Genomic DNA, 1,153,433 nt, shown 5'->3' on the forward strand with positions numbered 1-1,153,433 from the left:
GCTTGTTGATACCCTTCGCAACGCTATCCACTCTCTGAGTGTCAAAACACGATCGTTTGCGCTTGTGCAAAATCGGTCTTCCCACGTGCCTGTCAGGCTCTCACGGGTTTGTTTACTGTTTTCATTCACACTTGCTATTTATCCGACCATCATCAGCATTTTGTTGAGACAATTTGTCCCATTAGTGTACCAACAGTTTGAGATACAACTGGACATCAGAACTCATTGAACAGTTTTGCTAATGTGTGACACAAGCACACTCTCACTGCTGGCCTCGATGGAACCGAAAAGAAAAGTGGTTAGGGACTACCGAATGAAGTACTTCCCAAAGCCACAGTATTAAGGCTTGAGCACACATAACTCAAAGCCGAACATTACGAAACCACTCAAACTGCACATCCATTAAAGCTAACGAGCTGAGCTTATACTCTAAGCCGAGCAAAATCGTTTGGTTTTGGTGAGTCTTTTTATCTTTTGTGTTGGAAAATTGTCAATCCAGATGTAATTTCGCGAAGCATGATTGAGCAACTCATTCAACGCCAATTATCGAGAGCGGTCCCGAGTTGCTTATGCATACAAATCGTTCTTAGCAAATCAAAAACAAAAAAAAATGCTTTGCATTGATTTGCCTTTTTGGGGAGGTAAACGAGTGGAAGGCTTAGGGCGTCAATCAATCGGTGTCTTTTTTTTTTTTTTTCTTCATCTATAATTCATTTGACACGGCACAAATACAATTTAATGTTTAACGGCGCCAATTATATCTGGTAGCTTACTTTCTAAAGTATCTTAATAATTCGGTGTCCTTTTGTTTGGCAAAAAGTTATTTTCAATTAACGTACAAATATTCTGAAACATAATATTTCTCTTCCTCATATTATTATTTTTTTTGCTATATTGCAGTGATTTAAAGAAAATAATTCAATTTGAAGGCGTATTGCTGTTTCCTTGTTAAATTTATTACCTATTTATAGTGCTCCGACTATGGTTTTTTCAGCATTTAACTAGAAATAAGCTTTTGTATTTCACAGCTTAACAGTTCTACGAGTAACGCCGCTGATTCTGATGTAGCTGCGAAGCCTAGGAGCTTGTCAAACTTGGTACATGATCCGGGCTGTCGTCCGGAAACCTTATAGCATACCTTTTTTAAGGTGGCGGGGAAATCTGCAAACAGACACCTGAGAAGAAAACTCAGGGTGTGAGGATGAGACTAGGAAAGAGATGCTGAGGTAGTTACACTCCCCCAAACGCCTATAGATCTCTGTCCCGATCCACTAAAACCCCTCCAGTCTCCAGCCCTGGTCAACCCGGAACGACGGTTAAGTGTTACGTCGGGGAGTGGCTTTTGTGCGTGATGCACCCTCTTTACTCTTATAACGTCCAAGTTAACTACCTGGAGACTGGTAGTTGACTATTCCTGGCGTGTTGGTGGCACGTTACAGCTTCAGGACAATCTGGGAGGCGGCCGCACAGGCCGCGCTCCAGATATCCGGGTCGTCGCACATCCTCCGGACTAGATTGTGCGAAGTAGTGCCAGGCCCGCTCTAAGTCTTCATGTCGCTCCTCGCTCTTACGAAACGGGGGCATACGAAAAAGACATGTTCAGCAGTCTCCTCGTCCTCCACGCACTCGGGGGACACATGGGGGACCTCGCGTGTCCGAACCTGTGCAGATACTGCCTGAAGCAATCATGGCCTGACAGGATCTGGGTCAGGTGGAAGTTCACTTCACCATGGCGTCTCCCGAACCAAACGGATGTCTACGGTATAAGTCTATCTACCCTTTGTGGAGTTAGACCTTTCCCACTGCCAGCGGAGCATCGAAAATGAGCTTCTGGTAACTCGTATGCTCCTTGTGTCACGTTGGTCAAAACATTCTCTGTCCTCCTTGATGGCGATGCTGATAGGCATCATGCCGGACAAGACACAGATTGCATCGTATGACACCGTACGATACGCACTCGTAACTGTCAGGCACATTAACCTGTAGGTACTTTCCAGTTTACCGCGTAATTGTTAGCATCTAGCGCTGGCACACCATACCTAAATATGGACGAAACCACGCTGGCAGGAAGTCTTTGCTTGCTGCCATAGACCGCTGAAATATTAGACATCATACGAGATAGTGCTGCAATAGCCGATGAGGCCCTCTTACAGGCATAGTCGACGTGACTCCCGGACGTGAGCTTATCATAACCCCCAAGAGTTTTAAAAATCGCTTTGAGGTGATGGTTTAGTCTTCGATTGTAACTGTTCGGAACAAAAAACCAGCCGTGAATCCACTTTTAGTTCTAAGTAGATCAAAGCTACAATTTTATTAATAATTTTAGTAACTTAACAAAAAAAAATATTTTACAAACTCACAGTTTCTTCCTTCCTCCTGCGGATTTCTTAGCCTTATCTTTTCCTAGCCGACTCTCTTTCTCAAATCGACTCCAGATTTTTTATATTTAAAATTTTAAGATTTCAATGTTTTATTTTACTTTAGGTTAACGTTTTAGCTATCGACTTACTTTTACTCGTCAATCCTACAAATTCTCCCCCGCAAGGTTTTTAACTCGGTTTGTCCTGTCGTGCTGTTTTATTCAACGTTATTTCAGTATTATATATTCTAATTTGTTTTAATTTTAATACCTGATTAAGTCCCACTTGATTTTCGCAACTACCACCGATCCGAAATCCAAGAACTAGTAGAAAAACTTTTTTTTTAACTTTATTTGACTTTCAACTTTTAACCTCTAACTATCACCTTCCTTCGTGATAAAACAATTTTATATAATTGACGTTTTTGATTCCCATCTCACTTGCTATCTGTCTGATCCCGTGACGCTTTGCTACCGTTTCCCTGATCCCGTGACGCTATCATCCCTGTGGTAAACCCTACGGGTGGTCCAACGGTGTTGTCCCGAACAGTAACCACCGCCTGTTGTTCCAGTTTACGCTTATTCACAACCATGACCTCTGTCTCATGATGCGCTAACTTCAGTTTTCTGGAGCGCATCCAGTCCTCGACTTTGCGTATACAGTGCGTGGCTGTCAACTCGACCCCCTCGATCGACTCACCGTGAACCTCTAGCGTTATGTCGTCTACAAAGCCGACGATCACAGCTTGAGTTTCAACACCCCGTAATACATGACATTCCACAACACCGAGCCCAGGATTCAACCTTGCGGAACTTCTGCGGTAATTGAGGCGCACTTCTGACCCTCCTCCATGTTGTAAATAAGTACTAGATTCTGAAAGTAATTTTCCATAATCTTGTACAGCGGCACCGGTACATGGATGCTCTTGAGCGCTAACGCTATAAAGTCCCACCTACTGCTATAGAACGCATTCTTCACGTCAAGCGTGACGATTTCGCATTAGCGTGGGCCCCTTCTATTGCGCTGTAGTGCTCCCTCCGCCGTCTTGGTGACGGAGAAGATGGCATCCAGCGTGGACCTGCTCTTCCGAAAACCGAGCTGGTTACTTGCCAGATCGTTCACACCCTCCTTGTACCTCACCAGTCTGTTGAGCATTATCCACTCACCGAAACAGCCCGGGGCTGTTTTCATCGCCAGCCTGATTGCCAGGTTAGGGATTCCATCCGGTCCTGGTGCCTTGCTCACCTTTAAGGAGCTAGCGATCACAATGAGTTCCTCATTCGTAACCCTAACCTCTCCCTTGATCTTGACACGACTGTCGTCGCTCACGGATTGGATGTCCGGCAGGTTAGCCGACCATCCCTGGTCTGTGTCTGAGAAACTGGAACGTCGGATGTGAGACTCGACTGCCGAACGCTTAGGACTGGGCTCGTGGCGTGGAAAGAGTCCCCCGATGATACGCTCCAGCATCTCTGGTGATCGCTCTGCAGGCGCCAACGCACCTTTGGTCTTGGCCATTACGACCCAATAGGCGTTACTCTACGGGTTCGCATTGCCCCTCGCAAGTTCGACTCCTCATCATTTCTGCTTTATGTACATTTAGTCCCAACCAGATCTAAGTTGAGCTTTACCAAAGCCTCCAACAGGATCTGACCCCTCTGGTTTGTAGAGCGACTTCTCCACTCACCAGCCCAAGCGTTGAAGTCATCTGCCACCAAGCATGAAAGTTTTCACTCACTAGAAATATTTCATGCAAATGTTTTCTAGATTCATCAGGTATTGTCCAGTTATTTTCACTCGCGTACAAGTTTTCCATAGAAACGCTGCTGATTGTTTTTCGCTTTTAAGTTTTCCGAATACCGTTAAAGGAGACTGAATGATTCAAACAGGGCCGGATTTAGACGGTGTGGGGCCCGGGGCAAATTTTTTTATGAGGCCCTCTTTTCTTAAACATTTAGAGGTAACGTTCAGGGAGGTGACGAGCAAAAAAAAAAGGTCGCCCCACGACTAGGGGGGCCCCTTGAATCGGGAGGCCCGGGGCATTTGCCCCCTTTGCCCCCCCTCAAATCCGGGCCTGGATTCAAACACGATAATATTTAGGGGAACTGCTCCATTATTTATCTCAGCCCGTATATTCATCTCATACGACATGAAACACAATTGAAAACAGGAAAAAACGCATATTTTCTTCTTAAACTAATCAGCTAATCCATGGAATGGATTCTTCTTAGTTCACATTAGATTCTTCATAAAGTATAATCCTTAAAAATTCACTTAAAAGCACTAAATTTAATATTATAGTCGGGCATCTGCACTCGAAAACTCATTTAATTCAATCACCTACCTCAGAAAACAAAATCCGCGCATTGTTCTATACGGCTACAACGGGACTCGTTCAGCAGCCAACCAAAGTTTTTTTTCATCACTAGCGGACCACTTTTTATTTTAATCACTGAACAAAATCACTCACTACACTAAGAATATTATAATCTTTGGAATGTTCACCTAAAATTTCCTAAAACAAGCTTGAATTAGCAGAAATATATGAGATAAATTTCTACAATTCCTAAATTTCAACTGTATGTATTTTCATCTGTTTTCACTGCGTTGAAGAAAATCAAAAGTTGCCAAATCACTTTCTGTTATTACGAAAAAATCATACTGAAAATGTTGAATTATTCCGACATAATTGACATAAATCTACAGCACTGTTGTGGTTACCTAGGCTACCAGTTTTGCAAGTAAACAACTACAGCGAATATCTAGGTAACCTACTACGACGGGTTGCGGCTACGTTCATTCATGATAATGTGATTCATTTATGATTAACAGTGTGATGAATATGGAGGCGTTGTGAGATGAATAATTGAGCAGTGATTCAAGTTTTGAGATGGATATGTAGGCGTTGTGAAAAATGGTTTGTTTTACAAAATTCAGTATAAATCTAGCTAATTTTACTTAATATACAATGCTGAACGATTCCATAAGAGCACGTAAGCATATTTAGTTTATTTGTTCAATGATTTCGTGAAAGTTTGGTGTTTAATCCGTGCATTCTTCGTGAATATCGGCTTAATGAGATGAATAATGGAGCAATTCCCCTATTGTATCCAAGTTCACTCGTAATCAACAGTATCGCGAGAATCTTTGAAAGATTATCGGCAGTGATACAAAATTATGAATCCAAATGAACGTTAGATTGCGTTCAATTGTTTACTAACCGAAGCAAGCAGGCTTCATCAATGCTTACGGAAACTGTAGCATGGTGCATTAGCATGTGATATTTGAAATCACCAAGACACATAGAGGTCATAACGGTGAAAGCACGACGTGGAGTAGCCGTATTTTGCCTACAAGCAACCAACATTTGAAAGAATCGCTGCGATCGGTCGAGTGCAATCGTTTACGATTCTTTCGTGAAACACATGCTATATGTTGCTCGCTCCGCATAAAGCAGGCAATACTGAACAAAATCATCAAAGAAAGCCGCTATATATTTCTTTGCTCTAAATTGTTTCTCGCATGCGTGAGAATGTGTTATTTTCAATAGCGATGGTTTGCTTGGATTGAAAGCTTATAAATAGCACTTTCAGAAATGATACCCGAATGATTGTTATGCTATGCGATTTTTACCATCCTTGTCTGTCACTGGATAACAGGTCGACTAACTGGTTAAACCGTTCGGTAGACCAACGTAACGGAGCATAGCAACTGCAGTAGAACACTCAGTTCACCTTGGCAACCGCGTAGTAACCTTCGTTTAAGATGGAAACAACCTCCTGAACCGGAAACCCGCTCGTCGTCCACACGGCCGCCATACTGGACCTCTCCGCAACCCAGTTACCGTTTCCGGGAGGAATGCGATAGGGATCCAATACGATGGCGATGTCCGACTATCTCACCCGGAATGGCAACGACTGGCAGGGCACTTCGTATTTTACTTCCCCCACGAAAGAAGTGAGCTCCGAGGTGAAGTTTATTTTACACACATACCCAGTTCCCCAAGAAAGTGCTGCTGTGGCTGATAATCAACGAGAAGGGAATGTCAAAGCCGGTCTTCTTTGCTCGGTAAATTAATAGTACAAAGTGCCTGCCGGAAGTTGCATCGTTCTCAAAGAAATACCATAAGAGCGAAGACGCGGTGCTTTGGCCAAAGCGGGCGTCAACCCACCTCTCGAAGCAACCTTCGGAGGAGATGGAGCAGCTGAATATCGATGTGGTACTTAAGTCAGCGAACTCGCCAAACACCAAACCTGGAGGGTATGATCTCCTCCAACATTTTGTCGCGAAAACTGAGGAGGAATGGATAAATATAACAACGAAAGATTTCAAAAACATGCCTACACTCTTGTTTTCGTCCGCCATTTTTTTCCGTGTTGGGTATTTTATCACTGCGACCAATTTTTTGATCTTTTGTGACATATGCCCTTTTTAATTTGCCTAAGTCAGGATGACGTACCACTATTGGAAGTGGCTGTCCTGATATGACCAATAGCATTAGTCCAGTCTGGTATTACACTTGCATGAAGCGAATAACGTACTGGGAGTTGTTCTCCAGATTTCAGAGGGTTCTAACAGCCCCCTATTGAAGAACTTATGTCTTTTATTAATATTTGCCGGACATCGGCATAACAGATGCTCCGACCCTTCTTTTTCCATGCCACATAAGCGACACGTATCATCTGGTAGTTTTTTCATAAGCTTCAAGTGATAAAGGCTCGGACAATGCCCTGTTATTAGAACAGTATATGTGCTTAGATCTTTCTTTGAAAGCTCCAGTATTTTGCGAGTCATAGGACCGTTCGGTGTTATAAACCTCTTTGACTGCCTACCAATGGAAGTATTTGTCCAGTTGGACTCCACCTTCGAAATTTCCCATGCTTTCAGCTCCCTTTTAAGTGAAGAAGCGGATAAGCCTCAGAAAGGTTCTGGTCCTATGAACTGATGAGACGATCCAAGTCTTGCAAGTTCATCGGCTTTTCCATTCTCATCGATTCCACAGTGACCAGAAACCCAATATAAATTTACTTGATTATTGCAACCCAGTGTTTGAAGTGATTGAAAACGTCCGCCATGATGAATGTTCCGATTAAAATTTTCTTGCAAGTATGTTAATATAATTATCTTTCATGGGAAATTATTTAAACTCAATAATCTACCTTAGTTATTTTATCACCATCCGAAGAAGCCATGCTTACGTTTTGTCTTGTCCAACAAAGTTTCTGCAGCGGCACAAATTCGAAGTTGCAACCTCGTTTCGTATACTCAAAAATGGTGGTCATAGAAAACATTTATGTTTGTAAAACTTCGAATTAAACCTGTGTAAAAACACCAGATGCAAGACGTTTATGAGTTCCACTGCAATTATTTGCGTGATAAACAATATTGCGCCCGAAAATTTCCGGGTGGCTCCCAACGACAGAAAAAATGTTCATTCATTCATTTTCCTAATCACTCACTCTTCATCCGTCTGAAATAAGTCACTGAACCTCGCTAGCGTCTAATCAACTAATCAAACAACTTCTAGATGCAAGTTTTGGCTTGCGATTAAGCTTCATTAATGTGCCTACAACCAAGTTTCGTTCACGTCGACAACATCACGCTCCTCACTAACACATCTGGTCATGGAATTTTCTATAGTGATGATAACTCTGAGCTACCCGAGTAAGCAACAGTTCTACGCTCCACTGAAATGGATTTGTGAAAGATTTAAGTACTTTCAGATTGATCACCAAAACCTGTCTGTGGAGAGGAAAAGAATGAAGCAGCAATCTGCTAGAGATTTAACTATGTGCGTCCGGATAGCATAACATAAAATTCAAAAACCGCAGTTGCGATATTTCAAGCGTTATTTTTTGCCAGTTTATAACTTTACGCTTAGTACGAATGGGTGAGATGAAGAGAATGATATCAAACCGGTTTTCGATTACAAATTAGAAAAGTTGTCTTAATGAAATGCTAGGGATGGTTTTCGCACACCAAATTCGCTGCGATAAATAATTTCTTAGCTATCGCGGGTGTAATATTACTCCAGATTCAGATTCAAGCAATAAATTTGCTGTCGAAAGAATTCACGTCTATAGGTTGCCAATCGAGAATAACTAGTTGAGAATATTGTAAACTGATTTTCTCTGGGAGAAATTGTAAATGTTGTCAAAATATTTTAGCGAATAAGTTGTAATTTCATGTGATTTCACGTAAAGGATATATGAAAGTCTGTTATACGTTTGTTTAGTCTCCCTTAATGTGACAATATTGTGTCGATTTCCTGCATTAGCAATGTAAAAGTACTAAAAGTCATGATGGAATTCTAAATCTCTTGAACAGCAATCTGGAACCAAATTCAATTTACGGCATTCAGTTCCCGGTAAAGTTAGCAAATTGCAATAATTGAAATTGAATTCCACGGATTATCGATTTCTTTTACACGGTTTCGTGGAGCATCAATTTCGCTCTAATTCATTGAGCGAATGTTAAACTATTGCTGACTTCTATCCGTAACCCACTTCATGCGCAAAGTTACGATTGACGCTTTGTGAATAATGTCAGAAATAGCACAAACTGAGTGTGTCAACCTTTTGTCACGAGAAACACTGATAAACATAATCCCTCAACGATCTCTTGAGTTGAAACAAATCAAAATAATGACCTTCCCTGGGAGCCCTTTGTGCGCTTTGTATCGAATGTCTGCTGCCGTTATATACCACAGAAAAACAATACCACTTGTATGATATCAAAAGTCACATTTTCCGCACATGTGCGTTTAGTCAAGAGTGCTTTTTCGTTTCCATTCCGGAGTTGTGGAGAAATAGCTACCAGCTATCGCAATAGTAGCAATCAAACAGACCAGTCATCAGTTGAGAATACACCCAGTGTTGGTGTGCTTCCCGATGATGCAGCCAGCGAAAAGAGTAAGCTATTGGGTTCCTTATAATCGGGTTAAGTTTCGTCCATCTTTTATGTACGTAAAGCACAAAATTTGGAAGGGATTTCTTAGCACAGTCAGCTTCTTATCTTCCGCTTTTTATCATCCGTGAATGGATGATGGCTTTAATAGCATGCAAACGCTTTACCCCACGCAAACAAGATGGTTAAGCAATCGAAGTGGAGAGGGATTCCAATGAAATATTTATTTCTTCAATTGATGATGACGGTTTCTGCAGGGTAAAACCGGAACTTCCGAAATGGTTCGAGCCGTCGACCGTATACGATCAATCTTTAAACAAAAAGCTTCCACACAGGGTAGCGAAAGTTTTTGGCTTTATCGTACAAATGAGAATCAAACGAGAAATCCAAATTTGCAAAATCTAGTCTACTCGAAGATTCTGCGCATTCAATGCAAAAATCACCTTCAAGTATTTTTCTATTATTATAGTCGGGATGTAATCAAATCGGACCAATGATCAATTAATACCCGTGCATAAAAAAGTAGATAACCATGCTTTAATAAAACTATGAAATCGTTTGAGCAGTCCGATCGCTACTTAACAAAATAAATTCTCTGAGGCATACTGCGGAAAAAGATTGCATCGGAAGAAAGTGATTATTTTAGTTTGAGAAGCAAAATATCCGATTTACCCAGAATTATTAACCGATTTCTCCGCGCCGGATAATTCGCGGAAATCGTCGTGAAACTAACAAGTAAACAGTCGAACGGTTCCCGTGAAGTCGAATACCGTTTTGAAGAGGCTGCTCTGCTTTTCTTGAAATGTTGTTCAGCCAATTCCATTCATTCTACAAAATTAGATTTAACATCGTCGAAAACACGAGCAGTGTCGATTGTATAATTATTGAGAATAGTCAATACCTATAACCAAATATCAAGACAGTGAGATTCGTAGCCGCAAGGTTGCAGAGTCCACTTCGCCAAGTGGGTGGTCGTGGGTTCGAATCATAGTAGAATCACACCATCCGATGTAAATGGACTTAAGGGGAAACTCTGGGCTGGCATTTTGTCCGAATTTTGCAAGATAATTCTCTCGAAAATCATTCAGATTACGTGTGCGAGATTTTGATTGATTGTTTGCACCGCTGACGCATGTATAGAATAGCAACTGGAGCGCTATTTATTAGGTAGAAGATGAGATTTTTACACTCAAAACCGTCAAGCGAAAAGAGACCTAACCTCGAAATTGTATAGAAAAAAATAAAAACACTATTTCACCTTAACCCTCTAGTACCCAAATTAATTTTTAGACGGACTTCGGAAAAATTTCCATGAAGCTTTATAAACATTTTTTAAGTTCTTAATGAAGCTTTTTAGAGGTTCAACTGAAGAGCGTCTAAAGGCGGCACTGGGCGCTAGAGGGTTAAGCATGGGTTTTTTCGCCGGCTCACCGCTCACCCATTTGTCACGTAGAATTCTACTATACCTCGATAACTTCCTCTTGACAAAATAAGTTTTTCCCAGAACAAAACTTCAGAAGTGAATTGTAGTTGGTGATTAAACGAGGCTTGGTATAATAGAACAATAAGTGTAAAAAAAGTATCTTGTGTATATGCTGTACGGACGAATACACGGATATGAATACGGGCATGTCACTTACTCTTGATAAAGATATCGTTAACAATTAGTGCGAAATGAAGCAGGAATCTAGGCGATATCACAAAACATTTTTGGTCACAAAGAATCCATACAGGAAAAAAAACGCATACGTTTTACATTTATACTACATTAACAATTCGAATGTATTTGGTGCGCTCCAGAATAAGACTTTTCTTTGAAATTTTGGCTGTTTTTTATATTGAAAAAAATATGCATCTAACCTAACCAACCTGGAAACCATTATGTTCAACGTCGAGTGAACTGAAAATAAATTTATATTGGATCCAAGAAGGCCAATTGGTGGTCAAGCTTCGACCTCCAATCACTCAAAATAATATTGAGTTCGGTATAAATATATTCCGCCCATATACAACTAGGCTGAAAAAATACCAAGAATGTAAAGAATAAATAAACTCATGAATGGACAAGAAGCTGAGCTAAGCTGAGCATTAATGGAGTGCTCGAAATTACGGAGCTTAGTGATTCCAGGTGTAGCTTATCTGATTTTATTTTTATTATTCAAAAAAAGGTTAACGAACAAAATTATGCGCGTTCTTTAAGTAACTTTGATTGCGTATTTCAAATATAGCTCCGTCCCACGTATTGTTCAACCAGTCGAAGGCTAAATGTGAACATAACGATAACTTGTGAATTATTCATCCAACCTTTTCGCTGTCTGAGAGTGATTTCTGCTCTATTGATCATACATTTCTATGAAGCTCTAGCTTCATCTTATAAAAAATTCACGAACGAACGAAAACGAACTCAACTCAAAAGTGATTTACTAAGAGCTTCATAATTTGAAATGCCTGTTAGAAATATTCAACCATTAGAATACAATTATTGAACTTGAACTTGACAACCGCATTTTCGAAATTGCTCCTTCATGATGGATCTGAGCTAGTAAAGTCACACGATGAATGACGTATAAGGTTACATGGGATTATTTTTCCATCTTCAACGTACAACAGTTCAGTATGTTTTGTTTGTATACATCGATAACGGCACCGGCTACCTTATCATGGCCATTTGGGTGAAGAAAGACATTGTAAGTCGTTGTTGTCGGAGGCCGAGTTAACCGTTGCATCTCCACGACTGCGAGGGAAAGTAAGGGTTGTGTCACCGTGGTAAATGGCGGAATCGAACCACGTTGCGCGCAAATTTCCCTCATTGCGAAGACGAACGATGAGTATCTTAATTGTAAACCACTATGAATCTTAACGAACGGCGCAAGCGCAAACCATCCACCCGAAAAACCCAAGTGTTTAACCCTCTAGTGCCCAATTAAATTTCTTTACGGGCTTCAGTAAAATCACTTTGAAACATTATAAACACTTTTTAAGTATTTATTAAAGCTTTTGAGCACTAGAGGGTTAAATATTTTTATATTATTTATATTACTGCATCTCCCAAATCGTGGCAGGAAGGAGGGGTTGTGCAGGGGTTGAGCCGCACAACATTGTGCACGACTCTCGCTCATTACGAAAACAAACGATGAGTGTGTTCTCGAAAAAATTGAAATTGAAAAAATGCTCTTTTAAGAAAAATATTGTTTTACATTTCTCTATCCTAAACTTAAAAAAAAATTAGGATAACTTCAAGTCACAACAAACTTCAAGGGAAAATTCAACTCTCTTTAGTTTAAATTCAAAATTTGGTGTTACTTTCAAATTTTTTTTTTCAACTGAAGAGAGTTACGATCGGAAAGTGGTCAAACGAAAATGTGTGTATATCGGTTATATTTTTATAAGAAATCAAGTAATGATTTTTTTGTCATTTGCAACTGTCTTTCTTGTCTTCTTGAGGTTCCGCTTGACGATAGTCCAGTATGTTTCCATAGGGCGGAGCTCGGGTGTTTTGAGAGGGTTTGTGTCCACCAGGACGTTGTTCGCGGCATACCACTTTATGGCCATTTTCCGCAATGGTGAAATGCCAAATTCAAGCCAAAACAGAACGGAACAACTGTGTTGCTTGGAGAAAGGCAATAGACATTTTTTTCAGACTCTCCTGCACATAAATTTTCTGGTTAACGAAACCTTTCGCGATGAAAATGTTGCGCCTTTAACCACAGAAACAGATGGCCTGCCACACGAGATATTTCTTTGCAAACTTAGATAGCTCAATGTGTAAATCTCTGCCACCTTCCCTTTCTCAGTATAATATTTCTGTCCGGGAAGCTGTTTAAAGTCTGTCTGACGTCAGTTTCGTCTTCCTGTACCATGCAATCAAACTTCGCCAGCATCTTCACGTCCAGCTTTCGCGATCGTTGTTTGACCGACTTGTTTTGCTTATCGTCGCGATTTGTAGTTACCACCTTTTTTCAAATCCGGCAGTCCGGCTCGATTCACTGACGATAGACGACACTTTTCGTCGTTTTTGCGGCCTTCGGATTTCGATTTTCCCCCGATCTTGTTTGCCTGGCAGCCGGCAAACGTTCTCCAAACTATTTTATGACATTGCTAGTGGTTGATTCGGCCACATTCAACAATTGTGCCAACTTGGTGTGCTTCGGTGCCATTTTCACAATTGAAGAGCTAATGTCTAATACTAAGCACACTCTTTCATCTTAAAAATGAGGAGTGTTCAGGTTTTTTTGATACACGATCAAAATAATACGGCAAATTGACTTAATCAGCGGTAGGAGTTGCTGCAGAGAAGTTGATGGACTAGTCAGAGTGAACCTGAATGAGCAGCTGAAGCACATTCACGACGCGGTCATTGAAACAGTGCGAAAGGTTATATAAGACCACGCGTTGTGGGTGTTCGATGCTAAAAATGTCTAGAGGTGACAAAGAAAAAAAACCGTCAACATGTTAGCACGTGTGACGCGTCAGATGCAGGAGAAATATCATGAAGCTAGAGCTGCCCAAGGGCCCCAACCCCCGTAAAAATTTGAACACTTCGATCGTATTCTTGTGGAGGTGTAAAATTGCTTCATCAGGCACGACACATGGAGCTTCTATAGAGCGATAAACGGAATCAGGAACCAGAAGAATTCCACAAGGTTCCATCCTGGGACCGGTGTTGTGGAATGTCATGACGGGGTGTTGAAACTCAAGTTTCCTGTAGGAGTTGTGATCGTCGGCTTTGCAGACGACATAACGCTAGAGGTCTACGGCGAATCGATCAAGAAGCACGAGTTAATGGCCGCGCACTGGATGCACTCCAGGAAACTGGAGTTAGCGCACCAGAGAATGGAGGTCGCGGTTGTGAATAACCACAAATCAGAGCAACAGGCGGAGTCAGAGTCGGAGACTGAAACATCACTTCATAGCGATCTTTTAAGCTCTTGGGGGTTATGGCGGACGATAAGCTCACATTTAAGAGTCACGTCAACTATGCTTGCAAGAAGACTTCAACGGCTATTGCAGCACTATTTCGAATAATGTCGCATAGCTCAGCGGTGAATGGCAGCAAGCGTAAACTTCTTGCCAGTGTGGTTTTGTCCATACTTAGGTAAGGGGCCCCAGTGTGGTCCAAGACGCTAGGTACTAACAGTTATCGTGGTAAACTGGAAAGTACCTGAAGGCTCATGTGCCTGAGGGTTGCGAGTGCGTTTCGTACAGTGTCATACGACGCAATCTGCCTCCTGTCCGACATGATGCCTATCAGCATAGCCATAAAGGAGGATGTAGAATGCTTCGACCAACGTGACACAAGGGGCATACAAGGTACCAGAAGATCATTATCGATGATCAGATGGCAGCAGGAATGGTCCAATTCCACGAAAGGTAGACTTCTCCCGTAGGTATTCGGATGAGTCGGGAGGCACCATGGAGAAGTTAACTTCCACATGACACAGATCCTGTCAGGTCATAGTTGCTCCAGGCAGTACAGCTAATTAGCTAGGAGACTTCATAGAGCCAGGAGGTTGCACTAAGCATAAAAGCCACTCCCCGAAGGAATTCCTAGCGGTCGTCCCGGGGAGTATTATGGTCTGGATATTGGAGGTTTTTATTGTTGGTCGAACCCCACACTACTTGAGGTTGGTCTCTCAGATGTTTGGCAGCAAATTTTCCCTCTACCTGAAATAAAAAAAAAAACCTCTTTTCGAAAGGCAGGCAGGCAGGCAGAGTAACGGCATCTTCACCACAAAGTCTCACAAAGTTTCCAAGGCTTCATGGACATGAACATCGACATCATCAGTGTTAATCGTAGAGCTGCGGATGAGACCGTTACGAAAGGATGTTGCGAGAATTAAACTCATCATAAATACTGCCAAAACGAAGTACCAGGTCAATGAGGCATATATAAATAAGAATGAAAAAGACCTTTGCTTGTATTAGTAGCGAAAAATAGGCAAAAACCGCGTATTTTCGGGTTGAGACGTAGATCTCCAAAAACAAGCAAATGCCATTTGAAATTCTATTCCGCATTGTTTATTGGCACAGGAAGGCATCCTAACTTGTGGAAAATTCTTGGAAAAATATACCGAACATTGGTTTTTGAACATTGTTTTTCAACTTCTACATCATCAATGTTGACAAAAAAGAGCCCTTTAAAAGATTTGCCATACCTATTCATAGTTTATTGCTAAAAGGTGGCTGATAGAAAGCATGGTAGTCCAACGTAGAGGCAATCCGTGGAAAATGGGTAAAAAATTTTTTTTTTGGCATGTCATTTACGATTTCGCTGAAACTTTTCACATTTGTTACTTTTTGATAATAAGGTCATTTTATGACAATTGCGGCTCTAGCAAAAATAGGGGAGCTGCTCCATCATCTCATTAAGCCGATATTCACGAATAATGCAAGGATTAAACACCAAACTTTCACGAAATCATTGAACAAATAAACAGGATTCGCTTACGTGCTCTTATGGATTCGTTCAGTATTGTATATTTAGTAAACTTAGCTAGATTAATCCTGAATTTTGTAACACAAACCATTTTTCACAACGCTTCGATATCCATCTTAAAACTTAAATCACTGCTCAATTATTCATTTCACGACGCCCCCTATTCATCACACTGTTAATTATGAATGAATCACATTATCATGAATGAACGTAGCCGCAGCCCGTTGTAGTAGGTTACCTAGATATCCGCTGTAGTTGTTTACGTGCATAATTGGTAACCTAGGTAACCACTGCCGTGCTGTCGATTTATGTCAATTATGTCGGAATAATTCAACATTTTCAGAATGATTTTTTCGTATTAACAGAAACTGAATTGGCAATTTTTGATTTTCTTCAACGCAGTGGAAACAGATGAAAATACATACAGTTGAATTTTTGGAATTGTAGAAATTTATCTCATATATTTCTGCTAATTCAGGTTTGTTATTGGAAATTTTAGGTGAACATTTCAAAGATTAAAATATTCTTAGTGTAGTGAGTGATTTTGTTTAGTGATTAAAACAAAACGTAGTCCGCTAGTGATGAAAAAAAATGGAGCAGTTCCCCTATATACTTTGTGAACAAAATTTTTTTCTGTGCCAAAATCCCAATTTGTCACAAAATATTAAATATCTCAAGAAGTACCTTTTTTAAAAATCAACATGTGCTACTATCTGAACTTTTTTTTGAGTGTTTTACCTTTGTTATGCTAAACAAAGGTTATAAAATCGGTCGAAAAACGCAAAATAGATCCAAGGCCCGAAGGGCCGAACCGTATATACCATTCGACTCAGCTCGACGAACCGAGCAATGTCTATTCGTGTGTATGTGTGTGTATGTGTGTATGTGCGTGTGTATGTATGTTGTCTGTATGTATGTGCCGCAAAATACTAAAGCACCTTTCTTATAGAACGTAATATCCGATTTCGATGGTCGTATATGCAAATGAAAGCTACTGTGCTCCCCCAGAATGCTACCGAGTGGATTTTTGATTAGTGGCTTAGATTTCGAGATATTGATCAAAGAGTATTTTTTTAGCCTGTATGTATGTGTATGTGTGTATGTACGTGTGTAGGTGTTATCATCAAAATCGAACAAAGAAAAACAAGAACAACTCCCTCCTTTCTTACTGAACGCATTATCCGATTTTGGTGTTCACAAGTGCGAATGGAAGCTCCAAAGCTCTTTAAAAATCATACTGTTTAGTCTCGAATTAAGAGGAACACTCTATCGCACAACTTCAGATAGTAACGCAAGAAGCGACGGACAGATGGCAGCACACTAAAAATACCACCCGCATTCCAGTAGTCTAAATATCTTGTGCAGCATATGACTGCAGTGTGCTAAGCTGATTTTTTTACTTTCGGTTCGGTTCGCGCTATGAGTATTTTTATATTTTTACTGTTTTCGCTAAATGATTCGATAAAAGGGTGAAGAACCGCAGATAACATCCCTCAGTTTATAATAAACCGCCAAGAAGCAAAGATCGAGTTTATTTTATAGCCCCAAACAATAGAAAAACTTTTCTCTTAACACTACTCATAAGGTTTTGCACAGTGTGTTCTTCGACCATTTTTGCCACTTAAAGCCAATCTTTTTTAAATTTTTCAACATTGTCCGCTGGTTTGACATATTTCCTCAGCTTTGCCTTGGTCAAAGCCCAAAAAGTTTCAATAGGGCGAATTTCAGGGCAGTTTGGAGGATTCATCTCCTTTGGGACACATGTGACATTATTTGTTTTATTCCACCCTAGTGCATCCTTAGAGTAATGGTAGGAAGCAAGATCGGGCCAAAAGATTGGAGGATTGTTATGCTGCTTAACCATGGGTTAAAACCTTTTCTGCAAACACACTCTCACCTAAATTTTACCATTCATTGTGTCATTCGTAATGAATGGACAAGATATTTTCCCACATTCACAAATGGCCTGCCAAACCATTACCTTCTTGCCGAATTTTTCGGTGTAAATGGCTTTCACTGGTCCAGGGACATCCTTTCCCTTCGGTGATGTATAAAATTGCGATGCTGGCAGAGTCTTATAGTCCAGTTTTATGTAGGTTTCGTCATCTATGGTAACACACCTCATTTTTTTGGTCAGAAGTTTGTCATAAAGCTTCCGAGCTCTCGGTTTCACAGATTCAGCTTGTTTTGGATTTCGTTTTGGCTGCTTCTGCTTTCGACGGGTCTGCAGGCCCATTCTTCCCTTGGCACGCATAACGTTACTCGCCGAGGTTCCATGCTTTCTCGCCACATCTCGTACTGATACTGAAGGATGCCGCTCGTAGTATTCCTTAACCTTTTTGTCCATTGTGGGATCAACGGGCCCGGGTTTTCTACCACGTCTTGGGGCATCAGTAAATGTGCACTCTTCACAATACTTCCGCAATGCGGTTTGAACTGCTCCGACACTTATACCTTCTTCTCTTGCTAATTTTCTTATAGAAGGACCACTCACGGTGCCATATTTGTGCACAATTCGCTTTCTTTGCTCGGGAGAAAGGCCACGCATTTGCAAAATTTCGCACTAAATGTTAGAAAAAATGACAGCATCTGTTTCTTTTGGATGTGAACAACAGGACGCAGCCAACGTTTGGTTGAATACTGCACGTTATTTGAAATGACGGTTGATCGTATTTATAATTATCGGAACGGTCTGTAGAACGCTACCCGTGAATTATACCTCCTGTAAAAAAAAAGAAGTTTGAGTCCGAAGATACCCGTCCCGCAGTCCGCTGTTCCTGTTGAGAAGGAGCGTTGAATTTTGGAAGCTAAAAGTGATTCCCCAGACCCGTTTGGAAATCCTAGACCCAACACATACTGAGCGAGTTTTTTTTATTAGTTGCTTGAATGTTAGAATATTAAAAAAACAGACTGTATGAACATGAGCTATTTTACATTTTGAATCATTTCTCTTTATCTTTCTTTTTTACCTTCTATCTCCCTTTGTCTCTTTTTCTCTTGCTCTCTCTTTTCTCAGCCGCAATTATTTTTCAAAAAAAAAAAAAAAAACAAGAGTAAAAGACATCTGTGCTGTGTTTCATACTCTGTGTAGTGTGTCTTAACTGGTGTAAATTGATGAACCTTTTGTTTTTAATAGCTCTTCACTAACAGTTTTCAATTTATTTCAGAGGGAACAGGAATGCTTATTTAAGCCCGCTTCTCACTCACCTGATACACTACGCTTTTGTGTATTATAAATATTGCTTTCTAGTGTAAAAGTCAGTGCAAACAAAGTATCTTTGTTATCCCACTGTTCGTTGTCGCAGCAAGTTTTATATAGTTCTGAAATTGTTATGGATGTTACCATAGAGCCTAGGCCTTAAAAAAGCGTAACTTTCTCGAACACACTTTGAAAACCCAAAATCCTTAAATCTTGCGAAAAACCTTTATTTTCGAATAATGCATTTGAAATAGAATTAAACTGACAACTTTCAACAGCAGTTATATGAATTTCAATGAAATGTTTTAGCTTTTGATCCTCACTGATTTTATTAAGATTTTTGTTGATTTCTTGAAATAATCACACGTATGATTCAAGTAATTTTTATATGGTAACAAAGCATTTAACGCGTTACTATATAATTCTGAACTATAATTTCTTGAGAGAAAGTTTTTAGAACTTTGCTGCAATTCGTAGGAAACATTCGATGCTAATTCATAATCTACAATCATTTTGTTCTTTTCTAAAATTTACGATTTTTAAAACGAAGCCATTTATGCTTGGATTATGGGGAACTATATCAATAGTATTGCAATGAACTGACAAACATGTTTGCTGTTCTAGAATGAAATCTGCATCATTGTTATATTTATTGTTTTTGCACGTTCGATTATGTCAAAAATTCATAAGTTGTTTCTATCCTAGACAGCTCAAAAAAATGGTTTGGGGTCGAAAAAATATAACCCAGAGTCCACTGATGACATTCACAATATTTGTGAAAACCAAGTCGAGGTTTGATTCAATTATCGTATTTAGGTCATCCTCTAGAAAACTATCTTTTAAATTTAATTTTAAACGATGTGTGGTTTACTGGCATAATAAGTTTATATGTAGTAATAGTTAGTATAATAAAGGTTTCTGCACTGCTAGGTGGATTAATTCAGGTTTTTTTTCTAGCTACACATAACTATGTTGAAAATTGATCACTAAAGCATAACACGCTATTTTTGTACCATAATCGAGCATTTGTTTGTTGGAATTCAATATGCGTAACTCCACGGCGAACCCTGTCATTAGAAGGTTGTAAAAATGAAACGAACACACAAGGTAACCAATTTATACAGTACGTGTTTATATCAAGTAAATCCAGATTTAGAGAACAAGGAGCTAAGAGATTGAGCAGCAACAGGTTTCGCTATTAGAGTTGCCCCTGATGCAGTCCACGCTACTTCTAAAATCAATATAATATAACTACCACCCTAATGAAAATAAAGTTTAAGATACCAAATGAACATTAAAAAAATTTACATATGGATTGGAACGAGTTGTAAAAATGACCAGAAGCCAGTTTTAGAATATTACATATTAAGGCTTCGGTTATCCAGTTGCCCAGAAAACGATTTTCGGCCAAAAAAAAAATTTTTTTTCGGGATAACACCAGGTCTTAACGTTTTATGCATTTTAAAGTCATTTGGCATCCAAAAAAAGTTTCTATTTCCTTAATTTCATATACTCCCCCCTTGGTAAATTTTCGAGGGTTGGAAAATTACAACATGAAACGCTTTGAGGTACTCCTAAACTATGTCCACTTGAGCTGAAATTTTGAACAGATGATTTTATTGGGCTAATAAACAAAATGAACATGGTGGGTTTTCGAAATTTGACATGACCTTTTTCATTGCCACCCTAATGCACATATGCACATACACCAGCACTCACCTATAGATGTATCCATTTCATTAAAATTTTTAAATTTAACGACATAAGTATTTCTTTCCTATTTTGGAAGTGAAGCCTGCTTGTAATAGACAAATGATCAAGCTCCGACTGCGGCATTCGCCCGTTTAACTGTTAAACTTTATTTGCAGTACAACGGATAAATGAGACACATTTTTTGTTATGTTTTAAGGAATTTCGATTGCAATTTGCAATGTACGAAGGAAGAGCGGTGATAAATGGGTAAACCATGGTTCTTACATGAACAAAACAGCAGTAGGACGTGGATTTCACCAGATTTCACTTCCGGTCGCTTCACTACACAATGAATAAAAAGAAATATTTTTTTATAAAAAAAAATTGCGAAAAATAGCGTTTTTCAGAGCTAAAAAAAATTATTGTGCAAATAAAACCGAAGCCCGTCGATTTCCTTCGAAAATAAATCTGAGTAAATTTCCGTGTAAATGCTTTCAGCAGATATTTGCACGGAACTATGATACCAACATCAAGTGCATATCACGTATCGCACATGATTTGACTCAATGGGTTGCCGATATTAAGAGTTTATGTTGCTGGAAATCCTTTTGGCAGCATGCCAGAGTACACATTACGGTATTGAAATGTAAACAGCATGTCAAACTGCCATCAGCGTAGTACCGTTTCACCTTCCGGACACAAAGAAATCATACACATAAATTTACAGCAATGTTTTTGCATCGGAGTTGCTCAATAATGTATGTTCGCGAACATTGTTTATCAACTTTTACACATACCACTCCGGTTTAATCATACCACAAATGGCATTCCATTTACCAGTCGAAAGGTGTTAAAAAGGGTTTAAAAATTTGTTTCGCGGTGTTATGTGTTAACAGCAACTTTGCTCAGCACCGTAAAATAAATTTGCGCATAAATTCTACTTTTGACCATGGATTTCAGACAACAATCCTGTGGTACAGTAGCGTAAACTGTGCTCAGCACTAACAAGTTATAGACAACCGTTATTCATTTATCTCTTTAAAAAATTACTTCAAAAACGGCATAGGTTGTTTTCATTCAATTATAAACCTAATTTGGGAGTTTTGTTCTAACAATGGCCTGTTGATTTAAAATTATTATTTTAACCAACGACTCTCACGCAGAGCAACCTGGTCAAGCTAAATGTTGCTCGACCAGAAGGAAAACGGTTCCCCAGAAAAAAAGACTCATTGCCATTATTATGGTGCGCGCTATCAGCGCCCAATGAAATTTATACTGGACAAAACAAACTAATATAACGCCATGAAATTTCTCTCGGAGATATTTTGAATTGAGTTGAGTTGAGCGGCACGTGGCTTTTGAGGTGAAAGCTTACAGAGTTTCAAAATCCAAGGTACGTTTTTACTGGTTGAATTTAACACCCGCATTTATTAATTCAAATTTTGTGTATGCAACTAAAACTTTTTTTTTAGCTCACGCACATACTTTGATGTACAAAAACTAGTGAATAATGACTTTCCAAAAAAAAAATAATAGCAATAACTAGCATGTAATTTGAGCGGAGTACTGGAAATAAACACAGCACATCCTACGAGTTTGGATTCCACGAACTGCAATTATTTCATTCAATGAATCATGACCTTGCGGTGCAACACTTTAATTGCTACGAGTAAGTAAGTTTGCCTCGATACCGACTATGAAACGAACAATTCCGGAGGCATTAAAGCCGCTCTTAAATGAAAAACTTGTTAACAGTGCGTGATTGCTCACTGTGATACACAGTCGGTAAGCGCCTTACTGTTCGAACCCCGCCCCGTTCATTGACGGTACTCTAACATAAAAGAAAAATAACTTCACAAGTATGTGAAACGGAATTTCGCAGCGAAAAGTTTCCCTATACAACGCCCGGGACCCGAAGCTCGAGTGTCTGCCGTCACTAATTTCTCGTGAACACGATCAAATATGAACTTGATTGGTTTTCTTTTGCGAAAAGGGCCATATTCCATCCTTTATCTCATTCCACCCACCAACCAAGAAGCGAAAACAGACTTGCCGTTTCAGAACACAACGAGTGCTGGGAGAAAAATCTGGAATGTGCCTTGAAAGGTTCACACTTATGGAGCGTATAACATGAATCACGAATCACTTTGGGAGATGAAAATAACGGATATATGGAAAGCCAAAAATTATTTACATTTTTCCCAAAAAATAGTCTATCGTGCACTGTGCGCAAGGCGGACCTGTTTACCAACTTGACCTTTTCTGTAAGGGTCATGTAAATTCCGAAAAAAAAGTGCTGAACTTCGATATGCGACTATCACGTTATTACTGTATGATAAATGTTGACCATTTTCATCCTTTTGTGGCTATTTTGGTTCAGCTAAATTAAGTTATATTTCGAAAAGGTTTGTTGGAATCATTATGTTCAATATGTCATTTGCAAAATATTTGCCTTTGCTGTTTTATTTTTATTAAACTTGCAGTTATTGGGAAATGAAACTTTTGAGTTATTTTAGTTGTTAATAATTTTTCCTAGAACTTAGGAAATACATAATTGTGAATTTACAGATGGTAGAAAACCTCTTTCCCTTTATTGGGTCAAAAAACATCATAACACGCTTGTATATTGTATTCATTTTATATCACTTTCTTGTATCGCTAACTCATTCAACGCGGGAACGTATTCTTTAATATTGTTCACATTTTTCACTGATTGAGCTTTTTTCCCGGATCAGATCGTTGTCATTGTTTTTTCATTGTTTTTATGACTATTATAGAGGCTAGAGTTATTTAAAAAAAATAGCATCCGATATTCCATTGTCAGTTCAAATTCTAGTAACTACTAAACAAGCGTCACCTTCTACTCTCCAGTTAATGGTAACGCATGGTCATTGTTAATTAGCAATATCGAATATTGAGAAAAAATCCTTTTGAAGGTCGACCATGAATAAAATATCTATCACAGAGACCTTCATCGTTATAAGTGAATATCACTACACATGAAACGGAACGATACATCATAAACAAAATTGCTCAACAAGAGAGCAAAAAAAAGTCGTTTCACGAATGAGTACTGCCCTAGGCAAAATTGAAACGATAGGTGCTTGTGCTTGTAATATTTTGTACTCCGTATCTAGCAAATAGGAGTTGGTGAAAAATAAAATAAAAATGTACCAAATTTTCATCTAAGAGCTTTCTTAAAGAACAATGTGACCTTCAATAGAGGCTGCAGGAATCAGTAAAATCATAGCTTTCATTGCAAATATGTTCAATACACCAACAGTTGGTTAAGAAGCCTGTATCGTACGAACAAAAGGTCAACTTTCGAAACCCATATTCAGCACCTAAGCTGTGCATTACGGTACATCGTTACCAGTCGTTTAGATGCGATGAAGTGAATGTATGCTGTATGAAGCAGAAACAGTAAATCTACCATAGGAGGCAAAATAAGCATCTTTCCCGCATTGCACAACGTACGATTTCACCAGAATCGTGAAACTTCACAGACGTCTCCCAGCATCGCTACCGTTCAACTGATTTCGCCGTCATTTAACATCAAAAGCCATGTACAGCAAACATTGTGATCGAAGCTTACGATGTTAATGATGACATTATTTTAAATGCGGTTAAACAACCTTTATGTTAATGTCGGGAAGCAGATTACTAGCAGTAAGCTGCTGCATTTTGTATCAGAGTTTGGTATTTTCGCGTCCACTTTATCGTAAATTTATTTCAAATTTTTACCATGAAAGCAAAATTATCTGCAATAGTGTTCCTTATTGCAGAAAACCTAAAACCCTGAAGTAAGGTTAGACTAAGACTGATGGTTCCAAAATAATGATGATCAATAATGCTAGGATGTGCAACAACATTTAATTAAATCTACAGTCAAGGTCAAAACACAAGAGTTGGGACTCTATTCAGAGTATTAAGCCAGGAGAATGGAAAAGATTGGAAAAGTTGAGGATATAGTGACCAATACTGGGTTTATTGTTTCAATCCTACTTCATTCCATAGGCGCATGTAATAGATTTTTTTCATTTCACTCCACTGTGTAATGTTGTATATGAGAAACTCAACGCAACCCATTACTATCAAAACATTCTATAAACAGCTTGAGAACACTTGTTTCTGTATGACGTTTAGAGCAGGAAATAAAATCCCCCATTTCCGCAGGGCATACTATTGGTAAACGTACCTTATTCGCTGCACAGCCTGCTCAATAAAACGTAATTTCGAAGAAGGGTTCCAGTTTATTAAACCGGTATAATCTACACGAAAATTAATGGTTTGACAGTCGAATTGCCGTCGTGGAACGATATCGGAAGCGGTCATTACACGTTGAATGCAGTCTAAAGGCAAGGCGTCGGTCTCCCAAGCGAGATATTCTTTTTATTCAATGTGACCTATTGGACTCGTAAAACTTTCTTAGACATGGAAAAATAACGATTTTGTAAGAAAACTTGCAACTACAGAGCTTCGAAGCAAGATGGTTCAAGGTTGTTGATGTTATGTCAAGGGTTATACAATTATTCCAATTCAATCTTGTATAAAAGACAAACATAATCCTGCAGCGTTTTTTAATATAGCGAAGAAATTGGATTTTTTTATTTCAATTTAATTTGAAAGTGTTTGAATGTGATTTGTCTATTAAAATATCACGTCAATTCATTTGTAAAACATCAAACATTACTGTTTGATAGAAACATCGATTGTCAGGTATGTGTTGTATAAGGGAGAGTTTAATTTTATTGGCGATAGATTGTAAGTCAAATAGTGTGTATGATATCTAGTGTTCGCTTCCGTAAAAAATCAGTAACTTGAAATGAAAACTGTACCTGTGCCATTCACTTGTTTTGGAATCAAACGATTCTACAATAAATAAATGTGGGATTTGCGGATAAATCTAGAATTTGCTCAACTATGTTTCTAATCGCACTGCAATAATTAAATTGCACAACAGCTATGTTATGCAGTACAGCAATCATACGAAGGTATTTCAGTAGAAATACGCATCCAAAATATGCAATGTAATTTGGAATTAATTCATCATGCACGGTAAGAGAAATCGATTACAATTATACCTACAAGTTATCAACCAACAAACATGTGAACTGCGACAGAGTGCAGAATTAATGAACATACATAATACACTTTTTACTGTGCACAATTACTGGCTCCGAAAATCTCGGAACAGCACATTACACAATAAACCGAAAAGCCTGCCAACCAATTATGTAAAAGCTTTCGGAATATTGTTAGTTGGCATTCCCGATTTCACCTCCAACAACAAAAGGTATGAAAATCTGCACTATAGCGCGGTAATTAGATCTTCTTGGAACTTGCATACTGAATCTGAACTGATAATCTGTCACTTTCAAAATAAAATACTGAGTATCTTTTACAACTCTTGTGATTATTAAGATCTTTTTAAGTAGTGTATTTGCGTATCAATTTGTTTTCACAAACCATAATCCTCGTAGAAGGGATGCCAGATCACACTGCTAGGTAGAATAATTAGTGTTTTCGAATATATTACAGCCAGATGACCTCCCAGCTGGTATGATGCTGGCCTATCAAGCCAGTCGCCGTTGGCTCGAACCTCTGCTCGGGAGAGTCAGTAGGATCGTAGCTCTAGTCCCGCAGTTGTCCCTTTACACTAAACAGTTGGCTACGAAGTCTGTGTATAAATAAATCAAAGGTCGAGTTCCAAATTGGAATGTAGCACCAAGGCTTTATAGCCACCCGATCAGTCAAAAATATCAGGATTATAAAACATCTTGATATTTTGTTACTAACTTTTTGTATCAACTTGTGTTCTAGACTTGGTCTCGTTAATAGTTAAAATATCAAAATTCTTATCAAAATTACTTACTGATTATTACAAATTATAGCAAGTTATGTCAGGTTTTTGGCAGAAAAAGATCAGAATTAGTAAGAATGTTCAACATTCTGTTAATTGAATAAAAAAAATTGTTATAAATATGCTTTAAAAATACACACTTTTGAACATTCAACTGTATGATAACAGAATTCGATATAAATCTGTACCTTTTATCACTCTGGCATATCAAAAATATTACAGGCTTTGTTATTTCTATCCAGTTCAGATATATATGTGTTGTTATAATCATTTGATCGGGCAAATGATATACAGGACTAATGCTCAACTATATATTACAGAATCAGTACGAGGGCTTCGTACCTGTCGGCAGTCTTCAGTTAATATCGGAAAAGTTTCAGAAATTTACCCCTGGGAGAGTGGGTAAACCAACTACAAGAGAAACCTAGCAAAAACCACTTCGTTAAGATCATTACATAGTTTGTTCACGTCAGCTGCAGAAGAATAAATTCAAACAAATGATGCATTGAGTCGTAAGATTGGGTGGGCATGGGCAGAGCAATTTTACGGTTACCGAACTTTCCGCTTCGGAAACTGTTAATCATGCCGTGTACACCCTACCTTGCGACATTCTGAATTTTAGCACCATGCAACATCAATTTTCAGTCCGGTATAGAACAAACTACTAAAGAGTCCACCAACGCAGTTTTGTTTTACCGCCCTGTAGAATCTTAGCAAATTGCATGACAAAATTCATTCTATGTCTGTGTTGGTTTGGATCCATCTCACTTTGACTTGGCATGACTTATTCGGACATTTTTGCGCTCGATTCTTTGAATAATAATAGGTTGGACAAGCAAAACATAGTAGATGGACGAAGCACGACTTCAGTATGTATTAAACTAATCGTTTCAAATCACTTCTCCACGTGTTTGAAAAGATTTAACAACCCTCATGACTAGAGCTGTTGGTTCATCACCAGGCCATGTTGAAAATGAGTTTATATTTTAGCGACAATCACGTCGTCGGAATCGCAGATAGCAATAATCTCTTATTGCTCTGAATATCTTCTATTGAATTATTGTAATCTATATTATTCATTTACATTATTTGGTTGCTGTTTTTTAATTAATAGATTTATTCCTAAAATTTTACTTAACATAGTGTGTGTTAATAGAGTACATAAGCCGAGACTTTCAATAACTTGATTGTTTGAAGGAAACTAATTAGATTCCATGGGCTAGGTTTCAGTTAAATCAAGGAAAAAATTGAAAATAAAAACCCTCGATCATTGGAAAAAGTTACTAAGAATAATTGGAAGAAACGTGAAATTTATTACTCTGGTATCACAGTTTTATGCATCCAAGCCCTCCTGGAAAGGGTTTCCAAAACTTAGGAAGCATTTGTTAAAACCAGTCGTTGAGTTCTTATATGTTTGCAGCACGAGCGAGTTCTCTGTGTGGACTCTTCACTGCAACCTGAGACATTTGACCTATTGTGATATTGCCCAGATGTTTTCTGTACTCCGCACTTCATATTATTGGCAGTATCACAATTGAAGTGAGTGATATGCTTTTTCAGTTATATCCGTGCTTGTGTGTGAGACTTTACGCTTTTTTTTTCGAACTTACTGCTATACTATACCTAGCTTCTTTCTATCCTATATTAATATTTGGTAATATTATACGTCACTCAGTTTTATTATAAGAGGTACTTATTTTTGTTAGGATACTCGTAGAGATGCAACCCGTGGTCTCTAAACAAACCGAGCATCACTATTCTTTTCCTTCCCAAATAGTACCGTCTTTTGGTCGTGGCCGGCGTCGTCATTTGTCTGTTGAAAAAGATAAATTGATAACCAGTAAAAATTGCACAATGAGAATGTAATGCTAGTCCCAAGCACCATTCCTCTGGTTTATTTTGCAATTTCGTTGGTTCGATCAATCACGGAGTGCAACTACGGGCAGTCTACCTTTGCTACGCTATGCTTACTTACTTTACTTCGTTGGCTAACGGACCGTTCACCGCCTTAATTCCACATACAGATGGTGAGTCGGTAAGGTGTACTCCCGGAACTTATCGAGGATCTGTCGCAGGGTGAAGATTTGATCCGTCGTTAAACGCCCCTGTCGAAAACCAGCCTGGTATACACCAACAAAGGATTTCGGTAACGGTCTCAATCTGAAGAACAGGATACGGGAGAGCACTTTATATGCGGAGTTGAGCAACGTTATGCCTCGATAGTTGCCACAATTCAATCGATGACCCTTCTTATAGATAGGGCATATGAGGCCTTCCAACCAGTCGTTCGGCATTTGTTCATCCGCCCAGATCCTTAGTATTATCTGGTGGATCGCATAGTACAGCCGCTCGCTTCCCGCTTTTAGAAATTCGGCCGGGATACTGTCCTTCCCAGCGGCCTTGCCGTTTTTCAGCTCACTGATAGCTTTTTCACCTCCTCCTGAGTTGGTGGCTCCACAGCTTGTTCGTCACTCATAATCATCCTGTTCCTGCTCTGCTCATCCGGCTCCTCACCGTTCAATAGCGCCTGAAAATGCTCCTTCCACCCGGCTGCAACCGTCGGTTTATCAGTAAGCAGGCTACCGTCCTTGTCATTACACATGACCGGCACAGGGAAATTCCTTTTTCTGACTCTGTTGACAGTTCTATAGAATCTCCGCACGTCGTTTTGAACATAGCTGTCCTCTGCGCTGGCGAGCACCAGCTCCTCGTACTCGCGCTTCTTCCGACGGTGGACTCTATTTTCGGCAGCTCTTGCCCCCCTGTACCTCTCTCTGTTCTGACGCATGGGCGCATTGAGCATGCGGCTCCTGGCACGATTCTTCTCATCTGTCGCTCTCTGGCACTCGGTATCGAACCAGCCATTACGCTGACTTCCACGCGTCGTACCTACCACCTCTCTCTCAGTCGTTTCGATGGAGCCGTGGATACTGCTCCACAGCCCATTTATGTCTTCCACTCCTTCCTCCTGCTGTTCTGCGATCCGTTGATCGAGCTCTCTGGCGTATTCTGCTGCCACGCCATCAGCTTTCAACAGCTGAATGTTGAAACGCGTCGTCCTCTCTGTGCGAGATTTCAACACGTTCGACAACCGTGCGCGGATCTTACAAACGACGAGATAATGGTCAGAGTCAATGTTTGATCGCCGAAAAGACCTAACATTAGTGGCATTCGAAAAGTGCCGACCGTCATTAAGTACGTGATCGATCTGGAAGCAGGCTTCTCTATTTGGATGCCTCCGGGTGAGTTTTTGAATATTCAAACGTGGAAAATAGGAGCTGCATATGGCCATTCCTCTGGCTGCCGCAAAGTTTATCCGCCTCATGCCGTTTTCATTGGTTGACGAGTGGTGGCTATGCCTTGCAATGACCGAACGGAAGAATTCCTCCCTCCCAACCTGTGCGTTTGCGTCTCTGATGACGACTCGTACGTCGTGTTTTGGGCACTCCTCATATGTTCGCTCAAGCTTGTCATAGAACTCATCTTTGACTTCATCGGATTTATCGTTTGTCGGTGCGTAGGTGTTGATTAAACTGTAGTTGAAGAATTTGCCCTTAATCCTCAACACGCATATACGGTCATCTACGAGCCTCCACCGGATGACTATGCTATGCTGAGAGGGACTTATTTTTGTTAGGATAAAAGTCAGCAGGGGTACCATAGAATTCAGCTTGAAGGAAGGGTATGCAGTGGGGAGTCTGAGAATAAACCATGTTCGAGTCCTTTGACAACCAAATGGCTTGATTCTACTAAGATTCGAGTCCCCGACCACCCGTCTATCAGAGCGGACTCTGTAATTATGCGGCTACGGAGCTCCCCGAACGAACGAGTTATATTCCAACATATTGTTCCAAATAGTTAAAAGCAAAGCCTTGGTGCTACATTCCGATTCGGAACTCGACCTTCTGTTTATTATACACAGACTTCGCAGCCAACCGTACCGGACAATTGCGGGGCCAGCGCTACGATCCTACTAACACTAACAGTCTCTCCCGAGCCGAGGCTCGAATCTAAGACAACTGGCTTGTTAGGCCAGCATCGTACCTCGAGACCAGTTGGGAGTTAAGTTCCAAATAGCTACTGTTTGAAAAAATAAACTTTATTAGATTACAATTTAAGATGCGATAGCTTTATCAAATTTAGTGCAATAGTTCTAAAGATATGTCTATTCAAAAAAGAAAAAAATAACAAAGTTTTGAATTCAAATAAAAATTTTAAAATTTATTCAAATTCTGGATATATATATATATATATATATATATATATATATATATATATATATATATATATATATATATATATATATATATATATATATATATATATATATATATATATATATAGACCTAATCCACGATACCAGCCTCGAAGAAGATGCAAGAAGAGACACTTTGGCCCACAGTATGTTGTGATCGATTGTGTCGAAAGCCGCCTTCAATTTAATTTAATATATATATATATATATATATATATATATATATATATATATATATATATATATATATATATATATATATATATATATATATATATATATATATATATATATATATATATATATATATATATATATATATATATATATATATATATATATATATATATATATATATTAAATTAAATTGAAGGCGGCTTTCGACACAATCGATCACAACATACTGTGGGCCAAAGTGTCTCTTCTTGCATCTTCTTCGAGGCTGGTATCGTGGATTAGGTCTAACCTGACTGGCCCTCAACTCCGTGTTAAAGATGACTCCTGCCAATCCTCAAGTTTCTGCAATTCAATCGAAGTTATAATATTTTGTAAACCGTCGGAGGATCTAAACGGAAGTGGACATTCGACCAGTTCGCGCAGTATCTGGATTTTACTCCAGAGTGCACTTTGTAGGGACTTCGGTTTGAGGTATCCCGAAGGAGCTCAGCGAATTCAAACATAGTCTGAATGCACTTCAAGACTGATTTATTTAGGATCATCTTAGCTCTTTATATAGGGTGTTAAATGCAACGTTTGCATTTTTATGAATCAAGTGAAGTATTAAAGCAGACGCCTGGGACGGCTGTGACGGTTTCTGTATTTTGGCAATTGCTAACTTGATACCGGAATCGTTGAACGTTATTGTTTTGGTTAATCGCGAGCCGAGAAAGAACGTACGCAGTGGATCAAAAAGTAAACATCAACATAACACAACGCGGTACGATCGCTTCGATGCAGTCTTATCGCAGTACAACTGACCCAGTTCTTCTTGTCGTCCTTCGCGTGGTGATCCATATCGGCTCGCGAGTGATATAGAACATTGCATTTTATTTATGCTTCTTAGGGTGAGTGTCGTGTATAGCACACCTCCCCCCTTTTATTGAATGATGTAGTTAAATTTAAATGTAACGAAATTATCCATTAAAATGCCTGTCCCAGAGGTCTTTACAATTTTTGAATTTTGAATTACAAATATAATTTATTTTTCTTCTATTGTAAATATCTTTGTTTTGTTTGTTTTTGAACTTTTGTTTACAAACTGACTGACTACTAGATTTAATCGAATTTCGTACTCCTCAGCATAAAGCATAAAGCTGGAAACTTTCACCTACTTCATCTTTACATTTTTTTTTTGCTTATCATTATCTAGGCTCGGTGCATCGTTAACACTATTTTTACTACGCTAACACTTCTTTTATTTCTTACGCTCTAAATATTTTATTATTTAATCTACTGCAGTTTTTCCTAAAATTCGCAAATTAGTTCTGATATTGACATAACTTGATAGAGAGCCTTATGTAATATGAATCTAATTTTTTCTGTTCTCAATTTACAAAATCGTTATTTTGATTAAAACTGGATTAAAATTTTGATGAAATTGCTGTATTCTTTGATTTTAATATTCTAGGAGTTTTTTTTCTGCTATTTCATGTGGTTTTGTAATTTGTATTGTAATTTAGTTCTATAATCTTCATAATTGTTGATGTTTTAAAGTACATCTTGTGGACGGTTTGTTTTTTCTTTGTTTAAAAATTATTGAAAAGGTGTACAACTAAGATCAGAATGTGGAGTACTATTAAGTATTTTTGCCTATCATCCCAGTCTGCCTGACGTTCGCCGGTGAAAGACTTCAGATGTTCATTTAGACACCTGTGATCTCCCCCCGAAGAACCAACCGACTGTGGGTGATATGGTGTAGAAAACGTTTGTTTAATGTAAAGTTGGAGGACTGTTTAATTAATTGTTTCTTAAAATTTATTTAATTTTGATTAGTGATAAAATTTCTATCTTCGCAACGTAATATTTTAATACTTTATCTAATGTTGTTATTATATGTTGAAAAATGATTTTTGTTTTTTATTATCTATGTTACATGCTTTGTTCTAGTGTGCTAAATTGATGTCAACTTTGTATATTTCAAAATTTTTCTGAGTTTAAAAGAATTGATTAGAATAACATGTTCGAATGTATGAGAGGTATGTGTAGTCTGTGTAGTAGTGTATTGTTGAGGTAATTTGTCTTATCATCTCAACCCGTCTGGTGTCTACTAGAGACAGATCCCAGATGTCGTAACTCGTTAAAACATCTTTGATTCCTCTCCAATGCTCCAATCATTTGTAGGTGATAAGGTCTTTGTGATAATTTTGAAGTTTGTCATATTAGGTTTCTTTTTTTTCTATTTATGTAAATGTATATTGCTGTGAATGGCTGTGTGGTAATTATACTGAAAACGGTTTTTTTGTACTTCGAAATGTATTGGTTTGCAAAAAAAAGTTGTTTATATGTACTTACATCTTGGTTTGATAATTAGGTTTACTTTGTTCTATGTAGTTAATACTAGGTTTTGAAAATTTAGTAATAATTTGGAATTGTTGCTGTTTTTTTTTATTTAGTTTTTATTAAAAGTTAAAAATTCTTTTCGACTTATTTGTAATTAGTTATTTTCTACCTAATGTTATATTGTAGGAGCCAGAAATGGGATAATACTTGCCCATAAAATATATTTTTGTCGGATTGAAGTTTCTAATTTTACTTTTGTTTTAGGCTTATATGTGATTTTATTTTTTCTAAATATATTTGTAAATATTTTCTTAATAAATCTACCTCCAAAAAAAAAAATTTATTTTTATATATATATTGTTATGGTCTTGAGATGAAAAACTTAAAGAATAATTTTGTAATAATAAAAAGGAACTGTTTTTTTGCGTGTGGGGAGAAAAAAAAATCATAGAAATTTTGTTTCATGACGATTATGTGTCATTTCATATATTGATACGACGATAGAGTCCCAAGTAACACACAAAACATGTTAGAAAATAAGTAACAACGAAAGTAGTCATATAAGTGTACTACAAGCGCAATTAAAAACTTGTGGTATCATATTGTGTTTGAAGTTGTTTTTCATCAGTAATACAACCGCATTTCGAAAACAAGCTCGTTTTTTCTGGTTTTGGAAATGTTTTTAATAACATGAGTTCAAGAATGACAATCATTATCACTTGGTTTTTTCGTAAGACGTTACACCATCTAATAACAACACTTCATACCTGTAAAATGCTTTTCCTTAATACAATAGTCGTAGCATTCAACACCCAACATAAAATTACTTGATCAAATTAATATTTAAATTACATGAACGATTTCTATATTTATTCGAAGCGGGTCGAAACGCGCCTTCGAAAGATAAACACAACGCTTGCAGTGTAACCAATATCACTTCAGTTTTTGGTTATTGTATATCTAACAACGTTTTCTAGTTTTGTTAGATTTTATATCCAGATAACGTAGAAACTATGCGAAAACAATTTCAATATTCAAGGGAAAGAAACAATTCTTTTTGAAAAATTGAATATTATTTTTTGTCATCATTTTATAATCAATTAAAACTGCCACTGATAAAAACAATTGTCGATCAAGTTGCACTGCGCAGACACAACACAGTTGCGCATGCGCTTGTTAACAGTTGTCATAGCAACAGATTTGCGCATTGCCGTAGTAGTACTCGAGATGTATTTTGCCACTTAATTATATCAAGTTGGCTTGCTTTCATGCAGTTATCGGTACTTGTTCTACTAGCCTTCATGTTTTGCGCTTTTCTGGTGATATTGATATCATGGAATAGGTAACGTCAACTATTCTATACCAATGTGTGTTACTTGGGGTATCGTTTCTTATGTTTTTGTATTTTTATTATAACTGTTGTTTATGTTTATTTTATTTATTGTTATTTTTATGTTAATGTTTATTTTATTTTATATTGTTTATTTTTTTAACTTGGTTTATTTGGAATTTTGAACTATTAATCGTCTGCAGACTTAGTTATTTTTGTTCATTTAGTTCTTAACTTCTTTTAATTTCTGAAAGAGCAGACTTTTGTCGGACTTCCACTTTAACCTATGAAGACTATTAATTTCTTTACATGCATGCCTAGGTATGTCAATTTGTTCATGCTCTCTTATGTATGCCTGTTCATGCATACCTGTTTATGTATACTTCTTTTTATGCACACTTATTTATGCATGCTTATGACGTCCTTCGCAAGAGTCTGAACCTTTCTATGTAGCTACTTGCTACTCCCGGGCATCCGGTAACCATCTTGGGTTCCAGGCATCTGGATTAAACCTCCTCATCAAAGAATATATATTTAAATATATTATTCAAACCTTTTCGGGGTGCAGGCCTGCATTCCCTTTTTCATATAAACACCCAGGCATTTAAATATTCTTCTTAGTCTATACTTGTGTTAAGGATTTTAAGCCTTTTCGCTTAGCACAAATAGGGCCGCACTAATGCTGTTCCTCTTTTTTTTTTTAAAAGACTTCACTGGAGATTTTAAGCCTTTCCATCCAGTGAATCTTTACTTGTTAGATGAGCAAGACTCTGCTTGACATCCATTCTAATGGAAAATCAAATTCCAAGGTTGATATCCGTTAATAAAAAAAAATAATTTCTGAAATCTCGCTGAAATCCAAAGTTGATCAGACTCAAGATTGTCAGCTTGTTTTGTTGCCAAGAGTTGATCAGTCACACGTTCTCTCGAAAACACGAATTTAGTAAAAAAAAAGATGCATGAAAAAAAATATAACCTTAGTTTCGAAGTGTAAAAAAAATTTAATTGGTTCGCTTAGTAGTCATGTTGATAGTTTTTGGTTTTTGGGTTATTTGTAAGAGATGTCTATAGTTAATTGATGTTTTTTTTTAACGTTGTAGAAATTGTACTTTTGTTCAAATAGTCTGGTTGTATATTTTAATTTTCGTTTTGTAGTTATATATTATTCTAAAAGGTTTAAAATGTACGCGGAATATGTGACGGAGTGTGTTTCGTATATTGTGTATAAAAGCCATATTTTGTATGTCGAATTTGAAATATCGTGTATGAAAGTAAGATTTGTAATATAGTTGAATAGGGGTCATTGTAAAAAAAAATATTTTGTAAAGTTAAAAGTGTTTTGTTAATGTGTGAGATAGAAGTAGTTTTTTTTTAGTAAGAGGTGACCAAAATCATGGTATAGGAAAAGTGTATGGTATAATGTAAAAATCTTACTAGGCATGAACATTCAAAATTGTAGAATCACTCTTGTAATATATGCAAAACTTGAAAGGTATTTTGTTAAAATATTTGTACAGTGTTATGTGCCATTGAAACTTAATTTGTATATGTAGTCATAGTTTCTATTTTCGTAGATAAATATTGTTTTTTTTTTGTTCTGATACGTATATGATATAATAAAAGTTGGGTAACGTTCGTAGAATAGTGTGACATACTGAGAATAGTGTGTCATTCAATTATTTGTGATGAACTTATATTTTTTTGTTTAGGGTTTCTGTAAGTTAATACCTCTAATATAGTTAACATCGAAAAGGAAAGTATGTTTTCAATATTTAATGTTTATCATGATCTTAAATTTTGAAAAGGCGTTACATGATATGCCTTGGCTGTTTTGTTAAGCCGTTCATTTGAAGTGATACTAAAACTTGCAAATACAAATAGTAGTATTTTTTTTATTAATGTTTGATAAATATCTGTTTTTTTCTTCATCTATAGTTTATTTGACACGGCACAAATACAATTCAATGTTTAACGGCGCCAATTATATCTGGTAGCTTACTTTCTAAAGTATCCTAATAACTAAAAGCAAATTTTTTATCCTCGCTGCCGACTACGAGCTGAAACTAAATCTAACTTAAAGCTAGAATATTTTGCATTAAAAGCACTGATTTGTTGTTTGATGGTTTTCCATCGCCATAGGTAAGCAGCATATTAAATTTGTTCCGCTGCTGGGCCAAGATATTACGGACTGGCATATTGGGTTGTTTCCATCGGGCCTTGAGAGTATCGTGCGGGTCTGATTGCTGTTTCCGGATCCGGGGTCATAACGTGTTCTTGTCGTTTGGTTGGATGTAGGCGGAAGGGGATAGGACTAAACTGGGGCGTGGATGGATTTCAGGAAAACGTATATAAGGGACATGTAGGATAGGTCACGGCTCGCCAAGACATCACGAACAGGAACAGCCGGCTGCCTACCTTCGGCCGGCAGGGAAGCTATTAATTTAGACCTGGCGTCACGGTGTACAGGGCATGACCAAACAACGTGCTCTATGTCGTGATAACCTTCACCACAGGCACAGATACCACTCTCCCCGAGCCCAACACGACGGAGATGCGCGTCAAATCTATAGTGATTGGACATAACCGGGACATCACGCAAATGAAATCCCGACCTACATCCAACCCCTTGAACCACGGGTTCGTCGATACCTTGGGGATTAGGAATGTAACCACCTTTCCAGTTCTCCCTTGGTCCAAGAATTTTGCCAACTGATGATCGTATACTGACGTACAAATGCGAAAAATTCATTAAAGGCAATTGGTCTTTCATAAATATCACCGTTTGTTGCGCCCACCGTAGCCAAAGAGTCCGCTTCCTCATTGCCCGGTATCGAGCAGTGAGAAGGGACCCACGCTAAGGTAATCTGAGTAGATTTTTCTGTGCTCAGAGTGCTTAACACCTTTCATCGATCGGAGAGCCTCAATGGAACTGAGACTGTCCGTAAAGATGAAATAATGGTCCGTGGGCATTTTTTCGATAATCCCTAGGGTGTACTGAATTGCAACTAATTCTGCGACGTAAACAGAAGCAGGATTATCGAGCTTATGGGAGACGGTTAAATTGTTATTGAAGATACCGAAGCCAGTGGACCCATCAAGAAGTGATCCGTCAGTGTAGTACATATTGTCGCAGTTGATGTATCGATATTTATTGGAAAAAATTTTAGGGATCTGCTGCACGCGTAAATGATCCGGGATTCCACGAGTTTCTTCTAATCGAAAAACACAGTAGAATCAGAAGTATTTGATAAGTCGACACGATTTGAAATATTCGAAGAAGGGTTAATATTTTGGGACATGTGATTGAATACAATGTCATAAAACGGGTTTGAGAATTAAGTTCGATTAACCTTTCAAAATTTTCCATCACGGGACGGTTCAAGACCTCACATTTGATTAGAATACGAGAATACAGGCTCCAAAAGCGGTTTTTCAATGGTAGTACTCCAGCTAAGATCTCCAAACTCATCGTATGGGTCGACTGCATGCAACCCAAGGCGATACGCAAACAACGATATTGTATTCGCTCCAGTTTGATCAAATGTGTGTTTGCTACGGAGCGGAAGCAGAAACACCCGTACTCAATAACAGACAGTATCGTTGTTTGGTAAAGCCTTATAAGGTCTCCTGGGTGGGCTCCCCACCATTGTCCGGTTATTGTACGAAGAAAATTCACTCTTTGTTGACATTTTTTCATCAGATACCTCACGTGACAACCCCAGGTGCTTTTAGAGTCGAACCAGACACCAAGATATTTGTGTACCAAAACCTGAGAAATCGTTTTACCCATTAATTGTGTTTGAAGCTGAGCAGGTTCATGCTTCCTAGAAAAAACTACTATCTCAGTCTTCTCCGGAGAGAATTCGATACCTAGCTGTAAAGCCCAAGCAGACAAATTGTCCAAGGTATCTTGCAATCGTCCTTGCAAATCGGCAGCTTTGGCTCCTGTAACAGAGATTACACTGTCGTCTGCAAGTTGTCTTATCGTGCATGAATTTGCCAGACATTCGTCGATGTCATTTACATAAAAGTTGTAAAGAAGGGGGCTTAAACATGAGCCCTGGGGAAGACCCATGTAGCTAATGCGAAAAGTTGCCAAATCGCCGTGCGTAAAATGCATGTGCTTTTCGGACAACAAATTGTGCAAAAAAATGTTCAAAATTGGAGAAAATCCTTGTCGGTGAAGTTTACCCGAAAGAATGTCAATAGAAACGGAATCAAAAGCCCCCTTAATGTCCAAGAACGCAGACGCCATTTGTTCTTTGCGAGCATACGCCAGCTGAATATCTGTTGGAAGCAACACAAGACAATCATTCGTCCCTTTGGCACGGCGAAAGCCAAATTGAGTATCTGATAGTAGACCATTTGATTCGACCCAATGGTTTAAACGACGGAGTATCATTTTTTCTATCAATTTCCGGATACAGGATAGCATTGCAATCGGCCTATAAGAGTTGTGATCAGAAGCTGGTTTCCCTGGTTTTTGGATGGCGATCACCTTCACTTGCCTCCAATCCTGCGGTACAATGTTTTGCTCCAGAAACTTATTGAACAAGTTCAACAAGCGCCTCTTGGCATTGCCGGGTAGATTCTTCAACAAGTTGAATTTGATTCTATCTAACCCAGGCGCGTTATTGTTACAGGACAGGAGGGCAACTGAAAATTCTGCCATCGTAAAAGGTGATTCTATCGCGTCGTGGCCCGGAGACGCATCGCGAACAATGTTTTGCTCAGGAACAGATTCCGGACATACTTTCCTGGCAAAATCAAATATCCACCGACTTGAAGACTCCTCGCTTTCGTTGACCGTTACGCGATTCCGCATTCTTCGGGCTGTGTTCCAAAGAGTGCTCATCGATGTCTCCCTCGACGTCTCGTTCACGAACCGACGCCAATATCCGCGTTTCTTTCCTTTAGCCAAACTTTTAAGCTTGGTATCAAGCTCCGAATACCGTAAACAGTCGCCAGGTATACCTCCCTTCTGGAAGGCCAAAAACGCGTCGGATCTTTGCGTGTAGACATCGGAGCACTCTTTGTCCCATTACGGAGTGGGAGGCCGTTCTTTGATCGTTACGCCGGGATATTTCTTCGTTTGGGCTTGCAACGCGACGTCGAGGATCAAGCCCGCGAGGAGGTTGTATTCTTCAAGTGGTGGATGATGTTGAATCGACTCGACCGCTTTTGAAATTATTTCTTCGTATAACTTCCAATCGACATTCCGTGTGAGGTCATACGGAATGTCAATTGGTCGCATGCGAGTTTACCCGTTTGTAATTGAAATAAGAATAGGCAGATGGTCGCTACCGTGAGGATCGAGAATTACCTTCCATGTGCAATCCAACCGTAGCGATGTCGAACATAAGGATAGATCCAAAGCGCTTGGGCGCGCTGGAGGTTTCGGGATACGTGTCATTTCACCGTTGTTCAAAATAGTCATGTCGAAGTCATCGCAAAGGTTATAGATTAAAGAGGAGCGGTTATCATTGTAAGGGGAACCCCAAGCCACACCATGAGAGTTGAAGTCTCCCAAAATCAAACGTGGCGAGGGAAGAAGTTCTATTAAATCAAGGAGCAGCCGTTGCCCAACCTGTGCTCTGGGAGGAATATATATTGAGGCAATACAAAGCTCTTTACCTTGTATTGTCATTTGACATGCGACAACTTCGATGCCTGGAATCGAGGGGAGGTTAATACGATAGAAAGAATAGCACTTTTCAATCCCTAAAAGTACTCCTCCATATGGGGTGTCTCGATCAAGGCGAATAATATTAAAATCATGGAAGTTGAGATCATTATTTGAAGTAAGCCAAGTTTCACAAAGGGAAAATGCATCGCATTTGTTTTTATTTATCAAAACTTTAAACGAATCAATTTATGGTAAAATACTTCTACAATTCCACTGTAAGACAGAGATAGAATCCTTCATATACGCAGTTGAATTAGGCATCGAAGGATACAATCGCTGCCAGGAGGGGCCATTGGACAGTCAACTGCTTCAAAAATGATCTGACTGTTGGGAGGAATGCTGTAAGAAAAATTTTAATTGGATCGGGTACATTGAAGTTTTCAAAAATCCAGTCCACAATGTCAGAAAATTTCACTAATCCAGAGTTTGTTTCATCAACTGGATGTGCAAAAGGAACAACTGGGGTTTTAGATGTTCCTGGCAGTGCTGGGAACTCCTTCTGGGACTTTAAATTTGCAAGCCCAGGAGGAGTTTGCTTGGAGAGCTCATGCTGGTTTTCCCCACAGTGAATACATTTTTCAGCATTAACACTGCAAGAATCTTCCGCATGAGTCTCCCCACACTTGCTACATCGTGCCTTATTGCAGCAGTAGGCGGCTGTGTGGCCTAACTGCTTGCAATTGGTGCAATTCATAACACGGGGTACATACAATCGCACAGGCAGACGAACCCGGTCGATCGAGACGTGGCTAGGGAGTGCAGATCCGGCAAACGTAACGCGAAACGAGTCTGACGGAGTGTAAACTTTTTTACCGCCGACGAGAGACATGGACCGCAATTGCTTACAATCCAAAATCTTCGCCTGTGTTTCCGTATTTTTGAAGCAACCGGTTGCGCTTTTTAGGATTCACTCGACAGACAGACTCGAATCGGTTATGACACCGTCGATCTCCACGTCTCGTGCGGGTATGTAAACGCGATACTCGCGTGTGAAGAGCTCAGAGCAAGCGATAGCATTGGCCTGTGCCAGATCACTGACCACGACACGGAGCTTGTTAGGTCGGACTTTGAAAATTTCGGTACCCCTTCGTCAGGTCTTTAGAAATTTGCAGTATGTTTAATCGCTTTGAATTCACTCCTGCCTTTGGACGAAAATAAACAGTATAGCTGCCCTGTTGAGATCCGTCCGGGTAAAGCCTGGGGCGAGGGGGGACTGGAGAATGAACAGGGGAGGGGGTAACAGAAGGGTCAGGGTCAGGGGGGTTCGGGGATGGTGGCACGGGAGGCGAGGGATCTATATCCATCGCGCTAAATGTAGCGCACTAGCGAACTAGCGCCGACAAGAACACGTACCTCTTTACTTCTTCCTTCCAGCAGTGGTTGTCCGATCGTTCGAAGCTGCACCCAAAGCAGCCAGCAGCACCAGTACAGCAGCACCGATACAGCTACAGCAGTGAGCCGGGTGTGAGATCACTCAGCACAGCGACACGACTCGCCTGTCAACTGATGGCCTTGAACTCGAAAGATCTATTCACTGTGCACAGATCAAAACTGCAGCTGGTATTTTGCACAAATACAGCCAAAGTTGCGAGCCGGGTACAGAACGTAGCGACACAACTCACAATCTAGTTGGCCTTTAGCGCGAATAATACACTCTTTTGTTTGGCTATTCGTACACACGGACCGGATTGTAATACAGTCATGGAGAAAAAATTAAATACACTTGCAGTGTTGGATGATTTTTCGTTTTTGCACAGTGATTTTAATTGTTGTATGATGTTATGTTACGTCAATACGATCTGCAGACACTCTTTTTTAAAGAAGAACGGAGAAATAACGGGAGAAATATCTTTTTCGGTGATTCCGAAAAATTTTTGCGTGAGTTAGTGTTTTTAAAGTGGCGACAAAAATAAATACACTATTGAAATATATATATACAAAACAATCCATATTAGCTTTATTTCTCTACATATTGTTAGCAAAGTGACCTTGAACGTTAAAAAACTCACTTTCAAAGTTTTGTGGCTTGTCCTTTGTTTTGTAACGCCATATTCAATCTTCGTGGAATGTTTACCACCAGGTTTTTACGAGTAGAAGTTGAACTAGCATTCCACGCTGCCTGTCCGACGTTCCATAAGTCTGTTTTATTCTTTAGATGATGCTTTGCAATCTAGACTTTCCCAATCTTCCATAGAATTTCTAAAGGATTTAAATTAGGAGTCTGCGCTGGTCAAACTAATAATTTTATATTTTCGTTTGAAAACCATCTTCGTGTTTTCAGTTTATATATTTAGGATCGTTATACTGCATATAGATCCAGCAAAGTAGCATGTTTTCTTCGGTATATGGAAGCAAAATCGACCACCTACATACACAGGAAACTTTATTCTTCGTCAAAAGCGACACATTTTGGCAAGAACTGAATTTTCTAAAAAGTTTTTAGACTAGGGTGCAACTAAATGGCACATCGTGTTTTGGTCGGATGAGTCGAAATTTAACCTTTTTGGTTCAAACGGTCAGCAGCTGGTGAGAAGACCGGTGAATACTGCCTTCAACGCAAAATTAACCACGAAAGTAGTAAAATTTGGAAGTGACCACAAAACGGTGTAATACAGTTTTCTGATTTTCTGGTATGGAACCCATTGATTTTATAACAAAGACTATAAATACTAACGACTGTGTAGATATTTTACGTAGCGCAATGCTTCTGTATGCCAAAGAAAACATGCTTCTTCGTTGGAGAGTAACGATCCTAAACATACAGCATTGAAAACACGAAGATGATTTTTAAACGAAAATATAAAATTATTAGTTTGACCAGCGCAGACTTTCAATTCAAATCCTTTAGAAATTCTATGGAAGATTGGGTAAGTCTAGGTTGCAAAGCATTATCCAAAGAATAAAACAGACTTATGGAACGTCGGACAGTCAGCGTGAAATGCTAGTTCATCTTCTACTCGTGAAAACCTGGTGGTAAACATACCCGGAAGATTGAATATGGCGTTACAAAACAAAGGACAAGCCACAAAACTTTGAAAGTGAGTTTTGTAACGTTCAAGGTCACTTTGCTAACGATATGTAGCGAAATAAAGGCTTATTTGGATTGTTTTGTATATATATATTTCAATAGTGTATTTATTTTTGTCGCCACTTTAAAAACACTAACTCACGCAAAAATTTTTCGGAATCACCGACAAAGAAATTTCTCCAGTCATTTCTTCGTGCCTTTTTTAAAAAGAGTGTCTGCAGATCATAATGACGTAGCATAACATTATACAACAATTTAAATCAGTGCGCAAATACGAAAAATTATCCAACACTGCAAGTGTATTTATTATTTTCTCCATGACTATAGAACGACCACCTTGCACGTCCGTTTCTGTCGAGTGTTCGACGCGGAATGATTTCGTACAACTTATATAAGCACTGAAAACCTGGTTTCAATGCGTGTGCATCTAACCCTAAAACAAAATCTTCTCCCTCTTTGAACGTCAAATTCATTGTTTTGTCGCTCACAGCGCTAGTCTCAACATCGCGGCTGCTACATAAAATTGAAAAACGGAGCAATATAGAAATTTCTTCGATTTAGGTTTTGCTTGCTATCACATTTTACCTACATAATTGTGTGAGCTCGAGTTGAAAAATCTGGAACCGATTTATCTTCCAGTCATTCTCTAACTTTTAAATTCTTGGCTTTTTCCCTGTCACATATAGCTACCAAGTAAAAAAACTTTAACGGTACTCTTCTATTGTTGCCTATTAATGTCACGGCCGTGCGGCTGTTGTTGTTTCTCCCACGGGAAACAAGGTGTCTGGTATCAGCACCTTATTTTAGGAAGGAATGTCGTAAAAATATATTATTTCAGACTATGCAGTAGATCAGCGGTTCTCAACCTGGGGTACGCGTACCCCTGGGGGTACTCTAAAGCCTTCAGGGGGTACGCGAAAGAAAATTCAGTAATGGCGGACTAAGCCATTTTTCTTTATAATACTTAATGTGTTATTCAATCTTGCTCTTGAAACATGACATGCAATCAAACAAACCATAGTTCAATTTGAAACCTGACTAGACTGCCATAACATAATCTATCTCTATCTCTATCTCACTCTACGAAAACATTCCAAGCCAGGGGGTACAATCGATATAGGCGGACAAAAAAAGGTTGAGAACCGCTGCAGTAGATGGTTGCTTCGAATGTACTGTAGTCATTGATTTTGGTTACTCTCTCTCTCTCTCTCTCTCTTTCTCTTTCTCTCTCTCTCTCTCTCTCTCTCTCTCTTTATCTCCCTCTCTCTCTCTCTATCTCCCTCTATCTATCTCTATCTCTATCTATCTCTATCTCTCTATGACAAATGTGATATCTCTCTAAAGCAAAAATTACATTTGTCATCAAATCCCCCTAGAAGGAAATATTGGTTACGCCATTGCATTAAGTGCTAAGTCTACGTATGTTCTAAGTACCACAAAATAAGAACTAAGCTTCTCGATTCTCTACGATTCACTAAAGTAGAGTTATAAGTAATATAGTTCTGTATTTTGATAATGTGTTTTGTTATGGTTGTATATTTTTGTTTATAAGCAGAGAGTTTATTTGCCCATTTGAGAAGAGGCATGCAAGATGCAGGCTCTACTCACGCAAACCTCTTCCTGCTCTATATACTATTCGCTTCACAAAAAGTGTTCGAGAATAACGAAAAAAATATATTTAAAAAAAAAACTACTACGGGGTAGAACTATCTTTTCTGTTAAATATTTGGTATTTCCATTTAACAACCATTAGGAGAATTTTCACTACGTAGTAGTGCATTCATACGCATGTATACAATATTTTCGAACACATTCAATAAGCCCAGAGCAAATGACATACGAATAGGAACACAAAAATACTCCATATAAAAATTTCCCTTTCGATTAGGAGCAACAAAATAACGCAACTTGTTTGTTAACCCATTGGGAAACGATTTCTCTGCGATGGTTGAGAAACACTTTCTTAAAATTAATCTTCTTCACCGGAAGAAAACATTTTGTTGAAGTGATGGGCCGTTCAACAACTTGTCATGTCTCGTTCGAGTGTATTGAAATACTTTTCTCGATCGTTTTTACACTTCTTCAAATGATAAGATTGTATTGTATCAGGTGCTAGGGTAGTTATGTAAAGATAAACAATATTTCGTAGTAACGAATACGAAAAATGTAAAACTCACATTAAATCCGTTCATGAAGGAATATCCTTTTTCAAGTCACCTGAAAAAAGTATGCAGTTAACCGCGAATGCTCAGTTTTAAATGAAAAAATGTACACAGGTTACACAGCTCTTGGAGAATGTGAGACTTTCCCAAAAATTTCACCTCCCAACTAAGCGAGTTTCCTTGTAAAAAATCGCTCAATTTATCATACAGCACGAACAAGTCGAAGGCAGTATTATTTTATGATCATATTTATTTATTATTATTTATTGAATTTCGTCATCCGACTACACGTCTTAATGATATTTGATATTTGGACTGGGAAAAGCCACCTTGAGCAAACTTGTGTCTTCACTCAAAGCGGCATAAAAACCCAGTATCTTTGAGTACAACACAATCACAAGATAAAACTATTAGATTATAACAATACAGAATACTTAACAAGTAAACAAATACAGTTAAAAGACTAAACTAATATCACGTCGGTTATATTCTAAAGCCATCTGCCGAATTGGCTCATGCAGTCCGTAGTTGGTGCGATGTGACCTAACCCGTAGTAGCTGATTGTTCCGTTGCGGTCGGAGTGGGCAATGTAACTGAAGAAGCGACAGAACGGTAGGGCAGTCATAAACGCCCAATAGTATTCTATGGGCGGTGTTTGCTAAAATATCCTTGCGACGTTGTTCGAGCGGCGCTAAGCCAATCAGTAGACACAGTTGTTCATAGGGCGGTCGAGCGTCAGGGTTTCTCCATGGTAGCATACAGCAAATTTTCCGAATAAAACATTTTTGTATTCGCTCCAAACGGTTAGTCCAGAACTCATAGTGTGGATTCCAAACTACACAGCTAGCTTCGAGGATAGAGCGTACTAAAGAGCAATAGAGAGCACGCAGAGTTCCGGGATCAATGAATTCTCGTCCAATTCTGAAAATAAGTCCCAGCTGTCGATTCGCCTTGTTTATAATCGTCATATAGTGTTGTCTAAACGTCAAATGAGAATCCAACACCACGCCAAGGTCAGTTACAATATCGCTGCGTCTTAAATACGTATCTCCAATGCAGTAATCATAAACCAAAGGCTGTTTTTTGCGACTGAAGCTGATAACAGAGCATTTTGAGATGCTGATTGTCATACGGTTAGATTCACACCATTGTGTAAACAAATCTACGTAGCTTTGAAGTCTTGCGCAGTCGTCGATAGATTCTATCAGCAAATAGATTTTAACATCATCAGCATAACATAATCTGTTTCCACGTGGCAGCAACCGAGTGACATCATTAATGTACAGAGAGAAAAGTAGCGGGCCTAAAATGCTACCTTGTAGTACTCCTGAGCGGGTAAGAAACCAACAAGATTGAGATGATCCCAACTTGACGTTAAATTTGCGAGGGCGTAGATAGGAGCTAAGCCACGAAAGCAAGCAAGGTGATACGCCTAGTTTGTTAAGCTTAGCGAGTAATATTTCATGGTCTACCCGATCGAATGCCGCTTTGAGATCAGTGTAGATGGTGAACAGGCCTTCCAAGAAGTTAATAAGCATTTTTGATTCTCATAAACTCTTGCATTACATTCTCATGGACAGGAATATTCTTGTCCATGCATGTTCCTCGATTTAGGAATAAATCGCGACATTCCGTTCTCACAGACAGGTTCTGAAATAATAGCCGCGCATGTATGATTAATAAGCATTTTCCAATGCACCTAGCAATTCTACTTATTTCTGATGAGAACGAAACGATGACGGCCACATGGCAAATAACCTAAAATAATAATAATAATAATGAATACCGAACGATTTTCGATTGAGTAAGTGACGCCTGTCCGCGAGTAAATTGAGCGAGACGGAGGATACAAATGTATAACTAATTAATTAAAAGTGTTAGGATTGACAAGGACAGGACGAAGAATCGGACAAGAGAATTGTTTCTCACCGACTCTTTTTGGTAGGGTAGAATTAAGTTTGAAGTTAATTAATAAAACATTCGATTTCCAAAGTAGAATCGGTGCGGATGTTTTAATTCCCTGCACTTACAGGGACTCATCGTGCTTATCACAAGTCCCTGGCAAAGCTAAGTCTTTGCATTTTATGGTGTCAGAAGTGGGATGCTACCACTCTCTGAAGTTAATCTCAGTTCACGCAACATTTATTTGACATGGCACAATACAAATTAATGTTTTACGGAGCCAATTACGTTTATTATCAGTTGTTCAACAATTAGTTATTTCAGTTATTCAATCAACAATCAGTTATCTAATCAATTGTTGTTAAGTGTGCGCGTTGAGTGTTCTGTGTTTGAATAATAGTGATCAGTGGTTTCTTAACGAACAAACAAAAAAAAAAAAATAAACTGAGTGGCATTCCTGAGTGACAAAAAGATGACGCAGCTAATTTTTGCTTTGCTTGAAATTATCACTAGCTGCCTTCATGTCCGTGGCATGTTAGAGAAATCTTACGCGCGAACATTCCGACGAGTGTTTGTTGGCGTATTTCGTAGAATTATTCCTCGCAGCGCGGTACCAGCACCGCGAGCGAAGGTGTTATTTTTCACCAACGGTAGCGGTGAATGAACTAAACAAACAAAACACCTGCCGTACTGCAAGTGCAAGTGTACCTACGTTTATGCAGTGTCAGCTGTAGTAACGTTGTACGGCCGTGAATGTTTTCCATGATTTTCAGATTATTTATGAAACATTTGAAACACTAATATTAAATAATTTTATCTGAACCGTACTGCAGATTCAATTTTTCTTGGTCTTTGGTTTGCTAACAGCGGTTGGCCAGCGGCAGCGGTATTGATTTTTCGGCAGTTTTCATTTTTTTTTAGGATTGTTCAGCCAATTACATTTAGCAGCTTGCTTTTAAAAACTAATTGCTTGCATTAAATACTAACCCTTTTTTCGACATTACATTATACTGCATTTATTTAAATAAAACGACACCGCTTGCAGTTAGTGTCGAATCTTATAAACCGTACTAATAGCACAGCGGCAAGCCCGGACCATCCGCAAGCGACCCGCTAAAATATCACAGATAGGCGCGAATATTAACACAAATCTAAATAACCGATAAATCAAATTAAACAAAAACCTGAATATTGAGGAAAAATTTTAAATTTTAGATGCATTTTGTTTTTTTTTTTCTTAATTTTTTTTAGGATACCAGAACGTTTGTTCGAATGTTAGTTCGCTTTCATATGCATTTTCTTTTAATTGCACGGATACTATATCATTTTGAGTGGGTTTCCGCTCGTTCGAGTGTATTGAACTTCGTTCATATTGGTGATTCAGGTCCGCAAGGCAAAGAGGCATAGGAAATTTTCCCGAGTGATTTTGTTTCATTTTCTTTTCTTTTTTTTACAATAACAACTATAATAGCAAACAGATGCGCTATTAACCATAACATTATTAGTGACCGACCGAGTGATTCAATTGCGCGGACGTGAGATTAGGTTTACTGAACCGGCATTTGACGCCGTGCGTAGGAACCGATTTTACAAAGGATTGCAAAGGAGATCAAATTCAGTCACCGATACTGATTTTCTCACCCTTAATCAATCACGGATTCAAAGAACCGTACCGTCAGATTTCATTAACGCAGAATTAAGAGCACCAAGCTCGGTAAGCAGTTCACGCACCAACCAAGTGCTATCGTCAACACGATTTGGCGAGACAGAGGAGGCAGAGACCTCTAAAGAACAGCAAAGATTAATTTACGTAAGAAATAGTTTAGGAAATTTTGACAGCGGGTCAGATAGCAGTGACGAGGACCCAAACGAGACAGCAGCTCAGGAACAATTACAAGTACTAAAACAAAGCTTTCTAGAAGCGAGTCGAGAATTTGAGGAGACACTTAGAAAACTCAAATTTGGCGAAAACATTCCAGACGATATGGCTTATGAATTTCCAAAAGCCGGTACATTGCAATGCATCCCCGAATTTAATGGATCTAAGGACGAGCTAGAGGCGTTCCTCCACCACATTCAACATTTCGCAGACGAGATTCCCGAGAATGAACCTCAGATTGCATTAATATATGTAGTTTTATTAAAATTAAAAGGCAAGGCTGCAGCAGCATTGCCACGAATTAGAGCAGAAACCTGGCCAGCGGTCAAGCGAAATCTGATAAAAGAATTCGGGACTGTGCAGGCGATCGAAGTTGTGATAAAGCGAATTGAGACGTTACGACAGGAGCCAAACGAAGAATTTAACTCATACAAAAGACGCGCTTCAGATATAAAAGAACTGTTAGATGTATATGAAGACGGTGGAGGTAACTCCGCCATGGAAAAAAGTCTCCGATTGCCTTCATAGGAGGTTTAAGAAATAATCACTTGAAACAGATGGCCCGTGGCAAGCGAAATTTGAGCTTGGATGGACTTATGGAATTTTTAGAAGAACTGTGCGAGGAATGTGAGCAGCTCGCTGATATAGAAAATAGAATGCGTGGTCTCGATTTACTCGAGCGGCAGCAAGGCGCGCAAGGAAGACGGTGGCAATCTAGCCCGCCGAACAATAACACTCGCCAAAGAGAAAATTCGAATGGTAATAGACCTTATCAAAACAATTTCAATAGCCAGAACAATATTAATCAACGGCGAGACAATAATTTTCGCCGCGAAAATTTTCAAGGGGCTAATTACGCAACAAATGCTCGCGATAACGGTGGGCGACAAAATTTTGAAAATAATGAGCGTTCTTGGAGACAAAATTCAGAAAATTATCTAGGACCGCCACCGGCAAATAGAAATAACAGAAATCAAAATAGAGACAACCCGAGGTATGACAATTACGACCAAAATAATCAGAGAAACAACAACTATTCTCGAGACAATCAAAGACAAAATAACGGGTGGAACCGCAACACACGCGGGTCGCCACCGTGGAACGGGATAGTTAACAATCGCGAGTCACAGGATTGGCGATACGAGCCAGGGTACGCAGCAAATCGGGAACATAATAATAGCAACAATATGAATGGCCCCAGAGCAGGAACATCTGATGGCAATAATTACCATACTAACAGTCACGGCTACAATGGCGGTTATAATCAGTCAGGCTAATATTATAATCAATATCAGCAACCAAAAAACTAAATAGTGGGGGCCTCGTCAGCAATGCAAACCGAGCGCCCCAAAGAGCATTAGGAATAAGTAATTTTAATAAGATTGACACCGGACTACAAAGTCATGGTATCATGGATCCATTCGCGAAAGAATATTTTAATGATGATTTTGCAGAAATATGCGAGAATGTTGACTGGCGGAGATGTACCGATGAACCCAGCAACATAGAAATTTCCGACTGGGAGACAGCGTGTAACCACATACGAGACAATAGTGTCTGTGTGGTTAAACGAATTTATTTTGATGTCAGCCGACACCTTATGATTACATTGCTGGCACGGCAAAATGTGCAGCAAACATTAGATTTTATCCTAGATACGGGCGCATGTGCGAATATGTTAAGTGCACATGTAGTAAGACGATTAAATGTATCAATTAACACGCGAAACACTAATACTTTTGAGGGTATCGGACGTGAAGTCGTAAAGACTTTAGGAACCGTCATCCTAGATTTAACCGTCGGAGATTTTCTAATCCCGACCGAATTTCACATATTAAATGTTTTGCCATCTGACGGAATAATCGGCGTTGAATTTTTGAAGAAGCATACCCTACAAGTAGGAAATAATTTCGATTACATCGTGTTCAAAAAGTATGGAAATACAGGTCCAGACGATATGAGCCCATGGAGCGTGCCAAAGGAAGAAGTCCTTAGCTGGCATGTTTATTTAGCAGCTCGAAATAGGGTGCTAGTGCAAAATGAATTGCGAGACATTTTCACTATAACGGAGAGAAATCAATTGAATCAAACGACATGAGTTGTGAAGAGCACCTCACCCGCCGTGACGAAATACCAGAAGACAATGTATTGAATTCAGAGAACATACTAATGCGCGAAGTAAACCTAGACTCAAGGCTCGATTGTGACCTGTTGGAGCACAAGTTGACACCGGAGTCAAGAGGCATGGAACGTATCAGAAAATTACGACAGGTGTTAGACTTAGCCCATTTATCTGACTCAGAATTCGAAATAATCAAAACAATTGTGGAAAATTATGCAGATGTTTTCTTTTTTGAGGGCGACAGGCTAACTATTACTGACGCCGCGACACATAGGATTGAAACTTCATCTGAGATTCCAATTAATAAGCGGCAATACCGATTTCCTGAGGCTACGAAAAGGCACATTAATAAAGAAATCGAAGAAATGAAGGCGCAAGGTATAAAAAAACCTGGCACAAGTCCTTGGAACGCACCGGTACGATGCGTACCAAAGAAACCAGATGCCGACGGCAACAAAAAGTATCGCATCGTGGTTGATTTTAGAGCTTTGAATGAGGTGACTAAACCTTTTGTATATCCGATACCGCTTATCAACGAGATATTGGATAATGTGGGGAAAGCGAAATATTTTTCTTCCATCGATTTAAAATCGGGCTTTTATCAAGTCCCAATAGATCGTCGTGACGCGGCAAAAACGGCTTTTTCTACGCCAAAAGGCCACTTTGAATTTACGCGAATGCCAATGGGGTTGAAGAACAGTCCTTCAACTTTTCAAAAGCTAATGAATACTGTTTTGTTTGAGATCGGGGATGTAAAAGCATTTGTCTACCTCGATGATATTATAGTTTTTGGCGACACAATCGCCGATCACAATGTTAATCTGCGTAAGATACTGCAAGCATTGCGTAAACATAATTTGAAAATTGAACCATAGAAATGCCAATTTCTAAAGAGAGAAATAGAATATTTGGGTCATGTCATTAGTGAAAACGGCATTAAGCCCACAAATGCGAATATACAGTCCATACAGAGTCTTAAGCCGCCCACTAACGTAAAAGGTATAAGATCGTTCTTGGGCACAGTAAATTTTTACGGAAAATTTATCCCTAACATCGCGGAAAAACGCAAACCGCTCAACGATTTGTTGAAGAAAGACGCTAAATTTGTGTGGGGAAAGGAATGCCAGGAAGCGTTCGAATTCCTCAGAAACGCGCTGATAACAGAGCCTGTTTTAGTCCGGCCAGATTATAAGGACACTTTTGTTATTACGACGGACGCTAGCAATTATGCTATTGGTGCTGTCTTGTCAAATGAAAAATCCATGCACCCGCTGATCGCATTCGCGAGTCGGGTACTTGTAGGTGCAGAAACAAGGTATCATATAATAGAAAAGGAATTACTGGCAATTGTATGGGCTGTAGAATATTTCAGACACTACATTTTTGGTCAAAAGTTTATCGTTTACACGGATCATCGACCTCTTATAGCGATTTGGAGGCTTAAAGAAACGTCTCCAACGCTAACAAGACTGAGACTGAAGCTGCAAGGTTTGGAATGTAGCATCAGATATAAACAAGGAAGCGAGAATACAGTCGCGGATTTTCTATCAAGACTGTCTGACGTGACATGTCAGGGGCAAGAAAGTGCACCCCGGAGGCAAATAGCTATGATTACGCGTCAACGGGAGCGCCTATTAGAACAGCAAAAAACCGCATTAGATGATTTGAATGGCACAATTAAAGATTTGCGTGCCATAGACATTGCAGATGTCGTAGAAGATGAGGATGAGCAACGGCTCGTTGACATTTCATATGAGGATTTTTCACAAGCATTATCGAATGACCTGATACCAAGCGAGACAGTGGAAGTCTCGAAAAGAATATTGGACGAGAGAAATATCGAAGCTCGTATCGTCATTTTAAACAGTCGGACAGCATACAGGGAACTTAAGACACTGTATCAGCTATCACATGGACTGAAAGAATATGTAGAGGATGGGATACTGAATTTAAAAGATAAGAATGTAGGCAGTTTCATTTAAGACGGTAGTGGAAATTCATTAATCGACTGCCGGAAATTCTTTTCACTATTTTTGGAAAGTTTCAATAAAAGCCCCACGGCCGTGAAAGCTGCCGGGGTTATTCGTTTAATTTCCTTTAGAAAAATCAAACAACAAGAGATTCTCCAAATGATTCAATTTCTGGCAAATAAGCTAGAAAAGCAAATTATTTTCTACAATGCTGATAGCGAGCGTACACTAGTAGCGCCGGATCTGGTAGAAACGATTTTGACAGAATTTCACGACGCACCTTTAGGAGGACATGTTGGAGCACGTCGTATGCGCCAAAGAATTGGCACATTATTTACTTGGCCTAATATGAGGCGCGATATTGAGAATTATGTCCGGCAGTGCGACTCCTGCCAAAAGAGTAAAATTTGCAGAGCAAACAAGATTCCGATGCAGATCACTACGACTGCGTCAAAGCCATTTGAAAAATTATATATGAATATCGTGGTGTTACCCGAATCCGATAATGGAAATCGATATGGTCTAGTCATTCAAGATGACTTGACTAGATACTTAGTTAATGCACCGATGCAAAATCAAGAGAGCTATACAGTAGCGAAAACTTTCGTCAAAAATTATATATGTAAATTTGGTGCGCCGTTAGAACTAGTCACACACAACGGCACAAACTTTGTAAGCGCGCTAATGAAAGGCTATACTCCATTCCACCTATTATATGGACGTGCGGCACGCATACCGACTTCCATATACAGACGAAAAAACTTAGATGACATTAACTACAAAACGTATGCTGAGGAGATGGAAAAGATCTTCTATGACTTGCATGCGAATGCGAAGGCCAATTTAATCAAAAGTAAAGAAGGTCGCAAGCTAATCTACGACAAGACTTCCTTTCCTATGTGGGGAGATCTTGTTTTAGTAAAACATGTTTCGACTGGTCCAGGTCAAAAGCTCCAAAATATGTGGAGAGGACCTTATGAAGTGGTCGAAATTCCAAGCGAAATGACCACAGTAATAAAAAACGGCAATCGCCTTGAGAAAGTTCATAATAACCGGGTAAAGCGTTACTATGACTAAATTCACGAATTTGCATTTGTATTTTTTAAAGAAATAACAGCCGACTATAGATTTGACAACATGTTGCGTCGGACGAAATGAGTTTTAAAACGCACCAGAGCGTGATACAATAAACAGTTAATAAACGACACCGACAGAAGTTTGAAAAAAAAAAAACGACTTAACTCTATAAGAACAGTTTTCAAAAAAAAAAAGGAATAATAATTTTATAAAGAATTATTTTATAGATTTTTTTTATGTAAAGAATAAATTGTAGCGAAGTATAATCATTAATTTTAAATAGAACAAGATAAACATAATCGAGCGCAATTTAATTTGCCTCCCTTGGGGCGCCATACAATTCAGCGGCAAACCCGCTGGCAAGTGAAAAGTTGCAATATCATCATGCGCGGGCCCGCGAACAGACGTTGCAAAATAATAATAATTCTTAGTCGGTCAAACATGCATATCGAGTTGAAGTCACTCGAGATGCAACATTGAATTCATTTACATCGTTAAGGATTAGATTACATTAGAGTTCATTGCCGAGAACAAAACAAAGACAGAAATTTGATGCGCACACGCAAGCGATGAGCGCCTATCAGCAGAGTATCATAGGGCGCTCGACACTATTTTTTTATTGCAAGCGCAAACGCGCATAATCAACTCATATGACGTTGACCAAGGAATTTTGTCAACGATGTATAAAGTGGACGAATCGACTGCCTTAAATGTGACAATGATGACAATTACATTAATCGTAAAGAAAATTCTCTTTTAACAAGTTTTCAATAGAAAAAAAAACCAACCGGCAAGACGAATAAAAACATATTTTAATATTAGAGAGCGAAAACGCAGCATATGGTCGGCGTTGGGAGCAATGGACTCAAATGACAGAACTAGATTAGACTATGACATGGACCAACTTAGAGGCAACGAAGAAAAATTAAAAAACGGTTTAATCCACCAGGCAAACGTGCTGCAGAGCACATATAATTTTGTGAATGCTTCGGTTTTAAACATGGATACACATTTAATGGCCATGAAGGATAAAGTTGAAAAATTAAAATTTGAAGTGGTCAAATACGCAAACTTCACCCAAAATATCGAAAATGTTATCAACCTAGAAACCAGACTATTAAAAATGGGTTTATGGTTAAATAGTCTCAGCAACAAGGAGAAAAAGTTAGATACACTCGTTGCGGCTTTAACACAGTATACATCAGCAAATAATATTTTGAGAGGTCTAGTTTCACCGGGCGCTCTGATAGACAAATTAAAATTAATAGAAACCACTATAGACGGAGAATTATCATTTCCGCATGACAAAGACGGACGAACTACGATTGATATGCTGAACAATATCAATTACTAGTTGGCCCGTAGTGGCTAGCCACTTTCAAATGCGTCTTGAACTATTAAAAGTAGGTATTTAATTTAAAATGAAATTTTTTTTTTGAAATATCAAGTTGAAGTAAAAGATGTAACTATGACACTGTCGACAATTCGAGCAGATGGCCAGCGCTGGTTTAAAACCTAATTAATTATCTAAACTGCGATAAATCCTTCGTTCAGTAGATCGTGGATTGATGTTACATATGTTATATTCAAACTAAACTTACAAAATAACTAAAAATGAATGTGATTGAAAAAAAAAACAATTTGCAAAAACCAATGCTCATGAAAAAATACTGGATAGCTCAAAAAAAATATTCACACATGCAAAAGTTTGTCTCTGCAATTTGTTATTAACAATAGCAAAACTTGGAACAACGAAGTACTGTCCTCTTTTAATCATTGATGGGTAGCTTAAATCCCTCTCTAATACTCCGATATAATTTCACACATGATAAATGACGCGCATGAAACATCTGTCATCTGCGTTCCATCACAGAAACCTTTTATAGTGTTGCATAACAACATAACAATCCTCCTAATTTCTTGAATCAAAACTCTTGATCAAATTTTACATAATGTTCGAAAATAATGGCCAATAGCTTAACCCGATCCCGGCGCAGAGAAATTAGTTTTTACCTTTTGCTATCGAATAGCTGTACTATTGAAAAATTACATATTTCAATGCATATAAAAATTGCTACACACTTCAAAAAAACCAAACTGCTTATTTTCTTGAGCGAAAAGGCTTTTAATTCCCATTATTTTCTTGACTTTCTCATAGTCTATCCTCAATGAACTACAACAGGCACTGCCTTATTCCACTTGACAACCTAATTTTGATGATAATGCCGTGATATTACAGAACTTATTGGACATTTAACTATGAAATAACGTTCATAATCAACCGACAGTGGTTTGGCTAACATTAGATTTCATTTACATGCTTGATATCTTTGATACTATGTCTTTCTTACATCTTAAAATTGCCTACCGCCCTTTATTACGTTTTTGGCGGTTTTTGTCGATGCACCTGCTAATTTACCACGTGTGCCGTATATTAGTTAAGACGGAGTTAGCCTTGATTTTCTTACGACTGGCTTCATACCAGGCGAGAGGAGGTGAGCGGAGGACTGAAGGCAAAGGTAACTTGTAGTCAGAACAGGAGTGTTTGCGTTGATACCCACAAAAAAAAAAAAAAAACTTCAGTGTACCTCAGCTTCAGAGTTTGCTTGGGAAAAAGGCAATTTGAGTAACTTTCGTTTGTAGTGCGCGTGACTGAAAGACAAGCAAACTATATAAATTCCGATGAGCATGAGCTTATAGACAAAGAACTAATAAATTTTAAGTTCTACGTACCGCTTGTAGGAACAGAATATTTCGAAACACGCCGAGTTGCAATTATGCCTCAATTGACAAATTTTACAGTCTTCATTAGACATATAGAGGAAAATATAGTCATGTTTAAATATGAGAGTGATTGGGGGTACACTCTAACAAGCGACGAATACACTAAATGTACTAAATTAAAAGGCGTCACAAAATGTGACATTAGCACGGTCCAGGAAAATTTGAAAAGGGCCCAAAAATGCGCGACTGGAATTATTTTAGAGAAAAATACGGTGCGGTGCCAAGCAAAAGCAGTAGTGACTAACCACACTATGTGGTTCGCGACTAGATCTAGAAATAATTGGAAATACCTTGCACCAATGAAAACAAACATAACCATTGAAATAAACGGAAACATGACACAGCAAATCCTAGACGGTGCGGGCATTATAAGATTGACCCCGCATATGGTAGTACACACTGATTTTATACGACTTGAATACTACGAGACAAATTATGAATGGGACACAAACGTTACATTACTACCAGACAACATAAACAGAATAGAAACACAGGACGTGGACTTAAGAGAAGTCCCAATTTGGAATGGAATTGAAAAAGTATATTCCTATATAAATCAAAAAACCTTATTTGACCTCGGGGTTGATGTACAAGACATTGAAACAAAAGGCTACGGTTTAAAGAATCTAACATATGCCCCATTGAAAAATCCGTGGACAAGCATACCGGTAGTGATAGGGATCACTATAACTTTTATAATAACCCTGTGCCTATACAAAGGTAGAATTTCATGCTGCGTACGCAGAACAACGAGAGAAAATTTAACAAATAAACGAACGGAAGAGAGGGAAAAAGTATCACGGCCAAGGATTAATGACCATGCAAGTACAACTAAACAAGACATATTTAAAATGGACAAACAAGACATTGAGGGTAGCGATCACAGTGAGCGGGAAAAAAGCGTTAAAAGGGAAACAGAGCCTCACAAAATAGTGATGGAAAAATTGGGAATGTCCCAGGAAATAAATACACCAGTTAGTAAGGTGATTTGGGAAAATGAAAATATTAAAGACGCCAAGACGACTAGAGCAAAAGCCACCGTCGCAGAGAAAGAAGGACGACACTTTTCATTACACAAAATAATAAGTAACAGCAAGGAAAGTAACAAAGCTCCGAAAAGGCCCATACGGCTCGGTATCATAACAAAGTGAAAAAAAAAATAAACACGAGACATAAAAAGGGAAAGATGAAAAAAATGACATACAACTATTAATTAGACGACAAATAAGACAAGGAATGACATTTTCAAATAGAAAGTTTAACCTTCCAGAAGTAGGGATACCAAGACACGACTTTTCTATATTGTTATGTATGAGAAACAAGGGCCGCCCGCCCGGAACGTACAAACGAATAAATCAGGTGCAATAGCTGAGGGAGTGGGCACTCCCGGTATGAATGAGATGAAAGTGAGAAATTTTCCCACCTTTTTCCTTAACCTTCTTATCTTACAGGTATTTCTAAAACGGGTGTACGCACCTTCGGACGGAAGGGGGAGAGGCATATGCAGCAAACTGCATAATAGGAGATGTGTAAGTAGAATGTAAGTATGACAAAAATACACACGGACCGAGACAGCAGTATAACTAAAGAGTTTTTTGCAAATCTCCCAGTAAAGGAGTGACATAATTAAAGTGGCCTAAAGAATTGTTTGTAAATCGGATAAAATAGTTGTGAATCCGATAACAGAAAAGAAAAGTCGCAATGAGAAAAAGAAATGTTTAAATGAAAAGAAAAGAGCCACGACGGGCAACAAAGATTAACAGAGAAAAAGAGATAAAAAAATAATTTGATAGCGGAATGTACTCTGCACGAGAATTAGAAAAAGAATTGTTTGTAAATCGGATTGAGTTCAAGCATAAAAAAAAAATGAATTGTGAAGTAAAAATTCGTTGAGAATGAATAATGCAAACGTTAGTTAACCAATAGCATCCGATAAATTAAAAAAAAAATATAAAAAAATGAAAAAAAATATATATATATTGTACACTTTAGTAGGAAAAGAAAAATTATGTTAACCGAAGAAAAAGAAAAACGGGCATCGTGTTTAAGTAAAAGATTAGGAGAAATAATAGAACATAAGAGCCCGTTCGCGAGTGTAATTTATATTAAACAGCAAGTTGGCCTACAAAAAAAAAAAAAAAAAAAAAAAAAAAGAATTTAAGCAAAAAAAAAAAATATAACAACTTGCTTAGTAGGAGTAGAAACTAAGAAGTGATACCATTCTGAATTCAATAATCGAGACGGAGCGAGTTATCCAGGAAGCAGCCGAGAGGGTTCCCTATAAAACTCTCATATATCACAAAGAACGAGGAGTCGGGTACGGGGAGTTGGACGGTCGGGTGTCGACGGCTGAACGGTTCAAACAGCATGACGAGGAGAGAAGGATGGCCAATACCGAGATGGATGACGCATATCGAGGAAGCGAATTGTGACGAGAAGGAAGTCAACCACGACATGGCCAAAATTAACACAGCCCACGGTCGGGCTAGATATACCCCAAATTTTGAGGCAAAACCTAATGAGTGAAATGCGAGCACATACCTATCAAAACATGGGCCGCAATCACTAAAAACCCAACGAGCAAAACATCGTTACACAGTTTTGCATCGTTTTAACGACAATGTTTTTCCTTTCGCACTGCTAATCAAGATGCGCGCATGAATGCAAGCTAGTTATTCTACAAGCAAGTTATTTGCAACTTTGTATAGTCGGTCAAGTCAAGCCAGCTGACTATCACCATATAACGAAACCATTGGCAATCACGAACCGACTGCTGCCACTTGGTTTAGGAGATTGTTTTTTCGGCGGGCGTAATACGATTATATAGCCAATACACTTTGGAGAGAAGTCCGCCAGCCAACAAAGTTCATAACATACGAGGACAAGAGTGCACTCGTGAGGATCATTCGACGAAACACGGTGACGTGCGGTTTTGACGATGTAAGGAGCAATAAGACGATTCTACCACCAGCTGATGAGAACCTTGTAGGCCAGCCACGCCCCTCCCGTTTAATTTCTCCCGCACCCCGGCTCAATGCATCGATTCGACGACGAGACCCTGCAAGCATTTTCACGAACTCCACAAACGACGATATGAGGGCAAACCAGGAAGGATGGCGAAATCATTCCTTTTAAATTTAGTATTATACATATGCCAGCAGCAGACCGACGTAAGTCATCTCTTCTAGATGACTCACGGCTCTTTGAGTGGGAGGAGATGAACAGGCCTTCCAAGAAATTAATAAGCATTTTTGATTCTCATAAACTCTTGCATTACATTCTCATGGACAGGAATATTCTTGTCCATGCATGTTCCTCGATTTAGGAATAAATCGCGACATTCCGTTCTCACAGACAGGTTCTGAAATAATAGCCGCGCATGTATGATTAATAAGCATTTTCCAATGCACCTAGCAATTCTACTTATTTCTGATGAGAACGAAACGATGACGGCCACATGGCAAATAACCTAAAATAATAATAATAATAATGAATACCGAACGATTTTCGATTGAGTAAATGACGCCTGTCCGCGAGTAAATTGAGCGAGACGGAGGATACAAATGTATAACTAATTAATTAAAAGTGTTAGGATTGACAAGGACAGGACGAAGAATCGGACAAGAGAATTGTTTCTCACCGACTCTTTTTGGTAGGGTAGAATTAAGTTTGAAGTTAATTAATAAAACATTCGATTTCCAAAGTAGAATCAGTGCGGATGTTTTAATTCCCTGCACTTACAGGGACTCATCGTGCTTATCACAAGTCCCTGGCAAAGCTAAGTCTTTGCAATGGCATCAATTTGATGGCCTTGCTCCATGGTGCGCAAACACAACGATGTAAATTCCAATAAGTTGGTTGTAACTGAACGGCCTGGATAAAAACCATGTTGAGAAGTGGATATGTAATTTTTCACACGAAACATCAGATGATTATAAACGATGTTCTCAAATATTTTAGAACATGCGCACAGTAAAGTGATTCCACGATAATGCTCCACATTCTGCTTATCACCTTTTTTAAATATGGGAAACATATGCGATGACTTCCAACTCACAGGAAACTTATGGCTTCGTAAAGAGAGATTCAGCAAAACAGTGATAGGAAATTTAAACGCCTCGCAACATGCCTTCAAAAGAGCGGCAGGAATACCGTCAGGTCCAGGGCAATACGATTGTTTTAGCTTGTGAATGGCTAATTCCACGTCATCGGCAGCAACAGTAAATGATCCGGCTGTGAATACATCGCTGGGGACAGACAATAGGTCTGCTACGAAACCGGGCGAGACAGAATCAGTGCCGAACACACTCAAAAAATGCTTAGCGAATAACCCACATTTACTATTATTGTTCAATGCGACTTCGTCCTTTAAGAACATCATAGAAGGCAGACCGTCCTCTTTGCGCTTAGAGTTAACAAATTTCCAAAAGCTTTTTGGATTGGATTGTAAGTTTCGTTCAGTGTTGCGAGCATAGTTCAAGTAGAGTCTCTTATTCAGAATCTTATATTTGCAACTAGCTAGTTTAAAATGATACCGATTAGATGCATTTCTCATCCTGTGATAGGCACGAAGGCAGGCATTTTTCTGCCGTTTAAGTCGGCTTAATTCCCTGTTACCCCACGCTGGTCTTCGGCGCGGGCGCACACGGGGAACATAAAGTGAAATTAATTCTAGTATTTTAGTGGTAAAACAGGCAACAGCTTCATCGACGTCATTACAGGTAGTTAGAAACGTCCAGTCAATACCAATAAGTGCTGTATTAATAGCGTCAAAATTACTTCGCCGAAAATCATAAGCATTCGAGTCAAATTCCTCAACAAACATAGCATTAACTGGCCTATCAAATCTTACCATCACGGGAGGGTGATGAGGGTCAATATTACTGAGTACATCGAGTGCAGTGGTAACAGAGCAAGCTGGCAAAGCATGTTGATTAGCGAAAATTAAATCCAAGAGCCTTCCATTCGGATTGAGCACCGAATTAATCTGGTAAAGACCATTCAAAGCTACACCATCTAAAAGACGGGCACTGCCAATATTAACAGCTGAATGTTGCGCATCAACAACCATATATCTACCGTTCGGGTGCAATGACCAAGCTAAACCAGCGCGATTGTAATCTCCAAATAACAATAAATCATCATTGGGGCCGAGCGATTCATTAACAATTTCAATTGACGAAAGATGGTGATCGATAACTTCTATTTCATTGCGTAGATTTGGCGGTATATAGATAGCACCAATCACTAGCTTTGCATTCATTGTAGCAATGGTAACCCAAAGCTGCTCAAGTGAATCATCCATTGCATTGCTTAGTAGCGAAGACGGTATTGAACTACGAACTGCAATAATCACTCCGCCACCACAGGCTTTATTACTATTTTTAGAGCAGCGATCAGAACGAAAAACGGTATAATCTGTACCAAACAACTGGCACGAGTTGATTTGCGAATCAAGCCAAGTTTCCGTTAGCACGATGCAATCGTACGGGGAAACTGACACTGCGAGACTAAAATCAGTGATTTTGCTGCGTAGGCCGCGAACATTTTGATAGCAGATTAACAGCGGTGCAGAAACTGGCAGACTGGTTTTTATCAGCTGTTCATTGTTGTCCGTGTCACCAAACGACGAGCTATGGCAGAAAAAAGAAGGGTGATTTTTTTGAAAATTCATAAAAGGCATTAACTTAACTGGACTGGGGGCCCGGTGGCCCCCATGTTCCAACGGCGGTTGATCAATTAAATTTACCCAGTCAGGCGGGACGCAGGTGTTGACAAATCGACTGAAGAGTGGATGAAAAATTGTTCTGCGACACACAATCCCATAAGGAGTGAATCCAACATACGAGTGATGGAATAAAATTTTAACGTTCAAAAGAATACATGATTGCAAAGTTTTACGTCATTAAACGACACCATGAGTACCTATGGAACCTACTAATGTGAAAAAAAGCCGCCTATATCCCAGAGGAAACTTTTGATGCTACTCCAGTACCAGGAGCTATACTGAATAATTGTTTGGTTCTAAGATCATGAAAGACTTTTTGCACCTAGTAAAAACAAATTTACAATTTGGCTGTGATCCAGAAAAAGAGATGAAGATTAATTTTGCGCCAACGATATTTTTTTCTTGCAAACGCAATACAAATGTGAATTGACGAGACTTGTTTATTTGAGAATCATTTCGACCAAAAAGTTATTGATAAATATTATTTAGCTCCAAGGAGTCCTGCACATCACATCCAGAAAATGTAGGCAAATATTGAAAATGATCAATTGAAGAAAATGGAGGAAGTTTCACACAATGCATTGTTGCGTTCGAGAATCACGCTGCTATACTTTTCACTGTGGAGCACGTGCACGCCACAATAATATGACTACGGTAAATTAATTCATTTGCTTTATGTGACATTTGGATTTTTTTACCACATACTAGTTGTAGTTACCGTTATCAAGACTAGTACTATAGTTATAATTATCAAGACAATCAATGACCCAAGTACTGATTAAATTCAACTATTGAACTAAGTTTCAGTATTCTCCTGACTGCAAGTATTGTATAAAAACCCCATGGAAAAATGCAATAAGCTTGCCTCAAGACTCTTGAATGATTATAACGATAATGAAATTGGGGTAGAAATCGCTTTTTCAACCTAGAACGCAGAAAGCTTCAACAACCATTTTAATTTGATTTATATTGAGATTAACTTTTTCCAACAATTAGAAATGCGCTATAATGGAGCAAACAGCAGACGACACTAATAATTCGCTGAGAAAGCTTAGCTGGCTTAGGTGATACTAGATTAAAGGAGTAGATGGCGAAGCGCAGAGGGCGAAACTTTTGAAAATTAATCGACACTTATCAACACAAGCTTCTCACAGTAAAACAGTGGTAACGAACTTTCCTTTTCCTCCCAATAAGTCAACAAAGTGTTTTTGGCATCTTTTATGCTTAAAAATTAAATCCTTTAAAGCTAAAAGCCGATTCATTGTGAGTGTTGGTTTCTGGTTTCATTTAGTCACAACTAGTAGGTAGGTAGGTATGATTTACTGTTTTTAGCAGTTCCACTTTCAGTGTATGCAAAGTTCGTTACGAAATAAATCGCGGCAAATCCCTCATTATCTTTGTTTGAAATGATATATATTTTGATAACCGGAAATAAACATTTCTCTAACCTATAATGCTCAGGTCGACCACTAACATTTCCGGTTCCATTGTCTAGACAGTTCTACCTAGTAACTTACATTATCTTTCGGGTTATCAACACAAACAATTGTTCAACTCAACCATCCCAAAACGAATCGAGGGAAGACATCATCTGCAGGAAACAAATGCGAACCAACGAATTCGAATCCAGTTAGCGTGTTCGCACGCCTGAGCAAATATCTGTCGGTCGTTTGACCTCGCTATGCACCGTTTGGCACCGACGGTGAAAACTTATGAAACCGGTATAATGAAATCGGAATTAGGAAAATTCCTTTCCATCCCGGAAAGGATGCTTGGCCGAATCTGGTTAGCTACGTCCGTTTCTGCACAGTTCCAGTTTAGCACATTGTTACAGCTAGCGAGAAACCAATTTCTTGTCCTGTTCTCTACCGAAAATTGAGTGGAGACAATAAACATGTTATGACATCACGAATATTACATTTTTTTAGCTTTCTACCGTCACAGTTCATAGTCAATTTGAAGTCAATGGCCAATTGGAAAACATTTGCTCACTCGAAAAGGGAATAACCTGGATTGAATCCTAATAGAAATCGTTACTAGAGTTTGAAATTTGGGATGCAATTTAGAATTGAAAAAATGAATTGAAGAATCATTTTCTGCGATGGAATAAATACGATACATTTGATGTCAACGTGGAAATATTGTAAACTAAATACTAAATATTTGAAAAATGAAATGCGAAACGCTGTACGCTTTGCTGATTAATTATAAAACTTTTACACCCTCGCAAAAGTTGTCTGTTATCAATCGAACCAACCAAGCTTCCCAGCACGGTCAATGCAGAATGTGAATGAGAAAGAATTTTCCGCTGCGGTGATTTCTGACGTGGAAACCATGTATCCGGAAAATGTTTAGCAAGCTCGGCCGGTAGTTTTCTAGAAGACTTTCATACATTTCAGCAGAAAACTTTTAACAGTTTGACAAGCTGAACTGACTACACAACCATCTCTGGTCTGTTTTGTGAACGAACAGCTAGCGCAAGTACAATTAAGTCTTGTATTTTTCTTTATTATTGCAATGCCGTAATTGTTATTGTCACAATGGCTAGAGCAATTCTAAATAATTCGCTAAATTGCGAGAGCAATGACTGTTTATAATAGGGCACTAGAGGGTAGCTTTAAAAAGCTAAAAGGATTTTAGATTACTAATGAGTTCGAAGCAATTTTGTTTTTAAGTTGATTGGTGAATTTTCTCAACTGAAAGTTTTTCCAGCTTTTAGAGTAATCGCTCGCGCTCCTTAATTCAATCGACTTTAAATAGTTTGAGTTGCATTTTTGCGAATATCACCCAAGATTGTAGGCTATCGATCTCAAGGCTTTCAATAAACAGATGCTGCTCTGGCTATTCATAAAGTCCATACAAATTTCAATTGCTCAAAGAAAAGCTCAAAATTTTTATTTCTATATTTTTTCTCGGTGGAAAACTCATAAAACAAACTGTTAGAAACAATTACGTTATATTGATCGTGAATTTCAATAAAACCGCGATTGTTTCCGGAAAACCACAAATTACTCACAAAAAAGACTATTTTCATAGATAAATTACATTGCAAAAACTCCCAAAAACGCGTATTTGAAAACAATGAAATTTGAAAAATTGTGTAAAACTTAACTTCTAAAAAACAAATTTCTCATACAATTCTTTATCCAGGTCTTATAGATAATAGATTATAGGTTATAAATTATTTATTATAGATTATATATTATAGATTACATATTATAGATTATATATTATAGATTATATATCATAGATTATATATTATTATTATAGATTATAGATTATAGATTATAGTTTATAGATTATAGTTTATAGATTATAGATTATAGATTATAGATTATAGATTATAGATTATAGATTATAGATTATAGATTATAGATTATAGATTATAGCTTATAGATTATAGATTATAGATTATAGATTATAGATTATAGATTATAGATTATAGATTATAGATTATAGATTATAGATTATAGATTATAGATTATAGATTATAGATTATAGATTATAGATTATAGATTATAGATTATAGATTATAGATTATAGATTATAGATTATAGATTATAGATTATAGATTATAGATTATAGATTATAGATTATAGATTATAGATTATAGATTATAGATTATAGATTATAGATTATAGATTATAGATTATAGATTATAGATTATAGATTATAGATTATAGATTATAGATTATAGATTATAGATTATAGATTATAGATTATAGATTATAGATTATAGATTATAGATTATAGATTATAGATTATAGATTATAGATTATAGATTATAGATTATAGATTATAGATTATAGATTATAGATTATAGATTATAGATTATAGATTATAGATTATAGATTATAGATTATAGATTATAGATTATAGATTATAGATTATAGATTATAGATTATAGATTATAGATTATAGATTATAGATTATAGATTATAGATTATAGATTATAGATTATAGATTATAGATTATAGATTATAGATTATAGATTATAGATTATAGATTATAGATTATAGATTATAGATTATAGATTATAGATTATAGATTATAGATTATAGATTATAGATTATAGATTATAGATTATAGATTATAGATTATAGATTATAGATTATAGATTATAGATTATAGATTATAGATTATAGATTATAGATTATAGATTATAGATTATAGATTATAGATTATAGATTATAGATTATAGATTATAGATTATAGATTATAGATTTCCTCTTTTTGTAAGGAGGGGTCCCATACAAATGAAACAAAAATTACTGCACATTTCAAGGACCAACTAAATGGAACCAAATGTGGCTGGTGAATGTTTTTAGTGATAACAAATATGTCCATAATGTTTTGACACCCCTCCCTCTTATATAAGGGGGAGGTCCCCTACAAATGAAAGACAAATTTCTCACAGCTCGAGAACCAGTCAAGCAAGTACAACAAAATTTGGCATGTGAATGTTTTTAGAGGTAACAAATATGTCCATATTAGTTCTACACCCCTTTTTCTTCTGGAAGTGAGGGGTTCCATACAAATGAAAAAATCAAGAAATAACCAAATAAATGAAACCAAATTAAACAGGTGAATGTTTTTTAGGGGTAACTAACATGTCCATAATAGTGCGAGACCCCTCCCTCTCCTGGAAGGGAGGGGTTCCATACAAATGAAACACAAATTTCTGCACATCTCGAGAATTAATTAAGTAAATGGAACCACATTTGATATGTTGAAGTTTTTGAGAGCAAGAAAAACTGTTTATGGTGGTTCGACACCCCTGAAGCCAAAACTTGACTCCAGACGCCATTTTTATATTTAAGGTGGAAACTTCCGGTTTCTAATATTGTTGTTTCCGGAACCAGGATGACGCCCAGAGGCCAGAAAAAGTCTCCAAATGCTATTTTGAAATCCAAAAAGGCGACTTCCGTTTTCTGGAAACAGCGGGAATCGACCTGAGACAACATTTTGAATTATATGATGGCAACTTCCGGTTTCTGGAAAACATCCTAAAATGACCGATTTCCATTAAACATGAGTATCTCCGGAACCAGAATGATGCATAGAAACCAACCATTGACCCTGCACATCGTTTTGAATTTAAAGATGACCACTTTCAGTTTCTGGAAAACAACCAAAATAAATGAATACCACTCAATATGGGTATTTTCGGTGTCAGATTGATGCCAGAAAAACAGCCGAATACCGCCCAATATAAAGATATTAAGAATAAAGGTGATGCACAGAAGCCAAATGTCGAGGATATTGACATTCCGATAAAACCAATCATTTCAAACAATTTGTCTTTGACTTTGATCATATCCTATGGCCGATTTGTCATGCAGTTGCAAACTATAAACACATATCGCAAAATTATTTAATTAAACACAAAATTAGGCGGGACGAAGTTTGCCGTGTCAGCTAGTACCTTAATAAATCAAATTAAAGATTTTGTTCCAATGGGATTGCACTTTGATTTAATAACGGTTTTTTCCCACTTACGCGTGTTTCTTTATTATCGCTTTAGTAAGTATTTATTATCAGAAGGCCCCCTGATTGAGCTTTAAGGTGTAGGAATCAGTAAAGGGTGGCGAAAAACCCAAATTAATCCACCTAGCGGTGAGACCCAGCCTTTCTCATTCGAACTTATCATATGTTAAAATAGATTTACACAATTTAAGAGTAAAAATACTCCTTGAAAATTTCTGCTGGTTTCATTTTTCACTATAAATAAGGAATTTCTAATAGCCAACAGCACAACTATAGCGATTATTCAAAACCTAACATTCACACACATATGAGCAGGACTGGAATTCACCTCAGTGCAGACAGAGGCACACAAATTTGTACACAACACATGTGCCATCAAACCGTGTGTGCCACTCCCGATATTTCTTTTGTGTTCTCTTCTCCCCATTCGCCCTTTTGCATTTCTTTCGCATCAAAAAAATACGACTGAGTACTCTTTGTGCATTTGCCAAAATGTGCGACACCACACATTGTGCCTTTCTTTGTGTGGCTTGGGGCAATGATTATCGGATTTGACTAACGTGTGCACTTATCTATGACATTTATATGTATGCTTATGTTGGTTTATGTTGTTTTTTTTTTGTAATTCATTCGGCTCTCTTAATGTTGGATGTATTGATGCGATGTAATTGTTCCATTTTCTACGCGGTATGTTCATTTTGGTATTATTGTATTAAATGTATTTTTGTTTCCGGCACTTCATTTGACTCCTGTCCTTAAATAATTTTGGAACTAATTTTTAGTGCTACTCGATGGGTTTTATTTCAAAGCTAAAAATGGTTCCTTCTCGCAGATAGCTGCAATACGTCTCGTGCATGAACAGTAGGGTGGCAATAGAAATCGACTATCCGAATTTCGTTTAGAAGTAGGGCTCAAAAGTTTTGTCTTCGAAAAAAAATCACCATACTAAAATTCTTGAGCTGCGGAACATATGGGAAAATGAGACCTTCAAGTTTCGTTTAGAAATAAAACTCAGCAGTGTCGTCTACTCAAAAAATGTTTTCAATTACAGCTCAATCGGACTCCGGGGAGAGATGCCTTGAAGCGGTCAAAGTTTCACTTTTCGACTGAGCGAAATTCTAAGTGCGACGAAGAACATTTTTTGCCTTTCTCCTAGAAAGATATAGCAATCACTGGAAAAACCAAAGGTATAAAAGTGGTCCCAATGGCCGAATGTCATATACCACTCGACCCTTTTCGACGAGCTGAGCATTTTCTGTATGAATGTATGTATGTGTGTATGTGTGTGTTTGTGTGTATGTGCAACTTTTTTTCTCACTCACTTTTCTCAGAGATGGCTGGACCGATTTTCATAAAATTAATTGCAAATGAAAGGTCTAGTTGCGCCATAGGTTGCTATTGAATTTCATTGTAATCGGATTTTTAGTTTAGAGGTTATAAATCAAAATGTAAAAATCATGAAACCTCAATATCTCAGAAGCCACATAACCGATTTCAATGAAACTGGTTTCAAATGATTGGGCTGTCTCCAGAACCCTTAACTTTCAAATTTCGTAATGATTGAACATATGGTTCAAAAGTTATGTAAAGAAAAGTTATCCTGAGGTTGTTTAAACTCTCTCATTTTTCTCAGTGATGGCTGAACCAATTTTCACAAAATTAGTGTCAAATGAAAGGTCTAGTTACCCCATAGGTTGCTATTGAATTTCATTGTAATCGGATTGTAACTTTGTCCGTGGTTCATAAAAATGTGAAATCACATAATGAAAGAAAACATATTGACTTTCTCCTAACGATCACTGGCTAATTAAAAGGTAGAAAAGTCCAAATGGCCGAATGTCATATACTACTCGACTCAGTTCGACGAATCGAGCATTTTCTGCATATATGCATGTATAGGTGTATATGTTTGTGCATGGGTGTGTACGTGTGTATGTGCACCTTTTTGCCTTTCTTCTATAAAGGTATAGCAATCACTGAAAAAACTAAAGGTATAAAAGTGCTCCAAAGGGCCGAATGTCGTATATCACTCGACTCAGTTGTGTAACGCTCTCACAATCTCACTCGATTTTCTCAGAGATGGCTGGACCGGTTTCAATGAAATTAATTGCAAATGAAAGGTCTATTTGCCCCATAAGACCCTATTGAATTTTATTGTAATCGGATTTCTAGTTTAGAGGTTCCCGATCAGAAAGACAAAACAAAAATGTAACAGAGGCTGTTAGTTCGTTATATGAAAAACCTTTAAGGTTGTGTTATAATTTTGAACCCGTTAGGTGTTAAAATAACAGATATCATAACAAAAAATAATCTACTAATATCCAACCCATATCAAACTTTGTTACTAACGTATCAGCTTTCTAACAAAATGAGATAGCACATAGAACAGTACAATAACAACCATTGTTATAAACAACAGGTTTTGCTAGAGACAAAAAAACTGATTTGTTTCAGAACAACTCCATTTCATGATTTGTTATTATAACTCATTCAGATTCAACTTTGTTATCCAAAGCAAATGGGAAAATACTGAATCGTATCAAAATATGTTATTTGTATCTCCCGTTGATAGAATTTTGTAATTTTTTAGTTATGCTCTTCTGATCGGGTTATGTATCAATATGTTAAAATCACGAAACATCAATATCTCAAAAACTACGCAACCGATTTGAACAAAAATGATTTCAAATGAACGGGCTACCTAAAAAACCCTTAAGTTTTGAATTTCATTAAGATTGAACATGTGGTTCAAAAGTTATGGAAAGAAACGTGTTCTCGAGACTATTTAATCTCACTCATGTTTCTCAGAGATGGCTGGACCGATTTTCATAAAATCAGTGTCAAATGTAAGGTCTAGTTACCCCATAAGACCCTATTGATTTTTTTTGCAATCGGACGGAGGCAAAGTAATAGCCTGTTATGTTTCAAAATGAGAAATCCAGCTATGAAAAGTAAAATATTTACAAGACTACTTAAACACACTCACTTTTCTCAGAGATGGCTGAACCGATTTTTACTAAATCAGTGTCAAATGAGAGGTCCAGCTACCTCATAACACCCTATTGAATTTAACTGTAATCGGACTGTAACTTCGTCTGTAATGTATCGAAATGTGAAAATCACTAAACTTCATTATCTCAGAAACTACACAACCGATTTGAACAAAATTGATATCAGATGAACGGGCTAGGTAAGGGTTAACTAATGAATTATTATTGAACAAGGGGTTTCATAATTCGACTGCTCTATACGTTCCCATTTCATTCAATTATAATCGAACTAAAGCAACCGTTATATATTAAATTGTTAAAACAGCGAGTTTATTATCTCAAAGATTACACGACTTATTCAACATAACTAGCGTCATACGAATGAGTTATCTCTTAAACCTATAAACAACTAACTTCATAACAACTTGATATGTGGTTCAAAAGTTATGGAACGAAAAGAAATTCATAGACTATTTAAAACTATACCTGCTTTGATCAATATAAGTGGATTCAACATAATTTAAATGCGGTTTCGTACTATTTGAACGTTCCAGCTATCGCTCGTGATGAAATTGTTCGAAATTAAAAGTCATTTCTTTTATGCCGCTACTTCTTGAGCACAAACATTACGTAAAATTTCATATTTTATACTTCAATTACAACATCAATATTTTAGAACCCAAAGAGTGAATATACTTTTATTGGATTGAAGCGTCCATGTAAATCTATTTTTACGAATAATAAGTTTGAATGAGAATGGCTGGGTCTGACCGCTAGGTGGATTAATTTAGGTTTTGCTATAAAAGTCATTACCACCCTAATGAGCAGTATCAGTAGTGAATGCATGTAGCGCTTGTATATGAATACCGGGTCAGTAACATGTTTGGACGTGCATTTTATATTTTAGGAAACAGGTTTGAATGAATTCTCAAAAATGTATATGGTCCTTGTACATTAGTCTACTTCCCTCTCCTTCTCAACTTCTTCTTCTATTTTCCGAAATTTATTTCTTTCGGCTGAAAAATTCCGACAAATCAATTTCTTGGTTCCTTTTCTCTGCTATATTCTCTACCCGCAACGCAACGCAAACTGCCCAAACTGAAGCTCTTTGTTCTCACACAATGTGTTACAAAAAGCTGCACAATGTGTTGTTTACGTTCTTCCTCTCTTGAAATATTTTCCACTTGGTGATATCCCAGTAAGAATTGTCGGGCCGATGTCGGACCAATTCGCGTCCGATTCTCCGATAGATCGGTCCGACAACGGGTGGACATTTGGCTCAACATCGGTCCGATATCGTGCTCAAATGCAACAAAAATGTCGGACCAGGGTTCATTCGCTCCTAGGGGTTCATTCGCCTTCGTGCGTCGCGGGCGAGAGGGAAGTTTAGTTGTGTTTGTTTTGAAGCAAGTCCGGTGCGGCTGGCATGCGGACTTGGTCAAAACAAACACAACCAAACTTCTCCTGCCGCAAAGAGATCACGATGGCGGGGTGTGCGATTCAATCTTCATTGTATGCGACGCAGCAACGGCGGTGTGCAGGTTGCTTTGTTTTGATTATTTTGATAGCGCGGTTTTGGATTAGAGCGCTCCATTTATTTTAGGATGGTGCATGATTAATTATATTTATCCACTATATAAAAATGGATTTACGTAACGCAGATTTTATTAATATTATTTCCGCCGTTACTGAGGTGCACAATAAGCACCATCATTTTAAATCAAGAAAGTAAGCGGTGACATGTGCGTTTTATTGCATTAAAATATTTGTAGAGTTCGGAACAATATATTTGTGAAACATTTAGGGTTTCTTAATAATAAAAATTGTGATATCATTCACATAACGTAAAACGTGGTGGCGGGGCTGTGCGATTCAAACCTCATTGTGTGCGATGCAACTACGGCGATGTGCAGGTTGCTTAATTTTGATTATTTTGATAGCGCAGTGTTGGATTAGAGCGCTTAATTTATTTTAGGATGGTGCATGATTAACTATTTTATTCCACTATATAAAAATGGATTTACGTAACGCAGATTTTATTGATGTTATTTCCGCCGTTACCGAGGTGCACAATAAGCACCATCATTTTAAATCGTTTAAAATCAAGAAAGTAAGCGGTGACATGTACGTTTTATTGCAAGAAAATATTCGTTGAGTTCAAAACAATATATTTGTGAAACATTTAGGGCTTCTAAATTATAAAAATTGTGATATCAGTCGCATAATGTAAAACGTGGTGGCGGGGCTGTGCAATTTATACCTAGTGGTATGCGACACAGCAGCGGCGGTGTACAGATTGCTTTGTTTTGATTATTTTTATAGCGCAGTATTGAATTAGAGGGCTTCATTCATACGATGCTTCATGATTAATCTACTATATTAAAATGGAATTACGTAATGCAGATCTTATTGATATCATTCCCGCCATTTTTGAGGTGCAATGGTAATGGTAATTATTTTAAATCGTTCTAAGTCATAAAAGTAAGCTGTGACGTGTACGTTCTATTGCAAATAATATTCGTAGAGTTCGAAACAATATATTTGTAAAACATTTAGGGTTTCTCAATAATAAAAATTGTTTTATTATTCACATAACGTAAAACGTGGTGACGGGGCTATGCGATTCAAACCTCGTTATGTGCGATGCAGCAACGGCGATGTAGCTTTGTTTGTTTTGATTATACAGGTTGCTTTGTTTTGATTATTTTGATAGCGCAATATTGGATTAGAGCGCTTCATTTATAGGATGGTGCATGATTAATTATTTTTATCCACTATATAAAAATGGATTTACGTAACGCAGATTTTATTGATATTATTCCCGCCGTTACTGAGGTGCACAATAAGCACCATCATTTTAAATTGTTTCAAATCAAAAAAAGTAAGCTGTTACATGTACGTTTTGTTACAAGAAAATATTCGTAGAGTTTGAAGAATATATTTGTGAAACATGTAGGGTTTCTTAAGAATGAAAACTGTGATATCATTCACATAATGTAAAACGTGGCGGCGGGGCTGTGCGAATTATACCGACTGGGGTGCGACGCAACAACGACGATGTGCAGGTTGCTTTGTTTTGATTATTTTGATAGCGCAGTATTGGATTAGAGCACTTCATTTATAGGATGGCGCATGATTAATTATTTTTATCTACTATATAAAAATGAAATTTCGTAACGCCGAGCTTATTGATACTATTCCCGCCGTTTCTAAGGTACACAATAAGCACCATGATTTTAAATCGTCCTTATCAAGAAAGTAAGCAGTGGCATGTATGTTTTATCGCAAGGAAATATTGGTAGAGGTCGAGGCAATATATTTGTGAAACAGTTACGGTTTTGTGATAATAAAAATTGTGATTTTTTTTCTTCATCTAAATGATAAAAATTGTGATATCATTCACATAACATTTAACATGAATAAAACCTGACTTTTTTTCGTTCAACCTTCAACGTTCACCATATAATTCGAAATTCAAAGCGATGGCATGTGGTTGATATTCAGACGAGGCATTCGAGGAGAAATTATAGGTATTTGATTACTAAAGATATAATTCACAAGACTTCGAAAAACATGAAAAACCGTGACTTTTCATGCTTGATTTACCTCTAAATCAAAGTCTGAAGCGATGATTTGTGTTTTTTTTTTCTATAATAAAATGTTTGTTATTGTTTCGGATAGACATGTGTGGGAAAGCTATGGTTTTTTTTTTTACTAAAAACTGAGTTTATAATGCAAAATCATGTCTTTTTATGCTCCATTTTTTCTTTAAATCGTAGTTCTTTTTTTTTTCTACATTAAAATGTTCGGAAAAATATTTGAGGAGAAATATGTTTCACGCATATTTCAAGCAGTTTTGTGAATAATGACTTTTAATGCTCAAACTTCATCTAAATCAACATTAAAAGCGATGACATGTTTTTTTTTTCAAAAAAAATGTTTGATGATGTTTAGAAGAGACATTTGAGGAGAAACAACAGGTACCTGATAACTAAAAATTGAGATATTATTCACCACATAAAACATTCATAATGATGATATTTATTGCGTGATTCGCCTCTAACTCGAATTTCAAAGCAATGACATAAAGTGATTTCTTACATTGAAATGTTCGGTAATGCTTAGCAATGAAATTTAAGGATATATGACAAATGAAGAAAATATGGAAATATATTGCAAATAACTCAATCTGATAAATAAAAATGAGATATTATTCATAAAATTACGAAGACATGTAAAATCATGAAAGTTAGTAGCCCAAAAATTGATAAATTTTAATCACATTAAATCGTTGATTCAAATGTGCACGCGAAGTGATGGTTTTGAATATCCATATTCTAAGCACCGATCTTATTTTTCCGCGTTTCGAACTTATGCGGTTTTTTACGCTAAACGGTGCCTTAGATGCGACATTATGCGCACTGTGCATAAGCTAAAAAAATCTAATGTCGCACGCAAAACATTTTTTTTTAATTTTCTGCTGGAACGGTATAATATATGACAAATATATGTGTGCCGCCAATCTCAGACACGAAGCTATTTTCATCAAATACGTAACTACAAACATTGTAACAATCGTGATTTATCTTGCAGATTGTTAGACCTAAACTTAAAAATAAAAAAAAAAACAACCCTAAATGGTCATCTTATATCAGCTCCAGCTGCCATATTTAATTTTGTGATGGTAATTTCCGGTTTTTGGCGAACAGCCCAAGGTAGTCAAATACCATCCAATTTTAGTGTTTTCAGAAACAGGATGATGCCCAGAGGCCAGAAATTATTCACAACAGCCCAATAGACTTTGTATTTAAAATGACGATTGGAGTATCAGAGGTGAAACGTAATATTTCTGAAGTGAAGTGCGGCAGAGAAATATAAAAAAAAATGATTCGTATAACCGTTATGTGCTTGACGGAGTACCCGGGTACCTTTTAAAGTTTCATAAAACGGAATTTCATAGTTCACTGCAATCAAAGCTCATTGAAAGGGAACTTTTGATAACATTAATTTTTATGTAATAACAATATGCCTAACGGGGTACCCGCGTACCCAAAGATTGTAATTCTTGTAACATTGACAATTATCTTCCGATTTCGACACTTTTAGCATCAAAAGATTCAGTTACTTCTCTGCATTGAAATCAGATTCAGTGGTGCCTCGAAAGAATTTTCTCATTGCCGAAAATCTGGGTTTTCGGAGATATGTTGCAAAACTGAAGAATTTCATGAATTTTCGAGCAGAATCTTATAAAACTACTTCCATAGGCCATTTTTATGGTGTTATAGTGATATTCCTTCGAAATGGCCCTTACGGAACAGATTCCACCGGGGCTTCTAGTGGACATACAAAACAATTGGATAACACAATGTCACATACTATCCATTATGAATATTTTCAAAACCGGTATTATATCTAGAGACTGTCAAACGAACCCCGACGACATTTTGCATTCCAAAATGACCACTTCCGCTATCTGGAAGAGAAACAAATTGACCGAATACGATCGAATATAGATAATTCCGAAATCGGGATGGTGCCTATAGACCGGAAATCAACTCCAGACGCAATTTAGAAAACCGAGATGGTGACTTCCGGTTTCTGGAAAACAGCCATAATTGACTAAATAGCACCCTATATGAGTACTTTCGGAATCTAAATGATGTCCGGAGACCTGAAAACGACCTCAGCGGCCATTTAGAGTATCAAAATGGCGACCTCCGGTTTCTGTAAAAGATTAAAAAATGGCCGAATGCCAGCCAAGATGGGTATATCCGGAACGTGAGACACCAATTGTAATTATTCCAATAATATTATCAAATATTCATAAAAATCCTCAGTTTCAAAACATATTACCGAAAAAAAAAACGGATTTCCGAGAATGAGAATTTCTTTTCGGAGCACCGCTGACACTGATTCCAATGGAGATGGTAGAGTTGCTGAATCTTTGAGTACTAAAACTATTGAAATCAGATGAAAATTGTGAAAGTTACAAGAGTTTCAATTTATGGATACCCGGGTACCCGCCGGGCATTTAAGGGTGTTTTTTGTCGAGCACATAACGGTTAATTTCAAATCTATCCCGAGCATCGCCGGAAGGGTTCAACTAGTAAATAATATCGAATCAATTATTATATTTAATAAAAAGTGTGTATCAATATTACAACGTCGCAGGTGTTTGAGTTCATGAATAATTAGACTTGTGTAGGTCATTCGCATTTCCAGGTGCGACAGCCGAAGTGATGACGTGCCTCTAATTTTTAATACAGCGCTATTTCGATCTTGTTCACACCAAACCGCCGTGTAATGTCCGGGACAGTGTTATGTTGTCGCCGTGCGAATGAAAAATATCGTTGCCGACGATATTTTTTGCTTCCCGGAGAGTGCACGGCAGCAACTTGCGAAGTTTTTACTAGGGTAATCGCTCTTATATTAATCTCATCACGCCTTTCTGATCAATTTATCGTCAAATTTTACCATATTTTCAACGTAAAACTTTCAACCACTTGACAAAATCGAGAAGCAAATAGATTTACTTTCAAAATTTGCAGAAATTTGACGGGAAATTTAACAAATGAGAGAAATAAGATTAATATAGGTGCACCTAGGTGCTGAGATGAATAATGGAACGATTACCCTATGTGGCAGTGAAATATTTTCGTTCTTTTATTGCATTTGCACCACGGCTTGGACACTGCCCGGAAGCAGTGGGAATAGCGCTTAATTCGCATATAACTTTATATATACAACCCAGAAGTGGACAGGTATGACAAGAGTGGCGCAGAGTCTGAAGCAAGAACAACCAAACGAACCGGTAAACGCTGAACCAAACGAGCAAAATAAATAAACTTTACTACTACGCTAGACTTGTCGGAAAGGGTATTGTAATCATTAAACAAAAGTTCACAATAAATTGAGTTTTTACTCTTTTTGTTTATTTTGATCATTTTCACATCTAAAATACCGTAAACAGATTAAATTGAATTAAATTAAGATTTCTTCTTTTTGTTCATTTATTGGAATCATTTTCTGTTAACCACAAGACATGTGTATGTACGCAGCTTTTCAATTGTGTTGGCTTGTTTGCCCGATCGATGTCGCAATCGCTGAATCGTTCGTATCTAAGAAGTAAAATAAAGTAAAAACATAAGCAACTGTTCTCATAACGGGAACATTAAATTTTTACCTTGGCATTCCCGCAGAGGCAAATCTACCAATCCCTTTGGAGCTTTCTGAACTTTCCAGTTGATTGTTGAACCATGCTGTAATGTTGTTCCAAGAGTTTCCACGGAGCTGCTTAGAGGCAACAATTCATCGTCGGTACCAGTTCCAGCAACAGTCGCAATAGTCCTAGCAGCTGCAGTAGTCTCAACGTCTTTTGTCTACCATCGACAATAATTTTACTATGGAAGACATTGTCAGTGACTTCTAAATTTATAAAAAATGCCTGAAAAATTGCTGTTAAGATGCATAACAATGAATGAAAATGACAAACACAGTGTTTTTATTGTTCTGAACAATGATATTTAATGTAAAATTGATGTATTCACAATGAAAAACATAAACTATGTACAATTATAGCAACTTTTAAGTTTTTTTATGTTATTTTTTTTTTTCGGGTGCCCTTGTGCTGGTTCGTTTCACTTAAGTTCGGCATTGGGAAGCTTGAAGCACACCAGATATAGGTCTCAGCTTCCTGTTGACTGCGGCCACATACAGATCCTGCTCGTAATTAATATAAAGCATCCGCTTAACAAAGCGGACTTTGTAGCCTTGCGGCTATGTAGCTCCTCACTTCGAACTACCGATGCTCGTGGTACGCATTTTTTATATTTCAGTCAAATAGCCTAAATATTTTCGATAAAGAATTTATTTTTATCAAACTTATTATTCAATTAGTATGCTATGCAGTATTTTGTTGAGTCATTGATAGAATATTGCATTTTTACAAGAGTAAAAAAATGGTTTGCTCGATTTGATCAGTGAACCAACTTCAGCGTGATTCGAACCAGGATCATTCTTTCTCTGTCATCAATGAGATCAATCAAAGTGTATCATGAAAAAAACTGAAACTGGTTCGAATCAGGTTTAAAAACCCTGCATTTATTCATCTGCTTTGCGCCTCGGCTATGTTCTAGAACTGATGCATTTTTTGTTGTTTTCAATAGAAACGCCTAAACAAGGATTTGAATTTAAAGTTCTTAAGAGTTTATATATACTTGTGTGCTCGCGATCAAAAGTATTTTATCTTTCTTGAGAGTTGAAAAGTTAATGAGTTTTTTTTAAATAATTAGAACTCACCTTTCTTTTTCAAAAGAAAATAATAATAACTGGACTCACTGGAGTTCATGTACCAAAATATAATTTTTTCGACATTCCTCGCAATAAGCATGATACAGAAAGAACTACTTGTCGGAAACACGAAAAATCCTGTACGCTATACCTGAACGAAGGATTTTGCATCATTAACTTTAAATCGGTTCTACTGCTCAGACATCCTTTAAATCGGTTCTACTGCTCCAGACACCTCCCAGATGGTCTCGAGGAACGATGCTGGCCTAACAAACCAGTCGTCGTAGGTTCGAGTCTCGACTCGGGTGAGACTGTTAGTGTCAGTAGGATCGTGGCGCTAGCCCCGCAATTGTCCCGTACACGAAACAGTTGGCTGCGAAGTCTGTGTATAATAAACAGAAGGTCGAGTTCCGAATCGGAATGTAGCACCAAGGCTTTGCTTTTTTTACTGCTCAGACCATTCTGATTTTTAAAGGAAAAATAATCTAGTCTAAAACATCAAATTTTTTTAATTGCAATTTTTTGAAATATCCTTTTAAATAAGAGAAATAAAAAATATATTTCGATTTTTTCTCCTTAACATGAGAGTAACCCCTTTTAGTATAGATTAATTTATTATTGTAAAAATGATGAACGCATACTTAACTTTCCCTGATAGGTGACTGTATTTTTTTGTAAAGAGCAATTCCACAAGAACGGGTCCCCAATTGATTCGACCCTTTTTAATTTGGCTGAAAATTTGCATAGTTGTTTCTATGGGCAAAAGATGTAATTTTGTGCTATTGGTTTAACTTCCTGAAGCACGTCTCATTTTTGGGGAGCTATTTAAAAATGCAATTTTGGAAAGGTATTGGTAATTACAAATATTTTTAGAGCCGCTTAAAAGGTTTTTTGATAGGTATGATGTCTTTGGCAAATATTGTCTTTCCGAAAATATAACTAATATTTTTTGTTTGAAAAAAAAGGAAGAGAAAAACAAAAAAAAATATTTTAAAAACTCATTTTTTTAATACCGATTTTTTTTATAAAAATACAATAAAATACCTAAACACTGAAATTGGTTCAATCGTGGAGAAATAAAAAACAAATTAAGATGTTTTGGATTTTTTTTTAATTATTATATTTGGAAGGACCAAATTGTTATCTGCAACTGTGCAGAAGAAACTATGCCAATCAAAGAAAACGTTTTAGCTTTAAAAATTGTTCGAATCACCAATAGAGCAGTCTGATTAGTTTCTAATTTTTCTGCTAACTATTTTTTGAAAGAAAAATTTTTTTTTCAGGGTATTTTCTTCGGAAAAAAAATATTATCTACAACTTTGCCGAAGACGACACTACGATCACGAAACTGAGCAATTTTTATTGGCAGTGATGTTTTTTATAACTCAATTGTAACCCTATTCATACGACTGAAATGATTTAATGTTGAAAATGTTACTAAAAACATTTATTCTGCTCGGTGCAATAAGTGAAGTAACCCATAATTGTAGTGATGTTACGTTTTGCGGTGCACAATGGTGGGTCAGTCCATATTTTACACTAAACATGAACACTAAAAATGATTAATTAACAAAAAATGTGTCGCTGCTCGGTGCGCTTCGGTGCAGTGACGATTCCGACGATAACTCATATATTGTTAATACACTCCCAATATAACCTGTTTCACTAGCTTTTCAAAAATTAGTTGTTTCAAAAAATTAAACCAAGCACAAAATGACGTCTTTTGCCCATAGAAACGTCTATTGAAATTGATTCCCGTCGATTGTTAAAACGTTTTTTAAGTAGACCGCATTTAAAAACTTTAGTATCCTAGAGTCGCGAGAGTTTCCAAAAAACGCGTTAATTTCAAAATCCGCGAGTAAATTCTGAAATTCGCGTAGAAAAATGTTATTTCGTAAAAAATTTTAATCATATCTGCTTAATTCTTTCGAAAAAATTAATAAGAAGTGCTATTTCATATAGGAATAAATATGAAAAAACCCTTAGAAACATATCTCGTAAAATAACGACTTTTTTGGGAAATTCGAGTAAAATACGCGTTAATTCCAAAATTCGTTGTTTACCCACTTTTGAAGTATTTAGAAAAGTTTTGGAATTAATGATGATTCCGGACTCACCATGTTTGTTCCACGTGTCTGGTATTACCCGCGTGAAAAGCGATTTAAACGCCAGTGCATCGGGCATTCCAAGTGAAGTAAAATAAAAAAAAAAGAAATATTTATTTTATATCCGTTAAACACAAATTTGAATATATTTTCTATGATTCGATTATCCGGAAAAATCGATAATCCAGAATGATTTTTTTCTATGTTCCTGATAATCGAGTCCGGCCTGTAACGATGAACCACGACAGTCGAAAAGTTAAGAAACTTTATAAAACGCCGACAATTAAAAAAAAACATCAAGCTCATACTGGCATGATATTACCTGTAGCCAATTTTAAACATCATTTAAACTTAGCATGCCCTGGGCCTGTTGACAATTGCAGTTTTCTACAAGTGCTATTCTGCCCATAATTCAAAAATTGGCTAATACGTCATAGGCATCAAATCGAGAAAAACGCATTTTAAAGTTTTTCGTCGGTACAACATATTTTGACTGTCGATGACAACATTTTATTGAGTATATCACCCTTCATATATGCTGGAACTTTGCCCTTGAGTTGAAACAGAGAAATCTGCAGGAAAATTCCATCCGCTACGTATTTTTAACGCAGTAGCCGTTTTTTCAATTATAAACGAGAGGACAGTCGACAAACCGGTGTGCAATTTGGCTGATATCCGTACGATGTGAATTATATCGTGCTCGTTGGTGATGAAAATTGTTTGTAATTTAGTAGAACAACACGGAAGCACAAGTGAGGGCGAAAAGGACGACAAGACAATTGTTTCGTGCAATAATATAACAATACATATAACGAAAATATTATTATTCATGATAATTTCACAATCCACTTTCCTATTTTTTCACATCAAATATAAAATGAAATCTGAATTTTCTCTTCAATATTACTTCTAATCAAAGAGCTAAATAGCATTTTTAAGAATGTAAAGATTTATGACAGAAGGAAACAGTCACGCGTTTTGATAATTGGGTTTCGCAGCACCGCAAATAAATTCTTGTTGCATCAAATATGTTGTTCGTAAATAGTCAAATTTGATGCAAGGGCCTTACGATCGCTTACCTGTCGCCAGTAACCACCAGGCTACAACACATTTTCGAAAGTTAGATGAAACAAAGTACAGTAATAATACACTGGTTCGTGAACATGCCACTGGTAGAAACATATTGGATATTAGCCAACTTCTGAATTATTTTGGATATAAGCCAAAATTGTTTCACCTCTGCTGCCTTCCCAAATGCATTTTTTGACAATCGGCTTACGTACGGACCTTGTTTAGGGTGTTAACCGTCTTGAGAAACTGTTTTCCCGATTTTGGTGAAAATGGCATATCAGCCGTTTTCTGAATTATGGGCAGTATTGTGTTAAACTAATATTAACATATTGTATTTTACATTACATTATTTTACATAAAATAAATTTATTTGACAAAAAAAACTGGACAAAAAAGTTTCCAGTTCAGTCGATCAAGTCTAAGTTTCTTGTAGCTTTAAGGATTGAGAAATCATCCCTTTTGAGAGTCAGTAGTCCCCGTCAACTACGTGAAACTAAAAAATAGCAGAATCGATCAACTAATCAACTCGATCAACTAGTGTGTGAGTATATATATATATATATATATATATATATATATATATATATATATATATATATATATATATATATATATATATATATATATATATATATATATATATATATATATATATATATATATATATATATATATATATATGTATATACAGTCATACCTCGCTATAAGGCAACCTTGATATAACGTAACTCGATATAACGTGACTTTTTGAGATGTATTGAAATTGAAAATAAATATTACAGCAACTGTTTATGGGGTATAAAATGCTTCAAAAAACTGTTTGTAGTAAGTGTAGAAACCAATGAAACCAATGCGAAAATTGTTCTTAATGGGCATAAGAAAGGTTTGAAAATACTAATAGGTAATGCGAAATGGGTTTTCACGCATCCTTCAGTAACAGTTCACAGTCGTGCATCAAAAAAAAATTTTTTTGCTTGTTGAAATTTTCTTTGAATGGGCATAACCAAGGTTTAAAAAGACTGATAGGTGTTGGAAAATAGGTTTTCACGCATCTTTGGGTAACCATCAGCAGTCTTGCATCAATAAGAAATTTTTTTTGCTTGTTGAAAATTGTACTAAATGGGCATAAGACTACGGTTTGAAAATACACTGGGGTCACTTTTGACGCGGTTGGTTGTACCGCATTTAAAAGATTAGATTAGACATACTTATACTAAACCTATTTTATACCGCGTACAAATAATCTTATAATCGAGTAAAAATAATCTGCGTTATTGTAAAAATATCCCGTTCAGAAAAACGCATAAAAAGAACCCGCGTAAAAAGCGGTGTACCGATAGATTGTGGAATAAATTTTTGCATAAATTAAAAAAGAAACAACAATTTTTTTACGCGGGTTTTTTTTACGTGGATTCCGGAATTTACGCGTTTTTTTTTACGCGGATTCCGGAATTTACGCGGTATTTTTTTTGCCCGGATTTCGGTTTCCCTTCACTCGGAATGCAAAATTAACGATGTTTTTTTTTACGCGGATTCCGGAATTTACGCGGTTTTTTTTACGCGGCACGTATCCCCCGCGTAAAAAGCGACTTTAGTGTATATATATATATATATATATATATATATATATATAAATATATATATATATATATATATATATATATATATATATATATATATAAATTTATATATATATATATATAAATTTTTTTATATATATATATATATATATATATATATATATATATATATATATATATATATGTATATATATATATATATATATATATATATATATATATATATATATATATATATATATATATATATATATATATATATATATATATATATACATATATATATATATATATATATATATATATATATATACATATATATTGTCAGCTTCCTATTATATGCAAAATCGAACTTCCCAATAATTTTTATGAAATGTTCCAAAATAAAATTAAACAACGACAATCAGTGGCTAGAAAACGTGTCACAGTAAAATTCACAACAAAACTTGAATGCAAAGTTTTAATTTGATGAATCTGTTTCCAGCATGCATATGAGAGCAGTCGGGAAAAAGAAATCAACTCAAAAAACCAATTCAAATTTCATTTAAATTATTGTTGTGGTTTGAATTTTAATTTTGGTTAAAACACTAACCTGGCGAGTGCAATTGCACTTGTTGCAGAAGAGTTAACACCCAAACAACACACTTGCTGGTTACCAACCAGCATTTTTTATCTAGCTCGTATCACATTTTTTTTAATCCGCTAGATTTTAAACTGCACTGCACTGACCGATGATATCCACCGCACTTCACCTTTTACCACCTAAGTTTTACGGTTTTATTCACAAAAAACAAATATTTTCACATTGCTGCCTTTCAGCAAATTTATCACCGAAAAAACCACGCACTATTGGCCAGCAGCCGGACAAACACTTTAAACACTTTTGAAACCGCCGCGACAGTCTTGTTGTTTTTTACACACGCGAAACTATTTTTTTTTTGCCGAGCGCGAAATAATCGAACTTTTATTACCAACTCGATTGAAAATAAAAACTGCGCTACGTTTGCTATCGATGAGAATAAAGAAAGTTCAACACACACACCAATACAATAAACCGTGCATCTGTTTGCGCGACGTTGCTATCGGTGAGAATAAGGTCTGCGCCAATGCGAGAAAGACAGAAAAAAAACCGAAAGAATATGCCCGGCGCCAAAAGAGAAAGACGAAAAAACAGAAATAGAGCGTCCAGCGCACACACCAATGCGAGAGATCGTGTATTTCGAGCGAATTTCGTTCAACCCGCATGAATTTTGAGAGAAGCTGGTCGGATGGTCCGAATCGCGTTCCATGAAATTCTGACTGGGATCTTTCATAGTCATTTCGTTTCCGTTCTCTCTATATGTGCCTGTTGGTTGTCAAAATGTGTACCTTCCGTTCTCATTGTGCCTTGACGTAAAATTAACACACTGAGCGCAATGAGTGTGCGAATGACAGCCCTGCATATGAGCATGCATTAAAACATACATATACAAATACCATGAAATAAATATGTTTCCAATACATCACGCGAAAAATCCAGATGACTACTTCTGGTTGCCGGAATACAACCTAAAATGGCCAAATTTTGCCTAATCCGGGTATTTCGATGGCGAAGATGCCGACTTTCAGTTTCTGGAAAACAACTTAAGATGACCAAATATCATCCATTATGAGTATTGCGGAAGCGTTACACCCAGAGGCCAGAAACCAACTTAGGACGCCATCTTAAATTTCTAGATACATAGTAGCTTCCGATGTCTGGAAAACAACCTTAATGGGACAAACATTACCCAATGTTTTTCAGGAACATTATTCCGGGCTCGCAAGCCGGGAGTAAACTCCATATTTCACTTTGAAACCCGATTTTGCAGCTTCCGGTTTCTGGAAAACATCCTTAAATTGTCAAATACAATACAATGGAGGTATATCCGCTCTTTGGGTACTAGAAAATTGATGTTATATATAAAGAAATAATTCAGGTATAGTATGTGATATTTGACGTAATATTTATGCTAAAGAAAAAGTGAAATGATAGAAATGACTTTTTATTTCAACTTCAATCCCGAGCAAGGCCGCAAAAATTAAAATAGTACAATATCAAATTTAAATGATGTTGAGGCCACATATTTTGATCGTAGCTATAGTTTTAGACAGTCTCCGGGTTACGTTTCTTTCTATAACTTTCGAACCACATGTTCAACATTACGAAATTCATTGTTTAAGGGTTTTAAAGCCAATTTATTTGAATTCAACTATGTTCATAGCTTCTGAGGTATAAAAGCGATTTTCACATTTCGACGCAGCGCCAAAACTAAATGTTTGATTACAATGAAATTCAATAGCAACTTAAGCGGCAAATAGACCCTTCATTTGACACCAAGATAGGAAGAATCGGTCAGACCATCTCTGAGAAAAGTGAGTGCGAAAATAAGGTGCACATATACACGTACACCAACACACACATATACACCTATACATGCATACTAGGGACATAGATGAAGAAAAAAAAAATTGGGAAAGATGATCGATTTTCCAGAACCAAGGTTTTTTGGTTCTTTTTGGGGTCCCAAACAACCCTTAACTTACCTGAGGTCGATTGGTCTTGCCTCCGCTTGGCGCATTGCATTTCAAATTTGTATGAAAATTCAAATGGGAAAACCTACTTTTTTGCATTTACCTTTCTAGAGAGCTAAATAATGCTCTAATAATGCACTACATTTGTTAAAGTATAGTATTTTGGATGCCTAACAACTTTGCCGAAGACACTGAAGAGCTAGAATGTCCCTAAGAAGAGCTATAGCTGTTCAAAGTTGAGTATGTCGGTTTAAATGCAGAAAATCTTGTTTTCTGCCAACATTACCAATGTACCGGCGTCAGTAGGATTCCCATCAGAAATAACCTGTTGTAACGAGTTTATACACTCAACTAGACCAAGCAAACAAACTCAGGTCATTATTCTAGGCGTAAATAGAATCTACAACGTGTTTCAGAGGTTACTTCTGATGGAAATCTGACTAACGCCGGTACACTGACAGTGTTGGCAGAAAAAATGATTTGCAACATAAATTTCTACATACTAAACTTTGAACAGCTCTAGTAATTTTTTGGCACACCCTAGCTCTTTAATGTCTTCGACCAAGTTGTTAGGCATCCAAAAACCTACCATTTAAAGTCATGAAACCTATGGTTTAAGCCATTTTGAGCTCTTTAGAATGGAAAATGCAAAAAAGTTGGTTCTTCCATACAAATCTCCATATAAATTTAAAATGCAATGCGCCAAGCGGAGACAAAACCAATCGACTTCCAATAAATTCAGGATTGTTTGGGGCCCCAAAAAGAACAAAAAAAACTTGGTTCTGGCTTTCTGCTATCAAGTTTCGTTTTTTCCATATAACGATTCCCCACCCTAATGCATACATGCAGAAAATGCTCGATTCGTCGAACTGAGTCGAGTAGTATATGACATTCGGCCATTTGGATCACTTTTCTACCTTTTAATTAGCCAGTGATCGTAAGGAGAAAGTCAATATGTTTACCTTAATTATGTGATTTCACATTTTTATGAACAACGGACAAAGTTACAATCCGATCACATTGAAATTCAATAGCAACCTATGGGGCAACCGAACTTTTCATTTGACACTAATTTTGTGAAAATCGGTTTAGCAATCTCTGAGAAAAATGAGTGAGTTTAAACAACCTCAGGATAACTTTTCTTTACATAACTTTTGAACCATATGTTCAATCATTACGAAATTTGAAAGTTAAGGGTCTTGGAGACAGCCCAATCATTAGAAACCAGTTTTATTGAAATCGGTTCAGTGATTTCTGAGATATTGATGTTTCGTGATTTTTACATTTTGATACATAACCTCTAAACTGAAAATACGATTACAATGAAATTCAATACCACCAACCTATGGCGCAACTAAACCTTTCATTTGCAATTAATTTCATGAAAATCGGTCCAGCCATCTCTGGGAAAAGTGAGTGAGAAAAAAAAGTTGCACATACACACACACACACATACATACAGAAAATGCTCAGTTCGTCGAAAGAGGTCGAGTGGTATATGACATCGGCCATTGAGACCACTTTTATACCTTTGGTTTTTCATCTTCATGCAACATCGTTCCGAAAACCGCAAACACGATATGAAATCCGAATCAAACTGATTTTTTTCGTTGGATTAACACCTCCAAAGGGATGTATAATGGAAAGCAAATAATACTTTACAACGGACACGGGAGGATTGTACAGAAATCAATTACGTTTGGATCGATAAATCTTTTACAGTAGAGCATCGCTCAAAGCAGTCATCATCACGTTGAAGGCCATTCTCTAATTGTTTCTATTCTACATCATCCCTAATTGACACTAATGATGCATGTTAATCGTGATTAGATAAGTGGATTGTACTCTACATCTAATCTCAACTCTCATCGAAGGCTCTTAGGTACGATGCTTTTTAGACAAGGCGTCGAAACTGTCGAAAATGAGCAATATATTATCCCAACCTTATTATATTTATATTCCCACCTGTAGACAGTGTGGACTGTCGACAACGCTATGAAAAAGTAACTATTAGGTATAAAAAAATTGAATTCAAAGTTATCAATTACCAAATGCTACCTTTTTTAACGAATATAACCACGTTTTTTATCCGCAGCAGTAATTCATCATGGGATCGCGTTTCTAGCAAATCTACAACTGAATCTTTAATTTTAGATTGTAATTTTCCCAATCGTTACAACTCAAAATGAACCCCTTTCATCAGTGTCATAAGCAAACAGTTGAGGCGACAAAAACAACATTGATTAACGTAATACAGCTTCAGGGGATGGTCCAAACAATGTACATCACAATTAGTAGTGTGGGTGAGCTGGAGCAGATCTGTGAAGTTTGTCCTAGAGTGCTTTTGAACGATTTATAAACACTAGCTTCCCGTTAACTAACAATCAACAAATAAGAATCACCAAAACAAAAACAAGTCCGTGCTCGGGTATCAAAACTAAGTTGATACAGGTGCTAACCTTTCACTGACGCCTTTTCTAACAGATCATCAATTCTATTTGTCCTAATACTCTTTTACAGTAAGGATCTATTTTAAAAATGATTTGAATTTTGTTTGCACAATAAGTTCAAGATGAAAGATAGGGGGGGGGGGGGTTATTTCTTGTCTTAATTTAATTTTTCCAACTGTTGAAAGTTGTTGACGCCAACAGTTGAAAGTATTAACACAATTTACACCAACATAAATGCCGTCAGAGGACGATCTTGGCAACGCCTTTCCATCTGGTATCCAATTGCGTAACTGCCTCATCATTTGACTGAATGCACATGCAATATTCACAGCAGAAAATAGCCTGTCTTCGCAGCACGAAAATGTCACATCAGCAACGACGTGTGAATTTTACATACATCGCCTTGTAACAGTTGGTGTGCTATCGGCCGTAAACGATCCATAGACCATATGTGTCCTCTTGCTTTTACAGCACGTCTGAGCCACTGTCAACGTACACGTACACAATTTGTCAGAAAAAGCTTTATTGATATCATAATAATAAATATGTACATGTCTCAATGCTGCTTCAAACCTGAGCTTACGTGAAAGACGCGAGACAGTATTTGTTTCTTGATCGTTAATTTCATGTCTATTTTTTATTGGTTGGTTTAGGGTTCAACTCTCCCCGTATAATCATAAATTCCATTCGGGCTGTAACAGTACAGTACATAACATAGATTGAGAATCTTTGATAAGCAAACGTGTTTTTTTCTGGTTTTAAAAACGGTATTTATAAGAAAAAGGGAAACAAAACAGACGCAATACGCACCAAATATTCATTCTCTCACATTGGGACCACATTGTTGTCTATTACTAAGCCAATCACAGCCGACATTCACATACGTGAATAGTTTCCGGCAATAATCGATGTCACAGTAACCTTTATTCCCAGCAGACGTACCTTGGAATACGTTTTACAACATTTTATCGCACTGCTCCGGGGAGCGAAAAAAGGACATTCAATTTGTCTGAACAATCATGCAGTGCAATTTAGTTCGAAATGTCGATAATGCTATCCACACAAACAGTGCGATGCTTGGAATGGCTTCTCTCTGTGTTTATACTTTCAAGCAAATAAGAGTTTCTACTTTCGATGGAATCGTTATGAAATAACAAACCTTTAAATTATTGGGTCTTCTAAATGTGAAAGAGAGCTCTCAAGCTATAGAATATTGATATTACGAATTCGCTTCGATGAAATTTGTCGTCAGTACTGACTTCGGCTGTATAAAATATAAATAAAATAAGTTTCCTCCTAGGAAAGGTGAACTCCAGGATTTGAATGAAATGGAAAAGATACAAATATCCTAATCCTTTTTTTTGAGCATTAAACCGCTTTGGTTTGGGATCTCTTCGAAACTGTACGCAAAGCTTATGGTACTTATTACTGATAAGCTGTATGGTAGGCGTGATTGAAATACCTATAAGCCTTTCGTTTGGTATGACTAACTTATCTGAAATTCAGATTCTGAATAGTGATGGGAAACTTATCGATTAATGCTGGACACCGATATTATCATTAATTTTTTGACCTTTCCCAAAAATATCGATATTATAAGGGTGAGCACAAGTCAGTGCGGCTGGTTACTGGAGGAGACCCAAACGAAGAAGACCGCACCTACCCTACCCCAGGAGTTACTTTTGCCGCTAGGTATTTTTTGGTTGCTGCTATTCGACAAGATTTAGCTTTGTTGGGGGTGCTGTAAAGGTTCGCCCCGGGTGTTACTGAGTTTCTGAGAAATAATGGTAACTAAAAAGGTATTTATAGTTTTTAGTTTCCTAAGAACAGATGAATTCGACAGCTTAGTACTGGAGAACTTTAAAAAAATATCCAAACTTTTTGCACCATCTCATAAAAAGCAATGATACGAAATTGTAATAAAATGCATTTTCTTTGGCTTGCCAACTCTCATAATATGATAGACATGCATAGCGGCAGTCTATTGGTAATTCTCTGGTAATTGTTTAGTTTAACTTGGAACTGTTTAAGTTTAAAGTATCTGTTACCCAACAAACAATTTTTAGTTCCAAAAAAAATCCAAATCAACGAAATTGTTGCGCCAAAAAAGTATCCTGATTTATACAGGGGGTAGACAAAATGATTGAGATAAATTAAATTATCTCGAATTTTAAATGGCCAGGAGTTTACGAAAAATGAAACAATTTTGATAACCGGTTTCATTTCACTGGAAAACAGTATTATATTAGTATTACTTGGGTACTTGGTGTGACCAACCTACACCTAAAATGTTTCGGATTTCAAGAGTGTGTGTCAAAGTGTACATTTTTGCAAAGCATAGAACGTTTTAATTTAAAATTCGCGTAGAAAACCACGTTAATTTGAAAATCTACATACATAACCTTTTAGAGAAAATCCGCGTAAAAATAATCTGACCTTTTCAAAAGTTAATCCAGATAAATTTTCAAACCCAAGGTTGCAAACCAAGCAAATGACACCGAATTTGGCATGTCAATGTTTTGAGGGGTAACTAATATGTCCATAATAGTTAGATGAAACACAAATTTGTGCACATCTCGAGAACTAATCAACCAAATGGAACAAAATTTGGCAGATAAATGTTTTCAGTGGTAACAAATATGTACATAATGTTTTCAGTGGTAACAAATATGTACACCGAATCCCTCTTCTATAAGGGAGGGGTCCCATAAAAATGAAACACAAATTTCGCACAGTTCAAGAACCAACCAAGAAAATACAACCAAATTTGGTATGTGAATGTTTTTAGAGCTAACAAATATGTCCATAATAGTTTGACGCTCCTCCCTCTTCTGGAAGTACATGTTTCTTCACAAATTTCTGCTCATCTCGCGAACTAATCAACTAAATGGAACCATATTGGCAGGTGAATGTTTTTAGTGGTAACAAATATGTTCCATAATCGACCTCAGACAACATTTTGGATTGTAAGATGGCAACTTCTGGTTTCTGGAAAACAGCCAAAAATGGCCGATTTCCACCCAATAAAATAATATCCGGATCTAGAATAATACACAGTAGCTTAAATCGACTACAGATAGCATTTTAAATTCTAAGATGGCGACTTCCGGTTTCTGAAACAGCTGAAAATGACCAAATACCACCCAATATGAGTTTTTCTTTAACCAGTATGCCGTTCAAAATGCAGAGATTGTCTCCAAATGCCATTATGAAATCCAAAATGGCGACTTCCGGTGTCGAAAAAACAGCGCAAACGACCAAATACCACCCAATATGGGTATTTCCGGAACCGTAATGATGCACTGGAGCCACAAATCGACTTCAGACAACATTTTGAAGTGTAAAATGGTAACTTCCGGTTTCTGGAAAACAGCCTGAAATGGACGCTTCCCATTAAATATGAGTATTTCTGGAACCAGAAAGATGCACAGAAGCTAAAAATTGATCACAGACACAGTCTTGAATATCCAGATGGTGACTTCCGGTGTCTGGCAAACAGCCGGAAATGACCAAATACCATTCAATATGAATGTTTTCGGGACCAGAATTACACCCAGATGACAGAAATTGATTTCACAGGCAATTTTAAAGTCCAAAATGTCGACTTTCGGCTTCTGAAAAACAGTCCAAAGTGACCAAATATCACCCAATATGAGTTTTTCTTTAACCAGTATCCTAAATACCATTTTTATATACAAGATGGCGACTACCGGTTTGTGAAAAACAGCCTAAAATACTATCCAATATGAGTATCTCTGGAACCAGAATGATGCAAGGAGCTAACAATTGTCCTCAGGCACCATTTTGAATTGCTAAATGGCAACTTCTAGGCAACAGTGGGAAATGACCGAATAATACTCAATATGGATATTTCCGTGAACGTGATTGTTCGGAATAACCGTGTAGAACCATACGAAATAAGAGCGGGACCTAGTGTGGTTGGTAACGTCTCCGCCAACCACACTCGACGCCTGGGTTCGAATCCCACCGCCGACATAGGTGTCGATGGTTGTGAGGTGGCGTGATCCACTCACAACCAACCCAACTGGTCTAGATTCAATCCTAGCCGACACCGGGAGATTTTCTGAGGCGAAAAATCTATGGGATCACCTTCCATCGCATGAGGAAGTAAAGCCGTTGGCGCCGGTCCGGTAATAAACGGGTCGTGAGTTAGGGTCCTGGGTGTGGAGTCGTCTCCCTGGGCGTCGGTGATTGGCCACAACAACTAGAACTAGCGGAACTAGACCGACGGTAAATAAGCGAGAGTAAAAAAAAACCATACGAAATAGATCGCGCAACCCTGCCACTTCGCCTCAGTTAATGTCACAATGGCTATTGTTCAACACTTCGGAACGGAAACGTATTCAAGTATAGTTCTTTCTGGTCAGCTATTCGCTGCGCGAAAGACGCAAAGTTCTTAAAGCTATCATACAAAGTTATTAAATAATAAATACCTATCTAATTAAATAAAAAATCGAAAAATAGAAATAAAATATCTATCTAAAGTTAGTGTTGTATATAAATATATTTGGAGAGCAGTGGATTTATATAGAAATTAAATATTTAGTTTCATGCAAGCATGGGATAACCTAACTAATCGATACACATGCACTCAATTAGATACCTATACCAATTCATATATTCAACAAGAGAATTGTTTGATTAAATTGATAAAACGGTGACGGGAGACTGCATAAGTTAGCAGCTTAATTCCGGAAAAGGAGTGCCTTCTTGCCAGCTGAGAAAAAATAGAAGATAACTAATTGTAAGTTTTTCAATCCATGTTAGCTTCTTTTATAATAAATAAAACGATTTTAGTTTCAAGCTGTTAACATAACAACTGCTCTGAGGAAAGTTCATCTTTTATTGGAACAGTGATGATGCATAGAAACCAAACATTGACCCTGGAAACCATTTTGAATTTAAAGACGACCACTTTAATTTTTGGAAAACAACCTAAATAACTAAATACCTCACAATATGAGTATTTCCGGTGTCAGATTGATGCCAGAAAGTCTGCTGAAAATGACCGAATACCACTCAATATAAATATATTTAGAGTTAAAGCGATGTACACAAGCCAACAGTCGAGGATGTTGTCATTTCGATTAAAACCAATCATTTCAAACGAGTTGTTATTTGACTTTGATCATATCCTATGGCCGATTCGTCGTGCATTTGCAGACCTTTAACACATCGCAAGCAATCAATGAATTTGAAACGTTTAAATAGTACGATACCACACTTAAATTATGTTAAGGCCACATATATCGATCAAAGCAGGTAAAGTTTTAGATAGTCTTTGGATTTCTTTTCTTTCCATAACTTTTGAGCCACATATCAAATTTTTATGAAGTTTGTTATTTGTGAGTTTGAGAGATGACTCGTTCGTATGACACTAGTTATGTTCAAATAAGTCATGTACTCTTCGAGATAATAGACTTTCGTTGTATTGTTAACAATTTAATACATAACAGTTGCTTAAGTTCGATTATAATCTAATGAAATGTGAACGTATAGGGCAGCCAAACTTTGAAACCACGTGTTCAATCATAATTCATCAGTTAACCCTTAGCTAGCCCGCTCATCTGATATCAATTTTGTTCAAATCGGTTGTGTAGTTTCTGAGATAATGAAGTTTCGTGATTTTCACAAGTCGGTACATTACAGATGAAGTTACAGTTCGATTACAGTAAAATTCAATAGGGTCTTCTGAGGCAGCTAGACCATTCATTTGACACTAATTTTGTGGAAATCGGGTCAGCCATCTCTAAGAAAAGTGAGTGAGTCCAAGTAGTCATCGGAATATGTTCCTTTGCATAGCTGGATTTCACATTTTTAAACATAACAGGCAAATTAATAGTCCGATTGCAAAAAAATCAATAGGGGCTTATGAGGCAACTAGACCTTCCATTTGACACTGATTTAATGAAAATCGGTTCAGCCATCTCTGAAAAACATGAGTGAGATTAAACAGTCTTCAGAACACGTTTCTTGTCATAACTTTTGAACAACATGTTCAATCTTTATAAAATTCAAAACTTAAGGGTTTTCCAGGTAGCCCGTTCTTTTGAGACTAATTTTGTTAAAATCGGTTGTGTAGTTTCTGAGATAATGATGTTTTATGATTTTTACTATTTGCTACATAACCTCGATACTAAAAATCCGATTACAATGAAATTGAATAGAGTCTTATGAGACAAAAAGACCTTTCATTTGCAATTAACTTCATGAAAATCGGTTCAGCCATCTCTGAGAAAAGTGAGTGAGAATAAAAATCTGCACATACACACACACACACATACACACACACACACATACAGAAAATGCTCAGCTCGTCGAGCTGAGTCGAGTGATATATGCCATTCGGCCCTTTGGAGCACTTTTATATTTTCGGTTTTCCAAGTGATTGCTATACCTTTCTAGGAGAAAGGCAAAAATAGTACCCAACAGGACAAAAACCGCCAAAGTCAACACCCATACTTAATAAATTCATACCTCGTTGATTTCTTGGCGAATTTTCAATCTTTGGCTACCAATGAACCCGAAATAAATTCTGATTTATTGACAACATATAAACCTAAGAGAAACAGAATGTCAGAAAAAGTTCTACGCGTTGCAAAAATGTACACTTTGGCACTCACTCCGGAAATCCGAAACATTTCCAGTGATCCTTGGTCACGTCCAGTTCTCAAGTAATTTAAGGAAACTAGGACAGCTTTCCAGTAAAATGAAATCTGTTTTGTCAGAATTGATTCATTTTTCGTGAAGTTTTGGTCATTCAAAAATTGACAGAATTTTGCCTGCTTCAATTATTTCCCTTATTATACAACCTTCAAAATGAACTTCGGGTTGAAACTACTCCGTAGAAAGCACTCCCGGCGTAAAACCCGAAGACTTTCCAAAACAAACTGTTAAACTCGTCCGGTTGTTTGAATTTTCATTCGCAGTGTCGTAAGATTTGTCATTCAAGGCCTTAACACAATGGATACGTTGCGGCTGCGTTTGCGGCAATTTGACAGCTAGCCCATACATTTACTGTCACATTGACGTCAACGCAACGCAAACGCATCCATTTGTCAAATAACGTTTGGACAAAAATTGCCGATTTTTCATGGGTTTACCTTTAATCGCACTGACGAAACTACTCATGCATCATCAATCATTGTAACCCATGAGTTAGCAAAAAAAAATTTGACAGCTCTATCAGTCAAACTCTAACTGTAGGGCGAAAAAAGTGAAGCTACTCCGTTCAAAAGTGTGCGCGTTCAAAGAACGGTACCCCGCCGCGTCAAAAACGGACATCGTGCGGCACTTTGTGAACGCCGGGTATGCCGGTTCTGGCATCTACAACATCTTGACTTTATTGGACAACGATCAGAGCATCGAAAGAAAGCCCGGTTCCGAACGGCCAACGACCCTGAGCGACAAGAAGCTTCAAAGGATGCTGAAGAGGAAGACCGAGGGAAAAGTGGCTAAATCGCTGCGTGCATTTGGCCGAGAGGTTGGTTGGCATTTCGCACAGGCGATTTACTGACGTGCAAGAATCGTACGAACAAAGAGGAGACAGAGCATAACTCACCACACCGAGAAAGAGACTCTTTTTTTTAGTGACAAATATGCCGCACGAGAGTGTGCGCTATTGCTTGATAGCCTAAGTGCGAGTGCGCTACATTCTCTTCCAAAAAGTTGCTCTCTTGCGCTCTCGTCTACATTCACCCGTGTGCGACGCTATAGCGTACACTGGTGCGAAGAAACATCAGTTGTTGGTCTCTATCTTGTACGTCATACAGATTTGACCAGATTGCAGCAATTTTTGTTTAACGCGTTCCAGCGCTAGTCAAAAAATGAACCGATGTGAAGAACACTTGTGTCATGACATGGGCGTAGGCAGGATTTGGATCATGGGGGCAAGCTTTTCAAAATTGTAAAATGGAAGTTATTATACAAAAAATGAATGATCGATGCTCTCAATTCGCTCTTTACGCGGAAGATACGTGACGCATAAAAACTCCGCGAAAAAAACGCGTAAATCCAGAATAAATAAAGAGCCCTAATTCAAAATACCCGTGAACAAATCGACTAAAGTGTACTAGTACTCTTTTGTACGTAAGAGACGAGATAAGTCGTGTGCGCCGCCGCCATAGGTGATTCTAAATCGGTGCTCCGCCAAGGATATTTTTCGACGCCAATGACTGTGAATGCTAGTTTTCTGTTCATTCTTGTTAATTTTACTGGTGGTTTGTGAAAATTACCGAGTACAGATTATACCTATGCTAGTGTTATTTATACAAATTTTAATGTGGCATAAGTGGAATAAGACATTTCAAATTGGTTTACAACGAATATGAAATATTTGATTTATTTTCTCACTCTTATCCAATCGCTAAAAAGTATATTTGTATGGCAGGTTCTATTGGATATTGATTCGATAGCCTGTTGATTACAACAACATAAAATTCGATTGCTTAAAAAATGTTGGCAGAATGTTTTCCTCGTAGTAAAGTCTCTTTCTGAACATACTCATTCAGAGCACGAAAAAAGAATGGAAAAGCGGAAACGGAAACGCATTCAATCGGGAGAAGAAAAATGAACATTTTCTCAGAGCAAAATTGTCTTTAGTTGCAAACTTCCTAACTTCCGGGTCGTCTGATGTCGTTTTGAGGTCTCTGGACAGCATCCTGATTCCAACAGTATCTATGTTACGTGATATTTGGTCGATTTTAGCTGTTTGCCGGATACCGAAAGTGATCATATCAAATTTCAAATGGAGTCCGAGGTTGATTTCCGGTCTCTGGACTTCGTCCCGATTCCGGAAAAACTCATATTCGATGGTATTCGGCCAATTTTAGTTTCCTTCCAGATACCGGAAGCCGCCATTTTGGAATTCCAAAATGGCGTCGGGAGTCGTTATCCTGCCTCGAGATTTTACCCCGTTTTAAAAATACTCATATTGGATGGTATGGTTTAGGTTTAAAATTAGTTTATTTGACACGGCACGATACATTTTCTGTTTTACTGAGCCAAGTACAATTCGTATTAATTCTACGTTAGCAGGGAAAAGAGGGAGGCCTTTTTTTATTCTCGCGGCCGACTACGAGCTAGTGGGGATTTAAGGTGAGAGGAGGGGAGATACAATTCTTGCTTAAAACTAATTAAGATATGAGATCTATTTGTGTTTCGACTGGTGTTCTTTTTTGTTTTTTAAACATAGATTTAGGCTCTTCGTGTTCGTGTCTCCAGCGTCGTATACGGGTATTCTGACAAATAGACAAAAGAATATTAAATTTTAATGTCAGCGTTTTTCAGAAAGCAGTATAGCTGTGTCATGTACTGGAGATCACCGGCATATTGGATGGTATGTGACGTTGTATTTTTTAATTGTTTTTATGGCCTCCAAAACCCCGGTGGAATCTGTTCCGTATGACTATTTTGAGAGCATATCTCCATAACACCCAAAACCATAAATATGTCCTGTGAATATAATTTTATAAACTTTGACCCAATAGTAGTAAGATTCCGTTGAAATATTTATAAAATTTTTCCGCTTCTGAACATATCCCCGAAAAACCGAATTTCCAGCAATGTGAATATTCTTCCAGAATAAAACGATGAAATTTTGTCTTGTGAAACCTAAAATGGTATCTGGGTACCCCGTCGAGCACATAACGGTTAAAGAAATATTTATATATTAAAAATATAAAATACGAGCACAGACTAACAGACATAACACTTCTAATAAATTTTCATCAAAATCATTGTTCGGACGATTCCAGTACTTTACGTAAGTAACACTAGCACCATCTACTGTCGTGTTCGCGCTGCGTCATGCATTTCGACACCAGCGCTAGCATTACGGCATGTGTCAAATGGGGAACCACAAAATATGTATGAGATTGCATGACAGCGCCCCAAGCGGCGGTGTCGCGTGAAGACTGTTATTGGATTGGGAATTTGAAATGATCGTTTTTTTGTGACGATGGAGCTAGGTTCCAGTGTTACGTCTGTTAGTCTGTGATACAAGGTTGGTTTTGCGAAAATAATCTGCCAAAACATGTCTATTTTGTGATTTTAATTAAGTTAGACTAGGCTGTTTTTTTGGCTTTCTCCTAGAAAGGTATATCAATCGCTTGCAAAACCGAAAATATAAAAGTGCTCCAAAGGGCCGAATGGCATATATCACTCGACTCAGCTCGACGAGCTGAGCATTTTCTGTATGTGTGTGTGTGTGTGTATGTGCAGATTTTTATTCTCACTCACTTTTCTCAGAGATGTCTGGACCGATTTTCATGAAATTGATTGCAAATGAAAGGTCTCTACTTGAGTACTTGAACTCACTCACTTTTCTCAGAGATGGCTGACCCGATTTCCACAAAATAAGTGTCAAATGAATGGTATAGCTGCCTCATAACACCCTATTGAATTTTACTGTAATCGAACTGTAACTTCATTTGTAATGTGCCGACTTGAAAAAATCACGAAACTTCATTATCTCAGAAACTACACAACCGATTTGATTATTATTATCAGATAAGCGGGCTAGTTAAGGGTTAACTGATGAATTATGATTGAACACATGGTTTCAAAGTTTGGCTGCCCTACACGTTCCCATTTCATTTGATTATAATCGAACTTAAGCAACCGTTATGTATTAAATTTTTAATAAAACAACGAAAGTCTATTATCTCAAAGATTACATGACTTATTTGAAAATAACTAGTGTCATACGAACGAGTCATCTCTCAAACTTACAAATAACAAACTTCATAACAATTTGATATGCGGTTCAAAAGTTATGGAAAGAAGAGAAATTCAAAGACAATTTAAAACTATACCTGCTTTGATCGATATATGTGGCCTCAATATAATTTAAATGTGGTGTCGTACTATTTGAACGTTCCAAGTTCATTGATTCCTTGCGGTTTGTTTGAAGTCTGCAAATGCACGACGAATCGGCCATAGGATATGATCAAAGTCAAATAACAAATCGTTTGAAATGATTGGTTTTATCGAAATGACAACATCCTCGTCTTTTGGCTTCTGTACATCGCCTTAATTCTGAATATATTCATATTGGGTGGTATTTTGTCATTATCAGCAGGCTTTCTGGCATCAATCTGACACCGGAAATACCCATATTGGGAGGTATTTTTGGTTGTTTTCCAGAAACTAAAAGTGGTCGTCTTCAAATTCAAAATTGTGTCCAGGGTCAATGTTTGGTTTCTATGCATCATCACGTTTACGGAAATATCCATATTGAGTATTATTCGGTCATTTCCGACTATTGCCTATAAGTTGCCATTTAGCAATTCAAAATGGTGCCTGAGGTCAATTGTTAGCTCCTTGCATCATTCTGGTTCCAGAGATACTCATATTGGATAGTATTTGTTTATTTTAGGCTGTTTTTCACAAACCTGTAGTCGCCATCTAGGATTTTAAAATGGTATTTAGGATACTGGTTTTTCAGAAGCCGAAAGTCGTCATTTTTGACTTTAAAATTGCCTGTGAAATCGATTTCTGTCATCTGGGCGTAATTATGGTTCCAAAAACATTCATATTGAATGGTATTTGGTCATTTCCGGATGTTTGCCAGACACCGGAAGTCACCATCTTAAAATTCAAGATTGTGTCTGTGATCAATTTTTAGCTTCTGTGCATCTTTCTGGTTCCATAAATACTTATATTTAAAGGGAATCGTCCATTTCAGGCTGTTTTCCAGAAACCGGAAGTTGCCATCTTACAATTCAAAATGTTGTCTGAAGTCGATTTGTGGCTCCAGTGCATCATTACGATTTCGAAAATACCCATATTGGGTGGTATTTGGTCATTTGCCGCTGTTTTTCCGACACCGGAAGTCGCCATTTTGGATTTCATAATGGCATTTGGAGACAATTTCTTGATTTTGAACGGCATACTGGTTAAAGAAAAACTCATATTGGGTGGTATTTGGTTATTTTCTGCTGTTTTTAGAAACCGGAAGTTGCCATCTTACAATCCAAAATGTTGTCTGAGGTCGATTATGGAACATATTTGTTACCACTAAAAACATTCACCTGCCAATATGGTTCCATTTAGTTGATTAGTTCGCGAGATGTGCAGAAATTTGTGAAGAAACATGTACTTCCAGAAGAGGGAGGGGCGTCAAACCATTATGGACATATTTGTTACCTCTAAAAACATTCACATACCAAATTTGGTTGTATTTTCTTGATTGGTTCTTGAGCTGTGTGAAATTTGTGTTTCATTTTTATGAAACCCCTCCCTTATAGAAGAGGGATTCGGGTGTCAAACATTATGTACATATTTGTTGCCACTGAAAACATTTACCAGCCAAATTTTGTTCCATTTGGTTGATTAGTTCTCGAGATGTGCACAAATTTGTGTTTCATCTAACTATTATGGACATATCAGTTACCCCTCAAAACATCCACATGCCAAATTCGGTTTCATTTGCTTGGTTTGTTCTTGAGTTGTGCAGAAATTTATGTTTCATTTGTATGGGACCCCTCCCTTCCAGAAGAGGGAGGGGTCTCAAACTATCATAGGAACCTTTATCGGTACCAAAAACCCCTACATACAAATTTTCACGTCGATCGGTTCGGTAGTTTTCGGGCCTATATGGATCAGACAGACAGACAGACTTGACTGCATTTTTATAAAGATTACAACATCAATATTTTAGAACCTAAAGAGTGAATATACATTTATTGGATTGAAGCGTTCATGTAAATCTATTTTTACAAATAAAAAATTGAATAAGAAAGGCTGGGTCTGACCGCTAGGTGGATTATTTTGGGTTTTCACGAATACATTGCTTATGTCTCCTTTCTAGACTCTGTTAACGGTAATGTTCATTTAGACTCCTCCTGGTACATCCGAGAAAAGCATGTATTGGAAAAAAGACACCATTTTAGTAAAAGCTGAAAATCAAGGAATTTTATTTTTGTAGTTGACAAACACCAGGATTCATGTCTGCTATTACGGCGCGTAAAATGCTTAATAAGAATGTTTTTAGTAAAAAATTAGCAACCGGCAATAATGAATTCATTAGTCTGAAATTTCCGTGCAGCTAGCTCTGCAACGCTAGAAATCTCACTGGAGCGTGCGCGTCGGTGAGTTTATCTTCATTCGCCTTGGTGAATTTGGGAGTAGTTTTCTACGCTGTAGCGCAGCCCAGCGTTGAGAGCTTTTTATTTGTTTTTTTTTCCACACTCATTGTCGCGCACGTACACAGAAAGCGTGGTGAGCACGGACAAAAGAGAAGCGTTCTCGTTACAGTTCGAAGAGTGTGAAGTGAAATTGGAATTTCTCTTTACCGCACAGAGGATACGGACAACTCTGTTTGAATACACAAGAAAAGGCTATTTGGTTATGTTCTAACATTATGGGGCCATTGCAACATGCAAGATTAATCTATTCGCACACGCAGTGATATTTTCATATTCATATTGTTTATATTTCATATAAACCTCTAAACAATGTTTCTGAAAACCAAAAAAAAATTTATAGTGTTGAAACAAATCACTAGAAGAATCCTTCCAAGGGCAAGAAAATATATGAAAAGTTGAAACCCTGATGATAAAATCAATAACTAAAAAAGAGTACTGATTCCAAAAAATACATTCATATTCTCTCCGAGTTGAAAATATAAAAACGACATTCTACTATTTATTTGAAATTCTTGTACGAAAACTTGCAACTTAATTTTTCTGAAAATTTATTTTAAACCAAAAGCCCCTGCCTAAAATTTTGGGAAAAACTGCATAACCTCAAGGTTGTAGTTTCCGCTTTGACAAGCAGAAGGTCATGAGTTCGAATCTTGGTAGAATGGGACTGTTCGATGTCAGATGGATTTTTACGCATGGATTTATTCTGAGGTTTCCCCACTGCTTCCAGAGCTGCAAAAACGTGATGTCAGAGACCGAGTATACCTCTGCATCTTTAACGACTGTGACGGAAAGGAACCTACCGTGTCACTGTGGTAAGGTACGAATTTTTATACTTTTATCTTTCCCTCTACGCTTGACGCTATTGCTCTTCTTTACCTAACTTTGTTAGTGACTGCCAAATATGGATAATTTGAATTGCTTGGAGAGATATCCTTTCAACTGTATGATCGAAATTGTTTTGTCCCATAAAATTTGATTTTGGGTAATTAGGATTTTGGTAAACTAGGTCACCAGCAACAACGATTGTAGCACTTCCTTTTTTTCTCCCCTAACCGACCCTAAGGACGTAGCCGGCGAATTTAATAAACCTTGTTTTTAGGTTATTAGTATTTTTTTTTTTTTGAAATCACCACTCATTTTTAAGAAGGGCCTATGTAGAAAGGCATCTATTATTACAAAATATTTATAGAGCCAGAAAGGTTTACTCGATCAGTGTGACGTTTTCGGCAAAGTTGGAGATATTTGGTCAGTATTTTCTAAAAAAAATTCACCGCGCAAAAAATAAAATTTGAAAGAAAATGAAAAAAACTTAGAATTATTGATCTCAAAAAAAAAATTTTCGGAAAACTTTTTTATTACTTATATCTTTTTTATGTAAACCAAAAAGGTTAACTGAACGTAAGATAGAACTGAGGAAATAGTTTTATTTATGTAATACAGTAATCACCCGATTATATCAGTATCCGATTTTATCTGCCCCCGATTTCATCAGCCCCCGATTTTATCACATTTTTCACCCGATTTTATCATCATAAAACATTTAATTAAAAAAATGTCAGGGTAAACTGATTTTCAATTACGCTTCAATATTTTAGAACTTTTTCATAATTCTGTTTAGAATAGCATCATTCTGGATGTAGTTTACTTTAAAAATTCAACCGATGCACAATGCTACATCTTGCTGTTTTCGTGCGAATAATTGAATAGTGATACAAATGTTGATTATAACCGTTAAATGTGTGCGGATAAGTTTCGAAATATTTGAAAACGCATCTTTTGATGTAGAAAGACGGTTGATTAATCCTCCTAAAAGTGAGATAGAATATTTACTTTTCCATTAGATAAAGTCAGACGCTTAGTGTCACAGGCAAAGTATTAGGTGATCTCAAAACAAGAAACTTTACAGAAGACATCATGTTTCTATCTCTTACATATTGCAAGCAACATAAAGTTTTCTATGAAAGGCATTAAAAGTCGTAATTTACATTTTAAGATTTTTCCGGTTGCAATATGTGAGAGATAGCAGCATGCTTGTGGAATCATTTCATATTTTGCTGCTGGTACTGCGCTACAAAAAAAATTCAATAAAAACAGTGATGACGTGATGACCGATTTTTATAATCACATTTTGTTTTTGAAAAATGAATGTTTTTAGTACAGTATCTCAAATTACATTATTTCTATATTTTTTATAAAAGCTCAGACAATTTTGTCAAATTCATCCCTTGACAAATTTTCTCTATCTTTTTTCATTATTCAGACGTATCGATTTATAAAAAAACAACTGCAGCTTTTTTCATATGTTTGTACAGATAAATTTTCCAAAAAAAAAATCACTGGTTTTACGTATCTACAGTGATAGGCATAAATAAAAGCCCACCTTGAGTATTTAGAAACATTTCTCGGTTTCTGGACTTTTTAATATAAATCTGCAGCCGTCATTCCATACGATTGTTCGTTATTTATCTCTTTCTCAGGTAATTAACAAGTTTTGTCATTTTTGTTGGATTTTGTTTACTCACTTACATGACTTCTTGAATGTGTGCAAAAATATGTAGTATTATGCTTCTGCACAATTCCACGGACTGCTCCCCGGCTTCTTCCGAACTTCTCTGCAATCTTCCGCTGCGAAATCTGCTTCAAATGATCTTGAACAACTAGATTTCGGACTTGCATGCGGATTTTTTTCCACCCATTTGAATTTTGATTAAAACTCTTTGTGTAAACAACAAAAATCGAATTTTATATGCCAATGTGAACAACACTTTGTTTTTATCGCGTCTACTAAACCACTAAGTGATTGTAAATAACATCGCACAGCCCTAGCTGTCATAAAATGTGAAAACGACGAGTTACACAAAGGTTTTAAATGATTTCAAAAAAACTTTTTGGGAGTGGGCTTTAATTTTTGTCAACACATTTTTGCACACATTCAAGAAGTCATGTAAGTGAGTAAACAAAATCCAACAAAAATGACAAAACTTGTTAATTACCTGAGAAAGAGATAAATAACGAACAATCGTATGGAATGACGGCTGCAGATTTATATTAAAAAGTCCAGAAACCGAGAAATGTTTCTAAATACTCAAGGTGGGCTTTTAATTATGGCTATCACTGTAGTTATTGATTTAACATCTGCAATAAAAAAAAATTAAATTTTAAATATTCCCGATTTTATCACTTTCCCTATTTTATCATCTTAAAAATAATCTGGGTGTGATATAATCGGGTGATCACTGTATATTCAGCAAAAATTTAATGAGTATTATTGCCATTTTTGAAAATAATATACACTACAAAAAAATTCTTCTTGATAAAAAAGAATTAAAAATTATTGAAAATAAATACAGTCCAGTTTTTTACGTGGGTTTCTTCTTCAATAACTCAAAAACGATACGAGATATCGTCCTCGCTCCTATCACGTTTTGCGATTTAAAACACAAGTAATCACATAACAGTTTAAAAAAAACTCACGATTTTCTGATGTGAATATTGAAAAATTCTAACATTGTATTTTGGCCTTTAGATTGACCACCATCTTATTCAGGCATAGTTTAAACGTTTTGGGACGGTTTTTACGTTATTTTTTCAACTCAATTTACAATTTTAACGTGGAACACATCCTCCGCTTAAAAAACTTGATTGTATCATCAAATACTACAAGTTATACAGCCCTAGGATTGTTTGAAATGGTGACGTGTGACTAAACTCTATAATCAGAGGTATTTTTAGTTCCATAGGCTACAGAGTCCGCAGACAGAATCAGTTCGTTTTTTCAGTGACTTGTGTTGAAGAAACACCAAAAATTTCTCGTAATGCATCTAAGTCAGAATTAACTTTATTTCCTCAGTAACCAAATAATACGTTATCATAATGAATGATTTTGTCTTATTTAACTCTAATTAAATCAAATCTATTAAATAAAAACAAGTTGGTGTGTTGTTGTGTTTGTTTTGTCTTGAGCTCCGACGAGTTAATAGGCCATAAAAATAACAATAATCAACTGATAAAGTTAAAAAAATATATATATTTTCGCCTTTTCCCGCCTTTAACTCCAAGAACAACGTCATTAGATAACTATGATTGCAGGCTATGAGCGGTAGGCAAGCTGTTGTAGCGTCGTTGTCGAGGCATCGTTGTTGAGTAAACAAACCTGTTAATGATTCACATATAATGTGAAATTCGTTTTCGCTGCCTACTACACATTCTACAGCGGTAGAGAAAAGTGTAATTTTGATGTAGTACGAAAGCTAAAAACGAATAAATTTAGTGCAAAAGAGCTATAGCGTGATAGCGCTACTGCAAAAACAAACTCGAAATGCATGTGAATACTCTCAACGTGGCTTTGATTTTATTTAAGAGCATATGCTTGATGTATAAATCAAATTCTTGGTTTATTTAAGCAAAGTTGCAAACAATCGTCTTATGCATTCAGTTTAACGAAAAGATAAAACAAGAATAACACTACAAATGCGATGATTTGATTTTCCATTGCTCGGACATTGCACACTGACCTAGATCATATTTGCTCATGCTGCAATGGTTATGTTAGCCAGTCCTCAAAAAACATTAATTTTTGTTATGTTCCCAAAAATCGCGCAAAATTATTAAAACCATCTCTGGTTAAGCGAACGTGCGATTTTGGCCGCCAAAAATAAAGATGTAGATGAATTGAACATCATGATTCAAGGTAAAATTAACGGCCAACTACATTCCTTAAAATCAGTGGATTCTGTCTCTAACCAAGATGACGTTGTGAGCTATCCTACACGCAAAAGTTGGATGGTGCGAAACCAGTACAAAATTGTGCGTTTTTAGCGCAATTGTTGATGTATTTCGGAACCAGTACAATGATTGCGTGTTGGGCATAACGCAATGAATGCTCTAGCGTTTCTCCAATGTATTTGGAAGCTCCAAACTACTACACCGAAACAGTTTCAACTGGTATCAAGCAGCATTGCAAAGCGAGCGAGAAGCAAAACCTTTCTGCTTGAGGACGAGACATATGCTACGCTTTTCAAGTCTTTTGCACACACGCTTTCGAGATACTTTTTCTTCTTCATGCATTCCTCTGAATAGCAGCAAGCACGCACCGACAGTATGAGTGAGACTAACAACACTGGTATCAAGTATGTTCAGCACGGGTGTCTCGCTCATTTCGTGAAGCAAATAATAATCTATGAGTAGCAGTCACTAATACACTCGACGTGAGAAATAAAGTGTCGGTATATGATACATATTCTGATTGCATTCTATGTCAATGTATTCGCAGTACAACCGTTGCGTTATGCGTTTCACACATTTATTGTGCGATTTCTGTGCAACATTTGTGCGAATCGGGAAGACACAACGATTGTACAAGACTTCAACTTTTGCGTGTACCGAACTTTTGAATTCACTAGAATTGCCCGGCCTATCTCCTTACAATTTGAGGTTGAAGATTGGATCGGTAATTATAATGTTGCGGAATATCAATCAACCTCGACTGTGCAATGGCACTAGGCTTGTGGTAAAAAAGCTAATGGCAAATGTCATTGAAGCGACAATTCTGACAGGAAACTACAAAGGAGAAGTCGCATAAATCCCGCGTATCCCAGTTATTCCTACCGACTTGCCGTTCAAATTTAAACGTCTGAGTCTCGCATTCGCGACCCAAGGACAGTCACTGACAATTTGTGGCATAAACCTCGAGTATTCATGCTTCTCACATGGACAGCTCTATGTCGCATGTTTACGTGTCGGGCAGCATTATATATATATTTGCTCCAGGAGGAAGGACAAAAAATAACGTTTTCCATCAGGCTTTGCGATAACTCTCTCTCTATATATATATAAACGAATAAAAGATTTGGGAAATTGGTTATTAATCATATTTACTTCCAAACCCATCACCCGACACTGTGTTTTTTTTTTAGTTTTTAAATAGTTTATTTGACACGGCACGATACAGTTTATGTTTAACTGAGCCAAGTACATTTTTTTTTAAATTCTAAATTAGCAGGGAAAAGAGGGAGGCCTTTTTTTATTCTCGCGGCCGACTACGAGCTAGTGGGGATTTAAGGTGAGAGGAGGGGTTAACAATTTTGTTTTTAACTATTTCATATTACAGAATGTATTCATTTGTACGTGGCTAACCAGTGATGTTCTATTTGAGCAGTTTTGGTCTGAGGTGTCTGCGTAAACATAGAGATGCCGAGTCTTCGTTTTGGTGTCTCCAGCCGGGTGTATCATTCTCTGTCAGTTTGTGACAGAAATTGTACTCTAGCAAATAGATAAAAGAAATAAAATTTTTATCAACATTTTTTCAGCATTTTTTATAAACCCGTATCGCTGTGTCATGTACTGGAGATCACCGCTTCCCAGAATGTCTCTAACGGGTACGTTCGGTTGTTTTCCTCGGGCCCGAAGGGAATCTATAAGCTCAGACCTAACACCACAGTATTCGGTACACGACTAAACAACATGCTCGATGTCATGGTAGCCATCGCCACAAACGCAGTGATTACTGTCTACAAGCCCTATACGAAAGAGATGCGTTTTTCACGTAGAGTGATTGGACATAAGTCTGGACATCACGCGAATGAAGTCCCGACCTGCATCCAACCCCTTAAACCATGCTTTCGTCGATACCTTAGGAAAAATGGAATGTAGCCACCGTCCCAGTTCATCTGAGTTCCATGATGATTGCCAACTGTTGAGTGTTCTCTGACGCAAAATGCTATAAAATTCATCATAAGCAATTGGTCTTACATAAATATCGCCATCCATAGCACCCACCTTAGCTAAAGCGTCAGCCTTTTCATTACCCGGAATGGAACAATGAGAAGGGACCCACGCTAAGGTAACCCGGTAATTTTTATCTGTTAAAGCACTTAAAAACCGTCGTATTTTCCCCAGGAAATACGGGGTGTGCTTCACAGTCTTCATCGATCGCAGAGCCTCAATGGCACTGAGACTGTCTGTGAAGATGAAGTAGTGGTCTATGGGCAGAGTTTCGATGGTCCCAAGAGAGTACTGAATGGCAGCAAGTTCTGCGACGTACACGGAAGCAGGAGCATCGAGTTTGTAGGAGGCGGTAAAATTTTCGTGGAAAACACCGAAGCCAGTGGACTCATCTAGATTAGATCCGTCAGTGTAAAACCTTTTATCATAACTAACATGTTTAAACTTATTGGAAAAATTTTTAGGGATCTCTTGGGGTCGCAATTGATCCGGGATACCAGAAATGTCTTGTTTCATGGTGGTGTCGAAGAATATAACATTATTAGAAGTATCTAAAAGTGCGACATTGGAGGAATCGTATGAAGAAGGATTAATATCTTGAGCCATATAGTCAGAATATAAAGTCATAAATCTGGATTGAGATTGAAGGTCGACCAACCTCTCGAAATTTTGAATTACTAATGGGTTCATAACTGTGCATCGAATTAGCAACCGGTAAGAGAGATTCCAAAAACGCTGATTCAACGGAAGAATACCCGCTAACACTTCAAGACTCATCGTATGGGTCGACTGCATGCAACCTAAGGCAATACGCAAACAACGATATTGTATTCGTTCCAGTTTGATCAAATGTGTGATTGCTGCGGAGCGGAAGCAGAAACACCCGTACTCAATTACAGATAATATCGTTGTTTGGTAAAGCCTTAGAAGGTCTCCTGGGTGGGCTCCCCACCAGGTTCCGGTAATCGTACGAAGAAAATTAATCCTCTGTTGGCATTTTCGTGTCAGATACCTAATATGGCAAGCCCAGGTGCATTTAGAGTCAAACCAGACCCCGAGATATTTAGCGACTAAAACCTGAGTGATCGTTTTACCCGTTAGTAGGAGCTGCAGCTGAGTTGGATTATGCTTCCTAGAAAAAACGACCAGCTCAGTTTTCTCCGGAGAGAATTCGATACCCAGCTTAAGAGCCCATTCAGACAAATTGTCTAAGGTATCTTGCAATGGTCCTTGCAGATTTCAGTAATGGATACAACGCTATCGTCTACAAGTTGCCGTAGCGTGCATGAATTTGCAAGACATTCATCGATGTCATTGACGTAAAAATTATATAAGAGAGGGCTTAAACATGAGCCCTGGAGAAGACCCGTGTAACTAATTCGGGAAGTTGTCGAATCGCCATGTGAGAAATACATATGCTTTTCTGACAACAAATTGAGCAGAAAATTATTCAAATTTGGTGAAAGTCCCTGCGAATGAAGTTTCTCGGTTAAAACTTCAACAGAGACAGAGTCAAAAGACCCCTTAATGTCCAGGAATGCAGAAGCCATTTGCTCTTTTCGAGCAAAGGCGAGTTGAATTTCAGTAGAAAGCAACGCTAGGCAATCGTTCGTTCCTTTGCCCCGGCGAAAGCCAAATTGAGTATCTGAAAGTAAACCATTTGTTTCGACCCATTCGTCTAACCGTAAGAGGATCATTTTCTCCATTAATTTCCGGTGGCAAGAGAGCATAGCAATCGGCCTATAAGAATTGTGATCAGAGGCGGGTTTTCCGGGTTTTTGAATAGCAATGACATTTACCTCCCTCCAGTCGTGCGGAACAATGTTTAGCTCAAGGAAGTTGTTGAACAAGTTCAACAAGCGTCTTTTTGCAGAGTCGGGTAGATTCTTCAACAAGTTGAATTTAATTCTATCTAACCCTGGAGCTTTATTGTTGCACGAGAGGAGTGCCATTGAAAATTCCAACATCGAAAATGGAGGCTCTTCCGTAGCTATTAAAAACGCGTCGCGAAAGGTCTTCTGTTCGGGGACAGAGTCCGGACAGACCTTTTTGGCGAAATCGAGTATCCAGCGATCTGAATACTCCTCGGACTCATTCGAAACGTTACGATTCCGCATGCGCCTGGCGGTATCCCAAAGAGTGCTCATCGCTGTTTCCCTCGACAACGCATTCACAAACCGCCGCCAGTATCCACGTTTTTTTTGCTTTCATCAAGGTCTTCATTTGTCTATCCAGTACATCGTACTTTCGGAGCAAATCGATAGTGCCTTGTTCTCGGAAGGCCAAATACATCGAGGACCTCCGCGCGTACAGGTCTGAGCACTCTTTGTCCCACCACTTGGAGGGAGGGCGCCGTCTAATCGTTACCCCGGGTATCGGTTTCGTCTGAGCTTGAGTCGCGGCGTCGATGATCAAGCCAGAAAGGAACGCGTATTCTTCCTCCGGAGGAAGTTCCACGTGGGACTCGATTCTTTGCGATATTATGGTCTCATAGGACTTCCAATCAATGTTACGTGTGAGGTCATACGCAATATTGATTGGATCCGTTGGAGTTGACCCATTAGCAATTGAGATAACGATTGGTAGGTGATCACTACCGTGGAGATCATTGATTACTTTCCACTGGCAATCTAACGCTAGTGATGTCGAGCAAAGAGATAGGTCAAGCACGCTTTCGCGTGCTGGAGGATTAGGTACACGTGTCGCTTCCCCAGTATTCAAAAGTGTCATATTGAAGTCGTCGATTAAGTTACAGATTAAAGAAGATTGGTTGTCGTCGTACAGCGACCCCCATAGCGAACAGTGAGAATTAAAATCTCCCAATATCAAAAAAGGCGCGGGAAGCAACTCTGCTATATCAGTGAGATGCCTCTGTTCAATCCGCGCGGATGGAGAGATATATAACGAAACAAGGCATAGGTCTTTTCCATTCATATTCGTTTGAATAGCAACGACTTCAATATTCGAGATCGAGGGGAGGTCGATTCTGAAGAAGGAATAGCACTTTTTAATCCCTAAAAGTACCCCTCCACCGTGTGAGTCTCGATCTCGACGAATAATGTTAAAATCGTGGAAATTGAGTTGATCGTTTGAATTGAGAAAGGTTTCACAGAGCACAAATGCGTTACAATTGTATGTATTTATTAAATGAGAAAATGGATCGAATTTGAAGATGATACTTCTGCAATTCCACTGTAATACAGTGATAAAATTCCTAACCTCTTTCGCCGTATTAGTCATCGAAAGATATGATAGCTGAAATGAGGGGCCAAGTTGCTGCTAGTTGCATCAAAAAGGTTTTCACTGTAGGAAGAAGGGCGAGAAGAATATTTTGTAGGGGATCTGGTATGTTGAATGTTTTAAATATCCAGTCCACAATATCAGAAAATTTTATGAACCCTGTTTCTTTTTTATCTTCTGATCGAGAAATGGGTGCACGAGGGGTTTTTGGTGCCCCAGGAAGCGGTGGGTACTCCTGGTTTGATTTAAAATTAAAACCGGGAGGTACTTGTTTTGGTTTTTCTTCACCGCTTCCTTTTTGTGTTGGCTTATTGGTCATTCCGCTAGGGGTTATCTTGCGACCTTTGCGAGAAAGATTAGGAGAGTTGAGCATTCTCCTCTTCCTAGATCCCTCTGGCAAGGCATAAGAACACCCTTCGACGGGATCGTCAGATGTACCCTCATCGGTTGGCAAAAAGGAAAAGATGTTTCCTGTCGAGGGTGGCTCAGCACTCTTCAGCATTTCTGCGAAAGAGCGCTTTGATCGTTCCTTGAGGGAACGCTTAATTTTTTCCTCGCGCTGTTTGTACGCGGGACACGTAGAAAGGTCATGCCGAGTTCCCTCGCAGTAAAGACACTTTTCAGTATTCTCACTGCAAGCGGTCTCAGCATGATTGCCTCCGCACTTGCTGCAGCGTGCCTTGTTGCAGCAGTAGGTGGCTGTATGACCTAACTGCTTGCAGTTTTGGCAATGCATGACCCGCGGTACGAACAGGCGTACAGGCAGACGAACCCTGTCCAAAGAGATGTAGTTCGGCAGTGCGGATCCGGCGAATGTTACACGGAAGGAATCCGAAGGGAAGAATTTCTTCTTCCCTTCTTCGATGGATACTGAATGCAATTGCTTGACATCAAGTATCTTTACATCTTGAATCAGGGGGCTCTTGAAGCAGCCAACCCCGTGACGCAAAATGTCATCGACCGTGAGGCTTCCTTCGGTATCCACACCGTCGATCTCCACGTCCTTGGCAGGGATGTACACGCGGTACTTCTCTTGTGAAGAGCTCGTAGCTAGCAGTTGCGTTTGCTTGTTTCAAGCTACTCACAACAACTCGCAGTTTGTACGGTCTAACCTTTGTAATTTCGGTTACGTCCAAAAACTGTTTTTGGCCGATTTGAATAATATTTAGAGGCTTCTTTATGGGCCTGAAGTAAACTACGAACGGACCTTTCGAAGCATCTGGGTTAGCTTTCACCCGTGTTGCCGGTACCCTTGGTACGGGGCTAGGTAGCGGGGAAGGTAGAGGGGAATTGATGGGGGAGATCTCAATCTCTTCCCCATTTGTTTCCACATCCAGGAATAGTTGCACCTGCATGTCGTCCATTTTGCGGGAGCGTTACGCTCTACCGCACACAAACGATAAATATTCGAATGTGGGGGGGGGGGGGTGGGTCAAGAAGTTGCTATTAAATTTTAAAAACAATTTTTCAAACTACAATGGATCAAAATAAAAAAAAGGCAGTAATACTAATACTAATAACGATAGTAATAATAATAATAATAATAATAATAATAATAATAATAATAATAATAATAATAATAATAAAAAATAATAATAACAATAATAATAATAATAATAATCATAATAATAATAATAATAATAATAATAATAATAATAATAATAATAATAATAATAATAATAATAATAATAATAATAATAATAATAATAATAAAAATAAAAATAATTATAATAATAACAATAATAATAATAATTTTAATAATAATGATAAAAATTCTAAAATGAATACTTCACCGAACGTCTAAGTCACGACCTCACGGCTGATAGTAGGATTAATCGAGCGTCTCCGCAGAACAAACATTAACGATCCAGCTTCGTGTTGTGACACAGTGGCGTATCCTACACGCGACCTTGTAGATGCCACTTGTAGTTGACTTCCACTCGCTCGATCGTATGGTGGTCCGTGCTGCTAGCGGGGTAACAGCGGTGCGGGAGAATTATTCTTGCTGATATATCAGCTGCGTATCAGATCACTGGCGGGGTAGCCTGCCCCTACCAGTGTGCAGAAGATGTTTCTGCCGATAAACTGCAGGCTATTGTTATCGCGCAGCACAAGAACTAATCGACAAAAAAAAACACCTGTACGATAACTCGTGTATTGTTATTTTGCGAACTCAAACGGAGATGAACAATTTGCGTCTAATCGAGACGAAAGCAAAACAACGAATGAATGACCCGACACTGTGTAATATATAGAATTTAGTGGCTAGGACCGCTTTGGCCACTTTCACATATTCCGAATATACCTAATTTCAAACTTGAATTGTTTATAATCCTAGTGCTTTTTATAAAATCGTTCCAGAAAGAATGGCTAGGAAGAAGGGTATTACTATATTTGCATTAGGCCCAGCTTTTAAATATTTGAAAAGATAACGTGAGAATTTCCTTAAGAATATTTGAAAGAATGACTGTTTATTTTCAGAAGTGTATTAAAATATTTTGATTATGGTTAAAAGGACGAAAAGGACGTTCAATAAAATAAAAACTAAGAATATTACGAGCACTGATTTGAAAAAAAACTATAAACAAATCAGAGCTAAAACATATATCTTGAGTATGTTTTTTAGCAGCAGTTAGATATTTCAGCTTCTGCAATACAACAGTCAATAAAACTCATGGCGGGCGGTACGAAGTTTGCCGGGTCAGCTAGTTTATTATATAAATCTTACTTCGAAAAAATATCGAAGCCGGAATAGACTAACATAAGGAGTTATGTTAAACAAAACTATCAACATGTTCCAGCAAAAAATCGTAGCAATCAACATTTCCAAAGAAGTTGAATTCGCTGTACTGCAAAGACAGCTCATTTGTTAAGTTAAAAATTTAAAAAAATATCATCTTAGTAAATAAATCATAGTAAATTTACTAAAACATTCACAAGCATCCGCCGGCACTTACTCTTCAAAAAGTTTGTATATTTGGGAATTTACTCTTTCGATTTTATGCCGGCCACGATTATTTAGTGAATTTCGAAGAAAAAATGAAATAAAAATAACCTAAAACTGTTGCAAAAATGTTCAATTTTTATTGAATAATTAATGATAATAATATTCTGCAGCAGCATTGCAGTTTTTCCTCGATCGCACCCGTATAGAAATGTATAAAAAGAAGTGTACCCCTCTAAAACACACTGTACGGTACTGTTGCTTTTACCATGTTGCATGTTTTCTTTCAAGACATCAGTTTTTAATACACTCTAACAGCAAACTTAAAACTTGTTCAAGAAAAAAAGGATTTTTTCCAAGTTAGTCTAAGTACAAGGAAGCAAACATAAAGTGACCAATTGGGGCGGGGAGACTTTGTCATTTATTTTTCGATATTGATACATAGCAAATCACAGGGAATGGTTGGTGTCTATTCACATCGTCTGTGCTAGGAATGCTCGCATGTAAAAAATGAACATTTTTAGATAACAGTACCATAGATATTTAGCTAACCTTTGTAGTTTTCATGGAAAGTAACAGATTTTTAAAAAATAAAGTGTAGAGATAATTTATTTTTTTCATTATTTCTCTCAAAACTTTAGCAAACACATCACACCGATCTAACAAATCGTTCTGGCTCGAAAATATTTGGTACCTTCGATAGGTACCTTTTTCACATAAGCCCTCCTCAAAAATGAGCCGTGATTTAAAAAAATCATAGCATAAAATGGCACTTCTAGCTCGTAGGAACATCTGTTCAAAGTTTTAGCCAAATCAAAATTGTTAAAAATTTATACATGAAAAATGTCCTATTTTGCATGGAATTGCTCCTATACAAAGTAGAAGCTACTTAATAGTTGTATCTACATTGTAAACGGTGAATTAATCCTAAATTAACCATCTTATGGTAGTTCTTTGTCCGTCACAGGGTAGTAACTACGAGTGGTCTTTTAGGTTTAAGCTTAAAACTTATAGCCCCTACTATGAATTATACCACTGAACGTTTAGAAATATAAGAATAATTTAATATTTATCTATATATAACAATTAACTGTATAAAATTCAAACAGTGAATTAGCTCGAAGTAGAATTTACGATTTCACAAATCTTTCACTAATACTTTATAAATATATAAGAAGATGGTATTTCTGGTGATTATTTTGATATATAAGGAATTTCACATCAAGACACGACAAACAATAATTAGTTGTTGCGTCATAACTCAGACAGATTCGGTAACTAGATTTCAAATTTATTCAGAAGTTGTCTTAATTTCGCAGAATATTGATTTGGAATCGCATCATCTAAATTTCATATGTAAATCAAAATAATGGAATGAATTGAAAAAATTAACCTTTGGATTGAAAAATGGCACAAAGAAATCGAAGTAAATAAAAATATATTCCCAATTTGAAAATAGCAAACCTTATCAGTGTCCTACAGGAAAAACACAAATAAATCACAAAAAATTCCCACACATATTGTCGCACCAACTGACATTAAAAATAAATCATTCGAAGCATCCAAAATAGATTCCACCTTACTGTCCTAGGAGATTTGCAATGGCTTTTTTCATACCAAAACCACCGCAAACTAATTAACCTTGAGACCATGACCAGTCAATGGAAAAAATCTACAGGCATGCACATGTAGCCTGTGGCTGTTGCTCTTGATTACTGTCACTGATGGAAATCCGTACCCAGTCACGGTCCCTTCGGAATACGACCAACTCGTGCTGATAGCATGTTCCAGTTTCTTTCTTTCCTATATATGGATTTATTATACATTTTAGATATATGGAAACCAATTATCTCGCTCGATTTACTGAAAAGCAAGTTAACCGATATGAACGCTTTGAAAGGTTTTATACAGAAGATGATTTTGAGATTTAGAAAACAACTAGGTGACGAATTTTTTAAAAAATATTTGAAAAACTTAACAAAGCCATAAATTCGGAAATTTGGGAGAACGCTAACGTATTTATACAGCTAAATAGAACGCTCCCGAAATTACATAAAAATGGACAACATAATTGATAATGCCTTATAATGATGGGAAGCATTGATCGTTAGCGTTATAGAGATGATACCAGAGCAAACAATTGCTTACACAGCACTTGCTTATGATGTACCGTTGGTTAGTGACATAATCGAACTAATTAATATTATTAAGCACGGAAGACAATTACTTGCCAAGAGATTAAATAGATACATTCTAACATTACGTAAACCATCATACGGCAGTCTGCTCGTATATAGCTAGAGTTTAATAAAAACCGCTTACCTAACACGGATGTGGTTATTCCTTGATCAGAAACCACCTCATCAAAGTTAGCTTTTCTCACATGTGGTAATCCAATTAATCGACAAATATGTAATAAATGTTCGATACATTTCTCTTCAAACCGCACCATCGAATGGCATAAAAATATAGAAGATGGATGACAACATGTGCCGATTTAAAGATGGCCATCCGATCCGATCCGATTACGTCGACATGCATCTGTATAAAAAGGCAATGGCTAACATCTGCGGCTCGGAATACGATTGATTTTAAAAGTTAGACACGTATTCAATACAACCTTGAATCGTACCGTGAAGTTTTCGTAGTGTGTCACAAACAGACGATGTATCGAAGAAGTTTATTTCCCTTTTCAGAGAGTCAGTTGCAGGAAATCGATATGCATAAACCAAACTGAAAGCGAACATTTGCATTGAAGTGCATATCCAACTTTGCTGCATTGTGTCCGTTTTATGCATCTGAATCAGTAATGACAAGTTCAACGGTCTTGGTATTTAACTGTAAACTTTAGACAAAATTCTTTGACAAGGAGAGTAATTTGTCAAACATTTCGAATGATAATAAAACCAACGTAGCAGAAATATGTAACGAAATTTACACTGCTGATACTGCGATAGAAGCAAAAATTACCACAACCACAACATCGACACTTTCGGTTGACTAACTTTCTCCATCAACACAACTTGGCAAGCTGCTTACTGGGGCATGTGAAGGACAGTCGTTCTTGGACTAAATTGCAACAAAAAAAACATCGGGCAACCGCACCCCGAAACACGTGGCAGCAACGATCTAGCAAAGTCTTAGCAGACCGTTTCCAAGCAATGTTAGTCAGGGCAGAAAGCATAGTCTTGGAACCACGCAATAGACCCAGGTAAAAATGAGAAAATAATTTTATTACAGAAATAAGCTTGATTTTGCATCCATCATCAGATCGAATCAGATTGGTTCACTTTTAATAGGTGTAGTCCCTTTTAATATGCGTTAGACAGAATATATCTTTCAAATTAAAGGGTTATATCTACCAAAAAAAAATTTTTCCGCCATTTATTTTTATTGGCCTAAATCATGCTAAAACTATCCAAGAATCAAAATCTACATCGCCCAAGTACAGATCTAAACTCAAAGTTCGTTTAAATCAATTTTTACCGAACAACTTTTATACTCCAAATTCACATTTTTCGTTTAATTTGGCGATGCTCGTTTTATTATCCATTCTGAATAGAATCCATGGTAAACAGTGTTGTTCCCATTGCAATCAAACTCCACCTAGTTATAGTCAAATCTTCCGTTATCCGGAATCAATATGGCTAGCTCCCTCGGCAGTTTTCATCAACTCCGTCGGAAAGCAATTGGCTTCAAAAAACCCGAAGCACTTTTCGAGCAAACGAGTAAACAGTAGTTACGAAGCAGGATGAGCAACACGAATTCTAATTTGCAACCGCATCATATTATGGCCAACAGCAAAAACAAGGATCTGAGCATATGTTTTTGAGTAAAACTGATCTAGGTTTACGGCAGAAAGGGGAACGGTGGACAAAATGTTCATTTTTGGCAAATTATATATTATTGTGCTTATGAAACAATATTTCAACCAACTAATCAGAGGTAAAAGTTTAAAACTAACCATCTGGTGCGACGATAAAATAATATGGATTGCAGCATATTCCGAAAATAAAGTCATCACTGCTAACGATTACGTATACCTAGCAGTTAATATGAGTCACAATTGCATTGGATTGCGTTTCATATGCAGAGCCGATTTCTAATCAGTCCTCCTGCAGACTTCAATCCCACACAGCGAAAACTACACCAGATTTCTGTACTGACGAGTGTGCAATTATTTTTTTTTTATTTTTTACAGTTGTTTTTATTCATATAATGATACGAAATTATCAGAATTCTGTTGAAATATGACTAGTTTCAACTATATATTTAAATACCAAAAGCTTCATAGCAAAAAGCGTAACAGTCCATCACACCCGCCGTGCCTGTCTTGCCTGCTGTTCCCCTACGTTTTGTTTTAGGAGAGCTTGCACCACAGAAAATGCACCAGCTTGTAGCTGCACAGAAAGGCATGTGAGTCAAGCATCGGTTGAGAGAAATTGCTAGAATATACCAAGTAAGAAATTAAAATGTTGGTGATACCCCGTAGCCGTCTGGTTGTAGGTCGGAAGCAACAGCTGGACTTTTTTCAACTTTGAGAAAAAGACAATTTTCTTTCTAGATAATTAAAAAGCATAATTCCGCCGCAGGGAACTGAATGCACCTGGGGAATAATCATGGAACGGACCGATTTGGCCTCTCGTAAGCCATGCATTGAAGGGGAACTGCTGCTAAGGATCGTGCAAGTATGGGAGCTGACACTTGATACAACTTCCCATTCTAAAGCATAATGTCTCAAAATGCTGCCGGAAGACAAATCCGCGGCGAAAAAATCTAATTAAATTAATGGCAAAAACTCAATATACTGCATCGCGACAACTCAAACGTAAACACATTTGAACTGCTCTACTTTCAATGGTTCATTATGTCTCTCCATGGAATTGTATTTCAACTTTTGATGAATCTTCCGTTCTTGATGTCTATCGCAATTTTTCGGAACGTAGCATTGCTAATAAATGCAAAAGTTCGAATTGCTCCCAAACGAAATCGTGCTAGCAAAGTTGACGGAAAGAAGATGAGACCAATCAGCAAATCCTCCGCATAATCAAATATTAATTACGTATAAAATCTATCGTAAATCGTAAAGCCCTTAATATTGAGCTCTCGAATGAGTTTCAAAGGGTTGATGCTGATGTATTGATGATTACTTAATTAGGATGAACTCTTTGACTATGCAATTAACAGTGCATTGTACAACTGTAAAATTTTGAGTATTTCTCCAACCAAAATTGATCGAAAACAAGATTGCATTCCTGCTTGCGTATCTACTCATTGTTACCGCAACCGAAAAGAGTTTGTAATGCAATGATAACAGCTTATAAGCAGTGGTTGATCCAGAATCCCTTACGGTTGCTAATTCAGTTTTGAGTTTCCTCATTCGATCCATGTTCTGTGCTCATAAACATGCTTGAAGCTGTAATTTTCAACATTCGGACATCGTTTACCGTTCTTGAAAACTTTTCTCGTTTTGGCATCAATCCATTCTAGAGTACACAGCACGAACGTCACATTACAGTGGGTCAGCAATCTCGGGTGCATTCTCAGTTTGTCAGTGTTTCAAATTTTAATTAAAACTTGTTGAATGCAGTCCGTCCGGTGTGTTCAACAATTGACAGTACTGAGTTTAACAGTCCTGTAATTACAAGCCATCGAAAATAACTTATGCGTATTAAAGTTTCACTTGCATTTGCCGCGGTAATTAATTACTGATACTATTAGGTTTATACTCTAGTTCTTTTGGAAAATCATTACCATAGGATGTTTTGTATAATTAACACAAAAATGATCGTAACTATACAAAAGCATGACTGGTAGGTTGGCATGTTTTAGCCTTAAGCATATTAAGTAATGCGCTTTGTTAACATTAACATTGAATTCCAGACGATAATAGATAAACATCACATTATGTAGAACGCGTAATAAAATTGCAAACGCTCACGACACGAACAGCCGAGAGAAAACTTTGAATTATACACATTCCGCGCGTATCTCTGCCGCAGGAATTTGAAATAATGAATATTGTCTCGTAGGGGGAAACTGCAAAGCAATGCGAGTAGAATTAAAGACAAATACTTGTCACCTTTTGAAGTATAAAAGACTGCAGCAAAATTATTTCAGTTAGCATAAATGTATTATATTTAAAGACGATGTTCCTACGCTTTTTTATTTATTATACTGATAATGCTCGCTATACAAAAATGATGAGCACGAATTTGAAGCACTGTTAGTTTTATTCAAAAAACATACAGTGTTCCCACCGAATGGTAACTGGGCTATGGGAGCGCACGGTTATCTGTTGTCAATACCCTATTTATCGTCGAACACCGTTTACTACCACATCAAGTAAAGGTAGTCTATCTTTAAAAATAAATAGATCCACCAAACATCAAAAACCATGCGGGGTATTAAACTAGCAACCATTTTTTCCACAAGTTCCCCACTGAATTATTGAAGGAAATCCCCTCACATTGTACACATCGTCTGGAGTCACAATGGTTATCCACTGGTTGCCTTTAAAAGAACACACCTCCTTACACGATAACAGCTCTTTAACCAAGTGATCGGTTTGGAACGATTTCGGTTCGATTGAGCTTCCTTTCACCTATCTGCACACATCCACGAACTTGAAATCTCAATTGGCACATGGCACAGAAAAATCAATGTAAATACATGCTACATTGCTACAGCCAGTCGCCAATCCAAAGTTGTAACGAATCAACAATTGAAAAGAGCGTCCTCAAAAGGGTTTCTGCTCCACAAATTGCGATTGTTGAAAATCACCATCATCGCCAAATAAACACGTTTTTCGATGAAATGGTTAGCGATTGAATTATGTTTTCACACACACGCACAATAGCATAGGTTTTCAACGTAGAAAAAAGTGTGGACAAAAGTTAAAGTTCCGATCATTGTTGAGAAATATCTTCGCATCGCTATGCTTATTTGCGCAAAGCTTTAAGTACTAAACTGTTAAGTATACTTTCTACACACTGAATTTTATAGGATAGCAAAGCTGACACAGAACGAACACAAGACTTTGCACTTTAGTTGTTCGATTTTGTTTTTGCTTCTGTTTTTTGTTCCCATATATTCAAGATTCCAAGCTAAGCAAACTTTCTCGCCCCTTAAAGTAGCATAAAACTAATTATCCTAAAGCAAAAATATCTGGTTCGTTCGTCTGTCCCTGTTCAATATTGGTTTAACTGTTGTAACTTTTGGCTTCGGCAAACAAAAACAAGCGACGTCTAGTGTTATAAGCAGCAAACACTGCCGTGGCTGCCTTGATATCCTGCGCGAGTTTAAATTACACATTTACTGGAGAACGGGTGTTGTTTTCTAGTAGGTAAGTGATGTGGAAATAAGGTAAGGCTCGCGCACGAGCACTTTTACATAATAGAATAATCGTAACTAATCAGCTTCTTGGAAGATATGCTAATTAGATGGAAGGAAGTAATCTAAAATGTAAGACAGTTTATCTTTCATTACTGAACCATTCTTATTATCAGAAGTCTGTCGGAAGAGATAAAAGGACGTATTCCATGTGTGATAGCTTGCAATTGTTTATTTTGAGAATTATTAACTCACCCTTTGTTCAATTTCTTTTGAGCGGTTCAGCTCAATTGATCTAAACAAGTTCGCAAAATTAAAATCAAATCTTTTTCATTTCAGTAAAACTTGGCACACGTATTTAGTTTGGATTACTAAGTATTTCACTTGGGTCTAGAATTTTTTAGAATCGAAAGTAATTTTTGGTAAAGCGTATGCATTTTTGCACACAGTTTGATAAAAGCATCGTTTAAACATTTGGTTGGATATAAAAACTGCCTAAAAATGAGTTTTAGGAAAATAACAACGTTTTGTAGAAAAATATACAGCAAGAACAAAAATGTTTTTCCAAAAGTCAAGTTGTTGTTTTTCTAAAAGGCATATGTGTTTTTTTTTTCACATGAACAATTTTTGATGAAAAAAAATTCAAAATCGAATTCAACAAACTTAGTTATTGTAAACAATATTTCAGCAAGTAGTACTCGTCAGGATTGTCCAAGTTATATGATAAAAGTAAATTAATCATCTATGAAACTCTGCTATATACATTTCTATCAACTTGTAACTATTGTGACAAAGTGGTCAATTGCCATTGTGTTTGATACTGCTGGGCACACAATCTCATCATGCAGCCACAAACATCTACATTAGGGTACAAAACTAAGAAGATCCCAACTTTTACAACAATCACTTCATCCATACTCTCAACAAAGCTTCTAGCGAGAACATTCTCGAACGCATAACATAGATTTTTTGTTTCTACAATCAACGTTCCACCGACATCACCGGCAAAGTGATTCATTGAAGCGAAAGACGAAAAACTTTGACGAGATGATGCAAATAACAGGAAAATTTGCTTGCGCCTGAATGTGCTGGGTAAGACAAAATAATTTTATATAAATTTCGGAGCCATCAAACGATAATGAAACAGTTAAGGTGATTATATACCTTTTTGCTCGAAACGATTAGAGAAGCTTAATTTTTTTTTTAAGTGTGAAGCAATATTTTTAAGTTCAGAAAGCTCAACCGAAACCATAAAACCTAGAAGAAATCATGGTTAGAATCGTATACAAAAATATATTTTCAGTAAAATTAAAATTTCTGCACAAAAATGTTATTGACAACGTCAATAACGAACACTAAAAAATGGATGACAAAAGTAGCTCAGATATTTTTTGGGCAAACTTAATCACGGCTTGAGACCCTATTGGGGTCATCCACCTTTGTCTTATGTCGCATTTCTTATGTAAAATTGGTCAATAAATCGATAGGTGATATTTTCCCGTGCCCTGTTCAAAATGAAACCATTGCCAATCAATTTGTTGACCAATTTTACATAAAAATGCTTTATTTAAGGTATCCAGCCCAGCGGCTTTTAATTAGTGAGAATTTGGGTTCATTTTTGCCAGTGTGCGTTGGTCGAAATTTGACATCGCCAACCAGCGTTGCCGGTGCTATCAATGTTTTGACTGGCTGTCGTGTGTGCCAAAAAGAGAAGCACACATTTTTATTCGATAAGTCTCTATATGTGACTTTGTGTAGGTGTGAAGAGGCACGTTTGCCTTTGCCATGTCAATGACAGCAGCCGGCAACCGTTGGGAACCGTCGGCGGCAAAAATAGAAAAGATTCTATTTTTTGCAACAACAACAAGCGACGGTCGACCGCTGTGCTCTGATTGGTCGAAAAAGAACGGAACGGTAGCGGTTGACCGCTGCAACGGTTAGTCTGATACAGGCTTAAGAGGCCTTCGGATCTCCCAGGAGGGAAGCTGCGCGAATAGGGCTCATCATTACCTCTGCCAAAACGAAATACATGGTGGCTGGGAGAGAGCGTGGTAGTCCGACGGATGTTGGTGCTGAGATGGTGTTAAATGGAGAAACTTTTGAAGTAGTCCACGAATTTATTTACCTGGGTACATTAGTGGCATGTGATAACGAGGTTAGCCGTGAGATAAAAAGGCTGATAGCAGCTACAAACAGGGCCTTCTACGGATGACGTAACCAGCTGATGACCCACAGTCTGCAAACCCGTACTAAACTTACACTGTACAAAACACTAATCCTTCCCGTGGTCCTATACGGCCATGAAGTACGGACGTTTGAAGAGGCCGATCGGCGAGCTATTGGTGTTTTTGAGCGTTCATTTTGCGTTCAATCCTTGGCGGCAAACAGAAAATGTGAATGTGAATGCCGGAAGAACGACCAGCAAAGACTACATTTAGCAGAAATCGCTATAGAGGCCATCGACTTCGAGGTAAGACCCGCACTTGTTGGATGTGTGCTGTCGACAAGGATGCCTGGAAATGAGTGTTAGGGGAAATTGCAGGGTAGCAGACTAAGATCGAGTGACATGGCGACGTATTCTGGATTCGGCATTGGATCGATGATCGGTCTGTCGCCATAAAAGTAAAGTAAGTAATCACGGTTAAGTTATTAAAAAAACATCAATTCGAGATTGCCGATAGTTCCGTTCCATATTTCTAATTTCCTTGTTCGTGGTTAGGAGAGGTTTCGGTATACTACCTTACCAGGGTCGCCATCTTAGGTGTAGCTGGCAGGACCCAGCATTGAAATATATTAGCCGCCTGCTCCGGGCAGACGTTGTTGTACGCCGCTCCTAACATGGGAACACAGCGGCGTTTTTTCAATTCAAGATTATCCCATTTGAAATTCCTCAGCTTATGTACTCTATTAACACATACTAAGCAAAGCAAAGCCTTGGTGCTACATTCCGTATCGGAACTCGACCCTCTTTTTATTATATACAGACTTCGCAGCCAACTGTTAAGTGTACAGGACAATTGCGGGGCTAGCACTACGATCCTACTGACACTAACAGTCTCTTCCGGGCCGAGACTCGAACCTACGACGACTGGCTTGTTAGGCCAGCATCGTACCTCGAGACCAGCTGGGAGAGTTTAATCAATTAACACATACTATGTAAAGCCAAATTGAAGAAAAATTAATAAAATTAAAATTGAAAGAAAAATTAAATTTCAAGCTGAGAAAGTGCGCTGTAACTTTTTCCCTATTGTTCGATTCTCAAGGGATTTCATTTATGTTAAAGCAATGAAAAAATCCTTTATTTGGAAAAACAAGGTTTATAACCCCTCCGAACATCGAAAATAATATTTTTTGTGAAAAGCATAACATAATGGAAAGCTAGCCATTTGAAATTGGTGTCAAAAATGTAATAATCAATAATGATTAATAACTCTAGCATTGTCAGAAGTTGATGCTTATATTGATAGTAAGGTTTCAATAAAATATAGTAAATGACGTTTTGATATGAGCCGTTGCGGAACAGAGTGGTCTATGTGCCATCGAGCAAATTGTTCAGAAGAAGCAATTTTCGAAAAATCTCTGAATAAAATTCTGTTCAACGGATTCTTTCAAACAAATTGTTCTAATATAAAGGTTATGAAGTGGTTTAACATTGGGATTCATAAAATTAACAGTTTCTTTGCGAAATCGGTGATTTTATCTCACCAATGTACATAGACTACTCTGACTCCATATATATTTTACTGGAATCCTCTTATCGTTTCGGAACAGAGTGGTCTATGTACATAAACATAAATAAAAATGACGTTAACTCGTATAAAATGGCTATAAATGTCACATGTTATATGATGTACATGGCATGTCACATGTAACATGTAACGTGTAACATTACATGTAACACAACATGTTACATATTACATGATATTTGACATGTTACATTTTTCGTGTTACATTACGTGTAACATGTTACAAATCACGTGTAACATATTACAGGACAAATGACAAGTTACATATCACATGTAACATGTTACATGTCACATATCACATGACGGTATTACCTCGATGTATGTACATAGACCACTCTGTTCCGAAGCAGAAAGGCCAAAGTTCGATTTTTTGTTAGTCTCCTAACTTCAGCTTCTCGAGTAGATGCGGTTCATGTAAAAACTCATTTTTGAAAAAAATGGTCTTTAGACCACTCTGTTCCGCAAAGGCTCATATATGCTTTGCTTCGATATATCGTTGAGTTGAGGTTTAAGTACCTCATCAATCTTATTATCAATTGCTAACGGAATTCTGATGATCTTTCTCTAACTTGGTATAGGAATTGTTTTAAAGATTACTCGAACTGTACTTTTTGTAGAGATAGAGACTAGTAGAAGCAGTAAATACGATCTTATTGGCCTGTTAAGAGTAGCTTGACTTGATTCGACTACTGTAGTAAACAAATTGGTCGGTTAAATATAGTGACTCTCGACTCGTCTTTTGTGATAGAGCCAATAATTAAGATACGCAATGTTAAAATCAATTACTGTACGCTATATGCTATTGTTCAATTCGGCCGTTACAAATTTGATTTCCATTCTATGCCAGTTCTACATTCATACACAATTTCAAATATTTCGACGTTAAGCTCATTAAAGGAGATATTAAAAAGAACATCGTGTATGAGGAAAACATTCAAAATATATGGCAATAACTACTTTTATTGTCTCCTGTTTACCTATGTCCAATATTTCGAAAGATTCAAATCAATTTCTTTTTCGCCCTTTTCCGCATTAACGACACATATCGTAGCAAACTCAAACTGAAATATGAGAAAAACCGGAGAACTATCTTCTTTAAAGATATTTTATTTTATTTGCATATCTATAATGGAAATTGTTCATGCTCATTTTTTTTTTATTCTCGCTTATTTTCCGTCGGTCTAGTTCCGCCACTGTTGTGGCCAATCACCGACGCCCAGGGAGGCGACTCCACACCCAGGACCCTAACTCACGACCCGTTTATTAACGGACCGGCGCCAACGGCTTTACTTCCCCATGCGATGGAAGGCGTGATCCCAGAGATTTTTCGCCTCAGAAAATCTCCCGGTGTCGGCTAGGATTGAATCTAGACCAGTTGGGTTGGTTGTGAGTGGATCACGCCACCTCACAACCATCGACACCTATGTCGGCGGTGGGATTCGAACCCAGGCGTCGAGCGTGGTTGGCGGAGACGTAACCAACCACACTAGGCCCCCGCTACATGTTCATGCTCATGATTCATTGTGTCAATTGTCAACGAAATTAGAATTGACATCGACTCCGAAATCTTCGTAAACATAACACCAGGGGAGATATGATACGATAAAAATCCCCCTGCCAACCCTATTACAGCAAGAGAATCAGAAAATATTGCGTTTAACTTTTCTGTATACCGACCTCAACCCAAATCCAGCTCGTGGGGAATTACGTTACAATCATACTGGGATCTAAAGGCGCTAATAAGAAACACAATCTTAACCCTTGCCTCACATTCCTAACCTTACTTACTAAAGGTTAGGGAGCGCATTAAAGCTTGGTATATTGTTCTGCTTACCTTTTGTTGTTTCAGACAACATCCAAGCTTCGCTGTCATCTTATCTCAGACGTTGCCACCGAGCAGTGAGAAATATTTCATGTGGTGTTTCCTCTGAAACGTGATTTAAGTTTCTGTAAACACCATGATATTCGGAGTTTTTTCACAAAATAACAAAGAGTTGTGCTTAGTGCACCGCACGCTAAACTTTTCGTTTTCCATCATAATAACACATTATTACGATACATTTACAACTCTGGTGTTACCCAAATTGTTGAATAAAAGAGAATATTTATTCTCTTTTTATTTTTCCCTTGCATAATAAATTGGGTATCTCTGCTCTAAGGGGCCCTCACCATCTCGGATATGATGTTAGCGTTTCCCTCAGTATTGTGTATAACATTTTAATTCTCACGGAAGACCAGCCCATGCAAATCACTTGGGACTTTTAGTACAAACGAATGGAAAAACAATAAACCAGCAGCAAACAAATCAGGCTTGTAGAATTTACATTTTAAATTAAAAGTTGTTCCTTCCGCCTTCCTCATGCTCACATAAACAATTGAAGTTTCCTTCTGGAGCCTTGTCGACAATCAAGTCAAAAATTTCCACCTCAACTTTAACTGTTGTGAATTCGCGTTAATAGCAAATTTTTGGTTTTTAAATTTTGAAAACAGGTTTAAGCATTTTAGATGAAATCAGCACTATCAATTTTACCCATGCTGTCAAGCCATTAAATTTTTTACAAAGAAAGTTTTGTGTCTCGTTGTGTAATCGATTTCATCAAACGCTGCTTTCCTTCAAATGAATGGAAATGACATTTAACTCTTTCACAACGCTAGTCTTTTTCGGAAAAATATAGAAAAAATTCACCGGGGTAACAGTTATGATTCTGTGTCACTTCTTCATTTCTTTTCAAAGTAGTTTTCTATTTCTTTTGAAAAAGTGATATTTTCACAATAATTGGGTCGTTTAGATTTATTAGATTCTTATATCATCTGAAAGAGCTGAGTTCTCTAAGAAAAACGTGATTATCAAAATCATTCTATGGTTATTCTCGGTTTTTAAATCACGAATTAGAATTGCTCGAAATCTGCTTGAAATCGCTACAGTGAAAGTTCGCCCATGTACCAACTGTCATTCAAGCGATTTAGTGCGATTTTGGTAATTCTTGAGTGAATTTAATTTATAATCATTTGGGAAGCGAGGCCCCCTGTTAACGACAAAATCGGAATAGCAGTCCACAAGTTGTTAGGTAGATTCGATATTTCAGAAATGGAAGGAATACGGCATCACCGGCGATTTCTGTTGTGGGGTGGGGAGTCTCGAAAATTAATTTATTGACTGTTCCGAAAATTATAAATACATCTTCTCTCTTGAATAAAACAAAAAATACAGGATTTTTCGGGTCATTTTAGTCTGAAATATAGATAATAAGTGTTTTCTTTCCAGTTTCAATTCAAGTTGGGATTATTTTTCGTAGGATACGCGAGTTCTCTAACTTTTCTCTTAACACTACTCATAAGCTTTTGCACAGTGTGTTCTCCGACCATTTTTACCACTTTAAGCCAATCTTTTTTAAATTTTTCAACATTGTCCGCTGGTTTGACATATTCCTCAGCTTTTCCTTGGTCAAAGCCCAAAAAGTTTCAATAGGGCGAACTTCAGGGCAGTTTGGAGGATTCTTCTCCTTTGGGACACATGTGACATTATTTGTTTTATACCACCCTAGTGCATCCTTAGAGTAATGGCAGGAAGCAAGATCGGGCCAAAAGATTGGAGGATTATTATGCTGCTTAACCATGGGTTACAACCTTTTCTGCAAACACACTCTCACCTAAATTTTACCATTCATTGTGTCATTCGTAATGAATGGACGAGATATTTTCCCACATTCACAAATGGCCTGCCAAACCATTACCTTCTTGCCGAATTTTTCGGTGTAAATGGCTTTCACTGGTCCAGGGACATCCTTTCCCTTCGGTGATGTATAAAATTGCGGTCCTGGCAGAGTCTTATAGTCCAGTTTTATGTAGGTTTCGTCATCCATGATAACACACCCCATTTTTTTGGTCAGAAGTTTGTCATAAAGCTTCCGAGCTCTCGGTTTCACAGATTCAGCTTGTTTTGGATTTCGTTTTGGCTGCTTCTGCTTCCAACGGGTCTGCAGACCCATTCTTTCCTTGGCACGCATAACGTTACTCGCCGAGGTTCCATGCTTTCTCGCCACATCTCGTACTAATACTGAAGGATGCCGCTTGTAGTATTCCTTAGCCTTTTTGTCCATTGTGGGATCAACAGGCCCGGGTTTTCTACCACGTCTTGGGGCATCAGTAAATGTGCACTCTTCACAATACTTCCGCAATGCGGTTGAAACTGCTCCGACACTTATACCTTCTTCTCTGGCTCTTATAGAAAGACCACTCACGATGCCCCATTTGTGCACAATTCGCTTTCTTTGCTCGGGAGAAAGGCCACGCATTTTCAAAATTTCGCACTAAATGTTAGAAAAAATGACAGCATCTGTTTCTTTTGGATGTAAACAACAGGACGCAGCCAACGTTTGGTTGAATACTGCACGTTATTTGAAATGACGGTTGATCGTAAGTGTATTTATAATTATCGGAACGGTCTATATAAGCAAGTTGTACATACAAAACAAACTGTATTAAGCAAAGCAAAGCCTTGGTGCTACATTCCGATTCGAAACTTGACTTTCTGTTTGTTATACACAGACTTCGCAGCCAACTGTTTACTGTACAGGACAATTGCGGGGCTAGCGCTACGATCCTACTGACACTAACAGTACCTCGAGAGCCGGGACTCGAACGTACGACGACTGATTCGTTTCGTTACTAAAAATAAATCCAATATTTATTATTAAATTACAAATCAACCAATTTTCATGACTTATCCTTCCTCTCGGAATAATTTCACCGTTCAAAATGGTCGTGAAATAATTCCACGCGATACGTCACTTATTCCGTTTTCACTTCAGTGATATGACACTCATAATAACCCAGATTTCACGGCAGATGTCACTTTGCGATGTTTTTCTCACTTGAATGAGTCTCGTAATAGGACTTTGTTCACTTCACTCTGATTTCAACGTTAAGTGACTCCCCAAGCACCAATCACACGGGCAGAGCCTGACAAAGTCATTTTCAATTGACAATTATCAGGTTATAGTGACGCTCTGACCCGTCGCTTTCAATTGAAAAGCTTTTGAGCAAGATCGCGCGAAATGACCTATGGTCGAATATCGACCATTTTTGATTTGAATGAAACTTTGCACACGTATTTGGCTTAGCAAACTGAGCATTTTTCACAGATGGAGAGATTTTTTACACCCATGAGTTAAATTCTAAAAGGGCGTATGCCTTTTGGCATAGGTTTTATTCGAAGCGTTGTAGCCTAGAAACCGTTGGTTGTATAGAAAAACTGTCTGAGAATGAGTTGTAGTGAATTGAAAAGGCACCATAAAAAAAAATATACACTGTACAAAAAAAATTTTTTTGACAAAAAAATTTAAAAATAAACATTAAATTTTAATTAAAAAATAAGAGTTGATTTTTTTTTATTTTTTTTTTAAGAAACTTGACGTTAATACGCAACTTTTAAAAAAAAGTCCAAGATGGAGAAATGAAAAATAATTTTTTTATGGTAGATAACTATTTTATAAAAATTCTAATTCAAAAATTTTTCAAAATATTTGTATTCTGACGATTTTAAAAGAAGCAGAGAGTCATTTTGAATCAAAAAGCTCTTGGTAGTAAACATTCTAAAGGCATCGGTTTTCGAGTTATTTTTAATTTAAGCTCAATAAATTATGAATATTTCGGAAAATACACGTTTTTTTAATTTGTCCATGGTTCTCCAGCAAAAACCATACGTTCATTGGAATGCTTGATCAAAAATATACAATTCATTCTTTGACAACAAAACGATTGGATAAATAACTCAAGCGCTAAACCTTAGCCTACCTACACGTTCCCCTTGCCGAATGTTTTATAAAAAAATATGTTTGTCGTGCAACACTACCTACTTGTTTACTAATAATAACTGTTTGTAAAGTACGCAACCAATAACTACTGGGTTACCTATAATATCTGTTTTCGTATATAAATACGATTGCACTACTCCAGATGTGTTAGTAACAGTTTGCATTTTGTGAAGATGAATGAAGTGAAAATGGAATACACCAAGCCCAAATGCTGTAAACCCTTTCCTGATCATCGGTGCTCATGAAGCTTACGAAAATCAACGAAAACGTTATTGCAAAATTAAAAATATTGAACAGTCAAGCTCATTTAATACGTCTTTATCAATTTGTGATTCGTGTAGTTATTGGAATGATAGTCAAGCCACCATTCATCCCTTCGTTGTTTACTATTCAGAATCTGGAACACTTAAGAATATCAGCTTCATCATAATATCGGAAGTACTCCATCATGATACTGTTGCGATTCAGGTGTTCATTGCCAAATTAATGAGTTTTTTGAAAACATCAATAGAGTTGAAAAAAGCGATATTAATGTCTGGTGGAGCTGCCTCACAATATAAAAATAGAAAAAACTTTGCAAGTCTTTGCAAGTTCAAAATAAAATATAACGTCGATGCAGAGTGACATTTTTTTGCGACTTCCCATGGTAAAGACCCATGCGTTGCAATTGGTGGCATAATAAAACGAATGGCAGGAAATGCAAGTTTAGCTAAAGAGCATGAACATCCCATTACAAGCGCAAAAGAATTGTATGATTGGTCTAATCAGAAAAGTAATAAAAATTCATCAAAAATGTCATTTAGTTGGGTATCATATGAAGAATATGAGCAAGGAGTAACAGAATGGAGCAATATTTTCAAAAAATCTATAATAATAGCTGCCACACAAAAGTATTACTCTTTTGTTCCGATTTCAGAAAATAAAATACAAACGAAGCTGTTTTCAAAAGATGACGAATCGTTTACTTTTGATGTATATAAAATATAAGGTAAAACTAGTTCTGTAAAGTGTCTATGTCATAAAAGAATATGTTCCTAAGATAATAAAACTCGAAAATAAATATTTGATTCTTATATATATTTATATCACTCAGAACATTTAACTCTTTTCTTGAGAACCGTTCGCCCAATCGATTTGTTGTCAAAGAATGAATTGTATATTTTTGATCAAGCATTCCAATGAACGTATGGTTTTTCTGGAGAACCATGGACAAATTGAGAAAAACGTGTATTTTCCTAAATAATTATAATTTTTTGAGCTTCAATTAGAAATTACTAGAATTTAGAATGTTTACTACTAAGAGCTTTTTGATTTAAAATAACTCTCTGCATCTTTTAAAATCATTAGAATACAAATATTTTAAAAATTGTTTGAATTAGAATTTCCATAAAAAAATTAATCTGCCATAAAAAAATATTTTTCATTTTTCCATCCTGGACTCACTCGTTGTTTTGCTTTCGTCTCGATGCAAATTGTTCATCTCGACGCAAATTGTTCATCTCCGTTTGAGTTCGCAAAATAACAATACACAAGTTATCGTACGGGTGTTTTTTTTGTCGACTAGTTCTTGTGCTGCGCGATAACAATGGCCTGCAGATATCGGCAGAAACATCTTCTGTACACCGGAAGGGGCAGGCTATCCCGCCAGTGATCTGATACGCAGCTGATATATCAGCAAGAATGATTCCACCGCACCGCTGTTACCCCGCTAGCAGCACGGACAACCATACGATCGAGCGAGTGGAAGTCAACTACAAGTGGCATCTACAAGGTCGCGTGTAAGATACGGCCACTGTGTCACAACACGAACCTGGATCGTCATTGTTTGTTCTGCGGAGACGCTCGATTAATCCTACTATCAGCCGTGAGGTCGTGACTTAAACGTTCGGTGAAGTATTCACTTTAGAATTTTTATCATTATTATTAATATTGTTATTATTTTTGTTATTATTATAATTATTATTATTATTATTATTATTATTGTTATCATTATTATTATTTTTTTTTTTATTATTATTATTATTATTATTATTATTATTATTATTATTATTATTATTATTATTATTATTATTATTATTATTATTATTATTATTATTATTATTATTATTATTATTATTATTATTATTATTATTATTATTATTATTATTATTGTTATTATTATTATTATTATTATTATTATTATTATTATTATTATTATTATTATTATTATTATTATTATTATTATTATTATTATTATTATTACTATCGTTATTAGTATTAGTATTACTGCCTTTTTTTATTGTGATCCATTGTAGTTTGAAAAATTGTTTTTAAAATTTAATATCAACTACTTGACCCCCCTCCCCCCCCACATTCGAATATTTATCGTTTGTGGGCGGTAGAGCGTAACGCTCCCGCAAAATGGACGACAGGCAGGTGCAACTATTCCTGGATGTGGGAACAAATGGGGAAGAGATTGAGATCTCCCCCATCAATTCCCCTCAACCTTCCCCGCTACCTAGCCCCGTACCAAGGGTACCGCCAACACGGGTGAAAGCTAACCCAGATGCTTCGAATGGTCCGTTCGTAGTTTACTTCAGGCCCATAAAGAAGCCTCTTAACATTATACAAATAAGCAAGGACCTGGCAAAACAGTTTTTGGACGTAACCGAAATTACAAAGATTAGACCGAACCAACTGCGAGTTGTCGTGAGTAGCTTGAAGCAAGCAAACGCAATTGCTAGCTACGAGCTCTTCACGAGAGAGTACCGCGTGTACATCCCTGCCAAGGACGTGGAGATCGACGGTGTGGTTACCGAAGGAAGCCTCACGGTCGATGACATTTTGCGTCACGGGGTTGGCTGTTTCAAGAACCCCCTGATTCAAGATGTAAAGATACTGGATGTCAAGCAATTACATTCAGTATCCATCGAAGAAGGGAAGAAGAAATTCCTCCCTTCTGATTCCTTCCGTGTAACATTCGCCGGATCCGCACTGCCGAACTTCATCTCTTTGGACAGGGTTCGTCTGCCTGTACGCCTGTTCGTACCGCGGGTCATGCATTGCCAAAACTGCAAGCAGTTAGGTCATATAGCCACCTACTGCTGCAACAAGACACGCTGCAGCAAGTGCGGAAGCAATCATGCTGAGACCGCTTGCAGTGAGGATACTGAAAAGTGTCTTTACTGCGAGGGAACTCGGCATGACCTTTCGGCGTGTCCCGCGTACAAACAGCGCGAGGAAAAAATTGAGCGTTCCCTCAAGGAACGATCAAAGCGCTCTTTTGCAGAAATGCTTAAGAGGGCTGAGCCACCCTCGACAGGAAACATCTTTTCCTTCTTGCCAACCGATGAGGGTACATCTGACGATCCCGTCGAAAGGTGTTCTTATGCCTTGCCAGAGGGATCTAGGAAGAGGAGAATGATCAACTCTCCTAATCTTTCTCGCAAAGGTCGTAAGATAACTCCTAGCGGAATGACCAATAAGACAATACAAAAAGGAAGCGGTGAAGAAAAACCGAAGCAAGTACCCTCCGGTTTTAATTTCAAATCAAACCAGGAGTACCCACCGCTTCCTGGGGCACCAAAAACCCCTCGTGCACCCATTCCTCGATCGGAAGACATAAAAGAAACAGGGTTCATAGAATTCTCTGATATTGTGGACTGGGTATTTTAAACATTCAACATACCAGATCCCCTACAAAACATTCTTCTTGCCCTTCTCCCTACAGTGAAAACCTATTTGAAGCAACTCACAGCAACTTGGCCCCTCATTTCAGCTATCGTATCTTTCGATGACAAATACGTCGAAAGAGGTTAGAAATTTTGTCACTGTGTTACAGTGGAACTGCAGAAGTATCATACCTAAATTCGATTTATTTTCACATTTGATAAACACATACAATTGTGATGCGCTCGCGCTCTGTGAAACTTTTCTCAATTCAAATGACCAACTTAATTCCCACGATTTCAACATCATTCGTCGAGATCGAGACTCACACGGTGGAGGGGTACTTTTAGGGATCAAGAAGTGCTATTCTTTTTTCAGAATCGACCTCCCCTCGATCTCGAATATTGAAGTTGTTGCCATTCAAACGAATATGAATGGAAAAGACATTTGCCTTGTTTCGTTATATATTCCCCCATCCGCGCGGATTGAACAGAAGCAACTTATTGACATACCAGAATTGCTTCCCGCACCTTTTTTGATTTTGGGAGATTTTAACTCTCACTGCTCGCTATGGGGGTCGCTGTACGACGACAACCGATCTTCTTTAATCTGTAACTTGATCGACGACTTCAATATGACAGTTTTGAATACTGGGGAAGCGACACGTGTACTTAATCCTCCAGCACGTGAAAGCGTGCTTGACCTATCCCTCTGCTCGACATCACTAGCGTTAGATTGCCAGTGGAAAGTAATCAACGATCCCCACGGTAGTGATTATCTTCCAATCGTTATATCAATTGCTAATGGTTCAACTCCCCCGAACCCAATCAATATTTCCTACGACCTTACACGTAATATTGATTGGAAGTGTTATGAGTCTATCATAGCGCAATCTATCGAGACTCACGTGGAACTTCCTCCGGAGGAAGAATACGCGTTCTTAGCTGGCTTGATAATCGACGCCGCGACTCAAGCTCAGACGAAACCGATACCCGGGGTACCGATTAGACAGCGTCCTCCCAACAAATAGTGGGACAAAGAGTGCTCTGAGCTGTACCCGCGAAGGTCCGCGGCGTATAAGGACTACCGGGAGTACGGCACTGTCAACCTGCTTCGAAAGTACGAGGCACTGGGCAGGCAGATGAAGAGCTTAGTAAAGGCGAAAAAACGCGGGTACTGGCGGCGGTTCGTGAACGCGTTGTCGAGGGAAACAGCGATGAGCACTCTTTGAGATACCGCCAGGCGCATGCGGAACCGTGACGTTTCGAATGAGAGTGAGGAGTATTCAGATCGCTGGATACTCGATTTTGCCAAAAAGGTCTGTCCGGACTCTATACCGGAACAGAAAACCTTTCGCGACGCGTTATTAGTAACTACGGAAGAGCCTCCATTTTCGATGTTGGAATTTTCAATGGCTCTCCTGTCGTGCAACAATAAGGCTCCAGGGTTAGATAGAACAAAATTCAACCTGTTGAAGAATCTTCCCGACTCTGCAAAAAGACGCTTGTTGAATTTGTTCAACAAGTTCCTTGAGCTTAATATTGTTCCGCTTGACTGGAGGGAGGTAAATGTTATTGCTATTTGGAAACCCGGGAAACCTGGCTCTGATCACAATTCATATAGCGATTGCGATGCTCTCTTGCCTCCGGAAATTAATGGAGAAAATGATCCTCTTACGGTTAGACAAATGGGTCGAAACAAATGGTTTACTTTCAGATACTCAATTTGGCTTTCGCCGGGGCAAAGGGACGAACGATTGCCTAGCGTTGCTTTCTACTGAAATTCAACTAGCCTTTGCTCGAAAAGAGCAAATGGCTTCTGCGTTCATGGATATTAAGGGGGCTTTTGACTCTGTCTCTGTAGAAGTTTTAAGCGCGAAACTTCATTCGCAGGGACTTTCACCAAATTTGAATAACTTTTTGCTCAATTTGTTGTCAGAAAAGCATATGTATTTCTCACATGGCGATTCGACAACTTCCCGAATTAGTTACATGGGTCTCCCCCCAGGGCTCATGTTTAAGTCCTCTCTTATATAATTTTTACGTCAATGATATCGATGAATGTCTTGCAAATTCATGCACGCTAACGCAACTTGCAGACGATAGCGTTGTATCCATTACTGGTAGCGAAGCTAGCGATCTGCAAGGACCATTGCAAGATACCTTAGACAATTTGTCTGAATGGGCTCTTAAGCTGGGTATCGAATTCTCTCCGGAGAAAACTGAGCTGGTCGTTTTTTCGAGGAAGCATAACCCAGCTCAGCTGCAGCTCCTACTAACGGGTAAAACGATCACTCAGGTTTTAGTCGCTGAATATCTCGGGGTCTGGTTCGACTCTAAATGCACCTGGGCTTGTCATATTAGGTATCTGACATAAAAATGCCAACAGAGGATTAATTTTCTTCGCACGATTACCGGAACTTAGTGGGGTGCTCACCCAGGAGACCTTCTAAGGTTATACCAAACAACGATATTGTCAGTACTTGAGTACGGCTGTTTCTGCTTTCACTCCGCCGCGAACACGCACATTAAAAAAATTAGAGAGAATACAATATCGTTGTTTGCGTATTGCCTTGGGTTGCATACACTCGACCCATACGATGAGTCTTGAAGTGCTAGCGGGTATTCTTCCGTTGAAACATCGTTTTCGGAATCTCTCTTACCGGTTACTAATTCGATGTACGGTCATGAACACATTAGTAATTGAAAATTTCGAGAGGTTGGTCGACCTTCAATCCCAAACTAGATTTATGACTTTATATTTTGACTACATGGCTCAAGATATTAACCCTTCTTCATACGTTCCCTTCAATGTCGCACCTTTAGATACTTCTAACAATGCTATATTCTTCGACAACACCATGAAAGAAGACATTATTGGTATCCCGGATCAATGGCGCCCACAAGAGATCCCTAAGGTTTTTTCAAATAAGTTCAAACATGTGAGTTGTGATAAAATGTTTTATACTGACGAATCTAATCTAGATGAGTCCACTGGCTTCGGTGTTTTCCACGAAAATTTTACCGCCTCCTACAAACTCGATGCTCCTGCTTCCGTGTACGTCGCAGAACTTGCTGCTATTCAGTACTCTCTTGGGATCATCGAAACCCTGCCCATAGACCACTACTTCATCTTCACAGACAGTCTCAGTGCCATTGAGGCTCTGCGATCGATGAAGACTGTGCAGCACACCCCGTATTTCCTGGGGAAAATACGGCGGTTTTTAAGTGCTTTAACAGATAAAAATTACCGGGTTACCTTAGCGTGGGTCCCTTCTCATCGTTCCATTCCGGGCAATGGAAAGGCTGACGCTTTAGCTAAGGTGGGTGCTATTGATGGCGATATTTATGTAAGACCAATTCGACAGACGAAGGACGATCTCCATCACTCCTCCAATACTGAATGGAGTTAGACTGGGCTTCAGCAATGAAGTCAAATATCTCGGAATTATTCTGGACAATAGACTGAACTGGTCTGCACAACTGGATCATGCCGCTAAGAAAGCGATCTCAGCGATCTGGGCCTGCAGAACTCTGTTCGGTAAGACCTGGGGACTGAAACCAGACTTGGCACTCTGGTCTTACAAGACCATTGCCCGACCAAGAATCACCTATGCTGCCCTAGTGTGGTGGCCTAAGGTGAACGAAGTGACTGCGCAAGCCAAACTCAAAAAAGTTCAATGACTTGCATGTCTTTCGGTTACCGGCTATGCGAACCACTCCAACTGCAGCCATGGAAGCTATTGTTTGCCTACTACCTCTACATCTTCATGTGAAAAAGGAAGCAGAGCTTGGCGCTCTAAGGTTGCAAAGGAGGAAAACTATACTTGAAGGGGACCAAATCGGCCACCTTCGCATACTTAGGGAGTTCAAACTAACTCCGCTATTAACCACAGTCTCCGACTGGATGTACGTTAGGACCAACATGGATATTCCATATAGAGTGATTGAAACAAACCGCTCTATGTGGAACAATGGAGGGCCTAATCTTCCACCTGGCATCGTCAGTTTTTATACGGACGGCTCGAAAATGGGATCCCTAACGGGATCTGGTATGTACGGACCCGGTATCAGGGAAACGTTTTCCCTGGGAAAATGGCCCACCGTTTTTCAAGCAGAGGTATATGCCATATATATCTGCGCAAAAATATGTCTGCAACGCAACTACAGACATGCGAAAATCGGTATATTCTCAGACAGTCAAGCAGCACTACTAGCACTTAAGTCCGTCAAATGCGCTTCCAAACTTGTTTGGGAATGCATTGAAACTCTACGGGAACTTTCCCGACAGAATTCAGTTTTTCTGTTTTGGGTGCCCGGACACTGCGGAGTCGAGGGTAATGAACACGCTGACTACCTAGCAAGACAGGGATCAGCTCAGCGGTTTATTGGCCCCGAGCCGTTTCTGGGTACGTCCATTTCCGCTATCAAAAGCGAACTACTAACTTGGGAAGGGCTAGAAATAGTATCCCAATGGCAACAGGCACAGGGCTGTAGACAAGCTAAACAGTTTATCTATCCGAACCCTGGAACCGCCAGAAAGCTACTTAGTCTAAATCGTAGTGACCTACGGATAATCATGGGACTCCTCACCGGACACTGTCCCGCTTTTTACCATTTAAAGAAAATCGGCGTAGTGTTGAGCGACACCTGCCGATTCTGCAAATCTTAACCAGAGAGTTCAGAGCATTTGCTTTGCTCTTGCGAAGCTCTTGCTTCCCCTAGGTACAACTTCTTAGGAAGTTACCTTTTAACTCCATACCAAGCATGGAGCTCCAATCCCAAGCAGGTCATTAGTTTCATCAACTATGTTGTACCTAATTGGGGTACAGGTTTACAACAAAACAGTTCTACTCCATCAATGAGTACGAGCAATCCGTAACCTGTGCACAGCAATCGGGGCCCGCCACAAAAGACAATCAGCAAGAATGTCGCAGTGGCATTTCAGTACCCAGTGCCCTTCAGGCATACAGAGTAAAGACCAATTGCTTATGATGAATTTTATAGCATTTTGCGTCAGAGAACACTCAACAGTTGGCAATCATCATGGAACTCAGATAAACTGGGACGGTGGCTACATTCCATTTTTTCTAAGGTATCGACGAAAGCATGGTTCAAGGGGTTGGATGTAGGTCGGGACCTCATTCGCGTGATGTCCAGACTTATGTCCAATCACTACACGTTAAACACGCATCTCTTTCGTATAGGGCTTGTAGACAGTAATCACTGCGTTTGTGGCGATGGCTACCATGACATCGAGCATGTTGTTTGGTCGTGTACCGAATACTGTGGTGTTAGGTCCGAGCTTATAGATGCCCTTCGGGCCCGAGGAAAACAACCGAACGCACCCGTTAGAGACATTCTGGGGAGCGGAGATCTCCAGTACATGACACAGCTATACGGGTTTATAAAAAACGCTGGAATTAAAATTTGATTTTTTTATCTATTTGCTAGATTACAATTCCCGTCATAAAATGAATGAAAATGATACACTACGGTGGAGACACTAAAATGAAGACTCGGCTCCTCCATGTTCACGCAGACACCTCAGACCAAAACTGCTCAAATGGAACATCACTGCTTAGCAATGTACAAATAAATGAATTCTGTAACTCAATATAGTTAAAATCAAAATTGTAACTCCTCTCCTCTCACCTTAAATCCCCACTAGCTCGTAGTCGGCCGCGAGATATAAAAAATGTACCTCCCTCTTTTCCCTGCTAACTTAGAATTTAAAAAAACATGTACTTGGCTCAGTTAAACATAATTTGTATCGTGCCGTGTCAAATGAACTATTTTAAACCATTAAAACCATCCTGGACTTTTTTTAAAAGTTGCGTATTAACGTCAAGTTTCTTTAAAAAAAAATAATAAAAAAATTCAACACTATTTTTTTTAAATTAAAATTTAATGTTTTTCTCTAATTTTTTTGGTCAAGAAAAATTTCGTTTGTACAGTGTATATTTTTTTATGATGCATTTTCCATTCACTACAACTCATTCTCAGACAGTTTTTCAATACAACCAACGGTTTCTGGGCTACAATGCTTCGAATAAAACCTAAGCCAAAAGGCCCTTTTAGAATGTAACTCATAGGTGTAAAAAATCTTTCCACCTGTGAAAAATGCTCAGTTTGCTAAGCCAAATACGTGTGCAAAGTTTCATTCAAATCAAAAATGGTCGATTAAATTTTCGCGTATTTCCAGGCGATTTGAAATGATTTTGCTCTTTTGTATCATTTTCGAGCACTTCGTGAGTCACATGACACAAAAGCTCTTGCTGTGATTCTGAGTTCTGACAACTGAAGGGCTTGGAATTGATACAAACGCTTTGCAATTGAAAGCGGAGATTATCACTATCACTCTCATCACTCACATGACGAATCTCAATTGAAAATGACAATGAGCGCTGACGGAGACAAGAGGCTTCCATACAGTATATATATTGAAAAGAGGAAGGAAATATTGATCGGAACTTGCGTAACGTATTTATTGGATGCCATTGCCGTTCTAACTACGGCCTGCGGTATTAGAAAACTACCATCAAACGACGCGATGCGGTGCTAATTTCAATTGAGACGCTGAAGGAAAGGAAAGAGTCTCTCCCTCCGTCACTCTCTCCGTCGATTAAAATAGTCATTAGTTTCATTTCAAAAGTTCCGAAATAAGAAAGAGGGAAAGAGAGAAAGAAGTGATTCGTTGATAGTAGCCGAAAGGAATCAAGGGAAAATGAAACTGTTCGAATCAAAATGACAGCGCGAGTATATCAGTTTCATTGTTTTGTTTCGAAAATGTAGAGCACTGCACACGGGTTTCTACATCATACAGGCAGCAGTTTTGTACAGCGTTCCATCGCTATTCCGCTATTCGAAGCAACGAGAGGCAAAGTCAAAGAAAAGACAAAGATGCTTATTACGGGAGTCATTTCACGGTGAAATCAGAGGTAAGCATGAGCATGAGCATGAGCATGAGCATGAGCATGATTGACCGCCCGCGGTTGCTACTCCGTTATTGCCAGATCAGCTGTAATTACACAGAGAACCAATGGATGATGCTTGGGATTAACATTCATCCTCAATGTGTAAAAACTGGTGACCTTAATCTTTATATTAGGCAATACCAGCGCCGGCCGCATCCGAATGCAGGTCAAAGAAGGAGTGTGTATAGGAATACGTTGACGTGATACTCGCTTTATTGGAAGCCGAGAACACCTCTGCACTTCCACGAGAAATCACTGGGATGTTGGAGAAAAGGGTAAGGTTTGCAGCAGATTTCGTTTTGGTAAACGATGCGCTGAGTTCTAATACCGGGATATTTGTTATTATCGCGCGTACGAGTTCATTATATCTTTTACGGAAATCATAACGTGATCCGAACTCATTCCGGTTGATGATGTAACACCGCAAAAAAAGCGCAAAAAAAGCGCACGCGAGGATACCGGACCTACAACCTAATCAAGACACACTCAAATATTCGAAAATCTGTTTATGAAGTCATTATGCAACTACCGAAACGTATCTCTCATTGATTTATCTCAGCTGACTACACAATGTTACGAAGCAACCAGATATGCATTACCCAAAAATAAGAAAAAAGTAAATATATAGGCCCTCAACACATACTGCAAGCGGTCAGCAAGAGAACTTCAAAAACGGCCTATTTGCTTGGCCATCGCCGTTCGACAGACGAGTCGCGTATAATCCTGATATTAATTGCAAATAATTGCGATATTTGGTGGCGATTCATTACGATGTTTTGTCGCGATTAGTTATTTACGATATTTATCGAACGAACGGAACTTATTCCGAATCACTGCGTGCTGGAAAAGAACCTACGGGTGGACAGTCTGCGAATAAATGGTTTGGTACACCTCGGAAGTCACAACACACCGAAAATCCATAGTTGAGCAAAGCTCACCTGGGCCGAAAACACGTTTACTTCGGAAAGTTATGCGCGACCGCTCTATTTTCTCTTACCGACGCATACGCGCGGAGACACGGTATTTAGCGTTGATTACCACTTACTTCTTGAATAATAAAGCGAAGATACCTACTGAGTATGAAAAAACTGGCAAAGTTTCATGCATTCATAGCTAGAAAATTTTTAAAAATGCAAATATGCATATCTAACAAGACCGAGTACTAATTAGATTTAACAAAATGCCAAAACAATTGCAGTCAAAATTTATTTGCCATGCTCACCGACAAGATTTCTACTTAGTTAAATTAAAAGTTGTCTATGTGTTTCAGTATTTACTCAAAAGCTAGAAAAATCATAAAACAAGGGCATAAAACTGCTCAAAATATTCGTAACCGTCCAGTCGGAGCGCGAAAGATAAATTTCTAAATTATGTTGTACTGCTACTCATTCCGTCATGTAAAAACCAGCGTGTTCAAAGGTTTTAAACATCCCTCCTATTGGAGCAATTCTGTCTATTGAGTATAGACTTTGGCAAACAAAGCGACTCCATGAATCACGCTTTAACAAATCTCCATATACTGAGAGCAATGCAACCAGATATGTATCTTCCAAAATAAAAATAAATAAAAAAATAACCCAATTGATTCAGAAACGGCTGACAACGCAAGCAGGGTATGTACAGTATCCCTAGCGACGTCAGTCCACTGCGCACACAAATAACGAGACAGCTCGATGAACGCGAAAAAAAAACTATACCTTACACATATATATATCATCCTCATATAAACTGCACAAAAACAAAAGAAATCACAAACTTACGACAATCCTACAGTCTGCACCCCTCAAGTCTCAGCACGCACTCTTCACGGTGAAATCAGAGGTAAGTGAATAAAGTCCTATTCCTATTACGGGATTCACGTAGGTGAGAAAAACGTTGCAAAGTGACATCTGTCGTGAAACCTGGGTTATTATGAGTGTCATATGAGTGAAATGAAAACGGAAAAAGCGACGTTTCGCGTGGAATTATTCCACGACCATTTTGAACGGTGAAATGATTTCACGAAGATAAGGAAGTTTAAAAATCGATTGATTTGTGATCTAGCGGTAAAATGTATGGGATTTATTTTCCAGTAACAAGGCGAATGTTTTTCTTTTTTTCTTGAAAAAAAATCGACTCTCTGGGACTTACAAATTTTTGAGCTGCGGCCAACGGAACGTAAGGGAAAAATTGACTTTCGAATGTCATTTAGCAGTTGGGCTCAAAAGTTTGCTCTTGTCGAAAAATGTCCTCATACAAAATTTCGGCTCAATCGACTTTCTGGAACATAGAAATTTTTGAGCTGGGGAACTCCCACATTTCACTTGTCCTATTCTCAATTTCACTTCACTGGCAATCTCACTAAACGGAGGTAATTTTTGTCACCTCACTTGATGTGGAATCGGAAATAGGTCTCAAAAAGTGAAGTGAGCGTCAGAGTTAAACATATTCCACCGTGAAATGACTCCCGTAATAAGCACCAAAGTCTCGTTCATCTCTTGACTGGCTTCAATTCCTGGTAGGTAGATTTCATCGTCTGTTGGGTAATGAAAATTATGCTTGGAAAAGAGACTGGCAGCACGGCTACATTGATTATACGTGCGATGGAGCTGCTCCTACAAGTTATTGTTTTGCAAGTGATGACAAATTTGCTGAAAAGTAAAAATAAGTGTTCTTCAATGATTTTTCTACATAAAAAAAGTGAAGTTTCAGTGTCCTTAGCATGAAATTGATAGATTTCATTTATGCTTCAAAAATGAAAAGCCAGCAGTGTTGTGTTGGTGTGAGTGCAGGCGTTGCGCTGGTTAGCACTGCGCTATGAACGATAGCTTTTGGAGACCGGGGCACGTCGATGTTACCATATTCCGGCAAGGAAAGCAATCATAATGGACTGTTTGGAGTGCTCAGATAAGTACCACATTAGATAATACATTGTTATCAACATTGTTTTGTGTGGAGAAAGGGCAGTTTTTAGTGCATTTGCGTACATCAATTATATATCGGTGGAGGGTAGAGAGGCAAGATTTATTTGCTTGTGTGTAGGGTAAACAGGTATAATACGCCCCCCCTAAGGAACATTGTCAATATTGTAGCCATGTTTATCACAAACAACAAATCTTTCATGCAGTTGGATACACTATTTAGTTGGTAATGCACTGCTATTATTTTGTTTTGTAATTGCTGTTACACAAAAACGCCATAATTTTATTAAAAAATATGACTGAATTGCAAGCTTTCCAATCTACCGGGGCAAAACGCCCCAGATGCAGTATAATATGCCCCATGCAGTAGCTTCATATGCCAGCTCAGCATGCGAAGTGAAACAGCGCTTGAAGTCTCAGAAGCAAACGCTAAAGCAATGAACAAATCAGCCGGGCTAGCAGTAGGGCATATTGCCCGGTGCTGTAAGGTAGCAGAAAGCATTGAATACTTAAGCAAATTATACAATTTTAATCGTTTCTTCACTAGATACAGCTGCTTAGAGGTTCATTTGAGGTTCTAAGTACAAAAACCAGGTAATAAACTTTATACATTAGTGAAAAAACGCTACGGAAACGCTGCAAGAAATTAGATCTGAAGTAGCTCAAAACAAAATTGATTTTTGTTTATATTTTGCTTCTAGTGACAATTATCAAACTTGCACAGAAGGTTGGTCCTATGACCCGCTACGGATTCCCAATAGTCTCATGTCTTATTTTGTGTGTGTTTTCCAATAAATGGACTGGGGCGTTATGCCCCGGGGGGGCGTTTTATACATATTTACCCTACATGTGATGGTTACTCGGCGGTGCTATGAGTGTTGGCGCGAATGAAGTGGTTGATGTGGCAACAAGTTCATTGAACGCTTGTTTTCATGCATTTGGCTAGTGGCTCGTCCGCACTGACAATGGGCTACGTTCATATAGTGAGCATCGTGTTTCATTCTAAGATTGTTTCAGATAGTGATGGGAAATATCGAGCGGAGTCGTTGACGATGGCATCGATTGTTTCCGAGTTTTTATCGAAATTATCGAGAAATTACCGATGGCTTTTGACGTTTTCAATAGGACCTATCTGACTTTGGTAACAGTGCGGGGTCACGGTAGCAGGGACAGTTTTTGTTTACCTCTAAGTTTTTCTTAAGTCTGTTTGACTCTGTGGTGAAGCAGTTGATAATTTTCCTATATGATGATTTTCAGGTGCGGGAGGTGGTTCACGTGCTTTGTGCCACCTGCGACATATCGATGGTTGTCGTTGACACTAGGACTTTAGCGGTGTTATCGATGGGAGGCGATTGTCGATGTTAAAGATGGGTACCAATAACTTTTCTATAATGTAATGGAAAATATGGGAAAGATCACGAAAGATCTTTATTCTTGTACGAAAATAGACCTGGAACTGAAATTTAAAAAGCAGGGTTTTCTATAAACTGCACACTATTTACCAATGTCATTGTCGGACTATGGTGCAGTAATGATAGCCAAAATCTTATGCTTCATTTTCTCGATTTTTATAGCTTTTGGGCAGATGTTTTATATAATACGTTCCAATTATGACTAGTTCGGCATTTTGTTAATAAACTTGAGACTATATATATATATATATATATATATATATATATATATATATATATATATATATATATATATATATATATATATATATATATATATATATATATATATATATATATATATATATATATATATATATATATATATATATATATATATATATATATATATATATATATATATGTATATATATATATATATATATATATATATATATATATATATATATATTTATTTGTCAATATGGATAACTTCGTTTTTAAATTATTAAGGCTTTGTATGCATGAAACTTTGCCAATTTTTCTATTAAATAGGTAACATTCACATCGAAATGCCGTATCCCCGAGCGTCCGCGTCGGTAGAAGGAAAAATAGCGGTCGTGCGTAATGCTTCGGTGTAAACCGCGTTTCCGGTTCGGGAGAGTTTTGCTCATATGAACGTTTTCGAAATTAAGTGATTTCGCGGAGTTTACCCAGATGCTTGTTCATGTCTCACCGAAGATTTCGTTCGGTCGATAAATATCGTGACTAACGAAAACGCGATGTATACCTTCCAAAGAATCGTGGCCAACGTGTACTCGAGATTGACAAATAGCTGGTTGCTACAAGTGGTAAAGGCTACTTCACGCGCGTCGTACGCAGAGGATCGCGGTGTTTGGCAAGAAAGATACTCATGGTTCGTTTCCGTAATAAGCGCGCATCATTTTTATATTCCGTTTTTCAGGTGTGTTTTTCGCGGGATCGTTTTTTTAGAGCAGACGAAGTGAATACGAGAGACGTCGTTAGTCGATCTGTTATATAGAAAATATCCGGTTGACCGAACCTAGAGAGACTCCGCGTTTATACATTTCAAGAGGCCGTATTATCTTCAGATAGATCAACAACGCGCAATAGCTTTCGGTATAAAGAGGATCACCTTACAAGGAGATTTCCGATCATTTGAAGTTGTCTCGATTCGGTCAAAGATCCAGTATCCTTGCGTACGATTTATTGTTGCGGTGTTACATTTTCAAACTGAATAAGTTTGAATCGCATTATGAATATCGTGGCGGATGTAATGAACTCAATGGCGCGACACTTGTTGTAGAGAACCCGACGCTCGAAATCAGTGCATCGTTCACCAAAACGAACCCTGCTGTATACCTTGCCCTTTCTCCAACATCCCAGTGATTTCTCGTGGAAGTGCAGAGGTGTTCTCGGCTTCCATAAAGCGAGTATCACGTCAACATTTTCCTATACAAACTCCTTCTTTGACCTGCATTCGGATGCGGCCGGCGCTGGTATTGCCTGATAAACAGATTAAGGTCACCAGTTTTTACACATTGAGGATGCATGTTGGTTCCAAGCATCATCTATTGGTTCTCTGTGTAATTACTGCTGATCTGGCAATAACGGAGTAGCAACCGCGGGCGGTCAATCATGCTCATGCTCATGCTCATGTTGGGTAATGAAAATTATGCTTGTTGGTGCTAGAGTATATGTAGGCTGTAATGGAGTACTTTTCTGCAGAAATGTTGGAATTTGCGTGGAACGTTGCTGAAGATAATAAAACGAGAATCAACCAACGTCATTTGCAATGACGTGAAATTGAACAAGCTTTTATCCGGCGTAACAATTGATGACAACAGAACACAATAGAACACCTCCCTGGTGTTCTACCAAACATCCAAACCGTTTTGCCCAAAAAAGGTAAAATCAATCGTTCTTTTAAAGACGACAACATATTTTCAATTGAAACAGTAAAAACGAGTTTTTGACGCGGTTTGTGTTTCTCTCACGCGGTTTGTGTTCGAGCAATCTCCAACACTGTTTTCTAATGACTTCAAGTAAATCAAACAACGCTTCTCTTCAAGATTACCAATCATTTAGTAGAAAAAAAATAGGCGGGTGGTGCCCAAGACACGACCGCATGCCGTTGGACTAAGGTATTTTTCAGGTCTATGAAAAGACGCCATTTTATATGACCGAAAACCCACACACGTGCAACAGCAATCCATACATACGAACGAATGAGAAATTTAATTCGATGGTGTGCACTTTTATGAGCGTCTAATATTTGCCACCACCCACTTTCTGCTGCTGCAGAAAGAACTGTCCGCTTTGCCGGTCAATGAACGAAAGAATGGGGAATTCAATTCGATAGCGTGCGTATGATACTAGTATAGTTATGGAATGGTAATGATGGGGTGAAATGTTCCAATGGTACCTTTTATATTAAGGGGTTGTATACCTTTTTAGTTTTCAAGAAACCTATAAAAATTTATTGCATTATCTTCAAATACAACATCTTTAGAACATTTTCACAAATTTTCATAAAGATCTGAGCAATAGGAAGAAAGTTAGAGTGATTTGCAGCGCGCCTCGGCCGCATAAGCTAAACTTTAAACTTTACACGCGATTATCTCGGAATAGTGTTTTCCGAAAAATGACTTTGCCGTGATCCTGATTGCGGGAAAACTACTGAGCCGATTTCCTTCATCTTTTTTTTCAAATTTTCGTTATTAAATTTGCCGGTCCTTGAACGATCTCTTTTTGGAACATACAGTTACATTTTTCCGGAAAAAAAATTTTAATGCAATTTTAAGCGCTCAAAACGTGCATTTTTTGGGAGAATCGTTCCCGTTTGCACTGAAAACAAAATACTCATAAAAGCGATCGTTCAAGGACACGGCACACTTCTAAACTAATGAAATAATATGAGTTTTTTGATTTCGGTTGACCCGCTGAGTCTCTATCATGATCACCGCAAGCCTCTGAATGAAAATGGTGCTATGCACTTAAAAATAAATTTAAACTTCCCTCATTTTTCTCGACCAAAAAGGTATATAACCCCTTAAGAGCAAGTTCGCGAGAGGCGCAACCGCATGTTGTTTTGATGTTCTCCGATTGGCATGAAATTTTCAGCGTTTGTTTGTCTATTCAAGGTAGGAAGTTTTGCATAATTTCAATTTTTTTCAATGAGGTTAAGTGGGGTGAAACGACCCCTGGAAATGATATGTCCAAAAACGTCCAAACACTAAAAAGTGCAATAACTCCTGCTAGACTTGATAGATTTTCCTAAATTTGTGGTATTATTCTACACTAAGGGTACTTCAAAACTCATGGTCACAATATATGGCAAAGAGGTAACATGACGAAAAAAATGCATTTTTCTTTTAAAAATTGTCAACTTTCAGGGTCATCCTACTCTTCTCAACATCGCAAGAAAAAATATCTGAATATAGCGTTTTGCAAAGCAACTCAACAGCTTTCATGTCATGTATAAGCCAAGTGTGCCAAATGGGGCAAAACGGCCCTAGAAGGGTTTTATTTTCTTCAAAAACCGTCAAGATAACTAAAATCACTATAGTTCTTGCTAGACTTAATAGATTTTACTGAAATTTTGGATAATCACTGTACCTTATCAGAGCTACCTACTTTACCAGAAGATACGCAATTTTAGGTAAAACGATCCTTGAAGTTTTTTTTAAATGCCGTCAAAATCACCAAAACTGCAAGAACTCGGGTTAGACTTGATAGATTTACTGAAAATTTAGATTATCAGTCTAGTTAAATACGAACTTAAGGGAAATATGACTAAAGTGACAAATAGATTCACATGACGAAAAAAAAATTTTTTCATGTAAAATACTTGGCGATTTTAGGGGTGCATTTTCTCAACAGAAAACAATCCAAAACTCGAAGCTGGCATTTTATAAAACAACTAAAGTGCTTTTATTTGATATCAAATCCAGATGCGTCATTTGGAAACTGACTAAAAAAGGACTAAACTCTTTTCTTGTCTTCTTTTTTCTTTTACTAGATTTTCAAATTCAGGCGCCTGACTCCGATGTAGACGTTAGTCCAACGTCAAAAAGTTAAAAGAAAAATTTTACTGAAATTCACCAGTTCACATCATCGAGTTAATTTCCAAACCTATTGCAAGAAAAACAGTAACGTAAGACAAACTGTCATTACTCCATTGATGGTAACGAAAGCCTTTACTCTACCACTAACCTCTAGCAATACTCAGAGAGAGAGATAGGCGGACAGAATGTTGTGAGCCAAACGAACTGTCATAATCTGAGCCAAACGAACAAGAAAAGTGAAAACTCATTGCATTGCAATTAGGTTCAATAAAGGACGTGTTTATTGTCATACGTTTTTTTTTTTGTTCTATTGCTAAACAATGAATTAGTAATGCTTTAAAATTGCATCAAACAGAGTGATTTTTAACCGGAAGCTCACAAACCCTTTGTATGGTCAACAAGATAATAATCAATTGTGATAAAAGCAAAGCCTTGGTGCTACATTCTAATCCAGAACTCGATCTTCTGTTTATTAATACACAAACCTCGCAGCCAACTGTTTTAGTGTACACGACAATTGCGGGCCTAGCGCTACAATCCTATTGACACTAACAGTCTCTCCCGAGTTGAGACTCAAACCTACGACGACTGGCTTATTAAGCCAGCATCGTTTTCAGAGACCACCTGGAAAGTCTATGAATCAATTGTGGTAAAAGTGTATAAAGTTAAACATGAACATAAAATTTAACACCTTCACGGTTTTGCGATGCACTTTATTATTCCCCTGAACTTTCATTGTCACCGCCGAATAAACGAGCAGAATGAAAAAGTTAGTCAACAATGCGCTTCGAGAAGAAATCTGGCATCTCTGACATTTGAAACCCAGTTGTCAAGTTGGCGTGTTTTTTCATCGCCTATCTCTCCCTTTCTCTCTCTCTCTCTCTCTCTCTCTCGCCGAATAAAGGAGCAGAATGAAAAAGTTAGTCAACAATGCGCTTTGAGAAGAAATCTGGCATCTCTGACATTTGAAACCCAGTTGTCAAGTTGGCGTGTTTTTTCCATCGCCTATCTCTCCCTTTCTCTCTCTCTCTCTCTCTCTCTCTCTCTCTCGCCGAATAAAGGAGCAGAATGAAAAAGTTTGTCAACAATGCGCTTTGAGAAGAAATCTGGCATCTCTGACATTTGAAACCCAGTTGCCAATTTGGCGTGTTTTTTCATCGCCTATCTATCCCTTTCTCTCTCTCTATCTCTCTCTCTCTCCCTTTCTCTCTCTCTCTCTTTCTCTCTCTCTCCCTCTCTCTCTCTCTCTCCTTCTCTCTCTCTCTGATATCTCTACCGGAAACCACGAGTATAGGTTTGATGCTGAATGTCTAAAAGCGTCGCACACTGAGATATTTTTACTGAGCTTAGCGAAAAATGTACCGAGAATTCAACAACTGAATCCGCAGTAGAAAACTTGGCGAAAGTTTTCGTTAATCGAACTGTCAAAACCAACTGACAGCCACGGTAGAATAAACCAATGAACATTGAAATATTCTACTGAATCTCATTAATACTGAAACAGTTGCTGAAACGTTGCTGGTTCAGTAAATACTAACTACCGGCATCCGTCAACGACAATCAGAACAACGACACTTAAGAAATATTACCTCACACTAATGGACAGTCATCAGGATTATCTCAATCTATTCTATTTCAGCAGAAACATTGAAAAGTCGCATTTAATATTCATCCATGTTGTCTAGTATGTCAAATATATATTTCTGTACATTTTTTCTGGTAATTGTGTTTCATTTGCATTTTTATATAATATTATTTGTAGAAATGAGTGCAAATGTTGATTTGAAACCAATTGCAATTTTTGAACTGTTTTTATCTACTACAAAATAATGTTTTCCTCTTTTTACATAACAACTTATATATCTAGAATGAATTTGAATTCACTCAGTCTTATTGCATTCATGTTTACACTAGTATTACCTACTCTTGCATGCTACATTATTCTTGTGCTTACACAACTCATTTTACTACCAAAGGTTATTTTTGATTTTAGCTCCGATATAACGTTAACAAAACGAAAATATGTAGTACTTTGATGATTGTTGTCTAAATTAATGCACTGTAATATTATTTTCACATCGCAGTTACGCATTATAAGTTACTTTTTTTCTTTTCCAACGTCATAAATCGAGAAACTGGGCGTTACTTTCATAGAATTCTAACAGACTTTCCTCCCGCTATGGTTAGTTCTGCTGCACCAAAATTGACTGCTTCTAAGGTTGAGTAGAATTGTTTATCAGTTGCTACGCAATCCACCGAAAAAAATATAGAGATTGGCATAGTCTTCGAAAACCGATAATAATACCTACTATCAACAGGTATAGCCATGTTCTTCCACGTCCGGAAACATTCCCCTCCCCATCTCCTTGCAGTATGCAAACTTTCACAACTAGTTGTGGTATGTAGTTGTTTGCGGAAACCGGATCGTCTTCCTGTGAAAATAAAACATTTCTACTGACTCCTCTATTGGCAGATGTATTGTTATACCAACTTACAACCTAAGGAATAATTTCGCGCAGTGAATTTCTATCAGCCTTTTTTTCGCAAATTCGATTCCAATAAAATCAAATGCAATGTGTAACAATTTAATAATTCAATAAGGGTCAGTTTGAACTGCAATAAATATGACGGAAATGTACATTTAACCATCTGTCTACTGCATGCTGATGCCGGGGAGAAATCTTCTAAATATGATGCTAAATCCTCTACCTACCTTCTTGGGTTTGGATTTCAATGACGCTCAGCGAATGACACGTTGATTAGATTGTTTCGTGAAATACTGTATGCAATGATGAAGCATGCCTTGCCAGCATGTCGTCCTTCTCCTCTGCCGTTTTTGTAGAACCCAAGAACCTACAACACAAGTTGGAATATGTTTGAATTATTTAAAAATTATACACCCAACGCAAACGGGGAATATTTTATTACTTTCGGGCAATTTTTTATTACTTTTTGTGTCTCATGACTGCGCATTATACACAAAAAGTAACAAACGAAAAGTAATAAAAATTATGACGGCCACACGCTTGTATGTGTTTCTGCAGGAGAACATACAGCCAAGCACCGCAATGCATGTGTTGGCGAGACTTCACTCGCTGCATTTGTATTGATGCAACGATCTGGTTCATTTTTGTCTCCCTTCATCCACACATAATCAGAATCTCAACCGTCAACCTCAAATGTCCAATTAGAAACACTTTCGTTTCGTCCCCCAGTGTTTACTTGAAATGGAAATATGTAATACTGTCTGACCAGAGTTGCCGAAGTTGCGAATATTGTTCTGGATGGGCACGAGTTTTGTATATTCAAACAGGTCCAAATGAGTTTCCATGAACCAATGATTATGTGCTGTAAATAGCTTACAAGAAAGCGAATGTTTTTATTTTTCTCTGACGCAGTTTACAGATCGTGATGTCATTTTAAGGCGCATTTCAAGTCTTTGAAATTATCAACGTTTGCATACTCTATGACGGGGAAAATGTTGCTTGGCAGCTCTTGTCATATTTTTTCGCTACTCCGTATGAATACAACGAGCGAACTAATACACGCCCACCGGATGAATTGGAGATTGAAAAAACTTGTAACATGTGCAACTTATGCGACGGTGTGTGATTTTTTTTGACTTGAGGTGGAAAGGGAGCATTTTTCGGCAGAAAAAACGTTGCATGTGGTTGAAACGACCATTATTAGATAGTCGTACTCTCATAACACGTGCTAAATATATGACAGTATGTGTTGTTACTTGACTGGGGAAGAATTTTATTGCTTTTTAAGTAATGGATTTGTTACCTAAAAGGCAATTTTGCGCTATTGCTTCTAAAGTAATAAGGAAAAGTTTTGCTCCTGCAGAAACACATACAAGCGTGTGGCCGTCATAATTTTTATTACTTTTTGTTTGTTACTTTTTGTGTATAATGCGCAGTCATAAGACACACAAAGTAATAAAAAATTGCCCGAAAGTAATAAAATATTCCCCGTTTGCGTTGGGTGTAACTACAGAGTATATGGGTGATGATTTGGATTGTTGTAAAGTTTGGATTTTCATTCTGCTTTAGTTTTTCCAAGATGCAAATGCCTCCTACTGTTCTTTGAAACACCTTGTCGATATTAGTTCCCTGCAAAAAAAAAATATTCCGATACATATTAAAAATAAATTACTTTCAAATAACGCTCTTTAAACGAAATCAAAAAAAAAACAGAGGATGTATAGTATTTTAAAAATTACTCGGCGTTTCTATAATCACGTTAGGTTTGAAACTTAAAATAGATAAAAAGTCCTATAATTACTTGAAACCCATTGGCGTTCACGGGAGCGTAAAAAAATTCGAAGCTGACGATTAACAGAAGACCGCGCATGGTGCAACTGCCGGAATGTATGTTTTATCAAATCAGGAATATGACAAAAGTAATCATTTTGTTCGTTTTTTCAAGGATTATGTCAACATTCTCTCCTTCGGCTAGCTTCATAAAACACCACAGGTGGCGCACTATTTTCTGCTGAATTCGTCAATCGTTACTAGATGGATGAAAATGGTGAAAACAAAAACAATTTTTTCCCACAACCAAACCCAAGAAAATATCAAAACTTTCGCAGTAGCAAGGTTGCGTTTTCATTACAAATATTAACCAATATGTGGGGTCTATTGCTGATGTTTGCTATGGAACGGAAGCGCGTGTTTAATGGTAGTAACAGCCAGGTTACAGCAATCGAAACTGTACTTTAAAAATCAATAGAGAATGCAAACATTGAAATTTTCGCAGGTTTTATGTAGCCATCACCAATAGTTCTTGTTCAACCTCGACTTTTTCACAATTGCAGCCAGAAGACATCTTCATAGTGTTTTTAAGTCAACATGTTTGCTTCAAAAAACAAAGGAGCAAAAATTTAATTCCTAACGTTTGTAAACTATTTTTAAAACAACGTCTGAAGTGTGCCATGACTCATGAGAGGAAAGTTGCTGTGCCACAACCAATCTCATACATTTATGGATTATCTGGTGGATTATTTCACAAATATGTAACGTGCTCTGAAAAACTCTGAGGGCTAGAACTTTTCACAGATACAGAAAAGCATAATTATATAGATTTATATAGCCTGCATCCTCGCCAAAACTGTCATCTGTAACTCATGAAATTTTGATAGATCGAAGTAAGAAGCTTAGGTATTTCATTATTCAATGCACGGCATGTACAACCTTCAATTTACATTTTCCAACGGAGCTTCTAAATGAAGCATGGGTTGATTTTTGAATCGCTAATGTAGATTTCGTGTCACTCTATATCTTTTTTTCGATGAAGAGAAACCACCGATTTCTTTTTATGTGTCACAACGATTTTTTTTCTGTGGTTATTGCCTTTACTGAGTTACTAAGCCAGCTACCGTGATCGGATTTGCAATGATGTCGAAAACCGCAAAAATGTCCTTTGTGAAAGCTTTTTTCCTCAAGATTCTAATAATAGCTAATTTTTTAGCATGACGAGAAACAGCATCAAGGTTTGACCTGTGTCAGTTTACTGCTCTTGGAAATAAAAACATAGTCACTTTGAAGTAACTCATTTTGATTGGAAATTGGAAATTCACTCTTTTTAGAAAAGTTTAATGGTATCATCATCATTCCACATGAAACACGATGATTCTTTTTCATGAACAAAACCTAAATTTTCAGAGAAAATACTGCTTTAAAAAATCGACGGCATTCGACATTTAGAAAACACTAGCTAGATTAACAATAAATTAAGCAGTCTATAACTTTCCCATCTTTTAAAGCAGTTTTTTTCGCTCAAAATTGAAAATTCTGTTCATTACGACGAACGTATGTTCCACAAGGCGAGACAAGCAGGCATTATTTTAACATCATGAAAATAAACTTCATTATAAGCAACAAAGTTTTTTATTACATGTTTCATGTTCAGGATGGCAATATAAATCCGGTTATACAGCATTTAGTTTCAAAAGTGCGACAGAAAATCGACATTCGTTGAATCGCTCAACTTTCATTACTGACAAACATTCTACTTTATTGTTGGTAACAGTATGTAGTTGTAGCGAGCGCTTCGAAAATTAGTACAAACTCGAGCTTAGTCCCTTGTTCAACAAAGTTGCGGATCGTGTTGTTTTCTATTATGTCCGTATGACTCGGATGACGCAAAGACAATGAATTCAGTCATTGTATAATCGAACGAATGGTGATGTTCGGGTCTATTCCGGTTTATTTAAAGTTTGTGGAAGTTAATCCAAAGCTAGGAACAGATAGTAGATAGCATTTTAACGAAAGCTTAACAGAAATAAATATAAAAACAATTGATCTTTAATAAAAAAAATCCAAAGGAGTAAAAAATACGAGTAATCTAAGAATTACCTAGTTAGGTTTTTTTCTTCTAAATTTCTAAGGCTTCCCCACAGTTTCCTATACCTAATCGTGTTTTGTAGCAGGTGGTGTCTAAACAACTCAATATCGAAAAATTTTATTATTATTTTTTTCAAAAACAAGCGTGCGACTCTGACATTTCGATTATTTTTTCTATAATTAAATCTTAATTTCTACCTGTCATTATAGTTTTGCTCACATATGAAGGTTATCAAAACAGGGCAAAAGATGTTTTAAATTCCGTTTCCTAGAAAATTTGGAAGATAAGGCAGTCGTTTTATAAACCTATCAAATATAGAAAACGTGGGTTATTCAACTGAGAAGTTCTGAATCATTAGCATCACTGTCTCTTGGGCTTTGATTTTATTCAATCATATTACACTCGCTAAAAAGAAAAACAAATAGAACAAAAACAAGAAATCATGCAATTTTTTTGTCTGAGTAACCCAAAAAGCGTCGACCAATAACAGATAAGCGAAAATATAAGAGCTCCAGCCCGTCGTTTCGGAGCAAAATCGCAAGAGTTTAGACGAACAGAGTTGGTTGGCTCGGGAGCACCCTGCTTGCAGTATTTCAGTCCACTAAGTATGCCACAGCTGAGCCGCCTACTACCGCTCCAAGGTTGCAGGGATGGATCGAATACATGCTGGTACTCACCTACGGCATTACGCGAAAAATGATTTTGCTTTCTATCTATCCTCATAAAGCTTCGCGTGTGCGTGTTCAAGAACAATCTTTGTAGATTTTCTGTTGTCACTGTTGTCTAATATACCTTATAAATGACATGCAAAGATGCGTTTGGCAAAGAAAACAATATGGCCCTAAAGCTCAAACTGGAAAAAAGGAATATTATAGCTATTTAACCATTCTTGTGAATTTTGGAGCCCATAGCCACATCGAAAACGCATCAAAAGCTCTCTTCCACTTCAACGCGAACGTTAACCATGCGCCTCCTTTCACTTTTGAATCGATGGAGACGCCAAATTACCATTGCAGGGAACGAGCGATTTGGATCTGCAGCTCGATAGCAATATTCTAGAGAAAAACTTTCTTTTACAAAGTTGTTACATATGAGGAGGTGGTCATTTTTATATTTCCACAAATTAAGGTAACCAAAGTTTTCTAAATGCAGATAGAACTGAAGATTGTTCTACAATGTTCCAGTTCCGTTAATTTCAGGCAACTTTCTAAAAAAAAGCTTTTCTCTATTTTTTAAAACAATTGATTTAGAATTACTTTACAATTCATAAATCATAATTAGGTGACAATGAAACAATTTTCGTCGCTATGAATTTTCAGTACGGAAACGACATTGTTTGATTCAAAAAGGAACAATCTTTTTCTTCTGTTTATTTTGTTTCGCGTTTTTTGAAAAACTAATATGAAAAACACTTACAGATCAAGATAAAACCTTAATTTGTGATATGTGACAATTTTGTTTAAGAAAGTTTTTCGCTATAGTATTGCTATCGAGTTTCTGATCCAAATTTCTCCCTAAACTCGTTTCCACGAACGCTGTGTAATCGTTAATTGGCGTCTCCATCGATTCAACAGTGACAACGGCTAACATTCGCGTTGGGGTGGGTGGGAGCTTTGAACACTTTTTGATATGGCTAGGGGCATCAAAATGCACAGGCATAAAAGTCTTTCATTTTTTCCAGTTCGAGCCTTGAGGCTACATCTGCAGTTTTTTGTGATTTAGTAAAATAGCTCTAAATCGGTTTTTTTTTTTCTAAAGATAGAAAAACGAAGTTGCACAAAACTGACGGGGCTACAACATTGTAGAACATCATTTAACTCTATCTGCAAAGATCAGAAATTTCGATGCTGGATTTCATCGGAACTTTTGGCCATTTTAATTTGTGATTACAGGGAAATGTGTGCTCTATCATACTGCACAATTTTGCAAAACAATGTTTTTCTCTGGAATAAGTATTACTACTAAATTCGTTCCCTAGAACACTGTGCAATGGTAATTTGGCGTCTCCCCCGATTTAACAGTAGAAGGAGGCGCATGGTTAACGTTCGCGTTGAAATGGGGTGGAGCTTCTGACGCGTTTTTGAAATGGACACCAAAATTCACAAGAATGGTTTAATAGTTATAATCTTTCACTTGTACTTCTAGTTTGAGCATTAATCCAAATTTACAATAAAATCTATTAAGTCTAGCAGAAACTATAGCGATCCTAGTAATTTTGACGGTTTTCGAATAAACAACCTTCCAGGGCCGTTTTACCCCATTTGGCACATTTGGATTATACATGACATTGAAGCTCTTGAGTTGCTCTACAAAACGCCATATTCAGATATTTTTTCTGGTGATGTTGAGAAGAGTAGGATGACCCTGAAATTTGACAATTTTTGCATTTGCATTTTGCAAAAATGCATTTATTTCGTCATGGTACCTCTTTGCCATATATTGTGACCATACGTTTTGAAATACTCTTAGTGTAGAATAATACCACAAACTTTTAGAAAAATCCATCAAGTCTAGCAGGAGTTATTGCACTTTTTAGTATTTGGACGTTTTTGGACATATCATTTTGAAGGGCCGTTTCACCCCACTCAACCTCAATAAAAAAAATTGAAATTTTGCAAAACTTCCTACCTTGAATAGACAAACAAACGCTGAAAATTTAAGCCCAACCGGAGAACATTAAAACAACATGCGGTTGCGTCTCTCGCGAACTGGCTCTTAAGCAATTCCATATAAAATGTCCCTATTTTGAAATATATTTTTAGTTGCCGTTTTTGATTCAGCTGAAACTTTGATGTCATTTTGTACTACTGGTATTTATGTGAATAATAATTTTGTCTTAATTCCCTACCTAACTCCAATTGAGAGTTCTAAATTTTATTTTACCTACCAGTCCACATAAGCACTGAGGATGACTGTATGTCACAGTCGAAATATATATTCGCGCGGACTGAATTTCAATATTTATTTCCCAAATTTCTAGTAGAGTCTAACGGAAACCGATAATTATTTCTTAAATCACTCTGCTAAGACGCTCAATATAGATTTTCCAAATTTTGTCCTTCCGATAAAATTATACATTATTTTTCCGGAAAAATATATCAAAAAATTAGGTAAAATTTGATTTAATTAAACTCATTAAACTCGTGTTCTAACTTTTTTATGAAAACAAAAGAATTGCTTAACATTGATGGTTGTCCGATCATGGAGAAACGAGGAACGGGCTTTCGAGTACACATTTTTCAACCACACCAGGTATCTCTGACGATAACACTACTGTCGCAGAGCAAAGTGTTGTTTTTGCACTTGGTGGTGAAGTATTCCACGAAAAACTAGAATATCTCCCCTAGCAATGGTGGTACCCATGCACTGGTTTCTTGTTAATCGCTTCTTTTTTCATGGAAAAGAGTTAACAGAAAAAAAATGTGATGGAATAAATAATACTGTTTTATAATAGCATGAAGTCACGCTCATCGAAGCCTACATACAATAATCAGTGATAGCATGAACTCGTGCAAAGTTGAACTGTGTAACACTTTTCCAGATTTGAATCCAACTTGAATCTGCTTCCTCTCGATAGTTTGAGTTTTTTTGCACTGCACCCTCTGATCGATTGAGTTTAAATGCGTGCAATGCATGCAGTGCACGATGTTTCCAACGATGCAGGCGATGATGTGACGCGATGAGTTTCGTTTTTAGATCGATTTTATGCTTTCAAAGGACAATGCAACAAACTGTTACAGCAGACGCGGCGCGAATTTCATCGCAATTCGATTTTTATGCAATTGTTGTTATGCAGGATTCAAACTCAAATCTAACTCAAGTGTAATGCACTGTTAGTAGGGTTTACGTGCAAACCGAAAATAAATGTGCAAGCAAGTTTTAAAACTCACTTGGATACGAGTGCAAAGTCACACTGCCTACTCTGACAATAATAAATAAGCAGCAGCAGCTGTTACTGTGTGACAATTAATCAACAGTTACGTCAAAATAGCTCTTAGTTTTTCGGTTCGCTTCACGAGCAATTGAACGCGTTAATTGAAATTTGATATAGGATTGGTTTGAATTATTTAATTAAATTTATAAGTGGTGTAATCTGTGCTTGTCATCAACACGAGAAAAGACGTTGATTGAAGAAGCCAATAACTTTCGACAGTATAATTTATTCTCCCCCTGCTCCCCTAGTAGATTGATATTCAACAACTTCTAGAGCAGAAGCGAGACTCGAAGGTTCGGTGAGTAGCAACGTTCGAGAAGGGAAAAACATGAATATGAAATAAGTTCTGATTAATATAAACTTCTAATGAACACATACAAAAATAAAAACTTTGCGTAAATTTTATCTTTAGAGTATTTTAAATGTTCCAACTTGTACAATATAGGCTTCGGTTTCGGAAAATACTACTAAAAAAGGTTTGATTTGTTTGCAGTGGCTGCCACCGCTAACTAAAAACTCAACGTCTTCAATACGCTAACCGAACAACGAACATTTGGGTGTAAACCGTCCGAAAAAAATAAAATTCTGCTGTAACGGAACGACCAGAATGTGAGACTAATTATTTGGTTAATTCGAGTACCGATGGTAGCTGGACTGACTAGTGCGATAGTCAAAACCCACTATTATGCAATGTAGTTTTACGTTTTGCTATAGGTTTATATCTACCGTGCTAGCTTGATAGGACAGCTGCACCTGAAGCACTGATTAGTACAAATTAGTCAGGTGAAGTTGCTCACCAAAACATGATAACAGGAAACGAAAGTCATGAGCAGGCACGAAATGATTGGTAGAACAGAACTCCACAGTCACACTACCATTAGGCATTATTAGTACGGTGCTGGACGGAAACGCCCTGACCGCACAAATTTCACGAGTCTTAATTGGATTCCCGATTAGTACGAGATTGCAAATATCAAGGTTACAACAAAATTTGCTGTTAGTGTTAAAATAACGTTCGTAACTCAATGTGTTAGGATTACAAATGTTGTTTTGAATCTGGTATGAGTCCGAAAAAGTTTTGCTAAAACAAGAGATTTTTGAAGATTTAATCACCTACTGTCGTTGGAAAAATCTGTAATGAATTTATAACTGTAATGAATTTACAGTTATGAACTTTTCACTCTATCTTGTTCGGGCTTTCATTACTCGAACAGTGGAGCGCCAAATTATTATAATTAATCTCCATGGCTTCCGCGCTTACGATTACGATTACGGTGGGAGGCAAACAGTCAGAACCGTCGAAACACTTTATCCAGTACTACTCATAATTGCTTGTAGGATGTAGAGCTCGCCGTTCTAGTTTAGTTTTGACAACAACAGCATATATCTTTGTAGCTCAATCTGTCATTCAACAAATACTATCGTTATCAAAAAAATGGCTTTATTCCTAAATATCAACAATACAATAGAACTTTCTAGAGAGTAGGAATTCTAAATTCACCAAATTGAACTTGAGTTTATCTTATATGTGAAGGTTCAATTCCCTGAAGATTTTTAGTCGCCTCTGTGGCCAGAATTTGCATGAGCGTTCTTCATGAGCTTTTCAAGCATATCTTAAAGGGGCCAATGTGGTTATAAACACTCGACTTAATATTAATTGAGCTAAACAAAAACACACCATTTCCTCGATTCGACTTCTTCTGATCTAGTTTTCGAATTCCTTATATGTACCGCAAGACGGGTTTGTTACGTGTTTTAGGCTCATACCTTACGACCAACCGTTTGTCGTTTTCCTTCCGACACACATGTAATTGTTTTTTTCACGTGACCATGTGACATAACGCTGTCCCTACGTTTATGTTTATTGCTACAAATTTTCATGACTTTGGGTATTCTTAGCAGTCACGCTACTGCAAAACACACGGGTACTTGCAGCAATATCGTGATACGCGTAATTAAACGCCTTAACCTTTGTATTCTTCTCTTGAAACATGACATTGTTCATCACTTTTCTATCGCAAACCTGGTGCTTTTGTGTTCGACGTTCATTTATACACGGCAAGTAGCTACATGAACAGCTAGACTTCAATGAGCTGGGCATGTAGCTAGAATGCCGGAGGAGCTACCAACAGAGGCTATATTCAGTAAGTAAGTGGGTATTTTTTTTCTGAAGGATGAAGTTATTATCTACAATTTTGCCGAAAACATTACACAAAATAAACAAATTCCACACCATTCCACATTTATTTTTTCCATCAACAAAACCATTTTTAAACAAGCAACTTTAGCATATAGGAACATTTGTCCAAGGGTCCAGTCAAATTACATTTTGATTGGAATTATTCAGTTAAAATATTGATACTAATATTAATAGAGTAGCTGAATTAGATATTAGAGCAAGTTCTCAGTCCGATATTCGTATTACATTCGCTAGCTTGCTCTCGCAAGGATGATATCGGAACGAGCTATTTTTGTTTACTCGTTTGCCATGCACAGTGTAGCGGGTAGTTTAATTGATGCTGATCCTGAATATACTCCGTGATTACTCAAAGCACCGACTTCATAGACAATAAAACGAGTTACGAATTTAATAGCATCTTCTCTTTCCATATCATTATTGTAATTGTGAAATGAAATAGTCATTCCGCGTCGAACACTCGACAGAAACGGACGTGCAAAGTGGTCGTTCTATTACAATCCGGTCCGTGTGTACGAATAGCCAAACAAAAGAGTGTATTATTCGCGCTAAAGGCCAACTAGATTGTGAGTTGTGTCGCTACGTTCTGTACCCGGCTCGCAACTTTGGCTGTATTGGTGCAAAATACCAGCTGCAGTTTTGATCTGTGCACAGTGAATAGATCTTTCTAATTCAAGGCCATCATTTGACAGTCGAGTCGTGTCGCTGTGCTGAGTGATCTCACACCCGGCTCACTGCTGGTGGCTGTATTGGTGCTGCTGTACTGGTGCTGCTGGCTGCTTTGGGTGCAGCTTCGAACGATCGGACAACCACTGCTGGAAGGAAGAAGTAAATAGGTACGTGTTCTTGTCGGCGCTAGTGCGCTAGTGCGCTACATTTAGCGCGATGGATATAGATCCCTCGCCTCCCGTGCCACCATCCCCGAACCCTCTTGACCCTGACCCTTCTGTTACCCCCTCCCCTGTTCATTCTCCAGTCCCCCCTCGCCCCAGGCTTTACCCGGACGGATCTCAACAGGGCAGCTATACTGTTTATTTTCGTCCAAAGGCAGGAGTGAATTCAAAGCGATTAAACATACTGCAAATTTCTAAAGACCTGACGAAGGGGTACAAGGCCGTGACCGAAATTTCCAAGGTCCGACCTAACAAGCTCCGTGTCGTGGTCAGTGATCTGGCACAGGCCAATGCTATCGCTTGCTCTGAGCTCTTCACACGCGAGTATCGCGTTTACATACCCGCACGAGACGTGGAGATCGACGGTGTCATAACCGATTCGAGTCTGTCTGTCGAGTGTATCCTAAAAAGCGCAACCGATTGCTTCAAAAATACCGAAACACAGGCGAAGATTTTGGATTGTAAGCAATTGCGGTCCATGTCTCTTGTCGGCGGTAAAAAAGTTTACACTCCGTCAGACTCGTTTCGCGTTACGTTTGCCGGATCTGCACTCCCTAGCCACGTCTCGATCGACCGGGTTCGTCTGCCTGTGCGATTGTATGTACCCCGTGTTATGAATTGCACCAATTGCAAGCAGTTAGGCCACACAGCCGCCTACTACTGCAATAAGGCACGATGTAGCAAGTGTAGGGAGACTCATGCGGAAGATTCTTGCAGTGTTAATGCTAAAAAATGTATTCACTGTGGGGAAAACCAGCATGAGCTCTCCACATGCCCGGTGTACATGCAGCGCAGAGATAAAATCAAGCGGTCACTTAAGGAGCGTTCAAAGCGTTCTTATGCTGAGATGCTGAAGAAGACCGTGACCACTTCTACCATAACATCGAACCCCTTTGATCTGTTGTCCTCTGATGAAACCGAATCTGACGATTCATCAGCGGGAACATCTTATGCCAATCCTGGGGAGTCTAGGAAGAGGAAAAATGTTTCTTCTCCTAAACTTCCCCGTAAAGGTCCTAAGATTTCCCAAAGTGTAATGAAAAGTACGAACAAACCAAACAGTGCTGCGGAAAAACCGAAGCAAACTCCTCCTGGGCTTGCAAATTTGAAGTCCCAGAAGGAGTTCCCAGCACTGCCAGGAACATCTAAAACCCCAGTTGTTCCTTTTGCACATCCAGTTGATGAAACAAACTCTGGATTAGTGAAATTTTCTGACATTGTGGACTGGATTTTTGAAAATTTCAATATACCCGATCCAATTAAAATTTTTCTTACAGCATTCCTCCCAACAGTTAGATCATTTTTGAAGCAGTTGACTGCCCAATGGCCCCTCCTTGCAGCGATTGTATCCTTCGATGCCTAATTCAACTGCGTATATGAAGGATTCTATCTCTGTCTTACAGTGGAATTGTAGAAGTATTTTACCAAAAATTGATTCGTTTAAAGTTTTGATAAATAAAAACAAATGCGATGCATTTTCCCTTTGTGAAACTTGGCTTACTTCAAATATTGATCTCAACTTCCATGATTTTAATATTATTCGCCTTGATAGAGATACCCCATATGGAGGAGTGCTTTTAGGGATTAAAAAGTGCTATTCTTTCTATCGTATTAACCTCCCCTCGATTCCAGGCATCGATGTTGTCGCATGTCAAATGACAATACAAGGTAAAGAGCTTTGTATTGCCTCAATATATATTCTACCCAGAGCACAGGTTGGGCAACGGCTGCTCTTTGATTTAATAGAACTTCTTCCCTCGCCACGTTTGATTTTGGGAGACTTCAACTCTCATGGCGTGGCTTGGGGTTCCCCCTACAATGATAACCGCTCCTCTTTAATCTATAACCTTTGCGATGACTTCGACATGACTATTTTAAACAACGGTGAATGACACGTATCCCGAAACCTCCAGCGCGCCCAAGCGCTCTGGATCTATCCTTATGTTCGACGTCGCTACGGTTGGATTGCACATGGAAGGTATTCCTCGATCCTCACGGTAGCGACCATCTGCCTATTCTTATTCCAATTACAAACGGGTCAACTCGCATGCGACCAATTGACATTCCGTATGACCTCACACGGAATGTCGATTGGAAGTTATACGAGGAAATGATTTCAAAAGCGGTCGAGTCGATTCAACATCACCCACCACTTGAAGAATACAACCTCCTCGCGGGCTTAATCCTCGACGCCGCGTTGCAAGCCCAAACGAAGAAATATCCCGGCGTAACGATCAAAGAGCGGCCTCCAACTCCGTGGTGGGACAAAGAGTGCTCCAATGTCTACACGCAAAGATCCGACGCGTTTTTGGCCTTCCAGAAGAGAGGTATACCCGACGACTATATACGGTATTCGGAGCTTAATACCAAGCTTAAAAGCCTGGCTAAAGCAAAGAAACGCGGATATTGGCGTCGGTTCGTGAACGAGACGTCGAGGGAGACATCGATGAGCACTCTTTGGAACACAGCCCGAAGAATGCGGAATCGCGTAACGGTCAACGAAAGCGAGGAGTCTTCAAGTCGGTGGATATTTAATTTTGCCAGGAAAGTATGTCCGGACTCTGTTCCTGAGCAAAACATTGTTCGCGATGCGTCTCCGGGCCACGACGCGATAGAATCACCTTTTACGATGGCAGAATTTTCAATTGCCCTTCTGTCCTGTAACAATAACGCGCCTGGGCTAGATAGAATCAAATTCAACTTGTTGAAGAATCTACCCGGCAATGCCAAGAGGCGCTTGTTGAACTTGTTCAATAAGTTCCTGGAGCAAAACATTGTACCGCAGGATTGGAGGCAAGTGAAGGTGATCGCCATCCAAAAACCAGGGAAACCAGCTTCTGATCACAACTCTTATAGGCCGATTGCAATGCTATCCTGTATCCGGAAATTGATGGAAAAAATGATACTCCGTCGTTTAAACCATTGGGTCGAATCAAATGGCCTATTATCGGATACTCAATTTGGCTTCCGCCGTGCCAAAGGGACGAATGATTGTCTTGCGCTGCTTTCAACAGATATTCAGCTGGCGTATGCTCGCAAAGAACAAATGGCGTCTGCGTTCTTGGACATTAAGGGGGCTTTTGATTCCGTTTCTATTGACATTCTTTCTGGCAAACTTCACCGACTAGGATTTTCTACAATTTTAAACAATTTTTTGCACAATTTGTTGTCCGAAATGCACATGCATTTTACGCACGGCGATTTGGCAACTTTTCGCATTAGCTACATGGGTCTTCCCCAGGGCTCATGTTTAAGCCCCCTTCTTTACAACTTTTATGTAAATGACATCGACGAATGTCCGGCAAATTCATGCACGATAAGACAACTTGCAGACGACAGTGTAATCTCTGTTACAGGAGCCAGAGCTGCCGATTTGCAAGGACCATTGCAAGATACCTTGGACAATTTGTCTGCTTGGGCTTTACAGCTAGGTATCGAATTCTCTCCGGAGAAGACTGAGATAGTAGTTTTTTCTAGGAAGCATGAACCTGCTCAGCTTCAAACACAATTAATGGGTAAAACGATTTCTCAGCTTTTGGTACACAAATATCTTGGTGTCTGGTTCGACTCTAAAGGCACCTGGGGTTGTCACGTGAGGTATCTGATGAAAAAATGTCAACAAAGAGTGAATTTTCTTCGTACAATAACCGGACAATGGTGGGGTGCCCACCCAGGAGACCTTATAAGGCTTTACCAAACAACGATACTGTCTGTTATTGAGTACGGGTGTTTCTGCTTCCGCTCCGCAGCAAACACACATTTGATCAAACTGGAGCGAATACAATATCGTTGTTTGCGTATCGCCTTGGGTTGCATGCAATCGACCCATACGATGAGTTTGGAGATCTTAGCTGGAGTACTACCATTGAAAAACCGCTTCTGGAGCCTGTCTTCTCGTATTCTAATCAAATGTGAGGTCTTGAACCGTCCCGTGATTGAAAATTTTGAAAGGTTAATCGAACTTAATTCTCAAACCAGTTTTATGACATTGTATTTCAATCACATGTCCCAAAATATTAACCCTTCTTCGAATATTCCAAATCGTGTCGACTTATCAAATACTTCTGATTCTACTGTGTTTTTCGATACATCCATGATAGAAGAAACTCGTGGAATCCCGGATCATTTACGCGTGCAGCAGATCCCTAAATTTTTTTCCAATAAATATCGAAACATCAACTGCGACAATATGTACTACACTGACGGATCACTTCTTGATGGGTCCACTGGCTTCGGTATCTTCAATAACAATTTAACCGTCTCCCATAAGCTCGATAATCCTGCTTCCGTTTACGTCGCAGAATTAGCTGCAATTCAGTACGCCCTAGGGATTATCGAAAAAATGCCCACGGACCATTATTTCATCTTTACGGACAGTCTCAGTTCCATTGAGGCTCTCCGATCGATGAAAGATGTTAAGCACTCTCCGTATTTCCTGAGGAAAATACGGGAACATCTGAGTGCTTTATCCGAAAAATCTACTCAGATTACCTTAGCGTGGGTCCCTTCTCACTGCTCGATACCGGGTAATGAGAAAGCGGACTCTTTGGCTAAGGTGGGCGCAACAAACGGTGGTATTTATGAAAGACCAATTGCCTTTAATGAATTTTTCGCATTTGTACGTCAGAATACGATCATCAGTTGGCAAAATTCTTGGACCAAGGGGGAACTGGGAAGGTGGTTACATTCCATAGTCCCCAAGGTGTCGACGAACCCGTGGTTCAAGGGGTTGGATGTAAGTCGGGATTTCATTTGCGTGATGTCCCGGCTTATGTCCAATCACTATAGATTTGACGCGCATCTCCGTCGTGTTGGGCTCGGGGAGAGTGGTATCTGTGCCTGTGGTGAAGGTTATCACGACATAGAGCACGTTGTTTGGTCATGCCCTGTACACCGTGACGCCAGGTCTAGATTAATAGCTTCCCTGCAGGCCGAAGGTAGGCAGCCGGCTGTTCCTGTTCGTGATGTCTTGGCGAGCCGTGACCTATCCTACATGTCCCTTATATACGTTTTTCTGAAATCCATCCACGCCCCAGCTTAGTCCCATTCCCTTCCGCCTACATCCAACCAAACGACAAGAACACGTTAAGACCCCGGATCCGGAAACAGCAATCAGACCCGCACGATACTCTCAAGGCCCGATGGAAACAACCCAATATGCCAGTCCGTAATATCTTGGCCCAGCAGCGGAACAAATTTAATAAGCTGCTTACCTATGGCAATGAAAACCATCAAACAGCAAACCTGTGCTTTTAATGCAAAATATTCTAGCTTTAAGTTAGATTTAGTTTCAGCTCGTAGTCGGCAGCGAGGATAAAAAATTTGCTTTTAGTTATTAAGATACTTTAGAAAGTAAGCTAACAGATATAATTGGCGCCGTTAAACATTGAATTGTATTTGTGCCGTGTCAAATAAACTATAGATGAAGAAAAAAAAGTGATTTTCTAAAATTTTTCAATGTTCTACAATGTTGTTAACTACAATAAAACACACAAGTTCACCAAAAAAAGTTTATTTTTATCTCTCAAGTTTATTTAGTTTATTTAGTTTATTTAGTTTATTTTATTAAAGATTTTTATTAAAGTAATGCACTTTTTTATTTACAAATATCTGCACATGAGACAGCGAGAGACAAAAACCTATATCTGGACTAAATGTCGTTTTACTTATACTTGAATATAGAAAAGGTTTAGTCTGCAGATATTTGCATATTTCAAAGATATCTGTTAGTAAATTAGTGCATTGTTTCAATAAAAATCGTCAATAACCGATGAAATATGAGAGATAAAAATAAATTTTCTTAGATGAAATTGTGTGTTTTGTGATAGTTAACAACAATGCAGAACATTGGAAAATTGTAGAAAATTACCACTAAATGTTAAATTAAAACAAACGATTTTTAGTGGCCATCGCACGCAAATTTATAAATCCCACATTACGACTTTAATTTTCTGGAAAGCTTGCTAAAATAGGGAAGCAGGCTTGGACGTTATTTTGAATATATTTGGACAAAGGTGAAACAGTTTTTATACCAAGGATACCACCTATACCTTAATCTACCATTCATTTTTGAGAGGTTTCAATTTTCTGTAAGAATGGCGTTCTCCATTACTATAAATAAGTCATAGGGACAATCTATCGAGCAATGTAGAGTAGATTCGAAATCACCGTATATTCCCATGACCAATTATGTGTCGTTTGCTTGAGGGTTGACACACCTGCAAATTTATTCATTTTAGCCCCTGATGGAGAAACGAAAAATGTGGTACATAAACAAGTTAGTAACTAAATAGAAATAAATTTTTAAAATGATAGGTTGGTGAAAAATATATAGAAATATAGAAAATTATAGGAAAAGCAGCGATTTTTAAACGAGCAAGGCTGTACCTGGCTTCAGCTAGTATGCAACACAGGCGAATCGATTCAATCATAATCTCTTTGATAGTTTCAATGCATGTCGTTTTGCATCACGATAAAGTTGACACAAAATTTTCGTTTACTTTGAAAAAGTTGAAACATTACTCAAATTTTGTTTTAGCGACAATTTCGCAGACAAAATTTACTACGCAATCAGCACCCGAGCTAGAAAAAACTTTATCGTACTCATTTGCATTGCATACGATGTTAAAACCGGCTCGCGCAGTTAATGCAATCACTTCCCGTGAAATAATAATTTTTACCACCTTCAAGTTGTTAATGTTGTTTGAATCACACTCTATGCAGGTGGGAGGATTTTTTGTGACAGATTTAATTATTACCATAATGCTGTTATATGACCAATATAATGGGATTATTATTTTGTTGGTTATTTATACTTTTGTATTTAAATAGTATTAAAGTCAATTGTTTCAACGAATTTTTGCTGCAAAAAAGCTGAGGTGCGAAAATAATGTTTTCACGTCTCTGTTTGATGAGTACTTCATACTGTAACAAATGTTAACCAAACAGCCACAAGCCGGAGGCTACCTGGCAGAAAAAATAATTAAGAAGTTACTTTCGCTCACAGCTTCGTGGTGAATTACGGAGAAGTTTTCGAATAAACTGGAAAAGGATCGAATTTGCATGCTGGGTGTCAATTACAAAACAATTACCTCGAGCAGGTGCTTCAGAACTCTGTGTTGTATTTTTATTATTGTTTCTAGAGTTGCATGGTTAATATGTGTAATATGAGAAATAAGTTTATATATTTTCTTATCAACGATTTTCTCGGTTTCATATATAAACCAAAACAACAAAATCCTATCCGAACAAGGAAAAAATGTACTGATCCCCACTGATAATCCGTTAACAAACTGAACCTGGGTTCAAAGTTTTTAAATCACGTGTTATATCTGTAAGAAATGGGAGCCTCAAGTGGCCAATTTAAAAATGCACTGTCCAAAATGGGAGCCTAGAGAAATTTTTTGGTTGGAAAATATGTCAACAAAATAACATAATTTAATTATTTAAACACAATGTTACCGCAGAATAGAGGCGAATTTTTCCGATTCCGCTGAACTGATTCAATTACATATTTTTCGAAGGAAGGAGGACAAATATTCTCATACATAATATACTATGGCCAAAACCGGTGTTTTTACCCTAATAGAAATTATTTAGTCTGGGCTATTTTGATTAAGGTTGAACGGTTCGCAATCCAAAAATGGCTTCCAAAATGGCCGGATCCTCTCTCACACTCTTTCATCAATTTTACGCTATACGTACACGTCGCACACACCTACAACTTTTACTCTCAACCAGCGAATCATAATTTTTACTTAAATTCACTAAGATACCTGCGCTAATTTTCATAATCTTGCTATTTTAAGATCATTATAGTGGTATCTTCACTATTTGATAGCTACCTCCATGATTTTCACATGTTTTCATAAGATTTCTGCAAATTTGTTGGGGTGCAGTTGGTCCACAATCACACTAGACAAAAATCCTACCGCTCGGCAAGGCTGGTTTTAATCAGTTTTTTTCACCACTTTCACTGTAGCTACATTACCTTCATTTTTAATTTACACTCGGAGATTGTTTATTCACCTACCGATTGAAGATTTTAGCACGAAAACTGTTTCAATTTACCGGTAACTGTAAATTTATTCCAATAAATGAATTTTTTTCACTTCGTAGTCATCACAGTATCACATCATTTTTGTTTACAAAATGGTTCCGGTGTGTAGGGTAAATCAGCCTAGAGTTGAACCCTTCGAGGTTTTTAGCGATTTTTCATTCCGAATCTTTATTTGTGCAACCAATTGTATATCTATATTACATACCTACTTCTTGTCTGAAAACACCCCTCACTTGAAACTGTTTATTAAAAATGATGACAAATCAAAAAACAACTTCGTATGGACAAGATAATAGATCGCATCAAATCAGCCATCGTATGTACCAGGAGGTCCACTGTTTGTCAATTAACCCTAATTACAACGCAAAAACGAAACCGTCTTCCAACACATCTTTATTGCATCAGCATGAGTGCAGTGTTGGAAGTTTCGATTTTATAATATTTTGTTCATTGTTGAATAATTGCATAAAAACCCTGTTCTAATTACTTTTACAATTGAGGTTATCAAAGGAATCACTGAAATATTTTGAAAACATTCAAAAGTTGTTCCATTTGCTACTTTGCAGTTAAAGTTTCGTTCAGTTAATTTTAAAGATAATCTATTCAACCGCAAAACTGGCCACAATGTTATTTGCGATGGTTGACTTGACGACAACCAACCAGTGTTAACAAAAACATAACTAGAAAAGTATTGCCGCTAGAGAAAATGGGCTGATGCACTAAACGTCGTAGAGCTGCCTTGCAGCGGGAAATCAAAAAGAAAGTGAAACGCGATGTTCCTGATCCCTTGATTTGGGCTGTGACAGATCCGTGGAGGATTACTTCAAGAGGTGAGTGAATCAGATGAAAAACTGAATGCAAGTTAATCTAGATTTAACCATTTGCTCCCCGTTCCCGTTGTACATAACAGGTTCCCTTACCTGTGAGATGAGTTGATCTTTGAGGGCCGAATACACTCACGGCATGACATCGCTTTTCTGACGAAAATTGGCAGTACCTTCTTGAAACCTTCCAATGTGCCTTCTAGCCTTTACCACCTACTCGTCTACAAGGAAGGCGCAATTGCGCCGTAGTGAGCTTCGCCGTGTGCACGCCTTCTTGTCGTCATGCTTCCCAATTTATGTTTTTTTATGTTTTTTGGAGGAAAAAATAAAACAATATACTTCTCGATCAAAACTCGAATAACCGGTATGCGAAAAATGATACAACACGGCGTTGCCAGCACTTTCGCCAATAGAAAGCAGAAAGAAGGTGACACAAAAAAAATGCGCCGTGTGGAAGGCACGATGCGTCTACACGAGAGGCTATCCCATATTTTGGAAAAATATTTAAACAGTTAAGATTCCTGAGCGTCTTTGAATGCCAATGTACATCATCACACATAATGGGTTCAATTACCCTCTAAGGTGAATTGATTTTCGGCAAAATTTGTAAACAATGTTTGACAGGTAGACAAAATAACGTGCAGGATATTTATTACAGGCCTCATCCATCCATACAACATCGCATACATAGACTTCACGTATACATAAACACCGAAAACACGATAGTATTGGTGCACTACACGGGTAAAAATATTTTCCCGTTTTCATGACCTTTCAGGTCATGAAATCATGAATGTTGTTTTCCGACAGAATCATGACCAATGACTCATGATATCATGATGTCAACCCCGAATATCATGAGCTATGAAAAGCGTTTTCAAGAACGTGACTCATGGCTATTAAAAGCGTAACACATCGCTGTCGCATGGACTCATAGAATCATGAGTCATGACTCATGATACCATAAGTTGGACTCTGAATATCATGAGCTACTCAGAGCATTCTTATAAATACGACTCATGACTGCTATAAACGTAACACATATCTGTCAAACTGCGCGCCGGTATATTCAGTGATTGCAAGTTTAGAAACCGTGCTTAATACCGTAGGTGGACTCGCGTATTCATGTGCAAAACAAGGTTTTCGCAAGTGAAGGTGTTGATAGAACATATGACGAGTGTCCGGTTGCATAAATTTACTCAACACAGTATTATCAAGTGCGGTTGAAACAACTGTGGCAGAGAACAAAAGATCGGAAAAAAATTCGAGTTGGAGATCGAAAAGGATACAAAAAAGTAAACAACTACTAATACCAGTTCTATAATATAATATGGTTATCGATGTAGTGCTCGTATACAAATAGCTAGCCATAAAGTTTGTATTTTCCATCAAGCACAGTTTAGAGTTCCTTCGCTTGAAATGTAAACTCATTGTTGTTGTTGCTGCTAGAACTGATGGATAAAAAGCTGGGCGGCGAGTGTCATCTACCTATTAATGATTTGAAACCAGTGCCTCGCGGTTTCTGCGATGCCTTTCGTCACATCGGCTAGCAATGTTGTGAAATTAACGGTCGGGCCCACAAGGATTTGTTCGCACAAGAGAAGGCAAAGTTTATTTGTAAAGATAAATTAGGCGGTAGAAGAATTCGTGCCTATTTTGCCGAAAAACTAAATAATGTGCCGGCTGTGCCAACGAATGCTGTTCAATTTAAACAGCTGTGTGATACTGTTGGATCACTGAGTGATAAAGTGGATTGTTTGATGCTGTCGCAGAGCCGTAACGATCACAGCCCTGCTGCTCCTGTGTGGCCGAGACTAGGAAATCAACGCCGGTGGGGTGGTAATGGTGGTGCGGTACGTAATTCTGCTATCCTCGGCACTTACTCGATCGATTTAAATGATCTTTCGGTTGCATCTATCACCCCCGCTCCTCAATCAGTTAGGTGGTGGTTGTATTCGCTTCGCATGAACTGTAAACTGCAGATGGGTGAAATACCTCTGTGTTCTCCAACCAGGTTTTCTGCCAAATTTCGCTAGCGGAAATTTGGAACTGTAAACTATCTTGACACATCACTGAAGTTGAGCATAATAAAGACTTGTTTTTTTTTACGTAGAACTACATTTCTCAGGAAGATCGGCCATATTGGGGTGAGAATGAAAATATAAAAACGGAAAAGGGAACGATATTTGTTTTTCTTAATGCTCATAAGCCGCTTAGTTTCCAACGCATTTCCGTCGTTTTTGCAGCAATCAATTGAAAATTATCCACGCATCAGCCCAAATGCAAACAATTGTTATTTGATTATTTGAACTATTGTAGGTAGCGAACGGCTTCGGCAGTGGTTAAGATTGCTGCAGAAAACCTGCCGAAGCCTTTCGTTACCCTACTATTGAAAATTGTTATTTTAAAGTGTTAAAATAACAAAGTTTATTAAAAAGTCTTTAAAAAAGCAATCAGTTTACTGGTGAAGGATGGTGCTAACTGGTATGTCTTTAATGAGTATTAAATATGAAGGTCAGAACTGTCAAAATGGTAGCAGATTTGCAGATTTCGTACAAACAAAGGATGCATAATGTAAATCGTACGAAAAATTAGTAACCTTACGCACTAACATATACATTATACGGAATCAAAAATAACAGAACACAAAAATTTCGTTCAAGTAAATACTCGTGCTTCCGTTTTTTTTTGTTCGTTGTTATCCATGTTCGTATGAAAGTACATTCGTGAATTGTACAAATTATGCGTAAAGTTCTATTCTATTCGATAACTTGCAGTACGAATGTTCTATACATCCAAAAAAAGTACTGTAAAATCTACGAATTCCATGTTTACGAAATGTGCGCGCAGAGAATAACGAAAGAATATTTTCAGTGTATGTAGCAGCGGCCAGCAGTGATAGCGGGTACCAGTAGCGGTAGTAGTAGCAGCGTCAGCGGTAAATGTAACGGTATTACCTCTTCTAGTAAAATGCTGCTTTTATGCCGTAGAGGTAATTTCTCCAGTGAAAAACTGCCGTATTTTGGCAACACACAAACGGGGGTGTTGGCAATCGAAATCTGTCTTCCGTCAAATTTTTAATCCGAAAACAGCTTTTAATGTCGGGAATAGCACAGAGATCATTGAATCATATCCTAAATTGAATTAAAAAACTAATTGTCCTTTTGAGGATTAACTAAATAGTCAATTGAAGAGTTGAAATTTTCTCGTTCATACATTACACCTCATTCAAAATGTTGGTGCGCCTTGATGGATTGCTGAGCTGAGTGACCAATTTTTTTATACACTGGGGTCGCTTTTTACGCGGTTGTTTATACCACATTTAAAAGATTAGATTAAATATACTTTAACTAAACTTATTTGATACCGCGTAGAAATAATCTTCCGAATCGAGTAAAAATAATCCGCGTTATTGTAAAAATATCCCGTTTAAAAAAACGCATAAAACAACCCACGTAAAAAGCGACCCCAGTGTAAGTAGACCCTGTTGATGTTTTCCACAATAATGCGAAGGAGCTCAGTTTAAAGCAACCATCTGCAACTTTTCTGAAGAAGTCACACCGATTGAACAAACCGTTCTGGCTCTAACAATATTTTTTAACAATTTAGACAATCCACGGGTGACGTTTCACTGCTTATATGTTTGTATTTGTTTTTCAAGTTGCAAAACCAAAACACAACCGAACACGCAATCTTTTAATGCCGGAAAACGAAATCTAAAGTCATATTTTATTATTGGGTAAAGGATTGTCACTAACTATACTGGAGCAACCGATCGTTTGCTTTTCGTGCTTTTCGATCCTGGTTGCATCCAAGTTGCGACCGTTCTAACATACCTGAGACTGTCAAAAGTTGAAAACAAACTGAAATCAGCTGACCGCACCTGTCTCGTCGATTGCCTTAGCAACATTTATTAATTACGTAACGCAAAAAATCCAATTTTTGGACCCCCACCCTCCCATATGTAACAAAAAGTAACGCCAAAACCTACCCCCCATAAAAATTACGTAACGCTGTAAAAGAATTTGCAAAATAAAAACGCTCATATTTGGAAAGTCTTCCCATGGATTTTTTGTAACGTAACGCTGATCTTACCTCCCCCCCTCCCCTATATAACAAATCGTAAAGCCAAAGTATATCCCCCCTGCCCCCTATAAATTTTACGTAATTTATGGATGCCGCCTCATACCATTTTTACAAAAAAACCTTTTCACAAATTATTCGTGACCAAGAACAAAAACAAAAAAATAATAATAGCATAAAATGACATCTTAAGCCCATAAGAACATCTATGCGAAGTCAAAAATGACATTTAAAAAAAATGAGATGAGAAACATTTTGTGTTCTCTAATGTTATCGATAAAGATTTACAGTACTGTTTTTAGAAAAAATAGAATCCGTTAGGAAAAACGATCAAAAATAGTTGGAATGTTATTATAAATTGATAAGGGTATCGAACGTCTTTGGCGGGTTTTTGCATAATACTGCTGCAGAAAAGCTGCCAAAGAAAACTCATTAATTTATGTTTTACTTTGTTTTGCCGTGCAAATCATAAATAATACTGACTGTTGAACTTGTTACTACAAACGCAAATCCTCAATCCCGTAACGGCTTGGCATCTAAGACCGTGAACAAAATCTGATCTTTAACGATTTTTATCAATGGTTTTAAGTTGAAAAATTATAATTTCGATAATTCATAATCATGAATCAAATTCCAACTTATCAGAGTGATGAATCCAATTCAAAGTTTATGAACTTTATCCTAAGTTTAATGAATTTTTATTGTAGTTTCATGAAATGAATTACTGACTTTATAAACCAAAACACGAATTCAAATATAATGTCAAATTTTATTCGTGGGACGCTAGGTCACATGAATTATATCTCCAGTTTCGTGATCGATGAATCATGACATTAAGATTTAATGAACCAAAGAGAAGTTCCATAAATTAAATGTACACCCAGACCGCACAAATGAGATGTTTAGGCGAAGATTCATATTCGTATTAGGAATATGCTCTGTAAATGATCAGGAATGCTTAATAAGCGTTGAAAAGGCGGGGCTTAGAGCCTTATACAAACTCTTAGCAATTGTCCCAAAGTGGTTTGTTAGAAATTTTATACATTTACATATTTTCAAATGGGTGATATTTTTAGGAGAAACCAGAAACGTTTCTAATTTTGTTTTAAATTGTCACCGCAAGTCGTATTTTTATCAACACATTCATAAATACTTTTCGTGACAAAGTTCTAAAATAAAATATACTGTTCGTGACCAACTCCCGAACTTAACTATTTTTTTTTTTTTTATTCCGCTGATAAAATTTAGAAATGATTGAATGTGTACATATTAGTAATAACATAGAACAAGTTGAAATTGCGATGAATGCCAAAAGCTATTTTCAAATGCAATCCCATTTTCATGGAGAAAGTATGTCGCCCACCCCTTGAAATTATCGAGCGCCTTCCCCAAAATTACCTAATTAGATAGTATTCGTAAAATTATAAATATTTAAGAAACACGAAAAATTAAATTTATTGATTTTTTGAGCGTCTGCCTGTTAATGGATAACTCTTGTTGTAATTTTGTTACAAAATATATGAAAACTATCAAGGAAAACTTCTGAATATATTATGGTTTAATTTTATAATATATGTCCTACTTTCATCAAGCATTGCCCCCATTTTAGTAAGCCAACAAACTTTAGGTGCTCGTCACCAATTCTTGGTGACTTTCGTAAAAAAGAAACATTCCTCTTAATAACGGTTATAGATCATTTCTTTATTCTTCAATAAACATCAATTAATAAAGGGACTCTTTTGAAACTCAAATCGAACGTTGGTTTCAAGAACTATGTGACCTTATTAAATTGAACTGATCTTTTCGAAAGTACTTGAATCAAACGGAAGTTACTATAATTCCGCGAAATTTTTGAAAAGATCACATATTCATAACAACATTTGACATATTCTTTACAAAAGTCACGGTGGCTAAAAAGTAACATTTGTTGATTGAAGTCCGATGTTCACTTTTTCTGATATTTATATAAACTAGAACTTAAAAGAGATGATAACCAGAATCACTGCGATAATGTTTATAACTTATAAGTTTTTTTCAAAAGGTTACAAATTCTATTGAACAAAACTTTTGACTAATATTCTCTCACAGAAGTCACAGTGACTAACAGGGGAAACTTTTCTTATGAAGGTCACCATGAAGTTATCAGAAAAAAATAAATGTACTCCTTAATGACTTAGTTACTATTCTAAGACAACATACCATTTGTACTTAAAATTATCACCGTGACTACTTAATGAAAAAAATAATTTCGTTTCACAAGTGGAATAATTTCGTCTGTGACCTTCAGAGAAGAATAAATAAATTTTAGTTCAATTATCACAGAGACGAAATAAAAGAAAAATTTGTTTCATAATGATAGGAAAAAGCTCACACAAGTTTTTCTATAAAAAGTAATGGTTACTCGCGTACAAAAACTATTTCCATATTTTTTTAAAACATTCGGGGGACAATTGTAAGTCTCATTTTATTTGTGACTCTCGTTCGGATTGGGCAATTTCGTGAATCGGATCGCACAAATCATGATTTCATTAAACTTGCCCAATCAATCATGAGTTCAATTCATGGTTTCCTAAATCAAAGCAAGGTTTCATAAATCGAACACCCGATTTCATGATTCAAGTGCTATATGTCCTGACTCGCAACTCATGATTTCATAAATCAAAATCATGGTTGCAGTAGCCACAGCAAGAATTCATAAATCGAACACCCGATTTCCGGAGTCAAATGCTATATGTCCTGACTCGCAACTCATGATTTCATAAATCGAAATCATGGTTCCAGTAGCCACAGCAAGAATTCTTAAATCGATTGACCGATTTCATGAGTTAAATGCTAAATTGCATGACTCGTGACTCATGATTTCACGAGTTCAGCTCATAATTTCATGGGTTAGAATAAGCCAGAGCAAGAATGCATATATCAAACACCCAATTCCATGAGTCAAATGCTATATTTCATGACTCGCATTTCATGATTTCATAAATCACAATCATGGTTCCATGAGTCAAAGGGAGATTTCATAAATTGAACGCCCGATTTCAAATGTCAAATGAGTCAAATTTCATGATTTCATGAAATCATGGTTTCAATACAAATTGCTCATGATGTCAGCAAAACAGTAACGCACGGGGTGCGTTACGAACAATTGGCTCATGATTCCATGAGTCTTCACTCATGGTGTATATTCATACCATGAAAATAGATTCAAATCATGAAATCATGAGTCATTTTGCCCGTTTTCGAGATTTTATTTCTACCCGTGTAGACACAATGGATTGCGAGAGGTTTCACCTTAAATATTTTATCACGCAACCATTCATCATTCAAAAGTTTACCTCTCATTATCTGTTTGATTCGCTTCGAATGCAACATAGAAAGTTCACAGGAACATTTTTACAAATTCTATAGAAGAATTTGTCAAAATGAGTCAACAAAACATTTAAGTAAGTAGAATGAAAACGAACTTTCATTTATTACCTAAAATAACTATAGCTTGAAACAATAAAATCATCAATCACTCGAAAGTGTTCAAATTCGCAATTCAAAATTGAATGGTTTCTGTGATACCATTTCCGCTAGAAGTATCCGTTTCATCGTTTAGAATTTCATCCATTCCGCCGAATCCCAAAATCTTGTGTATCGAGTGTCAACACCATCGGTAATCTAGTCCATTTATATAGTTAGCAAATCCGTTGGGAAAGTGAGAAAAATAGCAAATCTAGCTAAATCACCGGTTGCGAAAAAGAACGCTAAGAAATAACCCTAAAATCGAAGCCAAAAGCATGTGTTTTACTAAGAAAACATACCTACCACTTACAGTAAGTTTATCGTTCACATTAGATTCAGAAAATATTATCAATCAACTCAACTATCTCACTTCATCATTGCCAGATTTCCAATATTGCCCACCAGAGCCTTAAACGTTATTTCGTATTTAGCATAGGATGAATCAAATTAAACATCTTCTCAATCATATACCGGTGACAGATGTTCATGACCATCAAAATATTCGACCAAAACGCGTATTTTGCTTCGGCTGCTAATTTTAAAAATCACTTGCACATCAAAAGACTATGATGAGAGCTTTAAACGAAAAGCTTCAAAGTCCGTAAAGGTACTTTTATCTTCTTATTTCTCCTAATGCTTAGTATAAAAAATTTGAATTCATTGCTCTCCTAGGAAGTAAGAAATATGAAACTCAATTCTAGGAATTTTTCTGGAAGCAGGAAACAATGGTTTTCGTTGAAACCGCTTCAAGGATTGTTTTTTTTTTTTGTTGCGTCATTTTGATATATCAACGTAACTTAGAAGCACGAAATTAGAATAACTTTTCACTTTTAAGTTTTACTTAACTACTGTTCCTAAGTGTTTGAAGTTCAAAGCAGTGTTTGGAGTTCAAGCGCAGAAAAAAATTTAACAAGTTCAGTAGTTTTTGGAAAGACTGACCTCTTTGCATTTTAACAGGTACTCTCTAAAAATGAATCCCGGCCGACAGCAATAGCACTCTATCTCTCTAGTTTCTTTTAACTAGGAAAGCTAGACCCCGAGCTCTTAGTAGAATGCAGTTGTATTATACATATAACAGTTCGAGTCGACTCGAACCCCAGTGATTTATGATTCCATTTCTACTAAATTATCTTTGCGAAAGAGATTGCTCATTCCAACACCAACACCAAAACTCGTAAAACATGCCTCGAGGGTTGCGTTTCCACTTGAAAATAGCTATGTGGTAGGAGGCATAATATTACTCCCGCAATTTTCATTGGATGTGAAACAGTCCCGTTAATTGATGACTACCGATCTGAGCATGTATGTTTATACAAAACCTTACTTCATCGGTTGGTTCATGCCAGTCGGCCGAAAGGAAATAGAATGGTCCAAATGGTAACAATATGTATCATTTGATTCACACGAGTAATAAAATCCTTCGGAGCAACATACCTACATATTGTGTGAAACATTACGAATGTTGGAACATCCACTTACGGTTAGGGTTAAGAATAAACAATACAAACCCTGTATCTTCGTATCATAATTAAATTATGCTGCTTCGTTAGTTCGAAATGTACCGAAATGCAATATTGATGAAAGTTTATGGAAGGGAAGACATCCATTAAGAGACATCGAAACCATTTGTATAATTTGATTTCATCTGTGTAAACCGTCCGCAATCCAATGGCAACTGGTTGGCAATACACTATGAAAACTTGGCAAAATGCAAATTATATCGATGAACTATTTCCATTTTAACCAAACTTATAATAGGTTTCACGACAAATAATCACGAGGGGAAAAAATATTTATTATAATTTTGATGCAGTTCGCAGCAATACTACTCTCAGACCGTTTGTTCTCGCAGTGCTCCTCAAGCGGACTTGTGTAACAGACAGCACGAATAGTGTACATGCTGCACAGAAAATTACTGTTCGGATCGAATTGATCGATGACAGTGGTCACAACTACCGGCATTTCGAACCCGAGGTTGTTTGTTTTGCCAAGAGTAAAATGGGACTGTTTCCAATGATCTGTACTACATTCGTGGACAGCACAGCTTTAATACGTTGTTGTAGTGCATTGGACGGTTAATGCAGTGGAAATGAATAATCGCTAAGGGTTTCAGGCGAAAAGCATAATACCAGGGAAATTTGCGTTTCGATCAGTGGAAAGGATTTGCAGATTAGCTTTAGGTGCATGCTGTGTGATCCCACGTCGTAAATTTAAAAGCTCCTTGTTCAGGAAAACTCTTGTCGAGGATAGAGCCGAACAGAAAAGTATATTTGTTGCACAAATAAAAACTTACTCGGTTTTTACAGTTGGAAAGTAGCACAAGACGACCAATCGAAAAGTTATATATACCTAGTTTGGCTTCTGTCTCGAGGTTTTGCCGTCACCATACCGCACTTTTATTTGACCGGTTTCTTTTGTATTTGTTATACATAAACACGTAACGAAACCCGTATTTGTATGAATTATCATTTATACAGTTAGTTATTATCAATCATCATTTCGTAGACTTGACGAAGTTTACGAAAGCGGTGGTTTTTCGCAAGCTTTTTCAAAATTTATTTGCTCCCATAACAATAAAACACAAATTTCTACACAACTTGAAAACTAAATATTTTTGATAAATCTATTAATTCGTGGGGCTTCATTGTGTCTGGCCACGCCCATCTTTACCGTAGCTTGGGGACATTAGAAAGGATATTGATGATGTAATACTTACTTAATTAGAGGCCACCGACTCAGTGACACTCCCGTAAGTACTACGGAGTTGCATTGAGGTTAGGTAGGAACTTGTTGACGCAAAAACTATCTATTGAAATTGAAAAACTGGCTAAATTCCATGCATCCAAAGCCTTAAGAATTTAAACATGTTTAAAAATTCCAGCTCAAAAAAAAATATATCAACGAAACTTAACACACTGAAATATCCTCTCTACAGAACATCTTATGTTGCAACAATTTTATTTAGGTATCTTTGAGCAAAAAACAAATGGACAAGTCGAACATGGTTTGGTAATTTTATAATAATTCTTGTTTTAAATGACGTATATCTTTGATTTTAACATATTTTAGGTAGGAATGACATAAAAATTTTGGTGGTGAAAGGGTGTTCGAAATCATTTGTTCTATTATATCAATATGGCGACCATTAACTTTGATGTTTGCAAAAGAAATTTTAATAAAAAACGAAGGGGCCAAATATTTAAATCCCAGTCAATGAAAGGTTCATTAATTTGATTAACAAAATGCAGTTTCTTCAGTTGGCTTCTCAATCAAACATGACTAGAACCGTTTTCATTGCCTTCAAGTATATAATGATCCAATCTCAACGGAACTTGCTCTTCTGTATATTTAAAAATTATCTTCGTAGAGCCGCTAGAAATCTGTTCCATCCGAATAGAGCGCACCCAGCGCGGTCGCTGATGATAATATTTTAAATATACATCGACTTTTGCATTAGATAGCGTAATTGTGCTGGCAAGCACGGATATTATAAAACATTGCCTATTATTATGCATAGAAAACCGCATTTCCGTATAATAACATCATCAAATGAGGTGTCATCCATTTCAATATTCACCATTTCTCGCACCTTCCGAATCCAATTAAAAAATCATTCGTAAATTACGTAACGCACTCTAGGAGAGGAACATTCAAAGAAGCGTTATTCCCTACGAAGCCACCACCTGAAATTGCGTTACGTGGGCGTGGTAGGTATTCAAAAATAATTAAATTCCGTGTTACGTAATATACGAATATTCACCAACAAAGCAAAACATTCTACTGTGGGATTTTATATTCGATTCAATTCAATACAGGCATCTCCGCACACTTTAAATGCATACAACAACTGCGAAAACCAGCGTCATAATCATAATAACTCTAATCGTCTCGCACAGCCGAGATGGAAGCCCGCAATGCCTGACCGGTGAGACCAGCCGCGTATCTGGAGTTCGATGGGAAAATTATCTGTTTCTGACAGAAATGAAGGAAACCTCATAGTACGAAACTGACGTATTGATTTTCATACAGTTCCATGTCAATAATCATCCATACACGTTCTCAACTGTGATTGGATTCTTGCATCTCGTTCTACTATGTTTCTCCTGCAGCATGCTATGGGAAAACATACTGTGGAATAGAGATGGTCGGGTATGGGAAATTTGTTACCCGTACCCGACCCGTACCCGTCTAATCGAAAATTTTTAAACCCGTACCCGACCCGAACCCGATGTCTGGTTTGTTTAAAATACCCGTACTCGACCCGAACCCGAAAAATATCTATTCCAACAACCCGTACCCGACCCGTACCCGAATGAAAAAAACGCCGAAATTGCTCGAACTCGACCCGTACCCGACCCGTCCTGGAAAAATACCTGGGTACCTTGCACGTTATACGCACTGATTGTCATATGTGGTTTCTCGAGATGATGGCCGAAGTTAGACAAGAACCGAGTGTGAATGTGAACGAATGTTAATGAACCCAGAGTTCCAGGCGGATGGTCCACTATACGGAAGGGGTCCACGAGGGGCGAGACAGCTTTTATCTGAGTTACTCTTATGCTTGGGAGTAACTCTATTTTACTCAATATTACTCCGAAATTTCCAGATGATTCACATCTTCGATTACCTTGAGAACAAGACAAATATATGAGCGGTGAGACCGAGTAACATTCATATTTATATTCGCGGTGGGGAAAAGGTTTAAGGATGGGTTTTCAGAGACACGAGAGTTACTCAGATTTGCTCTTTATTTTTCACGTTTTCCCAGAAAAAGTCAAAGTTTCTCACTTTTATCTGAGTTACTCTCTTACACGGAAGTTACTCAAATTTACTCAATATTACTCCGAAATTCTCAGACGATTCACATCTTTGATTACCTTGAGAGCAAGAAATATATATGAAAGGTGGGACCGAGCAACATTCATGTGTATATTTGCGGTGGGAAAAAAAAATTTAAAGATGGATATTCAGAGACACGAGAGTTACTTAGATTTGCTCTTTATTTTTCAGGTTTACTCAGAAAAACTACGAAACCCTCAAATTTACTCACTGTCTTACCCCTCGGGGGTCCACTATCAAAAGTGCATGTCTGGTAGAGTTTAAAAAAACGACGAGTTTTATGTGAACATCGCAGCAAACTGAAATCTAAATATTCTAATAAGGTCAAAGTTAATATTGTTTTTACGTCAGCTGTTTCATAATATTTTTCTATTGTTGCTATAACATTCAAGGGCTTTAATCCAAAATTTGGGTGCAATATCATGAGATCTGATTTTTTTTATGACTTTTCGAAGTTTGGCATACTGACGTTTTTTGACATATGTTTAAAAAAAAAATCATTACTTTAAAACGCTTCGCAGCTTCAATGATAGCTTGGATTTTTTTGGCGTCAAAGAAAAAGTTGATTTGTAGTTAGTGTGTATTACCTATTTTGTTTTAATTTAAAAAAAACCTTTTTTTTCGCAAAATTTGGTTGATTTCAGGGGTTGTGCCAAAGCTATGCAATTTGTTTCTGTGAGGAGGACGCCCTGTGGCGTTGCTTGTGGTTGAAGATTAAATTCTTTTTAATTAAAAAAGTAAGGGGAAAAGTGCCAAAATCAATAAAAATTAGGTCACGTGCTTTATGGGCGGCCTCAAATAAAAAATGGAATAGAGATTGGTGTTCAGCACCCCAAAATTAAGTAAATACCATATTTTTGTCGCATTTATCCACACTTGTTTTTGCTTAGCCAGCCTTTGTATTAATTTGCCTTACTGTACAATGCTCCGCGGTTTCCCTGACAGATATGAAAAAAACCTCGGCAAAAATTCCAATTAACTCAAAACGGTTGCAGGAAGAACTATTCACTTTCACATTAGAAAAAGATAACACGATGTCATTCCCTTCGTGCAAAGACTGCCGACAGCTGTCAGAATGGGTATTGGCCGATCTCTCGTTGAGTGAGAATGGGCAATTTCTTCTCCGATCTCTCCGATTATCGACACTAAGAAAACACCTAGGTTTGAAATGTTAAAAATTAAATTCCCATAATGCACGAAAATCGAATTACCCGTACCCGACCCGTACCCGACCAGTTGAGAATTTTTCAAACCCGTACCCGACCCGAACCCGAAGCCTTGGTTTTTAAATTACCCGTACCCGACCCGAACCCGTAAAATATTTTTTGGCGTTACCCGAAACCCGACCCGAACCCGTCGGATACGGGTCGGGTACGGGTTTCGGGTAAAAATACCCGTACCCGACCATCTCTACTGTGGAATCAAGACATTGCTTCCCGTCATTTCATTCGCTTCTGTGCGTTTGCGGGAGTGCCGCTTGCAATCGTTCCATTTTGCATTGGTGTTTACCTACTTTTTATCATATTTATTTTATCTTCTCCAATTCAACTATATCGAGTTGGATTGCTCATTTCAGCACGCGCTGGTTTTCAATTTGTTGGAGTTGAACCCTTTTTTAACAAATTTTGCACTTCTCTTTTCTGTCTCGGGAAAAGTATGTTGGTTTTATGTAGGTTCCACGAATACCACCAGGCTTAAGGGCACACGCACGCTTGGCGAAAAGGTCGGCTGTTGTCAGCTTCACTGAAAAACGCGATATATTTCCACAAGCTACAGCACAATACAGACGGTGATACGAGAAACGGCTTCTCACAAAAGCATAAAGTGTATTTTTCCCTAAGGGTTGCACTACGCGAGCCGGGTCAAAATAATGATGGTTGAGTAAAAAATATCTAGCGGAGCAGGGCAGGGTAAATGGGGATACAAGTGCAGTGAATGCAGTGCAAAGGGGTTTAAAGTTCATGTTGCGATATTTTGATTGCTTATAAACTCTACTACGCCTCACACAATTTAAATATTTGCTACAGTACAACCAGTAATCTAAGTACAGGGTTAGTAACATCATCCAACACTTAAGGGGAGACCCTACTCTGGAAGACAAGAAAATAATTTTTTTTTCATTTTTCGTATATTTAGAGTAAAGTGGCTATTGGCCGTTGATTGATGTATGTTTGGAGATATATTTTGCATGTCTTAGATACAAATATAATGAGTATCACGCTGTTGGCAGTGTTTCTCTCGAAACAATGTTCTTAAACTGGTGGTACGTTTTTCTCAGCATCTACCAAACCGATCTTGCTGAAATTTTTTTGGCTCGTAAAAATGGATCATCTAACTTGTTACACAGCCGTTTTTGAAAATTCCAAAATTTACCGAAATGGCGACCAATTTAGTAAAAAAAATCTGGATAATCCATTTTTACATGCTAAAACAAAATTTCTGCCAAATCGGTTCAGTAGATGATAAGAAAAACTCACCACCAGTTGAAAAAACATGGCTTCGTTGAAAACGCTGTCAACAGCGTATTATTCACTTAAGTATAGTCCACGACATGCAAAATACATCTTCAAATATACCTTAATCAATAATCAAAATACTTGAACACTTCACCTTTCTCTAAACATCTGAAAAAATTATCTCTAAAATTCATTATTTTTCAACTTTCTATAGTAGGGTCCCCTTAATCTCCTTTAAAGTAAGATACAAACGCAGTGGTGATACTGACATTGACCTGACTAATAGCAACCGTACTGTCGGTCACGACTCAGCCACGAAGGAATTATTGAAGACCTTCCCAGAGAACCTGGATGATGGATTGGAGTGTTTGCGATTCATTATCGTTCGACTGCGATATATCCTCTTACATAGTCGACATTAATCAGACGTTTTTCAAACTGATCCGTCAACGTTTCGATCCTAGTATGGATTAACACAAGAGTAATTTTAAAAAATGAGCAACCGTTTTCAACCACCATTTTTTAACAGTTGAGACTTTGCACAGATGGGATAAAATTGTCATTTTGTGATATTAATATTTATTTCTTTGAATCACTTTAGTTATTTTTTAAAAGGATTTATGTAAAAATGGTATTGAAGATTAGAAATGTTTTTATTAATAACATTGGTCAACATAGGTGCACTTCATAGCTCAAACCGAAAAAAAAGAAAGATCATAGCTATTCAACCATTCCTGTGAATTTTAGTGTCCCTAGCCATTACCATTTTTTCAAAGACTTAAATAAGTTTTCGCGTAAACATAACGTTGAAGCAACGAACCCAACGAGTAATTACTATGCGAACTATACATAACTTGACGCGTTTGGGTAATGACTAGGGTCACCAAAATTCATAGGAATGGTTTCATAACTATATGAAGAAAAAAAAAGTTTCATTACTATAATATATCATTTATTCGGTTTGAGCTTTAAGAATGCCATTTTTTCATATTTTGTCGACCAGTGTAATTTTGTATTGAAAAAAAAATATAGTTCGAGATTTTTTTAAAAAGAAAAAATACTATTTTTCTGAAAAAAAATTATTTTTCAAAATCTATTTTTTATGAAAAATAAAAAAGGTCAGTAAGACATTGAATGCTGTCGGAACGTAGAGAAAAATAAGTCCAAATTTTGAATTATTTTTTTGTCTGATTCAATATGATTTGTTAGATTTTTACACTAGCGTATCGGATTGGGTGACCCCGGGGTGGAAAATTTAGGTTTGACTTAAAACAACGTTATCTTGGAATTGACAATGACGGCTACGAAGCTCTACTCGCCTAAAATTAAACACCTAAACACGCAGTTTGCTAGGGCGGTCTATGGTGATCTCGATCTCGGTTGAAACACGTTAACCAGATTGCTTAAAATTTGCAATTTACCCAATGCTTTTACATTGGGCCGAAAAAACACAACCCACAACCCACACAACACACCCCGGTACGGAAACAGCTTATCATGCTGGATGGACTCCTATGGTGTGCCGGTTTTGAGTCTTGGAGTCTTGTATCCGAGAGGCACAGACGTAGGAATGAGCGTGTTTTCACCCCCGGAATCAGTCAGGCCACCTTGGTCGTTCTAATTTAGAGAACAAGTTCTATTTTTACTATTTTTGATAGGATAATAAGTTCATGTCTTCAAGTTATCCTCTAGATGTACTACATTAAGGGCCAAAGTCACATGTGAAACGTTTTCCGAATTTGTGATTATTTTAAATCCAAAAACTTCATTCTCAGCTTGTATGAAATGTCATTTTCTTACCTTTTTAAACAAAATTAATCAATCATCTGAATACAATTAGCATGTGCATTTGTTACTTGAATATTTCTAAACTTTGTTGGAAAAAGAATTCAAACCTTAATTGCATGCAAAAATGCTAGTAAATGATAACCTATTTTGCCTACTTGCCGAATTGCATTGTGCCGTGAAAAATAAACAATTTAATAATTTTTACCTTATTCGTAAGTTCCAATAACAAGTTTTCTTTTGAATTCTCGATAAAATAATGGGGCCATCCTGATGAAATATCTAATAATATGCCAGTAGTGGCCTACGATGATACTGTTATCATGAATTCATGATAGCTTTGGCACCAAAAACAAACATTAAATTTGGAAATTTCATCTGTTAATAAAGTAAAACTTTGACTGCGCTGAACGTCAACTTACCAAAGTCCGATTGAGTTGATATTTAACATAGGTAGTAACTTTTTTCGAGGAAGACCCCAAACTTTTAAGCTCCTTAAAATTTGAAAAGTCGTTCTTCGATGGCTGGAATTACATGTTGAACTGCTTTAAGTGGAATTACACTTAACCCTATCCCCGCGGAGAGAAATCAGTTTTTACATCGAAAAATGACATTTTTTTTATTTTTATTTTTTAAAGGGGGGATTTTTTAGTAGCTTAAGTATTTATGATAAATATTTGTAAGTAATGAGTATGTGTGCCCAATTACAAATGGTGACTTCTCAACACTGTTAGATATTTGTAATTTTAATTGTTAGGATTTGTTTGCTTTCGCAATTAGGACTTATCGTTCGTAGGGATTTAAACCTTACTACTTGTCAGAAAAGGGAAAGTAAACTTACAACTAACTTAATTGCTAACTTATTGGCTATAAAGAGAGCTTATCGTAGCAATTGAGGATTGCAACGATTTTTGTCGAATAATTACATTCAAACTCTTATTACTCAGCAACCGCATGCAAAATTGGCACAAACTATATTGCATGATGATGATGATGATCAATTTGACCTCTAACTGCTTAGAATATTTTAATCGTTAGAAATTTCAAATATTGTTTTTAAACTGTTATCAAAGTAAATATGGCATCACCCGCGGAGAATGGGTTAAAGAAGTTGAACAATAAATAATCATTTAAACTTCATACCTCTCTGACTGTTGGTGAGACGAAACATAATCTAGAACTGTCTGATAAATTAATATGAAAAATCGATTGAAAATCCGCTTCTGTTATATCATCATCTCCGTGGTGTTTTATATTCTAATTCAACGTGAACAACCTGTCAAATCAAAACCCTCAGGGGAAGTTTCTGACAACTGACCGATAATTAATCATTTGGTTACAAAACAGATACGAGAACATCCCTTTTGACTGACCATCATCAATCATAATTGCCACCCTTTTTAAGAAAGCTTTAAAAAAAAAAAATTATTGCTTTGAATCGCATAAAACCTCATTTCAAAATGTGAGGCTAATTAACATCCCCCAAGTTGAACCCAACTCTTATATGGTAATAAAAAAAACGTGATGACACAGATTTAAGCCCACATCCGAAACCACACACCATCAAGGATGACAAATTATTTTGTGGCTCTAGCATATGAGTAAACTCATGCTCTTGTTTCCATCATGAGACAGTAACGTGACTGTGGACTGACACACCAAAATTAAATGATGTTACGGTGGTTTTTGCTAAGGGTAATTTTCCGCGCATTTGACATTTTTTTGAAAACAACATTAGGGTTGAAAATTGATCAGGACCTTTTCATTTGCACCCTAGTATTGTAATTCCAAGAATGACAAAGAGGATGAGCAGACGAAATAACTTTTTTTTCTGTTACTGACAACTTAGTGACAAAGGATGGGTGATACTTTTTTTGTGTAGATTCGCAAGCCTCAAGTGAATACCGAAAATTATAACTAGTCTATAATCGAGTGTCCATCAACTTGACAGAAAATATTTATTAATTGTTGTATGAATTTACTTTGGCGACATCCATGAATTACGTAACGCAAAAACCCAATTTTGGACCCCCACCCCCCATATGTAGCGGAACGTATCGCCAACACCTACTCCTCATAAAAATTACGTAACGCTGTAGAAAGATTTGCTTGATAAAAACGCTGAACTCACCTCCCTTCCCCCTGTGTAACAAATCGTAACACTCAAGGAATCATTGAACAAATAAACAAATAGATTCTTATAGAATCGTCCAGCATTGTATATTTAGTAAACTTAGCTAGATTTATCCTGAATTTTGTAAAACAAACCATTTTTCACAACGCTTTCATTTCCATCTCAAAACTAGAATCACCGTTCAATTATTCATCTCACGACGCCCCCATATTCATCACGCTGTTAATCATGAATGAATCACATTATCATGAATGAACGTAGGCGCAGCTCGTCGTAGTAGGTTACCTAGATAACCGCTGTAATTGTTTACGTGCAAAATTGGTAACCTAGATAACCACTGCAGTGCTGTCGATTTATGTCAATTATGTCGGAATAATTCAACATTTTCAGTATGATTTTTTCGTAATAACAGAAAGTGATTTGGCAACTTTTGATTTTTTTCAACGCAGTGAAAACAGATGAAAATACAGTTAAAATTTATAGGAATTGTTGAAATTTATCTCATATATATCTGCTAATTCAAGCTTGTTTTTGACAATTTGAGGCGAACATTTCAATGATTAAAGTATTCTTAGTGTAGTGAGTAATTTTGTAATGAAAAAAAAACTTTGGTTGGCTGCTGAACGGGTCCCGTTGTAGCCGTTTAGAACGATGCGCGAATTTTGTTTTCTGAGGTAGGTGATTGAAATAAATGTGTTTTCGAGTGTAGATGCCCGACTATAAAATCAAATTTAGAGCTTTTAAGTGAGTTTTCGAGGGTTCTACTTTATGAGAAATCTAAAGTGAACCTTAAAGAATTCCATGGATTAGCAGATTGGTTTAGTTAGAAAATATGCGTTTTTTCCTGTTTTCAATTGTGTTTTCATGTTGTATGAGATGAATATATGGGCTGAGATGAATAATGGAGCAGTTCCCTTACTCAGATCTTACTTAGAACTAAAGAAGACGCTGGATATTGATATTTCAATAATGAAGTGTTCTAATTGCCTGGGCTTGAACAATATTTTGTAATTTGCTGTGCATTTCCATTGTAAACCTTATAATAGATAGGAATGTATTATATAGTTATTCAATCTGCCTCTACTCGCAACAGCCTGCATCATTCGAGTATGATGCAAGTAGATAATATTGCGGCTCGCATCTCCGATCTTCGTCTGACAGTATAATAGTTGGCATTCCAAAGCATCAGCAGAGATTCCCATATACTGATAAAATTCGATTGCAGATTATAAATTTAAATACTTGTCTGCAATTGTGCCTTTTTACCACTTCAAACAACCTTCTCTAACTACATATATGAAATACTGGATGTTTCCTTTGGAAATGCATCCTCTCAGAGTAAATTACTATGCAGTTACGATAGATATGCTTTGATAAATTCTCCGAGGAATTTTCACTGCTGTGTGGAAGCATCATAATATGCTGTGTAATATATTACAGATAGCTCAAAATCACGAAAGCTTTTATGACAAACTCAAATAATATTTAAATATGCAAATTCAACATTCAGAAATGTTTAACTCAAAGTGTGCTTTAACTGCACTGATGCGAGAGAAATCACGAACGTAGTAAAAAAATGTTCAGAAGTAAATAAAAACTTTGTGCGGTTTTACGCACCAGACGAAAAGAAAATCCATCTAATCCTATTTCATACTAGAACAAACACAAAACCAAATTCGCCAGAATGTGGTTTGCTGTGAATTACCAGGAAAATGTTTTGGGTTTGGCAAGCGCATTTGCTTTTGTGATTTTCGATAAATGGCAATTGCGGATCGGGTAGACGTTACTCGAAAAGGACTTGTGCTTTAAACAAAATAAATAATTCAGATACGCAGAATGATCTGATCATCTACTATTCGTAGGATGAATTTACCTCAAATATCCTAAATTCTCGTAGATTTTATCCTCGCAGAATCCTATAATTTAAAACTTTTTAAATGAAAATCTAGAAAATAAATATAGTACGTACATAGAATTTTGCATACTCGTCGCTCTTCGCTTTGCAGTCTATCATCTCAACAAGCGCACTCCTTCAAAAGCACTTCTTGATCTGTAGATCAACAGAGTAATGAAAACAACGTACAAAGACGTAAAAAGTTTTCAAATCCTTACCAGTTTGCCAAATCCACTGTTTAGCAGGCTTGCGGCAAAAGTTGGTTCATTTTCTGTAAAACAGGATGCAAGATAGCAAACACACAATGGTCAGTCAGAAACTCATTTTTTATATTGTTTTTTTTTTGCAACATTAGAATTACATTCGGTTTCGGTAAATAAAAAAATCGAATATTTGATCCAACAGGTTAATTGTCAGCACAATACTTGTTTCTGGCGAGAATTCTCCAATACAATTTTCGTGTGTAGTATACAATTTTGCTTAACCCATTCACATTTACCAATATTTTCTCTTCCGCTTCCGTGCCAAAAACTGCTGTGGGCAAAGTTTGTGTTCATCCACCGGTGCATGTGCAAGGCAAACTATAAACAATTTCGATGCTAAGGTTAGGCGGTTATTGAACCAACAGCCAACTGTAAGCTTCGCTCTACTTACAATCGCCCTCTGTATCTTCCACTTTATTCATTCCAGACGATTGCAGCTTATGACAAAACGTTCAAAGTACCCCGAAAATGGCAATGTGTAGTTTGCAAGTTCGGTACAATTCGAAAGTGATTTGTGAAGCTTGTTATAAAGGACAAAACCTATTATTCTGTTCAATTAAAAGCATTTTGCCGTAGGGATTCGCAAACTTTTAAACACCAATGCTTTTATAGTCGATCGCGCTGAGATAGTGAAACATGGTACTGCTCTAATAATGGCTTCCGGTGGTTATACACTTGAGGAACCAGCTTTTGTTTTCGTAAGGAACAACATGTATAATATGAGGTTGCGAATATCAGCGATTTTTAGATAGCAATTTTTTGATATTTGCCCTGTACAGTATAAAGCTATCACCAATCGATTTGTTGACCAAAAAATGCTATATACAGGCCGCCAGCCCAGCGGCGATTGATTAGTGGGAATTTCGTTCTTCCCAGTGTGCAGTGGATTAAAGCCCCGGTAATCTCAGATGGTTAAAATGAACAAATAAATAAAACAAATCATTAACAACTCTCTGTATCAGCGACAGACAACATCATCCATGTCACTTCTTCCTCCACGTTCAACTTTTGTTTACAACACCGACATCATCACCACGAACAAAGATGGATACAAGCTTCACAATAATAAAAAAAAACGTTACGACAAAGAAAATGCCAACAGGATTTTTCCAGCACATACCCAGTTCATATCACGGCTCGTTGAGCATGAATTGGTTTTTACCCAGTTGCCAACCAATCTACAGGCTGTGTTTTGGAAAACAATTAAGTTGTAGGAAACTGCTTCGGTAAACATTAATCGTTATGTGTTTATATACGTCCTACGAACGCAACAATTGAAAAACCAAAAAGTAGAAAGCAGAAAGCAAAATTGGAAGGTTATTGTCAGGACTGTGATATTGATGTCGAATCTCATATATTTACTGTGTACCCGACATCTCAATGGTTCACGGTTCTCCTGACTGAAATAAAAAAGCCCAGCAAATATTACATTTAACGTGAAATGGTTGCATTAAGAACGCTTCACTCTTCCATAAGAAGGAGATAGCATGATGTCATTCCCTTGGTTTCTACTAAAACAGCAAAACTGAACTGACAAATGAGTGAACCGGAACCCGTGTGGTTGTTGTTGATACGAAGTTTTTGCCCTCCCTTCTAGAAAGGTATAGAAATCACTGGCAAAACCGAAGATCTGAACGTGAACCAATGGACGTACAAAGTCAAAGGGTTTGACGAACTGAGCAATTTCTATATGTGTGAGTATGTATATGGTTATCGCTGTCCAATCTCATTCACTTTTCTCAAGCTAGACCGATTCTCACGATCAAAGTGTCAAATAAAAGGATCAATTTTCCCATAAGTTGTAACAGATATGCTGAAGAATCATTTAAAAAGTACTAAAAAATCCAAATACAGTGATGATGCGCTCGTTGGATGTTCGTTAGTTGGAGGTTCGTTAGTTGGGTGTTCGCTAGTTGGGCTGTCACCCAACTAAAAAGCACTCTAATGTCAAAATTCAACGTCATTCAAATGCATTTCAGGGGTCCGAAAAGTGAAAAAAATATTACTAAAATAAAATTATATTATTTATTGTTGTAAAAACATTGTAAACATGTTTAGTGATTACACTTAATCCATTCAGCACTAATAAGTTTGTTTTTCAGCGCTATTAACTGAACATTTAATGCAGATCATCTCTGGCATAATCCATCGCGTAATTAAAGTAAAGTACATGTTATAAATTTACAACATTTTGTATGTAATTAAGAGGTTTATTGTTCGGTTGTTTGTTCTTTTATATCTTCAACGCCTTCACCGGAAATATCCAGTGTAGCGATCCTCCATTTTTTAGGCAAGTAGCAGAGTGATGTGCTTGCGCTATATCATTTTGCTTCTCATTGGAATTTTTGTATGAAAAAAGTATTGACCAAATACATAAAATATTTACTACAGCAGCAAGACAGATGAGCAAAGTTAATTTTCGTTGACATAGTTTTACCGCAATGAAATTAGGAAATTTTCTGAAGCAGGAAGAAAACAAACAATCGGCGCTCCCCTTTGAAAAATTTGCCCAGTTGTCAGTTCATCCAACTAACGAACACGATTCGCTAGTTGGGTGGCAGTTGTGTTCCAACCAACGAATTTCGGCTGTATAACCAAAATAATCAAATTGAACGTTCATGTCGAAAGTAAATTATTTCAAAAACAAAAGTCTCCTTCATAAATTTCCAAATTGTATTTTGGGTATTTTTAATTTTTTTCAGAAATCGGAAGTTACCATCTCGAAAATTCAAAATGGCGTCTAAAGTTGATTTCTATAGTTATTGGATGGTGTTTGACTGTATTCTAGAAGCCGAAAATCACCATCTTGAATTTCAAGAATTGTGGCCTCAAGATTCCGAAAATGCACCTAATGGGTTTTATTCGAACATTCTACAGTCAAAAATATAAAAGTATAATATGAAGATTAATTATGTCACGAAATTTCACACTATTTCATCAGATATATGATACCATCAGACTAACAGACTGAACTAGCAGAAACCAATTAAATGCGGATTATTCAACAAAAGTAGAGCCATAATAAATGTTGAAATTTCAATTATTTTGTAATTTTTCATTTGACAGTAACTTTGCACAAACACTCATGTCATTTTGTGCTATTAGTATTTTTTTTTAATCACGACTTATTTTCAAGAAGATATTATGTAAAAATGACATTGATGATTATAAATATGTCCAGAGTGGTTGTTTGGTCGGTGTGACGCAGGCTTCTTATTCTCCGCAATATGTGGAAAGAGCTGAGGTAATATTCCCTTCTTGCCCAGCATGAGCGCTGCGTGTAGAAATTTTTTGCTCCACACTTCTCATTCTAATTTATGCTGTGTTTCTGCTGCTCGCAGAAAACTAAACATAAATTTGATAGCATTCGAAAAACAAACATGTGTGACGAGCGGCTAGATTTTTTTTAGTTTCGAGATGCAAAACAAACTACGACGCCTACTACTTTTCTATCTATATGCTCCCCTCAATTGATATATGCTTGAGAGTCACACAGTAAAAGCACTGCAGTGAGCTGACTGTTATGTAGTTCTAGTTATTGTGCGTAATGTCCTTTCGTGAGAGAAGCTCACATCAGTTTATAATCTCTCCGGAGACTTTTTGCAAGGTCGTCAGATACACACAATTCGCTTCTCACTTAAAGCAAGTGCGTCACTTTACTCACCAGTGTGAGAGCAGTTGTTTTCGTAGTGATAGATATTCTCCTACACTTAAAAAATATTTTTTTAACGGTGTAACATATTTTTTTCGAAAAGACAAAATTATTATCTGCAACTTTGCCAATAACATCACATCAATTGCGGCTCTTTTTTTTAATGAAAATTGTAACTTTTGTTTTATTTCTTCATGATCAGACAATCATCAAAGACAAGCTAACCTTTTAAAATTTCTATAAAAAAATAGATTTTAGGCTTCTAGAGGATAATTTTTGTATATAAAATAATTTTTCGTGCTAGGATAAATAACTTTATACAGTGGGCCACTCATATGATTGATTCAGTTTCTCTTAACATAAATAGGAATTTATGGAAATTCAACTTATAGGTGACCCCTTCTTTATAGTGGATCACCCGCCAGATTAACTCAACTTATGCGAAAACTCGTAGGATTTTCAGAAAACTTTCATCGGGAAGCATCTTATCCTGCCAATCTACATCAGAACCATGAGCAGCACTTATAAACTCTGATTTATGTCAAGATTTAAATTAAGTTATTCTGACGAGTGGACCACTATAGCAAAAGGGTTCTCTATAGGTTAATTTACATTATAAATGTTTCTCCTGATTCTGATGCAAATTAGCTGAACAAGATGTCTTCGATGGAAGTTTTCTGAAAATCCTTCGAATTTACGCATAAATTGAGTTAATCTGGCGAGTGGTCCACTATCGAAAGGGGTCCACTATAGGTTAGTTTACCCTTTTTATTACCTCATAGCGCTAGAGATCAAATGGATCGCACCGAATATAAGAAAGATATCAAATTCTAAATAGGGTAGAGCTGCCTTGTGTGGACCACTTTGACCAGGTGGTCAATCAACTCAATTTTCTTCTGATATAAATCGAAATTTAGAAATGTTTCTCGTAATTCTGATGCAGATAAGTTGGATAAGGTTTTTTTCGATGGAAATTATCTGAAAATCCCGCGAGTTTGCACATAAACTGAGATATTCTGATGAGTGGTCTTCTAAAGAAGCTATACCATCGGTTTACGTCGAGCCTAGGGCAAATTAACTTATGGTGGACTCCTTTCCCATAGTGGACCACCCATCAGATTAACTCAATTTAAACGAAATCTCGAGGAATCTTCATAAGACTTCCATCAAAAAACATATTATTCAATTTTCCTCAGAAACACGAGAAACATTTCAAAATTCCGACTGAGGGTAAATGAGCTTATAGTGCACCCCTGTATTTTATTTTTGGATGGAAATTTTCCGAAAATTCCTCGAGTTTTCGCATGAATTAAGTTAATCTGAGCGTTAGCCCACTAAAGGATGTGGTCCATCCCTAAATAACACATGGGTAAGTCGTCATATCCCGACCAAAGGTTAAAACTAATGATATCAGGCATGCGAATTCGTCCGAAAACGTATGTGTTTTTATAGTACGTATGCAGTGCAGATCTTCATCAATTTGCAGACGCAGGGGCTAGACAAAATGATTGAGACAGGCAAAATTTTGACAATTTTCAAATGGCCATAGCTTTACATAAAATAAATCAATTTTGACACATTTTACTGGAAAAGTTCCCTTGTTTCCCAATATTACCTGCAAACTAGATATGACCAACGGACACCGGCAATGCTCCGGAGTGTGTGTCGAAACGTACATTTTTGCAAAGCGTAAAACTGTTTCTTGCATCTTGTTTTATAAAAATTGAAATGTTGTCAATAAACTAAAATCAATTCTAAATTACCCAAAGATCGAAAATCCGTCAAGGAACCATTAAGATATGAATTATTCAAATATAAAGGTGACTGCTGACGACAATCAAGTTAAATATAGTTTTCTAATTATTAGTTATTATGGGCAAATCCTGTCCTAGGTAATCTTTCAAGTTGAGCAGAGAGAAGAGGAAATGCAAAACCGGTTTTCCGGAAACACAGGTAATTTAGGCGTTTAACGGTAGGGTAGTTTGGGGCAATTTGGACCCCTGGGGTGAAATGGACAGGTGCTTTATCTTGGAGAGTACTACATTTTTGGGTTCCATGTACTACTTCATCCTTTCCTTGAACCACTAAACCCTAACTAATATAAAAATTTCATGGTTTGCTGTGACAGGTGCACCGCAGTGCCAATGTAAACAAAGGAAACATCAAAAGTTGATTTTGCTGTAAGTTTTACGCTCGTGTATTGAAGGTTTTTTGAGAACTTCTTCGATGTTTTCAGTCTAATGAGCTTTGCAGCCGTGTTTGTCTAGTAAAAGAGTACATTTTAATAAAAGACTGAGATAAGTTTGATCGAAAATAGTGGAAGGAGTTGAGTTTTTAGAAAGGTGTCCTGTTTGGGGTAAAATGGACAGTTTTTTTGGGGGGATATGGTCAGGCGAGTTTAAAGTAAATTCTTTTGTCGGACTGATGCCGCGGGCATATAAAAACGAACGGATAGACGGCGGTGTACAAACAATGAACTGTAAAAAGTGTTGCTGTCAATCTGGGATAATTTATCTGTACAAAAAGTGTTTTCAATGCCCCGCAGAGTGGCGGGTTTCTGAACAAAAGTTGGAAAAACCTAACTTTTTTTCTAAAATGCTTGAAAATGACGTATAATGCCAATTTTTGGGTGCTGAACTCATTTCTGATGTCCGAAAATGTTGTTCCCCCAAAATGCCGTTAAACCTTTCATATTATCAGATTTATTTTTTTGTTCAGATCATGTTCAACATTGGTATACTTTTTCTTTATCGAAAAACTTTATACCCTTTTTTTTTTGTTTGGTCCTTAGTGTGATCCATTTTGAATTTAAGTTGCCAAAAATCGGCAATCATTTTTCAAAAAATTGTAACTTTTGAGCCGTTTGACCAATTAAAAGATTTAATGGAAAATTTAAGGAATTTGATAGGCCTTTCAAGGAAAAAAAAGAAATCGTACGTCAACGTACATTCGTTATATATTTTCCCGTTGCGCGAATTCGAGATTAACGGATTTGGAACGACGATATGCAAACCGGGACCCAAAAATTCGAAAAATACGGTTAATTTCATATAGACTGTTGATTATCGGATCATTCCGAACTGTTTCACGAGACTGTACGGTACACAAGAGTTCTGAAAAATAACATAAATTTCCCCTCAAAACGAAACTCGTTGATTCAAAATCAGATCAAAATTGAGGGAATTAAGTAATCGAAGTTAAGCTCAAAATTGTGATTTTCGAACATAAAAGTCATTGAAATTTCCTGACACAGCAACATTCAAAGTGCTGCCAAAAATTGGTATATCATTCGATTCTCATGAAACTTACATCACACATACACTGACACACACACATACATACACATAGACAGACACACACATACACACGCACACAGTCACACACACTCACGCGCACACACACTCTCTCTCTCTCCACACACACACACACACACACACACACACACACACACACACACACACGCATGCACATGCACACACACAAACGCGCGTGTGCGACACACGATCGCATACTCAGTTTCTAGTATGAATAATTGGAGAAGGTAAATTTTTTTGGCCTACTGTGGAATGTGCAATGCCTAAGAATTGCAGTTATCATTCCGTATGCCTGATACCTCCTTCTACTGTGTATTAAGCAACTATCGATACTATAAAACTCACACTTTTCACCCTGTCTCATCACCCCAAACACTGTCCATATTACCCCAATAGCTGTCCATTTTCACCCCAAACGATTTTTTTATGTCCGAAAATCATAATTTTTAGTTTCGTTATTTTTCTTGTTCTTTTGACCTCAATATCAAGGTTTTTTCGGGCAGAAACATAGAAAACAGAGCAATATTACTATAGTACATTACGTTTATGGGATAGAAAAAACAAGTTACGAAATAACAGGAGTTTTTCTTAGGGGGTCCAAATTACCCCAAACTACCCTACGGGAATGTACGAAATGAAGAGGAAAAGATTAGGACTGGACCACCTTTATAGGCGGCTTGTAGGAAGAAAGGATTTTAAAATCGAAAATGAGGAAACAAGCCAGAGATGTACATGTGTCGTTTCTAAAAAAAGGATGAGTAATGAAAATGTCTGTATAAATCAGTTACAATCGAAAACTCAGGGCTCATTTTTTCTTGTCCGAAAATTCAGTTTAACAAAATTCAAACTTGTGGCAGGCAGGCTTGCCCATCGGGTCAGCGAGAAAACTTATAAATTAAGTTTAGTAATCCGAAACTTTTCATACAGGAAATTGAAACCCTATAAATAGAATGCTTGAAAAGTCGATGCTGAAAAAAGGTTAAACTCAGTAAAATAGAGCTCCGCAAACAAGATTATATTCAGCACAATGCAGCGACTGTATAGAACAAGTTGATCTCAATCGGTCGTACAACTTACCATCAACAAACTTCTGGTTAATTTTCTTCACATCAGAACATCGTGGAAGCGTTGCAGTAGAAAGTTGTTCTCTTTGTTCTGATATTTTGCATTGAAGAGCTAAAACTTTTGTTACGTCTTGCTTGATGCCAAAAAAATCTATAAGAAAAGAGCATGTATTTTTTACGAAAGAAAGTCAGCAGAGTAGTATATACGTAAAGAATCATTATATGAATATTGGTTTATATAAACAGACGTTCCATTTAAAATAAGTTTCTAATAATTCCTTTGCGGTCTAATTGGATTTTCTTTAGCATACCTCTCATGCGGAAAAGTTGAACAATCACTCTGATTGAGGCTTATCAACAGCTGAGTGTTGGACACTCTATGTAAGCCTTATAAACTATAAACTATAAGTTATTTAAACAACTTGCAGCCATATCTTATATATTTGAAAGTAATAATTTTCCACCAGGTGAATTGAGACATTTTTTGCTAATTGCTTCGCAAACCTTTCATATCTGTGCGTCTGTGTTTGAATGGAAACTGCTCTACATAATTGTTTGTCTATGGAATGCTTTAGCAAAGACGAAATTGAAATCAACAGACGTAATCTCTGTATTCTATGTACAAATTCCACTGTCAGTTCCGCTACTTTCGGTTATCCTGTTTAGCCTCTCAACGTTGTTGCTGTTAGGGACAACATTTCCGGTCGTATTGTTCCAAAGTTCTCCAATGGCATGGCATTCGCTTTCGATATTCTTATTGCGTCACAAAAAGCAGCGAGATGGCGGAATTAAATTGACTTCTACTCACTGTTCTTTCTGGGATTCGCAAAAAAATCTCAAGTAGTTACGGTAGAGTGTCGACTTTCGTTGTGGATCTTCGAAAACCAGTAAACGCTTTTAAAACATGAAAGTTGGGTGTGCTGTCAAATTGAATAGCACAAAACAGCAATTTGTTTGTTGCTCACTGATTCGGAAGTTATCTCTTTAGCAATATCGCAGTTTATTCATTATGGATGAAAAATTAAATATGCTGGTTCGGTGAAAGAAGTTTGTCTGAATATTTTCACGTTTTCACACTTCGAGATAAGGTCTCGTTTAGCCTTTTGCACTAACGAAGACCAGAAGCATTGCATTATTAATCAAATTGTTTAAATATTCATATTGGCTCAAATATAGTGTTATAAGGAAAACAAACATTCCCTTCTAGACTGGTTTTGCAATTACGAAAGGGTTCATAACTGATGAAACTCAACAATTTTGAACTATACCAAACAATAACGCAAATAAAATTAATAACGGAACATCTTGCATCTTCTGTATTATACATAATACTCACGAATGTCTTTTTCATGACGCAAGGTCTTAGTTGTGGTATATAACTATAGCACCGGCAGCTTCATAAATTTTAATTACTCCGTAGATTACAAGTACATATCACGATGATAAGTTTTCTCTTCGATAGATAAAGAAAAGTTTGTCGAGAACTCTTCTGCACGAAAGTGCATTGCAACTAATCTTTGTGATATCGCGTTCGTTGCTTGGATGTCGTATCGATTGGATTAGATAATAAACTACGAATATCTTCTTCCAGATGATGTTATATGTTGCTGCCTACATATGTCATATGTTCCACATGATGTAAGATGTAGCCATGCCAGCAAAACACGTTTCAAAGAAGCTGTAGATAAATGTAAGAAGATCAATTCGAACTACTGGAATTTGACCGGATTTCACGAAAACTCCAGTGAAAATTAGTTATAGCTGCATGATATAATTAATGTAAAGCCCTACTGGAAGCTCAATGTTACCATCACTCATCACTGAACATGAGTACGTATTTATTCACGATTTTGAAACACCGTAAACCAAGTTTTCCTTTGTTGTTTTGAAATTGTTTAAAGAAGTATTTTTGCAGGGACTGACCGCAATATAGAATGTAGTTATAACTTATGCTCATGGAAGTCGATTCATATTACTAAAAAAGTGACAACTAAAATTTTGGAATTTTTTTGAGGCTCAAAACACTCAGAGAGAAATTAGAGTATGTAAATGTAAGCTATCTCTTTTCTTTATGCCAGTATTTTTTGTTTTATTAATGCATGCTTAGTACTGTTCAAAAAGGCGTCGAAACAAAGAGCCATGTGCAAGCGCACAGTTTTAGTTAAGCTGCACAAAAATGTTGGCAAAAAAGTTCTCGGTAAACCATTTCAAAATTAAAAATCTTCTGGTTTCGACTGTGTATGATTTACTGAAAACCTTAACAATAATTCGCCAGGAAGTAGTAGAAAACCGACCAGACTAGTGGATACACAAAACCCGACAGATCTGCCTCAACGTTGTCCAATCGTAGATTTTTTGGTTCCTTGATGAACAAAATTGACTGGAGAGCAACAAACTGCGAATAGATTGGTAGAATCAAGAGATTCTTTTAAAAAGGTTGACGTAAAAGCCGTACACCGTTCTTTTTCCAGCATCATATAAAAGCTTCGTCAAAAATCTTATTATGAACCATTCTCAAATGTTCTTTAATATATTTTCGTTAAAATTAATGTCTCTTCATGAGAAACGTATCGGATACATATACTTTTTTGACAGCAGTAGAAACAAATTGAAAAATTTTAGTTGTCTCCCATTATCTGTATGCTAGACACGGCAGTAGAAGTCATTGAAAAAATTATCCACGCCAGACTGAGATACACGAATGGTGCAAACTGCCTGGCACGTTACAAGTTAGGCTTCCGAAATGGTAGAACTACGCTGGATGCTATTCTCTCCTTTATCACGACGGCCGAGGGGAGCTCCGTAGCCGCAAGATTAGAATGTCCGCTTTGACAAGCGGGTGGTCATAGGTTGTGGAGGTTGTGATCGTCGATTAGCATATGTTTTTTTATTTATGAGCGAGCTCTCATAAAGTGATGATGAAGAGCTTCGTAGCCGAAAGGTTACTGAGTCCTCTTTGACAAGCGGGTGGTGAAAGGTTCGAGTCCTAGTAGAACCAAGCCATTCGTTGGCAAAAGGACTCTTACGTATGGGTTTATTCTCAGGCTCTTCCACACAAACACTTCCTCCGGATTTATTTACCACTGGTCTAAAGCTTCGTTCGATAATATCATAGACTATAGCACGTTGAACGCTGTTAGAGTGATAGCTTGCAGGAGGATATGATAAGCTCGATAGGAAGGAAGTAGGTTACTAAGTCTGAAGGAAAAGACAAAGCGCTATAACGAGGAGCAGGTTACTTCTCAAGAAGTAACACTGCAAACAGGTGAAAACAAAAATGTGCGATCAGCAAGAATGTCCGGATAGTGCCATAAAAGATCAAAAAACTACTGGTCACAGTTGGGTAATTGATCACAAATCCTTATTGGAGTACGAGTTACATTTTTGAATTATTCACAGTAACATTTTCTAAAATTAAGTCTACATACTTAGTTAAAATATGAAAGATTATTTTAATTGAAAAAAGGTAGGTGGTTAACTTCAACTTTCACTTGTGAATAGGCTATCTCATACAATGCAATGACAATGCAGTTGCCAAATCATCTTACTTAAGGTTATGTCTGAGAAAGACAAGCAGCTGTGGTAATTTAATAACCATTCGGCTAATATCTTCCTAACAAAAAATATACTTTTCACACATTGCATCGTAGTACGTAAATCATTTCGCAGCGTTAGCCGCTCTCCCAGTTGGTATCATGTGGCGATTACATTTTATTGTTGTTTGTTCAAAAAAACCTTCAAGCAAGGTTGTTTCTTTACTCCTGGGTCGAAGTTAAGTGTAAATTCATTGGTGGTACGGAATATACGGTATATTTTTCCATTTCCAACAGAATTGCCTTCTGTTCGGGTAATAAATAACATCTATGCATGACAGAGAATGTGCATTTGATTAACATTTACACCTATTCTCATTCAACACACTTACCATGATGGCACTGCAAATGTAAATTTATTTAGAATAACACCAACGCTACGGAAACGGAAACAATATGGGTGTTCATGTCGAGCTCGTAATCAAATACCCAGCCGTAAAAATACTCACCTCCATTGACGAGTAATGGAAGATACACAGTTTACGGCTGGGTATTCGTATACGAGCTCTATGTGAAGACCCCTAATATCTGGTCTACCGGTTCGTATGGGGCCGGAAATACATCACTCCAGCGTCAATTAAGCTTCCGGAAAGCTCGTTGCACTTTGTGACGCTGAATTCCAGATAAAACCGTCTGCAGCTGTTTCCGTTTACCGGTGTCGGGACAACAATCCAGCTGCTATGCAGAATGTCTTTTTGCTTTGCTTTTAGAGCTCGGAAATGAGTTCAAAAAGAATACCGTAACAAGAAAGGTTCATGAAAACCGACATAAGACGAATAGTGTCATGTTAGCAGTGGTTGTAAGGCGATATTTTTATGAGAAAAAAAGTGTTCAACAATGAATGTCTGTACTCTTATATAATGTATATGGCTTAGTAATTTTATGTTTCATCAATAGAATCGATCAATTTCGAACATTAAATATTGTATTGTGCTTTAGTTGATGCAAAATACTATCTATAGCGTGTTTCGTCGGATAACAACAAAGCAATTGAATTTGTCATTTGGAAGAATAATAAAATAAATAAATTTTACTTGCAGCCTATGGTACTGCTAGTGCAACTGTTAGATCAATTCAACTGTAAATTTGTACCGTTATCAATTAGAATGCTCACACATGATAAAACACACGTTTACCCTTTCGACTGATTTCCTACGACTAGATTTTCAACTGCATTGCACGACGGGTCTTGTAAGTTCACCAAACACAATTCGAAACCGTCAGTACCCTAGAAATAGTTCCCCTGAAATCTACTTTCCCACGTGGCTTTACTTTTCCGATTTTCGATTATTTCATAAAACATCACCTAGTGGTGCGATCTGGCCTTTCTCATTTTAAATCTATTAATTCTTGAACTCCCAGACGGTCTCGAAGTACGATGCTGGCCTAATAAGCCAGTCATCGTAGGCTCGAGTCTCGGCTCGGGAGAGACTGTTAGTGTCAGTAGGATCGTAGCGCTAGCTTGTAATTGTCCTGTACACTAAACAGGTGGCTGCGAAGTCTGTGTATAATAGGGTGGGGAAAAATTATCGATTTTCCAGAACCAAGTTTTTTTGGTTCCTTTTGGGGACCCAAACAACCCTAAATTTACCGGAAGTCAATTGGTTTTGTCTCCGCTTGGCGCATTGCATTTCAAATTTGTATGGAAATTCATATGGGAAAACCTACTTTTTTGCATTTACCTTTCTAGAGAGCTCAACAACACTCTAATAATGCACTACATTATGTTGAAGTATAGTATTTTAGATGCCTAACAACTTTGCCGAAGACACTGAAGAGCTAGGATGTCCATATGAAGAGCCATAGCTGTTCAAAGTTGATTATGTCGATTTAAATGCAGAAAATCTTGTTTTCTTCCAACATTACCAATGTACTGGTGTCAGCAGGATTCCCATCAGAAGTAACCTGTCGTAACGAGTATATACACTCAGCTGGATCAAGCAAACAAATTTAGGTCAACATTCTAGGCGTAGGTAGAATCTACAACGTGTTTTTGAGGTCACTTCTGATGGAAATCTGACTGACGCCGGTACACTGGCAGTGTTGGAAGAAAAAATGATCTGCAACATAAATTTCGACATACTCAACTTTGAACAGCTCTAGTATTTTTTTGGGACACCCTTGCTCTTAAGTGTTTTCGGCCAAGTTGTTAGGCATCAAAAAACCTTCCATTTGAAGTCATGAAACCTATGATTTGAGCCATTTTGAGCTTTTTAGAATGGAAAATGCAAAAGAGTTGGTTTTTCCATACAAATCTCCATATAAATTTGAAATGCAATGCGCCAAGCGGAGACAAAACCAATCGACTTCCGATAAATTTAGGATTGTTAGGGGCCCCAAAAAGAACAAAAAAAACTTGGTTCTGGCCTTCTGCTATCAAGTTTCGTTTTTTCCTTATAACGATTCCCCACCCTAGTGTAAAACAATGAGAAGGTCAAGCTCCGAATTAGAATGTACCACCAAAGCTTTGCTATTTTAATTATTGAACAAATTTGACGCCTTTTTTTAACAAGACTATAATTTTTGGTTACCTACAGCATCATGTTGTTACCAAAGACGAAGTGTTATTAATTGGTTAAGGGGCTGTCCAAATTCTACGTGGACAACTTAGGCGGGGTAGGGGGTAAGCAAATGTCCACGCTTGTCCACGGTAGAAGGGGAGGGGGTAACGATAATGTCCACGTGGACACAGTACTTTTCAAAAAAAAATAAAAATTTTCAAAAAAAAATGTTGGCCTGCAATAAAAAGACAGCTAAACAGCTGTTTTGGTTTAAGAATCGTTTTCAGCTGTATTTGTGATAAATTTGGCTTCAATGATATATTTCTTTTTTAATCATTTTCTTTCGTTAGCTCAATTTGAAATAAGTTTTAACTTTGGTTTTATCCATCTATCAATCCACTTTTCGCTAAAATTGGAATCATTTTCTGCTTTACCCTTTTCTTTCAAAACAGAAGTGACATTTGTTAATCATTTTGAACTAAATTCAGTAATCATTTTCTGTATTTGAAAGAAACATTTTCTGATGTTTCAAACTACATTTACTAGAGTTTTTGCGAATTTCAAATTAAACTTGATATAGTTCCTTTCCCTGAGTTTGGTATTGTTTCTGGTTTATAGTTACTCTTTTAAGTTATTAGATACTAATTAGAGACCAGCTGTTTTTCTTGTTTTAGAGCAAAATCATTTCAAATCGCCTGGAAATACGCGAAAATTTAATCGACCATTTTTGATTTGAATGAAACTTTGCACACGTATTTGATTTAGCAAACTGAGCATTTTTCACAGGTGGAAAGATTTTTCACACCCATGAGTTACATTCTAAAAGGGCGTATGCCTTTTGGCATAGGTTTTATTCGAAGCATTGTAGCCCAGAAACCGTTGGTTGTATAGAAAAACTGTCTGAGAATGAGTTGTAGGGAATTAAAAATGCACCATAAAAAAAATATACACTGTACAAAAAAAACTTTTTTTTTAACAAAAAAAATTAAAAATAATCATTAAATTTCAATTTAAAAAAAAAATTGAATTTTTTTTTAGTTTTTTTTTTAAAGAAACTTGACGTTAATACGCAACTTTTAAAAAAAAAGTCCAGGATGGAGAAATGAAAAATATTTTTTTTGTGGTAAATTAATTTTTTTATTAAAATTCTAATTTAAACATTTTTCAAAATATTTGTATTCTGATGATCTTAAAAGATGCAGAGAGTCATTTTGAATCAAAAAGCGTTTGATAGTAAACATTCTAAAGGCATTGGTTTTCGAGTTATTTCTAATTTAAGCTCGAAAAATCATAATTAATTAGGAAAATACACGTTTCTCTTAATTTGTCCATGGTTCTGCAGCAAAAACCATACGTTCATTGGAATGCTTCATCAAAAATATACAATTCATTCTTTGACAACAAAACGATTGGGCGAACGGTTCTCAAGAAAAGAGTTAAATGTTCTAAGTGATATCAATATATATAAGAATCAAATATTTATTTTCGAGTTTTATTATCTTAGGAACATATTTTTTTATGACATAGATGCTTTACAGAACTAGTTTCACCTTATATTTTATATACATCATAAGTAAATGATTCGTCATCTTTTGAAAACAGCTTCGTTTGTATCTTATTTTCTGAAATCGGAACAAAAGAGTAATACTTTTGTGTGGCAGCTATTATTATAGATTTTTTGAAAATATTGCTCCATTCTGTTACTCCTTGTTCATATTCTTCATATGATACCCAACTAAATGACATTTTTGATGAATTTTTATTACTTTTCTGATTAGACCAATCATACAATTCTTTTGCGCTTGTAATGGGATGTTCATGTTCTTTAGCTAAACTTGCATTTCTTGCCATTCGTTTTAATATGCCACCAATTGCATCGCATGGGCCTTTGCCATGAGAAGTCGCAGAAAATGCCCCTCTGCACCGACGTTATATTTTGTTTTGAACTTGCAAAGACTTGCTAAGTTTTTTCTATTTTTATATTGTGAGGCAGCTCCATCAGACATTAATATCGCTTTTTTCAACTCTATTGTTGTTTTTTTAAAAAAACTCATTAATTTGGCAATGAACACCTGAACCACAACAGTATCATGATGGAGTACTTCCGATATTATGATGAAGCTGATATTCTTAAGTGTTCCAGATTCTGAATAGTAAACAACGAAGGGATGAATGGTGACTTGACTATCATTCCAATAACTACACGAATCACAAATTGATAAAGACAAATCAAAATGAGCTTGACTGTTCAATATTTTTAATTTTGCAATAACGTTTTCGTTTAATTTGCGTAAGCTTGATTCCATTTTCACTTTATTCATCTTCACAAAATGCAAACTGTTACTAACACATCTGGAGTAGTGCAACCGTATTTATATACGAAAACAGATATTATAGGTGACCCAGTAGTTATTGGTTGCGTACTTTACAAACAGTTATTATTTGTAAACAAGTAGGTAGTGTTGCACGACAAACATATTATTTTATAAAACATTTTTATAAATTTATTCACTTATGTTCTATGAAAAGTGAAAAGTGATAGAATTAAATAGTGAAAGTGAATAAAAAGTGAAAAGTGTAGCATTTTTATAAAACATTCGAGCAAACTTATGATGTATATAAAATATAAGGTGAAACTAGTTCTGTGAAGTATCTATGTCATAAAAAAATATGTTCCTAAGATAATAAAACTCGAAAACAAATATTTCATTCTTATATATATATATATATATATATATATATATATATATATATATATATATATATATATATATATATATATATATATATATATATATATATATATATATATATATATATATATATATATATATATATATATATATATATATATATATATATATATATATATATATATATATATAACTTAGAACATTTAACTCTTTTCTCGAGAACCGTTCGCCCAATCGTTTTGTTGTCAAAGAATGAATTGAATATTTTTGATCAAGCATTCCAATGAACGTATGGATTTTGCTGGAGAACCATGGACAAATTAAAAAATACGTGTATTTTCCGAAATATTAATAATTTATTGAGCTTAAATTTGAAATAACTCGAAAACCGATGCCTTTAGAATGTTTACTACCAAAAGCTTTTTGATTCAAAATGACTCTCTGCTTTTAAGATCATCAGAATACAAATATTTTGAAAAATGTTTAAATTAGAATTTTTATAAAAAAATTAATGTACCATAAAAAAATTATTTTTCATTTCTCCATCCTGGACTTTTTTTTAAAAGTTGCGTATTAACGTCGTTTCATTAAAAAAAATAAAAAAAAAATTCAACTCTTTTTTTTTAAATTGCAATTTAATGTTTATTTTTATTTTTTTGGTCAAAAAATTTTTTTTTGTACAGTGTATATTTTTTTATGGTGCATTTTTAATTCCCTACAGCTCATTCTCAGACAGTTTTTCTATACAACCAACGGTTTCTGGGCTACAATGCTTCGAATAAAACCTATGTCAAAAGGCATACGCCCTTTTAGAATGTAACTCATGGGTGTGAAAAATCGCTCCATCTGTGGAAAATGCTCAGTTTGCTAAGCCAAATACGTGTGCAAAGTTTCATTCAAATCAAAAATGGTCGATATTCGACCATCGGTGATTTGGCGCGATCTTGCTCTTTAGAGACGTTTCTTTGCTGATTCGAACAGTTTCCTTTTTAATTTGGAATTCATTTCTGTAGGGACCTCTCCGCTGGTTTATGTTTTTCGGATGAATTCTGATCATGTAAATTTCTAACAGTTCTGACTTCTAAAAGTTGGAGATATAGATGATGATTGTAATTTCATGCTGTTTAGACAGCGTTTGGAGTCATATTTTTCTACCTCTATAATCTATACTGAATATAATATATTTTACTTTCTATAACTCCTCTACCGTGTAGAAAAGATTTTATCTTTCCAGCTTCTACAGAGGCTTTCTGCATTTTGCATTCGTTTTGTTTTTGGTCACTTATTTGCTTTGTTTTTTTTTTTTTTTTTTTTTTGAGCAGTTTACAACTATTTCGGAAACCAAAATTTTTCTAGAGTGGATTTTTAAATCTATTGTGTTGTTTTTTTTTTGTGCCGTTTGAAAATGTTTTCAATCATTTAAAGCAAAGGCCCCTGTTACAGAAAACAAGGCGAGAAAAATATTGTATTATTATTGACCAGACGAGCAATTCGCCGCTCGCCTCTTCTTTTGTAATAGGGGCCATGGTTTGTGTTTATCTATATATATATATATATATATATATATATATATATATATATATATATATATATATATATATATATATATATATATATATATATATATATATATATATATATATATATATATATATATGTATATATATATATATATATATATATATATATATATATATATATATATATATATATATATATATATATATATATATATATATATATATTTGGTTTCTTCTGAATTATAAAGGCATTTCTCTTCCTTGTTTATTTATGCATTTCTCGGCTCTAAGGCTGAATTTAAATGGAACAACAGTCATAAATTTGCAAAATTTTCTAAAAATGTTCGAGACCAACGTCAGATATGTATGGGCATCGATTACAATATGTATCTCTAACAAGTCCAGTAACTTTTGTGAGCTAAAATTTAATATCACCCAAGTTTCCAATATCCTAGCATAAAATGATATTCAAATAATTCTACACTGCTTGTTATGCCTGATGTCAAGACACGTTACTGAGGGTGTCGGATTCCGATCGATACAATCCAGGGCAAAGATTAATAGGTCAAATCATTGTAGATAAGTCATATCAATTGAAATTTGAAAGCAATGGATCTGGGCTCCATAAACTTTTTACGAGAGATGCTTGGCAGAAGCTGAATGTGATGTAGGTAGCATTTTCCACTTGGCCGGAAACTTAGATAGTTAAGCTTTCTATTTACTTCGAAACATCCTGTGTCGGTCGTTATCATGCATCGCTTATTTTCGAAGTAATTAACTTCAACTCTCTCGGTTGGTATTAAACATGGCAAAGTTAGAGAACGACAAGTGTTTTTGTCAAAGTAAATACAAGTTTATCGTGTCCATTTTTCATTCCATCAAGGACGGAAACTTTTATTTTACTGAAGCCATATACAACCGTCTGCGAAACGAGAGAAGCATTTCATTTCGTTGACTTTATCCTTCTTTACCATTCAATACTTTGAGAGAGAGCGGGGGCCTAGTGTGGTTGGTAACGTCTCCGCCAACCACGCTCGACGCCTGGGTTCGAATCCCACCGCCGACATAGGTGTCGATGGTTGTGAGGTGGCGTGATTCACTCACAACCAACCCAACTGGTCAGGTCTCAATCCTAGCCGACACCGGAAGATTTTCTGAGGCGAAAAATCTCTGGGATCACGCCTTCCATCGCATGAGGAAGTAAAGCCGTTGGCGCCGGACCGTTAATAAACGGGTCGTGAGTTAGGGTCCTGGGTGTGGAGTCGCCTCCCTGGGCGTCGGTGATTGGCCACAACAGTGGCGGAACTAGACCGACGGAAAATAAGCGAGAATAAAAAAAAAAAATACTTTGAGTGGCTTTTTGTCATCTGGTCGATCAACGAATTGATTTTGCTTGTGTATTTGAAAGGTATGTGCTGGTAACAGAAATTGCCCACATCCTTTGTGCGTGAACACATAATAGCACAAAATAAATAAATAAATAATGAAACCCTGTTACCGTACATTATCCTGTCAAAGCTGTCCCCAACATTAGGTCTCAATTTCCATGCCAATCCGCCGTTCAAGAAATGATAATGGATGGTGCAAAGCAGCAAGAAGGCAATTACTATCTGCCACTACGAAAGCGATGTTTGCCACTTAATGAAAAGCACAACTAAATGTCGATGTTTCTCATGGATGTTTTAATCCAGATGACACTTTATTCAAGTGATATTTGTAATGCTTGATGGCAAAAAATGTTTCCAAATTAGCTGTTTTAACTAAACAGCAATTACCTTACTTTTTTTTTTTATTATAATATAGGTACTTGAGCATTTACCTAGCGTTTGTTTACGCTTGATGTGTATATTATATTTTTTTTTCAACATACTTAGTTTGAAATATCAATGAATCATAAGAGGTCAACAAATTTGACCTGAAATGATTCATTGATATTCCATCGCAGGAAACTTTAAATGCATTTAGCAATTTGCTTGATATTCTTCAAGTTTCGAATCCATGCAACTGCTATACATCTGTATTAAACGGGTTCGATAATGTATCCTTATTGTGATACTTGTTGCTTCACACCCCATGGATCGGGGTTGAAAAAAACAAAACGCCGGAAACTTGCCCGGATACAATCAATCAGTCTAATGGGTTTATTGGTCGCTTGTTCGAGAAAACACTTCTACCCTGTGCAGAAAATCAAGCGTGGAAAAGAAACCCTGTTACACGCAATCATACCTGCGAAAAAAAAGGAACATGTTTGTAGTCTCCGTCAATACTTTCAGGCAAATGAATACCAGCCAGCTCCATTTCGGTCGATTGAACTTTGCTGAAACGTTGAAAGCATTTTAAACCTGCTTCGCGCCTTAAGACTTTTCGTATGGGACAGCCAAATTATGATTTATTATGCTTATTTAATCTGTTTCTCAAAAAAACTCTGTTGAAAAAATGAGGTAACGCAGTATTTTACACTTTTGATGAACTGTGTAATAAGATTTTTCGCATCACTTGTTCGATTGAAAGAATTACTGCGGAGGTTTTGCCACTATGATTTGACTCCGTACCCTGTAGATCTTGACATCCACACATAAATTCAATATAACAAACAACTGCGATGCTATAAAATTGCAAAAGCCTATGATTTATCGATTGATACAGTAGATTTAACCTCTCTTACCATAGTTTACATAAAATGTAATTTTCGCAGTATCTGCCGAGAGTTGAGCAATTGGAAACAAAATTAAGAACAAGTGGAAGATTTCGAGAGAGAAATGACATGAGATTAGTGTTACTTCTTTTGAAGCAAGCTAAAAACAGTTGTAATTATTTAATAGGCTTAAGAAAAACGATATGTTTTGGATAAACAATGAAAGCAAATAGTAATTAGAGATAACAGAATACCTATGAGAACAGTTTCAAAACATCTGATCGATAAACGTAAAATTTTAACCATTCTAATCTTTCCAACCCCTTTCCTTCGTAGGCTAGCAATACGTAACTTTTTCTACGTATAATGTGCTCACAAAGTATTTTTGTGACGCAACACTTATGTAATGCGTTGAAATTCATTCCAAGGATCGGAAAAACTAAATGATTAGAAATCTTGTCGGATGTGGTCCTTTTTCATATACCGCACACAAAAAATCGCACAAAAAAAGTCGCACAAATACGGTTTGACTGTAATTTTGTAGACTCAATTCCCATATTCTTAAACTCAATTAGTTTTGCCCCAACGATACACAAGCGTGGTAATAAATCAAGCGTTCATTATTCACGGCCCAGGAGACGATAGAATGTACGCCTACTGTTTTTTATGTCATGCTGAGCCGGAAAAAATTCCCGCCCCCACGTTCTACTGAAAAATTTAAAAACCATCCTACGTTAGTTAACGTAACTCCGTGCCATAAAAGAATGATAGTGCATCCCCCGTGAAGCAATAGCAGCCAACGAAGTCATAAAAAGTGTTTTTAGTCGCCTTCTGTCCGTGAGTGATATCGCAAAACCGACATGGAAAAAGAAGCAGCTAAATCGGGCTGGTCGACAGAAAAAAGGCCTTGTGAGTTTACTCCGTCGGTCAGTCAATAAGGGACTTTGAAATCTTCCGGCCATTACAAGCTATTTGAAAAGGTTAAAATCAGTGAGCACCGATTATTGATTGAAAACAAACAGAAAATGATAAAAATATTTCCCCGGCAGATAAACAGATGATAAACTTTCGAAAAAGGACTAATATAACTCTGCTGAAAAAAAATTATTAGGAATGGATCTTTTTATAGCTTGTGCCATTTTGTAGAACATAGTTTTTTTTTTTAATATTCTACGCCTCCATCATGGATGGTATTTGAATAAAGCACGGACAATTTGTTTCAAATGTAAAACAAATAAAAAATGGGGGCAAAAAAACACATAGTGCAAAATAAATCAAAATATCAAGAACTTTTTCTCTCTACCTATCTTCTTAATTTTTTTTTATCAGTATAAGGATTACCATGGGAATGATTGATCGAATATACCGAATGTTGGTTGGTTTTTCGAGTTTTTCCGATCATTGAAAAAAAAAAGGATGTACCTATCCACCCATGCATATACCATTTAAATCTGCTCGACCGTTTAACAATACAGGGACAGAGTGAGATGCAATTTGAAACGATTTGATTGAAAAAAAAAACGTATCAAAAATCTAGCAGAGCGTTTAGAGTTTCACGAAACACAATAACCGCAGTTCCATTTTTCCATTTATCCCTAGCAGATTTGGAGAGGAGTATTAAAAATAATTTGACGAAGCACAACAGCCAATCAAGATATCGAGTAATTTATCGAACCTGGACAAATCAGTAATTGGATTAGATATTTAAGCTGTTCTACACAATGGTGCAAAAATAAAATTTTGTCTGACAGCTTCAAAACCTATTAAAATGAAAGACTAAAATTAGTGCTTCAGGTAGTCCATTGGCATGAAATTCAGCAGAGAGTCAATTAGATCGCAAACAAAATTAACGTTTATATGGCACGATATTCCAATCACACCGATGATAACTTAAACATAAACATTATACTTCAAATGGTGTTCGCACAGTATGCTTTAGGTAGAATCGCAACATGGCAACATGGACTTGTTAAATTGAGGACAGGATCTTTGTTTAAACCTGGACTACTTCCGAAGCAAATAAATTTCTTAGCGAACTATTTTATATTCGGTTGAAAAGGGAATAAATTCCCATGTTTTAACAATGGGAACGAATTGTTCAATCATAATAAAAATTCTGCGGCTCGCACCCCAGTCTATAGCTCCCTTAATGAATGAACAAATATACATAAAACCATTTAAGTACAAAGATAACGTCCCACTCCTAGACTTAGTCCAGTCAACAGAGGAACTTCCTTCATTCGAAATCTTAGGCCACTAACAGCACCTGCAAAAGCGATGGAACAGCAAACAAAGAACTGTTGTAAAAATCACAAAAGCTGCGCTCCAGAATAAACTCGCGCGAGCCGTGATTTTGCAAAAGAAAAGTTTTATTATTGTCAAAATGCTAATGGAGCTATTATCTTAAGCAACCCGGAAGCCTTTGAAATTATCACCGACATCGTTTTTCAAACCTCCATCAGCATTTGCCCGAGTATACAACCGACCAACAGCAATTACCCTCTCAGTCACACCTTTTACGTGCTCAACTCGGTTAAACGGAGGCTTAAAATTGGGTTTAGTGTCTTCCCGAGCTCCGCAAATTCACCCTTTAAAACTAATTTCAACCTTTTTTCCCGATAGCAATTCGTTTGATTGATCAGCACATAAAAAACGGTAATACACAAGAATAACTCATTCAATCCTTCGTTATTTAATTTTACTTCTCTGCTATGGTACTTTCTCCTTAAGTAATGCAAATAAAACTATGTTTTATGATTCACTCAATTTTGGACAATTATAAGCAATTCGATATGAATGGCTAATTCTTTTTGTTAGTTGAAACTGCAAGCAGAGTTACACACGGGATATGAAAACTCAAGTAACGATTAATGGAAAGCATTTCTCCTATCTCACAGCATATTAAATTCCATATTTCGGGGTACATTAACCCACCTATCACTGAATAATAGCAGTATCAAAAGCCGATTTTTTCGCTGTCTTGGAGAGTTTTTGACTTCTAGAATATAAGATTTCATCGAGTATAAATTATAACTTCGAATTAGCTTCACTGGCGAACGACGAAAATTTTCAATCCAATATTTTCACCCATCATAAGTTCTACGTGATGAAAAAACTGGTAATTCCAGCGCATTAAATTTCCTCATTTCTTCTGTGTCAAGAAAATTTATTGATCGCCTGAAATTTCCACTTATTGAAGACTTATTAAAATTTCTCTCTTACAAAATATTCCCTCGCACTACATACATCACCCACAGTTGAGATGCTTCATATCGCAGCTGTTAATTTGAATATTTCAACAACACCATTAAAGCTTCCCGAGAGATGTACACAATCGCTTGCTCAACACTTGAAGTCAGACGACAGCTCGAATCGGATTTGATGTTGAAAATTTACTTTTCGAACTCATTCGAACAGTACCCGACGGCGTTCACCGTAAAACTGAATGAAATTGCGAGCGAGAAACTTATTTTGATCGGAGCCACAACAGCGATCTTGACACGAACCAAACCTCCCAGGTACCGAACAGCAGCCGCCCCGGCACTGAACCACAACACGTTCGAACAGCAAATGGTTCTGACTAGCGAAAGTAAGTAGTCGAACGGGGAGCACCCGTTTCGATTGCTGATTGCTGATTGTTTTTGAAAGCCAACTGTTGAGTGTCAAAGGAGAAAGTAAATCAAAAAGGAGAAACCTAAAAACATGGTTGCCAGAAATTGATTCCGTATGGATACGTCAAATTTACAGCAGACAACTATTGATTGGGCGGTCCCATTCACTGACTATTCAATGGAGGCGCATGGTAATTGACAAAAACATTAGTCAACTTGGTATTTTTTTAATGTTTCTAAGATACCGGAAATTAACAGTCTGTAGATGTCCTTCGTGATGCTCTACACTCTCTGAGTGTCATAACACAATCGTTTGCGTCTGTGCAGAACGTCCCCACGTGCATGTTTGGATCTCACGAGTTTGTTTACTGTTTCTTATCTATTATGCCTGCTACACCAGCATTTTATTGAGAAAACTCATGCCACTAGTGTAAGACCGGTTGGATATAAAACTGGACACCAGAACTCAAAGAACAATTTTGCTAGTGTGTGGCACTTACTGACACTTACTTACTGCTGACCTCAATGAAACCGAAAAAGAAAAGTGGTTTGAGGCTCAACGCCACAGAATTGAGGCTTGAACACATATAACTCAAAGCCGAACATTACGAAACCACTCAAACTGCACATCCAATGAAGCTAACGAGCTGAGCAAATACTCTAAGCCGAACAAAAGCGTTTGTTTTTGGTGAGACTTTTCATCTTTTGTGTTGGAAAATTGTCAATCCAGATATAATAAAACATAATTGAACAACTCATTCAGTGCCAATTATCGGGAATGGAATGTTGGTTATGCATAAAATCGTTCTTGACAAAGCAGGAGCGAAAAAAATGCTTCGCTAGGATTTGTCGTTTTGGGGAGGTAAACGGGCGACGGTTTAGGAGGCCATAGATTGGCGATTTTTTGTTTGACAAAATATTGCAGTATTATTACAAAAATCTATCAACTTGATGACGTAGTGTTTTTTCAAAATGACATCTCAGTTATAGAAATGTAGATAATTATGTTCATCACCTTTAACAGGTTTCTTGAATACAAAATTAATGTAAAACATCGGCACAGAAATAAGCTGCTGAAGTTCGCCAGTATTCAATCAACAAATCAAACAACTTCCAGATGCGAGCTTTGGCCTACGAATAAGCTTTATTGATGTGCCTACGACCGAGTTTCATTCTCTTCGAAAACATCACGCCTGTCACTAACATCTGGACATCCAAATTTCTATAGTGATCATTGTTTTGCGCTACCCGAGTAAGCAACAGATTTACGCTTCACTGAAATAGAATTGAAAAAGTTTCAAGTATTTTCAGAGTGACTGTTAGGGTAAGGAATGGGATAGTAATCTGTTAGATATTTAACTTTTCACATTGTGACGTCATAAAAACCACAGCTTGGAATTGCTATATTCCAAACGTTTTTCTATGCCGGTCATAGTGATAGTGATGATCATTAGACTGGGACACAGTTGTATGGAAAAAAAGCGTTGGTGTAATTTTTTCGCTCCAATGCACTTTTCGTGTTCCTTATGGGTGCTGTAACAACTGTGTAACTTTTCAGATCGATCGGTGGAACCCCTGATTTGCGCCCGATTTTCAAAGTTTCCATACGATTTTATATGGGAAAATCCACTTTTTTAAAACTTATCCTCTAGAAATTTCCAGTTTGCTCCTAAAAATATACCAATACATGATATTTGTGGGAAATTTTCCTGGGAATAATTCTTCTGAAGACTGTAAGGCGCTACAAAATTTGTAGAAAAAGTTATTCACCTTAAACTGATCGAATGTCTGACGAACGGCTCAACATTGAATTTTTCCAGCAACACTGCTGCAGCATGCTGCTGTTGCAAACTCAACAACGTGATGAGAAACAGTTTCGCGTAGAATTAAGCTTGAAAGCGTGATTTTTTGCTCATAGTATCTTCGGAGAAAATGCTTAGAATATCAATCCCTATATTTTGATAGTATTCGTTGTATGATTCATACCCCTAAAAGTGAGAAATCAGCTTTCTAAACACCCCTACGTAGTGAGAAACATTTTCGTGTGGGATTAAGCTTGAAGGTATGATATTTTGCTCACGTTATCTTCATTATCGGAGAGCTTGCTTAAAATATTAATTATTAAGTTTTAATGTAGATTAATTACTCCCCCTAAAAGAGGGAAGTAAACTTTCTAAACACCCACGTCGTGTGACTCTGGTGTCTTTCAGAAAAGAGTTTGGTAGATACATAGCTACAATTTGTGCAGATACATGGCTAGCAGGTCACTACGAACCACGGTAAATGAAGTCTATTGAAAAAGAGAAAAAGAGAGTATTGATCTTTGGGCGGGATGTTGGTTGAGCGGGCACCAAGGTGGGCCACTGAAAGATCCGAAACAACTGGAAAAGGGTAGGTTTTCAAAGTTTTTCTTTAGCTCCCCGTGTTGATTGCAAACCGCTGTCTGTTGAAAATGGAAACATCTTTGGCTCCAACTTAATTTTTTATTACTGATAATTATTGCAATTTATATTGATTAAAATATATACAAAAATTCAACAAAAAAAGTTATCACCTTTCAATATTTCAGAGGCTTTTGTTGTCTGTGGGATTCGACAACTTGTAGCAAATAATTCTGTTGATCGGGATCTTTTGTTATTTTATTGTTGTAGTCACTGACAAGCTTCACGGCCCTTTCTGCAAAATCATTCACTACTGCAATTGCCTTCACGCGTTCTTGTGCTTCCAGATATTGTTTATTTGATTGCCATTTTTCAGGTTTTTCTTTAAAAAAGTCCGTTGAGATTTTCATGATTTCGAAAAATCGTTTCGTTGCCTTTGTTACAAAGTTAGAAAGTGTAGAGTTTTTCTGAATGTTATCAGCCTTTACTAAGACTTTAGCATTCTCAAGTTGTTTTGCCTTCTTAAGTTTTTTTCGCTTCTGTTTACCTTTTTTCGCTACTAGAACAGACGAATGTCTTCTTCTTCCTCACCTGTGTATACCTCATTGGTTTGTAGTGACCTGCTGGCCATGTATCTGCGCAAATTGTAGCTATGTATCTACCAAACTCCTTTCTGAAAGACACCAGGGTATGATCTATTGAATTGGCACCAGAACCCAAGTTGTCACACGAAGTGGGTGTTTAGAAAGTTTACTTCCCTCTTTTAGGGGGAGTAATCAATCTACATTAAAACTTAATAATTAATATTTTAAGCAAGCTCTCCGATAATGAAGATAACGTGAGCAAAATATCATACCTTCAAGCTTAATCCCACACGAAAATGTTTTTCACTACGTAGGGGTGTTTAGAAAGCTGATTTCTCACTTTTAGGGGTATGAATCACACAACGAATACTATCAAAATATAGGGATTGATATTCTAAGCATTTTCTCCGAAGATACTATGAGCAAAAAATCACGCTTTCAAGCTCAATTCTACGCGAAACTGTTTCTCATCACGTTGCTGAGTTTGCAACAGCAGCATGCTGCTTCGATCAGTTTAAGGCGAATAACTTTTTCTACAAATTTTGTAGCGCCTTACAGTCTTCAGAAGAATTATTTCCAGGAAAATTTCCTACAAATATCATGTATTGGTATATTTTTAGGAGCCAACTGGAAATTTCTAGAGGATAAGTTTTGAAAAAGTGGATTTTCCCATATAAAATCGTATGGAAAATTTAAAAATCGGGCGCAAATCAGGGGTTCCACCGATCGATCTGAAAAGTTACACAGTTGTTACAGGACCCTTAAGGAACACGAAAAGTGCATTGGGGCTAATACTTATTTTTTGATGGAGATGGTCTCGAGGTACAATGCTGGCCTAACAAGCCAGTCGTCGTAGGTTCGAGTCTCGTCTCGGGAGAGACTGTCAGTAGGATCGTAGCGCTAGCCCCGCAATTGTCCTGTACACTAAATAGTCGGCTGCGAAGTCTGTGTATAAATAAACAGAAGGTCAAGCTCCGAATCGGAATGTAGCACCAAGGCTTTGGCTTTGCTTTGCATAGTGATAAGGCTGAGTTAATCTAGGCGCCTCAATGAATTTTTGTAGGAATAGGTGAGATGTAGAGAACAAAACAAACAAGTTTTCAATCGCCATTTAGAAGTTTAAGTGTGGTTTTTTTTAGGTAAAGTTAATAATGGTTTTCATACATCAGATTCGCAGTGATTGCTTTTTACTTCAGACGAAAGAAGTGCCGTTTATTAATTGCCAAGCAAGAACAATTGCGCATACTGTCAACCGTAGGAGAAAATGTACACACCTACCTACTGAATCATCTCTCTAGATATTTCATTTAATGAGTAGCAATATCATATGGCTTCACATCATTGAGATATCAATACGTACATTCAGGCCCCCTCAATATAACAATATTGTTTTGGTTTTTCTGCATTGACAAAATGTAGAAGTACCTACTACAAGTCATGGCGGAATTTCGAACCTTGAACAGCAAACTGAAACCAAATTCAATTTACGTCATCCAGTTCCCGGTAAAGATAGCAAATTGCAATGATTGAAATTGAAATTCACGGATTATCGATTTCCTCTACACGATTTCGCTGTGCATAAACATCGCCGTAATTCATTGAGCATTGAGAGTTCTTCTAATAAGAAATGCAGTGAATGTAGAATTAGTGGCCTCTATTAGAAACCCACTTCATGTGCAAAATTACGAATGACGCTTTGTGAATGTTGTCAGAAATAGCATAAACTAAGTGTGTCCAGCTTTTGTTACAGGAATCACTGAGAGACATAATCCCTCAACGATCTCTTGAATTGGAACAAATCAAAAAGATGACCTTCCCTGGGAGCCCTTTGTGTGCCTTGTATCAAATGACTGCTGCCGTTATATACCGAAGAAAAACAATACCACTTGACAATATCACATTTTCCGCACGTATGCGTTCAAGAGTGCTTCAACGTTTTCATTCTGGAGTTTTAGAAAGATATCCCTACTAGCTATCACAATAGTACCAGTCAAAAAGACTAGTCAACAGCCGAGAAAACAAACAGTATTGGTGTGCTTCCCGATGAAGCAGCCAGCTAAAAGCTTACCCTTTTTATTAGGTATTAGGTTCCTTGAAATCGGGTTAAATCTGGTTCCATCCTTTATGTAAGTCAAGGACAAAATGGGAAGGAGATTTCTTAGCACAACCATCCAGCTTCATTTTTAATCTTCCGTGAATGGATGATGGCTTTAATACCATGCTGACGCTTTGCCCAGCTCGAACAAGATGGTTAGGCAATCGAAGTGGAGAAATATCCGAATGAAATATTTATTTATTCAAATCATTATGACGGTTCCGCCTAATATTTCGGAAATGGCTCGAGTCGTCTAGCGTCTGCAGCATTGAAACGTACTGGAGTGTGAAGTATTAACTCTCTAGGTTCTAAACCGGCTTTTTGGCGGGTTTCAGGAGAATACCTGTAAATCGTAGACAAATATTTTTTTTTTAATAAAAACTTATACATAACTTCTCGTCATAGTCTCGCCTAACCATTTAAACCTTTTGCCTAATTTGCTGAACGACAAGAAACTGGAAAGAAACTGCGACAAGCAGTATTTTAGTATAAACAAAACATAAGCTGTGAATACTACACTGGTATAGCATGAATAGTTCTTATAAATACCAAAACAAAATTTTTCAGATGTTTATAAACTTTACGTTTAGGATGCTAGAGTGCTAATTCAAGGTTGAACCAACTTGAAAACATTTTCAGACAACGACATACCACTTCGTGTTAAGTATTTTTCTCTGTTCAGGATAGAGAACCTATTCAAGACTGTTTAACAGCCTCCAATGTATTGATACGAAATACTCGAAATGTGTGTGAAATACGTCCCACTCCCAGGCATAAAAAATAAAATAAAAACATAAGCATATCAACTTTTTCTTTTATCTTTTTCTCTGCCAGTACTTGTTCTCAAATCATAAAACTAATAAAGGAAACTTTAACAATAATATTCAATTGAAGTTCCCAACCGAGAGACACTATTTTAATCACCCCGAACCGTTTTCATCTGTTGTGCAGAGGATTTTCTTCAACACCCGAATGGCGCCTGAATGGTGACAATTTAGGTTGATTTTTTCGATCAATGTTCGTTCAAAGTACCAACCCCCGCTGGAAACTTTGGTCGTATGCTATTAGGGGGGCGTACAACAGCGTCTGGCTCGGAGCGGGCGGCTGATAAGATAGCATACCGAAATCTTTCCTTACCACGAACAACGAAAACAGAAATACGGAACGGATCAATCGGCAAAGACCTAGACTTCGAATACGGAAGCAGAAAACGGTAAACGATTGGAAATTGGGTACTTGGAACGTCTGATCTCTCAATAAACCGCAGGCTAGCTTGTTTGCTCGAGAACTACAGCAGCAGGGAGTCAGGATGACCGTATATGCTTGTTGATGATTAAAGGCAAATTCTTCAACTACAGTTTAATCAACATCCACGCACCGACAAACGACAAATCCGATGAAATCGAAGATGGGTTCTATGACAAGCTTGAGCGAATCTATGACGAGTGCCCAAAACACGACGTAAAAGTCGTTATCGGACATGCAAACGCACAGGTTAAGAGGGAGTTTTTTTTCCGTCCGGTCATTGGAAGGCACAGCCTTCGCTCGTCAACCAATGAAAATGGCCTGAGGCTGATAAACTTTGCCGCGGCCAGAGGAATGGCCATGTGTAGCTCCTATTTTCCACGTTTAAATATCCGGAAACACACCTGGAGGCATTCAAATGGAGAAGCCAGCTCCCAGATCGATCGGATGTTACTTATGTTAGGTCTTTTCGGGGACCAAACATTGACTCTGACTATTACCTCGTCGTATGTAAGATCCGCGCACGGTTGTCGAACGTGCTGAAATCTCGCACAGGGAGGACGACGCGTTTCAACATTCAGCTGTTGAAGGCTGATGGCGTAGCAGAAGTATACGCCAGAGAGCTGGGTCAACGGATCGCAGAACAGCTGAGAAGCGAGTGGAAGACTTAAATGGGCTGTGGAATAGTATTCACCATTGAAACGACTGCGAGAGAGGTGGTAGGCATGATACGTGGAAGATAGCCTAACGGCTGGTTTGATGCCGAGTGCCAGAGAACGACAGACGAGAAGAACCGTGCCAGGAGCCGCATGCTCACTGCAGCTACGCGTCAGAACAGAGAGATACAGGGAGGCAAAAGCTGCAGAAAATAGAGTCCACCGTCGGAAGAAGCGCGAGCACGAGGAGCAGGTACACGCCAGCGCACAGGACAATTTTGCTAGGAACGATGCGCGGGACTTCTATAAAATAGCCAACAGAGTCCGAAGTAGAAATTTCCCATACTTAGGATCTGGGCAGAGAAACAAATGCCGAACGACTGGTTTGAAGGCCTCAAATGCCCAATCTACGAAAAGGTCAACCGACTGGATTGTAGTAACTATCGAGGCATTACGTTGCTCAACTCCGCATACAAAGTGCTCTCCGGTATGATGTTCTCCAGGTTGAGACCGTTAACGGAATCCTTTGTCGGCGAATACTAGGCTGATTTTCGGCAGTGGCATTCCACGACGTATCAAATTTTCACCCTGCGACAGATCCTCAATAAGTTCCGGGAGTATAACTTGCAGACTAGGGTGTCCCAAAAAAATCGATGTTGAAAAAGTCATGGTGCTCAGCCCTAAATTGAAAGATGAGGTTATTTATAGCATTTTTGTAGAACATTTCGACTTTCTAAAAAATTGTTTTCAGGTTGCCCAAACGTGATTTATGAAAAAATGACTTTTTAAGCTACAAACCCACACTTTTGCACTTTTTTCAAATCTGTTCGACTCCCAGATTTTCCCATATATTTTTTTATTTTTGTGGAGTTGTTTCTGAATATTTTGCATGGTTCAGTTCAGCATTGCATTCAGTTATTTGACTCCCAGAGCCCAATAAACATCACAGAAAAAAAAAATTTCTAATCATTTTTAGATAAAATGCTTCAAAACACAAATAAAAAGATGTTTGATCAAGAACTGAAATTTTCATTGCAAAGTGAGATTTATGACGAAAATTTACATGAAAAAAGATACTTGATATCTTATCGGAGAGCTGAGATATTGGCATTTTTACATGTGATGGACAATTATGCATTTTCCCGACAAAACTAACTAAACTGAGTCGTATAACGCTGGAGGGATCGAAATCATGCGTGCGGATAGCTGACGAGCCATCACTCGCGTTCGTAACTCTAGATGAATTGAAGCAGGGGGATGCGCTCTCTAACTTACTGTTCAACATAGCCCGTGAGGGTGCAGTACGAGGAGCAAAGAAACGGTACGATCATCACGAAATCTCACATGCTTTTTGGTTTGGAATTTGTTTATCTTGGTACCCTCGTGACATGTGACAGCGATATGAGCCGTAAAGTGAAACGACGAGTTGCAGCTGCAACCAGGGCGTTCTACGGACTACGGAACCAGCTAAGGTCCCGTAGTTTGCAAACTCGCACAAAAGTAGCGCTGTATAGGACGCTGATACTCCCGGTGGTCCTTTGCGGACATGAATCATGGACGCTGAAGGATGCTGATTGACGAGTGCTCGGAGTTTTTGAGCGTGAAGTTTTGCGATCGATACTTGGCGGTAGATTAGAAGATGGAGTGTAGCACAGGCGCATGAATCACGAGTTGTACCAAGTATACAAACATGCTAAAATAGTAACGGTAATACAGCGTGGCAGGCTTCAGTGGGCTGGAAATGTAGCCAGAATGCCAGTCGAAAGAGCCGCCAAAACTATCTTCTGCAGAGAACCAGGAAGAGGCCGTCGATTCCGTGGTAGGTCTCGCACGCGGTGGAAAAAGATGCACGATCTGCTGGTGTACGAGCTGACTAAAGAACAACTACCCAAGATAGAAGAAGCTGGACATCTCTAATTCGTTTGACCCTGAATACTATTATACAAGTTTTAAAACTTAGAAAGTTATACGGGATCAATTCTCTGGCATACTGAAGAAAACGAAAAAGATAGCACTGAAAGAATGTTATTGTTTTAGTATGAAAACTTTAGCCGCAGTCTTTCATCGATTTCTCCATTTCAAATAATTTGTGAAAAAAACGGTCGTCTGAATGTGACAAGTGAACAGTCGAACGGTTTTTGTGAAGTCGAATATCATTTTTATTAAGCAGAACTGCTTTTTTCAAAATGTTGTCAGGTATATCGCACAGAGGCGAATGCCAAATTAGGCAAAGCCTCTTTAAAAACAAACCTAAATTAATCCACCTGGCGGTCAGACCCAGCCTTTCTCATTCAAACTTTTATTTGTTTAAATAGATTTACATGAACGCTTCAATCTAATAAATGTATATTCACTCTTTAGGTTCTAAAATATTGATGTTGTAATCTTATACATATAAAAATGCGGTCCGGTCTGTCTGTCTGTCTGATCCATATAGGCTCGAAAACTACCGAACCGATCGACGTGAAAATTTGTATGTAGGGATTTTTTGATGCCGATAAAGGTTCCTATGATAGTTTGAGACCCCTCCCTCTTCTGGAAGGGAGGGGTCCCATACAAATGAAACATAAATTTCTGCACAACTCAAGAACAAACCAAGCAAATGAAACCGAATTTGGCATGTGGATGTTTTAAGGGGTAATAAAAATGTCCATAATAGTTGGACGCCCCTCTCTTTTCTGGAAGGGAGGGGTTTCATACAAATGAAACACAAATTTCTGCACATCTCGAGAACTAACCGAGTAAATGGAACCAAATTTGGCATGTGAATGTTTTTAGGGGTAACAAATTTGTTCCATAATCGACCTCAGGCAACATTTTGGACTGTAAGAGGGCAACTTCCGGTTTCTGGAAAAGCCAAAAATGGCCGATTTCCACCCAATATAATAATGTCCGGATCTAGAATGATACACAGCAGCTAAAATCGATCGAAATAGTCTTCAAATGCCATTATTAAATTCAAAATGGCGACTTCCGGTTTCGGAAAAACAGCGGCAAACGACCAAATACCAACCATTATGGGTATTTCCGAAAAGCCACAAATCGACTTCAGACAACATTTTGAATTGTAAGATGGCAACTTCCGGTTTGGGCCTAGTGTGGTTGGTAACGTCTTCGCCAACCACGCTCGACGCCTGGGTTCGAATCCCACCGCCGACATAGGTGTCGATGGTTGTGAGGTGGCGTGATCCACTCACAACCAACCCAACTGGTCTAGATTCAATCCTAGCCGACACCGGGAGATTTTCTGAGGCGAAAAATCTCTGGGATCACGCCATCCATCGCATGAGGAAGTAAAACCGTTGGCGCCGGTCCGTTAATAAACGGGTCGTGAGTTAGGGTCCTGGGTGTGGAGTCGCCTCCCTGGGCGTCGGTGATTGACCACAACAGTGGCGGAAATAGACCGACGGAAAATAAGCGAGAATAAAAAAAAAATTCCGGTTTCTGGAAAACGGCCTGAAATGGACGATTCCCATTAAATATGAGTATCTCTGGAATCAGAAAGATGGACAGAAGCTAAAAATTGATCACAGACACAATCTTGAATTTTAACATGGTGACTTCCGGTGTCTGGCAAATAGCCGAAAATGACCAAATACCATTCAATATGAATGTTTTCGGAACCAAAATTACGCCCAGATGACAGGAATTGATTTCACAGGCAAAATGACGACTTTCGGTTTCTAAAAAACAGCCCAAAGTGACCAAATACCTCCCAATATGAGAATCTCCGGAGCCAGAATGTTGCAAGAAGCTAGAAATTGACCCCAGACACCATTATCAATTGAAGGATGGCAACTTCTGATTTCTGGAAAACAGCCAAAGATGGCCGATTCCCGTCTAACATGAGTATCTCCGGATCTAGAATGATACACAGCAGCTGAAATCGACCAAAGACCCCATTTTGGATTCTAGGTTAACGTCTTCCGGTTCCTGGGAAACAGCCGGAAATGATCGAATAACACCCAATATGGGTGTTTCTTCAACCAGAATGACGCTCAGAGGCCAGAAATTATCTTAAATACCATTTTGAAATCCAAGATGGCGACTACCGGTTTGTGAAAAACAGCCTAAAATAAACAAATACTATCCAACATGAGTATCTCTGGAACCAGAATGATGCAAGGAGCTAACAATTGACCTCAGGCACCATTTTGAATTGCTAAATGGCAACTTCTAGGAAACAGTCGCAAATGACCGAATAATACTCAATATGAATATTTCCGTTATCGAGATGATGCATAGAAACCAAACATTGACCCTGGATACCATTTTGAATTTAAAGACGACCACTTTTAGTGTCTGGAAAACAACCAAAATAACTAAATACCTCCCTATATGGGTATTTCCGGTGTTAGATTGATGCCAGAAAATCTGCTGAAAATGACCGAATACCACCCAATATGAATATATTCAGAATTAAGGCGATGTACAGAAGCCAAAAGTCGAGGATGTTGTCATTTTGATAAAACCAATCATTTTAAACGATTTTTTATTCCACTTTGATAATATCCTATGACCGATTCGTCGTACATTTGCAGATTTTAAACACATCGCAAGGAATCAATGAATTTGGTAAGTTCAAATTGTACGATACCACATTTAAATTATGTTGAGGCCACATATACTGATCAAAGCAGGTATAGCTTTCAATAGTCTTTGAATTTCTTTTCTTTCCATAACTTTTGAGCCACATATCAAATTGTTATGAAGTTTGTTATTTGTAAGTTTGAGAGATGACTCGTTCGTATGGCACTAGTTATGTTTAAATAAGTCACGTAATCTTTGAGATAATAGACTTTCGTTGTTTTATTGACAGTTTAATTCATAACGGTAGCTTAAGTTCGATTATAATCAAATGAAATGGGAACGTATAGGGCAGCCAAAATTTGAAACCACGTGTTCAATCATAATTTATCAGTTAACCCTTAACTAGCCCGCTCATCTGATAATAATATTGATCAAATCGGTTTTGTAGTTTCTGAGATAATGAAGTTTCGTGGTTTTCACATCTCGGTACATTACAGACGAAGTTACAGTTCGATTAAAGTAAAATTCAATAGGGTGTTATGCGGCAGCTAGACTTATTATTTGACACTAATTTTGTGGAAATCGGTTCAACCATATCTGAGAAAAGTGAGTGAGTCCAAGTAGTCTTTGGAATATGTTCCTTTTCATAGCTGGATTTCAAACTTTTTAACATAACAGGAAAAGTAACAGTCCGATTGCAAAACAAATCAATAGGGTCTTATGGGGCAACTAGACCTTCTATTTGACACTGATTTTATGAAAATCGGCTCAGCCATCTCTGAGAAACATGAGTGAGATTAAACAGTCTTCAAAACACGTTTCTTTAAATACCTTTTGAACCACAACTTCAATCTTTATGAAATTCAAAATTTAAGGGTTTTTCAAGTAGCCTGTTTATTTTAAATCAATTTTGTTCAAATCGGTATTGTAGTTTTCGAGATAATGATGTTTCATGATTTTTACATTTTGATACATAACCTCTAAACTAAAAATCCAATTACAATGAAATTTAATAAGGTCTTATGGGACATTGAGACCTTTCATTTGCTATTAATTTCATGAAAATCGGTCCAGCCATCCTGAGAAAATACACACACACATATACACACACACATACATACAGAAAATGCATAGCTCGTCGAGCTGAGTCGAGTGATATATGCCATTCGGCCCTTTGGAGCACTTTTATACTTTCGGTGTTGCAAGTGATTGCTATACCTTTCTAGGAGAAAAGCAAAAAAAAATATCGCACTACGTACGCTTTATTTTTAATTCAATCCATACTAGAAAATTAGATTTAACATTGTCGCAAACACCAGCCAAATACCAAGACAGAGTGATTCGTAAGTCTCTGAAAAAGTTATCTTCACTAGGGGGACCAAGATTAACAGAAATGGTTGAAAAGCTATAATCTTTAATTTTTTTCCAGTTTAAGCACTAGGGCAAACCAGTTTACCTCTACCTGTATATAAAAGATTAGATCCAACAAGGTCCAGTGGTCAGAGTGGTTATGCTTGAAATTCCAATCGCTCAAAATAATAAAAAATACCAAGAATGGAAAGAATAACTCAGCTCATAACTAGCTAAGGTATCTGAGTTATGACGGGTACTGATAGAGTGTTCGGAATTTCGGAGCTAAACAGATATAACGTTCTTATTGTACAATTCTGGGAAGCTTTTATTATCAACCCGCCATAAGATGCTATCCATGCATAATGTAATGATGTGTTAGAGAAGTTAAAGATAAAATAAAGGGGGAAAATCTGGAACTTGGTCCCAGATTAACAAAATAAATAGGGGGTTATTAGGGTTTGATGATTTCATATGAAGAACATCTAGCTTTTCTGGTGATATTCGAAAAAGTTTGGGGAATACGAATTAGCGTCTTCTTTAACCTCCCGAACCTCCCGCGTAAAATACTAAACTTGCGTAATTGATGGCGTATTTAATGCAAATTTAAATATATCGTTCTTTCCTAATGTTGAATTATAAGAAATATTTCTTCTCGTTTTTCATTCCAAGGCTTGTTGCCCTATATAGTTGAATCTATATTAAAGTCTGTATCTAATAAACAGAAGGTCAAATTCCGACTGCTCACTTTGTTTAACCTTGTCTGGTCGATTCAAAAACCTATGAGCGTATGAGCGTTCAAACTGCGGTTGGAATATAACGGGTAAAAGAGACACAATTTTCTATTTGTTAAGGAATTTCGATTGCAATGCACAAAGAAAGTACAGTGATAAATGGGTAATCCATGTTTTTCTTCAATGGATATAATAGCAGTATATATGGATTTAACCAAAAAATGCTTCAGAAAGAAGAAAAAAATCTTCAGTAAGAGAATTGCTTCTCCGGTCCATGAAGCTAAAAAATTTCATTGTGCAGATAATATCGCAAATTTTCTTCGAAAATAAACCTGAGTAAATTTCCGTGTATATGCTTTCAGCAGGTATTTGCACGGAACTATGATACTCGCATCAAGTGAATATCATGTATCGAACATGATTTAGCTCAATAGATTGTCGATACAAAGCGTTTATGTAACTGGAAATCCTCTTGATTGCATGCCCGAGTACACATTGCTATGTTGAAATGTAGACAGCATGTCGAACAGCCATCAGCGTAATACATTTTCCTTCCGCGCACAAAGTTATCAAAAACATAACGTTTCAGCAATGTTTTTGCACCGAAAACATAAAATAAATTTGTTTTGAATAGAACGTTTGCCAACTTTTTTTGTTACCTTTTACACATACCGCTCACGTTGATTCATACCACAAATGGCCGTCCATTTGCCTGTATAAAGGTGCTAAAAATGGCTTTGAAATTTGCTGCACAGTGGTATGTATTTGCATACAGCTTTGTTCAGCACTATAAAATTAAACTGCGCACAATTGTTACCTTTGTTCATAGGTCTCAGAAAGGGATACTGCGGTACAGCAGCGTAAAAAGCACTCAGCATGATCAAAGCATCGATAACCGTTATTTATTATTTACTGTCAAGAATTACTTCAAAAATGCAATAGGTTGCTTTCATTCAATTATAAACCAAAATTGGGAGCTCTGTTCTAGTAACGATCTGGTTATTTAGAATTATTTTTTTTAGCCAACAACGCTCTATATAGAGTAACCTGCTCAAGCTAAATGTTGTTCGACCAGGAGGAAAACGGGTCCACAAAAAAAAGATCCAACGCCATTGTTATGGTGCACGTTATCAACGTCCAATGAAAATTCATTCTGGACAAAACAAACCGAAAAGTCTCTCTAAAATTCCTCTCAAAGTTTTTTTGGATTGAATTCAGTTGAATACCACGTGGTTTTTGAGGTGAAATCTTACAGATTTTTATAATCCATAATGTCCTTATCAGGCAGCCGAAGAGGCTGTCTCCATTCAATTCTGTCAATGACTGCAGCTCGCCAGCCATGTCGTATGCGAAGGCCCCGCAGGTCGTCTTTTATGATGTTCATAAACCGTTTTTATTCATAGAAAACAACACCCACACGTCATTAAAGAAATTATCGAAAGAGTGCGTTACATCATTTTTTCAGTTCCCAAAATATCGAACTTTTTTTTTGGTTGAAACAGTTTGCGCACACGCGTTGATGTACAAAAAAACACATGAATGATGACTTTCTGAGAAAAAACCTTGAGCAATTATCGGAGTTCTGGAAAGGAAACAAGAAAACAGCACATCCTACGAATTTGATTTCTCTGAACTGCAATTATTCATTCAATGGAACTTTCGAAGAAATACTTTAATTTTTGTGACTTGGCCGCAGTTTGCCTCGACACTGAATATGAAACGGGCAATTCCAGAGGCCCTTCATAAAAAACTTGTTAACAGTGCGTGTTCGCTTACTGTGTAACATAGTCGATAAGCGCCTTACTGCTCGAACCCTCGTCTAATGACGGTACTCTATCATAAAAGCTAAATACTTTCACAAGTATGTGAAGCGGAATTTCGCAGCGAAAAGTTTTTCTATACAATTATCACTGCCCCGGAAACTGAAACTCGAGTGTCTGCCGTCACTAATTTCTCGGGAATATAATCAAATATGAACTTGATTGATTTTCTTTGCGAAAAAGGACCATATTCCATCCTTTTTTTAATTCCGTTCACCAATCAAGCAACGAAAAACACAACGGGTGTGAACAAATAAATCTTAGACGTGCTTTAAAAAGGTATTACTTTATGAAAGATGAATGTTGATTTTTGTTCATTTTGTGACTATTTTAGGAATACTGGTTGAGTCAAATTAACGTAATTTTGTGTTGTTACGCTGAATACTAATAACTGCTAAGTGACACGTCGAAATCAACTCTCTAGCTGAAGCTTTTTGCTCTAGGCAAAATTAAAACGATAGGTGCCACAAAATTCTGTACTCCGTGTCTAGCAAATAATAGTTGCTAAAAAATGTACCGACACTTTCAGCTACAAGAATCAATAGGATCATAGCTCTCATTCCACATATGTTCCATACACTAACAGTTGGCAAAGAAGCGTACGAACAAAAGGTTAACTTTCGAAATTGATATTCAGCATCTAAGCTGTGCATCGTTACCAGTCGTTAAATCGTTCAAATGCATTGAAGCGTATATATTTGGAAACTGATATACCCGTAATGAGCCAGAGCCAGTAAATCTACCGAAAATAAGGCCGACGAAATACGACGAAAATAAGTATCTTTTCCAGATTGTTCAATGCACAATTTCATCCGAAACAATTATTTCACTGTTATTTAACATCAAAAGTATGCAGCAAATATCGTCAACGAAGCTTACGATGTTAATGATGACATTATTTTGAATGCGGTTACACAACTTTAGGAAGCAGTCCGGAAGTTGCTTAATTTTGTATCAGATTTTCTAGCTCTACCTCGGCTCTCTGGTAACTGAGAATAACGATACCAGCCGGGAGATAAGGAGACGTATTATCAGTGGAAGTCGTGCCTACTATGGGCTCCATAAAAAAAACTACGGTCGCATAATCTGAGTCTTCGCACCAAGTGTATCCTGTACAAAACGCTAATAAGACCGGTCGTTCTCTACGGGCATGAGACGTGGACAATGCTCGAGAAGGACTTGCGAGCACTCGGAGTTTCTGAACGTCGGGTGCTAAGAACCATCTTTGGCGGTGTGCAGGAGAACAGAGTGTGGAGGCGTAGGATGAACCACGAGCTTGCGCGCCTCTACGGTGAACCCAGTATTCAGAAAGTGGCTAAAGCTGGAAGGATACGCTGGGCAGGGCATGTAGCTAGAATGCCGGATAGCTACCCTGCAAAATTGGTGTTTGCTTCAAATCCGGCGGGAACGAGAAGGCGAGGGGCGCAACGAGCGAGATGGGTGGACCAGATGGAGCACGATCTGCAAAGTACCGGGTGTCCGCGGAACTGGAGGCAGGCAACCATGGACCGAGTGAATTGGCGGAACCACGTTATGCAGGCCATGTCTTAGGACGTACGGCCATCTAAGTAAGTAAGTAAGTAAGATTTTTAAGCTTTCTTTCTCATTTTATGATGAAATAATTTACCATGAAAATAAAATTCCCTAGCAACCTAATTTTGTTCATCTTTTTGTTAGGGGAATAAAATTATGTTGTCCAGCGGTATGAACTTCAGTAGGACTATATAAAACTAGTTTCGTTACTAGCTTTTAAATTTGAAATTACTATCTGAATCGTTTAAAATCGTTGGACTACAAATAATTTAATAAATGTTGTTGTTGTTTTTCCACCCTAAACTTTTACCAAAAGTTTTGTTATAATATTACGTTTCTTTAGAAAAAAATCAAATATTGTTTTGTAAATTAAAACTAGGTGTTTCATCAGTATTTCTTGGTGTCAAAATATTTTTTTTTATAGTGAATATTTTTTCTACGAGGAAACATTAGTTTCTTACAATTCGTTCCCAGACAATTCTTATACAACCAATGCTTTGAAATAAGCCTTTGCCAAAATGAATACGCACTTTTAGAAAATTACACTTGACATTACATTTGCACAACGACTATCCTGCAGAATTTGATGAAAGGCGTCAAATCTGTAGTACGAGCATTCATCAGAATTCTATTTATTCGATGCATTATTATCTGAATATGATCTGCCATAATAAATCGATCTGTTTCGTCTCTTTTCCGATGATTTCGTTTCAATTTTCATATTTGAAGGTTTGAAGGTTTCTTCAGACATTTTGTTTTGTTTCATTCCACATTGGTGTAAAAATTTGTGTGGGGAAAAAAGGGACGTTATATCTTATCTTATTTTTGTAACACATTCCTGTCTAAAAATATATAGAAGCACCGGTATAATCTACACGAAAATTAATGGTCTAGCGGTCGAAATGCGGTCGTGGAACAATATCGGAAGCGGTTATTATACGGAGCTTACAGGGAGAACACAGTGTAGAGGCAATAGGACGCTGTCCCAAGCGGAGTATTCCTTTTATACATTATTTTTATTTTTCGGCCCATTGGGCGCGTAAAGCTTTTTCTGACAAGAAAAAGTAACCATTTTGTAAGAAAAGATCACTGCAACTCCGTAGCTTCGAAAATAAATACTTCAAGGTTATTTAGGAAATGTCAAGGGGGATGCAAACTGCACCTTAAGCAGTGCTATAATTCTGATAATATCCTAAATAATACATACAAAACACAATATAAAAACCTAATATAAACAAAGATGTTATAAACTTTTCATAATTACTGTTTAATAGAAACAGCCAGGAACTTCAGTTCCTACCAGTGATTATTCGGTACACGCGCCCCGGCAGAACGTATATTACAGTTACAGAAAGTCAAATCGAATTGACGATATGTTGTTCGTCAATTTGTGAATTTGATATCTGGGTTTTGTTCCCAGAAAAAAACGGTTACTTGGAATAACTGCAAAACTTAAAGATGTACCTACGCAATGCACTTATTCTGAAAACAAACGAATCTGCATTTAATAAAAGTGGGTTCCGCTCCAAAAATCGCTCAACTGCACGTTACACACTAAGCCGAAAAACCTGCCACCCAATTATGTGAAACTTCTCAAAATGTAGTTAGTGAGCATTACCAATTTTCACTTCCTACGGGTAGTAAGCAACACAAGGTATGGAAATCTGTACTATAGCGCAATAATTAGATCTTCTCAGAACAGATTTTAACGTTTTACCTTTCTCCTAGAAAGGTACTGCATTTCTTGTGAAAACCTTAGTTCTGAATGTGATCCATTTTCATGTTAATGTATTTTTTTGGATAATGTATCACGAGGCAGAAATAAAAAAAAACATATTCACTTAATGAAAAGCCACTAAAAGCAAAGCAAAGCCTCGGTGCTACATTCCAATTCGGAATTCGACCTTCTGTTTTTTATACACAGACTTCGCAGCCAACTGTTTTGTGTACTACTGACACTAACAGTCTCTCCCGCGCCGAGACTCGAACCTACGACATCTGGCTTGTTAGGCTAGCATCGTACCTCAAGACCAGCTGAGAGAGCAATGAAATGCCACTGGGAAACCTTAATGTATTTATTTCAGTTCCAGTTCCAGTTTTTTTGTTTTTCACTTTTTCCGACCAATGTTATCTTTGAAACAAAATGGAAAAAAACCTACTTCGCTACGCTATCGTGCAAAACCAGTGTGAAAATTTTCAAGGCAAATTGATGATGTCGTTGTTTTCATTTCCAGATTTACTAGGGGTATTAGTGGTATAATAATTGTAGCCAAACGCAAGCTATACACTCGACTGTCTATGTGTTAGCCCAATCTACATCAGTTTTCGATCCAATCAAATGTTTAGATCTGTCAAATGTATTCATCAAAATCGATAATCGTTGATGTGAAACATATGATTTTTCTGATTCTTTCGACGAAACTGAAATCCATGTTACTAAAAATATCGAAACAAAGTAATAAACAAGTCACTTCTCTTGCAATCGAACGCAGATATTCTGAAGAGCGCGACAGCATTTTGTCATTGTTCGTACCAAACAGTCTGTATAGGTTACCAAGATACCAGAGTTATCATCCTATTTCATCGTTCGAGTATTTTACAGAAAACTTAAGGCCACTAAACGTATTAACTTCGGAAACAAACAACATCCTGTTGCGAGTGCTGGCTCCGTTCCTATTTTTCATTTGTAGAGCATCCTAAAACGGTAGAGATAAATCAGCTTCATAGTCATACAACAAAGTTATTTGTGGGAGATGAAGCCTGTCTATAATAGCGTTACAACGGAGTATCGTTAAAAAAACAGCCAAATCATGTTGTTTTGAAAACAGTCATTCCAAAAATAAATTTACCGGTCGGTATGAGTCATACTTGTTTTTTCATTTCATGATTATTTTCATTTTCTCGCATCGTGCTTTGTGCAGCACTAAAAGTGCCAGAAAAATCAAAACATATTTAGATAAAAAAACTGTGATTTAAAATTTTTTCCGTTTCGCTATATCCAGCACCAGTCCTTTGCGATTAGCTACGTTGGCAACGAAAGTTATCGGATCCACATGCTTGCCATAAAGGATCGTAGAAGTCACGCGTGATGAAATTTTACAGAAAGAACCTTCGTCCGCCCAGCAGCAACGCTTTGCCGTTCTCCATGCAATTTTTGGGGCAATTTTTTGGAAACAATTTTCCTAGTTTAGTTCTTTTTAGTGTTCAATGATCAACCGCATTCAGTAAGGTTTCCATTATATTACAAAAATCTAGGTTTTTCGAAATTTTTAGGAGCAGAGTAACAAACAAACCTTTGAATGTTCCAGAAATTTGGAGTCAGATGTGTTTTTACAAGCGTTGTTCCACAAAAGGACAATTAGGTCAAAATTTGTACATGTAACTGTTTGTTTTTCTTTTCAAAACTTGACAGCCATATTGATGACAAAACTATATAGTTTTGTTTGCCATTCCATTATCTACGTGACCCCGCATTGTCGTAAAATTTCAATGTCAGCGCAAATAAAACAAATAAAATATAAAATTTGCTCTGCTCAGTACAACATGAAAACTTTTTTGGTACATAAACCAAATTGTACCGGGGTTAAGCTTTTTCGTTAAATAACTTCTCCGTTAAACATTTATTATTCGAATTATACAACCAGCGGAGTTTCTAAATCTTACTGTATGCATACGAGTATTCTTGTTAATTTCAAACACATACAACAAGTTCAAAGCAAATGGCACACGTCTAGAAATGCAGAAATGCACGATATAAGCGTCTTTGTATTGCTTGAGAGCACAACCGTATGATGGGAAATAATTTCTCATTTCTGCTTTGGTTGAAAAGCATACTATTGATTTCAAAACACGCATAGCAAAATCAAAGTATATCCTTTCCGTCGGGAGAGAACATTTTGTTGAAGTGATAGGTTGGTCAACAACTTGTCATGTGTCGTTCGAGTGGGTTTTTTTATAACGTCATATAGACGTGTTCATGTAACGATAAATAAAACTTCCTAAAAACGAATGCGAAAAAGATGACACGCACATTAGATCCGGTTATCAAGAAGTTTTTTTTTCTTCGTCGCCCTAGGAAAGTAAGCAGCTAGCCGGGAATGTCCGCTTTAAAATAAATGATTGTACACAAGTTACACCTCGACATCATTCAAGAGTGTGAGACATTCTCAAACATTCCACTCCTTATCTAAGCGATTTCCCTTGTAGAAGAATTCCTCAATTTGTCATTTGTCACCAACAAGTTGAAGGCCGTGTCATTTTATGATTATATGACTGTAGAGTGTATAAATAAAAAGCGTTCTACGAAACACAATCCCAGAAGGGGCAACGCCAACATTTATTCGAGTGATGAAATAAATTTTGAACGTTCAAAAGGATACATGATTGCAAAGTTTCACGTCGTTATACGACTGCATGAATATCTATAAAACCTACTAATGTGAAAAAACCGCTTATATCCCAAAGGAAACTTTTGATGTTGCTCCAACGATACTGGCTTTCTGTACTGAATGCTAGTATTTCTTTTTGCAAGACCATGAAAACATTTTTGCACCTAGTAAAGTCAAATGTGCGATTAGGCTGTGATACAGAAAAAGCGACTAAGAATTATTCGAGTCAATGATAATATCATCCCAAACAGAATGGAATGTAAATTGAAATTGTTGCATTACACAGTTGATTGTGAAATTGAGGAACAATTTGCCCAAAATTTGCTAACGTCGTCCGCATGAGCGCTGATGTAATTTTTTTTTATCACAAAAGTTCACATCAATGGACAACGTAATTCTAATTCCCTAACAAAGAAACAATATTTTTATCTAAAGAATCCTGGGCTGCATATTACATCCGGCAAATTTATGCAAAAATTCAAATTGACTAGCCAAAAATAATCACACAATTCATTGTCGAGAATCTCGCAAATATTCTTTTCGCCGAGAAGTACATGAACGCCACAATAATATGGCTACGGTGGATGAACCCATTCGCCTAATATGGCATTAAAAGTTTGTGACTACATACTTGTTATTATTTTGGAGATAGCAATGAATGACACAGCACAAAATCAAGTACTGATTAAGTTTTAGTATACTCCCAACTGAAACTGATTAAGTTTTAGTATACTCCTAACAGAAAGCCTTAAGACCCTTGAATGATTATATCAATATATAATCTACAATGGTAATGAAATTGGAGTAGAATTCGCTTTTTCAACCTAGAACGAAGAAAGCGTCAACAACCATTTTAATTCGATTTTTATTTACATTAACTTTCCCCAACAATTAGAAATGCTATATAATGGAGCAAACAGCAGACGACACTAATAATTCATCGAGATAGCTTAGTTGGCTTAGCTGATACTAGATTAAACATCCGAGCTGTAGTGCAGAAGGAAAACTTTTGAAAATCAATAGAAACTCATCAGCACAAGCTTCTTACAGCACAATGGTCGTGACGAGCATTCCTCCCAAGAAGCCAACAAGCCTTTTTTGGCATCTTTTATGCTTGAAATTAAATCTCTTAAAGCAAGAAGTCGACTCGTTAATGACTGTTTGTTTCTGGTTTCATTTGGCCTTAACTAGTAGAGTAGGTATGATTTACTCTGTTTCAGCTGTTCCCACTTTCACTGTATGCAAACTGTACGAGCTAAATATATTTTTTCTTTTACGAACTTGTGTATTTTGACAACCGGACCAAAAAGTTTCGTTATCCTATAATTTTCGACTCGACCTTTACCATTTCCAGTTTCCATTGTCTAGACGAATATACTTACTAATTTTCATTATCTTCCAAGTGAACAGTATAAACAATTGTTCAACTATCCAAAAATAAATCGAGGCAAGATATCATCAACAGGAAACAAACTCGAACCAACGAATTTGAAACCAGTTAGCGTATTCGCACGCCTGGACCAATAGGTAACGACCCCAGAATTCGCCCACTTCATCCGAGTACCCAAAATTCGCCCACCTATTTTTTTTATTGTTCGCAATATAGTGTCAACTCTTAGAACCGTGTTTAAACATAAAAAAGAAATAGCTGAGATTGAAAACAAATTATTATTTGGCATAATTCAATAACAAACCCCGTGAACAATAAGTTGATTAGTGGGTGGGCGAATTCTGGGGTCAGGGCGAATTGTGGGGTTCTTACCCTATCTGTCGGTCGTTTGACCTCACTATGGATTGCCTGACACCAACGATAGAAACTTATGAAACCGGTATAATGAAATCGAAATTAGGAAAATTTGTCTCCACTCAGAAAGGATGGTTGGTCTGATTAGGTTGGCTACCTCCGTTGCTGCTGCTAGTCACGTCAACTCGCTGTGCAGTTTGAGTTTACTGCATGGTGATAAACCAATATCTTGTCCGATTTTCCACCGACAATTGAATGGATACTCGTTATGACATCACAAATATTACATTTTTTTTTATTCAACCAGCTACCGTTTGAATTCGAAGTCTTTGATGTCGATAGTCAATTTGAAAATATCTGTTCAATCGAAAAGGAAAATGCAAAATCGCTAAATTTTGAAATTTTGAAATTTAGGATGCAATCGAAATGATACAATTTGCAGTTGACACATGATGAGCTCATTTTTCTAATTTTGAATTTTCAATAAATTTTGAATTATTCACAGGTGCTCCTCCATTTTATTAATTGTTGCAAGATGGAATACAACGATAAGAATCATCCTTCTCAATTGAACACCTTGATAATATTCAAGAGCACTGTTTATCATTGGTCAAATGGGAAGATTTTTGCATGCTTTGCTTATTAATTATATAACTTTTACCTCGCAAAAAGTGGTGTATGATCAATCGAGCCAACCAAACTTCCCAGCTTCCAGTCGTTCCAGAATGGAAACGAGAAAGAATTTTCCGCTGCAGTAATTTCCAACGAAGAAACAATGAATCTGGAAATTATTTAAGTTCGGCCGTTAGTTTGCTAGAAGACTGGCTGTCATACATTTCCGCAAAAACTTTCAACAGACAAGCAAACTGAACACAAGAAACACGGACCTTTGATGTTTTGGGAGTGAACGCCTACCTAAAGCAAGTCCAGGAAAATCTGTTTTTGTGTCACAAAATATTCATCTAAAACATTTTGAGTACACGTAAAAGATGGATGGCGCGAATCAAGATTGTGAGAAACTAGCGCAAATTTTAATTAAGTTTGAAATCAGGATAACGAATGTTTGTTAATCATAACACAACGCTCTAGTGTATTTCCGATATATTAGACGACTGTAATTAATTACACTTATAAAATATCAACCAGTGTTGATAACGTCATGGTCATGGTCATTCTAAAACCGCGCTATAAAAATTGATAAATGATAGCTAAATATTCCCAGAGCAAGAAATTGTAAGCTATCACACATACACACTTAAAATTTTTTGCCGGGTCTCGGTAGTTTATTGCCGAGAACGGCACCACTGAGTGCTCGGTTAAAAAAATGATGACAGCTGTCACATTTTTTCGTACATCTCGGTTTACCAAACTGAAATTTCGGCACAAAATACCTGAATTCCGAGATGTCAGTTAGTCTGAACCGAGATTTACGAAAAAATGTGACAGCTGTCATTTTTTTCTTAACCGAGCACTCAGTGGTGCCGTTTTCGGCAATAAATTACCGAGACCCGGCAAAAAGTTTTAAGTGTGTAGACTACTCTTTTTATCACCTCCGACAGAGTTCTGATAGTTCAAACGGTTCAGTTATGAGAAATAAACAGTCTTACATTTTAGATTATCTCATTAGCATACAAAATCTTCCAAGAGCTGATAAGTTACGATTAATTTATTATGTAAAGTGCTCGTGCTCGAGCCTTACCTTATTTCCACATCACTTACTGGATTAGCATATTCAGCGAACGTCCCCAGAACAGCACCCGTTCTCCAGTGTACGTGTAATTTAAACTCGCATAGGATATAAAGGCAGCCAGGGCAGTGTTTGCTGTTCATAACACCAAACGACGCTTGTTTTTGTTTGTCGGAGCCAAAAGTCACAGTAGCTAAACCAACATTTTGTTAAGGGGCAGAAGAGCTAAACTTTTTTTTCCTTCGGGGTAATTAGTTCCATGCTACTTTGGAGGGGCGAAGAATCTTGACTAAATGGGAATAAAAAACAAAATTAAATAACTTAACTGCAAAGTCCTATGTTTGTTCTGTTTTAGCTTAGCTACACAATATAATTTAGTATGTAGTTAACAGTCTCACACTCGAAGCAGGGCAAGAATAAGCCAATCGATGTGGAGATTGGATAGGTACTTTAACTTTTCTTCACACTTTTTTCTAGGTCGGATACCTATGCTACTGTGTGTGTGTGTGTGTGTGTGAAAATACAATTCAATTGCTAACCGTTTTATCGAAAAACGTGTTTATTTGGCGATGATGGTGATTTTCGACAATCGCAATTTGTGAAGCGGAAACCCTTTTGAGGACGCTCTTTTCAATTGTTGATTCGTTACAGCTTTAGATTGCCGACTGGCTGTAACATGTATTTACATTGCTTTTTCTGTGCCAATTGAGATTTCCCGCTCGTGGATGTGTGGCAGATAGGTGAAAGGAAGCTCAATCGAATCGAAATCGTTCCAAACCAGTCACTTTGTTGAAGAATTGTTATCGCGTAAGGAGGTGTGTTCTTTCAAAGGCAAGGCAAAGCAAGGTCCATTGTGATTTCAGACGATGTGAACAATGTGAGGTGTAGAAATAGGATTTCCTTCAATAATTCGGTGGGGAATTTCTGGGAAAGCATGTTGCTACCTTGATACCCCGTATGGTTTTTGATGTTTGATTGTTCAATTTTGTTTTGAAGAGAGACTACCTTTACTTGATGTGGTAGAGGACGCTGCTCATCGATAAATTCGACATTAATTGACAACAGATAACCTTGCTACCCCATGAAAACATTCAGTGAAAGCGCTGTAGGTTATTTTGAAAAATATTGACAGCTTTAGCATTACATTTCAAATCCGTGCTTATTACTTTTGAATAGTAAACATTATTAGTATGAGCATTATCATACTAACATAATAACGTTGAGAGCAAAGACTTTGGTTTAAATTTATTTCATTGATAAACCTTTATATTTTACTATGATAAAAAAGTTAGCATAAACTTTTTAAGTTTACCTTTGGCATGTTTGTAAAATAGACTTTATCAGTATAACATGGAATAGAGTAGAAACGTGAGCTTGTGCTTATCATGGCTTTGTGGTTATTTAATGTGATACAAAAAAAATGAAGTTTAGCTAATTAAAACAAGCTCGCTGCATTCTTTCTTAGTTTGAAATGTGGCAGGTTTTTGTCTGCATTGCATTGCAGATTCACAGACAGTATTCATTATTTCAAATTCCGGCGGTAGAGATACGCGGTGAATGTTTATGATACAGAGTTTTTTCTCGGCTGTTCGTGTTGTGAGCGTTTGCAATTTTATTACGCGTTCTACATAATGCGGTATTTAGTGTATCAATTATCGTTTGGAATTATTTTGGGTTCGCTGGAATTCAACGCTGATATTAACAAAGCACTTTACTTAACTATGCTGGAGGCTAAAACATGTCAACCTACCAGTCATGCTGTTGAATAGTTACAACCATTCAATTATTAATAAGGTTTTTCAACATACGGTTGCCTCAATTTCAACACTGTTTTTTAACGAGAAAGTAAAAGAACTACGGTAAACAGCTTAGTTATTGATTTCCGGCAATGCATGTGAAACTTTTGTATACATAAGGGGCCATCAACATTCCACGTGGCCAGATTTTAAGCGATTTTCACGTGGACGGATTTTTAACGATTTTGACCCCCCCCCCCTCTTAATTAAACGTGGTGGCTTGTAATTACAGAACTGTTAAGCTCAGTACACTAGGGTCTTTTTTTACGCGAGTTATTTTTATGCTTTTTTTTAAACGCGATATTGTTACAATAACGCGGATTATTTCTACGCGAAGATTGCTTGTACGCATACGTGTATTTTAATCTAATGTTTTAAACACGTTATAATCAACCGCGTAAAAAAGACCGCAGTATACAGTCTATTTTGTAACACACAGGACAGACTGTATTCAACTAGGTTTAATTGAAATTTAAAACAGTTACGAATTGAGAATGCACCCGAGATTGCTGACCCACTGTAATGTGACGTTCGTGGAACCACCGATTGAAGCCAAAACGAGAAAAGTTTCCAACAACGGAAAACGATGTCCGAACGTCGAACATAGCTTCTAGTATGTTTATGAGCACAGAAAATGGGTTGACTGAGAAAACTCATTACTGAATTTTCAACCGTATGGGATTTTGTTTCCACCCCTACTTATAAGCTGTTATCATTGCATTAAAACTTTCTTCTCAGTTGTGGTAATGATGAGTAGATTCGCAAACAGGAATGCAATCACGTTTGCACTTGGAATGTTACAGTTGAGCAATGCAGTGTGAGTTGCATAGTTGAAGAGTTCATCATGAAAGCCAAATTAAAGAATCATCAACACAACAGCATCAGCCCTTTGGAAATCGTTCGAACTAAATTTGCCTTACCAATAACGATAGTAACCGATATTCGATTATACGGAGAATTTGCTGATTGGTTTGAGTGATTTTTTCTCTTTTCCTTTTTGTCGACTTTGCTAGGACGATTCCGCCTGGAAGCAATTTGAACTTTTACATTTATGTATTAGCTATTCTGCGATCGAAGGAATTGTGACAGACATCAACGGATAACGAATAATTTATCAAAAGTTGAAATATAATTCCATCGAGAGATAATGAACCATTGGAAGTGGAGCAGTTAAGTTTTCGTGATGCAGTATAATGATTTTTTGTCGTTAACTCATTTAGATTTTTTCGCCGCGGATTTGTCTTCGGCAGCGTTTCGAGACATTATGCGCGAGAAATGGAAGCTATACCTAGTGTCGGATGCCATACTAGCACGATCCTTAGTAACAGTTGAACCACACTTTACTAATATCACTTCAATATATGGCTTACCAGAGACTTCCAATTCAGCCCACTCCATGATTATTCCCCAGGTGTATTCAGTTCCCTACGGCGGAATTATGCTTTTCAATTCTCTAGAAAGAAAATTGTCTTTTCTTCAAAGTTGAAAAAATCCAACTGTTGCTTCCGAGCTGCAACCAAACGGCTACAGGGTATCACCAACATTTTATTTTCTTCCTTGGTATATTCTACCAATTGCTAGCGTTGCTAACTTTTAGCTCGGCTTATATTGAACCAGTTCCTCTCAAGCTATGCTCGCCTCTCACGCTTTCTAGTGTAGCTAGTGCATTTTCTGTTGCGCAAGCTCTCTTGAAGCAAAACGTAGAGGAGTAATAAGCAGGACGGACAGGCTGGGTGAAATGGACCATTACTTATCTCCCTATGAAACTTTTGATATTCAAATACATAGTTCAAACCAGTATGTCAACAGAATCCTGATAATTTCGTGATGATTAGTGGATAAAAACAACAGTGAAAAATAATTAAAATCATTGTACACTCGTCAGTACAGAAATCAGATGTAGTTTTCGCCGCGTGGTATTTAAGCTTCTGCAGACTGGTTGTAAGTTGACTCTGCATATGGAACGCAATCCAAGTGATTGTTAATCATTTTTTTAGTATAATGGTTGGGAATGTGGTTTTGTTTTCAAATATGCTACGATTCATATGATTTTTCCGGCGCACAGGATGGTTAGTTTTAAACTTTTACCTTTGAATATCATGGATTAAGGTTGGTTAAAATAGTGTTTCTCGAGTATAATAAAAAAATTTGCCTTGGTCGAGCATCTTGTTCATCTTGTTTCCGTCCCGTAAACCTAAATAAATTTTATTACTCAAAACGTATGCTCAGATATTTGTTTTTACTGTTGGCCGTAATATGATGCGGTTACAAATTGGAATTCGTGTTGCATATCCTGCTTCGTAACTACTGTTTACTCGTTTGCTCGGGAAGTGCTTCGGGTTATTTGAAGCCTTGCTTGCTTTCCATCGGAGTTTATTCATGTTGAAAACCACTGAGAGAGCCTGCCGTATTGATTCCGGATAACGGAAGATTGGACTATAAACGGGTGGAGTTTAATTGCAATGCGAACAACATTGGGGCCAATGTGTTTACCATGGATCCTGTTTAGAATGAATGTTGGAAGACACAAGAAAATAGCTTCCACACAGCAAGAGTAATTGCCAAACATGTAAAAAATATGTCTTTTTGAATTGGATATCAGGTAACAAAGACAGCACTGGTAAGTACAAACTGGAAAAAATAAAGATTATAACTTTTTAACCACTTCTGTGAAATTTGTGAAATAACTTTTTCAGAAACTTGGCGAGTAATTACTATGCGGTCTTTTGACGTACTTCTGCATTTACAAGAGGCACAAGAATTCACAAGAGTGGTTGAAAGTTATGAGCTTTTTGGGATAAATGTTTTGAACTTTATTCTCTGAGAATGTACAAATATTAATTTAAATAATTCCTTTATATTTTTTGGCAATAACTCGCTCTGTGTAGAAACTATTTTTTTGTCTTCAACAAAGCTGTGTTTTGATGATATACAAATATATACTGCACAGTTTTGCCTTTTAAATGCTTTAGTTTTTTATTATAAAAAAAACTAATATAAAGGACTGATATGAACCGTTATATCTCCGAAACCAGAGGAGTTAGAAGAAAAGTATTTTTGATGAAGTTTTTTGCGACAGCATTAGCTACAACTTTGCTGAGAACACCATTTCCCTAAAGTGCAGGACTGAAAAGATAGATGCCACTAGCGACGCTGTTTCGGACTAAAATTTATTGTCATTCTCTGAGGCTTTTATATACTAAATTTCGCCTGACGATAGTATGTCAAAAACAGTATTTGTAGAGTACATGTAAAAAGCTTAAGATTTTGAGCTCTCATCCCACTGTGCTATGCTCGTATTCTGGCCGTTTTTCGTGTAGTACTCGACTCAATCGAATCAATTGAATTCGAAACCGTGACACCTACACCCAGTGAGTTTCGTTCGGTTTCAAAAGCTCATAATAAATAACACCGACCTGGTCTCACCAAATATGCTGCGTGTACTTTTTATGTACTACATTAGGCTATCCCAAAACAAATCGATATTGAAAAAGTCAATATGTTCAACCCTAACTTGAAAGATAATGTTATTTATAATATTTTTGTAGAACATTTGGACTTCTTAAAAAAATATTTTCAGGTTGCCCAAACGTGATTTATGGAAAAATGACTTTTTAAAGCTACCTGCACCTTGACTTTTTCTCCATCGATTTTTTGGGACACCCTAGTGTACATTTGGCCGAACCAACCATGTTGAAGCTGATGGGGCAGTCTCATGACTTTATTTTCTTTTGGTTGCTGTAACGAATAACGTTTTCATCACACTCCGTGCGATGAATAAAATGCATCTTTTTTGCCGTTGAGACAATTGTCCATAGGAAACAAAACGAAACTCAACATCCCTCGCCTTCATGCCAGGTTTTTTGTTTTTGAATCATTCCCAAACTATGCAACTTCTTAGCTAAGGCATGACAGGTATTTCGTAATACCGAAGCAAGCTGTTCCTGCGTTTGACATGGATCCTCATCTCGTAGTTCCTCCAATTCAACGACGTCGAAGGTTTATGGCCTTCCTTCACGCGGACAGTCAACATCGAGATTATCGACTTCAAACCTTGGAACCAATTCCGGCCCGTTTATCCACGTGGTGTAGCATTTCTGTAAAGTTTTTTTTCAACACTTTGCGTGTTTCAGTAAAGTAAAGTAACACTTCCCGCAAAAGACGATTGTTTGACACAAAATCAAACATATTCACACAACTAAAAGTGACGTCACAATAATATCACTAACGTGTCAAAGCGGTTTGTTTACCAAACGTCTCAGCTTGGTTTATCACGTTTAAGATATACCAAACCAGCACTCACTGCTGACCAGGGTTGCAAATTTTCACTGTCAGTGATAGATTCTCTGTTGACACTAAGCGTTTCGAATATCAGTATCAACACGAACGAGCTGAAAGTGATAATTCCAGTCTGAAGAGAGTGAGAGTGAAACTACTGTTGTATCATTTTCATTTTTCTGTGTCGAAATTTCGCAGCACTGTTGCTGACGCCATATATTGACGAACAGCGAAAACTTATTTGCGAACCATAGGTTTGTTGAGCAGCAGTCAATGTATTGTTACAAAATTTTAAAGCTTTTACTATATTTTACTATGGAATACGTCTTGTTGAATTTTTAGTGAATTCTAACCTAACACGTGCATCATAGTCTTTAGCAAAAATAAAAATAAAACGGTTTTTAAAGGGAAAAATGGCCTTCCCGATATTAGCAAAGATGACTAGAACAAGATACCTGACTTCCAGTTTTTTCATACATTTAAAAAAAAGTGTTTAATTGACTATTAGCGTAATTGAAAATTCTTTTTGTTTTACTTTTAAAAAGTCTCTTATTTTATAATGCGACTTCTAAATCAGTAGTATTTTAAGACTAAATGTTAAATAGTATGTAGACTAAATATCCCCCTGTTTTTTCATACATTTAAAAATACGACAAATGAGAGCACAAAGTGTTTAATTGACTATTAGCGTAATTGAAAATAATTTTTAGTTTTACTTTAAAAAAGTCTCTGGCCAACTGACCTTTTCTACACGGTAACATTATTTTTTAATGCGACTTCTAAATCAGTAGTATTTTAAGACTAAATGTTAAATGTTAAATAGTATGTAGACTCTGACTTCTGAAAGTACATTTATTCACCAACAACAAAACACGGTTATTTATAAGAAATACCAATTATTTGGTGAGTAATGAACCGAATCCCCGAAACGCTTCTTTTGGCAGAGGTTTGCGGTGTTTACAAGAGCGACGCAGCAGATCAACTGAAATAAACTCATATTGTTTCATGAGTTTAGAAGTCTGCCGAGTATCTGAACTATCGTTTTCATGAATATTTTGTTTTCAGTGCAAACGAGAACGTTTTTTTTCCGAAAAAACATGTTTTCAGCGCTGAAAATTGCATTATAAATTTTTTTTCGGCAAAGTTAAGCTTCGTGTATCAAAAATCGATCGTTCAGCGACCATGGAATTTAATAACGAACATTCAAAAAAGAAAAAGATGAAGAAAATCGGTTCAGTATTTTCGCCGCAATCGTAAACACGGCAAAGTCATTTTTTGAGAAAAAACATTCAGAGATAAAAGCGTATAAAGTTACAAGTTATGCGGCCGTGACGAGGCGCGCTTCAAATCGTTCTAACTTTTTCCCCTTTGCTCAGATTTATGTGAAAATTTGTAAAAATTTTCTCAACATATTATACTTCAAAATAATGCAATAAAAAAAATCGATTTTTTGAAAACTAAAAATGTATAAGCAAAGCCTTGGGTGCTGGTGCTACATACCGATTCGGAACTCGACCTTCTGTTTATTTATACACAGACTTCGCAGCCGACTGTTTAGTGTACAGGACAATTGCGGAGCTAGCGCTACAATCCTGCTGACAATAACAGTCTCTCCTGAGCCGGGACTCGAACCTACAACGACTGGCTTGTTAGACCAGCATCGTACCTCGAGACCAACTGGGAGATCAACATTAACTAAAAATGTATATAACCCCTTAAATGTTATAATATTTCAGCTTGAAAAAGAATATGTCGTCTGACCAATATTAAAAAGAACTATACTTATTTCAAGTAACCCAACATGATTACGCCCGATGATGTAAGCAAAATCAAGTTTAGTTTTGTGGTAAAATTGTTTTCTCATTTATACCTGGATTTCGTTGCGTGGATCCGAGACTATGCTTCCTTTCACCAACTAACATTTCAAGGATTTTTTCTAATTTCTGATACTCTGCTAGGTTGTTACTGTCACGTGTTTCAGGATGCGGCTGACCGACTTTTTTTTTCTTGCAATCCAGTTCCTTCACATGCCCCAGTAAGCAGTTTGCCAAGTCGTGTTGATGGAGAAAGTTAGTCAACCGAGAGTGTCGTTGTGGTTGGGGTGATTTTTGCTTCTATCGCTAGGGCTTACCCAGTGCTTGCTGTATCAGCATCGCTGATTTGCTGATTTTATTATCATTCGCAAAGTTTGATAAATTACTCTCTTTGTCTAAACATTTTATCTAAAGTTTGAAATTGAATACTCAGGACACAATGCAGCAAAGTTGAATGTGCACTTCAATGCGAATGTTCGTTTTCAGTTTGATTTATGCTTATCGATTTCCTGCAACTGACATCAACCTCTGAAAAGGGGAATAAACTTCTTCGATACATCGTCTGTTTGTGACATACTATGAAAACTTACGGTACGATTCGAGGTTGTATTGGATTCGTGACTAAATTTTAAAATCAATCGTACTCCGAACCGCAGATGTTAGCCATTGCCTTTTTATACAGATGTATGTCGATATATTCGGATCGGATGGTAGAAATTTTGATCATCTTTTTTATCCATGCTCTACATTTTAACTCTTTTATATAATGTGGTTTAAGGAGAAGTGTATCGAACATTTATCAGATATTTGTCGATTATTTGGATTACCACATGTGAGGAAAACCAACTTTAATGAGGTGGTTTATGATCGAGGAATAACCACATCCGTGTTAGGTGAGCATTTATTACTAAACTCTATCGAAATACCAGCAGACTGTCGTATGATGGTTTACGTTATTCATGTCAGTGATGTCTCTTGTGCTGTATAATGTTAATTGATTCGGTTATATCACCAATCAACGATACACCACAAGTAAGGGCTGTGCAAGTAATTGTTTGCTCTGGTAAGTATCATCACTTATAACGCTGACAATCAATGCTTCCCATCTTTATAATCACTCTATCTAACTGGCTGTTTTTTTTTTATTCTAAAAATCGTTCACTCAATGAAAAACTTCAAATGCAATTAAATACATATATAAATACATAAGAAACATTATAAATCTTTCAATAAGTAAGAAAAACCTGGAACATACTCTAAGGGCGAATAGATGACATTCATAAGGGACCATGACCGGGTATGGATTTCCATTAGTGACAATAATCGAGAGCAACAGCCACAGGCTTTATGTGCATGTCTGTAGATTTTTCCATTGACTGGTCAAGGTCTCAAAGTTAATTAGTTCGCGCTGATTGTGGTATGGAAAAGGCTACTGCAAATCTCCTAGGGCAGTAAGGTGGAATCTATTTTAGATGCTTTTAATAATTTATTTTCAATGTCAGTTGTTGCGACAATATGTTTGGGAAATTTTTGTGATTGAGCTGTGCTTTTCCGGTATTATGTTACCGCAATCGTGAATTCATTCCACATTCTATTGTATCTTTTTCGGTTTTTCGTATAATCCTGCAGTTGGATCATCATACTAATTAGTTGTTATGGCCTTAGAGCTTTACATTTCCCCACGGATAAAGTTTACTGATATTATAAAAAAACGGAAATTATGCGGATGTATAGGTTATTTGTAATTAATATTTCCACAATATAGAGTTTTTTTCTCTCAATTTCCTTCATCCTAAAAGTTATTTAAGAAATATTTGAGCCTAAGCATATTTCTCTTTGCTCTTGGAAGGATTCCTAGAAATTTGATTTCATATCTAATCTCCAGTTTTATTTTGCTTTTTCTGGATTTGGAGTCATACATCTATCGTGAACTTTATGTGAGCTAGCGACAAATTGTGCAATTTAAACCAAGAGAGCCTTAAAATATCATTTCAAGAGTTATGTTTTTTAAGCCATTCATTTCCAGAGAAATTTATTTAGCCTACCTAAAACCAAAGTGACCTAAAGCTCGTAAATGGAATGAGGTGATTTTTATACCATATTTTCTTTCTATACAACTACTCTAGTTAACATATTTTCTGAAAGAAAATTTATTTCATATAATCGTGGCCATTGCTGACGATGGTGGTCGTAATATCAAAGTTCTATAGTTTGAGAACTCTCTCCACATTGAGAACACTCACTAAATTTTTTTTTATTTCATTACGATTCCATCGGAAGCTAAAGATTTCCTTTTTCCTTGAAAACATAAGCACAGTGAGAAGCCATCTCAAGCATTGCACTGTTTGTGTCGTGATCGAAAATTACGTTCACATTCTATACTACTATCCACATTTTTAAACTCAATTGAACTGCTTGAAGGATTAAATAAATGGAATGTATCTTTATCCCTCCGTAGATTGAAACCCAGGTGCAATGCGATAAAATGTTGTAAAACTCAATCCCAAAGCTCAGAGGTATTTCTGCTGGGATATACTTTACTGTGACATCGAGCGAAACCGAGAAGTGTGTATGTGAATGTTGGATGCGATTGGCTTTAGTAGATAACCATGCGGTCTCAAAGTGGGAGAATGATTGTTTTGTGCATACGACGAAATTCTTCTAAGGGGCCATCCACATACCACATGGACAGCTGGGGGGGGGGGGGGGTTGTGTAATGTCCACGGTCCATACATAATTTTTAGAATTTATATGGGCTGTTGTCGACGGGGGGAAGGGCGGGTGGTTCCTTAAAATCGTTGAAAAACTGTCCACGTGGTATGTGGATGGCCCTAATGAACATCGATTTTATAACCAAGAAAATAATTTTTTATATCATACATTTTCAGTTTTTTTAAGTACTCTTTTGATAACTTGGTGCTGTGATAGTACTACGGATCTCAAGGATAGTTGAAATCTAAACCAACAAACAAAAAAACGGAAATTCTATTCTGAACTGCTTCTTTTAACATTACTATGATGTCAAGCACGTTGTATTCTGGCACGATAGCTTTTATGTGGGCTGGAACTTTATTTTCCCGTTCAATCATGTCGAAGATAAATTCCAATGCTTAGCTTCAACAACATGCTATTGAGTTGTATTATTGATCTATTTCCGAACAAGAATATAGCTTTTTCTGATCAATTGTATTCGTGTACGTTGACAGTTGAACAAATTTGTTGTAACAGCAGGGGAACATATGTGAATCGTTTACGGCGGATAGTGCACGTAGTGTTGGAAGGCAATGAATGTAATGTTCACACGCCGTTGCTGATATTACCCGATCAAACGATTATAACAAACGGAAACACTTTTGAACAAAAGTGTGTTTTTTTTTAAAGCAGATTTATAACAAAATTTGCTATTCAATTCACATTCCTACTAATTCTGATCATTTTCTGCCAAAAACCTTACAAAACTTATTATAATTTGTAATAATCGGTAAGTTATTCTGGTAGGAATTTTAATATTTCAACTATTAACGAGACCAAGTTTAGAATACAAGTTGATACAAAAATTTCGGAACAAAATATCAAGATTTGTTATAATCGTGATATTTTTGACTGATCGGGTACTTTTTATCTGTTATTTTCTTCTATGTCTGTTATTTTCTTCTATGAATAATCAAATGAGGAGGCAGGTACGCAATTGGGTGCCATATTGAGACGCGCTCCCAAGACAGTTTTTTGCTGGCATTTATGTTGGTGTAAGGAAGCCGAAACTCTGAAAAACTATTCGTTCAGCGTGAGCACCGAAATTTGATTCCAAGAATATAACTGAAAAAACTTGCTAATGCTCATCTCATACAAGTTGAATCTTTTAAATGATTTGATTTTTCAACTTCAACGAATCAATAGAGAAATTTAGAAAATGAAGTAATGATGAACCTATTTAGTATAGTATAGCATACTTGCTGATCGAAACAACTCGCCCTCAGTGTTACTTCCAAAATGCATTGTGGAAATATACCAGGGAAAATTGAATTGATCTGTTAGAGAAACCATATGAAGGCGTCAGTAAAAAGTTAGCACTTTTACCGACTTAGTTTTGTTATTCGCTCGGGGACTTGTTTTCACTTAGTGATTGTTAGCAAATGGGAAGTTTGTGTTTATATACCGCTGGAAAAACACTTTTGGAAAAACATCGCAAATCTGCTTCAGCTCACCCACGCTACTAATTCTGATGTACTTCTCGGAACCATACCCTGAAGCTATATTTCGTTAATCAATTTTGTTTCTATCACCTCATCTGTTTTCTAATGATATTGCTGAAAAAGGATATGTGTTGTACTGTTACGTTTGGGTGAATCCAATTTCAAATTTAAATTTTAGTTTTAGATTCACTGAAAATAAATATTCATGCAAAAACATTGTATCCAGTTAGCTAAAAATTTAGCGCCACTAATTTTTAATCCAGTGTAACGGAATATCGATCGGATGCTTAACGTAAGAAATACACTGACGCCATTCTTTCATACAACTAAAAAAATGTTTCTTAGCTTCGCAACAATTGGCGATTTGCTTCGCGGATTCCTTAGGACGTAACAAATAGAACGAAGTAACCTAAGGTGGAATATTTGAACTAAATGAGGATCTAACACGACCTGCTTGGAAAAAAAAAATTATTAATCTCCAGCAGAACACAACTGATGTTAAAGTTTTGTTAATCATCGCATCAGATGAAGATTAAAAATTAATTTTTGAATGGGGTGAAACGTTATTTTTTTTAATAACAAAAGCCAATGCTGTAGTGTAGACATCATAATGTAACTTTTTTATCCCTGTTTGGACATTTGAAAGCAAGGAGTTGCTTATGCTTAGGATTTACCGGCATTGATCTCCAATTTCAAAACATTTATTCGAAACTCAGAAAATTACATGTATGGAGAAACCATCAATTACTTCTACTCTACCTTGTTTTTTGTCTATTTTCAACATTCCGAAAAGATCACATTAATTTGTTTTCCTCCCTGCATTAACGAAACATATTGTAGGAAATTCAAACTGGAATATAAGGGAAACTGAAAAACTATTTTCTTTAAGATATTATATTTTATTTGCATAAAATTTTCAAGCTCATGCTTCATTGTGTCAATTGTCAACGAAGTCAGAACTGACATTGACATTTAAATCTTCGAAACACATGCAAACATAATACCAGGGGAGATATGATGCGATGAAAGTACCTGCTTACCCTATTACAACAAGAGAATCAGAAAATATAGCACAAGTTTCCAGTATAGAGCAAGATCGCGCTAAATGACCTATGGTCGAATATCGACCATTTTTGATTTGAATGAAACTTTGCACACGTATTTGGCTTAGCAAACTGAGCATTTTTCACAGATGGAGAGATTTTTTACACCCATGCGTTACATTCTAAAAAGGCGTATGCCTTTTGGCATAGGTTTTATTCGAAGCATTGTAGCCCAGAAACCGTTGGTTGTATAGAAAAACTGTCTGAGAAAGAGTTGCAGGGAATTAAAAATGCACCATAAAAAAATATACTCTATTCAAAAAAAATTTTTTTTGACCAAAAAAAATTAAAAATAAACATTGAATTTCAATTTTAAAGGAAGAGTTGAATTTTTTTAATTTTTTTTTAAAACTTGACGTTAATACGCAACTTTTTAAAAAAAGTCCAGGATGGAGAAAGGAAAAATATTTTTTTTGTGGTAGATTAATTTATTTATAAAAATTCTAATTTAAACATTTATCAAAATATTTGTATTCTGATGATTTTAGAAGATGCAGAGAGTCATTTTGAATCAAAAAGCTCTTGGTAGTAAACATTCTAGAGGCATTGGTTTTCGAGTTATTTCTAATTTAGGCTAGAAAAATTATTATTATTTCGGAAAATACACGTTTTTCTTAACTTGTCCATGGTTCTCCAGCAAAAACCATACATTCATTGAAATGCTTCATCAAAAATAAACAATTCATTCTTTGACAACAAAACGATTGGATAAATAACTCAAGCGCTGTACCTTAGCCTACCTACACGTTTCCCCTTGCCGAATGTTTTATAAAAAAATATGTTTGTCGTGCAACACTACTTACTTGTTTACTAATAATAACTGTTTGTAAAGTACGCAACCATTAACTACTGGGTTACCTATAATATCTGTTTTCGTATATAAATACGATTGCACTACTCCAGATGTGTTAGCAACAGTTTGCATTTTGTGAAGATGAATGAAGTGAAAATGGAATACACCAAGCCCCAATGCTGTAAACCCTTTCCTGATCATCGGTGCTCATCAAGCTTACGCAAATTAAACGAAAACGTTATTGCAAAATTAAAAATATTGAAAAGTCAATCTCATTTTAATACGTCTTTATCAATTTGTGATTCGTGTAGTCATTGGAATGATAGTCAAGCCACCATTCATCCCTTCGTTGTTTACTATTCAGAATCTGGAACACTTAAGAATATCAGCTTCATCATAATATCGGAAGTACTCCATCATGATACTGTTGTGGTTCAGGTGTTCATTGCCAAATTAATGAGTTTTTTGAAAACATCAATAGAGTTGAAAAAAGCGATTTAATGTCTGATGGAGGTGCCTCACAGTATAAAAATAGAAAAAACTTTGCAAGTCTGGGCAAGTTCAAGACAAAATATAACTTCGATGCAGAGTGGCATTTTTTGCGACTACTCATGTTAAAGGTCCATGCGATGCAATTGGTGGCATATTATTTAAACGAATGGCAGGAAATGCAAGTTTAGCTGAAGAACATGAACATCCCATTACAAGCGCAAAAGAATTGTATGATTGGTCTAATCAGAAAAGTAATAAAAATTCATCAAAAATGTCATTTAGTTGGGTATCATATGAAGAATATGAACAAGGAGTAACAGAATGGAGCAATATTTTCAAAAAATCTGTAATAATTGCTGCCACACAAAAGTATTACTCTTTTGTTCCGATTTCAGAAAATAAGATACAAACGAAGCTGTTTTCAAAAGATGACGAATCATTTACTTATGATGTATATAAAATATAAGGTGAAACTAGTTCTGTAAAGTATCTATGTCATAGAAAAATATGTTCCTAAGATAATAAAACTCGGAAATAAATATTTGATTCTTATATTTATTTATATCGCTTAGAACATTTAACTCTTTTCTTGAGAACCTTTCGCCCAATCGTTTTGTTGTCAAAGAGTGAATTGTATATTTTTGATCAAGCATTCCAATAAACGCATGGTTTTTGCTGGAGAACCATGAACAAATAAAGAAAAACGTGTATTTTCCTAAATGATTTTAATTTTTCGAGCTCAAATTAAAAATAACTCAAAAACCAATGCCTTTAGAATGTTTACTACCAAGAGCTTTTTGATTAAAAATGACTCTCTGCATCTTCTAAAATCATCAGAATACAAATATTTTGAAAAATGTTTGAATTAGAATTTTCATAAAAAAATTAATCTACCATAAAAAATTATTTTTCATTTCTCCATCCTGGACTTTTTTAAAAAGTTGCGTATTAACGTCAAGTTTAAAAAAGAAAAAATCAACTCTTTTTTTTTTAAATTGAAATTCAATGTTTATTTTTAATTTTTTTTTTTGGTCAAAAAATTTTTTTTTGTACAGTGTATATTTTTTTATGATGCATTTTCGATTCGCTACAACTCATTCCCAGACAGTTTTTCTATACAACCAACGGTTTCTGGGCTACAATGCTTCGAATAAAACCTATGCCAAAAGGCATACGCCTTTTTAGAATGTAACTCATGGGTGTAAAAAATCTCTCCATCTGTGAAAAATGCTCAGTTTGCTAAGCCAAATACGTGTGCAAAGTTTCATTCAAATCAAAAATGGTCGATTAAATTTTCGCGTATTTCCAGGCGATTTGAAATGATTTAGCTCTATACCGACCTCAATCCAAATCCAACGCGTCGGGATTTATGCTACAACCATACTTAGATCTAAAGGCGCTAATAAAAAATACAATCTCAACCCTTGCCTCATATTCCTAACCTCACTTACGCAAAGGTTAGGGAGCGCATTAAAGCTTGGTATATTTTTTTGCTTTCCTTTTGCTGTTTCAGACAACATCCGAGTTTCGCTGTCGTCTTACCACAAACGTTGCCACCGAGCAGTGTGAAATATTTCATGCGGTGTTTCCTCTGGTGATTTATATTTCTGTAAACACTATCATATTCGGAATGATGCTAAGGAAAAACATAACCGTTGTTTGTACCTGAATTTATCCACTCGAAACAAGCGTAAAGTTCATCACAAAATATTCGTTTTGTTCAACAAAGTAACAAAAAGTTTTATTTAGTTCACCGCACACTAAACTTTTCGTTTTCCATCATAACACATGATTACGATACATTCACAACTCTGGTGTTACCAAAATTCTTGAATCCTGAAAATCAATATTTATGCTTTTTTTTAATTTCTCCCCTTGATCCCAGTATTATGGGCCAAGCAGTATTATGGGTCAATACACTTTGTATCGGTTTCTAACGTAAGTTAATAACTTGTAATCGTCAAATTTAAGTTTAGTGAACGTTGTTCATGTTCACTAAACCTATATTTGACTATTTAAGGTTATTGAAATGTGTTATTAATCAATACAAAGTGTAGACTGGCCCATAATACTGGGATGACTGTAAGTTGCGTATCTCTCCTCCAAAGGCCTCTAACCATCTCGGATAGGATTTTTGATTGAGAAAATTTTGATTTTCACGGAAGGCACAGGCCATGCAAATCATCGGGACTTTTACAACAAATGAATGTAAGAACAATAAACCAGAAGCAAACAATTCAGGCTTGAAGAATTTACTTTTTAAATTAAAAGTTGTTCCTCCCGCCTTCCTTCTCTTTACATATACAATTGAAATTTCGTTCTGGAACTCGGTGGCATCGATGACAATCATGTCGAAAATTTCCACCTCAATTCTTACCTGTTGTGATTCCGAGTTTATGACAGGATTTCTTTTTAACTGTCGAAAACAGGTTTAAGCTTTTCAGATGAAATTACTATCATCAATTTTACCCACTCTGTCAAGGTATTGAAAGCTTTGCAAAGAATGAATTTGTATTTGTGCTGAGTGACAGTCGGACAAACTTTAACTCTAGGCAGGGGACTATAAACGTCAACATTTTGCCTACCAATCATAAATTTATCACGGCGTCAATATTTCATTTCAAACGCTTACAACACCTCTTATTCATTGTTGGGCGCACAATGTACTTAAAACAAACGTTGAGTTCTTGTTTTTTCCATCTAAAACGATATTTATTCGAGAATAAGTCTACGGACAATTATGGGACGTTTACTCTATTTCATATGTTTTAGGGAAAACCAGGTCCGGCGTCACACTGTTTTCCCGAGTGGGTAGTAAGGAATAGGGAAGGTTCATGGGTGGCCTGCCGGCAGTTAACCGAAACAATCGCCATGGCGGACGAGAACATACGTGAAGGCATGTTTTTGAGTTCTTTCTTCGTTTTATTTATCACTTTTTTGGACAAAATTGTTTGAGTAGATCTTACAGTTCAGTTTTGCCCAGAAACTCTCGATGGGGGAGGTTCAATTTGCTCCAACGATTGCTTCGAGTAATGGGCCTACGGCAGATCTAGTCAGTCACCGCGTTTTCGCCCTTATGGTATTTCTTGATGAACGACGCAACTTCCGGAAGGCACTTCTTACTATAAATGTCAAATACGAACTGCCCTGCCAGTCGTTGCCAACCATGTTCGCTAGGTTATTTTCATAGTTTGGACAGTGGCACCAAACTATCGACCAAGCGCACGCAGCGATGTAGCCACTTTCTCTCGGTCTTCCTCTTCAGCATCCTCTGGAGCTTCTTATCGCTCAGGCCGTTCGAAACCAGGTTTTCTTTCGATTCTTTGATTTTTGTCCAATAGTGCCGAGATATTGTAAATGCCGAAACGGGCGCATTCAGCGCCGGCAAAGTGTCACACGATATCCGTTTTTGCTGCGGCGGGGTACCGTTCTTTGAACGCGCACACTTCTAATAGAGCAGTTTCACTGTTTTCGCCATCACTGTTAGAATTGGAGTTAATTTTTATCTGCTGACTCTTGGGTTACTATAATTGATGCTGCAGGGCTTGTTTCGTTAGTGCGTGTGAAGGTAAACCCATGAAAAAAGTCTCCATCCAAAATTTAAACTTAAGCGGATTTCTACTAAGGCTTTGCTTACAGTAGTGAAAGTCTCACTTTTTTGACCAATGAGAAAAATGCACAAGAGTAGCTCTTGAAGTTTTTGAAACCGAAATTTTGGTTGATAGCAAATCGCTTAGAAATGTATGAAATCTGTCGCTCAACGATATCGATATCCATGTGCGGTCACTCGCACATGTGCGCGGCAATTTTAATTTTCGAACATAGAAGACATTATTTTTTTTTTTGGTTTTATCCAATAATTCCGTGTGGGTAAGTACCCACAGGGATACTTTCCGAGTGGGTACTACTACCCACATCAACCGCCAGCCCTGGAGCAAACCCAATGAGCATAAAAGAGAGTTGAGGGCTAGACAAACTCAATGGTAAACCCAAATAGCTACGTCATTATTTTCCACCAACTCTGTGCAGAGGGGGCGAGCAGAGAGGCACGAGCAAGTGTTAGTAAGCTTCCACCTCAACTCTCTTTTATACTCATTGTGGCAAACCAACCAAAAAGTGGGTGCCTTTACTGTTAACGCGCTCTCTTTATTGTCAAGTGTATTCTCTATTTTTGTCACAAGGCTGTGTAAGGCTCGTAAGGCTGTGACTGAGATTTATTGGATTGATTTGTAAATGGAGACTTATTTAGAGGATATGTCTGCAAGCAGCTTGATTTGATAAATTCATCTATTATTTTTTCCATAATTGTGGCACAGTTGAAGTAAGACTTATTGGTCTGAATATCTTTTAAGTTGTTTTATCTTTCCACTCTGCTTTAGGGATTAAGATGGCCCGTGATCGACTCCATATATTAGGAATGTAGCCAAGCATTAGACTTGCTGTGAAAATGTTTTTAAAAGACTCTAGTAATGATCCTTCTGCCTACTGAAGAAGTGCAGAGAAAACGCCATCTTTTCCAGGTGCCTTGAATGGTTTGAATGAATTCAGTGCCCATTCAACTTTAGATCTTGTGAAAATGGTATTCACTATGTTCGAGGCCGTTCCTGTAGTCCTTGTTGGAACACCAAAATTCATAGGAATGGTTGAATAGCTATAATCTTAAATTTTTTCCGGTTTGAGCTATTGGAGTGTTGTCCAATGTTATTTTATCAATAATATTTTGTGCCACCCTGTTTAATCGTTCTGTTGATACAATTGTGAAGTTTGGTGGTATATTTTCAAGTTGAAGTTTTTGTTTGTACAATTCCCAGTTAATATTCCTAGGATTTCTGTAAGTTACTTTTATTAGCTCCCCAGCATTATAATCTAACACTATGTGTTTGTGATTAGATAAAGATTCGTCATCTGAGTATGGGGATGACGTTCGTGACATGGATGTGATTTAAACTTGCCTGTGCAGTTGTCAAACTTGTAATTGATGGCAATTTACGACTATAATTTGATAAGAAATTTGAAGTGATCGTTTTTTTTTGGCGATGGAAGAAGGTTGCAGTGTTTCGTCTGTTAGTCTGTGGTTATTCTAAGTTGGAGACAACCTATATATAGCAATGAAGCAATTTCTTGAATTCACGTTTATTTTGTTTCATATGAATCAAGCTCAACAAGATAAACGATAGTTCAATAGTTAGTTTATTCATTATTCTAATGACTGGAAAAACACCGAAACACTTCATCATAACATTAGGATAGCCAAATGGGGTTGTTTAGCTATATCAGTTTTGTATATCTTCCGAAAGAGCTGCATTTTTTAAGCAAAACGTGATTTTCAAAAATTTTCTATCGTTGTCCTTCAATTTTTAAGTCATGAATTAAAACTACTCAAAATCTGCTAGAAATCTCTACAATGACAGTTCGCCCATGTACCAACTATCATTGTAGCGATTTAGAGCGATTTTTATTCTTCATTTAAAAATCGAAGAACAATGAAACAAAAAATTTTCAAATCACGTTTTGCTCAGAAAACTACACTCTTTTAGCTGAAATTTAAAAATCAAAAATCCCGGAATAGCTAAACAACCCAATTGGGTTGTTTAGCGACTCACGGATTCCTGATTTTTATATATCAGCTGAAAAAGTGTAATTTTTTGAGCAAAATGTGATTTTTAAAAAAATTTATTATTGTCCTCAGATTTTTAAATGAAGAATAAAAAATCGCTCTAAATCGCTACAATGACAGTTGGTATATGGATGAACTGTCATTGTAACGATTTCGAGCAGTTTTAATTCGTGATTTGAAAATCGAAGAACAACGATAGAAAATTTTTGAAAATCACGTATTGATGAAGAAATGCAGCTCATTCAGATGATATAAAAACCTAATATAGCTAAACAACCCAATTAAACCCGTTTTGTACTCTTTAATTCACAAAAATATGTTTTACCCGATCATCCCCGAAGAGACCAAAAATCAATATGATACATTTTTGAACCTTTTTCGCATTGAACAAAACTTATTTGAATTCTTTGTATTTATTATATTGCGTTTGTTATCATAACAATAAGGAAACATGCATAATTAACGTGGCTTTTTTTAGGTTTTTTTCGAACATACCCTCCCCCATCGTAGCATTTCGTCACAAAGTCAGTTCTAGATAATAGGGTGTATTAAGGGTATTTATATTATTATTTCTTTTGATAAGAAATGCCAAAAAAATACATATTCTATTGACTTTTCTTCATTTAAATAGCAAAACTATTGAAAAAATCGATTTCGAATTTTAACAACTGTAAATGGTTTTAAGACATACCCTACCGTCAAGAAATCATGACACAGGGAGGCCAGATCATTTTTCAAATATCTTCACACTCCACAAATAATGTCTTTATACATAAAAAACCTGTAAACACGGTCCCCGTTGAAAGTTTACAAAACTTCCAGTGATACATTAAATCGAGTGAGGTTAATCAACCGACTATAAGGCTTCCACTTATTCACACGCACTCAAATTTTTTCAATATTAAGACATGTTTTCACATCTGGCATCCCTTTCATGGCACGTAAACCAGGGTTATATTTTCTACAAGCCAGCAGCAGAAGTGTCACTTAGCTTACTATCAGGGTTATATTCCCCAAAAAGCCAGCAACAGCAATGTCACTCTGTGTTAGTGAAAATTTAAAACAAATATAATTTTTCAATTTTAATATCCAACAGTTAAAAAAAAACAATTGGAACAAATCCGGTTTTTTTCTTAGCTTCATATTTGCTAGGTAGCTTCGCTTGCAACATCCCACCCTCCCCCGCGTCACATTTCGTCACAAAACTGCAAGCCCCCCACCCTTTCTCCTCGAATGCTACGTCATTTATGAATGTTCCCCAAATAAAATACATTTTCTAAGAACAATCAATGACGTCATACTACAAGCATGAACATGTACATACCTTTCGATATATACCTTGAACAAGCTGTCAACGGATGGGGCAGAAGAAAACAGTGATAATGGGAGAACAAAAAAGGAAAGTGATTTTCACAACGATGACTTGTGTGTCGTGAATGTTTGTTGCTTCACTTAATGGGACTTTTGGATGCAAAAACTATATCTAAAGTGGATAAATTGTGTATCAAAGTGTTCTGCTCATCACAGTTATTACTTTGAATCAAAAGGATGTCCACTAGACAAGTTGTGTAAGTAGAAAACTGTAAATCAATTTGTGGCGTAACATACGTTTCCAAGCGTATTGAATTGTTGCTGCGAACTCCATCTTTTGTGTTGTCATCCCAACAACGGAGACGTTTCAAAACAGGACTGCTTAAATATAAAAAAGGAAATGAATGCGTTTGATAAACTGTTTAATTTATTGTTTTCCTTAAACTGTTTATTTTATTAATAAGTTTTCCGCAATGTGCATTCAAAACTGTCTACAGATATCAAATCAGTGTGCGATTTGGCTCTAGTGCAGCATGAAGTTTATATTTATATATTTAGCATAAGACGATGCACACTTCTCTTGTATAGTTGCTTTTAATATTGATTTCAATATGCCATGTAAAAATTCGTGGAGTATATGTTAAATAGTTTTGCCTGGCATATTGTAAATAACTAATATGAGTTGCATAACCTCAAAGCTACAAGGTCAATTTCCAAGAAACTAGGTTGGACGCGTTATTGAATGATTTAATTTTTAAAAGTAGGTCGCTTCTATTAATCATAAATCTAATTAAGATTTTTAATTTTGTTGAAAAATCATTTAAAATATATATTACAGAATTGCGTCTGATGACAGCGATTCGTCTGTGCCGGAGGAGAAATTGGATCTGAAAAAGGCTAAAAAGCATAAAAAACACAAAAAACATAAGAAAACTAATCGTCTGGAGAAGGTTGAAAAGCCGAAATCAAAGAAGCATAAAAAGCATAAACGCAGACACCATGGCGAGGAAGGTGAAGTTAGTGATACGGAAGACGAAGAGGCAAATGCAAAGAATGGTGCGAAAATTGACATTCGTAAATTGGAGCATGCGATTCGCGTCAAACCGAAAGATAGTGCTAGCAAAACAAAAGACAATGGAAACTTGAAGGCTTGTTTGGAAAATGAAAAGGAGAAACAAAACGATATTTCAACGGACCCAGAGAAACTGGTGGCAATTCTGACGCAAACGCTGGATAAAAGCAAGGATCGACCAGCACAGCAAGAAGTGGTTTCCGTTGAAAGTGATAGCGATGCCACGGTAGTGGAAGATGCTCCCAGTCCGGATGTGGCTGTTATCGAAGATGAACTTAATCTAGAAGATTTGATGAGGCAAAAAGCTTTACTTCAAGCTAGACTAGGTGAATGTGTTTCCGAAGATGACGAAGAAGCAAATGGTGAACAAAAAGCTTCAACAAATGATGTACGTAATAATTCAAATGAGAAAAAAAGAAGAAATAAAACAAGTGAGGATGTAATTACCATAGAGGGTGACTCCAGCGCTGAAGATGTAAATCGTCTGCTTAAAAAGGCAAGACAGCGTAGTCGTTCGGCAACCCGCGACGACCGTAAAAACCGAGTTTCTGAAACGGATAGACGCAACAGTCGTCTTGAAGCTGAAGCAAAAGCGCGAGCTAAACAGCAGGAGTTAGATCGTGAACGCAACCGAGAGGAGCAGCGCAGGCAACGCGAACACGAAGAGCATAACCGCCGAATGACTCAAGAACGTTACGAGCGAGAAAGAGCACGCGATCGGGAACGAGATCGAGAACGTGATCGTGAACGAGAACGAGCTCGCGCTAGACAGAGGGACAGAGAGCGATCTATGGAACGGTATCGCGATCGTCGTAGTCCGATGGACCGTAGCAGAGAGGGTAGGCGATCAATGGAACGCAGTGGTGCTGGTAGAAGACTTAGTTCAAGAGACCGTTTCCGAGGACGCAGTCGGAGTAGAGATCGAGGAGGCTGGCGAGAACGGGATGATAGAGGTCGTTATGACAATAGAGACCGAGGTGGTGTTGCTCGCAACGGCAGAGATCATCGAAACAATGCAAAGCGAAAACCAGAGGATGATAAATATAAGGATTCACTTAGTGAAGGGCTAAAGCAACAGAAGGAGTCCAGTAGTGACAGTGAAGTGGGGGACATAAACATTGATGACGAGGAGGACGAAGAAAAAATCATTGAAAAGCGAAGAAAACAGCGCATAGAGTTGCTAAAGGTAAGAGCACATTTCATATATTTTGAAGAATTAACTTCATAATAATCTTTTTACAGAAACTTGGAGCTGCTAATGAAGACAGTAACCCACCACCTGAAGTTAAACATAGCGCGAATGAGTCGAAATTGCAGGCAAAAACGGTAACCCAAACAGGCTCCCACAGATCACACAAAAGAGGAAATGAAGACGTTTTTGTAATTGATGAACCATCAAAAGTGGACACACTAAAGAGTATTGATAGTGATCAACACAATGATTCACTCACTCCACCGATTCCGATAACTAGAGTGACAGCCGAGGAACACAAAGATATGCGCGAGGAGGAACGAGCCAAACTAGACAAAGCGTCGGGCAAACGTGGCGAATGGGACATGTTTGCCGAACAGGATATTGATTCAAACTTCGATTCCCCCAGTACGGTAGTTGCTAATAAACAGGGCAATGAAAATCCTGCTCTCACAGACAATTGGGATGACGCGGAAGGGTATTATCGTGTACGAATCGGTGAAATACTTGACGGTCGGTATGTGGTTGCAAATTACACTGGACAGGGTGTATTCAGTACGGTCGTTCGAGCGAAAGATCAAGCACGAGGCAATGCACTAGTAGCCGTGAAAATCATAAGAAACAATGAAATCATGTAAGTTATAAATTGATTAATTTCTCCCTCGTTTGCTAAAACTTGCATAATTATTCAGGCATAAAACTGGTCTACGCGAGCTTGAAACTTTGAAGAAACTCAACGACACTGATCCAGAGGATCGATATCACTGCTTGAGGCTCTTCAGACACTTTTTTCACAAACAAGTCAGTATATTTGACTGTTAATGAATTTCCTTGCCCTAAATTTAGTTTCCGATTCCAGCATCTCTGTATGGTTCTCGAGCCACTCAGCATGAATCTCCGGGAGGTTCTTAAAAAGTATGGTAAAAACGTGGGCCTTCACATTAAAGCCGTCCGAAGCTACACACAGCAATTGTTGCTCGCGCTTAAACTTCTGAAGAAGTCCGGTATCTTGCATGCGGATATCAAACCGGACAACATTCTGGTCAACGACAATAATCTGGTTCTGAAACTGTGCGATTTCGGATCGGCTTCCTCGATCACAGACAACGACATCACGCCGTATCTGGTATCACGGTTCTATCGTGCACCGGAGATTATTCTCGGCCTGCCGTACGATTACGGTATCGATATGTGGTCCGCCGGTTGCACCATCTATGAATTGTATACTGGCAAAATCTTATTTAGTGGTAAATCAAATAATCAAATGCTTAAATTTTTCATGGATTTAAAGGGAAAGATTCCGAACAAGATCATACGGAAAGGACAGTTCAAGGACCAGCATTTCGATCAGAATTGTAACTTCCTGTCACACGAAATCGACAAGATTACGGAACGGGTGAGTAACTAGTAAACTCAATTCTCACTATTACCCTAAGTTCCTACATGATTCACAATGAACCTTATCTATGACAGGTTTTATTTTCTCATGAAAAACAATGATGATTCAAAATATAAAACAAATATCAAATACAATTATTGAACACAAAATTGGTTCAACTCAATTCTCCCTTTCAGGAAAAAATCGTCGTTGTATCGGTCATTAAACCGAACAGAGACCTCCAGCAGGAGCTGGTAGCGGGTCAGAATCTGCCAGACGATCAAATTCGCAAGGTCTCCCAGCTGAAGGATTTACTGGACAAAGTATTTGCTCTCGATCCCGCGAAAAGGATTTCGCTCAACCATGCACTGGCACATCCCTTCATCCAGGACAAGATCTAATTGGTAGATGACCTTAAGACAGAAAAGGGCATGAGGCTACCCTGTTGAGTGTAAAGGACTCTGGCTAAACTTCACACTATAATATTCAGTGTGTGATTAGCATAAAAGTCACATTGATGATCTCTTGTTTTTACGATGCAAAAAATAAGAGAGGTAAACAAATGGCTAACGTATGAACAATGTGAAAGTAATTGTAATACATGCGTTCAAATTATGATTTTAACATAAATGATTGTTTAGAGATATCAGTGTAGGATTAAGTCTAGTGGTGACTTCGTTTGATTTGCAGTTTACCCACTTTGCAGCAGTTGTCCTTATTTGATTTAAGTTTACTGGTAGAAAAAAATTCAAACAATAGATTTAACTGCAGTAAACTGGGTTTATTCCGTTCAAATAAATTCACTGCGGTAGTTCAAAATGTTTCAGCGAAATATTAAATGAGAAATGGTAAAGAGCTCCTTAGAAAATATTTTGTTTATCAGAAGAACTGAGTATTTCATTTGCATTAGAAGCAAAAATAAGATTCAAAATCAGATAAGAAATAAATAAAACAATACATTAATCTAACAAAACACCTTCAACTGAATTGTAAGCATATTTTAGTCATTGCTACATTGCTTCATCTTCGTTTCAGCGCTCGGATCCCATGACTGGCTGGCAGCGGACGGGACTGGAATGAAACGAGCCACCCAACCGATAAGCCGCGCAGCGTAGTCAACATCTGCCTTTCTTTGTCTGTCTCAGTTCACACATTAGCTCTATTAGCAACTTTCAAGAAAACTAAAGCTCGACAAATTAGAGTTTTCCCCAAAAATCATAACACTAGAGCTTAATGTGTGTAAAAAGTTGAGCAGTGCCATCCTTTTTTGTGGCGCCAATAGAGGTAGTGACATAATTGAAATTTTCACAACTGCTATTTTTGTTTAGTACTTTAGTTTCCAGTAACTCCATATATCTCCATTCCTCAAATTCATCAAACCCTTTCTGACCTGTTTTACTCGTCAATCTCACCTGTTTAAAATTAGACCTACAACCGCGAAACCATTTCAGCACCATCTGTTGTGAACAATTGATCTTCTGCTGTTTTTTTTCTCTTGTGATTTTTTTTCAGATTCAACGCTTGAAGACATTGAGGCCGAGTTGTCAATGCGACAATGTGTTCCATGAGCGGGAAAAACAATGGTGTACAGCTAAGTATTCTCGATGTTTACTATTTTTTTTTAAACTGCTTTTACCGTTAATAAGTTCACCCATTCTGTTCAACTATTTTTATAGTAAAAGATTTATTATAGTCATTTTGAAAAATATTTTGATACATAGACACGTGCATAACATATAATCTTTGAAGTCGTTCTTTAAATAGTTACTTGGAAAAGACATTCTTCATTAACTCAATCAATATTCAGATAAACTCAGATAGCAAGGGTCTAAAAAACAAGTTCCTTTGCTTTACAGTAGAATGCACGAAGTAGTATATTAATTGAATTTTATTTTTATTGCATAATTGTGATCATTTCATCAATAATTACTTATTATGTTAAGAAACAAACGGGTGCGATAGTCGTTTTGGTTCCGGTTGTTCACATAATAAAGATGCTGCCCTATGGTGCACGAAAATTATGGCACATTTTCCTATGGCAGACGTAATAGATTTCTATGTCATATTTTCTATGAAATTTGGGAAACAATTTTTAAAAAATATGAACTATACATTAAAAGAAGTGGGAGCGCTAAACAGTAGACTGTTTAAAAACTGTTCATCCTGATCGTTCTAGTGTCTCAAGTTTAATTCGCGTACATGTCTTCGGTTAACCCCATTATTTCGATGACGTCCACTGTTGATGATGTAGTTGTTCTATACGATTTCGCCCGCGCCGAATCTGATAATAGCAACTTAGAGGAACAAGGGGCAAGATGGGCACCTTAAGCTTCTTAGCAAATTGTTAGGGCAAAGTGAGCAAAAAGCTACTGAATACATTTTTACTACATAGAGTAAGAATTATACTCAAGAGTTGCTAAATTGGAAACTAAAGAAGAAGGTTATTTGAATATTTATAAATAATTTCCTAAGCCACTAAAATATATGATGCTGCTCGCGGTACGGGGCATACCTATGGGGCATAATGGGCATGTTCATATTTTTCGATTTAAAGCAAACATTAAACAATGTATCAATGTATCGTACAATCGTAGGTACCGAAACAAAGTTTCTCTTTCCTGTTTCACTATTTACACTTCAAAACAGCATAATTTTTTAGCCTTTTTCAATTTGAAAATTATCTATGAATTTGACCGCATATAAAAATAAGGTCAACAAGTATTACATCATTGCTTGCATCCCGGGCACACAGATTGAACACATGTTCCATCCTTCGCCATCATGAGAGGAACTGAAGCAACAACCGCAACATCGCACAGTGAATCCTTTTTTAATTCGTTCCCGATTTTATTTTGATGCTCGCCTTTTGGTGGGTTTTCGGTATTTGGTATGGCAATTTTGCCCCTAACAGCAATGCCCAATCTACCCCGTGAGAAACACTTATGAAAAAGAGCTATTTGTAGATGATGTTTCATTTGAAAACACTTTACTGAAACTGTTTGAATATCAATAACGATTACCGAAAATAAACTTTCGAGCCTAAAAAGACATATACGCATGCAAAAACCCTTATTTTTCGCGCTAGTGAGCTATAATATTATACGCGAGACGTCCATTAATGATACAATTGTTTATTGTGTAAAAGCGAATTTGTTTTCTCCAGCAATTTTGAATAAAACTACATCTTCAGATTAATGTTGATGATTCAAATTTATAACAGTTCCAAAATTGCAGCCAGAAACCTAGAAACAACATTGGCCTATTCTGCCCAGTATGGCGATCTTGCCCCTTGTTCCCCTATTGCTAACTGGAATCGATTGGGATGTTGTCTTGGACACGGCTAACGTGAATACTGCCGCCTCAACTTTCTCCCACATTTTAAACTACACCATAGATCGACACGTCCCAAAAAAAAAATCATTTCTGCCCAACAGCAACTGCCCTGGCTGAACCCCACATTACGACCCCTTAAATCGTAAAAAAAAGGATAGAAGATTTTCAAGATACAGAACTCTAGCACTACGGAACCATCACTTGTCGATCAATACCCGCTCTTTCGAAGCTTCCTCGTAATGTCGAATGTAGGCTTAAACGTAACCCCTAATTGTTTTGGAAATATGTTAGCGAACAGCGTAAAATGACGGCCTTTCTGCGAATATCCACATAGACGGCGACACTGCGAACTCTGTCGAACAAATCTGCCAACTGTTTTCGCGGACATTTTCCAGTGGGTCGTTAACCACGAAACGAAATTACTGCCGCAATCGAACGCGTCCCTTTTCTCGGTCGTGCATTGACTAACCTCTCCATTGACGATAGCGCGGTAACATTAGCCGCTTCGAAGTTCATGTCTTCCATGTCCGCTGGACCAGTCGGTGTGCCATGAGTTTTCATGAAAAAAAAATGCATTGGCAGTCTGGACTCTCCAATTAGTCGTCTATTTCACTCAATCTATTCGCTCTGGCGTCTTTTCGTCGGTCTAGAAATCGGCGTACATGTTCCCAGTACATAAGAAAGGAAATAGGAAACTGCTTACCGAAACTCTCCGAGCTCGTCGTGTTTGAACCTACTTTCTCGTTCTTAAAGCAGTACATACAAAGCAGACGAACAACTGAACCTGCAAATCGCCGTGGCGAAACTGGAAAACCTTGTCTTCGGAGGCCCAAAGCTTCACTTTTTTTTTTTTTTTTTTGTATGCCTGAAGTAGGCTGACCAGACGTACCGTTTTGAACAGGACAGTACCGTTTTTTCGTCTGTTTTCAACCGTACCGTCTTTTTGCCATTTTGTACCGTTTTTGGATACTCCTTGAAAAAATCTTAAATAGAGCTTTGCATTGAAATTTTCCTAAATGGAAAATAAGTTTCCAAGCAGCCAGGATTTTCTAATATTACTGAGTACGTTTTGTGCCTTCCTGACAGTACCGCACCACAGGAAGGACATCCCGTATCGTGAATTGATGAAAAAGTCGCGATTGAAAGTTGAGACCATGATAATTTGTTAGTCAAAATCTCGATCATCATGTAACAAATTTCAGGAACTCATTGCAAAAAATCACACCCTCAGGATCGGGCAAGTTCATCAAAGCAATGAATAATTGTTTGTATGCTTTTCAAAAATAAATTTTATCAAGTGTCCCGTTTTTTTAACCCGTTTGTCCTGTTTTTATCCCGAGAAAATCTGGTCAGCCTAGCCTGAAGGGCATTGACACTAACAGAGCCACTGCGATCGTCTTGTCCATTATCTTTTGTGGTTAGTATTCGTACTCATTGGTGTGAAGGAGGAGACAGACAGAACCACTCTTGAGTGCACCAACTCAGGGTAATGTCTAGTGCCATCTGAAGGCGGTACATAATTGTTGCGTCACATTTTCCGCGAATTATAAGTACTACATCATCGACATAGCCAACAATCTCTTAGCCAAACTGGGTTAATAGTGCATCGACCATCGGTGACCAAAGCAGGGGGAAGAAGACTCCCCCTTGTGGACAGCTTTTTGTCGCTGAGACGGTGATTGAAGCATCTTCCAATGTAGCTTTGATTTCTCTGCCCGAGAGTATATTCTGAACCCAGCTCATTGTAGTGTTATCAACTCTCCTTCTCCGGAGAGCTGTATTGATCGAAGCATAGGATGTATTGTCAAAAGCGCCTTCAATATCAAGAAGAGCGCATAGCCATGAAGAGCAGTTTCCGTGGTAAAGGTTGGTAAGCGTGCTGATCTTTATGTAGTGGCGAGTCCTTGAGGAACTCATTGCGGGTATGGCTATCTGCAATTTTCTCCACTAACTTCTAGAGTGTAGATGCGAGGCGACCCGAAGGTCTTAGGTAGTGTTTTGTCTTTTCTTCCTACCTTCGGTATGAAAGTCACCTTGACTCTCCACCAGCTAACTGGAATATAACCCAGGGTGAAGTGTCTAATAAAATTATTAATAATATAATACCCAGGGTGAAGCTTGCACGGAAAAGTTGTATCAGTTCGGGCATTATGATCCCATGTGATTTTTGTATAAAGATGGGTAGAATGGCATCTGGTCCTGGAGACTTCATAGATTCGAAGGAGCTTAAAACCCAATTGAGTGAAGCTTCCGTGAACAACCTTCGAGAGAACAGAATTAAGTCGTTGGGTGTAGGCCTCGAACTCTGTTGTTCCGACGTTGGTTGTTCGGTTATACATGTGGACCCAGGGAAGTGCGTGTTTATAAAAACCTGCAGTGACTCGTCGGGTGTGCATACATCGATTGAGCAGGAAGACCGAGAGTTGACTAAGTGTTCCCTATACATGGACCAGTTAGTCTTCTTCGCTCTTTAAAGGATTAGCTCGATGTTAAAGAGGAAGGACATCTCGTTGATCTGACAACTTTAATTCGTCAGAGACATGCTATTTTTTGGCTTTCTCGGCAATGTTTGCGCTGCAGAGAGTGAGATCGAGGACCTCATCTTTTATAGCGTTAGTAGAAGTGGGGCTGTTTCTTACTTTACATATATTTACGCTCAGAGCTGCCCCAAATCGTGTGAGAGGCGGGGATGTAAGCGGATGCAATGACCATGTCTTGTTTCCCGTTGGTAATCGGGATTTTCGCTATTATGGCAACGACGTCACGTTCTTGCCGTGTATTGGTCGTCGATCTGCCTATCCGGCGCATGCGAGCCTTACCAAACATGTAGGTACTTATTACGGGAGTCACTTCACGGTGAAAAATATTTCACTCTCACGCTTACTTAAGCTGGAAATTTGTATGAGGACATTTTCGAGAAGATGAAACTTTTGAGCCCTACCGCTAAACGAAATTCGAAGGGCCGCAGTTAAAAAATGTCAAAGAAAGTCCCAAAAAGTTGTTTTTTTTTTTTTTCAAAACAATAATAATTCGTCTTATTACTAAGAAATAAATCACAAATCAGTCAATTTTTAAACTTCCCTCTTCTACGTGAAATCATTTCACCGTTCAAAATGGTCATGAAATGATTCCACGCGAAACGTCACTTATTCCGCTTCCACTCTCTGATATGACACTCATAATAACCCAGATTTCACGTCAGATGTCACTTTGCGACGTTTTTCTCACTTAGGTGAGTCTCGCAATAAGCACCGAAGTTTAGTAAGAAGCGCTGCTAGGTGATTCGGTCGGCGGATTGTTTAACGATCTCCAGAAAAAGTTCGACGGTTTTCCCTGCTACCTTGCGATTTCTTGCGCGGCACTCCAGTGCAAAGATACCGTTGTGCTGATTCTGAATGAATCGCAAAATCTTCTCGTTTGAAGTGTCCATGCTGTTCAAAAAATAACCTACAAACAGGATAGCTTTCGGCAGGATATCCGTGTTAAAAACACGCAGTTGTGCGCGTTGACCTATCTGGGATGGTCTTCCAGTCGCACAACCGTTTCGCTTTCGGCACAGGCCAGTAAAGGTAGCCGTGTTTGGAATGGCAACTCCTGAACTTAGGTCTGAGTAGCGGATCGAATCGTGCACAGCTCCAAATTGCTTCTTAGATAGAAGTTTGTTGGGCTAGCCGTCAAGGGTGATGGCGATGTTAATAGCATCAACCATTTTCCTGTAGGTAACTCCCACCGTCAGTCCGAGGCCGAGAAACCATCCTCATTGCGGGACCGGAGGTTTTTTGTTCGCCGGACGAGACGTCATCCGATCGTTGCCGCTTTTTTTTCTCTGTGTGGACTCATCACTGCGACCAAAGATTAGATCTATTGTGATATATTGCCCATGTGTTTTCTGTACTCCGCACTTCATATTATTGGCAGTATCACAATTGAAAAGTAAGTGATACCCTGATCATTCATATCCGTGCTTGTGTGTAGGTTGTACCTTTCCGTTTCAAGCTTACTGCTCTACTATACCGAGCCTCTGTCCATCCTAACAATATCGCCTAATTACAATTCCCTGGAGAGAACTTTCATATGTTACTCACACCAGTTTTATTATAATAGTTTTTGTTAGAAGGAGAGTCAACAGAGGTATTGTAGGATTCAGATTGAAGGTAGGGTACGTTGTGGGGAGCCTGAGAATGAACCCATGCTAAAGTCCTTTGACAACCAAATGGCCTGACTCTACTAAGATTCGAACCCACGACCACCCGCTTACCAAAGCAGACTCTGTAACCTTGCGGCTACGGGGCTCCGCGTTGTCGTTGCCGCTTAACAGCAGTTCATCCCTTGAGTGGCCTTCTTTCGGTTTTGCCGCGTATCTACGCTTTTGTGTGTTGAAGAGACACTTCGCCTAGAACGCTTCAGACTAGAAGGTGCGTCTGCGTCTGTCTCGTTTGGGGAAAGCTTCACAGGTTTCAGACGTATTCGTCTGACCGGTACATCGATGGAGTCTTTTGATATCTTTCTCCGATCACTCCGGCATTCCGCAAGATAGCCATCATGAGCCTTTAATATTTCTAGTCTACTTGAACGAGGTCAATTTCCGACTAACTACAAGGCCCTTCTCGTTCGCAAAAGTTAAAACTCCGTCAGATGCCGCAGCGCTTCAGGACCAGTTATGGGTTTTCGCAAATAGTACGTGGACAATGCATGCAATTGACTTTCAACTTCAACTTATTAAACACACCTCTGCGACGCATAAACTGTGTCAAGGACTTGGGAGTACCGCTTGACTCAAAGTTAACTTTCAAACAACACATGAAATTCACCGTCGACAATGCTTGTAGAAACTTGGGATTCATAATTCGTATCGCCAAAAATTTCAGCGACATCTATTATCTGAAAGCACTGTATTTGGAGAACAATTCTCGAGCAACTCAATATTTACAATAACAATTCTCGAGCAACTCAATATTTACGTTCGACCACGCATGTTACGAAATAGCCTCTTCATGTTCAGAACAGGCGAGCAAACTACAGCAGCTTCAGCACGAAAACCGCCCTCCAGCGCCATTTCAATCGTTACGCTACATGCTTTGGCTTCGACACCAGCCGCGAGTTGCTGAAGACCCACTCCTTGACTTTAGCACGTAACTTTTAGTATAAGACAATCATTGTTCACAAGCCACTCGGCTTGTTAATGTAATTTTTACAAATAAACTAAACTGCCGCTCCAAGCATAACTGTCCCATAATTATGCAAACCTTATGGACGCTGGGACAGTTATGCTTGGAGCGGCAGCAAACTAGACATAGAAATCTATCACGTCTGTCATAGAGAATTACGGCATAATTTTCGTGCACCTTGCGGCGGCAGCACCTTAATACTCTCAAATTTATCTTAGTTCTCTAATAGTTCTAATAATAGAAAATTCGCTTCATTACTGCCGTAATCTCGCAGACTGACGTAAGCGCCAAAGTGGCCGATTTGTGTTTTTTTGCGATTAAACGATAGAACACACCAAATTTGACCTATAGGCGCCGAAATTTGATCAAAAATGTAAAAAATAGCGTCAAAAGTTCACGAAAACGAAATGACGTAACCGCTATTTCTACTCCACGTGACGTAAATCCAACACAACTATGTTTGCGATGCGACACCTCGGTTCTGTACAAATGAAACACATATTTGTGAAGTGATGCACAGGAATTACCACCAAATATGAGAATTTCCGGAACCAGAATGATACCCAGAGCCCAGAAATTAAGACCCTAGTGTATTTTGTACCCAGTACGCGGATTGATTGTTCACCAATATATTTATGCAGGATTGGTAGACATTTCAAAAGGCACTTTGCGTCCGAACTGGTGGTGCTCTAGACCAACCATGGGAAAGGGAGGGTTAACCCATTCCCGACGGGTGGTGTCATATGGCGTCACCTGACATTCAAACTTTGATTCAAGTTTAACAATTATAGGGTAATCGCTCCATTATTCATCTCAACAGCTTGGTGCACCTATATTCATCTTTTTTCTTTCATTTGTCCAATTTACCGTCAAATTTCTACAAATTTTTGGAAGTAAATCTATTTGCTTCTCGATTTCCTCAAGTGGTTGCAAATTTTACGTTGAAAATATGGTAAAATTTGACGAGAAATTGATCAAGAAAGCGTGATGAGATGAATATAGGAGCGGTTACCCTACTTGAAAATTTGCACGATAAAACTGTTCTGTATGTTCAAAGAACAGATTGATCTTCAATATGCGATACAGTTTATGTCAATTATGCATATAGTTGATAAGTAATCAGAGTTTGAAGTTCATTTTAGGAGTTAAAAACTAATTTTCTTCGCCGGGAAAAAGTTAAACAATTCACAAGTAGGTTAGGCGATGTGACTATCACTCACAAATAAGCATCTCCTCTGATTTCATTATACTGCATTCTATTGCCGGCTCTCACACTTTTGAAGCATTGTAAATTCGTTTCGACTCATATATGTTGATTTTCATCCTATTGCACACAACTATTACTAAGATAACAATACAGTACCTCCAGGTGGCAATCAGACAGAGTCCAAACTCAACGGAATAAGTAAACACTCGGTAAGCATTCTACTGTTGGACAAGGCAGGTAAATTATCCACAGGTTTGTATCGTATATAGAGCTTGAACATAGTTATTTTCCAATTATTGTTTTCATGTGGATCCCTCCGTAATCCAATCATACTTTCAAACTCCCCTAGACTAGTCTGTCGATTATCCGGTCCTACTCGATTGCTATAGACTACGCCGACTGTCAGCACTAGCACTCCGGTTTGCGTAATTCGACCCTGGCAGCCATCAAACATCACATTTGGCACGAACTGGAAGTTGTACTGAAACTTCAAACTTAAAATTAAATTGATGATGTCCTTCTGTCCTCGGACCTCCTCAACCCCTTGTTGGGATTCACTGATTTCGAGCATCACTGAGCAAACGGCGTCGGGCCAAAATGCACTCTCGTCCAGTGAATTGCGGTTCCATTTGAGATAAAACCAGATCGTGTAGTCCAGCGCTAGCAGATTCACTGGATACTGCTCCAAGCCTGGTTCGCTCGTTTCGTATCCAGGCCCGTTAGTGTTGTTTCCCATTGGTCCACCCGTCGCAACGAGGTTTTTCAGGTTACCAACTGCATTCTGCATCGTACTGTTAGACGAACTTGACTCCGCTGATGTTGACGGAAGTACAGCCAGCTGCTGGTCGGAACTGGAGGCATTGGGGTCCACTGGTGCACCGTACTTGATGCGCCAAAAGTTGAGGCACTGATTAATCAGACTAGATTTTGTACTATCCGGCGATAACTGAACGTTGTAGTTGTGCAAATATTTGTAGATGAATTCTGGTTTTACGATGTTTTTTGACAGCAGTGAGGCGGCATCGCGACAGTTTTCCAGCATTACGTTCAGTGATTCTGAAAAGTGAAATGAAGTTACGATTGAAGCGGTTAATAAATAAGGTTAACCTAATTTTGTCGTTTAGTAATTTTAATCATTAGCTTAAAAAGAACTTTCTATCTGCAGTCAATGTTTTTCAGGATATTTGATGCTAGTATTTGTCGTATGAATACAAATATGCTCAAGGCATTAGATTTAATTGGCTCCGAAGAACATTAATTTGTATTGTGTCGTGTCAAATAAATGTTGTGTGAACAAAAACAAAACAAATATGCTCAATTCTGTAAACTTGGTACTTCTGCCAATTTACAATATTATTTGAATTCGAGCACAACTAGGATAGCATCCAAATAATTCAGCCCATACTGTGGTTAACCTGTTTTTCGTATAAACGTGCGGCCTTATAGTCGGCAAAAAACGTGCTTCGAGTGTAAATTATTTTTAAACATGTGAAAAAAAACCAGTTTTGAATCGGTGACTAACCGTCAAAGCAGGTAGGCTTGGCGATACACAGGAATTAAGCGTAGATTATCATTTCGGTCCAATTGGGTTTCTATGTTAATGTTGCTTCAAATCATTGATTTTTACTCTTTTTTTTTTAATTGATATAAAAATCTGATAGGAAAAATCTGATAACTCTAAGTTTTACACTCTGAATAAAAGAATTAAACTTTTCTGGAAAATCCTGTTTGAAAAACAGTGAAAAACCACATAAATATCAAAACCCGCATAAAAATAGCCGTGTAAAAAGTGAATCCAGTGTATAACATCTTTCATATCTCAAAAGTCAAAAAGTATAAGAAACAGGCATTCAAATTTGGCTCAACCGGCTCAACGAAATACCAATTTTCAGGAGGCTACTGTTTATCAAAAAAGAAAACCAGTTCTGAATAAACCCGGTCGCAAGTGACGTCAAACAGATGATCAGAACCGGTCCGTTTGGCAATCTGCGTTGTCAACATTGAATTTATGTTCTTACCCTTTCAGGTAACATGAATTCCGAAAAAATCGTGTGAAATAAAAACGGATTACGATTAACGAACCATAAACTCAATACCGGTAGATGAATAAGCTTCACGCAATTGCCGAATCCATACGTGTAGAGATACGGTCCAAATGATTACATATGATATTCTGATGAAAAAAAACGAGCTCAGGTTTAGAAAATCTTCTTTAAAATGTATTGCAAACAAAAAAGTGCGCAAACTGAAGCTCCCCTTATTATGTATAGGTGCAATGTTCGTACACCGCGAAGTCAATGATGTATGTATGAATGAATGTATCCTAGGTTTTGATATACGTCGAACATGCTGAAAGCAGAAGCCGAAACCGGTTCCGAATCTTCAATATTAGCCGCGCTTTTAATGTTATTTCTCAAAATACTTGAAGACAGTACTGCAAATGAAGTCTATATAAATCAGTTTCTTGTGTAAAACACAATCGACAAACATTAAACAATAAAGTCAAACCTCGGACTACCTGTATAACATCTAATCAATTAACGAAAAGCAACAGATCTCTACAACACTGTCAGCTGATAAGAAGCACTGATGAAATAAATTTGGTCTTACTGTATAGTACAAACTAAGATAAGGCGCCACTCCTATGCGAAATCTATTTTTTTTGCTTCAATAATTTTCGCACCATCATATCTTTTTGTTTCGCTGATCGATCACTAGAAACTACTCACTTTCAAGGGTGATCTCTCGTATGGTATTTTTAGAGATGATACCTCCTATGGTCAACGTAACTTTCCGCACCTCTGGATCGGTCTGCGTGAAGAAGTCCGCAATGCCATTGCGCTCGTGATCCGCTGATATCACCATCACTGTTCCGGACCGGAAATTTATATGATAACTTAATATCGCGAATCTACTACTGAACACAAAAACAAACTGTGACCTAACTCCAAAAGAAATTAAAAATAACTAATAATATGAAACGATACGTAGGAACAACTCTCTCACATCACAGGCACAATTTAAAACCTGAGACAGAGATTTGTTATGACTTTATCGGTACACTGAGAGAAAAACACTTAATAATTCCATAAGTTACAACTTATGATAATGTATAATGTTGATTTCATTAAACACTTATGCATTACATATCAAGCTTATAAATTTCATAGGTATATTTTAAGATTTTCATATAAACGTCATGTGCATCCCATACGCGTAACTTATGATTTTTATAAACGTTAACATTGTGAAAATTCTATATGCATATCTTATAAAATCTGCAAAATGGCAGACCAGCATTACGGTGAATAAATAATTATGCAGAAACTGGGTTGCAAATTGGAGCAAAAAACTGTAAGTATCTCTCTACAAATCCTACTATTACATCATGTCATCTATGTTTATTCTAGCCACTATTAATTCTTGTGATCGTTGAAGAGGACAACACTGACAAGAAGAATCAAAGGCGAATTTGTTTCCCGAATGGCAAAACCTCAAAGTGTCACCTGACGTAATCTTACATTAATTTGCACTCTTAATTATATATTTGCAAGTAAAGAACTAGAATGAAGAAGTTTTTTTTCTAACAAAACATGTTTACATAAAGTATAAAAAATTTCATGGTAGCCATTATAAAATTCACATTGTAAAGCTATGATTTTTATATGTCTGTTCTAATAGCATGCATACATACGACCAATAAATTTAATAGGTATGACTTATAAAAATCGTTAGTGATCGAGAATAAAATTTCCCCTCCAATTCATAAGACAAACTTATGACTTTTATAAAAGATCCTTGTGGAGCGACATCATAAGGGGTTCTTATGGAACTCAATAGTTATTTTTTCTGAGTGTAGGATAAAAAACACGTGAAAAAATATGTACTTGATTCGTACAATATGTTGACCGTTCACAAATTGCGTAACTTCAGAAGAAACTCTTAAGCAACAGCACTAGTGGCGTTCAGTTTGTCGGCATCTCGGTAAGAGATTTTTTTGTTCGACGAAATCTCGGTTAAAGGTTCCGAGGTTTGGTATTTTAGTTTACTGAACTCGGAAATTTTACGGGTTTAGCGGTTTTATCGGTAAACGAGTTTACGGTAATCCGGTAAACACGTTCGGTTCCCGATTTCTCAGTATTTTTTTAATGTTATATTTGAAATATAAGAAAAATCCTACTATAAATAATCGAATCTAAAATGATATCTAGTCGAATGAAATATAATCGAGTCCAACCTAAATATGAGTACAGTGACGTTTCGATAGTACCACGATCAAAAAAACATATCGCGTCATATATTTGAAACATATTCATTTCATGTTATTTGCATGTGTTAATGTATGTTCGTATGTGTTTGAATGTTATTTTTTTAATGTTAGATATAGTTTCAATGTTGGATACCAAAAATTTGTTATTTAGGATGATACATAAATTCAACAAATACTATCAATGTGTATTTTTTCTACAAATTGAAGTGTTCGTGTGAATCTGTTTTAGCAAATAATAAGTTTGAATGAGAAAGGCTGGGTCTCACCGCAAGCTGGATTAACTTGGATTTTTAAATTTACCGTGCGAATAAGTAAATACAATGCAAATTTACGTTAACCTGAATGTTTTCACCTGAGAGTTTTCACTAGTTTAGGTACGCATAAAAATTGGTGAAAATAATGCAATAGCTTAGTAAATGCGAATACTTCTGGGTAAAAATTTGTATGGAGTTATTAATACTGATATTGATGATTTAATATGTCCAATTTTACCTGAATGAAAAAGTATATTTGGGAAATTTTATTTTTCTGTGTACACTTTTCTACTTTTCATTGCAGTGTTTTGCTGACATTGTTCCATTTTGATCAGCTGTTAAAAATTGCTTAAATAATTAGTTGGGTTGTTTAGCTATTCACGGATTTTCGATTTTTATATTTCATCTGAAAGAGTGTAATTCTCTGAGCAAAACGTGATTTTTTAAAACTTTATATCATTATCCGTCGATTTTTAAATGAAGAATAAAAATTCGCTCTAAATCGCTACAATGACAGTTGGTATATGGGCGAACTGTCATTGTAGCGATTTCGAGCAGATTTCGAGCAGTTTTAAATCGTGATTTAAAAAGCGAAGGACAACGATAGAAATTTGTTTTAAATCACGTTGTACTTAGAAAATGCAGATCTTTCAGATGATATAAAATACTGATATAGCTAAACAACCCAATTTAAACCATTTCAATATAGCTACAGAGACTATTTGAGAGACAGTAAATCACACATCAAATTTTTCATCATAATCTGACGTGCTGGATAAAAAAATGAAAGACGGCAAATAAGTCTTCAAAACATAGTTAAAATTATATTTGAGGAATATTATCAGCTGTTGTGTGTTGTGTATAGATTAAATTAATTTATATTTGATTTCAGGTTATATTACAAAGCAATAATTTACATAAGACGAATATCCTAGGGGCTAGACAACTTTATTTTCAAGAGGAACATTTCAGTAATATTATACGATATGGAATGATATGTTTTGATATTTATCGTTTATCTGTCACATTCATATAACTCCAACAGACTCCGACTATAATGTGCTTTCAAGGAGATGTGATGTAGGTAGAGGGGTGCCTGAAAATGCAACGATAAATACTTTATAATATCGAATATTATAAATATTTCCCAATATATCAATAGTGTCTTGCCCCAAGCGAATAACTAATATTCAACGTTTCAATATTGACAATTGACAAAAAACTGCAACACTGCCGACTTTTTTGATCATATTATCCGGTTGTCAGATATCGTCGTCTTATATACAAATACACTGACTTCAAACGTGTTTTTGTGAGCAAAAGAGGGAGGGGTCATTGATTGTTAAATAACAGAAGTGTTATTTCAACTATTTCTCTCAAGCGTGTACATTCCCTTGAGGTCTCTCTATCTGACAGTTCATTACCGCATGACAGTTTCGTTTGAGTGCAGAAAATTTTCATCACGGAACGCTTCGTGCAAGTCGATGGAAGATTGTGTAATAAATAAGAAATAAAATCAATTGCGCTTTTTAGACAATTTCGTATCGAATGTGTAGCTACCAAGCAAAATAGATAAACCCACAGGAAGAGCTGAACATGGCATACCGATTGTTAACCACGGCCCGCCGGTTAGAATCAACTTTGGCAAGTTTAAATCGGCAACATCGTACCGTCAATACCAATGACTGCGAACAGGTTAGAAATTTGTTATTGTTTTACATTTAACTAATGCTTTCTCCATATATAGATAATAAGAAGCTTGAGCAGCCTGCAGTCAAGTAAAAACAAAGTTTGGAACGAATTCCTGCATCGAATACAACTGTTTTGTGAGAACCCTCCGAAGGGATTCGAGAAGTATTATAAACAAGGTGGCAAAAAGACTACTTCCACAGAAGAAGCCACAACTTCGAAATCCCAAGACCAAGACACGAAAGCAGCCTCCGAAGATGGGACTTCCAGCAGTTCCAAAAACCAACATACGCAACCCCAACAACCGGCGAAAAATGACTGGAACCTAGGAATGTTTGGCCCGCAGTCAACAAGAAGTAAAGGTGGAAGTAGCGGGAACGCGGGTGGTGGTGGAGGTGCTGGGAGGCCTATTGGCGGCGAAGGCGGTGATAAGGAAAAGATGATGGTCTTTGGTGCCCTGGCAGGGGTTGCGTTGATTTCGGCTATTGCATACTTCGAAATGGGTTACAAAGAAATTGCTTGGAAAGAATTTGTTAATAAGTAAGAACTGTTTATTAATAATTTAGTGTATGTGATTTATATTCTCTACTTTTAGTTATCTTGCTCGCGGAATTGTCGAAAAGCTTGAAGTTGTGAATAAGAAGTGGGTCCGAGTTAGGTTAACACCCGGAAATGCCACTGACGCAACGGTATTCTAAACTAATCTGTGCATTATAACAAAACTCAAAGTTACCATTTTCAGGGCACTTTATGGTTCAACATTGGCAGTGTTGATTCATTCGAGCGCAATTTAGAAAACGCCCAAAGCGATATGAATATTGAACCTGTAAACTTTGTTCCGGTGATCTATCGAAGCGAAATCGAAGCTTCAAGTTTAACAGGCATTCTACCTACACTTCTTATCATTGGATTTTTGGTGTACATGATGCGACGTTCGTCGGAGATGATGGGCGGCCGTAAAGGTATGAAAGGTGGTGGCTTGTTCGGAGGAGTTATGCAGTCAACAGCAAAATTAATCAATGCAAACGAAATAAGCGTAGGTTTCAAGTAAGTAAATACAACGCATTGTTTTTCATTTGCACGGAAATGAGTATTTTCATCCGTTCTCCAGGGATGTTGCCGGTTGTGAGGAAGCGAAAATAGAAATTATGGAATTTGTTAACTTTTTGAAAAATCCTCAGCAATACATAGATTTGGGAGCGAAAATCCCGAAAGGAGCCATGTTGACAGGACCTCCTGGAACGGGTAAAACACTCCTTGCCAAAGCAACGGCTGGAGAAGCAAACGTTCCTTTTATAACCGTGTCTGGATCGGAGTTTCTGGAAATGTTTGTTGGCGTTGGTCCGTCTCGTGTTCGAGACATGTTTGCAATGGCCAGAAAACATGCCCCTTGTATATTGTTCATTGATGAAATCGACGCAGTCGGTCGAAAACGAGGTGGCAAGAGTTTTGGAGGACATTCCGAACAAGAAAACACTCTGAATCAATTGCTGGTGGAAATGGATGGTTTCAACACTACTACTAATGTTGTAGTCCTAGCGGCAACGAACAGAGTTGATATCTTGGATAAAGCATTATTGCGGCCGGGCCGATTCGACAGACAAATATTCGTACCTGCCCCGGATATCAAAGGCCGTGCCAGTATTTTCAAAGTGCATTTGGGACCTCTTAAGACCGATTTAGAAAAAAATGCGTTAGCTAGAAAGATGGCAGCGTTGACCCCTGGATTCACTGGAGCCGATATCGCAAATTTGTGCAATGAAGCCGCTTTGATAGCGGCCCGTGACTTAAACAAGTCCATAATACTGAAACATTTTGAACAAGCTATAGAACGTGTCATCGCTGGTATGGAAAAGAAAACAAATGTTCTAGCACCTGACGAAAAACGTACAGTCGCTTACCACGAAGCTGGCCATGCCGTTTCCGGATGGTTCTTAGAGCATACTGATCCTTTACTTAAAGTCTCGATTATCCCGCGCGGCAAAGGATTGGGCTATGCACAATACTTGCCCAAAGATCAATATCTGCTATCGACAGAGCAACTTTTCGATCGTATGTGTATGACGTTGGGAGGACGAGTATCAGAGGAATTGTTTTTCGGCAGAATCACCACAGGTGCCCAAGATGACTTGAAGAAATTAACCGACAGCGCATACGCACAGGTAAGCAACCGCCAATCTTAATTCTGAACATCATGTTACGCTTCTGTCACTTTTAGATTACTCGCTTTGGTATGAATAAAAAAGTTGGCCAAGTCAGCTTCGATAGTTCACAACCGGGGGATCCTATGTTCTCAAAACCGTACTCCGAACAAACAGCTCAGCTCATTGATGAAGAGGTGCGACTGTTAATCGATCGAGCATACAAACGGACGAAAGAATTGCTTGTCAAACATAAGGCAGACGTGGAGAAGGTCGCTGAACGACTGTTGAAAAACGAAATTCTTAGCCGAGATGACATGATCGAGCTGCTAGGCAAGAGACCTTTCCCGGAAAAATCCACTTACGAAGAGTTCGTTGAAGGTACCGGTTCGTTCGAAGAGGACACTACATTACCGGAGGGCTTAACCAGTTGGAACAAAGAAAAAGCGACAGCTGGCGATGCGAAGGAAGGTGATGCGAGTAGTAAAAAATCGGAACCAACCAAAGCGTAGTCTGCATTTGCTTTTTTATAGATGTGCTGAAAGCTTACAAAAAGTTTGGATCACGAATCAATCGACACAAGAAAAATAAAAATTGTTATTGACAGTTGCAGTTTTTGTCTTTCTTTTGAAACCCAGTTTGTCACGGTTCGAAACTTCGAGACTGTACAAGTTAGTCTCACGCAGAGAGTCATAGTGAATAGTGCACGAGTAGCCAACAAAGCTAGTATTCAATGTACCACGGGGACCTCAAACAAAAAAATGCATTATTCCTTAGTTCGCTATTATGTATATGCTCTTATTGAACGGAGGTAGAAAGAATCGATCAGAGTAACATCTGATTAACAATTTGTGCCGACCGGGTGGACTTGCCCTGCACACAAGTGTGTAGTGTCATTTCTTGCTCTGCCAGCTACTGTGCTAACCATGAGGCATTGTAATCTGTTTTTTAATATTCCTGTTGACGGCGTTGCAGGTATTTGCTAAGTTTTTGCAGGCGAACAAGGAAGAAGGAAATATTTTCGCTTTTATCATCACGCACACTTTGTTAATTACATATGAAAGTTCGCGTAAATGCGGTTAACCAATTAACATCGTCAACGCGAAACGCATTAATATCAATGTTTAGTAGCCAAGCTTTGTCAAGTGCATTATTTAGGCAAAGCAAAGGTATCCTACAACACCCTAGAGCAATTTTATTCTATAAAGAATTCGTTCGAAACCACAATTGGATTTATAATTTTTACTCCGTCGAGAGCTGAGCAGCTGAAATCAGTGCTCACTCAATCGGAGATGTGTAAATAATGTTTTTTTTTGCACTATGAATCACAGTGCTCTTTCTTGAATTGCGTTTTTAAAAGTTCGTGGTTTTGAAAATGGCTATCTTTGATGTTTTTTGTTTGAGAGCTGTATCAAATCAAGCAAAACTATGAGTTGAATGCATATGCAGCACGTGTTTGCTGCCTACTGGTATCAAGAGCAATATTTTACATCCACACATTTCAACGAGGAGGAGTATTCTGAAGCCTGTGTAGATTTTAAGACGGCGTATGACTTAGTGAAAAGAAACGACCTGTGGCATATTATGCTGAAACACGGTTTACCGACGGAACTAATCAATCTCAGTCGTATGACGCTAAAGGGATCGTAATCATGCATGCGGTTAGCTGGCGATACATCAGTCGTGTTCGTAACGGTAGATGGACTGAAGCAGGGGGATACGTTTTCCTACTTGCTGTTGCACATTGCCCTTAAAGGCAGTACGAAGATCAAACGTGCAAGAAAACGATACGATCATCACGGAATCTCATATGCTTGTTGGTTTTGCGGACCACATTGATATCGACCGTAGGGCCGTGGAAGAGGTCTTTAGGCCTTTTAAGAGAGCAGTGGCGAGGCTGGGACATTAACTCTGCCAAAACAAAGTACATGGTTGCTTGCAGGCTGGCGAATGACTGTACCAAAGTCGCAATACTTACTTCCCTTTTTTTGGCTAACGGACCGTTCACCGGTCTAGGGCCGAAGGAATTAGAGATGTCCAGCTTCTATTGTCTTGGGCAGCCGTTCTACAGTCTCCCCGTACACCAGCAGATCGTGCATCTTCTTCCACCGCACACATCCACCGCGTGCAAGCCCTACCACGGAGTCGACGGCCTCTTCCTGGTTCGCTACTGAAGATAGTTTTGACGGCTCTCTCGTCAGGCATTTTGGCTACATGTCCAGCCCACTGAAGTCACACTCCATCTTCTAGCTTACCACCAAGTATCGATCGCAGAACTTTACGCTCAAAAACTCCGAGCACTCGTCGATCAGCTTCCTTCAGCGTCCATGCTTCATGTCCGTAAAGGGCCACCGGGAGTATCAGTGTCTTATACAGCGCTACTTTTGTGCGAGTTTGCAAGCTACGGAACCTTAGCTGGTTACGTAGTCCGTAGGAGGCCCTGTTCGCAGCTGCAACTCGTCGTTTCACTTCACCGCTCATATTGTTGTCACATGTCACAAGTGTACTAAGATAAGCGAATTCGTCAACCATTTCAAATCGTTCTCCATCTATCTCCACCTCAGCACCAACACCACGGGAACTCCCACGCTCCCTGCCAGCTACCATGTACTTCGTTTTGGCAGATATAATGACAAGTCCCAATCTTGCTGCTTCCCTCTTAAAATGTACGAAGGCCTCCTCCACAGCCCTATGGTTGATACCGATAATATCGATGTCGTCCGCAAAATTAAGAAGCATGTGAGATTTCGTGATGATCGTACCGTTTCTTTGCACGTTCGCTCTTCGCACTGCACCTTCAAGGGCGATGTTGAATAGTAAGTTAGAGACTGCATCCCCCTGCTTCAGTCCATCGAACGTTACGAATGCAGCTGATGTCTCGCCAGTTATCCGCACGTATGATTTCGATACCTCCAGCGTCATACGACTCAGCTCAACTAGTTTCATCGGGAAACCGTGTTCCAGCATGATCCATGATCTGCCACAGCTCGTTTCTTTTCACTGAGTCGTATGCCGCCTTAAAATCCACAAACAGATGGTGCGTCTGCAGGTTATACTCTCGGAACTTATCGTGGATCTGTCGCAGAGTGAAGATTTGATTCGTCGTGGAACGCCCCTGTCGAAAACCAGCCTGGTATTCGCCAACGAAGGATTCCGTTAACGGTCTCAATCTGAAGAACAGGATACAAAAGAGCACTTTATATGCGGAATTGAGCAACGTAATGCCTCGATAGTTGCAACAATTCAATCGATGACCCTTCTTATAGATAGAGCATATAAGGCCTTCCAACCAGTCGTTCAGCATTTGTTCATCCGCTTAGATCCTTAGTATTATCTGGTGGATCGCGTAGTATAGCCGCTCGCTTCCCGCTTTTAGAAGTTCGGCCGGGATACCGTCCTTCCCAGCTGCCTTGCCGTTTTTCAGTTCACTAACCGTCTTTTTCACCTCCTCCTGTGTTGGTGGCTCCAAAGCTTGTTCGTCACTCATGATCGTCATCCTGTTCCTGCTCTGCTCATTCGGCTGCTCACCGTCCAATAGCTCCTGAAAATGCTCCTTCCTTCTGGCTGCAACCGTCGGTTTATTAATAAGCAGGTTGCCGTCCTTGTATTACACATGACCGGCACGGCACAGGGAAAATCCTGCTTCTGACTCTGTTGACTGTTCTATGGAAGCTCCGCACGTCGTTTTGAGCATAGCTGTCCTCTGCGCTGGTGAGCACCTGCTTCTCGTACACGCGCTTCTTCCAACGGTGGGATTCTATTTTCGGCAGATTTTGTCCCCCTGTACCTTGTTGATATAACAACGATCTTGCCACCCTGTATACCTTGTTACCTAATGTGGTGAGTGTAGTGACATACTTTAGCCTTCTGCTCTGTATGTGCATGACCGCCATTATTGATATTTCATCATTCGTAAGAGAGAACTCGTGGTGTAAACATCTCGTTCAATAAACTTTTTTTTGTTGTTGTTTTAAAATTAAACTTGGCCTTTCATTCCACTGGAACCTTAGTCCAAGAGGTTATGGGCCCAAATATCGTTGAAAGTGAGTGAGCTTATTTTGTTTTTTTTTTTTTTTTTGACGCGGTAGTGGATTTTATCACTGGTGTGAGTCGCGTGTATTTTTTCGGATTTAAACTTTGCGTGATCCGACTGTACTTGTAAAAAACAAAATGGCGGACACAAAAGTGACGATCGAAAAATTGAACGACGGAAATTATGCGGTGTGGAAATTAAAAAAAGGAAGTTGCTTCTAACGAAAGAAAAGCTGCTGAAAGTGGTTACCGATCCGAAGCCGGAGGGGGCCGCGGATGCGACCTGGATCTCAAATTATGAGAAGGCGCAAGCGGTCATCGGTCTGGCTTTGGAGGACACGCAGCTGATTCATGTCATTGAGAAGAACTCGGCAAAGGAGATGTGGGATGCGTTAAAGGATTATCACGAACGCGCATCTCTCTCCAGCATAATCCACGTAGTGCGTACGTTGATTACGATTCGCATGCCGGAAAACGGTATTATGTCGGAACATTTAAAAGAGATGGCTGCTCTTCGGCTCCGGTTAGTTGCAAGTGGGGAAGAAGTGATGGACAACTGGTTTGTTACGTTGATGTTGTCTAGTCTTCCCAGATCGTACGACGGGTTAATTGTAGCACTTGAAAGTCGGCCAGATAAGGACCTCACAGTGGACTTTGTGAAGGGAAAACTTCTTGATGAGGGTCGACGTCGTGCTAATGGTGATAGTGAAAGTGTTGGTGAAAAGGCACTGGTGATGAACACAGCCAAACCGAAAAGTGCAAGTAAGTCCAACGTGAAGAAAGAACAGTTGTGTCATTACTGCAAAAAGGAGGGACATTTTCGGCGGGATTGACGGAAATTGACACAAGATAAGCGTGAGGAGGAGAAGCAGAATGGTCAGAAGGCGAGTATGGCCATCAAATCGAGTGCTGGATTTGAAGTGTGCTTGGCGGCGAGTGCTACCGGTAGTACTGGGTTCTGGTATCTAGATTCTGGGGCAATGGCTCATATGACAAGTGCAGGGCTGAAAGTGGTCAAACTGGTCAGAAAAAGTGATTTTAGTGACCAAAATTTCGAAAGAAGTGACCAAAAAATGACTTCAAAGCTCGAAAAAAGTGACTTAAAAACTTGAAAAAAGTGACCAGGCTTTTTCTGATTGTCTTGCATAAATCTTTCAAAAGGGAACAGTTTTTTTCAAAACATAATGTGGAATTTTTCAAGAAATTAAAATAAATATTTGCGTAACAGAACATTATGCTAAAATATGAAAAATATTGATAAACCGACAAAGCTAAGAGCGGTGATGACAATTCAACAGTTCAGAAGGCCTCTCAGTATAAAAAAGCAGAGATAAAAGACACTATAGATCATTTCCAATTTAAAACAAAGAGAATCGAATCCAACTTGAAACATAGAAGAAAAAGATGTTTTTGCTGTCCCAATTGAAAATTTGAAAAATATCCGCTAAAGCATAGTTTTATACTGTTTTTCGATGAGTCACTTATTGTTTTATGAGGAAAAATATTTTTTCTTAACAAATGAACACCTATCAGAATTTCTAATGTTTTCTGAAGACCCTAACCCTGTAAAACACTGAATAGGTAAATTACAAAGCGAACACTTGCATAAACTTGCACATACAACCGACTCTTCAAGATGCAGCCGATCGATTAGGGTGACAATGGAATATATAGGAACAAAATGAGCTTCGAATTTCGTTTGGCGGTAGGGCTCAGAAGTTTCGTTTCCTCAAATAAAAAATTGCCATGCAATTTTCGTTCGATCGTACTTCGAGCAGTGGTTTCACTCAAGAAATTGTCGGAATCGATTGTTTTATGCAAAATGTTCTAAAAATGCCTAAACATCGAAATCTGGTACTATCTTAAAAGATGTTTTTTAAAATAAATCGATACTGTTTTTTTTCATCGGTCAAAAAAATAAACCTTTGATAAGTACCCAATCCAATTGAGCTGAAATTTTGCATCCAAAGCTGAGAACACGAAACTTTTAGTCCTACCGCTAAACGAACCTCGAAGAACTATATTTTTTCCAGACATTCCATTGGCCTCAACTAAAAAATTCCCAAAAAGTCGATTTTTTTCAAGAAGAACACTCAGACATTTTATTAATTTTGTTATTTTAATGCAAGGCATTTGGCAAAAAAAAACCTATTTCGACACTTTCATGATTTTTTTTTTACTTCGGAAAGTCAGTTTCCGTCTGTAATGTTTGGTTTTGAAATAAATCAACTTTGTACTTAGAAAAATATCGAGCTTGGAGAGTGAACTATTTTTAAATGGAGGATTTAATTGCAATTGCTGAGATATTCATGACAACCAGTGGCAAAACGCTGGGTAACACCCGGGCGGAAAATTTGCAAGTCGACAACCTCCCTTCAGGTTGCAGTAAAATCATCTTGTAGCCAGTAATTGTAGTTTATTATATTTTCAAATGAAATAATAACAGCATTTAAAGCAAAGCAAAGCCTTGGTGTTACATTCCGTATCGGAACTCGACCTTCTGTTTATTTTACATAGACATCGCAGCTAACTGTTTTAGTGTACAGGACAATTGCAGAGCTAGCGCTACGATTCTACTGAAACTAACATTCTCACCCGAACCGGGACTCCAACCTGCGACGACTGGCTTGTTAGGCCAGCATCGTATCTCAAGACCAGCTGGAAGGGAATATCATCATTTATTCAGTTTAATACCAATTTATGGTTTTAGCAAATTTTAACACGTTTTGGCTTAGCAACAGTAAATTGTCCGTTAACATCATTAAAATCAGTAGATTTATCACGGTCGTTTTCAATTGATAATTGGTAATTGATAACACTCGTCGACAGAAGCGAAAATAAAATCTCTAAACCTTAACCGGAAAAATAAAAAAATAAAACTTTTAACCGTTCCACAGAAGAGTAACTCGAGTGAAAACCTGGCCAAACTTATTTTCGCTGCTATTTAGCAATATTTTGGGTAATATTTGAGTGTGAAGCGAAAATAAATTTAATTTCGTTTAATCATTGTTTTTCAGCTCTGTTTGGAGCATGAGGCAGAGACCCAGGTATTTTATGTTTTTCTATTTCCCATGTACGCGTAAGGTATTAACGTCAAAATTTGTTAAAAATAGCATTTTTCAAACGGGTCGCAAATGTCAATCCGGACGTTTCCGGATGAGATATTTACCCTTTCCGCTCACAAGGTTTATCATTAAAATTTATAGCTTCACGAGAAAATTCAAGCTGAACACTTTGTAGACTAACTAAAATTACTGTCAACTGTAGTATTTTGAAGAAATTGCCCAATGATGCTCCTACCTCAGAGCATCATTGGGCAATAAAAGTTTATGGAACAATCGTAAGTACAACAATCTATTTTATGTCAAGATATGATGATTATAATTCTTGGTGCTCTAGAGTCACCATGAGCGGGAAAGGGTTAACAAGAATATGTTCGTGATGATATGAACTTTCATTCCCCCGAAGTTTATATGATAGGATTACACGGAATTTGGTAACTTTTTCAATATTGAAAACGCTTGAAGGTACATAAAAATCACTTATTTCGAGTTTCTGAGAGTAGTTATAATTTTTAGTTCCGGAATTTCTATCAACCGGTTTACTGGAATTGAACATAGAGAATTCATTTACTGCAAAATATTGATCAGATGTCATTTTTTTGACGCCTGGCACAAGTTGTTAATAATTCGATTCCCAAAAAAGAAGCTTGAAAATTTGTCAATGTTCACACCACTCTCAGTATATGAAAATACAGTTAAGACTTAATCGAATGATTGCATTTCGTAAAGCATTCATTCAAGCTGCAGAAAAAATATAGCGACACCAAAAAGCTTAAAAAACTTTTTTCTTGTTTTGGCCAGCTTTTTGTTCTAGGCACTCCTCTGGCCGTTCCTAAGAGTTTTGAGGCCCCTAGTAAATGTAAAAGTGCATCAAAACGCCGCAGAGTAATTGCTCGCCGGGTTCGTCGCTTCTACGTTCGTTGCTTACGGGAAAACTTATTTAAATCTCTGAAAAAGTTATCTGTGCTAGGAGCATCAAAATTCAAAGGAATGGTTGAAAAGCTAGAATCTTTCATTTTCTCCATTTCGAGCAAAACCTGTGTTTACCAGTTTAATTATTCTCCCTGATGGCAGCCATGAAGATGACACTTATGAAAAATATTCTCATTGATTTCACGCAATTGACCTTCTTCTTCCAAAAATTGAGAACGTATTGGGCAAAGCAAATTTTAGTCGAAAAAGGGGAAAATAAAAAATTGTGGACATTAAAAATTTTATCGTGATGGCTAGCTTATTGTACATAATAAACCATTATTAAATTCGATTGAGATATCAAAGTCAATAGCATAAAATCATTTCCTATATCGTCGTAGGACGTTATTAATGTGTAATATTTCTTTGAAACGATTCCCTCATTTTCAGGTTGAAAATTACAAAAATATGTTTTAGCAAGTGTAAACAGTAAACATTTTCCGTACAGCTTGAAAATTACATTTGGAATGCGACACGACTTCAATTGAGGCGTATTTACAGTCATATTTTTTCGTTTTTCGAAGAAATAAATATTATCTACAACTTAGCCAAAACCGTTCTGGCTTTTAAAATATTTTTAAAAATTCATTACCATCTACCAATTTTACAAAAGCCCTTTTCATAAGTTAGTCGTGACTCAAAAAAAAAAAATAACACCACAGACTGATATGTTTAGCCTATAGGAACATCTATGCAAAGTTCCATCCAAATCAAAAATGACAATTGAAAAAATATTAAAATTTTCCTATGTTGCTAGCACAACAGCAATATCAATATCACAGAAATACACCTCTTGTATGAGTATCCTTGTATACGAATCGGCACGGATCCTTACTGGATGTTTACAAAAAAAAATCAATGATCCTTGCGCACTCTAATGAGATGGATGGAAATTGAAATCATTCAGCACAAGCTTCTAAAGAGCTCTAATGTACAAGATTCAGTGGTGATCGATTCAGCAGTTTGAAAATGAATAAAGTTTGCGATCGCTTTCCTCAACCACGCCTCTGAAATGCAGCAAAGTCAATGTCCAGAAACACGCTCCATACTCTAAAAGAGAACAAATTTAGTTGACACGACATGAACTGTACTAAAAAGTCCTGGATTGCATAGTTGAACGCAAGATTAGTTCCCGTCGCTTAATGGGTCCAAATTTTGTCAAGCTTTAATTTTTTTTAATAAGTAGTAATAATAAGTAGTTAGTAGTTTAGGTATTTATGATAAATATTAGTAAATAATGAGTATGTGTGTCCAATCACAAATGGTGACTTCTCAACACTGTTAGAAATTTGTGATTTTGATTGTTAGGATTTGATTGCTTCCGCAATTAGGACTTATCATTCGTAGAGATTCAAACCTACTTGTCAAAAAAGGGAAGTAAACTTACAACTAACTTAATTGCTAACTTATTGGCTATAAAGAGAGCTTATCGTAGCAAAAATGCTGTACAGGACTAGACCCAAGACTGAACCTCGAGGCACACCTGCTCTGACAGGAAATCTATCAGATTTTGAATTCTGATAGACAAGTTGCAGAGTTTGATCGGCAAGATAATTTTTTTCTATCGTCAAGCTCTTATGATCGGGATAATAAACAATGATCATAACTACATTTTTGTCGGCAAAAAATCTACATTATGAAGACGGAAAAGTACCTACAGTTGAAGGTGGAAGTACAAGTTGCAAATAGCTGATTCGATTAACTATTTAGATTGACTCGTTCTTTATTCTAAAATGGATCATGTTTGTTAAAACTAAATCGATTTTTTACACGTTTTTATTCCATAAAAATGCACTGATTATGGTAATCGCACCCTGCTGTTCCAAATCGAATTATCGCTTTGCTGTTTCAAATCGAATTATTGTTTGTTTTTTTTTTCGTTTCAGGCTGATTATGAATCGCTTAACAAAAAAATTACGGAACTATTGAATAAAAATATACGAAATTCCTATTCATTTGCAAAGCAAAATTAATGGAAAGACAAAATTTAGTAGTTTAGAAACAACATGTCACTTTTATTTTGATAAAAAAAAACTCTTAAATTAGTTTTATATAAAAAACTTATGTTTCTGATAACGACTTGGATATTTATTCATTTCTGTTCGAGCGTCTTGATAGAAAAATTTTCACTACTTGTGACACTACTAGTGACTTGGATATTTTAAAAATTAGTATTGTACGTGACGCATGGAGAAACCTCAACGGTTTTGATTTCAGAGATATCATAGCATATAGTACGTTTTCATGGGAAACAGGTACCGTCTGCCGGGGTGAGATTGAGCCAAAACGGGAAATGTTTGTAAGTTAAATTACTTGAAATTTCTAGAACCTAATGCCTAGAACTCAATACTGTATGAAACATGACATATTTATTCACAACTTGAGATAGAATATAGATAATATTAGTGAACTGTTTTACCTAAATGATGTTTCAAAGTACAAGCTGAAAAACACGCGCAAATAACGTTACCAAAAAATGTCCCATGCAAACCAACCCCGATCAAGAAATTACATCAACTTAATGCTCAGATGGTACGTTAGGATGTCGTCTCCAATGTGTTGAGGAAATATTATGCATTGAACCTGTGATGGCTCAAAAAATAATGTTTTTCCAAACTGTACACTTTTCGAGCCCCTTTGGGGTGAGATTGGGCCAAGCTATAATGAACGGTACAGTGTGCGGAGTTCACATTCACAACAAAATTATATCAGTATACACCAAAACACTTGCATTGTTGACACAGCGTATGTTGTCTAGCATTGGTATTCTTCGAAATAATGACTTAAAGTTTGAGAACTGTAAGCTAACAACTGTTAAATGGAAATTTGCAATGACTGATGACTTATGGAATGTAACAAAATTTTGTACACCTATTCTACATAAACTGATGACTTTAAAGCAAGGAAGGAGGGTTGTGGTGGGTACGTTTGCAGCGGTTTTGAGATCTCCAATGGAATATACAGTGATCAATGACACATAATAATTGAAACGAAAAGTCTTCTTAGGCCTTATGTCCTAACGTTTTCCCTTTCTAAGCTACCTGGAGACGCCACTATGTGTGAAGAGACTGTCTATAAGCTACGTTCTCATAACTGGTTACTCCAGCTATCGATTTGATCCAGTAAACATTTTTTTATAATTCATATGAAACGTAGTTTCTGGTCAACCCCCTACAGCCCCTTAATAGTCCACGTTGTTTATGGTCGTCCCTATACTTACTGTTTTATCATGTTATTCATGTGAATTATTCGTAGATACACTACTGTTCATTCAACAGGTATTAAATTCAAATGTTTGTTTTTGGCACAATCTCACCCCATGGAAGGGGTGAGATTAGGCCAAAGTTCATTCAATTTAAGCAAAATTGTATTTTTTTTTCAGTTTGTTAATTAGCAAAATAATAGTTTATTGTAACTTGACCATATTTGCGGCAGTCGTTAACTAAACATTTGAGTGTGCATTGACGTGATTTGGATCAAACTCATTGCCTAAATGTGTGCATTACAAGCTAAGGAACAAAACGTGTTTTTTTTTGGCACAATCTCACCCCGGCAGACGGTAGCTGACAAAACATTAGCATGAAAAACTAATTTTTGTACATTTCTAAAATTCATATTTGTTTATGCGAAATACTCTTAGTGAACACATTCTCGAACAGACTTGTTATTCTTCTCAATATGTGAAAAGAGCGAAGTTAAAATCAGCGCGCGCTTCTTTTCGAACATGAGTGCTGCATGTAGCAATTTCTTGTACTACACTCCTTTCTTCTACTTTGTGTTGTGCTTCTGCCACTCATAGAAACCCGAAACCCGAACCCGACCCGTACCCGTCGGGTTCGGGTTTGAAAATTTTCGAAAGTGTCGGGTTCGGGTTTAGAAATTTTTGAAGGTGTCGGGTACGGGTCGGGTTCGGGTATAGTGGATAAAAAAATTCCGGGTTCGGGTTTGAAAATTTCGGGTTTAGGTCTGAACACCCGAAACCCGACTATATTAAATAAGCATTTTTATAAGATAATGATGTCTAGTTTCATGCAACTGTGCAAATCACTAACATTTCAATACCATTCGAGGCTCAGAGCTTCAGGGCAACCTCAAATTGGTACAAAAAATCTACCCCAGAAAAAAAACTCGAGATCGGGTTTGATCGAAAAAAACTTCTCGGGTTCGGGTCGGGTACGGGTTTGAAAAAAGCCAAACCCGACCATCTCTACTATTTAGTCCTTAATTTATTTAATCCAAAAATACATCAAATTAAAAATAGTTATTAATAGTAAAATAAACAGTAAAAATTGTTGGTTCAAAAATCAAACAGTTTCTAACATGCATATATGAATTTATGATTGATTCTTCCACTAAAATAACGTTTATTGAAATCATTAGCAATATTCGTTCCCAAATTACAGACCGTACCGGACTTGGAGCCGAACCGGAACGAAACCAAACGAACTGCACCCTAAACGGACCGGAACAGAACAATAAGCAATATCGTGCCTGGAGGCCTAATGCGGTCTCGATCAACTAGATTATTAGTTGAGAGAATTCGTTATCGATATTGTTTTTGGCACATTTTGCATGTTGTGGGATAAGTACAACGATAATCCGTGCCCCAGTGCTGAGTCGGGAAAATTTCCAGCTCGAAAAGGTCCTCAACCTGATCGGGAAGCAAACCCGACACCACAACTGTGTGGGAGAGCTAACCGACCGACATCGCTAACCACAGAACCACGAGGACCAGGCTCGTTCCGATTTTCAATCAGACCGGACAAGACCAAAGTCCAGACCCAACTTTTCGTTCCGATATCGAGCACTTTAATACAATTATCATGAATTTCTCAGGAATTGCATTCAAATCCTTTATGTTAAATACAATGCACTCTCCCGCTTCGAAAATTTCCTCTTAGTGCCAGAAAGTCGGTTTTTCCCAAAAAAAAAATTTTTTTTTTTTTTGAGAGAACAGATCTCGACGTATCATGCATATCTAAGATATTTGGCATCAAAAATTTCATTCAGAAAGCAGGGCTGATGAGGGCTGGTCAAGTTGGTGAAAAAGTGACTTTAGTGACTATTTTTCGAAAAAAAGTAACTTTTGTGACTTTTTGCTGAAAAAAGTGACTTTTGAGTGACCAGCTTAAAAAAAGTGACCAAGTCACTTATAAGTGACCAACTTGCAGCCCTGCAAGTGATGTGTCGAAGTTGAAGGGTGTGGATAAATCCAAAGCAACAGCCGTCTGTTTGGCGGATGGAAAATTCATCGAATCGGCAGGATGCAGTACCGGTGTGCTAATTTCTTTCAACGGAGACGGAATTCGAACGAATGTGAGACTTGACAACGTCTTGCACGTCCCATCTCTAGCCGGTAATCTACTGTCGGTGAGTAGAATTACAGATTTGGGGTTTCAGGTGCTCTTTGGTGAAACGGAATGCCATATCCTGAAAGGAGGAGAAACGGTGCTAGTTGGGCAGCGCAAAGAAGGGCTGTACCACTTGAAGCAGGCTCCGGAGAAAGCGTTCTTAGTTGACTCGAAACATGCAGATTTGTGTTGTCATCTATGGCATCGTCGTTTCGGACACCGTGACGTGCAGGCTCTGGACAAAGTAGTGCGTAAAAATCTGGGATACGGGTTGAAAGTGGAACCTTGTAAGGTTCACTCTGTATGTGGTCCGTGTTGGGAAGGGAAGATGACTCGTGAATCGTTTCCGAAAGTGTCGGACAATAAATCTTGTGCGGTTGGCGATTTAGTGCATACAGACTTGGGCGGTCCGATGGAAGAAGAAACGCCGAGCGGTAATCGATTTTACATAGTGTTGGTAGACGATTATAGTAGATACACGGTGGTGCATTTGTTGCGACAGAAGTCGGACGCTGAAGAGAAGATTCGGGACTTCTGCAATCTGATGAAAAATCAGTTCGGACATTATCCCAAAAAGATCCGCTCTGATGGTGGTGGCGAGTATACGGGGGGTTCGTCGAAGAAGTTTTTTGCGGAGTGCGGTATAATTCACGAACTAACGGCCCCGTATTCACCAATGGTGTTGCTGAGCGAAAGAATCGCTACCTTGTCGAGATGCTGCGGTGTATGCTCTCGGAGTCAGGGTTGAGCAAAAGGTATTGGGGCGAAGCGATTTGCACTGCGAACTATTTGCAGAATCGTTTGCCGTCGTCCAAGGTATGCAAGACACCGTTTGAGCTCTGGAACAGAAAAAAGCCTTCATACGGTCATTTTCGAATCTTTGGGTCGAAGCTGGAAGGCGGCAATGTCAGATGAGCTGAAATCTCACGAACAAAATGGAACATGGGAGCTAGTCAACTTATCTGCTGGACGAAAAGCGGTTGGATGTCGCTGGGTATATAAACTGAAGAGAAACGCAGCTGAAGACATCACTAAGTATAAAGATCGTCTGGTTGCACAGAGATATTCCCAAAAGTACGGAGAAGATTATGATGAGATTTTCGCACCAGTATCCAGCCACACCACACTGCGGGCGCTGTTAGCCGTTGCTAGCAAGAGGAAAATGACGTTGAAACATTTTGATATAAAAACGGCCTTCTTGTACGGTGACTTAAAGGAGGAAATTTTCATGAAGCAGCCACCTGGATACGCAGTAAAGGGAAAGGAAAACATAGTGTGTCGTCTGCGAAAAAGCATTTACGGCCTCAAACAGTCCGCCCGATGCTGGAATCAACGACTGCATCGCGTCCTTCTGGAAATGGGCTTCAAGCAAAGCGATGCTGATCCGTGCATGTACACAATGATGGTCCATGGGAAACGTGTCTATCTGATAGTATATGTGGACGATATTTTGGTCGGTTGTGCGGACGAAGCAGAGATTGAAGCGGTTTATGAGGTGCTGAAACAGTACTTCGAAATCACCAATCTGGGAGAGCTGAGTTACTTCCTGGGGCTTGAAATCGGCAACGAAGACGGCAAGTACAGCATTTCAGTGCAAGGGTACATCGATCGTGTTGCGGAGAAGTTCGGACTACGTGATGCAAAGCGGACGAAGACGCCAATGGAAGAAAGTTTCCAGAGCACGGAGGATAAGAGTCCTCTGCTGGCTGGCGGGACAGACTATCGAAGTCTCGTTGGAGCGCTTCTTTACCTTTCTGTGTGCGCTAGGCCGGATGTAGCTGCGAGCGTGGCGATATTGGGTCGGAAGGTGAGTTCGCCGACGGAGGCGGATTTGGTGGCGGCAAAACGTGTTGTCCGTTACCTGAAGTCAACCAAGGAGTGGAGATTGGTGTATGGCGACGCTGGTGGAAGTCTGATCGGTTATTCGGATGCCGATTGGGCTGGCGATGGTACTACAAGAAGATCTACAACCCGTTTTGTCTTCCACTATGCCAAGGGAGCGATATCATGGGTAAGTCGAAAGCAAAGTTGCGTTACGCCACATATTCAGATGGAATCTAAATATTAGCGTTGAGTGAAGCTGGCCAAAAATTGATTTGGCTTCGAAACCTATTGAAGGACATGGGCGAACAGCTGAGCGATCCTGTCAAGATGATGGAGGATAACCAAAGCTGTATCCAGTTCGTGTTTTCAGAGCGGAAGAATCGTCGGTCCAAGCACATCGAAGTGCGGGGACATTTTGTCAAGCAGCTGTGCGAGGACGATAGCATGGAACTACAGTACTGTCCTACTGAAGAAATGGTAGCTGACGTGCTCACTAAGCCGGTGGGTTCAGTCAAGCAATTAAAGTTTGCACAGATGCTGGGATTGTCGCCCAAGGATGGCAGTACTCGTTGAGGAGGAGTGTTGATATAACCAGAGTTGCCAATAAAATTTTCGATTTAACTGGAAAAAGGCTGAAGAAAAAACTGGGGAAAACTGGATCCCGAATAAATTAAAAAAAGGAAAAAAATGATTGTGAGGGAGCTTTTCTGTTGTGGGGATTGAATCCAGTGTCAGTTTTGGGTACAGCATCTAAAGAGATAACTTTTCGCAAAAAAATACTCATTTTAATCAGAACTGTTTTGTTTGGGCTTACATTTTGTTATAATTATGGACTAAAAAATTTCCTCTAACAGCGGCAAAATTCAATATTACGCAATCAATCTATCTAAATTAAGAAAATAGAGCTTTTTCATTTACTTTTATCTTTAACAAAAGTATTAACATTTCAACATTTCCTTCCGTTACATCAGTGAAGTTTCAAGAGCGGGGGCCTAGTGTGGTTGGAGGAAGTAAAGCCGTTGGCGCCGGTCCGTTAATAAACGGGTCGTGAGTTAGGGTCCTGGGTGTGGAGTCGCCTCCCTGGGCGTCGGTGATTGGCCACAACAGTGGCGGAACTAGACCGACGGAAAATAAGCGAGAACAAAAAAAAAATCACAAGAAGGTTGTATGCAAAGCCACGACCGCAAGGTTGAAGTAGAATACTTTTACAAGAAAGATAACCTGGCTGCTTGCGTGTCAGTCATTTTTTCTAGTAAATAAACGTTGACCGTTCATTGGCAGTATTGTAATTTCTTTTTGTCTGATATTTTGAATGAAGTTCATTGGATTTTTTAAAATTTTGTGCAAATGAGAAGTTGAAGTGCTGCCGAATTGTAATATGCACATTTAATACGACATCATTAAACGGGAACGGAACAAAGGCTATGGTTATGCAGAACGCGAATGCCGGCGCGATGCGGTTCGCCTTACCGTGGTGAAATGTACAGCTCTTTTTAAGGCGAAGTAGAGCTATACATTACATTTCAACAGATTTCGTTTTGCCGAATCGCATCGCGCCGTTATTTGCGTTCTGCATGACCGTAGCCAAACACTAAGCGACGCAAACACGTAATAATAGTCAGAGTATGCATGTAGATGAAGATAATTAACTTTGGATTATAGCGCAAAACGAGAAAATATTAACTCTTCAAATAATCATTTGTGTTCTTCAAATTTCAGTTGTTCAAATGTTTATTATCTGATGAAGCTCTTTTATAGGCCAAATGATGCATTCCCAATTTAATAGGTCCATAACTCTGCCGACCGTGCTTGGAAAAGCGCGGTATAACGACCAATCAGAGGTCGAATTTTGTGTTTAGACAAGGCTTAAGAGTTTTCAATAGTATAATAGTTCGAATGATAAAATTGCAATTTTATGCATTTGGTAGGAATCTGGTAGAAGATTTTCTAATCGATTGCTGCAAAAACGAAGGAAATCCATCGAAAACTAACCGATTTATTAGCATTTGAAATTTTTCTCACTTTTTTCAGTTCTAGATTTTCATTTTACATCCCTATGTAGCCGAACTTCCTGAGAGAAGTATTCTAATTCAAAATTAAATCTTCATTAATTCATTTGTTGTCCTTATTAGGACAATTGTTCAATTTATCATAGGATGTAGTGTTTATCTTACATCTCTGTGTTACCTTGATAGTGAGGACTAAGGCGCACGGTCAACACAATGAGAAAGGTGTTTTCACATTGAAAACTAGACACGGCTTTACTGGAGGAAGTGTTGGCAAATGCATCTACCGCTAATACCACCGCTATCATACGAAAGCGCGTCGTTTCATGTGGGGAATATCAACAACGAAAAATAACGCGCGTCTAAGCATAACCCGAACTGTTTCGCCGTGCTGCTCCCATTTACCTTTACATCGGCCTCAGGGAAGTACCGGCTGCATCTGCATCTACCGCTGAGGCTGTCACTATACTGCTATTGGTACCAAAAGCTATTAACTCTTCAAATAAGTGTGTTATTTGTTCTCAAAAGAACAATTGTTCAATTCAAAATCGGATTTACGCAATCGCATCTCTGTAATATTACCGACAATAATATTCTTCTGAACAAACTGATACAACTTTCCCATTAGGCCTCTGCCATAATAGACGCGAAAAGCGACGCGAACCGATTCGCTCAGCTGTAGGTTAATGTACAGCCATCAGTAGAGCTGTACATCAACCTACGGCCGAGCGAATCGGTTCGCGCCGCTTTTCGCGTCTACTATGGCAGAGGCCTTAGAGAAAGTTGCTGGCTGATGTATTCACTTCATGCAAGCCTGCTGCTGATGCTTCCCGCTACCACACTGAAACAGCATTTTAGTGAGCTGACCCTGCTACTATCGATGCTGATATACCCGCTGCAACAGCTACGCTATGCATAGCCATGCCACAGTTGTGGCCGCTATACGCTGGCCCAACTGCTGAGCACCTGCAACGCTATCCGTAGCCATGCCACAGTTGTGGCCGCCATTGGTATCCGCTGTACCTGCATCTGCTGGCCCTGCTGCTATCGATGGTGAGATCCGCTGAAACTGCTACGCTTATTCGCAGCCATGCCACAGTTGTGGCCGCTATCCGCTATCGATGGTACCCACTGCTCGCTCCCGCTGCTGCTAAGGGAGGACTGCTGTCGTCGCTGTTCAGAACTACTATGAGCGGCTTCGATTAAAACAGGCTCTTATATAGGGAAGAAAATAGGAATGAATTATTTTACGTACGTGGTGGAATGATATAACTTGAAAAATATGTGTGACTTCATTCTGGTTCAGAGCGATCATTTGATATGCTCCACCTCTTTTTTCAGTTTCTAAAGTTTTTCTTCAGTTTCGTAGCACGGATGCACAAAAATGATTTCTTGTGAACATTCTGTCGAGCCGGACCGATAGCACTCTCATTGAAGCAACAAAATAACATGTTTTGTGTCGTGCTGTGCAGCTTGGTTGAAGAAAATGTTCCCGTCCCCATGTCGCATGTAAGCAGATTATTGCGTTCAGTAGACAGTAGATAGTGTATCCAGCGAATAAACACCGATGGTGCTCTCACACACGCAACGGTTTTAACCCGTATCTTATTGCGGTTTGTAACATCAAGCGATTTCGTTTGCTCGCTGTTGCGTGTTGCATCATGTTGCAACTTGGCAGCTGGGAGACGACGAAATTCTGTTTATGCTCATTGATTGAATCGACTTCATATTAGCTCTGCATAGTCGAACTAACTGCTTTTGTGAATGCGTACTAACAGGGCAGTTTATTATTCAATGTCGGTTATGCTGATCGCAGCCTTTGCGCTGCCCCTACAGTGGGGGGTTCACTAAATAAAGTGAAAATTAGACAACTACAACAGAATTTGATTGCATCCCGCACAGAATGTCTGCTTGTGTTGATGCCAGAAGATTGTTAACCTTCAATTATTTTTTTATTTGCCTTGAAAAAGCATGTTGCGGTTCAAAATCGGTTGCTAATTACAACCTTTGAGCTGCCCTAACATTGGGGGAATTAAGATACACGGACAACATGCACTGTGGAAGCTATTTCACATTCAGTAAATTAGACGGGTGCGACAAATTTAAATTGTTAGGATGCAACACAGAATGCTTGCTTGCGTTGACAAAAATTACTAACTTTCAATGACTTGTTTATTTGCCTTCAAAAAGGCATTTTGATTTCCAAAATTGGATTTCCTGATGGCAATCTTCATGCTGCCCCAACACGGGGGGAATAATGGCTGTCTGGCGACACACGCTGAGAAAAACCGCGCTGCTCCTGAGACGTGGTGACCAACCACAGGGCTAGTGCTGTTGCTAAGGAAGGACGACTGCTGTTGTCGCTGTACACTCGCTGAGAAAAACCGCGCTGCTCCTGAGACGTGGTGACCAACCACAGAGCTAGTGCTACTGCTAAGGAAGAACGACTGCTGTTGTCGCTGTCTAGAACTATTATGAGCGGCTCCGGCTGAAACAGGCTCTTATATAGGCCAAATAGCATGTTTTCAATTGCAAGGTATATGATCCTGTCGACCGTGCTTGGGAAGCAAGCATATAACGACCAATCAGAGGTCGAATTTTCCGTTTTGACAAGGCTTGACTATTTTCAATAGTACAATAGTGTGAATAATAAAATTACAATTATCCTATTTTGGGAAGAATCTTAGAAGATTTTCCAATCTATTGCTGCAAGAACGAAGGAAATCCATCGAATACTAACCGATTTATTAGCATTTGAAATTGGACATATTTTTCACTTTTTTCGGTTTTAGATTTTCATTTCACATCCCTATGTAGCCGAACTTCCTGAGAAAAGTATTCTACTTCAAAACAACTTCTACACACAACTGACAAGCAACATATATTTACACGCTCGGCGTTTTTTACACAAATTTGGGTTAATTGCAACCTCGAGGGTTGCAATATATCTCCTTCTATGGCACCCCTTTTCGCTAATAAATCAGCTTCTTAATTGCCTGGGATTGAGCAATGAGAGGGGACCCACACAAAGCAGATGATGAAAGACCGATCAACCAGCACTTCCAATATCCGTCTAATTTCCGGAAGGAAATAGGACGGGTGCTTGACCGGTTTAATCGATCGGAGAGCTTCGATAGAACTGAGGCTGTCCGAGAAGATGAAATAATTGCCTGGTGTCTTGAGCTCGATAATTCGCAGCGAATTGTGTATGGCAGCTAATTCAGCTACATATATGGAGCAAGGCTGTGCCAGTTTGCGGGATATGTGATGATCTGTGTTAAAAACGCCATATCCGGATTGTCCATCCATCACAGATCCGTCCGTGAAAAAGGAATTCTGTTCTGGGAGGTGGCCGAATTTTGCCAAAAATATTGATGGCACAACTGTTGGTTTAAGGTGTTCGGGAATTCCATGGATTTCATGTTTCATCGTCAAATCAAACACAACAGAAGAGTTGTTGAGCGATGTTGAAATCTCACGGGATGGAGCAACAACCGAAGGGTTTATCTCCATGGTCATGAACCGCTGGTATACTGACATACAGGGTTTCTGGACAACTTCCAAACATTTCTCATAGTTCGCAATAAGCATTGGATTTGCTATTTCCGATCTAATAAGGAAACGAAGGGCCAACTCAAATAGCCTCTCTTTGAGTGGCAGCATTCCAGCTATGACCACTAGGGACATGGTATGTGTCGATTGCATGCAACCTAGAGCGATACGCAAACAACGGTATTGTATCCTCTCTAACTTCAGCATGTGTGAAGCTGCGACACCTCTGAAGCATATGCTGCCGTATTCTATTACGGGCAAAATCGTGGTTTGGTAGAGTCGTATCAAATCCTCTGGATGGGCTCCCCATGATGTTCCTGTTACCATTCGAAGAAAATTGATTCTCGGTTGGCATTTTTGTTTCAGGTAATTGACATGTTGCACTTAGAGTCATACCATACTCCGAGATATTTATAGCTAGGTGACTGAGTGATGGGTCTTCCGGGCAGAACTAGCTCCAAACGGGGTGGTGGTCGCTTTTTTGAAAAGACTACCATCTCCGGTTTTTCAAGCGAGAACTCAATCCCAAGGCAACTGGCCCAACTGGTCAGATTATCTAGCGTATTTTGTAGGCTGTTTTTCATGTCTACAGCCAGGGACGCCATGACTGATACTACGCAATCGTCAGCTAACTGGCGCATTGTGCAGCCGTCCGTCAAGCATGTGTCGATGTCACTGATGTAGAAGTTGTACAACAGCGGACTCAGACAGGAGCCTTGGGGGAGACCCATGTAGCTCGTTCGTGTTACTGTTGATGAACCGTGGTTGAAAAGTAAATGCTTTTCAGACAGCAGGTTGATCAAAAAGTTTGTCAATATAGGGGAGAATCCTCTTTGATGCAGTTTCTCGGAAAGAATTTCGATTGAAACTGAATCAAATGCACCTGTGCTATCCAGGAAAACCGACGTCATTTGTTGTTTGCTACCAAGAGCCATTTCCGCTTCTGTGGCTAGTAAAGCTAGGCAATCGTTAGGGCCCTTGCCCCTACGAAAGCCGAATTGGGTCTCTGATAGTTGGTTAGTAGCTTCTGCCCAGTTATCGAGCCTACGTAGGATCATTTTTTCCAGCAGTTTGCGTATGCATGAGAGCATTGCGATCGGCCTGTACGAGCGATGATCTGCAGCAGGTTTGTCTGGCTTTTTGATTGCGATAATCTTAACCTGTCTCCAAGCTGTCGGGACCATATTGTTCCTGATAAGTTTATTAAACAGTTTAAGAAGTCGTATCTTGGCTGAATCCGGCAGGTTTTTCATCAAATTAAATTTGATCCTGTCCGGTCCTGGAGCCTTGTTCTTGCAAGACGCGAGGGCAATCGAGAATTCCATCATTGAAAATTCAGGTTCTTCAATCGCCGTTGTGTCACTGAATTTTTGCTGTGATGAGACTGCATCTGGACATACCTTTTTCGCGAAATCATAGATCCAACGTTCAGAGTATTCCATAGCCTCATTGTTGTCGGGCCTATTGCGCATTTTTCGAGCCGTATTCCAGAGATAGCTCATAGAAGCATCTCTGGGTAACGTGCTGCGACAGTGAGGCCCTCAGCAGCAATTGTTATATGGCAAGCAACAATTTCAATACCGTCAATTACTGGGAGAGGAATACGGAAGAATGTGTAGCATTTTTTGATACCAAGGAGCACTCCGCCATAAGAGTTTCCTCGGTCTAAACGGATGATATTGAAGTCTGGTACGGCTAGTGTCGTATCAGTTGATAACCATGTTTCAGATAGCGCGAAAATATCGCATTTGCTATCGTGAACCAGAAGTTTAAATTTATCTAATTTGGGAATCAAACTTCTACAGTTCCATTGTATGATCCTTGTTGTCGATTCGTCACTTCTGTTGTTGATTTAGACATCGAAGGATACGTACGCGAGGAGGGGCCATTTGGTGCTTAGTTGCTTACCTAACATGCAAATTGTTGGAAGCCAAGCCGAAATCATACTTTTGAGGGAATCAGATAGACCAAAAGTGGTAAATATCCATTCAACGATCATTTTGAATGAAATTCGCCCATCAGTGGTCGGTATTTCAGATTCCGATGACTGTTTCGTGGAGGAATCAGATTGTTTTCCTGGTAGTTTGGGAAACTCTTTTTCGAAATTGTTAGCCTCGGGATTAAGTTTGAATCCTGGAGGTGACGATTTTGTGTTGTTTTGCTTAGGAGGGGTTCCTCTTGGAGTGTCTGTAAGCGTCTTTTTCTGCTCCTTTCTAGGAAGTTTAGGAGATGACGCGTTGGGCCGTTTTCGCACTGCTCCGCTTGACGCAAGCGGTTGATATGTCTCTTCATCATCATTGGATTCGTCATTTTCCAAGCTGGAATATGGATTTTCCTCTTGCTGTAAGGCAGTCTTAAGCATCTGTGCAAATGACTGCTTACAGCGTTGCTTGGTCGCTTTTTCAACGCTTCTGAGCGTGATTTATATGTTGGGCACGCTTCTGTTTTATGTGGTTCACCTCCACATAGACAGCATTTTACGTCCCGTTCGCTACAAGTGTGGTTAATCTCGGAGATTTCACCACACTTGGAGCTCTTAGATTTCTTATTGCAGTGGGTTTTCGTGTGCCCTAACTGCAAACAGTTCGTACACGTCATGACTTTCGGAAAAAAAAGTCTTACGGGTAATCGAAGCTTGTGGAGCTCGACAAAATCCGGGAGTACTTTTCCCTCAAAAGTGACTCTAAACGAGCCATTTGGGGAGTATTTCCCCGTATTATCCTTGGAATACATTCTCCTGCATTCAAGGATCTTTATTTCAGGAAGGGATGGATTTTTAGATCATCCAACACCTTTCATAACGTCTTCTTCAGTGAGGTCAGCCTCGGTAATGACACCTTCTATTTCAACAACGCGTGCCGGTATATAAACGCGGTACTCAATGTTGAAATTTGGATCCTGGACGACAGCATTTGCTTGTCGAGGATCGGAAAAGGTTGCCTTCAGCTTGTCCGTTTTGACTTTAAAAATCTCCGTCAAGCTGGCGTTATCTTTCTTCAGAGTTTTGCATATCTGCATAACTCTGAGAGGTTTATTTTTGGGTCGGAAAAACACGACCCAACGAAGACCGGGTTGGTTCACCTGGTACTTTTTGACCCGTATTGGCACATCATTAGTGGATGGGACAATCGGGGCAGTTTTACGAGGCCTTTTACGCTTCTTTACTACGTCAAAGAAAGCGTTGTTGTCATTTATGGGAATCTCGGCAAAGTCCATGCCGGACTCTTCAGCCTCTGAGGAGGATGAAAAGTCCGGTGGGGTAGCCAGACCCCCAACCGCCATTCAACGGCTGCGCAATGTATTAAGTATAAGAATATGTAATATACTAATGTATACAAGGTAAAAAAAATGAATATATGTATGTATAAAAAGAATGAAAGATAGATCAGTTATGTATATACACAAATGGGAAAGAGAATAAATAAAAAGTGTCACTTATCTTTGTATGTAGTTGTAATCAGCACTAGCGGTTCTGAGTTGCATCGACTGCAAAACGGCGCCGCCGATTCTTTCCTCTGTCAGCGCACGCGCCAAAAACTAGCACGACACCTTCCAGCACAGTTGCGATGTTGCACCGTCTGAGAAACGGCGTCACCGCCTCCTTTCCCTCGCCGGAGCTCCGATCGAATCACCCTGTTCTGCTGGGAGAAGAAGCAAACCAAAAAACAAGCGCAGCACCTTCCAGCACACGCGCCAAAAGCAAGCACTTCACCACTACCACACACTGTTCTTCACCAGCGAGCGTTTTCTCTTCGGCTGCCGAATAAGCAATCTTTTTTTGTTCTTGTTTTAAAATTAAACTTGGCCTTTCATTCCACTGGAACCTTAGTCCAGTCTGGCACTCGGCATCGAACCACCCATTGCGCTGTCTTCCACGCATCGTACCTACCACCTCTCTCGCAGTCGTTTCAATGGCACCGTGGATACTGCTCCACAGCCCATGTATGCCTTCCACTCCTTCCTCCTGCTGTTCTGCGATCCGTTGATCCAGCTCTCTGGCGTATTCTGTTGCCACGCCATCAGCTCTCAACCGCTGAATGTTGAAGCGCGTCGTTCTCTCTGTGTGAGATTTCAGCACGTTCGACAACCGTGCGCGGATCTTACAAACGACGAGATAATAGTCAGAGTCAATGTTTGGTCCTCGTGTAAACCAATTGGTGCTACCGCTCGTTGGTGCTGCCGGTCATAGCACGCGAGAGGAGATCACATTCCACAACTCACACACATTAATTTAAATCAATCATATAAAAGCAATATCTATTAAATATACGATCAGTCGAATTAATCCATAACATGAGCGTAGTTATCGTTAGCTGTATCCGAAACTCTTAAAAAGGTCTTCGTCGGTCGTTCTGTCGCGTTTTATATTTTGGGAAGAAATTGCGCCGAGCATCGTAGTAAAGAGACTCTGTCTTTACAAGCTGTAGACAGGATTTGATACCGCGCGCGTATTTCGGATCGAGTATTTGATCAGCACAATAGAGGTGTACAAAAGGATAGTGCACAGACAATAGAGCTAGATCGAATAGCACACTATCTTTCCAAAAGCACGTGTTGCCTGAGAACGGAATAGGTGACTGGTTAGTTGGAAGTGGAACAATAGCAGATTTTCCGCGAATAGTGCAAAAAGCGGCCAATATTCCGTGAAGTAGGGCATATGAGTTGCAAGGAGGAAGGAAGTTCGGATATTGATCGTGAGAGGGATAGCGACGACGGTTTCGAATCACCCAGAGTATCCGGAGAGTTCGTGACACAGCGGAAAAAGGACAAAATGGATCGAGGACTACCATCACACCCAGATCCAAGTGTCGATCAGTTAAGGATTGATTTGGCCGCAAAAGTTTCAGAGGTCGAACAGTTGCGGCAGCAGTTGGCCGTAGTACGTGGCGGTAATAATTCCACTGAGTCGTGTCACACAGGGGAAGGGCGACGACCAGATTTCAGAGAGCTAAAAGAACTGGTTAGTAAATTTAACCCTAAAGATCCCACGTGTCTTTCCGCAACTGAGTGGATACAGGAAATCGAAACAACCGCTAGACATTATGGTTGGGAGTCAGTAACAAAACTGCATTGTGCCCGCCTAAACTTGGAGAGATCAGTAAAAATGTGGTGGACGGGGGTTCAAGAGGAGACCACTACATGGCAGCGATTTAGTGATAAAATAGTTCGAGCTTTTCCGTCCGCTCGAGATGAGATCTACTATCATAATCAAATGACGAAGCGGCGAATGCTAAGAGATGAAACGATCGATGAATATGTCTATTCGCAAGCTGCTATGGGAAAACGTGCAGGGTTTAGTGAACGTGTAGTAGTGAAGTACATCATAGGCGGACTGGGAGAATTTGGTTCTAGTTCGCGTGTGCAGCTTACAGTGAATATCGACAAAATAGAAGAATTGATGTCACAGTTAAAATGGATGGAGGGAATGGTTGAAACCCCTTCTTTGCCAAACACACCGCGGATTACTGAGAAGAAAAAGGAAAAAGAAGTCGTTTGTTACAAATGTCGTCAGCTAGGGCATAAGGCGATAACATGTTCAGTTACCGTGGATCGAACGCCAGAGAGAGTTTGCTACAATTGTGGCGTAGGTGGACATTTGGCCAGAAGTTGCCCAAATCCAAAAACACCGAAACCAGGATCATCGAAAATGCAAGTAGTGGAAGAAGATAATAATTTTGTGAAATCAGTTGAGGTTGGTGGAATGACTGTGAGTGCTCTAGTGGATTCAGGCTGCAAGGAGTCGACAATTCAAAGCCGGTATGCAGCCCGGGCAGGACAAAGCGAGCACGCAAATACCACGTTGGTGGGTTTTGGGGGTAAAAAAGTGAATGTAGATAAGTTCGTCAGGTCAGTAGTAATACTAGACGATCTTGAGGTTATAGTTAAGCTACACGTCGTTCCAAACTGGACGCAAAGTACGGCACTGATATTGGGACGAGATATGCTGAACCAGGAAGGTGTTGTGATGCTGAACCGTGGGGGAAAAGTGAATTTCCGTCGAGAAAATGACCCAGAAGCAAATGCTAATGGCATAAGAGCGAGGCAGATGGCCGTAGAAGTACAGCCGAGGAGGTACGAGTCCATGTTAACGGTGGATAGTTGCACGAGTAAAATAACATTGACGAAGACGATGTCAATGCAGAAGGTCCGAAGGGCGAGGTGATTGAGCTGATCAACAAATATCGTTCTTGTTTCGCGAAAAATATGAGCGAGTTGGGAGTAGCAAAAAACACAGAAATGAAAATAGTGTTAACGGATAATGCACCAGTATACGTAAAGCCGCATCGCATGGAATATGCCCGAGAAACAGCTTTACGTGCAATAGTGGAAGAGTTAATAGAAGCAGGGATAGTGAAGGAGTCTAATTCGCCTTATAGCAGTCGTGTTTTGTTAGTGCCGAAAAAAGATGGTTCCTTCCGCATGGCGGTGGATTATCGGATGCTCAATGCTAAAACCGTAAAGGATCGATATCCAATGCCGGACATTGAATGGAGTTTAAACAAGTTGAGTGGGGCAGAGTTATTTATTACGGTTGATTTATATTCTGGATACTATCAAATACCAATGGCCGAGGAAAGCCAAGAATGCACAGCTTTTTCGACACGCGACGGCCATTATCATTTTCTGCGTATGCCGTTTGGGTTAGCCAATGGCTGCTCAGTATTTCAACGTGCGATGAATGAGTTGACGAAAAAGCTTCGCGGTGAAGGTATCGTTGCATATATTGATGATCTTGTTATTGGCGGAAAGGATGTAACTGAGTTAATGGTGAAATTTGAACGGTTGCTGAAAGTAATAGCAGAAAGTGGATTCACTATAAATTTAAAGAAGAAGCATTTTTTTAAGACTTCTATCGAATTCTTGGGGTTCGAAGTATCGAAGCAGGTCATTCGTCCGGGAAAAGTCAAGACACGAGCTGTATCTGAATGTCCAGTGCCAGAGAGCGTGCTTTAAGAACAACAGTTTTTGGGGCTTGCTGGATTCTTTAGGAGATTTATACCGAATTTTAGTGTTATTGCTGCGCCATTGTTCTCATTATTGAAGAAGGAAACCAATTTTACATGGAAAGAGGGGCAAGCGGCAGCATTCGAGAAGCTTAAACGATTGTTGAGTGAGCGCCCACTGCTTGCGCTGTTTGATGCCAAGCGTGATCTTGAGCTGCACACGGATGCATCGCAGGATGGGCTGGCAGGAATTCTGTTGATTCGTATGGACGACGGGTAGCAGTCGGTTAGTTATTATAGCAAAAAAACGTCAGAGGCTGAACGGAAATATCATAGCTACGAGTTGGAGGTATTGGCTGTTGTTGCTAGTGTGGATCGGTTCCGTCACTACCTTATTGGCAAGTTTTTTGTGCTTCGTACTGATTGCAGTGCCGTGAAAGACACTTACGCAAAGAGACATGAACGCTCGAATCGGACGATGGTTTTTAAAACTTACTGAATATGACTTTCGGTTGGATCATAGAGCAGGACGCTTGATGAAGCACATCGACGCTCTGAGCAGGAATCCAGTGGAACAAGGTGGCCCAGTAGAACGAGTGCTGCCGATACAAATTGGAAACAGTGATTTTTTAGTGGCGTTGCAGCGACAAGACCCACGATTAGAGGATATCATTGATGTGTTGCAACGAGATCCCGAAAATGATGAAGAGAGGCAAATTCAGCAAAATTACCGATTAGATAGAAACCGATTAATAAGAATAGTGGACAATGAAAAGTGTTCCGTGGTGCCGAACAGAATTCGTTGGAATACGTACCATGTTCATACGTACCATGACGACATGGGCCACTTCGCAGAAGAAAAAGTGTTACAACAGCTGAGAGAAAAGTTTTGGTTTCCGAAAATGCGCAAATATGTGCGGTCCTACATCAACGCGTGTCCGCAATGTTCATTTCATAAAGGCAAGGGTGGAAAGCCGGAAGGGTACTTGCACCCGATCCCAAAAGATCCAGTTCCTTTCAGCACCATCCACTTGGATCACATGGGACCGTTTCTGCGTTCAACTCGAGGAAATATGTATGTGCTATTACTTACCTGAGGGTTTTCAAAATTTGTTATTATGAGAGCAGTGCGGTCAACTAAGTCGGGACCGGTATTGACGTTTCTTGAAGAAATAACCGGAATATTTGGAACACCGAGACGTATTGTTACCGACAGAGGCACGGCGTTTACTGCTAGGGTTTTTGAAGAATACTGTCGTGAAAGAGCTATTGAACATATAAAGACGGCGGTGGGAACTCCGAGGGCGAACGGGCAAGTGGAGAGGTCAAATCGCACCGTGCTGAATGCTATCCGTTGCATGGTAGGTGAAACTAGTACGCGATGGGATGAAAAAATGGTAAAAGTACAATGGGCAGTTAATAATGTGCCAAATGCAACTACGAACATATCGCCTAGTATGTTGGTGTTTTCGTTCAAGCCGAGGGATGTGCACCAAAATGCTATGGTACTGGTGTTACATGACGAGCAGAATAATGGGGTAAACAACGCGGAGGAGTTGAAGCAGCGGGCAGCTCAATCGATTGAAAAAAGGCAACTTATACAGAAACGATATTACGATGAGCGCCGTAGAAACCCGAGTCAATACGACGTGGATGACTTGGTATTGGTAGAACAAGATCTCACGGCTATGGGCCAAAGTAGGAAGTTAGAAGCTAAATTCAAAGGCCCATATGTGGTAAAAGCAGTACTGGGAAATGATCGATATGAACTACAGGTGGTTCCAGGTCTTCACACTTCGGGCAGAACAAAAACGACAGTTTATTCGGCAGACCGTATGAAACGCTGGGGCCAGCTGGAAGATCTCGAAGGGATGGAGTTTGCCAATGAGGAGAATGCGGATTACTGGGTGTTGGATGAGGATATCTAATTTAATATCAGGTGTTTCTGGGTGTCCGGTTGTAAACCAATTGGTGCTACCGGTCGTTAGTGCTGCCGGTCATAGCACGCGAGAGGAGATCACATTCCACAACTCACACACATTAATTTAAATCAATCATATAAAAGCAATATCTATTAAATATACGATCAGTCAAATTAATCCATTACATGAGCGTAGTTATCGTTAGCTGTATCCGAAACTCTTAAAAAGGTCTTCGTCGGTCGTTCTGTCGCGTTTTATATTTTGGGAAGAAATTGCGCCGAGCATCGGAGTAAAGAGACTCTGTCTTTACACTCGGAAAGACCTAACATCAGTAACATCCGAAACCAACTGCCGACTGCCAATCAGTACGTGATCGATCTGGGAGCAGGCTTCTCCATTTGGATGCCTCCATGTTTTCCGAATATTTAAACGTGGAAAATAGGAGCTACATATGGCCATTCCTCTGGCCGCGGCAAAGTTTATCACCTTCAGGCCGTTTTCATTGGTTGACCAGTGGAGGCTATGCCTTCCAATGACCGGACGGAAGAATTCCTCCCTCCTAACTAGTGAACCTATAGATTAGAGAAATGACAAGACACTCACCGTTTAGGCAACTGTCAACATCAAAACGGGCGAGCTGTATAATTTTGCATTGCCGGTATCCGTTTTGATGTTGACAGTTGCCTTAACGGTGAGTGTCTTGTCATTTCTCTAATATATAGGTTCACTACTCCTAACCTGTGCGTTTGCGTCTCCGATGACGACTTTTACGTCGTGTTCTGGGCACTCATCATAGATTCATTCAAGCTTGTCATAGAACTCATCTTTGACTTCATCGGATTTGTCGTTTGTCGGTGCGTAGGTGTTGATTAAACTGTAGTTGAAGAATTTGCCCTTAATCCTCAACACGCAACTACGTCATCTACGGGCCTTCACCGGATGACTCCTGTTTTCTGATTTCCCATCATATGAAACCGACGCCTCGTTCCGCTGCTTTGCCGCCACTGTAATAGATGTGATGTTGGAATGTAAAGCCAAATCAATCAGTTTGAATTCCAGGTTAAAAGATAATTTTTATTGAACATCATCTCGTCAGGTCATTATAAGCGACCGTGTTGGTCTAGCGATTGTTACAGTTATTTTGTGTTTCTCTTTCTTAGACTAGTCTACCTACTATTGCTTATAGCACACACACACCTATACTCTATAAGCTGCCGCGCACGTGTTGTACAGCTTTAAGCTTCCCACCTAAAGCTTTCTATGCAATATTGCATACATGCTGGCTATCAAGATACATTTAGTTCAATCTACACACTATGCTTAGAAGGTCGGCTGGTCTGTATGTCCTCTGGGCATACTACAGCAACCAGACATTTGCTTCCGGTGCTTCGAGGGCGGACATAAGTCCTGGACCTGCAAGGGGCCCGATAGGAGCCAGCTGTGCAGGCGATGTGGAGGTGCAGGCCATAAAGCAAAGGACTGTGTGGAGTCTCCCAAGTGCATGGTATGTTCCGGGAAACGGGACGCCAAACACTTTATGGGAGGCCCCAGGTGCCCAGCCGGTAAGCCGGCTGCGAAACCACGGGCGTAAGGGTGACGCAACTGAACCTGAACCATTGCTTTGCGGCTCAGCAGCTGCTACACCAAGCAGCCACTGAGTCGTTGTCGGACATCGCCGTCATATCGGATCCCTACCGCATCCCTCCCGGAAACGGTAACTGGGTTGCGGATAAGTCCAGTTTGGCGGCCATATGTACGACGAGCAAGTTCCCGGTTCAGGAGGTTGTCTCAACCTCAGAAGAAGGGTACGTAGTTGCTAAGGTAAACGGAGTGTTCTACTGCAGTTGCTATGCTCCGCCACGTTGGTCTACCGAAAGGTTCACCCAGATGGTCGACCTCCTATCCATGGAGCTAGCGGGCCTAACGCCGTTGGTGGTGGCGGGCGACTTCAACGCTTGGGCTGTTGAGTGGGGAAGTCGCTTCACGAACCAGAGGGGCCAGATCCTGTTGGGGGCTTTTGCAAAGCTCAACCTAGATCTGGCCAACGTTGGGAACAAAAGTACATTTAGCAGAAATGGTGCGGAGTCGATCATCGACGTGACGTTCTCCAGCCCACGGAGGAGGGTCAGAAGTGCGTCCCAATTACCGCAGGAGTTCCGCAAGGTTCTATCCTGGGCCCGGTGTTGTGGAATGTCATGTATGACGGAGTGTTGAAACTCAAGTTCCCTGTAGGGGTTGTGATCGTCGGCTTTGCAGACGACATAACGCTGGAGGTTTACGGCGAGTCTATCGAGGAGGTCGAGTTGACGGCCGCGCACTGTATACGCAAGGTCGAGGACTGGATGCGCTCCAGGAAACTGGAGCTCGCGCATCATAAGACGGAGGTCACGGTTGTGAACAACCGTAAATCGGAGCAACAGGCGGTGGTCAGAGTCGGAGACTGCACCATCACCTCGAAGCGATCCCTGAAGCTCTTGGGGGTTATGGTGGGCGACAAGCTCACGTTCGGGAGTCACGTCGACTATGCCTGTAAGAGGGCCTCATCGGCTATTGCAGCACTATCTCGTATGATGTCCAATAGCTCAGCGGTTTATGGCAGCAAGCGAAGACTTCTTGCCAGCGTGGTTTCGTCCATATTTAGGTATGGTGGGCCAGTGTGGTCCAGAGCGCTAGGTACTAACAGTTACCGTGGTAAACTGGAAAGTACCTACAGGCTCATGTGCCTGAGAGTTGCGAGTGCGTATCGTACGGTGTCATACGATGCAATCTGTGTCTTGTCCGGCATGATGCCTATCAGCATCGCCATCAAGGAGGACAGAGAGTGTTTCGGCCAACGTGACACAAGGGGCATACGAGGTACCAGAAGGTCATTCTAGATGCTCCGCTGGCAGCGGGAATGGTCCAACTCCACAAAGGGCAGATGGACGCACCGACTCATACCGGAGATATCCGGCTGGGTCGGGAGACGACATGGTGAAGTGAACGTCCACCTGACACAAATCCTGTCAGGCCATGGTTGTTTCAAGCAATATCTGCACAGGTTCGGACACGCGGTGTCCCCCATGTGTCCCGAGTGCGTGGAGGAGGAGGAGACTGCTGAGCATGTCTTCTTCGTATGCCCCCGTTTCGCAAGAGCGAGGTGCAACATGATGGCTGTGAGCGGGCCTGGCACTACTCCGGACAATCTAGTCCGGAGGATGTGCGACGACCCGGACATCTGGAACGCGGTCTGTGCGGCCGCCTCTCAGATTGTTCTGCAGCTGCAACGTGTGGCGGGTCAACCACCAACACGCCAGTGGTAGCTAATTACCAGTCTCCAGGTAGTTAGCTAGGAGGTTATAAGAGTAAAGAGGGTGCATCACGCACAAAAGCCACTCCCCGACGTAATACTTAACCGTCGTTCCGGGAAGACCAGGGCTGGAGACTGGAGGGGTTTTAGTGGGTCGGGACAGGGATCAGTAGGTGTCTGGGCGAGTGTAACTACCCCAGCATCTCTCCCCTAGTCTCATCCCCATACCCTGAGTTCTCTTCTCAGGTGTCTGTTTGCAGATTTCCCCGCCACCTTTTAAAAAAAAAAAATCACACTATGCTTATAAGGGGCTATCCCCATACCACGTGGACAACTTTGGGGGGGAGGGTTGGCTAATGTCCACGGTCCATAAATTTTTTTTAGAATTTATATGGGCAGTTGTCCACGGAGGGGGAGGGGGGGTCAAAATCGTTGAAAATCTGTCCACGTGGTATGTGGATGGCCCCTAAATGGCCTGGTAAATGGCAAATTGCTTATTATTCACATTTAACATTCTAATTGCAGTGGCTGCAGTGAAATGTTATTCTCAACATGTGATACTTGGAAGAAGTGCGTGCAGTTGGGTCTACTGCACGGAATTCCCTTTTTCCGGAACTTGGCCACCGAACCTCCTGAATCGCTGCGATTTCGACTCCATGCCGGACGTTCCAAGTTCCAATTTCCAATTGTTTACCGTTTTCTGTTTCCGTGTTCGTAGCCTACTCCTTTACCGATTGTTTCGTTCTGTATTTCTAATTTCGTTGTGCGTGGTTAGGAGAGGTTTCGGTATGCTATCTTACCAGGGTCGCGGTATCTACATCCTGCTGATTGAGCTGCCATCATAGGTGCAGCTGGCGGGATACAGCATTTCATGATTCAGCCGCCCGCTTCGGGTCAGACGCTGCGGTACGCCGCTTCTAACATGGGATACAGTCGCCCACGACCCACTTTTTCATTATTCAGCATACGACCGAAGTTTCCAGCGGTGGTTGATTACCCGATCTTCGCCAAGGCTACTCGTATCCCGGTCGGCACCTTGTGGAGGTTGGAATAGAAGTTGCTGGACAGAGGTGAGTAACCACATTAGCAGAGCCGAATTTACGATTGTGGGGGCTCGGGCCCAGTTTTAAGTGGGGGCCCCAAAATAAAACAAAACCTTTTTTTATCGTACAATTTAAAACCTTTTTTTTTGTTATTGAAAAGTTACCAAAAAATTTTTAAAGTATCACTGTGAAACCGAATTCTAGACTATCTGCTAATTAAGAAAAGCAGGACTGCTATGAGACTAACAAATACAGCATCGTATTACAAAACTTCAATCTGATACTTTTTAAGAAAACGCGAAGCTCTTTGTGATTAGCAAAAGGGACCGCGAAACCAAGAAGGTTGAGAACCACTGCTTCACAGAATGTCACAGTGAAAAAAAGTACAAAATGGCAGGAATTCGGAAGAGGCATGTTGAGGGAAAAAATTTTCTGATTGTTTCATTCAAACAAGCATATATCGTCAGCAGCTACTGGGCCAACTTTGTTGCTTCCAAATAGTTGCATTTGGTTTGCACTCAACAATAAAAAAACGATTCCCAAAACAATCGTCCAAAACAATATTCTATGAAGAGAATAACTAGGTTACAATTATTTATACATATTTTTTTAAAAAGTCGGATACACATTTGCAGTGCTGCCAAAGTAATTGAGCAGGATCCAACATGTTGCTATTTTCCCACAAGGTAGATACGGACGACTCGCCGCATGGTTCTGGCTGCAGCTATAGGTTTTAAGCTACAAAAACAAAAAAGACCCTGTCCTCTTTATGGTGTATAGGTCGCAGCTTGAGGATACTTTCTCGAGGATATGAAAGACAAAGCAGCAATTTTGCCCTTATCGACGATTTTACTAGACAAAGAAATAAACCAATAACTGATAACAAAGCGGGTTGATTGTGAGGGGTTTTTTTAAATACATCCAAATACATGGTACTAAAATGGCAACGAAATTATAACTTTAATACAAACAAATATACTCTTTCTGAGAGTGATGGAATAAAGTACATCTCAACGAAAAGCTTTCCCCACTCTCAGTCAGTGTTCCCTGACACGTTCATCATCCATGCTTCTCGTAGAGTAAATAGGTGAAGGCATCGCTAGACGCGTATTTGCGCCTGCCATCACGTTCAGTCGGTTTTCAGGCGGGTTCTGGTGCGCGCGACAAAATTGCAAGTAGCTGCTAGTGCAATAGAACATAGCGTTGTGATATACTCGATACACAGGAGGGCGCTCCCGATGCTGATCTCATCCCGCGCGAGTGTTATCTAAATTGTATTCGTGTATATCAATAGCATAGTTTTCTTCTCCCCATCGCAACACATTTTCAATAAAACAACGAAACAGTGCAAAAAGGTTAACTACGAATTGGACAGGAAGGAAATTTAAAACCTATCAATTGCTGTGGTTTTTGCCTGTTGGTGAAATAAGTGCGACTGAGGTAATACTCTATTTTAAATCATCGAGTTTCGCAGTGGCTAGAATCAAAATCTGAGAGAAAAATCTGGTACAACGCATCCGGAGAAGCAATTTGTTGATTGTTAAAATATATACACTTTGTGTGGATTACAAAAACAAATCAAATTTAGGGCATCCATAGAGAAAAATCTCATCTTGTGAGATAAAACCAGCTTCGTAACGGAAGAAATAATGATGACGATGATTCCTAAAAGTACGGATCAATATTTAATTGTTCATGCGCATTGGACATTTCACTCCCCTTCCAAAGGAATGGGAAGGATGGCTTTGTTATTAGATGAAATGCCTCCACTGATTTCCGAGGTTTGCTTTCCGATGTAGTCCGGTCTGTAGACGGTGTTAGAATAATAAAGTCTAACACCACCAGACGTGGTCTGTGCGAGTATGATAATTAACCGCATTTGGAGTAGCTTTAACCCACTTAGAACCCTTGATATGCAGGACAGAATCGCGTGCCTTTAACAACTTCGTGGCTTCATGCTGACCACTCCAAATCATCAGTACCCCCTGCAAGTGGGTGTGTAACGTATATCAGCTCGAGTGAATGCTTTGTTTACACGCAGTGTCCTTATGGAAGAAAATATCCTAGTGTGAAAGCTTATGAATCGTAATTGAATTTCGTGTGGGATGCGATAGCACTTTCACTGTGACTTTCACTTATGATATTTTAATCAGTTCTCAACATCTAGAAATTTATCAAAGTTTAAAGTTGCTTGGTTATATATCAGTGAATAACATTCCTTTTCTAACCGCGATGATGGTACATTATGCCGACATGTTTTTTTTTCATGGGTGACTCACCTTCGATGACTGCATATGATATAGTCAAGCAATAGTCAAGCCTAATAAATCATGTTCAGGAGATATTCGTTATGCTGGAAAGTCGCACTCAAAGCAGTGAGTCCCATGAGAAAATATTACATCATCACTCGGTCGAATATAAATGCTGATTCGGGAGATTAACTCATCTGTTTAACGTCACTAATCTATGCGGTATGAATTTGACTGTGTCGTTAGCAGTCTTGCCTATCCTTTATTATTAGGAATTTAACTTTCCAACTATTATGCAGATGTTTAACAGCTGGTATACTGGTAATTATAGGATTAGTAATCTCTTTTCCTTAAATTCCCGAATCTTCATCTAACTAGTGCTTTCTAAGAACTTGGCTTTTCGTTCCTATGAGCTCTGACATTAGAAAAAAGTTTTGATGGTCTAATAGACCATTTTACGAGACGTTTCTGAACTCAATTCATGAATGAAATTTTGACAGAAAGCTCGGAACCGCTGACATAACGCACGTAAAAGCAACATCAATATCAGCAGGATCCGTGACGCCTGTCAGTTCGTAAAATGGTCTATTCTCTCAAGTATTTTATTGCAAGTTGCGTTACATCCAAGTAGGTATGCATATACAGTTTACATTTTTGACATTCAGTGATAGATTAAAAACCTAGAAACTTTGTTAGTTATTAGTTTTATTTATTATTTTAATTGTTTACAAGCAATCGACAAAAACGATCGCGGTCATGCTTTATTGGACCGATAATAGCGCCCGTGCGATTATAGCAGCAATTTAAAACACACGATATCATTATGCTGTAGTAGACAGCTATTTAAGCTTGTTGAATTCATCAACATTCGTCGCAGCATGAAAACAAAAATGTACACACTGTAAACGACGCGACCGGTACCCACACCCTAACGCGAATTACACAGTGAAAACTAGAGATCCTCAGAGGGAGAGATAAGCGATGAAAAAAACCGCTGATTTGGCAACTAGGTTTCACATATTAGAGGTGCCAGATATCTTCTCAAAGCGCAATGTTCACTAACTTTTTATTCGGCTCGTATAACTGATGGTGACGGTGGAAGTCCTGGGGAATGATAAAGTGCATCCGTGAAAACCGTGAAGGTGTGAAATTTTATGTTTATGTTTAATTTTTTATACTTTCATTATTATTCTGTAGACCACACAACGGGTTTGTGAACCACCAGGTAAAAATCACTGTGATGAAGCTACTTTGGAGCATTCTGAATTCATGTTTTAGCAATAAAACATGAAAAACGTGTAAAAATAAATATACTCTTTATTGAACCTTATTGCAATACCTTTCAATGTGTCACCGTTCTTGTTCGTTTGGCTCGAATTTTGACATGTTCGTTTGGCTCACAACACTCTCTTCGCATATCTCTCCCTCTGAGTATTGCTAGTGAAAACCAGTACCATGCGTTGGATGCACTTGACTTGGCGGGAACTTGAAATGTTGGCTCCCCGCGATGGGAGGCAGCGCGCGTTGATATCGCGCACACCATTAACACCATGGCAATGTTAGATGATGTTGACGCTATCTACTAAATGAGTAGCCAAACAATGTGCGGCGTTTGTCCATGAAGTAATGTCTAAAATTGTTTGTTTTGACATTATACTTGCGTGGTCTGCCCGGATGATGTCATAATCTCACGCTGTAAATAGCAGTTTACCGGCGCGATTTGGGCGAAAGTGTTGGAATTCTGACAGCGCATGGTTTACCGTCGTATCATTCAGAGGTTGGGGATGGCCTTCTTGGTCATCTGCACTTCGTCGGTGCGCACTCATGGCAGCATTTTTCCCATTTTTAGTCAAATCACCGTTGGGGGTCTGAATAATGTACACCAATTTGTAATGACGATACACTCCCTTCGGTACAGCTAATTTGTCCGAAAAAGGTGTTGTACCATGTTGAGCATAAAGGGAAAACTGCTTTACGTGGTGTAAACCTTTGGGACCTGCTATCAATTTCATGCGATTCACGTGTTTGTTACATTTCTCTCCATTTGCATTGAAATATAGCCTTAACGGAACTTGGTTCGATAACCGAGACACATCAGACTAAAACAATATCAGACGGTAGAAATATTAGGTAAAATCGTGTAAGCAATTGATGTAATCCCATTATTTCGCGATAATTATGATATACCATTAAATTAATACCAATAATATATTAATGTCATCCGCAAAACTAAGAAGTATAAGAGACTTTGAGATCGCTTCTTCGGCAATGTTAAACATCATGTTCGAGAGCCAGTCATCTTGCTGCAGACTGACCAAGAATTAGCGCATGATGAGAAACCGTCAAGGGTAACATAAATCAGCCTAATCGGTTTTACTGAAAAACCGTGTTCAAGCATAATCTGCCATAACTCGTTGCGCTTAACTGAATCGTATGCCGCCTTGAAGAATATGAACAGATGATGAGTCTGCTAGTTTACATTTCTGAATTTGTCAAGGTTTTCACGCATGTTGAACATTTGATCCGTTGCGAATCGCCCTTCCCGAAAACCAAACTTGCGCTCTCCAACAAAGGCATCTTGCAACGTCCTCTCTCTTTAAAAATAGATTCAGGTGAAAATTTTGTACGCAGAATTGGGTAGTGCTATACCTCAATAATTGCTACAATTGGGTCAATGGTCCTTATCCAGGGATGGATTTAAAGCTTACTTCAGATAGTGTTATCTTCCTCTATCGTTTTGGTTATCTTATTCTACCAGGTCTTCATCTGATTGATGTCTTCGACAACCTTTTCCTTCGCCTCCTCTTCATGATTGCCCAGTATTTCTCAGCAAGGCTAAATTGAGGGCAATTAGGTAGGTTCGTAAATTTTAATGCAACTTTGTCGACAAAAACAAATTTAAATTTGGCTGGAACATCCTCCCGAGCCGTTGCCAATTATATTTTTGACCTGGGATTTGCCCGTAGTCAGCCTTGACATAAGTTTCATCGTCCATCAGAAATCACCCGTCGAACTTGGTCAGTACCTGGTCATATAGCTTCGGAGCACGGATTTTGGCCACACTGTTCTGTTTTATGGTGCGGTTTGGCTGTTTGATAGCTTGATACGACTTGATTCCTTTCCGGAGTCGAATTCTCCTCACGGTACTATGGGCAGCACCGAATTTCCGGCCAAATCACCGACAGATTGGGATTGGGATTTTGATGGTCTTCAAAATCTTACCACACAGGTTCCGGCCGACAGTTTCACTCGGATGCACAGTGGTTGAAAGAAGCAATGTCGCGAACTTTAATCTGTAGTGTCTAAGTGCTTCACTTTAGGACTAGTGTCTTCGAAGCAATTGCTTGCATTGAAATTGCTTCCATTATGGTGCTATGCAATAACAGCCATAGCCTACTATGGCGAAAATCAAATTTGTAACTTTTTTTGTTTCTGCATGAAACTCAAAGCTGATTTGAGCTAAGTTATAGATAATATTATTACAAACAACTTTGCTAACGAGACTTTTTCTCTATGTACTGTAAATTTTGAAAAAAAAAACTTAAGTTTCGCATGACAATGTCCGTAAATTTATTTTTTACATCTAACTCTTTCGTTTGATTTGTTTGTTTAAATATAATGTTCTAAAGAATTCTAGGTCTTATCATCATTTGAACATTTTATGAAAACACTATGCGTAGATTCCTTTTGGTTCAAAAAATATAAGCCATTTTAACAATAATTGACCTTATTTTCTACTGCAGATTGGAGAAAAAGTGAGACACCGAGAATTTCACACTCACCGCCATTTTGAAGCTTCAGATTAGTACTACTCTTCCGCCATGAGTCGTCACAATTTAAAGAACGAGCGTTAAACATTTTTGTAGATTATCACATTCTTCCTCTAGCGTAACAAGATAACATCGTGGTAATATAGTTTATATTCGTCCCAAGCTTTTAAGATAACCCCAGATTTTAAAAAGTTCAGCTGGAAGACCGTCCTTTCCAGCTGCTCTTTCTTTTTTGCCTGTTAACAAGATTTCTTGACCTCATTCCTCATCCAAATTCAGCGGATCAGGTTCCCTTCTCAGTTATTGCACATTACAATAAGAACATCTCGTGCCGACCCTGGAGAAACATACCTTCCCTTCCGTAAGACATCGTTCGTAGTGCTTACATTTCTTGCGTCGGTGAAGCCTCTCTTCGGCCGATCTAGCTTCTCGATAGTTCACTCCCATTTGGCTTACTTACTTCACCAAACAGTCACTCGTTCCATGGCTGCAGTTCGTCAGCTCTGCAGTTTGCGTAGGATCCGTAGGTCGCCTTCCACCTTGCCAGCGGTGTACCTCTGCGTCTCGTCCTAACCGTAAAGGCACGTTGGTCGTCCACAAGTATAGTCCGTGTCTCATGGCCGTAATAGACTATCGGTCTGACCAGTGAATTCTACTCGATCGGAACGTCCTCCGGAGACCAAAGTATGCGCGATTTCCTGCCATAATACGCCGATGAATTTCTTTGTTGTTATCGTTGCCGACAGTTACCAGTGAGCGCAGGTACACGAGCGAGTTGTTGAAGGAGTTGTTGAACCGACTTTTAGAATATCGCGCCGTTCGTGGTAATCCCCGCTCTTCTTTCGTTTGCAGTAAAAAATGAACTTTTTCGGAAGCTGGCAAAACATTAACTAAGACAGATAATTGAATTTCAAAAATTTCTTCGGCCTTATGGTATTTCTTGATGAACGACGCAACTTCCGGCAGGCACTTCATACTATAAATTTCCTGGTTCACGGCCAGTCCAGAGCGAAAGAAGAGTTCTCGCTGATTGTCAGCCACAGTAGCACCTACTTGAAGAACTTGGTGTGTGAAATGAACTTCACCTCGGTGCTTACTTCCTTCGTGGGGGAAGTAAAATACGAAGCGCCCTGCCAAACGTTGCCATCCAGAGTGAGACAGATTTCGTCGTCCATCACCACCACCATGTCGCTATTTTGGGAAAATCGATTTGACCATTTTATTTAGGCGCTGCCGCTGCGTCATTACCTGCGGCTCCGACGGAGTGGGCGGGACTGCCGCTTCCGGACATGTATATCCATGTTCGCCAGGTTCTTTTTCAACTGTTTGGCCGGTTGCACCGACCTCTCAGTCAAGCGCACGTTGCAATGTAGCTCCTTTTTCCTCGGTCTTCCTTCTCAGCATCTTGTGGAGTTTCTTGTTTTTTAGGGCTGACCGAAACCGGGCTTTCTTTTGATGCTCTGTTTGTTGTCCAATAGTTTCAAAATGTTGTAGAAACCGAAATGGGCGTATCCAGCGTCCACAAAGTGCCGCACGATGTCCGTTTTCGACGCGGTTTGGTACCGTTCTTTGAACTTGCACACTTCTGAACAGAGTAACTTTACTGTTCTCACCAACAGGGTTAGAGTTCGACTGATAGAGCTGTCTCTATTTTTTTCTGCTGACTCATGGGTTACTATGATTGATGCTGCATGGATAGTTTCGTCAGTGCGTCAAAAATCGGCCATTTTTGTCCAATTTTTTACTGCAAACGTTTTTTTCCGTGTTAGGTATTTTATCACTGCGACCAATTTTTTGATCTTTTGTGACATATGCCCTTTCTAATTTTGCTAAGTCAGGATAACGTACCACTATTGGTAGTGGCCGTCATGATATGACCAATAGCATTAGTCCAGTCTAGTATTACACTTCGCATGAAGCGAATAACCGTACTGGAAGTTGTTCTCCAGATTTCAGAGGGTTCTAACAGCCCCCTATTGAATAACTTATGTCTTTTATTAATATTTGCCGGACATCGGCATAACAGGTGTTCCGAGTCTTCTTTTTCCATGCCACATAAGCGACACGTATCATCTTGAAGTTTTTTCATAAGCTTCAAGTGATAACGGCTCGGACAATGCCCTGTTATTAGACCAGTATATGTGCTTAGATCTTTCTTTGAAAGCTCCAGTATTTTCCGAGTCATAGGACCGTTCGGTGTTATAAACCTCTTTGACTGCCTACCAATGGAAGTATTTGTCCAATTGGACTCCACCTTCGAAATTTCCCATGCTTTCAGCTTCATTTCAAGTGAAGAAGCGGATAAGCCACAGAAAGGTTCTGGTCCTATGAACTGATGAGACGATCCAAGTCTTGCAAGTTCATCGGCTTTTTCGTTCCCATCGATTCCACAGGAACCCAATATAAATTTACTTGATTTTTGCAACCCAGTGTTTGAAGTGATTGAAAACACTCCGAAACAAGTTTTGATGTGCATGTTGCAGACTTCAGAGCATTTAAAGCTGCTTGACTGTCGGACATGATGCAAATGTTTGAGTGTCTGTATTTCCTGCGTAGGCATATAACAGAACATTCTAGTATAGCTTGAACTTCGGCTTGGAAAACGGTTGGCCATCGACCTATCGGAATTGATAGATCTACTCATGGGCCTGTTACTCCTGCTCGCACTCGATCGTTCATTTTTGAACCATCTGTGTAAAAAACAATTGATCCCGGACGGAGATCAGGACCCCCGCGTTCCCAAACATCGCGCTCAGGTTTAACGATTTGATATCTTCTTTCAAAGTTGTATCTTTTCTCCATCCAGTCTTCATTGTTTGTTACTAGGGGATTGATACGAATAGTTTTTAGAACATTCAGATGACCTGTTAGGTCACCTTCAAAGAGTTTCAAAAGTCTTTTAATCCTTAAAGCACTCTTCTCTGCTCCTAATTGTATAAACTGATGCAGTGGAAGCATAAAGAGTAAAGCTTCCAATGCCTTGGTTGGTGTACTTCTCATAGCACCCGTTATTGAGAGAGTAGCTAGCCGTTGAAGTTTTTCCAACTTATCTTGAGCACCTCTTTCTTTTGTTTTTGGCCACCAGACCAGTGAAGCGTAGGTAATTCTGGGTCTCACAATAGCCGAATAAATCCAATGGATCATTTTCGGTTTTAGTCCCCATTGTTTACCAAAAGTTTTATTACATATCCATAGAGTATTTGTGGCTTTGCCTATAACTTGCTCTAGATGTGTATTCCAGTTAAGTTTTTTGTCAAAAAGTACCTCGAGATATTTGACGTTGTCTGAGAGTTTCAAGAGCTCACCTTTCAATCTTATATTATTTAGCATAACTTTTCTCCTTCGTGTAAATGGAACGATAGTAGTTTTTGAAGGATTTACATTTAGACCTTCCCTATCGCACCACGAGCAATCAATGTTTAGGGCAGTTTGCATTCGGTTAGCGATGATATCGTCATACTTGCCACGAACAATTATGACTATATCATCAGCGAACCCAACTATTTCAAACCCTTCATCTATCATTTTTTTTAAGAAGATCATCCACTGTTAACGCATACAATAGAGGAGATATCACTTCTCCTTGCGGGCATCCTTTTATTGCTTTTACACTTATGTACGAGCTTCCAAGGTTTGCTGATATATCTCTTTTTGATAACATCTCGGTGATCCAATGAATAATGCAATTGTCAAAACCACGTTTCTTCATTGCAGCCGTCATTGAGTCATGGGATGAATTATCAAATGCTCCTTCTATATCAAGCAACGCCGCAAGTGAAATTTCTTTCGCTGCAAAAGATTTCTCTAGTTTTGTAACAATAGTATGAAGTGCTGTTACAGACGATTTACCCTCCTGATATGCAAGTTGATATTTGCTGAGAGGAGATTTAGAAAAATATGATGACTTGATGTGTTCGCCGATTATTTTTTCCATTGTTTTGAGAAGGACTGACGATAAGCTTATGGGCCTAAAGGATTTAGGTGATGTTTTGTTCCTTTTATTGACCTTGGGGATGAAAATAAACCGTACTTGTCGCCACGCTTTCGGAATATAACCTAGTTGAGTTGAGTTGAGTAGTTGAGTAGAGTTGTGTTAGAATAGGTATTGAAACTGCTTTTCCCCTCTGTAGTAGTACTGGATAAATCCCATCCCTACCAGGTGACTTGAAGGGCTCAAGAGAGTGCATTGCCCATTCAACTCTACTTTCAGTAAAAATTTTGTTGGCCAACGTAATTGTATCATCCCTGGTTCTATCCAGCCCAGTCGTCATATTCACTATTTCGTGAATTTCCGTCCTAGTTTCAGGAATTCCAGTTCTCGATGCAGATGTACTTTGGTCTACACGTGAGTCAATAATGGACCCGGGAAAGTGTGTTCTCATCATTAGCTCCAATGTTTCGTTAGTAGAGCTAGTATAAGAACCATCTTCTTTCTTTAAAGTACCTAGTTCATTCGAATGATTTTTTGCAAGGACTCTTCGCAGCCTGGCGGCTGCTGGAGTATTTTAGATGTTTTCACATGTATGCCTCCGATGTGTCCTCTTTGATCTTCGAATTTCCTTGTTATAGGCGGTGAGGGATTGTTTATATTCATCCCACTGTTGAGTTCGTTTAGCCCGGTTGAACAATTTCCGGGTTTTTTCCGAAGTTTTTGTAAGGATTGATTCCACCAAGGTACCTCTCTGTTTGTAGAACGTATCTTTGTAGGACAGCAATCTAAGTATGATTGTTGGATTAGATTTGAAAGATGTTTTGAGTTTATTTCCAGCTCTCTGTATGATTCGGAACATCCTTCAAAACCGTTCAAATCACCCATTAGTTTTGAGTTATATTGCTCCCAGTTAGTTTTTCTGGGATCTCTAATAAATTCAGTGTGTTGTTGATTAGCTTCGTAATCAAATAATATTTGCTTGTGATCAGATTCTTCATCTGATACATGCCAGTTTTTTATCCTACCGGAAATAGTCGGACTGCATAATGTTAAGTCAAGAATTTCTTGTCTTATTGCATTTACAAAAGTTGGTTTATCCCCTTTATTACATATATCTATCCCTTGTGATGATAAGAAATTTAAAAGGTATACTCACCTCTAGTGTTGATGTCTGTGCTGGCCCAAACCGTGTGATGAGCGTTTGCGTCACATCCTATTATAAAGGCTTTGTTTTGTTTCTTGCAATAAGAAACCAATTTTGCGACCTCTGGAGGGGGAACTTAGCCCATGTCACCTGGAAAGTATGCTGACGCTATACATATTTCAGTCTTGACGTGGGTTGTCGGTGCCTCCAGTATGATCGCTGTCAAATCTCTCGAAATAAATTCTGTAAGTGGAAAAAAATTACCTTTCCCGTTTACTACTATTGCAGCTCTCGGTGAGTGCTGACCGTCGTCGTATATTAGCTTACATGTATTTGTAGGAATTCCTTGTATCCTACTGTTATGTATCCATGGCTCCTGGATTAAAGCTACATCCAGTTTGCTTTTTGTGAATCTCCTCCAAAGTACAACTGTTGCTCCCTTTGCGTGGTGCAGATTCACCTGAACGCATTTAATGTTTTTGCTGTTCATTTCTGGTTTTGTTTGAGTTTCCGCAACGTTGTGGTTCTCCCTTTCCACTGTTTGCTATGCGGTTGCCAGTGTTTGGATTTTTGTTCGCCTGCAGATTTATTTTTCTAAAGGTCGGCATTAATCCATTATTTGTCCTCGGACTGTTGGTTATATTTGTTCCGTTTAGTATTTGGCCATTTCCTTTTATTTACTACAGTGCCTCTAGTTGTCGTACCGAGAAACTAATGACAGCGTTTTGATCTGGAAGGTTTGTTTACTTAGTGGTGAAAATTTCGTCTAGACTGGTACACACGTTGAAAAGTTATCCAAGATGCAACGCGATAGACGAAGAACAAAGAAATTGTGCACTCCTACGTCGAAAACCCAACTTGGTCAGGAGGAATGATCGCCAAGGCTCTCAAACTACCGAAATCGACTGTGAATACTATGTTCAAATGTTACCGGAACACTTTGACGTTGAATCGCGCTAAACAAACCGGAATAATCCTGGGGTCTCCCTCCGTGATTTTGCGAAAAGGTTCAATGCAGCACATAGTACAGTTCGTCGAAGCTGTATGCTCGTACCATGCCAGGAAACAACCCAACAGGACGCTGGAACAGAACCTGACTGCCAAAACCCGAGCAAAAAAAGCTATACAACCAAGTCCTGACAGAGTACAACGACTGTATTTTGATGGTGAAACATATGTCAAAATGGACTTTGGATAAATCCCGGGTCGGAAATTTTACGTTGCTAACCGTATAAGGAATACTCCAGGTAGGTTCAAAATTGTATTTGCGGATAAATTCACCCACAAGTTGATGATTTGGCAAGCCATCTGTAGCTATGGAAAGAAGACGAAAGTTTTCATAACTGGAGCAATCATGAATGGACAAACTTACAAGGAGAAGTGTCTTCAGGAGAAAGTTTTGCCATTCATCTAGTCACACGAAGGCCCCGTGAAGTTTTGGCTCGGTTTAGCTAGCTGTCACTACGCCCGGGATGTATTGGAATGGTACAAGCAGAATAATATTGATGTTATCGAAAAAAGGATTAATCCACCAAACTGCCCATAATTTCGTCCCATCGAAAGACATTGGGTAATAGTCAAGCGTAAATTGAAGAAGTGTGGCAAATCAATCAAAACATCATCTAATATGGCGAAGTGGTGGAAAAAATGGCCGATATCGTTGATGTTGCCACTGTGCAGAAACTGATGGTGGTATTCGATGAAAAGTCTTAGGATTCATCAGAACAGCAGACCGATATTTTTTTCCTTGAAGTTTTCTTGTTTGTTCCTTGAAGTCCTTGAAGGCCAAATTCTAAATGAAACAAACCTAAATCACACCTTCCAAAGCAAAATTAGGCACGAGATACCATCACCTAACCTTAAACCCCTCGGCTAATATTACTTCCGAAAATATTTTTTCTAATGTCAACTGCCTGGAGCTTATTACGGCAGGTAAACGTTCTTTTCTGCAACATGCAATGTTCGATCTTATGACCGCCATGTTGCAGGCAAATTCCATGTTTTAGGCAATTCAAATTGGAACAAATTTTACACTTAAAATTGTTTGAAATTTAACAATAATTGCAAATAAATCAATCAACATTTTAAATTGGAATACTCGCTCATTAAAGCCAATGAGAATAAGCTTTTAAATTTTTCAACAGTAAATAATGTGCACATTGCAATTATTACTGAAAATATTTTGAAGCCTAACATTAAATTGAAATATGATCCCAATTACCTGGTTCATAGATATGATAGAACTCAGGGTTCCGGCGGTGGAGTTGCAATTGTAATCCATCGCCGAATCAAACATCGTGCTCTTCCCCATCTTGAGCCGAAAGTTAATGAAACTTTGGAAATTGAAGTTCAAACTGAACTAGGGATTTTATTTATGGCCGCAGCATATTTACCATTCCAATGTACACGCGAGCACAAAAAATATTTTAAAGATTATTCACAAAAACTTACCATAAATCGCTCAAAATTTTTCATAATCGGCGATTTAACACTAAACATCGATCATGGAATAATTCTCAAAGTAATTCCAATGGCAAAATTTTATTCAATGATTGTTCCTTAGGATACTATTCTATTTTGTTTCTGAATAGTCCCACATGTTTTTCTTCTGTAAGAAATCCATCAACAATCGATTTGGTACTAACAGATCATAGTCCACGGTGCTCCCACAGACCGTTATTAGAAAAAAAATATCCCAAAGAACCTGAGTACACCATTCGATTCGTTATGACGTCAGAGATCTCTGGTCAAAATTTCGAAATCATCGTACGCTACATTTTTGAGTAATGCCCTTTTGAAGGTCGTAAAGTACAAAAAAGTGATATAGAAATGACTAAATACTTATTGTAAAGCACGTATTTCACGTTTTTAGTTTTTGGATCAATCCACCTAACAATTAGATAAAAAAATATTTTTTCTTTTTTTTTTTTTTTTTTTTAAGGGGGGGATTTGTTAGTAGCTTAAGTATTTATGATAAATATTAGTAAATAATGAGTATGTGTGTCCAATCACAAATGGTGACTTCTCAACACTGTTAGAAATTTGAAATTTTAATTGTTAGGATTTGTTTGCTTTCGCAATAAGGACTTATCATTCGTAGGGATTTAAACCTACTTGTCAGAAAAGGGGAAGTAAACTTACAACTAACTTAATTGCTAACTTATTGGCTATAAAGAGAGCTTATCGTAGCAATTGAGGATTGCAACGATTTTTGTCGAAAATTGTTAATAATTTTATTTGACATAGCTTCTAATGGTTCAACACCAGTAAGTCTATGTAATTCGAGTGTACCAAACCAAGGAGGACGCTTCAAAATCATTTTCAGAATTTTATTCTGAATCCTTTGGAGCGTTTTCTTCCTTGTTGAACAGCAACTTGACCAGATCGGTACAGCATAAAGCATTGCTGGTCTAAAAATTTGTTTGTAAATCAAAAGTTTGTTCTTTAAACAAAGTTTAGAATTCCTGTTAATGAGAGGATATAAACATCTCGTATATTTGATGCACTTGGCTTGTATACTCTCAATGTGCTCTTTGAAAATAAGTTTTTTATCATAAATTAGTCCCAAGTACTTAACCTTGTCGGACCAACTTAAAATAACCCCATTCATCTTGACAACGTGATTATTGTTTGGCTTGAGGAAAGACGCCCTAGGCTTATGCGGAAAAATTATCATTTGAGTTTTAGAAGCATTGGGAGAGATTTTCCACTTTTGCAAGTAGGAAGAAAAAATATCTAAACTTTTCTGCAATCGACTGCATATGACACGAAGGCTTTTTCCTTTTACGGAAATGCTTGTGTCATCGCAGAACAATGACTTTGTGCATCCTGGAGGCAAATCAGGAAGATCTGAAGTGAATATGTTGTACAGGACTGGCCCCAAGACTGAACCTTGAGGTACACCTGCTCTGACAGGAAATCTATCAGATTTTGAATTCTGATAGACAACCTGCAGAGTTCGATCAGTAAGATAATTTTTTAAAATTTTGATTAGGAAAATTGGAAAATTAAAAGTTTGCAATTTCGCAATCAAAACTTTATGCCAAACACTGTCGAATGCTTTTTCTATGTCTAAAAGAGCAGCTCCAGTGGAATAACCTTCAGATTTGTTAGCTCGTATCATATTAGTAACTCTGAGCAATTGATGAGTAGTGGAATGCCCATGGCGAAATCCAAACTGTTCATTTGCAAAAATTGAATTTTCGTTGATGTGTGACATCATCCTGTTAAGAATAATTCTCTCAAACAGTTTACTTATTGAAGAAAGCAAACTGATTGGTCGGTAACTTGAAACTTCAGCTGGATTCTTATCCGGCTTTAAAATTGGAGTAATTTTTGCATTTTTCCATAATTTGGGAAAATATGCAATTTTGAAGCAGCAATTGAAAATTTTCACTAAAAATTCCATTGTGCTCTCAGGGAGATGTTTGATTAGTATATTAAAGATTCCATCGTCACCAGGTGCTTTCATATTTTTGAAATTTTTAATAATTGATTTAATCTCATTCAAGTTAGTTTCAATTATTTCTGCAGGTAAAAAATTCTGGGAAGAAATTAAATCAAATTGACGTGTGACTTCATTTTCAATTGGACTCACAAAATTCAAATTTGAGTTATGAACACTCTCAAACTGCTGAGCAAGTCTTTGAGCCTTTTGTTCATTGGATACAAGAAAACGTTCACCATCTTTTAAAACTGGAATAGGCTTTGAAGGTTTCTTAAGAATCTTCGACAGCTTCCAAAATGGTTTTGAATATGGTTTCAATTTTTCAACTTTAGTCTCAAAATTTTGATTTCTCAGAAGAGTAAATCTATGTTTAATCTCTTTCTGTAAATCTTTATAAATAGTTTTAAAAACAGGGTCACGAGAACGTTGATATTGACGTCTGCGGACATTTTTCAAACGAATTAGAAGTTGAAGATTTTCGTCAATTATTGATGAATCAAATTTCACTTGAGCCTTTGGAACAGAATGATTCCTGGCATCAACAATTGCACATTTCAATGCTTCCAAAGCGGAATCAATATTCACTTCGTTTTGCAAATCAAGCTCATTATTGAAATTTCTCTCAATATGAGTTTTGTATCTTTCCCAATTAGCCTTGTTATAATTAAAAACAGAGCTCATAGGGTTTAAAACTGATTCATGTGATAAAGAAAAAGTTATTGGAAGATGGTCAGAATCAAAGTCAGCATGTGTGATCAAATCACTACACACATGACTTTGATCTGTTAGCACCAAATCAATTGTTGAAGGGTTTCTTACAGAAGAAAAGCATGTAGGACTATTCGGAGACAAAATAGAATAGTATCCTGAAGAACAATCATTGAATAAAATTTTTCCATTGGAATTACTTTGAGAATTATTCCATGAACGATGTTTAGCGTTAAAATCGCCGATTATGAAAAATTTCGAACGATTTCTGGTGAGTTTTTGTAAATCACCTTTAAAATAATTTTTGAGCTCGCGTGTGCATTGAAATGGTAAATATGCTGCGGCAATAAATAAAATCCCAAGTTCAGTTTGAACTTCAATTCCCAAAGTTTCAATAACTTTCGTCTCAAGATGGGGAAGAGCACGATGTTTGATTCGGCGATGAATAACAATTGCAACTCCACCGCCGGAACCCTGAATCCTATCATATCTATGAACCACGTAATTGGGATCATATTTTAATTTTATGTTAGGTTTTAAAAATGTTTCAGTAATAATTGCAATATGCACATTATTTACTGTTAAAAAATTAAAAAGCTCATTCTCATTGGCCTTTAATGAGCGAGCATTCCAATTAAATATTTTAATTGTTTTATTTAAAATCATTGCTAAATTTGAAATTAGAAACAATTTTAATAGTAAAATTTGTGCCTATTTGAATGGCATCAAACATTGATTTTCCCTGCAACATGGCGTTCATAAGATCGAACATTGCCTGTTGCAAAAAAGAAAGTTTACCTGCCGTAATAGGCCCCAGGCAGTTGACATTAGAAAAAATATTTTCGGTAGCAATATTAGCTGGAGTGATAGGTGTACAATTATTTTCTAGCGTGTTTTGCTTACCCATATTAACGGTCATTTTCGAACTACCAACACTAGGCGGTATAATGTTCGAACTACCTGTAACCTGTGCATAAGTTAAACGGGTATGCAAAGGAGTAGGTAAACTATGCGTCACTGGTACGCTTGGAGAATTTTGTTTTGAAGTTGGTTTTAATTGAGAAATTGAATTTTGTTTACCTTGCCTTGCCTTAACAATTGCTAAACGGACTGGGCATTGATAAAAATTTGACATATGGTTGCCGTTACAATTCGCACAGCGAAAATTTTTACTCTCTTTCACAGGACATGTGTCCTTTTTGTGAGAAGAGTCTCCACAATTAAGACATTTTTGGTCCATGTTACAGAATTTGGAACCATGGCCATAGCGTTGGCAAGTACGGCATTGGGTGATATGCTTTTCACCTCCGCCATACTTCCTATAAATTTCCCACTTTACACGCACATTATACAAAGCATGTGCTTTTTCAAAAAATTTTAAGTTGGTAACCTCATTGCGGTTAAAATGAATTAAATAATTAACAAGGGAAATTCCAGTTCTCTGACTGTTTTCGCCTCGTGATTTTTGTTTCATTAGAATTACTTGGGTAGGGGCTATGCCAAGTAATTCTGTTAAAGTAAGTTTGATCTCATCAACGGTTTGATCGTTGGTGAGACCTTTCAAGACAACCTTGAACGGCTTGGCGTTCTTGGTGTCATATGTAAAAAATTTGTACATCTTGTCAGTTAAATACTGGACAAGACGATCACGACCCTTTACTGAGTCGGCTAATAAGCGGCATTCACCTCTACGGCCAATTTGATAGGTAACTTTAACGTCAGAAACAAACGTTGAAAGTTCCTTTTTGAATATATTAAATTCAGAAGAAATAGTTACCACAAGAGGTGGAACTTTCTCCTTTTTTAAAGATTTTATATTTTGTATAGTTTCATTATTAACAACTTCCATTTCACCAGCTTCTTGCTCAGGCAAAATATCAAAAGGATTGTCACTACAGACACTCGAAGTGTCAGAAAGAGATGCCTCTCTTTTCCTCCCCGCAGCGATGCGAGGTTTCTTTTTCCGTCCAGCCATTTCAGGTGATACGAAAAAAGTTAAAACAAATGTTAAATTCAAAAGTAGGTAGTCTTGAGAAAGACTGATGGGAAATAACTTTCAGGTAGTCTTTAAAAGACACACTGACAAAACACAAACTTTGAAGCTATAGGCAGTCAAAGACCAGTCCACAAGCAACCGAAAAAACGTCTGACCTGTAGGACAGTTCAAGACGCACTGAAATATTTTTTCTAATTTTCAATATACCAGATAGCTTCTTTCAGCAATGTTGTGGAAAATTAAAAAAAAAACAATTGCTTAATACTACGATGTCCTTTCTGTACGTTGGACACGACAAAGAAGTCACCATTTGTGATTCTCCACACAAACTTATTATTTATCATTAATACTTAAGCTACTATAATAAAGCAAAATGAAATCACTGGAGAAATAAAGAGTGCTCCACATTAAATTGCATCACGGAAAACGCTGTATTACCCATTGGGTATTTTGTCTGAAAATTTGGGTTAAAGTAGTTGGAGTGTATTGTTTACACTGTATTTTCATCACTATCAGTTTTCCAAAAATTGTAAAAATTTCATTACCCGAAAAGTAACACCACGAATTGATTTTTCGCTAGCACCTGGAAAATCGTCAACGCTCTCAGCGGGACATGGGAAAACAATTCGGAATCGTGCAGTCAACGGTGAATCGTGTGATTAATGGATGTTCTGTTAGTGATCAGGATCAAGGTTGTTAAACGATAACCCTAAGACAAGACGAGACAGCTGGCTTCTTATTTTTCTTTTAGTAACGGCCGTCATCCCCGTCGAAATTTTTTGGAACGTTCCATACCGTTGATGCCAGAATGATTATTTTTAACAACTTCTGCAGGTCAATGAAAATAAAACAAATTAAAACTGCAAGATAAATACGAATAATACTCAATTTTTATTTATTATTTTATGTTCAATAAAGCATACTTCTACTATCAAATTTTTTCTTCCTAAGTTTCTTGGACTTCAACCGAAATAGTAAAAAACGATTAATCAATGCATTTTTAAAGTTATAACAGTGAAATACATTACTCGATAATATCATGTACCTTGCATACTTTTGCATCATTATTTATGAACAATTATAATAGTTAAATTATGACTCTCCAGCATCACTGCTTTACAGTGAAAAGTAACCTCGTTGTATTTTCTACGTGACGATTGCGTTATCGGATTCAGCCAATCAGCAGCCGGTTCAAATTGGTTGCATGTAACGGTGACCAGCTGTCGCGTCTTGTTTTAGCGATAACCTATCGTAAACGTCGATGACGATACTGTCTGTTATCGTTATCGACGATGACGTTAACGTCTTCAGACTTTAGCGTCATTACCAAGGACGATAGCTATTAGACGGTATCGAATCAATAACGTCTGATAATCGAACTCACCATTTGATTTCACTTTAGCTGCTGTCTTGGATAGCAACACAAACAAAACAGCATTTGGTCCAATAGCAACGGATCGGCTCGTTGCTATTACATTGCCAAACTTATGAACTCGATGCCACCCGAGCATTTTCACTTCGATGGGCTGTTTTTTTCCAACAGCAAATAGCAACGCTCGGTGCGTTTATTTTGTTGATTTCAAGCCAGTTTTAGCAACCGAAATTCAGCCACCCGTGCACTTGCTTTACCATAGCAAAAGACGTTAGTAAGGTGATAACGTCTGGTGGATATCGTCATCACCGATAACGTTCATGTTTGAAGACGCTATCGTCATTGTCAATAACGATAGCAGACGTTACCGGTATCGGCGATGACGATTATCGATGATAATCTATCGTACTAACAACCCTGATCAGGATTACAAGCGTGTTGTAAAAGCGTTTACGCGGAATCCCAATGCTTCAGTATGGGATGTGCCCAAAAAATTGAATCTGTCCAAGTCTTTCGTTCAGAGAGCCAAGGACCGGGAGGGACTGCATATGTGCATAAAGGCTCCAAATTGTGACGAACGGCAAAATACGGTGGGAGAGTCGCGGGCCCGGAAACTGTATTCCCATATGCTGATGGATGATGAGACTTACGTGAAGACGGACTTCCGGCAGCTTCCAAGGCTACTGTTCTTCACTGCCCACCATAAGCTTGATGTTCCGGAGACAATAAGGAAGCAGAAACTTTCAAAGTTTACCAAGAAATACCTGGTTCGGCAAACGATTCGCTCAAGTGGCAAGTGGAGTGCGCCGTTCGTGATAACCGAGACTGTAAACGGGTAGATCTATTTCAAGCAACGTCTACAGAAGCGTCTGCTTCCTCTGTCCAAGCAATACGAGGAACCTACGTTTCGAATTTTGTTTTGGAGTGCTACTAAGCCAACGGGGTCACCTTTCTTCCTGGACGTGAACCACCCCAACGCACCGATGCTAAGGCCTACCAAAAAATACTGGAAAGCAGGCGCTACGAAAATATCCCAAGGAGGTCAAATCTGAAGAAAACATGAAGAAAAAGTGGGTTTCCGTACAGAAAAAGCTGCAGCCAGATATCGTACAAAACCTGAGCGTACGGTTTTGGAATTAAAGTTGAATCAAATAAATATGCCAAAAGCTTACTAATGGGTTATATTTTATTGTCTAGAAGTTTGAAAAGAATCGGTCAACTAACTAGGTAATCTTCTACAGTATTTTTTTCGTGATGCAATTTTATGTGGGACACCCTTTAGGATATTCAAAATTTCGAAAAATATAGTCCAGCAGGTGGGACACGGACCCACAAATTCTAATTTCCAGTCAGATGCGTTTACGTTACACCACTGCAGGATGCATAATTCGGTTTTTTACCTTCCGTAAGTACGTATTCTTCGTAGGGATAGAACTTTTTTTTCAGAAAAAAAAAAATTTTTTTTCTCGTAAAATAAGGTAAAATCGTCTTGCCCATGGCTCCCCTAGAAAATTTTTTGAATGTACCAATATGTCTAACATCCATAATTTATTCGATAAAATAGGTAAATTGAACATAAATTTGAAAAGTTGTCCATTTTTTATTTAGAAATTTCTCAACCTAAAAAATATGAAGAAACAAACCCGGAGGTCAAGCTTCTCCCCTATCTTGCCATGCTTTTATCAGCAGTATTTTTCAGCAATACATAAACAGCCGAGCAGCGATATGACGCCAATTAGCGTTCCAGTGTGGTAAATTATAAAGCAAACACAGTGGTCTGCTTGGTCATATGAGATCATGATACTTCCACAGCATTGACTCTTCAACTTAGACGCCTAACTTTCAAATCTCGTCACGTTCATTTACGTGAGCAGTTTTACAAGCTCGCTAAGCTTCAGTTCCTCCATTTAAGAGCTATGACGAAATAAAAACATTCGCACAGTTTTGTTTTAAGTCAAGATGTATTCTCATGTGGCTATCCATCGGTTTGTGTTGTAAACATTTACACTCCATCACGGGATACAACTAATATAAACCCTATTCCCATATCTTTGCAGGTCAATTATCATGTCCGATAAGCAGCAGAACGGTTCCGATGCGGTCGACAAGGCCACGGTAGAAGTAGCACAAATGGCATTGGAAGACACCGGTAAGGCAGTCCCAGCTGGTGACGCGAAAGGTGCGGTATCGAAATCAGTCGATAACAATACTGCTTCTAAAAAGGAAGATAATGGAACTGCCAGTGCTGCCGCCCCCGTTTCGACAGCCGCGTTTAAAGAACAATTCAAGGCGTTCTCGAAGTTTGGGGATACCAAATCGGATGGCAAACATTTGACCCTGTCCCAAAGCGACAAGTGGATGAAGCAAGCAAAGGTGAGCTGCGAGTTGTTTGATGGTGACGAAAAACGAACCGCTCAACTCGATTAAACAATAGATCAACTGATCATTAAAAAAAATATTCCCTGTATAATTAACAGGTTATAGATAAGAAGATTTCCACAACCGATACCGGTATCCACTTCAAGAAGCTAAAATCGATGAAACTTACATTCGAAGACTACAATAAATTCCTGGAAGATCTAGCGAAGACCAAAAAGGTGGAGCTGGAAGAAATTAAAAGTAAAATGGCGAATTGCGGAGCGCCAGGTGTTCATAATGCTACTGTACGTGGTGTAATCCTTAATTTATTCCCATTGATCATCAATTCATTTCTTTTTCCGTAGCCCGGGAAAGCTGCCGAAACAGTGGCCAGGCTAACTGACACATCTCGATACACTGGATCGCACAAGCAGCGTTTCGACGAAAGTGGCAAGGGCAAGGGGATTGCGGGACGCAAGGATATGTCGGATAATTCCGGATATGTTCCTGGTTATGGCCACAAAAACACCTATGATAAGACACATTAGGGTATCTGCCACCTCAAAATCTTCCCTACTTTGAATGATATTGTGCAAAGCAAAACTGAATCAAAATCGTATATTGTCTTCAAGATATTTAGCAATCATGCTGCATTGTTTTAAGCTTAAGTTTCGACGAATAAAACGTTGAGTTTGCTTTGTTTATTATACCTACTTTCTAAAGGTTGTTACACATATAGCTAATATTGTTTCATATTGAGTATTTTTTCGCGGAGATGAGTCTAGTCGTTACATATGCAATAGGCAAAAATTTACGTGCTTAGTATCCTTGTGAACTTGCATTTTGAACATCTCTAAAATTTTTGCACCCAAGACATTTTTCTATCCAGAGAGTAAGAGTATATACAGTTCATTGTGAATGATTACAAACTAAATAAAAATAGATTAAGAACCCCAACAAACGAGAACACAAATTTATTCGTATTTTTCCTCTACATGATATTTCCCAACCAAACAACATACGAGCATCAATTTTTTGGATCACATTCAGTTCCCAACATATTTGGTTTAATTAAAATGACGTTAACCTAATCTTAATCGCTAACCACAACCTTCAACACATGAAAAACATCACCATCGTCGTTGTGACTAAGAAACAGGAACTTATCTATTTTGTAGCTGTCCCCTAGATATGTCCCCTGTTCATCATAATTATTCGAACATACATCTATGTTCAAATTCTGCAATACATGCCGTGTTTGCATAGGAAGTTCCTCAATGGTTTCCGTGTAGCTTTTAAATATTTCAAACATGTAGGTGCGGAAGATTGAGAAGACCTTGGCACAGTTGGTGCTGATCGCTACAAACTTTTGTTACATTATTGAAATTGAGTGTACCTCTCAAACCTTTTTAATAAAAAATTGCTTTCTTTCGCAGTAAAGAGTACAATACGCCATTAGTGCTCCAAATTACGCGAACAAATTAACAATGAACCAATCACGTGCGAGCATACCTAGCACAGACGACATGTATGGATATAAACCAGCTACTGGGACATTCTCCATATTAGAATCAATAAAAAAATTAACAAAATCTCCCCATCCCAATAGCAAAATTAATATTTGCTTCCATAAACTTAGATTCATTTGATGTCTCGAAGGTGAAGGTTTTTCGAAAAGCTTGAAACAACAACCCTCTTCAAAAACAACTTGCTAATCTGCTGTTAGAGTCTAATAGGAACTGATGTCTTGATAGAAAACATGCTGGTAGAGGCAACAGTAAAGTACAGGTAAAGCAGGGAACCGCTGGACTCTCACCATCTATCATTGCAGCGGTATACGGTTTCTATTCGTGTGCAATCAAAGAAAAACTGCAATGTTGCTGCTGATGGTGATTAACAGTTTATATCATGGACATTGCTGAAAAACCATAAAGTACTCAACAAGAATTGAACATTTTTGCAATGATTATAAGTTATAGTTTGTTTTTATTTTTCTCCATTTTTGATGTTTATCACGATGACATATGAGCCGTTGCGGAACAGAGTGGTCTAAAGACCTCTTTTTGCGAAAATGAGTTTTTTGCATGAACCGCATCTACTCAAGAAGCTGAAGTTGAGAAATTAAGGAAATTTCGAAAAGTCGAACTTTAAAGCTGATTAATACCACGTTGAAATTTCGTCCGAAACCGAATGGCCATTCGGTTTCGGAACAGAGTGGTCTATGTACATAAACGGGTGTAATACTATCATGCAATACGTAACATGTAGCATATTACATGTGATAAGTAACATGTCACTTGTTTTGTACATGTTACACGTAATGTAACACGAAATATGTAACATGTGAAATATTATGTAATATGTAACATGTTCTGTTACATGTAATGTTACACGTGACATCTTACATGTGACATGTTATACTTATCATATAACATGTGACACTAGCCATTTTATACGAATTACCGTCTTTTTCTTTGCCAGGTTTGTGTACATATTCCACTCTGTTTCGAAACACAAGCTCTTTTATCGTTTACTCTATTTGGATAATACTGCTTTTACCTACAACCTGATATGAAGATTGTCGAATTTCAACACCTTTTCTGGGAACGATTTTGATTTCCAAAAGTAGCAACTTTTACTAATTTGGTTTAAGCCCAAGCCTTTTTAAATAATTTGCTCTGAGATTCTTGCTGTCTTAATTTGTTATTTGTGGAAAACAGTCTACCCAAGGATGGACCAACCGGTTTATGGATACCGGCCCTGGCGTTAAACTTTGTATGTTTGAATCATTTTTTTCAGTTGACTCAGGAGTTTTGTCATCATTTACCTTTTGACTACGCTGATCAAGAGAAATTCTTTGGTATATTTCGGATGCTGTAGGGAATGGAATATCCATTAGATTGATTGTAGGAAACAAAACCTTTAACTCAGAGTAGATATATGGTCCACTAAGCGTTACAAAATGTGCTTCACGCTCGTTATCAGAAATTTTATTTGTTATGAAAAAAAAAATCCAGCCTCTCTACCTAATGTGAGAAGGAAGTACCATTTCTTAAAGGTTCTATTATTGTAGAAAATTGGGAAATGGTTTTGAAACTTAAAATATAAATCCAAAAAAATATACAAAAAACAGAAAGTTCACTGAAGGCAATAATAATCTTCTTTTCGCACTGATATGTGAATTATATTATATGTAATAGTTATAATGGGTAAAGCACAATGTGTATAATCTGAAGAAAAAATCACAATTAGCCGAAAAGGTTATAAAAGGAAAAGAAAAAACGACTCACCGAATGCTTACTAGGCAAGAGGGTATTTTGTAACGTCTATTGTATAGTTTTATTTTCTTTACGTCTTTGGTCAAATTATTTCCCTAAATCTGCATATGCCGGTATGCTAACCAGCCGGTCCTCGGGGTCAATCGATGTGGTTCTGGATCAGCGTTGCCAAACCTCCAGTTTTTCCTGGATATCTCCAGTTTTTTTGAAGATCGTCAGCGAAACAGCTGAATTTTGAATATTCCAGTTTTTTGAAAATTGTTCCAGTTTTATCCAGTTTTCTGTTCATCACCACATTTTTTGAACTCATTCCCATTACATGTATGGTCTTTTCAGTATTTTGTGCATTCATGCGCCTCGGTTGTAGGATTTCATTCGAAATGAACTCAATCTCAAGTACTCCAGTGACTATAATCTCCATGTGTAAACAATTTTCTTTCAGCCTTTTTGGTTCCATGCAATAATACGGTGCAGCATTTTTGAACCGAAAATCAAATAAATTTATGTAAAAGCTTCAAATTTATATATCCAGTTTTCTCCAGTTTTTTATTTTGAATTCTTTAAGCTTTTTATAAAAAAAGGTTGGCATCGCTGTTCTGGATACTATTGACGATTATCGTCGTCACCACTTTTATGTTTTTACATATAACGAAGCCCTTTCGGAAAAAGAGTCAAACTTCTGGTCTCAGATGACAGGCAAAGTAGAGCAGGAACGACCAAAATTGGAAAAAGCACAGATCTAACTGGTTGTTTTAGGCAATTTAAGAGTAACGAAAGTCGATACTTGTAAACAGTTTCAATTGTGTGTGTTTCTCTGGTCAGTTTTAGAATAAAAATATGATCAAGAGGAAGTCTATAATGTAGAGTTCAACGAAAAGCAAGGGTAGGCGAGGGGCTTGAGAATAAATCCATTTTAATTTCCTTTGACATCGAATGGTCGTGATTCTACTAAGACTCCAACCTTTGATTACCCGCTTGTTAAAGCCGGGTGGTCTTGGCTACGCAACTCCCACGTACAGTTTACAACTTTAGGTCATCGGCAGAAATAGAAATGGCCCAAGATTACTTCCATGGGGAACATCGAACCAAGCGGGAAAAGATGAGGAATTGTTGACGACGATTTTAACGGCCGTTGTTAAACTTTTTGGCATAACACCGTGCGGATCCGGTGTTACATATTGTACATGGTTCTGAGTCAGCAAACGATGAACTATCAGCTTAAACAGCTAGGGAGTATCACTCAATGCAGCTATACCTCAATAATTCGAGACGATTCGCTTACAACCTTTTTGGAGCCCGGGAACACATACAACGAGTCTTTCTGGCAAGTACGGATCAGCCTAGAAGTGTGGCTAGTAGTGTTGCTAGTGTACAAGTAAAGAATGCGTGCCGAGGGAAGAATGGGTCTGCAGACCCGTCGGAAGCAGAAGCAGCCAAAACGAAATCCAAAACAAGCTGAATCTGTGAAACCGAGAGCTCGAAAGCTTTATGACAAACTTCTGACCAAAAAAATGAGGTGTGTTATCATAGGTGACGAAACCTACATAAAACTGGACTATAAGACTCTGCCAGCATCGCAATTTTATACATCACCGAAGGGAAAGGATGTCCCTGGACCAGTGAAAGCCATTTACACCGAAAAATTCGGCAAGAAGTTAATGGTTTGGCAGGCCATTTGTGAATGTGGGAAAATATCGTCCATTCATTACGAATGACACAATGAATGGTAAAATTTACGTGAAAGAGTGTTTGCAGAAAAGGTTGTTACCCATGGTTAAGCAGCATAACAATCCTCCAATCTTTTGGCCCGATCTTACTTCCTGCCATTACTCTAAGGATGCACTAGGGTGGTATAAAACAAATAATGTCACATGTGTCCCAAAGGAGATGAGTCCTCCAAACTGCCCTGAAATTCGCCCTATTGAAACTTTTTGGGCTTTGACCAAGACAAAGCTGAGGAAATATGTCAAACAAGCGGACAATGTTGAAACATTTAAAAAAGATTGACCTAAAGTGGTAAAAATTGTCGGAGAACACACTGTGCAAAAGCTTATGAGTAGTGTTAAGAGAAAAGTTAGAGAACTCGCGTATCCTACGAAAAATAATCCCTACTTGAATTGAAACTGGAAAGAAAACACTTATTATCTATATTTCAGAATAAAATGACCCGAAAAATCCTGTATTTTTTGTTTTATTCAAGAAAGAAGATGTATTTATAATTTTCGGAACAGTCTATAGCTCGCTCTTTAGCAGCCAGCATGTACTTTGTTCCCTTTGAGAGCCGTAAAGGCCTCCTTAACAGCTCTACTGTCCACACCTATTATATTAATGTCGTCCGCGGAGCCCAAAAGCATATGAGACTGGTGTCTGAAGTATGGTGCCGCTCCTCTAAAGCTATGTTGAACAGCAAGTTCGAGAGCCCGTCACCTTGCTTCAGACCATTTACCATCACAAACGCTCCTGAAAATTTGCCCGCTGTCCTGACGCTTGATGTGAAACCGTCAAGCGTCGCACGTGACAGTTTAATTAGTGTTGTTGGAAAACCATGTTCAAGCATAATTTGCCACAGCTCGTTGCGTTTAACTGTATCCTACACCGCCTTAAGGTCTACAAATAGATGATGTGTCTGCAAGTTGCGTTCTCGGAACTTGTCGAGGATTTGTCTCAAGATAAACATCTGATCCGTTGTAGATTGCCCCGCCCGAAAACCACATTGGTTATACAACAAAGGCATCCTGCAACGGCCTCAGTCGCTGGAACAGGATGCAGGAGAGAATTTTATAAGCGGAATTGAGGAGAGTTATGCCTCGATAATTACTACAGTCGAGTCTATGTCCCTTCTTGTAGATAGGGCATATGAGTTCTTCCAACCAGTCCGTAGGTAGTTGTTCCTCAGACTATACCCTTAGGATAATCTGGTTAATTGCACTACATAGCCGCTCGCTCCCAACTTTGAAAAGTTCGGTCTTCCCAACGGCTTTATGCTTCACCTCGTCCAACGTTAGTGGGTCCACAGTTTGTCCGTCCTCCCCAATTTCTATCCTGTTCCCCTCGACGATTCTCCTACCTTCCTCACCGTTCAACACCACTTCAAAATGTTGCTTTCAACACCTGACCACCTCCGAATTATCGGTAATCAGTTTTCCCTCTCGGTCATTACACATGGCAGGTACAGGCACGGTCCGGTGCCTGATTCCGTTAATCGTTCTATAGAATCTTCTCGTGTCGTGTCTGGTGAAGCAATCCTCCACCACCGCGAGGACGCGATCGTAGTGCTCACGTTCCTTACGGTGCGCTGAAGCCTGTTTTCTTCCGCATCTGATACGTTGAACGATTAACTGCCACTAACTTGTTCGCTGACCGCATCATGGATCGTTCAGGTCCACTGCAGCTGGTTCACCGATCCGTCTATCAACTTCCCGAGTATGTTCCTCGCCACTATCGATTGAAATACATTGGACAGCCGGGCGCGAATCTTACCTACCACGAGATAGTGATCCGGGTGTACTTCCGATAGTTCTGACGTACCAAATGGGTACTACAAATCATCATTCCCCTAGCCGCGGTGAAGTGCTCTAATCTCAAACCGTTGTCGTTGGTGGTAGAGTAAAGGCTTTCTCTACCCAAAACGGGACGAAAGAACTCCTCTCGCCCGACTTGTGCGTTCATATCTCCGCTGACGATATTTACGGCCATCAAAAAGAGAAAGGGCAACATACGTCTGAAAAAGCAGACTGGAGGGCCTCTACTACAGAACCAAGTTTTCTGACTGGGCCCAACAGCAACAAAATAACCGAACGATGGAAGTAGCCATTCAGTAGCGCCAGGCAAGATTGGTCGCGGTTGCAGGTTTCATGACAGTTGGTTTCTCAAATAGTTGACGGCATCTAACCGGACCGGGCCAGAAACTGAACGCATGGATGATTTAGATGTCATCTATCTAGAGATGATGAGCCCTGAGAAATATGGTTTCATAGAAGCAACGTTCTGAAGCCAGAACCCATATTCAGATTTGTGGTTACTTTCCCTTTTGGGAAAAATTATGAAATTGGAATTTGTATTCAAGTTATATTTGTACCAGGCCTTAGACGCGCCTATGGTTTTGCACTGGGAGTGGGTTGTATGTTTGGGTTGGGTTGTTTCGAACCCACCGTGGTTCCATAGTATTACATGTAATTTTGGGTCATGAAAAGACGGCGTCTTTTCATAGGCCTGATTTGAGCATAGTCGCTTACCGAACCACTCGTCATCTATTATAGTCGTGCACCCGAAGCCAAGATATCTGCATATGCTTCTAGGTACGTGACCGTTTTGCGATGGTGTCTTTAAAAGGCTTGTTGAAATTATTTAATTCTTAATATACAAATTTTTACCGCCCTTTGTCAGTTTACATTTCTTCAAACTCAATGAACATGATCGAAAACGAAAATTCAGGAATTAGGTTGAGAAGAAAAAAGTTATTTATAGACTACTCATGTACACCGTACATAACTAATTTCTTTTTTATTGTTTACTACTATATTATTTACAATTAAATTCATCAAATGAATTACGCTATTAAAAATTTATACAAATATCACATTTCTAATGTGGATATTTTATATAAGTCTTGACGATTTTCATTGTAAAATTTCTATATTTGTTCGGAATCAACCTTATATCATTAAGTCCCCATTCATTCATATTTTGTAGACTGGAACGAATCAACAAAACAAAGAAGTAGTTATTGCCTGGAACCTAACTTAGCTAAATTAAGCTTGTGCTTGAAGCAATTCGTGTACGTTTTGCTAGAAGCTATGACCGTCCTCACCATCACATGGCCTTTGCATGAATAACATTCCGTCATGCTTAAGTATTCGGGTTGCTCAACTTTTAAATATAAGTTAATTTGTTCCAAAATAGTTGCAAAATTAAGTATAATCCATAACCACATATTCATGGTTTTCAAACTTGGATTAGGCGAACATTGTAGTGTGGAAATATAATATACAGGTCGATAATGATAATGTTGGACGTCGTCTATGTTGCAGTTATAAAAACAAAAATAACAAACGAGTTAATCCACATCTACATCGAAAGCTATCTAAAGAAGCGTAATATTAGACCTCTACTGACCCCGGTTTCACGCTATTTCCTCTTTTTATCAGCAAGATAATATCAATTTGATATTTTTTAAAGTTATTCCTCATGTCTGTCCGATTTTACTAAACTAGAAACTAATACCAAACCATTATTGAACTAAAAGGAACTATCGAGCAACTGAACCTAACGTTAACTATAGCAATCTGTGTGGCGAAGTGCAACAAAGAGAAGCTTCGAAGCAATTAATATTAATGTTAACATTTGTATGGTTTATTTGGCGGTTTAGATGTTTTGAGCATATGAACATCTTCTGGTTTATTTTAGCTGCTGCAGTAAGAGAAAATTATTGCGAGTTGCAGTTTGCAACATTTCGAGTGTGACTGTGGTTCATAGACTATGACAGATACATTTGATCAATGGCTTGTTGAGGTTGCGCGCGCGCATTTGGGTTTATTCGGTCACCGGTCACTTTTGTACGTAACGATAATAGAAAAAATATATAAAACCAACAGCCCGATCATATACAACTATCAAATCGTTTGCTGGTGGCTATTCTATGCTTCTGGCATGGTGGTAAAAATTGAAACCCGTAAAAGCGTAACAATTGTGCGTTGCTGAAGTGAATAACAATGTAACAGACATTTTCGAGTTCCTCAAAATATTTCCGTTGCAATCAGTAAGCGTCGCATTAGAAAAGTTAATTGATAAATAAATAAGGAACAGTGAAAAATTGACGCAAACGATTTGGATCACTTTACCGCATTTGCTACGCTCTTATGGTTATCGAAAGTTTATAGCTACCATTTCCAGCAATTACATTCGAAAATAGCAGTTTGGGAAAGTACTCATTTTGTAAACTTCAAGCCTAAACAATTTTTTATTACAAATATTGCGGCGTACCATTAAAATACGTGTTTCAAAAATGTGAGTCACTTTTTTTCTTAAGTTTTGATTCAGAAAAGTACATCTCATAATAAGTCACTAGTACCACCCTGAAATAAGGAGCTGTTTACTTTCTACGCCTGTTTTCATTTTAGGTATAGGATATACCGCGAGTAACAAAAATATTAAAATAAGTACTGCTTAAAAATCCCACAAAAGCTATTATCAGCATGGCCAAAATATATCGAATGGACCTCATTCACACTACTATTGCATTAACAGTGCCTGTTTCCTTCTGTTTTACCCTATCAACTAATCACATAAATTAGTTCACAGCTATCTAAATTGTATATCGGTAACGTCTGGAGAGATTTCAGTTTTGGGGCAATATTTTCCGCCATAGCTAAACCTATTTAATCGCACTTTTACAGCTGCCGCTATAGAAAAGAACACCATCCTCATCATAAGGAAAACATCCTTACTAGCAGTCTCTATCTCGCATGATCATGGCAAAGTCTTTTCGTTACCGCAGCTGGGTAGCTTTCGACAGGAACCTGCTAGGCTTTCGATATCATCCAACAAGTACTGTTTGTCGTCCGCCTTCGAAGATGCTTTGGTCAGCAGTTTGGTGTCGAAACAAGGCTAAAAAGAAACAAACATTCAAAAGTTATGCAAATCGTTATCGGAACTTTGCTATCACTCATACCGTTTCGCACACATTCATATTGCAGCAGTTCTCAATCGTAATCTCACACTGAGTTGCTGGTCGCGACGTCATCTGTGTATGGTTAGTCACCTTGAAACGCTTGGTAATGCGTGGCCTTCCTTGCTCTATGAACCTCCGCACGATGCAAAGAATAACCGCCAGAATGATCAGGGAAACCGCAAAAGCCAACGACGTGTACACGACGGTGCGGTTGAAGGAGTTTTTACAGTACGTAACCTGAGGTTCGGCAAGGATACCAGAGCTGACGATACTGGAAGAAAGGGATTATGATTTATCTTTCCATATAAACTTATGTTATTAAGTCAATTTAAAAATTTAGTTGATTTATTTCGGTCTGTTCGCACGTCAACCAATTCATTATCTAATTACGCAAAAAATATAAAATAAACCTACCCTTCACAGTACGGTTGTAGCTCCGAGTTTCCGGTATCGAGCGAACAAAATCGCTTCGGGATCTCGCAACGCTTTCCCGTGTACTCCGCGCTGCAGCGGCACTCCACTAGCATGGTTTCGTTATTGAGCACGCATTTACCGTCATTGAGACAATAATTGTTGCATGTGTACTCCTCACAACGTTCCCCTCTGTAACCAACGCTACATTTGCACTTCGGCTGCTCGCCTTCCACCAGGCATTCACCATTGTAGCAGTAGTCTGGGGTGCAGATTGCCGTTTCACACCGGGTGCCACTGAAATTTTCCGAACAGACACAGGATGTTTCGCCTGACGTACTGAGCGAGCAGCGGCCATTGTTTAGGCAGTATCCGTCGCATTTATTGCGGTCACACCGTTCTCCTTCGAATTCCGTGTTGCATTCGCACACTGGTCGACTGTCCACTCCGACGATACATTTACCGTGAACGCAGAAGTTGTTACATATAGGAATTTCACAATAGTTACCATGGTACTCCGACAGACATATGCAACTATTGGTGTTTTGATTCAAAATGCCATTATTTAAACAAACGATTTTCTCCGGTTTTGGCTCAATTGGCTTTTCGGTTAGCAACGCTTCACCAACCGATTCGCGTCTTACATTTTCAACGATTTTGGAAATCACGTCCTTGCATCGAGGATTGTTTTTGTGGAATTCCAACAGCAAACTTGATCTTATTATAATGGCCGATGGACGATTTCCCTTATAAATAACCCTAGTCTGTGCGGGATTAGTTTTGGACGTTTCATGCACTTCATTGTCTTCCTGATCAACCCAGTATAAAAACTGACTATCTAACGAGACATGCGTTGGCACTTTATCGTACCCTTTTAAGAATGTTTGCGGGTTTTCCATATCTAAATCAGCACTTTCAATGCTGAATACTCGACCATATTTCTTCTCCACCCAGTAAATGCGATTTTTGTAGTGATCAATGGAGATACCCTTCGGCTGGTACACATCCTGTTGGTAGGATTTAAGCCGCGAGCCATTCATTGTTGACTGATCAATGCTAGATGTTTTTAGAAAGCTATTAGTCCAGTAAAGATGCCTCCGACACTCATCAACTATCAATGAAGCAAGTTCGTGGTCATCCTCAACCTTCGCAACTAACTTGATTAGGGCTTGACTCTCATTTGCACTTGTCGTTTTCACTTTATCAACGTCTACCGAATAAACCGAACGCGTTCCTCGCTCAGTCCAGTAAAGCTTACGCTCTAGATGGTCAAAGGTCAAACCCGTAATGTACGCGGTTTCGTCCATCTTTGGCAGTAATTTGACGACCTTGTGATACTCTTCGAGTGGATCAGCATCCATTGCAAACAGGCGAAAGTTGGGATCCTTAAGATCACTGAAGTATATCACGTTCTTTACTTCGTCGTAAGCGAACGCGGAAATATGCTGGAACTGGTGTCCCCCGGAAGAAATTTGAGTCCAGTTTTTGTCGAAGAAGAAAATTCCGCTGTCGGTCGTAATCATTGCTTCTGCAAAGAAAAGAACACGAAATCCAATTAAAATGGGTATGCACAAGAGACTAGTGCGTTTCGTGAATAGTTAGTTGAGATATACAAAAATTCCAATTCATTTTTCTATTAATCCTACCGTAAAGTTTCTTGCGATTTGTTAGATACGTGTGTCGAAATTGCTATTTTTAGTAGCTGAAATAAATTATTCGTTTTATAATATTAGCAGACAGGCAATTTAAATTATATAAAAAAGACGCATAAACAGAAACGATCAAATAATGATAACAAACTCCACTTAAAATTATGCTCTCTAAAAAAATAAATCTATATACTCTATAAGTATTGGGAAACAAAGGCCAAAATACAGTAACACAGCTCAGCTCGGACCTGATTATCCGGATTATCGAAAAAAGCGGACGGTTCTTTCTTGAGCAGCAGAAAGCGGGTGATGGCAAATATTAGTCGCTTATAATAGCGCATGCCATCGAATTAAATTTCTCATTTGTTTATTGGCCGGCAAAGCGGATGGTTTTTTCAGGAGCAGCTGAAAGCCGGTAGTGGCAAATACTGGTCGCTTATAAAAGCGCATGCCATCGAATTGAACTTCTCATTTGTTCATTGTCCGGCAAAACGGACTGTTATTTCTGGAGCAGCAGAAAGCGGGTGGTAGCAAATATGTCACTTATAAAAGCGCATGCCATCGAATTGAATTTCTCATTTGCTTATTGGCCGGCAAAGCGGACATGTGGATTTTTTTTATATGAGTTTGTAATGATTTATTTATGTACTAAAATATCTATTCAGAATGAGTATTGTGTGTTCTGCCACAAATGGTGACATTTCAACACTATTATTTATATTTGTACGCTTTTTAGTATTATTGAATGTTATTAGCTTTCGCAGTTAAGATAATGTAATTGTAGGAAAATTATTAAACCTACTTGTCAAGAGAAAAAAAGGAATAAAAGGAATAAAACGAAACTTACAATAAACTTTAAAAATAAATTAAAACTATTTTACTGACTATAAAGTGAGCTAATCGTTGCAATTGAGGATTGCAACGATTTTTGTCGGAATTTGTTGATAATTTGGCTTGACATATTTTCTAATATTTCTACATTAGTGAGCCTATGTAGCTCGTTCGTGCTAAACCAGGGAGGACGCTTCAAAATCATTTTCAAAAGTTTATTCTGAATCTTTTGAAGTGTCTTCTTCCTGGTTGCACAACAACTTGTCCAGATGGGAACTGCATATAACATTGCTGGTCTAAATATTTGTTTGTAAATTAACAGTTTATTCTTGAGACAAAGTCTAGAATTCCTGTTGATAAGAGGATATAAACATTTGATATACTTATTGCACTTTGACTGGATATTTTCAATGTGCTCCTTGAAAGTAAGATTCTTATCATAGATTAGCCCTAAGTATTTAACTTGATCAGACCAATTTAAGACCACACCGTTCATCTTAATAACGTGGTTATGGGTGGGTTTGAGAAATGAAACTCTTGGCTTATGAGGAAAAATAATTAACTGTGTTTTTGAAGCATTAGGGGAAATCTTCCATTTTTGTAAGTATGAAGAAAATATATCTAAACTTTTTTGAAGCCGACTGCATATAACACGAAGGCTTTTTCCTTTTGCGGAAATGCTTGTATCGTCACAAAACAGAGATTTCTCACAACCTGGTGGTAAATCAGGAAGATCAGAAGTAAAAATGTTATATAAGATTGGGCCCAAGATACTCCCCTGAGGCACACCAGCTCTAACAGGCAATCTATTAGATTTACCATTTAGATAGTTAACCTGGAGAGTGCGGTCAGTTAAATAACTTTGTATCATTTTTGTGAGGTAAAGCGGAAAACTGAAATTTGACATTTTAGCTATTAAACCTTTATGTCAAACACTGTCGAATGCCTTTTCTATATCTAGAAGAGCAGCTCCAGTCGAATAGCCTTCAGATTTATTCGTTCGAATCATATTTGTTACTTTAAGTAACTGATGAGTAGTGGAATGCCCATGGCGAAAACCAAACTGCTCATTTGCAAAAATTGAGTTCTCATTAATATGTGTTAACATTCTATTAAGAATTATTCTTTCAAAAAGTTTGCTAATAGAGGAAAGTAAACTAATAGATCGATAACTTGATGCCTCAGCTGGATTCTTTTCGGGTTTTAAAATTGGAGTGACTTTGGCATTTTTCCATTTCGTAGGAAAATGTGCTAGGGCAAAGCATCTGTTAAAAATTTTTACCAAGAAATTTAAAGAGTTTTCGGGAAGTCTTTTGATGAGGATATAGAAAATCCCATCATCACCTGGTGCTTTCATGTTTTTGAATTTTTTTGAGAATGGTTCGCACCTCATTCAAGTTTGTCTCCAATACCTCTTCGGAAAGGTATTCTTGGGTGGTGATCTGAACATACTTTTGGTTTACTTCATTTTCAATAGGACTTACTACGTTCAAATTGGAGTTATGAACACTCTCAAACTGCTGAGCAAGTTTTTGAGATTTTTGTTCATTCGTTAGAAGGACATGTGGATGTTGCATCAGATTAGACCAAGTGATGCTGTTATCATGCCGAGAAGAGTGAATTTGAAGTTTATTCCTTTGTGAATTCAAAATTGTGTGGAAATATTGAAAACTTCGGAATTAGCAAAGTAGTTAATTTCAAACTCGTTTTTCTCGAAATGATGAAAAATTCACTGAATGATCTAACACCGGCCATATAATCTAACAACACTCTGTGCAGCAGTGGTGGTCAACCTTCATGGCTCCGAAATTACTTTTGCTAAGTACAAAGAGCTCTGCAGTCCTTTAAAGTCCAAACAAGTTTGGTAATACGAGACTGTATTCGTTAGTCTCATATCTATCTGCACGTTTAATTTGTTTTATGTCTTGGTCTTAATTTGCGGAAGGTTGAAAATCCGTTCCATAGAGGCATTCTAGAACGAATTTAAACCAAGGCCTTCACGGGCAGTTCCTGGATGAACATTGATCTGCAGTTGGGACCTGCTGCTGTACAGGAATAACCATGCTTAGTTTCTGTAAGTTTACATTTAATGTGCATACTACCATCCGCTGCTGAGAGTGCGAAGAGTGGTAGTTTCTCTGGCGAATAAACGCGCCCAATTTGACAGAGTATCCGTCAAATGAAACTCTTGTAAGCAGGTCAACCGCACACGCAAGATCGGTGTAATGAATTGCTCAGTGATCGTCTGGGAATTGCATTTCTGTTATCATCGTCCTCGGGTGGGGCAAAAATAGTGAAAAATCGAATGTTCAGCAGAATACGCACTAGGGTGGTAATGGAAATGTAATTTTTGCTTAAAAGTTTCGTTTTGCCGAAAAAAAGGCTCCCTGCCAAATTCCAGCTCAACCGGACTTTGCGAACATGTGTGTCAAAAATTTGAGATTTGGTGTTATCTCGAAAAGAAATTTTTTTTCGAAAAATTCGAATTTCTAAGACTTAGAAAATTATCGTGATTGTAACCAATGCAGTCTATGGGAAAATTTTGACCTTCGAATTTCGCTTAGAAGTAGGACTTGAAAGTTTCGTCTTCTCGGGAAGAGTAACCATGCAAAATAATTTCAGGTCAATCGGACTTTGTGAACATGTGCCTCGAACCGGTCAAAGTTTCACGGAAAATACCGCTGAAAGACAATTTTTAAAAAAAATTGACTTCTTGAAAATAAGAAATTTCTGAGAAAAGGAAGAGTTTCAGAGAGTCGATTTTTTTTTCAAAAAAACTTCTCACCCAACCAACGTTTGCGGTGAAAGAATGGACTTTTTTCAGGTGGTGATGAAAAAAACTAAGACAGATAATTGAGTTGGATAAATTTTCCCTTAATGGTAATTATATTATCTTATTCGTGAAAAAAATACTACGTCCTTTCCAGCGGCCTTCCGGCAGTTAACCGGAACATTCGCCATGGCGGACGAAAACATGCGTGTATGCATGTTTTTAAACTCTTACTTTGTTTTTCTATTAATTCCTGCTCCGATTTTGCGATAAAATTGTTGGAATAGATCTTGCCCTTCAAGTTTGCCGAGAAATTCTCGATGGGATGCAGCTGGGAGACGTTGGGCGGATTCGCCGACTTCGGTAGCTCCATCTCCTTCAACGATCGCTTCGAGTAGTAAGCCGGCGCCAAATCTGGCCAGAACACTGTGTCTTCGCTCTTATGGTATTTCTTGATAAACGACGCAACTTCTGGCAGGCACTTCATACTATAAATTTCCCCGTTCACGGCCAGCCCGGAGCGAAAGAAAAGCGGCTTTGACATTTCCTTCTCACTGAATTGTCAGCCACAGCAGCACCTTTTTGGGGAACTTGATGTGTGAAATAAATTTCACCTCGGAGCTCACTTCCTTCGTGGGAGAAGTGAAATACGAAGTACGCTGCCAGTAGTTGCCATCCAGGGCGAGATAGGTCTCGTCGTCCATCACCACTGTCGCTGTCGCTGCGTCATCGCCTGCAGCTCCGAGATTAGTGGACGGGACTGCCGCTTCCTGACATGTATGTCCATGTTCTCCAGATACCTTTTCACTGTTTTACCGCATGCACCAACCTCCGGGCCAAGTGCACGCAGCGATTTAGCCACTTTTAACTCGGTCTTCCTCTTCAGCATTTTTGATAACTCATGGGTTACAATGACTGATGCTGCATGAGTAGTTTCGTCAGTGCGATTAAAGGTAAACCCATGAAAAATCGGCAATTTTGTCCATTTTTTTACCGCAAACGTTAGTAACTAAGAAGCTAATGAAAAAAGCTTCCTCTTCAACTGAGAAAAAAGCATTTGTTTATCCTTCGCATGCGATTGTGTGTGAAAATGAACGATGCGACTGAAATGCCCTTCTACTAAATGTTGATAGCTAGATGAGAAAATGTGAGCAAAAATAAGGAGAATACATGAAACCTGCAATAGACTACTGGACGATCCGTATAAGATATATATTATTTAACACCATTAACAACAATATCTAAATTTTCAAATCAGAATGTAGGTTTTTTTCTTTGAAAGTTTTTATTTGATACGGTGTTATACATTTTTTAAGGTTTCCAATCACACAATAGTGTAAATTTCTGGATGAAAAAAACAAGCCTTTAGCAAAAATATGCGTAAAACAGCAGAAAGTTTATTGAAGAAGTTTTAAAAATGCTTTACCACTGAAATATTGAATTAAATCGTGATATATTTTGGACGCAATGAAACCATATACTTTTCTTACACAGACCATGAGCTGTAGCATGCACGCTGCCGAAGTCACGTATGCCGCAGCTAAATCCAAAGATGTCTTGAGTCGCATACCGTGACTGCGGGTAATTCCGCGCAGTACATTTTCCCGCGCACTCGTCTTAAAAAACTATTTTCCAACAGTAAGTTTCACTAAAACACAACTAATTTGTTTGTTTTACCATGTGCATGGAATAGCCTGCTATGATAATACAAAAATTAGGTATGTTTTAGTAAAATTTGCTGTTGAAAAACAGTTTTTTGAGATGAGTGCGCGGAAAAATGTGCTGCGCGGAATTACCCGCAGTCACGGTATAAGCTCGCAGATAACTAGCTTTCGCAAGTCCGCTTTAATAACATCAAAAATCAATAATCAACAAAATATTCACGGGATTCCCGAAAAATGCAAATAAGAATTCCTGATTCCTGAATAGTGATGCTGATGATAAATATGCAAACATTCAAACAAGTGGCTATAGCAGCAGCAGCAGTAGCGATGTTATAGAAATTAGAATCAGTTTCCGTGCTGCTATCAGTGGTGAGGGCATAACATTCAGAATATTATATAAACTCAATAACGTCAACATTTGTGTTTTTTTTTTCGCCGAACGCTCAAGTCGCAATTTATTTTAAGGCTGAAAATTTAAACTGACGCTTTTTTCGTTACGTGCAATCAAAGTTTGCACTTTCTGAGGTGTGCGGATCATCAGAGGTACTTTCATTTCCGATAATGAACATGTCGAAATGCAGTGTATTCAGAATAAAAAACCAGAATTGCAGTTTCAATGGAAAATTCTAGCTTTTCTAAACTTCTATACCAGTGGAACCCGTCAGAAATTTAACACTGTCTGGTTTCGAAAACATCCATAATTAAACACTACACTCCGATTTCGACACATGACCTTTTGTTATTTGCACAGACTTCGCAATCAACTGTTAGTTGTACAAGACAGTAATGCTTGCCAATGCTATATAAGTTGAACATCACAACGCATATTTTTGTTCATGTTTTGCCGGTATATAAGATATAAACGAAAAATGGCAACGTAAGATCATTTGTGCGAAGCTCCGACTAATTCGCTAAACCGATTTTTTCTGCATCGTGGCACAATTGGAGAATTGCTTTTGCTGTGCTCGTGCGTGACATAATGTTTATTTTTTGGCCAAAAGAAACTAGACGATTGCGTAAGCTGCGGAGACCACGTAGGTTTGATAATCGATAGAGGAAACGAATTGATATTAGAAAAAATTGGCAAACTGGCGCTGTTGACTCATGCAACAAAATAGATAAACTAAACTTCCATATGTGAATTGCAAATCGTGACAATGTTTGCTTATCAGTCAACGCAAAAACGTAATTTCATTGCTGATTAGATAGGGAATGAATCTTTGCAGTTAGTGGATACAATAAAGTTGACCACACAGCATGCATTTCAAGACGTTTTCGGTCCTTTTCATTATCAAGGTTACATGAAAAAAAAGTGCTCACAAACGCATGTCATGAACGATTGTCTGCATAATTGCTTAATGGAAACGTGAGAAAAAAATATTGCCGGCTTCATAGTTTCGCACATGATTTCCGTCGGGCAGTCAATAAAATTCTGTATTAAACCTCTACTAGCTTCCGCGTAGCGCTGGTTTCACCTGCACTAGTGCTCAGTTCCTAAATCCGTTATTTATAAAGAAATATGTAACAAAATGTGCAGACACTGGTGTTCTCGTAGCACCTGTAGAATCGTTCATTGCTGCTTTTAATACTCGATCAAGCGTTCGGTCAGTGTCCGCCGTGCTGGAATAAACCAGCAGTGCTAAATGCCGTTCGAAAGTGAATCGTGCTCTGCTATTGGAGATTGTATCTTGAAAATGTAAAACGTAAATACTACTTGACAGCATTTCAAGCATTAACGAGACAGTATGTTAATCATAGTAAGAAATTGTATATTTCCGTATTAGTAAAATCAGTACAATCTGGTAGAAGTTTTTAGAACGCGTGTGCACATTTTGATTAAAATACTCGATGGCCACCACGCGCCAAACACTTCACGTTTGGATGCATTCTGCGATTGGCGTTAGTTTTTCAAGTATTTATACACACAACGTGCAAACCCGCTTTAATTTGACGTAGAACGTAAAAGACGAATAAAAACACACGTAAAAAACACCCTGTGTACCTTCGTTCTCGCGTAACCTCCCGTTGCCAATCACGTTAGTTTCACTACAAAAGAAGTTCAAACGAAGGTCCATAATTTTTCAGTCTGTTTGAGGATAGAGTCTTGAGGCTGTTGTTTATCATTCGAATAACCAAGAATCGAAACACCAATTACCATCAAGCATTTATGAATTCTAATTGCAATTGATATTATCGTATATTATTATTACGCATCCTATGCAGACACTCAAATAGTACAATTTAAAAGTAAAAATTACGATTCATCATTTTTGTTACTTATATTACATTGGATTTATCATTGGACATTGACTAAAAATCTTAAGTCTACTACAACGTTTGCTATAAACAAGGTGGCCGGCGTATTTCCAATTTCAAAGTCTAGGTTTTCCAGGTTACTATTTTCCATAGTTTTAAAACGCAAAGATAAGCAAGTTCAACAACATTTATCTACTGAAAAAATACATAAGACTCATCTTATTCAATTTTGGTGTTCCCTCTGCATACGATGTCGCATGGCATGTATGGTAATGATCTGAGAGCTTACCACGAAGTTTTCTCCTTTGTAGAAAAGGTAAAAAAATTAGATAGAATTTGTACCAGAAGTAAAACACAAGAAAATTAAAATGCAAAATTTCAAAGCAATTCTCGCTAAAACCAGACCAATGATGACACGATATCTTTCAAAGGAAATTTTTATGTAACTAAATGATTGAAAGTAGTGGAAAAACAACCGGTCAAACGGTTTTCAAAATACTACAAGGAATACAGCCTGAGGGGTTGCATAAATTGGTGACGTAGGACTAAACACTGTAATTAGAGGGATCTTTAGTTACAAGTCCACAAACTCCATTTTGTTAAATGCGTTGTATCGAGTTCGAAACTTGACAGAATCAGACAATTTTTTCAGTGACCTACGCATGTTTTTTCTTAGGCTTTCCATAAATCATTTTTAATTAAGGGAAACACAACTTTTCAGTCTCAACGAAGTTTCGACCGCTGGGCGAAAAACGGTATAACTCTATATTCCCTTAGGAAGCCTACGTCTAGGGGCCGAAACGTCGAATATAAAACATAGTAGCGTTTTGATCTACCATTTAGACTGAAAAGCCGCATATTCCTAAGGAAAAATTTCTTGTTACATTCGTTCTTTAAATTTGAATAAGTGATCGCGCTAAACAACCTATGGTCGAATATCGACCATTTAATGAAACTTTGCACACGTGTTTGGTTTAGTAAATTGAGCATTTGTCACAGATGGAAAGATTTTTTTGTCCCTAAATTATTTTCTAAAAGGGTGTATGCATTTTGGCAAAGTTTTTATTCAAAGTATTGTAGCTCAGAAACCGTTAGATGTATAGAAAAACAGTCTAAGAATGTGTTGGGGAGCATTGATAATGCCTCAAAAAAAATATTTACCGTAAAAAAAATTTTTTTCTTGACTAATTTTTGAGTTATTTTGAATTATTTTGAATTCGAAAATTTTCTAATATTTAGGAAAATACACTTTTTGTTTAATTTGCCCGTGGTTCTCCAGCTACTAATTCTTTGACAACAAGGCGATTGGGCGAACGGTTCTCAATGAAAGTGTTAAAATTCAAAATAACTCGAAAACCTATGCAATTAGAATATTAACTAGTAAGAGCTTTTTGATTTGAAACTGACTGCCTTAAAAATTAAAAAAAAAATCTTCCAAAAAACATTTGTTTTCTAAGGTGTTTTTTTTTTTGTGGGGCATTATTATTTTCCTACAACTTATTCTCAGACAGTTTTCTATACAACCAACGGTTTCTATTACAGTACTACAATACTTTGAAAAAAACCTATGCCAAAATGCAAACGCCCTTTCAAAAAATAACTTTTGGTTCTAAATAATCTTTCTATCTGTGAAAAATGCTCAGTTTTCTAAGCCAAATACGTGTGCAAAGTTTCGTTCGAATCAAAAATGGTCAATTAAACATTTGCGTATTTCCAGATTATTTGGCGCGATATTGCTCAAGTGCTTTTTTTTAATGATATATTTAACAATATCTGCAAGAATTTAATTTACACAAAACATTTATTTAACACGGCACAAGCCTGTCGCCAATAAACACTACGAACTTCTGCAAACGCATCCAAAACAGAATTAATTCTATTTCCTCAAACACTACATGTTATATCACTCAATTTCAACTAATATAGAAACATTAAAAGGTATGTCAAAAAACATTATCAACAAATTCCGACTAAAATCGTAGCAACCATTAATTATTAACATCATTAACACCATCATTGCGAGAAAAACCCGTTTTCGTTATTTTAACCCAAATAGTTATATTGAGATACAATTTCAACAAAATAGTCTGTCAATTTTATGAAAATTGATGTTTGAATAGAGGCCGCATAGATTTTACGGGTCTGCCCGTGGTAATTGACCCAGAAAAACCACTACGCTAGTTTATGCGAATAAATATGCATTTTTCTCGCAGACTGTTCGCATATCCTGGCGTAAAAACTCGACTACTTCATACTCTGACACGCAGTTGATTCAGTTTTATCAATCGTGTATCGGTCAAACGTCAGTTATTGTCCACCGGCAGTTTCAACGAGATAGACACACACAAACACACATACGAACACACACACACATAAACACACAAACACATGCATAGACATACACAAACACACATACGAACACACACACACACATAAACACACAAACACATGCATAGACTCACATTTACACCAAGGTGGGTAATCGCTACATGGAAAAATGAAAACTTGACAGCACAGAGCCAGGACAGAGTTTTTGACGTAGGACTACGTCTAACCGCACTGTATCGAGATACATTCTGCGGAAACTAAAACCAAGATGTAAACGGTAATACTGATGTAACGACATGATAGATTACAATAATCAATATGTCGTTGGATTGATAAAATGATGGACAATTTTGTTATTCCTCAGTTATCATTATCATTTCATTGTTAAACAGTGAAAATTTCATAAAAGTTTCAAGGTCGAATTTTCACGAACAATGTACCAATCACATGCGAGCACGTCTGGCACAGACTTCATGAGTAGACACCAACTGCCTGCTGTGATTTCCTGTATACTGCCGTTCTACGCATAGTTGTCCCATGTTACTTTTGGTCTATTTTCGTTTTTTGTCACCAATGAATCTATTTTCAGGTATATTTTTGAAAAACTTTTAAAAATGACATTGTTTATTCCGAAAGTCTTGAAAAACATATCAAATTCTTTTGTCCCATCGATGATTTTCTACACATATTTGTCCCACTAGATTTTTACTATTCTAATCGATCACACTAACCACTAATTCCCATAGTTACAACTTGGGAAGTGCTACCGAGCACTAAAAACTTCTCCTTACATCGTTTGGTTGCATAACGAATGTCAGAAATTCGGTACCGAAAATCACTTTGCTTGATTATTTAAATACGGTACGTTCATATTTTTGTTCGGAACACCCAAACCTTGTGTGCTGGTTCGTTATATGAATGGCTTTCCTTTTCGAGCATAAAAGATAAACGCATCGACGAACCCGTGGTTCAAGGGGTTGGATGTAGGTCGGGATTTCATTTGCGTGATGTCCCGGCTTATGTCCAATCACTATAGATTTGACGCGCATCTCCGTCGTGTTGGGCTCGGGGAGAGTGGTATCTGTGCCTGTGGTGAAGGTTATCACGACATAGAGCACGTTGTTTGGTCATGCCCTGTACATCGTGACGCCAGGTCTAGATTAATAGCTTCCCTGCAGGCCGAAGGTAGGCAGCCGGCTGTTCCTGTTCGTGATGTCTTGGCGAGCCGTGACCTATCCTACATGTCCCTTATATACTTTTTCCTGAAATCCATCCACGCCCCAGTTTAGTCCTATCCCCTTCCGCCTACATCCAACCAAACGACAAGAACACGTTAAGACCCCGGATCCGGAAACAGCAATCAGACCCGCACGATACTCTCAAGGCCCGATGGAAACAACCCAATATGCCAGTCCGTAATATCTTGGCCCAGCAGCGGAACAAATTTAATATGCTGCTTACCTATGGCAATGAAAACCATCAAACAGCAAACCTGTGCTTTTAATGCAAAATATTCTAGCTTTAAGTTAGATTTAGTTTCAGCTCGTAGTCGGCAGCGAGGATAAAAAATTTGCTTTTAGTTATTAAGATACTTTAGAAAGTAAGCTACCAGATATAATTGGCGCCGTTAAACATTGGATTGTATTTGTGCCGTGTCAAATAAACTATAGATGAAGACAAAAAAAAGATAAACGCATGAGATTCATACTAAATATAAGTTGTAAGAACTGTCTTTTGTGTGTAGCCAAAATGGTAAAAGGCTAACATCGTTCAAATATGGGCAATCTAAAAAAAAAACAATCCCCCTTCGTAATTGTTAGTCATCTGATACTTATATAATTAACTAAACTTTAATCTCGACTATCATCACTTGCGTATAAAGACAACACGATTAGCGTGATCATTTTCGTGATAAACTAAACAGCCTTGTATCCCCAAAACGAACTTTGTATTGAGAAACATCGAATGCACGTGGTGGGACTGATATGCGTAGAAATTATCTATTGGAAGGTAAATTTCTCGGCATTATTGTCCCAGTGGGTATTTTTATGGAAAAGAGTGTTAAATCGCAAAACACTCAACTAGATTTATTGAAAACAGTCTATTGCGAGGTAAGACTGATTAGAAACCAATAACTGCATTTGTCATATTGGCGCAATGCGTAAAAGCATTGTAAAACTATAACAAATATGCGTAGAACGGCAGTATAGCAGTGGCAAAAAAAATTTGACAGAACCTTCCCGTCCCAATAGGTCAACTAATGTTCGCTTCCATGAACCTAGACTATTATGATGTCTTGAAGGTGAAGCTTTTTCGGAAAGTTCGTAACCACCTTCACTATCAGACAGTTTTACATTTTTAGAATGTTATTAAAACTGATGTCTTGAAGGAGAACATGCTTGCACAGGCAACAGTACTGCACCAAGCAATGTATGAATAGAGCGCTGGTCACTCGTCGTCTATCAGTGCAGTAGAACTCGATATTCATTTGTGTGCAGCCAAGCCAAGTGAAGACTACATTGCCGCTGTCGACGCACAGTGAGGCGTGTTGGGTTAACGCATAAGTATTGTTTTGCGATCTGGAACACAACCGAATTGCCGTTTGAATTGTCTTCTTCTTCTTCTTGCTTCGTATAGTGGCAAATATCGGAATTCAATATGATTATTCGGGCGCCACAAAATATGCTGCACCACCAGGGACAACAAAATTCTGTACGTGTCGGTAGAAGCAGATAGCAGGGTATATAAATTAGGTTCATTGTATAGATAAAATGCGTTGTTTATTTTTGAACTCTACCCTCTGTTTTTCTCATGTCCATTTATAATTTTCTGTGAATATACATTTTTGTTTAAAAACTGCAATTCTTTATCGTTATTTTTTTCACGAACTCTCTTTGCCGCTTGGTGATCGGAGAGTGAGCCATCGTTCACAAGACAAATAAATATTGTTTAATTTCTACTAAATCGTACTCAATTTAGCTCTGTATAGAAGCTTGCCTTTTCGCGTATTGAAGAAAATTGACTGTATTAGAATGAATGGTATTCATCAATACTAACGAGAATATTTTTTCTTCTAAAATAGAGTGCTGCAAATAAATAATCAAAACACAGACTCCGTTCGATTTTACCAAACACGACACGGCAGAATTTTTCTGTTGGCAAGATTGAACCATGCCAAAAATGAACGGTTCTTTTTTCATGAATTTTTTCATAGATATCCACCAATGAACTAGTTTTAGTTCCAAGTCGTTTGAGGTGTCGCTTTATGAATTAAGGCTGACGGCCCAGATACTTGATATTACTACCCGAGTAATTAGAGGCTTAGTACTGCTTAGATCATGATCATTATATCACCGGCACATGTTACGGTCATATTCCAGGAACCGTTTTACCGATTCCGGTCATCCGCTTCGGCAGCATAAAGAGCCAAAATACCCTTCTTTCGGAGGATGTTGAGTTTAAATTGGTTGAAATAATCAAGAAAACTAAGAAATGTGATTAGACATAATCGCTCGTTTTTGGCACATGTGTGCCAAAAGCGAACCGTGCCAAAAGTAAAACGAGCTCAAATCAAACAGAGCCTCAAAGGGAAATATAAAACTATTGTAGTCCTACGTCAACTATGCGGTCGTGTCTTGGATACCACCCTCCTACTATTTTTTTGGTTCAATTTGGGCCCCCAGACAATGTTAAATCTGCCGGATATGAATTGCTCGTGTCTCTGATTGGCGCATTACATAACAAATTTGTCTGAAAATTAGTATAAGAAAACCCCCTTTTTCGCATGTTTCTGCCTAAAGAGCTATCGATCAATTCATTTCCGGTAGATTCAGGATTGTTTCGGTGTTTGTAAAAATATCAATATACAATACAAGAATTCAATTCCCCTTTCCCCTCTTCCCCTTCCCATGGATTGGTCGAATGAAACGATTTTAACTTAGACAATTGCAACCTGGAATGGAGTGACGCCAGTTATGCAACCAATTGGCCGTTACGCCAAAACGTTTTTCCAATATTTCTCAAAAGTTTCAGAAGAAGATAGTTTTCTTTTCGTTTGTAGTGTATGTATCTTAGGGAATCGAAGCTGAATCAACAAAAAAGTGCATTTTGGTCATTTTGGCTCTAACGTCAACTATGTAAACAGGGGCAGTATAGTGAAAATAAGTTTGTAGTGGTATGATAGTTCCAGGAGATATATTTCTATAGAAAAACTTTTTGACGTAGGAATACGTCTTACCGCACTATATCGAGATCAGTGTTGCAAATTTTCGCTGTCAGTGATAGGTTCTCAGTTGAAGCTGACAACTGTGAAAATCAGTTTCAACACGAACGAACTGCAAATGATAATAACTTTCAGCTCCAATCGGTTGAAAGTGACAATGCTGATTTGCAGCATTACTGTGATTTCGCACACGCTGTGTTACTTTAGCGATGTTTATGCGATGGAGCGGCGGTTCTCAATCTGGGGTACGCGTACCCCTGGGGGTACTCGAGAGCCTTCAGGGGGTATGCGAAAAAAAATCAGTAATGGCGGACAATCATTTTTTCTTTACAATACTTTATTTGCTGTTCAATCTTGCATGACTGTAGCAATCAAACAAGCCATAGTATAATTTTTTTGTTTTTTAATAGGGGGGGGGGAATGTTTGTAATGATTTATTTATGTACTAATATCTATTCAGAATTAGTATTGTGTGTTCTGCCACAAATGGTGACATTTCAACACTCTTATATATAAATGTATTTGTACGCTTTTTTATATTATTGAACGTTATTAGCTTTCGCAGTTAAGTTAATGTAACTGTAGGAAAATTATTAAACCTACTTGTCAAGGAAAAAAAAGGAATAAAACATAACTTAAAATAAACTTAAAACTATCTTACTGACTGTAAAGTGAGCTAATCGTTGCAATTGAGGATTGCAACGATTTTTGTCGGAATTTGTTGATAATTTGGCTTGACATATTTTCTAATGTTTCTACATTAGTGAGCCTATGTAGCTCGTTCGTGCTAAACCAGGGAGGACGCTTCAAAATAATTTTTAAAAGTTTATTCTGAATCCTTTGAAGTGTCTTCTTCCTGGTTGCACAACAACTTGTCCAGATGGGAACTGCATATAACATTGCTGGCCTAAAAATTTGTTTGTAAATTAACAGTTTATTCTTGAGACAAAGTCTAGAATTCCTGTTGATAAGAGGATATAAACATTTGATATACTTATTGCACTTTGACTGGATATTTTCAATGTGCTCCTTGAAAGTAAGATTCTTATCATAAATTAGCCCTAAGTATTTAACTTGATCAGACCAATTTAAGACCACACCGTTCATCTTAATAACGTGGTTATGGGTGGGTTTGAGAAATGAAACTCTTGGCTTATGAGGAAAAATAATTAACTGTGTTTTAGAAGCATTAGGGGAAATCTTCCATTTCTGCAAGTATGAAGAAAATATATCTAAACTTTTTTGTAGCCGACTGCATATAACACGAAGGCTTTTTCCTTTTGCGGAAATGCTTGTATCGTCACAAAACAGAGATTTCTCACAACCTGGTGGTAAATCAGGAAGATCAGAAGTAAAAATGTTATAGAGATTGGGCCCAAGATACTCCCCTGAGGTACACCAGCTCTAACAGGCAATCTATTAGATTTACCATTTAGATAGTTAACCTGGAGAGTGCGGTCAGTTAAATAACTTTGTATCATTTTTGTAAGGTAAAGCGGAAAACTGAAATTTGACATTTTAGCTATTATACCTTTATGCCAAACACTGTCGAATGCCTTTTCTATATCTAGAAGCGCAGCTCCAGTCGAATAGCCTTCAGATTTATTAGTTCGAATCATATTTGTTACTCTAAGTAACTGATGAGTAGTGGAATGCCCATGGCGAAAACCCAACTGCTCATTTGCAAAAATTGAATTTTCATTAATATGTGTTATCATTCTATTAAGAATTATTCTTTCAAAAATTTTGCTAATAGAGGAAAGTGGTCGATAACTTGATGCCTCAGCTGGATTCTTTTCGGGTTTTAAAATTGGAGTGACTTTGGCATTTTTCCATTTCGTAGGAAAATGTGCTAGTGCAAAGCATCTGTTAAAAAAATTTACCAAGAAATTTAAAGAGTTTTCGGGAAGTCTTTTGATAAGGATATAGAAAATCCCATCATCTCCTGGTGCTTTCATGTTTTTGAATTTTTTGAGAATAGTTCGCATCTCATTCAAGTTTGTTGCCAATACCTCTTCAGAAAGAAATTCTTGGGTGGTGATCTGATCATACTTTTGGTTTACTTCATTTTCAATAGGACTTACCACGTTCAAATTGGAGTTATGAACGCTCTCAAACTGCTGAGCAAGTTTTTGAGATTTTTGTTCATTCGTTAGAAAAATGCAATCACCATCTTTAAGGACTGGAATGGGCTTCGAAGGTTTCTTAAGAACTTTCGAAAGTTTCCAGAAAGGTTTTGAATAAGGTTTTAGTTGTTCAACTTCTCTCATGAAATTCTCATTTCGCAAGAGAGTGAATCTATGTTTAATTTCCTTTTGTAATTCTTGAAAAATAATTTTCAAAGCAGGATCACGAGATCTTTGGTATTGACGTCTCCGTATGTTCTTCAAACGTATAAGAAGTTGAAGTTCACTGTCAATAATTGGTGCATTGAATTTCACTCGAGCCTTAGGAACTGATAAATTCCGGGCATTGAGTATTAAGCTGCTAAAATTATCTAATGCTCTGTCAATGTCAGCACTATTTTGTAAAATAATATCATCATTCAAATTCTCTTCGATCGTAGAACGATATCTATCCCAATTAGTCTTGTGATAATTTAACACAGATCTAGGGGGATTTAAAATAGTTTCATGGGTAATAGAAAATGTTATGGGAAGATGATCAGAATCAAAGTCAGCATGAGTTAATAAATCACTGCATGAATGACTTTGATTTGTTAGTACCAAATCAATTGTAGATGGATTCCTAATAGAAGAATAACATGTAGAACCATTTGGAAATAAAACTGAATAAAATCCAGCCGAGCAATCATTAAACAATATTTTTCCATTGGAATTGCTTTGAGCATTATTCCAAGATCGATGTTTCGCATTAAAATCACCGATGATTAAAAGTTTAGATTTATTTCTTATGAGTTTTTGCAAATCTCCCTTGAAATATTTTTTTCGCTCACCAGTGCATTGAAAAGGTAAATACACTGCGGCTATAAATAAAATGCCAATACTTGTTTCAATTTCAATTCCCAAGCTCTCGATAACTTTGGTTTCAAGATGGGGTAAAACACGATGTTTTATTCGACGGTGGATAACTATTGCAACTCCACCACCGGCAACATCGATTCTATCAAACCTATGAACCATGTAATTTGGGTTCTTTTTTAGTTTAATATTTGGCTTTAAAAGCGTTTCAGTCACAACTGCAATATGCACATCGTGGACTTTTAAAAAATTGAAAAATTCATCCTCTTTCGCTTTTAAAGAGCGAGCATTCCATTTTAGAAAATTTACAGCATTATTTAAAATCATTGCTGAATTTCAATTTTATAACAATATTAGTTGTAAATATTATACCTTCTTGAACAGCCTCGTACATCGAGTTACAGTTCAACAAAACGGACATTAGCTGCAGCATGGATTGTTGTAGGTATTCAATCTTTTCTGGAGTTGGACTACCTAAATCAATACTGGCTGACTTTTTAGCACCAAACACGAATGGTTTGTTACTGTTTGAGTTTTAAATATTACCTGTAAGGACACTGGCATATGAACAGCCTGGTGTTGCCTGAACAGGATTTTTTGTCTGAAATTTGTTACCTGAATTTAAATTATTACCTACAGACACACCTGTAATGAAAGTGCTGGTGATGCCTGAACAGTATTGAAAGTCTTTTGTATACCCACATTGACAACAGGTTGCTTAGAATTCCTACGTTGTCTGGAAGCAATAATTTTTGACCTTACAGGACAATTAAAGAAATTAGATTTGTGATTTCCCCCACAATTTACACATTTGAAACTATTAGTGGTCTCTTTCACGGGGCAGATATCTTTCGTGTGACCAGTGTCACCACAAATCATACATTTTGCTGCCATATGGCAGTTTCGAGTTCCATGACCATAGGCTTGACAATTCCGACATTGAGTAAGATTATGGATTTCTCCATGTCTCTTGAAATTTTCCCACTTTATTCGCACGTTAAATAAAACACGTGCTTTTTCCAAACATTTCAATTATTTACTTTGGTACGATCAAAATGTACTAAGTAATTTTCCTGGTGTATTCCAGTTTGATTAATTTTGGCATTTGCCTTTCGTAGCCATAGTACAATTTGAAACCTGAACTAGACTACCACAACATGATCTACCACAGCGGTTCTCAACCCGGGGTACGCGTACCCCAGGGGGTACTCAAAAGCCTTCAGGGGGTACGCGAAAGAAAAATCAGTAATGGCAGACAAAGCAATTTTGCTTTATAATACTTCAGTTATTGTTCAACCTTGCTCTTAAAACATGACTGTAGCAATCAAACAAACCCTATTTCAATTTGAAACCTGAACTAGACTACCACAACATGATCTACCACTATTTCTCTCATTCTGCGAGAACATTCCAAGCCACGGGGTACACAATCGATATGAAAAATATCGCCAAGGGGTACGCGGACAAAAAAGGTTGAGAACCGCTGCGATGGAGGATGAAGATGCCTGCCTGCTCCATCGACTGGATTGACTCAGATCAAATAATTTCGACATTACATCACTGATAGTTGACTCGGGTGATACTCAATATCAGCTTGAAGAGGGTAGGAGTGAAACTACTGTTGTATCATTTTCATTTTGCAGCGTCGAAATTTCGCAACACTAATCGGGATACATTTAGCGGGAACTAAAACGAGGGTGTAATGTCGGGATCAGGCCCGAATTCAATGGAGGCGCAGGGGGCAAATGCCCCGGGCCTTTCGATTCGAGTCCCCCCTAGCCCTGGGACAGACACGAAGACAGAGTGAAGACCTTTTTTTTGCTCGTCACCTTCCAGCTAAACGTTGTCATTTCACAATTTGAATTTTTCTTGCCTCTACATGTTTTAAAAAATAGGCCCCTCCAGCACCTAAATCCGGCCCTGGTCGGGGAGAAATATTTCAAACGGTAATAATTTTGTACACTTGATGGATTATAATTATCAACATGTCGTTGGATTGAAAAAATGATAGAAAATTTTGCGATTCTTTAGTTATTATTATTACTTCATTGTTCAGCCGTAAAAATTATCAAAAAAGTTTCAGAGTCGAATTTCCACGAACAATGCACCAAAAGAATGCGAGCACGCCTAGCACAGACTTCATGAGAAGACACCAACCGACTGCTGAGATATCCTCTATACCAGTGGTAGAAAAATTGACAGAATCTCGCGGTATGGAAGACAATCGAACTGCCCTTTGAATTGCCTTCTGCTTTTTGTGTCGTATAGAAACAAATATCAGAAGGTGCCGCACACTCAGTCGCGCAACTATGTTGTTGCGTGTTGTATATTGCACATATTGCAGTTGTGCGTGGGGGGACAACAAAACTCTGAACGTGTCGGTAGAGGCAAATAGCCACCACCAATGTTTTGATCGAATGACGAGGCTATCTGCGCTGCACCACCTATGTATTATAGTAATTAAAATGTCTCTTCAACACTAAATTAATTAAAAGTTGTGTTTAAAATCGTGCACATTCAACCAATCACAAGCTCGCTTACCCTCAGTGATGCCACATATACAGATTTATCTGCATTTATACAGATTTTTAGCATATTTTTCATACAGATATCTGCATGTACAGATTACAGATTTTCTGGAAATAATACAGATTTATACAGATTTTTTTTTGGTTTTCCTGAGGTCGCAAATTAAACTTCCTGATATAGTTGAAAAACAAACATGAACTCAAATGTTGTTGAGTGTGTCGAAGGTTTCATTATGTTTATAAGCAAGGTTTTATTATATTTATAAGCAAGGTTTTATTATATTTATAAGCAACGCGTAAGCGTATGCATGAATGAATCACGGGATATATATTAAACAAGCTGCGTTTATTATTATTGCGTTTTTTTTTCGAGAAGGCTGTGTCCAGTACATATGCAGATTTTTATACAGATTTTTTGAAATTCTACCAAGGTAACAAGATTTTTTGAGCTTCAAAATACAGATGAAAATGTGGCATCACTGCTTCCCCTTTGCTCGCTGATGGCTGCTTGTTGGTCTACTACAGATAGAGAAGACACGAAAGACAATCGCTCATTTCGTTTTGGTGGTCGTGGAGAGTAGATGGTATTTGAACTGCATGCGTAATGATTTTTCGCGGTTAGAAAAAAACCAAATTCATTTAATCTTGATATTAGGGTTTGTTTATCCACATTTTTGTTTGTTGTTTTCAGTTAAAAAATTGTACATCAGCATCTGCAAAAAAATATTTACATACATATGCTGAGGCTAACGTTGTTTGTCATTCAAGCTCGGTTTATTTTTGGAGGTAACAGACAGATGACCTTCAAATGAGGTATCTTCGTTGTTTTTGGTATTTTATAACTGGTTGAAATTATTTTTTGGTTCTGCTCACTGATAAAATATTTAGATTGACCTGAATTGAATGTAATGAACTTTCCTCTGAAAACTACAATTCATTATTGTTACATTATTGTTACTTCTCTCACTTTTGAATGCAGGAAGATCCTTCTATATGACATATTTGCTTGGCAGTTGTGAGATACAGCCTGAGTTTGCAATGATGTGGCTTTAGAATAGGTGAGTGAGCCATCTTTCACAAGATAATTAAATATAGAAGGAAGTTTATGTTCTACTAAATTGCACTCAATTAACACTTGCGTACCGCCAGAGCCGAAAAATTTAAATTCTTATACTTGCAATTTTGCAAGATCTAAACCGATTTTGTACGAATCTTTTTCAAAAGATCACAAATTTATCATAGTTTTTGGAACAGTAGGGAAAATTTTGAAATTTTCCGTTGTTCCAGATTTATCGAGGAAAACCGTGGGGAAAGTACCCTTCTAGAGACACAGGCTAGATTGAAAACGGTAGTGAAACCTTGCATGCGACATATCAAACTTTAAGTTTTTGCAAAACAACACTGTTGGCGATCGGTATTTGGCCTTTTGGACGTGTTTTGGTCCCTACTGGCCGAGTTCCGGGAATCGGTTCCGGGAATGGTTCCGAAACCTAGTTTGCGGCATATCAAAGAACTCGGACAGGAACGGCCATGTAAAATTGTATTCTTTTTAATAAAAAAAATTGTGCGGGTCACAATTGGTCGGCGTGCGACCAGACCGAACCAAGCGCCATTTTTTCAAAATTTAGTTTTTAACACCAGTGGATGTTAAATTTGACAATCTATCGTTCATGATAAAACGAAATCATTTGAACAGTTTATAATGGTATTATAACAAAATTTCTTTGCAGCAGTTTGCAGGAAACATACGGGGTGGTTAAACTTTGATCGCCGGTTACTGGAAATAAAGTTTTTGGCGCTTGGTTCGGTTTGGTCGCAAGCTGACCAATTGTGCATTATGCTAAGAAGAGGGCCGAAAGTTTCGATGAGCTTTACCTGGTTAACTGGTCAACACGGGTGCACTCCAAAAGCCCAAACCGGAAAAAAATGAAATATTATAGCCATTCAACCATTCCTGTGAATTTTGATGTCACCAGCCATTAACTTTTTTTCAGAGATTTCAATGAGTTTTCTCGTAAACATAATGTGCAATTACTATGCGAACTCTCACGTAAGTTGACGCGTTTTCGAAATGGCTGGGGGACAAAAATGACCTTTTCTAACAGATTGAGCAAACACTGGGAATTTTTATACGTATCAATTGCTCCATGTATCAAACCATGTCAGGTGGATGAAATATGGTATGTAAGAGTGAATTTTGGAGTTTCCAAATTATTTCAGTACAAATTCACAAAACTACGTATTTTTATAAAAATTCAAAAAAAAATTCATTTTGAGAAAAACGAGTTTAAATTCACTAAAGTACGTATTTTCATAGAAACCTGTTTTTCTCAGTCTCCCACAGTAGGTTTCAACTTAGCTCTTCAATTTTCATGCTCTATATTTCTAGAGTAACGTCTTCTGAATCCAAAGATGCTGAAAGATTTATTCTAGCATGCACAGATTTAGAGAAAAACGAGTTTGAATTCACTAAAATACGAGTTCTTATGAAAACTTGATTTTCTCCAAATCTGTGCATGCTAAAATAAATCTTTAATTTAGAAATTCCAAAATTCACTCATACATACTATATTTCATCTACCTGACATGATTTGATACATGGAGCAATTGATACGTATGAAAATTCCTAGTGTTTGCTCAATCTGTTTGAAAAATTAGAAAAAAACACAGACATATTTGAGTCTCACAAAAACGGGGAGGGGTCCAGAGGGGTGGCATCTTTACCAAAACTCAGAGCAACTATTCCCCTTGAATAAAATTCCAAGTTTTCCGAAATCGGCCATTCCAGTGCTGAGAACAAGCATTTTCAAAAAACAAGTTTCGTCCCGGGTCTTTACGGGTTAATAGACTTACATGAGTTTTTCCGTCAACCAACGTAACGTGGAACACACTTAATTTGTTAAACAAAATACCTGTGCCGATGGTCTAATTTGTGTGGGTTTTCAGGCCCTCATTTTTTTAGTATTGTTTGAATCGTTCTAAAAACAGTGATACAAGCTATGTATTCTGATACGATTTTCAAACCCGCGTGGATTGCCCCGGTTAACTTTCAACGAAAAATTATAGCCTTCTTCAAGTGAGAAAGGCAACATCAGATTTGAATAAACGTTAAGTCACCCTAACTAAAGTGTGTAGATGTTAAAGCGTAGAAACGTGATATTGATGACGCAGCCAGAAATATACATGGTAATTCTGCAGCAGTTGGAAACAACTGTGGCTCCATGTTACTTTTATTACTCCACGTCAAAATAAATCAAACAGGGTAAGTAGTATCTGAATACTTAGCAAAGTCTAGGTGAATTGAATGAATAATTAAAAGTCGTCGCAATTCTCTGCAAATGGAATGTAATGACAGATCCAAAAGACAAAACTAGTAATGTCTCCCAATTGCTTGGTCTTATCTTAATGGTTTCGAAAAAAATGACCTCTACGGACACAGTGGCGGCTCTAACCGAACCAGCAATAAAACAAGGGAATTAAAACCTACCCGAGAGCAATCGACCGTTGCAACATTGAACTTTTAGCTCTCGATGCTGCGGATTGCACGCGGCACTTTCGCGAATCGTTTTAAGGCTTCAATTTGTGTTGCTAATTTCGTGCCATTCGCCAACCGTTCATGCATACACGCAGCACCGTACAGAAACATTGGCGGCATTGATTGATTGATTTTTTTCTGCTGTACAATTGAACCCGATCAAACGTGTGATTGTGACAGTCGCCTGTTAGGACGGTGGAGACCATTCCCAATTACTAATGTCATTAAAAGAAATGAGTGATATACGTGTATAAACTCCGATTTTATGGTAGATAATAGAAAACTATTGCCGTTTAAAAAGGCTTCTTATTTACAAAGTCTGCCTTGACAAGCGCGTAGTCGTATCGTTCGGATCTGAAACTGAAGCTATTCTATTCAGTTATATTTTTTTGGAAGTAAAAGTTTATACTTTTGATATTTTGCCGGCCATGATTGTTTAATAAGTAGTTTTCCCTTGGTTGAGCACAAATAGAAATCGTGTTTTGCTGCACTGATAGCTGACGAATGATCAGCATATGGCTTGTGGCAATACTGCTGACTTATTAGTCAATTTTGAATACGTTCTAACGGCAGATCAATAAAATGATTGAGAAAAAAGATAGTCAAAGACTTTACGAAAAAGCTTTAGCTTTCGAGACTTCAAATTAGTGACTCATGGAAGCTCGCACGTGGTTGGTTCATTGTTCACGAAAATTCGACCTTAAAACTTTTCATTCATTTCCACCGCTGAGTAATGAAATCATAATGATAATTAACAAATCTCAAAATTGTTCAACATTTTATCTATGCAACGACGTATTGATTATTGTAATACATTATGTAGTTATACAGTTATTGCCGTTTGAAATCTAACCTATCATTTGGCCAGCTCCCCATCATAACTCCCCGTAGAAAAATCGAAGACGTAGTCCAACGTCAAGAAAAATTATTAAGGCTAAGCCTCACAATGGCCGATTTCAGTCTAATAAGCCGGCTGTAATATGTTCGAGTTCCGGTTTGAGAGAGCAGATTTTCGGAAAACTATCTCACAGGTATTCTCTGCTAGAGGACGTTAGCATGAGAAAATAAATTCTCACACAGTTTGTTTACATTTTGATCAAGACGTAAACTGCCCATAATTCAAAAATTGGCTAATATGCCATTTTTACCAAAATCGAGAAAACAGTTTCTCGTGATGGTACACACCCTAAACAAGGTCCCTACGGAAGCCGATTGTCAAAAAATGCATTTGGGAAGACAGTAAACGTGAAACAATTTTGGCTAATATCCAAAATAATTGAAAATTTGGCTAATATCCAATATCCTATATGAACATGTGGCATGTTCACGAACCAGTGTATTGTTACTGAACTGTGTTTCTTCTAGCTTTCGAAAGTGTGTTGTAGCTTAGTGGTTACTGGCGACAGGTGAGCGATCGTAAGGCCCTTGCATTAAATTTGACTTTTCCACGAAGAATGTTTTAAGCTACAAAAATTTATTTGTTGTACTGCGGAACCCAATGATCAAAACGTGTGACTGTTTCCTTCTGTCATAAATCTTTACATTTAAAACAATGATATTTAGCTCTTTGATTAGGAGTAATATTAATAAAGAGAAGATTCAGATTTCATTTTGGATTTGATGAGAAAAAAGAGGAAAGTGGATTGTGAGATTACCATGAATAATAATATTTTCGTTATATTAATATATTGCTGCACGTAACAATTGTCTCGTCGTCCTTTTCATCCTCACTTGCGCTTCCGTGTTGTTTTATTTGATTTAAAACCATTCTCATCACCAACGAGTACGATATAATTCACATCATATGGATATTAGCCCAATTGCACACCGTTTTGTCAACTGACCTTTCGTTTATAATTGAAAAACCGGCTACTGTGTTAAAAATATGTGGCGGATGGAATTTTCCTACAGATTTCTCTGTTTCAACTCAACGGCAAGGTTCCAGCATATATGAAGGGTGATATACTCAATAAAAAAGTTGTCATGAACAGTCATAATATGTTGTACCGACAAAAAACTTTCAAATGCGTTTTTCTCGATTTGATGCCTAAACTGCCGTTCCAAGCACAGTTGTCCCATGTTACACAAACCTTATGCGCGCTGGGACAATTATGCCTGAAACGGCAGTAAACGATAACACAAACTTGCTCTGCAATCGTAATATATTCGATCTGCACAAGTATTCACTTTTGCAATCTTTAGAAGATGAATTAAACACACTGCGGGGTAAATAGAACAAAGCTTCTCTTTCTAATGCATGCATAAATTTGCGAAATTCTGCGAACCCGATATGTACCCATATCTGAACATAGCTGACAACATAAAAACGCGTGAATACGGTCTACGTGACTTCGCGCTATGTTGCTATGGCGCATGAACATAGCTGTAGTCTTTTTCAACGATGTTGTGGTACTTCTGTCCGGCAGAAAAATGTGCATCGCGTCGCGACGGTGAATCGCTTCATGAGCTGTCGTCTTTCGTCGGATCAGAGCTGCCAGGTATACAAATTCACTTGCGTTATACACGTACATATAACTTTCAAGTTAGTTGCAAATTTGCAACGGTTGCAATGGTTTGCTTTAGTTTAAAATATTTCAAAATAAGGGGCTACATTTGATTAGTTCTCTAGCTTTTAAATTTGCTAAAACAGATATTAATTAGGATAACAATCTGTTGCAACTATTAATAACACAAGTGAATATAAAGTAATTTAAAGACTTCAAAATAAATGAACAGAACATCATGATAAATTATAATCTCATATTAATCAGTAATTTTAAATCATTTACATTTAAATGTTACATAATAAAGTTATTGATCAGCACATCACTACTAATTTTAATATTTGTCGCAACGATACATGTGCACTCATCTCCTATTTCACAGAGCTAATCACAGCTTAGAATATTCCCTTGCAGACTTGTAAATGCAAAGCATGTGTAAACAAAAAATAAACATATTTTAGAAACTATAATACAAATACAAATGCGTACAAATTATCACGCGAAACTTTCGATGGGGGTAAACAATGTCACGAAATGCGTTCACCGGTTGCTGAAAAAGACTATACTTTTATCGAATTGTCATCACAATGCTGTCGTAACTGTGGCATGTGGTAGCAATGATACCACCTTCACGACTATTGACGCAATTAGAAATAAATCGTACATGAAACTTCGTTTACTTAGTGCCTTCTGCTCAGATAGACTTTTTTCTCAAAAAAATGTTACCACTTTATTTCATGTCAATATCAGTTCCACTATATCACCACGATTACGTTCACAACAAAAAACTTAAGGCACAATTATTTTTAGATAAGCACACCTCACATGATTTAGCTCAACTTTTGGCTAGTTGCTTACCCCATTCAAGACCGGTGACATAACCGATGAACAGGAAACTGAGAATTTGGAAAATATTTCTCATTTTTCAAACAGCACTAAAACACTCTACACAGCACAAAACAGAACTTTTAAGAAACTGACTTTATTATTTCAGATAACTATCGACTGTTATCTGAGCATTTAAAACACCACTTTCGGTAGGAGGACCGAATGCCAAATTAAAACACTGCCACTAGGTGGTGGCAGAGGATCAAAAACCGAAACCAATAGATGGTTTAAATACGACCAAACGAGCCGAAGCTTAGTTCACGATGCACACATCCGACTTCTTCAACTTTCCGATATCGACTAAATTCATCGGGGTAAAGTCATATGAGTATGTGGGTCCAGCAGCACTGTGTTCACTGTACGGTTTAGCTAGCAAATTTCCACCTAACGAATCAGATTCATCCATTTGCAGCGAGAGTGGGACGAGCCCCCGTCATTGAAAAATGAAGGTTTCAGAGGAAAGGCATGTCCATATATCATATTATATTTGTGTTCGTGTCACAACAGTATCACACCAAAATTTCTCTTTTTGGTTCAGCAAATTACATTGCTGAAAGTGTATTAGCAAACCATTTGTTTACTGAATCACAGCATTTTTTTCTAAAATTTGCTGTAATTCAGTTCTACAATTTACTGAATTTCGTTCAGTTATTTTATTTTTGCTGTAAACCAGTATTTCATTGATAAATTTACTGGTAACCAGTAATCGATTCAGTGATTCGCGAAAATACAGCAAAACTATTTGCTGAACAGAAAACAGTAAATGAATGTTTGCTGGAATCCAGCGAAAGAATTGATATGTCAAAAAATTTTACGTCAAGCTGTCATTAATAAAACGCGCCAAATCGCTGTGCAGCTGGTAAGGGATCATCCGGATCATCGCTAAGCTCCTGATAGCGGATATGAAACCATAGCTAAGTCACTGTTGGACTAGATAAACTTAAAAGTTGACATGATAATCATATATCTCTAGTTCAACAGTAATTTGGCTATGATCCGATGGGCGTATGGAAGCTGGTGGCTGAGGGAAACATGGTTCCCTTGAGCTAACTGGTTAACCAGTAAATTGATTGATGCTTTGCTGAATGTACAGCAAATTGTCATAGCTGACAACCAGCAAGTTATATTTTGTTTTACTGAACATACAGCAAACGATCTGTCACTTTTATGCAATTGGGCATTACTGAATAATCAGCAAATTTTATTTTGCTGAACAGATTGCTGGAAACACAGCACACCAAAAATCAGCAAAATTTTACTGGTTTCCAACAATGAAAATTTGGTGATACAGTCTTTTTAGCACGTGATACAAATCAAAGATTTTTGATTAAAATGTTAATGCTAAATTATTGATACTTATGCTATATTTGGCGAACTTTTCACTTAATTTGTTGTAGTGTTCTCAGTACCAAGTATCGATTAACCACATACATCTTATGTATGTGGAGTAACGCTGATTTAAAATTTTACTGGAAAATATTAGCACGTAAAGTCACTCGAAAATTGGAACACATATTTTGTGTCGTATACTTTTGCACATGTTTTTTAATTATGTAAAATGATATATACACTAGAAATCATTTTCATAATACACACGGTGGTTGATTCCTTGTTGGAAGTAATTTAATGATTGCTGCCAACATCTGATCGAGTTAGTGTGAAATCCGTATACAAGGTCATCAGAAATGTGATTGGTATGATCGAAAAGATTGCTGGGAAAACCATAATACCCGATCATACCCGGCCATGATTTTTCGCCGTTTATTGAGATATATTAAAAGAAAAATGAGTAAAATTTTGACTCAAAATTATTTTTCTGAGCAAACAATTCGATATACAATATTGATGTCTTAAGAAAAGTTGTGTATCTTGATGATATCATCAACTTTGTAGAATATGTCAACTTGATTAAATGCGATTCAAACTCGAGAAACTTGATTTTAAGGGGGTGTTGACAGAAATTCAACTATAACTCAATGGTTTTACAATATAGACATTAAGTGTCTTCGAGAAAAATTCATTAATTTTATAGTTCTACAACTTTGCCGAAGACCTAGATTTGATATCTTGCAACTAGATGTTGCTTTTATTTTGACTGAATACCCCCTTAATAACATTTTTAACGAATTTCTTAAAATATTTAAAATCGCATATTAGAAAACTTCTCCGAAGACACCTATATGCTAAAACGTCGGCAAAGACTTTTGCTCGTGCTGTATCAAGAAGTTGTCGCCATGTTGCTCGGTTTTGGGCTGTGTTTCGCCAGTTCTCCAGGCGTCTCATCACCCGTGAGTCTCCTTCAATCTAGTCGAGCCATTGTGCACGCTGCGCCCTCTATTTCTTGTGCCAGCAATGTTGCTGAAGAGGAGTGATTCCACAGAGTTGTCGTCCGGCATCCTTACGGCGTAACCGGACCCCCGCAACCTATTGACCTGCGCCAAGTGTACAACGGGGTTCTCTCCTGGTTCATGCGCCGTCGCCGTTCTCCGTCGTCTGTCTGTACTCCACCGCAGATAGTACGCAGCACTTTCCGTTCGAAAAATCCAAGAGCGTTAAGGTCCTCCGCGAGAAGCGTTGTTGTCTCGATTGTCGTGGACTACCGGTCTTATCAGGGTTTTGTACAGCGTTAACTTCGTGTCTCGTCACACTCGAGTCCATCACCTTGTCTTAACCCTTTGCGCGATTCAAAAAGGCTCGAGAGTATCCCCGAAACATGCACCATTTGCGCTATCGTGGCCTTGATCAGTCGAGTCAGTTTATCCGGAAATCCGTTGTCGTACATGATCTTCCATAGCTGTTCTCGATCGACTGTATCCTAGGCCGTCGTGAAGTCGATGAAGATGTGATGTGTGGGCACGTTGTACTTGCGACATTTCTGTAACATCTATCGGATTGAGGACATCTGATCTGTGATGGCACGAGCTCCTACGAAGCCCGTTTGGTACTGGCCCACCCTCCGGGTAAAAGTGATAGACGACGGAACAGGATTTCTGAGAGTATTTTGTAGGCGGCATTGATAAGCGAGATACCGCGGTAGCTGCGGCACTCCAGCTTGTGGCCCTTCTTGCAGATGGGGCAGACGACTCCCTTCATCCACTCGTCTGGCAGCTTTCCTTCCTCCCAAGTCCAGGAAAGGACCCATTGCTCTAGCCAGTGACTCTCTCCTATGTATGAAGAGCTCGCTCGCCAGTGCGCCTTTGCCTGCGGCTTTGGTCTTACCAAGAACTTCATGAACATCGGGGGCTGATACTCGGTCATCTGCTGCTGGTGCTCCTAGGACAGTTCCGCTCCGTTTCTGTTTACTGTATCGCCATTCAGGTGTCCATCGAAGTACTCCTTCCATTCGTGAGGAGGTTCCCAACCGCGTCGTTGCACATGTCGGCTTGCGGCACATAACCTCTGCGAGACAGGTATACCTTCTCATAGAACTTCCGCGTATCAGTGGCACGGTACAGCTGCTCCAGCTCCTCATGTTCACGATCCTCTTACTGACGCTTCTTTCGTCTGAGTATCGTGGTCATTTCGTTCCGTGCTCGTTTGTAATTAACCTTGTTCTCTCTCGTTGACCTGCCCAGGTAGATTTCTGCCACTCCTAGTGTCGCCGTTGCGGCCTCCTCGATAGCTGTGTGAATGCTGCATAGGCCGTCGTTGAGAGGCGATGCGCCTAGCTCGAATTCCGTGAGTAATACCGCTTCGAGCTGTTGCGCATATTCGTCCGCAGCCCGAGAGTCCCGGACCTGCTTGATGTTAGGCCGCGGGGTTCAGCGATGTCACGCGTGGTATACGGTTAACAGTTTTGAGCGTAAAGATACCGCAGCTATCTAGTGGACCGAGCCAATATTAGCACCGCGATTGGTGCGTACGTTTGTAATGTCTAAGTAGAACCGGCCGTCGATAAGATGATCTCCAGGTGCTTTTGTGGGTGTTCTTTCGGAGAAAGAAAATACCTACTTCGGATTGCAAGTCCTTGGAAAGCTGCAAGTTGACGCATCGCTGGCCGTTTTCGTTCGTCACGGTGTGCAGGCTGTGCGGGCTGATCATCGGCTTGTATATGTCCTTCTTGCCTATCTGATCGTTCATGTCACAAAGCTGGAGCGCCAGTTCCTATCTACGAAGATAACAGAAAATGGCACGAAACCCGGAGTCAAAACGTGTCTAACATATTGATATTAACCATCACTTTGTTCGAGACAGTGGAGCAGCTAGAATCATAATGATTAAACCTATCAGCACCATGGATCAATAAACGGACATATCAGGGGGTGTTTTTAGGCTTCGCAGTCTTTCAGCAATAAAACGAATTAATATCGCTCTTTCACCAACGTTTCGGTGTATATTGCACCTTCATCAGGGAATCCTGAATTTAGAAGACAAGACAATATAAAATTACAAATTTACACAACAAATGAAATCACAAAACTCTTACAGAACATAAATCGTTTTTGTCATACAAGCTTCGGCATCAGCATTCCTGTCCTATTTACTAGCTACTATTGTGTCAATATTCAAACCCGCTCTAATTTAAACTTAACAAATAAACTCTGCCACAAACTTTCTTCACTTCTCTTTCAACCGCTAACTCAAATTCGATTCAAAATGGAGCGAAAAAGTGTGGACTAACAGTGGGTGCAATATATATTGGGTATTAGCTATTAGCTCTTACAGTTTGCTATTGGGTTTCGTTTGCTGGTGTGTGCGTGTTCTGTGTTGGGATCTGTTTGTTAAGTGTGTGTAGTACGCCTGCATACATGGAGCTGAGATTGTCAACATCGGACCGTTTGTTGACTGCATGTTTGGTGTTAACAATATGACAGACTTCTAAAATCGGGAGAGCTAATTTTCGTGTGTGCTGATCGATAATTTTTGTTTTTTCTAGGTTGAAGTTATGATTTGCTTCGATACTGTGGTAAAGGAGTGCCGTCTTCTCTTTAAGTCGTTCGAGATCGAATTGTGTGCTGGGATCGTCATCGTTTTTGCCGCGGAGTCTTTCTATTTCATTGATTGTTGATCGGTGGCTGCTTATGCGTTTTTTCAGTTGGGTTGTGGTTAACCCGACATAGCTGGCTTCGCAATCGTTGCAGGGAATCCTGTAGATCACGTTATGTCGCATCTCTGGAGGTATAGTGTCTTTCATGTTGGTGAAAATTCTGCTGGCGGTGTTCCCGTATCTTGACGCTAGTGTTATGTTGGGGAAGGCCGCTTTTAATGCCTTACTCAGCCGTTGTGTCAGGTCATTCACAAACAGCATCGGTTTGTACACAACCGTGCCTCCATCGTCGGACGAATTTCTCGTGTTTCGTTCGGTGTTTCGGATGTTGCCATTCAACAGCCGATGTCGTAGCGCCGCTGGGTAGTGGTTCCGCCTCAACAGCTCAACAGTGTCAGATAAGAAAACGTACCTGGCCATCAAAGCGAATCCTACGTGGGGCCATCAGAAAACGAACAACAGCCTTGTTTCACGCCTTCAAAATCTGGCGCTAATCGATGCAAAAACAGCATACCGATGAAAAACGACCACAGCGCAATGTCCGAGAATATATGGTCTACCCAAAGTACATAAACCAATCATGCCACTCCGGCCGGTAGTCTCCAACATAGGAGCACCGTCATATATGTTGTCGAAATATGTCGGGCAAATAATACAGGCATCCATAAAGAGCGACTTTAACATAAAAGATTCGTTTTCATTTTGTAGCTATATTAACTCAATTCGATTACCAGAAGACTATGTCCTTGTATCGTTTGACGTTACATCGCTTTTCACTAGCATTCCAACGTACATGATTCCTGGCATTATCATTAACAGATGGCAGGATAAAAAGCAAAACACGGATATCAACCTAGATTTAGTCTTAGAGATAATAGATTTTTGTCTGAATGGAAGCTACTTTTCATACAAAGGAAAGTTTTTCCGGCAGATCCACGGAACAGCCATGGGAAATTCGCTCTCACCAACAAAAGCGGACTTAGTGATGGAATCGCTTCTGGAAAACGTCGCTAGAAAAATTGACTTCCCAGCACCAGTTTTAAAAAAGTACGTCGATGACTTGATTCTTGCTCTTCCCCCGGACCGAGTCACAGACGTTTTGAACATTTTTAACAGTTTCAACAACAATATTCAATTCACGATCGAATTGGAGAAAGATAGAAAAATACCATTCCTTGACATGGTACTAATACGGCAAACTGACCAAACCATCCGTACTGAGTGGTATAGCAAACCGATGGCATCTGGTCGCCTCCTAGACTTTCATTCATGCCACCCACTTCATCTAAAAATGAATACCATCGCAAACTTTATCCAAAGAGTCCGACAGTTCACCACAAACAGTCCGAAGGAAGCAGCTAACATAACCATAAATGAACTGTTGAGGCGGAACCACTACCCAGCGGCGCTACGACATCGGCTGTTGAATGGCAACATCCGAAACACCGAACGAAACACGAGAAATTCGTCCGACGATGGAGGCACGGTTGTGTACAAACCGATGCTGTTTGTGAATGACCTGACACAACGGCTGAGTAAGGCATTAAAAGCGGCCTCCCCCAACATAACACTAGCGTCAAGATACGGGAACACCGCCAGCAGAATTTTCACCAACATGAAAGACACTATACCTCCAGAGATGCGACATAACGTGATCTACAGGATTCCCTGCAACGATTGCGAAGCCAGCTATGTCGGGTTAACCACAACCCAACTGAAAAAACGCATAAGCAGCCACCGATCAACAATCAATGAAATAGAAAGACTCCGCGGCAAAAACGATGACGATCCCAGCACACAATTCGATCTCGAACGATTTAAAGAGAAGACGGCACTTCTTCACCACAGCATCGAAGCAAATCATAACTTCAACCTAGAAAAAAACAAAAATTATCGATCAGCACACACGAAAATTAGCTCTCCCGATTTTATAAGTGTCATATTGTTAACACCAAACATGCAGTCAACAAACGGTCCGATGTTGACAATCTCAGCTCCATGTATGCAGGCGTACTACACACACATAACAAACAGATCCCAACACAGAACACGCACACACCAGCAAACGAAACCCAATAGCAAACTGTAAGAGCTAATAGCTAATACCCAATATATATTGCACCCACTGTTAGTCCACACTTTTTCGCTCCATTTTGAATCGAATTTGAGTTAGCGGTTGAAAGAGTAGTGAAGGAAGTTTGTGGCATAGTTTATTTGTTAACTTTAAATTAGAGCGGGTTTGAATATTGACACAATAGTAGCTAGTAAATAGGACAGGAATGCTGATGCCGAAGCTTGTATGACAAAAACGATTTATGTTCTGTAAGAGTTTTGTGATTTCATTTGTTGTGTAAATTTGTAATTTTATATTGTCTTGTCTTCTAAATTCAGGATTCCCTGATGAAGGTGCAATATACACCGAAACGTTGGTGAAAGAGCGATATTAATTCGTTTTATTGCTGAAAGACTGCGAAGCCGAAAAACACCCCCTGATAAAATCCCTCAGTCGATAGCATAAATTGCAATAAACGGACATATTCACTAAATCCCTAGATTCCCTTCAGGTTCAGATTCTTTGTAGCCTAAATCGGAGTCACCGATTGAGAAGCGGTGTTGAGAGACAACGCGACCGCTGACTTTTTACCACCTAACAGTAACCATTGAACTCACGAAAGGCTTTAGAATACTTCATTTCTATTTAAGCTTCCCTCCAAGCAAGACTGAAGAAAATCCCGGTTCCGGACGGCCGACGACCCCGAGCGGCAAGAAGCTCCAAAGGATGCTGAAGAGGAACCGAGGAAAAAAGTAGGAGGTTGTATCCAAGACACGACCGCATAAATGACGTAGAACTACGTACACTATTAACAAATGCATTGAGTGTTTTATTACCCTATTAACACAACTGGTTAACAAAGTTTTATAGCGCTTTTTTGGCTGTATTGAGCGCTATAAAACTTTGATAAAACCAATATTTTTACTTGGGTAATGAGTTATAATGTTTACTAATAAAGGGTTGTGAATTTCGTGAACCGGATTCAGAAGTTAGCGAACGTGCCGAGTTTAAAACCATACACAGCACAAACACACAAATCATACCATATCATAGACACACACACATCATACCATATCATACAAACACATACACATCATACAGAAACACATACACACACATTATATCATATCATACACACACACACACATCATACCATATCTCACACACATACACACATCATACTATATCATACACACATCACACCATATCATACACACACAGCAAGCAAGCGACCAACCAGAGGACGCTATTTTTATTTCAACAAGGCTTGACAATTTTCAATAGTGCAATAGTTCTTAGATTCAAACAACATTTTTCTGCATTTGGGCAGATGCGTGTATAATTTTTCAATCGATTGCTGCAAGAACGAAGAAAATCGGTTGAAAAGCAACCGACCTGTAAGCATTTGAAAAGGGACAAATTTCGTCCCAGTTTTTCAGTTTGCATCCCTGTGTGGTATGCTAAAGTAAAACGTAGTTCTACGTCAAAAAGGCATTTTGCTGTTCAAAATTGGATTTGGTGATGACGATCTTTATGCTGCCCCAACAGTGGGGGAATAATGGCAGTCTGGCGAGGCACGCTGAGAAGAACCGCGCTGCTACTGAGACATGGTGACCAACCACAGCGCAAATGGTTTATTTAGTTTGAAGGCAGCCACAGGCGCAACCCGCTGTTACTTCTGAGTGCTGTATCTGCTTCTACTGCTGTCAACGTTGTGGACGGTCCATCCAGCTCACCTTCCGACTAATGAATGTAGCTAGTTTTCCCAGAAACACTCTTTTATAGCCGAAGGGTGCTACGTAATAGGCCACGCCCTTCTGTTCAGTTGTCTAATTCTCTAATTTTCTTTAGACGAATTATTCCACAATTCGCATTCGATATTTGTTTCCATTGATTTAACACCGATGGTGCTCTTACACACGCAACGGTTTTAACCCGTATTTAATTGCGGTTTGTAACATCAAGCGATTTCGTTTGCTTGTTGTTGCGTGTTGCATCATGTTGCAACTTGGCAGCTGGGAGACGACGAAATTCTGTTAATGCTGATTGATTGAATCGACTTCATATTAGCTCTACATATTCGAATTAACTGCCTTTGTGAATGCGTTCTAACAGGGCAGTTTGTTATTCAAAATCGGTTATGTTGATCGCAGCCTTTGTGCTGTCCCAACAGTGGGGGTATTAACTAAATAAACTACAACAGAATTTGATTGCTAGGATTCCGCGAAGAATGTTTGCTTGTGTTGATGCTAGGAAATTTTCACCCTTCAATTACTTGTTTATTTGCCTTGAAAAAAGGCATTTTGCTGTTCAAAATCGGTTGCTGATCGCTACCTTTGTGTAGGGATACCATCTAGTCGAAATCAGAAATCAGGACACCTTTTCTGGGCACAAATTTGACTAAGTCATTCTATTCTTCGAAGTATGAGCAAATATAACACGTAATATTTGATTTACTCAGTTTTTTACGCGGGGATACGTACCTCGTGGAAAAACGCGTTAATGAAGAAATCCGCGTATAAAAAGGCGTAATTTGAAAATCCTTCGATTTAGAAATCCGCATGAAAAAAACCGTTAATTCGAAAATCTGTGTAGAAAAATACCTAGTAAAAAAGCTGAGTGTATCTCTGGCCATCCACTTTCATCGAACCACTTTGAATTATTACGCATTAGTAGATACTTTGAAAATTCAACACACGTAAACTGTTTCAACTTAAACTTAACAAATGCCAGATGCTTAATGGTAACGGTCAACTAAGAGAGATTCTTTTTGTTACTATAGTGAGATTCAACCAATGAAAAATTTCGATCGCAGTGAGCGTTGCGACCTGAAATCGAAAACACTTACTGACCAATTCTGAAAAATTCTGCTTATTGCCACACAGCAAAGTCGAATATCTGAAGAAAATCAGGACAAATGCTAAAATATAAAAATAAATCAGGACGCTCAAATAGGACTTCAAAATCAGGACATGTCCTGCTAAATCAGGACGGATGGTATCCCTACCTTTGTGCTGCCCCAACAGTGGGGGAGTTAAGATACACGGACAACATGCACTGTGGAAGCTATTTCACCTTCTGTAAATTAGACGGCCGCGACAGATGTAACTGCTGGAATCCGCACAGAATGCTTGCTTACGTTGTCAAAAATTATTAACTTTCAATGACTTGTTTATTTGCCTTGAAAAAAGGCATTTTGTTGTTGGTGATGACGATCTTTATGCTGCCCTAACACGGGGGAATAATGACAGTCTGGCGACACACGCTGAGAAGAACCGCGCTGCTCCTGAGACGTGGTGACCAACCACAGGGCTAGTGCTGCTGCTAAGGAAGGACGACTGCTGTTGACAACTTGTCGCTGTCCAGAACTATTATGAGCGGCTTCGGCTGAAACAGGCTCTTATATAGGCCAAATAGCATGTTTTCAATTGCAAGGTATATGATTCTGTCGACCGTGCTTGGGAAGCAATCATATAACGACCAATCAGAAGGCGTAATTTTCGTTTAAACAAGGCTTGACAATTATCAATAATACAATAGTTTGCATAATCAATCAACAATTTTCTACATTTGGGTGGATGCGTGTATAATTTTCCAAACAATTGCTGCAAAAATGAAGGAAATCGGTTGAAAACAAACCGATTTATAAGCATTTAAAAAGGGACATATTTCGTCCCCTTTTCGTTAATAGTTTTCCTATTTACATCCCTATGTGGTAGGCTAAAGAAAAACGTAGTTCTACGTCAAAAGTGGCTACATCACTGCGTGCGTTTGGCCGGGAGGTCGATGCAACCGACCAAACAGTCAAAAAGTACCTCGAAAGGAACAGGATGGTGATTGAGGATGATGTCAAAGCTGTGGACCCACCATCCATGTACGAGGTGATGAAAGCAGTGAAAGAGCTGAAGAACTGCAAGGCAGCTGGTAAGGACGGCATTTCAACCGAACTCTTCAAAGTCGGGAGCGAACAGCTGTATCGTGCTTGATACCGGATCATGCTGAGAGTGTGGTCCGATGAAGAACTACCCTCGGACTGGTTGGAGCGTCTCATATGTCCGATATACAAGAAAGGCCACCGCCCGGACTGTAGTTATTATTGGGGCATAACCCTTCTCAACACGTTTACAAAATTCTCTCCCGTATTCTGTTCCAAAAACTAAGGCCGTTGGTTGGCGATTACCAGTGTGGTTTTCAAGGGGGACGCTCCAATACGGACCAAATGTTCACTCTGCGACAGGTCCTCGGCAAATTTCAAGAATTCAACATGCAGACTCACCATCTGTTCATAGACCTTAGGGCAGCGTACGATACAGTTAAGAGAAATGAGTTATGGCGAATTATGATCGAACATGGTTTCCCAACAAATTCAGTTAGGCTGATACGTGCCACCCTTGAAGGCTCTACATCATGCGTCAGGATAGTAGGCGAGATATCGGACTCCTTCATGACGTTAGCTGGTTTGAAGCAAGGAGACGGGCTGTCAAACTTTTTGTTCAACATCGCATTGGAGGGTGCTATACGGAGGGCTGGCGTGTAAAGGAGCGGCACCATCATTACGAAGTCTCACATGCTTCTAGGTTTTGCGGACGATATCGACGTCATTGGTATCAACCGTAGAGCAGTGGAAGAGGCCTTCGGACCTCTCAGAAGAGAAGTTGCGAGAATAGGGCTCATCATTAACTCTGCCAAAACGAAATACATGGTGGCTGGTAGAGAGCGTGGTAGTCCGACGGATGTTGGTGCTGAGGTGGTGTTAGATGGGGAAACTTTTGAAGTAGTCGACGAATTTATTTGCCTGGGTACACTAGTGACATGTGACAACGAGGTTAACCGTGAGATAAAAAGGCGGATAGCAGCTGCAAACAGGGCCTTCTACGGATTGCGTAACCAGCTGAGGTCCCGCAGTCTGCAAACCCGTACTGAACTTGCACTCTACAAAACACTAATTCTTCCCACTACGCCCTCTACTCTACTGAAAGAGGCCGATCGGCGAGCTTTTGGTGTTTTTGAGCGTAGGATTTTGTGTTTAATCCTTAGCGGCAAACTAGGCCCCGCACTCGTTGGATGTCCGCGAAATCGGTGATAGGGGAGATTGGAGGATAGCAGCCCAAGACCGAGTGACATGACGACGTATTCTAGATTCGGCATTGGATCGATAATCGTTCTCCGTTCCGTTCAGTGGTGGGAAGATTTTATGCATTTGAAAGTGGAATTATCCTAAACTTCGACAAATAAAATACAAAATAGACGAACAAAGAAACAGTGATAAGTCACTACACGCAAAGTTAACCGAATGTTCCTTTTTTGCATCGTTTATTTTTGGCATAACTAAACTTTGTTCCCTTTTCAAGAGCTCAGTGTGCATATCATTCAATAAATAACTTCTTCCGTATTAAATATTAGTTTCTTATCCTATTTTGTCTGCTTTGTGGGTCTTTTGTCTTCGAAGACGCGTCGATTAAGCGATCAATCAAACCTACAGTAATCGACGTTACTTATGTTTAAAAATAATATATAGCCGGCCTGCGGAGCCCGGGAATTAACGCCATTATTGTCGTAAAATAAACGCTTATGTTTGACGCGAAGTTGTGTTGGTTTAAATAAAAACCTTTTTTCTGTACGTTTGTGAAGTTAAAATGCATTCTATTCACTGGAGCATTACTGGCGATCATTACTTTGAAGCGTGCAAGTTATAAACGCCTTAAAAGGAACCTGATATCAGTTGATATGCAATTAAATGTCAATCGTTGAACGTTGGATTGTGAATATTGTATGAGCGGAGTTGAAGTAAACTATTATAAATAACATTTGTTTCATAAATAAAATGATCCTGCATTGTGCTTAATTAAATTAGAAAGACTTCCTTCGAATTTAAACAGAACCAAACTAATACGCTAATCTGATGTGCAATACATTCAAAAATGGAGTAACAATTTATTGGTCAACAATTATATCTAATTATATACAACAGTTACTCTACTGTCTGCGATAAAACTGATGGCTGAGTAAATTAAAGTTACCCAGCATTTTCGCTTATCCTAATCGCGTTTGTGCATTTATTAAATTGAACTAAATAATCACCGATCTTAAAGAATGTAACCACTGTTCCAAATTTTTGAATTTGTGTTATCTCGTATCATATCACGTTTGAGAGTGTTGGCTAAAATATGATGAATATTTTTTACAATACAAAAATTTTTTTGTAATTTTATTGCGCAGTTTAGTGAGATTATTTATCAAATAATTTACTTTGTTATTTGAAATGAGTCATGTGAGAAAAAACCGAAATGCAAATGCTCCAAGATAGCACAGAGACGAAGTTAGAATTGCTTTCAACTTCCGCACTCTCAGTTGTCTTGCGAAAATGTAAACCTAGAAATCGTCCGATAACAAACCCAACGAATCGCACTCCGGAGTCGTCCGCTGATCCATGAACACAGACCACCAGCAGTAACCACCAGGGAGCACCAGTATTTTAAATGATCAGTATATCCGTATGTTAAGGTTCATTGTGGAATGTGTATTTAGCAAGCGTGTTTCGCTGTAAAAATCGTACTCGTCTAAGCAAAACAAACAATGCGAACAATGAAGAGTGAGATAAAGCAAGCGTTAGATGTACATATTTCGATGAATCACATGCCAGAACAAAGCTAAGAATCAAATACTAGGTTGAGATCTTTACCAACCTGATAAAAATTGAAATTCCTATTTAAATAGAAAATTATTGTAATTGTCGTAAAAAACTGTAATTGTAATCTGCCATGAGGCATAAATAATATTATCAAAACATAATTAACAAATTATAGGATCAGAAAATGAACAGACTTACTGTTCGCATGATCTAACGACTTTGTAAAAGTAATTAATATCCCGGAATGCAACAGTTAATATCGCATACATACCCGTTTAGTCGATAATAAATCACCGGTAGCTACCATGCAGCATGCTTTAATCATATTTGCGTTGTCTTAGATTATTCCTACGATTTGAGATGAATAATGGAACTAACGTGCAAAACAGAAAATAAAACACAACAAACGCCAATTACAGCGCACAAATATGAACAAGGTTATCAGTTAAGGAATTTTTCCTATGATAAAAATTAAGAATGTGCACAATCGTTTTTTTTTTAAATTGATAAAAATTTACTACACATGCAAAGGCTATGAACGTTAATAAATGCAGCTGTGAAATGATCGAATCAAGCGATGTGGATGAAAATCTCAAAATTTCTGCTTTGAAAAGGATATTATAACGTCCACGGTGAATGTCCTCCGTTTATGTAGGACACATAGGTAAAGCCATCTTTGCATCTCCCCCGAATCGAGTAGTAGTAAGGCAGAAATGAGTGGAGTATGAATCTGTACGTTTTGATTTAATGGTTAAACAAAGGTCAAATATTAAGTCAAGCTGTACTTAAACTTACCCTCTCCGTTCGTAAAATAGTATGGCGGTTTGGTTGGTAGTGAGAACATGCAGAAATATTGCCTTCACATTGTGCCGTTCGGCCGTCGTCAGGTGGTTTATAAGAGAGTCCAACAATAGTGATCCTATACCGTTTTGGCGGTACTTGCGATGCACACCGAGCGAAAGAATATAGCCGATTTCCGCTTCACGACCCATCGATTCCGATAAAATACCGCGATCCTGGAATAAATAATGGTCTCTCTATTTATTGTATTTTTGTTGAATTCGGAAATTTTGAAATTCAACAAAAAACAAACATTGACTTAGCACAAATATAAAATTAATTGATTTGTTATGCAAATCTTTTAAATAAAAGAATTCTGTTTTTCCACAATTTTGAACTGGCATAATTAATGTAAGGCGTAGTTCTACGTCTTATCTTTAATATTTGGTCGGATTATAGGCCGTCACTTATTCTACTTACCTCTTTGTTCAATTTCGAGTACAGTTTAATCTCCGCCACTATCAAACCGATGATTGTGAAATTGTACACTGCTGCCAACGCAAAGAACCGTGTGCTTGAGGTAATATCTTCGTACCATGACAGCGGATAATCAATGGGAAACCAGTCCTGACAGAGTGTTCGCACTTCCTCCAGATCGTCCGGGCAAAGGAAGCGCAGTTGGACATCATTCACTGAACACAATGGAACCGATTTGGCTTTTAGCTGGTCCTCTGTTTTCGTTGGCCCTAGATGATTGTGGTGATACCTGGAGGGAGTATAATAAATCGTAGTTTGATATATCATCCGTTTATTTCATTCACTTACAGTTGCATTTCGAATTCTAGCTACCGTCTCAAACGCATTCAACTGTGTATCATGCACCCTCCACCCTAATAATTGAAACTTTCATAATTATTCAATGATAAACACACGACACTCGTTGCTGTGCAAGTAGCTGAAATTGTCTGTGGCAAAATAAATACTAAAAGTGTTGAACACAAACAGTACCCACACAGTAAAAACAACATATTTTTCTTTCGTTAAAATCAAACATTCCTTTCATATCTATTCTACAATGATTCAAAACTCTTTGAAAAAACTTTTCAAATAAAGTAGGTTTTTTAATGCATTTTTTATTACTGTGCAACACCTACAACAAAAATGGAACACACAGATAATTGACATCAACTGGCTCCGGAGTTTATAAATCAATTGACTTCTATTGTGTGAGGAACAAAAACCTCGCACTGAATTGTAATTGAGTTGATGACAAAAATATTAGATCGCGCTATCCGTCCTCATACGTGTGGTGCGAATAGGATGTCTGAAACCATATATGTTTAAAACACCAATAGGATTTCCGATTTTCGGCCAGGATTCGTAATTGGGTTATCAAAGCGAAACAGGGTTTCGTGATTTCTATTAAACTATTCATCAATCCCAGCACTTTATATCATTCTTACCAGCTAAAGGATTGCGCCATTAGAGGTATACCCTAAATCTCCAATAGAGAAGAGAACACCGATATTCATCCACAATACGATCGTTCACATGAGATTTCGCCGTGAATCAAAAAAATCACTATTGATGCAATTACTGTTCCTTTGTTTGGCTGCCTAGAAAAAACTGCACTAGATTCATGTTGGCTTAGAACAGCCTCAACCGTACACAACACATCACTTTACAAGGAATTCTTATTTCACATAAGGTGAACCATTATTCACGAAGTTTTCAGTTTGTTACGGCTAGCATAGTCGCAAAAATCTGTAACAAAAATTGAACCGAGCGTTTGAAAAAAACCCATTAGCTTAGCATTGAAAGTTTGACTTGTTTGCTTACACGGTAACGTAAAAATGAATAAGAATGACTCTATTTCAGAAAATGTACACGGTGAAATCGAATCATTGGGTTTCTCCATCATTTCCCGTGTATTTTTTCCAAATATTATCTGGGCGGTAAAAAATTATGTCGAATTCGTTTTTACGGCAGGACTATCCCGTCCCGGACTACGCTTTGCAGCTGAAAAAAAAACACTTTCCGAGCAATTGCAATGGTGTGCGTAATACCAGAGGTAACTGTCACTTTTGTTTTGGTCATTATCGCCATTGTCTTTTATCGCATTTGTGCTACTGTACGAAAAATTCGCCAATTTACTGAAAAATGACAAAATAACAAAATAAAATAAATAAAATTCAACCTGATGTTTGACACGCGAAGAACGATAATCAAAGCAAACCGATTTTGACACATTTTTTTGTTTTGATTTTGACACATACGTGTGAATGTGTTGGAGTCTTCAAAACTGCACTCTGTTTCTTGCGCGGACTGTCCGGGACAGAAAAAGAGTAGCCCGGGATAGTCCGGAACAGGCTTGTAAACGGTCACCATTTTCATTTGATCTCGCTTCCTTAGCGTGCGTCACAGCCGGCTTTCGCTCGTAAATGTAAAACAACCAAACCATCGCCGCTCAGCTTACAGAAAGAAAAGGATAGTCAAACGACACTCGCGTATCAAAGAGATGCACACTGTCAATCGTTTAGCGATGTTATTTCGGCCTATTTCTGTCTACTTCGTTCATTTATGTTGAGAAATATTATTACAAGATCAATGATATAAATAATTTCCAGAATACACGCACTCAACGTGCGTAATTCTCATTTCTAGAAAAAATGTCAAAATACGTTTGAGAAAAATAACGTCGTGATGGCGATACTCATTTGACATGTTTGTTTAAAGCCTGTAGTACACTCTTTGTCTAATGGTCAAATATTTGACCTTCTGACATAATGGTAAAATTTATTTTACATCATGGTTGTTGTTTGCCCGTGTTTGCCCCACGTTAAAATTTAAGAGTGACAAATAATTATCTTTGACCAAATTTTTATCTGTCAAAAAGTGACAAACATTTGACGCTCGGTCAAAGAGTGTACTACAGGCTTAAGAATGTTTCAGACAGCGAGCGTTGGTAGCGTCAGAGGAAGAAGAAGACGATTATCGCAGTGAAAAGTGGTTCTACCGTGACCATTTCGAAGCCTGGTCCGGAAAATGTAAAAAAACAGTGATAGGCAGTGCTGATAAAAGTCATTTTCCCCAGCAAAATTCTTCGAAAATTACAGCCAATCATTTTCAATTTTCACTTCCAATGATCGCAGCACTCTTTCAGATACACTAGATTTTCGTCCTAGTAACGTGCTGTTATACTCAGATGAAATAGATCGCGCGCATCGTTCACGGTTACGGAATAAAATTTGACGACAAATCCAACCAGATGATTTTCAATTCAAAGCGAAAAAGAAAAACAAACAGTCCACTCAACCAAAATAAACCTAACCGAAACACTTTTTCACTGACACTGACCGATGCCTTGACAATCTTCGTTAACTGATAAACTGATTTTGTTGTCTTGCTTTCATCGCATGAAATATAATGAGGTGTCTTGACAGTTTACTTCCATGCAAAAAGCGGGAAGGGAGAACTCTGAAAGGATTGTAAAAAAATAACGTTTATGGATGCTTTTTTTCATTTTCACTCAAGAGTGTCAACAAATATCAACCCTGGTGATAGGACAAAGTGTAGTCCGCGGGGTAGCTACACCGCAAAAACGAAAACGACATTAAAATCGGTCGGCAGTGGTACACACACTCAAAATATTTCTCACGTTATTGTTAAGTGAAATTTCCTGTACTTATTCATTTTCTGTCATTTTGCATGATTCATGTGACAAACATAACATCTACGTGAAAATCACATGCATACCACATACATAAGACATACGTAACACTGGCGTTTTTTTCTGTTACACGTTACCCCATAGTTACGTACGTCTTATGTATGTGTGCATACCACACACATAAGACATACGTAACACTGGCGTTTTTTTTCTGGTACACGTTGCTCCATAGTACTCCGTATCTCGTCCTGTCCAACTGCTCGACAAATAATGAACAAAATGATTTTTTTTTCTCGGCTTTATCGAGTCCCAAAGAAAATCCCATAAGGAACTGTCAAAAAGTTATTTACAAAATCAATGCAGTATTTTTCGAGTTGGAACGAGACAAATGCAAGACTGCACAGGTACACTGCCTTCATAAACTACTCAAACAGTAATTTTATTCCCGCACAGAAGTGCTGATTTAGGTAAAAAATACGCATATTTGGGTAGTTTTATTTTTCTATATGAATGTTTAATGTCCAGATGAAGAAATAGCAACACTGTTTAAATTTTCAGTACAAAAAAACTCAATGCTGTCAAAAGAGCCTTCAAAAACGGAATGTACGCGCGGTTTATCGGATTTATCGTGCCGGAAAAGTTGAATGTTGGAAACTAGTTGTTGAACCCTCAAAAATCAATAATATCAATTGTTACTATTTAGGAAAAAAATTGTGCCTCGCTACCACAATGGAACTTTCAAACGGTGAAGTAATGTTAGTATTATAAATAACATTTACCCGGCGAAACAGATTTTTGTTTACGATTTTCTAACCGTATTTTTACAGACAGTGGAAAGAGTTGTGGCAGCTAATCTCTGGCATTCACTACGAAACTCCGAATGTTGTGGTGCAAGATAAATTACTGGATGTTTCTAAAGAGCTAACCGATGGCATTTTACTGTACCGGAAGTGCAGCGCAGATAAAGTATCGGAAACGAAACTGCAGAATATGATGAAGGAGCGCCACCAGCAGAAACTGTTTACGTTCGCCGTAAAGTTGTATCAGTATCTGGTAAGCAACTGAAATCTAGTAGGATGCGGGAGTTGTAATGATTTTTGTCTTTTTTTAGGACATTGATGCTTTACAAGCTTGGAATATTTTATGCTTTTATCTGGTGAATGAATATCGTGGGCCAGCGAACGCGCTGGCAGACTACATTTCATCTGAGAGCTCAATGTTGACCTTATTGAATGATATTTGGGCGTATTATACGCTAGAACGCATGATAATGTTGAAAATTACTAAAAATTTACTTGAGTTCTGCAACTCGAGTAACCACCCGTACTGCAAGGAGTACAAACATGTTATTGACAAGATTGGTTTGGCAAATTTGAGGAAATCGTACATTAAGCAGCTTGAATATCTTGTTAATGAAGCGATGCCACATAAACTAATCCCTGGTGATATGCTCAATTCGCAAAGCAAGATGGTATCCTGGTCAGAGCGTAAGATGAGGGAGATAAACGAAATTCTACATATACTTTTGCTGACCATTAATCACGGTGGGATTGGCGTTGATGAATTTTGTCAGTTGTTCAAACTATTTAAGCATCATTCTTTTGGACGCCAGCAACAGTATCTGGAGAATGCGAATGAAATACACAGTGATATGGTGAAACGAATTACTTTCAGCGAATTAGCTATCGTGTATCGTGTGTTAGATGTCAGTGACCGAAACGAAGATGAGACATGGATGACAGGACTGTCGAAGGCGCTCGATGGCGAATTTGTAACACTGCATCAGTTTCCGGAACATGGACCTCTTCTGCTAGTTTGGATGCTGTTCAACTTTCGATTGCAAACTTGCTTGGAAGACGACGATATTTCCAATCGATACCGCCAGTTCGGATCGAGAGCAATACAGCTCGGTGTGTTTCAGTATTTACATGCTCTTGTTACACATCCTACATTCCAGGATCATAGTTTGGTTTGCCGAATTACTCGGAGAGCTATATTCAACCATCTAGGCTTTCTGTGTCAGTTATTCGACTCGGATGGATCGGTTTCATACCACAACAAAATATTCGAGCTGCTAGCCGAATTGCTGCACAGTCCATCGATTGCAACTGAGTTTTGTAAGAACGAGGATAATCCAATACGTTCGCTGTTCGATACCGCATTGGAGAATTTTCCCGTTGATTTTATCCCATTAGCAACAATCGCCCATGCATTGGCTTCCGCTGGCATTACTCAGAACAAGTATGTTCATGGTCTGTTGGAAAATTTGCCCGTATATAGTGAGATATATAGTTCGGACCACTACGAACTGCGCCCGTCCTCGAGTAGCGAGGATGAGTTTGTTCTGTTGCGTGATTACATACCGTTTCGTAAAATTGGATTTAAAATTCCTCACGGAACGAGAACTGTCGTAATCGATAAACGGACACAGACACTGGCTCATTTCCGAACTAGGTTTAACTTTTTCAATGCCCTGCACCACGAAATCAACGAGCTTCTATCGGATGTGCTTGCGTACACGCAGCTAAACGATGAGCGGATCAAACGAATTACAGTTGGTGAGTAATGTCACATTTGGTACATAAGAATGAAAATGTCTTAATAACTTTTTCTTAAAGGGATTCGCTATTTGGCCGTTGCTGTGAAACGCCTGCACCAGCCTCACGAAATCAGCTCCGAGATGGTGCATCCAACCGAAATGGTTTTCGACATCCTGCTCAAATTCAAAGTTATGCAAAATCCTCCAATTGAGTTGCTTGCCGAGTGCCTGAATGTTTGTGCCGCTCTAGTGCCACTGTTCGAACCAGAAATCTATGCTCGAGTGATAAATCTTAACGTTCTGCCAAGTGTGAATAATGTCAATCTAGACTTCAACGATTATGCAACCGGTACGAGCTTCGAATCTAGCTTGATTGGATATTATCTGGTGAATTACGAAAAAAATATGGGCAAATACCAAGTTTTGATGGCCTATTTGAATTTCCTCAAAACCTACACGAAGCTAGGTAAAAATAATGTATTCGGCGTAGAGTTGCCAGGGTTGATATTTTTACTACGGGAAGTATTCCCGCACGCGCACACGTGGCGATTTGAACAAGAAGCACAACGGCAAAAGATCTATGTTTTCATTCTACAGTATATTTTTGAAATCCTGCAGCTTAGCCCGGAAGCCTTGAAGAATGATTCCGCCAGACTGGTGTTGCGAAACGTTTGCGTTTATAGTCTACTGGATTTGGACAATGGAATGACACTGCTCAAGTTTGTCGCCGTTGGAAATGGTTACTTGCAGTCGGTGATGGAAAGTGAAACCAGTTGGATGCTGGCACCGGAACAGAGCATGAATTTGATTGTACAGCTTTCGATGACAATATTGATGCAAATTCTACGCCTTAAGCACGCGGTGATTGGAGATGATAAATTGTTGTCTCCTCTAGAGTCCGCTATTTACACGCAGCCAAAGCAACGAGATACACTTCGAATAATTCCTGTAGTTACCGGATATATGAACAATGTTTTCAATCGTAGATTGCCTATCCTCTCCTGTCGGTTGTTGAGACGCTTCTCGATTGAGTTTAGAATGTCGCTGCTAGCGTGTCTCGACATGGAGCCAGACCAAATACGATTGATTTTTCTGCAGCGTTTGAGGGACGATCTAGAAAGTGACAATTTGAAAATTGCTGTTTTGGAATTTGTAGAAGCATGTATTCACAAACAACCCGGTTTAACGGAAGCTTTCTTTAAAATTCACTACGAAAACGTGGAAAATCGTCTATTTCTGGGCACAAAACCTGGCAAGAAGAAAACTATCAGCGATGGCATTCCAACCTATATGGAAGAATATCTGGAGGCAATTGCTAACGATACGAAGAAACTTGCTAGTCCGTTACTCTCTCGTATCATGTCACTTTTTCATGCGCTGTGGAAAAACAACATGCAAATTCTGTGCAAGGACTTGCTAGAAAAGAAAACCTTCTGGCAATCACTCTGTAATCCATTGTTTGGTAATATTAGCGAACACATCAAGGCATACAGTCAGCTGTTCAATATACTTGGAATTGAACTATTCAAGATGGACCATTCCAGTCAAAAGGTTGATGATAATCTGAAAAAAGTATATGAGAGATTTTTCGAGTATGAAATCTTTTCACGGTGGGTGAAGTCCGTTTTTGACTTACCAAAAATGAGCGGTAAATTGAACGACGACAGCTCAACGTTTGCTGCTGCAATCACTGACGAAACTCCTGAGTGGCTTAGCCGTTTGCAGTCTTTCAAGGATTTTATGGTCATTTTGATACGTAAGAAAGATACCGGGATTCACCTACCCGATCGCAGTAAGCGATATCTGGCGAATCAGTGCTTAGATATTTTAGTGGAGCGCTCTGACTATGCTGACGATTTTCGTCCATTTGTAATTCTTGTTGAGTTATATTTAATAGTTTTGTCCGATTACGAACATAAATACACGGACAACGCTGAACAAGATAACGCGGTTTTAGACAAAATACAGCATCTGATGAACGCTTTAGCTATCAACTACAAAGAAATGCACGCTAGAGCAAAGGAATCAATCCTAGCGATTGGAATACGGATCATTGAGTTACATGCTGATCAGTTGATTGATAGTGATGTGGAAATGTCAAGCATCACACGCTCGACCGTTGATATAGTCTGCTCGGAAATTTACGACTTGGAAATTGCTACAAAGGTAGAGCTGAAGCACGCTGATCAAACGACGCATGTAAATACGAGAAATCAAATTGCGCTCTCATTGTCACTGAACATGCTGAAAAAGCTGATCATGGTATTCGAAGAAAACGAAAGTCCTGCCGTGCGATGGCAATGTTGGTTTATACGAAACAAGTTACTCCAGCGGCTTCTGAGTGTTATCAATATAATGCTACCGATGTTTTCCAAGCGTAAAATTACGGTCGAAATTCTGGAACTACTGGTTGTCCTGGCTAAGAGTAGATGCTCGGTAGAATTGTTGCATTGTGACATTGGTGACTATCTGTGGTTGAAGTTGTTACCACCGAAGGATCTACTGCAGCGACCCTATCTGACCGCTAGCGTGAGTTTCTATAATACCTCTACTTGAACGAATATGATTCTTTTATTTTTTTTATTTGTATTTCAGGAGGCCGATTGCAGATGGAAAACCCAGGATTGGTGGCCTATTTATACCAAAGGTATAGAGTTGGTGCGGGTACTTCTATCTCAGCACAAGCATAGCTTCTTTCGCGATGCCATCTTCTTCGCTGGAATCCACGAGGAGTATCTTATAGATTCTCTGTTGCTAGCAAAGCAATCATTAGAAGAAAGTGCCATACTTTTGATCAAAGGAACGTTGGAACTTTTGGGCGAGTTGGTCAATTATGAAAAGGACTGGCGGCTTGAACATGGTCAAAGTTTGATCAACCTAATGGTAGGTATTGATTGAAAATAACCACCCACTAGACCAACTAGTTATTTATTTACAGCGCTGTGTACAAGTGCTAATGGATCACGCGGTTTCGCTACTGTACCGGCCGAAAATCTTAAAACGTTTGGCAGGTGGACCAGCAGTAGAGTTGTTTACCGATCAGGAGCAGGACCCTAACGCAGTTGACACTTCAGACGAGCTTGTTACGGTTATGAACAGTGTCATTGAAGTGGTAAATCTCTGCGCCAGATGTTTGCTGAAATTTAGCCCTTCGCTGCTAACTCTTCTATGTGAGATAAATTTCTTCCCAGGACATTATTATCCACTCATAGAAATTCAATTCGGCGTTCCAAAAATGAACTCGGAGAATTTTTCCCAACTTAGCTTCGGAACGGTTCTGAGGGCAGTTTGTATTTTCACTAAAGTGTTGAATGTGGTAAGTTTAGTGTGTTCTCTTATATTTATATTGGGAACTAAGAATTTTTTTTCTAGCAACATTATTCGTTCCAAGAAACTCCGCTTAATGAACTGCCCGATCGCAAGCCTAGCGATGTTGACAGCGTAGACACTGGATCATCCCTGTCCAATTCTGCACTGATGCGTTTGAATAAATCAGCTCTAGCAGCAGCAGATGGCTCGACTCGACAATCACGAACAACATTTTCAAAGTCATTATCTATGACTTCAGTGTCTAGTTTCACATCAACCAACGCAATTGCCCTCTCAAATGAGCTGCTAACGCATCTAGACTCGAAACTATGCATCAGCGGATTAGAATTTGTCCTGACTCTTCTTGCTTCCCAGAGTTTACTGGCATTGAAAGATAAAAATCTATCACAGCGCGAAAAACAACTAATCAAGCGCGAACTTAGCACAGAGTTACTAATTTTCCATGACTTTGTCAAGAAACGTATTCTCAAGGATGCAAAAGAAATCCTTGTCAGGAAAAAGTTCGGTTCAGTTCCAATCTACAATACCAGCCAAGATGACAATGACGACGATGCACCCGGTAGCCAACGGGCCAACACGCCACAGCTGCAAGCGAAAAAACCTGATCGCAACTTACAGTCGATGCGAGTCAACGTTGTTCGAAAACAGCATCTGCAACTAGCCGCATCGACGTCTACTCCACTCGTCCCGGGTGCAGTATCCCGGTCGGATTTGAATGTGAAACCACTCTCGTCCACACCCGTTCCGCGAGGAATTCTGAAACCTTCACCGCCCACTTCGTCTATCAAGCGAGTCATGTTTGATGACAACTCCTCCGGAGGTATAAAAACATTCGCCTACTCGAGCTCCGAAGATGAGCCTATCTTTTTCGAACCGGAGGAATCAAAATACACCGGTTTATCGCACGTTCGAATCGTCGAGGAGGATTACCTGCATTTTTTGTCAAATTTACTTTTGATTATATCGCAAAGTGAAAGTTAGAAAAAAAGGTTTCGTTTTTTTTGTTAAATTATACTTTACGATTTAATAAAATTCCAACGGATTGTGGAAATTTTCACCAATTTTTATTAGTAATCCCAGTAGGTCTCGAGGTACAATGCTGGCCTATCAAGCCAGTTGTCGTATGTTCGAATTTCGGCGGAAACTGTTGGTGCTAATAAGATCGTAGCGCGGCGAAGTCTGTGTATAATGAACGAAAGATCAAGTTCCGATGACGGAATGTAGCACCACTAGGAAGAAAAAAATCAGGGTTTTATCTGATGTCAGTATGTAAGTATTCGACTTTTATCTCGACATTTCCGTAGCACTAACCTTCTTGAGGGTCTGTTAATTCATTTTACGCAGAGTCTGAAAGTCTATAAAAGTAGAAGGTTATATCTGACACACAACCGCATTATTGACGTAGGACTACTCCGAGTAATCGTTCATTGACACACAACACAGTGAGCAAGAGGAAAGAAAACTAGAATTACCACATCTTTGATTTTTCAAGACTTTTATTAAATTTATAAAGAAAGTTAATTCAATTTTACTCAACGATGGGAATTTCGAGCCCAGTGAATGGACAGTGAATAATAACAGGTTCGTTTTGCTTCAGAAACGGTGCGCCAGCTTGTTTCAACCGGCAGCAATACTGTTGTAATGTAAGATCAAAATCGAATTTCATGGCTATTAGTGTTTTAAAATTGTTTCTGGGGGTTCTGACGAGCAGTGGCAAGCCGTCATAAATCAAAACTTAAATTGAATTCATTTGTCCCGCCGCAGATTGCTTGAGATAATTTCTCATTGCGTGTGATTGCGGGAACATATGCAGCTAAGGAAATGAAAGAAAAATTAAACCGGGCGGAGCTTATCAGTTGCCAGTGTGCGAGTATAAAAGGAAAAGAACCGTCCGCGCGTTCAGTCATTTCGCATTTTGAGCTAGACCTGTGCGCGTCGCGGTCGCAGCATTTCTGTTTGCAGTAAGCGGACTCCCGATGTTCCTGTTTGCACAACTTTAACACGCAGTTCACAAACAGTCTTTTTCAAGACTTTTATTAAATTTATAAAGAAAGTTAATTCAATTTTACTCAACGATGGGAATTTCGAGCCCAGTGAATGGACAGTGAATAATAACAGGTTCGTTTTGCTTCAGAAACGGTGCGCCAGCTTGTTTCAACCGGCAGCAATACTGTTGTAATGTTAGACCAAAATCGAATTCCAAGGCGGTCGCAGCATTTCTGTTTGCAGTTAGCGGACTCCCGATGTTCCTGTTTGCACAACTTTAACACGCAGTTCACAAACAGTCTTTTTCAAGACTTTTATTAAATTTATAAAGAATGTTAATTCAATTTTACTCAACGATGGGAATTTCGAGCCCAGTGAATGGACAGTGAATAATAACAGGTTTGTTTTGCTTCAGAAACGGTGCGCTAGCTTGTTTCAACCGGCAGCAATACTGTTGTAATGTAAGATCAAAATCGAATTTCATGGCTATTAGTGTTTTAAAATCGTTTCTGGGGGTTCTGACGAGCAGTGGCAAGCCGTCATAAATCAAAACTTAAATTGAATTCATTTGTCCCGCCACAGATTGCTTGAGATAATTTCTCATTGCGTGTGATTGCGGGAACATATCATCAGTTGCCAGTGTGCGAGTATAAAAGGAAAAGAACCGTCCGCGCGTTCAGTCATTTCGCATTTTGAGCTAGACCTGTGCGCGTCGCGGTCGCAGCATTTCTGTTTGCAGTTAGCGGACTCCCGATGTTCCTGTTTGCACAACTTTAACACGCAGTTCACAAACAGTCTTTTTCAAGACTTTTATTAAATTTATAAAGAAAGTTAATTAAATTTTACTCAACGATGGGAATTTCGAGCCCAGTGAATGGACAGTGAATAAAAACAGGTTCGTTTTGCTTCAGAAACGGTGCGCCAGCTTGTTTCAACCGGCAGCAATACTGTTGTAATGTTAGACCAAAATCGAATTCCAAGGCGGTCGCAGCATTTCTGTTTGCAGTTAGCGGACTCCCGATGTTCCTGTTTGCACAACTTTAACACGCAGTTCACAAACAGCCTTTTTCAAGACTTTTATTAAATTTTTAAAGAAAGTTAATTAAATTTTACTCAACGATGGGAATTTCGAGCCCAGTGAATGGACAGTGAATAATAACAGGTTCGTTTTGCTCCAGAAACGGTGCGCTAGCTTGTTTCAACCGGCAGCAATACTGTTGTCATGTAAGATCAAAATCGAATTTCATGGCTATTAGTGTTTTAAAATCGTTTCTGGGGGTTCTGACGAGCAGTGGCAAGCCGTCATAAATCAAAACTTAAATTGAATTCATTTGTCCCGCCGCAGATTGCTTGAGATAATTTCTCATTGCGTGTGATTGCGGGAACATATGCAGCTAAGGAAATGAAAGAAAAATTAAACCGGGCGGAGCTTATCAGTTGCCAGTGTGCGAGTATAAAAGGAAAAGAACCGTCCGCGCGTTCAGTCATTTCGCATTTTGAGCTAGACCTGTGCGCGTCGCGGTCGCAGCATTTCTGTTTGCAGTAAGCGGACTCCCGATGTTCCTGTTTGCACAACTTTAACACGCAGTTCACAAACAGTCTTTTTCAAGACTTTTATTAAATTTATAAAGAAAGTTAATTCAATTTTACTCAACGATGGGAATTTCGAGCCCAGTGAATGGACAGTGAATAATAACAGGTTCGTTTTGCTTCAGAAACGGTGCGCCAGCTTGTTTCAACCGGCAGCAATACTGTTGTAATGTTAGACCAAAATCGAATTCCAAGGCGGTCGCAGCATTTCTGTTTGCAGTTAGCGGACTCCCGATGTTCCTGTTTGCACAACTTTAACACGCAGTTCACAAACAGCCTTTTTCAAGACTTTTATTAAATTTTTAAAGAAAGTTAATTAAATTTTACTCAACGATGGGAATTTCGAGCCCAGTGAATGGACAGTGAATAATAACAGGTTCGTTTTGCTCCAGAAACGGTGCGCTAGCTTGTTTCAACCGGCAGCAATACTGTTGTCATGTAAGATCAAAATCGAATTTCATGGCTATTAGTGTTTTAAAATCGTTTCTGGGGGTTCTGACGAGCAGTGGCAAGCCGTCATAAATCAAAACTTAAATTGAATTCATTTGTCCCGCCGCAGATTGCTTGAGATAATTTCTCATTGCGTGTGATTGCGGGAACATATGCAGCTAAGGAAATGAAAGAAAAATTAAACCGGGCGGAGCTTATCAGTTGCCAGTGTGCGAGTATAAAAGGAAAGGAACCGTCCGCGCGTTCAGTCATTTCGCATTTTGAGCTAGACCTGTGCGCGTCGCGGTCGCAGCATTTCTGTTTGCAGTTGGCGGACTCCCGATGTTCCTGTTTGGACAACTTTAACACGCAGTTTACAAACAGTCTTTTTCAAGACTTTTATTAAATTTATAAAGAAAGTTAATTCAATTTTACTCAACGATGGGATTTTCGAGCCCAGTGAATGGACAGTGAACAATAACAGGTTCGTTTTGCTTCAGAAACGGTGCACCAGCTTGTTTTAACGGGCAGCATTACTGTTGTAATGTAAGACCAAAATCGAATTCAATGGCGGTCGCAGCATTTCTGTTTGCAGTTAGCGGACTCCCGATGTTCCTGTTTGGACAACTTTAACACGCAGTTTACAAACAGTCTTTTTCAAGACTTTTATTAAATTTATAAAGAAAGTTAATTCAATTTTACTCAACGATGGGATTTTCGAGCCCAGTGAATGGACAGTGAACAATAACAGGTTCGTTTTGCTTCAGAAACGGTGCGCCAGCTTGTTTTAACGGGCAGCATTACTGTTGTAATGTAAGACCAAAATCGAATTCCATGGCGGTCGCAGCATTTCTGTTTGCAGTTAGCGGACTCCCGATGTTCCTGTTTGGACAACTTTAACACGCAGTTTACAAACAGTCTTTTTCAAGACTTTTATTAAATTTATAAATAAAGTTAATTCAATTTTACTCAACGATGGGAATTTCGAGCCCAGTGAATGGACAGTGAATAATAACAGGTTCGTTTTGCTTCAGAAACGGTGCGCTAGCTTGTTTTAATGGGCAGCATTACTGTTGTAATGTAAGACCAAAATCGAATTCCATGGCGGTCGCAGCATTTCTGTTTCCAGTTAGCGGACTCCCGATGTTCCTGTTTGCACAACTTTAACACGCAGTTCACAAACAGTCTTTTTCAAGACTTTTATTAAATTTATAAAGAAAGTTAATTCAATTTTATTTCAAGACTTTTATTAAATTTGTAAAGAAAGTTAATTTAATTTTACTCAACGATGGGAATTTCGAGCCCAGTGAATGGACAGTGAATAATAACAGGTTCGTTTTGCTTCAGAAACGGTGCGCTAGCTTGTTTCAACCGGCAGCAATACTGTTGTAATGTAAGATCAAAATCGAATTTCATGGCTATTAGTGTTTTAAAATCGTTTCTGGGGGTTCTGACGAGCAGTGGCAAGCCGTCATAAATCAAAACTTAAATTGAATTCATTTGTCCCGCCGCAGATTGCTTGAGATAATTTCTCATTGCGTGTGATTGCGGGAACATATGCAGCTAAGGAAATGAAAGAAAAATTAAACCGGGCGGAGCTTATCAGTTGCCAGTGTGCGAGTATAAAAGGAAAGGAACCGTCCGCGCGTTCAGTCATTTCGCATTTTGAGCTAGACCTGTGCGCGTCGCGGTCGCAGCATTTCTGTTTGCAGTTGGCGGACTCCCGATGTTCCTGTTTGGACAACTTTAACACGCAGTTTACAAACAGTCTTTTTCAAGACTTTTATTAAATTTATAAAGAAAGTTAATTCAATTTTACTCAACGATGGGATTTTCGAGCCCAGTGAATGGACAGTGAACAATAACAGGTTCGTTTTGCTTCAGAAACGGTGCGCCAGCTTGTTTTAACGGGCAGCATTACTGTTGTAATGTAAGACCAAAATCGAATTCCATGGCGGTCGCAGCATTTCTGTTTGCAGTTAGCTGACTCCCGATGTTCCTGTTTGGACAACTTTAACACGCAGTTTACATACAGTCTTTTTCAAGACTTTTATTAAATTTATAAAGAAAGTTAATTCAATTTTACTCAACGATGGGAATTTCGAGCCCAGTGAATGGACAGTGAATAATAACAGGTTCGTTTTGCTTCAGAAACGGTGCGCTAGCTTGTTTTAACGGGCAGCATTACTGTTGTAATGTAAGATCAAAATCGAATTCCATGGCAATTAGTGTTTTAAAATCGTTTCTGGGGGTTCTGACGAGCAGTGGCAAGCCGTCATAAATCAAAACTTAAATTGAATTCATTTGTCCTGCCGCAGATTGCTTGAGATAATTTCTCATTGCGTGTGATTGCGGGAACATATGCAGCTAAGGAAATGAAAGAAAAATTAAACCGGGCGGAGCTTATCAGTTGCCAGTGTGCGAGTATAAAAGGAAAAGAACCGTCCGCGCGTTCAGTCATTTCGCATTTTGAGCTAGACCTGTGCGCGTCGCGGTCGCAGCATTTCTGTTTGGAGCTAGTGGAACGCTGGATGTTCCTGTTCGGATTAGACAACGAACTCTAATCATTTGACTGATTCTAGCGCTAACACTAGAGACGGAGAAAAATAGTTGTGATGAAAGTGATGGGCTGTCGAAAGGCTACTCTGCCGTTCATAGTAGTCCCATGTTCTACACAAAACTTATGCACGCTGGGACAACTATGCTTGGAAGGGCAGTACTTGTAGTAAACAAATTTGCTGCAGCGAAGGAATCTGCCGAAGCCCAGCACACAACTTTATCAAGCAGTTCAGAAACAGTCTTTTTCAAGACTTTTGAAAAATGTATAAGAATAGTTAATTCAATTTCATCCAACCAAGGATATTCATACTTTTTCGAAGCTGTATTTTAAATGGAATAGTTGTTTAAAATGTCCGAAAGCGTAACAAAAAATCAATCACGACGTGGCAATTCAAGAATCAATTTTACGTTTACATGCGCCATGGTTTGTGTCTACTCATGAAGTCTGTGCCAGGCATGCGCGCACGTGATTGGTTCATTGTAGGGGAAATTCGATCTTGAAAGTTTTCACTAATTTTCACTGTTGAACAATTAAGTAATAATGATCACTGAAGTATCACAAAAATGTCCATCATTTTATCAATCCAACGACATATTGATCATTGTAATCCATCATGTGGTTACACAAGTATTACCGTTTGAAATCTTTCATTCCGGCGTTACACCTTGGTTTTTAGTTTTCTCAGAATGTATCTCAATATAGTGCGGTTAGACGTAGTCCTACGTCAATAAAGGAAAAAAATGAGAGAAAGACTGTGAGTAATATTTCGATAAATTCTGTTAGCGTAGTAAGCGTTGACTTAAATATAATAAATCGTTACCTTACCTTACCAAACAGTCCCAAGCCGTGGTGTGGCATTTGATGTACGTAAAAGTCGTCTCCATTCTACTCGGTCCATGGCTGCTTTTCGCCAGCTCTGCAGTCAGCGTAGGGTCCGCAGGTCGTCTTCCACTTGATCGATCCACCTTGCCCGCTGTGCACCTCTCCGTCTCGTCCCTGACGGATTGGTTTCAAGAGCCATCTTTACCGGGGTGTCGTCCGACATTCTTACAATATGCCCAGCCCACCGCAACCTGCCAATCTTAGCGGTGTGGACGATAGATGGCTCCCCAAACGGCTCCTGCAGTTCGTGGTTCATTCGCCTTATCCACACTCCGTTCTCCATCTGCAGTCCACCGAAGTTGGTACGCAACACCTTCCGCTCGAAGACCGCAAGGGTGCGTTGGTCCTCCATAAGCCTAGTCCATGTCTCATGCCCGTAGAGGACTACCGGTCTGATCAGCGTCTTGTAGATGGCTAACCTGATGCGGCGACGAATTCTACTCGATCGGAGCGTCCTTCGGAGACCAAAGTATGCACGATTTCCTGCCATAATGCGCCGTTGAATTTCTCTGCTGTTATCGTTTTCAGGCAGTCACCAGTGAGCCCAGATACACGAGCTTATCGACCACCTCGATTTCATCACCACCAACTTGAACTCGAGATGGGAGGTGTCTTCTCGTAAACCCATTCCTTTCATGTACTTCGTCTTCGATGCATTGATGACCAGTCCAATCCGTTTGGCTTCAGCCTTTAGTCCGATGTACGTATCCGCCATCTTCATAACGGTGCGAGCCACAATGTCGATATCGTCGGCGAAACCAAACAGTTGAACCGACTTTTGGAATATCGTGCCACTCGTGTTAATCAACGCTCTTCTAATAACACCTTCCAGGGCAATGTTAAACAGTATGCACGAGAGACCATCACCTTGCCTTAAGCCTCTGCGGGTTTCAAAGGGACTCGGGAGTGCCCCCGATACTCGAACTTCACACTAATGAATCGTTACGCCAGGTCTAAATTAACCTTAACAGACTCCCTTCGGGCTGTCGGTAGACAGTCAGCTGTTTCTGTTCGTGATGTCTAGGTGAGCCTTGACCTCCCCTGCATGTCTTTGAAACACGTCCATGCCCCAATCTAGTCCCATTCCCTTCCGCAAAAAGAACATTCGCTGTTGTAGAGCTGAATCGACCAGACATTATTTCTGTTAAATTGTAGGCCCAGTCAAGCTCCATAGAAACGAAGTAGCAAAGTGGAAAAATGGTTTTTCATATCGAGCAAGGATTTTCAAGACCATTACAATTCAAGACTTGAAGCAGTGAACGTATAAAAAAAATAAAAATGCCACGATCCGAAGACGTATGGCTCATTCCTGTCCATGACGAAGATCAAAAACCAGCGCAGATTACCACGGAGTAGCAGGTAGTGTGAAGAACCTCAAGTGGAACAATTCAAGCACGCCTAGACAAGGCACGGCTTCAGATGCGGATAATCGATGCGAGAATCGACAAGCAAGAACAAGTGAGCAAAGAAACCCCGTCGGTAGCGTGTCCCACCAATGTCAAGGCCTCGATGACGACGTTGCCTACGATGACAAGCAAACCGCCATTTCGGTTGAAATAAAAAATCCTCCAGCACGTGACAAGCGATGGTCAGGACTTCACTCGTTGAAGTGGTGCAAACCACATTAGCCTTACGAGAAAGGATAGATCTGAAGTCCATGCGCTACACCAGAAGAGTGCATGCGGTACACCAGAAGAGTGCATCCGATTCATGCAGGAGAGCAATTTGATCTTACTTACCTTACCAGTCAGCTCCAGGCTGGTGTCCCTTGCTGTTCGAAGAAGTCGTCTTCATTCAATTCGGTCCTTGGCTACTGCTCGCCAGCCATGTCGTCTGCGAAGGTCCCGCAGGTCGTCTTCCATTTGATGGAGCCACCTTGCTCGCTGCGCGCCTCGTCGCCTCGTTCCAGTCGGGTCGTTGTCAAGAACAATTTTCACCAGGTTGTCGCCCGACATTCTTACGACATGCTCAGTAGTCTCCCGATTTTCGTCGTTTGAACGATGAGTGGTTCTCCAAGCAGCTGAGTCAACTCGTGGTTCATCCGCCTCCGCAATGTTCCATCTTACATCTACACTCCACCACAGATGGTACACAGCACCATTCGTCCGAAAACTTCAAGGACGCGTCGATCCTCCACGAGCATGGTCCAAGTTTCGTGGCCGTAGAGGACTACCGGTGTGATCAGTTTTTCGTAGAACGGCGGATTTAATTCGAGCAGAGCGTCCTCCGGAGTCCAAAGTAGGCACGATTCCTCTGCTGATGTCGTTGTCAGTCACCAGTCAGACCAGGTATAAAAACTCATCTACCATCTCGAATTCATCACCGCTAATCAGAATTTGTGGTGGCAGTTGATACTATCTTCTCTGGAACCTCTTCCGCTTATGTACTTAGTGTTCGATGCGTTTATGGTTAGTTTAATTCAGCCTTTAGTCTGATCCGTCACCTATTAAAGCGATGTTGAATAGCAAGCACGATAATCCTCTTCGAGATTGCCGTAACCCTCTTCGAGATTCGAAGAGACTCGAGGGTGTCCCTGAAACTCGAGCTACGCACATCACGCGGACCATCGTCGACTTGACCAACCATGTCCGGGAAACCGTAAACGTGCATAATCCGCTATAGCTCATCTCAATCGTTGGTGTCGTACGCCGATTTAATAGCAGTTTGATCAATGAAAAACAATTGGCAAAATCCATCTCTGTGGCGGACGCATCCGAGTTAGCGGTTGTAGCCGTGAAAAACGGGACGGTCTGTACAACAACAACAACGATATCACACGCTGCCTGGAGGACTAATGGCGGTCTCGATCAACTAGATTAGTTGAGAGAATTCGTTATCGATATTGTTTTTGGAATATTTTGCATGTTGTAGGATAAGTACAACGATACACCGTGCCCCAGTGCTGAGTTGAGAAAATTTCCAGCTCGAAAAGATTCTCGACCTGATCGGGAATCGAACCCGACATCACAACCGTGTGTGGTAGATCTAGCCGATCGACATTGCTAAACACAGAACCACGGGGGCCTCTACAAGCTGAATCGATTGGGCTCATCCAGCGCGAGGCTACTGTTCTGGAGCTAGCTAGACGGTAAGGCCATTGGAATCTTGAAGGGTCTCCGAACCGATAACAGTAAGGAGTTCGTCGGTAAGCAGCTTCGAAGCACTCGATACGATACGAGACAACTGTACAATTTTTGACGGAGCGCATGAACCCAGGAGCGTCAAATGTATTCAAAGTGCAGGGTAACAAGTGGAACACTAAGTCAACGCCCTTGGTCAACTACTCAGAGTGCGCCAAGGTGTGTGACAATACGGCGCAGCGAACAAAAAGATTCGAAAGATCGGAAGGATAAAAGACCGGCAACGGAAGAAACGTTGGTAAATCTTTCGGATTTCAATTCCAGTGTTAGATGATCCATGTTCGACAGTTTTCGCGACAAAATTATTGGAGTAGATCTTACACTTCAGGTTTACCCAGAAATTCTCGATGAGACGCAGCTGGGGAACGCTGGGCGGGCTCGCTGACTTGGGTACCACATCATCAGCCGCTCCATCTCCTCTAACCTTCTTGAGAAACTTGGTGTGTGAAATAAACTTCACCTCGGAGCCCCTCGGGGGAAGTAAAATACGAAGTGCCTAGCCAGTCGTTGCCATCTAGGGTAAAATAGGTCTCGTCGTCCATCACCACCGCTACGTCGCGATTCGCCGGGAAAATCATTGCCTGCAGCTTCGAGAGCCGTGGACGGTACTGCCACTTCCTGAGATGTATGTCCATGTTTGCCAGGTATTTTTTCAATATTTGGTCGGTTGTACCGACCTCCCGGCTAAGCGAACGCAGCAATGTAGCGAAAGTGCCACACGATATCCGTTTTTGACGCGGCGGGGTACTGTTCTTTGAACGCGCAAACTTTTGAACGGAGTAGCTTCACTATTTTTGTAATCACAGTTAGAGTTCGACTGATAGACTGTCAAATTTTTTCTACTGGTTCAGGGGTTAATATGATTGATGATGCATGGGTAGTTTCGTCAGTTCATGTGAAGGTAAACCCATGAAAAATCGGTATTTTTTTTAATTCAAATGATATCACTGCGCTCTCACCACACTCGAAAGAAGAAGCTGTTGATCCTCAATAAAATTTTGGACACAGTGACAGGAAGCGCCCAGTCCAAGGCAAGCTTAATTTTACTTCCAGTAGCGGCAGCAATCTATCGCTGGTTTACAATCAGCAGATCATTGCGGTCCCGAAACACCACCAGTGTATAACAGCCATACGAAGAAGTATTAGGCCTATAAGTGATAACGAGACATAGACTCTCGGCGGAAAGCTTTGAAGAACAAGTGGGTTACAGTGCTCAGGACTAACAGCGAAACCTATTCGCCTGTTGTTGTCCAATACTCAACAATCCGAGAAAATATTGCAACCAGAGGGACCCAGTGCGACACAAAGTTTGCAGACTAAAAAAGGCCCTCTACAGTTTCAAGCAGGTATGCAGGGTACAGAACAATAAGCTAGACCAAAAGATGCGTCGCATAGGAATGATCCGTTTCAAATACGAACCGTGCGTGTACTACCGTGTCTTCGGTGATAAACTGTTTATCGACATTTTGTTCGTCGATAACTACCTTATCATCTTAAACGACCAAAGGCTAATCGATGAGGTTATGCAGTGTCTTTATACGGACTTCAAGATGGAGGACCTGGGACCGGCGAAGCAGATTCCGTTCCTATAAATTTTGATACTCCTAGCCAAGTCAGAAGTGCGTTAAGTCTTCAGAAACTCAAATAATGTTTTTTCATAAGCAAACGTACAAGCGACGAACCCGGTGAGCCTTTTGACAACTACTTAGGGGCACCAAAATTCACAAAAACGGTAAAAAAGCTACAATCTTTCATATTTTTTCAGTTTGAGCTCTATGGTAAAACCATACCATACGATGATAGGAACGCACATTAGAGCCGACCATGTACATTATGTTTATTGGCCCAAAAAAAGTCATGTGCAAAATTTCAGCTCAATCGAACATGATTTAGCGATGCCTCAAAGCGTTCAAAATTGTGATGTTTTGACCCTCGAAAACTGAACAGCCTTATGAAAAATCAAGTTCAAGACGCCTAATTATAATTAAAATAATTTAACAAACTACATCTAAATTATTGTGCCTACGAAACCTATTATTGGGATCAAGTCTCGGTTTTCCAGCTTACTTTTTTGCTTTTGTTCTACGTTCTTGGAGTAACACACCATGCGCTCCCTTTGGTCGTACAAACGAAGAGTCAGCATGTGTATTTCATCTTTCCCTCCAGCATTTATTTCAACGTCCTACTCTTATCATCTGTTCTGAAGGTCATAGCCAGAATGTAGGTAATACGCATGATTATAACGAAAACATCCGAGAGAACAAATAAAAAATACAGAATTCCCGAAGTTGCGGGGGTGTCTTTAGGTGAATAGCTTAACCAAGATACAAGTATTGTTGTTTCTCTACTATTTTTACAGCAGATATTATTTCACAATTCTTGTTCGTCACCTTCCGTTAATCAGCAACTACATGTGATACGATATCCAAGTAATATTCTACTCTCCACCCACGAGTTACATTTATCACGAATCACGATACCTACCTACCTACCTCGTGCTGCTATTGCCGCAGAAAGGAGAAACTGACTAGCAAATCACTGGATCAGATAAGTAGGCAGTGGATGAATAAACTAGCGATTGTGATCCTACCAATTGCTCTTGACAGGGATATTAAGTGTTTATAAGGACAATCGGGAAGAATCTCATCTTTGCCTACCAGTTTTCATTGTAGTTTAGAATGGCTAGTAGTCTCGAATTCGTTCAAAATTCAGTGTGATTTAGAGTTGCCATGACTGTCTGAAGGAAATCGATTTTTCCCTCAGTAAAGTTGTTGGGAAAGTGCATAGATTTTAAAATTAATATCCATATCCGTGTTCGAGTCGAAACAGTGTTTTTTTCTCATAGAAATGTATCGTTTAAAAATACGACTGGTTGACACATCGGTGCAAATTTTAGCGCAAATGTATTGGAAAACAGTGCCGACTCCATTTGGCACCGTTACTCGAATCAACCAATGCAGCCGTAATTGCTACTCCACTCTCTCTTGGCATGGTCATGGATACTGGGATCCATCTGTCAATTCGTACCAAAACAAACTGTTGCAAGCTAGTGTGGGAAAATTGCAACCCCACCTTTTTGATAGGAAAAATCAACACTTCTGCAAAATGGTATGGTTTTACCATTTATCGTTGAGAAAATGTGATAACTAGCATCAATTTTTAGATTGCAAGAACCTCAACATCAAGCATCTACAGTCACCGAGCCGCATTTTATGAAGGAATAGAATGTAATAACAAAGGATCGATTGCACCGAGGTGGGTATATTTGAACTAAATTATTCCAGCATTTTTCAGTTTGTAACCGAATAAACTGCTAAAAGGGTGTGTAGCACTATATGTATCACATTGAGAGCTTAGCATCCGTGTTTTATTTGCGAAACAGTTAGAAGCACTTGGAGATAAACGTTCATCGTTACGATTGCGTACCGCTAAATGCCATATGAGACATCACAACGTTCACTGCTAAAAACTAATCTAGCGTGAGAATTCGTTATCTTTTGATGGCAGATTACACTAATGCTTAGTGAGGTATATTTTAAATTCCCGATATCGGTCACCTTATTTGTTTACAAAAGATTTTTTTAGTGACGTTTTTGACAAACATGTGGTTGTCACATAGTCAGTCAGAGAATTTACCTCTCTAATTAGCAGCTCAATCCGCGAATTTTTCTCGACTCGAGGTTCTTGAGTTCAGCCGTTTTGTGCCGATAATTATTACTCCAAATATCCAGTAGGGGCGTGACAGCCATGGCAATAGGAGGACCATTATAAAAGGACTCCACTCACCGTGCATCAGTCCCAGTTTAATTATGATTGAATCGCAGCTGGTGGATTAGAACCGATTGTGTGTTAATTGTTTGAGATCTGTTTTTGCCTGAATTACTAGAATGGCAACTTTCACCGATGCCGAGCATACCGATCACGAGGATGAAGCTTGTAAAGCGCGCGATAATAGCGGTATACCGCCGAAACAGCGGGAGGCATTTGTTAAGCTACTTGCAAATTTTATCAGGTGCGCTTTGTAGAATGTTGTTGATGTGAATATTAGTATCCTTGGAAGGAATGGTAACCTTGAAGGAATAAGTATAATAGTAGTGGTGTTATTTCGTCGAAATTTGTGTACAGCGTGTACAGTAGTTCTTGTGTGAAATTATGTGAATTGTGACTATAGTGATCAGCTTTTATGTGCATTGAATCGGAAAAACTTTTGTGCTTGAGACTTTTTTTTAAATCTTCTATTATTAGATCATATACAAAATGTTCTATGCTCAAAAAACAAAATTATAAAACCTCGAAAAACATGAGCATTGGAAAAAATCAGATTACACCATGTTGACATATATAATACCGCAATATATCTAACTAATTGTAGCAGTGGTCATGAGCTCCTACAAGAAAAAAGTTGACATATATAATGGAATGATATCGTCCTAATAACTTTTTCAAGAAGAACTTCTTGAAATACCAAATCGCATGTGTGTGGTTGCGTCTTCACTCGAATTGCGTCTCTCAATTTCCTCCCAAATGACTAATGATATGAGCGCTCTTGGCAGTCGATCAATATTTATCTATTCAATTTCCATCGGATGAATCATTTATAGTTCATGTCGCATTTTTGTTGACGGTTTCAGATTCCCGAAACGATACAAGGCTTCCAGTGTATCGTTGTGCCTATCTCATAAATTGCGAGTTATAGTTTTTTTTAAGAAGGGGGAGGGGTTGTTAGTAGCTTAAATATTTATGATAAATATAGGTAAATAATGAGTATGTGTCCAATCACAAATTGGATTACTTGTTAGGATTTGTTTACTTTCACAATTAGGACTTATCATTCGTAGGGATTCAAACCTACTTGTCAAAAAAGGGGAAGTTAACTTACAACTAACTTAATTGCTAACATATTGGCTATAAAGAGAGCTTATCGTAGCAATTGAGGATTGCAACGATTTTTGTCGAAACTTGTTAATAATATTATTTGACATAGCTTCTAATGGTTCAACACCAGTAAGTCTATGTAATTCGAGTGTACCAAACCAAGGAGGACGCTTCAAAATTATTTTCAGAATCTTATCCTTTGAATCCTTTGAAGCGTTTTCTTCCTTGTTAAACAACTTGACCAGATCGGTACAGCAAAAAGCATTGCTGGTCTGAAAATTTGTTTGCAAATCAAAAGTTTATTCTTTAAACAAAGTTTGGAATTTATTTTAATGAGAGGATATAAACATCTCGTATATTTGATACACTTTGCTTGTATACTTTCAATGTGCTCTTTGAAAATAAGCTACATAACCTTGTCAGACCAACTTAAAATAACCCCATCATCTTGACAACGTGATTATTGTTTGGCTTGAGAAAAGAAGCCCTAGTCTTATGGGGAAAAAATATCATTTGAGTTTTAGAAGCATTGGAAGAGATTTTACACTTTTGCAAGTAGGAAGAAAAAATATCTAAACTTTTCTGCAACCGACTGCATATGACACGAAGACTTTTTCCTTACACGGAAATGCTCGTGTTATCGCAGAACAATGACTTTGTGCATCCTGGAGGCAAATCAGGAAGATCTGAAGTGAATATGTTGTACAGGACTGGACCCAAGACTGAGCCTTGAGGCACACCTGCTCTGACAGGAAATCTATCAGATTTTAAATTCTGCTAGACAACCTGCAGAGTTCGATCAGTAAGAATTTTTTTTTAATTTTGATTGGGAAAATTGGAAAATTGGTCAATGACTAGAAACCTCAGCTGGATTCTTATCCGGCTTTAAAATTGGAGTAATTTTTGCATTTTTCCATAATTTGGAAAAATATGCATTTTTGAAGCAGCAATTGAAAATTTTCACTAAAAATTCCATTATGCTCTCAGGAAGATGTTTGATCAATATGTTAAAGATTCCATCGTCACCAGGTGCTTTCATATTTTTGAAATTTTTAATAGTTGATTTCATCCCATTCAAGTTAGTTTCAATTATTTCTGCAGGTAAAAAATTCTGGGAAGAAATTAAATCAAATTGACGTGTGACTTCATTTCCATTCAATTGGACTCACAAAATTTAAATTTGAATTATGGACACTCTCAAACTGTTGAGCATGTCTTTGAGCCTTTTGTTCATTGGATACGGGTCATTCCATGTCAAGTGTCCGAGGAAATGCATCGACCATCTCCGATTTCGACCAAAATTTGTGAGTCGATGTATTTTGGGCCGGAACTTATGAGTACAAAGTGTTGTACCGATTGGTGGACCCCTCGGCCAATGGGACTGCCTCCACTTTTTGCGAATTTATCAAAACACATTTTTTATTTTACGAATATCTCGGGACCCTGAAGAGCTACAGGTGATATTTACATATCATTTTGAAGGGTTTTAGATGTAGAATTGAACTACGTGGTAATTTTTTTTCTGCAGTGTCGCCAACATTGCATTTTTTTCGATTCAAAACTTAATTTGCAATTTCCTCGAAATACCCCCCCTTCGATTTTAGTATTGACCACGCCAATGTGTTTAGCAGACAATTTCACATAGGAATCACTTATCAGCAAGAAACAAAATGTCGCGTTCCAGAGATACAACATTTTCAAATTTGCAAGATTTTGAATTTTGTCTACGCACGAAAGCGCTTCTACATAAATTGCTGCTATCTCAATGGTATCCTAGCAGGCGTTTGTGTTATCGAAGAACTGTTTTTAAGAGGAGCATCCGTTAATTATGTAACGCACAAAATACCGTTCTAGAATCATTTTCACGAAAAGTTACAGGAGAGTTTTGGTTACATTTTCACATGAATCTTCATTTTATTGGTTTAACACATTGTGAAAATCATCCTCTCTCAATTCAAAACCGTTTCTTAACAGGCGAATGGTCATGTTTTTTCCTGATTTAAGGTTTACTATGATTTCGAAATTGTAAACAATGTGTCTCATCACGTGTGCAGTCATTTCATTCCCAAGATGGTGTGTTTAATTGGATTGTATTTAATACGAATTTGTATCGCTGGAAAACGGTATTGGTTATCACAGCAGCAGCCGTGCGATGAGATTTACTAGCTACTAAGGGAGCATGCATAAATGACGTAGCTATTTTTTAGGTTTTTGTTACCCCCCTTCCCCATCTACTACCATAGCATTTCGTCACAAAGTCAGACCCCATGTAGATAATTACGTAGCTTTACAACAAACTAAACTCGCCCCACCCCACCCCAATGACTTAATTTTGCAAATTTAATTACTAAAAACATACATTGTATCATTGACGAAAAAGACAAGGCTAAGAATTAAAAATGACCATAAACAAACAAAGCCGTGAAAAAAAACAATTAGAGGGGGGGTCCTTCTATCACAACTAACATGTTTAAACTTATTGGCAAAAATCGGGAGAAGACTGTTATTATCAGTAGGATCATAGCACTAGTCTCATAATTGTCCTGTACACTAAACAGTTGGCTGCGAAGCCTGTGTCAAATAAACAGAACAGAAAAAGCCACCTCCGCTCTAATCCTGGGTAAAAAGTAAAAGAAGAACATAGGCAGATGAATGTTATGATAGGCTTACTTGCTCTATGACGTGCTATGATATGAGCAAATTAAGATATTCGGTTATGATAAAATATTTTGGATGCGTTCGGAGATTTGTTTGAACATGTGGTCTTGAATGTAAATATGCAAAATTATGAAATAAAATCTTAAATCAGCATTTTTGTCACGTTTTTAACGATGTCACGAGTTGGTTTCAAAATTCGAATCATGGACAAAAGTGTAGGCATTCAACAAAAAACAGTTTGAATTCAAATACGAAAAGTGTAGCCAAGACTCTCCTGTAACCTTTGGTGAAAATGATTCTAGAACGGTATTTTTTGCGTTACATCATTAACGGATGCTCTTCTAAGGAACATCTCTTCGACAACACAAACGCCTGCTAGGATTGCATTAAGATAGCAGCAGTTTCACAGAAGCGCTTTCGTGCGTAGACAAAATTCAAAATCTTGCAAATTTGAAAATGCTGTATCTCTGGAACGCGACATTTTGTTTTTTGCTGATAAGTGATTCCTATGTAAAATCATCTGCTAAACACATTGGCGTGACTCAAATTAAAATCGAAGGGGGGGTATTTCGAGGAAATTGCAAATTAAGTTTTGAATCGAAAAAAATGCAATGTTGGCAACACTGCAGAAAAAAAATTACCACGTAGTTCGATTCTACATCTAAAACCCTTCAAAATGATATGTCAATATCACCTGTAGCTCTTCAGGGTCCCGAGATATTCACAAAATAAAAAAGGTGTTTTGCTAAATTCGCAAAAAGTGGAGGCAGTCCCATTGGCCGAGGGGTCCACCAATCGGTACAACACTTTGTACTTATAAGTTCCGGCCCAAAATACATCGACTCACAAATTTTGGTCGAAATCGGAGATGGTCGATGCATTTCCTCGGACACTTGACATGGAATGACCCAAACAAGAAAACGTTCATCATTTTTTAAAAGTGGAATAGGCTTTGGAGGTTTCTTAAGAATCTTCGATAGCTTTTAAAAGGGTTGTGAAAATGGTTTCAATTTTTCAACTTTAGTCTCAAAATTTTGATTTCAAAGGAGTAAATTTATGTTTAATTTCTTTCTGTAAATCTTTATAAATAATTCTAAGAACCGGGTCACGAGAACGTTGATATTGACGTCTGCAGACATTTTTCAAACGAATTAGAAGTTGAAGACTTTCGTCAATTATTGGTGAATCAAATTTCACTTGAGCTTTTGGAACAGAATAGTTCCTGGCATCAACAATTGCACATTTTAATGCTTCCAAAGCGGAATCAATATTCACTTCGTTTTGTAAATCAAGCTCATTATTGAAATTACTCTTAATATGAGTTTTATGTCTTTCCCAATTAGCCTTGTTTAATTATAAAACAGAGCTCATAGGGTTTAAAACTGATTCATGTGATAAAGAAAAAGTTATTGGAAGATGGTCAGAATCATAGTCAGCATGTGTGATCAAATCACTACATACATGACTTTGATCTGTTAGCACCAAATCAATTGTTGAAGGGTTTCTTACAGAAGAAAAGCATGTAGGACTATTCGGAGACAAAATAGAATAGTATCCTAAAGAACAATCATTGAATAAAATTTTGCCATTGGAATTACTTTGAGAATCATTTCATGAACGATGTTTAGCGTTAAAATCGCCGATTATAAAAAAATTCGAACGATTTCTGGTGAGTTTTTGTAAATCACCTTTAAAATAATTTTTGTGCTCGCGTGTGCATTGAAATGGTAAATATGCTGCGGCAATAAATAAAATCCCAAGTTCAGTTTGAACTTCAATTCCCAAAGTTTCAATAACTTTCGTCTCAAGATGGGGAAGAGCACGATGTTTGATTCGGCGATGAATAACAATTGCAACTCCACCGCCGGAACCCTGAATCCTATCATGTCTATGAACCACGTGATTGGGATCATATTTTAAGTTCATGTTAGGTTTCAAAAATGTTTCAGTAATAATTGCAATATGCACATTATTTACTTTTAAAAAATTAAAAAGCTCATTCTCATTGGCCTTCAATGAGCGAGCATTCCAGTTTAATATTTTAATTGTTTTATTTAAAATCATTGCTAAATTTTAAATTAGAAACAATTTTAAGTGTAAAAGTTGTTCCAATTTGAATTGCTTCAAACATGGAATCCTGCCTGCAACATGGCGTTCATAAGATCGAACATTGTCTTTTGCAGAAAAGAAAGTTTACTTGCCATAATATGCCCCAAGCAGTTGACATTAGAAAAAATATTGTCGGTAGCAATATTAGCTGGGTGTATTTTTGTTTTCTACTGGTTTTTGTTTACCCCCACATTAATCTTCGAACTACCTGTTACCTGTGCATACGTTAAACGGGTATGCAAAGGAGTAAAAAATGAGGCGGGCGGATATCGCACGTACCGCATTGGGTGATGTGCTTCTGGCCTCCGCTTAACTTCCTATAAATTTTCCATTTTACACGCACATTATATAAAGCATGTGCTTTTTCAAAAAAAAAAAAATTTGTACATCTTGTCAGTTAGATACTGAACAAGACGATCACGACCCTTTATTGAGTCGGCCAATAAGCGGCATTTGCCTCTACGGCCAATTTGATAGGTAACCCAAGCAACAATTAAAACATAATAAAAAAATAAATTGTGATCATTTGTTGCACTAAAAAAAATTCTGAGGTTTCAAGAAACATCTTTTGTGACTACGATGAAATTGTAAAGATATAAGCAACAACTAATGTTGCATCGTTGCTACAAAAACTTTACACCAACAACGTAATTCGCGATGTTGGGTTTGTTGTTGAAACGAGTAAACCTAATCTTCACTGGATAGATCTAGTGGGCGGAGCATAAAAGTTGCCAGCGTGATGCTTGCGAGATACACAAAACAATACTTCTGAAAGTTGCTGTCATGTTCGCAAGCTATACAACAACAGCTTTTGTTCAATCGTTCGCCAGCGCTTTTTTTGTCATTGTAAAGGAAACTGAAATGTAGCTGCAACTTAGTTTCGCTAAGAATTTGTGGCAGTGATACACAATGTTCATAATTGAAACAAATTTTGCTACTTGGGAACTTTAACGTCAGAAACAAACGATGAAAGTTCTTTTTTGAAAATATTAAGTTCAGAAGAAATAGTTACCACAATAGGTGAAACTTTCTCCTTTTTAAAAGAATTGACATTTCGTATAGTTTCTTTGGTAATAACTTCCATTTCACCGGCTTCTTGCTCAGGTAAAATATCAAAAAGGTTTTCGCTGCAGACACTCGAATTGTCCGAGAGAGAATGCTCTCTCTTCCTCCTCGTAGTGATGCGCGGTTTCTTTTTTCGCCCTGTCATTTCAGGTTATACGAAAAAGTTAACAAATGTTAAATTCAAAAGTGATAAAGACTGATGTGAAATAACTTTCAGGTAGTCTTTAAAAGACGCACTGACGAAACACAAACTTTGCAGCTATAGGCAGTCAAAGACCAGTCCACAAGCGCCCGAAAACACGTCTGATCTGTAGGACAGTTCAAGACGCGCGCGAGGTATAGTTAAAAATATCCATTGTGAGTTAAAAAGAGGTGTGAAACTTGTTTGCTACTTTCGACAAAAAGTAGAACGATTTGTGTAGGCTTGGGGCAGGACTACGGATGGTATGCCGAATTGTTGACTGTGAAATATCGTACGGGTCAGCATTAAGACGTAACTGCCAAAATTATCGCAATACTAAGCTGCTCTATACCAACGGTACACAATTGTACGGAGGGATGGTGCTGCAGATGTGATTTCGGCTTCTGTGCCGTGAGGGCATGGTAATAACTTTTAAGTAAAGGAAAACACCAAACAGCAAAACTTGCACAATGCTCTGTAACCTTGTGGCTACCAGCTCCAGACACAATTGCATTTTTAATAAACGATCATTACTTTTCTAGTTATGCTAACCATACAACTCTTTCGCCTTGAGATGTCCATGTTCTTTAGCTGAACTAGCGTATCTTGTCCTGTGCCACGAATTACATTACACGCCTCCCGGCCTTGGAAAGTTATCAATAAATGTTACGTTATATCTTGTTTGGAATTTATTAAAATCTGTGTCGGGTCCTCTGTCGAGTATTATCTTCGCTGGTCACTTCTCCACCAACCGTGCCACAAGGCCCATTGTAGCCTGCCGTGCGCTTGATGCTATCCGTATATTGGTATGTTCGGTACTACTTGGGTTCAGCGCCTCCGCCACACTCCCTTCTCCAGTTTAAGCCCAACTATTGAACGCAGGATCCTCCGATCGAAAACTTTGTACGCCGGTGTACGCCGGTGCTCATGGTCGTAAAGTGTCAACGGGGGATTCAGAGAAACCGTCGAGGGTTGCACGAATCAGCTTTAACACTTTTACTAGGAAACGGTGTTCAAGCATAATCTGCCATAATTCGTAGCGCTTAACTGAATCGTCGTCTCCTGGAAGTCTGTGAACAGATAATGAGTCTTCTAGTTTACTTGTCTTGATAGTCTTTCGGCCCAAACTTTTAAGATAAACCCATGGATGGCACGCAACAACTGCTCACTCCCGGCTTTGAGAAGTTCAGCTGGGTGACCGTTCTCGCTAGCAGATTAGTGTTTTTAAGCTCTCCACACTATTAGGTATCATTTCTGACCATTGCAGTGTAATAAGCCAATCCTGGAAGTTATTTGAAGTCTTCCACGATGTATGTTTTATCGTCCATTACGACGCATGAAAATTTTGTAAAAAATCGCAGTACAATCTTTGAGTACGTGTTTTTGCCGGCAAATTCTGCTTATCGTTGCGGTTTGGGGCCTTCTTGACTTTGTAGGACTTTAAACTGGAATGCTTCTTTGATTTCTGAACGAATCCTGGTGACATTTCTATTTTTCGAACTACAGCTTAGAAAGAGAGGTTTGGATTTCTCTCCAAAATCTTTTTCACTTTTCCATATAACTTTCCGCGCGAGCACGTCAAACGTTCAGAAAACCTTTTCGACACATCATGGATTGGGGGCGTTTTTGCGACTTGATATATCAAAAGGTGAGGCTATTCAGTACGACTGTACAAATTCTGTTCGCACGAGTCTTTTCGGTCCGTCGACATTTTGAGCACTGTTCACGAAATGTCAAAACAAATCAAAGAAGGCGAAAGCATAGACCGCCAGCTATGTTTGAGTTAAAAGAGTCGTCCATAACTTGAGTATTGCAAGAGGTACACTGCTTTGAAGGTGTCCAGATTATTGCGGATACAAATCTTAAACATGATAAAAATCGTTATCGGGAACGCATCGGAGGATGGATAAGCTGCTGATCTGCCAAACTTGGACGAGGTCAGGGAAGCTTGTGAAGAGCTAATAAAATACTAATCTGCTAGCAAGAACGGCCTCCCAGCCGAATTAAAGAAAAAATCGGAAGTGAGCAGTTGTTGCGTGAAATCCATCGGCTCATCTTAAAAGTTTAAAAGAAGGGAGTGTGGCGCAGGCGCATGAGCCACGAGTAGTACCAAGCATACCAATATAAGGATAACATCAAGCCGATGGCAGGTTACAATGGGCTGTGTGGTCCCCGTGGTTCTGTGGTTAGCGATGTCGGTCGGCTAGCTCTCCCACACGGTTGTGATATCGGGTTCGATTCCCGATCGAGTCGAGGATCTTTTCGAGCTGGAAATTTTCTCGACTCAGCACTGGGGCAAACACAATATCGATAACGAATTCTCTCAACTAATCTAGTTGATCGAGACCGCTATTAGCCCCAAGGCTTAGCGTGCGATATTGTTTTTGTTAGGCTACAATGGGCTGGACATGTGGCACGAATGTCTGAGGAGCGACCAGCAAAGATAATGTTCAGAAGAGAACTCGACAGAGTGGTAGACCCCGTACCCGTTGGATGTATACCGGGGATAAGGATGCTCGATCACGTGATGTGGAGATGTACTCTGGATTCGGCCTTTGGTCGTTAAATTTGCAAGTCTATAAATTTCAAACAAAATATAACATTTATTTGTAACTTTCCAAAAAGATGAAAAAAAATTCAGTGTTTATTTTGATTTTTTTTTGTTCAAAACGAAATTCTTCACAAAGCATGTTTAGTTTTATATAGTTTTATGGATATAATGCAGGTGAAATTGTGGAACTTTTTATTCGAGATTACAAATCTATGTTTATGTTAGTTCATTAGTCAATTATGTTAGTTCATTGAGTTAATTTTTGAGGGAACTATCTAGTTTTCAACTATAATTATTTTTTACAAGCTTTCAATCGATCAATCGATCGCTGTCAATGGTTAGGGTGTAAGTATTCAATGCAGCTCCAGTATAGTTTCAATTCTTGTTCCATCCAACAGTTTATATTTTAATATTCTCACTAATTATTTGGTATCACATTTTAATCCTACTCAAACTCGGTTGCCGTACTATTTGCAGACAACGAGACACCGACAAAAAGCAAGCGGAAGATCTACTCTTTGAAATGTTCAGAAATGAAGAAACCGGGCTGTTGAGTATCGGGAAGTTTTTAGCGGTAATACAAACATATGGGATTCTGTTGCAACAAATTATGATCACTCTTCTTCATTATTGCAGGCTCTTCGCACTACCGGCATCCGCCGCAACGATCCGCGCATAAGTGAAATGATGGAAAATTTGAAGAAGATTCATAAACTTAACAACTACGACGGAGGTTCTCCCCTGACGCAGCATCTTAACGCGGAAACGTTCAAAGCCGTCATTGCGCCCAACATCGTCCTCATTGCACGTGCCTTCCGGCATCAGTTCGTCATCCCAGATTTCAACGGTTTTACGAAGGACATTGAAGATATATACTGGAAGTGTAAAAGCAACACCGATGGTAAGGTGGCAAGCTACATTCCACAGTTGGCGCGTGTCAATCCCGACTACTGGGGTGTAAGCATATGCACCATTGATGGTCAAAGATTTTCGATTGGTGATTCTAGCGTTCCTTTCACGCTGCAAAGTTGCAGTAAACCACTTACTTATATTATTGCCTTAGAGAAGTTAGGCTCGGATGTGGTTCATCAGTACGTTGGCCAGGAACCAAGCGGAAGGAATTTCAATGAGCTCGTACTGGATCACAACAAAAAACCACATAATCCGATGATTAACGCTGGATCGATATTGACTTGTTCGCTGCTGAAAACTTTAGTGCACCCGGAAATGACTTTGGCTGAAAAGTTTGACTATACACAGTCATGGTTTAGTCGTATGGCAGGAGGAGAGCCGTTGGGTTTCAACAATGCAGTGTTCTTATCGGAACGGGAAGCCGCTGACCGAAACTACGCGTTGGGATTCTACATGCGGGAACATAAGTGTTATCCCGAAAAGGCAAACTTACGAGAGTGCATGGATTTTTATTTCCAATGTTGTTCAATGGAAGCGAACTGCGAAACACTTTCCATTGTAGCTTCTACACTTGCTAATGGAGGCATCTGTCCGCTAACGGAGGAAAAAGTTGTACAATCAGAAAACGTCCGAGATGTCCTTTCGCTAATGCACTCCTGTGGAATGTACGATTTCTCTGGACAATTTGCCTTTAAAGTAGGACTGCCAGCCAAATCAGGAGTATGCGGTGGGGTAATGTTGGTAATACCGAATGTTATGGGTATATTCATGTGGTCTCCACCACTAGACCCTCTTGGAAATAGTTGCAGAGGCGTACAGTTTTGCGAAGAACTAGTAAACATATTCAATTTTCACCTATACGATAATCTGAAGCACGATTCCAACAAAAGGGACCCCCGTCGGCATCGTTATGAAACTAAAGGTTTATCGGTAGTCAATTTGCTTTTCTCGGCTGCTAGTGGCGATGTGACTGCATTAAGGCGACACAAACTGTCCGGAATGGATATCACTCTGTCGGACTACGATGGTCGAACAGCACTTCATCTGGCGTGCTCGGAAGGACATCTCGAGTGCGTAAAATTCCTGCTGGAGCATTGTGGGGTGCCACATGATGCCAAAGATCGCTGGGGAAACCGACCGATCGATGAGGCTGAAACTTTCGGCCATGAGGAGGTGGCAAGCTTTCTCAAAGAATGGGACGAAAAGGTGGAGATGGTCAAAAAGATGGGGAACGATCCAGGGTATAATTCCGACCAGGATAGTCTGAAAAGTGATTCATCTGATTCGTCGGTAGGGAGCAAATCCAAGCACAATACTGATATTCTAAAATAATATGCAGGCATTCAGCGGTGTAACATGTTTTAAACATAAACTAAATTCATTGTAACGTATTCATCACATTAGGTTACAACATAGTTTTAAATTTACTATCAAAGTAAGACTGTTACTGATTATAGATGAAAAGCAGACAATAAAAATACAAAGCATATATACGTAATAGTTTAATTTGTATATTAGCTGATAATTTGCGAGGCAATTCAACGAGATAATATAGAATTGGCACCATTGAGCTGTCAATCCGAAATAATTTATTGAAGATTTTATTGATAGGACGCAAGTAAAATTATCAAACTAATATATAGACAATAATCAGAAATAATAATCTGTTAATCTGATCTGTTTGAAAAATCTGTCCATTCACTCTGGCAATGAGTATATTACGCAAGGTATTGTCAATTATGAAGCTAGTTATATTGCAATGTGTTTAGTGAAATCTGTAGTTAATGTATTTGAAACAAATGTAAAGTGTTGACCACTCAAATAAAATGTTGCTGAATCCAGAACGTCAAACCCAATATAATATCTGAGAAATAGTAAAAAAAATATTCAGAAAGCCCCGAAGAACTTCTGGCTTGATATTCGAATTTCACAGAAATAAACTTTTATTCTTTCTTGTAAAGCCCTATTTAGGGCTTCATACGGAAATGTTAATTTTTTTCACGCCCGTGAAAAATGCTAACTGCGAAAATTTCTTTTGTTTGAAACTGTAAACATACTGGATCCAGTGAAACTGGAGGTTGTGGGTGGTATCTTTTTGCCTTTACTTTTGTCCCCCTTGCTGGCCGGGAGCCCCCGGTTGGGATACACTACTTTAATGTAAGCCTTATATTTTCTCGGCAAAAAAGGAGCATAACCTCGTAATTTCAATATAATATAGTATATAGTCATTGAGGTCTAGGCCTCATAAAATGTAAAATTCTCGAAGTTAATTGTATACACAAACTGAGCCCTGGGAATTAAAAAATATGTTGCACGCACCTCGATCTCTTTATCTTGGCTTACTCCATATTTCCGACGGTAGATCTATTTACATTTAGGTTATCAGTTCACAGCCATCAATTGACTTATTTACTACACAATCTAGTAATGTAAACAAACTACATATTTTGCAAAAGTCATGCTTGTAAGCTAGTAATAGTATTAGTTCTGGAGTGTGGCATCCAGTTGAGCTTCAGTGTGATTCAGTGACGTTAAGGACGTTTCTTGCCATGAGAAAACTGTAAAAATGATCTATTTGCCAACAAACGTTGGAGTACTTTCGTCTGAAGTGACTTTATCGGTAGCAAATGTTCCGCTAAATTCCCTCGAAGGCGCACTTGAAAAGTGAAGGCGCAATAATTAGGCTATCGCGTGTGCCCAGCAGGAGCACTTGCGAAGATTATAAGTTCCACGCGATGCGCCCCGTATTGCACACTCGTTCGTCAACTTGAACTAGATAGAGACCTTATTGATAACTGTTTAGTAATAAATAAATAAAATGGTTCACATAACGGTGGTTATATTTTTTTCGGTCATTTTGTGTATGATAAGTGAGATTTTTGGAGCGGCGTTGAATAGCGGGGAAGATGAATCCACGACCCGAATCGTGGGCGGAGAAGATGCTAAGCAAGGAGCAGCACCATTCCAGGTTTCATTGCAAACATTGTATGGGCATAATTGTGGAGGCGCTATCATCGATGATCGTTGGGTGCTAACTGCTGCACACTGTATTGTCAAGTAAGTACGATCTGAGTAAAAGGACACTACAGGGGAGATTTACATCGTGATGTATTACATTTAAAAGATCACCAAGCAACTGTTGAATTGTTGTGTAGCTTCCGAAACCATTAAAGTTGAAGCATTCTGCAATCGTTTTACTCCTCCTGTGTAGTCGGAGAATCGCCAAGACATGCCCCATATACCCCGATCTTTCTGCTTGTTCATCCCCATCCCAGCAGCACAGACAGGCCAACTAATATTTGCTTTTCATGTCTCGAAGGCAAAGCTTAGTGCCTTTTTACGGTTACATGAAGCGTCCCGTAGATTCTGATTACGTTCACATGTTGCGACTTTGTCCTAAAAAGTGTGATCAACGTATACCGGTAACTATACATCAACGTATACCGGTAACTATACATTGTCCAAAAAATAAAACGATGTTGAAAAAGTCAAGGTGCTCAGCCCTAAATTGAAAGATTTATGTTATTTATAGCATTTTTGTAGAACATTTCGACGTTCTAAAAAAATGTTTTCAGGTTACTTAAACGTGATTTATGAAAAAATGACCTTTTTAAGCTAAAAACCCACTCATTGGCGCTTTTTTTCAATTCTGTTCGATTCCTACGTTTTTCCATATATTTTTTTATTTTTGTGGGGTTGTTTTTTAATATTTTGCATGGTTCAGTTTAGCATTGCATTTAGTTTATTGACTCCCAGAGCCGATTAAACAACACAGAAAAAATAATTTTTCTAATAATTTTCAGATAAAACCCTTCAAAACACAAATAAAAAAAATTTTGATCAAGAATTGAAATTTTCATTGCTAAGCGGGATATATGTAAGAGATAGAAACATAATGTCTTCTTTCTTGTTTTAAGATAACCTAAAACTTTGTCGAAGACACCTTGCATCTATCTTATCCTGATTAAAAAGAATTTTTTTTATCTCACTCATTGGTGGATTGATCAACCATCTTTCTACATTCAAAGATGCATTTTTGAATATCCTTTAACTTCTCCGAAAATATCTTATGGCTATAATCAACATTTGAATCACTATTTAGGAATTCATACGCACAAACGGCAAAAGAAAACACTGTGCAATGGAGATACTGAGCTTTAGTGGCATTTTGACAAAATGCATAGTTTCCCATCACATGTAAAAACGCCAATATCTCAGCCTCTCGATAAGATACCAAAGATCTTTTTTCATGTAATTTTTCATCTTGAATCCCGCTTAGCATTAAAAATTTCCATTTTTGATCAAATCTTTTGAAGTAGAATACTTCTCTCAGGAAGTTCGGCTACATAGGGATGTGAAATGAAAATCTAAAACCGAAAAAAGTGAAAAATATGTCCAATTTCAAATGCTAATAAATCGGTGAATATTCGATGGATTTCCTTGGTTCTTGCAGCAATGGTTTGGAAAATCTTTTAAGATTCTTCCCTAATGAAAATAATTGTGATTTTATTATTCAAACTATTGTACTATTGAAAATAATCAAGCCTTGTCAAAACGAAAAATTCGACTTCTGATTGGTCGTTATATGATTGCTTCCCAAGCACGGTCGACAGAACCATACACCTAGCAATTTAAAATATGCTATTTGGCCTATATAAGAGCCTGTTCCAGCCGAAGCCGCTCATAATTCTAGACAGCGACAACAGCAGTCATCCCTTAGCAGCAGCAGTAGCAGTGCAGTGGATATCAGCGATAGCGGATAGCGGCCACACCTGTGGTATAGCAAAGGATTGCGCACTAGTTGCAGCGGATCTCAGCATCGATAGCAGCTGGGCCAGCTGATGCAGGGGCAGCGTTACCAATGGCAGCGTATAGCGGCCACAACTGTGGTATGGCTACGGATAGCGTAGCAGTTGCAGCGGGTATATCTGACCATGAAGCATTTATGCAATAATTGAAAAAAAAAATTGCAATTGTAGCAATCGGCTTTTTTCAAGGCTACTAAATGTTTTTGGAAGAGCACAGTGAATGGTTTTCAATAAACTGCAACTGAGGTTTGATGCTGCTGTAAATGCACAGCAGTGTGATGTTTATTACAGTTTTTTGATACTGTGCTTAACATGCGGTATATACGAAACAAATCCGATTTCAAACAGAAAAGTTCGGCACGTTCTGCTCACGATGCTGAGTCTGTTTTAAAAAATTCACAACACTTCATTTACAAGAATGTAACGTCTTGAAGAAGACTGTTATAGTTTGACATCACAGCAGAATTTCAACCTTCGTACTCATGTCTACCATCGGCAATATCGAACACGCAACAATTTATTTCCATGCGACACGACACCAAGCCGCGCAACACGACACAATACATGTTATTTTGATACCTTAATGAAAGCCCTATCGGTGCGGCTCGACAAAATGTCCACAAGAAATCATTTTTGTACATCCGTGTTACAAAACTGAGAAAATCTGTAGGAAGTGTAAATAAAGGCGGGGCCCGAATTTTTCGTACATTAGTATTACGACATACGTAATAAAAATTTTCGAACGTTGTAGAATGGTATAACTGGAAATAATTAGGTCACACCTTTTTTTCCAGTTATATCATTCCACAACGTTCGAAAAATTTATTATGTCAAAGCGAATATTGCACGCTATCTGACAATGAAGCCTTTATGCAATAATTGAATGGAAATTGTAATTGCAGCAATCGGCCTTTTTCAAAGCTACTAAATGTATTTGGAAGAGCATAATGAATGGTTATAAATAAACTGCAACTGAGGTTTGATGCAGCTGCAAATGCACAGCAGTGTGATGTTTATTACGATTTGTTGATACTGTGCTTAACAAGCGGTATATATGAAACAAATCCGATTTCAAAATGACTGACACGCAAGCAGCCGGGTTATCTTTCTTCTCTAAAAGTATTCTACTTCAACATTGCGGTCGTGGCTTTGCACACAACCCTCATGTGATTTTTTTATATGTGTTTATCTGAAAATTATGAGAAAAATTCACTTTTTTGTGAAGTTTAATGGGGTCTGTGAGTCAAATAATTTAATGCGATGCTGAACTGAACCATGCAAATCATTCAAAAACAACCCCACAAAAATAGAAAAATATATTAAAAAATGTAGGAATCGAACAGATTTGAAAACAGTGCAAAAGAGTGGTTTTGTAGCTTGAAAAAATCATTTTTTCATAAATCACGTTTGGGCAACCTGAAAACGATTTTTTAGAAAGTCGAAATGTTCTACAAAAATGCTATAAATAACATTATCTTTCAATTTAGGGCTGAACACCTTGACTTTTTCAACATTAATTTTTTTTTGGGACACCCTACTATACATTTGTGTTGTTTTTGAAACTTCATGAAATTAGTACAATGAGATGATGACCTAGAGCTGCTTAAATATGCTTTGTTTAACAGCAGGTTCTAGCACATATAATGTCGAATTCGTGTTTGCTGTGTAGCTAGAAGTACACTTTTGCATTGTAGCTTTTCTTTTTTGTTTTCTGCCAGGAAGCGTAATAATTATATTCATTAGAAGACTTCTATTATTTTTATTTTTTCAAAAAGTCAGAAGATTTTTTAACTTTTATTAATATGTTGTAACTTGAAAAATATTATACTATATTAATTACATTCGTCACTAAGTGAAATGAAATTCTAAAGAAACTAAGAAAACTCATTCGTTAAGTTGAAGAAATTGCAACGGTCGTTTTTAAGAGTTTATTGACAATGTTGTTTGACATTACTTAAAATATTTCTATACAATAAGCCTATGTGGAAGTTTCAAAATCATTTTCAGAGTATGATTTATATAATAAATTAGGTATTTGACTTGATCAATCCAGTATAAGACCACATTGGTCATCTTGGTGAATTTAGGAAATCAAGCTCTTGGCTTTTGAGGAAATAGAATTTATTCTGCTCATTTGTAGAGCATAAGAACATGAGGTAGGAAATTCCTTTGGAAAACCATTTCCAGCGTTTCTGTAATGTGTTCGAATATTAAGAGGAGCTTGTAGCTACAAAGTTACAGAGTCCGCTGTAATGAGCGAATGGTCACGAACTCAAATCCTAGTAGAATCAAACCGTTCGGTTTTAGAGAGACACACAGGGGAATGAAATATACCTGATTATAACACTGGTTAACACAACACAAGTGCACTCCAAAAGCCTAAACCGGAAAAAATGAAAGATTATAGCTATTCAACCATTCCTGTGAATTCTGGTGTCCCTACCCTAGCCATTACGGTTTTTTCACAGATCTAAATGAGTTTCCTCGTAAACATAACGTTAAAGTGACGAACCCGGTGATCAATTTCTAAACAACACTCAAACGTAAGTTGACGCGTTTTGGTAATGGCTAGGGGCATCAAAATTCATAGGAATGGTTGAATAGCTATAATCTTTCATTTTTTCCTGTTTGAGCTTAATTGAGTAATAATTGCCGATACTTGGCAGGAGTAACTAACGAGGTTCGATGAAGAAGAGCAACAGAGTTAATTAGCGGAGAGATAAGAGTATAAAAATCCGTAGTTTACCGCGGAGACAACAGTACCCTTTTACCTTTGTTTTTCCTTTGTTATACTGAACAAAGGTTATAAAATCGGTCGAAAAACGCAAAATAGATTCAAGTCCCGGAGGGCCGAACCGTATATACCATTCGACTAAGCTCGACGAACTGAGCAATGTCTGTTCGTGTGTATGTGTGTGTGTGTGTGTGTGTGTGTATGTTGTCTGTATGTGCCGCAAAATACTAACGTACCTTTCTTATAGAACGCAATATCCGATTTTAATGATCTTATACGCAAACGGAAGCTACTGTGCTCCCCCAGAATGCTACCGAGTGGATTTTTGATTGGTGGCTTAGATTTTAAAATATTGATCAAAGAGTATTTTTCATATGAGACATTTCACTTTTAAGGCAAAATTAATGGCACGGAGAGCCACGTGTTGTATACCAATTAACTCAGATCGACGAATTGAACAATTTATGTATGTTTGTGAATGTGTGCCTGTCCGTATGTATGTGTAAATATGTTGTTTATAAGTGTAGTATATCAGAATCGACCCAAAAAAGAAAAAATAACAATAACACTCTTTTTTAGAACGCTTATTTCGATTTTGATGTGCTCGCATGCTTAAATAAAAGCCCCAGAGCTCTTTGAAAATCATATTGAGTGCGATCTTTTATTGGTTGCTTGAACTGTAGAGTTTTGACCTAAGTATATTTCAGATATGGGATATTTTACTTTCTGGATAATTTTTCTCTCTCACTGCTCTTTCTTCTTTTCTATCCTTTTTTTTGTATCGCTATTTATTTCTCACAGGAAATCAACAATCATGGACAACTTTTCATAATCTTTACACTCTTCGTAATGCGTCTTAACTGGTGTAAATAAATTACCCTTAAGCTTTTTCTTGAAAATTTGAACCAGATTTTAGAAGAAACTGCAATGCTTACTTAGCTCCTTGTCTTCCGAAGCTTCCGTCCTCACTTCTTATAAAATATATACTATATTGTACGTTGAACCTAGATTTGCCTTTGTAAGATAGCGTAAGAAAATTGCACCCGCCCTTCCCCCCTATTTGTTTACGTAATTATTGAACGGCCCCTTATTACGGGAGTCACTTCACGGTGAAATTAGAGTGAAGTGAACAAAATCCTATTACGGGACTCACGTGAGTGAGAAAAACGTCGCAAAGTGACATCTGCTGCGGAATCTGGGTTATTGGGGCTTATTACGGGAGGCACTTCACGGTGAGAACGAAGTGAAAAAATCTCACGGTGAAAAAATACGCGTGCAAATCAAATGGGAATCACTTTCACCGTGCCTAGTACGGTTGTCACTTCACCGTGAAGTGACTCCCGTGATAAGCCCCATTATGAGTGTCATATCAGTGAAGTGAGAACAGAAAAAGCGACGTTTCGCGTGGAATCATTTCACGACCATTTTGAACGGTGAAATGATTCCACGAAGATGCCATAAGTTTTAAAGTTGATTGATTTGTGATCTAATGGTAAATGTACGATTTATTCTTCAGTAACGAAACGAATCAGAATTTGATCCGTGCCTTAAAGCGGTAAAATTTTCATTTTTTTGCCTGATGAAAAAAATGCAAATTAGTTCAGGAAATTTTCGATACCGAAAAAAACATTTTTTTTGATGCCGAATGTCTTAGAAATGCAGAACACGTCAAGATCTGGTGTTATCTAAAAACACAAAAAAAACGACTTTCTGGGACTTAGAGATTTTTGAGCTGGGAAACAATCTCATTTCACTTGTCCTATTCTCAATTTCACTTCACTGTCAGTCTCACTCCACGGAGGTGATTTTTGTCACCTCACTTGAGGTGGAATCGGGAATAGTTCTAAAAAAGTGAAGTGAGCGTGAGAGTGAAATATATTTCACCGTGAAGTGACTCCCGTAATAAGCACCCTAAAGATGATTGATTTGTGATCTAATGGTAAATATTGGATTTATTCTTCACTAACGAAACGAATCAGAATTTGCTCCGTGCCTTGAAGCGGTCAAATTTTCATTTTTTTGCCCGATGAAAAAAATGCAAACTAGTTCAGGAAATTTTCGATACCGAAAAAAACATTTTTTTTATGCCGAATGTTTTAGAAAATCAGAACATGTCAAGATCTGGTATTATCTAAAAAACGGAAAAAACGACTTTCTGGGACTTAGAGATTTTTGAGCTGGGAGACAATTTCATTTCACTTGTCCTATTTTCAATTTCACTTCACTGTCAATCTCACTCCACGGAGGTTTTTTTTGTCACCTCACTTGAGGTGAAATCGAGAAACGGTCTAAAAAGTGAAGTGAGCGTGAGAGTGAAATATATTTCACCGTGAAGTGACTCCCGTAATAAGCACCATTTTTGTAGGCTGAGCACCTTGACTTTTTAAACAACGATTTTTTTGGGACACCTTAATGATCAGGTACCTGCACCGACACGCTCCCAGTCAGGTAAAATATCGTTTATGAAGCCAATCACCTTCCCAGGATTTAAAGACCAGATCTCTTCGGGCTGTAAGGCGTCGTAACATATTACGTAACGCATGAATGAAGGGGGGGGGGGGTTGGTTTACGTTACTTGTTACAAACGCGGAAGGTGGTAGTTGAAACAGTTACGTAACTGTGATTTTCTTTCAAAATCGAAAATTTTAGGGGGGAGTCATATTGAACGTTACTTATCGTTGCAGGGGGGAGGGAGTCTAAAATCTGGATTTTTGCGTTACGTAATTTGTGTTTGACGCCTAAACAGCCACTGCCAAGAAACCTTGATCTGCGTTTAAATAATGCACCAAAACTGCACAGATTTTCCGATGTCTCGCTTTCCATATTACAAAAACGACAGATATCATCCTGAACCCGGTAAATGTTCTTTAAATGATATCTACTCGGGCAGTGCCCCGTTACTAGGCCGACGTATGTACAAAGAACTTTTTTGTTGAGCTCGAGGAGCTTTTTTGAATGATTTTCATTTGGTGTTATAAATCTTTTAGATTGGGAACACTTATTGACATCCAACCAATTGGTTATCACCTTTTGTTCCTCCCAGCGTTTAAGCTTAATTTTCACTGCACAGTTTGATATACCACAGAGAGGTTCTGGGCCGATGCACTGTGAGTTAGATCCTTGTTTTGAAGTTCGTCTGCCCTTTCATTCCCCCCAATGCACACTGGGAAAAAATGAATCCAAATTCCCACTAATTTGAAGCCGCTGAGCTGGCAACCTGAAATATAGCATTTCTTATGTAAAATTGGTCAAAAAATCGATTGGTGATATTTTCATACTATGCAGGACACGGGAGAAGGTCTACACGCAGAGAAATGATGATTTTGATGATGATTATGATTATGAAATGATGATTATGATTTTGCGCCACAAGGATTCCTTATAAAAGTCATAAGTTTGGCTTATGAATTGGAGGGAAAATTTTGTTCTCGACTGCTAACGATTTTCATAAGTCATACTTATAAAATTTATTGGTCGTAGGTATGCATGTTAAAAGAACAGACATATCAAAATCATAGCTTCATTCCGCGTCGAACACTCGACAGAAACGGACGTGCAAAGTGGTCGTTCTATTACAATCCGGTCCGTGTGTACGAATAGCCAAACAAAAGAGTGTATTATTCAAGGCCATCAGTTGACAGTCGAGTCCGTGTCGCTGTGCTGAGTGATCTCACACCCGGCTCACTGCTGGTGGCTGTATTGGTGCTGCTGTACTGGTGCTGCTGGCTGCTTTGGGTGCAGCTTCGAACGATCGGACAACCACTGCTGGAAGGAAGAAGTAAAGAGGTACGTGTTATTGTCGGCGCTAGTTCGCTAGTGCGCTACATTTAGCGCGATGGATATAGATCCCTCGTCTCCCGTGCCACCATCCCCGAGCCCCCCTGACCCTGACCCTTCTGTTACCCCCTCCCCTGTTCATTCTCCAGTCCCCCCTCGCCCCAGGCTTTACCCGGACGGATCTCAACAGGGCAGCTATACTGTTTATTTTCGTCCAAAGGCAGGAGTGAATTCAAAGCGATTAAACATACTGCAAATTTCAAAAGACCTGACGAAGGGGTACAAGGCCGTGACCGAAATTTCCAAGGTCCGACCTAACAAGCTCCGTGTCGTGGTCAGTGCTCTGGCACAGGCCAATGCTATCGCTTGCTCTGAGCTCTTCACACGCGAGTATCGCGTTTACATACCCGCACGAGACGTGGAGATCGACGGTGTCATAACCGATTCGAGTCTGTCTGTCGAGTGTATCCTAAAAAGCGCAACCGGTTGCTTCAAAAATACCGAAACACAGGCGAAGATTTTGGATTGTAAGCAATTGCGGTCCATGTCTCTCGTCGGCGGTAAAAAAGTTTACACTCCGTCAGACTCGTTTCGCGTTACGTTTGCCGGATCTGCACTCCCTAGCCACGTCTCGATCGACCGGGTTCGTCTGCCTGTGCGATTGTATGTACCCCGTGTTATGAATTGCACCAATTGCAAGCAGTTAGGCCACACAGCCGCCTACTGCTGCAATAATACTGTAGCAAGTGTGAGGAGACTCATGCGGAAGATTCTTGCAGTGTTAATGCTGAAAAATGTATTCACTGTGGGGAAAACCAGCATGAGCTCTCCACATGCCCGGTGTACATGCAGCGCAGAGATAAAATCAAGCGGTCACTTAAGGAGCGTTCAAAGCGTTCTTACGCTGAGATGCTGAAGAAGACCGTGACCACTTCTACCATAACATCGAACCCCTTTGATCTGTTGCCCTCTGATGAAACCGATTCTGACGATTCATCAGCGGGAACATCTTATGCCAATCCTGGGGAGTCTAGGAAGAGGAAAAATGTTTCTTCTCCTAAACTTCCCCGTAAAGGTCCTAAGATTTCCCAAAGTGTAATGAAAAGTACGAACAAACCAAACAGTGCTGCGGAAAAACCGAAGCAAACTCCTCCTGGGCTTGCAAATTTAAAGTCTCAGAAGGAGTTCCCAGCACTGCCAGGAACATCTAAAACCCCAGTTGTTCCTTTTGCACATCCAGTTGATGAAACAAACTCTGGATTAGTGAAATTTTCTGACATTGTGGACTGGATTTTTGAAAATTTCAATATACCCGATCCAATTAAAATTTTTCTTACAGCATTCCTCCCAACAGTTAGATCATTTTTGAAGCAGTTGACTGCCCAATGGCCCCTCCTTGCAGCGATTGTTTCCTTCGATCCTTCGACTGCGTATATGAAGGATTCTATCTCTGTCTTACAGTGGAATTGTAGAAGTATTTTACCAAAAATTGATTCGTTTAAAGTTTTGATAAATAAAAACAAATGCGATGCATTTTCCCTTTGTGAAACTTGGCTTACTTCAAATATTGATCTCAACTTCCATGATTTTAATATTATTCGCCTTGATCGAGACACCCCATATGGAGGAGTACTTTTAGGGATTAAAAAGTGCTATTCTTTCTATCGTATTAACCTCCCCTCGATTCCAGGCATCGAAGTTGTCGCATGTCAAATGACAATACAAGGTAAAGAGCTTTGTATTGCCTCAATGTATATTCCTCCCAGAGCACAGGTTGGGCAACGGCTGCTCTTTGATTTAATAGAACTTCTTCCCTCGCCACGTTTGATTTTGGGAGACTTCAACTCTCATGGCGTGGCTTGGGGTTCCCCATACAATGATAACCGCTCCTCTTTAATCTATAACCTTTACGATGACTTCGACATGACTATTTTAAACAACGGTGAAATGACACGTATCTCGAAACCTCCAGCGCGCCCAAGCGCTTTGGATCTATCCTTATGTTCGACTTCGCTACGGTTGGATTGCACATGGAAGGTAATCCTTGATCCTCACGGTAGCGACCATTTGCCTATTCTTATTTCAATTAATAACGGGTCGACTCGCATGCGACCAATTGACATTCCGTATGACCTCACACGGAATGTCGATTGGAAGTTATACGAGGAAATGATTTCAAAAGCGGTCGAGTCGATTCAACATCATCCACCACTTGAAGAATACAATCTCCTCGCGGGCTTGATTCTCGACGCCGCGTTGCAAGCCCAAACGAAGAAATATCCCGGCGTAACGATCAAAGAACGGCCTCCCACTCCGTGGTGGGACCAAGAGTGCTCCGATGTCTACACGCAAAGATCCGACGCGTTTAAGGCCTACCAGAAGGGAGGTATACCTGGCGACTATTTACGGTATTCGGAGCTTAATACCAAGCTTAAAAGTTTGGCTAAAGCAAAGAAACGCGGATATTGGCGTCGGTTCGTGAACGAGACGTCGAGGGAGACATCGATGAGCACTCTTTGGAACACAGCCCGAAGAGCGCGGAATCGCGTAACGGTCAACGAAAGCGAGGAGTCTTCAAGTCGGTGGATATTTGATTTTGCCAGGAAAGTATGTCCGGACTCTGTTCCTGAGCAAAACATTGTTCGCGATGCGTCTCCGGGCCACGACGCGATAGAATCACCTTTTACGATGGCAGAATTTTCAGTTGCCCTCCTGTCCTGTAACAATAACGCGCCTGGGTTAGATAGAATCAAATTCAACTTGTTGAAGAATCTACCCGGCAATGCCAAGAGGCGCTTGTTGAACTTGTTTAATAAGTTCCTGGAGCAAAACATTGTACCGCAGGATTGGAGGCAAGTGAAGGTGATCGCCATCCAAAAACCAGGGAAACCAGTTTCTGATCACAACTCTTATAGGCCGATTGCAATGCTATCCTGTATCCGGAAATTGATGGAAAAAATGATACTCCGTCGTTTAGACCATTGGGTCGAATCAAATGGTCTACTATCAGATACTCAATTTGGCTTCCGCCGTGCCAAAGGGACGAATGATTGTCTTGCGTTGTTTTCAACAGATATTCAGCTGGCGTATGCTCGCAAAGAACAAATGGCGTCTGCGTTCTTGGACATTAAGGGGGCTTTTGATTCCGTTTCTATTGACATTCTTTCGGGTAAACTTCACCGACAAGGATTTTCTCCAATTTTGAACAATTTTTTGCACAATTTGTTGTCCGAAAAGCACATGCATTTTACGCACGGCGATTTGGCAACTTTTCGCATTAGCTACATGGGTCTTCCCCAGGGCTCATGTTTAAGCCCCCTTCTTTACAACTTTTATGTAAATGACATCGACGAAGGTCTGGCAAATTCATGCACGATAAGACAACTTGCAGACGACAGTGTAATCTCTGTTACAGGAGCCAAAGCTGCCGATTTGCAAGGACGATTGCAAGATACCTTGGACAACAATTAATGGGTAAAACGATTTCTCAGGTTTTGGTACACAAATATCTTGGTGTCTGGTTCGACTCTAAAAGCACCTTGGGTTGTCACGTGAGGTATCTGATGAAAAAATGTCAACAAAGAGTGAATTTTCTTCGTACAATAACCGGACAATGGTGAGGAGCCCACCCAGGAGACCTTATAAGGCTTTACCAAACAACGATACTGTCTGTTATTGAGTACGGGTGTTTCTGCTTCCGCTCCGCAGCAAACACACATTTGATCAAACTGGAGCGAATACAATATCGTTGTTTGCGTATCGCCTTGGGTTGCATGCAGTCGACCCATACGATGAGTTTGGAGATCTTAGCTGGAGTACTACCATTGAAAAACCGCTTCTGGAGCCTGTCTTCTCGTATTCTAATCATGTGAGGTCTTGAACCGTCCCGTGATTGAAAATTTTGAAAGGTTAATCGAACTTAATTCTCAAACCCGTTTTATGACATTGTATTTCAATCACATGTCCCAAAATATTAACCCTTCTTCGAATATTCCAAATCGTGTCGACTTATCAAATACTTCTGATTCTACTGTGTTTTTCGATACATCCATGATAGAAGAAACTCGTGGAATCCCGGATCATTTACGCGTGCAGCAGATCCCCAAAATTTTTTCCAATAAATATCGAAACATCAACTGCGACAATATGTACTACACTGACGGATCACTTCTTGATGGGTCCACTGGCTTCGGTATCTTCAATAACAATTTAACCGTCTCCCATAAGCTCGATAATCCTGCTTCTGTTTAAGTCGCAGAATTAGCTGCAATTCAGTACACCCTAGGGATTATCGAAAAAATGCCCACGGACCATTATTTCATCTTTACGGACAGTCTCAGTTCCATTGAGGCTCTCCGATCGATGAAAGATGTTAAGCACTCTCCGTATTTCCTGGGGAAAATACGGGAACATCTGAGTGCTTTATCCGAAAAATCTACTCAGATTACCTTAGCGTGGGTCTCTTCTCACTGCTCGATACCGGGCAATGAGAAAGCGGACTCTTTGGCTAAGGTGGGCGCAACAAACGGTGATATTTATGAAAGACCAATTGTCTTTAATGAATTTTTCGCATTTGTACGTCAGAATACGATCATCAGTTGGCAAAATTCTTAGACCAAGAGGGAACTGGGAAGGTGGTTACATTCCATAATCCCCAAGGTATCGACGAACCCGTGGTTCAAGGGGTTGGATGTAGGTCGGGATTTCATTTGCGTGATGTCCCGGCTTATGTCCAATCACTATAGATTTGACGCGCATCTCCGTCGTGTTGGGCTCGAGGAGAGTGGTATCTGTGCCTGTGGTGAAGGTTGTCACGACATAGAGCACGTTGTTTGGTCATGCCCTGTACACCGTGACGCCAGGTCTAGATTAATAGCTTCCCTGCAGGCCGAAGGTAGGCAGCCGGCTGTTCCTGTTCGTGATGTCTCGGCGAGCCGTGACCTATCCTACATGTCCCTTATATACGTTTTTCTGAAATCCATCCACGCCCCAGTTTAGTCCTATCCCCTTCCGCCTACATCCAACCAAACGACAAGAACACGTTAAGACCCCGGATCCGGAAACAGCAATCAGACCCGCACGATACTCTCAAGGCCCGATGGAAACAACCCAATATGCCAGTCCGTAATATCTTGGCCCAGCAGCGGAACAAATTTAATATGCTGCTTACCTATGGCAATGAAAACCATCAAACAGCAAACCTGTGCTTTTAATGCAAAATATTCTAGCTTTAAGTTAGATTTAGTTTCAGCTCGTAGTCGGCAGCGAGGATAAAAAATTTGCTTTTAGTTATTAAGATACTTTAGAAAGTAAGCTACCAGATATAATTGGCGCCGTTAAACATTGAATTGTATTTGTGCCGTGTCAAATAAACTATAGATGAAGAAAAAAAAATCATAGCTTTTCAATATGAATTTCATAAACAGATTAATATGAATATCATCAGTTTACTGTTATAAAGCTTATAATTGATGCCATGAAATTCATATTACTAGGGTATGTTAACATGTTTTGTTAAAAAAAACATTTTTACACTAGTTCTTACTTATTCTTTACTCGCAATGGAGATTAAAATTCTGGAAACAAGTTCGCCTTTGATTCCTCTTGCCGAATGTCGTCAGCGTTGTCCTTTTTAACGATCACAAAATTTAATAGTTGCTAGAATAAACATAGATGACTTTATGTATACCATATACCTATAGGATTTGAAAAGAGGTACTTACAGTTTTTTGCTCCAATTTTCACCAGCTGTGCAAATTTCAGCATAGCTTTATCCAAAAACTTCTGACTTGTCTGACGGTGCACAAATCAACAATTCTGGTCTGCCATTTTGCAGATTTTATAAGATATGACTATGGAATTTTCACAATTTTGCCGTTTATGAAAATCATAAGTTACGCGTATGGGATGCACATAACGTTCATATGAAAATCCTTATGTATGCTTATGAAATTTATAAGCTTGATATGCAATGCATAAGTGTCTAATGAAATCAAAATTATGCATGTTCATAAGTTATAACTTATGAAATTCTTAAGTGCTTTTTTCTCAGTGTATATTTCTATAGGGCACGAGAAATGGTCTATTTTGCTCCTTTTCACCTTATATTTGCGTATTTTTGGGAATATAGACCCTTTCCCGTGCCCTGCACAGGATGAAACCGTCACCAATCGATTTATTGACCAATTTTACATTAAAAATGCCACATTTCAGGTTGCCAGCTCAGCGGCATTAATTTAGTGGGAATTTGGGTCCGTTGTTTCCCAGCGTGCAATGCCACAATGTCCTGGAACCCAATACAAATTTACTGAGTTTGTTTGACACAGCTTTCGCAATGTGAGAATACATTCCCAGACAATCTTGGATGTACATTTATAAGCATAAAGTGCTTTCAGCGCTGCTTAAATGTCAGAGAAAATACAAATATTTTCATGTTTGTATTTTTTAGTCAGACAAACATTCGCACATTCAAGGATTGCTTGAAACACTGTTGCCCACTGTCTCATTGCCACTGCAATATTAATTCCAGGCCCGAAAATTCCAGCACCAGTCTTTGGACCTATTTTTGAGCCATCAGGACAGGCTCAGTTTAAACTTTCTTTCAGTTTTAAAACGTACTGACAGGTGTCAGTAGGTTTTAAAACTGAAAGAAAGTCGATTTGTCTGAATTTTTTTCAAGACTACACCTGATCTCTCGAATGCTTCATTGCTAAGAAATTTAGTTACAAAAAAAGTTCGATTTCGATAATTTCATATCGACTGTGATTTTTTATCGATCATATGCGTTAAAATTTGAATCCATTGGCATTCTAATAAACAGTAATGAAGAATCCTAATATTGAAAAAAAAAATGGATCAAATGCTTTGAGAGAAGCGGAGGGGGTTAAACCCTAACACCCTCCCACCCCTTCCCCTTGACTACGCCACTGCCGGTGATACAAAATTATGGCCACTATTACAGTATAGACGAGGCGAGCGGTGTTACTCGTCTGACCAATTTTGGTATTGCAGATGGCGAGTCGGCTGGATTTTGGACCAGTAGCTCGTCTGTCACCAGCCAAGCTTCACTTGCGTAACACAATATTTTGCTCGCCTCGACAATGACTCAGGGCGAGACGAGTTGCTCGCCTCGTCTTCTGTAATAGGGACCTATGAAGCCTATGAGAAATACCATCAGAACTTCCTGATAACCACTACATGTTTGTTTTACAACCAGGTGGTCCACTCTTGCCAAGGTGAAGGAAACACCTATAAGAATAGCAATAAGGCCGTTTTAAAAACCACTTGGAAGCGATTTTTTAGTTTTTGTAGCTCTCAAGCCGATGCATTACATCGGTCTTATAGCACGCGGCGCTGATTTTAAAGTTTTATCTCGATAAACACCTGGACACGGCTCCGAAATATCACCGGCGCGGTGCTCTGGAACCGACGAATGTTTATATGGGACGGGTGAATGCTGCCCAACGTCGACGCCTAGAGCTGATCATTTTGAACATTGTGCGGCTGTTGCATGACAAAGAGTTTCTCATCTGAAAACACAAACTCCTGACTTTCGTGCCGCAAACGACTTTACTACGATGGAAGGTTGTATTCAGGGGGGATCTATCTGTCAAACATCGTGTAACCAACATATTCGGCAACATGGCGTTTGTTTTGGTTTTTGTTCATTTTGGTCATGAAATTGATCGATGTGAAATATTATAGATTGGAACGTTTGTTTATCAAAACTCGAGAAACTGCGGAAAACCTTCATGAATGTGTTGTGTAGTGATTTTTTTCCCCATTATTGTTCATAGTTACAAACATCATGGACCAACAAACGTCATGGACCAAAGTTGATCTGCGATAACGCACACATATATGAAATTTGACAGCAGTGAACCCCCTCTGGTTGTATTCGAACTTACTGAACACCCTGTACATTTATCGCACTGCACGAAATAAGCAATGTTGACACGAAATCATCAAAGAATGCCACCATATATTTCTTCGCTTCAATTTTTTCAGGTACGATTCTCGAATGATTGTTATGCGATGCGACTTTTTTCTGCAGGTCACCAAAATAGACAGAATCACTATTCGAGTGATGGTGAAGATGCGCCCAAAACTCTTGAAGAACACTTGGTACAGGCGCCCGTCACGGTACTCGCGTATTCACTCGAAGCGAGAGCGAGCTGGTTAAAGCCGATAAAAATGCTGCGAAATAAACAGAAGAGGAGACAGCAAAACCAACTATTCATTCAGAAGAAGCGCTGTCAGGAAGTGGAGGAATCGAGGAATTCGAGAAACTACAAAATCTTAGTCACTCTCATGAGACGCGAAAGTTATAGACCAACAACTCAAAACATTCGGCACAGCCTTCGTGCCGCGAGCCGCAAAATGCCAAGATGAGGATCTGAGTATTCTGATGGACTGTCTTAACCAAAAGTTTCAAGCAGCACTCCGATGCACACTTGAATGGCGCATAGAAAAAGGATTAAGACGGCGCGGGAAATGACATTGTCGGTACAATGGTAGACAGAGACTTGCCGCTCCTAACGGTAGGTGAAATTAGAGATGCCATCAAGGAGCTGAAGAACAACAAATCGGCCGGCAAAATTAGTATCGGAGCGGATTTTACCAAGACGGGTCCGTACAAATTATCAAAATTTGGGATAGCGAACAGCTACTGAAGGAGTGGTAGAATGGGGTTATCTGCTCTATCTACAAAAAAGCGCTAGGAACTGAGAACTATCATTGGATCATTATCTTAAATGCCGCCTATGAAGTGTTTTTCCAACTCATTTTTCATTTTTTGTCACTACTACCAAATGGATTCGCTGGAAGTTATTAACCGTGCTTCGTAGTAGATCTGTCAACAAAGGACCAGATCTTCACATTGCGACAGATCCTCCCAAAGCGTCGTGAATACAGAGTTCCTACGCATCATTTATTCATCAATTCGAAAACCGCATACGATACAATTAACTGGAAAGAGTTATGGAAGATCATGGGTGTGAATGGGAAGCTGACCCGACTGATCAAAGCTACGATGAATGGAAACCAGTGCTAAGTAAAAATTTCGATGGGATTTGTCAACTCATTCGAATCTTGTAGAAGACTTCGGAAAGGTGACGGTATCTTATGCTTACTGTTCAATATTGTGATAGAAGGTGTTATACGACGAGTAGCCGGTGATCAAGTTCATACAGAGTGGCGGAACCGAGCGCGACAGAGTCCGCTTAGGCAGTAATATGACTATCGACAGCGATGAGCTCGAGGTAATCGACGAATTCGTCTACCTTGGCTCAGTGGCAACTTTGGACAATGCGAGACGTATCATCTACGGAACCCTATTGCAACTAGATCTATACTACGCGATGTTTTGTATCGTCTCTCGAAAATATATTTTTTTTAAATTATTATCTTTCGGTTTTTGAATCACGAATTGAAATTTCTCGAAATCGGTAATTTATTGATTGGCGGCTTCCTATCTGATTGAGCGATGCAACGAAAATCTTTGGATTGAATCATCTCGGGTGAGTGTAACCATAAAATTGTATCGTGTTTCTCACGATCAGTTTGAAACTTTTTTTTGTTGGGGAATAACAAATAACGTTGTCCATTGATGTGAACTTTTGTAATATATCCCAGTCAATTGCTATACGTGTCCCCTTGCAAAATACAATGACCACTATTGTTGAGTGATCAGGTACCTGCACCGACATTGTCCCAGGATTCAAAGACCAAATCTCTTTGGGCTGTAAACAGCCACTGCCAAGAAACCTTGATCTGCGTTTAAATACTGCACAACAGATGTTCCGATGTCTTGCTTTCCATATTTCAAAAGCGACAGGTATCATCCTGAACCCGGCCAATTTTCTTTAAATGATATTTACTCGGACTTTAAAACTTAGTGAACGGAATCAATAAATTTTAAGAAGTCTTCTCGTGAAATTAGAGTCACAGCACAGTAAACTGTCGTAAATGTATAGATGATAACGCTTTCAGTCGTAAGCTCTCATGTAGTTCAACGGCTTTCGAGTTTTATTCTATTAAGAAGTTGTAAAACTGACGAACGTCGAACGATGTTCGTCAGAAGTGACTTTATTACTATACTTTACTATTGTTAAACGAAATTCCTCAAAAGTGTGCTTGAAACGTGCAGGCGCAATAATTAGGCTATCGTGCGCACCCAGCGGGAGCTTCTGCGCGGATTATAAGTTACACACTTTTCGACGAGTTGAAAGCACTCGTTTCTGAACTGCGGATAAGTATAGAGACCCCAAATTGATAACTGAATTACTGTTGGTTACTAAAATGCAAATAAAATTCGAAACTATTATTATGCTTTGTTCGTTGTTATTGTGGCCGAAAAACGAAGCTTATGGAACAAGGTTGAACAACGCGGAAAATGGATCGTTCAAAATCGTTGGCGGAGAGGAGGCTAAGCTGGGAGCTGCTCCATTCCAGGTTTCCTTACAAACAACGTTTGGACATAATTGTGGAGGCGCAATCATTGCAGAGCAATGGATAATAACTGCTGCCCATTGCATTTCCGGGTGAGTGGAAAAAAACTGAACGTTATCTGGAAATATAAGTCCTAATTTCTGTGATTATTAATGAAGAGTTGAAAGAGCTTGATTCTACATGAAGTTTTGTTGTGATACAAGTTTGCAATGCAAAACTTTCAAATAGGTCACAGTGTAGGTACCTGTTTTTTCTCAAGACATCAATTTCAAGTAAATTCTAACAGCATCAAATAGGTTGCTTGTCACTGCTTTACTTTCAAAGCATCACATTTATCTGCGCTCATGGAAACAAACTTTAGTTGACCTGTTGGGACGGAAATACTCTATGGATTGTAGGGCACAAAATCAGAAATTATGAATGTCTAACTTTGGCTTAAACATAAAAATTCGACTATGAAATTTTTCACGAGTGCGAGTGGAATTTGAATTTGCACTGTTGAACGTTAGATCCAGTATAACGACAGAAGTCTTGAAGGAGGATTTTATCTAATAATTATATTAAAAAATATAAAATTTAGGTCTCAACAGAGCACTTACCTTCTCGTCGTTGTCGATGAGCAGTTAATATATTTCTCAACGATGTTGGCTATATTTGATACATGATTCAAAGTTTATCTGCACAAATCAGCGATTGCTTTATCAACAAAAAGTAATAAATGAAAGTTTTCCTGTTTTTTAGCCGCAAACCCGGGGACCTTAAGGTGCTGGTTGGAACGAATGACCTCAATGAAGGTGGTGAAAGTTTTAAGGTGGATTTTCTTGTTCACCATAGCCGGTAAGTAGTCACAGTTCTCTGCTAAGGTACCGACTGGAGAATAATTTTATGCAATTCTTCACCAGATACAATATGCCTGCATACCACAACGACATTGGCCTGGTTCGGTTAGCTACGAGTTTAACTTATAGCAACCTCATTAGTCCAATCGAATACTCGGAAAAGTGTGTCCCTGATAATGCAACCATCACGCTGACCGGCTGGGGACGACTTTCGGCCGGGGGAGTGGCGCCCAACAAGCTGCAGACCATCAATCTGCTCAATGTGGATCACGAGCGCTGTCGAAGCCTGCACGGCGATGATCCTAACGTAGATATTGGCCATCTGTGCACGTTTACCAAGAGAGGCGAAGGTGCATGTAATGTAAGTTTTTAGAATTAAGCTTCAAAGTTTCACATTATCCAATGAACATTTTTTGCAGGGTGATTCTGGAGGCCCGCTAACATGGGAAGGAAAATTGGTCGGACTTGTTAACTGGGGTATTCCCTGCGGTCGTGGATATCCGGATGCTCATGCCAGAGTTTCTTACTATCACGATTGGATTCGCACAAATGTCGCAAACAACAGCGAGTGAATGTCAAACTCCTCGGTCGAAATAAACAAATTGCACCTTTACGGATGTGTTTAATTTGCTTCTCTAATGTACAACTTTCACGACGGTTTCAGTTGTTCAATTTATCGATACATTTGTATTGCAATTTTACACCTCTTTCGTTTGTTACCAATTTGAATTTGCTAAAAGGAGCGGATTGATTGTTAATAATATTTATGTCTTTATTTACTTTTATTGTAATTTTTGCCTAGTTGTGATCGCTGTAGCCTGTATTCGGTTGGATTCTTATTCTCTGATTTGATAAATATATCATACTAGAACCAAGCACAGGGTTATGGGTATCAACTATGAATTCTTAACAGCTACCCAAGAGTGAGGAAATAATCATTATTTTGTTTGAGTAAAGCGTGGAACTAATAGGCGAATTTTGACTGCGATACATCATCAACGGATATTCTGATTCATTACGTTGAGATAATCAAAAACAAGTCTGTTGTTTTCATAACTTACGCTGCTTTTTTATTGTTTAAATTTGTTTCAATAACTTTTCTGCGTTTCTGTGGTGAAATAATTTAAATTTTACCATACTATTAGACTGCGGCATCCGATTAACGCACCATACTGAAATATACCGGTAGAGATTGAGACCATTCTCGCATAATTGTTGGAAATAAATGAGTTTCCCGTGCTCGTATAATGTACAATCTGAAATCAAAACAAGACAGAAGAAAGCATTGCTCATTAGAACTGTTAGAAATAAGTATTTTAGCACATTTTACACAGTATTTTAATTATTATTTTTATTTATAGAATTCTTAGAGCATTTTTCACCTATTGTAGAATCTACAGAGTTTTGGTTTTAATTTTCATAAAAAATGTTACTTTTTAGGGTGTCTAGCTAACTTTATAAAATTCCCTGATACTTCAATTTTTTTCCAATTCTTTGTAGTTTCAAAAATAATTGGCACAGAAAAAAGCATTATTTTTGTTCTAATTTTAATATAAAATTCCACATATATCAGAGAAGACTCGAATTATAAAATCAGACATCTAGCAGAAAAATTTTCGATTTTCGAATAACAATTTGATTGAGATCCTAACACTAACCGCGCTAACTTTTGTTTTTGATATTCGTAAAAGTGTTTCATCATTTTGTGTCCAAATCAGAGAGTACTTTTTTCCTTTGAAAATGTTTTTTTTTTACGAATTTGCTCGTGTTAAAAGATTTGACAGCAAAACAAACCTTCTATTAAGCAGGCAACTTTATTCGTTCAATTACACCTTAATGGGAGGAACCTTAATGCAAACCAATCGAAGTAAAAGCACTTTAATGAGGCTCACATCAAATCTGGAATGACAGTGGAAAATATATCCAACAGGAAAAAACCGTTAAGATAAACAATTTTCCCATGCCTAATCGTAGCAATAAAGGCGTTCGTCTTTTTTAAAGTAGTTGATAATCTTTTTATAAAGATTCATTTCAATCCAACCCTGTATTTTTTTGAATATGCCTACAATGTGGCTTAGGCTGATGTTTATAGTTTATTGAAATCGAAAAAAAATTATATTCCACGAGGGTTCTGAAATAAATCCGTTTGATCAAACATTCCGTGCTTTTCGCATAAGCAAATTAAAGAACTGCTCTAATTCTAATCCATTAAGTCTAGTGAAGTGGTCAAGTGGGTCTTCATAGCCACATGCCACACAAATCAGCTGATATTATGTTCCAACCTACTGCTGTACAGAATTCGCAAACTGTGCAATTATTTTGCCATTGTTTTATAGCTACCTACTTTAGCACTTAAAAATAACCTAATTACACAACTCCATGCAGCTACAGCGAGCGGTAAGGAGTGAATCGCACAAGGCAAAAACAACTCTTTGTTGCTCGGATGAGGGAGAGCTTTCGACAAAGAATAGCGCACACTGCTACCGTGAGGAAGCCATTCATGAACGCATACTGAACGTAACATACAACAGCAAAGGAAAGAATAATTCTCGATCCGAGAGCTTACCTTTAATTTATAATGCGGTTCAAGCTGTTGAACATTCTTTTAGAAAATAGGGAGAAAATCAATCAAAAGAAAACTGCTGCTGCTGCTTTTGCTGGTTATTAGCTATGTTATGGTGCTGCCGAGCTGCTGTTCACACATTGCATATTCTTTGTTGTCTTGATTTTGATTTCATCCTCGCAGCTTTTCATTATAGCAGTTTTTTTTCTTTTGTTTTACGGGTGCCTGATACAATTTTTTTTTTGTGTTTGTTGGTTTTTATGAAACTTTGATTACACCAAACGGGTTCTCCACATTTTCTTTATTTTGCACTCACGCTCTATTAGTAATAACACGCTACTCCTGTCATCGCTTTTAATTCGCCGGGGAATATTACCATTCTATTCTGTGTACATTTGTTATTCAGATTTTCTTTTATAAAATTAATTTAATAAAATGTTGCTCTTGTTCCGATCTATTTTGCTTAGTTGTCCACAATCGCGTATCGCTGAGTCCATTCCTTAGCGTTCCGGATTGCTTCCGCTTCGTTAACCTTCCACAGTTCGGCGACGTCGTTGGCAAGGGGATCATCCGGGTTTGGGGCACTTAGCAAGGCTTGAATAGACAGCAGCACAGTTCGAATCTGCAGTGCTGGACTCCATTTGTCCTTTAAAATGTCTAGACATATGCGACCCAGTCGATCAATGTTCGGATGATAGATTTTCGTTATGAATCGCACTTTTGGTGCCGACATTGGATAATCTTCTGGTAGGAACAATTCTAATTTGAATAAGCCCCCTTCGAATGGGGAATCCTCCGGCCCAAAGACAATCACATGAAAGTAGCGAGCATTTTGCTCATCTGGAACGGCGCTGATCCCTGGAACGGGTTCTTGCATTAAGCGCTGTGTTTCCTTGATTATTCTACGGGGTAGAGCAGCCATCTTTGTCTCCTATAGCGGACTGCTTTCTTGCAATTGCCCACCCTAGGCGAGACTGACTCGAGATTTTTTTAAGCACAAAACTGAAACTTCACTAATTTATCTACACTTTCAGAATTTTTTCAATGAGCTCCAGCAGTTGTAGACAGAAATATTATCAAAATACCTATATTTCTTCAACTGCAAAGCGAAGAAAAATTTCACAATTATTGACTGCGACCGAGAGGATGAACGATGGCGACGTCTTTCTCGTGGCAGGGTTCCCAGAGTTAAGGTAATCGATGCTTTACATGGCAGTTTACACGTGTTGTTAATTTTGTTAAAAACCGAGTAATAATTTACTTAGATTAATAATCAGCTGGGAGAGAGGCATAAGTAAGACTGGCGTTTTTTTCTGGTACACATTGCCCCATTCGGGTTATTCGGGTTATTCGCATTGAAAGAGATTTTGAAGGCTGTTCGCACCAACGTAAACTCTCATATACAATAGGGTGTTTTAGGGGTATGTATATTATTTTTTCTTTTGATAAGAAATGTCAATCGAGTGATCGAGTGATGTGTGTAGTTCGAGTTTCGGGGGCACTCTCGAGCCCCTTCGAAACCCGAAGAGGTCTAAGGCAAGGTGATGGTCTCTCGTGCCTACTGAATAACATTGCCCTGGAAGGTGTCATTAGAAGAGCGGGGATTAACACGAGTGGCACGATATTCCAAAAGTCGGTTCAACTGTTTGGTTTCGCCGACGATATTGACATTGTGGCTCGGACCTTTGTGAAGATGGCGGATACGTACATCGGACTAAAGGCTAAAGCCAAACGGATTGGACTGGTCATCAAAGGACAGTGCTAACCTCCCACCTCGAGTTCAAATTGGTGGTGATGAAATCGAGGTGGTTGATGAGTTCGTGTATCTGGGCTCACTGGTAACTGCCGACAACGATACCAGCAGAGAAATTCAACGGCGCATTATGGCAGGAAATCGTGCATACTTTGGTCTCCGGAGGACGCTCCGATCGAGTAGAATTCGTCGCCGCACCAAGTTAACCATCTACAAGACGCTGATCAGACCGGGCATGAGACATGGACTATGCTTGTGGAGGACCAACGCGCCCTTGCGGTCTTCGAGCGGAAGGTGTTGCGTACCATCTTCGGTGGACTGCAGATGGAAAACGGAGTGTGGAGAAGGCGAATGAACCACGAACTGCAGGACCTGCTTGGGGGGCCATCTATCGTTCACACCGCTAATAGCAAATTTCTTTATTCCACTGTGTGCGGGCAAAACTGCCGAGGAATAATGAAACGTCATCGCCATTTAAGACGCAAGTAAGAAAGAGATGCCAGATAATTGTTTACGAACTTAGCACGTGCGGTGGTGGGTTGAAGCTGACAAAATTTTCAGTGCGCTTCGGGCAGCACGGCAGGTCAAAACTGTGTCAAAATCGAGCGAATGAAGAAGGGTTTTGACAGCAGTTAGTGCGCTTCCAGGTCAAAACGAGGTGAGCTAGTGAAATAAAGAAATTCGCTATAAGATAGGCAGGTTGTGGTGGGCTGGGCATGTTGTAAGGATGTCAGACGACAGCCCGGTAAAGATGGTTCTTGAAACCAATCCGTCAGGGACGAGACGGAGAGGTGCACAGCGGGCAAGGTGGATCGATCAGGTGAAAGACGACCGGCGGACCCTACGCAGACTGCAGAGCTGGCGAACTGCAGCCATGGACCGAGTGGAATGGAGACGACTCTTACGTACAGCAAAGGCCACACCACGGCTTGGGACTGTTTGGTAAGGTAAGTAAGTGGTTTTAAGACATACCCTACCGTCAAGAAATCATGACACAGGGAGGCCAGGTCATTTTTCAAATATCTTCACACTCCACAAAATAATGTTTTTATACATAGGAAATCTGTAAACACGGTCCCCGTTGAAAGTTTACAAAACTTCCAGTGACACATCAAATCGAGTGCGGTTAATCAACCGACTATTAAGCCTGTAGTACACTCTTTGACCGAGCGTCGAATATTTGTCTCTTTTTGACAGATAAAAATTTGGTCAGAGATAATTATTTGTCACTCTCCGATTTTAACATGGGGCAAACAACAACCATGATGTCAAATAAATTTGAACATTATGTCAGAAAGTCAAATATTTGACCATTAGACAAAGAGTGTACTACAGGCTTTAGGCTTCCACTCATTCACACATGCTCAAATGTTTTCAATATTAAGACATGTCTTTACATCTGGCATCCCTGTCATGACACGTAAACTATATAGACACTATATATATAGACCTGCGTAGTGAATGACAGCAGCACTGGAATCGCTGGTTTTTTATATTCATGTTATTTGTTTGATACAAATTTTTCGTTATGTTCATTTTGGCTCGCACGTTTGACAGTAATTTCGGCTCGCTGCGATTCAGTCCGCAGGTCTATATATCTAGTGTCTATAGTAAACCAGGGTTATATTTTTCACAAGCCAGTAGCAGAAATGTCACTTTGCTTACAATCAGGGTTATATTCCCCGAAAGCCAGCAACAGCAATGTCACTCTGTGCACTACTTGCCAGTTAGTGAAAATTTAAAACAAATATAATTTTTCAATTTTAAAATCAAAGAAAACTCGTAGAGATCTAAGACAAATTACGTTATACCCACTGAAAGGTCGGTTATCGATTAGTATAAGGTATTTTTCCAAATTAAAACCCCCTATTGTCAAAATGTGCGTGATGACAAAAGCAAAAATATTTCCTTCCTTCTTTTTCGCATGCAAAAACCAAACAAATATCAGCAACACCGTCAACGCGAATAGTACTCCGTACCTCGTCCTGTCCAACTGCTCGACAAATAATGAACAAATCGAATTTTGTACCATAAGGGGCCGTTCCTAAACCACGTGGTCATATTTTGATCACTTTTTATACCCCTTTTGTGGTCTTTTGGCCAACCCCTCCTTCAATTGCGACTTTAAACACGTGGTCTATTCATTTGTCAAGTGTCAAAAATTCGCTTAAATTATTTACATTTTTATTATTGAACTTTCAGTACATTCTATGTTGCTAACATGCAAAAGCTTCATTCTTGACTTGGTGGCAACAATAAATTATAGGTCAGGAAAAAAGACCACGTGGTCATTTCGTTAACCCCCCCACCTCCATGCGTGGTCTTTCGTGGTCTTTTGACAAACCCCCCCGTCCTCCTCTTTATGACCACGTGGTTTAGGAACGGCCCCTAAAAAAACGCCAGTGTTACGTACACACTTAAAATTTATTGCCGGGTCTCGGTAATTTATGAGTGCTCGGTTGAAAAAAAAATGACACATTTTTTTCCTAAATTTCGGTTCACCAAACTGAAATTTCGGCACAAATTATTCGAAATCCGAGTATTCAGTTAGGTTGAACCGAGATTTACGAAAAAATGTGACAGCTGTCATTTTTTTCTTAACCGAGCATTCAGTGGTGCCGTTCTCGGCAATAAATTACCGAGACCCAGCAAAAAATTTTAAGTGTGTATGTATTATGTATGTGGTACTACCACATACATAAGACATACGTAACACTCAGGAAGAATTCTTCCAAAAAAGTTGGTACAAAATGAACTACTTGAATGGTACCACCACATACATAAGACATACGTAACACTCGCGTTTTTTTCTGGTACATGCTGCATTGATTTTGTAAATAACTTTTTGACAGTTTCTTATGGGATTTTCTTTGGGGCTCGATAAAGCCGAGAAAAAGAAAATTTATTTTGTTCATTATTTGTCGAGCAGTTGGGCAGGACGAGGTACGGAGTACTATGGGGCAACGTGTACCAGAAAAAACGCCAGTGTTACGTATGTCTTATGTATGTGGTACTACCGTCGCGAAAACGAATTCGACATTAGTGAAAATTTGAAAGAAAAATGTAACTTTTCAATTTAAAAACCGTATAGGTCTATAAAAAGCTACGAAGTGGTTCACACTTAAAATATATTGCCGAGCCGAGACTCGAACCTACGATGACTGGCTTGTTTGACTGGCATCGTACCTCGAGACCAACCGGAAGGAAGGAAAATGCAAAAACGTTAGAAATGAATGTGACGATTTTCTACCGTGCAAATAAAATTGGAAAAAAATGTTTTTCGAAACCGCCAGCTTGTGCATTGAAAGAGACTCTACGTGGAATACGTGACACAGATTTGGTAAACAGAAAAATTATTTACGTTTCTTCCTTATTTTGTAAATCAAAAATTTTTCTGCTTCGTAATTTCGTGAAGAGCTGTTTGTACTCAGGTATGGCGCTTTTGGCATACAATTCTCGTCAAATTGCGTACCGAGGTTTATCGTTACCAAACGCATGGGTGTTGTATCTATTGACGGGTCATCGTAAAAGTACTAATGTCGACGCAATCGACTCATTCATCAGTGAATTAGTTGAAAATAAAACGCTGAAGTGGAAAGTTCTTAGCCATAACAAGAAAGTCACTAAAACTAATGGTACAGTAGCATCCGAGCTGGCAGTCCCAGCGAGCGGAAATTCTTCCTTCAAGCTGACACAAATTTTCGATGATTTAACATCTAATCCGATTGTGATCAACATAGACCTACTAGAGCAACAGCACGTAGACAATCTGGTAGAAACCGCAATTAAAGAGGGCAACCAAAAAGATGTCCATTTACTATTCGAACAAATGGATCAGTATCGAAAGCTTCCCTCAAAAACGGTGCTCAACATGCTACTGGAAAATTTCGCGAAAAATGTAGATAGACTGCGATTGGTTCGTTTGATGGAACTTTGTAGAAGAGTGGATGCAGATTTTGTGTCAACAAATGGTGACTTGCTGCATTATAAAGCATTACTGCAATGGAAGAGTGGGAGCTCATTAAACGCTTTGAATAGTTTTAAGGACGCTCTTCGAAGTTGCACTTCTAATGCAACTAAAGAGGTAATAAATCGGATGCTGAAAGAAATTGTCGACGAGACCATTGGTAAGAAAAGTGAAGCAGTTCTACTGGCTGTCATTGAGATGGGGGAATTTTGCATGCTGCAGCTTCACGATGAATATTTGTTATGTTATTCTTGGGAGAAGAGTTTCCGCAGCCAATGGTACAGCGATCAGGAGGTAGCTAAAACGATTTTCAATAAGCATAATGATCTACGGCTGGCAATCGCGAAAAGGTAGTTTTGGACAATATCAATAAAATTTGTTGAATAAATTTTGTAAGTACTTTTCAGGCTTAGTAAAATATGTTTCATATATCTGCAAGAGTACTGCATCGAACAGGTTTATCAACTTATGGAGCTGTTTTTGAAGCATAACATGTTGATACAGTGCCGGTTAATCTTGATCCGGTTATTTGAATACCAATGTAAGATGCAAATTACAAGTAAAGTGCTGGCCTGCTTCTGACTGATTGATTTTAGATTGGCGTCGCGATTTAAGAGCATGTTCGGAAATTATTCAAAACTCTATCGATTTGAATATACCGCTACCAGAAGTATACAATAGAAAATTGCTAGATTTGCTATTCAATGGAACCGGGTACCAACAAAGCTCACCTACAGTGAACGGGACAGTGCAGAAGGCTAAAAACTATGAGTTCAAATTTTGAAGTGTTCCTTGCAATTTAGGTGTTAAGTTACTAAGATGTATATTACCAATCATGTAAATTACCTATGTATGACTAGATTTTATTATAGGTTTGTTGAAAGAACATTAATATTTAGCTCCTTCCGTAGTTCTTTGATATCTTGATCCCATCGTTTTTCCCAATATACGCACATTAGTGGTTTTACACGCTGACCCGTCTGGATTGCCCAGGGAAGGTAATATTGACGGTATTTTTGACGTTGTCTGTATGGAAATGTTGCTGGTAATAATTTATTATTATTACGTTCAAAATCTGTCACTTACTTTGGTCTTAATCGGAAGGCTCCGAAGACAGCGCCTCCGTAACACATGGGCAATCCTGTATTTATCGCTTCTACCCATTTCACGGCGACTTCCCCAAGCATATTAGTCGGCATATCGAGAACTGTATGTACCAAGTCGTGGGTCTCACGATAGCGTGTCATAACGTAGGCAAGCTCAGGATCGTCCATGAATCGAACCTCCATGCGGGAGTCTGGAGTTATTTCCTATGAAAATGACAGAGGATTTATAGCAGAAAAGATACTGCGACACGACGACTAACGTGCTTCTCTAGGAATTGTACGTAGTGAAAGCCAAAACTATTCTCAGGAAGTGCTCTGAGAGCATCCATGTTGACGGTGTGGGTATTGATGCGAGGTTTTTCCGTAAGCACCTGGCGTCCTTCAGTTGAGGAAAGCATTTGAGATCGAATATTTTCCAAAGCAGCAGTACCGGTTGTTTCACCCAAACAGGCTATCATGTCATGCCTAAGAATTATTTCGCGTTGCAGAACATATAGAATGTAGGTACGCATCAATATAATATACATGCCTTCTTGGGTTTAGCAGTGCGGCTAGTGAACTTCCAGCACTCAGGATGCACTTCTGCGTATCCGTTAGTTTGATTTGATTTTTCAGGAATTCCTGTGTAAATTCGTCCACCGGCGAAGCATTATTTGAATCGGAGTCATTCTTTGGTGAAGCTTGGGCAGCAGCAGTGCATAAATTTTTATTCCACACTCGCCTGAGCTGCTGAAATTGATTCCCTCGTAGTAACATTTTCCTGAAAAAAAATTGGTCAAGTTTATTTCAATTCCATGGTCCAGTTACGTTAATCGACTTGTTGTACTATTGCAACTTTATTGATGGCATTTTTGCAGTCACTATAGTTAAGTTAATTCATATTTTTGAACCCAAAAGGAAAACGATGGTGTGTAAAATTGGTCTTCGCTTCGGTTTATCAAAACGACAGCACTACCGCATGAGTTAGTGGACGGATAATCGAGAGGATGGGCTCTGTAACCACCAATGTGCTGTTTGAAAACGGACACCTTATTCGAGCACACAGAAATCATCTACGACAAAAGATTTTCGAGTGAAAGTAATACCAACATAAGGCCTTAGCTAAGCTTAGGTATACTGCCCATAGCTGCACTTCGTGATTAGTCGAACCAACAAGATTGCAAAAAGAACCAGCTGAATGGTGCTTGGGACTAGCATTACATTCCTGTTGTGCAATTTTCACTGGTTCACAATACTTTTAACACTGACCAACAACGACGCGGGCCACAACCAAAAGGCTGTACTACTTGGGAAGGAATAGGATGGTGATGCTTGTTTTGTGTAGAGACCGCGGGTTCCAATGCATCTCTACGGGTATCACGGGATAGGAATTTTATTATAATCAGTGCAAAGCTCTGCTCGCATTTCGGTAAAGGATGCTGTTACCAATACCAAAATTTAAATATCACGAAGCAGGCCTGGATCCAGACGGGCTAAAATTACTATGAACCATTATAAACACTTTTTATGTATTTAATGAAGCTTTTCAGAACTTCGACTGAAGTCCGCACTAGAGGGTTAAGAAGGGCGAAGGGGGCAAATGCCCCGGGCCGTCCGACACGAGGGCCCCCCTAGTCCTGGACCAGACGTGAAAACAGAGGGGAGACCTGTCACCTTCTAGGAAAGCGTTTAGTCATTTCAAAATTTAAAATTTTCTAACCCTTCATTTTTTTAGGAAAAAAAGGGCCTCACGAAAATATCTAATCCGGCCCTGTCACGAAGCCCATTGCGCAAACCAAGGGGATGGCATCCCTATCTTAACTCTACACGTTTGGCAGTAGGCAACATATCGGGGCTTTGCTTAAAAATAAAACCCCGAGGCAGGCGCCCAGCAAAAGTTCCATAATTTTGTCACTTTATTCGGGAAGACTCTTTACTCATTCAACATAAAAAAGGATAGCATGTTGCTATCCCCCTGGCACGAACAAAACACCTAGTGGGCCAAACTAACTTGATGCGCCAAATATTTAGGTTCTTATCTATATTTTAGGACACTCGTTTAACTTTGGAGATATTCCACGTCAATTACAAAAAGTATATACGTGAATACTGTATATGCAAAATATTTCAACATCCAAATGTGAATTCTGAAGATCCGTTTATTTCGCGAGGTATCTCGTCATGTCTTCAATACTTATAATAATTATGATTTGACACCTACTGAATATATAAACTAGCAAAGTTTCATACACACAAAGCCTTACAGAGAAATCAGAATTAACTTTGATAAGCAATGAGATCTAAAATGTCCAAACCTCGTGTTGTTGTAGGTAAAATAAAAGGCAGAGAAACTGTGTACTTATCTGTAAATAGCACCGAGAATCACATCGCACAGCGAAATTTCACCGGGGAAGCAGCACACCTTGAACGATGATCCCACTTCACGATCTAACTGTCGGTACTATTAAGAACCTTGGAAGCGGATTGTGGGCCAGGCACAGTGCACTCCGCTGTTCGGATAGTTAAGATAAAAGATAATTCCAAACACCTGTAATGGTAGCTGCAGGCTTATGTACAAAACAAAACTAGAAAAACGCCACCCAATTTATGTTTATTTATGTTTGTTGGAAGAAAAAAAAAAGCAACACACTTCTAGAATCACCAGCAGCCGAAAAATGTTACAACACGGCGCTGCCAGCGCCTTCTCAAAAGAAGACGACACAAGATCGTGTGGAAGGCACGATGCGTCTACACAAAAGGCAGTCAAGTACGCGGCCGAAGGCGGCGAACGACTACCTTCTTCACTAGGCAGGCAAAGCTAAAAGATTCTGGTTGAAAGGCGTCCCAACGGGAGGCGCAATTACGCCTTTTAATTTGTATGGAGAAGGCGTCATTACGCCGTGTGTGTATTCGGGCCTTAACGTCGAACTTTTTTCGACGTTCTATTATCATTGCTATATTCAAGTTCCGACGGTGCGTGCGTCGCGATCTTTGGCGCGTAAACCATACTTCGGCGGTAGAGGGAATGCTTCGCCAACCCGAGCATCTGTTTACCAAAATGGTGCCGCTCAAAACAGCGTCTGATCTTCATGTTAGGAGCGGCTGATCAACGTCTTGGTGGCAGCATTGGACTCTAAGCAGAGCTGACACGATGGTCCCCTGGCGAGACATGGAGTTGGGGAAGACCCAACGAGCCGCCCCGGAAAACATGTTACAAATAACGTAAGAGATAATACGGATCGGAACAATCGGCATGGACCTAGGCAACGAAATAAGGACTACGATTGGTAACTTGGGACATGGAACTGCAAACCGCTCTGCTTTCCAGGATGCGACAGGACAATCTACGACGAGCTACATCCACGCAACTTCGAAGTCGTAGCGCTAGTATGGAAAAGCAGGCACCGGGCGGCTACTTTCTACCAGAGTTGTGGCACACCACCGAGCTTGGAACCGGCTTCATAGTACTGGGCAAGGTGCTCCAACGCATTATGTGGTGGCAGCCGATCAACGCAATGATGTGCGAGTTGACGATAAAGGGCTACTTCTTAAACTACAGCAACATCAACGTGCACTGCTCACCCGACGACGAAGCGTTTAAGCATGTCTACGATAGCTGCCCGCGACGGGACGTAAAAGTCGTCATTGGGGACATGAATGCTAAAGTAGGACGGGAGGCAATGTACTGACCGGTTATTGTACCAGATAGCCTGCACGCCGTGTCTAATGGTAATGACCATCGGTGCGTAAACCTTGCGGCTTCCCGTGGTATGGTAGTATGAAGTACCTTCTTCCCCCGCAAACATATCCACAAATCCAATCCGACCAACAGACAGAGAATCAAATCCACCACGTTCTAACCGACGGCACGTTCCTCTCCAACATCATCAACGTTCGCAGCTGCCGTAGTGCGTAAATAGATTCGGACCACTACCTAGTCTTAGCTGTGTGTAGTGTATGCGCTCAAAACTCTTGACAGTGTAAAAAACCCGTCAAAGTCGAACGCCGCGACCAAATATCGAGCAACTGCGGGACGCCGGAGTTGCACAGAAATACGCGCAGCTGGAAATAGCGTTACCCACGGAAGCAGAGCCGCAGGTACTTCGTTTTGCGTGGGGGGCAGAGAATTTTTTTTAGTTAAACGTTTTTTTGGAGGGGAAGCCGTTTAAAACCGTTATGTGCTCGACAAAAAAGTACCTTTACGCGTTCAACGGAGTACCCGGGTACTCACGAATTAAAATTCTTAAAAGTTTTGCAGTTTTCCTCCTATGTCGATAGTTTCAGCACCAAAAGATTCGAAAAGCGTTAGTGGTGTCCCGTAAGAATTTTCTTATTTCCGAAAATCTGGTTTTCCGGGTACATATTCCGAAAAAAAACCAGACTGCGAATGTGCGTATCGTTGAAAAAAAAAGTAGGGATAAAAATTTTATAATTTCTGCTTTACAGTGACGAAGCCGCTATTCGACTAATTCAATATTCATTAAATAAATGATCAAACCAGCAAGAGAAACAATGCAAGGACGAGTGATGGAATACAACGATTTTATGACACTTATTAGAGCCATTTACACAACGTTCGAAAAACTAAAAACAGAAGAGGGTTCTAAAAAGTTAAAATTTGAAACAATAAATGCATTGAAGGAATTACAGCGTTAGAAACCCATCTTCGAGGGTCGCCTTATACAAAATCGACGATACTGAGAGATTCTATTCGCGAAGAAAGAATGGAGCGATTCAGCCGTTAGCCCAAATTCTAAATTTGACGATTCGCATAGTTTGATCAATGTTTTGTCCGGTTTTATTTTGGACCGAACTGTAACATAGTTGTCCGGGCTATGTAACGGACTGAGTTAAGCTTCTGAGGTGTGAAAAAGTCCGGCCAAAATAAATTGAACTGAAGCACACTGCAGGAAGTTTAGATATTGTCTGAATATTGAATATTTGAAAAAACTAGTCTTGTGTGGCATTTTTTACTCACGATTTGTTCAATCCAAGAAATCAAAAAGTGGACAATAAAACCTTCTGGAAAAACTGGTCAAATTTTGCAGCAAATATTGTTTTGCATTGTACTTATATGTATAATCAAGCATATAAAACTGTGATTGGTTCGCTCATTAAAATGACACATTTAACTGACATTTTCACTCCCAGACGCTGGTCCGGGCATCCGAAACGGAAGTATGCGGATCGTCAGTTTCTACTTCGCCGCGAATCAAGCGGGCTCACCAAAAGATTGAGTAATTAAACCTTTTTGTCATATCAGTTCGACCGTTTTGATTGTTCGGATTTAAACACGGTTCTTTTGAGATTTAGTGAACTACTACTGGAGACTATTCAATAATGCTTATTGGTCATATTTCAGATTTTTCATTTGGTTTTTTTCACCTAGTATCAATCAAATATATGAGAAAATTGCGTGGTGGGGCAAGGAAAACGCGTGGGGGGCTAAGCCCCCCTTAGCCCCCCCGGTAGCTACGGGCCTGCACGGAAGAGCAGCTTGGCGCAGCTACTCTTGAAGATGGCTAGAGGAGCATCCGATCCGCCATAAGTAGCACTGTTGTAGCGTTACTAGATACAAGGGCTCCAAATCATAGACATGAGTTAATTGAGAAGAACGCAGCACGGGCGAGAATGCAGCAACACCGTACGAAAGCGAACGTGGAACGATATCAACAGGCACGGAACAGCCAAAACTCAGTCCTCCGAAGAAAGACGCGCCAGCAAAAGAACCGAGATCGCGTAGCGAAGGAAGAGCTGTACCAGGCTGACGACATTTGAATGTTCTACGAGAAGCTGAACAGCTCTCGTAAAGGCTACGTGTCGCAAGCCAACATGCGCAGGAGCTTGGACTGCAACCTCCTTACGAACGAGTGTGAGGATCGAAAGGTGGAAGCAGCACTTCGATGAGCATCTGAACGGCGATGCAGTAGAGCGCGACGACAATATGGCAACTGATCTTGGTGTACGAGCAGAATACAACATGATTCCAGCCCCCGACCTCTTGGAGGTGGAGGGGAGATTGGCCGGCTAAAAAACAATAAAGCTGCTGGAGTGGACCAACTTCCGAGCGAGTTGTTGAAATACAGTGGAGAATTACTGGCTAGAGCCGTGCACTGGGTCATTGTCAAGATTTATGAGGAAAAACGAGTACCGGAGGAGTGGATGCAAGCTATTGGGTGACAAGCTGGAGTGCTGCAATTACCGGGCAATCACTCTGCTAAAGACCGCCTACAATACTCTGCCGTCGATTATCACCATTTGCGAAGCAGTTCGTGGGGCACTACCAGGTGAGATTCATGGGTACCCGCGCCACCACGGATCAGATAATCGCGGTCCGGCAGGTTATGTAGAAATGTCGCAAATACAACGTGCCCACACACCACCTATTCATCGATTTCAAATCGGCATACGACACAATCGATCGAGACTAGCTTTGGAAAATTATGCACGACTATGGATTTCCGGATAAACTAACGCGGTTGGTCAAAGCGACGATGAATCGAGTGATGTGTGTAGTTCGAGTATCGGGGGCACTCTCGAGCCCCTTCGAAACTCGATGAGGTTTAAGGCAAGGTGAGGATCTCTCGTTGGATATCCCAAAAGTCGGTTCAACTGTTTGGTTTCGCCGACGATATCGACATTGTGGCTCGGACCTTTGTAAAGATGGCGGATACGTACATCGGACTGAAGGCCGAAGCTAAACGGATTGGACTGGTCATCAATGCATCGAAGATGAAGTATATGAAAGGAAGGGTTAATCGGTGCATCATGGCAGGAAATCGTGTATACTTTGATCTCCGTAGGGCGCTTCGATCGAGTAGAATTCGTCGCCGCACCAAGTTAACCATCTACAAGACGCTGATCAGACTGGTAGTCCTCTACGGGTATGAGACATGGACTATGCTTGTGGAGGACCAACGCGCCTTTGCGGTCTTCGAGCGGAAGATGTTGCGTACCATCTTCGGTGGACTGCAGATGGAGAACGGAACGTGTAGAAGGCGAATGAACCACGACCTGCAAGAGTTGCTCAGGGAGCCATCTATCGTCCACACCGCTAAGATTGGTAGGTTACGGTAGGTTGGGCATGTCGTAAGGATATCGGACGACAGCCCGGTAAAGATGGTTCTTGAAACCAATACGTCAGGGACGAGACGGAGACGTGCACAGCGGGCTAGGTAGATCGATCAGGTGGAAGACGACCCACAGACCCTACGCAGACTGCATAGCTGGCGAGCTGCAGCCATGACCCGAGTGGAATGGAGACGACTCTTACGTACAGCAAAGGCCACACCATGACTTGGGGCTGTTTAGTAAAGTAAGTTAAGAGAATAAACCCAAAGTCCGTCGAATGGTCTGATTCTACTAGATATCGAGCTCACGACCACTCGCTTGTCAAGGCGGACGCTGTAACCTTGCGGTTTCGAAGCTCCGGAGGAGGAGGTAGTACCGGATGCAGGATGGCAAATTAGTTTTCACTATTAAATTCCCTGATTTTCTCTGAAATATAACATTATTTGCCTGATATTTTTCAGCATCCACCACAAAACAAAAAGGCAACATAGATGAACGCAATTCTGAAATCTCAGTAAAATAAGTATTCAATCGGATGAGAAATCAAACAGTAGAGGCTCCGCATTAGCCTTTTATGCCGAAAAACCCGTCCTGGCCAAAATGTTGGGCAAATCGGACTTGGGGCTGTTAGCTCCAGTCGAATTCCATTCGTCGTCAAAAATATTTTCAAGTCATTGCCGGAATATTCTCCGCCTCCATCCGAGCAGATCACTTCTAGCAATTGTCCAAACTAGTTCTGCATCATCTTTGAATACTCAACGATTCTGTGCCTCAGACTTGTTGATTAGCAGATACAGAACGCAATACCGACTCTACGTGTAGTAGGTGGCACGTCTGGCCATCTTCGATCGAGAGGCCGTTAGAGCCCGAGCCTTCCCGTCTTTATAGGTCCAGGACGAATTCGGCGCTTCTGGCTTCTCTTAATCGACGCCATTTTTGACTTCCTCTCTGAACAACACTAGCTCCATACGAAACTTCCAGAGCTCGTATTTGAATTTTTTTTGTATTTGTATTTGTGAGGTATAGAAGGGGGCCAAGGGCCGGGTCACTGGTGTTATGAGGCACCATTCATGCTGTACCAGTGATTAGAGGATTGGCATCACAGCCTCAGTAACCAGCTGGTCAATTAAGTTCTGTGTAAATAACTAGAATAACCCTGGGCAAGTTGCAAAAATACTGTCTTGTTAGGGTAGCATCTTGGCAAGACCCCTGAGTTATAACTAGTCAGTTAACTGCCGAAGGATAAGGAAAGGCAAGTATCTCTGAAGATTAATAAGTGTATAATAATAATAACAACATATGCTAATCAATAAACAAAAACAGACATGATAAAATAATACTAAGCTTTGAAAACGAAGAACTGTGGTTTCTTGATCAAATTTCGCTGTGTTGGTGAATTCAATACATATCTACACATCTAAACTCGAAATTTTATTATGAAACTCGGAATAAAAAATAAAATGAAATATTAAAAAAAAAAAACAAACGAAAAGGGAAAATGAAACAGAACGGATATATGAACGATGTAGTCGATAAAGAAACCACGTACACTTTTACTAAATAATACTACATACAACAATGCAACTTTGCACATGGAACTAACAATAAAAAGTGAAGAATTTAATTTCACGCTCAACTACAGTTCATCCATGAGTGCATAAGAGTCACACTGCCAGAAAAAAGTAAAAGCACTAATTCATTTTATCTAATAGGTAAGGAAGTATCATGTGGGACTGTAATGCATTCATGGATATAGACAAGAAAAGAGCTTGCACTATGTGGTCTGGTCCACGTGTGAGAAAAATTCTTTAGTGTTAATTGATATTGTTAAGAAACTTTCTCACATAGGAGATTGCCGAGATCAGAGTAGGAAAGACTACAACATAGGTATCTGACTCTCATCATCTCCCTTAGCTCCCATCCGCCACCCGGGAGCACACGCCCTTGGGTTGTCGAAACTCTCATACAATAGTTTTGTGGCTCCATCTTAGGATTCCGTAAAGCTATAAGAACCCGAGATAGGAGCTCAACCACCAAGCCCAGGGAACTTCCAGAGCTCGTAGTTAAAATCATATAATTTTTCTACGCTCAAGCTCGCGTTCGATGCCTTGGTGTTAGGTTTAGGTTCGGCAGAGCAAAAACTGCCCACTTCACAGTTCGAAATGTTTTAGTCCGAAAAATAGCACTCAATCCTATTTCCGAACGGATTTCTTCATAATCCGCGATCTATGCGCCCTCGCGAGGCTGGACCCAAAACCTGTTGGGCAAATCGGACATTGTACAACAAATAAAAAACGCGATTAATCGTGAGCAAAGTGTTAGTTCTATTTAATTTAATTGCACATGGAATGAAGAATGACAAAATGTGTTAAGGGATTGCATCAGCCAATTTTGGAATAGACAGTGTTGGTTTTCTGTCGAGGTAGACCAGAGTGAGCCTGAGTGAGCCACACAGCACGAGGGGCGCATGAATGATGACGGCATATGGTGTATTTTCTAACACAAAAGAGCCGTTCAAAAAACAGTGTCGGTTAAGTTTTCCTCCAACTGTTCTTCAGTTTTACTTGATATTCCCTGATTTCCTTGACCGAAAAATGAAACTATCGTTTGCGAGGGAGTTACGAACTTGCGAAGGATTTATTACGAACTTATAGCGTCCGCCATTATGGTGCGTAAAAAGCTGGATAGAAGGAGGGGTACATGCGTGCCCGCACCACTGCGGACCAAATATTCGCGATACGTCAGATCCTGCAGAATTGCTGCCAATGCAATCGAAATTACCTATGGTAGATTACGCACGATTACGGTTTCCCGGATAAACTGAGACGGTTATCGAGTTATGTGCGTAGTTCGTGTTTCGGGGACGGGTATCGAGTTATGTGCGTAGTTCGTGTTTCGTGGACACTCTCGAGTCCCTTCGCATTTCCAAGAGGGTTATGACAAAGTGATGAACTATTGTGCTTGCTATTTAACATCGATTAGGGCGGGTATCGACACGAGTATTTGGGAGGGTTGTTTAGTTCTTTGCCTTCGCCGATATAATTGATAAGAAGAGAAGATGACGTGGACCTACATAAGACTGAAGGTTGAAGCCGGGTTCCAGAGGAAACCAGGTCATCCTTCAACCACGATTTCAGATTAGCGGTGAGGAGGACCAACGCGCCCTTGGGGTCTTCAAACAGAAGGTGTTGAGTACCATATATCTGCGGTGGAGTAAAAATGGAAGATTAACCGTGGCGGAGGCCGATGATCCACGAGCTGCATCAGCTACTGAGAGAACCACTCATCGTTCAACGTCAAAAATCGGGAGACTACGGCTGGACATGTCATGAGGATGTCGGACGAAAAAATAGGCTCTCGATAACAACCCGATTGAACAATGCGACGTGGCGTGCAGCGAGTAAGGTAGCTCGAAAGAAAAGCGATTTGCGGGGCCTCCGTAGACGATATGGCTAGTGAGATGCAGCCGAATTGAATGAACAAGACTTCTGCGATCTGGAGCTGACTGTTAAGTATATTCAAGTTCCGCAAAACCCTGGTTGCAGAAAAGCAACCAAAACTGGCCGCAGACCTTGAAACAACTTTCGTTGGAGGCGAGCCTGACGATGAGGAGGCTAGGATTATGGACGACGAATCGATTGTGCCCATAGAAAATTTGTGATAGTACGGTCGACAAGGAAGGCTTGACACTCTCGGTCTGGCTTGCACCATACGATCTACGCTCACTGGAACCACCGCGCTGAGATGATAGCATGTCAAATAGTTATTCTTCCGGTAAAGGCCCTTTTTCCAGAGACTGAAGGAATATAAAATTTGCCATTGAGACAAGCGAAAAAAAGTAAAAAAGAGCCGTTGATGTGCCACCGATCGCTTTGTCAGCTATCAAATAGAACTGGTACTATAGTACAATCGATCGTGAATCATCTTCGAAGATTATCACAGAATTATATTACACCAAACAAAAACCTTAATACGACAAAATGGAACAACGTTAATTCTACCAGGTTTCACGTTCAATTCTGGTCACTTTAATTGTCACAATTATCGTTTACTTACACAAAACTATCCGCTCTTTTTTTTTTGATAAATTTATCATTTCATAAAACTACTCAGTAACTGAACTAATGATGGGTTACTCTCCTGGCTAAGTGTATTAAAATAAACCTAAAACAGGATAAACTAAGCACTTTATACAGATACAATATCGAACCAGGTATAACTTTGGTTTCTTCTCGTTCTCGTTGTTTCCTTTTTGTCGTGATTTGGATTCACCCGTTCAGAGTCCAACGAACTCGAAATCTTTAACAGTCCCGGTTCCATTCCGTCACACTTCGTCGACACGACCTGATGAAGGTAGTAAAGCTTTGCGGTCCGCTGCCTGATTACTAACCATTGAGCTAGCACCCCCAGCGGGACTCTTTTTCCGGAACGTCACGTACGTATAAAGCAACGACCCTGCGACGCTTATGTTGATTCCGATGGAGTTGAGCCAGGAGAACACGTAGTCTCCTCCGATGAACATACCAATATAAGTTACACTAATGTTTTTCAAACAACCCACGATGGTCGTCGTCAGTGCTGAGTTGTACTGTGTACATAGGATAGTGCTGTACGTCAGGATGAAGCCCATCACACAGGAAAGCAGGAACTGTATGGCAAAAACAGGATCGTTCCACGCCTCAAATCGCCAGGCTTTATCTAGATCTCCACACAGCCAAGTTCCAACGAGTGCTGGCAGAAACATAAGAAGCGAATTGTAGTACATCAGTCCATACTTGCCCATATCAGCAGTGTCTAGCTTTTTCTTCATATACACTCCGTTTGCAGCCGTTAAGCTATTGGTAACCATTACAAACAGGTAACCGTGCAGATTAAAACTAAGGTCATCGCTGGCAGCGAGCAACGCACCCCCAACCATAGCGTAAACGCTGACTTGCACTGCAGTGGAAGGTCGGACGCCTAGAATCCTCAGCTCGAGAATCATCGTCATTAGGATGGAGAATCGTCGCAGAGCGGCAAACATAGGCAAGCTAAGGGCCTGCGTGCCACCGAGTCCAAACATCATATTTCCCAAGTAAATTAATGGCAACGGGAAGATTCTTCTCGGAATGTCTCGGTTGAAATCCGGAAATTTTACTATACTAAAATGCTTTCCCAGGAACAAAACGATAATACTAGCCGCAAGTTGACCCAAACTTAGCACCAAAAACGACGGAAATTGGTAAGATGTGAGTACTGTTTTGTTGACTACGGTAATTAGAAATGAAGCTACTCCATAAAATATTGCACTTGTCAATTTCATGACGTGAGTAATTCCATCGTTGGCGCTTCCAGGAGATTCGTTTGCACCCATCTTGTAATCGGGTGTCTTGTTATCGCGTTATAAATGATACTAACGCTATTGCTGCTTATCTCCACCGCAAGGTTTGACGCCTTCGTTCATTAGATTATTGGTTGTAGAAACGATTTTGATTTGCAGACCATTAGCAATCTCGACTGACCTTCTTCTTATTGCTTTTGTTTCGTACTGTTGATTCAGTTGCTTATTCAACATTCTTTCTTCGTAATTTACATTCAACAAAAGTTTTAACGATTATTTTGTTTGGAGGTTCCAACGTTCGATGGCTCGGTTGCAATTTCTACCATCGTGTCATTATTTGTTTCATTTTTTCAATTGAAAACCACACTTAGCACTTATCCCGGATTGCCCGGATCATTCACAAGTTTGACGTTTAACTCGATACGTCACAGCTTTTGTGAGTCAGAAGACGAGAGAAAAAAAAGAGCTCTCTCTAATTTGGGGTTTTTGTTGTACACATACAACTATGCATTTATTTACTGTTTTGTACTGTTTTGCAGTAGATAGTAATAAAATTGTGTATCGAAATGGTAGGGTTTAATTTTGTTAGCGTATAACAAGTCGGCAGGAAGAAAATTTTAGTATACTTGAGATTGAGACCTTATAATTCGTGTTAGAAAAGAATGCTATGCTATCACTTGTTTAGTTACCCTCAAACATTAAAAAATGATTAAACTTCGTCAGATTCAAACACTAAAATTACTCAAAATATAACACTCTTGCGGATTTAAATCAAAACATGCGATTGTTTACTTTTTAGTTCCACTTCATGCAAGTGTTTTTTGGTTTTTTCATCTGTTCACACACTAATTGGAAAGCAGAGTATGAGAGAATCTCAAACACTGAACCGGGGAAATGACGGAAATGACCATGGAAATGTAAACCACATTCAAGCCTGACAGCTGTGTTTACGAGTTTTTTAACAAGGGTAATCGTAGCTCTCAGATCATTACCTTTTTGCTTCGAAAATTAGTTTTTTAAAGTTTATTTTGATAAATTATCTTATAATGCTTGGTTAACATTGTTTTCGAAGACTATAACGATAATTTTCTTATTTTTTTTAAGTTACGAAACGGATCACTCACTCGTGTTTACATTTTCTGTATCGAAACAGCGAAGTTTGTGCTTGATGCAGAACAGGCATAATCTTAAGAGTACATACCGTTTGTTATCAGCTTCTTTATCCCTAAACAATAACTGAAGCTATGTGCGTTACAAAAATATGCTCACTTTTTTAGTATTTTCTATAAAACTTTTAATTCATGACGGAGACAAAACTGAAATCACATTCTCGTAAACAACTAATTTTTGTTTAACAATGTGCGTCTTAATCAGCGTTGCCAGATTTTCTTTAAAAGCATTTTGTTTTGTTTCTGTGTGCATGCACCGATAAAAATCTGGAATGCTAGTATCGGAAAAACTAGGAAATATCTTTTACAGTAATTGCACAACGGACATCAGGACGACCAAAAGCTTAGCTTGAAATTGTGTTTAAAATAGGTAGCTGGCATCTCTATCTTATGTCGTTTTCGTTTTCGCGGTGTAGCTAAACTTTTTCCGGGCTATAATTTGCAGCTTCAAATAAAACATTTTCAGTGTCATTGCATTGGTATGCGTAATAGCTGTCAATTCGTTTTGTTTTGGTCATTATCGCATTCGTCATCTTGTCTCGTTTCTATTTCATATGTCCATCTCGTAAATGTGCTGAAAAAAAATTTACCTGACACTCTACCACGTGGAACGAGAACCAAAACAAACCAGTTTTGACACATACGTGTGAATGTGTTGGTTATTTCCTACAGTACACTCTGCTTTTTTCGGGTGTCGTTAGGGACAGAAAAATTGTAGTCAGAGACAGAAAAAGGGTAGTCCGAAAAGTCAAATAAAACATTTACGGTGTCAAAAGTGTCGTTTGAGTGTAGCTACACCGAGAAAACGAAAACGACATATTTGCTTTCCTTTATCGCAGCTATATTTATCGCAGCGGATCCACGATTTCCAGGTTCTACTGACGGATGCTTTGTTATGCGTATGAAAAGTGGCGGTGATATGCTATCTCGTTTATACACCCTTGAAACATGGCGCTATGCCAGCTAGCTGGTTTAAAACGAGTGAAATGCAAAGAAACATTAAAAGTGTTGTGAATATTCATTGAAGAAAACAAGATTTTTATGTATTAATATAATTCTCAATCAAGTGAGGCGCCTTATTGTTGTGTAGGTCATTCACCCAAGGTTGCATATTCAATTTTAGGGTACTTTTTCGCCGCGTGCCGACAGCTCGCTGCATAAGTACAATTTAGAAATCCGACGTATGACGAACTTGTAGTCCCTAAGTAGTACTACAAGTTTGTCGAATAATGTAATGCTCTAACTGTTATGCCTGAAGCGTAAGAGCCCATATTCAGTGCAATATTCAGTCAATATTCGCGGTGAATATTATAATATTCATTAATTGACATTGATGACGCAGAACTCCTGAAACAATGTAGCAGCAGCACGATAAATTTATCACTTTTGGTAAAGTTTTCCAAATTTTTTTTTCCTGTTCCATTTTAGGAATTAACAGGTGTCATGGAACCTGCTGATATTGATGTTACTTTTACGTGCGTTTTGTTAGCGGTCAGTGCTTCCTGTCAAAATTGTGTTAATGAGTTCTCGCGTAACTTTTCAAAAGGACCTAAGTAACAATGAGAGATTCTCTCCTCTCTTTCTTTGTTTCGTTAATTACGTCGTCATTATAAATATTTTCCAAGCTTTCTTCCCCTCAATCGAGAGATTGTAATACTGTTTTGCTTACTATGCATTGAAAGTTATGAAATATGGAAAATATAACATAGTTATTGATCAAAGAGAAAGTAAACAAAGGGAGTCTCTCAATGTTAGATAGGTCCTTTTGAAAAATTACGCGAGAATTAAGTTTTGAAACGCCTCGTGAAATGATCTCTTTCGTAAATCGTAATTAGATGGAATCTTACGATGGCAATGAAACTCGCTAAAAGCTCTGTTGTAACTATCAATTTTTTCAGCTGCTAAGAGAAATGCGAAACAGTGTAATCCTGTCACAAAAATGATTTCGACATTATTCTTTGGGTGTCATTTGAATCCTACATAAGGATTCTTTTCGGTGTATGGCTTTGTATTTGCGGCAGGCAAGCGGCAAAAAATGCAAATAATAACAACACCAATCAAATACAGCATCATTTTCTAAAATAAATAAAAATATTTGCTGTATTTAGGACAACCTTGTTTCAGAATATTAAATCCATTTTTCGAAAATGACCTCTAATTTCCACAGGTAAGGTTTTGTCCTTACAAGCCATTTAAATAAAGTGAAATTTTGTGTATTTGCAGCGCGCAACATCCACTAGAAATTATTGCAATTAAAGACATATACCCAGGCTTGAAAAATATTAATGCAATCTTCATAGTGCTTGAAGTAGGTCCCGTAACACTGACAAAAGAAAACCGGGAGGTTCGAACATTCAAAGTAGCGGATCAGAGTGCTGCAATCAACGTGTCGATATGGGACGAGCCGGGCAAGCTGTTGATGCCGGGAGATATTGTTCGTTTGACCAAGGGGTATGCCGCCGTGTGGCGTCAGTGCTTAACGCTTTATTCGGGAAAGAACGGAGAAATACATCGGCTGGGTGACTTTTGCTTCACCTTTAATGAAATGATCAACATGAGCGAACCAAACCCGAGTCTAACTGGAGGAAATCCCCAAGTGCATGGCAATGGAGGTAGTACAACGGGAAAAGGTGCTCGGCAGCCGGCCCCCAATGAAGCTGGGCCTTCTGGTTTGCAGGGTCAACCGGCAGCAAAAGTTGCCTCCCAGGGGGCTAGATTTGCGGTTCCAGAACAAAGTAAATCTCCTAAGAATGCCCCCCGAACGGGTCGGAGTGGTCAAGCTAAGGGCAACTCTGCTAAAAACGAAAGAAGATAGTTTAAATACCGGGTAAAGTAGGTTTAAGAAAAATGTATTAGGATTGTGCTCTTGAACCCTCACTATGTATATGTATTTTTCTCATATCCGAAAATTGCATTGGAGAATCCAGGTTATTTTTTTATTAGATCGAATGTATAGAAAGGTGGCACACAAATAAGTTACCACAACAGGCTTTGTTTTGTACTTGATCGTAGAATTGCGTTTTCAGTGAGTTTTAAAAGCATTTTATATAGGGTATGGGCTCTATTATCGTCCTAGGGCGTTAGTTTCTTGCATGATGGTTTTTCATTACCCCTCTAGTGCCCAGTGCCGCCTTTAGACGGTCTTCAGTTGAACCTCTAAAAAGCTTCAATCAATGCTCAAAAAATTTTTATAAAAATACATAGAGATTTTTTCAAATTCCGCCTGAAAATTAACTTGGGCACTAGAGGGTTAAGGTAAAACCTGGCGATAATAGAGCCGGTACCCTATCTTTTGGCTTGAAGACCGAAAAAGATGTTTTTGACATTTTTACAAACAGATTGGGATGCTACATAAATAGAAAGCATTAACATTCAATCAAGGAATCAACAAATCGGGCTCAGGAAGATATTCCGGATCGACCATTCTAGTTTTAATTATGTTACCATAGACTTTAGCTGATGTTTTGGCAGTTCTGGTTCGGGCAGGATCATTATGGTCTATATGATACAATCTGATGTACAACCGAGGCGGTTTCATTTTTGCTTTCACAGAATGTATTCAAGTATAAGAAACCTGTACTATTCTCGTATACTTACATCAAATTGCATTGCAAGTTCAGAAGCTTCCTTATCATCGATTGAATCACCTCTTGGTTCATTCCAAAACGAGTCGATAGTAAGTCCTATAATACCGTTTTGGGTCGGTTGAAACTGTGTCCTATAAAAATTTACTGCTTCAGCATGTGATAGTAGCACGTTGTGGACGCATAGATATGCGGGAACCCCAGCGAAATCATAACCCGGCGACATAGTGTCATATTCATATGAAAGTACACATATTGGGTACGGTTCGTTAAAAGTGATCCACCATTTGACGCGGTCTCCAAAATGCTCGAAAGCTATCTTGGCAACTATTTCCCGGTTAGTCCAGCCTCCCATCTCCTGTAACCGTTGTGGCAAATCCCAATGGTATAGCGTTACCATTGGTTCAATATTGTACTTGACCAGCTCGTCTATCAGTTTATTATAGTAATCAATACCGGCCTGATTGATCTCATTGCAGATTCCAGAAGGCATAATACGCGTCCATGCTATTGAAAATCGATACATATTCACTCCTAGCTCTCGCAGCATCTCAACATCGCGTTTATACTTTTGAAAAGAGTATCAATGAAAAAGTGCTGATTGCTATATATAACACATGCTCAATTAAAGTTACATTATGATAGCTATCGCATGCAACGTCTCCATTAACTCTTCCAGCAATCTTTTCTGGAGAATTATGCACTAGATGATCCCAGATAGATTCCCCTTTGCCGTCCTCATTCCATGCCCCTTCGATCTGGTATGCTGAGCTTCCTACACCAAATTTAAAATCCGACGGAAAAGTTTTTTTTTTTTTAAGGGGGGATTTGTTAGTAGCTTAAGTAAATATTAGTAAATAATGAGTATGTGTGTTCAATCACAAATGGTGACTTCTCAACACTGTTAGAAATTTGTAATTCTAATTGTTAGGATTTGTTTGCTTTCGCAATTAGGACTTATCATTCGTAGGGATTTAAACCTACTTGTCAGAAAAGGGGAAGTAAACTTACAACTAACTTAATTGCTAACTTATTGGCTATAAAGAGAGCTTATCGTAGCAATTGAGGATTGCAACGATTTTTGTCGAAAATTGTTTATAATTTTATTTGACATAGTTTCTAATGGTTCAACACCAGTAAGTCTATGTAATTCGAGTGTACCAAACCAAGGAGGACGCTTCAAAATCATTTTCAGACTTTTATTCTGAATCCTTTGGAGCGTTTTCTTCCTTGTTGAACAGCAACTTGACCAGATCGGTACAGCATAGAGCATTGCTGGTCTAAAAATTTGTTTGTAAATCAAAAGTTTGTTCTTTAAACAAAGTTTAGAATTCCTGTTAATGAGAGGATATAAACATCTCGTATATTTGATGCACTTGGCTTGTATACTCTCAATGTGCTCTTTGAAAATAAGTTTTTTATCATAAATTAGTCCCAAGTACTTAACCTTGTCGGACCAACTTAAAATAACCCCATTCATCTTGACAACGTGATTATTGTTTGGCTTGAGGAAAGAAGCCCTAGGCTTATGCGGAAAAATCATTTGAGTTTTAGAAGCATTGGGAGAGATTTTCCACTTTTGCAAGTAGGAAGAAAAAATATCTAAACTTTTCTGCAATCGACTGCATATGACACGAAGGCTTTTTTCTTTTACGGAAATGCTTGTGTCATCGCAGAACAATGACTTTGTGCATCCTGGAGGCAAATCAGGAAGATCTGAAGTGAATATGTTGTACAGGACTGGACCCAAGACTGAACCTTGAGGTACACCTGCTCTGACAGGAAATCTATCAGATTTTGAATTCTGATAGACAACCTGCAGAGTTCGATCAGTAAGATAATTTTTTAAAATTTTGATTAGGAAAATTGGAAAATTAAAAGTTTGCAATTTCGCAATCAAACCTTTATGCCAAACACTGTCGAATGCTTTTTCTATGTCTAAAAGAGCAGCTCCAGTGGAATAACCTTCAGATTTGTTAGCTCGTATTATATTAGTAACTCTAAGCAATTGATGAGTTGTGGAATGCCCATGGCGAAATCCAAACTGTTCATTTGCAAAAATTGAATTTTCGTTGATGTGTGACATCATTCTGTTAAGAATAATTCTCTCAAACAGTTTACTTATTGAAGAAAGCAAACTGATTGGTCGATAACTTGAAACTTCAGCTGGGTTCTTATCCGGTTTTAAAATGGGAGTAATTTTTGCATTTTTCCATAATTTGGGAAAATATACAATTTTGAAGCATCAATTGAAAATTTTCACTAAAAATTCCATTGTGCTCTCAGGGAGATGTTTGATTAGTATATTAAAGATTCCATCGTCACCAGGTGTTTTCATATTTTTGAAATTTTTAATAATTGATTTAATCTTATTCAAGTTAGTTTCAATTATTTCTGCAGGTAAAAAATTCTGGGAAGAAATTAAATCAAATTGACGTGTGACTTCATTTTCAATTGGACTCACAAAATTCAAATTTGAGTTATGAACATTCTCAAACTGCTGAGCAAGTCTTTGAGCCTTTTGTTCATTGGATACAAGAAAACGTTCACCATCTTTCAAAACTGGAATAGGCTTTGAAGGTTTCTTAAGAATCTTCGACAGCTTCCAAAATGGTTTTGAATATGGTTTCAATTTTTCAACTTTAGTCTCAAAATTTTGATTTCTCAGAAGAGTAAATCTATGTTTAATCTCTTTCTGTAATTCTTTATAAATAGTTTTAAAAACAGGGTCACGAGAACGTTGATATTGACGTCTGCGGACATTTTTCAAACGAATTAGAAGTTGAAGATTTTCGTCAATTATTGGTGAATCAAATTTCATTTGAGCCTTTGGAACAGAATAATTCCTGGCATCAACAATTGCACATTTTAATGCTTCCAAAGCGGAATCAATATTCACTTCGTTTTGCAAATCAAGCTCATTATTGAAATTTCTCTCAATATGAGTTTTGTATCTTTCCCAATTAGCCTTGTTATAATTAAAACAGAGCTCATAGGGTTTAAAACTGATTCATGTCATAAAGAAAAAGTTATTGGAAGATGGTCAGAATCAAAGTCAGCATGTGTGATCAAATTACTACATACATGACTTTGATCTGTTAGCACCAAATCAATAGTTGAAGGGTTTCTTACAGAAGAAAAGCATGTAGGACTATTCGGAGACAAAATAGAATAGTATCCTGAAGAACAATCATTGAATAAAATTTTGCCATTGGAATTACTTTGAGAATTATTCCATGAACGATGTTTAGCGTTAAAATCGCCGATTATTAAAAATTTCGAACGATTTCTAGTGAGTTTTTGTAAATCACCTTTAAAATAATTTTTGAGCTCGCGTGTGCATTGAAATGGTAAATATGCTGCGGCAATAAATAAAATCCCAAGTTCAGTTTGAATTTCAATTCCCAAAGTTTCAATAACTTTCGTCTCAAGATGGGGAAGAGCACGATGTTTGATTCGGCGATGAATAACAATTGCAACTCCACCGCCGGAACCCTGAATCCTATCAAATCTATGAACCACGTAATTGGGATCATATTTTAATCTTAATGTTAGGTTTCAAAAATGTTTCAGTAATAATTGCAATATGCACATTATTTACTGTTAAAAAGTTAAAAAGCTCATTCTCATTGGCCTTCAATGAGCGAGCATTCCAATTTAATATTTTAATTGTTTTATTTAAAATCATTGCTAAATTTTAAATTAGAAACAATTTTAATAGTAAAATTTGTGCCTATTTGAATGGCTTCAAACATTGAATTTTCCATGCAACATGGCGTTCATAAGATCGAACATTGCCTGTTGCAAAAAAGAAAGTTTACCTGCCGTAATAGCCCCAGGCAGTTGACATTAGAAAAAATATTGTCGGCAGCAATATTAGCTGGAGTGCTAGGTGTACAATTATTTTCTAGCGTGTTTTGCTTACCCATATTAACGGTCATTTTCGAACTACCAACACTAGGCGGTATAATGTTCGAACTACCTGTAACCTGTGCATAAGTTAAACGGGTATGCAAAGGAGTAGGTAAACTATGCGTCACTGGTACGGTCGGAGAATTTTGTTTTGAAGTTGGTTTTAATTGAGAAATTGAATTTTGTTTACCTTGCCTTGCCTTAACAATTGCTAAACGGACTGGGCATTGATAAAAATTTGACATATGGTTGCCGTTACAATTCGCACAGCGAAAATTTTTACTCTCTTTCACAGGACATGTGTCCTTTTTGTGAGAAGAGTCTCCACAATTAAGACATTTTTGGTCCATGTTACAGAATTTGGAACCATGGCCATAACGTTGGCAAGTACGGCATTGGGTGATATGCTTTTCACCTCCGCCATACTTCCTATAAATTTCCCACTTTACACGCACATTATACAAAGCATGTGCTTTTTCAAAAAATTTTAAGTTGTTAACCTCATTGCGGTTAAAATGAATTAAATAATTAACAAGGGAAATTCCAGCTCTCTGACTGTTTTCGCCTCGTGATTTTTGTTTCATTAGAATTACTTGGGTAGGGGCTATGCCAAGTAATTCTGTTAAAGTAAGTTTGATCTCATCAACGGTTTGATCGTTGGTGAGACCTTTCAAGACAACCTTGAACGGCTTGGCGTTCTTGGTGTCGTATGTAAAAAATTTGTACATCTTGTCAGTTAAATACTGAAAAAGACGATCACGACCCTTTACTGAGTCGGCTAATAAGCGGCATTCACCTCTACGGGCAATCTGATAGGTAACTTTAACGTCAGAAACAAACGTTGAAAGTTCCTTTTTGAATATATTAAATTCAGAAGAAATAGTTACCACAATAGGTGGAATTTTCTCCTTTTTTAAAGATTTTATATTTTGTATAGTTTCAATATTAATAACTTCCATTTCACCAGCTTCTTGCTCAGGCAAAATATCAAAAGGATTGTCACTACAGACACTCGATGTGTCAGAAAGAGATGCCTCTCTTTTCCTCCCCGCAGCGATGCGAGGTTTCTTTTTCCGTCCAGCCATTTCAGGTGATACGAAAAAAGTTAAAACAAATGTTAAATTCAAAAGTAGGTAGTCTTGAGAAAGACTGATGGGAAATAACTTTCAGGTAGTCTTTAAAAGACACACTGACAAAACACAAACTTTGAAGCTATAGGCAGTCAAAGACCAGTCCACAAGCAACCGAAAAAACGTCTGATCTGTAGGACAGTTCAAGACGCACTCATCCGACGGAAAAGTTCTTTGAGCAATTGCTAGAGCACTTGTAATAAACAAAAATAAAAGAATAGTTATCGTCTTCGAACTCAAAGTTTCTGCTGTAAATTAGAAGTACAGATAGTAGCAGCAATAAAATGTTGTCAATCTAACGAAACCCATGCTGGCCGAAATTGTGTCACACTAGTTAGCAAAGCTTCCAGGCCAACCTCCATTGACTGATTACTTCAGACACCATCAACAAGACGTGTATTGTTAGGAATTTATTATCTATATGATTTGACAAATTTTGTAATCTTTTCCGTCGAATGACCGATTGAGACAATTCTCTCAGTGTACAGCGATTCAGTTAGGTCTTTGAGTGGCCAAAATATCTGTGCCTTAGTTTGTAGTTTCAAATGCTTTCTTTGGATTTATTGGGGGTGCAAATATTAGTGTCGAGTATAGTATGAAATGTTTTGCCTTGAAATAACGTTATTGTTTTACGTAGTCTCTGTCTGTTTCTAATCAGGTTAGTTTACCACTTTCAGAGGCTGGAATTATTTCTAAGCGTCTTTCACTACTTTTTATCATCTTTGTTGAAAGAACGGATACCGTGTCGAAATAATTCTTCGTCTTTAGACTTGATGATTGAATCAATTACAGGATTAGCTTTTTTTAAATTTCGAAGTTATCGAAGTATTGCTCTAACAAGCCGAAAATCAGATGGGGCATGGTCTGGTAAATCTGTCGTGTGGGAGCACTGGCGTAGCGTGGCGGGGGCGGTCCGCCCCGGGTGTCACCCTCCAGAGGGTGACACCCGTGGGGAAAATTTTCACACGTGTCACCTTCAAAAAGGTGATATCCGTGAGGTTAATTTTCAATTAGGTGAAGTGCGCGGCAAGGATTGAAAAAATCGTAGCGCATAACAATCATTTCTGAACGTGCTATTTATAAGCTTTCAATCCCAGTAAACCATCGCTATCGAAAATTACACATTCTCATGCATGCAAGAGACAACTTATGTCGAATTCGTTTTTACGGCAGGACCATTCCCGTCCCGGACTACGCTTTGCAGCTGTAAAAAAAAAACCCTTTGCGAGCAGTTGCAATGGTGTGCGTAATATCAGAGGTGGCTGTTACTTTTGTTTTGGTCATTATCGCCATTGTCTTTTATCGCATTTGTGCTACTGTACGAAAAATTTGCCAACTTACTGAAAAATGACAAAATAACAAAATAAAATAAATAAAATTCAACCTGATGTTTGACACGCGAAGAACGATAATCAAAGCAAACCGATTTTGACACATTTTTTTGTTGATTTTGACACATTTTTTTGTTGATTTTGACACATACGTGTGAATGTGTTGGTGTCTTTAAAACATGCACTCTGTTTCTTGCGCGGACTGTCCGGTACAGAAAAAGGGTAGTCCGGGATAGTCCGGAAAATGTAAAAAAAACAGTGATAGGACAAAGTGTAGTCCGCGGGGTAGCTACACCGCAAAAACGAAAACGACATTAGAGCAAAGAAATATATGGTGGCTTTCTTTGATGATTTTGTTCCCGTATTGCCTGCTTTATGCGGAGCGAGCAACATATAGCGAGTGTATCACGAAAAAATCGTAAGCGATTGCACTCGGGCGATCGCAACGATTCTTCAAATGTTGATTGCTTGTAGGTGGAATTCAGCTACTCCACGATGCTTTCACCGTGGTATACCTCGATGGTTTTTGGTGATTTCAAATATCACATGTTAATGCACCATGCTACAATTTCCGTAAGCATTGGTGATACCTATCTGCTCCGGTAAGCAAACAGTTGAACGCAATCTAACGTTCATTGGGATTCATAATTTTGTATCACTGGCGATAATATCTCAAAGATTCTCGCTATACCGTTGAATGCAAGTAAACTTGGATACAATAAATATTATCGTGTTTGAATCATTCAGTCTCCTTCAATGGTATTCAGAACACTTAGAAGTGAAAAACAATCAGCAGCGTTTCTATGGAAAACTTGTACGAGAGTGAAAATAATTGAACGATACATGATGAATCAAAGAACACATTTGCATGGAATGCGCGGTAATAACCCTCGAAAACTATAAAAGGTTACTATTAACCCTCTAGTGCCTAGTGCCGCCTTTAGAAGGTCTTCAGTCGAATCTTTAAAAAACTTCAATCATTCTCTGGATTGTTCGTAGTATGTTTATTTTCAGCATGCTGTCTTACTAGGGCTGCGATGCCTAGTCTCGCGACGGGGCCGCCGTCTTGGGTGTAGCTGGCGAGACACCGCATTTCATAGTTCAGCCGTCCGCTCCGGATCGCTGTTTGAGCCGCCCCTGACCTGGGGAACAGACGCTCAGGCAAGCTGCTTTCCAAGGAGAACAACTCTCTCTTCCCTGTCAGCATACGACCAAGTTCCCACCGGTTCATCGATCTTCCTTTGGTTGCTCGTATCCCAGTCGGTACCACGTGGAGGTAGGGATAGGAGTTGCTGGGCTTATACTATGGACCACACTGGGGTCTATTTTATGCCAACTAGTACGGGTGTACTGCTGGTACGCATTGCCCAGTCGTTTACCGACCAAAAAAAAAAAGCCAGAAAAAGCTTCAATAAGAACTTAAAAAATGTTTATAAAGCTTTATAAGGATTTTTGCGAAATCCGTCCAAAAACTAATTTGAGCACTAGAGGGTTAAGAGTATTTTCTCAACCAATTTTTCAAAAACTGGTAGATTTAGTAGAGATGGTCGGGTACGGGTATTTTTACCCGAAACCCGTACCCGACCCGTACCCGACGGGTAGCGTAAAAAAATATTTTACGGGTTCGGGTCGGGAACGGGTAATTTAAAAACCAAGGCTCCGGGTTCGGGTCGGGTACGGGTTTGAAAAATTCTCAATTGGTCGGGTACGGGTCGGGTACGGGTAATTTGATTTTCGTGCATTATGAGAAATTGATTTTTAATATTTCAAACCTAGGTGTTTTCTTAGTGTCGATAATCGGAAAGATCGAACAAGAAATTGCCCATTCTCACTCAACGAGAAATCGGCCAATACCTATTCTGACAGTTGTCGGCAGTGTTTGCACCAAGGGAATGACATCATGCTATCTCTTTCTAATGTGAAAGTCAATAGTTCTTCCTGCAACCATTTTGAGTTAAATGGAATTTTTGCCAGGCTTTTTTCATATTTGCGAGGAAAACCGCGGAGCATTGCACAGTAAGGCAACTAAATACAAGGGCTGGTTAAGTAAAAAAAGTGTGGATAAATGCGACAAAATATGGTATTTACTTAATTTTGGGGTGCTGAACACCAATCTCCATTCCATTTTTTATTTGGGGCCGTCCATAAAGCAGGTGACCTAATTATTAATGATTTCGGCACTTTTCCCCTTAGCCACAGGGCGTTCTCCTCACAGAAACAAATTACGTAGCTTTTGCACAACACCAAATCAACCAAATTTTGCGAAAAAAAATTTTTTTTTTAAATTAAAACAAAATAGATAATACATACAAACTAACTACGAATCAACTTTTTCTTTGACACCAAAAAAATCCAAGCTATCATTGAAGCTGTTTCAAAGTAATGAATTTTTTTTAAACACATGTCAAAAAACGTCAGTATGCCAAACTTCGAAAAGTTATAAAAAAACAGATCTCATGATATTGCACCCACATTTTGGATTTAGGCACTAGAATATTATGAAAGGAAAAATATTATGAAACAGCTGACGTAAAAAAAATTCAGGCGGATGGCCATCGATTCTCTACTGTGTTTGGTACGAAGCAAATATGTATATGAGATTTGACAGCGATAGCATAGTCTTTGTTTGCACTGTGACCAGGAATGTACAGAAATATCTGTGTTAAACCGATTTTTAGATTAAATCGATGACACCGAATCTGTACTAAAAAATTACAGGTTTTTAGCAAATGCAAATTAATCATTAAATTTTTCTCAAGTTATAAACAATATTAACTTTGACTATATTATAATATTAAGATTTCAGGTTGCTGCGATGTTCACTTAAAACCAGACATGCACTTTTCATAGTGGACCTCTTCCTTATAGTGGACCATCCGCCTGGAACTCTGGGTTCATTAACATGCGTTCACATTCACACTCGGTTTTTGTCTAACTCCGGCCATCATCTCGAGAAACCACATATGACAATTAGTGCATATAACGTGCGAGGTACCCAGGTATTTTGAAAAAAAAAAAAAAATCCAGGACGGGTCGGGTACGGGTCGGGTTCAAGCAATTTCGGCGTTGTTTTCTTTCGGGTACGGGTCGGGTACGGGTAGTTGGAATAGATATTTTTCGGGTTCGGGTCGGGTACGGGTATTTTAAACAAACCAGACTACGGGTTCGGGTCGGGTACGGGTTTGAAAATTTTCGATTAGTCGGGTACGGGTCGGGTACGGGTAACAAATTCCCCATACCCGACCATCTCTAAGATTTAGCGCAATTGAAAACGAACGTGCTAACTCTCACACCCATCGGAAGGGGATGACACCCAAATTTTCCGCCCCGGGTGTCACCCAGTCACGCTACGCCGCTGGGTGGGGGAGAACTTCCCGTTTCGGCATTTCTTAATAAGTGTTCGACGATTTTTGTAAAATAAGTCTTGATAGTCACTTATAGATAGATAGAAATCACTTTGTAGCATTGATCTTCAAGTTGTAGAAGTTTTTCCTTGAATTTTGATATAGTTGCCACAGAAAAACTTTGCTGAAGACACTTCTTTCATTGTTTTGGAGATATTCCGTTTCATATCAGACTAGTTCTTATATTTCGATTTTTTCAATATTCAAAAAACTGTATTATTTAGAAGGCAACAATTTTCATTTTCATATATTTGTATAATATTTAAACATCCAACTCTGTAGACAACACGAAAACAACTTCTACACAGACCATGTTATTGCCAAATAATGAGCTCAAAATCGTAAACTTTTTTTATTTACTCTCCAAATATTTATTTTATCGGCATACTATATTCAGAAAAAATGTTGTATAAAAAAAGCCCAAAGAACGATGAATTTTAGTTCGGAACTTCGCTGCTAGGGTTGCTGAAAAATCTAACTTTTTAGTCTTGTACTTTGGAGGAATGCAGTTCTTAGCAAAATTGTAGATTGTTACAAAATATTTTAAAACAGTTGGTTTCACAAAACAAGAGTAGTAATACGACAACTAAGGTAAAATATTTTGATACTTTTGTGGTTAGTCGATTTTCGTGCGAATTTCACAACAGCAATAAAATCTTTTGAACAAAGGCCTCAACTTCGCTATTTCTTCCAAACCAAATGTTGAGCAGGCTATCATCGTTATTGAAAGTGGGATGGGAAGTTTTCAACCGCACAGATTTGTGAAGTACGTACATCCTTCCTGGATATATTCAAAAAATGTCCACGATCAGTTAATGATGACACAGATTTGCAGACGATTAAGGGGTTATATCTACCAAATGCTCGAAAAAGCAAGGCCTTTTTCATGTTTTTTTACAGGACATTTGAGATGTAAGTTATATAAATAATATATCATTAGATTGAGCAACTCTTGCAAAATAGAAAAAATATTTTTATTGCTATTTTTGTTACAAAATGGCGGCTGTGCAGTGATTGCCGTGAACCACTTTTTTTGAAAGTGGTTCCGCGGCGAGCAGTAGAAGTCGTGCCCAACTCCACCTAAAACCAAAACAAATTTTTTTTCATTATCTACATAAGTGTCGCTAGTGAAGTACACATGATTATATCTTTAGAATTCTTCTTCGCGATATAGCAACGGTTTGAAAACAAAGTTCTGTTTCGACAAAAAAAAATCGACTTTGATTGTTTATAACTTTAGTTGTTGTTAATCAATCGCTTAAATCGTGTGTACTTCACTAGATAACGTAATGAAGAAGCTACAGTTAAAATTTCAAGTCAATCGGATGTAAACTTTTTCAGTTCTACTGCTCGCCGATTTTGAAAACATGGTTTTGAGAAAAACGCGTTTGAAATTTCAAAATGCTATAAATCTTAAGAATCGCAATAACAAAGCCCCCAATAATTTTTTACCTTCAGTCAACTATCCCTGCGCCGTAAAATTGTCCTTCCTGGGTTTTATTTTCCACTTCTTCCTTTTTGTCATCTGGCGCCTAGCCTCTTTCGCGATGTCGGACATGCGATGCTTAGCGACTTTGACACAGTTGGCGCCCGATCCCACGCAAAACTCAAACTTGTCACTCATATTTAAGTATTTTTGAATATAGCTCACAGTTAAAAAGTATAGAAAAACTCAAACAAAGAATGTACACAACGAGAACGGCTGATCGACTAAACAAAGCGAAATTGTGAGTAAACACGTTCTGTAGAGACGCTATAACGGTCGAAATTTGATGCAGAGACCTCCATACTTCAAATTTGAAACACGATAACGATGGTAGGTAACTCCGCTAGTTTACAAAGCCTTGAAATAAAAAAAAAACGAGCATCGCCAAATTAAACGGAAAATGTGATTTTGGAGTATAAAAGTTGTTCGGTAAATATTGATTTAAACGAACTTTGAGTTTAGATCTGTACTTGAGCGATGTAGATTTTGATTCTTGGATAGTTTTAGCATGATTTAGGCCAATAAAAATAAATTGCGAAATAAAATCTTTTTTGGTAGATATAACCCCTTAAAGAATTGCGTAATAAACCTGTCATTTGTTTGAAAGCTGACAAGGGGAATAAAATTGTGATTTTGAACAAAAATGATTACGATGAACAAATGTTGGAGAAAATTAATAATGGCCCATATAGGCAACCGAGAGTTAACCCTTTTGCCGTCATGTTGAATAACTTTGAAAAAACCCAAATAAATCCACCTAGCAGTGAGACCCAGCCTTTCTCATCCAAACTTATATTTTGTTTTAGTAGATTCACGCGAACCTTAAATTTTCAGAAAAAAATACACCTTGATAATATTTGCTGGATTTGTTTTTCACTCTAAATAATAATTTTTTGGTAGACAACACGTACACTATACCGAACATTTGAAACATAACATTCAAACACATATGAACATACTTTAACACATGCAAATAACATGAAATAATTATGTTTCAAATATATGACTCGAAATGATGAACTGTCCCTGCCTCCGAGTCAGTTTGATAATGTCGCTTCTTAGGTTCGTTGCCGTCCCGTCCCTTACGTTGACCTGCTTGGGACAGTAGTCTGCGATCATGGTAATGGGACCGACTCCAGTGGTTACTTCTAGAGTACCTATATATAACTAGAGTGGCGCCGTGTCATCCAAAGTAACGCTGGTAACACTGGTAACACTGAACATCCTTTCTCTTTTCCCCACACGTGTTTAATAGGTTCTTTGCTCAATTGGAATGACACTGACAGATAATTTTTATTCCAATTTTGACAGTGTCGCCACTCTATATATTTACAGGCACTCTAGTTACTTTCAATCCCACGGCCTCGATGACTGAGTTGGAAACTTGGTAGCAGATGACAACTTATTTCACGCCGAAGAGCAATAGCCACACCTCCTCCAGAAGAATATGCTCGATCCAGCCGTACCAATCGGAAATCGGGAAGAAAGATGTTCACCTCAGGTTTGAGATGCGTCTCCGTGATGACTGCAATGTCTATTTTGTGTACGTTGAGGAAGTCAACAAGCTCGTAATTCTTGTTCCTGATGGAGTAAGCGTTCCAGTTGGCAATCTTGATGATTTCACGGTCCATACTTGGAAGCGATCATCACCGCTGACTGCAGTTGTTTAGCTCTACTTTTGTGCAATTGCGTAAGGTATTGATGCATTCCACGACCAGTGAAACGTATTGCTCCATGGTGAGCATGGGTTCGTTGTCAGTTGTGCCAGTTGCAGCTTGGGAGAAAGCCATTGCGGACGAGTTCCCTTGTCTTTTGTTTGAAAGCTGACAAGGGGAATAAAATTGTGATTTTGAACAAAAATGATTACGATGAACAAATGTTGGAGAAAACTAATAATGGCCCATATAGGCAACAGAGAGTGAACCCTCTTGCCGACATGTTGAATAAATTTGAAAAAACCCAAATAAATCGACCTAGCAGTGAGACCCAGCCTTTCTCATCCAAACTTATATTTTGTTTTAGTAGATTCACGCGAACCTTCAATTTTCAGAAAAAAATACACCTTGATAATATTTGCTGGATTTGTTTTTCACTCTAAATAATAATTTTTTGGTAGACAACACGTACACTATACCGAACATTTGAAACATAACATTCAAAAACATATGAACATACATTTAAACATGCAAATAACATGAAATTATTATGTTTCAAATATATGACTCGAAATTTTTTTGATCGTGGTATAATCGAAACGTCACTGTACTTATATTGAGGTTGGACTTGATGATATATAAACTCAATAGGAAAAAGGCAATAAATTATATATAGACTTGATAATATATCATTTTTGATTCATTATTTATAGAAGGATTATTTTTCTATTTCAAATATGACTTTTTTCATAACTTTTGAACCACGTGTTCACGCATAATTTCCGCCCCGTAACTGGTAGGGAAAGCTTCCACTCTACTACGAACGACAATGGCCTGAGGCTTGTTAATTTCGCTGCAGCTAGGGGGATGGCTATCTGTAGCACTTATTTTGCACGCCGGAACATACGTAAGCACACCTGGATGCACCCGAATGGAGAGCTTTGCTCTCAAATTGACCACGTTCTGATTGATGGACGGCACTTTTCAGACGTTACAGACGTGAGGTCGTTCAGAGGACCGAACGTTGACTCGGATCACTATCTCGTAGTTGCCAAAATCCGCGCCCGGCTGTCCAACGTGTTGAAATCCAAGGCAACGAGGAGGACGCAGTTGAACATCCAGCGGCTATAAACTGAAGGAGTGGCTGCAGAGTACTCGCAGAAAGTTGATGAACGGATTGAGGAAAGAGTTGAAGGGAACCTGAATGATCAGTGGAGGCACATCCACAGTTCGATCAGCACTACAGCGCGAGAAGTGTTGGGTACAACTGCGGCAACTGCGCCCAATGAGTGGTTTGACGCTGAGTGCCAGCGAGTGGCGGAGGAGAAGAACCGCGCCAGGGGTCACATGTTGGCCACGGCTGTGACTCGTCAGAGCATGGGTAGATATCGAGATGCAAGAGCCGCTGAAAAGAGACTCCATCGCCGGAAGAAACGACAGCATTGGGAGCGTATCCTTGCGGAGGCGGAAGGTTGCTTCTCCAGGCACGATGCGAGGAGCTTCTACAAGAAGGTCAACGGAATCAGGAATCGAAACGTGTCAGCCCCTGTCATGTGCAACGATAGGGAGGGGAACCTGATAACCGATAAACAGAGGTGGCCAGGCGTTGGAAGGAACACTTCAGTGTGCTGTTGAACGGTGAGGGAAACAGTGGAGTCGAAAGGAGCAGGATGACTATTGAGAATGATGGTCAAGCTGTGGATCCACCATCCATGGACGAGGGGAAGAAAGCAGTGAAAGAGCTGAGAAACTGCAAGGCAGCCGAGAAGGACGGCATTCCCGCCGAACTCTTTAAAGTCGGGAGTGAACAGCTGTATCGTGCCATCCATCGGATCATACTGAGAGTGTGGTCTGATGAAGAATTGCCCTCGGACTGGTTGGAGGGTCTCATATGTCCGATCTACAAAAAAGGTCATCGCCTGGACTGTAGCAATTATCGGGGCATAACTCTTCTCAATACCGTGTACAAAATTCTCTCCCGCATCCTGTTCCACAGACTGAGGCCGTTGCAGGAGACCTTTGTTGGCGAGTACCAATGCGGTTTTCGAGGGGAACGCTCCACGACGGACCAAATGTTTACCTTGCGACAAATCCTCGATAAATTTCGAGAATTCAACCTGCAGACGCACCATCTGTTCATAGACTTCAGGGCAGCGTACGATTCAGTCAGGAGAAATGAGTTATGGCAGATTATGATCGAGCATGGCTTCCCAACAAAGCTGATTAGGCTGATACGTGCCACCCTTGAAGGTTCTACATCGAGCGTCAGGATAGCCGGTGAGATATCGGGCTCGTTCGTGACGTTAAATGGTTTGAAGCAGGGTGACGGGCTGGCGAACTTATTGTTCAACATCGCATTGGAAGGTGCTATACGGAGGGCTGGTGTGCAGAGAAGCGGCACCATCATTACGAAGTCGCACATGCTTCTCGGTTTTGCGGACGATATCGACATCATTGGTATCAACCGTAGAGCTGTGGAAGAGGCCTTCGGACCTCTCAGGAGGGAAGCTGCGAGACTAGGGCTTGTCATAAACTATGCCAAAACGAAATACATGGTGGCTGGCAGAGTGCGTGGTAGTCCGTCGGAGGTTGGTGCTGCGGTGGTGCTGGATGGGGAAACATTTGAAGTAGTTAACGAATTTATTTACCTGGGAACATTAGTGACATGTGACAACGAGGTTAGCCGTGAGATAAAGAGGCGGATAGCAGCCGCAAACAGGGCCTTTTACGGATTACGTAACCAGCTAAGGTCCAGCAGTCTGCAAATCCGTATTAAACTTGCACTCTATAAAACACTGATTCTTCCGGTGGCTCTCTACGGCCATGAATCATGGACGCTGAAAGAGGCTGATCGGCGAGCTCTTGGTGTTTCTGAGCGTAGGATTTTGCGTTCAATCCTTGGCGGCAAACTAGAAAATGGTGTTTGGCGCAGACGCATGAACCATGAAGTGTACCAGGCATACAAATCGGCGGATATAGTCAAACGGATAAAACACGGCAGGCTTCAGTGGGCTGGGCATGTAGCGAGAATGTCGGATGATCGTCAAGCGAAGGCTATATTTAGCAGGAATCCCGATAGAGGTCGTTGACTTCGGGGTAGACCCCGCACTCGTTGGATGTGTGCTGTCGACAAGGATGCACGCGAAATAGGTGTTAGGGGCGATTGGAGGATAGCAGCCCAAGACCGAGGGACATGGCGACGTATTCTGGATTCGGCACTGGATCGATAATCGGTCTGTCGCCTTTAAAGTAAAGTAAGTAAGTTCACTCATAACAATTCATCAGTTAACCTTCAACTAGTCCGTTCATCTGATATCAGTATTGTTCAAATCGGTTGAGTAGTTTCTGAGATAATGAAATTTCGTGATTTTCACATTTTGATACATTACAGACGCAGTTACAGTCCGATTACAGTAAAATTCAATAGGGTATTATGAGGCAGCTAGACCTTTCATTTGACACTAATTTTGTGGAAATCGGTTAAGCCATCTCTGAGAAAAGAGAGTGAGTTTAAGTAGTCTACGGAATATGTTTCTTTTCATAGCTGGATTTCACATTTTTGAACAGGCAAAGTAAAAATCCGATTACAAAGCAAATCCATAGGGTCTTATGGGGCAACTACACACTTAGATATTATTGCCGAGAACTCAACAGCTGATAAATTCAGCGAAATGTTCTACAAGTTTTCGGCAGAATTTTCATGAACTTCGGCAAACGAGCTGTCAATGCTCGCTGATTTACGGTAGGTCGATGTACTTGCCGAATGTTCGTCGAAATATGCGCCGTTGCGGAACAGACTGGTCTATGTGCCATCGAGCAAATTTGTCAAGAGAAGCAATTTTGAAAAAATCTCTGAATAAAATTCTGTTCAACGGATTCTTTCAAACAATATGTTCTGATATAAAGGTTATGAAGTGGTTTACCATGTGAATACATAAAATTACCATTTTTTGGCGAAATAAGTGAATTTATCATACCAATGTACATTAGGGTGGGGAAAAATGATCGATTTTCCAGAACCAAGTTTTTTGGTTCCTTTTGGGGCCCCACACAACCCTAAACTTACCGGGAGTCGATTGGTTTTGTCTCAGCTTGGCGCATTGCATTTCAAATTTGTATGTAAATTTATATGGGAAAACCCACTTTCTTGCATTTACCTTTCTAGAAAGCTCAATAATGCTCAAATAATGCACTACATTATGTTAAAGTATAGTATTTCCGATGCCGAACAACTTTGCAGAAGACACTGAAGAGCTAGAAAGTCCCTAGTAAGAGCTATAGTTGTTAAAAGTTGAGTATGTCGATTTAAATGCAGAAAATCTTGTTTTCTTCCAACATTACCAATGTACCGGTGTCAGTAGGATTCCCATCAGTAGTAACCTGTCGTAACGAGTTTTTACACTCAACTGGATCAAGCAAACAAGTTTAGGTCAATATTCTATGCGTAGAGAAAATCTACAACGTGTTTCAAAGGTTACTTCTGATGGAAATCTGACTGACGCCGGTACACTGGCAGTGTTGGCAGAAAAAATGATTTGCAACATAAATTTCGACATACTCAACTTCGAACAGCTCTAGTATTTTTTTGGGACACCCTAGCTCTTTAGTGTCTTCGGCCAAGTTGTTAGGCATAAAAAAACCTACCATTTGAAGTTATGAAACCTATGGTTTGAGCCATTTTGAGCTCTTTAGAATGGAAAATGCATAAAAGTTGGTTTTTGCATACAAATCTCCATATAAATTTGAAATGCAATGCGTCAAGCGGAGACAAAATCAATCGACTTCCGATAAATTCAGGATTGTTTGGGGCCCCAAATAGAACAAAAAAAACTTGGTTCTGGCTTTCTGCTATCAAGTTTCGTTTTTTCCATATAACGATTCCCCACCCTAATGTACATAGACCACTCCGACTTCATACATATTTTACTGGAATCCTCGTATCGTTTCGGATCAGAGTGGTCTATGTACATAAACATAAATAAAAATGACGTTAACCCGTACAAAATGGCTAGTGTCATATGTTATATGATGTACATGGCATGTCACATGCAACATGTGACGTATAACACAAAATGTTACTTATTACGTGATATTTGACATGTTACATTTTTCGTGTTACATTACGTGTAACATGTTACAGGACAAGTGACAAGTTACATACCACATGTAATATGTTACATGTCACATGTTACATGATGGTATTACCTCAATTTATGTACATAGATCACTCTGTTCCGAAACAGAATGGCCATTCTGTTTCGGACGAAATATCAACATGGTATAAATCTAGGGATACCATCCGTCCTGATTTAGCAGGACATGTCCTGATTTTGAGATCCATTTGGAGCGTCCTGATTTATGTTTCATATTTTAGCATTTGTCCTGATTTTTCTGAATAATGTCGGATATTCAAAAAGGAAGCAAACTGTTCAGTACTTTCATCTTGACTCCGGGAAGAAACGAACTTATTTCGAACGATTTTTTTCTTTGGTTGAATCTTAATGAGAGAAATTGTCTAGTCGTTGAAATCGTTAAACGTTTTTTGACAATTAAGTTTATTTCAAACAGTTTACTAGTTGCATTTTTTAAGGCAACGCCCAATAAATCAAAGTTGCAAAATTGAATCGTTCGAGGAATACGTTAAATATGAGGCTTTTGGCGTATTTTGAAGTGCAAATCTCAAATTTCGTGTTCCATTTATTGATACCTCAAAAAATAACAATAGCTTAGAACAAATTTTTGCTGGAAGAAATTGTCCTGATTTTTAACTCCGACAAAATGGTAACCCTATATAAATCAGCTTTAACCCTCTAGTGCCCAATGCCGCCATTTGGCGGGATTCAGTCAAACCTCTAAAAAGCTTCAATAAATACATAAAAAGTGTTTATAATGATTCATGGTGATTTCACCGTAGCCCGTCTAGAAATTAACTTGGGCACTAGAGGGTTAAAATTCGATTTTTCGAATTTTTTTCTAGTCTCCTAACTTTAGTTTCTTGAGTAAATGCGGATTATGTAAAAAACTCATTTTTGAAAAAAATGGTCTTTAGACCACTCTGTTCCGCAACGTCTCATATATTGCTGACATTTGTTAAAAACTTCGCCGAGCTCGATCAGCTGTTGGGAAGTTTGCCGAGATAAATTAAGTGTGTAGACCTTCCATATGACACTGATTTTATGAAAATCGGTCCGGCCATCTCTGAGAAACATGAGTGAGAATGAATAGTCTCCAAAACACGTTTCTTTCCATAACTCTTAAACCACATGTCCAATCTTTAGAAAATTCAAAAGTTGAGGGTTTTTTTAGGTAGCCCGTTCATTTGAAGGCAATTTTGTTGAAATCGGTTGTGTAGTTTCTGAGATAATCGACCATCATAATTTTCACATTTTGATAAACAACATACAAACTAAAAATCTGATTACATTTAAATTGAATAGTGTTCTCATTTGAGAATAATTTTATGAAAATCGGTCCAGCCATCTCTGAGGAAATCGAGTGAGATTGAAAAGTTGCACATACACACACACATACAGTAAATGCTCAGCTCGTCGAACTGAGTCGAGTGATACATATATGCCATTCGGCTCTTTGCCAGTGATTGCTATACCTTTCTAGGAGAAAGGCAAAATTATTAAAGAATGCCAACCTATTTTTGGAAATGCTTTAAAAAGTCTTCGTATTTCAAACCCTTCCCTTCACAGAACAGAGGGTCTTCCAAAAGTACATTAACCTGGTAATATGAGAGAAATCGTTTCTGCTGTGGGGGCACCAACGGAAAAGTTGGCAAAATGGTTGGTCATGGAATTTCAATTCGCCAACAGAAGATCGGGGAGGAGTAGTTGTTGAATACGATGTTAATTTTACACGTAAACTTTGTATCTACAGTTAGTAGAGATAACCAAATCCAAACAAAATTGGGTTCTACTAAAGATACAATTGACAAAGTACATAAAGCCGGTGTTTGTAAAGTTGCATGTCCAAATTGTGATATGGTTTATATTGGTCAAATTGAAAGAAATTTAGACGTCCGGTTTTAAGGATATACTTCAGAACTCATGAAGGTTGAAAAAGACGCTGAACGTCTCACCATTTCGGATCCAAAATAGCCGAACATATTTTTCACGAAGATCACGCTATTACTACCGACAATATTAGTCTAGTTCTATCTATAATATCCCCTTGGAAATTAGATGTCGCAGAAAGTTTAGAAATGTTCAAACAAACCCAGCTACCCTCCTTTACAGAGATCAAGGTAATCATTCGCAAAATGCAAAAAAGTAGGTTTTCCCATACAAATTTAAATGCAATGCGCCAGGCGGAGACAAAACCAATCAACTGCCGATAAATTTAGGATTGTTTTGGATCCCAGAAGGAACCAAAAACGATTGGTTCTGGAAAACTGATCACTTTGCCCCACCCTAACCTGCATAGGATAAACTATTATCAAACTCACTCTACGAAATTGATTGAAACGTTTGTCCCTTCTAGTATCTTCATTGCCTGATATGCAATTCCAAAAGACATATTTTTTACATATTTTGGCAAAAACTCGGTCTGTGTAGAAGCTATCTTTTGATGTCTTTACAAAACTGTGTGTTTCAATGATATACGAATATATGCTGAAGATATTAAAAAAAAAATCACAATCTAGTAACTAGTGCTATATAAAATCTTATATCTCCAAAACAAAAAAAGTGCCTTCAGCAAAATTTCTTGTGACAACAGTATCTACAACTTTGTTGAAAACACCATTTCTCTAAAGTGCAAGACTGAAAAGTAAGATTTCGCAGTGCCACTAGCGGCGGAGTTACAAACTAAAACTTGTTGTCATATGTTGAAGCTTTCTACATACTAAGGCGTCGTATGCAAAAAACGTAACGCCAAAAATCTAGATTTCAGAGCCCCTCCTCACCTATGTTTGATATCAACTAACGTTCGATATGACTCCGAGAACCGGACCGGAGCTTTCTGAGGACCGGACCGAGGTTTGGTAAAATAGGTAATACTTAGTTGCATGGGTTTATTTTCCGAAAGCAATAACTTTGAAAAGCTTTAATTTGATGTTTTAAAAGAGTTTCACGTTTGACAGGTATTAATCTTAAACTCCGACAGTGCACTTCTTAAATAGATGAGGTTGCTGCTTGTCTCTGGGATTTAATCCTTGGATTGCAAAGGATCGACAACAATTATCAAAGCTGAACTAAATTCGATTCTCGGAGATAATCAGGTGGCAGAATTTACAGGGTGTTCAATAAGTTCGAATACAACTTTTCATAGTTGTGTGGGAGCGCACCATGTGCAATATGTGTATTGGTATTGGTGTCAGCTTTAGCCTATATATGAGGCTATCCGACGCGCACGGTGTCGACTTGATGTCATTGGTTGTTTGTTTACCGCGCACGCTGAAGAAGTACTGCGACGTCGTAGTGAAGTTGTTTGCGAGAGGTGAGGGACCCGGTGACATGTTCCGGGGGTTGAAATCCACCATGACATCATCATGACGAAGGACCTTGGATACAAGCCGTACAAGAAACGTAGGGTTTACGGCGTCACAGAGGCTATGAAGAGGAAGAGGCTGGACAGAGACAAACTTATATCTTCGCAAGTTTGTGTTCTCTGATGAGAAACTTTTTTTCTTGCAACTGCTGCATAATGTTCAAAATGATCGGCTGTGGGCGCCGACGTTGGCCAGCATTCCTCAGTCCCACATAAACATCCCGCAGCTCCAGGACGCCGCGTCAGTGATAGTTTGGAGGGCCGTTTCCGAGTGTGGGAAGCTTTCACTGGTGTTTATCGAGAGAAACGTGAAAATCAACGCCAAATATTATAAGATCGAGGTTTAAGGGAATGCTGTGGTCCCGGCACTTGGGGACTTCTACGGGAAGGATTTTATTACATCTTTTAACAGGACGACGCACCGGCCCACACGGCGAACATTGCCAAAGTGTGGTGTCTGAAGAATTTGACTTATTTCTCGATAAGGCTTTGTGGCCTTCCAGCTTTAATCCCCTGGACTAAATCGAAAACAAATCAGTTTACTTCAAAAAATATTGAAAATTTTTGAAAAATCTATCAAATATCATAAAATTTAAAATGAGTCAAAAGAACTCACCAGAACTGACTACCGAGTTTTAACACAGATTTAAAAATCTCTCTACAAAAATTAAAGGTTTTAGTAACCTGGCTTTGTTAAAAGAGTTTTCTTATAACTGTATTATTTGTATGAATGAATATGGATCATTCCATTTCAAGTGTGCAAAAAAAAAACGACCTTCTCAGATCACTATGCCTCCGTGTGACCATCTCCTTTTTGATAAAAGTCGAAAAACTGTCACATCATTTTAAAAAAAGGTCAAGGAACCTTAACTGTTATGTACTCGGCAATTTCACGCACGTAAGTACTCGGCAGGGTACCCGGGTACCCACCAAAATGAAAGCTTCTTACTTCTTCATTTCTTGACCGATTTTCGATCTTGACCCGTCAGATTGAAAAATTTGTCTATTTTTAGTATACGGGACCTAAAGAGCACTTGGTCCCCATATGGTTCCCGTAAACCCGGATCTTCGGGACCATGTTCGAGATCGGGAATCTGCTCCGAAATGGCCTCCGAAAGTTAAGTTATACCTAGATTTACGAAAAAAATTCTAACTGTCATTTATTTTTTAACCGAGCACTCGGTGGTGCCGTTCTCGGCAATAAATTACCGAAACCCAAAAATTTTTGAGTGTGTACTTGCCAGATCATGCTCCACCTGGTCTAACCACTCCGCTTTTTTCGATCTTTGTCTCGTACCAACCGGATTCGAGGTGAGAACCATGTATGCAGGGTAGTTGTCCGTCGTTCTCGCAACTTGACCTGCCCAACGTTTCAGACCAGCTTCGGCCACTTTCTGGATGCTGAATTCACCATAGAGTTACGCGGACTTATGGTTTATTCACCATCTTCACACTCCATTCTCCTGCACTCCGCCAAAGACGGTTTTTAGCTCTCCGAGCGCTCGTAAGCAGAGCTGCGAAAGCTCACTATCATATAACTGAATATGCGTTACCAGTAACAACATTACATTCATCCATCAACAAACTATTGTGCATGTAAATGAACCGAGTCTTTCTTCAGGATATAGCACAGTAACCGATCTTTCAATTGTTTTTTCTTTCATTCTTCCTCGCACTCATTCGCAAAATATTGCACTGAGATTCTGTCACTATCGATATCAAGTTCATTCTTGTGTCTTTACAACATTAAGAAACAAGTTTACAATCAATACGTTTTCAGTCAAGTGAATGTAGTGATTTTAGTACCGTAAACTGGGGTGACTTTGATCACCGGGGTGACTTTGATCACTGTACCTCTTTTTTGAAAATGTGGTAAAAAAGCGCTCGTAGTGCTTGGGACTTGTCGTAATCTTCACTGAATGCGTGGATATATGTTCGCATTGCTACTACTCATGCATTTCCTGCTATTTAAAGAGTGTTTTTCATGCTAAAATATTAATTGAAAATAAAGTGTATTTTTGGCGATTTTTGTTGCATATAAACAATCGGTTCAAGCAGATTCAAAACAACAAGTTGCAATACGTAAATTTTTTTTTATTTTGTTCCCAGATTAGTTCTTACGATGAACAAACATTATAACAATACATTTTATTGTTATTTTTGCAAGTTTTTCCTCAAAGGCAATGTTGAGTCCCAATATTCTCCACAGCGTATCACATATTTCTTCTTAACAAAAACCCAAGACGTGAAGTAACATGCAAATTTGGCCAATATCATAAGTCATATTCCTCGTGGACTAGTTTTTGAAGATTTTAGACCACCTTCTCTCTCAGTGGATAACAATTCATATATATTCTAAAAATTTTGTATGAATCTTGTACATTCGCCATTATAAACTGTTCACGTAGAATGTAAATGGCCCCCAAATTGCTTTCCATATTTATAAACTCGTTTAAGCCGTTTAAGGCTGTTCAATTTAGTGAAAGTAGCAAAATGTTACACCAAATTCATCAAAATAATGAAGTGATCAAAGTCACCCCGGAATGATGATTGGCGTAAAATTTTTAGAGCATATTTGAAAACAGCAAAAATGTTGCTAAACTTTTGAAGTAGTGACTGAAACTTTTTCAATGCATGCCAGTACTTATTTTAAAAATATCGAATAATATTGTTTTCAGTATATTCTGAAAATATTTGAGATACAATCAAAAAAGTGATCAAAGTCACCCCAGTTTACGGTATTTAGTATTTAATATGCTTAATGTTTATTTACAAACTAGCTGACCCGGCAAACTTTGTACCGCCGCCTTGAGTTTTATTGACTGTTGTATTGCAAAAACTGAAATATCTAACTGCTGCTAAAAAACATACCTACGATATGTCCGGCTCTGATTTGTTTTTAGTTTTTTTTTTCAATCCTGCGCTCGTAAAATTCTACGTTTTTATTTCATTGAACATTATGAAGCACCTTTCAATCATAATCAAATCATTTCAATACATTTCTGAAAATAAACAGTCATTCTTTTAAATATTCTGAAGGAAATTATTACATTATTTTTCCAATTATTCAAAAGCTTGGCTTAATGCAAACATAGTAAAACCCCTCTGCCTGGCCAATCTCACTGGAACTGATTTGATAAAAAAACTTCAGAATTATAAATAATTCAAGCTTAAAATTCGGAATATACGAAACATGTGAAAGTGGTCAAGGCGGTCCGGAATATGCGACATAGAGCTGTCCATGTGAGAAGCATGAATACTCGAAGTTTATGCCACAAATTTTCAGTGACTGTCCTTGGGTTTTATCAATAGTCATCGCGAATGCGCGACGCACGGGAAATTGCAGACGTTTAAAATTTAACGGCAAATCGGTAGGAGTAATCGAGATACGCGGGATTATTACGACTTCTCCTTTGTAGTTTCCTGTCAGAATTGTCGCTTCTAGGACATTTGCCATCGGGTAGTGGCAGCAATGCATTTGGTCGGTGGTAAATTTGATCTTGAATCTATAAAGTAGTAGTGTTTGAAAATATTTGATTAGCATTTTTCTCTCAATTGAGTGTTTAAGTTATTATACTTTATTTTTCTTTTGTTCAAGACTCGTTTAAAGACTATGGAAACGAAGAGTGTAATTGACAATTTTGAGATATATGGGGTGTCGAACGTCGTGCATTTCGAGCTCGTCTTGTTCTTAACCGATCAACTTCCCTTCGAGACTCGTATGTTTCCTGACTTTTTGATATTCTATCTTCAGTTTTGCAGAGCCTGACACTTTTATTGACCTGCTACTACTCGTGTTTTAACGCGCAAAACTGGAACAAAAACAACGAATTTAATTTTAATTCAACAGCATGTTAAGTATTTTAACATTCCACTTACAACAACTTCATCTGAACAAAAAACACTCTGACCACAGCAGAAATTTGTCAAAGTCAACTGGAAGATTTGCAAGAATCAGTTTGATCATGTAGATTAGGGAACATTCCTTTTATGAAATACCCTTAACGGCATCTTCGTTAGGAAGCATTCCCACTACATGTGGAAGAAAGTTAATCGAAACCAACTGAAACCAGTATGAATACTCCTCAGAATTCTTGCAAAAACACATTATATTTTTAATCTATTATGTTTATTACGTACCGACAGTGTCTTCTTCTTTCTTGAAAAACAGTCACAGCAAAAATTAACAGAAACCGACGTTGAATTCAAGTGGCATCAACAGAAACCAATACGAAAATCGCATAGAACTATTCCATAAAATATTTAAACAAAAAATAAAGGCTATCGTTAAAGTACGCTCCGGTGATGAAAACTTGTTTCGAATTTTTCCGATCAAAGGCAACAAAAAATCGTTACTCACTAAAACTCACAGAAAACCTCTCAGAATCTCAGAAGGGCGGGAAATATCAAGGGTTGGTTTTTAACGTTTTATAACTTTTCCAGTTGATTTTCGTTATTGCCATGGCATAGTGACAATATGATTTTGTCCCGAACAAAAATTCTCGCAAAACCTAATGGCCAACCATTTTTCGGGTATCTTTTTTTTTCAAATATACATGATACCAATTGTTTTTCACGTGACCATGTGACATAAAGCTGTTTATGCGAGAATATGCATGTTTTAGGTTTAATGTCACCAGTTATCAGGGCTTTGGGCATTATCGAATATCACCCAACTGCGGAGCGCGAAGGTACATACAGACGTTTGAAATTAAATGGTAAACTAGTAGGTACACGGAGCTTCGAAATTTTCGCTTCAATGACATTAATATTTCATCTGCTTTTTGAGGCAGATTTGCTGCCTAAGCACAGTGCAATTGACACTTCGCAACATTATAGTTTTCAATTCAACATTCAACAATTGATTGTAAATCCAGAGATTTGTAGGAATGCAATAGTGCCTATTTAACGAAACATGAACAGAAATCAATGTTTTTTGAGAAGCAAAAACTACACGTTTCTTCTACCATGCAGCTTACAGAATCATTGCAGCATGAGCAAATGTCAATGATCTAAGTCAGTGTGCATTTCAGAGAAAATTGAACAGATTGATTAGATCCGAGCAATGGTAAATTAAATCATCGCACATGTAGTGTTAATCTTGTTCTTTCTTTTCATTTATCAGATAAATAAAACGATTATATGCAACTTTGCTCAAATAAGCCAGAAATTTAATTTACATTATCAAGTATATGCCCTTGAATAAAGTCAAAGCCACGTTGAGAGTATTCACATGCATGTCGAGTTTGCTGCTACCACGCTATAGCGCTTTTGCATAGAAAAGGTGTAGTAGGCAGCGAAAACGAATATCACTTTATATGTATGTGAATAATTGTCAGGTGTACTCAACAACGACGCCTCAATAACAACGCTACAACAGCTTGTCTACCGCTCATAGCCTGCAATCATAGTAATCTAATGACGTTGGTTTTTGGAGTAAAAGGCGGGGAAAAGGCGAAAATGTATTTCAATTTTTTTAAACTTTATCAGTTGATTATTGTTATTTTTATGGCTTATTAACTCGTCGGAGATCAAGACAAAACAAACACAAAAAGAATCATTTAAATCCGTTGATTCTATATGGAGTGATACAGGCACCAACTTATTTTTATTTAATAGATAGATTATGTGCTTGATACATGTGCTTGATGGAGAAACTTTTGTGCAGATTCCAGAAAGGTAAGACACCTGGTTGGATGGCGTGGCTAACACAACCATTGCAACCGCGTACAGCTCAGGGTGGGAGGTTTTCCGTCGCAACCAATGATCCCAAACATTGTAGCTGTGGTTTTGTTTTGGCTCTAAGCATAACGACTGCATCTGTTGCAGGAAATTTGTTTCATCTGCTTGGTGTTCTTTGTTAACCCGATTCACCATACATGTCAATTAATATTAGATCGAATTCATCACCGTAATTTGAATCCGAAGGTGATTCGTCAGAGAGCGGATATAATGATGGCGACTCTAGTAGGCGAATTCGCTGCCACGTTTCCATAATGAATTCCTGCAATTAGAGACGAAAGTTGTAAAATTTCATTATGTCTCTAAAAAATTGGTTCTCTGGAATCCTAATAAGCTAAGGTTAGGCCTTGTGACCCAATCATATTATATCTCATCATTGTCAGATATTAACAGTAGTTTATTATGGTCATTAGGAACCGGTTGGAGATTCTATGAATAGTCTTTACCTGGATTTCAGCTTTCTCGTCAGGCGTAAACACCTTAGACGCGCGATAGTTGAAACGCGGATCGAGGTACAAGGCCATTTTAAATGCTCTAGAGCCGCGAAGATTCGCCAATCTATCCATTAGTGATTTCGTCAAATCGGGAACAAAAGGGTTTTCCTTGTTCTTTTGCACTTCGGTAACTGCCATCAACCACGCCATGTAGAAATCTGGCAACGAAACGTGTGCCTCTTGCATTTTCTTTGTGCATATATATAATGCACAATGGTCAAGAAACCGAATTTAGGGGGAAATTTGGGTCTAGAGCTCTATAGCAACATTTTAGAGAAAAACTTTCTTCTACAAAGTTGTTACATATGATAAAGCGCTCATTAAAAAATTATCATAAATTAGGGTGACCAACATTTTCGATGCAATCAAGTATCTAACTTTCTTATCTTCGTAGATAGAAGAAAAATTTTTTCTACAATGTTATAGCTCCATTAATTTTAAGTAACTTTGTAAAAAAAGTTTTTCCCTATCTTTGAAAACAACCGATTTATATTGAAAAAAAATATTTTACGCTCTAACTTTTTTATTTCAAGTTTCATTTCAAAACTGTCTTTGAACGACTTTTAGAGCTTTTTAAGAGAAACAATTTAATAGGAAATAGGGTGACCATAAAAAACGACTGTGTTCGATGTATTCAATTTTGAGAAAATTCATAACTTTTAAACCAGTTGATCGATTTTCGATCTTTTTGGGTCAAATTAAAGGTAATCACGTCTAGTTATAAGAAAAAATACCAAAAAATTAATCTGGGTGCTTTTATATGCATAATGTATAAAATTATTGATATTTTCGGCTTTTTTTTAAATTGAATGTACTCAAATTTAAAAAATAACATATTTCTAAAAGTTCCTCCATTTATAGAGTCAAGTATGCCCTTCAAAATGGAACTAAGAAATATTTTTTATGCTTGCCCCATAATGAATGACATACAAATGAAAAACGCATATTTTTTGATGAAAAATATTAATAACTTTGAGTAAAATTGAGACACTTACGATGTCAGCATTGCAAATTGTTTCTCTTAAAAAGCTCAAAAAGTCGTTCAAAGACAGTTTTGAGATGAAACTTGAAATAAAAAAGTTAGAGCGTAAAATATGTTTTTTCAATATAAATCGGTTGTTTTCAATGATAGAGAAAAACTTTTTTTACAAAGTTACTTAAAATTAATGGAGCTATAACATTGTAGAACAAATTTTTCTTTTTTCTACAAAGATAAAAAAGTTAGATACTTGATTGCATCGAAAATGTTGGTCACCCTAATTTATGATAATTTTTCAATAAGCGCTTTATCATATGTTAGAACTTTGTAGAAGAAAGTTTTTCTCTAAAATGTGGCTATAGAGCTCTAGACCCAAATTTCCCCCTAAATTCGGTTTCTGGACCATTGTGATGTGCCCTTTGCATGCCCTGTCGCGCTCAGCACCATACCCGCTAGCATGTACTTTGTTTCAGACGTATTTATCTTCAATCCAATATTCTCCGCTTCACATTTTAATCGTCATTCGCGAAGCAAACCGGATTCAACAAAAATCCTCTCATAACACCTTCTAGCGCAATGTTGAACAGCAGGCAAGAAAAACCATCACCTTGTCGAAGTCCCTTGCGGGATCCGAATGGGTCGGATAGACCACCCGAAATCTTCACACAACACTGCAAATCCTCCATCGTAGCCTTTATCAGTCTGGTAAGCTTCCTGGAGAAGCCGTTCTCGTCGAATATTCTCCATAGCTCTTCACTTCACGATTAATCGTGTCATAAGCGGCATTGAAGTCGATGAAGAGATGATGCGTAGGGACTCTGAATTCGCGGCATTTTTGGAGGATCTGTCGCAGAGTAAAGATCTGGTCCGTTGTGGACCGACTCTCCATGAAGCCGGCCTGGTAACTTCCCAAAAATCTGTTGGTTAGTGGTGATAGTCGCTGGATTTTTTTTTGGGATATCACTTTGTAGTTGGCATTCAGGATAGTGAACGCTCGGTAGTTTTTACAATCTAGCTTGTCACTGTTCTTGTGGATGGGGCAAATAACCCCCAACTTGCCAACTTTTTTTTTTTATTCTCGCTTATTTTCCGTCGGTCTATTTCCGCCACTGTTGTGGCCAATTACCGACGCCCAGGGAGGCGGACTCCACACCCAAGTCCCTAACCTACGACCCGTTTATTAACGGACCGGCGCCAACGGCTTTACTTCCTCATGCGATGGAAGGCGTGATCTCAGAGATTTTTCGCCTCAGAAAATCTCCCGGTGTCGGCTAGGATTGAATCTAGACCAGTTGGGTTGGTTGTGAGTGGATCACGCCACCTCACAACCATCGACACCTATGTCGGTGGTGGGATTCGAACCCAGGCGTCAAGCGTGGTTGGCGGAGACGTTACCAACCACACTAGGCCCCCGCTAACTTGCCAACTTGCCCGGGCCCATATTGAGAATCTCCGCTGCGATATCGTTTTTTCCACAAGCCGTCGAATAGTATCATTAACATCGCCTATAGATCGGGGGTGGCACATCTCCGTCGCTTGCTGCACCGAAAGGGTCCCCTGCGTCGCTGCTCTGGTCTATTGACTGTACGCCATTCAGATGTTCATCGAAGTACTGTCTCTACCTTTCGATCACCTCCCAATCATCTGTCAAGATACTCCTTATCTCCTCCTTCTCCTAGCTGCACCTTTTTTCCTAGAAGAGTTAGGTTTGTTGTCTCTGTTTCTGTTTGTATCGCTCCACGTTCTGACGGGTGGCTCTTCGCAGCATTACTGCCCACGCTGCGTTCTTTTCATCCAATATCTGCCGACATTCCTCGTCAAACCATTCGTTACGCCGGCTCGGTACTTCGCGACCTAAGACGTTCTCCGCTACACCGCTTCAGAGAGGCTTCTTCCAGCTCGTCCTCTTTTGGAAGCGTAGCTTCGAGAGAAAGCGCGTAGTTTTTGGCGACTTCGGGTTGCTTCAGCCGCGCAAGATTATACCTTGGCGAGCTACGGTACCGTATGTTGCTCACAACGGATAGTTTTAGGTGTATCTTCACCTTTAGTGGTCCGAGACAGGTGTTATAGCCCCGACGTGTTTTGATGTCGATATTGTCTGAAAAGTCAAATCAAAACGTAGTCGATTTGAGTTTCTGTTTGGTTAGGGGATCTCCAGGTATACCGATGTTGAAGGTTATGCTGGAAAAAGGTGCTACGTATGGTCATTTTCTTGGAAGCGACGAAGTCCATTAGTCTTAGACCATTGCCATTCGTCAGCCGGTGTGCGCTGAATCGTCCAATTACTGGTCAATATTCTTCCTCCTGACCGACCTGAGCGTTGTTATTCCCGATGACAATTTTGATATCATGTTTTGGGCAGTGATCATATTCACGTTCCAACTTGCGCGTAGAATTTGTCTTTGTCGTCATCAGTACTTCCGAGGGGAGGGCTGGGTACGTTTTTAATGCTAATGTTTCTAATTGCTAATGTTACCGGATAACACGCTTCTGAATCTCACCCATCACTATGAAAGTTGTGCCCAGCTCATGTGTGTCACCACAGCTCTGGTAGATGGTGTGTCCATCCCTGTACGTACACACCGCACCATCGTCCCTTTCCAGCATACCTCCTGCAGCGCAAAGGTGTTGAACTTGCGGTTTTTCAATTCTTCGTAAAGTGCTCAGGTACATTCTAGGAAATTGAGAAATCGGCAGTTCCATGTTCCGAGTATCCAATTGTCAGTCATTGACCCAGGCAATTGCCGATTATTCTGGTTCGAATTTTCTGTTATACCACTCGTTGCTTTTTGTTTTTCGCAGTGAAGGCTTGCAAGGCCCACGACCTACCCCACTTTCACGCAGAGAGACTGACGTAATGCTACTGTTTTTAGTCCCGAACACAACCAAGACTTAGACATAACGCTTGTGGTTGCGTCACTTAGGGCGCTTGTGGTGGTGTTACATGTCCACGAAACTTCCTTCCGAGGAAGAAAGTCTGCTTCCCCTGTCAACATGGGACCGGTAGTCCCTCCGGGGTTTGTTACCCAATCTTCTTCTAATAGTTCGCATATGGGAAACATATTGGGCCTTTGGTCCAGTCATTCGTCAACCTAATTTTAGGTGGCAGTGTTGCCAGATATATTCCTTTTGTATTTGAAAAATTAAATTGGACTTTTCGACAAATGAGTAAATTTTAATTCGACATTTGATAAATTTATCTTGTTTCTCAGAAAGTTTTACACCAGAAAAACGTAACACCTCGAGGTATTAAGAGCAAATTACAGAATTACAGCATTTTCAAAGAATAAAGTCTAAGTTTCTCTGGTTTTAAGCAATCTTTTTACAAGTTTTTATATATCTTCGGATATGTTATATAAACGCCATTCTAGTATTCGAATTCTGAACAATGTTATGAGTTTTCTCTACATTTCAACAGTCTTCCCCAAAAACGTAGTTTTATGCCAAAACAAATAACACCCAGTATGTTTCAGAATAAACGACTTTGCAAAATTATTGTTGACTATACAAAAATTATTATTCATGCTTGAAATGTATCTGAAATGTCAAATTTCTATTGTATTTCAGTGCAGTGCGGTGAATTCTTTCGAATGACTGAAACTATGCATTGTTTTATATGGTTAAATATTCGGTATTGAAAAATAAGTTTTCCCTGATAATTTCTGAAGAACATATTAGTCAACAAGATCATCACTCCAACGTGGGTGCTTCTTTAATTGCTCGTACAGATTATCACCTGGGCTGATGGTGGCTTGCCACTGCCGAGCACCGTAGAGTTTGAAATCGTCCGTTAAAACTCCACTCCGAGTACCATTGAGGAGCAAACTATCAAGCAACTCCATTTGAGTAGCAGTGGGGTGCATCTGTTGATAGTTTCCTATAAAGGCGATTCCTTCGCTTTTCGAATTCTGGCCTATCGATTAAAAACGGCAATACTGAAACGTAGTATGAATGAATTAGTAATTGGTGATCGTACCTACAAGGAAAGCTCCTCGATAGAGCCATCCGCGTCCCTCATACACGTTGCCATCATCTCCTATAAGAAAATTGTATCCAATGTCACCGAGATCTATGTCATTATGAAGGTTTTGAATGGACCGCACTTGATGTACACAGGAACTCTGGAAAAGATACATGGCGTAGGTTGACATTATGATTTATCAATTCTGCATGCTGCACAAATCACATACACGGTTTTTGTTAGTTGGAGACATCAAACGGAACGAATAGTTGATATGAAACCATATACTAGGCACTTAATATGACAGTGATTGAGAAACCATGTTTAGGAGATTTAGGTTTTGTTAAGGTTTCGCCCGAAAGATACAATCATTTCATTAGAACAATACATCTTAGAAAGGTTTATTCGACTGAATCACAGTTGTTCACAAAGTTGTATTTTAAAATACATATTTGAGCTCAATTTTACCTTATTACTAACTACTCGACATGGGTGCGACCTTCCCCGGATATTCGAAATGGCTGACTGTATTTGATGGCTATTCGGTCCAATGACTGGGGCCTAGCTCGTTGGACCAATGTGGCCATTTTTGGATGATTTTATATAACTTTCTACCAGGACTTTCAAACGGCGCAAGCTGCCGATGGCCAAAAAGTCGATATTCGACATCCAATTTTTTAAGGTCAAGGCCCAACGCTATCAGTTGCTTGGCGGCACTCAACTGTGTGATTGGTGGTTCAATATCAATGAACGTTCCGATAAAGGCGATGCAAATGCTGTCCCTGTTGAATCCTGAAACGAGATACTGTTATACAATTGCATTGCTTTAAAATATTTTTTAACTAACGTCACCTTTCGTGTGAGCACCTTGTTTGTCCCAACCGCGTCCTTCATATGCGTTTCCATCGCCACCCACTAAGAAGTTGTAGGCAATATCGGAGTAGTTTTTAGAATCTTCAGCCATATGAAACTGTTGAATTTTGCTGGTCATAAACACACACAGAGACTGTAAAATTAAGGCAGTTATTATAAGTTTCCTTTAATTTTTGTTATTTAAAAAAGGCGTTCTTTCAAAAGATTAAAATTACGCATTGTTCATATGGAATAAACATTCAGTATTCTTAATTATTTTTTTTCTGATGATTTCTGGTGAAAAAATATTAGTTTACAAGATCATCACTCCAATGTTCCTTCAATCGTTCGTACAGGAGCAAACGATCTAGCAACTCCATTTGAATGGTAGTGGGGTGTATGTGTTGGTAGTTTCCTATGAAGGCGATTCCTTCGCTTTTCGAATTTTGACCTATCGATCAGAAAAAGCGCAATACTAAAAAGTAGTATGAATGAATTAGTAATTAGCGATGGTACTTATGAGAAAAGTTCCTTGATAGCGCCATCCACGACCTTCATACACATTGCCGTCATCTCCTATGAGGAAATTTTAGGCAATGTCACCGAATTTTCTACCAATGTGATAACGTTGGAAGGAACGCACGAGATTTTCACAGGCATTCTGGAAAGGATACATGGTGCAATTCGACGGAAACCTTTTTACCAAAGATTAGTTTCAAAACAACTCACTAAATTTGTTTTTTTATCTTGATTTTTCCGAAGTTATTCACATTTTGGTAAGATTGTGCAAGCTTACATTTAAGTGTGTGTACAATAAAACCCTTGTTGTTAAAAAAGAAATCCAATTGAGCAGTTATAGTGTAAGCATGTGTTTGACAATGTTATGAAAGTCAAGTGTAACCTAACAAAGAGTTTTTGCTAATTAAATAATCTAAAACACAAGAACGCTGCCATCCCTTCGGAAGCCACAACAAATGCATTAGAGTAATTAGGTATAATTATCGAATATTGCAGTTACGGTCATCAAACTCAAATACAAGTAAACATTGTGTGAGAATTTTAAAAGTTTTTTTCTTCAAGAAACAAAGGAATAGGGTCCGACAGTAAACCTCTATTTGCAAATTAACTACAATGTAGTTCAAAACCATCAAAGGAAACACTTTCACAGTCGATTGATATTTAATCACTGTTATTACTAATTTTTCTAAACTCTATTTTTTACAATAAAATCTTTTTTGGACTATTACGAATCACAGCACCTATGCAATCGTAATTTTCACAAGTTGTGCGTTTTTTTATTTCATCGAGCACTGTCTTTTTGTTATGGTTATTGGTTGTGAAAATGTTGTAATGTCAAGCTTTTGTAAAAATTTACTTAGTTGCCATCTCTAATCTTCAATTACCATGCAACCATTTATGCGCACTTTTACATATGATGCTAGTATATTTTTTTCTTTTTTTCCAAATAAGTAAAATGTCTTCCGCGCCTAATTTATCGTTTTATCAACAATAGATTAATTGTAAATACGAATGGAAGCCTAGCAAAAAGTTGAATATAGCTCATGGACTCTGAAAATTTCAGTCTTCTGTTACGGTTTTGTTCAGATTATTCTAGAAGTTCACACAGTACTAGTCATCAATCAACAAGATCATCACTCCAATGTGAATGATTTTTCAATCTCTCGTACAACCTTTCACCAGGGCTGAGGGTTGCTTGCCACTGCCGCGCACCGTACAGCTTGAAATCCTCTGTCAAGTAGCCCTTACGAGTGCCGTCAGTTAACAAACTATCCAGTACCTCCATTTGAGCGTCAGTTGGTTTTACTCGTTGATAATCTCCAATAAAGGCAATGCCTTCGCTTTTTGAATTTTGACCTAATAAAATGTAAATATTATACACAAACTTAAAAGGACAACAATTGCCTTCAATTATAATACCTCTGAGAAAAGCACCTTGCTTGGGCCAACCACGACCTTCATACACGTTGCCATCGCCGCCTATGAGGAAGTTGTATGCGATGTCTCCGAAGTTGTCCGAATTGATGTGTTTATCCTGTATAAACCGCACTCGATAGACACACGCCGTCTGGAAAGGATACATTCACATTTGTCTAATAGAGAACGGAAGAGTTGGTAGATAACCGGATCTACCGAGCGGTGCGAGTAGACATTGTAATCCATCAGTCGATCTGTGTTGTATGTTAAGCGAACAAGGTTTGACACTAAAAACTTGCACTGATAAGCGTAAAGCGAAGCCTGATTCCACCGTAGCTAACAGGATTTTTTTTTCATACGATTACGATTAAGCAAAAACATATTTAAGCCAGATTGAATGAATCTTATAATTTCTTATAAAATTATTTATATACAGAGGTTCACGTGTTACATTCGGTTAAATTTCGACTTGAATACTTCGCGCTTTATACAGTGAAACTCGTTATTGTTTATTTTTAGCAAAATTTGGTTCAAAGGTTAACCTTCTAGTGTCCCAGTTCGACGGACTAATCTATATAAAAATCAGATCGACTTGAACTGTCCTACAGTACGGTCGCATTTTACGAACAGCTCGAAGCTAAGTCTTAGACTACCGAGAGATATTGAAATTTTGTTTTTCGCTTTCAACAGGCAATCTTCTTGAAAGACTACCTGTTGAAACGCAAAGTAATAAATTTGTTTCTAACGTTAACGAGTGTTTAGTGAGTAAATTTGGTTTGAGATATTTCTACTTAAATTCTATAGTGAAGTGAAAGTGTAGTGAAGTTTTCCAGTTATGCCTGGAAAAAATAAAAAAGCTCGCTTTGATGCGGCTTCAAGGAAACGTGAGGCATCTCCTCCAAGTGACACTAAATTTTGACTAACAGGTATGATATTCTTTCTTCCGTTGGGGATCAAGAAATTCAAACTTCTCATACTGAGCATAAAGCCGTTATGAAGAAGGTTAAAGTTCCACCTATTGTGGTATTTGTAGCAAATTTTAAAGCATTTCGATCAGAGCTTTCATCGTTTCTGTCGGATGTGAAATTTAATTTTCAAATTGGCCGCCAAGGCGAAATTCGTATTTTGGCCATAAACATCTTTTACAGTATTTGACTGAAAAGATGTATAAATTTTATTCTTTTGATGCCAAAAACGAGAGACCGTTTAAGGCTGTTTTGAAAGGTCTTTCAAATGACCAAACTATTGAGGAAATTAAAGAATGTTTGTCAGAATCACTTGGTTTTGCTCCCAACCAAGTAATTTTGATGAAACGAAAGGCAAATGCCAAAATTAATCAAACTGGAATACACCAGGAAAATTACTTAGTACATTTTGATCGCACCAAAGTAAATAATTTGAAATGTTTGGAAAAAGCACGTGTTTTATTTAACGTGCAAATAAAGTGGGAAAATTTCAAGAGACATGGAGAAATCCATAATCTTACTCAATGTCGGAATTGTCAAGCCTATGGTCATGGAACTCGAAACTGCCATATGGCAGCAAAATGTATGATTTGTGGTGACACTGGTCACACGAAAGATATCTGCCCCGTGAAAGAGACCACTAATAGTTTCAAATGTGTAAATTGTGGGGGAAATCACAAATCTAATTTCTTTAATTGTCCTGTAAGGTCGAAAGTTATTGCTTCGTAGGAATTAGGACGTAACGTAGGAATTCTAAGCAATCTGTTGTCAATGTGGGTATACAAAAGACTTTCAATACTGTTCAGGCATCACCAGCACTTTCATTAGCAGGTGTGTCTGTAGGTAAAAATTTAAATTCAGATAACAAATTTCAGACAAAAAATCCTATTCAGGCAACACCAGGCTGTTCATATGCCAGTGTCCTTACAGGTAATATTTCAAATTCAAACCATCCGTGTTTGGTGCTGAAAAGTCAGCCAGTATTGATTTAGGTAGTCCAACTCCAGAAAAGATTGAATACCTACAACAATACATGCTCCAGCTAATGTCCGTTTTGTTGAACTGTAACTCGATGTACGAGGCTGTTCAAGAAGGTATAAAATTCACAACTAATATTGTTATGAAATTGAAATTCAGCAATGATTTTAAATAATGCTGTAAATTTTCTAAATTGGATTGCTCGCTCTTTAAAAGCGAAAGAGGATGAATTTTTCATTTTTTTAGCAGTCCACGATGTGCATATTGCAGTTGTAACTGAAACGCTTTTAAAGCCAAATATTAAACTAAAAAAGAACCCAAATTACATGGTTCATAGGTTTGATAGAATTGATGTTGCCGGTGGTGGAGTTGCAATAGTTATCCACCGTCGAATAAAACATCGTGTTTTACCCCATCTTGAAGCCAAAGTTATCGAGAGTTTGGGAATTGAAATTGAAACAAGTATTGGCATTTTATTTATAGCCGCAGTGTATTTGCCTTTTCAATGCACTGGTGAGCGAAAGAATTATTTCAAGGGAGATTTGCAAAAACTCACAAGAAATAAATCTAAATTTTTAATCATCGGTGATTTCAATGCGAAACATTGATCTTGGAATAATGCTCAAAGCAATTCCAATGGAAAAATATTGTTCAATGATTGCTCCGCTGGATTTTATTCAGTTTTATTTCCAAATGGTCCTACATGTTATTCTTCTATTCTTAGGAATCCATCTACAATTGAGCCGTTGAAAGCAAAAGTGGTACATGTGCCATTAAGTAAATTTTTCAGGAGACGCGATAAACAAAAACACTGAAAAAGTAAATTATTTTCAACAACTTTTTCCAACATAACTGCACTAAATCATTGCTTGAAAGGTTTCAAAAGACGGTACATGAACGCATAACGAGTTCTGGTTGAGAAACTTACACAAACTTCAATGGAAAACATGTACCACTTTTGTTCTATGGGAAAAATAATGACAACCAGAAATCGTTGAGAGCAAAAGTGGTACATGTCCAGTGTGAGCATGAAGGATGCATTATAGCTCTCTAATCTTGGGACATAGAACATTCATGCCTTCGGCAGAGTTGTCCAAGTGATTGAACACTATAGAATGATGATCTGTTTGTTAAGGAGTTCTGCAACTTCGTGGCGCTAGCATATATGTATTTGATAACAGCATACGAGTTGATACTGAAAAAGGTAAAATGCTTTCTGTTACAAAATAGTCACGGGTACACTAGCGCCACGTAGTGAGAAAATTCCAAAGCAGACAGATCTTCATCTGAAAGTACTCAATCACTTGACCAACCTTACTGAAGACATGATTGTTTTATATCCGACTTACAATTCATCTAACATGCACAGACTGGAGATGTACCACTTTTGCTCTCAACGAAATGGTGATTATGTTAATTACCAAAAATTATGTTGGCTATAACTTTGGTTTAGGTTATCAGATCTCGGTTTTTCTTGGATATTCTAATAGACTATTGCGTTCCTTATCAATTTATGCAAAAAACCTAATGAGTGTAAAAATGGCACATGTACCACTTTTGCTCTCAACGGCTCAATTGATTTGGTACTAACAAATCAAAGTTATTCATGCAGTGATTTATTAACTCATGCTGACTTTGATTCTGATCATCTTCCCATAACATTTTCTATTTCCCATGAAACTATTTTAAATCCCACTAGATCTGTGTTAAATTATCACAAGACTAATTGGGATAGATATCGTTCCACGATCGAAGAAAATTTGAATGATGATATTATTTTACAAAATAGTGCTGACATTGACAGAGCATTAGATAATTTTAGCAGCCTAATACTCAATGCCCGGAATTTATCAGTTCCTAAGGCTCGAGGGAAATTTAATGCACCAATTATTGACAGTGAACTTCAACTTCTTATACGTTTGAAGAACATACGGAGACGTCAATACCAAAGACCTCGTGATCCTGCTTTGAAAATTATTTTTCAAGAATTACAAAAGGAAATTAAACATAGATTCACTCTCTTGCGAAATGAGAATTTCATGAGAGAAGTTGAACAACTAAAACCTTATTCAAAACCTTTCTGGAAACTTTCGAAAGTTCTTAAGAAACCTTAGAAGCCCATTCCAGTCCTTAAAGATGGTGATTGCATTTTTCTAACGAATGAACAAAAATCTCAAAACCTTGCTCAGCAGTTTGAGAGCGTTCATAACTCCAATTTGAACGTGGTAAGTCCTATTGAAAATGAAGTAAACCAAAATTATGATCAGATCACCACCCAAGAATTTCTTTCTGAAGAGGTATTGGAAACAAACTTGAATGAGATGCGAACTATTCTCAAAAAATTCAAAAACATGAAAGCACCAGGAGATGATGGGATTTTCTATATCCTTATTAAAAGACTTCCCGAAAACTCTTTAAATTTCTTGGTAGAAATTTTTAACAGATGCCTTGCACTAGCACATTTTCCTACGAAATGGAAAATGCCAAAGCCACTCCAATTTTAAAACCCGAAACAAATCCAGCTGAGGCATCAAGTTATCGACCAATTAGTTTACTTCCTCTATTAGCAAACTTTTTGAAAGAATAATTCTCAATAGAATGATAACACATATTAATGAGAACTCAATTTTTGCAAATGAGCAGTTGGGTTTTCGCCATGGGCATTCCACTACTCATCAGTTACTTAGAGTAACAAATATGATTCGAACTAATAAATCTGAAGGCTATTCGACTGGAGCTGCGCTTCTAGATATAGAAAAGGCATTCGACAGTGTTTGGCATAAAGGTTTAATAGCTAAAATGTCAAATTTCAGTTTTCCGCTTTACCTCACAAAAATGATACAAAGTTATTTAACTGACCGCACTCTTCAGGTTAACTATCTAAATGGTAAATCTAATAGATTGCCTGTTAGAGCTGGTGTGCCTCAGGGGAGTATCTTGGGCCCAATCTTATATAACATTTTTACTTCTGATCTTCCTGATTTACCACCCGGTTGTGAGAAATCTCTGTTTTGTGACGATACAAGCATTTCCGCAAAAGGAAAAAGCCTTCGTGTTATATGCAGTCGGCTACAAAAAAGTTTAGATATATTTTCTTCATACTTGCAGAAATGGAAGATTTCCCCTAATGCTTCTAAGACACAGTTAATTATTTTTCCTCATAAGCCAAGAGTTTCATCCCTCAAACCCACCCATAACCACGTTATTAAGATGAACGGTGTGGTCTTAAATTGGTCTGATCAAGTTAAATACTCAGGGCTAATTTATGATAAGAATCTTACTTTCAAGGAGCACATTGAAAATATCCAGTCAAAGTGCAATAAGTATATCAAATGTTTATATCCTCTTATCAACAGGAATTTCAGACTTTGTCTCAAGAATAAACTGTTAATTTACAAACAAATTTTTAGGCCAGCAATGTTATATGCAGTTCCCATCTGGACAAGTTGTTGTGCAACCAGGAAGAAGACACTTCAAAGGATTCAGAATAAAGTTTTGAAAATGATTTTAAAGCGTCCTCCCTGGTTTAGCACGAACGAGCTACATAGGCTCACTAATGTAGAAACATTAGAAAATATGTCAAGCCAAATTATCAACAAATTCCGACAAAAATCGTTGCAATCCTCAATTGCAACGATTAGCTCACTTTATAGTTAGTAAGATAGTTTTAAGTTTATTTTAGGTTTTGTTTTATTCCTTTTTTTTCCTTGACAAGTAGGTTTAATAATTTTCCTACAATTACATTATCTTAACTGCGAAAGCTAATAACATTCAATAATATAAAAAAGCGTAAAAATATATATATATATATATATATATATATATATATATATATATATATATATATATATATATATATATATATATATATATATATATATATATATATATATATATATATATATATATATATATATATATATATATATATATATAATAGTGTTGAAATGTCACCATTTGTGGCAGAACACACAATACTAATTCGGAATAGATATTAGTACCGTAAACTGGGGTGACTTTGATCACTTTGTCGAATATATCTTATATATTTTGAGAATGTACTGAAAACCAAATTGTTTGACATTTTTAAAATGAATACTGGCACGCATTGAGCAAGATCATGTCACTACCTCAAAACTTTAGCAACAGTTCTGCTGTTTTTGAAGGTGCCACTTCCACATCGATCATCATTCCGGGGTGACTTTGATCACTTCATTGTTCTGATGAATTTGTAGTGAAACTATACTGCTTTACCAAGTTTGAATAATTGAAAACGACTTAAATGAGTTTAATTATATGAAAAAGCAATTCAGGGGTTATTAACATTCCACGTCATCAGTCTATTAGGTGAACATCCAAAATTTGTACAAAATTTTAGGATATATATATATATGAACGACTGTCCACGGAGAGAAAAGGGGGTCTAAAATCAATAAAAACTAGTCCACGTGGATAATGGCTTACCCAATAGTCCAAAAATGCATGTTAAGTGATGCTTGGGTTGTCGTGAGAAAAAAAACATATAATGTACTATTGAGTTTATTAAGACTCAACATTACCTTTGAGGAAAAAATAGAAAAGCAATAATGAAAATCTTAGTATTAATATTTTTTTAGCTTAAAAAGTAGTCTGGGCACAAAATAAACAAACTTTACGTATCGCAGCTTATTGTTTTGTATCTGCTTGAACCGATTGTTTGTATGCAATAAAAATCGTTAAAAATCCACTTTATTTTCAAATCAATATTTTAGCATGAAAAACACTCTTTTAATAGCTGGAAATGCATGGATAGTAGCAATTTAGACATATCTAAACATAATTAGTGAAGATTACGACAAATATCAAGCTTTTCGAGCGCTTTTTATCACAAATTCAAAAAAAGGGTAGAGTGATCAAAGTCACCCCAGGTACATAAATAACTCATTACAAACATTCCCACCTATAAAAAAAATCTATATAAAAATATTTAAGTTAAGACAACCTTTCGGGTTTTCGAAAAGTTTACTGCTTCAATTGATTTGAAAAAAAAAGAAATGAATAAATTTTTTAAAAATCACCTTCGAAAATGTAGAAATACGGGTAGTGTAACTAATTGTTTGGACAGAACTTTTTTGAATTCCGATGCACGCAAATATGATTTCTACCAAACCCGTACACAACCGTACGTGTCAACAGGCAGGAATTTTCACTACCAGCGTTCTGGAATTGCATTCTGCTAAAAGGGCATGCTGATCTACCTTTTTGAAGTCTGCATTAGGGAGATGAGCCAGTAAAGTACTTTATCGTATTGCTGCTTAGTTTATATTCTTTGACTGATTGCGCGTAAACTCGACCAGATGTGGAGTTTTTTTTCTATGATCAATATATCTGCACAATGACAAGCGATAGAGAAAAGTTGTCAATGGATGATTTTTTGGGAATTATCTGAATTCTCATTTGAAAATAGTGAAAAAATAGATGAATATTGAATTTGAAACCCTACAATGAAACAAATTAATTTGAAAACAAAATGTGATTTTTTAAAAATAGTTCATCTCGGATCTTTAAGAAAATATTTTTCTAGGTAGAAAATTTTGTAGCCTCAAAACTTTTCTAAACAAATTGAAGTGAGCACTTTTAAGAAAAAAAAGTTCTAACAAAAACTTTTTCGTGTCTAGCACTTGGCGGGAAAGCAGATAATAACTCGATCTGACGGTGAAGTTGAAGATAGCTCGCGTTCCTTCTACAACTTTGCCGAAGAACTATGCCAATCAAACAAACTGTTTTGGCTGTAGAAATATTTTTAATTTCCAATAGAGCACTCTATGGGGAATTTGAGATATTTTTACAGTCAAAACGGTTTGTTTGTTTGTCATAGTCTCTTTGACAAAGTTGTAGATAGTAATTTTGTCCTTCCATAAAAAATGTACCCTGTGAAAAAAATAAAAATAAATATTTTTTTCAAAATATTCTAACTTTTTTAATTCCTCCATGATCGGTTTCATTGTTTAGGTAATCTTTTGTAGTTTTCATAAAGAAATCAGATTTTTAAATTTTCTTTTCTTCTTTTTATCTCTTTAAAAAAAAAATTTTTTTTTAGAGTGTAAATTTTTTTCGGAAAGGCATTATTATTATCTACATCTTTGCCGAAGACGTCACACCGATCAAACAAACCGTTTTGGCTCGAAAAATATTTGTATTCATCGATACCTTCCCAAAATAGCATTTTTCAAGAGCTTCTCAAAAATGAGTCACGTTCCAAAAAGTTAAACCAATAGCACAAAATGGCATCTTTTGCCTATAGAAACGTCTAAGCAAAGTTTCAGCCAAATCAAAAATGACAATTCAAAAAAATATTAAAACTGGGACATTTTACTGCTAATAAATACGCAAACATGACCAGAAGCGCAAACTGAAAACGCAGTTATTTATTTGCGATGAGCAATTGTCAGTCGGAACAAAATATAAGCATAATATGGAAATATGATCTTTATGAACCAAAACAAAACGAAAATATATTCATACTGATGAAATGTTTTTTGACAATGGAAACTAGATTTATTATATTTTATATATTTATATTCGCATCGTGTAATAGTGTAGCAAATATATTTGCTATGAAAAGAGCGGGGAAACTTTGATATCGTTCGAGCAAACAGAGTTTTGAATAATTATTTGTTATTTGTATTTGTGTTTGTATTTGTATTTATATATTCATATCAATTGACCTATTTGGTCTCAATGAAGTGAGTTGGGTGGGGAAAAGCCCATTTGAGAAATTCCTTACGAAACGCTCAAATGCGTTATAATGGGTGGCAACTAAAAATTTGGAATTTTTTTCTACTGCTGTCAAAAATAGATCCACCTGTTTTTGAAAGCAGTAAAAAGTAGAACTTAAAGAAAACCATTTTGAACAGAACTGGGCATGCATAAGCAAAACAAAAAACGCTGGCATAAAGAGGAAAGAGAGAGAGAGAGCTTTCATATATGGTCGGCGTGCGTCGAGACCGAACCAAGCGCCAAAAACATTATTACGAGTAATCGGCGATCAAAGTTTAACCACCCAGTATGTTTCCTGCAAGCTGCTGCAGAGGAATTTTGTTATAATATCATTACGAACTATTCAGATGATTTCATTTTTTCATGAAAGATAAATTAGCAATTTTAACATCCACTGGTGTTAAAAACTCAATTTTCAAAAAACTGGCGCTTAGTTCGGCCTGGTTGCACGCCGACCATATATTCTCTCATTTCTTTTTGAGTGTTTTTGTTGTGGAGTAAGTGAGCCTCAGAAAAATTCCAAATTTTTGGTCGTCACCCGTGTAATAGCGTAACAAATATTTTTTCCCGAAGAAAAAACTCGCGCAAATTAATTACATACCAAATGTTGCATATGCATTTGCAGCAGGTACACTCTTTGACCAATGCACTGTGCTGGTTTCTGAACAAAAGCCGGAAAAAACCTAAAAGTTTTTCTAAAATGAGTAAAAATGACATATAATGACAATTTTGGAGTTCTGAACTCATTTCTGATATCGAAAAATGTTACTCACCTTTTTGTTCCGATCATGCTCAAAATAAGTTTATTTGTTCCTTATTGAAAAACTTTAGACCCGTATTTTTTTGTTTGATCCTTTTCGAATTAGGGTTGTCCGAAAATCGACAACCTTTTTTTCAAAAAATTGTAACTCTTAATCCTCTTGACCGATTTTAAATCTTTTAATGGCAAACTAAAGATAGGCCTTTCAAGGCAACATAAAAAACCGTACGTCAAAGTACGTTCGTAACATTTTTGCCGTTTTACGGATTTTAAATTACCCATTATTTAGCCCTTGGAGCAACGATGTGCAAACCGGGACCAAAAAAATTCGAAAAGTACGGCGATTTTCCCATAGGCTGCTTACTATCCGATCGCTTCAAACTGTTTCGCAAGATTATACGGTACAGAAGAGTTCTAGAGTACATATATTTTGGCAATCCGGCAATATGTTTTGAATTTGATTTAAAAACTGGTTGTATTTTCGGCAAACGTAGAAAATCGACCATAAGTTACTAAATTTCTCTTCAGAATAAAACTTGTTGTTTCAAATTGGATCGAAATCCAAGGAGTTACAGGTATTCGCAGTTCAGCTGAAAATTGTGATTCTCGAACATGAAAAGCACCGAAATTGCCTAACACAGTAACATTTAAAGTGTTGCCAAAAATCGGTATCTCAACCGATTCCCGTGAAACTTTGGGAAAAGGTGGTTCAGCGTGTAAGAAACCTCGGAAAAATATAATTCCAGCTTTTTTTCGTTCGTGTAATAGTTAAATTCATTTGACACTAAAATATTTTAAATTGTCACTTTTTGACAAATTTTCTCTTGGTGAAAGTCAACGCAAACCAGCTTTAACACAACCATCACTCCTCAGTTGTTGTTCGTGTAATCTGCCTGTAGCGAACTTTCCAACCCCGAACTTATCTGCGATTGAAAAATGTTAACCTGAACAGTCAAACAGTGTACTGATCAAGAATAGTTTGACACTGGCTTTGAATTTTCATATTTGACTGAAGAATTTTTTGTCAAATATTTTCTGAATGTGATAAGTTTGCCAAACAAGTTTGACAAACAAATAAATACGACCAAATTTCATCAAAATTTTATCTGTCAAAAAGACACAAGTTTGTGATGTTCAAAAACTGCACTATTAGCTTTACTTTTCTCATTTCATTAAAAAAAGGCGGGTGAAGTGCATTAAAAGTTAGAAAAAGTTTACACGAAATCACATTTGTTCAACCACAGATAACAGACATCCAAGCAAGAACAAAAAACTCCAGAAATCGCGTGTAAGATTTCAAGTTCTTACTCGTTTGGAATGCTAACGACATCTTTCTGCAACTTGCGACTCTAACCACTTTAGTGATGGCAGCCCTGGATTACAATCAAAGCTGCCAGACGCATGAACATTCTCACAGGTTATAGAGTCGCTGTTTTTGCAACGATATAACACTGTTTTTGTGAGGATGTCGTCTTTTTTTTTCAAATCAACACTAAAACAAACAATTTTATCGTAAATATAAACTGAGAAAAAAATTATTGTCAATAGTCGAGAAACGAGGTTTCCAAATCTATTAAATATTAAAGTAATTCTACTAACTGGTTAACCCTCTAGTGCCCTATGCCGCTATTTGGCGGGCTTCAGTCGTAGTCCTGAAAAGCTTCAATAAATACTTAAAAAGTGTTTATAATGAGTCATAGTGATTTTACCGAATCCCGTCTAGAAATTAACTTGGGCACTAGAGGGTTAAAACGGTTTCAACAGTTGCGCGGTGTAATGTTTTCTAGCAATGTTGATTGTGAATTGTTACTGAATTTCTGCTTAAAAAATCTCTTAAATGCGGTCCTGTCTTAACTTGATTTTGATAGATTTAAGATCACCTTTTTGTCTGGTCACTGAAGCAAAAAAATGAATAGATTTTTATGCATGTTCACTATTGGAGTGAACTGTTTGAACGATATACTGTAAAACCAATGTGGGGTAGAACAGCAAGAAATGAATGCAAAAGCGAGGGCTAGGATTTGCAGCAGAGTTTTGTTCGAAGTTGCATATCTGTTCTGTGACGAAATGCTACTTCAAGTGAAATAGCCGGTCACCAGTGATTCCGTCGCTTTAAAGACGGTATTTTCGACTGTCCACGACTGTTCACGTGGAGGTTTGCTCTGGTTTTAGGAGCTACCCAGCAAACCATTTGCAAACGATTGCATTGCATTTTTGTCGGAGAACAACTGCTCCAGCGCCCAGCAGCGAAAATGGAAGGCATCGCATCGTGATGGGTGATGCAAAATGGATTCATTGCAGCAACTCAAAGAAACGAAAGTCGGGAGAATTGCTTATTCATGCTTTTACATCATCGGTTTGACCGGATATTAACGTTGCGAAGGTTATGCTGTGTACTTTCTGAGCAAAACGTGATTTTCGAAAAATGTTCATCGTGGTCCTTCGACTTTTAAAAGAAGAATAAAAAACTGCTCAAAATGTCTTGAATGACAGTTCGTTCATGTACTCGTACATGGGCAAACTGTCATTTAGGGCATTTCGAGCAGTTTTCTATTCTTTATTTAAAAATCGAACGACAACGATAAACATTTTTTCAAAATCACGTTTTGCTAAAAAAAACGCATCTTTTTTAAATGCTATATAAAAGTAAAAAAATGATTCTACTGCATGACAACGCTCGGTCTCATACTACCAAAGTCGTTAAGACTTTGATAGAAAATCCTATCTCACTCGCCATATTTCCCAGATATTGCACCGTCCGAATATTACTTGTTCCACTTGTTGCCTCAAAAAGACGGACACTTTTATCGTGCAACGACCCTCTCTGATTCGTTTCAAAATAATTAAAATGACTTGTTTTAGGTTGAAACTAAAAACACAAAGTTTGGGGTTAATCAGACAACCCCCTGGCAAATGAGAGGCGAATTTCAGGCTTTCGAATACACTGGCTCTCCAATCATTTTCCCCTGATGCAAAAATATGCCAGAGCGATCAAGTTAGCTGATAAAAATATTGCAATCGTTCGTTTTGGAATATCATGTTTTGTGCCCAACGTCCTACCACATACATAAGACATACGTAACACTCAGGAAGAAATCTTCCAAAAAAGTTGGTACAAAATGAAATACTCGAAAGTACCAACCTCTGTAAAAAAAACCTCTGTCTGGATAGTTTATATAGGTTGTGTACTCGTTCCCACTCGAAAATTGCAGCATTGATTTTGTAAACAACTTTTTGACAGTTTCGTAAGGGATTTTGTTGAGGGCTCGAGTAGAGCCGCTATGAAGAAAATTAATTCCGTTCGAGCAGTTCATACTGGTGTTGGTACCGGGTGATGTGGGGCAAAGAGTCCCAAAAAAAATCGCCAGTGTTACGTATGTCTAAGTATGTGGTCCTACTGTGTTGTTTTGAAGCATTCATTCTAGGTTTGCTATTATACATATGCTCATATGTGAACTGCGACAGAAAGAACCGATCAAAATAACATCTGACTAACAATTTGTGCCAGATGAAGTTAATTTGCTCTGCTCCCAAGTGAGTAGTGTTTTCTTCTGCTCTGCCTGCCCCTGTGCTAATCATGAGGTAACATATTTTATTATTTTAGTATAGAATATATGCTAAGATATCAATATCTTATAGTAACCAAGCATTGTCAACTGTGCTGTCCAAAGAACCCAAGCAAAGGAAAACCTACAACATTCGAGAGCAGTTCAATCCTATGAAAGATTCGCTTGGAACAACGATCGGAATGAGGTGTCGTGTTGAAAATTGCTCTGCTGTCCTTACTTGTATCACAAGCTTTAATCTTGAACGACATTTTATATCCAAACATTCTGCCTTGGCACGAGAACTTGGAATGACCACTGAGCCTCAACGTAAATTACAAAAACTAAGCATTATGATAAACAGGCAAGAGTTTGTGCAGAACTGCGTGGAGCTTGTTACCTTTTGCCATTATCCTTCGAACATTTTTACGAAGAAATGCTTTCGCGGTATTATAGATCCGATATCCACTAAGTTGCATCTTCCAGCTGTGAATCCCTCAAATGTGTTAGAACTTTGCCATAGAATTGAAAAAAAGTTTTTAAGTATAATTTATGCAGAAGTGCACAACCGTTTGATTTCAATGAAGCTAGATCTTGCGACACGTCATGGTCGCTCGGTAATCGGTGTAAATATCCAATTTATTCGAAATGGAAAACTGACCGTACGAACTCTCGGTTTGATAGAAACTACTGATCGTCACTATGCTACTAACAATCAACGGGAAGTTCCGAAGCTGCTTTCAAAATTTAATATAACACAGTCTCAATTATACACAATTACAACCGATTGCGGGAGCAATGTTTTGAAATTTGTACGTTTAATGATTCAGGCGCAGGAACTAGAGATTTTCAATCGAAATTGACTGTCGATGAAGCACAATTCGATGAACTTCCAGAATATTTCGATGACGATGAGATTCCTAAAGAAACAGAGGAGGACTTGTTTGTGGAATTGGACTTTGTTTTAAATTCTGTCAAATGTGGTGCCCATTGCATAAACCTATACAGACAGAGGCTCTTTCATCGCCATTTTCAGAAAATGTCATAGAAAATGTTAGAGATCTCATTAAAATTCTTCGCGCAGAACCATATAAGCAAAGCTTCGTTGCTAGTAAGAAAAAAATTCCATTTCTAGACTGCACAACACGATGGGGATTCACGTATCTCATGATTAATTACTTGATAGAACAGCAACAGTTTATCAAAGATATCCTGACAGATACATTGAACAGTACTTACGACAAAAATTTTTGGGATGCATGCCAATCACTTCAAATTACGCTGAAACCAATGTATATTTTCACTAAAGCCTTGCAGGAGCAGGATCTCACACATGGCGATTTTTTTTATCATGTGGAGAGAGTTGTTACTCGAGTTCAAGGGAATGAGCAATTCACTTTCGATAGCCCTCGTGAATGCAATTGGAAAACGGGAAGAAAAATATTTTGACAGTGATGCATTTCTAGCGGCCATTTATTTAGACAGACGAATTAATTACTTGGGAACTCCATTTTTGTCCGAAGAACAGCAGAAACGTGGTTTGGTAAAAATAACAATTTCAATTCTGAATGAATATTAACTTAAATTGCTTTAAAGCATCATCTTGGGAAGCTATGCGATTGAACTCGGATACACCATCGCCTACAACTGCAGCTAAGGATGATCTGACTTGTCAGTCGGCTAAAAAGACTAGCAGACTAGAGCGCTTTATACAGGATAATCACTTGCCTGTAGCTATATGTGATGCAGCCACCATCATGAATAAACTTAAAAAGTTTGCGGTTCAAGAACGGTTACCTTTTGAAACATATATTCTTCGATGGTGGGATCGGCACCAATTTATTGATCTTGATTTGTACAATCTAGCATGTGTAGCTCTTGCTGTCCCATGTACTCAAGTAAGTGTGGAACGAGCATTCAGCGGATTTGGCCAAGTATTCACTGCTTTTCGTACTCGTTTGGGCAAAGTGCGACTAGAAATGATTCTAGTCATCAAACTCAATTCTCGATTATTCAACATTTGTGATATAGAAATCGATCGCGAGGAATCGTAAAAATGTACAACAATATCGAAATAAATTATTTTCTTAATTAATTTTTATGCGATCTCATTTCTGTACATATTCGAATCTCTTTGCCGTGCTTCAAATAAACATGCGTTCATCCCTGTTAACGAATTCCTCGATTGTTCGGACAATTACTTGAGGTTAGTATTATCTCAGTGACTGACTGTAAAAAGCAAAACAACTTATCGGAAAACACAGTTATTGTTTTTTTTTATTTTCGCTTATTTTCCGTCGGTCTAGTTCCGCCCCTGTTGTTGTGCCAATCACCGACGCCCAGGGAGGCGACTCCACCCAGGACCCTTACTCACGACCCGTTAATTAACGGACCGGCGCCAACGGCTTTACTTCCTCATGTGATGGAAGGCGTGAGATTTTTCGCCTCAGAAAATCTCCCGGTGCAGGCTAGGATTGAATAGACCAGTTGGGTTGGTTGTGATTTGACCACGCCACCCCACAATCATCGACACCTATGTCGGCGTTGTGACTAATTCTAAAACAGTGCACAACTAATTCTAAAACAGTTCACAGTGCTCTTTCTTGTATTGCGATTATTAAAAAGCGTGGTTAGAAAAAAGGCAAGCTTTGATGTTTTCACTTAAGAGCTGTAGCAATTCAAGTGAAACTATGAGTTGAATGACGTAGGGAGCACGTGTTCACTGCTTACTGGTATCAAGAACAATATTTTACATCCACACATTTAAATGGAGAGGAGTATTCTGAAGCCTGGCGAATTTATCCAATTTTTGACAAAACATTATTTTACATATTTTGGAAAAACATTAGCTCCGAGGGAGTAAAAGCTATAGACAATTTTAGACACTATTTCCAAGGGTTTTTCTAATTTCCAATCGAATGGCATCGTAGGATATGGCGTACAGTGTTGCCAGTGATCATATTTTAGCGTTCGGAAACTAAATTGCGTTTTTCTCCAAACTTCCCCATTGTTTCTTGAATTTGATGTCACCACTGTGTTCAGCGGTAAATTTTACATAAGAATCACCTATCCACAGAACGCAATTTGCGACGTTGTGGAGATATTCAACTTTCAACTTTTTTTTCAACGAGTTTATTAAATTCAAATATTATGCTAACAAAAGTGGTAGGAGCAGCGGCAGAAAGCTCAACGTTGTTGAGTTTTTGGTGGTAAAATGTACTGGTTAACTGGTGTACTGGTTAAATATAGCTAAATATTGCGATCATGTAAGTATATTTGTATGTATGAATGAAAATAATCAAGCTGTGTGTGTATGTACATATGTTTGTGAGAGACAAAACCAAAGCTATTTGTCATTCGTTTGATTTATCAATGTTTCAACGTTTCATTTTATGATAGTTCTCTTTTTTGTGTTTGCATAAGAGTGAATAATTGTTCCTTTATACTCTAATGAGGGCATAAAACAGCGAAAAGGCTAAGGATCCATACAAAAATATAATTTTGAGCACATTTATATTATTTTATAATAACATATAAGTATAACAATCTTTATTCATTGAAATGCTAAGTCCTGACTCTCCTGCAAGAGTGACAGAACATTTTTTTCCAAAAGATGTGGTTCACGATCGGTATATAACAATAATATTGAACCCCGAATATGCTTCATGGTGAAAGAGAAAAAAATTGTTTTGTTCAAACACCTTTAGTGCTTGGTGCTGGTTAATACTTTTTTTAATGCGAAAATGGGTGTCAAGAGTCGCATTGTTAAGCACATTCGTAAGGAAAAGCAGACCACAATATAGTTGTGTCCAGTCATAATTCTATTTAAAAGCCTGATGTCATGTCCTTTTATTTCTGCGTTCTTGTACCAGGGCTCTTCTTCCAGGACTTGGTGTATGTTGAAGAAATGGTTTCCCTTAAGATAGTCTTCGTACCATATTTGCGCAGCTTCCGTTTTTTTGTCTTTTCAATTCCTACATGACATCTTTTGAAAATAGCTTGTGTTCCAGAACTTCAGTTTGTTGTTGTCCTACTCTAGCCAACTTATCTGCCTTCTCGTTTCCGATAACTCCTACGTGACTCGGAATCCATTGGAAGGATGTTTTCCATTTTTTAGCCATGTCTAGAATATTACATATTAAAGTTTCTGCTTGGTTGTTATCTACTGCGTCCTCCAGCATCCTGCACGCCGTCATTGAATCCGTGTATATAACGTAGTAGAAGAGTTTTTTGCTTTCCACCGTCTGTAATGCTACATCCAGAGCGTGTAGCTCAGCAGAGGTGATGCTTATATCGCCTTCTAGCCTGACTGAGCGCTCTATATTTAAATTCTCTACAAATACTCCTACCGCACAGATCCGTCCTGCCTTGGAGGCGTCCGTAAAAATTCTTTCGCGTCCACTATATTTTTCATGCATCACCGAAATCGCTATCTGCCTTAATTGCGTCGAGGGAATGTTTTTCTTCGGTCCTAGAGCCCCATCCAACGATGAACATATTTCAACTTCACTTGTATCCGAAAGGGCTACCATAGGCATTATCTTGTTGTATAGTTCCTTGTTTTTGTGATAAATCCGTTCCACATACGAATATTTTTCACTTTCTTGTTCTTGGATTTCGTTGATTTTCCTTAATTGTTCTGCAACAATGTTGTTTAGCTTGAACCAATTGGCTGTTTTCCGTCCCGTTGTGTAGTCGAATCGTTTGTCAATTGGCTCCTGTCCCGCTAAGGCGTGTAAAGCATTGAGCGGTGTGCTCTTCGTACAACCCGTAATTTTACGTAAACACTGATTGTTTACGACAGCCAGCATCTGTTTATTTTGTTTGCTTGCATTGTTTGTTATTGCACAGCCATATTCCATCATACTTCGCACTATTGCCGTATATATGTTTTTCATAGTTTTCGGATGACTTCCCGTTTTATTGCCACTTATCACTTTTAGCATATTCAGTCTATCAACTGCTTTTAATCGAATCTCTCGGACCTGCTGTCCGAAACCAAGATTACGGTCTATCATGATTTCAAGGTAACGATGACTTCGAACTGTTTTCAAGAGGATTCCATCGATGTTGACGTTTAAGTTTTTGTTACCATTGGTAAAAAGGATAGCTTTGGTTTTTTCGGCATTTATCTTAAAGTTAAGGCTTGCTGCCAAACCACCGAATTCATCAATCGTGTTTTGTACCTCTACTTCTAGATCTTCCACCTTTCGGGCCTTCACGAGGATCCCGAAATCATCCGCGTATTGAACCAATATCACATCTCCATTTCTTGATATTTCGTGTAATCCCACGGTATACAAGTTGAAAAGGGTCGGCGAAAGTACATCGCCCTGGGGCAAGCCATTGCTGATCGTCCTTGTCGCCGTACCGTTATTCAAGTGCATGATGATTCGCCGATTGCGAAGAAAGCCTGTTATCCACGCAACTATTTCGTTGGGAACGGAGAAAGACTCCAGAGTTTGCTCCAACTTATTTGTTTGTACCGCATTAAATGCATTTGCAAAATCCACGCAAATCATCGCCGAAACGAAACCTTCTCGCTTATTCTGCTTTATGCAATTCACGACATAAGTTAGGCAGGTACTTGTACAAGTATTTTTCCTGAAACCAAATGACGTTCGAGGAAGTATGTTCTGAGCTTCGATGAAATCTTGTAGCATGCCCAATACAGCAGTGTTCAAAACCTTCGTTGGTGTGGGTACTAACGATATTGGTCGTTTACCAGCCGTCGTGCTCTGATCCTTTCCGGGTTTTGGGATTGCCACCACTTTGATAGTTTTTAGAGAATCATCTGGGCTACCATTCCACCACATACGATTTAAATCTGCAATGATGTTTCTCCTCACCTCGGGGTTAAGTTGCCGGAGCATTTCATATGAAATACGATCTTCTCCAGGGGCTGATTTTTTCTTTTTTCTGTTCAGTATGTTTAACCATACCTCTTCGTTGAGTAGATTGTACTCTGCTCCTCCTCGGTGTAGTTGCTGGTATTCGTTTTGTCCAAAATGGACATCCAAGAACTTCTCTGCCTCGTCTTGTGAGTCCATAAGTATGTTGTTATTAATTTTAACGTTCCTTTTTCCGGTAAGTCTTCAGATTTTCGCCCAAAGTTTTTTCGATCCTATAAATGGGTTGATCTCGTTTCGAAAATTTTCCAGGTTCATGTCAATCTCCAGTCTTTTGGCTCGTTGAAATTTCGCTGCCTTTTTCTTAAATTCCAACAAATTTTCCAAGCTTGAAACACGGTTGAAATTACGCCTCGCTTCTGTTTTTTCCCTCCATGCACTGTCCACTTGTTCAGACCACCAAAATTTTGGTTCTCTCTTATCCTTTCTTCTGTTCTGTTGGCATACTTTTTTAACCATTTTTCGTAGATCACTTATTCCATTCACTGATTCGCTGCTTAGTTCTGCCAAGTCGGTGTTTATTCTCTTATAGCCGAATATGAATTTTTCAGACCGGCTCCTCGATGCTGATTGTATGACTGTTTCCACGGCGAGATGCTGGCTTCCGATTCTTAAGTCCAATACTTTCCAGGATGTATTCATGTATAAGCTACTCGAACTAATAGTGACATCTATGGCAGTCGGCGTTTGATCCAGTCTAACTGGGATATATGTAGGTGATCCATCGTTCAGGTGTAACAAGTCATAATCATTCACGAGTTGTATCAGAAGCTCTCCACGCTTGTCATTATTCTCGTTTCCCCAAAGGCGGTGATGAGCGTTAAGGTCCCCACCAATCAGTACTTTTCGGTAAGGTTGTAAGGTGCTAAAAATTTTTGATAAGTCGTCCTCAATTATAGTGTTGGTTCCGGTTGGGTTAATATATATGGACACTAAGACCAGATCTAGTGACAACACCCTAATCGCTACTGCTTGAGTGGAGTCGGACAGTGTGGGAATGGCTAGTTGTACATAATTGAAATTATTTTTCAAAAGAATCGCTGCACCTCCGTAGTTATCGAATCGAGAATGCGAAATTTCGTGGTATGACGAAATATGGTATTTGCGGGTCTTTTCTGCATGTGTCCATGTTTCTGAGAGTAGTGACACATCATAATCGTCTGCTGTCAACACTCGATGGAGCTCTGACTTATGTTTATGAAGACTTTGGATATTGCATTGCAATATCTTAAAAGAACTGTTCATAGTGAAGAGGATTATATTATTGTTCTAGTGAAATCGAAGCATTGCTTCGAGATGACTTTGAATTTTTCACTCACGTCCCTTGGAAAATCTTGTTGAATAACGTCGCTCTTGTTTCTCCGTACTGTTTCGTTGTTCTTTTTGGGCTATGGATGATTGCTGTTCGGTACCGGGTTCTTCTGTCGAAAGCCGTCGTTTGGACGCCTTCTTTTTATCTTTTTCTTTGGGGTCAGGCTTGTATAATTCGACCGCCGGCTGCATTTTTTGTCTAGGTAAGTTTGTCCTTTCCCACTGTTGCTTAAGATTCTCTGTGTTTTCGTTGACGACGGAAGCAAATATTTCCGTTAGTAGAGGATATTCCTGGATATTTGATAATAGCTCAAAAGAGTTCCTACTGTATACCGGATACAAATCGCGGGCCTCTGCGTAAGTTAGATTCTGTCTAGCACGAATGTTGTTTATATTTTCTTGTTTTTTCTTCTCTGGACAACTCGGATCGGTCGATTTATGATTGCTTTTGCAGCTGGCGCATTTTATTGGCTTTTCACAGCAGTTGTACTGGCTCTCCTCTTCGTGTCGGTCACCACATCTTCCACAGCGACGAATCCCTCTGCAGTTGAGAGTTTTGTGTCCGTAACGAAGACACTTTTCACATAATTCTACTCTCCTGATAAACGGTAGAATTCTTGTAATGCAGTTAAATAGTTTGATTTTTTCTGGTAGTTGTGATGCACGAAATGTGACGCTCACTCGATTCGATGGTATTGGTTCCCTGTTCTCCCATCGGTTCAGTCTACGAACTTGTATGACATGATGTTCACTCTGAATTCCCAACAGAATTTCCTCCTCTGTTATGTCAGTTGGTATCCCAGCAATTTTTCCTGTGATGGTGACCAGGTGCCTTGGAACATAAGCTCGGTACTCTCCTGCTGAGGCATTGATCGCATCCACTAGCGCGTTAGCCTTAATGAAGTTGTTGATAAGGACCATAATTTTATATCGGCCTAAATATTTCATATCCATGATATGTCCATGAAACCCATCCATTTGCCGTAGGCTTGCTCCAAGTGAAAACTTGTTTAATTTCAAGACCTTTTTCGCGTTGTTGTTTCGTTCGACGTAAATGCGATATGGCCCATTGTCTCCACAGTTGTATCGTATGTTTTCCTGTTGTTTATTAGCGTTAAATCTTGATGGTGCCTCCTTGTCGGTTTTGTTAATCTCGTTCCATAGATGAATTGATCTGATCGTTTACCGCAATAAAAAAAATCGTCAATCGAAAATTGAATTATGCCTGTTTCATTCGAATAATACTCAAAGCAACATTCTCTTTTCTTATTTACAATTAGTTATTATGGGGGTATAAGCTGACGATAAAACCTCTTAATTTACTAATTCCCATTAAAAGTATAGTAAGCATTAAAATGTAAACTCTCATTTCGCATTACGTCACAGTATTCATGTGATTGTGATTTTCTATAATAATTTTCTCAGTTAACTGATTGATAGTCAAGGTAGGTTGGAATATGGGCTGCAAGTTTTGGTTGCCTATGGATGTCATTTATACGTTTATTTTAATGATTTGTACAAAATTTATGCATGATGCTGAATTTCTGATTTTCGACAGATGAGTGATAGTGAAAAAACAATGCAACCCACCGTCCGAACAGAGCGAAGCATCAGAATAACTCGTCCTATTTTCTTTAGCAGGTGTTCATGTTTGATATGTAATATTTCTCCTACCAGGTTGGATATTAAGATTTTGTAGAAAAGCTTGTACATAGTTTACTAATAGGACGAATCATATCCAATTTTCGTTTCGCATAAACATTCTTATGGAACCACTTTCACAATGGTTATAAAAAATCTATTCAACCGAAACATGATTGACTGCGAAGTTAAGATACAACTCTGCCGCTTTTCGCATAACAGTCCTATGTGATATTTTGGCGTTTTTAGTTGTTCCCAAAAATGTTGATGAAAAAGCAAGTTTTGTTCCGAAAAAGCATGAAAAAAGAGATCCCCTTTAAAGTATTTTGTTTTAATTAGTATCAGTTCCACATTGTCACACACACACACATACGAAGACAGGACTAGAATGATTTCCGACATAGAACCGTTATGCGAATAGCAGCTTACAACACTCTCAAGGTATGGATTACAATCATGAATGACGGGATGCGATTGCTCACCTGAGTAGTGCAGCCTTCGGTGGCTGTATGTGCAATTATAACTTTATGCACAGGTAGTTGAAGTTTTTCTAAATCTTCTCGGGGTGGCTGTGCCAACCATTCGTTTCTTGTGACTATCCGCAAGGGTTTTGGATCTGGTAAGAAGTCTTTATCTGAAATGGAAAACAGATTAATACTTTCCCTTGCATATTTTTCGCTGGCTCTACTGGAGCAATTGTCAGTTTGCGGTCGCTATTTTAGTAAAAGTAAGCCCTAAAATACCTATGCCAGTATCCGGGGGGACATACGCTCGATCGTCGTCGCCATCGCCGTAGTGTTGTTTTAATATAGGTTTACCTGTTGTCGTTGCTACGTAGGCTGATATAACGATGACGGTTATGGCAAGCATCACACCGATCAGAATGGCCACACAGAGCAATGGTTTATCCCGTATGATGGCTTTGAGACTAGAACGCCACGGAAGCGGCTCTTTAGGATTTAACAGTTCAGCTGAAATATTCTTAATTCACTTATTCACGTACTTTCAATCAAGTATAGAAACTTCTTACAAGTTTTTTGATTTGCAGTCTCCAGTTCAGCGTTAGCTCCAGTATCTCCCTGGAATCCTTGGTTAGCGACGCCATCCTGTCTATCACGGTAAATATTTTTTATCACTACCTGTCCCTTTATGTATGTTTTGTTGCCAAACGTGATGTCTGACGAGTTTTGTACTGCTATACTGCCGATGTTCGGTCCCCGGTTGGCAGATGGTGAGTCGTTATCGTTCGTCACGGTCAACATGCCATTCTGTACCAACTGTCCGCCCGGCTGGAGTGAGTTCGGAATTCGTTCAATGGCCTTTTTAATCTGCTCATCATCGCACTCGCTGTCACTGCTCTCGAAAGCACTCGAATCGTTGTTGTCGTTTTCGTTAATCGAGGAAATTGATATGTTTGGACTGCTGTTGCTATCACTCTTATCAACACCTGAGTTGACTTCGACAGCACTATTGCCACTATTAACAGGATAGTTTCCCGCTATCGCGGCCTGTGATGTGCTCGGATATGGCGTGTTGGAATTGAGGGCGGACGGTGTACTGTTGAGTCCATTTTTTGATTTAGCCATAGCTGTGTTTTTTGTACGAGTCGTGGAATGCCCAATGACGATTAGTCACGTTCTTCAACTTCTTCATCGCATGGCACTCGAGTGAGTGTAAGGCCCAGAATAAGACTTGATAAAACTTATCTTATTGCACTTTGCCGGCGATAGCACTGCAAATAAATAGTTTAAAATTAACTCGAGGTAATCTAAATGGGCACACAATATTGTGGTTGGAGTGCACAAAATATGCGAAGAGTGATAATGGTATTTAGCAAAAGCAAAGTCTTCAGATTGAACGTTTCTGTGAGAGACTTTTTTATCGACACTCTTGGCAACCTACTTCAAGTGTACATGGCAGTTGTGGAGTGAGTGCTATGATCCTTTTAGTAGCTGTAATAGTACTTTAGGTTTAACCGCATCACCTTTTATCCTACTCAACTATGCATTACGATAACTTCATGCGTGACAATTGCATTTATAATAGAATGCAAATGCAGTAATACATTTGTTGGCGAGTTTTACGCAAAATAAATTTGTGTGACAACTAATCATACACTAAAGTTAGTTCTTTAACGATTTTTGGGATTTTTACGCATTTTTATCGAAAAAGTTGTTGTTCGCGATATTTTTATTGAAATGATTTACCATTATTGAATCGTTTATCCAGAGCGTCAGGAGCAGTTCCTAACATTTGTTTTGCTGACTTTCATCTTGATTCTCTTGAGTCTTTTTGGAAAATATACAGCAGATATGATTGAAATATGTTTAGAAGTGAAATTTTTTTTACTTGGATTTCAGAAGTTATGCGTTTTTATACGCGGATTTCCTAGTTGAGGTCCCTCTTTAGAGTTTTTACGCTACGTATTCCCCGCGTAAAAACGGACTCCAGTGTATACCAACGTTTGTCATTCATTGGGTAAAGCATTGAAGGCGTATATGAGCGTATTTGATAAGTTTTCAGTCTAAGTAGTTGTTACGTTTAAAATTCGTGGTAATGATTTTAATAATACTTTCCTACTCTTAATCTCATCAATTTCATTTAAATAAGCACTGGAAATTTAAACAATGCTTTTAAATATACTTGTAAAAATATATCTATACCTTCAATCGCATTCTCCAAGGGAAGTTAATACTAGTGATGTAATTTCTGTATGTGTGTAAGATGCGTATTTGTACCGGTCAAACAAGCCGTTTAGACTTTCGAAATATTTTTTATCACTATTAGACACTCGGGGCAGGAGATAATCCCGTATCTAAATGTGCTGGATTTTGTGCTGACATAAATCATAACTTTGAATTATCTCCTACGCCGAGTGTCTAATAATGATAAAAATATTATAAGCATCTGAACGTTTTGTGTGATTGATAAAGTTTCTTCTAAAAAATATTTGATGATAAATTTGTCTTTCCGAAAAAATAGTTATAATACTGATATTTTTGACTGATCGGGTATGTTTCTCAATGGAAGGGGCTATAGGATTTTTAACTTTTACTCTATGGCTCGTAAGAGTCACTTGGTATTTCAAACAATTTTTAAGGAAGGAAATAGATTTGGCTCATTTGACATGGATGCCATTATCAAATTTGAAAATATTTCACTGAGCGTCTTAGTAGGATGATATAAGAAATCAGAAAACAGAATTCTAAGTTTCCATTAAACTCTACTAGAAATTCAAGAAGTAAATATTGAATGGTGGTCCCCGTGGTTCTGTGGTTAGCGATGTCGGTCGGCTAGCTCTCCCACACGGTTGTGATATCGGGTTCGATTCCCGATCGAGTCGAGGATCTTTTCGAGCTGGAAATTTTCTCGACTCAGCACTGGGGCACGGTGTATCGTTGTACTTATCCTACACATGCAAAATGTGCCAAAAACAATATCGATAACGAATTCTCTCAACTAATCTAGTTGATCGAGACCGCTATTAGCTAAGCGTGCGATATTGTTTAAATATTGAAAATATTATTAGTCTGTACATTAAAGTGACCAGATAGTTGAAGTTTCAATGCGGGACACACCTATTTAATCGTGCGTCGGCTGAAGAGGAGGGGGGATAAAGGTTGGGTAGTTACCTTGAAACGGTAAAAAATCACACTTAAATTGTTTCAAAAGTCTTCGGAACACTTATTTAAACTAACATATTTACAGCAGCACAAGAAAGCATCCCGAAAATAAACAATTATGACAATTTAACGTTCTTTCAATGAAACATACGCTCTAGAAAATACTTTTGCAGTAAAGCATTTTTATCATTTGAAGCAACTTATGTACGCAGTCTCTCAACTTACAGTTTTTGTAAAAAGTTGCAACAGAAATAAGTAGTAGTAGTAAATTTATTGAAAAATGATTGATTATTTGTTGATAATTTCAAAACATCCAAAATTGAGAGAAGCGTTGTCGATGTCACGTCGTGAGTTTGTGATGCTATATCGAGACGGATCTGAATAAGAACTGTGATTGTGATCGTTTTTCATTCATAAAACATTTATTTGACACGGTATGAATGATATAGATTTGTTGTTCCATGATCAAATAGGCTGCTATTTTTAAAGATCCAAAACATTTAGATAGTCCAGAGATGTCACGCTCGAGTAGCACGGGTACTTGCTACTACTTGGTCATCTAGCTATAAAGATTTGGTAATGATTAAGCGTTAGAAAAAGCTCTCATCAATTATACTTATATATATTATAGCTCTAGAAAAAGCCGTAATGATTTTCAATATTGCTCAACTATTAACAACTTGTTGATTCCGTGATAAATAAACTACATGTCTGACTTTTAAAATTTTCTTCTCATGAATGTTTGAGTATACATTTTCTTGATGATTTAATGTATTTTTCATCACACACTTTCTTAAATTTTCAATTTAATTTTCTCCGAAATCTTGAAATTGGATTAATTATTGTCTGATAGGTGTTTTTAATACTGTTTGCCGGGGTGAGATTGATGAAACTAAATTAAGTGAGATTGAATATGGCTGATGAGTAACAGGCTAGATAGTGTTGACTCCCACTGGAACAACCTTACACCGGATTACGGTATTGTACAAAATGCTTTGAATTCATTTTTTTTTGGAATCAATCTATAAATTAAATAAATAAAATAAATAATAAAAAATAAAATACAAGAAAAAAACTAAAAAAGAAAGTTTCCAATTCGCGTGGATATTACCCATCAAAACCGTTACTCTCAAGCGGAAAAGGCCTCCAGGATGATAAAAAAAAATCTTAAAGGTTTTTTTTATTTAGGTATCCTACATTAGGGTGGCAGCGAGAAGGATCATGATAAATTTCTAAAATCGACCATGTACATTTTGCACGGTGCTCCTGAGACCGTTATTATCAAAAAAAAGTACCATGAAAACGGTAAATGCCAGTTTGTTCGTTATGATGGTCTTCATCTTTGGGTAAATTTTTAAAAAAATCGTTGGTGGCATTTTTGAGTTATGTCCATTTTATGTCAAAATGTCCGATATCCTTAGAAAATTCGTACCAACTCCACCAGTAACTAGTCTTAGCCTCTCTGTTTTTTATGAAACTTAATAGAAATGGATGGTAAACCTGCCGATACGAAATTTGTATGACAATAAAACTATCCCAAGCTTTGAAAAGGGTCTATGTTCTTTATTTTAATAAAACTGATATAACCTAGCAGTAAAAAGTTTATTTCAAATTATGTTGCGGTTACTTCAGCATGCCAGAGTCTGTCCACAGTGATTTCACTCTTACTTAAGAGCAATATAAAACTGTATCAACATCAATGGCCTACAAATCACAGTTGTTGAATGCTGTTGTAGGCCATTGATGTTGATACAGTTGTTGATTATAAGTGTCCGCTTATACTTATTGATTATAAGTGTCCGCTTATACTGCCCATTAAAGCAAAAGAGTCCCATATGGAAATGTGTTCACAGTTGAGAAATTTGCAAATTAAATTCTAATCTTGAATTTATAGCAAATAACTATGATTTAACTAAAAGTATGTTTTATTCAACTATATGTTCATGAGGTGAAGCATTATGTATTTCCATGAGTTCTAAGAACATTTACATGAATTCCAGGCTTGGAAATAAAAGATGGGACTCGTTTGCTTTTTTTTTCTATATAGGGTAGGTGAGCCAGTTATGGCAAGTGCACCAGTTATGGCTATATCGCATAAGCGCAATGGTACCAGTTATGGCAATACTCCATTTAAACTCCATAGGCCATAACTGGTTCATGCAATAACTGGTACATTTTTTAGGTATTGCCATAACTGGTACTCCTCCCCTATATACGAAAAATGAAAGCATATCTGTCTCCACACATTCTAAGACGGCCAAGGCATTTATTATTAGTCTATTTTGTGTCTACATTTTTGGACCATAGAATTGCAATATAGGATAGCAATGGATGGATAGGATGCAATATAGATATATAGGATTGTAGCATGAACCGGTGCATGTTATTTATCAAAGAGCAACTACAGCTGATAGACGAAAGCTCGTTAGACATAGAGTCTACAATTAAATTCTTTAAGAGTCCACAAAAAATTAATACAAACCGTAAGGCCACACTCCTGAACACTTTTTTCTACTCATTCCAGATGTAAAGAAGAACTTCTGGAAACAGTTGCCAGAAAAAAAACTTTTACTTTCGATTTTCTTTGAGAATACAAATAAGTTTTATTCAGTTTTATTGTCTCTATTTTTTATGAACCTTGCAAACATGAACTGTATTTTCAATTCAAGTCAATGATATTTGTATGTACACACTTTTTTTTTAACTGATAACAAATGTGAAATGTTGTTTTTGAAAGACAATGAATTATATATATATATATATATATATATATATATATATATATATATATATATATATATATATATATATATATATATATATATATATATATATATATATATATATATACATATATATATATATATATATATATATACTTAGGATGGGACTCGTATGCCTTTATTTTCAATATGGGACAGGCAAGGTTTGGTGTTTTTCTATTATTTTTCAGAACAAACTTTCAAATTTCATCAAGCCATACGGAAATTTGAGCAAAATTAGATACATTGACAATATAAACTCAAATTTGCCTAAAAGTCATATGAGACTCTCATGCTTTTATGGGCAGTATAGTTAATTTAAAGTTATTCTCCCAGCTGGTCTCGAGGTACGATGCTGGCCTAACAAGCCAGACGTCGTAGGTTCGAGTCTCGGATCGGGAGAGACTGTTAGTGTCAGTAGGATCGTAGCGCTAGCCCCGCAATTGTCCTGTACACTCAACAGTTGGCTGCGAAGTCTGTGTATAATAAACAGAAGGTCGAGTTCCGATACGGAATGTAGCACCAAGGCTTTGCTTTTTAGTTAATTTCTATGTTATTTCTTATTTCATTTTTATTGCATAGTTATAATGTAAGTAGATTTAAATATATGTATGGTAAATATACAAGCGAAATAATATCATAAACGCAACTTGGAACTTGGAATGAAAATGAAGAAAAAAATATGCACCTTTCATAACCCAACATTTAAGCATTATGTTATGTTACACCCACTTAATCATAACGTTGGAGAACTATGACATTTTATCTCGTAAAAAGTAATTTAAAATGGTTTACGCTATCAAAATATAATGAATTGATTCTGCTATATCTAACGTTTTTTTTTATTAACGATCCGAGGAGTACCGTAGAAGAAGTTACGCCCTTTTTCAAGCTTGCCTTTGTTTTATTTATGTAAAAATTGCTTATCGGGAGGCAAAACATCTATTCCTACAATGTTTCATCGAAATCTGAGAGACTATGACTAATTACTCATGGAGTTTGTATGAATTTTCTAAGTATATCGGGCATTTTAACATAAAATGGACGTAACTCAAAAATGCCACCAACGATTTTTTTAAAAATTCACTCAGAGATGTAGAACATCATAACAAACGAACTGGCGTTAACCGTTTTCATGGTACTTTTTTTTAAAATAACGGTCTCAGGAGCATCGTGTTTTGTATTGGCCCAAAAAAAATGGTCTGTGCAAAGTTTCAGCTCAATCGGACATGGTGTAGTGGTGTTTCAAAGGTTGCGATTTTTCGACCCTCGAAAAACTACCAAGAGGGGAGTACCTGAAATTGGGAATTCAAAACTTTTATTCGATGCCAAATGACCGAAAAAGGGCAAAAAAAACGTCGATATCTAGTTTTACCTTAAAAATTTTTTTTGCCCGAAAATCGACCTTTTGGGTATTCTAGGAGCCGTTTTCTGGGCAACCGAAAGCTCAGCATGAAATATTTCACAACTGGTTTCTAAACTGACTCACAACTCGTTCCAAACCAGATGTGAAATATTTAATATAATATAGAGATAAGTGACTTTTCACCTACGCACACTAATGAACGTGTAAACTCATGTAAAGTTGCTTTGGTTTCCTCCAAACTGTAAATTATCGCATCTCGTTGCTCCGACTTTTTATCACTTTTTACCATTTTTGGTCGATAATGTTCAGCAGCTTCCCCCGATTCATGATCACGAATGAAAAATTCATTCAGAAACGAGTTTAGAACTTATAATAGGTATTCAACTGAATATTTGTCCAGCTGCCAAAAACATAGCATAGCAAACAAAAGGCGATTTGTAAATACTTTCCTCAACTAGGTGCACTAATACATTCGTACGTAAAAAGGTCTATAGGTATCGCAAATTTGATTTTTATTAGGGTGGTTCATATATTTTTTTAGGATGGTTCTTTTTAATTGGGGTGGTGTCAAACACAATTAAAATGAAATCCATTCAAATTTATTCACTTATGTTCGAGCGTCTTGATAGAAAAATTTTCACTACACTTTTCACTTTTTATTCACTTTCACTATTTAATTCTATCACATTTCACTTGCAAATACGTATTTCGGCACTGACATAGTGTCTTCGTCAGTGCTTATTTGGACTGTACAGTCCAAATAAGCACTGACGAAGGCACTATGTCAGTGCCGAAATACGTATTTGCAAGTGAAATGTGATAGAATTAAATAGTGAAAGTGAATAAAAAGTGAAAAGTGTAATGAAATTCATTGTTATTGAATAGGAAAAAGCAATTATAGTAGGAAACAAGCCCAGAAGTTATTTAAGCATTATGTTATGTTACACCCACTTAATCATAACGTTGGAGAACTATGACATTTTATCTCGTAAAAAGTAGTTTAAAATGGTTTAGGCTATCAAAATATAATGAATTGATTCTGCTATAACTAACGTTTTTTTTATTAACGATCCGAGGAGCACCGTAGAAGAAGTTACGCCCTTTTTCAAGCTTGCGTTTGTTTTATTTATGTAAAAATTGCTTATCGGGAGGCAAAACATCTATTCCTACAATGTTTCATCGAAATCTGAGAGACTATGACTAATTACTCATGGAGTTTGTATGAATTTTCTAAGTATATCGGGCATTTTAACATAAAGTGGACGTAACTCAAAAATGCCACCAACGATTTTTTTAAAAATTCACTCAGAGATGTAGAACATCATAACAAACGAACTGGCGTTAACCGTTTTCATGGTACTTTTTTATAATAACGGTCTCAGGAGCACCGTGTTTTGTATTGGCCCAAAAAAAATGGTCTGTGCAAAGTTTCAGCTCAATCGGACATGGTGTAGTGGTGTTTCAAAGGTTGCGATTTTTCGACCCTCGAAAAACTACCAAGAGGGGAGTACATGAAATTGGGAATTCGAAACTTTTATTCGATGCCAAATGACCGAAAAAGGGCAAAAAAAACGTCGATATCTAGTTTTACCTTAAAAATTTTTTTTTGCCCGAAAATCGACCTTTTGGGTATTCTAGGAGCCGTTTTCTGGGCAACCGAAAGCTCAGCATGAAATATTTCACAACTGGTTTCTAAACTGACTCACAACTCGTTCCAAACCAGATGTGAAATATTTAATATAGTATAGGTATCGCAAATTTGATTTTCATTAGGGTGGTTCATATATTTTTTTAGGATGGTTCTTTTTTTATTGGGGTGTTTCCAAACACAATTAAAATGAAATTCATTGTTATTGAATAGGAAAAAACAATTATAGTGGGAAACTAGCCCAGAAGTTCTAGGATGTCGATTTTCGACTAAATTTTTTTTTTCGAGATAACATTAGATCTCGACGCTTTTTGAATTTTCAAATCATTTGGCATCTAAATACTACAAGGTATACAGCCCTATGGTTGTATGAAATGGTGACGTGGGACTTAACACTGTAATTAGGGGATTTTTGTTACAAAATATACAGAATACGTAGACAGAATCAATGAGTTTGCTCGGTGACCTACGTACTTTTATTTTCAACCTTTCATGGAAATCTATTTCTAGAAATTTATTCAACAACACTCCAAAAAATATCGTTAAAATTTGGCGATATTATGCCGGTAGAATTTTTTTGTGCAAACAACATGCATTGGACAAAGCACAAGCTCATCGTTCTTGTTGAAGAAGCACCAAGAGTTTATCGTAATGCGTCAAGTCAGAATTAACGCTATATCCTCACAAACCAAATCCAATTATATTCACGTTATCATAATGAATGGTTTTGTCTTATTTAACTCTGATTAAATCAAATTTATAATATGTATCTTACTTTCAAAATAATATGGGAGCCCTCACGAAAGTTCATTAGTTGGCAAACATAAAAAGATATGTTAAACAAAATTATCAACAAGTTTCAGCAAAAAACCATAGCAATCAACAATTCCACTTTTGTTTTTTGCTTAACATTTTTTTTATTTACCTACAATTACATTCGCTGTATCACGAAGACAGCTAATAAACGTTTATTATTGAAAACTTTAAAATAGTAAAATATCATCTAACAATTTTTAAATGTAAGAAAAAATTCGGAATGAATCTTGGTAAATGGACCAAAAATTCACAAGCATTCGCCGGCTCTTACTCTTCTATAAATTTGTACATTTGGGAATTCAATCTTTCGATACTATCCGGTCACAATTATTTAGTGAATATCGAATATAAAATATAATATAACTTATAACCGTTGCAAAAATGTACAATTCTTGTTGAGTAATTTATAGTAATCATATTTATGAGATAAACTTTCAATCACCATCAGCAGCAGCATTGCAGTTTTTCCTCGATTGCCCAGGTGTTTTCTGTACTCCGCACTTCATATTATTGGCAGTATCACTATTGAAGTGAATGATACGCTTTTTTTTTATTTATATCCGTGCTTGTGTGTGAGAGGTGCTTGTGTGTGTTCAGATGAGTTTATTTAGGATGTTTTTGATTTATCAACTTGAAACTTTTTGAAAATTCTTTTCAAACATATTTTTAAAACTGCTTAATAAGGTTCAGCCGTTCCATTTTTTAAACCATTTTTTTGTAGGTAGCGTACTGATAAAATTGAAAAAATGACTATTATTGCTGTGCGAATTTCACGCTCCATTCAACTTCTTCAGTTTGGTGCCAACACTTGCAGTAACATATGTATGTTTCGGAAAGGGAACTGAGCGGACAAAACTCTATCAAAAATAAAGTTGATACTCTTTCCAAATTTTTTAACTTAATGCAATTTTGACTCATATTATAGTGAAAGGAATTTAATTATTTTTAATCATATTAAACGGGGATATGGATGTAACATGCTCGAATTATATGAGTTGAATTCATTGCAAAATGAGAAAAAGGTTCATATAGTGATCAAAAAGCTGCTTATTAGTTAGGGCTACTTCGGTTTGAAAAATCGATAGAATTCTGTTCAAAAATGCATTTTTACTGAATTATGTAACTAAATTGAATTTCTTTTCAAAAGATGGTCCTTGAATCTATACCTAAAAATAGAGCTTTTCCGGAAATTATTGGCCTTTTGGTGGGTTTACAAACGCAAACATAACCTAGCCATAAAGCTGACAAAATCAAAACAATCTTTAACTCAAATCTAATAAAACGGTACACTGATTAGTAGTCACAAACGTTTGTGAAATATTGAACTACGACATGTTCAAGGACAAGAATAGATAGGTCTTCAATTAGAAACAGTTTGTAGCAAATGCGTGTGTGTGACTAACAAGCAACGAAAGTTAGGTAAAAACTGATTTCTCCACTCGGAGGATGATTAAATTTCTCTTTGTGACGATTTTGTGATACACAACATACTGGTATAATGAAACTCCGAAAAACAAAATCAACAGAAGAATACAAAACCCGCACTCCCAGCACTTCTGTTTGTACAGAAAATGTTCCTTGATAAGAGTACTCTAATTGATTATTTTTCTCTGCCTGTTCGAATTCAACCTGTCAGTCAACGCTACTCATCAGCTACCGGTGTAGCACAATTCCCTTTATTATGGGAAAATCCAAATGATCGTCATCGTTTGATCGTCTAGTGATGACGAAATTGATTCGTGGAGCGTGACGATTCGTGTCTTCTTGGCTAAACTGGGAGTGAACGTGATTCCAGTTTTGCGAAACTGTTAGTGTGGGTGATCGCGAAGCTGTTGCAAAAAAAAAGTACTAAAGTAGTGTGCGATGGTATCATCCAACGCATGGCTTCGTACTTAAGCAACAAGAGTGATCATCGTTTCATATATAGGAAGTCTGATGTGCGATGTTAGTTAGTATGTCATGTTTCATATTCGTCTATCTGTCTAGAACGAGTTCTGAAACTCAAACTTAAAAACTAATTATAGTTATTGCAATTTTTACACTGTGTTTTACACGGTGTTTGCAATGTATTGAGTTTCGGAGAAACATATTTGTACAAGCAATTACTGATAGCTGCTGCGTTTCTTCGCTGCCTATGCCCTCAGATCGATGTGCCCACGATTTCAACTTTGGTAAGTCTACCTACAGTAAATACATGGGCGCAACTACGGGGGGGCTAGGGGGGGCTGAAGCCCCCCCTAGAACGTGTTTAGCCCCCCCTAGAATTTCCCAGAGAATGATTGTATTCAATATATATACATTCCATACTACTTATCAGAGCATCAAAATCAACACAAATTGAGATGTCGTCATTCATTGGCTAAGAACTGGTTCTGCACCCAGGATCGATTCTCAACCCTTGCTCTCTTACTCACTTTACCAGTCAGACGAGAGCTGTAGTAACTCGTGCTGTATCAAGAAGCCGCCAGTTTACTCGGTTTTGGGCTGTGTTTCACCAGTTCCCCAGACGTCTCATCACTCGCAAGTCTCTTTCGATCTGGTCGAGCCATCATGCACGCTGCGCCCCTTAATTTCTTGTGCCGGTAGGGTTGCTGAAAAGAAGTGATTTCACATGGTTGTCGTCCGGCATTCTTAAGATGTGACCGGCCCACCGCAACCTATTGTCTTTCGCCAGGTGTGCAATGGGGTTCTCTCCAAGCAGCGATTGTAACTCATGGTTCATGCGCTGTAGCCATTATCCGTCGTCCGCTTGTGCTCCTCCGTAGATAGTCACCTTCAGTTCGCCGATAGGCACCTTCTGTTCGAAAATATCAAAAGGACTTCCATAGAGGACTACCGGTTATCAGGGTTTTGTAGTTTTTTGTATCGAAGTGGTCATGTCCGATCATCACCGTGATTGGTGCGTGCGTTTGTAATGTCTGAGAAGAACGGGCCGTCGTTGAGAACGTGGTCAATTTGTTTTACTGTACGTTGGTCGAGGAAAGAAGTGACTTTGGCTGTGCGGGCCGATAACCGGCTTATATAAGGCTATCCTTCCGTTCATGTCCCCAACGACGATCTTGATATCTCTACGCGAGCAGCTATCGTAGAGTTTCTCCAGCTGTGCGTAGAACGCTTCTTTCCCTGCATCAGGTCTTCCTTCGTGAGGGCAGTGCCCATCGGGAATAGTGTAGTTGTGGAACCGGCTCTTAATTCTCAACAAACACAACCTGTCTGTCGCTGATTGCCTGCCGCTTTGGTGGTACTGTGCCTTGCGGCGTCAAATCCATCGTACCTTCTCTCCTTTCAGGCAAAGCTCCTGGAGCGCGACGAGGTCGAAGTGGCGGGGTTCTAGCTGATCCAGCAGAATTCGGTCGACATCCGGGTCGTTAAGCGATCTACTGTTACATGTACTGAGCTTCTAATCGTCGTCCTTATTTCGTCGGCTGGGTCATTGCCGATTGTTCCGGTTCGTTTTGAATTCTTGATTCTCCGTAGTATGTTTATTTTAGTATGCTGCCTCACTAGGGCTGCGATACCTAGCCTCGCGACGGAGCTGGCGAGACACCGCATTTCATAGTTCAACCATCCGGTCCGGATCAGTCGCTCTTTAAGCCGCCCCTAGCCTGTGGGGTAGACGCGCAGACAAGCTTCTCTCTAGGAGAACAACTACCCCACCGGTTTACCGGTTTTTTCTTGGTTGCTCGTATCCCAGTTGGTACCACGTGGAGGTAAGAATAGGGCAATATGCCTTGAACCACACTGGGGTCTATTTTCTTCTAACTAGTTCGGGTGAACTGTTAAAAAGCACTGCCCAGCCGTTTACCAAATCTAGCTCTCCTCAATATCGAAGCATTGTTGCTGAAAGAGCTTGGCGTTGACGATGTTTTCAAGATATTCAGTACATCTTCGGAGATTCTAACCCGAAGTGATTTTTTTCTGCTTTTACGATACTATTTTAAGCGTTATTAAATAAGCATGTTCAAACTCTTTTTTCTCTTTTTTAAGTGACATACATGAAAACTAGCCCCCCCTAGAAATTTTCCTTAGTTGCGCCCATGCAGTAAATAGTATTTCATTCCCTTTTAATTGTGTATAGAACGGTCACAGCAATGTTAATAATAATTACCCAATTTCCACATTTGTCACTTTCGGTGTAGTAATAGACCACGAAGTGATTTATCATATGAATTTGTCAGTTTGATATGAAATAATCGTGATCATTCAATCGAAACATATAAAAATGCAGCTCTTTCTGTCTGTCTGTCTGTCTGATCCATATAGGCTTGAAAACTACTCAACCGATCAGCGTGAAATTTTATATATAGGGGTTTTAGGGGCCGAGGAAGATGATTAGGATAGTTCGAGACCCCTTCCTCTGCTGGAAGGGAGAGGTCCCATACAAATGAAATACAATTTTTTTCACATCTCGAAAACTAACTAAAGAAATGGAACCAAATTTGGCAAATGAATGTTTTCAGGGGTGAAAATATGTCCATAGTGTTTCGACACCCCTCCTTCTTCCGTAAGGGAGGGGTTTTATACAAACGAAACACAAATTTCGCACATCTCGAAAACCAATCAAGAAAAAAGGGAACAATATTTGGCGTGTGAATGCTTAAAATCTGTCCACATGGAATGTGGATGGCCCCTAATAATTTTCCCGAAATTGAACAAATTTTCGTTTTTTTTTGCGCTAGTCAAAACGTAACAACACGACGTCGCTAGTCATGGTACACATCGAACACCAGTGAATAGTTTCAAGGTCCAATTTCCGCGTACAACGATCAAGTCACGTGCGCCATGCACAGACGTCAAAAGTAGATACCAACTGCCTACTGTGGCATCCCCAATTCTTGTGTCAGTGAACAATTTGAGAGAACTTCTCAACCGGACAACTACACTGAAAATAAATCGCATGCTTATCCCCAATGCTCTTTACATATGAATGTCAATAAACGAACCTTGTCATTCTATTATGTCGACTCATATCGATTTTTATTAGAATTCACGGTATTTGACGGTGTTTTGGCATTTGACATGTGTAAACATTGAAATCTGAGTGTAAGAAGATTGATTCCACTTCCCAGTAACGTGTCGATTTTCTACAGTGTAATATTTGCTTCCAAAATATATTAGATATCCTAAAGGAAATGCTTATTTAAAAAGCTTTTTACAGTCTTGATTTGATGTTGGAATAGATCAAAAACTGATGTCTTTAAGAAAAGTGTTCTTTTGAAAATTGTGACGTTTTGTAAGACTCATTAACGTTTCTTTTGTTTCTTTTTGCATTTCCTGAAAAATCACCCATTGGAGTTGCGAGTTGGCTTGAATAAAATGCAATGGGTGTTTAAGATATAGATTGATTGATTAGTAGGTAACGGAAGTTCCTTGTAGAAGAATAGCAATATAGGAGGTGATTTTGATCGATCATTTTTGATTTGGCTGAAATTTTGCACAAATGGGTAATTCCAAGTAACATAGGGCAACGATTTAAATCTACAATATTTTTTTTGACTGAAACTTTGCATAGATGTTTCTTTGGGCTAAAGATGTAGTGAAAGATAAAGATTTGTGCTATTAGTATTTTTCTCATCAAGATTTATTTTTGAAAGAGGTCAGTTAAAAAATGGTATTGAATAATTAAAATATGTTTGCAGTCTGAACAGCTTGGTGTAATGCCTTAGACAAAGTTGTAGATAGTTGCTTTGTTCTTCCAAAAAAATATACGCTATCAAGTTTCAATCAAATCAAAAATGACAATAGAAAAAATATTAAAATTGGCACATTTGTTCTGAACTGCTCAGGACAAAACAACTATTTTGCCGAAGACATCAGTTTCAGTCAAATAAAAAATGACAATGTATGTTCGAATGAACTCAACGCAATATACTGTAAAAAAATCATAGAATCTTGCAGTTTCTACGAGCACGAAAGTAAGAAACCCTCTAAGGAGCGTCAACTAAAATTTACATATTTCAAATAGTCATTGGGTGTCGGGGTTACCACTTTGTGAATGATGCTGTTCTGTACTGAACCATCTCTGTTCGTAACATGATAATCGTGAAATACAGTCACTCACTCATTTTTCGATTTAATATGTATTTGAACGATGTTTGCTGTATGTATTGAATACATCAGCAAAAACATGTTTTTCGAACATCACACAACACTTGAAGATTCTTTAACAATCAGAGGTACACCAATGCAAGGTATTGTATAATCTATCTGGAAAACACAGTTTCTAATCTTCTCGATTTGTGTCGTACGTTGTTTCTACTTTTTTTTTCACTTATTATTAAATTTGCAATTTGATCTTTAAACTTGCGATTGCTCAATACTGCGCTGCTTCCATGTTGCACTCAATCACATGCTTTCGACAATGCTCAATGTAGGCTCACAGAATGATAACAACAACAACATTCTCGACGCACTGTACTTGTTGCTCTTGTTAAGATAAAAATATTCAATCATTTCTGCCCGTTTGCACTGGTATCACTATCAATTGGGGAACACGAGGCTTATCATGCATTCCAATTTCTTTGTTCATTCGGCATAACGCAAGCATCTTTCACCCCGTCAACTGTACTATCATCAACCATGAATGCAATAAACCTGTAAGCACCTTCGTTTCGTAGGATGCGCGAAGTGGATATACTGCTTTTCACTGCTGCCTTTTGAATACACAATGATCTATGACGTCTCAGTTCTGTTACGACAAAATCGTTCCGCGCATCATTTAAACTCTCGACGATCCAATCGGTTGCGCGATCCGGCGAAGACTAGCACACTGAGGCACCCGCTGAATCGTGATACGTGTAACTTGCGCGTTTGTCTTTGCTTGTTGGTTGTTTGCGATAGGATTGCTGAATATACAACTACACCAGCGTGAACGATTTGGATTCCAGTTAATTCATAACTCCAGTCCGGAGAGTGTGGGGTGGGGTTAGTGTATACAATAAATTTACTGCTAGTGATCATTAGTACCTGCATGTCGGCGAATATAGTTTTCAACACTGGCGGATGAAGGCTTGACTATCCGCGTAGACAGAGTATGATGTGGTATCGCTATCATAAACATTGACAGTTTGTTTTATGTAAGTTTGTTTTAAGCAATCAAATAAGGGTTTCCAGCGCGGGTAGTTACAAAGCAAGTTCAGAGAAGTAGAGGATAGCTGTAATCAATGGCAAATTCCTTTCAATTCACTCCAAAAAAGTTAGTGATTTCGAGGGCATTCAATCTGATTCAAACCAGTTCAACACAGACATCCGAAAAAAAGTATAAAAATGTGGTATATCATCGCATCTTAAAAACTCCGCTTTAGTTTTTTCCATTAAGTAAGAAAGGGATAAAAATACAATGAAATATTTTTTTTTTTCAAATTTCAAGTTAACAGACAGAGTTCAGATGACAAACAAGCTATATACTACTATAAATTTATTCCGATTTTGCATATACAAAATCGTTCACTAGGTCGAGGCAGTTTAGCTGAATGCGATCAGTTCAGAGCTTTTTCATTCATCTTTGGTATCAACGCCGTCGTCATTATCACCATCATAATCAAAAATGATCACCGAACTTTACTGATGACTTCATGACACATACTATCAGTAGAGGATTTAGTGAAAATAAAACAAATGATCCCTGTTTAATACAGTTTAAGTATAGTTTCACTGCATTCAACGTCATAAATTGTCTACTGTTGTGTTATTTAAAATTTTTCTGTAATATTGCTTGTCTATTTTGAAGCACTGTATTTGTCATATTAAGTTATAATGCTCTCTCAACTCTCTTTCTTTATTGAATAACTGGTAGCCTTGAAAAGAAGTGTTATTTAACTGACTTAAAGCCAAAATAATGTTCAAAGTTGCTGGAACACAGCTGAAGGTTAGTGGGTTCACCGTCAAAACAAAACATCGTTGGTGTAACTGAATCCTGCTTGGTGAAAATGTTATGTCAAATTTTGAATTTTGATTAGAGGCAAACACTCATTTCTACTGCTTCAATTGAAAACATGTGGTCGTCCTTAAAAGAACGATTTGGTTCATTTTTTACAAAGCTGGAAATTGATCGAATATGGCATCTTTCGTGTTTTCTTCGGAAGTAGAAAGTTTGAATGTTCCACAGAACTCCTCCCTGGGCAATAGTCAAATAAAAGCTTGCTCAATTCTTCATTATTGCGAAGCAGCGTTCCCTACAGATTCAAACACTTCTGCAACAAGATACTCCATTACAGCGGCCAGATTGTCAGTACTCCAGCACCAACGCGCATAATTTCTATTACGCGGCAAACGATGAATTCGACCTGCCGCAAATTAAAGTCCAGAACAAGATAAACGAGACTTTGTCTTACCTTTGACTTTGCTTCCTTCACCACGACCAGACAATGTAACTTGCAAATTCGGTTGAATGAAATAGCGATATGACCAAGGTTGTTAAACGATAACTTATCGTAAACGTCGATGACGATACTGTCTGTTATCGTTATCGACGATGACGCTAACGTCTTCAGACATTAGCGTCATTGCCAAGGACGATAGCTACTCGACGGTATCGAATCAATAACGTCTGATAAACGAATTCGCAGTTTGATTGACTTTGGTTGCTGTCTTGGATAGCTGCACAAACAAGCAGCATTTGGTCCAATAGAAACGGATCGGTTCGTTGCTATTGCATTACCAAACTTTTGAATTCGTTGCTACTCGAGAATTTTTCCTAACTTGTGTTGTTATTTTCCAAGAGTAAATAGCAACGCTCGGTGCGGTTATTTTGTTGGTTGTCAAGCCAGCTTTAGCAACCGAAATATAGCCAATGGTGCATTTGCTCTGGCATAACAAAAGACGTTAGTGAGCTGATAGCGTCAGGTAAATATCGTTATCGTCGATAACGTTAATGTTTGAAGACGCAATCATCATCGTCAATAACGATAGCATACGTTATCGGTATCGACGATGACGATCATCGACGATACTCTATCGTATTAACAAGCCTGGATGTGACGATGAATAGTAATGTTACCTGTATGATGAAAAAAGCCGTATGATTGTCTTAAATACTTACGGAGACTTATGAAACATGCAGATGACGCGGCGTAGGCGCTAGAATGAGGGAATTCGAAAAAGAGGACGGACTGCGCTATATTTTCCCAAATTATGGAAAAATGCAAAAATTACTCCAATTTTAAAACCGGATAAGAATCCAGCTGAAGTTTCAAGTTATCGACCAATCAATTTGCTTTCTTCAATAAGTAAACTGTTTGAGAGAATTATTCTTAACAGAAACACAACAACGAAAATTCAATTTTTGTAGATGAACAGTTTGGATTTCGCCATGGGCATTCCACAACTTATCAATTGCTCAGAGTTACTAATATGATACGAGCTAACCAATCTGAAGGTTATTCCACTGGAGCTGCTCTTTTAGACATAGAAAAAGCATTCGACAGTGTTTGGCATAAAGGTTTGATTGCGAAATTGCAAACTTTTAGTTTTTCAATTTTCCTAATCAAAATTTTTAAAAATTATCTTACTGATCGAACTCTTCAGGTTGATTATTAGAATTCAAAATCAGATAGATTTCCTGTCAGAGCAGGTGTACCTCAAGGTTCAGTCTTGGGTCCAGTCCTGTACAACATATTCACTTCAGATCTTCCTGATTTGCCTCCAGGATGCACAAAGTCATTGTTCTGCGATGACACAAGCGTTTCCGTAAAAGGAAAAAGTCTTCGTGTCATATGCAGTCGATTGCAGAAAAGTTTAGATATTTTTTCTTCCTACTTGCAAAAGTGGAAAATTTCTCCCAATGCTTCTAAAACTCAAATGATAATTTTTCCGCATAAGCCTAGGGCTTCTTTCCTCAAGCCAAACTATAACCACGTTGTCAAGATGAATGGGGTTATTTTAAGTTGGTCTGACAAGGTTAAGTACTTGGGACTAATTTACGATGAAAAACTGATTTTCAAAGAGCACATTGAGAGTATACAAGCCAAGTGCGTCAAATATACGAGATGTTCATATCCCCTCATTAACAGGAATTCTAAACTTTGTTTAAAGAACAAACTTTTGATTTACAAACAAATTTTTAGACCAGCAATGCTTTATGCTGTACCGATCTGGTCAAGTTGCTGTTCAACAAGGAAGAAAACGCTCCAAAGGATTCAGAATAAAATTCTGAAAATGATTTTGAAGCGTCCCCCTTGGTTTGGTACACTCGAAGTACATAGACTTACTGGTGTTGAACCATTAGAAGCTATGTCAAATAAAATTATTAACAATTTTCGACAAAAATCGTTGCAATCCTCAATTGCTACGATAAGCTCTCTTTATAGCCAATAAGTTAGCAATTAAGTTAGTTATAAGTTAACTTACTCTTCTCTGACAAGTAGGTTTAAATCCCTACGAACGATAAGTCCTAATTGCGAAAGCAAACAAATCCTAACAATTAAAATTACAAATTTCTAACAGTGTTGAGAAGTCACCATTTGTGATTGGACACACATACTCATTACTTACTAATATTTATCATAAATACTTAAGTTACTAACAAATCCCCCCCTTAAAAAAAGGACGGACTGCGCTGCACATTGTTTATGCGGAAACAGACGAACGTTGAGCATGAAGTAGGTACAGTAGTTTTTCGTCAATAAGCTAAGCATATCGTTGAGATGGCATCGAAAACAAACAACAAAGCAGCCATGTTCAGACCTGTACGTTTGCTGCCAGAGCTAGCCAAGCACGCAAGGTTCGAAATTAAAGCTGTTACAAAATACACGTTCTTGAAGGACTGTTGATCTTTTTTACCTTGTAAATTATGAAATGTGTGACCGCAGTTCTACATTCATTCCAAGCAATAAAAATGTAGCGCTAGAAGTACATAGAAGAAGAAGAATTGTTTCTCACTACATGCAATCATATTTTTTTATTGACCTAGTTTGAATTATGTAAATTAGAAGTTTGTGATTGAGCCAACTATTTTATACGATACCACTAGAGAAAATTGTTTGGCAATAAGGTTAAACAAAATGATGTCAGAAACAATAAGAAAACAAGAATCGTCATACGTCATATGCAAATGTTCGCAATCACCAGAAAATTAACAGACATGTGACAAAACCTATTGCATTTCTTAGCCCCCCGATATTATTTATTTGAAGTTTTAAAACAGTGTGAGTAGAACTGAATTCTACTTTGAAAGAAAAAAATTGTTCTAAAAATAGGGGAACTGTTCCATAATTCATCCCAGCCCATATATTCATCTTATACAACATGTAAACACAATTAAAAACAGGAAAAAAACGCATATTTTCTAGATAAACCAATCTGCTAATCCATGGAATGGATTCTTCTTAGTTCACTTTAAATTTCTCATAAAGTAGAATTCTCAAAAACTCACCCAAAAGCTCTGAATTTGATATTATAGTCGGGCATCTGCACTCGAAAACTCATTTATTTCAATCACATACATCAGAAAACAAAAACCGCGCATTGCTCTATATATGATATGCTCAATATTGATTTATACTTTTTTATTTGCCGATTATTGATGTCCGACGCCATTTAGAAATTTGATTGGCGACTGGCTCCTGCAAAGTTTTGTAGAACTAAGGAAAATGTAAAAATACTCCCCAATGTTATATTTTCGGAGGTGAGCTAGTGCCCAAAAAGTGAAAACTGATGTCCGATGCCGTTTGGTTTGTGAAAGTATTTCCAGAACTAGGATTATGACTTAAACTGAAAATTAATTTACACTTACAGTTTCGTTATTTTCGTATATAATATTTAACGCATTAGGTCAATTTCAAATACCCTTCAAAGAAATGATTTCTACTTCAAGTGACCCACATTAACGCTTGCTCACGTGTTGAAAAACGATCACCATTGTTTTTTATTCCGAAAGGAAATTACTCTTCAAGAACTAACCAAGTTAAGTGTCTATCGTGACATCGACATGTTCTGGATTTCCCTATACTGCCTATAATCGCATACCAGTCCCATATGGATTTCTATCGTTTTTGAGTTAATTATCAGATTCCATCTATTTCTTGCTTTACTATCGATTAAGGTAACAAAAAAGTATGTTTTATTTGAAAAAGTCAGAAAAAAATGTGAGGTCAAATTGTCCCATCCCAAAAATAATCGCCTATCAGTCCCACCAAATGTTTTTCCTGAGTATGGTCCTTGTTTTTTCTTCAATCCTTATGACAAATATTTGGTGTTGTTTTGACGTAGGACTACGTCTATCCGCACTATACCGAGATACATTCCGCGAAAACTAAAACCAAGATGTAACGACGGAATGAAAGATTTCAAACGGTTATACTGATGTAACCACATGATGGACCACAATAATCGATATGTCGTTGGATTGATAAAATGATGGACAATTTTGTGATTCTTCAATTTTCATTATCACTTCATTGTTAAACAGTGAAAATTGAATAAAAGTTTCAAGGTCGAATTTTCACCAACAATGTACCAATCATATGCGAGCACGCCTAGCACAGACTTCATGAATAGACACCAACTGCCTGCAGTGATATCCTGTATAGCAGTGGCAAAAAAAAATTTGACAGAATCTCCCCGTCCCAATAGGTCAACTAATGTTAGCTTCCATCAGCCTAGACTAAATTGATGTCTTGAAGGTAAAGCTTTTTCGGAAAGTTCGTAACCACCTCCACTACCAGACAGTTTTACGTTCTGCTGTTAACAAATATGTTAATGTTAATAAAACTGATGTCTTGAAGGAGAATATGATGGCACAGGCAACAGTACTGCACCGAGTAATGTATGAACAGAGCGCTGGTTACTCGTCGTCTATCAGTACAGGAAAACTTGATATTCATTTTTGTGCAGTCAAGCTAAGTGAAAACTACATTGCCACTGTTGACGCACAGTGGGGCGTGGAACACAATCGAATTGCCGTTTGAATTGTCTTCTTCTTTTTCTTGTTTTGTATAGCAGCATATATCAGAATTCAATATGATTTTTCGGATGTCGCAAAATAGGCTGCGCCGCCGGGGACAACAAAATGCGTTGTTTATTTTTGAGCTCTACACTCTGCCTTTTTTTAGATTTATTTAAATAACTAAATATAAGGTATTTAAAAGACAATAGAAAACCAAAATGCTCCGTACAGATCTTTGAATATGTAGTTAAACGAGCTGTACTGATGATTATATTTTACTAGCTAAATGAATTTAGTCCAATATGACAATACTAGTAGCATCACGCGGTGGCGGTTTAGAGAAAAACCAAATTCATTTCATCTTGATATTAGAGTTCCGACGTTAGTGTTTGTATTTTTCAATTGAATTTTTTTTTGAATTAGCATTTGCAAGAAAATATTACTTTCCATAACCTTACTTGTAATTGGACAACGCTATGCAAACATTAATTGCTGAGGCTAATGTTGTGCATCACTCTAGCCCAGTTTATTTTCGAAGATAACGGACATATAACTTTCAAATATGGTATCTTCGTTGTTCCTTGGTATCTTGAAACTGATCAAATGAACTGAAACTGAAAAATGTTTAAATTGACCTGAATTGAATGTTAACATGTTCATAAAATTCTATGTCAATTTCAAATTTTCTGTGAATATACATTTTCTACTAAAACTGTAATTCGTTATCGATATTTTTTCCACGAGCCTGTAATTACAGGAAAAAAATTCCTGTGACATCTTTGCCGCTTTGTGATCGGTGAGTGAGCCAACTTCAACAAGATAAATAGATATAGAAGGAAGTTTAATTTCTACTAAATCGTACTCAATTAAATATTTTATAGAAGGTTGCCTTTTCGCGCATTAAAGAAAATTCGCTGTATTAGAATGAAAGGTATTCATCAATGGTCCAGAAACCCAATTAAGGGGAAAATCAAGTATCTAACTTTTTTATTTTTGTAGATAGAAAACCTTGTTTTACAATTTTATAGCTCCAATAATTTTAAGTAACTTTGTAAAATAAAGTTTTTTTCTAAAACATTGCTATAGAGCTCTAGACCCAAATTTTCTCCTAAATTTGGTTTCTGGACCATTGTGAATGTTAAAGAGAATATTTTTTGTTCTAAGATAGAGTGCTGCAAAGAAATAATCAAAATACAGACCCCGTTCGATTTTGGCAACACCTCAGAATTTTTTCTGTTGCCAAAATCGAACCATGCCAATAATGAACGGTTTTTTTCATGACTTTTTTGACTTTTTAAATGGTCAAAGACGACCTTAACAGTAGAAATGGCCACCAATGAACTAGTTTTAGTTCCAAGTCGTTTGAGGTGTCGCTTGATGAATTTGGGCTGACGACCTAGATACTTAATATTACCACCGGAACCAAAACACCTTTCTTTTGGAAGATGTTGAGCTTAAATTGGTTAAAATAAATCAAGCAAACTACAAAAGTAAAACGAGCTCAAATCAAACATAGCTTCGAAATAAAATTATAAAATTATTGTAGTCCTACGTCAACTATGCGGTCGTGTCTTGGTTACCACCCTCCTACTATTTTTCTAGCTTTGTACTGTTGAAAAATCATCAGATAATTAATGAATGCAAGATTGTTTCAAATAATTCCAACACAAAAGCTATTTTTAAGTAGATACTAAAACTGCAACTTGTTTTGAAAGTTCGTTTCCGAAAGGTTATTGGTGAGACTGGTATCTGAAAAAGGCAGTTCTTTAATGAAGAAGTTATGATTAAGGTCTTTTTCATTACATTATATCGAAAAATTAAAAAAAACACCCTAAACAAAAAAAAAAAATACCCAAAACAACAAAATATCTTCAAGCGCTGTTTTCTCAACTCGATTTTCCAGGTGGGACTGATATGCGATTATAGGCAGTATAGAGGTGAATCGAAATGGTGGATAACGCGATAATATCCTTATGAATATTCAAAAGTATAATTGTCGATTTCCAGGAACCTATAATTTAATTTTATACAAATTTAGTTTGATTTGCTGAAGTACAAAGTTTGGATTTATATCACGTAGTGTTCGTAAAGCGAAACTACGACTCAGATAAGTTCTTTGGAAGTTATTAGAATGATGATAAATTCATTACCATTAAGTTGTAAGCTTTCTTCAGATAAATGGGTGGCTCCAGCAATGATTGGATAGTTTTTAAACTGATACATTCTATGATTAGTTTTGCACATTTCCGATCTGCAATCATGAAGTTCAAAATAGACGTTTCCTATTTATTTAATGACGCTGGCGATCGGAGCGTGGGTGTCATAGAGTAAATAATTATACATGATCTGAACTGCCTCAATGTTTATTTTGTTTTGCAAGTTCGCACCCGAGTGGAGATGGTTTCTGCTGATGTATAACAAGCCTTTTCAACGATTTATTTCAATTATGCCGACTCTACGTAATATGAAAAAAGATGGATTTTGTACAAACTGACTTAAGTAAACCAGTCCGAAAAAAAATCGTTGAATCTTCTCTGATGTATCTAGACTAGAGCAGTAATCAATAATTGAACGGACGCTAAAATCCGTTTTTGTTTCGGTTCATTCTGGTCCAGGAACAAAATTACCGCTATTAGAAAGCGTTATTATGGTGAGTACACCAATTACAAAACCTTGAACTGGTGTTAGAAATAGTCAGAAAATATTGAAACAATGTTAAACAAATGTTGCTGCTAAGTTTTACTGATTCATACAGTTAATGAAACTGAAGGTATAGCGCAGACAGTGGTAAATGTTAAATCGTGTTAACGTATTTGACCTGTGGACGACAAGTAAATGTTTGAATCTATTTCATAAATTCATAATCCGTAAATTCATCGTAGTAGTTGTGTGTGAATTTGTAGTGAAATATCTTCAGCAATTCGAGCCAATTTGACACACAAAAATGTAATGAAAGTTTCACATACAATTTCATATACAATCGCAAAGTTAAATGTAGGTTGTACTTATTTTGGTCGCAAGTGAACAGGTAAAGCGTAGAAAACTAACCACATAATTTATGTGCTCGTTTTGTACAAGAATGTGATGATAAAACAGATGAGTATTCTATTGATTCTAATGTGTCAGGTTGTATTGGAGTATTTGACAGTAGTTTCGAAAATAACGACTGTCGGTTTGCGAAGCTACAGTAGTTGAAAACAAAACAAAACGAAACTACCCAATAATGAAAGAAAATTTTATTAAAAGATGAACGGTACATTCAATTTCATACAAAATGTTGCTTAAAACAGTAACAAAACAGTAACAATTAAAAGTTTCTAGGATCTCTCATATATCATAAACTTAACCTCTATAGCATATACAATACATTGATGTGATACCTATTTACATGTGAATAATGACTGTAGCATAACAGACTTGTGTGTCGATATTTATTCCAAACCATTGCATTTTATTATTGATTATGTGGCTTTCTTTTTCTTCGGAAAATCTTGATCCCACACTAAAGGCAGTCCAATTTCCTCGCCACACTTGCTGTATCCTTCCAAGCCACACGGAACCCATCGGGGCATTTTTGATATCCGATCGTAGATATATGGTCCAGGGCTCTTGGTGTTTTTGGTCTGTAATTGGAGGGTGTAACATAAGTTTTGTGCTTTAGAAAAAGACAGATCGCTACAACGTACTTGATTGTGTGCCACCAGTTTGTAATCTTTCGCCAGATAATCTTCCGCGACACCATGGGCAAGAAGGTGTTGCAGTGCAGAGTACTGCTTTTCATTTGGTTCGTATCTAATGTAGTCTCCCATGAAGCAAATGGCTAGTGTGCGGTTGGCGTAGGCGTTTGCTATATCCCATCCTCTGCCGACGTAAACAAAACCATCACCACCGAGCTTCAAAAATTCAAAATAGATTAGTTTTTGTTAATGATGATCTGAGCTCGGTTTGGAAGCAATTCAATTATGACTAACTCACGTAGAAATTGTTGGAAATGTCCGGTAAACCAATTTCGGCTACGGCTGCATCCTGAATTGTTCGCATTTTGATTGAGCATCTGTACATATCGAGGCAAGGCGCGGATTGTACACCAATGTGCGTGATAAGCACATACGGAATTGGTGGTGATAGTGGGTAACGACCGTGGACCTCTGGCTGGGCGCCCCAGTTTTGACGATCGATGACTAGATGACCGTTACCAAGGTTCGGAACTGCAATGATTAGTCTGGCATGGTTAGAAAGTATGAGAAGGTAAGTGCTGAACGCGGGCAGGTTACGTGAGTAAGATTTAAAATACTAACTAGTTCCCGAGGCATAGCTATTTCCAAAAAGAATCTCGGGCTGACTAGAAAGATTGCTTTTTTGGGTTTGTTGTATTATGAAATAAAGCGCTGTGGAGAATGCTATGATAGTGAGCAGGATGAGCGCTCCATACAGAAAATATCGCTCCTGTCGAAGGACGGTTGATTGCTCCGGTGAAGGTAATTTACGGTTTTGGTTGTTACGACCGGCTGAAACAAGAATGAATACATGGCCATTAGTTGCTTACTGTTGAAAAAACTGGCTATCAAAGTTTATTGTTCAGAAATAAGTTTTTCTCGAATAATAATTAGCCTAAAGTAATACCAAGGTATTTATTTACCTGGTAAGGCGTCTTACACAAATTACGTAACGCTTGAAAGGGGGGGGGGAGGGGGGTTAAGTCTGCGTTACTTATTGTTACATAGCGGGGAGGGGGGGCTGGTTGAGCCCGTTACGTAACTGAGATGTTTGCTCAAAATTGCAAAATTGGAGGGGGGACAGGTTGTCCAGCGTTACGTAAATTTAGGGGGGGAAGCATATCTAACATTACTTATCGTTACATATGGAGGGCGGGGGTCTGAAATCTAGGTTTTAAGCGTTACGTAATTTGTGTACGACGCCTAAAGCCTATTTCACGGGTTATAGGGAAAATTTGAAGTCATTCTGCTTTAAAGCAGATCTAAACTGAATATCAATCAGAATAATTTTAAGATGACACATCCCTAAAAGGAATAACATGCCCTTATAATGTATTCATAAAGCCTTTAATTGGATTTTAATTCAAAACTCGAAAATTGTCACAAGTAGTACAAGTATGTACTGGAATTATTAATGTTTATAAAGTGAAAAAAATTACATGTGATCAAAAGCTGAATTTTGTTACCCCAAAATGTAGGGGCCCGGGGGCCATGCTCCCCTGGATTCGCCTTTAAATCTGGTTATGGTTACAGTAATAGATAAAAAAATAATACACACATGTCACTATGATACACTTGGTATTATAGTTCCGTCATTTAAATACCAAGCGCGTTGTCGTATATAAGGGAACGTCGGCTCAGTGCAACACTGGCACAACTCAAAATTTTGCATTTTTGAGTTTTTGATGGCAAACGATGCGATATCCAGCTAAGTTTCATCCCACGGAACCTCGTTTCAAAATCCCCAAAAATTAATTACATCTCAGACTAACAGACATAACACTTTGAACCAATTTTTTTTTAAATTAAGTGGCAGGCGATCAGCGAAAGGTTGTGTATGTTGAGAATGGAAGGCCTACAACTACACCATCCTCAACGTGCACTGCCCCCACGAAGGAAGTCACTGCCCTCACTTGATGTAGAGAAAGAAGCGTTTTTCGCGTAGCTGGAGAAACTCTTCGATAGCTGCCCGTTTCGCGACATCAAGATAGTAATCGGAGACACGAATGACAACGACCAGCGATGCGTTAACTTTGAAGTTTCCCGAGGGCTGGTAGGTAGTACTTTCCCCACAAAGACATGCACAAACCAATCGGAGATCACTTGATCAACATACTGCAAACCAAATTGACCATGTTCTCATCGACTGCCGGTTCTTCCCATACAGAACTAGCATACGCACCAATCGCGGTGCGGATTATGTCTAAATCCTCTATTTAGTTGCGGTATGCTTGGGCTTGAAACTGTATCACGCGGTATGCTTGGTATGCTTACCAAGCGGTATCACGCGGTATGCCTGGGCTTGAACGTGTATCACGCACGACATAGCCAAAATCCACGGCTCGACATCAAACAGCTCCGAAACTCTAAGGCTGCGAACGAATACATACAACAGCTCGAAGCGGTACTACCCGTTTCGGTGCCTCTCGAGGACGGCTGCTGAAGGATTCACACAGCTATCAGGGAGACTACAACTGCGACACTAGTAATGCAGGCAAAGATTGGCAGAATCGACAAGTATGACGTGAAATTCGAGGCAGCGGTTATGAGAAGACCCAGATCTAGGTAGTATACCTAGGTAAGTCAACGAGGGAGAACAAAGTCAAGTACAAACGGGAACGGAATAACAAGACCATGATTCGCAGACGAAATAAGCGCCAGCAAGAGGATCGTAATATGAGGAACTCGAGCAGAGGGGAAATTCTATGAGAAGGTTAACTAGTTAGGTACCTTGGAGCACCAGTAGCAGATGACCGAGTACCAGCCCCGATGTTCATGAAGTTTGAGATCGGGAAGCTGAAAAACAACAAAACCACCAGAAAAGACGGACTTGGCGAGATTTTTAGGCATGGTAAAGGCGTGGATGGAGTCGTCTACCCTATATATATAAAAAGGGCGACAAGCTGGAGTGCCGAAACTACCACGATAGCTCACGTACCAATGCCGTCTTCAAAATACTTGCCTGTTTGCGAGTTAACACCAAGCGGGTTTAATGGGAGTCCGCTTCACCACGGTTCAAATTTTTTAAATTACCGATATCGGATTCCCGTATAAACTGACGCGATTGGTCAGGGCCACCATGGCGCAAATGACGTGTAAGTCACACGTGACAGTATGACACGGGGATACTTTCGAGTCCCTTTAAATCGCGGACTTTTCTGTTCGCCATCGCCCTGTTATTCGAAGAGCGTGTTCCGATACGAGGAGCACGATTTTCACAAAGTCAGTTCAGCTTCTAAGCTTCGCGGGTGACTTCGACATCGGAGGAAACCACTGGCATAGCATGGTGGGGGCTATCAATTAGATGAAAGTCGCGGTGGCACTCACGGAAATTATAAAAAAATACTTTGGTATAATCTCAACCAATTTTTCAAAAATGTGTAGATTGAGTGCAATTCTGGATAATTAAATGATTTCACTGCAACCTGGTGGGGGTGACACCCAAATTTTCCGCCCCGGGTGTCACCTGGTCACGCTACGCCACTGCACAGTGGTCCAATAAGGTAAAAGTGGAACTTAATTCCATAGCGCCTTTCACCTTCATTCTAGCTTAAAAGTGTATTCGGAACAATTATTTGTATGAATGACCCGCATAATCACAAATTGTCAAAAAGTATGAAACGTGTACTATACTAAAAATAAAAAAATTAACTTTTTTGCGTTAAGAGATAGAAGAATAGTTCATTCAGCAAAGTTGTAGAAGATTCAAAAACATGAAACTTTGTTGAACAAATGAAAACCCTATCTCTTTTTGGTACAAAGTTATAAAGTATATTACATGGAACTTACTGAAAAGTTAGTTTTTTGTACTTAACTTTTGTTAGTTGCATTAACACGAAAGTTTTATTCGGAGGAATTGTTAGGGCACACAAAACACACATTTTTGCCAAAGGTCATATATCTCCAGGACTTTTTCTTACAAAGTTATATCATATTTTAGATAATTTTTTCGATAACTTCAAGAACGTATAGGTTAAAAAAGGGCAAGTGGAAACATGATGTCAATACTTTTCCTTGAAGTTAAGCTGAAGTACTATAAACTCCTTTAGGTTCCATTTGCCCCAATCCACCCATATTAGAGTACGACGAGCATATGTTACAGTAGGTTTTCATATATCCAAAATACTAACTTTCTGTGTTAAGAGATAGAAGAATGGTCATTTCGGCAAAGTTTTAGAACGTGCAAAAATATGAATCTTTGCTGAACAAATAAAATTCCTATCTTCATTGGGTACAGAGTTACAGAGTATATTCTATGAATGTAACTTAAAAGTTAGTTTTTTGTTTTTAACTTTTGTTAGTTACATTTTATAAGAAAACGTTGTTCTAAAGAAGCATTTGGGCATACAAAACACACGTTTTGTAAAATAAAATTTGACAGCTCTATCAGTTAAATTCTCACTGTGATGGCGAAAAGAGCTACTCCGTCCAGAAGTGTGCGCGTTCAAAGAACGGTACCCCGCCGCCGCGGACATCGTGCAGCACTTTGTGGACGCCGGGTATGCCCGTTCCGGCATCTACAACATCTTGACACTATTGGACAACGATCAGAGCATCGAAAGCAAGCCCGTTCCCGAACGGCCAACGACCCTGAGCGACAAGAAGCTTCAAAGGATGCTGAGGAGGAAGACCGAGGGAAAAGTGGCTAAATCGCTGCGTGCACTTGGCCGGGAGGTTGGTGCATACGGTGAAACGGTGAAAAAGTATCTGGAGAACATGGACACACATGTCAGGAAGTGGCAGTCCCATCCACTGGTCTCGGAGCTGCAAGCAATGACGCAGCAACAGCGGTTGAATAAGATGGTCAAGTCGATTTTCCCGGCGAATCGCGACGTGGCAGTGGTGATGGACGACGAGACCTATCTCACTCTGTATGGCAACGACTGGCAGGGCACTTTGTATTTTACTACCTCCACGAAGGAAGTAAGCTCCAAGTTTCCCAAGAAGGTGCTGCCGTGGCTGACAATCAGCGGGAAGAGGATGTCAAAGCCGCTCTTCTTTCGCTCCAGGGCTGGCCGTAAACGGGGAAATTTATTTACGAAGTGCCTGCCAGAAGTTGCGTCGTTCATCAAGAAATACCATATGGGCGAAGACACAGTGTTCTAGCCAGATTTGGCGTCGGCCCACTACTCGAAGCGATCGTTGGAGGAGATGGAGCGGCTGAATATCGATGTGGTACCGAAGTCGGCGAATCCGCCCAACGTCCTCCAGCTGCGTTCATCAAGAATTTCTGGGCAAACTTGAAGCGCAAGATCTATTCCAACAATTTTGTCGCGAAAACGGAGGAGGATTAAACGAAGAAAGAGCATAAAAATATGACTATACGCATGTTTTCGTCCTTCATGGCGAACGTTCCGGTTAACTGTCGGGAGGCCGCTCGCAAGGGCGTAGAATTTTTTTTGCAAATAAGATAATATAATTACCATAATAGGAAATTTATCCAACTCAATTATCAATCACCATCTGAAAAAAGTCCATTTTTTACCGCAAACGTTACATGCGAGTGACAGGCTTCAAAGAGAAAAATATCAGCGCTCCAAATCAAGTCTTAGTAGACGGCGATGATTTTGATGTGGTCGAGTATTTGGGGTCAGTGGCGATCATAGACAATACCACCACCAAAGAGATCTAGAGACGCATACAGAATGGGAGTCGTACCTTCTTGTCAAACTACGATCGAATTAATGACGCTGTACGAAGTTGACGATGTACAAAACCCTGGTGAAATCGGTAGTCCTCTACGGAATCGAGACGCCAACGCTGCTCGTGGAGGATTTGAACGCCCCTAGAGATTTCGAACGGAAGGTGCGATGGGCTATCTACGGTGGAGTATAGACGGACGATGGAGAATGGCGAAGGTATATGAACCATGAGCGCGTGCACTGCTTAAAGAGTACCTCATTGCACACTTAGCAAAAGTCAATAGGTTGCGGTGGACCGGTCAGGATATTGAACAAAAAACTGTGAAATCACCTACCTGTACCAGAAATAGAGGGGCGCAGCGTGCACGATAGCTCGACCAGATCTAAGGAGACTTGCGAAATACAGTTCAGAATCGAGAAATATTAGGACAACAAACTGACACAGTACGAGCTACCAAGGCTCACTTTTGACTGGAACGATCGTGAGGAAGGTATTTCCTATCGGAAATTTGCTGGAAGGTACATCAGGATTTTTGAAAAAAGAGAGCAAAAAGAGCGGAATTCATGTATCTACGACACATTGTGATGATATTCAACCAACTAATCAAAACCTGAAATTGTCGTCATTTTCGGACACTGCAGAATCGAAAGACCTGTGTGTGAGTAGGTGTACTTTACGCCGTCGCACAGTAGTGCCGTTTTGAAAAAAGACGGTTAAAAGTCTTTTATCACTTTTCCTAACATACATTGTAATTCACGGTGCAGACGTAATTGATGCGGCTATTTTACCAATTGGATGCCTGTCAGAAGAACCTCAGGAGGGCAAGACTAAGTGACATAAAGAATAAATATTAAATATGAAACCAGTATACAATATTATTTATCAGCAAAACTAACTGAATATTTGAAAAAAAAATAATAACATTTAAAACTATGAAAATGTGAAGTTCCCGAAGAGGGCAGATTCTGAAAAATATGTGTACTTGTATCTCAAAAGATGCCAAAACAAATGACTTTAAGTAATACCTCACAGACATTCAATTTGAAATAATTTGATTTTAATAATTGACATAATTTTACCTTAAAATCACTCTATCTCGGAGTTGATTCAACAGAAACTTTTTTTTTTGAACAAATTGTATTTTGTTATCTAAAACTTTCTAGAACATCTTTAGTTGAACAGAAGTAGTTAATATATAATTTAAGTGAAAAAAACTAGTTTTAAGGTACTCTTTCAAGAAAAACAGTTATATCCCTTCAGATATAAGATCTAGGAATTTTGCGTCATCGGCAAAGTTGCATGAAACGATAACTCTATAACTTTTCTGAAGACAAAAATTGAATATCTCGTAAAATAAACAAGTTAATTTTTCTAAGTGTAATACTAGCTTGATAAGCATTTAAATAAAAACGTCGAAAAATTCTAACCAGTATTGTAAACAACTCTTCCTATAACACCAAACCTCTAAAATGTAAGGAAAAGTGAGGAAAGACTTTTGAGAGTCTTTTTTCAAAACAGCGTCGGAGTTTATAAAAAAAGTACGCTGACATGTCGGTGATCTCCTAGCAACGGATAGTTTTACGAACAGACGAGAGTAAGTTCAAAATTTTGTGAATGAAAGCGACGTTTAAGAGTTTGGAAGAAATCCGGTGATGCGCTAAAGGAACAATAAATGAACAACAGTTACAAGCCCCGAAGAAAAAAAAAACAATTAAATGAGAGTCAGTTCCAAAAATTAAAAGAAATCGTTTGAGTGGATAAAATTTTTTGATTGAAGACCTCTATTTTTTCTGACAAGAGCTAATAATACTACAATCCTCTTATATATCATACTACGAAATAATTTCCTAAATGAAAAAGTTATATCAGGCTGAGTGTATGATGTATTTTGTTCAGTAGTCTATGAAGAAACACTTTTGAAACTCTTGAAGTTAACTTATTTTTATTAATAGCGAAATTTTCATAATGGATGTTAAATGGCAAAACATTTCTTAACTCTGTAGCAGGGATATATTACATGATTTTTGAGTGTATTTTGCCTTGCATTTGCAATATTTTTAATTATCAATGCTTTATTTTTAGCTTCGCTAACACATTTTCCGATAAAAACATAGGTAGTTACGGACATTCCAAAAATTATAATGATCACAACACTTACTCTGTATGAGAAATATTCACGTGTGATGTTGTTTACTTTGCCCACATGGCCTGATTTGATGGTTCGTTTGTTGACCTCATTCTTCGCATGTCTGTGGTTTTAACACCATCTGCATATAGTGGAATCCAGTTTTACCCTCAGTATTGTCAAATAGGAGTTGGTGTAACAAATTTGTAAACCAAGTAACTCAGAGCAGAACTAATAAACAAACTCGATATTATTCAACAACGATTCGCACCAAGTTTTTTGGTTACGTGTGTAAAATATAATAATACCGAAAGTAAGACAAACAAGCAAAAACTTATCTGTGTCAGAATGCAGAAAGTTTGCAAAGGTCCAGATTTGTCTATATATCGTCTATATATACAAAAAACATCAAACAAGCTCAATAAAATGTGTGACTTTGATAATACAACAAAATATTATGTTTGCAGAAGAGTTGCCAGCATTACTGCCTTTCTTTCTGCGCATAGATATCCAACACCCTTTGCTGTCCGAAAAACCGGATCGTATGCAATTCATTGTGGTCCCCGTGGTTCTGCGGTTAGCGATGTCGGTCGGCTAGCTCTCCCACACGGTTGTGATATCGGGTTCGATTCCCGATCGAGTTGAGGATCATTTCGAGCTGGAAATTTTCTCGACTTAGCACTGGGGCAAGGTGTATCGTTGTACTTATCCTACACATGCAAAATGTGCCAAAAACAATATCGATAACGAATTCTCTCAACTAATTTAGTTGATCGAGACCGCTATTAGCTCCAAGGCAATTCATTGTTTCTCTCATGGCGATTTTGATCTCTCTTATTCCGAATTTCTGTATCTTTCCTTGTCTTTAGAAGATGAATTTTGAAGCTAGGAATAAAGCATGATTCATTTAGAATCAGGAAATACTGTCAGTTGTATAGCAGCGCCCCTAGTGGTCGATATTGAAATGTTATTTGTTGGGAAACTTTTCCCGCTTCAGTGCTGAAAGTTTCATCTCGATACGTGGAGTTTGAAGAAAGTTGTGTTAAATGAAAGACGAAAGAAGAAAAATAATTCTGCACGCTCACGTCGAGAACCCGAAGTGATCCGTCCTGAAAATCGCAAAAACAGTGAAAATCGCCTAATCAGCTGTGTATGATGTGCTCGAACGTTTTCGAGAACGGGTGACTGCGAACTTGAACGTATTGAGGGCAATCACTCAGAACTCTCGGATCAGGATATCGCCAGATATATGATGCTAATGGCCAGGCACAATTGATACGTTTCAGCTGCATTTGCGGTAATTTGACAGTTAGTTTATACATTTATCAAATCAAATTACCATCAACGGTTTTCGTTGCATACGGTCTAATTTTTCAGCTGCTTTTGCTCAGCTGAATTAAGTGTTTTAAGATCTTCAATTGTTGTGTTCCAGCAACGAAAAGTGTTATTCCATCGGATATATGTCGAGCAAAATATTTTTGATGAAATATCGATAAGTTTCAAGGAGAATTACCGTTATGTAACCAGATACATACGAGTGTATGGAATTCCAAAGAAAACCATTTTGCCACTATTTATTAGATGAAAAAATTAGCCGTACTGCCCCAATATTGTGGTGAATTCTGCCCTGTGGACGGGGTGCATTTTACCTCACTTGCATGCTGCTTTTCGCCTCTTTGTTGCGGTGAATTTTACCCCAGAAAGGGTTCGGCTCGTTTGACAACTTATATAAATTATAAAACTCACTTAAAAAATGTGTGTTATGCATTTTCTACACTGTTTTAGCATCAGATGTGAGTTTTAATGATTAAATAAGGGTTTTTATATTTTGATTAGTATATAACATTGGTTTTAACTCTCAGCTTTAACAAGAATATACTCTGCTTTCGTTAACTGGTGCTTTTTACCCCAGGAAACCCTACGTGAGGATGGATTTTGAAAAGCCTCCCGGAACGTAATTGTCTCAAAGCTATTCGATATCACGTTGTTTTGGTTGCTAAATAAAATCACACTTGTATACAAATTTTCACCCGTCCATACAAACATAACACTTAATATCCGTTTCCGAAAATGGATCAAAAATTATGATGAACGCATGACGAGTTTAGTCGGGAAATGAAGCATCAAAATTGCACCATCGCTGCTTATGAAGAGTGAACAACGATTCAGTGCCTGCTGAACTAGGTGTTGGTTTACAGATAACAAGCATTCGCTAAAATACAAACATCTAGCAGTAGCGCAGCTGGTTGCCGCTGTTGTGGATGCTGCCGTCGAAAAGGGGGAATTCCTAGCGGAGGTTGCAGTGGGCGGTGAGCAATCACCAGAACTAGACGTTGATGATTTGGATCCTCGTCGGTGACAGTATTTACGTTTGCGCTGCAAATTCGAGTGATGCCGTTCCTTGTTGTGGATTTTCAGTAGCAATTTCATGATTCACTTTTTCCACAGCTCGCGGTTACCGTTTTGTTCGAACGCGATTGATGGCTTGAACCATTTTGGAGTACACTAACAACGACGAATCGGACAATTGTAATCCACTGCAGTTTATCACGTTTCAAATTCAATTAGTGGTGACTGAGCTTGAGTTGTACTATGTCAAGGATAAAAACAATCGGGTATTACAATTTTCGTTCCGTTTTCCGCGCACTTAATACCATGTAATCCACGAAGGTGTCCGTTTTCTTGTCACCACTTTTAGGTATGGATTTCGATTGGGAACGGTTGTTTACCGAACCACGTCTTCGGACGGCCAACAGACAAGTGATGCCTCCACGGCTGTTTATTTAGTTAATCCAACGATGATGCGATGTGCCATACAAATCGCGCAGATTGTTCTGCTATTTGCGTAGTGGTTTCTATGTGTGGACACAATGTCCAGTTTGACTAGTATTGAGAAGCTAAACAGAACGGATGCACTCGCTGGAACGTGGAAAATAACATACCAAACAGCGTGAGACGCCCGAACGCCCGTCATTTCGTACATAAGCTATGTTTGCATTTGGTGGAGAAAGTGATTAGTACATACACGGGCCGGGCCAGGGTTGTAGGGATATATGACTTCGAAACGCAATTTTGCTGAAAAAATTTAATTAAAGTATTCCCAATCCTAAACTAATTTTGTTTGTGAAAGTTGGAGGACAGTTTCTTATTAGTGTTTGAAAAATAGTCAAATAATCGGGAGATCACTGTACGAGAAACCTAATATATGACATACTTTGATAATCTATGGCCGACAGTACTTGTGGTGTATACAGTTTAGTATTCTTTGCTCGTCTGGACAGTCGTGGCTGTCCACCGTGAGGCGCATCTGCTAGTGTGAAGACTGCTTTCGCTCATAAGACTGAATGACGATATTTCGCTAACATACAATCGTGGATACGTGAATCGTTTAGTAATTTGTTAACTGCGAACCGGCAATCAGTCTCTATAGTACTTTTGAATGTCTTTCGGATAATTACCCGATACTTCAATTCAGAACTGACTATACGAATAAGTAGTCAAATCACACTACTACAGAGGCCCTGCACTGCAGTTATTTGAAACAGGGGAATTAGGGATAATCAAAATTTATTGTAAGTTAAACTCAAATTCCACGTGATTGGTAGAAAATGGAAATGAGTATCAATTCTATAAGCTAGGTCGCATTCTTGAATGGTACCGTCTGCCGGGGTGAGATTAAGCCACGGGGATGAGATTAAGCCAAAACGGGAAATGTTTGTATGTTAAATTACTTGCGATTTCCAAAACCCAGAACCTCAAATTCAATACTTTATGATACATGACATATTTATTCACAACTTGAAATGGAATATAGATAATATCAGTGAACTGTTTCGCTTCAAGAATGTTTCAAAGTACAGGGTGAAAAACATACGCAAATAACGTTATCCGAAAATGTCCCAGGAAAACCAACCCGATCAAGAAATCACATCAACTTACTGCTCAGTTGGTACGTTAGGATGTCGTCTCCAATGTGTTGAGGAAATATTATGCATTGAATCTGTGCCGGCTCAGAAAATAATGTTTCTCCACACTGTACCCTTTTCGAGCCCTTTTGGGGAGAGATTGTGCCAAGCTATATTGAACGGCACAGTGTGTGGAGTTCACATTCACGACAAAATTATATCAGTATACACCAAAACACTTGCATTGTTTACATTTGGTATGTTTTTTTTCCCAAAGCATAAGGTATGTTGTCTAACTATGGTATTCTTTAAAAAAATGACTAAAAGCTTGAGAAGCTTACTGTTCTCAATTGTTAGATGGAAATTTTCAATAATTGATATTACTTATGGAATGTAACAAAACTTTGTACACCAATTCTATATAATTCTATGTAAACAGATGACTTTTAAAGCGAAGAAAGAGGGTTGTGGGTACTTTTCCAGAGGTTTTGAGATCTCCAATGGAATATACAGTTGTCAATGACACATAATAATTGAAACGAAAAGTCTTCTCAAACTTCCTGTTCTAACGTTTTCCCTTTTTAAGCTACCTGGAGACGCCACTATGTGTATAGAGACTGTCTATAAGCCACGTTTTCATAACTAGTTACTCTATGTATCAATTCGATCCAGCCATACATTTTTCTATAATTCATATGAAACATAGTTTCTGATCAACCCCCTAAAGCCCTAATAGTCTACGTTGTTTATGGTCGTCCCTATTATTACTGTTTTATCATGTTAGTCATGCGGATTATTCGTAGACACACTACTGTTCATTTAACAGGTATTAAATTCAACTTTTTGTTTTTGGCACAATCTCACCCCATAGAAGGGGTGAGATTGAGCCAAAGTTCATGTATTTTTAGCAAAATTATAGTTTATTGTAACTTAACCATATTTGTTGTAGTTGTTTACAAAACATTCTAGAATGCATTGGTGTATTTTGGATCGAATTCTTTGCTCAAATGTGTGCGTTACAAGCTTGAGAACAAAAAAGCATCATTTTTTGGCACAATCTCACCCCGGATGACGGTAACTATTCTGAGCTATTCTGTTCCAGTTTTAATATTTTTTTATTCATAATATCTGACCCAGCAAGTTTCGTCCTGCCCATTTTTTTCTTTATTTAAATAATTTTGAACATTCCGAATTATTTGATTCTAGGCGATTTGTTTATAGTCTGCAAATGTACGACGAATCGGAACAAACTTAAAAGACAAATCCTTTGAAAAGATTGGTTTTATCGGAATCAGAACGTTTTCACTTTTTGGTTTCTGTACATCACCTAGATTTTAGAATTCAAAATGGTGTCCAGGGTCAATTCTTGGATTCTAAGTATCATCCCGATTACGGGAATATCCACATTGAGAGGTATTCGGTCATTTTCGGCTTTCAGACACCGGAAGTCGCCTTCTTGGAATTTAAAAAGGTATCGGGGGTTCGATTTTTGGGTTCTGGCATCATCACGATTTCGGATATACCCATATTAGGCGGTGTTTGGTCACCTTATGCTGTTATCCAGAAACCTGAAGTCCTTACATTTCAAAAGGGCACGTGGAGTTAATTTCTGGCCTCTGAGTGTCATTCTGGTTCCGGAAATATTTATATTGGATGGTATTTGGTAATTTTTGGCTATTTTCCAGGAACCCGAAGTCGCCATCTTGGATTTCTAAACGACATTTGGTGTCAATTTCTGGCACTGACATTGAGTGGTGTTCGCTCATGTTCGGCTATTTTCCAGAACCCGGAAATTTCCATCCTAAATTTAAAAAGTTCCCTCCTCCCCCTTTCTCCTCCAGAGTATGGAGTATGGAGCCTGACTCCGAAAATACCTATATTGGGTGGTATTTGTTCACTCTCGGCTGTTTTTCAGAAACCAGAAGTCGTAATCTCGGATTTCAAAATGGCATTTGAAGTCAATTTGCCCTCTGGGCGTCATTCTGGTTACGGAAATATTCATATTGGATGATATTTGGTCATATTCGGCTGTTTTCCGGAAACCGGAAGACGTCATCCTAGAATTTAAAATGGTGTGATAGATCGATCTACGGCTTCAATGCATCATTACAATTTCGGAATTTCGGTCACTATCGGCTGTTTTTATTAAACTGGAAGTCACCATTTTGGATTTCAAAAAGACATTTGGAGTGAATTTTTGGCCTATGAGCGTCATTCTGGTTCCGAAAATACCCATATCGGGTGGTATTTGGCCATTTTCGGCTGTTTTCTAGAAACCGAAAGTTTCCATTTTTAATTCGACTTTGGTCGACTTTGGGCTACTGTGCATCACCCCGATCAAGAATTGGTATCCGGAAAAATTGGTTGAAATACAGATATTTGTATGAGAGTATTTATATGAAAACCCCCCTCCCCTTTCTTTTCCAGAGTGTCCAACAATCATAGAAACATTCCTTACTCCCAAAAGCCACTATAATATCCTAAAGTGCTCAGATCCCGGAACCGGGATGATAGAGAACGCAAATCGACCCCAGTTACTATCTTCAAGGGCCGCCACATCATTTTCAGAGAGTTTTTTTGTGTATTCCTTAACCCAGCGGTTCTCAACCTGTTTTTCTCCGCGTACCCCTTGGCGATATTTTCCAAATCGATTGTACCCCATGACTTGGAATGTTCTCACAGAGGGCCAGAGAGTAGTGGTAGATCATGTTGTGGTAGTCTAGTTCAGGTTTCAAATTGAACTATGTTTTGTTTGATTGCTAAAGTCATGTTTGAGAGCAAGTTTGATCAACAAGTATTATAAAGAAAAATTGCTTCGTCTGCCATTAATGATTTTTCTTTCGCGTACCCCTAGGGGTACGCGTACTACAGGTTGAGAACCCCTGCATTGACCGATTTTAAGCAATACATTGACATAAGACAGGCTCTGATTTTTTTCAATATGGGGTTTTTAGATGTACAATTTAGTTGCCTAAAACTTTTTTGAACAAACTAAAATGAACTCTCTTAAGGAAAAAATATCACTAACGAAAACCGTTCGGTAATGTCAAGAGTTAGAGAAAAGTTGTCAGAGGTGGTTTTTAGGAAGTTGTGTGAATTTTCATTTAAAAATATTGAAAACTTCTATTTACTTGTTATTGTTAACTGGTGACAACCAAAAATTTGGTTTTTTTTCAATGCTGTCAAAAATATTGGATGTAGTAGAACAAGAACTGATTTATTACACTCGAAGATACATTCAATTTCAACAAAAAAAAAAAACGAGTGTGTTGTACTGCATTCACGTCGACGTTTCGGATGCATCTCTTGATCCTATCCATCAGCTGTTTGCATTTCCTCGCTCTCCAGTTGTTTTGTGCACCAATGAATGGAAAATACCGCAGAAATCTTCGATTGGGCGGCACAGAGGTAGATTGTTTGGGTTGCATATTTGGGGTATAAATGGAGTCGAGTAGTTGTTCTGGTACGTTTGTGTTTTTTGACGTAAGGTGATGATGTTTCATTTGGCCAAAACACAGGCCCGGATGTAAGGGGGGGCGAAGAGGGTAAATGCTCCTGGCCTTTCGATACGAGGGTCCCCCCTAGTCCTGGGCCAGACGTGAAGACAGAGAGTGGAGACTTTTTTTTTGCTCGTCACCTTCCAGCAAAGCGTTAAGTTATTTCAAAATTTTAAAATTTTCTAACTTTTTTTTAAGAAAAGGGGGCCCCACAAAATAATCTGTACCTACATCCGGCCCTGCCAAAACACCTTTCATCGGTCTGGTGTTTTTTTAAAGAAAAGGAATCAAAACTTTGTTTGAACATTCGTTCTAGTAAACTTTTTGCATCTTAGGCTTAAAGAATAATTTAGACAGAAAGAAAAAAGTTATTTTTTGACGAATACTCTGGCCTGTCTAACACTACCTTCCTGGCGAATTATTATAAGGGGTTTTCAAGAAATTATGCACAGTCAAAACCGGAATATTTTCGCTTTCAAAATGGTTTACCGTGAACTTTTTGCGAAAATTATTGTGCAGTTCAATTAGAACTGTAGACTGCGCTTGCGCAACGCTTCCTGTTTCGGCAATGACCGACTTGCTCATCCCTAATAATACTCTGCAGCCAAAACAACCTTCAGCGATTCATGTTCCCCTACACAACTTAGTGACACTGGTGCCAATAACATGGAATCATATGCATATGACCAAAACCAGAGTCGAAGTTAAATGCAAAATGTTTTGAACAAACTTAATGTCTTTTTAATTGTTAATATTTCAATGTTTTTAAATGACCGGATTCATGAAAGTGAACCGATCACAACGCACAACGTTTTATTGGTTTCGCACCATCCAACCTTTGGATGTAGTATCAAAACAATACCTCGGCTGTGAAAATATTCATATTAGGTAGTATTTGATCATTTAAGGCTGTTTTACAGACACTGAAAGTAAATTTGAAAATATCTGGAGTTTATTTCCTGCTTCTGAGCATCATATTAATGCCGGAATCAGACACATTGAAGCAGAGTAGGCAGTGTGACTTTGCTCTCGTATCCAAGTGAGTTTTAAAACTTGCTTGCACATTTATTTTCGGTTTGCACGTAAACCCTACTAACAGTGCTTTACACTTGAGTTTGATTCGAGTTTTAATCCTGCATAACAACAATTGCATAAAAATCGAAATGCCTTGAAATTCGCGCCGCGTCTGCTGCAACAGTTTGTTGCATTGTCCTTTGAAAGCATAAATTCGATCTAAAAACAAAACTCATCGCGTTACATCATCGCCTGCATCGCTGGATACATCGTGCACTGCATGCATTGCACGCATTTAAACTCAATCGATCAGAGTGTGCGGTGCAAAAAAACTCAAACTATCGAGAGGAAGCAGATTCAAGTTGGATTCAAATCTGGAAAAGTGTTACTCAGTTCAACTTTGCACGAGTTCATGCCATCACTGCATTGAAGTAGATTTTGTCACTCTATGGTTTTTTTTCCTGAAATCGGAAGACGCAATTTTGAATTTCAAAATGACGTCCGAGGATGGTTTCTAGGCATCTAAAAATACCCATATTCGAGGCGCAACGGCGTTGAAGCCTTAAATGGCCGACTTCAAGCCACCACTTCGGATTTTCGAAGGCACAAGACTAGGTAATAGTGGTTGCGTCACCTTTGAAAACGCTACTTTATGTTTGCTGCGGTGAAGCATACATAAGATAGCGTTTCCAAAGGGAATGCATTCTCTATTTCTGAGTCTTGTGCTTATGGCCGTTTCACCTTAATGGTATTCGGCCGTTTCAAAAGAAAAGGAACAATATCAATAAGAACAAATGTGGTTTTTCCTATATGGACTTGCTCACTGCGATTAGAATCGTTGACGCGTCCGCTTACATCAAAGTGTCGCATAGTAATCGCACGCCGGGTTCGTCGCTTCAACGTTATGTTTACGAGATAACTCATTCAAGTCTCTGAAAAAATATTGGTGGCTAGGGGCACCAAAATTCACAGGAATGGTTAAAAAGCTATAATATTTCATTTTTCTCCTGTTTAAGTTTTAGTGTAATCAGTCACATCGGTTTTCATTGTAACCTATGAAGATTCCTCTCCTATTTAACATGTCAGATTATATGTGCATGATTTCGAATTTCAAATCTTCGCATAGCCTTAAAAACTGTCTAAAAATTCTAACTTCGTCCACTGACTTGCCAAAAACTTAGGACACTAAAATGAGCTACCCAGTTATTAAATCATGTTCACAGTTATCACAGTCATAATATAACCACATATTATGCTCACTCATACTTCTCCATAATAATAATGATATGCAGTATACTCGAGTGAACTACCAGGAATACCCGGAGTAAATTATCCAGATAGTTGAACCAACTAAACTAGTTTCTATTATTGCTCGGTGCTTTTTGCATACAGTTAGTTCCAAGTTCACAGGGTTTAAAATCATTTTCTGCCACAGGACTTGTGGCTAGCTGTAACAGTGATTGATACTCTGTCCGAAACAAAGACGAAAGCTGAGTAGGTACCTGCTGTGGAACCACGCTAGCCAAAAGAGTTTAACGACACGTATTTTTCTTATTCACGATCGTCAATATTTCTTTAACGGAAGGTCGATACACGTTCCTGACGCACGCACGTTGTTTGGGATTCATTGCACACAACCACTGTTCGAAACACGTATAGGACAAAGTCACTACTCACATGCAATCCGACTGGCTTCGACGGTCGCATCCATGTACTGATAAATCGTTACGGATCCTTGGTACTGTGTCATTGGTCCGATGACCACGTCACTTGAGTTGGACAGATTGATCACACTGGTCGTGGCCGGTTGTACTGTGTTATTGTTGTTATTGTTTGCACTTCCTGGTCCCGAATTAGAATTCTGGCTGTAACTGTTCTCCGGCAGGTGCGGCATGCCATTGTGCTGGTGGAAGCTATTATAACGCGGGTGGATGCTCATTAGCGCATTACTTGCGGACTCCGGCAACGAGGATCCCGACGATGGGGGTTGTCTATCTGCATTTGGATCCATGTTTTAGAGCCGACCGCAAAATTCGAAGGTTCGTCGCGTCGAGAAGAGTTGGTTGCACTGTGATCGAGGTAGAAGTTGCACAGAAACTAAACGAGTAACTTGACTACGAGTGGCAGCGACGGTTGTGCTATAGATACATTTGCAGTATTCTAAGTTAAAGCTGCATTCTCAGTTGATACGATGAATAATTCTCCAATGAAACCAGTTCCGAACGTGGATGGGATGGGAAAATCCACCCTTTTCTTAGTTGTATCATGATTGTATTAAAACGATTCGTCATGTAAAGAAAGCTCGATGTAAGTGATGTGTGCGTATTGAACGTATTTTATTATTTGTTATGAGAATACTACCGTTCAATAATGTTCTACATCAATGACGTAGCAACAGATGCCAGATGAGAGGGGAAAGGAGTCATGGAGTCTGTACATAGTAAATACACGCTATATTTTTTGAGTATGTACGGCATGATTGAGTGAGGTCAAAAATGAACTGAATAAGTAACATTTTTTCTTCTTCTAAGAAATATTTCCTGTCTACGCTCCTACTGTGAGTGCATCGATCTTTTCTTTTATTTACCTTTTTTTACTAAGTTCGCATATATCTGGTTTGGTTACCAGCTGATTTGTTGTCTAGTCTAGTCTAGTCTACACTAACACAGCCAGTACTTGAAAGGATCCCTGAAAATAAGATCCACCATTTAAAAAAAAATGGTTTCCATAGAGCTTTCTACGCCAAATCTCACCAAAATAGGCTTAGTCGTGTATCCTTATAAAATCGATTTGTTTTCAACCAAAAAATCAGCTGATATTTAATTTCGAAAAAAATTTCACTTATGAATCCTAGTTCATTAGTGTTACCTGTTTTAACAAACTTTGTTTTAGTGGAAAAATAGATGAAATAAAACTAAAAATCGGCTTACAACTTGAATAAAAGTTCGGGGCAGGAGGAAATTTTTTGTTACCACCAGCGTGTTGATTATTTGCAACCAAAAATAAAACTTGTATTAGTGAAATCGGCCACTAATACTAGCGCAGATAGGAAGGTCTATACATTTTTCTTGTCAACGGCCAGGTCTACTGCGTAGCGCAATATAATACAATAGAGCAAAATCATTTCAAATCGCCTGGAAATACGCGAAAATTTAATCGACCATTTTTGATTTGATTGAAACTTTGCACACGTATTTGGCTTAGCAAACTGAGCATTTTTCACAGGTGGAGAGATTTTTTACACCCATGAGTTACATTCTAAAAGGGCTGCTGCCTTTTGGCATAGGTTTTATTCGAAGCATTGTAGCCCAGAAACCGTTGGTTGTATAGAAAAACTGTCTGAAAATGAGTTGTAGAGAATTAAAAATGCAGCATAAAAAAAATATACACTGTACAAAAAAAAATTTTTTTACCAAAAAAAATTAAAAATAAACATTAAATTTCGATTTAAAAAAAAAGAGTTGAATTTATTTTTATTTTTTTTTTCAAAGAAACTTGACGTTGATTCGCAACTTTCGCAAAGTCCAGGATGGAGAAATGAAAAATAATTTTTTTATGGTAGATTAATTTTCTTATGAAAATTCTAATTCAAACATTTTTCAAAATATTTGTATTCTGATGATTTTAAAAGATACAGAGAGTCATTTTGAATCAAAAAGCTCTTGGTAGTAAACATTCTAAAGGCATCGGTTTTCGAGTTATTTCTAATTTAAGCTCGAAAAATTATAATTATTTAGAAAAATACACGTTTTTCTTAATTTGTCCATGGTTCTCCAGCAAAAACCATACGTTCATTGGAATGCTTTATCAAAAATATACAATTCATTCTTTGACAACAAAACGGTTGGGCGAACGGTTCACAAGAAAAAGTTAAATGTTCTAAGTGATATAAATATATATAAGAATCAAATATTTATTTTCGAGTTTTAATATCTTAGGAACATATTTTTCTATGACATAGATACTTTACAGAACTAGTTTCACCTTATATTTTATATACAACATAAGTAAATGATTCGTCATCTTTTGAAAACAGCTTCGTTTGTATCTTATTTTCTGAAATCGGAACAAAAGAGTAATACTTTTGTGTGGCAGCTATTATTATAGATTTTTTGAAAATATTGCTCCATTCTGTTACTCCTTGTTCATATTCTTCATATGATACCCAACTAAATGACATTTTTGATGAATTTTTATTACAATGATACAATTCTTTTGCGCTTGTAATGGGATGTTCATGTTCTTTAGCAAAACTTGCATTTCCTGCCATTCGTTTTAATATGCCACCAATTGCATCGCATGGGCCATTACCATCGAACTTGCAAAGGCTTGCAAAGTTTTTTCTATTTCTATATTGTGAGGCAGCTCTATCAGACATTAATATCGCTTTTTTCAACTCTATTGTTGTTTTTAAAAAACTCATTAATTTGGCAATGAACACCTGAACCGCAACAGTATCATGATGGAGTATTTCCGATATTATGATGAAGCTGATATTCTTAAGTGTTCCAGATTCTGAATAGTAAACAACGAAGGGATGAATGGTGACTTGACTATCATTTCAATAACTACACGAATCACAAATTGATAAAGACGTATTAAAATGAGCTTGACTGTTCAATATTTTTAATTTTGCAATAACGTTTTCGTTTAATTTGCATAAGCTTGATGAGCACCGATGATCAGGAAAGGGTTCACAGCATTTGGGCTTGGTGTATTCCATTTTCACTTTATTCACCTTCACAAAATGCAAACTGTTACCAACACATCTGGAGTAGTGCAATTGTATTTATATACGAAAACAGATATTATAGGTAACCCAGTAGTTATTGGTTGCGTACTTTACAAACAGTTATTATTAGTAAACAAGTAGGTAGTGTTGCACGACAAACATATTTTTTTATAAAACATTTGGCAAGGGGGAATGTGTAGGTAGGCTAAGGTTTAGCGCTTGAGTTATTTATCCAATCGTTTTGTTGTCAAAGAATGAATTGTATATTTTTGATCAAGCATTCCAATGAACGTATGGTTTTTGCTGGAGAACCATGGACAAATTAAGAAAAACGTGTATCTTCCGAAACATTAATATTTTATTGAGTTTAAATTTGAAATAACTCGAAAACCGATGCCTTTAGAATGTTTACTACCAAGAGCTTTTTGATTCAATATAACTCTCTGCATCTTTTAAAATCATCAGAATACAAATATTTTGAAAAATGTTTAAATTAGAATTTTTATAAAAAAATTATTGTACCATAAAAAAATTATTTTTCATTTCTCCATCCTAGACTTTTTTTTAAAGTTGCGTATTAACGTCAAGTTTCTTTAAAAAAAAATAAAAAAAAAATTCAACTCTTTTTTTTTCAAATTGAAATTTAATGTTTATTTTTAATTTTTTTCTGGTCAAAAAATTTTTTTTTGTACAGTGTATATTTTTTTTATGGTGCATTTTTAATTCCCTACAACTCATTCTCAGTCAGTTTTTCTATACAACTAACGGTTTCTGGGCTACAATGCTTCGAATAAAACCTATGCCAAAAGACATACGCCTTTTTAGAATGTAACTCATGGGTGTAAAAAATCTCTCCATCTGTGAAAAATGCTTAGTTTGCTAAGGCAAATACGTGTGCAAAGTTTCATTCAAATAAAAAATGGTCGATATTCGACCATAGGTCATTTCGCGCGATCTTGCTCAATATAATCTAAGAACGGGGACAATCCGTACCAACCGGTCCGTATGTAAGAAGTAATATAAATGGTTGGGAGTGACAAAGCTAATAAAGTACACTTCTTTGTTGACCAATCTCCTGGGACGGAACATAGGTATTTCCTCCTTATGTTCGGGTTCAGAAACCAAGGATATAGCGCCTTTACTCGCTTCAACTGTTACGGTTGGAACTTGAGTACTAACTCTAGTCCTAGCATTTCAGCTTATGGTTATAGCGCCATTACTCGCTCTCTAAAAGGAATATGAATTAGGAAATATATTTGAGTTCAATATATGCTAAGAGTGTGTGTATATCCCCGGTTTCATAAGCAAAGTTTATGGCTCCCTTCGTTTGTGAACGATCTCATGGAACGAACTCACCATCCAGGATTCCGTTCTTGTCGACGTTCGCCCTTGACGGACCCAAACTGCCCCTAAAATTGAAACCAAAAATGCTTTGATTTTTGTTTTTCTTTTCATGGTTTTTATATCTTTGGGCAAAATTTGAAAAAGTGAAGTAAATGCTTATTGTTTTATTTTAAAATAACATTCAAATTCATTTGAAATATTAGTTTGCGGCTTTGACAATAAGCATAATCAGATCATTTCGATCTATTTCGCTCCAAAGCTTCGACCAATATTTTTCGAGCCACAGCACACTGTTTCCAAAGCTGCAAAAACGTGAATTATTTTGACCCAGAAAAATTGATTTTAGAGGCATAGTGTCTAGAGCAAAATTGGTTCATTAATTATTCTCCATTCTATAGAACAGCGGTTCTCAACCTTTTTTTTGTTCGCGTACCCCTTGGTGATATTTTTCATGTCGGTTGTACCCCCTGGCTTAGAATGTTTTCGCAGAGTGGGAGAGAGTAGTGTTAGATCATGTTGTGGTAGTCTTGTTTAGGTTTCAAATTAAACTATGGTTTGTTTCATTGTTGCAGTCATGTTTTAAGTGCAAGATTGAAAAACAAACGAAGTATTTTAGAAAAAAATTGCTTTGTCCGCCATTACTGATTATTCTTTCGCGTACCCCCTGAGGGCTTTCGAGTACCCCCAGGGGTACGCGTACCCCAGGTTGAGAACCGCTAATTGTATAAGAAACAACTTTGTCAAAGACACCATACTTTCATTTGCCTATTAAAATAAACTTTTATGGAGTTTTCTACAGATTGCTACTAAAAATCAATGTTCTCAATGTAACATTTAATAGTGACTTTTTAAAATTTTTCAATGTTCTGCAATGTTGTTTGCTACAGCGAAACAACCAATTCCACCAAAGAAAGTTTATTTTTATCTTTTATATTGAAATTATATTAAAATAACGCACTAATTCACTACTACTATTACACTACTAGTAAATTAGTGCATTATTTGAATAAAAACTTTAACAACTGAATAAATATAGGAAATAAAAATAAACTTTCTTCAGTGTACTTGTGTGTTTTATTATAGAAAACAACATTGTAAAACATTGGAAAATTTAAGAACTTTAGAACACTATGAAAAGTAATGTTGAGAAAAAAAATCTAAGGTGCATTACGAAGAAAACTCCACAATAGCTCATTTAAATAGGAAGATAGAAGTATAATTTGCCTAAAGAATTGGATTTTTATGTGCAAAAATAAGAAAAAATTAATGAAGGCATTACGGCTCAAAAATAAACTTTTTTGAGTAAATATTAGTTTGAATTAGCATTATTTTAATAAAAATCGGCAATATCCAAAGAAATATGTGAGACAAAAATAAACTTCTTTCGAAGAATTTTTTGTTTCGTTATGGCAAGCAATATTATAGAACATTGAAAAATTATAGAAAATCACTCTAAAAATTAAATTGACAATAATGGATATTTGGGGTAATCTATAGAAAACTCTACAAAAGTTAATTTAAATAGGTAGATAGAAGTATAGTGCCTTCGACAAAGTTGTTTCTTATAAAATGAGCCACAACTTTGCTGAACAAAGTGGATTTTTATATTCTAAAATGAGAAAAGTAAAATTCGTTTCTTACTGTTAAGTGGATTAATCACAAAAATGCAACTTCTACATGAAACATGAAGAATAATTAATGGAACAAACTCTTCTGAAGACACTGCGGTTCTGAAAAAATGTGTTTGGGTCGAAATAATTTCGATCAAATTTTTGCAACTTTGGAAACAATGCACAGGTGACTGGGTTTTGTAAAAAATGTCGTCGCAACATGTACAAAACTCCGAAGTTTTTTGAGATTGGGGTGCCACTAGCAAAATGTAAACATTCATACTCCGAAACTATTAACGTGGTAGTAATTTTTATCCTTAAAATACATTGTTTTGATAATATTCAAAATACGAAATCGGGTTTTGATTGCTTTCTTGATTAATATAAAACTCACTTGTCTAATGTTTACTTTCAGATATATGTCGAAGTGCCATTTTTTTGGTGTGCGGCAGGAAGTAATTTAAGAATATTGATTCTAGATGAAGTATATCAAGTTAAAGTAACGTTATTAAAACTTCAATATGAAATTAAGTCAATTCAAGGTGGCCCACGAAACAAATGAGCTATAAATCAAACAAATTGTTTGTTGGGATAGATTAAAGAAACTCGTTTTTTTTTTGCTTTACCAAGTAGATTTTATGAAAACATTGAAATTTGAAATTGTTCTACTTTGGATTCTATATATTTTAAGTTCCTGAACTCATAGAAAAGCTAAGTGTGACAGTCGAAATTGGGAAATCATTTACGTTTCAAAACTGTTGCAATTTCATATCTGAACGAATTGCATTTTGCTTTTGCCGGCCACTACATAAACATTATATCGAATACAACATCTATAATAACTTGTTATTGTTATATACTTCGAATACTTAATACCGTTCCGTTCCCTACGATTCCTTCTACATTCCATCCACTGGTCAAATTGAATGCATAGAAACCCTACAAATGTTGAATATGTCAGCTTTTTGCTTCCTTGGCGCTGAGCTGTGTTGAACAGAGCTGCCAGATATACGATTATTGACATAAGTTGAAATAGACCATTTTATAAACTGGCAGTAGACAAGAGGGGTCTTCACGTCGAGCTCGTATACAAATACCCAGCCATAAAAGTTTCATATATGAATTGAGTTTTGAAACGTCTCAATGTTGCGACTTCTGGTAACATGGATCTTAGTAGAAAATTGTGTGGTGACATTTGGCTTAACAGCAGTTTTCAAAAAAGTGTTTTTTGTTGTCATTTTCTATTTATGATTTCTTTTTAGCTGCGTACAGATGGGATTATTACATGGGACTGATACCAATACTCTTCTTTTCTTCTTAACCAGAACTAGAGCGAAGGTGGCTGGTGCTTTTCAGTTTTATTTTACACAGGCTTCTCCACCAACTGTTGAAGGCGTACAGAATATTTGCGGGGCCACCCTCCTCCGTTAAATAATTTTTGGATTTTTAAAGGCCAAAATTCAATCGCATTGCTCCACCTCGTTTATAGTCCGATTGAGCTGACATGCTGAATAGAGTGTTTTTTTTGGGCAGGTGAACATTTTGTATACACACTTAACTGCGTAATGTTTTCTCGGTAAAGTAAAACTGTGGTTCACTTTCCGTAATTATTATAAGAGAAAAAAATATTCCTTGTGAATTGTTTGGCTAGCTTTCAGTACTCAGCGAGGCAGTGCATAGTAGATCACAAACAATATTTTGTGACCTAGCGTTAAATAGACCATTTTACGAACTGACAAGTGTCACGGATCTTGCTGACATTGATGTTGCATTTACTTGCGTTATGTCAGCGGTTCCGAGCTTTCTGTCAAAATTTCATTCATGAATTGAGTTCAGAAATGTCTCGTAAAATAGTCTATTGTAGTGATGAACTTTATCTTCGCTTACATATTGGTTATGTAAAGTAGTTACTAAAACGCAATAAGTTATAATGCGGAAATATGAATATCAAATTGATTGATCGAAAAGCTTGTCCACAGACTAACAGACGTAACACTGGAACCTAGCTCCATCGCCGCAAAAAACGTTCATTTCTAATTTTCAATCGAATAACAGTCATCGCGCGAAAACGTCGTCTGGGGCGCTGTCATGCAATCTCATACATATTTTGTAGTTCTCCATTTGACACATGCAGTAACGCTGGCGCTGATGTCGAAATACATGACGCAGCGCGAACACGACAGCAGATGGTGCTAGTGTTACTAACGTAAAGTACTGCAATCATCCAAACGATGATTTTATTGAAAATTTGTTTGAAGTGTTGTGTCTGTTAGTCTGTGGCTTGCCTATTTTAGTTTTCTGTTATTTTTGCCACTATTCTATTAAAAAATACATATCGACATCATTGAAAACAAAAATGGTAGTGACGGACCCCCCTCTAAATTTTGGCATGTGTCAAGTGTTGCAGTTATCGAACGGCAGTTATCTTTTTTTTTTAGTTTAAAATAGTTTATTTGACACGGCACGATACAATTTATGTTCAACTGAGCCAAGCACATTTTTTCTAATTCTAAACCCGTATAGCTGTGTCATGTACTGGAGATCACCGCTTCCCAGAATGTCTCTAACGGGTACGTTCGGTTGTTTTCCTCGGGCCCGAAGGGAATCTATAAGCTCGGACCTAACACCACAGTATTCGGTACACGACCAAACAACATGCTCGATGTCATGGTAGCCATCGCCACAAACGCAGTGATTACTGTCTACAAGCCCTATACGGAAGAGATGCGTGTTTAACGTACAGTGATTGGACATAAGTCTGGACATCACGCGAATGAAGTCCCGACCTACATCCAACCCCTTGAACCATGCTTTCGTCGATACCTTAGGAAAAATGGAATGTAGCCACCGTCCCAGTTCATCCGAGTTCCATGAAAATTGCCAACTGTTGAGTGTTCTCTGCAGTGGTGGGCACCGCTAACCGAAAATTTAGCGACGCTAATCGCTAAGTCGATAACCGGAAAATTGAGCTCGATAATCGCTAAACGCTAAACGCTAAACCCACATTAGCGGAACTTTCGCTAATCGCTAATCGCTAACTTTTTATTATGTAAATAGTCATATCGCTATATTTATTGCTCGTGTTTTGTAAGATTTGGACCGCTTTGATCTCTTTTGGTTAAACAAACGAAAACAATTACTTTTTAAAGCTATTTACAGTAAGCTGCCTATAATCGCATACCAGTCCCATATGGATTTTCCTCGTTTTTGAGTTAAATATCAGATTCCATCTGTTTCTTGCTCTACTATCGATTAAGGAAACAAAAAAGGATGTTTTATTTGAAAAAAGTCAGAAAAAAATGTGAGGTCAAATTGTCCCATCTTAAAAATAATCGCATATCAGTCCCACCAATTTTTTTTCCTGAGTATGTCAATTTTTTTTTTCTTTAATTCATATAATAAATACTTGGTGCTGTTTTTCAAGCTTTTTACTGTTAAAAAATCATCAAATAATTGATGATTGCAAGGTTATTTCAAATAAATTCCACACACAAGATAATTTTGAGTAGACACTGAAACTGCAACTTTTCCTGAAAGTTCGTTCCCGAAAGGTTATTGGTTTCGTCAATCAGAATGATAATAGCCTTGAAACAATGTTGCTTTCTGCAAGGGGTTAATTTCCTGTGGATGATCTGCTGACTTCAAATAATTATTCAAGTTGAAATTGTCAGAACTCAGAGGTAATCGTTTTTAGTTGCTTAGCTAAAAACAGCTTGTGCCTCTTTTCATCGCCGTCGCCTTCCGTCAAGTCACTGTTGTGATGAAATTGGAAACTTCTTCTCAATACCACTTTTCCAATATGCTAAATGCACCAGCTAATGCGGAATAATTTTATTCAGCAAGTATTGCGAAACACTGAAGACATAAGAAAGGATATTATTCACTAGCATATCCAAGACTTCAACCTTATATTTTGCTTTTTCAACAACGACCTTAAAGTCTGGGTAAGTAATGGGTGGATGTCTCCGCCATTCTCCATGCAGAATATTCAGAAGCTGTCTGCGGCTATAAACGTCTGCCCATATTCAAATTACTTGAGAAAAATATAACTACTCCTAAACCGAGTGGTTGAAAGTGAAACTGGTATGCGATTATATTGCTACTCGATGGCCTTAATAATCGCATATTAGTCTCTTCGTTATTTTTCATTGTAATTTTCACGACAAAGGCAATTCTTCAATGAAGAAGTTATGATTGAGGTCTATTTCATTACATTATGACGAAAACATTAGAATAACCCACCCCAAACAGGAGAAATACCCAAAACAAGAAAAATATCTTCAAGCGCTGTTTTCTCAACTTGATGTTTTTCCAGATGGGACTGATATGCGATTATAGGCAGTAAGAGGTTCACGAAACGGTATTCATGTTTGATTTTGTAAAAACAAGAATAACAAAAGTTATTTAGCTTGCATTGAAAATAGATACTATAGAATTCAATCTAGACCTTGTGCTTGTTTTTCAAAATGCTCCTGTGGCTTGTACGATAACTGGAACTCCATTCCAGGGTAAAAAAACTGACAAAAGTAACTTTCGCAGTAAAGTATGTTCATCTTTAGAAGCAATTTATGTACGCCATCAGCAATTCAGTTTTTATAAATATTTCTATTGTCGCTTCTCCACAAAATTTAGCGAATTAGCGATTAGCGTTTCGAAGGCCAAAATTTTAGCGACGCTAACAGTTTCGCTAACCAGCTCAAAAATTAGCGAAATCGCTAAATCGCTAACTACATTTTAGCGTCGCTAATTAGCGAATTAGCGGAATGGTGCCCACCACTGGTTCTCTGACGCAAAATGCTATAAAATTCATTATAAGCAATTGGTCTTACATAAATATCGCCATCAATAGCACCCACCTTAGCTAAAGCGTCAGCCTTTTCATTGCCCTGAATGGAACAATGAGAAGGGACCCACGCTAAGGTAACCCGGTAGTTTTTATCTGTTAAAGCACTTAAAAACCGCCGTATTTTCCCCAGGAAATACGGGGTGTGCTTCACAGTCTTCATCGATCGCAGAGCCTCAATGGCACTGAGACTGTCTGTGAAGATGAAGTAGTCCTCTATGGGCAGGGTTTCGATGATCCCAAGAGAGTACTGAATAGCAGCAAGTTCTGCGACGTACACGGAAGCAGGAGCATCGAGTTTGTAAGAGGCGGTAAAATTTTCATGATAAACACCGAAGCCAGTGGACTCATCTAGATTAGATCCGTCAGTGTAAAACCTTTTATCATAACTAACATGTTTAAACTTATTGGAAAAAATCTTAGGGATCTCTTGTGGTCGCAATTGATTCGGGATACCAATAATGTCTGTTTTCATGGTGGTGTCGAAGAATATAGCATTGTCAGAAGTACCTAAAAGTGCGACATTGGAGGAAACGTATGAAGAAGGGTTAATATTTTGAGCCATATAGTCAAAATATAAAGTCATAAATCTGGATTGAGATTGAAGGTCGACCAACCTCTCGAAATTTTCAATTACTAATGGGTTCATAACTGTGCATCGAATTAGCAGCCGGTAAGAAAGATTACAAAAACGATGTTTCAACGGAAGAATACCCGCTAGCACTTCAAGACTCATCGTATGGGTCGGCTGCATGCAACCCAAGGCAATACGCAAACAACGATATTGTATTCGTTCTAGTTTCAAAATATGCGTGTTCGCAGCGGAGCGAAAGCAGAAACAACCGATTTTAAGAACTGACAGTATTGTTGTTTGGTATAACCTTAGAAGGTCTCCTGGGTGAGCACCCCACCAGGTTCCGGTAATCGTACGAAGAAAATTAATCCTCTGTTGGCATTTTTGTGTCAAATACCTAATATGACAAGCCTAGGTGCATTTAGAGTCGAACCGGACCCCGAGATATTTAGCGACTAAAACCTGAGAGATCGTTTTACCCGTTAGTAGGAGCTGCAGCTGAGCTGGGTTATGCTTCCTAGAAAAAACGACCAGCTCAGTTTTCTCCGGAGAGAATTCGATACCCAGCTTAAGAGCCCATTCAGACAAATTGTCTAAGGTATCTTGCAATGGTCCTTGCAGATCGCTAGCCTCGCTATCAGTAATGGATACAATGCTATCGTCTGCAAGTTGCCTTAGCGTGCATGAATTTGCAAGACATTCATCGATGTCATTGACGTAAAAATTATATAAGAGAGGACTTAAACATGAGCCCTGGGGAAGGCCCATGTAATTTATTCGGGAAGTTGTCGAATCGCCATGTGAGAAATACATATGCTTTTCTGACAACAAATTGAGCAGAAAGTTATTCAAATTTGGTGAAAGTCCCTGCGAAGGAAGTTTCTCGCTTAAAACTTCTACAGAGACAGAGTCAAAAGCCCCCTTAATATCCAAGAACGCAGAAGCCATTTGGTCTTTACGAGCAAATGCGAGTTGAATTTCAGTAGAAAGCAACGCTAGGCAATCGTTCGTCCCTTTGCCCCGGCGAAAGCCAAATTGAGTATCTGAAAGTAAACCGTTTGTTTCGACCCATTTGTCTAACCGTAAGAGGTTCATTTTCTCCATTAATTTCCGGAGGCAAGAGAGCATCGCAATCGGCCTATATGAATTGTGATCAGAGGCAGGTTTCCCGGGTTTCCGAATAGCAATCACTTTTACCTCCCTCCAGTCGTGCGGAACAAAATTTAGCTCAAGAAACTTGTTGAACAAATTCAACAAGCGTCTTTTTGCAGAGTCGGGAAGATTCTTCAACAGGTTGAATTTGATTCTATCTAACCCTGGAGCCTAATTGTTGCACGACAGGAGAGCCATTGAAAATTCCAACATCGAAAATGGAGGCTCTTCCGTAGTTACTAAAACCGCGTCGCGAAAGGTTTTCTGTTCCGGTACAGAGTCCGGACAGACCTTTTTGGCAAAATCGAGTATCCAGCGATCTGAATACTCCTCACTCTCATTCGAAACGTCACGGTTCCGCATGCGCCTGGCGGTATCCCAAAGGGTGCTCATCGCTGTTTCCCTCGACAACGCGTTTACAAACCGCCGCCAGTATCCGCGTTTTTTCGCTTTAATCAAGCTCTTCATATGCCTGTCGAGTACCTTTAGTCGCGGCGTCGATGATCAAGCCAGAAAGGAGCGCGTATTCTTCCTCCGGAGGAAGTTCCTCGTAAGGCTCGATGGATTCCGCAATAATCGTCTCATAAGACTTCCAATCAATATTACGTGTAAGGTCGTATGAGATATTGATTGGATCCGGGGGAGTTGAACCATTAGCAATTGAAATAATGATTGGAAGATGATCACTACCGTGGGGATCATTGATTACTTTCCACTGGCAATCTAATGCTAGTGATGTCGAGGAAAGGAATAGGTCAAGCACGCTTTCACGTGCTGGAGGATTAGGTACACGTGTCGCTTCCCCAGTATTCAAAACTGTCATATTGAAGTCGTCGATCAAGTTACAGATTAAAGAAGATCGGTTGTCGTCGTACAGCGACCCCCATAGCGAACAGTGAGAGTTAAAATCTCCCAATATGAAAAAAGGCGCAGGAAACAACTCTGCTATATCAGTAAGTTGCCTCTGTTCAATCCGCGCGGACGGAGGGATATATATCGAAGCAAGGCATAGGTCTTTTCCATTCATATTCGTTTGAATGGCAACGGCTTCAATATTTGAGATCGAGGGGAGGTCGATTCTAAAAAAAGAATAGCACTTTTTGATCCCTAAAAGTACCCCTCCTCCGTGTGAGTCTCGATCTCGACGAATTATGTTGAAATCGTGGAAATTAAGTTGATCGTTTGAATTGAGAAAAGTTTCACAGAGCGCAAACGCGTCACAATTGTGTGTGTTTATCAAATGAGAAAATAGATCGAATTTGGGGATGATACTTCTGCAATTCCACTGTAATACAGTGATAAAATTCCTAACCTCTTTTGACGTATTAGTCATCGAAAGATATAATAGCTGAAATGAGGGGCCAAGTTGCTGCTAGTTGCTTCAAAAAGGTTTTCACTGTGGGGAGGAGGGCAAGAAGAATATTTTGAAGGGGATCTGGTATGTTGAACGTTTTAAATATCCAATCCACAATATCAGAGAAATTTATAAACCCTGTTTCTTTTCTATTTTCTGATTGAGCAAAGGGTGCACGAGGGGTTTTTGGTGCCCCAGGAAGCGGTGGGTACTCCTGGTTTGAATTGAAATTAAAGCCAGGAGGTACTTGCTTCGGTTTTTTTTCACTACTTCCTTTTTGTGTTGGCTTATTGGTCATTCCGCTAGGGGTTATCTTACGACCTTTGCGAGTAAGATTAGGAGAGTTAAGCATTCTTCTCTTCCTAGATCCTTCTGGCATGGCATAAGAACACCCTTCAACGGGATCGCCAGATGAACCCTCATCGGTTGGCAAAAAGGAAAAGATGTTTCCTGTCGAGGGTGGCTCAGCTCCTTAAGCATTTCTGCAAAAGAGCGCTTTGATCGTTCCTTGAGGGAACGCTTAATTTTTTCCTCGCGCTGTTTGTACGCGGGACACGCCGAAAGGTCATGCCGAGTTCCTTCACAGTAAAAACACTTTTTAGTATCCTCATTGCAAGCGGTCTCGGCATGATTGCCTCCGCACTTGCTGCATCGTGCCTTGTTGCAGCAGTATGTGGCTGTATGACCTAACTGCTTGCAGTTTTGGCAATGCATGACCCGCGGTACGAACAGGCGTACAGGCAGACGAACCCTGTCCAAAGAGATGTAGTTCGGCAGTGCAGATCCGGCGAATGTTACACGGAAGGAATCCGAAGGGAGGAATTTCCTCTTCCCTTCTTCGATGGATACTGAATGCAATTGCTTGACATCCAGTATCTTTACATTTTGAATCAGGGGTTTCTTGAACAGCCAACCCCGTGACGCAAAATGTCATCGACCGTGAGGTTTCCTTCGGTAACCACACCGTCGATCTCCACGTCCTTGGCAGGGATGTACACGCGGTACTCTCTCGTGAAGAGCTCGTAGCTAGTAATTGCATTTGCTTGCTTCAAGCTACTCACGACAACTCGCAGTTTGTTCGGTCTAACCTTAATAATTTCGGTTACGTCCGAAAACTGTTTTGTCAGGTCCTTGCCGATTTGTATTATATTAAGAGGCTTCTTAATGGGCCTGAAAAAAACTATGAACAGACCTTTCGAAGCATCTGGGTAAGCTTTCACCCGTATTTCAGGTACCCTTGGTACAGGGCTAGGTAGCGGGGATGGTACAGGGAAAGGCAGGGGGAACTGCAGGGAGAGATTTCAATCTCTTCCCCATTTGTTTCCACATCCAGGAATAGTTCCATCTGGTTGTTGTCCATTTTTGCGGGAGCGTTTCGCTCTACCGCACACAAACGATAATTATCCGAATATACGGGGGATCAAATAATTGGTATTAAATAAAAAAAACAATTTTTCAAGTTAAGGTGGATCAAATGAAAAAAAGACAATCGTATTGGGGACGAAAAATAATAATAATAATTATAATAATAATAATAATAACAATTATAATAATAATGATAATAAAAATAAAAATTATGATTATAAAGCGAATACTTCACCGAACGTCTAGGTCTTTTGCCTACACGACCTGATGGCTGCTAGTTGGATCAATCAGGAAGAGTGTCTCAGCAAAACAAACAATGCCGACATCGAATGATCCCGTTTTGTGTTGTATCACGGTGGCCTTATTTGCGCGCGGCCTTGTAGATGAGACTTGCAGTTGAATCCACTCACTTGACCGTATGGTGATCCGTGCTGCTAGCGGGGTACCAGCGGTGCGAGGGAATGTTTTTGCTGCTATGATTCCAGCTGCGTGACCGGACCGGCCACTGGCGGGGTAGCCTGCCAGTGCGCAAAAGATGCTTCTGCTGATAAACTGCAGGCTATTGTTGTCGCACAGGGCACGGCACAAGAACGAACCGATAAAACAATACCCGTCGAACGACAACTCGTGTGCCGTATTGTTTTATTTCGAATCAACCGGAGTAAAAAAATTTGCGTCTGTTCGAAATGAAAGCAAGACAACGAATGATGTTGCAGTTATCTTACGACGACTGTACTTAAAAACGTTTTCTTTTACCGTTGTTCGGTAAAAAAAATACTGAGAAATCGGAAACCGAATGTGTTTACCGGAGTACCGTAAATTTGTTTGCCGAAAAAATCCGTAAAACAGCAGATTTCCGAGCTCAGTAAACTTAAATACCGAATCTTGGAACCGTGACATCATTTACCCGAGATCTCGTCGAAACAAAAAAACTCTTACCGGGATTCCGAAAAATAGAGCTGTCTAAATAACGCCACCATCAGTTTTGTTAGTGTTTCGGTTTGGATGTGAAAGTAGCAGGAACTGCGGTTAATTATCATTACGGAGAAGTCTGCAATATTCAGATAAACCTTAAATATTGAGTGAGTATACACTATTTTTTTCTCAGATCTTGTTTGTGTTTATTGGAAATAGTACTAAAAGAAAACAATTAATTCTTTTTCACTCAATTTTGTAGGTTAACGATTCGCTTCGCAGGATGGAAGATTCAGAGTGATGGATATTTTTTTATCTCAAGGAAGCAACACAACTCTCCCGTTTCTACCAATGCTGTAATTAGTTTAATCATTTAACTTAATAATTAATAAAATTATACGGATAGTCATCGTTTTGATCATTTTCTGGATTTATTTGAAAAATCGTAAAATACGTACTTCAGTAAATTAAAACGAGTTTCGATTTTATTTCATGAGTATCCCGCTAATATAATACCGAGAATCTCCTTAAAGTTTGACAAGTTGTCAATTGTTGGTTTTACAGAATCTCGGTATTTTGATGTATTACCGGAATTTTGACCGAGATCTCAGCTGTTAAAATCTCGGTAATTTATTTTACCGTAGTCGGTGATAATATCTAAATGTGTAGGGTTCTTCAAAATATTCATTTTGGTTGGCTTCATTTCTCTCGTTCGAAACTCAGTTCGCAGGTCTAAAGGCTGTATTACACTAGGGGCTAGACACCTTTATTTTAATGGAAAATATTTCGATAATACCCAAGAAACATTTTTTGGCTAAATAAGCGCTTTTATAACTAATCTTATTCAGCTGACGGCTGAACATAGGTCGAATAATGTATTGCTAAGTGATTAATCAGCATTTAATCAGTCGGTTTTGGAGAACTAAGTCAGCTACCTGTTACATTCGGCTTCCTAAATAGCCGAACACGGGCTTAATAAGAAATAACTCAGCCATTTGAACAACTTTTATACATGATGATCGATTCTGTAGAAGCAATTATTCATTCTTTATAAAGCTTGTAAAAAAACTCTTTTACAGCCAACAGTAGCTGGCTTGTTATCTATATAAGTGCTTTTTCAGCTTTATTACAGCTATGATTCAAAATATATAATAGTCTTAATTAGACATTTTTTTTTGCTTAGGCGATTTGAACACGATTTGAATCTTTCGATGTTTTGCACTTTTGTGTGTATTTTTCATCGTTTATTTTTATATTATTGTTAGTGAAAATTACCTTTTTAGTATCCAATTAATTTACTGCCAGTCTCGAATCTCGTACTCATGCTCATGAGGTTCCTGGTAGAACGCGGTACCGATTCGTCTATCTTGACATACATGCATACGTATCGATTTCACCAGTATCTATATTTCCAGTTTATTTCATTAACATTTTACATTGGTTGTACATATACTGAATTGTAGCTGAACAAGCGCTTCAGCATTTGTATCATATCCCTTGAACACGATAGAACACGTTTTGTCAAAGTGACTGTTCTCTGTAATTGGTCGATTTAATACAAGGCACTGTAGAATTTTAATATTAGTGGGTACGGCTAGCCGTGCTGCAAAAACTATCATTATTATTCATTTTCACTGTTTGTTTCTGTTTACGAAGTGGATACACTAGCAATGATTTCTACAATTTCTACAATAAGGGATACAAATGCTAAAGCGCTTGTTCAGCTACAATTCAGTATATATACAGCCAATGTAAAACTGTTTATGAAATAAACTGGAAATATATGTACGGGTTAAATCGATACCTATGCATGTATGTCAAGATAGACGAATCGGCAACGTGTTCTACCAGGAACCTCATGAGCATGAGTTCGAGATTCGAGTATTTTTTTTTTAATTTAAATTGGAGAATTGAATACTAAAAAGATAATTTTCACTAACAATAACAGAAAAATAAGCGATGAAAAATACACACAGAAGTGCAAAAATTAGAAAGATTTATATGTGTTCGATCGCCTATACAATAAAAAAAAATTGTCTAATTTAGACGAATATATATTTTGAAATATATTAATCGTAGCTGTAATAACGCTGAAAAAGCGCTTTTTCAGAAAAACAGAATGTAGAATTTTAGCCATGGAATTGTCATATGGGCGCTTATTTATACTATATGCCAGCTGCTGTTGGCTATAAAAGAGTTTTTCTACAAGCTGTACAAAGAATGAATAATCGCTTCTACAGAATCGATTATCATGTATAAAAGTTGTTCAAATGGCTGAGTTATTTCTTATTAAGCCCATGTTCGGCTATTTAGGAAGCCGAATGTAACAGGTAGCTGATTTAGCTCTCCAAAACTTACTGATTAAAAACTGATTAAACACTTAGAAATACATTATTTGACCTATGTTCAGCCGTCAGCTGAATAAGATTAGTTATAAAAGTTAAGCGCTTTAGCCAAAAAATGTTTCTTGGGAAGTATCAAAAAGCGTTTATTCAACCAGTTCGTTTAGTGTTTGATTAATGTTGTCTAATAACTATTTTTTAAATCGGAATAGCGCTTAACCAGCCAACAATTAAATAATGGCGTGGAGTATTTCACAAGTTTTTTTTAAACCTGAATTTATTGCTTGTTCAGCTGATAAATCAACCTGAGCGTTGTGGCAATCCGTTTCACCTGTATGCAGACTTTATTCAGCTATTTTAAAATTATTAGCTGTTTTATTCAGCCCACTTGTTTGTTGGGTATTACTCGATATTCACACTTAACTGCGTAATATTTTCTCGGTAAAATAAAATACCGAACTACCTGAAAACATTTTAGTTTATCGTTGTTCAGTAAGAAAATTACTGAGAAATCGAAAACCGTAAGTGTTTACCGGGATACCGTATTTTTTTTACCGAAAAAATCCGTAAAACCGAATATTTCTGAGTTAAGTAAACTAAAATACCGAATCTCGAATCCCTGACATCATTTAACCGAGATTTCGTCGAACAAAAAAACCGAGATTCCGGAAAACTAAATTGTCAAAATAACGAGTGGTTCACTAACAATTTTTTTCGTGTTTCGGTGTAGAAAGAGAAGAAGCAGGTTTTGCGGCTGTTTATTATTATGGAGAAATCTGCAAAGTTCAGATTAACTAAAATATTGAGTGAGTATGTACTATTTTTTCTCAGATCTCGTTTATTTTGCTGCAAAGAATATTTGAAGAAAACGATTAATTCTTTCTCTAATCAATTTTGTAGGTTACCAACTCGCTCGCGAATCAGTTGACTTAGTAATTAATAAATTAATTTGTATATTTAATCGTTTTAATCATATTCTGGAATATCTGACGAACAAAAGTTGCAAAATACGTACCTCAGTAAATATTACCGAAGTTCTCGTAATACGTAATTTTGGTCTAAATGTTCTGTAACTTTCCGCAGAGAATATCATGGCGGAAAGTCATAACATGAAAATGTTGTGTTAAGTCTATAGCTTCTAGAAAAAATATGAACTACACAAAATAGTTTACGATTTTGCGGATATTTTATGTTTTTTGAATGGATGTCAAATTGGCCAACTAGCCCCTCAAGTGGGGGAAGTTGGTCAGGGTGTGGGGTAAATTGACCATTTTTATTTCGGAATGATTGATTCAGTTATCCTTCTTCACTACATTTGCGCCACTCTGTAGCGTCTCAGCGGAAGTCGAACCACTTCTGTTTTTTTTATTTATACGTTCGCTTTCTAAAATCCCGAACCATTAGAAAAGTGACTCATAATTGCATGAAAAAAATCGTGTTACTCTTTCATACCTGCAAGAAGTATATGTTAAAATCTCTCTGATGGTTTGGTTGGACACTAAATCAAAGATAACATGGTTTAAATTAGGAACCGGAGCCGAATTCCAGATACGCATCTGCAATCACAAGCACAAAACTATAGTAACATTAGATTTTTGTCGTTGAAAGCTTGCATTCGCCGAAATTTTTGTCAGGTAGGAGGCATTTGTCGATGCATTAGTATACGTTATACATTTTTTAAATCAATGACTCGGTATTTATTGTTTCAGTGCACAATGTTCATAAAAAATGACGATGAAATGGAGATAATTTCTACCAAATTGTGTATCGTTAAAAAAAAATAGTTTCGATAAACAGAGCACATGCTGTTTTCGCTTGGTTTTAGTTTGCATCACGAAATGCACCGTTCCTGGAATTGCATATACTTGGTTACTTGAACTTATTGATGATGTGCATAAGACCAATCAGCCTCGCTAGTATGTGACCAACTAGCCCCTCATGTATTAAATATGAAAATTACTTAAAATATATGAAACATAAAATTTTGGCGAAAGTTTGCTTTACACAACTTAAAACTAACAAAAAGGACTTTCATTATGCGTTGAGTCAGGTTTATTTCATTTTGGCTAGCTTTGTTTAGACAAAAAGTTTCAACTTGAAAACCGAGTAGAATTGATGTCCAATTTGGCACCAACCTGTATTTATTATACGTTCTGAATAAAACTGTACTACATTTTGTCATTTTGTTTCTTTGGTTATCTACTACATATCACCCGTATAACACGATTTTTTTCGATACGTAGATTCGAAGATATTCTCGTTGACCAACTTACCTCGTAACCAACTAGCCCCGCTCTACCCTACCTCGTAATACTGAATATTGGAAATATTTCGCAATATATCAAAAGTGCCTTGCCCCAAGGTGTTACACTCTTTGACCAAACGTCAAATGTTTGTCACTTTTTGACAGATAAAAATTTGATCAAAGATAATTCCAAATTTTACATGTGGCAAACACATGTCATGATGTCAAAAAAATTTGACCATTAGGTCAAATATTTGACCATTATGTCAAAAGGCCGAATATTTGACCATTGGTTAATACCTTGGAGGCAGAAACAAATATTACACTCAAAACAGAGAACACGCACATGCGTCGTTTTCTGATAGCGTGTAACTATCTTCTTGCTGTAACGCATGCATGACTCAAACGAAGGAATACTGAATGTGCAAATATTACAGACTAATTTTTCGAGTCTGTGTTGCCTTCAATTTGCCATTGTATAAAAGTTTTTTCAAAGTTTCGAGTTTGACCGTGATGAAGTGTGTTCGAAATTGTAACCAAAGCCAATTCACAATTCATTTTTGTGGCTTTTCTGAAGAAGAAAATGAACCGGTTTAAAACAACAAGATATACAACATCGGTGCAGAGAACGAAAAATTGGTCTATATTAATTGGTTCTCTTCAGGTTTCGCTGGTGTAAATCTAGTATAAAATTGTTTCAAAAATAAACCACCGCTGAAGATGCCCTTAACATTTGTACAAAGTTAATATTTCCGAAAATCTGGCAGCTTTGGTGCCAAACTGTCAAATTTAGCATGTAAACGACCTGCAGTACACACTGTTCCAAAAAGATTTTTTTGTAAACAAATAGTGCTGCGAAGAGATAGAACTTCTAGTATAAATAAAAATTAGTTTGCGTAGGGAAATGTCTCATATTTCGACTACTGCGAAGGCGGACAACGATTCCGACAGTAATCGGGTGGATACTACTACCGGTGAATCTAGCGTACAATCCGCTTCGCGACTGAACCATCGTTACTTTAGACGTCATTTGAATGCGGCCTTTCAAAACTATGGATCGCAGCGTCCGGAGGAAATTTTCAACGCACATTACATCGAAAAACACAACAGGAGTGATGTGGAACAATTCGTGAACGATCTTTCCACTAAATCGGAAGAGTATGTGTACGAAATGATGCGTGATAAGGAGGAGTTTGTTCAGGTTACCAACTGGAGTGAGCTGATGCATTCGGCGGGACTGAAGGAAACGTGTAATCACGAACTGGCACTAGCGATGAAGATGATTGCCTTTTCGGAACGCTTTCCGGATCCTAAGAATGCTAAGGATGTGAATTTTAAACAATTGTATATGAATTTATCGAACATGATGCTAGGGTATCCGATAGATGAAATGAATGCGGCAACGGCAAAAGTTTTGAAGGATACGTACGAGGTATGCGTGATACTGTAATGTATTTATTCCCTTTTTACGAGAATATTAGTATTTGATAATTTTTAGGAAACCCTTGCACAACTAAAACAGTCGGATAACAGTAGCAACATCAATCTTTTACGTGAACGCTTGTCGAATATTGCTCCACCCCGGAAGTCATCTTCGGATTGTTTGGCCAATGAAACATTACCCGCTTACTTTGCAGATACTAACCTTAATCCATTGCAGATACCCTTTGAGAATCTTTTCTACGTTTCTAAATAAATTTGGGGTTTCACAAAGGAGAAACAAGACTGAATAAAACGTTTTTTTTTTCAATATCATGGTGTCTGCAGTTTATATTTCCGACTTAAGCTTAAATAGTTAACCACGTTTACAGTACAATTCGGTTTGTTGTTCACAATGTGTTTATTTCTGGTTTACCGATAATGAAGAGTGTCTTGATTAGCGTATTGTTCGTGTACATCAAGTTGTTTTTTCGATTATAAGTTCTCACTGGCGACTAGTGCATAGGTTTATCTCCTATGCTCAGAACGTTCCGCAGCGATATGCTTTTACTATACTCTAGCTTGAAATGTTGTGCTATTGCAAAACACGATTATTTACATCTAGATCTCGTCTTGTTTTTCTCCGGCACACATCAGTGAAGTTTCAGGAAATTAGTTGTTTTCAGCACAAATTGAGAAAACGAAGATGAGCTTCTGCTTCTTTGGTGTGCTTCAGAAGGTAATTAAAATGTATGAATCCCATTGGTATTGCGATTGTTATAATATATAAAATAGACTATGGTTGTAAATATTACTTTGTTATATGATACTCATCTTAACAATGGTAAATGCTATGATCGTTCAACACAGATGTATGTAGCTAGTAAAAGTAATACTTTTCTTAGAGAATAACATTGATTTACTTGTATTTGAATGTTTAGATTAGGAGATTATAAATTCCCTCTCTTTACAAATTTGGAAACAGTGGTGCATACTGTATTAAAAAGTACTTCTTGTTCACGAAAGTCCGTCGTGATAATTTAGTTTTTTTGAAGATTGTCATTGTTGAGGGATTTCACGCTAACTTATTTCTGTAGTTGACAACACTCTGCCAGATTTCAGTATACTAGAGATTTCTCAAAAAACGTTCTTTTTTAGAGGACCCAAAGGTTTTAGTTGTAATTTTCTTCTAATTATTTAACTGTAGAATATACAAAATTTTGAACTAAAATGGAATTTTCAAATTTTATTATAACAATTTTACTTTTTTTTAATTCACACTGGAAAACATTGAGCTCTAAAATTAAAATTGATCTTTATCAAAACCATTCATTTTTAATTATGATTTTTTTTAAATCTATGGAACTCACAAAGTTTGGCAACGGCTTATTTAATTGGCATGAAATCCCTCTATTAAGTTTGTAAAGTTTTCCCTCTGCTTCTAAATAGCCTTGATATGGTCTATATTGATTTTGAAAAACTGTTTTTCTGATGCCAATTTGGGTGATTACTGAAAGTTGAATACAATGTTTCAATGACGTTTTGTTATCCAATTGCGACAAACTCGTAGCATGGATCCCAAATCACAACAAAAAGTACAGAGTCTAACCAATGTTCTTATCACAGCCTGGAAACAAGTTTCTATTTACTGACTATTATAGAATCCAGTTGTTTTCTCTATGGAGGGGAGAAAATTGGAAAAGAGTTCGTTTGTACCTGCTTATCACGGCATCAACCTTATCATCATTCTCATCGTACGGCAGTTGTGTAACGGATATACAAATGGACATAATGGGACACGTGTTGCCTGACGAATACTTACTACATTATGGTTAGGATTCTACTCTACGTTAGATATATTGATATAGAAAATCTATGTGGATTGTCAGTTGGTTTCGATTCCTATCTAATGTTAACATACGATACGCAGAGTCAAACAGTAACACAGTTAAAATGTGCTGAGTGTGAAACTATACGGTTGTATATGGGAATTATTTTTTTTTTGGTATTGATAGTCTATTTGTAAACGGAGTGATATCTGCTGCTTGTTCAGCGCTTAATTGTACAGCAAGTAAACGTCGAAAAAGTAGTGTTGTGATTGTGACGTGCAGCTTAAACTCTAGATCTCCAACGAGATTTATTAGTAATAATATATGGCACACCGAACGATTGCAAAGGTTGTTGTTTTATTCAGCAAAGTCTAAAATCCATTGTATAAACCTCATTTGCACCTTATTTCAAATTGTGATATTTTTTTCAATAAATCGAAAACAGCTCGCTGAGTTTGTGCTAAAATATATAAAATCGCAATTATAAAAATTACTTTCTAAACAGTTACTGTGCTCCTCCATATCATGTATTTGAGAAAGTTTAAAAACTGTTTGATTGGTTTGTTTTTGTAGTTTCTTTTTATAACCTTTTTGATATCATTGAATTTTACTTTACGAACTAATTTCATTTTTTGTCATATTGACTTACATTTTAAGTTTAGTAAAGCGGGCAATGTATGTAGTTTCGCGGGAATGCGAAGATGAACGGGAATAGAAGGTGTGACTAGAATTAGAAAAAAAATTCTGGACGAGGGAATTTTTTTTTTAATTCTAGTCACACCTTCTATTCCCGTTCATCTTCGCATTCCCGCGAAACTACATACATTGCCCGCTTTACTAAACTTAAAATATCATTGAATTGTTTTTCTGCAGATTCATGTTTGATTTTTTCTCTCTCCTAGAACTTCCGAACATTGCATTATTATTCGCATTGTTTTTGTCTTTGATCATCATTTTCGTGCACAACGACATTTTCCAACTTTTTCGGTGGTTTTACGCGTTTATTGTTTATCACAAAATCTCCTTTTTTGTATTTTGCAAACCACTCATAATACTATGATGCGATTTAGAACGAAAAATAAAAACGTGCTTGTCCTAAATTTGTTTTAATTACTCGGTTGAGTTTCTCTAGCTGTATCATTGCTTATTCAGCCGTTGTTAGAATGAACTGATTATTGGCTAAATGAGCAACTTTCTAGAAAACGTGTCTGTTCAGTTTGCATATTCTTCAAGTGAAAGTAAACAGCGAAAAAGAAAAACATATAAAATCAAAGTTGTGCCATTTTTGTTTTTGTAAATTTCAATTTCGTTTTTGTACACCGGATACTCTCGATTTGAGCAAATAATAGTATTCTCTGGAATAAACCTGGAGTGAGCTAAAAGTGTTGATTGTCAAATGATGTGCTCACAATCACTCTCCGATGCTTCAAATGCCCACCTTACGTTTGACATTGTTCAGCTTTATTGGAATATGTAATTGGACCATGCTGTTTCACTCCGTTATAATCCTCCACTCTTTTGTTGCTATCATTCTTATGAAAAATTAGAATAAACTACGCTGTGTTTTGCTTGACAGATACTTTTTGGTTTGATCATTGATTTAACGCTGGAATTGGGACATTATAGGTGCATCTTATGCAAGAACATCTATCGATATGTACAAGCACACTTACGCTTATTTACTAGTATTGTAGCGGGGTTTTGCTCGGTTGCAAGAGAAACAATTTCACCACTCTGAGATAGACTGACGTTCTTCACTGTTACAGTTGGTTTCAGGCGTTTTGATTTTAATTTTTGCGTTCTGCAAGATCGAAATATTGACGGATTTTTTTTTTTCAATATTGTCGGTAAGCGTTCTGTTTATCTGTGGCGAGAACCGGAAGTTTGAAATATTGGCAAATTTTTAGGGGTGATAGTCTGTTATATAGCTATGAATTGACGCATGTTTTTATTATTTATACCTACTTGATAGAGTGAATTATTAGAGAATGGAATTGTTTATGTTTGTTCATAGATTATCGTTTAGATTTTTTTTTTGCTCAAAGTTGAAAACCACTTTTTATAGTGCATTTGTTGGTTGTTGCCTTTGCGGACTGCCATTTACATTTCCTTTCAACTTGCAAACTTAAATGATTGAATTGAGATGGTTTCATTAGGTGTAATAGTAAATCTGACAGCGTATAACAAATGCAATAGCTCCTAACGCAAAATAATCGGATACGCTAGATATATTTGATAAACTGAACTTAGTTTAAAGCAAACACAATGAAATAGGAAAAAAAATCCGAGTGAACATGTATGATGAGTAAGATATACACAATTAAAATTTATTGCCGGGTCTCGGAAATTTTTGCAGAGAACGGCACCACTGAGTGCTCGGTTAAAAAAATAATGACAGCTGTCACATTTTTTGTAAATCTCGGTTCACCTAACTGAAATTTCGGCACAAAATATCCGTAATCTCGGTAGTGAGAGCTCGGTAATATTTTATGCCCAAATTTCAGTTAGGTTGAACCGAGATTTACGAAAAAATGTGACAGCTGTCATTATTGCTTTAACCAAGTACTCAGTGGTGCCGTTCTCGGCAAAAATTACCGAGACCCGGCAATAAATTTAAAGTGTGTATAGCATTTAATCGACCTTTTTAAAATAACTGAAATATCAATTTATTAAAATTTGAAAAAGATTATTAAACTGAAGCGCGGAATACGGTAGCAAAATAAAATTAGCTTAATACCGTGCATCCTGATGAGAGTGAATTCCATGAACAGAGGATGTTACAAACTTACTAATGTCGAATTCGTTTTTACGGCAGGACTATCCCGTCCCGGACTACGTTTTGCAGCTTAAAAAAACACTTTCCGAGCAGTTGCAATGGTGTGCGTATAATACCAGAGGTAGCTGTCACTTTTGTTTTGGTCATTATCGCCATTGTCTTTTATCGCGTTTGTGCTGCTGTACGAAAAATTTGCCAATTTACTGAAAAATTACAAACTAACAAAATAAAATAAATAAAATTCAACCTGATGTTAGACACGCGAAGAACGATAATCAAAGCAAACCGATTTTGACACATTTTTTTTTATTTTGACACATACGTGTGAATGTGTTGGTGTCTTCAAAACTGCACTCTGTTTCTTGCGCGGACTGTCCGGGACAGAAAAAGGGTAGTCCGGGATAGTCCGGAAAATGTAAAAAAAACAGTGATAGGACAAAGTGTAGTCCGCGGGGTAGCTACACCGCAAAAACGAAAACGACATTAAACGCATTAAGAATTTAATATATGCATAATAGAAATCGAAGCAGGCCATGGCCGCAATCGGACGTAAAAAATTTCACTCGCATTATATTTCGAGTAAAAATTTGTTTAATATTGTTGTACCTATAAATGTTAGCGTAAAGTGAGTTTAGTTTCGAAATTTATGAGTGTTTTTGGAAGAGCCGGTCGGACGCTCGTCGGGTGTCGGTGGTTTTCATGTTGCGTCCGGAATTGTCGCGCTTTATGGAGTGCATATTACGTGAAAAAAATGTGAAATCTATGTTGTAATTGTGGCTGAGAATATTTCGGTTTATGCCCAGTTTGTATAATCCGACAGACAGCACCATCTGCTGAGAGGCAGAAAGCGGAGAGAACCATGAAAGGGTCTGCTTATGTTTGGTTCTGTGAGGGCAGCGGAAAAAGTCTGCGCATACGTTGTTGGCTTTGATGGTGCGCAATTAAACAGTTCGTTGCGACTAGAATGGTGATCTGCACATACGAAAAATCATCGGATTTTGTCAAGATAAGTGTATATACCTACACGAAATATTTATTTCTAAATTCACCGCAGATTTTACATTCGAATTACAGTGCTTCCACGATGCACTATGGTCGGGATCGTGAAATTTCACGACAAAAATCTGTAAGTCGGAAACCATAGATTTTAGAGATTTTTTGTCTTCTAGAAAGTTACTCTACTAAGAGAAATCTATCTTTTGGTATGACTGGTTACTAGGGTGGTCCTATTGTACTCAAAATAAAAATTGTAACTTTTTTATCTTATGACAGAGCAATATTGTCTTCCAAAAAATTGTAGCTAATTCAATTTCATGAAACTTTGTTAAAAAAATTATTGCTCTATCTCGTTTTTTCACTGTTCTAGGGCAGTTTTTACAAATTCATTCGGGGTGGGTCTAAAATAACACTATTATTGCTCTAGTTTTTTCAGCTTTATTCGGATTTGAAAGCGGTGTTCGAGTGACTTTTAGGGCGTGAAAAACTGCATAATTTGACACTAAAAGATAATTGCTAAGTTTTCAGAGAAAAAAGGTACAGGTATTTTTTCGTTATAAAGTGACACTTTTTGGAGGCACGCTACTTCCTTGTTTGCACATATATGTCACAACAACACGTTTAGGATGAAAGTACATAGTTTCACCTTCAAAATCCATTTTGTAGAATTAGTCAACTTTTGTTCCCTTTAGGGTTAAAATGCATTTAAAAACTTGGAGTTTTCACACAAAAATTTGCTAATCTACCATTCAAAACTATCTAGTTATTCCAATTCGATTTTTTCGAGTGACTTCTGAGGCATGAAAAAGCGCCCCAAATCCGAATAAAGCTGAAAAAACTAGAGCAATAAAAGTGTTTTTTTAGACCCACCCCGAATGAATTTGTAAAAACTGCCCTAGAACAGTGAAAAAACGAGATAGAGCAATAATTTTTTTAACAAAGTTTCATAAAATTAAATTAGCAACAATTTTGTGGAAGACAATATTGCTCTATGTCATAAGATAAAAAAGTTACAATTTTTATTTTGAGTACAATAGGACCATCCTAGTAACCAGTCATACCAAAAGTTAGAATCCTCTTAGTAGAGGCACTTTCTAGAAGACAAGAAATCTCTAGCATCTATGGTTTCCGACTTACAGATTTTTGCCGTGAAATTTCACGATTCCGACCATAGTGCGATGATGGGTCACTTACGAATACATCTATTCTCAGGAAACTGAACAACTTTCATTAGCAATGGTATTTTTTATAACTCACTTGTACTGTAACTAGATTGTTCTGTACTTTCGTATTCGTGAGCGTGTGTTATACAGGTTATGCCTCACGATTCCATGCTGGTGGGTTTGTGCGACATTTCATGTCGTACACGTTACTCCGGTGTAACATTCTCTTACTGGAATCATTCGTCTCTGGTTGCGAACTGAACCAGAACATTACCTGAATCGCTTGAGAAAGTGTAGCACGCAAGTGGAATAATAATCTGATAACCATAATTAATAATTATCCGGTGGAGGCCCGTAGATGACCGTATATGCGTGTTGAGGATAACGGGAAAATTTTCAACTACAGTTTATTCAAAACCTACGCACCGACAAACGACAAATCCGATGAAGTCAAAGATGAGTTGTATAACAAGCTTGAGCGAATCTATGACGAGTGCCCAAAACACGACGTAAAAGTCGTCATCGGAGACGCAAACGCACAGGTTGGGAGGGAGGAATTCTTCCGTCCGGTCATTGGAAGGCATAGCCTCCACTCGTCAACCAACGAGAACGACCTGAGGCTGATAAACTTTGCCGCGGCTAGAGGAATGGCCAATGGCCATATGTAGTTTATATTTTCCACGTTTGAATATCCGGAAACACACCTGGAGGCATCCAAATAGAGGAGCCTGCTCCTAGATCGATCACGTACTGATTGACGGTCGGCACATTTCGGATGTTGCTGATGTTAGGTCTTTTCGGGGACCAAACATTGACTCTGACCATTATCTCGTCGTTTGTAAGATCCGCGCACGGTTGTCGTGCTGAAATCTCGCACAGAGAGGACGACGCGTTTCAACATTCAGCGGTTGAAGGCTGATGGCGTGGCAGCAGAATACGCCAGAGAGCTGGAACAACAGATCGCAGAACAGCAGGAGGAAGGAGTGGAAGACATAAATGGTGCGAAAAAGGGGGTTGGTACGACGCGTGGAAGACAGCCTAATGGCTGGTTCGATGCCGAGTGCCAGAGAGCAACAGATGAGAAAAACCGTACCAGGAGCCGCATGCTCACTGCGGCTACGCGTCAGAACAGAGAGAGGTACAGGGGGGCAAGAGCTGCCGAAAATAGAACCCACCGTCGGAAAAAGCGCAAGTACGAGAAGCAGGTGCTCGCCAGCGCAGAGGACAGCTATGTTCAAAACGACATGCGGTCATTCTATAGAACTGTCAACAGGGTCTGAAGCAGGAATTTCCCTGTGCCGGTCATGTGTAATGACGAGGACGGCAACCTGCTTACTGATCAAGCGACGGTTGTAGCCAGGTGGAAGGAGCATTTTCAGACGCTATTGAACGGTGAGGAGCCGGATGAGCAGAGCAGGAACAGGATGACGATCATGAGTGACGAACAAGCTGTGGAGCCACCAACACAAGGGGAGCTGAAAAAGGCGATTAGTGAGCTGTAAAATGGCAAGGCCGCTGGGAAGGACGGTATATCCTGGCCGAACCTCTAAAAGCGGGAAGCGAGTGGCTGTACTATGCGATCCACCAGATTATACTAAAGATCTGGGCGGATGAACAAATGCTAAACGACCGGTTGCAAGGCCTCATATGCCCTATCTATAAGAAGGGTCAGCGATTGGATTGTGGAAACTATCGAGGCATAACGTTGCTCAACTCCGCATATAAAGTGCTCTCCCGTATCCTGTTCTTAAGCTTGAGAACGTTAACGGAATCCTTTGTTGGCCAATACCAGGCTGGTTTTCGACAGGGGCGTTCCACGACGGATCAAATCTTCACCCTGCGACAGGCCCTCGATAAGTTTCGGAAGTAAAATTTACCGACTCACAATCTGTTTGTGGATTTCAAGGCGGCATACGGCTCAGTGAAAAGAAACGAGCTGTGGCAGATCATGCTGGAACACGGTTTCCCTACGAAGCTAATTAAACTGGGTCGTATGACGCTGGAGGGATCAAAATCGTGCGTGCGGATGAGATAGCTGATGTGGAGATAGATGGGTAACGATTTGAAGTGGTTGACGAATTCGTTTATCCTGGTACGCTTGTGACATGTGACAGCGATATGAGCCGTGAAGTGAAACGACGAGTTGCAGCTGCGAACAGGGCCTTCTAAGGACTACGTAACCAGCTAAGGTCCCGTAGTTTGCAAACTCGCACAAAACTAGCGCTGTGTAGGACGCTGATACTCGCGGTGGCCCTTTACGGACATGAAGCAAGGACGCGGAAGGAAGCTGATCGACGAGTCCTCGGAGTTTTTGAGCGTAAAGTTCTGCGATCGATACTTGGCGGTAAACTAGAAGATGGAGTGTGGCGCAGACGCATGAACCACGAGTTGTACCAGGTATACAAACATGCTGATATAGTGAAGGTAATACAGCGGGGCAGGCTTCAGTGGGCTGGACATGTAGCCAGAATGCCTGACGAGAGAGCCGCCAAAACTATCTTCAGTAGAGAACCAGGAAGAGGCCGTAGACTCCGTGATAGACCTCGCACGCGGTGGATGTGCGCGGTGGAAGGAGATGCACGATCTGCTGGTGTACGAGGAGACTGGAGAACGGCTGTCCAAGACAGAAGAAGCTGGACATCTTTAATTCGTTCGGCCCTAGACCGGTGAACGGTCCGTTGGCCAACAAAGTAAAGTAAAGTAAAGTAAGTAAGAATAGGGTGGAGATGCTATTGTTTTTTTACGCCAAATAGGGATATTTAAAAACATCACTTTGTGTGTACTACATTCGAATCAAACATTCAGATTTGGTTGAAATGTTTGTCATTATCATGTATGATTTTACATGTTTCGGGCAAACGATCAGTTATGGGGTGCTCAAAAAACCGCTGGTTACTTTCGCGAGTCGGTGCGTATCAAAGGCTCGTGCATCCCTAATCACCGTCAGCAACCGAAACAGCTAATGGCGAGCTCTGTTGCAACAGAATTTACGCTGGTGCCAGTGACGTGGAACCGAATGCATATGAATAAAACCAGAGTCGTTGTTAACTGCAAAATGTTTTAAACAAATCCAATGTATTTTTCGAACTGAATTTCTATTTTTTAACAACGGCTTTTTCCCGTTAACACGCAAGTTCATTAAGCAGACAGTATATGAAGTAGAGAGAACGAAAATTAAGCGAACTGGAAATATGATACAGATTTGGAGAAATATACCGCATCCCGACGGGACTTGAACCCGCAATCTCCCTGTCTCCGGCATGGTGTTTTGACCAATTAAACTACGGGGGACGGTGGTACTGTTCCACAATCTATATCGTATCACATTCCGCTGCCGCCTTATTCTATTGCTCATCCCTAACTACACACACTGCTGTGCAAGCGCCAATGTATGTTTTCGAATGACCGGATTCATGATAGTGAATCGATCAGTTCATATTTGCATTTACCTAGATCATCAGTATTGATTACTGCTTGCACTACTTTAACGATAGCAGCATTCTAAAAAATATTACCAATACCAGTACAAATCATCATGGCAATACCCAGGTATAAATGACAGTTCTTGAAGGTATGTTATTCACGTCGATGCATTAGTATTAGTGAGCGTTATCAACTTTTTCCAATTTTGTATGAGATTTAAAATGATTTTACATTTTAAACTAAACTTTTAAAACATACTTTCTTGAATAGTTATAGAAATGATGTTGAAACATGTTTTATTTGTGAGAAATACATAAACATGCTGGGGTTTAGGTAAAATATGCAGTTTTTCATCATTTTGCCGGTAACCTTTTTGCACTTTTCGTTTTTTTCCTGTACTCTAATAGCGCTTCTAAATAGAGTCGCTTATGTTTAATACAGTAACAAAAGTCATGAGCTAGGACAATGACTAAGATTATGCTCCAACTATTAGACATATAGCATTTTTAAGTATTTTATTTCGACATATTGTCGCAATTTTTCACACTAAATCTAAAATAATATCAATTTATAGTGTGTTTCAACTGGAGATTCACTCTCCAACCAAAAAAAATCAAATATAAAACAATATAAAACGAGAAATTTTCGAAAATGTTCCGAATTCCATGCAAAACGCGAAAATTTTCATAACGAGATTTGTTTGTTTGCGTGGATAGACAAAAATGTAGCATACCTTTTAGAACTGTCATTTATACCTGGGGCAATACCAGCACCAATTAATACTTCAAAAGTGTTTTGATTTTGAGCCGTCCAATACATTGAACATTCGCTAGAGCACCAAATGCGTTAACACACATTCGTTGTAGTGGTTCCGAAACAGGACAAAAGATGCTCTGAAAAGACGCAATATTGATGTGGTTACGCACAGTCTAACTTTTGCGTGTAGGTTTGTAAATAACATCTTAATTTTTTGAAATCGGATATCTAATATTTTTCCTCAAATGTTCTTCCCGAATATCAACCAAAATTTCAGTGCAAAAATAATTACATGTCATTGCCTTGAATTTTAATTTAAAGGCAAACTGAGCATACAAAGTCATGATTTTGCCTGTTTCATGTAAAAAAAGCAAAGCCTTGGTGCTACATTCTGTATCGGAATTCGACCTTCTGTTTTACTATACACAGACTTCGCAGCCGACTGTCAAGTGTACAGGACAATTGCGGGGCTAGAGCTACGATTCTACTGACACTAACAGTCTCTCCCGAGCATCGTACCTCGAGACTAGCTGGGAGATATCGCCTGTTTCATGTAGTTTTTGTGATAAAATCTTAAATTTTACTAATCAGATACTTATCAATTTTCCTTAAATCAACGAACATTTTCATGTAATAAAAACTACATGTCACTGCTTACTTCTTTTCATTCAGAACAGTTTAAAATGGTAGTGATTACTTCATACCTCAGAAACGGCGGAAATAATATCGATAAGATCTGCGTTATGGAATTTTATTTTTATATAGTAGATTTTCGACGAAAATCGTTAGAATCTTCAATAAGTGTTGCATAGTAGCAACCGATACTGAATAGACATTACGACGAAATACGTGTTAAACAAACAACCTTCTCGTAAAGTTTCGTTCCGCGCTTCAATCAATAGTGCTCTAAGCCCATCCTTTGTTGACCGAGAGTTTTTTACGTAAACACTACTTGGAACAGGTATGGAATGGATTCTGAGATAACCAATAATAAATGAAAATGTTCGTTCTGTAAACGTAGCAACAATGCATGTTGAGGTATTGTGGCAAAATTATTGTTCTATGAAAGAAGCCGTAAACTGTTTAGTAAAACAGTAATTTGAACAGTCTCGAACAGACGGCATTGTCGAAGTAGAAATGTTTTTTCCTTAGATAGTCAAAAGCCAAGTCAAGAGAGAAAACCGGACAACTGCCGGTTCAGTGAATATTAGCAAATAATCTTTGCGGGTGAAGTTTTCATTACCTTTCAAGTATTTGAACCAAACCGTATGATTAAAACTTTCTTACTTCTTACTGATGTGCAACACGTGCAAAAGAGCACATGTCCGACCGAAACACATGCATGTTTAATTTATGGATAAAGAGCTCGAGAGGCAAAAGATTACCGATTTCCTTTGATGATTATGACGCAGCAAAGATGGTATCCGATACGGATTTGTAGACTATTATTGGCAGAAGGCAATAATCCGGACCGTGCCGCATCACCGGCAACCATTCACTGACTTTGAACGGAACAGAATGTGTGAGCTAGAGTTGCTTCTTTTTACCGACCGATTTGTTTTATTAGTCCATCAGAGCGTATTCATGAAAGACACTATAAAAAAATCAGTTTTACGAATGTCAATCAAATAGAAGTGGATAACCGCGCGTCTCCAGCCGAAGGAGGCGCTTAGTATCATAGCTATTTGCGAGACTTCTATTGAGGTGCGTTTTTTTTTTTATTCTCGCTTATTTTCCGTCGGTCTATTTCCGCCACTGTTGTGGCCAATTACCGACGCCCAAGGAGGCGACTCCACACCCAGGTCCCTAACTCACGACCCGTTTATTAACGGACCGGCGCCAACGGCTTTACTTCCTCATGCGATGGAAGGCGTGATCCCAGAGATTTTTCGCCTCAGAAAATCTCCCGGTGTCGGCTAGAATTGAATCTAGACCAGTTGGGTTGGTTGTGAGTGGATCACGCCACCTCACAACCATCGACACCTATGTCGGCGGTGGGATTCGAACCCAGGCGTCGAGTGTGGTTGGCGGAGACGTTACCAACCACACTAGGCCCCCGCTCCCTGAAGTGCGTTTTGTAAGCTACGTAATGCGGCAACATTTTTTTTGCGTATGTAAAATAAATCTGCTTCAATTATGCTGGCTTGTTTTCATTAATGCAAAACGGTTCGCGAGCAACAATACAAATACCTTAATTCACACTTTTTGTTCAGTGCGTGTGCATGTAGAACACCAATCGATACTTGTATATCGATCAATGGGTAAAAAAAACGAGTTATTTGCACTCTCAGTTGTGTGTACTAGAATATTATTTTTTGTGCGTTCATGCATCGAAAATGTATGAAATATTTTCGCTGTACAGTCCGATTCATTTCGATGAACTGAAGCGCAAAGGTTTGAGTAAACAATACATGTGCTGCAGAAATGTTTGTGAGAATGCGTTCAGCCGTTCAGTGTTAGGGCTGCGGAAAGTAGCTTTAGCTGGTCGAAAACTAATAGTTGAGATGGTAGCTAAAGCTCCAAATTGGAGAAGGTTAATTTGAAATGTCAAAAAAATAAAATAACTGCTAAAATCATTTTAGGAGCTATCGCAGACTGGCATAGCGAAATTGTCCGAAATAATAAAATCCTGTTCCTTTTTTATTGTATGGAGTATTATAACGCATGATTCACGGCCTGCGTGACAGCTTTTTTTTGCTGTGCTCGTATCATTTTATGATTGTACGACTTTTTTTTCGCTCTTTACAATACGAGTGCACCGCTTGCTGAAGCAATGAACATATATACGGTTGTGATTTGTTCAATATTCCGTTTTTTTTGTTCACAATATATAAACAACTAGTATCTGTGTGCTGGGTTCCTGCCCGTACAATACTGTGATAAAATCTGTTATTAAAATATTACGTTTTCTGTCAACATTGAACATTGATCTGTTTTGTTTGTTTTTCTATTTGTTTCTAAATGGTCACTTAAAATAAATACTATTTGATTGACTGTTGTCCATTTATTGTTGTTTCTGTTTTGTTATTTTTTAGGTATGCCCATGAAATGTGAAGGAGGATGATTTCTAAATTGCTACTAATCTGCAGGTGCTTGCGTCATGCAAACCAAATTTCATTCGCCATAGTTTGCAAGCCAACTAAAAGCTCATGATAGATTAGAAAAGTATAGATTAGATTATGAGACCCTCCAGATTGCAATACTTGCGATACCAAACTCATAATCTACTAAATTTCAACGTTTAGCACACCCTCCAATTGGTGACTTCCGGGCAGTATTACTTATTGTGCCGACGTAGATGGTAGAGGAGGAAGTACTAGTATTGGAGGCGAACAGTTGTAGCGACCCTCGCGGTGGTTTCGAAGGCTGCTGATTGAGGGCGTTCAGGCTGTTACTTAAACTAGTGGCAACTGGTTGCACGGCTATCACGGGGGATGCTGAGCCGGGAGCGACGGGTGCAGTGCACACACTGATGCTATTGCTACTGGTTGCAGTGATTTGTGGCGGTGCTGTTGCTGCTGTCCCGGGCGCTGGTGCCGTTGGCGGACAGCCAAATCTATCTTTGGTCATTAGGGTGTACAATTGCCGCTGGAAAATGTACAAATTGGTGATATGATGGCAATAGTGATGGCTATATGCTGATAAACCTCGCTTCTGCAGGCAAATTATAACGTGGCATAAGATTTAATGTATTTACATGCAAAAACTGACCGAAAGTTGTAACATCAAGCAGAAGAAAAAAAAGGTTACTTTTTTGTGACGTGTTTTTGTAGCTGTCTTATATGAAAGTACAATCAATAAAAACAGTGATGGATTTCAAGTGAAAAACTAACCTTATATTTAAATACAATGATTGATCATTAAAATTCATTTCTCAAATATTATTGTTGTTTGACTATTTCATTTTATCTGAAAATGAAACTAGCATGATCCGAATGCACCGAATGCACCGAACGTGCAACCTTATATCACGAACCCAGCAGCGCATTATTGCACTGGAAATACAGGAAATTGATTTAATTACCAGCTCGCCACAGGATCGGATGCCATTTTCCGTTGAAATGTTTCAAATCAAATCAATTTACCGCTGGTTGGAGATCTCATGCCAACTCTATTAATTAAAATGTATCATCACAACCAATCGGAGTAAATCAATTTCGCTTGGGGAGAAGTGAAACAAAAAATGAAATTTTAAAATTTTATTACTGATGTTTGATTTGTTTAATGTTTAATGAGTGTGATGAAATAGTGAGTGAAACCGATTAATTACTCGATGTTTGCCTATGTTGCATTTGCATGTACCGTAAAATGTTGACACAATAGCACAGTTTACGCTAGTTACGAAATCCTCCGCTTTTTGGGTAGAGAGAAAAAATATGATGCTTTGAGCTGCAATTTGCGGTTTGCGCTGAATATTTTAAAACTTCATTCGAAAAATCAGTTCCATTGGCATGTCAACACTCATGCTCACTTTGTATTATCAGTGCCAAGACGGTTTGTTTGATCGTTATAGTGTCTTCTGAAAAGTTGAAGATAAAAATGTTGTCATTCAAAAAAAAGATACACTGTAAAAAAGACAGTATTTTTAGAGAATTTTGTTGTTTGTTTTTCACATATCTATCAATCTTCAGCTAACAATGTGTAGGTTTCGCGAAATCCGTTTTAGATTTGAGTTTTTCTAAGATATTTAATTAAATCCCATTTATCTGAAAAGACTAAGCTACAAATTTGCCGAAGACATCATACCAATAAAATAAACTGTTTTCTTACTTTTTTGGAAAATTGCTATTAGTTTAGTTTTTATTTCTCTATACTCAGACAACCATCGATGTTTAGCTTACCGTTTTTAGCTTTCTTAAAAAAAGTATTGAAGAAAAAATGAACTATTTGAGATAGGTAACTGTTTTGAATATGTTTTTTAAATAAAAATCACAGTGAATTTATTTTCGGAAAGACAAAATTATTATCTATAACTTCCGATTAGACAAACCTTCTGGCTATAAAATTATTTGTAGTCTTCTCTACATACTTTTTTTTTAAATCAGCCGCGTTTAAAAAAACACTAATAGCATAAAATGATATTTTTAGCCTATAGGAACATCTGTGTAAAGTTACACCCAAGTTAAGAATGATTGCCCTATGTTGCGTGTAGTTAAACTTTAATGGAAGAGATCGCACACTTTTGTACGCGGCCCCAACAGCTTTTTTATTATTTGTTGCTCTACGTCGATACCAAATTTCAATAAGCTGATATTGTGTTCTCTAATCAGCTGGCACGACAAACGAACCGAAAATAGCAAAATAGAGACGAGTACAAATAATATGTTCAATCACATCAAGGATCAAGGTGAATCCTGCTCTAATGCACCATTTTCTACTATAGCCCACTTTCTGTGACATTTGTGGAGATGCGATGGTCTCCAAACAGCAAAGGTCACGCTAATAGCGCAATAGCGAAATTCTTCAAAATTACCAAGAAATTTGCTGTCAACTTGACATAGCCGTTAAAATTGCACATGAAGAACATAACCGTAAAATCGAACATCAAATCAAGTCTTGCCCTAAGAACTTCTTAAATTACGTAAAAACCAAACTAAAAAGTAACAACTTTCCATCACGAATGCATCTTGACAGTAATGTAGGACACACTAGTAATGAAATATGTAGTCTTTTTGCCACTTTTTTCAAGAAATATACATCACATTTGAGAAACAGACCGCGACCGCGAATATTTCTCGTATTTTCCTGAATATTCGAATTCTTTATCTGTCAATCAAATATCTGAATTCGAAATTCAGAACGCACTCAAAAATTTAGACGCTACGAAAGGTCCTGGACCTGACAGAATAGCTCCAATTCTTGTCAAAAACTTGGCAGAAGAATTATCTACACCTTTACTACACCTCTTTAATATGTCTCTGAAGAATGGAATTTTTACAGAACTCTGGAAAACCTCATATTTAGTGCCAATTTTCAAATCTGGCGCAAAATCTGACATTCGTTATTATCGTGGAATTGCCATTATTTCATGCATTCCAAAATAATTTGAATCAATAATTATTAAAAAAATCTTTCAGCAAGTAAAAAACCAAATCACTACTCAACAACACGGCTTTTATAAAGACCGATCAACTACCACAAATCTTTTGGAATTCATAACTTTCACTTTGACTGTAATGGACAACGGCAACCACGTAGAAGCTCTTTATACGGACTTTAGCAAGGCATTTGACAGAATCGACATACCTTTATTGCTCTTCAAGCTCAAAAAATACGGAATGGAAATTTTTTTTTGGAATGGCTGCAGTCATACTTAACAAAACGAACACTCATACTTAACAAACGAACTTAACAAAACGAACGTCCGCTTTCAATATTCCTTTTCAAACCAAATAGAAGTAACTTACGGGGTTCCTCAAGGTTCTCACCTGGGCCCTCTACTTTTTATATTATACGTGAATGACATTTCCTTTCTTCTTAAATCAATACATGTGCTTGTATATTAGGCTGTCCCAAAAAAAACGATGTTGAAAAAGTCAAGGTGCTCAGGCCTAAATTGAAAGATAATGTTATTTATAGCATTTTTGTAGAACATTTCGACTTTCTAAAAAATCGTTTTTAGGTTGCCCAAACGTGATTTATGAAGAAATGACTTTTTCAAGCTACAAAACCCCTCTTCTGCACTTTTTTCAAATTTGTTCGATTCCTAAGTTTTTCCATATATTTTTTTATTTTTGTGGGATTGTTTTTGAATATTTTGCATGGTTCAGTTCAGCATTGCATTCAGTTTTTTGACTCCCAGAGCCCATTAAACATCACAAAAAATATATTTTTTCTAATAATTTTTAGATAAAACCCTTCAAAACACAAATAAAAGAAATTTTTGATCAAGTACTGAGATTTTAACTGCAAAGCTGGATTTACGACGAAAATTTACATGAAAAAAGATTCTTGATATCTTATTGGGGGGCTGAGATATTGGCGTTTTTACATGTGATGGAAAACTATGCATTTTCTCAAAAATGCCACTAACGCTCAATATCTCCATTGCACAGTGTATTATTTCGCCGTTTGTGCGTATAATTTCCTAAATAGTGATTCAAATGTTGATTATAGTCATAAGGTATGTTCAGAAAAGTTTCAGCATATTCAAAAATGCATCTTTTAATGTAGAAAGATGGGTGATCAATCCACCAATGAGTGAGATAAAAAATTTACTTTTTAATCAGAATAAGATAGACGCAAGGTGTCTTCGACAAAGTTTTAGGTTATCTGAAAACAAGAAACTTTACCGGAGACATTATGTTTCTATCTTTTACATATTACGAGCAACATTGAGTTTTCTATTAGAAGGCACTAAAAATCACACTTTTCGTTCTAACTTTTTTCGCAGATTTTTCCGAATTTTCAAACCTTCTATTAAGTTATAAGCCATCCAAAAACGCATTCGTTTTCTGAACATTGTTATTTTTTATCTCCCAAAATAAAACAGTTATTAAACATATTTGTTAAAATGCATAGTTTTCCATCATATATAAAAATGGCAATATCTCAGCTTCCCGAAAAGATATCAAGTATCTTTTTCCATGTAAATTTTCATCGTAAATCCCGCTTTGCAATGAAAATTTCAGTTCTTGATCATAATTTTCTTTTATTTGTGTTTTGAAGGGTTTTATCTAAAAATTATTAGAAAAATTAATTTTTCTGTGATGTTTAATGGGCTCTGGGAGTCAGAAAACTAAATGCAATGCTGAACTGAACCATGCAAAATATTTAAAAACTACCCCACAAAAATAAAAAAATATATGGAATAATGTAGGAATCAAACAGAATTGAAAAAAGTGCAAAAGAGTGAGTTTGTAGCTTAAAAAAGTCATTTTTTCATAAATCACGTTTGGGCAACCTAAAAACAATTTTTTAGAAAGTCGAAATGTTCTACAAAAATGCTATAAATAACATTATCTTTCAATTTAGGGCTGAGCACCTTGACCTTTTCAACATCGATTTTTTTTGGGACACCCTATTGTGTATGCTGACGACATGAAACTCTTCATAGAAATAATCAATTCAGAAGACTTCGAAATATTCCAGAATGAAATTAATGTATTCTACATTTGGTGCAACAAAAGTCTTTTGCAACTCAATATTAAAAAATGTAATTCAATAGCCTTCAGCAGAAAAACAGTAACACCACCAACAGACATTTCCTTAGGAAACAAACCAGTAGAAAAATGCAAAATCGTAAGGGACCTAGGCGTAGTCTTAGACTCCAAACTTACATTCATAGAATATTATAACACAATAATCAACAAAGCAAATAGTATGCTAAGCTTTATAAAACGCTTCGGCCATAATTTCCAAGACCCATACACAATCAAACTATTATATATTACATACGTCCGACCAATTCTGGAATAATGTAGCATTGTATGGAATCCCTATATTGTAACACATGAAGAACGCATTGAATCTGTCCAAAAACAATTTCTTTTGTACGCGCTTCGTAAGCTCAATTGGACAGCATTTCCCTTACCATCATATGAAGCACGCTGCATGCTTATAGACTTACGAGCACTTAAAAAACGCCGCGAACTTTCAATGCTTTACTTTGTCAATGACAGAACTAACTAGTCAGAAAATGGCCCAATAAATCGCATGATGCGTCACTATAATCAGCACTGCGAAAATATCGACTTCACTATGGACAGAATTTATATCAAAAAACGACAAACTACTGGAAATAATGCATAGAATATAAGAAAACATTGTATTATTATAACTGTAGTCTACGTTTGCTTGACGAAATGAATAAATAAAATAAAATATCCCTTTCCTCTTCGCACCTGGTTGAAAGAACGTGGGTGACGCCGTTATTGATCCTTCAAGTATTGAGTCACCAAAATAAACAGGTATAAAAATTCTAACGTTCATCGTGGTTTTTTGCAAGGTGGTAAGACAAATTAACATGTTGTATTGACTCAAAATAAATATCAACCAGAAAAATAATGAAAAACATCACTTTTAGCTTATTTAAAAGACAACATGGTTGTAACAATCACATTTACTGTTACTGTAAAATTCGAAATTTTTAAAAACTTCACAGTCAGCAAATTGAAAAAAATATGATGAAGGAATATCCATGATTTAAAACATAGTTTGTTCGAGTTCATCAAAATGAGACAGCAATTAAAATCAAAATTTGAACTGAATTTGGGCCATTAATTAAGTATGGAGTATTAGCAATACATATAGTATTTATAGTACTCATATCGGATTTTTTTTTGTTCATACTGAAAAAATATAAAAAATGTTTTTAATTTCTCTTGATTAAAACTTTTAAACATTCAACAGAGGTAACAGTTCTGACAAAACTAATAAATAATCTTCGAAAGAGAACTATCATAACCGATTAAGTCCAAGCTTGTTAACACTCTTCAGGACACCGATGGTAGAAAATATCAGTGTGCTGGGAGTAGATGTTAAATTGGGCATTGGGTAGTCAACTTTCCCAACATAACTCAAAAATAAACAAACCAAGAACAAACAGGTAAAATTAAAACTGAATATCGTATTTAGTTCATGCTATGTTAGCAGTCCTCTTTTATCCTCTTTCGGGTGTTAATGACATCGTCACACATCGACTCTTGTAACATGCATTAATTATTTTAAAGTGTGCATGATATTTGAGCGACTAGATATTATTAGGCCCACGAATGAAAGTTAAACTTTTTTGATGTTGATTGGAAAATAATAATAAGAAATATTTTAAGATGTGAGAAGCAAAATTATTCACGCGAATTTAGTTTCATGTCCAGTAATTTGCACATCCAAAATGCGTTTCCATCAAATTAAAAACAGCATGCGTACGTATGGTAGTTCATTTCTTTTGTAACTTATCGAACCCGAACGTCGTTTGTTGAACAATGGATATAGCCGAAGCGCAAGGAATTATACAACTACGACAAGAAATCAAAGCTTCCTAATTCAAAACGTCATCACTTTGACTTTCTTCAAGAACAGGTTAGATTAGATTGGCGATATGTAGTGGTAACTCTCGCATAAAAGAGTGAAGGTCAATGAACTCAATTTTTTTCTCAAAGCTTTTACTCAAGTTGAAAAATAGAAAGAAAAAATTCACAAGACTTGATGCCTGGATCGGTTAGAAAATTGAATCCCCCGAGCCTCGGTTCAACGTTCGTCTGAAGTGTTTATATGAGGATGGATAGCAATTCAATCATCGAAATGCTTCGCATGTTGAAGGCGCTGTATAGCTAGCAGAGCGTTGAGTGCGCACCGCACATTCACGACCGACACAACCCTTCTCCAAGTTGGCTGCTATACACGAGTGTTAGACTTGATACTCACAATAGCAATTTAGCGGAAATTCATTTGAAGTGTATAAACTTTACACTGTATCTGGTTGGTTCGACTGATATAAAACGGATTTGATAATATATTTTGATTACATGAATTACATACCATATATGTTAAAACTCAATCTATCTTCTCTCTTACAGCAATGCAGTGAAATTTATATAAAAGCATCACAAAAAATTATATTGTAAAGTAAAAGTTGGATGCCACAAAATTTGAAATTATTTGTGAAAAATTTCCTACTACATCTGAGGCAGTAACACCGTTGTGGGGTGTCAGCGGTTTCAGCGGTTCCACCAAAAATCGTGGTATTCTGTCAGTATGTCACGCGTACAATATTCAATTTCGTTGTTGATTATTCAATCATGAGCCGTAATTAATTCAAACATGTGCACATTGTGACTGCTTGCGGGTGGGTTTTGACTGGTGAATGGCAAAAGAACCGATATTAGCGTCCCGGATTGATTGGTTTACGTGGTAAGTGGGTAGGTACATTCGACCGAGACACAATGACACCAGTCTCGTTCCTGCTGCTGGTGGTCCGCTGGCGGTGATTTAATTTGGCTGGTTCAGGGAGAGCTGGAGTGGAGCGTTGGCAGGGTTCATTACCGTGAATAAGGAAGCATTATAAATTTATTTCCGGTTTTATGAATAATGGGCTTTACTGGCTATATTCCGGTTTCGTTTGGTGGAATTATTGCGTTATGAATATGATAAAATTGATATCGTTGAATACGTACGCAAATTAGACTTCCTACAATACCATAGCTGCTGGATGTTCATGACAGTGATTGGCGAAACTCGCGGAACTCGTTTCGTTTTGCAATGATTTTGTTTGATCTGCACTTGCTTTGTGGTAGAGCCGTCATCAAATTTCATTATCTAAACAAATGCGTTCTTTCCCGTTTTTTTTAAATTAATATGATGGGAAAACTGACATACTGTTAAGTTGGAATGGAATTCATTTAACCATAACTGCTTTCGGTTATTTTTTAAATAACTTCAAAAATAGAAATTTTTTAAATACAATTTATTAGGTAGAACCGTGCTTCAAACAAAATTTTCAAATAAATTGTTATATAAATTATATAAATTTTATTATTTTCCTTTTATCGTATTTTTCTTCAAAAACTTACAGGCATAAACGCTGTAGCCATGCTATAATTGTGATCGTATTAATAACAAATCAGTCAACATTTTCTATCACGTCAGTATTTTACTGTTCCACCTTTAACGAATTCATTACTCTATTGGTTGTATGACGAATTTACAATGTTTTAACAGAATTCTTTTTAAAATATAAATAAGAATAAATAAGAAAAATTATGTACAATCAAGACTGCATTTTTCAAAGTTTTTGTTAGATATTGAAAATTATTGCAACTAATCTTAAAAGAAATGAATCTCTCTGAGGCCAAAGGAAAAATGTATTGATAGCTGGTTCCATTTTTTTTTCGAATATATGTGGGATCACAGAGGAATTATATTTTTTACGTCATAGGTACCATGAACTGTTATGTACTCGGCAATTTTAATAACCGTAAGTGCTTGGTAGGGTACCATGTCTTTTCAATTATTGGCCGATTTGAAATCTTGATCCGTCAAAAAATTGGAAAATTTGTCTATTTTTAGTATACGCTACCTGAAGAGCGGTTGGTCTCCATATGGTTCACGAAAATCCGGAATGGCCGTTTCGGAGAAAACTCATCAAATGTACTCAAAACGAATGTACGAACGAACGAATGGATTTTATGAATTTTGATACCAATGTTGCTCGGTTTTATTGACAATTGTACTAATTTGTAACCTTAGCGGAGGTCGGGTGATCAACCCCCGGTGGAAACTATGGTCGTATGCTGACTGGGAAGGGGGATCGTACGCGGCTGTATCCCCATGTTAGGGGCGGCGTACAACAGCGTCTGACCCGGAGCGGGTGGTAGGATCACGAAACACGGTGCCTCGCCAGCTATATCTAAGATGTCAGCCCCGTCGCGAGACTAAATATCGCAGCCCTAGTAAGGCAGCATACCGAAGGTAAAATACTACGAACAATCCAGATATAAATACGGAACGGAATAATCGGCATGACCTAGGCGTACGAAAAAGGACAACGATTATTGGAAACTCGGTACTTGGAATGTAAGGACTCTACTCGAACCGGCACGTACAGGTATGCTGGCTAGAGAGCTGCAAAAGGTGAATGTGGAGGAGCTGAGGTGGCCGAAAACGGTAGAACGCGAATTCCGGGCAGTAGATCCTATTGCGGGCACTCCATTCAAGTACCACATCCAAAACAGTGGCGGCGTGAAAGCAGAAAGGGGTCGGTTTCGTGCTCACAGGGAAACAGATGAAGCGTGTCATTAGATGGAGGCCGATCAATGACCGTATATGCGTGTTGAGAATTAAGGGCAAATTTTTCAACTACAGCCTGATAAATGTGTACGCACCGACCAACGATAAACCCGATGAAGAGAAGGAGGAGCTCTATGAGCTCCTGGAAAAAACGTATAATGAGTGCCCAGGACACGACATCAAAATCGTCATCGGGGATGCAAATGCGCGGGTCGGACAGGAGAACTCCTTCCGCCCCGTGATTGGTAGAGAAAGCCACCACTCTACTACGAACGACAACGGCCTGAGGCTTGTCAATTTCGCTGCAGCCAGAGGTATGGCTATCTGTGGCACTTCTTTTGCACGCCGGAATATACGTAAGCACACCTGGAGACACCAAAATGGAGGGGCCTGCTCTCAAATCGACCATCTTCTGATTGATGGTCTGCACTTTTCAGACGTTACACACGTGAGGTCGTTTAGAGGACCAAACGTTGACTCGGATCATTATCTTGTGGTATCCAAGATTCGCGCCCGGTTATCCAACATGTTAAAATCCAGGACGACAAGGAGGATACAGTTGAACATCCAGCGGCTATCAACTGAAGAAGTGGCTACAGAGTACCTGCGTAAGGTTGATGAGCGGATCGAGGATTAAGTTGGAGGAAGCCTGAATGAACAGTGGAGGCATATCCACAGTGCAATCAGCACCACAGCGGGAGAAGTGTTGGGTATATGTGCGACAGCCACGTCCAATGAGTGGTTTGACGCTGAGTGCCAGCGAGCGACGGATTAAAAGAACCGCGCCAGAGTTCACATGTTAGGCACGGATGTGACTCGTTAGAGCGTAGGAAGATACCGGGAGGCTAGAGCTGCTGAAAAAAAAAAACTCGATCGTCGGAAGAAACGACAGCAGGAAGAGGATTCTTACGGAGGCGGAAGGTGCACGATGCGAGAAGCTTCTACAAGAAGATAAATAGAATCAGGAACCTGAACATATTAGCCCCTGTCATGTGCAACGATAGGGAGGGGAACCTGATTACCGATAGAACGGCAGTGGCCAGGCGTTGAAAGGAACACTTTAGTGTGTTGTTGAAAGCTGTGGACCCACCATCTATGGACGAGGTTAAGAAAGCAGTGAAAGAACTGAGGAACTACAAGGCAGCTGATAAGGACGGCATTCCAGCCGAACTTTTTAAAGTCGGGAGCAAACAGCTGTATCGTGCTTTACACCGGATCATGCTGAGAGTGAGATCCGATGAAAAATTGCCTTCGGACTGGTTGGAGGGTCTCATATGTCCTATCTACAAGAATGGCCACCGCCTGGACTGTAGTATTTATCGGGGCATAACCCTTCTCAACACCGTTTACCCGTATTTTGTTCCACAGACTGAGGCCGTTGTCGGAGACCTTTGTTGGCGATTACCAATGTGGTTTTCGAGGAAGACGCTCCACTACGGACCAAATGTTTACCCTGCGTCAGATCCTCGATAAATTTCGAGAATTTAACCTGCAGACGCACCATCTGTTCATTGACTTCAAGGCAGCGTACGATACAGTAAAGAGAAATGAGTTATGGCAAATTATGGTCGTTTGGCTTGAGGAAAAAAGCCCTAGTCTTATGAGGAAAAATTATCATTTGAGTTTTAGAAGTATGGGAGAGATTTTCCACTTTTGCAAGTAGGAAGAAAACATAACTTTTCTGCAACCGACTGCATATGACACGAAGGCTTTTTCCTTTTACGGAAATGCTTGTGTCATCGCAAAACAATGACTTTGTGCATCCTGGTGGCAAATCAGGAAGATCTGAAGTGAATATGTTGTACAGGACTGGACCCAATACTGAACCTTGGGGCACACCTGCTCTGACAGGAAATCTATCAGATTTTGAATTCTGATAGACAACCTGCAGAGTTCGATCAGTAAGATAATTTTTCAAAATTTTGATCAGGAAAACTGGAAAATCAAAAGTTTGCAATTTCGCAATCAAACCTTTATGCCAAACACTGTCGAATGCTTTTTCTATGTCTAAAAGAGCAGCTCCAGTGTGAGGGGAGATTGAAGAACAGCAGCCCAAGACCAAGTGACATAGCGACGTATTCTGGATTCGGCATTGGATTGATAATCGGTCTGTCGCCGTAAAAGTAAAGTAAAATTAAGTAAGTACTAATTTGTCTCACTGTAACATGAACCCACAGATCCTAATGTACAGGAACCAAATGTGGACCAACGTTTTTTGTCGGTCCGGATGTTAAAAATAGACAAATTTTCCAATCTTTTGACGGGCCAAGGTCCAAGATCGGTCAAGAACTGAATTAGTTAAAAACATTTCATTTGAGTGGGTACTCGTGTACCCTGCTGAGCACTTATGGGGTAGAAAAATCAGAGCCCCTTAATTCGACAGTCTGATGACGTCAAATGGTTTATTTCCATTTGTAAGAAGCACTCTATGAGTTTTATCTGGCGGAGTGGAGGGTAACCTTGTTTTTGAGAGCAAAAAAACTGAAAAGGTACCCGAGTACCTTGTCGAATACATAACGGTTAACGTGTATCCCACTTAGACCCCAAATTTTACCTATCATTCGATAATGAAATCCTAGACTTTGAATCATTCTTTCAAACAAGTTGCATATCAATATAACAAAAGTTAACGAAGATATGTTCAAAATTGTATTCAAACTTGCCCTGAAGGACATCACTAAAACCGTTTATAAATTTCTATTTAATTTTGTTTGTTCTATATACCACTAAAAAATCAGCGGTCATATTTTATATGTTGTATATGTTTCTGGTATCATCCATTAATGATGTCACGCATTTAGGGAAAGGTGATGGGGTTTTGATAACTGTGACATCACTTCACAAAAAAAAAAAAACAGACACATAACTATACCACAGAATTAATTAGTTTTGTTCAACTTAAAATTTGATATGATAGTTGCATTATAATTTATTACTTGCACGATCACTTTTTGCTTGAGATAAAAATAAATGACATAATATTTTTTATTTGTTAATGCATGACAGCGCAATTTTTTTTAGAAATCAGTTACTGTTACTGCCCCGGCTTTACTTGTCGTCTATATGTAACTTCATCAACAGAATCCTGGGACTAAGGATTGGACTGTTTTTCTAGTAATCTTTTTTTCTGTAAAATTGTTCTTAGGCTTCAAATAAAAATGCATTTGTTACACAGTTCTCAATTTTTAGTTAATTATAACCAAGGAAAATTATATGTGACGTCAAGGAAGTTGTGACAAAGGAGAGAAGGAATTTTGCGTAACATGATTAATGGATGATCCCTTTTTATTGAGTAACAGCTAGTATATCTGTTTGTCTCTTTGATTGATGTTCGAACTCGAGGATTCAGGATAAGTTTCGCTCTTTGTCACGTTTTTTTAGATTTAGGAGAAATTTGGCAGACATACCGTATATTTTCATTATAAATGATATTTTTTTCATCAACGAGAAACTTTTCAAGAGATTGTTTAAACTTCTTTTTCGATCTAATTGACTTCATAAACAAAGTTGTAACTATTCGAATAATTTTCAGGGGACAAATTGACTAAAAATTTTCAGGAAACAAATAGACTAACGAAAAAACTTTGAAAAATGTATGAAATTTATTAAAATTTTCACGCTGGTTATGGAGAAAACACAAGCGATTGAATAAAATTAGATTGAATAATTTTCTAACGTGAATCATTTTAACATAGAACCAAACAACCTGTTTGCTGATTCTCTTTATCCCGTAAGCCACAGCAAATGTTGAAACCATTGAAATCGTGGAAATTATTTAACTCATGATGACTCTTTGATTGCACTAGAGAAAAAATAGGAAATTCGCGTAAAAGAAAAAAGAACAAACGCAAAAGAAAAAAGCACTTTTCAGACGTTACACACGTGAGGTCGTTTAGAGGACCAAACGTTGACTCGGATCATTATCTTGTGGTATCCAAGATTCGCGCCCGGTTATCCAACATGTTAAAATCCAGGACGACAAGGAGGATACAGTTGAACATCCAGTGGCTATCAACTGAAGAAGTGGCTACAGCGTACCTGCGTAAGGTTGATGAGCGGATCGAGGATTAAGTTGGAGGAAGTCTGAATGAACAGTGGAGGCATATCCACAGTGCAATCAGCACCACATCGGGAGAAGTGTTGGGTATATGTGCGACAGCCACGTCCAATGAGTGGTTTGACGCTGAGTGCCAGCGAGCGACGGATTCAAACACATGTTAGGCACGGATGTGACTCGTTAGAGCGTAGGAAGATAACGGGAGGCTAGAGCTGCTGAAAAAAAAACTCGATCGTCGGAAGAAACGACAGCAGGAAGAGGATTCTTACGGATGCGGAAGGTGCACGATGCGAGAAGCTTCTACAAGAAGATAAATAGAATCAGGAACCTGAACGTATTAGTCCCTGTCATGTGCAACGATAGGGAGGGGAACCTGATTACCGATAGAACGGCAGTGGCCAGGCGTTGAAAGGAACACTTTAGTGTGTTGTTGAAAGCTGTGGACCCACCATCTATGGACGAGGTTAAGAAAGCAGTGAAAGAACTGAGAAACTACAAGGCAGCTGATAAGGACGGCATTCCAGCCGAACTTTTTAAAGTCGGGAGCAAACAGCTGTATCGTGCTTTACACCGGATCATGCTGAGAGTGAGATCCGATGAAAAATTGCCTTCGGACTGGTTGGAGGGTCTCATATGTCCTATCTACAAGAATGGCCACCGCCTGGACTGTAGTATTTATCGGGGCATAACCCTTCTCAACACCGTTTACCCGTATTCTGTTCCACAGACTGAGGCCGTTGTCGGAGACCTTTGTTGGCGATTACCAATGTGGTTTTCGAGGAAGACGCTCCACTACGGACCAAATGTTTACCCTGCGTCAGATCCTCGATAAATTTCGAGAATTTAACCTGCAGACGCACCATCTGTTCATTGACTTCAAGGCAGCGTACGATACAGTAAAGAGAAATGAGTTATGGCGAATTATGGTCGAACATGATAGCCGGTGAGATATCGGACTTCATCGTGACGTTAGATGGTTCGCATTGGAGGGTGCTATACGGAGGACCGGCGTGCAAAGAACACATCTCTGTCACGAACGTCATCCCCATACATTTTGCTTGAAGCCGTTTTTCTCTGGCTCTCTGGCTCGATTATCCGTCAAAAGGCTGTCAGTGCTTGCGAAACAGCCGAATAAGCTCCGTCCATGCGAGATCAACTGTTGCTGCAAGTGGTGTGTAGGAATGCAAAAAGCGAAGAACGACTGTTTTGCTTTGAACGTTCTATGGATTTTGTGCGGGACACAAATGGTGATGTTCAAACATGTTTCAACACGTTCTGGATAGCCCTAAATTCAATATAGTTAGAAGCACGAAAAAAAAATCTGTACAGTAACACATGCGGCACAATGAACGGAGCTTATGATCATATTTTCAACACTAGCGTCATCATCATCGGCGGCGGCTTCAGGAAACAGTTGCCATGTCATTGGTCTGGCAAAGAAGCGGCACCATCATTACGAAGTCTCACATGCTTCTAGGTTTTGCGGACGATATATACATCATTGGTATCAACCGTAGAGCTGTGGAAGAGGCCTTCGGACCTCTCAGGAGGGAAGCTGCTAAGTAGGGCTCATCATTAACTTTGCCAAAATGAAATACATGGTGGCTGGTAGAGAGCGTGGTAGTCCGACGGATGTTGGTGCTGAGGTGGTGTTAGATGGGGAAACTTTTGAAGTAGTCGACGAATTTATTTACCTGGGTACACTCGTGACATGTGACAACGAGGTTAGCCGTGAGATAATAAGGCGGATAGAAGCTGCAAACAGGGTCTTCTATGGATTGCGTAACCAGCTGAGGTCCCGTAGTCTGCAAACCCGTACTAAACTTGCACTCTACAAAACACTAATTCTTCTCGTGGCCCTCTACGGTCATGAAGCATGGACGTTGAAAGAGGCCGATCGGCGAGCTCTTGGTGTTTTTGAGCGTAGGGTTTTGCGTTCGATCCTTGGCGGCAAACTAGAAAATAGTGTTTGGCGCAGTCGCATGAACCATGAAGTGTACAGTTAAGTGTATAGTTAAGCGGATAAAATACGGCAGGTTGCAGTGGGCTGGGCATGTAGCTAGAATTGATGAAGAACGACCAGCGAAGACAATATTTATCAGAAATCTCGATAGAGGCCGTCGACTTCGAGTTAGGCCCCGCACTCGTTGGATGTTTGCTGTCGACGAGGATGCCCGCGGAATAGGTGTTAGGGGAGATTTTTTTTAAGAGAAGGATTTGTTAGTAGCTCAAGTATTTATGATAAATATTAGTAAATAATGAGTACGTGTGTCCAATCACAAATGGTGACTTCTCAGCACTGTTAGAAATTTGTAATTTTAATTGTTAGGATTTGTTTGCTTTCGCAATTAGGACTTATCATCGTAGGGATTTAAACCTACTTGTCAGAAAAGGGGAAGTGAATTTATAACTAACTTAATTGCTAACTTATTGGCTATAAAGAGAGCTTATCGTAACAATTGAGGATTGCAACGATTTTTGTCGAAAATTGTTAATAACTTTATTTGACATAGCTTCTAATGGTTCAACACCAGTGAGTCTATGTAATTCGAGTGTACCAAACCAAGGAGGACGCTTCAAAATCATTTTCAGAATTTTATTCTGAATCCTTTGGAGCGTTTCCTTCCTTGATGAACAGCAACTTGACCAGATCGGTACTGCATAAAGCATTGCTGGTCTAAAAATTTGTTTGTAAACCAAAAGTTTGTTCTTTAAACAAAGTTTAGAATTCCTGTTAATGGGAGGATATAAACATCTCGTATATTTGATGCACTTGGCTTGTGTACTCTCAATGTGTTCTATGAAAATAAGTTTTTTATCGCAAATTAGTCCCAAGTACTTAACCTTGTCAGACCAACTTAAAATAACCCCATTCATCTTGACAACGTGATTATTGTTTGGCTTGAGGAAAAAAGCCCTAGTCTTATGAGGAAAAATTATCATTTGAGTTTTAGAAGCATTGGGAGAGATTTTCCCCTTTTGCAAGTAGGAAGAAAACATATCTAAACTTTTCTGCAACCGACTGCATATGACACGAAGGCTTTTTCCTTTTACGGAAATGCTTGTGTCATCGCAAAACAATGACTTTGTGCATCCTGGAGGCAAATCAGGAAGATCTGAAGTGAATATGTTGTACAGGACTGGACCCAATACTGAACCTTGGGGCACACCTGCTCTGACAGGAAATCTATCAGATTTTGAATTCTGATAGACAACCTGCAGAGTTCGATCAGTAAGATAATTTTTCAAAATTTTGATCAGGAAAACTGGAAAATCAAAAGTTTGCAATTTCGCAATCAAACCTTTATGCCAAACACTGTCGAATGCTTTTTCTATGTCTAAAAGAGCAGCTCCAGTGTGAGGGGAGATTGAAGAACAGCAGCCCAAGACCAAGTGACATAGCGACGTATTCTGGATTCGGCATTGGATTGATAATCGGTCTGTCGCCGTAAAAGTAAAGTAAAATTAAGTAAGTACTAATTTGTCTCACTGTAACATGAACCCACAGATCCTAATGTACAGGAACCAAATGTGGACCAACGTTTTTTGTCGGTCCGGATGTTAAAAATAGACAAATTTTCCAATCTTTTGACGGGCCAAGGTCCAAGATCGGTCAAGAACTGAATTAGTTAAAAACATTTCATTTGAGTGGGTACTCGTGTACCCTGCTGAGCACTTATGGGGTAGAAAAATCAGAGCCCCTTAATTCGACAGTCTGATGACGTCAAATGGTTTATTTCCATTTGTAAGAAGCACTCTATGAGTTTTATCTGGCGGAGTGGAGGGTAACCTTGTTTTTGAGAGCAAAAAAACTGAAAAGGTACCCGAGTACCTTGTCGAATACATAACGGTTAACGTGTATCCCACTTAGACCCCAAATTTTACCTATCATTCGATAATGAAATCCTAGACTTTGAATCATTCTTTCAAACAAGTTGCATATCAATATAACAAAAGTTAACGAAGATATGTTCAAAATTGTATTCAAACTTGCCCTGAAGGACATCACTAAAACCGTTTATAAATTTCTATTTAATTTTGTTTGTTCTATATACCACTAAAAAATCAGCGGTCATATTTGATATGTTGTATATGTTTCTGGTACCATCCATTAATGATGTCACGCATTTAGGGAAAGGTGATGGGGTTTTGATAACTGTGACATCACTTCACAAAAAAAAACAGACACATAACTATACCACAGAATTAATTAGTTTTGTTCAACTTAAAATTTGATATGATAGTTGCATTATAATTTATTACTTGCACGATCACTTTTTGCTTGAGATAAAAATAAATGACATAATATTTTTTATTTGTTAATGCATGACAGCGCAATTTTTTTTAGAAATCAGTTACTGTTACTGCCCCGGCTTTACTTGCCGTCTATATGTAACTTCATCAACAGAATCCTGGGACTAAGGATTGGACTGTTTTTCTAGTAATCTTTTTTTCTGTAAAATTGTTCTTAGGCTTCAAATAAAAATGCATTTGTTACACAGTTCTCAATTTTTAGTTAATTATAACCAAGGAAAATTATATGTGACGTCAAGGAAGTTGTGACAAAGGAGAGAAGGAATTTTGCGTAACATGATTAATGGATGATCCCTTTTTATTGAGTAACAGCTAGTATATCTGTTTGTCTCTTTGATTGATGTTCGAACTCGAGGATTCAGGATAAGTTTCGCTCTTTGTCACGTTTTTTTAGATTTAGGAGAAATTTGGCAGACATACCGTATATTTTCATTATAAATGATATTTTTTTCATCAACGAGAAACTTTTCAAGAGATTGTTTAAACTTCTTTTTCGATCTGATTGACTTCATAAACAAAGTTGTAGCTATTCGAATAATTTTCAGGGGACAAATTGACTAAAAATTTTCAGGAAACAAATAGACTAACGAAAAAACTTCGAAAAATGTATGAAAATTATTAAAATTTTCACGCTGGTTATGGAGAAAACACAAGCGATTGAATAAAATTAGATTGAATAATTTTCTAACGTGAATCATTTTAACATAGAACCAAACAACCTGTTTGCTGATTCTCTTTATCCCGTAAGCCACAGCAAATGTTGAAACCATTGAAATCGTGGAAATTATTTTACTCATGATGACTCTTTGATTGCACTAGAGAAAAAATAGGAAATTCGCGTAAAAGAAAAAAGAACAAAAAGCAGTGTTATTTCCATCTGCGAATCAAGATGAAAAAAATATGAAGGGTAGGTAAAATCAGTGAATTTTTGTGAAAATTTAACGATTTCGGAAACATTATTGATACTTTAAATAAACGTTTTTAAAATAGAAAACCAATAAAAAAATAGGGTATTTGACGGTTTCGTCAGATCGTATTAGACTGACCAGATTTCTTCGGAGCGAAAATGGGACAGAAGGGAACATGAATTTGTTTTTTTTACTAACCAAAGCGTACAAACAATTATGCATTACTTTGCTAACCTGCCTTATTCTGTGCGATACTTAGAATTTGATGAAATGATGATGAAAACTATCAGTAACAAAGTTTTAAAAACTGATTCATTTTCGAGTACTATTTGGCCTTGCGATTGCTATTTCGGCTTGTTTTCAAACAGTGATAATGTATATTTTTCAGTAGAATGTTTCTATAACATCTAAATTTCATGTAAGAACAATAAACTACACCAAATACGTCGTGAATTTTTTTTAAATATAACGTTTTATCTGATCATACAATTTGTATCATGATCGGAAAGGCTTACTTCTGAGATTTAATATAATGATATATTTCACGTACCTAGGTAATATTGGAAAAGTATTTAGGCGTCGTACACAAATTACGTAACGCTAAAAACCTAGATTTCAGACAGCCCTCCCCCCCCTCCTTGTAACGATAAGTAACGTTCGATATGACTCCTCCCTTAAAATTACGAAACGCTGGACAACCTGTCCCCCCTCCAAATTTGCAATTTTGAGCAAACATAACAGTTACGTAACGATCTCAACTACTACCCCCCCTCCCCCCTATATAACAATAAGTAACGCAGACTTAACCCCCCTCCCCCATTCATGCGTTACGTAATTTGTGTACGACGCCTTAGTAGAAAACCTTACAAATGAATCTAAAATGAAAAAGGTTGGTTCGATCATGGTATTTTTTTTGTTCCGGTCATGATTCACTCTGTTCCGATCATGAAACAAATTGTATGATCAGATAAAGCGATATATTTCAAGAAATTCACATCGGATTTGCTATAATTTGTTGTTTCTGTGAACTAGACAGATAGATTGGTTCGATAACGTAATTTGTTTATGACTGCATGCGATAATAATGGTGAAAATTTTACATAAAAATTTATGTATCATAAAAATAATCTGAATTGTTCTGATCAATGTATCTTACTTTTTTGGCGAAATAAATAAATTGAGAAATAAACTGCTATTCATTTGCAGGAAGTTTATGATATCTCAAGTTTATTTATTATTATACCTACTTCTAAGCACTTCTACTAACTTATGCTGCGCATATCTGTGTTAACCTAAGTTAAGACTTGTTTTATAGCTTTGATGTGTTCTAATATCAATTGGTAGGTTCAAAGTATTAGTGCCCTAATAAAAGTTCAATGTGGTCACTCTGTGTGCTAGCTCGATCAAACGATTATAACAAACGGGTAACACAAATATGTCTGAACTCGATAAAAATAACAAAGCCTGCAATATTCTTGATATGTCAGAATGATAAAAAGTACAGAATTATATCACATTCTTACTAATTCGTATCTTTTACTGCTAAAAACCTTACAAATAGGGTTTACAATATTCCCGTGAATGGATTTCCCGGGAAACGGGAATGAAAAATCTCATTTCCCGGGAATTCCCGGAAACCGGGAATGGAAAAAATATTCTTAGCAAAAATGAGATTTCAAATAAAGTTTATTAATAAAAGGTATCAAACAATCGTTTACAATTTCATTATCAATTCACATGAAAAACGGATTAGAAAACAAAACTTATTCAAGTTCACTCCAGAAATTCATGATCGATTTTTGTAGCAAATATTAGCAGAAGAGTAGGTTTCAGGGTTTCTATGCCGTCGAACAATCGTCTCTGATCCGTTGACAATTTTTCGCTAAGCCCAAATAATGTAATTCCCTTTTGTAGAACTTTGCTTAAGATCGCTGAAGCACCGCTGGTGTCTGATTTCCAGAATACTTCTAAATCACCGATTCCAGCTCTTGCTACATTTCCTTAGAAACTAAAGAGTCCAATACTTTTAGTTTGTTGAAGATAAAGCTGAGTGTTTGGCAGGCAGGTTTTAGAGCATTTGAATACCTGAGTAATTAATGTTAAATCTCGGCCACGACCCAAGTTACACTGACTGAGTTTTATTAATTTATTTATTTCTGGCCTCATTGATTTACGGGTTAGGTTTCAAAATTTTTTGTCAATAAACAAAGAAAAAATCAAGCAACTATCCACTTAGTAGTAACTCACTAGCAAAAAAAGACATTTGACGAAGAAAATATTTTTTAATTTTTCGTTCACTGAATAAGACAGCATATTTTTTGACAAAAAATTTAAGCAAATAATTTGATATTACACGGCAAGCATATTGATCGTCTTTTCAAGCAAATATTTGCTTCGTAAAATGCACACTTTGAAGCTGCTTTACATTTCTACGACGTAAGTTTCGTGTTTTGATACGATATTTAGTTTTGTTGCAATATTGTATGGAAAATTTTTCGAGGAGCTCGAGAATCCCGGGATCCGGGAATCAATATTTCTATTCCCGGGACCCGGGAATCGCGGGAAAAGGTAATTTCCGAGATTGCAAACCCTACTTACAAAACTTGCTATAATTTGTAATAATCAGTAAATAGTTTTGATAGGATTTTTGATATTTTATCTACTAACGAGAGCAAGTTTAGAACACTAGTTGATACAAAAAGTTCGTAACAAAATATCAAGATTCGATATGATCCTAATATTTTTGACTGTTCGGGAATTTATGGAATTTGTTCTCGTTTGTTTGGTCATTAAATTTACACTGGCTTTAACTGATTTGATTAAAGTTTTTAAAAATTTTTTTGATAAGAAGTTTCAACATTTTTTTTAACATTTTTAGTTTCTGTTTAGCTCTGATTAGAAACAATTTCTATCATTTTTTTGTCTAATTTCGATTTGAATTTCTAACAATTGCTTAAAACTTTTTTTTTTGTTAGATTTTTGACTTAGTTGATTTTTTGTGTGACCATAACCAATCTTGTTATTCTCCAATATGTGAAAAGAGTAGAGTGAATATACACCGTTCACTTTTTACCTAGCATGGGTATAGCCATATTTTGCACCATTTTTTTCATTTTGCTTTGTGTTGTGTTTCTGTCACTTGCAGGAAAATAATGCACTTGCTGCTTACACCACAGCTGAGCGAAACAAGAGTGGTCATTCACTCTACTGAAAAGACACAGATATACACCGTAGTGTTCACTGCAGAGATAAATTCGATAGCTTTCGAAGAGCAAACATGCGTGACAGGTGGCTGGATTTATTTATTGTTTAGTTTCGAGATACAATGCAAACAACGCAATCTATCGTCTCACCTACATTCTCTCATTTGATATTCGCAAGTGTGTGTCTCTTGCAAAGGCAAGAGGGGTTAACGGCATTGGCATCAGAGCCTGACAAAGTCATTTTCAATTGACAATTATCAGGTTATAGTGACGATTTGACCTGTCGCTTTCAATTGAAAAGCTTTTGTATCATTTTTGAGCACTTCGTGAGTCACATGAAACCCAGTCGAAAGCTATTGCTGTGATTCTGACAACTGAAGGGCTTGAAAGTGATACAAACGCTTTTCAATTGAAAGCGGAGATTATCACCATCACTCTTACATGACGATTCTCAATTGAAAATGACAATGAGCGCTGACGGAGACAAAAGGCTGGAGCTTTTCCATTATCCTGTTTTCAATTTTCGTTAATGGAATCTTTGCTTGTTCTACAGTCATCAACTTAATGTTAGAATAGCACTTTCTCTGTTATTGATTGTGAATCTTCAAGGTGAACCTATAAACAAGCTTGTGCAATTCACATGCTTTAGAATACTTAAATCACAGACAAACAGACGTGCCACTCGATGACGATTTCATCGACCAGAAAAATAACGATTATTTTGAAATTTTGCTTTGTGGGCAATAACGCCGCTTGTGTCGCTGTAAGCAAGCGTGCACATTCATTATCAAAGACAAAAACCGTCAGTAATGCAGCTGGTTTTAATTTAAGCAAGCGCGCACACCCTTTAGCAAAAACAAAAATCGTTTTACGAAAAGAAGTTAGTAGGCAATAAGCTCACATGGTGGCGCACGAGTGTAACGTTTCGAATAAGGACGAAGATTTTTCAGGATTTTTCTTCGAAGAAGCACGTCTGTTTGTCTGTGCTTAAACCATATTTACCATCGATACGAGCTTATTATGTGGTATCTTGGTTTACACTATTAGTATTTTGTCTGGGTAAATCATTATAGAGGGTAAAAACGAGGCCCAACCCTGTATCTCGGTTAAGTAAGAAAATAGATTTTGCTTCTCACTTTTAGGAAGATTAATCACAAATCTCGTAACACCAAAAGATGCAAGGGGTCATACCCATCAGCGTAAAGTTATCAATTAGATGCGTCAAAATCGACTTTTAAACCACATTGTAATGCCCTTCGACATATAAAAAAAAGAAATTGTATTGCTACAGAGCAGAATATATTGTTCTTTCAAGGTACTCCTTCCATCCGTGGCAGGCCCGGATTTGAGGGGGGGCAAAGGAGGCAAATGCCCCGGGCCTCCCGGTTCAAGGCCCCCCCCCTGGTTCTTGGGCGACCTTTTTTTTTGCTCGTCACCTTTCAGAACGTTACCTCTAAATGTTTTTAGAAAAGAGGGCCTCACAAACAAATTTGCCCCGGGCCCCCCACCGTCTAAATCCGGCCCTGATCCGTGGCATTAAAAAAAGTGGTTTTTAATTTTTTTTTTTTCAAGATAAAACAAGCGAAACAGAGGAATAATCTTTTGCATTTATTTGAAGGTGAGGTTGAATATGAGAAAACAAATTCTACTAAAGAATTCAAAATGCTGTTCTTATTAACGCACGGCAGTTCTTTCGATTTTGGCTTTACTTTTCGCCTTTAAAAAAACAATAAAAATATTTTCATGTTTGGATTAGTATTCAGCATATAATCATGCTTTTTTGCTAAAATCTTTCCAAAAGCAATAATAGAATAATTTACCCAAGAATGTTTTATTTTTGTTTCTGTTTTGCAACAAAAACGTTAAAAGGTTTTTTTATAACTGTAGTGAAATGATGGTGTATTTTTTTATTCTCGCTTATTTTCCGTCGGTCTAGTTCCGCCACTGTTGTGCCAATCACCGACGCCCAGGGAGGCGACTCCACCCAGGACGGCTTTACTTCCTCATGCGATGGAAAGCGTGATCGCAGAGATTTTTCGCCTCCGAAAATCTCCCGGTGCCGGCTAGGATTGAATCTAGACCAGTTTGGTTGGTTGTGAGTGGATCACGCCACCTCACAACCATCGACACCTATGTCGGCGGTGGAATTCGAACCCAGGCGTCGAGCGTGGTTGGCGGAGACGTTACAAACCACACTAGGCCCCCGCTCAAATGATGGCGTATGTTAATTTTCATTAAGATGATTGCAATTTTGTATAAATAGTTCAAGTGACTTTATTTTATATGAATGCAAAAGTTTTTTCCTTTGTAACACTTTTTTAAACTCATGATTATATTTATGATAAGTGTATTGAACATGATTAGGATGAGAATAAAATAACGAATATATTCGACAGACACTTGATACATATGTTATACATTTGAGAATGATGCTATGAAATGAAATGATGTTTAGTGGAGGCTTTAGTTCTAAATCAATTTGATCGCTGAAATTTATTTGTGTATACCTTTATTTCTGCATACCTTTCCTGTGAATAAAACCATTAAAATTTTGCTGGATGATTTTTGTTATACAACACAACGTTAAACTTGATTATGATACAAGATTTCAGTGATTAATACTAAAGTTTTTTTTCACACTTAAGTTTTAAATTTAATTTTAATAAAAGTTTACTTTTTCTCGCTAGTATTTTTCATTGAAATCCATCATCTGGTTCGGTATAAAAACATATAACTATCTGTGGAATGTTCTTTCATTCTATTTGCCGATAGAATAAGCAGTGGTAGAGAATGTCTGAGAACATTAAGAACGGAGGAATAGTTGTTTGCAATGTTATGTTATGATTATTCATCACATCAATTTTGTTAGTAACAGCGACTATCTACAAATAAATGCAAACTACACAAATCATGTTGCATAATATAAAGTGCACAAAACGGTTAATAAAGGTAGAACAGTGAACAACAGCAAGAAAGTAGTAATCATTTTTATAAAAAACCTATTTTACAATCAACAAAATTAATTGTGGTAGTCTAATAGTATGTAGTGTTTGTCGGAGAATTTTTCCTCTCTGTTTTCAGTAAAATTAAATTGTTTCTAAAGGAAAAATTCTCCCAAAACATGTTTTAAGTACTGTTTCGTAACATGTAAGCGTCTTGTTTCACTACTGGAAAGTTTTCTACTGTTTGAACTAGTGGAACGAACGGGACAGAGGACTGGAGGCGGGTTCGCGAACTCAACAGATAACTGCCAATCACAACGTCGTTCCGTCAAAATCAATGCCAATCGCTACGGAAACTTTGAACGCTCTACAAACGGAATAAAACGAATCGAACTACGGCTAGGATGAGTTCCGTCAACAATGAAGAGTTAGGGATACGGAAGAGGCCATCGAATGTTACGTATGAGCTGGACCAGGTAGGTACTACGGAAACGAATTTTGATTACTTTGCCAACTGTGGTTAACTACTCGGCGGCTATGGGCTACGGGCCTACGGATCTTACCTCGATGAAATTTAAACTTTGTATGAAACCGCCTTCTTCACAAAGTTCGCTACAAAAGGTGCCTCTAGGAACAGGTCCGCGGTCATGGTCACATACACAACTGGTTGGGATAGTACTTGGCATCGATGGCATCATGCTTGGTTAGATCTTTTTTTAGTTATTTTTTTTTTTCAGTTCATCACGGCGGTTGGTGGGACAAAACGTTCAACTACTGTGTATGTATTTGGATTTGAACTTAAAAAATTGAATTTCTCGACTTGGCGCCAGTTGGTGGCGCAGTCGGAAAACTACCCTGCTAACGATCATTATACACGCTAAATAGGGAGGAGGATCGTGGTCGGTTTTTAGTTACTTTTTCCAGTACTGATTTGAAGTTTTTGGTGTTCAGAATCTGAAAATATACAGATGATTGTGGTGAACAAGACTGCACAATAGAATGAAAAAAAGAAAGCTATCGTAGGTATCACTACTAAAAAGGAGGAAGAGAGATAACGATAGTCTGATTCGAGGTGAAAAACAGTTGGAAGTTGGAATTTATGGAAGGTGCAGGTGAGGACGATTTTTAATCTTTTGGCTTGAGAATACATCTAGTATAAAAAAATTTAGCGGTGCTTTTAATTACGATGACCTTGCAAGGACTAGAATTTTATACAAAACAAAAATGGCAGTTGGGGCGTTCAGTAATTTTAGCAGCAGCAGTAAGTAGTAGTAGTATTAGTAACAGTAATAGCAATTATAGCAGGTCAGTCAAAGAATACGGAAAAAGCGGATTTTACTTCACTACGAACTACGGGTCTGTTGAATCTTACTTGGTTCTGTTTCATTAATTGGTTTAACAATTCAAATGTTTGGTCGCTTGCATGATACAAAAAGTGTGTTAACTATAGCATTGATTATTGTTGGTCAACGTGTAGTTCGAACATCCACACTCACAAACAAAGACGACGATGTGCTCGCTAGGCATTATGAGAAGTACAAAAATTACACGAATACAGCGCTACAAACAGAATACTGCAGGCTTTCGCTCTGGTGTTTTCGATTATGATAGTTGTTGTTTTGTTTGCCATTATTACTAGTACAGCTGATGGTCCTCAAGGATTCCTTCGAACATCTTACTACTTGAAACACGCACATGAACTGGGTTTCCACACATGGATTTTTGGCACCAGACGCTCCAGTCTTCTCACGTTTCGTCTCTCGGTACTGGTCATTTGGTCGAAGTATTCAAAGCTTAAAGCTTTTACGCAAATTTTTCAGCGCCTTTTTCTGGCTCTTCTGGAAACTACGCTGGAAGGCAGCGGTAGTGCTGCTGCGTCGCGACGTAGGTGAGTAGGACAGCAATTCCAGCGGTTTCAGGTTTGCCAGTTTGGACTCTAGTTTAGACGTCTGTTGGCGTGGGTGGTAATAGCGGTTTTTGGTGCCAACGTACAACGATTGAGTTTGTATTGCGATTGATTGTTTTGATTGATTGATTGATTGTTTGGTACAGTTTTGGTTTTTGGTTTGAAATTTGATTTTGTTCGAAGGACAGGCACAGAAAGAAAGAGAAAAAAAAGAAAAGAAGAGGATTTTGATTTGTAGATTTATCCAATGTTTGACAGTTTTGTTGGCGACATGTTTGCTCGAGAAGCTCTACTCTACTTTGGCGGCGTGTCAAGTTGGCGTGCTTAGTTTATGTTCCAGAAGATAGTAGGTATTAGCAGTGGTTTGCTACTGTGCTAAGTGCATATTGCGTGGTGTTGGTTATCCGTGTTGAATGCTGTTTTTGCGGCCGTTTTACTGAGAAACACTATGAAAATTGTGTGCATGACTTTTGAGCAGATAAATGCAAGAGGTTTCATTGGTGATTTTAGGGAAAGACAGTCAGTAGGATTGAGAGCACCATCAATAGCTATAAATTGTTTATTCATTGCTCAGCCTGAAAACCGAATTGTGGGATTGGTTATAATTGGCAAGTAGTGTACTAAATAAATGCCATTTAGTACACTATAACAATTGGTCTTTCAGATGCGTCCAAAATAAGATGGTATATTTTTAATGAGTTCTAAGTTACTCTGTTGCGAGTTACAGTATTTTATCTTAAGTATGTTGTATGTATGTTGAAATATACTCTAATTCAACTGTCTGGTAAACAGCTAAATATTCAATTATGTGGGTTCCAATTTTACCACTAGATAATCGCCGCTAGACTAGAAACCTGAAATATAGCATTTCTTATGTAAAATTGGTCAACAAATCGATTTAGTGATAGTTTTATTTTGTGCAGGGCACGGGAAATGGTCTATATAGCCCCTTTTCACCCTATGATTGCGTATTCTTTGAAATATAGACACTTTCCTGTGCCCTGCACAGGAAGAAAATATCACCAATCGATTAATTGACCAATTTTACATAAGAAATGCCAAATTTCAGGTAGCCAGCCCAGCGACTTTTAATTAGTGAAAATTTGGGTTTTTCCCAGCGTGCATTGGGTTGTATTCGACCGTTTTTAGTTCATTTCCAGAAACCGGAAGTCATTATTTCGAAATTTGAAAATTCCGTTTGAGTCGTTTTCAGGTCTCTGGGCAGCATCCCGATTCCGAAAGTACTCATATGAGGTCAATTTTGGCTGTTTTTCGAAAACCAGAAGTCACCATCTTAAATTTTAAAATGGCGTTTGGAGTTGATTTCCGGTCTCTGGACAGAATTTCGACTCCGGAAATACCCATATTGAGCGGTATTCGGCCATTTTTGCTTCTCTTCCAGTTACCGGAAGTCACCATTTGAGAATCCAAAATGGCATCGGGTTTCGTTTCTTGATCTCTAGATATCATCCCGGTTCTGAAAATACCCATATGGGATGGTATTCGAACTTGTATTATTTGTTTCTAGGCCACTAGAAGGCTCAGTGGATTCTATTCCGGAAGGACCGTTTTGAACATTTTGAGGGCATAACACACAAATTCAGAAAAATGGCTTGTGGAAGTAATGTTATGAACTTTGAACCAACTGTAGGATTCTGTTCAAATATTCATAAAATTCCTCAGTTTCGGAACTTATCGCCGGAAAACCGGATATACACATTCTCGTCTTGCGTGTCGGATACTAGAACGCTTCCACTCGCGAATATTCACGAGTGGCTGGATAGTACAGCAAATGCTTCGTGCATGCATTTTATTTATATTTAATTGTTTTATGCATTTTATTTATATTAATTTATTTCAAACGTGAAAACTATTTTTGTTTCAGTTATCTGTGCAAATACGGTTTAATGGAGCATTTGTTGAAAAAAAAAAAAAAACAGTTGCCTTTCTTAATTAAGTTTCATGAGTTCTTTGATAATATTCAGTAACAAGATTGAATAGTGGTTCAGAACCAACTTCTTGCAGCACTTTGTTATTCGAATCCGACTCGCACTTTCGCCAATACATGGAGAGTATGTCTCATTGCACCGTGCAGCACTCGCGCATAGAGCAGCATGTTCGTACGGACAAAGATTTGTGGTAGGGATCAGCATAAGAGTACTCATGCATGTGTGGCAGTATAAACGAGAGCTCGCGTGTAAAAGACTGCGAGATTAGTAACATTGATGAAAACTGCTAAAGTTGAGAGATTTGCGGGTGCCCCATCGGGTACGTAAGGCTGTTTTATTGTCGAGCACATAATGGTTAAATTACAGAAGAAATCGCTATTCGTAGTCAAAAAATCAAAAATATGTTTTATAAATTTTCTCGATTTGAAAAGACCAAAAATTGTTTTTATTGCAAAATTAACTAAATAATTGTATATTCCATTGTTTTTATGCACAGTATAATCTAGTTTTGTTGAACATCCCACTTCTGCGCGTCTGCACGGGATGCAGACGTAATCGAAAGACGTAAGACGAAAAAATCAGTAAAATTTTCTCAATATTTGTGAATACCCCAAAAAAGTCCATAAAAACAATCAAAATTCATTTAAAAAATATGTCATGGTCAGACCGCTTTGGGTATTCGATTAACCTAAAATTACCCCGCTCCGCGATGTTTACTTTATACCCAATACCTTTTTCAAATTATATCATTCTCTTTGTTTCGTAATATAATGCATTTTATCAAAAATATGAATGTACAAAGAAGAATATCTCAATACAATTACGACCTTGCTACTGCGGAGTGGAGAACAACAAGGTTATTTTGTTTTGGATTGCAGATAGTTTAATAAATAACAAGTTGTGTGTCATACATCAAGCCTGCTTTAGTGCGCATAGCCACTTATCTTTATATTATGTACGCAACTAAGTTCTCGCCATTGGTCAATTTAAGACGCCAGCAGCCAGCAGGTCGATTTTGACATATTAAAAACCTGTGAATATGTCTCATTCTGGGCTAAATAATCGTCATTTTGGGGAAGTGTTACCTTTTTTATTTTAATCCAAGGAAACAGCATTCGAAGCGCAACAAGAGTTAAAAAAATGCTTACGGAAATGCTGCTCTAGAAGAAACAACTTGCCGGGATTGGTTCCGTTTAAAGATGGTAATTTTGATGCTGACGACAGTCCATGTAAAGAAACGCCAAACCCTTTGAAGTCGTTGAATTGAAGAAATTGCTCGTGGAGGATTCATGACAAACGCAGGAATAGCTTGCATCGGGATTAGAAGTTACCCGTCAAATCATTTTCAAGCGATTGCACGTTTTTTTTAAACAACTTTGGCAGACCTTTGAAACATCATTATCAGTAAAGCAAACAGAATGATGAGCGTTATTGAGTAGCTCAGCCAAAAGACACACTATCAAACTTTCATCTATTACATATGTAAGACCAATTGTGAAATATTGTACGGCATCATATTCGGGTACACCAGCGCACAGTGGATATAAGGCAAAAAGTTGAACTTAATTCCATAGCGCCTTCCACATTCATCCTAGCTTAATAGTGTATTCGGAACAATTGTTTGTATAAATGACCCGCATACAAAAATTATGAAAAGTTTACCATACTAAAAATAAAAAAAAACTAACTTTTTTTGTAAAGAGATAGAGCAATGGTTTATTCAGAAAAGTTATAGAAGATTAAAAAATATGAAGATTTGTTGAAAAAATGAAAATTCTATCTTCATTAGGAACAAAGTTATAAAGTATAATATATGGAACTTACTTAAATTTTAGTTTTTTGTACTTAACTTTTGTTAGTTGCATTGTACACGAATGTGTTGTTCTTAGTGCACATAAAACACCCATTTTTGCTAAAGACCATACATCTGTAGAACTTTTTCTTACAAATTTATATACAAATTTATGTTTTCGATAATTTCAAGAACGTATAAGTTAAAAAGAAGCAAGTGGAATAATGATGTCAATACTTTTCCTTGAAGTTATGTTCAAGTACTATAAACTCTTGTTGGTTCCATTTGTCCCAATTCACCTATAATAGAGTACGGTGAGTAGTTTTTCATATATCAAAAATACTAACTTTTTTGTGTTAAGAGATAGAGGCATAATGTATTTGGCAATGTTCTAGAACTTGCAAAACTTTGCCGAATAAACAAAATTCCTATCTTCATTGGAAACAGAGTTACAGAGTATTTTATGTGACGCGTACCCCAAGTTGAAAACTGTTGGGGTATGCGAATGGGCACATATGTATACTACATCTTTCCCCCTGTTTGAAGAATGGTGTAACCATGCTAGGGCAATCAGTGTTGCCTATAAATAACTTTGCAGTAATTAAAAAAGTAGTGCGCCCCTAATTGCTGCCTTGTGAAACTCCTGGAGTGTTGATGAAGCGGTCCTAAAAATCACGTGTAGAAAATTTTAGTAAAAGCCATTTTCAATTGAAACTCTAAAGAATTTTTCACGAATATTCTGAATTTTAATACAAGACGTTTTTCAAATCGCTTGGGCTTTTCCTGTTCGATTTTATGGCTTTGAACAAACATGCTTGTCATTTTCCTCAGTATGTGGAAAGAGCGGAGAAAAAATTCACCGCGCTCTTCCCTTTCAGTATGCTTGCGTGTAGCAAATGCTTTCACCACACTGCTTCTTTCTCCACTCCAAAGTGTCTCAACCAACTTACAGAGAGACCAATACACTTCCAGCTCACCCCACATCTGATAGAAACAAATGGGGTAAATCACTCTACAGAGAAAACGCAGAAGTACACCACAGTGTCCACTGGCGAGTAGTCCGGAGAGTGAAAAAAACCTACCGGGCAAAAGTGTAGTCCTCGTGTTGCTACCCCGCGGAAACGATTCCAACCAGGGTAAACTCTACCAGCACGAGCAACGCAGTCTATTTTTTTTCTCCCAATCTCTTTTTCTCTTCTGCCATGCTCAAGAAACAAACTGTAGAACGCACCGCAGATAGCTCTGCTGTGTAATTATTGTGCGTGATGTCCATACGTGTGAGAAAGTACACCATTGTTCATTGTCTCGCAGAGATCAGCAGATAAAAATCGTCTGTCGCTCTCTTCTAGCATGTGCGTTGATTTGCTCTTTGGTGTGAGAGCAGTTGTTTTCGCAGTGCAAGATGTTCTCTTGCACTCTAGAGGTTTTCTGAGGAGAAACGACAAGCATGTGAACAAACCATTTTTATTGATTATGATCAAATCTTGTGCCAGTGTGATGTTTTATAAATTCTCAAGGTTTTGGTGCATGGACTTTTGCCAATTGTTATAATCAATGGGTAGAAATAAGATAAACAGCGAATATGGCAACATGGGATACTTATGCTGTCGTACATAAAGAACGCGAACAACAATCTATCCAAAAACAATTCTTTTTATACGTGCTTCTATCGTATGTGGCACGCTGAATGCTCATCCATCACCTAACATTCAAGCAACGGCGCAAATTTGCAATGCTATTCTTCCTCAATGACATTATTTCGATTCGCGTTGATTTTGAGCGCATTACTATCATAACCTAACTTCTATACATCTTAACGGCATCTTAGAACACGAAACCTTTTTTCTCAGGAAAATAATACCCTATCCTAACACTAAGAAAGATTTTACCGAATACTTGTAACTCGGTGACGGAATTTTGAAGAATCGTTTCCGAGAAACAGACAGAATTTGTTTGCCGCACCCAGAGAAAATTTCCTAATTGATCTCTATTCTAGGAATTCATACTCAGGATTCTCTGTGTGCTAGTTAATGTAGTAACAGTTAAAGGAAATCGTTTTGAATTTTGCAAATTCTTGAACATGAAAGATTTCTGAAGTCAGCAATGTATTTTTTTTATTTACCTGTTGGTCAGTAATAAAAAATTCCAATGAAATTTTTCACCTTTTTTAAACCTCTTTCCAGTTACCTGCTCACTATGTCACGGCTCTGAAGCTTGTATGTTTGTGTTGTATGATGTAGACTCTACATTACTGAATGCAGACGATTTTCAATGCTGTGCAGTGCTGTATCGTGTAAAAGTTGTCGTCTAACAACTGGCGGAATCTACATTTCCCAACATGTATGCTACGTTTTATTAAGCTTGGGCTAGCATGACTGTACAGGAGCGGCAGTCTACAGGATTGGTTCTATCAGATGCTTTATTTGAATACAGGATTTTTAGAAAGCTAGTGTACAAAAACAGATCATTTTGAAAGCTAAACTGAAAGTCGACTAACAGATTGATCGAAGTTTCTACTATTTAATCCTTCCAATATCTGTATTTTTCATCATATTCTATAAAAAGCACATACATTTGAATACATATTGTTCGCAGGTCGATTAAACTCCTACAAAGGTTGCTTTAGAAGGCAAACAATCAAACAACCTGTTCGCGATACACCGGACACAGGTGAATGCGAGCAAATCCAGCGAAACGATGGAATAGGTCACCGTATGTTTATCAAAAGGAGTTGCAAAATGTCGGGTAGGTGTTGGGAGGGTTTTCACAGAATGCTCCTTTACACTGAGTCTCCACCATCGAAGCATTATCAGCGTCGCTGCTTCAATTCAATCATTGTCCCTTCTGTCACCGTTTTGTTGAGCCTATTCTTAGAATTTGTTTTCCGTGTTGAATGAATACAGCGGCCAGGCCGCTCAAACAAGCTTTATGCTTTTGTGACAATATCGAACAATTGAACAGTTCTCTCACAATCTATTCATATGAAAAAGCGGGTTTAGGTGTGGTGCAGGTAAGGTAAGCTTTGCTTTCATTTTCAAACCATCTTTGAAAAATAATTGGATGCAGTTTTTGCAATAAGGAATCATGTGGAAATTGGTTAAATGTTAGTATATTTTGTTACGATTAAATTGGTAAGGAAAAGCACTCTAGAAAGTTTCATTTACGCTGAAGTTAGTTATTTTGTTGCTAGTTGCAACAATCGGACACGGAAAGGAAAGTTTCATTTTACTTTTCTCATCACCTTGGGAAGTTTCAGAAACATCTACTAATGACCTTCCAGTGCTGTATAAAATCTTCTCATGAATCGAATCAGGCAATAGCATTGATATGATTGAAAAACTCTGCACCTTACACTTTTTTCTCACAGTTTATGTAGTTTTCACTTCACAATAAGCATGACAGTGTGGAAAAAAGTTTTGCTTTGTTACGAATGGGAGGGAGTGTTACAATTTGCAACACTATATAAAATGTTACAGTTGAAAATTTTGCTTAACATAATGTTGCGAATATAAATGTGTGGATTGTACTGCTAGTCTATCGAGAAAAAAATGTGCGTAAATATTTTTGGTGTTTCAAATGGCTATGGCCGCAATGTAGTTCCTTGTACAGTGTGTAACACAAGGTGCATAATGTAATTAAATGTGTGTGTGTTCTAGAAATACTAAAATCAATAGTCTTGCCTTCTTTTTATTGCTTTTCGACGACGTGGATTGTTGCAGAGATTCGCACACTTTCTCCTGGGGTAGAAAAAAGGACTTAATGTAATACTTTGGTACGAAGATCTTTAAAGCGGGTTAGTGGTGGGCGGATTAATATTGGGTTGGTTATTAACCAGTAGAGTGGACTTGTGTTGTGTTGAAAATGTTTTTTAATTGGATTTAATTGAAAAAAGTACCCCGAAGTAAAATATGTTAGATTATCTCTCGAGTAAGGTAGAAGTTATCATAAGCCATGCATGCAACACTTTGATGAAAGTATTTCAGAAAAATCTGATTTCGGTATGATTATTCAGGGTAAAATTTTTTTTCAGCAATGACGTATTCCACAGCGAATGTAAATTCATCTGCACACTCAATATGAACAACTAAGCTCTCTCGCATCGTCAGTTATCTATTTTCGAACTGCCTTATAGTTAAAAATGACAAATCTGAAATAGAAATCAGTTAACATTATACGAATTTCTAAATAGGGCAAACTTCCACAAAACGCTATTCCTTTTTTATTACTGAAATTTCTGATATTAAAGCCCTCAGTAAAGTTCCTAGGAACTGTTACAATGTTACAATGAGAGGAATAATTAAAAAAAAATCTTTTTTTGCTGAAGTATTTTCAATTATTTGTTTTCTCAACTGAAGCAGGATATCATTTGGATTAGGCTTTCTCACGATACAGATTTTTGTATTTTTTTTAATTTTTATACACCATTCAATAAAGGCATGATGCGAAATGGCAAACTGACAGCGAACGTAAAAAGCCTGTTGTTAACACGATATAGCATTTCATTCCACGCATACAACTGTTATGTTCCCAATTATTTATACTCGAAAACCAGTTCAAACATCTATAATAGCTTGTAGGTTAGACAAATGACAGCTCACAAATGTACAGAAGGAGATGGTAAATTAGTACGATTTGAACTACTGAACAGGATAGTGCTGATGCATTTAAATGCATGTTTGAACATCAGACACTGTTATAACATTGTTTTTTTTATTGGAAAAAAATGTTTAAATTTTAAAACTTTTGTTTTTGTGTAAGCCTAATCATTAGAAATTTTGACGGTTATTTATTTGTTAAAAAAATTAAAATCAGAACATGGACCTGAATTTTCGCAAGACGGTGTGAATACGAGATTAGGCTTAGTACTATTCACAGATTTTGAGCACAATTTAACTTTTGTAGTCTTTTAGTCTTTAGTCTTCTTTTATCTGTAGAAGTGTTTTAGTCGATTTTCAATTCAACTTTGGGCCTTTTTTACCTAGTTTTCGTTGATACACATGCACAGATTTTGTACACTTTTAAAAGGGTTAATGTAAAAAAGGTATTGAAGATTACAAACATTTCTAGAGCTAGAACGGTTTGCTCAATCAATGTGATGATTCCGACACCGAAGGCACTATATCGATCAAATAAACGCTTTTGGCTCTGAAAATATTTTAAGCATTAAAAGGCTCTCGGCTCATGAAATACTCCTTTCTGAAATACTTTAAAGCACGGTGACATAAACCCAAACTTTACTTTTCGTCGCAGTCGTGGAGATGCAGAGGTAAACTAGGTCTCCGAAAACAACGACTGTAATATCTCGTTTCATACCGTAAAGACGTAGCCGGCGTCGTTGTCGGTCTATAAAAAACGAACGCAACTGAATTGTTGTACATTGAAGATGGTAAATTAATCCCAAATAGCCATCTACTTGGTTGACGACGAGTACGTCAGCACAAAAAAAACTTTGTGCTGACATATTTACTGAGCCGAGTGCCTATTAATGATAAAAATAATTTTAAAGCTGAAACGATTTGTTTGATCGGTAGGTATAGTGTCTTCGAAAAAGTCGTAGATAATAGTTTTAGCTTTACATAAACTGTAAAAAATCGGAAAAAACAATTTGACGTAGAATCACGTCTCACGGTAACATACATAGGGGTACAAGTTGAAAATAAAAAAGAAAACATGGAGGGCGTCTCTAAAATTGTCCATTTTCCAACCAGTTTCCAACAAATTTTCTTCATTCTTACAGCAATCGATTATAAAATAGAGAATAGCTATGCGTCTGTCAAAATGCGGAAAATTGAGATTTTGTTATGCTATTATTGTACAATTGAAAAATGCCGAGCATTGCTGAACGCATGCTTTTACCAATCAGAGCTGAAACAAAGCTTTCTTCCCTAGCAGAGCCAACGCTCAAGTATAACAACGGGCTGAGCAGGCGACTCACTCGATCGTAACGTTTTACAGCAGACGGACTAACCGACGGACCGCAGCACTGCACAGCATTACTTAACATGTCCGGATCTGTCGCGTCCCGTTCACTTTTAGCCATTCGGCTATTGCTAATAGCTGTGAGTGTGCCAGTAGCGTGTGTAAATGATCGTTATGTCTGGTTTGTTTGCTTGTAGCGTGTGCGGAGAGGAGAACAGTAAGAGAACTAGAATCATGTCGTATCATCGGTAAACGGCAATCCAAAATCAACGCTTCTATTGGATTTGTTTCTCTAGTTAAAGAACTATTGATGTTTAGCGAAGTTTCCGATAAAAAAATTGAAATCTTTTGAAAGTGATAATAAATTAAATGCATAATAATATTTTTCAGGTTGCTTCCTAAAAAAAATCCACTGTCTTATGTTGTATATTTTTTCCAAAGACAAAATTACTGTCTTCAACTATACTAATCGAGCAAACCATTCTAGCTTCAATTTTTTTTCTTTTTTCGAAAAGTCAACCTTTGTTTATTTAATTTGTCCATGATCAGACATCCATCAATGTTTAGCTAACCTTTTGTAATTTTCATGGAAATTTTTTTTCAATTAATTTTTGTAATGAATCATTTTTCATTTTATTCTAATTTATTTTTATGGCGCATATTTCTTAGAACGATAAAACTTTATCTGCAACTACAGTTCCTCTACAATTATGGGTCAGTCAACGTATTGCCTAAATGTTGAAAAATCAATATAAAAGCGGAAAAGTTATCAACTACGAATGTTTTACTATCTATTTCTGTGTTCTGATGTATACTTTCGATCGACAATCAGTTTCACTGCAGCTGATGTGTGTAAATCGGTTAAGAAAAAAAAAATAAAAAATAGTACTTGCATAGCAAAAGACACAATTATGGATCACTTTGGGCCTTCAAGATCATTTAGTTTATAAAACCATCAAAATCCATCACATAAGTTATTTAATTGTTGTAAAAGCTTGATAATAAGTCATTTTATCAGGTCGTGATGTATTTTCATGCAAAAGTAATAAAAACAGCCAAAATATGGACTGACCCACAGCAGAATTATTGTTTTTAGTAACACTTTCAACATTAAATCATTTCAATCGTATGAATAGGGTTACAATTGAGTTATAAAAAATACCACTGCCAGTGAAAATTGTTCAGTTTCATGAGAATAGACGTATTTGCGTAAATGTGCCCATATTTGTGGAGGCACTGTATACTGAAGACATCACATTGAAATGTTCTGGCTCTGAAAATATTTGTAATCAGCAATATTATTTTTGCATAAACCCTCCAATTGATAGCGTCCACTTATTTGATTTTAGAGATATAGTGTAGTTAAGAGATTGGATTATTTGTTATGTATTTTACTGCACGGCTTTTGAAATGGACGATTCAGTGATTGATCCAGCTAGAAGTGATATAGAGAATTTATTTTTTTAGAACAGTTAGACAGCTAGTGTCTCCGAGCAAGTTATAATAGATGCCTATGCTAGCAACTCTGTCGAAAATATTAAATGTCTATCTCTGGTTTTCCTCCTGGACTGTCAGAAAATTACTTTAGGTTATGGGCCCAGTGTTGAAAGTGTCGCGATAGTGGAGAAATTGTAAAACGATCGATATCATGAGACGTCACTCGACGGGAGCAATTATTCGGCATGGAAATTCCGTATGACGGAGTTGCGGGAGTAGCATGACTTGCTCAACTGCATCGAACGTGAGACAGCCGATATTGCTGAGATCCGTAAAAAAATCGATGATGATGTGCAAATGAAAAAGTAGAATAAAGTTGTTCTCGGAAATCGCGTCAAGCAGGAGAGGAAGTGCAAATCTCTCCTTATGTCAAGAATCCATTATTCTCAGCTGAATAAGTTTAGGAAAAGTGTACTCCGAAGCAAGTTTGTGACGCGCTGAAGAGAGTGCTAATGAATATTAATTATATTATTTGCGGCTCGACTTTAACTTCAAGAACACTTTTTGGGGTTCCATAGACTTTTGCGGGAATATCACGGTACCGGAGCGGAAATGGACAATCTTGACACAGTTTTTTATTTGTTGTTGACATTTGAAAACTTCGAATCAGACTGGCGTTAGTTTCGTTGGCGTTAGTGGTGGTATGGAACCACAGAAGAGGAGGTGGTTCAATGATTCGGATGCATCCGACAGGGGTGCAATCCTTAGCGTGTTGTAGAAGCCGGTCAAGATTGCTGTGGCCATGGATGGCGAATCGATTATCGTGATATATTCTGGTACCGTAAGTCGGGTTGAGATTGTACTATACAAACCCATTGTTTGTCAGCCATCACATAACGATCACAAGACCGATCTTTCTTTAATTAGATTCCTCGAATATTTAACCAAGAAAGACTAGTCTGCTGAACCGGAGGAGATGGCTGACAAGTCACGGGTTGGTTGGCACAATCTCACCCCGGCTGATGGTACAGTGAAAGTGGTATCGGTAGTGATCGGGAACTGGAGAAGAATCTGAAGGCTCTGGTTCGGAATGAATCGGTGGTTTGTTTAAATCTAAATTCGGACAAGAACGGACGTCGACGTCGCGAGTTTTCGAGTTGGTGCACTAGGACGTGTGTGGCCCTGTGATACCAGAGAAGCTGTATAGATCGAAATACTTCGTGACTCTCATCGACGGTTGGAGTCACTTTATTGCTGTGTACTTGATAGCGCCTAAGGATAATGTATTGGAGTGATTTACGGCCTACGAAATTGTGACGGCAAGCACGAAAGGAGGATTTCCCGCTCAAAAAGCAACAATAGCGACGAGTGCTGTGGTAAACGTATCAAAGAGTTCTGTAGGTCGAAGGGAATTCAACAAGAGTTCACGGTGCCATATACCCCGGAGCAGAACGGCGTTAGCGAACGCATGAACAGGACTCGCGACAAGGCGACTGCATATCTGGTCAATAGGAGCCCAGCCCAGTTCACTGGATGTGGAATCAACTCCATTCGAGTTGTGGGAGTCACGTGAGCCAAATATTTCGAAACTTTGAGTGTTTGGGTGGCGAGTGTTCAATCACATCATTTTCGTGGGGTATTCTCCGAATGGCTATCGTGTATGGGGCCCGAAGAAGAAAGTAATTGTTGTGGCTCGTGACGTGCTATTTGTAGAAACCGAAGCGCTTGTGAAGGTGGTCGGTTGGAAGATTTCTGAAACCCCAATTGTTGATTGTACCCCGAAGTACCTATGATGTATAATTTTTGAACTTCTGAGTTCTGATGAGGGTCTGGAAAATCGAAACCCAGAACCGGTTTAGGATGAATCGGATGACGAATTTGGAAGCATTTTGAAAGATTCGACTGGAACAGATACCGATACCCGTAGGCATAAGCAGAGTCGGTGGAGAAATCGGAACTCTGTGGGGGAGTTCGGTTGTCACGAAACCGAAAATCGAAAGATTTCGAATATAAAAATGCTGGGTTTGCATCGAGTGCTTCGAACTACATCGATAATATTCCGAGTACAGTTGCAACACCTAATAGCTTACGCCTCTTCCTGAAGGCCGAACGGCGATTTCCTGTAAATTGGTAATTCGCTTGAAGCATGGAAGTGATGACCGGTACAATGCGAGGCTTGACAAGGTGAAGGAAAGAACAAAGTCATCGTTGTGCTCCATGTTGATGATATCTTGTTGGCTAACTCGTTTTTGAATGTTTTGAAAACCGTGAAGTGAAGTTTTTCAGAGGAATTTTAGATGACAGATATACAAGAGGTGAAGCAGTTCTTGGGTATAACTGTGGAATGGATTCATGCGGATTCATCAAAAAAGTGATTTCGAAAGCTCGCTGCATCGCTTCGAGATGATTGATTGCAAATCGTTGGAGAATCGGTTGAGGCTGACGCGGGGAATTGAGAAGCAGAGGACGTCGAAGCCATTTCACGAGCTTGTTGGCTGCTTCATGTACGCTTCGTTGATCACGAGACCGGATCTTTCGGCAGGTGTGAATTATATTAGTCAGTTTTAGTCCTGTCCGAATCCTAAATCCTAAATCCGTCAAGGAGACTCGGGATGCTGGACTTATCTTCCGGAATGACGAAGGGGCACTAGTGTTGGAAGCATATTCAGACGCAGACTGGGTTAACGATTTGATTGATCATCGCTCTGTAACTGGATACAGCTTTAAGCTTTGGACACTGTGAACTGGATAACACGGAAGCAACAGACAGTGTCAATATCATCGACCGAGGCGGAGTTATCGGCTTTATGCACCGAATCTTGGACTGAAGGTGGATGATCTGATAGTGGTGTATGAGAACAATCAGTCTACTATTCGGATTGCGTAAGAGTGTCGTGATCACGGCAAGTTTAAGTACATTGACACCAAGTATCATTTTTTGAAAGAACTACTACAGAAGGATGTGCTGAAGATTGATTTCGTTGGAACATCGGAGCAACAGGCTGGGATCATGACGAAAGGTCTTCCACCATCACCTTTCAAGCGTCTACGAGCGTTGCTGGGACTTGGACGATGCTGTGTTTGAACAAGGGCATTGAGACCGCTGCATCTAAATTACCCCTATTGTTATTGACTCTACAGTACCCGTATTTTGTTTTCTTGGAATGTTTTATGGCGTTATTCACCATCTTGTTCTTTGCTTATGAAGGAATATAAACATATTTTTATTGTTCTTAGTTAAATTGCGTGTCTGCTGGACTATCTGAAAACCACTTTATAAAAAATAATAAATAGTTTTATATGAAGAATTCACTCAAATCATAATTTTCAACGTATTTTTTACGTTGTTTGGCATGAATATGTCTTTCTGTATAACTTTGTAGAAGATATGAGTATGTAGATAATCTTCGAAAAAAGTTACGTTGAAAATTATTATTTGAGTGAACTTTTCATACGAAACTTTTTATATCGAGTGTGATTAATCAGGCTTTCTCAGTCTTTTTTAAAGGTAACAAACGCAATCTGTGTAAATTACCCGACGTTTCCGTCGTTTTGGGCGGCCTTTTTCAAGGGAAGTTTATTAAGTTTAAAAAAAAAGTCACCAAAAACGGTCGAAACGTCGGGCAGTTTAAACAGATTGTCGCATAATATCTTCAAAAAAGACCGAAGAAGCCAGACAAATCCGATCCGTATAACTAATACCAGTCGTTGATGAAACACAGCTATCTATATCTTTGCAAATACAAGAGTCATAAATTTGCCACCTTCGACAAAGTTGCTAGCCAAAGCATCTGCTACAACTTTCTTGAAGACACTGGCTGTCTATCTAACGGCCCTAAAAAAATAAATTGTGCGTATCACCTCTAGGTGGATTACATACTTATGCGTATCACCTCTAGGTGGATTACATCCATTTGAAAATAAAGTGCAATAAAATACATAGAAACTTTTCCAAATGAAATATATCACTAAAAAGAAATCAGCAAAATAAAACACTGTGCAATAGCACAAAATAACATCTTTAGCCTACAGGAATATCTGTGTAAAGTTTCAACCTGATTAAAAATTGTTGATTAAAGTGGTTGCCCTATGTTACGTGGGAGTGCACATTTTCTGTTATTTGTGCCTCGTCATGTTTTTTTTTTTCATACAAAGAAAAATTGTTGTCTCAAGTTCAAATTTAGTTTTGAATAAACGCAAAAAACATCTCTTTTTTCGCCTCGAAAAGGGACTTGAGAACCAGTTCGCGAGAGCCGCACCCGCCTTTCTGAGAGTTGTTGTTTTGATGTACTCCGATTGAGCTGAAATATTCAGCGTTTGTTTGACTAATTTTGAAAATTTCAGCCCAATCGGAGCACATCAAAACAACATGCGGTTGCGCCTCTCGCGAACTGGTTCTTAATCACTCCAGACTGATGAAGAGACTCCCTTAGGAACATACCATAATCTGCAACCTATCTAACTGTGAGTGGTATGCTTCCTTTAAAATCCTCAGCAGACAATTTTATTCAAGTTTCCATGTTTATTAGACTGCATAAATTGTTCGGAACTGACGTTTAGATGGTGATGACAGGCATTCGATTTTCAGTTGAATGATTTCAGCCTCTTCGAGCTAACGTCCCACATATTCGTACAATTCATGCTAGATTGGACTAAATGTGGAAAATTAAGGCATATTCTTATGTGTTTTGAAAGTCATCTGACTGCTTTCAAATTTTAAAGCGATGTTCGCATTGAAATCTATTACAAAGTTCAAGGTTTTCATAGTAATTTTGTGGACCATAAATTGACAGGTGAATCAATTCTACCTCCTTGGTCTACAGAGTTGTTGATGATTTCTATGCGAAGTATCAGAGTTAAACAAGTAAAGCGGTATTAGACGAAGCAAACATTTGCTATTTTTGGTACGAATTTTATTTGCACAAAATAAAATCCATACCAAAAATAGCAAATATTTGCTTCGTCTAATACCTGCTTAAGGATCATTCTCGCTTCGACTAGCATAATTTTCTTCCAGCGCAAGCTAGAGCAATCAAAATTGACAACAAAATCTTGTGACTCAAACCATTCACGAGAAAAAATACTCCTCCCGTAATTTTTTCAGCGGATTGTGTTTTTTGCCTCTGAATGCGGGCTGAGCGAAATGGAAATCAAAATTATTGCAAGCGGTGCATCGTATTGGGCTGGATAAATCAGCATATATTACCGCAGAATCCAATTTCAAACGACTGTTGATGATGATGATGATGACGATGAAAATAAATGAGTTTTGGGTACTGTCAATCAAAACTTCGCAACGGTGGATGGAAAACGTTTGAACTGGTTTTTGAGACTTAATGCGCGAAACTATTTCATCTCGGTTTGTTTGCTTTCATACTAGGATTCAGATCTGTTTGAAGTAGTTGCTGTGCATGAAGTTTTGATTATACCTAATCAGATCATAATAGAATTCAGCTGTCATTTTCATTCTTTCCGTATAAATGAAGCTGGCTGCACTGATACCAATGCACAAGAAGATAAATTGAATACTGAACAATATTCAATCTTTAGCTTCTTTGTTTATTTGTTATAACACATCGTTTTCAATAATCATTTGTAAAAGGTATAATGAGGAGGAACGATTTACTCGACGGAAGAAATCAAGCGTGCATTCAACATTGTTCATGCATTTCAATAGTGCTTCATCATTACACATTTACATTACGATTGAATTGCTTCAAGGAACGGTCAATAATTATTAAATAGCATCTAAGTAGAAGGTTCAAGCATTATATGGTATTGTTATTTAACGATTTTATATTGTACTATTTGAAAGGGGTCGCGTAATTCATTACCGCAAAAAAACAGGCGGAACGGAAAACCGGAGTTGAAGGGCCAACTGAATGAAATATATTTAAGCGGAACAATTCTGGCACCCAGTTTCCGCTTTTTCGTTCCGTCTTCTCACCGCTTCAGTTAGGAAATAAGTTTTTAATTGCCATTCAAATGGTGAGTGACAGCCAGAGCGGGACTCCGCGGAGATACGAATTTGCGTTCAAGGATTCGAGTAGTGGTTGCTAGGAATGATTGTGCAAAGCCAACACAATAGGTTCGAATCGAACTCCTCCCAGGAGTCTACGCTGTGAAAAGCTTTTGTTTTACGTACTGTGTGTACTGGAAAGTGGCTAAATAATAAATATTGAAAAGACTTTCCTTGTAAAAATTTGTATATAAACATAAGCTCCTATCGATTGCACAGGGCGACATAACTTTTGCATTCGATCAAATAATCCCAAATTAAAAAAGGTTCCCTTTTTGAAATGTGTTCCTGATTTGTCATTGGTGTGAGTTGGTTATCAGACAGAGATGCAATTTTTACGTAGAATTATAGTTGACAAACCGATGATATGCTTTTTCTTCGATGTAAATTTAACGGAATACGTATTTTTTTGTTTTCCCGATTTTGTCGGCTAGTGTCATTCCGAGTAATGAAAAGATTACCGAGAAGATGGTAAAGATGAAATCATCATCGATAATGCTTTCAGTGTTTGATGCTCGGCAGGGTATCCCGAGGTATATTTTGTTTCTGATACGGTGTGTCCCCGGGCAGAGTTCGTAGAGTTCATTAGTGTAGAGCGCATGATTTGTATTTGGACAGAAATACACCGATTAAAGCAGCAGAGAATGATAGACAATCAAGCCGAAGAAGAGCAACAGAGTATTTAATTGTGACAGCGAACACAAAGTTTTCATTTCTATCTACGAAATTATTTCACTGTTCCGGTTGATTCTATTTCTGCTAAGAAGATTACTTTTTGTCGTTCATTTTTCCTCGAATCGATAGGACGGCGATTGTGTTTTCTGTAATGCAATAAGTAGCAGAGAAAAATCAAGAGATAATAGAATGACGTTCATCCAAGCTGTAGAAGTAATCAGGTAAAAGCTTTAAACACAGTTTATAGCCTACAGGGAAAGCTTGGCTACCATTAATCAGGCAGTGTAGCAATGTTTTTTTTAGTAATCATTCTACATCAAACAGAGAAGCAGCACAGAGAAAATGAAGATGAATTGATGCGTTTGCCATCATATTACACATCATTGTACACAAGTGTTGAATCATAATAACAAAGGCTTTGTTACGTTAGCTATCAAATTCTAACCTAATTCGGCGAATTTCCGTTGGTGCAAAAAATAAGTCCGCAAGTGTCATTCCCACATCATTTCCATTTTATATTTTCACTCACTATACGGTTGCAGAGTCCCGGTACCAGAATGATCTTTCTCTTTCTCTCTCTTTCCACCCCCTCGCTCTCTTTTCCAGCTGTACAAAATGTATGTACCCATCAGGAGATGAAGCAATTAAAAATTGATTCCAAAGCTCAACCTCCTCTTTTGCTTCACAGCTCGGTTACGGTAATAAGCTTGATTCCGTACATTGTTCGTAGCGTCGATATTTCATAGTAGTTGACCGACTGGATGGTGTTTTTTAATTTCACTGAAAGATGCTTTTTATTTTACGCAAATTCATTATTTGCATCCGGTGCGGGACAATCTGTTTGCCATAATTATTTTTCGAACAATTATTCTTTATTCGTTTACGTGGTAAGCAATGATGTTTGAGGCATATTTAATTATGAAGAAATGCATGAGGCATACAGCATGACAGCACATGTTAAGCTGTTTCGGTGAATATTGAAATTCATTTGAGCACTGAAAAAGATTTAAAGCTCAAATACGTGTCCACTCACAGATGTGTAAAGTGAAAAGTGGTAGGAACGAAATATCAAGGAAAGCGTATTACTATTTATTGTTCAACTCAAGCACAGTTGATATTACTGTGTTTCGAATAGAATGATAAATTCCGCAGTTATTTTTGATAGCTCAATAAATTGTGGAATTGGATAAAACTTCCCTTCAATCCGCTTTGTCCCATTATTAAGCTTAGATGTATGTTGTAAGAGGTACAGCCTTTTTCAGGTTCTGTCATTATCTCAGTTTTGCAAGACACGAACAGATTTTATTCCATATGGGAAAAATGAATCTCATTTCGTGTTGGTGAACAGTGGAACTGGAACGATGAAGCGGCTTGTAAACAGGTAATCAAATTTTTCGCATGTCGAATGGAAGCCAGGGTAGGCAGGGTGACTTTGCACACGCATCCGAGCAAGTCTTAGATAAAATTCACGACGTGTTTGCTGCAGCAGTTTGTTGCAATGTCCTTGGAAATTCAATCGAAAAACAAAACTCATCGTATCTATTCGAACTCCTGCATCATCAAATACATCGTGCATGCATTGCGTTTAAACTCAATCGTTTAGAGTGCGCGGTGCAACTGAAAATCAAATTTAACTGTAGTGAGTAAACAGATTCTAGTTGAATTCAAACCTGGGAAGAGGTTTCTCAGTTCAACTTTGCATGAGTTTACAATGATGGAAGCATATACCAAGAGTACAGCACTCTCAGCAACGCAACAGTTTATTACGCTGCTGTGTGTTGCATATTACAGCTGTGCGGCTAGGGGATAACAAAACTCTGTACGTGCTGACTTTGGCTGGTGGCAGGCATGAAAACGGAGTTTGGAATGCTGTTGAGACTGAAGTGTGATACGAAATCAGAATTATCAGTGGAACACATTGAATTTTCGAATAAAATCGGTGAATATACCGCGTTTATGTACAGTATTATCGAGTTGTGGTTGATCACAGTTGCAATTTGATAAAAATTACTCACTAACGTGTTCCAAATATGATTAATGACCTTGAAAAAGACCGATTGATGCAATTGCAATTTTTTTCAGTCATTACAAAAATGTGTCATTATAGGACCACGTATAGAGTTCGCAATATATCATTTTTGGTCGTGTCTGGTTTTTGGTTAAGAGGGATTTTAACCATAACATCATCTTCGCGAGGTTTTTTTTAACCAATGCTGTAAGTGACTCCGACTTTTTTTCAAGTTCTGTCATTTCCCCAGTTTCGGTACAGAACTTATTATTCACTACATTTGCTCTGATTTCGCACATAAAATGTATGGAATTCATAACGAAGATTTGTACAATGAAAACATTGACACAGATCGAAATAAAAATATTTATCATATACACAAAAATCGTGATGTCTCGGTATACTTCGGATTCGGGCGAACGATCAGTTTCGAGGTGCTTAGAAAACTGTCGTTTATTCTCGTGAGCGCGTAATAAAATGCGTAACAAAATCAGCAGAGTCATGGTAAAATGCAAAATGATTCAATAATGTTTTTGTTGGACCTGATTCATGAAATTTGGTATTGCACCAGCCTTTACGTGTAATTTTAATGTACGAAAAATGAATCTCATTTCCAGAGATCGTCTAACTACGTCTAACAAAAAATCTTCGTGCGTCTGGCAGATGCTTGTTCACATCTTCTATATTTGGAAGGAGTAAAAGACGAAGGAGAGACAGATTTTCTACCTAGGGCCGCATTTAGGTGGTGGGGGGGGGCCTGGAAAGATATTGTCGTGGCGCTCTCTATTCTTAAAAACATAGAGGTAAAAAAATTTGAAATTTTGAAATGACTTAACGCTTTGCTGGAAGGTAACGTGGAAAAAAAAGATCACCACTCTGTCTTCACGTCATGCCCAGGACTAGGGGGGGGGGGGGGGGGTGGGCCTTGTGGCGGAAGGCCCGGGGCATTTATTGCATTTTTTTTAAATTGATAATTTTCAGGGTCACTCTGCTCTTCTCAACATCGCTAGAAAAAATATCTGAATACAGCGTTTTGTAGAGCAACTCAAGAGCTTTAATTTCATGTATAAGCCAAGTGCGCCAAATAGGGTAAAATGGCTCTAGCAGGTTTTATTTCCAAAAACCGTCAAAATCACTAAAATTACAATATTTCCTGCTAGGCTTAGTTCAGATTTTGCTGAAAATTTGGATAATCACTCTACCTTACCAGAACTACCTACTTTACCAGAAGATAAGCTATTTAAGGTAAAACGTCCCTTGTAGATTTTTTTTCCAAAATGCCGTCAAAATCACAAAAACTGCAAGAGCCCGGGTTAGAGGGTTAGACTTGATAGATCTGCTCAAAATTTAGATTTTTACTCTAGGTTAATAAGAAGTTCAAGGGTAAGAAGACAAAAAGGACGAATAAACATACACGACGAAAAAAAAATATTTTTCTTGGAAAATACTTGGCGATTTTCGGGGCACTATTTTCTCTACAGATAAAGGCCCAGAACCCGAATGTAGCATTTTATAAACAACTGAAGAGCTTTTATTTGATATTAAATCCAGATGCATCATTTGGAAACTGACTAAAAAGGACTGAAGTTTTGCTTGACTTTTTCACTAAGTTTCAAGGAAAGCTTCAATCAAGGTAAAATACATTATCGATCTGACGGTTGCTGAAAGACTACAATATTTCGAGTTTTGTTGAAACAAATGAAGCAACCCAAGCAACAATTGAAACATAATAAAAAAATAAATAGTAATCATTTGTTGCACTAATGAAATTCCGAGGTTTTAAGAAACATTTTTTGTTACTACGATGAAATTGTAAAGAAACAAGCAACAACTAAAGTTGCATCGCTGCTTCAAAAATCTTCACACCAACAACGTAATTCGCGAGGTTGGATTTGCTGTTGATACGTGTAAACGGCATTTGAAAACCTAACCTTCACTGAATAGATCTAGTGGGTGGAGTATATAGGTTGCCAATGTGATGCTTGCGAGATACAAAAAACAAACACACAAACATACTTCTCAAAGTTGCTGTCATGTTCTGAAGCCATGTAACAGCAACTTTTGCTCGATCGTTCACCTTATATTTGTTTTTGAGCTGAAACTTCACCATGCAGCATTTACCATGTTGTTATTAAATTCCTCGCATCAGTTCATACACATTGCAGTTTCATTCTTGAAACTTGTGTTGAAACAACGAAAATGTTGCAATTGGCTCCACCTCCTGCGCTTTTTTTGTCATTGTGTATGAAACTGAGATGTAACTGTAACTTAATTTCGCATAAGAATTTGTTGCTGTGATGCACAAAGTTCATAATCGAAACAAATTTCGCTGCTTGGGAAGTTATTCTTTGAGTTTCGTGTTCATCTTTTTAATTCAGATTTATCATGAAATTTATTGTCATCGGTCCCATTCCTCGCATTCTTCGCTTTTTCCCCAGAGTGTTGGCCAAAAAATCATGTTACTCTGGTTGCTGTTGTATCATTAAAAATTAACAATTATTTAAAAAAAAATAACGACTTCGAACACTAATGCTCACCAATTTATACTCATGATGTTCTTCAACGTTCATTAAAGCACCATCTTCCTTTGCGCTAAGTTTCACCTATATAAATATTGTAGAAAATGGTGCAAATAATGATTTTATTCGCTCCACGGACAAGTAGAAACCTGGTTGGAATTATTTATTTTCGCGACCATCATATCGATAATATCTTTTACCTTGTTTAATGCTTTGTGCTTAGTGAAAAATTCAAGAAAAACTTTAGTCCTTTTTAGCCAGTTTCCAAACGATACATCTGGATTTGATATCAAATAAAAGCTCATCAGTTGTATAAAATGCTACATTCGGGTACTGGACCTTTGTCTGTAGGGACAACAGAACCCCGAAAATCGCCAATTATTTCCAAAGAATTTTTTTTTTTGTCATGTAAATTTATTTGTCACTTTGCCCTTAAGTTCTTATTTACCTAGAGAACAAGATCGCGCCAAATGACCTATGGACGAATATCGACCATTTTTGATTTGAATGAAGCTTTGCACACGTATTTGGCTCAGCAAACAGAGCATTTTTCACAGATGGAGAGATTTTTTACACCCATGAGTTACATTCTAAAATGGCTATGCCTTTTGGCGTAGGTTTTATTCGAAGCATTGTAGCCCAGAAACCGTTGGTTGTATAGAAAAACTGTCTGAGAATGAGTTGTAGGGAATTAAAAATGCACCATAAAAAAATATACATTGTACAAAAAAAAATTTTTTTTGACCAAAAAAAATTAAAAATAAACATTAAATTTCAATTTAAAAAAAAAATAGTTGAATTTTTTTTTATTTTTTTTTAAAGAAACTTGACGTTAATGCGCAACTTTTAAAGATAAGTCCAGGATGGAGAAATAAAAAATAATTTTTTACAACAACATTTTTTAAACATTTTTCAAAATATTTGTATTCTGATGATTTTAAAAGATGCAGAGAGTCATTTTGAATCAAAAAGCTCTTGGTAGTAAACATTCTAAAGGCATCAGTTTTCGAGTTATTTTGAATTTAAGCTCGAAAAATTATTAATATTTCGGAAAATACACGTTTTTCTTAATTTGCCCATGGTTCTCAAGCAAAAACCATACGTTCATTGGAATGCTTGAACAAAAATATACAATTCATTCCTTGACTACAAAACAATTGGATAAATAACTCAAGCGCTAAACCTTAGCCTACCTACACGTTCCCCCTTGCCGAATGTTTTATAAAAAAATATGTTTGTCGTGCAACACTACCTACTTGTTTACTAATAATAACTCTTTTAAAGTATATAAATACGATTGCACTACTCCAGATGTGTTAGTAACAGTTTGCATTTTGTGAAGATGAATAAAGTAAAAATGGAATACACCAAGCCCAAATGCTGTTAACCCTTTCCTGATCATCGGTGCTCATCAATCTTACGCAAATTAAACGAAAACGTTATTGCAAAATTAAAAATATTGAACAGTCAAGCTCATTTCAATACGTCTCTATCAATTTGTGATTCGTGTAGTTATTGGAATAATAGTCAAACCACCATTCATCCCTTCGTTGTTTACTATTCAGAATCTGGAACACTTAAGAACATCAGCTTCATCATAACATCGGAAGTACTCCATCATGATACTGTTGCGGTTCAGGAGTTCATTGCCAAATTAATGAGTTTTTTGAAAACAACAATAGAGTTGAAAAAAGCGATATTAATGTCTGATGGCGCTGCCTCACAATACAAAAATAGAAAAAACTTTCAAAAAGTCTTTGCAAGTTCAAAACAAAATATAACGTCGATGCAGAGTGGCATTTTTTTGCGACTTCTCATGGTAAAGGCCCATGCGATGCAATTGGTGGCATATTAAAACGAATGGCAGAAAATGCAAGTAGCTAAAGAACATGAACATCCGATTACAAGCGCAAAAAAATTGTATGATTGGTCTAATCAGAAAAGTAATCAAAATTCATCAAAAATGTCATTTAGTTGGGTATCATATGAAGAATATGAACAAGGAGTAACAGAATGGAGCAATATTTTCAAAAAATCTATAATAATAGCTGCCACACAAAAGTATTACTCTTTTGTTACGATTTCAGAAAATAAGATACAAACGAAGCTGTTTTCAAAAGATGACGAATCATTTACTTATGATGTATATAAAATATAAGGTGAAACTAGTTCTGTAAAGTATCTATGTCATAAAAAAATATGTTCCTAAGATAATAAAACTCGAAAATAAATATTTGATTCTTATATATATTTATATCACTTAGAACATTTAACTCTTTTCTTGAGAACCGTTCGCCCAATCGTTTCGTTGTCAAAGAATGAATTGTATATTTTTGATCAAGCATTCCAATGAACGTATGGTTTTGCTGGAGAACCATGGACAAATTAAGAAAAACGTGTATTTTCCGAAAGATTAATAATTTTTCGAGCTTAAATTCAAAATAACTCGAAAACCAATGCCTTTAGAATGTTTACTACCAAAAGCTTTTCGATTCAAAACGACTCTCAGCATCTTTTAAAATCATCAAAATACAAATATTTTGAAAAATGTTTGAATTAGAATTTTTATAAAAAAATCAATCTACCATAAAAAAATTATTTTTAGTTTCTCGATCCTGGATTTATTTTTAAAATTTACGTAGTAACGTCAAGTTTCTTTAAAAAAAAATAAAAAAAAATTCAAATCTTATTTTTTTAAATTGAAATTTAATCTTTATTTCTAATTTTTTTTGTCAAAAAAATTTTTTGTTGTACAGTGTATATTTTTTTTATGATGCGCTACAACTCATTCTCAGACAGTTTTTCCATACAACCAACGGTTTCTGGGCTACAATACTTCGAATAAAACCTATGCCAAAAGGCATACGCCCTTTTAGAATGTAATTCATGGGTGTAAAAAATCTCTCCATCTGTGAAAAATGCTCAGTTTGCTAAGCCAAATACATGTGCAAAGTTTCATTCAAATCAAAAATGGTCGATTAAATTTTCGCGTATTTCCAGGCGATTTGAAATGATTTTGCTCTGGAGTAATAATCTAAATTTCCAGCAAATCTATCATGTCTAACCCGAGTTCTTTCAGTTTTTGTGCTTTTGACGGGATTTTCGAAAAAAAAAATCTTCAAGGAACGTTATACCCCAAGAGGCGTATCTTCTGGTAAAGTGAATAGTTATGGTAAGGCAGAGTGTGTATCCAAATTTTCAGCAAAATTTATTAAGTCTAGCAGGAAATATTGTGATTTTGGCGATTTGAACGGTTTTTGGGAAAAAACGCGATGATGAGTAGAGTAGGGTGACCCTGAAAATTGACAATGCATTTTTTTCGTCATGTTACCTCTTTGCCATATATTGTTAACATACGTTTTAAAGTTCTCTTAGTACAGAATAATAACACAAATTTTTAGAAAAATCCAACGAGTCTGACAGGAGTTATTGCACTTTTTAGTATTTGGACGTTTTTGGACAGAACATCATTAAGGGCAGTTTTACCCCACTTACCCTTTTTTTTTTTTCTTCACATACCCCACTTACCCTTAATGAAAAAATAGAAATTCGCGAACTGGCTCTTAAATCTTTTCAATATTTTGCATGATGCATTGCGAGCGAGAAGCTAAACCTTTCGAAAGGTTTGAAAGGTTTGCTTGACAATTAAATGTGTGCTCCGCTTCTCCAATCGTCTGCACACACAAACTTTCGAGAAAATCTTTGTTTTTCAGTGGAGAATTTATATAGTATCGCATGCTGGAACGTGCAGAGTATTGGTCTACCTGCATGTCAAAATATTTTTTTGCCTCTCCGCTTTATTGCGCCACGCCACTTCATAGCATCGCGATGCTTCTTGAAACAATTATCTTCTCTTGAAACAATTATTATTTTCTGAAACTCGCAAGCTTCAACACTCGGTGTATTGAAAAAAGAGAAAAAAGGACGGGGACAGTTCCCAAGGAGTACTACTCAAGTGTGTGTTTCGGTAGCAGTGAGAACACCACTTGGAGTACCGCATGCTTTTTGAGAGCGAGATTAACAACACTGGATGTGTAAAACATTTTTGAAAATGGAAGTTAACATTTTTTCCGCTTTTGGAAGCAGCCATCCGGAATTTTCGTCTGCAAAAATAAAAAAATGGTCCCTATTAGGACCATCTCATATGACTGCAGAGTTTGACGAGTGATAATTTATCTCAACCATGTTAACCATGCGGTCAGTTCTTGGATACCACTGTCTACTTTTTTTCCTTGGGGCTTGTAATAAAACTGAACAAGGCATATCCAATCCAACTTTAGTGGTTTACGAAAGACAAACTTAGTGGGTTTACGTTTACTGTTTCACAAATGGTCGAATCTTCACCGTTACAGACAATGTCAGTGGTGGATTTTGTTCAGTGAGGCAAATATAGGTAAGGTGAAAAAGCTGCAAGTATGGCATTAGAGCGTTTGTCAAGACAATCGATCCAATCGATCCACGTTATTGAGCATGACGCTGCTGAACGTTTTCTTCTTTCGCACCTTCACATTTAACATTGGGTTTCGTTGTCATTACTTTCCCCACTCTGACAGTATACATGTCAAAAAGAACAATGTTGCTGAAAATTAGGGATGAATAATATTTTGCAGTGCTACTAGTTCGAACAATCCTGCAATTTTCAATCTATTAAAAATTATAGCAAATTCAATACTCATTCAAAAAAAAAATCGATTTTAGTGAAATACTTTGAAGAAATAAAAAGCCCGCCAGAAACGCTCTACTGGCAACTCTAGTGAAATGACTCTGTATTAACTGGTGTTCATGGAAGTACGTCCTAAAAATATTTCATTCATTGTGCAGACGTGAAAATTTTAATCAGAATTATCTTTAGGATAAGTATTGATTAATTGATCCCGATGATTCCGATTAGTGCACAATTTTCGTATCTGTGTTAAACATTAAAAAAATCATAAAATGCGTATGTCTGCTACACATTTCGATTACATTATTCGTAATCAAATATATCGTGGCTTTTTTGATTGCTGTGATAACAGCATTCACACAAGTCAACGCACGAGTAGGTTCTAGACTGTTGACGTTTCGCATGAATTCATCACGCTTTCCTGTTCATTTCGTTTTGAAATGGCATTTGACAAAAAGCAGCCAACGCAGTTTGGTCGGGGAATTTCCAGAAAATTTTGTCCCACATGGGGAACTGATACCTCCCAGCTGGTCGCGAGGTACGAGGTTCAAATCCCGGCTCAAGAGAGGCAGTTGGTTTCCTGTACACTAACAGTTGGCCGCAAAGTCTATGTACCTAATAAACAGGGGGTCAAGTTCGGATTGCGGAATGTAGCACCAAGGTTTTTGCTTTGCTTTTTGTGAAACTGTCGACGGATTACCTTTTCGAATGGAAGCTGTGCTCTATAAGTAGTTTTTGCCACAGGAATGTAAATATTATTGATTATGGAAAGTTGAAAAGCTTATCAAATGTTATGGTCGATGGCATACGACTGCTGACATTTGAACTAAGCATCAAGTGAATCGGAAATGATTATATGTGTATGTTTGATATGAATGAATTTGCAAAAAAAAGTCGTATATACAGTACATCCAGAATCTTTTGAATGCAAATATCCGGTAATGATGCTGGTCACAATCTGATGAGTTTCTGAGATTCTACCTACTTTTCAATATAAACTTTTGCCATCATTGCTCGGGCTTTACTTCAAACTGCATTTCGAAGTTTTAGTCTCTCCATATTGAATTTCGATTACGCACACATGTATGCCATGTAGTATAAATACACTGTCAGCGGGTATTCTATATATAACGGCTCTTCTGGCTTTGGAAAATGGTGAATATTACGGGTAGCCTTCTTTTTACGGCTTTTGGAAAGAAAGAGAGCGAGAGAGAAAGAGAGCTAAGTGGAGAAAGCAAAGTAAATATATCTAGTAAAGTAACATTTGCTCGGAAAAATATTTCCAAAAGCACAGGTACTGTCGCAAAAAATAAACGAATCGGTACGCTTCTAGATATAAAGCGTCGAATTTAGCTTAAAATTTACCGTTTTGTCGCTTATAACGTTATCTCGTCTGATCCTTCGCACGCTTTCCGGTGCGTTAACGATAAACGTGGGATTTTCCCTTTTCCAATTGCTTTTCCGTGGCCCAAAGTAGATGTAGATACAAGTATATATATATATGTGTGTATAAGTAAAAAGGTGCTACTGCGCTTCGGTGAGTTGTTCCTTTCCGTAAATCGAACGTCTCATAGGTGGGTAAATTTTGGGCAATTGCTGTTTTACGTGGTGATGTCTTTTCCTTCCAAGCTATAATCAGTCAGACTGCAGACAGTCGTTAGCAGTTACGTGTCATGAAACCACATGACAGAAATTCGGTGTCTGTGGACGATTAGTTTCATTTTTAAAAGTAAGCTACGAAAATGAACGGGCTATAGCGCACTTTTTGTTACCCAAACATATATATCTTAAGGAGAGGAACCTAATGTTATTATTGTCAGTTTTCTGTTACTGTTAGTGTTACTAATATTCGAGTTTCAAATGATTATTTTAAATGCTTAAAATGATTATTTTATATACGCGACAGTATGACGACAACAAAGTCTATTAGTAGTTTGATATAGAGTTTTTAGTTTCTAACATATCACGAAGTTGCTGTATTAGCATCAGTTATTAGTAAACCGATAGTCCCTGCTTATATCTAGTATATTTGGATTGTTCACGACGAATAATTATTATATTCAGTTGCATATTCAGTAGTAATATTATCAATGCAACAGATTCGAGCTAAAAGTAATTAGTGTACTTACGTGACTCATTAAGTTCTCCATGTTGGATATCAAATGAAAACCTTGTGTTCTTAAATACTATGTTGCGCTTATTATACGTATGCTTATCGGTTAATTCCACTCTGTTCGTAATGAATCATATCGACCTCTGCCTTAAATCGACTACAAAATTCACTATTCAATCGAAAATCTACTATAGTCGTCTATTCGCTATTTTTCCTACGTTATTCTTGATAAGGGAAGCAGGAAAGTATGAAACGCATGCCGTTTGAAACAGATGAAAGAATCAGAGCAATTTGCGTGTTTTAACTCATGGAATGCAGTAGAATAAATGATTTTAAAACGAGACATAGCGATGAACTTTCACTGAAACTAATCGTTTCATCAGAATGTGTGCAGATATCAAAATTTAACAAAAAATATTAGAAACAGTGTTTAGTTTTCATCTCTAGAACGAGACAATTCACTACATTGCAAAATAGATAGTGCAGAATAGATGCAAGTGAAAGTAATCGGAAAGATATCATGAAAAACATGTATAGTTGAAAGGGGAAAGTACGATGGTAGAGCTTAATCACTTAATAATTAATAAATTTTAGCCACTGAATGTAATATTGAGTGACGGACACTTTCGTACATAATTGCTTCGAGTTTGACTACTAGAATTTCCATTGAAAAGAGACTGTTGAACCGGACTTGCGGCACCGGAGCCACCACCGTAACCAGTCAGTTGTCTTACCATGCCGGAACCGAGCTGCTGCAGCAGCCCCGATCCGGACCCGAGCGGGCCAGAGGTGAGCACCGTCGAGGTGCGGCGGCTGCGGATCGATTGCATGCTGGACGAGAGCAGGAACGGCACGCTACTAGACGTATTTGGCATCGAGCCGCCCTGCGGAAGAAAGATGCAACAGAAAAAGAAAATTTCCACCGATTCGCGATCGCGGAAAAGTGGAAAAACAGAAAAAAAAGATGTTTCATTAATTAGAATATGATGCAAAGAAAAATGCTACAGAAGGTCAAATCAGTCTCATTAAGAAGGTATTCAGTTAAAGTTTATCGCTAAATTAATTTAAATAATTAACAATGTTCATTATTTTAACTTTGTTCCTCAGTGTCCTGCTTCAGCTGGGTTGACATTTCAAACCTGTATTGTAGCAGAACGATTACTTATTTTGTTCATATCATAAGTAAGCCCCATTTTCATATACCAATCAAGAAACTTAATTGATTCAATACGCGAAAAAAATAAGTTATTCCTTAACACATTTTATATAACACCATCGCCGTTTACTTGCGCGCGATCATCAAGTCGATCAAGTGGTACACATTTCATCGAATTAAACCCAATTTGAACATTCCAGAATCCCTCAAAAAGTTTAGCGTCTTCAGGATTAGGTTAATATTTCCTTTTTTCGGCGACCTCGGAATTGGCCATCAAACTTGTTCTGAAGGTCAAGGGCTCAAGGATAGCGGACATCTCAGTACAGAATTCCACCGCTATGTGGCGCTAGTGTGCTTGTGATTCTTCTTATATAACGTATTTAAAGTACGAAAGGTCAGAAGGTCAGAGTGCACGCAATTCTATGAATTTTGACCATAACTTATCTCGCGATTCCTAATTTCCAGAAAGACCACGGTAAGTGCACATTGGGCCACGAAATTTAGCATAACGAGATTATGAGCGCTCTCACGGTTTCATCAATCGGTTTTCGATCTTTTGCAAAGTTTCTTGGTATAGTTAGGGCTTCAATTTCGATGCTTAGATTAGTTTGCGATTTGACTGCAAAGATGACGCAGCGATGCCAACTTCTTCCACTCACACGCTAAAGCTTTGGGGTTTTCGACAAAGTTGTAGATTAAAAAAATTACATGAAACTTTGTAGCATTCTTGAAATTTCTATTTCTTTCAGCTTCGAGATCTGTGAATTTTTGTCAATTTTATCTGAATTTTAAATTTTCTTAAGATATTTTTATGAATTCATTCAAAACAAATGCATATAAATAATCCCTCGATAAATATTGATTAATTTTGGCCTTTTCTGCTGAGTATGGACGCTTTCCAAGTATTTAAGGTGAAACGGTGTTGAAGTCACAAACGACTACTTCGAATTTTCAGAAGCACAAGACTCGGAAACAGATAATGCGCTTCCTTTGAAACCGCTATATGTCATGTTGCTTCACCGCTGCAAAATAGAATAGCGTTTATAAATCTGTGCTTAGCAGGAAAGGACGGAATTATTCAATTTCTATCGAGGAAAAATTTATATGCGCTTGAAATTCAGACGAATTTTATAAAAAAAATCGTAAATCTCAAAAACTGGAAGATATTGAAATTTCATGTACCTACTCAACAAAGTTTCATAAAATTTTATAATCTACAACTTTGTCGATACTGAGCTGGTCGTTTTTTCTAGGAAGCATAACCCAGCTCAGCTGCAGCTCCTGCTAAAGGGTAAAACGTTCACTCAGGTTTTATCGCCAAATATCTCGGGGTCTGGTTCGACTCTAAATGCACCTGGGCTTGTCATATTAGGTATCTGACACGAAAATGCCAACAGAGGATTTACTTTCTTCTTACGATTACCGGAGTTTGATGGGGTGCTCACCCAGGAGACCTTCTAAGGTTATACCAAACAACGATATTGTCAGTTCTTGAATACGGTTGTTTCTGTTTTCGCTCTGCCGCGGGCTGCATGCAGTCGACCCATACGATGAGTCTTGATGTGCTAGCGGGTATTCTTCCGTTGAAACATCGTTTTTGGAATCTCTCTTACCGGTTGCTGATTCGATGCACAGTTATGAACCCATTAGTAAATGAAAATTTCGAGAGGTATGACTTTATATATTGATTATATGGCTCAAGATATTAACACTTCTTCATACGTTCTTTTCAATGTCGCATTTTTAGATACTTCTGATAATGCTATATTCTTCGACACCACCATGAAAGAAGACATTACTGGTATCCCGGATCAATTGCGACCCCAAGAGATCCCTGAGATTTTTTCCAATAAGTTTGAACATGTTAGTTGTGATAAAAGGTTCTACACTGACGGATCTAATCTAGATGAGTCCACTGGCTTCGGTGTTTTTCACGAAAATATTACCGCCTCCTACAAACTCGATGCTCCTGCTTCCGTGTACGTTGCAGAACTAGCTGCTATTCAGTACTACCTTGGTATCATCGAAACTCTACTCATAGACCACTACTTCATTTTCACAGACAGTCTCAGTGCCATTGAGGCTCTGCGATCGATGAAGACTGTGAAGCACACCCCGTATTTCCTGGGGAAAATACGGCGGTTTTTAAGTGCTTTAACCCTTAAATGCGCAATGTTGTTTTCAAACAACACTACTAAAAACGTTTTAAAATATATGTATTTTAGTATTTTTTAGAAATATAATTCATTAGAACAGCTCTCTAGACTCTAACGAAGAAAACTTACAGCTGGAAGTGCTGTATTTTAATGTTTTGTTTTTATTTTTGCTGTCAAAATCTCGGAAACGAAAAAAAAACATGGCGAGATTCCCGACTGGTGCTGACTGTCTTTGTAAATAAATTTTAAAATAAGGTTAGTGGTTAGTGAAAATGTCTGAATTATCAGTAATTATACTAACAAAAGGTCAATTTCACAGTTACTGTTAACAAAAGTAATTGTTTCGGCTTTATTCTGCGATAAACCTCAGCAGTAAACCTGTAAAACAAAGATTTTATGTTTTTAGATGATTTTTTAATGTCGTGAGCATTTAAGGGTTAACAGATAAAAATTACCGGGTTACCTTAGCGTGGGTCCCTTCTCATTGTTCCATTCCGGGCAATGAAAAGGCTGACGCTTTAGCTTAGGTGGGTGCTATGGATGGCGATATTTATGAAAGACCAATTGCTTATGATGAATTTTATAGCATTTTGCGTCAGAGAACACTCAACAGTTGGCAATCATCATGGAACTCAGATGACCTGGGACGGTGGCTACATTCCATTTTTCCTAAGGTATCGACGAAAGCATGGTTCAAGGGGTTGGATGTAGGTCGGGACTTCATTCGCGTGATGTCCAGACTTATGTCCAATCACTATACGTTGAACACGCATCTCTTTCGTATAGGGCTTGTAGACAGTAATCACTGCGTTTGTGGCGATGGCTACCATGATATCGAGCATGTTGTTTGGTCGTGTGCCGAATTCTGTGGTGTTAGGTCCGAACTTATAGATTCTCTTCGGGCCCGACGAAAACAACCGAAAGTTCCCCTTAGAGACATTCTGGGAAGCGGTGATCTCCAGTACATGACACAGCTGTACTGTTTTTTGAAGAATGCTGACATTAAAATTTAAAATTCTTTCGTCTTTTTGTCAGAATACCCGAAAAACGAAAAGAACACCAGTCGAAACACAAATAGATTATATATCTTAATTAGTTTTAAGCAAGAATTGTATCTCCCCTCCTCACACCTTTAATCCCTACTAGCTCGTAGTCGGCCGCGAGAAATAAAAACCTAAATTAATCCACCTAGCGGTCAGACTCAGCCTTTCTCATTCAAACTTAGTATTTGTAACAATAGATTTACATGAATGCTTAAATCCAATAAAGGATATTCACTCTTTGGATTCTAAAATATTGATGTTGTAATTAAAAAATAGAATATGAAATTCGACGTAATGTTAGTGCTTAAGAAATAGCGAAATAAAAGAAATGACTCTTAATTTCGAACAATTTAATCACGAGCGATACCGGGAACGTTCAAATAGTACGATACCACATTTAAATCATGTTGAGGCCATATATATCAAAGCAGGTATAGTGTTGAATAGTCTTTGAATTTCTTTTCTTTTCAAAACTTTTGAACAGCATATCAAATTGTTATGAAGTTTGTTATTTGTAAGTTTGTTAGATGACTCGTTTGTATGACACTAGTTATGTTCAAAAAAGTCGTGTAATACTTGAGATAATAGACTTTCGTTGATTTACAAATTAAAACATAACGGTTGCTTAAGTTTGATTACAATCAAATGAAAAGGAAACGTATAGGGCAGCCAAACTTTGAAACCACGTGTTCAATCATAATTCATCAGTTAACCCTTAATCAGCCCGCTCATCTGATATCAATATTGTTCAAATCGGTTGTGTAGTTTCTAAGATAATGAAGTTTCGTGACAGACGAAGTTACAGTTCGATTACAACAAAATTCAATAGGGTGTTATGAGGCATCTAGACCTTTCATTTGATACTAATTTTGTGGAAATCGATTCAACCATCTCTGAGAAAAGTGAGTGAGTCCAAGTAGTCTATGGAATATGTTTCTTTTCATAGCTGGATTTCACATTTTTAAACATAACAGGCAAAGTAATAATCCGTTTGCAAAAAAAATCAATAGGGTCTTATGGGGCAATAAGACCATCCATATGACACTAATTCTATGAAAATCGATCCAGCCATCTCAGAGAAACATGAGTGAGATTAAATAGTTTCCAGAATACGTTTCTTTCCATAACTTCTGAACCACATGTTAAATCTTCATAAAATTCAAAAGTCAAGGGTATTTTAGGTAGCCCGTTCATTTGAAACCAATTTTGTTCAATTCGTTTGAGTAGTTTCTGAGATATTGATGTTTCGTGATTTTTACATTTTGATACATAACCTCTTAAATAGAAATCAGATTACAATAAAATTCAATCGAGTCTTTTAGGGCAAGTAGACCTTTCATCTGCAATTAATTTCATTGAAATCGGTTCAGCCATCTCTGAGCAAATCTAGTGAGATTGGGAGAGCGTTACACACACACATACACACACACACGTACAGAAAATGCTCAGCTCGTCGAACTGAGTTGAGTGATATACGACATTCGGCCCTTTTGAGCATTTTATACCTTTAGTTTTTGCAGTGATTGTTATACCTTTCTAGGAGAAAGGCAAAAAGTGAAATGATAGAAATGACTTTTAATTTCCACTTCAATCCCGAGCAAGGCCGCGAACATTGAGATAGTACAATATCAAATTTAAATGATGTTGAGTTTTAAACAGTCGGCGGGTTACATTTGTTTCTATAACTTTCAAACCACATGTTTGAACATTATGAAATTCATTGTTTAAGGGTTTAAATGCCTATTAATTTGAATTAAACTATGTATGCTTCTGAGATATAAGAGCGATTTTCACATTCTGACGCAGCGCCAAAACTAAAAGTTTGATTACAATGAAATTCAATAGCAACCTAAGCGAGAAATAGACCCATCATTTGACACCAAGATAGAAAGAATCGGTCAGACCATCTCTGAGCAAAGTGAGTGCCAAAAAAAGGAGCACATACATGCAGAAAATGCTCAACTCGTCGAACTGAGTCGAGTAGTATATGACATTCGGCCATTTGGATCACTTTTCTACCTTTTAATTAGCCAGTGATCCTTAGGAGAAAGTCAATATGTTTAGTTTAATTATGTGATTTCACATTTTTATGAACAACGCACAAAGTTACTATCCGATTACAATGAAATTCAATGGCAACCTATGGGGCAGCTAGACCTTTCATTTGACACTAATTTTGTGAAAATCGGTTCAGCCATCTCTGAGAAAAATGAGTGAGTTTAAACAACCTCGGGATAACTTTTCTTTACATATTTCTTGAACCATATGTTCAATCATAACGAAATTAAAAAGTTAAGGGTTTTGGAGACAGCCCGATTTGAAACCAGTTTTATCGAAATCGGTTATGTGGTTTCTGAGATATTGATGATTTGTGATTTTTACATTTTGATACATAACCTCTAAAGTAAAAATCTGATTACAATGAAATTCAATAGCAACCTATGGCGCAACTATACCTTTCGTTTGCAATTAATTTTATGAAAATCGGTCCAGCCATCTCTGAGGAAAGTGAGTGAGAAAATAAAGTTGCACATACACACACACATACACACATACATACATACATACAGAAAATGCTCAGTTCGTCGAAAGGGGGCGAGTGGTATATGACATTCGGCCATTGGGACCACTTTTATACCTTTGGTTTTTCCAGTGATTGCTATACCTTTCTAGGAGAAAGGCAAAAAGTACCTCCCTCCTTTTCCTGCTAATCTAGAATTAATAAAAAGTGTACTTGGCTCAGTTAAACATAAAATTGTACCGTGCCGTGTCAAATAAACCATATTAAACTATAAAACTTTGTCGAAAACTGTGAAGCTCTAGCGTGAAAAGAAAAAAAAAGTTTGCATGGCTGTGCCATCTTTGCTGGTAAAAGACAAACTAATCTCCAAAGCATCCAAATTGAAGCCATAACTATACAGAGAAACTTTATAGAGGATTGGAAACCGATTGGTGAAACCGTGAGATCGCTAATAATGTCGTTCTGCTAGATTTCAATACAGGCCCATTTATTAAATATTTATTAACGATTTATAGTCATTTTACTGGCAACAAAATAATTGAAATAGCATAGCTTCCTTTAAGACATTTCAATCGCTAAGTTGCTGAATACTGCACTGCCGCTATTCGCATATCAGTCCTATGCAAAATTAGGGTGTTTCCTTCTTTTTTGCGGGAATAGGTCCTTTTTGACATGCTCTCCAAGAATAGCCATTAAAAAAATTAGGTTTGATTACCACAACCTCGCTATCTGCGGTGCGTTTTACAGTTTGTTTCTTGAGCATGGCAGAAGAGAAAAAGAGATTGGGAGAAAAAAAATAGACTGCGTTGCTCGTGTCGGTCGAATTTACTCTGGTGTAATTCGTTTTCGCAGTGTAGTTACACGAGGACTACACTTTTGCTCGGTAGGTTTTTTTTTCACTTTCCGGACTACTCGCCAGTAGACACTGTTGTGTAATTCTGCGTTTTCTCTGTAGAGTGATTCACCCCTCTCGTTTCTATCTGATGTGGGGTGAGCTGGAAGTGTGTTTGTCTCTCTGTAAGCTGGTTGAGACACTTTGGAGTGGAGAAAGAAGCAGTGTGGTGAAAGCATTTGCTACACGCGGGCACATACTGGAAGGGAGATGCGCGGTTAATTTTTTCTTCTCTCCTTTCACATACTGAGGAGAATGACAAGCATGGGATGATTATCCCCACCATTTTCTTATTACATGGTGAAAATTATGTCAAAATTTCAGGGTCAAATATCCACGTACATTTTCCATACGTCTGGCTTATTTCCCTAACGCAGACATGAAAAAGGTAGACACAATAATTCCACGTGTTTTGATTAGCTCCGAGTGGTGTAGTGATTTTTACAGGGTTCAGGGTGGATATCGTAGTGATCCACACATAGCTCAAAACACTTCTCATATTGTTTTATGTGAGCTTCAATATGCATAGCATAGCTGCAAGGACTCGGACGGGTCGCAGGTTGTGAATAGCGAAATGGTCTCCGGGTGTTAAAGGTAGGTGCGAATACAATGAATAAGCACTCCCGAACAAGCAACATGAAATAATCCTGAAAGAATCAATCCACAAAGACCTAGGCTACGAACATGGAAACAGAAAATGATGACGGTTGGAAATTGGGTACTTGGAACGCCCGATCTTTTAATGAACCGTCGTGAGCTGCCTTGCTTGCTCGAGAACTACAGCGAAAGGGAGTCGAATTCACAGCGATTCAGGAGGCTCGCGGAGAAAGGGAATCCCGTGCAGTTAACCTTATTGCTCACACATTTTTCAAGTACCACATCTACTGCAGTGACAAAACAACGGAGCAGGGCGTAGTACTGGGAAATCAGAAAAACAAGGGTCATCCAGTGGAGACCGTATATGCGTGTTGAGGATTAAGGGCAAGTTCTTCAAGTACAGTTACAGAGTACAAACGACAAATCCGATGACGTCAAAGATGAGTTCTACGAAAAAACTTGAATGAACCTATGACGAGGCCAAAAACGTAAAAGCCTTTATCAGAGATGTAAACGCACAACTTGCGAGGGAGGAATTCTTTCGTCGTGTCATTGGAAGGCATAGCCATATGTAGCTTCTACTTATTCTCCACGATTGAATATACAGGAACACACTTCTAGATTGATCACGTACTGATTGACGGTGGGAGCTTTTCAGATGTTTTCAATGTAAGGACTTATCGGGGTTCAAAGGTTAAGATTCGGTTGTCGAACATGTTGAAATCTTGCGGTTGTAAGCTAATGACGTGGCAGAAGAATACGCCAGAGAGCTGGATCAACGGATCGTAGAACAGCAGGAATAACGAGAGGAAGGTATAAATGGGCTGTGGAATATTATTCACGGTGCCATTGTAACTATGAGAGAGGTGGTAGGTAAGGCACGTGGAATAACGGCTGGTTTGATGCCGAGTGACAGAAAGCGACAAACGAGAAGAATCGTGCCAAGCGTCGCATGCTCACTGTGGAGCTGCAAAGACTGCGAACGACGAAGAAGCTGTGGAGCCACCAACACAGGAGGAGGCGATTAGTGAGCTGGAAAACGGTAAGAGCGCTGGGAAGGATGGTAGCCTGGTCGAGCTTCAAAGATAGGGAAGCGAGCGGGTGTACCATGTGATTCACCAGATCATACTGGGCGGATGAATAAATGCCGACTGGTTGCAAGGCCTCATATGCCTAATCAAAAAGAAGGGCCACCGACTGGGTTGTTGCAACTATCGAGGCATTACGTTGCTCAACTCCACATACGAAGTGCTCTCCGCTATCGTGTTCTTCAGATTGAAACCGTTAACGGAATACCAGGCTGGTTTTCGAGAAGGGCGTTCCACGACGGACTAAATTTTCACCCTGCGACAGATCCTTGATAAGTTCCGGGAGTATAACTTGCAGACTCACCATCTGTTTGTAGATTTTGAGGCGACATACCATTGAGTGAAAATAAACCTGACATCCCAAGTAACACACAAAACGTGTTAGAAAATAATTCACAATGACAGTAGTCATATAAGAGTACTATAAGCGCATTCGAAAACTTGTGTTGTTATTTTCTTGCTCTGGAGATATTATTTTATATCATGAGTGTATTTCATAGATTAATAAATGCAAACTGCCTTTGCTTGTCTTTAAGTTGTGTTCATGATGTTATCAAAACAGTGCAGAAAACAACTTAAAATGGAACAGAATATATAGAACAGAAGTTATTCTTCATCAGTGATTCAAGCTCGTTTTTCTGGTTTTGAAGATGTTTTTCAATAAAATGAGTTCAGCAAACAAAAACTATGACAGATAGGCACTTGTCTTCTAGATGTTTTGCCTACTATAAAAACTCTGTAAAAATGTTCAGCCGAGGCATCCGAGGCAGCCGCGCCAGTTCAATATTTTAATTTACGTACCTGTAAAGTGCTTTTCTCTTGGTTGGTCTGAGTATTCAGCAGCCAATTACTTGATCATATTGTTATTAAAATTATTTAAACGATTTCAATTAAACTATTTAAGTTGGGTCAAAATGCGCCATGACAATGTAAACAAAACGCTTGCAGTGCAACCAATGTCACGCCAATCTTTGTTACCGTATATCTAACAACGTTTTCTAGTTTTGTTATATTTTATGTCTAGATAACGTTAAAACTACGCGAAAAACAGTTTTAATATTCAAGCGACAGAAACAGTTCATTTTGAAAGGTTGAACATTGTTTTTTATCATCAAGTTATAATTAATTAAAAGTGCCGCTGACGAACACAATTTTCGATATAGTGCACTGCGCGTAACAATACATTTGCGCATGCGCTGGGTAAATGTTGTCATAGCAACACATTTGCGCATGCGCGCTGGTGTGGCGAATTCAGACCCACGAATGCGAGAGTTTTTTTATTCCACTAGGTCAGTGCAGATCAACCCAGGAAAAAAGAAACGACATTGCGATTTACTGGGCAAGTAAGAAGAAGAAGCCAGATAGTTGTTTACGAACTAAGCCCATGCGGTGTTGGGCTAAATTGAGACTATTCGCAATTAAATGAATCAGCAACCATTCTGTAATGAATAATCTATTTTCCACTCTTGGATAAATAGTAAACCGTATCCAATGAATGGCGCATAATTTTTTCAGAAGTAAAATGCAATGTTTCACCATGAAATTTGACGCGCACGTAGAACTTTGTATTAAAAGCGTCAAATAGTTGGTCTAATATTATTGTTTATTTCTGGTGAATATTCGATACGCCATAATCACTATTTTTTTCTTTGTAGTTCCAAATATAAAGCAGCGTTGTTCTACAATATTTCTATTTTGAGGTTTTATGCTTGCGTAAACGATGTTTTTATTAGTTAGCAATTACAACTTGAAAATAACTTGTTTTCAATGTTTTTTATTGCATTGGTACTCGAGATGTGTTTTGCAGCTTCAGTCTAGCAAGTTGGCTTGCTTTCATGAAGTTATATAATACTTCATATAGCACCAGTACTTGTTCTAGTAGCCTTCGATTTTTGCGCTTTTCTGGTGATAGAGATGTCTATAACAACGTGTGTTACTTGGGATATTATGCTGGAACACGGTTTATCGAGGGAACTAATTAAGTTAAGTCTCATGACGCTGGAGCAATCAAAATGTGCGGAAAGCTGGTAAGGCATCAGCCGCGTTCGTAACTTCAGATGGACTAACTATAGCGGAAAACATCATCACGAAATTTCACATGCTCCTTGGTTTCGACAACGACATTGATATCATCGTCCGTAGGTCTTTGGAGGAGGCCTTCAGGCCTTCAAGGAGGGAAGCGGCGAGGTTACTCACTTACTTTTAAGGCGACAGACCGATTATCGATCCAGTGCCGAATCCAGAATACGTCGCCATGTCCCTCGGTCTTGGGCTGCTATCCTCCAATCACCCCTGACACCTATTTCGCGTGCATCCTCGTCGACAGCACACATCCAACGAGTGCGGGGTCTTCCTCGAAGTCGACGACCTCTATCGGGATTCCTGCTAAATATAGCCTTCGCTATATATATATAGCCGGCATTCTCGCTACATGCCCAGCCCACTGAAGCCTGCCGTGTTTTATCTGCGACTTCGTAATGATGGTGCCGCTTCTCTGCACACCAGCCCTCCGTACAGCACCTTCCAATGCGATGTTGAACAAAAAGTTCGACAGCCCGTCACCCTGCTTCAAACCATCTAACGTCACGAACGAGTCCGATATCTCGCCGGCTATCCTGACGCTTGATGTAGAACCTTCAAGGGTGGCACGTATCAGCCTAATCAGCTTTGTTGGGAAGCCATGTTCAATCATAATCTGCCATAACTCATTTCTCTTGACTAAATCGTACGCTGCCCTGAAATCTATGAACAGATGGTGCGTCTGCAAGTTGTATTCTCGAAATTTATCGAGGATTTGTCGCAAGGTAAACATTTGGTCCGTCGTGGAGCGTCCCCCTCGAAAACCGCATTGGTACTCGCCAACAAAGGTCTCCTGCAACGGCCTCAGTGGAACACGATGCGGGAAAGAATTTTGTACACGGTATTGAGAAGAGTTATGCCCCGATAATTGCTACAGTCCAGGCGATGGCCTTTTTTGTAGATCGGGCATATGAGACCCTCCAACCAGTCCGAGGGCAATTCTTCATCAGACCACACTCTCAGCATGATCCGATGGATGGCACGATACAGCTGTTCGCTCCCGACTTTGAAGAGTTCGGCGGGAATGCCGTCCTTCTCGGCTGCTTTGCAGTTTCTCAGCTCTTACACTGCTTTCTTCACCTCTTCCATGGATGGTGGATCCACAGCTTGACCATCATTCTCAATAGTCATCCTGTTCCTTTCGACTCCACTGTTTCCCTCACCGTTCAATAGCACACTGAAGTGTTCCTTCCAACGCCTGGCCACCTCTGTTTTTTTTCGGTTATCAGGTTCCCCTCCCTATCGTTGCACATGACAGGGGCTGACACGATTCGATTCCTGATTCCGTTGACCTTCTTGTAGAAGCTCCTCGCATCGTGCCTGGAGAAGCAACCTTCCACCTCCGGCTCTTGCATCTCGATATCTACCCATGCTCTGACGAGTCACAGCCGTGGCCAACATGTGACCCCTGGCGCGGTTCTTCTCCTCCGTCACTCACTGGCACTCAGCGTCGAACCACTCATTGGGCGCAGCTGCCGCAGTTGTACCCCACACTTCTCGCGCTGTAGTGCTGATCGAACTGTGGATGTGCCTCCACTGTTCATTCAGGTTCCCTTCAACTCTTTCCTCAATCCGTTCATCAACCTTCTGCGAGTACACTGCAGCCACTCCTTCAGTTGATAGCCGCTGGATGTTCAACTGCATCCGCCTCGTTGCCTTGGATTTCAGCACGTTGGACAGCCGGGCGCGGATTTTGGCTACTACGAGATAGTGATCCGAGTCAACGTTCGATCCTCTGAACGACCTCACGTCTGTAACGTCTGAAAAGTACCGTCCATCAATCAAAACGTGGTCAATTTGAGAGCAAAGCTCTCCATTCGGGTGCATCCAGGTGTGCTTACGTATGTTTCGGCGTGCAAAATAAGTGCTACAGATAGCCATCCCCCTAGCTGCAGCGACATTAACAAGCCTCAGGCCATTGTCGTTCGTAGTAGAGTGGAAGCTTTCCTTACCAGTTACGGGGCGGAAGAAGTCTTCCTGCCCGACCTGTGCATTTGCATCTCCGATGAAAATCTTTATATCGTGTCCTGGGCACTCATTGTATGTCTTTTCCAGGAGCTCAGCGGCGAGCGAGGAGGCCAGCGGGGGGGTTAACCCTGCGAAAACAAAGTAACCCTTCTACGGACTACGTAACCAGCTAAGGTTGCAAACACACACAAAACTAGTGCTGTATAGGACGCTTATCCTCCCGGTGGCCTGGATGATCGATACTTAGCGGTAAATTGGAAGACGGAGTGTGGCGCTGATTCATGAATCGCAAGTTGTACCAGGTATACAAATATGCTGATATGGTAAAGGTAATTAGGCGAGACAGGTTTCAGTGGGCTGGACATGTAGCCAGAATGCCTGTCGAGAGAGCCGCTAAAACTATCTTCAGCAGAAAACAAGGAAGTGGCCGTCGACTCCGTGGTAGGCCTCGCAATCGGTAGATGTGCTCGGTGGAAAAAGATGTACGATCCGCTGGTGTACGATGTGACTGGAGAACGGCTGTCCAAGACAGATAAAGCTGGACATCTCTTATTTATTCGAACCAGTGAACGCCAACAAAAGAAAAATACTTGCAATACCAGCCATTTGGCATCGCATTCATCACCCGATGTAAGCGACATCCCTCGCATTCATCACCCGATGTAAGCGACATAGAAGAGTTGCTACTGCCCGATCATTTCTACCCTCAATCACCAAACGTCTTCATTCTGAGTGACGCTATAAAAAGACATATAGCTTGCAAAGAAGCTAAAGGTCGACTGTGTAAGCGAACAGTTCGGCTGCCCTTCGATCAAAGGTAATTTGATTCCGATATCCAGGATATTCCGGGATCGCATACCAGTCCCATATGGATTTTCATCGTTTTAAGTTAAGGGGGGACCCTACTCTAGAAGGTCGAAAAATCATGAATTTTCATATTTTTTTGCGCTATCTAGAGTAAAGTGACGTGTTTGGCTATTTTGGCTATTGATTAAGGTATATTTGAAGATGTATTTTCCATGTCGTGAATGTAGATATAGTGAGTATTACACTGTTGGCAGCTGGGAACGTGGATGCTCTCTCTAAATCAGTACCTAACTGGTGGTAAGTTTTTCTCAGCTTCTAGTAGACCGATCGGGCTGAAATTTTTGTCAGTATATAGATTGTTACGTAGTCGTTTTTGAAAATTCCAAAAATTGCCAAAATGGCTGCCATTTTAGTAAAAAAATTGTTTTTTTTTTCATGAAAAATCACTGTTTAAAAAATCATGTTTAAAAAAACATTGAAAAACTCAGACATCAAAAAACGGCTACGTAACAAGTTAGATAATCCATTTTTACATGTTAAAAAAAAATTCAGCAAAATCGGTTCAGTAGATGCTGAGTAAAAACTTACCACCAGTTGAAAAAACATGGTTTCGAGAAAAACACTGTCAATAGCGTAATACTCACTATATTTGCACCCTCGGTACACAAAATACATCTTCAAATATACCTTAATCCATAGCCGAAATGCCCGAACACCTCACCTTTCTCTAAACATCCGAAAAAAATATCACGAAAATTCATTATTTTTCAACTTTCCAGAGTAGGGTCCCCCCTTAAATATCAGATTCCATCTATTTTTTGCTCTACTATCGATTAGGGAAACAAAAAAGTATGTTTTGTTTAAAAAAAGTCAGAAAAAAATGTGAGGTTAAATTGTCCCTTCTTGAAAATAATCGCATATCAGTCCCACCAAATGTTTTTCCTGAGTATGACCATATTTTTTTCTACAATCTATATAATAAATACTTGGTGTTGTTTCTCAAGCTTTTAACTATTAAAAAATCATCAAATGATTAATAATTGCTAGGTTATTTCAAATGATTTCCACAAAGAAAGATAATTTTAAGTAGACACTGAAACTGCAACTTTTTCTGAATGTTCGTTCCCGAAAGGTTATTGGTTTCGTCAATCAAAGGGATAATAGCCTTGAGCAATGCTGCTTTCTGCAAGGGGTTAATTTACTGTGGATGATCTGCTCACTTCAAATAATTATTCAAGTTGAAATTTTCAGAACTCAGTAGTTTTTAGTTGCTTAGCTAAGAACAGCTTGTATCTCTTTTCATTGCCGTCGTCATCCGTTAAGTCACTGTTGTAATGAAAATAGAAACTTTCCTTTCTCAATATCACTTTTCCAATATGCTAAATGCACGGGTTAACGCGGAATAATTTTATTCAGCAAGTATTACGAAACACTGAAGACATAAGAAAGGATATTATTCAGTAGCATATCCAAGACTTCAACCTTATGTTTTGCTTTTTCAACGACGACCTTAAAGTCGGGGTAAGTGATGGGCGGATGTTTCCGCCATTCTCCATGCAGAAAATTTAGACGCTGTCTGTGGCCATAAACGTCTGCTCATATTTGAAATACTTGAGAAAAATATGGAGTAGTATACCGAGAGGTTGAAAGTGAAACTGGTATGCGATTATTTTGCTACTCGATGGCCTAAATAATCGCATATCAGTCTCTTCTTTATTTTTCATTGTCATTTTCACGACAAAAGCAATTCTTCAATGAAGAAGTTATGATTGAGGTCTATTTCATTACATCATGACGAAAAAAATTGAATAACCCACCCCAAACAGGAGAAATATCCAAAACAAGACAAATATCTTCAAGCGCTGTTTTCTCAACATGATGATTTTCCAGATGGGACTGATATGCGATTATAGGCAGTACAGGTGTTGCAAAACAGACGGTTAAAAGCCGTGTTCCGGAAACCTCGCCTCCGGGAGTTATACAATGAGGTTCTTAAAAAGTACATAGGATTCATTCTCATGGAAGATAAAATTTTCCTGAAAATGGTAGTATCCTGAACAAAAGTTCTGTGAAGCTCGAAGTAATATCCCTTGCAAGTTCAAATTCATTTTTCCGACAATTTGGTTTTAATTTAGTAATGTATTTGCAACTGGGAACAAACCAAGTTTTCGTGACAAACAACACCGTGGATGTTAAAATTTTCAAGCAAGAGTGTCTGAAAAAACATGTTCTACTGTACATTAAAGCTCACAACATATCGGTGAAGTTTGGATCGGATTTGGCAAGCAAAAACTATAACGAAGAAATACTACAGCAGTAACGATACAACGGGGTAGATTCCTTCTTTGCCATAATTGGGTTGTTAAGCTCTGCCAAGTGGTAGGTGCCTATTTTGAGCAGCTAATGGAGCCGTTAGTGTAATGAGACGAAATAAGGTGAAATACAGCAATTATTATAATATTTATTTAGGGTAGGGAACATATTCTAAGCAGCTTTAGGAACCGCTTGTGTATTGAGACGAAATACTCGAAATGTGTTGGGTGAGATTCAAACAGAAGCATATTAATCTGTTCTGTATCTTTTTCTCTGTCAGAACTTGTTTTCAGATTGAAAAACTATGTTAGCAAACTTTAACAATAATCAATTAAAGTTACCAATCGAGGGACACTATTCCAATCACCCCGAACCTATTTTAAGCAGTTTCCATCTGTTTTGCAGGCGTTTTTTATCAGCACCCGAAGTGGCTTCTGAATGGTTGCAATATAGGTCGATTTGTTTCGAATGGTGATTGTTCACAGATTTCTTTGTAATTAACGGTATTTCTTATATTCGTAAGACAGCTAGACAATCAAAGTTTTCGTTTCCATCATTGAAATTGTCGATATTGATCAAAATCCAGGAGCTTAAGGCCTGCTTCCTTCGACTGATTAAAATAGGCGCCACTGCTTAAGCCGTTCCCTACTCTACTATCTTTCTCTCTGTCAACGTTTGTTTTCAGATTGTAGAAATGATTTAGCAAACTTCAACAATAACACTGTGCTTCAGCGATTTAAAACTTCTGAAGTGACCTAGTGTAGATTGTAGGTGTTGTTGAGTATAACATTCGCTCATACTAGAAATTTTCCAAACACCCAACACCAATCTGAAGTTATGGTCAAAATACGGTTTTTTGCACCTCAGCGAATATAATTTTTTTTATTTCAGTCATTTATCAACCTAATTCCAATATTTAAGTAGTTTAAAAAAAAGACAATTAGAGCTTACAAAATATATACAGGTTTGTACTAATATCAATAAAACAAGTTGCGTTATTTAAGTTTAAATATAATTTTCTAGAGTTTTTCATCATTTGTAGCACCGTGAAATAATTGTGCGATAGAAGTCAAAAATTCTGATTTTCTTAAAAAATACAAACTTAGCCAAATATCAACCGATTTCCACAAAACTACTTTCATTTTATTCGGAATTGAATATACTTTTTTTAGTGTATTTGTGGTATTCATCTTACAAAAATAGACGGAAAATTTCAAATTAAGTTGAAAAATTGCGTGAAAAACTCTAAAAAATTTGATTTAAACCCAAATAACTCAACATGTTTTATTGATATTAGTACAAACCTGTATATATTTCGAAAGCTCTATTTGTCTCCTTTCCAAAACTACCTAAATATTGAAAATCAGTTGATAAATGACTGAGTGAAAATAAAGTTGTACGCGCTGAGGTCTGGAAAAACGAATTTTGACCATAATTTCAGATATTGGGGGTGTTTGGAAAATTTCTAGTATGAGCGAATGTTACACTTAACAAGACCTACAACCTACACTAGGTCACTTCAAAAGTTCTTTCATTTTTTTTCATGTGTAGCACAGTGTAATCAATTAAAGTTCTCAATCGAGGGACACTATTACAATCACTTCGAACCTATTTCAAGAAGTTTGCATCTGTTCTGCAAGGTTTCTTTTGAGCCCCCAAAATGACGCCTGAATGGCTATTTTTCGTTGTTGAATGGTATTTTATATATTCCAAGTTTTTGTTCTTGTCTTTGGAACTGTCGATATTGATAAAAATTTTGGAATTTGAGGCTCGTTTCATCCGACTGATTAAAATAGGCGCCACTGCCGTTCCTTACCCTATATATCATCTGAAAAAGCTGCGTTTTCTGAGTGAACCGTTATTTAAAAAAAGTAATATCGTTTTACGACAATCGTTAAACAGAAATTGAAGAAAAGCGAAAAGATGCCTCGGGATGCATCAGAAATAAAAAGATGGAAATGGTCGCTCAGGTTAGACTAAAGTATTTTGAAGTTAGAAGGTATGATTAAAGGGTCATGATGTATGTATTGTAATGGAAGCAAAAAATAGTTTCCATAGAAAATTTAATGGCTTGGCGAAACTATTTCATTGGTGTTTGTGAAATACTGTACGGTTGATCATACCTTCTAATTTCAAAATACTTTGAGGTTAGACAACTAGTGTTCAAAATTCGTTGAGTTTTATTTAAAATACAGAAATGCGTGGAATATGTAGTTTACTTTATTGAACTGTTCCGTGCTGAAATTTATCTATTCGTGTTGTTAGTTAATTATATTTTCTTGAAGTTTTAGGATAATTGACAAAAATGTTGGATGGTAATTTCTTCATCAATTAGCTTTTACATGATTTTTAAATAAAATATGGCGTTGGTATGAAACAGACTGATTTGACCTTCTGATTTATTTATCGACGCGTACAATATAAGCATTACCCAAAGTATTCATTTCAACGCGTATTGTTTTCTCTCGGTACGGAAGAAAACAATATGAATCGAAATAAACACGGCATCTAGAAAACCAAACAATGATGCATTTAGGCACAGACACACACGAACAATTTATCAATCGATAATCTATACCAATGTCGAGCTCGAACAAACGCTTGTGAGAACGCATACTAATCATCATTCGCAAATAACGTACGTGACAACGATTAGAACAATAGAGAGCGAAAGATGATCGCAAAACGAGCGCAAACTCCGAACTTGAACTCATTCCGTAACTATACATGATAACGCACTACGTGAATTATAGGCTATAGGTATACAACTGTCATCAAACCACACGGCAGCCGCGTATGTAAATAATGAACTCATACTGTGACACCTAGAGTGCGCAGCGCAAATCTCCCAGGTACTAAACTAAAGAAGAAATGAAAATTGAAACTATATGCATTTATCGAAGCATGATAAACTGTCTTATATTTAAGCTGATAGATTCTCATTCAGAACGCATGAATGGATGACTGGTGATTGGATGAAACCGATAGAACACAAGCAAAATGAAGGAAAGTTCCAACTATACGGCGCGAATTTAAACTTCGCAAACGGATGGAGGTAAAAATAATTGATCGGGAAAAACTTTTCCCCGCAACCCCGGGTTGGTTCAACTGACTAGCAAAAACAAGAAACCCAATGTCTAGTGGATGAAAACCCCGCGATGAAAAATTATGAAACGTAAAAGTGAGGCAACTTTTGCACTCGCAATTGTTCGATGCAGATGACATGGGCGATGATACGGGGGACAGAGTACTCACGATCATGCTCCGTGAAAGCTATGAAGGAGAGAAAAACTTATGTTTACGATTACATGAAGATGAATGTTTTATCACACCCTACAACTACAATGTTGACATACATTTAGTGAACAGCGTGGTCGAGAGCGGGGGTGGGAAAAAATGCAGAAGCAGAACTAAACTTGTGCTATAAAATGCAACTAGAAGGAATATTGCTCAAGCGGAGTGAAACAGTAGAGTAACAGGTGACAGGTGTTTGTTGAATAAACTTTTCAGTTTCGTAGAAGGAATAGCATATATTTATGAGTATATATGTTTTATTTACAAAAGGTGTGGTTATCTTTTGTTTGATTAGTTTGATCATATAAGTTTTATGCGACTAAAAAAATAATGATGAATAACATAACGAACAATTTCTATTCAGAAGTTTTTAATTGGGAACGAAGATTTCAGATTCGCTGTCTGAAAAAAGAAGCGCCTCTCGAATATGTCTTGTTAGTTTCATCGTTTAGTGTAACTAACTCGATCCGAAAACTTTTATCCATCAAGAGCTGTTCTGTTATAGCTTCGAGTCTGGTATGAAGTTGCTTCCATTTCTCCTTTACTTTTTGGTTCTGCAAAGCTCTTCTCAATTGAATAACTTATTCATACTCGACCAATTTTATAGAATGGCCTTTGCATCATTACTGCACAAGCAATGAATATTTTTAGAGGATATATGTGCGTAAAAAAACTAGAAAGTAGGATCCTCAGTTATTTGGTACCTTCTATAAATAGAAACGAGCTCAAACAATTTGCCAGAGTAAAGGGAGCCATAAAATCGACATCTAATTAGAAATTTGTCAAAGCTGTTCAGCAAACAAAAGAATAATGAATGATGAATTTTTTATAAACCATTGCCCTCAATGAAGTAACAATCCAATAAATTCAGTTGTTCCGCATTTGAGCGTTTTTTTTCCGCAGTGCCTAATTTTGATACGAAATGTCGAACAATGCCATCGTAACATGGAATGAATATTCAATGCCGGAAAACAATGATATCTTGCTATTCGTTGTTGATGAATTTCCCACTTCCACCTAGCAGAGGAAGCCCATCCCCTGTGCGGCTGATGCCCCCTGACACTGCTTCCGTTCCAAGCGGAAGGGAGTGAAGGTTTTACGGACGAATAAACAAGCTTTATTTCACGACTTGCTGCCTTTACGAGATTCCACAATTCTGGTGGCAGTTGTAACAAAGTTTTTTATTTGTTTTTCGGTCGTATCAACTGTTTCGCTGTGGTATATTATCGTGGCATCCCTGTGGGGGCCCCGCTATGTGGGACTTTTCGCAGACTCGCGTTTGCACTTTATACTTGGAAGCGAGCAGCAAATGGTCGAGTGTCAGTTTCAACAGCTTTCTCCAAATTGCTCTACCAAGCACCATATGAGCATGTATTTTTGATCCGATTTCATTGTAGCACATCGTTGAAAAAGATCCAACAGGTGGAGGCCCTAATTCAAGGTTTATCTGAACTATTTAATGGGTATATCATAGGGATAGTGCGAAAATATGGCGCAGCCTGAACGTTTAATAATCGGTGACAAGATTTCCTGACTTGATTTTTTGAGCCTGTTTAATAAAAAAACTGTCACTTTGCTCTTGATCAAGAAGTTTTTTTTATTCACATTCATGGCAGAGTCATGTTGGGCCCTCCTAAATTTAGCCTCAGAGGAACTCCTGAGGAAAATAGACAATATCTAAACTTTGTTTGACGGTCGCACGACATGTCTGATCCTCATGGATTTTGAAAGTTTGCGTGTTGCATAATGTTTCCAAGAACAATCAACAGTCGTCAACTAGGCTTAGACAATTTAATTCTGCTGTTCCCCAATTGTCGTTAAAATTATAAGTGTATAGTTTTTCGATCTAATTTTTAAAACTCTCGGTGATAAGTGATAATTCAACTCTGCTTCAACTTTTTCAACTTTGGTAATGTATACTATAACAGTATATTGGGGATAAGCTGCGATGGAAAATCATTCCCTCTCATTATTGCATGGAATAACTGAGAAAATTTTTACTGTAAATTAACGATGGCTCAACGGTGTAGAGTATAACGATAAAATGAACGACGAATCAAATTGTATAGTATGATCATGTGAGAACACGTTTGCTTGTTTTTTAAAAAGCCTTTAATATTTGTGAAGGAACGAAACAGAATACATAAAAACTACAGAAGATTTCTTCAACCTGCAGTTGTTTGTTATAAATGCAAACCTGGGTGCAGTAACGTTCGATGCTTGCTTTTTGTGCCAATAAACGCGAAACATAAGAAGGACAATCACAAAGTAACGACAGAGCATACTTCAGAAGAACAGTACGAACAGGTAGGGATAGTTGGCCCAGACGTGGAACACAAGGCTTGTGCATTCTCTTTTTTTTGGTTCTCCACCTGGACGGACAATCAAACGGGCATAAGACGGCACAAAACTGTTACAGAACGTCACAATGGTTTCAACGTGTTTTTTCGGAGCGTGTTTAGTGGGTTTTAGCCGCACGCCGCATACACACATACAAACAGGAATGCACAATTCGATTGCGGCACACTTTTTTTTTGTTACAGGCCATGACGGTGACAAGACTTACTACGTAAGAAGCGGAAGTGGCAGGCACTGAAAGACTCGAACCGGAGCCGCCACGTGCGCTGAAGCCCTGGACCGTGTGAACCGTGTTTGGTGTTCGATTTTTGCGTTGAGTTGATGTGCCATGTTTAAGGCGCATTTTAAAGTTTTTTTTACGATATACAACCGAAAAAAGATACAACACAGAAACGAAAAAGTTGAACAGTTAATACAGCTAAAAACATTGATTACTGAAAATATATATTTGTCTATAATTTTTTTCAGATTTGAGTTTACGAATTTACGTTATCAGTTTAGCTTGCTTCAAGGAGCAATTTATTTATTGCTTAGCAACAGATTCTAACTATTCTAAATTATCTTTGGATATGAGCTACTCTAACGATACCTAGAACTCTATACTGATTGGGAAGTTTAACTAACAACGATCTATGAGAGTAATGAATAGAGCTGGTGATTTGGCAAATGATCTACGAAGCTTGAAATGTTGAAAAGCAGACGACAGATTAGATTGTATTTTATAAACAAAAGTCAATATAACAAGTTTTGACTTGGAGTAGCTTCATTTACTGGAAAGTTATTTCCTAATATTTGCAAGATAATAATGCAACTGCATTCAGATGAAGCTACCGTGAACCAAACTGAATAAGATAATATGAGTAGTTGAAAATAGTGACACTTACGGTTGGTGGTGATAAATTAATATTAGAACTTCGTCTCTCCTGCGGACCAATACTGGAATGACGCCGGATAGGTAAACCACCACCCGGAGTACCACCTGTAGAAAAAAAACTCTCAATAATAAATTTTGGAAAAATTCTAAATTTTCCTTCGACTCGATATTTTTATGTTCAATAACACACAGTAATGTGGCACCTAAAAATGCACAATAAAAACTCACCCGGCGAGGATGCGCACGATGGTGCAATTCGTATCTTTGGTGTCATGAGCGTATTGTCCGATAGGCGTCGGTTGGGGAAGGCATTGACCACCCGCAGGAAGTTACTGTCTGGGGAGGAAGGCGATCCACCGAACCACCAGCTACCTAGAGCACCCGAACCTGTTACAAAGGGTTATCCAAACACATATAGCATGCAACGTCTAGACTGTCTAATACCTCTTCGGGTACCTGTAGAGTTCTTCCGTGCCATGTCCTCGGCACTGGAAGTCTTTCGCTGGTCGATTCGCAAGTTAGGGATGTTAAACTGCTGTACGTTCATATTGTCGGAGGAGAATTGATGGCGCAATGGCCGGTGCCGGTCGGGGGATGGCAGCGACAGGTTATCCAACTTCAACTTGTTGCGCTGGTGTCTGTCAATTTGGTCAAGCATTTCCTGCAATACCTGCAGAGATGTTCTATTGGAAAATTACGTTCGCTGGGAAGTAATCGCTCAAAATTACCTCTAAAAGGATCATGAACTGCTCCAGGTTAAGTGAAGGGTTGACAGTCTGCGGCAGAAGAGTGGGCATCACTTTAGTGGCCATGATGTTCACCGTAAGACCGTACTTCTTATCACAAAGCATAATTCGGTAGATATCTGCAACAGTGAAAGTAGAGCTTACGTCAAAGGCAAAACCCTAATTTATTAGAAACCCTAGATTTAAAACTAAAAAAACTAATTAAATTATTTACAAAAGTCCATATCACAGCATTGCAGTAGTTTATGTTTTGACGCTAAAAGCCGGATATTTAAAATATTCAGCATTCAATTATTGAATAATGAATTATGGAATTTCGCTTACACAAAAATAATGCACAAACTATAACTATTTAAATAACAGTTGATATTCGTATGTTTCATGTACAGGCTGTTCAATAAAATCGAATACAACCTTTCATCGTTATGTAGGTGCGTACCATGTGCATTCTATGTTGGTGTCTACTTTAGCCTCTACGCCACGTGTCTTTGGGCCGATGTTTTGGAGAAGATAGTGACCCTAGCACCTCGATGCCTCTAGTGGAAGTATCATTACGTACTTCAATATAAACTTTTATGCTGGCGTAAAGGTTCTTAGTAAATACTGCTTCGAAAAAAATTGATTCCGGAAAGAATATCTTGAATTATCATTATTTGACACATTTTCAAAGTGTATTCGAGCTTAGTGAACACCCTGTATACGTAAAAATTGGATGGTGAGAAACTACATCGATTTTGTTCGATATTGTACCAACGTATAATCATGCTTTTGTTTGTTTTGAGCAATTCCACAAAAAATGTTCCAGTTTTGATATTTTTTTTAAATTGTCATTTTTGATTTGGTTGAAAAATTGCATGGACGTTTCTATAGGCAAAAGATTGCCTATGGAAACGACTATTGGTTTAATTTTTTGGAACACGACTAATTTTTGAGAAGCTATTGAAAATAGCTATTTTGGGAAGGTATTGATGATTACAAATATTAGTAGGGCCGAAACGGTTTGCTTTATCGGTGTGACGTCCTCGGCAAAGTTGTAGATAACAATTTTGTCTTTTCGAAAAATACATACATTCTGAAAAAAATTATTTGTTTTGAAAAAAAAAAATTATGATAAAAATTAAAAATTAATTATCTAGAAAAGCTCATATTTCAAAAACCTTATATTCTTATATATAAACTAAAAATTATTAGGGTAATCGCTTCATTATTTATCTCAACAGCAAGGTGCACCTATATTCATCTAATTTCTCTCATTTGTCCAATATAATTTCTACAAATTTTTGAAAGCAAATCTATTTGCTTCTCGATTTTGTCAAGTGGTTCAAAATTTTACGCTGAAAATATGGTAAAATTTAACGACAAATTGATTTAAAAGACGTGATGAGATGAATATAGGAGCGATGACCCTACCTTAACAATGCAATCGGTCCGATTATGGAGAAATCAAGAAAAAGAAGCTGATATTTAGAAAAAAAATTTTTTTTGATTTTTTTTTCGGGGGACTCCTTTTTTGATATTTACAACTTTGCTGAAGACACTATGCAAATCAAGCAAGCCGTTTTGACTATAAAAATATTTTTAATTCTCCATAGAGTGCTCTGTTGGAAATTAAAAATATTTCTACACAAGGTTCAATTTTAGGGTACTTTTTCGCCGTGTGCCGACAGCTCGGTCCATAAGTACAATTTAGAAATATGATGTATGACAAACTTGTAGTCCCTAAGTAGTACTTCAAGTTTGTCGAATAGTGTAATGCTCTAGCTCTTATGCCTGAAGCGTAAGAGCCCATATTCAGTGCAATATTCAGTCAATATTCGCGGTGAATATTATAATATTCACCGCGAATATTAGCTGAACATCCCGCTGAATATGGGCTCTCTCAACTCCTCCAGTCTCTAGCCCTGGTCTTCCCGGAACGACGGTTAAGTATTACGCCGGGGAGTGGCTTTTGTGCGTGATGCACCCTCTTTACTCTTATTACCTCCTAGCTAACTACCTGGAGACTGGTAATTAGCTACCACTGGCGTGTTGGTGGTTGACCCGACACACACGTTGCAGCTCCAGGACACAGTAATGTGGCACCTGATGTCTGGGTCGTCGCACATCCTTCGGACAAGATTTCCGGAGTAGTGCCAGACCCGCTCACAACCATCATGTCGCTCCTCGCTCTTACGAAACGGGGGCGTACGAACAAGACATGCTCAGCAGTTTCCTCCTCCTCCACGCACTCGGGACACATGGGGAAACCCGCGTGTCCGAACCTGTGCAGATACCCAAGCAACCAGAAGTTCGAATTTCACTTAACAAACGAACTTAGAAGTTCACATAAGGTTCAGATTTAGTTCCGCGGAACTTTCTAGCTGAACAACAGGACACATTACTTACAAACCGAACTTCATTCTAAATAAAGTTCCGTCAGTACTAGAAAGCAACTTGAAAGTACATAAGAAGCTGCTTGCTCCTCTTCTTTGGAACCTAAAAGTTCACATAAAGTTCACACGTGGACTTCAAAACCCCTTGAAATTGAAGTTCGGTTAGCATTTTATCCGTACTTTTAATCAGCACGAAAGTTCATGAGAAGCTGCATGCTCCTCTTCTTTGGAACCTTCAAGTTCACATAAAGTTTACACGAAAACTTTATAACCACTAGAATTGAAGTTCGGTTAGCATTTTATCCGTACTTTTAATCGGGACGAAAGTTCAGTAGAAGTCTATGTCGTACTTCATTCCCACTTTAAAGTTCATCTTAAGTTCTGACTGACGCTTTGCTTGCATTTGGCGAGAGTGAAGTTTTCAGATGTAAAGTTTAAATTCGTGCTTCAGGATTAATAACAAAAACGAGTTTTTCAAAAAACTATAATGAAAAGTGATTTATTTATTTTATTTTATCATCAATGGATAAAACTTTTATCGAGATGGGAAAAGGAAAACAAAGCTATTAGCCCAATAGGTAATATCAGCGTGCATAAAGGCTTTCGCACAGTAAATCAATCATGCACTCTGGTATCCAAGAATGGGCAGCTCAAAAAGGAAATCGAACCGAAAGTAAGCTGTGAATTCCCGTTAGAAGAAGATATACACTTGGTAGGACGTGATGTTCTCATCCCAGAGCATTCATCTAAATTTTAAGTTCTCTTTACGCTCGGCTACAGCATGATGTGGCCGGTTTTGGGAGGTCCGAATCCATTTTCCATGCACGAGAGCGAGAGCGCAGTGAGAGTTCTTTATGTTCCAAGGCGTTGGTCGTTTCGGCTACGGCTAACGGCATATCTGATGACCGAAAAAATTAATCGATTTTGAAAATTTAGCATATTTTGTATATATTGCTTACCAGAATAATTTTTAATAAACGCTTGAACCGAAAATATTGCCTACACAACTTATTTCATTTATATCACCAACAAACTGCATCAAAATCAAAACAAACTAGAGAACTGTCAGAAGTAAGTTCACATTTCGTTCCACCAGTCCGGAAAGAGACAGTCATCCAGGCACCTCTGCATGACTGCCCTAAACAGCCCGGGGGCCGTTTGTATCGCCAGCCTGATTGCCAGGTTAGGGTGCCATCCGGTCCCGGTGCCTTGCTCACCTTTAGGGATTTGGCGATCACGATGAGTTCCTCATTCGTACGTAACCCTTGCCTCCTCCTCAATCTCGACACGGCTATCGTCGCTCACGGATTGGATGTTCGGCTGGCCGACCATCCCTAGTCTATGTCTGAGATATTGGAACGTCGGACGTGAGACTCGACCGCCGGAGGCCAAGGGCTTGGCTCGTGGCGCGGAAAGAGTCCCTCGATGATACGCTCCAGCATCGCTGGTGATCGCTCTGCAGGCGCCAGCGCGCCTTTATTTTGGCCATTACGATCCTGTAGGCGTCACCCCACGGATTTATATTGGCACTCGCACATAGCCTATCGAAGCAGGCCCTCTTGCTGGCGTTTATCGCACTCTTTAGCATCGATCTTGCCGGACTGAATGCTGCGCGGCGCTCTGTCCTCTCTTCTTCGTTTCGCGCACGCTGCATCCTCCGTCTTGCACAAAGGCACGCACTGCGAAGGTCGGCTATCGCGTTCGTCCACCAGTAAACCGGTGACTTCCCATTCCTAGGTTGGCGAGTTTTAGGCATGGTGACGTCGCACGCCCGCGATAGCATGGCAACTAGTTCGTCAGCAGTTGGGTGGAGCCAACTGCTCCCCTCGCGCTCCCTTCTCATTACCTCTTCGAATACCTCGGCATCGAAGTGCGATGTCTTCCACCCGCGAACGGTCAGAGTGTTGGCTCTACCCGTCGCTTGCCGCCTCTCGTTGTTGTCTACACTATAACAGACCGGCTGATGGTCGCCATTAGTGTAGCCATCGTCTACCCTCCAGTTCTTGATTAGTTCTGGGCTGGAGAACGTCACGTCAATGATCGACTCCGCATCATATCTGCTGTACGTACTTTTGTTCTCAACGTTGGCCAGATCTAGGTTGAGCTTTGCCAAAGCCTCCAACAAGATCTGGCTCCTCTGGTTCGTGAAGCGACTTCCCCACTCAACAGCCCAAGCGTTGAAGTCGCCCGCCACCACCAACGGCGTGAGGCCCGTTAGCTCCATGGATAGGAGGTCGACCATCTGGGTGAACCTTTCGGTAGACCAACATGGCGGAGCATAGCAACTGCAGTAGCACACTCCGTTAACCTTAGCAACTACGTACCCTTCTTCTGAGGTTGAGATAACCTCCTCAACCGGGAACTTGCTCGTCGTACATATGGTCGCCATACTGGACTTATCCGCAACCCAGTAACCGTTTCCGGGAGGGATGCGGTAGGGGTCCGCTATGATGGCGATGTCCGACAACGACTCAGTGGCTGCTTGGTGTAGCAGCTGCTGAGCCGCGAAACAATGGTTCAGGTTTAGTTGCGTCACCCTTACGCCCGTGGCTCCCATTAAGTGTTTGGCGTCCCGTTTCCCGGAACATACCATGCACTTGGGAGACTCCCCACAGTCCTTCGCTTTATGGCCTGCACCTCCACATCGCCTGCACAGCTGGCTCCTATCGGGCCCCTTGCAGGTCCCGGACTTATGTCGCTTTGAGGGCTTGTGCAATGTCGCACCCCTCAGTGATTTCGTCCAGGTTTTTAAGCTGGAGAGTCACTTCTGAGGTGAGTGCCCGCACTTGCACCTCCTTCCCTAGGACCTTTTCAGCTACCGTTTCGTAGGTAACCACCTTGTCCTTGGCGTCCTTTCGGAGCTCGAGTATCATCTCGCCAGTGCGAGATCGGCGGATACTCTGCACATCCGCCCCCAGATTCTTGAGCTGGGTTTCCCCCCTCATCTTCTTCAAGACTTCTGAGTACTTCGACCCATCCGTCTTGAGTAAGAGGGCATCACCCCTATTCCGCGCTTTTTTAACTTTTTTTAGTCCTCTGGTCGCTCCGCCATATTGGCGCGACGCACCTTCCCAACGCTTCCTACCCTCTACGGTAGTCCAAGGGTTGCCCGTAGCCTCCACCTGTGCTGTAATTGCGGTGGACCTTGAACCGGTTGGTGTGTTCTCCCGTGGGAGTAGCACAACTGATCGAGCCAAAACGGTTTAAATAAAAATATTTGTAATCAATAACCTCCCAAAATAGCATTGTTCAATAGTTTCTCAAAAATAAGTCGTGTTCCAAAAATAGGGCATCTTTGGCTTACTGAAACGTCAATGCAAAGTTTTAGCCAAATCAAAAATGGTCGATTGAATTGGTTGCCCGTTTTTTGTGGAATTGCTCTTTTGGACGACAAAAATCAATACAATCAGATAAAATGACAAAGTTATTTTCAGTTTGAAATTGCCAGGCGATAGAAGCGCCATTAACCTTTGCTCCCAATTAAATTAATTCGTTTAATTTTCGAGCACTTTGTAAGTCACATAAAAACTACTCGAACTACAGATCTGCTGGTGAAATATGGTGAAGCTGGTAAAACTGCTGGAGGGAAAATGGTGCTAGCAATACCACAAAAGATCAGAATAATGGTCGCAGTGGTCCAAATCTTACAAAAAAATGGTTCTAACAAGTTCGTTTTTCAGAGAATTTGCTCATATCATTAATTGACATGAAGTTACCGAGAGCATTAACATTGTAGGATTGACCTCCAACGACATATAAATATTTTCAATATTTATAATCCCTGAATTGGGTAATTGATGACGTTAATTAAGTACGTTTGCTTAACTTCCAGGTATATAACAACATTCGAGTCGTCATGAAATATTATATCAACAATCTTTTGAGAACGAATATGAACTAATGAAATCAACTAAACTACTGAGCAATTATGTCAAGATAAATGCGGGGCTTATATACAAATTATGTATTCTTATTATAGTATTCTTAAACAATCGTCAGGAAAACTATCTCTAATTTCTATGATCAGTCTATAATATCATAATATCAGTCCAACGTGGGTTTTTACACTTTCTTTGGCACGGTACGGATCCCTCGTGTAAAAAATACTTAAATACAGTAATGTATTATTTAACTAAAGATAAGTTAGTCATGTTCCATTTAATTGACCTTCGGATTTAAATTGATTTCATTCAACATGAATACTGAGGAAAAAAATCCGAACACTTTTAAATTGGTCTACGATTTCAAGGTGCTGCACAAATCGAAAAATCCTTTTCCACAAAAAACTTTTATATAACTGGTAACACGACTAGTCGATTCTGTCAAGTGACGCTTAGTTGGGAAAAAGGCGTGGTCGAAAGAAGATCGTCGTAAATTGATTTGCAATTTTTGTGAGCGAAATGAAGAAAAATCTATAAGCGAAGTGTTCCACTATTCACAAGATCTTGGATATAGAAAAAAACATTTATATACATTATTGAAGACTCTTCAAGAATGGAAATACCTTCAAAAAAAATCTGGTACCGGACGAAAATGCACTTTGCAAGAGAGCAAAGTTCGAGCGAAATTAAGGGTGAAAACGCCTGGTCGGTCGGCGTAATCATATCGTAAGCTGGGCAATAAATTTCCGATTGATTAAAAAACGATGAACTAGTATCTGCATAAAATGGGTTTTAAACTATTAATACAAGCACTATAAAAATGACAAAGTAGTGTTTTGGCCAGACCTTGCATTGTCAAACTATGCTAATGCAACTTAGGCGGATTTGCGGCAAGGCAATATCGGATTTATTCCGAAAGAAAACAATCCTAAAATGTGCCACTGCTGCAGTCTATTGAAATTTTCCGAGCAAATTTGAAGCGAATGGTCTACCATAAAGGTTACAGAGCAAAAAACATCGATTGTTTGAGAGAAAAATCAAGAAGGAGCTCAAAACAATTGAAACATCCGGAATTCAGGAAGCTATAAAACAAGTACCCCAGAGTATCAGGAAATCAGCGCGATGTGGAGCTAAGTTTTTCCTATGAGGTTTGTAAATGAGTTACATTACTAGAATAAACAAACAAGTATAGAAAAATAAGTTGCGCAAGATTTTAATTTGGAATTGAAAGTTTGTTCGGATTTTTTTCCTCATACGTTAGTACTAAAGTTTTTCGGAGAGGTTCTCATAGTACTAGACATCAGTTTTAAACTGTGGCATACACTGGCATTCAGTGAAGCTTATTGTTAAAATAACAAGAACTGGAACAACTCGGTAAGTCGTAACTAATCTTTGGTTTAGTACTGGTCAACACCTTGTATTTTAATTCCCTAACAGTGTCAGAGCGAAAAAAATTTGTTTTTGCATACTATAGGAAATGAATAAGTATTACAGAAAAACTTGTCCTCACACTACGCCTACTACAGGGTGTCACCGTGAAAGTGATACACACATTTGAGTGTCAGTTTGAGGCTTACCCTGTTAATCAGCTGTGTTGGTTCTGATTGCGACACATGTTTACGTTTCACTTGTAAGTGATAAAAGCAGTGTTTAATTTTTTTCAGAGAAATGTTGCAATAGATTCAAGTGGAGAACAAATCAAGATTTTATATCTTGCTGGAATGAGCAACATACAGATCAGAAAGAAACTGTAACATCTGAATTCGAATAGATCATTCGTGCACAGGATCATTCAACTTTTCGAGGAAACTGGCAAAGTTGTCCCCAAGCAGCAGGACTGCTAAGTATACAGATTTTCCAGAATTCATACAGAATATTGATTTTTAATACAGATTTGTACATAATTTCAAAGTTTTCGAACTAAAGAACTGGTAGCTCTACCTCACAAACATTTCATTCGAACAGATCCAAGCATCAGTTTTCAGTTTTTCGAATGCGTTTCCCACATAACCGCTGAATTGGTCGATTCGCATATGGCAATGTGTGCGTTGCGGATAGTTTTGTGTGAGAAAAAAAGAGAGCAATATTTTTGCTTAGTTTTCTCGGTTTTAACAAGCAGACTGTTCTGAATGGGAATTTATACAGGTGCGAGCAGGCTTTAAAATCTGTCCCTTCGTCCAACGTTGAATATTTTTCTTTTGCGACAACCAACGCTCTTCTTTTAGAAAGTCACAATTTTTGATTGGATACACATACTCATTATTTACTCATATCAATCATAAATACTTATAGCGAATTTCTTTATTCCACTGTGTGCGGGCGAAACTGCCGAGGAATAATAAAACGTCATCGCCATTTAAGACGCAAGTAAGAAAGATAATTGTTTACGAACTTAGCACGTGCGGTGGTGGGTTGAAGCTGACAAATTTTACAGTGCGCTTCGGGCAGCACGGCAGGTCAAAACTGGGTCAAAATCGAGCGAATAAAGAAGGGTTATGACAGCAGCTAGTGCGCTTCCAGGTCAAAAAGAGGTGCGCTGGTGGAATAAAGAAATTCGCTATTAAACTACTAACAATTACCCTTATTAAAAAACCCTCTTCTTTTGCCCTTTTATTACTTCTGTTCGACTTTTGCTGGGCGTCCGGCATTTAACTAAGAGGCCATCCACATACCACGTGGACAGATTTTTAACGATTTTGACCCCCCCCCCTCCACCTCCGTGGACAACTGCCCATATAAATTCTAAAAAAAATGTATGGACCGTGGACATTAGCCAACTCCCCCCCCCCCAAAGCTGTCCACGTGGTATGTGGATGGCCCCTAAGCGGGAATTTGCTTTTTTCACTTCTTCTGGACATCCGACATTTGCCTAAGCGGGAAAACCAGAGATAATCCTGAATTTTGATCTAGGGTAAAACTACTTTGGATGGACCACTTCCTTTAAACACAAAAAATTGATATAGGGTAAACTTACCTATAGTGAACTCTTTTACCATAGTAAACCACTCACCAGATGAACTTGATTCATGCGTAAACTTCAATCGTGAAATATTTTATTCAGTAAATCTGCGTCAGAATCACGAGAAACATTCAAAAATTCTTCTTCATGTTGAGAGAAATTGAGTTAATCTGACAAGTGATACGCTAAATGAAAGAGGTCCACCATTGATTATTTAACCCTACGATATTTCCCAATAGAAGTTTTCTGGAAATCTTTCGAGTTTTCGCATCAATTGAGGTAATCTGACCGGTGGTTTGAAGTGTTTTATTTGAAGTATAACACAATTATTATACGAATACAGTGAATTGGCTCAAAGAAAATTTGACAATTTTTCAAAAACTCTCACCAGTATACCTGTACAGAAATGTACGACGATACTATTACTAGTAAACATTTTATCATTTTAGTAATTTTAGTCAACCAAAACATGAAAAACGCATGGTTAAATGTTTATCCAAAAGATGCGTCGTTTTATGTACATGTTTCAAATCTAATCAAAGGTTGCGCTTATTTCGCACGATATTTATGTAATTTCGTACCATCTTACTTTTGCGTGTAGAAACACAAAAAAAATGCAAAATCGTGTTTAGAAGACTAGAATCAGCAAATGTTTTCATTAGATGTGATAAATTTATAAAGTGCTAATGGAAAACCAATTCCGTAACTAAAGATGATGTAAGATGTGAGACCCGCAAAGAAATAAAAATGATATTTAAATAAAAAAAAAACTTGGAATACAGTAAAGCGTCCACAGTAATAAATCAGAAAATCTCCAGTTAGTTTATCAAATTTATCTCAAATGGAAGCCGATAAGATGCTAAAAGTCGTCAATCAAACGAACTGCTATACGCCCTTTCTTTGTTTGATGGATCATTACGTTTTGCATCGTCAGTTACTATCTTAGAAAAGCTTGAAGGTTATAAAAATTCATTTGGATCACCCACCCTCAATAGAGAATATTAGCAGTTGGTCTAGTTCAAATGGAATTTTTTGGTTGTAGCAATGAAACTCACATAAAAGGCATATTGCGGTATTGTGGAACGAGACCGAGAGTATAATGGGCAATAAACGGGATAAGTATTTGAACTTCATTGCACTTGGTGTCGTTTTGAGTTTCTTTTACGAAAAGTGCTTCTTTTTTGTCTTATGAGGTTTTGAAATTATTTCTCAATTATACAAGTTTTCTATCAATTATTTTATTGCTGTTGTTTTTTTTTCCTATACTTACTAGCGACTCGTACTATGATGTCCGGATCCGTCAACCTAACCTCGAGCAGCAATGGCAGCACTTCGTCTATAATCTTCCGTTGCATGCAATCAATGAAGTGGAAAACGAACAAATTGAACGATTACTATAACTGTCACACATGATGTTCTGAATAGCAATAATAAACTTTTGCTTCGATTCACGCTATTGCGATTTATCGGGCAGCATTTTGCAGCTTGGATGAATGACAGAAACTGTGTCCTCTGGATTTGATTGGACCTGTGTTTTGGGACTTTTGGCATGGTGCGAAAACTTATCTCTCCTATAAAGTTTGCAATTCAACGAAAGTACCAGCGGTATTTTCTTTATCAACAGAAGTTCCAATATGAATGCAACTTACTTATGAAAACTGCATTTATCTCAGCGGAAACATATTATAGTTTTGCTGGAGTTACTTACTCGCTTCGCATGTACTCTAACTTACCTGCGACTTGTCGAGTTTATCCAGCGTCCTTTCGACACACTGCAGCACGTTGCCCATGATCTTGAGATCGCTTTGGTTTTTCTCGAACACCGATTTCAGCTTCGGCAGCACCAGTTTCTTGATTGTGATATCGTCCAGATAGTCGTACACGTTCGTCACCGCCACCAGTGCGGCACTCTAGAAGGATCCGAGTATAGTAGCATGAGGGTACAACAGAGGCAGAAGTGAGTTGCCACGGGAAAGGATATTAATTTCGTGTAGTTTTTGCGACATGTAATAGGACTTATAGGAAACGATGGGAGAGAAAACAACGATTGGAGGTGCATAAAATCGCGAAGTATGCATTCGAGTTTAATTAAAATACGAAAGTGTAATGAAAAATGTATTTGGCTATAAACTTTTTTAATCGAAATTATTCTATTCAACACTGGAAAATTTTGCACCGAATTAGGCTGTTTAGCTATTCAAGGATTTCTAATTTTTATATATCAGCTAAAAGAGTGTAATTTTTCAAACAAAACGTGATTTTTTAAAATTTTCTATCGTAGTCCTTCGATTTTCAAATGAAGAATAAAAATTGCTCTAAATCGCTTGAATGACAGTTGGTACATGGGCGAACTGTCATTGAAGCGATTTCGAGCAGTTTAAATTCGTAATTAAAAAACCAAAAAACAACGATGTACATTTTTTGAAAACCACGTTTTGCTTAGAAAATGCAGCTGTCGACTAAAGCAAAAAAATTGCCCTAGAGCTTAAATAGGAAAAATGAAAAATTGTAGATTTTTAACTGTTGTTATGAGTTTTTGTACCTTCAGTAAGCTCGGAAGTACGACGAAAGGCCGCAGATAAATTGCTCGCCGGATTCGACGCTGTTAATTTCGCTTACGGGAAAACTTCACTCAAGTCTCTTAAAACTTTACGCATTTTTTTTTTGTTGGCTAGGAACACCAAAATTCATGGGAACGGTCGAAAAGCTGCAATCCTTTATTTCTTTTACGTATAATTACGTCTTACGGAAACGTTCTAGGAAAGAGGTACAAATTGAAATACCGAAAACATCAAGAGCGTTAAGAAAATTGTTCAATTTCAAATGCTGATAACTCAGTCAATATTCAACGGGTGTCATTCTTCCAACAAATGATTTTGAAATGTGTTGAGCACACAACAAAATGCGAAAAATTGTGATTTTATGATGCTAACTATTATACTATCGGTAAATGTGAAGCCTGACAGGCTGCCGTATTTCTACGTTACCTTGCGGTCGTGTCTCACACACAACCTATTCAACTTTATCAGTTTGAGCTCTCAGACATTTTTTGTTAACAAAGGTTTAATTCATAGCTCAAACAGGGAAACAAAATAAAAAAAATAAACCATTTTATGTTGGATTTTGTACAATTTACTTATTATTCAAGGTACATATGCGCTTTAATTCGATTTTTATTTAATCTGCTTCTTATCGTAAAAAACTGTTTGATTTTTAGCCATTTCTGCAAGTTTTGGTGACCTTCGCCAGCTCGGAAGTGCGTAAAGTAATTAGAAACTGAAATGAAGTTCTTCCGTAAGCAAACGTAGTAGCGACGTACCCAGCGAGCAATTACTCTACGGCCTTTTGAACCACTTCTGAGCTGGCTAGGGGCACCAAAATTTACAGTAATGGTTAAAAAGCTGTAATCTTTCAGATTTTTCCAGTTTGAGCTCTAGGGCGAACTATTTGTTGGACACTGTTTTTTCTCGACTGCAAAGATATATACACTGAACAGAGATTCGTAAAAGCCCTTTTTTTCAATGGTGATTTATTTGAAATTTTGAAAGTTTAAAAGGAGAATTCAATTTCCTACAATAAAAATGTTAATGGAATGTTTGCTTTAAAAACGACTACATTTAAGAATGTGTTCACTAAGAGTGTTTCTGATATGAATGACGTCAAAAATCATTATTTGCAGTCGAAATTTACATAAAAAATGGTAATTCCTAAAATAAACAAAGAAATGTTCTTCCGAAAAATTCAAAAATATTTTTGCTCCATCTAAGACATGCTTACATGGTTAAAGATCAAATGCATTCAAAATATGCAATTTTTCGCATATTTAGTTTGAAATTGTTAATCACACAACATACACAACAGAAAAGGGATTTTGAAAAATCGGTAAAATTTTTCTCAAAATAAGTTCCCTGGGTAGAAAATTGTGTTGCCTAAAACTTTTCTGTACAAACCATAGTGGGCATACTGGCGGAAAAGATAAGTTTTTCTAACAAAATGACCTGAGAGAACAAACAAAATGACCTGAGAGTACAAACCTGAAATGTATGGAATCACTCGAAAATGTTTTCACTAACTTTGGTTTGTTCAGAGTTGAGTTTGTTGAGTTTTAGGCATCAACAGGCTTGTTATTCTTCTAAATATGTGAAAAGAGCAGAGTAAATATTCAAACTGTTCAACTGTTTCTGTGTTTCTGCGCTCGTAGAAAAATAATACAGTTGCTGCTTACATCGCAGCATTCGAAGAGCAAACATGCGTGACGTGCGGTTGGATTAATTTTTCAGTTTCGAAATACAAAGCAAATAACACAATTTACTTTCCTACCTAGATACGCCCCTCATTTGATATATACTTAAGAGACACAGTTGAGCAGTGAAAGATAGTCTCCTACACGTACGTCATTCGTTGAGGAGAAACGACTAGCCTGGGCATCAAAATTTTCTATCTAAAACACAGACTTTGAAAGAAATCCGAGATGACAATTTTTTTTAATACCACTTTTTGGATTTGTAAAAAATATTTTCAGTGTAGGATCTAAAAACTCATTTATTTTCAATATAAAATTTCAAACAAATTTTTAAAAACCATTCCTTGACAACTTTTCCAATTTTAATCATTCGTTCGGTTCGGCCAGAAGCAAAAAACGTGTAACCGCGTCAAACATGAAAAAAATTTTTGATCAATTTATTCCCTAGAGATGTTACATTATGTGGTATTTCTATTTTTCGACTAAATGTTATTGCATTACAATTTTTAACATTGAGTTGGAGTAGGCTTTATTGCACCAAGTATAGAATAAATAAAGCTTCGTGTCAACTGCGTAAATTGATATGTTTTTTTAATATAAGGGAAATGTTATTTACATACAAAATGAAAAGAAGTAGACCCAAATGCGAACCCTGGGGCACCCCAGAGTTGACTGAAATGAGTTTTAAGAGTTTGTTTTGAAAGCGTATGATGCGATTTGTTAGATATGATAGGAAACGACACAACAGTTGAGACACCAATCTAAGTTTTTGCAGTTTGAAGAGTAAAAATGGTATGTAGACATACCGATCAATGCTTTACTGAAGCTAGTGTAAAAGGCTGCTACGTGCCTACCAGTATTCATTGGCAATTCCAAGAAATTTTATCTTTAGAAATATTTTTCAAGAACATGGGAGCATTTCCGTCAGGTCCAGGCTCTTTTAATGCGACTAAGCTTTAAAGTGCGTTCAAGAAGAAGTTCATGTTAAGAAAGATGACACAGGGAAACATTTTTTTGCCTTGGCTTCTATGTTTGTCTATTTTCATGTATTTCGACGCAAAAACAAATTCTCCCGGGTTTGAACACATTTCACCTTAAGGGGCAGTTGTGGCGCCATTTTGAATTTTTGAGAAATCGGAAATTTTCTATGTTTTTTCGACGCCATTTTGTTTTAAAGCCAAATAACAAAATTCTAAGAGTTTAACATTTTCTTACCCATATTAAAAAAAAAACAGAACAGAAAAGAACAGAAGGACAAAAACTGAGCTCAAAACGGTGATTCTACGAAAACGGTTTTGGCATGGTTTTAGTATATTTCACAAAGCGAAATAATATCAAGTATTTATGAGAATGAATGTTAATGTGCTAATATCTGAATGTGGTATGTCTTATATTTAGTAACAAATCTCAATAATCGATTGGTAGGTGTCTGATCCACGTAAAATGTCAACAACACGTCAATTTTACCCCAATTCCCCTACAACACTGAACTTATTTTAAATCCGTTTAATTGAATAATAGTCAAACTAGAGTATTAATCTATCCAGCTATCTTTTATCAAAGTCAAAAAGTCTATGGAACATATGAGCAGGAATTTTGTCTCTCTAATATCGGTCCCTAGTCCCTAGCATCGGCGAAGTTTGGGCAGACAAGTCGTCAGTATGGCCATTACCGATACGCGGCTACCAGTTTGATTGATGGTCATGATTGACAGTTTTGCTTTTCCAAGTAAGTACCTAATATCCATCTCATGATGAAGCTGTCAATAACACACAAAACAATCGCAATGCAAGTATATCAATCAATTTCTCTATCTTATGTTGATCCTCACCAAATAAATAAGCTAGTCACATAAATTTTTGAGCACCCCCAGATGGGCTGGTAAACGCGCTCTGAGTCCGTGCGTACGACTAGACGACTCTGAAGCGGAAATTACTCACCTGCACCTGTATCGTTGTACTTTCGAGCGCATTGAACAGCAACGGTAGCACCTCCGTCCTAATGTCGTCTCGTGGTGTTTTCTCTAGGATTATGTGTAAGTTCTCTAGTAACGCTACGGTTGCCTGTATAGACTTAGGGGCTACAAAAACAGTCCTGCGGAAAGGAATACACGGATGGGTAGCGAAAGATAAACAATTCGGTCACGGTCCACTTGCGGTACGTGACTTTTTACTCTACACAAGCTTGGTGACTTACTTGAAGGTTGGTAAAATGATTGCTTCGTATTCGGAGTTAGAAGATTCTTGGACCAATGTTAGAGCGGGCTGCAGTACCGCGGCTAGCACTTCATCAGCACGCATTTCCTGCTGCAAATTAGGCCAGATGTGCTGCCACCATAATTTCTAACCAAAGACAAAAATATGGGAAGAGACACCAGAGCAAACAGAGTTATTGAGTCACCTATTCAATTTTTAACATCCTATTTAGAGTTCATGTTGTTGTGAACGGAGACAATTTCTGAAACGAGATTTCTCCATTTCCTCACTTTTATAGAGCCTGGTATCCGTGTTTCCGTACGCAAAATCAATTGTTGTGGCAAACTTTGCGAGCGGAACAATTCAGTCGAACAATCCATGCGAGAAGTACGTGAATAAAGGGTCACACCGAGAGGATAACGATTTCCCCTTTTCCGGGAAAGAAGGCAGAATAAATGCGTTCCGCTCGTTAAATTTTCTTCTGAATGAAGCGAAAAAGTTGATGGAATAAAAACAAGAGGAATTTCGTCATCCAACACCGGATCGTGGGCTTTGAAATTTCATCAGAGCCGTATTGGAACGGAATCGTTTTCTCATTGCTAGGCTTTCATTACAAAATAATAGACGGTTGAGTGCTTATCTCTTTGGCACCTCGTCATCGATCAGAATCAGTGTATCGATTTTTGTTTAAATGATAGATGTAAGTATTAATAAATCACATGGTAATACACACGTTCATTTGCCGTTCCGGTTAATTTTAATTAGCTCGACACTCGGTTGCAGCCATCCGTTATAATAGCTGATGAGTTTTTTTTTTCAGCGGCACACGCAAAATACTTTATAGCTCTTCGATAGTACTGTTTATACACGTAGCACTGAAGCTAACTCGCATAATTCAATATATATTTCAACTCACCCGTGGGACGAATGGAAGCACTTCTCGCAGAGTACTCCGATAGAAATGGGTCTTCTGGGTGGGATCCTTCATGTTGATGACGTCCAGAAATTGCAATGCCTGAACCGCTGGGTCGCTGTGTATCGTATTGCGGGGAGGGAAGGAATTGTCGGATGAATGGAAAAGCAGAAAATGAGCTTAGCGGTACTTTCGACGCCTGTTGATTTGAAGTTGATAACGTGGTTGATGAACGACGGGAAAAGAACGGGGCAAAAGACAAGTCTATAAACTTCTCCGACCTGACCTACCTAAAGTACTTGATGAGTGTCAACAGCTGGGCTGTCGGCCTGGCTCCCGGGGACTTTTTCAGCAATCGGGTGGTGGCCTCCTGCAGGGGAATTGGTATCCGGGGCAGGATGTTGTGTACCGCCTCGTCTAGCTGAAAGATAACGGTATGGTTTAATTTGGCAGTTTTCTGTGGGTATGCTTCGTTAGGCATTCGTTTCATTAGTTGGGCTCTCGCGCAGGCAGCCTAATTTGGAATGAGATGAATTATGCTTGCTTGCTTAGTTGGAAGTGAAATATTGTACTTAGATTATGTTGAGTAGGTTTAAGTTTAAAAATAGTGTATTTGACACGACACGATACAATTTATGTTTAACTGAGCCAAGTACAAAGATTATGTTGAATAGATATATTTAAGAAAAATTCAAATATTAAAAAGTTAAAATGTTAACTACACAACATTATTTCAATTTCATCTTGAACCATAAGAACACAGCAAATTTCTCTTACAATATTGAAAATTAGTTTGAACGAATTTTAAAAGCGTAATATACTATAATGTTTTGCCATTTTTGAAGTAGAATACTTCTCTCAGGAAGTTCGACTACATAGGGATGTGAAATGAAAATCGAAAATCGAAAAAAGTGAAAAATATGTCCAATTTCAAATGCTAATAAATCGGTTCGTATTCAATGGATTTCCTTCGTTCTTGCAGCAATAGATACAAATCTTCTAAGATTATTCCCAAATGAAGATAATTGTAATTTTATTATTCCAACAATTGTACTATTGAAAATGGTCAAGCCTTATCAAAACGAAAAATTCGACCAATCAGATAATATGAGTGCTTCCCAAGCACGGTCGACAGAATCATATACCTTGCAATTTAAAATATGCTATTTGGCCTATATAAGAGCTGAATCCGCTCATAATAGTTTCAGATAGCGACAACAGCAGTCCTCCCTTAGCAGCAGCAGTAGCAGTGCAGTGGATACCAGCGATAGCGGCCACAGCTGTGACATAGCAATGGATGAGCGGATCTCAGCATCGATGGCACCTGATGCAGAGACAGCGGATACCAATGACTGCGTATAGTGGCCACAACTGTGGCATGGCTACAGATAGCGTAGCAGTTGCAGCGGGTATCAGTATCGATAGCAGTGAGGTACTTTAGTGAAATGCAGTCTCTGTGCGATAGCGGGCACTAGTAAATGCATTCAATGAAAAGTTGACTCGTTTTGACAACACATGAGCCGTCTAGTTTTGATAAACGACTGACACACAAGCAGCCGGGTCATCTTCCTTGTAAAAGTATTTTACTTCAACCTTGCGGTCGTGGCTTTCCACACAACTCTCCTGTGATTTTTTTAATATAAAATTACAGCAAATTGCCCTGTTGATTCAAAACGAAACCGATTTCCGTGCAAATTTGAGCATATTGTTTGTTTTTGTTATTTTCTCATAGGCGTAGACATTTGTATTCTGTAAGCTTGGAAGCTTCTAACTTGATCGTTATGTAAAGCTTTTCAAAGAGGTTCCTGTTTCAAGGAGGGATTATGAACTTCTGAACTATCAATTGTTTGTGATCCTCCACACTGATTACAAGAGGAAACATACGTTCCCAAATAGGATATGTGGTGCTTTATTACAAAAGTTCACCAGCCGTTGGACAACGTTATTCTATTTACTTGACAAATAATGTGCTTCTGAGATTTCGGAGGCCTCGTAGAGAATGGTGAATTGATCAGTAGGTATGAATAATCATGAACAGGGGTTTTCTCTAAGCGTGTAGACGTAATCCTCATGGTTAACAAGGTAGATTGACTGCTATAATCATAAAAATTAACGAAGCTGACATTTATATCCACAAATATTATCGCGCGTGTTTTTGTAACATCAGTTTCACTATCTGCAAGTGTTTCGTATTACCGAATGAAAATTCGCGTGCTAGGGTTTACGAATAAAGTGTATATTTTAGTGGTAAACGTTTAGTTCTATCTCATTAGCGTTGTAGGGAGAGGGGAAAGGGGCGAAATAAGTGTACTCTTGATAGATTTACAACCAATCACCTATGCTCCTATTATGCCTAACGTTTCGTTCTATCACGTTGTGACACGCCATGTCACCATATTTTGTTATAGTAGACCAAGTCACGTTAAAGATGCATTTTATTAACTATACTATAGGGAAAGCACATCATGCGTACGTTATTGCTAGACTTTTTCTCGACTAAAACTTTTGAGATGTCATGTTTCAAAGAAAAATAAATTTCAAAGAAAATTCAACTATTTTATGTGAGATTAAAAAAATCTTCAAAAGGTGTTCATTTTTGAACATTCTAAACTTAAATTTGAAATTACTTGAAGATAGATGCACGTTAGAAGTTAACTTTTATGAGCTTTTCGATTGGAAATGCTCATACAAAACTTTTGAAATTGTTCGAATACGAATATTTTGGAAAATATTGGAATTAATTTTTTTTTTTCAAAACATAAGAGCCAGTTCGCGAGAACCGCAACCACCTTCACAAGGGAGGTTGTATCGAGGTTCTCCAATCGGACTGAAACTTTCAGGGTTTGATTATCTATATAATAGTACAATGTTTTGCATAATATCAGATTTTTTGAAAAGGGGTAAGTGGGGTAAAAAAGCACGTCAAAAATTGATGTCAAAAAACTGCTAAAACGTAAAATTGTCATAACTTCGTGTAAACTGAATCGATTTTCATGAAAATTGGCATCTGATATTATGCAAAACATTATACTATTACATAGACAAACAAACCCTGAAAGTTTCAGTCCGATCGGAGAACCTTGAAACAAGACCTATAACCTATTTTATTAGCTATACTATAGGGAAAGCACGTTCTGCGTACGTTATTGCTAGACTTCTTCTCGACTAAAACTTTTGAGATAATGTCATGTTTCAACGAAAAATAAATTTCAAAGAAAATTCTACTATTTTATGTGAGATTAAAAAAATGTTCAAAAGGTGTTCATTTGTGAAAATTCTAAACTTAAATTCGAAATTACTTGAAGACTAAGAAGAGCTCTATAACATATCTAAATCTCGTTGAAACACGATTACAAGAAAAAGTGTTATTCATCAATTAAAAACTAGATATCTCAACATGAAACAAGTGTGTTTTGTGATAAAACTAAATAACTCGGCTTGTTGTTGATTTTTTCGTTGTTATAACCGGCCTCATTTCAGGCTGATGCGTTTCATAAAATATGAACCATTAAAAATGGCATTTGAATCGTCATCACCAGAATAGGTCAAATTTTCAAACTCGTTTTTCTCGAAACGTATATTTTGGAGTTATCTAGTTCTAGCATTAAGGGGACGAACTGACGTAGAATACGCTGCACACTTTCCGACAAACAATTTTGTTGGTTTATAGCTTGTAAATCTGCTATTAGACGGATTTCGTCTGAACTACAACTTAATAAGCTGTTATATGACACAGTTGTTTGTTTGGTTGGCATTAACAAATGCTTTTTTAAGAGTGTTTCTTTTATTCATATCAAGTAACCTAATTGAATAGCCCACATGGATTTTGATTTATGTAACTCGAAATTGTTCAATAACGCAACTGATGCAAATTTCTCAACAGGCCAATTTGCGAATAAATATCACGAAAAAGCACGAGAAATTGATAAACTCATTCAAAAAAATGATCGCAGGCTGCATATTTATTATTGTACCTTATAGGCAGTCTTCGTTTTGCTCATCTTGATCTTCAGAGCCAGTTCGTGAGAGCCGCAACCGCATGTTGTTTTGATGTTCTCCGATTGGGCTGAAATTTTCAGCGTTTGTTTGTCTATTCAAGGTAGGTAGTTTTGCAAAATTTCAATTTTTTTCATTGAGGTTAAGTGGGGTGAATCGGCTCTTGAAACTGATATGTCTATGTGACGTCCAAATACTAAAAAGTGCAATAACTTGATGGATTTTTCAAAAAATTTGTGGAATTATTATACACTAAGAGTACTTCAAAACGCATGTCACAATATATACTTCAAGCCTCTGCGTTGTGGATTCTGCGAGGCTTTTCTGCACATTAACCAGCAGTGTTGTGGTATTAATGCTCGCGGACTGAAAGAAGCATTTGCATCTGGGAAAGTTCTGTTGATTTGCTCCACCAGCAGGGATGAGCTCAAAGGCCGCAGCATTAGCATATACATCACCGAAACTATACAAACGCAAACGCAATCTCTCTCACAGTCTGAATTAGCCGTGCAGTTCCAACAACTGTGTGGTGTTGTTGAGGCATTGAGCAATAAAATTGACGATTTCGCTACTAAACCTAAACCGCCACAAGCCACTCCGTCTCTCTGCGACACACCGGTTTGGCCAAGACGCAGCGTAAAACGTCGACGGGACGACTGTGTGCCACCGATCCAGGTCGCTTCTGACTGTGGAACAAAAGAAATAAACCTAAGTGATCTTTCTGTTGCTCCTATTCTTCCGGTTGCCGCATCGAATAAATTTTGGCTGTATCTTTCGAGATTAAATCCACTCGCTTCTAATAATGACATTCAGAAAATTGTTTTTCGCTGCTTGGATGTTCCCGATTCTGTTGAAGTTGTACGGCTTGTGCCCAAGGACAAAGATACCTCCACACTGTCCTTCGTCTCGTTCAAAGTTGGTTTAGATCCTGAGTTAAGAGATCGAGCTCTGGATGCAGCTTCGTGGCCCGCAGGCTTGCTATTCCGCGAGTTTATTGACCAGCCAAAAAACTCGTTTCGGCGACCCAGAACGGATATGATATAGATTTACTGCGTACTTCAGTGGACGGTGGGAACCTTCGGGTTCCCACCAGAGGCGAGTATTTGTCTGATAATTTTAACTCTCTTGCACTGAATGATGCTGTGTTGCAGCGCGACGTCACCGACACCATTGAAAGCGGAATCCAAATCGCGTATCAGAACGTGCGCGGACTGCGTACAAAAATTGATGAGATTTTCTTAGCCACCCGTGACTGCAATTTGGACATCATCATTTTAACTGGAACTGGCCTGGACGATCGAATCAATTCGTTGCAGCTTTTTGGTACATCATTCATTCGCTGTGACCGGAGCTGCCGAAATAGTAACAAATCTAGCTTTGGTGGAGTATTGATTGCCGTAGCACGCTGTCATGCTAGTTCACTGGCCAACTGTTGGTTGATCGCAGCATTGCACCGTTATTTCCTGTCGATCCACATCACCCGCCTCTCGCTATCACATTGCCTGTCACCTGTACTTGCGTCGCTGCTCGTGCACGTGAAGAAGTAAATTCCAGATCGTTGAATTATCGCAGGACAGATTTTGTCACACTTACTAATTATTTACTGGACTTCGACTGGGAAAGCTTGTATGCGTGCCCTGACGTTGACGATTTGACTGACCGATTCTGCAATATAATTGTTGAGTGGTTGCATTCCAACTTGCCTCTTGTGAAGCGTCCTAATTCACCTGCTTGGGATACTCTTCGGTTGCGTGAACTGAAACGACTACGGAATCGCTCTCAGCGCAGGTATCGTCGACTGAGAACAGCGCTTACAAAGAGTAATTTCAAGCGTTACTCTGATGAGTACCGTCACCTGAATAGCACACTTTATAAGTCATATGTATTACGGGTGCAGACTGACCTTCGAAGGAACCCGAAAAGCTTCTGAAACTTCGTCAACTCCAAAAGAAAATGCTCTTCCGTACTTACAAATGTACATTTCGATAGTGATGAGGCAACATCGGAACACGAGTCATGTGAGCTGTTCTTAAAGTTTTTTGCCTCCGTTTTTGCTGAAAGAGTTGCTTCTGACCACGAAGCTCAACTAGCGGCATCTGATGTTCCCTCCTGTTTAGTTGACATAAGCACCTTTACAATTACGACCGATATGGTATTGGCTGCTGCTAAAAAATTGAAACGGTCTTATTCGGCTGGTCCTGATGGAATTCCTGCTGTTGTTTTAAGTCGTTGTGCCACCACTCTTGCAGTTCCGTTATGCTACATTTTCAACAAGTCTTTTGCTCAAGGAAAGTTTCCTGCTGTTTGGAAGCAGTCGCTGATGTTTCCCGTCCTTAAATCCGGTGTCCGGCAAAACGTTCGAAACTATCGTGGCATTACTAGACTCTCTGCTGGGTCTAAAATGTTTGAGATCATAGTAAGCGGTTACATGCTTTCTCGCACTAAGCACTATATCTCCACCACTCAGCATGGATTTATGCCAGGCCGCTCTGTTTGTACCAACTTATTAGAGTTCACTTCATCGTGTATTTCGCAGATGGAGCAGAAAGCTCAGGTAGATGCGATCTACACCGATATCAAAGCTGCTTTCGATCGTTTGGACCATACGATACTCCTGTGTAAAATCTCGCGCTTAGGTGCTTCCCGTCAGTTCGTTGAATGGCTAAGCTCATATCTTCGTGGAAGAGTTCTACGCGTAAAACTCGGTTCAAGTGTATCATCGCAATTCACCAACAAGTCAGAAGTTCCCCAAGGAAGCAACATGGGGCCCTTGTTATTTGCACTGTTTTTCAATGACGTGACACTGCTGCTAGGTGACGGCTGCAAGCTGGTGTATGCAGATGATTTGAAATTGTTTTTGGAAGTTCGGACTATTGAAGACTGCCGCCGTTTACAAGAATTTTTGAATGTTTTCTCCTACTGGTGTCGAAAGAACTGGCTCGTGGTTAGTATTTCTAAATGCGAAGTTATAACTTTCCATCGTATCCTAAAACCGATTATCTTCGACTATCACATCGACGGTTTGGAACTGAAGAGGGTCGATCATGTAAAGGACCTTGGTGTTCTACTTGACAGTAGACTTACATTCCACATGCATCACAGTACGATGATTTCAAAAGCTACACGCCAGCTCGGCTTCATTTGTAAAGTCGCCGTGATTTTAAAGATCCTCACTGCTTAAAGGCCCTGTACTGTTCATTAGTACGTCCACTGATTGAGAATTGTAACCTGGTTTGGTTTCCCTACCAGCTAACTTGGAACCTGCGGATTGAGCGTATCCAGAAACGATTCGTCCGCATTGCATTGCGTGAGCTTCCATGGCGTGATCCCGCTAGTTTACCACCGTATCCAGACCGCTGCCGTTTAATTGGTATTGATACTCTCGAGCAACGACGGAGATTGCATCAAGCAGTGTTCATAGCCAAACTGCTCTGTGGAGAAATCGACTCACCGAAGCTTTTCTCTCTTGTGAACTTTCGAGCTTCACAACGCGCTTTGCGTTCAATTGGATTTCTGCAAACCCCATACCATCGTACATCGTTTGGCTATAATGAGCCCATCACCGCCTGTATTAGAACTTTTACTCGTGTTGAACATCTATTCGACCTCAATGAATAAATTCGAATAAATTCGTGCAGAAAGTTAAAAGAACGAACATTTTATCAACTTGACACTCAAACATTGTTATATTTATTAAGACTCCGGTCAGATAAATTATAGAAATAAATAAATAAATAAATAAATAAATAAATAAATAAATAAATAAATAAATAAATAAATAAATAAATAAATAAATAAATATGGCAAAGAGGTAACATGACGAAAAAACTGTCAATTTTCAGGGTCATCCTACTCTTTTCAACATCGCTAGAGAAAATATCTGAATATGGCGTTTTGTGGAGCTACTCAAGAACTTTAACGTCATGTATAAGACAAGTGTACCAAATGGGGTAAAACGGCCCTAGAAGGTTTTTTTTTTTCAAAAAACCGTCAAAATCATTAAAATCACTATAGTTCCTGCTAAACTTATTAGATCTTACTGAAAATTTGGATTATCACTGTACCTTACCAGAACTACTTACTTGACCAGAAGACACGCAATTTGGGGTAAAACGTTCCTTGAAGATTTTTCTTTCGAAAAATGCCGTCTAAATTTTTAGTAAATCTAACCCGTGTTCTGCAGTTTTGGTGATTTTGACGGCATTTTTCGAAAAAAAAATCTACAACGTACGAATAAGTAACAACGAAACGGAAGATACCAAAAACTAGGTCTCGAGTAATGAACAAATTGGCATGGAAAACCCATATTCGAGAAAATGATCTTTACCTCACTTTGCCATCTCCGACAGCAGAGAAGCTAACGATAACTGCTCTCTCTTGAACTGAGAAAACAATTGTTCACCTCTTACACACGATGATTTAAAAAAAAAAATGAATTTTCTCGTTGATCTTAAAGGTTTAACATGTTGGTTATTTTATTGTTGTTGCAATTAAGTGCTATATACAGATTCAAACATGTTTTGTTTATGAAATTAACGAATTTAGGACTCGGCTCTGATTCAAATTCCGAACACTACAATGTAATCACTAAGAGATAGATATGCAAACCGTCTCAACACTGACTGTCACTTTTTTCAGCGCCTGCTGGTTTCCTGGAAAAGGTCTTACAATGAAGAGCAATACATCACTGGGTAAAGAAAATTCCAAGGAACGAAATGGTATATACCAAGTAATCATACTTTTGATTACTCTAGCTATAATATTGTGATTTTTACTCTGAAGTATTCGAAGTTTGAGACTGTTCGAAGTTTGAATCAAAACGGTATAAAGTCTACTTATAGCTAGATATTTACATGCTTTTAATTGCCTTTTTTAAGTTTTGAAAATTTCGTTTTGAGCGTATTAGTAGAATAATATCAAATATCGAAAAATTGAAAAATTTACATGAAATTCTACTATCAACTTCAAAAGTAAATATTAAATTTACCCGTCCGTAGGTACGTATTTCGAACTACGACTTGTAGTTTACATCAGTGCATATACACATATGCTCTGATGAAAACTATAAGTCGTAGTACGAAATATGTATCTGCGGACGAGTAATAAAATCATTAAATAATAGCAAATTTTCCGAAAGAAAACGATTTAACAAAGGTTCATTGAAGAATTGCTTCTAGGAAAAATTTGTTTAGCACTATTATAATTTAGTTTAGAACTAAACTAATATAATGGTACTCAAAGTATTCGTAAAGGCCAAAACCACACAAAATTGCACACTTCAAACAATTGTCAATCTCCATTGATCTCGATCAAATGCGGATAACTCATGAAACGTCACTTCGTATCTATCCTCTTCAAGTAGGTAAATGCGTGCGGCTTGAAGTTGTCATTCATTCGCTTTGCGGCTGTGTTCTTATTCGATAACCAGCCTTCCAATTTCAATAAACTCTCACGCACGGTACATCGCGTGACAGGCTGTACGAAAAGTGATATAAGGTTGGTTGAGACCTTTCCGGGGCCAATGAAAATTTTAACACCGACGGACGAAAACTAAGTTCGTTCACATTTCAGTGCATTTTTCACCTTCTCTTACTTGGCTTATTATTACCACGTGTACTGAAAGGTTGTGACTTTTACTATGATAAAACACCAAAAGAACACAATCTCCCTTCAAAGTGGATATACATTTGGTCGTTAGTTTAGTTTATTCACCAAACTCAGTTGGGTGTAGTGAACACGCTCGACACGAATGTGGCATGCAAAGTGACAATTTGTTAACGCCTCTTCTAATGACGTAGTAATTTCGACTAGTTCACGCTCCGTGAAATAGTTGCTAGACATTGTTTCCGACGCGCATTCAAAAAAGTTGCTCATGCTCAATGGAATGTATATATAAAAGGGCTTGAAACAATAAAATTGGAACTGAACGAAACAAAACAGGAATAAATTCAACATTCTCAACTGTTGAACTTCACCAGAGCAAGCAAAAAACAGTTGCCTCAGTGCACAGGAATGATTGTTAGAAGTCGCCCGCGCACTCGTCCATTGTGTACCTTTTCTGGTTTTAAAAATAACTGTCAGGTGGTTCGAATAGAATTTAACACCTAAATTCGAGCAGACGTGACTCGACTGTAGTGCGCCTGCAGGCCAGACCATGCAGAGCGCGGCAGGTTATTGTAGTGTATCCATTCAATGTTGTTATATTTATGCGAAGTGGGTGTTTCATCCGGAGCTTTTTACCCACAGCCATACACACAGAGTTTTGTTCGGGTTTGTACTACTGCTGAAGTTGTAGATGGAATCATTGGATCAAGCTTGTTGCTGTGCCGAAGTTATAATTTGCTGTAGAAACTTTTCATTGAGGGGATGGTTTTCAAGGCGATTGAAATTGGAATAAGAGTTAGAATAATATAATATTCAAAGGTTCTCACAATTTGAACTTCTAAAATAAAGATTTGGGAAAAAGTTGTTCAATAATGTAGTAGGCGTTGAGTGCATTTAATTAATTTTACTGTTTTTTTCGTGATGAAAATGAACGCAATGGTAACCCATTGTGTATTCCTTTGGTTTATCTCCTACAGCGAATCAAATGATTTTTTATTATTTTCTTTGGTGAGAATTCCAGAAGAAAGCTAAAAAATTGCGCCCGGAGTTATTGTTTCCATTAATTGAAGCAATACTTATTTTGTGGTTGGTGTTAACAGACGAATATGTGGAATCAAAAAAGCTCAAAGTTTATGTTTCGATATACCTCCATTGATGATATTGTAGAGAGAACAAACACTATGACTGGTCTTATTTCACGTAGTAATCATAGTACAGACCTCATTAGATTTTGACAACACGTCCAAATTTAAATTTTTTAAGGCCAAAGTAATCATGTATGAGTTTTTAAGAAAATTAACAATTTTCAGTGTGAATACAGAAAATTTACAATATTTCATTTTGGATTCCAGATTGACCACTATCATATTCAAAGGGGGTTCAAACATTTCAGGACGGTTTACAACGGTATATTTTCGCATCCCCCGCGTAAAAAAAAAGACCTTAGTGTAAATTTCAAAATTAAATGCATACATATCATAGAAAAAACCTTTTCAAAATAAACATAAATAAAAAGTAGAAGGTGGTATCCAAGACACAACCGCATGGTTGACAAAACGGAAAGAGGCCGCAGAGTAATTGCTCGCCAGGTTCGTCATTTCTCCGTTCGCTTACGGAAAAACTACATTAAAGTTTCTGAAGACTTGAGCTGGTGATACGTTTATATTTTTTCTTGTGGATGAAAACAATAATGGCTGCTTCCAAAACAATGATCCCTCACTGTGAAAAATGGTTTGTTCTAGAAAATTTGTTACACTCCATACTAATGGGTGACAACTAAAAATCTGAAATTTTTCTGAGGCTCTTTTACACCACAACAAACACGCTCAAGGAGAAATGATTTTCCAATATTTTTTGTTTTGTTCATACATGCCCAGTTGTGTTCAAAATGACGTCAAAATAAGAAGCAGTCAGCAAGCGCTTTGTACAGCTCGCTATGAACTGCACAAAAACTTTGGCAGAAAGTACACGGTAATCCATTTTGAAAGCGAAAATTTTTCGGTTTCTGTTGTGTATGATTTCCTGCAATTCTCATCTATAATCCACCAGGAAGGTAAAGGGAAGACCGTCCAGAGGAGTGGACAAAAATGGATTTTTTCCTTTTTCATCTCAAAATCATGGTTCAAGCCAAGTGGTTTGGCTATCAATCAAAATGTATACCAGAACGGATGTTTGAACAACATTAAGATTCCATTTCTTCCACAACACAATACCTATGAAAAAAATGTGTTTTGGCCATATAAAATATCATCATATTACGTCAAAAAAAAAAAAAAAAGAACAAACGTTTTTGAACAACTACTCGACTCTATTTGTACCCCAAATACGCAACCCAACAAATCTACCTCAGTGTCGTCCAATCGAATATTTATTTTAGATTAGAGTTCTTTCGGTGCAAAAATAACTGGAGATCAACGAAATACGAATAGTTGATTTGTATAATCAAGAGTTGCATTCGAAAATCGGACTTGAAGGGCGTACAACGCTCTTTTTCCGGCATCATAATAAATCTTCGTCGGAAGGCCGGTAACGGACCTTTCTCGAATGTTCAATACTTTTTGTTAATTCATAATGAATGTATTTTCATGAGAAATAAATCAGGGGTGGCATTGTGCAGTTCGATTCGAACGATTTTCGCTTTTTTCGAGTACGTCACATACTGCCAGTTTTGCTAAAAAATACGAAAAACGAAACATCCCTAGTAACAATATTGGTTTTATCAAAGTTTTATATTTATCAAGTTTATATAGCCAAAACAGCGCTAAGAAAACTTAGATAAAACCTGTTTTGTTACTTGGGATAACGCCCACCAGCGATCATTAAGTTTTGCTCGAGTTACTCGAAACGAAATGCGCAATGTCACCCCAATTTTTCTCTAAATTCGTCCATATTTTTTTTTTTGGTGAGTAGGCCGTGATCAAGATTGGCCAGCTGGTTCCTGCTTTGAAATCATCACATTATTTGGTGATTTTCGGTTATTTTACACTTAAAGAATTGTTAAACATATATACAGGTGTTCTATTGCAATGTGCTGAGTGCGAAAAGTGTGAAGTTCCACAAAAAAAAGTGAATTTTATTGTGAAAATTGAATATCATTGCGTTGCTTTTTAGATTCACCGAAGTGTTTATTTTTTCTTGTTTTTGCCTTTCTCCTAGAAAGGTATAGCAATCACTGGTAAAACCAAAGGTATTGAAGTGGTCCCAATGGCCGAATGTCATATACCACTCGACCCCTTTCGACGAACGAAGCTATGAACATAGTTGAATTCAAATTAATTGGCTTTTAAACCCTTAAACAATGACTTACATAATGTTTAAACATGTGGTTTGAAAGTTATAGAAAGAAACGCAACCCGCCGACTGTTTGAAACTACAGCTACGATCAAAATATGTGGCCTCAACATCATTTAAATTTGATATTTTACTATTTAAATTTTTGCGGCCTTGCTCGGGATTGAAGTTGAAATTAAAAGCCACTTTTTGCCTTTCTCGTAGAAAGGTATAGCAATCACTGCAAAAACTGAAGGTATAAAAGTGCTCAAAAGGGCCGAATGTCGTATATGTGTGTGTGCATGTGTGTGTGAGTGTAACGCTCTCCCAATCTAACTCGATTTTCTCAGAGATGGCTGGACCGATTTCAATGAAATTAATTGCAAATGAAAGGTCTAGTTGCCCCATAAGACCCTATTGAATTTTATTGTAATCTGATTTCTAGTTTATAGATTATGTATCAAAATGTAAAAATCACGAAACATCAATATCTCAGAAACTACACAACCGATTTGAATAAGTATTTAGTATTTAGTTAAGTATTTAGTTTCATATGAACGGGCTACCTAAAAAAAAACCTTAGCTTTTGAATTTTATGAAGATTGAACTTGTGGTTCAGAAGTTATGGAAAGAAACGTGTTCTGGAGACTATTTAATCTCACTCATGTTTCTCAGAAATGGCTAAACCGATTTTCATAAAATCAGTGTCATATGGAAGGTCTTGTTGCCCCATAAGACCCTATTAATTTTTTTTGCAAACGGATTATTACTTTGCCTGTTATGTTTAAAAATGTGAAATCCAGCTATGAAAAGAAACATATTCCGAAGACTACTTGGACTCACTCACTTTTCTTAGAGATGGTTGAATCGATTTCCACAAGATTAATGTCAATTGAAAGGTCTAGCTGCCTCATGACACCCTATTGAATTTTTCTGTAATCGGACTGTAACTTCGTCTGTAATGTATCGAAATGTGAAAATCACGAAACTTCATTATCTTAGAAACTACACAACCGATCTGATCAATATTATTATCAGATGAGCGGGCTAGTTAAGGGTTAACTGATGAATTATGATTAAACACGTGGTTTCAAAGTTTGGCTGCCCTATACGTTCCCTTTTCATTTGATTGTTATCAAACCTAAGCAACCGTTATGTATTAAATTGTTAAAACAACGAAAGTCTATTAACTCAAGTATTACACGACTTATTTGAACATAACTAGTGTCATACAACCGAGTCATCTCTCAAGCTTGCAAATTACAAACTTCATAATATGCTGTTCAAAAGTTTTGGAAAGAAAAGAAATTCAAAGACTATTCAACACTATACCTGCATTGATCAATATATATGGCCTCAAAATGATTTGAATGTGGTATCGTATGTATTTGAACGTTCCCGGTATCGCTCGTGATTAAATTGTTCGAAATTAAGAGTCATTTCTTTTATTTCGCTATTTCTTAAGCACTAACATTATGTCAAATTTCATATTTTATACTTCAATTACAACATCAATATTTAAGAACCGAAAGAGTGAATATACCTTTATTGGATTTAAGCAATCATGTAAATCTCATTCGTTGTTTTGCTTTCGTCTCGATTAGACGCAAATTGTTCATCTCCGTTTGAGTTTGCAAAATAACAATACACGAGTTATCGTACGGGTGTTTTTTTGTCGATTAGTTCTTGTGCTGCGCGATAACAATAGCCGGTAGTTTATCGGCAGAAACATCTTCTGCACACTGGTAGGGGCAGGCTACCCCGCCAGTGATCCGATACGCAGCTGATATATCAGCAAGAAAAATTCTCCCGCACCGCTGTTACCCCGCTAGCAGCACGGACCACCATACGATCGAGCGAGTGGAAGTCAACTATAAGTGGCATCTACAAGGTCGCGTGTAGGATACGGCCACTGTGTCACAACACGAAGCTGGATCGTCATTGTTTGTTCTGCGGAGACGCTCGATTAATCCTACTATCAGCCGTGAGGTCGTGACTTAGACGTTCGGTGAAGTATTCACTTTAGAATTTTTATCATTATTATTAATAGTATTATTATTATTGTTATTATTATAATTATTATTACTATTATTATTATTATTATAGAATTTTGACACTTCTCAGCAGATTTGCTGGAAAATTTCACCTACCCCGGGCTATCTGTTATGCCAAAGGGGTTAGGCTCTGTGGATCTCATTAACCAGTTAACTTACATCCTAACGTCGTTTGCTTCGATGGATCACTTATGATGATTCAGGAACCTTCGAACTGTATTGCAGGTCCCAAGAATCACCGCTTTTTGGATGTTGGGTAGTTCTCTTCGCAGTTCCAACTCATCAAGAGAGCGCAGTAGAGTACAGGGAACTATTCAAGTGGCGGAGATAATAACTGGAACTATACGCACTTCCTCAAGTTGCCACATCTGCTTCAACTCCTCAGCCAAATCGTGGTACTTCGTTATCTTGGTTGAGAACGTCGACTGAAGATTACGATCTAACGGCACAGCGATATCAATGATGGTTACCCGTTTCATTCTTTTGTCGTAGACCACAATATCAGGGCGATTGGCACGTATGAGGACATCCGTTATGATCTCGCGATCCCAGTACAGTTTGATGCAGCTATTTTCCAAAACCGGGTCTGGCAGATATTTGTAGCAGGGCACATACTGGTTCACCAGATCGTGCTTCAGTGCAAGTTGTTGGTGCACAATCTTGGCAACCGCATTATGCCGACCGAGATAGGCTATCTCAGCTAACGCTTGACAGCCTGCGACGACGTGCTCGATCGACTCTCCTACTAAATTGCACTTACGACAGCGGTCTTCTATGTTTTCGTGCAATATATACCTGCGGTAGTTCTTCATCGCAACGACCCGGTCCTGGATGGCTACCATTAAACTTTCTGTTTCCGAAAAGAGCTCACCTCGCACCAGCCACGTATTTGATGCCACTTTATCAATCTGCGCTTGCTCTAACTGATGGGGGTGCGTCCCATGCAATTCCTTCTGCTTCCACGATGCGACCTTCTCTTCTACAGTTTTCAGGTCGCAGTTCAGCTGATATTTCTCCTGCGCCAGATGCAGGGCGCTGAATCCATGATCTGCTCGACAAACAGTGCGATAAATATCATGACGGTTCTGGCTCTCTCTGAAATATTGTCGCAACTGCTGGATCTGGGAAACGCATAGCGCTTGGATATCGGTGACACCAATTCCGCCTTCAATACGTGTCAAGGTGACTCTTTCGGTTGCTGATTTTGGGTGGTGCGAACGGTATTTGGTGAGCGACAATCGTAACGCTCGTTCTATCGCCTCCAAATCCGTTTTGGTCCACTTGACCACCCCGAAGCTGTATGTCAACAAGGGCACGGCAAACGTATTTATCGCCTTTATCTTGTTGCCGGCGGAGAGGAGCGAATTCAATATACTGTTGACACGATGCAAGAACCTACCCTGCAGCTCTTTCTTTTCACCGTGTGGTGAATACCTTTCAGTTGCAGGAATCCAAGGTACTTGTACGATTCACCTTCAACCATACATCGTATCTCCTCTCTCTCGTTGATGCGGAAACTGTCGGCGCCCACCACTTTACCTCGATGGAGGTTGACTAGTCGACATTTATCGATACCAAACTCCATACAAATATCGTTGCTGAACGTCGATACCAGCTGCAGTAGAAGTTGCAGTTTCTCTTTAGTTTCCGCAAACAGCTTCAGATCGTCCATGTAGAAAGTGTGGGTTACTGTTGTACTCGTTGTCCCACTTTTCAATTGGTAGCCATAGCTGCATCGGTTGAGTGCTCTGCTAAGGGGGTTCATTGCAAGGCAAAACCAAAGCGGACTAAAGGTATCGCCTTGGAAAATCCCCCTTCTTATGCTGATAGTTCTGGACCGCAATACCGTTGCCCCGTCGGTAACGTGGAGCGACGTATTCCATCGTCCCATTGCGTGCTGCATCAACCTGATGACGCCATCGTCTATTTTATACAACTCAAGTACCTTGATGAGGTACGGATGGGGTACCGAGTCGTATGCCTTCTTATAGTCGATGTACGCCATGCCAAGGTTTCTCTGTTTCCGGCTTGCCTGACCAACAATAACTGCATCAATGATGACTTGGTCTTTGCAGCCTTGCGTGTTTTTCCGGCAGCCTTTCTGTTCTTCGGTCATCACCTGGTTGGCGTCGCAATGGTCCTGTATTTTTCTTGTAATTACCGACGAGAGCACTTTGTACAAGCTTGACAAACAGGTTATTGGCCTGTACTTGGCTGGGTCAGCTGTATTACGGTCCTTGGGTAGAAGATAAGTTACCCCTTTAGTGATGAATTCAGGGAGCTCTTGGGGATCTCTCAGCACCCTGTTGAAACAATCCGCTATGCGCCCATGGACTGTGGAGAACTTTTTATACCAGAAATTGTGCACAAAATCAGGTCCTGGTGCTGCCCAGTTCCTGGTATACCGTGTAGCCTCACGAATATCCTGGGCGGAAGCTGCTACAACGGGCATGCGTTCAATTCCACCACTGTACTCCTCTTCTTCTACCAACCACATCCCGTTGTTATTGTGTTGAGCGGGGTTCTCCCATAAATTGGCCCAAAACTGTGTTACTTCGCCAATCTCAGGGAGTCCCTTGCTGTAGTCCGGATTTCTGTTCTGAATGTGATTGTAGAACTCTCGTTCGTTAATCCTGAACATCCGATTTTGTTCTTTCCGCTTCGAACATTCACTATAACGTCGCATCCGTTTAGCAAGAGCACTTAACCGCTGTACGTGGGTGTCGAGGATCTCTGTGAGGTTGGGTTCACTAAGATCACGGAGCTCTGCGGGCTTAACAATTTCAGCTACTTGACGAACCAGCCTTCTTGATCGGTTCCCCCTGGTGTATTGCGTTAACCGACCAATTTTTGCCCGTAGTGATGCAACTCGGGATTCCAATCGTCGCATCCATGCAGGCTTTTGTTTGCTGGGGCGAGTGCGACTTTCGTCGTTACCTTGGAGGTAGGTGCGCAATCCCAGCGTTCTCACGACGGCTACAGCTGCACAATACACCATGCACTGCAGTTCCTCTAGGTTCTGCACGACTTCCGAATACTGTGACAGAATATCCCGGTGAAGGATGCTTACTGCATTCGTCAGCCGGTAGGTATACTGAAGCTTTGGTATCCTGTGTCGGGATAAGGGATCCGTTCCCCGAAACTGTGTAACCGCCGCATCCATATGGAAAGCTAGTTCGTCTCGTAGCTGTTGTTCCAGGCTCACTGTTGGTTCTGGAGTAGCCAGCTCTTCTGCTGGCTCCTCTACTGGCATGTCTACGGTTAGATCCAGCCCAACAGAACTCCTTCTCGACATATCGCTCGATCTGTTCCCTGTACTCCAAAGTTCCCTCTGCACTTCCAGCTTGATTGTGTCCAACTCGGCGGCTGTGAGCATATTATTCGTCAGTATTGCTCGTCGTCGGGTGTACAGCTTGTTCCGATCAATCTGGTTGGCATATCGTGGGAACCGCTCATTGAACATGTCCAGCATTCTAGACCTGCCAGACATATCCGTCTCCAATCTCGTGCAAACGTAGTGGCAACGAATCACGTACATGTTCATCTCTCTCGTCCACATGATCCGCTGCCGTGGGCGGCCTGCCAAAGTGAGCGACTGACGGCGGTCAGTTGCAGCATCGTTAGCAGGTGCAGCATTGCCTGGGTGATGTCTATCGCTGCCTTGTCTGTATTGCGTATAGTTTACGGGCTCAGCCCGTTGCCTGGAGGGCCGCTCTTGCACCTCGTCATCCTCCAGACGCTGGCCGCTCGCTCTGTCCCCCGTTCCAGGACCAGCTCCAGTAGGGGCTCCCTCCTCGGGCGATCGCATGGGTCTTCTTCTAGTGAATCGTGTCTCCATTGTGGGTGAACTTTTTGATCGGAAGCCTAACCGGTTGATGAGGTCTTGGGCTAAGGTACTTATGGCGGTACCACTTCGCTTGTCAGGACTGGTATTCGGATATTGTGGTATTTCTAGGAAACTCAACAGGGCCCACTGTAAGGTCTCGCCACATCCATAGACCATCCCCGCTGCTTGTCCGGGGTTGCTTATTCAAGTATTCGCAACTAACCATTATATCTAATGGCCGTGCCGTGATCCGCAACCTACGACCTGCTCGGTAGCTAGCAGCTAAGCTCCGTTGAGTCCTCACCTACTCACACGGGCCGAGTTATTATTATTATTATTATTATTATTATTATTATTATTATTATTATTATTATTATTATTATTATTATTATTATTATTATTATTATTATTATTATTATTATTATTATTATTATTATTATTATTATTATTATTATTATTATTATTATTATTATTATTATTATTATTATTATTATTATTATTATTACTATTGTTATTAGTATTAGTATTACTGCCTTTTTTTTTATTTTGATCCATTGTAGTTTGAAAAATTGTTTTTAAAATTTAATAGCAACTACTTGACCCCCCCCCCACATTCGAATATTTATCGTTTGTGTGCGGTAGAGCGTAACGCTCCCGCAAAATGGACGACATGCAGGTGCAACTATTCCTGGATGTGGAAACAACTGGGGAAGAGATTGAGATCTCGCCCATCAATTCCCCTCTACCTTCCCCGCTACCTAGCCCCGTACCAAGGGTACCGGCAACACGGGTGAAAGCTTACCCAGATGCTTCGAAAGGTCCGTTCGTAGTTTACTTCAGGCCCATAAAGAAGCCTCTAAATATAATTCAAATCGGCAAGGACCTGGCAAAACAGTTTTCGGACGTAACCGAAATTACAAAGGTTAGACCGAACAAACTGCGAGTTGTTGTGAGTAGCTTGAAGCAAGCAAACGCAATTGCCAGCTACGAGCTATCCCTGCCAAGGACGTGGAGATCGACGGTGTGGTTACCGAAGGAAGCCTCACGAACGATGACATTTTGCGTCACGGGGTTGGCTGCTTCAAGAACCCCCTGATTCAAGATGTAAAGATACTGGATGTCAAGCAATTGCATTCAGTATCCATCGAAGAAGGGAAGAAGAAATTCTTCCCTTCGGATTCCTTCCGTGTAAAATTCGCCGGATCCGCACTGCCGAACTACATCTCTTTGGACAGGGTTCGTCTGCCTGTACGCCTGTTCGTACCGCGAGTCATGCATTGCCAAAACTGCAAGCAGTTAGGTCATACAGCCACCTACTGCTGCAACAAGGCACGCTGCAGCAAGTGCGGAGGCAATCATGCTGAGACCGCTTGCAGTGAGGATACTGAAAAGTGTCTTTACTGCGAGGGAACTCGGCATGACCTTTCGGCGTGTCCCGCGTACAAACAGCGCGAGGAAAAAATAAAGCGTTCCCTCAAGGAACGATCAAAGCGCTCTTTCGCAGAAATGCTGAAGAGTGCTGAGCCACCCTCGACAGGAAACATCTTTTCCTTTTTGCTAACCGATGAGGGTACATCTGACGATCCCGTCGAAGGGTGTTCTTATGCCTTGCCAGAGGGATCTAGGAAGAGGAGAATGCTCAACTCTTCTAATCTTTCTCGCAAAGGTCGCAAGATAACCCCTAGCGGAATGACCAATAAGCCAACACAAAAAGGAAGCGGTGAAGAAAAACCGAAGCAAGTACCTCCCGGTTTTAATTTTAAATCAAACCAGGAGTACCCACCGCTTCCTGGGACACCAAAAACCCCTCGGGCACCCATATCTCGATCAGAAGATAAAATAGAAACAGGGTTCATAAAATTTTCTGATATTGTGGACTGGATATTTAAAACATTCAACATACCAGATCCCTTACAAAATATTCTTCTTGCCCTTCTTCCTACAGTGAAAACCTTTTTGATGCAACTAGCAGCAACTTGGCCCCTCATTTCAGCTATCATATCTTTCGATGACTAATACGGCGAAAGAGGTTAGGAATTTTATCACTGTATTACAGTGGAATTGCAGAAGTATCTTCCCCAAATTCGATCTATTTTCTCATTTAATAAATACATACAATTGTGACGCATTTGCGCTCTGTGAAACCTTTCTCAATTCAAACGATCAACTCAATTTCCACGATTTTAACATTATTCGTCGAGATCGAGACTCACACGGTGGAGGGGTACTTTTAGGGATTAAAAAGTGATATTCCTTCTTCCGAATCGACCTCCCCTCGATCTCGAATATTGAAGTCGTTGCCATTCAAACGAATATGAATGGAAAAGACCTATGCCTTGTTTCGTTATATATGCCTCCATCCGCGCGGATTGAACAGAAGCATCTCACTGATATAGCAGAGTTGCTTCCCGCGCCTTTTTTGATATTGGGAGATTTTAATTCTCACTGTTCGCTATGGGGGTCGCTGTACGACGTCAACCGATCTTCTTTAATCTGTAACTTGATCGACGACTTCAATATGACAGTTTTGAATACTGGGGAAGCGACACGTGTACCTAATCCTCCAGCACGTGAAAGCGTGCTTGACCTATCCCTTTGCTCGATATCACTAGCGTTAGATTGCCGGTGGAAAGTAATCAACGATCCCCACGGTAGTGATCATCTTCCAATCGTTATATCAATTGCTAATGGTTCAACTCCCCCGAACCCAATCAATATTTCCTACGACCTTACACGTAATATTGATTGGAAGTGTTATGAGTCTATAATAGCGCAATCTATCGAGACTCACGAGGAACTTCCTCCGGAGGAAGAATACGCGTTCTTAGCTGGCTTGATAATCGACGCCGCGACTCAAGCTCAGACGAAACCGATACCCGGGGTAACGATTAGACAGCGCCCTCCCAACAAATGGTGGGACAAAGAGTGCTCTGAGCTGTACGCGCGAAGGTACGCGGCGTATAAGGACTACCGGGAGTACGGCACTGTCAACCGACTTCGAAAGTACGAGGCACTGGGCAGGCAGATGAAGAGCTTAGTAAAGGCGAAAAAACGTGGGTACTGGCGGCGGTTCGTAAACGCGTTGTCGAGGGAAACATCGATGAGCACTCTTTAGGATACCGCCAGGCGCATGCGGAACCGTGACGTTTCGAATGAAAGCGAGGAGTATTCAGATCGCTGGATACTCGATTTTGCCAAAAAGGTCTGTCCAGACTCTGTACCGGAACAGAAAACCTTTCGCGACGCGTTATTAGTAACTACGGAAGAGCCTCCATTTTCGATGTTGGAATTTTCAATGGCTCTCCTGTCGTGCAACAATAAGGCTCCAGGGTTAGATAGAATAAAATTCAACCTGTTGAAGAATCTACCCGACTCTGCAAAAAGACGCTTGTTGAATTTGTTCAACAAGTTTCTTGAGCTAAATATTGTTCCGCATGACTGGAGGGAGGTAAAAGTCATTGCTATTCGGAAACCCGGGAAACCTGCCTCTGATCACAATTCATATAGGCCGATTGCGATGCTCTCTTGCCTCCGGAAATTAATGGAGAAAATGATCCTCTTACGGTTAGACAAATGGGTCGAAACAAACGGGTTACTTTCAGATACTCAATTTGGCTTTCGCCGGGGCAAAGGGACGAACGATTGCCTAGCGTTGCTTTCTACTGAAATTCAACTAGCCTTTGCTCGAAAAGAGCAAATGGCTTCTGCGTTCATGGATATTAAGGGGGCTTTTGACTCTGTCTCTGTAGAAGTTTTAAGCGCGAAACTTCATTCGCAGGGACTTTCACCAAATTTGAATAACTTTTTGCTCAATTTGTTGTCAGAAAAGCATATGTATTTCTCACATGGCGATTCGACAACTTCCCGAATTAGTTACATGGGCCTCCCCCAGGGCTCATGTTTAAGTCCTCTCTTATATAATTTTTACGACAATGACATCGATGAATGTCTTGCAAATTCATGCACGCTAAGGCAACTTGCAGACGATAGCGTTGTATCCATTACTGGTGGCAAGGCTAGCGATCTGCAAGGACCATTGCAAGATACCTTAGACAATTTGTCTGAATGGGCTCTTAAGCTGGGTATCGAATTCTCTCCGGAGAAAACTGAGCTGGTCGTTTTTTCTAGGAAGCATAACCCAGCTCAGCTGCAGCTCCTACTAACGGGTAAAACGATCTCTCAGGTTTTAGTCGCTAAATATCTCGGGGTCTGGTTCGACTCCGAATGCACCTGGGCTTGTCATATAAGGTATCTGACACAAAAATGCCAACAGAGGATTAATTTTCTTCGTACGATTACCGGAACTTGGTGGGGTGCTCACCCAGGAGACCTTCTAAGGTTATACCAAACAACGATATTGTCAGTTCTTGAGTACGGCTGTTTCTGCTTTCGCTCCGCCGCGAACACGCACATTATAAAATTAGAGAGAATACAATATCGTTGTTTGCGTATTGCCTTGGGTTGCATGCAGTCGACCCATACGATGAGTCTTGAAGTGTTAGCGGGTATTCTTCCGTTGAAACATCGTTTTTGGAATCTCTCTTACCGGTTGCTAATTCGATGCACAGTTATGAACCCATTAGTAATTGAAAATTTCGAGAGGTTGGTCGACCTTCAATCTCAATCCAGATTTATGACTTTATATTTTGACTATATGGCTCAAGATATTAATCCTTCTCCATACGATTCCTCCAATGTCGCACTTTTGGCTACTTCTAATAATGCTATATTCTTCGACACCACCATGAAACAAGACATTTCTGGTATCCCGGATCAATTGCGACCCCAAGAGATCCCTAAGATTTTTTCTAATAAGTTTAAACATGTTAGTTATGATAAAAGGTTTTTCACTGACGGATCTAATCTAGATGAGTCCACTGGCTTCGGTGTTTTCCACGAAAATTTCACCGCCTCCTACAAACTCGATGCTCCTGCTTCTGTGTACGTCGCAGAACTTGCTGCTATTCAGTACTCTCTTGGAATCATCGAAACCCTACCCATAGACTACTACTTCATCTTCACAGATAGTCTCAGTGCCATTGAGGCTCTGCGATCAATGAAGCCTGTGAAGCACACCCCGTATTTCCTGGGAAAAATACGGCGGTTTTTAAGTGCTTTAACAGATAAAAATTACCGGGTTACCTTAGCGTGGGTCCCTTCTCATTGCTCGATTCCGGGTAACGAAAAGGCTGACTCTTTAGCTAAGGTGGGTGCTATTGACGGCGATATTTATGAAAGACCAACTGCTTATGATGAATTTTATAGCATTTTGCGTCAGAGAACACTCAACAGTTGGCAATCATCATGGAACTCAGAAGAACTGGGATGGTGGCTACATTCCATTTTTCCTAAGGTATCGACGAAAGCATGGTTCAAGGGGTTGGATGTAGGTCGGGACTTCATTCGCGTGATGTCCAGACTTATGTCCAATCACTATACGTTAAACACGCATCTCTTTCGTATAGGGCTTGTAGACAGTAATCACTGCGTTTGTGGCGATGGCTACCATGACATCAAGCATGTTGTTTGGTCGTGTACCGAATACTGTGGTGTTAGGTCCGAGCTTATAGATTCCCTTCGGGCCCGAGGAAAACAACCGAACGTACCCGTTAGAGACATTCTGGGAAGCGGTGATCTCCAGTACATGACACAGCTATACGTGTTCATAAAACACGCTGGTATTAAAATATGAAACTCTTCTATCTATTTGTTAGATTACCATTCCCGCTACACGCTGAAAGAAGATGATACACTAAGCTGGAGACACTCAAACGAAGACTCGGCATCTCTATGTTTACGCAGACACCTCAGACCAAAACTGCTCAAATAGAACATCACTGCTTAGCCATGTACAAATAAATAAATCGTATAACTCAATATAGTTAAAATCAAAATTGTAACTCCCCTCCTCTCACCTTAAATCCCCACTAGCTCGTAGTCGGCCGCGAGAATAAAGAAAAGGCCTCCCTCTTTTCCCTGCTAATTTAGAATTTAAAAAAAAAATGTACTTGGCTCAGTTAAACATAAATTGTATCGTGCCGTGTCAAATAAACTATTTTAAAAACCAAATCATGTAAATCTATTTTTACAAATAATAAGTTTGAATGAGAAAGGCTGAGTCTGACCGCTAGGTGGATTAATTTAGGTTTTTTTTTCTATCGCTGTCTTGGCGACGGTTTGAAAGTGTGAAGTGTGTGGTGTTATTGCATACAATAAGAATAGTGTTTTTCGAGCAGCTGCTCCACATAGTTTTATAGTGACTGAATGCTCATTAGGAATTTATTTGTTGGCATAGTGCAAATTATATTTGGCCTGTATCTAATTGAACTTGAATTGAAAATTTGCCAGTAAGATCAAAACCACGCATTGCCGTTTACAGTGTTTATGTGCTATCTCTTTTCAACGAATGAAATGTTCTATGGATTAAACGAGTGTGTGAAGGCATACATGCATGTTGCCACTGTACTGCCATTTAAAGAAAAGTCCAAAAACGATGAAAACAACTGGAAAATGAAGATATGATGCTAAGTATACGTTTTGTCTTGTCTGTATTGTAAAGTGATATTTTGGTGCTTGTTTCTAGTTTTACGTTTTGTGAGAAAACAGATACAGAGAGATTTTGATTTCATCATTGAAATTTTGTGCGCGGTATATTTCTCGCAGGGTTTCAGTAACAAGTTTTGTTTTTGTCCACAAAGTGTTAGTGTGGTTTGTGGAGTTTGGAGTATGTGTTTCTCCGGAATCATATGCTTTGATTTTCTGATTGTTCTAGCTTTTGACCAGTTGTTTTACATAATATGTTATATTTATGACTAGTTCGGCACTTTGTCAACAAATTTAAAAATATATTCTGGCTAATATGTATATTCGCATTTTATAAATTGTTGAGGCTTTGGATGCATGGAACTTTGCCAATTTTCATATTTATTAGGCAACTCGTACATCGTTAAGAGATAATCGACGTAAACGCCGAGTTCCTGCGCGTCTGTGTCGGCCGGCGGGATTAAAGCGGTTGTTCGTAACGCTTCGGTGTAAACGCATATTCAGCCCGGGCGAGTTTTGCTTATATATGGACTTCCGGCGTCTGGTGATTTCGCGAAGTGAACCCAAATATTTCATCATATCTTTCTGATCTTTATCAACGTTGAGCCGAAGACTGCTCGCGCGTTGCATCTAAATTAATACATCGCAAATCGAAGTAGATTTCGTTCAATCGATAAATATCATTTCAACCTCCGCGTCGATACCTTCCATGAGCTCGTATTATCTACAGATAGATTAACAACGCGCAATAGTTTTAGGTGTAAAGAGGATCACCTTACGAGGAGATATACGGTAATTTTAAGTGGTCTCGGTTTAGTCAAAGGTCCTGTATCCTCGCGTACGTTTTATTGTTCTGGTGTTCCATTATCAAACTAAATAAGTTCGAATCACATTATGAATATCGTGGCGGATGTAATAAACTTGTAGGCGCAGCACTTGTTCTGAAGAACCCGACATTCGAAATTAGCGCATCGTTTACCAAAACGAACCCTGCTGTATACCTTTCCCTTTCTCCAACATTCCAGTGATTTCTCGTGGAAGTGCAGAGGTGTTCTCGGCTTCCAATAAAGCAAGTATCACGTCAACATATTCCTATACAAACTCCTTCTTTGACCTGCCTTAGGATGCGGCCGGCGCTGATATTGCCTAATATAAAGATTTAGGTCACCTGTTTTTACACATTGAGGATGCATGTTGGTCCCAAACATCATCTGTTGGTTCTTTGTGTAATTAAAGCTGATCTGGCAATAACGGAGTAGCAACCGCGGGCGGTCAATCATGCTCATGCTCATGCTCAAGTTCGTCCATCTTTTTTTTGACAGCAGTAGAAAAAAATTCTAAATTTTTAGTTGTCACCCGTTAGATATTGTAACATTCTATGAAAGACGGTTATAGGCCGTCTTCATAGCAGCATTTCGAACTTCGAGCAGAACTTTGTTATCCCACAGACGCAGTTGCAGGATTCAACATGCAACAGTGGGATATACTGTTGCGTGGTTGAGAGTGTGCTTCTATTCGACACGAGAAGAATTTGATTGTCCTCCTTCCAAGCTCGCGAAACGATACATCGTTTCATTTTGTGGAGCTTTCAGCCATCGCTCCGGTTTCACTGGCTGCCGACATGAAATGAAATTTTTTTTGCATTCGGATTACATACAAAATAAAATCTCTTTTTGTCTTGCGAGAGTGAGGAAATGACATAACTTGGAAAAAGGTGGAGCCACTTACAACATCGGTACAAAATAAACATTGTGAAGCGAAATGATATTATAGTTATTCCTCTATGACAAAAACCAGATAAGACAACCGTTATTATGCCAGTGCGTTAACTGAATGCAATTGCATTAATCAATTATCGGCCTTTATCAAGGCTATTACACGTTTTAAGAAGACTATAGTGAATGGTCTATACAAAATTACCGCTGTAACCAAAATCGACTACAGATATGCAGTAATATGATGTTAAACACTACACAATAATACTGTGCATAAACAGCTGTGTATGTACACTCCCCCACAATTATGGAACTCCCACAATTACGGATCACTTTTGTGTTCAAGGCATGTAACATTTTTGCAGTAAAATATGCCATATTTGCTAGCTTGGAACACAGGAAACATCGTTCTTATTCCTAGATTGATGTGTTTTCTATAAGCGTGAAATATTGTCTTCCAGAATCTATCAAAATATTTGTCGTTTTTCTCAATCAGCGTAAGTAGCACGCTAATCATTTATAAGGTTCATAAGTGATATAATCGCTAATTCTCGTGCAAAAAATAACTCTAAACGAAGATCAAGGTAAGTTCTACACGATTTATCAAAATATTGATGGTTGATAACGATTCCCTTTCTGTAAAAACTAGTTATTTTCTAAGTGTTCCATAATAGGGATCGAGACAAGATAGTTCTCTGTAAATATGGATCACTCCGATTCAATTTTTACCTGCAGAAATAATTGAAACTAACTTGAATGAGATTAAATCAATTATTAAAAATTTCAAAAATATGAAAGCACCTGGTGACGATGGAATCTTTGATATACTAATCAAACATCTCCCTGAGAGCACAATGGAATTTTTAGTGAAAATTTTCAATTGCTGCTTCAAAATTGCATATTTTCCCAAATTATGGAAAAATGCAAAAATTACTCCCATTTTAAAACCGGATAAGAACCCAGCTGAAGTTTCAAGTTATCGACCAATCAGTTTGCTTTCTTCAATAAGTAAACTGTTTGAGAGAATTATTCTTAACAGAATGATGTCACACATCAACGAAAATTCAATTTTTGCAAATGAACAGTTTGGATTTCGCCATGGGCATTCCACAACTCATCAATTGCTCAGAGTTACTAATATGATACGAGCTAACAAATCTGAAGGTTATTCCACTGGAGCTGCTCTTTTAGACATAGAAAAAGCATTCGACAGTGTTTGGCATAAAGGTTTGATTACGAAATTGCAAACTTTTAATTTTCCAATTTTCCTAATCAAAATTTTAAAAAATTATCTTACTGATCGAACTCTGCAGGTTGTCTATCAGAATTCAAAATCTGATAGATTTCCTGTCAGAGCAGGTGTACCTCAAGGTTCAATCTTGGGTCCAGTCCTGTACAACATATTCACTTCAGATCTTCCTGATTTGCCTCCAGGATGCACAAAGTCATTGTTCTGCGATGACACAAGCATTTCCGTAAAAGGAAAAAGCCTTCGTGTCATATGCAGTCGATTGCAGAAAAGTTTAGATATTTTTTTTTCCTACTTGCAAAAGTGGAAAATCTCTCCCAATGCTTCTAAAACTCAAATGATAATTTTTCCGCATAAGCCTAGGGCTTCTTTCCTCAAGCCAAACAATAATCACGTTGTCAAGATGAATGGGGTTATTTTAAGTTGGTCCGACAAGGTTAAGTACTTGGGACTAATTTATGATAAAAAACTTATTTTCAAAGAGCACATTGAGAGTATACAAGCCAAGTGCATCAAATATACGAGATGTTTATATCCTCTCATTAACAGGAATTCTAAACTTTGTTTAAAGAACAAACTTTTGATTTACAAACAAATTTTTAGACCAGCAATGCTTTATGCTGTACCGATCTGGTCAAGTTGCTGTTCAACAAGGAAGAAAACGCTCCAAAGGATTCAGAATAAAATTCTGAAAATGATTTTGAAGCGTCCTCCTTGGTTTGGTACACTCGAATTACATAGACTTACTGGTGTTGAACCATTAGAAGCTATGTCAAATAAAATTATTGACAATTTTCGACAAAAATCGTTGCAATCCTCAATTGCTACGATAAGCTCTCTTTATAGCCAATAAGTTAGCAATTAAGTTAGTTGTAAGGTTACCTTCCCTTCTCTGACAAGTAGGTTTAAATCCCTACGAATGATAAGTCCTAATTGCGAAAGCAAACAAATCCTAACAATTAGAATTACAAATTTCTAACAGTGTTGAGAAGTCACCATTTGTGATTGGACACACAAACTCATTATTTACTAATATTTATCATAAATACTTAAGCTACTAACAAATCCCCCCTTTGAAAAAAAAAAAACAGTCCAATAATAGAGTGATAGAGAACAAGCAACAAACCGTCGAAAAAAAAATTCCGATTCAAATGTGATTTTCACCAATTAAAACCCCCTCTCAACTTCTATTGAGCTCTAATCGGAAGCTAAACAGTGCTGAGCCTTTGATAAATATTATTTCCAAGGCACGAGGGACAGGAAAACTACGTTAAGCGGGAAACTGTTATGATGTACTGTATACAATGGTTCATTGCTACCTTCGGGAGCGACAGACCTGGACTCTCGATCTAACAGTAACCTGGAAAGCCACATAAAAGGTGACCAGGCCATGCGGGATCTTTAATACGATTTGAATATGTTATTTCTTCAAATTACATAATTTGAATAAGGTTTATTGAATGAATCCGTTGCCAAAAGCTGTTTTTATTATGCTGATCCATAACATGATGCGAATTGTTTCATAATTAGAACCGCTCTCAAAAGTGATCCATAATTGTGTATTTGGTGAGTTATGAAATAAATATATTTTCTGAGAAATATTCACAAAACATGGAAATAAATACTCAATGTAGTGAAAGATTACATATTTCCGTGACTAAAAATATTTCTAGATTACTTATAAACAAAAAAATTGGTCAGAAATGATATTTTGCATTCATACATCTTCTTAGGTGATCCTTAATCGTGGGAGGACTGTAAAACTAACCCGATTTCAATCAAAAGTTCGTTGTATTTTGCTGAAAATGCTCGTTTCAGTAAATGTATTATACTTCATTCGAAATATTGGAACATCTTGAAGAAAATGTTTAATTTGATTTTACAGTAGCATTTCAAACTCCATTCTCTTGTTTGGCCCTAGCCAATGTCAGCACGAACAGAATTTTATTGTTCTCCAGCCCCTCAGATGCAACACGCAACCGCGTAATAAACTGTTGCGTGGCTAAAAGTGCGGCTCTTCCTGTTAGCTGCTTCTTTCCGACCCTAACATAATGTTATTACCCAAGCGCAGTGGTGCAAATACGCAACACGTAATAGTATAGTAAATTGTTGCGTGGATAAGAGTGCTACACTTTTGCTATCTGCTTCTATTAGATACGAGAAGAGTTTGATTGTACTTTTTCCAAGCCACGATAAAACGTTTTGTTTTATTGTGTAGCTGAGAGCTCCATCGGTCTAGTTTCATTGATTGTCAACGCGAAATGAGACATTCGAATTACATCTAAACATATAAAAATTCAACCTTGTCTGCCTGTCTGTCGGATCCATATAGGTTCGGAAACTACTAAACCGATCGGCGTGAAATTTTGTATGTAGGGGTTTTAGGAGCTGGGAAAGGTTACTAAGATAGTTCGAGACCACTTCCTCTTCTGGAAGAAAGGAGTCCTATACAACTGAAACACAAATTCCTGCACTTCTTGAGAACTAATCAAGGAAATTAAACCAAATTTGGCACGTAGAAGTTTTTAAAGGTAAAAAATATTTCAATCGTGGTTTGTTTGGTCTTCTGGAAGGAAAGGGCCTAGTACAAATGAAACACAGATTTCGTATAACTCGACAACCGATCAAGCAAATACAACCAAATTTGGCACGTAAATGTTTTTAAGGCTAACAAATGTTCATGGTGGTTCGGCATCCCTTCCCTTCTCTGTAAGGAAGGGGTTCATACAAATGAAACGAGTTTTTGCATATCTCGAGGAATAATTTAGTAAATGTAACCAGTTAAGCACGTTAAGGTTTTTGAGATCAAGAAAAATGTTCATGGTGGTTCTGCTGTAAGGGAGGGCTCTTAAACAAATCAAGCACAAAATTCTATGGTGGTTTGACACATCTCCGTACTCTGGAAGGGGGAGAGGTCTACAACAATGCAACTGTTGCAACACACAGCTCTATGTAGTTCTTTGTCAGCCTTGCAGTAGTGGATTAATACACAACTCTTCTGTTATTCAAACTAAAAATTAGACGGTAGGCAGAGTTCACTGGAAGGCCTGTCCATCCTATCATTTGATAATAAAATGATTTGTGTCGGCTTTCGGCGACACAGAAAGTCTGCCGCTGCCATTACCGCGGTTGAATTATGACTGAAGTGTAATGAATAAACGAGAAAATATTATCTCTTCAAAATAAGTATCTAATTTGCCCTCAAAAGAACAATTTGTTGTTTAACTTTATATCGGATGAGACACTCATCGCATCTCTGTGCTATCCCTGGCAGTGGGAATTCTGATAACTCAATGGAAAGCTGTTTTCATACTGAAAAAATGACAGCCGACAGATGTTAATTGCCAACATCCCCGTTTGTGTGTTGCTAAAATACGGCGCGCGCTTTCTTCTTGCGGAAGTGCTGGTCAACGCATCAACTGCTGATACGGCCGCTACCGCACGAAGGCAGTTTTTTACAAGAAGAAGTAGTGCCGCTATAGCTAACTATCGCTAGCCCCACTACCGTTGCTGGTACACGCTGCAGCTACTGTTGTTGGTATTCGCTACTGCTGCTCTCTGCTATGCGCTGCTGCTAAGTTAGGATCGTCCTAGTGGGCATTGATGCCAAAACTTCGATAACCTGATTATAAATGACTGAAGTAAAAGCGCTCAAAACCCTACCACTTTTCCCTGGTTTTCCCTGATTGAATTACTAGATTTTCAAATTAGTGCTGGGACTATCCGGATTAAAATATCCGGATATCCGACCTCGGATATCGGACAAATATCCATAATCCGGATCAATCGGATATCCGAATATTATCCGACAGGCTATCCGGATTTTCGGATAGTCGGATATCCGGATATCCGGATATTGTATCCGAACATAGTTTAATGAGAATTATGTAAATACATACTTACGAGGGGATGAGGGATTGTGGAAAAAGCCATTTTTCGCGTTACATTTCATTCAAACGGGCCTAAAAGCCAGAAAAAAAATCCGGATAACCGGATAGTATATCCGGATATCCGACTATTCGATTATCCGTATCCGGATATCCGGACATCCGAATAGTATTCGTTTACACATCCGTGATCCGAGCCTTGGATAACCGGATCACGAATATATCCGGTTAAAAGTCCCAGCACTATTTCAAATACAGGTACATAACTTCCAGATAGACGTAGTCCTAAGTCAAAATAATAATGACATCATGTAGACTCACAACTGCTGTTTCAAAAGGGCCTATCCCAAATTGTGACTCATTAGTGAAATATTTATTTCTGCGCTGATCGTTCAATAATGATTAAAAATATTTCTAGTGTATGAACGGTTTGTTTGATCGGTCTTGTAACTTCGGGAAAGATGTAGATCCTCTATCCTTGCAGAAAAAAACAATTCCGAAAAACTTTTTTTTTTCAAAAAAAAAAAAAAAAATTGTTCGTTCAGCATTAATTTTCGAAGTAGCATGGACTGCCTCAATCTCGCAGCTCCTGTGTCTCTAAATCTGGATTTACTTAATATGAACAGGTACACTGGGGTCGCTTTTTATGCGCGTTGTTTTTATTCGTTTTTTTGAACGGGATATTTTTACAACAACACGGATTATTTTTACTCGATTCGGAAGATTACGTGTATGCGGTAACAAATAACTTTAGTATAAATATATCTAATCTAATCTTGTAAATGCGGTTCAACCACCCGCGTAAAAAGCGACCCCAGTGTACTGTATAAATTGGTTACCTTGTGTGTTCGTCTTATTTTTACAACCTTCTGATAACAGGGTTCGCCGGTGAGTAACGCAAATTCAATTTCAACAGGGCCAGTATTAAAATGATCGATTATGATACAAGAACAGCGCGTTGGATTGGTATCATGTTCTTAGTGATAAATTTTCCAACATTGTAATGTGTAGCTAAAAAAAAAAACACTCAAAATAGTTCAGAGTAAAAATGTAAAAATACTCAAATGTTCATAACTTTTTTGTTTGTCAATTCACCACCATCCCAGGAGACCTTCTAAGGCTTTACCAAACAACGATATTGTCTGTAATTGAGTACGGGTGTTTCTGCTTCCGCTCCGCAGCAAACACACATTTGATCAAGCTGGAACGAATACAATATCGTTGTTTGCGTATTGCCTTAGGTTGCATGCAGTCGACCCATACGATGAGTCTTGAAGTGCTAGCGGGTATTCTTCCGTTGAAACATCGTTTTTGGAATCTCTCTTACCGGTTGCTAATTCGATGCACAGTTATGAACCCATTAGTAATTGAAAATTTCGGGGGCTGGTCGACCTTCAATCTCAATCCAGATTTATGACTTTATATTTTGGCTATATGGCTCAAGATATTAATCCTTCTTCATACGATTCCTCCAATGTCGCACTTTTAGATACTTCTAATAATGCTATATTCTTTGACACCACCATGAAACAAAACATTTCTGGTTTCCCGGATCGATTGCGACCCCAAGAGATCCCTGAGATTTTTTCCAATAAGTTTGAACATGTTAGTTGTGATAAAAGGTTTTACACTGACGGATCTAATCTAGATGAGTCCACTGGATTCGGTGTTTTCCACGAAAATTTTACCGCCTCCTACAAACTCGATGCTCCTGCTTCCGTGAACATCGCAGAACTTGCTGCCGTTCAGTAATCTCGTGGGATCATCGAAACCCTGTCATAGACCACTACTTCATCTTCACAGATAGTCTCAGTGCCATTCAGGCTCTGCGATCGATGAAGCCTGTGAAGCACACCCCGTATTTCCTGGGGAAAATACGGCGGTTTTTTAGTGCTTTAACAGATAAAAATTACCGGGTTACCTTAGCGTGGGTCCCTTCTCATTGCTCGATTCCGGGTAATGAAAAGGCTGACTCTTTAGCTAAGGTGGGTGCTATTGATGGCGATATTTATGAAAGAACAATTGCTTATGATGAATTTTATAGCATTTTGCGTCAGAGAACACTCAACAGTTGGCAATCATCATGGAACTCGGATGAACTGGGACGGTGGCTACATTCCATTTTTCCTAAGGTATCGACGAAAGCATGGTTCAAGGGGTTGGATGTAGGTCGGGACTTCATTCGCGTGATTTCCAGACTTATGTCCAATGTCCAGACTCATCTCTTTCGTATAGGGCTTGTAGACAGTTATCACTGCGTTTGTGGCGATGGCTACCATGACATCGAGCATGTTGTTTGGTCGTGTACCGAATACTGTGGTGCTAGGTCTGAGCTTATAGATTCCCTTCGGGCCCGAGGAAAACAACCGAACGTACCCGTTAGAGACATTCTGGAAAGCGGTGATCTCCAGTACATGACACAGCTATACGGGTTTATAAAAAATGCTGGCATTAAAATTTGATTTCTTTTATCTATTTGCTAGAATACAATTTCTGTCACAAACTGAAAGAGAATGATACACCCGGCTGGAGACACTAAAACGAAGACTCGGCATCTCTATGTTTACGCAGACACCTCAGACCAAAACTGCTCAAATAGAACATCACTGGTTAGCCACGTGCAAATGAATAATTTAGAATTAAATAAAAATGTACTTGGCTCAGTTAAACATAAATTGTATCGTGCCGTGTCAAATAAACTATTTAAAAACTAAAATTAAATTCACCACCATCACCAAATTTTGTCAGATAGTAGTACATATTGTCTTCTTCAATGTGTAAAAATTTAGATTAAAAAAATGACTTTTCGAGCTATTTAATATTTTGTGACAATTTGGAAAATTTGGCACAAAAAAAATATATACAGAGTAGGTTGATATTTTTCCTAGAACTAAAATGTTATTACCTAAAACTTTCTTGAAGACACCATTTCAATCAAACAAGTCGTTTTTCTGATGTAGAAATTTTTGACCATCAGTCACAATTTTGGATAGGCCCTTTGAGCAATTCTCACTGAAACTGTCCCACTGGTGACATGAGGTCGTTAAAAAACGATATTTTTGTGTTTGAATGATTGAAAATAGTGAAAAAATGAGAAAACCACTTTGGTTAGTTCATATCGATTGACCCCTTCGAGCACAAATCGGTTAAACGGTTTTTACAAATATTGATTTTTGAGCAATTCTTGATCTTTTAATTGATTTATTTCTCTTGAATTTGTCATTGAACCTCTTGCAACCAACACATCGTTTTCAAGAAGAATGATAGAGCTTTCATTTGAAGTAGAAAAAAAGGCCGCCATCTTGGATCTCGCCGTCATCTTGAATTTCATCAGAAAACGTGTTTTCAAGCATGTTCGCAGCCACCGATTTTGAATTCGACATCACCATTGGAAAGCTCAGAAAAAATGCTTTGAGATACATTCAAAATATTAGGTGAGCATTGAGGTTATCTTGTCATTCTGGTCACTTTTCAAAATCGAGCTTCAAACAGTTCAACGCATGACTTGCGTCCAATATCAAATCAACGCAATATACTGAGCCTGTGGTGTGTGTATGATGTGGACAGTCAGTATTCCTAGTTCACAGATAGTAAGTGCACCCACGCACCGTAATTTTTGAATAGCCTTTAATCAATTGGCTGAATTTCGTTAGGTAGCAAACGTACCCTTTTCGTCTATAAGAATTAGCTAGGGATCAAAAAAGTGATGATTCTAGTTTTACTTTATTTACGCTGGCATACGCAAATCTTCTCCAGATTACTCGGGATATACCTGATTCATACTATACCTTGGTATACCATAGCGGCCATCCACATACCACGTGAACAGCTTTTCAACGATAAAGTGACCTTATCAAAAAGGAATAATGTAAGAAAATTAAGCGAAATCAGAAATGACATGCTAAAAAAATTTTATCCTGTACAAAGAAGTATGATTTAATTTTTAATAAAAATGACCAATTTACACACATTTTTGTTCGACCATTTTTTCACCGTAACGCTCTTTAGTAACATATTATGCATTTTAAGAGGGTACATTTCCATTATACATTCCACAGTATGCTAAAGTAAGACATAGTCCTTTCCTTCGTCATAAAAATGCAAATTTTCTCACAAAAAAAAAACGATTTGCTCCATATGTACATTGAACCTTACTTGATGCAGCATGAGGATTTCATTGTACCCGAAACTCACAAATTGTAGGAAGAGGTATTAAGTCCGATAGCATCATACACGGCTTTAAGAAATGTGGATGTGTTTTCATTCAATCCGGTTAAAGTTGATCATACTACATTTCAGGGAAGGAAACCGTCCCAAGATGGTGAGCTTACCGATTTCTCTATACTATTGAAGCTTGTACACGTCTAGTTTCTATACCTAGAAACGCTAGCTTTATCTAATACTTTGATACTACTTGTGCAGAACAGGAGTATGTTTCGACTCACATCGATGAAATTGAATGCTGTTGATAAGATTGGTGCCAAAACTAATGCACAGTGGGGCGACTCCATACAAAGGCTGGCCAAGCAAAAAAAGTGTCGATAAATGCGACAAAAACTTGGTATTTACATAATTTTGGGGCGCTGAACACGAATTTGGCATCAATTTTTTGTTTGGGGCCGTCCATAAAGCACGAAATCCAATTTTTAATATTTTTTCGGCACTTTTTTTCCTTTTCAATTGAATTATATAATCTTTGATCACAACTAGTGCCACCGGGCGTCCTTCCCATTGAAAAAATACGGAATTTATGGACAACCCCTTGAACTAAACAAATTTTGCCGAAATATATATATATATATATATTTTTAATAAACTAAAACAACATAAGTAATACAAACTAATTACAAATTGAAAAAATCATCATCAGCATTATCATCTTCCGCTGTGATCGCTTAAATCTTGTGTTGAATTGTTTCCAGAAAATTTGAAGTTCATTATACTTATTAGCAGGAAAAATGTCTTTCGCAGCAATTTTCATTTCTTCTAGTAATTTTTGATGTTTTATTGTTTCATATATATGTTATCTTCTTAATCCGGTTTCTATGGTTGAAAGAGGACATTTTGATACATGTATAACACCATGAATTGACAACTTACTAGACATTGAATTAGGTGGTGCCGCTGAAGTTGAAGGCTCCATAATAAAATTCAACGAATTTATGAATTTGAAAACCAAGACACTGGAATGACACAACGTTCTAAATGAATAAGAAAAGATGCGGAGGGCGACGACTGTTCTTTGTTTTTTTCTCGTAAAGCAAAATGTGTGCTTTACTTTTGTATGCCAAAGAGTGCGAAGCGAAAGCAATCTTCAAACGGGCTATTGTTAGCCGGAGTTTGATGGTATGAATTTGCTGCTAGTATTCAACACTTCAATCAGTTTTGCGAATTTCATGATCATAAATTGAAAAGGGCTGAATGTTTTTAATATTGTTTCAAATTTGCAGGAAGCGATGGAGTTTGACATAATTAAAAGTTTCATAAAGATTTGTTTACTATTTTCTCATTTAACACTTATTTTATAACTTTTAATTGATAAATTTTGTAATTTTTGCCCAAATTTTTATTTTATTCTTACGGATTGAGTTCGATATCGCAAATTTTCATTAATGGGGTGTAATGGTTATGATTAAAATTAATCCTGGATGAAATTTAAACCTCAAAAAAAAAAAAATGAAAAAAACTGCTATCGCTTTTTTCACTAAAGTGGCAATTTGCGCAGTTTTGCGCAGCAGCGGACAGTATGCATTTGAAAGCTTACGTTTTTACCTAAATTTTGAATGTAGTCACAACCTTGGCGAACTGCGGCAACTAAACTTTTAAGCTACTTTTCTACAAAAAAAATCACGTTTTTTCGATTTTTTTCTAGTGTCAGGCCTATTATGACCAAATTTTACAATATCTAATGAAAAGGGGTTTGTTTTGCACAATATTTACAACAACTTTTTCTTTGACGTCAAAAAAATCCAAGCTATCATTGAAGCTACCGAGCGTTTCAAAGTAATGTACTATTTTTCAAAAAAAAAAAGACAAAAAACGTCAGTTCGCCAAGCTTTGAAAATTCATAAAAAATTCAGATCTCATGATATTGCGCCCAAATTCTGGATTTAGACACTTGAATGTTATAGCAACAAAGGAAAAATATTATAAAACAGCTAACGAAAAAATTTTTTTTTGGCTGATGGCCAGCGATTCCCCACTGTGTAATGGGGAGTCAGTTTCCTCTCACAAGAAGAGCGAACAATTCAGTTCTTCTATCGGGAGCTTATTTAGCCTTATGTAACCATTTATAACAATAAGATACAGGGTAGTGATGAAGAAGGCGGCAAAGATCCTGAAAAGTTCACCATGTTGACACTGTGTAAAGAATTTACAACTGCACTCTTAAGCCGCTTTAAAGCATCTACACTTCATCAATGATAGATAACGAAACCATAACAAAACAGAAAGAAACCATATTGCTAACAATACCTACTGTTTACAATTTGATACGAATGTGAAAAAAGTGATTTTTCCTTTTTACGATTGGTCAGCAATCTTAGAGAAAAATCTATTTGACCCAAAGGAAATGATTTTATAATTCAACTTTCCCCGATTTAAACCTGGATGACTTTCATACACAGATTCACTGTATACGGATTTCGCTCATGCATGATGGTGATGGCGATGAATTTTGCTTTTGTATATGCCAGAAGGCCAGCTTCCCATAGGAAATCAAGACGCATCGTATCTTTTCGCAAATTTTTGCTCTTTCACACTTTCGACACACATATCACTCTGTGCATGGATACATACTTAAGTGTGGTGTGCATGGATACATACTTACCATCTCCATCTGCTTTAGATACGCAGGTGGTGAATTCCCCGACTGTATTAACGGTCTCCCGTGATTGAAAATTGCACATATCACCATACCGAGCGAGAACATGTCGCTCAATATGCTGCAGTTTGAGTTGATTTGATTCTCGGGCGCTGTGGGAGTGAGAAAAGGTAGGAAGCAGGGATAATGCATTTAATCCGTTGGTAATCACCAAGAATGCCGACTGGTTAATTGGAACAGAGTGCACTTACCCATGTAATCCAGATTAGGTTGCACCATTTTTGATGTTCTGGTCGACCAGGACTGGCAAGGGACCGGATCCGTTGCGTCGGTTTCGTTGACTCGCTCGGTGAATTCGAAACCGGCCAACTTCCAGGTGCCCTTTTTCGTGATTAGAATTGACGATGGACACACGTTCCGGTGTATCAGCTGACCGGAGTAGTGCAGGAACGAGAGTGCTTCCGTTATCTGCGAGGAGAATGTGAAAATTAGAGTTGACTTATTGAACATCAAAGGATCCAAGATAATTGGAAAGATTTATAGATAGTCACACATTTTAAATGCAAGTTAAAGCCTAAAATAACGAATCGATACTAAAAATCATTTACTCGGAATTTGTTTAATGAAAAAAACCGGAACCGCTAATTGCGCAAAATTATACAGTAACAATTCATGAATATTTTAGTATGTAGGTGTTCTGGTGGTGCTTACACAAGATTATTCATGAAAGTACTTCTGAATACTCACAATCCCACGCTCATTCGAGAACAGCTCTCTTAGATTTGGTTGCAAATTTACACATCAAATTGTTGTCCAAGTTCAACAAACTGAATATTTTTGTTTGAAATGATCTTTAAAACTAATATTTGAACCATTTTTGCTCAACTGAAAAGTAAACCACATGAAAATATTTATTTCAAGTTTGATTTTATTTTAAACATGAATAGTAAAGTGAGGAAAAAGGTATAACTATTAAATGTAACTCCGTTAGTTTACTTCTTTTTCTTTTCGTTTTTTTAAATATTTTTACAACAAAAATTAGGCAGAATAACCTAAGCGTGTGTACTATGAAAAGGATTAACTGTCTCGTTCGAGTGTATTGATAATGGTTTCAGCACTAATTGGTAAGAATAATGGGCTCTCGAGGAACAGTTTAAACAGTCGTTACGCCCATTCATCGCTGCGTAACTCTGAGCTGTCGCTTTTGCCTCTGAGGGATAAGATTAATGACATCCTGGGAACTGGAGCAGTATCACTGCGTGTGGTACCTCACGGGGACTTTTTGTTTGCACTTGCTGCTCACTCTTGTCTCCGTCAATGGTGATATATATACCGGGAAGGTACAAAGGTGTAAGTGGAAGGAGATAAACTTTTCCAAGTAACACAAAACATTTTCTTCGTTCGTTTATTATTCCAGTAATGGCTTGAGCGCCCGGTCGATGCATTGCCATTCTATTTTTATGATTTCGTTTGACTATTCGGAGAATACTAGTACCGCATGCGGTTCAGTAGAATTAATGATCCAAAAAATTACGACAAAATAATAAAAGTTTTGTGTTATAATCCAATTTTCTAAATTGAACTTTCATCAATCAAGTAGAAGCAGACTGTAAATGTTTGAGGTTTGCTAAATGCAAAAAAATAAACCTTTTACCTGTAATATTCCGTATTTTAGTTCAATGTCCAGAAAAGTGTACTCTTTGGCATGCGTTGGCCGGTTGGAAGGAGAACTATTCTGCAGCTGTTGTGATGCTCCAGTGCTTGGTGGTCCAGGAACCATGCCGGCACTTTCCTAAAATCGAAGAAAAGTGAGATAAATATACTTCATGCTACCGTCATTCAGCTGTCAATTATAGCATATTTGATTCTATTTTGAATATACGTATACGAATATATAGTAAATCAGAATCAATTATGATAATATATATATCTACGATCGCAAAGAACAGTTCGCTCTCAATGACATTACTCTTCTTTTATATCATTTTTAAAAAAGACGACACGTGTGAATTGTGATTCAACTAACAGGTAAATGACAAATGTGTACACTGATGCAAAAATCGTAAACTAAAAACGTTAGGTAAGTGACATCCCAAGAGCCATTTTGCGTCATTGTAGAATCAAAATAACAATTTTTTTTTTCAAAAGAAATAATGTTAGTCGCTTTTTTTCTCAGTGTGTATGCATTTTTCCAACGAAGGTAGCAAATCGAAAAAAAGCGATACAAGAGAGGCCAAACCAACTTGTACTGATGGCCTCGTTAGGATATTCATCATTTATTATATTGAAACTGGCAAGTGGTATATAACCACACTTCAGCATTCGGTATTGATTCTATCGGTCGTTTCATCGGAAACTTCTACTGAAGAGGACATTGATGGTTGGTCATTCGAGGAACGGTATCATGTTGTTTTGGAGCAGAGACCACGTATGATGGGCTGGTTGAAGTTTTAGCTCAGTTGGTTGTCTTGATGGTACTGTGAATAAATAGACCATTTGCTAGGAAGGGAACTGGAAAGCATTGACGTGGGTTTCCATGCTGAGTGCCACAGAAGCTTCAGATGTTGATTGAAAACTATTTCCCAAAACAGCGCTTATGGAGTATATGGCGACGAATATGATTGATTGCAGAATTTCGCCAAAAACGCACTAAAATAGAGTTTTCTGCTGAGGTAACGTTATAACGTTAGGCAACAAATTTTAAGAGGAGAAATTCCCTGCTGGACGACTGTACGACATGTTCTTAATTTTAATATTTCGCTCTGTCACTTTTAATCAACTGTTATGTAATTAATAATACCAGGAGCTGTTACACTGGGGTCTTTTTTTACGCGGTTGATTGTACCGCGTTTAAAAGGTTAGATTAGATTTACTTATACTAAACTTATTTGAAACCGCGTACAAATATTCTTCCGAATCTCGTGAAAATAATCCGCTTTATTGTAAAAAAATCGCGATTAATAAAATTCATAAAAATAACCCGCGTAAAAAAAGACCCCAGTGTATAACAGTAATTGTTTTTGGAACAAAATTAAAATACGTTTACTGTATACATTCTCAGGAATTTGCTGCCTTAAAGCAAAAAAATCATATAAAGAAGACTGGCAACTCAGATTCGATTCCATACAAATGACAAGCGTCAAACCAAACAGAGTACTCCTCTTTTTTAAAAGTGGAAACTTGTTATGAAAATGGTGGTAATTATCGCTACGAGGACATTGTGTGCGTGTGTGATAATCCTGCCTGTGCGTTCGGGTTGCATTCTAGCTGTTCTTTTTATCACTGTTTTGTCTGTTTAGGATCATTTATATTACTTCCTTGTCTTTTCTTGTTCATTCATGACTCAAGGTATGTTTTGGATAATAAAATTTGCAAAAAACAAAAAAATCATATGTGGAGGGGGGGGGGGGTTATAAAGCTACGTAATTATCTAGAGAGGGGTCCTGACTTTGTGACGAAATGCTACGATGGGGGAGGAGGGGGTCTACTGTACAGTAAATGTTGCTTTTTGGTCTCTAGATTGACCACTATCTTAGTTATATTTGCAACTCAAAAAAGTCTTTTTTTACGCGATCCCATGCAAATTCGAGACGCATCCCTCGTGTAAAAAAAAGACCTTACTGTTTTTCTATTATTAGCTATTAGCTATTAGCTTTTGAGTAATATAATTTAGCCCTTTCTTTTACACGCTTATATACTGTTCTAGTAAACCAAGTTTGGTTCTTCCTGCCAAATATCGTTATTCATGCTCTTTAACATCGAATGGCATGATTCTACTATGATTCTAGCCCACGACCATCCGCTTGACAAAGCGGGTTCTATAACCTAGCGTCACGACCGCAAGACAAACGTAGAATTACAAAAGCCTATCTTATGTCAATGTATTTTTTGTACTGAGTTTGGGATTACACTTGATTGGGGTGAGGCGGATAATTTCAGTGACCTTCTCTTTCAACTCTGTTTTTTATTATTTGATTGGCAACCTTGAAGAGAAGTGTTGATTTTGAATTGGTTTTATCGATGACACGGGATGATTCTAGTTGTATTGTTATTCTCCGCTCATTACAAGCAAACTACCAAAACACACTCACAGCTATTAACTAGCAGTGATCAAATGGCCAAAATTACTAACATGTCCGAACATGTTCAGCTGAGCATCGCATGTCTGATATTGCGAAAGAGGCTAGGCGCATCCTTTCATCAGAGTTCAAAAAGGAAGAAGAGGAAAATAAAGCCCAGGAAGGACAACTTTGCGGCGCATAGATAGCTGACTGAAGGTAAAAAAATTATTAGGGTCTTTGTTATTGCGATTCTTAAAATTTATAGAATTTTGAAACTTTAAAGCATTTTTCTCAAAACCATGTTTTCAAAATCGGCGAGCAGTAGAACTGAAAAAGTTTACATCCGATTGACTTGAAATTTTAACTGTAGCTTCTCCATTAGATTATCTAGTGAAGTACACATGATTTTGACGATTGATTAACAACAATAAAAGTTATAAACAATTAAAGTCGATTTTTTTTGTCGAAAAAGATTTTTTTTTCAAACATTTGCCATTTTGCGAAGAAAAATACTAAAAATAAAATCATGTGTACTTCACTAGCGACACTTATGTAGATAATGAAATTTTTTTTGTTTTGCTCATAGGTGGCGTTGGGCACAACTTCTACTGCTCGCCGCGGAATAACTTAAAAAAAGTGGTTCACGGCAATCGCTGCACAGCCGCTATTTTGTAAAATAAAATAGCAATAATTATTTATTTTATATTCTCCAAGAGTTGCCTAATCCAGTGATTTATTATTGATATACACGCACACGCATTTATTATTGATATACACGCACACTCACTCTCACACACACACACACACACACTCTCATACACACACACACACACACACACACACACACACACACACACACACACACACACACACACACACAGACACACACACTGCTTTGCTCAGTAACACTTAACAAATCGAGAAATGGTGAAATAGTATGCAATATAAAACAAGCAACTGCTTGCTTCTAACAACGTGTAGAATCAATGTTGTGTATCATTTTGTTGACAGAACTTCATCGTTTAGTTAGGTTTGATAAATTGCTTGCAGCTCTCAGGTTTCTCAAAAAGTTCACTTTAAAAGTGGGAATGCTTGGTGATGCTCGTTCGCTGATCAAGTATAGCCAAAATAGCTCTGAGGCGGTGTCTGTTTCGGAAGATAAATATGTTAATTTGTACGACTTTATGAATTTGACTTTGTTCGAAACAGGCCGAGAAGTTTGTATTCCAATTGGCATGCTGAAAAGCGGACGCACAGTTTTGGACTTTCAATTTTAGGTTGCAGTTTCGCAGTGGTGAAACACACCATTGTATGTTTCCAGTTGAGTATAAGCAACATTTTTTCCAGTTTAAGTTTGAGGAAGAATTTTACCAGTTCAACAGTCATCTTGTTTTTATAGCATCGACTTTGGTTGTGGTACAGAAAGTGAGTTGGATAAGAACAGCTTGAACAGCTTGGTTTTAATTTCATTACATCTGCCTAAGATAAATTTTCCTAATTACAGGTAAATAAAGTCGGCCCTCGTGTCTATACCGTAGATACAAATCTGTAATGTTTACAATTAATTTGAATGCTGCTTTGTTGTTTTCTTCTCTTACATTCTGCTAGCAATACTTTGCCAACAAGCGAAGGTAACTTATAGTAGCAATTCGTTTCCGCTTGAATGCATTACACAGCAATTCAACGCGCCTGGAATTTCGATGGTTAGTTCTGATTGAATGGTATGAATTGAAACCAAAACAAATTCATCATCAAAAATTGAGCAGCATGCGTTTAACGAATCGTTTCGAATAAAATAACAGTGCGGTTGTACAACGACAACTTAATAAAGTATACCGCATCCGTCCTAAAATTAAAATAATCCCATCAGCTGAAAAGGTATCGCTCATCTCAAGTGAATTGTCGAAAAGATAAGACAATTTAAACATTAACTTTGCCGGCAGTTTTTTCCATTAATGTGATTATTGTCTTTTCCGAGAGCTTCCTTCGTTTGAAATCTGGTTATTTTGCTCTGGTGTAAAGCCAGAGAACAAAAGAAGATAATAAAAATAAATTACCCATAACATTTACCATTCCACCGTTAATCGCTTTCTCTCTGCAAACCAGGAGGGCTGTTTCTCCCTCTACCATCAACAAACCGTGGCGTATTCGTTCTGCACTGCAAAATGCACGTTCGTGCGCTGGGCATCTTGGCAAATAAGTGGTACGTGCATTTATTTTCTATTCATATGGAAGCTTGTGGCTGCAAGTGGCATTTTATGGAAACGGCAAAAGGAATATTTGCAACTTGTTGCTCTGTAGCAAACCAAATCGACATGAGTGAATTTTTCAACGCTGATCTCCGAGTAAGCATGAGTCAACAGTTTTATGCTTTGGATAGTTCACCTTCCAGTATGATTGATGGTTTAGTAGCAAACAGTTGGAACTGTAATCTGTACACAAATGTTGTAAATTTTATATGATTTATCTTCATGAATTGTGTTAATTGTATTTATACCTGCATTAATTATGAATCTGATGTTTAATTCAAACGATATTATGAATGATTGAAAAAACGACCGATAGAACTTAAATTGTTGTAAAATTAACTTTAGAAACACAAAAGTTTTTAATTTTGATATATTTTGGTGAAGTGAATAACGACAGCAGCATCGAAAGCACAAAGCATTCCCAATCGGTACAATGAATCCCAATTAAAAGGTAAGCCTGTGATAAGCCTCCATCACGGTTTAACGCTTTATGTCTAGTGCTAGTGCAAAGTTATAAAAAATTAACAACCACAGCTTACATATCCCGTACCATTAGCTTTTAATTTCTGTTTCCTCCCACGCTCTCGTAAATTCAAAAGCTCTTCAGCGCTAAGATCCCCGCCGGGCTTCGACTGAGCCCCGCATTGCTTCAACCCGCACCAGGAAGGCTGTCAGCATCCCTGTTTCCTCATTCATTAGGTTTTTATCTTAATTCCAGGAATACTGCATGAATCCCGTACTTCATGGGCGAAGCAGCTGAGAGGAGATGTGCCTTTGTTGTTTTCGTATCTTTCCTATGTTTTTTTTTCTTTTCGTGCGTTGCTTTACCTTCTAGTTTGTTTAAAAAGTTTACGTAAGCCGTGAAGCAGGAACGGACAAAGTGCGAATTATTTCAGCTTATGAAAAGACATCTATTGTTTACTGTCAAAGCGTTTTACAAGCTTAGGAGGACGAGTTATTCCTTTGTATTCGTTTTATTATAGCTTATTTTATGATGACAAAGGTTGTATTATGACATGATTAAGGTTTATCAGATTTTTTGATAAACGATTATACTGATCATGCAAATAGTGTCATTCACAATCTTTAGTTTCGCTGGATCGAAAGAAGCGGCAGTTTTGCATTTCGTATTTGCCACTGCCGTGAATATTCTATATGAGATTAAAAATATTCCATTCATAGTTCATGAAACGTTTTGTGGGAAGCTGCTTTTTAGTTTTTTTTTTGAAGGATATTGACAAAACAGGATGTTTTTTTTCTGAATCATAAGCCGGAAACAACATATTACATATTTTTAAAAAATCTGCTGATTAAAAATTGAAAATAGTTATGCGTCTCCACTTCTTATAGAGACGATGGAGACGCCTAGTGTTTCAATTTAAGTTTTATGTTTTGTTTAGTATTATTATTTGTTTTCGAGTGTTTCATCATTTGTTTATTAATATTTTAGGCAAACCTGATTTACTTGCATTTTAACTGTCTTGGACTGAATTGCAAAATTTACTTTGTTATTTTTTACTTTCATCAATTTTATTCCCAACTTCTTTTTCTGTCCAAATTTTTATAAAAAACATTTTTTATATTATTTCAACTTTATTTTATTTTGTCAACTTGTATATCCTTTTTTTAGATTTTTCGTGCTCGCATCCAAGATTTGGTTTGTTTTGTGTTTGACAATTGTCATCGTTATTGTATATTGTATCGTTATTGACGATGACGATAGCGTCTTCAAACATTAACGTTATCGGCGATGACGATAGTCACTAAACGTTATCAGCTCACTAACGTCTTATGTCAGTTTTGTTTGCTGTGGTAGCGAGTGGTGTAACGATTTGACCAAAAAGCAGGCACGGGGTGAGGGCGTGTTTTTTCACTTCGGAGCGTTGGAGACGAAGCATCACTACCCGATCAGTCTAAAATATCAGGATTATAACAAACCTTGATATATTGTTACGCACTTTTTGCATCAACTTGTGTTCTAAACTTGGTCTCGTTAATATTTCAAATATCAAAATTTCTAATAAAATTACTTACTGATTATAACAAATTATAACAAGTTTTGTAAGGTTTTTCGCAGAAAAAGATCAGAATTAGTTAGAATGTAAACAATTCTGTTATAAATATGCTTTAGAAAAACACACTTTTGAACATTCAAGTGTATGATAACAGAATTTGATATAGTTCTGTACTTTTTATCATTCTGACATTGCAGGCTTTGTTATTTCTATCAAGTTCAGATATATTTGTGATACCCGTTTGTTATAATCGTTTGATCGGGTAGGCAACAGAAAGAAACTTTTCCTTATTTGTTTATGTTTCGCTTCTCATCAGGAAATAAATGTCTGAGTTTTGATTGTTTTAGCTTTTAAGGTACTTTTTTTAGCACAAAATAGCAAGGCATCGAATAGCAAGGTATGTGGCATTGTCATATTTGCGTTTAAAATGCATCTAAATGATATACCTAATGATGCAAAAATTGGCCTTGCAGTGGTTGTTAATAAACAAACGTTATCTATTCGATACCATCCGGCAGTTATCACCTTTGACAATGACGATAATGTTTGAAGTTGAATACGATAACAGACGGTATCGTTATCGTCGTTTTCGATAGGTTATCGATTAACAACCTTGCTCTAGTCATACTCATTTCGAATGGAAATAAAAGGAAAACATGGGACTATGTGATGACCAATTTGAAGTGGTACAAATATGATTAAGCAAACATGTGTGACAATGATAATAAGTGAGAGTTCAAAGTGAAGTTCACATGAACTTTGGCCAGTTTTGAACAGCGTAGATTTACCTTTCAATGTTTTTCACAATTTGTGAAAAAGAAAAGTGTTCTACAGCAGAGCAGCTCCACAAAAAATATTCCAGTTTTAATGTTTTTTTCTAGACTGCCAATTTTGATTTGGCATGGACGTTTCTATAGGCAAAAGATGTCATTTTGTGCTATTGGTTTGATTTTTGACGTAGGACTACGTCTAACCGTACTATATTGAGATACATTCTGCGGAAACTAAAACCAAGGTGTAACGTTGGAATGAAAGATTTCAAACGGTAATACTGATGTAACCACAGGATGGATCACAATAATCAATATGTCGTTGGATTGATAAAATGATGGACAATTTTATGATTGTTCAGTTATCGTTATCACTTCATTGTTGAACAGTGAAAATTTCATAAAAGTTTCAAGGGCTAATTTTCACGAGCAATGTACCAATCACATGCGAGCACGCCTGGCACAGACTTCATGAGTAGACACCAACTGCCTGCTGTGATATCCTGTATAGCAGTACCAAAAAAAAATTTGACAGAATCTCCCCGACCCAATAGGTCAACTAACGTATGTTTCTATGAGCCAAGACTATTTTGATGTCTTGAAGGTGAATTCATTTGTGTGCAGCCAAGCCAAAAGTTTACATTGCTGCTGTCCACGCACAGTGAGGCGTGTTAGGTTAACGCGTAGTTGTCGTTTTGCAATCTGTAACACAATCGAATCTGGAATTGCCGTTTGAATTGTCTTCTCTTTCTTCTTGTTTTGTATATTAGCAAATATCAGTATTCAATATGATTATTCGAGTGCCGCAAAATACGCTGCGCCACCGGGGACACGAAATTCTGTACGTGTCAGTAGAGGCAGATGGCAAAGTATATAAATTCGGTGCATTGTACCGATAAAATACGTTGTTTAGTTTTGAACTCTACACTCTGTTTTTCTCAGATTTATTAAAATAACTAAATATAGAGTATTTAAAAGACAATAGAGAACCAAAATGCTCTCTACAGATCTTTCAAGGGGTAATTAAACGAGCTGTACTGATGATTATATTTTGCTAGCTAAATGAATTTTAGTTCAATATGATAATCATATTTGCATCGTGCCGTGGTATAGAGGAAAACCGAATTCATTTCATTTTGATATTAGAGTTCCCATATTTGTATTTCTATTTTTCAATTATTTTTTTTTTCATTAACATCTTCAAGATAATATTATTTTCCATAATCTTACTTGTAATTGAACAACACTATGTGAACATTAATTGCTGAGGCTAACGTTATTTATTATTCTGGCCCGGTCTTTTTTTGAAGATAACAGACAAATAACTTTCAAATATGGCATCTTCGTTGTTTTTATTTCATTTATTTCTAACTCTGTCTACTGATAAAAAAATTGACTTGACTTGAATATTAGCATGTTTATAAAATTCTATATGTATTGTAATAAAAGGTGTTCATCAATAGAGTTTTTTTTTTCAAAATAGAGTGCTGCAAATCTATAATAAAAATACACATCGATTTTGGAAACTCGCCGGAATTTTTTCTGTTGCCCAAATCGAGCCATGCTAAAATGAACGGTTCTCTTTTCATGACTTTTTTTACTTTTTGAACAGCCGAAGACGACATTAACAGTAGATATGGCCACCAATAAACTAGTTTTAGTTCCAAGTCGCTTTAGGTGTCGCTTGGTGAAATTAGGCTGACGACCTAGATTCTGATACAGGTCGGACTCGATTATCCGGAACATCAACAAAAATTTTCATTCTGTGCCGAACACGCATCAGTACTGGACGTGTTTGGTGATCGGTCCGATAGAGTATAAAACAAAAGACGTGTGAACAAGTGTTGGCATTGTTTGCCTGGTCGAGTGAAATAAATCCGGGTTCAAGGTCGTTCCTTTGTGCAACTGTTTCGCATCGTGACTGCCAGCTGGTGCGTAAGCCGATTTGGCTGCTGGCTGGATTGTGCTACAGCAGTGGACGAGACACAAACGAGGAAAAAGAAGAAGCCATCAGTGTCAGCGAGTCGTATCGCTGTGTGGAGTGATCTCACACCTGGCTCGCTGCTGGTGGCTGTTTGGTGCTGCTGTATTGGTGCTGCTGGCTGTAACGGCTGCTACTTCGAACGATCGGACAACCAACCTTACTGGAAGGGAGAAATAAAAAGGTACGTGTTCTTGTCAGCGCTAGTGCGCTAAACATAGCGCGATGGATGTAGATCCCTCGCCTCCCGCGCCCCTATCCCCGAACCCCTCTGACCCTGACCCTTCTGTTACCCCCTCCCCTGTTCATTCTTCAGTCCCCCCTCGCCCCAGGCTTTACCCAGACGGAGCCCAGGGCAGCTATACTGTTTATTTTCGGCCAAAGGCAGGACCGAAATCGAAAAAGTTGAACCTCTTGCAGATTTCTAAAGACCTGACGAAGGAGTACAAGGGCGTGACCGAAATTTCCAAGGTCCGGCCTAACAAGCTCCGTGTCGTGGTCGGTAACCTGAAAGAGGCCAACGATATAGCTTGCTCTGAGCTCTTCACACGCGAGTATCGCGTTTACATACCCGCACGAGACGTGGAGATCGACGGTGTCATAACCGATTCGAGTCTGTCCGTCGAGTGTATACTGCAAAGTGCCAAAGGGTGCTTTAAGAACAAAACGTGTCCCGAAGTAAAGGTGCTCGACTGCAAGCAATTGCGGTCAGCATCGATCATCGGTGGCAAAACAGTATACACTCCGTCAGACTCGTTTCGAGTTACGTTCGCCGGGTCTGCACTACCAAGCCACGTCTCGATCCACCGGGTTCGTCTCCCTGTGAGGCTCTACGTGCCCCGCGTCATGAACTGCCTGAATTGCAAGCAGTTAGGCCATACAGCCGCCTACTGCTGCAATAAGGCACGTTGTGGCAAGTGTGGGGAGTCTCATGCGGAAGATTCTTGCAGTGTTAACGCTGAAAAGTGTATTCACTGCGGAGAAAATCTGCATGAGCTCTCGACATGTGCGGTGTACATGCAGCGCAGGGATAAAATAAAACGGTCTCTCAAAGAGCGTTCAAAGCGTTCCTACGCTGACATGCTGAAGAAGACCGTTACCACTTCTCCCGTTACTTCGAACCCCTTCGATCTGTTGCCCTCTGAGGAAACCGATTCTGACGATTCACCAGCGGGAGCATCTTACGCCAATCCTGGGGAGTCTAGAAAGAGGAAAAATATTTCCTCTCCTAAACTTCCCAGAAAAGGTCCTAAGATTTCTCAAAGTGAAATGATAGTTACAAACAAACCAAACAGTGCTGCGGAAAAACCGAAGCAAGCTCCTCCTGGGCTGGCAAATTTAAAGTCCCAGAAGGAGTTCCCAGCACTGCCAGGAACATCTAAAACCCCAGTTGCTCCTTTTACACTCCCAGTTGATGAAACAAACTCTGGATTAGTGAAATTTTCTGACATTGTGGACTGGATTTTTGAAACTTTCAATGTACCCGATCCAATTAAAATTTTTCTTACAGCATTCCTCCCAACAGTTAGATCATTTTTGAAGCAGTTGACTGCCCAATGGCCTCTCCTTGCAGCGATTGTATCCTTCGATGCCTAATTCAACTGCGTATATGAAGGATTCTATCTCTGTCTTACAGTGGAATTGTAGAAGTATTTTACCAAAAATTGATTCGTTTAAAGTTTTGATAAATAAAAACAAATGCGATGCATTTTCCCTTTGTGAAACTTGGCTTACTTCAAATATTGATCTCAACTTCCATGATTTTAATATTATTCGCCTTGATCGAGACACCCCATATGGAGGAGTACTTTTAGGGATTAAAAAGTGCTATTCTTTCTATCGTATTAACCTCCCCTCGATTCCAGGCATCGAAGTTGTCGCATGTCAAATGACAATACAAGGTAAAGAGCTTTGTATTGCCTCAATATATATTCCCCCCAGAGCACAGGTTGGGCAACGGCTGCTCTTGGATTTAATAGAACTTCTTCCCTCGCCACGTTTGATTTTGGGAGACTTCAACTCTCATGGCGTGGCTTGGGGTTCCCCATACAATGATAACCGCTCCTCTTTAATCTATAACCTTTGCGATGACTTCGACATGACTATTTTAAACAACGGTGAAATGACACGTATCCCGAAACCTCCAGCGCGCCCAAGCGCTTTGGATCTATCCTTATGTTCGACGTCGCTACGGTTGGATTGCACATGGAAGGTAATCCTCGATCCTCACGGTAGCGACCATCTGCCTATTCTTATTTCAATTACTAACGGGTCAACTCGCATGCGACCAATTGACATTCCGTATGACCTCACACGAAATGTTGATTGGAAGTTATACGAGGAAATGATTTCAAAAGCGGTCGAGTCGATTCAACATCATTCACCACTTGAAGAATACAACCTCCTCGCGGGCTTGATTCTCGACGCCGCGTTGCAAGCCCAAACGAAGAAATATCCCGGCGTAACGATCAAAGAACGGCCTCCCACTCCGTGGTGGGACCAAGAGTGCTCCGATGTCTACACGCAAAGATCCGACGCGTTTAAGGCCTACCAGACGGGAGGTATACCTGGCGACTATTTACGGTATTCGGAGCTTGATACCAAGCTTAAAAGCTTGGCTAAAGCAAAGAAACGTGGATATTGGCGTCGGTTCGTGAACGAGACGTCGAGGGAGACATCGATGAGCACTCTTTGGAACACAGCCCGAAGAATGCGGAATCGCGTAACGGTCAACGAAAGCGAGGAGTCTTCAAGTAGGTGGATATTTGATTTTGCCAGGAAAGTATGTCCGGACTCTGTTCCTGAGCAAAATATTGTTCGCGATGCGTCTCCGGGCCACGACGCGATAGAATCACCTTTTACGATGGCAGAACTTTCAGTTGCCCTCCTGTCCTGTAACAATAACGCGCCTGGATTAGATAGAATCAAATTCAACTTGTTGAAGAATCTACCCGGCAATGCCAAGAGGCGCTTGTTGAACTTGTTCAATAAGTTCCTGGAGCAAAACATTGTACCGCAGGATTGGAGGCAAGTGAAGGTGATCGCCATCCAAAAACCAGGGAAACCAGCTTCTGATCACAACTCTTATAGGCCGATTGCAATGCTATCCTGTATCCGGAAATTGATGGAAAAAATGATACTCCGTCGTTTAGACCACTGGGTCGAATCAAATGGTCTACTATCAGAAACTCAATTTGGCTTCCGCCGTGCCAAAGGGACGAATGATTGTCTTGCGTTGCTTTCAACAGATATTCAGCTGGCGTATGCTCGTAAAGAACAAATGGCGTCTGCGTTCTTGGACATTAAGGGGGCTTTTGATTCCGTTTCTATTGACATTCTTTCGGGTAAACTTCACCGACAAGGATTTTCTCCAATTTTGAACAATTTTTTGCACAATTTGTTGTCCGAAAAGCACATGCATTTTACGCATGGCGATTTGGCAACTTTTCGCATTAGCTACATGGGTCTTCCCCAAGGCTCATGTTTAAGCCCCCTTCTTTACAACTTTTATGTAAATGACATCGACGAATGTCTGGCAAATTCATGCACGATAAGACAACTTGCAGACGACAGTGTAATCTCTGTTACAGGAGCCAAAGCTGCCGATTTGCAAGGACCATTGCAAGATACCTTGGACAATTTGTCTGCTTGGGCTTTACAGCTAGGTATCGAATTCTCTCCGGAGAAGACTGAGATAGTAGTTTTTTCTAGGAAGCATGAACCTGCTCAGCTTCAAACACAATTAATGGGTAAAACGATTTCTCAGGTTTTGGTACACAAATATCTTGGTGTCTGGTTCGACTCTAAAGGCACCTGGGGTTGTCACGTGAGGTATCTGATGAAAAAATGTCAACAAAGAGTGAATTTTCTTCATACAATAACCGGACAATGGTGGGGAGCCCATCCAGGAGACCTTATAAGGCTTTACCAAACAACGATATTGTCTGTTATTGAATACGGGTGTTTCTGCTTCCGCTCCGCAGCAAACACACATTTGATCAAACTGGAGCGAATACAATATCGTTGTTTGCGTATCGCCTTTGGTTGCATGCAGTCGACCCATACGATGAGTTTGGAGGTTTTAGCTGGAGTACTACCATTGAAAACCCGCTTCTGGAGCCTGTCTTCTCGTATTCTAATCAAATGTGAGGTCTTGAACCGTCCCGTGATTGAAAATTTTGAAAGGTTAATCGAACTTAATTCTCAAACCCGTTTTATGACATTGTATTTCAATCACATGTCCCAAAATATTAACCCTTCTTCGAATATTCCAAATCGTGTCGACTTATCAAATACTTCTGATTCTACTGTGTTTTTCGATACATCCATGATAGAAGAAACTCGTGGAATCCCGGATCATTTACGCGTGCAGCAGATCCCTAAAATTTTTTCCAATAAATATCGAAACATCAACTGCGACAATATGTACTACACTGACGGATCACTTCTTGATGGGTCCACTGGCTTCGGTATCTTCAATAACAATTTAACCGTCTCCCATAAGCTCGATAATCCTGCTTCTGTTTACGTCGCAGAATTAGCTGCAATTCAGTACACCCTAGGGATTATCGAAAAAATGCCCACGGACCATTATTTCATCTTTACGGACAGTCTCAGTTCCATTGAGGCTCTCCGATCGATGAAAGATGTTAAGCACTCTCCGTATTTCCTGGGGAAAATACGGGAACATCTGAGTGCTTTATCCGAAAAATCTACTCAGATTACCTTAGCGTGGGTCCCTTCTCACTGCTCGATACCGGGTAATGAGAAAGCGGACTCTTTGGCTAAGGTGGGCGCAACAAACGGTGATATTTATGAAAGACCAATTGCCTTTAATGAATTTTTCGCACTTGTACGTCAGAATACGATCATCAGTTGGCAAAATGCTTGGACCAGAGGGGAATTGGGAAGGTGGTTACATTCCATAATCCCCAAAGTATCGACGAACCCGTGGTTCAAGGGGTTGGATGTAGGTCGGGATTTCATTTGCGTGATGTCCCGGCTTATGTCCAATCACTATAGATTTGACGCGCTCCTCCGTCGTGTTGGGCTCGGGGAAAGTGGTATCTGTGCCTGTGGTGAAGGTTATCACGACATAGAGCATGTGGTTTGGTCATGCCCTGTACACCGTGACGCCAGGTCTAAATTAATAGCTTCCCTGCAGGCCGAGGGTAGACAGCCGGCTGTTCCTGTTCGTGATGTCTTGGCGAGCCGTGACCTATCCTACATGTCCCTCATATACGTTTTCCTGAAATCCATCCACGCCCCAGTCTAGTCCCGTTCCCCTCCGTCTACACCCAACAAAACGACAAGAACACGTTTGAACCTTAAGCACAAAACCAGCAACCAGACCCCGCACAATAGAACCAGGACCCAAGGACTACGAGCCTCTGACCCAACTCACGACATCGTGGCTCAGCAGAACGAATCCATACATGCCATTCGACGATTATCAGACGACCATTGAACAACAAAACACTGATTGGAAATCCCATGCTAGTTTTAAGTTAGACTTAATTTCAGCTCGTAGTCGGCAGCGAGGATAAAAAATTTGCTTTAGTTTTTAAGTCATCAGATATAATTGGCGCCGTTAAACATTAAATTGTATTTGTGCCGTGTCAAATAAATGTTATGTGAAGAAAAAAAAAAAAAAAACAAAAATTTTCGTTCCTGATAATCGAGTTTTCCGGAAAATCGGATCACAGAAAAAAATTCAAAATTTGCGATTAACGAACATAAAATAAATATAAATATTTACTTTTTTGGTCTTACTTGTATGATGCAAAGACGTAACCAGAAATTATTTCTGAGGCGAAAAGTGGTGATTTCTTGAGAAGCATAAAAAAATAAATTGAACATTGATTATTTTCAGTTATTTCGAAAATGTCCCAAACATGCCGGAAGTGACAAAAGGGTGACAAATATGCTAGAAGGGATGGTAAAGGTAAAATTTCGGATAGAAAATTGAAAACGAACACCAAAAAAATAAAATTCCGGATAATCGAGTCTCCGGTTAGTTGAGTCGCCGGATAATCGAGTCCGACCTGCATTACCATCCGAGTAATCAGAGGCTGCTTTGATCATGATCATTATATTACCGGAACATGTTTCGGTCATTTCTCAGGAACCGTTTTAACGATTCCATCCGCTTCGGCAACATAAAGAACCAAAAAACCTTTCTTTAAGAGGATGTTGAGCTTAGATGGGTTAAAAAATCAAGAAAACTAGAAACATATTCGCTTGTTTTTGGCAAATGAGTGCAAAATTGAACCGTGCCAAAATTAAAACGAGCTCAAATCAAACAAAGCCTCAAAAAAAAAAAAAACTATTGTAGCCCTACGTCAACTATGCGGTCGTGTCTTGGATACCACCCTCCTACTTTTTGGAACACGACTCATTTTTGGGAAGCTATTGAAAAATGCTATTTTGGGAAGGTATTGATGATTACAAATATTTTTGGGGCCAAAACGGTTTGTTTGATCGGTATGACGTCTTCGGCAAAGTTGTAGATAATAATTTTGTCTTCCCGAAAAAACATACACTCTGAAAAAAAAAATTATTTTTTCAAAGAAAGTTAAAAGAAAAATTCCTTTTTGCCTTTCTCCTAGAAAGGTATAGCAATCACTGGTAAAACCAAAGGTATAAAAGTGGTCCCAATGGCCGAATGTCATATACCACTCGACCACTTTCGACGAACTGAGCATTTTCTGTATGTATGTATGTATGTGTGTATGTGTGTATGTGTGTGTGTGTATTAGACTGGGACACGGTTATATGGGAAAAAAGCGATGGTGTTATTTTTTCGCTCCCATGCACTTTTCGTGTTCCTTATGGGTCCTATAACGACTGTGTAACTTTTCAGATCGATCGGTGAAACTTCCATACGATTTCATATGAGAAAAACCACTTTTTCAAAACTTTTTCTATAGAGATTTCCAGTTGGCTCCTAAAAATATATCAATTCATGATTCTTATAGGAAATTTTCCAGGGAAAAACTCTTCTAAAGACCGCAAGGCGCTACCTTGCTTGTGAAAAAAGATATTCACCCCAGACTGATTGAATATCTGACGAATGGCTCACCATTGAATTTTACTAGCAATACTGCTGCAGCATGCTGCTGTTGCAAATTCAACCATGTGATGAGAAATGATATTGCTTAAATTTATCTTGGAGACTTCCCCGAGGATACTCTGAGCGAAAATCACACTTTGAAAATTAATTCCACGCGAAATTATTTCTCATGCTTAGGCAAGTTTGCAATAGCAGCATGCTGTAGCAGTGTTGCTGGAAAATTTCAATGGTGAGCCGTCCGTCAGACATTCAATCAGTTTGGGGTGAATAGCTGTTTCTACAAGCATCGTAGCGCCTTACGGTCTTCAGAGGAGTTTTTCCCAGGAAAATTTCACACAAATATCATGTATCGACATATTTTTAGGAGCCAACTTGGAATTTCTAGAGAATAAGTTTTGAAAAAGTGGATTTTCCCATATAAAATCGTATGGAAACTTTAAAAATCGGGCGCAAATCGGGCGTTTCACCGATCGTTCTGAAAAGTTACACAGTTGTTATGGGACCCATAAGGAACACGAAAAGTGCATTGGAGCTAACATTTATTTTTTGTCCCACCCTAGTGTGTATGTGCAACTTTTTTTTCTCACTCACTTTTCTCAGAGATGGCTGGATCGATTTTCATAAAATTAATTGCAAATGAAAGGTCTAGTTGCGCCATAGGTTTGCTATTGAATTTCATTGTAATCGGATTTTTAGTTTAGAGGTTATGTATCAAAATGTAAAAATCACGAAACAGCAATATTTCAGAAACCACACAACCGATTTCAATAGAACTGGTTTCAAATGATTGAACTGTCCCCAAAATCCTTAACTTTTGAATTTCGTTATGATTGAACATATGGTCCAAAAGTTATGTAAAGAGAAGTTATCCTGAGGCTGTTTAAACTCACTCATTTTTCTCAGTGATGGCTGACCAGATTTCCACAGAATTAGTATCAAATGAAAGGTTTAACTGCCTCATAACACCCTATCGATTTTTGCTGTAATCGGACTGTAACTTCGTCTGTAATGTATCGAAATGTGAAAATCACGAAACTTCATTATCTTAGAAACTACACAACCGATTTGAACAATATTGATATCAGATGAGCGGGCTAGTTAAGGGTTACCTGATGAATTATGATTGAACACGTGGTTTCAAAGTTTGGCTGCCCTATACGTTACCTTCTCATTTGATTGTAATCAAACTTAAGCAACCGTTATGTTTTAATTTGTAAAACAACGAAAGTCTATTATCTCAAGTATTGCACGACTTATTTGAACATAACTAGTGTCATACAAACGAGTCATTTCTCAAACTTACAAATAACAACTTCATAACAATTTGATATGCTGTTCAAAAGTTTTGGAAAGAAAAGAAATTCAAAGACTATTCAAAACTATACCTGCTTCGATCGATATATGTGGCTTCAACATAATTTAAATGTGGTATCGTACTATCTGAACGTTCCCGGTATCGCTCGTGATTAAATTGTTCGAAACTGAGAGTCATTTCCTTTATTTCGCTATTTCTTAAGCACTAACATTACGTCAAATTTCATATTTTATACTTCAATTACAACATCAATATTTAAGAACCCAAAGAGTGAATATACCTTTATTGGATTTAAGCATTCATGTAAATCTATTTTTATAATAATAAGTTTGAATGAGAAAGGCTGAGTCTGACCGCTAGGTGGATTAATTTAGGTTTTAATATTTCTTTTGAGTTATTTTCAAAAAATAAATAACTTTTTTAGAGTGTATGTTTTTTTCGGAAGAACTAAATTTTTATCTACAACTTCGCCGAAGACGTCACACCGATCAAATAAACCGTTTTGGCCCTTTAAATATTTGTAATCATCAATAGCTCCTCAAAAATGAGTCGTGTTCCAAAAAATTAAACCACTAGCACAAAATGGCATCTTTTGCCTATAGAAACGTCTATGCAAAGTTCCAGCCAAATTCAAAATGGTCGATTAAATTGGTTGCCCGTTTTTTATGGAATTACTCAGCAGTATTGAAATGCGGCCATGATTTTTAGGTAAAAAACAACAACCCAAAAGCATTCTTGAAGCAATCTGTATTTCGAATGAAAAAAGGATCTATTATTCGCCCGTTAGCCTCAAGGTTTTTTGTACAATTGTTGAAATGGGATGATTCAATACCAGGAATTGCTGGCGGGAAATTGGTACAAAAAATGGAGCTGCTCTGGTTTGATACAACCACTTCTTCGATGCAACCTCAACTTAAACGATATCTAATCTTTCGTTGGATTGTTTTTTGTATAGAAATACGATACGAGTAACAGGCGATGTAGAGTAGGTTTAGTGCTATTCGTTATCGCTAGTCTCGTATCGCCATGTTTATTACTTTTCCTTTTCCATATATCGGATGCTCGGATCGACTATCAAATTAACAAACGTGTCTTACATTGGGGATTCAATTCAAGAAAAAATTAGAACATGGTTAAATATATAGCACACCCGATCTCAGCCCTACTGATAGGTGCTCCGTGCTATGGTGAAGGTCATGTCAGTGTTGTCAATCTCGGCAGATTCCGCAGAGCCGAGGGAAAGGAAAAACATCAAACAAAACTTAATAAGCCTATCACATGTCATGCACTTGGAGATAGAAAATTACACAACAGGGATAATTTTTCGTCTGCACTGATTTTTCAACCAAGCCAAGTCAAATGCACCATTTTTTTTCAACATACTAGATTTTAATAAATAGCGTTAGTTTTGAATAGCCCCTTTCAATAGAAGCGGTTTATGATTTAATTCTAATGTATAGTATAAAGTGTCTCCATTAAAGTTGTATTTACAGGTAGGTACACAGTTATTGTCAAGCAAATTAGGAATTTGTAAAAAAATTGATGGAATAAAAATCATTTGTTTCGCTTAACCCGTAAAGACCCGGGACGGAACTAGTTTTTTGAAAACACTCGTTCTCAGCACTGGAAAGGTCGATTTGGGAAAACTTGGAATTTCATTCGAGGGGAATAGTAGCTCTATGTTTTGGTAAAGGTGCCACCTCTCTAGACCCCTCCCCGTTTTCGTGAGACGCAAATATGTCTGTGTTTTTTTCTAATTTTTTAAACAGATTGAGCAAACACTAGGAATTTTCAAACGCATCAATTGCTCCATGTATCAAATCATGTCAGGTGGATGAAATATGGTATGTAAGAGTAAATTTTGAGGTTTCCAAATTATTTCAGTACAAAATCACAAAACTACGTATTTTTATAAAAATTTAAACAACAAAACCGTTCTTCAAATTTTCAGCTCTACATTTTTGCTGTAAGGTCTCCTGAATCCATACGCGATGAAATATTTATTTTAGCATGCAAACATTTTAAGGCAAACCAGTTTAAATTCACCAAGTTTTCATAAGAACTCGTACTTTAGTGAATTCAAACTCGTTTTTCTCGAAATCTGTGCATGCTAGAATAAATCTTTCAGCATCTTTGGATTCAGAAGACGTTACTCTAGAAATATATAGCTTGAAAATTGAAGAGCTAAATTTAAACCTACTGTGGGAGACTGAGAAAATCAGATTTCCATGAAAATACGTACTTAAGTGAATTTAAAGTCGTTTTTTTCAAAATATTTGCATACTAAAATAAATATTTCATCGCGTATTTATTCTGGAGACCTCTCTCCAAAAATGTATAGCTTAAAATTTGAAGAACGATTTTCTTATTTGATTTTTTATGAAAATTCGTAGTTTTGTGTCTTTGTACTGAAATAATTTAGAAACTCCAAAATTCACTCATACCATATTTCATCTACCTGACATGATTTGGTACATGGAGCAATTGATACGTATGAAAATTCCCAGTGTTTGCTCAATCTGTTTGAAAAATTAGAAGAAAACACAGACATATTTGCGTCTCACGAAAACGGGGAGGGGTCCAGAGGGGTGGCATTTTTACCAAAACATAGAGCTACTATTCCCCTTGAATGAAATTCCAAGTTATCCCAAATAGGCCATTCCAGTGCTGGGAACGAGCATTTTCAAAAAACAAGTTCCGTCCCGGGTCATTACGGGTTAACAGCTTGAAGTGGTACTGATAAAACACTTTGCTAGTGTTTTTCGTAAGCCTAACGAAACTATTCGAAACATAAAAGACAAAACATTACTAACGCCATGAATTGACAGATTTTTAATAAAACGCACTACAAACGGTTATTTAATTTCTCTCTTTGATCTGGCTAAATCGGAAAAGACCGCGTTCAAACCGTCCGGACTTAAATGAAGTGCTCAGCCGTAATAAAACTGTCATAAATATCTAAAACAAAAACCTTTCGTTCGCTCTTGTTAGCACTGCAAATTGCTGTTTACTTCCCTCTCCGGACGGCCGAGTTGATTTACGGAATGTGTCAGTCAGAAATTTATTACCTCACCGCGCTGGAATTTCGTTGCGCATTTCGCAACACGTTCCACGTGGCGGATGAAATTCCAGTTCCGAATAATGTGGCAGTGAATGGGGGTCATTTTTTTGGAAATATTCTGTTGGTATAGCATATTGATCGTCCTCTAGAAATTGATGTGTAATTTGATGGTGGAAAATTTATGCGACAAAACGTTTTCGGGGATATTGTTCTTTGTGACACTACGGGCTCTTTTTTCTGTGTTCCAACTCACCTGATATGCTAAAACGTTCGCTAGACTGGCGATGACTGGTTCGGTAGCAAACGAGAGAGTTTCCGAGCTTTCCTCGACGGTATGCATTATTTGCAGGATCTGTAGAAGGTTTCCCGGAAATGAAAAAATAAAAGATCAGATAAGTGAGAGACAAAATGAAATTAAACGCAAACCGGAATGAAACTAGAGTTTGATTAAACGTCCGTCTAGAGAAGGTCTTTGCTACTAGCACTGAAAGCAAAGCGTACCATTAATACTATAGGTTTGCACAGTTGTCTAAGCTTATTCCACTTCGTTCGGGCAGTGTCGCATTTAGATCTTTATGGCGAAATGGGATGGAAAAATACAGTAGCAAAAGTGACCCAGTTGTTGCTATTACTGTTTGTGGTGCAAATCCTTGATTTAACTCTGATTTGATGTGAGCCGTTGTTGAGCGGCTTTATTTTATTTCTGACAGTGAACGTGACTGCTGCTGGTTGTTATTTCCACGTGTAAATAATCTGAGTTGTGGAGTGTTAATCCTACTGCGGATTGAATTGTACTGGTTTTGGAGTTCGCTGGCTAGTTATCAGCTTAAGTAACAAGTTTTTTATCGTTGGAGTTGAATATTGTCGAGAAACATGAAATTTCAGATTCCAGTTCGAAACATCCTACAGTGTATGGGCCAATCAGGGTTGTTACTACATTGCTAACAAATTCTAATAAAATACAAAAAAGGTCTGGAAATAATCTGACAGTCGTTACGTTCGATAAAGGGCCACTATGTTGCAAAATACGTGCAAAATTGTTCGCGGCGACCTTTTTGCTTGACAAACTAATGAAAACCTGCGAAAATCCGGTTTACCGTCAAGTTATGAGGATTGCCTGTTTATCTGATGCGTATACAGCAATCTGACAAAGTCCACCTTTGGGGTCAACATACACTGTCATAAAATGTCACTTACCTTCGGATGCCGAAAACGTTCCAACTGCTTAACGGATGCCCGCAGGATCTCCGTTACCATGTCTTTCCGTTTGGGTTTGTGTAATTTCTCTGCGGTACGCTTCTCAAACACAAATATTGAACATTCCTGGAAGCGGAAAAGGAAGCAAAAATATGTCCATCAACTTTACCGTCTCTATTTTGTGCCGGAGTAATTAGTTTTGTGTGCCTGGTGAATAATTGAAACTTGTCGGTAAACAAAGAAAGGGGGCGACGTTCGCTTGATAGTTGGCGTAGCAGATTGTTTCATACACCGTAAACCGGGGTGCAATTGTGCCAAAACACAGGAAATTCTCGTTTGTTCAAATACTTAGGATTTATAGAAACTAATGTCTCAAATACAACACGATATTAAACATGATATACCTATTGAGCATGAGCATAAGCATGATTGACCGCCCGCGGTTGCTACTCCGTTATTGCCAGATCAGCAGTAATTACACAGCGAACCAATAGATGATGCTTGGGACCAACATGCATCCTTAATGTGTAAAAACTGGTGACCTTAATATATTTATCAGGCAATACCAGCGCCAGCCGCATCCGAATGCAGGTCAAAGAAGGAGTTTGTATAGGAAAATGTTGACATGATACTCGCTTTATGGAAGCCGAGAACACCTCTGCACTTCCACGAGAAATCACTGGGATGTTGGAGAAAGGGCAAGGTATACAGCAGGGTTCGTTTTGGTGAACGATGCGCTGATTTCGAGCGTCGGGTTCTTTACAACAAGTGTCGCGCCATTGAGTTCATTACATCCGCCACGATATTCATAATGCGATTCGAACTTATCCAGTTTGAAAATGTAACACCGCAACAATAAATCGTACGCAAGGATACTGGATCTTTGACCGAATCGAGACAACTTCAAATGATCGGATATCTCCTCGTAAGGTGATCCTCTTTATACCGAAAGCTATTGCGCGTTGTTGATCTATCTAAAAATAGGCCACTTGAAATGTATAAACACGGAGTCTCCCTAGGTTCGGTCAACCGGATATTTTCTATATAACAGATCGACTAACGACGTCTCTCGTATTCACTTCGTCTGCTCTAAAAAAACGATCCCGCGAAAAACACACCTGAAAAACGGAATATAAAAATGATGCGCGCTTATTACGGAAACGAACCATGAGTATCTTTCTTGCCAAACACCGCGATCCTCTGCGTACGACGCGCGTGAAGTAGCCTTTACCACTTGTAGCAACCAGCTATTTGTTAATCTCGAGTACACGTTGGCCGCGATTCTTTGGAAGGTATACATCGCGTTTTCGTTAGTCACGATATTTATCGACCGAACGAAATCTTCGGTGAAACATGAAAAAGCATCTGGGTAAACTCCGCGAAATCACTTAAATTCGAAAACGTTCATATGAGCAAAACTCTCCCGAACCGGAAACGCGGTTTACACCGAAGCATTACGCACGACCGCTATTTTTCTTTCTACCGACGCAGACGCTCGGGGATACGACATTTCGATGTGAATGTTACCTATTTAATAGAAAAATTGGCAAAGTTTTATGCATACAAAGCCTTAATAATTTAAAAACGAAGTTATCCATATTGACCAATATATAGTCTCAAGTTTATTAACAAAATGCCGAACCAGTCATAATTGGAACGTATTATATAAAACATCTGCCCAAAAGCTATAAAAATCGAAAAAGTGAAGCATAAGATTTTGGCTATCATTACTGCACCATAGTCCTCAAAATCGAACGTATTTTGTTGTTGTTGATAAACTGTACTTTCAGAAAAATACCCCTTTGATGCAATGAAAATGATGCTATGCGCTTAAAAATAGATTCAAATTTCCTCATTTTTCTCGACCAAAAAGGTATATAACCCCTTAAGTCATGAGAATCTGGGTCGCGGCTTAAAGTTATATGCAACATAGGAAAATCGAAAAAAGCAAAGCCTTGGTGCCACATTTCGACTCGGAGCCCGACCCTCCTGAACGGGCACATCGCAAGTGAAACGGTGTGAAACTGAATTGTTAAACAGTTCACGTTTGTATACGACTTCCTCAATAGGACTGCCATGGACGACTTTCTCTCACATATGCGCCTGAAATCAAGTTGTCAATCATCGACAAATATCACTCAAAATGTTAACGATTACATTCCCCCTCCGCCCATAACGAATCATATCATTTGACGCTAACTACGAAATTATCTTTGCTTCGAGTACTTCTTATGACTTTCGAAACCTCATTCACCTGACATTTCTAAATAACAATGCTCCTCTATCTGGATGTTGATGGCGCTTCGAGCGCTCTTCAGTAAGCCCAAGACGCAATCCCAAAAACGATCTTTTTCGACCCCTCTTCAATTCCTTCCAAGTGCGATTTCAAAACAAACAAAAAACAGAGCATTTCAAAAACACTATGAATAAAAATGCCACTTATCTGCTTCATGACGATCCGCTGGCTTCTTTTTGCACATTCCCGGGCAGCAGTAGAACCTGAACCGAAAAACTTGACCAATTACACTAATAAGAAAACAACTTTTTCACCAAAATCACACGTAGAACAAAACCGCACACATTATCCAGCTAGCCTTGTTGTCAGTTTCAAACCACACAGTCATGAGAAGTAATACAGAACCCGCTGCAGACTACGGTGGCGTAGTAACATTTCATATGCCAATTCAGCCAGTTCATCAATGATTCTTCACGGAACTTAAGTGAATATTCCGCATCAAGCACAACACAACAAACATTCCCGAATAAACCCACTTCGCAATAACACCTGTAACTTACACGCACTATCCTATTAAACAAATTTTCTTCCAAAATATCACGCGAGCGAAAATTTTGACGTCAAAATCCGGCCACGGCCTACTTCGATCCATCTATTAAACATGATATACCTATTTGTAATTAACTTGTATTAACTTGGAATCGAATTTGTATTAACTTGGAATCGAAATAATGTTTAAAGTAATCTATATAAACCAACCCGAGCACACATCAACTTATTGTCCAGAAGCTCCATCCTTCTAGTTCACAGTGTATGTATAAGTATGTAGTATGTAGTCACTATCAGTTCAAGACTTCGGCTACGGATGCAGGTGGATTGCCTGTAGAATCGAATTTGCTTATTCAGCAACTTTCAGGTATCTGTTGGTAAGAAGGGCCTAATTGGGTTGGGTAAACCCGTGAACAGAAACGCCATACAAACTGAACTTGCCTGATGGTTTGTTTGATTAAACATTTATCAGATCGTTTAGGAATAAACAGCTTTCTTCCAGGAGATTCAGGCAGTCATACCACGTCCGTCACCCAGCCTTAAATTTAGTTTAATATCCTGATACACCCGCCAGTAATATCTTAGGTGTAATAAAGTTTATGATATTATATAAAATATAATAATATTATAACAACGTAACACAGTGCATTTTCGATTTTATCACAGCCAAAAAAAAATATCATAAATTTGAAGAAACCGTGAATTTAGCAAAATGATAAAAATTGAATTTTTTGTGTTGGAGTCAATTGAATATTATGTTATTTCATTTCATAGTTTGATGGAATACAAGTTCAAGATACAAACGAATGAACAAAAAAATTAGTTCATAATATGTATCTCCATAGCATTTTCGTAAACGTAAACTCTTCGTACATGCAATAGCAATACATTTCTGGCTGTTCCTCAGAAACTGTAAGTTGCTATATTAGGTTTAAGGAATAATGGGATGGAATTTCCGGACTCTGAACATCATTTTGATTTTAGAAATAACCATACTGTTAGATATTTGAACATTTTAGCTGTATTCCAGCAGCCGGAAGTCACCATCTTGGATTTCATAATAGGGTCTGGATTAGATTTATGGTCTCTGAGCACATCTCGATTCTGGATTGAACTTTTTTGGCTGATTTCCAGCAACCGCAGGTTGTCACTTCGGATTTCAAAATGGCATTTGGTGTCGATTTTTGGTTTCTGTGTATCATCTTGATTACAGAGGTGCCCATATTGAGTGATATTTGGTCATTTTCGGAAACCGGCAGTCACCATCTTGGATTTCAGAATGATGCCTAGAGTTGCTTTTAGGTCTCTGAGCATTATCTCGATTCCAAAAATACCATATTGGTTAGTATTCGGTCATTTCAGGCTGTTTTCTGGATACCGGAAATCGTCATCATGGATTTAAAAAAAAGTGTGTGGACTCGAATTTCGGCCTCTGGATATGTTTTTGGTTTCAAAAATAGCCTTAATGGGTGGTAGTTATTGGATTTTTGAAACTGGAAATCGACATATTAGATTTCAAAATGGCGTCTAGATTTGATTTACATGTCTCGACATTTTTCAATAGTTAATAATTCTTGTCATAACATTACAATTTTGCCGCATGTTGATGGAGGCATAACTAATTTCCCAATCGATCGTTGCAAAAACAAAGGAAATCCGATGGAAACCAATATCATGAAAACCATGGGCGCTAACTAAGGAAAATTTCTAGGGGGGGCTAGTCTTCATACATTTCATTTCAAAAAAGAGAAAAAAAGAGTTAAAATGCGCTAATTTAATAACGCATAAAATAGTGTCGTAACAGTTAAAAAAATCACTTTAATCGGGATTGAATCTCCAAAGATGTATTGAATATCTTGACCACAGCGTCAACGCCAACCTTATTCAGCAACACTGATTCGCTATTGAGGAGAGCTAGGTTTAGTAAACGGCTGGCCAGTGCGTACCAGTAACACACCCGTGCCAACTGGCCAATTAACATAAAATAGACCCTAGTGTGGTGCAAGGCATAATCCCTACCTCTACGTGGTACCGACGTGCTACCGTGCTACCGAATACGAGGAACCAAGGGACGATCGGTGAGCCGGTGTGAACTTGGTCGTATGCTGACAGAGAAAGGGTAGTTGTTATCCTTGGAGAGCAGCTTGTTTGAGTGTCTGTTCCTCAGGATAGGGGCGGCTCAAACAGCGACTGATCCGGAGCGGACGTTTGAATTAAGAAATGCGGTGTCTCGCCAGCTACACCCAAGACGGCAGCCTTGTCACGAGGCTAGGCATCGCAGCCCTAGTGAAGCAGCATGCTAAAATAAATACAGTACGAACAATCAAGAATTGAAAACGAACCGGAACAATCGACAATGACCTAGCCGACGAAATAAGGACAGCGATTAACAGCTAAGGGATCTTATGTAACAGTAGATCTCTAAACGCCCCGGGTGCCGACCGGACTTCGACATCGTAGCGCTCCAGGAGCTTTGTCGGAAAGGAGAGAAGGTATGGCGGATTTGTGGCCGCAGGGCACAACCAATGAGCAGGGTACCGCTTTATAGTGCTGAGCAGGATGCAAAGTCGTGCGATCAAGTGGCAAGCGATCAGTGACGGGTTGTGTTTGTTGAGAATAAAAGGCCGGTTCTATAACTGCACTATCCTCAATGTGCACTGCCCTCACGAAGGACGACCTTTTATAGTGAAAGAAACGGTCTACTCACAGCTGGAGAAACTCTACGATAGCTGCTCGCGTAGAGATATAAAGATCGTCATCGGGGACATGAACGCTCAGATCGGTAGAGATGCATATATATACCGGGGCACAGCCTGCAAAGCATGACGAACGACAACGCCCAGCGATGCGTCAAGTTAGCAGCTTCCCGCAGACTGGCAGTCCGAAATACCTTCTCTCCCCAAAAGAACATCCACAAAACCACCTGGAGATCAGCTGACCAACGTACAACAAACCAAACTGACCATGCTCTTATCGACGGCCCTTTCTTCTCAGACATACAAAAGGACCCCCACTTCTATCGAGTCCAGTGCGACGAAGCAAAAATTTGACGATGTACCTGATACGACCGGTAGTCCTCTACGGAATCGATATAACGACGTTTCTGGCGGAGGGTCTTAACGCTTTTGGAGTTTTCGAACGGAAGGTGGAGTATAGACGGACGACGGATAATGGCGACAGTGCATGAACCATAAACCGCACGCGCTGCTTGGAGAGAACCCCATTGCAACCTGGTGAAAGTCGATAGGTTGCGGTTGGTCACGTCGTAAGAATGCCGGACGACAACCCTGTGAATTCACATCTCTTCAGCAACCCTGCTGGCACCAGAACTAGAGGGGCGCAGCATGCACGATGGCTCGACCAGATCGAAAAAGACTTGTGGGTGATGAGACGTCTGGGAAACTGGCGAAACACAGCCCAAATGTTTGATGCTCTGATAAGAAGTATGGAATGTACACTAAAGTCGCTTTTTACGCGGGGGATACATGCCGCGTAAAAAAATACCTCGTAAATTCCGGAATCCGTAAAAAAAGCCGCGTTAAAAAAACCTGCGTAAAAAAACCTGCGTAAAAAAACCGCGTAAAAAGCGACCTTAGTGTATTTATCTATTTATATAAAAGATAAGTTTTGTATGTATGTACACGCAAAAGTTGGAGTGTGCGTAACCAGATCATTTATGAGCGAAATTAGCGCATTTACTGATTAAAATTTGAACCAGTAAAACGCATGTGCGTTGTGCATAACGCATTTGATGCTCTAGCGTATTTTGAATGTATTGCGCAGCTCCAAACCACTACACTTATAAAGCATCAGCCGATGCTCAGAAGGTTGGCATCGTTAAAATAGTGCAACCAGCAATCAATACAGTTAAGTAGGGTACTGACTCCATTGAAGAAATTATTGTCTGATCGATTCACTTTTATGAATCAGGTCATTTGAAAACATCATTCAATGATTAACAATAACAAAAACAGGGGATTAGTCCAAAACATTTTGCATTTAATTATGACTCTGGTTTCATTCACATGCATTCGGTTCTGCGTTACTGGCACCAGCGTCAATAACTTCCGCGGCAACAAGGCTCGCCATTGGCTGTTTCGGTTGCTGACGATTTTTAGGGATGCACGAGCCGTTGATACACACCGGCTCGCGAAAGTAAAGAACGGTTTTTTGAGTGCCTCGAAACTGATCGTTCGCCCGAAGCCGAAGTTTAGTATAGTAGTATAGGGGCCGTTCCTAAACCACGTGGTCATAAAGAGGGGGACGGGGGGGTTTGTCAAAAGACCACGAAAAACCACGCATGGGGGTGGGCGGGTTAACGAAATGACCACGTGGTCTTTTTTCCTGACCTATAATTTATTGTTGCCACCAAGTCAAGAATGAGGCTGTTGCATTTTAAAAATATAGAATGTACTGAAAGTTTAATAATAAAAATGTAATAAATTTAAGCGAAATTTTAGCATTTGACAAATCAAAAGACCACGTGGTTAAAGTCGCAAGGGGGTTGACTAAAAGACCACGAAAGACCACGGAGGGGTACGGGGGTATAAAAAGTGATCAAAATATGACCACGTGGTTTAGGAACGGCCCCATATGATACATATTCTGATTTTGATCTCTGTCAATGTATTCCTTGTACAACTTTTGCGTTATGCGTATCACGCATTGATTGTGCGAAGTCAGAGCAAATTCTGTGCGAGTTGAAAGGACACATTGGATGATTAAAGCTTGAACTTTCGCATGTATATGCATGTATGTTCCAGCATAACTCTCGAAGGCCTGAACCGATTTCAACCAAACTTGACATACATGTTTTTTGTACAAAGGAAGTGGTCAGAAATATTGGGTAGGGGAAGAGGTCACCATTAAAGAAGGAGGGGGTCAAAAGTAATAAATTTTAATACATAATGGAAACCTTTCATTGAAATTTGATGATTTTCGGGTTCTTGGTAATATTTGGAGGCCGGAGGTGGATGTCGAGATACCGAAACATGATGTTCGATGCCATTTTCAATCCAAGATGGTGACTTCTGGTTTTTGGGAAGCCATTCAAAACTGTGGAAAACGCTCACAAACTCCCCAATGTTGGTATTTTCAGAGCAAAAATGACTCTTAAGAAGGGCTCAAAAGTTAAGGGTTTTTTAGGTAGCCCGTTCATTTGCAATTAATTTTGTTCAAATCGGTTGTGTACTTTCTGAGATATTGATGTTTCGTGATTTTTACATTTTTGATACATAACCTCTAAACTAGAAATCAGGTTACAATAAAATTCAATCGGATTACATTCACATAAAAAAAATTTCATGACATAACTGATTTTTGTGAGAAATATGTTTTCTGACTTTCCTTATAAATTTATTTAAATTAAACTTTTGAACCACATGCTTAATCAATATAAAATTCATTAGTTTACCCCTAACTATTCCGTTCATTTGATACCAGAATTTTTCAAATCGGTTGTGTAGTTTCTGAGGTACTGAAGTTTTGTGATTTTCACATTTTGATACAGTACAGACAAAGTTACAGTCCGATTACAACGAAATACCGTTGGGTGTTATCAGGCAGCTAGACCTTTCATTTGACACTAAATCGGTAAAAATCGGTTCAGCCTTCTTTGAGAAAAGTGAGTGAGTTTAAGTAGTCGTTGGAATATGGTTCTTTTCATAGCTAGATTTCATATTTTTAAACATAACAGGCAAAATAATAGTCCGATTGCAAAAAAAAATCAACTAGGCTGGGGCATCTAAACCTGCCATATGATACTGATTTTGTAGAAATCGGTCCAGCCATCTCTGAGAAACATGAGTGAGATTAAATAGTCTCTAGAACACGTTTCTTTCCATCACTTCTAAACCACATGTTCAATCTTCAGAAAATTCAAAAGTTAAGGTTTTTTTAGGTAGCCCGTTCATTTGCAATTAATTTTGTTCATATCGGTTGTGTAGTTTCTGAGATATTGATGTTTCGTTATTTTTACATTTTGATACATAACCTCTAAACTAAAAATCCGATTATAATGAAATTCAATATGGGGCAACTAGATCTTTCATTTGAAATTAATTTCATGAAAATCGGTCCAGCCATCTCTGAGAATCGAGTGAGATTGGGAGAGCGTTACACATACACACACACATACAGAAAATGCTCAGCTCGTCGAACCGAGTCGAGTGATATACGACATTCGGCCCTTTTGAGCACTTTTATAACTTTAGTTTTTGCAGTGATTGCTATATATAGTATACCTTTCTAGGAGAAAGGCAAAAAGTTTTGTATGTCTGTATGTATGTTCCAGCATAACTCTCTGACTGTACCGATTTCAACCAAACTTGGCATACGTGTCCTTTGTACAGGCGAAGTAGTCATAGAAATATTGGGAAGAGGAAGGAGCAACCCCCAAAGGAGGAGGGGTCTTAATTGATCAGAAAATCAAGTTTTTTCATGCATTATGGGAGCTTTCTGAATGAATACGATAGTTTTTGGAACTTTGGTCATGTCTGGAGGCCGGATACTGATTTCCAGAGACCGGAACATGATGTCGAAAAGAGGGAGGGGCAGCTATCAAAGAGGAAGGGAGTCTCAGTTTATTAGAAAGTCAGGTTTTTAATGCATTATGAGAACTTTTTGAAAGAGTACGATAACTTTCATGCCCTCAGTCGGTCATGACCAGAGGTTGATATCCAAGGACCGTAACATGATGTCGAAAAGAGGGAGGAGCAACTATCAAAAAGGGAGGCGGTCTCAATTTATAATAAAGTCAGGTCGTTTAGTGCCTTATGGGAACTTTTTGAAAAGGTACGATAACTTTCATGCCCTCGGTCGGTGATGGCCAGAAGTTGATGTCTAGGAACCGAAATATGATGTCCGATGTTTTTCTAAAACACAGATGGCGTCTTTAGGTTTCTGGGAATCTGTATACAACTGCAGAAAAACGTTTACAAACCTCCAAACATTGGTATTTCCGGAACCAGGATAACCTTCAGAATCCAGGAATAAAAGTCCAACGACATTTTTTAAATTCAATATGGCGACTTCCGGTTTCAGAATTTTGTGAAAAATGAATTTATGCTCTGCAATATGTATATTTTCGTTATCAAGATGACGTCCAGAATTCAAATATTCATGTCCAGCGCAAATTTTTAAATCGTACATGGCGACTTACATTTTCTGGAAAGGTTACTAAAATAGAGAAGAAGGCTTGGACGTAATATTGAAACGTTGTTTTGAGATCATCTCCACGATTTCTGCTTTCTGTCAAGCTTTGTAAAACTGAGTAAAATTGTTAAATAATGTCGATATTTCTACAAAGAGAACTGTGTTCAGAAAATGAGAGCGGGTGTCCAACGCTATTTTCAAATGCAAGAAGGAAAATGTTCAAATACTCACAGGAATTAGGTTCATAGGTCAGAGCTGACTCCCCAAAACCAAAAATTAGTGTCCGAACGTTTGGTATAGTGAGGGTTGTTTTTCTGCATTGGAAGTTATTCAAAACTTGAGGAAAATGTGGAGATAGTTCCCGTATCTCCAAATTGTTAATTAATTCATGAAGACTGATGTTTAACTATAAGGATTATATTGATATTGTTTACACAAAGAAGTAAAACGAGAAGACATAGCAAGCAATAATTTTAACTATCAGAGGTAAGCTTAGGCTTTTGATTATGTAATTTCAGTGTAATTTGAGTTTATTGTAAGTTAATCGATACCGTCGGAGGTGCTGATGAGGCAATCCATTTTCCAACGGAATTTTTGAACTCACTCGACCCAGCTGGAATGCCTCCGCATCGATTGTTATTCAACGAAAAAGGTGGTATATAAACAAGTTAATAACTAGAATAGAAATATTATTTGAAATGATGGGTTGGAAAAAATATATGGAAATATAGAAAATTATAGAAAAAGCAGAAATTTTTACACGAGCAAGGCCGGGTACATTCAGCTAGTATTGAATAAAATCATTCTCTGGAAAATTCTAGGGGGGCTTAAAACTTTCTAGAGGGGGCTGAAGCCCTCCCTAGCCCCTCCGTAGTTGTGCCCATGATGAAAACACCTTTTAGGGTAAAAACCTTCCACAATTAAATTGAGATGATAATAGCAATTAACGTTTTCTACTTTACCATAAGAAAAATTCACCCCTTCCCTTGCACACGCTAGTGAAATGAAACTTTACTTTAAAGGCGACAGACCGATTATCGATCCAATGCCGAATCCAGGATACGTCGCCATGTCCCTCGGTCTTGGGCTGCTATCATCCAATCGCCCCCAACACCTATTTCGCGTGCATCCTCGTCGACAGCACACATCCAACGAGTGCGGGGTCTACCTCGAAGCCGTCGACCTCTATCGGGATTCCTGCTAAATATAGCCTTCGCTTGACGCTCATCAGGCATTCTCGCTACATGCCCAGCCCACTGAAGCCTGCCGTATTTTATCCGCTTGACTATACCGCCGATTTGTATGCCTGGTACACTTCATGGTTCATGCGTCTGCGCCAAACACCATTTTCTAGTTTGCCGCCAAGGATTGAACGCAAAATCTTACGCTCAAAAACAGCTCGCCGATCAGCCTCTTTCAGCGTCCATGATTCATGGCCGTAGCCACCGCCACCGGAAGAATCAGTGTTTGATAGAGTGCAAGTTTAGTACGGATTTGCAGACTGCGGGACCTTAGCTGGTTACGTAATCCGTAAAAGGCCCTGTTTGCGGCTGCTATCCGCCTCTTTATCTCACGGCTAACCTCGTTGTCACATGTCACTAATGTTCCCAGGTAAATAAATTCGTCGACTACTTCAAATGTTTCCCCATCTAGCACCACCGCAGCACCAACCTCCGACGGACTACCACGCACTCTGCCAGCCACCATGTATTTCGTTTTGGCAGAGTTTATGACAAGCCCTAATTTCGCAGCTTCTCTCCTGAGAGGTCCGAAGGCCTCTTCCACAGCTCTACGGTTGATACCAATGATGTCGATATCGTCCGCAAAACCGAGAAGCATGTGCGACTTCGTAATGATGGTGCCGCTTTTCTGCACACCAGCCCTTCGTATAGCACCTTCCAATGCGATGTTGAACAATAAGTTCGACAGCCCGTCACCCTGCTTCAAACCATCTAACGTCAAGAACGAGTCCGATATCTCACCGGGTATCCTGACGCTTGATGTAGAATCTTAAAGGGTGGCACGTATCAGCCTAATCAGCTTTGTTGGGAAGCCATGTTCCATCATAATCTGCCATAACTCATTCCTCTTGACTGAATCGTACGCTGCCCTGAAGTCTATGAACAGATGGTGCGTCTGCAAGTTGTATTCTCGAAATTTATCGAGGATTTGTCGCAAGGTAAACATTTGGTCCGTCGTGGAGCGTCCCCCTCGAAAACCGCATTGGTACTCGCCAACAAAGGTTCAAACAAAGGTCTCCTGCAACGGCCTCAGTCTGTGGAACAGGATGCGGGAGAGAATTTTGAGGCATATGAGACCCTCTAACCAGTCCGAGGGCAATTCTTCATCAGACCACACTCTCAGCATGATCCGATGGATGGCACGATACAGCTGTTCGCTCCCGACTTTGAGAGATCGGCGGGAATGCCGTCCTTCCCAGCTGCCTTGCAGTTTCTCAGCTCTTTCACTGCTTTCTTCACCTCGTCCATGGATGGTGGATCCACAGCTTGACCATCATTCTCAATAGTCATCCTGCTCCTTTAGACTCCACTGTTTCCCTCACCGTTCAACAGCACACTGAAGTGTTCCTTCCAACGCCTGGCCACCTCTGTTTTTTTTCGGTTATCAGGTTCCCCTCCCTATCGTTGCACATGACAGGGGCTGGCACGTTTCGATTCCTGATTCCGTTGACCTTCTTGTAGAAGCTCCTCGCAACGTGCCTGGAGAAGCAACTTTCCGCCTCCGCAAGAATACGCTCCCAATGCTGTCGTTTCTTCCGGCGGTGGAGTCTTTCTTCAGCGGCTCTTGCATCTCGATATCTACCCATGCTCTGACGAGTCACAGCCGTGGCCAACATGTGACCGCGGTTCTTCTCTCCCGTCACTCGCTGGCACTCAGCGTCAAACCACTCATTGGGTACAGCTGCCGCAGTTGTACCCAACACTTCTCGCGCTGTAGTGCGATCTTCCCATACTTATGATGTAAAATTCAAACTCGTTGGAATGCATCAGCTACTATAGATTGTACATACCATACCGGATTTAATTCTGATCGATCCAGCACCCCTCCCCCCCTTATTCCTGCAACGCCTCTGAGATACAGAAAGGCCGTCGGACAGTAAGTCGAAAGGGAACAGACAGACAGACAGACATTCGCATTTATAGATATAGATTTAAATGCGTTTACCTTTAAAAATACTGTAAAAAAGGGTCTAAATCTCAACCTTTGAGAAGAAATTTATCGTATATTTATCAATTTTGGACGTATAACTAAAATTTTTGTCATAATTTCGTTTCAGATTTCAACATTTTCAAGTCAATGTCACTTGGAATTGCTGAATATTATTTCTCAGTATCGTTCTCTCCTAAAGCTGCTTGCTTCAAGCTTCGATTTGAGCCTGTATTTGAACTTCGGAATATTGTCCTTGTTTACCGACAGGATATGCGTCATTTTCACTTTACGGAATGAATGGAGGGGTAAATATTGTGCAAAACAAACCCTTTTCATTAGATATTGTAAAATTTGGTCATCATAGGCCTGACACTAAAAAAAAAAAACGTGATTTTTTGTAGAAATGTAGCTTAAAAGTTTAGTTGCCGCAGTTTGCCACGGTTGTAACTACATTCAAAATTTAGGTAAAAACGTAAGCTTTCAAATGCATACTGTCCGCTGCTGCGCAAAACTGCGCAAATTGTCACTTTAGTGAAAAAAGCGATAGTAGTTTTTTTCATTTTTTTTTTTGAGTTTGAAATTTCATCCAGGATTAATTTTAATTATAACCATGATACCCCATTAATGGAAATTTATGATATCGAACTAAATCCGTAAGAATAAAATAAAAACTTGGGCGAAAATTACAAAATTTATCAATTAAAAGTTATAAAATAAGAAAATAGTAAACAAATCTTTATGAAACTTTAATTATGTTAAACTTTATCACTTTCTACAAATTTGAAACAATATTAAAAACATTCAGCTCTTTTCAATTTATGATCATGAATTTCGCTAAACTGATTGAAGTGTTAAATACTAGCAGGAAATTCATACCATCAAACTCCGGCTAACAATAGCCCGTTTGTAGATTGCTTTTGCTTCGCACTCGTTGGCATACAAAAGTAAAGCACACATTTTGCTTTATGAGAAAAAAAAACAAAGAACAGTCGTCGCCCTCCACATCTTTTCGTATTCATTTAGAACGTTGTGTCATTCCAGTGTCTTGGTTTTCAAATTCATAAATTCGTTGAATTTTATTATGGAGTCTTCAATTTCAGCGGCAACACCTAATTCAATGTCTAGTAAGTTGTCAATTCATGGTGTTATACATGTATTTAAATGTCCTCTTTCAACCATAGAAACCGGATTAGGAAGATAACATATATATGGAACAATGAAGCATCGAAAATTACTAGAAGAAATGAAAATTGCAGCGAAAGACATTTTTCCTGCTGATAAGTATAATGAACTTAAAATTATCTGGAAACAATTCAACACGAGATTTAAGCGATCAAAGCGAAAGATGATGATGCTGATGATGATTTTTTTTATTAGTAATTAGTTTGTATTACTTATGTTGTTTTGGTTTATTAAAAATATATATATATATTTCGGCAAAATTTGTTTAATTCGAGGGGTCGTCCATAAATTACGAATTTTTTCAATGGAGAGGATGCCCGGTGGCAATATTTGTGGTCAAAGATTATTTAATTCTATAAAAAAGGACAAAGGTGCCAAAAAATATTTAAAATTGGATTTCGTGCTTTATGGACGGTCCCAAACAAAAAATGGATGCCAAATTCGTGTTCAGCGCCCCAAAATTATGTAAATACCAAGTTTTTGTCGCATTTATCGACACTTTTTTTGCTTGGCCAGCCTTTGTATGGAGTCGCCCCACTGTGCACCGTCGGTGGTATTTTAAATAAAATATTGACAGTTTCTATTTCTTCCTGTCTAAGGAACGGGCGGAATGTCAACAAAGTGCGAAAACAGCGTGCCCTGAAGATGGCATCATTTTTTGACTGATGCGGTGGATCAGTACAATATTTGTATTTTCGAGTAAATTGAGCTTAGAATAAGTGAAGTTGAATGACATCAAACGGCGTCAATATTTGAAATGCCCAGTTACCGTAAAATCAACTTGTCTAATCTTAACGTTCAGTAACGATGCTGATGCAGTGCACAACCCTCAATAACAGATTACTTTAAAGCAAATAATTGCCTGCACAAGAGTTTATTTGAATTACTATGTTACGCTGGAAGCTGGGCTGACTTCGGTTTAAAAAGCTAACAGTCACTGCGGTGATTGCCGTAACGGTATAGCAATCAACAAGCGTACGTGCCCCGGGCGGAAAGCAAAATGTGCGACAGTGCAGTGGGCGGGAAGAAGAGCTCTTCAAACAACATCAGCGTCATGTAGGTAGGAGGAAAATGACTCTATTTAAGCGCCAGCGCAGGACACCAAGCGTGACGACCGGCGGTGATGAAGGGTTTCGACACTACGTGATGGGAAAATTGTACATATTTTCCGCTGCCACGGGAATGCAGCTCGCTTTCAAGAGAGCTTTTGCTTCGTACATTTGTTTTGCTTTCATTTTTTAATTTTTAATTATGAGTATGACATTGAACTTTATAAATATTTTAACACCGAAACAATGATTGTTATGAGAAGGTTTAAGAAAGTAGTAAACTATTGTTACTGTTGGCCTGGTGAACTCTAAAAAAATAATTTAATTTGTAAAAAATGACAAATTTCCGTTTGTTAGTCATAGTTTTCGATGATGACGCAGTAACATTTTGTTTCTGTGGAAAAGACGCTCATAATTGTAGTTTGTGGTACATACAATACACTGGAGACTGAACGTATCGAATTGGAAAGTACAGTGGATTTTTGAGGATGGGATGTATTGTACATAGTGCCACATCATGCTGTTACTTGTTCGTTTCGGGGAAGAGTAAAAATGTTGGATGCAGCATTAAATATTTTATACTCTTGAAAATGGCCGCTAGTTGAAAAGCAAAGTTTGGAGAGCATGTTAATGGGGACCAGTGTAAATATACCCCAATTTATTTCACAAATATCCCCCGTAAGTAGTACTAGGCATGGCAGCCGTCTGATGTCTCCATTTTTTCTGCTGGTGAGAGCTAGTGCCTATCTTTAGACGGGGCTGGATTCTTTGAAAAGATGTTAACTGATTTTCGTTTTCGGGTATAAAATCAAACTTGAATCCGGCGAATTTGAGTCATTGTGATTGCATACCTAGGACGTGACTTCCGTGAAGCTGTGCTTTCAACTGGAGAGGGTTGAGGGTACGTAATGATTTATCGCATGGTAAGCGGATGCCAATAGGCTTTAAATACGTGGCTCTATCGGAATGAGTTGGTTTTTTTCCTCGCCTCGTTGAACAAGTTTGACAAATTTCACTGATTATGAAATTATAATCGATATACGTTTTGGTGTCGACTTTCGATGATTTAAATTGCTTTCGAACAGAGATTCATAGAAATAATCATTATAATCATGTTGAAGTCTAGTGGGCTTATGGTATAAAATCGTGATGATCGATTGCTTGGTTTTTATTCAATGGATTGGGAATTGAAATTTAACTTCAACCATTCTCTTCCCCTAGTGTACTTGAAATTTTTTATGTGGGATGTCCTCTCAGAGTGACGGCTTCTAACTTCAAGTCACTTCAAAACCGTTTATTAATTCATGACGTATTCATTACTACTGGAGCGCAAAATGACCCCTTTCGAATTTAATTTACTACTTATGCCGACAGCTCATAATTGCTAATTTTTGCTTCGCCGTCACCGTGGCAGCCGTTTTCAACATAAACGGAACCGGTAAATGCGCTCCGTCAAACCCTAATATGAGGTGAAATTGAGTACCGCTCTCAAACCGCGTCTATAATTAGCATACGTAAAATGATAATACGACCTCAACCATCAGTCCGGAGTTGTTGTGTATAATTAAGCTATTAGCATATCACATAAATCGAAACAAAACACTTCATGAATAGCGGATATTGTGTTCAATTCATCGTTTTCCACGGCTCCCCCTTCTCAAGCCCGGAACCGAAGCTTTCACCGACGTTGAGTGATTTTTCAATCGATAGAACTAAATGCTGGCAAGACGACGTGGGCTGCCGCTATATAAACTGCGATTGAATGATTCATGAAGAATCAGTGGTCCCTGTTTCGGCCGCGGAAAAAGCGTGAGAACCGTTTCCCGTGCTGTACAGTAGAGCGGCAGGATTTATACGAAGAAAGTGAAGCTAAGTTCGCAAAACATAGACAATGGTGAAACGGTTGGAGCTAATTTGGGTTTGCTGGATCGTCCTTCTCGGAACCACCTTCCAGCGGGACGGAATCGGAGTCGTCCAAGGGGTAATAACTTGCACTGGTTGTAAATTTTGGAACGATTCTTGGCACTATACAACCTCGTTACTTGTTTTGTACAGAAAGCCACCGTCGAGCAAATGATGAAGACAGGTGAAATGATGCGGAGTGTCTGCATGGGGAAGGCCAAAGTAAGTGAGGATCTGGTCAATGGATTGCGCGAGTCAAAGTTCCCCGATGTCAAGGAACTCAAGTGCTACGTAAACTGTGTGATGGAAATGATGCAAACGGTGAGTGACGGGGTTCAAAGGGTGGAGGTCAACCCGCTGCAGCAGTTCGAATAGCTGTGACCGGGAGTGAGTTATTCGAACAGAAGGACGGATTTTTGTGTCGGGAAACAAAAGGATTGTTTTCCGTTAGTGTCTTTGTTGATGCTTGTATAAGCGGATGAAATTGTGAAGCACCTCTCTAAATTCACGACAGTGGTTTGTGTCACGTTGGACAACTGCTTGCTTTGCGAATTTAAAACAGTTGGTAATCTTTTTCGATTGATTCAGTTTGACTAGAGAAGCAAATAATGACAATTAATTATTAGAATTCATTCGCAAGGAAAATTTTCGCTACGAAACCAATTTAAAATTTTCACGTTTGGAGATTTTGCTCGAGAAAATCGACCGAAAGTTTTCAAATGAAGTAGCAGATAAAAATTAATGGAATGGTGGAATATTTATTTTTATCAAAATAGAGATGCGGGTTTGTTTTTTGTTAGGGGAATATAATAACGTTTTCCAACGATGTGAACTTTTGTAATTATTATCTACACCCAACGCAAACGGGGAACATTTTATTACTTTAGGGCAATTTTTTATTACTTATTGTGTCTTATGACTGTGCATTATACACAAATAGTAATAACCGAAAAGTAACAAAAATTATGACGGGCACACGCTTGTATGTGTTTCTGCAGGAGAACATACAGCCAAGCACCGCAGTGCATGTGTTAGCAAGACTTCACTCGCTGCATTTGTATTGATGCAACGATCAGATTCATTTTTGCTTCCCTTCATCCTCACATAATGAGAATCTCACCCGTCAACCTCAAATGTCTAATTAGAAACACTTTCGTTTCGTCCCCCAGTGTTTACATGAAATGAAAATATGTTATACTGTCTGAACAGAGTTGCCGAAGTTGCGAATATTGTTCTGGATGGGCACGAGTTTTGTATATTCAAACAGGTCCAAATGAGTTTCCATGAACCAATGAGTATGTGTTTTGGATAGCTTGCAAGAAAGCGAATGTTTTTGTTTTTCTTTAACGCAGTTTACAGATCGTGATGTCATTTAAAGACGCATTTCAAGTCTTTGAAATCATCAACGTTTGCATACTCTATGACGGGGAAAATGCTGCTTGGCAGCTTTTGTCATATTCTTCCTCTACTCCGTATGCATACAACGAGCGAACTAATACACGCTCACCGGATGAATTGGAGATTGAAGAAACTTGTAACATGTGCAACATACGGTGTGTGATTTTTTTTTTAACTTGTGATGGGAAGGGAGCAGTTTATGACAGAAAAAATCTTGCATGTGGTTGCACGACCATTATTAGATGGTCGTACTCCCGTAACACGTGCTAAATATATGACAGTATTGTTACTTGACTGGGGAAGAACTTTATTGCCTTTTTAGTAATAGGTTTGTTACCTTAAAGGCAATTTTGCGCTATTGCTTCTAAGGTAATAAGGAAAAGTTTTGCGTGTACTAGCTGACCCGGCTAACTTCACCCCGCTAATTTTTTCAAGACTGACCTTGTGATTTGTTTGTAGTCGCTATTCTACAATTCAAAATGCTGTCCGAGCTCATTTTTGGCTTCAGTGCATCATCACGATTTCAAAAATACCCATATTGGGTAGCATTTGGTCATTTTTCGCTGTTTTTCAGAAACCGGAAGTTGTCATCTTGGATTTCAAAACGGCGTGTGAAATCAATTTCTGACCTCTGGGTGTCATTCTAGCTCCGGAAACATTCATGTTGAATTGTATTTGGTTATTTTCAGCTGTTTGCCAGACACCGGAAGTCGCCATCTTTGAATTTAAAATGGTGTCTGTGATCGATTTTTAGCTTCTGTGCATCATTCTGGTTCCGGGGATACTCATATGGGATGGAAATCGGCCATTTTTTTGCTGTTTTCCAGGAACCGGAAGTTGCCATCTTACAATTTAAAATGTTGTCTGAGGTCGATTTGTGACTTCAGTGCATCATGACGATTCTAGCCATACCCATATTGGGTGTTATTTGGTCATTTTCCGCTGTACTTTTAAAACCGGAAGACGCCATCTTGGATTTCAAAATGGCTCCTGTGAATCGACCCGATCATTTTAGGCTGTCTTTCGGAAAACCTGGTTGAAATATCTGTTACGTCTGTATGGGAGACCTCCCTTCCCTTCCGGAGGAAGTGTCGAACCACCATGAAAATATTTTTTTGCTTCCAAAAACCTCCACATGCCCATTGCTTCCAAAAACCTCCACATGCCCATTGCTTCCAAAAACCTCCACATTGGAAGCAAAAAAATATTTTCATGGTGGTTCGACACTTCCTCCGGAAGGGAAGGGAGGTCTCCCATACAGACGTAACAGATATTTCAACCAGGTTTTCCGAAAGACAGCCTAAAATGATCGGGTCGATTCACAGGAGCCATTTTGAAATCCAAGATGGCGTCTTCCGGTTTTAAAAGTACAGCGGAAAATGACATTTGGTTCCATTTACCTGATTAGTTCTTGAGTTGTGAAGAAATTTGAGTTTCATTTGTATGAGTCCTCTCTTCCAGAAATGGGAGGGGTGCCGAACCACCATGAAATTTTTTCTTGCTCTCAAAAACCTCAACATATCAAATTTGGTTCCATTTACTTGATTACGAGATGTGCAGAAATTTGTGTTTCATTTGTGGAAATCCCCTCCCTTCCAGAAGAAGGAGGGGTGTAAAAACATTATAGACATGTTTGTTATCCCAAAAAACATTCACCTGCCAAATTTGGTTTCATTTATTTGGTTGGTTCTCGAGATGTGCAGACATTTGTGTTTTATTTGGTTGGAACCCCTCCCTTACAGAAGAGGGAGGTGTTCCGAACCACTATGGACATATTTGTTACCTCTAAAAATATTCACATGCCAAATTAGGTTGTATTTGGTTGATTGGTTCTCGAGCTGTGCGAAATTTGTATTTCATTTGTATGGGACCCCTTTCAGGGAGGGGTGTCAAACTATTATGGATATATTTGTTACCCGTAAAAAACATCCACCTGCCAAATATGGTTCCATTTACTTTGTTAGTTCTCAAGATGTGCAGAAAGTTGTGTTTCATTTGTATGGGACCCTTCCCTTGCAGAAAAGGGAGGGGTCTCAAACTATCTTAGTTTGACCTTTCCCGGCCTCTTAAACCCCTATATACAAAATTTCACGCCTATCGGTTAGGAAGTTTCCAAGCCTATATCAATCAGGCAGATAGACAAACCGACAGACAGAGCTGCATTTTATATGTTTAAGATTTATCAGTGCTCTAAAATTTTCCGGTTTATTTTTTTTTATTTTGACGTAGAACTACGTTTTTTGGCAAGTTTCTGAGGGAGGGTGTAATCGGAACAGACATTTTATCTAATTTCAAATATTTATAACTCGGTTTAAACTCCACATACGATATCGACATTTGAGATGGTGTTACTTCCGGTTTCCGAAAACCGCTGAAAACACCCAAATACCAGCCAATATGAGTATCTGCAGATCCAGAATGATACATAGAGTCCCAAAATCGACTTCAGATGCCATTTAAGAATTTACAATGACGACTGTCGATTTCCAGAAAACAGCCTAAAATGACCCAATCCGATATGGGTGATTCCGCAATCAAGATGATGCACAGAGACAAATAGTTGACCTGTTTTAAAATCCAAGGTGGCAACTTTCGGTTTCTAAAAAACACTCGAAACTGGTCAAATACCAGCCAATATGTGTTTATCCAGAACGATACCCGGGCATCGACCGGAAATCAACTACAGACGTTATTTAGAAATCTAAGATGGCTACTTCGAGTTTTTGAAACACAGCCCAAAATGATCAAATCCAGTATGGATATTTTTGGAACTTGAATTATACTTGGAAACCGGAATACAACTCCAGTTCAAGATGTTGACTGCCAGTTTCTAGAAAACACTCAAAAAGACCCGTATTTAGGCCTCGATTATCCAGAATGTTGGACGAGACAATCCGGAGTACCTTTTTACTGTTTGTTTTGATTTCGAAATTTATTTATTCCTTTATTTAATTTTGGTATGGGATAGGTGGATAGGAGGTGGTGAAAAAAGAGGGTTGTTCTGTATATTGAAACTAAACTATCCGCAGCGTATTGTTTAGTATCAAACTCATTAATTCAAAAGAATACATTGTTCCCATATTTATAGCTAATACATTTATTTGAACAACCAGAAACGTAGCAAGGAACAGAAGGGCTGTTCCATATTTTAACATATGATTTACCACAAAAATGTACGAAAACTATTCACGGATATAAGAAGTCTATTCACGGAAGCACGATTAGCACCATGACATAATTACATAGAATGAAATGGATTGGATTGCCAAAATAAGTGCCGAGGCACATCGTGTATCCGTTAAATGACAAGAGTTAAGTACAATCAATCATTATACTGATCAACACAGGTTCACTCCAAAAGCTCAAACCGAGAAAAAATGAAAGATTATAGCTATTCAACCGAAGCAAAGCAAAGCCTTGGTGCTACATTCCTATTCGGAACTTGACCTTCTGTTTAATTATACACAGACTTCGCAGCCGACTCCTCAAGTGTACAGGACAATTGCGGGGCTAGCGCTACGATCCTACTGACACTAACAGTCTCTCCCGAGCCGAGACTCGAACCTACGACGACTAGCTTGTTAGGCCAGAATGGTACCTCGAGACTATTCAACAATTCCTGTGAATTTTGATATTCCTAGCTCTACGGTGTTTTGACGCACTTGTGCATTTACTAAGGGGAGGGGGCTATAATCTTTCTTTCTTTTAATTTGAGTTTTAGGACATTTTTTTGATTAGTGACATTCAATTCCAGAGACGGAATCTCGATCGATCCAGACGGGTTCGAGGTGCCGCGGTGCAGCCCTACAAAACATGATCCATCGGGTTAAGCTATACCCGGAAGAATATCCGGGTCCCTGGGTTGTCTTCCTTCGCCCCATTAAACTGCGTGTTTTAGTGTCAAGCTTCAAGGAAGCAAACGAGATCGCCGTTTGTGAGCTTTTCACGCTGGAATACATTCCTGCTTTGATAGCTGAGATTGACGGTGTGATGGATGATTCGAGTATTCCAGTCCTTAACCGGTAAAGATACTGGATTGCAAACGATTGTATTTAGTATCACTCGATAAGAGTATAAAAACTTACACCCAATCAGATACTTTCCCCGTGACTTTCGCCGGTTCTGCTCTACCGAACTATGTACTCGTGGACAAGGTGCGTCCATTCATGTGCTCGTTTGACCCGCGAGGATTGACGCGCTACAGACAAGCGCACGGGTAGACGTACCTTGTCCTGCCACAATTGCAAACAGCGGAGTTAGATGGCCACTCACTGCAGTGATCAAGAACGTTGTGGCAAAGGGGGAGAGCAACACAGGTGCTGAAAAGTGCCATTATTGTGGCCAGACACCGCATAAGGTGTCATGATGCACCGTTAAAATTAAGCAGTCTTCGAAAGAGCGTCCTAGGCGCACTTTTTGAATACTTGCGAGATGTTGACGACTAATGAGTCTGATTCTGATGACTCAGTTGTGGAACGTTCTTTTACTGAACCCGGGAAATCTGGGAAAAGCAAAAGCCTCTCTTCTCCAAAACTTCCTAGGAAAGGTAAAGGAAAATCCCCATCCGAAATGGCCAATACTTGCAAGCAAAAAACTGTTGATAATTCGAAGCTCCTCGGGGAATGGCTAAACTGAATTACCGCAAGAAGATTCCAGCACTTCCGGGAACAGCAAATTGCCCAACTGTTTCTTCTTTTTTATCCATGTTTCAGCCAGAATCGGGACTGTTGAAATTTTCAGAGACTGGATTTTTGAAAATTTCAACATAACTGATCCCCTTAAAAGTTTTTTGCTGGCTTTAAGTTCGGTGAAAATCCCTGCGTTTTAAGTTTCTCGGTTGAAACTTCTGCAGGGACAAAACCAAAAACCCCCAAAATGTCCAAGAATGCAGAAGCCATTTGCTCTTTTTGAGCAAGGGAGAATGATCCCTTAAAGTATCCCTCCACTGTGCGAGTTTCAGTCTCGAATTATATAAAAATCGTGGAAATTGGGCTGATTATTTGAATTAAGGAAAGTTTCATAGAACGCAAAAGCGTCACTAGTATAAGTGTTTATTAAATGAGAAAATAATTCGAATTGGGATACTTCTGCAGTTCCACCGTAATACAGTGATCTCCTAACCTCTTTTGACGTATTAGTTATTAAAAAATATTATAGTTGAAATGAGGGGCCAAGTAACAGCAGTTTGCTTCGAAAATGTTTTCACTGTTGTGAGAAGGCCAAGAAGATTATGTTGAAGGGAATCCGGTATGTTGAACGTTGTAGATATCCAGTCCACGATGCAAGAGAATGTTAAAAAGCCCTGTTGTTTCTTATCCCCTGTTCGGAAAATAGGAGCACAAGAGGTTTTTGGTGCCCAAGGAAGCTGCGGGTATTCCTGATTTGATTTCAAATTTAGGAAACCAGGATGTACCTGGTTCGGATTTTATACACAGCTTTCTTTTTAGTTGGTCTATTTGTCATCCCGCTTGAGGTTATCCTATGACCTTTGCGAGATAGATTAGGCGAGTTTATCATTCTCCTTTTTCTAGATCCTTCCGGCAAGGTATAAGAACACCCTTCGATGGGATCGTCAGATATACCCTCATCGGTTGGCAAAAGGAAAAGATGTTTCCTGTCGAGGATAGTTCTACTCTCTTCAGCATTTCGATTGTACCTTTATTTTTTGCTCGCGCTGTTTGTACGCGGGCATGTCGAAAGCTCAAACCGAGAACCCCCTTAATAAAGACACTTTTCAGCATCCTCGTTGCAAGCGGTCTCAGCATGATTGCTTCCGTATTTACTGCAACGTGCCTTGTTGCAGCAGTAGGAGGCTGTATGACCCATCAGCCTGCGGTACAAAAAACGTACAGGCAGACGAACCCTGTCCAAAAGGATGTAGTTCGGCAATGCAGAACCGAAAAAGGTCACCCGAAATGAACCAGAAGGAAAGAATTTTTTTTCTTACTTCTTCGATGGATTCTGAATGTAATTGCTTGCAATCCAGTAGCTTTACATTTTTCATCAAGGAGTTCTTAAAACAGCTAACCCCATTTCGCATGAGCGGGGGCCTAGTGTGGTTGGTAACGTCTCCGCTAACCACGCTCGACGCCTGGGTTCGAATCCCACCGCCGACATAGGTGTCGATGGTTGTGAGGTGGCGTGATCCACTCACAACCAACCCAACTGATCTAGGTTCAATCCTAGCCGACACCGGGAGATTTTCTGAGGCGAAAAATCTCTGGGATCACGCCTTCCATCGCATGAGGAAGTAAAGCCGTTGGCGCCGGTCCGTTAATAAACGGGTCGTGAGTTAGGGTCCTGGGTGTGGAGTCGCCTCCCTGGGTGTCGGTGATTGGCCACAACAGTGGCGGAACTAGACCGACGGAAAATAAGCGAGAATAAAAAAAAAAAAAACCCATTTCGCAACATGTCATTTTTGCGGAAGCGTTTTGCTCTACCGTACGTAAACGAAAAATATTTGAATGTAGTGGGGGGAGCAGGTAATTGATATTTGTTGTAAAAACAATTTTTGCTAAATAAGTTGGGTCAAATAGAAAGAAGTAAATGTTTAAAAATAAATAAACATGAATAATAATAACTTGAATACTTCACCGCTCTTCCGGGGGGTGGCCGGCAGCCGGCGGCGCGAAGAATTTACTCCTGCTGCTAGACGGTTATTGTTTAGTCAGTGCGACACCGACAAACACAAGCGATATGCATACCGTCTGCAAACAAAGCGTTTTTTCGATCGAGCAAAACAATAATTTCTCGACGATAGCAGCGATGCGAATGAACTATTGAGTTATTATATCAAATTTTAAAATTAATTTATTAAATAATTATACTGTTGAAAATTACTTTTAAATCAACCTCTTGATACAGATTCGCAAAGGAAAACTGAACTATGAGGCCACCATGAAGCAGATCGACACCATCATGCCGGACGAGTTGGCGGAGCCGATGCGAAATGCGCTTAATATCTGTCGTAACAGTGCTGATGGTATCAAGAATAATTGCGACGCAGCGTACGAAGTGGCACAATGCATCTCTAAGAATAATCCCAAGTTTATATTTCCCTGAGAAAAAATCTGGTAGGTAGTTTAGTCACTAGAAAGAACATGATTGAAATTGCGAGGTGAATAAAAATTGTCCTGCAAACAACGTATATTTCTGTAGCGAAACCAGAAATCCCTCTTCATCCCTTTACATAAACCAGTCTTTTATGTTAACAGGAATTAAATTACCCTTGTAAAATACATTGGCTTTAAAGACAACTGAAGTGATTGAAATACGATACTCCGCGAAATTCTTTTGATTCATTGAATATCAGCATCGGTAAGTAGAGCCGAATCCAATTTTCAACACTCACTCACATCAAAGGTATCACAATTCACAATTACGTGTCGGTATTGACTTTTTCCAACAGTGCAACCCACAGAATTAAACATCATTCCCCCGCCAGTGTGGGTGTGCGAACGTACGAATTAGTCTCGGTGTGGATATAAACGAAAGGCAACGAACGGGGAGGAGACGAATCCTCTTTCATTAACGTCTTGAATACAAACTGTTTACGCTAGGAACTAAGCTGTGCCCGTCTGTGACCGTCGGTGATTATTTTCCCATTTCCCAGAACGACATTATTTTCTCTTTCAAGAGTAAGCCTCGATGACTATTTTTGTTGCCGTTAGCCACCCACCAGCGCTTTTCGTTTTTTTTTCTTCCATCATCAACCAGAAGTTATGCCGGAAACCAATCAAGATGCTTTCGACACAGCAAGGCTCTCGTGCAGCTGGATGTTGATTCGTTTTTTTTTCTGCGGAGGAAAGTATTTTCCAAGCAAACCTTAATTTAGTTTATTACTCGCGTAATAGAGAGACATTTTGCATCTTTGCGAGATTTTATTCGGAATAAATAAAATACCTGAGTTTATTACAAAAATGTTATCAGCCATTGAATGGATTAGAAATTAAACCTTTTATCTAATTGCTCTAAGAAGTGTTTCGAACGAATCACATGAGGATAAAAATGTTAACATTGATCAGCTGTTTTTAGCTCCTCAACAGGTGCACATAAAAACGAAGTGTAAGGCCGTTGATGGGGGTATCGACTTGAAAACCACCTATATCCTCTCATCATACTAATTGGTTCCGGTGGCATCATTAATCTCAATTCCTGGTGTTCGTACCACCTTGACATTCACGTATGGAGGTGCCTTACATAGAATGAAAACCTTTGCCCACGTAGAACGTCACTAATATTGTTTTACTTAGAAAGGAAACGCGGTCACCGCACTCTTCCGTCGCCCCTGGCCGGGTGGGGAAATGGGTTGTAAAGAGCAAAGTTACAACCGCGCTGACGTTCCGTCTCTAGTGGCTTCTTGTTCAGTGAACATGGAAAGCGGATCAATTTCATGCATAAATAATGATTTTATACTATCACTTTTCCCACGCAACGCAGAACGGCTCAGGCAACAGGTGGCGTAGTTTCGTACTGGATTCACTTCATCCATGGCTGCTGAAAGTGATAATGACTGCCCTGTGAGAGACAGAGACAGAGAGAGAGAGAGTTGCAATTCACTTGGGATGCTTGAGGAGGAACGTCCATTTGCAGATGAAGATTTATTTAGCGTGACGGTGCGATAGGGAATTGCTCAGTGTGGTTTTTTGTTTTTTTTTTTTTTTTTTTTGCAATGTATCAACTTTATGACTTGAATGATTTTGCAGAGTGGTAAGCCAAAATTCCGATTTGTACTTACAAATTCAAATTTTTTCTGTACGACTTTAATTTTCTAGTTTGGACTTCATAGTACTTATTTCAACTGACACATGATTTTTTATACCATTACCAAGGCATAATTATTTGTTGTAAAAAGCAACAGGTAGAGAAACTTTGGTATAATTTTCACTAATCATCATCTCTCAATAGATTAAACATAAGTACATAGGTTACAATAACAATGTATACTTTTTCAGAAACTTACCCGGGAGGCACAACTCACTACCCATTTTCTTATTGTGTCCACAAAGTTTTCAAGATACTTGTGTGGTCTTAGTCTTTTTTAGATTTACAGGGTGACAAAAAAGTCCGGTCACACAAAAAATTTTCAATATTTCAAAGAATAAGAAGAAAATATGAATCTGGCTTTCATAGCTTTATTCAGGAATTCATAAAGATACTTCACATACGATATCTCGGAATTACACCACCTTTCTCTGATCGAACCAGCTTCAGACGTCTCGGAAAGTCGTCGCAAGCGGCGCGCACGTGCTCCATCGGCATCTCGTCCCAGATTTTCGTGATAACTCGCTTGAATTGCTCCAAATTTGTTGTTTTATAGTCGTTCAGCTTCGACATCATGTATCCCCACACGAAATAATCCAGTGGCTTCAGATCCGGAGACGACGGAGGCCATTCATTCTTCGGAATGAAATCGGTCAAGTTTTCCTCACACCACGCCTGAACAACCTTTGCGGTGTGGGATGGGGCGCCATCTTGCTGGAAGTAGTAATCGTCTTCAAACAATAGTTCAGCTTGAGGCAGAACATTTTTATTCAAAACCGTGCCCAGGTAGTACGCTGCGTTGATTTTGAGCCCTTTATCGATATCGGCAGTTTACCTCTCTTGCAATGGCCCCCCAAACCATCACTGACGTCTTATTTTGGAACCGGGAAACGTTCAGCTTGTCCGCAGGAGCTTGCTGGAGGCTCACACTCCAAACTCGATCATTTTGGCGATTGACTGTTTGCTCCAAAACGAACAGCTTCTCGTCCGAAAAAATAATCTCGTCATCTGCGCGCCAACCGAGCAACTCCCGCGACCGTTGGAACCTCTTGTCCTTTGTAGCTTTGGTAACCCCATGAACCACCTGTTTTTTGTACGGTGTAAGTTTTAAATCCTTGCGCAGAAGCAGGCGGATTGATTCTCGGTTCATTTTAAGGTTCCTGGCCAGCTTCTGTGCAGATTGGGCGGGATTCCGGCGAATCCGGTCTCGTATAATCTTTTTCAGCCTTGGAGTTCTCACAGACCTTGGTCGTCCAGATCATGCCTTGTCCTCGGTGACTCCGGTCTCTAGGTACCGATTTATGATCCGTTATACGAATTTCCGGTTGATTCCGAGCGGTTTTAGGTGTTTGATTATGTGTCCGGGTTTGTACCCTTTCACATATTCAGCGATAACAGCTGCTCTTACCTCTGCCCCGGCTCACAACTCAATGTAAACAAACTGCACAGAAACGAAACTACATTTTTGTTAATTTCAAACTTCAAAGCGTGTTGAGGTCAATTCTAAGGTGTAAAATTATCAAGTAGAACCCATCTACACCGATTCGAAAGCAGCTTTCGATCGTATTGACCATTGCATATTATTCAGTAAAATTTCACGATCTAGAGCATCGTGTCCGTGTGTCGAATGGCTGAGATCGTACTTATATGGTAGGATTTAACGTGTGAAATTTGGTTCTTGTGTTTCGTCGCAATGCGATCCACCAGATAATACTAAGAATCTGGGCGGACGAACAAATGCCGAACGACTGGTTGGAAGGCCTCATATGCCCTATCTATAAGAAGGGATAACGTTGCTCAACTCCGCTATAAAGTGCTCTCCCGAATCCTGTTATTCAGATTGAGACCGTTAACGGAATCCTTTGCTGGCGAATACCAGGCTGGTTTCCGACAGGGGCGTTCCACGACGGATCAAATCTTCACCCTGCGACAGATCCTCGATAAGTTCCGGGAGTACAACCTACCGACTCACCATCTGTTTGTGGACTTCAGGGCGGCATACGACTCAGTAAAAAGAAACGAGCTGTGGCAGATCATGCTGGAACACGGTTTCCCTACGAAACTTATAAAGCTGAGTCGCATGACACTGGAGGGATCAAAATCGTGCGTGCGGATAGCTGGCGAGACATCAGCCGCTTTCGTAACGTTGGATGGACTGAAGCAGGGGGATGCGCTCTTCAACCTACTGTTTAACATCGCTCTTGAGGATGCAGTACGAAGAGCAAACGTCGAAAGAAACGGTACGATCATCACGAAATCTCACATGCTTCTTGGTTTTGCGGACGACATCGATATCATCGGTATCAACCGTAAGGCCGTGGAGGAGGCCTTCGTACCTTTTAAGAAGGAAGCAGCGAGATTGGGGCTTGTCATTAACTCTGCCAAAACGAAGAAAAGGTAGCTGGCAGAGAGCGTGGGAGTCCCCGTGGTGTTGGTGCTGAGGTGGAGATAGATGGGGAACGATTTGAAGTGGTTGACGAATTCGTTTATCTTGGTACGCTTGTGACATGTGACAACGATATGAGCCGTGAAGTGAAACGACGAGTTGCAGCTGCGAACAGAGCTTTCTACGGACTGCGTAACCAGCTAAGGTCCCGTAGTTTGCAAACTCGCACAAAACTAGCGCTGTATAGGACGCTGATACTCCCGGTGGTCCTTTACGGACATGAAGCATGGACGCTGGAGGAAGCTGATCGACGAGTGCTCGGAGTTTTTGAGCGTAAAGTTCTGCGATCGATACTTGGCGGTAAACTGGAAGATGGGGTGTGGCGCAGACGCATGAATCACGAGTTGTACCAGGTATACAAACATGCTCATATAGTGAAGGTAATACGGCGGGGCAGGCTGCAGTGGGCTGGACATGTAGCCAGGATGCCTGACGAGAGAGCCGCCAAAACTATCTTCAGTAAAGAACCAGGAAGAGGCCGTCGCACGCGGTGGATGTGCGCGGTGGAAGAAGATGCACGATCTGCTGGTGTACGGGGAGACTGGAGAACGGCTGCCCAAGACAGAAGAAGCTGGACATCTCTAATTCGTTCGGCCCTAGACCGGTGAACGGTCCGTTAGCCAAAAAAGTAAAGTAAGTAAGTTTCGTCGCAGTTCACTAATAAATCGGAAGTACCACAAGGCAGCAACTTGGGACCTTTACACTTCGCGCCAGTCAGTTATTAAAACTGATGTATTGAAGGAAAATATACTGGTACAGACAACAGCACCCAAAACACTAAAAGTGTTGCGTGCTTTACCTAGCCGAGCGCGAGAATTAAGCAATTAGTGTTCGATGCTCGTCTTCGGCTCGGCACGCAACGAATGAAAAAGAGCAGCATACACGGAGGTACCACATTTTAATTTGTATTTTCAATTTCAAAAAATCTTTTGGAGATTTTTGGTGTAAAAATTGTATCAAATCTATAAATTTTGTAAAAACACTGTATGAATTTGTCTGTTTTTACAAAAAAGAGCATTCAGAGTACAATATTTTCTTCTTTTTTATCCTATTCTATCCCTCATGCAGCACGCTCTGACAAAAACTTTTGACCGTGCCGATAGCGGTGTGAATCTCTCGTTCGTTCGAATATCAACTACTTTGCGCTTGCTTGACTGAAGTTTCTGTTCCAAATTATCTCAATTCGCTGGATTGAAAGTTATTTTCCAACTCCTGAAACTGAAATAACTATTAGTCATTGGTTTCTTGTAAAATGGTTCTATAGTAACACTAGTTTAAAGAATCATGCTTCATCCTGTACAGCCCCGATCAGCAGAGCATAACTAAAAAATAATAAAATTCTATCAACAGAAGATACAAATAACATATTTTGATACGATTTTGTATTTTCCCGTAAGCTATTGATAACTAAATAGAATCTGAATGAGCTATAACAACGAACCGTGAAATGAAGTTGTTCTGAAATAAATTGAGTGAATTTTTTGTCTCTATCGAAACTTGCTGTTTCTAACAACGAATGTTATTATGGTGTTCTATATGCTATCATATTTTGTTAGAAAGCTGATACGTTGTTAACAAATTTTGATATGGGTTTCATACTAGTAGAATCAGTCTTGTTATAATTTCTGTTATTTTAACACTTAACGGGATCAAATTTAAAACACAACCAGAAATGTTTTACTCATAACTAACTCACTGCTTCTGTTACATTTTTGTTTTGGCTTTCTGATCGGGGCTCCCAATGTTTGCTGTAGCCTGACGAAACCAAATAAGCGCTACAGGTTTGATAACATTCATTACTTTCGAGAACGAATGAATGGCGAAGCGCGGCAAAAAATAACACCAGCTGAATCAGTAAAATGTTAAATTTAGGGTGAGAGTGAGTGCACACTTAGCTTAACTTTAGGTGTATTCCAAGCATTGAATGTGAGATTTCGGAGCTCTGCTCCTCGGTCCTGGGCTACTCGTCGCCAATCTCCTATGCGTCTCGACACTCGCAGATCTACTTGAACCTGCTCAAGCCATCTAGCACGTTGGACCGCTTTGTTACTGGTGCCGAAGGGGTCCTTAACTATCGTTTAGCATCCTCGCGACATGTCCGGCCCATCGCAGCCTCCCGAGCTTCGTCAGGTGCACAATGGAAATGTCTCAAAGTACTGCCTGCAGCTTGTCATTCAAACTCCTGTGCCACTCTTCGCTTTCGGATTCGATCATGGTTTCAAGTCCATGAAGAATGACTGGTCTAATTAGGGGTTTGTACATCGTCATTTTCCCGCGGCGCAGTGTGCGTCCCGCGAAGGCCAAAATAGGCCCGATTTTCAGCTTGAATACGGTCATAGCCCAGCTGGTCTCGAGGTACGATGCTGACCCAACAAGCCAGTCGTCGTATGTTCGAGTCAAGGCTTGGGAGAGACTGTTAGTGTGAGTAGGATCGTAGTCCTGTACAATTAACAGTTGGCTGCGAAGTCTGTGTATAATAAACAGGAGGTCGAGTTCCGTATCGGAATGTAGTACCGAGGCTTTGCTTAAGAGAGCTTCGTAGCTGCAAGGTTACAGAGTCCGCTTTGATAAGCGAGTGATCGTGGGTTCGAAGCTTAGTAGAATCAGGCCATTTGGTTGTCAAAGGACTTTAACATGGGTTCATTCTCAGGCTCACTACTACATACCCTTCCTTCAAGCTGAATTCTATAGTACCCTTGCTGACTTTCATCCTAACAAAAAAGTCCCTCTTATAATAAAACTGTTCTGAGTAACGCATAATAGCTCTCTTCAGGGAATTGTAATTATGGCGCGGTCTTGGCTGGATGAACGAGGTTTCGATACGACTCCTTTCTCTTGACAAAAATATAAGTCCTACTTATAATAAACCTGACCAGAGGTGAAGCATTCAGTGCCTCTTCAGGGAATTGTGATTGTGACGCGGTGTTGGTAGGAGGAACGAGGTTCGATAAGACTCCTTCCTCTTGACAAAATAAGTCCCTCTTAGTATAAACCTGGCCAGAGAGGAACGTTAGATGTAGCCTTCAGGCAATTGTAATTTGGCGATATTGGTAGGATAGAAAAGAGGCTCGATATAGTAGAGCAGTAAGCTTGAAATGTAAACTCTCACACACAAGCACGGATATAAATAAAAAAAAGCGTATCGTTCACTTCAATAGTGATACTGCCAATAATATGAAGTGCGGAGTACAGAAAACACCTTGGCAATATCACAATAAATCAAAATGTCTCTGGTCGCAGTGATGAGTCCACACAGAGAAAAAAAAGGCTTTGCTTTTTACGGTCGTTGGATTTTTTTACTTGTGTTATTGTCGGTGGTTACTAGAGATCCCAAGTATACAAACTCAACTACCACTACGAGTTCATAGCCGTCCATGATCACCCCGTTATGCACAAGTAACAAATCATTCGATCCAAGGTGTAGCTTTGATAAGTCGTTTCAACTTATCCAGCAAATTGTAGTCGTGCATTATTTGCCATAGCTGGTCTCGATCATACGTATCTTACGCTGCCTTGAAGTCCACAAAGACGTGATGTGTACTCGGACTTAGATCTTCTGGAAGGGATGGGTTCCATACAAATGAAACACAAATTTCTGCACAACTCTAGAACTAACCAACTAAATGGAACCCCATTTGGCAGGTGAATGTTTTAAGGGGAAACAAATAAGTTCATAATCGTTTGACATCCCTCCCTCTTCTAAAAGGGAGGGGTTGCATGCAAATGAAACACAAATGTCGCACAGCTCGAGAACCAATGAAGCAAATACAACCAAATTTGGCATGTGAACGTTTTTAGAGGTAACAAATATGCCCATAATGGTTCGACACCCTTCCCTCTTCTAGAAGGGAGGGGTTCCATACAAATGAAACACACATTTCTGCAATCTCGAGAACTAACCACCTAAATGAAACCAAATTTGACAGGTGAATGTTTTTAGTGGTAGCAAATATGTTCATAATAGTTTGACACCCCTCCTTCTTCTGGAAGGGATGGGTTCCATACAAATGAAACACAAATTTCTGCACATCTCGCAAACTAATCAAGTAAATGGAATCAAGTTTGGCAATTGAATGTTTTTAGGGGTAAAAATTATGTCCATAATAGTTTGACACCCCTCCCTCTCCTGGAAGGGTGGACTTTCCTACACGTGAAACGCAAATTTTTGCACATCTCGAGAAATAATCAAGTAATTGGAACCAAATTTCATATGTTTAATAGGTTTTTGAGAGCAAGAAAAGTTTTCATAGTGGTACGACACCCTTCCCTCTTCTGAAGGAGCGGGTTCATACAAATGAAAATCAAATTTCTTCACAACTCAAGAACTAATCAAGTGAATGGAACCAGATTTAGCATGTTGAGGTTTTTCAGATCATGAAAATTTTTCATGGCCGTTCAAAAGCCCTGTCACTTTTGAATGGGAGGGCTCTTATACAAACCATACACAAATTTCTATGGTGGTATGATGCTCTTCCGTACTCTGGAAGGGGAGGGAGGCCTCCTATACAAGTTAAACAGATATTTCAACCAGGGTTTCCGGGAAACAGCCTAAAAAGACCGGATCGATGTACAGGAGTCAAAACTCGACGCCAAGACGCTATTTTTTAATTCCATATGGAAACTTCTGGTTTCGAGTATTGGTTTATCTGGAACCAGGATGACGCCCAGAGACCTGAAAATGTCTCCAAATGCCAAGATGGTGACTTTAGGTTTTTGAAACAGCCCAAAATTGCCGATTACCACCAAATATAATAATATCCGGATCTAGAGAGGAGCGGTAAAATCGACCACATACACCATTTTAAACTCTAAGATGGCGACTTCCGGTTTCTGGAAAACAACCAAAATGACCAAATACTACCCAAAATGAGTGTTTCTTTAACCAGAATGACACTCAGATGCCAGAAACTTTCACCAAATGCCATTTTGAAATCCACCGGAAATCGCTATGGTTTCAGAAAAACATCGGAAAGTGACCAATATGGTTTTTTTCCGGAATTGTAATGATGCTTTGGAGCCCAAAATCGGGTTGATACCAGAAAACCCCCCCAAATGCTAAACATGCTAAACCTTTAGGATCGATGAGATAGTTCATTTTTTGTTGATTTTTTAGTGCAAGAAGTTACATCGTGGCTTAAGTGTTCGAAAATTGATGCATTACGGTATATTCAGAATAAAGGATGTACAGAGGCCAAAAGTCGAGGATGTTGGTATTCCGATAAAACCAATCATTTCAAACGATTTGTCTTTTGACTTTGATCATATCCTATGGTCGATTCGTCGTGCATTTGCAGACTATAAACACATTGCAAGGAATCAATGAGTTTGGAATGTTTAGAATTATTTAATTAAGCACAAAATGGGCGGAACGAAGTTTGGCGGGTCACCTAGTATCAGGATATTTAAAAAAAGTTAAAAAGAAGTTGATTAGAACCAAAGAAAATTTGACCTAATTTCTAAAAATAGTTGCCACTCGAGTTTTACCCATAATACCTCAAAGTGAGAAGTGTTATTCATGTGAAATTTGCTTAGGGACCATCCACATACCACGTGGACAGATTTTTAACGATTATTACCCCCCTGGACAAATGCCCATATAAATTCTTTTTTTTTGTAAGGACCGTGGACATTACACAACCCCCCCCCCCCCACCAAAAACTGTCCACGTGGTATGTGGATGGCCCCTTAGTAGCAGGATGAAATCTAAATGTAATCATTCACCGAAAAACGCAAATTTGTCAAGTGCAAAAAGAACATATCTGCCAACACTGCCTTTTAAAATGGACATATATTTTTACTAATTTTCTATATTGTATTTTCAACCATAATTAGAATAAAATAACAGTTTTTGGCGAAAAATGGTACTTTTGTCAAAAAAGCATGGTATGACGCGAGGGGAGGAGCAATCGACACTAAAGTTGGGATTTTTGCATAGCGACATTATATGAATAATTTCCTGATCCTTGAGCCAAATCTGACTAACAAGAAAAAAAAATAATACAATATAGCTTCTCTCGTAATTTTAGCGTCTATAATTTAAAAAAATCTTGAATAGGAGAACTTTGTTTCGAATCCATCACTTACATTTAATACAACAAATAGCCTTATGTAGTTTAACGCAAACTTGGAGCCGTGGTTTTGCACACAACCCTTCTTGTTTTTTTTTGTACTAGTTATAGAAATTTTTTCGGGACAATCGTTATCGATTGACAACTAAGAAGTACTAGTTAAAGTTTTCGTTTGATTGCTTTCGTTCCTATATTAAATCTGCCCCTTAATATCAATGAAATATATCCAAAATTGAGTGCGCGTGCAATCCTAGCGACGAAGAACAAATATGTCGACGATTTGGATTTTATCATTCAAATCGAATTTTTTTGAAATCAAGGATAAATCACTAAATTTTACGAATAATCACGAAGAAGTAACCAACCAGCCAACGGATCATACTTCGAAACCTCAACCACCCAAAATTTTGTGGACACAATTTTCCTGTTGAGTTCAAACGCATCCAATATCTGACTTGCCATGCATTTGTAATGACTGTATGAACAAATCGCAAGGCCAATTTTTGGAAGTATGCGAAATCAATTTAGAATGTCTTCAATGTTCAACATTGATTAAAAAAAGGAGAAAAAAAATGGCGGGACGAAGTTTGCCGGGTCATTTAGTATAAAGTTTAAATTCGAAATTTCCGTTGAACAAATTGATATTCTCCCCTTCGTTTGTACAGTATTTTTGACTGTAGACTGGCCAAATATCACCCAATATAATATTCTCGAAACCAAGATGATACCCAGAGTCCAGAAATTGACTTCAGATTTAGATTTTGGAGTCCACGGTGATGGTTTCCAGGTTACTGGAAAACAAGAAAAAGCCAAATACCATCCAATATGGATAGTTTCGAAACTGAAGCACCAATTTGAAATCCATAATGGCGACTTTCGGTTTTCGGGAAACAGCACAAAATGGCCCCAAATTATTCAGTATGGTTATTTCTGGAACTAGAATGATGACCGGAATCCGTCAATCAAACCCAGACATTGAATGATTTCTAAATTTTTAGAACGTCTTCCACAAACTTCAGATATATTTCGGAATTCGTTCGGGTCGAGATGAAACAAATCGGGTGCTTTGCATGGTAGAAAAAGGTACCCCATATCAACTAACTTCCAGCCCCGAAGTTTTACTTTGATCTCACGACACTGATTTGATCCGAATCATACCGGGTGGCAACTGCGGCAACTAGATTCATCTAAATTAAGCTTCTTCTCAGCAGAGAACACGATACTAGTTATGCTATTCTGCCTTCCGCTCCGTAGATTTCCTCACAAAACATGAGCCGTTTCTGCTTGTGGGGGAGGGTAAGCTTTAGCTTCCCTTGTGCATAGTTTCTCTCACTTTAGACTCGGCGATTTAAGGATCCCAGAAATTTGTCAAAAAGTAGTTTATCTATTATCCAAAAGTAGAATTCATGGTTTATTTGTCTTTCTAGCCTCAACGAAAATTTAGTGTTCCCTTTGGTACTATAGAACACATAGTGCGCCATTATTCAAGCCTTTTTTGAGGTCATTTCGTATCGCCGATATCGAGACATTTCTCCGTCAACCGGGTGTACTTCGCCATCACCAAAGCTTCAACATTAATCATCGATAAACCAAAATTGAACATTGCAGTTTCACTCGCTGCGCTTCTGATATACGTATGTCTAGAGTTAACCGGTCAATCTGCTCTCAATATATCTGTTTTTATTAGTAAATCAAACCTAATTACATGAAATACATGAAAAAGTCCTGATTTGTAATTCTATAACTTATTATAAACTATTCATGAGTCCATCAAAAAAGCAAACGATTCACCCCCGCCTACCAAAAAATGAAAGGTGAATATTTAAACGTTCCAGCCAGTTCGAAGTTCAAAACAAAACGGCACTTGATACAGACGATAAAACCTTGCACTGTTCGGAGCCCTAGTTTTTGCAGCATGTTGTTTTGTTGCCTATTGAAAGCCGACAGCAGGTTAGAAACTGCACTCTACAACAACGTGCTTGCATTTGCGACCGAATACCGCCACAATCAAAAAAAAAAAGATACATTCCGGAAACACACTGCACCTGTTGCTGCGGAACTATTTTTGCTCCACAGCAGGCTGGCTAGGTTCTGCTGCGAGAATGCACGACAGATGGGATTACTGGCTGGAGGCGGGACAATGCAATTTGCATACGTCACTCACGCGTAACGGATTATGATTGGCAGGTTCGTATTGATAAATATGTGCACCAAGCTAGGCCCGACATCCGGTTTCTGTGAAAATACACAGGTTCTCGATCCACTCTATTCGATTATATCAAAAATTCTGCTAACTCTATTCGCACGAGCACCCACATCCATTCGATTGTGACTGACGAGGGAAAGTTTCCGAGTTTCCCAACGGTATATTTTAAACTCGTATGTGAGTACAAGGTAATCTGTCATGTAAAGCAATGATAAATAGGCAAAGATATGTCAGCGTGAAACGAAGAAAAACTGGCAGAGAGGGCGAAGGTGACGACGGTATCACCCTAACGCTATCCGTATTAACGTCCTGTAAGCTAGGACCAGCTTCAAGAACGAATTATTTTTAGTATCTCCATCAGTAAAGGTCATGGGATAGAATCTTAGCGGAATCAGCTTTTCAGATGACAAGTGACTTTGGCATGGGTTCTCGGACCTTCCGTTCGTCTTCCATACTTTTGTTTGATCAGTATGAATGGAGAAAGATTTCCAATAGTACTTTTTGCCTAATACGTTGCCATATCACCGGGGATGAATTTATAGAAGTAGCTATACAAATAAGTTTCAGCTTCTTAACAGGTGTATTCAGTCACATTTAATTTTTTTATTATACATGTTGATTTCGATCATAAAATTGGAAGATGAACGGCCATAAACATAAACAACACTGGCACGAGTCATTCACTTCTTGACGTTCGTTTTATGGTTGAATTACTATGAATTTTATGTGATTTTCTGCTATAGCGACCCTCTTACCGGTCATTTATCCGTACCATTGATTTGCTTTTTTACTTTATTCGGTACGGTTTCTGGTATGATTTGTTCCCATCCAAAAGACAGTTGACTAATTGGATGGCAAGCAGAAGCGCATGGAACACTGCCAGTTCCCTGGAAGTTCGAGAACATTTTTCAAGTACGTCTAAATTCTGTTCAATCGGTTTATACCAGGAAAACTCAACCCTTGCAGGCACTGGCTCGGGTATTTTTTTTGCCTCAGCGAGGAAAATGTTTTAAAGTCGGTTCGGTACACCGGAACCCAAGCAAATTTGATACCTTCTGTTGCTGTGGTGCAATGATGATGACGGTTGACTGGTATGGCTGGTATGCCTGGTTTGCTGGTGCAACAGCTTTTGCTCGATGTTTATTTTTTCTGATCTAAACTTTCTGCTACCCTCACGAAAACATCGTTTAATATGGGGAGAATCGTTTTCTCTAGCTCTGTACCTTGCTTGGGGCTTCGTGTGATTTGTCGTTTTTTTCTACTTTGTCTGTTTTACAACGTCAATTTCTTTCACCGACGGAAAAACCTGTATTTTAGGACCAGGCAGATTCAATTTTTTTTTCATTCTTTTCACTGCCAAATTGGCAGGAAGTTTTAAATTGTTGGAGGACAATTTACCCATTAAATATTCAGTTAAGATAACAAGCTCAAATGTTTACATAGGATGAGACTTTCAGTTCCAACGAAAATGGATCATAATTGAAGGATTTCTCAACCGCACGGATTACTTTAATGGTTAATAATTGCTTACTGTCTTTGGTAGGGTTATAGATGAAACAAAACATGTTTACTAATGACAATATACTCATTGTGGACTCATGTCACTTCGTTTTACAATACTTGAAGAGGATGATTATTCAAAAAAAAAGTTATAAAAAATGTCAAAAATCTAAAAATTAAAGCACAAAAACCGAATGAAATGCTCGTAGCATTTATAAGAAACATTAGGGGAAAAAGCTTATTAAAAAAATTCAACGAAACTGTTTATCAAACAAATGTTGATTGTTTATCAAACAAATAACATGTACATCCATATGATATTCAAAATGACTACATCAATGAATACTTAACTGGAATTCTGTCATCCGGTGACATTGGCGTCACTTAGAGGTTAAAATGAGGGTGTTGTGACGTGCTGTCATACACATATTTACGGAACTGAATAGAGTTATTAGGTTCACTAAGCCTTAATGTCATTCTGGTTCAAAAAAAGAAATCTATCCGATGGGGATACGATCTCTTATGTTCCATGTGATGGAAAGCATTTCCTTCTACCAATGTAAATATAAAAGTATATATTTGACATGGTGACTAATTATCGCAACATTATTATTATTTATTTCTCAATACAGAACAACAAAGCGGCATTTTATTCTTATGATGTAACCTTTAAAGGTTGTTTTGAAAAGTCTATCAGTGATCAGACCGTAGATGGAATTAGAACTTGTTTAACAGAATTACTTGGTTTTGTAAATTTAGGGCCCCTAGTGTATGCTAAAGCGCGCCAAAGTACCGCAGAGTATTTGCCCACCGGGTTCGTCGCTTCTACGTTGGCTTATGGGAAAAAGTTGTCTTCACTGGGGCACCAAAATTCACAGGAATGGTTTAAGCTATGATCTTTCTTTTTTTCTAGTTTGAGCTCTAGCAAAACCTGTGTTTATCAGTGTAATATTCATGTAGATAATCTAAAGACATCACCATCATTTCCTGTAGCTAGTGTGTCTGCAGGTAATACAGATCGGACTTAATAATTCGGAGTTTTGAAAAATATTTTACTTCGGATAACTGAACTATCTTATTCATATTTTTTTTGTTTCTAAGGCTGATACAAATTTCGAATTATTTTTATGACCAAGGTTATCAAAGTTAGCAAATGGGGTGGCAAAAAATAAATAACACCGAGACGAAAAAAAAGAAATATCTTTGATCAAAGTTTTTGTGCAAGTTATGACGTTTGTAACTTGCACTCAAATAAATGTTGAAAAATAACACTTTATTATTAGTATTTATTTCGCTTGCCTTTCGACGACACTCTCGCTGTCACCTGACTTGTTTGTTGCTAAATTAAGCATTTATGCTGTCGGAAAACTAATGAAATGAACAAAACGGTTTGAGCTTTTTTTTCTTCCCCTTTCAATATTCAAGGTTTTTGAAGGGCTCCCCATGACATAAAATGAAAATAAAATTTGTAACGGCCTAATTGAGAATATTTAGTTTGTAGATAAAAAGTGTTTTATACTCGGTAAATATGCCAAAATAAAAATTGGCTGGTTTATTCTATGTCGATGTTTGTGAAACAAACAAAATTTATTCGAAATAAGATGAATCAGTCACCCCTTGCTGCATTAAGCTTTCCACGCAGCATAACACGCAAAACACCGCATGAAATTCGGCTTTTCTGGATAGAGCCGACAAAAAGGGGAAACGTTACAATTGTAAACAAAATCCGAAATAGAAGAAAAAAGACGAGAAGACTTTTCAAGCCCCGAATTGTCGTGCCTCCGGAAAATCGAGTCAGAGCTGTATTTTAAATTTAGATAACATCAAATTGAAGACAATCACCGAGTAGTTCATACCCTGGTGTCCTTTCAGGTAGTATTTTGAATTCAAACAGCAACAAGCCTTTCATATTTGGTGCAGAAAAGTCAGCTAGTTATGATTTGGGTAGTCCCACTCCTGAGAAGATAGATTACCTACAGCAATCTATGCAGCAGTTAATTTCCGCTTTATTGCAAAGCGAAAAATAAGCGAACTGAAAATATTATACAGATTTGGAAAACTATACCGCATCCAGACGGGACCGTCCGGGACCACCCGTCTGGATGCGGTATATTTCACCAAATCAATCGCATCACGACATCTGGAAAAAAGCTAGGCATCACGAATTCTACGGTGTCCGGTATAATGAAAAGTTTCACAGAACATCTGACAGTGGATCGGAAGCCCGCATCCGGTAGGGGAAGCACTCAACTTAACCGAAATGACCACAAGAGCGTGGATACTGTCTTCAAACGCAAACCAAACGCCTCGGTCCGAGATGTGGCGAAAAAGTTGCATGTGAGTGCGTCTTTCTTGCAGAGGACTAAAACACGAGCCGGATACCATTCGTTTGAGGTCCAGAAGTCCCCAAACCGAGAGCAAAACACGACCGCGAAAAGTTGTGCGCGGAAGCTGTTGACCAAGCCCACTGTTACGTAATGAATGATGAAACGTATATCAAGGAAGACTTCAAGCAGATTCCTGGAAACCTGTACGTGACGATCAGAAATAAGTTTGATGTTTCCGAGGATCTCAGGCCGCAGAAGATCTCGAAATTCGCCACGAAGTTTTTGATTTGGCAAGCCATTTGCATTTGCATTTTTTTTTTGAATATTGATCTGTACTAACATTTGAATGAGGCTGAGGTTTTTTTTTAAATTCCAAAAATGGCGGCCATTTTAGTAAAAAAATAAATTTAAATTAAAAACGCTGTCGACAGCGTAATACTCACTATATTTGCATCCACGCCATGTCAAATACATCTTCAAATATACCTTAATCAATAGTCAAAATACACGAGCACATCACTTTTCCCTAAACATCCGAAAAAAAATCACAAAAATCAATTTTCGACCAGAGTAGGGTCCCCCCTTAAGGTCCATAGTTGAAGTGAGCCATGTTTTAAGGAGGGAAAATACATCGCATTTGAATTTATCTATCGAAACCTTGAGTGAATCAATTTTGGGGATGGTTTATTTATTTGTTTATTTGATCGGCCACTAGCACATCCCAAGGCTATCGGGCCGTATTATAATTTATCTTTATACACTTTATAATCAATTATATTTTTTTCTTATAAACTAATATTTTTAAGAAATAACATCTAGATAAGATCATATAAATTACTATCTTTTATAAACCTCACACATCTTTTGATTGCATTTGCATCATCTTTAAAATTTTGGGGATGAGATGATACTTCTACAATTTCACTGTAGAACAGAGATAGAATCATTCACATCAGGGGATGAATCACCCATCGAACGATCGCTGCAAGGAGGGGCCATCTAGCAGTCATCTGCGAAATTGCAATTGCTTGCAATCGAGTATCTTTATCGGTTAAAGACTGAAATCCTTAAAACGGCATGTACCAGCCTTCAACAGGCCCTCGACGGTCAGACTAGAATCACTAACCACTATGTACAATGTACACGTGGTACTCCAGCGTGAAAAGCTAACAAACAGCAATCTCGTTTGCTTGACACGCAGTCGATTCGGGCGCACTTTAGTGATCACGGTAACGGCTGAAAATCGTGAACTTACAAATCTGCATTTTATTCAATGCCTTTGCTTTGAACCTACAATATGCAACCCAGTCCCTGGATATCCTTCCGAGTATCGCTTTACCTGATGGATGAAATCTTCTGAAGCTGTTTTTTCGACCCGCGGTACCTTGAACACGCCTTAATCGGCTGGGGAATAGATAGAGATTCTGCCTCCTGGAATCGCAGGAGTCGGTTTCTTCTTCGTCCATATTGGACGAGAGAATCAAATCCGCAAAACAATATAAAAATCGAAACCGTAGAAAGAAAACAATACAAAAACTACCCTCCTGCTTATCTGCAGCCTATTGTTCCAGCAGCTGCGGATTCGTGCTGCAAACGGTGTACAAACAGCACTCTTCACTGCAGACAATTATCCATAGCACAGCACCGAATCGAATAAAAGAACTTGCGCTGTGGCAGATCGAATGTTGAAGTAGGCTCAAACAATGCGCAACTGTTTTCTATTGTAAAGTCGAACAACTTAACAGTGGAGCAGGCAACAACGATCCTGTCTTCTCTGAGGTTCACTTCCAACTGAGTAGTTTGCTTTTATTTACTGCAGCGCCTATAGTTAGCGTATCAAGAAACTAATGACAGCGTTCAAAACGTTCTGAAATGTTTGTTTACTTAGTGGTGAAAGTTCTGTGTTCAAGCATTTCCGGGACACTTTGACGGTAGATCGCGCTAAACAAACCAAACGTAGAAGTGGAACATTGGACCGGAAACTACGAGTAAAGGTCATCAGGGCAGTCCGGAATAATCCTAGGGTCTCCCTCCGTGATTTGGCGAAAAGGTTCAATGCAACACATTGTACAGTTCGTCGAATCTGTATGCTTGAAGGATTACGGTCATATCATGCCAGCAAACAACCCAACAGGACGCTGAAACAGAACCTGGTAGCCACAAGCCGAGCAAGAAAGCTATACGAGCAAGTTCTGACTGAGTGCAACGGCTGTATTGAAACAATGATGAACAATGAAACATACGTCAGAACGTACTTTGGAAAATCCCGGGTCGGAAACTTTACCTGGCTAGCCATAAGGGATTGCTCCGGGTAGATTCAAATTTGTTTTCGCGGATAAATTCGCCCGAAAATTGATGATTTGGCAAACCATCTGTAACTGTGACATATATAAAAAGGTTATGCCAATTTAGTGAATATTCAGTGATTTGATTCAGTAAACTCATTGGACACTCAAAATGAACGTTTTGAAAATAATGAACCATTAGAAACATGCCGCGTAACGACTTCTCTTGTAATTCTGCGTAATAAAACGCGTGAAAAAAGACTTCAGTGTACATCGATCGAAGAGCAGACTCTTAAAAAGTCCAAATAGCATTCCCGGTAAATTCGATACACTGTGCTATCGACCGTACTAGAGACAGCATAATTGAACCGTATGCATGCACGTAGCTTATCTCTGATTTGTCGACATTTGTATTCTAACAAGGCTAGGCAATTTTCAATAGCACAATACTTCGCAAAATCGAACTACAATTATGTGCATTTGTGCAGATGCGAAGCTAATTTTCCAATCGAATGCTGTCTATTATTGACTCAAGTGAAGACCAAAGTACATCTGCATCGAGAACTGGAGTTCCTGAAACTAGGACGGAAATTCACGAAATAGTGAATATGACGACTGGGCTGGATAGAACCAGGGATGATGCAATTACGTTGGCCAAAATAATTTTTACCGAAAGTAGAGTTGAATGGGCAGTAGACTCCTTTGAGCCCTTCAACTCACCTGGTAAGGACGGGATTTATCCAGTACTACTACAGAGTAGTAAAGCAGTTTCAATACATATTCTAACACAACTCTTTCAGTCAAGCCTAATTCTAGGTTATATTCCGAGAGCGTAGCGACAAGTACGGGTTATTTTCATCCCTAAGGCCAATAAAAGGAACAAAACATCACCAAAATCCTTTGGGCCTATTAGCTTATCGTCAGTTCTTCTCAAAACAATGAAAAAAATAATCGGTGAACACAAGTCATCACATTTTTCTAAATCTCCTCTCAGCAAATATCAATTTGCATATCAGGAGGGTAAATCGTCTGTAACAACACTTCACACTATTGTTACAAAACTAGAGAAATATTTTGCAGCGAAAAAAATTTCACTTTCTGCATTTCCTGATATAGAAGGAGCATTTGATAACTCCACCGCAATGAAGAAACTTGGTTTCGATAATTGCATTATTCATTGGATCACTGAGATGTTATCAAAAAGAGAAATATCATCTCCTCTATTGTGGTCGTTTACAGTTGATGATCTTTTCAAAAAAAGATAGATGTAGGGTTTGAAAAAGTTGGGTTCGCTGATGATATAGTCATAATTATTCGTGGCTAGTATGACGCTATCATCGCTAACCGAATGCAAACTGCCCTAAACATTGTTTCCTCGTAGTGCGATAATCCTCCAAAAACTACCATCGTTTCATTTACACGAAGGAGGAAAGTTATGCTAAATAGTATAAGATTGAAAGGTGAGCTTTTGAACCTCTCAGACAATGTCAAATATCTCGGGGAACACCTTGACAAACAACTTAACTGGAATACACATCTAGAGCAAGTTATAGGCAAAGCCACAAATATTCTCTGGATATGTAATAAAACTTTAGGTGAACAATGGGGACTAAAACCGAAAATGATCCATTGGATTCATTCGGCTATTGTGAGACCCAGAATTACCTACGCTTCACTGGTCTGGTGGCCAAAAACAAAAGAAAGAGGTGCTCAAGATAAGTTGGAAAAACTTCAACGGCTAGCTACTTTCTCAATAACGGCTGCAATGACAAGTACACCAACCAAGGCATTGGCAGCTTTACTGTTTATGCTTCCGCTGCATCAGTTTATACAATCAGAAGCAGAGAAGAGTGCTTTAAGGATCAAAAGACTTTTGAAACTCTTCGAAGGTAACCTAACAGGTCATCTAAATATTCTAAAAACTTTTCGTATCAATCCCCTAGTAACCAACAATGAAGACTGGATGGAAAAAAGATACAACTTTGAAAGAAGATTTCGAATAGTTGAGCCTGAGCGCAATGTTTGGAAACGCGGGGCTCCCGAGCTCCGTCCGGGATCAATTGTTTTTTACACAGATGGTTCGAAAATGAACGATCGAGTGGGAGCAGGAGTAACAGGCGCAGGCTTAAATCTATCAATTCCGATGGGTCGATGGCCAACCGTTTTCCAAGCCGAAGTCCAAGCTATACTAGAATGTTCTGTTATATGCCTACGCAGGAAATACAAACACTCAAACATTTGCATCATGTCCGACAGTCAGGCAGCTTTCAATGCTCTGAAGTCTGCAACATGCACATCAAAACTTGTTTGGGAGTGTGAATCACTTCAAACACTGGGCTGCAATAATCAAGTAAATTTATATTGGGTTCCTGGTCACTGTGGAATCGATGGAAACGAAAAAGCCGATGAACTTGCAAGACTTGGATCGTCTCATCAGTTCATAGGACCAGAACCTTCTGTGGCTATCCGCTACTTCACTCATAATGAAGCTGAAAGCATGAGAAATTTTGATGGTGGAGTCCAACTGGACAAACACTTCCATTGGTAGGAAGGCAAAGAGGTTTATCACACCGAACGGTTCTATGACTCGTAAAATATTGGAGCTTTCAAAGAAATACAAAGAAATATATACCTTACCTTACCAAACAGTCCCAAGCCGTGGTGTGGCCTTTGCTGTATGTAAGAGTCGTCTCCATTCCACTCGGACCATGGCTGCAGTTCGCCAGCTCTGCAGTCTGCGTAGGATCCGCAGGTCGTCTTCCACCTGATCGATCCACCTTGCCCGCTGTGCACCTCTCCGTCTCGTCCCTGACGGATTGGTTTCTAGAACCATCTTTACCGGGCTGTCGTCTGACATCCTTACAATATGCCCAGCCCACCGCAACCTGCCTATCTTAGCGGTGTGGACGATAGATGGCTCCCCAAGCAGCTCCTACAGTTCGTAGTTCATTCGCCTTCTCCACACTCCGTTTACCATCTGCAGTCCACCGAAGACGGTACGCAACACCTTCCGCTCGAAGAGCGCAAGGGTGCGTTGGTCCTCCACAAGCATAGTCCATGTCTCATGCCCGTAGAGGACTACCGGTCTGATCAGCGTCTTGTAGATGGTTAACTTGGTGCGGCGACGAATTCTACTCGATCGGAGCGTCCTCCGGAAACCAAAGTATGCACGATTTCCTGCCATAATGCGCCGTTGAATTTCTCTGCTGGTATCGTGTCGGCAGTTACCAGTGAGCCCAGATACACGAGCTCATCAACCACCTCAATTTCATCACCACCAATTTGAACTCGAGGTGGGAGGTTAGCACTGTCCTCTCGTGAACCCCTTCCTGTCATATACTTCGTCTTCGATGCATTGATGACCAGTCCAATCCGTTTGGCTTCAGCCTTTAGTCCGATGTAGGGTAGTTTGGGGTAATTTGGACCCCTGGGGTGAAATGGACAGGTGCTTTATCTTGGAAAGTATTATATTTTTGGGTTCCATGTACTACTTCTTCCTTTTCTTGAACTACTGAACCCAAACTAATATAAAAATTTCATGGTTTGCTGTGACAGGTGCACCGTAGTGCCAATGTAAACAAAGGAAACATCGAAAGTTGATTTTGCTGTAAGTTTTACGCTCGTGTATTTAAGGTTTTTTGAGAACTTCTCCGATGTTTTTAGTCTATTGAGCTTTGCAGCCGTGTTTGTCTAGTAATAGAGTACATTTTAATAAAAGATTGCGATAAGTTTGATCGAAAATAGTGAAAGGAATTGAGTTTCTAGAAGGGCGTCCTGTTTGGGGTAAAATGGACAGTTTTTTGGGGTGATATGGTCAGGCGAGATTGGAGTAAATTCTTTTGTCGGACTGATGCCGCGGGCATATAAAAACGAACGGATAGACGGCGGTGTACAAACAATGAACTGTAAATAGTGTTGCAGGCAATCTGGGATGATTTATCTGTACAAAAAGTGTTTTCAATGCCCCGCAGAGTGGCGGGTTTCTGAACAAAAGTTGGAAAAACCTATTTTTTTTCTAAAATGCTTGAAAATGAAGTATAATGCCAATTTTTGGGTGCTGAACTCATTTCTGATGTCCGAAAATGTTGTTCCCCTAAAATGCCGTTAAACCTTTCTTATTATCAGATTTATTTTTTTGTTCAGATCATGTTCAACATTGGTATACTTGTTCTTTATCGAAAAACTTTATACCCGTATTTTTTTGTTTGGTCCTTCGTGTGATCCATTTTGAATTAAAGTTGCCAAAAATCGGCAATCATTTTTCAAAAAATTGTAACTTTTGAGCCGTTTGACCGATTAAAAGATTTAATGGAAAATTTAAGGAATTTGATAGGCCTTCCAAGGAAAAATAAGAAATCGTACGTCAACGTACATTCGTTATATATTTTCCCGTTTCGCGAATTTGGGATTAACGGATTTGGAACGACGATATGCAAACCGGGATGTCGGAAGTCCACGATATATGCAAGAACATTCCCAAGATGCCATGACGTATGTGAGACATTACGGCCGCCCAGACCTTTTTATAACGTTTACATGTAACCCGAAATGGACGGAAATACCTCAGTTCTTACTACCCGGCCAGACATCGAGCGATAGGCATGATATTACCGCACGGGTATTCCGGCAGAAGCAAAAATAACTCATGGATTTCATTGTTAAGCAGATTTTGGCGAAGTGAGATGCTGGATGTACTCCATCGAATGGCAGAAACGAGGTCTTCCGCATTCACATACGCTTATATGGTTGGTATATTATTATTTTTATTTACTATTTGTGACATTTCACCTACTAACAGGTTGGTTGACAAAATACGTCCTGAACATATCGATAACATAATACATGCGGAAATCCCGGACGCAAATATAGATGCAGGACTATTTGAAATTGTTAAATCACATATGGTCCATGGTCCTTGCGGTCAACACAATCCAAGATCACCGTGTATGGTTGGTGATAAATGCACGAAACGATATCCCCGTCCATTGCTCGCCGAAACTATTTCCGGAAATGATGGATACCCCCTGTACCGGCGACGTTCCCCCGAGGACAATGGCCAGTCGTTTATAATGAACCTAAAAGGAAGTAACGTTGTTGTTGACAACAGCTGGATTGTTCCATATTCACCGCTACTCTCCAAAACCTTCAAAACTCACTGCAATGTTGAATTATGCAACTCGATAAAATCAATCAAGTATGTTTGTAAATATGTGAACAAGGGCAGCGACATGGCCGACGAAGTGACACGATATCAATTGGGCCGTTATGTGAGTTGCAATGAAGCAATTTGGAGGATTTTTTCATTTCCGATTCATGAACGCTACCCTACTGTCGTCCATTTGGCTGTCCATTTAGAAAACGGACAACGTGTCTATTTCACGGAAGCAAATGCAGCTCAAAGGGCCGAACGTGCCCCGCACACAACATTGACAAGTTTTTTCACTATCTGCCAGAGCGATCCATTTGCCCAAACACTCCTATACTCCGAAATCCCGCGGTATTATACATGGAATGCGTCATCAAAAATGTTCCAGAGGAGAAAGCAAGGGCAAGAAGTTCCCGGATACGACAATGTTTTTTCCACCGACGCACTTGGACGAATCTATACTGTGCATCCGAAAAACGATGAGTGTTTTTATCTTCGTCTGCTGTTGGTCAATGTTCGTGGACCTACATCATTTGAAACACTTCGGACCGTGGATGGTGAACTATGTGGGACATATCGAGAAGCCTGTAGCCGGTTAAAGTTGGTTGAAAACGACACTCATTGGGATTCAACACTTGCTGATGCCATTGTTTCAGCACCTGCGAATCAAATTCGCACACTATTCGCAATAATCATCTCGACATGTTTTCCTTCAAATCCAATCGAATTGTGGAGCAAATATAAGGATTATATGGCTGACGATATTTTGCATCGAGTTCGTATAACCACTCTAAAATACCAACTTGAAATGGACGATGGGATACACAAGGAGGCGTTGCTCTTGATTGAAGACATGTGTTTGCTCATGAGCGGCAGTTCGTTGGACAAACTAGGCATGGTAGTACCGAATCGTGCAATGCACGATGCATTGAACCGAGAGTTAGAACGTGAACGAGAATACGATCGAGACGCATTGAACCAGGCAGTTAGAACAAAATTCCGTTATTGACTAACCAGAAAAAGGAAGTATACGACACATTGCTAAAAGCGGTTGACGAGGGAAACGGAGGCATTTACTTCATCGACGCGCCTGGCGGAACTGGCAAGACGTTTGTGATTTCATTGTTGTTGGATTCAGTAAGATCGAGATCGGAAGTTGCAGTGGCTGTTGCATCCTCAGGGATTGCAGCAACATTGTTAGAAGGTGGTCGTACAGCTCATTCCGCGTTTAAGCTGCCATTGAATCTCCAACTGACTGACGAACCGACATGCAATATTTAGAAAAATTCAGTCATGGCAAAAGTGTTGCAGAATTGTAAAATTATCATCTGGGACGAATGCATAATGGCAAACAAACGAGCATTGGAGGCACTAGATAGAACAATGAGAGATCTACGAAGCAACGCAAGACACTTTGGAGGGGCACTTGTTGTGTTGGCAGGTGATTTTTCTTTTATTTCTTCAATCAAGTAGGTATAGAACTAATATTCAGGAACATAACTTCTAGGCGATTTTCGACAAACGCTTCCCGTTATTCCGCGATCAACGGCAGCACATGCAATCAACGCTTGCCTTAAGCTCTCTCATTTGTGGCGTTTTGTGAAGAAGCTGAAATTGACAACCAACATGCGAGTACTGATGCAAAATGATTCGTCCGCAGATGTGTTCTCAAATCAATTGTTAGCCATTGGTAATGGGGAAATACCAATCGATGTTTGCAACGGATTGATTACACTGCCGCCGAATTTCTGCCATTACACAACGACGAAAGAGGAACTGATTACTAATGTATTCCCAAATATCGTACACAATTATACAAATTACGATTGGCTGAGTGCTCGTGCTATTTTGGCAGCAAAAAATTAAGATGTCGATGAGTTGAACTTCGCAATTCAAAATGCAATTCCTGGACAATTGTGTCAATTTAAGGCAGTAGATTGTATGACTAATCCTGAAGAAGTGGCCAATTATCCAACGGAGTTCCTAAATTCATTGGATTTGCCAGGATTTCCACCGCACAATTTGCAACTAAAGATTGGATCAGTCATCATCATGCTCAGGAACCTCAACCCGGGCAGGAGAGGATAACAAAATCATAACTCATCAATAACATATTTAGTTATAAGGACTAATCGTGAAAGATATTCACGTTTCAAACGTGCATAAGAAAATATCATAAAATTTTGATATCATATCTCGCTATGCCTTCAATGAGATGTTTGAGATGATTCTAAAATATCTGATTAAAAGTAAGTTTTTAAGTGAAAATTGTTCGACATTGATTATTTATAATGTATCAGTTATGCATTCAGTGTTCAATAAGTTGAAAATATCTGAATCGGTCATTTTCGTGATTTTTAATGCAAATTCTTGGTTTGTTATTGAAATATCAAGCTTTGTTATTCATATAGTCTAGGAGGAACAATATTTTGGTATCCATGATTCCGCGTCGAACACTCGACAGAAACGGACGTGCAAAGTGGTCGTTCTATTACAATCCGGTCCGTGTGTACGAATAGCCAAACAAAAGAGTGTATTATTCAAGGCCATCAGAGAGTAAAAATTTTCGCTGTGCGAATTGTAACGGCAACAATATGTCAAATTTTTATCAATGCCCAGTCCGTTTAGCAATTGTTAAGGCAAGGCAAGGTAAACAAAATTCAATTTCTCAATTAAAACCAACTTCAAAACAAAATTCTCCAAGCGTACCAGTGACGCATAGTTTACCTACTCCTTTGCATACCCGTTTACCTTATGCACAGGTTACAGGTAGTTCGAACATTATACCGCCTAGTGTTGGTAGTTCGAAAATGACGAAAACACGCTAGAAAATAATTGTACACCTATTACTCCAGCTAATATTGCTGCCGAAAATATTTTTTCTAATGTCAACTGCCTGGGGCCTATTACGGCAGGTAAACTTTCTTTTTTGCAACAGGCAATGTTCGATCTTATGAACGCCATGTTGCAGGCAAAATCAATGTTTGAAGCCATTCAAATAGGCACAAATTTTACTATTAAAATTGTTTCTAATTTAAAATTTAGCAATGATTTCAAATAAAACAATTAAAATATTAAATTGGAATGCTCGCTCATTGAAGGCCAATGAGAATGAGCTTTTTAATTTTTTAACAGTAAATAATGTGCATATTGCAATTATTACTGAAACATTTTTGAAACCCAACATAAAATTAAAATATGATCCCAATTACGTGGTTCATAGATATGATAGGATTCAGGGTTCCGGCGGTGGAGTTGCAATTGTTATTCATCGCCGAATCAAACATCGTGCTCTTCCCCATCTTGAGACGAAAGTTATTGAAACTTTGGGAATTGAAGTTCAAACTGAACTTGGGATTTTATTTATTGCCGCAGCATATTTACCATTTCAATGCACACGCGAGCTCAAAAATTATTTTAAAGGTGATTTACAATAACTCACCAGAAATCGTTCGAAATTTTTCATAATCGGCGATTTTAACGCTAAACATCGTTCATGGAATAATTCTCAAAGTAATTCCAATGGCAAAATTTTATTCAATGATTGTTCTTCAGGATACTATTCTATTTTGTCTCCGAATAGTCCTACATGCTTTTCTTCTGTAAGAAACCCTTCAACAATTGATTTGGTGCTGACAGATCAAAGTCATGTATGTAGTGATTTGATCACACATGCTGACTTTGATTCTGACCATCTTCCAATAACTTTTTCTTTATCACATGAATCAGTTTTAAACCCTATGAGCTCTGTTTTTAATTGTAACAAAGCTAATTGGGAAAGATACAAAAATTATATTGAGAGAAATTTCAATAATGAGCTTGATTTGCAAAACGAAGTGAATATTGATTCCGCTTTGGAAGCATTAAAATGTGCAATTGTTGATGCCAGGAATTATTCTGTTCCAAAGGCTCAAGTGAAATTTGATTCACCAATAATTGACGAAAATCTTCAACTTCTAATTCGTTTGAAAAATGTCCGCAGACGTCAATATCAACGTTCTCGTGACCCTGTTTTTAAAACTATTTATAAAGATTTACAGAAAGAGATTAAACATAGATTTACTCTTCTGAGAAATCAAAATTTTGAGACTAAAGTTGAAAAATTGAAACCATATTCAAAACCATTTTGGAAGCTGTCGAAGATTCTTAAGAAACCTTCAAAGCCTATTCCAGTTTTAAAAGATGGTGAACGTTTTCTTGTATCCAATGAACAAAAGGCTCAAAGACTTGCTCAGCAGTTTGAGAGTGTTCATATTTTCCCAAATTATGGAAAAATGCAAAAATTACTCCTATTTTAAAACCGGATAAGAACCCAGCTGAAGTTTCAAGTTATCGACCAATCAGTTTGCTTTCTTCAATAAGTAAACTGTTTGGGAGAGTTATTCTTAACAGAATGATGTCACACATCAACGAAAATTCAATTTTTGCAAATGAACAGTTTGGATTTCGCCATGGGCATTCCACAACTCATCAATTGCTCAGAGTTACTAATATGATACGAGCTAACAAATCTGAAGGTTATTCCACTGGAGCTGCTCTTTTAGACATAGAAAAAGCATTCGACAGTGTTTGGCATAAAGGTTTGATTGCGAAATTGCAAACTTTTAATTTTCCAATTTTCCTAATCAAAATTTTAAAAAATTATCTCACTGATCGAACTCTGCAGGTTGTCTATCAGAATTCAAAATCTGATAGATTTCCTGTCAGAGCAGGTGTGCCTCAAGGTTCAGTCTTGGGTCCAGTCCTGTACAACATATTGACTTCAGATCTTCCTGATTTGCCTCCAGGATGCACAAAGTCATTGTTCTGCGATGACACAAGCATTTCCGTAAAAGGAAAAAGTCTTCGTGTCATATGCAGTCGATTGCAGAAAAGTTTAGATATTTTTTCTTCCTACTTGCAAAAGTGGAAAATCTCTCCCAATGCTTCTAAAACTCAAATGATAATTTTTCCGCATAAGCCTAGGGCTTCTTTCCTCAAGCCAAACAATAATCACGTTGTCAAGATGAATGGGGTTATTTTAAGTTGGTCCGACAAGGTTAAGTACTTGGGACTAATTTATGATAAAAAACTTATTTTCAAAGAGCACATTGAGAGTATACAAGCCAAGTGCATCAAATATACGAGATGTTTATATCCTCTCATTAACAGGAATTCTAAACTTTGTTTAAAGAACAAACTTTTGATTTACAAACAAATTTTTAGACCAGCAATGCTTTATGCTGTACCGATCTGGTCAAGTTGCTGTTCAACAAGGAAGAAAACGCTCCAAAGGATTCAGAATAAAATTCTGAAAATGATTTTGAAGCGTCCTCCTTGGTTTGGTACACTCGAATTACATAGACTTACTGGTGTTGAACCATTAGAAGCTATGTCAAATAAAATTATTAACAATTTTCGACAAAAATCGTTGCAATCCTCAATTGCTACGATAAGCTCTCTTTATAGCCAATAAGTTAGCAATTAAGTTAGTTGTAAGTTTACTTCCCCTTTTCTGACAAGTAGGTTTAAATCCCTACGAATGATAAGTCCTAATTGCGAAAGCAAACAAATCCTAACAATTAAAATTACAAATTTCTAACAGTGTTGAGAAGTCACCATTTGTGATTGGACACACATACTCATTATTTACTAATATTTATCATAAATACTTAAGCTACTAACAAATAATAATAATAAAAAAAAAAAATTCAAGGCCATCAGTTGACAGTCGAGTCCGTGTCGCTGTGCTGAGTGATCTCACACCCGGCTCACCGCTGGTGACTGTATTGGTGCTGCTGTACTGGTGCTGCTGGCTGCTTTGGGTGCAGCTTCGAACGATCGGACAACCACTGCTGGAAGGAAGAAGTAAAGAGGTACGTGTTCTTGTCGGCGCTAGTGCGCTACATTTAGCGCGATGGATATAGATCCCTCGCCTCCCGTGCCACCATCCCCGAACCCCCCTGACCCTGACCCTTCTGTTACCCCCTCCCCTGTTCATTCTCCAGTCCCCCCTCGCCCCAGGCTTTACCCGGACGGATCTCAACAGGGCAGCTATACTGTTTATTTTCGTCCAAAGGTAGGAGTGAATTCAAAGCGATTAAACATACTGCAAATTTCAAAAGACCTGACGAAGGGGTACAAGGCCGTGACCGAAATTTCCAAGGTCCGACCTAACAAGCTCCGTGTCGTGGTCAGTGATTTGGCACAGGCCAATGCTATCGCTTGCTCTGAGCTCTTCACACGCGAGTATCGCGTTTACATACCCGCACGAGACGTGGAGATCGACGGTGTCATAACCGATTCGAGTCTGTCTGTCGAGTGTATCCGAAAAAGCGCAACCGGTTGCTTCGAAAATACCGAAACACAGGCGAAGATTTTGGATTGCAAGCAATTGCGGTCCATGTCTCTCGTCGGCGGTAAAAAAGTTTACACTCCGTCAGACTCGTTTCGCGTTACGTTTGCCGGATCTGCACTCCCTAGCCACGTCTCGATCGACCGGGTTCGTCTGCCTGTGCGATTGTATGTACCCCGTGTTATGAATTGCACCAATTGCAAGCAGTTAGGCCACACAGCCGCCTACTGCTGCAATAAGGCACGATGTAGCAAGTGTGGGGAGACTCATGCGGAAGATTCTTGCAGTGTTAATGCTGAAAAATGTATTCACTGTGGGGAAAACCAGCATGAGCTCTCCACATGCCCGGTGTACATGCAGCGCAGAGATAGAATCAAGCGGTCACTTAAGGAGCGTTCAAAGCGTTCTTACGCTGAGATGCTGAAGAAGACCGTGACCAATTCTACCATAACATCGAACCCCTTTGATCTGTTGCCCTCCGATGAAACCGATTCTGACGATTCATCAGCGGGAACATCTTATGCCAATCCTGGGGAGTCTAGGAAGAGGAAAAATGTTTCTTCTCCTAAACTTCCCCGTAAAGGTCCTAAGATTTCCCAAAGTGTATTGAAAAGTACGAACAAACCAAACAGTGCTGCGGAAAAACCGAAGCAAACTCCTCCTGGGCTTGCAAATTTAAAGTCCCAGAAGGAGTTCCCAGCACTGCCAGGAACATCTAAAACCCCAGTTGTTCCTTTTGCACATCCAGTTGATGAAACAAACTCTGGATTAGTGAAATTTTCTGACATTGTGGACTGGATTTTTGAAAATTTCAATGTACCCGATCCAATTAAAATTTTTCTTACAGCATTCCTCCCAACAGTTAGATCATTTTTGAAGCAGTTGACTGCCCAATGGCCCCTCCTTGCAGCGATTGTATCCTTCGATGCCTAATTCAACTGCGTATATGAAGGATTCTATCTCTGTCTTACAGTGGAATTGTAGAAGTATTTTACCAAAAATTGATTCGTTTAAAGATTTGATAAATAAAAACAAATGCGATGCATTTTCCCTTTGTAAAACTTGGCTTACTTCAAACATTGATCTCAACTTCCATGATTTTAATATTATTCGCCTTGATCGAGACACCCCATATGGAGGAGTACTTTTAGGGATTAAAAAGTGCTATTCTTCCTATCGTATTAACCTCCCCTCGATTCCAGGCATCGAAGTTGTCGCATGTCAAATGACAATACAAGGTAAAGAGCTTTGTATTGCCTCAATATATATTCCTCCCAGAGCACAGGTTGGGCAACGGCTGCTCTTTGATTTAATAGAACTTCTTCCATCGCCACGTTTGATTTTGGGAGACTTCAACTCTCATGGCGTGGCTTGGGGTTCCCCATACAATGATAACCGCTCCTCTTTAATCTATAACCTTTGCGATGACTTCGACATGACTATTTTAAACAACGGTGAAATGACACGTATCCCGAAACCTCCAGCGCGCCCAAGCGCTTTGGATCTATCCTTATGTTCGACGTCGCTACGGTTGGATTGCACATGGAAGGTAATCCTTGATCCTCACGGTAGCGACCATTTGCCTATTCTTATTTCAATTAATAACGGGTCGACTCGCATGCGACCAATTGACATTCCGTATGACCTCACACGGAATGTCGATTGGAAGTTATACGAGAAAATGATTTCAAAAGCGGTCGAGTCGATTCAACATCATCCACCACTTGAAGAATACAACCTCCTCGCGGGCTTGATTCTCGACGCCGCGTTGCAAGCCCAAACGAATAAATATCCCGGCGTAACGATCAAAGAACGGCCTCCCACTCCGTGGTGGGACCAAGAGTGCTCCGATGTCTACACGCAAAGATCCGACGCGTTTAAGGCCTACCAGAAGGGAGGTATACCTGGCGACTATTTACGGTATTCGGAGCTTAATATCAAGCTTAAAAGTTTGGCTAAAGCAAAGAAACGCGGATATTGGCGTCGGTTCGTGAACGAGACGTCGAGGGAGACATCGATGAGCACTCTTTGGAACACAGCCCGAAGAATGCGGAATCGCGTAACGGTCAACGAAAGCGAGGAGTCTTCAAGTAGGTGGATATTTGATTTTGCCAGGAAAGTATGTCCGGACTCTGTTCCTGAGCAAAACATTGTTCGCGATGCGTCTCCGGGCCACGACGCGATAGAATCACCTTTTACGATGGCAGAATTTTCAGTTGCCCTCCTGTCCTGTAACAATAACGCGCCTGGGTTAGATAGAATCAAATTCAACTTGTTGAAGAATCTACCCGGCAATGCCAAGAGGCGCTTGTTGAACTTGTTCAATAAGTTCCTGGAGCAAAACATTGTACCGCAGGATTGGAGGCAAGTGAAGGTGATCGCCATCCAAAAACCAGGGAAACCAGCTTCTGATCACAACTCTTATAGGCCGATTGCAATGCTATCCTGTATCCGGAAATTGATGGAAAAAATGATACTCCGTCGTTTAGACCATTGGGTCGAATCAAATGGTCTACTATCAGATACTCAATTTGGCTTCCGCCGTGCCAAAGGGACGAATGATTGTCTTGCGTTGCTTTCAACAGATATTCAGCTGGCGTATGCTCGCAAAGAACAAATGGTGTCTGCGTTCTTGGACATTAAGGGGGCTTTTGATTCCGTTTCTATTGACATTCTTTCGGGTAAACTTCACCGACAAGGATTTTCTCCAATTTTGAACAATTTTTTGCACAATTTGTTGTCCGAAAAGCACATGCATTTTACGCACGGCGATTTGGCAACTTTTCGCATTAGCTACATGGGTCTTCCCCAGGGCTCATGTTTAAGCCCCCTTCTTTACAACTTTTATGTAAATGACATCGACGAATGTCTGGCAAATTCATGCACGATAAGAAAACTTGCAGACGACAGTGTAATCTCTGTTACAGGAGCCAAAGCTGCCAATTTGCAAGGACCATTGCAAGATACCTTGGACAACTTGTCTGCTTGGGCTTTACAGCTAGGTATCGAATTCTCTCCGGAGAAGACTGAGATAGTAGTTTTTTCTAGGAAGCATGAACCTGCACAGCTTCAAACACAATTAATGGGTAAAACGATTTCTCAGGTTTTGGTACACAAATATCTTGGTGTCTGGTTCGACTCTAAAAGCACCTGGGGTTGTCACGTGAGGTATCTGATGAAAAAATGTCAACAAAGAGTGAATTTTCTTCGTACAATAACCGGACAATGGTGGGGAGCCCACCCAGGAGACCTTATAAGGCTTTACCAAACAACGATATTGTCTGTCATTGAGTACGGGTGTTTCTGCTTCCGCTCCGCAGCAAACACACATTTGATCAAACTGGAGCGAATACAATATCGTTGTTTGCGTATCGCCTTAGGTTGCATGCAGTCGACCCATACGATGAGTTTGGAGATCTTAGCTGGAGTACTACCATTGAAAAACCGCTTCTGGAGCCTGTCTTCTCGTATTCTAATCAAATGTGAGGTCTTAAACCGTCCCGTGATTGAAAATTTTGAAAGGTTAATCGAACTTAATTCTCAAACCCGTTTTATGACATTGTATTTCAATCACATGTCCCAAATTATTAACCCTTCTTCGAATATTCCAAATCGTGTCGACTTATCAAATACTTCTGATTCTACTGTGTTTTTCGATACATCCATGATAGAAGAAACTCGTGGAATCCCGGATCATTTACGCGTGCAGCAGATCCCTAAAATTTTTTCCAATAAATATCGAAACATCAACTGCGACAATATGTACTACACTGACGGATCACTTCTTGATGGGTCCACTGGCTTCGGTATCTTCAATAACAATTTAACCGTCTCCCATAAGCTCGATAATCCTGCTTCTGTTTACGTCGCAGAATTAGCCGCAATTCAGTACACCCTAGGGATTATCGAAAAAATGCCCACGGACCATTATTTTATCTTTACGGACAGTCTCAGTTCCATTGAGGCTCTCCGGTCGATGAAAGATGTTAAGCACTCTCCGTATTTCCTGGGGAAAATACGGGAACATCTGAGTGCTTTATCCGAAAAATCTACTCAGATTACCTTAGCGTGGGTCCCTTCTCACTGCTCGATACCGGGTAATGAGAAAGCGGACTCTTTGGCTAAGGTGGGCGCAACAAACGGTGATATTTATGTAGGACCAATTGCCTTTAATGAATTTTTCGCATTTGTACGTCAGAATACGATCATCAGTTGGCAAAATTCTTGGACCAAGGGGGAACTGGGAAGGTGGTTACATTCCATAATCCCCAAGGTATCGATGAACCCGTGGTTCAAGGGGTTGGATGTAGGTCGGGATTTCATTTGCGTGATGTCCCGGCTTATGTCCAATCACTATAGATTTGACGCGCATCTCCGTCGTGTTGGGCTCGGGGAGAGTGGTATCTGTGCCTGTGGTGAAGGTTATCACGACATAGAGCACGTTGTTTGGTCATGCCCTGTACACCGTGACGCCAGGTCTAGATTAATAGCTTCCCTGCAGGCCGAAGGTAGGTAGCTGGCTGTTCCTTTTCTTTATGTCTTGGCGAGCCGTGACCTATCCTATATGTCCCTTATATACGTTTTCCTGAAATCCATCCACGCCCCAGTTTAGTCCTATCCCCTTCCGCCTACATCCATCCAAACGACAAGAACACGTTAAGACCCCGGATCCGGAAACAGCAATCAGACCCGCACGATACTCTCAAGGCCCGATGGAAACAACCCAATATGCCAGTCCGTAATATCTTGGCCCAGCAGCGGAACAAATTTAATATGCTGCTTACCTATGGCAATGAAAACCATCAAACAGCAAACCTGTGCTTTTAATGCAAAATATTCTAGCTTTAAGTTAGATTTAGTTTCAACTCGTAGTCGGCAGCGAGGATAAAAAATTTGCTTTTAGTTATTAAGATACTTTAGAAAGTAAGCTACCAGATATAATTGGCGCCGTTAAACATTGAATTGTATTTGTGCCGTGTCAAATAAACTATAGATGAAGAAAAAAAAAAATTTTGGTATTATTTTTTGTTATTTTACCAACTATGTAAACCATATTAAGATCAAAATGAGGTGTATTTCCAATATCTGGTTGTGATATTATAATGATATTTTGTCCTGCTCGGGAACCAACCTAAGTTATGCAATGGGACAAGATTAGTAGTCAAGCAACTCAAAAACAATATAATTCAAGGAACAATACTCAAATGGAAATTCCAGGGCGAAGAAGTGCTTATACCCATACTACTACTATACTACTATATATACTATACTACTACCTACTATATATACTATACTACTACTATACTATACCATACTATACTACTACCGATTTACCATTTGAGTTCAAACGCATTCAATTTCTCGTACGCCCTGCATTCGCTATGACTATAAACAAATCTCAAGGTCAATCTTTGGAGGTATGCGGAGTGAATCTTGAGTTTCCATGCTTTTCACATGGTCAATTGTATGTGGCATGCTCGCGTGTTGGTAAGCCATCTTTTTTGTTTATTTATGCACCAGACAACAAAACGAAGAACGTAGTTTACCACTAAGCATTGAATTGACTTTTAATGTGATTACTTAACCCATTTCGCTATTTATGTATATAATGAAGTTAATGTAATGTAAATAAGTTAAATAGGGTGAATAATGTAGTTAATGTAAATAATGTAAATAGTTTGAACTATGTAAATAATATAGTAAATGTAAATGATGTAAATAATGTTGATAATGTAAAAAATGAAACTAATGTTAATAATGCTCAAAATGTATATGGTGTAAAAAATGATGATGATGTAGAATGTAATTATATTAAAACAACATTTTATTCAATAACAAATAAAAACCAGGATGCAATTATAAGAAACCAAAATAGACGGAATGACTCATTTGAATGAGCATCATGTCCCATTTTGCGGCATTTGAGTAGTTAGTTATATTAACGATATGTTGAGAAACATAGAAAACAGATCAATATTACTATAGTACATTACGTTTATGGGATAGAAAAAACAGGTTACGAAATAACAGGAGTTTTCCTTAGGGGGTCCAAATTACCCCTAACTACCCTACGTATCAAAGAAATATATACTGGTCTAATAACAAGGCATTGTACGTTATCACATGAAGGTTATGAAAAAACTTCAAGATGATACATGTCGCTTATGTGGCATGGGAAAAGAAGTCTCGGAACACCTGTTATGCCGATGTCCGGCAAATATTAGTATAAGTTCTTCGATAGGGGCTATTAGAACCCTCTGAAATCTGAATCTCTGAATCTCCCAGTACCAGATTGGACTAATGCTATTGGTCATATCATGACGGCCACATCCAATAGTGGTACGTTATCCTGATTTAGCAAAATTAAATAGGGCGTATGTCACAAAAGATCAAAAAATTGGTCGCAGTGATAAAATAACCAACATAAAAAAAATCGATTGCTGTCAAAACGAAGAAAGTTCGTTGAAAACCAACTGAGTCTATCGAAAAATCATAGTACTCCACATCATACATTCGAAACAATAATTTGTATTTATCTTATTGAATTCGCTTAGTACGTGTCCTACTCAAGCGCCATAGCATCCTGCAGTAACTTTTCAGATGAAATACGCTAATTTCAGCAATAATAGGGTGAAAAAAAGTTTCAAATGCAAATTTGAATTAAACAGATAATTCAAACACACACACAACGTTAGCCACTTCAAACAAATAATCACGGCAACTAGTATTCAAATGCCGTTAGTACCCGAAGGATGCACTGAACATTTGCTGCACATTTTTCCGGAGGTCTACCAGGAATATAGTCTTTCACCCTTGCGAGCAAATGCCTACCTACTTGTGATCAGTATTCTTTACTAAGCGAACGAAAACGTCGGCTCCCTCAATTGCGCGTTAGTGACGAAAGTTTTCACAAGTAGATGTTTTGTAGGTACATTCGGAACAGCATACAACAACGAAGCATCTTTTGTGAAAGAATATAGTTTAGATTATTGTTTCTCTGTTACAAACTATAGTCAGTTAATAATCACTTTTTGGGCTGTTAGGTTAATAATACAAATTTTTAATTAGTAACACAAGTTCACTGACTCAAATGTGTACGGATAAATCGGGTTTGAGTGCCCAAACGTTCAATATTATTTCAAAACCGATTGAATTTTGTTTTGTTCAAAAAAGAAAAAAAAAACAAACCGTGGTTAGTTTAATAAAAAACCAGCTTCTGGTGTACTACATTATGCATTTACATCGTACTGCAAAGCGTTTACGCGTCTAAAGCAAGTGCTTCGTTTCGCTTTTGATTTTCGAACTGAAAACGTACCCAACCTGTGTACTTTATGTCACGATGGATTTAGAGCGTATGTGAGATGAGAATTACTGTCTCCTTGGATTCGGCACGAGCAAGATTTTGAATAACGCAATTCACTAGACTGCATGGTTTTTTAGTACCCACGTCATGTGCTGCTTACGTTGTGCTAGTATAGAAGGAAACTCAGAAGAGAGCAATAAATTCTAAAAAAAAAGTTATTTATGTTCCATACATCTACGATAGCGTGTTTCTTCAGTTAACATACCTGGCTTACTAGCAGTACTTGCTTCTTGTATTCTTCAAAAACCAATGATAAAAATTACGGATTATTCATCACCTCACATATCAACAGCATATCCTAGTAACACGCAAAAGCGCGTGTCATAAATTCAACTCAAAGGGAATACGAATACGATCTACTGCTAATGCTCTATAATAACACGGAATACCAAGGACGAGCAACTCATAATTTACTGCGTAGGTACTTGATTGACGGAAAAATTGCGCAAAAGTAAACTCATGGCACCCTTTTGAACATGTACGTGAACTTGCCACGCTTCATACAATTCAATGCACTGGAAAATAGCATCGCCGTATCGGAAAGCTCAAGCTTGAGTGGAAGCTATGGCCATGTAAATAACAATGTCATTCTGCCCATATAAATAGTTCAAAAGCGTGCCTGGAAACATCCTCTCCACAGGAATGACCACGTTTCAGCTTCAAATCGGTAAACTATGCCCCACAAAGGACCTGCATAACTTTCGTTTATTTTTCCATTTCTCTTTTGAAAACGTTTCCGTTTCTCTTATTTCTAGCGTAGCTGTTGAACAATGGCCTGTTGAATGGCGCTTCATTTTTACTGTACGACTTTTCGTTTTTCTCCTTTTCCGTGAGAGCGCACGGTTACCTAGCCTGGCCTGGGCGCCCCGATGCTGGTGCTGCTAAACGTGTCCGTCCAATGGGGTTCCTTTTTTATTTAGGAGCAAAAAATAGAAAAAAAGTGTTTTCTGCTCGGAAGTGCATTCCAATTGTTGTGAATGCACTTTATGGCATTGAGAAGCTCAGCACATGTTTGCCACACAGCTTGGTGAGGACTTATGATGCTCAAGGTGAATGATTGAAACTTCAAACTTTCCTGAGTGTGGTAGTCTTCAGCCTTATTCGATTAGTGTCATAGCGAACAATCGAAGTCCATTTACTGTAAAGATGGTTTCCTCTGTCATAATTTTTTTGTTATATTTTTACTATACTATAGCTAGTTTCTACAGCATAACTTTAATCTTATCATACTGTCCTGGTAGCAACACCGTCGTCTCTTCGAACACTGAGATGCAATAAATCTTTCATAGAAGCAACGATACGATGGTTTCCGCTTCCAACGAAACTGGAAGATTTGGAAAGCTACGGTGAGATACAAGAGCGCACTGAGCGGAGCAAAATTTCTAGCTTTTTCAAGTTAAACATTTCAAACGAAATACGGCTACAAAAATAACGTTAATGAAAAATTCAATATCCTGACTCGGCCACATCTCAATCAAATTGCGGACTATTCTGTTCTGTTTCGCTTAAAGGTCGGAGAAGAGCTAGTCTCAACATTGCTGGGGGCTGGGAACGGACGCAGCATAGCAAATAGCGCTAACCGTTTTCATTCGGCAACTTCTAACGCTACGTAGAAATTTGACTTCATTACCTGCAGCAGTGACTGGAGGCAAACTTCACACAGCCAGGCAACTTTCAATAAGCCACCTGTCGGGAGAAGCGTCGTTCCTCACGGTGGTTGCATGGCATCATCATCCTCAGAGCAGCGGTCGGTCGGTGCTTTGTCAGCAAACTTTTTGCGTACATTTTCAATAAGCAATTTTTGCTCATGTTTTTTCGGTGATGAATTTTTTTGTGACATGAAGAACTAATCAAGTTTAAGTTTGTTCAGACATCATTGTGCTCAGTTGATTTAACATCTGCGTTATAATAGATTATAGCATTTTGACGTAGAATACGTCTTACGGCAACATATACAGGGACCAATCTTCAATACAGGGATTCAATTTCAGAACCGAAACATCGAGAGTGTTACGAAAATTGTCCAATTTCAAACGTTTTAAGCTCAGTCAGTTTTCAACCGATTTCTGTCACTTTTGCAGCAATCGATTGGAAAATCATTTAAGAACCCGTCCAATTGTAGAAAGTTGTAATATGATTGTTCGAAATATTGTACTACAGGTATACCTCAATTTTACGCACATTCTCGTTTTTGAAATGTGCGTAAAATCGAGTTGAGCGTAAAATCAAAATTTTTAATAACCCAAAAATAATTTCCGTATTCGGAAAATTGCAAATACACATGTAATGGAACATCCAATTATCACGTAACGTTCAAAGAGGGGGTTGGAAATTTTGACAATCCATATAAAAAAATTTTAAGGTCGTAAAAATAGTTACATAGCGGGAAGGGGAGTCGAAGAAGATAATCATTTGCGTTACGTAATTGATAGACATTCTCTACTGGGCCGTTTATGGCAAGAAACTCACTCAGAACATCTGAAAGGAATTAACCCTCTCCCACGCACAAGGTTTATCATTAAAATTTTGAGCTTCATGAGAAATTTCAAGCTGAACACTTTGTAGACTAACTAAAATTACTGTCAACTGTAGTATTTTGAAGGAAATGCCCAGTGATACTCTGAGGCAGCATATAAAAGTTTATGGAACACTCGTAAGCACAACAAACTATTTTATGTCAAGATATGATGATTTTAATTCTTGGTGCTTTAGAGTCACCATGAGCGGGAAAGGGGTAAATGAAACAATGAATATGGGTGTGTGTGTATATGTGTATGTGTGGGTATATAGGCCACACATTTTACCCATACTAACGCCGACTTCCATTGAAAAAAGTCCATTTATCTTGCTTGAAATTTGACTCATGGATTGACTAGGCCGAGAGCCATTTTCAGAGCCAACACGGTTTGTTTTATCGATAAACCATCTTCAGCAAAGTTGTAGATATTAATTTCATCCTTAAAAAAATATTCACTGTAAAAAAATTTCAAAACTCCAATATTTTGAAATTAATATCTCCAAGGTTAGTTAACTATGATTGTTTCACTAGCAAAATGGAGTTCTCGTAGAAAAAATCAGTTTTTAGAGAGTATATTTTTAAAAATATTTAATTAATGTTATTATTATATGCTCGTGTTGTTTTTTTTTGTGTATATTTTTTGGTGTGATCTTATTATAAAAATTACTGTTGTAAATTCTGCCATATACCAGTCAAAGAAACCGTTTTGGCTTCAAAATTGTGTACTCTTTATGGAAAATCTAAATTTTCTTTTTCTTACTTGTTTTTTATTTCTCCATGACCAGATAACCAAACATGTTCAGCTGGGCTTTGGTAGTTGTTATAAAAAATATGTAATAGAACTTTTTGAAATAATTAATTTTGTTAATTTTTTGGTCACGGTGTGTATCGTTTTCGGAAATATAAATTTAGTATCTATAACTTTGCCGAAGACACGTTATCGACCGCATAAACCGTTCTGGCTTTAAAAATGTTTGTTATCATCAAATGAATTAACTATTTTCACTAACTAGCATGTGAAAATGGTTAATTTATTCGATGATTACAAATACTAGTAACTAGTAGCACAAAATGATACTTCAGCCAATTAGAACATTTTTGCAAAATTTCAGCCAGATTAAAAATGACAGCAGAGAAAAAGTATCAAAATTGGAACGTTTTTTATTGAAATACTCTTAGTTATTGAACGACTCCAAATTAAACAAGTTTTCATTAGGGACTAACAAAAAAGTAAGGTTTTTTACGCGGGTTGCATTTCTCCATAACTCAAAGACAGCACAAGATATCAACCTCATTCCAATCACGTTTTTCGTTTTAGAACACAAGTAATCATTTATCAGTTTTTTTTTAAATTCACAATTTTTGGTGTAAATACTGACAATTTATAACATTGTATTTTGACCTTCAGAATGACCACTATCATATATAGTCAAAGTTCAAACGTTTTGGGACGGTTTCCTACGTAATTTTTTCAACTCAATTTAGTCTTTTTTACGCGGTCCCATACACATTTGGAACGTATTCCCCGCGTAACAAAACTGACATATTTGTGGACTTATTGTGGGTGATTTTAGACCTCCGTGAATTAACTTTCATATAAATTCTCGAAAAATTATATGGACCGTGGACATCTTCCTACCTCTCCCCTAAGTTTCCACGTGATACATGGACAGCCCCTTATTTGTGAACGATACCTAATTTATGTAATCCTGCAATTCAAACAAAAAACATTTGAATTAAAAATGTGTTTGAAAAAAGTGTGCATAAAATCGAGGTAAAATGTACGTAAAATCGAAGTACGTAAAATCGAGGGTGCGTATAATCGAGTGTGTGTATAATCGAGGTATGCCTGTATTTTAAATTATTGAACATTGTCGAAACACAAATGTCGACTTTTGATTGGTCGCTTGCTGCCTTTCCCTGAAAAAGACGACAGAATGGAGTACCTAGTTACCAGGAATATACTCTTTGGGCTATATAAGAGACTGTTTCTCCTCAAGCGATTCAGTTTACTAATGTCAAATTCGTTTTTACGGCACGACTATACCGTCCCGGACTACACTTTTCAGCTGAAAAAAAAAAAACACTTTCCGAGCAGTTGCAATGGTGCGCGTAATACCAGAGGTAGCTGTCACTTTGTTTTGTTTTGGTCATTATCGCCATTATCTTTTTGTCGCGTTTGTGCTACTGTACGAAAAATTTGCCAATTTACTGAAAAATGACGGAACTTAATATTAATTTGCAAGAATATGCATTGGTAGTGAACGATGATGGTACGGTTTACGGGTACGGTGATTTTGACACATTTTTTGTTTGATTTTGACACATACGGGTGAATGTGCTGGTGTCTTTAAAACTGCACACTGTTTCTTACGCGGACTGTCCGGGACAAAGAAAAGGGTAGTCCGGGATAGTCCGGAAAATGAGAAAAAAAAACAGTTATAGGACAAAGTGTAGTCCGTGGTGCAGCTACACCGCAAAAACGAAAACGACATAAGAGCAGGCAGCAGCAGCGGACATTAACACCTATGGCAATTGGCGAAGGCAGCGTGGATCAGCAGCGGGCAACAGCGGTGGTGGTAGTGGTTAGCTGCAGTTCCTACCTTTTTCAGTTCGGCTCCCCTTCGCGTGCGTGGCTTGCTATATAGCGTGTGTGGCTAGCTGTATAGCGTGTGTGTATGTTTATAGCGTGTATATGCATGAAGCGCGTGTTTTGTATGAAATTTGAAATGATTTTTCATTTTAAACTGAACTTATAAAACATACTTTCCTGAAAAGTTATAGAAATGATGTTGAAACATGTTTTATTTGTGGGGAATACATAAACAGGCTGCGGTTTAGGTAAAATATGCTGTTTTTCATCAATTTGCCGGTAACCTTTTTGCACTTTTCGTTTTTTTCTTGTACTCTATTAGTTCTTCTAAATAGAGTCGCTTGAGTTTCATACAGTAACAAAAGTCATGAGCTATGACAATGACTAAGATTATGCTCCAACTATTAGAAATATAGCATTTTTATATATTTTGTTTCGACATATTGTCGCAATTTTTCACACTAAATCTAGTGTGTTTCAACTGGAGATTCACTCTCCAACCAAAAAAATCAGATATAAAACAACATAAAACGAGAAATTTCCAAAAATGTTCTGAATTCCGTACAAAACGCGAAATTTTTCATAACGAGATTTGTTTGTGTGCGTAGATAGACAAAAATGTAGCATACCTTCTAGAACTGTCATCATACTTGGACTGTGTGTGTGCGTGTTTTGCTATATAGCGTGTGCATGTTTAGCGTGTCTGTGCATGTCTATAGCGAGTGTGGCTTGCTATATAGCGTGTGTGGCTAGTAGTATAGCAATTAAAATTTTTATATATAATTGTAAATAAATCACCTCATGTTGAAATTAATTACACTGTGCTACAGCGATTTAGAACTTCTGAAGTGACCTAGTGTAGGTTGTAGGTCTTGTTGAGTGAAACATTCGCTAATACTAGAAATTTTCCAAACACCTCCAAAATCTGAAGTTATGGTCAAAATACGGTTTTTTGGACCTCAGTGCATACATTTTTTTTCACTCATTCATTTCTCAACCGATTTTCAATCTTCAGGCAGTTTTGGGTAAAAGATAAACAGAGCTTTCAAAAAATCTACTAGTTTGTACTAATATCACTAAAACATGTTGAGTTATTGGAGTTTAAATATATTTTTGTAGTTTTTTCACGCAATTTTTCAATTAAATTTGAAATTTGCCATCTGTTTTTGTGAGAAAGATACTACAAATACACTAAACTTCTAAAATTATATCCAATGACGAATCAAACAAAAGTGGTTTTGTGAAAATCGGTGAATATTTGACTGAGTTATATATTTTTTAAGAAAACCATAATTTTTGGCTATCTATCGCGGTGCTACAAATGGTGAAAAAACACAAGAGCTTCTGAAGTGACCTACCGTAGGTTGTAGGTCTTGTTGAGTGTAACATTCGCTTATATTAGAAATTTTCCAAATACCTCCAAAATCTGAAGTTATGGTCAAAATACGGTTTTTTGGACCTCAGTGCATACAATTTTTTTTCACTCATTCATTTCTCAACCGATTTTCAATCTTCAGGCAGTTTTGGGTAAAAGATAAACAGAGCTTTCAAAAAATCTACTAGTTTGTACTAATATCACTAAAACATGTTGAGTTATTTGAGTTTAAATATATTTTTTCAGTTTTTTCACGCAATTTTTCAATTTAATTTGAAATTTGCCATCTGTTTTTGTGAGAAAGATACTACAAATACACTAAACTTCTAAAATTATATCCAATGACGAATCAAACAAAAGTGGTTTTGTGAAAATCGGTGAATATTTGACTGAGTTATATATTTTTTAAGAAAACCATAATTTTTGGCTATCTATCGCGGTGCTACAAATGGTGAAAAAACACAAGAGCTTCTGAAGTGACCTACCGTAGGTTGTAGGTCTTGTTGAGTGTAACATTCGCTTATATTAGAAATTTTCCAAATACCTCCAAAATCTGAAGTTATGGTCAAAATACGGTTTTTTGGACCTCAGGGCATACATTTTTTTTAACTCAGTCATTTCTCAACAGATTTTCAATATTAAGGCAGTTTTGGAAAGAAGATAAACAGAGCTTTCAAAAAATTTACAAATTTCGTACTAATATCACTAAAACATGTTGAGTTATTTGAGTTTAAATATATTATTTTAGACTTTTGCTTGCTTTCGAATTTTGCTTGTTTCATCATTGAATATAATTTCAAAAGTTTAGTGTAGTTGTAGTATCTTTCTCACAAAAACAGGTGGCAAATTTCAAATTAAATTGAAAAATTGTGTGAAAAAATCTAAAAAATTATATTTAAACTCAAATAACTCAACATGTATTAGTGATATTAGTACAAACCAGTAAATCTTTTGAAAGTTCTATTAATTTTTTTTCCAAAACTGCCTAAATATTGAAAATCGGTTGAGAAATGACTGAGTTAAAAAAAATTGTATGCACTGAGGTCCAAAAAACCGTATTTTGACCATAACTTCAGATTTTGGGGGTGGTTGGGAAATTTCTAGTATTAGCGAATGTTACACTCAACATGACCTACAACCAACACTAGGTGACTTCAGAAGTTCTTGCATTTTTTTTTTTTTCATTTGTAGCACAGTGTTATCAGTGTACATCATTCAGAACTAAATAAAAAATTCACCATGTTGAAAAAAATATTCAGTTGTCAATAAATAGCATTGACAAACACAATCAACCTTTTTTGATTTCAGCTAAGCCTCAAAGGTCATTTGAAGAATTTTTGAGCTAGTGAGCCTGAATCACATAATTTGTCGCTCAAGTCTTACTATTTGCAGCAATCAGTTGTAAAATTATCTACGCTATCGTAAAATGCAGAGAATTGTTATTTGAATTGTTATACTATAGGTGGGGAATGCACTATTTGCCCTCGTCTACAGCCTCAAAACAATTCAATTTCATTCTTGTTTTGGATACGGCAGCAAGTGAAACCGCATAACTGCACATAGCTTCTGCTGTTGTTCATTGCCGTTACTGGTACCGGCTATGGAGGTATCTGGAGCAGAGAGACCATTAAATTAATTAACCCCAAATAAATGTATTCCTAAACCTATTCCAAGAAATACATTGACATAAGACAGGCTGCCGTATTCTACGTTAAATCTGCGTTCGTGTCTTATAAACAACCTCTTTAACTTTTTCAATTATCGTCGAAGATCAAGATTAGCAGGAACCAGATGTGGCTCTAGGTTCCTGGCTGCCTCGGTTGCTAAAAATTGGCAAATTTTCTAATATTTTGATGCGCCAAAATCCAAAATTGGTCAATAATTGAAAAAGTTGAAAGTATTTCACTTGGGTGGGTACCCGGGTAACATAGAGATAATATTTTGGAGAACAAGGATTTCATTCACGTCAAGTGTACTTCCAACCGAATGGTATTAAATTCGCAAATATGCCTTGACCAAAGACGAGGAAAAACGTGTCTTAAGCAGGTATTATACGGAGCAAACATTTGCTATTTTTGGTACGAATTTTATTTACACAAATTAAAATCCGTACCAAAAATAGCAAATATTTGCTTCGTCTAATACCTGCTTTAGAAGTAGAGCAATCCAGAAAATACAGCCATGGCATGTTTGATGCTGAATATTACCAAACACTGTGTGCACTAAGCCTCTTGGCAAGCCGACCCCTAGATAAACATGGATAAATGGTCAATTGCTCGCTAGGGCAATTTTGTGAATTTTATTCTGTAAAATATAACAATTGCCGTATGTACTCAGTGATTTTATCCTTCATAGAAACTTGACGCTGGCAATTGAACGACTATTCAGTTTGAGTAGCTTTCTTAACTTACGATGTAACTATGAAAAAAAAAACTGAAATCCAAATTACACTGCAAAACAACTTAATAACTTCACGGGCATCATAATGCAAAATACAATTATTCTCACCCACATAAATTTCGTTACGCTGCATTTTCCACTACAGAGGATAATTCAGTTATTTTCGTTTGCACTTGCACTGGTGCTACCCATATGCAGTCTATAACCAAAATTTTATTTATTACAGGGCAAATTCACCGGAAACTACTTTTCAAGGCAAAAGACTAACTCATGCTTTTCCTTCGATATAACGCAGCTGCTGAGCAGCTTCCCATCCAGTCAAAACTATTTCATTCCAGCCCTTTGAAACTATTATAACAATTCAGTGCACCCCCGAATCCCAGACGAAAATATGCGATACTCTATGTATCTCGATTTAAGAGCCAGTTCGCGAAGACCGCAACTAGGTCTTGTTTCGAAGTTCTCCGATCGGACTGAAACTTCCAGGGTTTGTTTATCTATACAATAGAACAATGTTTTGCATGTTGTCAGATTTTTTGAAAAGGGGTAAGTGGGGTAAAAAAGCACGTCAAAAAATGTTGTCCAAAAATTGCTAAAAACTTTAAATTGATATAACTTTGTGAAAACTGAATCGATTTTCATGAAAATTGGCATGTTTATTCTACTTTATAAAGGGAAGAAAATGAAAGTCATTGGAAGTTGCTATTGAGAATACATGATGAGATATTCGCATTTTTCTAAAAAAATAAGGTGATTTTCACAGCAGTTTTTCTCTTGCCAACAGATCTAGGATTGAAATCCAAATAATACGTTTTGTAGTACAACTCAAGAGCTTTCATTAGATATATTCGAAAAATGCGCTGTTATAAAGATGCCTGAGAAAATCCAGTTTTTCTATAACATGTTATTGACCATCATTTCGAACCCATTGTGCGAGAAGCGAAACTCCGTTTTGTGTCGTTGTTCTTCCATCAGGCTATAGTTTTCAGGTTATGTTTGTTTATGGACTAATGCAATAGTTTGAAGAATTTGAGGTTTTTGGAAAAGGGGTTAGTGGGGTAAACAGGCTCTTCAAATTCTTATATTCAGAAACTGCTCAAATCGTAAATAATTACGCACTAATGCAATAGTTTGCGGAAATTGAGGTTTTCGGAAAAGGGGTTAGTGGGGTAAACCGGCTCTTCAAAATCATTTTCTGAATACACTGCTCAATCCGCAAAATCGGCTTATTCCTGAAGTTACACGATGAAATGAGAGGTTAGTTCTGGTTATTTCTGAGCAAAACGTGATTTTTAAAAAACGTTTATCGTTTTCCTTTTTTAAATGAATAATAAAAAAACTGCTCGAATGGTCTAAGATGACGTTTCGCCCATGTACGGTATATGAGAGAACTGTCATTTTTGGTATTTCGAGCAGATTTTTATCCTTCATTTAAAAATCAAAGGAAAATGCTGAACATTTTTTAAAAATCACGTTTTGCTTAGAAAATTGCCCTCTTCCGGCTGATATATAAAAATCAGAAAACCGTTCAAAACTTTAGGACCCCATTTAATTTTTAAAGGGCACATTGAAAAAAGAGCTCAACAAAAAGTATCGCGTAGCTTTGTTGACATTCGTTCATTATCTTGTTGGCTTCAAAATAACCTCTCATTCCATCGTGAAACTTCGAATGTAAGCCGAGAGCAATTATTTTACGATTTGAGCAGTTTCTGAACATAAGATTTTGAAGAGCCTGTTTACCTCACTAACCCCTTTTCCAAAAACCTCAAATTCTTCAAACTATTGCATTTGTCCACAAACAAACATAACCTGAAAACTATAGCTCAATGGAAGAACAACGACGCAAAACGGAATTTCGCTTCTCGCACAATGGGCTAGAAATGATGGTCAATGACATGTTATAGAAAATTTGGATTTTCTCAAGCATCTTTATAACAGCGCATTTTTCGAATACATCTTATGAAAGCTCTTGAGTTGTACTACAAAACGTATTATTTGGATTTCAATCCTAGATCTGTTGGCAAGAGAAAAACTGCTGTGAAAATCACCTTATTTTTTTAGAAAAATGCGAATATCTCATCATATATTCTCGATAGCAACTTCCAATGACTTTCATTTTGTTTCCTTTATAAAGTAGAATAAACATGCCAATTTTCATGAAAATCGATTCAGTTTTCACAAAGTTATATCAATTTTAAGTTTTTAGCAATTTTTGGACATCATTTTTTGACGTGCTTTTTTACCCCACTTACCCCTTTTCAAAAAATCTGACATCATGCAAAACATTGTTCTATGATATGCATAAACAAACCCTGAAAGTTTCAGTCCGATCGGAGAACCTCGATACAACCTCCCTTGTAAAGGTGGAGGCGGTTCTCGCGAACTGGCTCTTAAGGGGCCAAAAAGTTGGTCTAGAACCATAATACTAGTGAAACTGCAACATACAGTTCTGTGATTTTTTTTGTTTCTCCATTGCTCGCTCTCTCTCTTTCTGTTAGTGAAATCGGCTGGGATGATGGGCTTCCGAATCGAAACTATACCGTCAGCGACAGACAAAAGTTGCTTATTTTCCAAACAAAACTTTTAATTGACTTTAAATCGAGAAAGATTGTTCGCCGCGACTTCCACGGCCACAGTAGCGAGTATGGTTCCGGCAAGGGAGAGAGAGAGTGTTATTTCTCGCAAAACTTTCCGTTGCGGTTTCTGCCGACAGGAAGCTTCGGTTGAAAGAATGGCTTTGTTTTTGCATCCAGGGAATGCAAACCATATTTAGGCGTCAAGGATTGTGATAAACCTTGAAAACGCGTAAGAAAGCAAGTGTATTAAAGTCATGAGACTAATAAACACGGATAGTTTAAGGGAGAAAACTTGCTGTTAGATCGCCAGGTTTATTCTATTATGCTAAACTTTTGCACTGATAACATGGTGATGACTGTTTGTTGTATCGTTCTACAGTGGGTTGTTACAGCCTGAGAGATGAAAATATAATCAATACAAGACATTAGGTCATTGGAAGACAGATGTGAATACAACGCGGAAGAGAGAGAGAGCCAGTTTGTTATATTGGTATATTGGCGCATTTGATGTTATTTGAACATCATTCCGAAGTGCTCGATTTAAGGTTGCATATCTTGAAAACATATTTTTTGTATGATGCAATCTGTTAATACAATTCAACGTTATCGAACAAAAAAGGAAATAAACGTTACAAGAGTCGGCCGCTTATCAGAATGTTATTACAAACACCATAATGGACTGTTATTTAAGCTATTTCGGCGATTGAATACTATCCTGAGTAGAGCAATCGGATTGATTCAGTAACTGATTCGTTTGGTACGAAAATATCGGCACAAAGAAATGGTAAAAGATCTACAGTTAACAATAGTCCGGAACTGCGCGTTCCAATCGCTCCCATTATATTCGCACAAATGGCTAGTTTGTTCAAACGAATTCATCGCACTCACCTTTCCGTCCGTCTTCCGGTAGCCCTCGTGAATTTTCCACACCAGTTCCGGGCCGGCGCAAGCGACCTGTTTTCCAATTTCAAAGTACTGCGTAATCGGATTGTTATCGTACGGGTTGGGCGGCGGGGCGCTCGTGCTGCTGCTTTTGAACTTGGAAAACATGGTCGCGGCCGGCATAACATTTAATTGGAAAAGCGGAATGTTGAAAGGCTTTCCTGGGACACCGGTGCTGGAACGATGAGTTGCTCTATCGGGCTGGCAGAAATCTCATACGCCACAATACGGATCAGACACAAAGCTACGAGGATACAACTTTTCTCTCCTATCCCGTTTCACGCGTTGCTTTCGCTTGAACGCGTGTTTTGTAGTTCGCGGAGGGTGAGCAATTTAGCAACCGCCTGTGGAGCAGCTTTTTCGACTAGTTTCGTTCTGTTTCAATTCAGTGCATGAATTTCCCAAGCGATTTTTTTCTTACACCTTCCTTCCGGCACTGTTCAGCATTGTTGTTCGAGCGGAATCGCGCTGTTACGATGTAATTATGTCGCGAAACGATAATTATTATTTTTCCATTAAATGCAGACACCGTATCATCATTCTTCACACAAGATTATACCCACATGTGCACACTCACGCAATTGTCACACGAATTATTTGTTTTCCATTGGCTGGCCGATTTCTGCTGCTGTGCCGTCAGTCGTGAATGCAATTTGGCTGAAATTGATTGAAACAAAAATAACTCATGTTTATTATTTTAATTCAAACATATTTATTATTTAGGTATTGCTTATAGATCGACTCAATGTTTTTTTTTAGAGATTGGCTTCAACTAGCCCTCAAAGCATTCATTTGAGATATATTTTCTGAAGAAACGTTCAGCGTCATTTATTACCTGGAAGCACTGTGAATTTTCTTGCAGCGCTCCTGGTGATTGGATCTGAAATTTTAACGGGAATTTTTTTTAGAATGTTTTCCTCATTAAGCAAAGCTTACAGTTCCAAGCGGAGTGAAAAATTTGACAAGTGAAAAAGCGTGAATTTTCACGAGCGAAGTCTGTTGTGAAACCGGGTTGTGGAACACACAGGTATTTCACCAGCCTGCAGCTTACAGTTGAAGGGAAGCGAAATTCTGGAGTTTACGCTTCAACTGACAAAATATAATTGCGTTGAAAGGTCAAGTTTTTGCCAGCTGCTTCTTTTTTTATACTACACTGTTAAAACCAACACGTTACTGCAAAGTGGATTCCACTTACATCTGTGCTAATAGATGAAACATTTCATATCTACGTGTAATACACTTGCGGTTTAGTTCACAGCACGAAATCAAGTGTATTACAATTCGGTTTGCTATGTTATGCATACCGGAATTAATCTCCTTTTACTAATATTTCAATGTTGAATCACATCAAATACCAAAACACGTCAAAATACCGTGAATTCCAAAAAAAAAAATCGATATGGGTCGATATTAGGGTGGCAGCGAAAATTGTCATGTTATTTTTTTCCTCATCTATAGTTTATTTGACACGGCACAAATACAATTCAATGTTTAACGGCGCCAATTATATCTGGTAGCTTACTTTCTAAAGTATCTTAATAACTAAAAGCAAATTTTTTATCCTCGCTGCCGACTACGAGCTGAAACAAAATCTAACTTAAGCTAGAATGTTTTGCATGAAAAGCACTGATTTGTTGTTTGATGGTTTTCCATCGCCATAGGTAAGCAGCATATTGAATATGTTCCGCTGCTGGGCCAAGATATTACGGACAAAATTGTCATGTTACCGACCATGTACATTTTGTTTATTGACCTAGAAAATGATCTGTGTAAAATTTCAGCTCATTCGGACATGATTTAGGGGTGCCTCCGAGTGTTCAAAGTTTTGATGTTGTGACCCTCGAAAATGGACATCCTTAATAAAAAATCTGGTTCAACATGCTTTATAAACATTAAAATGATTTACCAAACCAAAAGTAAGTCATTTTAATATTTTTAGGCATCTTAAACACAATTTTCTATCAGAAATGTTAATTATCGATTGTCAAAACACTGAAATTTTAAGCGCCTTGAGGCACCCTTAAATCATGTCTGATTAAGCTGAAATTTCGCGCAAGTTATTATTTTGGGCAAATGAACAAAATTTACATGGTCGGTTCTTTAAGTTCAATTTTTCCATACAATTTGGGATGATCGTGTGATTTATTTTCAGTGTAGTGTGTGCATGCGTGAAAAAAGTAAGCCCAAGTGAAAAAAAAAGGAATCCACAACCTTCGCTTTCGCTGGATCGAATTTGTTCACAGTTCCAAGCAAAGTGAAATTTTTGCAGGATGCATTTTCCACGCGCGTGAAAAAATGAAAATTTTGTATGAGATTTCTACTTAGCTTTGAATTCCAAACAGGGCTTTAGTACCGTACTGCATCAAATTTCGAACACTTAAGCTATGATGTAACTTCTTGCACTGAAAAATCGACGAAAAATGAGCTTCATCATCGATCTTAAAGGTTAAGCATGTTGGTTATTTTATTGTTGTTGCAAGTGCTATTTTTAAAGGTTTAAACACGTTTTGTACATTAAAACAAGTAAAATTTAAAAATCAGCTTTGAGTCAAATTCCGAACACTTCAACGTATTCGCTAAGAGATAGATAGGCAAACTGTCTGAATACTGACTGTCACTTTTTTCATTTTTCAACGCCTGCTGATTCCCCGGAAGTAGTTCTACAGTAAAGAACTATACGTCACTGGTGAAAGGACATTCCAAGAGACGAAATGGTATATAATAATCCAAAGATTGCGTCCATTTATACTATTAATAGTAAACCCACATGTATTGTATAGTACTGAGAGGTGAAAGCCCATTAACTGCTTCAATTAAAATCAAGTGGGAAAACTTTCTACAAAACTGGGAATCAATCGAATAATCCCCTTTTTCCTGTTTTCTTCGTAGGAAGAAGAGCATGAAAATTCGGAAGAACATTTTGCTGGACAATTTGAAGCTCGTTCAGTTTCTTGTCATTGCGGACTAGCACTTGCAGGATGATTTACGTTCTATTATATATTGTGCGCCCCGTTAATTCCAACACTTCCGGAGAAAGGTACATTGAGCAATTCTCGCTGAAACCAGGCCACTTTGTGCACAAGGTCTTTCGAATTTGGTATAAACGCACATATTAGTTAGGAATAGAGAAAAAATGATAATCAAGGTCTTTCGAATTTGATATAAACGCACATATTAGTTAGGAATAAAGAAAAAATGATAATGAAATTTTTGTTTAATTGAATTTGTTGATCCCTCGGTCACCAAGGGGTGAAATAGTTTCTAGAAGAGTGGAAATTTTAACAATTCTTGATGTTTTATTTGGGCTATATCTCTGAAATTCGTTATGGAAGCTACTACAAGTAGCACTTTTCTTTAAAGTGGAATGATAGAGCTTTCATTTGGAGTAATCAAAATTTTGGCCGCCATCTTGAATTTGGCCGCCATCTAGGATTATATCAGAAAAATGCAATTTTGATCGTGCTCGCAACTGCCGATTTTCGATCTGAGACCAGCATTGGAAAGCTGAGAAACAATGCTATAAAAGGCGAGATAAAAATTAGAGCATCAGTGTTAACCTACCAATTGAACGAATTTTCCTAACGAAGTTTCAAAATATCCAATACATTCCGTGCAATCATCGTAGTACCCATATGCTGAGACCAAGTGGATGTGCATGTTATAACCCTACTATAACAATATATATCGTAATTAGGTAATTATGCAACTAGTATGCCCATACTATTTGCATTAAGATTAGTGAGAATAATATATGCAACACGAGCATGTTAGAATTTATTTTTTTATTAGCATTTATTTCTGTTCTTTTTCGTGGGTTATTTTAATTCTCGGAGCAAATTGAATATTGTTCAATATTGATTATGGCATGAAAATTTCACTCTACATGCATGTGAAAATCGTTTTTCATGAAAGGACTGTGGGTGAAGTTAAGTTATTTTTGGACCCACTTCCTTTTCCGTCAGTGTGAACGCACGAAGCAACAAAAGACAAGCACAGAATTATGGTCCAAAAAGGAGGATCAATGTTTTGTGATGTCAAACCCGTTTGGCATAGTAGTAGATCGGATGAAAAATGACAATTTGCTATGTATAATAGAGAAATTGAATCTCATTTTGAATCGTCACCCTCTAACTTTCAGAAAAATCTGCATACACAATGGCTTCATTCGGTTTAAGATTGGTAATATTGCCGATTTTAAATTAAAATTCGATATAGTCTTAATAGTCTTAATAAGTTTCATTTTACTTATACTAATTTACCTTAGGGACAGAAAAAGAACTAAGCATACTCTCAATGAACTACTAAAAGTGCCTAGTATAAACTACTAAAAGTGCCTTCAAATGAACAGTTCTTTCGAACTAATTGATACTGATTCTTAACCTGCACTAGTTTTATTCAGCAATTTATTTCTGAACTCATAAATATCCGAAAATTTACCGCATTTCAAAAAATAACACTGGAGGGAAGAGTTTCTTCATATGGCTACTACGACGGTTGCACGGAATGTATTGGATATTTTAAAACTTCGTTCGGAAAATTCGTTCATTTGGTAGGTTAACACTGATGCTCACCTAATTTTTTCTTGCATCTTATATCATTTTTTCCCAGCTTTCCAATGCTGGTCTCAGATCGAAAATCGGTAGTTGCGAACACGCTCAAAATTGCATTTTTCTGATAAAATCCAAGATGGCGGCCAAAATTCTGATTACTCCAAATGAAAGACCTATCATTCCACTTTACAGAAAAGTGCTACTTGTAGCGGGTTCCATAACGAATTTCAGAGATATAGCTCAAATACAACATCATTAATTGTTAAAATTTCCACTTTTCTAGAAACTATTTCACCCCTTGGTGACCGAGGGATCAACAAATTCAATCAAACAAAAACTGCATTATCATTTTTTCTCTATTCCTAACTAATATGTGCATTTATATCAAATTCGAAAGACCTTGTGCACTTAGTTGCCTGGTTTCAGCGAGAATCGCTCATTGTAAACGCTAGATCAGTAGGTACTGACCATGATATTAGCAGCCTTAGGACTGGCTGTGCTTTTTTTCTCTACGTTTACCACCCACGTCGTAGGAACGTTATCACAAAAAACATAAAGAATCAATGTGAACTGGAGCCGATTTTGAAAATATACAATCGCGCGCAAGTCAGTGAACGAATAAATGGTGAAGTGATAAAATAAACCCTTGCGATTTTCTTAAATACCTACAGAGAAGACAAAAGCCACAAGGAGGCGGGGCCCGGATATAGTATTATGAAAGAATGTAAAAAAGGTTGAACTGTACTGCGCATTGTATTCAGGCAATTTGTACATTGGCTATTAAAAAGTGACGCCAGAATTGTTTTTCACATAATACGATCGTTTTTCAACTATCGAGCTAGTTTGAACAATATTTGAAAATTGTTTATTGTTGTTATTGAGTAGTTTACTTGGAAAAATCGTACGATAAATTAAACAAAAGAATGGTATTGATGTGTCACAATATGAAGGCAATATAAATACAGTATAAAGATAGAAACGGGGAAATGGTGGAGAAATTGAAACATTTTCGATTGTTGTTTTTACCGTCTGCGTTAAAAAAGTTTACACTGTGGAGAAAAGCGAGAATTTAATTTTTTTTATCTCTATCAGGAACGTTCTGGCGAGTGGCAGAAAAATAATGAATACTTAAGTTGAATAACTTTGATGCGCTAAAAAATAAACATGAAATCGTCGCCTGCTGCGCTGCGGCAAGTCTTCTTGCTACTAGTCGATCTGGTTTTCTGTAAATCATCCTTTTGATACAGTGATCGGATGAATACTAAATAATCGCAAGCTAGCTTTTATCTGTGACTATTAACAGTTATACTTCCGGTGGGCGTGTCGTTGTGCTCTCGAGCGAACGAAGCATCAACAACATCAGCAAACCGTTTACAAAGTCAAATATTTTAAATACTTTAGTGTCTTTAGGAGAGATACTTTAGGAGAGGTGCTTGAATTGCTATTTACTATGGTTCTGAATTTGTTTATATGACGACTGAAACGGTTAGTTTAATGGGTTTATCGGCTTAATCAGTCCGTGTATACTAGCAAAAACGATTTGTTTTTTCTTATTCCGACAGTTTCGGTGACTTTATTTCACCTTTTTCAAGGAGTAGAAAGGATAGAACAACAACAATAACAATAGAACGATTATCCTTTCTACTCCTTGAAAAAGGTGAAATAAAGTCACCGAAACTGTCGGAATAAGAAAAAACAAATCGTTTTTGCTAGTATACACGGACTGATTAAGCCGCTAAACCCATTAAATATTTACTATGAAATTTTTTTCCAGAAAATTGTTTTCATAAACTGGAAAAATTGAATCCAACGAGATATCAATGACTAAAAATTCGTTCAGTGGTAACAAATTTGTAAGCATTTGAAATCTTCCATTCTGCCGTTTCATTCTATTTTCGTTATTTCGAAATGGCACTCTATTATAATAAGACGCGTACTACGTTGAAATTTATTTATGCTTTAATGTTGATGTGAATCAAAAAATGTTCAAATCAATTTTTCACGATTATATGACAAAAAAGATGAGAATATTTTTTAGCACGGCCTACTATCAAGAAAAAAATATTCTTCAACAAATTTTTTCGCAATAACACTACAGATTCTTTGCAATACTTTCATAATCACTGAGAACATTTCATAGGTACATCCGATTACTAGGTGCATTCCTCATTTATTCGATGTGAGTAAAATGAACACATAGCATCAATGTTAACTGTTAATAATTTATTTCATCTTAATTTGTTTCACTTTCGCTCTCTGTAGAATCTAATATAAATTTACCAACAAAATTTTCTTACCATCATTTCATTTATAGGTATTAGAGAGTGTTCCACATCAAATTGCATCACGTAAAAAACGCGGTATAAAATTACCCGTTGGAAACTTGGGTACAAGAAGGTTAGAGTGCATCGATTATGTTGTATTTTCATCGCTGTCAGTTTATCAAAAATCGGGAAAATAGCGCTACCGAAAAGCAACGTCTGGAATTGATTTTGTGCAAGCACCTGGAAAATCCTCAACTCTCTAATCGGGACATCGAAAAACAACTAGGAATCGTGCGGTCAACGGTAAGTCGTGTGATTAAACTACACAAAGGTCAGAATGGATGTTCTATTAGTGGATCAGGATCAAAAGCGCGTTTACGCGGAATCCCAATACAGTAAAGTCGTTTTTCTCATGAATCTTGAATCTGAATCTGTTCAAGTCTTTCCTTTAGAGAGCCAAGAAACCAGGAGGGACAACATACGTACAAACTACAAACATCAGTACACCCGTGGTACTATTTAACATAAAATAGACCACAGTTTATAATGCCCAGCGACTCCTATCCCTACCTCCACGTGGTACCGACTGGGACAAGAGAAACCAAGGGAAGATCGGTGAACCGGTTGGAACTTGGTCATATGCTGACAGGGAAGCAGGAGTTGTTCTCCTTGGATAACAGTTTGTCTGTTCTCAAGGTTAGGCTCAAACAGCGACTGAGCCGGAGCGGACGGCTGAACTATGAAATGTGGTGTCTCGCCAGCTACACCCAAGATGGCAGCCCCATCGCGAGACTAGGCATCGCAGGCCTAGTAGAGCAGCATTTTTAAATGAACATATTACGAACAATCCAAACAATGATACGATTCGGAGCAATCGGTATAGACCTAGGCAAACTAGAATGAACAACGATTGGAAACTTGGCACTTGAAATGTTAGGACTCTGCTCGAACCGGCACGTGTGGATATCTTGGCCAAAGAGCTACGGAAGGCAACAGTGGAGGTGGCAGCCAACCTGAATTTCGGGCAGTTGATCGGACCGCGGGCACTTCTTGTAAGTACCAAATCTACTACAGTGGCAGCGACCCCCGGTTCCGTGCTACTAGGAAACAAAAAGGAGTGTGTCATTAGGTGGAGGTCTATTTATGACCGTCTATGCGCATCAAGGATCAAGCACAGGGAATTCAGGTTCTCCGTTCACAGGGAATTCAGGTTTGCGTAAAGGAGGAGTTCTATGAGCTTCTTGAGAAAACATATGGAGAGTGCCCACAACATCACATAAAGATCGTCATCGGAGATATGAACGCACAAGCCGTACGAGAGCAGTTCTTTCGTCCCGTTATTGATAGGGAAAGCCTACACTCGACCACTAACGGGGGCCAAACATCGACTCGGATCACTATCTCGTGGTAGGCAAGATTCTCGCCCGGCTGTCCAACGTATTTAAATCTAGAAACGAGAGGAAGATACGTCAGAACATCCAGAAGTTATCAGCGGAAGGAGTTGCTGCAGAGGCGTTGGAAGCAACATTTTGAAGTGGTGTTGAAAGGTGAGGAAGAAAAGAGTACCAACTGTCATTGTAGCGATTTAGAGCGATTATTATCCTTCATTTAAAAATCGAAAGACAGTGATATAAAATTCTCGATGAACATTTCAAAAGGTCCTATCTGCTTTCATCGTTTTTCCGGAGCGTCTTTTCATTTTAGTAATGGTCTAACTTTAGTAACTTTCCTAAGCATTGTTTTCCTTCAGAAGGCTAGAAGAATCCCTCCTCTATCAACTTGTGCAAATAACGTGTCATAAAAGGTGTTTAATAGGTTGCACAATGGTCCAGAAACCAAATTTAGGGGGAAATTTGGGTCTAGAGCTCTATAGCAATGTTTTAGAGAAAAACTTTCTTCTACAAAGTTGTTACATATGATAATGCGCTTATTGAAAAATTATCAAAAATTAGGGTGACCAAAATTTTCGAAGCAATCAACTATCTAACTTTTTTATCTTTGAAGATAAAAAAAACTTGTTCTACAATATTATAGCTCCAATAATTTTAAGTAACTTTGTAAAAAAAAGTTTTTTTCTATCTTTGAAAACAACCGATTTATATTGAAGAAACACACTTTGCGCTCTAACTTCTTTATTTCAAGTTTCACCTTTAAACTGCCTTTGAACGACTTTTAAAGCTTTTTAAGAGAAGCAATTTGCAATTCTGATATCGCCAATATCTCTATTCTACTCAAAATTATTGATGTTTTTCATCAAAAAACATGCGTTTTTCATTTGTATGTCATTCATTTTGGGGCAAATATAAAAAACATCTCTTGGTCTCATTTTGAAGGGCATGCTTGACTCTATATATGGGGGAACTTTTAGAGATATGCTATTTTTTAAATTTGAGTAAATTCAATTTAAAAACAAGACGAAAATTCCAATAATTTTATACATTATGCATATAACCATAGAAAATGACTGTGTTCGATGTATTTAATTTTTAAAAAATTCATAACTTTTGAACCAGTTGATCGATTTTCGATCTTTTTGGGTCAAATTAAAGGTAATTACGTCTAGGTATAGGAAAAAATACCAAAACATAAATCTGGGTGCTTTTATATGTATAATGTATAAAATTATTGAAATTTTCGTCTTGTTTTTAAATTTAATTTACTCAAATTTAAAAAATAACATATCTCTAAAAGTTCCTCCATTTATAGAGTCAAGCATGCCCTTCAAAATGAGACCAAGAGATGTTTTTTATGTTTGCCCCAAAATGAATGACATACAAATGAAAAACGCATGTTTTTTGATGAAAAACATCAATAACTTTGAGTAGAATAGAGTTATTGGCGATATCAGAATTGCAAATTGCTTCTCTTGAAAAGCTTTGAAAGTCGTTCAATGGCAGTTTAAAGGTGAAATTTGAAGTAAAGAAGTTAGAGCGCAAAGTGTGTTTTTTCAATATAAATCGGTTGTTTTCAAAGATAGAAAAAAACTTTTTTTTACAAAGTTACTTGAAATTATTGGAGCTATAACATTGCAGAACAAGTTTTTCTTCTATCTTCAAGGATAAAAAAGTTAGATAGTTGATTGATTCGAAAATTTTGGTCACCCTAATTTTGGATAATTTTTCAATAAGCGCATTATCATATGTAACAACTTTGTAGAAGAAAGTTTTTCTTTAAAACATTGCTATAGAGCTCTAGACCCAAATTTCCTCCTAAATTTGGTTTCTGGACCATTGTGGGTTGTGGTGATTGAGAGAAAGTGATCGATCAGAAAATCGCTCAAAGCAGATAGGACCTTTTGAAATGTTTCTCTAGAATTCAAATAAATCACGTTTTGCTCAGAAAATTAACCTCTTTTAGCTGATATATAAAAATAAAAAATCCGTGAACAGCTGAATAACCCAATCAAAGGTCGTTTCAATCACAATTGGAATGGTCTGCTGAAACTGAGAACTAAACTACAATGCCCGAGGGTAAACAAAGTTTCCAGTATCTGTCAAACTAATTCATGAAGAGTGCTAGCAACAAGGCCAACTTAAATGTTGTGCACGTTTTGTCTCTCGCTGAAATGTCAGTAGCAAAGGTTGTTTTTTTTTTCGGGGCCATCTTGATGTTAATAATAAAAACTCAAAGTTCATGTTCTCCTGCTATCAGAACAAAGGAAAAGAGACTCAGCGGATCGTTCTGAGAAGGATGAGTAAAATTTTACTTTCGAAGTTTTTGCGAACCTGCAAAAATCACCGACAATTTAGGTACGCTTGCAGCGCCGCCTACCGTTTATGTACACTCCATACCGGAAAAAGCAAAAAAAAAAAAAAAAAAACAAGAACAGCGCCTCAAAACGTGGAGTATTTCGTTTGTTTGGCTTTGCATAGAACATACAAAATTTCAATTTAGTTTTGCTGTATGAGAGCAGCGCACCCCTTCGGGAAAATGAATACTAAACAAAATCTGCAATAATACTCCTTTGTTTTGATTTTCAGAGCTCATCGGTGGGTCATTTCACTGAAAAATCCGACAAGAGGAACACCGACAGCGTTCGGCCTAAATGGAAGTGGGGAGCGGTAACATACAGATGGTGGTATTGAAGCTCATTTATGTTTCGTTACTAACTGAGCACTTTAAGTATAATGTAGCTTTCGGGAGCAATAGGTGTTGTCACGTCTATTGCATTTATTTTCCCATTATGTCGTACGATTTACAATCGATTTACTGGACCTAGGGGCAGACATCCTCTAGTTCAGCGGTTCTCAACCTGGGGTACGCGTACCCCTGGGGGTACTCGAAAGCCTTCAGGGGGTACGCGAAAGAAAAATCAGTAATGGCGGACAAAGCAATTTTACTCTAAAATACTTCATTTGTTTTTCAATCTTGCTCTTAAAACATTACTGTAGCAATCAACCAAACCATAGTTTAATTTGAAACTTAAACAAAACTAACGCAACATGATCTATCACTACTCTCTCCCACTCTGCGAAAACATTCCAAGCCAGGGGGTACAATCGATATGAAAAATATCGCCAAGGGGTACGCGAACAAAAAAAGGTTGAGAACCGCTGCTCTAGTTGAACCAAAGATCAGTCTCGTTGCTCATAAATATTCATAGCATATTTACCAGTACCAAGATGATAGGCTGAAGTAAATAGAGGATGTCTTTACAGTTAATGTTGGTTTCGTCGCTTTTGTTGGTTTAAAAAAAGCACGAGTCTCTCGTGAAGTATCTTCAATTTTTCATTTCTACAAATTTGACCAATTGTTCTGAAGCTCTTTTATTTGTGCACTTATAATATGGATTAATTCCAGCTAGAATGACGAATTTTGTTCTACAATACAATAAAAAGACAAAATAATAGAGTATTACGTTCTATAATACAACTTGAGTGCCAATTTTGATCCCTGCTTTGTTTCGAACCGATAAAGCGTTTCTCAGTATAGGAAAAAAAAGATGATGGGCGATAGAAATAAAACTGAACACGAGCCGTAATGGCTCGATACGAAACTAAATATTTTCCTAGCATACCTTCCTTGTTTGTTACAGTGTCAACGTTTACCTTTTTAATATAGGCATAAATATTTCATGAGACCATGGAGATCACTACAATAAATGCTCTAACGATAAACGGAAAGTGTGAGCAAGTATATAATAAAAATCAATACCAACAACCGTTCAGACCGTACGCACCCACAAGATCCTATCGAATTTAATAACAGGTTTCCGTTTTCATCCGGCCTTCGCCACTTAGCCGGAGCTCGTTTTTCCTTGTAAAGTTTACATTTGCTTTCCTAGAATCCAATGCGAAAGAAAAGGTTTCCATTTTATCTGTCTAAATAACTAGCTTAGACCCGGCCGCAAGGGTTCTTCCTTCTAACGAAGCTGCTGAGATAGAACAAAGCTTTTTTCGACGAATTTCCGAGAAGCTCAACCTCACTTTACCTTGCTCACGTCTGTAAGATATGTTTAAACTAATTAATTTTAAACTAATGTTTTGGTTTGAGCATTCGATCCAAATTAGTCCTTCTAATCACACCACTCAGATAGAGTTATTTTTTTCCATTCAAATTTGTACTGTCATTGCTAGATTGAATTTATGTAGAAGTTAATGCCTCTTTTAATAACTCCTCATAACAGAGATACAAATAAACCAAGAGGGTTTGTACCCGGGATTCAATTTTTTACGATAATCGTAAAATAATAATAATAGAAAAGCGTTTTCATTAAAAATTGACTATAGAGAGAGAGACTATTGACATAGCTTCTATTGTTTTAACATCAGAAAGACTGTAATTCGAGTTAACCAAACCAACGAAAATGCTTCAAAATCATTTTCAGATTTTTTTGAAGTGTTTTCTTTCTTGTTAAACAAGAACTTTACCAGATCGGTACAGCATTGCTGGTACAACAAATTGTTTGTTTATCAAAAGTTAATAAGTTAATCAAAAGTTTATTCTTTATACAAAGTTTTTTTTTCAGTCACAAGGAAACAGATAAGCTACACTATTATATTTATAGAATTGAGTCCTTCTATACCGGCCTTGAATCTCGATCATCATTACACTGATTACAGAATTCGAGTGGCCCATTACGTGATCAGCTAACAAACGACTAGAATAATGGACATTCCCTAGCAGAGCTTTCACAGTGGTCCGATGGTACTCGGCATTACATCCAATGTCTTAATTAACACAAAACTGAAATTATGCTGGAAGCCTGCAATCTTCCTTTGTAGCGGTTGTTAAACCTCGATTTGCTTTCGAATCGGCCGAAATTGCCACTCCCCTAAGATAGTCCGTTTTTACTAACCCATCGCAACCATTGTTTGTCACCATATTCAATTTCGAATTATCCTACTTGAATTTCGAGCTCACTGTTACTCCCGACGTCCGTGCTATGGCCACATCCACCTGTGTGCTTCAGGAGATGTCGTTTTTGCAGCGCGCAGACAGAAACACCATTAGCATAGACGATGATGAGCTAATTATGCATGCACATATTCATAGCAGTTTGTGTATGGGTGGTGAAGGCACGGTGGGCTCAGCTGTAGCTGATGTGTGAATGCCTCCTTAGTTACTTGATGACTTGTGGTTGTATCGAGCACCGAAAGCTGCTAAGTCTGTAAGCAACCATAAGCATCATGCTATTTCTGTGGTTGCTCTCAGGTGCGATAGAGATGAACCTCGTACACATATCGGGTGCTAAAGGTGATACCCTTGTTCGGCATGGCGTATTTTGGCATAAGAGGATACCGTTTAGGCTCTGCCTGTATCGGTTAGTACAATCCTAACAAAGCTCGGCCAACCGTAGGAGATTGCGGTTGTATGATTCAATTAATATTTGGTTGCTCTGACCGAACAATGGAAATTCAAAACGCGAGAAGCAAACCAGGCTTGGATAATGTTTCGGTTAACACCAGTTAAGTCAGTTCCGATTAATCTGAAATATTTGCAATTCACCGATTCTCTAAGCAGAAATCTTTTCCCAGAGTTAACAATTTTTGTACTGTTTAAAAGCTTTTATTTTTTGTAGTGCTATTCATAGCTTTTACTGAGATATACAGCGCTGGCTGGATGTTTTAATCTGCATAAAGCAGCATTTTTATATTCATAGCGATACCGTCCGCTGTGGCAAAGAATGGTACGCTGCTTCCTAGAACAAAACGATGGTTTGTGGTGCACACCATAATTGTTTTATGTATTTAACAATTCAAGACTCGTAGAAGGTTGTATTCCAAACGCGATTGAACTAGACAGTTTTTATCGCATCCAGTAAAAATTTTTATATGAATATTATAGTATTCCAACATGCTTTCACAGGTATGTAAACCTTTCTGAGTAAGTCTTTGACTTTCTTAAAACAGCGTATACGTATTAGCATTAGCCGTATTAGATACGTATTAGAATCGTAGCGCTAGCCCCGCAATTGTCCTGTACACTTAACGGTTGGCTGCGAACTCTGTGTATAGTAAACAGAAGGTCAAGTTCCGAATCGGATTGTAGCACCAGGGCTTTGCTTTGCTTTTATACGTATTAGCAGGTGGAGTCTTTGAAAAATTGTAACTCCAAATCGTTGAACTCTACTACAATGAACGAGTTATAGAAAATTGTTTTTCTGACTAGAAAAAAACATACAATTTTTTGATGGTGCCCGAAACTTCCAAACTAAATTTGCGAAAATAGCATGTTTTGATTTTCTTTTATTTTAGCCGTGTAAAACTGATATCATTGAAATACTTTTAAAAATTCCAAGCTGGTTTCAATTTTTTTTTCAATAATTTGAAGAACAATTTGTCAGAGATCAGGAGATATTTTGTGACAACTACAAAACTAGAAATAGCACTGGCCGACGGAAGCGAAAAAAAAATTGATGCAGCTCAAACTGGGAAAAATGAAAGATTATAGCTTTTTAACCATTCTTGTGCATTTTGGTGCCCCTATTCAATGAAGAAGCGCGTCGAAAAGCCGCAGAGTAATTGCTCGCCGGGTTCGTCCTTCCGACGTTTGCCTACGGGGAAACTCATTGAGTCTATGAAAACAGATATCACGGGAATGGTTTCGAGCTCTAGGGTAAACCCTGTGTTTACCACTGTAATTATTCCTTCAAAACTTAAAAGGTTAAAAACTTTTTTTTTGCATTATCTTTAAATACAACATCTTTAAAACATTTTTGCAATTTTTTATGAAGATCTGAGCAATAGGGAGAAATTTATAACAATTTCCAGCGCGCCTCGTCACGGCCGCATAAACTAAACTTGAAACTTTATACGCGTTTTTCTCGGAATGGTGTTTCTCGAAAAATGACTTTGCCGTGTTTACGATTGCGGTGAAACTACTGAACCGATTTTCTTTAATTTTTTTTAAATGTTTGTTATAAAATTCCCCGGTCGTTGAACGATCGATTTTTGATGAACGAACTTTAACTTTGCCGAAAAAAAAAAATTAATACAATTTGTAGCGCTCAAAACATGATTTTTTTCGGGGAAAACAAACGTTCCCGTTTGCACTGAAAATAGAACTCTTATAAAAACGATCGTTCAAATACCCGGCACACTGCTAAACTAATGAAATAATATGAGTTTTTTTTATGTCAGTTGACCTATTGCGTCGCTGTCGTAAACACCGCAAATCTCTGCCAAAAAAAGGCGTTTCGGGGAAACGGCCATAATTCTTTATATAATTTGTATTTCTTATGAACAAATGTGTTTTGTTGTTGTTGAATAACGGAACTTTTAGGAAATTGCTATTTTTATGCAATAAAAAAGGTGCTACACGCCTAAAAATTCCAAACCATGCTCTTTTTTCTCGAGCAAGAAGGTATATAACCCCTTAAATCAATTGAATTTGACTTCCCGTGGTATCAAAAATCTGTGTATTATAAATTCCGAAATTGAGCAATTCCCGTTGAGACCTAACCACTGCTTAAATGAAGTTGTTTAAACTAACGTTACGCCTACGTTGTTTTAGTAAAGAAACTGCACTTGGGAAATCAAATTGATGCACCCTTCGTAAACTGAAAACTAGGCACACGAAAATTCTTCCAAATTTATTTTTTTTTATGGAGTTACTCAAACCAATATACCTTATTGTTCACAAAAAAAGAAATGTACAGTGTCCAAAACAAGGATTATATAAAAATGAGATATATAAGAAGTATACAAAGTTTACCTAATGTTCGGCATAATATAATCTGAAAACTATTTCACTGGAGTTGCTCTCCTTGACATAGAAAAGGCATTCGACAGTGTTTGACATAAAGGTTCAATAATGTCCAATTTCATTAATGCATTAACAACACAACCATTCGTTGTTTTGCTTTCGTCTCGATTAGACGCAAGTTGTTTATCTCCGTTTGAGTTCGCAAAATAACAATACACGAGTTATCGTACGGGTGTTTTTTTGTCGATTAGTTCTTGTGTTGCGCGTTAACAATAGCCTGTTGTATATCGGCAGAAACATCTGCACACTGGTAGGGGCAGGCTACCCCGCCAGTGATTCGATACGCAGCTGATATATCAGCAAAAATAACTCTCCCGCACCGCTGTTACCCCGCTAGCAGCACGGACCACCGTACGATCGAGCGAGTGGAAGTCAACTACAAGTGGCATCTACAAGGTCGCGTGTAAGATACGGCCACTGTGTTACAACACGAAGCTGGATCGTCATTGTTTGTTCTGCGGAGACACTCGATTAATCCAACTATCAGCCGTGAGGTCGTGACTTAGACGTTCGGTGAAGTATTACCTCTAGAATTTTTACTATTATTATCAATATTATCACTATGTTATAATATTATTATTAATATTATTATTGATATTATTATTATTGTTATTATTATTACTAGCTGAACGTTCCCAGCGATGCTCGGGATCAAAAGTTTCAAAATTAGAAATCATTTTTTATGATTCATTGCATTATTAGCACAGCTCACTTCAAAAATATTTCACATCTTATACGTCCATCATCTTTTTAAATATTTTAACATTCTGAGAACGCACAAAACGGAAATACGGATTTGGGGATGTTTTACAGAAACTGTAAGTCGCCGTTTCGGGTTTCAAAATGGCATATGTAGTTTGAAAGTTTCGGAAGTATTGAACTGGTTGGCCAAATACCACTTTAGATTATTTTCCTGAAACCAGAAGTCATTATTTTGGAAAATGTTGTGTGGGGTCATCACAGTTCCGAATATACCACACTCGGGTGATAACCGGATATTCGTCAATCGTTCACAGTAAAACCTCTTTTTATGTAACTTTCAGAAGAAAGAAATCAAAGTAAGAAGAATTTAGCGTAACCATTCATGCTTAGTTCTCCTCTATAATCATATCTAAAGAAATAACATTTGAATTCTTGTAACGAAAATATTTGTTGGTGTCCAAGGAACACGTCTGAGAAGAAGTTAACGTTTTAATCCACATAACTACGTAGAAATTAAAAAAAAAAAGATTAAACCAATGAAATGGGGCGTTTCTTCCAGCCAAATGTCCCAAAATCTAGTTTTAGAAAAAGCAAAAAAGTATTTCGAATCTCGTAATGTGATACTATTCACAAAACTACAAAAACATCAGAAATTGTAATTGTGTAAATTAAAACATAAATTCTTCTGCAAGAAAATATTTGCAGATGTTGAAGGAACGACGAACATTTTATTGAAAAAAAAAAACACAGGCGAACTAAGCTCATGCTAAAAAGTCAAAATTTTGCATGTATTATTTGTATAATATTTATAAATTTCAAAAAGAGTAATTCAATGTGTTTTTCTGTATGCAGAAAATCATCTTCAAACATATGTAGTTTTTAAAGTAATATCTTAACTTTTAGCAATAAGATATCTATTATTTTTCCTCAAATGTCTTTCCTGAACATTAACAAACATTTCAATGAAAAACAATTACATATTATAGCTTTGAATTTCGATTTAGAGGCAAATTGAGTTCAAATATTCATGAATTTGCTCATTCAACGTAGTGTTGTGAATAATATCTCAATTTTCAGTAATCAAAAATCTGTTATTTTTACTCAAAAGTCTTTCCTGAACAAAAACAAACATTTTAAAGGAACAAAATCATATATCTTAGCTTTGAATTTGGATTTAAAGACAAATTGAGCCAAATATTCATGATATTGCATGTTCTACTTAGTTTTGTGAATAATATCTCTATTTTCGGTTATCAGGTAACTATTATTTCTTCTCGAATGTCATTCCTGAATATCAACGAACATTTTATTGAAAAAAATCACATGTCATCACCTTGAATTCTGATTTAGAGACAAATTGAGCCTAAAAAATTATGGTTTTGCATTTTTCATGTGGTTTTGTGGAAAATATTTAAATTTCAAATAATCAGACAAATAATCAGATACCTATTATTTTTCCCTAAAATATGTTTCCTTAACACAATGAACATTTTATTATAGTAAAAATCACAGATTACTGTTTCGATTGATTTAGAGGCAAATTCAGCATAAAAGTTATGATTTTGCATGTTTCACGTAGTTTTGTGAAGTATATCTCGAGTTTGATTACCAGACAGATACCTGTTATTTTTTCTCAAATGTCTTTCTTAAACATCAACGAACACTTTAATGAAAAAAGTATCACATATCATCGCATTGAATTTTGATTTGGAGACGAATTAAGTAAAAAAAACATAATTTCGCATGTTTTACGTAGTTTTGTGAATAATATCGCAAGTTTTAGTGATCAGATACTTGTTATTTTTCCTCAAATGGCTCTCCTGAACATTAACAAACATTTAAGTGAAAAAAGAATCATATGTCATCGCTTTGTATTTTGATTTAGAGGCAAATTTAGCACATAAAGTCATAATTTTGCATGTTTTACGTAGTTTCGTGAATAATATCTCAAGTTTTAGTAATTAGATACCTGTTATTTTTTCTCAAATGTCTTTCTTAAACATCAACGAACATTTTAATGGAAAAAGAATCACATGTCATCGCTTCGAATTTTGATTTGGAGACGAATTAGGCATAAAAAGTCATATTTTTGCACATTTTACGTAGTTTTGTGAACAATATCTCAAGTTTTGATAATCAGATACCAGTTATTTTTCCTCGAATTTCTTCCCTGAACATCAACAAACATTTTAGTGGAAAAAGAATCATATGTCATCGCTTTGAATTTTGGTTTAGAGGCAAATTTAGCTCATAAAGTCATAATTTAGCATGTTTTGCGTAGTTTTGTGAATAATATCTCAAGTTTTAGTAATTAGATACCTATTATTTTTTCTCAAATGTCTTTCCTGAACATCAGCGAACATTTTCATGTTAAAAAACCTACAATCGCTTATTATTTTTGATTTAGAACGATTCAAAATGATGATGAGTACTGTACACCTCAGAGACTGAGGGAATAATATCAATAAGATCAAGCGTTACGGAATTCCATTTTTATATAGTAGATTATCACTACAATTACTATTGTTATTATTATTACTATTGTTATTAGTATTAGTATTACTGTTTTTTTTTTATTTGATCCATTGTAGATTGAAAAATTGTTTTTAAAATTTAATATCAACTACTTGAACCCCCCCTCCCCCCCATATTCGAATATTTATCGTCTGTGTGCGGTAGAGCGTAATGCTCCCGCAAAATGGACGACATGCAGGTGCAACTTTTCCTGGATGTGGAAACAAACGGGGAAGGAATTGAAATTTCTCCCATCAGCTCACCCCTACCTTCCCCTGTGCCCTCCGCTTTGCCATGTCCTGTACCAAAAGTACCGGAAGTACGGGTAAAAGCTTACCCAGATGCCGCTACGTTGTTTTTTTCCGGCCCATAAAGAAGCCATTGAATATTATTCAAATTGGCAAAGACCTGGCAAAACATTTTTCGGCCGTAACCAAGATTACGAAGGTGAAGCCGAACAAACTGCGAGTTGTCGTGAGTAGCTTGAAGCAAGCAAACGAAATTGCTGGCTACGAGCTCTTCACGAGAGAGTATCGCGTGTACATCCCTGCCAAGGATGTAGAAATCGACGGTGTGGTTACCGAGGGGAATCTCACTGTCGATGACATTTTGCGTCATGGAGTTGGCTGTTACAACAACCCCTTGATGTAAAGTGTAAAGATACTGGATTGCAAGCAATTGCATTCAGTATCCATCGAAGAAGGGAAGAAGAAATTCCTCCCTTCGGATTCCTTCCGAGTAACATTCGCCGGATCCGCGCTGCCGAACTACGTCCGCTTGGACAGGGTTCGTCTACCTGTACGCCTGTTCGTACCGCGGGTCATGCATTGCCAAAACTGTAAGCAAATAGGTCACACAGCCACCTACTGCTGCAACAAGGCACGCTGTAGCAAGTGCGGAGGCAATCATGCTGAGAACGCTTGCAGTGGGGATACTGAAAAGTGTCTTTATTGCGAGGGAACTCGGCATGACCTTCCGGCATGTCCCGCGTACAAACAGCGCGAGGAAAAAATTAAGCGTTCCCTTAAGGAACGATCAAAGCGCTCTTTTGCATAAATGCTTAAGAGGGCTGAGCCACCCTCGACAGGAAACATCTATTCCTTCTTGCCAACTGATGAGGGTACATCTGACGATCCCGTCGAAGGGTGTTCCTATGCCTTGCCAGAGGGATCAAGGAAGAGGAGAATGCTCAACTCTCCTAATCTTTCTCGCAAGGGTCGTAAGATAACCCCTAGCGGAATGACCAATAAGACAACACAAAAAAGAAGCGGTGAAGAAAAACCGAAGCAAGTACCCCCCGGTTTTAATTTCAAATCAAACCAGGAGTACCCACCGCTTCCTGGGGCACCAAAAACCCCTCGTGCACCCATTTCTCGATCAGAAGACATAAAAGAAACAGGGTTCATAAAATTCTCTGATATTGTGGACTGGATATTTAAAACATTCAACATACCAGATCCCTTTCAAAACATTCTTCTCGCCCTTCTCCCTACAGTGAAAACCTTTTTGAAGCAACTCACAGCAACTTGGCCCCTCATTTCAGCTATCGTATCTTTCGATGACTAATACGTCGAAAGAGGTTAGGAATTTTTTCACTGTGTTACAGTGGAACTGCAGAAGTATCATCCCCCGATTTGATTTATTTTCACATTTGATAAACACATACAATTGTGATGCGTTCGCGCTCTGTGAAACTTTTCTCAATTCAAATGACCAACTTAATTTCCACGATTTTAACATCATTCGTCAAGATCGAGACTCACACGGCGAAGGGGTACTTCTAGGGATCAAAGAGTGCTATTCTTTTTTCAGAATCGACCTCCCCTCGATCTCGAATATTGAAGTTGTTGCCATTCAAACGAATATGAATGGAACAGACCTTTGCCTTGTTTCGTTATATATTCCCCCATTCACGCGGATTGAACAGAAGCTACTCCTTGATATAGCAGAATTGCTTCCCGCACCTTTTTTGATTTTGGGAGATTTTAACTCTCACTGTTCGCAATGGGGGTCGCTGTACGACGACAACCGATCTTCTTTAATTTGTAACTTGATCGACGACTTCAATATGACACTTTTGAATACTGGGGAAGCGACACGTGTACCTAATCCTCCAGCACGTGAAAGCGTGCTTGACCTATCCCTCTGCTCGACATCACTAGCGTTAGATTGCCAGTGGAAAGTAATCAACGATACCCACGGTAGTGATCATCTTCCAATCGTTATATCAATTGCTAATGGTTCAACTCCCCCGAACCCAATCAATATATCCTACGACCTTACACGTAATATTGATTGGAAGCGTTATGAGTCTATTATAGCGGAATCTATCGAGACTCACGAGGAACTTCCTCCGGAGGAAGAATACGCGTTCTTAGCTGGCTTGATAATCGACTTTGCCGTGTTTACGATTGCGGTGAAACTACTGAACCGATTTTCTTTAATTTTTTTAAATGTTTGTTGTAAAACTCCCCGGTCGTTGAACGATCGATTTTTGATAGACGAACTTTAACTTTGCCGAAAAAAAATTAATACAATTTGCAGCGCTCAAAACATGATTTTTTTCGGGGAAAACAAACGTTCCCGTTTGCACTGAAAATAGAACTCTTATAAAAACGATCGTTCAAATACCCGGCACACTGCTAAACTAATGAAATAATATGAGTTTTTTTATGTCAGTTGACCTATTGCGTCGCTGTCGTAAACACCGCAAATCTCTGCCAAAAAAAGGCGTATCGGGGAAACGGCCATTATTCTTTATATAATTTGTGTTTCTTATGAACAAATGTGTTTTGTTGTTGTTGAATAACGGAACTTTTAGGAAATTTCTATTTTTATGCAATAAAAAATGTGCTACACGCCTAAAAATTCCAAACCATGCTCTTTTTTCTCGAGCAAGAAGGTATATAACCCCTTAAATCAATTGAATTTGACTTCCCGTGGTATCAAAAATCTGTGTTTTATAAATTCCGAAATTGAGCAATTCCCGTTGAGAACTAACCACTGCTTAAATGAAGTTGTTTAAACTAACGTTACGCCTACGTTGTTTTAGTAAAGAAACTGCACTTGGGAAATCAAATTGATGCACCCTTCGTAAACTGAAAACTAGGCACACCAAAATTCTTCTAAATTTATTTTTTTTATGGAGTTACTCAAACCAATATACCATATTGCTCACAAAAAAAGAAATGTACAGTGTCCAAAACATGGATTATATAAAAATGAGATATATAAGAAGTATACAAAGTTTACCTAATGTTCGGCATAATATAATCTGAAAACTATTTCACTGGCGTTGCTCTTCTTGACATAGAAAAGGCATTCGACAGTGTTTGACATAAAGGTTCAATAATGTCCAATTTCATTAATGCATTAACAACACAATTAGTTATTTTTCAGTCATTAAGTTTGGTCTTAGCTTAGGTTTCAAATTTATTTACATACATTTTTCGCTTGACAAGTGGGTTTACGATTTTAATGCGAGAGCAATTATAATCAATTAATAGAATAAAATTTAAAATACATGTAATAGTTTTGAAATGTTACTTTTAATAACAGAACATAATATAAATTCAGAATACATATTTGTAAATCAATAATTCATTACTCAACATTTCCCCTTATAGAAAAAAATGCAACAAACATATCTTGAATCGCTTTGAACCACTTTATGTCCGATACCAGCGGGAATTGCTTGATTACAAAATTATCATATTGAACCTAACTCTAAATTACGTAACGCAAAAAAAAACTCTGTATTTTACCCCTACCTCCCTTATGTAACAAAACGTAATATTACCGCTTACCCTCTCATTAAAATTACGTAACGCAGTAAAAAAACTTACTCAATAGAAATCTCGTATTTGGAGTAAAATTATCGTCTTCCCGGTTATTTTTTATCATGTAACACAGATTCTACCTCCCCTTCTCCCCTATATACCAAGTTATTACGCTCAAAGTTGCCTCCTTCCCCCTATGAGCGTTACGTAATTTATGGACTCCGCCCAACGAAAAATTCTCCCTTTTGTAAACAAATCGCTATAAAAAAAAGCAATAACATACTTCCATGACTGTTATTATCCTCAATATGTGGAAAATGTGGAGTTAAAGTTCACCGCGCACCTCTTCCCAAACATTTGCACTGCGTGTTGCATTTTTCTGCATCAAACTGTTTTCTTTTGCTATGTACTGTGTTTCTGCCACTCGCACAAAAACATAAACACACTTGCTACTCTCCCCACAGCTAAACGAAACAAAAGCGGTGAATGACTCTAGTAAGAATACACAGCAGTACACCGCGGAGTTTATTGCTGATATAATATAATAAAGTGAAAACTTAAGTTTTCTCGTGAAAGAATAAGATGCGGAATGCGTGAGTGATGCTGTTTTTGATTTTTGAAGTTCAAATTTTGCACCCAGATGATCTCCTCATTTGCTAAATGCTCAAGAGACACCCTGTAAAAGCACTGTAGTGAGCTCTGTAGTGTAGTAACTATGCGTGATGTCCTTTCGTGTGAGAAAGCTCACCTCAGTTTATGATTCGTTGCTCTCTTGAAGCAAGTGCGTCAATTTGCGCACTAGTGTAGGAGAAATTGTTTTCGCAGTGAAAAATTTTCACCTACACGCATGTGATTCTCTGAGGAGAAATGTCAAGCTGGCATTCCTCTCCTGTCAAGTAACAACACATACTCTGCCGCTCATGGCAAATCCGTTCCATTTGCATTTTTGTGATGATGAGAAAATAGCAATTAAAAATCGTAACGTTTTAGGAGAAATTTTGCACTCGTATGCCTTTTAAATTAAGACTGTCAACAGAATTTGTTACTGCAATGGCAAATAAATACTTTTGCGTAAAAAGGGTGCATAAATATCAAATCTTGATAAAATCATGTTAAAAATCATAAGCTGGGACCCATATGCGATTACTCTTACGCCACAATGATAGCAAATCAGTCACATAGCCACCTGCGACCGGTGATGAAAAACAAACTACTGCAAATCGATTCCAGTGCTAGGCTTGCGTTGAGAACAAATCCGTTTCTAATTGATCTACAAATGGCCTTCTCTCGTGCTTCCACAGAATGATTGAATGATTTTGTAGCGAGAAGCACGTCACAATGTGGTTGGATAACTGCGCCATCCATTTGTTTCTTCATCTGATACTATAGATAAATTCAAAATCTGTCAGGTCGAGGAACTTATTTTAATTTTTTTTGAGAGTGCCCACACGTTCTTGGCAGGGCAGTTCTACACATCAGTGAAAACAAATATGATGAAAACCCTCAAATAGGAGACTGTTATTCCCTTGTAGAAACAGTTAAGAAGCGTACCAAAGTATTCGATATGACTATTGACGCGGTCTTCAAAACGAAATTCACCGTTTCTCAATATGTGTTGAATAATTGTTACCCATGTTGGGCAACATTGATAAAATACGAAGAGTAGTATACTGCCGGTACCCGCATAACTGTCCTATATTGATTTTGGTCACTTTTGAGTTATCATCGGGAATCGTTATCATATTTACTGGAAAAATTTTAGAATTGATGCTTTTGTATGGAAAAACATGGAAAAAATACCAAGTTGTTTTTGTCCCATATTGAAAGTATCCGCATTACAGTCCCACTGCATAGTAGTACAAACAACAAACATATAATGTCGCTCCAGATTAGTGTATATCGGATTATTTTAGGCATATAGAAGTATGTCATTTTATTAACTAGACTAATGTTGTTTTTCTGTAGTACAATCTACGTTGCCAATGATACTGCCGGTTGCTGGTTGAATTTATATGTGATGGGACAAAATATGCGAGTACTTCTGAAATGTACCCGCATATTTTGTCCCATTTTGTCTTTTTTTTCAATTTATATAACGTAAAACCAATTCCATCCATGGTTTTTTATTCTCAACGATAAACTTGTGGTTCCATGAAACTGTTATGGTCATTGGCTCTGGATGTAATCGCTGGAAATCCGAAAATTCCTGGATAATATTAATTCGCCGTTTTCTCAACATGTTGTTTTTCATTATGGGACAGTTATCCGGGTACCGGCAGTATATACCTACTTAAGCATGCTTTAACTTACATTACCTTGAGTAGTAACATATCTAATGATGACGGACAAACAAAATTCTGTTCACCGGTAATGTAAAAATAGCTGAAAAAAGCAACTGGAAACTTCTCCTCGAAGAAAACATTGTAGTATCAACGAGACAAAAACGGTCGCGATTGTAAGAAGGCATTACTTAACGCAATTATTTCAGTTGTAAGTAACGAGAAGAAGTAGTTTCAGAATAATTTTCTAGTAAAAACTGAGCATTGATAGATTTTTATAGTTTTAACTTTTGAAATAATAATACCAAATATTACCAAACAACTACCAAGCAATAAGGTTTGAATTTTTGTCCTATCCTCAGATATACACACATGTGAATAGCTTTGTTTCCTTGTAATTCACTAGTACAAAGTATTGGCACAACAAATAGCGATTCCAAAAGTTTTTAAAAAGCAATTTTCACCTACACTCTAGTGATTCTCTGAGGAGAAATGTGAAGCCTGCATTCCTCTCCTGTCAAGTAATAACAGATACTGTTGCATTAAAAAAATTATCGTGATAAAAAATAACTAAAACAGATAATTGAGTTTGATAAATTTCTCATGGAAGGTCATTATAATACCTTACCTGCAAAAATAATTCTACGCTCTCGTGAGCGACCTTCCGGCTGTTAACAGGAACATTCTCCATGGCGGACGAAAACATGCGTGTAGGCATTGGTTTGAGTTCTTTCTTCGTTTTATTTATCAATTCCGCGACAAAATTGTTGTCCTTAGTTTCCACGACAAAATTGTTGGAGTAGATTATACGCTTTAGGTATACCCTGCAATTCTCGATGGGACGCAGCTGGGGACGTTCGGCAGTTTCGCCGACGGTGGTTCAGCCACTATATCTCCTCCAACAATCGCTTCGAGTAGTGGGCCGACGCCAGTTCCGGCCAGAATACCGCGTCTTCGCCTTTATGGTATTTCTTGATGAACGATGCGACTTCCTGCAGGCATTTCGTACTATAAATTTCCCCGTTCACGGCTAATGTCTAGTCTAGTCTACACTAACACAGCCAGTACTTGAAAGGATCCTGGAAAATGATATCCATCATTCAAAGAAAATGATTTCCATACATTTTTCTTGTCAACGGCCAGGCCTACTGTATAGCGTAATATAATACAATGTAATCTAAGAACGGGGACAATCCGTACCAACCGTTCCGTATGTAAGAAGTAATGTACCTTATTCGTTGGGAGTGATAAAGCTAAGAAAGTACACTCCTTTGCTGACCAATCTCCTGGGATGGAACATAGGTATTTCTTCCTTATGTCCGGGTTATGAACCAAGGATATAGCGCCTTTACTCGCTTCAAATGTTACGGTTGGAACTTGAGTACTAACTCTAGTTCTAGCATATTAAGCTTATGGTTATAGCGCCATTACTCGCTGTCTGAAAGGAATATGGATTAGTAAATAATAATTAAGGTAATGTTTCTTTGTTATTGAAAAAGGAATAAGAATGATTATTACTAACTCGTATTTTATTTCAAAAGGAGCTCCAAAATCTAGTGTTCACGATTTACTAAAATTATTAAAACTGACTGCAACTTTAAGTAGAGTACATCGGTTTGCTGAAATGCAGCATGCTTGTTCTACTATTAAAAAATCTTAAATGTAGATTAAATATACAGAACCGATATCCTTAAACCACTCTAACGTTAAGTTAGAAAAAAAAAAAGCCATTGTTAGCAAGATTAGACAATATTTCGGTCCGTGTTTTTTTTATTCAGCCTGTGTACGTTGTAATTATTTTCGTCAGTAATGCATTGCAATGCGCGTCCTGCAGCCAGTTGTACTCTGAATTGTTAGAAAAAAGCCTTCAACTGCTTACATACTAGTATCTTCACTTTTTCAATAAAGCGTGTTTGAAACAACCAATACCGAAATTCAACAGGTCCTCAACTGTCACACCGTCGATCTTCACGAACGAGCAGGAACGTATACGCGTTACTCTCGCGAGAAAAGATCGCAACTAGCAATATCATTTGCTTGTTTCAGGGTTGCGGCAGTATCACGCAACTTGTTTGGGCGGTAGGTCCTGATTAATGAGGGGGGGGGGGGGGGGCAATGGGGGCCTTCGATACGAGGGCCTCTCCCAGTCCTGGGCCAAACGATAAGACAGAGTTTGAAGACCTTTTTTTTACTAGTCAGCTTCCTGCAAAGCGTAAAGTCATATCAAAATTCAAAATCTTGCCACCTCAATGTTTTCAAGAATAGAGGGCACCTCGAAAATACCTTGAGCCCTCAGTACCCAAATCCGGCCTATTGGTTGAAGCCACCCAACGCCCACGCACAGTGGTCTGGAACTGCATACAGTAGGAAAAAAGTTATTTCTTCAATATGATTCATCGAGTAGGCACTTTTCGGAAATCATTTCTAAAAGATTTAAGCCACGTGAAAATGCATCAAAATGTTCGGGTTATAATTATATTATTTTTGCTTCTCTTAGCAATTGGCGACAGCGCCGCCCTATCGGTGAAATTTTGAACTACATAGCCATCACCAAACGATAGCCAATAGTTTCAGGATCAACACTCGCGAAGATATCGTTAATCTAGGAAGCAACCCCTAGGAGTTATTAATTTGACCCTGATTTCAGTCCTTTCCGAACACTGTGCCACGTCCACCTCTATCGCGTGGATCGTCCACCAAAGTTAGAAAAAACTCACACCAGAATAGAAGAATAAATAAAAAAAAAACAAAAAAAACTACTTAGCTGTTCCAAGCACCGAGGCAAACCTATGATTCTCCTTTACTTTCGGCCTCCCTAACCTCGTTGCAGCGAGTATCCACCGGAGCTAGTCTTCTGTAATGCACAGCACTCCAATATTAAAACGATGCGTCAACTGCCAGCTATGAACAGTAACAAAAGACCTTGAGCACAGATTGTTTGACTCCAGAGCAGCAACAACGGGATCAGTTAACCAATTCCTATGAGTAACTCCAGTTCGTATTTCCAGTTCGTATTCGTATGAGTAATTCCAGTTGTATGAATATTTGTATATTTTCACAATACACAATCGAAACTCTGAAAATTTTGACACGAAAACTTTTCGCGTCCGTTCGCTTTCGTAGCTCACTGCGATCTCCAATTTCCCCGTTCACGGCTAATGTGGAGCAAAAGATGAGCGGCTTTGACATCCCTTTCTCGTTGATTGTCAGTCTTGGGGAACTTGATGTGTGAAATAAACTTTCACCTCGGAGCTCACTTCCCTCGTAGAAGAAGTAAAATTCGAAGTGCCCTGCCAGTCGTTGCCATCCAGGGTGAGATAGGTCTCGTCGTCCATCACAACCGCCACGTCGTCATTCGCCGGGAAAATCGATTTGACCATCTTATACAGCCGCTACCGCTGCATTATTGCCTGCAGCTTCGAGACCTGTGGATGGGACTGCCGCTTTCTGACATGTATGTATGACCATATTCGCCGGGTACTTTTTCGCTGAATGACCAGTTGCACCAATCTCCAAGCCAAGCGCACGCAGCGATGTAGCCACTTGTTCCTCGCTCTTCCTCTTCAGCATCCTTTGGAGCTTCTTCTCGCTCAGGGTCGTCGCCCGTCCGAAACCAGGTTTCTTTCGATGCCCTGATGGTTGTGCAATAGTGCCAAGATGTTGAAGATGGCGAAACGGGCGTATCCGACGTCCACAAAATGCCGCACGATGTCCAATGTCAACGAGGCGGGGTACCGCTGTTTGAGCGCATACATTTCTGAACGGAGTAGCTTCACTGTTTTCACCATCACGGTTAGAGTTCGACTGATAGAACTATCAAATTGGTTCTGCTGACTTATGGGTTACTATGAATGATGCTGCATGAGTATTTTCATCAGTGCGTGTTGATTTTTGTTCATTTTTTTAGTGCAAACATTAATGAAGCTCCCCAAAACTGATCGTTTGCCCGAACCCGAGGTCTACCGACACACTACGAATTTGTGTGTATTATACATATTTCAATCTCTGTCAATGTATTCATTACGCAACTGCTGCGTTATCCATTTGACACATTTGTTGTGTAAAAGCCAGAGCATTTAATGTGCGTTTTGAAAAGACATATCGGATGATGTAAGTTTGAACTTTTGAGTGATCATTCCGATTCAGAACTTGACTTTCTGTTCACTAGAGAGTATAAAACCTAAAAACTGATAGAGTATAAAATCGAAAAATCTAAAACGTCAAACCTTTCCAGGTAATACGCCAATGTCGGTCGGAATATTTACGTTGTTTTCCTGTTTTGGGTTGGGGTTCAGCTTTTGCACTTCTTTCAAGAAAATGATTTAATCTTAGCAAGAAACTCTTCACAATTTATGTAAAAACTTTCCATTCAAAAATAAGAGCAACGGCGAGTTTTTCGTGTCTACAACAAACACGAGCAAAAAAAAACAAAAAAAGCAAAAACATCAAATTTGACGTTTCTATGTTGTACTCGATGTTATAACTCATAGCGCATTCAATCGATTTATTTACTAAATTTTTCGTAAGAGCACGAGAGGAAGAGATATTTTTTACTGACTCATGTAGTCTGAAGGATTTTGCTGTAACCTTCGGTTTATAAATAAAGCAAAGTTTTACCTATTATATCCTGTTTTGGTTAAGTTTATTTGCCCTTCTTCCTGGAAATATACACAGCTGAAACTTGATGCAGTAGGCTGTTTTATTTCATAAACAAAGACATGCCGGTGTACCAACAAAAAATCAAAACTAAACAGGGAGAAGAGTTAGTCCTTAGCTTTCTGCTCATTTCTCTTCTATTAGTCAGCTTGAAAGCACTTTATTGACTACAAAAAAAAATAAAACAAAATTAAAATAAATAGCAAAAATGTTATCTGTGATCTGCAGACAGCGTCGAAGTTGATGGGGGGCGTATTGTACCTGTTTACCCTATACGAAACCAACGAGAAGAAAATGAATAAAATTCCCCACTGCTTTCTGAATATATATTTGAGAAAGCTTTTCTGACAAAAACCAAAGTGATTATCTACTCTTACGAAAAAGAAGTTTTTTTTTTAAACTTTTTCAAACGGCTCTCAAACAACCATATAAAAAGCCGTTTAAAAAAGCTTTTGTTAGCGTGGATAAAAACGATTTTAAAATTCAGAATCAATCCTCATATATCATTTCTCTTCTAGTACAACTCACCTATCAACGACGTCTCAAATCTCATAACTCTAATTGCATTTCAAACAATCAATGCCTTGCAACATACCATTCAATACATCAGTCTTCTTAGAATGCGGAAAATTCCCACTTTAGATAGTACTGTTTCCCAGGGACCAGAGGGCGACATATCGGATTTCAATATAAGATCTGGAGTTGATTCTCGGTTTCTAAGCATCATCCCGATTCCAGAAATACGCATATTGGATGATATTTGATAATTTTAAGCTATTTTCCAGAAACCGAAAGTCATCGTCTTGGATTTGAGGCCTATTTCCGACCTCTGGGCATCACTCCGGTTCCGGAAATAACCATATTGGATGATATTTTGCCATTTTGGGATAACTTCCAGAAAACGGAAATGGCCATCTTTTTAGAATAGATTTTTTGCTTCTAGGTATCTATCCGATTCTATTAATACCCATGTTGGATGGTATTTAGCCATTTCTGGGTGTTACCGAGAAACCGGAGGTCACCATTCTTGATTTAAAAATGGCCTCTAGGAATCATCCTGGTTCTGAAAATACCAATATTGAATGGTATTTGGCCATTCTACAGTCGAATTCATCTCATAAATGAAACAGTTGCAATAAGATATTTATATACATATAAGACATATGATGCATAAGTGATTGCAAAAATAAAATTATCATCAGCAAAATGAAAAAAAATTCTCAGATAACAGAACATTATCAGGCTGTATTTTTTTGATTTTTGGACAGCTGATCATTTGTGTAAATCTATTTAAACAAATTATAGCTCTTTGGCCTCTTTGAAACAGCATTCATGAGTCTATATGATGAAGTAATATCGTAAAATGATCTCTCTATCAAAAAAGGAACAATTATGCGCACTCTTCTGGAACATGTTAAAGACTTTCACGTTTCAGAAGATTGACTGTTAGATAATTATTAAAAAATCTGTTTTAAAACGAAGCCCCACATCCAGATGCTGACCCCAATTAATGTTGCGGTCATCCCGTTTAATGAGTGAGTAATAAAGTTTCGTAAATAACCCTTCAAATTCGCATGCAGGATTTTTGTACCTTTAACTATAGTAATTGTTTCCCTACTACCCTAATATCATAATTATCCGCCAGCCTTAGCTCATTTTTCTACCAGTAGCTGTAATATAATGCCCTCGGATTAAAATGCCCTTTTTTCGCAGGGTAACAATTGGTGTGCAGGTCTCGTCGGCTGCCGGACACAAAAAGAGTAGAGCCTTTTATTATTCCGTTTATTTTTTTTTCTCGTTGCCATCCACCGACTGTTGCTTCGCTCATCAGCCCATCAATCACGAAAACCCACGACAGCGAAAACCATCGTTTATCTTTTGGCAGCCTGTTGCAGGACGGCTGCCTCCTTCACCGGGACCGCGCCGGCCTCTTGCCGGCAGCAGTAATCGATGTAATAAACGTTAACATCATCATCGGCTTTGTTTTATTTTATTATACGGACTACGGAACGGAGTTTCGTTCACTTCTTTTGTGAGCGCAACAAACAACTTTACTGGCTCCGACTGCTCCCGTTGTTTGAGGCTCGCCTAATGGAAACAAAAGAGGCCCATATACGAGGTGCAATATCTAGGTCATAATATCCGCCGGAAATAAACTGCGAAGGGTGCGGCACAGCGGGTTGTCAGGTGGTTTAATTTTGCCTGCAGGATTATTGTTAATGTCAATGCGAGACAGTTTTAGATCAGAGTTTAATTTCATCACAATATAATGAGATAGAAGAACTGTGGTTGTGTTGAGTCAACGCAAACACATGATAAGAACTGAAAATTCTATCGTAATATAGGTGCAAACAAGAAGGCCACTCTCTAGAAACAATGCTGCCTCACGCCAGCCTACGCATCGCACCACCGCACCGTAGCACTCTGATGGAAGTTATTTTCGTACCGTTTAGACCCCGACCGTGACCCGATGTTGTACGTAAACCGCAGCAGCGCCACCGAGAACAACATGAACCTACACTAATGAATTGATGGTTGTGGCATGTTTTATGCAGGCTGTATGCAAACACAAGTTATTTCGGAGGATTGCGTAAATGTACATTGTACGGTATTATAGTGTCGCCAGCAGCAAACATATTTCCAATCCGCATTTAATAGCTTGTAAGGGTGTAATGTTTCAATTTATGAAATTTATTTTAACAAACAGTGGATTGAGATCTGTTGCGCAAGGTTGAGTAATATTTTATTTGATTAGTTGAAATTGCTTTTAGCAAATAAATAATCGAACACTTGAAGTATTTTGTTAAGCCGCAATTACATAACTGCATTATGATTTTTTTATAAATACCCAGCTACTACGAAATACAGCCCTGACTATTCAATGCAGTATTATTTTTAGGTGGAAACCCGATTATTATAATGGTGCTTCGTCAAAGGATTCAAAAAAGGATTTAGAGCTGGTTGGTTTTTTATTCGATTCGAAAGGCGTTTGTGAAACCCTAGCAAAACGATTCGAGTATAATTTTATTTTCGTTTGAGCTGGGTTCCGTTATACGGTTTTAAAAGGCAATAGGAGAGTTGACTTTTTTTTTACGCCAAAGACCGTTTCAGTTGAATTGCCTTTCAAAATAAGTAGAGTTTCAATTAAACATTTTTGAAAGTTTGCACACTTACATAACAAAAACATCATTCCGCGTCGAATACTCGACAGAAACGGCCGTGCAAAGTGGTCGTTCTATTACAATCCGGTCCGTGTGTACGAATAGCCAAACAAAAGAGTGTATTATTCGCGCTAAAGGCCAACTAGATTGTGAGTTGTGTCGCTACGTTCTGTACCCGGCTCGCAGCTTTGGCTGTATTGGTGCAAAATACCAGCTGCAGTTTTGATCTGTGTACAGTGAATAGATCTTTCTAATTCAAGGCCATCAGTTGACAGTCGAGTCGTGTCGCTGTGCTGAGTGATCTCACACCCGGCTCACTGCTGGTGGCTGTATTGGTGCTGCTGTACTGGTGCTGCTGGCTGTTTTGGGTGCAGCTTCGAACGATCGGAAAACCACTGCTGGAAGGAAGAAGTAAATAGGTACGTGTTCTTGTCGGCGCTAGTGCGCTACATTTAGCGCGATGGATATAGATCCCTCGCCTCCCGTGCCACCATCCCCGAACCCCCCTGACCCTGACTCTTCTGTTACCCCCTCCCCTGTTCATTCTCCAGTCCCCCCTCGCCCCAGGTTTTACCCGGACGGATCTCAACAGGGCAGCTATACTGTTTATTTTCGTCCAAAGGCAGGAGTGAATTCAAAGCGATTAAACATACTGCAAATTTCTAAAGACCTGACGAAGGGGTACAAGGCCGTGACCGAAATTTCCAAGGTCCGACCCAACAAGCTCCGTGTCGTGGTCAGTGATCTGGCACAGGCCAATGCTATCGCTTGCTCTGAGCTCTTCACACGCGAGTATCGCGTCTACATACCCGCACGAGACGTGGAGATCGACGGTGTCATAACCGATTCGAGTCTGTCTGTCGAGTGTATCCTAAAAAGCGCAACCGGTTGCTTCAAAAATACCGAAACACAGGCGAAGATTTTGGATTGTAAGCAATTGCGGTCCATGTCTCTCTTCGGCGGTAAAAAAGTTTACACTCCGTCAGACTCGTTTCGCGTTACGTTTGCCGGATCTGCACTCCCTAGCCACGTCTCGATCGACCGGGTTCGTCTGCCTGTGTGATTGTATGTACCCCGTGTTATGAATTGCACCAATTGCAAGCAGTTAGGCCACACAGCCGCCTACTGCTGCAATAAGGCACGATGTAGCAAGTGTGGGGAGACTCATGCGGAAGATTCTTGCAGTGTTAATGCTGAAAAATGTATTCACTGTGGGGAAAACCAGCATGAGCTCTCCACATGCCCGGTGTACATGCAGCGCAGAGATAAAATCAAGCGGTCACTTAAGGAGCGTTCAAAGCGTTCTTATGCTGAGATGCTGAAGAAGACCGTGACCACTTCTACCATAACATCGAACCCCTTTGATCTGTTGTCCTCTGATGAAACCGATTCTGACGATTCATCAGCGGGAACATCTTATGCCAATCCTGGGGAGTCTAGGAAGAGGAAAAATGTTTCTTCTCCTAAACTTCCCCGTAAAGGTCCTAAGATTTTCCAAAGTGTAATGAAAAGCACGAACAAACCAAACAGTGCTGCGGAAAAACCGAAGCAAACTCCTCCTGGGCTTGCAAATTTAAAGTCCCAGAAGGAGTTCCCAGCACTGCCAGGAACATCTAAAACCCCAGTTGTTCCTTTTGCACATCCAGTTGATGAAACAAACTCTGGATTAGTGAAATTTTCTGACATTGTGGACTGGATTTATGAAAATTTCAATGTACCCGATCCAATTAAAATTTTTCTTACAGCATTCCTTTCAACAGTTAGACCATTTTTGAAGCAGTTGACTGCCCAATGGCCCCTCCTTGCAGCGATTGTATCCTTCGATGCCTAATTCAACTGCGTATATGAAGGATTCTATCTCTGTCTTACAGTGGAATTGTAGAAGTAATTTACCAAAAATTGATTCGTTTAAAGTTTTGAAAAATAAAAACAAATGCGATGCATTTTCCCTTTGTGAAACTTGGCTTACTTCAAACATTGATCTCAACTTCCATGATTTTAATATTATTCGCCTTGATCGAGACACCCCATATGGAGGAGTACTTTTAGGGATTAAAAAGTGCTATTCTTTCTATCGTATTAACCTCCCCTCGATTCCAGGCATCGAAGTTGTCGCATGTCAAATGACAATACAAGGTAAAGAGCTTTGTATTGCCTCAATATATATTCCTCCCAGAGCACAGGTTGGGCAACGGTTGCTCTTTGATTTAATAGAACTTCTTCCCTCGCCACGTTTGATTTTGGGAGACTTCAACTCTCATGGTGAGGCTTGGGGTTCCCCTTACAATGATAACCGCTCCTCTTTAATCTATAACCTTTGCGATGACTTCGACATGACTATTTTAAACAACGGTGAAATGACACGTATCCCGAAACCTCCAGCGCGCCCAAGCGCTTTGGATCTATCCTTATGTTCGACGTCGCTACGGTTGGATTGCACATGGAAGGTAATCCTCGATCCTCACGGTAGCGACCATCTGCCTATTCTTATTTCAATTACAAACGGGTCAACTCGCATGCGACCAATTGACATTCCGTATGACCTCACACGGAATGTCGATTGGAAGTTATACGAGGAAATGATTTCAAAAGCGGTCGAGTCGATTCAACATCATCCACCACTTGAAGAATACAACTTCCTCGCGGGCTTGATTCTCGACGCCGCGTTGCAAGCCCAAACGAATAAATATCCCGGCGTAACGATCAAAGAACGGCCTCCCACTCCGTGGTGGGACCAAGAGTGCTCCGATGTCTACACGCAAAGATCCGACGCGTTTTTGGCCTTGGTATACCTGGCGACTATTTACGGTATTCGGAGCTTGATACCAAATTTAAAAGTTTGGCTAAAGCAAAGAAACGCGGATATTGGCGTCGGTTCGTGAACGAGACATCGAGGGAGACATCGATGAGCACGCTTTGGAACACAGCCCGAAGAATGCGGAATCGCGTAACGGTCAACGAAAGCGAGGAGTCTTCAAGTCGGTGGATATCTGATTTTGCCAGGAAAGTATGTCCGGACTCTGTTCCTGAGCAAAACATTGTTCGCGATGCGTCTCCGGGCCACGACGCGATAGAATCACCTTTTACGATGGCAGAATTTTCAGTTGCCCTCCTGTCCTGTAACAATAACGCGCCTGGGTTAGATAGAATCAAATTCAACTTGTTGAAGAATCTACCCGGCAATGCCAAGAGGCGCTTGTTGTACTTGTTCAATAAGTTCCTGGAGCAAAACATTGTACCGCAGGATTGGAGGCAAGTGAAGGTGATCGCCATCCAAAAACCAGGGAAACCAGCTTCTGATCACAACTCTTATAGGCCGATTGCAATGCTATCCTGTATCCGGAAATTGATGGAAAAAATGATACTCTGTCGTTTAGACCATTGGGTCGAATCACATGGTCTACTATCAGATACTCAATTTGGCTTCCGCCGTGCCAAAGGGACGAATGATTGTCTTGCGCTGCTTTCAACAGATATTCAGCTGGCGTATGCTCGCAAAAAACAAATGGCGTCTGCGTTCTTGGACATTAAGGGGGCTTTTGATTCCGTTTCTATTGACATTCTTTCGGGTAAACTTCACCGACAAGGATTTTCTCCAATTTTAAACAATTTTTTGCACAATTTGTTGTCCGAAAAGCACATGCATTTTACGCACGGCGATTTGGCAACTTTTCGCATTAGCTACATGGGTCTTCCCCAGGGCTCATGTTTAAGCCCCCTTCTTTACAACTTTTATGTAAATGACATCGACGAATGTCTGGCGAATTCATGCACGATAAGACAACTTGCAGACGACAGTGTATTCTCTGTTACAGGAGCCAATGCTGCCGATTTGCAAGGACCATTGCAAGATACCTCGGACAATTTGTCTGCTTGGGCTTTACAGCTAGGTATCGAATTCTCTCCGGAGAAGACTGAGATAGTAGTTTTTTCTAGGAAGCATGAACCTGCTCAGCTTCAAACACAAGTAATGGGTAAAACGATTTCTCAGGTTTTGGTACACAAGGCACCTGGGGTTGTCACGTGAGGTATCTGATGAAAAAATGTCAACAAAGAGTGTATTTTCTTCGTACAACAACCAGACAATGGTGGGGAGCCCACCCAGGAGACCTTATAAGGCTTTACCAAACAACGATACTGTCTGTTATTGAGTACGGGTGTTTCTGCTTCCGCTCCGCAGCAAACACACATTTGATCAAACTGGAGCGAATACAATATCGTTGTTTGCGTATCGCCTTGGGTTGCATGCAATCGACCCATACGATGAGTTTGGAGATCTTAGCTGGAATACTACCATTGAAAAACCGCTTCTGGAGCCTCTCTTCTCGTATTCTAATCAAATGTGAGGTCTTGAACCGTCCCGTGATTGAAAATTTTGAAAGGTTAATCGAACTTAATTTTCAAACCCGTTTTATGACATTGTATTTCAATCACATGTCCCAAAATATTAACCCTTCTTCGAATATTCCAAATCGTGTCGACTTATCAAATACTTCTGATTCTACTGTGTTTTTCGATACATCCATGATAGAAGAAACTCGTGGAATCCCGGATCATTTACGCGTGCAGCAGATCCCTAAATTTTTTTCCAATAAATATCGAAACATCAACTGCGACAATATGTACTACACTGACGGATCACTTCTTGATGGGTCCACTGGCTTCGGTATCTTCAGTAACAATTTAACCGTCTCCCATAAGCTCGATAATCCTGCTTCTGTTTACGTCGCAGAATTAGCTGCAATTCAGTACACCCTGGGGATTATCGAAAAAATGCCCACGGACCATTATTTCATCTTTACGGACAGTCTCAGTTCCATTGAGGCTCTCCGATCGATGAAAGATGTTAAGCACTCTCCGTATTTCCTGGGGAAAATACGGGAACATCTGAGTGCTTTATCCGAAAAATCTACTCAGATTACCTTAGCGTGGGTCCCTTCTCACTGCTCGATACCGGGCAATGAGAAAGCGGACTCTTTGGCTAAGGTGGGCGCAACAAACGGTGATATTTATGAAAAACCAATTGCCTTTAATGAATTTTTTGCATTTGTACGTCAGAATACGATCATCAGTTGGCAAAATTCTTGGACCAAGGGGGAACTGGGAAGGTGGTTACATTCCATAATCCCCAAGGTATCGACGAACCCGTGGTTCAAGGGGTTGGATGTAGGTTGTAGGTTGACGCGCATCTCCGTCGTGTTGGGCTCGGGGAAAGTGGTATCTGTGCCTGTGGTGAAGGTTATCACGACATAGAGCACGTTGTTTGGTCATGCCCTGTACACCGTGACGCCAGGTCTAAATTAATAGCTTCCCTGCAGGCCGAAAGTAGGCAGCCGGCTGTTCCTGTTCGTGATGTCTTGGCGAGCCGTGACCTATCCTACATGTCCCTTATATACGTTTTCCTGAAATCCATCCACGCCCCAGTTTAATCCTATTCCCTTCCGCCTACATCCAACCAAACGACAAGAACACGTTAAGACCCCGGATCCGGAAACAGCAACTAGACCCGCACGATACTTTCAAGTCCCGAGGGAGACAACCCAATATGCCAGTCCGTAATATCTTGACCCAGCAGCGGAACATGTGCTTACCTATGGCAATGAAAACCATCATACAGTAAACCAGTGCTTTTAATGCAAAATATTATAGCCTTAAGTTAGATTTAGTTTCAGCTCGTAGTCGGCAGCGAGGATAAAAAATTTGCTTTTAGTTATGAAGATACTTTAGAAAGTAAGCTACCAGATATAATTGGCGCCGTTAAACATTGAATTGTATTTGTGCCGTGTCAAATAAACTATAGATGAAGAAAAAAAAAAATAACAAAAACAAAGCCGTGGCAAAAAGTTAATCCTATCAAACCTATTTTATTCATTTTTAAGCAATATTTTATTTTCAATTTTTATATAATAAAACACACGAGATACTCTTCAAATGAAACAAGAAGATAGGTTTTTTCACTTGCCCCATTGAGAGATTTCAACATTTGTAAATTAAAATGTTAATAGCTTTTCACTCGTAAAAGATATTTTAAAAGTCTAAAGGTGCCGCCACACGGACGCTAATTCCCTTAGTTTCTAAGTCATAGTTGATTGTAAAAAGCATTTATTTCATCATAACGCGGGATTGTACTGTCAAAAGCTATAACATAGACACCCTGAACTACTCCGGCATGCCCGAATAGTTCATAACCTACTATTCAGTGATGAAAAAATGCTTTTTACAATATACTAATACTTAGAAACTAAGGGAATTAGCGTCCATGTGGCGGCACCTTAACCATCAAAGTTTGCTTTGAAATTCTAAGAATCATTTGAAAATAATTTACTGAGAAATTTTAATTTAAAAATTCAAACGAAAAAAAGATTTATTTTTCAAATACGCTCTAAGCAAAATGTCTCTAAATCAGCCAATTCAAAAAGTGCTTAAAATAACGTGATCTACAAGCTCACCGAAAATGATATAACATTTTTCGGCAACAAAAATTTATTTGTTATATTTAGCTGATTTAAATGTAGACTTACTTATAAAAAGCAACTTCGTCATAGAGAGTATAGCCCTAAAATTACAAATAGAATCTGTATGCACAGTGGTACAGAACGACAATTAAGACGAAAATGAAGTTTACGATTTTCTTTTGTAATTTTGGGGTTTTCTTCGCTATGGAAATATTGCGTATTATAAGTAGGCCTACATTTAAATCAGCTAAATAATACAACTAATTTTTTTTGGGGAAAAATGTTATATTATTTTCGTTTGAAAAGTTGTGGATCACGTTGTTCCACGCAACTTCGTAGCTTGTTTGAAAAACCAGTTTTTTCTCTATTTTATAATTCAAATTGCTCAGTAAAGTCATGTTCGGATGACTTTTAGAACTTTAAAAGACGCAGCTTTTGGTAGTTGAACTTTTGAGATATCTTTTAAAATAAAAGCTATAACCGTTTTAATTTTAGATAACACCCTTTTCAAATATTGATATCGCTGGTTTTTGGACCATCCTAATTTTCACATCAATTTAAATCTAGACCTATTTATTGGAAGCAACTCCTCCATAGATGGCTCTAAAATCACAAGAAGAAATCGAAAATTCCATTTCGGCCTAAATCGTCCTTCTGTACTACTGTGTGCAATGCATTACTACAATATTGACATGATGATTTCTGGCTAGTATAGGTAACAGTGTAATATTTTTTTGCCGTTGGCTTCTATATATGATTTTTGTTGTATTTTGATGTAAAAACAAATTTTACTGAATTTGGACCTATTTCACCTTAAGGGGCAACAAAAAACAAAAAAAGCGCCATTTTTTTATAAATCCAAATATAAAAAATCTAAGTGTTTGTTCACATGAAAGCATTCTCTTACCCATCTTTAACATAAAACAGATCTTAAATCGGACATAAACTGACTTCCAAACGGGGATTCTACGAAAACAGCTTTGACATGATTTAAATATATTTCACAGAGCAAAATGATATCACAAGTATATGGAGCATTAATAAATCAGCTAATATCTAATGTGGTAGTGAAATTATGTCTTATAATAAAGAAAACAGTCTCAAAAATCGATTGGTAGGGATCTGATACACGCAAAATGTCAGCAACATGGCAATTTTGCCCCAATTCCCCTACAATACAGTAAAAAAAAAAGATTTATCTCGACGTATGATTAATTTATTTGAAATCTGTGTAATCTAAGATCTTCGATTAAGTTGATACTTTTAAAATGTATATGCTTTTGAAATTTCGTTTGAAATAAATTGCGAAATAGTCATATAAGCAATTTAAGCAGCTAATCCAATATGTTTCAAAAATCGAACCAGGCCAAAAAGAATGGTTTTTCTTTTAATTTAACTATATACTTATTCAAAATAGTTAAAAAACTAAACAGAGAGTGACTGTGTGTGTTACCAAAATCGAACAGGATCTGAACCATATATTCTTATGCAAGATTGAAGCAAAATTCATATGATAGATTTTTTACATGGATTGGCTGTTTAAATAGCTTATATGACAATTTCGTAATTGATCAAAAGCATAATGGCACATTTCGCGCCGAATCGACCCGGGGTTGGCAGCACCCTCTCAAAAATCATTGGAATTTTTCGGGTGTAAAGGTATTACCCATTTAATCATCCCTGCATACTAGCTTTTTCCAAAATGAGTCTGCACTGTCTTTTGGAAAGAGTGAATTTTTTTTTAAATCGATATAACTAAAACGTTAAATTCTACAAAAAAGAGGGTAATTTTTAGAGAATTGTCTTAATTTTCATAAAAAATAAGGACAAGATTAAATATCAAGTCCTACACTGAAAAAATGCTATTTAAACACAAAAGTCGATTTAAAAAAATGGTCATCTCCGAACTGGCTGATTTTTTTTATTGGTGAATGGCAACATTGTTGGCTACATTTTGTCGATACATCGCGAGTCTCAAAAATAAAAAAATATATGCAAAATGAAACTAAGTTATAATATTTTTTTTTAGTTTGAAACACCTTGATAGAATCAAATATTTGTTATGTTTTGATTAATTTTGTTTGAAAAAAAAAAAGAAAACAAGTTAAATTAAATGTCTAATTTCAATGCAATACGTGTCTGATGTACCTAAAATCCACTGTTCCTAAAAATATAACCGTTGTTGTTTGTGAACACAAACAGCAGTTGATTTACCTGCATAATACATGTTGGGAACACTGTCGCGTGCGTCGCGACCTCAGTCACGTTGCCCTCGCAATGCGCATATGCACATATGCAAAGAACAGTACACAAACATATCAGAGGAATTAGAAGAACTATTCATTTCATAGTTTTGTACCTTTAAGTAATAATCAAATAGCAGTTAAAAGATTTTCTAGTTCAGAAGATAACCCAAAAATATTTACTGTGTTTAATAATGGTAAGAAATAGATGCAAAGTGATCATGTTTAGAAATAAAACATTTGTATTATGTCCGAGCATAACCGAATACCTCCCAATATGGGTGAGCAGAATTACGCTCAGATGCCAGAAATTGTCTCCAAATGCCATTTTGAAATCCAAGATGGCGACTTATGGTTTCTGGAAAACAACGGAAAGTGATCAAATACCACCCAACATGGGTATTTCCGGAATCGTAATGATGCACTAAGGCCACAAATTGATCTCAGATAACATCTTGAAGTGTAGGATGGCAACTTCAGGTTTCTGGAAAATAGCCGAAAATGACCAAATACCACCCAATATGGGAGTTTCTCAAACCAGAACGACGCTCAGAGGCTAGAAATTGTTCCCAAACGCCATTTTAAAATCCAAGATGGCGACCTCCGGTTTCTGAAAAACAATGAAAAGTGACTAAATACCACCCAAAAAGAGGATCTCCGGGACCAGAATGATGCAAGGAGCTAAAAATTGACCTCAGGCACCATTATGAATTGTAGGATGGCAATTTCCGGTTTCTGGAAAAGAGTTCAATATGACCAAATACCACCCAATATGAGTGTTTTCTATGCCAAAATGACGCTCAGATGTCAGAAATTGTCTTCAAATGCCATATTAAAAACCAAGATGGAGACTTCCGGTTTCTGAAAAACAAAGGAAAGCGACGAAATACCACCCAATGTGGGTATTTCCGGAATCTTAATGATGCACTGAAGCCACAAATCGACCTCAGACAACTTGTTGAATTGTAAGATGGTAACTTCCAGTTTCTGTAACACAGTTTAAAATGACCGATTCCCACCCAAAAAGCGATGGTGTTATTTTTTCGCTCCCATGCATTTTTCATGTTCCTTATGAGTCCTATGACAACCGTGTAACTTTTCAGATCGATCGGTGAAACGCCCGATTTGCGCCCAAATTTTAAAGCTTCCACACGATTTTATATGGGAAACACCACTTTTTTAAAACTTTTTCTATAAAGATGTCCAGTTGGCTCCTAAAAATATATCAATGCACGATATTTATAGGAAATTTTCCTGGAAAAAACTCTTCTGAAGACCATAAGGCGCTACCTTGCTTGTAAAAAAAGATATTCACCCCAGACTGATTGAATATCTGACGAACGACTCACCATTGAATTTTACTAGCAATACTGCATGCTGCTGTTGCGAATTCAACCATGTGATGAGAAATGATATCGCTTAAAATTATCTTGGTGGCTTCCCCTAAGATACTATGAGCAAAAATCACACTTTGAAAAATGTGGATTTTCCCATATAAAATCGTATGGAAACTTTAAATATCGGGCGCAAATCGGGCATTTCACCGATCGATCTGAAAAGTTACACAGCTGTTATGGGACCCATAAGGAACACGAAAAGTGCATCATTTTTTATTCAAAGATGGCGACTACTGGTTTCTGGAAAACAGCCGAAAATGACCAAATACCATCCATTATGGGTGTTTCTTGAGAAAAAATGATGCTCAGAGACCAGAAATTGATTTCACATGCCATTTTGAAATCCAAGGTGACGACTTTCGGTTTCTGGAAAACAGCCTGAAGTGACCAAATACCACCCAATATGAGTTTCTCCGAAATTAGGATGATGCAAGGAGCCAAAAATCGACCTCAGACCCCATTTTGATTATAAAATGGGAACTCCTGGGAAACAGCCGAGAATGACTGAATACTAAATTTGAAAAATCTTAATTGACTGAATACTACTCATTATGAATATTTCCGTAATCGAGATGACGCATAGAAGCCGAACATTGACCCTTGACACCATTTTGAATTCAAAGATGACTTTCAGTTTCTGGAAAACAGCCAGTATAACTGAATACCACTCAATATGGGAATTTCTGGAATCAGAGGCCAGAAAAACAGCTGAATATGATCGAATTCCACTCAATATGGCTATTTTCAGAATCGAGGTGATGTAGAGAAGCCAAATGGCGAGGATGTTGTCATTCCGATTCAATTATATCGTATGGTCGATTCGTCGTGCATTTGCAGACTATAAACAAACCGGAATCAATCAATTTGGAATGATTAATGTTATTTAATTTAACACTAAAATGGGCGGGACGAAGTTTTCCGGGTCAGCTAGCAAAATATTACAAGTATTTCATTCCATCAAGGTGTTTTACAATGAAAAATTAATATACCTTTCAGTTTCAGTTTGCACTTTTTTTTATTTTTGAGGATGACTTTTCTTTCTTAAATATGCTCAACTCGCGATGTATGGACAAAACTTAGCCAACAATGTTGCCATTCACAAAAAAAAAAACAGCCAATTCGGAGATGACCATTTTTTAAATCGATTTTTTGGGTTAAAATAGTATTTTTTCCAATGTAGGACTTTATATTTTGTCATGAAAACTCAGACAATTTCCTAAAAATTACCCATAGAACACTTTTTTGTAGAATCTACCGTTTTTCAATTATATTGATTTACAAAAAAACGGCAAAAAGTGTCTCCCTTTTAAAGAGACAGCCTAGAATAATTTTGGAAAAAATAAGTATGCAAAGAGCTTAGGTGATTTTTTAACACCCAAAAAATTTCAACCAATTCAGAGAGGGAGCTGCCAATCCTTATGACAATTTGTGGCGAAATGCGTCAATACATTTTAAAAGTATCGACTTTATCGAAGATTCTGTCTTGTAGTTTTGGCGAGTTTTCTATATTTTGACCGGTTATAGCCAAAAATGCGATCCTCTCTTGTAAACGAGGAGGATCATGTTAATGTTTTTGATATTGTATCTATTTATTTATTTATTTATTTATTTATTTCGTCATGCAAATGTAGACTACAGTTATAATAATACAATGTTTACTTATATTCTATACATTATTTCCAGTAGTTAGTCGTTTTTTGATTTGATTTCTGCCCAGAGTGATGTCGATATTTTCGCAGTGCTGATTATAGAGACGCATCATGCGATTTATTGGGCCATTTTTTGAGTAGTTAGTTCTGTGAGAGCTTTCCGAAAATATTTTACGATTTCTTAATTGACGACTGTGTGCATAAAAATGTAGTTGCGATAATAATTTAGAAGATTGCACGCGTTGAGAAATAATGTCATTGATAAAGTAAAGCATTGAAAGTTCGCGGCGTTCTTTAAGTGCTTGTATGTCTATAAGCATGCAGCGTGCTTCATATGATGGTAAGGGAAATGCTGTCCAATTTAGCTTACAAAGCACGTACAAAAGAAATTGTTTTGGACAGATTCAATGCGTTCTTCGTGTGTTACAATATAGGGATTCCATACAATGCTACAATATTCCAGAATTGGTCGGACGTATGTAATATATAATAGTTTGATTGTGTATGAGTCTTGGAAATTATGGCCGAAGCGTTTTATGAAGCTCAGCATACTATTTGTTTTGTTGAATATTGTGTTATAATGTTCTATGAATGTGAGTTTGGAGTCTAAGACTAGGCCTAGGTCCCTTACGATTTTGCATTTTTCTATTGGTTGGTTTTCTAAGAAAATGTCTGTTGGTGGTGTTACTGTTTTTCTGATAAAGGTTATTGAATTACATTTTTTAATATTGAGTTGCAAAAGACTTTTGTTGCACCAAGTGTAGAATACATTAATTTCATTCTGGAATATTTCGAAGTCTTCTGCATTGATTATTTCTATAAAGAGCTTCATGTCGTCAGCATATACCAGCAAATGTATTGATTCAAGAAAAAAGTAAATGTCATTCACGTATAATATAAAAAGAAGAGGGCCCAGGTGAGAACCTTGAGGAACCCCGGAAGTTACTTCTATTGGGTTTGAAAAGGAATTTTGAAAGCGGACTTTTTGTGTTCATTTTGTTAAGTATGGCTGCAGCCATTCCAAAAATTTTGTTTTCATTCCGTATTTTTCGAGCATGAAGAGCAATAAAGGTATGTCGATTCTGTCAAATGCCTTGCTAAAGTCCGTATAAAGAGCTTCAACGTGGTTGCCGTTGTCCATTACAGTCAAAGTGAAAGTTATGAACTCCAAAAGATTTGTGGTAGTTGATCGGCCTTTGTAAAAGCCGTGCTGTTGAGTTGTGATTTGGTTTTTACTTGCTGAAAGATTTTTTCATTAATTATTGATTCAAATAATTTTGGAATGCATGAAATAATGGCAATTCCACGATAGTTAAGAATGTCAGATTTTGCGCCAGATTTGAAAATTGGCACTAAATATGAGAATTTCCAAAGTTCCGGAAAAATTCCATTCTTCAGACTCAGACTTCCTGAAATCTCGCTCGCACAAAAAAGAGACAGTGTGCTTTGCGCTGCAAGTCTCGTTTCTCATTCAGTCGCTTCGTGCTGTGTGCAGCGTGCGAGCGAGAAAACTTACCATTCGTACGAGCCATGTCTCGTCGCATGGGAATTTTTATTGCGACGTACACGAAGATATCTCGTCTCTCAACTTAACGAGTGCGGTGCATGGGCGTCGCGTACTTGAGACAGCTTGCGTGCAAATTCTCGTGAGCTCGTCTCGCGAGCTTGCCTCGCATGCTGCTTTGTGCTAATGGTGCGAGAAGGAAATTGATTTCGCGCAGAAGGAAACAGGCAGGGGATTTTATGTTTTTTTCATTTACGGTGTTATAGCAGCATGCATCAAAACACCGTTAGAATTATCAATGATATAACCTAGTTCATTCATTTATCAACTCAAAATTCTATGATTAATTCATCTGACTTTTGTTAACATGAAATAAGAACGTTTTGTTACTATACCTATTATGCTAACGGTACGAAAATGCACCGGATGCAGAGTGTTACGTTGGTTAACAGAAGTGTTCCTTTCGTCGGTTTAGATGTCATTGACTATCTTATGATAGAACTCTGTTTTGTAGTTCTAAGGATAAAAAATGTGGTTTGAAATTACAACATAAGTTTTTCGGGAGTTAAAAATAGTAAAACCATTGAAATTGTTTATATTTTCTAGTACATGTTGATGTTGGATAGAATTTTCGAATTGAGTACACTAAAGTCGCTTTTAATGCGGGGGATACATGCCGCGTAAAAAACCGCGTAAATTCCAGAATCCGCGTAAAAAAAACCCGCGTAAATTCTGCAATCCGAGTGAAGAGGAACCGAAATCCGCAAGAAAAAAAAAAATACCGCGTAAATTCCGGAATCCACTTAAAAAAACCGCGTAAAAGCGACCTTAGTGTATAGCTATTGCAAATCAGGTTCTGAAGGTTCGTGATAATCTGATCGTAGTAATTTAGTTTTATGAATTCTTCCGATTAATACACCTTCAGAAGGGTCTGACGTCATATATCGTATGTAGGTACGGTAGGCAGCCTATACACCAGAGAGACGCAGAGACACTCACCATCAACTGTCAACATCAAAACGGATAACGGCAATGCAAAATTATACAGCTCGCCCGTTTTGATGTTGACAGTTTCCTCAACGGTGAGTGCTTTGTCATTTCTCTAATATACAGTTTCACTAAGGTACAGTACGGGCGTCTCGCTCAGTTCGTAAAGCGATGAGACAAGTGTGGTGCGCCGCAGTCTCTTACCGAAGAAAAAAAAAGAAAAGAAACCTCTCGTCGTTTCAGCGCGTGTACAGGAAGTCTGTGTACACGAGAAAGTCTCACGAGCTGTAGCGCACGAGCTGTATCAAGTATGTACAGTACGGGCGTCTCGCTCAGTTCGTAGTGCGATGAAACATCGCCTTGCGCATCGCAATCCGAACCGAAAGAGAAGCGAAAGAGCAACCTGCAAATTGCATGTGACGTGTCTCGTCTCGTCGCACATGCATGGAAATTCTACGAGCGAGAGAAAGATTTCTCTCGTCGCTTGAAAAAAAAAGCGCGTGCACGGGAAGTCTGCTTCAGAGACATATTGAAGAGGTAAAGACTGGAACGCGCAAAAATTGGTCGACTTCAAATTGGTGTATTTCTGTTGAAAATGCATTAAAAAAACCATGAAATGTTGCATTTTAAAATTGAGTGTGTATACAATGGTTGCTAAAATGAGTTTTCACCGGTTGCTTTCTAGTTTTCAAAATGGCGTCCAAGCAAGAGGAACAGCGTGTCAAAATTTTGCTCGCGCAGCAAGAGAATCCAACGTTCTCACACCTCAAATTGGCAAAATTGCTGGATGTGGCCAAATCAACCGTAACATATGTTTTAAAAGTGTTCGGGGAGCGTCTGTCGACCGCCAGGAAGCCTGGAAGCGGCGGCATTCGTAATTCAGACGTGGCATCGACGATGAAGAAGGTGGCAGCGAATTATATGCGGAATACTAGCCTTTCCATCAGGTACTTCACTGGCAAGCTCATTGTCTCCCATACTTATGTGCAGCAGGCCAAGAAACGAGCCGGGTTGTCGACGTTGACGCACGGTGACAGACGGTGAAGGTGGCGATCCCAGATTTCGAACAAAACAGCTCGGCAAAGTGGTGGTCCGGAAAACTGTAATCTGCTTACAAAGTTCGACCGCGGGTGACGAAACTTATGTGAAGGTTGATTTCCAGCAGCTTCCGGGACAGGAATTTTATACCGTACCAGGAAAAGGGAAGGTGGCCTACATTTTCAAAACCATCAAACTATCGAAGTTCTCGAAAAAATACCTGCATGTGTGCCTGGAAAATCGGCTGCTACCATTCCTAGAGCATTATAACAGGCATGTGCTGTTCTGATCGGACTTGGCAAGCTGCAACTATGGGAAAAAAGGCGTTCGAGTGGTACGATGCGAACAGCGTGGTTGTGGTACCTCAAGACCACAACCCTTCTAACAGCCGAGATTTCCGCCCTATCGAGCAGTATTGAGACTTGGTCAAACGGAATATCAAAAAAACTAATAAATCCATCGAAAACAAGCAACAGAATAAATCTATCTGGCGTTTGGCGACGAATAAGGTCGATAAGACCACTGTACAAAATATAATGGAAGGGGTTAAGCGGAAGGCACGGCAGTTTGGATTTGGTAAACCAAAATAATAAACGAACATTTTTTCCTTTAAATACGTGAGTTGAACTACCAAAATAAAAATAGGAAGATTTTTGTATTACGAATTTTGACTGAAAGAAACGATTTTTTTGTCGACCAATTTTTCCGCGTTCCAGTCTTTAAAGTAAAGGTGTAGATAGTTCTTCTGCCAAGTTTTTGAGAAAAATTGGAGCTATTCTGTCAGATCCAGGACCTTTCGTAGCGTCTAAATTTTCAGTGCGTTCTGAATTTCGAATTCAGATATTTGATTGACAGATAAAGAACTCGAATATTCAGGAAAATACGAGAAATATTCGCGATCGCGGTCTGTTTCTTCAAATGTGGTGTATATTTCTTGAAAAAAAAAGTGGCAAAAAGACTAAATATTTCATTACTAGTGTGTCCTACATTACTGTCAAGATGCATTCGTGATGTAAAGTTGTTACTTTTTAGTTTGGTTTTTACGTAATTGAAGAAGTTTTTAGGACAAGATTTGATTTGATGTTAGATTTTAAGGTTATGTTCTTCATGCGCAATTTTAATGGCTGCGTCAAGTTGACAGCAGTTGATATTGTATCTTTGAGTATCACTTACACTTTTGATATAACGTTAAACAGATTTCGAATAAATTAATCCTACGTCAAGATAATCCTATTTCAGTATTGAATTGAGGCGAAATTTCCATGTTACTGCCATTTTGCGTGGCACAGATGCCTACCAATCGTTTTCTGAGACGGCATTCGGCTAAACCTAAGGTTGTACACCCGAACTTCTTAGGCATCATCTTCAATGAGCACTGAGATGGCGTATCCCTTTTGTTGATTGCAATTAGCGTATTTCAAAAATTGATTAGTTCATGGTACATTTGCATCCCCTTACATTGACTAAAATCCAATTTCATCCTGTCTCTGAGGAGTTTTTCCACCTCTTGAGTTAACGACCGTATCGTCGTACTCCAAAGTTGACACAGGTGGCATCTTCTCGCATTTTTGGTATAACGTTCGCTCCCATTAACCACACGCGGTGGGCAGATAAAAGCACAACGAAAGGCAAATTTGATCAACCACAGGGTATTGAAATTCTAGTGTTCATGCGGTCGGTAACACTGGCCTATGGTCTGGTTGGAAGACAAACTCGTTGAATTCATATTGGATTCATTGAAGCGTAAGTTAAAAAGGTTCAAAGAGACTTTTAATACTTTTGCAATAAGGGGAAAAATTTGCTGCGACAGAATATTCGAGAGAGAAAAATATTAGAATATTATGAGTTTTGGTAAATTTTTAAACTATCAAACAATAATGGCCAGTTAAACACATCTGTATACAGGATGAGTAGTAATAGCTGTGTCTTTGGACGTATTTAAATAAAGATGGGTTAATAACATATGTGTCTGCATTCTTTTTGTTGGAGTCTATTCAAATGTCAACACAGCTCGCAATTTGTTTTGAATTATTTTCATTCGTTTGAGAATCGTGGTAATCATGGACGCAAAAAGAGAACCATTTTCAGATGAAAAAATATTCCTGCTACAGAATCACCACAACCAATGAAATGATCATCTATCTATCTGATCTATCTGATAATCTACGGGACAAACTGTCAGTTCAAAGGTTCCAGAATGTTTCCAGGGTAGGTGTTTCTCTAAAAACTTTAAGGTCTCATTGCTATTTATTGAACCTGGTGTTAAAGTCAACACAAAATGTTGCATCGATAATGTTTTGGAGAAAAAAAGGCAAAAAAATACCACAAGAATGCACCAAAAAGATTCTGCACGGCCTCACTAGGCGAACGCTATACAGGCTTAGTGTGAGATCACTGACTGATTTGAATCTCCTCAACTTATATGCATGGGGTTACATGACGTATTCAAAAGTTGATCACAATTAGAATCATATCACGTTATCGCACTACGTTCATACATAGGGAAATTCGGAATTTTAAAAGTTGTTTAAAACCTTATAACCTTAATAAAAAATCACTTTTTTTGCTAAAATTATTATATTGTGATCTCAAGATTTCCCGCCAACAAAATGGGGAAAAACTTGATCTATTCTAGAGACGTTAAAAATTCAGTCTTTATTCAAGCTTTCTATTGTTCTAGTTTATTTTTTTATTCCTTTTAACTCGTTGTGGGTTGCCCTTCAGAGTCATAAATGTTTTCTGCCAGTAAAAACTCTATGTTTTTTATGCAAAAGTTTATCCTCCAGTCGTAATAGGTCAAAATTGGCATGTATTTACTCTTAAATAGTTGTTGGTTCAAAACTAAATATGTGTAGGTATATTTTATGTACCCCAGGGCCCATGTAAATCCTTCAGAATCGTTGATTTTCTCACATATTTTTAGTTCTCTTAAAGCACCACAAAGATTATTAATTTGACCTTATATTATTTCAACTAATAGTATACAGAACAATTCCAGAGCGAGCTCTACGATCCTGTTAATTACTGGTTTGTTATGCAGCCATTGTTTTTCAAGACCAGCTTCTCTCTAACCCAACAATGATGCATAATAAGGCACTGTATTCCGTACAATATATTTCATTTTCTCGATAAATAAAAGATAAATTCTAAAGTTTAAATGCCAGCATTTCAAATAATTTTTCATATCGTAGCAGAATTCAACACTTTCACGGTGAAAGCAAATTAGCAACAGTTAATCATGGTTACGAATGACAACTCGTAACCGGTTGGAATTAGCAAACATTTTCAACCTCTCGGCGTTTTTCTCGTTCTAACAGAAGGAAAAACAGCGCAAAAACTGGGAAACTTTCCGCTCTCGTTGCTGAGTAAACACACGAAAAAAGTATCCAGCAAGGCTGTGCTAGAGTAGGCCAAACAACATAACAGATAAAGGACCGTCGCCGAGACGTTTTCGCTTGATTTGTCGAATCACAGACTGGATCATAAATTCGTGGAAAAACATCGGCGAAATGTTTTGCTACCTATGATATACAAAGAAAATAAACAGTACACCTCAGTAAATAGTCTTGAATTGACCTCGCTAACTCAAGTCAGTAAACAGCTATTTGAAACACAATTGCGTATTAATGAGTTAACAATCTGTTGAAAGCTTCAAAGAGGAATAAACATTTATTATCAAGAAAGTTTAAATCAAAACGTAACTTGAAAAATTAAATAATCGCAATATCGCGAACTAATCGTTATTTGTTAATATTAATATTAGTTGGCAGTATTGGCAGTATACGACGCCATGACTGTTTTTTTTTTTCTAATTTTACAAAAACCTGATTTGGTTGAGTAAAAAAGTACCAACAAATTTTGTTTGAAAAAAATTACAAGCGATGTTAAGAGTTTGATCTTGGCAAGTGTGGCAATTTATAAATTCGTCATATATTTTGCGGTTGTTATATATAATAATCACCGGGAAGACTTTATGTTGCTTTATTTACAATAATGTATTGTGCGTTATACTGGTTATAAAAACGGCTGTTCAATAGATCATTTGAAGCTTCAATTGTATGTTTGCATAAGTTATGCATCGGTTGCAGGTTTTTTAAGAGATATGCGAGAAATTTTGATCTGAAACACATTATTTGTCATTCATTTTAGGTCAAAGGATTGCTAGTTTTTATAAGTGTTTTTTTTCTGATTGCACTGATCAACAAAATGCAAAAAAAAGTGCACTCCAAAAACTCAATCCGGAAAAAAGAAAGATTCTAGCTATTCGACCATTCCTGTAAATTTTGCCTAGCCACTAACTTCTGTTCAAAACCTTAAATGAGTTTTCTCGTAAACATTACGTTGAAACGACGAACCCAGTGAGCAATTACTATGCGAACTCTCACGTAAGTTGACGCGTTTTGGTAATGGCTAAGGGCACCGAAATTCATAGGAATGGTTGAAGATCTAAAATCTTTCATTTTTTCCAGTTTGAGCTTTTGGAGTGCACTTTTTTTACAAACAATCACTGAGTATCGCGCCTTTTATGCAGAAACAGCCTTCATAGCTGGTCACAAACGGCAGAGTTACTAACTTGCATGTGAAAATGCTCACAAAGTAACATAGTATGATGATGGAAAAAACCTAATTAGCTTTTTATATGTCTTAAACGTTGTACTTCCCTCGGCACGTTGGATGCCGAGCTTTGACGTTCTCTTCTCTGCTAGTCTTGTAAGAAAACCTCTTCTGCGTACAGAATTGCACCACATCCCATTTACAGACCTTCTCTATCCTCTCTTCAGCATTGCCAACAATGATGATCACCTTGGAGCGAAACACCATTTGTGCACAGATACGAAAAACATGTTATTTTTTCGCACTTGCACATTATGAAGCGAGGCCCTGGCATGCCTAATTAGACAAATTAGGTCTTGAAACAAACAATCTTTTTCTTAATGTTCCCTGAAGTCACTATTTTCACCTCGAACAAAATAATGTAAAACAACCGTCAACTGTTGATTAATTTCAACGATTAATGACAATTAATTTCAGAAACTGCGAATTTCCGCTTGAATCATGGGGGTCTTCAGTTCAAGTAGGGTAAAACTACCTTGGATGGACCCTTTTGTGGACCACCCGTATCAACCTGTAGTGGACCACTGGTCAGATTAATTTATTTCAAATGAAGACTCGAGGGATTTCCAGAAAACTTCCATCGGAAAACATCTTATTCAGCTAGGGTTAATTTATCTAGAGTAGACACCTTTACTATAGTAAAGACCACTCGGTAGATTAACTCAATTTCTCTCAATTAATGTAAATCGGAATTTATAAATGTTTCTCATGGTTCTGATGCAAATTGGCATGATGAGATTTTTTTTGGTTAATTTACCCTTTATTGTTTTTACTGATCGAAGAGCTTGTATCTTGATCGAAACAACAAACGTATCATAATCCGATCAGCCGTTTCATTTCATATCCCTTCGAATTTATATTTTTTTTAAATAGACAAAATAGTGTACATTAACCAAACATTTCGAGAGATTTTTAGAAAACCTCCTACGGGAAACAACTTATGCGGCCAATCTGCATCAGAATCGCGAGAAACATTCATAAATTCTGATTTATGCCGTTGACTATAGGTTAATTTTCCCTACCTTTGCTGAACTACTTCCTTCAGTGAACCACCATGATGACATACTGTTCATCCTCTTAATATAGGTAAATTGGAACTACCCAATGTTTCTCGTGATTCTGATGCAGATTGGAGTAAAACTACCATGGAACACGTCCGTCAGATTAACTCAATTTATGCGAAAATTCGAGAGAATTTCCGTGAACCTTCATCGGAAAACATATTCTCCCGCCAATCTGCATCAGAGTCACGAGAAACATTTATAAATCTTGAGATATGTTGAAAGAAATTAAGTTTATCTGACGGGTGGTTCACAATCGGAAAGCGATCCAAAACGTAAAATAAACTTCGCAAAGTTTTACATATTTCTATTACTGGTAGATCAGAGTAAAATAACTTATAGTGGACCCCTTTCATTTATTAAGCTATAGTTCAAATTCAAAAATGTGTGTGATGCAGATTAATTGGATAAGAAGCTTCCCGATAAAAGTGTCCTAAAAACCCCTCAAGTTTTCGCATAGATTGCAATAATCTACGGGTGGGGGTGGGGTTATGTTAATTTACCCTACATAAAAGTAAGTAGGCAAGCTCTTTCAATGATTTCGTGGAAATTTGGTGTTTAATCTGTAAATTAGACTGGGACACGGAAAAAAGCGATGGTGTTATGTTTTTCGCTCCCATGCTCTTTTCGTGTTCCTTATGGGTCCTATAACAACCGTGTAACTTTTCAGATCGATCTGTGGAACTGTATTTTTGCGCCCGATTTAAGAAGTTGCAATACGATTTTATGTGGGAAAATCCACTTTTTCAAAACTTATTCTCTAGAGATGTCCAGTTCGCTTCTAAAAATATATCGATACACGATATTTGTAGGAAATTTTCCTGTAAAAAACTTTTTTGAAGACCGTAAGGCGCTACGATGCTTGTAGAAAAAGTTGTTCACCCCAAACTGATTGAATGTCTGACGAACGGCTCACCTTTGAATTTTCCAGCAACACTGCTACAGCATGCTGCTATTGCAAATTTGCTTAAGGATGAGAAATAATTTCGCGTGGAAGTAAGCTTGAAAGTGTAATTTTCCTCATAATATCTTCGGAGATGTCTTCAAGATAAATTATACACGATATCATTTCTTATCACATGATTGAATTTGCAACAGTAGCATGCTGCAGACATTTAAGCAGTTTGGAGTGAATAACTTTTTCTACAATCATTGTAGCGCCTTACGGTCTTCAGAAGAGTTTTTCCTAGGAAAATTTTCCACAAATATTAAGTATCTATATATTTTTGGGAGTCAACTGGACTTCTCCAGAGAATAAGTTTTGAAAAAGTGGATTTTCCCGTATAAAATCGTGTGGAAACTTTAAAAATCGGGTGCAAAAATATAGTTCAACCAATCGATCTGAAAAGTTACGCGGTTACACGGACCCATGAGGAACACTAAAAGTGCATGGGAGCTAGAATTTATTTTCTGTCCCACCCTACTGTACATTCTCCACCAACGTCGGTTTGAGGAGATTAATAATGGAACAAATACCTTATAAACCAATCATTGTCCTACGTCAAAAATCTCCCTTAAATATTTTTACAAAATAAGTCATAATCAGAGATTTAATCAATGTAGATGATGTTTTTATTGTATCCAATAAGGGTTATTCATGAGAAAATAGAAGAAAATGGTTGTGAAGTTTCGAATTCAAAATCTATAAATGTTAAAAAAATTTTCCCTGAACAACTGCGACCATTATTTAATCTATTGTGGTATGCCCCAACCTAAGACAAGACGCGACAGCTGGTCACCGTTACATGCAATCAGTTTGAACCGGCTGCTGATTGGCTGAATCCGATAACACAATCGTCACGTAGAAAATACAACGAGGTTACTTACTTAGGAAGAAAAAATTTGATAGTAGAAGTATGCTTTATTGAACAAAATATAATAAATAAAAATTGAGTATTATTCGCCTATATATTGCAATTTTAATTTGTTTTATTTTCATTGACCTGCAGAAGTTGTTAAAAATAATCATTCAGGAATCAACGGTATGGAACGTTCAAAAAATTTCGACGGGGATGACAGTCGTTATGAAAAGAAAAATAAGAAGCCAGCTGTCGCGTCTTGTCTTAGGCCCCAACTTACTCTATTTGCATACGAGCAGGTTCATCACTATTGGGTGAGGTTATGTTCTTGCTACATCCCAATTTGGCACGCACTCCGTATGAAGTTTATTACCTAATCGAGACTTCCCATGTAAATATCGGCAGGTTCTACGTGTCCCTTACCGAAGATACGCAATCTTCGTTGTATCAACATTCGGCATCCGCAGAGTAGGTGTCCCGATGTTTCGTTTTCGATGCCACAAAGGTGACATTTATCATCTTCAAGTTTGTCTAGCTTCTTGAGATGACACTTGCTCGGACTATTTCAGGTGTTTCTTACTGAGCCTAAGAAGAACAAAGCTCTCCTCGCCATTTGTTTCTATGATTTGTACTATTCACCGAATTCAGTTTTAAAGCGCTTCAGGATCAACAAAGTTGGAGGATGACTCTTGTCTGGTAACATTCGAAGTTTTGTTCCATTTCCATCCATTCCTCGTTGATTTTAATTAGATCATTTATGTGGAAGTCTTCCGGTATTCTTAAGTATCCTGTTATTTTTTTTCTTTTAGATTGGCCTGTCGATTCAGCCTCAGAGTGATTTTTTCCGCTTCTAGTAGAACCACTTGATGAAGTGGAAAAGGTGAACTATTGCACCTACGGCTTTTGATGGAGTACTTCTTATAGCTCCACGAATCGATGCACAGGCCTATCGTCGGATTTTACCAAGCTTAACTTGAGTGGATGTTTCAGTCCTTTTGGGCCACCAAACTAATAATTGTTCTAATTATTGTTACAGTCGAATCCCTTTATAGCGACATCGCAAGGGATTGTCGTTATAGCGAAATGTCGCAATAATACGAAGAATGCTTGTATATCTAGAACAGAAGGTACCGTTGAAAATGTCGTTATAGATTTAGCAATGTTGTTATACACGCAAAAGTTAGATGGTGCGAAACCAGTACAAAATTGTGCGTTTTTAGCACAATTGTTGATGTAATTCGGAACCAGTACAATGATTGCGTGTTGGGCATAACACAATTAATGCTCTAGCGTTTCTCCAATGTATTTGGCAGCTCCAAACTACTACACCTAAACAGTTTCAACTGGTATCAAGCAACATTGCAAAGCGAGCGAGAAGCAAAACCATTCTCCTCCTTTCTGCTTGAGGACGAGACATCAGAGCTGCGAATAATCCAAGCAACATGCTGACTATGACGAGAGAGAAAATATCATCGCACTCGTTTCTTTCTCTCATGAATAGCCAGCAACCATCACAGTAAGCGTGGAGATCCGACAAGTGATTCAATATCTTGTCTCTTTTGTTGCCATTTTCGGGTTCTCATTGTCAATCGGCGTGAATCTACAGAGTTCACTCGGAAATATCACTGCAATGCAAATCAAGGTGATTTTTGGAATATCAAAAATCGTTTCAGCAGCATGATTATGTCAGTGCCAGCTTGAAGTTTGTTGCTATCTGGATTTTTTAAATTTGATCTGCTTTGCGGTCCGTGACGATCCCAACTCAAATATGGCCACCAATGAACTAGGTTTATAATTTCAAACCAGTGGTTATAGGTGTCGCTTGATGGGCTGGCACAACAACCCCGAGTATTCGGAACACAACCGGAACAGGTCCGCATTTTACATTTTTCAATGAGAGGCATGGTAGGATTTTAAGCACTTCTAAACACTGATTTGATCATCGTTACCATGTTACTAAAACATATTCCGGCCATATATCCGAAACCAGTCGATAAACTCCGGCCATCCTCTTCGTTAAAAGAAAATATGAATGAAAACTAGGGGAAAAGCAAAACCGTTTCAAACCGAAATTGAACAGTTACAAAGTTGAACCGTGCCAAAATTTAACAGGATCTGTATATAAATATACATACCCATACATATTTAAAAGTTTTCTGTTTTGCCACCCGCGATTCATTTTTTGCCGCGAACTAACACTGTCTTTAGTTTAACCTACAACAAGCATAATATTCAAGAATCAAATTAATAAACTAATGCTGTCAAAAAACAAATAAAAATGTAATATTATTTTTCAGATATGAGATCATTTGAAAAATATTAATAGAATCCTTTTTATTACAATTGGTGTTATGAAGAAGCATATTCTCTACTGAGAATAAAAATGAATGATCATACAGATTCAAAATGTACCAAACTAAAATACGCTCAGTTACAAAACGAAGTAATAGTTGTTTATTGACAATGCTTTTAGTCGGTGTGCAGCCAAGCCGAACCAAGCGTCGAAAAACATTTACCGCCGCAATTGCTGTGTACAAGCTGTTACAGAAAATTTTTGTTATAATATCGTTATCAAATGCTTAAACGATTTCGTTACTTCATAATAGATAGATGATTACTTCTCATTTCCACTGGGTGTCAATAACTCAATCTGAGAAAACGGCGCTTAGTTCAGTCTGATCGCACGCCGACATATATCAATATCATACATATCAATTGAAGAAAAGTCATTGATTTTATGTTTGCTATCCTCATAACATCATGCTGTCAAAATGAACTTGATATTTCTGCTGGTTCAATCTCAGTACAGCCATACCCGAATGATCGAGAAAGATAGCAAGAAAAAAATGAGAGTGAGAGTTGACGCTAAGAGAATCATTGTAACATCGCAAACTCTTTTGTAATGAACCATGCATCGTAGTTGGCTGATTCTGATGTTGCATCATTTTGGCGTAATGTCAGTAGTATGATATTGACTTTCCGCAGCTCTGCGAGACATATGCTACGATTTTCAAGTCTTTTGCACACACGCTTTCGAGATATTTTTCTTTTTCATGCATTCCTCTGAATTACAGCAAGCACGCACCGACAGTATGAGTGAGACTAACAACACTGGTATCAAGTATGTACAGCTCGGGTGTCTCGCTCATTTCGTGAAGCAACGAGACATCGCGTTGCGCGTCGCAATCCGAACCGATCGAGAAGCGAAAGAGCAACCTGCAAATTGTATGTGACGTGTCTAGTCTTGTCGCCCATACATGGAAATTCTACGAGCGAGAGAGAAATTTCTCTCGTCGCTTGAGAAAAAAGCGCGAGCACAGAATGACAAATAATAATTATTCACAATTTACAAGTGTGTCCATAAAAAACCAGCAACGCTTTTGTGGTTTTGTGGAATGGAGGGTTTTGCTAGTTTTGCGGTGAAGCTAGCGTTGATTACAAAATGTTGTGAACAGAATTTTGTTTCTTTTTTTTGCAAATCATTAAATGGTACTTTTTAATGACCAAATCCATCGAGATAAATCGATCGAGTATTATAGCTATTTAAATCTAGTGAGTTCACAAGTTGTTGCTTGCTGCCTGCACTGCTCCATGAGTAGCAGTCACTAATACACTCGACGTGAGAAATAAAGTGTCGGTATATGATACATATTCTGATTTCATTCTATGTCAATGTATTCGCAGTACAACTGTTGCGTTATGCGTTTCACACATTTATTGTGCGATTTCTGTGCAACATTTGTGCGAATCGGGAAGACACAATGATTGTACAAGACTTCAACTTTTGCTTGTAGAGAGATTTGACTGTACTATTCTCGCAATAAAGATCGACAAGTATGAGTTTTGGTATACCGTTATAGAGGAAGCTCGTAATGGCGGAATGTCGCAATAAAACGAAGAATTTTAGTTTGAAACTGAGGAATCTTTGAGAATGTCGCTATAGCGAGATTTGTCGTTATAAAAAATGCTGCTTTAGAGGAATTCAACTGTATATACATCCAATATATCATGCTCGCTATGAGACCTAAGGTTTTAAAAATGGCTTTGCTGCATACCCATAGAGCGTTTGTAGCCCTGTAATTTTTTGTTCGATTTGAGCGTTCCATTTCAGTTTCTGGTCATGTATGACTCCCAAATATGTTACCTGTTAATTCGGTGCTTTCCAGCCGCAGTTTAGGAATAATGTATTTCCTTTTTCGAGTAAAGAAACAATAGTTGTTTTGGAGGGATTCACATTCAACTCCACTCGTCTGCACCATTGAACTGTAAAATTCAGTGCAGTTGGCATTCTGTTAGAAATAACGCAGTCGTGCCTTTGCTAACCAAAATCACTAAGTCGCCTGCAAAACCAAAACTTCGAAGTTTTTTTTCTGTTAGACTTTGAAGAAGATCTTTTACGATTAATAACCACTACAAAGGTGAAAAAGTCCCACTTTGAGGGCATCCTTTGGTGGTTTTTCTTGTTATGGATTTTTCCCGCTAATATGAGTCAGTGTCATATATGGGTCATTCCCTACGAAGTGTACATGCCACTTGGACACGACCATCACAGATTTTGCTCAAAGTTGGGAGAATTATTCATATACTGTCACTTTGGAAAAATCCCAATTTTGGTGTCGATTGGAATACCCCCCGCTCTGTGGGACCCCCCTGTTTATTGCAAAGTCACGCATTTTTTGTTCAAAATATCTTTTTTCTTTTTCTTACAATTCATAGACGTAAGATGTCCGAAAAATACTTAAAGATGATTTTTGAAGAAAATGAACCAAGGAATCCAGAAAAAATATAAGCTTTGACCGAAAGTGTTGCCAGATAAATTATTTTTGTATTTGAAAACTAAATTTACATTTTTCGGCAAATGCACCCATTTTTATTTTAAATTTGATAATCGTGTTCCTTGGAAAATTTCACATAAAAAACAACTATCATCCAAGGGTAGTATGAGCCAATCTCGAGATATAACATTTTTACGAAAAAAGTTGTAAATTTCGTACTTATTCTTTTTTAAATTTATAGACCTAAGACACCCGAAAAAAAGTGATAGGTGAATTTTTGATAAAATAAACCAAGGAATCCAAAAAATATTTTTTTTGCACGCAAGTGTTGCCAGATAGATTATTTTTGAATTTTTAAAATAAAATTTCCATTTTTCTGCCAATGCAGCTAATTTTTTTTTAAATTTTATGGTTTCATCGTGTTTCTCAGAAAATTTTACGTAAGAAGCACCTAACACCCCGCGGTAATATGAGCCAATCTTGAGATATAACGTTTTTACGAAAAATTAATTACGAAATTTAGAACCGTTTTGGTAAAAATGCTATATCTCTAGATTGGCTTATATTACCACGGAAAGATAAGTGTTTTTTACGTAAAATTTTCCAAGAAATGCGATAGAACAATCAAATTAAAATTAAAATTAGCTGCATTTGCTGAAAAATGCAAATTTAATTTTAAAATACAAAAATAATCTATCTGGCAACACTTCCGGTCAAAAATAATATTTTTTCTGGATTCCTTGGTTTATTTTCTACAAAATTCACCTATCACTATTTTCCGGATGTCTTGCGTCTATAAATTGTAAAAAAAATTAATTACGAAGTTCACATCTTTTTTCGTGAAAATGTTATATCTCGAGATTGGCTCATTATACCTCGGGATGATAATTATTTCTTATGTGAAATTTTCCAAGAAACACGATGAAATTATCAAATTCAAAATCAAAATGGCTGCATTTGCCGAAAAATGCAAATTTAGTTTTCAAATATAAAAATAACTTATATGGCAACCCTTCCGGTCAAAACTTATATTTTTCTGGATTCCTTGGTTTGTTTTCTTCTAAAATCACTTATCAGTATTTTTCGGACATCTTACGTCTATGAATTGTAAGAAAAAGAAAAAAGAGATTTTGAACAAAAAATGCGTGACTTTGCAATAAACAGGGGGTCCCACAGAGCGGGGGGTATTCCAATCGACACCAAATTTGGGATTTTTCCAAAGTGACAGTAGATGAATAATTCTCCCAACTTTGAGCAAAATCTGTGATGGTCGTGTCCAAGTTTGTGCTTTTTCGTGGTCACTTCGAATGACCCATATTGTTTTTGTAAGCAAATTAAAATTTTCTCAATAAATTAGCTATCATATAAACTCATATAAACTGTTTTTACATGATGATCAAGTAGTTTTTCCATAATTTCGGGATTGTCTAATCCCGTCGACCGGCTTTAAGTATGATAATAATTCTAGTTTGTCTCCAACTAGAGGTTATTTAGTTATTTAGTATTAGACTCACCTAACACATCTCCGTAATAATTGGACTAAAGAGTTGCCAGCTCTCCTAGAGCATAACTGGCTGTATTCCATCTATTCCCGGAGACGTGCGTTTAAGTCCCCACCAATTCCATCCGCTTACACCGTAAGTAAACCATGCGCTCCCTTCCATTGTCGAATCAATGGAGACGCCAAGTTATTTTATTTTACAACGTTCTAGGAAACAGATAAAGTGCAAAATTTGGATCTAGAGCTCGATAGCAGTATTCTACACTGTGAAATAATGTCACGATTACTTCAAGTGTTTTTGCACTTGACTCAATTCATCACATCACACTGCAGATAGAAGTTATTTAGTGTCGATTTCACAATGATTAACACATTCCAATGAAATTATCTTGCGTTGAAACTGTTTAATGGAAATCACCATCTTGTTATAATGAATATCTCTTGTATTTGCACCAATAATTAAATCAATTGAATTACAGCTGCAATTCCGATTGACAAACGTCAAAAACAAAATTAAAAATTCGATATTAAAAAAATCTTTCGATTTTATTCTGATAAGTTGATAAAATCAAAATGACCGACATTCCGTATCTAAAACATAAGCATATCAACATAAATGAACATAACAACAGAAAATGAAGTGATTTGCTGTTGATTTCATCGTTCTTTGCATCAATATATTTCTTTTCTTTCCACTTTGAAATGTTAGGCAAGTAGGGCGAATTAAACAGCAAATCACTTTACTTCGACGTGAATTTTTTAACAGTGTAGGGAACAAATTTAGAGGGAGATTTCGATCTAGAGCTCGATAGCAGTAGGTGTTCTAGAGAAAAACTTTCTTCTACAGAGTTGTTACATATAAAGAAGGGCTTATTTTTATGCTGGCATATGTTAGGGTGACCAAAATGTTTACCGGAATCAGTTATCGAACTTTCGTATCTTTAGATAGAATTGGAAATCGTTCTACAAAGTTGTAGCCCCGTTAATTTTGAGCATCTTTGAAGGAAAAAGTTTGGTTTTATCTCTCCAAACAGTCGATTTAGAGTTATATTACTAAATCGCAAGAAGAAGAAGAAAAATGCGGTTTAACGGGTCAAACTGGATAAAATGAAAGATTATAGCTGTGAGACCGTCACTGTGAATTTTAATGCCCATAAAGTATGTAGAAGGGCGTCAAAAGTCCCCACCAAGTCCACACTTACTTAGCACGAAAGTAAACCATGCGCTCCCTTTCATTGTCGAATCAATGGAGACGCCAAGTGAATCTTTTTACAGTGTTCTAAAGAACGAATTTAGGGGACATTTGGATCTAGTAGCAGTATTCTACAAGAAATTTTTCTTCCAAAGTTGTTACATATGATGAGACGCTTATTTTTATGTTTTCAAAAGTTAGAGTTACTAGAATTTTCAGTGAAATCAGATATCTTACTTTCGTACCGTGGAATGGGGTGAAATTGATCAGTGGGGTGAAATTGATCACCTAAAATTCCGTGAAAAAAAAAAACTAATCAAAAGATATTGCTCTTACAACACTTGGCAGTGTTAACGTGTCCTTGAACGTAACTTTTGCATGATTCACATTCCTGTCAAAGTTAACCCTTGCATGCCGGGTGCAATTTTTCTTATTTTCGAAAAATTCTTCTAACTCAGTCAAAACTCAATCAAATTTGATCAAACAAGTTTCCAAATAACAAACAAAGCATTGAATTTACTTAAGGGGGGACCCTACTCTAGAAAGTCGAAGAAATCGAATTTTTTTTTTGCTTTTTTGGAATGCTTACACATTCAGAAATGTTGTGCCAAAAATTTTTTTTTGATTTCTGATCGCGTTCAAAAGTTACAGCTGAAAGTATGGGGTCACCTAGAGAGAATTAGCGGAGACGTTTTATGTTGCTCTGTTCGAACAATGCACGCGCATTTTCTGACCAAATATATACAATAAATAACGTTTAGTCGGGCCTAAACTCACAAATATATTTACACCGACATATTGGAACTCACACATACATACATGTACGCACACACACACATACATACACATAAAGTGCGTAATTGTACGAGTTTTCTTGTAGTCTGTTGATTGGTCACACACACACACACACACACACACACACACACACACACACACAAAGTGTGATAAATCGAAGAGGATTAATCAGTAGTTTTATCGAATGGTGAAGGACAGCAACCCATTGTTCCTCCTGTGCATAGGGGGAATAGGGGCATTATGAGCACCCTAACTTGGTTGCTTATTTAAGCATGGAAAACGACAAAATTTTTAAAATGTCTACAGTGCAAAACTTGCATTAACTATCTATAATTAAAGGTACACTATTCACAAATTGAAAAGTTTATCGTATAATGATGAAAAACACAAATTAGATTCATGCATCAAAAACAAGCAATCAGTCGATGTGTGGGGTACAATGAGCACCCCACTGGGGCATAATGAGCACCCACGGGGTATAATGAGCTGAGCACTTTTGTAGAACATATCTTGAAACTGTGTAGAAGTACAACTAATGGGCCACCGGGGGGTTTGTTACATTATTTTTTTACTCAAATACCTTTTTTAAATTTTTGTTCCACCATATTGCATCCGCCATTTTGTTTTTTTTTTTTTAAATATTGTACCGGATACATCTTCTGCGTCAAAGGAAATAGTAAGTAACACATTTCTAAACATTTTACTTCATTGATTACAGTATCATCGTTGTTTAAAACCTTAAACGCGTTTTTCTCGAAACCATGTTTTTTCAACTGGTGGTAAATTTTTCTCAGCATCTACTGGACCGATTTTACTGATTTTTTTTTAACATGTAAAAATGGATTATCTAACTTGTTACGTAGCCGTTTTTCGAAATCTGAGTTTTTCAATGTTTTATGAATTTTTAAATAGTGATTTTTCATGAAAAAAAACAATGTTTTTACTAAAATAGCCGCCATTTTGGCAATTTTTGGAATTTTCAAAAACGGCTACGTAACAAGATAGATAATATGTTTCTATACACTGAAAAAAAATTTCAGCTCGATCGGTCTACTAGAAGCTGAGAAAAACTTACCACCAGTTAGGTACTGATTTAGAGAGAGCATCCACGTTCCCAGCTTCCAACAGTGTAATACTCACTATATTTACATTCACGACATGGAAAATACATCTTCAAATATACCTTAATCAATAGCCAAAATAGCCAAACACGTCACTTTACTCTAGATAGCGCAAAAAAATATGAAAATTCATGATTTTTCGACCTTCTAGAGTAGGGTCCCCCCTTAAAGTAATCTTAGTTGAGGTTTAATTACGTGAAATTTGGAGAAGTGAGTAAAGTTTGATAAAAGCTCAAAAAATGTAATCTTCAACAATGATCATTCCATACCATTAAAGAAATACTGATGAATTCGCAGGAAACCACAAAGATTTTAATTTCAGAGCTGGCTTTTGAGCTTTTGCAACTAATCGAATTGAAATCGGTCTAACGACGATCAAATAAGAGCAAATTTAGCAACAAGCAGCTCGTGAACCAAAATAAACAAATTTCAACCTGAAATATCGTTATTTTCGTTTCCAAACAAGCTGTAAATGATATTTTTCAGTACAGAAATCATCATTTATCTTTAGCATATCGAAAAAAGGACATTGCCGAAAGAATGTATGGATTTAAATGGTGATAAATTTCACCCCAATTTACCTCATAGTACCTTATAGAATTATCGAATTTATTGCATGGAGTAGACGATAGAAATTTCACCAGAAGCCATTGAGGTTTTACTGGAGCACATAGTAGTGCTTGTTGCACAATTATACTATTTTGGGAAAAATGTACATGAAGCTAGTTAATGGGAAATTGTTTTAAACATTGATCAATTTCACCCCGTTCCATGGTATCTTTGTAGATAGAATAGAAGATTAATCTGCAATGTTGAAGCTCCGGTAATTTTGAGCAACTTTAAAGAAAAGAGTTTTTTCCTATCTTTCAAAATAGCCGATTTAGACCTATTTTACTAAATTCCTAAATGTCTGTTTTCTTCTTCATCTATAAAAAATGTCTGTTTGTTTTCTATAGACTCATAAACTTCTGAATCGATTTCCGTGCAAATTTGTGCAAAGGGGTTTTCGAGTATAGGGAGTGTCACAGACATATTATTTTTACTCTGTCTCGGAAGCGTGTGTTGAGGGGGGAGAAATTTGCTTTATAAACTTGAAAATTTGCACCCTGAAAACAGTGCAAATTTGACTACAAAAGACTTCAAGTATGAGGCCGAGTTTTGCGTTGTTAAGTTACGTTAGGGTACTAAATCAGTCTCCCTCCTTCCTTTAAAAAAATACTGAGATACAGCAAAGTCTATTTATTTAGATCAAGAAAAAAGTCTATTTAAACGAATTTCAAACTCGCTTTATCTCGCTAAAATTGATTGATACAGATTGTTTCGAATGCTGCAATCTGGTGTTTCTACAAAGTTGTCACCAGGTTGATATTTGTCGACACTCTTGAGTGAAAGTGAAAAAAAGCATCCATAAACATTATTTTTTTACAATCCTTTCAGAGTTCTTCCTTCCCGCTTTTTGCATGGAAGTGAACTGTCAAAACACCTCATTATATTTCATGCGATGGAAGCAAGACAACATAATCAGTTTATCAGTTAACGAAGATTGTCAAGGCATCGGTCAGTGTCAGTGAAAATGTGTTTCGGTGAGGTTCATTTTGGTTGAGTGGACTGTTTGTTTTCCTCTTTCGCCTTGAAGTGAAGATCATTTGGTTGGATTTGTCGTCAAATTTTATTCCGTAACCGTGAACGATGCGCGCGATCTATTTCATCTGAGTATAACAGCACGTTACTAGGACGAAAATCTAGTGTATCTGAAAGAGTGCTGCCATCATTGGAAGTAAAAATTGAAAATGATTGGCTGTAATTTTCGAAGAATTTTGTTGGGGAAAATGACTTTTATCAGCACTGGTCACCATTGACAATGTATGATAAAAAGACAATTTAAGGTAAATAAAGCATTCTCTTGAAATATCTCAAAAACGACTACCGATTTAAAAATTTAAAAATCGTTATTTGCTGGGAAAACGTATAATTTCCGAAGAAAAAAAATGAAATATTGATTTACTGTAAAAATTAACTTTAATTCATGTATTGAAGGAAAACGCGCTTTAAAAATTGCAACTTTCAGTGAATGACAATCATAAAGGTTTCTATTGCTTCGCTGCTTTGTGCAAAATAAAAGTTTAAACTGCTAGTTGGTGTGACAAAAATACAATACATGTTTTACCAGCTGAAGCAAAGTAAACTGACAAATATCACCTGTAATTTTATGTCGGAAAATAATCCGATCCTACGAAAGTACCACGTAATTACGATAAAAACACGAGCAAACATTACCTTCAACGCAATTATTCTTGAAGTTTTCGTGCAAAGCAACCGCAAAACGGGCTTCCAAAATTACATATAGGAAACACTTTTCAGCAATTTTCCCTTCAATAATACAAGGAAATGAACAAGCGATAAAAAAGGCTGTGCGAGCCTTCTGCAAGGCATTGCATGATATGCGGCACGCTGGAAGTTGCATGGCAAACCCATAAATTAGCAGTTAGCCACGAAATTGGCTCCATAGGGTGGAAGATCATAAAAATTGATCATCTACCTTTAGATGCAGTGAAAGCTTCCGCAATACGTGCACTGCTGCGGAATCGGGCCACTTTTGCATTTTATTCCACTCGGGCAAAAATCAATATCCCTTGTGAACTACCTTACTACCTACTAGATGCGTGGTTTTGCTGGCTGCGAGTCATACGTTGCATTTATTCGGAATACAAAGAAGAAAGTAAGTATTCGCAGACGGTTTACCAGATTGCTTATATCAGGGCACACAGTAAAAAACTCTGAATATTACACGTCACGTAAAATATTTTCTCATTTATGCTTCTTATGTAAACCACGATTTTGTTTGAAAATTATGTGCAATATCATTTAAATTTGCGTGGAATATTATGGAAATTTTCTATCATAAGCGATGAAGGCAATTCTTTACATGCGATTTGACATAAAGTTTTTTTTACTGTGCAGTATATTCATGCGGGAACTCGTTGTTAGTACATTGATATCCAGAACCATTGATATTTGATGCACAATTGGGTCCTGCATTTGCCGAAGCTTTGTGTGATTACATAGCAGAAGAATAGCCAAACATTTGGTTAGTCAACATGAATTGGCTGGCCGTTTCCCTAGTAAGAATGATAAATTAATGTGAAGCACGCGATTTTTACCACGAAGGTTAGTCGCTGTGGCTTTACCCACATATTAGTTCCGGGACTCTGACCAATCGGACGAAACCATAAATGATAGTTGGAGAATTTGCTCACTTTTATGTGCTGCGCACTACAATCTTACCAACAAAGCTAGAAATTTAGTAAATGATAAATTTAAAGTCCCGTTGAAGTTCAATCAACTGAGCGTAAAAGAGAAAGTGAAGTAAAATCAACTGTAGAATGAATAATGGGGATATGTACAGGTTAAAAGCTGGCGCCGACAAATTTTGACGATCGACAAGAACTTTCGATTCTTTCAGTGGAACACCAAAAACATCATATCAAGAAGACTGGGAACTCTGCCTGAGATTAAACAACAGTTTTGGCAGCGCAGTCTTTTGAGTAAAAGTGGAACTGACGCATGCTAGTGTGTGTGCTAACGATGGGGATGCAAGCTGAAAACACAGACTGGACCACCAAAACGCACACTTTGTCTTCGCAGCGATGTAATTACCAGCACTTTCATAGCAAACTTCCACCTTTAATAGATGGAGTGCGCTGTTTGATTTGATGCTAGTCATTTATATGGGATCGATCTAGAGATGCCAGTCTTCTTGATATAATGTTTTTGGGAACATGCTAAACATGCTGTGAATATCACTATCGCTGTCCGCAATCTAAAAAAAATAACGATTCCCACTAGAGTGTAGGTCACGGTCGCTTCCAAGCAGTCAGGCGAAAGACACAATATTGTGTTTGTACAGCATTAAAACAAGAGCATACGAGAAAAAAACACCACTGCTTTCCGGGCTAGGAAAGGGGTCACCCCCGAGACGGGCTGCACCACAGGATTGTTCCGATGACGAGCATTTCTGCCGGCCCCGGGGAAAGATTCATTAAATTCCAAACACCGTGATGGAACTGGATCTTCTCCATCACCGCGACGAGGGGAAGCCTAGGTGGGGGAGAACATGAAGCATTTAAATCCTTCCGTCCGGTCGGACGGTGCCTAACTTTTGCTACCAAACGTCGAAAGTGTAGAAAGATCAGGTACGGTAAGCTCCACTGCGAGGTTATTCGTTGAAGGTATTATACGGTTATATTAATCGCTGAAACAGGGCTGAACTGTCTCACTGCTGTTATTGAATTAATTCGTATTACTTGGAAAATCAACGCCTCATCGATTAAGTCGAATTAAGTCATCACTTTAAAAAGCACTTATCATAATTGAATGACTGATCATTGTTTAATGTTATTCAATAGCTGTTACAACTTGGAGAGGCTAAGCGAATCAGTCAAAATAGAAACAAACATCTGCGCGTACCCGGAAAACAGCCTCGGGTTGAGTTCGCTTTTGAAATTTAAACATAAAAAGAAAACTAAACCAGTGTGCGCTATTACAAAAATTCACATCAATGGACAACGTAATTCTAATTCCCTAACAAAAAAAAAAACAAGTGTGTTGGATAAATATAGATATCTATACAAACTAGACACCCTGGGCATCGGTTCAACATAGTATTACTGAAGAGCATCAGGTTACAGCGATTGTAAAACAAGGTTTAGTGAAAGTGTCTGCCGGGAAGCAGACACGCTTCCTGCTTTGAAACCGTATTGAGGGCAGCTTGTTTTATCTTGACTCCACATTTTTTCTTCTTTCTTCATCCCCATTCAGTCAGTAGATAGCTGGGAATTCTCGGAAAAAGTTGCCCGGATGAAGTAAAGCGAACTGAGTAATAATGACCTGAACACGTACAGAGCGCACCAATTATCCTCGAAGCAATGAATAGGGGGGTCAACCTAAATTAAAGATAGATTGAGCGGAAATTTCATCAAATCGTTCTGGACGCAATCGAGCCATAGTTTCTCTAATGCTGACACTAATGGAGGTGTGTATTCTATATCAAGTGCTTCAGGTGCGATACAAAACTATTGTCCAGGAAGAATGGTAAGAATAGCAACCCCAAGATAGAGCATTTGCTGGTGGATTCGGTAGGTAGTGAAAGGTGAGGTTTGAATATGAATGAAAGCTTGTATTGGTTTTCTGCTCAGGAAACATCAAATTTGAATTTCTCAGTTCGTTTCGAGGTACGACTCAATTTTGTAACTCTAGCCTCGTAATTGTCCCATATAGTCCTAGGGTTTGCTTTCTATTTGGGTCATTTTGACCTAAGCGTTACCTTTTGGAAAGAGGTATCTATTCCAACAAGTGGAGTTAGTAAAATATATATCTCTACTACCTAAAATTGCACCACTCGAGTTGTATATAATAATTTAGCCCAAAGTCTGGTTCTGGAGTCCAATAAACGGAACCACAGCCAAACGGCTACTCTCACTTCCTTAGAGCGCCATCTTACAATCCCCTAAAATTGTAGCGCTTAAACTAGTCGGTTTTTAATAAAACTGTGTCTGTGACTATAAAAACAATTAAGAACACGCAGTTCTAGCCCTGATATTATCCTATATAGTCAAAAGTGACAAAGTTGAAAGGCACTGGCCTTTGCTTTTTATTTGATTCATTTTTGCTCAATCGTTCCTTTTTTGAAAGGCGAATTAGAGAAATTATGAATATTATTATTATTATTAGTTGATTTAATCCATTTAACACCTACTGTGGCGAACCAGCCTGTGGCTGGAAGCCACCATAATAGTTAAAGCAATAAAAAAAACAATCTATTTAACAAAAAAGATAATTTTATCTTTCCCCTGGATAATTTTGTATTTAGTATTTGTTTGTAGTTCATCTTACATTAAAAATGTCTAAATCAATTAATAAAAAGACACAAAATTGTAGAACGTGTAAACTTATTTTTAAAACTACTAGATTTTTCACCGAAGTCGAGGAGATTCCTAACCAGCGTAGAAGTACGGATCACCGTATCCAAAAATCAGGACGGTGGAATCTTTCATACAACTGACGTTAAGCCACACGATATTCCAGCATGAAAAATAGAAGAGAGAGGAACGGAGAGTCAACTCCACCATTGAGCAACTTTGCGATGAACATCACCTGTTGAATTTTGCGCCTATTTTGGTAGTGTGTCCATGTTTGATAGTCTGCATCGGTTCACGTATTCAGGAAGAACTAGAGGACTTCGCCAAAGAAGGTGACGACCAAGTTATCGATTGGCCTTGGCAATTATCGAAGTGTGAGTCCCGTACGACACCCGAAATCATTCGTTTCTTCAACCCTTCGTAACGAAGTCCCGTTAATGCGATAATCCAGCATAATTAGTTTTTTGGTGCGATGGAATGTCATGAAGGAGTCTTTCGGTACACTACCGATCAATTTGTTGCGAGAGCACCATTCGGCAAACAGATTCAGCTGGTTTTGAAAACAGTGGCAGTCTGCAATTTAATGAATCACCATATATATTTTCAGACAATCGGCGTATTGGAGTTTGCAACCCAAACTCAATTTCGAAGCAACGTCATTGAAAAAAGCAGTGGGCTCAGATTACTGCCTTGGGGCACTCCGGTTGAATTACATAAACGCGTGGAAACACAGCAGTCAATTGTAACACGGAGTTCACCAACAGTCAGATAAGAGCTAATCCACAATACCAGCCGCGAAGAAGATTTAAGACGAGCCAGATTGGCCAACAGTACGTTGTGATCGATCTTGTCGATCTTCAAATCTGTGTAGAAGATATCAACTTGAGTTATGTTCTCCATTGCAGTAATGCAGGTGAGGTGCTGGTGAAGTTCAACAAATTCGTGGTGAGAAATCTTCCAGGTATGAAACCGTGCTAATCATTAGATATTTAGTTCTATGAAAATGTCTAAATCAATAAATAAAAAGTCTGGCTACGAATAACATCACTTGATTTCAAATATCTTTGACGTTGCAGACAAGCTTGTTATACCTCTACAATTTCTTATGTTTTTCTTATTGCCAACTTTGAACACGGGAAACATGAACGATTGCTTCCAAACTTTGCTTCCTGGATGATGATATTTAATTGAGCGAGGTTTTCGAAAGGTTACAGAAATGACAAGCTCTATATTTAGTAGGGTGATCATCGTATGGAAAAAACCGAAAAATCACCCAAGGGGGGAGTACGTGAAATTTCGGTTTTCGAAATTTTTTTTTGATGCCGAATGACTTAAAAACGCATGAAACGTCGAGAATTGGTGTCTTCGGAAAAAAAAATATTTTGCAAAAATCGACAGGGACTTAGTCGTTTTTTCAATTGTGGGAGGCAGAGTTCAAAACATTTAAATTTTATTCAATGAAATTGATCGCTAGTCTCTCGAAATAGCCTTTATAATGATATACACTATAACTAGCATCGAATACATTATGTTTCATTATGGTGGTTCATTTTTCCGACATAGGGTGGTTCATAATATTGTGAGGAAATGAGTATAAAATGAAAAAAAAAATCACTTTTTACTCAATACCAATAGAAAAATTCCTGAAAATATAATATTTGTTACATCATTGTCGTTAGGGTGGCAATGTTGAATTGGAAAAAATACCAATACATGGTAAATGGCTAGATATTACAAAACAAATTTACAATATGTTTCAAAAAACTTCTCTGTGCAAAAAAATTTATCTCAACCAAAATTAAGATTGTGTCTCGCGGAAAATGTTGAATGCTTTCGGGAGGTGCATGGAATTTGAATAATGTTTTCGATTCCAAGTGTCTTAAAAGTATATGAAACGGTGGAAACTGATGGAATATGTTTTTTATATTTTGATTGAAAAATCTACTCTTTAGGACACTTGCACTTGTTTTTTCGAATATTGTACCAGACAATTTATTCGTTTTATTTACCACAATAACAACACTTGATCGAACACGCAGTTCTCTGGCTTATATAATCGGACAATAGACTGTATCGATGTTATTCAGTGATAATGAGAGTATAGGGATCTCAATCAGATACGCAACACAATTGACTCGTTGCTTCTGGGTTTGCGTCGTTTTGACAGTTCGACCATACATTTTCTGTCAAGTTTACATCATCAGAACGTGAACGTGCCCATCGGCTGAAACTTTGCATAGACGTTTTTATAGGCAAAAGATGTCATTTTGTGCTATTGGTTTAATTTTTTGAAACACAACTCATTTTTGAAAAGCTATTGAAAAATGCTATTTCGGATAGGTATTGATGATTACAAATATTTTTAGAGTCAACACGGTTCGTTTGAGCGGTGTGACGTCTTCGGTAAAGTTGTAAATAATAGTTTTGTTTATCAAAAAAAAAATATACAATCTAAAACCAAATTACTTATTTAAAAACAAATAAAAGAAAGTTATAAATTAATTATCGAAAACAGCCCATTTAAAAAACTGATTTTTTTTTAATAAAAACTACGAAAGTTTACTCGAACAACGAAACCGGTCATGGAGAAATCAGAAAAAAAAGTTATATTTTTTAAATTTATTTTTTTTTCACAGGGTACATTTTTTTGAAGGAACGAAGTTATTATTTACAACTTTGCCAGATACACTATGCCAATCAAATAAACCGTTTTGATTGTAGAAATATTCTTGATTCCTCATAGAGTGCTCTATTGGAAATTAAAAATATGTCCACAGTCGAAACGGCATAGTGTCTACAGCAAAGTTGTAGATAATATTTTGTCCTTCCAAAAAAATATGCCTTTTAAAAAAAAATCATTGAAAATAATTTTTTTTTAAATTTTTTTTTTCAAAAAATGATAACTTATTTTTCTTGATTTCTATATGATCGAACTGGTTGCATTGTTTTGGTAATCATTCGTAGGTTTTATCAAAAAAATCAAGTTTTTGAAAACTGAGCCCTTTTGAATAATTAATTTTTAATCCATTTATGTTCGAGCGTCTTGATAGATTAAAAGTGGAAAGTGTAGTGAATTTTTAATCTTTCCTCTAACTTTTGAATGAATAATTTTTAAGGTGTAATTTTTTTGGAAATGGGTTCGATGATGGCAATTTCGGTCACGGGTTACTTTAAAACACGTTTTATTATGTCAAAGCCGACGTTTCAAGGATATATTTCCTCGTCCTCAGGGCAACTACGATTAACAGTTTACAATTTACATAGATTAGTCACACGAATTAAGTTATTACATACACAACTTACAAACAAAACAAACAAGTTCTCGTCAAAATATGGTGCATTGGTGTTAAATTGCTGTTTGTTAACTACACTACACTGTGGATGTCAAATATGTAAAATAATTATTGGTTTGTGACTTTTCAAAATTTAAAAATGCAAACGGATGAGCTACACTTACACAGTATCTTCCAACACACATCACACACGATTAAAGCCGTCGGGAAATGTTGCGTCAAAACGGAGAGAAATAATGTTGCAAGACAGAGATAGAGAGTGATAGAGACTGTACTAGTCTGCATCAACATGTGAGAGATCGCAGCGTGCCGGAGAAAGCGATGCTTAAGTTGTTCGTGTCCGTTCTATAATTTATTGCGGATCTGTCGTCCGTGTCGTCCGGGCTCGTTTGAGATTGATTGCATGCGTTCTTATGAACGCATTCACACCGACGCGCCGTGCCCAGACCGGGACAGCGTTGAGTTGCCGTCGTGCTGCCGCAGTGCGAGAGAAAAACTATCGTTGCCGACGATACTTTGTGTTGGCCGGAGAGTGCACGGAAGGCACTCGGGTGGACGCGTGTATATAACTGTTAATCGTAGTTGCCCTGAGGACGAGGAAATTTATCCTTGAAACGTCGGCTTTGACATAATAAAACGTGTTTTAAAGTAACCCGTGACCGAAATTGTCATCATCGAACCCATTAACTATTTATTGGTCAAACAACGCTTAACATTTTTTTGGAAAGACAGAATTATTATCTACAACTTTGTCGAAGACGTCACACCAATCAAACGAACCGGAGTGCTTTTTTATTTTATACTCATTTTTCACAATATTATGAACCACCCTATGCCGAATAAATGAACCACTCTAATGAAACTTAATGTATTCGATGCTAGTTATAGTGTATACCATTATACAAGCTGTTTCGAGAGACTAGTGATCAATTTCAAAAGATAAATTCTAAACATTTTGAACTCCGCCTTCTACAATTGGAAAAACTACTAAGTCCCAGAGAGTAAATTTTTGCAAAAAAAAATTTTTTTCAGATGACACCAATTCTCGACGTTTCATGCGTTTTTAAGTCATTTGGAATCAAAAAAAAATTCGAAAACCAATATTCCGCGTACCCCCCCCCCCCCCCTTGGGTGATTTTTCGGTTTTCAAAAAAGCCAAACTTCAATCACTTTGCGCCACCTCATTTTAAGTCCGATTGAGCTGAAATTTTGTATAGGTTTTTTTTTGAAATTCGAGATGACCAATTTGGCTGGCACCCTAATATTTAGTACTATGACTGGCTACGAATAACATCACTTGATTTCAAATATCTTTGATATCGATTGATTTACAATTTCTGACGTTTTTTTTATTGCCAACTTTGAACACGGGAAACATGAACGATTGCTTCCAAACTGTGCTTCCTGGATGATGATATATAATTGAGAGAGATTTTCGAAAGGTGTGATAATTTGATGAATTGATAAATACTCTGGTCGATAATAGCTAAAATAAGTGCCATAAAGTTCAAACTGGGCAAAATAAAAGATAGTAGCATGATAGCATGTAAATTTTGGTGCCCCTAGTCAATGTAGAAGTGCATGAAAAGGGCGCAGAGTAATTGTCGCTTACGGTAAAATTTGCCAGAAACACCGTAATTACAGGAATGGTTGAAAAGCTATAATCTTTCAGTTTTTCCCAGTTTGAGCTTTAGGATAAAGTCTGTGTTTATCACCCGTACAATCAATAACTATGAAACGTGCATAACAACTAGTTCGGAATATAGTCATGACTGTATGGGTTATCGTTGAACTATATGAATTATTATCCGTTAATGGTTATCAATTATGCGGGCTGTGTTCCCGAGCAAGAGAGCATAACAAAATCATAACTCATCAATAACATATTTAGCTATGAGAACTTATCGTGTTATTCGACAGATATTCACGTTTCATACATAGATATGAAAATATTATAAAATTTTGATATCATATCTCACTATGCCTTTATTAAGACATTTGAGTTGCTTCTAAAATACGTCATTAAAAGTAAGTTTTTAGGTGAAAATTGTTCGTTATTGATTATTTAATGAATTGAAAATATCTGGATTGGTCATTTTTGGGATTTTTAATGCAAATTATTAATTTGTTATTGAAATATCAAGCTTTGCTATTCATATAGTCTTGGAGGAACAATGTGTTGGAATGAGTTTTTGCTATTTTACCAACTATGTAAACCATATTAAGATCAAAATGGGGTGTATTTTCAATATCTGGTTGCGATATTATAATGATATTTTCTCCTGCTCGTGTTATTAATTTGGACAACTCAGACTGTGGGTAATTCTGGTTAGAACCAGCTCACTAGTGACACGAGCAGTGATCGGGTGCTTCTCGTTTTTTTGCGAGCAAAACACACGCCGTTGGGAGACTGCACATTAATTTCTAAAGAGACGAGTAGGAGTGCAGTTAGCATGTCACAGCACACTTTATCCGTCTCGTGCCGGAGATGTCTCTTACACTTAAGTACAATGAAAGCGTTCGAAGCTTGCTATGAAGTTTGCATGAAAATCTGTGTAAGAACGAGTTAGCAGGAAGACGCAAATGGACAAAATTTGCATACAGCGACAGAATCAGAGTTGTCACTAAATTTTTTTTTCAAATAATCTGGGGGAATGGTAAAAATAAAACTGGAAAAAAAAACTGGATCCTAATACTGAGTGCAACCTTATGTGTTTATGTTTTATGTGTTTTAAATGTGCTTTAACTTTAAATAAATCGTTGAATCGAGTGTCAGTTTCGCGTACATAGATAATACACTACAGAAATGACAAAGCTCTCACAATCGCATCATATATATTTAGTTATCCTGCGCCAAGGTACGCCCTATTTATTTGAAGAAATTTTTTGAACATAAACGTTTTGTGATAATCTGCTACTGTCTACAATGTTTTCCATCGATTTGATTGATAGCTTTATAAAATTAAATGGATTAATCATTTGCTCTACTGACAGAATTTTTGTAGATCAATCAGCTAATAAGCTTTTCATTCTAAAAAACTTTCTAAATATACTAAAGAAATTGCAATTTGTGCTCTGAACTCTGAACTCTGGATCAGTATATACAGTTATGTGCATGATAATGTCGAAAAAAAAAAATCTGTATAACTACAGTTAAATCTGACACGATCCCTGGACACGAGGTCTTCAAAAATTGTTTTTTTTTTGTGTAAGTTTGATTGAACGCAGTAAAAAACAAATTGTACCTAAATTAGTTCCAGTTGGTGGACCACTCGTTCACCAAGGGGTTATTAAATGTTTAGAGAAGCAAAAATTTATTATTATTTTATATAATGTGTTGGTAAAACTTTGGCCACCAGCTTGAATTTATTCGGAAATCCAATCATTATTTGCTTTTTTGAAATTCGTAGTTTGAATTACGTTTCATTTTACTTTTATAACAGCGCAAATTTCATGTTTTTTTAACTTCTCAATCTCCTCCGTAGCAAAGCTAAGCTAAATCAGATGAATTAGTGGTAACACTACTTTTTGGCTATTCGCCATTCTTCTTTATTTTTATCAACTCTTTTTTGACCAAAAGGGACATATGCATTAGGGTGTCCCCAAAAAAATCGATTATGAAAAAGTCAAGGTACTCAGCCCTAAACTTGAAGGATAATGTTATTTATAGTATTTTTGTCGAACATATCGACTTTCCAAAAAACTGTTTTCAGGTTGCCCAAACGTGATTTAAGGAAAAATGACTTTTTAAAGCTATGAAACCACTCTTTTGTACTTTTTGCAAAGCTGTTCAATTCCCGCATTTTTCCATATGATTTTTTTTTATTTTTGTGGGGTTAATTTTGAATATTTGATATGGTTTGGTTCAGCATCGCATTCAGTTATTTGACTCACAGAGCCGATTAAACATCGCAAAAAGTGACTTTTTTCCATAATTTTTAGATAAAACCATTTAAAACACATATTTATAAATTTATTAAATTCTAGGTAATGAACTAAAGATTCTACTGGAAAGCGGGATTCATAACAAAAATTTACATAAAAAGATACTTGATATCTTATCGAGGGGCTGAGATATCGCCATTTTTATATGTGATTGTTAATAATAGTAGTATAACAATGTGCAAAACAAAAAAAAAGAATTGGACCAAATCGTGGCCGATCAGATCAAACGATGATAGCAAACGATTTGATTGTTTTATGTAAATTGAAAAACTGTTTTAAAAGTCATAGCATTAAATTATCGCTATCATAGTTTACTGTAAACTTTATTATTTACGTTTTTAGAACATACATGCTGTGAGGGTTTAAATATTTAATTATAATTTTGAAAATAATAACAATATTTTTGATCTGCACTGTACTTGATGACTTCACACCACCAACTCACATTTACCACTGATTTAAAACTGAACTACAACTTTTGTGGCCATTTTTCAATTTCGTCTACACTATACGTTTTGCTGTCAAACACATATTCAACACTGTTGTCTCTCTTATATTACCAAGAAAAAACCTGGTTAAACATGTTATAAATCAGTTTTAACAATTCTCAACTTCAACTTATCATTCCGATTTAAAACATCATTCAGATTTAAAATATCAATGCAAGTTAATTAAAACTTCATGTTTCCCCTGTAACTTTTTCATGACTCGTTTATAACTTTTTCCTTTCATTTTTTTTCGAAAAAAAAGGTTGCAGGTATTTCTTGGAATTGCTCAATGTTTGGTTATAATGAACCTCTCACTGCATGTATTCGAGCATTAACTTCAGTTGAAAAGATCTTTAATTCGGCGAACCATCACACACATACCTGCGAAAAGTGTCTATGTCTAATATTTTTCAATTGACCATAATAATAATTAGTTTTATGTTTTAGATACTGACTCTTGTCAACTTTATGTAATACTTTTGAATTCAATGTTAGTTCGTAATGGTTGTAGTTTTTTTCATTGACAAATTTTAATTTATATATTCCCAAAAAAAAAGTTTTCTAATGAACAAAATGGTATACAATACAAAGTTTTCGGGCATTGTGACTCTTCGAAGTTCGAACCGAAAAGGTATAACGTTCGTTCTTTGAACTGTGACGAACCAGACAAGTAACTCTTTCGCCATTTTTCAGTACTAACCTAAGGCTTAAAAATAGCCGTAGACATGAATTTCCAGGTGATCCCCTTTTTCTCATATTGGAAGTATACGGGAGGGTGAACAAGAGGCCGAAAAATGTTTCGGCAATATACCGTACTGCATCAAATTTCGAAAACTTGAGGTACGATGAGACTTTTAGCAATAGAAAAATCAACGAAAAATGAATTTTCTTATCGATCTTAAAGGTTAAGCCTGTTGGTTATTCTATTTTTGTTGCAAATAAGTAATATAATATAATATAATATAATATAAAATAATATAATATAATATAATATAATATAATATAATATAATATAATATAATATAATAGAATATAATATAATATAACATAATATAATATAATATAATATAATATAATATAATATATATATAATATAATATAATATAATATAATATAATATAATATAATAAAATATAATATAATATAATATAATATAATATAATATAATATAATATAATAAAATATAATATAATTTAATATAATATAATATAATATAATATAATATAATATAATATAATATAATATAATATAATATAATATAATATAATATAATATAATATAATATAATTCAATATAATATAATATAATATAATATAATATAATATAATATAATATAATATAATATAATATAATATAATATAATATAATATAATATAATATAATATAATATAATATAATATAATATAATATAATATAATATAATATAATATAATATAATATAATATAATATAATATAATATAATATAATATAATATAATATAATTCAATATAATATAATATAATATAATATAATATAATATAATATAATATATTATAATATAATATAATATAATATAATATAATATAATATAATATAATATAATATAATATAATATAATATAATATAATATAATATAATATAATATAATATAATATAATATAATATAATATAATATAATATAATATAATATAATATAATATAATATAATATAATATAATATAATATAATATAATATAATTTAATATAATATAATATAATATAATATAATATAATATAATATAATATAATATAATATAATATAATATAATATAATATAATATAATATAATATAATATAATATAATATAATATAATATAATATAATATAATATAATATAATATAATATAATATAATATAATATAATATAATATAATATAATATAATATAATATAATATAATATAATATAATATAATATAATATAATATAATATAATATAATATAATATAATATAATATAATATAATATAATATAATATAATATAATATAATATAATATAATATAATATAATATAATATAATATAATATAATATAATATAATATAAAATAATATAATATAATATAATATAATATAATATAATATAATATAATATAATATAATATAATATAATATAATATAATATAATAAAATATAATATAATATAGACTTGGACATGTTTTGTAACTATATGGAAATAGCGAGAATTCAGAACTTGGGTAATGATTCAAATTCCTAACACTTCAACGTAGTCGCTAAGAGATAGATAGGGAAACCTCCTGAATACCGACTGTCATTTTTTTCGACGCCTACTGATTCCCTAGAAGTGGCCTTACTGTAAAAAGCTGCACGTTACTGGGTGAAGGACATTCCACGAAATCGAAATAATAACCATACTTTTTATTGTACAAGCTATGATAATTCTATTTTGTTTCCGAAGCGTTCGAAGTTTGAGAGTGTTCCAAGATTTAATCAAAACGTTATAGTTGCACAAAAAATTAACCACACTTAATTGACAATTTAGTGAGGTTTATTCATAAGCAATATTATTTATTATTATTTCAGATATCACATTACTAATTTTAACAAAACAGGTGTAAAATGAACGGGTCGCTTCCAACTGAACTTCAAACTAACGAATTTAATCCCTTCTCCGTGTATTTATTTATATGAAACATTTTTCCCGAAACACATCATGCCCGCTCTGCAAAAAATAATTACATATAGGCAAAATTTATAAATGCAAATTTTGTATCGAGATCTGTTATGAACAGTTTAGAATTTTCTAACAGATAGAGTGCAGTTCAAAGCTAGTGTCGAACGATTTTATCCCATTTGTTCGAACATCACCTTTGCGAAAAATACACAATCCATAATTCGTACATTGTGGAAACTGAGTAAAATATAAATTCTGCAATTCGAAGAAAAAACGTAAAAAATACAGACTCCCAAAAATTAAAACTTCTTGCGATATATGACTTGCGAGCAACAGCTCAAATATTTTAAATGCTCACTTGAATTCTTCAATTTTTAAAACAGGGGATGTCTAAGTAAATCGGAAGAATTTTTGTATGGTTTTCTTTTGAGAAAACTGACGACCAAGATTTTTTGTAAAACCGCATTAACAGAAAATCTTATACCAACATACGATTCTAATAGCATTTAAAAACGATCAAATGATTTCGTTTTCTACTAACGGGTATGAAATCTATTAGCCTTCAACGCAATTAAAACAAACACTTAAAAAATATAACCGCCAACATATTTTGAGGTTGAGCGTGATAATGCAGAAAACCGAATGATTCCGAGAAGCGAAACTTCACACGATGTTTCAGCTTCGATATTGTATAACAACTTTCCCAGAAGCGTTTGATTCGACATTCATTCTAAATCTAAATTTAATTAAAACTTCATGATGTTGGACGCCAAAATCAACTGTTTAGAAAAAAAAACCTGATCCAGCATTTTAAATGTTGTTGCAAGAAAGCCACGTTTCAGAACGTGCTGTTCTTTTAGATTAACTTCACACCGTTTTCTTTTTCTGAAAATACTGACATGCTGTTTCATCACGAAAAAATAACTTCAATTTGTGGCTCCGCTTTTAAAGGATTTGTTTCGACCAGAATGCTAGCGTAAATGTGAGAGTCGTTCTGATTGTGCTTACCAGCAACGACAAAAAACGACTTGTCAGAATCTATCCTGTAGAAAATCATACCTGTGCGTTGTTCGAAATTGCTGACAGCGTTCAACTTTTTATATTTTTCCAATGTTTTACGAGACGAAGTTCGCTCCGAGCCTCGACTGATATACGTTACGCAGCTTGCAAGCAGTCAAAATATCCTTTTCACGGGTACGGAAAATTCTATCACACTCTGTTTAAAACTTTTACGTTAGCACATCATTTACAGCAACCAGCTAACTCATCAATCAAAGTATTTTAATTATAAATCCGCCGCAATCAGTACTAGTTATCTTTCTTGAATTCAGGTAGGTTTCAGGCGAAAAGCTTACTTTCACTTTATAATTTGATACTGATAGCACGCAGGGAAAAAATATCTTCCACACAAAAGACAATCGATGACGAATCTCTCGCTCCCACTTGAACAAAATTGAATTACTCCAAATTTGCTTTCTCGGTGTACAATTATCAAATGAAAAAAATCTTTAGAAACTACCAAATCGCTTTGTGCAGAATTTGACTGCTCTCCTGGAATTGCCCTCGGCGGGCTTTACGCTGTAATATATTCTCTCTTTTTTTTCGCTAACCAGAGCACTTTCACACTTTGATCCCACCAATAGCACTCCAAGAACAGACAGGTGGCAAACACTGTGAATATAACTACCGACAAGATCACCGCACAAGAATCACTTCCAAATTGCGACCGCTCAGCTCAGTATTTTAATCCGAACTGAAGCTGGAAGCTAGAATCGAAAAGTGGTTCGCCAAAGGACCCTGGATATGTTAAACTGTCTGCCCCTTAGGACGACACCAGGCAGCCGAAGTGAGTGAGTGACCCGAGGTCGATTGCTCCACCGAGCACTCAGTAGGTTCATTTGGCGCAACAGGCCGCATGTGTTGCTTCCTCGTTATCAGCTGCAGGGCCATTCGCGCTCGCTTCTGCTAAGGATGCTTCAGGATCTCACCCATCTGTTGAATTCGCTCAGTGAGGAGCATTCGCTGGGAGTTGCGCATGCCTGGTACAGTAACACGAACATTTCCAGACAACAGTTAATCAAAACAAATGGAATATGTCGGCCTATCTGGCTGGGGGTACGTGGAAGACACAAGGGAGAAAAGTAGTTGGAAAATTCTCACTTTTAAACCTGAAGCCTCGAACCGCAGAGAAGCGCATCGAAAAGAGAAACTGAAACAAATTGGCCCCAACAGCATAAAACCAACTGTTGTGTTTTGCCCCCTAGCACGCATCAAGCGCACCGAAAGCAGGATAATTGATTATTGTTTTCGCCCGAGTATATTCATGGCGTTGAACTATAAATTCCCAATTGTTTAGTCTGGTCACTACCAGACGCTTGGACGCTTCGTGGCCACATAATGTAGAAGGGCGGAAGCTAGGTGTCACTGGCAGGCAGTTAGCGCCATTTGTGTTATCATCGTTTGCAATTTATTCCTCACAATCGCGCCGCTAAGGATTAAAGTTAGCGTATAAAGGGAGATTTCAAAATACTCTGCTGTTTACTTTTAATTAATCATGTGTGTTTTTGATCGTACTTTGGTGAGAATGGTTTTATATTAAAGCTGTGGTAAAAGTATATACATGTTGAATTGATTTAATAATAATACGCAAAATTTTATTCTAACGTTTTGAACTGAAAAATTTACACGTAGGTATTTCGCATAGAAACCTGAATATTTTTTCCATCAAACCTTTTTCAATTACCACTTAAACGCAGCATCCCTACAGAAACGCTAGATTTCCATCTTTGTAACAAGCTGTCATTCTTCGATGAAATATTTTCGGTGTTCCAGCAAGCGTTATCAAAATGACACGTTTGCTCGGGTCGTTGTTCTCGCTTTTTCGGTTTACTGGCGGCTTGTTTCTGTTAACGTAGTTTTACTCATGCAATCGTTCTCGTAGCTGAAGAACGGATAAAATGCCTTAAATATTTAGATTAATAACACCCCAAGCAAACCGGCTTCGGAAATTCTCATCACGCCGATCTAAACGGAAATCCAAGACAGAAAAAAAAAACGCACACTGAAATTGCTTCCGAACAAGTAGGTACATATTTGTTCGGGAACAATTTCAGCGAGCGTTTTTTCGGTCATGAACTTTCATTTCGAACGATATGGTGAGGACGTTCCGGAGCCGGTTTCTTTCGGGGTAGTATTTTTTCCATTCATCACTAATTGCATAATTTCACACTGCACAATACATAAACCGAATTCACAAAATTACAGTTCACACAACAACACATAAATTTTCAGAGAGTTTGAAACGGTGAATATCAAACAAACACGTTTTCACTGCAATTGACGAATGACTAGTTGTTTTGTTTTTATGGCATGAATTATAATAAAGTGTTTTGACCGTTTAGACAGTACTGTTTTATGCACAGAAAAGAAAGTTAAAACCTTGAAGGGACTGTGAAAAAATAACGGTTATAGTGATTATTTTTCAGCACTAATTTTCACACACAAAAATGAAGGAAAAATCCAGAAAAACGCATATTTTCTAACGAAATCGATCTGATAATCCATGGAATGGATTCTTTTTAGTTCACTTTGGATTTCTCATAAAGTAGAATCCTCCAAAACTCACTTAAAAGCTCTAAATTTGATATAATAGTCAGAAATCTGCACTCGAAAACTCATTTAATTCAATCACCTACCTCAGAAAATCAAATCCGCGCATTGTTCTGTACGGCTACAACGGGACTCGTTCAGTAGCCAACCAATGTTTTTCTCATCACTAGCGGACCATTTTTTATTTTAATCACTAAACAAAATCACTCACTACACTAAGAATACTCTAATCTTTGAAACGTTCACCTCAAATTTCAAAAACTAGCTTAAATTAGCAGAAATATATGAGATGAATTTCTACAATTCCTAAATTTAAACTGTATGTATTTTCATCTGTTTTCACTGCGTTGAAGGAAATCAAAAGTTGCCAAATCGGTTTCTGTTAATACGAACAAATTATACTGAAAATGTTGAATTATTCCGACATAATTGACATAAATGGACAGCACTGCCGTGGTTACCTAGGTTACCATATTTGCACATAAACAACTACAGAGGATATCTAGGTAACCTACTACGACGGGCTGCGGCTACGTTCATTCATGATATTGTGATTCATTCATGATTAACAGTGCACTGCAGTGTGATGAATATGGGGCGTCGTGAGATGAACAATTGAGCAGTGATTTAAGTTTTGAGATGGATATGGAAGCGTTGTGCAAAATGGATTGTTTTACACATTCAGGATAAATCTAGCTAAGTTTACTAAATATGCAATACTGAACGATTCTTTAAGAGCACGTAAGCGTATTTTGTTTATTTGTTCAGTGATTTCATGAAAATTTGTTGTTTAATCCGTGCATTCTTCGTGAATATCGGCTTAATGAGATGAATAATTGAGCAGTTCCCCTATTACCGTTTACTTCTTCCCAGTTCGAGCACCAATGTATTTTTTTGCTTTGTTGACCACAAGTGCCTTTGGGAAACTTAAATTAGAAATTTGAATACGTGTTCTCAGTATCCTACAACTTGTTCTTTCACAGTTTTTCTTTACAATATTAGTGGGGGTTACCCTACACACTAATAAAATAGCTAATTGCAGAAGGCAGCTACCTAGTATCGGGTTTCGTAAAGGCCAGAATACGGCGTGACAACACCTCCCTTGCAAAAATTGTTAGCCTACAGTAAGGTTAAGGTGACAGAGCTCCTGGGGTGGTCGCCTAGAGTGGCTTTCCAGTTGCTCGTGCAGCTAGCGTTATCCAACAGCTGCAAAGATGGTCTTCTACGCGAGGGTGTCTTTTCTACTACTTCTTGGCACTTTGCCGGGGATAGTCAATAGCGCAGCTTCCCCTCTCCGGTGAGCAAAAACCACTAGTAGTATCGCATGGGGCAGCGGAACAACCTTTGCTGGTCTTACACAGAATAAGCGGAACAAACACAAATTGAGGCGCAAACGTGGTCGAGGCTAAAACTGATTATCTCGCGATGGCTGCCTCCGCTCCCGACCAAAACGAACCCGCCGAGACTGTTTATTCGTTTATGTTATAAATATCGAGAATAGGTTATGTTTCCATTTAAACCCACTACCAAAACATCGAATACCCTCTTATACCGTCCGCGGGTATTCGATCTTTTGGTAGTAGAATCAACTGAAAACATAACCTATTCTCAAAATTCAATACCATTCTATAAGACGCTCAGTGAGAAATTCATTTGTTTATGTTATAGTCGGTAAATGGTTGGGCAGTGCGTTCACCGGTCTAGGGCCGAATAAATTAGAGATGTCCAGCTTCTTCTGTCTTGGGCAGCCGATCGTGCATCTTCTTCCACCGCGCACATCCACCGTGTGGGCCTACCACGAAGTCGACGGTCTCTTCCTGGTTCTCTACTGAAGATAGTTTTGGCGGTTCTTTCGTCAGGCATTCTGGCTACATGTCCAGCCCACTGAAGCCTGCCCCGCTGTATTACCTTCACTATATCAGCATGTTTGTATTTCTGGTACAACTCGTGATTCATGCGTTTGTGCCACACTCCATTTTCCAGTTTACCGCCAAGTAACGATCGCAGAACTTTGAGCTCAAAAACTCCGAGCACTCGTCAATCAGCTTCCTTCAGCGTGCATGCTTCATGTCCGTAAAGGGCCGCCGGGAGTATCAGCGTCCTATAGAGCGCTAGTTTTGTGCGAGTTTGCAAACTACGGGACCTTAGCTGGTTACGTAGTCCGTAGAAGGTCCTGTTTGCAGCTGCAACTCGTCGTTTCACTTCACGGCTCATATCGTTGTCACATGTCACAAGCGTACCAAGATAAACGAATTCGTCAACCACTTCAAATCGTTCCCCATCTATTTTCACCTCAGCACCAACACCACGGGAACTCCCACGCTCTTTTTTTGGTAGAGTTAATGACGAGTCCCAATCTCGTAGCTTCCCTCTTGAAAGGCACGAAGGCCTCCTCCACGGCCCTACGGTCGATACCGATGATATCGTTGTCGTCCGCAAAACCAAGAAGCATGTGAGATTTCGTGATGATCGTACCGTTTCTTTGCACGTTTGCTCTTCGTACTGCACCTTCAAGGGCGATGTTGAACAGTAAGTTAGAGAGCACATTCCTCTGCTTTTGTCCATATCACGTTACGAACGCGGCTGATGTCACGCACGCCAGCTATCCGCATGCATGATTTCGATCCCTCTAGCGTCATACGAATCAGACTTATTAGTTTCGTCGGGAAAGCGTGTTCCAGCATTACCTGCCACAGCTCGTTTCTTTTCTGTGAGTTGTATGTAGCCTTGAAATCCACAAACAAATGGTGCGTCTGCAGGTCGTACTCCCGGAACTTATCGAGGATCTGTCGCAGGGTGAAGATTCGATCCTTCGTGAAACGCTCCTGTCGAAAACTAGCCTGGTATTTGCCAACAAAGGATTCCGTCAACGTTCTCAATCTGAAGAACAGGATACGGGAGAGCACTTTATATGCAGAGTTGAGCAACGTAACGCCTCGATAGTTGCAACAATCCAATCGATGACTCTTCTTATAGATAGGGCATATGAGGCCTTCCAACCAGTCGTTTGGCATTTTGTCATCCGATCCTTAGTATTATCTGGTGCATCTCATAGTACAGCCACTCGCTTCCCGCTTTTAGAAGCTCGGTCGGGATACCGTCCTTCCCAGCGGCCTTGACGTTTTCAGCTCACTAATCGCTCAACTCATCTGTCGCTCTCTGGCATTCGGCATCCAGCCAGCCATTACGCAGTCTTCCACGCGTCGTACCTACCACCTCTTTCGCAGTCGTTTCGATGGCACCGTTCATACTGCTCTACAGCCCATTTATGTCTTCCACTCCGTCCTTCTGCTGTTCTGCGATCCGTTGATCTAGCTCTCTGGCGAATTCGCTGCCACACCATCAGCTTTCAACCGCTGACTATTGAAACGCGTCGTCCTCTCTGTGCGAGATTTCAGCACGTTTGACAACCGTGCGCGGATCTTACAAACGACGAGATAATGGTCAGAGTCAATGTCCGAATCAGAGGAATGTTGAGTCGATGTACTTCGTGTACTTGCAGGAATAAAATGAACCCCATTTTATGGATAAGAGTACCAGCCGGGATACGAGTAACCTAGCGAAGATCATGGTAACCAATCCGTGGTGAGACCCCGGTCGTATGTTGACAGGGGCTGACCTCCCCGGAGGAAATTCCAAGCGTCTGTTACCCAGATTAGGACTGGCTCATAACAGTGTCTGATAAGATGGAAGCCCAATCACGAGACCCGGTAGCCTGGTCTCAGTAAGGCGAACCTACTTAAACGATTACACTACATACTAACAAGCAAAAAAATATAACTCGGATCATTCGGCATGGACATAGGCAACAAAAAACGGACCACTCTTGGAATCTTGGTACCTGGAAGTTGGGTTGCTGCTTGAGCAGTTAGAACCCCGTAAGTTCGGTATCGTGGATTTGCAGGCAATCAACGATAGAATGTGTTTTTTTAAGGATTAGAGCTCGTTTCTTCAACTACAGTATCACCAATGTGCATTGCCCGCATAAAAGTAGACCTGACGACGAGGAGGAATCGTTCTACGCGCAGTTGTAGACAACATTCGACAGCTGCATGCAACGGGACGTCAAGATCATTATCATCATTACACAACCCGCAGACTACCGAGAATTACGCCAAATTGACGAGGCACTACCTTCCACAGAGGAACTATGTGCTTCGATTCTCGACGATAGATGCGGCTAGGTGAGGTAACTTCGAGCCGACAAAATGACTGCTTTGACGAAGAACGCCAAGTAGCGATGGAAAGAAAAAATTTGCTTGAAAATGCTATCTAAGCATCACCACAAAAAATGCAGCCGAATATCGGCGAGCTTAAAATGAGTTGACCACGATTCTCAGATAAAAGAAGCGCCAGCAAGAGGATCGTGAACTTTGAGAAGGTAAACCAGTCTCGCAGAGGCTATGTGCCGCAAGCCGACATGTGCAACGACGCGGATGGAAACCTTTCCACGCGTGCCAGCGAGGTGGTCGACAGGTGGAAAAAGTACTTCGATGGACTCCTGAATGGCGATACAGTAAACAAAAGCGGAGCAGGAACTGGCCTAGTTGCACCAATAGCTTGGTGAAGAACAACGAAGTCTCAGGCAAAGACGAACTCTCGAGCGAGCTCTATAAACATGGGAGGGCGGCACTGGCTAGAACGCTGCAATTAGTTATTTCCAGGATTTGGGAGGAGGAAAAACTGCCAGACGAGTGGATAGAGGGAGTCGTCTGCCATCTACAAGCTTGAGTGCCGCAACTACCGCGGTATCTCGCTTATCAATGTCGCCTACAAAATACTCTACTAGATCCTGTTCCGTCACATATCACCTTTAAAAAGGAGATTTGTGGGCCAGTATCGAGCGGGCTTCATGGGAGCTCGTGTCACCACGGACCAGATCTTCTCAATCCGACCAATCTTACAGAAATATCGCGAGTACAAACGTGCCCACACATCACATCTTTATCGACTTTACGGCGGCCTATGATACAGTCGATCGAGAACAGCTATGGCAGATCATGCACGACAACGGATTTCCGGATAAACTGACGCCATTGATCAAGGCCACCATGGCGCAAGTGTACGTGTGTGTCTTGAGGAAACTTTCGAGTCCCTTTGAGTCGCGCAGAGGGTAAAGACAATGTGATGGACATTCCTGTTTGCATCGCCCACGAAGGTCACGATTTTCATAAGGTCTGTTCAGCTTTTGGACTTCGCGGATGACTTCGACATCATAACACGTAACCTTGCGATGACGGAGGAAACTTACGCCCGACTGAAAGCCGAAGCCGTAGGAAATACATGCGAGCGAAAGGCTCCAAGGAGAACAACATCAGACACCCAACTTAAGTCTCAGTAGTTGGTGATAAGCTTGAGGTGGTCGACGAGTTCCTGTACTTGGGGTCACTGGTGACCGCCGACACTAGCACCATTGAAGCGACTTCGATCGAGGTAAGTGCGACGACGCGTGAAGTTGACGCTCTACAAAACCCTGATAAGACCGGTAGTCTTCTGCGGAATGGAGACAACAATGCATCGGTAGAGTACAGACAGACGACGGAGACTGGCGATGGCTGCATGTGCTGCATATAGAGAACCTCATAGCACACCTGGTGAAAGTCAATAGGTTGCGGTGGGCCGATCACGTCGTAAGGATGCCGAATGACAACCCTGTGAAATCACTTCTATTCAGCAAGCCTCCCGGTACGATAGCTCGACCAGCTCGAAGGAGACTTGTGGGTGATGAGGCGCCAGGGGAACTGGCGAAACACAGCCCAAAACCGAGCAACATGGCGACAACTTTTTGATACTGCACGAGCCACCATGGCTCTCGCTGATTGGTAAGGTAAGTACGATTGTGAGGAATAAGAAACGCCAGAAGGAGCAACGGTTTAGGCTAACTACAATCACAAGTATATCTCCCAGATGGTCTCGATGTAAAATGCTGGCCTAACAAATCAGTAGTCGTAGGTACGAGTCTCGGTTCGGGAGAGACTGTTAGTGTCGGTAGCATCGTAGCGCTAGCCCCGCATCTGTCCCTTACGCTAAACAGTCGGTTGCGAAGTCTGTTTATAATTAAACAGGAGGTTGAGTTCTGAATCGGAAAGTAGCACCAAGGCTTTGCTTTGCTTTGCTTTACACGTACAAATTTTACGAGTGCAAATATGTGTAGGAACGAGGAGGGTAGCTTGTTCACAATCGAGCACGAGAAGGTTGACAGGTGGAAGCAGTTTTCCGATGAGCAGAGCGATGGAAGGAGTAGGAAGGGAAGTTAACCTTGGAGCACCCACAAACGATAACAGTGTCCCAGTTCCCGATATACTGGCTAAGAGGCACTAGCAACGGCACTCCATTGTGTAGTTTCCAGGAATTGGGAGGAAGAGAAACTATGAAAGGTACGACTTCCAGTAAAATTAGTATACTCATAGGCTTCGCAGACGACCTTGAGGTTATTACGAGAAACTTTGAGACGACGGAGGCAATCTACACCAGACTGAAAGTGGGGGCTAGAAGAGTTGGAATAGAATTAATAATTGCGTCGAAAACCAAGTATATGAAAAGGTGAGCTCCGCAGCCGCAAGATGGCAGAATCCGTTTTAATAAGCGGGTGGTCGTGGGTTTGAACCCTAGTCGAATTTGGTCATTTTGGTTGTCAAAGGGCCTTAGCATGAGTTTATTCTCAGGCTCTCCACCATATACCCTTCCTTCAATCTGAATCTACAGTAACTCTGGTGACTCTCAAAAAAAATATTCCCTATTATAAAAAAAACTGGTCTGAGTAACGAATGGTCCACTGAAGTTGCCGAAAAACGGAAGAGAATGGATCGAGGAAGCTCGAAAAATCAAGATAAAGATATTACTTCAATCGACAAAAAAGCTTAACAATCATTTTGTAACGTTTATTTATTTATTTATTTATTTATTTATAACTAGCTGACCCGGCAAACTTCGTCCCGCCTATTTTAATGTATAATTTAATAATTTTAAGCATTTCAAATTCATTTATTCCTTGCGATTGGATTATATAGTTTAAAAATAATTGGTAATATCGGAATGAAAACATCCTCGACTTTTGGCCTTTGTGCATGACCTCTATTCCGGATATATATTGGGTGCATTTCAGTTATTTTAGTTGTTTTCCAGAAACTGAGAGTGGTCATTTTCTAATTTAAAATGGTGTCCAGGGTCAATGCTTCTCTACATCATTTCGATTACGGATATATCCATATGTAGTAGTATTCAGTTATTTTCGGCTGTTTCCCAGAAGTTGCCATTTTTCAATTCAAACTGTTGTCTAAAGTCAATTTATAGCTCCTTGCATCATTCTGGATCCGGTGATATTCATATTGGGTGGTATATGGTCCTTTAGGCTATTTTTCAGGAACCGTAAGTCGCCACCTTGGATTTAAAACTGGCATTTGGAGACAATTTCTGGCCCTGAGCGTCAATCTGATTGAAGAAACACTCATATTGTGTGGTATTTGGTCATTTTCGGCTGTTTTCCAGACACCGGAAGTCGCCTTCTTACAATTCAAAATATTGTCTGAGATCGATTTGTGCGTCATAACAATTCCGGAAATACCCATGTTGGGTAGTATTTGGTCATTTGCGCGATTTTTCAGAAACGGGAAGTCCCCATCTTGGATTTCGAAATGGTATATGGAAACATGCCAGATGAAGGAAGAGTGTCGAAACATTATGGACATGTTTACTTTACTCTACTTTACTTTACATGTTTGTCATGTTTGTTACACCTAAAAACAATCACCTGCCAAATTTGGTTCCATTTAGTTGGTTAGATCTCGAGATAAGCAGAAATTTGTGTTTCATTAGTTATGAACCCCTCCCTCACAGAAGAGGGAGGGGAGTCGAACCACTATGGACATACTTGTTACCTCTAAAAACATTCACATACCAAATTTGGTTGAATTTGGTTGATTGGTTCTCGAGCTGTGCGAAATTCCTGTTTCATTTGTATGGGACCCTCCCTTCCAGAAGAGGGAAGGGTGTCGAATCAACATGGACATATTTGTTACTCCTAAAAACATCCACATGCCAAATTTGGTTCCAGTTGCTTGGTTAGTTTTCGAGATGTGCAGAAATTTGTGTTTCATTTGTAAGGTACCCCCCCTTGCAGAAGAGGGAAGGGTCTCGAACTATCTTAGTCACCTTTCCTGGCCCCTAAAACCCCTATATACAAAATTTCACGCCGATCGGTACGGTAGTTTCCAAGCCTATATGAATCAGACAGACAGACAGACAGATAGAGCTGCATTTTTATATGTTTAGATTTATGTAACTTAAGGAATCTTCCTTTTTTGATCGTCACAAAATGGAGGAAGTTTAATTTTATATAACTTTAAGTTTCTGTATCGAGATTACATTACTTAAACCTTAAAAACCTAAATTAATCCACCTAGCGGTCAGACTCAGCCTTTCTCATTCAAACTTATTATTTGTAAAAATAGATTTACATGAATGCTCAAATCCAATAAAGGTATATTCACTCTTTGGGTTCTAGAATATTGATGTTGTAATTGAATTATAAAATATGTGCTTAAGAAACAGCGAAATAAAAGAAATGACGCTAAATTTCGAACAATTTAATTAAGAGCGATACCGGGAACGTTCAAATAGTACGATACCACATAGAAATTATGTTGAGGCCATATATATTGCGGGTATAATTTGAAATAGTCTTTGAATTTCTTTTCTTTCCAAAGCTTTTGAACCACATATCGAATTGTTATGAAGTTTTTTATTTGTAAGTTTGAGGGATGACTCGTTCGTATGACACTAGTTATGTTCAAATAAGTCATTTTATTAACAATTTAATAACTAACGGGTGCTTAAGTTCGATTATAATCAGATAAAAAGGGAACGTATAGGGCAGCCAAACTTTGAAACCACGTGTTCAATCATAATTCATCAGTTAACCCTTAACTAGCCTGTTCATCTGATATCAATATTGTTCAAATCGGTTGTGTAGTTTCTGAGATAAATAAGTTTCGTGATTTTCACATTTCGATACATTACAGACGAAGTTACAGTCCGATTACAGCAAATTTCAATAGGGTGTTATGAGGGAGCTAGACCTTTCATTTGACAATAATTTTGTGGAAATCGGTTCAACTATCAACCATCTCTGAGAAAAGTGAGTGAGTTTATGTAGTCTTCGGAATATATTTCTTTTCATAGCTGGATTTCACATTTTCAAACATAACAGGCAAAGTAATAATCCGTTTGCAAAAAAAAAATCATTAGGGTCTTATGGGGCAACAAGACCATCCATATGACACTGATTTTATGAAAATCGGTCCAGCCATCTCTGAGAAACATGAGTGAGATATTAAATAGTCTCCAGAACACGTTTCTTTCCATAACTTCTAAACCACATGTTCAATCTTCAGAAAATTCAAAAGTTAAGGGTTTTTTAGGTAGCCCGTTCATTTGAAACCAATTTTGTTCAAGTCGGTTGTGTAGTTTCTGAGATATTGATATTTCGTGATTTTTATATTTTGATACATAACCTTTAAACTAGAAATCAGATTACAATAAAATTCAATTGGGTCTTATGGGGCAACTAGACCTTTCATTTGCAATCAATTTCATTGAAATCGGTTCAGCCATCTCTGAGAAAATCGAGTGAGATTGGGAGAGCGTTACACACACACACATACACACACACTCACACATACAGAAAATGCTCGTCGAACTGAGTCGAGTGATATACGACATTCAGCCCTTTTGAGCACTTTTATACCTTTAGTTTTTGCAGTGATTGCTATACCTTTCTAGGAGAAAGGCAAAAAGTGAAATGATAGAAATGACTTTTAATTTCAACTTTAATCCCGAGCAAGGCCGCAAACATTGAAATAGTACAATATCAAATTCAAATGATATTGAGGCCACATATTTTGATCGTAGCTATAGTTTTAAACAGTCTGCGGGTTACGTTTCTTTCTGTAACTTTCAAACCACATGTTTAAACATTATGGAATTTATTGTTTAAGGGTTTAAAAGCCCATTAATTTGAATTCAACTATGTTCATAGCTTCTGAGATATAAGAGCTCTGAGAAGAGTAAGTGCGAAAAAAAAGGTGCACATACACACGTACACAGCCACACACAAACATATACACCTATACATGCATACATGCAGAAAATGCTCGATTCGTCGAACTGACTCGAGTAGTTTATGACATTCGGCCATTTGGATCACTTTTCTACCTTTTAATTAGCCAGTGATCGTTAGGAGAGAGTCAATTTGTTTACTTTCATTATGTGATTTCACATTTTTATGATCAACGGACAAAGTTACAATCCGATTACAATGAAATTCAATAGCAACCTATGGGGCAACTAGACCTTTCATTTGACACTAATTTTGTGGAAATCGGTTCAGCCATCTCTGAGAAAAATGAGTGAGTTTGAACAACCTCAGGATAACTTTTCTTTACATAACTTTTGAACCATATGTTAAATCATAACGAAATTTGAAAGTAAAGGGTTTTGGAGACAGCCCGATCATTGGAAACCAGTTTTATAAAAATCAGTTATGTGGTTTCTGAAATATTGATGTTTCGTGATTTTTATATTTTGATACATAACCTCTAAACTAAAAATCCGATTACAATGAAATTCAAAAGCAACCTATGGCGCAACTAGACCTTTCATTTGCAATTAATTTAATGAAAATCGGTCCAGCCATCTCTGAGAAAAGTGAGTGAGAAAAAAAAGTTGCACATATACACACACACACACACATATATATATATATATATATATATATATATATATATATATATATATATATATATATATATATACACATACATACATACATACATACAGAAAATGCTCAGTTCGTCGAAAGGGGTTGAGTGGTATATGTCATTCGGCCATTAGGACCACTTTTATACCATTGGTTTTTCCAGTAATTGCTATACCTTTCTAGGAGAAAGGCAAAGATGGAAGTTCTCTCCAGGGAATTGTAATTGAGCGATATTGTTAAGATAGATAGAGGCCTGGTACAGCAGAGCAGTAAGCTTGAAACGGAAAGGTAAAACTTACACACAAGCACGGGTATGAATGATTATCGTATCACTTACTTCAATAGTGATACTGTCAATAATGTTAAGTGCGGTGTACAGAAAACACCTGGGCAATATCATAATAGATCTAATGTCTTTGGTCGCAGTGATGAGTCCACACAAGAAAAAAGCATATGAACGGGAAAGGCTCGAGAGCAACGGACGATATTTGGACGTTGCGATAAATATTTGGTGAAGTACAAACCGAGAGCGGAGAGTGGCACAGGCGTATGAATCACGAGCTGCAGGTACTACTTGGAGAGATTTCCATTGTGCATCTGTCGAAGATCAAGGAATGCCGGAAGACAATAGAGGAGAATAATTTGATCAAAATTTGCGTTACGTACTCAATGAAGGACGGATGTTCCGTATTAAGTGTTCATCGATATTTTTAGTCATAATATATATAATGCAGCAGGCATTATCAACATTCAACAAGCAAATCATATAACGCGTCTTGGACTGGGAGATCAGTTTTATCGCATCGACATATTTTTTTGATTGCCCCTTACTGTTGCCGGAGCTGTAAAACACATATCGTGTACTATATCTAACTTCTAGAATTACATCATCTATTAAGATAAACGCTCCTTTCATCTCAACTAAAAAGTATCCGTGTTAAATAATCAAAAAACGTTTAGTTTTATTTCAGCGTTCCACAATTTCAAGAATTGGACTATGCTCTTTTTATTACCCCTTTTTCGCAGACTGCGATTCTATCCAAGCTTGATTTTAAAAGATTTGCGATCATCTGTATCATTTCTTAGACCCACTTGTTAATTTTACATAGCTTTCCTTAACCTAATATTAGGGGTCTTCACATCAAGCTCGTAAAGGAATACCCAGCCGTTAACTGTGTATCTTCCATTACTCGTCAATGGAGGTGAGTATTTTTACGGCTGGGTATTTGTTTACGAGCTCGACATGAATACCCATATTATTCCGAAGCCTAAAGTTTCTGTATCATAGTTTACTGTAATACTGCTGAAACTGCTTTTTTAATATTTAATAGAATACAGCTGACAAACTAAACGCATAACATTTTTGGGACAGAATAACCCCTAAGCATGACCTCACATAAATGAAAGATTGAAATTGTTGGAAAGAATACAAACATTAAAAATAAGGATGTGTAATAAGACTGTTTACTCATGATCAGATACTCTACAAATACGAAGCTAAAATTATCTGTTATTTTAAATGTTAGTCCTAACGGATACACGTATTTGTAGTTACGCTCATTCATGCTTTTTAGGTTATCGTGCATTGGTTCCTAGCTACCTCACGAGAGTTCAGTATAATTATTACTAGCTTCATAAGTATAAATTTACTAGATTTTGAAAGTTAATTTTAGAAAATTGATAAACAATCTTTTTCATGCCATATCTCACATAAAAGTATGCGTACTCGGTTCCATTGGTCAAGAGCTTATTTTCATCCAGATGAACATACCGTATTCCAGTGTGAAAGAGTTGCTTCGAATGTTTTCCTCAAAACGGTCTTGCTAATTGTTTTGAACCGATGTTTAACCTTAAAATTGCGCCACTTATGACAGCTCCTGCTGGGCAGGAACCCCACAGAGTCCTTGAGAGGATCATTTTCAATTGGTTCTCTTGTGAAACCGACGCAAGAAAATGTAGCAAAGTGCGGGAAGGGAAACGTACATTGTCCTTTGAAAGCTGACCCCTCCGTGTCCGCATACAGTGAATGCAAATAGCATAATTATGACGATAAGCAACTGCATGAGGGTGGCAAAACCATTAGCATACAGTGCTACGAAGTGATTTCAATGTCCGGAAAATCCAGACACAGCAGGAAACTGACCGGTAACGGAAACTACGTTTCGGGTTCAATTTCCTAAGTAAATTGACCACACAACAACGACGCAGTCAATTTCATCGTGACCATCATCGTCTTCATCGGACGATGGATTTGCAAATTCTAATAGCGGGTATTTTTATTTTTGTTATTTGAAAACTCAATTGGTTTATCAATCGTACTCTTAAACAGAGAAGAGTGGAAAGCAGTTTTAAATCAAGAATCATATTGGCGATATTCAACAGGAATGCCTCAGCAACTCTGCCCTTGACATGAAAAGCTTTGATCTAGTTTTCACATCGCCACTGTTCATACGCTTCGTGTCTAGTGTTTTCGCTTGTTGCTTCCCGCCTGCCCGTTCGGTATCAGGCAGGACACCATCAGAAGAGCAAGAAAAAACAGAACAGCACAGCCTTATGCTCACCCAGACGGAAAATTTATGGTGCCGAAACAGCAGCAACACCTCATCTCAAAACGGTTCGAACGGGACAGCAAGAAGTTGCGCAAACTGAGAGACGAGAGTGGCGGCTGGCATTCGCTCTTTTGCTCCGACAGCCCGACAAATATGCAACAGGCAGGCCACCCGCTTATACCGAATATGTACGACGGAAATGAAAGTTAACCAGTTTCCCCTGCCGTGCTTTCGTTATTGAATTCACCCAGCTTCCGGGATGGAAATTGGAAGAAGGGAACTGCGCTCTGGATGAACGTTGACTCTGACCTAAATTTTAGTGCCGTCATTGCCGATCTGTGCACACGATGATGCTCCCCTTGGCAGTACGTTTGGTTTTCCGGTGCCCTATAAAGTGTCATGTTGAGCTCTAGGTCAACGAGAGTTTTGGAAGAAATTGTGACGTTTCGAAGATGGACATTTGATGACAAGCTTGAAAAATCTGTCAAATTAAATTTAAAAAAATCGAATCTTGCAACGCAAAAATATTGATCATCCAATTTTCGAAACTGAGTCAATTGATTTTAGTTGCTAAATTTCCCATTGACTTTATCACTGCTTAGCTTTATCACTATAAAACTGACATTCTTGCCCTGGCCTCCGTCATAAAATAGCTTTTCCGTTCCTTGGCTGAAAACGCAGCTTTCTGCTAATATTCTAGCCAACAAGTAAAATCAGATGGGCAGTTTTGTGGGTAACCACCTTGCCACAGCAGAGAATCTAATTTAAATGGCAAATTCAACTGAGAAGATTGCTATTGTCAGCGCTGACGTCTTTGCAACGGCACAGTAGGACAATCGCGAACAAATTTTGGGAGCAAAGAGTGGTGTGAAAATCAACTTAATTTTTTTTCTAGTGTTCCACATTTAAACAATGGTATTTTGCAGTTTGACTCTGAAAACAAAACCCTTGGAAGTAAAATACAGTGCAGTGCTCATTTTTCCCGCAATGCTCCGCTGCAGCTGAGCTCCAGAGCTGTGGTTCTACTGCATTTGATTTGCTTTTCAACTTGTAGACGTGTAGGTATTTGTTCTATACTATGGTTCAATTGTTATGTGGTTTTGAAGGAACATTGTGGTTTTTGGGTTGCTTGCCTGCTGGCAGAGAAGGCAAACATTTCATAGGCCAACTAGTGACCTTGCTTGTACTAGACAATTAGGTACCGTCGAGTGGGGCGTCTTTCGGCACGTTATCGTGTGTTGAATTTTGGATCTATTAGATTTAACAATTATATCGTAGAAATTACTCTTATAAACTCTTATAAAATAATTATCGGTATGAGCTACCTATATATTGGCTAGCTATATATTGGCATTTTTTGAAGTTGTTAGTTGAATGTTTCTAGTGAAAAAGATTACTTTGAATAACGATAGATTAATAATAGAATACAGCTAGCCTAGTCCTAACCTACTAAAGGATACTAATGCATACTAACGATTTGACTATTTGTGAACAAAATTAAATGCTTGCTAGTAAAATATAGTAAGTAGGTTTCCTTTTGTTTCTCAGTCCATGACTTGTGTGACCTCGCCCTTAAGTGAAATTTCTTACAACAGCTTCGTAAAGCTAACACGGAGAGAATTTGTAACCATTTTATTACTGACACAGCTAGGGGTAGGTGATTTATTAGAACCGATTGGCACAGTTGAGAGGTCACAATAAGCAAAGCATCCTTTAATAGGCGGTGATAGCAAAGATACATCTTTACGAGCGGTCAATAACACTAATAATATGGGTCATTCCATCCCAGATGTCCAAAGGAAATGCATCGACCATCTCCGATTTCTCACAAAATTTATGAGTCAATGTATTTTGGGCAGGAGCTTTTAAATACAAAGTTTTGTACCGATTGGTGGACTCCTCGATCAATGGGACTGCCTCCAGTTTGTGCGAATTTAGAAAAAAAAAGCAATCGTAACGGTATCCTAGCAGGCGTTTGTGTAATCGAAGAGATTTTGCTTCGAAAATACTACAAGGTATATAGCCCTAGGGGTTGTATGAAATGGTGACGTAGGACTTAATTTATGTATTATATGCTGCGATGAACTGTTCATAGGCAACACCACCGTATATATTTGATGGTCGTTATTGTAAAACTAATGATGCATGAATACTAGGGTGGGCAGTGGCGTAGCGTGACCGGGTGATACCCGTTGCGGGAAATTTGGGTGTCACCCTCACCAGGTTGCAGTGAAATCATTTTCGTTCGTTTTCAATTGCACTTAATCTACCCATTTTTTAAAAAATGGTTGGGATTATACACACTCTTTCTTACGCGGTTTTTTTTTGATACGTATTTTCAAACGGGATTTTTTTGCAATAGCGCGGATCCGATTGGAAAGATAAGTAAATCTACTCTAATCTTTTTTTTTTGAGGGCGATACGTATGAAAATTTTCCTCACGGGTGTCACCCCCTAGCGGGTAACACCCGGGGCGGACCGCCTCCCCGCCCCCCCCACGCTACGCCAGTGAGGGTGGGGAATCGTTATATGGAAAAAACGAATCTTGTTGGCAGAAGGCCAGAACCAAGTTTTTTTTTGTTCTTTTTAGGGCTCCAAACAATTCTAAATTTATCGGAAGTCGATTGGTTTTGTCTCCGCTTGGCGCATTGCATTTCAAATTTATACAGAGATTTGTATGGAAAACCCAACTTTTTTGCATTATCCATTCTAAAGAGCTCAAAATGGCTCAAACCAAAGGTTTCATGATTTCAAATGGTAGTTTGTTTGATGCCTAACAACTTGGCCGAAGACACTAAAGAGCTAGGGTGTCCCAAACAATACTAGAGCTGTTCAAAGTCGATTACGCCGAAATTTTTGTTGCAATTCAATTTTCTGCCAACACTGCCAGTGTACCGGCGTCAGTCAGATTTCCATCAGAAGTGACCTCAGAAACACGTTGTAGATTCTACCTACGCCTAGAATGGTGACCTAAATTTGTTTGCTTGATCCAGCTGAGTGTATAAACTCGTTACGACAGGTTACTTCTGATGGGAATCCTACTGACGCCGGTACATTGGTAGTGTTGGCAGGAAACAGGATTTTTTGCATATAAATCGACATACTCAACTTTGAACAGCTATAGCTCTTCTTATGGACATCCTAGCTCTTCATTGTCTTCGACAAAGTTGTTAGACATCTAAAATACTATACTTTAACATAATGTAGTGCATTATTATAATATTATTGAGCTCTCTAGAAAGGTAAATGCAAAAAAGTAGGTTTTCCTATATAAATTTTCATACAAATTTGAAATGCAATGCGCCAAGCGAAGACAAAACCAATCGACTTCCGGTAAGTTTAGGGTTGTTTGGGGCCCCAAAAGGAACCAAAAAAACTTGGTTCTAAAAAATCGATCATTTTTCCCCACCCTAATGAAAACATGAAAATTTTACACTAGTAGTTGTTGCGCAAATTTTCATAACTCTTATCTTCAAGCATCTATAGTTCTGAAAAGAACCGATTACATAATCTTCAGTATGAAATTTGTGCTACAGAACGCTGATGATCGCACCATCGGTAGCATCGAATATTTTGCTTGACCGCGCATAATAAAGTTTGCTCTCCGCTCTGCCCTCCAGTAGCTGTGCCAGCAGAATATTCTGCAGCGTACGACGGTAACTGTTGCTGCCGTATGCAAAATAAAGGTAACATGCTCCGCAGTGCCTGGAAGTTGACTCGTATGCAGCTCTCGTTTCTCAATGTCACGTACCTCTAACAGCTATACTCCACTCGCTATTGTGTGACAAACTAGACGGAAGCTGAATTTTCTACACGCAGTCTTTTGTATCGAGTTCAGCGTATATTTTTGCCATGACAGCGTGGCCACGTAGCTTAGAGAAAGACAAACAAAACAAAACACCTTCGATACTAATGAGTGATTTTCAAGCACCAAAAGAAATTTTTTGCTTTCCCGATGCGAAAATAACTATGGTTCTTAGATTGACTAATTTGCGTTAATAATATTCGATTGATAACGGTGTTCGAGTGGGCACAAACAAACAATTGAACCGGAAAATCAGTCAATTTAGCAGTGAAAATTCTTGAAATGAGTGTCACATCTTGCTGTGATAAACTATGCGTAGGCAACACTACCGTTTATCTTTGGTGCGCCTACGTTATTGTAAAAAGATTATTGAGAAATAGATGAACATTTCACACTAGTAGTAGTTGTGAAAATTCTCATAACTCTTATCTTCAAGCATTTATAGTTCTGAGAAGAACCGATTCCATAATCTTCAGCTCGAAATGTGTGCTACAGAACGCTGATGATCACACCACTACCGGTTGCATTGAATATTTCGTTGGCCGCGCATAAAATTTGCTCTTCGCTGTTCCCCTCAAAATATCATGCAGTGTACGATGGTGTCTGTTGCTGCCGTATGCAAAATAAAACCGAACCGATTCCATTATCTTCACGTGTGCTACAGAACGCTGATGATTGCCCCAACGGTAGCTTTGAATATTTTTATTGGCCGCGCATAGTAAAATTTGCTCTCCGCTGTGCCCTCCAGTAGCTGTGCCAGCAAAATAAATGTAGGTATATAAACGAACGTTGTGCACGAAGTGAATTAGTTTCTCGTCAACCGTATAACCTTCAACAAGTATATCGTTAAGATTTAATTTATTGGTCCAATCTTTATTATCTTTATCATAGAGTTCAGTTATTTTTGTAGTCCATTTTTTTGAAGGTGTTGAATTTTACATCTGTAAGTACTTTTACTAATGCTTTAATCAAAGACGGGACAAACTTGGTCCATGGTGCGTTTTGTGCATAGTTGATACGATAGTAGGTTGCCAAAGCAGCGTTTAATTTCGTAGCTGCCTTCGAGGAACGGTTACATCTACAGAGTTTAACCGATAGCTGCAATCGATTTGCCCGTTGAGTAATCCGGAAACAAGAAGCCGTTGAACTAGTTTTCTTCTTGCTGCCAATGACTCCAGGATAATTAATTGACATCGTTCTTCGTTCGGTGGTAGGTGTATAGTGTTATTCCACGACAGGACCCGTAGAGAGCATTTTAAAAAGTTATTCTGAATAGCTTCGATTCTGTTCATCTGCGTAGCGTGAACATGGTACCCATACAACAACAGCGTATTCGAAAATGATGCGGAAGAGATGGCTGTCGAGTGATTTGAGCGCGTAGATATCCTTAAATGCACTGGTATTTATTTTAAAAAAACCTAAGGTGGCGATCGCTTTAGCAGTGATCATAGATATATGCCCGTTAAATTTGACTTTAGAGTCAATGATAACATTCACTGCAGACTGCTGCCACCTATCGGTTGAAGGTAATGACGCAGCATTTCGTTGCATTAACTTGTACGCCGTTCAATGTGCTCCAGTGTATGAGTGCGTCAATATCCTCCTGTAGAGCACATCAGTCAAGTCTGGATTTAATGACACGAAATATTTTCAAGTCATCCGCAAACATGAGAACGTAAACGGGTACATAGATCGTTTACGAACAGAATAAAAATTAAAGGTCTTAAATGGCTACCTTGCGGTACAGTTGAAGGTTGTTTCAAGCTGAAAGACTTTGTACCACCGATTGAGACAAAGGCTGAGCAACCAGTTAAGTAGAACAATTTCCACTTAGTCACCCCGTTAGGGAATCTCATACACCTCAACTTATCAACTGCTAGCGCCTGTGGTACATTATTGGATGCTGATAACAAGTAACAAAACATCCAAGTTCAGACTTCGGTACGTTTACTGTTTCCAGCATAGCTACCCAAGGTCGCTGGGTCCACATCCAAAGCTAAACTAAAGCTATCACGAAAAACACTAGCTCGTTGTAAATTGTTTCATTCTTCCTGCCAAACACAAATTCCAACCAGCCGCCAAACACAAATTACAACCAAAATTGATTTTAGACGGGCAATATTGTTTTAGCTTTTAAACCAACTGACAAAATTTATAACATCGTTTTCACAAAATTAAAAGATGAAATTTAAAAACAACGGAAAACTAACGTGGTTTATGAAATACCATGCGACACACGAATATAACATTATAACAATACAAATCGAAAAGTATAGGGAACACGGGACTAAAACAATATTCACACATGTTTTAAATTTTAAAACACAAGAATTTGAGATGAAATAACCAAAACTGGCACACGTCTCATTTCTGAAACATTTTTATAAAAATTAAAGAAAAATACCTTCAACCTACAACGTGACTCGATCAAATTGCGATCTACCTACAACGATGTTCGAAACACTAAAAGTAAAAAGATCTGACAGCAATCGAAAGTAAGAGGCAACGATAAATAGACAGATGGAAGTGAAAAATTGGTATAAACTAGAGTGAGTAGCAAGTAAGTGTTTTTTGTTTAATTTAAATGAGTTAGAGTTTATACTCAAATAGATGGAATTGAATTGCTCTGTTTGCTCCAAAAAGTGGGGCGCTATAAATCCATAGTTCCATAGTAAGTACTGACCGGACGGTTACAGACATTTTACCCAGTTATATGCTCTTGTTTTATGATTTTCATAGCTTTTGAACAAATGTTGATGCACATGAACAATTTTTATTTAATTATGTTGAAATCTTGACGGTCGGCTTGACAAAAGACCAATAAAACTAAATTTTGTGCGATTGTTTCGGCATTTTGTAAATAAGCATAGAACTCTGTTTTGTTTGATATGCATATCTGTATTTTTATAAGTTTTCTGGCTATGATTGCATGGAACGGTTTTTGTGTTTTTTTACCACTTATCTATAACTTTTCAATAAACTAATTCAACTGCTACCAATTTTTGAAAACATGACCAAAAAACAAAATCAGCAGAATCATTTATATTCAAGTTAATATTCGATTAGTAGAATGTCTGAAGCAAAAACAAAGATCCCACCCTAGACGGTATATTCGAGAAGTATGACCAATGGTTTAATGCAAGCTAGTATATTTTGAGAAGGTATCATTTTATAGAATGTCTTGCTGTGTAAATTGATACAACGCTGTCGTATCATTGTGTATTCATTTACCGTACACATAGAACATGTTTCGTAAACTGCGGTCTGGATGCAAAATCGTATAGGCTTAGCAAACCATCAAGTCACATTGTCATGAAATTGATCACCAAGAAATCATCCGGTAACCGGTAACAGTCAGTAATACTGTTTAAGGTTCTGCACCTCAATATTTGCGACTACAGAAATTTTAATACCATCAAAATCCTACAAAAAATATTTATCATGGATACGCTTTACCCACTGCAATGAAAAAAGCTTTCATAAGCCGTGGTTGTCAAAATTTAGTGTACATTTATGTATATACATTTTATATATTTACACAATTTTATTGAACGTGTTGCTCCCAGACCATCTGGTGATTATTGACTTACAGTGTTACACTTCGGTTTGACAAAGTAGGGCAAGAATGAAAACGATTTTTATCTGTCACGTTTTGAATGTGACAGTACTTTTGCTATCGTCGGGGCTATCTGTTGTCTAATCAACTGATTCATTCAGAAGATAATTTCTATAGAGAACAATTTTTCACGTTGCGCTAGAATATTCGAAAGGAAAATTGTGTTGAAAACCAGTTTAAAGATGTCCTCTTAATTTGTTTGCATCTCAATACTATTGGAGAACTAGAGAGTACACGATGTCTTTCGAGAATAGTTTGTGTGGGTAAAAAGTTATTAGTTGCACAGAATAACGAGCAAACCAATCCTGCCTGCACTAACTGAAAAGTTTCACGACCTGGTTGCAGCGGCAAACCCATGTGTGTAGGTAGCAAATAAACTAAGCAACAAACTTACTAAACAATTTGCATCATCACATCCCAAACACCACAAACCCACTTCAAACGGTAAACTGGTAAACATAGAACCGTCAGTCCGAATTGGTCCTGACCGATCTTTATCAAGGTCAACCGAGAACCAACCATCAAAGTTCGAACTTTGTACAGTAGAATGGGCAGCTGTGTGCTATTTGCTCCCGATGCTTTTGCCTTCCCGATGGAGATTTGTGCATAAATAAGCTTGTCGGAAGCCAAACTCCCGGCGGAAGGCTGCATAGTTTAGTTTGACGGATGTTTGAAATGCAACTGCATATTTGTTTGCAGATTGGATGGCTTCCACACTCTTAATATAAACACGACTATCATCAACTGATGAATAAATTAATTTATTAGAAATTACAATAAAAAAAAATCAATAAATTGGTTTTTTAATTCTTTTCAAACATACAATAATTTACAATCAAGTATACGTTTAATGAAATCATGCTGAACATATATTCCATTTAATTACATTCGTAGACTTTAAAAAAATTCACATTAATTTTTTTTTTTTGAAATTCATCGAAACTGGAAGCATTCATAATTTTGAAGCCTAGGGTTTTTCGAGAAATACTTTGTGTAATCTCTAATCTATTAGAATCTCTGACGTGAAAGACTATTGGTGAAAACCATAATGTTTTTTTTTTTTTTTTTCAGGCGGATTTACCTTTCCATGCGAAGCGATGTGGAACTAGAATAACCGTAACCAGCAGACTTCTCTTGAAATCAAAGTTCTGATGAGGATCAAATACACAAAACGGTACCAGTGGAAATGTAAATTCTTATGCGAGTAGATTAGATGAAACGGTGTGAGATAAATTTTAATTGAATTCGCTTCAAAAAGCATTAGTGAACAATCTTTGCCCCAGCTTGGGACACGAAATTATCTATAAAATAACTTATCACTAATTCCCTGCTCTTTCAGAATCGCAAGCTTGAATCGCAAGCTGAACATATATTCCACTTAATTACACTCGTAGACTTTAAAAAAATTCACATTAATTTTTTTTTTTTGAAATTCATCGAAACTGGAAGCATTCATAATTTTGAAGCCTAGGGTTTTTCGAGAAATACTTTGTGTAATCTCTAATCTATTAGAATCTCTGACGTGAAAGACTATTGGTGAAAACCATAATGTTTTTTTTTTCAGGCGGATTTACCTTTCCATGCGAAGCGATGTGGAACTAGAATAACCGTAACCAGCAGACTTCTTTTGAAATCAAAGTTCTGATGAGGATCAAATACACAAAACGGTACCAGTGGAAATGTAAATTCTTATGCGAGTAGATTAGATGAAACGGTGTGAGATAAATTTTAATTGAATTCGCTTCAAAAAGCATTAGTGAACAATCTTTGCCCCAGCTTGGGACACGAAATTATCTATAAAATAACTTATCACTAATTCCCTGCTCTTTCAGAATCGCAAGCTTGGAAAGCGCAACAGTTGGGGCATTCCATTAGCAACGGCACTTTCATCGTCTACTACCCGGATAACCCAGCTTCGGTCAGCTTGGATGTCTCTGTTGTCGCATCTGGCCATGACCTGAAAGCATGTACTCGCGAAACTGAAACCCTTACTTTACCCGCTTACCGCGTGTACCCAAGATTTACGAAGTTCCAATTTCCAAATGATGCTGAGTGGTTTGCATGACATAGATGGCACCACTGGCTGGCATAAATGAAAATTTAATTAGTTATTATTCCATCCAAATGCTCTTGATGCAACTGAAATAGCCACGCTGTTGCACCGTCGTTACGAGGTTAGTGACAGTTAGGATGGATCAAGAACAGAACAAACGTTTTTCTCACCAGCATTGAGGCATTAATGAAAGTTAACGTTGGCACGGCCTAAAAGCCACAAACAGTGCCTGGTACAACGGAAACGCCATTATACATAAGCCAACTGGGGCAGTCTTTTTTTTCTGAATGGTGTTGGGAATCTTAATGTGGATGACTATAGTTGTAGCCATGTCGCATATAACCGTATGTAGTGTTACATTGTAGGAAGAGAATCACAGCAAAATAACAGCTTTCGAGTAAACCGACGCACGTAGGTAGAACAGTTATTAATTCATTTGTCACTGCCTACGCATAGTTGGTCATTTCTTCTAACGAGCATATTCCAGTGCTTTGCAGTTTCTTTTTAATTTAGATTAATTTACTTAATCAATGAGAATGGACCGAATGATTTAAATTACCAGCAAGGTATATACCAAACTATGTTGCACGTCGCTACCGATGTTTTTTTGGAAGTTCATTAACACCTGGTCTAATCAAAGAGAAAGGAATCTAATTTTGGCAGTTAATGTCGTTTAATTTGGGGGTGCTTTTCCTTAATTGTCCCCGGCGTTATTAATTCACTTGCTCGCTGGCCTTCATTAATGAATGGCATGCCGTAAACAAATTAGATTGCCGTTTCGTTAGCTACGGCTGGCTAGCGTGATTTATGGCCTGCAGAGCTACCGGATTTGGTTTCGCTGCAAAGCAACGTTATATCTGAATGGAAAATTATTTACGTTAGCCGATTTCGTTGTGTCATCTTCGAATTTCAAGCTGCCCACACAACAACGTTTTGTTTTTACAGAGGAAGAGAATTATTGCAACTCCCTTCATAATCACCGTCGCAGACAGTTTTTTTTCCGATTACGGGAAATGCGTAGGCTGGACAAATTTCTGGAACGGCAACGTAGACTATTTTTTATGATGCGGCAACCACCCAAGGCCACTTTCCCTTTGCTTGATCATAATACTTCGACGAAAAAGCTCCGAGTATCCCTTCTGGTATAATTTAAAAAAAAATTTTGTGGAACTTCTAAAGCAACTGACTTCGAGACAATAGCTGTCTGAGGGTGATGAAAAGTTGAGTTTCTGCGAAATGTTGAGACTAGGGTGACCTCATGACCTGATTCACCGGTGCATGTTGTTTCGGCTTATGACCTGGTTACTGAACAAAAATTCCTATTTAGTTTGTATTGTTTCAATTCGACAGGCCAACTCCTCGAAACGATTGATAAATAGAAGAAAATAACGCATTCAACAAAGTTCATCTACATAATTATTTTTAAGTGTGATCGTTTGTTTCCAAGTTTATAGTTTGCGTGTCTCTCCATGATGAAAGGAGGGTTGCAAATGAGTCCGTCTTCTCGTGGTGAAACTTGGGTAACGGTAAATGGGCTCAACAATCGCTTACTTGATGCGAATTCAATCGAATCCCCTAATTTCCTTCAATTCCGCAGTACTAACGAGAGTGTCGCTGAGTCGGTGGCCTTCTTAAGTAAATACCAATCATCAATATCCTTTCTAATGTCACCAAGCTACGGTAAAGATGGGCGTGGCCAGCAATGGTGATTGTCAGGCTTACTACAGCGTTTTTTTTTATATTTCAGGTAGATGGAACATTTGTTGTCAAACACCTGAGAGACCAACTTCAGGTAGTGTGGAGTTTGACCTACTAAAAACCCTCCTGTCTCCGGCCCAGGAGGCGTGCCGGTGGCCAACCTGTCGCCTGCTTTGCAACTCTAGGACTATTTGAGAGTTGGCTACACAATGTTCGGGTCTCCACACATCCTCCGAACTAGGTTGTCCGGTGTTGTATCTGGCCCGCTCACTACCATCATGTCGCTCCACGCACATGCAAAACAAGGACATACAAAGAAGACATTCTCAGCAATCTCTTCCGCATCCACGCACTCGGGGCCCATGGGGGACCCCGCATGCCCGAACCTTTGTAGATACCGCCTGGAACAACTATGGCATGACAGAATCTGAGTCAGGTAGAAGTTAACTTCTCTATGGGGCCTCCCGACCCACCCGGATACCACCGTAATAAGTTGGTGCGTCCATCTACCCTTCGCGAAATCGGACCACTCCTGCTTTTATCTGATCATTGAGAATATTTTTCTGGAACCTCGTATGCCCCTTGTGTCACGTTGGTCGAAGCATTCTACGTCCTCCCTAATGGCTTTACTGATAGGTATCGTGCCAGACAGGACGCAGATTGCGTCATATGACGCTGTGCGAAACGCATTCGCAACTTTCAGGCACATGAGCCTGTAGGTACTTTCCAGTTTACCACGCTAATTGTTAGTAGGTACCTAGCGCTTTGGACCACATTTGGCCCCCACACCCAAGTATAGACGAAACCACGCTGGCAAGAAGTTTACGCTTGCAGCTATTCACAACCGTAACGTTCGTCTTATGGTGCGCTTACTCCAGTTTCCTGAAGAGCATCTAGTGTTCGACCTTGCGTATACAGTGCGTGGCCGTCAACTCGAACTCCTCGATCGACTCGCCGTAGACCTCTAGCGTTGTGTCGTCTGCAAAGCCGACGATCACAACTCCTACAGGGAACTTCAGTTTCAACACCCCGTCATACTTGACATTCCACAACATTGGGCCCAGGATAGTACCTTGCGGAGCCTCTGCGGTAATTGGGACGCACTTCTGACCTTTCTCCGCGTTGCAAACAAGTACTCGATTCTGGAAGTAATATTCCAGAATCTTGTACAGCGACACCACCAGTAAAAGGATGCTCCTTAGCGCACGCGCTTTGGTGTCCCAACTGGCGCTCTTGAATGCATTTTTCACGTCAAGTGTGATGATTGCGCAATGACGTATGCCCTTTCTCTTGCACTGGCGTGCCACCTCCGCCGTCTCGGTATTGGAGTGGTTAGCATCCAGCGTGGACCTTCCCTTCCGGAAACCGAACTGGTTGCTTGCCAGACCGTCTACACCCTTCATGAACCTCACCAATCTTATGAGAATAATCCTCTCAAGCACCTTACCCGCAATGTCCAGCAGGCAGATAGGCCTGTATGTTGATAGGTCCCCTGGCGGTTTCCCAGCCTTCGGCAGTAAGACCAATCTTTGCCGTTTCCACCTCTCCGGGAAGAGGCACCTCTGCATGGCTGCCCGAAACAGACCGGGGCCGTTTTTATCGCCTGCCTGATTGCCAGGTTAGGGATTCTATCCAGTCCCAGTGCCTTGCTCACCTTTAGGGAGTTGGCGATCACGATGAGTTCCATTTCTGGTCTATGTCTTAGATACAGGAACGTCGGACGTGAGACTCGACTGCCAGAGGCTAAGGGCCGGGCTCGTGGCGTGGAAAAAGTCCTTCGATGAAACGCCTTTGGGTTTGGCCATTACGATCCTCTAGGCCATACCCCACGTGTTCGTATTGGCACTCGCGCAGCCCATCGAAGCAGGTCCTTTGCTTGTCTCAATTACACTCTTTGGCGCCTTTGGCTTCGCATTCCCAGGTTGGCGAGTCCTAGGCATGCATGGTGGCATCGCACGCCCGATATAGTATGGCAAATAGTAGGGTGGAGCCAACCACCTCCAACACGTTTTTTTCTCGTTGCCTCTTCGAATACCTCGGCATCGAATGCGATGTCTTCCACCCGCGGACGGTTTGAGTGTTAGCTCTATTCGTGAATTGCCGCCTCGCATTGTTGTCTACAGTATAGCAAACCGACTGGTGATCACTATTGGTGTAGCTATTGTCTACCCTCCATTTCGTTATCAGTCCTGGGCTGAAAAACGTCACATCGACTGTCGACTCCGCACCTTTTTTGCTATATGTACGTATAGTGACCGGCACAAAAAAAGATCCACCCCCAGAAGGAAATTTTTTTCGAAAGAAAACTTGTGTTTTTCTAACACACCTATATATTAATTTTTGGAACATAAAAGTTAATCTCCTTACTACATTTTGCTGGAGAAATATTATTGATTTTCATTTGAATAACATTTGAATAAAGTGTTTACTTATTGGTTAGTTTTTTTCAAGTATGACAGAAGAAAAGATCCACCACAATAATATTTTTTTCCGTATATTTCACGTTGGTTAACCCCCCGGTGTTGACATTTCAATGTTTTTGTTTGTCGAAAACATTTTATGTAGAGCGCGTAAGACAACTTCAAGTGTTAATTAGAGCTGATTATGAAGCTGTTAGAATTGACAGGAGGTAAAATTTCTATGCAGGTCCGAACCCTTATTGTGCGTGATGCTAAGCGTGGCGAATCTCAACGAAAAATAGCGGAAAAATTTGGAGTGAGCCGTGGAGCAGTGCAAAAGATCATAGGAAAACATAAAGAGCTCGGTAGTGTTGCTGATCGACCGGGAAGAGAGGCAAAACGCAAGAGCAGTGCGCGAATCGATGACTTGATCATCCGGCAGATCAAGAATGATCCACGCACAACCGTGCGAGCCATTAAGGAACGGTTGGATTTGACGATCTCTGGCCGTACCATTCGACGACGCATAGCAGAAAAGAATTTAAAGAGGTATTTTGCTAAAAAGAGACCGATGCTTAGCAAAGTGAACAAAAATAAATGCCTCCTCTTTGCAAGAAACCACATCAACAACCCCGTGGAATTCTGGAAGCATGTCATCTGGTCAGATGAGTCAAAATTTGAGCTCTTCAATAAGAAACGGCGACTAAGAGTTTGGCGGAGAAGCGATGAGGAGCTCCAGGATAGACATCTTCAGCCAACAATGAAGCACGGCGGTGGGAACATTATGGTTTGGGGCTGTTTCTCGTGGTTTGGTGTAGGAAATTTGTGCGAAATTAAGGGTATAATGACGGTAGAAGTGTACATCGACATTTTGTGTGAGAATTTGGAGAAGTCGATGCTTAAAATAGGACTGGAAAATAGTTATACATTTCAGCAAGACAACGACCCAAAACACACAGCGAAGAGAACACGTGCATTCTTCCGGTCAACCCGCATCAAATCAATAGAATGGCCACCCCGGAGCCCCACTTTGAACCCGATTGAAAATCTCTGGGCCATACTCGACAACAAGGTGGATAAAACGGGGTAACAAACAAACAAACATATTTTGAGCACTACAAAAGGCTTGGGACGATTTGGATCCACAGCATCTCCGTAACCTCATTGAAAGCATGCCAAAGCATGCCATCTTTAATTGGTGATTGAGGCCAAAGGAGGTCATATTAACCATTGGTAGTTTGTTTTGATTCGTTTGAACTATTGTTTTGTTTGAAAAATGAAGTGGATCTTTTTTTCTGTCATACTTTGAAAACTAACACAAAAGTGAACATATGTTTTTTGAATATTTTTAAATGAAAATCAGTGATATGTCTAAAGAAAAATTTAGTTTGGAAGTAAACTTTTCTGTTTCATGAATTTAAACCATAGTAAGTTGAAAAAAAGAACGAGTGGGTTCAAAAAAAAATGTACTGGGGGTGGATCTTTTTTTGTGCCGGTCACTGTTTATTTGGTCCCAACGTTGGCCAGATCTAAGTTAAGCCTTGCCAAAGCCTCCAACAGTATCTGACCCCTCTGATTCATAGAGCAACTTCCCCACTCAACAGCCCAAGCGTTGAAGTCAACCGCCACCACCAACGGCGTTAGACCTGTTAGCTCTATGGATAACTGGTCGACCATCTGGGTGAATCATCTGGTAGACCAACGTGGCGGTGCATGCCAACTGCAGTAGAACACTCCTTTCACCTCGGCAATCGCGTACCCTTTGTTTGAAGTTTAAAACAACCTCCTGAACCGAGAACCTGCTCATCGTCCATACGGCTGCCATACTAGAATTTTTTGCGACCCAGTCACCGTTTCCAGGAGGGATGCGGTAGCCCGCGGATTTGCAGCCGGCTTGCCGGCTGGTCACCTGTGGCCTTCCGTAAAATGTTTGGCGTCCCGTTTTCCAGAGCATACCATGCACTTGGGAACCTCCCCACAATCCTTTGTTTTACGGCCTGCATAACTGGCTCTTGTCGAGCCCCTTGCAGGTCCAGGACTTATGTCCTCACTCAAAGCACCTGAATCAAACTTCCGGTTGCTGGCGTATACCCAGAAGGCATACTGACCAGCTGACCATTCGCTTGCTTTCCTTTAGTGCCAGGTACGCATCTGCCGGACGGGGACCCACGCTGGACCCCTTCGGAGAGGCATTGACTCAGTGGCCATCTCCACCCCACACTTCTCATAGAGGGCTTGTGCAACATCGCACCTCTCGGTGATTCCATCCAGGTTTTATCAGGAGAATCACCTCCGAGGTGAGTGCCCGAACCAGCACCTCTTTGCCAAGGACCTGCCCGGCTACCACCTTATAGGAAGCGCTTTCGTTCTTCGCATCCTTTCGGAGCTCAAAAATCATCTCGCCAGTTTTCCGGTTCAAGCCTTTGGAGTGCACCTGTGTTGACCAGTGTAATATACCCGATCAGCCAGATATAGGTATACGGGTTATAACATATTTCGAGCATTTTTTTTTTTCAAAAGAACATACCTTGATTCGGTTTTCGAGCTAGAACTTTTGGTACCTTTACGTATTTGAGCCCTTTATGTATTTGAGCCCTTACTGGAAAAAAAAAACATTTTTGGGGCAAAACTAAGTTGTTTCTTCTCCAATATAAATTGAAATGTCACATTTGTAGAAATCTACAAACCAGGGTAAACAACGTAAGTTTTTTGTGAGGAAGCGATGAAGGTTAAACATTAAGTTTTTTGTAAAACAAGACCATTGATGACCACTTGAAGTACATTTGGCCACTTGGACCTACATTGGGCACAATGGTTTCGAAATCATTGTGGATACAGTTAGTTTCACAGGAGCACTCGATTCCCGGAACTCGACTAGGAGTAGCCATTAGATGTCCAAGTGTCCAAATACCGATCGCCAACCTTATTTGGCAAAAACTATGTCGCAAGCACGATTTCGGTACCATTTTCAATCTAGCCTGTGTCTCAGAAAGGGTACTCACCCCACTATTCCCCTCAATTAATCCGGAAACACGAAAAATATTGAAATGTCCCCTACTGTTCCAATATTTATGATAAATTTGTGATCTTCTTTAAAAGGTTGGATTAAATTCGGTTGAAATCTTTCGAATGGCAGGTAAAAGAATTTTTTTTTTTGCTCTGGAGGAGTCAGGTACGCAACCAGAAGGTTCGTGGGCCTGTACCGAACGGGTTTTATGGGAACCCACACCACCAAGGACCAGATCTAACTGACGCGATCAATCATAGTTACTTTGACGTGATACGTGCGGATTTCAGAGATATTCTCGAGTTTTTTGAAATGCGGAGTTGTTTAAGACTAGGGGATGGACTTTTGTGTTTACTGTTGAACATCGCCCTTGAGGGTGCGATTCGGAGGCCAATGCCAATGCCAGACAAATCGGACTACTGAGAATTGTTTCGAAAACGAAATACATGCGAGTGAGAGGCTCTGAAAAAAACAAAAGGCCGGTAGTCCTCTACGGAATCGAAACGACAACGCTTCTCGCGGGGGGCTCAAATACCCTAGGAGTTTTCAAACGGAAGGTTTTGCAGACTATCTGCGGGGAAGTATAGACGGACGACATCAACTATTCCTGTGTATTTTGGTGTCCCTAGCTACCAACTTTTTTTCAGAGACCTAAATGATTTTTTCTCGTAAACATAACGTTGAAGCAACAAACTCGACGAACTCTCACGTAAGTTGACGAATTTTGGTAAAGGCTAGGGGCACCAAAATTCACAGCAATGGTTGAAAACTATAATCTTTCTAGGGCAGCTATTTCGAGCTTTAGGGTAGCACTTTTTCACTTTTGTCGGCCAGTATAATCATTTGAAGTAATCGACAAACGTGGATACATTAAAGGCATGCATCAATGGGGTTAGCTATGAGATTGGGAGGCGGATAAGGCCGCAAATATGGCCTTCTACGTATGGCGTAACCAGCTAAGGTCTCGCAGCCTGCAAGTCCGTATAAAACTTGCACTCTACAAACACTGATTCAGGTACCTCTATGGCCAGCTCTCGGTCTTTTTGAGTTGAGGATGTTGCGTACAATCCTTGGCGGATACATTGGTGGGCCGGACTTGCAACTAAAATGCCGGAGAAGCGACCAGCAGGAATTCCGATAGAGGCCGTCGACTTCGGGATAGACCCCATACTCGTTGTATGTGTACTGTCGTCGAGGATGCCCGTAAAGTAGGTTTTAAAGACGATTGGAGGATAGCAGCCCAAGACTGAGAAACATCGCGACGTATTCTGAATTCCGAATTCATGGATGCGGCTTATGCTGTAGAGTCGTGGACGACCATGCGTCTTCATAAAACTAGAAAAAAGTGAACTTGTAAAAAATTTACGATTATTTTTGAAAAAACGTCAAAGTTTCTCAGACCAATGAGTATTGGAAATGTTTAAAAATAAATATCATTTCATCGCTTCTAATTTAATCTGCGAGCCAATTTGTTTTTCATCCTGTTGATCAAAGTGATTTGTCACCAATCAAGCGTGGAATTATAATTAAATTTTGTTTGAAATAATTTTCATTCACCGTTGAAAGAAAATTGATCAACTTCGGCGCAATAAAGCAGAGAATAACTTTTAATTGTTTCCCTAGAGTTTTAAAACTCAATTATTATTCGCAGCAATTTCGAACAATACACATTAACTCAATGGGATGCGGCAACTACCCACGCCACTCTTCATCGACAGTAGACCCAAATTGGCAATCGCAGGGGCCCATTATCCTGACCATTTCAAATTTAAACGATTAAATTCAGCTGGAAACATACCGTTTGCGTAACGAACCAAGCTAATCAAATAGTTCGATAAGAAAGGTTACGGTCCCGATTCGGAGCTCCTCCTTCTGCGGTAGTACGCCGGCCGCTCTACTTTACAGGATTGGCACAGATCAATAGCCGTTCGATGCCATGTCGTCACCCGACTGACTAAATGAGCTATAAAGCATCACCACCAACGCGTGAACTTGTTGCTCCACCAGTGCGCTTGAACACAAGAGCAGCATTATACTATTTTTAGCTGTGTCTTCTCTCCTTCTTTCTCTCACTCCACAACCAGCACCGTTTCCATCGTTGCTGCCGGTAGTGACTTTTAATTTGATCCTCTTCTTCGAAATTTTCTCTGTTTCTTGTTATTCGTTCTAACCTGAGAGGCTTAACCGCCCTGCGGGCGAAAAGGAATCATGGCTACCCATTTGTAGGAAAAAAGCTACTTCAACGCACTTGATTCCACTTTGTTGAGCTTTGCAGCTGACGTTTACTTTAGTGTCTTTACGTGTTAACCGCTCATGAAGTCAAATTTTTATTTGTCAGCTTTAAATTTTTATTGCTTCTGGCTCCTATTTGGACAAGATATGCAATCTATTACTTAAATTAAGTAATTATCAAGAAGAAAAACCTTTTCTTCTCAGTACCGTAGCACGACCATTTGATATAATAGTAGGAGGGCGGTATCCAAAACACGACCGCACAGTTGACGTAGGACTACAATAATTTTATATTTTTATTTCGAAGCTATGTTTGGTTCGAGCTCGTTTTACTCTTGTAGTTTGCTTGATTTATTTTAACCAATTTAAGCTCAAGATCTTCCAAAAGAAAGGTATTTTGGTTCGGGTGGTAATATCAAGTAGCAGTCGTCAGCCCAAATTCATCAAGCGACACCTCAAACGACTTGGAACTAAAACTAGTTCATTGGTGGCCATTTCTACTGTTAAGGTCGTCTTTGACCACCTGAAAAATCAAAAAAGTCATGAAAAAAGAACCGTTCATTTTTGGCATGGTTCGATTTTGGCAACAGAAAAAATTCTGGGGTTTTGCCAAAATCGAACGGGGTCTGTATTTTGATTATTTCTTTGCAGCACTCTATCTTAGAAGAAAAAATATTCTCTTTAACATTCACAATGGTCCAGAAACCAAATTTAGGGGGAAATTCGGGTCTAGAGCTCTATAGCAGTGTTTTAGAGAAAAACTTTTTTTCTACAAAGTTACTTAAAATTATTGGAGCTATAAATCTGTAGAACAAGGTTTTCTATCTTAAAAAAATAAAAAGTTAGATACTTGATAGCATCGACAATGTTGGTCACTCTAATTTTTGATACTTTTTCAATAAGCGCTTTATCATATGTAACAACTTTGTAGAAGAAAGTTTTTCTCTAAAATATTGCTATAGAGCTCTAGACCCAAATTTCCTCCTAAATTTGGTTTCTGGACCATTGATGAATACCTTTCATTCTAATACAGCGAATTTTCTTTAATACGCGAAAAGGCAACCTTCTATAAAATATTTAATTGAGTACGATTTAGTAGAAATTAAACTTCTTTCTATATCCATTTGTCGTGTTGAAGTTGGCTCACTCACCGATCACAAAGCGGCAAAGATGTCACATAAATTTTTTTCTTGCAGTTACAAGCTCGAGGAAAAAATATCGATAACGAATCACAGTTTTAGTAGAAAATGTATATTCACAGAAAATTTGAAAATTGTATAGAATTTTATGAACATGTTAACATTCAATTCAAGTCACTTTAAACATTTTATCAGTATACAGAATCAATTTCAATTTGAACAGTTTCAAGATACCAAAGAACAACGAAGATACCATATTTGAAAGTTATATGTCTGTTATCTTCGAAAATAAAATGGGCTAGAGTGATGCACAACATTAGCCTCAGCAATTAATGTTTTCATAGCGTTGTTCAATTACAAGTAATGTTCTGTAAAGTAATATTTTCTTGCAAATGCTATTTCAAAAAAAAATTTCAATTGAAAAATACAAATACTAATATACCTATACCGCCACTGAGGGATGCAACTAGTTTTGTCATATTGGACTAAATTAATTTAGCTAGTTAAATATAATCATCAGTTCAGCTCGTTTAATTACCTATTTAAAGATCTGTACGGAGCATTTTTGTTTTCTATTGTCTTTTAAATACCCTATAATTAGTTATTTGAATTAATCTGAAAAAAGCAGAGTGTATAGTTCAAAAATAAACAACGCATTTTGTTGTCCCCGGCGGCGCAGTGTATTTTGCGGCACCCGAAAAATCATATTGAATTCTGATATTTGCTGCTATACGAAACAAGAAGAAGAAGACAATTCAAACGGCAATTCGATTGTGTTCCACGCCTCGCTGTGCATCAACAGTGGCAATGTAGTTTCACTTGGCTTGACTGACCAAAAATGAATATCGAGTTTTTCTGCACTGATAGACGACGAGTAACCAGCGCTCTGTTCATACATTGCTTGGTGCAGTACTGTTGCCTGTGCCATCATATTCTCCTTCAAGACATCAGTTTTATTAACATTAACATATTTATTACCAGCAGAACGTAATACTGTCTGATAGTGGAGGTGGTTACGAACTTTCCGAAAAAGCTTCACTTTCAAGACATCAAAATAGTCTAGGCTCATGGAGGCTAACATTAGTCGACCTATTGGGACGGGGAGATTCTGTCAATTTTTTTTGCCACTGCTATACAGGATATCACAGCAGGCAGATGGTGTCTATTCATGAAGTCTGTGCCAGGCGTGCTCGCATATGATTGGTACATTGTTGGTGAAAATTCGACCTTGAAACTTTTATTCAATTTTCACTGTTTAACAATGAAGTGATAATGAAAATTGAAGAATCACAAAATTGTCCATCATTTTATCAATCCAACGACATATTGGTTATTGTGATCCATCATGTGGTTACATCAGTATAACCGTTTGAAATCTTTCATTCCGGCGTTACATCTTGGTTTCAGTTTTCGCGGAATGTATCTCAATATAGTGCGGTTAGACGTAGTCCTACGTCAAAAAGCATTCAATGCTGACAGTTTGTTACTACCTGGATTTTTGATGAAAATTGGAGAGAGTTCCCTTCCTTCAGCACAGTTAGACATAAATAAGATAACGAGCTGCCAGCAGTTTACTTGCTGATGCCAGCCTGCTGACAAAGTCCGAAGGTGAAGCTGAAGAACCCCTGGAAACGATTGTACAAATTTACGAACATGAAAATGTTTGAGGGGTATTTTATTTACCTACAGCTGTAGCTTTTCCCCTCCATGAGCTCATTTCCCCTTTAATGAGTTACTCACAACAATAACGAAGCAACAGTTTTCGTTCCATGGGGAAGTTTTCATTGACTTTGTGCTGTGTTGTGAATTTACACACATTCTAGGTACAGTAGAATACTTGGGAGATAGAGGCCACATTGTTGTGCTTCTAACTGGAGTAATTGGCTTGCAAGCTGTCCTAATTGGTAAGAAGAAATGACTGTTAATAGTGCGTGAAAGCCGAGTTGCTCTAATTATGCACTCTATCGTAAATGTGAAAGCATATTAGGGACAGCAGCTTACAGATTCAGTAGCTAGTTCAAACGCTCGTGATATCGTATGACGAATGGTTTTGCTAACATGAAAAATTTGTTGGTAATTTGAAGCATAAAGTGGGACATTTCTCAGCAAATAACTAAGGTACGAAAAAGGAATGATGTCACTTCGAAGGTTTCTTAGAGAACTAGTGGTAGCCTTATTTACCATCTTGTTTCACCATCTTGTCTGTTGACAACTTACTAACCAACGCGGCTGATTTAAAAAAGTTTATTCCTTGTTCGTTTTGCTTCAATCAAGACGTGAAAAATAAATTTCGGATATGCTTGCCCCCTGATTTCAAAAAGACTACTTAACAATTTATTTTATTCTAATTAATACATTTCGAAAACTTTTGCGATTCGTTTAATAAGATAGAATTTTGGATCTATTTTTAAAATTTATTTTTTTATAATTTGGGTGCAATTAGCCACTCGGTGCGACAGCTGCTACTGTTCTCGTTATACTACTTGGCGATATCGCGGCTGTATTAATAGCTTGTCAAGTCTGGCCAAAACTTTAACTGACCTTTGTGTGATCGAATCAGTGGAAAAATCCGCTTTTGAAGATACCTTTCTACGTACACTTTTCCATTCCAGCAATGATTGGAATCTTTGTTTTCTATCCACAGTTACAGATCTATTTCCCAATCATCAATTTATGGAAAAATTCATCTCCGTAAACAAACTTGAACCTACTCGCAACATCCCATTCACGCTTGGGAAGGTAAAATTTGTTATTGGGTATTTGTTCAAAGTACATTTTTAAGTAAGCTTCTTCATCCTTCAGAATGCAGCTTTTGTACTTGGTTAACAATTGATCGTACAGCTTCCTAGCACGGGTTTTGAAAATCAGAATTTGTTTCAGCATCCTGTTGGTGCTTTTGCTAGTGTAGATTCTCGTAGGCCATCTTGGGTAAAAATTCGTAACTATGTACTGTGAGCTCACAGTAAACTCCTAAACCAACCAAAGCTGGTTGAGGACTGTTTAAATCACACTTGCTGGTTTCCGGTCGTATGCTCCAAACCTATTAGACCGGAAGTGCATGATTTCTTCAAAGACTTGTAAAAAGTTTTCCCGAAAACAAACGTAGAAGCCCGTCGAGCAATTACTCTTAGGCTTTTAGACGCACTACTATCCATGCTAGGGGCACCGAAAATTCACAGAAACGGTTAATAAGCTTATCTTTTATTTTTTCTGTTTGAGCTCGTAGGTAAATTTTGTTTTCGCACTTGTCAAGTAGTATCATTATTTTGATCTTTCTTAAAATCATTCTCACTATACCTGTAAAAAATTTGAAAACTTGGTTTTATCCATTCGTGTTGACCCTCTTTCTGAATCAGTCTCTAAGTGAACGCTTTTTGTGAGCTTCTTTATTCCGAATAATTTCAAGTATAACACGTTGGAGTTCAAAACTGATTCCTCGATATCCGGAACATGCCTGGAGGAGGCAAATGTAGTCGTGGGTACGTTTTATTACACTAGCTATAATTATTTGATTTTTTCTCTGAAGTGTTCGAATTTTGGATCAAAACGGTATTTGTCGATTTCCTCAAATAATCCTGGGTACAGGATGTTCAATAAGTTCGAATAAATCCTTTTATCGTTGTGTAGGTGTGCACCATGTGCATTCTGTGTATTGGTATTAGTGTCAGCGTTAGTCCCATACATAGGCTAACCAGGAGTGTGCAGACTTGCTGACATTTGTTGTTTGTTCCGTCTCACATAAATATCTCACGGTTGTCCAGATTCAGGGCACCACGTCGGTGATGGTTTGGAGCCGTGTGAAGCTTCCACCGGTGTTTATCGAGAAAAAACGTGAAAATCAACACCTCGTGCTATAGCGTAGATGTTCTGGGGAAGGTTGTGGTCCGGCCGTTTGGGACCTCTACGAGAAGGATTATTACGTCCTTCAATAGGATGGTGCACCGGTCCAAACGTCGAATATTGTCCAGACGTGGTGTCGGAAGAGTTGCCATTGAGATACTTTTCCTAGCTTTTCCCATGCACTCAGCCGATCCTTGTCTTGCACGGCTGTCAGTATGTTCATTTCCCTCGATCTTAATGACCAGAATTCCAAAATACAATAACTTTGTTGAAACTTAAAATGTCCCTGATTGTTACGCTGCACTGCGCAATCTGGCTGTCTGGAAAGATTCCAATACGTGGGCGAAAAATAGTGATAGAAGACCAGAAAGCTGAGTGTGATTTTAGCCCAAGGTCTTACCGGACATTATGACCCTGTCCGATTTTAGCGAGGGTATTGGTTGAACGACATCCAACCCTGGTGACTTCGAAGGCCCAAAAGAACAGTCGGCAAGACAACCTTGAAGCGTCATGAAAAGTCGTGCGTCAGAACCCGAGATTCTGTAGCACTTTGAAAATCGATCCAGAGGTCACTGTGGCTCAACAGTGGGATAGTGAGTGTTCATAATATAATAACCTACAGCGTTTTTATGGTTGTGACAGACAGACAGAGTCTTCCTTTTTTAATTGCCTGAAATCATTCGTATGATCTTTGGACTTTACTTTTTGTCGCGTTGCCTCTGACAGAGTCTAGATATCTTCACAGAATCGAACTCTGATTGTCCTTTTGGAATTGCGTACGTCCACATTGTATTAAGTGAGGGGTGCTTTTTGGGAACCCCGGTTCTACGTGATTTTAGCTCCGTTGAACAAGCGTCAAGCTTCTAGACGAAGGTTGCTGAATGTTTCGTACCCCCAGGCACATCACGGCAGACTGTCCGTTTCATTAACGGACAGTTGAAAGTGAAAGCTAGCGTAATCCTGTGCTTTAGATCACTTGCTGTAATGTTCAACCAGGTAAACCAGAGTTCATATATTTTTATAGCAGGACGTACTCAAGTTAAACAGATGTTCCTTTCAAAAAAAAATTTTTTTTTTAGATTACTGAAATGTTCACCATTAAGAGGAATAGCCTTGATTTAAAACTGATATGACTATGGTCTGATAAACTGTGTTCACCAGAGGCATGCCAATTTTCGTCTTCCTCCGCTATGGAGACTCTGCCTAGGGTGAGATCTTAGATGTAACTGACTGTTTATTTACTGTCCGTTTACCGAGAAAGCTCAGTACCAAAGGACCCTGTGATTATGGTCCCAGGATCGGCTTACTACTGAGTAATCAGCGGGGCTTTGCGACCAACTTTGCAGGACCTATTCGGGCTGTCCACCTTGCTATTCGGGCTGTTGTGGTACTTTGATTGTATGGTAAAAAGCAACTAATTGTGTAAGAAAAGTATGTTTATTGTGAAGAACTATTTTTGGCGGGATTTTATCGTAATTTTTTTATTTTTTGCTATTGCAAGTGTGAATATGTGTGGATGTGGGTGGATGATCGGTACGTACCAAGCTTAGGAAAATGACTGAAGAGCGACACTATACTGAAGACTTTTCTCTCTTTTCGCTCTAACAGCCTCATGCATGAGCTTCATGAGAGCTCATATACAGCTACAGCTTACACAAGGCAAAAAAACTGTCTTGTGTTGCGTACGACAGCTTATTCTTGCGCATGTATTTTGTTCGTTCGGACATGACAGCCTAGTTTGCTCATTTTGAGGATGTTCTGTTGCTGTTGACAGCATGCTGATCAGCAGCGGCTGTCATCGACTTGCATTTTTTGGTTTTTTTTTTTTTTTTTTTATTATTAAGGGGGGATTTGTTAGTAGCTTAAGTATTTATGATAAATATTAGTAAATAATGAGTATGTGTGTCCAATCACAAATGGTGACTTCTCAACACTGTTAGAAATTTGTAATTTTAATTGTTAGGATTTGTTTGCTTTCGCAATTAGGACTTATCATTCGTAGGGATTTAAACCAACTTGTCAAGAAAGGGAAGTAAACTTACAACTAACTTAATTGCTAACTTATTGGCTATAAAGAGAGCTTATCGTAGCAATTGAGGATTGCAACGATTTTTGTCGAAAATTGTTAATAATTTTATTTGACATAGCTTCTAATGGTTCAACACCAGTAAGTCTATGTAATTCGAGTGTACCAAACCAAGGAGGACGCTTCAAAATCATTTTCAGAATTTTATTCTGAATCCTTTGGAGCGTTTTCTTCCTTGTTGAACAGCAACTTGACCAGATCGGTACAGCATAAAGCATTGCTGGTCTAAAAATTTGTTTGTAAATCAAAAGTTTGTTCTTTAAACAAAGTTTAGAATTCCTGTTAATGAGAGGATATAAACATCTCGTATATTTGATGCACTTGGCTTGTATACTCTCAATGTGCTCTTTGAAAATAAGTTTTTTATCATAAATTAGTCCCAAGTACTTAACCTTGTCGGACCAACTTAAAATAACCCCATTCATCTTGACAACGTGATTATTGTTTGGCTTGAGGAAAGAAGCCCTAGGCTTATGCGGAAAAATTATCATTTGAGTTTTAGAAGCATTGGGAGAGATTTTCCACTTTTGCAAGTAGGAAGAAAAAATATCTAAACTTTTCTGCAATCGACTGCATATGACACGAAGACTTTTTCCTTTTACGGAAATGCTTGTGTCATCGCAGAACAATGACTTTGTGCATCCTGGAGGCAAATCAGGAAGATCTGAAGTGAATATGTTGTACAGGACTGGACCCAAGACTGAACCTTGAGGTACACCTGCTCTGACAGGAAATCTATCAGATTTTGAATTCTGATAGACAACCTGCAGAGTTCGATCAGTAAGATAATTTTTTAAAATTTTGATTAGGAAAATTGGAAAATTAAAAGTTTGCAATTTCGCAATCAAAACTTTATGCCAAACACTGTCGAATGCTTTTTCTATGTCTAAAAGAGCAGCTCCAGTGGAATAACCTTCAGATTTGTTAGTTCGTATCATATTAGTAACTCTGAGCAATTGATGAGTTGTGGAATGCCCATGGCGAAATCCAAACTGTTCATCTGCAAAAATTGAATTTTCGTTGATGTGTGACATCATTCTGTTAAGAATAATTCTCTCAAACAGTTTACTTATTGAAGAAAGCAAACTGATTGGTCGATAACTTGAAACTTCAGCTGGGTTCTTATCCGGTTTTAAAATGGGAGTAATTTTTGCATTTTTCCATAATTTGGGAAAATATGCAATTTTGAAGCAGCAATTGAAAATTTTCACTAAAAATTCCATTGTGCTCTCAGGGAGATGTTTGATTAGTATATTAAAGATTCCATCGTCACCAGGTGCTTTCATATTTTTGAAATTTTTAATAATTGATTTAATCTCATTCAAGTTAGTTTCAATTATTTCTGCAGGTAAAAAATTCTGGGAAGAAATTAAATCAAACTGACGTGTGACTTCATTTTCAATTGGACTCACAAAATTCAAATTTGAGTTATGAACACTCTCAAACTGCTGAGCAAGTCTTTGAGCCTTTTGTTCATTGGATACAAGAAAACGTTCACCATCTTTTAAAACTGGAATAGGCTTTGAAGGTTTCTTAAGAATCTTCGACAGCTTCCAAAATGGTTTTGAATATGGTTTCAATTTTTCAACTTTAGTCTCAAAATTTTGATTTCTCAGAAGAGTAAATCTATGCTTAATCTCTTTCTGTAAATCTTTATAAATAGTTTTAAAAACAGGGTCACGAGAACGTTGATATTGACGTCTGCGGACATTTTTCAAACGAATTAGAAGTTGAAGATTTTCGTCAATTATTGATGAATCAAATTTCACTTGAACCTTTGGAACAGAATAATTCCTGGCATCAACAATTGCACATTTTAATGCTTCCAAAGCGGAATCAATATTCACTTCGTTTTGCAAATCCAGCTCATTATTGAAACTTCTCTCAATATGAGTTTTGCATCTTTCCCAATTAGCCTTGTTATAATTAAAAACAGAGCTCATAGGGTTTAAAACTGATTCATGTGATAAAGAAAAAGTTATTGGAAGATGGTCAGAATCAAAGTCAGCATGTGTGATCAAATCACTACATACATGACTTTGATCTGTTAGCACCAAATCAATTGTTGAAGGGTTTCTTACAGAAGAAAAGCATGTAGGACTATTCGGAGACAAAATAGAATAGTATCCTGAAGAACAATCATTGAATAAAATTTTGCCATTGGAATTACTTTGAGAATTATTCCATGAACGATGTTTAGCGTTAAAATCGCCGATTATGAAAAATTTCGAACGATTTCTGGTGAGTTTTTGTAAATCACCTTTAAAATAATTTTTGTGCTCGCGTGTGCATTGAAATGGTAAATATGCTGCGGCAATAAATAAAATCCCAAGTTCAGTTTGAACTTCAATTCCCAAAGTTTCAATAACTTTCGTCTCAAGATGGGGAAGAGCACGATGTTTGATTCGGCGATGAATAACAATTGCAACTCCACCGCCGGAACCCTGAATCCTATCATATCTATGAACCACGTAATTGGGATCATATTTTAATTTTATGTTAGGTTTCAAAAATGTTTCAGTAATAATTGCAATATGCACATTATTTACTGCTAAAAAATTAAAAAGCTCATTCTCATTGGCCTTCAATGAGCGAGCATTCCAATTTAATATTTTAATTGTTTTATTTAAAATCATTGCTAAATTTTAAATTAGAAACAATTTTAATAGTAAAATTTGTGCCTATTTGAATGGCTTCAAACATTGATTTTGCCTGCAACATGGCGTTCATAAGATCGAACATTGCCTGTTGCAAAAAAGAAAGTTTACCTGCCGTAATAGGCCCCAGGCAGTTGACATTAGAAAAAATATTTTCGGCAGCAATATTAGCTGGAGTAACAGGTGTACAATTATTTTCTAGCGTGTTTTGCTTACCCATATTACCGGTCATTTTCGAACTACCAACACTAGGCGGTATAATGTTCGAACTACCTGTAACCTGTGCATAAGTTAAACGGGTATGCAAAGGAGTAGGTAAACTATGCGTCACTGGTACGCTTGGAGAATTTTGTTTTGAAGTTGGTTTTAATTGAGAAATTGAATTTTGTTTACCTTGCCTTGCCTTAACAATTGCTAAACGGACTGGGCATTGATAAAAATTTGACATATGGTTGCCGTTACAATTCGCACAGCGAAAATTTTTACTCTCTTTCACAGGACATGTGTCCTTTTTGTGAGAAGAGTCTCCACAATTAAGACATTTTTGGTCCATGTTACAGAATTTGGAACCATGGCCATAACGTTGGCAAGTACGGCATTGGGTGATATGCTTTTCACCTCCGCCATACTTCCTATAAATTTCCCACTTTACACGCACATTATACAAAGCATGTGCTTTTTCAAAAAACTTTAAGTTGTTAACCTCATTGCGGTTAAAATGAATTAAATAATTAACAAGGGAAATTCCAGTTCTCTGACTGTTTTCGCCTCGTGATTTTTGTTTCATTAGAATTACTTGGGTAGGGGCTATGCCAAGTAATTCTGTTAAAGTAAGTTTGATCTCATCAACGGTTTGATCGTTGGTGAGACCTTTCAAGACAACCTTGAACGGCTTGGCGTTCTTGGTGTCATATGTAAAAAATTTGTACATCTTGTCAGTTAAATACTGAACAAGACGATCACGACCCTTTACTGAGTCGGCTAATAAGCGGCATTCACCTCTACGGCCAATTTGATAGGTAACTTTAACGTCAGAAACAAACGTTGAAAGTTCCTTTTTGAATATATTAAATTCAGAAGAAATAGTTACCACAATAGGTGGAACTTTCTCCTTTTTTAAAGATTTTATATTTTGTATAGTTTCATTATTAATAACTTCCATTTCACCAGCTTCTTGCTCAGGCAAAATATCAAAAGGATTGTCACTACAGACACTCGATGTGTCAGAAAGAGATGCCTCTCTTTTCCTCCCCGCAGCGATGCGAGGTTTCTTTTTCCGTCCAGCCATTTCAGGTGATACGAAAAAAGTTAAAACAAATGTTAAATTCAAAAGTAGGTAGTCTTGAGAAAGACTGATGTGAAATAACTTCCAGGTAATCTTTAAAAGACACACTGACAAAACACAAACTTTGAAGCTATAGGCAGTCAAAGACCAGTCCACAAGCAACCGAAAAAACGTCTGATCTGTAGGACAGTTCAAGACGCACTGTGCATTTTTTCGTTTCTCCTTTTCACAGGCCGGTGGCATATTGAATACAAAGCAAACCGTTTTCATTGTTGATATTGTTCCCACGTAAGAAAAAACGTGCTTCGCATGATTCGTGTTGAAGGATGTCGGAAGATTATAGGCTGTCATTGTCAGCGGCTCGTGCTTGATTACAAAAAACCTACATTGGTTCACCTAGCAGTGAAACCCAGCTTTTCTCATTCGAACTTATTATTTGTTTAAATAGATTCACATGAACACTTCAATTTTCAGAAAAAAATCTTGATAATATTTGCTGGATTTGTTTTTCATTCTAAACAACAAATTTTCGGCAGCCAACAGTGAAACTATAACGAACATTTAAGACATAACATTCAACACAATTACACATGCATATAACATTTAATAAATATGTTTCAAATATATGACGCTGAATTATTTTGATCGTGGTATAATCGAAACGTCACTGTACTCATATTTATTTTAGACTCGATTACATATCATTCGATAAAAGAGCACGATCGCGCGAAATGACCTTTGCACACGTACTTGGCTTAGCAAACTGAGCATTTTTCACAGATGGAGAGATTTTTTACACCTATGAGTTACATTCTAAAAGGGCGTATGCCTTTTGGCATAGGTTTTATTCGAAGCATTGTAGCCCAGAAACCGTTGGTTGTATAGAAAAACTGTCTGAGAATGAGTTGTAGGGAATTAAAAATGCACCATAAAAAAATATACACTGCACAAAAAAAATTTTTTTTGACCAAAAAAAAACAAAAAATTAACATTAAATTTCGATTTAAAAAAAAAAGTTGATTTTTTTTTAATTTCTTTTTAAAAAACTTGACGTTAATACGCAACTTTTTAAAAAAAGTCCAGGATGAAGAAATGAACAATAATTTTTTTATGGTAGATTAACTTTTTTATAAAAATTCTAATTTAAACATTTTTCAAAATATTTATATTCTGATGATTTTAAAAGATGCAGAGAGTCATTTTGAATCAAAAAGCTTTTGGTAGTAATTCTAAAGGCATCGGTTTTCGAGTTATTTTTAATTTAAGCTCAATAAGTTTTTAATATTTTGGAAAATACACGTTTTTTTAATTTGTCCATGGTTCTCCAGCAAAAACCATACGTTCATTGGAATGCTTGATCAAAAATATACAATTCATTATTTGACAACAAAACGATTGGATAAATAACTCAAGCGCTAAACCTTAGCCTACCTACACGTTCCCTCTTGCCGAATGTTTTATAAAAAAATATGTTTGTCGTGCAACACCACCTACTTGTTTACTAAAAATAACTGTTTGTAAAGTACGCAACCAATAACTACTGGGTTACCTATTATATCTGTTTTCGTATATAAATACGATTGCACTACTCCAGATGTGTTAGTAACAGTTTGCCTTTTGTGAAGATGAATAAAGTGAAAATGGAATACACCAAGTCCAAATCCTGTAAACCCTTTCCTGATCATTGGTGCTCATCAAGCTTACGCAAATTAAACGAAAACGTTATTGCAAAATTAAAAATATTGAACAGTCAAGCTCATTTTAATACGTCTTTATCAATTTGTGATTCGTGTAGTTATTGGAATAATAGTCAAGTCACCATTCATTCCTTCGTTGTTTACTATTCAGAATCTGGAACACTTAAGAATATCAGCTTCATCATAATATCGGAAGTACTCCATCATGATACTGTTGCGGTTCAGGTGTTCATTGCCAAATTAATGAGTTTTTTGAGAACAACAATAGAGTTGAAAAAAGCGTTATTAATGTCTGATGGAGCTGCCTCACAATATAAAAATAGATAAAACTTTGCAAGTCTTTGCAAGTTCGAAACAAAATATAACGTCGATGCAGGAATTATAGGAACAAGTTTTCTGCAGGGAAGCTCCGTAGCCGCAAGGTTACAGTCTGCTTTGGTAAGCGGGTGGTCGTGGGTTCGAATCTCAGTAGGACCATTTGGTTGTCAAAGAACTTTAGCGTGGGTTCATTCTCAGGCTCCCCACCACGTACCCTTCCTTCAATCTTCAACTCTACAGTACCTCTGTTGACACTCCTTTTAACAAAAATAAGTCCCTGTTATAATAAAACTGGTGTGAGTAACGTATGAAAGTTCTCTCCAGGGAATTGTAATTAGGCGATATTGTTAGGATGGACAGAGGCTCGGTATAGTAGAGCAGTAAGCTTAAAACGGAAAGGTACAACTTACACACAAGCACGGATATGAATGATTAGCGTATCACTTACTTCAATAGTGGTACTGCCAATAATATGAAGTGCGGAGTACAGAAAACACCTGGGCAATATCACAATAGATCTAATCTCTAGTCGCAGTGATGAGTCCACACAGAAAAAAAAACGTCGATGCAGAGTGGCATTTTTTTGCGACTTCTCATGGTAAAGCCCATGTGATGCAATTGGTGTCATATTAAAACAAATGGCAGGTAATGCAAGTTTAGCTAAAGAACATGAACATCTCATTACAAGCGCAAAAGAATTGTATGATTGGTCTAATCGGAAAGTAATAAAAATTCATCAAAAATGTCATTTGTTCCGATTTCAGAAATAAAGATACAAACGAAGCTGTTTTCAAAAAAAAACGAATCATTTCTTTATTATGTATATAATATGAGGTGAAACTAGTTCTGTAAAGTATCTATGTCATAAAAAATATGTTCCTAAGATAATAAAACTCGGAAATAAATATTTGATTTTTATCTATATTTATATCACTTAGAACATTTAACTCTTTTCTTGAGAACCGTTCGCCAAATCGTTTTGTTGTCAAAGAATGAATTGTATATTTTTGATCAAGCATTCCAATGAATGTATGGTTTTTGCTGGAGAACCATGGACAAACCGTGTATTTTCCAAAATATTAATAACTTATTGAGCTTAAATTAAAAATAACTCGGAAACCGATGCCTTTAGAATGTTTACTACCGCAAGTTTTTTGATTCAAAATGACTCTCTGCATCTTTTAAAATCATCAGTATATAAATATTTGAAAAATGTTAAAATTAGAATTTTTATAAAAAAATTAATCTACCATAAAAAAAATTACTGTTCATTTCTCCATCCTGGACTTTTTTTTAAAAAATTGCGTATTAACGTCAAGTTTCTTTAAAAAAAATAAAAAAAAATTCAACTCTTTTTTTTAAATCGAAATTTAATGTTTATTTTTAATTTTTTTTTTGTCAAAAAAAAATTTTTTGTGCAGTGTATATTTTTTTATTGTGCATTTTTAATTCCCTACAACTCATTCTCAGACAGTTTTTCTATACAACCAACGGTTTCTGGGCTACAATGCTTCGAATAAAACCTATTCCAAAAGGCATACGCCCTTTTAGAATGTAACTCATGGGTGTAAAAAATCTCTTCATCTGTGAAAAATGCTCAGTTTGCTAAGCCAAATACGTGTGCAAAGTTTCATTCAAATCAAAAATGGTCGATTAAATTTTCGCGTATTTCCAGGCGATTTGAAATGATTTTGCTCAAAATATCTTTTTGGATTCGATTCTTTATACTAGGACTTTTTTATGACTTTCTTTTCACAACTTTCAAACCACGTGCTGAATCATTTTAAAATTCATCAGTCAACCCTTAACTACCGTTCATCTGATATCAGTATTAATCAAATCTGTTGTGTAGTTTCTGATATAATGAAGTTTCGTGATTTTCACATTTTGATGCATTACAGACGAAGTTACAGTCCGATTACAATAAAATTTTATAGGATGTTATGAGGTAACTAGACCTTCCATTTCTTACTAATTTTGTGGAAATCGGTTCAGCCATCTCTGAGAAAAGAGAGTAAGTTTAAGTAGTCTTCGGAATATGTTTCTTTTCATAGCTGGATTTCACATTTTTAAACATTACAGGCAAAGTAAAAATCCGATTGTAAAAAACTTTTGCGTGTAGCTTTTATCACAGCCCGTATGGGTACCAAGAACCGATGACAGCGAAGTTTCTGCGGTGGAATTTATGTTCAAGTTTTGGAAGTCGTCAAACCAATTTAGAAATCGATTAATGAGAATTTGAATTATTTATGATGTGTTATATCTCATGTTTCGTGTATACCAGTCTAAGTTTTATTCATTCAGACGAACACAAACACACGCCATACGATTTAAATACAATATACAATATATAATACACTTTTTTTCATTATTAGAGAGTCATTCAGCTTTTGACTGGTTAGCCTCGTAATATACAATATACAATATACAATATACAATATACAATATACAATATACAATATACAATATACAATATCAATATACAATATACAATATACAATATACAATATACAATATACAATATACAATATACAATATACAATATACAATATACAATATACAATATACAATATACAATATACAATATACAATATACAATATACAATATACAATATACAATATACAATATACAATATACAATATACAATATACAATATACAATATACAATATACAATATACAATATACAATATACAATATACAATATACAATATACAATATACAATATACAATATACAATATACAATATACAATATACAATATACAATATACAATATACAATATACAATATACAATATACAATATACAATATACAATATACAATATACAATATACAATATACAATATACAATATACAATATACAATATACAATATACAATATACAATATACAATATACAATATACAATATATACAATATACAATATACAATATACAATATACAATATACAATATACAATATACAATATACAATATACAATATACAATATACAATATACAATATACAATATACAATATACAATATACAATATACAATATACAATATACAATATACAATATACAATATACAATATACAATATACAATATACAATATACAATATACAATATACAATATACAATATACAAATATACAATATACAATATACAATATACAATATACAATATACAATATACAATATACAATATACAATATACAATATACAATATACAATATACAATATACAATATACAATATAAATATACAATATACAATATACAATATACAATATACAATATACAATATAATACAATATACAATATACAATATACAATATACAATATACAATATACAATATACAATATACAATATACAATATACAATATACAATATACAATATACAATATACAATATACAATATACAATATACAATATACAATATACAATATACAATATACAATATACAATATACAATATACAATATACAATATACAATATACAATATACAATATACAATATACAATATACAATATACAATATACAATATACAATATACAATATACAATATACAATATACAATATACAATATACAATATACAATATACAATATACAATATACAATATACAATATACAATATACAATATACAATATACAATATACAATATACAATATACAATATACAATATACAATATACAATATACAATATACAAATATACAATATACAATATACAATATACAATATACAATATACAATATACAATATACAATATACAATATACAATATACAATATACAATATACAATATACAATATACAATATACAATATACAATATACAATATACAATATACAATATACAATATACAATATACAATATACAATATACAATATACAATATACAATATACAATATACAATATACAATATACAATATACAATATACAATATACAATATACAATAGACAATATACAATATACAATATACAATATACAATATACAATATACAATAGACAATATACAATATACAATAGACAATATACAATATACAATATACAATATACAATATACAACATACAATATACAATATACAATATACAATATACAATACATTTTTAGTCACCCTAAACTTTCAACTAAAATTATTTCATGCTGCTGAAGTTTCAAATTCTTGTAAACAAATAAGCTCAGTCTCGAAGCTAAAGCATCGCTATAAAAGTTTCCTATACATGTAAAAGTTTATCTCTAAGCTTCCCCCACTGATAACGAATGCGCATGCGCTACGTTTATTTTTCTGATAGATGTCAATTCTGTTGTTTCGTAATATTTAGCACAGAGAGCATTCTGAACTTGGATTGAAAATGTTCGTTGAATTTTCCAATTCTATTCTTGTGTTTTACTGATAAATACCTAAGTTTTGGAAATTCAAATATATCGTTCATCTTTTCTTTCTCTGTTATGTCTGTCATGATATAAAAATTAGGATGGGTTAGGAGATTATTCGTACTCATACACTAAACTTAAAAAGAAATTCCAATTTTTATTTAAACCAAAAGGTTTTTCTTTAACTAAAACTCAGACAGACATAAGAACTAAACACGAAAGTAAATGTAATATTTAGTCTTTTTTTTACCTGAATTTATTTAAATAAATATTAATAATTATTTTCGCTAGAAAAAAATTGCACATATTTGAAGTTATTTTTGTACATCTGAAATAACTAACTGTTAATCAAAACTAGTAGAGTAGAAGGACAAAACAAACTGTGTTCAGATCAGTTCAATTATAGTAATCTTAATTTTGATAACGAATAAAAACTAAATAATTTTAACATAATATGTTTGATGTTACCCCTAGAAAGACAGATCGCGTCAATTTTACCCCTTGCTTTTAGTGACATTGCCCTTTTCTTTTTCAAATAGTACGAACCGTTTTTCAAAAAACTGAATTCTGTTATGCATCGATGTGTTAATACCGTAGTGATCAATTCATTATTTAATTTAAGACGAAAACTTGCATTTTAAATTATTACTCTCTTTGATGCCAGAATGATTATCTGTTGTTGCCGAATTTTCATAAAGGTGTAAAGTTAGAATTTTTCCTTCACATTTAATAGAGTAAATACTTTTAACAAAATGAATGTTTTATTCTCTCATTTACCCTTGAAACTCAAAATAAACAAGCACAAGAATCAGAAAGAATGAGTTTATAATAAAAAACAATGAAGCACAAAATACTATACACATGCAATACATGCAGGTAATTTTTTTTGCCAGCAATAAACAATATCGCACGCTAGCCTGTGGGGCTGAAAAGGTCTCGATAAACTCAACTATTAGTTGAGAGAATTCGTTATCGATATTGTTTTAGGTACATTTTGTATGCGTAGGATGCGCCCCAGTGTTGAGTCGAGAAAATTTCCAGTTCGAAAAGATCCTCGATCGGGAAGTGAACCAGATATCACAACCGTGTGGGAGAGCTAGCCGATCGACATCGCTAACCACAGAACCACGGGTACCACACAATTCCTTTTGCATCTTATGTTGAATTTTAGAACTGTTAAGAATGCCAAATATTTTCATCTATTTTCCCTACCAATTTACATTTTTTTGTTTGTTCTTATTTTTTGTCAGCTTAATTTAACGAGGTTTCCTGCATGATTTAGCAATTTCTGTTAAATTATACCACTGTCATTGAAAACACGGCTTTTAAATCTTTTCTTAAGATCTTATGTGGTGAATTATAAAGAAGGGTGGAAAATACGCCAAAAAAGTTTATTCACCCTTAAATGGATACTACGATTCAAGTGAATCGGAATGGAAACATTGCGTTTAGCTGTCATTCAGTGGTTTTTAAGTTTTTGTGCTGATGATTGGAATGAGTCTAGGTCCAAAGAGACGAAAGTAATGCTGTTTGGATATGATGGTATCACAAGAAAATGGCGGCGAACCGGTGAAAGTTCGAAAAACGAATGTTTGCGGCTTACATCCAAGCATGGGGTGGTGCCAATAAACATTCCAACAAAACGGAGAACCGAAACACACCTCAAAGCTTTTTTCGCAGTGGATTAAGGAAGAGCGTATCAAGGTTATGGAGCACAGTCTCCCGACGTTTCTAATAACTCTGGCATTTGATGCCTATGTCAGCCCAAAAACCAGGACATCAAGTTTTGGCATTATTTCCCGCGTCGAGTGCCTATTAACGATAGAAAACATTTTTAGAATATAAACGGTTTGTTTGATTTTCCGGCAAAATAGTAGGAAATGATTTTGTCCTTCCGAAAAAAATATACATTAAAAAAAATTGAAAAGAAAAACTCGGTTTTTTTGAGAAAATATATTTTTTTAAATTTTTTATTTCTCCAAGTTCAGTTAACTATCTAAGTCAGCTTATAAGGTGTAGTTTTTATAGAAACAAATTCAGAAGCAAGTTTTTTTCAGATATTCAATTTATAATCTTGCTCTTTTTCGTTTTAATATTTCATTTATTTTGCTTACGGTGTATATTTTTTCTGGAAGGTCAAAATTACTGTCTACAACTTTGCTGAAGACGTTATACCAATCAAACCAAACGTTCTGGCTTTATTGTTTTTAATTTTTTCTGAAAAATTAAAACTTTTCTGTTTCCTTTTTCTTCATGATCGGACAGCTATCAATGATTAACTAATCCTCAACAAAAACAAGCGATTTTAAAAACATAATTTTTTTTAAATAATTAATTTTCAATTTTTTTCAGAGTGGATAATTTTTCAGAGTGTATATATCTTTCAAAAATACAAAAGTATCATCTGCAATTTAAAATTATTAACTACAACAAACGTCACACTAAGCAAACCATCCGAATTGATTCTAGAAATATTTGTAATCATCAATACTTTTTCTACATAGCATTTTACATAGTTCTCAGAAACGAGTCGTTATTTAAAAAAAAAAAAAAACAATATCACAAGAGAGCATCTTTTTCCCATAGAAACCAGTATTTCAAAATTTCGATCAAATCAAAAATGACAATTGGAAAAAAATAATAGAACTAAGATATTTTTTGCGAGTTGCTCTAAAAAATTTAACTTGGCCATTATTTTTGCATCCCGCAAAATGTCGACTAGTTTCTGATTTTAAATATGATGTACCAGGTGTGTGCCTCCCCAGCTAATCTCGAGGTGCGATGCTGGCCTAACAAGCCAGTCGTCGTAGGTTTGAGTCCTGACTCGGGAGCAAGGATGGAAAAACTTGTATCGCATAACAATCATTCGGGTATCATTCCTGAACGTGCTATTTATAAGCTTTCAATCCTAGCAAACATGCAAGAGACAACTTAGAGCAAAGAAATATATGGTAGCTTTCTTTGATGATTTTGTTTCAGTATTGCCTGCTTTAGGCGGAGCGAGCAACATATAGCGAGTGTTTCACGAAAGAATCGTGAACGATTGCAATGTTGCAGAATCGTGAAGCGATCGCAATGATTCTTTCAAATGTTGGTTGTTTGTGGGCGGAATTCGGCTACTCCACGTCGTGCTTTCACCGTGATATACCACGATGATTCTTGGTGATTTCAAGTATAACATGCTAATGCACCATGCTACAATTTCCGTTAGCATTGATGATACCTGCTTGCTCTGGTAAGCAAACAATTGAACGCAATCTAACGGATTCATAACTTTATATCACTGGTGATGATATCTCAAAGATTCTCGCGATAATGTTGAATGCAAGTGAACTTGGATACAATAAATACTATCGTGTTTGAATCATTCAGTCTCCTTCTACGGTATTCGGAACTCTTAGAAGCGAAAAACAATCAGCAGCGTTTCTATTGAAAACTTGTACGCGAGTGGAAATAGTTGAACGATAACTGATGAATCAAAGAACACATTTGCATGAAATATTGCTAGTGAGTGAACTTTTCCATGCTTGCTCGGGAGAGATTGTTAGTGTCAGTAGGTTGTAGCGCTGGCCCCGCATTTGTCCTGTACACTCAACGGTTGGCTGCGAAGTCTGGGCTTCAAATGGTGAGTCGACAACTTGGAAGGAGCGTCAAACTCAGCTCCGGTCCTCACGAGTTCCTATCTCACGCCTCCACGAGTCATATGATACAATAGACTACCAGTGAAAACATGGACACAACTGGTTGGCGTTGCCTGAGCAATGTTGTCATCCGACAATAGCTAAGTGAGAAGGTGCGACGCGGTCGTTGGTGCGGTAACCATATCTCGGCGGTAGAGGAAATTCCTCGCCAACCCGAGCGTCTGTTCACCAAGATGATGCGGCTCAAAACAGCGTCTGATCTCCATGTTAGGAGCGGCTGATCAACGTCCTGGTGTCAGCGTGGGACTCTAATCAGAGCTGACACGATGGCCCTCCGGCGAGACCCAACCCCCTGTTGGGGAAGGCCCAACAAGCCGCCCCGAAAAACACCAAACGTTGCAAATATCGAAAAAGTTAATACGAATCGGAACAATCGGCACAGACCTAGGCGACGAAATATAGACTACGATTGGAAACTCGGTACATGGAACTGCAGGTCGTTAGGCTTTCCGGCTGCGACAGAATCATATATGATGAACTAAATCCGCGCAACTTCGAAATCGTAGCACTGCAGGAACTTTGCTGGTCGGGACAGAAGGTATGGAAAAGCGGACATCGAGAGACTACCTTTTATCAGAGCTGTGGCACTACCAACGAGCATGGGACGGGCTTTATAGTGCTGGGTAGGATGCGCCAACGCGTGATCGGGTAGCAGCCGATCAGTGCGAGGATATGTAAGTTTAGAATTATGGGCCGGTTCTTCAACTACAGCATCATCAACGTGCATTGCCCACACGAAGTAAGAGCCGACGATGAGAAAGAAGCGTTCTATGCGCAGCTGGAGCAGGTGTATGATAGCTGTCCGCAACGGGACGTCAAGATCGTCATCGGTGATATGCTCAGATAGGACGGGAGGCAATGTGTGAACTTTGCAGCCTCCCGCGGTATGGTAGTCAGAAGTACCTTCTTCCCCCGCAAAGACATCCACAAAGCCACCTGGAGATCACCTGACTTACAAGTGGAGAACCAAATCGACCACGTTCTAATCGATGGTTAATTCTTCTCTGACGTCATTACGTTCGCACCTACCGCGGTGCAAATATTGATTCGGACCATTACCTTGTTGCAGTATGCATGCGCTCAAAACTTTCGACGGTGCGAAACACGCGTCAAAGTCGCCCACCGCGACCAAACATCGGGCAACTAAGGGACGCCGAGGTTGCACGGGAGTACGCGCAGCAGCTGGAAGAGCAGCTTGGCGCAGCTACTCTTGAAAAGGCTGGAGGGACATTCGATCAGCCATAGGTAGTACTGCTGTTGCGGCGCTTGGTACTATGGCTCCGAACAGGAGAAACGACTGGTTTGACGACGAGTGCAAACAGTTAGTGGAAGACATGAATGCAACACGAGCGAGAATGCTGCAACACCAAACGAAGGCGAACGTGGAGCACTACCGACGCGCACGGAACAGGCAAAACTCGGTCTTACGGAAGAAGAAGCGCCAGGTGGAAGATCGAGATCGCGAGGCGATGGAGGAACTGTACCGTGCGAATGACACACGAAAGTTCTACGAGAAGCTGAACTGTTCCCGCAAAGGCTATGTGCCACAAGCCGACATGTGCAGGGACCTGGGCGGCAACCTTCTCACGAACAAGTGGGAGGTGATTGACAGGTGGAAGCAGTACTACGATGAGCACCTTAATTGCGATGTAGCAGAGGACGACGACGGAGTGGTAATAGATCTCGGTGTACGCGCAGATGACGACAGAATCCCAGCCCCTGACCTCCAGGAGGTTAGAGAGGAGATCGGCCGGCTGAAAGACAACAAAGCCGCTGGAGCTGACCAACTCCCCAGCGACCTGTTGAAACACGGTGGTGAATCACTGGCTAAGCCGCTACACTGGGTTATTGCCAAGATTTGGGAGGAGGAGGTAGTACCGGAGGAGTGGATGGAGGGTACAGTGTGCACAAAATCTACAAAAAAGGCGACAAGTTGGATTGCTGCAACTACCGCGCAATCAGGTTGCTGAACGCCGCCTACAAGGTACTCTCTCAAATTATGTGCCGTCGACTATCACCGTTTGCAAGGGAATTCGTGGGGCAATACTAAGCGGGATTCATGGGTGCTCGCGCCACCACGGACCAAATATTCGCGGTACGACAGGTCCTACAAAAGTGCCGTGAGTATAACATGCCCACACATCACTTGTTCATCCATTTTAAATCGGCATACGACACAATCGTTCGAGACCAGCTATGGCAGATTATGCACGATTACGGCTTTCCGGATAAACTGGTTGGTCAAGTCGACGATAGATCGGGTGATGTGCGTAGTTCGAGTTTCGAGGACACTCTCGAGTCCCTTCGAAGCTCGAAGAGGGTTACGGCAAGGTGATGGACTATCGTGCTTGCTATTCAACATCGCTTTGGAAGGTGTAATACGTAGGGCCGGTATCGACACGAGTGGCACGATTTTTAGAAGGTCTGTTCAGCTCTTTGGCTTCGCCGATGACATTGATATTGTAGCACGAACCCTTGAAAAGATGACGGAGACGTACATCAGACTGAAGGCTGAAGCCGGACAAATTGGACTGGTTTATGGCCGCTTCGAAGACCAAGTACATGAGAGGAAGAGGTTCCAGAGAAGACAGTGTTAACCTCCCGCCAGAAATTCATATTAGCGGTGATGAAATCGAGGTGGTAGACGAGTTCGTATACCTGGGCTCACTGGTGAATGCTGACAACGACAGCAGCAGAGAAATTCGTCGACGCCTTATGGCAGGAAATCGTGCCTACTTTGGACTCCGAAGGACGCTCCGCTCGAATAAAATCCGCCGCCGCACGAAGTTAACCAACTACAAAACACTGATCAGACCGGTAGTCCTCTACGGCCACGAAACCTGAAGGTCCAACGCGCCCTTGGGGCTTTCGAACGAAAGGTGTGTCGTACCATCTGTGGTGGAGTGCAGCTGGAAGATGGATCATGGCGGAGGCGGATGAACCACGAGTTGCATCAGCTACTGGGAGAACCACTCATCGTTCAAACGGCGAAAATCGGGAGACTCCGGTGGGCTGGGCATGTCGTTAGGATGTCGGACGACAACCCGGTGAAAATGGTTCTTGATAACAACCCGACTGGAACAAGGCGACGGGGCGTGCAGCGAGCAAGGTAGCTCGATCAAGTGGAAGACGACCTGCGGGGAGGCAGACGACAAAAAAATAATAGAACTAAGACATTTTTTGCGAGTTGCTCTAAAAATTTCATGGCTGGCGAGCTGCAGCCATGGACCGAGTTGAATGGAGACGACTTCTTCGAACAGCAAGGGACACTTCGGCCTGGAGCTGACTGGTAAGGTAAGGTAAGTAAGCGAAGTCTGTCTATAGTAAACAGAAGGTCAAGTTCCGAATCGGAATGTAGCACCAAGGCTTTGCTTTTTGTGCCAGGTTTCACTTTTTGAAATAGAACACATGTCTTACAGAATGCAAAAATAGTTTATTCATCCCTAGTGAAAAATAACATTTTTTCCAAAAAACCCACCAGAAAATCAAGAGTTTCAACCAAATTAAAAATAGTTGTAAATTTTTTTGTGAAATTACTCTCTAAAATCCTAGTGGGAATAAATAACTCGCCCAACTTATTGACAAACAAGTAGAGATTCTAGCTGCAACTCTACAAGGATTTAATTGTGATTTCATAACAAACTTCACCAAAACATTTGCCTTTTCGGAACCATTTTCGCCTGAGCAAATGTAGGTCAGTATTGCATAGCTAATGAAAAGTAAAAAAATTCACAACCTGATTGTTTTTCCCGCTAATATCATATCAGTGCAACTCGTTGATCAACATATGAATGGTCGGTGTGATAAGCAGTTATTCTAGTTTATTTAACTTTAATCAGCTTGGTTCAATCACAGTGTTGCACTTTTACGATGCAAATGCCCACAAACCAAAAGCGTATAAAAAATATTTATTTGTTAAAGCTAATCACCCGCAGAATCTTCTAAAAATTTAGTTCTATATAAGTAGTGCTCTAGTGTATTGAAAATCAATACACTAGAGCACTCTCCATCAATAACAATGCCCCGGATGTAGTTAGCGAATTTTCATTCCAATTCAAAATAGTAGAACGCAATAAGGATTTTGTACAGCTTTTCTGATGAAGATGTTGCATAATATGTAGGAATGAATAAAACGTGAGTTCTGCAACTCCACATTTTTGTGTAAAACTAGAATATTCAAAATAAAGACGATGTGAAAGCATAAAAGAAACGAACCTTTTTTGATGGAGACTCCAACCTGGAATTCATCTAATGTTTTTATGAGTTTAGAAGTAATATTAGTGTAACTTCAATCCCATTTAAATTCAGTTTCAAAAAATTAAAAGTGAAAACAAAGGTATTCAATGCTTTGCGTATTAATACATATTAAAACTATTACAAATTGTTTTCTCGCTTACTTGAAATATTTTATTTTATTGAGCAAATTTAACTTCTCCCTTTAAGGGAAAACCGAGAATAATTTTAACCGTTTCAAACCAGCTTTTAAAAACATTGTGTGATGTACAGAACAAAGTGCATCGCTCACCACCCAAACAACTGGATTGTGCTGTTTGTGTCAATAATGCACCTAAGCTGTCAATTCGTGGCGCATGTGAGTGATTGATCTTTTGTTGTCTGACTTTTTGTGTCTAATAAGCGGAATTCGGAACGCAAAATATGACAAATTAGACACCCGCTATCTAACATTCGCGAATTAAACGCGTACGTGTCGCTGGGGTTATCCACCTAACGATGGAATGCAAAGAATTCGATCAGCTGAGACCAAGGAATTCCAAACCTATAGAAAAAGTTTGCTAATGCGTACTAAAAATGGTTCAACGTTGCACTTTGAGTTTGTTGTCGTAATAAAAACATACCTCTAAATTGTTTTCTTCTTTAATTTTTTTAATTGTCACGATGAGTTGCATTAATTTTATCGCTTTTAAATTGTTCTGTGGAAAATATCTTGGTTGTTAACAATATCATTCGATGAAATAAGTACGGCGACAATTTTTACACCTGGTTAATCCCGGCGAACAATAATTTAACAATCGATGAAAGTTTCAAGCAATGCCTCCGTTCTTTATACGTAGTATCAAATCCAATCTAACATGTATTACTCAGTGAGTTTTGTATTGATTGCGCGCTTTATCACCTGGCGAAGATAACCAATTCGAACTGCAGGACGGCGGTTATCTGATTTGATTTGGCGTAACTGACCTACAAATTTTACCAGAGCTAGACTAATTGGCGCACTCAACCTGACCCTTTCTTTGTACGATTGTGCCACCGATTGCGATTATAAAAATCCATTCGTTCGGTTTGAAATCCATCAGTCACTTAAGATATTCTCAACAGAAGCTACCACTGGAGTGAAAATGTTGTTCCAACTAGTAGTACTAACAGCTTTTGTGCAATTAATCGCAGGTAGGAAATTGAAATTCTGTTTAAAAGATTAAAACTATACTAAATATATTGTTGATGAATAGCGGCTCCCGCGGATAACCAGCGCATCATCAATGGTACAGACGCTACTATTAAGGAGTTTCCATTCATGCTCTCGCTGAGAAGCTCTGGTGGGGGTCATAGCTGTGGAGGCAGCATACTGTCGGAGTACTGGATCATGACAGCCGCTCATTGTGTAAACACTCTCACCACCCCTAGTCTACAATCGATCCAAGTTGGCCGGACGAACATTAGCAGAGTAGCCGATGAATCGGTGTTCAGGATAGAACTTGTTATTCCGCATCCAGATTACACTCCGTCGAACAGTTACGTGAACGATATAGCCTTGTGTAAGCTGGCAAGCCCCCTTGAGTTTAGTGAATCAGTTCAACCTGTCACACTTCCGAAGCCGTGTTATGAGGTTGACGAATCGGACCCCAAAGTTACCTTAATAGGGTGGGGCTTGAACGATGATGGTGTTGTTCCCCCTACATTGCAAAAGGTTGACTACTATGCAGTTCCAAACGAGCAGTGCAACGAGATTCACAGTAGCACAATCTATCCGAGCCAAATTTGTGCCGCTGAGCCTGGCGGTGGTAAGGGACAGTGCAGTGTAAGATTTTTTAGGTGTATGTGTAAGTATGGCGAATTTTTTTTAATTTATGATTTTTCTAGGGAGATTCCGGTGGTCCGTTGCTGCACGATAATGTACAAGTTGGGATTGTCTCCTGGAGTATAAAACCTTGCACAATTGCACCATATCCAGGAGTATTGACCAAAGTGTCCCACTTCATCGATTTTATTTATGAGAACACCGATTTAGAACATACAGGAGAGCCAATCGAACAGTGCTCGTAGAATAATGATGATTGTTGTTGTTTGTGTTTGTTATGCTTGATTCCTGTCAAAACTGGTTAATTAGTGTATAATTAGTATAAAAATATGGTCACATGGTTAATGTTCGAAACTACGTATGATCTAAAAATCGTTCTATTTAGTGAAATTTTTAATTAAATTATAAGAAGAATTTCGAAAAAAATTGATTTATTTATTTTAACGGGTCAATTTGTCTAACGTTGTTTGGGTACGCTGGTTTACTGCCGACCGTTTCTGATTAAATGAAATACTGCACAACAATTTGGCTTAGTAGAGTGAGTATTTTTACAAGGTGGAGAAATTTTTAATACTCACGAAACTCGTGCATGTGTATGTATTTCAAATCCTGTAGTGTATGCAAAAGTGTTACATTTCAAAATCTTGTAGTTGGAATAAACGCTTTGGTAAAAAGTCTATAACGGAACAATGTGAAATAGAATATTTTCTTGAAGGTCAAGCATAAGAACATTTTGTTTGGTTGAAACAGTTTCGAGAATATTCGTATTCCGATGTTGTTGAATGATTACAGTAATTATTTAATATTTGCATATATGTCTAAAAGATATAGTTATTGATTGCACGGATAACTTTAACGTACTGCGGTTTCCCATAAATGTTATATACATTATATTTGGCTTATACATCATCAGTCAAAACAGTTTTGCTTCTCCAATATCGGACCATATTTAATATTCTTGGTATCAATTTTGTCTGTTAAAAATATTGATCCTTTCTGTTCACTGTTCGTTATCGATGCTTTTCTGGTTAGCCTTATCATTGAAGATAGAGTCTCAGTGAATCCAAACGCTGTGCGATGAAACCATGTTTGGAGATGAGAAAAATTCCTTATAGCACGCGATGAAACATGAATATCTATTAATGACAGTAGTCCGGGACAGTGATAAGCTTACATCGTTCGCTATATGGGGGTAAGTTCTGTGATTCACGCCATGGGAAGTTTCTTAGAGTAATTCGGACAATTCTTTTCTGGACTCTTTCGATTTTTATATTCCAGACAAAGAAAGATTTATCTTAGGTTAGGTCCAGGAGGACAGGATCTGTGTCAGGTGGAAGTTCACTTCTCCATTAGAATAAGTCGGTACGTCCATCCACCTTTCGCGGAATTGGACCGTTTCTGCTGCCATCTGATCATCGAGAATGATCTTCTGGTACCTCGTATACTCTTTGTGTCACGTTGATCGAAGCATTATACGTCCTCCCTAATGGCTGTTCTGATAGGCATTATGCTGGACAGGACACAGATTGCGTCGTATGACACTGTACGAGACGCACTTGCAACCCTCAGGCACTTGAGCCTGTAGGCACTTTCCAGTTTATCACGATAACTGTTAAACCTAGCACTTTGGATCACAATAGGCCCTTATACCTAATTATGGACGAAACCACGCTGGCAAGAGGTTTACGCTTACTGACATTTACCACTGAGCTATTCGACATCATTCGAGACAGTGCAGCAAGAGCTGTTGAAGCCCTCTTGCAAGCATAATTGACATGACTCTTAAATGTGAGCTAATCGTCAACCATAATCCCCAAGAGCTTCAAGGATCGCTTTGAGGTAATGGTACAGTCTCCGACTCTGACCACCACCTGTTGCTCTGATTTGCGGTTATTCACAACCGTGAACTCCGTCTTATGGTGCGCTAACTCCAGTTTCCTGGAGTGCATCCAGTCTTCGATCAACTCGCCGTAAACCTCTAGCGTTATGTCGTCTGCAAAGCCGATAGCCACAACTCCTACATGGAACATGAGTTTCAACACCTTGTCATACATGACATGCCCAGGATAGAACCTTGCGGAACTCCTACGGTAATTGGGACGCACTATTGATCCTCCTCCGTGTTGTAAACAAGTACTAATAGAAGTAATTTTTCAGAATCATCCACAGCCATATGTACCGGTATACACTCAGGCGCTATGGTGTCCCAACTGGCGCTATTGAACGCATTCTTCACGTCAAGCGTGATGCTTGCGCAATAGCGGATGCTCCTTGTTTTGAACTGCAGTGCTACCTCCGCCGTCTTGGTGACGGATAGGATAGCATCCAGCGTAGACCTGCCCTTCCGGAAACCTAACTGGTTACTTGCCACACCGATTACACCCTCCGTGTACCTCACCAGGCTGTTGAGAATAAACCTCTCAAGCACCTTCCCGCAGTGTCCAACAGGTAGATAGGCCTCTATGCCGGTGGGTCTTCTGGCGGTTTCCCAGCTTTCGGTAGTAAGACCAATATCTGCCGCTCCCACCTCTCCGGGAAGAGACAGTCATCCATGCACCTCTCCATGACTGCTCAAAACCCCCAGGAGCCGTTTTTATCTCCAGCCTGATCGCCAGGTTTGGGGTTCCATCCGGGCGGTGCCTTGCTCATCATCCCAGGTCTGTGTCTGAAATACTGCAACGTCGGACGTGAGACTTAACTGTCGGAGGCCAAGTGCTGGGCTCGTGGCGTGGAAAAAGTCCCCCAGTGATACGCTCCAGCATCGCTGATGATCTCTCTGCAGGCGCCAGCACGCCTTTGGTCTTGGCCATTACGATCGCGTTACCCCACAGGCTTGTATTGGCACTCGCGCATAGCCTATCGAAGCAGGCCTCTTGCTTACCTTCATCGCACTCTTCAGCGTCGATCTTGCAGAACCGAATACTGTGCGGCGCTCAATCCTCTGCTCATCTATTCGCGCACGCTGCATCCTTCGTTTTACACGGAGAAACGCTATCGCGTCAGTCCTCCAGTAAACCGGCGGCTTCCCATTTCTAGGTTGGCGAGTCCTAAGCATGGTGGCGTCGCACCCAGTCTGCACAAATGACATGTTGGTGACCTTAAAGAGAAGATTCATATTCGTATGAAGAATATGTTCTGTAAATGGTCAGGAATGCTCAAAAAGCGTCGAAAAGGCGGGGCTTAGAGCCTTATACAAACTTTCATTAATTGTCAGAAAGTAGTTTGTTAGAAATTTTCTACGTTTACATATTTTTAACTTGGTGATATTTATAGGAAAAACCTAAATTAATCCACCTAGTGGTGCAGAAACCTTTGTTATACTAACTATAATTGTATACTTATAAGGCTGCCTATAATCGCATATCAGTCCCATCTTCATTTTCATCAAGTTGAGAAAACAGCACGTAAAGGTATTTTTCGTGCCTAAGTTATTTCAACTGTTGAGCGTGGTTTATTCCCATATTTTCGACATGATATAATGAGATAGACATTTACCATAACTTCTCTATAAGAACGACAAGAATGCACGTGGGACTGGTATGCGATTATAGGCAGTAGGCCAGTAAATCACAAATCAACGTAAATCCAATTTCAATTATGAATAAAATGAATTCAAAAGATAATTTTCAGAAGGTGAACCAAAGACGATCTTTGAACTATAGCTTGACGTGGTTTTCGCAAATATTATGGATGTTATCACTGGAGTATATGAGTCTTTTTTTCAATCGAGAACCAATTTTTAAATGCTAGATAGAAGCAACATATTTTTTTAAATAAACAGAAACAGTAAATAGTAAATAGTAATAGATTACAAAGATGCTGATTCATACTAGAACAGCATACAAATTTGTATGTTAGTTCGAGGCAGTTCTAATTTTTTAATTCCCCATAATCCACAATAATACCACATTCGCATTATTTTCAAAAATCGCAGGACCTAGAATTATGAATCAGCATCAAGTCTTTTTCACAAATTGAAGCAAACTGCTACAAACCTCAGATCAGCATTACAAAGAAAAAAATATAACCATTGACGAAAGTTGTCAATTCAATTCTATCTCAAATGCATAAGGCGGCATCCATAAATTACGTAACGCACATAGGGGGGAGTGGGGGTATCCTAGAGCGTTACGATTTGTTACACAGGGAAGGGGGGGAGGTGAGTTCAGCGTTACGTAACAAAAATTCTCTGGAGAGACTCTCAAAAAACGAGCATTTTTATCGAGCAAATCCTTCTACAGCGTTACGTAATTTTTCTGGGGGGGGGGGTAGGTGTTGGCGTTACGTTTCGTTACGTATGGGGGGTGGGGGTCCAAAAATTGGCTTTTTTGCGTTACGTAATTTATGGATGTCGCCTAATCTGAAAATGAAGGTTTTCGCGACATTTGAGAGATTATTCTTTTCGAAGGCCTAGGCTGTACGATAAAATCCGGAATAAAGACTTTATAAAACTTCCTGCGATAACGAGAAATGGAATAACATATTTGCACTTTGTCTTAAATAAGAAACCAATATTTATATCTTATCTGAGCGTAGTGTATCATATCATAGGAATAAGTGACTTTCCACCTGCGCACACTAGTAAACGTGTATAGCCATATAAAGTTGCTTGAGTTTCATCCAAACTATAAATGATCGCATCTCGATGTTCACAATTTTTTAAATTCTTGGTCACGAGTTAAAAGTATATTTAGAACCTAATATTAAACATCAAATAAAAGTTCAACTCAAAAATTTTCCAGCTGTTCAAAACGTACCATTGCAAACAAAACAGCGATTTTTTTATGTTTTCTGAATCTGCAATATCTGCATCGCTAATTGTGTTACATTTGCATACTGTGGGATCAGGTTTTGCATCAATGCTCCCCGAAAGCTGTAAAGCTTCTTATTTTTCACAAATCTGGGTTAAACGTACAATTGATTATATATTTTAAAGAAAGTGTGGACGGAAGCTTCGCAAGCATGAAAAGAAGCTAAGTAAAATTGCAATTTGCTCTAAAATAATTTATTTCCACCAGTTAAGACGCACTACGAAAAGTGTAAAAATTATGCAAAGTTTTCAATGATTGTTGCTTTCCTTTGAGAAATAAATAGCAATACGAAAAAAGAGAGATCGAGAAGAAGGAAAAGCATGGAGAGAGATAAATTATCCAGAAATTAAAATATCTCATGTCTGAAATATACTTTGGTCAAAACTCTACAGTTCAAGCAACCAATTAAAAATCGCACTCAGTATAATTTTCAAAGAGCTCCGAGGCTTTCATTTGAGCATGCGAACATCAAAATCGGAATATGCGTACTGTAAAAAGGATGTTTTTGACGTTGACTAACGTCTATATCGAAGTTAGGCCCCTGAATTTAAAAATCTAGTAATCCAACCAGGGAAAACCAGAGAAAAGTGGTCAGGTTTTGAGCGCTTATTTTGCAGTCATCTATAATCAGGTTTTCGAGGTTTTGGCATCAATCGATCAGAAATTCTTTTACGGTTAAATTTATGTAACAAAAACAAACTATTGTTTGAGATACACTATTGAAAAATTGGTAATTAATATCGATTGTCTAAATCATACCGCGCAGCCAATCACTACCTCTCTTCCCAAGCACAGTCGACACTAACGGATACAATCGATCTGACTTTGTTGTTATTGTTGTTGTCACTTTCTGTTTCCGATGTTTATGCTGCTGCTAGCGGAAAAAACCTTGCAAATATGCATCTTTTTGTTGGTGTTAATTTTACGACAGCGGCCGGCGCCCCATCATTCTGATTCCAAAACCGCACCAGTGACATGCGGACGCTAGGTGATAGCAGCTGAAAGGAGGAAATACAAAATAGTACCGGTCATCTCGTGCCGGTTTCACCCGTAATGCTGGTGGCTTTAGTAGTAAATGGCTACTGCAAAACACTTAAATGGCTGGAATTCTGGACGGACTAACCAGGAAACTATAATCGGCAACTGGCACCTTTTGGTGCCTCTAAATTTTGTTACAGAAGCGGCAAATTGAATTTTCTGTTTTACCAAATGATGCTGCTAGCGGAAAAAACCTTGCAAAAATGCATGTTTGTGTTGGTGTTAATATTATGACAGCGGCCGGCGCAGCTTTCAAGAAACATTTGTCTCTTCCATTCCATAATTTGCGTAGCCCATCCCACTTTTAATTTATCTGACGAAGCCTTGGTATAAAACGTACCGTTCGAACATTTCACCCCATCAGTTTCATTACTAAACCGTACCGGCTACATACGGACGCTATCTTGAAAGAATTCTGGACGGACTGACCAAAAAAATGGATATATTCGGCACCTGGCCCCTTTTGGTGCCTCGAAATTTTGTTACAGAAGCGGCTAATTGAATTGTCTGTTTTATTACGAAATGCTGCTGCTAGCGGAAAAAACCTTGCAAATATGCATCTTTTTGTTGGTGTTAATTTTACGACAGCGGCCGGCGCCCCATCATTCTGATTCCAAAACCGCACCAGTGACATGCGGACGCTAGGTGATAGCAGCTGAAAGGAGGAAATACAAAATAGTACCGGTCATCTCGTGCCGGTTTCACCCGTAATGCTGGTGGCTTTAGTAGTAAATGGCTACTGCAAAACACTTAAATGGCTGGAATTCTGGACGGACTAACCAGGAAACTATAATCGGCAACTGGCACCTTTTGGTGCCTCTAAATTTTGTTACAGAAGCGGCAAATTGAATTTTCTGTTTTACCAAATGATGCTGCTAGCGGAAAAAACCTTGCAAAAATGCATGTTTGTGTTGGTGTTAATATTATGACAGCGGCCGGCGCAGCTTTCAAGAAACATTTGTCTCTTCCATTCCATAATTTGCGTAGCCCATCCCACTTTTAATTTATCTGACGAAGCCTTGGTATAAAACGTACCGTTCGAACATTTCACCCCATCAGTTTCATTACTAAACCGTACCGGCTACATACGGACGCTATCTTGAAAGAATTCTGGACGGACTGACCAAAAAAATGGATATATTCGGCACCTGGCCCCTTTTGGTGCCTCGAAATTTTGTTACAGAAGCGGCTAATTGAATTTTCTGTTTTATTACAAAATGCTGCTGCTAGCGGAAAAAACCTTGCAAATATGCATCTTTTTGTTGGTGTTAATTTTACGACAGCGGCCGGCGCCCCATCATTCTGATTCCAAAACCGCACCAGTGACATGCGGACGCTAGGTGATAGCAGCTGAAAGGAGGAAATACAAAATAGTACCGGTCATCTCGTGCCGGTTTCACCCGTAATGCTGGTGGCTTTAGTAGTAAATGGCTACTGCAAAACACTTAAATGGCTGGAATTCTGGACGGACTAACCAGGAAACTATAATCGGCAACTGGCACCTTTTGGTGCCTCTAAATTTTGTTACAGAAGCGGCAAATTGAATTTTCTGTTTTACCAAATGATGCTGCTAGCGGAAAAAAACCTTGCAAAAATGCATGTTTGTGTTGGTGTTAATATTATGACAGCGGCCGGCGCAGCTTTCAAGAAACATTTGTCTCTTCCATTCCATAATTTGCGTAGCCCATCCCACTTTTAATTTATCTGACGAAGCCTTGGTATAAAACGTACCGTTCGAACATTTCACCCCATCAGTTTCATTACTAAACCGTACCGGCTACATACGGACGCTATCTTGAAAGAATTCTGGACGGACTGACCAAAAACATGGATATATTCGGCACCTGGCCCCTTTTGGTGCCTCGAAATTTTGTTACAGAAGCGGCTAATTGAATTTTCTGTTTTGTTACGAAATGCTGCTGCTAGCGGAAAAAACCTTGCAAATATGCATCTTTTTGTTGGTGTTAATTTTACGACAGCGGCCGGCGCCCCATCATTCTGATTCCAAAACCGCACCAGTGACATGCGGACGCTAGGTGATAGCAGCTGAAAGGAGGAAATACAAAATAGTACCGGTCATCTCGTGCCGGTTTCACCCGTAATGCTGGTGGCTTTAGTAGTAAATGGCTACTGCAAAACACTTAAATGGCTGGAATTCTGGACGGACTAACCAGGAAAATATAATCGGCAACTGGCACCTTTTGGTGCCTCTAAATTTTGTTACAGAAGCGGCAAATTGAATTTTCTGTTTTACCAAATGATGCTGCTAGCGGAAAAAAGTAGGAGGGTGGTATTCAAGACACGACCGCATGACGTTGACTACCGTATTCTTAAAAAAAAAATATTCCATTGAAGCAAATAGTAGAGGGAATTGCAACGCTTCTTTTACAAAACTTCTGTAACAAAATTTCGTGGCTCCAAAAGGTACCAGTTTCCGATTATTCTCGTCCAGAATTCCAGCCATTTTAGTATTTTGCAGTAGCCATTTATTACTAACAGCCACCAGCATAACGGGTGAAACCGGCACGAAATGACCGGTACTATTTTTTTAAGAATACGGTAGTCAACGTCATGCGGTCGTGTCTTGAATGCCACCCTCCTACTTTTTTCCGCTAGCAGCAGCATTTTGTAATAAAACAGAAAATTCAATTAGCCGCTTCTGTAACAAAATTTCGAGGCACCAAAAGGGGCCAGGTGCCGAATATATCCATGTTTTTGGTCAGTCCGTTTAGAATTCTTTCAAGATAGCGTCCGTATGTAGCCGGTACGGTTTAGTAATGAAACTGATGGGGTGAAATGTTCGAACGGTACGTTTTATACCAAGGCTTCGTCAGATAAATTAAAAGAGGGATGGGCTACGCAAATTATGAAATGGAAGAGACAAATGTTTCTTGAAAGCTGCGCCGGCCGCTGTCACAATATTAACACCAACACAAACATGCATTTTTGCAAGGTTTTTTCCGCTAGCAGCATCATTTGGTAAAACAGAAAATTCAATTTGCCGCTTCTGTAACAAAATTTAGAGGCACCAAAAGGTGCCAGTTACCGATTATAGTTTCCTGGTTAGTCCGTCCAGAATTCCAGCCATTTAAGTGTTTTGCAGTAGCCATTTACTACTAAAGCCACCAGCATTACGGGTGAAACCGGCACGAGATGACCGGTACTATATTGTATTTCCTCCTTTCAGCTGCTATCACCTAGCGTCCGCATGTCACTGGTGCGGTTTTGGAATCAGAATGATGGGGCGCCGGCCGCTGTCGTAAAATTAACACCAACAAAAAGATGCATATTTGCAAGGTTTTTTCCGCTAGCAGCAGCATTTTGTAATAAAACAGAAAATTCAATTAGCCGCTTCTGTAACAAAATTTCGAGGCACCAAAAGGGGCCAGGTGCCGAATATATCCATGTTTTTGGTCAGTCCGTTTAGAATTCTTTCAAGATAGCGTCCGTATGTAGCCGGTACGGTTTAGTAATGAAACTGATGGGGTGAAATGTTCGAACGGTACGTTTTATACCAAGGCTTCGTCAGATAAATTAAAAGAGGGATGGGCTACGCAAATTATGAAATGGAAGAGACAAATGTTTCTTGAAAGCTGCGCCGGCCGCTGTCACAATATTAACACCAACACAAACATGCATTTTTGCAAGGTTTTGACGTTGACTAACGTCTATATCGAAGTTAGGCCCCTGAATTTAAAAATCTAGTAATTCAACCAGGGAAAACCAGAGAAAAGTGGTCAGGTTTTGAGCGCTTATTTTGCAGTCATCTATAATCAGGTTTTCGAGGTTTTGGCATCAATCGATCAGAAATTCTTTTACGGTTAAATTTATGTAACAAAAACAAACTATTGTTTGAGATACACTATTGAAAAATTGGTAATTAATATCGATTGTCTAAATCATACCGCGCAGCCAATCACTACCTCTCTTCCCAAGCACAGTCGACACTAACGGATACAATCGATCTGACTTTGTTGTTATTGTTGTTGTCACTTTCTGTTTCCGATGTTTATGCTGCTGCTAGCGGAAAAAACCTTGCAAATATGCATCTTTTTGTTGGTGTTAATTTTACGACAGCGGCCGGCGCCCCATCATTCTGATTCCAAAACCGCACCAGTGACATGCGGACGCTAGGTGATAGCAGCTGAAAGGAGGAAATACAAAATAGTACCGGTCATCTCGTGCCGGTTTCACCCGTAATGCTGGTGGCTTTAGTAGTAAATGGCTACTGCAAAACACTTAAATGGCTGGAATTCTGGACGGACTAACCAGGAAACTATAATCGGCAACTGGCACCTTTTGGTGCCTCTAAATTTTGTTACAGAAGCGGCAAATTGAATTTTCTGTTTTACCAAATGATGCTGCTAGCGGAAAAAACCTTGCAAAAATGCATGTTTGTGTTGGTGTTAATATTATGACAGCGGCCGGCGCAGCTTTCAAGAAACATTTGTCTCTTCCATTCCATAATTTGCGTAGCCCATCCCACTTTTAATTTATCTGACGAAGCCTTGGTATAAAACGTACCGTTCGAACATTTCACCCCATCAGTTTCATTACTAAACCGTACCGGCTACATACGGACGCTATCTTGAAAGAATTCTGGACGGACTGACCAAAAAAATGGATATATTCGGCACCTGGCCCCTTTTGGTGCCTCGAAATTTTGTTACAGAAGCGGCTAATTGAATTTTCTGTTTTATTACGAAATGCTGCTGCTAGCGGAAAAAACCTTGCAAATATGCATCTTTTTGTTGGTGTTAATTTTACGACAGCGGCCGGCGCCCCATCATTCTGATTCCAAAACCGCACCAGTGACATGCGGACGCTAGGTGATAGCAGCTGAAAGGAGGAAATACAAAATAGTACCGGTCATCTCGTGCCGGTTTCACCCGTAATGCTGGTGGCTTTAGTAGTAAATGGCTACTGCAAAACACTTAAATGGCTGGAATTCTGGACGGACTAACCAGGAAACTATAATCGGCAACTGGCACCTTTTGGTGCCTCTAAATTTTGTTACAGAAGCGGCAAATTGAATTTTCTGTTTTACCAAATGATGCTGCTAGCGGAAAAAACCTTGCAAAAATGCATGTTTGTGTTGGTGTTAATATTATGACAGCGGCCGGCGCAGCTTTCAAGAAACATTTGTCTCTTCCATTCCATAATTTGCGTAGCCCATCCCACTTTTAATTTATCTGACGAAGCCTTGGTATAAAACGTACCGTTCGAACATTTCACCCCATCAGTTTCATTACTAAACCGTACCGGCTACATACGGACGCTATCTTGAAAGAATTCTGGACGGACTGACCAAAAAAATGGATATATTCGGCACCTGGCCCCTTTTGGTGCCTCGAAATTTTGTTACAGAAGCGGCTAATTGAATTTTCTGTTTTATTACAAAATGCTGCTGCTAGCGGAAAAAACCTTGCAAATATGCATCTTTTTGTTGGTGTTAATTTTACGACAGCGGCCGGCGCCCCATCATTCTGATTCCAAAACCGCACCAGTGACATGCGGACGCTAGGTGATAGCAGCTGAAAGGAGGAAATACAAAATAGTACCGGTCATCTCGTGCCGGTTTCACCCGTAATGCTGGTGGCTTTAGTAGTAAATGGCTACTGCAAAACACTTAAATGGCTGGAATTCTGGACGGACTAACCAGGAAACTATAATCGGCAACTGGCACCTTTTGGTGCCTCTAAATTTTGTTACAGAAGCGGCAAATTGAATTTTCTGTTTTACCAAATGATGCTGCTAGCGGAAAAAACCTTGCAAAAATGCATGTTTGTGTTGGTGTTAATATTATGACAGCGGCCGGCGCAGCTTTCAAGAAACATTTGTCTCTTCCATTCCATAATTTGCGTAGCCCATCCCACTTTTAATTTATCTGACGAAGCCTTGGTATAAAACGTACCGTTCGAACATTTCACCCCATCAGTTTCATTACTAAACCGTACCGGCTACATACGGACGCTATCTTGAAAGAATTCTGGACGGACTGACCAAAAACATGGATATATTCGGCACCTGGCCCCTTTTGGTGCCTCGAAATTTTGTTACAGAAGCGGCTAATTGAATTTTCTGTTTTGTTACGAAATGCTGCTGCTAGCGGAAAAAACCTTGCAAATATGCATCTTTTTGTTGGTGTTAATTTTACGACAGCGGCCGGCGCCCCATCATTCTGATTCCAAAACCGCACCAGTGACATGCGGACGCTAGGTGATAGCAGCTGAAAGGAGGAAATACAAAATAGTACCGGTCATCTCGTGCCGGTTTCACCCGTAATGCTGGTGGCTTTAGTAGTAAATGGCTACTGCAAAACACTTAAATGGCTGGAATTCTGGACGGACTAACCAGGAAAATATAATCGGCAACTGGCACCTTTTGGTGCCTCTAAATTTTGTTACAGAAGCGGCAAATTGAATTTTCTGTTTTACCAAATGATGCTGCTAGCGGAAAAAACCTTGCAAAAATGCATGTTTGTGTTGGTGTTAATATTATGACAGCGGCCGGCGCAGCTTTCAAGAAACATTTGTCTCTTCCATTCCATAATTTGCGTAGCCCATCCCACTTTTAATTTATCTGACGAAGCCTTGGTATAAAACGTACCGTTCGAACATTTCACCCCATCAGTTTCATTACTAAACCGTACCGGCTACATACGGACGCTATCTTGAAAGAATTCTGGACGGACTGACCAAAAAAATGGATATATTCGGCACCTGGCCCCTTTTGGTGCCTCGAAATTTTGTTACAGAAGCGGCTAATTGAATTTTCTGTTTTATTACAAAATGCTGCTGCTAGCGGAAAAAACCTTGCAAATATGCATCTTTTTGTTGGTGTTAATTTTACGACAGCGGCCGGCGCCCCATCATTCTGATTCCAAAACCGCACCAGTGACATGCGGACGCTAGGTGATAGCAGCTGAAAGGAGGAAATACAAAATAGTACCGGTCATCTCGTGCCGGTTTCACCCGTAATGCTGGTGGCTTTAGTAGTAAATGGCTACTGCAAAACACTTAAATGGCTGGAATTCTGGACGGACTAACCAGGAAACTATAATCGGCAACTGGCACCTTTTGGTGCCTCTAAATTTTGTTACAGAAGCGGCAAATTGAATTTTCTGTTGACGTTGACTAACGTCTATATCGAAGTTAGGCCCCTGAATTTAAAAATCTAGTAATTCAACCAGGGAAAACCAGAGAAAAGTGGTCAGGTTTTGAGCGCTTATTTTGCAGTCATCTATAATCAGGTTTTCGAGGTTTTGGCATCAATCGATCAGAAATTCTTTTACGGTTAAATTTATGTAACAAAAACAAACTATTGTTTGAGATACACTATTGAAAAATTGGTAATTAATATCGATTGTCTAAATCATACCGCGCAGCCAATCACTACCTCTCTTCCCAAGCACAGTCGACACTAACGGATACAATCGATCTGACTTTGTTGTTATTGTTGTTGTCACTTTCTGTTTCCGATGTTTATGCTGCTGCTAGCGGAAAAAACCTTGCAAATATGCATCTTTTTGTTGGTGTTAATTTTACGACAGCGGCCGGCGCCCCATCATTCTGATTCCAAAACCGCACCAGTGACATGCGGACGCTAGGTGATAGCAGCTGAAAGGAGGAAATACAAAATAGTACCGGTCATCTCGTGCCGGTTTCACCCGTAATGCTGGTGGCTTTAGTAGTAAATGGCTACTGCAAAACACTTAAATGGCTGGAATTCTGGACGGACTAACCAGGAAAATATAATCGGCAACTGGCACCTTTTGGTGCCTCTAAATTTTGTTACAGAAGCGGCAAATTGAATTTTCTGTTTTACCAAATGATGCTGCTAGCGGAAAAAACCTTGCAAAAATGCATGTTTGTGTTGGTGTTAATATTATGACAGCGGCCGGCGCAGCTTTCAAGAAACATTTGTCTCTTCCATTCCATAATTTGCGTAGCCCATCCCACTTTTAATTTATCTGACGAAGCCTTGGTATAAAACGTACCGTTCGAACATTTCACCCCATCAGTTTCATTACTAAACCGTACCGGCTACATACGGACGCTATCTTGAAAGAATTCTGGACGGACTGACCAAAAAAATGGATATATTCGGCACCTGGCCCCTTTTGGTGCCTCGAAATTTTGTTACAGAAGCGGCTAATTGAATTTTCTGTTTTATTACGAAATGCTGCTGCTAGCGGAAAAAACCTTGCAAATATGCATCTTTTTGTTGGTGTTAATTTTACGACAGCGGCCGGCGCCCCATCATTCTGATTCCAAAACCGCACCAGTGACATGCGGACGCTAGGTGATAGCAGCTGAAAGGAGGAAATACAAAATAGTACCGGTCATCTCGTGCCGGTTTCACCCGTAATGCTGGTGGCTTTAGTAGTAAATGGCTACTGCAAAACACTTAAATGGCTGGAATTCTGGACGGACTAACCAGGAAACTATAATCGGCAACTGGCACCTTTTGGTGCCTCTAAATTTTGTTACAGAAGCGGCAAATTGAATTTTCTGTTTTACCAAATGATGCTGCTAGCGGAAAAAACCTTGCAAAAATGCATGTTTGTGTTGGTGTTAATATTATGACAGCGGCCGGCGCAGCTTTCAAGAAACATTTGTCTCTTCCATTCCATAATTTGCGTAGCCCATCCCACTTTTAATTTATCTGACGAAGCCTTGGTATAAAACGTACCGTTCGAACATTTCACCCCATCAGTTTCATTACTAAACCGTACCGGCTACATACGGACGCTATCTTGAAAGAATTCTGGACGGACTGACCAAAAAAATGGATATATTCGGCACCTGGCCCCTTTTGGTGCCTCGAAATTTTGTTACAGAAGCGGCTAATTGAATTTTCTGTTTTATTACAAAATGCTGCTGCTAGCGGAAAAAACCTTGCAAATATGCATCTTTTTGTTGGTGTTAATTTTACGACAGCGGCCGGCGCCCCATCATTCTGATTCCAAAACCGCACCAGTGACATGCGGACGCTAGGTGATAGCAGCTGAAAGGAGGAAATACAAAATAGTACCGGTCATCTCGTGCCGGTTTCACCCGTAATGCTGGTGGCTTTAGTAGTAAATGGCTACTGCAAAACACTTAAATGGCTGGAATTCTGGACGGACTAACCAGGAAACTATAATCGGCAACTGGCACCTTTTGGTGCCTCTAAATTTTGTTACAGAAGCGGCAAATTGAATTTTCTGTTTTACCAAATGATGCTGCTAGCGGAAAAAACCTTGCAAAAATGCATGTTTGTGTTGGTGTTAATATTATGACAGCGGCCGGCGCAGCTTTCAAGAAACATTTGTCTCTTCCATTCCATAATTTGCGTAGCCCATCCCACTTTTAATTTATCTGACGAAGCCTTGGTATAAAACGTACCGTTCGAACATTTCACCCCATCAGTTTCATTACTAAACCGTACCGGCTACATACGGACGCTATCTTGAAAGAATTCTGGACGGACTGACCAAAAACATGGATATATTCGGCACCTGGCCCCTTTTGGTGCCTCGAAATTTTGTTACAGAAGCGGCTAATTGAATTTTCTGTTTTGTTACGAAATGCTGCTGCTAGCGGAAAAAACCTTGCAAATATGCATCTTTTTGTTGGTGTTAATTTTACGACAGCGGCCGGCGCCCCATCATTCTGATTCCAAAACCGCACCAGTGACATGCGGACGCTAGGTGATAGCAGCTGAAAGGAGGAAATACAAAATAGTACCGGTCATCTCGTGCCGGTTTCACCCGTAATGCTGGTGGCTTTAGTAGTAAATGGCTACTGCAAAACACTTAAATGGCTGGAATTCTGGACGGACTAACCAGGAAACTATAATCGGCAACTGGCACCTTTTGGTGCCTCTAAATTTTGTTACAGAAGCGGCAAATTGAATTTTCTGTTTTACCAAATGATGCTGCTAGCGGAAAAAACCTTGCAAAAATGCATGTTTGTGTTGGTGTTAATATTATGACAGCGGCCGGCGCAGCTTTCAAGAAACATTTGTCTCTTCCATTCCATAATTTGCGTAGCCCATCCCACTTTTAATTTATCTGACGAAGCCTTGGTATAAAACGTACCGTTCGAACATTTCACCCCATCAGTTTCATTACTAAACCGTACCGGCTACATACGGACGCTATCTTGAAAGAATTCTGGACGGACTGACCAAAAACATGGATATATTCGGCACCTGGCCCCTTTTGGTGCCTCGAAATTTTGTTACAGAAGCGGCTAATTGAATTTTCTGTTTTGTTACGAAATGCTGCTGCTAGCGGAAAAAACCTTGTAAATATGCATCTTTTTGTTGGTGTTAATTTTACGACAGCGGCCGGCGCCCCATCATTCTGATTCCAAAACCGCACCAGTGACATGCGGACGCTAGGTGATAGCAGCTGAAAGGAGGAAATACAAAATAGTACCGGTCATCTCGTGCCGGTTTCACCCGTAATGCTGGTGGCTTTAGTAGTAAATGGCTACTGCAAAACACTTAAATGGCTGGAATTCTGGACGGACTAACCAGGAAAATATAATCGGCAACTGGCACCTTTTGGTGCCTCTAAATTTTGTTACAGAAGCGGCAAATTGAATTTTCTGTTTTACCAAATGATGCTGCTAGCGGAAAAAACCTTGCAAAAATGCATGTTTGTGTTGGTGTTAATATTATGACAGCGGCCGGCGCAGCTTTCAAGAAACATTTGTCTCTTCCATTCCATAATTTGCGTAGCCCATCCCACTTTTAATTTATCTGACGAAGCCTTGGTATAAAACGTACCGTTCGAACATTTCACCCCATCAGTTTCATTACTAAACCGTACCGGCTACATACGGACGCTATCTTGAAAGAATTCTGGACGGACTGACCAAAAAAATGGATATATTCGGCACCTGGCCCCTTTTGGTGCCTCGAAATTTTGTTACAGAAGCGGCTAATTGAATTTTCTGTTTTATTACAAAATGCTGCTGCTAGCGGAAAAAACCTTGCAAATATGCATCTTTTTGTTGGTGTTAATTTTACGACAGCGGCCGGCGCCCCATCATTCTGATTCCAAAACCGCACCAGTGACATGCGGACGCTAGGTGATAGCAGCTGAAAGGAGGAAATACAAAATAGTACCGGTCATCTCGTGCCGGTTTCACCCGTAATGCTGGTGGCTTTAGTAGTAAATGGCTACTGCAAAACACTTAAATGGCTGGAATTCTGGACGGACTAACCAGGAAACTATAATCGGCAACTGGCACCTTTTGGTGCCTCTAAATTTTGTTACAGAAGCGGCTAATTGAATTTTCTGTTTTACCAAATGCTGCTGCTAGCGGAAAAAAACCTTGCAAAAATGCATGTTTGTGTTGGTGTTAATATTACGACAGCGGCCGGCGCAGCTTTCAAGAAACATTTGTCTCTGCCATTTCATCATCTATGTAGCCCATCCCTCTTTCTATTTATCTGACGAAGCCTTGGTATAAAACGTATCGTTCGAACATTTCACTCCATCAGTTTCATTATTAAACCGTACCGGATACATACGGACGCTCGGAGGAAAAACAAAATAGTACCGGTCATCTCGTGCCGGTTTGATCCGTGATGCTGGTGGCTACTGCAAAGTACTAAAATGGCTGGAATTCTGGACGGAAACCAGTAAACAAGAAATCGGCAACTGGCACCTTTTGGTGCCTCGCAGTTTTATAATAGAAGCGGTTAGTTGAATTTTATGTTTTACAATTGCTGTTGCTAGCGGAAAAAAAACCTTGCAAAAATGCATGTTCATGTTGATGTTAATTTCACGACAGCGCTAGGTGTTAGCAGCTGAAAGGAGGAAAGACAAAATAGTACCGGTCATCTCGTGCCGGTTTCACCCGTTATGCTGGTGGCTGTTAGTAATAAATGGCTACTGCAAAATACTAAAATGGCTGGAATTCTGGACGAAAATAATCGGAAACTGGTACCTTTTGGAGCCTCGAAATTTTGTTACAGAAGTTTTGTAAAAGAAGCGTTGCAATTCCCTATACTATTTGCTTCAATGGACTATTTTTTTTTTAAGAATACGGTAGTCAACGTCATGCGGTCGTGTCTTGAATACCACCCTCCTACTTTTTTCCGCTAGCAGCATCATTTGGTAAAACAGAAAATTCAATTTGCCGCTTTAGTAACAAAATTTAGAGGCACCAAAAGGTGCCAGTTACCGATTATAGTTTCCTGGTTAGTCCGTCCAGAATTCCAGCCATTTAAGTGTTTTGCAGTAGCCATTTATTACTAAAGCCACCAGCATTACGGGTGAAACCGGCACGAGATGACCGGTACTATATTGTATTTCCTCCTTTCAGCTGCTATCACCTAGCGTCCGCATGTCACTGGTGCGGTTTTGGAATCAGAATGATGGGGCGCCGGCCGCTGTCGTAAAATTAACACCAACAAAAAGATGCATATTTGCAAGGTTTTTTCCGCTAGCAGCAGCATTTTGTAATAAAACAGAAAATTCAATTAGCCGCTTCTGTAACAAAATTTCGAGGCACCAAAAGGGGCCAGGTGCCGAATATATCGATGTTTTTGGTCAGTCCGTTTAGAATTCTTTCAAGATAGCGTCCGTATGTAGCCGGTACGGTTTAGTAATGAAACTGATGGGGTGAAATTGTTGTTTAAGTTTATCTGTATTTTTATGCTTTTGTAGGGTATAATACATGTTTTTAAAGTATAAGTGATTCACATTACTGTTTTCATCTTTGATGTGCGAGTTTTGATTTTTGTTTTACTAAGCTTTCTAATTGTAGAGATTTTGAATTTTGGATTGTCCACTTTGGTGGCGCTTGTTTGAAAGAAAACTACTTAAAACTACTATTTACAGCTTAAAATTACTATTTACAGCTTAGAACTAACTTAACCTACTATGTACAAACCGCTTATTAAAGCGTATTCTGAATGCTGACATTTATGTACAAATTTGGTTTTGGTTTCTGTTATTCTGGCATCTACTTTTGGAGTAACTGCTTCTTGGTGGAGATCTGTGATCCTGGTGTCATAGGGACAATCGAGGATCATCCGTAAGATTCGGTTTTGCGCAATCTGTATTTTGTTCCTGTGAGTTTGTGCACATGACTCCCACACCGGAGCTGCGTAAAAGACCGCGGGGGCAATTATTTGTTTGTAGACTGCCAGTTTGTTTGTTCTTGAGAGGCGAGATCTGCGACAAATTAGCGGGTATAGTGACCGAACCAAAGCTGAGCACTTAACCAGTGTCCTCTCCACATGCGATCGGAAAAGAAGTTTCTCGTCGAATAGCAGTCCAAGATAGGTAACTTCGGAAGACCACTCAACCCCTGTACCGTTCATAACCACAACGCATGATGGAGGGGGCTTCAGTTTGGGGGATTGTCGATGAAGGAACATTATTGTCTGGGTTTTGGAAGCGTTGATCTTGATTTTCCAGGTGTTAGCATACTCGACAAAGGCGTCTAAGCATCGCTGAAGTTTGTTGGTGATCTCACGAGGCATTCTTCCCTTGACGGCAATTGCAGTGTCATCTGCGAACAGAAAGAGCACGCAGCCATCTCCCAGGGAAGGAATGTCGGAGGTGTAAATTTTGTATAGCAAAGGGCCCAGCAGACTGCCCTGCGGGACCCCTGCTGGGATGGAAAAAGTATTTGATAAACAACCATTCAGCGATACCCTGAACGACCTCTGCCGAAGGTAGCTGCAGATGATTTTCGTCAAATATGATGGAAAGTTGAAGGCACAGAGCTTGTATACCAGACCGTCATGCCAGACATTGTCAAACGCCTTTTCGACGTCCAACAATGCCATGGCTGTGGACTTGGATACAGCCCTGTCCCTTCTGATGTTGTTCATCACCCGCACCAGCTGGTGCGTGGTGGAGTGACCCTTCCTAAACCCAAACTGTTCCGGGAGTAAGATGTTGTTTTCCTCAGCCACCTTCATCATGCGGTTGAGGATCAGTTTTTCAAACAGTTTACCCAGCGATGAGAGTAGGCTGATCGGACGGTAGCTTGATGCTAACGTCGGATCTTTCCCGGGTTTGCGGATCGGTATGATCTTGGCTATCTTCCAAATGCTTGGATAGTAGTGCAATTCCAAGCATCTGTTGAAGATAGAGCTCAACAACAGGTGAACCCTGTTGCTGAGCTTTTTTAAGACCATATTGAAGACCCCGTCAAACCCAGGGGCCTTCATGTTCTTAGTACTCATCAGCGCTGAGCAAACCTGTTCTGCTGTGATTTTATGTTCTTGAGGAACGGTACAGGGGAAGTTTTCGAGGTCGCGGACGCACTGCTCGACCTGGTCTTCCATTGGACTAGCCATGGTCGAGCCAAGCAAATGCGATGAGGCAATGTGATTGCCTACCGCATTTGCTCTCTCGACCGGTGCAACAAGAAGCCTCTCTCCGACCCTGAGGGGAGGAACTGGTTTGGGGTGCGATTTCAGCACTTTGGCTACTTTCCAGAATGGCCTGGAGCGGTCGTCCAAACTTTGGACTAAGCGTCCGAAATTTTCATTCCGGAGTGAGACCATCCTGGAAGCAATTTGCCTATTCAGATCGGTCACCTCGAGCCTAATGTCCAGATCCCTGGTCCTCTGGAACTGGCGTCTACGCACATTCCGCAATCTAATTAGCAGCCGGGTATGGGAATCAATAGCAAGGAACTTACCCCTCACAGGAACACGTCGCACACACGCCTCGTCGGCCACGTTTATGGCTCGTTGGAGACCCTCCAACGCCTGGTCGATGTTTTCCACGCTGTCGAGCGGCGGCGCCTCGTCGATGTTGTTGTCCACCATTCGAGCAAAGCGCTCCCAGTCGACATGATGGTAATCTTTCCGCAGACAGCTGACAGGAGCAACACCGAACCCCACCTCAGCAACGACAGGTTGGTGGTCTGAGCTCAGATCGTTGAGGGCCACTGGTTTGGAGAGCTCGATGTTGGCCAGGAAGAAGTCCAGGGTTGAAGGGTTCCCCGCTGGGGAGATGAAAGTCGGCTCATCCGGAAACTGCACCGTATAAAACCCATGCTGCGAGTGTTCGAAGAGTTGACGACCGTTCAGATTCTGCCGATAATTTCGCCAAGCCTCGTGCCGAGCATTTAGGTCTCCCCCAACGACGAAGCGGGAGTTGGTCCTGGTGATGGTTGCCAGGTCGTTCTTGAACTGCATTGCTGTACCGTTGCTGATACTACACTGGCGAGGACAGTAGACGACGATGAACCGGATGAACCCGGTAGCTGATTTGACCTCCACACTAAGGGCTTCGATGATGGCGGTGTGGATGTGCGGCAAGATGTTGTATTTCATCCCTTTTCTAACGATGATCGCTATACCACCCCCCCTGGAGTTGGTGCGATCGAGACGGATGATGTTGTGATCCGGCAGCCAAAAACTGTCGCCGGACTTTAGGTGGGTCTCTGTGAGTAGACCCACGTCGATGTTGTACTTGCGGAGAAAGTCAGCAAGCTCAATGTTTTTTGCTCTAATAGAGCAAGCGTTCCAGGTGACGATGGAGATGGGTTTAGGATCCATATTGGATAATAAATTTACCGAGCACATGGATTTGCTCGGGCTTGTTGCGACACGCACGAAGGGCATTGGTCATGCTGCTAAAAATTTCTAGCAGCTCATCCGCAGAGTACTTCTCGGACTCAGCGCTCGGTGGTGTTGTTGTGGGTGGACGCCAGTAGCCAGGGGGGGGAGGCGACCGTTGACCGGCTGACCCGCCGGATGGTAAGTGTGGAAGGTCAAGTTGCGTACGCGTACTTGGGTGCCCTGCTTGCTGGGATGAACGCAGAGGAGGAAAATCTTCCGCCCTGAAGACCGGTGGTTTGTCTTTCTTCCTGCTCGGCTGGTTGGTTGACGACGCCTGCTTGCGGATATGTTTGAAGCTCTCCCTTTTCGGGCACTGTCGATCAGAGCTCTGGTGATCACCGCCACAGTTAGCACACTTAAACTGTACCGCACCGGCACCGTCCACAGGGCAATCCGATGTAGAGTGGTCCTTGGCGCAAATGTTGCAACGCGGTTTGATGTTGCAGTTTCGGGTACCGTGACCGAAGTTGAGGCACCTCTGACACTGCGTAACGTCTCGGCGGCCTCCTCGATAGGGCTCCCAACGGATGATAATGGAGAACAAAGAGCGGATGGCTCGCAAAGCGCTCAGTGTAACTGTCCCTTTTGGGAAATGAACCAGAAAGAGGCAGTCCGGGTATTTCCTTTCATTTTCATTTCTGCGTTTGATCGGATAGACAGCAATTGGGGCCAATTTGTACCGATCCTTGATTTCGGCACCGATCAGCTTGGGGTCGAAACCTGGCAAGCCTCTGATGACCACCTTGAAAGGCTTTTCCCCAGGAATGTCGTGGGTGAAGAACTCAGATTTAGAATTTTTCAAAAACTTCGTGGCCTTCTCAAAATCCACCTTCGTGTGGAGCATAACCTTCGTACCGATGCCGCATAACTTATATTCAGCTGCTACGCCCAGCGATGCAAAGTCGCTAATGAGCTTGTTGAGAGGAACGTTTTTCACTACCAGCGGGGGAAGCTTCACTTTCACCGTATTGGGGCTGGCAGAATCCGGAACATCAGTCGGCTCGCCAAAATCTCCAACGTCGCTAGCGTTTGTCACCGTGTCGCAGTCAGCCACGCTTTTCGAAGTGCAACTGCTTCCGCCTGGTTTCTTCTTTTTACTGCCTACTTCAGCAGCAGAGTTTTGTTTCGCAGGGCTCGAGCCTGCTCTTCTCTTTTTCTTTGACATCACACAGCGATGCAAGCGACGAACTGTCGCACAAAACGGAATAAAATTTTTAACTAACCCGGCTTTTCAGAAATAGAACTGTACTTCTCAACAGTCTGAGAGCGAATGTATGTGAATGAGATGATGATGGGGTGAAATGTTCGAACGGTACGTTTTATACCAAGGCTTCGTCAGATAAATTAAAAGAGGGATGGGCTACGCAAATTATGAAATGGAAGAGACAAATGTTTCTTGAAAGCTGCGCCGGCCGCTGTCATAATATTAACACCAACACAAACATGCATTTTTGCAAGGTTTTTTCCGCTAGCAGCATCATTTGGTAAAACAGAAAATTCAATTTGCCGCTTCTGTAACAAAATTTAGAGGCACCAAAAGGTGCCAGTTACCGATTATAGTTTCCTGGTTAGTCCGTCCAGAATTCCAGCCATTTAAGTGTTTTGCAGTAGCCATTTACTACTAAAGCCACCAGCATTACGGGTGAAACCGGCACGAGATGACCGGTACTATATTGTATTTCCTCCTTTCAGCTGCTATCACCTAGCGTCCGCATGTCACTGGTGCGGTTTTGGAATCAGAATGATGGGGCGCCGGCCGCTGTCGTAAAATTAACACCAACAAAAAGATGCATATTTGCAAGGTTTTTTCCGCTAGCAGCAGCATTTTGTAATAAAACAGAAAATTCAATTAGCCGCTTCTGTAACAAAATTTCGAGGCACCAAAAGGGGCCAGGTGCCGAATATATCCATGTTTTTGGTCAGTCCGTTTAGAATTCTTTCAAGATAGCGTCCGTATGTAGCCGGTACGGTTTAGTAATGAAACTGATGGGGTGAAATGTTCGAACGGTACGTTTTATACCAAGGCTTCGTCAGATAAATTAAAAGAGGGATGGGCTACGCAAATTATGAAATGGAAGAGACAAATGTTTCTTGAAAGCTGCGCCGGCCGCTGTCACAATATTAACACCAACACAAACATGCATTTTTGCAAGGTTTTTTCCGCTAGCAGCATCATTTGGTAAAACAGAAAATTCAATTTGCCGCTTCTGTAACAAAATTTAGAGGCACCAAAAGGTGCCAGTTGCCGATTATAGTTTCCTGGTTAGTCCGTCCAGAATTCCAGCCATTTAAGTGTTTTGCAGTAGCCATTTATTACTAAAGCCACCAGCATTACGGGTGAAACCGGCACGAGATGACCGGTACTATATTGTATTTCCTCCTTTCAGCTGCTATCACCTAGCGTCCGCATGTCACTGGTGCGGTTTTGGAATCAGAATGATGGGGCGCCGGCCGCTGTCGTAAAATTAACGCCAACAAAAAGATGCATATTTGCAAGGTTTTTTCCGCTAGCAGCAGCATAAACATCGGAAACAGAAAGTGACAACAACAATAACAACAAAGTCAGATCGATTGTATCCGTTAGTGTCGACTGTGCTTGGGAAGAGAGGTAGTGATTGGCTGCGCGGTATGATTTAGACAATCGATATTAATTACCAATTTTTCAATAGTGTATCTCAAACAATAGTTTGTTTTTGTTACATAAATTTAACCGTAAAAGAATTTCTGATCGATTGATGCCAAAACCTCGAAAACCTGATTATAGATGACTGCAAAATAAGCGCTCAAAACCTGACCACTTTTCTCTGGTTTTCCCTGGTTGAATTACTAGATTTTTAAATTCAGGGGCCTAACTTCGATATAGACGTTAGTCAACGTCAAAACCTTGCAAAAATGCATGTTTGTGTTGGTGTTAATATTATGACAGCGGCCGGCGCAGCTTTCAAGAAACATTTGTCTCTTCCATTCCATAATTTGCGTAGCCCATCCCACTTTTAATTTATCTGACGAAGCCTTGGTATAAAACGTACCGTTCGAACATTTCACCCCATCAGTTTCATTACTAAACCGTACCGGCTACATACGGACGCTATCTTGAAAGAATTCTGGACGGACTGACCAAAAAAATGGATATATTCGGCACCTGGCCCCTTTTGGTGCCTCGAAATTTTGTTACAGAAGCGGCTAATTGAATTTTCTGTTTTATTACAAAATGCTGCTGCTAGCGGAAAAAACCTTGCAAATATGCATCTTTTTGTTGGTGTTAATTTTACGACAGCGGCCGGCGCCCCATCATTCTGATTCCAAAACCGCACCAGTGACATGCGGACGCTAGGTGATAGCAGCTGAAAGGAGGAAATACAAAATAGTACCGGTCATCTCGTGCCGGTTTCACCCGTAATGCTGGTGGCTTTAGTAGTAAATGGCTACTGCAAAACACTTAAATGGCTGGAATTCTGGACGGACTAACCAGGAAACTATAATCGGCAACTGGCACCTTTTGGTGCCTCTAAATTTTGTTACAGAAGCGGCTAATTGAATTTTCTGTTTTACCAAATGCTGCTGCTAGCGGAAAAAAACCTTGCAAAAATGCATGTTTGTGTTGGTGTTAATATTACGACAGCGGCCGGCGCAGCTTTCAAGAAACATTTGTCTCTGCCATTTCATCATCTATGTAGCCCATCCCTCTTTCTATTTATCTGACGAAGCCTTGGTATAAAACGTATCGTTCGAACATTTCACTCCATCAGTTTCATTATTAAACCGTACCGGATACATACGGACGCTCGGAGGAAAAACAAAATAGTACCGGTCATCTCGTGCCGGTTTGATCCGTGATGCTGGTGGCTACTGCAAAGTACTAAAATGGCTGGAATTCTGGACGGAAACCAGTAAACAAGAAATCGGCAACTGGCACCTTTTGGTGCCTCGCAGTTTTATAATAGAAGCGGTTAGTTGAATTTTATGTTTTACAATTGCTGTTGCTAGCGGAAAAAAAACCTTGCAAAAATGCATGTTCATGTTGATGTTAATTTCACGACAGCGCTAGGTGTTAGCAGCTGAAAGGAGGAAAGACAAAATAGTACCGGTCATCTCGTGCCGGTTTCACCCGTTATGCTGGTGGCTGTTAGTAATAAATGGCTACTGCAAAATACTAAAATGGCTGGAATTCTGGACGAAAATAATCGGAAACTGGTACCTTTTGGAGCCTCGAAATTTTGTTACAGAAGTTTTGTAAAAGAAGCGTTGCAATTCCCTATACTATTTGCTTCAATGGAATATTTTTTTTTTAAGAATACGGTAGTCAACGTCATGCGGTCGTGTCTTGAATACCACCCTCCTACTTTTTTTTGTTTTTTTTTGTTCGATTTTGATATACTATACATATAAACAACATATTTACACATCTATACATACAGGCACACATTCACATACATACAGAAATTGTTCAGTTCGTCGATCTGAGTCGATGGGTATACAACACATGGCCCTCCGTGCCATTCATTTCGCCTTAAAAGTTAAATGTCTCATATAAAAAATACTCTTTGATCAATAATTCAAAATCTAAGCCACTAATCGAAAATCCACTCGGTAGCATTCTGGGGGAGAACAGTAGCTTTCGTTTGCGTATAAGGGGGACGGGACACGAGGCATATGGACGCTAGGCATATGGATGTTAGGCATAGTATGCTAGGCATACAGACGCGAGGCATAATGGATGTGAGGCATAATGGATACGAGGCATACTGCCAAAAGGCATAACGGACGCGAGGCCGAATGGACGCGAGGCCGAATGGACGCGAGGCCGAATGGACGCGAGGCCGAATGGACGCGAGGCCGAATGGACGCGAGGCCGAATGGACGCGAGGCCGAATGGACGCAAGGCCGAATGGACGCGAGGCCGAATACGATGTTGTACGATCGCATAAGATCCAATAATGTAGTTCAGGTGTTATTATATTCCTAAAGAGTTTAAGTTGGGTATAATACCTTCCTTGAAATCATGCGGCGATGACGCATAATCGAGGGCAAGGAAACGAGGCGGCACTAAGCCGCCGTGGTTTCCGCAGTCCGAGCCGGCCGCCGACCCGCCGTCGGAAGCGGCGGCCTCTTGCACCCAAACGACTGATCTACTGGTTTGCTAGGTCTACTCAAACAGAGTTTTCTTCCCTTAGTTAAGTCCGAACGAGCGGTAGCGAGTAAGGACAGCATTCGCCCGAACAGCGAGTCGGCCGAAGGCCGCGAGTGTATTGCTTTTTAAATGACACTTTGAAGCGAAATACATGTTATGCTGTGTAGATGATGACGATAAAAACATATTCCACATCACTTCCCCCTGGCCTTGTGTCCTTTCGGCCTTGTATCCATTCGGCCTTGCGTCCATTCGGCCTCGCGTCCATTCGGCCTCGCGTCCATTCGGCCTCGCGTCCATTCGGCCTCGCGTCCATTCGGCCTCGCGTCCATTCGGCCTCGCGTCCATTCGGCCTCGCGTCCATTCGGCCTCGCGTCCATATGCCTCGTGTCCGTATGCCTGCCGTCCATTATGCCTAGCGTACTATGCCTCGCGTCCGTATGCCTCGCGTCTGTATGCCTAACGGGGTGTCATCGCGTATAAGATCATCAAAATCGGATATTGCGTTCTGTAAGAAAGGTGCGACCCAGATGGTCTCGAGGTACGATGCTGGCCTAACAAGCCAGTCGTCGTAGGTTCGAGTCTCGTCTCGGGAGAGACTGTTAGTGTCAGTAAGATCGTAGCGCTAGCCCGGCAATTGTCCTGTACACTAAAAAAGTAGGAGGGTGGTATTCAAGACACGACCGCATGACGTTGACTACCGTATTCTTAAAAAAAAAATATTCCATTGAAGCAAATAGTAGAGGGAATTGCAACGCTTCTTTTACAAAACTTCTGTAACAAAATTTCGTGGCTCCAAAAGGTACCAGTTTCCGATTATTCTCGTCCAGAATTCCAGCCATTTTAGTATTTTGCAGTAGCCATTTATTACTAACAGCCACCAGCATAACGGGTGAAACCGGCACGAAATGACCGGTACTATTTTTTTAAGAATACGGTAGTCAACGTCATGCGGTCGTGTCTTGAATGCCACCCTCCTACTTTTTTCCGCTAGCAGCAGCATTTTGTAATAAAACAGAAAATTCAATTAGCCGCTTCTGTAACAAAATTTCGAGGCACCAAAAGGGGCCAGGTGCCGAATATATCCATGTTTTTGGTCAGTCCGTTTAGAATTCTTTCAAGATAGCGTCCGTATGTAGCCGGTACGGTTTAGTAATGAAACTGATGGGGTGAAATGTTCGAACGGTACGTTTTATACCAAGGCTTCGTCAGATAAATTAAAAGAGGGATGGGCTACGCAAATTATGAAATGGAAGAGACAAATGTTTCTTGAAAGCTGCGCCGGCCGCTGTCACAATATTAACACCAACACAAACATGCATTTTTGCAAGGTTTTTTCCGCTAGCAGCATCATTTGGTAAAACAGAAAATTCAATTTGCCGCTTCTGTAACAAAATTTAGAGGCACCAAAAGGTGCCAGTTACCGATTATAGTTTCCTGGTTAGTCCGTCCAGAATTCCAGCCATTTAAGTGTTTTGCAGTAGCCATTTACTACTAAAGCCACCAGCATTACGGGTGAAACCGGCACGAGATGACCGGTACTATATTGTATTTCCTCCTTTCAGCTGCTATCACCTAGCGTCCGCATGTCACTGGTGCGGTTTTGGAATCAGAATGATGGGGCGCCGGCCGCTGTCGTAAAATTAACACCAACAAAAAGATGCATATTTGCAAGGTTTTTTCCGCTAGCAGCAGCATTTTGTAATAAAACAGAAAATTCAATTAGCCGCTTCTGTAACAAAATTTCGAGGCACCAAAAGGGGCCAGGTGCCGAATATATCCATGTTTTTGGTCAGTCCGTTTAGAATTCTTTCAAGATAGCGTCCGTATGTAGCCGGTACGGTTTAGTAATGAAACTGATGGGGTGAAATGTTCGAACGGTACGTTTTATACCAAGGCTTCGTCAGATAAATTAAAAGAGGGATGGGCTACGCAAATTATGAAATGGAAGAGACAAATGTTTCTTGAAAGCTGCGCCGGCCGCTGTCACAATATTAACACCAACACAAACATGCATTTTTGCAAGGTTTTGACGTTGACTAACGTCTATATCGAAGTTAGGCCCCTGAATTTAAAAATCTAGTAATTCAACCAGGGAAAACCAGAGAAAAGTGGTCAGGTTTTGAGCGCTTATTTTGCAGTCATCTATAATCAGGTTTTCGAGGTTTTGGCATCAATCGATCAGAAATTCTTTTACGGTTAAATTTATGTAACAAAAACAAACTATTGTTTGAGATACACTATTGAAAAATTGGTAATTAATATCGATTGTCTAAATCATACCGCGCAGCCAATCACTACCTCTCTTCCCAAGCACAGTCGACACTAACGGATACAATCGATCTGACTTTGTTGTTATTGTTGTTGTCACTTTCTGTTTCCGATGTTTATGCTGCTGCTAGCGGAAAAAACCTTGCAAATATGCATCTTTTTGTTGGTGTTAATTTTACGACAGCGGCCGGCGCCCCATCATTCTGATTCCAAAACCGCACCAGTGACATGCGGACGCTAGGTGATAGCAGCTGAAAGGAGGAAATACAAAATAGTACCGGTCATCTCGTGCCGGTTTCACCCGTAATGCTGGTGGCTTTAGTAGTAAATGGCTACTGCAAAACACTTAAATGGCTGGAATTCTGGACGGACTAACCAGGAAACTATAATCGGCAACTGGCACCTTTTGGTGCCTCTAAATTTTGTTACAGAAGCGGCAAATTGAATTTTCTGTTTTACCAAATGATGCTGCTAGCGGAAAAAACCTTGCAAAAATGCATGTTTGTGTTGGTGTTAATATTATGACAGCGGCCGGCGCAGCTTTCAAGAAACATTTGTCTCTTCCATTCCATAATTTGCGTAGCCCATCCCACTTTTAATTTATCTGACGAAGCCTTGGTATAAAACGTACCGTTCGAACATTTCACCCCATCAGTTTCATTACTAAACCGTACCGGCTACATACGGACGCTATCTTGAAAGAATTCTGGACGGACTGACCAAAAAAATGGATATATTCGGCACCTGGCCCCTTTTGGTGCCTCGAAATTTTGTTACAGAAGCGGCTAATTGAATTTTCTGTTTTATTACGAAATGCTGCTGCTAGCGGAAAAAACCTTGCAAATATGCATCTTTTTGTTGGTGTTAATTTTACGACAGCGGCCGGCGCCCCATCATTCTGATTCCAAAACCGCACCAGTGACATGCGGACGCTAGGTGATAGCAGCTGAAAGGAGGAAATACAAAATAGTACCGGTCATCTCGTGCCGGTTTCACCCGTAATGCTGGTGGCTTTAGTAGTAAATGGCTACTGCAAAACACTTAAATGGCTGGAATTCTGGACGGACTAACCAGGAAACTATAATCGGCAACTGGCACCTTTTGGTGCCTCTAAATTTTGTTACAGAAGCGGCAAATTGAATTTTCTGTTTTACCAAATGATGCTGCTAGCGGAAAAAACCTTGCAAAAATGCATGTTTGTGTTGGTGTTAATATTATGACAGCGGCCGGCGCAGCTTTCAAGAAACATTTGTCTCTTCCATTCCATAATTTGCGTAGCCCATCCCACTTTTAATTTATCTGACGAAGCCTTGGTATAAAACGTACCGTTCGAACATTTCACCCCATCAGTTTCATTACTAAACCGTACCGGCTACATACGGACGCTATCTTGAAAGAATTCTGGACGGACTGACCAAAAAAATGGATATATTCGGCACCTGGCCCCTTTTGGTGCCTCGAAATTTTGTTACAGAAGCGGCTAATTGAATTTTCTGTTTTATTACAAAATGCTGCTGCTAGCGGAAAAAACCTTGCAAATATGCATCTTTTTGTTGGTGTTAATTTTACGACAGCGGCCGGCGCCCCATCATTCTGATTCCAAAACCGCACCAGTGACATGCGGACGCTAGGTGATAGCAGCTGAAAGGAGGAAATACAAAATAGTACCGGTCATCTCGTGCCGGTTTCACCCGTAATGCTGGTGGCTTTAGTAGTAAATGGCTACTGCAAAACACTTAAATGGCTGGAATTCTGGACGGACTAACCAGGAAACTATAATCGGCAACTGGCACCTTTTGGTGCCTCTAAATTTTGTTACAGAAGCGGCAAATTGAATTTTCTGTTTTACCAAATGATGCTGCTAGCGGAAAAAACCTTGCAAAAATGCATGTTTGTGTTGGTGTTAATATTATGACAGCGGCCGGCGCAGCTTTCAAGAAACATTTGTCTCTTCCATTCCATAATTTGCGTAGCCCATCCCACTTTTAATTTATCTGACGAAGCCTTGGTATAAAACGTACCGTTCGAACATTTCACCCCATCAGTTTCATTACTAAACCGTACCGGCTACATACGGACGCTATCTTGAAAGAATTCTGGACGGACTGACCAAAAACATGGATATATTCGGCACCTGGCCCCTTTTGGTGCCTCGAAATTTTGTTACAGAAGCGGCTAATTGAATTTTCTGTTTTGTTACGAAATGCTGCTGCTAGCGGAAAAAACCTTGCAAATATGCATCTTTTTGTTGGTGTTAATTTTACGACAGCGGCCGGCGCCCCATCATTCTGATTCCAAAACCGCACCAGTGACATGCGGACGCTAGGTGATAGCAGCTGAAAGGAGGAAATACAAAATAGTACCGGTCATCTCGTGCCGGTTTCACCCGTAATGCTGGTGGCTTTAGTAGTAAATGGCTACTGCAAAACACTTAAATGGCTGGAATTCTGGACGGACTAACCAGGAAAATATAATCGGCAACTGGCACCTTTTGGTGCCTCTAAATTTTGTTACAGAAGCGGCAAATTGAATTTTCTGTTTTACCAAATGATGCTGCTAGCGGAAAAAACCTTGCAAAAATGCATGTTTGTGTTGGTGTTAATATTATGACAGCGGCCGGCGCAGCTTTCAAGAAACATTTGTCTCTTCCATTCCATAATTTGCGTAGCCCATCCCACTTTTAATTTATCTGACGAAGCCTTGGTATAAAACGTACCGTTCGAACATTTCACCCCATCAGTTTCATTACTAAACCGTACCGGCTACATACGGACGCTATCTTGAAAGAATTCTGGACGGACTGACCAAAAAAATGGATATATTCGGCACCTGGCCCCTTTTGGTGCCTCGAAATTTTGTTACAGAAGCGGCTAATTGAATTTTCTGTTTTATTACAAAATGCTGCTGCTAGCGGAAAAAACCTTGCAAATATGCATCTTTTTGTTGGTGTTAATTTTACGACAGCGGCCGGCGCCCCATCATTCTGATTCCAAAACCGCACCAGTGACATGCGGACGCTAGGTGATAGCAGCTGAAAGGAGGAAATACAAAATAGTACCGGTCATCTCGTGCCGGTTTCACCCGTAATGCTGGTGGCTTTAGTAGTAAATGGCTACTGCAAAACACTTAAATGGCTGGAATTCTGGACGGACTAACCAGGAAACTATAATCGGCAACTGGCACCTTTTGGTGCCTCTAAATTTTGTTACAGAAGCGGCAAATTGAATTTTCTGTTGACGTTGACTAACGTCTATATCGAAGTTAGGCCCCTGAATTTAAAAATCTAGTAATTCAACCAGGGAAAACCAGAGAAAAGTGGTCAGGTTTTGAGCGCTTATTTTGCAGTCATCTATAATCAGGTTTTCGAGGTTTTGGCATCAATCGATCAGAAATTCTTTTACGGTTAAATTTATGTAACAAAAACAAACTATTGTTTGAGATACACTATTGAAAAATTGGTAATTAATATCGATTGTCTAAATCATACCGCGCAGCCAATCACTACCTCTCTTCCCAAGCACAGTCGACACTAACGGATACAATCGATCTGACTTTGTTGTTATTGTTGTTGTCACTTTCTGTTTCCGATGTTTATGCTGCTGCTAGCGGAAAAAACCTTGCAAATATGCATCTTTTTGTTGGTGTTAATTTTACGACAGCGGCCGGCGCCCCATCATTCTGATTCCAAAACCGCACCAGTGACATGCGGACGCTAGGTGATAGCAGCTGAAAGGAGGAAATACAAAATAGTACCGGTCATCTCGTGCCGGTTTCACCCGTAATGCTGGTGGCTTTAGTAGTAAATGGCTACTGCAAAACACTTAAATGGCTGGAATTCTGGACGGACTAACCAGGAAAATATAATCGGCAACTGGCACCTTTTGGTGCCTCTAAATTTTGTTACAGAAGCGGCAAATTGAATTTTCTGTTTTACCAAATGATGCTGCTAGCGGAAAAAACCTTGCAAAAATGCATGTTTGTGTTGGTGTTAATATTATGACAGCGGCCGGCGCAGCTTTCAAGAAACATTTGTCTCTTCCATTCCATAATTTGCGTAGCCCATCCCACTTTTAATTTATCTGACGAAGCCTTGGTATAAAACGTACCGTTCGAACATTTCACCCCATCAGTTTCATTACTAAACCGTACCGGCTACATACGGACGCTATCTTGAAAGAATTCTGGACGGACTGACCAAAAAAATGGATATATTCGGCACCTGGCCCCTTTTGGTGCCTCGAAATTTTGTTACAGAAGCGGCTAATTGAATTTTCTGTTTTATTACGAAATGCTGCTGCTAGCGGAAAAAACCTTGCAAATATGCATCTTTTTGTTGGTGTTAATTTTACGACAGCGGCCGGCGCCCCATCATTCTGATTCCAAAACCGCACCAGTGACATGCGGACGCTAGGTGATAGCAGCTGAAAGGAGGAAATACAAAATAGTACCGGTCATCTCGTGCCGGTTTCACCCGTAATGCTGGTGGCTTTAGTAGTAAATGGCTACTGCAAAACACTTAAATGGCTGGAATTCTGGACGGACTAACCAGGAAACTATAATCGGCAACTGGCACCTTTTGGTGCCTCTAAATTTTGTTACAGAAGCGGCAAATTGAATTTTCTGTTTTACCAAATGATGCTGCTAGCGGAAAAAACCTTGCAAAAATGCATGTTTGTGTTGGTGTTAATATTATGACAGCGGCCGGCGCAGCTTTCAAGAAACATTTGTCTCTTCCATTCCATAATTTGCGTAGCCCATCCCACTTTTAATTTATCTGACGAAGCCTTGGTATAAAACGTACCGTTCGAACATTTCACCCCATCAGTTTCATTACTAAACCGTACCGGCTACATACGGACGCTATCTTGAAAGAATTCTGGACGGACTGACCAAAAAAATGGATATATTCGGCACCTGGCCCCTTTTGGTGCCTCGAAATTTTGTTACAGAAGCGGCTAATTGAATTTTCTGTTTTATTACAAAATGCTGCTGCTAGCGGAAAAAACCTTGCAAATATGCATCTTTTTGTTGGTGTTAATTTTACGACAGCGGCCGGCGCCCCATCATTCTGATTCCAAAACCGCACCAGTGACATGCGGACGCTAGGTGATAGCAGCTGAAAGGAGGAAATACAAAATAGTACCGGTCATCTCGTGCCGGTTTCACCCGTAATGCTGGTGGCTTTAGTAGTAAATGGCTACTGCAAAACACTTAAATGGCTGGAATTCTGGACGGACTAACCAGGAAACTATAATCGGCAACTGGCACCTTTTGGTGCCTCTAAATTTTGTTACAGAAGCGGCAAATTGAATTTTCTGTTTTACCAAATGATGCTGCTAGCGGAAAAAACCTTGCAAAAATGCATGTTTGTGTTGGTGTTAATATTATGACAGCGGCCGGCGCAGCTTTCAAGAAACATTTGTCTCTTCCATTCCATAATTTGCGTAGCCCATCCCACTTTTAATTTATCTGACGAAGCCTTGGTATAAAACGTACCGTTCGAACATTTCACCCCATCAGTTTCATTACTAAACCGTACCGGCTACATACGGACGCTATCTTGAAAGAATTCTGGACGGACTGACCAAAAACATGGATATATTCGGCACCTGGCCCCTTTTGGTGCCTCGAAATTTTGTTACAGAAGCGGCTAATTGAATTTTCTGTTTTGTTACGAAATGCTGCTGCTAGCGGAAAAAACCTTGCAAATATGCATCTTTTTGTTGGTGTTAATTTTACGACAGCGGCCGGCGCCCCATCATTCTGATTCCAAAACCGCACCAGTGACATGCGGACGCTAGGTGATAGCAGCTGAAAGGAGGAAATACAAAATAGTACCGGTCATCTCGTGCCGGTTTCACCCGTAATGCTGGTGGCTTTAGTAGTAAATGGCTACTGCAAAACACTTAAATGGCTGGAATTCTGGACGGACTAACCAGGAAACTATAATCGGCAACTGGCACCTTTTGGTGCCTCTAAATTTTGTTACAGAAGCGGCAAATTGAATTTTCTGTTTTACCAAATGATGCTGCTAGCGGAAAAAACCTTGCAAAAATGCATGTTTGTGTTGGTGTTAATATTATGACAGCGGCCGGCGCAGCTTTCAAGAAACATTTGTCTCTTCCATTCCATAATTTGCGTAGCCCATCCCACTTTTAATTTATCTGACGAAGCCTTGGTATAAAACGTACCGTTCGAACATTTCACCCCATCAGTTTCATTACTAAACCGTACCGGCTACATACGGACGCTATCTTGAAAGAATTCTGGACGGACTGACCAAAAACATGGATATATTCGGCACCTGGCCCCTTTTGGTGCCTCGAAATTTTGTTACAGAAGCGGCTAATTGAATTTTCTGTTTTGTTACGAAATGCTGCTGCTAGCGGAAAAAACCTTGTAAATATGCATCTTTTTGTTGGTGTTAATTTTACGACAGCGGCCGGCGCCCCATCATTCTGATTCCAAAACCGCACCAGTGACATGCGGACGCTAGGTGATAGCAGCTGAAAGGAGGAAATACAAAATAGTACCGGTCATCTCGTGCCGGTTTCACCCGTAATGCTGGTGGCTTTAGTAGTAAATGGCTACTGCAAAACACTTAAATGGCTGGAATTCTGGACGGACTAACCAGGAAAATATAATCGGCAACTGGCACCTTTTGGTGCCTCTAAATTTTGTTACAGAAGCGGCAAATTGAATTTTCTGTTTTACCAAATGATGCTGCTAGCGGAAAAAACCTTGCAAAAATGCATGTTTGTGTTGGTGTTAATATTATGACAGCGGCCGGCGCAGCTTTCAAGAAACATTTGTCTCTTCCATTCCATAATTTGCGTAGCCCATCCCACTTTTAATTTATCTGACGAAGCCTTGGTATAAAACGTACCGTTCGAACATTTCACCCCATCAGTTTCATTACTAAACCGTACCGGCTACATACGGACGCTATCTTGAAAGAATTCTGGACGGACTGACCAAAAAAATGGATATATTCGGCACCTGGCCCCTTTTGGTGCCTCGAAATTTTGTTACAGAAGCGGCTAATTGAATTTTCTGTTTTATTACAAAATGCTGCTGCTAGCGGAAAAAACCTTGCAAATATGCATCTTTTTGTTGGTGTTAATTTTACGACAGCGGCCGGCGCCCCATCATTCTGATTCCAAAACCGCACCAGTGACATGCGGACGCTAGGTGATAGCAGCTGAAAGGAGGAAATACAAAATAGTACCGGTCATCTCGTGCCGGTTTCACCCGTAATGCTGGTGGCTTTAGTAGTAAATGGCTACTGCAAAACACTTAAATGGCTGGAATTCTGGACGGACTAACCAGGAAACTATAATCGGCAACTGGCACCTTTTGGTGCCTCTAAATTTTGTTACAGAAGCGGCTAATTGAATTTTCTGTTTTACCAAATGCTGCTGCTAGCGGAAAAAAACCTTGCAAAAATGCATGTTTGTGTTGGTGTTAATATTACGACAGCGGCCGGCGCAGCTTTCAAGAAACATTTGTCTCTGCCATTTCATCATCTATGTAGCCCATCCCTCTTTCTATTTATCTGACGAAGCCTTGGTATAAAACGTATCGTTCGAACATTTCACTCCATCAGTTTCATTATTAAACCGTACCGGATACATACGGACGCTCGGAGGAAAAACAAAATAGTACCGGTCATCTCGTGCCGGTTTGATCCGTGATGCTGGTGGCTACTGCAAAGTACTAAAATGGCTGGAATTCTGGACGGAAACCAGTAAACAAGAAATCGGCAACTGGCACCTTTTGGTGCCTCGCAGTTTTATAATAGAAGCGGTTAGTTGAATTTTATGTTTTACAATTGCTGTTGCTAGCGGAAAAAAAACCTTGCAAAAATGCATGTTCATGTTGATGTTAATTTCACGACAGCGCTAGGTGTTAGCAGCTGAAAGGAGGAAAGACAAAATAGTACCGGTCATCTCGTGCCGGTTTCACCCGTTATGCTGGTGGCTGTTAGTAATAAATGGCTACTGCAAAATACTAAAATGGCTGGAATTCTGGACGAAAATAATCGGAAACTGGTACCTTTTGGAGCCTCGAAATTTTGTTACAGAAGTTTTGTAAAAGAAGCGTTGCAATTCCCTATACTATTTGCTTCAATGGACTATTTTTTTTTTAAGAATACGGTAGTCAACGTCATGCGGTCGTGTCTTGAATACCACCCTCCTACTTTTTTCCGCTAGCAGCATCATTTGGTAAAACAGAAAATTCAATTTGCCGCTTTAGTAACAAAATTTAGAGGCACCAAAAGGTGCCAGTTACCGATTATAGTTTCCTGGTTAGTCCGTCCAGAATTCCAGCCATTTAAGTGTTTTGCAGTAGCCATTTATTACTAAAGCCACCAGCATTACGGGTGAAACCGGCACGAGATGACCGGTACTATATTGTATTTCCTCCTTTCAGCTGCTATCACCTAGCGTCCGCATGTCACTGGTGCGGTTTTGGAATCAGAATGATGGGGCGCCGGCCGCTGTCGTAAAATTAACACCAACAAAAAGATGCATATTTGCAAGGTTTTTTCCGCTAGCAGCAGCATTTTGTAATAAAACAGAAAATTCAATTAGCCGCTTCTGTAACAAAATTTCGAGGCACCAAAAGGGGCCAGGTGCCGAATATATCGATGTTTTTGGTCAGTCCGTTTAGAATTCTTTCAAGATAGCGTCCGTATGTAGCCGGTACGGTTTAGTAATGAAACTGATGGGGTGAAATTGTTGTTTAAGTTTATCTGTATTTTTATGCTTTTGTAGGGTATAATACATGTTTTTAAAGTATAAGTGATTCACATTACTGTTTTCATCTTTGATGTGCGAGTTTTGATTTTTGTTTTACTAAGCTTTCTAATTGTAGAGATTTTGAATTTTGGATTGTCCACTTTGGTGGCGCTTGTTTGAAAGAAAACTACTTAAAACTACTATTTACAGCTTAAAATTACTATTTACAGCTTAGAACTAACTTAACCTACTATGTACAAACCGCTTATTAAAGCGTATTCTGAATGCTGACATTTATGTACAAATTTGGTTTTGGTTTCTGTTATTCTGGCATCTACTTTTGGAGTAACTGCTTCTTGGTGGAGATCTGTGATCCTGGTGTCATAGGGACAATCGAGGATCATCCGTAAGATTCGGTTTTGCGCAATCTGTATTTTGTTCCTGTGAGTTTGTGCACATGACTCCCACACCGGAGCTGCGTAAAAGACCGCGGGGGCAATTATTTGTTTGTAGACTGCCAGTTTGTTTGTTCTTGAGAGGCGAGATCTGCGACAAATTAGCGGGTATAGTGACCGAACCAAAGCTGAGCACTTAACCAGTGTCCTCTCCACATGCGATCGGAAAAGAAGTTTCTCGTCGAATAGCAGTCCAAGATAGGTAACTTCGGAAGACCACTCAACCCCTGTACCGTTCATAACCACAACGCATGATGGAGGGGGCTTCAGTTTGGGGGATTGTCGATGAAGGAACATTATTGTCTGGGTTTTGGAAGCGTTGATCTTGATTTTCCAGGTGTTAGCATACTCGACAAAGGCGTCTAAGCATCGCTGAAGTTTGTTGGTGATCTCACGAGGCATTCTTCCCTTGACGGCAATTGCAGTGTCATCTGCGAACAGAAAGAGCACGCAGCCATCTCCCAGGGAAGGAATGTCGGAGGTGTAAATTTTGTATAGCAAAGGGCCCAGCAGACTGCCCTGCGGGACCCCTGCTGGGATGGAAAAAGTATTTGATAAACAACCATTCAGCGATACCCTGAACGACCTCTGCCGAAGGTAGCTGCAGATGATTTTCGTCAAATATGATGGAAAGTTGAAGGCACAGAGCTTGTATACCAGACCGTCATGCCAGACATTGTCAAACGCCTTTTCGACGTCCAACAATGCCATGGCTGTGGACTTGGATACAGCCCTGTCCCTTCTGATGTTGTTCATCACCCGCACCAGCTGGTGCGTGGTGGAGTGACCCTTCCTAAACCCAAACTGTTCCGGGAGTAAGATGTTGTTTTCCTCAGCCACCTTCATCATGCGGTTGAGGATCAGTTTTTCAAACAGTTTACCCAGCGATGAGAGTAGGCTGATCGGACGGTAGCTTGATGCTAACGTCGGATCTTTCCCGGGTTTGCGGATCGGTATGATCTTGGCTATCTTCCAAATGCTTGGATAGTAGTGCAATTCCAAGCATCTGTTGAAGATAGAGCTCAACAACAGGTGAACCCTGTTGCTGAGCTTTTTTAAGACCATATTGAAGACCCCGTCAAACCCAGGGGCCTTCATGTTCTTAGTACTCATCAGCGCTGAGCAAACCTGTTCTGCTGTGATTTTATGTTCTTGAGGAACGGTACAGGGGAAGTTTTCGAGGTCGCGGACGCACTGCTCGACCTGGTCTTCCATTGGACTAGCCATGGTCGAGCCAAGCAAATGCGATGAGGCAATGTGATTGCCTACCGCATTTGCTCTCTCGACCGGTGCAACAAGAAGCCTCTCTCCGACCCTGAGGGGAGGAACTGGTTTGGGGTGCGATTTCAGCACTTTGGCTACTTTCCAGAATGGCCTGGAGCGGTCGTCCAAACTTTGGACTAAGCGTCCGAAATTTTCATTCCGGAGTGAGACCATCCTGGAAGCAATTTGCCTATTCAGATCGGTCACCTCGAGCCTAATGTCCAGATCCCTGGTCCTCTGGAACTGGCGTCTACGCACATTCCGCAATCTAATTAGCAGCCGGGTATGGGAATCAATAGCAAGGAACTTACCCCTCACAGGAACACGTCGCACACACGCCTCGTCGGCCACGTTTATGGCTCGTTGGAGACCCTCCAACGCCTGGTCGATGTTTTCCACGCTGTCGAGCGGCGGCGCCTCGTCGATGTTGTTGTCCACCATTCGAGCAAAGCGCTCCCAGTCGACATGATGGTAATCTTTCCGCAGACAGCTGACAGGAGCAACACCGAACCCCACCTCAGCAACGACAGGTTGGTGGTCTGAGCTCAGATCGTTGAGGGCCACTGGTTTGGAGAGCTCGATGTTGGCCAGGAAGAAGTCCAGGGTTGAAGGGTTCCCCGCTGGGGAGATGAAAGTCGGCTCATCCGGAAACTGCACCGTATAAAACCCATGCTGCGAGTGTTCGAAGAGTTGACGACCGTTCAGATTCTGCCGATAATTTCGCCAAGCCTCGTGCCGAGCATTTAGGTCTCCCCCAACGACGAAGCGGGAGTTGGTCCTGGTGATGGTTGCCAGGTCGTTCTTGAACTGCATTGCTGTACCGTTGCTGATACTACACTGGCGAGGACAGTAGACGACGATGAACCGGATGAACCCGGTAGCTGATTTGACCTCCACACTAAGGGCTTCGATGATGGCGGTGTGGATGTGCGGCAAGATGTTGTATTTCATCCCTTTTCTAACGATGATCGCTATACCACCCCCCCTGGAGTTGGTGCGATCGAGACGGATGATGTTGTGATCCGGCAGCCAAAAACTGTCGCCGGACTTTAGGTGGGTCTCTGTGAGTAGACCCACGTCGATGTTGTACTTGCGGAGAAAGTCAGCAAGCTCAATGTTTTTTGCTCTAATAGAGCAAGCGTTCCAGGTGACGATGGAGATGGGTTTAGGATCCATATTGGATAATAAATTTACCGAGCACATGGATTTGCTCGGGCTTGTTGCGACACGCACGAAGGGCATTGGTCATGCTGCTAAAAATTTCTAGCAGCTCATCCGCAGAGTACTTCTCGGACTCAGCGCTCGGTGGTGTTGTTGTGGGTGGACGCCAGTAGCCAGGGGGGGGAGGCGACCGTTGACCGGCTGACCCGCCGGATGGTAAGTGTGGAAGGTCAAGTTGCGTACGCGTACTTGGGTGCCCTGCTTGCTGGGATGAACGCAGAGGAGGAAAATCTTCCGCCCTGAAGACCGGTGGTTTGTCTTTCTTCCTGCTCGGCTGGTTGGTTGACGACGCCTGCTTGCGGATATGTTTGAAGCTCTCCCTTTTCGGGCACTGTCGATCAGAGCTCTGGTGATCACCGCCACAGTTAGCACACTTAAACTGTACCGCACCGGCACCGTCCACAGGGCAATCCGATGTAGAGTGGTCCTTGGCGCAAATGTTGCAACGCGGTTTGATGTTGCAGTTTCGGGTACCGTGACCGAAGTTGAGGCACCTCTGACACTGCGTAACGTCTCGGCGGCCTCCTCGATAGGGCTCCCAACGGATGATAATGGAGAACAAAGAGCGGATGGCTCGCAAAGCGCTCAGTGTAACTGTCCCTTTTGGGAAATGAACCAGAAAGAGGCAGTCCGGGTATTTCCTTTCATTTTCATTTCTGCGTTTGATCGGATAGACAGCAATTGGGGCCAATTTGTACCGATCCTTGATTTCGGCACCGATCAGCTTGGGGTCGAAACCTGGCAAGCCTCTGATGACCACCTTGAAAGGCTTTTCCCCAGGAATGTCGTGGGTGAAGAACTCAGATTTAGAATTTTTCAAAAACTTCGTGGCCTTCTCAAAATCCACCTTCGTGTGGAGCATAACCTTCGTACCGATGCCGCATAACTTATATTCAGCTGCTACGCCCAGCGATGCAAAGTCGCTAATGAGCTTGTTGAGAGGAACGTTTTTCACTACCAGCGGGGGAAGCTTCACTTTCACCGTATTGGGGCTGGCAGAATCCGGAACATCAGTCGGCTCGCCAAAATCTCCAACGTCGCTAGCGTTTGTCACCGTGTCGCAGTCAGCCACGCTTTTCGAAGTGCAACTGCTTCCGCCTGGTTTCTTCTTTTTACTGCCTACTTCAGCAGCAGAGTTTTGTTTCGCAGGGCTCGAGCCTGCTCTTCTCTTTTTCTTTGACATCACACAGCGATGCAAGCGACGAACTGTCGCACAAAACGGAATAAAATTTTTAACTAACCCGGCTTTTCAGAAATAGAACTGTACTTCTCAACAGTCTGAGAGCGAATGTATGTGAATGAGATGATGATGGGGTGAAATGTTCGAACGGTACGTTTTATACCAAGGCTTCGTCAGATAAATTAAAAGAGGGATGGGCTACGCAAATTATGAAATGGAAGAGACAAATGTTTCTTGAAAGCTGCGCCGGCCGCTGTCATAATATTAACACCAACACAAACATGCATTTTTGCAAGGTTTTTTCCGCTAGCAGCATCATTTGGTAAAACAGAAAATTCAATTTGCCGCTTCTGTAACAAAATTTAGAGGCACCAAAAGGTGCCAGTTACCGATTATAGTTTCCTGGTTAGTCCGTCCAGAATTCCAGCCATTTAAGTGTTTTGCAGTAGCCATTTACTACTAAAGCCACCAGCATTACGGGTGAAACCGGCACGAGATGACCGGTACTATATTGTATTTCCTCCTTTCAGCTGCTATCACCTAGCGTCCGCATGTCACTGGTGCGGTTTTGGAATCAGAATGATGGGGCGCCGGCCGCTGTCGTAAAATTAACACCAACAAAAAGATGCATATTTGCAAGGTTTTTTCCGCTAGCAGCAGCATTTTGTAATAAAACAGAAAATTCAATTAGCCGCTTCTGTAACAAAATTTCGAGGCACCAAAAGGGGCCAGGTGCCGAATATATCCATGTTTTTGGTCAGTCCGTTTAGAATTCTTTCAAGATAGCGTCCGTATGTAGCCGGTACGGTTTAGTAATGAAACTGATGGGGTGAAATGTTCGAACGGTACGTTTTATACCAAGGCTTCGTCAGATAAATTAAAAGAGGGATGGGCTACGCAAATTATGAAATGGAAGAGACAAATGTTTCTTGAAAGCTGCGCCGGCCGCTGTCACAATATTAACACCAACACAAACATGCATTTTTGCAAGGTTTTTTCCGCTAGCAGCATCATTTGGTAAAACAGAAAATTCAATTTGCCGCTTCTGTAACAAAATTTAGAGGCACCAAAAGGTGCCAGTTGCCGATTATAGTTTCCTGGTTAGTCCGTCCAGAATTCCAGCCATTTAAGTGTTTTGCAGTAGCCATTTATTACTAAAGCCACCAGCATTACGGGTGAAACCGGCACGAGATGACCGGTACTATATTGTATTTCCTCCTTTCAGCTGCTATCACCTAGCGTCCGCATGTCACTGGTGCGGTTTTGGAATCAGAATGATGGGGCGCCGGCCGCTGTCGTAAAATTAACGCCAACAAAAAGATGCATATTTGCAAGGTTTTTTCCGCTAGCAGCAGCATAAACATCGGAAACAGAAAGTGACAACAACAATAACAACAAAGTCAGATCGATTGTATCCGTTAGTGTCGACTGTGCTTGGGAAGAGAGGTAGTGATTGGCTGCGCGGTATGATTTAGACAATCGATATTAATTACCAATTTTTCAATAGTGTATCTCAAACAATAGTTTGTTTTTGTTACATAAATTTAACCGTAAAAGAATTTCTGATCGATTGATGCCAAAACCTCGAAAACCTGATTATAGATGACTGCAAAATAAGCGCTCAAAACCTGACCACTTTTCTCTGGTTTTCCCTGGTTGAATTACTAGATTTTTAAATTCAGGGGCCTAACTTCGATATAGACGTTAGTCAACGTCAAAAGTCGGCTGCGAAGTCTGTGTATAAATAAACAGAAGGTCAAGTTCCGAATCGGAATGTAGCACCAAGGCTTTGCTTTGCTTTAAGAAAGGTGCGTTAGTTTTCTGCGGCACATACATACAGACAACATACATACACACACACACACACACACACACACACATACACACACACATGCACACACGAACAGACATTGCTCAGTTCGTTGAGCTGAGTCAAATGGTATATACGATTCGGCCCTCCGGATCTTGGATCTATTTTGCGTTTTTGGACCGATTTCAACAAAGGTAAAACCAGAAACATTTCTATTTTTTTACATTGTCACCGCGAGACATATTTTTATCAACACATTCATGAATATTTTTCGTGACAAAGTTCTAAAATAAAACATACTATTCGTAACCAACTCACGGACATTGCTATTTTAGAGTTTTTTTATTTTGCCGATGAAATTTAGAAATGATTGAGTGTGTGTAAATAAGTAATAACATAGAACAAGTGGAAATTTCGATAAATGCCAAGAGCTATTTACAAATGCAATCCCATTTTCATAGAGACAGTATATCGCCTACCCCTAAAATTTTCACGCGCCTTCAAAAAAATTAGGTTTTAAATAGTATCCGTAAAATTTTTAATATTTTAGAAACACGAAAAAATAATTTTGTTGATCTTTTAAGGCAAATGTCTTTTTATAAGTGACTCCTGTTGTAACCTTGCTACAAAATACATGAAAATTTTCAAGGAAATCGTCTTAATCATACTATGGTTTAATTTTATAATGCTTAGCTTAGCTTAGTTCTGACTGTACATATCAATGGTTGCTACTCCGTGATGGGTCCGAGCCACTCAAGATGCACAATGAATCAACTGAAAGAACGACTGGGAGTGGTAATTCCTTCTCACTGTGCATCATTCAATGACCCGATTTTTTATAGACCAATAACGGCGCCGGCCACGTCCTTACAGTCAGATGGGGATATCGTCGGTTTCGTGCAATACCGGCACAACTCAAAAGTTTTCCATGTTGCAGTCAAATGATACCAAATATTATTAAATTTTATTTCACAAAGATTCGTTTCAAAATCCACAAAAAAAACTGAGTTATCAGTTGATGTGTCTTTGAAAGTTTTTAACTTGCTCGTAGATTTCTTGGAGACGATAAAGGTTATTTTAAACGCAAACTTTTCAATCCCGTTTCTCTTCGAACTCTGAATTTCGAGTTATGCCAGTACCGCACGAAGCCTTCAATAAGGAAGGAGTGTTAGAATGTAGTCTTTGTTTTGTTAGAGATCGAGTATACCTCTGCATCCCTACAAAGACCACGGAAGGGAGTTTTTGTTAGTGGGGTAGGTTTTTGATCAGGATTCACTTTGATAAGTGATATGACCATGATTTAATTGGATTGATGTAACAATATAAATATGATCATATACAAATAATGTGAGATTAATGAAGATGAATTCTAAAAAAAAGAAGTAATATGGCATGTAAAGAAGATCTCGGTTGGCTGCCTTGCATAGCTGAAATATTCAAATTTTTAACGCAGAAAACGCAAAAGAAATATTTAAAAGAGATTCGAAAAACATATGAAAATGATCCGTCATGTTGTGCTAAAATAGAATAGATGAACTTATATTAGACTAATTCATGAAAATTCTATAGTAGTTATTGTGCTGCTTTCGGCGGCTGAACATATTGATAGAAATAAATTATTACAACAACATTGCATCGCAACTATTCACCGTATAAAGTCATCTAAACATTGTAGATATGATCATATATAATGTGAGATTCTTAAAAATGAATTATAAAATACAACAAGAAGCATGTGAAGAAAATCTCGGTTGACTGCCTTCCATAGCTGAAATTTTCATATTGTTAAAGTGGAAAACGCGAAAAATAAAACGGATTCGAAGAACATATGAAAAGTGTCCGTTATATTGTGTTCCCAAAAAGAGTGAAGGTCTAAAAAAGACTCTTACATGACACATCAATAGTTATTGTTTTGCTCCTTCCAGTGACTGAAAACATGAATTGAAATAGGTTATTATAAAAACGCTGCCGCGCTTGCATAGATGTCTCGCTCTTTTCTACGACTATTCATCGCGTAAAATCATCTAAACAAATCATCCACACGTTCACGCATTTATCACAACCACGAACGTTATCAGCAAAAAGTGGAAAAAATAGAGTACCGCGATGCGACGATTCACAGTTTGAGCGCAATAGAAACGACCTTACACGGCTATAGACTATTTTACGAGACGTTTCAGAACTCAATTCATGGAAAATATTCTCATAGAAAACATGGAACAGTAAATACCGTGTATCCTACTCTAGCAGTTCGTAAAATGGTAAAATGGAATTGCCTAACGCGCACGCAATAATATGAGTGGAAAATATGCAGGTCGCAACTTTTTCATGTACACCTCTCGCTTTTCTATCCGCTAACAGGAGGCGCTGTGAGCGTACTTTATTCGTCAGTGTTTTTTGTGCGTCTCGAATAACCGACTGCAAAACACACCACATATTTACAAAATAAAATGTTACTTAGCTTGCTTAGAATTTCCCGGTGACTCCTTTTTTCACTGTTCCGGTAGCCAACAGAACTTAATTTATGAAATTCACTGAATATACTAATATTATTTGGGGGGAAACAGCTTAAATTAGCTAAATTTCACGTAGAGATAAAACACGCACGACACTTAGCGGGCCTTGTTGCCAGTCCTCATACTATGGTTTAATTTTATAATGGACTACTTTCGCCGCTTTTAGCAAGTATTCCTCCCATTTTAGTAAGCCAACAAACCTCAGGTGTTCGTCACCAATTATTCTTGGTGACTTTTGTAAACAAGATGCATTCCTCCGGTTATAGATCATTTCTTGATTCTTCAATAAAGACCAACTGATACGGGGACTCATTTGAGACAATACCAATCGAACGTTAGTTTCAGGGAATATGTAACCTTATTAAATTGAACTATTTTTTTTTGTTACTTGTTTAAAAAAGGATAGTGACTAAAATCCCGCGGAACTTTCAGAAAAATCACATATTCTTCAATGACAACATTTGGCATATGTTTCCTTACAAAAGTCACGGTGACTAAATAGTAACATTTGTTGGTGAAAGCCCGATGTTTACTTTTTCTGATTTTTATTTAAACCAAAAGAGATGATTACCAAAATCACTGTGATAATGTTAATAAGTTATAAGTTTTTTCAAAAGGTCACGAACTCTATTAAACAAAACTTTTGTCAAATATTTTCTTACAAAAGTCACAGTGACTAACTGGGAAAACTATTTCTTTAAAAAGGTCACTGTGCTTTTGTCAGAAAAATTTAAATGTACCTCTTAATTTCTTGGTGACTATTCTAAGACAAAAAGCCATTTGTACTTCAAATTATCACCGTGGCTACATAATGGAAAAAATACTTTCGTTTCACAAGTGAAATGATTTCGTCTGTGACTCTTCAGAGAACAATAAATAAATTGTAGTTCAATGATCACGGGAACAAAATTAAAGAAATATTTGTTTTTGATCCTAGCTTTAGTGTCTTTTGTAAGAAAATAAGCACAAGTTTTTTCTATAAAAAGTAATGGTTACTCGATTACAAAAACTATTTCCATATTATTTTTGAAACGTTCGGGGGACAATTGTAAGAAAAAAGTCCTATTTTACTTGTGACTCTCGTGCGGATTGGGCTAGCCATGACCTCACTGTTTCGGCATAGATCACCATGGGATCATATAGACGACTACTCCAGTATAGTTAAAGATAGCAGTTGGAAGGGGGACCTATTAGCGAAAAACACAATGTTACGCTAACGCACTTGGTCCATGGCAGCTTACCTCTAGTTTTTGAGCAATCTACACTTTCAAGATCTTGCTCCACTTGGTCCAACCATCTCGTTGCGCGCCTTCACGTCTTGTACCGGCCGGATTCGAGACGAACACCATTTTTGCGGGGTTGTTGTCCGACATTCTTACAACATGTCCCGCCCGTAGTATCATTTCAGTTTCAACGACCAGTATCCAACTGGGCTCGCAATAGAGTTGCGCCAGCTTTCTGTAGTCCTTCACCCCATTACGTCATCCTCATATACTCCGCCGAAGATGGTCCTAAGTGTGCCATACCTGCACGGCTTGTGGAGCCCGTAGTAGGCACGACTTCAAGCTATAATACGTCTGCGGATTTCTCTTCTGCAGTTGTTGTCTGACGTTACCAAAGATCCGACATACACAAACTCGTCAACTACCTTTAATTCATCTCCGTCGATCTCTACGCTACTGCCTTGCGAATGCGAGCCCTATCGCGCTCGGTTTCTTCTGCTAGCAGATACTTGGTCTTCGACGTATTCTCTTTCAATCCAACCTTTTCTGCTTCACGTTTCAGCTTGGTGTACTGTTCGAAAAGGTACCTATAGGGTATAGGTAACAATCCATTATTCATCTCATTGAGTCGTTATTCACGAAGAATGCACGGATTAAACACCAAATTTTCACGAAATCATTGAACAAAATCACAAAATACGCTTACGTGCTTCTGTAGAATCGCCCAACATTGTATATTTAGTCAACTTAGCTAGATTTATCCTAAATTTTGTGAAACAAACCATTTTTCACAACGCTTCCATATCCATCTCAAAACTTGAATCACTGCTCAATTATTCATCTCACGATGCCCTCATATTCATCACACTGTTAATCATGAATGCATCGCACTTTAATGAATGAACGTAGCCGCAAACTGTCGTAGTAGGTTACCTAGGTACCTACTGTAGTTGTTTATGTGCAAAATTGGTAACCTAGGTAACCACTGCAGTGCTGTCGATTTATGTCAATTCAGTATGATTTTTTCGTATTAACAGAAACTGATTTGGCAACTTTTGATTATCTTCAACGCAGTGAAAACAGATGAAAATACATACAATTAAAGCATGTTTTTGGAAATGAACATTTAAAAGATTAAAGTATTGTTAATGTACTGAATGATTTTGTTTAGTGATTAAAATGAAGAGTGGTCCGCTAGTGATGAAAAAAAAACTTTGGTTGGTTGCTGAACGAGTCCCGTTGTAGCCGAAAAGAGTAATGCGCGGATTTCGTTTTCTGAGGCAGGTGATTGGAATAAATGAGTTTTCGAGTGCAGACACCCGACTTTAATATTAAATTTAGAGCTTTTAAGTGAGTTTTTGATGTTTATACTTTATGAGAAATCGAAAGTGAACTAAGAAGAATCCATTCCATGGATTAGTAGATTTATGGATTAGTTGAAAATATGCGTTTTTTCCAGGTTTCAATTGTGTTTTCATGTTGTATAACATGAATATATGGGCTGAGATGGATTATGGAACAGTTTTGCCTATATGATTACCTTTGACCTAAAACGGAAAACGTGATTGAAATGAAGTCGATATCTCGTAGCGTTTTTGAGTAATTTTTTAAGAAAAGCAACCCGCGTAAAAAAACCATGTAAAAAACCTTACTGTATTATTTTAGTAAAAAAGGGAAATGTTGAAAATATTTTTACTATGTGTTACAGGGACAATTTTCGCGCCTAACATAAGTAATTTGATAAAATCACAATTTTGAAGGATTGTGAGAGAGCGTAAATGATAGTAAAACGTTACACACTGCCACAAAAGGAGGACACAGACTAATAGCGAATTTCTTTATTCGCACACTCTAAAAAATTGGCACGTAAAATATACCTGGAAAATCACGTAAGGGACTGACTTTAAGAAAATCTACCGCTTTACGTGACAAAACTAACATGTTTTTTTTTGTTTCGCTGTTAAATTGGCACCTTGATGCTCTTCAAGTAGCTATAAACATGTAGCATGTATGGCAAGTTTCGCTAAGCGAGAATATCATGAACTGGCACATAGGGCTGTATTCCTCAGGCCCTGAGGGTATCCAAAAGTAGAGATCTGGCGCCGCAGAATTCAGCACACACCCAAACCACGTGTTCAATGTCTTGATACCCCAATCCACAAACGCAATGATTACTGCTCGCCAGCCCAATACGCAAGAGATGTGCATCTAGCCCGTAGTGGTTGGACATAATCCGAGACATCATGTGAATGAAATCTCGTCCTACATCCAACCCCCGAAACCAAGGTTTGGTGGAAACCTTGGGGATGATGCTGTGTAGCCACCTCCCCAGTTCTCCCTTATCCCACGAGGCCTGCCAGTTGACAAGTGTACTCTGACGTGAAAATTTTAAAAATTCATTGTAGGCAATTGGTCTGTTATAAATATCACCGTTTGTTGCGCCCACCTTAGCCAAAGTGTCCGCTTTCTCATTGCCCGGAATGGAACAATGAGAAGGGACCCACACTAAGGTAATCTGAGAAGATTTTTCGGATAAAGCACTCAGATGTTCCCGTATTTTCCCCAGGAAATACGGAGAATGCCTTACATCCTTCATCGATCGGAGAGCCTCAATAGAACTGAGACTGTCCGTAAAGATAAAGTAATGGTCCGTGGGCATTGTTTCAATAATCCCTAAGGTATACTGAATTGCAGCCAATTCTGCGACGTAAACAGAAGCATCGAGCTTGTAGGAGGCGGTAAAATTATTGTTGAAGATACCGAAGCCATTGGACCCGTTGAGAAGTGATCCATCAGAATAAAACGCATTGTCGCAGTTGATGTTTTTATATTTGTTATAAAATATTTTAGGGATCTGCTGCACGCGTAAATGATCCGGGGTTCCACGAGTTTCTTCTATCATGGATGTATCGAAAAACACAGTAGAAACAGAAGTATCTAATAAGTTGACACGATTGGAGGTGTATGAGGAAGGATTTATACTTTGAGACATGTGATTGAAATACACAGTCATGAAATGGGTTTGAGAATTAAGTTCAACTAGCCTATCGAAATTTTCAATTACCAAGGGGTTCAAAACCTCACATTTGATGAGAATACGAGTAGTCATATCCCAAAAACGGTCTTTTAATGGGAGAACGCCCGCCAAAACTTCCAAACTCATCGTATGGGTCGAATGCATGCAACCTAAGGCAATACGCAAACAACGATACTGCAATCGTTCCAGCTTGATTAAATGGGTGTTTGCAGCGGAGCGGAAGCAGAAACACCCGTACTCAAGCACCGACAATATCGTTGTTTGGTAAAGCCTTATGAGGTCTCCTGGGTGGGCGCCCCACCATGATCCAGTAATTGTCCGGAGAAAATTCACTCTTTGTTGACATTTTTTTATCAAATACCGAACGTGACATCCCCAGGTGCCTTTCGAATTGAACCAGATACCAAGATATTTAGATACCAAAACCTGAAAAATCGTTTCACCCATTAACTGTAAGTGGAGCTGAGCAGGCTCACGCTTCCTATAAAAAACTACTATCTCAGTCTTCTCCAGGAGAGAATTCGATACCTAGCTGTAAAGCCCAAGCAGACAAATTGTCCAGGGTATCTTGCAATGGTCCTTGCAAATCGGCAGCTTTGGCTCCTGTAACAGAGACCACGCTGTCGTCTGCAAGTTGTCTCATCGTGCATAAATTTGCCAGACATGCGTCAATGTCATTTACATAAAAATTGTAAAGAAGGGGGCTTAAGCATGAGCCCTGGGGAAGACCCATGCTGCCTGTAATCGCATAATTGTAACATTCGACATTTTATGAATTTCGTGCTTTTTATTGGGAAATGCTTGAAATAGTATGTATTTTTCACATCTGAAAATATATACCTATGTTTGTTTGAAAAAAGTCGTAAAAAATACCAAGTTGTTTTGTCACATAGCATAAATAACCGCATAATTGTCACACTACTTAACTTTTTCAACTTTTTTGTCTAAAAAGCTTCCATCCAAATCCACATCTGGATCCTTTGAAACTCGGAGGTTATTCTGGTCCGGTAGCCAACCACCGGTGATCCGTTTCTTATGTTCAGCTCATGCTTGTTGAAAACAAGAAAAACTTCATTTATTTTGTGATATATTCCAAAAGTACCTTGAAAGTGACGGCATAAAAGTATCATTGCAAAAATTTCAACTAATTTGGCTTCAAAAATAATGGTCAATGTATACATAGTGTAAAGTAGTGCTTTCTTCATGATACCAAGTTTAGTTGTAGCGTCTATTTGCAAGAATATATTGGGAACAATGCATTAAGATCAAAATATAAAAGTGTCATTTTCTCGAACAACCAATTTTGCAAACGTTACAATTATGCGATTATGGGCAGTGTAGCTAATACGAAAAGATGCCAAATCGCCATGCGTAAAATGCATATGCTTTTCGGACAACAAATTATGCCAAAAATTGTTCAAAATTGGAGAAAATCCTTGTCGGTGAAGTTTGCCCGAAAGAATGTCAATAGAAACGGAATCAAAAGCCCCCTTAATGTCCAAGAACACAAATGCCATTTGTTCTTTGCAAGTATAGGCTAGCTGAATATCTGTAGAAAGCAACGCAAGACAGTCTTTCGTTCCTTTGGCACGGCGGAAGCCAAATTGAGTATCTGATAGTAGACCGTTTGATTCGACCCAATGGTCTAAACGACGGTGTATCATTTTCTCCATCAATTTCCGGATACAGGATAGCATTGCAAACGGCCTATAAGAGTTGTGATCAGAAGCTGGTTTTCCCGGCTTTTGGATGGCGATCACCTTCACTTGCCTCCAATCCTGCGGTACAATGTTTTGCTCCAGGAACTTATTGAACAAGTTCAACAAGCGCCCCTTGGCATTGCCGGGTAGATTCTTCAACAAGTTGAATTTGATTCTATCTAACCCAGGCGCGTTATTGTTACAGGACAGGAGGGCAACTGAAAATTCTGCCATCGTAAAAGGTGATTCTATCGCATCGTGGCCCGGAGACGTATCGCGAACAAAGTTTTGCGCAGGAACAGAGTCCGGACATACTTTCCTGGCAAAATCAAATATCCACCGACTTGGAGACTCCTCGCTTTCGTTAACCGTTATACGATTTCCCATTCTTTGGGCTGTGTTCCAAAGAGTGCTCATCGATGTCTCCCTCGACGTTTCGTTTACGAACCGGCGCCAATATTCACGTTTCTTTGCTCGGACCAAGCTTTTGAACTTGGTCTCAAGCTCCAAATACCGCTTAAAGTCGTCGGGTTGACCTTTCACCCAAAAGAAGGCCTTAAACGCGTCGGATTATTCCGTGTAGACATCGGAGCACTCTTTGTCCCACCACGGAGTGGGAGGCTGTTCTTTGATCGTCACGCCGGGATATTTCTTCGTTTGGGCTTGCAACGCGGCGTCGAGAATCAAGCCCGCGAGGAGGTTGTATTCTTCAAGTGGTGGGTGATGTTGAATCGATTCGACAGCTTCTGATATCATTTCCTCGTATAATTTCCAATCGATATTCCGTGTGAGGTCATACGGAAGTCATAGTCATTGTCATAGCTCATGACTTTTGTTACTGTATGAAACATAAGTGGCTCTATTTAGAAGGGCTATTAGAGTACAAGTGAAAAACGAAAAAAGCAAAAAGGTTACCGGCAAAATGATGAAAAACAGCATGGGTCATTCCATACGAAGTGACCACGAAAAAGCGCAAACTTGGACACGACCATCACAGATTTTGCTCAAAGTTGGGAGAATTATTCATCTACTGTCTCTTTGGAAAAATCCCTAATTTGGTGTCGATTGTACTACCCCCCGCTCTGTGCGACCTCTCAGTTTATTGCAAAGTCACGCATTTTTTGTTCAAATTCTCATTTTTCTTTTTCTCACAATTCATAGACGTAAGATGTCCGAAACATACTGATAGATGAATTTTGAAGAAAATAAACCAAGAAATCCAGAAAAAATATAAGTTTTGACCGGAAGTGTTGCCAGACAAATTATTTTTGTATTGAAAACTAAATTTACATTTTTCAGCAAATGCAGCCATTTTTATTTTAAATTTAATAATTTCAGCGTGTTCCTTGGAAAATTTTACATAAGAAACATAAACGAAAATAGCTCTGAATTTCGTAATTAATTTTTCGTAACAATGTTATATCTCAAGATTGGCTCATTTTACCACGGAGTGGTAAGTGCTTCTTACGTAAAACTCTTTGAGAAACACGATGAAACCATCAAATTTAAAATAAAACTAGCTGCATTGGCCGAAAAATGCAAACTTAATTTTAAAGTACAAAAATAATCGATCTGGCAGCACTTCCGGACAAAAACACTATTTTTCTTGACTTCCTTGGTTATTTTTCTCAAAATTCACCTGTCACTATTTTTTGGGTGTCTTACGTCTATAAATTATAAAATAAAATAATTACGAAATTTACAACTTTTTCCGTAAAAATGTTATATCACGAGATTGGCCTATATTACCTCGGGATGATAGGTGTTTCTTATGTGAAATTTTCCAAGGAACACGATGAAATTATCATATTCAAAATAGAAATAGCTGCATTTGCCGAAAAATGTAAATTTAGTTTTCAAATACAAAAATAATGTATCTGGCAACACTTTCGGTCAAAACTTATATTTTTTCTGGATTCCTCGGTTTATTTTCTTCAAAAATCATCTATTAGCATTTTTCGGACATCTTACGTCTATGAATTGGAAGGAAAAGAAAATACTACAAGGTATACAGCCCTAGGGTTGTATGAAATAATGACGTGGGACTAAACGCTGTAATTACTGTAATTACAGACACAATAAATTCGTTTGTTCAGTGATAAACGTATTTAAATTCTCAGCCTTTCCTTAATTTTTTTCAGAAATATATTAATTGCACTCTAAAGAATTTTATTTACACTTAGTGATGTTGTGCCTATAGTGTTTTTTTTTTCTTTTGTACAAACAACTTTCAACAATTACAACCAAGTTAAAGCTTGAAAAGATTCATTTTTGTTTTTTGCTTCTCAAGTTTGTTTTATTTGCCAACAAATACATTCACTGTATTACGAAGACAGTTAATATAAGTATATTATTTTTTTTTGTTAAGTTGGAAATGAAAAAATATCTAATCAATGTTTAGTCAATGTTTAAATGCAAAAAAAAAAGATTTTTAATAGATTAATTCTTTCTTTTAGGCTCTCGCCGGCTCTTACTCTTTTATAATTTTATATTTCTAGGAATTTGCTCGTTCGAGATTATGTCGGTCACGATTATTCAGTGAATGTCGAATATAAAAATAGATAAAAATAACTTATATCCGTTGCAAAAAGTCAATTCTTGTTGCTTGTTGAGTAATTCATGGTTTTTATGGTTATCATATTAATGAGATAAACTTTCAGTCACCATCAGTAGCAGCATTACAGTTTTGATTGCACGCGAATAGAAGTCGTGCCCGCTGCAATGATAGACGACAAGAAACTAGCGGCGCTCTGCTCCACGTATACTCTACGGTACTGTTGCTTTTACCAGCATGTTTTCTTTCAAGACATCAGTTTCTATTACGCTTCTATTAGTTCTATTAGCAGGTTTAGAAATTGTTCAAAGCAAGGTGTTGTTTCAAACTTTTCGAAAAACCTTTACCTTCGAGACATCAAATTAGTCTAGATTCATGAAAGCAAACATAAATTGACCTATTGGGACGGGGAGACCCTGTCAATTTCTTTTTGGATATTGATACAGAGTAAATCGCAGGGAATGGTTGGTGTCTATTCATGTCGTCTGTGCTAGGAATACTCGCATGTAATTGGTAATGAACGCGTTCGCGTAAATTTGTCCTTGGCACATTTTATGGATTTAAGCCGCTTTGCAATGAAAAAATAATGATAACTAGCATATTACAAAATTGTTATACATTTTATCTATCCAACAACATATTGGTTATTGTTATCCATCAAGAGGTTACGCTGTTACTATCGTTTGAAATCTGACGCAACATTTGCCAGTTTCAACTCCAATTTTACAGAATGCATACCAGCATAGAAAACAAAGACGTAGTCCCACGTCAAAAGAGATCTTTGACAAAAACTGCGCGACTTTGCAATGAAGAGGGGTTCTTTGAGAGCGGGGGGTTTTCCAATCGACACCAAAATTGGGATTTTTCCAAAGAGACAGTAGATGAATAATTCCCCCAACTTTGAACAAAATCTGTTATGGTCGTGTCCAAGTGGCACGTATACTTCGTATGGAATGACCCGCATATTTTACCTTAACCCCAGCATGTTTATATATTTCTTACAAAAAATAAACCTAAATTAATCCACCTAGCGGTCAGACCCAGCCTTTCTCGTTCAAACTTATATCAAATTGTTATGAAGTTTGTTATTTGTAAGCTTTTTTTTTCTATAAAATACACGCAAAAGTTGGATGGTGCGAAACCAGTACAAAATTGTGCGTTTTTAGCGCAATTGTTGATGTAATTCGGAACCAGTTCAATGATTGCGTGTTGGGCATAACGCAATTAATGCTCTAGCGTTTCTCCAATGTATTTGGCAGCTCAAAACTACTACACGTAAACAGTTTCAACTGGTATCAAGCAGCATTGCAAAGCGAGCAAGAAGCAAAACCATTCTCCTCCTTTCTGCTTGAGGACGAGACATATGTTACGCTTTTCAAGTCTTTTGCACACACGCTTTCGAGATACTTTTTCTTCTTCATGCATTCCTCTGAATAGCAGCAAGCACGCACCGACAGTATGAGTGAGACTAACAACACTATGGTATCAAGTATGTACAGCACGGGTGTCTCGCTCATTTCGTGAAGCAACGAAATATCGCCTTGCGCGTCGCAATCCGAACCGAAAGAGAAGCGAAAGAGCAACCTGCAAATTGTATGTGATGTGTCTAGTCTAGTCACTAATACACTCGACGTGAGAAATAAAGTGTCGGTATATGATACATATTCTGATTTCATTCTATGTCAATGTATTCGCAGTACAACTGTTGCGTTATGCGTTTCACACATTTATTGTGCGATTTCTGTGCAACATTTGTGCGAATCGGAAGACACAATGATTGTACAAGACTTCAACTTTTGCGTGTATCGTTTATTTAGTCATAGGGGTTTGTAATTTTTAACATTAAAATTTAAGTTATTCCTCTAAACTCAATGCAAAGTCTAGCGCAGTTGCATCAATTCTCTCATTTTCATTTACAAAATTTACATACTTTACAAAAGTTTTCAAAACGTCATTTCTGGTCGTCGTTGGCACGTGTTCCAAGGTTGGTCGAATTAATTCATCAAACGAGAGTCTCTGCCATCCGCCAAGGGTCGCCGATATTTTCCGCTGCAACTTATCCCACACTGTGGTTACTCGTGGGCACTCGCAGAATTTGTGCTTCAAATCTTCGACACCAACCGCGCAGTGTTGACAGTTAGAGTTGCTTGCTCGCCCGATAACGTGCATTAGTCTTCGGTGTTCCGTCTTCTCGTTCACGAGTAAGTAAAGGTCACTGCGTTGGCTCGATGTTAGCCGATTTGACGAAATGTTTCTCCATATTTTTTTCCAGTTGACGCCTGGGAGATTACGCTCTACTCTTGGAAGCTCGGTTTGTTCCAGGTAGAAGTTATGAATGAGAAGGCTGGAGGGGTTTTCTTTGATGTGGTTTGGTAGTAACTGAGTTTGCTGAGCCAAGATTTTGAGACAAGGGAGTTCGTTAGGAGGAGGTATGTTTTGGGAGAGGAAGGATTGATAGAAGGGAAGCGAATCTTTTTCCTGTAGGTGGCGATTTATAAGTAGTGCTTTGCATTTGATACCTGGTAGCTACAACTTTAGACCTCCGTTTTCTCTGTTGCGCGCCAGCTGCTGCATTGGTATACGAGCAGGTAAACCACGAAACAGAAATTCCCATTAATGCTGTCAGTTTTGCCGTATGCATACATTGCGGTGAAATTATGGATGCAAGGTACCAGACCTTTGCCGTGATGAACGTGTTTAGTAGAATAACCTTCTGTTGTAGGTTCAACGTGCGCATGCTATGCAGCCAAATCAGTTGGGAAACTTTGGACAGTTAAGAGTCCCAGTTCAGCTTCACCATCTGTCGCATTGAGTTTGCGAAGAAAACTCCCAAGTCTTTTACTTTGTCGTTAGTCTGTAACCCTGGAATCATTAACGGGTTTCCATTGATAAACCCGACATCAATAGCTACTGTTTTTTGTCGATTTAATTTTGCTCCTGCTGCCAATTCAAAGCTGTCGAACAGCTGATATAAACGTTCGATTACTTGTGTTGAGGTTGCGATCAATGTAATATCGGCATATGCGACACACAGGTCACCATCACATGCACGCTCCACTCGTTTAAGGAGAGGGTTGAGATAAAGCACAAAAAGCAGCATCGACAACGGATCTCCCTGACGAACAGATCGCTCAATCCGAAACGATTGCGAGAGGCGTCCGTTTACCAGTAGCCGTGAAGACGAAGCATTGTTGATTCGAGAAAGCCAGTCTGCGAAGCTCTGGTTGATTCCCAGAGAAATTAAAGTTTGATGTAGGAAACTGTGAGAGACCCGATCGAAAGCATGATCGAGATCGAACGATATCATCTTTCCTTTGCGTCTCCTTGCATTTAATTTGGCGATACGATTTTTAAGCGAGAGTGTTGCCTGAAAAATTGACCGAGCGTGATTTGAGCACTTTTGTGCGTCACTCAATACTCGATTCGTACGCAGCACGTGCTCTAGACGTCTTTTCATCACGCGGGACAGTATTTTGAAGTCTACGTTCAGCAAGCTGATCGGACGATACGCTCTTGCCGTTCCATCGTCGCATTTCTTTTTTGCTAACACGATTGTTCCGTCGGCGAACTCAGTGGGGAGCTCATTAGTCATTGCTCCGTTAATCACGAAGTAGAGTTCTCGATAGATGATGTCGAAAGTTCGTTGATAGAACTCTATTGGCAGTCCATCGATGCCTGGCGACTTGCGTTTTTGTGACATTTGGACGGCACTTTCTAGTTCGTCGATGGTGATCTCTGCCATCAGCGCCGCATTGGTTTCATCGTTCTCTGGAATTATTCTCTCCGAGTCAAAAACATCGCTCTCGATTCGTCTCACGTCTTCCCTCGCATAAAGATCCCTAAAGTAGTAGTACATATGTTGTTCGATTTCTTGGGAGACTTGTATGATTTCGCCTTGCTCGTTTTTCAGTTTTTTTTTTTTTTTTTACGTCGTCTATCACCCAGCTGAAAAGTGGATAGGGTTTCTCCTGCCACAAACGTCTCATTGATGCAGATGAAATTTTGTGTGAATCGACGCTGTAACGTGAGCAATTGTGCTTTAACACGATTGATGGTAACCAACATGTTTGGATTTAGATAATATCCATCATACGCGATTCTTAATTGTGTGTACAGTCGTTGGTGCTCTGTGTGGAACATTCTGAAAGCCTCATTCGACTTCCAGCGGAAAAAGGTTTTAATTTTTGGTTTTGCAAAAGAAATCCACCACGCCATCCAGCTAGGAAAATTTCTTCGCTGGCGAGTCCAAAACTGCCACCGGTGTTGGAATTGATCGATATTTTCAGCAGTCAACAGATGAGGGCGCAGGGACCAATACCCGCGGCCTTGTTCGCGGCCGAGATTGGGAAGGCATATTCGAGCCGATAGCGCTTTATGATCTGAAGAAAAGCATACGTGCGTGGCAGCGAACCACATTTGAATTATGTTGGGGCCACATATATTGATCAAAGCGGGTATAGTTTTAAATAGTCTTTGAATTTCTTTTCGTTCCTTAACTTTTGAACCACATATCAAGTTTTTATGAAATTAGTTATTTGTAAGTTTGAGAGATGACTCGTTTGTATGACACTATTTATGTTCAAATAAGTCGTGTAATCTTTGAGATAATAGAATTTCGTTGTTTTATCAACAATTTAATACATAACGGTTGCTTAGTTCGATTATAATCAAATGAAATGGGAACGTATAGGGCAGCCAAACTTTGAAACCACGTGTTCAATCATAATTCATCAGTTAACCCTTAACTAGCCCGTTCATCTGATAATACTATTGATCAAATCGGTTGTATACTTTCTGAGATAATGAAGTTTCGTGATTTTCACAATTCGGTACATTACAGATGAAGTTACAGTTCGATTACAGTAAAATTCAATAGGGTGTTATGAGTCAGCTAGACCTTTCATTTGACACTAATTTCGTGAAAATCGGTTCAGCCATCTCTGAGAAAAGTGAGTGAGTTTATGTATTCTTCGGAATATGTTTCTTTTCATAGCTAGCTTTCAAATTTTTAAACATAACAGGCAAAGTAATAGTCCGATTGCAAAAAAAATCAATAGGGTCTTATGGGGTAACTAGACCTTTCATATAACACTGATTTTGTGGCAATTGGTCCAGCCATCCCTGAGAAACATGAGTGAAATTAAACAGTCTTCAGAAGACGTTTCTTTTCATAACTTTTGAACCACATATTCAATGAATATAAAATTCAAATGTTAAAAGTTTTTAAGATAGCCCGTTTATTTGATACCAATTTTATTGAAATCGGTTGTGTGGTTTCTGAGATATTGATGTTTGGTGATTTTTACATTTTTAAACATAACCTCTAAAATAAAAATCCAATTACAATGAAATTTAATAGGGTCTTATGGGGCAACTAGAACTTTCATTTGCATATAATTTCATTAAAATCGGTCCAGCCATCTCTGGGAAAAGTGAGTGAAAATAAAAATCTGCACATACACACACACACACACACACACACACACACACACACACACACACACACACACATACAGAAAATGCTCAGCTCGTCGAACTGAGTCGAGTGATATATGCCATTCGGCCCTTTGGAGCACTTTCATATCTTCGGTTTTGCAAGTGATTGCTATACCTTTCTAGGAGAAAAGCAAAAAGTTAAAAAAATTATTAATTAGGAGTAAAATATTCGTGCTGAAGAGATAGCGAAATAAAAAAAATGACTTTGAATTTCGTACACTTCAATCACGAGCAATACCGGGAACGTACGAATAGCACAATACCAAATTTAAATTTTGTTGAGGCCATATGTTTTGATCAAAGCAGTTACAGTTTTAAAGAGTCTTTGAATTCCGTTTCTTTTCATAATTTTTTAACCACATATCAAATTGCTATGGAATTTCTTACTTGTGAGTTTGAGAGACAACCCGTTCAAATGACACTAGATATGTCAAATAAGTCGTGTGATCTTTGAAATAATAGACTTTCGTTGTTTATATGATTTAATACATAACGGTTTGAATAAAAATACGATTATAGTCAAATAAAATGGGAACCTATAGGAAAGCCAAACTTTTCATTTGACACTAAGATTGTTGAATTTAGTCCAGCCATTTTTGGGAAAACGAGTGAATTTGAAAAGTCACCGGAACATGTTTCTTTTCACAATTTTTGAACCACGTGTTTAATCACTATAAAATTCATCAATTAACCTTAAATATGAAAATCACGAAACTTCATTATCACAGAAAAAACACAACCGATTTGAACAATATTGGTATCAAATGAACGGGCGTTCATTTGATACCAATATTGTTCAAATCGGTTGTGTTTTTTCTGTGATAATGAAGTTTCGTGATTTTCATATTTTGATACATTACAGACAAAGTAACAGACTGATTACATTGAAATTCAATAGGGTGTTATGAGGCAGCTAGACCTTTCATTTGACACTAATTTCGAGGAAATCGGTTCAGCCATCTCTGAGAAAAGTGAATGAGCTTAAGTAGTCTTCGGAATATGTTTCTTTTCAAAGCTGGATTTCACATTTTTAAACATAACAGGCAAAGTAATAGTCCAATTGCAAAATAAATCAATAGGGTCTTATGGGGTAATTAGACCTTTCAAATGACACTGATTTTGTGGAAATCGGTTCAGCCATCTCTGAGAAACATGAGTGAGATTAAACACTCTCCAGAACACGTTTCTTTTCATAACTTCTGAACCACACGTTCAATCTTCATGAAACTCAAAAGTTAAGGGTTTTTTAAGTAGCTTGTTTATTTAAAACCTTTTCATTTTTTGTTAAAATCGGTTGAGTAGTTTCTGAGATATTGATGTTTCGTGATTTTCACATTTTTAAACATAACCTCTAAACTAAAAATCCGATTGCAATGAAATTTATTAGGTTCTTATGGGGCAACTAGACCTCTCATTTGCAATTAATTTCATGAAGATCGGTCCAGTCATCTCTGAAAATCGAGTGAGATTGGGAGAGCGTTACACACACACACATACACACACACATACGCACACACACACATACAGAAAATGCTCAGCTCGTCAAACTAAGTCGATTGATATACGAGACTCGACCCTTTGGAGCACTTTTATACCTTTGGTTTTTCCAGTGATTGCTATACCTTTCTAGGAAAAAGGCAAAACATGTTTCAACACCATTTCTATAACTTTTCAGGAAAGTATGTTTTATAAGTTTAGTTTAAAATGCATAAACATTTCAAATCTCATACAAAATTGCAAAAAGTTCATAACGCTCACTAATCGCATCGACGTGAACAACATACCTTCTAGAACTGTAATTTATACCTGGACCTGGGGCTATCTGGCATCTCTTTCTTGTATCGTAAATTGCTTCTCTATTCCTGCGTAGATTTCCACTGACTCCGTGGAATAAAAAAATTCGCTGTAAGATACGTGAGTATTTTACCAATGGAAAATATACAGAGCAAACAAACGAGAACACAGGCAAGCTTGCAAACGGTCAGCACTTTCATTTGATTTCGCTTCCTTAGCGTGCGTCACAGTAGGCTTTTGCTCGTAGAATGTAGAACAACCGTCGCACTCCCATACAAATAACTGTCTGAACGTAAACAAAACGAGTGTGCTCTCACTCGTTTTGTTTACGTTTAGACATACGAACTTATCACAAAGTACTCCAGAATTCTCATTTCTAGAAAAAATGTCAAAACACGTTTGATAAAAAAATCGTCATGGTGGCGAGTACTTGTTTGACTTGTTTGTTCAAGAATGTATTTGGACAGCGAGCCTTGCCACCGTCAAAGAAAAAGAAGACGATTATCGCAGTGACAAGTGGTTCTACTGTGGCCATTTACAAGCCTGTCCACAGGTCTAGCGAAGATGAAGTACCCAGTACACTTCACGAGCCGACACTTAGCCGTCAGTTGATGGTTAGAATCCGATGCTAATCGGTTTAGCTATCAATATGAAAAAGTGTTACATTCGAAGTGCAGTGATAAATGGTAAGTCCGACTAGCGTTTGACGATGCATACCTACACAGTAAAAAATTCTGAATATTACACATCACGTAAAATATTTTCCCTTTTAAATTTTAGCTGTTCTGACGTAAACCATGATTTTGTTTGAAAATTATGTGCAATTCCATTAAAATTTCTGTTGATTCTGACGTAAACCACGATTCAATTTGAAAATTATGTACAATGTCATTTAAAGTAGCGTGGAATATTATGGAATTTTCTATCATAAGCGATGGAGGCAATTTACATGCGATTCGACATAAAGTTTTCTTACTGTGTATGGTTTAACCAAGATCGTCATTCATATTTTAACGAATACTTGAATCCCATTCAATGCAAAACTTGTTACAGTCGTTTGAAGCTTTTGAGGCAAACCAATCTTTTCTACATAAACAGAGTCAATTAAATTGTATAAAAATGTAAAAAACGTAAATGTAAATCGTATAACTTTGAGTACATTATAGTAGAAGATTTTTCGTTGCGTCCTGATTCCCTGCTCCTGGATATGTTCTTCTCCGGAGTCAAAGTTTCTATTTCATCTTATTTGAAAGTTTCAAATTCGCCCTGCGAAGAATACAAAATGCAATTTATCAAACCACTTAACCGAAGCTTGAGTGACAGCTTTCTAACTGTATGCCGTACTGCAAACTCAAGCTACGTACAAGACAAGGAAAAAAGAACAACCGAGCTAATGTTTGATGATACTCTTCACTAGTTTAAACACTCCCCACATTGTTGCTGTAAGCAATCATTCACCGTTGACTGCACTCTGATTGGAAACACAGGATGGTAAAAGTTTAATAAATGTTATCAGACTGTTGGTGCTAGTGATGACTGAACTTCAATTCGTTAAGGGAGGTGTAACGTAGATTTCAGTTCGCCTTTTCACTGATAATTTGTTTCTATGACATCCCTACGCATTTTACGAGCAGCAAGCTGTTAACTTGCTGCCAACAATTTTTCCGTCCATACAAAGCGAACATGCAATCATTTCCAGCGCGACTGGCGTGCCCGACTGGTCCGCGTCTTCCTCATTGCACTCTGATTCGCTTAACAGTAAATTGAACCAAAAGTCGCTCATGTGTAAAATGGCCACCAGTTGGACGGTTCCTTTCGCATTCTTCCTCGTGGTCTATACCTATATCCTATTGGGTAGTACTAACAGTTTCGCCGGTGAGGCGAAAAAATCAACGTCTTTCCATCATCCAGAAAATAGCTTTGATGATGATGATGAACTTGTGAGTGGTTTGTCGTGTGTTCGGAACGAGCATTACAACTTCAGCTTTCGTCCATCATTGACAGATTCCTGTTGACGAGTGTTCCCAGCGAAGCCGTGACTGGACGTTGAGATGTTTGGTACCGGTGACAAATTTTCAAATGGCGATTGATCTATGCGGAACGAAACAGGTAGACATGATTGCTACACTAGGCCGCTGGGTTTTGAAAAGGGTGAAAATTTGAAGCGAATATGTAACTAAAATGGTGTCTTTACGCTTTCAGAAACCCGCTAAAAACTTCATCAAACAATGCCTGAAGCAACTGACCATTACAGGGAAATCCTGCCCACAGCTTTCTATGATGGAGACAGCAAGCGCAATGGCACGTAACGGAAAACCACCTCCAGCGCCATCCGGTGATTACAGGTCCAAGACTAAACAAATAAAATCACCACTGAAAGGACGACAATTTCAGGTACCCAAATCGCTTGGCGGAAAAAGAGACCAGAGTTACGAGAGAGATTCATTGGATTTGTGACAACTCAGAATGATTTTTATCTATTAAGTTTAGCAATACTAGTATGTTTACTTTTAATAACAACTTAACGTAGTCTTTGCGATTTCAATGTTGGATCTGAGGCACATTTTTCATTCTTGTCGTGCACGTGGGGAAAATTTGAGGTTTTAATATGTATGTAAAAAATCCGACAATACTATAGAGTATTTCAAAATTTAAAACAACACTTACCGGTAGAAATTAGGTTAAGTCAGATTACTTTCTTAGAATCACTTTCCAACAACTTTCGGTTTACTGAAACAGATAAAAATATGGTTTAGCTGTATAGTACAGGCTTGACATAGACGGATGGTATAACAAATTGCGTTGGTTAGGAATCATGATAGGGATTGACATTACAAGAAATTCGAGAAAATTCTTGAGAGAATCTTGTGCACAGCTATGATAACAGAAAAGTGTAAGTTACCTGTATCTCCAAAACTTATCACACTCTAAATCAACTAAACTAATCTAATACAGATCCGTTATGATTGAACCAGTTGACCTTTTCATACTTGTAGTAAAACACATTCTAAAAAAACGAATATTTTACATATTTAATGACCTGACGAAATGCTTGCACTCCAAAGTAACGTCGCGCAAGATTCAACATGTATACTCTTACCCTCCTGTCGACAGATCGACGTGACAAATGTCGGTGGTTCTGCACTTTTAAACCTGAACTTGCACTCAGTCGAGCACAAAAATAAGCCAATTCGCGCCCGTCGGAAGCCGTAGAACGGAAGGAGAAACACCCGGATAGATTTCGCCTTCCGCCGTCTGGGTCGCACATCATCACCCAAAGCTTCACACGTAGTCAATTGTGCTGCGGTAACAAGATAAGCTCCATTCCATTGTTTACCCCTTACAGATTCGCTGCACGTGACCTGAATGCAACCACCGATAGGAGAACATTGTGGTGCAGAAACCAGAAAAATACATGAAGTTGGAAAAGGAACGAAACACGAAACGCAGTTCTTGGAGCAAATTTGAAGACAGAAACAAGCCCCAAAATCAAATTAAAGAGATTAACTTTGAACGCGTGTGCCGGCGAAAAACTTCCTTCCTGATTCCAATAATTATTCCAACAGAACGGCGACGATGTTTAGCTGAGTCCAGTCGAAGACGAGTAAATTCAATGATGCTATTGAAGTCACGCAACGCTAAGCGCTATTCAACCAGAACTATTGAAAGTGATAAAAATCAGCAATCGTTGAAAGTGGCGTGCTTGAAATCAGGCTTCTGAATACTCCTCTCCCTTGGAATGTGTAGATGTAAAATATTGCTCTTGATATCAGTAGGCAGTGCACACGTGTTGCATATGCATGCAACTCATAGTTTTGCTTAATTTGATACAGCTCTTCAGAAAAAAACTAATCAAAGGAAGCTATTTTCATAAACGCAATGCAAAAAAAAACACTGTGATTCATGGTGCACAGAAAAAACGATAACTTACACATCTCCGATTGAGTGAGCACAGATTTTAGCTGCTCAGTTCTCGACGGAGTAAAAATTGTGATTGTGATTCCGAACGAATCCCTTACAGAATGAAATTGCTCTCGGGTGTTGTAGAAACTCGTTTGCTTTGCCTAAATAATGCAGCTGACATAGTTTGACTACTAGTAAAGATTGATATTATAGCGTTTCGCGTTGACGGTGTTAAAAGAGATTTTAAAGGCTGCTCGCATCTACGCGAACTTACATATGTAGTTATCAAAATGTGCGTGATGAGCATAAATATTTCCTTCTTTCTCGTTCGCTTTGCAAAACTAAACAAATATGTATCAGAAACGCCGTCAACGCGAAATTACAAAACCAGATTACATTGCATCATGGTTAGCATAGTAGCTGGCAGAGCAAAAAATGACACTACACACTTGTGAGCAGAGCCTTTCCAGCCGATCGGCACAAATTGTTATCAGATGTTACTCTGATCGATATTTCCTACCTCCGTTCAAAAAGAGCATAGATATAATAGCGAACCTAGTATTAATACTGCGAAACAACACAGTAGGACATTGAGCACCAAACAGTTTTCCCCAACGAACGATTGCGATAGTTTCATCAGCTAACTTGACCGCTCTGGCATATTATTTCATCAGGCGAAAATGATAAAAGAGTTGGTGTATTCGGAAGCCTGCTTGAAATAGAAAAGGTAACGCTTCGTAAGAAAACTCACCGCTGACTGCGATAGAAAAGATAACTACTGAAGATGACAAGTAGTTATTTTTCACAAGTGTGTGCATTGGGCTGTCCCAAAAAAATCGATGTTGAAAAAGTCAAGGTGCACAGCCCAAAATTAAAAAACAATGTTATTTATAGCATTTCTGTAGAACATTTCGACTTTATAAAATGTCGTTTTCAAGTTGCCCAAACGTGATTTATGAAAACATTACTTTTTCAAGCTACAAACCCACCCTTTTGCACTTTTTTCAAACCTGTTCGATTTGTTCCACATTTCTCCATACATTTTTTTTATGTTGGTGGGGTTGTTTTTGAATATTTTGCATGGTTTGGTTCAGCATCGCATTCAATTATTTGACTCACAGAGCCCATTGAACATCACAAAAGAGTGAAGTTTTCTCATAATTTTAAGATAAAATCCTTCAAAACACATATAAAAAATTTTTTAATCAAGAACTGAAATGTTCACTGCTAAGCGGGATTCAAGACGTAAAGTTACATGAGAAAAGATCCTTGATATCTTATCGGGGGGCTGAGATATTGGCGATTTAACATGTGACGGAAAACTATGCATTTTGTTAAAAATGCGACTAAAGCTCAATGTCTCCATTGCACAGTGTTTTATTTTGCCGTTTGTGCGTATAATTTCCTAAATAGTGACTCAAATGTTGATTATAGCCATAAGGTATGTTCTGAGAAGTTTCAGGATATTCAAAAATGCATCTTTTAATGTAGAAAGATGGGTAATCAATCCACCAATGAGTGAGATAAAAAATTTACTTTTTAATCAGAATAAGATAGATGCAAGGTGTCTTCAAAAAAGTTTTAGGTTTCCTTAAAACAAGAAACATTACCGTAGACATTATGTTTCTATCTCTTACATTTTACGAGAAACATTAGAAGACACTAAAATCACAATTTTCGTTCTAACTTTTTTCGCAAATTTTTCCGAATTTTGCAACCTGCTATTAAGTTATCAGCCATCTAAAAACGCATTTGTTTTTTGAACTTTGTTATTTTCTATCTCCCAAAATAAAACAGTTATTTAACATATTTGTTAAAATGCATAGTTTTCCATCATACATAAAAATGCCAATATCTCGATAAGACATTAAGCATCTTTTTCATGTAAATTTTTGTCGTAAATTTCGCTTTACAATGAAAATTTCAGTTCTTGATCAAAAAATTTTTTTATTTGTGTTTTGAAGGGAATTATAAGAAAAATTAATTTTTCTGTGATGTTTAATGGGCTCTGGGAGTCAAAAAACTAAATGCAATGCTGGACTGAACCGCATGCAAAATATTAAAAAACAACCCCACAAAAATAAAAATATATATGGAAAAAAGTAGGAATCGAACAGAATTGAAAAAAGTGCAAAAGAGTGGGTTTGTAGCTTGAAAAAGTAATGTTTTCATAAATCACGTTTGGGCAACCTGAATACATTTTTTTATAAAGTCGAAATGTTCTACAAAAATGCTATAAATAACATTATCTTTCAATTTAGGGCTGAGCACCTTGACTTTTTCAACATCGATTTTTTTTTGGGACACCCTGGCGTGCATGTTTTGGTTTAAACAAGTAAGCTCAAATGGTGCTTTTCATCGCCGCCAAAAAATTGTTGAAATTAAACTTTTACCACTTCATGATAACGGGGAAGTATTAATAAAAATGATCACTAATGTAGAACTAATTTTTGCGGTGTACCTACACTTTTGTCTTGTAGCTGTTTTTATTCACTTCCCGGAATACACTTTTCCTGTCCCAGACAGCGTGTCAAGATTATTTTGTACTGAGGAATAATACAAAACTGAAAAATCATCTTCATACCATCCAATTAGTTTGAGTGCTAAATTTATTTTTGTGATTTTCGCGTCGAAGTGTAGGTAGGCGTGAAGTTAAAATGCCATGAAACTACCCAAAATTCATCAAATCAAATGTATAACTTCAGAATAGAACTTTGGTAAATTTCGCCTGAGCTGTCGTTTCGTTTACCTCAGACCACCATACGAGGGCTAATAAATACACTTGCAGTGTTGGATAATTATCCATATTGGCGCACTGATTTAAGTTCTTGTATGATGTTATGTTACGTCATTACAATCTGCAGACACTCTTTTTAAAAGAGGAACGGAGAATTAACTGGAATTTGTCTGTGTCGGTGATTCCGAAAGCTTTTTGCGTGAGTTAGCGTTTTTAAGGTGGCGAGAAAAATAAATACGCTATTGAAATATAGATACAAAACGACGCAAATTAGCTTCATTTTTCTACATATCGTTAGCAAAGTGACCTTTTACGTTACAAAACTCACTTTCAATATTTTGTGGCCTGTCCTTTGTTTTGTAAAACCATATTTATTCTTCGTGGTATGTTTACCACCAGGTTTTAACGAGTAGAAGCTGGGCTAGCATTTCACGCTGCATTAACGACGTTCCATAAGTCCGTTTTCATTCTTTAGATGATGCTTTGCAACCTAGACTTTCACAATCTTCCATAAAATTTCTAAAGTATTTACGTGAAACCGTTGGATAATAATTAGCATATAACTGAATTATTAGGAACTTAAACTCTATGTTTTGATTTACCCATAACCACAAATCATCAAACAGTAAAATTGTTATCTGAATAATCTGACAGTCGGTAAATCACAACAGCGTAAGCTCTCAAAATTTCGACCCGCAGCATCTAACATATTTATCCCAGGATCTCCCTTTCTTACTACCATTTCACATCTTACCTAACATTTATAAGGCCACGTAGAGTTAAACCTTTGTTGTGGTATGTGGCGGGACCATCATCAGAGTTCTCTGTGGTTCTCTTAAGAGACTTTACTTAAGTAAATGTTGGACTAACATTTCTTTTCCGTTCCTCAACAGTTTCAAAGACGTAACCAGGACGGTAACTATTCTCTGGAGGAATCTAACCTTTGTTCAGTAACAAGTAATTAGATCCCAAGTTTCATGTTGCTCACGAACGAGGATTATTTGTTCTCGTAACCAGCGTGTTCCTGCTGGTACTAACTACGAAGTTTTTGCTATGGTATGTTGTTGCTATGCTATGTTCAGCGTTGCAAACCCTCCAGCTTTTCCTGAATAGCTCCAGTTTTTTTGAAGATCGTCAGCGAAACAGCTGAAGGTTGAATATTTCTAGTTTTTTGAAAATTGTTCCAGTTTTATCCAGTTTTCTGTTCATCACCACATTTTTTGAACTCATTCCCATTACATGTATGGTCTTTTCAGTATTTTGTACATTCATGCGCCTCGGTTGTAAGATTTTATTTGAAATCTACTCAATTTAAAGTACGCCAGTGACTATAATCTCCATGTGTAAACAATTTTCTTTCTGCCTTTTTAGTTACATACAATAATACGGTGCAGCATTTTTGAACCGAAAATCAAATAAATTTATGTAAAAGCTTCAAATTTATATATCCAGTTTTCTCTAGTTTTTTATTTTGAATTCTTCCAGCTTTTTATGAAAAAACGTTGGCATCGCTGGCTATGTTATTTGAAACGTGATGAACCAAGAAAAGATTTATCACAGACTAACCATTGCCATATAAAACGACAAATTTTCATTCAAAAAACATACGTCGTGCGACAACGTCGTCAGGGGCGCTGTCATGCAATCCCATACATTTTTTGTGGAACACGGCAGCAGGTGGTGCTAGTGTTACTTACGTAAACTACTGTTATCATCCGAACGATGGATTGATCAATCATTTGTTCAAAGTGTTATGTCTGTTAGTCTGTGGATATATGATGAACAAATCACTTTGACACGTTACTGACTTTGTTTTATTGTGGCGTCATATACCTTTAGTTGTGTGAAAATGTCTGAATTTGTGCAACAAAATCGTAGTTTGCAGTAAGTATTACTTTTCTCAATGCTTTCAAAGAAAATGGCAGCTGAAGCGCATCGAGTGTTAAAAAAGGTTTACGAAACGCTGCTTCAGGTGAAACAACATGCTTTGAAGGCAGTAATTTCGATGTTGACGGCTATCCGCGTGAAGGAAGGCTGTGAATATGAGGAATGGTCGATGAGAATTCATGTCAAACGCTTTGGTACTAAAAAATACCAACCAAACGATTTCATGCTTTTGGAATTATTCAAAAAAATGAACCTGGGGTATGCTTTGGGAATGACTTATAAACATGGTACTTGGGTTATGATTTAAGGGCAAGAGCGCCATTTTTCTTTTGTGAACAACTACTCCAGCGGCAAAAAAGCTAGGGTTTGCTTCATCGCATCGGAACGGGTGATACAAAATAAATTCAATATCCAACGAAAAGAAAATCATGGAAACTCTCTGGTACTGTTTCTACGTCTATGGTGGCGAACCAGCCTGTGGCCGAAAGTCACCTTAATAAAGTAATAAAAAAAAGTTTCTACGGCGTCGGCTCGGGCAAGTATACACGCCGCGCAGACTATGCCATGTATTTGGTGGAGCCAGGTCGGTGTTATTTACTATTATGCACGGTCACAATACGAGCAAAACCACGAAAAAATGATTCTACTGCTTTGATTCAACGCTTTGCTTCACACTACTAAAGTCATTAAAACTTACTTAGAAACGCTCAAATGGGAAGTCCTACCTCACCCGCCAGATTCCTCAGATAATACTGTGCCGTTCAATTATTACTTGTTCCGCTCGATGGCACATGGTCTGGCTGATCAGCAAATCTGCACATATGAAGACAAAAAAAAATGGCTCGAGTCGAACCAACGCACACTGTTTCCAAAGCTGCAAAAACGTTATCGAAATTATTTTGACCCAAAATAAGATTTTAGAGCCATAGTGCCTCCAGGAAAGTTGATCCATTAATTATTCTCCATTTTATAGAAGTTGCAATTTTGTGATTAATCCACTTAACAGTGAGAAACGAATTTTACTTTTTTCATTTTTGCATATTAAAATTCACTTTGTTCGGCAAAGTTGTTGCACATTTTATTAGAAACAACTTTCTCAAAGGTTTCTACAGATGGCCTAGTTGTGATTTTCTATAATTTTTTAATGTTCTACATTGTTGTTTACTATAAAAAAACACACAATTTCATCCATGAAAGTTTATTTTTATCTCCCATATTTCATCGGTTATTGATGATATTTATTGAAACAATGCACTAATTTACTAACAGATATCATTAAAATCTGCAAATATCTGCAGATTAAACCTTTTCTATTTAAGTATGAGAAAAACGTCATTTAGTCCAGATATAGGTATTTGTCTCTCGCTGTCTCCTGTGCAGATATTTGTAAATAAATAGGTGCATTATTTTAATAAAAATCTTTAATAACTAAATGAACTTGAGAGATAAAAATAAACTTTTTTCGGTGAACTTGTGTGTTTCATTGTAGTTAACAACATTGTAGAAAATTGAAAAATTTTAGAAAATCACTATGGAAAGTTATATTAAAAAAATGGTTTTAAGAGGCATTCTAGAGAAAACTTCTCAATAGTTCATTTAAATGACCAGATACAAGTATAGTGCCTTCGACACAAAATGTGCTAGAACTTTACTCAGCAAAGTGGATTTTTATATGCAAAAATGAGAAAAATAAAACTCATTTCTCACATTAACCCTCTAGTACCCAAATAATTTTTAGACGGACTTTGAAAAAATCACTATTAAGCCTCATAAACATTTTTTAAGTTCTTATTGAAGCTTTGTAGAGGTTCGACTGAAGACCGCCTAGAGGCGGCACTGGGCACTAGAGGGTTAAGGTAGATTAATCACAAAATTTTAACTTCTACAAAATGGAGAATAATTAATAGAATAACTTTACTGAAGACAATATTACTCCAAAATCATAATTTTTTTTATTCTAGTAAAAATCGTCAACAACCAAAAATATATGTGAGACAAAAATAAACTTTTGGGAGATATTGTTTATTTTGTTGTAGCAAATAATTTTGTAGTAAAAATCTCTGGGATCACGCCTTCCATCGCATGAGGAAGTAAAGCCGTTGGCGCCGGTCCGTTAATAAACGGGTCGTGAGTTAGGGTCCTGGGTGTGGAATCGCCTCCCTGGGCGTCGGTGATTGGCCACAACAGTGGCGGAACTAGACCGACGGAAAATAAGCGAGAATAAAAAAAAAATAATAATATTGTAGAACATTTGAAAATTGTAAAAAATCACTATAAAAGTTAAATAGCAAAATAAAAATTTAATAGCAATATATAGAAAACTCCACAAAAGTCCATTTAAATAAAAAGATAGAAGTATGATGTCTTCAACAAAGTTGTTTCTATCAAAATTTGCTACAATTTTGCTGAACAAAGTTGATTTATATATTCCAAAATGAGCAAATAAAACTAGTTCCTCACTGTTGAGTGGATTAATCAGGGAATTGTAACTTCTATAATATGGATAATAATTAATGGAACAACTCTGCTGAAGACGTTACGGCTCTAAAATTAATGTTTTTGGATCAAAATAATTTCGATAACGTTTTTGCAGCTTTGGAAACAGTGTGCGACGGACGAACACTTTTGTCGTAACGTTATTCGAGCTCTGACAGAAAAATGAGTAGGGTAGAGCGGAGCTAGTTGGTCATTTTTGGTCAAAATGTTCTGTAACTTTTTGTAGGAAATATTATGGCAAAAACTCATTCCATGGAAATGTTGCGTTAAGTCTGTAGCTTCTAGAAAAAATATGAACGACTCAAAATAGTTTACGATTTTGCGAATATTTTATGTTTTTTGAGTGGATGTCAAATTGGCCAACTAGCCCCCAAGTTGGGGTAAGTTGGTCAGGGTGTGGGGTAAATTGACCATTTTTATTTCGAAAGGACAATTCAGTTATCCTTCCTCACTGCATTTGCGGCAGCCTGTAGCGTCTCAGTGGTAGTCAAACCTCTTCCGGTATTTTGTTTATACGTTCGCTTTCCCAAATCCCAAACCATGAGAAAAGTACGCGGCACCTATCCTCCGCGTAAAGGAGAGTTTAGTATAAATGGTTTTGCTAAGCAGAGCACATGCTGTTTGCACTTGGTTTTAGTTTGCATCACAAAATGCGCCGTTCCTGGAATTGCATATACTTGGTTACTTGAATTCATTGATGATGTGTATAGGACCAATCAGTCCCGCTAGTGAGTGACCAACTAGCCCCTCATGTATTCAAAATGAAAATTTCTTGAAATATATGAACAATCAACTTGAAAACCGAGTAGAATTAATGTCCAATTTGGCACCAACCTGTATTTATTATACGTCCTAGTTAAAACTGTGCTTCATTTTGTCATTTAGATTCTCTGGTTATCTGCTACATATCACCCATATTACACGATTTTTTTGATACGTAGATTCGAAGTTATTCTCATTAACCAACTTACCCCGTAACCAACTAGCTCCGTTCTACCCTAATACTTCGATTGATTTTTAAGTAGCAATTTTTTCAAAATGAAGTTGTATTTTTATTGAAAAAAAAAAAACAGCAAGAACTTAGCTGCGCATCATATACTACATATATTGAAATTTGTATTTTCGCCCGAGTTTAAGAAATATTCGATCGCATCGCATACCATGATGAATCCTTATCGGACGGTTCAGTGAATTTGTTCGTTTTTTCATTATTTTCAACAAATGATTTCCTTAGAACATGAATAAATATTACTATATATAATTTCTTATTAAATAATCAGCGACTTTAAAGTAAGGTATATTACCACAATAGATCTACTGAGAATGGTCGCAGTGGGTCAGTCTTCTACAGGAAAAAATGTTAGGCATACGAAACTAATTACCTATTCCGATTTTTCTAAATTTATTCGTTGTCTAACTCTCGTGCGCGAATTTGTATAATAAAGATCGCACCAGCAACCTCAGTGGATTCAACTCTTGCACCTTCCCGCTAGCACTAGCTCCTTTCTATGATGCAGATGAATCCTCGGTCTCTAACAGTAAAAAGCAAAGCCTTGGTGCTACATTCCGTATCGGAATTCGACCTTCTGTTTTACTACACACAGACTTCGCAGCGAATGTTAAGTGTACAGGACAATTGCGGGGCTAGCGCTACGATCCTACTGACACTAACAGTCTCTCCCGAGCCGGGACTCGAACATAAGACGACTGGCTTGTTAGGCCAGCATAGTACCTCGAGACCAGCTGGGTCTCTAACAGTAGTAAGTACGAAACTAACATTCCTGGAATCCCTCTTTCAATTGATTGCCATCGAGTATGGCAGTAGTGAAAGTAAATTCAGGAAGATTTGCGCATTTAGAATGATTTGCTACTCTCAGGCATCATTTCTTCGGTTCTTTGTGCAAGTCTATTTAAATATGATCTTTTTGCCTTTCTCCTAGAAAGGTATAGCAATCACTGTAAAAACCAAAGGTATAAAAGTGGTCCCAATGACCGAATGTCATATACCACTCGACCCCTTTCGACGAACTAAGCATTTTCTGTATGTATGTATGTATGTGTGTATGTGTGTATGTGTGTGTGCGTGTGTGTGTGTGTGTGTGCGTGTGTGTGTATGTATGTGCAAATTTTTTTTTCTCACTCACTTTTCTTAGAGACGGCTGGACCGATTTTCAAAAAATTAATTGCAAATGAAAGGTCTAGTTGCGCCATAGGTTGCTATTGAATTTCATTGTAATCGGATTTTTAGTTTAGAGGTTATGTATCAAAATGTAAAAATCACGAAACATCAATATCTCAGAAACCACACAACCGATTTTAATAAAATTGGTTTCAAATGATCGGGCTGTCTCCAGAACCCTTAACTTTTGAATTTCGTAATGATTGAACATATGGTTCAAAAGTTATGTAAAGAAAAGTTATCCTGAGGTTGTTTAAACTCACTCATTTTTCTCAGAGATGGCTGAGCCGATTTTCACAAAATTAGTGTCAAATGAAAGATCTAGTTGCCCCATAGGTTACTATTGAATTTCATTGCAATCGGATTGTAACTTTGTCCGTTGTTCATGAAAATGTGAAATCACATAATGAAAGTAAACATATTGACTTCCTCCTAACGATCACTGGCTAATTAAAAGGTAGAAAAGTGATCCAAATGGCCGAATGTCATATACTACTCGACTCAGTTAGACGAATCGAGCATTTTCTGCATATAAGCATGTATAGGTGTATATATTTGTGTGTGGGTGTGTACGTGTGTATGTACACCTTTTTTCGCCCTTACTATTCTCAGAGATGGTCTGACCGAACAGATTTCAATGAAATTAATTGCAAATGAAAGGTCTAGTTGCCTAATAAGACCCTATTGAATTTTATTGTAATCTGATTTCTAGTTTAGAGGTTATGTATCAAAGTGTAAAAATCACGAAACATCAATATCTTAGAAACCACACATCTGATTTGATTAAAATTAGTTTCAAATGAACGGGAAACATTTGAATTTTATGAAGATTGAACATGTGGTTCAGAAGTTAGGGAAAGAAACGTGTTCTGGAGACTGTTTAATCTCACTCGTGTTTCTCAGAGATGGCTGGCCCGATTTTTAGAAAATTAGTGTCATATGAAAGGTCTTTTTGCCCCATAAGACCCTAATGATTTTTTTTACAAACGGATTATTACTTTACCTGTTATGTTTAAAAATGTGAAATCCAGCTATGAAAAGAAACATATTCCAAGACAACTTACTTGGACTCACTCATATTTCTCAGAGATGGTTGACCCGATTTCCACAGAATTAGTATCAAATAAAAGGTCTACCTACCTCATAACACCCTATTGAATTTGGCAGTAATCGAACTGTAACTTCGTCTGTAATGTATCGAAATGTGAAAATCACGAAACTTCATTATCTTAGAAACTACACAACCGATTTGAACAATATTGATATCAGATGAACGGGCTAGTTAAGGGTTAACTGATGAGTTATGATTGAACACGTGGTTTCAAAGTTTGGCTGCCCCATACGTTACCTTTTCATTTGATTGTAATCAAACTTAAGCAATCGTTATGTTTTAATTTGTAAAACAACGAAAGTCTATTATCTCAAGTATTACACGACTTATTTGAACATAACTAGTATCATACAAATGAGTCATCTCTCAAACTTACAAATAACAAACTTCATAACAATTTGATATGCTGTTTAAAAGTTTTAGAAAGAAAAGAAATTCAAAGACTATTCAACACTTTACCTGCTTCGATCAATATATATGGCCTCAACATGATTTAAATGTGGTATCGTACTATCTTAACGTTCCTGGCATCGCTCGTGATTAAATTGTTCGAAATTAAGAGTCATTGCTTTTATTTCGCTATTTCTTAAGTATTAACATTACGTCAAATTTCATATTTTATACTTTAATTACAACATCAATATTTTAGAACCCAAAGAGTGGATAAACATTTATTGGATTTAAGCATTCATGTAAATCTATTTTTACAAATAATAAGATTGAATGAGAAAGGCTGAGTCTGACCACTAGGTGGATTAATTTAGGTTTTTATATTATTACAACTTCTCTCGTATATTTATAAGAGAAGCACTACTTTAGCTAGTTTCTAGTAATTCAATCCAATTCTACAATTTTGTCACTTGGTAAACACTAGTAGGAAGTCAAAACACTACACAGCGAAGAGATACGGCTGGTAATTTGGATGCGAGAGAAACTTATTCATCTTCCCTGTTGGCTGATCCTGAAGATTTATTGCCTTTCCTACGGTGCCCCTGGCAATGCGCTGTGAACCGGCGGCGATACGCTGAGGTGATTGCAGAGACAACTAGGATTCCGGCCGGGTGGAGAGAAGACGCGTCAACCGGATGATAAAATGCGAAAATCACGCTCGCCGGAAACGAAAACAAAACGCCAACACGCACATCACGTCCCGGTGTTGCTTGTTTTGTGTTATCTGACTCCGGCATGGCACGATGAAGGTACTGGGTGGTGGATCAATAACGTTGGCGAGTGGGTGGGAAAGGTGGGGATGCTGGTAATCCAAAGTTATTCCTCTTCTGACCACAACACGAACTACACGAGCAGGGTGCAGATAATGCTGCGAAACGGAAGGACAGTAAGGGATCGTGCATTGTCTCATATTTCTTAGTTAGGACGGATAATCAACTTTTCTCGTCCTTTAGTACAGGCAAAAAACAAAAGAATGAAAACGGTTGGCAGCGCAACCTGATGCGAATAGACTTCTTGGGTTTCTATGGGGAGATTTGAACTCATTAGCAGGCAATTAGAATTAAGATGTATGTGTCATTGGTTATGCTTGATGAGCCGTAGTAAAGTTGAGACGATAAGAATCATCAAAAAATTATGTCACGAATTTATGGTGTGATGAGTAGTGAGGAGTTTCATTTTCGTATCGATATTCCTACGTAAATTGGATTATTGCACGTTATGCATAAGTTTTCGTTCATAAACCATCCCTGTACGGTTTACTGCAACAAGCTAGAATTATTTAGAAATGCACCTACGCAATGCAGCTTAGCAATAATTTACTCAACTACCAAAGTCTACTCAGGCCGGATGTCCCATTTTCGACGGCGACATTTTCGACTCACGAGGGTAATAAATAGTGTGCTTGTTTATATGCTAACCATTTTTCAGGTGGCAGTCTCGATCCTGATATCACAACCATCGACATTCCAGGTTACTCGGAATGAAACCGGGCACAGTTCCGGCCAAGACTGTGTCATGTGTGATGTGTGGGAACGAAAAATCACCCTCGTGCCACCAGGTAATATCGCAGGTGGGATAACGACAACCAAAGCAAGCGTCCACGCTGCAACCGTCAGGTGTGTTTTTGATACGTTGCCTTGGTTCGTATGCTAAGCAACGGGAGGAAGGGAAGGGTCGATTGGAAGAGGTTAGAAGGTTACGTTAACATGAGGAATCCTGACAGGTTGCATGGTGATGCACAGTTCCCTCGAGATGAGATTTACCCCATGGTAGTTGGTAGCTGATGGCTGTGAAATATCATTATTGCAACTGGGATACGTGTAGTGAAAATTTATGAGATTGCCCGTCGACGAGGGTCGTGTTCTGAGGATTTTTGTAAGATTGAAAATGTTCATAGCTTATTCTACAGGTAAAAAGGTTGTTTGTTTCGTTTCCCATGCTAGGTCTTCCTACACCACATCTCAAGCTAAGAAGTTTTGAACCAAACAGTGTATTTTCGTCGTTGTTTCGTAGAATTCAGCCTTAAGCCCCAAACAATCCCAAGCTTACCGAATGTCGATTGCTCATGTCTTGACGCATTGCATATCAAATTTGTATGGAAGATCCTACTTTTTTGCATTTTCTTTCCTACAAAGCTCAGTAATATTTTATAAATGAACTACATTAGGTTAAAGTAGAGTCTTCCAAGATTCAAACAACTTTGCTGAAGAAACTAAGATACACGGTTGCCTCTAACCAGTTGCATAGCCAGGACTTCCTTCTGGGGGGAGGGGTTGTTTGATAGAAAATGTGAATTTTGAGAATACTGATGAGCGAGACGTACCCACGTCACTCATTCTCAATACGGATTGCCTTGTAGTCAGGATATGAGTGCGGAAAATTATCACAGAGAAAGAATAGGAGAGAACGACGTAAAATATGAAATGTTTTCCTGCTATGTTAAGTAATACTGCTTACCGTGCAACGCACGTGCTGTTTAGATAAACCGTTTCGTGGTTCGGACATTGGCCAATTCGAGAATAACATTCGGATTGCTGTTTATCGTATGATATAAACAAAAGGGTGCCAAAGAAGTTGACTTATCAAATTTCGTTCAGCGGTAGGTTTCAAAAGTATCGTTCTCTCAAAAATAGTTCCTATGTAAATCTTCAGCTCAATCGTGCAGCAGCCAATTTTCCAGAAGCAGCTACATTCCCACAGACAGACAGATATTCGATGCAACCTTTCGTTGTACAGTCTGGAATAGTATATTTTCGTCGGAATAAAGTGCTTATACTAGACATCTTGTTTCCCGACGGAGAAACGACCGCCTGGCAATGAAATGAGTAGGCAACAGAGTAGCGATAAAGTTTTTCTTTTTTGGTAATAGGGACAAAGCCAAGAATCGAAAAGCTAGAGAAGGGAAAGTTGAAATTGAAGAAACGAACTGTAACGGGTTTCGTGGTTTCTATAATTTTTCAGAATAATTTCACGAATTAGGATTTCATAGTTTTTAATCAAATTTTTTTTCTGTGTGGACTCATATCTGCCACCAGATATCTATTGTGATATTGCCCAGGTGTTTTCTGTACTCCGCACTTCATATTATTGACAGTATCACTATGGAAGTAAGTAATACGCTTATCATTGATACCCGTGCTTGTGTGTGAGTTTTACCTTTCCGTTTCAAGCTCATTGCTCTACTATACCGAGCTTCTGTCCATCCTAACAATGTCACCTAATTACAATTCCCTGGAGGTATGAAAGTTTTCTCCAGGGAATTGTAATCAGGCGATATTGTTAGAATGGACAGAAGCTCGCTAAAGTAGAGCAGTAAGCTTGAGATGGAAAGGTTAAACTTACACACAAGCACGGATTACTTACTTCCATAGTGATACTGCCAATAATATGAAATGCGGAGTGCAGAAAACATCTGAGCAATATCACAATAGATCTAATCTCAGGTCGCAGTGATGAGTCCACACAGGAAAAAAACCTCTAGCAGCTAGACTGTAGGCTCCACTCGCTACCGTGTGACGAACAAGAATGAAGTTGAATTTTCTGCAAGCAGTCTTTTGTATCGAGTTGAGCGTAGATTTTTGCAATGTAGGCGGGCGACTATCATTTTTGGATCTTTTCACTTATTTTTACCATTAAGCAGTAAGGCAACAATGTTAAAAATTTTATCAAACAATTGCCACACATTGTATCTATCCACCGATGCACAGAGGAGCAATTCGAGTGAAAACCTGGCCAAAATTATTTTCGCTGCTATTTAGCAATATTTTGGGAAATATTTAAGTGAGAAGTGGAAGTGGCTGGTTCGAGTATTATATCAAAAAGTAACTCTAAATATCACACACACAACTTAATGTTTACATTTACATAGCCTATGTGTCTTCATTGATGTTAGTGAGCAGATGAAGTAATACGCTCGAATGATTTGTTTTCGCAAAACGGGCAGCGAAACTAATTGAAGAATTTACCAGAAAAACGATGTAGCAAAATATCGTCATTTAGACCTATCAATTTGATGCTCACAAATTATTTGATGCCTCGTGGAACCTACGTAGGTTGGAAAAAGCCTTTTGTACAGAGTGTTATTTACCTGGATTATTGATTCTGTGCATCAAGTTATTTTTTAGTCATCTTAAATGAGTTTAAATTCATTCGCTAAACTAATCTCATTTCATCTTTGTTGAGCTGAAACACTGTTTTAAGCGTAAGGCAGGCACCCATCAGGGTACCCATCAGATATTTTTTTTAATTTCCCGTGTACGCTTGAACACTTAACGTCAAAATTCGTCATAAACAACATTTTTCAAACGGGTCACAAATGCCAATCCGGACGTTACTGGATGAGATATTTGCGAGGATGTGTTCGTGATGTTATGAACTTCCATTCCTCCGATGATTATATGATCGGATTCCGCGAGATTTGATAACTTTTTTAATATTGAAACTGCTTGAAAATTCGTAAAAATCACTAATTTCTAAAACTTCTTAAGAGTAACTATAATTTTGAAATTTTGGAATTTCTATCAACCGGTTTATTAGCATTGAACATGAAGAACTCATTTGCTGCAAAATATTGATCAATTGTCATTTTTTTGATGCCTGGCACAACTTGTTACTATAAATGGTTTGATTCCCAAAAAAATGCTTGAAAACTTGTCAATGTTTACAGCGCTCCCAGCATATGATAATACCGTTTAACGTTCATCGAGTGATGGCATTTTGTGGAGTATTTATTTGGGCTGCAGGAAAAAATATAGCGGCACCAAAAAGCGACAAAAAACTTTTTTCTTATTTTGGCCAGCTTTTTGTTCTAGGTACTCCTCTGTGCGACGTTCAAATTACTAAGATGCATTAAGTCGTTCGCTTGCTATAATCGTTTGAAATCTAAAGCAACATTTGCCAGTTTCAGTTCAGACTTTTGCATTATTTTGTCTTTCCAACAACATATTGGTTATTATTATCCATCATGTGGTTATGCTGTAATTTTACAGTTTCACTTGCAATTTTACAGAATGCATTCCAGTATAGAAAACAAAGACGTAGTCCCACGTCAAAAAAAAGGATAACAAGGGTAACAATAGTAAGTAAGAATACTAACAAAATCAAAATTTAGACACCAGCGATAAAAAGAAACTTTAACTAAAGCTTAAATTTAGTTTTTAACTAATGTAATGTAATATAACGTTAAAAACTGTAAATATTAAGTAACATGCCGTTATTCAGATTGAGCTAATACACCAAATAAAGCAAAATAAAGATCAAAACTTCTAAGCCACTCATTTGCATATTCTCTGATATTTTCTTTGAAATAAACGTTGATCCGTTCGTGATAGAACTGCTTTTTTACTCCAGATCCGACTTATTCTTTAATGTGTACTGGGTACATATTAATAAAACTTTACTATACCAACGTTTCTTCGATATATCAACCGCAAGTTATTATTTTCAAGCTTTGGGTACGTGCTCTGTTTTGTATGATTTATTAACAAGATCCAGCAGGTTGTATCCAATGACGTGAAAGTGATCTACTGTGATGTTACTTTTACGTTGACATCGTTTATATCAACCAATATTAGAAAAAAATTTCTTACATGCTTGATATCCATTTGTTAAAAATGTTTAATCGATTTTCATTACACAACTTTGAACTCATTATAATCCTAACCTGCTTTTAACTAGTTGGATCTCCACTGACTACATTATAAAACCATCAAAATGTTTAATATGCATTTTCTCGCTTACCAATGCGGCGCGTTATATTATTATGCAAACAAAGTGTGCCAGCATTGTAATCGAATTCTCTCATTTAATTACTAAATAATTGATCTCGACCACAATAAGTCCTCCTCCACAAAGCATCCTGTACCGTGCATATAATACAGACCAAAAAAAGTTTAAAAAATTCAGTAGTGAATTTTAATTCATATATAGTACAGAACTGTGATTCGAAAATATTTCCCTTATTTATTCACTCCTTATCCCAACATCACTTTATTACAGTGCTAATACGTGCTGTAATTAAATAGGCCTAGCATTCAGCTCAAGAGGTCCGACTGAATGTGTGAGCGGTAATATTAAACCCTTGTACATAGTTGGATTTTGTTTTAAATCTCCTCCTGCCCATGCTATATTTATATCCAACCTCACTGTTTAAATTGCATTCATCGTCAACCGCAGACAGTTCGAAGAGGCCATAGAAATTCGAATCAATGCACCACCTCTACTGCTTCAGTACGCTACGGACCGCACTGCGAGGGGACGAATATCCGCAAGGAGTGAGATATTCCGATACACTCACCACCTGCCGCCTGCCAAGAGTGCCTGTGGGCGTAGCTCGGAAGGATAACCCTTCTGACCTAATGTTTAGCAACACAGCAAGTCAACCGAAGGGGTTAAACATGCAAATCACGGACAGTTCGGCAGCTGGTGCGCTTGCCTGCACGTGTGTATAACGCAGGTATTCCCGTGCGTGATGTATGCCCGTGTGCATGACGGTCTATTGATGATGAATGTAAAGACCATTTCAAGCGTAGGCATATAATATCGATTTTGACAATATTTACGCCTGCATTAACGATTTATTTGAGTTTCGCTAACCATATTCTATGCATGCGCTTGCAGAAATTGAATGGATGTAGTCAAACATGCAGATGGTAGTGTTTACACTCAAATTTTGTAATATTCAGAGTAGTGTGGGGTAGAAGTTCGAATCGGGCAGAGGTTTGTATTTTTGCCTTTCTCCTAGAAAGGTATAGCAATCACTGGAAAAACCGAAGGTATAAAAGTTGTCCCAATGGCCGAATGCCATATACCACTCGACTTCTTTCGACGAATTGAGCATTTTCTGTATGTATGTATGTATGTGTGTATGTGTGTGTGTGTGTGTGTGTGTGTGTGTATGTGCAATTTTTTTTTCTTACTCACTTTCTCAGAGATGGCTGGACCGATTTTCATAAAATTAATTGCAAATCAAAGGTCTAGTTGCGCCATATGTTGCTATTGAATTTCATTGTAATCGGATTTTTAGTTTAGAGGTTATGTATCAAAATGTAAAAATCACGAAACATCAATATCTCAGAAACCACACAACCGATTTCAATAAAACTGGTTTCAAATGATTGGGCTGTCCCTAGAACTCTTAACTTTTGAATTTCGTTATGATTGAACATATGGTTCAAAAGTTATGTAAAGAAAAGTTATCCTGAGGTTGTTTAAACTCACTCATTTTTCTCAGTGATGGCTGAACCGATTTTCACAAAATTAGTGTCAAATGAAAGGTCTAGTTGCCCCATAGGTTGCTATTGAATTGCTATTGAATGTCGTATACCACTCGACTCAGTTCGACGAGCTGAGCATTTTCTGCATGTGTGTGTGTGTGTAACGCTCTCCCAATCTCACTCGATTTTCTCAGAGATGGCTGAATCGATTTCAATGAAATCAATTGCAAATGAAAGGTCTATTTGCCCTATAAGACCCTATTGAATTTTATTGTAATCTGATTTCTAGTTTAGAGGTTATGTGTCAAAATGTAAAAATCACGAAACATCAATATCTCAGACACTACACAACCGATTTGAACAAAATTGGTTTCAAATGAACGGGCTACCTAAAAACCCTCAGCTTTTGAATATCATGAAGATTGAACCTTTGGTTCAGAAGTTACAGAAAGAAACGTGTTCTGGAGACTGTTTTATCTCACCCATGTTTCTCAGAGATGGCTGGACCGATTTTCATAAAATCAGTGTCATATGGAAAGTCTTGTTGCCCCATAAGACCCTAACGATTTATTTTTGCAAACGGATTATTACTTTTCCTGTTATGTTTGAAAATGTGAAATTCAGCTATGAAAAGAAACATATTCTGATGACTACTTGGGCTCACTCACTTTTCACAGAGATAGTTGACCCGATTTCCACAGAATTAGTATCAAATGAGAGGTCTAGCTGCCTCATAACACCCTATTGAATTTTGCAGAAATCGAACTCTAACTTCGTCTGTAATGTACCAAAATGTGAAAATCACGAAACTTCATTATCTTAGAAACTACACATCCGATTTGAACAATATTGATATCGAATGAACGGGATAGTTAAGGGTTAACTGATGAATTATGATTGAACACGTGGTTTCAAAGTTTGGCTCTCTCATACGTTTCATTTTTATTTGATTGTAATCAAACTTAAGCAACCGTTATGTTTTAATTTGTAAAACAACGAAAGTCTATTATCTCAAGTATTACACGACTTATTCGAACATAACTAGTGTCATACAAACGTGTCATCTCTCAATCTTACAAATAACACACTTCATAAAAATTTGATATACTGTTCAAAAGTTTTGTGAAGAAAAGAAATTCAAAGACTATTCAACACTATACCTGCTTTGATCAATATATATGGCCTCCACATGATTTAAATGTGGTATCGTACTATTTGAATGTTCCCGGTATCGCTCGTGATAAAATTGTTCGAAATTAACAGTCATTTCTTATATTTCGCTATTTCTGAAGCACTAACATTACGTCAAATTTCATATTTTATACTTTAATTACAACATCAATATTTTAGAACCCAAAGAGTGAATATACCTTTTTGGATTTAACCATTCATGTAAATCTATTTTTACAAATAATAAGTTTGAATGAGAAAGGCTGAGTCTGACCGCTAGGTGGATTTATTTCGTTTTTTTTAACATACCACGCAAAATATCTGGTAGCACTGTTTGAATTTGACACATTTCACCATCGACACACGTGAACACGAATAATTTCATTTCAGACCACTTAGGGCATCTTCAGCGGTGGTCTATTTTTGAAACAACTTTATACTAGATTTACACCAGCGAAACCTGAATAAAACCAGCTAATATAGACCAACTTTTCGTTCTCCGCACCGGTGTTGTATTTCTTGTTGTTTTAAACCGCTGACATCTGTCACACTGTCAACAATTCAATACCCCATGCTATCAGTTAATGAGACTTGTTATAATAAAAAGCACTTAATATTTAACAAACGGAAATTCGATAATTTTTTCGCACTTTAAACGATTACTTCGGCAAGACACTTCATATCCACAAGACTTTATGGATTTGACGGTTTGATCCGAGCGTCAGTGACATTTCTCAGGATGGATTGGTATGATCGAAAAATTTCTGCTACAAGTAGGGCTTCGGAGGAAAGCGAAAAATATTTGATCGTGTAGATGTTCATCTTCCTTTTTCGTCTCATCAATCCTTCAAAATCTTGCAGTTCTTCAAACTTGGGTTGGGTTTTGAGGATATTGAAACAAGCCTAGGGTGGCATTTCGTTTCAGTTCAGTGTCCTCGAGGAACATTTTTCTGGCCTCTCAAGATCTTCTCTAGTCCCACTATAATTAAGGCGATTAACAAATAGCCAACATGTTTGTCATCCTGGTGGCTGATGGTTGCAAACCAAGTAGTTGAACCTACGGTTATGGTCTTTCAGTATACCCCCTTTTGCTGGTCGGTTTCCTTGAAGCCAAAAACGACAAATCTGTTCATATTCTTCTTCAGTAAAGTCACAAAAATGAATTTTTAATTGCCAAAAAAATCTTTGTTTTGTTTATTCCCCAACACTAGCATAACGCTTATATGGAAATAGCTAAAAATTAAGTATTCAATTAAAATATGACATTTTACCCACCTGTTGGCAGCGTACAAAGGGCTTTAGAACGATCTATTTCTTGTTCCAAAAAGTGACAAAAATAGACCAAAACGTATACCAGTTTCAAATTTTTTCAACTTAGATCTTGTATAAAACAAAATTTACACCACCGGTGCAGCAGTGAATTTGAGTTTGTTCCAAAAAAATAGAACAAAACAACGATTTGGACCACCGCTGAAGATGCCCTTAGGTCAATAAAATACTAATTCTGTTTTCTCATCATGCTAAATGTTTTCTCGTAGACACAATTGGTTGGCTTTGATTTCAACGGATCGAATGATTGTTGCAACGAAGACTTATAAAAGGTTAACACTGCCCATAAAAGCATAAGAGTCTCATATGACTTTTAAGCAAATTTCAGTTTATACTGTCAGTGAATCTAATGTAATACCTCTTCTTTAGTCTAGGTACTCGTGGCAAACATATCACTATTGATGGAAGTGATCGTCGTTGTCATATCGCACCCTACCGGTCCATGTTGCAATCTGTTGAAACCAAACCATCATATTGCAATTCATATGATCCAATGTGGCCATTTCAAAAAAATTTGGATTGAATAAACTGTTCACATGAGATACACAATAAGGAATGATAATGAATGCCTTAGCCGTCTTAGAATGCGTGGTGACTGATATGCTTTTATTTTTTATATATAGAGAGAAAATAAAGGTAAACGAGTCCCATCATTTGTTACCAAGCTTGGAATTCATGTCTCAGAACTCATGGAAATATATAATGATCCACCTCATAAACATACAGTTGAATAAAACATACTTTTTGTCAAATCATAGTTATTTGCATCAAATTCAAGATTAGAACTTCAATTGCAATTTTCTCAATCGTGAGCATTTCCATATGGAAATCTCATGCTTTTATGGGCAGAACTGGGGTCTTATTTTTCGTTTATTAGGCTAATTTCGTTTAATCTTATGTGAAACTAGACAAATAGAATAATTTTTTTATAAAGGGTGATTTTTTTGCTGTTTGGTTTTTCGTGTATTCAGATTTGACAGCTCACGCGAGAATTCTGACAGCTGTCAAAGTTTAATGTACTCAGTTTGGTTTGCCATTTCACCATGAACAGACTTACGCCTGAACAACGCTTACAAAAAACAATCGAATTTTACTACCAAAATTCGTTCTCTGTGAAAAATGTTTTTCGCGCATTACGAAAAAAAAATTGTGTTCAGTGACGAAGCTCATTTCTGGTTAAATGGGTATGTTAATAAGCAAAATTGCCACATTTGGATCGAAGAGCAACCAGAGGCAATACAAGAATCGCCAATGCACCCAGAAAAATGCACGGTTTGGTGCGGTTTCCACGCTGGAGGCATCATTGGTCCGTACTTCTTCAAAGATGATCAAAATCGCAACGTTACGGTTAATAGCGCTCGCTATCGCGCAATGATTTCTGTTTTTTTTTTTTTGCCGGAAATGGAAGAGTTGGGTCTTGTTGACATGTGGTTTCAGCAAGACGGAGCAACGTGCCACACATCGCGCGAATCAATGGACATATTGCGGAATGAGTTCGGTGAGCAATTCAACTCACGAAATGGACCGGTGAATTGGCCGCATCCGCATTTAACATCGCTAGATTATTTTTTGTGGGGCTACTTTAAGTCTCTCGTCTATGCGGATAAGCCAACAACAATTCCAGCCTTGGAAGACAACATAACACGCGTTATTCGCGAGATCCCCTACTAACACGCAGAGAATCCTGAGTAAGAATTCCCAGGATACCGATTAACACGGTGACGGAATCGTGAAAGGAATCGCAAACACGATCCGGAGGATTCCTACTCACGATTCTTATTCAAGAATTCTAGAGCCATATACAGGACATTCCTGAGGATTCTTTTTTCAGGAATCCTTTTCAAGGACGCTCACGAATCCAATGTGAGGAATCCTAGAGAATCTATGCGAATCGTATGTGTTCGTCCGGGATACCAGCCGAAATACTCGAAAAAGTGACCCAAAATTGGACTTTTAGTATGGATCATTTAAAACGTAGCCGTGGCCAACATTTGAATGAAATTATCTTTAAAAAGTAAATGGCATAAACCAATTCATCGGCTCAAATAAAGATTTCATACAGTTTTGTAATTTTTATACGTTTTGCCTTTTTCCTAGAAAGGTATAGCAATCACTGAAAAACCAAAGGTATAAAAGTGCTCCAAAGGATCGAATCTCGTATATCAATCGACTTAGTTCGACGAGCTGAGCATTTTCTGTATGTGTGTGTGTATGTGTGTGTGTGTATGTATGTAACGGTCTCCCAATCTCACTCGATTTTCTCAGAGATGGCTGGACCGATTTTCATGAAACTAATTGCAAATGAATGATCTAGTTGCCTCATAAGACCCTATTGAATTTTATTGTAATCGGATGTTTAGTTTCGAGGTTATGTATCAAAATGTGAAAATCTCAAAACTTCATTATCTCAGAAACTACAAAACCGATTTGAACAAAATTGGTATCAAAAGAATGGGCTTGTTTTTTGAACCATTTGTGAAATAATTTTATAATGATTGGACATGTAGTTCAAAAGTTAAGCAAAGAAACGTGTTTCAAACACTGTTTAAACTCACTCACTTTTCTCAAAGATGGCTGGACAGATTTTCACAAAATTAGTGTCATATGGAAGGTCTTGTTGCCCCATAAGACCCTATTGAATTTTATTGTTATTGGACTTCAACTTTGTCCGTTATGTATAATAATGTGAAATCAGGCTATGACAAGAAACATGTTTCTAAGACTGTTTGAACTCACCAACTTTTCTCAGAGATGGATGGACCGATTTTCACAAAATTAGTTGCATTAGTAAGGTCTAGTTGCCTGATAAAACCCTATTGAAATTTATTATAATCGGACTGTAACTTTGTCTGTTATGTATCAAAATGCAAAAGTTATCAAACTCCATTATCTCAGAAACTACACAACCGATTTGAACAAAATAGGTATCAAATGAACGGGCTGTCTTTAAAACCCCTAAATAACGAATTTTATGATGATTGAACATGTAGTTCGAAGGTTATGAAAAGAAACGTGTTCAGAAAATTTTATCAAATTCACTCATTTTGCCAAAGATGGCATCACTGATTTCAAAAATCTTAGTTTTAAATATTTACAAAAATCTTTGTTTGCAATATTCCCGGGAATCGATTTCCCGGGAAACGGGAATGAAAAATCGCATTTCCCGGGAACCGGGAACGGACAAATTTTTAAGCAAAATGAGATTTTAAATAATGTTCATCATTCTCAATTCGCATGAAAAACAAAAAAAAACCTAAATTAATCCACCTAGCGGTCAGACCCAGACTTTCTCATTCAAACTTATTATTTGTAAAAAGAGATTTACATGAACGCTTCGATCCAATAAATGTATATTTACTCTTTAGGTTCTAAAATAATTGATGTTGTTATCTATACATATAAAAATGCAGTCCGGTCTGTCTGCCTGTCTGTCTGATCCATATTGGCTCAAAAACTACCGAACCGATCGACGTCAAATTTTGTGTGTAGGGGTTTTGGTGCCGGTGAAGGATCCTATGATAGTTTGAGACCCCTCCCTCTTCTGGAAGGGAGGGGTCCCATACAAATGAAACATAAATTGCTGCACAACTCAAGAACAAACCAAGCAGGTAAAACCGGATTTGGCATGTGGATGTTTTAAGGAGTGACAAATATGTCTATAATAGCTGGACGCCTCGCCCTTTTCTGAAAGGGAGGGGTTCCATACAAATGAAACACAAACTTCTACACATCTCGAGAACTAATCAACTAAAAGGAACCAAATTTGGCAGGTGAATATTTTTAGAGGTAACAAATATGAGCATAATGGTTTGACACCCCTCCCTTTTCTATAATGGAGGGGTCTCATACAAATGAAACACAAATTTCGCACAGCTCATGAACCAATCAAGAAAATACAACCAAATTTGGTATGAGAATGCTTTTAGAGGTAAGAAATATGTTCCATAATCGACCTCAGGCGGCATTTTGTATTGTAAGATGGCAGCATCCGGTTTCTGGAAAACAGCCAAAAATGGCCGATTTCCACCCGATATAATAATATCCGGATCTAAAATGATACACAGTAGCTCAAATCGACCACAGATACCATTTTGAATTTTAAGATGGCGACAATAATGCAAGAAGCTAACCTCAGACACCATTATGAATTGTGTAATGGCAACTTGTGGTTTCTTGAAAACAGCCAAAAATGGCCGATTTCCGTCTAACATGAATATCTCCGGGTCTAGAATGATACACAGCAGCTGAAATCGACCACAGACTCCATTTTGGATTCTAGGTTGGCGACTCCCGGTTCCTGGGAAACAGCCGAGAATGATCGAATAACACCCAATATGGGTGTTTCTTCAACCAGAATGACGCTCAGAGGCCAGAAATTATCTTAAATACCATTTTGAAATCCAAGACGGCGACTTCCGGTTTGTGAAAAACAACCTAAAATAACCAAATAGCATCCAATATGTGTGTCTCTGGAACCAGAATGATGCAATGAGCTAACAATTGATGTCAGGCACCATTTTGAATTGTTAAATGGAAACTTCTAGGAAACAGTAGAAAATGACCGAATACTACTCAATATGGATATTTCCGTAATCGAGATGATGAATAGAAACCAAACATTGACCCTTGACACCATTTTGAATTCAAAGACGACCACTGTTAGTTTCTGGAAAACAACCAAAATAACTAAAAACCTCCCAATATGAGTATTTCCGGTGTCAGATTGATGCCAGAAAATTTGCTGAAAATGACCGAATACCACCTGATATGAATATATTCAGAATTAGAGCGATGTACAGAAGCCAAAAGTCGAGGGTGTTGTCATTTCGATAAAACCAATCATTTCAAACGATTTGTCTTTTGACTTTGATCATATCCTATGGCCAATTCGTCGTGCATTTGCAGGCTTTAAACACATCGCAAGCAATCAATGAATTTGGAACGATCAAATAGTACAAAATCACATTTAAATTTTGTGGAGACCACATATATCAATCAAAGCAGGTATAGTTTTGAAAAGCCTTTGAATTTCTTTTCGTTCCATATCATTTGAGCCACATATGAAATTGTTATGAAGTTTGTTATTCGTAAGTTTGAGAGATGACTCGTTCGTATGACAATAGTTATGTTCAAGTAAGTCATGTAATCTTTGAAATAATATACTTTCGTTGTTTTATAAACAATTTAATACATAACGGTGGCTTAAGTTCAATTATAATTAAATGAAATGGGAACGTATAAGGCAGGCAACTTTGAAACCACGTGTTCAATCATAATTCATCAGTTAACCCTTAACTAGCCCGCTCATCTGATAATATTATTGATCAAATCGGTTGTGTAGTTTCTGAGCTAAAGAAGTTTCGTGATTTTCACATCTTGTTACTTTACAGACAAAGTTACAGTTCGATTACAGTTAAATTCAATAGGGTGTTACCAGGCCTGATTTTATGAAAATCGGTTCAGCCATCTCTGAGAAACATGAGTGAGATTAAGTAGTCTTCAAAACACGTTTCTTGCCATAACTTTTGAACCACAAGTTCAATTTTTATGAAATTCAAAAGTTAAGCGTATTTTAGGTAGCCCGTTCATTTGAAATCAATTTTGTTCAAATCGGTTGTGTAGTTTTTGAGATAACGATGTTTCATGATTTTTACATTTTAATACATAACCTCTAAACTTAAAATCCGATTACAATGTAATTTAATAGAGTCTTATGGGACAACGAGACCTTTCATTTCCAATTAATTTCATGAAAATCGGTCCAGCCATCTCTGAGAAAAGTGAGTGAGAATAAAAATCTGCACATACACACACATACATACAGAAAATGCTCAGCTCGTCGAGCTGAGTCGAGTGATATATGCCATTTGGCCCTTTGGAGCACTTTTATACTTTCGGTTTTGCAAGTGATTGCTATACCTTTCTAGGAGAAAGGCAAAAACAAATAAAATACAAAACATATTCAGGTTAACATCAAAAATTCGTGATCGATTTTTTTAGCATGTATTTGCAGAAGAGGAGAATTAAGGGTCTTCATGTCGTCAAACAATCGCTTCAGATCCGCTGACAATTTCCGTTAAGCTCAAAAATGTTATTTCCTTCTGTAAAACTTTGTTCAAGTCTGCTGAATCACCGCTTATGTTCGATTTCTAAAATACTTTCAAATCACCGATTACAGTTTTTGCTACACTTAATTGAAAACTGGTGTCCAATTCTTTCAGTTTGTTGATGAAAAAACTGAGTGTTAGGCAGGCATTGGACGCGGAAAATATTTTCTATATTCGGTACGGACTTTTTGGGCAAAATATTTTTTACTCTACAGTAAATATTTACTGTTTAGTTTAGCGGTAGCAAACCTATTCGCTATTTTTTTTTTTTTTTCATTTAAATATATTTGCTATGCCATTGTAATTTTTTCAAATCAACTGCGTCTCAAATCTAGTTTTCATTGACAGAACAACATTTCAAACCCTTTTGGAGTTTATATCATTATTGATTGGAACGTGAGATTCCGAGGAAGAATTTTGGTTAATTAACTACATTATTTCGTTATTTCGCCGTTCGGTGGTTTTCTGTGACCGAGACAATCCGGAAGAAAACGATGGAATACTAAATAATCAGTTCAATACGACATAAAATAAGTCAGTCTTAGAGCATATGAATGCCTACTAATTAACATGCAAAGATGGTTTTTACGTTGAAATACTATACTGACTTTGCGTTTTATTAAATGATTTATTCCAGGTCGCACCAGTTTGACGTATTTAATTTTATTGTAATATTGCATGAGAAACTATAGTCAATCATACAAAATTTTTCTCGAAACTCGGTAATCCCGGGATCCCGGGAATCAATATTTCTGTTCCCGGGATGCGGGAATCCCGGGAAAAGCTATTTCCCGGGATTGCAAACCCTAATTATACCACAATCAAAAACAAAATCGCATCATATAGTTGAAAGAATTTAATGTTATTTGCATGTACTTACCTTACCAGTCAGCTCCAGGCCGAAGTGTTGGCTGATTATTCTAAGCGCATAATTCAACCCACCACACCATAGTATCAAATAACAGAAAGTATAAAGCTCTAAGACTTTTTTTGTTTAATACTAATTGCTACCTAATTTGTACCGAGGCTAGTAGATCTTTAGTACCTTGCTTCTGGAACTGTTTCCATGACAGTTTTCTATAAACTTACTGTCTACTTCTTTTACATAGGTACGTTTGGTAAACGTATAGCGCTGCCGGTTTAGTTTTAAGAATTTATCCTATGTCATCTTATTTTATACTGAAAGAATTTACTCAGTGGTGGCTGGCTGTTGTTTCGTAACTCTCACGTCACAGTGAGGTTTACTGCATCAGTAAGAGTAAATGATGACGTGCGATAAAGTGTGCAAGCGATACAAAATAGCTATTTAGCGAGGCCGACTTATACGTATGCGGGGGTGTAATCGGAAACGCATCTGACCGGAGATTAGAAGTCGTTGGTTCTTCGAGTCCCACCTACTGGACTATACTTTCATAAATTTCTAATAACTATTTCTCCAGTTAGTATATTTTTCAATCAGCAGTCCCACATTTACTGCTTGAGTCGTAGTGTCTTCAGTAAAGTTGTTTTATTAATTATTTTCCATTTTGTAGAAGTTAAAATTTTGTGATTAATCTAATTAAAAATTAGAAATGACTTATTTATTTTCAAACAACTGCACAGCAGACGGCGAGAGACGAATTCCTATATCTGGATTAACCCTCTAGTGCCCGAATTAATTTCTAAACGGACTTCGATAAAATCACTATAAATCATTATAAACACTTTTTAAGTATTTATTGAAGCTTTTCGGACCTTCGACTGAAGCCCGCCAAATGGCGGCATTGGGCACTAGAGGGTTAAATGATGTTTTACATATACTTAAATATAGAAATAGTTTAGTTTGCAGGTATTTGTAGATTTTAATATCTGTTAGTAAGCTAGTGTTTTTATAACCGATAGTCATGTTGCAAAAATAGTGAGGTGCGAACCTTTGCCCTGTAATACTCAACTAGTAATCCAGTCCACCAAATTATCCTTTGTCACAGATTGTGGCTGAATCAGTATACCGGAAAAATGAGCGAAGTTCATAAACATGCCTAAATGATGATGATGGTGATGCCTGCGTCATTCTTGAATGTCAATTGCTAGCACGGTTTGAAAAAGCTGGTTTTAGAATGATTTACAGTTTTCCTGCTGGGATTACACGAAACGAGTCAAGCGTCATCCAGGTCAGCAGTCTCATAGAACCCACCAACCAGTATGAATTATGAGCAACTCATGATTCACTCCATCTTTGAGACCTGTTGTCCACTCATGGCAAATAATTTATGCGACAGGAAAGGTCATAAATTATGATTGCTAAGCCTGCCCTTGCTAACGTCACGTTATCTGACTCTTCTGACTTGTCACTGATTTTAGTGTTGTTTTTACAAGTGGAATGTTCATTGAAACGACCAAACATTGCATTCATCATCTTTATGACTACTACTTGTGTGGGTTTTAACCGTCTATGGTTGAGTAACATGTTATATGCACATGTTTGTCACCATTTTATCACAATTCATAAAACTGGAAAGTGGATTTTCAGAAACATTAAACTATTACAATAGGTAGTATTTTTTATTAGAATATATTTTCGTGATATAGCAATAACAACAAAAACAAAACAAAAAAACCTTTTCAATTAATAACATAGGTGTGCTAGATGTTAAACTACTTTACAGGCTAAATGACTCTCGTTCGATTACCGCTAGGTAGTAGAAATATTTTATCCGGTAAACGTTCTACGAATGACCGCAGGACAATTTGTTCAGCTCCCCCATCCCCCGCCTCTTAATTTAATTTCCCGTCGAGTGAAGGCTTTCTCCGCAAAAGGTAGGTAGATACATCCCAAAAAGGTAAACAACAGGAAATCAACAGGAAATCTCCCCATGTGCTAATGGGATTGTTGTTTTCGGTCGGGGTCCCACATGTGAATTATTTGCATTCTAATTCAACTCTCGCTGTGTTCCGAGGCTTTCGAATCATGCCATGGAATTGCGTCACCGATGAAAGGAAGTGTTTACGAGATAAAGGTAGGTTCCCTATGAGGCGGAAAATAATTACACTCGGCCACTATTATCGCTTTCCGCTTGTTTACGGTTCATTGAATGTTCGATATAGTGGAGTTAAACAATGGCGCTCATTTTGTTATCACATTCTGACCAAAAATAATTATTCTGTTTTGTGTACACCCGAAGAAAAACAAGTCCAAAAGTGAGCGTCAAACATATTTACAATACCTACCAGTAATAGTGGGTAGTTGATTGATATTCTAACAATATGTAAGATGAAGTTCCATTTACGCGCGACGTTGTTACGCCAAAATAGTCGCTCTTTGTGTCGTTCAGTACCTGAAATTAGAAAAAAAGGTAAATATAAGTTTGGATTCCATGTTAAATTTTAAGTTGAATTGAAAACAAAAATTGAAAGCTGCAGGTGTCCTGTACAACTTTTTGAATCACAATAAGGATATAACGAAAACAGTGCCAGTGTACTGACTGTTGAACATGCGGGTAGCTGCAAAAGTAATTTTCAATTAATTGATATTAATTGCATCAGTTACAAATCGATGATTTGCTTTAGTGCAATTGACGGTGCTGCTCTGAAATCTATAAGCGGAAAAATATTAACAACAATAAAAATAATTTCAATACCCTTACTGTATGTATGGTTGTGACAGTCAATTTAAGTTTAATTGAAACGAGGAATACAACATGCAAGAGTCGTTATAGCAATCGCGGTACATAAATTACATGATTTTTGTATTTGGTATTTACCCTACCACTGCACAATGGTCCAGAAACCAAGTTTGGGGGGAAATTTGGCTCTAGAGCTCTAATGCAATTTTTTAGATAAAAGCTTTCTTCTACAAAATTGCTACAGAGCAAGATTGCGCCAAATGACCTATGGTCGAATATCGACCATTTTTAAATGAATGAAACTTTGCACACGTATTTGGCTTAGCAAACTGAGCATTTTTCACAGGTAGAGAGATTTTTTACACCCATGAGTTTCATTCTAAAAGGGCGTATGCCTTTTAGAATAGGTTTTATTCGAAGCATTGTAGCCCAGAAACCGTTGGTTGTATAGAAAAACTGTCTGAGAATGAGTTGTAGGGAATTAAAAATGCACCATAAAAAAATACACACTGTACAAAAAAAAATTTTTTGACCAAAAAAAATTGAGAATAAACATTAAATTTTAATTTAAAAAATAAGAGTTGATTTTTTTATTTTTTTATTTAAAGATACTTGACGTTAATACGCAACTATAAAAAAAAAAGTCCAGGATGGAGAAATGAAAAATAATTTTTTTTATGGTAGATTAATTTTTTTATAAAAATTCTAATTTAAGCATATTTCAAAATATTTGTATTCTGATGATTTCAAAAGATGCAGAGAGTCATTTTGAATCAAAAAGCTCTTGGTAGTAAACATTCTAAAGGCATCGGTTTTCGAGTTAATTTTAATTTAAGCTCGAAAAATTATTAATATTTCGGAAAATACCCGTTTTTTCTTAATTTGTACATGGTTCTCCAGCAAAAACCATACGTTCATTGGAATGCTTGATCAAAAATATACAATTCACTCTTTGACAACAAAACGATTGGATAAATAACTCAAGCGGTAAACCTTAGGCTACCTACACGTTCCCCCTTGCCGAATGTTTTATAAAAAAATATGTTTGTCGTGCAACACTACCTACTTGTTTACTAATATAATAACTGTTTGTAAAGTACGCAACCAATAACTACTGGGTTACCTATAATATCTGTTTTCGTATATAAATACGATTGCACTACTCCAGATGTGTTAGTAACAGTTTGCATTTTGTGAAGGTGAATAAAGTGAAAATGGAATACACCAAGCCCAAATGCTGTTAACCCTTCCCTGATCATCGGTGCTCATAAAGCTTACGCAAATTAAGCGAAAACGTTATTGCAAAATTGAACAGTCAAGCTCAATTTAATACGTCTTTATCAATTTATGATTCGTGTAGTTATTGGAATGATAGTCAAGCCACCATTCATCCCTTCGTTGTTTACTATTCAGAATCTGGAACACTTAAGAATATCAGCTTCATCATAATATCGGAAATACTTCATCATGATACTGTTGCGGTTTTGGTGTTCATTGCCAAATTAATGAGTTTTCTGAAAACAACAATAGAGTTGAAAAAAGCGATATTAATGTCTGATGGAGCTGCCTCACAATTTAAAATAGAAAAAACTTTGCAAGTCTTTGCAAGTTCACAACAAAATATAAAGTCGATGCAGAGTGGCATTTTTTTGCGACTTCTCAAAGGCCCATGCGATGCAATTGGTGGCATATTAAAACGAATGGCAGGAAATGCAAGTTTAGCTAAAGGACATGAACATCCCATTACAAGTGCAAAAGAATTGTATGATTGGTCTAATCAGAAAAGTAATAAAAATTCATCAAAAATGTCATTTAGTTGAGTATCATATGGAGAAAATGAACAAGGAGTAACAGAATGGAGCAATATTTTCGAAAAATCTATAATAATAGCTGCCACACAAAAGTATTACTCTTTTGTTCCGATTTCAGAAAATAAGATACAAACGAAACTGTTTTCAAAAGATGACGAATCATTTACTTATGATGTATATAAAATATAGAGTGAAACTAGTTCTGTAAAGTATCTATGTCATAAAAAAATGTTCCTAAGATAATAAAACTCGAAAATAAATATTTGATTTTTATATATATTTATATCACTTAGAACATTTAACTCTTTTCTTGAGAACCGTTCGCCCAATCGTTTTGTTGTCAAAGAGTGAATTGTATATTTTTGATCAAGCATTCCAATGAATGTATGGATTTTGCTGGAGAACCATGGACAATTTAAGAAAAACGTGCATTTTCCTAAATAATTATAATTTTTCGAGCTTAAATTAGAAATAACTCGAAAACCGATGCCTTTAGAATGTTTACTATCAAGAGCTTTTTGATTCAAAATGACTCTCTGCATCTTTTAAAATCATCAGAATACAAATATTTTGAAAACTTTCTTAAAATTTTTTTTTAAAAAATCAACTCTTTTTTTTAATTGGAATTTAATGTTTATTTTAAATTTTTTTTGGTCAAAAAAATTTTTTTTCGTACAGTGGATATTTCTTTATTATGCATTTTCGATTCGCTACAACTCATTCTCAGACAGTTTTTCTATACAACCAACGGTTTCTGGGCTACAATGCTTCGAATAAAACCTATGGCAAAAGGCATACGCCTTTTTAGAATGTAACTCATGGGTGTAAAAAATCTCTCCACCTGTGAAAAATGCTCAGTTTGCTAAGCCAAATACGTGTGCAAAGTTTCATTCAAATCAAAAATGATCGATTAAATTTTCGCGTATTTCCAGGCGATTTGAAAAGATGTTGCTCTACATATGATAAAGCGATTATGGCAGAATTATCAAAAATTAGAGTGACCCAAATTTTCGATGAAATCAAGTATCTAACTTGTTTATCTCTATAGATAGAAAAAAAAGTTGTTCTGCATTGTTATATCTCCGTTAAGGGGCCGTTCAATAATTACGTAAGCATATTTTTCCACTTTTTCGACCCCCCCTCCCCCCATTGTAAGACATCGTAAGTTTTTTTGATACGCCCCCTCTCCCATAGAAAGAAATGAGATGAGATGAGATAAGATAAGATAAGATAAGATAAGATAAAATAAGATAAGATAGGATAAGTCAAGATGCGATGATATTGGATGAGTTGAGATGAGAAACGAGATAATGTTATATGAGAAAGAAACGAGAACATGAGAAAATAAACAGATAAAATGAGATTTCGTTTCTTTTAATTTTTTTTCTAAAAAAGCTTATTATTGACGTCCTATGCATAAACCGAAATGGATAAAATAATAATCACCTAACTAAGAAAAGTTTTTTTTTCCCGGGACAATCGTTTACCGTGACCCAAAATATGAATCATAAGGTTTCGAACTCGAAGAAATTTTTTCGAAAAAATGATTTGAGTTACAAGCATATTATTGGAAAATGGACGCCACAGCTTAAAGACGGTAGTTTTATTGATATGTTGATAAGTGATAAACACTCCGTGGTGCTTATGAAAATAATAAAATAAAAATAGCATAATTGATTCCATTTTACATTTATTTCACTCTTTTTCAGATGTCTATTTGAAATAATTCGTTAATTGCGTTTAGAATATCCAAAAATCTTTGCGGTTTTAATACTACTCAACATTTTATTAGTGAGAAATACGTTGAAATATAAAATTACCTGATTTTTGTATTCGATATCTTTTTTGAACATTAACGAATTAAATAGACGAAATAAATGAATAATAGGAATCAATTGATAACACTGGTCGACAAAATAAAAAAGAATTGCACTCCAAAAGTTCAAACCGGAAAAAATAAAGAATAAAGCTATTCCTATGAATTTGGTATCCCTCGTCATTACCAAGACGCGTCAACTTACGTGAGAGTTCGCATAGTAATTGCTCGCCGGGTTCGTCGCTTCAACGTTATGTTTACGAGAGAACTCACTTAAGTATCTAAAAAAAAGTTAGTGGCTAGCGACACCAAAATTCACAGAAATGGTTGAATAGCTATAATATTTCTTTTTTTCGGTTTGGGCTTTTGGAATGCACCTGTGTTGACCAGTGTAATAAAATTAAAAACAAACTCAATTTTGATTTATTTCCGAATACGAATTCTCAAAAAGTAACTAGCTTCAAAACAACAAACTTAATTTTCAACAGTATCCAAAGTATTCATGACTCAAAAGCTAAAAATGAGAAAGAGCCCACAATCGCCATCCGTGCACTGCCTAGCAAAAAGCAAGTTTCCTAGCAGACGGGGGTCAACCGAGATCGCCATTTTCACAAATTGTCGTTACGTGTCAACCCGACACATTTTTGCATATTTGATTGTGTACTTCTGTCCGGTCGCTCTGCCACTACCGAGCCGAGAGTGGCAACGACTGGACGATTCTAAAAAGTTGACAACTTTTTGCGGGCACCGCTGGAGCGTATCCAACGGATTGACCAACGCGCGACAATGACAGGCAGGCAGTGGCGCGTTGTCCAAACAACAACCTCTTTTGATGAATATTCATCTAGCGTTAATTGACAAAGATTGTCATTGCGCTCGGTTTGGTTCAGGGCACTTCTTCGTAGTGTGTTTCTTTCGTCTTCATATTATTCCGCGTTCTTTTCTACGAACATCTAATACAACGTTTGTAATACGTTGAGTTATCTAGTCATTATAGCGGTTCTCCATTGATCAAATTAGCAATTGACATAATTTGATCACAGCAACAAACAAAAGAACTGCGATTTGAAATTCTATTCAGCCGACATTTGATTGTATGGCATATTACCATTGCAAACTCAATTTTTTCCACCAGAATCAACCATAATCAGCACCGTAGCATCGCGTATAATGGCGAATGCGCTCGTTTCATAGCACACCAACAATCCGTAGGAGACGGTTCTTCCAGCTGCAAACCCTTGATGCTGTCATCACCACACGGCCGGAAAACTCTTCATCACACTCCTTACACTCGGTTGCAGCCGCTTCACAGCAGAATAAAGCCATTCATAAATGGGACCGCAATTTTCCTCTCGTCGCTCGGCTCTCCGGCTTCAGGTGTCAAGCCAAACTTATGCGAATTGTATTTGTAGAATCAATCAATTGCAAAAACAGGACCGAAGCCGCACAATTGAACCAGGTAGTTATTCAGATCCAGCTGGAAATGTTCGCAAACAGAGCCAGTTGCAGGCACGGTTTCCGTGGCCACCATCCTCACAATCGCACCCACCTACGACAGGGCGAATCGAGCTGCTGCATACAAATGGGCATAACGCGTTTTGTGATTCAACTGGCATCCTCCGGTGCTGACCAAACGAGACCAACCGTGGCGAAAATCATATACGAGTTTTGATTCCTTGATTTCTAGGGCAGTGGAAAATTCACCAACCGCTCATCCCATTCAAGCGAAAATGCGAATATACGTCATCGATTGTTTTGCAGCTGCGTGATCGATAGCGGGAACTGGGATTTCACACATTCGGCACACCAGCAGTAGCAGAACAGAAAACTGATACAATGAGCTGGACTGCATAACGTAGCAAGACTGCAGGAGAATCCCAGCTGTTAACCCCGGATGGTAAATAAGCTAATTACTTTTCGATGGTAGTTCATAACACTTGTAGGCAATGAATGTAGAGCGTTGTTCAAGGGTGTTACGTAATGAGAATGTGTTTCAGGTATAGATTTACATTGAATCGAGTTAGCCTAGATTAGGTGTGAAGTTTCATTACATTTATCTGGGTCATTTAAGATGTCAAATAGCACCGATGCAATCAATAATATTGCAGTTATAACCAGACAACACTCAATATTTCGTGAGATTTGGAATCAGTCCGGGTAGGTATCGCGTACAATATTGTAGAATTTAAAATATGTAGGCAGCTTTTTACATATCGAAAGACAGTCATTAACCCGTAAAGACCCGGGACGAAACTTGTTTTTTGAAAATGCTCGTTCTCAGCACTGGAACGGCCGATTTGGGAAAAGTTGGAATTTTATTCAAGGGGAATAGTTGCTCTAAGTTTTGGTTAAGGTGCCACCCCTCTGGACCCCTCCCCGTTTCTGTGAGACGCGAATATGTCTGTGTTTTTTTCTAATTTTTCAAACAGATTGAGCAAACACTGGGAATTTTCATACGTATCAATTGCTCCATGTATCAAATCATGTCAGGTAGATGAAATATGGTATGTAAGAGTGAATTTTGGAGTTTCTAAATTATTTCAGTACAAAATCACAAAACTACGTAATTTTATAAAAATTCAAATAACAAAACCGTTCTTCAAATTTTAAGCTCTACATTTTTGAGGTAAGGTCTCCTGAATCCATACGCGATGAAATATTTATTTTAGCATGCAAACATTCTGAGAAAACGAGTTTAAATTCACTAAAGTACGTATTTTCATGGAAACCTGATTTTCTCAGTCTCCCACGGTAGTTTTCAACTTAGCTCTCCAATTTTCAAGCTCTGTATTGCTAGAGTAACGTCTTGTGAATCCAAAGATGCTGAAAGATTTATTCTAGCACGCACAGATTTAGAGAAAAACGAGTTTGAATTCACTAAAGTACGGGTTTTTATGAAAACTTGATTTTCTCCAAATCTGTGCATTTAAGAGTGTTATTTACCTGGATAATTGATTCTGTGCATCAAGTTAATTTTAAGTTAACTTTAATTAGTTGAAGTTCATTCACTTAACTAATCTCATTTGATCTTTGTTGAACTGAAACTCTGTTTTAAGCATGAGGCAGGTCAAAATATGTCATGAACAACATTTTTCAAACGGGTCGCAAATGTCAATCCGGACGTCACCGGATGTGATGTTATGAACTTCCATTCCCCCCGATGATTATATGATCGGATTCCGCGAGATTTGATAACTCTTTCAATATTGAAAAAGCTCGAAAATACGTAAAAATCACTAATTTCGAAAACTTCTTAAGAGTAGCTATAACTTTTAATACAGGTCGGACTCAATTATCCGGAACACCAAAAAAATTGTCATTCCGGATAATCGAGTTTTCCGGATAATCGAATCACACAAAAAATACTGAAATTTTGCGATTAACGAACATAAAATAAATGTTTCTTTTCTTTATTTTACTTGTATGATGCAGTGGCGTAACCAGAAGTTATTTCTGAGGCGAAAAGGAGTAAAATCTTGAGAAGCAAAAAAAAAATTGGACATTGATTATTTTCCCTTTATTCGAACATGTCCCAAACATGCCGGATGTGATTTAAATGAAAACAAATATGCCAGAAGGAATGTAAAGGCAAAATTTCGGAATAAAAATTGAAAATGGACACCAAAAAAATAAAATTCCGGATAATCGAGTCTAAAATTCCGGATAATTGAGTTTCCGGATAATCGAGTCTCCGGATAATCGAGTCTGACCTGTATCGGAATTTTTATTAACCGGTTTATTAGCATTGAACATAAAGAATTCATTTGGTGCATAATATTGATCAATTGTCATTTTTTTGACGCCTGGAACAACTGGGTTCGATTCCCAAAAAATGCCTGAAAAATTGTCAATGTTTACAGCGCTCCCAGCATATGATAATACCGTTTAACGTTAATCGATTGATGGTATATTGTGAAGCATTTATTTAAGCTGCAGAAAAAAATATAGCGGCACCAAAAAGCGACAAAAAACTTTTTTCTTATTTTGGCCACATTTTTGTTCTAGGTACTCCTCTGTGCGACGGTGCCACTAGTAGCTTAACAGACCCGCGGACAGCAGACATCTTCTTTATTACTTTGCTCATAAGTCAGCACATTTGCATGAAAAAATAACAGAAGAGCAACATTAAGTTGGTTCCCGGCAGCTTATTTAACATTTGTTTGAATTTTTCCGAAACATTTTCAGAATCTAGGTGATGAAAAAGTGATCATTATTGTTTGCCATTCCTACTGAAAAATAATCCGTCGAATTTGGATTGCTTCCCTTTGAAAGAACATTTTCGTTACCGGTATCCTTTTTGACAACAAATTTACACATATCCATTCTGCGCCTGTAAGTTCCCCGAATCACGATATTTACCATATTCCCTAAACGCACGCTCAGTATAGCCGTGACAAACACCGTAAACAGCCAACGCCACTAGCGGACAGCAGCGTCATCAACAAATAAACAAAACGTAGAACTACGTGAACAATAAAACACAAATTTCTGTACAAACACTAGTAATTATGACGTTAAAAATTACATTCTCGTGAACCACAAATTAAGAGCTTTCGATTGACCTATATATCATCGTTGTCCGATTAATTTGAAGAAAAATCATGTTTCAAGATGGCTTGACTCAGTTTTTTGAAAATTTCTCGGAAACCACTTAACCACAAATTACCACAAATTGGATTTTGAACTCACAAATTAACCACTGAATATTGGTGACAGAAGAATTAAAAAAAATTACTTTGTCAAGCCATCTTGATATATGCCATTTGCGATTAAATCTTGAGTTATGCAGAAATGTTCGTTTCTTTTGAATGAAAATCCTCTCTTCAAGACTAGGGACCAAGGTGGAAACTTGCTCGTATGCTGTCAGGGAAGGAGGGCTCTTTTGAGTTTCCAGACAGAAACACAGATCGACCACGTTCTGATTGACTGTCGGCACTTTTAGACATCATCGACGTCAGATCCTATAGGAGCGCTAACGTCGACTCGGACCACTACCTGGTGATGGTTAAGATGCGTTCAAAACTCTCCGTTGTTAACAACATTAGGTACTGACGCCCGCCTCGGTTAGACTGAAGGTTAGACTGAAGCAGTCGAACGTAGCCGAAAACTATGCGCATTCACTCGGAGCTGCGCTGCCGGAAGAGGACCAGCTGGAGAAAGCTCCTCTCGAGGACTGTTGGAACATCATCGGATAAGCCACCAACAGCGTAGCGGAGAACTTTCAACGAAAAGAGTAGTTCGACGACGAATGTAGGAAGGTGATGGACGAGGTGAACGCTGCGGATTACCTGGATAATCCGGTGAACCGGATTACGATCCAGCCGGTGCAACAAATGTAGAAGACGTGCCAGCCCTAACGATAGGCGAAGCTAAGGATGCCATCAAGCAGCTAAAAAACAATAAATCGGCTGGCAAGGATGGGTTCGAATCGGAGCTTATTAAGATGGGCTTGTAAAAGCTGGCCATTTGTTTGCACCGGCTGATTGCTAGAATTCCTGAATGCCGCCTACAAAGTGCTTTCCCAAATCATTTTCTGCCACCTCTCACCCCTAGCCAACAGATTTGTGGACAAAAACGGCTTTCCGGGGAAGCTGATTAGATTAATAAAGGCTACGGTGGATGGGACGCAGTGCTGTGTGCGGATTTCGTGTAGATTGTCGGGTCCATTTGAATACCGCAGACGGCGATGGTCTCTCCTACCTGCTATTCAATTTTGCACTACGGGGTGTAATGAATCGAGCGGACATCAACACGTGGGGTACGATTTTCAACAAATCCAGTCAATTCGTTTACTTTGCTGATGACATGGACATTGTCGGCAGAACAACTGCGGCGGTGGCAGAACAGTACACCAGACTAAAGCGCGAAACCAACACCCTGACGGATTGATTTCAAGAACTAACTTTACCAGGCTGACATACCAACGACATACCCAGCACACCATTCGATTACCTCACACTCGCCCGTAAGGAGGTTACCGTCCAAGCTCCTGAACATATCGGCCTGCGGCTCGTAGCCTTTATGGGAGTGTTCAGCTTCTTGTAAAACGAGTGTCGTTAGCTCTTCCATCACTACCCGATCTCGGTTCTCTTGATGGCGCTTGTTTCTTCGGAGGACTGAGTTTTGGCTCGTCCGTGTACGTCAATATCGTTCCACGTTCGCTCTCGTCCGTGTTGCGTTTTTCTCCTCGACTAACTGTTTGCATTCGCCGTCAAACCAGTCTCTTCTACGATTTGGAGCCATTGTACCTAGTAGCGCTTCAGCAGTGCTACCGGCGAATTGAATGCTCCGTTAAGCCACAGTCAAGAGTAGCTGCGCCAAATTGCTCTTCAGTGAGTAGCGCTGCCTCCTGCTACTGCGCGTAATCCTGTGGAACTCTGGTGTCCCACAGTTGCTCAAAATTTGGTCGCGGGATTCGACATAGATCGATATTACATACCGTCCAAAGTTTCGAGTTTGATGACGTCGGAGAAGTTTGAGTTTGGTTGATGTTGGTTGATGTTGGAGAAGAACCTGCTGCGGATTAGAACGTGGGCGATTTCATTCCTTGTCTGTTAGTCGGGTGATCTCCAGAGGTTTTATGGATATCTTTGCGAGGAATAAGGTACCTACTTCGGACTGCCATACCACGGTAGGCTGTATAGTTTACACACCGATGGCCGGTACCACCAATCGCGGCATGCAGACTATCTGGCTCGATTACCGGTCTGTACACTGCCTACCGTCCTACCTGAGCACTTATGTCCCCAATGACGACTTTTACGTCTCGTCGCGGACAGCTATCGTAAACCTATTCCAGCTGCGCATAGAACGCTTCCTTCTCGTCGTCAGATCTCCTTTCTTGTGGGCAGGGCGCGTTGATCATGCTGTAGTTGAGGAACTAGCTCTTCGTCCTCAACTTGCACATCTTCGCGTTGATTGTCTGCCACCCTCATCACGCGTTGGCGCATCTTGTCCAGTACTATGAAGCCTGTTCCCAATTCGTTGCTGGTGCCAATACTCTGGTAGAAAGTAGCCGCCCGTTACCTGCTTTTCCATATTTACTGTCCTGTCCAGTAAAGTGCTTGCAGCGCTACGACTTCGAAGTTGTGTGGATGTAGTTCATCGTAGATTATCTTATCGCATCCTGGAAAGCAGAGCGGTTACCAGTTCCATGTCCCAAGCATCCAATCGTAGTCCTTATTTCGTTGTCTAGGTCCATGCCAATTGCTCCGATGAGTATTATCTCTTATGTAGTTTGTTTTCCAGAGCGGCTCGTTGAACATTCCCCCACCTCTTGTCTTGCCGGGGGATCATCGTGTCACCTCTGTTTAGAGTCTTGCACTGACACCAGGACGTTGATCAGCCGCTCCTATCATGGAGATCAGACGCTGTTTTGAACCGCACCAACTATGGTTTACGTGCCAATGGTCGCGTCGCACCTTTTCACTTAGCTATTTCCGAATGATAACATTGCCCTGGCAACACCAACCAGTTGTGCTTATATTTCAGCTGGCAGTTTATTGTATTCATGTGAATCGAGGAGGTGTCAGATAGGAACTTGTGAGGGTTAGGAGCTAAGTTTCACGCTTCTTCCAGGTTGTCTACTTTGATGCCCAATTTTTCCCATTGCACACCACTTCAAATCTCAAATGTTGATTTCTCATGGCCTACTTAATGGTATGCGAATTGACAACAATTAAAGTGCAGCCTATGTTTAATAACTTGTATTTATTCAACAATTGAAATAATCATAAATAAATTGTTTGTTCAGCTAGATTGAAATATGTATCCTAAACTAACGGAAGTGATAAGAACGGTAGCGTCAGGTGTTGCCAAGTACATTCCTCGGATCCCTGGAAAGGATTTGACCGATTCAAGCTGGCTTCGAGGGTTCTTATCACCTTCGTACATTCTTCGAAATAAATCTTCAGCTAGTTCCAATAACTTGTATTGAAAGACTTCTCATCTAAGACTTCTGAGCATATGATTAAAATGTTCATCGCGCAGAATGCTTTGATCATCCGTTCGAAAAAAAATTTTGATGTTGATGATTATGTTAAGGGGTCACAAATGTAAACAAATAATAATTATGTTATCATTTTCACTATTTTGACAAATATGCGCATTTATACCAAATCCAAAAAACCTTCTGTAACGAAAAGCCTGGTTTCAGCGAGAATTGCTGCATTGCAGCAACAATAGTGCTGGACTTACGTGCCAAACTAATTATAGTGTTCCATTCAAATTCATAACGTAAAAGTTATGCAAATATTGAGAATATCCCGAAAATATATAAAACTAGCACAATACAATATTCAAAAGTCTTACGCACCATTATGAAATATTTATCCATTTGAGGTTTCTGTGCGTAAGATCAATCCTCAACGCGTATGCAATCTCCTTCAATCAATCGCACACAAATTTAAATCTGCAAAAAGATAAGTTCGAAAAATATGAAATATGTGTAGCTATTTCGACTTAGGTACAGAAGCATCACCCGATTAAAAATGTTTTATTCATGGACATCGTAGTTTACCTGTACTAAAGAAATGCACAGAATAAACTAAAAATACATTTTTTTTTCTTTATTGTTCATCATCATGTGAATATTTTTTTCTATTTATATGTACAATTTCCCATCTTTATAAAAATTATAGGTCACACTTTTTCCAATTCTTTTTATTGCTGGGAATATTCAATATCAAATTCATTTGATTACACTGATTCTAGAATCCACCTCAAATGACCGATTAACCAAAAAGTGGTTCGGATTTAACTTTGCACCGATGTCTGGTAGTTTGAAGCGCTCATCAATCTTATCGCTATTCGTAGGTCTGTTAACTATAGATGAATCGCAAATAATATCAAACAATCATTCAATTTAAACCGTCTAATTTATGTTTGTTCACACAACATTCATTTGACACGGCACAATACAAATTAATGTTTTACGGAGCCAACTAAACCGTCTAATGTTCATATTGGGAAGCGATTTTTTACTATCTTGTGAGCCCATGAAAAAATGCATCGCTAGAACTTCATAAAATTTATCAACGTTATTGTACACCAATAGTTTCGATTTCGGAATGTACTTCACCATCAAAAGTATTAAAGATTGTTTCAATTCATTGATTCTTCTTCGAGCTGTTGACAGAATCTACACACCTTTACACTACATTTTTATTTCACTTCACTTTTTAATTCTATCACTTTTCACTTATCACTTATCACTTGCAAATGCGCATTTCAACGCTTACGTAGCGTCTTCTTCAGTGCTTAGATGGACTATTCGATTAGATGGAACAGTGAAGTGAAATAAAAGTGTAGTGTAAAAGTTTGTTTAAATTTTCAATTATTGTTAAGCCGCTTCTTTTATTTACTGCAGCGCCACTGGTAGTCACATCGAAAAACTATTGACAGCGCTTTGATCCCGAAGTTTTGTTTACCCAATTAAGTGAGATTTTTAATTCTTTAAAAAACCCACAAAACATTATTTCTTTTCTAAGAAATGTCCTATTTTAGGTGGCCAGAGAGTAACTGAAACAAGCTTTACGTCCAGTATCTGTTTGCTATTATTTTTTTGTTCACACAACATTTATTTAACACGGCACAATACAAATTAATGTTTTGCGGAGCCAATTATATCTAATGCCTTATCTATCTTATAAGCTGAAGGTAAATTTTTTATCCTCGCTGACTACGAGCTAAAACTAAATCTACTTGCAAAACTTTTCCTCATTACTTTAAAAGCAATAGCGCAAAATTACCCTTTGGGTAACAAATCTGTTACTTCCCCAGCCAAGTAACAACACATACTATCACATATTTTGCACGTGTTACAGGAGTACGACTATCTAATAATGATCGTTTCAACCACATGCAAAATTTTCTCTGTCGAAAAATGCTCCCTGTCCATCTCTAGTCAAAAAAAAATCACACACCGTCGCATATGTTGCACATGTTACTAGTTTCTTCAATCTCAAATTCATCCGGTGTGCATGCATTAGTTCGCTGGTTGTATGCATACAGAGTAGAGAAAAAATATGACAAGAGCTGTCAAGCATCATTTTTCCCCGTCATACAGTATGCACACGTTGATGATTTCAAAGACTTCAAATGCGTCTTGAAATCACATCACGATCTGTGAACTGCGTAAGAGAAAAACACAAACATTCGCTCTCTTGCAAGCTATCTAAAATACACACGCATTGGTTCATGGAAACTCATTTGGACCTGTTTGAAGATACAAAACTCGTGCCCGTCTAGAACAACATTCGCCAATCCGGCAACTCTGATCACATGGTATTACATATTTCCATTTCAAGTAAACTCTGGGGAACGAAACGAAAGCGTTTCTTATTAGACATTTGAGGTTGATGGTTAAGATTCTGATTATGTGTGAATAAAGGGGACAGAAATGAACCTGAACGTTGCATCAATGCAAATGCAGCAATTGAAGTCTCGATACACATGCATTGCGGTTCTTGGTTGTATATTCGCCAGCAGAAACACATACAAGTGTGTAGCCGTCATATATTTTGTTACTTTTTGTGAATAATGCGGGGACATAGAACACAAAAAGTAACGTAATGTTGCTATAAGGTAATAAAATCTTCCTCGTTTCTGTTGGCTGTAATATTAAAACTAACATGGTTTTATTTGTTAGAGATTTGTTTCGCTGTTATATGGGCACCTTAATGCTCTATAAATAGCTATAAACATGTAGCATGTATGGCAAGTTTCACTGAGCGAAGATATCACGAACTGGCACATAGGGTTGTATTACGCGGGCCCTGAGGGAACCGTTTGGTGTTGACGACGAGCCAGAAAACTTTGTACCGGAATAGAACTATAATATTGATATTGTAGAGCTCAGAAATGTTTGTGAAAACTGAAAGCCTTTTTACCGTGAGAAATTCGTGAAAAATGTTTAAGAATGCATCCTTATTAGGTAATCAGCATGAGAATATAAAAAAAGTTCAAATCTGAAAAGTTCGAGACAAGAATTTCATACATACGGTGGTAAATAGATAAAATCTTTCAACTGATTTCGTGTTCCAATTACAGTAGTAAACACATGAGTTTAATTTTTTCAATTGTTTTTGATTGATTAATTGTAAAAAAAGAAAATTTAGTTTCTAACAGGTGCCGATAGCAGGAGCGATAACCTGAACCAAATTGGTGAAATATTTTTGGAAGGGGGGCCTAATTGATGTAATACTAAATAAATGAGATAAAAATTATTTGAAAACACCGAAGCTCTTGCATAAACTTAAATGTAATGTCCACAAAGCATACTTTCCAATAGCTCGAAATCCGAGAGAGACACAATGAAATTCGGACCGGTGGAGTCAAATTATCGCTTTGTATGCACTGAAATACGGCAAATAAAGGGCGCTGATAGTTTTTGTATACCAATGTTCAGTGCCAGCAGAAGTGCATCGGTAATCAACGCTGAAGCTCCCGTTCAGCCGAGTTTCCATATGTTTACATCCCGATGCGAATGACTTTACTGGTAAACACAATGGTAATTCCCTTCTGTTCGAATATTTGTTGTCTACCGATGCTGCAGTAACGCTCTGCTAACATACCTAACATATCTACATAGACAAATAAAATCACAAACTATAGCCTACCCACTTTCGCCCTCTCATTTGCACCATGACAACCATGCACATGCACATGCACACACTGTATTGCTTATCTCTTCCACTTGTTCCTGGGTGACTAATTTATTTACGGATGTGCCGGCTCTAGGTTTGCATTTAAAAGGATAGAACATTATTAGTCACAGCCTCTGCTGATATTCACTGATGCGGATCAGTGCGGAAATGTAGGTCAAGATTTCCGATGCACTATCAGCTGGTAAAATTGCTATCTTAGTATTGAAATTTAGAGATTTACGAATAGGATTTATGATGGTCCTTATTGACATATGCAACGAAAACGACAAGATTTCCAACAGAACCTCGGTAGAATCAAAAGCTTGATTGAAATTTGCTACTTTTCATTACTGTCTAGAGTCTGAGACACATATTCCATTATTTCATCTAAATAGCGATTTTTTTTCTTTCCCTCAGGATGCAAAATTTATCTTCGCAGTGAGTGTCAGCTTTTTTTTGCTGTGTATTTTCCGCAGTTGCTTGTTTTTACTTAAACCATGCTGTGTGAATTCAGTAAAAGGCACAAATTTCATTGTACATTCTCGGAACTCCCCGGCGATTGGCTTCCGTCTGCATTTACATTTGGGTAGGCGAATTTTTGTGTCATGTTCACTGAAAATTTATTTTTTGTTTGTCAGCTCCACTGCGTCTGGTTGCGACAACCGCACACTAGAGCCGACAGTGTGGGTAAACACAATGCTGGCCGAGAGCTACCAAGTGTGCCGAGTCCGTACAGACCACATCCCGGCATTAATCAGAGATCTATGCGATAAACTCGAAAGACTTTACAGACCTAAGAATTAAAACTATTGCTACCAAACTGCAGAAGACCAATGGAACAGTGCAGTTTCTTATATACTTTCTTATTAGATAAAATGAGATTCGCTAGGATTTTTATCCGGACTGCAGAATTTTGCAGGTCATAAGTCGTCTACCTATCAATAAAAACATTCCTTTGGAACAACAGTACTGATTGTTGTTATTGATGACAGTGCATAAAATTCTCTCTGCATTTTGTCAAAAAACAGAAACTATATTTTTCATTTTCCAACGAATGCAGAACTCTTTCCGTTGTGGAAAAAGGTCAAACCCGAGCCACACTTCCTGCCAGCCTCCGGAGAGTAATCGCACGGGATGTACTTTCCGCTTTTATTTTCGCCATTTTGGTTTTTGTACTTAAAGCATAGAGGAAAATGATGGCACCGCAATTTCGCAGTTCCGCTAGTGGAGAAGCGGATTATTAATTTCAAAACGAAACGGTCGGCTGTCATCGCTCAGCAGAGCAGAGCTGCATTTATTCCGGGCATGCCAGCACAACACAACAGCAGAACCCAGCAACAGTCGAACAAAGGAAACACTTTCCAGCGATGCGTTCCTCGTCGCCTCGGTTCATCATCGAGGGCCAGACCAGGTTAACGGATTACTTTTGGTCTGGTTTTCTGCGGAATGTGCGGAAACAGAGAATTGATTCAATTTTCTCTGTCTGGTTGCGGAAAGCATTGCGGCTGAGCTAAAATGCGATTAGGATTATTCGCACCGATGCATCGTGAAATTTGAAGCAGATTCATCTAATAGTTAACATAGAAAAAACAATCTGTGATGTTCCCAAAATATATAGGTTATTGAAACAATCAGATATCTAGTCGGCCAACGATGCCCAAGCAAACGTACAAGAGTGAAACAAAGTAAAGGGAGAACAATGATTTCAAAGTTTCACAATGCTTATACACATTGCATAGAAGAAACAAATGAGGGAAAAAATTGGTTCTTATTTGTAAAATCATATATTACCTTCGATTAATTTAGTTCATATTTTCTTATGCTAAACTTTACTCGAACAGCATATGTTCTGAAAAATTTCTACGCAGAGAACATGTATCCTATTTTTTACTAGTGAAACTACTTCATCTAAGAAATGAACGTAAACCCTGTTGTGGTTAAACGGAGATGAAGATATTGTCTGTTCCTTTTAAAACAAAACGCGCCGAATTCGTCGTAGAAACCGTCGCCATATCTGTAAGCGAAGATTTCTGCGACGTATTTGGCGCGTCTTGTTTTAAAAGGAACAGACAATATTCAAGACGATAGTTCTGTTGAATTAGTATTAGGTAGACAATAGCTTTTAAGTAATGTGTCACAAGCAATACGTGATCAAGGTAGCAAAGTTTATTAACGCAACAACACTATTCTTGTGTACCCATAAAATAAATGGTACGATAACAGCAAAGCAGCTCTTTTCTAATAACGAAAACATACTGCGTTCCTGAAACTTTTCTAGAAACCTTTTGGAAATCATTCAATATGTGAAATTTTTACATCCATGAAGTCCCGTATTTCATAAACGACTACTCGTAGAAATGTGTTTACTAAAAAAATCCTGATTTGAATTACATCAGAAGTCGTCTTTCGCAGGAGACAAATATTTTGAAAAATCCCAAAACATGGCTGGAGAACACTTAGTGAAATTATGCTAAAAATATTGAAAATAAAAAATAGAAAACAAACAGAAACAGGGCCCAAACACTCGAAACATTGTGTAGAAATGTGGAAAATTGAATGCACAGTGGAGACATATCAACCATAGACGAGGTGAAAAAAGCAGCTTAAGACCGGAAGTACTGCAAGGCAGCTGGGAAGGACGACATTCCAACCAAGCTTTTCAAATTCGGGAGCGAACAGCTATATCGTAGCATTCATCGGATCATGCTGAAAGTGTGGGCTGGTAAAAAATTAGCCTCGAACTGGTTGGCAGATCTCATATGCCCGATCTTCAAAAAAGGCCACCGCCCAGGCTGTAGTAACTATCGGGGCATAACTCTTCTCAATACCTTGTACAAAATTCTCTTCCGCATCCTGTTCCATCGACTGAGGCAGTTGCAGGAAACTTTTTTTTGGCAAATACCAATGTGGTTTTCGAGAGAGACACTCCTCCATGGACCGAACGTTTACCTTGCGACAAATCCTCGGTAATTCCGGGAACTCAACTTGCAGACTCACCATCTGTTCATAGACTCCAACACAGCGTACGACTCAGTTAAGAGAAATGAGTAATGGCTAGTAAAACTGATTCGTGCCACCCTTGATTGTTCCACATTATGCGTCAGGGTAGCCAGTGAGTCATCGGGCACTTTCGTGTCGTTAGATGGTTTGAAACAGAGTGACGGGCTATCAAAATTACTGTTCAACGTCGCATTGGGAAGTGGTATATGCGATGAGAAGCGGCACCATCATGACGAAGTCTCACATGCTTCTAAAGTTTGCGAACGATATCGACATTATTACCGTATTACCGTAAAGCAGTGGAAGAGGCCTTTGGACCTCTCAAGAGGGAAGCTGCGAGAATTAGGCTTGTCATAAACTCTGCCAAAACGAAGTGCATGGCGGCTAGTAGAGAGCATGGTAGCCCGTCGGATTTTGGTGCTGCGCTGGTGATAGATGGGGAATTATTTGAAGTAGTCGACGAATATATTTATCTAGGTACATTGGTGACGTGCGACAATGTACCTTCTACAGTTTGCGTAACCAGCTGAGCTCCCGCAATCTGCTAATCCGTACAAAACTAGCATTCTACAAAACACTGATTCTCCCGGCGGCTCTCTTTGGCCATGAAGCTTGGACTTGAAGAGGCTGATCGGCGAGCACTTGGTGTTTTTGAGCGCAGAATCTTGCGATCAATCCTTGGTGGCAAAGGGTCCGTTCAATAATTACTTAAGCAAATAGGGGGGCGCTATCTTACCAGGAAGGGAGGGGGGTGAATTGATTATCTTACGTTAGAAAAACATTGTTAATGCAGCTATTCAAATAACCATGTTCATGAAAGAGGAAGAGGAAACGAAGTATTGTGCTTCGTTCATAATGATAAAACTTAAATAAAAATCTTTAAATGCTGGCAGTAAGATATTACTAAACCAAACTGGAAAATGGTGTTTGGTGCAGACGCATGAAGTGTACTAGGCATCAGCGTTGCCACTAAGTTTTGAATAAAATCTGGCAAAACGAAAATAAATAGTCTGGCACTCATTTTCGAAGTAAATTTCCGACAAAATTGAAAGTGAAGACCTTTTTTTTTGCTCGCCGGGTGTAGGTAGGTAAAGGCTACCACGGCCCATCTCGCAATGATGACCTTTTTGCGAGACGATGCGGATTAAATCTGGTAAAAATCTGTCGCATTTTCAAATATCTGGCATATTCTAAGGTTTATCTGTTTGTCTGGCGCGCAAACAGAAATCTGGCAAAATCCAGATTTATCTGGCATACTGGCAAATCGGCGAATATAGTCAAGCGGATAAAAAACGGCAGGCTACAGTAGGCTGGGCATGTGGCTAGAATGCCGGAGGAACGATCAGCAAAACTTTATTTAGCAGGAATCCCGATAAAGGCCTTCAACATTAGGGTAGACTCCGCACTCGTTGGATGTGCGCTGTCGACCAGGATAACCGCGTAATAGGTATTAGAGTCGTATTCTGGATTCGGCACTGAATCGATAATCGGTCTGTCGCCACAAAAGTGAAGTAAAGTAAGAACCATGTTCAAGGTAGTCGGTGAATCCCATAAAATACTAGCCAACACTTTACCGGTTGATTGTTGGGGTTTTAGGCGTTTCGAACGACCCTCATCATCCAAAAGCCTCTCTGTCTACAACCATGCTTGTCATTCTCCTTAGTATGTGGAAAGAGCGGAGAAAAAATTCTCCGCGCACTTCCCTTTCAGTATGTACCTGCGTGTAGCAATGCTTTCACCACACTGCTCCGTTCTCCACTCCAAAGTGTTCCAACCAACTTAAGGAGAGACAAACACACTTCCATCTCACCCCACATCTGAGATAAACAAGAGCGGTGAATCACTTCACAGAGAATACGCAGAAGTACACCACACACGCCGTGCCAGAAACGGGATATTATGCAACTTTAATGCACCTCGGGTTTTTCTTCACAAAAAGTTAGTTTAGGGTTCAAGCTTTCGAATAAAAGTGGTTTTAAAATATTTTATCGGGTAAAACTTAAATAAAATGAGTTTAAGGTTTTATTCAATGTTTTGTACATTTTTGTCCATTTATGGAGACGCTAATAACATTAAAATTTATGGCAAAGTAACAATATAAACAATGTGCGTGTACATGTGTGTGTACGTGTGTAAAGAGAGAGAGAGAGAGAGAGAGAGAGAAAGATTGAAAGAGATAAAAAAGGCCTTTGTTTGCCATTCTAAACAAGTCAACAAATGATCAATCGATGGAAAGTTTTAATAATTGGAGGCAAAAAAGAGTGCCCACTTTGGTTTGTTCAGCAGAGTTTTAGGCAACTTATGGTAAATGAACCCTGCAGAAAATTGAGTTAATTTTACGAGTGGCCCATTATAAGAAAAGGGTCCAGATTAGTTTACCCTAATTGTCAATATAAAAAAACTTATTACGGATAAAAACCCTATTTTTTAGAACAACATATTTTTAATGATTTTTTTTTTTCAGTGTAAGATCTCTCAGTGTAAGAAATCAATTTTGCCAATATTTGTCTATAAAAGTTCAGATACTTTCTACAGGTCATTCTCTATCTCCGAAAATATGGAAAGATGCTTAGGGTAGGAAAGCCTACACACATACAAAATTTCATTGCGTTTTGATAGGGTGCTGCCAATATCTGGTGAAGTTGACGCGAAATCCTTCAAAACTTTTGCTCGAATTTCGCACTACAACTGTGTGAATTGCAAAATTTGTAGAATGACCATTGACATAGTTCGAAACCAGAATATATATCATATACGAAAAATTGTCACGTTCTGGTAAACTTCGGTTTCAAGCGAACGATTAGTTTTGCGACACCCAAAAAACCGTGGTTCATTTTCGTGAGCCGATATCACATGAACGGCTCTTGAGATGTTCGCCCATCCCTGACGACATTGTCTTTTACCGAAACATTCATTATTATCACTAATTTAATCTGTTTTATTGTTATGCTTTGGAATTGAGCTTATAAATTTCGCAAACCCATAGATTATTTCTGCGAAAGTTGATTAGCTTCAGGATATCCAATAATCCAATAAAATTTAATGTGCTTTGCAGCAATGAAAGGACTTGAACGGTGTTTGGAACAGACTTTTGAAACTATTCACCACGACTTTGTTAAAAATGGATGAATCATTACGTTTTTGAAACTTATGAAAGATATCAGCAGAATATTCCCAAGGCAGTAGACGCTTGTAACAGCAGCTACCCAAGTAACACACGTTGGTATAGAATAGTTGACGTTACCTATTCTATGACATCAATATCACCAGAGAAGCGCAAAACATGAAGGCTAGTAGAACAAGTACCGATAACTGCCTGAAAGCAAGCCAACTTGATATAATTAAGTGGCAAAATACATCTCGAGTACTAATACGGCAATGCGCAAATGTGTTGTGTCTGCGCAGTGCAACTAGATCGGCAGTTTCTTTTATCAGTGGCAGTTTTAATTGATTAAAAATGATGACAAAAAGTAATATTCAACCTTTCAAAAAGAGTTGTTTCTTTCGCTTGAATATTGAAATTGTTTTCGCATAGTTTCAACGTTATCTGGATATAAAATCAAAAACTAGAAAACGTTGTTAGATATACAATAACAAAAATCTGAAGTGATATTGGTTACACTGCAAGCGTTTTGTTTATCTTTTGATGGCGCGTTTTGACCCGCTTCGAATAAATATAGAAATCGTTCGTATAATTTAAATAATAATTTGATCAAGTAATTTTAAGTTGGGTGTTGAATGCTACGACTATTGTACTAAGGAAAAGCATTTTACAGGTACGTAGTGTTGTTTTTAGATGGTGTAATGTCTTACGAAAAGACCAAGTGATAGTGATTGTCATTCTTGAGCTCATGTTATTAAAAACATCTCCAAAACCAGAAGAAACGAGCTTGTTTTCGAAATGCGGTTGTATTACTGATGAAAAACAACTTCAAACACAATATATTAACACAAGTTTTCAATTGCGCTTGTAGTACACTTATATGACTACTTTTGTTGTTACTTGATTTCTATCTTGTTTTGTGTGTTACTTGGGTACATATGAAACACAATTAATAAAACATCATAAACAATTTGTATTTTTATTTCTGTCGATAAATTCCGTATTATACATACTACTACACTGTACAGGTCCCCCTTTCCTCTCTCTCTCTCATATACACACATACACACACTCACATACACACAAACTTTGTTTATATCGTTACCATGCCATATATTTCAATGTTCCTAGCGTCTTCAAATATGGGCAAAAATGGTCAAAACATTGAATAAAAACCTAAACTCATGGTATTCAAGTTTTCCCCGATAGAATATTTTAAAACCACTTTCATTTGAGAGCTTAAACCCGAAACTAACTTGTGGTGAAGAAAAACCCGAGGTGCATTAAAGTTGCATAATATCTCGTTTCTGAAATCAGTTGAAAGGTACCTAGAAAAAGGCCAACAGTAGAATATTTTTAATATTTTTAACATATTCTAAAATAACAAAAAATCATGCAGAGCAGTCATTGTATGTTATTACAAAATGCGGAAAATGAATAAACTAAAAAATGTGATCGCAGACAGACGTTCAAGCCGAGTTCCAAACTTGTGTAAAGATTTTTGTAGTAGCAATTCGTAACCAGATAGCGCTACCGGTGACGCCAGCCTCAAACACCAGCGAAAAAAAAATGTATTGTAGCGATAAGGTCACCAGGCAGCGCTAGTATACAAGTGATTTATAACGCAATTATCTTTGAAAATTTACACGGAATTTTCGATCAATTTTGTTCTTACTTGGACGTCTGTCTGTGATGTGATATATGCTTAGAATAATATACTTCATCCAAACGAAAATCAAATCCACATTTGCAGAACTTCAAAAATAATCGAGACAAAAAAAATGAAATTAGTTAAAATTTTTGAAAATTTGTTCAGTGTATTAGTAGAATGATTTTGAATAGAGTAGTGAGAGGTAAAAAGTACGCACTTAATTGTTTTTGCAACAGAACTATTGCAAACAATCATCATAAAATTCGGTTTTGTTTTCAAGCGGTACATGAACCTTTCGCCTTCAAAATGTATTACCAAAGTTTTTCGAATTTTGTTTGTAGCATGAGAATTTCACTTTTTAGAAAAAATACTCAGATGCGAACTTTTACCCAACATGCGGGGCAAAAGTACGCAGTTTACGGGGCAAAAGTTCGCACTGTATGAACAGTGTATTTATTACACTATGCTTAAAAAAGTTAATTGTTTTTCGCTGGTTTTTCACTGATTCTTTAAGGCTGCGTCATAATTTTCTTACTTCCGGAAATTCGGTTTTCTGGGGATATGTTTGGGTGCTTTGGTGATATATCCCAAAAATGAACCTTCCAGAAGAGATTCCACTGAGGCTTCTAGAGGCCATAGAAACAAATTAATAAAATTTATTCTCGGAACCGAGTTGATACACAGAGACCTGAAAACGGCTCCAGATGCCATATTAGATTCAAAAACAGCGACTTACGGTTTCCGGAAAACAACCAGAAATGGTTGAATACCACCCAATACTGGTATTTTCAGAATCGAATTGATGCTCTGTGATCAAAAATCAACTTCAGACGTTATTTTTTGAATTTAGGATGGTGACTTCCGGTTTGCGGTAAACAATAAAAAGTGGTAACCCCATATGAGTTATTTCGAAATCGAAATGATGCCAAAAGACCTGAAAACGATCCCAGACGCCATATTGAGTTCCAAGACGGTGACTTCCGGTTTCCGGAACACAACCTAAAATGGCTAAATACCAATATGTGTATTTCAGGGATCGGGATGATGCGCAGACACCAGAAATAAACTCTAAATGCGATTTTTAAATTCAAGATAGTGACTTCCGGTTCCTGGAAACACATCCAAAATTGACCAAATACCATCTCATATGAGTATGATGCCAAGAGAATACGACATTAGACGAACCGGAAGTCACCATCTAGAATTTGAAAATGGCGTCTAAAGTCGATTTCCGGTCACAGGGCGTCATTTGAATTTAAAATATACACATATTGCGGGGTACTCGACCATTCTGGGTTGTTTCTGGGGTCTGGGGTCTTTTAATGGTCTCAGAGCATCATCCCGATTCCGAAAATACTCATATTACCTAGCATTTGATCACATTTTGATGTTTTACAGAAACCGCCTTTTGGAATCCAAAATGATGTCTGGGGTCGTTATCCAGTCCCTGGACATCATCTCGATTACGAAAATACACATATTGGATGGTATTCGACCATCTTAGGTTGCTTTCTGGAAACCGGAAGTCGCTATCTTGAAATTCAAAATGGCGTCTGGGCCTTTTTCCGATCTGTGGGATCTGTCCCGGTTGCGAAAATAAATATTGGATGGTATTTGGCCTTGTATTTTTCATTGTTTCTTTGGCTTCTAGAAGCCCCTATCTATTCCGGAAGGACCATTTTGAAAACATATCAACAAAACTATTATAATGGTTGTAAGATTCCATTTAAAAAATCATGAAACCATAATATTCAGTTTCGAATCACATCCGCATATCACTAGTTATTTTTGAGTAATTTCTGTATAAAAACATCGTTATTAAACACATTTTTCCATTACGGTTAATGGCACTCGGTGCGTACTTTAGCCCCGCGGTTTATATGTACTTTTACCCCACAGTGAGTTTTCCAACTGATTTGAGATTTATGACAAACATCAAAATATTTTCGGAAAAACAAATTCATTGCTTTCGAGTTTGTGTAGTTTCCGAATAGGCCCATCATAGTTCCCAAAACTAAAAAAATTAGATCAAAACAGCTCGAAACACAACTTTCCTAATAGCTTCGCCCCATTTAAACGGAATCTTATGTGTTTACATGTATGATTAAATGACGTTATAATACTGCAAATTCATACAATGTTGCCAGTTTATTTTGCTCGTATGCTTCGAGAAGGCCAATGCGTACTTTTACCCCATGCGTACTTTTGCCCCTCACTTCTCTATGGAAAAAATCGAAAGCTTTCCATTGAATGCTGCTATCAATATTAAAAGAAAATACTAAAATTACGCATCTGCAAATACGTGTTTTTGTTGCTACTTGTAATCTTCTTCAGTGATGTGGACTGATGAAGATTGAATCGAAATCTTTTAATTTGTTTCGACATTCTGAAGATCAATGGAAATGTTAACTTTTCAACAATTTAAATCATAGATGGTAGCGCTTTGCATCACGATGAGCGTTGATTCGCTAAATGTGTGTTTATGGTTGTATACTTGATCGTACATGTGCGTGTTTTGTTTGTGTATGTTGTTCTTGGCCTCAAATCTTCAAAATCACTAATTATATGTGATATTTCATAAGCAATTTTTACTATACTCTTAGAACTTTAGTACGAAATTGTAAGACACAAGATAAACCACCCAGTTGCTGTTAAATTAGGTTCGCACGGTACTTTCGAACCTCTGTAACTAAGAGGAGTTTTTAGTTAACTATGGACTTCATTGGTTTTGTGAGATCGCAGTAAGCTACGAAAGCGAACGGACGCGAAAAGTTTTCGTGTCACAATTTACAGAGTTTCGTTTGTTTTTTGTGAAAAAAACAAATATTTATACAACTGGAATTACTCATACGAATACGAACTGGAGTCACGCATAGGAATTGGTTAACTGATCCCGTTGTTGCTGCCCTGGAGTCGAACAACCTGTGCTCAAGATCTTTTGTTGCTGTTCATCGCTGGCAGTTGACGCATCGTTTTGATATTGGAGTACTGTGCATTACAGAAGACCAGCTCCGGTGGATACTCGCTGCAACGAGATTAGGGAGGCCGAAAGTAAAGGAGAAACATCGGTCTGCCTCGGTGCTTGGAACAGCTAAGTTGTTTTTTTTTTTTATTCTTCTATTCTGGTGTGAGTTTTTTCTAACTTCGGTGGACGATCCACGCGATGGAGGTGGACGTAGCACAGTGTTCGGAAAGGACTGAAAGCAGGGTCAAATAAATAACTCCTTGGGGTTCCTTCCTAGATTAACGATATCTTCGCGAGTTCATCTTGAAAAGTGCAGTAATTTATTTTCGGTACTCGGGTGAGTCATTGATGAGAGTCAGTTGTTATGATGTTATGGAAAGTTCGGGCGAATTTCGTTTTATTTTTGGTCACATAGTTGCTGTTTTTTTACTTGCTTTCTTGCATTAGAGAATGAGGAATAAACAGCTGTAAATTGTATTTATCGTATGAAATTGTGTGCATTCGCGTTGATGAATCTGTGTGCAATATAATGCCGAACTTGATGTTGAATTCCATACCTTTTTATGACTTTTCTAGCTTTTGAATAATTACTCTGCTCCCAGACAGAGTTTTTGACAAATATGTTATATGTTAAAGTTCAAAAATATAATACGAATCATGATTACTTTGGCGTTTCGAGGATAAATTAAGAATTTTATGTTGTAAATAATGTTATTGCACTTTTGTCTAATATTTGGGCTTTGGATGCATGAATGTTACCATGTTTTTGATATTTTGTTAAAAAAACAGGAGATATAAACCGGATTTTAATTAATTCATATTCCTTTCAGAGAGCGAGTAATGGCGCTATAACCATAAGCAAAAATGCCAGGACTAGAGTTAGTACTCAAGTTCCAACCGTAATAGTTGAAGCGAGTAAAGGCGCTATATCCTTGGTTTTGAAACCCGAACATAAGGAGGAAATACCTATGTTCCATCCCAGGAGATTGGTCAACAAAGGAGTGTACTTTCTTAGCTTTATCACTCCCAACGAATTAGGTATATTACTTCTTACATACGGATCGGTTGGTACGGATTGTCCCCGATCTTAGATTATATTGTATTATATTGCGCTACACAGTAGGCCTGGCCGTTGACAAGAAAAATGTATGGAAATCATTTCTTTAAATGATGGATATCATTTTCCAGGATCCTTTCAAGTACTGGCTGTGTTAGTGTAGACTAGACTAGACTAGATTTGAAATTAGCATTTTCTGGTATTTAAAAACGTTTCCGGCGATTTTAAGCTTATTTTGGGATCATTTTCTTTATTGGCCTCTTCTAATTTTCTGTATTCAATTTGAGATCGCTTTTTGTTCTGGCCTTTTTGGCCTTCTGAAACAATTTTCGGCGTTTCTGGACTTCGAATTAGGGATCATTTTCCTTCCTGGCCTTCAGAAACATTATTCGGCGGTTCTGAGCTTGGCTTGAGATCGCTATTGTTTGGCATTTTTGGCCTTCGGTAACGTTTTGGACTTCAGAAACGTTTTGCAGCTATTCTGAACTAAATTTAAGACAATTCTGGACTTCAGAAACGGTGTCCGGCGATCCTGAGCCCAATTTGGAATCAGTTTTTTTTTTTTTTTGGCTTCAGAAACTTTCTCTGGCAACTGAAAGCTAAGTATACGTTTTGTCTTGTCTGTATTGTAAAGTGATATTTTGATGCTTGTTTCTAGTTTTACTTTATGTGAGAAAACAGATACAGAGAGATTTTGATTTCATCGTTGAAATTGTGTGCGCGGTATTTTTTTTCCGCAGGGTTTCAGTAACAAGTTTTATTTTTGTCCACAAAGTGTTAGTGTGGTTTGTGGAGTTTGGAGTATGTGTTTCTCAGGAATCATATGCTTTGATTTTTTTATTGTTCTAGCTTTTGACCAGTTGTTTTACATAATTTGTTATATTTATGACTAGTTCGGCACTTTGTCAATAAATTTAAAAATATATTCAGGCTTATATGTATATTTGCTTTTATTAAATTGTTGAGGCTTTGGATGCATGGAACATTGCCAATTTTCATATTTATTAGGCGTATTGGGCGTACATTGTTAAGAGATAATCGACGTAAACGCCGAGTTCCTGCGCGTATGTGTCGGCCGGGGGGATTTAAGCGGTTGTTCGTAACGCTTCGGTGTAAACGCGTATTCAGCCCGGGCGAGTTTTGCTGATATATGGACTTCCGGCGTGTGGTGATTTCGCGAAGTGAACCCAGATATTTCATCATATCTTTCTTATCTTCATCAACGTTAAGTCGGAGACTGCTCGCGCGTTGCATCTAAATTATTACATCGGAAATCGAAGTAGATTTCATGAGTCGATAAATATCATTTCAACCCCCGCGTCGGTACCTTCCATGAGGTCGTATTATCTTCAGATGGATCAACAACGCGCAATTGTTTTAGGTATAAAGAGCATCACCTTACGAGGAGATATACGGTAATTTTAAGTTGTCTCGGTTTAGTCAAAAATCCTGTATCCTCGCGTACGTTTTATAGTTGAGGTGTTACATTGTCAAACTAAATAAGTTCGAATCACATTATGAATATCGTGGCGGATGTAATAAACTTTTAGACGCGGCACTTGTTCTGAAGAACCCGACATTAGCGCATCGTTCACCAAAACGAACCCTGCTGTATACCTTCCCCTTTATCCAACATCCCAGTGATTTCTCGTGGAAGTGCAGAGGTGTTCTCGGCTTCCAATAAAGCGAGTATCACGTCAACATATTCCTATACAAACTCCTTCTTTGACCTGCATTCGGATGCGGCCGGCGCTGGTATTGCCTAATATAAAGATTTAGGTCACCTGTTTTTACACATTGAGGATGCATGTTGGTCCCAAACATCATCTGTTGGTTCTTTGTGTAATTACAGCTGATCTGGCAATAACGGAGTAGCAACCGCGGGCGGTCAATCATGCTCATGCTCATGCTCATGCTCAACTATGGACTTCATTGGTTTTGTATACATTTTTCACCATAGGACCGCAGTGGGTATTTGCATTTTCTTACGTTGCCATTACCATTCGAATGGTGATATGCTGAGCGATGCTGCATAGCAATGATTCAGCTCAGCACTACTTCCAGACCACTTCAAGACACGCACCAGGAATCAACCTGTCATGCGATAGTCCAGTCCAGTATGCTTACTCATAGCGGACACAGTTAAGGAGAGACGCATGCAAACAATTGTGTTGATAAAGAAAAGCATCTCTCATTGGAGCGCCGCATCCGTTTATCACTTAGCAAACAAGGGAAGAACCGATAACGCAGTTTGGGTCCCAAATTTTTCCAATATATGCCGCTCGAATTGTCCACCGATCATCAGTTTGAGTCTATTCGTGCATTAGAAGTGATTCAGTGCGTATACCCGATCGATGTTAAGTAGGCACTTGCAGGCCAAGTTATTATTCGAACCGCTTTTGACTGCTTTTTCCTACTTTACATTAAGACGGTCAGTACCCATTTGTTTGCTAGGAAATCAGAAACCATCTTCAGAATCAGGAGAAAACAGGATTCGCCTTTAAAAAACCTGTTTGATGTTAAGTAGGCATTTGCAGCCAAAATTTGCATCTACTATTATTGACTGCTTTTTCCTACTCTACATTAAGAAGGGCTTATCGTCGAGCAGAAGAAATTGTTTTGAGAGAACTGAAAAGTTTTTCGGGTCTGATTAAAGCTGTGATTATGGCGTTAATTTGCTAATGCCATCAGTTAACGTAAGTATCGAGTAAACGTCAAAGCAAAATTTTCTTTGGGTTTGTACCTTTTTGAAATTTTGTAACCTCCGTTATACTTTTCGTGTATTTTTATGAAGTTGCGTTCAAACGACGTTGCGGCCCATTACTGTCCGTGCTTTTGATGAATAAACTGCCTGATGTGATCTCTCATGCAATCGTTTTGATTTACGCAGATGATGTGAAATTGTTTTTACCTATCAAACATAATGACGACTGCCAAAGATTGTTGAGTGCTTTAGAAATTTTCGGAAGATTTTGTGCTAGTTGTGGACTACCTACACGTGAACGCGAACAAATGCTCAGTACTGACATTTACCAGGAGAGCTAACCCCGTATTGTACAATTATGCTTATTCAGATAATGTTGTACCACGTGCTGAATATGTTCACGATTTTGGCGTAACCTTCGACTGTACACTGTCTTTCACAAAACACATTGACCATGTAATCGAGGATAGCTTAAAACTTTTCTCTATCGTCAGAAGGTATAACCGAGACCTTGATGATCCTCATGCAATACTAACAATCTACAAAGGACTTGTTAGAAGCAAACTTGATTTCGCAGGTGTCTTTACTGGCCTTACTACGTAACTCACATACAGCGAATTGAAGCAGTCCAGAAAAAATTCTAAAAGTTTGCTCTTGGGAATCTCGGGTAGAATGAAGAAGATCAAGACCTGTGCTCCCTGGTAAACCTCGACACGATTAACTCACGACACAAGATAAACGACATCGTCTTTCCTACGAACATTTTATCCCGACGTACTGACAGCCAACTTCTTGCTGAAAGATTGATTTTAAACAACAGCCAAGTCACGCTTCGACAACGTAGAACATTCGACCCTCTTTTCCGATCCAGAAACTGTTCGCAGAACGAGCCAACTACTCGATTTATGAATGCCTTCAACACACTGCAGCAGATCATCAGTATCGACATAAGTACCTCAGCGTTGAAACATAGGTATTAGTGTTTTCTTTCAATGTTCGACTAGTCTACGTAATTTTATCAATCTTATATTTATATTTATGTATGTAATTACCCTGTATAAGTGTATCCTAAAATTTATTGAAGAATGGATTGTAAATTTTTTTATTATGAATGGGTAACAGGCTTTCAGCCTATATTCGAATTTCAAATAAAAAATAAATTCCCTATTAACCATGGTTTTACAAAAAAGAACGAAGTCTTTTTTGTTCATTACTTTGACCGGCTTTCCATTGCGAATTAGTGTTGAGGTTTGCAGGCCAGTATACTCATTCGAAACCGGAACATGTTCTCTTTTAACTTCTGCTGAATTTGTGAGTTTAAACTTTTTGCTGAATTTATGAGATTTAACTTTGAACTTTTTGCTGAATTTATGAGTAGTCTAGTTACTACTGAATAACGCGTTTGTTCAAAGCTTCTTATTTCGAAGCCACGTTGAACAGAACTGAAAAATAAAATATATTGGCATTGCGAGGAGAAAAAAAGCTCACATTTAAATTTTCTCATTTCTTTCTTGGCGTTTTTTTTTTTTATTTTAATTTCCTTTTAAAACCTAAAATCCGTTCAAGGTTTTTTAATCCTTAAATGCGTACGCAATCTTCTTTAAATCAATTGTTCACAAACTCTAATCTGCAAAATAATAAATTAATAGAGGATCAGTCGTTTTATTACGGGGCGATTTATTGCTTTGTGGCCAATCTGCATAATGGATACAGACTGTCTCAATTAGGTACATTTGATAAGTTATCCAACAGTTATACAATTGAATAGTTTTCTAGTGCTGAAATATTACTTTCAAATTTCCAGCAACAGTTCATTCGGATGATGTATATAAGGAACAGCACTTAGTTTAGTGTCTGCGTGTTCATATTATCAAGAGCAGTCAAGTGTTATTATTTTCATTTGACATAATGAGCAAAAAATTTGACCTTGTTATTATTTAAGCAACAACAAGCTAGAGAGCAGCGAGAATCTCGCTGATCAACGTTTAGCTATTGGCGTTTTCTGATTAGCGACCCTATTTTACCGTTCAGCGAGTTAACTATTAGCAGCGCTAAGTTCTTTACAACACAACTTCCAATTACTATTCTAATGATCCACCTATTGGCAATTTGCTTAATCAACCTGTTTTTCAACCAAGACCAATTAACTATTCTTTCTCATCGGCATGTTATGACCTACAGTACTGGACAAAAAAAGGTACGCATCTGTGATATGTTCAAACTTTCTTGATTTAGGTAGAATCTAAGGCAGATGGATAATCAAAGTGTTCTAACAAAAGACAGTACTGGAGGTGTACTTTCGAAAAATGTTAGATAAAGCGACATGAGAACGACATATAAACATAAAAAGAGCTTATATTTGGAAATTGTCATTCTTCTTGTGGACAAAATAAAGTACGCATTATAGTGATTCAACGTTCAATCTGATTTTTCTTTATTTTAGTATTTAGTTTGGCCACCCTTAGCTTCAATCACGGATTGCAGGCGTCGAAGCATACTTTCAACGAGGTTTTTAATATGTTGGGAGTCGATATTTGTCCAAGCTTTTTCCAAAGCTTCAAACAGTTTGTCGCGGTTGGTGACATCTCCCTTGTCGACATTTTGATCCAAAATCTACCACAAATTTTTTATCGGATTTAAGTCCGGGCTTTGTGATGGCCATTCCAATAGCTTGATACGTGAAGCACGGAAATACGCAGCGGTTTTGTGGGCGGTATGCTTAGGATCATTGTCTTGTTGAACAGTGAACTGCTTCTCTAAGCCAACCTTTCGCGCCGACTCTGTGAGATTTCTCTTTAAAATGCTGATGTAATAGTCTGCTGTCATTATGCCATCAATTTTCTCAATATTACCAACACCCGACCAAGCAAAGCACCCCCACACCATGATACTGCCACCTCCGTGCTTGACCGTCTTCTGAATATTTTTATCGGCAAGTTTCTCACCAGGTTTCGTCCTAACTCGTGCTCGTTGTTTGTGGCCAAAGAGTTCAAATTTACTTTCATCGCTCCAGATAACCTGTTTCCAGAACTCTATCGGCTTGTCGATGTATTTTTGAGCGAATTTGAGGCGTTTGATCCTGCAGAACCTCAGCCTCAACCTCAGCCAAAAATGTATGCTGAATACGAAGTAAACAATCCTGTTAACCTTTCGAATCAAAGGTCGTCGTTGGGCAAATCCACTCTTATAACCCATTTCTTGTAGTCTTCTGCGCACAGTTCGTTCAGAGATATTTAAATCAGCATTTTCACGAATCACTCGGCTGGTAGCGAAAGGATTTTTTACCACTTCTCGAGAAATTCGGCGATCATCGCTAGTTGTAGTTTTCCGCTTCCTTCCTCTTCCGGTCCGATCGACTACGCTTCCCAGTTCTCCATGCTTTTTGCATATTTTTCGTGCTCCTGCTTCACTTAAATCGTATTTTCGAGCAATTTCTCTATAAGAAAGACCTTCCTGACGGTTGTTAACTATAAGTCTACCTACGGAAATTTGCTTTTTCCCCATCTTATCCGATTGTACCGCGCACTAATAGTGATAAACAAATAATCAAACACATTGTTTCGACGTTTCTCTGCAGCAATAGGAATCTTATTGGACTTACGAGGAGTAGGACACAATAAAAAATAAATTATTTGAGCTGAGAAATAGTAAACTGATGATGATATAAAGAATGCGTACTTTATTTTGACCAAGCGAAAATAGAGCTTAATTACAATTATGCTGAAGTGTGAATTTAATATGCAATTCTTTGACAAAATTGTTATACCAATCGTTAGAATATTAGAAATACTACAACTTATCCGAATTCATCGAGTTCATATACCTTATATTAAAAAAGATACAGGGAGTTCAACATTAGGATAGTGGGTGCGTACTTCTTTTTGTCCAGTACTGTATAGTACAGCATGGAATTATCTTCGAATCGTACTAATTAAACATACCGTTCTATTTATTCTAAAAATGGTGCAATTATCGTTTCCCCGTTAACCCCGGCTGGGGTCAAATCGCAGCCAGACTCACCGAATCACTAATGTCAAGCAAACATACACACTTGATTATGACTCCAAATGTGCAAATGGCATACCGGTAAGCCCCAACCAGGGAAAATTTTTTCCACCACAATTTCGTTGCCAAATCGACGCACGTTCGTGTGTACGACGTGCACACATACATATACACCCCGCCCAGCTGAACTCAATCACCTTCCAAGGAGTAAACTTCAATTACCGCCTGTTTGCTCCGTCGCCTTTTGTACGCGCTATATGTTGGTAAGGCGAGTGCGGGTTGCGGTATGTCAGGTGGAAAATGGAAACACCATTTCACCACAGACCTTTTGGTTGTGTGATTCTGACTGGAACCGATCTTTTGCCAAGGGAACGTACGGGTGTTAATCGTTTTCACCTACCGCATCCCGAAAACATCAGCCCAAGGTGGGGTGGCTGTATATTATTGCGGCAATAAAGTGCTTATCAAAACCACCCAGGAATGGAAGTCCACCTTGTGTCAGATTGGTTTACCGCGAGGGTAATGAGGTGAGCAAAAAGTATTAGGATGGTGTACAAGAATTTCCACCAGAAAGTTATGCAAGTAATTAGGAAGAATGTGAAATATTAGCCCACGCTGGTAAATGTTTGACGCCTTTTTGGTAAACGTTCAGTCTTAAGCCGCGTGAAACATTCCCTGATAAAGCGAGAGCTTTGCCTTCTGGAGCTGTTAATCGGTGTACCTTACAGCTAATTCGTAGATATTACTGCATCTAAATTTTTAATTCCTCTCCACCACCTTGTGCTGAATTCGTATTAAATCGCATATTCTACCAGCTAACCTGGTGAGAGTAATTTGCATAACATTCTATCCGCGAGGCATTCCAGCACTTCGTCCGTTTGCTGTCTATTTCTAAGATTGCCGTTCAGGTGAAATGGAAACTTATCTCGCAGGGATAAAGTTCTTTCTTCAACTTTTCACCAACTTCACTGTCAAAGGGCGATGAAGCAAAGTGGCACAAAAAGACTCGGTTCCGACTCGACTCTCAAATGTTTACTTTCATAATTTGTCAAAATATTTGCCAACCAAACAGAGGCAAGATTCAGTCGTAGTTAAACAATTACTTGGCTGATGAGAAAGTTCCGAAACACCTCGAACTCGGACAATTGCTGAATTAAATCGGTCTGGGACTACGTTGGCGATTGTTATGCATACTGCCGAAAGTGGGCTTACTTTGACACGGGTGTTGTGGATTGTACTATGTGCTCTGTCGGTTTGATGAAGTTGCGTACCTGTCAAAGTTTCTTCTATTTCTATAACTCCGTCTAATCTCAATCAAAACGTGATCGGACAAGTTTCGACATGCCCAAATATAATTGATTATACATAAAGCAACTAAACTGTTATTGTAATTACGTTAAATTTGAGGAACTGAGTGTAATTTTCTACAATGATTATACCACGCCATTGCACAGTGGTCTAAACTCGAAAAATCGTGATCGTTTTAGATTTGACTGTAAAATATTGATTTTATGTACCCAGTGTTTTCAGCAAGTTTATTTCATATAACAAGGCCCCTCTTTTAGCGTTTTTGGTTTTTTGATCAATCCCCCTAGTAGTTAGATATAAAAACTACTTTTTCTAATTTTCAAAATACCAGATTGGTTTCTTCAGTAAAGTTATAGGAAAATCTATAAGAAAAAGAATTGTATCTGTACGTCTGATATGACGAAATAGAGTTTTACGAGGAACACTTCTCAAAATTAGTTTTTCGTCCATAACTTTTTCTGTGATCGTCGAAACAATTCAAAATGTTCTAAGATTTTGTTCATTCTGCTAAACTTTGCATTTTTGTAGAATATATTGGTTTGATATTTGTTTGTTGTAAAGATATTTCTAGTTTTATGCTGAAAATAGCCAGTGTGCATTGATGTAATACTGTTGATTTACCATGACATTAAAAAGAAATTATTCCCAAGCTAGTTTCTGACCTTGTGCAACATACCGAATTGGAATCGGTTGAACAAGAACCCTATTTCTGAACTCAAACTGAAAAAAATCATAGCTTGTTAACACAGAACAGATATGCAACTTCGAACAACACTGCTGCAAATCCTAGCCCACGCTTTCGTATTCATTTCTTGCTGTTCTATCCTACATTGATTTTACAGTGCATCGTTCCAACAGTTCACTACAATAGTTTAAACATACATAAAAATCTATTCTTTTTTTGCCTCAATGACCGAACAAATAGGTGATTTTAAATCTATCAAAATCATGTAAAAACAGGACCGCATTCAAGAAATTTATTTAAGCAGAAATCCAGTAACAATTCACAATCAACGTTGATAGAAAAAATTAAACTAAAAATCTTCCAACCATTCAGACATTGCTTAACAAATTTTCTTGGATCGTACACCGCGCGACTGTTGAAACCGTTTTAACTAGTTAGTATAATACCTTTAATAATTTTTAGTTAGAGTTGGAAACCGCGTTTCTCGTCTAACGATTGTTGTTAGTCAAGATATTCGGTTTTCAATTCGAGCCAAAATGAAATTCATTCAAAGAAATATGTACGAAGAAACCTTGCACGTAAGCGGGTGGTACTGTACGATTATCATGAAAAGGCACTCTCGCTATACCAGTACCGGAGAGAACAAAGAATTCTGTCGATGAAAGAGTGACGAGAGGTCACAGTATTTTTTTTCGCTTTTCTTAACTTCTTAACAGTTGAACCTTGGGAAAGCAGTGAATTCGCCGTCGCTGGGTGATTGCGGGCTTTACTTCATTTCTACTTAATTTTAAATTTTGTTTACTTTAACATAGTATTAACTGTATTAACTTGTTTTGTTTTATCCTCTTCGATTATGCTATATGTAAAAAAATGTTTTACCTTCGAAAATATTTTGTTTTCCCTAAAAAGACAATCTTATGTAAGATTCGTGGGGGGGAGAGGGGTTATGCAAAATCTTACTAAGCCTTATTATGGGGGAGGGGGGGTCGAAAATTTCGAAAATAGTCCTTGCATAATTAATAAATGACGCCTAACTATGGGCGTATGTAGACTGGGATGGGGCTCGTACGCGGCTTTTTCCCCATATTAGGGGCGGCGTACAACAGCGTCTGACCCGGAGCGGGTGGCTGAAATATGGAATGCTGTATCCCGTCAGCTACACCTAAGATGGCAGTCCCATTAACAGGATGTCGGTATCGCGACCCTGAAAAGGTAGCATACCGAAACCTTTCTTTAACCACGAACAACGAAATTAGAAATACGGAACGGAAAAAGTTAAGGTGAAAGTATGAAAATTGGGTACTTTGAACTTCTGATTTCTCAATGAACCGACGCGGGCTGGCTTGCTTGCTGGAGAACTACAGTCCCTGCCGCGGCAGGGAGAGGAAATCGCAGCGATGCATGAGGTTCGGAGGCCAAATTCCGGAGAAAGGGAATTCCGTGCAGTAGACCCTATTGCACGCACTTCTTTCAAGTACCACATCTACTACAGTGGCGGCAAAGCAAGCGGAACAGGGCGTCGGTTTCGTAGTGGTGGGAAATCAGAAAACATGAGTCATCCGGTGGAGGCCCGTAGATGACCGTATATGCGTGTTGATGATTGAGGGCAAATTCTTCAACTACAGTTTAATCAACACCTACGCACCGACAAACGACAAATCCGATGAAGTCAAAGATGAGTTCTAGGACAAGCTTGAGCGAATCTATGACGAGTGCGCAAAACACGACGTAAAAGTCGTCATCGAAGACGCAAACGCGCAGGTTGGTGTGCAGCAGGCATTCTATATTGACAGCAATTCTAAATATGAAACTGGGCGAATCATAGTATGCTGCGGAATCATCGGGTTCGTTCTGCCTCTTCCGTGGTAACATCATCGATAAGGCAAGACGCACATTTGGCGATCCTGCTAGGTTTCTTTTTTTGTTATTGCAAGCTCAGATATTAACTGCAAAAAAAAAACAGAAATAAATTCCAGAAGAATCAGACTGATTTCGATTGTTCGTTATAAATTTTATTTGTGTAAGTAGGGGAACGACTCCATTATTCATCTCATTAAGCCGATATTTACGAAGAACGCACGGATTAAACACCAAATTTTCACGAAATCATTGAACAAATAAACTAAATATGCTTACGTGCTCTTATGGAATCGTTTAGCATTGTATATTTAGTAAAATTAGCTAGATTTATCCTGAATTTTGTGGAACAAACTATTTTTTACAACGCTTCCATATCCATCTCAAAACTTGAATCACTGCTCAAATATTCATCTCACAAAGCCCCCATATTCATTACACTGTTAATCATGAATGACACATTATCATGAATGAACGTAGCCGCAGCCCGTCGTAGTAGGTTACCTAGATATCTGCTGCAGTAGTTTACGGGCAAAAGTGGTAACCTAGGTAACCTCTGCAGTGCTGTCGATTATGTCGGAATAATTCAACATTTTGAGTATGGGTTTTTCGTATTAACAGAAACTGATTTGGCAACTTTTGGTTTCCTTCAACGCAGTGAAAACAGATGAAAATACATACAGTTGAAATTTGGGAATTGTAGAAATTCATCTCATTTATTTCTGCTAATTCAAGCTTGTTTTTGGAAATTTGAGTTGAACATTTCAAAGATTGAAGTATTCTTAGTGTAGTGAGTGATTTTGTTTAGTGATTGAAATAAAAAGTGGTCCGCTAATGATGAAAAAAACTTTGGTTGGCTGCTGAACGTGGCCCGTTGTAGCCGTATAGAACAATGTGTTTTCTGAGGTAGGTGATTAAATTAAATGAGTTTTCGAGTGTTGATGCCCGACTATAATATCAAATTCAGTGCTTATATGTGAGTTTTTGAGAATTATACTCTATGAAGAATCTAAAGTGAACTAAGAAGAACCCATCCCATGGATAAGCAGATTGGTTTAAGAAGAAAATGTGCGTTTTTTCCTGTTTTCAATTGTGTTTTCCTGTTGTATGAGATGAATATATGGGCTGAGATGAATAATGGAGCAGTTCCCCTATATTGCAGTGCTCGCATCGATTTGTTTCTCCAAGTTGAACGAAATTCACCTCGTGACACGTAATGCCGATCTCGTCGGACATAGTCATTCGGTGTTACGAGACGTTCATTGATAAACCAATAATGAACAATCGACTAGATGGGACGAGACGGTTCACCGTTGTATCACAGATACTAGTGGATCCATGATCCGGTGACACGAGACATACATCCTTAATTGCAAGAAATGCGTGGGGGTAACAAATTCTTAATAGTATATGGCTCTAGGTTACGAGATGTTGAACCTGAATGAAGAAAAAAAAGTAAAGCCAAACGTTACTTTGAGTATTATGCATTAACGAAAAAATACCAAAAAAAAAAGCGTGAGTTTTTCGTGTGTTTGTAATTTCTATCCTGTAGCTGATCATTTTAATATGAAGAGAAATGTTCGAAGGATTTCATCTGAATCAAATTGGCCTTCAGATTCGAACGTGGCAGGCGAGGATGTGGTTACGAGAAGAAATGTGCCTCCTGATCCTACTGATACAAATAATGAATCCGGTTCAGTAGAGGACACAAGTTTGTCAAGCGTTTCGTTCCTCGAGAGCTACTCAGGTCGCACAATTGTTAAAGAAAATGAGAAGCCGTTTGGGTAAATGTGTGTAGCGGGGTGGACGATTTCAACTTAGACTAAGTCACAATGATAATCGTTTTGACTTAGAAACGAGAAGCGAAGAAAAAGCTTTTCACAAAAAGAACGGTTTGTCGATATTTCAACATTGGATTCAACTATGATTCAAATTTTCACCCAAAAATCAACTTGTGTAAACTAACAACATATTTTCCGAACTAAATTTCTATTTTTAACAACGGCTTTTACCCATTAACACAAGTTCATTAAGCAGACAGTATGTGCAGTAGGGAAAGCGAAAAATAAGCGAACTGGAAATATAATACAGATTTGAAAAAAATATACCGCATCCCGTATATATTAGGCTGTCCCAAAAAAAAATCGATGTTGAAAAAGTCAATGTGCATGTCAAAAATTATAAAAAAAATATTTTTATGTGATGTTTAATGGGCTCTGAGAGTCAAAAAACTGAATGCAATACTGAACTGAACCATGCAAAATATTCAAAAATAACCCCACAAAAATAAAAATATATATGGAAAAATTTAGGAATCGAACAGAATTGATAAAAAGTGCAAAAGAGTGGGTTTATAGCTTGAAAAAGTCATTTTTTCATAAATCACGTTTGGGCAACCTGAAAACGATTTTTCAGAAAGTCGAAATGTTCTACAAAAATGCTTTAAATAACATTATCTTTCAATTTAGGGCTGAGCACCTTGACTTTTTCAAAATCGATTTCTTTTGGGACACGCTAGTATACATAGAACTTTCTACGCCAGATCTCACCAATACAGGCTTAGTCGTGTATCCTTATAAAATCGCTTTGTTTTCAACCAAAAAATCAGCTGATATTCAATTTCGAAAAATATTTCACTTATGAATCCTAGTTCAGTAGTGTTAGCTGTTTTAACAAACTTTGTTTTAAAGGAAAATTAGATGAAATAAAACTAAAAATCGGCTTACAACTTGAATGAAAGTTCGGGGCAGGAGAAAATTTTTTTCTTACCACCAGCGTGTTGATTATTTGCAACCAAAAATAAAACTTGTATTAGTGAAATCGACCACTAAAATTAGCGCAAATAGGAAGGTCTATGGGCGAAACGTCATCTCAGACCTTTCAAGCAGTTTTTTTATTCTTCATTTAAAAATCGAAGGAAAACGATAAACATTTTTTAAAAATCACGTTTTGCTCAGAAAACGCTTTTTTTTCAAATGATATATAAAAACTGGTATAGCTTTAGGACCCAATTCATCAGTATTTAATGGTATGGAATGATCATTGTTGAAAATTACATTTTTTGAGCTTTTGTCAAACTTTACCCACTTCTTCAAATTTAACGTAATTAACCCTCAACTAAGATTACTTTAAGTAAATTCAATTGAAAGGTCTCACCAACGATCAATCCGTTGATGAGATCAAACATACATTAACAGAATTACTTGGCATAGCCCCTACCCAAGTAATTCTAATGAAACAAAAATCACGAGGCGATAACAGTCAGAGAACTGGAATTTCCCTTGTTAATTATTTAATTCATTTTAACCGCAATGAGGTTAACAACTTAAAATTTTTTGAAAAAGTACAAAACAAAATTCTCCAAGCGTACCAGTGACGCATAGTTTACCTACTCCTTTGCATACCCGTTTAACTTATGCACAGGTTACAGGTAGTTCGAACATTATACCGGTAGTTCGAAAATGACCGTTAATGTGGGTAAGCAAAGCACGCTTGAAAATAATTGTACACCTATTACTCCAGCTAATATTGCTGCCGAAAATATTTTTTCTAATGTCAACTGCCTGAAGCCTATTACGGCAGGTAAACTTTCTTTTTTGCAACAGGCAATGTTCGATCTTATGAACGCCATGTTGCAGGCAAAATCAATGTTTGAAGCCATTCAAATAGGCACAAATTTTACTATTAAAATTGTTTCTAATTTTAAATTTAGCAATGATTTCAAATAAAACAATTAAAATATTAAATTGGAATGCTCGCTCATTGAAGGCCAATGAGAATGAGCTTTTTAATTTTTTAACAGTAAATAATGTGCATATTGCAATTATTACTGCAACATTTTTGAAACCTAACATAAAATTGAAATATGATCCCAATTACGTGGTTCATAGATATGATAGGATTCAGGGTTTCGGCGGTGGAGTTGCAATTGTTATTCATCGCCGAATCAAACATCGTGCTCTTCCCCATCTTGAGACGAAAGTTATTGAAACTTTGGGAATTGAAGTTCAAACTGAACTTGGGATTTTATTTATTGCCGCAGCATATTTACCATTTCAATGCACACGCGAGCACAAAAATTATTTTAAAGGTGATTTACAAAAACTCACCAGAAATCGTTCGAAATTTTTTATAATCGGCGATTTTAACGCTAAACATCGTTCATGGAATAATTCTCAAAGTAATTCCAATGGCAAAATTTTATTCAATGATTGTTCTTCAGGATACTATTCTATTTTGTCTCCGAATAGTCCTACATGCTTTTCTTCTGTAAGAAACCCTTTAACAATTGATTTGGTGCTAACAGACCAAAGTCATGTATGCAGTGATTTGATCACACATGCTGACTTTGATTCTGACCATCTTCCAATAACTTTTTCTGTATCACATGAATCAGTTTTAAACCCAATGAGCTCTTTTTTTCAATTATAACAAGGCTGATTGGGAAAGATACAAAACTCATATTGAGAGAAATTTCAATAATGAGCTTGATTTGCAAAACGAAGTGAATATTGATTCCGCTTTGGAAGCATTGAAATGTGCAATTGTTGATGCCAGGATTTATTCTGTTCCAAAGGCTCAAGTGAAATTTGATTCACCAATATTTGACGAAAATCTTCAACTTCTAATTCGTTTGAAAAATGTCCGCAGACGTCAATATCAACGTTCTCGTGACCCTGTTTTTGAAACTATTTATAAAGATTTACAGAAAGAGATTAAACATAGATTTACTCTTCTGAGAAATCAAAATTTTGAGACTGAAGTTGAAAAATTTAAACCATATTCAAAACCTTTTTGGAAGCTGTCGAAGATTCTTAAGAAACCTTCAAAGCCTATTCCAGTTTTAAAAGATGGTGAACGTTTTCTTGTATCCAATGAACAAAAGGCTCAAAGACTTGCTCAGCAGTTTGAGAGTGTTCATAACTCAAATTTGAATTTTGTGAGTCCAATTGAAAATGAAGTCACACGTCAATTTGATTTAATTTCTTCCCAGAATTTTTGCTCTTTTAGACATAGAAAAAGCATTCGACAGTGTTTGGCATAAAGGTTTGATTGCGAAATTGCAAACTTTTAATTTTCCAATTTTCCTAATCAAAATTTTAAAAAATTATCTTACTGATCGAACTCTGCAGGTTGTCTATCAGAATTCAAAATCTGATAGATTTCCTGTCAGAGCAGGCGTACCTCAAGGTTCAGTCTTGGGTCCAGTCCTGTACAACATATTCACTTCAGATCTTCCTGATTTGCCTCCAGGATGCACAAAGTCATTGTTCTGCGATGACACAAGCATTTCCGTAAAAGGAAAAAGTCTTCGTGTCATATGCAGTCGATTGCAGAAAAGTTTAGATATTTTTTCTTCCTACTTGCAAAAGTGGAAAATCTCTCCCAATGCTTCTAAAACTCAAATGATAATTTTTCCGCATAAGCCTAGGGCTTCTTTCCTCAAGCCAAACAATAATCACGTTGTCAAGATGAATGGGGTTATTTTAAGTTGGTCTGACAAGGTTAAGTACTTGGGACTAATTTATGATAAAAAACTTATTTTCAAAGAGCACATTGAGAGTATACAAGCCAAGTGCATCAAATATACGAGATGTTTATATCCTCTCATAAACAGGAATTCTAAACTTTGTTTAAAGAACAAACTTTTGATTTACAAACAAATTTTTAGACCAGCAATGCTTTATGCAGTACCGATCTGGTCAAGTTGCTGTTCAACAAGGAAGAAAACGCTCCAAAGGATTCAGAATAAAATTCTAAAAATGATTTTGAAGCGTCCTCCTTGGTTTGGTACACTCGAATTACATAGACTTACTGGTGTTGAACCATTAGAAAACTATGTAAAATAAAATTATTAACAATTTTCGAAAAAAATCGTTGCAATCCTCAATTGCCACGATAAGCTCTCTTTATAGCCAATAAGTTAGCAATTAAGTTAGTTGTAAGTTTACTTCCCCTTTTCTGACAAGTAGGTTTAAATCCCTATGAATGATAAGTCCTAATTGCGAAAGCAAACAAATCCTAACAATTAAAATTACAAATTTCTAACAGTGTTGAGAAGTCACCATTTGTGATTGGACACACATACTCATTATTTACTAATATTTATCATAAATACTTAAGCTACTAACAAATCCCCCCCTTTAAAAAAAAAGGAAATTCAATACTTTTTTTTTGTTATTTGAAAACTTGTTTGATCAAATTTGTTTGAGTTTTGACTGAGTTAGAAAACATGAAAAATTGCACCGGGCATGCAAGGGTTAACTTCGACAAGTAGGGGTAAACAGGGTAATACCACCCTGCGGGGTAAGACCGCCCACCGTAGTTTACTACCAAGTTATAAAATAATTGAAAAATTTCTTTAACGTGTCTATTACAGTATAATTACATAACATATTGCACGTTTTTCTGTTTTGATAGTGCACGAATGGTCGCAGAAATAATCAAAAACAATCTTTCAGCTGGCAACCAGTCAATGCGCTATTGTTTTGCGGCAACGGGACTTAAGGTTTTTCAGTCTAAAAATCTATTGTTTTGTTCGTGAATATACGTTTAATCGCTTGCCTGAATCTATCTTCTTTCGGAAATATCGAAGGCCGTGAGTAATCTTGTAATTTTGACTACTTTTTCGGTCAAATATGAAAATGTTCCACTGGGGGTAAAGTCGCCCACTATACAAGGGGTAAAACCGCCACGAATCCAACTGCTTGTTGTTTTACTTCAAGACCCAAAGGCCTCGACACTACAAAGGGAATATTTACAGGATCAGTAAAGCAACTTCAAGCCACATAAGACATCGATGTTAATCGACCATTTTCGATTTGGTTCAAGCTTTTCTAGTAATATATTTTAACAAGACTTATTTTTGAAAAAAGTAACCCTGTGTTCATGGTGTTAATGAACCAAAATAATTTTAGAGCCAGGACGGTGTGTTTGGTAGGTATGACGTCTCCGGCAGAATTGAAAAAAGTAGTTTTTCACTTTCGGAAAAAGTACACACTCTAAAAAAATTTAAAGAAATAATATAGAAATAGAATTAAAAATATATTTTTTTTTCAATTTTTTTTGAAAAAAACATGTTTTTGCCTGTAAAATCTACAAAAGGTAAGCTAAAATTTTATGGTTGTTGGATCATGGAGTAATAGAAATATTAATAGCTCAATTTTTGTAACGAATTTTTTTTTTGACGGTTTATTTGGTGTATAGAGTCGTTGGTAATTTTGTTCTTAAAAAAAAAAAAAAACATAGAAAATTGAAAATATAAATAAAAGAAATAATAATTATTAGTATTTTTCTATACATAATAAGTCTTCAAAAGAATCATACAGATAGGTTTAATGAGTTTTAATTATTAGCTCAAAGATAGGTATATTATGAATTCAATATCTTGAAAAACCCCAATTCTGAAAAATCTATTTATTTTGAAAACCAAAAAAGTTACCTAAACATTGATTTGAACTTGAATAATCAGAAAACAAAATAAGTTAAAAGTTAGAAAAATTTTTTTTTTAGATTTTTCACAGTGTATATTTTATTTAAAAAGAAAAAAATACCATCTACAACTTTGTCAGAGACACTATACCGATAGAATCAACCGTTTCGGCCCTAAAAATATTTTTTATCCTCAAAAAATAGTGGGCGATCTTACCTCGCTGGTGGGCGGGCTTACCCCGCATGAAAAAGATCTGCACATTTTCAATGAATTTTTAAAATTTTAAAAAAAAGCTGGAAAATAAACAAAAATATTTCAGTTCTTATTTTTTAAATGCGGGTACTGAATAGAAGAACCTCTTAGCGAAGAAAAAATGAAATTGCAGCCGCAACTTTTTTTTTCTATAAACAGAATTGCTTAAGGGGGCGGTCTTACCCCGCTTACCCTTATGTGAATCATGCAAAATTTGCGTTTAAGGACACGTTAACATTGCCTAGTGTTGTAAGAGCAATATCTTTTGATTAGTATTTTTATCACGAATTTTCAGGTGATAAATTTCACCCCACTGATTAATTTCACCCCATTCCACGGTAAGCCGTACTGCCCCAATATTATGATGCATTCTGCTTCGTGAACGGGGTGCATTCTACCTCATTTTCATGGTTTATTTAACCCCATCAAGGGTGCTCTCTGCCTCGATTGGTGACTTTTATAAATTATCACACTCTTTAAAAAAATGTGTGTTATGCATTTTCTATAATGTTCTAGCAGCAGACGCAAATTTGAACGAATAAATAAGGGTTTCTATACCTTGATCAGTAAACTGGATTCTCCTTTTACGCGATTGAAAAAAAAGAAAAAAGAATCGCGTGGAAAAAATCGCATAAATTTGGAACAAATGGTGTGAAAAATGATCGCGTTTTGAGAAAATCTTTTGCTATGTGGTAAGTGCTTGTGTGTATGTGTGTGTATATGTGCGTGTATGTGTGCATATGTGTGTGAGTGTGTATGTATGTATGTGTATGTATAAATATGTATGTGTGTGTGTGTGTGTTATAACTTTTATATGCAAATGTTTCCCATGTCACAAATCGCGTAATTTCAAGAAAATCGCCTAAAAAATCGTGTAAAACAAAATCACATGAAGAAAGTCGCGTAAAAACAGAATTCAGTGTATATAACATTGGTTTTATCTCTCAGCTTTAACAAGAATATACTCTGCTTTCGTTGACTGGTGCGTTTTATCCCAGGAACCCCTAATCAAAAGCGTATTTCAGCTTTTAATGCGAATTAAAAATATAATTTCAGCTTTTAATGCGAAAAAAATACATGCCATTATCAAAATTTGACCGCAATTCAGTCACCAATAATCTTGTTGTGATCTTGTTATAAGCAGAAAAAAATACCGAAAATGTTGAAAAAATGATGAAAATATTTTTATATTTTTGTTATAATATTCTTATCCGCTTGCTTGTACGAAAATGTTCCATAGTGTAATATATCGGTAACGTTTGATTTGAATAAAAATAAAGACAAGTAGCGTTCTTTGTGATTTAACTTGGAGATTTGTTTTCAAATTGTGTCTCTTCTACAAATACAAATTTGAAATTAAAATGCATTCCAAAGATGCAGAATGAAAAACAAAACAGAAGGTTTGAGTGTGTTAAGAGCTTCCTCGTTGAATTTTAATGCAGCTCTTGTAAAAAGCAATAATGCGTGGATCCGGAAGCAACCATCGCTTAAACAATCGTCTGTCTAATATTTCTTCCCCTCGTACACATGTGTTCACATGTGTTCTTGAACGACAATGGAATTCAAATACGCTCGAGGCTTGACACGCCTTATAAAACGCTATTGGAAAAATAAACGCACGTTCTGGATACTTTTCTAGCGGTAGAACAAAAAAAAACACACAAAAAAATGCTGCCTCCAAAGTAATTGCTCGAACACGGCGCGGCAGTTTGTGTCGAATGAGCTGCCGAGAGTTGTGAAGCAGTTGTTAATTTGAAAAATTGTTTGCAATTTATTCATTTTGGGGTGAATTTTTGCACCACTTTCACCCCACGCTTTATCGTGTTTCATCATCTACTCAGCTTCGCGGGTACAAGGAATGTTTTGGCTGTATTTGACCGAAAGAATTTTTTTTTATTGGCAAAAAAGCTTGATGTTGAAGCCCGGCAGCGAACACCAGTTTTACTGGATAGACATAATTGGATAAGCGAAAATGAAACCTGCAACGAAGCGGAAGTGCTGGGGCGTCGAGTGAGCTCCGATGAATAGGGAAAAAAACTGCAAAACTATGTGGGGTCACAAGTCGAGCCGGGTTTATTCACTTCTCAACAACGCAACTCTTTGCCTGCACTAAACCCAGTGATCTGCATCTAATGACCTGGCAATGTCTATAGTAATCCACTCTTACCAAATGGTACTTGAGCCAACTGCTGTAGTACGTATTACTTGTTTTGGTAGCAAAGATTTTCAATATTGTGAGTTTTCTGTTTTCCGGCGAGATACCGTCTGTGCTACATGTAATAACTAGGAGTTTTTTACTACGATATGCCTACGACATGGTAAGGTAAAAGTTGCAGTTGTGTCTCTAATTACAATGATCAGATTATAATTAAAAGTTAGCAGTAAATTTTCCTGGCACCCTGCAGAGGATGAAATAGCCTGCGGATCTTCAGACGAAGCTGGAATCCGCCACACGATGCATCCTTCCGGTACACTGAATGCTTATTATATGCGTTTGAGTGCACAGTAAAAAATCATGCAAAATGAAACCAGTAAATTTTCCGATTGACTTGACTGGGCAAGGCATTAGGAGGGTATTATAGAATAATATAGAAATTGTCGTAGTGTTCATCTTTGTGTTCATTGTCGAGAAGATGACAAACTGACGACTCCTTTTTCTGAAGCATCAATTCGGTTCAAACAACACGAACGATGTTCTAGGATGGACGACCGCCACACAGTGGGGAATCGCTGGCCATCAGCCAAAAAAATTTTTTTTCGTTAGCTGTTTCATAATATTTTTCCCTTATTGCTATAATATTCAAGTGTCTTAATCCAAAATTTGAGCGCAATATCATGAAAACTGATTTTATATGACTTTTCAAAGCTTGGCATACTGACGATTTTTGACATTTTTTTGAAAAAAAGTACATTACTTTAAAACGCTCTGCAGCTTCAATGACAGTTTGGATTTTTTTGACGTCAAAGGAAAAGTTGTTGTGAATATTGTGCAAAATAAACCCCTTTCATTAGATATTGTGAAATTTGGTCATAGTAGGCCTGACACTAAAAAAAATGAAAAAAAAAACCTAAATTAATCCACCTAGCGGTCAGACTCAGCCTTTCTCATTCAAACTTATTATTTATAAAAATAGATTTACATGAATGCTTAAATCCAATAAAGGAATATTCACTCTTTGGGTTCTAAAATATTGATGTTGTAATTGAAGTATAAAATATGAAATTTGACGTAATGTTAGTGCTTAAGAAATAGCGAAAGACAGAAAAGAAAGTGCTTAAGAATAGCGAAAGACTCTCAATTTCGAACAATTTAATCACGAGCGATACCGGGAACGTTCAGATAGTACGATACCACATTTAAATTATGTTGAAGCCACATATATCGATCGAAGCAGGTATAGTTTTGAATAGTCTTTGAATTTCTTTTCTTTCCAAAACTTTTAAACAGCATATCAAATTGTCATGAAGTTGTTATTTGTAAGTTTGAGAAATGACTCGTTTGTATGACACTAGTTATGTTCAAATAAGTCGTGCAATACTTGAGATAATAGACTTTCGTTGTTTTACAAATTAAAACAGAACGGTTGCTTAAGATTGTTTACAATCAAATGAGAAGGTAACGTATAGGGCAGCCAAACTTTGAAACCACGTGTTCAATCATGATTCATTAGTTAACCCTTAACTAGCCCGTTCATCTGATATAAATATTGTTTATATCGGTTGTGTAGTTTCTAAGATAATGAAGTTTCGTGATTTTCACATTTCGATACATTACAGACGAAGTTACAGTCCGATTGCAGCAAAATTCAATTGGGTGTTATGAGGCAGCTAGACCTTTCATTTGATACTAATTCTGTGGAAATAGGGTCAGCCACATCTGAGAAACATGAGTGAGTCCAAATAGTCTCCAGAGCACGTATCTTTCCATTACTTCTGAACCACATGTTCAATCTTCATAAAATTCAAAAGTTAAGGGTTTTTAGGTAGCTCGTTCATTTGAAACCAATTTTATTAAAATCGGTTGTGTAGTTTCTGAGATATTGATGTTTTGTGATTTTTACATTTTGATACATAACTTCTAAACTAGAAATCAGATTACAATAAAATTCAAAAGGGTCTTATAGGGCAACTAGACCTTTCATTTTAAATTAATTTCACTGAAATCGATCCAGCCATCTCCGAGGAAATCGAGTGAGATTGGGAGAGCGTTACACACTCACACATGCAGAAAATGCTCAGTTCGTCGAACTGAGTCGAGTGATTAACGACATTCGGCCCTTTTGAGCACTTTTATACCTTTAGTGTTTGCAGTGATTGCTATACCTTTCTAGGAGAAAGGCAAAAAGTGAAATGATAGAAATGACTTTTAATTTCAACCTCAATCCCGAGCAAGGCCGCAAACATTGAAATAGTACATTATCGAATTTACATTATGTTGAGGCCACATATTTTGATCGTAGCTATAGTTTTAAACAGTCTGCGGGTTGCGTTTCTTTCTATTTATAACTTTCAAACCACATGTTTAAACTTTATGAAATTCATTGTTTAAGGGTTTAAAAGCCTATTAATTTGAATGCAACTATGTTCATAGCTTCTGAGATATAAGAGCGTTCTTCACATTCTGACGCAGCGCAAAAACTAAAAGTTTGATTACAATGAAATTCAATAGCAACCTTAGCGGCAAATAGACCCTTCATTTGACACCAAGATAGAAAGAATCGGTCAGACCATCTCTGAGAAAAGTGAGTGCGAAACAAAAGGTGCACATTAGGGTGTCCCAATATTGCACAAGTCTGGGGCTCACCCTCCAGATGATAGAAAATGGTGTTACGAACAAACTTTTGTTCGGCGGCAGCTTTAGAAAATGATGTTTTCAACAGGCCCCGATGACTTTTTTGAAAAAATCGGTTTTTCTTATGTTAAATCCAAAAACCATGTCCAGTTATTCAATTTTCCATGAAACCTAATCCTTTTATATTTTTTACTGTAAAGGAAAAATTCGTTTCGGATTGATTATCGTCAATTTATTTTCCTAAAAAAATTTCTATCGTTTGGAAAAAAAATTTTTCAAGTATACTTTGACATTCAATCAATAAAAGTGGGTATGTAACCTAATGCTCTCACCCACTGAATACCATTAAAAGTTGGGAAATTTTATGGGGAAGAACATTGCCAAAGACTATATGGCTCTAAATTAACTTGATTTTGAGTTATTCGTGATTTACTGTGGAATAATAAGTTACATTTTGATGTTTTCCAATACTAAAATGTTCATTTGCCGTATCATATAGTATTATAATTTCAACTAAATCTCCTCTTCGAGTCATCATTAACATTTTTATCGAAAAATACTAGGCTTACATTGACCTCCGGAAGATACCACAAGCAGCGTTGCTAAACGAGCGAGAAGCAAAACATATCCACTCCTTTCTGCTCGAGACTGAGATGTGTGCTACGCTTCTCCAGTCGTTCGCACACACACTTTCGAGAAACTCTTTATTATCCATGCATTTGCCAGAGCAGCAGCCAGCATACAGCCGCTCGCAAATTCTCTTTTGCTTTTTTACTCACGCCAAATACGCGAGTACTCGAATAAGAGTACTTGACTAGGAGTGCTTGAAAAAATGTGCCCGAAAACAAAAATGCTTCGTTCACCGACTCACGCATGCGGCTTGTCCATCGCTAAACTGATGCCAAGCAGTTTTGCATCGTGCACCGACGAGCGAAAGTGGGGTGATAAATCTATATAGAATCGCATGCTTGAACGTGTATGATATTCGACCACCTACTCGCAGTGATGCCACAACTTCAACTGTATTTCGAATCTCAGAAAATCACCTTGGTGGTATTTCAATCTGTATAAATATCTGCATATGTACTGGACATACCCCTAAAATAAAAAACACAATTCTGCACACGTTTATGCGTAACATATAAATATAATGAAACCTCCAATACGCTCAATAGCATTTGAGTTCTTTTTCGATTTTCAACTATATCGAAAAGTTTGTTTCGCGATCCACGAAAATCAAAAAAAAAAAAAAATCTGTATAGTTCTGTACTATTTCCAGAAAATTTGTAATCTGTATATACAGATATCTGTATAAAAAATACGCAAAAATCTGTATAAGTACTGAAAAATCTGTATATGTGGCATCCCTGCCTACCCATCGAAATATTTTTTTCGCCACTCCGCTTTGTCGTACCTTGTCACTCCGTATCGTCATAATGCGTCTTGACGGTTGTGCTCGCGAGAAAGGGAGGTACACGCGAGTGGGAAAGTACGCGAGCGAGAGTGCGTGTCGGCCTATGAGAAAACTCGCAAGCATCAACGCTCGGTAGTGTGAAATGAAAAAAGGAAAAGAGAATGAGAAACAGTACGACAGGAGTATCTCTAGTGTGAGATTTCGGTAGCGGCGAGAACGCCACTTGGAGTATCGCATGCTTTTTGCGAGCGAGTTTAACAACGCTGACCACAAGTGCAGTCTGCATACCCGGCACCGTATCGAAGTCACCGGAGATTGCGGGTTCGAGTCCCATCTGAATAAGATTTTTTTTTCTAATTATAAGTCGCACTTTCTGTCCTTGTTCTTTTTTCGCATCCTCGCTAAATTACATACATTTCCTCCCCTTTAGTAAACTTGATAATATTTATTCAATTTTTTTTACTCGACCTTGATTATTGTAGGAAAACATTAAAATTCAACTTTTTATTTCACAGTAAATCACGAATAACTTAAAATCAAGTTATTTGAGAGCCATGTAGTCTTTGGCAATTTTTTTCCTGTATGGACTTCCTCACTGCGACCAGAATCGTTGATCTATTGTGAGATATGCCCGGCTGTCTGCTGTATCCCGCACTTCTATTTTTTTAGCAATATCGCTATTGAGAAGTGGCTACGTATTATTATTTTTGATCAGTGCTTGTGTGTAATGTACTTCCCCTCGTTTTACACGCTTACTGTTCTTCTATACCGGGCCTCCTTCCTCCTGCCAAATATCGCCAATTATAATTCCCTGGAGAAGTTTTGTCGTGCTTTCTTCTGGCCAGTTTTATTGATAAGAGGGACTTATTTTTGTTAAGAGGAAGTCACGCAAAGGTATTATAGAATTCAGCGTAAAGGAAGGGTAAGTGGTGGGGAGCCTGAGAATAAACTCATACTTAAAGTCCTTTTTGATATCGAATGGCCTGATTCTACTAAGATTCGAACCCACGACCATCCGCTTGACAAAGCGGACTCTGTAACCTTGCGGCTACGAGGCTCCCCGCAGTCTTTGGCAATGTTCTTCCCCATAAAATTTCCCAACTTTTAGTGGTATTCAGTTGGTGAGAGCATTAGGTTTAATACCCACTTTTATGGATTGAATGTCAAAGTATACTTGAAAAATCTCTTTTCCAAACGATAGAATTTTTCTTTAGGAAAATAAATTGACGATAATCAATCCGAAACGAATTTTTCCTTTACAGTTTGGACCCTAAGGAACCTCTAAAAAATATAAAAGGATTAGGTTTCATGGAAAATTGAATTACTGGACATGTTTTTTGGATTTAACATAAGAAAAACCGATTTTTTCAAAAAAGTCATCGGGGCCTGTTGAAAACATCATTTTCTAGAGCTGCCGCCGAACAAAAGTTTGTTCGTAACACCATTTTCTTTCATCTGGAGGGTGAGCCCCAGACTTGTGCAATTTTGGGACACCCTAGTACACATACACACGTACACACCCACACACAAACATATACACCTATACATGCATATATGCAGAAAATGCTCGATTCGTCGCACTGAGTCGAGTAGTATATGACATTCGGCCATTTGGATCACTCTTCTACCTTTTAACTAGCCAGTGATCGTTAGGAGAAAGTCAATATGTTTATTTTCATTAAATTTATTTTCATTTTCATGAACAACGGACAAAGTGACAATCCGATTGCAATGAAATTCAATAGCAACCTATGGGGCAACTAGACCTTTCATTTGACACTAATTTTGTGAAAATCGGTTCAGCCATCACTGAGAAAAATGAGTGAGTTTAAACAACCTCAGGATAACTTTTCTTTACATAACTTTTGAACCATAAGTTCAATCATAACGAAATTTAAAAGTTAAGGGTTTTGGAGACATCCCAATCATTTGAAACCAGTTTTATTGAAATCGGTTGTGTGGTTTCTGAGATATTGATGTTTCGTGATTTTTACATTTTGATACATAACCTCTAAACTAAAAATTCGATTACAATGAAATTCAATAGCAACCTATGGCGTAACGAGACCTTCCATTTGCAATGATTTTATTGAAATCGGTCCAGCCATCTCAGAGAAAAGTAAGTGAAAAAAAAAGTTGCACATACACACACACACACACACACACATACAGAAAATGCTCAGTTCGTCGAAAGGGGTCGAGTGGTATATGACATTCGGCCATTGGAACCACTTTTATACCTTTGGTTTTTCCAGTGATTACTATACCTTTCTAGGAGAAAGGCAAAAACGTGATTTTTTGTAGAAAAGTAGCTTAAAAGTTTAGTTGCCGTAGTTTGCCACGGTTGTGACTACATTCAAAATTTAGGTAAAAACGTAAGCTTTCAAAAGCATACTGTGCGCAAAACTGCGCAAATTGTCACTTAAGTGAAAAAAGCGATAGCAGATTTTTTAATTTTTTTTCTGAATTTGAAATTCCATCCAGGATTAATTTTAATCATAACCTTGAAACCTTATTAATGAAGATTTATGATAGTGAAGTCAATCCGTAAAAATAAAATAAAAATTTGGGCAAAAATTACAAAATTTATCAATAAAAAATTATAAAATACGTGTTAAAAAAAAATAGTAAACAAATATTTAAGAAATCCCAAGTATGTCAAACTAACTTATAACTTTCTGCATATTCAAAACAATATTGAAAACATTCAGCTATTTGCAATTTATGATCATAAAATTCGCTAAACTGATTAAAGTGTCAAATCCTAGAGGCAAGTTCATACCATCAAACTCCGACCAACAATAGCCCGTTTGCAGATTGCTTTCGCTTCGCACACGTTTGCATACAACAGTAAAGCACACAGTTTGCTGTATGAGAAAAACCCAAAGAACATTCGTCGCCTTCCGCATCTTTTCAAATTCATTTAGAACGTTGTGTGATTCCAGTGTCTGGGTTTTGAATTCAGAAATAAGGTTAATTTTATTATGGAGTTTTCAACTTCAGCGGCACCACCCAATTTAATGTCTAGTAAGTTGTCAATTCATGGTTTTATACATGTATTTGAATGCCCTCTTTTAGCTATAGAAACCGGATTAGAAAGACAACATATATATGGAACAATGAAACATCGAAAATCACTAGAAGAAATGAAAATAGCAGCGAAAGAAATTTTTCCTGCTGATAATTTTAATGAATTAATAATTTTCTGGAAACAATTCAACAGGAGATTTCAGTAATCACACAGATGATGATGATGATTTCTTTTCAATTTTTAATTAGTTTGTATTACTTATGTTGTTTAAATCAATAAAAAAATATATCAAAAAATATACATATTTTGGCAAAATTTGTTTGGGTCGTCCATAAATTACGTAATTTTTGTCAATAGGGAGGACGCCCAGTGGCAGTACTTGTTGTCAAAGATCATATAATTCTATAAATAAAAATATAAAGGAAAAAGTGCCAAAAAAAACATCAAAATTTGTTTGAATTTCGGGCTTTATGGACGGCCCCAAACAAAAAATGAATGCCAGATTCGTGTTCAGCGTCCCAAAATTACTTAAATACCAAGTTATTGTCGCGTTTATCGACACTTTTTTTGCTTGGCCAGCCTTTGTATGAAGTCGCCCCACTGTGCGCCAGAGGCAGCAGCACAGCGCGCCCCCTGATTCGGTTCGACGTTAACTGCGTATTCTACACATTCTATTACAAAACCCAGCCAGTGGTGTGCAAGAAAAATTGCGTATGTGCTCAAGTATTGGACGCTAAAGGCATACTGAAACGTTCGTGCCATTGTCGTGTTCCAAGGGGGAGGGTTTCGGAGGTTTAAACCTCTCCCAGTGCCGGTTGAAAAAAAAACAAACGTCTTTAATAGTTGAGTTGAAAAATTGTAAAATTTTATCATAACTTAGAAAACACACTTGACAAACAATATTGATTCATCCCAAGCCAAAAACCTGAAAAATGTAAGATCGTTTACAAAAATCTTGAAAACTGGATTAGGCCAACACCCTATATAAATATTGTCAACACACGCAGTGAGATTGAAAAAATTGGAAAATGATAAGAAATTAAAATAATAACAAAGCGCTAACATTCAAAATTCTAAAATATAGCCCACCTTTAAGATGGAAAAATGCTTCTAAGGATAAATTTGAATAATCATCAGAACATTTAAAAACAGGAACATTCGTAAATTAGTATATTATTTCCAAAATATTATTATTTGGTTTTTTGTTTAATAATTGTTAATATCGTAAACAACTTTATAAAAGAGAATGTTCTACTGGCGTTCAGTTATAGCGATATTGACCCCTTTCAATCACCGGAATCGCAATAACATTTGTTATACCATCAAGCTGTAGGCTGATTGGCCTCATAATTAGCCACGATTTTCTGCTAGCGCTCCATTACATTCGTCCACTTGCCGCGCTGCCGAGCAGCACCAAGGGAAAGTTATAACATTCCAATAACAACTTCCCACTTACGGTTGATAAGTTCAGCACCAAAGCCACTGGTACAGGCAACTATAAAATAATAATTAAAAAAGTTTTCTATTTGCTAGTTTGCAGGTTTTGTTCGTTCGCTCGCAGCGATGGATGATGGGCGGCTCGCTAAAGGCAGCAACGTCCTATGAATAGTTTGGACCGAACTTAAGATGGGAAAGTGGCAGCAGCCTGAAGGAAAGGCAGAAAGCAAGAATCAACATCATAATCATGATGATAATTATTTTTCCTCCACTAAAAGTACCATTTTCCGTTCCGGTAGTGCACTCTATAGAAAAGACGAAATTTAATCGTTTGAGATCCAAATGCTCGACTTTTTCCTGCCAGCTGGCGCGGCAGCTAGAGGGTGTCAAATGATAGCGATCACTATAAGAAAATATCGTTTGAATGAAAAATCTCGTCGGTAAGTGGTAGAGACCATCGTTAAATATCGGGTGATAGAGTAAAGCGCGAAATAAGAAAGAAGTGGATAGATTCAAATTTTTCTTGTCTAAATCCGGTAAGTGAAGTCTTTCCGGCTGTACTGAAATAAGCTTGGGCAAGCAGTTTTTTTTTCACCCGATTTCGAACGCGCATCCTTCGGAAAATCTAGTAAGATTTCCAAGCTAGACTATGCTACGGTGCAGTCGAAACGGAGGAAAAACGAACGAGCAGAAATCAATTTGACGAAGGAAATTGCATTCAATTCAGACGACGCCAGACAAATTGAATTGAGTTGCGAGATGTGTGCGCCAAAGTGCATCATTTCGGTTCTGCTGCTGTATCGACAGCCGAGCTTATTGGCTTAATAAGGACTGTTCCAAACAAGGTAGCTTTAAACTTCGAAAGTAATCCATTGTAACAAACTTTAGCTTACTGCAAAACGATATATCATAAAGTGAGAGAAGCAAACAAATGTTGTTGGAATGTTTCTGCCATTTCATTTTTTTTTTTAAATTAAAAGTAACTCTTCAAAAACGGCGAAAAATTTCAATTTGGAAAAGCCTATTGGAAATGTAAGATGAGTTTCATCAACTAAAGTCAACATAAAATATGTTAAAAAATAAGCAAGGCTATTTATGTTGCAAATTTGATATGGTCCAAAAGTAAACGTATTTTCGTATTTTGAATACGTCTCGCTAAATGAACAAAATCATAGATACAAAAATCCTTCCCTGTTTGAATGGGGGATAACTGCAGGGGTCCGATGTTGAACCCGGGTAGTTATCACTCAGTCTTTCCATGCATCACAATGAGGCAAAATACCCACATACACACGTACCAACCTATTAACAGTAACAGCAGAAAGCTCCCTCTGTCTGGTCGCATCATGGTGCCGACAGGCTACAGGTGAAATTCTTCTGCCTTGCAAAGAAAAGATCAACTGTCACCTGCTGTGTGCCTTGCCTTTGGTTTGTAGGAAGGTTTCTTCGCTGGTAGGGTAGAGGAACCATATTTTGCCCACCCCATGGATCCTCTCGATACTAATGCTTTCAAATGTTTGAAAACGAATAAACTATATTCGCTACTCTCAAGCTAAAAAAAAAGCATGGAATTTATTAACTATAAATAGAGCGTCCGCTATTTGGTATTTTTCTGGTTTCTAGAAACAAGTGATAAATATTCATAGTCGGACATGTAATACAAGCTATGAACATATAGAATAGACGGTGCTCCCACAGACCGTTATTATTTTTTTTTCTTCATCTATAATTTATTTGACACGGCACAAATACAATTTAATGTTTAACGGCGCCAATTATATCTGGTAGCTTACTTTCTAAAGTATCTTAATAACTAGAAGCAAATTTGTTATCCTCGCTGCCGACTACGAGCTGAAACTAAATCTCACTTAAAGCTAGAATGTTTTGCATTAAAAGCACTGATTTGTTGTTTGATGGTTTTCCATCGCCATAGGTAAGCAGCATATTGAATATGTTCCGCTGCTGGGCCAAAATATTACGGACTGGCATATTGGGTTGTCTCCCTCGGGACCTGAGAGTATCGTGCGGGTCTAGTTGCTGTTTCCGGATCCGGGGTCTTAACGTGTTCTTGTCGTTTGGTTGGATGTAGGCGGAAGGGAATAGGATTAAACTGGGGCGTGGATGGATTTCAGGAAAACATATATAAGGGACATGTAGGATAGGTCACGGCTCGCCAAGACATCACGAACAGGAACAGCCGGCTGCCTACCTTCGGCCTGCAGGGAAGCTATTAATTTAGACCTGGCGTTACGGTGTACAGGGCATGACCAAACCACATGCTCTATGTCGTGATAACCCTCACCACAGGCACAGATACTACTTTCCCCGAGCCCAACACGACGGAGATGCGCGACCCAATGGTCTAAACGACGGAGTATCATTTTTTCCATCAATTTCCGGATACAGGATAGCATTGCAATCGGCCTATAAGAGTTGTGATCAGAAGCAGGTTTCCCTGGTTTTTGGATGGCGATCACCTTCACTTGCCTCCAATCCTGCGGTACAATGTTTTGCTCCAGGAACTTATTGAACAAGTTCAACAAGCGCCTCTTGGCATTGCCGGGTAGATTCTTCAACAAGTTGAATTTGATTCTATCTAACCCAGGCGCGTTATTGTTACAGGACAGGAGGGCAACTGAAAATTCTGCCATCGTAAAAGGTGATTCTATCGCGTCGTGGCCCGGAGACGCATCACGAACAATATTTTGCTCAGGAACAGAGTCCGGACATACTTTCCTGGCAAAATCAAATATCCACCGACTTGAAGACTCCTCGCTTTCGTTGACCGTTACGCGATTCCGCATTCATAGGGCTGTGTTCCAAAGAGTGCTCATCGATGTCTCCCTCGACGTCTCGTTCACGAACCGACGCCAATATCCGCGTTTCTTTGCTTTAGCCAAGCTTTTAAGCTTGGTATCAAGCTCCGAATACCGTAAATAGTCGCCAGGTATACCTCCCTTCTGGTAGGCCAAAAACGCGTCGGATCTTTGCGTGTAGACATCGGAGCACTCTTGGTCCCACCACGGAGTGGGAGGCCGTTATTTGATCGTTACGCCGGGATATTTCTTCGTTTGGGCTTGCAACGCGGCGTCGAGAATCAAGCCCGCGAAGAGGTTGTATTCTTCAAGTGGTGGATGATGTTGAATCGAATCGACCGCTTTTGAAATCATTTCCTCGTATAACTTCCAATCGACATTCCGTGTGAGGTCATACGGAATGTCAATTAGTCGCATGCGAGAATAGGCAAATGGTCGCTACCGTGAGGATCGAGGATTACCTTCCATGTGCAATCCAACCGTAGCGACGTCGAACATAAGGATAGATCCAAAGCGCTTGGGCGCGCTGGAGGTTTCGGGATACGTGTAATTTCGCCGTTGTTTAAAATAGTCATGTCGAAGTCATCGCAAAGGTTATAGATTAAAGAGGAGCGGTTATCATTGTAAGGGGAACCCCAAGCCACGCCATGAGAGTTGAAGTCTCCCAAAATCAAACGTGGCGAGGGAAGAAGTTCTATTAAATCAAAGAGCAGCCGTTGCCCAACCTGTGCTCTGGGAGGAATATATATTGAGGCAATACAAAGCTCTTTACCTTGTATTGTCATTTGACATGCGACAACTTCGATGCCTGGAATCGAGGGGAGGTTAATACGATAGAAAGATTAGCACTTTTTAATCCCTAAAAGTACTCCTCCATATGGGGTGTCTCGATCAAGGCGAATAATATTAAAATCATGGAAGTTGAGATCAATATTTGAAGTAAGTCAAGTTTCACAAAGGGAAAATGCATCGCATTTGTTTTTATTTATCAAAACTTTAAACGAATCAATTTTTGGTAAAATACTTCTACAATTCCACTGTAAGACAGAGATAGAATCCTTCATATACGCAGTTGAATTAGGCATCGAAGGATACAATCGCTGCAAGAAGGGGCCATTGGGCACCCAACTGCTTCAAAAATGATCTAACTGTTGGGAGGAATGCTGTAAGAAAAATTTTAATTGGATCGGGTACATTGAAAGTTTCAAAAATCCAGTCCACAATGTCAGAAAATTTCACTAATCCAGAGTTTGTTTCATCCACTTGGAGTGCAAAAGGAACAACTGGGGTTTTAGATGTTCCTGGCAGTGCTGGGAACTCCTTCTGGGACTTTAAATTTGCAAGCGAAGGAGGAGTTTGCTTCGGTTTTTCCGCAGCACTGTTTGGTTTGCTTGTAACTTTCATTTCACTTTGAGAAATCTTAGGACCTTTTCTGGGAAGCTTAGGATAGGAAATATTTTTCCTCTTTCTAGACTCCCCAGGATTGGCGTAAGATGTTCCCGCTGGTGAATCGTCAGAATCATAAGGGTTTGATGTAATGGGAGAAGTGGTAACGGTCTTCTTCAGCATCTCAGCGTAAGAACGCTTCGAACGCTCTTTGAGAGACCTCTTTATTTTATCCCTGCGCTGCATGTACACCGCACATGTCGAGAGCTCATGCTGACCCTCCCCACAGTGAATGCATTTTTCAGCATTTTTACTGCAGGAATCATCCGCATGATTCTCCCCACACTTGCCACAACGTGCCTTATTGCAGCAGTAGGCGGCGGTGTGGCCTAACTGCTTACAATTCAGGCAGTTCATGACGCGAGGCACATATAATCGCACAGGGAGACGAACCCGGTGG

General features: G+C 38.3%; 23 protein-coding genes, 2 long non-coding RNA genes and 1 pseudogene across 63 annotated transcripts; 14 read left to right on the plus strand and 12 right to left on the minus strand.

Annotated features, from left to right (window-relative positions):
* Nucleotides 1-153,036: 153,036 nt before the first annotated feature.
* LOC129721952 (uncharacterized) lies at nucleotides 153,037-219,189 on the minus strand. Of its 10 annotated transcripts, none has more exons than XR_008727522.1 (10): nucleotides 218,811-219,048; nucleotides 203,959-204,300; nucleotides 202,636-202,773; nucleotides 194,548-194,600; nucleotides 194,405-194,485; nucleotides 194,309-194,351; nucleotides 154,090-155,491; nucleotides 153,872-153,989; nucleotides 153,686-153,808; nucleotides 153,037-153,619 (listed from the first exon to the last, which is right to left on the minus strand). It is a non-coding gene; the product is annotated as an uncharacterized LOC129721952 (long non-coding RNA). The 10 variants fall into 10 exon arrangements; XR_008727523.1 differs by lacking the exon at nucleotides 203,959-204,300 and adding an exon at nucleotides 218,499-218,562 and having other exon boundaries at nucleotides 218,811-219,046; XR_008727527.1 differs by lacking the exon at nucleotides 203,959-204,300 and having other exon boundaries at nucleotides 154,090-154,229; nucleotides 155,474-155,491; nucleotides 218,811-219,039.
* Nucleotides 219,190-265,399: 46,210 nt separating this feature from the next.
* LOC129720273 (serine/threonine-protein kinase PRP4 homolog) lies at nucleotides 265,400-275,307 on the plus strand. 3 transcript variants are annotated; one of them, XM_055671728.1, is made up of 8 exons: nucleotides 265,406-265,576; nucleotides 266,158-267,577; nucleotides 267,634-268,217; nucleotides 268,276-268,384; nucleotides 268,443-268,979; nucleotides 269,159-269,515; nucleotides 269,997-270,245; nucleotides 270,474-275,307. In XM_055671728.1, the coding sequence occupies exons 1-6, from the start codon at nucleotides 265,557-265,559 to the stop codon at nucleotides 269,360-269,362; spliced, it is 2,874 nt and encodes a 957-aa protein (XP_055527703.1). In that variant the 5' UTR covers nucleotides 265,406-265,556; the 3' UTR covers nucleotides 269,363-269,515; nucleotides 269,997-270,245; nucleotides 270,474-275,307. The 3 variants fall into 3 exon arrangements, with proteins under 3 accessions (XP_055527702.1, XP_055527703.1, XP_055527704.1); XM_055671729.1 differs by having other exon boundaries at nucleotides 268,443-268,804; nucleotides 268,875-268,979; nucleotides 269,997-275,307; XM_055671727.1 differs by having other exon boundaries at nucleotides 265,400-265,576; nucleotides 269,997-275,307.
* Nucleotides 275,308-278,701: 3,394 nt separating this feature from the next.
* LOC129720274 (uncharacterized) lies at nucleotides 278,702-281,719 on the minus strand. Of its 3 annotated transcripts, none has more exons than XM_055671730.1 (2): nucleotides 281,399-281,719; nucleotides 278,702-279,725 (listed from the first exon to the last, which is right to left on the minus strand). In XM_055671730.1, exons 1-2 carry the CDS (start codon nucleotides 281,532-281,534, stop codon nucleotides 278,839-278,841), a joined length of 1,023 nt encoding a protein of 340 aa, XP_055527705.1. In that variant the 5' UTR covers nucleotides 281,535-281,719; the 3' UTR covers nucleotides 278,702-278,838. The 3 variants fall into 3 exon arrangements, with proteins under 3 accessions (XP_055527705.1, XP_055527707.1, XP_055527706.1); XM_055671732.1 differs by having other exon boundaries at nucleotides 281,353-281,441; XM_055671731.1 differs by having other exon boundaries at nucleotides 281,280-281,400.
* A 2,879-nt stretch (nucleotides 281,720-284,598) lies between these two features.
* On the plus strand, nucleotides 284,599-287,635 carry LOC129721314 (AFG3-like protein 2). The gene is made up of 6 exons (XM_055673753.1): nucleotides 284,599-284,888; nucleotides 284,941-285,422; nucleotides 285,478-285,571; nucleotides 285,625-285,929; nucleotides 285,994-287,044; nucleotides 287,101-287,635. Exons 1-6 carry the CDS (start codon nucleotides 284,790-284,792, stop codon nucleotides 287,533-287,535), a joined length of 2,466 nt encoding a protein of 821 aa, XP_055529728.1. The 5' UTR covers nucleotides 284,599-284,789; the 3' UTR covers nucleotides 287,536-287,635.
* A 54,840-nt stretch (nucleotides 287,636-342,475) lies between these two features.
* On the plus strand, nucleotides 342,476-344,012 carry LOC129723703 (tubulin polymerization-promoting protein homolog). Its single transcript, XM_055678073.1, has 4 exons — nucleotides 342,476-342,622; nucleotides 342,695-343,010; nucleotides 343,115-343,300; nucleotides 343,361-344,012. Exons 1-4 carry the CDS (start codon nucleotides 342,597-342,599, stop codon nucleotides 343,541-343,543), a joined length of 711 nt encoding a protein of 236 aa, XP_055534048.1. The 5' UTR covers nucleotides 342,476-342,596; the 3' UTR covers nucleotides 343,544-344,012.
* A 7,658-nt stretch (nucleotides 344,013-351,670) lies between these two features.
* LOC129721993 (protein cueball) lies at nucleotides 351,671-381,798 on the minus strand. Its single transcript, XM_055675147.1, has 4 exons — nucleotides 381,481-381,798; nucleotides 353,358-354,882; nucleotides 352,944-353,214; nucleotides 351,671-352,879 (listed from the first exon to the last, which is right to left on the minus strand). Exons 1-4 carry the CDS (start codon nucleotides 381,542-381,544, stop codon nucleotides 352,742-352,744), a joined length of 1,998 nt encoding a protein of 665 aa, XP_055531122.1. The 5' UTR covers nucleotides 381,545-381,798; the 3' UTR covers nucleotides 351,671-352,741.
* Nucleotides 381,799-385,973: 4,175 nt separating this feature from the next.
* On the minus strand, nucleotides 385,974-386,917 carry LOC129719726 (uncharacterized). Its single transcript, XM_055671123.1, has 2 exons — nucleotides 386,259-386,917; nucleotides 385,974-386,126 (listed from the first exon to the last, which is right to left on the minus strand). Exons 1-2 carry the CDS (start codon nucleotides 386,915-386,917, stop codon nucleotides 386,102-386,104), a joined length of 684 nt encoding a protein of 227 aa, XP_055527098.1. The 3' UTR covers nucleotides 385,974-386,101.
* A 373-nt stretch (nucleotides 386,918-387,290) lies between these two features.
* LOC129719727 (uncharacterized) lies at nucleotides 387,291-388,586 on the plus strand. Its single transcript, XM_055671124.1, has one exon. The coding sequence runs from the start codon at nucleotides 387,291-387,293 to the stop codon at nucleotides 388,584-388,586; it is 1,296 nt and encodes a 431-aa protein (XP_055527099.1).
* A 5,260-nt stretch (nucleotides 388,587-393,846) lies between these two features.
* On the minus strand, nucleotides 393,847-397,817 carry LOC129721994 (N-alpha-acetyltransferase 60). Of its 4 annotated transcripts, none has more exons than XM_055675149.1 (6): nucleotides 397,425-397,817; nucleotides 396,787-396,851; nucleotides 396,442-396,727; nucleotides 395,977-396,197; nucleotides 395,801-395,911; nucleotides 393,847-395,036 (listed from the first exon to the last, which is right to left on the minus strand). In XM_055675149.1, the coding sequence occupies exons 2-6, from the start codon at nucleotides 396,792-396,794 to the stop codon at nucleotides 394,898-394,900; spliced, it is 765 nt and encodes a 254-aa protein (XP_055531124.1). In that variant the 5' UTR covers nucleotides 396,795-396,851; nucleotides 397,425-397,817; the 3' UTR covers nucleotides 393,847-394,897. The 4 variants fall into 4 exon arrangements, 3 of the variants coding, with proteins under 3 accessions (XP_055531124.1, XP_055531123.1, XP_055531125.1); XR_008727535.1 differs by lacking the exon at nucleotides 396,787-396,851 and adding an exon at nucleotides 395,453-395,559 and having other exon boundaries at nucleotides 394,888-395,091; nucleotides 397,425-397,816; XM_055675148.1 differs by lacking the exon at nucleotides 396,787-396,851 and having other exon boundaries at nucleotides 397,425-397,816.
* Nucleotides 397,818-400,213: 2,396 nt separating this feature from the next.
* Nucleotides 400,214-406,551, plus strand: LOC129724096 (nucleoporin Nup188). Its single transcript, XM_055678719.1, has 7 exons — nucleotides 400,214-400,386; nucleotides 400,459-400,684; nucleotides 400,743-402,189; nucleotides 402,250-404,699; nucleotides 404,766-405,053; nucleotides 405,109-405,486; nucleotides 405,543-406,551. The coding sequence occupies exons 1-7, from the start codon at nucleotides 400,361-400,363 to the stop codon at nucleotides 406,479-406,481; spliced, it is 5,754 nt and encodes a 1,917-aa protein (XP_055534694.1). The 5' UTR covers nucleotides 400,214-400,360; the 3' UTR covers nucleotides 406,482-406,551.
* Nucleotides 406,552-418,369: 11,818 nt separating this feature from the next.
* On the plus strand, nucleotides 418,370-432,282 carry LOC129725772 (glutaminase kidney isoform, mitochondrial). 5 transcript variants are annotated; one of them, XM_055681949.1, is made up of 5 exons: nucleotides 418,370-419,195; nucleotides 419,251-419,342; nucleotides 429,833-429,871; nucleotides 430,004-430,100; nucleotides 430,163-432,282. In XM_055681949.1, the coding sequence occupies exons 1-5, from the start codon at nucleotides 418,935-418,937 to the stop codon at nucleotides 431,768-431,770; spliced, it is 2,097 nt and encodes a 698-aa protein (XP_055537924.1). In that variant the 5' UTR covers nucleotides 418,370-418,934; the 3' UTR covers nucleotides 431,771-432,282. The 5 variants fall into 5 exon arrangements, with proteins under 5 accessions (XP_055537924.1, XP_055537925.1, XP_055537926.1 ...); XM_055681950.1 differs by lacking the exon at nucleotides 429,833-429,871; XM_055681951.1 differs by lacking the exons at nucleotides 418,370-419,195; nucleotides 419,251-419,342 and adding an exon at nucleotides 419,372-420,099.
* Nucleotides 432,283-432,932: 650 nt separating this feature from the next.
* On the plus strand, nucleotides 432,933-453,658 carry LOC129725774 (chymotrypsin-1-like). 2 transcript variants are annotated; one of them, XM_055681957.1, is made up of 4 exons: nucleotides 432,933-433,495; nucleotides 452,948-453,043; nucleotides 453,109-453,406; nucleotides 453,465-453,658. In XM_055681957.1, exons 1-4 carry the CDS (start codon nucleotides 433,257-433,259, stop codon nucleotides 453,615-453,617), a joined length of 786 nt encoding a protein of 261 aa, XP_055537932.1. In that variant the 5' UTR covers nucleotides 432,933-433,256; the 3' UTR covers nucleotides 453,618-453,658. The 2 variants fall into 2 exon arrangements, with proteins under 2 accessions (XP_055537932.1, XP_055537931.1); XM_055681956.1 differs by lacking the exon at nucleotides 432,933-433,495 and adding an exon at nucleotides 451,746-452,298.
* A 431-nt stretch (nucleotides 453,659-454,089) lies between these two features.
* Nucleotides 454,090-456,796, minus strand: LOC129725775 (ubiquitin-conjugating enzyme E2 N). Its single transcript, XM_055681958.1, has 2 exons — nucleotides 455,612-456,796; nucleotides 454,090-454,301 (listed from the first exon to the last, which is right to left on the minus strand). Exon 1 carries the CDS (start codon nucleotides 456,528-456,530, stop codon nucleotides 456,072-456,074), a length of 459 nt encoding a protein of 152 aa, XP_055537933.1. The 5' UTR covers nucleotides 456,531-456,796; the 3' UTR covers nucleotides 454,090-454,301; nucleotides 455,612-456,071.
* A 3,707-nt stretch (nucleotides 456,797-460,503) lies between these two features.
* LOC129725773 (uncharacterized) lies at nucleotides 460,504-462,214 on the plus strand. Its single transcript, XM_055681955.1, has 4 exons — nucleotides 460,504-460,701; nucleotides 460,777-461,678; nucleotides 461,736-461,869; nucleotides 461,925-462,214. Exons 1-4 carry the CDS (start codon nucleotides 460,519-460,521, stop codon nucleotides 462,110-462,112), a joined length of 1,407 nt encoding a protein of 468 aa, XP_055537930.1. The 5' UTR covers nucleotides 460,504-460,518; the 3' UTR covers nucleotides 462,113-462,214.
* Nucleotides 462,167-475,238, minus strand: LOC129719728 (UDP-sugar transporter UST74c-like). The gene is made up of 5 exons (XM_055671126.1): nucleotides 473,810-475,238; nucleotides 462,964-463,194; nucleotides 462,695-462,899; nucleotides 462,415-462,638; nucleotides 462,167-462,354 (listed from the first exon to the last, which is right to left on the minus strand). Exons 1-5 carry the CDS (start codon nucleotides 474,835-474,837, stop codon nucleotides 462,195-462,197), a joined length of 1,848 nt encoding a protein of 615 aa, XP_055527101.1. The 5' UTR covers nucleotides 474,838-475,238; the 3' UTR covers nucleotides 462,167-462,194.
* Nucleotides 475,239-477,957: 2,719 nt separating this feature from the next.
* LOC129723063 (SOSS complex subunit B homolog) lies at nucleotides 477,958-478,850 on the plus strand. Its single transcript, XM_055677012.1, has 2 exons — nucleotides 477,958-478,140; nucleotides 478,197-478,850. The coding sequence occupies exons 1-2, from the start codon at nucleotides 478,121-478,123 to the stop codon at nucleotides 478,786-478,788; spliced, it is 612 nt and encodes a 203-aa protein (XP_055532987.1). The 5' UTR covers nucleotides 477,958-478,120; the 3' UTR covers nucleotides 478,789-478,850.
* Nucleotides 478,851-479,552: 702 nt separating this feature from the next.
* LOC129719729 (myrosinase 1-like) lies at nucleotides 479,553-480,372 on the minus strand (the record flags this gene model as incomplete). The annotated part of the gene is made up of 2 exons (XM_055671127.1): nucleotides 479,553-480,125; nucleotides 480,193-480,372. Coding segments are annotated over 2 exons (753 nt in total), but the record flags the coding sequence as incomplete, so codon positions are not given.
* Nucleotides 480,373-492,466: 12,094 nt separating this feature from the next.
* LOC129719730 (uncharacterized) lies at nucleotides 492,467-507,393 on the minus strand (annotated as a pseudogene).
* A 4,400-nt stretch (nucleotides 507,394-511,793) lies between these two features.
* Nucleotides 511,794-553,792, minus strand: LOC129720943 (peptidoglycan-recognition protein LF-like). Of its 10 annotated transcripts, XR_008727319.1 has the most exons (7): nucleotides 553,622-553,792; nucleotides 537,833-538,534; nucleotides 537,546-537,773; nucleotides 537,285-537,436; nucleotides 513,000-513,153; nucleotides 512,616-512,939; nucleotides 512,184-512,307 (listed from the first exon to the last, which is right to left on the minus strand). XR_008727319.1 is itself a non-coding variant. In XM_055672885.1 (6 exons), exons 2-6 carry the CDS (start codon nucleotides 538,386-538,388, stop codon nucleotides 511,861-511,863), a joined length of 1,245 nt encoding a protein of 414 aa, XP_055528860.1. In that variant the 5' UTR covers nucleotides 538,389-538,534; nucleotides 553,622-553,792; the 3' UTR covers nucleotides 511,794-511,860. The 10 variants fall into 10 exon arrangements, 9 of the variants coding, with proteins under 9 accessions (XP_055528860.1, XP_055528857.1, XP_055528861.1 ...); XM_055672885.1 differs by lacking the exons at nucleotides 512,616-512,939; nucleotides 513,000-513,153 and adding an exon at nucleotides 511,794-512,099 and having other exon boundaries at nucleotides 512,163-512,307; nucleotides 537,621-537,773; XM_055672882.1 differs by lacking the exons at nucleotides 512,616-512,939; nucleotides 513,000-513,153 and adding an exon at nucleotides 511,794-512,099 and having other exon boundaries at nucleotides 512,163-512,307.
* Nucleotides 553,793-563,114: 9,322 nt separating this feature from the next.
* On the minus strand, nucleotides 563,115-581,906 carry LOC129723948 (peptidoglycan-recognition protein LA). 3 transcript variants are annotated; one of them, XM_055678453.1, is made up of 5 exons: nucleotides 581,478-581,906; nucleotides 564,199-564,408; nucleotides 563,876-564,108; nucleotides 563,587-563,793; nucleotides 563,115-563,523 (listed from the first exon to the last, which is right to left on the minus strand). In XM_055678453.1, the coding sequence occupies exons 1-5, from the start codon at nucleotides 581,809-581,811 to the stop codon at nucleotides 563,362-563,364; spliced, it is 1,146 nt and encodes a 381-aa protein (XP_055534428.1). In that variant the 5' UTR covers nucleotides 581,812-581,906; the 3' UTR covers nucleotides 563,115-563,361. The 3 variants fall into 3 exon arrangements, with proteins under 3 accessions (XP_055534428.1, XP_055534430.1, XP_055534429.1); XM_055678455.1 differs by lacking the exon at nucleotides 581,478-581,906 and adding an exon at nucleotides 573,706-574,259; XM_055678454.1 differs by lacking the exon at nucleotides 581,478-581,906 and adding an exon at nucleotides 573,610-574,252.
* A 21,156-nt stretch (nucleotides 581,907-603,062) lies between these two features.
* On the plus strand, nucleotides 603,063-604,027 carry LOC129725191 (uncharacterized). Its single transcript, XM_055680723.1, has 2 exons — nucleotides 603,063-603,708; nucleotides 603,775-604,027. Exons 1-2 carry the CDS (start codon nucleotides 603,181-603,183, stop codon nucleotides 603,970-603,972), a joined length of 726 nt encoding a protein of 241 aa, XP_055536698.1. The 5' UTR covers nucleotides 603,063-603,180; the 3' UTR covers nucleotides 603,973-604,027.
* On the minus strand, nucleotides 604,020-935,689 carry LOC129725190 (SCY1-like protein 2). Of its 7 annotated transcripts, XR_008728031.1 has the most exons (23): nucleotides 935,009-935,689; nucleotides 852,359-853,069; nucleotides 776,932-777,057; nucleotides 775,988-776,086; nucleotides 754,865-755,002; nucleotides 753,462-753,678; nucleotides 753,217-753,362; nucleotides 714,534-714,664; nucleotides 714,247-714,361; nucleotides 713,332-713,477; nucleotides 713,076-713,229; nucleotides 708,626-708,802; nucleotides 708,163-708,235; nucleotides 697,663-697,799; nucleotides 697,379-697,604; nucleotides 697,163-697,321; nucleotides 696,945-697,039; nucleotides 693,664-693,681; nucleotides 674,523-674,672; nucleotides 652,116-652,172; nucleotides 644,161-644,737; nucleotides 643,352-643,742; nucleotides 618,088-618,226 (listed from the first exon to the last, which is right to left on the minus strand). XR_008728031.1 is itself a non-coding variant. In XM_055680719.1 (21 exons), exons 2-21 carry the CDS (start codon nucleotides 852,533-852,535, stop codon nucleotides 617,873-617,875), a joined length of 2,979 nt encoding a protein of 992 aa, XP_055536694.1. In that variant the 5' UTR covers nucleotides 852,536-853,069; nucleotides 935,009-935,689; the 3' UTR covers nucleotides 604,020-617,872. The 7 variants fall into 7 exon arrangements, 6 of the variants coding, with proteins under 6 accessions (XP_055536694.1, XP_055536692.1, XP_055536693.1 ...); XM_055680719.1 differs by lacking the exons at nucleotides 643,352-643,742; nucleotides 644,161-644,737; nucleotides 652,116-652,172 and adding an exon at nucleotides 696,269-696,334 and having other exon boundaries at nucleotides 604,020-618,226; nucleotides 674,421-674,672; nucleotides 697,163-697,306; nucleotides 697,391-697,604; XM_055680717.1 differs by lacking the exons at nucleotides 643,352-643,742; nucleotides 644,161-644,737; nucleotides 652,116-652,172 and adding an exon at nucleotides 696,269-696,334 and having other exon boundaries at nucleotides 604,020-618,226; nucleotides 674,421-674,672; nucleotides 697,391-697,604.
* Nucleotides 794,025-802,685, plus strand: LOC129725192 (general odorant-binding protein 72-like). The gene is made up of 3 exons (XM_055680724.1): nucleotides 794,025-794,251; nucleotides 794,326-794,493; nucleotides 802,435-802,685. The coding sequence occupies exons 1-3, from the start codon at nucleotides 794,162-794,164 to the stop codon at nucleotides 802,630-802,632; spliced, it is 456 nt and encodes a 151-aa protein (XP_055536699.1). The 5' UTR covers nucleotides 794,025-794,161; the 3' UTR covers nucleotides 802,633-802,685.
* A 22,747-nt stretch (nucleotides 935,690-958,436) lies between the features above and the next one.
* On the plus strand, nucleotides 958,437-959,933 carry LOC129725193 (uncharacterized). The gene is made up of 3 exons (XR_008728032.1): nucleotides 958,437-958,645; nucleotides 959,356-959,458; nucleotides 959,849-959,933. It is a non-coding gene; the product is annotated as an uncharacterized LOC129725193 (long non-coding RNA).
* A 36,133-nt stretch (nucleotides 959,934-996,066) lies between these two features.
* Nucleotides 996,067-997,226, plus strand: LOC129723814 (trypsin II-P29-like). Its single transcript, XM_055678264.1, has 3 exons — nucleotides 996,067-996,158; nucleotides 996,221-996,789; nucleotides 996,852-997,226. The coding sequence occupies exons 1-3, from the start codon at nucleotides 996,110-996,112 to the stop codon at nucleotides 997,032-997,034; spliced, it is 801 nt and encodes a 266-aa protein (XP_055534239.1). The 5' UTR covers nucleotides 996,067-996,109; the 3' UTR covers nucleotides 997,035-997,226.
* A 63,115-nt stretch (nucleotides 997,227-1,060,341) lies between these two features.
* Nucleotides 1,060,342-1,061,462, plus strand: LOC129723815 (uncharacterized). Its single transcript, XM_055678265.1, has 3 exons — nucleotides 1,060,342-1,060,561; nucleotides 1,060,626-1,060,730; nucleotides 1,060,824-1,061,462. Exons 1-3 carry the CDS (start codon nucleotides 1,060,403-1,060,405, stop codon nucleotides 1,061,076-1,061,078), a joined length of 519 nt encoding a protein of 172 aa, XP_055534240.1. The 5' UTR covers nucleotides 1,060,342-1,060,402; the 3' UTR covers nucleotides 1,061,079-1,061,462.
* Nucleotides 1,061,463-1,153,433: the final 91,971 nt, after the last annotated feature.

This window comes from Wyeomyia smithii, chromosome 2, assembly GCF_029784165.1.
Source record: "Wyeomyia smithii strain HCP4-BCI-WySm-NY-G18 chromosome 2, ASM2978416v1, whole genome shotgun sequence".
In the NCBI taxonomy this organism is placed as follows: Eukaryota; Metazoa; Arthropoda; class Insecta; order Diptera; family Culicidae; genus Wyeomyia; species Wyeomyia smithii.

Coding starts and splice junctions, on each gene's coding strand:
- LOC129720273 (XM_055671727.1), top strand. CDS start 265,557: ATGTCCACTAGACAAGTTGT. Junction 267,578..267,633: donor AGCGCATAGAGTTGCTAAAG/GTAAGAGCACAT, acceptor ATCTTTTTACAG/AAACTTGGAGCTGCTAATGA. Junction 268,385..268,442: donor GACACTTTTTTCACAAACAA/GTCAGTATATTT, acceptor TTCCGATTCCAG/CATCTCTGTATGGTTCTCGA.
- LOC129720274 (XM_055671730.1), bottom strand. CDS start 281,534: ATGGTGATATCAGCGGATCACGAGCGCAATGGCATTGCGGACTTCTTC. Junction 279,726..281,398: donor ACGAGAGATCACCCTTGAAA/GTGAGTAGTTTC, acceptor TTCACTTTTCAG/AATCACTGAACGTAATGCTG.
- LOC129721314 (XM_055673753.1), top strand. CDS start 284,790: ATGGCATACCGATTGTTAACCACGGCCCGCCGGTTAGAATCAACTTTG. Junction 284,889..284,940: donor ATACCAATGACTGCGAACAG/GTTAGAAATTTG, acceptor CTCCATATATAG/ATAATAAGAAGCTTGAGCAG. Junction 285,572..285,624: donor GAAATGCCACTGACGCAACG/GTATTCTAAACT, acceptor TACCATTTTCAG/GGCACTTTATGGTTCAACAT.
- LOC129723703 (XM_055678073.1), top strand. CDS start 342,597: ATGTATTCTCATGTGGCTATCCATCG. Junction 343,011..343,114: donor AGTGGATGAAGCAAGCAAAG/GTGAGCTGCGAG, acceptor TATAATTAACAG/GTTATAGATAAGAAGATTTC. Junction 343,301..343,360: donor CAGGTGTTCATAATGCTACT/GTACGTGGTGTA, acceptor CTTTTTCCGTAG/CCCGGGAAAGCTGCCGAAAC.
- LOC129721993 (XM_055675147.1), bottom strand. CDS start 381,544: ATGAGAAATATTTTCCAAATTCTCAGTTTCCTGTTCATCGGTTATGTC. Junction 354,883..381,480: donor TGTCACCGGTCTTGAATGGG/GTAAGCAACTAG, acceptor TTTTCTTTGCAG/AAGCAATGATTACGACCGAC. Junction 352,880..352,943: donor ATATGAATGTGTGCGAAACG/GTATGAGTGATA, acceptor GTTTCTTTTTAG/CCTTGTTTCGACACCAAACT.
- LOC129719726 (XM_055671123.1), bottom strand. CDS start 386,917: ATGGCCAGGTACGTTTTCTTATCTGACACTGTTGAGCTGTTGAGGCGG. Junction 386,127..386,258: donor GTTGACAATCTCAGCTCCAT/GTATGCAGGCGT, acceptor ACCCACTGTTAG/TCCACACTTTTTCGCTCCAT.
- LOC129719727 (XM_055671124.1), top strand. CDS start 387,291: ATGATTCCTGGCATTATCATTAACAGATGGCAGGATAAAAAGCAAAAC.
- LOC129721994 (XM_055675148.1), bottom strand. CDS start 397,444: ATGGCGCAATCCTTTAGCTG. Junction 396,728..397,424: donor ATGGCGCAATCCTTTAGCTG/GTAAGAATGATA, acceptor TACTCCCTCCAG/GTATCACCACAATCATCTAG. Junction 396,198..396,441: donor ACTCGAAATTGAACAAAGAG/GTAAGTAGAATA, acceptor TATTTATTCCAG/GATCGCGGTATTTTATCGGA.
- LOC129724096 (XM_055678719.1), top strand. CDS start 400,361: ATGGAACTTTCAAACGGTGAAGTAAT. Junction 400,387..400,458: donor CTTTCAAACGGTGAAGTAAT/GTTAGTATTATA, acceptor GTATTTTTACAG/ACAGTGGAAAGAGTTGTGGC. Junction 400,685..400,742: donor TAAAGTTGTATCAGTATCTG/GTAAGCAACTGA, acceptor GTCTTTTTTTAG/GACATTGATGCTTTACAAGC.
- LOC129725772 (XM_055681949.1), top strand. CDS start 418,935: ATGTATCGTTTAAAAATACGACTGGTTGACACATCGGTGCAAATTTTA. Junction 419,343..429,832: donor AAAGGATCGATTGCACCGAG/GTGGGTATATTT, acceptor ATTTTTTACAAG/CTTTCAATCGATCAATCGAT. Junction 429,872..430,003: donor TCGCTGTCAATGGTTAGGGT/GTAAGTATTCAA, acceptor TACTATTTGCAG/ACAACGAGACACCGACAAAA.
- LOC129725774 (XM_055681956.1), top strand. CDS start 452,057: ATGCAAATAAAATTCGAAACTATTATTATGCTTTGTTCGTTGTTATTG. Junction 453,044..453,108: donor TTTCTTGTTCACCATAGCCG/GTAAGTAGTCAC, acceptor ATTCTTCACCAG/ATACAATATGCCTGCATACC. Junction 453,407..453,464: donor GAGGCGAAGGTGCATGTAAT/GTAAGTTTTTAG, acceptor CATTTTTTGCAG/GGTGATTCTGGAGGCCCGCT.
- LOC129725775 (XM_055681958.1), bottom strand. CDS start 456,530: ATGGCTGCTCTACCCCGTAGAATAATCAAGGAAACACAGCGCTTAATG.
- LOC129725773 (XM_055681955.1), top strand. CDS start 460,519: ATGACTGGCTTGTTTGACTGGCATCGTACCTCGAGACCAACCGGAAGG. Junction 460,702..460,776: donor GAATACGTGACACAGATTTG/GTAAACAGAAAA, acceptor AATTTCGTGAAG/AGCTGTTTGTACTCAGGTAT. Junction 461,870..461,924: donor CCGGTTATTTGAATACCAAT/GTAAGATGCAAA, acceptor GATTGATTTTAG/ATTGGCGTCGCGATTTAAGA.
- LOC129719728 (XM_055671126.1), bottom strand. CDS start 474,837: ATGGGTGCAAACGAATCTCCTGGAAGCGCCAACGATGGAATTACTCAC. Junction 463,195..473,809: donor GGTCGTGTCGACGAAGTGTG/ACGGAATGGAAC, acceptor ATTTTTTTTCAG/GAAAATGTTACTACGAGGGA. Junction 462,355..462,414: donor GCCTTCCGATTAAGACCAAA/GTAAGTGACAGA, acceptor ATTTCCATACAG/ACAACGTCAAAAATACCGTC.
- LOC129723063 (XM_055677012.1), top strand. CDS start 478,121: ATGACCTCTAATTTCCACAG. Junction 478,141..478,196: donor ATGACCTCTAATTTCCACAG/GTAAGGTTTTGT, acceptor GTGTATTTGCAG/CGCGCAACATCCACTAGAAA.
- LOC129720943 (XM_055672877.1), bottom strand. CDS start 538,388: ATGGCTAAATCAAAAAATGGACTCAACAGTACACCGTCCGCCCTCAAT. Junction 537,437..537,545: donor CCCCCCGGATACTGGCATAG/GTATTTTAGGGC, acceptor TTTCCATTTCAG/ATAAAGACTTCTTACCAGAT. Junction 512,940..512,999: donor ACAAGGTGCTCACACGAAAG/GTGACGTTAGTT, acceptor ATCTCGTTTCAG/GATTCAACAGGGACAGCATT.
- LOC129723948 (XM_055678453.1), bottom strand. CDS start 581,811: ATGGATCCAAATGCAGATAGACAACCCCCATCGTCGGGATCCTCGTTG. Junction 564,409..581,477: donor CGAAGCCAGTCGGATTGCAT/GTGAGTAGTGAC, acceptor TTCTTGTTTCAG/CCGGTCGTAACAACCAAAAC. Junction 563,794..563,875: donor ACATTTCCAACAATTTCTAC/GTGAGTTAGTCA, acceptor GAATTTTTGAAG/CTCGGTGGTGATGGTTTTGT.
- LOC129725191 (XM_055680723.1), top strand. CDS start 603,181: ATGTCTCATATTTCGACTACTGCGAAGGCGGACAACGATTCCGACAGT. Junction 603,709..603,774: donor TTTTGAAGGATACGTACGAG/GTATGCGTGATA, acceptor GATAATTTTTAG/GAAACCCTTGCACAACTAAA.
- LOC129725192 (XM_055680724.1), top strand. CDS start 794,162: ATGGTGAAACGGTTGGAGCTAATTTGGGTTTGCTGGATCGTCCTTCTC. Junction 794,252..794,325: donor GAATCGGAGTCGTCCAAGGG/GTAATAACTTGC, acceptor TGTTTTGTACAG/AAAGCCACCGTCGAGCAAAT. Junction 794,494..802,434: donor TGATGGAAATGATGCAAACG/GTGAGTGACGGG, acceptor CTCTTGATACAG/ATTCGCAAAGGAAAACTGAA.
- LOC129725190 (XM_055680716.1), bottom strand. CDS start 852,535: ATGCCGGCCGCGACCATGTTTTCCAAGTTCAAAAGCAGCAGCACGAGC. Junction 713,230..713,331: donor ATCATTTTACCAACCTTCAA/GTAAGTCACCAA, acceptor TCCTTTCCGCAG/GACTGTTTTTGTAGCCCCTA. Junction 618,227..674,420: donor GTCAAACTCGAAGCAATTAT/GTACGAAAGTGT, acceptor TACATTTTCCAG/CGGCAATTGTACACCCTAAT.
- LOC129723814 (XM_055678264.1), top strand. CDS start 996,110: ATGTTGTTCCAACTAGTAGTACTAACAGCTTTTGTGCAATTAATCGCA. Junction 996,159..996,220: donor TTTTGTGCAATTAATCGCAG/GTAGGAAATTGA, acceptor GTTGATGAATAG/CGGCTCCCGCGGATAACCAG. Junction 996,790..996,851: donor GTGGTAAGGGACAGTGCAGT/GTAAGATTTTTT, acceptor TGATTTTTCTAG/GGAGATTCCGGTGGTCCGTT.
- LOC129723815 (XM_055678265.1), top strand. CDS start 1,060,403: ATGTGTAAAATGGCCACCAGTTGGACGGTTCCTTTCGCATTCTTCCTC. Junction 1,060,562..1,060,625: donor TTGATGATGATGATGAACTT/GTGAGTGGTTTG, acceptor CATCATTGACAG/ATTCCTGTTGACGAGTGTTC. Junction 1,060,731..1,060,823: donor ATCTATGCGGAACGAAACAG/GTAGACATGATT, acceptor TTACGCTTTCAG/AAACCCGCTAAAAACTTCAT.